The sequence below is a fragment of the Aquarana catesbeiana genome, linkage group LG04, assembly GCF_042186555.1.
Source record: "Aquarana catesbeiana isolate 2022-GZ linkage group LG04, ASM4218655v1, whole genome shotgun sequence".
Classification (NCBI taxonomy): Eukaryota; Metazoa; Chordata; class Amphibia; order Anura; family Ranidae; genus Aquarana; species Aquarana catesbeiana.
In genome coordinates, this window is record NC_133327.1 from 414,076,462 (window position 1) to 415,229,894 (window position 1,153,433).

General features: G+C 41.6%; 1 protein-coding gene and 1 long non-coding RNA gene across 8 annotated transcripts; one reads left to right on the top strand and one right to left on the bottom strand.

Moving 5' to 3' along the window:
• Positions 1-336,842: 336,842 nt before the first annotated feature.
• EYA4 (EYA transcriptional coactivator and phosphatase 4) lies at positions 336,843-740,238 on the top strand. 7 transcript variants are annotated; one of them, XM_073627302.1, is made up of 21 exons: positions 336,843-337,396; positions 390,084-390,184; positions 452,297-452,428; positions 561,538-561,587; positions 587,720-587,844; positions 590,506-590,574; positions 607,280-607,372; positions 617,640-617,706; positions 627,206-627,348; positions 627,431-627,574; positions 628,896-628,975; positions 637,653-637,833; positions 651,320-651,456; positions 668,868-668,951; positions 705,457-705,546; positions 713,844-713,902; positions 719,883-720,043; positions 720,991-721,105; positions 724,853-724,974; positions 733,165-733,265; positions 737,777-740,238. In XM_073627302.1, exons 2-21 carry the CDS (start codon positions 390,152-390,154, stop codon positions 737,855-737,857), a joined length of 2,067 nt encoding a protein of 688 aa, XP_073483403.1. In that variant the 5' UTR covers positions 336,843-337,396; positions 390,084-390,151; the 3' UTR covers positions 737,858-740,238. The 7 variants fall into 7 exon arrangements, with proteins under 7 accessions (XP_073483403.1, XP_073483404.1, XP_073483405.1 ...); XM_073627303.1 differs by having other exon boundaries at positions 607,295-607,372; XM_073627304.1 differs by lacking the exon at positions 590,506-590,574.
• A 1,398-nt stretch (positions 740,239-741,636) lies between these two features.
• On the bottom strand, positions 741,637-824,231 carry LOC141141534 (uncharacterized). Its single transcript, XR_012244119.1, has 5 exons — positions 824,079-824,231; positions 749,802-749,870; positions 748,117-748,164; positions 747,741-747,863; positions 741,637-741,978 (listed from the first exon to the last, which is right to left on the bottom strand). It is a non-coding gene; the product is annotated as an uncharacterized lncRNA (long non-coding RNA).
• Positions 824,232-1,153,433: the final 329,202 nt, after the last annotated feature.

Consider the following 1,153,433-nt stretch of genomic DNA (forward strand, 5'->3'; position numbering starts at 1 on the left):
AAGAAGAAGACAAACACAGGCCCGTCGTGCCCATAATGCCCTTCCTGCTGCATTCGCCAATCCTAATAATTGGGAACCCACCACTTCTGCAGCGCCCGTACTTTCCCCATTCACATCCCCAACCAAATGCAGTCGGCTGCATGAGAGGCATTTTCTTTATGTCCTCCCGAGTACCCCTACCCAACGAACCCCCCCAAAAAAGATGTTGTGTCTGCAGCAAGCGCGGATATAGGCGTGACACCAACCAAATGCAGTCGGCTGCATGAGAGGCATTTTCTTTATATCCTCCCGAGTACCCCTACCCAACGAACCCCCCCAAAAAAGATGTCGTGTCTGCAGCAAGCGCGGATATAGGCGTGACACCCGCTATTATTGTCCCTCCTGTCCTGACAATCCTGGTCTTTGCATTGGTGAATGTTTTGAACGCTACCATGCACTAGTTGAGTATTAGCGTAGGGTACAGCATTGCACAAACTAGGCACGCTTTCACAGGGTCTCCCAAGATGCCTTCTAAATGTTGTGCATAAAATGCCAGGACAGTTCAAACCCCCCCCCCAAATTACCCCATTTTGGAAAGTAGACACCCCAAGCTATTTGCTGAGAGGCATGTCGAGTCCATGGAATATTTTATATTGTGACACAAGTTGCAGGAAAGAGACAATTTTTTTTTTTTTGCACAAAGTTGTCCCTAAATGATTTATTGCTCAAACATGCCATGGATAATATGTGAAATTACACCCCAAAATACATTCTGTTGCTTCTCCTGAGTACGGGGATACCACATGTGTGAGACTTTTTGGGAGCCTAGCCCCAAAAACCAAGCACTGCCTTCAGGCTTTCTAAGGGCGTAAATTTTTGATTTCACTCTTCACTGCATATCACAGTTTCTGAGGCAATGGAATGCCCAGGTGGCACAAACCCCCCCCAAATGACCCTGTTTTGTAAAGTAGACACCCCAAGCTATTTGCTGAGAGGTATAGTGAGTATTTTGCAAACCTCACTTTTTGTCACAAAAAAAAATGTTTTTTCTTGTCTTTCTTCATTTTCAAAAACAAATGAGAGCTGCAAAATACTCACCATGCCTCTCAGCAAATAGCTTGGGGTGTCTACTTTCCAAAATGGGGTCATTTGGGGGGGGGGGGGGTTTGTGCCACCTGGGCATTCCATGGGCTCCGAAACTGTGATAGGCAGTGAAGAGTGAAATCAAAAATTTACACCCTTAGAAATCCTGAAGGCAGAGATTGGTTTTCGGGGCCCCGTACGCGGCTGGGCTCCCAAAAAGTCCCACACATGTGGTATCCCCATACTCAGGAGAAGCAGCTAAATGTATTTTGGGGTGCAATTCCACATAGCCCATGGCCTATGTGAGCAATATATCATTTAGTGACAACTTTGTGCAAAAAAAAAAAAAATTGTCACTTTCCTGCAACTTTTGTCAAAATATAAAATATTTCATGGACTCAACATGCCTCTCAGCAAATAGCTTGGGGTGTCTACTTTCCAAAATGGGGTCATTTGGGGGAGGGGTTGTGCCATCTGGGCATTTTATGGCCTTCAAAACTGTGATAGGTAGTGAGGAGTGAAATAAAAAATTTACGCCCTTAGAAATCCTGAAGGCGGTGATTGGTTTTCGGGGCCCCGTACGTGGCTAGACTCCCAAACAGTCCCACACATGTGGTATGCCCGTACTCAGGAGAAGCAGCTGAATGTATTTTGGGGTGCAATTCCACATATGCCCATGGCCTGTGTGAGCAATATATAATTTAGTGACAACTTTTTGTAATTTTTTTTTTTTTTGTCATTATTCAATCACCTGGGACAAAAAAATAATATTCAATGGGCTCAACATGCCTCTCAGCAATTTCCTTGGGGTGTCTACTTTCCAAAATTGGGTCATTTGGGGGGGGGGGTTGTACTGCCCTGCCATTTTAGCACCTCAAGAAATGACATAGGCAGTCATAAACTAAAAGCTGTGTAAATTCCAGAAAATGTACCCTAGCTTGTAGGCGATATAACTTTTGCGCAAACCAATAAATATACACTTATTGACATTTTTTTTACCAAAGACGTGTCCGAATACATTTTGGTCTAAATGTATGACTAAAATTGAGTTTATTGGATTTTTTTATAACAAAAAGTAGAAAATATCATTTTTTTTCAAAATTTTCGGTCTTTTTCCATTTATAGCGCAAAAAATAAAAACGGCAGAGGTGATCAAATACCATAAAAAGAAAGCTCTATTTGTGGGAAGAAAAGGACACAAATTTTGTTTGGGTACAGCATTGCATGACTGCACAATTAGCAGTTAAAGCGACGCAGTGCCAAATTGTAAAAAGTGCTCTGGTCAGGAAGGGGGTAAATCCTTCCGGGGCTGAAGTGGTTAATATACTCCTTCTGCAGGACCTGGATGATGGCAGAACAGGTCTCCGGGATAATGATCCCCAGAGCCTGGGGGGAGATGCCTGTCGAGAACTTGAGGTCCTGCAGACTTCTCCCCGTCGCCAAGTACTGCAGGGTGGCGACTAGCCTCTGCTCCGGAGTGATGGCTTGCCTCATGCAGGTATCCTACCTGCTGATATAGGGGGTCAGCAAAGCCAACAAATGGTGAAATACGGGGTCCGTCATCCGGAGAAAGTTCCTGAAATCATCAGGATTATTCTCACGGATCTCACGGAGCAAAGGCATGTGACAGAACTGGTCACACTGGAGCAACCAATTCTTGGTCCATGAACTCCTCCCCACCCTGTTCATGGACTGGACTTGTGTCAAGGTAAGGACCCCAACATCAAGCCCCCACACAGCACGAACTATACGAGAAGTACGTATACGCAACATGGCTAGAAAACGGTCGGCTGCTCAGAACGAAGTAACAGAACGCACTGAAGAACAGCAAGGCCTGTAAAGAGCGAGCTGAAAAACAGTAATGAATGGACAAGAACGCACTGAAAAAACAGATACGAACTGACTACATGCACTGAAGAACAGATACAAACCCACAAGCACAAACTGAACAGCAGTTAAACAATCTGAAAAAGCACGAGTCTGTAAAGCGCGAATCGTCTCTAACCAAACTTCTACTAACACGAGATAAACACGAGATTAGCAGAAGGAGCCCAAAGGGTGGCGTGCTGGGTATTGAACTTCCCTTTTATAGTCCTGTCGTACGTGGTGTACGTCACCGCCTTCTTGACGGTCGGACTTTGGTGTGATCATGTGTACGCAAGACAGTTTCGGCAGAATTACGTCAGAACTCCGTTGGAAAAACCTTCAGAGTTTATTCCGACGACAAAACCGGACGTGTGTACAGGGCATGAGAGAAGATTTGCCTGGTCTCAGTTACGTGTGTGTGATTACAACAGTGGTTATGAATTTAAGAGTATTGTGTAAGAAGGTGGTGCACTGTCCCTTTAAATACAAATAATCAACGTAAACCAATATACAGTATGTGAATAATATAGCGTGCAAATAATATTTCCTCCCACTATACCATCAAATTATTTGTGTATACAGTACATCAAATATCCATCAGTGCATCCAAAAACAATTTCAATAAAGAACACTTTTCTTTAAAACAATTATACATCCAATGGTGCAAAAGAAATCACTTTCCACCCATAACAAGTGTCCTTACCCAACCAAACGAATGTCCAGATTATACAAGCATTCACTCTGTGACATAGGGTGTATAGATCCAAGTGTTCAAAAACGTGCTTTCGTGCAAATTCCTCCATTGCATCGCCAATCCACCAAAATAGGTCACATGCTCTTTAATCTCATATATCATAGGTCAATTTATTGAGGTGAGCGGGCACTGCACCAATTGGTAGATTGGTGATGCACTGGAGTGATTACTTGCATAATTTGAACATTCGTTTAGTTGTTTAAGGACACTTGTTATGGATGGAAAGTGATTTCTTTTGCACCATTGGATGTATGATTGTTTTAAAGAAAAATCTTCTTTATTGAAATTGTTTTTTGGATGAACTAATGGATATTTGATGTATATACTCAATAATTTGATGGTATAGTGGGAGGAAATGTTATTTGCACACTACTGTATATTATTCACATATATTGGTTTTGAAGCCATGTTGTGGGTACGTACTCGTCATAGAGTTTGTGCTGTGTGAGGGCTTGGTGTTGGGGTTCATTCTTTGACCAAAGCCCAGTCCATGAACCAAGGGAGGAGGAGGGGAGGAGTTCATGGACCAAGAATTGGTTGCTCCAGCGTGACCAATTCTCTCACATGCCTTTGCTTCGTGAGATCCATGAGAATAACCCTGATGATTTCAGGAACTTTCTCAGGATGAGGGACCCCTTTTTTCACCATTTGTTGGGTTTGCTGACCCCTTATATAAGCCGGCAAGACACCTGCATGAGGCAAGCCATCACTCTGGAGCAGAGGCTAGTCGCCACGTTGCAGTACTTGGTGACTGGGAGAAGCCTGCAGGACCTCAAGTTCTCGACAGGCATCTCCCCCCAAGCTCTGGGGATCATTATCCCAGAGACCTGTTCTGCCATCATTCAGGTCCTGCAGAAGGACTATAAGTTTTCTCCTTTAACATCACATTCTATGTATTTAATGTTTGCTAATGTACCTCCCCAGCATGCTATCCTGGGCCCATACACACCTAGCCTAGTCACTTTTGTCAGCTCCATTGCAGTGCTTACCCTAAACGCCCCCTAAAATATGTCCAAATGTTATGTGTGTCCTTAAATGAATTTATAAGCCCCCCCTAAAATGTGTCCAAATGTTATGTGTGTCCTTAAATTAATTTATAAGCCCCCCCCCAAAATGTTATCAATGGGCCATCAGAAGGGGGGAGGAATCTGATAAGTGGGCCTTATATTTTTGTCTTTAAATACTCCTTAAAATAAATGTTATACTGATGTTGGGCAAGAATGTTTTTGTATAATCTGCTTGCAATGTTATGTGCAAAAGTAATTACTGTATTTATTGGCGTATAACACTCACTTTTTCACCCTAAAAATTGGGTACAAATAGCACGTGCGTGTTATACGCCAATGCTTCAATTTTAGATGCCTCGGAGGGGACAGGGAGGGGGGGCGAGACGAGCGCTGTCAGATTACATACAGTGAGAATCTCCTGTTTATTTGGTGGCCTCTGTAAAAGGAAGTCCTGTCTCCTGGGCCGCCCCTCTCCCTGTCCCCTCTAGGCTGCAGATGGGCATCGATCAGGCTGCACTGATGGCAATGGTGAGGCTGCTGCATTGATGGCAATGGTGAGGCTGCTGCATTGATGGCAATGGTGAAGCTGCAGCATTGATGGCAATGGTGAAGCTGCTGCATTGATGTGGACTGATGAGGTTGCATTAATGGCACTTGTGAGGCTGTAGATGGGCATTGATGAGGCTGCACTGGTGGCAATGGTGAGGCTGCAGATGGGCATTGATCAGGCTGTATTGATGGCAATGGTGAGACTGCAGATGGGCACTGACCGTTATTTTGCTTCAAAGTTCCTTATTTAAAATTTAATTTTTTTTCCTGAAACTTCCCTCTTAAAATTAATGTGCGTGTTATACACCTGTGCGTGTTATACGCCGATAAATACGGTATATTTTTTTTCTTGTTTGACTCTACAGTTTCTTTCAATGCCACAGGAATGGCAGACTGTGGCCTCCCATTTTGCCAACCGTTGGGACTTTCCCAACTGTGGAGGGGCTATAGATGGGAAGCATGTCCACATTGTGCCATCACCCCATTCTGGGTCTTACTATTATAACTATAAGGGGTTTAATAGTGTAGTGTTAATGGCGGTGGTGTTGGCACAATATGAATTCCTGTATGTGGACATGGGGAAGAATGGCCAGATGTGGGATGGAGGAGTCTTTGCCCAGACAGAGTTTTACCAGCGTCTCCAGAGTGGGGGCCTGGCATTGCCACCTGATGTGGGTAACGTGGAAGGACTCCCCTTTGTCTTTATTGCAGATGAAGCCTTTGGTCTGGGCCAGCACCTGATGAGGCCATTCCCCCAAAGGACCCTCACCCCGGAGAGGAGGGTTTTTAACTACCGGCTGGCCAGAGCGAGAAGAGTTGTTGAGAATGCCTTCAGGATAATTGCCAGCCGGTTCTGCCTGTTTCTGACAGCAATCCATATGGTGGACTACAAACTCAATCATATCATCCTATCATGCTGCATACTTCACAATTATTTAAGAAAAAATTCCACAAATTATATAGCCTCAGTTGGGCCGGACTTATTACCGATAATCCTCTGGATACTGGCCGTACTGGCTTGGCCCCCCAAAGCGTACGTGAAGTTCGGGAGAAATATGTTAATTATTTCATGGGTAGGGGGGCCATTGCTATGCCTGACAATGTGTAAAACTTTTTATAATAAAACCAAAACAATATCTGTTAAAATCTCAAATTTTATTTATTGCTTGTGTTTTTGTTTTTGGCTGTATCCTAGGTTCTCCTAGTGCACTTGCAGTGCCAAGTGGATTTTCCTTTAGTAAATAAGGCCCATTGTCACTGTAAGCACAAAATTACTTAAAAAACTGGTATTGAGCATTGAAAGAAGAAGCCACACATTGTTGATTATCAAATATTTTACTGTGTGCACATTCACACATGTGTGTTATAAAATTTTGGTTGACAACATTTTTACTTTTTTTGTTTTTTTGTTCAAATTGTTTTACTTTTGTTCTAAATAGGCATGTTTAATAACATAACATACAAAACTCTGGAACTTACAAAGTTCAACGTAGAAAAACAGAAGGCAATATCAGACATTCCAGTGTCCAAAGTGTCTTGATATTGCCTTCATCAGATGGGGTGATGTCACCCCTGTAAAAGCCAAATTTTGAAGATGCACACAAATTGGGATTCAAAATGGGTATTTCCCTCTTGATCCCATGCCTAATGTCAACATGTGCTATCTCCCATCATGGGGGGATCAATGGACGTGTTTTGGGGGGGCAACCCCTTCCTCTCACCTACTTCATTTGTGAGGAAGGGGTTGCACCCACCAAACACATACATTGATCTCCCCTGATGGCAGATAGCACATGTTGACACACTGTGTGCATCTTCAAAATTTGGCTTTTAATAATTATAAAAAAATAGTTTTTTTAAAACAATTATTAAAATGGTGTCATTTTAAAGATTTTTTAAATTCTCCCCAACACATCAATCATGTTCTTCATTTGTTGCTCCATAAAATTTAGTTTATTACTTATGCCACGTACACATGACTGGTTTTGCCGTTGGAATAAACTCTGAAGGTTTCTCCGACGGAACTCCGACGGAATTCCATTCAAGCGGTCTTGCCTACACATGGTCAACCCAAAGTCCGACCGTCTAGAACGCGGTGACGTACAACACTTACGACGGGACTAGAAAAAGGAAGTTCAATAGCCAGTAGCCAATAGCTTCCGCCTCGTACTTGCTTCAGAGCATGCGTCGTTTATGGTCCGTCGGAACAGCATACAGACGATCGGTTTTCCCGATAGGAGTTGGTTCCATCGGAAATATTTAGAACGTGTTCTATTTCTAGGTCCATCAGAATTTTTGGGTAAAAAAGTCCGATGAGGCCTACACACGATCGGAATAGACAATGAAAAGCTTCCGTCTGACTTTTTCTGTCGGACATTCAGCTCGTGTGTACGCGGCTTTATGATGTCGATTTCATGATTCCATGTCATGATGTCCTGGATTAGCCTTTGTGCACTGTCACTTGTGAAATGTTGAGCTTGCTCTTCCACAACCTGCAAATCACCTTAAAAATTTTGCAAAAACATCTATTATAAATATGCAGGCATACATATATTACCTGAAGCTGGGGTGTCAAGACACTCACCTGCTGTGGTTCGCCAAGTTCCTTCACCTCTCCTTCCTCCAGATCCTCAGGGTGTGGTGTTTTTTGGAGTTCCCCGTCTTTGACAGGTGGGGGGTTCCTGGTGTCCTCTGTTGAGTGGTGTCCTCCGAGTCTTTGTTCCCCTATGAGAAGAAAACAAAAGGTATACTTTAGCACACAGAAATGTAGGCATGACCAAATGTATTTAACCTGTGTCTGCCCAAAACATCGTATTTAATGAGCGAACAATGTTTACTACGAACGATTACTGTGCCCGATAACCTGAAACTTGCCATTTTAAAATGTCCTACAGTAAAGAAAATCACATGGCGCAGCATGCAAGTAATAATAAGAAGAAGAAGAACACACGACAAGTACTTACTTTTTCAAAGCACTTTCTTGATCCTTCTGTACTGATCCTGCTCCCGCAGTTTCAGGTCTGACCATTGTTTCCTTCAATTGCTCCTTGGATCGTCGTACACCAAAATTCTTCTGCAGACTCTACACAACTTTAGTCACAAACTTGCCCTTTCTCACATTAGGGTTTAGGTACGGTCCATGCTTCCCATCATAGTCGGTCATCCTCAAGATGTCCACCATCTCCACCATCTCACCAAAGGGCATATTTGAGGCCTTAAATCTTCTCCGGGATCGTGACGTTTCTGGCTCCGGGCTTTTTTCCTCCTCATTACTGGAATTACTAATAACAGATACCTGCTCTATCTCTGCCATGTCGCTCCTACTGCGTGCCGAAGAGAAGAGGCGGGGAATACACTAGAAAGGGGGCGGGCGACGCATGCGCAGTGTATATAAAGTACACGTGTGTGTCGTACGTACGTTCGGTGTGATGAGGAAGGAGGACAAACGTGCTATAATGTAGGTAAAAATGTTTGACTTTGGAACATCAGTGGCCTATACTGCCTAAAGAGGCCTATATTGGGATAAGATTATGAGAGTTTAGGCTGACATTAGTGTTTTTGTCTTGTAAATTGTCTTACAGAAAAAATGAATCAGTTTAAGGAACCAGAATTTATGTCCAGTTTCATTAACAAGTACAGGGAGATGAGGAATCTGTGGGAGGTCAAACACAGTTTATATTACAATAAACATGTAAGGAAGGCAACGCTGGATAAACTTCTGGGATTTGTGAAGACTCGGATCCCAGATGCAACCATCTGGGTCTTGGAAAAGAAAATTGGGATCTTGTGGAACATGTATAAGAAGGAACATAATAAGATCCAGGCTTCCCTGAGATCAGGAGCAGCAGCAGATGACGCATATGTACCCAGGCTGTGGTACTTCAACAAACTGCAGTTGCTGGACGACCAGACTGAAGCCAGGGAATCTCTTTTGACCCTTCCCTGCAGCCTTCCCTCCACCCTTCCCTCCACCCCAGCAGAGGCTGACGAGGAACAACCTGGGCCTTCCATCCTGGGAGGAAGTGGATGCACCCAGCTGGAGTCAGGTATATTATTTTTCTACATATTTATTGTCCTAATGTTAATGATGTTAACTAGATGTGATAATTGATTATAAATTAATGATTTTATCCAAAAATGATGTATACATATCAATTGACAGTAGTGGCCAAAAATGTTTGTTACCAGCTTGAAAAATGCTGGGGTCAGAATGAGAGTCTTTTATATTTATTAACATTGAATTTGCAAGTCATGAGCTGAATATTGTGTGTGATTGATGAACCAAAAACTAAAACTATGTCCCTTTATACACAGGATGAGCTCAGCCAGGAGGAGGGTCTGGAAAGTGGCAGGCAGGAAGAGACCGGGCCCAGTGTCAGCCAGGAGGTGGCTGGGCCCAGTAGGAGCCTCACCCAATCCCAGGTGCCTCCCCTCTGCCTTACAACAAAAAGGCCCAGGAAGGGGACGGTGAGGGAGGAGGCAGCACTGAGCCTCATTAGGGAAGCAACTGATGTCCTCAGGATCCCCCCCGACGCTGAAGAGGCCTATGGTTGCTATCTAGCCACAAGATTAATGCCATTGGAGGAGGGCCAACGCCTCCTCTGTGAGGGAATTTTTGGTGAGACCCTTCAGAAGGGGCTGAGAGGCCAGCTGACTGAGAACAGCCACATATATGATCTCACCCATCCTCCTTCTCCTCCTCCTCCTGCCACAAGTCCATCACCAGAGCCACAGCCTCCAAGGAAGGCTACAGGGAAGGGTTCAGGGAAGGCTGCAGGGAAGTGTGGAGGGAAGGTTGCAGCAAAGAAAGTGATGGCCTGGGTTTAGTCTGGTCTGACAGAAGACGCAGGCTGGTGTAGTACCACAGCCTGGGGACATATATGTCATCTGCTGCTGGTCCTGATCTCTGGGATTCCTGAACCAGATTGGGCTCCAAATTATATGGACTCCTCAAGATCCCAATTTTTTTTTGTCCACAGACTTGATGTGTGCCCTGGGGGCCAAAATGCTTTGCAAGTTCCAAACGTTACTCCAGCATTGCCTTCATCTTTATTTTGTTACCCAGAATAAATGCATATTTTATTTTCAGAAAATACTTGCCTGTGTGTTTTTATTCAAAAAGGAGAGATTGTTTGTGAGTAGACAGGTACATTTCAAATTAACAAGGGACACCAACCAGCCTCCTTGAGGTTCAAACCAAAAAAAGATAATAATGTTAGTGTGGTAACTTGACACAAAAAAAATGGAGATCACTAGAAAATAATTTTTAAATAATCCTAAAAAAAGATCTTGATAAAATAAAAAATAATAAAAGATGACTATAAAAAATAATTGGAAACATTATTATGGAGATTGGTCTTTTAAAAAATACAATATTATTCACGAGATCAGGAGAAATAATCCAAAAATAAATTTGTGAGAACTCTGTGTGAATATGAGCAGCAAAACAACTTCATTCTTCTACCATTATAAAGAAGAAAAGAATGCGCTGCATTAAAAGATTACAGAATTTGCAGCGTGAGGAATGTGCTAGCTCCAATACGAACGCTAGTTTTTCCACACCGAGCGCTTCCGTCTCGTACTTGCTTCAGAGCATGCGTCGTTTTTGGTCCGTCAGAACAGCATACAGATGAGCGGTTTTCCCGATAGGAATTGGTTCCTTCGGAAATATTTAGTACATATTCCATTTCTAGGTCCGTCAGAATTTTAGAAAAAAAAAGTCAGATGAGTCATACACACGATCGAAATATAGGATGAAAAGCTTCCGTCTGACTTTTTCTGTCGGACATTCCACTCGTGTGTACGCGGCATCAAAGAAACTGTGTTTACTAATTAGAACAGTAGTTACGTGTTGAGGTAGCACAGTTGAGGTGACAATGCAAACTTTCATATAACAGTTGCATTGGTAAGGTGCATGGGGTGCTATTTAGAATCCCAACAACTTTAATGTGTATTATCTCAATGCAAGAACGTGAATCCAGTGTTACAGTGTCAGGACAGCACCAACAAAATTATTGCAAGTGACAATGCCACATGTGGTGTATTCTCCGTATTGTCTGTACATCCTGAAACTCCTCCTCTGCAGAATGTCCAGACATACTGTATGAGGTTTGTCTAAAAGGTTTGGTGAATGGTTTCAGAAAACAAACAAAACAAAAGACACAAACAAATTACCTTTGTTGGCCTTCAAAATAATTGCCATCCTTCACAACACACTTTTGGCACTGTTCATAAACCTTTGGAAACTGTCAACAAAGGCCTCTTTAGGAATAAATAGCAGAACTAGTGTCACACATTCTTGGATTGCCGTCACGTTCGCAATATGTGGGACTTTTCACGATGCTGTTCAGGTGGGGAAACAGAAAGAAGTCTGCAGGCACCAGATCAGGGGAATACGGTGAGTGATTGAGAAGACAGTGAATGTCTTTTAATTGATTGCCGCTTGGATTCCAGATCGAACTGGTAGCACCAGGTCTCATTCCCTGTGACGATGGTACACAGAAAGAATAAATCCTAGTCACACATGGTAATGAATTCTCCTGATGTTTCCATCCAATTTGCTTTCTGTTCATCTGTCAACTTGTGCGGCACAAACTAGGAACAGATCTTTGCTTTCATGCCCCAGTTGAAGGACTATTGTCCGAAACATGTCGGGTTGTTAAGCTCTGTGCTTCTGACACCATGCAAATTTTATATACTCATTTTTTATGTGATTACTTTTTGTACTTCCCTGGCCGGTGGATTGCATGTTTTAAGTCTTGGCTTTTTAAATAAATATTCCTATTGGATTCATGCACTATTGAGAGAGCCCCTCTTTTTCTTTCCATTTTTTTCTCATGCTTTGATACGCCATGCTCTGGAGCCTGTCCATTCCATCCAGCTGACAACTTCATTTGAGGGCAAGCACGCTTGCTTGCTGGAGGTTCTATCGAGTCCCCCCACCGCTGTGGATGAAGTTATTGAAGTACATTTCCAGTATCTCCTTCTCTCAAACAACTGCCGGATTGAATGATCCATACGCCTGATTGACCCACCGCCGTATGGTGAGTGTGTCCACCCTCTCTGGTAAGCGTACCTGACACTTTCAGCTTTCCACCTGCATGTTGGTATATGTCACAGGAAGAAGCCTGCTTTGCCACATCCCTTGGGTTGAAAAGGCATCACTTTCACAATTTTAATTTTTTTTGGGACCATACTGCACTTATTCTCCTATCACGGACAGTTTTTTGTTGTTTTTTTCACAGGATATTGTATTGAAGAATACTCTCTTATCACGGACAGTTTTTTGTGGTTTTCTTCTTCACGGGATATTGGAAATAATATATCTTGTTTATGTACACATTGGCAGTATTGCTAAAGGATTCACAATTTATTTTTCTCATCGGATTTATAAATTGTCACCTGTTCCACATTCATCCCTGTGTGATGTTGTGGATTCTTACACTTTGTAAATTAGCGCTGCATTTATATATTTCTGTTATCACTTTGTTATACAGTTCACTAGACTGTTGATGCTGGCTGCTAAATTATTGGTTTTGGTCTTTTAACACTAATAGCGCGGCTTTGTTTTTTATTTACAGATCTTTGCTTACCCAACTGTTCGTGGATAATGGTGCACACTGTGTCCTTGCTAATGCCCAATTTCTCCGCAATCAATCGTAGAGTCAGTCACCAATCTCATGCCAGCATTTGTCGCACTTACTCGATCATGTCTGGGATTCTGCTTGTTGACGGGCGACCCGAACGTGGCTTATCCTTTGTCATTTCCTGCTCGCGGCTTCCGTCCCGTACACTTGCACCAACATTTCATGCATTTCTGTCATCATTTTCCTGAATTTGTAGCAGAACTTGATGTTCACTAGTTGCTCCATTGCACTGTAACCTTACCTCTCACATTGACTATGTTCGACTGCCCACAGCGGGTTTACACTGCCGGTCATGTGTACGCTTCTCAATGTGTCTCTGGATAGCCATGTGCATGCATGCATACTTGGCCCATGTTGCCGTTGAGATATTGGACCATTCACCAAACATTTTAGACACACCTTGTATAATTGTAGTCCAGACATTAGGCTCTGTGAAATGGGTAACACAGCAATGCATATTTACAAGGCAGGTGTTACTGCATATAAGGAAGTAAATGTGTGGAATTCTTCAAAATCTACATTTTCAAACTCCTGAGTCATTCAAATTAATAGCAGCAGGCTAGAAATAATTGAATATATTGAAATGGATATATGATTATACATCTTGATCATAGATACACTTTAAGCAAGTAACCCTCATTAAGTCATATAGTTCTTTGTCAGAAAACAAAAAAAGTATTCTGTTTGTCATGTGACTCCAGTTTAAATGGCATTTACTTCCATGAGATGTATTTCTAAAGTATACATTGTAAACATGCATATAGTAAGTACCGTATACACTCGAGTATAGGTCGAGATTTTTAGCCCTTTTTTTGGGGCTGAAAGTGCCCCCCTCGACTTATACTCAAGTTACCGCCGTGTGCCTACATGATCAGCATGTCATGCAGGCAGACGGCGGACAGCGTGTGCTATTCCTATTCGGCGGCCAATTACTGTTCAAAAGCCGCACCTCCTCCTCGTCTGTGATAGGCAGTCAGTGTACAGCCTATCACGGACATTCTCTCATCCTCATCTGTGGTATGAGGATGAGAGAATGTCCGTGATAGGCTGACCGCTGACTGCTGGGAAATTGAGTTTTCTGCCTATCATGGATGAGGAGGAGGCACGGCTTTTGAACAGTGAATGGCCGCCGAATAGTAATAGCAAACGCTGATCGGTGCAGAGCGGCACAAGGAGGCATGCACAGGACACAGGTAGGATGCACACAGACACATGCACACAGACACATGCACACAGACACAGGACACATACACAGGACACAGGTACACATACACAGGACACATGCACATATACACAGGACACAGGTACAGGACACATGCACATATACACATGACACATGCACATATACACAGGACACATGACACATGCACATATACACATGACATATGATGCATGCACATATACACAGGACACATGCACATATACACATGACACATGCACATATACACAGGACACATGACACATGCACATATACACAGGACACATGACACATGCACATATACACATGACACATGCACATATACACAGGACACATGACACATGCACACATACACAGGACACATGACACATATACACAGGACACATGACACATGCACATATGCACAGGACACATGCACATATGCACAGGACACATGACACATGCACATGTGCACAGGACACATGCACAGGACAGAGGGAGGTATACAGCTGCAGATGGGCATTGTTGACCCTCTTTTTCCACTTACAGTAGCTGCTGCATTTCTCACCCTCTTCTTATACTCGGGTCAATAAGTTTTTCCCACTTTTTGTGGTAAATTAGGGCCTCGACTTATACTCGGATCGACCTATACTCGAGTATATACAGTACTTTCCCTTGCCCTTGACAAAGCAGGAGATATTAGGCTCAATTCACATTTTCAAGCTAACACATCAGGACAAGAATTCTGATTTTCAAACAAAGTGACAGATATTTTTAGGTAAGTTTAGTGATGCTTGAAATGACAGTCACATGACTAAAAAAAGCATTATGCATCAGCTTCCAGTTCACAGCCTCTTCATATAGATTGCTGACAGAGGTTCAGCAGTGAGGTCTCCCATCTTGTAATGGACCTCACTGCCCTGGTATACTCACACCCTGCCTGCTTCTTTTCAAATCCTGATCTCTTCTACCACATGGTCTCACTCTATTGTCTCATATTTATAATGTAGAGATAATCAAAACAATCTAGTAAACAATATAGTTACCATGTGCAATCTCAAATTGTACAACTCTTGCCCTCTTCTAATAGAAGCTCAATTCCAGCCAAAACTAGTGTTTGTGAAGATTTCCCCTCACTTCCAGACATAACAGGAATATTTCCTGTTGTAAAATGTGAAAAATTTCAAGGGGTAGGAATATTTTTTCAAGGCACTGTATGGGCAACCCATCCGGTCCAGGGAATTTACATGGTTTTAAAACTTTACTTGCTCAACGAACCTCATCCGTCAAGATGGGGCATTGAAGGGTGCACTTTGTGTTGGTTTGATTGTGGGGAGATGAGCATCTGATAACAGTGAGTCTGCTGTGGAGGATTTTAGCTTTGGTAGAATAAGTTTAGCGTGATCGCCTAAAAGATTTCTCTGCTGACTCCACCAAAAAGGGATCCAATTCAATCCGGGTTTTTACAGTAAAAGTTTATTAGAGGAAGTGGGGTGATGTTGAAAATTTAAAGAGTGAGTCTGGAAATTTAGTTCCAATTGCTGTTTTCTCCTGTTTAACCACTTAAGGACTGGAAGGATTTGCTCTTTAATGACCAGGTCATTTTTTGTGATATGGAACAGCGTCGCTTTAACTTACAATTGCGTGGTCGTGCGACCCTGTACCCAAACAAAATGTATGTCCTTTTTTTTCCCACAAATAGAGCTTTCTTTTGGTGGTATTTGATCACCTCTGCATGTTTTTTTTTTTTTTTTTTTTTTTTACACTATAAACAAAAAAAGACAGACAATTTTAAAAAAATATATATATTTATTACTTTTTGCTATAATAAATATCCCAAATATCCCCCCCAAAAATGTAAAAAAATGTATTTCTTTATCAGTTTAGGCCGATATGTATTCTACATAGTTTTGGTAAAAAAAAATCGCAATAGGCGTATATTGATATTGATATTGATAAGTGTATATACCTCCTTCAAGCATTTTTTGGATTGCTATTTACTTGTATGGGAGTGCAAAACCCCTCTTGACCAGGAAATATCATGGTATTATTTGCAATGAAAGCAAGTGGAGACAAAGGCAACATAAAGTTACTTGAATATTTAAAAAGTCACAGATTTTAAAGCTACTTATAGTAAGTTGACCCAGTGGCCTCTGTCGATTCACTGACAGCAACCAAAATAGAGTTAAAATTGGGGTAGGGGAGCAACCTGAAATGTAAATATTTAACCACTTAAGGACCGGAAAGATTTGCCCCTTAATGACCAGGCCATTTTTTTGTGATACAGCACTGCGTCGCTTTAACTGACAATTGTGCGATCGGGTGACGCTGTACCCAAACAAAATTTATGTCTTTTTTTTTCCAACAAATAGAGCTTTCTTTTGGTGGTATTTGTTTACCTCTGCTCTTTTTTTTCCGCTATAAACAAATAAACAATAAAAAAAATTATATTTTTTAATTTTTGCTATAATAAATATCCCCCAAAAAATGTAAAAAAACTTATTCCTTCATCAGTTTAGGCCGATATGTATTCTTCTACATATTTTTGATTAAAAAAAATGCAATAAGCGGCGGACAGATCGGACACTTTTGATACTTTTTTGGGACCAGTGACATTTATACAGCGATAAGAACTAAAAATAGCCACTGATTACTGTATAAATGTCACTGGGAGGGAGGGGGTTAACACTACTGGGCAATGAAGGGGTTAAGTGTTCTCCAGGGAGGTGTTTCTAACTGTGGGGGCAGTATAGTAACTGGAGGAAGAGACAGGAACTGATCACTAGGAACAGCAGATCTGTCTATCCTCCCATGACAGAACGGGGATCTGTCTGTTTACATTGACAGATCCCTGTTCTGTCTCTCTCAGGAGCAATCGCGGGTGGCCAGCAGACATCGCCATCACCAGTCACACGCATCGGCTCTGGCATCGAGCCGCGGGTGCGAGTGCCTGCCCTCTTGTGGTCTTAAAGCGGCAGACATACAATGACAGCAATTCGCCCAGGAGAGCCAGCCTGCCGCAGTACAAACGCGGTGGGTGGTTCTTAGCTAGTTTCAACCATGTTACATGTTACACTCTATAGATGGGTTCAAAAATTTGAAGTAACCTTTAAGATGCAAAAAGGCTCACTACAGTATTCTGACAGTAGGCACAGTCAAATGTGTCTTGGTTCAGTTCACAGGGTGTTCATTGAAACCCACTGTAAAGCCCAAAAATTCAGAACCCCACTAAAGTTTATGAGGGCAGAATCTTAAACATAATTTCTGTCTTTATTCAGGGCTTTTAGAAAAGGGATTTTCATACAAAGAACATGGGGAGCTGGGCACAGCTTGTCTTAAACGCAGCAGCAGCACCCTAATCAGATTCATTACAACTTGATACACCTTATTCTTCTATGCCAATGTAATAGGCCTGAATATTGCTCTGTGGATCAAAAAAATTAAATGCCAGAAATATTACAGTCGATGTACAGTATGTAACCAGATTTATTAGACCACAGTGGTATTAAACCCCCCAAAAAATTGAATATTTTGCAGTTTACCAAACCATAAATATGGTGGCTGGATCAGTTTTCTTTTTTAGATGTGTTTTTTTATTTATTTCACCTGGTGATCCAGCTAGTAACACACTTCCTGTCCTAGGATGTCTCTACGCTGGGTGGAGGGCCAACTGAGACACCTTTGAACAACAGCATTTTCAACCTGGGGAGAAATAAGTGTTATATGCACTAGCATATAATGGCATATCTGTAGCTTATGTGGATCGGATGACCATTAGGTACAGAAACCTAATTGCAAAAGCATTTTTGAATGACGTTATAGATAAAAAAAAACACTGGCATTCTTAAATGGTAAAATGCCCAGGACTCCTACTCTATATGCCCTGCCCAAAATTCACAAAAGTATGATCCATCCATCAGTACGGCCTATAGTATCAGGGAATGGCTGCTTATCTGAACCAGCTATGCAGATAATTGATGACTACTTGTGTCCCCATGTGAGAGTCTTAAACTCTTATGTCCAGGACACAATGGATTTGCTTAAGCCTCTGGATGGGATTTTTGTCCCTGAAAGAGCCTGGTTGGTGGCTGTGGATGTCGATGTCCTCTACAACTTAATTCCTAATGAATTGGGGATCCGCATGGTGGAGAGCTTCATATCAGAGCTAGGTATCACAGCCAATCCATATATCCAGTTCATTCTTGAATTGCTAAATTTTGTCTTCACCAACAATTTATTTTTGTTTGGGTGCTCCCACTACCTCCAGGTGTAGGGTATTGTGATGGGGACTCATTGTGCCCCATTGTATGCATATACCTGGGGGGATGGGAGCGTGTGTTATTCTATAGAGAGGATTTACAGAAAAGTTTAAGCAAGGTGTTAATCTGGCAAAGATTCATTGACGACATGATTTGGACTGGCTCTGTGGATAAATTACATGCGTTCTTGGTGATACTTAAATGTAATAATTATAATTTGAAATTCACTTTGACCTATCATCAACAAAAGATTAGCTTCTTGGAAATTTTGATTTGTGTTAATGGGGATGGTAACCTGGGTTCCACCCTATATAGAAAACCCTCTTCAGGGAATACTATACGGCCCCTCTCGTATCCAGTATTCCCTATAGTCAGTACCTTTGTGTAGTAAAAATTGTACTAAACAGGAGGATTTTGAAACTGAAGCAAAGGCACTCCATAAACATTTAAAGGGTAACGCCACTTTTGTGGCGGTAAAAAATAGCAAATAAAGAAAAACTAATATAGCATATATAATTGCAACACTAATCATATTGTAATTGAATGGTATTAAAAATTACCTTCCCTTTTCAATCTTTCAATCTGCAGCCATTGTAATTTTCTGAGAATGCATTGCAATATGGCTACATGGAGTTGTTCTGTACACAGAGTGTGTACTTACCACTCCCCAGAAACACAATTTCTTGCTTGTGTGATTGGCTCACCAATTTTCCCAGAAGTCTGCCTAAGATACAAGTCTGATTGCAGGCATCCCCTGCAACAAAAATGTCATTTTTGGAGAAATACTTTTAATAGGAGCATGTCTAAAGGGATGCAGGCCCAGCAGCTTTCCTCATTAGTGCCCTGCAGCTGCCACAGCTGACAGTTAATTATGAAACCACTCCCATTAGACCTATTCAGTACAGAGGCAGGGGATTGTCTTTTAACAGACTGTTATCCTAAAATCTTACCGTTAGTATGCTCCTTTTGACAATTGTTGTCCAACTTTCGGCCAACAAATGTTGGATGACAGGCTAGTAAATGTTCAGTGGACAACGGTTTGACGTCTGATTTTCGTATGGTCAGTACACAAATCCCTCACACAAAAGTACAAACACGCATGATCGGAAGCAAGGAAAGAGCCGGAAGCAGTCGATCTTGTAAACTAGCATTCGTAATGGAGAATTAACATTCGTGACCCTGCAAATTATGAAATGTCGAAATGCAGCGCACATTCTCTTCTTCTTTAATGGGATAATAATGAAGCTGCTTTGCTGGTGAAACTGATGGAGTTATGGCAAATGTATTTTAAAAGGCATTTTTTTCTAGTGATATCAATAATATTTTTATAATGCTTGTTGTTTGTTTTTTTGGGGCAAGTTACCACAACACCATTATCCCATAGTTTTTAAGATCAAAGATACAACTATGTTGGTGTCCCTTGTTAATTTTACTTTTTTTTTTTTTTTTTATGTAACTGCTTACTCCCAAACTGTCATTTGAAGTAAAACACATAGCCAAGTATTATTCTACACAATTTTTTATTGTGCAGGAAAAAAAATTAATTACACATGCTATCTGCCATCCAATTACAAAGAACTTAACCAAAAAGTGCATTCCATGCATACAAAAACATAGAAAATATAACAAATAAAATTATTATTAAAAAAAATAATAATAGAAATTATTAAGTGGTGAAGGGGTTATAATCCCCAGTACAGCGGGGTTGTTGGGGTTCTTGTGGCTGGTATTGACACTGACCGCCATGCTGCTGTGGAGGGTGGGGTGGCTGTGGTGTGTGGGTTGGCTGTGGAGGTGGTGGGGCCACAAAATCAGAATGTGGGTGCTTTCTGAAATTTGGCCCTTCACCCCCTTGTTGAGGAGCTGCAGGATGAGTTCCTCACACCTGCTTCTTTGCTCACTGGTCATCTGCCCTAATTTATTGGCTGTCACACATCCAAAAGCCTCAGCCTCATCTGGGTCAGTACGGAGCGCAGTAGTGGCCTGGCTGAGAAAGGAAGCTGTGGTCTCTTCCAGATTTCTGCTCTTCCTGGCCCTTTTAGCAGGAGGGCATAGGGGAGGGATCTGGGACTCTGTCTGGCTGCTGGCCGCTGACTCCTCCAAACTGACACTTTCCTGTGTATGAAAATGGAACATAATTAGCATCTTTTTTAGGGTTTGGTCATCAATCACACACAATTTTGATCTCCTCACTGTTGCAATTTGAATGTGGAGAAATAGAAAAGACTATCATTCTGACCCCAGCATTTTTCATTCTTGTTCAAATCATTTTTGGTCACTACTGTCTATTGATATGGAAACCACTTTGTTAAGGCAGAAATATTTTCCCAATAACGTCTAGTTCTCATCATTGTATTTTTTGATACAAATATGTTCAACAATGCTATACCTGGGTCAAGCTGGGCCCCTCCACATCTTCATCCTGTGCATCAGGACCTGTGTGGAGCTCAGGAGCTGTGGCCTCAGCAGATGTCGAAAGGAGCAAAGACAGCGATGGCCTGAGTTCTGTCTGGTCTGTCAAAAACCGCAGGCTGTGATAATACCACAGCCTGGGGACATATAGGTCATCTTCTGCTGCTCCAGATCTCTCAGATTCCAGGACCTTGTTCAGCTCCCTTTTAAATGTACTCCTCAGGTTAGCAATCTTTTGCTTGACGTAGTTGGTGTCTGCCCTGGGGTACACAGGTTTGACCAACTCGACCAGTTTCTCCAAAGCTGCCTTCCCCAATATTTTATTTGAGTAGTCTCTACTCTTCACCTTCCAGAGACAGGGCAGCTCCTGGTACAGGTCAATGAATTGGGATAGAAATTCAGGCGAAGTAAATTTATCCATCATTATAAATGATATGATGCCACATGAACACAAGACAAACCATAATGTCTGGCTTAACCCATAAGCTAGTCCCATTATAGGCCTCAATCTAAGCACTATAGGCCACTACCCACCTATGCCCCAATTTCCAATTGCACCTTCGTTTTATGCCTCCTTCGTGCGTTTGCGAGCGTTCGTCCTCCACTCCAATATCGTTCCTGCGGCCATTCCATGGACCGTGCGTTCTGGCTTTATACACACTGCACATACGTCAAACTCTGCTCTCAGTTTGTCATGATGCTGGGGCGTGACCATATCTCTTCTGCATGCGACACACATGGCAGAACATTCGGGAGGAACAACATGACAGATTCAGAGGATTACAGCCAGCCCCGCAGTGGTGGAGCTCATAGGAGGCACAAAGCAACCGCCATGAGCAAGGGTGAGATGGTGGAGATGGTGCGCATCCTAGAGAAGCACAATTACGACTGCAAGCTGCGCAATTCCGAAAGGCCCAACAGCCGAAAGGACATCATTTTGGAAGGTCATCGCCGTTTTGCAGTGCGAGTTTTCGGTGGAACGATCAAAGGACCAAATCCCAAAACGATGGTCTGATCTTAAACACCGTGAACAAAACCAGATGGAGTACATACATCAGATCATAAAAAAGTAAGCAATATTTGGATCTATGTGGACAAAAGTTTGATTCACTGTGAATCGGCAACTCCCAAAATGGTGAAACAAATAGTGGCACTGAACTAAATAAAATAACAGCATAATGCATCAAATAAATGATTGCAACATAATAAACATAGGTGATATATAACCTGTGATAAAATAAGTGATATATAACCTGTGACAAAGTACACCAAATGATGATAAATATCCTGATGGGTTATAATAAGTGATCCAAAAAAAGGAAATATAATAAAATCCTTTAAAGTGAACAATCAAAACGTGTAAATATGTGAACCAAGTCCATAATAGAATTCCAAAATAAATTATAAGAAAAAAAGTCTTAATGTATATAGTCTGTGACGTGATATAGTGAAGACTTCCAGCTGATACCATAATAAAATTTTATGAAAATATAAAAAGCTCTTCCACCATTGCACTCACATAATATAAAATCACATCAGGCAGAGAAAATTCCACAGCAAAATACAGCAGCAAGAAAACTCCAAACGGTGTAAGCAACGTGTTGCGGTCGCGGAGGACCCAAGGTGTGCAATGGTCGGTGACAACCTCACCCGTTCCTCGGAGACTATTCCCCACTTCCTGGTGCGGCGTACCACGTCACAGTGTCTCGCGTCACACATAGATGATTGCTGTACAGCCACGCACGACATGTTTCGTCACAAGGACTTAATCATGGGATTGGCTGTATGGCTAGGCAATCTCTACTTTATACGATCCGCTCTCATTACGGGCGGACATGGCTCCATTGCGCTTGCGCACTCCTCGTGTCCCCGCTCACGCAATACATTATATCCTACTGCAGCCTAGCACTAGACACAGCCATGGAGAACAATCTAAATAAACAACAACCATTGGTGTAGAGCTGATTGTTTGTCATATACTCAATGGCAAGTACATCAGTCTGTCATACACATCAAAGGTAAAACAGACTTAAATAACCTATTCAATAACACTAAATCCAATAAAAACTGAGTAACCCTCACTCACTAGATGAATGATTGGAAACACAAATAAAACCTGAAATTATGACAAACACCGTACAGAGTCTGCATATAAACTAAAAACTCAAAATGTATTTACCATAAATTGAATGTCACATTAATGACCTAAGAAGGATATGGGAAGGGGGCGTAAGTTTTGGGGTTCCAAAAGGGTGACCCTCCGTATCCCAAAGAAAACGGTCCCCATATGGCATCCTCCACCCTCCTTATTCCCTTAATGCAAATTACCCCAAATAGGGTGCCAAGCCCCATATAGGAGGGTGAATTAGCTCTGCCCACAAAACGAAGTGCAAACCAATCCAATCTCCTGGATGTACCCATCCCTTGGCTCCCAATCATGTTAGCTATACAGAAAAAGTGATGAAAAAGATCTCTAACTCATCAAAGGGGAAAAAATCAAAAATTATTGATAAAGCAATTGAGATCTAATTCTATATTTAGGCCTCTAGGAAAAAGTCATTTCAAAAGAAAAATCCACCGATTGTCTCATTGGGATAAGTCCCTCACCCAGTTCGATCCCCTCCAAGCCGGGTAAACAACATCAATCCCGCAAAACTGCAGCAAACTAGGGTCCTGATTGTGTTTTTCCTTGAAATGAAGGGACACACTGTGATATTTAGATCCATTTTTTATATTAGTTATATGTTCAGAAATTCATATTTTTAAAAGTCTCTTTGTGCGCCCCACGTAGAATAATCCACAGGGGCACCACAGAAGATACACAACATACGACGAGTTGCAAGTAACGAATTCCCTTATTTCAAAAAGTTTCATTTTCATGGTTAGTGATCTTATTCATGCCCCTATTAATTACCCCCACCGTTCTGCAGCAAATGCACTTCCTGCACGGAAAAAATCCCTTCAAATCTATTTTTATTGAAGGTTGACTAGGTGGATCCAGAATCTTTTTCACTACCCTGTCTACAAAATTAGGGGCTCGCCTATAAATAAATTTGGGTTGCTCTGGTAAGACATCACCCAGATGAATATCTCTACATAAGATATACCAGTAATTTTTGAAGATCGTCTCAATTTCTCTATATTGACAATGTAAACTCAATATAAAACCCCACTGGTGTTGATCATTAGATGTGGCACAATCTTTATTCTTCAAGCATTGTTCCCTTGGGATATTGGCAACTTGTTCAATAACCTCATTTAAGGTATTTCCTGGTACCCCTAATGTAGGAATCTTTCCTTCGATATATTTGCCTGAGAAAAGTACTCATCCTGTTCTGTACAATTCCGACGAACTCTAAGCATCTGTCCCTTAGGGATGTTCTTAATCCAGGCAGGGTGATGACCACTCCTGATGGACAAGAAACTATTTCGATCCGTTGGTTTGAAGTACACACACGTGCTTAGAGAATCACCTCTCTTTTCAATTGTCACATCCAAAAAATTGACACATTTGTCACTAATCTGGAACTCCAATTTAATATTATTTTTATTGGTGTTCAAATACCCCAAAAACTCATCCACAGATTCCTCAGACCCCTCCCAAATGAACAGGTTATCTATGAACCTGCAGTAGAGTCTAAGAAATGTCTTTTTCCTAAAGGCCTAAATATAGAATTAGATCTCAATTGCTTTATCAATAATTTTTGATTTTTTTCCCCTTTGATGAGTTAGAGATCTTTTTCATCACTTTTTCTGTATAGCTAACATGATTGGGAGCCAAGGGATGGGTACATCCAGGAGATTGGATTGGTTTGCACTTCGTTTTGTGAGCAGAGCTAATTCACTTTCCTATATGGGGCTTGGCACCCTATTTGGGGTAATTTGAATTAAGGGAATAAGGAGGGTGGAGGATGCCATATGGCGACCGTTTTCTTTGAGATACTGAGGGTCACCCTTTTGGAACCCCAAAACTTACACCCCCCCTCCCATATCCTTCTTAGGTCACTAACGTGACATTCAATTCATGGTAAATACATTTTGAGTTTTTGATTTATATGCAGACTCTGTATGGTGTTTGTCATAATTTCAGGTTTTATCTGTGTTTCCAATCATTTATCTAGTGAGTGAGGGTTACTCAGTTTTTATTGGATTTAGTGTTATTGAATAGGTTATTTATGTCTGTTTTACCTTTGATGTGTATGACAGACTGATGTTCTTACCATTGAGTATATGACAAACAATCAGCTCTACACCAATGGTTGTTTTTTTATTTAGATTGTTCTCCATGTCTGTGTCTAGTGCTGTGCTGTGCTGCAGTAGGATGTAATATCTGTGTATTGCGCGAGTTGGGACACGAGGAGTGCGCAAGCGCGATGGAGCCACGTCTGCCCGTATTGAGAGCGGATCATATAAAGGAGGAGATTACCTAGCCATACAGCCAATCCCATGATTAAGTCCTTGTGATGAAACATGTCGGGGCGTGGCTGTACGGCAATCATCTAGATGTGACGTGAGATGCTGTGATGTGGTACGCCGCACCAGGAAGTGGGGGATCTGCTCCAAGGAACAGGTGAGGTTGTCACCGACCATTGCACACCTTGGGTCCGCCGTGACCGCAACATGCTGGTTACACCGTTTGGAGTTTTCTTGCTGTGGTATTTTGCTGTAGAATTTTGTCTGCCTGATGTGATTTTATATTATGTGAGTGCAATGGCGAAAGAGCTTTTTATATTTTCATTAAATTTTATTATGGTATCACACTATTAGAGCACTTCTTTATTTACATGTGGAGAGAGTGTTTTTTGAAAACCCTGGATGCTAGCGCTGGAAGGTCGGAAGTCATTACTTACCCCCCCTTGTGTGGGTTAATGTGCTGTAGCCGAACACGAGAGTGTAAGGCAAAGACAGCTGGTGAGTTTGTTTTCTAAAGGGGAGTGGAATCACGGAAACGGAGGTGTGGTGGAAGATTTATTAAGCTGGAAGTCTTCACTATATCACGTCACGGACTATATTCATTAAGACTTTTTTTCTTATAATTTATTTTGGAATTCTATTATGGACTTGGTTCACATATTTACACTTTTTGGTTGTTCACTTTAAAGGATTTTATTATATTTCCTTTTTTTTTGGATCACTTATTATAATTATATATTTGATCATTTCTTCACCTCATTTACACCCATCAGGATATTTATCATCATTTGGTGTACTTTGTCACAGGTTATATATCATTTATTTTATCACAGGTTATATATCACCTATGTTTATTATGTTGCAATCATTTATTTGATGCATTATGCTGTTATTTTATTTTATATAGTTCAGCGCCACTATTTGTTTCACCATTTTTGGGGTTGTCGATTCACGGTTTCACGATTCAAACTTTTGTCCACATATTTACTCACACTAAGTGGCTGCTCCAGGTATTCAGGTTTGAAATTTACAAAAGCGCAGTGCTGGTATTATAAGGACAGGCAGATTTCCTTTATACCTCAGTTTTTAATATTTGGATCTAAACTATATGTATATGTTTAAATTAGCTGTCTGTATATGTTCTTTCTCCAGTAGCTCTAGAGAATTCTATATAAGCTTTTCTAAAATCTTTGTATGACTTGGGATTCAAAGATAAAGGTAAATATAAAGCATAAATGAACATTCTTATTTGGTCATGTTTCTGGACATTCTTTTTTTTTTTTAGGAACTTATTGTTTTTTCTTCTTTCAACAGGGAGGCACCAAAAAAGGAGGCTCCAGCCAAGCCACCACAAGGGACGAAGGGAGGCTACCCTCACTCAGGCCCCAACAGGGGAGGCAACAAGGCCATCTTCCCCCCCAAAAACGTAAGTGCCAACTTCAAACACATTCATTTAGCCACTGACAGGGGTGTTTCTAGGTGAGCCAAAGGCCATGGGCTTAGGGCAGAACTTAAGGGGTAAAGAACACTTTCTGGTTGCTGCCTCGCTCATCAGTGCCCAGTAATGCAGCCTTGCCAGTGTAGACATGGGTGGAGGAGAGGCCCTGGGGCTCCCAGTCACACAGAGTCATGCCTGACAGGATGGTCATCATATATCCGTATCCCATAGGAGACAAGAGCGGTGAGGGGCAACTACAGGACTTTTTCAATGTTGGCATTTGTGAAGTGTTTGCCCTCTGGAAAATGCCATCACCTTCCCTTTTCTATGCATTTTTCACAAAAAAAACAGAGTGCAGCATGGTGGAGTCCGCTAGTCAGGAGCAAACATTGACATCAGACCAAGTGCAAGGTTGGTCAACTAATGCAGCAAAATGGATGCTAGAAACAGATGTGACTTGAGGTGACTTAATGAATGGCGTATTGTGAGTGTGAGTCAGCTCACCCAGGATGTTTCTTTGGAGCCATGGGATCTGACTCCTGGACCCAGCGCAGACATTTCCATTGTGGACGCCATATCCCCTGACGTGAGTCACAGTGAGGGCCAAAGCGAACCAGAAGAGGAGGAAAGTATTCGGGAACCTCTTGTTTGTGCAAGTAAGTATTCTTGGAATTTTTCTTCAAATGTGTATACATGTCGAGTGTTTAGATGTCCAAAACAAACACCCACTCCACACGTTAGCAAAGTATGTAGTGCGTTAATATTAGCATGGAGAAGGAAGAGATGGAAGGACCTGGCAGTGTTGCTAGGTACCCGAGTTTGGGAGACCCAGGCACCAGGGACAAGATTACAGAGTAGTTGCAGTGTGTACATTCCTAGTAGTTTAGGTGTCTGAAGGGCAAGCAGGTTGCAAGCAACAATAGAATGGGTAGGTAAGTATTTCCTGAATTTGACTAGTAACTTGACCATAACTCACTATGTAGTGCCTCAGCCACTTGACCATCGTTCCCTTAATACTTTTTACTCTTGTTACTAGGTCATGATCTTACAAGATGTACTATTGGCAGAATGAGTGAAGATATGTTGCATTGTTTGAAGGAACTGGAGCAAATCAAGGAGGCTGCCAGTGCTTTACAGCAAAGAATAAGTGATTTTGTGGACATGCTTGCCAAATTTTAATTTCCTCTTGCCTGGTCTGAAGTTTATTGTTCCACTTGTTGGCTCCTGTTTGCCCTTTTACTAATGACAATGTTTTTATGACTTTTAAATATGAAAGTTTAGGGACAGAACTCAGTGTTTCCACACTCCACTCCTCTACTCCACCAGGTCCTGTTTTCTAGATTTTCCTCAGTCTAAAAACGACTGTGCGAATTACTAACAGTGAAAATGACAACATCACCTGTGCCAAATTCAAGAGATCTCAAAAACATGACCTGGGTTTGCATCTTGAGGAGGAGAGTTGGGAAACACTGCCCTAACTAATGTGAATTGTAATGTTTGTAATTTTGAATCTAAAACCCAAAATTTGAAGGTGCCCCCAAATTGGGCCTTAACATTCTTATTTCCCCCATGATCCCAATCCTAAAATGTGTGTAGTTCCATACATCTATTTTTCAAAAACCCCAAAACACACAATGTGTCAACATCTGCTATATCCCATCACAGTGTATCAATGGATGCATTTTGGGGGTGCAATCCCTTCCTCATAACTAAAGTAGCTCAGAGGAAGGGGTTGCACCCCCGAAACATGTCCATTAATACCCCGTGATGGGAGATAGCACATGTTGATACACTGTGTTTTGTGGGTTTAGAAAAATAGATGTTCGTAACTACACACATAATAGGCATGGGAACATAAGGGACATTTAATAGTTATGCCTCTACGTGTATGTGGCTTCAAATTTTTGCTTTTAGAGGGGTGAGATCACCCCATCTGAGGAAGGCAACATCCACACAGTCTTGGGATACTAATGTCTCGTTTGGCCTTCACGTTACCAAACTTTGTAAGCTACCGAGTTTGGGTTGTGTATCTAATGTTTTAGAACATGCCTATTTAGCCACAAAAAAAGGAGAAATAATGCAAAACATACATGTTATACACCAAGATGTTGGTTTGTTTTAAAACCTTAAAACCCACAAGTGAATGTGCTTTGAGGAAAATGTTTTTTGCTAAACAATGTGTGGCTTGTTATTAAATTGCTCAATACCATTGTATTTCGTAAGTTGTTGTAGTTACAGTGACAATGTGCTCTTAAATGTGGACAACTCCTGCAATTTTTAGGCCTCCAAAAAATGAAAGGAGAAATAATGCAAAACATACATGTTATATACCAAGATGTTGGTTTGTTTTAAAACCTTAAAACGCACATGTGAATGTGTTTGGGGAAAATGTTTTTTACTAAACAATGTGTGGCTTATTATTTCATTGCTCAATACCAGTGTATTTCATAAGTTGTTGTAGTTACAATGACAATGTGCTCTTAAATGTGGACAACTGCAATTTTTAGGCCTTCAAAAAATGAAAGGAGTTGTAAAGGCATAATGTTTTTGAACTTCATGCATTAGATTCATTAAGAACAAAAACATTGTGTGTGTGTAGCAGACCCACAGCACACCATGATAGTTTGCTGAAGAAGATATTGTCACCTTATGTAGCAATTAAGGTACATTTGCACTATTGGAGCAAGTGGCCAAAATAAAGATCATTTGGGAACATATTAAACATATTAAACAAGAAACACAGACAACAGTAGTTCAAATGAAATAGGAGTTTATGATCTACAAAAAAATGATAAATGATCAGCTACAATTTGCTGCCAAGCCACTGCCCCTATACCAACAAAATATTCCAGGTATTTCTGCCGTAAATCTCAGGCAATTTGTGAGGACAATCCAGCATGGGCATTTTCAATAGCTGTCAGCACACCCACAGACAAACGAGCTGCAGCCTCTTCAGCTGGGCCTGCCACTGTAGGGTCCACATCACTTGGCAGTGAGGCTAGGTAGCTGGTAGCATTCCTCCTTAAAACATTATGTAGAATACAGCAGCACAGGACCACATGGTTTATCTTGTAGAGTGCCAGGTTGATTGGAGTCAAAAACAGCCTGAAACGACTTGATAGGATGCCATAGAAGTTTTTGACCACCCTTCTGGCACAAGAGAGCCTGTAATTGAAGATTCTCTGCTCTAGGGTGAGGTTCGTCATAGGAAACAGCTTCATCAGATGTTCCCCCAGAGCAAAGGCCTCATATGCCACAAAAACAAAATTGAGGCCCTCAACATTTTCCTCAGCAGGTGGCAAGTTTAAGGTGCCATTCTGGAATCACTTGTAGAACTCTGTCTGCATAATCACTCCTCCGTGAGAGTTGTGCCCGTTCTTTCCAACATCCAAATACAAGAATTCATAGTTGGCAGATACTACAGCTAGCATGACTATGCTGCAAAATCCTTTATAGTTAAAATAATAGGAGCCAGAATTGGGTGGTGGTACAATCTGGACATGCTTGCCATCAATAGCACCACCACAGTTGGAAAAATCCCACTGATGATGTAAATGGGCTGCAACGTCCTGCCATTGCTCTGGGTTGGAAGGAAAGTGTGGATTAACCACTTACCAACCGGCCCATAGCCGAATGACGGCTGCAGGGCGGTTGGATAACTCTGGGAGGGCGTACTATGACGTCCTCCCAGAATTCCCCTCTCGCGCGCCCCCTGGGGCGCGCACCCGAACACATCCGTGACCGCCGGGTCCGGAGGACCCGGCGCATCACGGATCCCGGTAAATGGCCGCTGATCGCGGCCGTTTACCATGTCATCGCGCCGTCAAATGACGGCGCGATCACATGTAAACAGACCGGCGTCATCTGATGACGCCGGTTCCTCTCCTCCCCCTCTCCTCCCCGCCTGTGTACCGATCGGTACACAGTGAGCGGGGAGGGGGATGGATGGATGTCTGCAGCGCTGTGGGCTGTATGTGTAGTGCCCACAGCGCTGCACAGAGACATCCAGGCATCCATCCATCCATGCTCAGCCATCCCCACTACACTGCAATGCTGAGCAATACTCTGCAACACCCCCACAATACTCTGCAATGCTGTGCAATACTCTGCAACACCCCCACAATACTCTGCAATACCCCCACAATACTCTGCAATGCTGTGCAATACTCTGCAACACCCCCACAATACTCTGCAACACCCCCACAATACTCTGCAATGCTGTGCAATACTCTGCAACACCCCCACAATACTCTGCAATACCCCCACAATACTCTGCAATGCTGTGCAATACTCTGCAACACCCCCACAATACTCTGCAACACCCCCACAATACTCTGCAACACCCCCACAATACTCTGCAATGCTGTGCAATACTCTGCAATACCCCCACAATACTCTGCAACACCCCCACAATACTCTGCAACACCCCCACAATACTCTGCAATACCCCCACAATACTCTGCAATGCTGTGCAGTACTCTGCAATACCCCCACAATACTCTGCAATACCCCCACAATACTCTGCAATGCTGTGCAGTACTCTGCAATGCCCCCGCCATACTCTGCAATGCCCCCACAATACTCTGCAATGCTGTGCAATACTCTGCAATTCCCCCGCAATACTCTGCAATGCCCCCGCCATACTCTGCAATGCCCCCGCCATACCCTGCCATGCCCCCGCCATACTCTGCCATGCCCCCGCCATACTCTGCCATGCCCCGCCATACCCCGCCATACTCCGCAATACCCCGCCATACTCCGCAATACCCCGCCATACCCCGCCATACTCTGCCATACTCTGCCATACCCTGCAATACCCTGCAATACCCCGCCATACTCCGCCATACTCCGCCATACTCTGCCATGCTCCGCAATACCCCGCCATACTCCGCAATACCCCGCCATACTCCGCAATACCCCGCCATAATCCGCAATACCCCGCCATACTCCGCAATACCCCACCATACCGAGCCATGCTCAGCTGTACTCGGCCTCTGTATGTGGCCAGGCTGTGGAAGTCTCACACATGTGGTATCGCCGTACTCAGGAGGAGCAGGGGAATCTATTTTGGGGTGTCATTTTTGGTATGTACATGTTATGTGGTAGAAATATTGTATAAATGGACAACTTTGTGTTAAAAAAAAAATGCGTTTTAACCACTTCCCGCCCACCGGCCGTCATACAACGTCCTTGACTTTGTGCGGAGATATCTGAATGATGGTTGCAGCTACAGGCATCATTCAGATATCGGCTTTTTCAGCCGGCGATTCCCTACACCATGAGAATGATCATAGCAGCTGTTCCACTGCTTGATCATTCTTACGGGAGGCGAGAGGGGATGTCCCCCCCTCCCGCGCTTCTACCGACTCACCGCTACGATCGAAGCCAGGATCGTTTTTTTGTTTTTTTTTTTTTAATTTCAGGCTTCCCAGCCTAGAGGTGAGATGTGGGGTCTTATTGACCCCATATCTCACTGTAAAGAGGACCTGTCATGCCATATTCCTATTACAAGGATGTTTATATTCCTTGTAATAGGAATAAAAGTGGTCAAAAATTTTTTTTTTTTTGGAAAAAAGCATCAAACTAAAATAAATAAAGTAAAATGAACAATAAAAAAAAATAAAAAAATTTTAAAGCGCCCCTGTCCCTGCGTGCTCGCATGCAGAAGCGAACGCATACGTAAGTCCCGCCCACATATGAAAACCGTGTTCAAACCACACATGTGAGGTATCGCTGCGATCGGTAGAGCGAGAGTAATAATTTTGGCCCTAGACCTCCTCTGTAACTCAAAACATGTAACCAGTAAAAAATTTTAAAGCGTCGCCTATGGGGATTTTTGAGTAGCAAAGTTTGGCGCCATTCCACAAGCGCGTGCAATTTTGAAAGGTGACATGTTGGGTATCTATTTACTCAGTATAACTTCATCTTTCACATTATGCAAAAACATTAGGCTAACTTTACTGTTTTGGTTTTTGTAAAGCACAAAACAGTTTTTTTCCCAAAAAAAACGCGTTAAAAAAATTGCTGCGCAAATACCGTGCGAGATAAAAAGTTGCAACGACCGCCATTGTATTCTCTAGGGTCTTTGCTAAAAAAACATATATAATGTTTTGGGGTTCTATGTAATTTTCTAGCAAATAAATGATGATTTTTACATGTAGGAGAGAAATGTCAGAATTGGCCTGGGAGCTACAGAACGCCTGAAGGTGCTCCCCTGCATGTTGGGCCTCTGTATGTGGCCACGCTGTGTAAAAGTCTCACACATGTGGTATCGCCGTACTCGGGAGTAATAGCAGAATGTGTTTTGGGGTGTAATTTGTGGTATGCATATGTGGTGTGTGAGAAATAACCTGCTAATATGACAATTTTGTGGGAAAAAAAAAAGTAAAAAAAAAACCTTGATTTTGCAAAGAATTGTGGGAAAAAATGACAACTTCAAAAATCTCACCATGCATCTTTCTAAATACCTTGGAATGTCTTCTTTCCAAAAAGGTATCATTTGGGGGGTATTTGTACTTTTCTGGAATGTTAGGGTCTCAAGAAATTAGATAGGCCGTCAGTACTTCAGGTGTGATCAATTCTCAGATATTCGCACCATAGCTTTTGGACTCTATAACTTTCACAAAGACCAAATAATATCCACTGATTTGGGTTAATTTTACCAAAGATATGTAGCGGTATAAATTTTGGCCAAAATATATGAAGAAAAATTACTAATTTGCAAAATATTATAACAGAAATGAAGAAAAATGCATTTTTTTACAGATTTTTCGGTCTTTTTTCTTTTACGGCGCAAAAAATAAAGAACCCAGCGGTGATTAAATACCACCAAAAGAAAGCTCCATTTGTGTGAAAAAAAGGACAAAAATTTCATATAGATACAGTGTTGCATGGCTGAGTAATTGTCATTCAAAATGTGAGAGCACCAAAAGCTGAAAATTGGTCTGGTTAGGAAGGGGGTTTAAGTGCCCAGTTGTCAAGTGGTTAAAAAAAGAAAAAAGTAGTTACAACTTCTGCACATAACATTGCAAGCAGATTTGACACAAACATGCTTAGCCAACATAAGGATACACTTAAATGAGTATTTAAAGACAACGGTGGAAGGTCTACTTATCTGATTCCTCCCCCCTCTGGTGGCCCATAAGACACATTTTAGTGGTGGGGGGAGGTAATGGGTAGATGTTTTGGACAGGTAACCCTCTCCACTTTCAGGAGAGCTGTTTGCATAAATAATCAGTGATACTTTGGCCAGTCCCTCCTTACTTACACTATTGGCAGTCCAGTGGACAGGTAAGAAGTGTCATAATCTAAAAATCTGGATACACACTGTCCAAATTGCAGTACATTTTGACATTTTGATTTAACCAATCAATACAATATGAGACAAAAACTTTGAATTTGTAGGTAATCAGGCAGGCCCTTGCACTACATTATTTGTTGAATTTATACAGAAATTGAACACAAAAGAGGGATAGTGTGTATGGGAGTGTGTATGGGAGGGTTCTAAATGAGTTTGGGCACAAAAAAATGTGCTCTTGCACTCTGCCTGAATTTGAGGACAACAATAACATTTGCACACATTTTAGGGGTTGTTTAGGGTAAGCCCCAAAATGTAGCTGACAAAAAACAATGTTAAGTTACTAGGCTAGGTGAGTATGGGCCTAGGATAGCATGCTGGGGTGGTTAGTGAAGAAAAATATGCACGTAGGCCAAAACAGCATATTACAATATTGATAATTATGTAATCAACAAATTAATAAAATAGATTAGCAAACATAAATACATCAAATGTGATCTTAAGGGTAAAAACGTACCCTAATATAGTCCTTCTGCAGGACTTGAATGATGACTGAGCAGGTCTCTGGAATAATGATTACCAGAGCCTGGGGGGATATCCCAGTCGTAACTTGAGGTCCTGGAGACTTCTCCCCGTTGCCAAGTACCGCAAGGTGGCTATGAGCCTTTGCTCTGGAGTGATGGAAAGCCTCATACATGTATCCTGCTTCTTAATATAGGGGGTCACCAAGAGTTGGTGAAAGCAGGGGTCCATCATCCGGAGATAATTCTGAAAATCATCCGGATTATTCTCCTGGAGCTCCCGCAGCAATGGCATATGACATAATTAGTCATGATTAAGCAACCAATTTTTGGTCCAAGAACTCCTCCTACTCCTGTTCCTGGACTGGACTTGGGTCAAACAATAACTCCTAACCCAAAAATCACACGTTCTCTCCTCCGATTATGCAACATGGCTGGTTGACGAATGGCCGTTCAGAAACAAACTGAAAAGCACGAATCAACACTCACCAAACTTCTACTAACATGAAATTAGCAGAAGGAGCCCAAAGGCTTGAGAAATGAACGTCCTCTTTATAGACTTATAGTACGTCTAGTACGTCAATATGTTTGTGTTGTCGACCGACAATTTGTGTACCATTAGTATGCAAGACAAGATCAGACGCTCGGTTGGCCAACAATCGTACCGTGTGTACGAGGCTTTATATTTAGTCAAAGAGCCAAGTCTGTCACACAGAATGCAAGATTCATTACACAATATTCTGACCAACAAAGGCAAGTCTGTCAGCCTATGGAGAAATATTGGTATCTTACTGTAGTATCTTATGTCGAAATATGTCGATAATTATCCAGAAATTACCTATAGGAGATCCCAATCCTTGAAGGACTAACTTGTCCACAATCCACTTTGTTAAAATTAAAAATAAGACCAATGAAATTACTGGCACTATACCCTGTGGCAAATGTAGTTTTTGCTGATTTAAAATGAAAGCACAACAAATAACTTCACCAAATGGTCATATGGAGCTTTCTATATTGGAAAAACAAGAAGGGCTTTCTTTGCAACCTAAAAAATGTATTAAGACATACATATGTAAGGATCCTCTGGGTGGTTATAACTTATACTGGGCTGCTTAGTGTATATACACTATATTATCAAAAGTATTGGGACACCTGCCTTTACACGCATATGAGCTTTAATGGCATCCCAGTCCTAATCCGCAGGGTTCAATATTGAGTTGGCCCACCCTTTGCAGCTATAACAGCTTTATATTTTCTGGGAAGGCTGTCCACAAGTTTTAGGAGTGTGTCTATGGGAATGTTCGACCATTCTTCCAAAAGCGCATTTGTGAGGTCAGACACTGATGTTGGACCAGAAGGCCTGGCTCACAGTCTCTGCTCTAATTCATCCCAAAGGTGTTCTATAGGGTTGAGGTCTGGACTCTGTTTCTGCTTTCTTTTCCATTTGATCGATTGGACAATACATGCCTGATGTAGCTTGGTAATCTACCGCAGTTATACCGAGGCAGGTTGGCTCCCCTGGGTGAGCTGCCGTAACTATACGTCGGCCCTTTAGGACGCTGTAGGAGGCGCACCCACAGTGTGTGCCCGGAACCGATGTGAGTGCCCGGTGGGCGCTCGTGACAGAGCGAGAACCAGGATCTGTGTGTGTAAACACACAAATCCTGGTTCTCTCAGGGGAGAGGAGACAAATACTAAGTATGAACACCGATTGCTCTCTTCCCCTAGTCAGTCCCATCTCCCCTACAGTTAGAATACATCTATGTGTCAGAAGTGTCCAATTTGTCTGCCACAATATCGCAGTCCCGGTAAAAATAGCAGATCACCGCAATTACTAGTAAAAAAAAAATTAATAATAAAAATGCCATCAATCTATCCCCTATTTTGTAGACGCTATAACTTTTGCGCAAACCAATCAATATACGCTTATTGTGATTTTTTTTTTACCAAAAATATGTAGAGGAATACATATTGGCCTAAACTGAATTTTTTTTTTTTAAATTGGGATGTTTATTATAGCAAAAAGTAAAAGATACTGTGTTTTTTTCAAAATTGTCACTCTTCTTTTGTTTATAGCGCAAAAAATAAAAACCACAGAGGTGATCAAATACCACCAAAAGAAAGCTTTTTTGTGGGAAAAAAAGGACTTCAATTTTATTTGGGTACAGCATCGCGCAACTGCGCAATTGTCAGATAAAGCAACGCAGTGCCATATCGCAAAAAATGACCTGGTCATTGAGCAGACTGAAGTGGTTAATAGTAAATTTACAAAAATTAAACTATTGTGTGGCCCTTGGAATATGTCAGGGACCTCATTTGATGTCATCCATATTTATTAAGTTGACCACCATTGGTTGAGAGAAAAACTGATACTTCTCTCCTGGTGAACTTCAGGTTCTTCTCTGCAAATACGGTGAAGGTTCTCGGATTAATATGTGCCTCCGTGTTTGCCTGGTACTTGGGCTATTTCTTTGCCGAAATGCTACCTGAAGACTCCATACAGACTGCCATCGGAAGTGTGCAATGGCTGGGAGAAAAACCTATGATCAAAGGTAAACACATCACTCTGCTGTGACTCATGGTGAGGATCCCCACAGACGCTGTGATATCTAGTGCTTGCCTGTGAGATCCCGGGCTGGGGTTACAGCCATCTGCTCAGCGTGGTCCCCTGTAATATGGGACCATCGCTCTCTGGTAAGCGGCAGTATTTTCCTTAAGGTGGAGGTCCCATCAACGCACTTTTCACTTCAACGAGAATTCACACCACCTGTCACTCTGGGATTTGTTTTCCTCTATATGGACTTTTTTATTTACTAATCATTTAGCATTCCACTTCACCCTTCTGTATGTTTATTGTATGGACAATTTCACAACAGTACTTTATGTGTCCGCACGTTTGCCTTTTTGGTGTATTCAATATTATCTTGTTTTTCAATATTATCATTGCTATTTGTACATCTTATAATAGCGCGACTTTTATTTTCCTATTACTCTGATTGGTGTCGTATAACACTTGTTAGTTGCAGCTTCATTTTTTACTTTGATTGTTAGCGCAGTATTTTATTTACACTGATACTTATCATGGTTGAGCTGGTTAAATTGAGAAGACAAATGAGGTCTTGGCAACAGTTGATGGAAGATCATGTGAGCAATGGTGCAATCACCTTTGTTTCCTTTTTTTTGACAACTCTCACTATAGACATTAGATGACACAAGCTTAATTAAATAGATGATATTCCTTTGCTGGGATCCCTGTCTAATAATCAAAATGATATAGAATTCTAGATTAAAATGCAGTAACTCCAATAAAATGCTAAATATTGCTTTTCATGCTATCATTTATATCAATAGCCAAACAAAAAATTGTATTGTCTTTATTTCTAAATGTTGTCATGCTTCATATAATCAAATGTTATACAATTTAGGCCATTCCAGGACATGATTGTAGCAATATGTCAAGGGATGGAGGCAAGGAGCCAGTCAGTGAAGACACGGCACTGCTGCTCATTCCTTATTGCTTAGCTATGACTGTATTGTTAGTCACTAGTACACTATTCTGTTTGTTGCTTAAGGACATGTTACTTACAAGGCATGACACTTTCTCTCGAGCAAGGAACAGCTGCACTTCTGTGATGACTCCCTTAGGGAGTACATTCCTTTTTGGTGGTTCTCCACATAATTTTATGTGGCCATTCGCACTTTTGGACCATCTTACTAAACTGCTTAGGGCTCTTAAATTGCAAACCTATCTAATCAGAAGCTTATTTTTAAAACTGTGCAAAGTCCACACTTGTGTGGCAATACAACCTAATTTATTTCATACCTCATATTGTCAAATTATACTAACTAAAAATACATATAGACACAAATTGTAATTCTTTCAAAGCAAAAACATATGTTAATCTACTGTTTATTGGGCATAAAACCTATTGACATAGCTAATCATAGTTTTCATTAAATTAGGTTTATTTATACAGTGTGTTGTACAGTACATGTAAGTTTATTCAATAAGGCAATGCAAACAACAAAATATGAAGTGAAGTAAACCACATGCATTAATCAAACTTCAGTTTACTGAAGCCACACAGGATTCAGCTAAGATATAATTTCTTATTTATATAATTTATATACCAACATTTTTTGTTAAATCTGTTACTGCAGGTAGCATATTCCTCTTATCTTTATGTTATCCTCTTATCTTATCTTTGGTAAAAATAACCAAAATAAGTGTATTAATTGGTCTTTGTGAAAGTTATAGAGTCTAGAAGCTATGGTACCAATTTCTGAAAATGTATCACGCCTGATCACACCTGATGTACTGATGGCCTATCTAATTTCTTGAGAAACTAAAGTTGGCCAAAAGAATTTTCTTTTGAAATCAGAAAATTTGTGCGTTTTGTGATCCGATTGTGCCACCATTGATTTCGAAATTCGGCCAACCAAGCCTTCAATTTCACCTCATGTTGCTACAGAAAAGAATTTTCGTGACTGAGAATCTTCTTTTCTTTCTGGGAATTTTATTTTCTTGCACATTCTCCCATCATTGATTAGAAAATTAGAAAGTTTGCTTTTCAAAAAATTTCCAACATGTCCGATTACTCAAATTTGATTGATGCACAAAAATCGGCTGTTGTTGCAGCCCACTAATGGTGCGAAATACGAACGAAAATTCTTAGATAAGATTTTCGAAAGAAAATTCTTTCGAAATTTGACCCATGTATGGCCTGCCTAACAAGCCAGGACAGTACAAATACCCCCAAATGACCCCTTTTTGGAAAGTAGACATCCCAATGTATTTAGTAAGAGGCATGGTGAGTTTTTTAAAGTTGTAATTGTTTCCCACAATTCTTTGCAAAATTAAGATTTTTAAAAAAATGTTTTTCTCTTCTCAAAATTGTCGTAATAACAAGTAATTTCTTACACACAGTATGTGTATACTTCCAATTACACCCCAAAATACATTCTACTACTCCTCCTGAGTATGACAATACCACTTGTGTGAGACTTTTTCACAGCCTGGCCACATACAGAGGCCTAACATGCAGGGAGCACCATCAGGTGTTCTAGGGACATAAATTACACATTTAATTTATTGACTGGATGGAAACGCCAAAAAAAGACCCCATTTTGTAAAGCAAACACCCCAACATATCATCTATGAGGCATAATGAGTCTGGTCATTTTTTTCCACAAGTTTTTGTAAAATGTGGAACGAAAATGAAAACGTATTTTTTTGTTACACAAAGTTGTCCATTTATACAATATTTCTAACACATAGCATGTACATAGCAAAAATGACATGCCAAAATACATTCTGCTACTCCTCCTGAGTATGGCGATACCACATGTGTGAGACTTTTACACAGCCTGGCCACATACAGATACCCAACATGCATGGAACATTTTTTTTTCAATTCTTTATTTGTGTGTAGAAAAAAAAAGAAACAATCCAGTTACAAGGCCAAGTGTACAAACACCACAATGTAGTATTCAATGTTCCAATGTCACAGGGAAGCCATCCCTGATCTTCCAAGTCTAGGGAGTCTCTGTATCCCGCATGACAATTTTCCCATGGCATTCGCCATTTTCGTAAATTAAACGTGGAAAAATAAGGTAGAGGTGACCCAAAGGGTCTAACTATTCAAAGAGAACAGTGGGAAAGAAGCAGAAAAAGAAGAAAAGGGTGGGGAGGGTGAGAGCAGGAAAGAGAAAGAGAGTGAGGGAAAAAAAAGGGGGGAGGGGGTAAGGAGGGAGGGGGGTGCCACCAGCCAGTCACCCAGGCATGTCCGGGGGAAGCCTCACGAGATGGCCCATATCCAGGGAACTAAGCCACCAACTCCGCATACTCCTCAAAATAGGCAAATTTGTGCCAATAGAACCATTTTGTGAGAAATTTCTCACAAAGGCCCTTCTCCATGGCCACCAGATCCTCCAATGCAGTGATGTCCGCTACTTTTTTTAACCAACCGGCGACCGACGGCGCCTGCGTCTGTTTCCAGAACAGTGTAATGCAGCTTTTCGCTCCTGTGAGCAGGAGAGGCGGTATGGATTTCCTGTAAATCTTGGTCGGTATCTCGTAGTGATGCAGAAGGAAGAACCCAGGGGTCCATAGTAGCATCCTGTCAGTGAACCTCTGGAACTGATGTGAACTGATGTGGCATGAATGTGGCACGGATAAGTACTGATGTGGCAGGGATGAGCACTGATGTGGCATGGATGAGCACTGATGTGGCATGGATGTTGTACAGATGATAGATAGCACAGATGTGGCAAGGATGAGCACTAATGTGGCATGGATGAGGCACGGATGAGCAGAGGATATGTTGGTGCTTGGAATACAGCTTTTTGATACTTTTTGATACTACAGCATAGCATATGAGGTTTTTCTGTGTGACTTTTGTATTAGAGAATGTGGGTTTCCTTGTTTTGTGAGGCAGTCCGAAGCTGCTCCATCTCCTCCTACACTGCTTCTGCATCGCATGATCCTCCTCTATGTCCATTTGGCAGCCTCAAATTATGTAATTCCCATGCATGTACACAGAGGTTACATCATTCCTGGCACCCAGGACCATTCTCGGCATCCTATAGGTTCTGGAAATATGCCAAGGCCATACACTGCACGGCACATGTGCAATGCAGTCTACCTAGAAAATAAAAAAAATTGCTAAGATTTACCAATTTTTTATTACAGAATTTTAATTCCACTTTAAGATTACGTTTAAAAAAATGTTTCGTGTGCACATTCTGCAATGCATTTTATTATTATTATTATTATTATTATTATACACAATTTATATAGTGCAAACAGTTTATGCAGCGCTTTACAATGTAGAGGGGGGACAGCATAATTACAGTACAGTTCAATACAGAAGGGACAGGAGGGCCCTGCTTGTAGAGCTTACATTCTAAAGGGAGGGGGTGGTGGTCCAAAAGGTAATAGATGCGGGGAATGATTTGATGAGGGTGGCTCAGGGACAGTTGTTAGGTGGGTGTGGGATAGGCTTCCCTGAATAAGTGAGTTTTCAAGGATCTCCTAAAGGTGGACAGGTTAGGGGCTGATCAGACATACCGGGGCAGGGAGTTCCAGAGGATGGGAGAGGCTCTGGAGAAGTCCTGAAGACAAGCATGGAAGGAGGTAACAAGGGAGCTAGAGAGCAGGAGGTCCTGGAAGGAGCGGAGGGGATGATTTGGGCGATATCTGCAGATGAGGTTGGTGATGTAGCCGGGGACGATGTTGTGGATGGCCTTGTATGTTGTGGTTAGCATTTTGACTTTTATAGGGGTAGGGGAAGCCAGTAAAGGGATTGGCACAGAGGAGCAGCAGTCACGGCCATCTTATAGTACCAAATGGTTTAAAAGGAACATTATTTGAGTGTTCAACACACACACAGCATGCTACGACCATACTATTCGCTTTAGATAATAATGTAAAATTATCTAGATTGGTTTATGAATAGCAATCAACAATGTGAGCCAATGTTTGTGCACACTTGCAAATCCATGATACAGAGATACCCTCTGATTTTTTTCCTGCGCTTGTTTTTTTTCAATTTAGTAACTCCATTTCAGAGAATCTACATTCTATGAGAGGCATGTCAATCAATATTAAAGCGGAACTTCAGTCATTTTTTTATCTTTCCATCTATTAAATCTTCTGCCCTTGTTTTTTTATCTTTGGATAGTAAGACATTTTTTTTTCTGCCAGTAAATACCTTATACAGCTCACTTCCTGTTTCTTGTCTGGTCATTAGTCTAGGCTTATGAAATCATGCACAGCTCTCTCTCTCACTCTTGTGAGAGTTTGTCAGGAAGGGGGGGGGGGTGAGTCATAAGAGGGCCAATGGGAGCTGCAGAGATGGAGGTGTGCCTCTGTGTGTCTGTGTAAATCCAGGAAGTGAACAGGTAGCAGCTTCAGCTGCCCACAGTTAAAATGGATGCAGCCAGACTCAGTGGAGGGAGATTTCTGCAGCATATTTGGCAAGTACAGAATCACAGTTTATATGAAATAATATGGAAAGTGGTTGGAGGGAAGCTTCAGAATGGCAAAGATGTTTTTATTACATATTATGTGAGCAGACTGCAATTCCTCTTTAAGGAGAAAATGTACTCCATTCTACATTACGGCCCCCAGACAAGAAAAATAAATGAACACACCAAAGTTCTATTTGCTAAACACCAAACATGGTTTCTAGAAGAATACAGTGAACTAGCTCATGTATATATTTGACAATTTTTAAAGTAATTTTTATAAATGATGTATCATAATCTACCTCATCAAACAAAATTACAATAAAAGAGTTTACTTTAAACCACTCTCAATACTGGTCTGAAAAAGTGAGAGACTTTGGCATGGACTTCTCATTTTAACATTTTTTGTTTTACTGCACAAACAAAACTCAATGCCTGACTCCTGACCATGCTATGTAGTAAACCATTGGCAAGACATCTTGGAGCAATAAAGCAGTCAGAATACCTCAGAATAAGGACTTTTTGGCTGACGTGGAACAAGATTGCTACTGTGGTTTGGCTACCTTGCTGCTGCAAAGGTCATAGTGGAAAAGAAGATTATATATATAGATATTTATATCTATATAGATATATATATATCGATCGATCGATAGATAGATAGATAGATAGATAGATAGATAGATAGATAGATAGATAGATAGATAGATAGATAGATAGATAGATAGATAGATAGATAGTGTATGTATACTCATATACACAACAAGTAAATCATAGCACTTTTTAAATTACTTGCCCCTTTCATGTACATTAACAAATAGCAGAAAGGTCAGTAATCCCATCCCAAAACTAAGTGTGGATTTTTATAAAATCCTGATTTTCAGTGAAGCTACTTGGACAGATTGGGCACTTAATTTTTGGGTGTGACAAAATATTTTTGCTCTGAGATTTTTGGGATTTATTTTAGATTGTGATTAGCTTGTTAGTACCGTTTATATTTACATTGATAACAGGTTTAACCTTAAAGGGTACCTGTGATCAGACTGTGGATTTTCAAGAATTTACATCATATTACCAGTCAGTAAATTACTTCTTAAAGTAGAACTTCGGGAAAAATTGTATTTTCCCATGCAGTGGGACTCTCCTCCATCATACCACCATCTCGCCGGCCACGATACGATAGTCGACAGAGTGGCCAGGATGATTCTCCTTGTGGACCAGTGCTATATGGATGTATCACCTGGCGAACTATCATAAGATGTGCTTGTCATTGCATTCTTAAATGTGAGTTGTACTATTGTGATTTATAAATATATTTTAACAGTCTGCATTCAGAGGCACCTGCATTCTTTTCTTCTGGACGTGAGGACGGCAGGAACAGTCCACCACTGGACATGGGGGAGTGCGGTTTCCCGGAGGATTGAAGGACCGGGTAAGTACAGCTTTCCCTTGCGCTCCTAGACAAAATGAGCAGTTACCCCATGCTGTGCAGGCAGAGCCCCACTGCATGGGAGAATACATTTTTTTTTCCTGGAGTTTATTCTATAAACAAGCCCTCACTGACCTTTGTAGCTCCACAAACAGTGGAGTAGTTCATCTTGACAGCAGTAGCGCTGTCCTGCTCTCAGCAGCTGAGCTCACTCTGCTCCCACCACCCAGTCATGAATCAGCAGTCTTCTGCCTTCTAATCTCTGACATAAACACAAAGCATTTGCTCTGGGAGGGTGGAGCATAGTTAATTGTGAACTTTGAGGATTAATTTCTCCACAGTGCCTGTAGCAATAAACACTTGTTTTAGATATAATTTACTGCTTTTACAAATATGTAAATACGTGAATATCCAAAGACTTTTGTGCATTGTTTCCTTAATTTTCACTTGGTGAATTTGCCAGTAACACACTTCCTGTCCTAGGGTGACCATGCTCACTCACAGTACCATATCTATGGTGCAGCAGTGTTGTCACCCTAAGAAAGGAAGTATGTTGGCACTACAGAATATCTTCCATTGCCTTCATCTCCATAGCATGGAGGAAGCTGAAGTCCACAGAGGGAACTTGGCAAGACTGATAATACAACCGATAACAATGCACTAGAGAGACACAGGAAGTCAAAAGCTCACTGTTTTCAGCACCATTTTCAAATAATGAAATGCATTGAAAAATACAGATGTCTGTGTTTTTGAATTCTTTTAAATGCAGAGGAAGGATTTGGGGTTTTATTAACCCCAGATCCCTGCATAAAGCGTACCTGTCACTTGCCTATTGCTGTAACAAGGGATGTATACTTTTCTTGTGACAGAAAAAAAGTGATAAAAAATAAAATAAAGTAACAGTGTAAAAAAATAAATAAAATAAATTAATAATTAAAAAAATTAAATAATTAAAGTGCCTCCGTCCCCCCCATGCTAGCGCGCACGTCAGTCCTGCGCGCACACAATGACCGTCCCACACATCTAAAGTGTTGCTGCAAACTTCAGATAATGGTCAGTAATTCTAGCATTAGACCTCTGTATATCCAAAGTGGTAACCTGTGTGGGCTTTTAAAGCGTTTCCTAAGGATAGTAAAATTCACAATGTTTGTCACCGTTGCACTGGCGTTCACAATTTTAAAGTGTGACTTGTTTGGTATCTATTTTTGGTATCCATTTACTCAGCGTAACATCATCTTTTATATTTTACAGAAAAATTGGGTTATGTATTGTGTGTTTTTGCATTAAAATTATAAAAAAGTGTATTTTTTCCCAAAAATTGCAACCGCTGCCCAAATACCCTGTGACATCAAAATTTGAAAAACCCACCAGTTTATTCTCTAAGGCCTCTGCTTTAAAAATATATATAATGTTTGAGGGTTCTAAATAATTTTCTAGCCAAAAAGTGCCAGAAAAGGCCTGGTCCTCAAGTGGAAATGGTAACATTTGAATATTTATACCCTGGCCAAAGTTACAGACTAGATATGAATGTTATAGTTAAGGGTTAGGGAGGGTTCAATGTTAGATTTAAGGGTTAGGGTGAAATAAATTTGTGTCGGGGGGGAGCTCAGAACAGGGCTTCTCTATTCAGAACACAGTCCTTCTGCTGTGTAAAGGGGTGTGATCCTTTCCTCCAATCAGCTCTTACAAACTACAACTGCAGCTTCTCCGCCCCCTCCTCTGTGCTCCTGACAGATGAAGAAATATTTTTAACATAATCTGCCCTTTTGAAGGGGTGTAGAGAGGAGAGGAGAAGGCTGCAGATAAACAATTAAAACCTATGTAGGAGGTTGTGTTTCATTTCTGTGTATCATCTGAGGCTCTTCAGTTCACTGGGTATGTGTGAGGGTTTACAACCACTTTAAAGGTCAGGGTTTAATGTAGGGTGTATTTGAACATTTGACTGAAATAAATATTCAGCATAAAGAAATAATTTTCAATGTGATCAATTTTTTTTTGAGTGTTTATCATATGTCGATTTCACTGATTTTGAAAGTTTCACTGCAGCTGATTAATGACACCAATAAATAAAGTGGTAGGGTTAAGTGATGCCCATTGTTGTGCAAAATTATATTAGCAATGCCCATTGTGCAAAATTAAATTAAATTAGATTATAGGGAACATATTGTAGATTGATATAACATGGCACATTTGACAGTTCCTGCATCTTACTGTGGTAAAACACACACGTTATACCACAGGAAACCACCCAGATATTTACAAGGCCTTAGCGCAATTTTATAAAATCCTATGGATTGGATAATACCTAGTCTCTTAAGGTCAGTAAAAGTACATTAGAGTATATTCTTTAATATTAAAAAGTATGTTAATCCACACCACTAGTATACCTTCATAGAAGACATTTTAGCTTTAATAGTCTTCTATTTAAAATCATATTACCTTCTTTGACCATATAATGCATTTTAGTTTTATTGGCTTTTTTGCTAATATTATAGTAGTATTTTGCACTGAGGACCTATTCATATTCTGGGCAACCAAAATATGCAAACATATTAAACTATGAGACAGAATAGAGGTTTCTTTTTTAGTCCCAAAAGAAGTTTAGAAATACATTTAAATAATGCATAGCAGTGCTACCTAGGGAAATGAGCAAAACTGTAGATAGCTTTGTGCTAAATTAATAAATGAATCACTGCATCCATTCTGAATACGATTTTGGTGTTTGATGTCCCCATTTAATGGACAGAAGAGATGAAGAAAGACTAGCAAAACATGAGTATTATTTAGACAGGCTTAAATAAGAACATTCTCTTTGTGCCAGAGTGCATATTCAGTCTACAGACCAGGCTGCCATTTAGCTCTTATTTAAAGGTTTCCAGCTGGCTGGAAACACAAGCGCATCTGCTGTAGCAATAAATGAACTGTTAGCACTAGTCTAGGGCAAGAAAACCTGCTATAGATTATCTCTGTCATCTCTATGTTCACCTACATTTACAATTGCAAATGAAGGAAAATTGCAGGATTATAGAAAATTTTGAAGGATTATCTTCAATATCTGCTTATTTCAAATCATTACAAAAACAGAAACATGACTTAAAAAAGAATGTTTCATAGATTCAATAAATAATAAATAACAAAAGCTTTTCCTGGTAGAGACACACATTTTGTTGTATGGGAAATTATTATTTTCTGGGTTTTTTTTTTTTTTTTTTATAAATAATGTTTTTTTTGAAGCATAAAATACAGCTAGAGGTTTAAAACACTTGTCTCTCTAAGGAACTCAAGCAAGATCTTTACAGCTGTTTTGGTGATTTCCAGGAGGTCCCATATCTATCTATCTATCTATCTATCTATCTATCTATCTATCTATCTATCTATCTATCTATCTATCTATCTATCTATCTATCTATCTATCTATCTAATGTATATGTATATATATATATATATATATATATATATATATATATATATATATATATATATATATATATATATATATATATATATATATATATATAAAACTTCCTTTTTTCTATGTATTTCTTTTTTTACAGAGAATGTGTAACAGGGATAGTGGAAATAGGAAATATCTAAAAAAAAAAAAAAAAAAAAGAGTGGATGGAAATAAACACAGGTAAGGAATTCTAATTGTGGTAAGGATGGAATTCTATCTGTGGGAGTTCCCAAGAGATTGAATTGTGAGGGGATGACATAAGACCCAACTCCGGGCTTCAACCTGGAGTTGTCCCTCACAGTACTTCTTTTTCTGCAACAATATGTTCTCAGACCATGTACTGCATCATTAAACCTGAAATACTTAAGGCCCGATGCACATCAGAACACATGCGTCTGTGTGCACGTGTTTTTACAAGTTCTTGACAGACCATTCGAGCAATACTGCATGTATTTGAGAAAAAAATCATGTATTATTAGATACAGAACTATATATTTATCGGCGTATAACACGCACAGGCGTATAACACGCACATTCATTTTAAGAGGGAAGTTTCAGGAAAAAACATTTTTTTAAATAAGGAGCTTTGAAGCAAAATAAGGGTCAGTGCCCATCTGCAGTCTCACCATTGCCATCAATGCAGCCTGATCAATGCCCATCTGCAGCCTCACAGGTGCCATCAATTCAGCCTCATCAGTCCACATCAGTGCAGCCTCACCATTGCCATCAATGCAGCCTCATCGGTCCACATCAGTGCAGCCTCACCATTGCCATCAATGCAGCAGCTTCACCATTGCCATCAGTGCAGCCTGATCGATGCCCATCTGCAGCCTAGAGGGTACAGGGAGGGAGCGGGACAAGCGCCGACAGATTACATACAGTGAGAATCTCCTATGATAGACAGAACAGTGGTCCAATGGCGGCCCAGGAGACGGAACTTCCTATTCCAGAGGCCGCCAAGTAAACAGGAGATTCTCACTGTATGTAATCTGATGGCGCTCGTCCCGCCCCCCTCCCTGTCCCCTCCGAGGCAGCTAAAATTGAAGTATTGGCGTATAACACGCACACGCTATTTGCACCCGATTTTTAATTGTGAAAAAGTGAGTGTTATATGCCAATAAATACAGTAATTTATATTAATATTTATATTCACATAAAATAAATATTAAACATTATATTAATATTTAATTCACATAAACATAGACCAGAGCAAGCTGCAACAGCCAAAGTAGGAACATTAAAATTAAATATCAACCCACAAAGGGCCCATCAATGTACCCGCAAAAACCCGCCATATGTGCAATGAACGCCCACTTACACCCCCCCAAAGCCCGCATACAGACAAAAGAGAAAAGGGTGCTTATCCAAAATCTAGTCTGATGTAGATAAAATGTTGTCTCTGGTTAGGGGTGGAGTCCAAGTGGATTGAAGTGGGGATTTCAAAATTGAAGAACTTATCAGGCTGTATTTAACAACAAGATGGTTTACATGAGGGTCTAATACAGCCAGCCATAGGAGTTAAAATATGTATATGTATCAAAGTATACACTTAAAAAGAAGGGGAGGGGCTAGTAACTAAACTATCATTCATTCACGAGCAAGCAAAAATGCTGTTTTTTATTTTCCTTGCATGTCTCCTTCAGATCTACAGCGACTGCACTTCCAAGTGCACTTGCAGTGCACTTTTAGTGCAAAGTGGATTTGCCTTAGTAAATAAACCCCACTGTTTTAAATAGTAGACCATTTTATGTAGATTGTTTTGCTATGTACTCTAGAATGGCAAGTCATAGGGAGATGCCCAACAATTTTTCATATTCATTGTTATGCCAGGGGCGTAAGTTTTAGGGGTATCTAATGCTGCCACATATTATAATTTTTGCTTTGCTGACTAAATAAATGGTCAGCCATACAACGGCAGGTGTAGAAAAACTTGCATCAAACTGTATACTAAAACACAAATTTCAGAACCCTCTTTTACGAAACTACGAAGAAAAGCTTAATAATTATTATTTTTGATCTAGACATGCATCTGTTCTAAACCACAAATTATGGCTGCACTGTGCCGGTAGCATGTTATGAATCATTGGTCTACACCACATGTTTAAAAACAAGTTTGAATGGTTTTAAAATTCACCTCTTGAGTCTGGCTGGCAGATGAATCCCATGCTTCTGACTAAATATGTGTAGGATCACACTTTTCTAACAGGCATACTACAACAGAAACAGTGATTGCATACTCAGAAACAAGCAGCTTAGTTTGTCTTCATATGACTTTTGTGTTCCATAGTCTTTACTGGATTTTAAAGCTAAAACACAAAAATGTACAGTTCATTGATTTAAGGGTCAGAAATGGCTTTGTTTCAATAAACTACTGACTTATTATTATTATTATTATTATTATAAAACAACATACAAAATATCAGAAAGTCCTAAAATATTATAGGTAGTAATCTGCCTCCCCCTGTTTTATCTAAGAAATAGTAATTGTAATTATTGTACAGAACTTGCTGGAATACCGGAGGAGCATATTGTGTGATCTATAGGTGGCCGTTCTTTGTTTTTGTTTTAAATAAACCAAATTTGACAATAAGAGTTTAGACTAGTGTGAGTAAACTGCCAAAGGAATATAATGGATAACCCCCAACCAACCTGACATAGCCGGGGCTCATTTTCCTTGGTCCACTACTGCTTGTATAGGAAAAATCCCTCCTGTACACATGGATAGCACCACAAGCATTGACATATATGTAAAAATGGCCAGCATTCTCCCCCCCCCCCCCCAAAAAAAAAAATGAAAGAAAGGTCAAGGTGAAGAACGCAAAGTGTTTGTATGACCACCAGTACCAGTACACACAATAAACACAAAAATTAAGAGGCATACCACTGCCTTCAACTTACTGTTGTTTTGAGCAAAAGTTACACAACGTGATTTGGGTTAAAACCCTGTGTCATATTCAGTACATCAATAAGTCAATAGGGATTAGTTGTGCACTGAGTTTGGCCAGAACACTGGGCGAATGTTTAGGATGTTCAGCCAGCATGTATGAACATGACAGCTGCTGGCTGTCAATGCTTGTTATGGAAGCAGAAGGTGCTTGCACCTGCCATGTCCTTAGCAACCATTGACATTACCTGGCCCATTCACTTACATGGCAGGGAATCCCACACAATTGCTGCTTAAGCAAATGAGCAAGGAATGGAGTGGGTTACATGGTCATACTTGGGCTAAGTTGTCACCACTATCCCTGCCCAGTCCTTTATATACTGTTGCTGGCCAACTTCATGAAACTAAAAAAATATATATTTCTTTGCATTGGTACATGTTACCCAGGCTAGTGTCCACCTACATGCTTTTTTTGTACCTCCTTGCCTATTTGCCCAGAAAATAATATTTAAATCTAACAGATTTGGCTCCCATTGATTTCAGTGGGGTTTGGTTTCGTCATCTGAACTTCTCTGAAGTTGCCAAGCCCCACTTAAACTGAACCCAAGGCAGTTGGGCTCATCACTATTAGCCAATGTTGAGGTCCCCAATGTATTTATTGTATGTAAATTCTTTATTAAGCTCCCTTTTGGGATCCCCACGTTATTACTTATTACATACAGGCTACAGTGAGGTGGACTAAAAAGAACTAAAGAGTCCTCCACTAAACCAGATCACTACCCTAAAATGAGAAATAGACCCTACATTTTTGGGATTTGTGGTGGAAGAGGGGCATGCAGATTATTTCTTTCCTACACTGCACAGGTAATGGCCAATCATGACAAAAATGTTTCCCATACCATCTGTGGAAAATGATGGATTTGGAGGCGGTCTTGTCAACTGTTCTAGATATGCTTGTGCATGACATGAGTTTGTGTGTATTCACTCTTTATTTATTTTTCTAATAAAATTTGAGGTATGGTAATGCACTAGTTCAGTGCGCCCTCTTTCTTATTGTTTTTTAGATGGTCAGTCATGCTGCTGTATGCCGTTTGGAATACATGACTCTATAATATAAGGCAATATATGTGCAGTAAACTAGCAATTTGCTCCAGGGCTAAACAGAATCAGTTGCATGATCCATGAGCATCCACACACTATCCTAAAATGAGTAATAAGGTCAATTTTTATGTTTGTGATGAATGTGAGGCATGAAAATACCCTTTGTTTTAAGAAGACCCTACTGTACCTCACAGTCAGAGCTGAAGTAAAGATATTAGTTAAGTGTGTGTGGTTGGCTCACCAGGTGCACAATCTGACCTAAACGCATGATTGATTTCCTGAAGTAAAACAGTCAATTCATTTAGCAAGGGAAGTTGCACCTTGCAAGGGATTTATCCTCAGGGCTGAGTGAAAGTGGTGCTATTTCACTTTGCAAAGAATGCCCATTCATGTGCAAGGACAATAAACAGCATTTTTTCTTGCGCACAATTGGATGATGAAAGTCAGAAGAGCTTCACTTCATTCACTAAGCTCTGGGGAAATTCCCTTGCAAAGTGCAACCTCTTTACAAAGTAAACAGTTTAGTTACCTTTAGTAAATTACTTCCAATGACACTAACACTGTCACTAAATAAAAAACGCTGACCCCAATCTTTGACCTTGACACTAACACTAATCTAGATTAAGCCCTGATCTTGCTATTCTATCTTTATTTTTTATGTATATATTTATATTATACACAGTCTTTTCCCCTGCTAGAAGAACATTCAGAGGAGAAAGAAAAAACAGGGGTAGGTTTTACTGAGTGATTACTGTAATAGCCAACTACAGGCTATCACAGCAATCATGCGATATGGAGCCAGTTCTCCAGGCTACAGATCTTTAGTACAAGACCAGGGCCTGTCAGTGACAGTTTGGTCTCTGTGCCATGTTATGGAGCACACTTCCAACACAAACACAGGAGTGCATATATGTGCCATCCCAGAAGACAGACCACTGTGATGCCTCATATAAGTTTGAGTTCAGCATCAACAGGTTAAGACACATTTGACAAACAGCAGACAAATAACATAATACCATTCAACTAGACACCAAACATCTCCAATTTAAAAGGTCCAGAAAGCTAATAAAACACCTTAGACCTTGTAGGAGAAATGTACATAAAATCTATATGCTGGTTTCTGGATTATGAAACCGTGTCCAATGGAAATATAGATGTTTGCAGGATAGTTGGTGTGATGGAACCGCTTAGCACTCTGATTAGGTGCATCCACCAAACAATGCCTCCTGCCCTCCAAACTGTTCCAGCAGTAGATGCTTGATAAAGGAATGCGGCCATTCTACCATCAATGGCAAGCCGATTCTGAAACGCGTCGCACTAATGTGACGTCATCACCGGGTACCACGCTCTGTTTGCCTTCCAAGCCTCGCTTTGGTCTCTCACACGGCCGGCCGTGTTACAGCTCAGAGGCGCTCCATTAACAGCGGTGAGCGGCAAGGCGGCTCCACGGTCACAGTGACGTCCCCCCCTTCTCCTGTCCTCTTATCTGGAACCCTTATCCTGATATCCAGGAAATCGCCAGGATAAACACAGGATATGTGTTGGACTGATTACTACTAAAGTCTGCATCTGGCTGCACCAGCTATTTCCCATCTCTGGATCTCACATCCCCTGCAGGAACCGCTGCGACTTGTAGTTCCACTGCTCAGCCAACTGACCTGAACGCAACTTCTTCTACCCTCATGTGAGTGGATATTGCTGTTTTTAATAAAATTTGTTTGTGATATATATTCAGAGGCGCCCCTTTCCTTGTCATCATCAAACTGTTCCAGCAGACCAAGAGCTAATACCAGCCCTTTTACCCCAAGCATTGTACACAGACAAGATGTTGAGGTAAACTCCAAAGGAATGACTGTTTAACAGAAATACAGGTTTTTATACACTTCAAAAGTAGGTTAGTCACCACATGAACAATAAAACCAAATATTTACCCAAAACATCACATAATGGTTAGATAATGAGCTAAAGTTGACACAAGGCTAATGGTGGTGCACACAGAGTCCTATGGTGGTATGAGAGAGACAACCTTAGCCTGTGCTCCCACCAGGCCACATCTCCAACGCGTTTTACTCTGTCCCCGGAGCTTAGTTTATGGGGATCCACCAACACCATGTTATTGCCAAAAAAGAATAAAGATTTCAAATATATATCAGTATGACAGTTTAAAACACTTTATTGATTTTAACTATTTATTTTTAATACTCTGTATTCCAAAGGCTGTTCTTCCCCTGTCACTGTTTCCCTACAGACAGGCTGGGAAAAATTTGGATTATGTGACAGCTGTATATCGATTTGGATGAAGGGTACTTAGATGTCTTTTTCATTAACATAATTACAGTGCCATCACCCACATACAGAAAGAGAAAAGATAATGTAAATTAAACCGTGTGTATTTAGTATCACTTTAAGAAAAAGCTGTTGCATTGGCAACTCTGAGCACCTGTTTACCAACAAGACTACTTAGAACTCAGAGGGGTTACTAAAACTGGTGCTGCTCTACAAAGTAACCAAAAACCTTACAGGTTTTTCTGTCAAAGCTTAATTTAACAAGCAGATATTAGAAGCTGATTGGCTACCATGAACAGCTGCACCAGATTTTGCACTTTCCAGTTTTAGTAAATCAACCCCTACAGAGTCATGTTTCTGAGAGCCAGTGACACTGCTAGTTAAATCATGGCCAAAAAATGTGGTAAACTAACACTTGCAGTAAATCAGTTGTGAAAGTGCAATTCACTAAGAGTTTTGCGTTAAATACTGAATGTGGCATTTGTTCGATTTAGCGGTAATTACCACATTATTTAATGCGGTAATTTACCGCATTGAGCTCGTTGCTAAGGAGCGGGTCGGGAAGCCAGCCAGCATTGTTAACAGCAGAATGTAAAAAAAAATGCCAGCTATTTAAACTTATGAAAAAAAAAAACAGCTTGGGGTACCCCCTAATGCATATCAAGCCATTCAGGTCTGGTATGGATTTTAAGGGGGACCTCACACAAAAATGTAAAAAAAAAAAAACGGCGTGGGGTCCCCCCCATAATCCATACCAGCCTCCTATTTGAGCATGCAGCCCGGCAGGTCATGAAGGGGGGGACAAGCGATTGCCCCCCTGAACCATACCAGGCCACATGGCCTCAACATGGGGGTTGGTGCTTTGGGGCAGGGGGGCTCTGTCCCCCGCCCATCCCAAAGCACCTTGTCCCTATGTTGATGGGGACAAGGGCCTCATTCCCACAACTCTAGCAGGTGGTTGTGGGGGTCTGAGGGCAGGGGACTTATCAGAATTTGGAAGCTCCCTTTAACAAGGGGGTCCCCAGATCCCACCCCCCTATGTGAATGAGTATGGGGTACATTGTACTCCTACCCATTCACAAAAAAAGTGTCAAAAAGTAATAGAAATGAAAATTCCTATATTAAAAAATAAAAACAAAAAAACTGTGTCCCCGATGTAAATCCATCATCAATCACAATGTCCATGCACCACCAGAACCCGAAAAAAAACAAAAAACAAAAAAGAGATCTGCTCTAGAGGACGGCTGGCCACAGAATGCCTCCTCTGCCATGTGACAATTCTTATATAGGTAAAGGCAGGGCCACCTGGCGACATCACCTGGTGGCACCGTCCCCCCCGTGACGTCACCGACCAAGCATGCACCAGTCCATGATGTCACAAGGGGGGCGATGACACCAATTTTTTTTTTTATTGTGGCATGGGGTTTCCCATAAAATCCATACCAGACCGAATGGCTTGGTAGGCATTGGGGGGGACCCTACGCTGTTTTTTTTCTCATCATTTTTAATTGTCAGCATGTTGTTTTACATTCAGCTGTCAGCAGGGAACCTGCTGACAATTCAGCTGTCAGCGGGGAACCTGCTAACAGCTTATGAGTCATCCATTGTTCAGGATGTGGCAGCTGGCTTCCTGGCCCACACCTTAGCAACCAGCTATTTGTCAAAAAACAGCATGGTGGTCTCCTCGACAAATGCCGCATGTGATACTGCCAGCAAAACCCTGGTGGTAAATTTCACAATGCTAATATTTAGGAGAATTGTAGATTAATTTAGTGCGCTACTGGGGAATTATTTGTCTCTCTTTTTTATATTGACATTTGTTTAACCTCATTTGCAGGTAAATATCACACTTTTTTTTTACTTTGTGAATTGGAATTAAGAGCGTTTTAAAACAATATTTAACTGCATATTTTTTATTTTTCAGTAAATACTGTATAATCGTTATTTTTATTTTTTGTCAGTTGGACTTAATTTACCACATTCGATCATTTATGCAATGAGTCATGTGACTGTGTTATCCCCCAGCAGTAAACGTTAGTGAATTGACCCCTTAGGTGCAAAATCGTTACAGTGTGAGCCACGTTCCTGGTGCACCCGGGTATTTCAGGAAACCAGTGTGCTTAAACTGAAAACAGAATACCTGAAGATGCCTAATATGTGATTAATGTGCTGAATTAGGTATGAGATTTCAGATATTACAGACTTCAGATTTGCTTTATCGGAATTGCTTAAATTCTGTTTGAGAGAAGGGAGGTATGGGTCATTTTTTTTATCTTATTATATTCTTTTTTTTTTTTTTTTTTGCAACAACATTTTGGAGCTAAGTGCATTTAAAAGTACCCTTTCATATTCCAATATTGATAGAAAAGTATATTGAACTTAAACTGTCCAATTGCATTAAAAAAACTCTGTTCCCCTGAGACCTACTTACACCCCCTTTGAGAATCGTATTCCTTGCACAGCATAGAGAAGGTGAAGTTGGCTGTCATTTACAGGCAACAGGTAAAAGATACCTCTGCCCTGATGTGACATGTGCCAGTAAGCAGTACAACTGAGGCCAGAAGTGGATATTGATGAGATGAGTTCTTGGCTACTGAGCTTTAAGAAAAAGTGGAAATGTGCATATTAGTAACAGTACTATTTAAGCTGCCCTGTTATAGGATAAGCAGGAGTGCATTAGAAAAAGTAGGCTATAAAGGTCCCGTTTTATTCATATGTTTGGAGATTGGAAATGTTCACTTTAAAGTCAAAATATTAACAGTGCTAATATGTCTTTTATGTCTTTTATCTCACCCGGTTCACTCATTTGAAGATATCATGACATTTTCAGTCAAACAATTCATAATGATAAAGTGGGTTGCAGACATATTCACTGCACCCACCAATTCCACATTTGAATTTTATCAAATACCTGGTTTTAATAAGAAATACATTTCTTTATCGTACATCATAGGACACAGAGCCTCAAGTAATTACTTAATGGGTTATGGGCCTACCTTCAGGTGTTGACACTGGTATAACCAATACAGGAAGTTGACTCCCATATATAACCCCTCCTCCTTCCAGGAGTCCTCAGTTTTTTCGCCAGTGTCTAAGGTGTTGGTCACGAGTGAAGATGTGCTCTTAGGAGCTCCAGGGAGGGATCCATGCTGGATTTAAAAAACCTCCACAACCGGATCCATCCTCACCACTGAGGCCATAGGATGGTACCTGGACCTCGATTCAAGAATGAGGTTTTGCCTGTAAGCTTCTCTCTGAGAGCTGGACCCTAGGAACCAGGACTCTTTTGGTCTTTTTACATTACCTAAAGCTGTTCCTGAGGGGTGCTATACAGGTCCAAAGGAGCGGAGCCCCTATTAAAAGGGCCACAGTCTTTGAAGGTTTAACTACGCTGCCCGCCGTGATGGGTGAAAGTTTGATCTGTCTGTTAAGTCAGCAGTATCCTGCAGTGAGGAAAAGGGAAGGGAAGAAGCTAGGTACTGTTAAAAGGGTGCCTATGTTTTCCTTTCATATTAAAAAGTATGCCTTATAAAATGTCTCCTCACTAGAAGGAGTAAGTTACACATACCTTAATGTGATGCTCCAAGCAGCTCTGTGTCTGGCTATCAACAGCCATGTGTGGTCCCAGCAGCCAGAGGGGGGTTTTCAGTGAACAAAGGCTTCTTCTAGAGGAATCAAGGGGATACAGCAGTTACAGAAGCAGCATATTTACAGGTTAAGGTACTCTGGTAGCAAATGCAGCAAACTGAAGTACACAGGCATGGGATTTTATCCACAGGCCACTAGTTCCTATGAGTTCTGCTTCATGGAATGTATAAATAGTTAAAGCTACTATTATAAAAGCTATATATCTGCTGGTAATATTCCCCTCCCCCTCCCTCCACTGGGAGGCACGGGTCCAAGGAAATTGTGGGAACAAGATGAGGTATTACCCTCAGACAATCTAGAGGAAAGACAAGCCGGTTATTCCTCTGCAGAGGAAACAATACTTGATGTTTAAGCTTCACAAACTGAAGTATAGAGCCTTACTGAAATGGTTTGCTCTGCTTTCATGCTACCGCTAACAGAGTTAGCTGAAGGTCCGGTCTCCTCCCAGGGATTCCCTGAAACCTTTACAGACTTTGCATGCGTTTCTCGTCCACGCATTACTAGAGAAGCTTATTTATACCGAGTGGGATCATGCGGATAAGCATTTTTCCCCTCCGAAGAGATTTTCAATTCTCTATCCTATTGAGGAAAAATTCACAAAAAGATGGAAAGTTCCAGCAGTTGACGCTGCCATTTTCAATGTGAATAAAAGTTTAACTTGTCCAGTGGACAATGCGTATATGCTTAAAGATCCAACAGATAAGAAGTTGGAAGGTCTGTTAAAATCCTCTTTTTCCTTAGCAGGGAGCGTGACTCAGCCTGCAATTGCAGCTATAGGCATCTGTCAGTCCTTAAAGGACCAGTTCACAGATGCTCTTAACAAGCTCCCTGCACAACAGGCCCGGGAGTTGGCAGAGCTACCAAAAGCATTATGCTTTGCCATAGATGCTATGAAGGATTCTATTCATCAGGCTTCTCGCCTTGCGCTTGTACTAGTTCACATGCGAAGGATCCTTTGGTTAAAGGGTTGGTCAGCTGAAGCGCCTTGCAAGAATCTTTTAACTACTTTTCCCTTTAATGGAGAATGACTATTTGGCGAGAGTTTGGATAAATATATCAAAACAATTCCTAGCGAAAAGAGTACTCGTTTGCCAGTCAAAAGAAGATATAAACATCCTTCATTTAAACGCACTTTTTCTCCCGCGTCAGGTACATCCACCTCTAGGCAGGGGCGACGGCCTCCACCGTCAGACTCTAGAGGAAGACCTCAGGGTCAAACCCAGGCGCAAAGGAAGACCTGGGGCCTCAAGTCTGCAAAACAGAATACCAAGGCCTCGTCATGAAGAGGCATCTCCCCTCAGCAAAGTGGGGGGAAGACTTCTGAGGTACTCAGAGGTCTGGCAAAGGGAGATTCAGGACAAATGGACTCTCTCCACAGTCTCTCTAGGATACAAGCTAGAGTTTCGAGACTTTCCACCATCTCGTTTTCGGAGATCAAACGTTCCCAAAGATCCAGGGAAAAAGCAATCCCTATTGCAAGCATTAGACTGATTATTGGCTCAAGGGGTGATCATACAGATTCCCAAACAAGAGGGTTTTACTCAAACCTGTTTACGGTACCAAAGTCAAATGGGGATATCAGACCAATTCTAGATCTACTGAATCGAAATCAGTTCCTGAAGATCCGCTCCTTTCGCATGGAGTCAATCAAGTCAGTTGTTTCCATCCTACAAGGAGGAGAACTTCTGGCATCCATCGACATCAGAGATGCATATCTGCATGTCCCTATATTGCCTCCTCACCAGAGGTTTCTGCGTTTCGAAATAGAACAAAGGCACTTTCAGTTTGTAGCCTTGCCCTTCGGGCTTGCTACAGCACCCCGGGTATTCACAAAAGTACTAGCCCCACCTCTAGCAAGGTTAAGGGCACAGGGCATAACTGTCTTGGCTTACTTAGACGATCTATTTCTAATAGACCAGTCGGTGGCTCGCTTGAAGCAAGATGTAGCCATTACAAGCAGTTACCTGGAGAGTCTGGTTTGGATTCTCAACCTGAAGAAATCCTCCTTAAAGCCACTAAAAAGGCTGGAGTATCTGGGCCTGATCATAGACACAGCCCAGGAAAGGGTGTTCTTGCCTCCCGAAAAGATCAGCTCCATACAAGAGCTGGTGCGGATAGTTAGATCAAAGAGAAATCCCTCAATACATCTTTGCATGAGGCTGTTAGGAAAGAGGGTAGCTTCATTTGAAGCAGTTCCCTATGCCCAATTCCATTCGAGACTGTTTCAAAACAGTATCCTGTCTGCTTGGAACAAGACAATATAAGCTTTGGATTTACCAATGCGGCTGTCCCCAAGAGTGTCCCAAAGCCTCAGTTGGTGGTTACTAACTCAGAACCTGCTGGAGGGAAAGTCCTTCAGGCCAATTATCTGGAAAGTAGTAATACAGATGCCAGCCTTTCAGGCTGGGGAGCAGTACTAGAGAAGACGACTGTCCAAGGACAGTGGTCAAGAACCGAAAGAGCCTTGCCCATCAACATCCTAGAGATTCGGGCAGTGTATTTGGCTCTGAGAACCTGGACCTCCAGGTTAAAGAATTGTCCTGTCAGGATCCAATCCGACAATGCCACGGCCGTGGCATATATCAATCACCAAGGGGGCACCAAAAGTCTCTCAGCTCAGAGAGAGGTGAACCAGATTCTAACTTGGGCAGAAAAGAATGTCCCATGCCTATCGGCAGTTTTCATTCCGGGAGTAGAGAATTGGCAGACGAACGACTTAAGTCGCCAGCAGTTATTCCCGGGTGAATGGTCTCTTCATCCCAAGATAGATTTTTCAGGCTGTTTGCCAAAGATGGGGGACTCTGGACGTAGACCTTCCAGCGTCCAGGTTCAACACGAAGCTAGTCAACTTTGTGTCCAGGACAAGGGACCCACTCGCATATGGAACAGATGCGTTGGTGACCCCATGGGATCAGTTCTCACTGATCTATACATTTCTCCCAATTCAGTTGCTACCTCGACTTCTTTGCAGGATCAGGCTGGAAATAAAGTCGGTAATACTGGTAGCACCAGCATGGCCCAGAAGGTCATGGTATGCAGAGATCGTAAAGATGGCAGTGGAGGGTCCATGGCTCCTCCCACTAAGGCCAGACCTGCTATTACAGGGGCCGATATTCCATCCTACTTTACGAACGCTAAATTTAATGGCCTGGCTATTGAGACCCACATTCTGAAGAAACATTGGCTTTCCAGGTCAGTTATTTTTGAGTAATGCTAGGAAGCCAGCTTCTAGAGCTATATATTATAGAGTCTGGAAAGCTTATGTTTCCTGGTTTGAATCCAGGGGTTGGCACCCTCGGAGATATATTATAGGCAGAATTCTTGCCTTTCTACAAGCAGGCATAGAGATGAAGTTGGCCCTGAGTACTATTAAGGGCCAAGTCTCAGCCTTATCAATTTTATTTCAAAGACCACTTGCTATGCATTCTTTAGTCCGGGGTTTCATGCAAGGAGTGATGCGGATTAATCTGCCAGTTAAATCACCCTTAAGCCCTTGGGACTTGAATTTAGTTTTGTCGGTGTTACAAAAACAGCCATTTGAACCGATACAGCATATTCCTTTAGTCCTTTTGACAAGGAAGCTGGTATTTTGGTTGCTATATCCTCAGGAAGAAGGGTTTCAGAATTGGCTGCTCTTTCCTGTAGAAAGCCATATTTCATTATTCTTGAGGACAGAGTGGTGTTACGCCCTCGTCCAGGCTTTTTGCCAAAGGTGGTTTCAGGCTTTCATGTGAATGAAGATATTGTCCTGCCATCGTTTTTCCCAAAACCATGTTCCAAGGAAGAAAAGTCACTACATTGTCTTTATGTGGTGAGAGCAGTGAAGATCTATTTAAAGAAAACTGCTCAGATTCGTAAGACTGATGTCTTATTTATTCTGCCAGAGGGTCCCAAAAAAGGACAGGCAGCGTCGAAATCCACAAGTGGATTTGGCAAGTTATAATTCAAACTTATGAGTTAAAGGGAAAGATTCCCCCTTTTCAAGTTACAAGAGCGGTTGGTGCTTCTTGGGCAGTACGTCACCAGGCCTCCATGTCTCAGATCTGCAAGGCTTGGTCTTCAGTACATACATTTACAAAATTTTATCAAGTAGATGTAAAATGGAATGAGGATATTGCCTTCAGGCGCAGTGTGCTGCAGGCAGCAGTATAATTCCTCAAGGTCTGGGGGTGCCCTACAGGTTGTGTCTCCCTCCCCTCAAGTAGCATTGCTATGGGACGTCCCACCAAGTAATTACTTGAGGCTCTGTGTCCTATGATGTACGATAAAGAAAATGGGATTTTTAAAACAGCTTACCGGTAAAATCCTTTTCTTGGAGTACATCATAGGACACAGAGCTCCCGCCCCTCTATTTTATGGGGTGAGAGTATATTGCTTATATTGCTTGGATACAAAAACTGAGGACTCCTGAAAGGAGGAGGGGTTATATAGGGGAGTCAACTTCCTGTATTGGTTATACCAGTATCAACACCTGAAGGTAGGCCCATAACCCAATAAGTAATTACTTTAGGCTCTGTGTCCTATGATGTACTCAAAGAAAAGGATTTTACAGGTAAGCTGTTTTAAAAAATCCTATTTTTTCTTAGCCTTTTTTTTAGCTATAATAATTATTATTTAGAATTATGAACTTAAACATATAAGGAACTCATAAATCATGAATTTATTCTTAAAGCTCTTTGATAGACTTTAAAAGTCCAAAAGAGCGCAAATATAAGTCTTTCGTTAATATTAATTTTGGTTTAGCAAAAATCAAACAACAAAGCTGCCAACATATATACAATAATAAATAACACACAAGTTTAGAGCAACCCTCGCTATCATTGATCATTCTCCAGTCCTTCTTCATATAATGCTGCTTTTATCAATACTTAGAATTCCTGTAATTCCTAAATAAATCACCGGGCTATGATGTGACATAAACACAGCAATCCAAGAATGGGATACGTTTTCAATGATGTCTTGGCAAATACACGTTTATTTTTTGCAAAATAAAAAGTATACATGCAGATTTATTTTGTTTCTGTTCCAAAAATAAGCTACTCACAAGTTTATTCAAGAGAACCTATTCATATTTGCTTGGTACACAGAGCTCCACCTTTGGCTAAAAGTCTCCCAATAATAAATGAGGAATTGGCAGATGCACAGAATAAAGTGCTCAAGGTAGCAAGGCTCGCCAAAACAGTTAAACTAAAAATGTTTATGTCCGTCTTCCTTAATGACCTCAGGAGTCCTTCTCGTTTCAACTTCAAGTAATCAAACTGGTACTGAAGCTTGACTGGCAAATAGCCAATCCCATAAAATTAATAACATATGCTGAAGAAGTCATTTGTAACAAATTTTCCTTTTCTGAAAAAGTGGCTGCTTAAAACCACTGACAGCAGTGTCTTATTTTCTTCTACTGAACACTCTGGATGACTTCCAAATTTGTGGTACCATGGTTGTCTTGAGGAGAAAATGAATAATATTCAATATTAGGCATCCAATTTTGCTGTTGCTGGTTTTTTTTTCACTACACTCCAAATAGAGTGAAGGAGTTTATAAATGGGTTTAACACATTCTATAAATACTAAGACAACCTGCACAATGCTTTATGTTTGATATTAATATCCCTTAATTATGACATTGGTTCTCTGTGTTTTCATCTACACAATATACAGAGTTCATTGAGCCATTCTGTAAGTTATCCTAAATGAATGGACCTTGACTCAAATTTGTAATAGAAGTGTAATAGAAACTCTGGATCTTCAAGCTCAATATTAAATCAGCACAACCTGTGACTTTCTAAAACAACAGGTAATACTGTACCATTCCCAAAAAGGGATATAGATAATATCTAATATATCTAATATATACTGTATGTATATTAGAGAGAGAGAGATAAGATACTAAATACTATAATATATATAAAATATAAAATGTCAGTTAAAGCGGACCTTCAGTCATTTTTTCAACTTTCCATCTATTAAATCTTCTGCTAATGTTGTTTTAACTTTGGATAGTAAAACATTTTTTTTTCTGCCAGTAAATAACTTATACAGCCCACGTCCTGTTTCTTGTTTGGTCATTATCCTAGGCTTATGACATAATGCACAGCTCTCTCTCTCTCACTCTCATAAGAGTTTGCCAGGATGGGAGGGGGGGAGTCCTAAGAGGGCCAATGAAAGCTGCAGAGCTGGAGGTGTGTCTCTGTGTGGCTGTGTAAATCCAGGAAGTGAACAGGCAGCAGCTTCAGCTGCCCACAGTTAAAATAGATGCAGCCAGACTCAGTGGAGGGAGATTTCTACAACATATTTGGCAAGTACAGAATCACAGTATATATAAAATAATATGCAAAGCGGTTGGAGGGAAGCTTCAGAATTTTTAAAGTTTTTTAAATGTTTTTGTCAGTTTTTTAAACTATTTACATGCAATCACCATCATGGTATGTCAGCTGCTTTAAGCTATTTAAGGTACGCAATGCCGACAAGCGTGGCCGGCGGTTGCCATTACTGCCGGCCACCCCTGATCGCTCCTGACAGAGACAGAACGGAGATCTTTCAATGAACACAGACAGATCTCTGTTCTGTCAGGGGAGGAGAGACAGATCTGCTGCTCCTAAAGATTAGGAACAGCGATCAGTCTTCTCCTCTGGGGAGTCCCATCCACCCACAGTTAGAACACACATGAGGGAACACATTTAACACCTTGATCGCTCCCTAGTGTTAACCCCTTCCCTGCCAGTGACATTTATACAGTAATCAGTGGCTATTTTTAGCTCTGATCGCTGTATAAATGTCAGTGGTTCCAAAAAAGTGTCAAAAGTGTCCGATCTGTCCACTGCAATGTCGCAGTCCCGCTAAAAGTCACTGATCGCCCCCATTACTAGAAAAAAAAATGAATTATAAAAATGCCATAAATCTATCCCCTATTTTGTGGACGCTATAACTTTTGTGCAAACCAATCAATATACGCTCATTGATAAAATGTAATAAATTATGTGGCGCTACCTCAATCTCGATAAAATCAAAGGAACAATAATATAATCTACATCCAATCAATTAAGAACTTCAAGTAAAGCCACCAGTGATATGAATAATACTGTAAACCATATCACATAGATAAATTGCGTGTCCAGTCAGTTGACATAACCTCCACTCAAAGATAATAAATGATAATGTGAAACAATACTAAGTGCAATGCACCAACATATGATGCAGTAAACCAATGCAACTCCCACAAAGATATATTCAAAGTGCTAACAATGTGAATGGGTGAAGGCAATCAAATATGGACCATGTCACATAATAAACTGCATGTCCAATCAATTAAAAACTTCTAATAAAGCCACCAGTGATGTAAACAATATATGTGAACAATAAACTGCGTATCCAATCAATTGGCGTATCCTAATGATAAATAAATATAATAAGATGTGTAGAAAATAATAACATCACCATAAGGTGAATTTAATCAATGCGACTCCCAGAAACAAATATGCAAGGCGCAATGTGCTAACTATAAGGAGAAAAAATATTGCAAATACACAAATAAAATATGATATATATATAATGTCACTGTAAACATGTGATAAAAAGAGTGTCCTAATCCCCTAAGGGCTGGTAGCGTATCCTAATAATAAATAATAATAATAGATGAAAATAATAATAAGTTTCACTACATCACCATATAATGCAATAAATCAATGCGACTCCCAGATGCAAATAAAAAGTGCAAAGTACTAACTGTATGGATGAAAAAAATGTGCAAATAAGCAAATAAATATACAATATCACTATAAACATGTGGTATAATAAGTGTTCCAATCCCCTAGGGGCTGGTAGCAAGCAAATGTAAAAGTGCAGTCCAAACACCATGCAGTGTAATACTCAATACAACTTCAAGTGAGAGTGTAATGTGCAGTCCAAGAACATGCAGTGCAATATTCGATGCGACTTCAAATATGAAGAGCACACAATCCTTTTAAGAATGAGAAGAAGTGCAGGTGTAGTAGTGGCAGATGTCTAATTCATCCACTTCTGTTCTGGCTTTACTTGAAGTTCTTAATTGATTGGATGTAGATTATATCATTGTTCCTTTGATTTTATCGAGATTGAGGTAGCGCCACATAATTTATCACATTTTATCATTAGGGTTATGTGAGTACACCATTTTTATGTTGGCTGCTCCTTGTGTTTTATTTATCAGTGTGGGTTTTGCGCATTCGTTTTTTCAATAATATACGCTCATTACAATTTTTTTTTACCAAAAATATGTAGAAGAATATATTTTGGCCTAAACTGATGAAGAAATTTGTTTTTTTTTTATTTTTTGGGGGGGGATATTTTTATTAGCAAAAAGCAAAAATATATTTTTTTTCAAAATTGTTGCTTTTGTGTTTATAGCTTATTAAATAAAAATAAAAATAAAAACCGCAGAGGTGATCAAATACCACCAAAAGAAACCTCTATTTGTGGGAAAAAAAGCATGTCAATTTTGTTTGGGTACAGCCTTGCAAGACTGCGCAATTATCAGTTAAAGCGACGCAGTGTCGTATCGCAAAAAATGGCCTGGTCATTGAGGGGGCAAATCCTTCTGGTCCTTAAGTGGTTAACAACTAAACATTTGATACATGACAGGGGGGCTTCCAAAGAGTACAGCAGAGCAGCTCCCTTTGTCTGATAGCAACCTTGTGCTTAGCCCACTATTAGGGAAATAGATGAATCTCCACTGCTGACTGCCTGAATACATAAACAGTGACTGCATCTGATCTATCTGCTGTATTTGATGGAAGATTTTTTTACTTTTTATATACAACTATGGTTTTCATTTAGCATGGTTATAAAGCCTAACCATGTTTTACCTTAAAGTGGCTGTAAACCCTCACATACAGTATCTCACAAAAGTGAGTACACCCCTCACATTTTTGTAAATATTTTATTATTCCTTTTCATTTGACAACTCTGAAGAAATGACACTTTGCTACAATGTAAAGTAGTGAGTGTACAGCTTGTATAACAGTGTAAATTTGCTGTCCCCTCAAAATAACTCAACACACAGCCATTAATGTATACACCGCTGGCAACAAAGGTGAGTACACCCCTAAGTGAAAATGTCCAAATTATGCCCAAATTGTCAATATATTGTGTGGCCACCATTATTTTCCAGCACTACCTTAATCCTCTTGGGCATGGAGTTCACCAGAGCTTCACAGGTTGCCACTGGAGTCCTCTTCCACTCCTCCATGACGACATCATGGAGCTGGTGGATGTTAGAGACCTTGCTCTCCTCCACCTTCCATTTGAGGTTGCCCCACAGATGCTCAATAGGGTTTAGGTCTGGAGACATGCTTGGCCGTTCATCACCTTTACCCTCAGCTTCTTTAGCAAGGCAGTGGTCATCATGGAGATGTGTTTGGGGTTGTTATCATGTTGGAATACTGCCCTGTGGCCCAGTCTCTGAAGGGAGGGGATCGTGCTCTGCTTCAGTATGTCACAGTACATGTTGGCATTCATGGTTCCCTCAATAATCTGTAGCTCCCCAGTGCTGGCAGCACTCATGCAGCCCCAGACCATGAAATCCCACCACCATGCTTGACTGTAGGCAAGACACACTTGACTTTGTACCCCTCACCTTGTTGCCGCCACACGCGCTTGACACCATCTGAACCAAATAAGTTAATCTTGGTCTCCTCAGACCACAGAACATGGTTCCAGTAATCCATGTCCTTAGTCTGTTTTTTTGTGCATCATCTTTAGAAGAGGCTTCCTTCTGGGATGACAGCCATGCAGACCAATTTGATGCAGTGTGCGGCATATGGTCTGAGCACTGACAGGTGACCTCCCACCCCTTTAACCTCTGCAGCAATGCTGGCAGCACTTATATGTCTATTTCCCAAAGACAACCTCTGAATATGACACTGAGAACGTGCACTCAACTTCTTTAGTCAACCATGGCGATGCCTGTTCTGAGTGGAACCTGTCCTGTTAAACCGCTGTATGGTCTTGGCCACCGTGCTGCAGCTCAGTTTCAGGGTCTTGGCAATCTTCTTATAGCCTAGGCCATCTTTATGCAGAGCAACAATTCTTTTTTTCAGATCCTCAGAGAGTTCTTTGCCATGAGGTGCCATGTTGAATTTCCAGTGACCAGTATGAGAGAGTGAGAGCGATAACACCAAATTTACCACACCTGCTGCCCATTCACACCTGAAACCTTGTAACACTAACGAGTCACATAACACCGGGAGGGAAAATGGCTAATTGTGCCCAAGACATTTTCACTTAGGGGTGTACTCACTTTTGTTGCCAGCGGTTTAGACATTAATGGCTGTGTGTTAAGTTATTTTGAGGGGACAGCAAATTTTCACTTATACAAGCTGTACACTCACTACTTTACATTGTAGCAAAGTGTAACTTCTTCAGTGTTGTCACATGAAAAGATATAATAAAATATTTACAAAAATGTGGGGGGTGTACTCACTTTTGTGAGATACTGTATATCCAGTGAAGTGAACAGCCTCCGATAATACAAAGGGATGAAAAAAATCCCCCTACATAAGTTTTATATCTGCTGTCTTCAGCTTTATATATTCTTTAGAAAGTTCAGATTGTGTTAGGAGATTTTCTCTTCCTGTTCAGCCCTGCAGTGAAGGCTGGGCATACAGCCAAGACAGCTGATTGGAGGAAAGGCACACACCCCCTCTCCTCATAGGTAGATACTTTCAGAGCTGTTCTTTGAATGGTTCAGCACTCTGATAATCTATTTATAGCATCCTCCCCAACACAAAATTCAGGCTGTTTTTATCTTAGTTGATGGAGAACTTGTCAGAAGTTATCAGGCTGATAACAGATGAATGGAGCAGGAGACAGCTACGGGACATAATGCTTAGAAGAGAGAAGAGAAAACACTACAGATATATGTGCCCAGCTCAAATTTTATGAATTGGGTTTACATCCACTTTAATACATTCCTTACTTAGATATTAGTTTCTACCTTACACTTACCAGAGCCCACATTCGATCCAGCGCTGTGCATGTCTGCAGCTCTTCTCTCCCCTCACTTCCCGGTCACACAGGCTTTGCTGAGGCAGAGGGAGCCACCCACTGCTGTCAATGAAAAACAGTGAAGAGGGGTTGGGGGCGGGGCAGAGCCCCACTGTCTGTGTCAATAAATGCAGACAGCGAGGCTCAGAAGCAAGTCCAAATGAGTGCCCCCATAGGAAGCGACTTTCAATGGGGGCACTCGGTGGAGAGGAGCCAGAAGCACTGGAGGGGGACCCGAGAACAGGAGGTTTGGGGCCTCTCTATGCATTTCCATTACACAGAGCTGGTAAGTATAAACCTGTTTGTTATTTATAAAATGCACTTACAACCACTTTAATGCATAGCAACAGGTTCCCAAAGATAGCAAAGCAAACACTACCTGCTTTGAGGGTACTTTAATGTGGTACTTTAAATGTCACTATATTGCACTTTGTACTTATTACATGCCTGGTGAAGGGGTACTGCACGCCCTCCAAACGGAGCAATTTTTTGCTGAGGTGTGATCATTTTAATACATTTTTGGACATCATTCTGAAGATCTATGGTGTGCTGGCCATAAATGCTTTGACTTGCTATCTTATAGGGAACACTCCGAAATGTAAATTTTGCCTAAGCAGTACCCTGAAATTTTTTTTTTTCTGGAATTCCACCTGAAAAGTAGCAATGCACTTTCTGGTATATGAGTGTGCTTAGGCACTCGTGCCTACAGTCTCATAGCAGTATACCTGCAATGTGAATTCCAAGGTACCACGTCCTCTGACTTCTAGTCTCAGAAGATTTGAAGTGAGATTTGGTGAAATCACTTCTATTTTGTTGACTGGGTTCATAAATGTGCCACCTATGCAGACGCCATTCTATTTTATGTTTAGCAACTAAGGGTCTCTCCACCTTATTTAATGGCCTCTCTATGCACATTTCAAGGTCTCTCCAATTTTAAAATTAACATGTCTAAATCGGAAATACAAAATATATCCTTCCTGCAATCGGAAGCTGCCTTGCTTATGCCACAATTCCCATTTTATTGGCAGACTTCAACCCTAAAATATTTGGTCATTTATTTGATGCCGCATCTCCCTAACTTATTCCAATATAATTATCTTCCCCTACTTATTAAGATTAAATCTGATCTTCGTAAGTGATTTTCTTTCCGTCACTTCTGGTTAGGTAAGATTAATGTTGTTAAAATAAAGACCCAGAGGTCTTTTAATTCTTCAGATGCTCCCATTGGGTGTTCCTATTGGCTTCCTTTCTACCCTCCAGTCACTTATTTCCCATTATATCTGGAAGGGCAAATGTACTAAAATTTCCCATGATGTTCTGTCTAGCACTAAAAAATAGGTGACTTAGCTCTTCCATTTTTTAAACTGTACTATCAAGCTATAGCTTTAATTCATATTTCAGATTGGAAATATGCTGAGGGTTTCAGGCTCTGGGTTGGGCTGAAATCTGTTTTTGCAGAAACAGGCCTTTCTGTGGCTCCATGTCTCCTGCGTTCATTCAGGTCCTTGGCACCCATGGCATCCCCATTAACTATATCTTCTCTTGCCATCTGGGATACACCTTATGCCCATCAATCTTGGAAATATAACTCCCCCTCAAGCCAAAACATAATCATAATTATTTCTTACCAGGCTCCCTAGATGGAGGTTTTAAACTACGGTTTTCTGAATATACACCATTGTTGCATCACATTCTCCAGGACTCTACTATTAAACCGCTACAGCCTTTGTGTGGCTCAGCATGCCCTACTTTCATGGATCGATGTCCAACTGTCTCAATTTCTACATTCTCTGCACTTCACTCCCTATGCGAATTGAACTCTATAACTCTATAAGGCTCTACAAGGCCCAACTTACCCAGACTACCTCACCCGCTGGGAATTGGACCTCCGTTCTACTCTCATGGGCAACCAGAAGGATAAAATCATGCAGCTTTCACACGTTTCATCTATTTCATCGAAGAGGGAGGGAGTTAACTACACGCAACTAACTTGATGGCACAATGCTCCAGTTAAGCTTCATGCCATGTTTCCAACCAGTTCCCCCTTTATTTGAGAGAATGTGGTGGCTACACCACGTACACTCATATTTGGTGGGATTATCCACTCAATCACCCATTCTGGCGAAATGTAGTCAACATGATCTCTGTTATACAAGGTGATAATCTCTGTTACGAGCCCTGGACAATTTTATTTCATTGTACAACAGAACCAATAGGCCAATATAAGAGATATTTTACCCTTCATTTGCTAAATGCAGCTAAATCTTTGATCCCTACTTTATAGGGGCAAAAACGTTTCCCTCTTTAACCCATTGGTTGCACAAGGTTGATGACGTAAGCCTTATGGAAGAACTGACGTATTTAGGCAGAGGTTCTGTTGACAAACACTCTAAAATTTGGGCCTGTTGGTTCGAGTTTAAGTCTTACACTCTGTACATTGATACTATTTCAGGTTCCTAACCTATTGTTGACCTGACTGTTTACCCTTTGCCGTAAGACTTATGATCTGCATCTTATTTCTCTCCTCTCTACCTGCCCTCTCTTTCTTCCTTCTTTGATTCCTTTTCCCCTTGCGTTTCCCCTCCCATTCCCCTTCCAAATAATAAAATGTTCTCTCAGTCTTCAGTGTTTTTAAGAGCAACCAATTTCAGATGCTAGCTAGATGTTTTGTCCAACTTGTACAGTTGATGCTTTCATGCTACACCTATGATGTTTTGATAATACACAACTTCTATTGTACCTGTGCCATCTCTCTTCTGTGAAAGCCTTGTCAGGTTGTATTTTGGATCTTTTTTGTAATTTGCAATAAAAACTTATTAAACCAAAAAATATATATTGCTGACTTTTCTCAGTGCTGGAGGCTGCTTTAATGACTATTCAGATGATGAAAAAAAAAACAGTGTCGATCCCCATAAGAAAGCAACTCACCATTAAATTTTACCCCCTGTCCACGGAAAACCTAACATTGCATCACAAAGCCGCTGGTCATAACTCTGGACCACAGATGAGCAAAGAATCTAAATAAAACAAAAAAACTTTTATAGTCAATTAAAAGGTTGCACTCATGTTGACGTATAATATACTTTTTTCTCTAGATTCTAAGTGCTCTTATGCACTATTTGTGATGTGAACATTATTTACAGTGTATACACTAATTATATAGGCGCTCCTTATGAAAGAAATTTTGATGCATGATTAATCGATGAAAGGAATCTGCCTGCATATCATTTTTATTGAGTGAGTTTTTTGTTTTTGTCATATGTGGTATTGTGAATTACTTTCTTTAGTTTAAAGGCAGGCAACAATAGTTGCTTTACCATTGCCTGTATATGATTCTTTCTTACATAGGCCAGGCAGAATAAGTCCATATGAAAAAAAAAATGTGTTTTGCCTATGCAGAGATAATATTGAAATTAAAAAAACCCTTGTTTTTAACACATACTGTTATGCCCTGTACACGAACAATCGGCCGGTTTTCCTTTGATGTTCCCCGGTTTTCCTCGATGTTTCACAGCAAGTCCGAACTAAAGATAGTAATAATGTATGAAAATTCTTGTATGACAGAGGCTTTTTTTTGGTTATTTGTTGTTTCTGACCATGCGTAGTTTTTCGTATCTGATATTTCTCATACGAAAATCATATGAAAACAGTACACATTGAACACAAATCATTTGTTCTGTTCCCATACGAGAAAAATTTTGGAGTTTGTCCCTTCAGAAATTTTAGTTCGAAAGGTCAGAATCGGCTGTCGAAAGTTGTGTACACATGCAGAAAATCATATGATCGATCCTTGGATGAAAATGTTCACCCAATTTGCTTATATTGTGTTCAGGGCATTAGACAGGATAATTTGGTTGGTTGCAGGCTGGTCAGTAAGTTGACCTGGGAATTTCTTTGGTTTTGTTTGACATGCGCTCCTTGCTGCAAAGGCCAGTTAAAGGTGAGGGCAGTGGTCATTTGTTTGTACTGATGTAATATTGGTGAGGGGATGCACTTGACACCTTTGCCATTGTGCAATGTGCTGGGGGTTCATTGCGTCCCTGTGCCTTTAAGGAAGGGTGGGCTCCCTCGAGGATTACCTACCCTCTATTAATATGCATGTGCTGCTACTATGGAGGCTTGCAAAATTTTATAGAGTTAGGACTGCAGCTAATACTGGGGCACCGTGAAGTGGCTCTGCAGCTTACATGTCTTTGCAAATGTGTGCAAACTAAACCCCTGTTTTTCATGCAAACTGTTAGACAGGATAATTTGGTTGGTTGCAGGTTGGTCTGTAAGTTGAACTGGTAATTTCTTTGGACTTGTTTCATATTATTAAAATTTGGCTTTGAAAACAGGTGCACATTTGCTAACTTCTAGCACCAGGGCTTATTTCCTTAAATCATTGTTAAATACTCTCTTTTTTGATACAATTTTTCATAACATAAAACGAAATAAAAAAGAATCAGCGTTGCCTATAGGTTTACTCTACAAATTTGTGCAAGGAGTATTGCTAATGTACAGTAACCAATAGCAACTGTCATTTTAGTTCATCAAAATCATGTGACCAAAAAATGTATTATTACCTGCTAAGGGTTACAGTATTTGCACATTGCCTTGTGATTTCTTGACTTCAAGATTGTTTTAAATTTATATTTGCATTTTAGGTTTAAAGTATACCCATCTGTCATCATGTTTAATAATAATGTTAATAGCTCCAGAATGTCATTTCTTCCAAGCAAATAACAGCTAGAAAGGTTACTATTGGCTGTGCAGTGAAAAGTGGCAAGGGAGTCTATTTTTTACTTGGAACATACTCCATGCTGAGACACACTCACCCACGGTCTGGAGAAGATTGATGTCTGGACATGTGGTGAGAGCTGCCACTGATTGAAATCAGACAACTGCTGGCTGTGAGGGAGATCCAGGGAAAAACCATTTAAACCACAGCACTTCAGTCACTGCACACTTGAACAGGGCTTTCCTGTCTGCAGTACAGGGTTTAAAGAAACCAAAGCTAGTCAGAATAAATAAAAATAACCAGGTCTGTTTACAAGCACAAATATACACAGACTTGTTGTCAAGGAACAAAAGCAGTATGAGCCTAAAGAGAGACTTGGGCTTCTACAAAAATCAAGATATTCAGTTTTATATTATTTAATAACTAGGCAGGCTTACCTTAATTATTTGCCCCCTTTTTTAGGCTGAATTTAAAGCTGACCTTCACCCCTTATCTAATGTTCTTCTGTTCTGCTTCTTCCCCCCTCCCTATAACACAATTGCAAAATAATTTGTCCCCCCTCCAAAGTCCAGGTCCTTCATTCTCGCCTAGACAAGTGTAGCTGTGTCCCCGTGGGGTGGCTGCTTATTTCAGAATCCACACATCACCCTGCTTGGTCAGACATCCATTTTAGGCACACTTTCTCCAGTCAATGAACAGTCTCTTGCTTGTTTTTGGTGTTTTTATTAGGGGATTAAACTTGGATGGGGAAAAGGGACATGGGATGCCCAAATGATTAATCTTTCTTAGTAGAAATAAAGGTAGTTGAATCCAAATTGACAGTCTCTGCTACTTCACATCTCCTCCAGCACACTACTTGAGAACAATTTTTTTCCTCTACTGTCCAATTCTAGATTCCTGTCACCGTTAGCACATGGCTAGGCCTCACTGAATAAGTCCTAACATTTTCCTAGTAGCCATTTGCAGGCGGGGGTCTGCAGTCCCCTCTGTTGCAGCAATCACCTTAGATGTAAAGGATATTTATGCTAACTGATACTTGGTGGACTACTGCTCCCAGCAAGTCTGGTGCAAATCCTGCCAACCCTCCTGGCTGCAGCGACTTGACTTCAACAACACCACAGTCTTTCCCTCTGGCTCCACATTTAATCCTGGCATGTCTCTTCCAGAGCTTCTCACTGTGCTTCTCACTCACCGACCCTCGCATGGATCCCTCCTGAATGTCTTTCCCGGCAGTACTCCCAAATGTCCTCCTCCTGCTCCTGTTCCAGGACACCTCTCAATGACCATGTAGAGAGAGGCTCCCTCTCAGCTTCCGAACTCCAGGCCTGAGTTCACCCCCCCGAAAGGGGGTTTCCTCAGGTCCACGACAGGCTAACACTCCATCATCTCAGTTCTTCCACCTGACAACTCCTCCCACAACAGGCTGACCATGGGTATTTATAGGAGGCCTGCCCCCTGTCAATCCTAGTTGGGGATTGGTCAGGGCTCTTAAATGCACCCCATGTCACTCCAACCCTCTAACCTGCCTCTTTTCCAGAACCTTCTAACTGGAAACAGAGAAGGCTCCAGAGAGCTGAGGCACATGTCAGTCACCTGCTGCTACACTAAAACCACTCCCCTGCACCCAGATCAAAAACAAACAGGCTTAGCTCACAGCTAGGCCTGCCTACATTTACCTGCACTGGTAGTAAAAACACAAACACTACTCTAGTACCTACCTAAGGTAGATGGTGCTACACAAGGATGACATACCTGGACCCCTTAGTAGCACTTCTGCACATGCACGCAATCCTAGGAACTGCCTCCTAAGATTTCAGCTTGCAGGATCCCATGTATGTGCACAAACAGTGTGTGGTCTCTGCCAGTTTACTGGCAGGGCTCATGGCATTAATACCCATGTGCAAGGGGTCCATCACATGAGAAGACATGCTGTGAGGATCTATAGACCTGGCAAAGATCCCAGAGGCGTGTCTGTGCATGCATTGGATCTCAATTCAAGTTGGCAGCGCCGGACAGGAGCAGTGTAGGGAGAACTTTTCCTACAAGCAAGACAACACTGTACTTCATGGACTAGTAAATATGTGTATATTTATACAGGGAGTTTTAGGATTTAAAGATTTTATTTTTGCAAGAGTAGAGTTTGTCTAGAATTCAAACACAGCTGAGCTCTTCCTTAATCCCTAATGATGACCCTTACACTGTATGAGGATGATTCTAGGCCCTGGGAGGTGAGAAGTCTCTTGGAGCTGTAAAAGTTGCTTCTATGTCAACTGCTTATAATGCATGCTGTCTCAAGCAACCTAATCAAGTATGCCTAGCTCACTTCTTTGAACTATAGGATCCTCCCTCCCCCCTATGTTGTGTAGATAAGGAGGGGGGGGGGTTGTAGTTCAGGAAAACAGAGCTGGGTAGGGTTGACAACATTTGTTGGCACATCACTTTAAGCCCACAACAGGAAATTTGCAGCTGAATGCATTTCTGCCAGGATCAACAGATATTTTTCTGTATTTGTAGGATCTTTAAAGAAATATAACACAGGGAAAAGTCCATGTGTTACAGAGATATACTGCATATGTTTTTTTTCTATTTTGCTATTGCAAAACATGTCAACCACATTTCGTAACTCTCTCAGCTGTCCTCAGACTTACTAGGAGAAGCAAAATAAATATATATATTTATATATATATATATATATATATATATATATATATATATATATATATATATATATATACAGTCAGGTCCATTGGGACATCGACACAATTCTAATCTTTTTGGCTCTATACACCACCACAATGGATTTGAAATGAAACAAACAAGATGTTCTTTTACTGCAGACTTTCAGCTTTAATTTGAGGGTATTTACCTCCAAATCAGGTGAACGGTGTAGGAATTACAACAGTTTGTATATGTGCCTCACACTTTTTAAGGGACCAAAAGTAATGGGACTATTGGCTGCTCAGCTGTTCCATGGCAAGGTGTGTGTTATTCCCTCATTATCCTATTTACAAGGAGCAGATAAAAGAGCAGAGTTAATTTCAAGTGTGCTATTTGCATTTGGAATCTGTTGCTGTCAGCTCTCAATATGAGATTCAAAGAGCTGTCACTATCAGTGAAGAAAGCCATCATTAGGCTGAAAAAAACAAAACAAACCCATCAGAGAGATAGCAAAAACATTAGGTGTGACCAAATCAACTGTTTGGAACATCCTTAAAAAGAAAGAACGCACCGGTGAGCTCAGAAACCCCAAAAGACCCTGAAGACCACGAAAAACAACTGTAGTGGATGACCGAAGAATTCTTTCCCTGGTGAAGAAAACACCCTTCACAACAGTTGGCCAGATCAAGAACACTCTCCAGGAGGTAGGTGTATGTGTGTCAAAGTCAACAATCAAGAGAAGACTTCACCAGAGACAATACAGAGGGTTCACCACAAGATGTAAACCATTGGTGAGCCTCAAAAACAGGAAGGCCAGATTAGAGTTTGCCAAACAACATCTAAAAAAGCCTTCACAGTTCTGGAACAACATTCTTTGGACAGATGAGACCAAGATCAACTTGTACCAGAGTGATGGGAAGAGAAGAGTATGGAGAAGGAAAGGAATTGCTCATGATTCAAAGCATACCACCTCATCAGTGAAGCATGGTGGTGGTAGTGCCATGGCGTGGGCATGTATGGCTGCCAATGGAACTTGTTCTCTTGTATTTATTGATGATGTGACTGCTGACAAAAGCAGCAGGATGAATTCTGAAGTGTTTCGGGCGTTGGACGGCGTTTCACAGTGTAGATGGACAATGACCCGAAGCATACTGCGAAAGCAACCAAAGAGTTTTTTAAGGGAAAGAAGTGGAATGTTATGCAATGGCCAAGTCAATCACCTGACCTGAATCCGATTAAGCATGCATTTCACTTGCTGAAGACAAAACTGAAGGGAAAATGCCCTAAGAACAAGCAGGAACTGAAGACAGTTGCAGTAGAGGCCTGGCAGAGCATCACCAGGGATGAAACCCAGCATCTGGTGATGTCTATGTGTTCCAGACTTCAGGCTGTAATTGACTGTAAAGGATTTGCAACTAAGTATTAAAAAGTGAAAGTTTGATGGATCATTGTTAATCTGTCCCGTTACTTTTGGTCCCTTAAAAAGTGGGAGGCACATATACAAAATGTTGTAATTCCTACACCGTTCACCTGATTTGGATGTAAATACCCTCATATTAAAGCTGAAAGTCTGCAGTTAAAGCACATCTTGTTCGTTTAATTTTCAATTCCATTGTGGTGGTGTATAGAGCTAAAAAGATTAGAATTGTGTTGATGTCCCAATATTTATGGACCTGACTACACACACATATATATATATATATATATTTTTTTTTTTTTTTTCTTTTCAGAATAATGGCACAAATAAGCAGAGTCGGTCATACAATGCATCATAATGTGTGTCAGAAATCCAGGACAATGATGGAATACCATTCTCAAGTGTTAGTTTCAATTTATCAATTGTTATCCATATTTTTATTAATAGGTACTCAAGTTAGAATACCAGAAGTGTGGTATCAGCAATTATTATACGTTAAAAGCTTTGCAGAACAAAGAAAGTGAAAGCAGAAAAAGGTGATGAAGAGAGATAATATTGGACGTATCTAGGGAGAGGAAGAAGAGGTAAGAAAGTTGAGAGAACCAGGCAATATAAAAATATATAATATAATACTAATTTAGGTAAAATTATAAATACTATAATAATAGTAATAATATAATCATTTGAAAGGAAGTAGGTTATCAATGAGAGGTTAGACTGGATAGGTGCATTTCCGGTGGTGCATATGTGGTCAAGGGCCTGCAAATTTTAGGAAATGGGCCATGCTTGTCAGATAGCATGCTGGAACATTTTTACTGTATCATGAAATGTATTTATTCTATGTTTTATGTCCGTGATTGTTTCTTCAACCTTGGCAATTACTTGTTTGGCTGTGAGTAAGCCCTGGTTCACACCAGTGCAGCTTTGAAATCACCCTACTTCAGTGAGATTTCAAAGCCCCAGATCGGTGTGATTTGGACCTCTGATTTCATTGGGGCTTGCGACTTCATTTAACAGAAGTCAAAGTAAGTCACAATGAAATCGCAAAAATATAGTACAGAAACCTCTTTCAGAGTTGCAGCGATTTAAACAATTCCATTGCCGGCAATGGGGTATGACGTGTCATGCAATTTTGAACTGTCAAATCTCATGACAAATCACACTGATGTGAACCAGGGCTAAAACACAGGGCTTGTGTCAACGGTTTTAGTTTGACACCAGCTTCAGCTGCTTTTGAGACTATTCAGAGTTCATTGCACATGCATTTGACCTGCAGATAACCTCCTTATGACTTGCATTTGACCTTCTTCAAGCATTTTTTGGATTGCTATTTACTTCTTTGGGAGTGCAAAACCCCTCTTGACCAGGAAATATCATAGTATTATTTGCAATGAAAGCAAGTGGAGACAAAGGCAACATAAAGTTACTTGAATATTTGAAAAGTCACAGATTTTAAACCTATTTATTGTAAGTTGACCCAGTGAAGTAGGAACAGGGGTCAGTTTATATGGCCATAGTTATGTGTGTAGTAAGACTGATTTAGAATTTCAGCTAAGAATCATATTTCTTGTATTTTATATTGAAGCTACTTGTGACTTCCCCATCAATTTGCTACATTCCTCTTTCTGTGCAAAAAGCTTGCTTGCTGACATCATTTAAGACAGATGAAGGAACCTGCAAGAGCATACTGCAGAGAAACGAAAGTTTAGTAAAAAAAGCTAAAAATATATATTTTTGCAGAACTTGTCTGATTTTAGGATGCATACGTTGATTTTTAAAAGGTTAGAATGTCTGGTGTAAAGAAGTGTACCGCCTGTTCGCTTGTGACGTAATATGCTAAAAATTATATCTACACTGTATTCACTGTATCTGGGACTCTTGACGTGTAGACACGAGTCGGGTCAGAAGCTTCCATTCTTTTCTGGCCAGAAAGATGGAATAAAATCTCTCATACCAGAGTTCTTTGTCCATTAATGTCATTACCGATATTCTACTACTTTATTTGGTGCATTTGGCCGTGAGGGGGGAATATCGGTGTGACCTGTTGAGGCAGGTGGCACTGTTTTCCACCAGACCTACAAGGAGTGGTCCGAGAGGCCAGCCCTGCGGGCTATATCGTAGTCTCAAAAGGCGCCTTCTAGAACTGTTATCTATGAGACTGCGCTGTGTCCCATTTGGTGGCCTGCTGTGGACGACCTTGGTAGCGTCAAAAGGACCTGGGAATCTGAGAAATAGATAGCTGGAGCTCCAACAGGAACAGGTGAGAGTCTTTTTACTTCTGTTTTTGGATAACAGTCAGACAGCCAGCCAGCCTCTCGACGGATCGAGAGAAGGGAAGCCTGACCACCTTCCGAGAGAGACGTCCGTTCAGATGATTGTGCATCTTTCAGACGAATCCTCAGTCAGTCAGTAATTTTTGGGTGGGAGTGTCTGGTATGATTGATGTGTGTATGAGACATCACTTTGTGGTGAAGTGACCGTGGTCCTCTTCTAAGTGCGGCTCCTGGCCGGGAGACCGCGCCCAGGCCACTGACCGAGGGAAGCGTTATCTATTGTCCCTACTTGTGTCGAGGATTCAGACCCCTTACTGAATTCTCATCATTTACCCTACCCTCTGTGTCTGTCTTGGTGTCTGTTAGGTTATAAGTATGGGTGGGAAATATAGTGTTGAATCTCCCCTACAATCCATGATCTCCAACTTTAGGAAGGGATTTGCTAAGAACTGCAATTTAAAACTTAGCCCTGAGAAATTGATAACATTGTGTGAGAAAGATTGGCCCCGCTATGGAGCGTGGTGGCCCCCACAGGGAACCCTTGACTCAGAGACCATTGACTGATTATTTGAGACTATTATGTCAGACTCACAGAAACATGACCAAGACGCACCTTCCAGTAGGACTGTTCGTTCGGATGATTGTGCATCCCTCGAATAAATCCTCAGCCAGTCAGGAGGACTGTTCATTCGGATGATTGTGTATCCCTAGAATAAATCCTCAGCCAGTCAGGAGGACTGTTCGTTCGGATGATTGTGCATCCCTCGAATAAATCCTCAGCCAGTCAGGAGGAATATCCGTCCAGATGATTGTGCATCCCTCGGATAAATCCTCAGCCAGCCAGTCAGGAGGAATATCCGTCCAGATGATTGTGCATCTCTCGGATAAATCCTCAGCCAGCCAGTCAGGAGGAATATCCGTCCAGATGATTGTGCATCTCTTGGATAAATCCTCAGCCGAACCCTTGCCCCGTCTTTCAACATACCTCTGCAAATGCCCCTAAGAAAACAGGCGGTGGAGGAACATCGGACTCTAGTTTACACCCCTTTTTACCACAACAGATTTACTGAACTGGAAGATTCATAACCCTGCCTACTCTGAGAAGCCCCAAGCCATCACAGATTTGCTCCGGTCAATAACTCAGACCCATAACCCCACTTGGTCAGACTGCCAGCAACATTTATTGCCCCTTTTTAATACTGAGGAGAGACACAGAATGAACCAAGCAGTGCAGAAGTATAAAGGCAAAAGACCCTTCCTATTAGAAAGACTTTGTAGTTTTGGGGGGGGGGGCATCAAGTCCAACATCAGTTCCTGTACATGCCGGATTCCCCTATTCCCTTGCTGAGCAGAGACTTACTTGCTAAACTCAGAGCATACATATACTTCCAATCTGATGGACAGGCTATGCTAAAATTGCCCCATCCCTTTGAAGCCCGCATACTGCAAGACATCCCGGGACTATGGGCAGAAGACAACCCACCAGGATTAGCCAGACACATTTCCCCAATCCTTATTGAATTAAAATCAGGAGCCACTCCAGTCAGCCTGAAACAGTACCCAGTCCCTCTAAAAGCCCTATTAGGAATACAAAAGTACTTAAACAAATTCCTACACTATGGAATTCTAAAACCCTGTCAGTCTCCCTGGAATACACCTCTACTCCCAGTGCAGAAACCGAAACAGCTCACTGTCGTCCTGTTCAAGACCTCAGAGCGGTCAATCAGGCTGTAATGACCATGCACCCAGCGGTCACTAATGAACTGTTACAATTACTGTGGGAGGCAGGTTATAAGGTGTCCCGGAGAAAGGTGCAATTTTGACAAGAGACTATAAAGTACCTGGGATTCAGACTATCACAAGGACAGAGACAATTGGGAGAAGGCAGGAATGAAGCTGTTTGTCAGATTCCCACCCTGACTACCAGACGGCAAGTACGTGAATTCCTGGGGGTGGCAGGATTCTGCTGAATCTGGATACCAGACTTTGCCACAAAAGCCAGACCCCTCTATGAATCCACAAAGGGGGGGAGAAAAGGAACCCTTTCAATGGGGACAACAACAAAACAGAGCATTCCAAGACATTAAGGTCTCCCTAATGCAGGCTCCTGCGCTAGGCTTGCCAGATAGCCAAAAAGTCTTCTATTTGTATGTCAGTGAAAAACAAGGAATAGCAGTAGGAGTCCTGACACAATACTCTGGGTCTTGCAAGCGCCCTGTAGCATACCTTTCAAAACAACTGGACACTGTAGCTCAGGGATAGCCATCCTGCCTGCGGGCCATCGCAGCCCTCCTTGTGGCGGAAGCTGACAAGTTGTCATTGGGTCAGGAGACTTATGTCCGAGTCCCACACCAAGTACAGGCATTAATGGATTACAAGGGGAATCACTGGTTTACTAACAGTCAAATGGTTAAATATCAAGCTATGCTGTGTGAAAATCCTCGTATCCACTTAGAGACTGTAAACACTTTAAACCCAGCCACTCTGCTCCCCACCTCACAAGAACCCCTAACTCATGACAGTCTCCAGGTAATGGATATGCAAGCCGACCAGACTTGAAAGACAGCCCCTTGGAAAATCCAAACATTGAGTACTTTACTGACGGAAGCAGTTTTGTAAAAAATGTTTATCCCCAGATATACGCTCAGACAATGGCCCTGCCTTTGTCCACAAGTGCCTCCAGGAATTAGCAACAGTACTTAAGTTTACTTGGAAACTACACACTGCATATAGGCCCCAAAGCTCTGGAAAAGTTGAACGAATGAACTGTACGCTCAAGCACAACTGGCCAAGCTCTGTCAGGAAACCCAAATGAAATGGACCTTGATGTTGCCCATTGCTTTACTGAGAATTTGGAGTACCCCAACAAAGAGGACAAATCTGTCCCCTTTAAGGTACTGTATGGTAGGCCCCCACCCATCATTAGAGGGATAAGAGGAGACTTGCATCAGATAGGAGGGGTAGTTAACCGTGAACTGATACAGAGACTTGGGGAGAGTAAGCAAGACATAGGGAAATGGGTTCAAGAGAAACTTCCTGTAAGCTTGTCGAACCCAGTACACCCCTTCAAACCAGGAGACACAGTGTGGGTAAAGGAGTGGAACTTAACCCCACTAGGGCCAAATTGGAGAGGTCCCTACACTGTTCTGCTATCTACCCCAACAGCCATTAAGGTAGCTGAGGTGACACCCTGGATACACCACTCCAGGGTAAAATGAGCTGCTGACCTCACAGACTCCTGGCACAGTACAGTAGATCCCCAAGATCCTTTGAGATTGAGATTGACCAGAGAAATCAGAAGGAAGAACTCCAGCCCTGTGTTCAGCACACCCCTGGAAGCTGCTGAATTTACGCACGGCAGAAGATAGACAGACTGCAGCCCTGCGGCCAACACACTCCTGGAAGCTGCTGGCTCAACGCACGGTTGAAGATAAAGGATATCTACCCTAGCTCTGCTCCAACCACAGCCCGGACGCTGGTTGCTCTACGCACAAGCTGAAGCCTGAGGATATTCATCGGTGTAATGTTTACTAAAATCTTTATAACGAGACTGTTGATAGTCATAGCAGTGATACTGGCCGAGCTAAAAAGGGGGGAGGGTAATTCATGTGACCCTTGTATAAGGACCATCAGAGTAAGATCCATAGCTACCAAGATGTTACTGTGGCACTCTCATTTTCAATGCAAGGGCACAGAGACTGGTACTTGCATACATAATGGGACTACCTATGCAATGTGCTCCGTTGAAAATCAGATAACCTGTTATAACCCTACTTATGCTCCCTATAAAACTTGGCTAACCATTCGGAGCTTTAGCTCCACCGGTAAGCTGGTAAACCATACCCTGATCACCAACTCAAGTATTGTAGAGACAAGTTTTAATTATTTTCTGATTCTCCCTATAGTGTATGGAGTGCTAATATTTTTACTCTTATTGTTACCATGGGCCAAGGGTCACTATCCCAGTGTTTTATAAGTTAATGAGAGACCCGGCTGGAGCCGACAATGGGGAATAATCTCGGTAGAAGAATGTTTTGTGCCTGCTAGTGAGGTCATCATAGAAAAAAAAACAAAACAAAACTGTATGCTATTTAGTGATGCTTAATCTCGCTCATATTAATTGCTATGATTATGATCAAAGGGGGGAATGAAGTAGGAACAGGGGTCAGTTTATATGGCCATAGTTATGTGTGTAGTAAGACTGATTTAGAATTTCAGCTAAGAATCATATTTCTTGTATTTTATGTTGAAGCTACTTGTGACTTCCCTATCAATTTGCTACATTCCTCTTTCTGTGCAAAAAGCTTGCTTGCTGACATCATTTAAGACAGATGAAGGAACCTGCAAGAGCATACTGCAGAGAAATGAAAGTTTAGTAAAAAAAGCTAAAAATATATATTTTTGCAGAACTTGTCTGATTTTAGGATGCATACGTTGATTTTTAAAAGGTTAGAATGTCTGGTATAAAGAAGTGTACCGCCTGTTCGCTTGTGACGTAATATGCTAAAAATTATATCTACACTGTATTCACTGTATCTGGGACTCTTGACGTGTAGACACGAGTCGGGTCAGGAGCTTCCATTCTTTTCTGGCCAGAAAGATGGAATAAAATCTCTCATACCAGAGTTCTTTGTCCAATAATGTCATTACCGATATTCTGCTACTTTACCAGTGGCTTCCGTTGATTCACTGGCAGCAACCAAAATAGATTTAAAATTATGGTAGGGGAGCAACCTGAAATTTAAATATTTAACCACTTAAGGACTGGAAGGACTTGCCCCCTTAATGACCAGGCAATTTTTTGTGATATGGCACTGTGTCGCTTTAACTGACAATTGCGCGGTCGGGCAACGCTGTATCCAAATAAAATTTATGTCTTTTTTTCCACAAATAGAGCTTTCTTTTGGTGTTATTTGATCACCTTTGCATTTTTTCCCTCTATAAACAAATAAAGAGTGACAATTTAAAAAAAAAAAAAAAAAGCTATATTTTTTACTTTTTGCTATAATAAATATCCCCCAAAAATGTAAAAAAAACAAATTTCTTCATCAGTTTAGGTTCATATGTATTCTTCTATATATATTTATATACATTCGCAATAAGCGTATATTGATTGGTTTGCGCAAAAGTTATAGTGTCTACAAAATAAGGGATAGATTTATGGCATTATATTTTTAATTTTTTTTTACTAGTAATGGTGATGATCAGCGATTTTTAGCATGACTGTGACATTGCGGCGGACAGATTGCACACTTTTAAAACATTTTTGGGACCAGTGACATTTATACAGTGATCAGTGCTAAAAATTGCCACTGATTACTGTATAAATGCCACTGGCAGGAAGTGGGTTAACACTAGGGGGCGATCAAGGGGTTAAGTGTTCCCTAGGGAGGTTTTTCTAACTGTGGGGGCAGTGTAGTGACTGGAGGAGGAGACAGATCGCTGCTCCTAATCACTAGGAACAGCAGATCTGTCTATCCTCCACTGACAGAATGGGGATCTGTCTGTTTACATTGAGAAATGCCCGTACTGTCTCTCTCAGAACACCACGCGCATTGGCAGGGTAGTGGTCTTAAAGCAGCCAACGTACAATGATGGCGATTCGCCCAGGAGAGCCAAACTGCCGCAATACAACTCCGGTGACTAATCTTCAAGTGGTTAAATAAACTTCACAATTTAGAGTATTAATAATTATTAAAACGGAGTTCCACCCAAAAATGGAACTTCCGCTGTCCGGATTCCTCCCCCCCTCCGGTGTCACATTTGGCACCTTTCAGGGGGGAGGGGGGGAGCAGATACCTGTCTAATACAGGTATTTACTCCCACTTCCGGCGAAACCATGTCCGGCCCCTCCTCCGTCCCCCACGCTGTCTTCTAGGGGACACACAGGTGCCAGAAGACAGCAGGGACCATTCAGAATGCACAGAGTGACTCGCGCATGCGCAGTAGGGAACCAGGCTGTGAAGTCGCAAGGTTTCACTTCCTGATTCCCTTACTAGCAATGCTGGAGTAAGGGACGGGTCAACTTCGGATGAGGACATCACGGGCTCCCTGGACAGGTAAGTGTCCTTATTTTAAAAGTCAGCAGCTGCAGTATTTGTAGCTGCTGACTTTTAATTTTTTTTTTTTTAGGTGGAACTCTGCTTTAAGATTACATTCTCAGACTCTTGCATAAGGTCAATCATGGCCTAGTGTTGCTCAGATTCAGTATTTTGTTGCAATAAACATTGCATATTTCATAGTCTTTCAGGGAAAACAATGCAGTGTGAAATGCTTACAGTTTAAATAAATATACAGTATTCATTTTTCATCTATGATTATTTGCGCTTCTGACATCCACTAAACATAGTTATTTAGAAATGCTTCCCAAGACAACCAAATACTAGGGATGCACCGATACCATTTTTTTACAACAAGTAAACAGAATAATGACATGCACTAAAAGGGGATCAACTCCAGAGATAAAACGATAATTCTACTGCTCTACAAAACTCCGGCCGCACCTAGAGTATGCTGTACAGTTCTGGGCACCAGTCCTCAGGAAGGATGTACTGGAAATGGAGCGAGAACAAAGAAGGGCAACAAAGTTAATAAAGGGACTGAAGGATATTAGTTATGAGTAGGGATGAGCCGAACACCCCCCGGTTCGGTTCGCACCAGAACCTGCGAACGGACCGAAAGTTTGCGCAAACCCCATTAAACTCTATGGGACTCGGACGTTCGAAATCAAAAGTGCTAGTTTTAAAGGCTAATATGCAAGTTATTGTCCTAAAAAGGGTTTGGGGACCCGGGTCCTGCCCCAGGGGACATATATCAATGCAAAAAAAAGTTTTAAAAACGGCCGTTTTTTCGGGAGCAGTGATTTTAATGATGCTTAAAGTGAAAAAAAAAAAAGTGAAATATTCCTTTAAATATCGTACCTGGGGGGTGTCTATAGTATGCCTGTAAAGTGGCGCATGTTTTCCCTGCTTAGAACAGTCCCTGCACAAAATGACATTTTTAAAAGAATAAAAGTCATTTAAAACTGCTTGCGGCTTTAATGTAATGTCGGGTCCCAGCAATATGGATGAAAATCAGTGAGACAAATGACATGGGTACCCCCCACCCCCCAGTCCATTACCAGGCCCTTTGGGTCTTGTATGGATATTAACCACTTCAGCCCCGGAAGGATTTACCCCCTTCCTGACCAGAGCACTTTTTACAATTTGGCACTGCATCGCTTTAACTGCTAATTGCGCGGTCATGCAATGCTGTACCCAAACAAAATTTGCGTCCTTTTCTTCCCACAAACAGAGCTTTCTTTTGATGGTATTTGATCACCTCTGCCGTTTTTATTTTTTGCACTATACACGGAAAAAGACCGAAAATTTTGAAAAAAAATGATATTTTCTACTTTTTGTTCTAAAAAAATCCAATAAACTCAATTTTAGTCATACATTTAGGCCAAAATGTATTCGGCCACATGTCTTTGGTAAAAAAAATGTCAATAAGTGTATATTTATTGGTTTGCGCAAAAGTTATAGCGCCTACAAACTAGGGTACATTTTCTGGAATTTACACAGCCTTTAATTTATGACTGCCTATGTCGTTTCTTGAGGTGCTAAAATGGCAGGGCAGTACAAAACCCCCACAAATGACCCCATTTTGGAAAGTAGACACCCCAAGGAAATGGCTGAGAGGCATGTTGAGCCCATTGAATATTCATTTTTTTTGTCCCAAGTGATTGAATAATGACAAAAAAAAATTACAAAAAGTTGTCACTAAATGATATATTGCTCACACAGGCCATGGGCATATGTGGAATTGCACCCCAAAATACATTTAGCTGCTTCTTCTGAGTATGGGGATACCACATGTGTGGGACTTTTTGGGAGCCTAGCTGCGTACGGGGCCCCGAAAACCAATCACTGCCTTCAGGATTTCTAAGGGCGTAAATTTTTGATTTTACTCCTCACTACCTATCACAGTTTTGAAGGCCATAAAATGCCCAGATGGCATAAAACCCCCCCAAATGACCCCATTTTGGAAAGTAGACACCCCAAGCTATTTGCTTTGAGGCATGTTGAGTCCATGGAATATTTTATATTTTGACACAAGTTGCGGGAAAGTGACAATTTTTTTTTTTTTTTGCACAAAGTTGTCACTAAATGATATATTGCTCACACAGGCCATGGGCATATGTGGAATTGCACCCCAAAATACATTTAGCTGCTTCTCCTGAGTATGGGGATACCACATGTGTGGGACTTTTTAGGAGCCTGGCCGCGTACGGGGCCCCGAAAACCAATCACCGCCTTCAGGATTTCTAAGGGTGTAAATTTTTGATTTCTCTCTTCACTGCCTATCACAGTTTCGGAAGTCATGGAATGGAATTTTTTTTTCACACAGTATTTGCGCAGCGATTTTTTTTTGGGGGGGGGGGGACACACTTTTTTAAATTTTAATGCACTAAAACACACTATATTGCCAAAATGTTTGATGTAGGCCGAGTACATGGATACCAAACATGACATGCTTTAAAATTGCACACAAACTTGCAGTGGCAACAAAATTAATACATTTTTAAAAGCCTTTACAGGTTACCACTTTAGATTTACAGAGGAGGTCTACTGCTAAAATTACTGCCCTCGATCTGACCTTCGCAGTGATACCTCACATGCATGGTGCAATTGCTGTTTACGTTTGACGCCAGACCGACGCTTGCGTTCGCCTTAACGCGAGAGCAGGGGGGACAGGGGTGCTTTTTTTTTTTTTTTTTTTCTTTATTATTTTTTTGCTTTTTTATCTTATTTTTAAACTGTTCCTTTCATTTTTTTTTTTTTTTAAATCATTTTTATTGTTATCTCAGAGAATGTAAATATCCCCTATGATAGCAATAGGTAGTGACAGGTACTCTTTTTTGAAAAAATTGGGGTCTATTAGACCCTAGATTTCTCCTCTGCCCTCAAAGCATCTGACCACACCAAGATCGGTGTGATAAAATGCTTCCCCAATTTCCCAATGGCGCTGTTTACATCCGGCGAAATCTAAGTCATAAAATGCTCGTAGCTTCCAGTTTCTTAGGCCATAGAGATGTTTGGAGCCACTCTGGTCTCTGATCAGCTCTATGGTCAGCTGGCTGAATCACCGGCTGCATTCTCAGGTTCCCTGTTGAGACAGGAGAGCCAGAGAAAAACACGGAAGATGGTGGGGGGGGCATTCCCTCCCACTGCTTGTAAAAGCAGTCTAGAGGCTAATTAGCCGCTAGGATTGCTTTTACATGAAAGCCGACCGCTGGCTGAAAAGAATGATACCAAGATGATACCTAAACCTGCAGGCATCATTCTGGTATAACCACTCAAATTCGTGAATGGCGTACCTGAAGACAAAAAAATGGTTAACAATAAAGCACAGTAAACGGTAAAGTATAAAAAATTGCATACCTGAAAAGCAAACATGATAAAACATAATAACAATAAAACATTGCAGAATAGAATACAGTAAAAAAGAGCAGAACAATAGAGAGAATAGAGAGAGAGAGAGAACAATAAAACGACAACTATTTTTTTTTATTTTATATTTTTGTTTGTGGTTTTTTTTTTTTTTTTTTACACTTTTTTTTGTAACTGTAACTTTTATAACTGTAACCGGTTCCAGGTTCGGGTCTCTCAAAATGCGATGGCATCTTGGGAGACCCTGTGAAAGTGCACCTAGTCTGTGCAATGCTGTACCCTACGCTAATACTCAACTAGTGTATGGTAGCGTTCAAAACATTCACCAATGCAAAGACCAGGATTGTCAGGACAGGAGGGACAATAATAGCGGGTGTCACGCCTATATCCGCGTTTGCTGCAGACACGACATCTTTTTTGAGGGGGTTTGTTGGGTAGGGGTACTCGGGAGGACCTAAAGAAAATGCCTCTCATGCAGCCGACTGCATTTGGTTGGGGATGTGAATGGGGGAAGTACGGGCGCTGCAGAAGTGGTGGGTTCCCAATTAGGATTGGCGAATGCAGCAGGAAGGGCATTATGGGCACGACGGGCCTGTGTTTGTTTTCTTCTTGGTGGCAGCGGGACACTACTTGTGCTTGCCACCTCACCAGCTTGAACTGCACTTATGGGACTCGCCACATCACCAAGTGTTACTGCAGTGCTGGTTTGACTACAACTGGGGTGTACTAGGCCACTGGTGCTTGCCAGTTCACCAAAACGCTACCAAAAAAACTGTTAGCGATCGCAGGGATCAGGCCTGACTCTGCGAACGCTGCAGTTATGCGTTTAGTGTTTTGTAAGTGTCAGTGATCGATTGATACTGCACTTGGGTGGCCTGGGCTGGGCCGGGCGGAGGAGCAAAACGCAGGTGCTAGCAGGTATCTGGGCTGATCCCACTAACACTGCGTTTTTGGGAACCCTAAACTGCTGGGGACGCCAGTATAGATCTGATCGGATCAGATATTGATCTGTTCAGATACTATACCACTAAGGGAGGTGTATGCTGTGTGCGTGGGTGTTAGCGGTACTGGCGCTAACCTGATGCTGCTTGGGGCTGGTGCTTGCCAGTTCACCAAAACGCTACCAAGAAAACTGTTAGCGATCGCAGGGATCAGGCCTGACTCTGCGAACGCTGCAGTTATGCGTTTAGTGTTTTGTAAGTGACAGTGATCGATCGATACTGCACTTGGGTGGGCTGGGCCGAGCGGAGGGGAAAAACGCAGGTGCTAGCAGGTATCTGGGCTGATCCCGCTTACACTGCATTTTTGGGAACCCTAAACTGCTGGGGACGCTAGTATAGATCTGATCGGATCAGATATTGATCCGTTCAGATACTATACCACTAAGGGAGGCGTATGCTGCGTGCGTGGGTGTTAGCGGTACTGGCGCTAATCTGACGCTGCCTGGGACGACGCATATCACCGCCGGGCAATCAGGGGGCTAAACCTTTATTAGGTAATAAACGGCGGGTGCCCTGACACTATAAAAAATAAACGAACTAACCAGCGTCAACCGTAACGGTTATACGGTGATCAGTGGTGAAAGGGTTAACTAGGGGGCAATCAAGGGGTTAAAATATTTATTAGGTAATATATGGGGGTCCCTATCTCTATAAAACGCTGACGGCGAACCTAAATATTTACCTCCCTAACTAGCGTCACCAGCGACACTAATACAGCGATCAGAAAAATGATCGCTTAGTGACATTGGTGACGGGGGGTGACCAAGGGGTTAAAACTTTATTAGGGGGGGTTAGGGGGGTATCCTAGACCTAAAGGGGGCTAACACTAACTGCCCTAACACTTCTAACTGTCACAAACTGACACCATGCAGTAATCAGAAAAAAAAAAAAGCTGCTTGGTGTCAGTGTGATGGGGGGGGAGGGGTGATTGGGGGGTGATCGGGGGGCGATCAGGGGGGGATCGGGGGTGTAAAGTGTGCCTGGCATGTTCTACTGTGATGTGTGTGTGTTGTGCACTCACTCACATGTCTTCTCTCCTCGGCGCCGGAACGGAAACTGCCGAGCCGAGGAGAGATGACATCACATCCTCTGCCCGTGTGTACTACACACAGGCAGGGGATAATTTTCATTGGCTGGGAGCGATCGCGAGGGGGGGGCCACGATCGGATGGCCTCCCCCTCATCTCTGAACGCTCCCAGACCAAAGCCGATCGGACCCCCCGCCCGCGGGAAGGCAATCACGTACCAGGTGAAAGGTATGGGGCCCCCAGGCCCTATATACTCTGAATAGCAGTATACAGGCGGTGCAAACAAGACAGGGACTGTAGGTTTGTTGTTAAGTAGAACCTGTTTGTAATTTTGAACTGGTATATTTTTAAAGTGTAGCTCCAGCCAAAAAATATCTATTTTTTTAAGCTTTTTGGAAAACATAGGGAAGGGTTATCACCCCTGTAACATTTGTTTTACTGTCTGTGCACCTCTTCAGAAGATTTCACCTCACTTTCTGTCCAAATGACAAATGTTTTTGGAAAATTTGGGGGTTTTAGTGAAACAAGGATTGGTGATAAAGCATCAGTGAAGAGGAGACATGTTTTTCCCATATTAACTCTTACAGGAGAGAATTTCCCTTCCTAGGGTTAGATTTCATCTCACTTCCTGTTGTCTCCTTCCATTTGCAAATAGGAGTCGTTTGTAAGTTGGATGTTTGAAAGTAGGGGCCTACCCTATATACTCTGCAGAAATTGGGGCCTTAGGTGTTGGTGTTGCCACAACACTGTAAGGCCTCACAGTTACTCTTGGTGGGCGCAGGAACAGGCCCTGCTGTGAAATATTAGATCAAGAATTGTAATTACATGCCATTGTTGAACAGTGGTAGAAAAATTGGGCTTTTGGTGGTGGTGCTGGTGCCACAACACTGTAAGCCCTCACAGTTACTCTTGGTGGGCGCAGGAATGGGCTCTGCTGTGAAATATTAGATCAAGAATTGTAATTACATGTCCCTGTTGAACAGGGGCAGAAAAATGGGGCCTTAGGCACTGGTGCCACAACACTGCAACCCCTCACAGATGCTATAGTTGGAGCGCAGGAATAAACCCTGCTGCAAAGTATTGCATCAAAAATTGTAATTATATGCCCCTGTTAAACAGAGGCTGAAAATTTGGGCCTTGGGCACTGGTGCTAGTGCCACAACACTGCAACCCCTCACAGATACTCTAGTTGGTGCGCAGGAATGACCCCTGCTGCAAAGTATTGCATCAAAAATTGTAATTACACTCCCCTGTTAAACAGGGGCAGAACAATTGCCACAACACTGCAACCCCTCACAGATACTCTAGTTGGTGCGCAGGAATGACCCCTGCTGCAAAGTATTGCATCAAAAATTGTAATTACACTCCCCTGTTAAACAGGGGCAGAAAAATTGCCACAACACTGCAACCCCTCACAGATGCTATAGTTGGAGCGCATGAATGAGCCCTGCTGCAAAGTATTGCATCAGAAATTGCAATTACATGCTCCTGTTAAACAGGGGCAGAAAAATTGGGCCTTGGCCACTGGTGGCGGTGCCCAGAACCAAAAATGTTCTTACAAGCTATCAGCATGAAAATTGAGGAGGAAGAGGATTGTGACTCAGCATAACAGGATAGTCACTCAGCATCAGCATAGGCAGTCTTGAAGTGATCTCAAATTTTAAAAAAAATCAATCGGTTACATCAGCATCAGGTGCTTGGTAGCTGGTGATCCAAGACTGATTTGTTTTTATGAAGGTCAGACGATCGACCAATTTGGTGGACAGGCGCACCCTGTGATCGGTTACAAAGCCTCAAGCAGCACTGAATGTGTGTTCCGAAAGAACGCTGGATGCAGGACAGGTCAGTAGTTCAACTGCATGCTGTGCAAGCTCTGGCCAGTGATCCATCCTCAAGACCCAGTAACCCAGGATTTTCAGTGGGAAAGGTGTCCAAGTATGATCTTGCCCCTAGGTAATCCTGCACCATGTGAATCAGACGCTGGTGATGGTTGCTGGAACCGATCAGATCGGGGGGTTGCGGACTAAAATATTGTCTGAACGCATCTGTCAGACGGCCACCTTCGTCACCGCTCCTTCTGTGACTGACCGAAGCCTCAGCAACACGTTGTCCAGGAGGACCAGGAAATTGTATATATTTCCTTAACCACTTCTGGACCGCCGTGCGCAGATATACGTCCTAAATTTGGTATCCTCTTCTTCGGCCGGCGGTCCGGTTTCTGATAATGGTGGTCTCGCGGCAAGATCACTTTTATCGGCGGCGAGAGAGATTTTAGTGTAAATATGAGATCTGAGGTCTTTTTGACCTCAGCTCTCATATTTAAGAGGTCCTGTCATGCTTTTTTTCTATTAAAAGGGATGTTTACATTCCTTGTAATAAGAATAAAAGTGACATTTTTTTTAAAAAGAACAGTGTAATAATAAAAAATAAAAGGTAAAAAAAATAAGAAAAAAAATATAAAACAAATCTCAAAAAGAGGCTCGGTCCTTAAGTGGTTAAACTTTTTTTTATCTTTTTTTTTTCAAAGTTTAAAAGATTTATTGAAAAATTCAGACAAAACAGTAATTTCCAAACAATACAGCGCTGAGTATAACATAGAACCATCTGGTTCTAAGACAGGGGAATTAAAGCAGTGACAATTAGATCATCAACAAGTGAAAACAATTTCTGAACATGTAAGACTCAGTAGAAATCGATTAAAGCGTGGCCTTAGTAAGTAGGCAACCCTGGTTCCTGTGGTTGTAACAAAGAGAATCCGGTCTACCTAAAAGGGTCGGCATTCAGAGCTGGTCATACTGCAACCCGGAGGTAAACAGAGTTAAAGGCCGTTATTTACTAGAAGGAGTCGACTGTTCCCCCTAGGAAGCTCCAGGCACCCCACCCCTTCCTCCCCGGGTCCCATGCCTCCCCCCTCCCTAGTTCAGCCACCTGTCCTTGGGGAAGGGCGACTAGTGTATCATTGCCTGGGTTGTGGGTTTACTCCAGCCCCAAGTACCCCCTGATTACAGATAACAGGGGAGACTTTGTTCAGAATGCCAGCCTCATAAAAATTCCTGTGTATACTTAGGGCTTGCAAGAAGCTTTGCTTTAGGTAACAGGAGAGAAGGGACAGAGTGTCCCAGGCAGAGAAGAGGAGAAAACATGTGAAGGAGAAAGGAAAGAAAAGATAGTGTTAGAAAGTGGGTTCATGGTTTTCCAGAATCCGCCAATGCTCTAGGTGGGATGCCTGGGCAGGTTGAGATATTGCTATAGGAGACCCAGGGTTCCCAAATGGTGTTAAATTTCCCTACTGTATCGTGAAGTTTTGCTACTATATTTTCTTGTGCCATTATCCAAGAAACTTTCCACTTGTACCCCTGAAAGGATACCGTGGGGTTTTTCCAGGCTTTGGCTAGCATAATTTTAGCACCTAGTAAAACATAGAAAGTCAGTGCCTGCTGATGTTTTGGTAACCCACGTATGAGGTGGTTTAGCAGCGCAATGTTGGGGTCTGGAGTGGCCATGGTATTTGTCAGGACCCTAATGGTGTGGAATACCTTCCTCCAGAAGGATCTGATGCGGGGACATGTCCACCATATGTGGAACATTGAGCCCTCCATCTCATAACCCCTAAAGCACAAGGGAGAGGTCCCTGGGTATATCCTTGGCAGTTTGGAGGGGACATAATACCACCTCATCAGTACTTTGAGGCTGGCTTCTAGGAGCAGCTGGTGTCCTCCTCCCAGGCCCCAGCATATGACGGAGTGTCTTCATTTTTCACCAGGGCTGAATAGATCAGCGAGATCCTTCCTCTCTGATCCACAGTTTTTGAGCACCAGTGTTCATATTCCGATTATGGGGGAATCTGTTTTATTGGGCCAAATGGAGTGTAGAAAATTAGATATTTGGGAGAATCTAAATAGTTCCGAATTGGGCATTTCTAATTTCTTCCTGCAGTGAGTTAAGGTAAAAAATGTCCTATTCGGTAAAGGCCTTTGTCTGTCCACCATTGGAAGGATTTAATATTTAGGCCTGGTGGGAATCTTGTGTTATGGAAGATGTGCAATAATGGCTTCAAGGGAGAGATCAGCGAGGTTTGTGAGTAGAGTGTGGAGCACAGGGCAACGGAATGGGAGAGGGTAGGTGACATGATTGCAGGTCTGAATTTTGGTTCGCACCCAAGTAGGTAATCTATGGTATTTAAGGGAATGGCTCATCTTTCCATGGATACCCAATCAGGCTTTGGACCCCAAGAAAAAACTGTGGATATTTGGGACAGTTGAGTGGCTTGGTAATACCACCATAGGTTCAACAGACCCACCCGCCCTGAGATTTGTATCGAATTAGAATACTTGTGGGGAGTCTGTAGCCTTTGTTACCCCAGACAAAGCGCACTAAAGAGCACTGGAATTTAGTAAGGAAATGTTGCTTGATCGGGAGAGAGCGAAATAAATACAGTAAGCAGAGTCATCTTAACCGCATGAACTCTGCCCAGCCAGGATAGACTACACTTCGACCACCTCTCCAGGTCCCCTATACATTTATGTATCATTGGGGGATAATTCACTTGGAAGAGATTGTTGATATCAGGGGTGAGTTTGAAGCCAAGATACGGTATCGTGGTGGGTGCCCAGGAGAAGGAAAAGTTGTCTGTAAGCTGTTTAAGCAGGTCTAGGGGAACTGATATATTTAGAGCTATCGATTTAGACATGTTAACCCGCAACCCAGAGATCTTGCTAAGGTTTTGCAGCATTTTATAGACCGTAGGCATAGATGTCAGTGGGGAGGTGAGAAAAAGGAGTAGGTAATCTGCATACAGTGCGCACTTATGTTCCTGGTTTCCGCAGAGTACCCCCTTGACATCAGGACATGTTCTGATTGGTATGGCCAAAGTTTCTATGGCTATCGCAAAGAGGTGGGGGTGAGTGGGCACCCCTGTCTGTAGGGAAGGTTTTTCAGCATTTTATAGACCGTAGGCATAGATGTCAGTGGGGAGGTGAGAAAAAGGAGTAGGTCATCCGCATACAGTGCGCACTTATGTTCCTGGTTTCCGCAGAGTACCCCCTTGACATCAGGACATGTTCTGATTGGTATGGCCAAAGTTTCTATGGCTATCGCAAAGAGGTGGGGGTGAGCGGGCACCCCTGTCTTCTAATAGGGAAGGGTTCAGAGTATCTGCCCATTAGGCGTACTTGGGCTAGCGGGGTTGAATAAAGCAAGTGTATTATGTTCAGGGGCCGAAGCCCCATCGACTCAGTATCCCAGAAATGTAGGCCCAGTCTACTGAATCAAAGGCTTTATGAAGGTCTATTTAGAGTAAAAAAACCCTTTTGGGGGGCCCTCCATCCCACTGTGATTGGAGTAATGAAATTATATCAATTGCTCTCCGGATCTGATCTGGTCCCTGTCTCCCAGGGATGAAGCCCACCTGATCTCTGTGAATGTAGGAAGATATAAAACTCGCTACTCTATTTGCAAGAATCTTGGCCATAATTTTTATGTCGTTGTTGTTAAACGAGATCAGACAGTAGTTTCCAACCTCACTTGGGTCCTTTCCTGGTTTTGGGATGACCGATATAGGCAGAATTGAGATCAGTTCCTAAAGGTGCAGGGCTCCATCCCTGAGAGAATTGAAGAACCGGGCCAGGTGCAGGGCCAGAGTTTGGCCAAATTTTTTGTAATATCCAGTGGAGAACCCATCTGGTCCAGGTGAGGATCCTAATTTAAGGGACTTAATGGTGTCCGATGCCTCCTCGGGAGTAAACAAGCTCTCCAATAGTTCCCTATGGTGCCTGGCCAGTGACGGCAAAGGGAGGTTATCCAGGAAAGTGTCCTGAAATGGTTGGGGGGAATTGCCATAGTTTTGTACAGGTCAGAGTAGAATTATAGAAATGTATCCATTATTTTTGTCGGATTTTGTGTTAAGTCGCCCGAAGCCAAATGAATTTTGGGAAACACTAATGTGCGATGTTTCGGGCTCAGCTTGACAGCAAGTCTGGAGCCAATCCTGTCTTTTTGAGAATAGTATTTTGGCCCAGACCATCTGAGGTGTTTCTCTGCTGCGGTCATAAGGGACAAATTGAGAAGTGAGCTGTGTCTAATTTCGCCAGTGATTCCGCTGAAGGGTTGTGTTTGTGTGCCTTCGCTAGATGACGGAATTCCTCCATCCGTTTCTGGGTATCTGTCCAGTGTTCTGTTCTAATTTTCGATGCAAGCTGAATAAATTTCCCCCTGAGTACCGACTTGGATGCCGCCCAAACAGTTGATGGAGAGGCCTCATTGTTATCATTGTCTAGAAAGTATTCTTTAATGGCCTGCTCAAGCAAGGAGCATTGTATTGGGTCCCTCAGGGGGGTCTCATTCAGACGCCAACGATAGGGTCCCCTGAATCCCAATGGTCTTTGTGAAATCAGAGTTACTATCGAGTGATCTGACAGGGAGGAATCTACAATCGATGATCCTCTGGTTAACGAGATCGTTGTGGAGTGTGTGAAGATGTGGTTTATCCTGGCGAAAGAGCAGTGGGGAGCTGAGAAGTGGGTGTAATCTTTCATATGGGGATTAAATTCTCTTCAGACATCCACTAGCCCAGCCGAGTGTAGCAAGTGGGCAATTTTTGCTCTTTTTTTAGAGGGGCATTTGGGTTTCGGTTTCCCGCCTGAAGATTTATCTAGGGAGAAATCAAAAGCAGTGTTAGAGTCTCCGCCAATGAAAACTAGACTCTTAAAGTGTTTCTGCAGTTTAAGAAGCAGGGTTTTTAAAGAAATGTTTTTTGCCCTTGTTGGGGGTGTAATAGGTAACAAAAGTATATGTCTCCCCATTGATAGAGCCAGACACTAGAAGGTAGCGGCCTAAGGGGTCAGCTCTAATTTCGGGTTGAGAAAGGTTGAGATGTTTAGCAAAGCAGATAGCCACCCCCTTTGTTTTGTTGTCTGCGGAGGCTATAAAAAATTGGGGGTATCTCTGGTGTAGGAACGTGGGTTTATATGTAGCTGGGAAGTGGGTCACTTGTAATAAGACGACATCCGCGTGCATGGACTAGTACAGTTGGAAGAGTTTCCTGCGTTTGATGGGGGAGTTGAGTCCCTGGGTGTTATGGGTGATAATTTTGAGAGTTTGGGGTGTGAGATTTGTGTTAGTCATGGATCAGAGGTGAGGGACCCGCGGGAGATATATGTATCCTACCTTCTCCTGGAGAAACGTAGACCAGCAGAAGCCAAGTTGACAGTTGAGTCAATGCCAGGGAACCCGGAGAGGTAGGCCAGAGGTGGTTGGTGATCCTGGAGTGACTCGTACAAGGGAAGGCGAAGCAGAGAAAAAAAGGGGTGAAAAAAGAGAGAGAGGTTAAACAAGAATAACCATGTGTCAAACTGCTAATGTAAGCAACATAACTTAAGTAACACAGTGCCCGGGGGTCCCCTGACACCCCCCACCCCAGGGAAGGGATGTGCTCGCCATCCCTTACCCCTTAACCTGAGAGGACCGGAACTGCATGACTACAGGAATTCCAGGGATGTCTCCTGGGACACCAGAGACGTCCATGGAGACTAACATAGGTGCACTGGGTCCACTACAGCCCCGCCACCTATAAAAAACAGGCTTGAAATAAACATTCATAATATAAACCAAACAGAGCGCCCTATATCAGGTGCTAATAAAAAAAAAGAAACAAGGACACAGGGAACCCCTCCCCTGGCCCCATCGCCATCCAGGCCCCCCTGCCCGGGGTGGTCCCCCATTAGTTTAGTTGGTCAGAGCTATTGTTCCACTGGAGTAGCAATCATGAAGGCCAAGTTAGAGGCGGAGGTAATAGAAACATGTTATATAGAAAATATTAACCGTAAAATAACTGTTTCCAGCTAATGGCGTGTAAAGGCTAAGAACTCCCTCTATAGGGGCAAGAAAACACGAAAAAAAAAAAACTCAATATGTAACAAGGCACTATGTTAGTGTGGGATGCCGTCTAGTAAAGGCAGTTAGCAGTCAAAAGGAGCCCACTCAGGGGCTCAAGGGGTAAACTCCTTATCCCTTAGTAAAGCACAGTACTGGAGTTCTCAGTCGTCCTATTAGATCAGGATCTGTAGGGGAGAAGAGAGAGAACTCCTGCTGGGTCAATGGGTAGGAGAAGTCAATCCCGGAGGGGAACCACCGAAGTGTAGTCCCGGGGTTGTATCCCTTTAATATGAGGAAATAAAGTCACAGACCAGATCCCTGGTCTAATTGGGGTAGCTTGCTCATTATGTTAGTAAGTTTTCTTTGGATCTCTTTGAGTGTTGTTTCAGCCAAGTGGGTTGCAGCGGGCTTGCTGGGGGTGGCCTCTTGGTGGAAGAGGGCGGTCCCTTGTTGGTGTGGACGGGGGGGATTTCTTGCGCGATCAGGCCAAGGTGTAGCAGTATGCGCTCTCCCTCTGCAAAAGAGGAGAAACTGTAGCCTTTGTTCCAATAGGAGAAGTTCAGGTGGCGCGGGAATGACCATCTGTAAGTGATTTCCTTGTTGATCAGGATCTGGAGTAGGGGTTTAAGCGAACGTCTTTTCTGCACTGTGTAAGGAGAAAGATATGCGAATATCTGGATTTTGTGTCCGCGTAAAATGAGGGAGTCGGAACTTATGGACTTCTTCATCACTTCCTCCTTTACTAAGTAAAAATGGGGCTTTACAATGATTTCCCTGGGGAGGCCATCAGCTCGGGGGGTTGCAGGGCCCTGTGCGCTCTGTCCAATTCCAGGTGGTGCTCTGCAATATCTGGGATGAGACCTTTAATGAGTGATTTGACTGCTGATTGCACCTCTTTTTCAGATTCGGGGAGCACCCGATCCTAAAGTTATAGTGCCTTGATCTGTTCTCGAGGTCATCAATCTTTGCGAACACAGTTTCTAAATGACCTTGCACATCCTGGAGTCTGGCAGAGTTTTGGTTAATGCTTGCTACAGATTGATCAGCTTTTTCTCGATCACATCAATCCTCATTCCTATTTGCTGCAAACTGGTGTGAATAGATGAAGTCATTTGGGCTACTTTTAAAGCTAGGCTCTTTGAAAGCATATATGAAAAAGCCTCCATCATAGAAGGGAAGTCAGTGGGGGAAGGAGCAGCTTCATCGTTTTCACAGGCAGCCAGAAGCAGGCCTATGTGTGGGTCCATCATGGGGGTGGAGGGGAGCCCTGAGTTCAGTCTGCCCAGCAGGGATTCAGTGGATGAGCGAGAGGTGTCTGGGTGTACGGGAGGCTGACTGGTACCTGGAGATGGCGGAGGGATTAAGTCCTGGTCTGCAATGGAGTCTTCCACATCCTCCTCTGTGTGTCCCCCTCGAGGAGCGGCTGCCATTTTGGCGTAGCTGTGCGGGCCAGCCGTGGCCATCATCTGGCGATTGAGGCTTCTCCTGGCTTGCACTGATGACATCTGTGGATTCCCGGGGGTTTCCCCCACTTGGATGTCCCGATGTGTTGTGCGGGCGGGTGCTCTGAGGGCTCTGGTGGCTGCTACGGGCCTGTGGTAGAGCAGAGCTCTAGATGCTCGCGGCCATCTTAGGAGCTGCCATGCATGCGCCTCAAGTGGTTAAACTTTACACCACAAGATTTGAAATTTGTGAAATATAGTTGTGAAAGAACCTCTGTAAATGTTAAGAATTTTCTTTATTTCTGTATGAATCCCTAAAATGTGATATGATTTGCACCTGAAGATAGAAAACACTCCACACCCACTATTTAAAATTTCAAATATATCGCTGAACAAATGGTAAAAGCAATCAAGGTAATTGATAGAAAAAAGTATGTAAACTTTTATAACATGCCACCTTGAGAAGAGGTAAGTATGAATATGGCATTGTAACCAATGAGTTGCTTATTCCAGTCAATTCAGAATGGGACTGGAACCTGCTCTTCCAAAAAAAAAAAAAAATTTTTTTTGTATACTCCTTTAATGTAGGAGTTAATTTTATTCAATCTCAGAAATGGTTTGAAGAATATTCTGCCTTACAGAAACATGGACAGTTTATACATAATGTTTAGCAGTTAATAGTTTGAATTTCCCTCTAGACCTATATTACTAAAATGTATTGAGTATTTTTATGAATGTAAGAATACCCCAGAAATGTTAAAAATATCCTTCTATTATCCTGACAATATCTGTATGAGACTAAAGATACGTATCTTTAGTTGTTAGTGATGAGGGGGTGAAAAACAAACAGTATTAGCTGAAATGCAGCAGATGTAGGAGACTTTATTGTGCATTAAATAAGAGTGATATAAAAAATGCTGAACTGAAAAGAAAACTCTAGGGAAATGTAAAAAAAACTGATTTATTCAAGTTATGAATTTGTTAAAAAAAATGTAAAAAGACTCCCACTGATTTTAAAGAGTGGTAGTAGAGGCAGTAGTAGGGACGAACGTCGGGACTATAAATGGGGCAATAGCCAATAGCGTTCATCTCTTAATTTATTCTGAGCATGCGTGGCACTTTGTGCGTCGGATTTATGTACACACAATCGGAATTTAAACGATCGGATTTTGTTGTCGGAAAATTTTATATCCTACTCTTAAACTGTGTGTGTCGGAAATTCCGACGGAAAAAGTCCGATGGAGCCCACACATGATCGGAATTTCTGACAACACAATCCGATCGCACTTTTTCCATCGGAAAATCCGACCATGTGTACAGGGCATAAGTTTTCAACCCCACCACTACAGACGAAGTTGCTAAACTACTTGCTAATGTCCACCTTACCACCTGCCCTCTGGATCCTGTTCCCTCACAAATGCTATGTTCACCCTCTGGCTCTATGCTACACTCTCTAACCCACATCTTCAATCTCTCCCTCTCTTCTGGCATCTTCCCCAACTCTCTAAAACATGCACTTGTCAGACCCATACTTAAAAAGCCCTCACTGGACCCATCCAATCTTAACAACCTACGCCCCATCTCCTTACTCCCCTTTCTTATCCAAACTCCTTGAACGTCTGGTCTACAATCGACTGAGCGTCCACCTCGCTGATAATAGCCTTCTTGATCCCCTTCAGTCTGTATTTCGTCCTCAACACTCCACAGAAACTGCTCTCCTAAAACTAACAAACGATCTACTAACGGCCAAAACCAATCAACACTATTCTGTACTCCTACTCCTGGACCTCTCTGCTGCCTTTGATACAGTTGACCACCCCCTCCTCCTCAAAAAACTCCATGCCTTTGGTCTCTGTGACTGTACACTTCGCTAGTTCTCTTCCTACTTATCCAACAGCACCTTTAGTGTTTCTTACAACTCTACTTCCTCCTCTTCTCTTCCTTTCTCTGATGGGGTCCCCCAGGGTTCTGTTCTTGGACCTCTCCTATTTTCAATCGACACCGCCTCCCTGGGTCAACTGATGGCTTCCCATGGCTCCCATGGCTTCCAATACCACCTCTACGCTGACGACACACAAATCTATTTCTCTACCCCTCAGCTCACTCCCTCTGTCTCCCCACGTATCACTAATTTACTATCAGATATATCAGTCTGGATGTCACATCACTTCCTCAAACTCAATCTATCCAAAACCAAACCTATATTTTTTCCTCCTCCATATGCCCCTTCCTCTCTGTCAAAATCGATGGCACAACTATAAGCCCATCCCCACTCCCCACATGCCAGGGTTCTAGGTGTAGTCCTGGACTCTGAACTCTCCTTCAAGCAACACATCCAATCACTGTCCAAATCCTGCTGCCTCAACCTCCGCAACATCTCCAAAATACGCCCCTTTCTAACCAATGACACACCAAATCTCTTAATTCACTCGCTGGTCATCTCTCGCCTCGACTACTGCAACTCCCTTCTCATTGGCTTACTTCTACATAGTCACCTCTTCAATCCAGCATGAATGCTGCCAGACTCATCCACCTTACCAATCGCTCTGTGTCTGGCACTCCTCTCTGTCAATCCCTCCACTGGCTTCCGCTCGGCCAAAGAATTAAATTCAAAATACTAACAACTACGTACAAAGCCATGCACAATTTCGCCCCCAGCTGCATCACTAGCTTAGTCTCTAAATACCAACCTACTCGTTCTCTTCGTTCCTCTCAAGACCTCCAAGCCTCTCCAATCCTATGGAATGCCCTACCCCAATCTGTCCGCTTATCTCCTACTTTATTAGCTTTTAGACGATCCCTGAAAATCCTTCTCTTCAGAGAAGCCTATCCTACCCACACCTAACAACTGTATTTTCATTTTTTCCATTAGCTCATCCCCCACAGTTATCACCTTTTGTTTCTACTTGACCCTCCCTTCTAGATTGTAAGCTCTAATGAGCAGGGCCCTCTGATCCCTCCTGTATTGATTTGTATTGTAAGTGTACTGTCTGCCCTCATGTTGTAAAGCGCTGCGCAAACTGTTGGCGCTATATAAACCCTGTATAATAATAATAATAATAGTTGTTCACTCCACAAATCTGGCCTTTATGGAAGAGTGGCAAGAAGAAAGCTATTGTTGAAAGAAAGCCATAAGAAGTCCCATTTTCAGTTTGCGATAAGCCATGTGGGGACACACTAAACATAGGGAAGAAGAGGCTCTGGTCAGGGAAACAGTACAGCTACAATACTATTCAAGGGGTTAGGAGTGCTCTGCTGGACAAACAGTGTAACATCTAAAAGATTGATTATCTCTCTTATTTTGTGGCCTAACCATCTGCTTATATACTTTCCAGCCAATGGACAAAATTTGTGGCTATTGTCTCTCAAATAATTCATGCAAATTTTTATAGCAAGATAAAACCTGATTTGTTTCTATTTTCTGCTGTCCAAGTGTTCTAACAAAAAATACCCCGTAAAGCACAACATATTTTTGAAGCTTTATTATTCTATGGCATTTCAAGGAGACCGAGGTCAGGGCTAATTTATTCTGATTTGGCCATCCTAAAATTTGGAACATCCTGTTGTTAATTTATTTTGTACTTAGGATCAATGACATGTTTTAGGTGTTGGAATATGCTGTGAAGAAAATGTTCCAACTGTGGAGAAATGGTTAACCAAATTGTGAGGCTGTCTAACATTAACCACAAACACCAGATCTTTTCCGAATGAGAGAAGTAAAATACCAAGAAGACACATCTTGGCATGAAAAGTCCTGATTTCTTTTTTTATTAAGGATAAATTCCTTTTGAAATAAAAATCATTATGTTGTCAATAGGCCCCAGTAGGTTAAAACACTGAGCATGTTCTAAAACATTGATTCATTTTAATTAGTTTTAATGCCGCCTGTAAAAGTGATTGGATGGCTGTATAGCCACTTGGATCACATTTACTGTGTAGAGAATCGCCAGCTGAACAAAATGATACTTGAATCATTTCTGAAGTTGCAGCCATGGTCCAGATATCACTGCCACTTCCCAAGGACGTATATATACACATGTCAGTCAAGAAGTGGATAATTTTAAACACGTGCATATTATTTTCTCCTTGTTTGTTCTAAAGCTGCAATAGGATTCTGACAGCCTATGTCAAAACCTGGATCACCTGCTGGTGGCACTGTGCTTCCCAGAGCAGAAGGTTGTAGTTTTGTTGTCTATCAGCGGTTGTCTCCCAGATGACGGATTGAACAGTGCTCCGTGAGATGTTCAAAAAGCTTGGGATTTTTTTTTTTATAACCTAACCCTGCTTTAAACTTTTCCACAACTTTATTCCTGACCTGTCTGGTGTGTTCCTTGGCCTTCATGATGCTGTTTGTTCACTAAGGTTCTCTAAAAAACCTCTGAGGGCTTCACTTCAACAGCTGCATTTATACTGAGATTAAATTACACACAGTAATTCTATTTACTAATTAGGTGACTTCTGAAGGCAATTAGTTCCACTAGATTTTAGTTAGGGGTATCAGAGTAAGAGGGGCTGAATACAAATGCACGCCACACTTTTCAGATATTTATTTGTAAAAAATGTTGAAAGCCATTTATCATTTTCCTTCCACTTCACAATTCACACTTTGCACTTCACAGTTTGTGTTGGTCTATCAAATAAAATACCAATGAAATACATTTACATTTTTAGTTGAAAATGTCAAGGGGTATGAATACTTTTTCAAGGCAATGTATATATTTTTTTCTTTGTAAGGCAACGGCTTTATTTTTAAATCCAATTTGCAGGTGATTTGACTTTTGGGGGTGGGGGGCTTTCAATATAGTGGACCTTCCCTTTTCATGAACGAAAAACCTGTAAAAAACAATTAAATCCAATTTGCAGGTGATTTGACTTTTGGGGGTGGGGGGCTTTCAATATAGTGGACCTGCCCTTTTCATGAACGAAAAACCTGTAAAAAAACAATTACAGCCAAAAACAATTCGAAAATATGCCCTGTGAAAAACACACGCAGTCTGGTATTGCTTTGGAGTATGCGGACAGGGACAGGCTGTAAACAGGCTGCACAACATCAGCCAGATTAAAATGTAAAAAAATATGTAAAAAAAGTATAAACTCTTCCACCGCCAAATTCTCCAAGATGTTCAGCATTTTGTTACCTCATAAAATTCAGTTAGGCTCCATTCAAACCTGAGCGATCTGCAGTGACAGCTGCTGCAGCTTGTTTTTTTTAGCTTTTTTTTGTTTTTTAGTTAAGCGTTTTTGAAGCGACACCATTCATTTGAATAGGCCTCCCTCCGCTCCAAAAATGTTCCAAGAGAAGCTTATGTATCAAATCTTGGCACAGAGCCAGAAGCGTTTGCAGTTGTGATTTTTGGTGCGATTGTAGCACAATTTGTCACTCAGCAATCGCATCAAAATAACCCCGAGTTTGGGGTGCCATTAAGTAATAATGGCATAGCAAACACGATCCGTGTGGAATTGCAGCGATTCTGCTTGCGATCAAGATTGCTCAGGTGTGAATGGAGTCTAAAGATTTACATCTATTTTTAAAATGCTGTGCCTACAAGCCCTACTCTGAACTCTCCCTATGGACTTTATCAACAGCACTCTCTGTGTTTTCCCTAACACAGCTAAAGCACACTGTCTATGTGGCTGCTGTACCCTCACTCTTTGATAGTAAGGGCACTGGTATATCCAAAGAGGACTGGTTTATCCAAAAGCCCCACTATTGGCCCTTGGCCTATTGGACTAAAAGACCTGACAGTGAATTTTGGTTACAAAGAATTCAGTATGGTGAATTCCTGCATTCATTTATTGAGACCGCAAGTTTTTAACACACTGAGTTTGATGCAAAACCAAGATAGTGGTGAACCCAAATTTCATCCCTAGCTTTGAATATTCAAGAACAAGAAACGTAAAATTGTCAATGTTCTTGCTAGCTCTGGTTGCAGAGCAAGTCCTTTGCTGGTAACTATATGTGCACTTGCACATAGACATTTTTATTTCATTAGGGGTGTCAGTTGACAGCCATTAGCTAAACAGATTGGCCAAAACCAAAATGCTTTTTTCTGTGCCTTATCTCTAGATCTCTCTTCCATTATTCAGGCCTTTAAAAAAAGGCTTTAAGTGCATTATGTTTTGTGGCTTGTCTCTGTCCTCTAGCCAGAACAGTCTGAAATAGGTTTTATTGGAAATCATTATTTAAATTCCAGCACAGCGCAGAATATTGATCCATGGAATGTAATGGTTCCCAGACTGCAAAAATGAAACAGAAAAGGCCTCCAGATAGAACAGCAAAATGTCACTGGCAATTCATTTTTTCGGCTTGTTGTAATGTTGGTTTAATATCCTGAAAAAGGCACTTAACACCAAGGCCTTTATAACATCTGTCATGACACTTGCAATTGACTGTTTCTCATGCTTTCAGTTTATGCTCTTGCTTTCCTCTTCTGAACAGCTGAGGGAAATATACTGGGCACTCCTAAATATTTGAAATGTATGATGTGCAAATGCATTATATGACTTTCGGAGAAGTGATTGTCTCCCTTCACAATATATCAGAATCTATCAAGTGTGTGGAACGTAGAACATATTTTACACTATGAGGGTTAGTTAGAATACGTGTATTAGCATATGTGTAGCACACAGGAAATATTTTACACTACATATTTACATATTTTACACATGTGAATTAGATAGAATACATGTAATAAAAGTATGAGCTATGAGGTGCAGATACACTATATTGCCAAACGTATTGGGGTGCCTGCCTTTACACGCACATGAACTTTAATGGCATCCCAGTCTAATGTCCTGTACACACGATCGCACATTCCGACAACAAAATCCATGTTTTTTTTCCGATGGATGTTGGCTCAAACTTGTCTTGGATACACACGGTCACACAAATCTTGTCGGAAATTCCAAACGTCAACAACACGGTGACGTACAACATGTACGACAAGCCGAGAAAAATGAAGTTCAATAGCCACTGCAGCTCTTCTGCTCGATTCCGAGCATGCATGGAACTTTGTGCGTCGGAATTGTGTACACACGATTGGAATTTACGTCAATGGATTTTGTTGTCAGAAAATTTGAGATTCAGATCTCACATTTTGTTTGTCGGAAATTCCGACAGAAAATATCCGATAGAGCCTACACACGGTCGGAATTTCCGACAACAAGCTCCCATCGAACATTTCCCATCGGAAAATCCGACCGTGTGTACGCGGCATTGGTCTGTAGGGTTCAATATTGAGTTGGTACACCTTTTGCAGCTATAACAGCTTCAACTCTTCTGGGAAAGCTGTCCACAAGGTTTAGGAGTGTGTCTATGGCAGGGGTGTCCAAACTTTTTTCAAAGAGGCCAGATTTGATGAAGTGAACATGCGTAAGGGCCGACCATTTTGCCTGACATTCTTTGAACCCTTTAAGGGGTTGTAAACCTTTGTGGTTTTTCACCTTAATGCATCCTATGCATTAAGGTAAAAAACCACCTGTCAGTGACCGCCCCCCCAGCCCCCCACGTTTTACTTACCTGAACCCTCAAACTTGACCCGCTGTCTCTCTGCCTGGGGTTCTCAGCTCTTGATTGGATAGATTGATAGCAGCGCAGCCATTGTCTCCCGCTGCTGTCAATCCAAATGCAAATCCAATCCAATGACGCAAGCATCGGGAGGTGGGGCCGAGTCCTGCATTTGGCCTCTATGGAAACCGAATGCTGGACTTGGGAGCACCCCCCACAAGGTGACCCACTCGGGGAAGCGTTTCTCCGAGGGGGTTATCAGATGTGGGGAGGAGCCAAGAGAGCAGGTTCAGGGCCATTTTGTGCAAAACGAGCTGCACAGTGGAGGTAAGTATGATATGTTTGTTATTTAAAAAAAAAAATTACCTTTACAATCACTTTAAAATTCAGTCTAAGTGTGTTAGTTCGAGCACTAATACACTGCCTAACAAGAATTCTCCTGTCTTTGTGACTGTGTGTGGTGAAGAGATGAGCTTGGGCTTGTTATTTGGATATACCGTATTTATCGGCTTATAACACTCACCTTCACTTTAAGAGGGAAGTTTCAGGAAAAATCTTAAATTTTAAATAAAGAACTGTGAAGCAAAATAAGGGTCAGTGCCCATCAACGCAGCCTAATCAGTGCCCATCTGCAGCCTCACCATTGCCATGAATGCAGCCCCAGCATTGTCATGAATGCAGCACCCACGTTGCCATGAATGCAGCAAACACTGTTGTCATTAATGCAGCACCCACATTGCCATGAATGCAGCACCCACATTGCCATGAATGCAGCACCACATTTCCATGAATGCAGCACCCCCATTGCCATGAATGCAGCACCCTCAATGCCATGAATGCAGCACCCCCGTTGCCATGAATGCAGCACCCTTTGTCATGAATGCAGCACCCCCATTGTCCTGGATGCTGCACCCCTATTGTCCTGAATGCAGCACCCCCGTTGTCATAAATGCAGCACCCCTGTTGTCATGAATGCAGCACCCCCTTTGTCATGATTGCAGCACCCAATTGTCATAAATGCAGCACCTCTATTGTCCTGAATGCAGCACCCACATTGTCCTGAATGCAGCACCCCCATTGTCATGAATACAACACCCCCATTGTCCTGAATGCAGCACCCCCATTGCCATGAATGCAGCACCCACATTGTCCTGAATGCAGCACCCACATTGTCATGAATTCAGCACCCCCATTGTCATGAATGCAGCACCCACATTGTCCTGAATGCAGCACCCCCATTGACATTAATGCAGACTCACCATTGCCATCAGTGCAGCCTGATTCATGCCCATCTGCAGCTTTGGAGGAGACAGGGAGGGGGTGGGACGAGCTCCAACAGACATACAGGAGAAACTCCTGTTTTCTTGGCAGCCTCTTTAATAGAAAGTCCCGCCTCCTATGATGGATAGAACAGTCATCCAATGGCAGCGCAGGAGACGGAACTTCCTTTTAGAGAGGCCGCCGTGTAAACAGGAAATACTCCTATATGTACGGCACTTGTCCTGCCCCCTCTCCGTCCCCTCCAAGGCAGCCAGCATGTATATCTTTTGTGGCCCCCGGTGCTCCGGGATTCATTGGGGGCCACAAAAGATATACATGTCAAAATTACCAGACGGGCCATCCGAACCTGGAACGCAGGCCGGACTTTGGCCATGCTTGGTCTATGGGAATGTTTGACCATTGTTTCAGAAGCACATTTGTGAGATCAGGCACTGAGGTTGGACGAGCAGGGCTGGCTCACAGTCTCCACTCTATTTCATCCCAAAGGTGTTCTATCGGGTTGAAGTCAGGACTCTGTGCAGGCCAGTCAAGTTCCTCATCCCCAAACTCGCTCATTTGTGTCTTTATGGACATGTCATCCTGTCTCACGAAACATGGTCTAAGTGGACTGGGAACATGGGCTAACTGGACTGAGAGTGGGATGCAAAAGGCCTTTTAGGCCAGGCTAGTGTTCTCTGGCATGTATACTAATGGCCCTGGGACTTTCAGTGACACTTGGGAGAAGTATACAGAAATTAGAGGTGCAGCTGCAGCAGCAGTCCTGTCTCTGGAAAGACATGAAAGGAGTTGAGACCTGGATACATAAGGGCTGATGGGCAAGTCAGAGCCCTCTGAGTGAGTAATAATAACCCTTGGACTGATAGAGACATCTGGGAGCGTACCTAGTTGGGTAGAGAGATTGGTATAATACAGAAAGCACCTTGTTAATTTCATCTGACAGAGCAGGATGCTTCAGCGTTACAGAATCTAGTATACAGGGAGATGGGTCCCAACACTGTGGTGTGGAGAGAGGGGAGGAAAGGGAAGATGGCTTATAAAATTATGCATCCACACCTAAGTGACTGCTATAGAAGGTCTGCTGTTATATATGGCGATGTGTGCAGAAGAGTTCTGTCAGTATGGCAATGTGGTGTTATACATGTCACTGCCATCTGCCAAGAACAACAGTAAAGTGTGAAAACTATCATTTTTGTGTGGACAATCCATTCCTTTCTTGTGAATATAAAGGCTAATGGCCAGGAATGTCATGTGAGGACCTAGCAAGGAGTTGAGCACAAAATTGGAAATAATGCTGTGCATTATTATTATTATTATTATTATTGTGCATTTGTGCTTTGGCTTGCTTTATGGACCACATGTTAGATTACAATTGTTGTCACATTTGAAAGATAAAGTCTGCTGCTATACTCTTTTTTGTAATACACTCTTTGCCATACCCAGTATGGTTTTTAAATTTCTCCAAAAGTGGCCATAGGCAATGTTTTGTACACTTTTTTGTGTTTATTGTCCAGACTAAAGCCTAGTGCACACAGCCCAAATGTAAGGCGGCATCGGGCGTCAAGCAGCAACAGCATCCGGCCGACATTTGGCCCATGTGTACAGCAGCCGGCCTTGTCGAGTCATGATCAAGGGTCATGAACAAAAAGGGTTTGATGACCGACTCCCAGGCATCATGCTCAGCCAAAAGTGTCCCCCTGTCAGAGCACAGTATCACAGCAGGGGAGATTGCTGTACTAACATTGGATTGTTAGTACAGTGGCTCCAACCTGAGCTGTCAGGTTTTTTTTCATTCAACCCAGGGGTTGAATGAAAAAAAAAACATTAGTGTGTACGAGGGTTAAATAAATAAAAATCAGCCAGACCTTTCTGGTATGATTTGTGATGCTTATTACCAGTTGAGCTGAATATGGGTAGATCATATAGGGACTGTATGGATAATTACACTTTTTTTTTATTATGGCCATAAAAAGACAATAAAAAAACTATATATTTAAGTATTTTTAGTCTATTAACCTTGAAATATTGAATATGAATATTTCATGTTTTCATTTCAGCCAGGAAGTGATGCTCTAGTCTCCTCCTCCTGTTTTACAGACAATATGGTGCCAAGTTATCAAAGTAGTGCTGATTTACTGGAATGTAACTCTTTAACCATAGTAAAGTCTACTACTGCAAGTGATCTGTCGCTTTTTTATAGTATCAATAAAATTCACAGTACTTCCTCAATAGGTTTATAAGTACAATATCAAATATGCTATATTGACTCGTGCCATCACAGTCCCTCCTCTCCACCTCGTCTAATCAGAGAACACTTTGCGTTCATTGAGAAAATGCCAAGTAATTGGTGGCCATGCCAAGCCAGAAACCCCTTCTGTTGACAAGGTAGCTGCACGGGACCCAGATGCAAGCAGTGATCCTTGCAGGAGCTGTGTCTATTACAGTGATTTCCAGCTTCCACAAAGATTGGCCAGGTATACTTACAGTGGTCCAAGCTGCACTGTATGTAACAAAAAAAATGCCATACCTACAGAAAATGTCAGCTTTAACAGAAGGTTTTTTATAAATCAAAATAGGATACAAGGGCTAAGCAAAAAAAAAAAAAAAACAATGACAATGCAGAGGATGTTATCTATTACAATATATCTCCTAATTTGGGTTGTAACCAAAGATCATAGAGCCCAATAGAAATTTTTTGATGGGGCCTCCAGAGACTTCTTTCGGTGGCGACTGGCAGTGTCAGCTTTGAAAGGACAGTCAGCAAGATAGCTGTAAGCATAGTCTGTACTCTGTCCTCAGTAGTTCCCAATCTTTTAGAATATCAGATCTAACATCTCACAGTCTTAGCATAAATTCTAAGCATTCCTACCCCCAAAGCAAGCAAGTGTTAATAGAGGTAGCTTGTTATTAGTCAATAAAAAACAACAACATCAACTATCAATGAAACATTGATGCTATTTTACTTTGGCTGTGAAAAATAAGAAGCTGGGGTCAGCTTTGTGGTGAACAGATGGGCTACCACAAGTGTAATTGCCTTTTAACCAATATTAGATTGTCAAGCACTTCTCACCATCAATGGCACAGTGAAGACCCATATTCTATCCACCTGGGCCCCAACCGAGACCATTCAGGTTCAGCCAAGGATGACAATTGCAACTATCACCAACACAAGCTGGATTCAATCTTGCAGGCAGAGCTGATTTCAAAGCTTACATCAGTGTGGACAAGACCGGATGAGAAGAAATGCTGAGCGGTTTTGGCCATGGCGAGATCAATGACAATGGACTGTGTCTGCTGTCTTTCACTGTATCGAACAGCCTGGTAGTGGGAAACCGTCACTTTTTAGCACCCTTGCAAAAACTAGCTCATATGGCATAACCTTGTGAAGATGTTCGACTTAGACCACATTTTAATCAGTTCCTGATTCTAGCAGTTGCTCAATGATGTACATGCAATGCAAGGGCCTGGCTTTGGATCTGACCCCTAATTTGTCCAATCTAAGGCATCTTCATCAACTAAATTGAAATTAACATGTTTGAGGGATCCGGTGCTCTCACAAGAACTCCAAATTGCCCTATCCAACAAATTACATTCAAACCATTGTATGATGTTGATTTAGAAGAAAAACAGATATCAGCCCATGCTGGAATGTGACATCCCTCTGTCTATGTATTTGATATCCACTTAGTTATGGATTTCGGAGGACTGCCTATATCTGGTGGATAAACAGAATCAAATCAAACATGCCAATTTTAAGCAATACCAGCAATTGTACAAAGATAAAAGATGAGGGTGGAATGAGAAGCCTACTGTAATAGTGTGAAAATCAACCTGGAAGAAGCAGTATACAGGCACCAGTATTGTACTCTGTATCAGACCCTCAGGAGACTGAGTGGTTAATCCAAGTCAAACAATGACAACACCAAGAAAGTAGATGGCACTTTTGTTAGCTCGTTGTTAGGTGTGATAACATCATTGCAATACGAAAAAAGCATTACATTTTAGTTTAAATCAGACAAACTTTTCACTGGTTTTCAATTTCAGTGGAGTATATACAATATATATATATATATATATATATATATATATATATATATACTTACTATAATAATTTTTACAGTAGGTAGCAATTCAGTGACTTGACTCCAAGTCATACATTAAATATTGATTATTTATTCATCTCAAATATCTTTAGAGAGACTCAAACCAACACAGAGAAATGTTTACAAAAAGTACAACATCTGTGTATGTAATCAAAAGCGCCAATCCGTTTTTATGAGATTGCTTTGAAACATAAAATTATTTTTTTGAACTCAAGGGGCTTTTAAAGTAAGCAAGAGAAGTCCACAGCATATTAATCATAAAGTGCAATTTAAATTGATAATATGTGGTACCCGGGAGAACAGGTTGATGATCACATCCAGAATGATACAAGAGGCAACAAGTGAACTGGAAAGAAAGTAAAGCACTTAAATCTGCAACTATAAAACAGCTCTATAAGAAACAATGTTTTCAGCTCAGTTATACCTAATGAGATAAAGTAGAGGAAATTAGGTAGGCAAGTTTTCATTCCTCTAACATCTAATAAATACCCCATCTGAAATTAGAATTTATGTACAGTTGTTTAAACATCTTAGCGACCATTGTACTAACTGTATTGCTGAAAAAAAAGAAAAGCTGCAAACAAAGGAAAAGTTTGTAAAATGTTTTAATTTTTGTGTCTGTAATCTTTTTCTAAACATGATACTTGAAACAAGACTTCAAAAATGTATACTCTTGTCAATATTTCTTTTAGGTACATGATGGCTACCATATTTGCTTGTTAAATATTCAGATCTTGCTTCCTGCTTTTCAGTGCAATTCAAAGGATGTACAGTTCCTCCTCCAAATACAAGTACAAGTACGCCTCACCTAACAACCAGCTTCCATTCCAAAAACCAGGTCGTTAAACAAATTGGTTGTTAAACGAGGAGCTATAAGTAATCAATATTTTAAGCATTCTTAACTACTGTACTGTAATGTATTATGAAAAAAAGGCCTAAACACACAACTCCAGCTCTATAACGTTGTTTTAATTTGCATAAGTACAGAACACAAATGAAAAATCCATACTGTACTGTATAATACAATGATGTACAGCACATTGTTCGGTTGGGGAGAGCTGGTTGGAAGTCCGAGTGGTCGTTAACCACTTGCCGACCGCCTAACACAGATATACTGTGGCAGAATGGCACGGGCAGGCAAAATCACATACCTGGTACGTGATCTGCCTTCCGTGGGCGGCGCATCGCGCCCCCCCTGGTGCCCGAGGCGGTCGGCTTCGTTAGGGGAGCGATCCAGGCTGAGGGGGAGACCACTCATTCGTGGCCACCCCCTTGCAATCGCTCCCCATGAATGAGATTCTTCCTCTGCTGCTGTATAGTAAACAGCGGCAGAGGAAGTAATGTCATCGCTCCTCGGCTCGATATTTTCCGTTCCGGCGCAGAGGAGAGAAGTACATTGATGTGAGTGCACAACACAACACATCACAGTAAAAGACACCAGGCACACTTTTCACTCCCCATCACCCCCCGATCACCCCCTGATCACCCCCCCATCATCCCCCGATCACCCCCTGATCACCCCCTAATCACTCCCCCCCTGTCACAGTGACACCAAGCAGTGTTTTCTTTTCTGATTACTGCATTGGTGTCAGTTTGTGACAGATAGTGTGGTAGGGCAGTTAGAGTTAGCCCCCTTTAGGTCTAGGGTACCCCCTAACCCCCCCTAATAAAGTTTTAACCCCGTGATCACCCCCCGTCGCCAGTGTCACTAAGCGATCATTTTTCTGATCGCTGTATTAGTGTCACTGGTGACGCTAGTTAGGGAGGTAAATATATAGGTTCGCCGTCAGCATTTTATAGCGTCAGGGACCCCTATATACTACCTAATAAAGGTTTTAACCCCTTGATTGCCCCCTAGTTAACCCTTTTACCAGTGATCACCGTATAAGTGTTACGGGTGACGCTGGTTAGTTTATTTTTTATAGTGTCAGGGCACCCGCCGTTTAATACCTAATAAAGGTTTAGCCCCCTGATCGCCCGGCGGTGATATAAGTTAGGTTTTAGGGTCAGATAGGGTCTGTGTCGCCCCAGGCAGCATCAGGTTAGCGCCAGTCCCGCTAACACCCACGCACGCACCATCTACCACTGAATAGTTTCAAATGCAACATTGTCTCATTTATCCTTATTTTATTGAATTTTTCATTGGTTATCTCACTTTGATTCTATATAATCTTCTCATTATATTATATAATAATAATTTTTTGTCTCTCTGTGAAAATGGGAAACTACGTGTAGACAATTATATTGATGTTTGTGTTTAATTTCAGACATTTATCCAGAATAGTTGTTTTATTGTTTTAGTGTGTTTTATGATATCTGAGTTTTAGATGTTTTGATATTATCAACAGATATCTGGAGATGTGCACCTTAAATGCGGTGCGATCCTCAGCTGCTGATATGTCTAAGTACTTGTGGAATGTATAAAGCATGAGTAATTGGTTGTTGCCTATGATGCACCCTTGTATACTGTTCCTTTAGCTGCTTGGAATCGATGTAAAGTTGGGGCATTGTGGGTATGGGGACACAAGGTGTGCACAGGCACAGTATGTACACTTCCGTTCATGATTGACGTGAGGGTATAAGAGGGGTGGTTGCCGTGCCGTACAGCCAATCCCATGATTAAGTCTGTGTGACGAAACATGTCAGGGTGTGGCTGTACGGCAATCATCATCATCACTAACGTTTGATGTGATACGCCAAACCAGGCAGTGGAGATCTGAGTCTGAGGAGTGGGTGAGAGTGAGAGAGCATCTGCACACCTCGGGTCTGTCATGACCACAATACACCACTTTAGATGTTTATGGAAGATTTGCTGTGGTATTTCTGCTTGCTTTGAATTTTACTAAATGTGAGTGTAATGGCTGAAGATTTTAGAGTGTTTTATTAAACTGGTTTTACGTTATCACACTATTGGAGCACCTTTTATTATTTATTTGTGGAGAGATCCTATATATACGCGGCAGGATATTGGATATTTTCTTAACCCTTTCTGTGTGGTTTAAAGCGTGTCAGCCAAACATGAGAGTGTGAGGCATATCAATTCGGTGAGTGCGTTTTCTGAAGGGCATGGAATCACTTTGCACATTGGTGTGGTAGATGAATAAGGAAGATACTACACTAAGTTTCACTGGATTAATTTTATGGACTTTTGCATTATAGGATTTATTCATATACGGTATATTTTTATACTTGTCACAGGGTGATAATATTTTATTGTTTTCACATTTTGTTGGGCTGAGCATTTATGTATGATTAAAATATTGTTATTTAAGCGCCACTATTTTTTCTCACTTTTCTAATTTGATAAGGGTTAAAATACTGTTCACAATAAACCTCATGTGCCACATAGTTGTCCAATTAAACAGTGGGTTAAGGTTGGCGTGTGAGTTGGAGACATTATGTAAGGCCGTTATTCCATTGCATAGCTTGGTGTCATCTACAAAGACTGAAATGGTACTTTTAATCCCAGACCTTATATCATTTATAAATATATTAACCACTTCAGCCCCAGAAGAATTGGCTGCTCAATGACCAGGCCATTTTTTGCGATACGGCACTGCGTCGATTTAACTGACAATTGTGTGGTCGTGCGACGCTGCACCCAAACAAAATTGACATCCTTTTTTCCCCACAAATAGAGCTTTCTTTTGGTGGTATTTGATCATCTCTGCGGTCTTTATTTTTTGCGCTATAAACAAAAAAAGAGCGCCGATTTTGAAAAAAAACATAATATTTTGTACTTTTTGCTGTAATTAATAGCCCCAATTTTTATTTAATCACTTGCAGACCAGCCACCGTCATTATACTGTGGCAGGTCTGCACGATCCATTGAACTGTTGTAGCTATACGTTGGTCCCTTTAAGCAGGATAGGTGCCGATGCTTGTGACCCGCGGACGCGATGACTGCCGGCCACGAGCGATCGCGGGCACAAGAGGCAGAACAGGGATGCGTGTGTGTAAACACACGCATCCCAGTTCTGTGAGGAGAGGAGAGAGAGATTGTGAGTTCCTACGAGCTGGGAACACTGATCGCTCATCTCCTATAGTCAGTCCCATTCCCCACAGTTAGAACACACACCTAGGGAACACAGTTAACCCCTTGATCGCTCCTTAGTGTTAACCCTTCCTGCCAGTGACATTTATACAGTAATCGCAGTCTCGATAAAAATTGCAGATTGCCGCCGTTACTAGTAAAATAAAAAATAAAAATGCCATAAATCTATCCCCTATTTTGTAGACGCTATAACTTTTGCGCAAACCAATCAATATACGCTTTTTGCGATTTTAATTATCAAAAATATGTAGAAGAATACATATTGGCCTAAACTGAGGAAAAAAAATTAGCTTTTTTAACCACTTCCCGCCCGGCCTATAGCGGATTGACGGCTGGGCGATGGTTCAGTTATCCTGACTGGGCGTCATATGACGTCCAGCAGGATAAAATGCTGCCGCGGGCATCGCGGCGATCGGTGTAGCGGTCTGTCAGTCTGACACACCGCTCCACCGATCTTGGTAAAGAGCCTCCGGTGGAGGCTCTTTACCACGTGATCAGCCCTGTCCAATCACGGCTGATCACGATGTCAATAGGAAGAGCCGTTGATCGGCTTTTCCTCACTCGTGTCTGAGAGACGCGAGTAGAGGAGAGACGATTGGCGGCTCTCCTGACAGGGGGGGTCTGCACTGATTGTTTATCAGCACAGCCCCCCCGCAGATGACCACACTGGACCACCAGGGATCGCCACTAGGACCACCAGGGAAGGGGGCAACACGTGGATGGCCAGGTATGTACCCCATGGCCATCCTCATGTGGCCAATGTGCCCAGTCAGTGCCCAATCTGTGCCAATCAGTGCCCACAAATGGGCACTGATTGGCACCATTATATAGCAGTGATGCCCAGCAATGCCACCCTTAGGGGCATCAGTGCCATCAATCAGTGTCATCAGTGCCACCCATCAGTGTCCATCGGTGCCACCTGTCAGTGCCCATTTGTGCCCATCAGTGCCCATCTATCAGTGCCCATCAGTGCTCATCTGTGCCACCTATCAGTGTCACCCATAATTACCCATCAGTGCCACCCATAAGTGCCCATCAATGCCGCCTATGAGTGCCCATCGGTGCCACCTATGAGTGCCCATCAGTGCCGCATACCAGTCCAACCTATCAGTGCCCATCAGTGCCACCTATCAGTGCCCATCAGTGCCACCTATCAGTGCCCATCATCAGTGCCCGTCAGTGCTACCTCATCAGTGCCACCTCATTAGTGCCACCTCATCGGTGCCCATCAGTGCCGCCGTATCAGTGCCCGTCAGTGCAGCCATATCAGTGCCCATCATTGAAGAAGAAAATGTACTTATTTACAAAAAATTTTAACAGAAACAAAGAAAAGCTTGTTTTTTTCAAAATTTTCGGTCTTTTTTTATATGTTGCGCAAAAAATAAAAACCACAGAGGTGATCAAATACCACCAAAAGAAAGCTCTATTTGTGGGAACAAAGAGATAAAAAAATTGTTTGAGTACAGTGTAGCATGACCGCGCAATTGTCATTCAAATTGCGACAGAGCTGAAAGCTGAAAATTGGCCTGGGCGGGAAGGTGTCTAAGTGCCTGGTATTGAAGTGGTTAAAATACTTTTTTACAGCAAGAACTCATCTATGCGGTCTTTTATTAAACTCTCCAGTATCTTCTCGACCATAGAAGATAAACTAACAGGTCTATAGTTACTTGGTAAAGACTTTGATCCCTTTTTAAATATGGGCACCCCATTGGCCTTACACCATTCCAGTGGTACTATTCCAGTCATTAAAGAGTCCCTAAAAATTAGAAACAATGGCTTTGAAATGACAGAGTTCTATTCTTTTAGGATCTGTGGGTATATGCCATCTGGTCCAGGTGCTTTATCAACCTTAATTCTACCTAAATATTTCTGGACTTTATCAATTATGAGCCATAGTGGATCATTTGGAGCTGTGTCACTGTCAATACCATCCCCATTATAGACAGGATGTCCCCCATGCTCTTCTGAATACACAGAGCTGAAGAAGGTATTTAATAAATGTGCCTTCTCTTTGACCCCAGTCACCCACTCTAGATTCTTTTGTAAAGGGCCTGAATGCTCAGTCCTGCCCTTTTTACTATTATTATACTGTATTTGAAGGATTTTTGGGGGTTTGTCCTACAAACTTCTGCAATCTGTCTTTTGTATTTAATTTTTGCGGCCTTGTTCTTCTGTTTACATATTCTGTTATATTCTTTGTAACATTTAAATGAGGATCATGTTAATTCATTTTTTTATTTTTTAAAGCTCTTTTCTTATTATTTATATATTTTTTAAACTTTGGCCGTGAGCTACATAGGCTTTATTTTTATCCGTTTAAACGTATTGCCCATGGGAAAATACTTTGCAGTGTGTTCACATACAGTCTTTTTGAAGAATTCCCATTTCTGTTCTGTGTTCATTGATGCCAATACAGTGGATCCTTGGTTAGCGAGTAATGCGGTTAACGAGCATTTTGAAAGGAACTTTTTTTTAAAAATCCTGATTCGGTTTGCGAGTGTTGTCTCGCAAAACAAGCAGAATTCAAACTAATGTGGTGTGCAGTAGTGCATTTGGCCAGAGGTGCGGGGGCGCTGGTGACACTCGGAATGGTTCGGAGCCGTTCGGAAATACTCTGAAACACTAGGAAACACTCCATTCCCGAATGTTTCCGAGCCTTTCTGAGAGATTCCAAGTTCAGCTGAGCTGTTCCCAAGTATTTCCAAGGCTCTCCGGCACCCCCCCACCTCTGGCCACATGCAGTATTGCATGCAATAGAAGTCAATGCAGAACAAATTATCTTCGTTTCCATTCATGATGCTTGAGAAAGGAATGCGGCTATCTCTTCTATCCATAGCCAGCTAATTCAGAAACGCGTTGCATGTGGATGACGTCACGGCTCGGCACCGGCCTGTGTCTGCACTCCAAGCCTCGCTTTCTATCCACACACACGGCCGTGTCTCTCCCGCACACCATAGAGAGACAGTGCAAACGCTGTGGAGATACAGCATGGCTCAGTCATCTGTCCGGACGTCCTTCCCCCCTCCTCCCACGGACACCCCTGTCAGCATCTGACTTTTTCCCCCTCTCCACCAGACTGCAATTACCATCTGCCAGGAACACTGAATCTCATCAGACTGTGTTGTACTCAGCCATCTGCACCCCTGCCTGCCTGGACTTAACTGAGTATCAGCCACACTGGAACTGCTGCTAACTACAGTCCCACATCATCATCTCCTCAGCCCTAATCATGCTCCTGAATACTACTCCTCTTTCTTTCATGTGAGTGGATATTGTGATTTTAATAAATTGTTTTATGATATATTCTCAGTTTCCCCTATTCCTTGTTTTTTCTTAGCTTATTGGAACTCACTTTTGGTTTCTTGGTGTCTGCCCTGGCTGACGTAGCGACTTTACACTACTAGTGTACACATATGTACATACACTTTTTTCTCCATCCATGCCCCTGGACAATTGGGTATTACGCTCTGAGGTATCTGCACATTGCGCATTTTTACTTGTTGAACGTCAGCTGGGGAGGAGGGGAAGAGAGAGAGCCCAGGAGTCACGTGAGTGCCGGGAGAAGCTCTGAAATAGGTACACATCTGCATCTTTTTTATATAACACAGGCACAGGGGCACATAACGTTATGTTACAGAGTGGATGGGAGGTTTTTATTTTAGTTATAAAAGCAGCAGGGGGGAGGGGATGAGCAGACAGAGAGGGAGGGGACAGAGAAGGTCAGAGGAGAGCTGCAGATGATGGAGGCACATAAAATTACCACAGTGTCAGGGCTCAGCAGCCATGATAAACCATGGCCAGTTTACAGTGGGGAGGGTAAAGCCAGGCAGGATCAGCCAGGTATTTTAGGTGATAGAAGGGGCCAAATTGCACAGTGCGAGCACTGTGCTGTATAACATGCTTTAAGGTAACAGGATCTGTTTTTTTTTTTTAGGGTAACAAACACTTTAATTATCTCCCGTTCTGAAATAAATATATTAGCTAGACTCAATGCAAACTTAGCTCTTATTGCAGCTCCTGTTAACTAACTATGGAGGTCATTTTCATACCAAAAATAGTTGTGACTCAACACATGCATCAGTAATAAACCTTTTTTGTAATATAGATAAATAATTTATTATGTGTAGTGACAAATCAATAGCTACCCCTGCATCTTTATTTTTTAAATGGTATATGATGAACAGTCATTATCAGTTACAGAAAAGAAAAAAAATCCCTTCTTCAAAATTCACTTCCTGTAAACTTTATAATATGTGTTTAGTATCTTTTAGGTATGTTTTCGTTTTGTTGACTATAGGTTGATGAAAAATGTCTACGCATTTCCCAAATGACATTAAAGTAATATTAGATTTTTTTTTTAAATAACAAACATGTCACACTTACCAGCTCTGTGCAGTGTTTTTGCACAGAGCAACCCCGATCCTCCTCTTCTCAGGTTTTCCATCTACACTCTGGGCCCCTCCCTCCTGCTAAGTGCACCTGAGCAGACTCGCTCCTGAGCCACTGCTCTGTGTGTGCATTCATCCATGGAGCGTGGCTCGGCCCCACCCCACCCCCTCTTTCTCCTCATCGGCTCACTGGCTGTGATTGACAGTAGTGGGAGCCAATGGCTCCTGCTGCTGTCTCAGCCAATCAGGTGGGAAGGACCCGGGATCATCGCTGCTCTCGTGCACATCACTGGAATGTGATGGGACTTAGGTAAGGTAGGTATTGGGGGGCTGCTGCACACAGAAGGTTTTTTACCTTCATACCTACGATGCATAAAGTTAAAAATCCTTAAGACTTTACAACCACTTTTAGATATAGGTCTCCCAGGTTGGTCGATTTTTATTTTTTTGAATTTATGGTAGTTAATAAATAAGGTATTCTCCCTATTGATGGGTACAGGTATTTTGCTTTCTTTTTAGATAGTATTTCATGCCTTTTGCCTTTTCACTTTGTCAATCAGACTTTTCAATGCTCTCTTATATCTCATTTGGGTCCCTTTTACATTTTTTATATATGTCTTCAACTGATTAAATCCTATTCATCTCAACTTGGTATGCACTTTTATCAAATAAAATAATCTCCTCTTCCTTATCAGTTGAACTTCTCACAATATCTTTTCTGTTTTACAAATTGTTAATTCCTTTGCCAATGAAATATGGATCACTCCTTTTTTGAGTTCCAATTTACCAATATCACCTAAAGTAGATTTTCACCCCCCCCCCCCCCCCACCTGCACTGCTAGACTTGACCCCTCCTCCTTTACTGAATAAAAGTATTTGCCCCTTGGGATATGTGACATGCAGATCTTAGGAGGCAAAGGGAGAACCTAGGGTGAATGAAGTCCAGGTAGGGGCTTTTTTACTAAAAGTAAAAAAAAAATAAATAAAAGGTAAATAAAAAAAAAAAGTGCTAATATGATAATATGATAATGCACACCACACTTTTCAGATACTTATTTGTAAAAAATGTTGAAAACCATTTATCATTTTCCTTCCACTTCACAATTATGTGCCACTTTGTGTTAAACTATCACAAAAAAAATCCCAATAAAATAAATTTACCTTTTTGGTTGTAACATGACAAAATGTGGAACATCTCAAGAGGTATGAATACTTTTTCAAGGCACTGTATTTGTATTACTATATATTTTACAACTGATGTAATCATGTGACACTGGAAAACTGGAAAACTGAACAGTTGTGCTGGCTTTTTGTGCCTCTTTAAAGAGTAACTCCGCGTTTTTTTTTTTGAAAAAAAAAACATTCTCCTTTGGGTGATCTATGTACATTGCAAGGATTGCAAGGAAAAATAATGTAATGGGAGTGGTTTCATAATTATCACTCAGCTGCTGCACCTGCAGGGCTCTAATGAGGAAAATCGCAGGGTCTGTATCCCTTTAGACGTGATTTCCTATTGGGAGTATCTCACAAAAAAATGACAATTTTGTTGCAGGGGATGCTTGAAATCTGATTTGTATCTTAGTGCAGACTTCTGGGGAAATCAGTAAGCCAATCACACAAGCAGAAAATTATGTTTCTGGGGGCGTTCTGTATACATTCTGTGTACAGAACACCTCCAGGTAGCCATATTGTATTGCATTTTTAAGAAAATTGCAGAGCTGCAGATTGAAAAGGAAAGGTAATTTTTAATAACAATTACAATATCAACAACACCAATCTCAACAACTTACGTCCCATCTCCTTACGCTCCTTCTCCTCCAAACTTCTTGAAAGACTGGTCTACAACCGACTAAGCGACCATCTGACCATGAATAAACTTCTTGATCCCCTTCAGTCCAGTTTTCGCCCTCAACACTCCACGGAAACTGCTCTACTTAAACTCTCAAATGACCTACTAATGACTAAAGCCAATGGACACTATTCTGTACTACTTCTCCTGGATCTCTCTGCTGCCTTTGACACAGTGGACCACCCCCTCCTCCTCAAAAAACTCCACTCCTTTGGTCTCCGTGACTGTACTCTTCGCTGGTTCTCATCCTACCTATCCCACCGCTCCTTCAGTGTCACTTACAACTCTACTTCCTCCTCTCCTCTTCCTTTCTCCGTTGGGGTCCCCCAAGGCTCTGTTCTTGGACCTCTCCTTTTCTCAATCTACACCACCTCCCTGGGTCAGTTGATTGCCTCCCACGGCTTTAAATATCATCTCTACGCTGATGACACCCAAATCTATCTCTCCACCCCCCAGCTCTCTCCGTCTCCTCACGCATTACCAACTTACTAGCAGACATATCAGCCTGGATGTCACATCACTTCCTCAAACTCAACCTATCCAAAACCGAGCTCATGATATTTCCTCCCTCAGGTGCCACTTCCCCTGATTTCCCTGTCAATATCAACGGCTCAACTATCAACCCATCTCCCCACGCCAAGGTCCTAGGTGTAATCCTGGACTCTGAAATAACCTTTTCGACCCCACATTCTATCACTATCCAAAACTTGCCGCCTCAATCTCCGCAACATCTCTAAGATACGCACCTTCCTAACCAATGTCACCACAAAGCTTCTAATCCACTCCCTGGTCATCTCCCGCCACAACTATTGCAACTCCCTCCTCATTGGTTTACCTCTAAATAGGCTATCTCCACTTCAGTCCATCATGAACGCTGCTGCCAGGCTCATTCACCTCACAAACCGCTCAGCGTCTGCTACACCCCTCTGCCAATCCCTCCATTGGCTGCCACTCAGTCACCGAATTAAATTCAAGATACTAACTATAACTTACAAAGCCATCCACAACCTGGCCCCTAGCTACATCTCTAACCTAGTCACAAATTACCAACCTAATCGTTCTCTTCGCTCCTCCCAAGACCTCCTGCTCTCAAACTCCCTTGTCACCTCATCCCATGCTCGCCTTCAGGACTTTTCCAGAGCCTCCCCCATCCTCTGGAATGCTCTACCCCAATCCGTCCGATTTTCTCCTACTTTATCCACTTTCAGACGATCCCTGGAAACTCATCTCTTCAGAGAAGCCTATCTGGCCCCCACCTAACAAATGTACATTTATCTTCTCAATCAGCACATCACCCACAGTTATTACCTCTTGTATCTCTTGACCTTCCCTCTTAGATTGTAAGCTCTAAGGAGCAGGGCCCTCTGATTCCTACTGTATCAAAGTGTATTGTATTTGTACTGTCTACCCTCAAGTTGTAAAGCGCTACGTAAACTGTTGGCGCTATATAAATCCTGTATAATAATAATAATTGAAAAAGAAAGGTAATTTTTAATAACAATTACAATATGACTTGTGTCGCAATTCCATATGCTATATTAATCTTTGTTTATTTGCTATTTTTTTCCCACAAAAGTGGAGTTACCCTTTAAATCCAATTCTAGTGTTTCATGTTCATGTGTTTGCATTCAGGTGTCATCAGCATTAGGAAGCTTAAAAACATACACAAATACATAAGGCTTTATTACAATTTTCTTGTATTGTTGACTAATTTACCAGTACAATCCCAATATGTAAAGTTCTTTTAACAAGGTGCTTGCCATTTATTGGCTGGTGGATCTTTAAATGTGGCAATAAGATTCTAAAGTTTTTTAAATCATTTATTATATTCATGGTTTGCAGACCAAGTTTTTACAAGTTTTGGGCAAGAGGTTAACATCATGTGCGCTCCTTTTTTATGAAAAACAAATGTGATGGTGGCTCAACCATTTGGATTAAATCCAAATAGTCTGTGACACTTCTTTCTGTGGCCAAACACAATGAGGATAATTGGCCATAATTTATACTATAAATAGGCTTTTCAAATACACAGTCTTACTAGCATCCTTCCAAGTACAGCACTCAATAAGTAACCCTTATTTAAACGTACAGATCTAGTGTTCTCTGAGGACTTCAATCATAAATCCCTTTCATATGAATAATAACCGATTTGCTCTGTTTGTAATATAAATCAGTAGGGAGGTGCAATTTCCTTTCAGGTTTCATGCATAATGGCCACTAGATGATTATTCCTTTCCAGCACACTTTGGAGAGTCATAATCCTTGTGTGTATACAGACCTACTAGGATGAATATGTTTTCACTGGGGTACCTGTGTATTTGTGTAAGAATATAACTAACCCCTACATCCAGACAAATCCTTTCTTTACAGCAAGAAAAAACGAAAGGTCCTAGTTATGAACACAATTTTGAAAATTGTCAATAAACAGATTTTATATACACAAACTTTTTTTCCTATTTACTTTTTCTTGTAGAAGAAAAACTATTCCCAAATCCCTTAAAGTGTTTCTCCCTATTTACAACACTCAGTTTTAAAGTCTATATTTGGGCTAAACCCCTTCCCTCCAACCCATTTATGATTAAATTTTTGCCTAAAGTTTTGAAACCCCTTTTTCACTCACCAAAGTCTGCTCTCACAAGGTCTTCATCTGCGCCTCTTCCAGTCATTCAGCATTGCAGCCTGTGCCTAAACCAAATGCTCCTCTTGTTGTGACAAAATCTCCATTCGCTACAACTTTCAAAACCTGAGAGGCCTCCAAACTAGACGTAGGACCTGGTGCATCGCGCACCCACAGATGTAAGTAAGTAAACGGGGATTTAAAAAAAAAACATTTCGGTAGCGGGTGATGGGAACTTGTTTAGCTTTACAATGTTGAAAATAAAAAAAAATATAGAAGGGAAGTAAGCAACTTACACAGTAACATGCACCTGAAATATAAAATATAACACACATTTATATATATATATATATATATATATGTGTGTATATATATATATATATATATATATATATATATATATATATATATATATATAGATCTATCTATCTATGTCCTAGGAAAAATGTCAAGGACTTGCAACTTGTACTTGATAAAGACAGTCAACTAAAGGAAGTGTGTCCAGATAATCTTCTACTTTGTCACAGACAGCCTCCCAATTTATAAAAGAAGATGGCCATAAGTTTTTTGACCAGACTGCCAACACATTTCTAAGTACTAAAAAAAAGATGAGAGATATGCCCAAACTCACTATGATACTGTCACATTTCAGACAAATTCCTTGGTGGATCATCAAATGCTGTATACATTATAGTGTGCACAAAATGACCCCCCCAGAGGGATCTATATGGGGGAAATGTATAGAAACTGCACACAACGCTGAATCACCACCGGTTTAAGGCAGAAATACAACCAAAAATAATAACATAAAAATAAACAGCCTATTAAAAGATAAAAAAGAAAGCAGCTTTTGTTGCAATTTTACTTTTAATTCAGAGCTCCCCCTGCAGTACTTCTTTTCTGCCACTAGATGCCCTTATTCTGATAGCTAGTCTACTTCAACTCACTTACTCTAAGCCTAGACCGTCCGTGACCCATCCAAGCCTGTGAGTCAGGGACGTGCGGTGAGGTCAGTGGCTGTGTGAGGCACTGGCTAGTATCAGAACCAGATACACACAGGTTACATAAGCTGCCATCGTTAGAGCGAGAGCAATAATTCTAGCACTAGACCTCCTCTGTAACCCTAAACATGTAATCTGTAAAAAAATGTAAAGCGTCGCCTATGGAGATTTTTAAGTACTGAAGTTTGGCGCCATTCCACGAGTGTGCGTAATTTTAAAGCGTGACATGTTAGGTATCTATTTCCTCGGCGTAACATCATCTTTCATACTATACAAAAAATCGGGTTATCTTTGGTGTTTTTTTTTATATTCATGAAATTGTTTTTTTCCAAATAAAACGCATTTGAAAAAGGGCTGCGCAAATACTGTGTAACATAAAAAGTTGCATCGGCCACCATTTTATTCCCTAGGGTGTCTGCTTAAACAATATATATAATGTGGGGGTTCTACGTAATTTTCTAGCAAAAAAATGATGATTATTACATGTAGGAGAGAAGTGTCAGAATTGGCCTGGGTGGCAAGGGGTTAATTACCATAAGTAATTTACAAAAATATTTCTTATATATTGTTTTTAAGGTAATTTACTATTTTCAAAAACTGTACTCAAGTAGGTGGCTTAACAGACAAATTATTGAAGTTTGAAGTTATAACTTCAAACCTGTAATTTCACAGTAAATATATAAATAATAAATTATTATCTTATAACATATAGCATAATAATATATGATTTAGCTTGATTATAACAGTACCTTTTCAACAGCAGCAGATTCTCATGGGATTGTGGGTAAATCTTATACCCATAAACCCATGTTTTTTCCTTGTATTTAAGAGGGCTGGGCTGGAAGGGAGCATTTGTCATTTAGACACATGCCCCTTCTATGACACTGCAGTGAGAGGCGAGCCTCCACTGCAGCATTTTTATTGGACAGCTGGGGCTAATGGTTCTTTACAATTGATCCAAGGCTCCAAGCTGTCCATTTAGCTCCGTGCCTCTGACAAAAAGTGAGAGGCACTGTGAGCTCATTCTCTCAGTCTGCTGCAAACAGAGTGTGCCAGCTCATGTTTAACGGCTAGTCGACCAGCCGCCGTCATTATACTGTGGCAGGTTGGCCCTTTAAATAGCCTTAGCAAGCACGTGCCGCGTGACGTAGGAGCTGATGCACGTGCCCGGCGGCGGTGATGTCTGCTGGGCACCCACGATCACTCCTGAGAGAAAGAGAATGGGGGGTCTGTCAATGTAAACAGACAGATCCCCGTTCTGTCAGGGAGAGGAGAAAGATCTTCTGTTTCTAGTGATTAGAAACAGCGATGTCTCTCTACATCTAGTCACTACACTGCGCCCACAGTTAGAAACACCTCCCTAGGACACACTTAACCCCTTGATCGCCCCTAGTGTTAACCCCTTCCCTGCCAGTGACATTTATACAGTAATCAGTGGCTATTTTTAGCTCTGATTGCTGTATAAATGTCAATGGTCCCAAAAAAGTGTCAAAAGTGTCCGATCTGTCTGCCACTAGTAACAAAAAAAAAACAAAAAAAACTGACATAAATCTATCTCCTATTTTGTAGACGCTATAACCAATCAATATGTAGAAGAATACATATTGGCCTAAACTGATAAATAAATTTATTTTTTGGGGGGTATATTTATTATAGCAAAAAGTAAAAAATATATATATTTTTTTTTAAATTGTCGCTTTTCTTTGTTTATAGCGCAAAAAATAAAAAGTTGGTGAGGTGATCAAATACCACCAAAAGAAAGCTCTATTTGTGGGAAAAAAAGGACGTCAATTTTGTTTGGGTACAGCGTCGAATGACTGCGCAATTGTCAGTTAAAGGGTGCGGTGCCGTAAATGGCCTGATCATTAAGGGGGCAAATCCTTCCGGGGCTGAAGTGGTTAAACTGGCCGCTTTGTATGTAGCTTCTGACAGGCTGCACAAGGAGCCCCGTATCTCCGGAACCATAGGTCCTAGGAGCCCCAAATTTACCAGTGGTGGGGTAGGACTTAGGCTACATACCCCTAAAATTTGGACTCTGTGACCTCGCCGAGCTACGACTCCCATAGTTCGATTTTTTTTTTTACGTTCATGGCAGGTGAGGCTCTTCCTCACCTGCCTCCCCTGACTGCACATCCCTGCTGTGAGTGGCAGTGAAAGGAGAAGCAGCACACCAATGAATTTATCTCTCTGTCACTTTGCTTTCCGTCCTTGTCAGTACATGAACTGATTAGTTCCTTCTGCTGCTCCTTCCATTCACACTCGAGGTCTGCTGAACTGGTACTTCAAGAGACTATTGCCAGGTCCAAACCATGTACTTACACTGTCTGCTAGCATTTAACAAGTACATTTCACGCTATATTAATGATCACAAAGCTGCTATAATTTGTTCAGCTTTAAAATAAATAAAAAACAGTGTGACACCACAGTAAGAGAGATCTTTTCTGGCAATATGGTCCCTTTAATATATCCATCACCTTAATATTTGCATCACTTTTACAATGTGTTGTTATGGCTATGACATATTAAAAAATAATTACCTCTAGTCTGTAGATAACAAAACAGGAGGTAATAAAGGCCAACTCAGAGTTTGAGTACAGCAATGTCAAAATTATGGGGGAAGAGGGGGGGTGCATATTTACATTTATAGATGTATTTTGTATTTACTTCATTGGTTGCTAGAATGGTGACCGCTAGGCATCCTAGAATTCAGTGACACAGGCCATACAATGACAGTTCCTATAATAGAATATTCATGTACATATAAGTTTTTGTACAGTACACATGACAAAATTAGAAAAATAGTTGCTGCTGGTGGCCCAGTAATAATGGTTCATGTTTTTTTTTTTTTTCTATGAAAACCTAATTACAAAAAAATATGGAAAAGTAATTTATAAAGGAAATGAAAAAAGCTTACATAAAGAGATGCATAAAATACAGCTGTCTTTTCAGACTATTCAGATATATAAACAACTCGTTAAAAACCACAAAGCCAAATAGGAGGGACAATAGGTTCTTTTATAGGAAAAGAATTTAAAGGGCTGATTTACTTTTTTTAGGAAATGGGTTTTAATTTGCTCCGTAACCAAGGTTACTGTTAACCCAACTGATGCCAAAGCAAATGCCAAAATACTTCACATTATTAAAGATTGCATAACTTGTTGGAGAAATTCAGTATGTTATTTTTAGATAAAATATTACGAATGAGTGGGTGGGGGAATGAAGGACAACACAAAGCCAAATCTTGAGGTTCACAACATAAAGAGGCCTTATAAGAAAGTGAAAAAAATAAACACTTTGGCTGCACATGTGTCATTTCAAATACAAGTCAGGCATTTTGTCCATGGAAAAACATTTTCTTTAATGTCAAATGAAATTGTAAGTTCTCCTATGTATTTGGGACTAAATCCTTCACTGCCAGATCTTATTCCACTTCTTTAAATCTGTTTTTGTTATCCAGCCAGCAAAGCACTAAGTACAAAGAATGAAAAAAGTAGCCAGACATATTGGCAAAAATATGTATGTGGTTAATCAGCTAAAACTATGTAGCAGCATGGGGGCAATCAATCAAATTTCAAGACCTGTAAAGATGATGCTTCTTTGCGGACAGAAATCTTACTTGTCCTCAGCATGCGTCATGTAGCACTGTTTGAACTGGTACTTCCACTGAGGTGCTGTAAATGTTATTCCTGAATTAGTACTCATTAAAAAGAAATTATATTTTGTATACTAATTTATGCTTAGGATCACAATGGTAAGTATTGAAGTTTTACTAGGGGAGGGAAGGGGCTTTGGCCTAGGATATACCAGTGGTGGGGTAGGACTTAGGCTACATACCCCCTAAATTGGGACTCTGTGACCTCAGGTCTCCGAGCTACGACCTCCAAAGTTCGATTTTTTTTTATGTTCATGGCAGATGAGGCTCTTTCTCACCTGCCTCCCTTGACTGCAAATTCCTGCTGTGAGTGGCAGTGAAAAGAGAAGTAGCACACCAATGAATTTATCTCTCTGTCACTTTGCTTTCCCTCCTTGTCAGTACATGAACTGATTAGTTCCTTCTGCTGCTCCTTCCATTCACACTTGAGGTCTGCTGAACTGGTACTGCAAGAGACTATTGCCAGGTCAAAATCATGTACTTACAGTGTCTGCTAGCATTTAACAAGTACATTTCACGCTATATTAATGATCACAAAGCTGCTATAATTTGCATGCGTTTCATGTAGCACTGTTTGAACTGGTACTTCCACTGAGGTGCTGTAAATGTTATGGGACAGCAGGCAGGAATCCTTAACAACTAAATAACTATAATCTTATAATAATAAACTCAGACAAGTGTTGGATAAATAAGGCCACGGCTGCTTTATTATTGGTTTAAAGACAATATTATATTTATTATAATAACACCAACTCAATAAACTTAAAACAACCTAGCCACTACGGCTCAGGCTGCATAAATATTATCAGAAACCAACATTATCCACATCATATATTAATATCAGATAACTTCAAAAACAGATTTGTCCCCCTTTGTATATAAAATTTTCTTTTTTTTTTTTTTTTTTTTTTACAAAGGTGACACCACCACATAATTACAGCCGCGACAAAAAACAATAAATTTGGGAGGGAGTGGGGAGGGGAACACCAGAGCTCCTGTCTTCTGAGGCGACTGAGCCTGACTAGACGGAACCCCATTTATATAGCCCTATTTCACTGGATCTGACCAGATTCATCCAGTTTTCAACCCTAGTACCCCAAAAAGCCTGGGAAAGTCACATGTACTACTCTCCCAGGCCATGTGAGCAGCAGGTGTCCACCTGAGAGCCTTAAATAAATAAATATATGTGTATGCGCTAAAGGCTATAAATACGTGAACAAAGAATATAATAAATCTATACAATATTAAAAATTATTATAAATTATAAACAGTGTCACACACCTGTGAAGAAAGTGACTATAATCCACAATTGAATATATGAAAAATGGTAACATGCACCATGCAAAAAAATGTGAGAAAAAAAAAAAATCCTTTAAATGATTAAAAAAATATATAAGTGCTACTTGATAAATAAAGTGTCCGAAACCAATTCATACAAATGAATATATCTCAGTCCAAGCCATTCATAAGAGTATATAAATCAAAGTGCACAATAGTGTCCAAACAAATAGCAGGCAATCCTCATGCTGGTTTTTTTGAAAAAGTGCTAAATATTCCTCATGCTCTTCTTATGAGATGTGCACATTAAGGCATGCTGCAGTGCTCTCCAGTGACCCCCAATGGATAATGCGCTCACCTTAGAGCGTGTGACACAGTAGCTAAACAGTGTCAAAACACGCATTAGAGCCACTCCAGGGCTCACACAGGGTATGCTGGTGATGATCTGTATCTCGCTCAAATGGTGACATATATGAAAGAAAGGAGACTCATAGCATAATACCGCCAGGAATTTATTTGAAAAGCCCTAAAAACAATCCCTCCAGGAGGGTACTCACAATGCTTGGGTGCATCAGTGCACCATCCTATCCAAAACATGCAATACAGATGAATCCTGTGGCGTGCGGTGTTCAATCCTCTGCCTGTCTGTGTGTAGAAAGCTCCGTCCTGCCCCTCCCCTACGTGTCTTCGGCACAGGGTATACGTGCCTTCATCTGGGGGGATCCACCTGAGAGCCTTAGCTGGCTCCCCAAATGGGAGACTTGAAACTGCCCATCCTGCCGCTCTCCCATGAGGAAAAAGGGGTTAGTGAAACCGTTTACCCCTTTTTCCTATCATGGAACAGCAGGCAGGAATCCTTAACAACTAAATAACTATAATCTTATAATAATAAACTCAGACAAGTGTTGGATAAATAAGGCCGTGGCTGCTTTATTATTGGTTTAAAGACAATATTATATTTATTATAATAACACCAACTCAATAAACTTAAAACAACCTAGCCACTACGGCTCAGGCTACATAAATATTATCAGAAACCATCATTATCCAAAAGACAGGTGGATTCAAAACCACCTGTCATCAACACCCCACACCGCGGCCATTTCAACACAAGTACTCAAATTTGTATTAAAAATATCCAAACCTATGTCGGATAAATAAATTCCATCCTCTCTATATAGACCTTTTATATTTCCTTCCAATTCCACATGCCTAAATGAGATTATACCCAAAGCCTGTAAAATTTTTGCAACTGCCCTATTCACTCTTTTTCTAATCTTTTCCCCATGTCGCATGGAAGGTGGAGAAAGCCATCTCAACCTTTGCACAATCTCCAAAAAGACAATAACAGTGTGAGGAAAAGACAATTGTATCCTGTGTAAGTCATCTCTAATTCCAAAAATGATGTCTAACGTTTTTCGTTTTCCTATATCGTTCCCCCCCAGATGTATAATTAATACATCTGAAGGTGGAAAACGCTGAAGAAGCCTACCTCTTACAGACATGAAATTCTCCCAAACCATACCTCTTTTACCATACCAAAAAATGCTAAACTGCAAAGGGTCCAAACCTAAATTGTTAGAATACACTCTATTCTTAGCTCTCCGATGTGCCCAAAACACAAAGGAATGTCCAATAATCCATATTATCCGGCATTTACCTGAAATGAATCAAAAAGATTGATTAGGTTGAATATATAATATATAACTGTCAGATTTCTATCTACCAACTTTCTTTATCATATTAGTGTCTAACCCTAATCTAGCTTCTTCTGTAGCCGCTCCAATTCTAAAAGAGTGCTATGTAAGGTGAGAATTCTGTAAATTTAACTGTTCTAAACATCTTTTAAACACACAATTGAATTGATACTTTGTTAACGGGGAACCAGACTCATGTATGAAAAAATTATCATACATGAAAGGTCTAATAGAATAATATTTGTTCAATAACCGAACAGGGCAAATAGGAGAGCTACTACAAGCATATAAATTAATCCAAATACCTTTACCTAGTTGGTCGGTTTTCAACCTTCTAATAAAAATTCTTAACATTGAGTCAGAGATAATAATGTCATTGACCCATATAAAAAACAATTCTGACACTCTAAGCGCACCAAAAAACGTAATAGAAAAAACTGCTTTAAAGAGTATTGACTCAAATACAGAAAAACAAACCTGTTTAGTGATTGAACAAAGTTTACCTAAGATATCTGGAGTAATAGGTTTACGCTGGTCCCATGTAAAAAAAATTTTCTTATAACCCTTCAATGCTTGACGAACTGAGAAATAATGCAAGCAAGAAGGTAAATTCTTAAGCTTAAGAAAAAATGAAACTCCGGAAAGGGTCCTTTGCACATAAGACCACAAATATCTTTTATTGAATAAACAATTCAAAAAGAGCAGTACTACATTTTCAGAAAAAGAACCTGCAGGTTCCCGGATCTAATTTAAAAAAGAAAGCCAAAGCAACCAGGCCGATTGATATCCAGCCAATGTCGAAGGTGCAACCGAATTTCTAATATATTCCGATATTGGTCTCAAACCAGATCCCATAGTTTGGGAGGACACAGTATTCCTATTCTGTCCGCATCTGGAAACAGCTGAAAAAATCGATCCATCTGAAAGCGAGACAAGGAGTCCGCCATGTCATTGTCCTTACCTGCCACATGAATCACTTTTAACCAAATGTTCAAATTTAGACATTTGAAAATCAAATAACGCAACAGGACAATGACCGGCGGAGATTTAGATGTTAAACAGTTAATCGCATACATGACTCCTTTATTATCCGTCCTAACTAATATTCGCTTATTTTTAAAGTAAGGACCCCAAATCTCTAGCTCTACAATTATTGGAAACAACTCTAAAAGAACTATATTTTTTAAAAAACCTTTCTGTTGCCATTTGGGATTCCAACGATCTGCGCACCACTGAGCTTGCCAAATTGCAGCAAAACCACAAGATCCAGCAGCGTCATTGAACAGAAAAAAGTCTTTAACCAAAATAAATTCCTCTTGCCATATAGATCTCCCATTAAAATGTGTAAGAAATTGTAACCAAACTAATAAATCCTCTCTCATATCATGAGTTATTCTAATATGAGAAAAGGGGGATTTTAATCCTGAAATGGCCACATATAATTTTCTAGAAAAAACTTTGCCAATTGGCATAATTCTAGAAGCGAAAGCTAACAGGCCTAATAGAGACTGCATATCTTTTAAACATACCTTCTTTTTTCTTATTATAACCAACAATAAAGCTGTAAGTTTATTTATTTTCTCTTCCGGTAACCTAAATTCCATCAATTCTGAATCAATGGTAATACCTAAAAATTCAAGACAAGTTGAAGGCCAGGCCGTCTTCTCCAGAGCTAGCGGAATACCAAAATCGTTACAAATCTTAAAAAATGTGTCTAATAGGAACGAACAATCAAAAGAATTCGCTGAACCTAAAAATAAAAAATCATCTAGATAATGAATTAAAAATTGAGAACCAATTAAAAATTGAGAACCAGACTGTACACTAACCACCCGCTCTAAAAAAGATGAAAGACTCAAAATAGAAACAAGACAACGAACAACCTATTGGTAAAAATTTGTCAAAATAAAATTGATTATTAAAGAAAAAACCTAAAGAATTAAAACATGCTGGGTTAATAGGAAGAAGGTGAAATGCTGATTTAATATCAGCCTTTGCCATGAGGGCCCCTTTTCCTAAATATCTCAGTTTGGACAAAGCGTCTTCAAACGAGGCGTAAGTAACCAACGAAAGACTATTATCAATTTGATCGTTAAGAGATTGACCCATAGGGAATGACAAATGATGAATTAATCTAAAAGAATTTTTTTCTTTTTTCAGTACAATTCCTAAAGGGGAAATTCTGAAATTACTGAAAGGAGGAGAACTAAATGGACCTGCTATCCTACCTTCCATAATTTCTTTCAAAATCTTTGTATAAACTACATCTGAAAATTGATCTACAGATTTAAGATTATTAACTAAAGTACACCCTTTACCCGAAAAAACTGGTAACCAAAATCCATCTCTAAATCCTTCAATTAACAGCTGAGCCCTCAACTTGTCTGGAAACATTCTGAGGCACGGGAGCATACCTTGCCATTTCACCAGTGTAGTTGCTTTTTTGAACAATCCCTGATTGTTGGTTATTTGCTGACATCTTTTTGAAACATTTTGAAATTGGATGTGTTCCTGTGCAGAAGGCACACTCATGTCGATATTTGCACGAGTTTGGCCATTTGCACTGACCATCGTTGAAGTTGAAACAAATGCCTTTTCTATAATTGGAATTGTTTGTTGGCTGAGAATTATGGCTCTGCTTAACAAAACTTGTCCTTTGGGGAAGAAAAAGGTTGAGCCAAAGGCCCACATCCTTCATTCCCCAATGTAATGTTGGATGAACCTACAATTTCTGGCGAAAAGCCTAATCATAATTAAACCATGCAGTGCCACCAAAATTCTTAAAAGCCTCGAGAACAATGTCCAAATGTTGAAAAAGGCCAACGCTTTTTTCCGGAAATTTCTCACACATAATTCCCGAAAAAATACAGAAAGCCTGTAACCAGTTATTAAATGACCTCGTAACTGGTCTCCTTCTATCTTCCTCCTCTTTCTTTTCTTTACTAATAAACTCTTTAGCAGAAGGAAGTAACATATCTAAAAATTCTCCTCTCCAAATTTTTTCTTTCACTGTAATAGATAAATGATAACCCAACGGAGAAATTTTACAAGCAATGGATTCTTTTAAACATGTTTCAGGTAAATTCTGTGATCTAGCTAATTGATATGAAGTATTGGAATCTGAGGACTGATCATTAATTAACAAACCACTAGATGGCGCCCAGATTCCCATAAGAGTATTTTCTTGCGTTGGCAAAGCTTGAGCCTGACTAGTAGCTGAAGTAATATCTTTAGCCAATTTAGCCAAAAGCTCAGCTATATTAACGAAGCTAGGAACAGTAGCCGACTCACCCTTCCCTTGCAGCTGTGTGTGCTGACCATCCTGAGATATCATTAAGCCCTCTTCCTCAAATTCTCTGTGTGCTTGACTAATTGTAGTTGGATTGCCAGTCAATTCAAATTCAGCTCTATTACTGACCTCAGGCTGTGCTATTTGTTGCCATGATGATGATTCCTCTTGCTGAGGAATGAATGAGTGCCGTGTTGAAGCCCCACCCCTAGCCCCGCCTCTTGACACACCGCTTGACACACCTCCGGCCGAACCTGCTGCCGAGATTCTACTTACTCTGGGGTTATTCAACGCTGTAGCCGCGCCCCTAGCCACACCTCTTGATGCGCTGCCTCCTCCCGAAGCCGATCGCTCCGTTCGTCTGGCTGCTGGTGGTGAAGGGGAGTGTCTTCGGCGAGGGATGCGCCTTCTCTTCGCCGATCCACTCCTTGATGCCGAAGGGTCATGAACCCTGTGACACGGAACTTCCTCTCTCTGTTCTGTGCCTTCCTCATCCGGATGCGACGCCGGCTCGCTGAAGATGGATTCCACCGCTGACATCCTGACTTCGGCCACCGAGCTCCCTGGACCACCTACGGCTGTTGTGGCTTCGGTGACACGGAGCCCGAGGTAGGTCTAAGAATCGCCGGATCCAATCTTCGCCTCCCTCCTCGCCAGCCCGCTCGATCAGCCACCGCATCAGGCTCATCTTCTGGCCCCAGAAGACTCTGTTTGCTCAATGGAGAAAACTCCTAGAACACCACAGCTCCTGTCTTCTGAGGCGACTAAGCCTGACTAGATGGAACCCCATTTATATAGCCCTATTTCACTGGATCTGACCTGATTCATCCAGTTTTCATCCCTAGTACCCCCAAAAGCCTGGGAAAGTCACATGTACTACTCTCCCAGGCCATGTGAGCACCAGGTGTCCAACTGAGAGCCTTAGCTGGCTCCCCAAATGGGAGACTTGAAACTGCCCATCCTGCCAATCTCCCATGAGAAAAAAGGGGTTATTGAAACCATTTACCCCTTTTTCCTATCATTCCTGAATTAGTACTCATTAAAAAAGAAATTATATTTTGTATACTAATTTATGCTTAGGATCACAATGGTAAGTATTGAAGTTTCACTAGCGGAGGGAAGGGGCTTCGGCCTAGGATATACCAGTGGTGGGGTAGGACTTAGGCTACATACCCCCTAAAAAGGGACTCTGTGACCTCAGGTCGCCGAGCTACAACCCCCAAAGTTCAATTTTTTTATTATGTTCATGGCAGGTGAGGCTCATTAAAAAAGAAATTATATTTTGTATACTAATTTATGCTTAGGATCACAATCATAAGTATTGAAGTTTCACTAGGGGAGGGAAGGGGCTTTGGCCTAGGATATATTGAAAGCAGGTCCACAATGTGATGTTTGATGCAATTAGATATGTCAATAATACTAGTCACCCTGATAACTATGATGAATAATCTCACAGGGTAATGCAGGTTGGTAAAATCAAAGTGCTTTAACCACTTCAATATTGGACACTTTCACCCCTCCCCGACCAGGTCCTTTGTAAGCGTTCAGCCCTGTCGCACTTTGAAATGACAATTGCGCAGCCATGCAACTTTGTACCCATATGACATTTTTATCATTTTTTTCACACAAATAGAGATTTCTTCTGGTGGTATTTAATCACCACTGGGTTTTTATTTTTATTTTTTTTTATGAAAATTTGGAAAAAACTAGTTTTTCTTATTTTCTGTTATAAAATTTTGCAAATAAATAATTGTTCTTCATAAATTTAGTCCAAAATGTATTCTTCTACATTTCTTTGGCAAAAATAACCCAAATCAGTGTTTATTATTTAGTCTGTAGGAAAGTTATAGCCCACAAATTATGACATATATATCTGAAAATCGACCAATCCTGATGTACTGATGACCTCATTTCTTGAGGTCCGAAAACACTAGGACAATACAAATATCCCCCAAATGACCCCTTTTGGGAAAGTAGACAGTCCAGGGTATTTGGTAAGAGGCATGGCGAGTTTTGTGAAGTTGTCATTTTTTTGTTCACAATTTTTGGAAAATTAAGAAAATACATTTTTTTTTAATTTTTTCACAATTTATTTTTTATTCTTTTACATAGGTCACCAGTTCAGTACAGCATAACTTGTGTGGCGGTGGTGACAGACTAATTATGCATACAGTGTTCTGACTATAGTGGCAGTCCCCTATAGGGTGTAGCATGCGTTATATGTGTGCTGGTTGATATCCCAACTATGGCACAACCTGCCTGGAGTTTGCTTGTTCTCCCTGTGCCTGCGTGGGTTTCCTCCAGGTACTAAAGAAGCAAAAAATAAAAGGTCTGCAGTCACCAGTGATACACCTCCATCCCTATATACATATGCAAAAAAAGAGAGAGTCGCCCTGGGACTTTAAATGAGGTGGTCACATTTAGCCACTGAGTAACAAGAGTAATAGCAGTATAAATGTTTATTAAAATTAATGTACGTACATGGATAATATAGCATATTAGCTTAGCCAATGAATTTGCACATAATGAAGAGAATAAATATAGGTGATACAAATGTTATACAATGCAGTATATACAAATGCACGCATCAGAAAACCCGACGCGCGTTTCACGAGATCATTGCATGCTCATCAGGGGTGGATGCGGATGAAATGTATCAATGATCGAAACCAGAGTTTCCATCGCTGAACACCCAAATGGACGGCAGCAGCCAGAGTATGGCACGGGAGCTGAGGGGGAGAAGACGGACACGGGTACCCCCAGAGGGGGTGCCAGGCAACATGAGTAAAGGTGAATGGTGCTATTGTCTCAGTATGTAGCTTGATAGATATCAGCTGATCCAATAATGGAGCAGACATAGAGACCACGAGTAAAAAAGTAAATCCTGAAAAAATGTGTTTGTCCTGATATGCAAACAGCTGAACAGCAATGGAAATCTCTGTGGTGTGCATAGTATTGTTGAGCGAAGGAAGGTACTAAAGACATGCTGGTAGGTTAATTGGCTCCTACCTAAATTGACTTAGAATGTGTATGTATGTGAGTTAGGGACCTTAGATTGTAGACTCATTGAAGGCAGGGACTGATTTGAATGTACAATGTATATGTAAAGCGCTGCATACATTTTCAGCGCTATATAACGACCTGTATTAAATAAAATAATAAATAAATATGTAATTTTGTATTTGCAGTTACACTAGAAGGTTTTTCAACCAATCGAAGAAAAACTGGACCATGCGACCATGTCAAACCCATTGGATAGAAAAAGCCATCACCTACTACATCTACTACAATTAGCAACACCTTAGGTTGGGAAATTTTGTAACACACAGCCAAATGTTCTTATAGAAATGTGTATGGTGACTGTGTACTTTTTTTTGCCAAACATTGTTTAATATGTGACATGTGGTGTGCTAGTCACAAATCAGTTGAACGTTTTTTAATGACATAACAAGTATTTACTATTTTACTATTATAGCTGTCTTAAATGCACTACATTTTGGAAAATGAAACCAGACCATGACAGAGGTGAAGTATTGCACTCCATTACAGCTAAGATAATGACTTTAAAACATGCAAATTTAGCCCTGTTTTCAAAGATTGTTTGCTACTTCCACTGCTATAACCGTCAAAGCAGAAAATAATGTTTTTTACAGTGAAAAATCATATTTTTCACCCAAGAGATTACAATACAACAGTAAAGATACTTCTTGAAAAATGACATATAGAGATCTATGAGATCCACTGAGGCTAGTGTTTTGCAATGGGCTGTGTATGACAAGGCCAACCATCATGCTGTATAGTCTTTCAGAAAAAAGAACTGGAGGGTAGACATTGAGCACTTGCATGGCAAATACAGTTCAGAAGGCCATTTTATACTCGATAGGATTTAGTGGCAGCCCATTCATATGGGGTGCAGGGGCGCTCATGCGTCCATCCCCCTAATCTACATGCATGGCGCCGGATGCATGGATTCCAATGGGTTTTTCTTTTTTTTAAGGAGCATGTGATTAGAGCCAGAGGCTCTGATAGGCTTCAAAAAAGGGTAGTGTCAGAAACCATGAATCAGACTGAGACAGAAGTACAGTTAAATCTCACTTGTTTAATAATAATTAAAAAAAGGTAAACAGAGTAAACGTAGTCAAAACAGCCAGAGTTCAGGAAACCGGAACAGATAGTCAGACTAGCCAAAATGCCAGTAAGCCAGAGATGAGCATAGTACAACAGCAAGCAGGATCTGGAGCCAGAAGGAATGTCAGCCAAGCAAGTCTTTAACAAGAACACAGGAGAGCATCTCTAGAGATGTGACCAAGGAGAAGGCAGAGATCATCTGGACTGGACACCTTAAATAGGCAAGACTGACGAGCAGGATATCATCAACAGGTGAGTCACTGTGGAGAGATAGGAGCTGGCAATTAGTCGACAGCTGAGCGGCCAATTCAGAGAAGGAAGGGCTGAGCCCAGCCCTGACAGGTAGGTTCGGGGCGCAGAACACTGTGCCCCAAGCCCACCCAGTTTTGTGACAATAGCGAGTTAAGATTCGCTATTGTCTTTCTGATTCTCCTCCTGGCCAATCAGGAGCCGGGTCTTAAGGCCTGTCACCCGTTTGGCCGAGAGAAGAAGTGATCCTATTGGCCGCCGAGGAGGAGGAGGGAGGAGATACAGGGGAAGCTGCCGTAAAGCATCAGGAGGAAGAGACGCAGGGTGAAGCCACCGCCCAGTGGATGGCAGCAGCCAGAGTATGGCACGGGAGCTGAGGGGGAGAAGATGGACACGGGTACCCCTGGGGGGGTGCCAGGAGACATGAGTAAAGGTGAATGGTCCTATTGTCTCAGTATGTAGCTTGATAGTTATCAGCTGATCCAATAATGGAGCAGACATAGAGACCATGAGTAAAAAAGTAAATCCTGAAAAAATGTGTTTGTCTTGATATGCAAACAGCTGAACAGCAATGGAAATCTCTGTGCTGTGCAAAGTATTGTAGAGCGAAGGAAGGTACTAAAGACATGCTGGTACTAAAGACATGCAGGTTAATTGGCTCCTACCTAAATTGACTTAGAATGTGTATGTATGTGAGTTAGGGACCTTAGATTGTAGGCTCATTGAAGGCAGAGACTGATGTGAATGTACAATGTATATGTAAAGCGCTGCATACATTTTCAGCGCTATATAACAACCTGTATTAAATAAAATAATAAATAAATATGTACTTTTGTATTTGCAGTTACACTAGAAGGTTTTTCAACCAATCGAAGAAAAACTGGACCATGCGTTAATGTCAAACCCATTGGATAGAAAAAGCCATCACCTACTACATCTGCTACAATTAGTAACACCTTACATTGGGAAATTTTGTAACACACAGCCAAATGTTCTTATAGAAATGTGTATGGTGACTGTGTACTTTTTTTTGCCAAACATTGTTTAATATGTGACATGTGGTGTGCTAGTCACAAATCAGTTGAACGTTTTTAATGACATAACAAATATTTACTATTTTACTATTATAGCTGTCTTAAATGCACTACATTTTGGAAAATGAAACCAGACCATGACAGAGGTGAAGTATTGCACTCCATTACAGCTAAGATAATGACTTTAAAACATGCAAATTTAGCCCTGTTTTCAAAGATTGTTTGCTACTTCCACTGCTATAACCGTCAAAGCAGAAAATATTGTTTTTTTACAGTGAAAAATCATATTTTTCACCCAAGAGATTACAATACAACAGTAAAGATACTTCTTGAAAAATGACATATAGAGATCCATGAGATCCACTGAGGCTAGTGTTTTGCAAGTGGCTGTGTATGACAAGGCCAACCATCATGCTGTATAGTCTTTCAGAAAAAAGTACTGGAGGGTAGACATTGAGCACTTGCATGGCAAACACAGTTCAGTTCAGAGGGCCATTTTATACTCTATAGGATTTAGTGGCAGCCCATTCATATGGGGTGCAGGGGCACTCATGCGTCCATCCCTCATGGATTCCAATGGGTTTTTCTTTTTTTTAAGGAGCACGTGATTAGAGCCAGAGGCTCTGATAGGCTTCAAAAAAGGGTAGTGTCAGAAACCATGAATCAGACTGAGACAGAAGTACAGTTAAATCTCACTTGTTTAATAATAGTTAAAAAAAGGTAAACAGAGTAAACGTAGTCAAAACAGCCAGAGTTCAGGAACCGGAACAGATAGTCAGACAAGCCAAAATTCCAATAATCCAGAGATGAGCGTAGTAGAACAGCAAGCAGGATCTGGAGCCAGAAGGAATGTCAGCCAAGCAAGTCTTTAACAAGAACACAGGAGAGCATCTCTAGAGATGTGACCAAGGAGAAGGCAGAGATCATCTGGACTGGACACCTTAAATAGGCAAGACTGACGAGCAGGATATCATCAACAGGTGAGTCACTGTGGAGAGATAGGAGCTGGCAATTAGTCGACAGCTGAGCGGCCAATTCAGAGAAGGAAGAGCTGAGCCTAGCCCTGACAGGTAGGTTCGGGGCGCAGAACACTGCGCCCCAAGCCCACCCAGTTTTGTGACAATAGCAAGTTAAGATTCGCTATTGTCTTCCTGATTCTCCTCCCGGTCAATCAGGAACCGGGTCCTAAGGCTCGTCACCTGTTTGGCCGAGAGAGGAAGCGATCCTATTGGCCGCCGAGCCAAGCACTGGCTGGCAAGATTGTGGATGGTGTATGGATGTGTCATCTAATTTTCTCATCACCTGATATGGAGTAAACAAATTTGTTTACTCAGAATCTTAATAAGTGCCGCTGTCCTGGAGCCCAGAGGCTTTTTGGAGCTTTGGGTAGGATACAGTGGCTTGCGAAAGTATTCGGCCACATTTCAGGCTTCAAACATAAAGATATAAAATTTAAATTTTTTGTGAAGAATCACCAACAAGTGGGACACAATTGTGAAGTGGAACGAAATGTATTGGATATTTTAAACTTTTTTAGCAATTAAAAACTGAAAAGTGGTGCTTGCAAAATTATTCGGCCCCTTTACTTTCAGTGCAGCAAACTCACTCCAGAAGTTCAGCGAGGATCTCTGAATGATCCAATGTTGTCCTAAATGACTGATGGTGATAAATAGAATCCACCTGTGTGTAATCAAGTCTCTGTATAAATGCACCTGCTCTGTGATAGTCTCAGGGTTCTGTTGAAAGCGCAGAGAGCATCATGAAGACCAAGGAACACACCAGGCAGGTCCGTAATACTGTTGTGGAGAAGTTTAAAGCCGGATTTGGATACAAAAAGATTTCCCAAGCTTTAAATATCCCAAGGAGCACTGTGCAAGTGATCATTTTGAAATGGAAGGAGTATCAGACCACTGCAAATCTACCAAGACCTGGCTGTCCCTCTAAACTTTCAGCTCAGACAAGGAGAAGACTGATCAGAGATGCAGCCAAGAGGCCCATGATCACTCTGGATGAACTGCAGAGAACTACAGCTGAGGTGGGAGAGTCTGTCCATAGGACAACAATCAGTTGTACACTGCACAAATCTGGCCTTTATGGAAGAGTGGCAAGAAGAAAGCCATTTCTCAAAGATATCCATAAAAAGTCTTGTCTAAAGTTTGCCACAAGCCACCTGGGAGACACACCAAACATGTGGAAGAAGGTGCTCTGGTCCGATGAAACCAAAATCAAACTTTTTGGCCACAATGCAAAACGATATGTTTGGCGTAAAAGCAACACAGCTCATCACACTCAACACACCATCCCCACTGTCAAACATGGTGGCAGCATTATGGTTTGGGCCTGCTTTTCTTCAGCAGGGACAGGGAAGATGGTTAAAATTGAGGGGAAGATGGATGCAGCCAAATACAGGACCATTCTGGATGAAAACCTGTTGGAGTCTGCAAAAGACCTGAAACTGGGACGGAGATTTATCTTCCAACAAGACAATGATCTCAAACATACAGCAAAATCTACAAAGGAATGGTTCACAAATAAACGTATCCAACTGTTAGAATGGCCAAGTCAAAGTCCAGACCTGAATCCAATCGAGAATCTGTGGAAAGAGCTGAAAACTGCTGTTCACAAACGCTCTCCATCCAACCTCACTGAGCTCGAGCTGTTTTGCAAGGAAGACTGGGCAAGAATTTCAGTCTCTCGATGTGCAAAACTGATAGAGACATACCCCAAGCGACTTGCAGCTGTAATCGCAGCAAAAGGTGGCTCTACAAAGTATTAACGCAAGGGGGCCAAATAATTTTGCACGCCCCACTTTTCATTTTTTTATTAGTTAAAAAAGTTTCAAAAATCCAAAAGATTTTGTTCCACTTCACAATTGTGTCCCACTTGTTGGTGATTCTTCACAAAAAATAAAAATGTTATATCTTTATGTTTGAAGCCTGAAATGTGGCAAAAGGTTGAAAAGTTCAAGGGGGCCGAATACTTTCGCAAGCCACTGTATATCCTCCATTCCTAGGTCTACATCTTACCTGGTAGCCAGACCTCATTATGTTTTTTTTTCTATAAAGTTTTTATTGAGTGTTAAATTAAAATTGGCATAAACAGTAAACATCACTTTTTCAAATCCGTTTTTGTTATGTATTTACAATAATACATATGGACATTAAATATGTTAATGGGTCATCACAGTGTCAAAGGATGAAGATGCAATGAAAGTCGCAAATAAACAATGATGCAATGGGACTGTGTGGCCCGTTGAAAGCTGGAAAGAAAATACATTGTTTTTTTTTTTCTACAACGTCCCACCTTGCCTACTGGTAGAGCATTGCCATAAACCCCCACAGTTTTGCTCTGTGTGCGATCTGTTTCATAGCTTGCTATTCAAAAGCTAGAAATGAAAGGAATGAAGCAAGGGGGCTGAAAGAAGGAGAAATAAAGGAGAAAAGAAAAAAGGAAGGGAAAGGAGAACAAAAAATAAGGGGAGTGGTTGTCAGTTTGGGTGGGAATAAGGGAGTGGGAACAGTGAAATGGTTGCTGGGGGGCTTCCTATTGTTTTGCCACTTCCTGAGATGCGCAGACTACCAGCCAAGGAAAAACAAAAAAAGGCCAAAAGTAACATCTGACCATTCATGAAGGGGCCTGCATTATGCTCATGTATTCATTCATCAGAGGATCTATAACGCAACCAGAAGGACCACATTATGGTGTATGGTCTTGAGCTATGTGTATCAGTTCCTCCATTTCCACAACTTTTATTGAGCCATGATTTGCAATGCAGTGGGTATTTCTTTGGTTTGGGGATGCACAGTATGCTGCAGTGCTAGGTTCCTGAGTGAGCCCTGTGCCACAATTCCACACGTGCCAGTTTCCTGGCTGTCTGTGCATACGCAGGGATTCCTGTGCATGTGCAAAGACTGGCATCAGGGAAGTCTGAAACCTCCCCTGTCTTTGTATGTACAGAGCCTCATGGACGTGTCTGCTTATGCACAAGTATGGTGGCACCGAGAGAGCAGAGCCTGGCCAAAAATGGGACTAAAAATCCACTTAAAGCATGAGAGGATAATTATGAAGACTACTCCTACTACAACTGGTTTGTGCTAAGAGAGGGATCGTTAACATATGAGGGTTCTGTATCTGGTACTTATTTCTAACACAATGTCACAAGCCTGCCCCTCTTCTGCAAATATTCCTCTAATGCCCCGTACACACGGTCGGACTTTGTTCGTACATTCCGACAACAAAATCCTAGGATTTTTTCCGACGGATGTTGGCTCAAACTTGTTTTGCGTACACACGGTCGCACAAAGTTGTCAGAATTTCCGATCGCCAACAACGCGGTGACGTCAACTACGTCCGACGAGACTAGAAAAGGCCAGTTCAGAACCAAGCGCGGCACCCTTTGGGCTCCTTTTGCTAATCTCGTGTTAGTAAAAGTTTGGTGAGAGACGATTCATATTTTTTCAGATCGCTTTCTGCGGTTCAGTTTGTGCTTGTGGGTTTGTATCTGCTCTTCAGTGCGTGCAAACAAGTTCCGCGTGACTTATAGTCATTGTGTTCTTGTTCGTTCGTTACTGTTTTTTAGGTCGCTCTTCACAGGCCATGCTGTTCTTCAGTGCGTTCTGTTACTTCGTTCTGAGCAGCCAACCGTTTTCTAGCCATGTTGCGTATACGTACCCCTCGTAGAGTTCGTGGTGTCCGGGGACTTGGTGGTAGGGTCCTGACCTTGACACAAGTCCAGTCCATAAACAGGGTGGGGAGGAGTTCATGGATCAAGAATTGGTTGCTTCAGCGTGACCAGTTCTCTCATATGCATTTGCTCCGTGAGATCCGTGAGAATAATCCTGATGATTTCAGGAACTTTCTCAGGATGACGGACCCCGTATTTCACTGTCTGCTGGCTTCGCTGACCCCCTATATCAGCAGGCAGGATACCTGCATGAGGCAAGCCGTCACTGCGGAGCAGAGGCTCGTCGCTACCCTGCGGTACTTGGTGACAGGGAGAAGTCTGCAGGACTTGAAGTTCTCGACAGGCATCTCCCCCCAGGCTCTGGGTATCATCATCCCAGAGACCTGTTCTGCCATCATACAGGTCCTACAGAAGGAGTATATGAAGGTAAGATTTTTATCCTTTAACATCACATTTTATTGTATATAATGTTTGCTAATGTATTGTATTTCTTTCCTCATTCCCTAATTACCATGATTGTAATATGCTGTGAATGTCCCCTTTCTCCTCATGCATGCTGGATTTTTCTGTAATTTTTTTTTTTGTCCTTCATACAGATTGGCCTTCAATAACCTCCCCAGCATGCTCTCCTGCCCCTATATTCACCTCATGTAGTCACTTAACAATGTATTTTGTCAGCTCCATAGTAGTGCTTTACCCCAAACAACCCCTAAAATGTTTAGAAATGTGATTTGTGCTTTAAATTCAGGCAGAGTGCCAGAGGCTTTTTTTTTTCTAGTGTCCCCAAATCATTTTTAGTAACCCTTCCTCCCCCCAACTGCTAAGTCAGCTGATCCCAATTCTCTATCTATCCTCAATCCTCTATCTGCTGAGTTTGCCAAACCCATACACACTATACCCATCTCTTTAGTGCTCAGATGTATGGATGAATTCCCCAAAGCATGTAGTGCAAGGGCCTGCCTGTATACTTTCAAATGGTACTGTTTAAAGTTTTTGTATCCTATTATTATCTTGACAGGTAATAGTAGAATGTCCAAATGTCCTTAAATGTGTACAGTGTGTATTTATATCTTTGTATTATGACACTTCTTACCTGTCCAGTGGGCTGCCAATAGTGTAACTAAGGAGGGGCTGTTCCAAGTAATACCCTGTATTTAGGCATTCATCTCTCAATGAAGTGGAGAGGGTTACCTGTCCAAGATTCCCCCCCCCTATAATGTTAGAAATGGCCCATGAGAGGGGGGGAGGGGGAATATGATAGGTGTACCTTATACTTTGGTGTTGTTAAATTCCCCTTAATAAATGCTATCTGGAGGTTGGCCAAGAATGTTTGTATCTAATCTGCTTGCCATGTTTATGTGCAAAAATACTAATTTATTTTTGTTTTCCTCAACAGTTTCCTTCCACGCCACAGGAATGGCAGACTGTGGCCTCCCACTTTGCCCAGCGGTGGGACTTTCCTAACTGCGGAGGGGCAATTGATGGGAAACACGTCCACACCGTCCCACCGCCCAACTCGGGGTCGTACTATTTCAACTATAAGGGGTTCAATAGTATTATGATGTTGGCGGTGGTGTCGGCTAATTACGACTTCTTGTATGTGGACGTGAGGAAGAATGGCCGGATGTCCGATGGTGGAGTCATCGCCCGGACAGAGTTTTACAGGCGTCTCCAGAATGGCAGCTTGGACTTGCCACCTCCAGAGGACAATGTGGAAGGACTCCCATTCGTCTTCATTGCTGATGAAGCGTTTGCGCTGGGGGACCATCTTATGCGGCCATTCCCTATGAGGACCCTCACCCCGGAACAGAGGGTTTTTAATTACCGGCTGGCCAGAGCCAGAAGAGTGGTGGAGAACACATTTGGAATACTGGCCAGCCGGTTCCGCCTATTTCTGACACCCATCCATATGGCGGAGTATAAACTTAATCATATAATCCTGGCGTGCTGTATTCTCCATAACTTTTTACGCCAACATTCGGCCAACTATGCTGGCTCAGTTGGGCCTGAGGCCGGAATGATACATGAAACAACACTGACGGCGCTTGAAAGTGGCCGTCCTGGCTTGCCCTCCCTGAGTGCCCGTGATGTCCGGTTACGATACCTGGAGTTCTTTGCGGGTAGGGGGGCCATAAATATGCCTGCAAATTTGTGAAGCCTTTATCAAATAAAAAAACAAAAAAAAGAAAATCTTTGACATTTACTTCTTGTGTTTGTGTTAGATGACTCTGACAGAAATGTGGTGAGTCCCGAAAATGGCGTGATTGTGTAACCTTATACAAAGCACTGTTGGGTGTTATTTACTAAAGGCAAAGACACTTTGCACTACAAGTGCACTTGAAACTGCACTGAAACTGCACTTGTAGTGCAAAGAGGATTTGCCCTTAGGAAATAACCCCCCATTTTCACAGAAAGCAGCAATTAGAGCCCCACAAAAGTGTTGTAGCGTTGAGACAATAATCCACACATTCTTGATGAACAATCTTTTTAATACCAGCACAATCACATGTGCATTTAGAGAATGTTTTTAAAACAAACCAACATGTTTGTTGTATAACAATTTTTGGGGTAGCATTATCAAAAATAGAAATGTCCATTTAAGCTAAAACAGGCATGTGTAAAACCAACAAGAAATACACAAATCTTGAACTTACAAAGTTCACATTTGCTAGAATTTGAAGGCAATATCAGACATGAGTATTTAGGAACTGTGTTTGATAATGCGTTCAGATGGGGTGAAGTCACCCTAGGAAAAGCCAAATTTTGAAGATACACACAAATTTCCCAATGTCAATATGTGCTATCTGCCATCACGGGGGATCAAGGGACGTGTTTTGGGGGAGAAACCCCTTCCTCACAGCTACTTTATTATTGAGGAAGGGGTTGCACCCCCAAAACGCGTCCATTGATCTCCCGTGATGGCAGATAGCACCTGTTGACACACTGTGTGCATCCTCCAAATTAGGCTTTTCTAAAAATCGCTAAAACATTTTTAACATTGTAGCACACAAAAGAAGAAAGTTATTTGGAGGGGTTTTAAACTCGCCCCAAAACATCAATGATGTTTTTATTTTTTTTAATAACATCATTGATGTTTTTCTTGAGGTTTTCCAATTGTAAATTACACCCCATGATCTCCCCGATCAGGATCTGGGCACTTTCTGATGTTGTGGATCCACAACATCACGATCACCTAAAAAGAGAGAAACCCAAAAAAAAAAAGGTATCAAAAATATGCCAGCATACATCTCTTACCTGAGCCTGTGGTCGCAGACACTCACCTGTTGTGGTGACTAGTTCCACCACGTCTTCTTCCTCCTCCTGCTCTTCTTGGGTTGGGGGGATTTCCCCTTCTTCCAGAGGTGGGGGGTCTGTGGTCTCCTCGGATGAGGGGTGTCCTCCGGGTCTTTTCTCCCCTATGTAAAACAAAAATGGTATACTTAGCACACAGATATTTGATGGCAAAACTATAAATATGAAAGATTGCTTGGAAGTGGGGTACAATTGTCTATTTGGGCAGAGTTCCAAGATGTAGAATTTTGAGTGTCCTTTGTCAAGCTTCAATACTTTACCTGTTTGTTACAAGCTTCACAAGCTAAAAATGGTGTTCTTGTGTCCCACACTAGTGCTCCAGTGTCCAGATGTGAAAACAGCTGCTGAGTGTTCTCTCCTTAGACAGAATCTAGTTTGCATTTCATTCTAGTAACAAAGCCATCTACACAACCAAATTAGTTTCAGACAAGTAGGGCGTAAAAATTGTGGCCAAATGCATATGGCCTAAACAATGGTGTTTTATAGGCCGAAAGAAAAATGTTTGATATGAACGAATAACGTGCCCATGAACATGAAAGTTGCCATTTAAAAATGTACACTTGTAAGAAAAGCACATGGAGCAGCACGAACGTAAGAAACATAAAGAATAGGAACACAGGACAACTACTTAATTTTTTGCAGCACTCTCCGGATCTTTCTGTACTGCTCATGTTCTCGTAATTTCAGGTCCGACCACCGCTTCCTGAGCTGATCTTTCGATCGTCGTACCCCGAAATTCTGGTGCAGACTTTTGACCACTTTCACCATGATCTTGGCCTTTCTGACATTGTGGTTGGGGTAAGGTCCATACTTCTCATCATAGTCGGACTTCTTCAGGATGTCCACCATATCCAACATCTCCCCAAAGGACATATTTGAGGCCTTAAATCTCCTTCTAAATCGGGACGTTTCCGGCTCCGGGCTTTCCTCCTCCTCCTCCTCGTTGCTATAATTAGCACACACCTGCTGTGTATCCGCCATGTGCTCTTCCCCTACTGCGCCGAACGAAAAGGGGCGGGGAATAGACTAGAAAGAACGTCAGGGGCGGGCGGAGTTACGCGCATGCGCAGTGTGTATAAAGCGTAACACGCGTGCGTATTACGTACGATCTGTGAGCGGAGGAAGGAGCATCGGAGGTGCCGATCGTGATAACGAAGGTAAGATCTAAACTTGGGCCTATACTGCTTCGAAATGGAAACCTATATTGTAACAAGATTAGGGGAGTTTGGCCTGACATTAGGGTTTGTCTTGTGTTGTGTCTTGCAGAGAAAATGGATGGCTTCAATGACCACAACTTCCTTCCCCTGTTCATAGACAAATACAGGGAGCTGCCCTGTCTGTGGCAAGTCAGACATCCCCATTACAACAATAAACAAAAGAGGCAGGCAGCGCTGGAGAAACTGCTGGAGTTGGTGAAGCCAGTGGTCCCCACAGCAACCATCCCCTATTTAAAAACCAAAATTGGTGGCCTGAGGAGCACTTATCTTAGGGAGCGAAAGAAGGTCACGGATTCCCAGAGGTCCGGAGCTGCAGCAGATGACGTTTATGTCCCCAGGCTGTGGTACTATGAGAGACTGCAATTTCTGTCAGACCACACTGAAGTCAGGGAATCCCTCTCAACCCTTCCTTCCACTCTTCCTTCCACTCTTCCTTCCACCCCAGCTGTCCAACCTGGGCCTTCCAGCCAGGAAGAAGTGGAGGAGCCCAGCTGGAGTCAGGTATAGCATTCTTCTACAGATTTCTGGTCAATAAATAAAAGATGTTTACTAGATGTTATTATTGATCACTAATTGCTGATTGAAAAAAGTGTTTTACATATCAATAGACAGTAGTGGGCACCCAAAATTGGGACAAGAATGAAAAATGCTGGGCTCAGAAGGATAGTCTGTTATATTTGTTAACATTCAATTTGCAACAGTCAGGAGGTGAAAATTGTGTGTGATTGATGAATAAAATACTCAAACTATGTCCCTTTTTCATACACAGGAAGACCTCAGCCAGGAGGAGGTTGGAGGAATGTGGCAGTTAGGAGTAGGCAGGGATTAGTGGCAGCCAGGAGGAGGTGGGGCTAAGTGGCAGCCAAGAGAAGCCTGGGACAAGTCGAAGCCTGACCGAATCGCAGGTTCCTCTCCTCTGCCTTCCATACAAAAGAGCGAGGAAGGCGACTCCCATGCAGGATTCTGCCCTCAGGCTCATTCAGGAGGCTTCTGCGTCCCTCCGAGCCTTACCCACTCCTGAAGAGGCCTTTGCCTGCATGGCTGCCACAAAACTGCAGGGCATGCAGGAGGGTCAACGCAAGCTATGTGAGGACCTGCTTTATAAAGTCCTAAGTAAGGGGGTGAGTGGGGAACTAACACCCAAGAACGACGTGATTGAGTTGGACCATCCTCCTCCTCTTGCTGCCACAACTCCACCACCAGAGCCACCGCGTGGAAGGAAGCGTGGAAGGAAGACAAGAGAGTGATGGCCCTGGGTTCAGTCTGGTCTGACAAAAGATGCAGTCTCTTGTATGACCACAGCCTGGGGACACAGATGTCATCTGCTGCTTTCCGGATCTCAGGGACTGATGGACCAGACTGCACTCCCTTATATAAGGACTCCTCAGGCCACCAATTTTGCTTGAAAATAGTTGATGTGTGCCCTGGGGGTCCAAGGCTTCACCCATTTCTGCAGTTTCTCCAGCGTTGCCTCCCTCTTTGTTTAGTTGTGAGCCCTTAATAAATGTTTTTTTTTTGGAAAATTATACTCTCCTATGTGTGTTTTCATCCAAAAAGGACAGTTTGTTGGTGACGATTCAGGTACATTTCTAAAGTACAATGTGAAATTAACAAGGGACAATAACACCAAACAATCTCCTACAGATTAAATATAACAACATATCAATAGTGTTGTGGTAACTTGACACAAAAAACACACACAAAAATTTTCAGGAGTACAAATAAAAATCCAAAAAAACAAAATTCAGCCTTGAAAAAAATACAAACCAAAAATAACTAATCTGCCTTAAAACCCAAAAAAAAAAAAAACACCAAAATAATGTTGTCAGATGTGACAAATCAAAATATATTGAGGGAATCCCGATAAATAGGAAAGAAATAAGTTTGTGAGAAGTCTGTGTGAATATGAGCAGCAAAACTACTTCATTCTTCTCACATTATAAAGAAGAAGAGAGTGCGCTGTATTAAACCATTTTTGACATTGCAACGTGACGAAAGTGCTGTATCCATTGCAAACGCTAAGTTTACCAGACCGAGCTGTTCCATGTCGGAATTTCTTCTGAGCATGCATGGCACTTTGTGTGTCGGAACAGGCCACACACGGTCGGAATTGACGCGATTGGATTTTGTTGTCGGAAAAATTTATAGCCTGCTCCCAAACTTTGTGTGTCAGAAAATCTGATGGAAAATGTCCGATGGAGCCCACACACGGTCGGAATTTCCGACAACACGCTCCGATCGGACATTTTCCATCGGAAAATCCGACCGTGTATACGGGGCATAAGAGTGGCCTTAAACTCCTCCCACTGCAGTTCTATCTAACTCTTTGTAGAATTTAACTGTCAATGATTTTTAATGGCGGTAAGACACCATATCTAGACACATTTCTCTTGCAGCAACATGGAGTTCATTTTCCAGTGTTTCGTGCTAGTTGAAGGGCCCAATTGGAAGCAGACCTTCACTGGAGAATGATCCAATATCACTCATGGTGAGTATAATTTCTCCCAACAAATGCAGACCATTGGTGGACCATACCATGTCTAAGCTGGAGTGACATAAGAATACCCTCACTGCCGGGTATTTGTACCTGCCCAAGTAGGATACCGACATAGCTGTTCTTGCCCCTCTTCCCTGTCGATCCAGGGAAATCCCCCGCTAGTATCAGAACACCCGTTATTGGTAAAGCCACAGCCATTACAACCATAATTGCATCTAACTATGCACTGGTGAAAGGTAGTGGGATAAAAATTTTCACATTGGTGTACATTATATTATGTTTTGTAAGTACAAAAATGTGAGTATGTTAATATGCGCTCCCAGAGCTAGAATAAGTAGCATGGTAAGCATAAGCAATATTTAACCTGTTTTGAGCCATAACCTTAGAACTCTGTAAGTGATTATTTTGACGCAATATATAACGTGACTTTTACTGTTTAAGATCATCGAAGATTGTTTAATCACAGAATTGAGCTCACAGATATTCCAAGATAGTATTTTAGAGTTTGTCATTATATAATAGATATAGAGATCTCACTAGTATAAGCACATTGTCAAACAATGATCCAGCATAACACGTCCAGCACAATTAAAGTAAGAGACACAAACAGAGGCGTATCTAGTGAAAATGGCGCCTATGGCAAGCACTGAAACTGCGCCCCTGTCAAAAAAAAAACAACAAAACAAAAAAAAACAGCTAACAAAACTACAAGTCAAGCTCTTTAATCCTTCTATTAACAAATTAGTACTACATAAACTGCCCAATGGATCAGTTCGCCCCTGGTCATTAAACATTCTACATTCAGTGAAAGTTAGTGTACTGCAAAGTTTGCTCTGCATGAACTTTCACTGAATGTAGAATGTTTAAGGAGCTTGTTGCACAAATCACTTTATTAAACTTTATGATATCTATTTATTTAATCCATATTGAGCACTATTTGATTGTGTGTATATGCCAAGCACAAGCAGCCAATCAAATATGGTGCTCAATATGGATTACATTAATATGCATAGCCATAAATATCAGAAATAAAAGTGTAATAAAGTGATTTGTGCAACAGCAGGTACTACTTTTAAATAGACTGCGAATGTGACTACAGCAGATGACCAGACTGCGAATACAGGAGATGACCAGACTGTGAATGCGACATACTACAGGAGATGACCAGAATGCAAATGCGACATACTACAGGAAATGACCAGACTGCAAATTCGACATACTACAGGAGATGACCAGAATGCAAATGCGACATACTACATGAGATGACCAGAATGCGAATGCGACATACTACAGGAGATGACCAGAATGCGAATGCGTCATACTACAGGAGATGACCAGAATGCGAATGCGACTACAGCAGATGACCAGACTGCGAATGTGACTACAGCAGATGACCAGAATGCGAATGCGACCACAGCAGATGACCAGACTGCGAATGCGACTACAGAAGATGACCAGACTGCGAATGCGACTACAGCAGATGACCAGACTGCGAATGCAACGTACTACAGGAGATGACCAGACTGCAAATGCGACATACTACAGGAGATGAACAGAGACTGCGAATGCGACTACAGCAGATGACCAGACTGCGAATGCGATATACTACAGGAGATGACCAGACTGCGAATGCGACTACAAGAGATGACCAGACTGCGAATGTGACTACAGGAGATGACCAGAATGCGACTACAGCAGATGACCAGACTGCGAATGCGACTACAGCAGATGACCAGACTGCAAATGCGACTACAGCAGATGACCAGATTGCGAATGTGACATACTACAGCAGATGACCAGACTGCGAATGCGACATACTACAGGAGATGACTAGAAGGCGAATGCGACTACAAGAGATGACCAGACTGCAAATGCGACATACTACAGCAGATGACCAGACTGCGAATGTGACTACAGCAGATGACCAGACTGCGAATGCGACATACTACAAGAGATGACCAGACTGCGAATGTGACTACAGCAGATGACCAGATTGCGAATGTGACATACTACAGCAGATGACCAGACTGCGAATGCGACATACTACAGCAGATGACCAGACTGCGAATGCGACATACTACAGCAGATGACCAGACTGGGAATGCGACATACTACAGGAGATGACCAGACTGCGAATGTGACTACAGCAGATGACCAGATTGCGAATGTGACATACTACAGCAGATGACCAGACTGCGAATGCGACTACAGAAGATGACCAGACTGCGAATGCGACTACAGCAGATGACCAGACTGCGAATGCGAAGTACTACAGGAGATGACCAGACTGCGAATACGACATACTACAGGAGATGACCAGAGACTGTGAATGCGACTACAGCAGATGACCAGACTGCGAATGCGACATACTACAGGAGATGACCAGACTGCAAATGCGACTACAAGAGATGACCAGACTGCGAATGTGACTACAGGAGATGACCAGAATGTGACTACAGCAGATGACCAGACTGCGAATGCGACTACAGCAGATGACCAGATTGCGAATGTGACATACTACAGCAGATGACCAGACTGCGAATGCGACATACTACAGGAGATGACCAGACTGCGAATGCGACTACAAGAGATGACCAGACTGCGAATGCGACATACTACAGCAGATGACCAGACTGCGAATGTGACTACAGCAGATGACCAGACTGCGAATGCGACATACTACAAGAGATGACCATACTGCGAATGTGACTACAGCAGATGACCAGACTGCGAATGCGACTACAGCAGATGACCAGACTGCGAATGCGACTACAGCAGATGACCAGACTGCGAATGCGACTACAGCAGATGACCAGACTGCGAATGCGACTACAGCAGATGACCAGATTGCGAATGTGACTACAGCAGATGACCAGACTGCGAATGCGACTACAGCAGATGACCAGACTGCGAATGCGACTACAGCAGATGACCAGACTGCGAATGCGACTACAGAAGATGACCAGACTGCGAATGCGACTACAGCAGATGACCAGACTGCGAATGTGACTACAGCAGATGACCAGACTGCGAATGCGACATACTACAAGAGATGACCAGACTGCGAATGCGACTACAGCAGATGATCAGACTGCGAATGCGACTACAGCAGATGACCAGACTGCGAATGCGACTACAGCAGATGACCAGATTGCGAATGTGACTTACTACAGCAAATGACCAGACTGCGAATGTGACTACAGGAGATGACCAGAATGCGACTACAGCAGATGACCAGACTGCGAATGCGACTACAGCAGATGACCAGACTGCGAATGCGACTACAGCAGATGACCAGACTGCGAATGCGACATACTACAGCAGATGACCAAGTAGCCAGTTTAAAAATCTAAGCTTTCAGCAATGCACAGCTATATGGGGGATAAAGAACATTGTCAGGGAGGGTTTAGTAACACTGAGTCTATAGGTAGAAAGACCTACCTGACCAGCCGGGCTCACCTCTCAGAGGTCCGGAGGCGGAGCTTTCCGCGGTAGGGGCGGGGCTTGCGGCGGTAGGGGCGGGGCTTGCGGCGGTAGGGGGCGGGAATATTCGTGGTCCAGGAGAGGCAATGCCAGTGCTCTGAGCACATACAGAGTACATGGGGCGGGGCAGGGCAGGGCAGGGTCAGAGCGTCAGTGGAGCTCCCTGCCCCACCCCTCCCTGCTGACAGAGCCTCCCTCAGCCTAAACCGAGCCTGACAGCCATCTGATAAAACACCAGCGCCGCAATCCTGCAGGCTGACCACGGCGCCGGTGGCTATATTAGTCTGGGAGGACAGGTGGGGTTTTTTTTTCATGCAGAGGGCGGCTTTTTGCCGCCCCTTCCCCCCATGGCGCCCATGGCACTTGCCATGGCTGCCATACCTTAGATACGCCACTGGACACAAATCCAAACAATCTGACCTTCATATCAATTCATAAAATGCAAAGCAACCCCACATTTTCCACACCCAGTAAACTGCCCCAAATTTCTGTGAGCTTCTGTCCCAAAACAGTTTACAGTATTACGGAAAGGAAGTGTAACCTGGAGTGTAGTTGATAACTGCTAAGGATGGGCTGAACTACCCCCTGTTTGGTTCGCACCAGAACTTTCGAACATGGAGAAAGTTCGGAACTGAATAACAAACCCCATTGAAGTCTATGGGACCTGAATGTGAAAAATCAAAAGTTCCCATTTTGAAGGCTTATATGCAAGTAATTGGGCATACAATGGCTATTGGGTTCCAGGTACTGCCCTGGGGGACATGTTTCAATGAAAAAAAAAAAGTTTAAAAACTTCATTTTTAAATGAGCAGTGATTTATTGATGCTTAAAGTGAAAATATATAGAAATGAAAAATTCCTTTCAATATAGTGCCTGGGGGGTCCCCTTAGTCCACCTGTAAAGTGGCACATCTGTACGGTGTATAGAAGCTGCTGCAGCAATAATTGCATTTATAAAGCCCAAAAATAAGGAAAATTGTTATCCATACTTACCATAATTTTCCTTTCCTGGATCCTCCCCATGTCAGCCTACCATGAGTCAGCTCCACCCTCTCTGACCCTTCCAGGACTACCTTTTTCTTGGCCCATAAAGAGCGGCCTATACCAGTGTGCAAAATACCTGCCTCACAACAGACAAACCGGATGGGAATCCCTGGCTGACATTTGGAGGATCCAGGAAAGGAAAATTACGGTATGTATGGATAACAATTTTCCTTATTCCTGGACCTCCCCATGTCAGCCTACCATGGGATGTACCAAGCAATATTAAGAAGGGGGGATACAAAATAAGCCAAACTCCAAATGCAATGCTACTCAGAATGATTAACAGCAGCAATAATAACCGTAGAGCTAAATATTTCCTCAGGAGGCTGTGCCACATTCAGCCTGTAATGTCTGATAAAGGTGTTTGGTGCACTCATCATCTGATGCATCTGCCAGAAAGACTGAGAGAATTGTCTCCCAACTGATATGAAATGACATGGTCACCTTAGGTAGAAAGCTTGGTATTGGACTAAGGACAACCATGTCTGGCAGAATTAAACAATATGGCTCCTTGGATGAAAAAGCGCACAATTAGGAGACTCTTCTAACCAAGGCAATGGCTATCAAAAAAAAACTGTCCTTAGCGTGAAATAATGAACAGGAGAAAGCTGAGCCAGCAAACGGAGGAGCCAGCAAGGCTCTCAAGACAAGCGTTAAGTCCCAACATACCTTGCCTAACAGCACATTCAACACTCTCCTCTTTTGAAGTGGCTACTACTGAAGAGGTTACAAAACCTTTCTCAGATGCCCACCTAACCAATTGTCCCTTGGATCCTGTTCCCTCACAACTACTACGGTCACCCTCTTCTTCTATCCTATACTCCCTCACTCACATCTTCAATCTCTCCCTCTCTAGTGGCACCTTCCCCTCCCCTCTAAAACATGCGCAGATCACTCCCATACTTAAAAAGCCCTCACTGGACCCTACCAACCTGAAAAACTTAAGAACCATCTCATTGCTCCCATTCACCTCTAAACTTCTAGAACGCTTAGTCTACAACTGTCTTAGCTCCTACCTCAGTGAAAATATCCTTCTTGACCCCTTACAGTCTGACTTTTGCCCGCAGCACTCCATGGAAACTGCTTTACTAAAACTCACTAACGATTTACTAACTGCTAAAACCAACAGCCAGTACTCCATACACCTACTACTTGACCTCTCTGTGGCCTTTTATACTGTTGACCACCTGCTCCTTCTCAATAAATTACATTCCCTTGGCCTCCAAGATTCTGCTCTATCCTGGTTCTCTGCCTTTTTATCACAGCGCTCCTTCAGTGTCACCTACAACTCTGTCTCCTCCTCTCCATTGCCCCTTTCTGTGGGAGTCCCCCCAAGGCTCTGTTCTTGGACCCCTTCTCTTCTCTATCTACACCTCCTCCCTTGGTCACTTGATAACCATGCATGGCTTCCAATACCACTTATACGCTGATGACACCCAAATCTATCTGTCTACTCCTCACCTCACTCCTTCAGTCTCCTCTCGCATTACTAACTTACTAACTAACATAAAGATGAATGGTCACACTACACTCAAACTGAACTATCCCTAGATGCACACTAAACTGATATTCTACACCCACAATAGAATCAGAATAGAACACTATAACACACTAATGCCCCATACACACAGTCGGATTTTCCGACAGAAAATGTTTGATGGGAGCTTTTTGTCAGAAATTCCGACCGTGTGTAGGCTCCATCGGACATTTTCCATTGGAATTTCCGTCACACAAAATTTGAGATCTGGTTCTCAAATTTTCTGAAAACAAAATCCGTTGTTGTAAATTCCGATCATGTGTACACAATTCCGATGCACAAAGTGCCACGCATGCTCAGAATAAATTACGAGATGGAAGCGCTCGGTCTGGTAAAACTAGCGTTCGTACTGGAGATAGCACATTCGTCACGCTGCAATTTTTAAAATAGTTTAATGCAGCGCATTCTCTTCTTCTTTATAATGCTAGAATAATGAAGTTGTTTTGCTGCTCATATTCACACAGAGTTCTGACAAACTGATTTCTTTATTATTTCTCGTGATCTCCTAAGCCTCGGTTCACACCAGAGGCGGCACGACTTGCAGGTCGCCTCACCGAGGCGACCTGCACACGACTGCCGGGGCGACTTGCAAGACGACTTCTGTATAGAAGTCTATGCAAGTCGCCCCCAAAGTAGTACAGGAACCTTTCTTCTAAGTCGGAGCGACTTGCGTCGCTCCGATTAGAACGGTTCCATTGTACAGAACAGGAGGCGACTTGTCAGGCGGCTAGGTCGCCTGACAAGTCGCCCCCGTGTGAACCGAGCCTGAATATTATTATTTATCTTTTTCCTCAGATCTCCATAATAATGTTTCTAATTTTTGTTTATATATACACTATACATTTTTTTTTATCAAGATCTCCTATTTTATTTTATTTTTTTATAGCGATCTCCATAATATTTTTTTTCATTTTGTTTGTCAACTTACCACATCACCATTATGATCTTGTATTTTTTAATCTCAAGGAGGTTGTTTGGTGTTGGTGTTCCTTGTTAATTTGACCTTGTATTTTGGAAATGTACCTGCCTACTCACAAACAAACTGTCTTTTTTGAAGTAAAACACATAGGCAAGTATTTATGAAAATAAAATAGCCATTTATTCTGGGTCATAACAAAATAAAGAGGAAGGCAACGCTGGAGAAACTGCTGAAATTGGTGAAGCCTTTGTACCCCAGGGCACACATCAACTATTTTACACCCAAAATTGGTGTCCTGAGGAGTCCATATAATAGTGAGCACAATCCGGTCCAGGACTCCAAGAGATCAGGAACAGCAGCAGATGACATCTATGTCCTCAGGCTGTGGTCATACAACAGCCTGCATCTTTTGCCAGACCAGACTGAACCCAGGCCATCACTTTTTTGTCTTCCTTACACGCTTCCTTCCAGGCTGTGGCTGTGGTGTTGGAGGTGTGGCAGGAGGTGGAGGAGGAGGATGATCAAACTCACACAGGTGGGTTTTTGTTGTGAGTTGGCCCCTCAACCCCTTATTTTGGGTGATCACCATAAGTTCCTCACACAAGAGGCGTTGGCCCTCCTCCATTTGCTGCATTTTGTATGCAGTCATGCATGCAAAGGCCTCTTGGAGAGGTTGGCTTTGAGGGCCTCATTAGCATCCCTAATCAGCCTGAGCGCTGCCTCCTCCACGTTACTCCCCTTCCTGGCCCTTTTGGTTGGAAGGAGGAGGGGAGGGACCTGCGTTTCTGTGAGGCTCCTACTGGGCACGGCCACCTCCTGGCTGCCACTTACCCCCGCCAACTCCTGGCTGCCACATTCCCCAGCCTCCTCCTGGCTGCCACTTTCCACAGCCTCCTCCTGGCTGAGGCTTTCCTGTGTCTCAAAAGGGGACATAGTTTTAGTTTATTGTTCATCAATCACACACATTTTCAGCTCTTGACTGTTGCAACTTGAAATTTAATAAATAGAAAAGACTATCATTCTGACCCCAGCATTTTTCATTCTTGTCCCTTACATTTTTGGCCAGTACTGTCTATTGATATATAAAGAAAAAAATTAGATGACTCGCGCTATGTAGATTGGTGAATGTGTGACCAGATTCACTGCACAAAAACACTAAATACAACCAGTATCAGTGAATGCATAAACCGTCTGTGTGGCAATGTATATGATCAGTGCAAATAAATAACAAAAGAATATAAATAAAAATTGTCTGTGCAATAATATATCGCAATCAGTGCACGCAAATCACAAAAATAAAGTCCAAACAAAATAAATATATTGAAGAAACTATTATAAAGGGTAAAAAATATCCAAAAAAGAAGAAACCCGAGAAAAAGTGAATTAGCAATCACGGGTCCTTCAACCGCATGGAACCTCAAATGTGCAGGACCACAACCAACAGTAAGAGCCTGGCCGCTTACCAGAACCCCATGACCTCCCGTTACAGAGGGTCTAAAAGGGCTTTTTAAGATCCTAGTAGTCCGGACTTCCCAGGAGCAGTGATGGAGCAAAGATGGGAATGGAAACTGGAAAGGGCGTCAGGTGCTTGGATGGAGATGGATGGATCCACAGGAGGGGGGCTCAGCCCTCAGCATAGTGGTGTCATCATAGGAGAAAAGAAAGGGAGGGCTCCCATAGTGTAAAATCAGATGGCAATTTATTGTAGAAAAAAGCATAAACACTCACATATAAATAAGACAATCAGCATCATCAAATAGAAGAACAGACTGTAGCACCGGCCGGATGACCACAGATAGCTCGTCCTGTTAGATATACAGCAAGAGTGGGAGGTGGCGCGATGATACCGCTCAGCCCAGGGCGTGCACTGATTGCGATATATTATTGCACAGACGATTTTTATTTATATTTTTTTGTTATTTATTTGCACTGATCGTATACATTGCCACACAGACGGTTTATGCATTCACTGATACTGGTTGTATTTAGTGTTTTTGTGCAGTGAATCTGGTCACACATTCACCAATCTACATAGCGCGAGTCATCTAATTTTTTCCTTGTTCATGTTATGTGTTTGTGTCACATTTAGACATCGCTGCTTTCTTTATCATAATTTAGACACTTTGAAGCGCAATTATTTTTTTATATATTTTTTTCTCCCTATTGATATATAAAACACTTTATTAAATAAGCAATTAGTGATCAATAATAACATCTATTTCACATGATTTATTTTATGACAAGAAATATGTTGAACAATCCTATACCTGGCTCAAGCTGGGCTCCTCCACTTCTTCCTGGATGGAAGGCCCAGGTTGGGTGTCGGAAGCCTCAGCTGGAGTGGAAGGAAGCGTGGAAGGAAGGGTTGAGAGGGATTTCCTGACTTCAGTCTGGTCTGCCAGAAAATGAAGTCTCTCATAGTACCACAACCTGGGTACATAAATGTCATCTACTGCTGCTCCTGATCTCATGGATTTCTGGACCTTAGTACACTCATGATTATATGTGCTCCTCAGGCTACCAATTTTTTTTTTAAATAGGTGATGTCTGCCGTGGGGACCTGTGGCTTCACCAACTCCAGCAGTTTCTCCATCACTGCCTGCCTCTTTATTTTGTTATTATAATGCGAGTGTTTGACCTGCCACAGACAGTGTAGCTCCCTGTATTTATCAATGAATATTGGGAGAAAACTGTGGTCTTTGAACCCATCCATTTTCTCTGCAAGACACAACACAAGACAAACCCTAATGTCAGGCGAAACTCTTCTAATCTTGACCCAATATAGGCCTCAATCTATAAGCAGTAAAATGAAATAAATGTGTTTGCGTTAAGGGATTATAATAATAAAAGTAAAAATCAGTGTATGGAAAATTAAAAATAAAAATAAAATATATCCCAATATATCTAAAACAATATTTAGTAAATATCAATCTGTGATAAATTAATTAGTGATAAAGTAAACAAAGTGCAACGTGCATATAAAATATTAGTAATCCAAGTGCAAACTCAGGTTTAAAAGAGTGCCCACTCTTTCCATAAAGTGATTAATAAAGTTCATAAATGATGAATGCAAAGTGCACAAATACAGTGTCCATCAACAGTGATATCCATCATGCTCATCCAAGAAGTGTAAAAAATATCATGCTCCAGTGCTCTCTTGGATGAGCATGATGGATATCACTGTTGATGGACACTGTATTTGTGCACTTTGCATTCATCATTTATGAACTTTATTAATCACTTTTTGAGTGAGCACTCTTTTAAACCTGAGTTTGCACTTGGATTTCTAATATTTTATATGCACGTTGCACTTTGTTTACTTTATTACTAATTAATTTATCACAGATTGATATTTACTAAATATTGTTTTAGATATATTGGGATATATTTTATTTTTTTTTTTAATTTTCCATACACTGATTTTTACTTTTATTATTATAATTCCTCTAGCACAAACGCATTTATTTCATTTTATTGCTATTTATACGGGTATGAAACGTGATTAGTGTTTGCAGCTGGCTATCACCAGGGATTTGTTTTGTAGGCATTAACCCATCTGTGGCTCGCAAGATCTTTCTATATTTCTGCAATCTATAAGCAGTATAGGCCACTGATGCACCAACTTAAAATTGTACCTTCATTATAACGATCGACGCTTCCACTACTCCGTCCTCTGCTCACAAATCGTACGTACGACACAAGCGTGTTGCGCTTTATATACACGACGCATGCGTGAAACTCGGCCTGCCCCTGGCGTTCTTTTTAGTATATTCCCCGCCCCTTCTCTTTTGGTGCAGTGAGTACAGAACATGGCAGAGAAACAGCAGGTGCATGCAGAGAAGAGCAGCAATGACGAAAGCCCGGAGCCACGAACGTCCCTATCCCAGGGGAGATTTAAGGCCTCAAATATGTCCTTTGAAGAGATGGTGGAGGGGGGAGATGGGCGGAGTCTAGCGGAGCAGACATGCATTGTTAGAGCTCTGCACCGCTGAGGAGAGAAGAGAAGGACAAAGTGGAGCCTGCAGGCTCAAAAGGTATCCATTTGAACCTTTTTGCCCCAGGGAACAAACTGTGAAAGTTTGGGCAGGAAATATGGTACTGGGAGGAAGCCGTGGCAGAAATAAAAATCACCTCACAAAGAGCTCACAGGCACTCACTGCAACTAAAGCAGCTCCAGTCACCTCACAATATACAGCATCAGGGCGCTCTCACAGACAGAAAATGTCACAGCAAGACTCTCCATTTGAGTCAGATACAGAACAAATCCTCTCACAAACTTCTCCACAAGCCTCCTCAGCATCCCCAGTAATATTATTACAATTTGAAAAGATGCTTCATAAGGCTTTAAAACAAACCTCAGACCAAATAACAAAAAGCCTAACCAAAGAAATAAGAGAGCTGGGAAACCGCACCGCAGCCTTAGAAATAAAAATGGATGAAATTGAAATTACAACCCAAGAAAATATAACAGAATTGGAACAATTAAAAGAAGAGAATTTAATACTTCAAACTAAGCTCGAAGATTACGAAAATAGAGCCAGACGTTCAAACTTGCGCATAAGGGGAATACCTGAAACTGTGACAGACCTGCAATCTACTATTACTGCTCTATTACAAGAACTAAAGCCAGATATCCCTATTGAACATTTAGAACTGGACAGAGTACACAGAGCCCTCACAGCCAAAAAGAAAGATGGACCCCCACGTGATATAATCACAAAATTTCATTATTACAGAACGAAAGAACAAATACTAATTGCTGCAAGAGAAAAAAAGCAACTTAATTTTCAAGGACACAATTATCAAATTTTTGCTAACCTATCCCAACTTACTATTACTAAAAGACGATCCATGAAACCCCAACTAATGGAACTGCAACGCCACAACATTATGTATCAATGGGGCTTCCCCTTTTCAGTCAGATTTAAATACCAAGGTACAATTTACAGAAGCAGATCAGCAGATGAACTACAACAAACCCTTTTAAAATTAAATCTGACAGAACCCACAAGCAGCAACTCTCCCACATGCAGAAGAATGGCATCATCTTCACCTTCAGGCAGCACCCAGAAAATTTCAGAACAAAATGGGAATCATCATTCTCACAAAAGAGGCCGTTATGCCACATCATCCATGGACCAAGAAGATTCAATGGACTGAAATCCTAATTCCTGATATCTCTTCATTTATTATACTAAGAGATGGTTCTCTATAAAAAACCTGTATTTATAACTGAATGTAACTGCATTCTGATAGTCACACACTGTGTGGGATCATGTTACATTCCAGTTATATTTCTTATTACTTCTGATTCATATAGCCTTAGAATATATAAGTGAAATAAGGAAATTCTTGTTCAGTTATATATTTTCAGGTAATAACAATAGATTTATTACTTTTTAGGACAAATATGTTCAATAATCCAGAAGTAATGGAAGCCTTTTCTTTCTTTTCTTAAAACAAATATATTATTACCTAACTAGTTCCTAGAACTATGTTTTTGTTTATTCTAATCTGAAGCAATACAACCTCAATTTTATGAGTTAACATATCTAAACAGTTACATATGAATAAAATATGTAAGTGTTTACTCTAAAAGGGTTAAAATCCCAAAATAATTCAAACTATCTTCATCAATACCAAAGTTATTAACAGTACCTTTCTAACTGAATTATTTAGCCTAGGGCAAGACTAACCATATACAACCACCCTGGAATAAATAATTTCAACAAAAACCATATTCTGCACTCCAATTAATGAATCATCATTTTGATGTCTTTTGACATAGCACTTCTCTCCTGTAAGCGGAAGATCCGTGTACCCCCATTAGCCCTCCTCATTCTCCCAACCATATTATGTGGGAGTGTGACGAAGGCACTTATTCCCCTGAGAGAGATATTTATTCTCTTTCACGGGTAAATTGTGATTACTTGCAAAAAATAATTTATACAATGTATCATCTAATCTCATATGTTTTTTGTTTACTCTTTACTCCAGAATTCACTGGTTTCTTTTCTATCTTTTCATCTCTTCAGTCCACACAGGTTGATCTGCGCAGTCAGCTCTGCGTAACAAAAAGTAAGTCAAAACTATTTGATCTGTTGCCATGGCACCACTGAATATACTTTCCCTGAATGTTCAGGGAATAAATGTCCCTCAAAAAAGGACCAAAGCCTTCCGTACTTTCCATAACAAGAAGGCTCACATAGTATGCCTCCAAGAAACACACTTCACCAAAGATTCTACTCCAAAATATATTTCTCCTTTTTATCAACAAATTTACACGGCTTCTGCCTGTACCAAACAAAGGGGAACTCTAATTGCATTTCACCGATCCACACCATTCACCTTATCATCAGAAATTAAAGACCCAGAAGGTAGATAGCTGATACTCATGGGTTATATAATGGATACAGCAATCACGGTGATTTCCTACTACGCTCCTAACAAACAACCTACACCATTCCTCTCACATATATTACAAGTGATTAATACACACAAAATAGGAACAGTGATAATGTGCGGGGATTCGAACCAGGTCCTCCTCCCATTTCTAGATAAATCACCTTTTACACCATCCAAAATAACCTCTAGATTACCTTTTTCTCAACTTCTTTCCAAATACAATCTGGTAGATTCGTGGAGAGAAAGTAACCCAATGAAAAAGAAATTCACTTATTTCTCGCAACCTCATCAAACCTTCACCAGAATAGATCATATTTTTCTAACAATAGGAATGATACCAGAAATTATTGCATCAGATATAATTCCGATTCCGTTGTCTGACCATAATGCAGTATACACTACTATAGCCTCAGCCATACCAAAAGCGCATGACCCAACGTGGTACTTACCGGACATAATGCTCAAACACCCACTACATCAGATGGCCATTGAACAAGCTTTAAAGGAATACATATCAATTAATAATACAACAGACATTTCCCCAATAACACTGTGGGAAGCTCATAAGCCTGTCTTGCGTGGTACAATACAAAGACAAATAGCACTATTTAAACGGGAACGCAAAAATCTAGCAAAAAAACTAGAACTCAGTTTTAATGCAGCCTACATATCATTCCAAGATAATCCATCTCAGAGTACAAAAACTCATCTGGAAAAATCTAGATTGGAATACGATCTATTTCTCACTGAGTCAGTTGATAAATCCCTCAAACGCTCCAAACACAATTTCTACATGAATACAAACAAACCAGGTACATATTTGGCTCGGGCATTAAATTCAACTAACAAATCTTTCAAACCAATACCTTTGAAATTATCAAAAAATGTTTATACTTGTAATCCAGTTAAAATAGTCCATAAATTTCACTCACATCTCGCAACTTTATACAAGACAAACAATGAATTTAATCCTACAGAGGCTGAATCCTTCTTCTCAAAAATAACCTTACCTGAGTTGTCTCAGAATCAAAAAAGCAGTTTGGATGAGCCTATAACTATAGATGAAGTTGCTAACGCCATAAAAGACCTAAAACTTAACAAAAGACCAGGCCCAGGCGGCTACTCGGCTTTATACTATAAAACATTCTCAGAAATACTCTCTCCCATTCTCACTGAAACTTTTAACAAACTTATAGAAGGACATTCTTTTCGGCAAGAAACACTAATGGCAATTGTTTGTATGATCCCAAAACCCCTTTCTGATGATACTTCCTGTGTGAATTATCGGCCTATCTCTCTGTTAAACCTTGATATTAAATTATTAGCAAAAATAATAGCAAAATGCCTCAATAGCACTATAGGAAAATTAATACATAGAGATGAAGTAGGCTTCATGCCAAATAGACAGGCAGACGATAATATACGCAGGGCAGTGTTATTGGCACATATTGCTAAAAAACGGAAAATCCCTTTATGTTTTCTATCTCTCCATATTAAGAGGGCATTTGACACAGTATCCTGGCAATATATGCAATATTCATTACAAAAATGGGGTTTTGGACCCCACTTTTTAACATGGATCAAAGCATTATATAATAAACCCAAAGCCTATATAAAATATGCTGGATACAAATCTGATGCCTTTAATATCGAAAGAGGTACCCGACAGGGTTGCCCATTATCTCCCTTATTATTTGCCCTTATACTCTAACCCATGGCCCAATACATCAGAACAAACCAAACTATAACTGGCATTGAAGTAGGAGGTATTACACACAAATTATGTATATTTGCAGACGATATATTACTTTTTCTATCGTCACCACAGGTCTCTGGTCCTAACTTAATACCAGCTCTTGATGGATTTGCAGCCCTATCCGGCCTTATGATTAATCCTAAGAAATGCCTAGTGCTTAATATTTCGCTCACAAACATGGAATTGATCCCGGCTAGGGCTGCACTCCCATTCACATGGGCAGAAAAATCAATCCCATATCTTGGAATTCATTTAACAGCATCTCATTCTGACTTATTCTCAACCAATTATCCTCCTGTATTAAGACAGATCACAAATCTAATAAAACAATGGTCGCAACTTCCTTTATCCTGGATAGGGAAGATTAATGCAATCAAAATGACTATTCTACCCAAATTGCTTTATCTATTCAGAGTCCTCCCTATTCCAATTCCTTCCTATTTTTTGAGAATAGTACAAAAAAGAGCAACTTCATTTATATGGGGCTCTTCTAAACCACGTATACCTATACACACACACTACATCTTCCCAAAATAAAAGAGGCCTGGGATACCCTAATTTTACTAACTACTACAGAGCAGCACATTTGGCCAGTCTGTCCAAATACCATGCAAAACAGGAAATCCCATTATGGGTATTTATAGAGGCTTCAGAAAATGACCCTCTATTAATATCAAACTTGTTATGGCTTGATCCTAAAGACCGCTTTAAAATTCATAATCCCATAACTAAACACTTCTTATCTCTCTGGGATAAACTAAAAACCAAATATCAGTTACAATCTCCACACAATCCTCTCCTTTCTTTTATCAGAAATCCGGCCTTTTATCCGGCATGGATCTACCCAAATTCTTCTAAAGCTTGGACAACATCAGGCATTCAGACACGAAATGACTTCATAGCATCTAAATCATTCCTTTCATTCCCATTGCTTAGAGAAAAATATGATCTACCAAACTCTGAGATATTTAGATATCTCCAAATCAAAAATTTCTATACACCATTCCTAAAGGGGGATACACCATTATCCCAATTATCCATTTTTGAATCAATCTGTACAAAAGATCCATTTGCTAAAGGTACAATTTCATCACTTTATAATCAATTATATGGAGTAGTAAATCTTAATAGACCCTCTTACGTTCAGAAGTGGGAGGAGGACCTGGGACGAACTTTAGAAGACACGGACTGGTCTAACATATGGCTCACATCTAAGTCATCTTCACCCAACATCTTAGCACTGGAGACAAATTATAAAGTCCTAACTCGCTGGTACCTTGTACCCGCTAGAGTGGCAAAATATTCACCTAATACCTCAGCTCTTTGTTTTCGAGGATGCCCAGAAATAGGCACACATTTACACATATGGTGGACGTGCCCAGTAATCCAAACCTTCTGGAAGGAAGTCTTCGTGATTGCATCTAAAATATTTAAAAAAATAATACAACCAGATCCATATATAACTTTACTTAATCTAAAACCGGAATGGTTAACACTCTCTCAATTCAAACTTATGATCCAACTAATAACGGCTGCAAAAAAAACAGTGGCTAAGGCATGGAAATCTCCTACATTGGTACTAGCAGAAACAATTCACAGAATGAATAATACAATGTCCCATGCTAAGATGGTAGCCATCGATCAAAATCAAATTCCAAAATTTGAAAAACTTTGGCATCCTTTGATAAAACAACAGTTCCTGTCAAATTTCAATGACTCTGTCCTGTTGCCATGGTAACAGATTAAATGACTTACAGAGACACCCATTCTAAGGCTTCAAAGAGAACTAAAAAGAATAATAAACTGACGAGCGGGACAACCTTGTGGACCATACCTCTGCCTTTCTACCCTTTTTCTTCTTTCTCTTTCCTTTTCTCCACCTTACGATTAAAGCTCATTATCAGAATTTATTTGACCTATATACACTCTACCTGTAAACAATATGTATAGTAGGTATAAATCATTTAAATACCTACAAAAGTAACTAAGGAAATGATATATATCTTTAATTTAGGTTTACGTGAACCCAATGTTTAGGTTTACGTGAACCCAATATTTGAAATTTCATGATATTTACCTATATAAACCTTACTGTAAAACAATGAGCTTACTTTATAGATCCTTGTAAACTTACTTTATGTATCTTTATAATATTGTATACTCAATAAACTTCTTTTGACAAGGAAGAGATGGTGGAGATGGTGGACATCTTGAAGAGGGCCGACTATGATGGGAAGTATGAACCGTACCTAAACCCAAATGTGTGAAAGGCCAAGATCATGACTAAAGTTGTGAGAAGTCTGCACAGGAATTTTGCGGGTACGACGATAAAAGGATCAACTGAGGAAACAATGGTCAGACCTCAAATTGAGGGAGCAGGATCAGTACAGAAGAATCAAGAGAGTTCTTCAAAGAAGAAAGTAGTTGTCATGTGTTCCTATTATTATTATTACTTGCATGCTTCTCCATGTGCTTTTCTTTACTGTTGTACAGTTTAAAATAGCAACTTTCATGTTCATGGGCTCAGTAATTGGTCATAGGAAACATTGTTTGTTTACTCAGTAATATGATGTTTTTGGCAGGTGCAGGTTAACTACATTTGTTCATGCCTATTTGTATTAAAATAAATTTGTTGTCTAGATGGGTTTGTAACTAGAATGAAATGGAAAATTGATTCAGTGTAAGGAGAGGACACTCAGCATCTGTTTACCCATCTGGACGCAGGAGCACTAGTGTGGGACACCAGAACAAACTTTTTAGGATGTCCCACACAGGTGCTCCAGTGGATACTAGGGGTATCTCCATGTGTGAAAATTGTACAAAAAAGGAAAGCATTCCAGCTTTAGAAAGGAACAAAACATTTCTTAAGCTTGGAACTCTGCCAAAACAGATAATTGTACAACACTTCCAAGCAATGTTTCACATTGCTATTTCTGCCCTCAAATATCTGTGTGCTAAGTATACCTATTTTTTATTCACATAGGGGAGAAAAGACTCGGGACATCGGAGGACACCACGAACCCCACACCTCCTAAAGAAGGGGAAATCCCAAAACCACAAGCAGAGGATGAGGAGGGAGACGTTTTTGAAGTGGGCGAAATTGTCACCACAACAGGTGAGTGTCTGAGACCACAGCTTCAGGTAATAGATGGATACCTGCATATTTATAATACATGGTGTGTTTTTTTTATTTTAGGTGATGTGGGTGTTGTGGAAGAAGAATCTCATTTCACAAGTGAAAGTGCCCAGATCCTCATTGGGGAGATAATGGGGTGCAATCGTGATTTAGAAAATATAAAGGAAAACATCAATGATGTTTCAACAAAAATTGAAGAACATCATTGATGTTTTAGGCAGAATATAAAAGACACAAAAAAATGTACAATTTTATTGTGTATTTTTGCTTTTAAAAACAAGTTTTAAAGTATTTTAAAAGCCAAATTTTGAAGATGCACACGGTGTGTCAACATGTGCTATCTGCCATCAATGTACGCTTTTTGTGGGTTCAACCCCTTCCTCGCAACTTGAGTAGGTGAGAGGAAGGGGTTGCACCCCCAAAACACATCCATTGATCACCCATGATGGGAGCTAGCACATGTTGACATTAGGCATGGGATCAGGAGGGAAATCCCCAGTTTGAATCACAATTTGTGTGCATCTTCAAAATGTGGCTTTTACTGGGGTCACATCACCCCATCTGATGAAGGCAATATCAACACAGTTTGGACATACTAAATGTCTGATATTGCCTTCACTTTATAAAAGTTGAACTTTGTAAGTTCCTGAGTTGTGTATGTTATGGTTTGAAACATGCCTGTTTAACCAAAAAAAGGACATTTCTAACAAGAAAAAAATAAATGTTATACACCAAAGATGCTGGTTTGTTCAAAAACCCTTTTCTAACGCACATGTGAATGTGTTTTGAGTAAAATGTTTTCTATTCAACAATGCGTGGCTTCTTCTTTCAATGCTCAATAGCAATTTTTGTAGTGAGTTGGTGTTTACAGTGGCAATGGGGGTTATTTACTAAAGGCAAATCCACTTTGCACTACAAGTGCAGTTTCAGTGCAGTTTCAAGTGTACTTTTGCAGTGCACTTGGAGTGCAAAGTGGAATTTCCTTTATAAATAGTAAATTAGTAAATAACTCCCACAGTGCTTTATAATTTGCCACAATCACACCATTTTCGTGACTCCACAAATTTCAGTCATGGTGCTGAAAATGATGAATATTTTTTATCAGTAATGCATTACATACATTAACAACAACAAAAAAGGTGTGTGTGTAGCAGACCCACAACAGAATCCTTTGCTGAAGAAAAGATTGTCACCTCATGTATCAAAAAAATTATGTTTGCACTATTGAACAAAAAGGCAAAAAAGAAAAGCCCATTGGATAACCTAGGAGCCAGCTAAAAGAAACACAAGCAGTAAATCAAAGTAAATATTACACAGCATATTACAATCATGGTAATTAGGGAATGATGAATGAAATACAATACATTAGCAAACATGAAATACATAGAAAGTGATCTTAAAGGAGAAAACTTACCCTAATATAGTCCTTCTGCAGGACCTGAATGATGGCAAAACAGGTCTCTGGAATAATGATCCCCAGAGCCTGGGGGGAGATGCCTGTCGAGAACTTGATGTCCTGCAGACTTCTCTTCTCCTCTGCTCGGGAGTGATGGCTTGCCGCATGCAGGTGTCCTGCCTGCTACTGCCTGCTAGGGATGAGCCGAACACCCCCCCTGTTCGGTTCGCACCAGAACATGCGAACAGGAAAAAAGTTCGTTCGAACACGCGAACACCGTTAAAGTCTATGGGACACGAACATGAATAATCAAAAGTGCTAATTTTAAAGGCTTATATGCAAGTTATTGTCATAAAAAGTGTTTGGGGACCTGGGTCCTGCCCCACGGGACATGGATCAATGCAAAAAAAAGTTTTAAAAACGGCTGTTTTTTCAGGAGCAGTGATTTTAATAATGCTTAAAGTCAAACAATAAAAGTGTAATATCCCTTTAAATTTCGTAGCTGGGGGGGTGTCTATAGTATGCCTGTAAAGGGGCGCATGTTTCCTGTGTTTAGAATAGTCTGACAGCAAAATGACATTTTGAAGGAAAAAAGCCATTTAAAACTACTGGCGGCTATTGCATTGCCGGTCCGACAATATACATAGAAGTTCATTGATAAAAATGGCATGGGAATTCCCCACAGGGGAACCCCGAACCAAAATTTAAAAAAAAAATGACATGGGGGTCCCCCTAAATTCCATACCAGGCCCTTCAGGTCTGGTATGGATATTAAGGGGAACCCCGGCCAAAATTTAAAAAAAAAATGACGTGGGGGTCCCCCTAAATTCCATACTAGACCCTTCAGGTCTGGTATGGATTTTAAGGGGAACCCCGCGCCAAAAAAAAAAAAACGGCGTGGGGCCCCCCCAAAAATCCATACCAGATCCTTATCCGAGCACGCAACCTGGCAGGCCGCAGGAAAAGGGGGGGACGAGAGAGTGCCCCCCCTCCTGAACCGTACCAGGCCACATGCCCTCAACATTGGGAGGGTGCTTTGTCCTCATCAACATGTCCCCATGTTGATGAGGACAAGGGCCTCATCCCCACAACCCTGGCCGGTGGTTGTGGGGGTCTGCGGGCGGGGGGCTTATCGGGGGCCGGGATCTGGGGGTCCCCTTGTTAAAGGGGGCTTCCAGATTCCGATAAGCCCCCCGCCTGCACACCCCCACAACCACTGGCCAGGGTTGTGGGGATGAGGCCCTTGTCCTCATCAACATGGGGACAAGGTGTTTTGGGGGGCTACCTCAAAGCACCCTCCCAATGTTGAGGGCATGTGGCCTGGTACGGTTCAGGAGGGGGGGTGCTCTCTCATCCCCCCTCTTTTCCTGCGGCCTGCCAGGTTGCGTGCTCGGATAAGGGTCTGGTGTGGATTTTTGGGGGGACCCCACGCCGTTTTTTTTTTTTTTTGGCGCGGGGTTCCCCTTAAAATCCATACCAGACCTGAAGGATCTGGTATGGAATTTAGGGGGACCCCCACATCATTTTTTTAAAATAATTTTGGCAGGGGTTCCCCTTAATATCCATTCCAGACCTGAAGGGCCTGGTATGGAATTTAGGGGGACCCCCAAGTAATTTTTTTTTTTTATTTTGGTTCGGGGTTCCCCTTTGGGGAATTCCCATGCTGTTTTTATCAATGAACTTCTATGTGTATTGTCGGACCGGCAATGCAATAGCCGCCAGTAGTTTTAAATGGCTTTTTTCCTTCGAAATGTCATTTTGCTGTCAGACTGTTCTAAACATGGCAAACCTGAGCCCCTTTACAGGCATACTATAGACACCCCCCAGCTACGAAATTTAAAGGGATATTACACTTTGATTGTTTGACTTTAAGCATTATTAAAATCACTGCTCCTGAAAAAACGGCCATTTTTAAAACTTTTTTTTGCATTGATCCATGTCCCCTGGAGCAGGACCCAGGTCCCCAAACACTTTTTATGACAATAACTTGCATATAAGCCTTTAAAATTAGCACTTTTGATTTCTCCCATAGACTTTTAAAGGGAGTTCTGCGGCATTCGAATTTGCCGCGAACACCCCAAATTGTTCGCTGTTCGGCGAACTTGCGAACAGCCAATGTTCGAGTCGAACATGAGTTCAACTTGAACTCGAAGCTCCTCCCTACTGCCTGCTAATATAAGGGGACAGCAAAGGCAACAAACGGTGTAAAACGGGGTCCGTCTTCCGGCGATAATTCCTGAAATCATCAGGATTATTCTCACGGATCTTACGCAACAAAGGCATATGAGAGAATTGGTCACGCTGGAGCAACCGATTCTTCGTCCATGAACTCCTGCCCATCCTGTTCATGGACTGGGCTTGGGTCAAAGCAAGAACCCCAACACCAAGCCCCCGCATAGCACGAACGCTTCGACGAGTACGTAACCGCAACATGGCTTCAAAACGGTCGGCTGGTCAGAACGGACTAACAGAAAGCACTGACAAACAGAAAGGCCTGAGAAGAGTGAGCTGAAAATCAGAAACTAGCGCACAAGAATGCACTGAGAATCAAATACGTACTATAATAATAATAGTACGCACTGACAAACAAATGCGAACTGACTACTCGCACTGAAGAACGGATACGAACCCACAAGCACAAACTGAAGAGCAGTAACGATCTGAAAAGCACGAGGCTGAAAAGCGCGAATCGTCTCTCACCAAACTTCTACTAACACGAGATAAACAGGAGATTAGCAGAAGGAGCCCAAAGGGTGGCGCACTTGGCATTGAACTTCCCTTTTCTAGTGCCGTCGTACGTGTTGTACGTCACCGCGTTATTGACGTTTGCAATTTCCGACCAACTTTGTGTGACCATGTGTATGCAAGACAAGTTTGAACCAACATCCGTCGGAAAAAAAACATGGATTTTGTTGTCGCAATGTGCGATCGTGTGTACGGGGCATAACTGTCTAATAGCACGGAACAGAGCCCTGCTCTAGCTCTCTCTAGACATGGGCACTGCCGAAAAATATGTTAGTTTTCGTTTCATTTTTTTTTCTTTTTTCGGGTCATTTGTTATGATTGAAAATTCGTAAATTCAAAAATTCTGAAATTCGATTATCCAAAAATTCAAAAATCCAAAAATAAGAAAGAAAATCTGAAAACTCATAAGAACGAAGACCTGAAAATTTGAAAAAATAACTAACTAACTAATAATAACTAACTATTAAATTATAGGTATTGGAATTTCCTTTCAAATTTGGCTGTTAGTCAACGTAACGAATACGAATTTATCCAAAGTTACGAATTATCCGAAATAACAAATGTTACAGCTAAACAAACGGAACGGAATTAATAATAATAATAATAATAATAATAATAATAATAAAACATTTTTATTATTATTGTTATTTATTATTATTAATTTGTTACATTCCATTCGTTTAGATACAGCATTCGTTATTTTGGATAATTAGTAACTTCAGATAAATTTATATTTTTTACATTCTCTAACAGCCAAATTTGAAAGGAAATTCCAATACCTATAATTTAATAGTTAGTAATAGTTAAGTTATAACTGAAACAAACAACAAAACCAGAAACAACAACAACAACTGAAAACAACAACTACAACTGAAACAACAGCAACAACTGAAAACAACTACAACTGAAAACAACTACTGAAACAACAACTGAAAATAACAACAACTAAAACTGAAACAACAACTGAAAGTAACAACAACTGAAACAACTACAACTGAAACAACAACAACTACAACTGAACAACTACAACTGATACGACAACTACAGAATTTTTGAATATTCAAATTTACAAATTTACCAATTTATGAATTTTCGAATATTCAAATTTATGAATGTTTGAATATTCAAATTTAAAAATTCACGAATTTACGAATATTCAAATTTATGAATATTCAGAAAGAAACATTAAATGTGTTCTCGTTAATTTTGATATTTTTCTGAATTAACAAATTTGTCAAAATTCATTAAAAAGCAAATTCATAATGAAATAAATTGCACATGTCTGGCTCTCTCCATGCCACTATCACACTACAAATGGGCGCTATGGAAAGAATACTTTTATAGTGTGGGACGGGATTAAGACCAATGAGCCATGATTGGATACAGTCATCATGACAGCGTCCAATCATGGCTCTGACAGTGCTCTGTGCCCTGATTGGGTGAAGCTTTAATTGCTTCAGGCAATCAGGGCTTTCATTGCACTGTGCGGTGGTGCGGTGCATTGTGGTCATTCGGCAGGCCGAACAAATGGTCGAACGGCCCTATAGTTCGCTTGTTCAGAGAACCCATCCTTAATAACGGCTGTGGAACTTCTTCCTTTGTTGCTGCTATATTATCCTTTTGTAGTGTGGACAGGATTAAACTGAATATTCATTATTGCAGAAGTGCAGCGACCATCTTGTGAGGAGACCAAATTGTAACGCTCATCTATGGAATATCTCCAGTGCCGCAGCAGCCATCTTGGCTGGTCTGGAGGACGGTGATTGGCTGATGCATCACAGCATGGATTGTGTGAACTGGGCTGCTGGAGAAAGGGAGCTCTATTGTGCCACCAGCCTGCTGAATGCAGGGAGGAAGCCACTGTGGGGACCACAACCATTTTTCTGTGCTGAATAGTTGGGAGAGAGCACCACAAGGTTGCATTGAAGGGGGAACAGTGGTGTGTGGTCACTGTGATCAGCAGTGGTTTGCTGTAGCTATTTTATGCTGTTTTGCCCAGGGGGCTGATCAGAGACTTCTGTTGCCATCTGTGAGGGAATTCTGTTAGGGAATGGTCCTGGAAGCAAGCAGGTGTATGGGAACGAGACTGAGCTTCTGCTGCTGTTGCTACTGGATGGATAGATCCCTGCCACAGCTGAGCACAATCAGGTGAGACTGAGAACCTTCTCCCTGGAAGGATGTGATTTGGCTACCTGGTGAGTTTAGCCCACTGCTTGTAAGGAAGGAATAGAGGGATTGTCTCAGCAGGACATCACAGCAACTCCTATTCCTGTCTGTCTATTCTTGTGTGAAGATTTTAACTGAACCAGAGCAAGTGCCTAGAGACCCAGAAGAGGGTGCCCTGGGATTAGTAAGAGACTTATGCCTTGTACACACAATTTGGATTGTTGGCCAACAAAACCATGGACTTTTGTCCGAAGGGCGTTGGCCCAAACTTGTCTTGCCTACACACGGCACACAACTGTTGGCCAACAATCATGAACGTAGTGACGTACTACATGGTTTTTCAGCTCTTTAGCACCACCCTTTGGGCTCCTTCTGCTAATTTTGTGTTAGTAGAAGTTTGGTGAGTGTTGATTCACGCTTTTCATTTTGCGATTTTCATTTTGTGCTTTTCAGTTAGTTTCTGAACAGCCGTTTGTCAACCAGACATGTTGCGGAATCGGAGGAGATAACGTGTTATTTATTATTGGCCTGGAGTTATTGCTTTGACATTATTTTTTTGGTTGAATAAGGATTTGATTTGGTATATTTTCTATATTTTTGGATGCATAGAATGCACTTTTTGGTTAAGTTCTATTGGCAGATAGCATGTCTAATTTTATTTGTTTTCTTTTTTTAATGCACAATAAAAAAAATTGTGAAGAATAATACTTGGCTATGTGTTTTACTTCAAATGACAGTTTGGGAGTAGGCAGTTACATTTAAAAAAATACAATGTAAAATTGATAAGAGACACCAACATAGTTGTATCTTTGAAATTAAAAACTACGGGATATTGGTGCTGTGGTAACTTGCCCCCCAAAAAATTAAAAATAAATAATATTATTCTTGATATCACTAGAAAAAAAAAGCCTTTGAAAATTAGTTTGCAATAACTCCATCAGTATCACAGCAAAGCAGCTTCATTATTATCCCATTAAAGAAGAAGAGAATGTGCGCTGCATTTCGAGATTTCATAATTTGCCACGTCACGAATGTTAATTCATTATTACGAGCGCTAGTTTACAAAACAGACCGGTTCTGGCTCGTCCTTGCTTCCAAGAATGCGTGTTTGTACTTTGGACTTTTGTCCAATGGACTTGTGTACACATGCTCGGAAAATCCGACAACAGACATTTGTCCGCGGAAAATTTTAAAACCTGCTATCCAACATTTGTCCACGGAAAATCCGACAATTGTCCGGTGGAGCATACACACGGTTGGATTTTCCACCAACAGCCTGTCATCACACATTTCCCGTCGGAAAATCCGATTGTGTGTACGAGGCTTAACATTATTCAAGTTAATCTGTTGTCTGCTGGCCAGTGTGATATAAGGATGAGCCGAACACCCCCCCGGTTCTGTTCGCACCAGAACATACCGAACAGGCAAAAAATTTGGGGAACACACGAACACCGTTAAAGTCTATGGGACACGAACATGTAAAATCAAAAGTGCTCATTTTAAAGGCGTATATGCAAGTTATTGTCATAAAAAGTGTTTGGGGACCCGGGTCCTGCCCCAGGGGACATGTATCAATGCAAAGTTTTTTTTTAAAACGGACGTTTTTTCAGGAGCAGTGATTTTTTAATGCTTAAAGTTACATAGTTACCTAGTTAGTTAGGTTGAAAAAAGACACAAGTCCATCCAGTTCAACCATAAAAAAAAAAAAAAAAATCGTACAATCCAATATACCCAATACTATGCCCACAGTTGATCCAGAGGAAGGCAAAAAACTCCAGTAGAGCATGCTCCAATTTGCTACAGCAGGGGAAAAAATTCCTTCCTGATCCCAGAGAGGCAATTGGATTTTCCCTGGATCAAATTTACCTATAAATGTCAATACCCAGTTATATTATGTACATTTAGGAAAGTATCCAGGCCTTTCTTAAAGCAATCTACTGAGCTGGCCAGAACCACCTCTGGAGGGAGTCTATTCCACATTTTCACAGCTCTTACTGTGAAGAAACCTTTCCGTATTTGAAGATGAAATCTCTTTTCCTCCAGTCGTAAAGAGTGCCCCCTTGTCCTCTGTGTTGACCGTAAAGTGAATAACTCAACACCAAGTTCACTATATGGACCCCTTATATATTTGAACATGTTGATCATATCCCCCTTATTCTCCTCTTCTCAAGAGTGAATAAATTAAGTTCCTCTAATCTTTCCTCATAGCTGAGCTCCCCCATGCCTCTTATCAGTTTGGTTGCCCTTCTCTGCACTTTCTCCAGTTCCCCGATATCCTTTTTGAGAACTGGTGCCCAAAACTGAACTGCATATTCCAGATGAGGTCTTACTAATGATTTGAACAGGGGCAAAATGATATCTCTCTCTCTGGAGCCCATACCTCTCTTAATACAAGAAAGGACTTTGCTCGCTTTGGAAACCGCAGCTTGGCATTGCATGCTATTATTGAGCTTATGATCTACCAAAACCCCCAGATCCTTCTCCATTATGGATTGCCCCAGTTGTAGTCCCCCTAGTATGTATGATGTATGCATATTCTTAGCCCCCAAGTGCATAACTTTACATTTCTCAACATTAAACCCCATCTGCCACATAGTCGCCCAATTAGACAGTGCATTGAGGTCGGCTTGTAAATTGGAGACATCCTGTAAGGACGTTATTCCACTGCATAGCTTGGTGTCATCTGCAAAGACAGAAATGTTACTTTTGATCCCAGACCCAATATCATTTATAAAGATATTAAAGAGTAAGGGTCCCAGCACTGAACCTTGGGGTACACTACTGATAACCTTAGACCATTCAGAGTAAGAATCATTAACCACTACTCTCTGAATTCTGTCTTTTAGCCAGTTTTCTATCCATTTACAAACTGATATTTCCAAGCCTGTAGACTGTAACTTACACATGAGCCGTGTGTGCGGAACTGTATCGAACGCTTTTGCAAAATCCAAGTAAACCACGTCCACAGCCACCCCTCTGTCCAAGGTTTTACTTACCTCTTCATAAAAAGAAATCAGGTTTGTCTGACAACTTCTGTCTTTCATGAACCCATGCCGTCTGTTGCTTAAAATGTTTTTTTCCAGCAAGAACTCGTCTATGTGGTCTTTTATTAAACACTCCAGTATCTTCCCGACTATAGAAGTTAAACTAAAAGGTCTATAGTTACTTGGTAAAGACTTTGATCCCTTTTTAAATATAGGCACCACGTTTGCCCTGCGCCAATCCAGTGGTACCATTCCTGTCATTAATGAGTCCCTAAAAATTAGATACAATGGCTTTGAAATTACAGAGCTCAATTCTTTTAGGATCCGTGGGTGGATGCCATCAGGTCCAGGTGCTTTATCCACCTTTATTCTGTCTAAATATTTCTGGACCATATCCCTTTTGAGCCATTGTGGATCATTGGGGGCTGTGTCAATACCACCCCCATTATGGACATGAGCTTCCCTATGCTCATTGTATACACAGAGCTGAAGAAAGTATTTATTAAATTAGCCTTCTCCTTGTCCCCAGTCACCCACTCTAGATTATTTTGTAAAGGGCCTACATGCTCAGACCTCACCTTTTTACTATTAATATATTTGAAGAATTTTTGGGGTTTGTCCTACAATTTTTTGCGATCTGTCGTTCATTTTGAATTTTTGCACCCTTGATTTCCTTTTTACATATTCTGTTAAATTCTTTGTAGCATTTAAACAACACTAGTGTTCCTTCATTTTTATAATTTTTAAAAGCTCTTTTCTTATTGTTTATAGCTTTTCTAACTTTGACCGTGAGCCACATAGGTTTTCTTTTTAGCCTTTTAAACTTATTGCCCATGGGAATATACTTTGCTGTGAGGTCCCAAACAGTCTTTTTGAAGAATTCCCATTTCTGTTCTGTGTTTATCGCTGCCAATATTCCCTCCCAGTTTAAGTCCTTGAGAGCAGCCCTCATCCTTGGAAAATTTACTCTCTTGAAGTTAAGTGTTTTTATCTTTCTCTTATGTATTTTTTGTTTACAGCTAACATCAAATGAAATCATGTTATGGTCACTGCTACCCAGGTGTTCCTTTATCTGAACATTGTAATAAGCTTTGCATGGTTTGAGATTATCAGGTCCAACAGAGCTTCATTCCTAGTTGGGGCCTCAATAAACTGGACCATAAAATTGTCCTGTACTAGGTTTATAAATTTTTGCCCTTTAACTGTTCCAGCAGTGCCATTACTCCAGTCAATTTCTAGGTAGTTAAAATCCCCCATTATTATCACTGTCCCAGCCCTTGCAGCCCTTTCCATCTGTGCAAGGAGCTGAGTCTCCACCTCCTCGTTAACATTGGGTGGTCTATAACAAACTCCAATGATTAACTTTGAACTATGCCCATCTATATGCAGTTCCACCCATAATGCTTCAGACTCATCACACTCTCCATCAATCAGGTCTTCTTTCACACTTGCTTTGAGATCACTTCTCACATAGAGACAGACCCCGCCACCTTTCCTTTTTACCCTGTCTCTCCGAAAGAGTGCATAGCCAGGAATATTAATAGCCCAGTCATGTGAGGATTGAAGCCAAGTTTCAGCAATACCACGTAAGTAAAGTAAAACAATAAAAATTAAATATTCCTTTAACCACTTCAGCCCCGGAAGAATTTACCCCCTTCCTGACCAGAGCACTTTTTGCGATTCGGCACTGCGTCGCTTTAACTGACAACTGCGCAGTTGTGCGACGTTGCTCCCAAACAAAATTGATGTACTTTTTTTCCCACAAATAGAGCTTTCTTTTGGTAGTATTTAATCACCTCTGCGGTTTTTATTTTTTGTGCTATAAACAAAAAAATAGCGACAATTTTGAAAAAAACGCATTATTTTTTACTTTTTGCTATAATAAATATCCCCAAAAAATATTTAAAAAAACATTTTTTTTCCTCAGTTTAGGCCGATATATATTTTTCTACATATTTTTGGTAAAAAAAAAAATCGCAATAAGCGTTTATTGATTGATTTGTGCAAACGCTATAGCGTCTACAAAGTATGGGGTAGTTTTATGGCATTTTTATTAATAATTTTTTTTTCCTAGTAATGGCGGTGATCAGCCACTTTTATCATGACTGCAACATTATGGCGGACATTTTTGACACATTTTTGGGACCATTGTCATTTATCCACTTCAGTCCCGTAAGGATTTACCCCCTTCCTGACCAGAGCACTTTTTACAATTTGGCACCGCATCTCTTTAACTGCTAATTGCGCGGTCATGCAATGCTGTACCCTTTTTTTCCCACTGCGCCCTTTTTTTCCCACAAATAGAGCTTTCTTTTCATGGTATTTGATCACCTCTGCGGTTTTTATTTTTTGTGCTATAAACGTAAAAAGTACAAAAATTTTGAAAAAAAATATTTTCTACTTTTTGTTATAAAAAATCCAATAAACGAAATTTTAGTCATACATTTAGGTCAAAATGTATTCGGCCACATGTCTTTGGTAAAAAAAATGTCAATAAGCATATATTTATTGGTTTGCGCAAAAGTTATAGCGTCTACAAACTAGGGTACATTTTCTGGAATTTACACATCCTTAATGGGGCGTACACACGGTCGGACTTTTCAGCTACAAAAGTCGGGCAGCCCGTCCGACAAACTTTCGATGGACTTTTGGCGGACTTTCTAACAAACGGACTTGCCTACATACGATCACACAAAAGTCCGACGGATTTGTACGTGCTGACGTACAACCGGACTAAAATAAGGAAGTTGATAGCCAGTAGCCAATAGCTGCCCTAGCGTGGGTTTTTGTCCATTGGACTAGCATACAGACAAGGGGATTTCTGGGTCCGGCGGAGTTACGACGTAAAGATTTGAAGCAAGTTCCAAATCTAAAGTCCGTCAGATTTGCAACTGGAAAAGTCCGCTGAAAGTCCCATTAGTTTATGACTGCCTGTCATTTGTCATTTCTTGAGGTGCTAAAATGGCAGGGCAGTACAAACCCCCCCAAATGACCACATTTTGGAAAGTAGACACCCCAAAGAAATTGCTGAGAGGCATGTTGAGCCCATTAAATATTAAATGTTTTTGTCTCAAGTGATTGAATAATGATAAAAAAAAAATTTACAAAAAGTTGTCACTAAATGATATATTGCTCACACATGCCATGGTTATATGTGAAATTGTGCCCCAAAATACATTAAGCTGCTTCTCCTGAGTATGGGGATACCACATGTGTAGGACTTTTTGGGAGCCTAGCCACGTACGGGGCCCCAAAAACCAAGCACCACCTTCAGGATTTCTAAGGGAGTAAATTTTTTATTTCACTCCCCACTACCTATCACAGTTTTGAAGACCATAAAATGTCAAGATGGCACAAACCCCCCCCCCCCAAATGACACCATTTTGGAAAGTAGACACCCCAAGCTATTTGCTGAGAGGCATGTTGAGTCCATGGAATATTTTATATTTTGACACAAGTTGCGGGAATATGACAAACTTTTTGTTTGCACAAAGTTGTCACTAAATGATATATTGCTCAAACATGCCATGGGCATATGTGGTATTACACCCCAAAATACATTCTTCTGCTTCTCCTGAGTACAGGGATACCACATGTGTGGGACTTTTTGGGAGCCTAGCCGCGTACGGGGCCCCGGAACCCAAGCACCGCCTTCAGTATTTCTAAGAGAGTAAATTTTTGATTTCATTCCTCATTACCTATCACAGTTTTGAAGGCCATAAAATGCCCAGATGGCACAAACCCCCCCAAATGACCCCCTTTTGGAAAGTAGACACCCCAAGCTATTTGCTGAGAGGTATGGTGAGTATTTTGCAGCTCTCATTTGTTTTTGAAAATGAAGAAAGACAAGAAAATGTACTTTTTTTTCTTTTTTCAATTTTCAAAACTTTGTGACAAAAAGTGAGGTCTGTAAAATACTCACTATACCTCTCAGCAAATAGCTTGGGGTGTCTACTTTCCAAAATGGGGTCATTTGGGGGGTTTTGTGCCATCTGGGCATTCCATGGCCTCCGAAACTGTGATAGACAGTGAAGAGTGAAATAAAAAATTTACACCCTTAGAAAGCCTGAAGGCAGTGCTTGGTTTTCGGGGTCCTGTACGCGGCTAGGCTCCCAAAAAGTCTCACACATGTGGTATCCCCATACTCAGGAGAAGCAACAAAATGTATTTTGGGGTGTAATTTCACATATTCCCATGGCATGTTTGAGCAATATATCATTTAGTGACAACTTTGTAAAAAAAAAAAAAAAAAACAAATTTGACTTTTTCCCGCAACTTGTGTCACAATATAAAATATTCCATGGACTCGACATGCCTCTCAGCAAATAGCTTGGGCTGTCTACTTTCCAAAATGGGGTCATTTGGGGGGGGGTTGAACTGTCCTGGCATTTTATGCACAACATTTAGAAGCTTATGTCACACATCACCTACTTTTCTAACCACTTGAAGACAAAGCCCTTTCTGACGCTTTTTGTTTACATGAAAAAATTATTTTTTTTTTGCAAGAAAATTACTTTGAACCCCCAAACATTGTATATTTTTTTATAGCAAAGGGCCTACAGATTAAAATGGTGGGTGTTTCATTTTTTTTTCACACAGTATTTGCGCAGAGATTTTTCAAACGCATTTTTTGGGAAAAAACACACTTTTTTAAGGTTTAATGCACTAAAACACACTATATTGCCCAAATGTTTGATGAAATAAAAAAGATGATCTTAGGCCGAGTACATGGATACCAAACACGACATGCTTTAAAATTGCACACAAACGTGCAGTGGCGACAAACTAAATACATTTTTAAAAGCCTTTAAAAGCCTTTACAGGTTACCACTTTAGATTTACAGAGGAGGTCTACTGCTAAAATTACTGCCCTCGATCTGGCCTTCGCGGTGATACCTCACATGCATGGTGCAATTGCTGTTTACATTTGACGCCAGACCAATGCTTGTGTTCGCCTTTGCGCAAGAGCAGGGGGGGACCGGGGTGCTTTTTTTTTCTAATTTTTTTTTTGCTTTCTTATCTTATTTTTAAACTGTTCCTTAGGTTTTTTTTTTTTTTAATTATTTTTATTGTTATCTCAGGGAATGTAAATATCCCCTATGATAGCAATAGGTAGTGACAGGTACTCTTTTTTGAAAAAATTTGGGTCTATTAGATCCTAGATCTCTCCTCTGCCCTCAAAGTATCTGACCACACCAAGATCGGTGTGATAAACATGCTTTCCCAATTTCCCAATGGCGCTGTTTACATCCGCCGAAATATAAGTCATAAGATGCTTGTAGCTTCCGGTTTCTTAGGCCATAGAGATGATTGGAGCCATTCTGGTCTCTGATCAGCTCTATGGTCAGCTGGTCGAATCATCGGCTGCATTCTCAGGTTCCCTGTTGGGACAGGAGAGTCAGAGAAAAACATGAAAGACTGTGGGGGGGCATTCCCTCCCACTGCTTGTAAAAGCAGTATAGAGGCTAATTAGCTGCTAGGAGTGCTTTTACATGAAAGCCGACCGCTGGCTGAATAGAGTGATACCAAGATGATAACTACACCTGCAGGCATCATTCTGGTATAACCACTCAAAGTCCAGCAACATACCAGTACGTTGCTGGTCCTTGTTGGGCATATATTGTAAACTTTTTTTTCGTGCAGCCTGTGGGCTGCATGAAAAAAAGAGATTGATCGGTGGGTATGCCCACCATTATAATACCTCCCTTCATCCACCCACTTCAAATGATGAGCATACATGCACCGTTTATATATGCCGAAGCATGGGGGCATCCGCCCTAAAAGGTAGGAGCAAATCGCTCCTCCGCCCCTGCTGCCCCCATGCTTCGGCATATATGCTCTGTTATTTAAATGTGGTGGTGGAATCATCTCCTACAGTGCTGGAGTCATGGCTTTATGTATCGTGGGAGCAAACGCTGTTGCTGTCAATATAAATAAATCCGCACTGCAACTGAATGGGGTACCTGCTAAGCAAATGATGGTTAACAATAAAACAAAGTAACATTACAGTATAACAGTAAGACTTACCATACCTGCAAAGCAAATACAAAAAAAAATAAAACATTTTTTAACGCAACCTGTGCCTAAAATATATATATGCCGAAGCATGGGGGCATCCACCCGCAAAAGGTAAGCGCAAATTGCTCCTCCGCCCCTGCTGCTCCCATGCTTCGGCATATATGCTTTTTTTTTTAACTATGGTGGTGAAATCACCTCTGACAGCGCTGGAGTCATCGCTTTATGTATCGTGGGAGCAAACGCTGTTGCTGTCAAGATAAATAAATCCGCTCTGCAGCTGAATGGCATACCTGAAAACAAAAAAATGGTTAACAATAAAACTCAGTAAACAGTAAAGTATAAAAAAATTGTATACCTATAAAGCAAACATGATAAAACATAATAACAATAAAACATTGCAGAATAGAATACAGTAAAAAAGAGCAGAACAATAGAGAGAGAATAGAGACAGAACAATAAAACAACAACTATTTTTGTTTTTTTTATTCTATATATTTTTTTATGTTTTTTTTTTTTTTTTACTTTTTTTTTACACTTTTTTTTGTAACTGTAACTTTTGTAACTGTAACCGGTTCCAGGTTCGGGTCTCTCAAAATACGATGGCATCTTGGGAGACCCTGTGAAAGTGTGCCTAGTCTGTGCAGTGCTGTACCCTACGCTAATACTCAACTAGTGTATGGTAGCGTTCAAAACATTCACCAATGCAAAGACCAGTATTAAAAAACAAAAAATAAAACAAAAAGTGACCCTAAACACCCCTAATATGGCAGAGACATACTTCCATCCCTAGAAAGTACATACAAATAAAAAGAAAATGGATGTGGGACTTTAAATGAGGTTTGTCTCTGTAACGAAGGATATTGTAGCTAAGATATATTAATAAACACTATTAATTGTAACCAGTCCCCAATGGGTAGTCCCTATAATGGATAAACCAAACAAATATTTAGTGTGTACAATATAGGCACGATATAAACATATTCAATGCACAATAGTCACATATTTATTCAAGTATAAACATAGAAGAACATGATTGGTACTAAAGACAATAGTGAGTAAAAATCTGATACACAATTGTAATAATAATAAACAGTGCATAATAAAACATAAAAATGTACAAAATATAATAAGATGAATTCATCATAATACAGGCCATAAACCTGGCACCCTTGAGTATGAACTTAACCGTTTCATGGCGTTTAAAGCCAATCATCAGGAGTAGGATGCTATAAAAATGAACAAAATAAGGGAAAATTAGTAAATGGACCTAGGTATAGTGTATTAAATACATGCGGCTCTACAGTGAAGAAATAAAATAATGATGGTACTTAACCTATAGAGTATCTCAAGAATATGAGCCTGCAGTAGCTGTATATAGCTAAACATAGCCAGGAATAGTTTGTTTCCTCCGGGGTTGAGGCGGGAGAACCCAGACCAGTGAAAACCTCTCACTGTACCGCCCGGTGGATCGGGCAGACTGAGTGGGAGATTACGAGGCCAAACAGCCGGGGGCAGGAGCGAACGACCACCAAGCGGGAAGCAGGGTATGAAGTCTGGAGCCCAGGGTATGATGACATGCCCGAATAATAGGCACATCCATAGAAGCAATGTCCATCAGGTGACCCTACAAAACATGCAATAAAACAGCTAAATAAGTATGAAATAGATATAATAGGTATGTATGAATGAATGATGCTAAGAAAGATGTGTACGTGAATAGATGTATATGAAGGTAGGTAAATTTGTATGTGTACGTATGTATAAGTGTAGTGTATCAGTTAGTGTGTGTAAGAGTGTATATGTGTGTCTATGTAAATGGATCTGCGGTCCTGGGAAGAACCCTGTTTACCTGGAGGTCTGGTAGGATTGAGCATGACTCGTCCCATGTGGGGAGAACAAACTGAAGGCAGCCATCGGCTCCCTCCTGGCTGAAGTACCCGTGCAACGGGGTGGGACCCCGCCAACGTCATGCGTCAACGTAGAGCGGCAAGGAGGAGCTCCATAGTAGCCACAGCGTGAGATGGAGAGAGTGCACACACTACCCTACAGCAGTGCCTAAGAAGACACTGTTCGGGACAGTGCGGGAGCATGACGCCTAGGTGCGGAGGTTAACGCCCACTCCCATCGCAAAGTGGGATGGGCAAGGGGGAAAAATTAAGCACCTCGCAACCCCGGAGTGAGACCAAGATATCCATGGCTAGGATGCAGAGGCTAAAATGTCTGTAAAGGCAGGTAAAAAGAGAGAAACAGCATTCAGCTGGTGTAAATTGCCATTGATGGGAAAGCCTGTACTCGTTGTATAATATGTGTTCAAATAAGCGTATGCTTAGATCTGAATAATCTGACTATGCAGACTCGAATAATAAATAAATATAAATATATATAAACTGCACTGAAAATTAAATCTATGGGTATTTGTCAATAATAGATACATTATAAATAAAGATATAAAGTGGGGTATATAGGGTCACAAATTGAGCTGGTGTCTTCCACCCTAAAATTCCATTAGGATAAAAAATAAAACAAAAAGTGACCCTAAACACCCCTAATATGGCAGAGACATACCTCCATCCCTAGAAAGTACATACAAGTACATACAAAGCACTTACTTGGCTGTCTTCTCTCCTCGGCGCCGGAACGAAAAGACCGACACAAGGAGAGATGACATCACTTCCTCTGCCGCTGTTTACATTACAGCAGCAGAGGAAGATTTTCATTTGTTGGGAGCGATCACGAGGGGGTGGTCACGAATGAGTGGCCTCCCCCTCAGCACGGAACGCTCCGCTAACGATGCTGACCGCCTCGGGCACCGGGGGGGGGCGCGGTGCTCCCCCCGCCCACGGGAGGCAAATCACATATCAGATACGTGATTTTGCCTGCCCGTGCCATTCTGCCGCAGTATATCTGTGTTAGGTGGTCGGCAAGTGGTTATACAGCAATCAGTGCTATACAAATGCACTGATTCCTGTGTGAATGACACTGGCAGTAAAGGGGTTAACTACTAGGGGGCAGTGTAGGGGTTAAGCATGTCCTGGGGAGTGTTTCTAACTGTGGGGGGCATGGCTACGTGTGACACATTACTGATCTCTGCTCCCGATCACAGGGAGCAGAGATCAGTGACACTGTCACTAGGCAGAACGGGGAGATGCTTGTTTACATTAGCATCATCCCGTTCTTTCTCTCCATGAGGTGATCGCGGGTATCCCCACGGCGATCAAGTCCACGGGACCCATGACCCGACTCACGGAGCTCCCGGCCGGGGGCGCGCATGCAATGGCACGGCGGCAAATTTAAAGGGACGTACGGGTACACCCATTTGCCCAGCCGTGCCATTCTGCCGACGTACATCGGCGTGCACTGGTCGGAAAACGGTTAAGTATCGTGTCTGGGAGGTGTCTATAGTATCCCTGCAAAGTGGCGCATTTTTCCCCTGTATAGAACAGTACCACAGCAAAATTACATTTCTAAAGGAAAAATTGTCATTTAAAACTGATTGCGACTGTAATGAATTGTCGGGTCTCTGCAATATAGATAAAACTCATTGAAAAAAAGAGCATGGGTCCCCCCCAGTCTATTACCAGGCCCTTTGGGTCTGCTATGAATATTAAGAGGAACCCCAAACCAAAATTTAAAAAAAAATTGTGTGGGGGTCCCCCTAAAATTCATATCAGGCCCTTAAGGTCAGATATGCAAATTAAGGGGAACCTTGCACCAAATTTTTAAAAAATGGCGTATGGGTCCCCCCCAAAATCCCTACCAGACCCTTATCCAAGAACACAACCTGGCAAGCTGCAGGAAAAGAAGGGGGGACGAGAGAGCGCCCCCCTCCTGAACTGTACCAGGTCACATGCCCTCAACATCTGTCTGACCCCAAAGCACCTTGTTCCCATGTTGATGGGGACAAGGGCCTCATCCCCACAACCCTTGCCCAGTGATTGTGGGGGTATGCGGGCGGGGGGCTTATCGGAATCCGGAAGCCCCCTTTAAAAAGGGGACCCCCAGATCCCAGTGATGTAAACGGCTGACCCCGCCCCCCTCTGTCACTATAGACACCCCCCATTTAAAGGAATATTTTATTTTTATTCACTGTAAGCATTAAAAAAAATCACTTCTCCCGAAAAAACTGCCGTTTTAAAAAAAAAAATTTGCATTGATACATGTCCCCTGGGGCAGGATCCAGGTCCCCAAACACTTTTTATGACAATAACTTGCATATAAGCCTTTACAATGAGCACTTTTGATTTTTCATGTTAGTGTCCCATAGACTTTAACGGTGTTCTGGCGGCTTTCAAATTTGCCGCGAACACCGCATATTGTTTGCTGTTCGGCGACCAGGTGAACACCCGATGTTCGAGTCGAACTTACGTTCGACTCGAACATCGGGCTCATCCCTAGTGTCATGAAACTAGGACTGTTAAAGCAAGTTAGGACTGTGTTTATATACTGTTGCTGGGTAATTGTATTTCAGTTAGTTACCGTTAGGGATGAGCCGAACACCCCCCGGTTCGGTTCGCACCAGAACCCGCGAACGGACCGAAAGTTCGCACGAACGTTAGAACCCCATTGACGTCTATGGGACTCGAACGTTCGAAATCAAAAGTGCTCATTTTAAAGGCTAATTTGCATGGTATTGTCCTAAAAAGGGTTTGGGGACCCGGGTCCTACCCCAGGGGACATGTATCAATGCAAAAAACTTTTAAAAACGGCCGTTTTTTCGGGAGCAGTGATTTTAATGATGCTTAAAGTAAAAAAAAAAAAAGTGAAATATTCCTTTAAATATCGTACCTGGGGGGTGTCTATAGTATGCCTGTAAAGTGACGCGTGTTTCCCATGTTTAGAACAGTCCCTGCACCAAATGTCATTTTTAAAGGAAAAAATCTCATTTAAAACTGCTTGCGGGTTTAATGTCATGTCGGGTCATGGCAATATGGATGAAAATCAGTGAGACAAACGGCATGGGTACCCCCCAGTCCATTACCAGTCCCTTTGGGTCTTGTATGGATATTAAGGGGAACCCCGCACCCAAATTAAAATAAGGAAAGGTGTGGGGCCACCAGGCCCTATATACTCTGAACAGCAGTATACAGGCGGTGCAAACAAGACAGGGACTGTAGGTTTGTTGTTAAGTAGAATCTGTTTGTAATTTTGAACATTTTTAACGTGTTTAGCTCCAGCCAAAAAATCTTTTCTAAGCTTTTTGGAAAACATAGGGAAGGGTTATCACCCCTGTGACATTTGTTTTGCTGTCTTTCCTCCTCTTCAGAAGATTTCACCTCACTTTTTTGTCCCAATGAAAAATGTTTTTTGAAAATTTGGGTTTTTTTGTGGAACAAGGATTGGAAAGCATCAGTGGAAAGGAGAACTTGTTTTCCCATATTAACTCTTACAGGAGAGAATTTCCCTTCCTAGGGGTAGATTTCATCTCACTTCCTGTTGTCTCCTTCCGTTTGCAAGTAGGAGTCGTTTGTAAGTTAGATGTTTGAAAGTAGGGTCCTGCCCTATATACTCAGCAGAAATTTGGGCCTTAGGTGTTGCTGTGGCCACAACACTGTAAGCCCTCACAGGGCCCTGCTGTGAAATATTAGATCAAGAATTGTAATTACATGCCCCTGTTGAACAGGAGCTGAAAAATTAGGCCTTAGGCACTGGTGCTGGTGCCACAACACTGCAACCCCTCACAGACACTCTAGTTGGAACGCAGGAACGAGCCCTGCTGCAAATTATTGCTTCAAAAATTGTAATTACACGCCCCTGTTAGACAGGGGCAGAAAAATTGGGCCTTAGGCACTGGTGCTGGTGCCACAACACTGCAACCCCTCACAGACACTCTAGTTGGAACGCAGGAACGAGCCCTGCTGCAAAGTATTGCATCAAAAATTGTAATTACACGCCCCTGTTAGACAGGGGCAGAAAAATTGGGCCTTAGGCACTGGTGCTGGTGCCACAACACTGCAACCCCTCACAGACACTCTAGTTGGAACGCAGGAACGAGCCCTGCTGCAAAGTATTGCATCAAAAATTGTAATTACACGCCCCTGTTAGACAGGGGCAGAAAAATTGGGCCCTAGGCACTGGTGCTGGTGCCACAACACTGCAACCCCTCACAGACACTCTAGTTGGAATGCAGGAACGAGCCCTGCTGCAAAGTATTACATCAAAAATTGTAATTACACGCCCCTGTTAAACAGGGGCTGAAAAATTGTGCCTTAGGCACTGGTGGTGGCGCCCAGAACCAAAAATGTTCTTACAAGCTATCAGCGTGATGATTGAGGAGGAAGAGGATAATTACTCAGGGATAGTCACTCAGCATCAGCATAGGCAGTCTTTGAAGGGATCTGAGATTTCAAAAAAAATTATTCGGTTACATCAGCATCAGGTGCTTGGTAGCTGGTGGTGATCCAAGACTCATTCATTTTTATGAAGGTCAGCCGATCGACCGAGTCGGTGGACAGACGCACCCTGTGATCGGTTACCACGCCTCCAGCAGCACTGAATGTGCGTTCCGAAAGAACGCTGGATGCAGGACAGGCCAGTAGCTCAATTGCATACTGTGCAAGCTCTGGCCAGTGATCCATCCTCAAGACCCAGTAACCCAGAGGATTTTCGGTGGGAAAGGTGTCCAAGTCTGATCTTGCCCCTAGGTATTCCTGCACCATGTAAAACAGACGCTGGCGATGGTTGCTGGAACCGATCATACCTTGGGGCTGCGGACCAAAAAATTGTCTGAACGCATCGGTCAGACGGCCACCTTCTCCACCGCTCCTTCTTTGACTGACCGAAGCCTCAGCAACACGTTGTCCAGAAACAGGAGTTTGTAACCTCCCAGTCTCTGGGAACGCGTTGCACAGACCTTTCTGCAAGGCCTCCCGAAGATGTTTCATCCTCTGCTCCCTCTGCGATAGCAAGATAAGGTCCGCAACCTTACCCTTGTAACGTGGATCAAGGAGGGTTGCCAGCCAGTATTGGTCCTTCTCCTTGATACCACGAATACGAGGATCCTTTGGCAGGCTTTGCAGGATCAGGGAGGCCATGCAGCGTAGGTTTGCTGAGGCATTCGGTCCGGAGTCCTCTGGGTCACTAAGAACGACATGGTCCGCAGCCACCTCCTCCCAGCCACGTACAAGTCCATGTGTTTCTTGGGACTGATCCCTTAAAGACTGCTGCTGATGCTGAGTGCCAGGCTCCACCTCCATACTGACACAATCTTCCTCCTCCTCCTCTTCCTCCTCGTCCTCTTCCTGTGTGATCGGCGGGCACGCAGGAACACTGTCTGGATAAAGGGGGCCTTGAGAGCTAAGGAAGTCCTCCTCTTCCTGCCTCTGTTCTGCCTCAAGTGCCCTGTCCATTATTCCACGCAGCGTGTGCTCCAACAGGTGGACAAGGGGGACAGTGTCACTGATGCATGCACTGTCACTGCTCACCATCCTCGTGGCCTCCTCGAATGGTGACAGGACAGTGCATGCATCCCTGATCATGGCCCACTGGCGTGGGGAAAAAAAACCAAGCTCCCCTGACCCTGTCCTGGTGCCATAGTCGCACAGGTACTCATTTATGGCCCTCTGCTGCGTGTGCAGCCGCTGCAGCATGGCCAACGTTGAGTTCCACCTGGTGGGCATGTCACAGATTAGGCGGTTCTTGGGCAGGTTAAACTCCTTTTGGAGGTCCGTCAGCCGAGCACTGGCATTATATGACCGGCGGAAATGCACACAGACTTTCCTGGCCTGCCTCAGGACATCCTGTAAGCCCGGGTACCTGCCCAAGAACCGCTGCACCACCAAGTTAAGGACGTGAGCCAAACAGGGCACATGGGTCATTTGTCCCTGTCGGAGGGCAGAGAGGAGGTTGGTGCCATTGTCGCAAACCACCATTCCTGCCTTAAGTTGGCGTGGCGTCAACCACCTCTGAACCTGCCCCTGCAGAGCTGACAGAACCTCTGCCCCAGTGTGGCTCCTGTCCCCCAAGCACACCAGCTCAAGCACCGCATGGCATCTTTTGGCCTGCGTACTTGCGTAGCCCCTTGAACGCCTACGGAGCACCGCTGGTTCCGAGGAAGAGGCCATGGAGGAAGAAGAAGAGGAGGGGGTGGAGGAGAGAGGTGTGTCACAATCAGCATTTTGGAGGCGTGGTGGCGGAACAACCTCCAACACTACTGCACCTTGTCCTGCATCCTTCCCAGCTGCCAGCAGAGTCACCCAATGCGCCGTGAAACTTAGGTAACGTCCCTGTCCATGCCTGTTGGACCATGAGTCAGCGGTAATATGCACCTTACCGCTGACCGCCCTGTCCAGCGAGGCATGGACATTGCCTTCCACATGCCGGTAGAGAGCCGGAATCGCCTTCCGTGAGAAAAAGTGGCGTTTGGGTACCTGCCACTGAGGAACCGCACATTCCACAAACTCACGGAAGGGGGCAGAGTCTACCAACTGAAAAGGCAGCAGTTGAAGTGCTAGCAATTTTGCCAAGCTAGCATTCAACCGCTGGGCATGTGGATGGCTGGGAGCAAACTTCTTTCGGCGGTGCAGCAGCTGGGGCAGGGAAATTTGCCTGGTACAATCTGACGTCGGTGTACCAAAAGCAGATTGCCCACAAGTACTTGGCTGTGACACACCTAATTCTACACCTTCATTCCTCTCACTGCAGGTCTCAGAGAGGACTGAAGGTCTAGTGGGGTTGGAAATCTCAGCTGATGAGGAGCAAGGAGAGATCCTCTTTGTTCTTTGGTGTGGGTCTTTTAGATACGCTTGCCAACGAACTGCATGGCAGGTCAACATATGTCTGGTCAAGCATGTGGTACCCAAGCGGGAGATATTTTGGCCACGCGAGATACGCTTGAGACATATGTTGCAAATAGCAGCGGTGCGATCTGATGCACTCGTCTCAAAAAAGGCCCACACCAAAGAACTTTTTGAATAACGCGCAGAGACTGCAGCGCCCTGCACATGTGGAGCTTTGGGGTGTGATGCAGTCAATGTGCTGCCCTTAGGCTGGCCCCTGGAGGGCATCCTGCCTCGTTGGTGATGTGCTGCCGCCTCCTCCTCCTCCTCCTCCTCCTCCTCCTCCTCTCTCCTATCAGGCACCCACGTTGAGTCAGTGACCTCATCATCCCCTCCCTCCTCATCACTGGAGCAAACCTGGCAGTATGCTGCAGCAGGGGGAGCATGACTGCCAGATTGCTGTCCTTCTTGGGCACCCCCTCTGTCCGCGCTCATGTTACTGCCTTCATCGAGCTCAGTATCGTCATCAGAGCCTTCCAAACGCTGGGCATCCTCCTGGAGCATGTACCCAACACTGTGGTCAAACAGTTCGAGGGAATCCTCATGAGGACATGGTGGAGCTAGGGAAGGAGTCACTGATGACATTGAGCTGAGGGAAGAGGCCGCTGCTTTGCCAGACAAAGCACCCTGGGCATGGGTGAGAGAGGATGAGGAGGATGAGGACGGCTTGGTCATCCACTCGACCAAGTCTTCCGCATGTTGCGGCTCAACATGGCCAGCTGCCGAAAAAAAGGCCAAGCGTGTCCCATGGCCACGTGCTGATGAGGATGCACCGTCTCCACGACCAGCACTAGACACAGAGCCTGCTTGCCCTCTCTTATTGGCTTGTGACTGTCTGCCTCTCCTTCTTGGCCTTCCAGACATACTAATGGCCTGTAGCTGCACTAAGCTGGGATAGAACACCTGTAATTTTCTTCAAGTAGCTTTATATACTGTAACCAGACAAGCCTGCCTGTCAGTAGGAAGATAACAGGAACGGATCTAGCTGAACACTGTGAGCAGGACGCACTGTACTAAATGTAAATAGTCTAGCTGCCTGACCGTGGTACTAATAGGATCAAATAGAACACCTGTAATTTTCTTCAGGTAGCTTTATATACTGTAACCAGACAAGCCTGCCTGTCAGTAGGAAGATAACAGGAACGGATCTAGCTGTACACTGTGAGCAGGACGCACTGTACTAAATGTAAATAGTCTAGCTGCCTGACCGTGGTACTAATAGGATCAAATAGAACACCTGTAATTTTCTTCAGGTAGCTTTATATACTGTAACCAGACAAGCCTGCCTGTCAGTAGGAAGATAACAGGAACGGATCTAGCTGTACACTGTGAGCAGGACGCACTGTACTAAATGTAAATAGTCTAGCTGCCTGACCGTGGTACTAATAGGATCAAATAGAACACCTGTAATTTTCTTCAGGTAGCTTTATATACTGTAACCAGACAAGCCTGCCTGTCAGTAGGAAGATAACAGGAACGGATCTAGCTGAACACTGTGAGCAGGACGCACTGTACTAAATGTAAATAGTCTAGCTGCCTGACCGTGGTACTAATAGGATCAAATAGAACACCTGTAATTTTCTTCAGGTAGCTTTATATACTGTAACCAGACAAGCCTGCCTGTCAGTAGGAATTTAACAGGAACGGATCTAGCTGAACACTGTGAGCAGGACGCACTGCACTAAATGTAAATAGCAGGAACGGATCTAGCTGAACACTGTGAGCAGGACGCACTGCACTAAATGTAAATAGTCTAGAAGATAACAGGAACGGATCTAGCTGAACACTGTGAGCAGGACGCACTGCACTAAATGTAAATAGTCTAGAAGATAACAGGAACGGATCTAGCTGAACACTGTGAGCAGGACGCACTGCACTAAATGTAAATAGCAGGAACGGATCTAGCTGAACACTGTGAGCAGGACGCACTGCACTAAATGTAAATAGCAGGAACGGATCTAGCTGAACACTGTGAGCAGGACGCACTGCACTAAATGTAAATAGCAGGAACGGATCTAGCTGAACACTGTGAGCAGGACGCACTGCACTAAATGTAAATTGCAGGAACGGATCTAGCTGAACACTGTGAGCAGGACGCACTGCACTAAATGTAAATAGTCTAGAAGATAACAGGAACGGATCTAGCTGAACACTGTGAGCAGGACGCACTGCACTAAATGTAAATAGCAGGAACGGATCTAGCTGAACACTGTGAGCAGGACGCACTGCATTAAATGTAAATAGTCTAGATAGAAGATAACAGGAACGGATCTAGCTAAACTGAATACAGTGTATATATATATATGCAACACCTGGGATGCATATATATACACAATACACTGTAAGTGCAGCTAACTGACTGACTGTTCTGCCTAATCTATCTAACTCAAATCAAATGACACTGTCTCTCTCTCTCTCTATCTCTCAGCACACCGGAACACACACTACACAGGGCCGCCGTGCAGGCGGCCTTATATAGTGTGGGGTGTGTACTAAATCCCCTGAGCCATAATTGGCCAAAGCCACCCTGGCTTTGGCCAATTACAGCTCTCTCTACTGACAGCGCTGTGATTGGCCAAGCATGCGGGTCATAGTGCATGCTTGGCCAATCATCAGCCAGCAATGCACTGCGATGCCGCAGTGAATTATGGGCCGTGACGCGCCACACGAATTTAGCGCGAACGGCCCATAACGTTCGCAATTCGGCGAACGATCGAACAGCCGATGTTCGAGTCGAACATGGGTTCGACTCGAACACGAAGCTCATCCCTAGTTACCGTTATTCAGAATACTGCAGGTGTTTTGCATGTCTCTCAGATATGGTTTATCATATCTTTCAGAGCAATGTTGTTGCCTTATTGATTGTTTGTATAAGTACACTTGCTAAGCCTCTCTTTTTTTTGGCTATGCTTGGCCTAAAAAAATATTTGAAATACCTCAAGGTGTGTTGGTAAGTGCTGGGTGAGCAAGATGTGTCATCTTCATGTGTGCTGAGAAATCACAAGACAATTCAGCTGCTCCTCTGGGGGTAGCGCTATGGAGGCATAGTGTGTCATCGCTCGGGGGTTAACCAGTGAACAAGTACCAGAAAATAACAAACGTGAACTGGAGCTAAGTTTCCTATGGTCTTATAGGGTGTATGAGCTTTGCAGCATTGAAGAGTTGGAAAGCAGTGAGGGTACTGCTCCAATCAGGTAAACTATCCCTGTAGTATGACTTTGAACAATGCATCAGTCCAATCCTGTGGCTGGAAAAACATGAGTACATTTCTCCAAAAAAGGTCAGTATCAGAGGTGTATCATCAGGACAACAGGTACAAACTGTAAGTATGTGCCATACCAATACATCATTATTATAGGGCGTACACACGGTTGGACTTTGTTCGGACATTCCGACAACAAAATCCATGGATTTTTTCCGACGGATGTTGGCTCAAACTTGTCTTGCATACACACGGTCACACAAAGTTGTTGGAAAATCCAATCGTTCTGAACGCGGTGACGTAAAACACGTACGTCGGGACTATAAACGGGGCAGTGGCCAATAGCTTTCATCTCTTTATTTATTCTGAGCGTGCGTGGCACTTTGTCCGTCGGATTTGTGTACACACAATCGGAATTTCCGACAACGGATTTTGTTGTCGGAAAATTTTATCTCCTGCTCTCCAACTTTGTGTGTCGGAAAATCCGATGGAAAATGTCCGATGGAGCCCACACACGGAAAATCCGACCGTGTGTATGGGCCATTAGTCTTACATGTGCACAGGGCTTTAGGGTACAAGCAAGTGGCCACAAGAAGGCCGTAATGTGTGCATTCAGGTGTAATTCTCTGACTCAAGTAACATTCTATAGTATTCCCCTATGCTCCTCCCCTGGCAGCTCCACAGGTGTTGGGAGGTGAAGGGAGGGGCAGAGGAGCTGGGCTAGCACAGAACATAATTAGACACTCCGGAAGAGGAGAGGGCTATGACGTGCAAGGAGGAAGAAGGCTGTGCTAGGGAATTGTGCAGTGAAAATTTTCTAGCAAGTTCAAAGACACATTGCAAGTAAATAAAAAATAATTTATGGGAAGCAAAAAGCAGGTTAGCATGTAATATACTTATACTTACAACTTAATTTTTTAAGTTGGTGACATGGTCTCTTTAACCACTTCATTACCCAGCCATAGTCAAATGACGTCCGCAGATGGGATCTCCCATCCTGGGTGAGCGCCATATGACTTCCTCGGCTTCCCGCCGCTACTGCGGGCCCCTGGGGGCCCGCAGCATGGGTAACGGGGATCTGAAGTGTCCCTCAGGACACAGCCATTCACCAATGAGGGTAATGAGCGGGTTAGGAAGTGTGAGAAACAGCATGACTGACTGTAACCAATCACAACTGGTCACTATGCAGAGCGGCGTGCACGCCCCCTGGGGCGCGCAGCGCGGCGATTGGGGTTGAGGCTTTTCCCTTGGACAAAGCCCAGCCCCAATCAGGGTAAAGAGCCAATAAAATTGTCTCTTTACCACGTGACCAGCTGTGTCCAATCACAGCCAGTCACAAATGTCAAGAAACCCCATTGTAACAGCTGTTTCTGGGTTCTTCTCCTCAAACTGATCCAGTGTGAGGAGATCAGCTAACAGTGAGTTACACGTTTACAGTTTGTACTACAGTGTCCAGATTTCTCCCCCTGAATAAAGAGTACCTGTCACCACAGCGCCTGTCACCAGAGTACCTGTCACCAGGAGTACCTGTGATCAGGAGTACCTGTCACCAGATTACCTGCCATCAGAGTACTTGTCACCAGATTACCCGCCATCAGAGTACCTGTCACCAGAGTACCCAACATCAGAACACCTGTCATTCATCCATCCCATCAGAGTACCTGTCATCCATCCATCCCGTCTGAGTACCTGTCCCGTGATCCCATCAGGAGTACCTGTCTGCAGCCAATTACTAACAAGGTGCAGCCCATTAGTCCCTGATGTTCAGCCCATTAGTCCCTGATGCTCAGCCCATTAGTCCCTGACATTCAGCCCATCAGTGTCACCCGTCATACAGCCACTATGCCCAGAAAGGTATACACTCCAGAAGAGGCATATCAAATTCTGAGTCTGACCGATGAGAGCAACGGGGAGCTCTCACCACCCAGTTCTGATTCCGATACTGGTTCGGAATATGAGCCAGTTGAAGGATCCAAATCAGAGGAGGAAGTAGTCCGTCCAAAAAGAAGACGGTCTGAACACCAGGCAGCTACCAGCAGTGCCAATGGTACTAGACCCCAAGAGGAGAGACCCAGTACAAGCGATACTAGACCCCAGGAGGAAAGGCCCAGTACAAGTGCGGAAATTGCACGCTAAAGAATTAGGGCCCAAACCCAGCTTCCAGATGCTTTGGCAAACCCATTGTGGCTGCCTTCTAGCACAGGGTCAGCCATGATCCCCCCTTTCACAGCACAGCCAGGTGTGCAAGTCAACACTGAAGGTTTTTCCGAAACTGATTTTTTAAATTTATTTTTCCCTGACAAATTAGTTCAAGGCATCGTGGACCAAACCAATCTTTTTACCAAACAATTCATTGAAAGCAACCCCAGCTCAAGCTATGCCCGCCCTTTTGAATGGAGACCCCTAACAGTGGAGGAGCTTAAATTGTTTTTAGGCCTAACTCTCAACATGGGGCTTTACAAAAAGAATGAAGTGCATAAATATTGGTCGACCAACCCTATCCACCACATGCCAATTTTTTCATCTGTCATGTCCAGGTCCAGATATGAAATTATAATGCGCTTCCTGCATTTCAATGATAATTCACAGTGTCCCCCCACTGAAATCACCCAGACTCTGATAAATTATATAAAATTCGCCCCCTAATTGATTTTTTCTCCAAGAGGTTTGCCAAAAGGTATATCCCTGATAAGAACATCTATGTGGATGAATCCCTGGTCCATTTCACAGGCTGGCTGGGAATCAAGCAGTATATCCCCAGTAAGGGGGTGAGGTACAGGTTGAAGCTCAACAAGCTCTGTGAAAGCTCCACCAGATATGTGCACTCATTCTGCATGTACAAAGGCAAAGACTCCCAGCTCCAGCCCCCTGAGTGTCCACCGTACATGGGAATAAGCGGAAAAATTGTCTGGGAGTTGGCATTCCCACTCCTCCAAAAGGGCTATCACATTTACATGGACAATTACTATACCAGTTTGCCCCATTTCTGCCACCTATACCTGGAAAATACTTTGGCCTGCGGTACAGCAAGGAAAAACAGAAAGGGCTTCCCACAGAATCTAGTCACCACAACGCTACAAAAGGGTGAATCAACAAGCTTGAAGAACAAGGAAGTGTAGGCTGTGAAGTGGAGGGATAGGAAAGATGTGTACATCATGTCCACCATTCATGATGACACCTCGGTGGAACTTCACAGAAGACACGGTCCCGTTCGAAAGCCTTCCTGTATCCACGAGTACAATAAAAACACGAAAATGCCTGTTCTGGTATAAAAAAGTCGCAATTTACTTTTTTCATTTGGCCATGTATAATTCTTTCATCATTTATCAAAAATCGATGGAAACACCCAACAGCTTCCTAAAATTTATTGAAGACATTGACACTGCCCTGATATATCAACAAGTATCCCCCCAGAAAGCATTTGCTCTGATTGTGTCAGCAGACTACATGAGCCCCATTTTCCTGACCATATTCCACCATCAGGATCCGTAAGATGACGCAAAAAAAAAATGTCGGGTGTGCACCAATAGAGGAGTTAGGAAAGACACCAGTTTCCATTGTCCCCAATGTCCCTCCCAACATGGCCTTTGCATCAGAGAATGCTTCAGACACTATCACACTCTTGTAAACTATTAGCCTATATTTCCCCGTTTTCAATTCCTGTCCTGAATATTTCCCTGATGCCTCAACCAACCATATCATTGCTTTCCATGTGAACCAACCCTGGCCTGTTTATCGACCATGCCTCTGCCTGCCGTCTGCATTGTTTATCCGCCATGTTTCTGCCTTTCACGTGAACTGACCTGGACTATCGACTATGCCTCTGCCTACCATCTATGTCTGCCTTTTACCTGCACTGACCTCGGCCTGTTGACCATGTTTTTGCCTGCCCCTTGGACTGATCTTTCACCCTGCTACACAGGGGTCTTACATATGTGAGGGGCTCCAGAATAGTGTTCTGAGTTGAGAAAAACAGTTGTTGGTTTTCTGTGTTCCCAGAACAGGGTCTGGTTGTCCAGAGGCTTCAAAGTGGTTTGGGTGGGAGAAGCCTGTACCCATGTCCCCATTCTTTCCTGACAGATGCCCTAAGCTTGATGGTCCTGCCTGCTCCCTGGACAAATACTTTGGCTGTGCTGACCATATTTCTGCCTGCTGCCTGTACTAACTATGGACAGTATTCCTGCCTGCTGCATGGATGATCCTTTTGCTGCTGCGGACCACATCCCTGACTGCTACCTGGACCAATTTTTTTGGCTGTGCTGACAACATCTCTACCTGTACTGCCTATGGACACTATTCCTGCCTGTTTTGCTGTCGCTGTCCATGTTCCTGCCTGCTGCCTGGACCGATGGTTTCCTCTGTGGACCACTGCACTACTAAAACCACAGGTAATCTTTTCTTTACCCTTTGCTCAGCAGAATGTATTTTGGTTTGTAATTGGTATGTACAGTACATGCTATGTGTTAGAAGTATGAACGGTCTGCAACAATGTGATAGGTTGGCAGGAATTTATCTTTAATTTTCCAAAAACTTCTGGAAAAAAATGAACCGTTCAAAAGGCTCATTATGCCTCATAGATTATACATTGGTGTGTTAGCTTTCCAAAATGGGTAATTTTGTGGGCATTTCCATTGTCCTGGTGCTCCAGGGCCTTCAAAAGTATGATAGGTTGTCAGGAAATTATATGTGTAATTTATGCTCCTAGAACGCCTGACTGTACTACTTGGCTGTTGGGCCTCTGTATGTGGACAGACTATGTAAAAGTCTCACACATGTGGTATCGCCATACTCAGGAGGAGTAGCAGAATGTATTTTGGGGTGTCATTTTTGCTATGTACATGCTGTGTGTTGGAAATATCTTATAAATGGACAACCATGTATAAAAAAAATGCATTTTCATTTTTTTTCCACATTTTCCAAAAACTTCTGGAAAAAATGAACCGTTGAAAAGACTCATTATGCCCCATAGATTATACGTTGGGGTGTTAGCTTTCTAAAATGGGGTCATCTTGTGGGTGTTTCCATTGACCTGGTGCTCCAGGGCCTTCAAAAGTGTGATAGGTTGTCATCAAATGAGATGCATGCTCGTAGAACGCCTGGAGGTGCTACTTGGATGTTGGACCTCTGTATGTGGCCAGTCTGTGTAAAAGTCTCACACATGTGGTATCGCTATATTCAAGAGGAGTAACAGAATGTATTTTGGGGTGTCATTGCAAGTATGCATGTGCTGTGTGAGAGAAATAACTTGTTATTATGACAATTTTGTATAAAAAAAAAAATTCTTCATTTTCCCAAGAATTGTGGGAAAAAAATACAACTTCAAAAAACTCACCATGCCTCTTACTAAATACCTTGGAATGTCTGCTTTCCAAAAAGGGGTCATTTGGGGGGTATTTATACTTTCCTCACTTGTTAGGGTCTCAAGAAATGAGATAGGCCTTCAATACATTAGGTGTGATCAATTTTCAATGATTTGCTTGTAGACTCTATAACTTTAACAGAGACTGTTTTGGATTCAGAACAAAAGTTCTGATATTATTATATCTACCCCTGATCAGATTGTTGAATACAAAAGCATGCATGCTTCAAGTAAGCTCACACTGAGACTGCTTAGTTCAGAGTCAAATTACTTTCTGTTTAATATTTCCGCTTCTCAAGACCTTTGTACAATTCCATTGAAGATTGAGATACGTCAACAAGACTGGCGCATACAAACCACAAATATAAAAATACAAATATGTGACAAAATTTTGGCTTTCAGCTGATGCACATTTGCAGAAGTGAATAATTGTTCTTGCAGCATTCTCTTGCTCCATTGTGTTATGCTGTTAGATTCTGAATGTATTCTGGGAAGCAGGCGCAAATTTTTTGATTAACTCTTTGCAGTCAGTCCAGTTCCTAAGCAAGCTTTGAGCTTTGCAGAATATCTGTAAATGTCTTAAGGCTTAATAAGCATAGAAGCTGGCTTTAGGTATATAAAGTAGGTGTTGGAATAGACAGTTCACCATGATCACATCCATTACAGTCCCCCCTTGAAGCTGTCTATTTCAAACTGTCCCTCATACTAAAAAGTCCTACGCCCAGCCCATCCCCCTCTGCAACTCTTTTAAGCCGTATGTAGAGAAAGAGCAGCGACTAGTTCACTACCCCCCTCGATACAGCTGGAGGAGTGCGGCCAGGTGCTATCTGTCCCTATAGCCCTACGGTGTTGCATCTCGGGGGAGGGTGACTGTAACGGAGTGTAACACATAATCATCATCAAGTCTTTCATAATCCTCATCTGGTATTTCCTGGTTCATAAACATGGGAGTAGATTGGGCAACAGCTTTTTCTACACACTTCTTAAAGCAGGGAAGAACATGGCAGACCATGACAGCTAGGGTCACTAGAATTATCAGAATGGCTGTTCCGATCTGTGTTAAAATTCCCTGCCATCCCCCCTGATCCAGGTAAAGTACTGGTCCCAGGGGTTGGAGAGCCCTGAATTCTTCTTTAATTCTTTGGACAAATCCCCAAGCTTTTGGATGGCTAAAGTCACTTTACCATTTGGGCCTGTGTTATCTGGGATATAAGTACAGCATGTACTTGTTTCAGGTAACATCTTACACACACCCCCCTTTTCAGCTAGGACCATGTCTAAGGTCATAAGGTTTTGGAAGGTCATATTTGAAGCGGCTTCTAGTTGTTCAGCTAAACCTCAGAGTGCATCTCTGGTGTAATTAACAAACCTTTGTTGGTTGTAGTAGATGTAATTTATCCAGTCTACATTCTTGTTTACAGTGATGATGGGGATCAGGGACTCAAACCCTGCTGCTACTTGGTCTCTTGCTTTCTTTGAACTCATCTGGGACCCCTCTAGGGACCCCTATGGCGTCTATGTATACATATTGGTGGAAGCTTCCTGCTGGGGCACTCCTATGCCTCCTGTTGATGTGTTGTTGGAATTTGGCTTTGGGTTTTCCGAGAGAATATGTAGAGGCATTATGGCCTTGGCCAGTGCACATTCTCGTGTCCACTGTCCTGTCAATCTGCTTCTAATTTTCATGCCTCCGCAGATTCAGTACACGTCTCCCAAAGACTGGACTTGATTTTGCACTAGATCTGCAGACACCTCAGTATAAGATCCACAGTAACCCTTAGTGAAATTCCCAAGAGGTTTCCCCACTCCCTGATACCGTCCATAGCATGTGTAATTGCCAGGATATATGGTGATTCCTTTTCCTGGATTTGGGGGTCTTGGTAACTATGGGATATTCCTTCTTCCAATGTTCACACAGGGAGTGGTTAGTGGTTGTGTTGGTAAACAGGCTGAGGAAACATGTTTCATGTTCAGGGGATATGTTCAGGGGTACCATTCCCAAGTGTGGGCTAGCCCCCCCATCTTCATCACACATAACAATTGGTCTTATTGTGTTTCCCTGCACTGTACCTCATCCACTCGAGCCACAAGTTGACATCTGAGAACCCGGTTTCTGCAGCCATGGTATCCTCAAAGGTAGGGTCTGCTATGGCCACCATGTCCTTTAATGTCTGTATATGGGGCCTCAGGGGGTTTGAGCTAGATGTGGATTGGGGAACTCCCCACTCTGGGTTATTGAACATATCTTTCAATTGGAAAAGCTTTCTAAAACCGGGATATCCACTTCCCCACCATAGGCCCAGAACATAAGTCCCACTGTCTTCTGGGCTAGAATTCTCAAAGGTCAGCCTGAACTCTTTGATGTAAGGCTGATCTGTGTGTTTGTTGATTGTCATTCTATCTAAGAGTGACTTCCCATTTTTGTCTTTTCTATTTTGGGCATTTTCAGGTTTGTACCCCCAGTGTTCCAATCCACTGCTCCCCAGGCAGTTGTTACCCCAATAGGTGTCAGTGACGCATACATACACAGTCATGGGTCTTACTGCTCCATCCTAGGATCTTGTACATAGTACCTGGAATTATCTGTTCACAAGAGGATATAAACGTGCCAACATGTGTAAAATCACTGGGAACCAGCTTGTGTGTGGCTGTATCTAGCTCAGGGTCTGGAATGAAAAAAACACTTCCGAATGGATACGGGTTAATTCTCGAGATAAAGCAGTCACATAATCAGTCAATACATCAGACTGGAGCTGCAACTGTTGTGGGAAATAACAACCTAGTCTGATACAATGTCTGGGTGTAACTTCATCCAGGTGTCCAGAATGAGGGCCATTGCCTTGGCGAATTGGGAGGGGGAGTTCTGGGCACCTTATGGCATAACAGTCCAGGTGTAGCTGGCAGATGAAACAGGCTTGCCTGAATCCTTGTGGAGAAGGTCCATGTGATCCAGGGAGGTGGGCGAGGTGGTAGGGGAGGTGGGGTGTCATGTCCCTGGCACTGGGCATTTTCATGTGGACCACGGTTGGGGCTCGGTTGACTGTGGGTGAATTTCCGGGGGCTTCGGTATTCCCTTCTGGAGTGGCCGGATCTTCCACAGTTGTGGCAGGCACGTGGAGTTGGTACTGGTGGGCGCAGATAGGGTGTGTCAGAGGCCATCATGAGAGGAGCTACTCTCTACTGCTCTGTGAGGATTCTGGACCCAATAACTACTAATAACAACGTCTCAAGCTCCATTACTCTATACTCAGACCCTTTCGGATTGACTCTTTAAGACCTGAAATAAATGCGGTGTCTATGCGCTCTGTTCAGCATGCTAAAACCCAAATCAGTAAACTTCTTGTGCTATTTCTCAACAGATTCACCTTTTCTTGTGTGACCTCTTTTACACATATTGGCTTTAGGCGTTTTAGAGTGGAGATATGAATACAGCTCCATACAGAATTTTTTTTTTTTTTTCCAGAATACAAAACGCTCAGATGTGAATGGGGCCTAAATCTAGCACATAGATTTAAGCAAGGAAAGCACTCCCTCTTTCGTTCTTCAGGCATAACGCCGAGAATACATAAACTTCCTCTTTATTTATAATACTGTTAAATATTGAAATTGAACATTTTAAACTCCCCAATTGTTGCTAATACAGCTTAAACACAATTAAAACCATTTGCATAAATATAGCACATTTGCTACATTTACTGTTAGTAGAAAAGAAACACCTTTTAGCTTCAATAATGCAAGGATAAGCAATTACAACTAAATTCAGACTCTGACTGAAATATTCAGAAATATTCAAGACATTCTATACATAAATTATTTATTTAATTAAAATGCTACATTGATTGCTACTATGTTCCATCTCTGGAAACATGTGGGTGGGTTTCGGTGTGGGCGGTTCAGGGAGCGGTGGCATAGGGCGTGTTGCCACAAGGGGAGGTGTCACTTAGAACAGAGGGGTGGTAGACGAAGGGCAGTGTCTACTTCCTGGGGACCAGACGCCATTATAGGGCTGTGGCTGACTACTTGGCTTCCTCTTTTCTAGTTTTCTATACACATATACAATTCGACCATTTTGATTATTTTGATTAATTTCATGTTCTGTCCACCCCCTTCTTCATAAATAGCATTTGCAACTTTAAACCAAGCATCTGCTGCTCGTAGCAACCCATAATCTGACAACAGACCTTATTTACATTTCAAAAACAGTATGCCATTCATCTACTTGTAGCCTTCCGCCCAAATGCATATCAACCCCACACTTTTGCCAATTTCTTTCCCTTTTTGACAGCACCCTCTCCTTTCCCCTCTAATACCAAGTCACAAGCCAAACTGCCCTCTTTGGGCCTCACTAACTTTTGCCCCATTGTTCCAAAGAGAGAGAGAGAGAGAGAGAGAGAGAGAGAGAGAGAGAGAGAGAAAGAGAGAGAAAACCTCTCAGCAAGACTCTTATTAAACAGATAAGGAGTACAGCAGTTAATATTCAATAATGTACCACTTCAAATGTTATTTACATGTTCCAACTCAAAACCCAAACTTCTCACTCTGTCTTATTCCCTTTCTTCTAACCCTTGTTGTTCAGGTTGCAAGGGGCACCTTTCGGCTGCGTGTTCCCTCCTTCTAACTTCATTTTTTATAGCCTGTGGTGACTTGCCAACCTCATGTTTAACTGGGTAACGCACATTTAATCTGAACACCAACACATGTGTGGTCTCCGCTAACAGGGATTTATAACCAAGACATTCCCTTTTATATCCTGGATCAACCACTTTAACCAACCCCCAGTCCTCTTCTTGTATGGTAAATAACAGACCACAAACACACTTAGGACACAACATTACCACCAACAACAAAAATGTGACCAACAACACAAAGTGTAACAACCGTAAAGGAATACGGGATTGCTCAGATCCCACGCCACCGATTGGCGCATTATTCCTGATACCCTCTCCTGGTTACGTTACCCTTGCACTTCCTGGCACCCGTGCTTTACCGCACAATTATTTCCCCCAGGAGAAGTTTAACCACGTCAACTAATTTTCATCCATGACTATATAAGCAATCCCTCATTCCCAACAGCCACCACAAAACACAAGATCGATCAACAAAACAGAACAAAACAGGCGGTAGATATAATTGCAGGTTCCTTAATTTATCAACAGACTCGAGGCAAGATATACACTTGTCTTTGAGGGCCGCAGGAAGCCGATTTGGGCACAGAGGTTGAGCAGCCACGGGTACAGGATAAACAGTAGACTAGATATACCAGATATCTTACCGTTTTCAGAGGTGATCAGTCTCCATATCCTGTCTCTTCATGTTGGCTTGTCCCGTTCCCTTCTGAATCGGCTATCCCTTGGGATCCTAGCCTCGGCACCCATGTTGGGGGTCACCAAAATGTTTTGGATTCAGAACAAAAGTTCCGATATTATTATATCTACCCCCGATCAGATTGTTGAATACAAAAGCATGCATGCTTCAAGTAAGCTCACACTGAGACTGCTTAGTTCAGAGTCAAATTACTTTCTGTTTAATATTTCCGCTTCTCAAGACCTTTGAACAATTCCATTGAAGATTGAGATACGTCAACAAGACTGGCGCATACAAACCACAAATATAAAAATACAAATATGTGACAAAATTTTGGCTTTCAACTGTTGCACATTTGCAGAAGTGAATAATTGTTCTTGCAGCATTCTCTTGCTCCATTGTGTTATTCTGTTAGATTCTGAATGTATTCTGGGAAGCAGGCGCAAACTTTTTGATTAACTCTTTGCAGTCAGTCCAGTTTCTAAGCAAGCTTTGAGCTTTGCAGAATATCTGTAAATGTCTTAAGGCTTAATAAGCATAGAAGCTGGCTTTATATATGTTAGGTATATAAAGCAGGTGTTGGAATAGACAGTTCACCTGCTCACATGATCACATTCATTACAGTTCACATGATCACATCCATTACAGGACCAAATAATATACACTAATTTGGGTTATTTTTACTAAAGATATGTAGCAGTATACATTTTGGCCCAAATTTATAAAGAAAAAATTATTATTTGCAAAATTTTACAATAGAAACTAAAAAAAAGTGTTTTTTTTTTTAATTTTCTCTATTTTTTAGCTTATATTGCAAAAAATAAAAAACCCAGCAGTGATTAAATACCACCAAAAGAAAGCTCTGTTTGTGAGAAAAAAATGATAAAAATTTTGCTTGGGTACAGTGTAGCATGGCTGAGTAATTGTCATTCAAAGTGTGAGAGCGCTGAAAGCTAAAAATTGGTCTGGGCAGGAAGGGTGTATAAATGCCCTGTATTTAAGTGGTTAAGAAAGACAGAGTAGACACCAGCTAAATGATCTTGACAATAAAGCTTCAGTGTTTGTATTAAATTGCAGCATTCCACCTAAAAATGTCTGTTCCACGCTGAGTGAAACTTTTATTAGCAATAATCATCATGGGTTTATATAGTAGATAAACATTTGATTAACCAATATCTTCCCTTCTTTGCATTCTTAAATGAGAAGTTTGGGGTTATCTTTGGGGTGATGCTGCAGCTGTCCCCTGCCGGCTCAAAGCCCAAGAACTAAGCACTCACATGACTGCTAATGACAGGCATCTGGGTGGATCCTGACAAAAACGGCTCTGTGATGTCAGCTGACAGAGGACTTAACCCATTTTTGGCTGATTCTGGGTCACAGGATACCTCCTGTGACCCACAAGAAAAGTATGACTGAAAAAGCTTTGGCCATACTTCTTTTTAAATATGTTGAATTATAACCTGAGGAATTTTAGATACAGCATTCAAAATTTTTGTTACCACACCATAAGAAGAATATTGGGCAGAACATATTAATACTTCAGAAAGAATTAGTGGGGGAAAAAGCCTTCAAGAGCTCCCCACCTACTTTTTCGAAGTTTAGTAGAAATGACTCTCAAATGCTGGTTATAAATGTGTAATCTGAACTCAAGCCACTCTGCAGGGCTCCAAAAGAATTTACGATGTGCTAAATATTCCCTTTGTTCTTCACAGTGGTAGCCTGCTGTAGCAATTAGAAAGCAAATGTCTGCATGTGTTATCCGTCACTGTTTTCTAAAGAAATATTGGTAACTGGTAAAATCTTGGTAACAACAGCTTAACCTTTTCAGACTTCAGGAATCTCTACATGTATTTACCATCCTAGGCAGGCAACTCTGTGAAAATACAAATGAAGACACACTCCTAATTAGACAGTATCAGACAGGGGTAAACTTTGGCCTGATGTGCCTTAGCACACATTAAACTCTGAGTTTTGAGGTCTGGCTCAAATTCATTGATTCACTTGGCATGAAATAAGAAGTGACTAAAAACTCGATTCCCAGCTGTTAAGATATTTTTAACAGTCAATAATGATGCAACAGGTAACTTGGCACAATATGAAAACTAAATTCTGTTGCATTAAAGAAGGAATTTAAGGCATTAAAGAATGTTTTCTTTCTTTTCCCTCACAAAAGGTATATGAATTGTTTTAAAGGAATGATTAATAAGCACCACTAGTCCAGCAATCCAGAAATCTGAACATACTTATGCAATATATATGAGGTGACGTAAAAGGTATATAACCCTAACAATGAACTTCTCTTTTTTTCTCCCTTTTTGTGTGTTTAATATACCACTGAGAGTATTTTGTTATATCTGTTTGATATAAGTGCAAAATAATACCTGATAATCACATCAGAAATTCAGAACTTTCTTGTGTCTTGTGCATACTTCTATCACAAGGAGCCTTATTTGCCCTCCTGCTTCTATGCGGTTGCGGTTGATGTGGTTTTTCATTTTAGATGTGTTTTTTTTACATGCAGTTTTCATGTGTTTTGCGTTTTTTTTCTTCTCTTTAACAAACTGTGAATAGCTGGTTGTTAAGGAGTGGACCAGGAAGCCGGCCACCACGTCCTTAACAACCGATGAGTAAATTGATTAGGGAACCCCGCTCACAGCTGATGAGCGGGGTTCCCAATGATTGGTTGTTAAGGATGCGAAGGCCGGCTTCCTGGTCCGCTTCTTAGCAATTGGCTATTCACAGTTTGTTATGGAGTAAAAAATGCAAAACACATGTAAAAATGCATCAAAAAACGCAACACTTGCTTGTTTAGGGCGGGTCCATTGAAGCCTTCTACACAAAACGTGCAACACGCAAAGGGTCCCTGACCCTTTCCAAAAAAATGTACCAGCTGAAAAACGTGTGAACGTGTACCATAGGAAACCATGTTAATTGGTTTCAACAAACTGCAAAATGCGCTAAAAATGTATAGGTGTAAATCTAGACTCACCGTCTATGTTGTAGAGATAGGAGAGTGGGTAGATTTGAGTAGTTTAGCAAAAGAAAATTGGGCAGGTCTGACACAACTTTGTCATAAAAAACTCTGTGTGTTATCAGATCACAGCAGGACTTAGCAAATGAGTGCATTTCTGGCAGGTCAACAGGTATTTTATATACTTTCGAGTCTTAAAACTTAGGGAAATGTCCATGTATTGCAGAGATGTACTAAATGTGTGTTGTTTGTTTTTTGCTAGGACATACACTTTAATCATAATTATAGCATATCATAAATTAACACCAAACAGGATTTTCCATAAATATATGAACTGAGTGTGTGTTTCTTCCCATTTAATGCTCCCATGCCCCCCGGGGAGTTGTTGTCCGTGGCATCCTTCATGGTTGGGTGTCCTCTTGGCATTTGGTAAGCCTTATGCTGTGTCTTCAAAAAATCCTGTTTGGTGTTAATTTATGATATGTTACAATTATGATTGTCTCTCTATAGATATATATGCTCTCTACTCCTGAGGAAGCGGAAGTTAACTGCAAAACATTTGGAGAAGAATTTGGATCGGACAGGGACTGCGATACACTATACCTTCTTGTCACAAGTATCACTCAGTATTTATCCAATTATTAGAGACACATACATTATGTGTATGTGTATTTGTTTTTTAACAATGGTTTTTGTAATAAAAAAGTTTTCAGATTGCTATATAGCTGATTTATTTTACAAAGGGCATCTACTCCTGAAGAAGTTAAATTATTGTCACGAAACACATTGAGCTAAAGGATTTACCCAACATTATGTTTTGTGAAAACTTGGAAGAGTAGAATCTGTATATGTATCATTGTATGAATACTGTGTTGACTGTATGCTGATACACGGTGGTATTTACAAATCAGCTTGTTGTTTTAAAAATGTTCTTATGTAAAAGATATTCATGTATTGCTCAATAAATCATTTTATGCAAATGCTGTACCTCATTTAAAGTCCCATGAAAAATTTTTTTAGTTCTTAGTGTATGTATATGGATTCTCAACTCGAGGTCCTTTCCCTGATACTGAGGATAGTCCCTGTTTTGTGGAGTGCTGCTGAACCTGAGCCAGTTTGCCAATTACATTGACCCTTAGAAAATGTAAATCCAGTGCCCCATTTGTTCTTGTGTTTGAAAGGGACAATATGGCATACATGTACAATGAGATTCCTTTATGAAATCAATTGCAAATGTACTATAGGATGCTAAAGCACCTGGACCAGAAGCCTTACGCCCATGGGTACTCAAATAGCTAAATTCAGTTATTTTTAAGATATTGTTTACATTTTTAGAGACCCTTTTATGACTAGCTTGGTACCAATAGATTGAGGTAAAACATAATCAGTTTATATTCCTAATATGAAATTGGAATCATCTCTAAATAACTGTAGGCCAGTGAGTTTATTTTTTATTGTGGGAAATATATTTGAGGTCTTATTAATGAATCATATACTAGATTTTAAGATGGAAAATAATATTATTTTTGATAGCCTGCATGGATTTAAAAAAGGCAAATGTTGTCAAACAAATATACTCTATTATTATGGGGCATTACATAGAAACTCAAAAAAGGGGTGTCTAAAGATGAAGTATGTTAGGACTTTGCTAAAGAATTTGGCTCTGTTCCTCAGAGGTCCAAAGTCTACATTCATATGGTGATCAAAGAATAACACTTTGAATTGTCTATGGTCTTTAATGCAGTGTCCCAAGATCAGGTCCTGGCACTGTTACCTGTTGGCATGTTTATAAATCATATGAAGTTAGCCATAAAACATGCTCCTTTATAAATTCACAGATGATACACAGTTTTGTAATTCAATCCATTTAAAAGTAGACCATTGGACAGTGTATGCCCGGACAACTACTTGGCAGTTTTAACCACTTCAGTACCTGGCCAATTCTGACACTTCTCACATATATGTAAAAATCAAAAAAATGTTTGCTGGAAAATTACTTAGAACCCCCAAACATTATATATATATTTTTTAGCAGAGGTCCTAAGGAATAAAAGGGTGGGTGTTGCCAATTTTTATGTCACATTATTTTTCCTTGTCAAAAGAAGTTTATTGAGTATACAATGTTATAAAGATACATAAAGTAAGTTTACAAGGATCTAAGCTAAGTAAGCTCATTGTTTTACAGTAGGGTTTATATAGGTAAATATCATGAAATTTCAAATATTAAACATTGGGTTCACGTAAACCTAAATTAAAGATATATATCATTTCCTTAGTTACTTTTGTAGGTATTTAAATGATTTATACCTACTATACATATTGTTTACAAGTAGAGTGTATATAGGTCAAATAAATTCTGATAATGAGCTTTAATCGTAAGGTGGAGAAAAGGAAAGAGAAAGAAGAAAAAGGGTTGAAAGGTAGAGGTATGGTCCACAAGGTTGTCCCGCTCGTCAGTTTATTATTCTTTTTAGTTCTCTTTGAAGCCTTAGAATGGGTGTCTCTGTAAGTCATTTAATCTGTTACCATGGCAACAGGACAGAGTCATTGAAGTTTGACAGGAACTGTTGTTTTATCCAAGGATGCCAAAGTTTTTCAAATTTTGGAATTTGATTTTGATCGATGGCTACCATCTTAGCATGGGACATTGTATTATTCATTCTGTGAATTGTTTCTGCTAGTACCAATGTAGGAGATTTCCATGCCTTGGCCACTGTTTGTTTTGCAGCCGTTATTAGTTGGATCATAAGTTTGAATTGAGAGAGTGTTAACCATTCCGGTTTTAGATTAAGTAAAGTTAAATATGGATCTGGTTGTATTATTTTTTTAAATATTTTAGATGCAATCACGAAGACTTCCTTCCAGAAGGTTTGGATTACTGGGCACGTCCACCATATGTGTAAATATGTGCCTATTTCTGGGCATCCTCGAAAACAAAGAGCTGAGGTATTAGGTGAATATTTTGCCACTCTAGCGGGTACAAGGTACCAGCGAGTTAGGACTTTATAATTTGTCTCCAGTGCTAAGATGTTGGGTGAAGATGACTTAGATGTGAGCCATATGTTAGACCAGTCCGTGTCTTCTAAAGTTCGTCCCAGGTCCTCCTCCCACCTCTGAACGTAAGAGGGTCTATTAAGATTTGCTACTCCATATAATTGATTATAAAGTGATGAAATTGTACCTTTAGCAAATGGATCTTTTGTACAGATTGATTCAAAAATGGATAATTGGGATAATGGTGTATCCCCCTTTAGGAATGGTGTATAGAAATTTTTGATTTGGAGATATCTAAATATCTCAGAGTTTGGTAGATCATATTTTTCTCTAAGCGATGGGAATGAAAGGAATGATTTAGATGCTATGAAGTCATTTAGTGTCTGAATGCCTGATGTTGTCCAAGCTTTAAAAGAATTTGGGTAGATCCATGCCGGATAAAAGGCTGGATTTCTGATAAAAGAAAGAAGAGGATTGTGTGGAGATTGTAACTGATATTTGGTTTTTAGTTTATCCCAGAGAGATAAGAAGTGTTTAGTTATGGGATTATGAATATTAAAGCGGTCTTTAGGATCAAGCCATAATAAATTTGATATTAATAGAGGGTCATTTTCTGAAGCCTCTATAAATACCCATAATGGGATTTCCTGTTTTGCATGGTATTTGGACAGACTGGCCAAATGTGCTGCTCTGTAGTAGTTAGTAAAATTAGGGTATCCCAGGCCTCCTTTATTTTTGGGAAGATGTAGTGTGTGTATAGGTATACGTGGTTTAGAAGAGCCCCATATAAACGAAGTTGCTCTTTTTTGTACTATTCTCAAAAAATAGGAAGGAATTGGAATAGGGAGGACTCTGAATAGATAAAGCAATTTGGGTAGAACAGTCATTTTGATTGCATTAATCTTCCCTATCCAGGATAAAGGAAGTTGCGACCATTGTTTTATTAGATTTGTGATCTGTCTTAATACAGGAGGATAATTGGTTGAGAATAAGTCAGAATGAGATGCTGTTAAATGAATTCCAAGATATGGGATTGATTTTTCTGCCCATGTGAATGGGAGTGCAGCCCTAGCCGGGATCAATTCCATGTTTGTGAGTGAAATATTAAGCACTAGGCATTTCTTAGGATTAATCATAAGGCCGGATAGGGCTGCAAACCCATCAAGAGCTGGTATTAGGTTAGGACCAGAGACCTGTGGTGATGATAGAAAAAGTAATATATCGTCTGCAAATATACATAATTTGTGTGTAATACCTCCTACTTCAATGCCAGTTATAGTTTGGTTTGTTCTGATGTATTGGGCCATGGGTTCGAGTATAAGGGCAAATAATAAGGGAGATAATGGGCAACCCTGTCGGGTACCTCTTTCGATATTAAAGGCTTCAGATTTGTATCCAGCATATTTTATATAGGCTTTGGGTTTATTATATAATGCTTTGATCCATGTTAAAAAGTGGGGTCCAAAACCCCATTTTTGTAATGAATATTGCATATATTGCCAGGATACTGTGTCAAATGCCCTCTTAATATCGAGAGATAGAAAACATAAAGGGATTTTCCGTTTTTTAGCAATATGTGCCAATAACACTGCCCTGCGTATATTATCGCCTGCCTGTCTATTTGGCATGAAGCCTACTTGATCTCTATATATTAATTTTCCTATAATGCTATTGAGGCGTTTTGCTATTATTTTTGCTAATAATTTAATATCGAGGTTTAACAGAGAGATAGGCCGATAATTCACACAGGAAGTATCATCAGAAAGGGGTTTTGGGATCATATAAACAATTGCCATTAGTGTTTCTTGCCGAAAAGAATGTCCATCTAGAAGTTTGTTAAAAGTTTCAGTGAGAATGGGAGAGAGCATTTCTGAGAATGTTTTATAGTATAAAGCCGAGTAGCCGTCTGGGCCTGGTCTTTTATTAAGTTTTAGGTCTTTTATGGCATTAGCAACTTCATCTATAGTTATAGGCTCATCCAAACTGCTTTTTTGATTTTGAGATAACTCAGGTAAGGTTATTTTTGAGAAGAAGGATTCAGCCTCTGTAGGATTAAATTCATTGTTTGTCTTATATAAAGTTGCGAGATGTGAGTGAAATTTATGGACTATTTTAACTGGATTACAAGTGTAAACATTTTTTGATAATTTCAAACGTATTGGTTTGAAAGATTTGTTAGTTGAATTTAATGCCCGAGCCAAATATGTACCTGGTTTGTTTGTATTCATGTAGAAATTGTGTTTGGAGCGTTTGAGGGATTTATCAACTGACTCCGTGAGAAATAGATCGTATTCCAATCTAGATTTTTCCAGATGAGATTTTGTACTCTGAGATGGATTATCTTGGAATGATATGTAGGCTGCATTAAAACTGAGTTCTAGTTTTTTTGCTAGATTTTTGCGTTCCCGTTTAAATAGTGCCATTTGTCTTTGTATTGTACCACGCAAGACAGGCTTATGAGCTTCCCACAGTGTTATTGGGGAGATGTCTGTTGTATTATTAATTGATATGTATTCCTTTAAAGCTTGTTCAATGGCCATCTGATGTAGTGGGTGTTTGAGCATTATGTCCGGTAAGTACCACGTTGGGTCATGCGCTTTTGGTATGGCTGAGGCTATAGTAGTGTATACTGCATTATGGTCAGACCACGGAATCGGAATTATATCTGATGCAATAATTTCTGGTATCATTCCTATTGTTAGAAAAATATGATCTATTCTGGTGAAAGTTTGATGAGGGTGCGAGAAATAAGTGAATTTCTTTTTCATTGGGTTACTTTCTCTCCATGAATCTACCAGATTGTATTTGGAAAGAAGATGAGAAAAAGGTAATCTAGAGGTTATTTTGGATGGTGTAAAAGGTGATTTATCTAGAAATGGGAGGAGGACCTGGTTCGAATCCCCACACATTATCACTGTTCCTATTTTGTGTGTATTAATCACTTGTAATATATGTGAGAGGAATGGTGTAGGTTGTTTGTTAGGAGCGTAGTAGGAAATCACCGTGATTGCTGTATCCATTATATAACCCATGAGTATCAGGTATCTACCTTCCGGGTCTTTAATTTCTGATGATAAGGTGAATGGTGTGGCTCGGTGAAATGCAATTAGAGTTCCCCTTTGCTTGGTACAGGCAGAAGCCGTGTAAATTTGTTGATAAAAAGGAGAAATATATTTTGGAGTAGAATCTTTGGTGAAGTGTGTTTCTTGGAGGCATACTATGTGAGCCTTCTTGTTATGGAAAGTACGGAAGGCTTTGGTCCTTTTTTGAGGGACATTTATTCCCTGAACATTCAGGGAAAGTATATTCAGTGGTGCCATGGCAATAGATCAGATAGTTTTGACTTACTTTTTGTTATGCAGAGCTGACTGCGCAGATCAACCTGTGTGGACTGAAGAGATGAATAGATAGAAAAGAAACCAGTGAATTCTGGAGTAAAGAGTAAACAAAAAACATACGAGATTAGATGATAAATTGTATAAATTATTTTTTGCAAGTAATTACAATTTACCTGTGAAAGAGAATAAATATCTCTCTCAGGGGAATAAGTGCCTTCGTCACACTCCCACATAATATGGTTGGGAGAATGAGGAGGGCTAATGGGGGTACACGGATCTTCCGCTTACAGGAGAGAAGTGCTATGTCAAAAGACATCAAAATGATGTTTCATTAATTGGAGTGCAGAATATAGTTTTTGTTGAAATTATTTATTCCAGGGTGGTTGTATATGGTTAGTCTTGCCCTAGGCTAAATAATTCAGTTAGAAAGGTACTGTTAATAACTTTGGTATTGATGAAGATAGTTTGAATTATTTTGGGATTTTAACCCTTTTAGAGTAAACAATTACATATTTTATTCATACGTAACTGTTTAGATATGTTAACTCATAAAATTGAGGTTGTATTGCTTCAGATTAGAATAAACAAAAACATAATTCTAGGAACTAGTTAGGTAATAATATATTTGTTTTAAGAAAAGAAAGAAAAACCTTCCATTACTTCTGGATTATTGAACATATTTGTCCTAAAAAGTAATAAATCTATTGTTATTACCTGATAATATATAACTGAACAAGAATTTCCTTATTTCACTTATATATTCTAAGGCTATATGAATCAGAAGTAATAAGAAATATAACTGGAATGTAACACGATCCCACACAGTGTGTGACTATCAGAATGCAGTTACATTCAGTTATAAATATAGGTTTTTTATAGAGAACCATCTCTTAGTATAATAAATGAAGAGATATCAGGAATTAGGATGTCAGTCCATTGAATCTTCTTGGTCCATGGATGATGTGGCATAACGGCCTCTTTTGTGAGAATGGTGATTCCCATTTTGTTCTGAAATTTTCTGGGTGCTGCCTGAAGGTGAAGATGATGCCATTCTTCTGTGTGTGGGAGTGTTGCTGCTTGTGGGTTCTGTCAGATTTAATTTTAAAAGGGTTTGTTGTAGTTCATCTGCTGATCTGCTTCTGTAAATTGTACCTTGGTAGTTAAATCTGACTGAAAAGGGGAAGCCCCATTGATACATAATGTTGTGGCGTTGCAGTTCCATTAGTTGGGGTTTCATGGATCGTCTTTTAGTAATAGTAAGTTGGGATAGGTCAGCAAAAATTTGATAATTGTGTCCTTGAAAATTAAGTTCCTTTTTTTCTCTTGCAGCAATTAGTATTTGTTCTTTCGTTCTGTAATAATGAAATTTTGTGATTATATCACGTGGGGGTCCATCTTTCTTTTTGGCTGTGAGGGCTCTGTGTACTCTGTCCAGTTCTAAACGTTCAATAGGGATATCTGGCTTTAGTTCTTGTAATAGAGCAGTAATAGTAGATTGCAGGTCTGTCACAGTTTCAGGTATTCCCCTTATGCGTAAGTTTGAACGTCTGGCTCTATTTTCGTAATCTTCGAGCTTAGTTTGAAGTATTAAATTCTCTTTTTTTAATTGTTCCAATTCTGTTATATTTTCTTGGGTTGTAATTTCAATTTCATCCATTTTTATTTCTAAAGCTGCGGTGCGGTTTCCCAGCTCTCTTATTTCTTTGGTTAGGCTTTTTGTTATTTGGTCTGAGGTTTGTTTTAAAGCCTTATGAAGCATCTTTTCAAATTGTAATAATATTACTGGGGATACTGAGGAGGCTTGTGGAGAAGTTTGTGAGAGGATTTGTTCTGTATCTGACTCAAATGGAGAGTCTTGCTGTGACATTTTCTGTCTGTGAGAGCGCCCTGATGCTGTATCTTGTGAGGTGACTGGAGCTGCTTCAGCTGCAGTGAGTGCCTGTGAGCTCTTTGTGAGGTGATTTTTATTTCTGCCACGGTTTCCTCCCAGTACCATATTTCCTGCCCAAACTTTCACAGTTTGTTCCCTGGGGCAAAAAGGTTCAAATGGATACCTTTTGAGCCTGCAGGCTCCGCTTTGTCCTTCTCTTCTCTCCTTAGCGGTGTGGAGCTCTAACAATGCATGTCTGCTCTGCTAGGCTCCGCCTCCTGCCCTTGTCACATTATTTTTCAAGAGCAATTAAAAAAAAAAAAAAAAAAACATTTTATTGAAATTTATAAACACTATAAAATACCCATTTGGTAAAATATAAAATATGATGTTACGCTGAGTAAATAGATAACTAACATTTCACACTTTAAAATTGCGTATACCTGTGAAATGACCCCAAACTAAGGTACCTAAAAATCTTTAAGCCTTAAGTAGCCTTTACAGGTAACCAGTTTAGATTTACACAGGAGGTCTGGAGCAAAAATTATTGCTCTCACTGACGTTTGCAAGGATACTTCACATGTGTGATGAGATCAATGTTTATATATGTGTGCGTTCACAATTGCGCGTGAGCAAAGTTTTTTTACACTGTCCCTTGTGATAGCATGGGCCATGAGAGGTCCTCTTTATGGGGAGATCTGCGGTCTTTTAGACCCCTGATCCCTCCTCTGGCCTCCAGTGCAGTTGATCAGACACAGTGTAAGGTACAAAATCAGCAGGCTAGAGAGTAGTCAGGAATTCAGACAGAAGTTCATATACGGTATTCAGAGTCCCAAAGCAGTCACAACACCTAGAGAGCTAGTCCACACTGAGAGATAGGAAGTGCTGCTATTTATGGGCTGCTTTGATTGTAGATTGTCCACAGCTGGCAGCAGGCATGGCTAGTGAGTCCAAGGTAATGCATCAAACTGAGAGAACATAGCCATAACTCTACCTCAAATGTAAAAGTAAATAGTGGCGCTGATATTGAAATATGACAATCAATACTGTAACATAAACAAACATAAATGAAATAACGCCCGGTGACTAGTGAAAGTCACCGTGAACATTAGTGACAAAAGTGACACAAATTAAAGTCCATAAAATAATCCAAATTTTGACTCCGTGACTTCAAAAATATCTTTCTATAGCAGTTGTAATATTCCAGATCTTCCACCACACTGCATGTGAAACTGCCTCTGCTCCCCTTAAGAAACATACTCACCGGCTTTAGGTGCCTTGCACTCTCATGCTCGGCATATATACTTTTACCCTCAAAGGGTTAAATCATCCCACTTGTGTGGCTGTACGGCAACCAGCTGTGACGTCTGATATCAAACCGGAAGTGACGATCCAAGTCTGATGAGTCAGTGGGGTGAGATACAGATCGTACACTGTGAGTCCGCTATGACCACAATATACCACCACTTGGTAGTAACAGAAGGATTGTTTTTATGCTTACTTTATTTGGATCTATGTGAGTGCAATAGTTGGAGATTTTCTTTTATTCATTAAATTGTTGTAAACGTTATTACACTATTGGAGCACTTATTTTATTCTCATGTGGAGAGATCTTTTTCTGTATGCATGGTTGGATATCGCTGGGATGATTTAACCCTTTGAGGGTTAAAGTGTATATGCCGAGCATGAGAGTGCAAGGCACCTAAAGCCAGTGAGTACATTTCTTAAGGGGAGCGGAGGCATTTTCACATGCGGTGTGGTGGAAGATCTGGAATATTACAACTGCTAGAGAAATATATTTTTGAAGTCATGGAGTCAAAATTAGTTTTTTTTTTGCATAGCTCAAGCTTCTCCTTTAATGGCAGCATTCAGTGCTAGGCTGCCACATAAAGCTACCAAGAAGATCTTAGATACATTAGAAGAGGCATCAATTCAAAAGAGAGAGAAATGATTTTGCCTATATAAAGCGTTATTATAGCCTAATTTTTAACCGCTTCAGCCCCAGAAGATTACCCCCCCTTACCCCCTTCCTGACCAGAGCACTTTTTGCGATTCGGCACTGTGTCGATTTAACTGACAATTGCGCGGCTGTGCGAAGTTGCACCCAAACAAAATTGACGTCCTTTTTTCCCCACAAATAGAGCTTTTTTATGGTGGTATTTGATCGCCTCTGCGGTTTTTATTTTTTGCGCTATAAACAAAAAAAGAGCGTCAATTTTGAAAAAAACATAAAATTTTGTACTTTTTGCTATAATAAATATCCCCATTTTTTTTAAAAAAAAGCTAATTTTTTTCTCAGTTTAGGCCGATATGTATTCTTTTACATATTTTTGGTAAAAAAAAAATGCAATAAGCGTATATTGATTGGTTTGCGCAAAAGTTATAGCGTCTACAAAATAGGGGATATATTTATAGCATTTTTATTATTATTTTTTTTTACTAGTAATGACGGCGATCTACGATTTTTATCGTGACTGCAATATTATGGCGGACACATCGGACAATTTTGACACCTTTTTGGAACCATTGGCATTAATATAGTGATCAGTGTGATTAAAAATGCATTGATTACTGTAAAATTGTCACTGGCAGTGAAGGGGTTAACACTAGGGGGCGGTGAAGGGGTTAACTATGTTCCCTGGGAGATGATTCTAACTGAAGGGGGAGGGGACTAACTAGAGGAAGTGATGGATCATGGTTCCTAGCTATTAGGAACACACGATCTGTCACTCCTGTCAGAACAGAACAGGGAAGTGTGTGTTTACACACACTCATCCCCGTTCTGTCTTTCCTGGTCACGATCGCTCGTGGCCGGTAGTCATCGCAACCATCGGCCACGAACATTGGCCCCCCCGCTGTGCAGCAGGCGTGCAATATCCCAACCCCGCGAGCCAACGTATAGCTACGTGGTTTCACGCAGGGGAGCCAACCTGCCGCAGTATAACTGCGGCGGCTGGTCCAGAAGCGGTTAACAATTACATTTTGAGCACCAGTTTACAAAAATGATATCCTAGAACTGGAAAGAGCACAGAATATGGCTGTAGTTACTGACCTCTCCTTTGGTTGCCTGGCTAGGTATTTTAAAGCAAATTAGATTACACTATGGGGTTGGTTTACTAAAGGCAAATAGACTGTGCATTTTGAAAAGTGCTGTTGCTCCAGAGCTTAGTAAATGAGGTAAAACTTCACTTTGCAAAGAATTTCCAATCAAGTGCAAGGAAAAAAAAAAAAAGCATTTTTTTTTTTTATAGTGTCATAGTAGGTGAGTTTGAAAAAAGACACAAGTCCACCAAGTCCAATCTATGTGTGTGATTATATGTCAGTATTGTATATTCCTGTATGTTGCGGTCATTTGGGTGCTTATCTAATAGTTTTTTGAAACTATTGATCCCCCCCCCGCTGAGACCACCGCCTGTGGAAGGGAATTCCACATCCTTGCTGCTCTTACAGTAAAGAACCCTCTACGTAGTTTAAGGTTGAAGCTCTTTTCTTCTAATTTTAATGAGTGGCCATGTGTCTTGTTAAACTCCCCTCCGCGAAAAAGTTGTATCCGTATTGTGGGGTCACCAGTATGGTATTTGTAAATTGAAATAATATCCCGTCTCAAGTGTCTCTTCTCCAGAGAGAATAAGTTCAGTGCTCGCAACCTTTCTTCATAACTAATGTCCTTGAGACCCTTTATTAGCTTTGTTGCCCTTATTTGTACTCGCTCCATTTCCAGTACATCCTTCCTGAGGACTGGTGCCCAGAACTGGACAGCATACTTCAGGTGCTGCCGGACCAGAGTCTTGTAGAGTGGGAGAATTATCATTTTATCCCTGGAGTTAATCACATTTTTAATACATGCCAATATTCTGTTTGTTAGCTGCAGCTTGGCATTGCATGCCATTGCTGAGTCTATCATCTACTAGGACTGCCAGGCCCTTTTTCCATCCTAGATTCCCCCACAGATTCTCCCCCTAGTGTATAGATTGCATTCAAATTTTTGCCACCCAAATGCATTATTTTACATTTTTCTACAGTAAACCTCATTTGCCATGCAGTTGCCCACCCCATTAATTTGTTCAGATGCATAGTTTCCACATCCTTTGGAGAAGTTATTGCCCTGCTTAGCTTAGTATTGTCCGCAAAAACAGAGATTGAACTGTTTACCCCATCCTCCATGTCGTTTATGAACAAATTAAATAGGATTGGTTCCAGCACAGAACCATGTGAGACCCCACTACCCACCCCTGACCATTCCAAGTATTCCCCATTTATCACCACTCTCTGAACTCGCCCTTGTAGCCAGTTTTCAATCCATGTACTCACCCTTTGGTTCATGCCAATGGACCATATTTTGTACAGTAAACGTTTATCGGGAACTGTGTCAAATGCTTTTGGAAAATCCAGATACACCATGTCTACGGGCCTTCCTTTATCTAGATGGCAACTCACCTCCTCATAGAAGGTTAATAGATTTTTTTGGCAAGAAAGATTCTTCATGAATCCATGCTGATTATTGCTAATGATACCGTTTTCATTACTAAAATCTTGTATATAGTGCCTTATCATCCCCTCCAAGAGCTTGCATACTATTGATCTTAGGCTAACTGGTCTGTAATTCCCAGGGATGTATTTTGGGCCCTTTTTAAAAATTGGTGCTACATTGGCTTTTCTCCAATCATCTGGTACCATTCCAGTCAGTAGACTGTCGGTAATAATTAGGAACAATGGTCTGGCAATTACTTGACTGAGTTCCCTAAGTACCCTCGGGTGCAAGCCATCCAGTCCTAGTGATTTATTAATGTTAAGTTTCCCAAGTCCAGTTCTAATTATGTCCTCTGTTAACCATGGAGGTGCTTCCTGTGATGTGTCACGAGGATAAACACTGCAGTTTTGGTTACTAAAGCCCCCCGATTCCCTCGTATAGACTGAGGAGAAGAATAAATTCAATACCTTCGCCATCTCCCCATCCTTTGTAACCAGATGTCCTTCCTCATTCTTTATGGGGCCAATATGGTCTGTCCTCCCTTTTTTACTGTTTACATACTTAAAGAATTTCTTGGGATTTTTTTTGCTCTCCTCCACTATGGGGTTTATTTACTAAAGGCAAATCCACTTTGCACTACAAGTGCCCTGCAAGTGAATTTGGAAGTGCAGCCGCTGTAGATCTGAGGGGGACATGCAAGGAAAATAAAAAACAGCATTTTTGCTTGTACATGATTGGATGATAAAACCAGCAGAGCTTCCCCTCATTTTAGATCTTCCCCTCAGATCTACAGCAACTGCACTTCCAAGTATAGTTGCAGCGCACTTGTAGTGCAAAGTGGATATGCCTTTAGTAAATCAACCCCAATGTGTCTTTTGTGTTCTATCTTAGGTGCCCTAATTGCACCCTTACATTTCTTGTTGTGTTCTTTATAAAGTTTGAATGCTGATGATGATCACTCAAAAATGTATTTTTTGAAGGCCTTCTCTTTTGCTTTTATATGCATTTTTACATTGGCGTTAAGCCATCCAGGACTTTGGTTCGCTCTTTTAAATGTATTACCCAATGGGATGCACTGGCTAATGCCCTTATTTAATATGCTCTTAAAGCGAACCCATATCTCCTCCATGTTCTTTGTTCCTAAGATTTTATCCCAATTTATATCTTCTAGCAAGGTTCATAGTTTAGGGAAGTTGGCTCTTTTGGAATTCAGTGTCTTTGTATTTCCCTTATGTTTCCTATTTGTATGATTTATACTGAAGCCAATTGACCTGTGATCGCTGTTTCCTAAATTTCTCCATATTTCCACATCCGTGATCAGGTCTGTATTATTGGTAATCATTAGATCTGGTAACGCTTTATTTCTAGTTGGTGCATCTACCATCTGACCCATGAAATTGTCCTGCAAGACATTTAGGAACTGGTGAGCCTTAGACAAATGTGTGGTTCCCTCCGCCCAGTCTATGTCTAGATGATTAAAATTCCCCATTATGATAACACTTCCCATCCTTGCTGCTAATCCAGATTGTGATAGGAGGTCCGCCTCCCCCTCCTCCCTCAGGTTAGGGGACCTATGACATACTCCCAGTATTATTTTACCCTAAGCTCCATCCATTTGGAGCGCTACCCATAAGGATTCCACATCCTCCCTAGCTCCCTTAGTGATGTCATCTCTCACATTCACTTGTACATTATTCTTGATATACAGGCATACCCCCCCCCCCCTTTTTTTACTCTCTCTATCCCTGCAATAAAGGGTATACCCTTGAATGGTTGCCAGCCAATCATGAGAGCTGTTGAACCAAATCTCTGAATTTCCCACAAAATCCAAATCCTCCTCGTACAACAGTATCTCTAGTTCACCCATCTTGTCCACCAGGCTCCTGGAATTGGTGAACATGCCACGTAGTTTAGACCAGTTGCATACTATCCTATTGTTGGGTGTTCCGAGATTGCAACTAGGACTTGTTACTATACTTACCTTGGGTTTATGTGCTTTAGTCAACCTACCACTAATGACCCCAATACTACCCTCTGGACTATGTTCATGTCAGGGCTGGGCTCAGCCCTTCCTTCTCAAAGCTGGCCGCTCAGCTGTCGGCTAATTGCCAGCTCCTATCTCTCTATAGTGACTCACCTGTTGATGATATCCTGCTTGCCAGTTCTGCCTACTGAAGCCGTCCCAGTCCAGATGATCTCTGCCTTTGCCTCGGTCACATCTCTAGAGATGCTCTCCTATGTTCCTGTTAAAAACTTGCTTGGCTGAGATTCCTTCTGGCTCCAGATCCTGCTTGCTGTTCTACAACGCTCATCGAAACAAGTGTGATTTAACTGTACTTTTGTCTCAGTCTGATTCATGGTTTCTGACAGTAGGCGAAGGCCATGAATTTAGAAGATGCAGTCAATCCACTTGTTGGTAATATTTTTTCCAGATTGGATGAGCAGGATCACCACATGGATCAGTTTGCCATTGCATTACAAATGCTCCTGAGTCGCACGGCTCACCTGGAATCTCACACTGAATCTCCCACTGTGGCTGCTCCGGTACAACCTGTGTTGCAGGCCGTCCCTGCTGCTGCTCCAGTCTCTGTGAAGGCAACCGCCTCGAGTATTACCTCTATAATAGGTATGTCTGGTTCCGCTCCGCTTCCCCAGCGATTTTTAAAGTGATCCAGTCCAATGCAGAGGGATTCTCAACCAGGTTGAGATATGCTTTGAGATGCTGCCCCAGGCATTTCCCACGGCGAGAAGAAAAGTAGGTTTTGTGATATCTTTGCTTTCTGAGAGAGCCTTGGCCTGGGCAAACCCTCTATGGGAGACGCAAAAACTTGTTGTCTTGAGTTGTGACTTATTTTAAAAGGGTATTTGACATTCCTGCACGCTCCGATTCTGCTGCCAAGTGCCTCATGTCCATCAAACAGAGTACGAGAACCGTTGCCGATTACGCCATTGAATTACGTACTCTGGCAGCAGAGGTTGCTTGGAACAATGAGGCCCTCGTGGCTGCTTTTTCTCATGGTCTCTCGGATACCATCAAGGATGAGATAGCAGCCCGAGATATACCCAATGAGCTGGAGAGGTTGATCATGTTTGCCATCCTCATTGACTCCAGACGCAGAGAAAGACTCCCATTTAAGGAGCACTTGCGGAAGCCTCCTGTATATTTGTCTTTGAACTTTGCAGTCCCACCCTTGCCTCCCTCACCCTTGTCTCCCTCCCATACCTCCCATGCCTCCTGGTACCGAGTCGGTCTGTGAAGATGAACCAATGCACTTGGGCTTCATGCGTCTCTCTGCGAGTGAGAGAACCCTTAGGAGGAGGGAGAGATTGTGCCTTTATTATGGCCAGGCAGGTCACTTTTTGAAGTCTTGTCCTACCCGTCCAGGGAATACCCGAACCTTAAGGTCCTGTCCCGGACAGACCTTAGGTGGCGTTGATTCATCCCCAGTTATTCAGATGGATAAGCCCCTGGTCTTGGTTACTCTTTCTTGGGCTGAGTTGTCCGTTGAGATACAGGCTCTAATCGACTCTGGGGCTACAGGCCTGTTCATTAATGCTGCCTTTGTGTCGAAGCACTCGATTCCGCTGCAGTTGCGTGACACTCCACTTGCCATTAAGGCTCTTGATGGTAGACCTCTACAGCCTGCCCATGTGACTCATGAGACTGTTTCATTGTCCATGGCCATAGGGGCTCTTCACCATGAGATAATCCAATTCCAAGTTATTTCCTCACCTAAGTTTCTGCTGGTTATTGGTTATCCTTGATTACAGAGGCACAACCACTCTTTTGATTGGCTCCCTGCTGAGGTTCTCTCCTGGTCCCCACAATGCAGTAAGACATGCTTCCAGAAGGTAGGCAAGGTCCTGTGTACCTCTTCACTCTCCTCCCTGCTGGAGGAGTACCGTGATTTTAGCGATGTCTTTGACAAAGGTCAAGCCGGTAGTTTGCCTCCACACCGGTCGTATGATTGCGCAATTGACCTTCAACCTGGTGCCATACCCCCTTCGTGGACGGGTTTACCCTTTGTCAGTCTTGGAGGATAAGGCCATGCAGGAGTATGTTGCAGACGCACTTTCTTGAAGTTTCATCCACAAATCCTCGTCTCCTGCTGGTGCTGGTTTCTTCTTTGTGAAGAAGAAGAGTGGTGAACTGAGACCTTGTATTGATTATAGGGGTTTCAATCGTTTCACGATTAAGAATGCCTATCCGATTCCGTTGATTAGGGAGTTATTTGACCTCAAGGGAGTAACGGTTTTCACAAAGCTTGATTTGAGAGGGGCATACAATCTCATGAGGATTAAGGAGGGCGATGAGTGGAAAACTGCGTTTAATAACAGAACAGGCCATTATGTGTACTTCGTAATGCCTTTTGGCCTTTGTAACGCTCTGGCAGTTTTCCAGGAATTTATTAACAATGTCCTCAGAGATTTGTTGCAGTTATGTGTGGTGGTTTATCTTGATGATATCCTCATATTTTCCAAGTCCCTGGAGAGCCACCATACAGATGTCTGTCATGTGCTTCAGAAACTAAGAAAGAACAATCGCTATTGTAAATTGGAGAAGTGCGAATTCCATCTTGAACAGGTTCAATTCCTGGGTTATGTCATTTTCACTGCTGGTTTTTCGATGGACCCAGAGAAACTTTCAGCAGTCCTACAGTGGCCCAACCCATGGGTTTTACGTCCTCTGCAGCATTTTCTTGGCTTTGCCAACTATTATCGGAAGTTTATTAGTAACTTCTCGTATCTGGTCAAGCCCCTGACTGATATCACCTGAAAGGACGGTAACCCACAGAGTTGGTCTAAGGAGTCAATTAAGGCCTTTAAGAGTCTCAAGACTGCCTTTGTTTCTGCTCCTGTGTTGGCACATCCTGATCCTATGTTACCTTTTATCCTTTAGGTTGATGCTTCTGAGACTGGAGTTGGCGCCCTTCTGTCTCAATGTCCTACCTCTGAGAGCGCTCTGCATCCTTGTGGCTACTTTTCCAAGAAACTGTCACCTGCAGAGTGCAATTACGAGACTGGTGACAGAGAGTTGTTAGCGATCATTTTAGCCCTGAAAGAATGGATGCATCTCCTCGAAGGTACCACTGTGCCAGTTCCCATTCTTACTGACCATCAGAATCTCACATTCTTGTCTGAGGCTAAACGACCCTCTCCCAGAAGGGACCGATGAGCTGTTTTCTTGTCTAGTTTCAATTAGATTGTCTCATTCTTACCCGGTACTAAGAATGTAAGGGCTAACTCTTTGTCACAATAATTTTCCTCCACTTCTAATTGGGAGTTGGTTCCGGTTCCTGTGATTCTTCCTGATCATATTCTGGCTACGGTCTACCAGTCTCACTTCTCTTTTGGGTGACAAAATTCTTCTTGCTCAGGTCCATGCTCCTCCTGAGAAACCTTGTGACCGATACTTTTTCCCAGAGAGTCTCCGTACTGCTGTGCTCCAGACTTACCATTCTCCCAAGGCTGCTAGCCACCCTGAGAAGAATCAACTCTTTTGGGCCATTTTCCAACAATTCTGGTGGCGTAGTCTACATGCTGATGTAACTGCCTTCATAGCTGCCCGTTCCATGTGTGCTCAGAGTAAGACTCCCCAACACCTTCCAGTGGGCCTCCTACAACCCATACCAAATGGAGAGAGGCCAGGACTCACCTGTTTATGGATTTCATTGTGGAGTTACCCAACTCCCAGGGCAACACAGTTATCCTTATTGTGGTTGACCGGTTCTCGAAAATGTCTCATTGTATTCCACTTAAGAAGTTGCCCACTTCTAAGGAACTGGCTTCCATTTTTGTTTGGGAGATCTTTCGCATACATGGGCTACCCAAGGTGATTGTCTCGGACAGGGATAGTCAGTTTGTGTCCCGGTTCTGGCGAGCCTTTGGTGCACAGTTGGGAATTCAGCTTGCTTTCTGCTCTGCGTATCACCCGCAGTCTAATGGGGCCACAGAACAAGCCAACGGAGCGGGGTTCCCCTTAAAATCCATACCAGACCTGAAGGGCCTGGTATGGAATTTGGGGGGACCCCAACGCAATTTTTTTTTTTAATTTTGGTTCAGGGTTTCCCTTAATATTCATACCAGGCCCAAAGGGCCCGCTAATGGACTGTGGGGGAATCCCAGGCCATTTTTACTTTTATGTGTATTGCCGGGACCGACAATTCATTATAGCTGCGAGCAGTTTTAAATGACTTTTTTTCCTTTAGAAATATCATTTTGTGCAGAGACTGTTGTAAACACAGGAAACATGCGCCACTTTACAGGCATACTATAGACACCACCCAGGTAGGAAATTTAAAGGAATATTTCACTTTTATTGTTTAACTTTAAGCATTATTAAAATCACTGTGCCTGAAAAAAGTTTTTTTTGCATTGATACATGTCCCCTGGGGTAGGACCCAGGTCCCCAAACACTTTTTATGACAATAACTTGCATATAAGCCTTTAAAATTAGCACTTTTGATTATTCATGTTTGTGTCCCATAGACTTTAACGGTGTTCGCATGTTCGAACAAATTTTTTCCCTGTTTGCATGCTCTGCTGCAAACCGAACCGGGGAGTGTTTGGCTCATCCCTAATGATAGGTACTCCATTCTGACCGCAGACGTCTGCCTGCACCTTCCTACCAGGTTGGGGACAAGGTCTGGCTGTCATCTCACAGCCTCTGACTTCGTGCTCCCTCTCTGAAGTTCGCACCTCGGTTTATTGGGCCTTTCCGTATTCTTTGCAGGATTAACCCAGTGGCTTACGCAGTAGACCTTCCTTCTAATATGCGTATTTCGAATGTCTTTCATGTCTCCTTATTAAAACCTTTGGTCTGCAACCGCTTTACCACCTTGGTCCTCACCCTGTACAGGTTGAGAACCATGAGGAGTATGAAGTACAGTCCATTGTTGATTCCTGTAGATTCTGTGGGCGCATACAGTACCTGGTGCATTGGAAAGGGTATGGTCCAGAGGAACATTCTTGGGTCTCATCCTCGGATGTACATGCCCTGTCCTCCTCCGTGATTTCCATAGACGTTTTCCCCTCAAGCCTAGTGGTCCTCCGAGGGGGAGGGGTCATTGAGGGGGGGGTACTGTCAGGGCTATAGACAAAAACTCACCCAAGCTCTACCACATGTTTATAGGATGATGAGCTGAATAACGGTGCTCAGGCCATTGTGTCCCATACATCAAAATTGCAAAAAGAATTCCGGCAACTCAATTGCTTCTTCTTAATTCTTTATTGAGCACAAACAGCAGTGCGACATCAGAACGCTAACATGGTTCGGCAAAAGCCTTCCTCATAGCATCAGGGCTGGGCTCAGCCCTTCCTTCTCAAAGCTGGCCACTCAGCTATTGGCTAATTGTCAGCTCCTATCTCTCCACAGTGACTCACCTGTTGATGATATCCTGCTCGTCAGTCTTGCCTACTTACGTCCAATCCAGATGATCCCTGCCTTCACCATGGTCACATCTCTAGAGACACTCTCCTGTGTTCCTGTTAAAGACTTGCTTGGCCATTCCTTCTGACTACAGATCCTGCTTGCTGTTCTACTGCGCTCATCTCTGGCTCCCTGAGGTTTTGGCTTGTCTGACTACACATTCCGGTTCCTGGACTCTGGCTATGTTTTGACTACGTTTACTCTGTTTACCTTTTTTTATTATTATTAAACAATTGTGATTTAACTGTACTTCTGTCTCAGTCTGATTCATGGTTTCTGACAGTTCCGTGCTGAATATCTCTACCTCTGGACCCTCCCCCCCATCGCTTAGTTTAAAAACCCCTCTAACGTTTTGGCCATCTTTACTCCCAGCGCACTGCACCCTCCTTATTTAGGTGCAGTCCGTCCCTCCTATAGTACTGGTGACCGATTGAGAAGTTGGCCCAGTCCTCCAGGAACCCAAACCCCTCCTTACTACACCAGCTCCTCAGCCACTTGTTTACTTCCCTAATCTCACTCTGCCTTTTTGGTGTGGCTCGTTGTACCAGTAGTATTCCTGAAAATACTACCCTGGAGGTCCTTTTCCTCAATTTAGCTCCCAAGTCTCTAAAATCGTTCTTTTGGACACTCCATCTGCCTTTGACTTTGTCATTGGTGCCAACGTGCACCATGATAGCCGGGTCTTCCCCAGCCCCTCCCAGTAATCTGTCCACCAGATCTGTGATGTGCTAAACCCAAGCGCCCAGTAGACCGTAGCCTAAGTCTGTAGTCTAAGAATTGAGTCCCACCATTCAGTACCACCATAAACTGTCTATCCTTTCTGTTCGCATCCCCCCCCACTCTCACTGGAGGAGTTCTTCCCCTGGCAGCTAGGAGAGTCCCTCAGCTCCAGCAGTGCTGGTCCCTGACTGGTTTCACCAATGTCACTCAATGGAGCATACTTACTGGGATGCTCCAGCCCAGGATCGGCCTCCCTGGCACTTCCCCCTCTATCCTTCCTGACTGTCACCCCTCTACTCTTTTCTGGTGCCTGCACCTCTTTGTCTCCACCTGCCTCTGTGCTGGCCCCTGCCTGGTACGTTCCTGGCTCTCCTTTAGTATGGAGGGTCTTCTCAGTGCTGACAGTTGCTTCCCTAGATTCAGAACCTGGGCTTCCAGTGAAATGTGCTTACATTTTGCACAGCAGTATTCGCCCTCAATCAGATAATCAAGGAACGCATACATGCCGCAAGATGTACAACAAGTCGAATTTCCACACCTGCCGGGCATCATACCTACCAATTTAATGAGGATTGGGATGTTACCCTGTCCAAATGACCTAACAACTAGCTTCCTGACACTACTACTCAACAATACAATACACAGGTATTTGTAGACCCTTATGCACTTACAGACCCTTGTGCACCCGCAGACCCACGTGCACTCACAGACCCATGTGCACTCACAGACCCACGTGCATTCTCAGACAACGTGCACTCGCAGACTCATGTGCACTCACAGTCCCACTTGCAAGCGCAGTCCCACTTGCACTCGCAGACCACTTGCACTCGCAGACCCACGTGCACTCGCAGACCCACACGCACTCACTGTGGCTGATTAAGGTGGTAATTAAACTCATTGGGTGCCTTATCTGCATTTAATTAGCCTCAGAACCTGTGTAATTTAAAGGTGTTCGAGTTTAAAGGGATGAGGTGGCAACTCTTCTTGCAGCCCACGTGCACTCACAGCCTACATGCACTCGCAGACCATGTGCACTCGCAGCCTACATGCGCTTGCAGTCTACGTGTACTCGCAGACAGCGTGCACTCACAGCCCACGTGCACTTGCAGCCCACGTGTACTCACAACCCACATGTACTCGCAGACAACGTGCACTCGCAGATAACGTACACTCGCAGACAACGTACACTCGCAGACAACATGCAGTCACAACACACAGGCACACACCACACACAAGCACACACAACACACAGGCAATAATGATCCACACACTACTCAGACAACACTCAGGTACTCACACTACACAAGTACCTTGAAGCCTGTTATAACCTCCTTTTTTTCACTCTGGTTTTTAACTCACCACTTAGTCCAGGTCCACTTGGTCTAAGTTCCAGCAGGCTCAAAATGAGTTCTACAGAAAGCTATATAGGCCTCAATACCTGTGACCAATTAACCATTCCCCTTAATTAGTAGGCTGAAGGAAGAAAAGAGAAAAAAAATTGACAGAGAGGATGTTAAAAAAGCTGCAAGGAAAACCCCCCAAAAAACTAAAAATGCAACACAGCAATCACCAGCAATCAAAAGCAAAACTTGTTCACACTCTCCACTCAAGGTTCTCACAGTTCAGCTTCTAACCAGCAAGTCTGGCAGATTCAGGTGTGCCCTACAGAAAGTTATATAGGCCTCAAGCACCTGTAACCAATTAATCACTCCCCTTAATTAGTAGGCTGAAGGAAGGAAAGTGCACAGTCTATTTGTCTTTAGTAAATCAACCCCTTTAGTTTTCTTTGCATTCTTCTGGATTAAAAGATAACTATGCAAGAAGAAGAAAAAAAAATAATAACATATTGCAGCCTACCAGTTCCTAAATGTGGTGGCTGCATTTGTTTTAATGTTTCAGACAAGCACAGGCAATAACATTTTCAGCAAGTGCAGAAAATACCTGTGGAACTTGGCAGAAATAGTCTCCATGTCACTTCCTGTGAACTGAACTAAAAGCAAAAAACACGTTATCTTCTTTCTTCTTTCTTGTCATTACTAATCACTTTCCATTCTTGTATTAAGAGAGGTATGGACTCCAGAGAGAGAGATCATTTTCCCCTGTACAAATCATTAGTAAGACCTCATCTGGAATATGCAGTTCAGTTTTGGGTACCAGTTCACAAAAAGGGTATCTGGGTTCTGGAGAAAGTGCAGAGAAGGGCAACCAAACTGATCAGAGGCATGGAGGAGCTCAGCTATGAGGAAAGATTAGAGGAACTGAATTTATTCCCTCTTGAGAAGAGGAGATTAAGGGGGGGATATGATAAACGTGTACAAATACATAAGTGGTCCATATAGTGAACTTGGTGTTGAATTATTCACTTTACGGTCAACACAGAGGACAAGGGGGCACTCTTCACGCCTAGAGGAAAAGAGATTTCCTCTCCAAATATGGAAAGGTTTCTTCACAGTAAGAGCTGTGAAAATGTGGAATAGACTCCCTTCATAGGTGGTTCTGGTAAGCTCAGTAGATTGTTTAAAAAAGTCCTGGATTCTTTCCTTAATGTACATAATTTAATTGGGCACTGACATTTATAGGTAAAGTTGATCCAGGGAAAATCTGATTGGCTCTTGGGGGATCAGGAAAGAAGTTTTTCCCCTGCTGGAGCAAATTGGATCATGCTTTGCTGGGGTTTTTCGCCTTCCTCCGGATCAACTGTGGGTATAGGATTGTGTATATGGAATTGTATGATATTCTTTTTTATTTATTTATTTATTTTTATGGTTGAACTAGATGGACTATTTTCAACCTGACTAACTATGTAACTATGTAACTTCACTCCCATGTACTGGAAATGAACAAGGCAAACATGTTTGTAGGTCAGCCTGTGTGACAACCATGGCTCATGCCATAGATACAGTGAAGTGAATGAGCATATCCACTAAGGGTCAGGAAGTGTATTGTTCTCCCAATTACCAGGTGAAAATAAAATAAAACAAAAATTAAAATTTTTTTCTTCTTTAAACAAAATTTTTACATAAATCAAGCAAAATGCATATATAATAAGAGTAGCAAATAGCTGTTACAATTGTTGTACTTTAAATTGATGTAAAAACAAACAAAACAAACAAACAAACAAAAAAAACAATCTTTGGCATGCAGTGAAAAACATTTTATTTAAAAGAGTGATCTTTTAGCCTTCTATATGGTAAAAACTGAAAATCCATTATGCATCACAAAGCCAGAGCAAACCAAAATTATACATTTTCTATAATCATTTGACTATGTGCCTTTAAGAGTACTTGACATGTATGGAGTTCCAAGACCAGTTTTAGGGCTTTTCAGGAAACCAAGCCTGATCCTGAATCCAAGCAATTTACAGCACTGTTTATGAAACCTCTCCAAGCCTTTGTGGCTTCTTCATCTCTAGTAATTGGCTATATAACTATATTGCATAGCAAACATATTTATCTCAGGAAATAAAATTAAACATATTCCTGCAAATGAATAATTGCAATCAAAGGGCCCCTTCAAATGACAATAGACTTTTGATGGCTTCAGGCAGGCCTTTTGAAAATGCATCGTGCTGTACATTTGAGTGAGCATATTGTTATCTGTAGCCTACAAAAACACAGTAATACATCATGCAAAAGAACTCACAAAGCAGTAACAGCACAGTAGCATAACGTCACAACATTTTCACATGATTAAATAATAAGATGTTCATTTAAAAAGCAATAAACAACAGGCTTTGTTACAGTTTCCTGTTACATTTACTTTACTATGTCAGTACGCCCTTTGTTTCTGTTACTTCATTTTTTTTTATTATTGCATATGGCATAAAATAAAGAGGTCTTATAAACTGTTTTTAACTAAGTCATACATGTACATCTGGCATAGGTGTCTAATTCTATTTATTTCCCAAAGAAACAGATGTGTTATTTAGCAGAGTACTTCCACGTCTGGTATTCTTAGGGATACTTCATGGTAAAACCTATAATGATGTCATTTCTAAAAAGCATAACGCCTCCCTTAAAAGTAATGCATGGTGCTCTAATGCATATTACAGGTAATCTCTTTATCTATTTAAAAGGCATCAAAATTCTAAAGCCATGTAGAATGCAACTATAGGCAACTATGTGGCAAAATGAGGTTTAATGTTGATGAATGTAAAGTTATGCACTTGGGGCTAAGAATGTGCATGCATCATACATACTAGAGAGTAGGGATGAGCCGAACACCCCCCTGTTCGGTTCACACCAGAACATGCGAACAGGCAAAAAATTTGTTCGAACGCGTGAACATCGTTAAAGTCTATGGGACTCGAACATAAATGATCAAAAGTGCTAATTTTAAAGGCTTATAGACAAGTTATTGTCATTAAAAGTGTTTGGGGACCTGGGTCCTGCCCCAGGGGACATGTATCAATGCAAAAAAAAGTTTTAAAAACAGCCGGTTTTTACGGGAGCAGTGATTTTAATAATACTTAAAGTGAAACAATAAAAGTGTAATATTCCTTTAAATTTCGTACCTGGTGGGTGTCTATAGTATGCCTGTAAAGGGGTGCATATTTCCCGTGTTTAGAACAGTCTGATAGCAAAATAACATTTCAAAGGAAAAAAAGTACTACTACTCGCGGCTATTAATGAATTGTCGGTCCGACAATACACATAAAAGTTAATTGATAAAAACGGCATGGGATTTCCCCACAGGGGAACCCCAAACCAAAATTTTTTTTAAAAATGGTGTGGGGGTCCCCCTAAATTCCATGCCAGGCCCTTCAGGTCTGGTATGGATATTAAGGGGAACCCCGCACCACAATTAATAAAAAATGGCGTGGGGTCCCCAAAAATCCATACCAGACCCTTATCCGAGCACGCAAAGGAAAAGAGGGGGATTGAGAGTGCGGCCCCCCCTCCTGAACCCTACCAGGCCACATGCATCCAACATTGGGAGGGTGCTTTGAGGTAGCCCCCCAAAGCACCTTGTCCCCATGTTGATGAGCCCTCATCCCCACAACCCTTGGCCGGAGGTTGTGGGGGTCTGCGGGTGGGGGGCTTATTGGAATCTGGAAGCCCCCTTTAACAAGGGGACCCCCAGATCCCAGCCCCTCCGTGTGAAATGGTAATGGGGTACAAAAGTACCCCTACCATTTCACAAAAAAGTGTCAAAAAATGTTAAAAATGACAAGAGACAGTTTTTGACAATTCCTTTATTTAAAGTCTTCTTCTTTCCATCTTCTTCAGGTCTTCTTCCTTCTTCCTTCTTTCTTCGGTTTCCTCCTCCATCTTCTTCTTCCTCCGATCCTCTGCTTCTTGCTCCGGTGTTCTCGTCCGGCATCTTTCTCCGCGGCGTCTTCTTCCCCGCTTCGTTCTTGGGCCACTCCGCATCCATGGGAGGCTCCCGCTATGTGACGCTTCTCTTCTTCTGACACTTCTTAAATAACGGAGGGCGTGGCCACCCGGTGACCCCGCCCCCTCTGACGCATGGGGACTTGACGGGGACTTTCCCTATGGCTTTCCTCATGATGTCAGAGGGGGCGGGATCACCCGGTTATGTAACCCGGTATGCTTTGGGGGGCTACCTCAAAGCACCCTCCCAATGTTGAGGGCATGTGGTCTGATACGGTTCAGAAGGGGGGGCGCTCTCTCGTCCCCTCCTCTTTTCCTGCGGCCTGCCAGGTTGCGTGCTCGGATAAGGGTCTGGTATGGATTTTTGGTGGGACCCCATGCCATTTTTTTTAAATTTTGGCATGGGGTTCCCCTTAAAATCTATACCAGACCTGAAGGGCCTGGTATGGAATTTAGGGGGACCCCCATGCCATTTTTTTTTTCAATTTTGGGTCGGGCTTCCCCTGTTGGGAAATTGCATGGCGTTTTTATCAATGAAATTTTATGTGTATTGTCGGACCGACAATTCATTAATAGTCGCAAGTAGTTTTAAATGATTTTTTCCTTTGAAATGTCATTTTGCTGTCAGACTGTTCTAAACACGGGAAACATGCGCCCCTTTACAGGCATACTATAGACACCCCCCAGGTACGAAATTTAAAGGAATATTACACTTTTATTGTTTCACTTTAAGCATTATTAAAATCACTGCTCCTGAAAGAACACCTGTTTTTAAAACTTCTTTTTGCATTGATACATGTCCCCTGGGGCAGGACCCAGGTCTCCAAATACTTTTTATGACAATACCATGCATATAAGCCTTTAAAATTAGCACTTTTGATTTCTCCCATAGACTTTTAAAGGGTGTTCAGCGGCTTTCGAATTTGCTGCGAACACCCCAAATTGTTTGCTGTTTGGTGAACTGGCGAACAGCCAATGTTCGAGTTGAACATGAGTTAGACTCGAACTCGAAGCTCATCCCTACTAGGGAGAGTACAACTGGGGAAACCAACGGTGGAGAAGGATGTGGGTGTTCTGGTAGATCATAAGCCTAAAGCATAACCTCACTTTTGTTGAGAAAAAAACATTCTCCTTTGGGTTATATATGTACATTTCAAGTTATTATAACAACCTTTGTTGCAGATTCCTACCTTTTGTTATTTTGAAGAAATCCCTGTTTGTTCCTCTGTGCCTCTGTGCTTAGTGGGTCTAATGGGAGTGGTTTCATATTTATCTTTCAGCTGTGCAGCTGCAGAGCACTAATGAGGGGAGCTGCTGGGCCTGCATCCCTTTAGACGTGTTCCTATTAGGAGTATCTCACCAAAAATGACATTTTTGTTGCAGGTGATGTCTGAAATCTGACTTGTATCTTAGTGTAGACTTCTGGGAAAATTGGTGAGCCAATCACACAAGCAGGAAATGATGTTTCTGGGGAGTGGTCTGTAGACATTATGTTTACAGAACAACTCCAGGTTGCCATATTGTATTGCATTTTCAGAAAATTAAGGCGGCTGCATATTGAAAAGAAAAGGTAATTTTTACAATATGACTTGTGTCGCAATTATATACACTATATTATTTTTTCTTTATTTGATATTTCTTTCCCCACAAAAGTGGTTACCCTTTAAGAATGGCATACAATACCAAGCTGCAGTTTCCTAAGCAAGCAAAGTCCTTTCTTGTATCAAGAGAGGTATGGACTACAGAGAGGGATATCATTATGCCATTGTACAAATAATTATTAAGACCTCATCTGGAATATGCAGTTCGGTTTTAGGCATCAGTTCACAAAAAAAAAATATCAGGGAACTGGAGAAAGTGCAGAGAAGGGCAACCAAACTGAAAAGAGGCATGGAGGAGCTCAGTTGTGAGGAATAATTAGAGGAGCTGAATGTATTCTCTCTTGAGAAGAGGAGATTAGGGGGGCATATGATCAACATTAGGGATGAGCTTCGTGTTCGAGTCGAACCCATGTTCGACTCGAACATCGGCTGTTCGATCGTTCGCCGAATTGCGAACGTTATGGGCCGTTCGCGCTAAATTCGTGTGGCGCGTCACGGCCCATAATTCACTGCGGCATCGCAGTGCATTGCTGGCTGATGATTGGCCAAGCATGCACTATGACCCGCATGCTTGGCCAATCACAGCGCCGTCAGTAGAGAGAGCTGTAATTGGCCAAAGCCAGGGTGGCTTTGGCCAATTATGGCTCAGGGGATTTAGTACACACCCCACACTATATAAGGCCGCCTGCACGGCGGCCCTGTGTAGTGTGTGTTCCGGTGTGCTGAGAGATAGAGAGAGAGAGAGACAGTGTCATTTGATTTGAGTTAGATAGATTAGGCAGAACAGTCAGTCAGTTAGCTGCACTTACAGTGTATTGTGTATATATATGCATCCCAGGTGTTGCATATATATATATACACTGTATTCAGTTTAGCTAGATCCGTTCCTGTTATCTTCTATCTAGACTATTTACATTTAATGCAGTGCGTCCTGCTCACAGTGTTCAGCTAGATCCGTTCCTGCTATTTACATTTAGTGCAGTGCGTCCTGCTCACAGTGTTCAGCTAGATCCGTTCCTGTTATCTTCTAGACTATTTACATTTAGTGCAGTGCGTCCTGCTCACAGTGTTCAGCTAGATCCGTTCCTGCAATTTACATTTAGTGCAGTGCGTCCTGCTCACAGTGTTCAGCTAGATCCGTTCCTGCTATTTACATTTAGTGCAGTGCGTCCTGCTCACAGTGTTCAGCTAGATCCGTTCCTGCTATTTACATTTAGTGCAGTGCGTCCTGCTCACAGTGTTCAGCTAGATCCGTTCCTGCTATTTACATTTAGTGCAGTGCGTCCTGCTCACGGTGTTCAGCTAGATCCGTTCCTGCTATTTACATTTAGTGCAGTGCGTCCTGCTCACAGTGTTCAGCTAGATCCGTTCCTGCTATTTACATTTAGTGCAGTGCGTCCTGCTCACAGTGTTCAGCTAGATCCGTTCCTGCTATTTACATTTAGTGCAGTGCGTCCTGCTCACAGTGTTCAGCTAGATCCGTTCCTGCTATTTACATTTAGTGCAGTGCGTCCTGCTCACAGTGTTCAGCTAGAGCCGTTCCTGCTATTTACATTTAGTGCAGTGCGTCCTGCTCACAGTGTTCAGCTAGATCCGTTCCTGTTATCTTCTAGACTATTTACATTTAGTGCAGTGCGTCCTGCTCACAGTGTTCAGCTAGATCCGTTCCTGCTATTTACATTTAGTGCAGTGCGTCCTGCTCACAGTGTTCAGCTAGATCCGTTCCTGTTATCTTCTAGACTATTTACATTTAGTGCAGTGCGTCCTGCTCACAGTGTTCAGCTAGATCCGTTCCTGTTATCTTCTAGACTATTTACATTTAGTGCAGTGCGTCCTGCTCACAGTGTTCAGCTAGATCCGTTCCTGCTATTTACATTTAGTGCAGTGCGTCCTGCTCACAGTGTTCAGCTAGATCCGTTCCTGTTATCTTCTAGACTATTTACATTTAGTGCAGTGCGTCCTGCTCACAGTGTTCAGCTAGATCCGTTCCTGTTATCTTCTAGACTATTTACATTTAGTGCAGTGCGTCCTGCTCACAGTGTTCAGCTAGATCCGTTCCTGTTATCTTCTAGACTATTTACATTTAGTGCAGTGCGTCCTGCTCACAGTGATCAGCTAGATCCGTTCCTGTTATCTTCCTACTGACAGGCAGGCTTGTCTGGTTACAGTATATAAAGCTACCTGAAGAAAATTACAGGTGTTCTATTTGATCCTATTAGTACCACGGTCAGGCAGCTAGACTATTTACATTTAGTACAGTGCGTCCTGCTCACAGTGTTCAGCTAGATCCGTTCCTGTTATCTTCCTACTGACAGGCAGGCTTGTCTGGTTACAGTATATAAAGCTACTTGAAGAAAATTACAGGTGTTCTATCCCAGCTTAGTGCAGCTACAGGCCATTAGTATGTCTGGAAGGCCAAGAAGGAGAGGCAGACAGTCACAAGCCAATAAGAGAGGGCAAGCAGGCTCTGTGTCTAGTGCTGGTCGTGGAGACGGTGCATCCTCATCAGCACGTGGCCATGGGACACGCTTGGCCTTTTTTTCGGCAGCTGGCCGTGTTGAGCCGCAACATGCGGAAGACTTGGTCGAGTGGATGACCAAGCCGTCCTCATCCTCCTCATCCTCTCTCACCCATGCCCAGGGTGCTTTGTCTGGCAAAGCAGCGGCCTCTTCCCTCAGCTCAATGTCATCAGTGACTCCTTCCCTAGCTCCACCATGTCCTCATGAGGATTCCCTCGAACTGTTTGACCACAGTGTTGTGTACATGCTCCAGGAGGATGCCCAGCGTTTGGAAGGCTCTGATGACGATACTGAGCTCGATGAAGGCAGTAACATGAGCGCGGACAGAGGGGGTGCCCAAGAAGGACAGCAATCTGGCAGTCATGCTCCCCCTGCTGCAGCATACTGCCAGGTTTGCTCCAGTGATGAGGAGGGAGGGGATGATGAGGTCACTGACTCAACGTGGGTGCCTGATAGGAGAGAGGAGGAGGAGGAGGAGGAGGAGGAGGAGGAGGAGGAGGCGGCAGCACATCACCAACGAGGCAGGATGCCCTCCAGGGGCCAGCCTAAGGGCAGCACATTGACTGCATCACACCCCAAAGCTCCACATGTGCAGGGCGCTGCAGTCTCTGCGCGTTATTCAAAAAGTTCTTTGGTGTGGGCCTTTTTTGAGACGAGTGCATCAGATCGCACCGCTGCTATTTGCAACATATGTCTCAAGCGTATCTCGCGTGGCCAAAACATCTCCCGCTTGGGTACCACATGCTTGACCAGACATATGTTGACCTGCCATGCAGTTCGTTGGCAAGCGTATCTAAAAGACCCACACCAAAGAACAAAGAGGATCTCTCCTTGCTCCTCATCAGCTGAGATTTCCAACCCCACTAGACCTTCAGTCCTCTCTGAGACCTGCAGTGAGAGGAATGAAGGTGTAGAATTAGGTGTGTCACAGCCAAGTACTTGTGGGCAATCTGCTTTTGGTACACCGACGTCAGATTGTACCAGGCAAATTTCCCTGCCCCAGCTGCTGCACCGCCGAAAGAAGTTTGCTCCCAGCCATCCACATGCCCAGCGGTTGAATGCTAGCTTGGCAAAATTGCTAGCACTTCAACTGCTGCCTTTTCAGTTGGTAGACTCTGCCCCCTTCCGTGAGTTTGTGGAATGTGCGGTTCCTCAGTGGCAGGTACCCAAACGCCACTTTTTCTCACGGAAGGCGATTCTGGCTCTCTACCGGCATGTGGAAGGCAATGTCCATGCCTCGCTGGACAGGGCGGTCAGCGGTAAGGTGCATATTACCGCTGACTCATGGTCCAGCAGGCATGGACAGGGACGTTACCTAAGTTTCACGGCGCATTGGGTGACTCTGCTGGCAGCTGGGAAGGATGCAGGACAAGGTGCAGTAGTGTTGGAGGTTGTTCTGCCACCACGCCTCCAAAATGCTGATTGTGACACACCTCTCTCCTCCACCCCCTCCTCTTCTTCTTCCTCCATGGCCTCTTCCTCGGAACCAGCGGTGCTCCGTAGGCGTTCAAGGGGCTACGCAAGTACGCAGGCCAAAAGATGCCATGCGGTGCTTGAGCTGGTGTGCTTGGGGGACAGGAGCCACACTGGGGCAGAGGTTCTGTCAGCTCTGCAGGGGCAGGTTCAGAGGTGGTTGACGCCACGCCAACTTAAGGCAGGAATGGTGGTTTGCGACAATGGCACCAACCTCCTCTCTGCCCTCCGACAGGGACAAATGACCCATGTGCCCTGTTTGGCTCACGTCCTTAACTTGGTGGTGCAGCGGTTCTTGGGCAGGTACCCGGGCTTACAGGATGTCCTGAGGCAGGCCAGGAAAGTCTGTGTGCATTTCCGCCGGTCATATAATGCCAGTGCTCAGCTGACGGACCTCCAAAAGGAGTTTAACCTGCCCAAGAACCGCCTAATCTGTGACATGCCCACCAGGTGGAACTCAACGTTGGCCATGCTGCAGCGGCTGCACACGCAGCAGAGGGCCATCAATGAGTACCTGTGCGACTATGGCACCAGGACAGGGTCAGGGGAGCTTGGTTTTTTTTCCCCACGCCAGTGGGCCATGATCAGGGATGCATGCACTGTCCTGTCACCATTCGAGGAGGCCACGAGGATGGTGAGCAGTGACAGTGCATGCATCAGTGACACTGTCCCCCTTGTCCACCTGTTGGAGCACACGCTGCGTGGAATAATGGACAGGGCACTTGAGGCAGAACAGAGGCAGGAAGAGGAGGACTTCCTTAGCTCTCAAGGCCCCCTTTACCCAGACAGTGTTCCTGCGTGCCCGCCGATCACACAGGAAGAGGACGAGGAGGAAGAGGAGGAGGAGGAAGATTGTGTCAGTATGGAGGTGGAGCCTGGCACTCAGCATCAGCAGCAGTCTTTAAGGGATCAGTCCCAAGAAACACATGGACTTGTACGTGGCTGGGAGGAGGTGGCTGCGGACCATGTCGTTCTTAGTGACCCAGAGGACTCCGGACCGAATGCCTCAGCAAACCTACGCTGCATGGCCTCCCTGATCCTGCAAAGCCTGCGTAAGGATCCTCGTATTCGTGGTATCAAGGAGAAGGACCAATACTGGCTGGCAACCCTCCTTGATCCACGTTACAAGGGTAAGGTTGCGGACCTTATCTTGCCATCGCAGAGGGAGCAGAGGATGAAACATCTTCGGGAGGCCTTGCAGAAAGGTCTGTGCAACGCGTTCCCAGAGACTGGGAGGTTACAAACTCCTGTTTCTGGACAACGTGTTGCTGAGGCTTCGGTCAGTCAAAGAAGGAGCGGTGGAGAAGGTGGCCGTCTGACCGATGCGTTCAGACAATTTTTTGGTCCGCAGCCCCAAGGTATGATCGGTTCCAGCAACCATCGCCAGCGTCTGTTTTACATGGTGCAGGAATACCTAGGGGCAAGATCAGACTTGGACACCTTTCCCACCGAAAATCCTCTGGGTTACTGGGTCTTGAGGATGGATCACTGGCCAGAGCTTGCACAGTATGCAATTGAGCTACTGGCCTGTCCTGCATCCAGCGTTCTTTCGGAACGCACATTCAGTGCTGCTGGAGGCGTGGTAACCGATCACAGGGTGCGTCTGTCCACCGACTCGGTCGATCGGCTGACCTTCATAAAAATGAATGAGTCTTGGATCACCACCAGCTACCAAGCACCTGATGCTGATGTAACCGAATAATTTTTTTTGAAATCTCAGATCCCTTCAAAGACTGCCTATGCTGATGCTGAGTGACTATCCCTGAGTAATTATCCTCTTCCTCCTCAATCATCACGCTGATAGCTTGTAAGAACATTTTTGGTTCTGGGCGCCACCACCAGTGCCTAAGGCACAATTTTTCAGCCCCTGTTTAACAGGGGCGTGTAATTACAATTTTTGATGTAATACTTTGCAGCAGGGCTCGTTCCTGCATTCCAACTAGAGTGTCTGTGAGGGGTTGCAGTGTTGTGGCACCAGCACCAGTGCCTAGGGCCCAATTTTTCTGCCCCTGTCTAACAGGGGCGTGTAATTACAATTTTTGATGCAATACTTTGCAGCAGGGGTCGTTCCTGCGTTCCAACTAGAGTGTCTGTGAGGGGTTGCAGTGTTGTGGCACCAGCACCAGTGCTTAAGGCCCAATTTTTCTGCCCCTGTCTAACAGGGGCGTGTAATTACAATTTTTGATGCAATACTTTGCAGCAGGGCTCGTTCCTGCGTTCCAACTAGAGTGTCTGTGAGGGGTTGCAGTGTTGTGGCACCAGCACCAGTGCCTAAGGCCCAATTTTTCTGCCCCTGTCTAACAGGGGCGTGTAATTACAATTTTTGATGCAATACTTTGCAGCAGGGCTCGTTCCTGCGTTCCAACTAGAGTGTCTGTGAGGGGTTGCAGTGTTGTGGCACCAGCACCAGTGCCTAAGGCCCAATTTTTCTGCCCCTGTCTAACAGGGGCGTGTAATTACAATTTTTGATGCAATACTTTGCAGCAGGGCTCGTTCCTGCGTTCCAACTAGAGTGTCTGTGAGGGGTTGCAGTGTTGTGGCACCAGCACCAGTGCCTAAGGCCCAATTTTTCTGCCCCTGTCTAACAGGGGCGTGTAATTACAATTTTTGAAGCAATAATTTGCAGCAGGGCTCGTTCCTGCGTTCCAACTAGAGTGTCTGTGAGGGGTTGCAGTGTTGTGGCACCAGCACCAGTGCCTAAGGCCTAATTTTTCAGCTCCTGTTCAACAGGGGCATGTAATTACAATTCTTGATCTAATATTTCACAGCAGGGCCCTGTGAGGGCTTACAGTGTTGTGGCCACAGCAACACCTAAGGCCCAAATTTCTGCTGAGTATATAGGGCAGGACCCTACTTTCAAACATCTAACTTACAAACGACTCCTACTTGCAAACGGAAGGAGACAACAGGAAGTGAGATGAAATCTACCCCTAGGAAGGGAAATTCTCTCCTGTAAGAGTTAATATGGGAAAACAATTTCTCCTTTCCACTGATGCTTTCCAATCCTTGTTCCACAAAAAAACCCAAATTTTCAAAAAACATTTTTCATTGGGACAAAAAAGTGAGGTGAAATCTTCTGAAGAGGAGGAAAGACAGCAAAACAAATGTCACAGGGGTGATAACCCTTCCCTATGTTTTCCAAAAAGCTTAGAAAAGATTTTTTGGCTGGAGCTAAACACGTTAAAAATGTTCAAAATTACAAACAGATTCTACTTAACAACAAACCTACAGTCCCTGTCTTGTTTGCACCGCCTGTATACTGCTGTTCAGAGTATATAGGGCCTGGTGGCCCCACACCTTTCCTTATTTTAATTTGGGTGCGGGGTTCCCCTTAATATCCATACAAGACCCAAAGGGCCTGGTAATGGACTGGGGGGTACCCATGCCGTTTGTCTCACTGATTTTCATCCATATTGCCATGACCCGACATGACATTAAACCCGCAAGCAGTTTTAAATGAGATTTTTTCCTTTAAAAATGACATTTGGTGCAGGGACTGTTCTAAACATGGGAAACACGCGTCACTTTACAGGCATACTATAGACACCCCCCAGGTACGATATTTAAAGGAATATTTCACTTTTTTTTTTTTTTACTTTAAGCATCATTAAAATCACTGCTCCCGAAAAAACGGCCGTTTTTAAAAGTTTTTTTTGCATTGATACATGTCCCCTGGGGTAGGACCCGGGTCCCCAAACCCTTTTTAGGACAATACCATGCAAATTAGCCTTTAAAATGAGCACTTTTGATTTCGAACGTTCGAGTCCCATAGACATCAATGGGGTTCTAACGTTCGTGCGAACTTTCGGTCCGTTCGCGGGTTCTGGTGCGAACCGAACCGGGGGGTGTTCGGCTCATCCCTAATCAACATGTATAAATACATAAGGGGTCCATATAGTGAACTTTGTGTTGAGTTATTCACTTTAAGATCATCACAGAGGACAAGGGGCACACTTTACGTCTGGAGGAAAGGAGATTTAATCTCCAAATACAGAAAGATTTCTTCACAGTAAGAGCTGTGAAAATGTGGAATAGACTCCCCCAAGACCTGGTTTCTGGCCAGATCAGTAGATTGCTTTTAAAAAGGCCTTGATTCTTCCCTAAATGTACATAATATAACTGGGTACTAACATTAAGGCCCCTTTCACACTGGGGTGGGAGGTAAAGCGCTGCTACTATTAGCTTCCGAGAAAGGGTTAAAAACCACCGCAAAGCGCCTCTGCAGAGACGCTTTTCCGGCTGTATAGCTACGCTGCCCCATTGATTTCAATGGGCAGGAGCGGGGAAGGCACCGGTGTATACACCGCGCCTTCACCGCTCCTTCACCGATGCGAAGATGCTGCTAGCAGGACATTTTTTCCCGTCCTGCTAGCGCACCACTCCAGTGTGAAAGCCCCCGGCTTCACACTGGAGACACAGCAGCGGATGTTTCGGGTCGGTTTGCAGGTGCTGTTTTTAGAGCAATAGCGCCTGCAAACCGCCCAAGTGTGAAAGGGATCTTATAGGTAAAGTTGATCCAGGGAATATTTGATTTCCTCTCGGGTATCATGAAGGAATTTTTTCCCCTGCTGGAGCAAATTGCATCATGCTTTGCTGGGGTTTTTTGCCTTCCTCAGGATCAACTGTGGGTATAGGATTGTGTATATGGAATTGTATATTTTTTTTCCCTTTTATTGGTTGAACTAGATGGACTTGTGTTTTTTTCAACCTGACTAACTATGTAACTATGTAAATGAAAAAACCTGTTGTAGGGAAATATCTTTTTAGATGGTTAGACAGCATGCCTCTTATACTTTCTAAAAGATGCAAGGTACTTAAAGTGTATGTTCAACAGAAAAGGTATACCTATAAAGTGTTTATGTATTTATCTCTTCCTAGTAAATTTTTTGTGAGGAAAACTGTAGCAGCTAACATTTTGCGCTAAAGTGTACGTCAGGGCAACAAAAAGAAAACATATGAAGAAATTTCTGTTGTCTAATACATGCATAATTCCCCATGTTTAGAGTTGAGCCAAACACCCTTTTGTTTGGTTCGCACCAGAACTTCCGAACTTGTAAAAATTTTTGACCCAAGCCCAAGCAAACTCTATTAAGGTCTATGGGACCCGAACTTGAAAAATCAAAAGTCCCCCTTTTGAAGGGTTATATGCAAGTTATTGGCCATGAAAAGGGTATGGGGGCCTGGGTACTGCCCTGGGGAACATGTGTCAATACAAATTTTCTTTTTTTAAAAGATTCTTTTTACAGGAGCAGTGATTTTAATAATGCTGAAGATGAAGCAATAAAAATGAAAATTTCTTTAAATATAGTGCCTGGGGGGTCCCCTTAGTCTGCCTGTAAAGTGCGCATTTGTACCATGTATAGAACCTGCTGCAGCAAAACTGACATTTATAAAGAAAAAGAATGACATTTAAATTGTCGGTAGTACAATACAATTGCCGGCAATACAAAAATGTAAAGAACCCCCCCCAATCCATGCCAGGCCCTTCGGGTCTGGTATGGATTTTAAGGGGAACCTCACGCTAATTTTTTAAAAAAATTAGTCGAATTCGTGGGGTAGGACTTACTGAATAATGTCTCATTAAAAAAGAAAGTCAACTTGCCATATGCAGGTTGGGGAGATTTGTTTCTAAACTGTCATGGTGGATACACCTCAAAATATCATATTTTTAATTTAGACTTTTAAAGTCTGAGTCAATGCTCCCAAAAGAGCACTTCTCCTCCCAACAGAATTAGGTGACTAAGTTATACGACCCATTGTAAAGCCAAGAGGCAGGAAACAAAACTCATGTTGATGCCAAATAAACACTCAGGCTTTCCCCCCAGACAATGGCCGAGAGACGAAGTTAACCACTTTAAGACTGGGCCTCTTTTTTAGATGTGGTGTTTACAAGTTAAAAACAGGTTTTTTTGCTAGAAAATTACTTAGAACCCCCAAACATTATACTTTTTTTTCTAACATCCTAGAGAATAAGATGGCGGTCGTTGCAATATTTTCTGTCACACCATATTTGCTCAGCAGTCTTGCAAGCGCACTTTTTAAAAAAAAAATACACTTTTTTGAATTAAAAGATAAAACAACAGTAAAGTTAGCCCAATTTTTTTTATATTGTGAAAGATAATGTTACACCAAGTAAATTGATACCCAACATGTCACGCTTCAAAATTGCGCCCGCTGGTGGAATGGCGACAAACTTTTACCCTTAAAAATCTCCATAGGTGACATTTAAAAAATTCTACCGGTTGCATGTTTTGCATTACAGAGGAGGTCTAGGGCTAGAATTATTGCTCTTGCTCTACCAATCACGGCGACACCTCACATGTGTGGTTTGAACACCGTTTTCATATGCGGGCTCTACTCACGTATGCGTTCGCTTCTGCACGTGAGCTCGGTGGGACAGGGCGCATTTAAAAAAATGTTTTTCTTATTTATTTTACCTTTTTTTTTTACACTATTTAACAAAAAATGTGTCACTTTTATTCCTATTACAAGGAATGTAAACATCCCTTGTAATAGAAAAAAAGCATGACAGGACCTCTTAAATATGAGATCTGGGGTCAAAAAGACCTCAGATCTCATATTTTCACTAAAATGCAATAAAAAAAAAAAAAAAATGTCATTTAAAAAAATAAACAAAATAAATTGGCCCTTTAAGAGCTATGGGCGGAAGTGACGTTTTGACGTCGCTTCCGCCCTGCAGTGTCATGGAGACGGGTGGGGGCCATCTTCCCCTCACTCGTCTCTATGTCAGCCCAGGGGACAGACGCGATCGCCTCCACCGCTGCTGACGGCTCCGATAAAAATGATCTCGCGGAAAATCCGCTGCAGAGACCACTTTTATCTTGTACCGGACCACCGGCCGAACACAGGGATACCGGGGTTATGGCAGCTAGCTGCTGCCATAACAATGATATCCGTTCCCAAATTAAGGACGTACATCGGCGTGCGGCGATCCGGAAGTGGTTAATATTACACTAAATGACACACAGACTTAAATCTCTGAACCATATGTGACTAAATTGTCTGACAGGAGCGATGGTTTGAACATTTAAAACATGTACATATGTGATATGATATATATATATATATATATGATCATAAGTGATGCAAATGCTATAGCTCAAACGTTTTAAGAAAACACTGATAACCTGTATATATGTTGCATTATAAATACATGTGATATTAAAAGTAGGAATATAATACTTTAATAACGAATGAGGGAAGAACTGTGTTAGATAACAGCATGGTTGTAAAGACATAGAAACCGTAATTGCATCTACATAAAATTATATATACATTTTCATAGGATTGGCAGGAGTCATGCATCTGTCCATATAAGTATCCATTGTGTGTATATTAATCAAATTCTTACTAAATGATTATATTTTATACCAATTGCTGGGGGTTCATAAACAATTTATACATATATTCATAGCCCCAATATATACAGTATATAAATACCCTTTATAAAAGAAAACATATTTTTCTTTCAACAAATAAGTTTAGAACACATTTTTTGTCTTCAGACACACCCGGTGGCTGAAGATAATATTACCTAATTGTACCTGGTAAATCATTAGAATTCCCCAACCAATGGAGAGTGAGCCAAACCTTCTGGGCTGAGCTTATGATAATTTTATGAGCTTATTGTCCCAAAATGGTATAAAGGTTGTGAGGGCCCTAAGGAAGGCATCACAGACCCATACACCAGATGCACCCCTAGTTGATCAAGAAGTCTGCTGATATTTGACCACTCCCCATCTTGCTGGACCTTGTGACTGGAACCACACGATGTGCTTAGATATTGGCGGACATCTTCCTCTTTTAAGCTGATTGGTAAGATACAGATCATATAGATTCTATTTCATATTCTCTCTCAAAATTGTAGGGATTAAATGTTATAGTTTATGTATTGACATTTATTAACTGTCTAGCCTGTGCATCTTTGTAGCCGTATTTAGGGGAATTCAGACAAACTTATTTACATCAATTTATATTCTGTGGTCCCAGGGAGAGTTCTATTGCTCCATTTAATTTTAGCAGCTCCGTTCGTTTAATACTTACAGTTGTGCTCATAAGTTTACATACCCTGGCAGAATTTATGATTTCTTGGCCATTTTTCAGAGAATATGAATGATAACACAAAAACATTTCTTTCACTCATGGTTAGTGTTGGGCTGAAGCCATTTATTATCAATCAACTGTGTTTACTCTTTTTAAATCATAATGGCAACAGAAACTACCCAAATGACCCTGATCAAAAGTTTGCATACCCTGGTGATTTTGGCCTGATAACATGCACACAAGTTGACACAAAGGGGTTTGAATGGCTATTAAAGGTAACCATCCTCACCTGTGATCTGTTTGCTTGCAATTATTGTGTGTGTATAAAAGACCAATGCGTTTTTAGACTCCTGACAGACCCTTGCATCTTTCATCCAGTGCTGCACTGACATTTCTGGATTCTGAGTCATGGGGTAAGCAAAAGATTTGTCAAAGGATCTGCGGGAAAAGGTAGCTGAACTGTATAAAACAGGAAAGAGATATAAAAAGATATTCTAGAATGCCAATCAGCAGTGTTCAAACTCTAATCAAGAATTGGAAAATGTGGGGTTCCGTTGAAACCAAACCAAGGTCAGGTAGACCAACTAGAATTTCAGCCACAACTGCCAGCAATATTGTTCAGGATGCAAAGAAAAACCCACAAATAACTTTAGGTGGAAAGGGGCATGGCCAATAGCAGCATGTGAGAGGTCCTGTCTCACAGCGCTCCCGCACATAATCCTCCACAGATCTTTCTCCCGGCCGGCCCGGCACAAAACACTGGATTTCAGCACAAAACACTGCTGGACCTACCCCAGACGGCACTGGTACCTCTCCCGGACTCCCAGGCAGCAATGACGACCCGAAAACAGACAGAGACCGGAAGCCCACTCGATATCCAAGATGGCACCGACCCGTCATTCCCCAGGACCTCATGAGGTGCTGACAGGCAGAAGGAAGTGAGTAAGCCTCCCAAAACCCCCAAACAGACGGGAAAGACCCCCCTCCAGGGACATGAGCTATTACACACAGAAAATGGTGGGGCAAATAACACAGAGGGGAGGAAGACATGGATGCCACCCCAACCATACTGTATGCAGCCCTAGCAGGGGAGCTGAGCTCACAGACCCAAGCTGAATCCAGGGACTCTGGCACACCTGACACTGACATGGAGAAAGGGGGGGAGAGAAGCCCTTGAAACCCACTCTGGCTGACATTCTCAGAGCAGTGCACAACTGCACAGCATCTGTGCACACATTACAGGAGCAATTTGGAGGCATGAAGGAGGAACTGGGCTTCATCCGCCATGACATCCAGAAGATAAGAGGGACGCATTAGTGATATGGAAGACAAAATGACCCCACTGCTCAGAGACTCCCAGAATACAGCTAGATTGGGCAAACAAGATCAAGTCCGATGATCTAGAAAATCGCATGAGGAGAAATAATGTGCACATAGTGGGGTTGCCGGAGAAAACGGAGGGCAGGGACCCCACAGAATTTGTGGAAAAATGGCTGCTGGAGATCTTCGGGAGGGAAGCTTTCGCCTCACTTTACTCAGTGGAGAGGGCCCATAGGGTACCATCCAGACCTCTCCCACCATCCATCCCGCACACTACTGGCCAAGCTCCTCAATTACAAGGACAAGGAAATCATACTCCTTCAAGCAAGGGAAATGCGCAATATCATTTTTAATGGGGTTCACATTTCTTTTTACCCTGACTACTCAGCAGAAGTGCAGAGACGCAGAGCGAGATTCGCAGAAGTTAAGAAGCAACTCCAGCAGCTTCAAGCACTGTACACCATGCTGTTCCCAGCATGACTTCGCATCATAGCAAGAGGCCAAGCACAGCGTTGTGAGCAATGTGAATTGTGCGATTAACACAAGCTTAATTGGAAAGCAATATTTGGCCCCCCACGAGGAGCCATACCAACCGGGGAAGCCCTAAGTTTGTTGTTTGGGTTTCCACCTTACTTTTCCATGCAGTTCAAGCCACTCGATTTACTTACAAATTTGCAGGCAGGAGACAGTTTGTCCAATCATGTGTGATGATGACTCCAAAATTCTTTGCCTAATAATCCAGTTCATGGTCAAATCAATCCGAAGCTACAGTTCCAGAACTTTCTACCTCAACTCTACCCACTGTGCCTATACCATAACGCTATGTAGGCCTGCTGGCTACTATACTGCTGCTCTATTAGTGACCAAGCAAGAGCAAGTAGCACTCAGAGAATGAGAGGCCCGGGTCTCCCCTTACTAAAATGCACTATGGTGTCCACGGTTCTTTGGAAACACGCCCCGGCAATCTATTGCCTTCAGGAGACTCATTTGGTTCCCGAAACTGTATCCTGTGTAAACTATGCATGGCTGGGAGGGGGGTGTCACTCTACGCACACCTCCTACTCCAGGGGGTGAGCGTACTAGTGCACAGCTCGGGAGACTTTCAGGTATATGATCAATGTTATTATGTTATGCATTATGGCAGTGACAAACATTAAATCCAAAACAAGGGCACAAGGGGAACAAGCGGAACAGCTGATATGCCAGCTTGAGATGAGGTTTACAGATGACCCTAACTCAAACAGGGAGGCATGGCTAGCGGCGCAGGAGGCGGTGGTTCAGATCACCAAATCAGCAGCTGACAAAAAGAGGTTTTTAACAGGCTTGCTTACTATGAGGAGGGGGAGCAGCCTGCCCGCCTGCTGGCAAAGATTGTGAAGTCTTCCCAGACCTCCCCTTTGATTCTTGCCCTTCGCACAAAGCAGGGGAAAATGGTGAACACTCCTAACCTAATTATGTAAGATTTGGTTGAATACTATTCGGACCTCTATCGGTCCAAAGCGGGTTATACGGAGGCAGAACTGGAAGCTTACCCGCAGACCATAGAGCTACTTTGCCTCTCTGCTTCCTAAAAAGCATTGTTAGATGCCCCTATTACTATAGAGGACCTACAGGAGGCTATCGCCCTCTTCCCTAACTCTAAAGCCCCAGGTGACGAATGCCTTCCGACTGAAATATACAAGCAATATGGTGAGTCCATCCTGCCCCACCTTCTTAGAGTGCTTCAGCTAGGACTAGCCAAAGATTACCAGAATCCATGACAAGAGCAAATATTGTCCTTATATTGAAACCGAGTAAGGACCCCCTAGACCCGGGCTCATATAGGCCAATATCTCTTTTACAAAGTGACATTAAAATCCTGGCAAAGGTCTTGGCCCTTAGACTTAACAAGATGATCTCATCCATAATACACTCAGACCAATCAGGCTGTATCCCCCAAAAATTTACCGCTATAAACCTCCGCAGACTCAACCTTAGCCTTCAAGACCAGCCAGATAATATGGGGGACAGGGCACTACGTTAGATGCCCATAAAGCACAGCATAGAATGGCAATACCTCTGGTCAGTTATGGGCAAGTTTGGATTCGGAGACATGTTCTTATCCTGGGTCAAGCTGCTCTATAGCTCCCCACAGGTGGTTATTAAAGAGGCAGGACACATATCCCCACCCTTCAGGCTCCACAGGGGGAGACGCCAGGACTGCCCATTGTCCCTGCTTCTGATTGCGGTGGCAATTGAGCCAATGGCTGCCCTGTTGAGGTCTAACCCCTAGGTTCAGGGTTTTAAGCTTGAGGAACTACAAGAGAAAATTATGCTATACGCAGATGACACAATGCTGCTACTGGGAGACACATCAGAATCCCTGAGGACAGTGTTGTCAATTATAGTGCAATTTGGAACATACTCTGGGTTGGTGATCAATTGGACTAAATCTTCCCTAATGGTACTAAATGTAGACCCAAACGCCCAGGACTTTGTGGCACTCCAAATACCGCTAACCTCTAGTTTTAAATATCTAGAAATCCAGGTCACCCCAAAAATACTAGAGTATATCCCTCTTAACTTGTCACCACTACTGGGACAAATCCAGAATAAAAGTATTGTCGAGGCAAAAAATGTCCCTAATAGGAAGAGTCTACCTTATTAAAATGATTTTCATGCCCCAGCTCCTTTATATACTGCATAACACCCCCATGGTGATTCCCCTCAAAATATTTTGCATAATAAACTCCATTTTCAGGTCCTTCCTGTGGCAGGACAGGCCCCCTAGAGACAAGTTGGAACAATTTCAGAAACCCAAAGATGAGGGCAGTCTTGAGCTGCCTAAGCCATGGCTTTATTACATTGCAACCCAGCTGCAGCACGTGGCCCAAGTCCTTACCCCACTGGACAGGGAGGGGTAGGGCCACACCGTGGTAGACCCCATTAGAACCCTGATGGACCATGTCATGGATATCCCTGATGTAGCGAAGGGCCTGGAGACCCTGGCCTACGCAAAGTCCAATAAGATGTTCCCCACTTATGCCCTAGTTCAAAAAGTTTGGAACAAGGCCAGACAGTTAGAGGCGGTAGAAGTCTTCACTAAATACAGCCCAATATGGAACAATGGGTACTACCCAGAACTACAGATACTGACGTGCGGGGCTCGGTGGAGGAAGCACAGAGTCACACACTTACACCATGTTTTTATGGCAGGCAAACTGAGCACCTTCTCTGATCTTAGAGAGTGATTTAGGCTCCCCCAGATGATGCACTTCAATTATATTCAACTACAACACGCGATAAGGGCTCAAACCAATATGGACTCCTTGAACTCTATCTTCGACCCCCATATTCCACTACATGGAGGAGGTGACCAACCTTAAAGGCTTCATTTCTAACTGCTACTCGATGCTACTTGGGGTATTCCTGACAGGGTTTCCCCTAAAGATGATGGCTAAGTGCCCTAGAAGGGGAACAGTGGGAAGAGGCGCTCCAGTTGGTATAAATGTCATCCCTAAATGTAGCACAGCGATTATCTCAATTGTACATTACATTAAGAGTACATTAAACGGCAGCCAAGCTGGCCAGAATGGGAGCAAGACCGGACTCGGAGTGTCCAAAATGCACGGGAGACCACAGAGACTTGATTCACATGCTGTGGTGCCGTCCCAAGTATAGTACACCTATACTGGACAGGGGTTCTGAACACTATTAACAAGGCCTTTTCAGTCTCCATCCCGACTGACCCCAAACTGTGCCTACTGGGCATCTTAGATACCCTCCCCCTGGAGGACAACTTTAAACCGCCTATTGCAAGGGCTCTGTTTTAGGCACGCCTGCTCATCCTTCGAAGATGGAAGGCGACCGAGCCCCCCACGATTAGGGAATGGATTGGACAAGTGGGAGACACTTTAAGGTTGGAAAAGTTTATATTCCAACACAGGGGACGACCGGGCAAATTAGAAGATCAGTGGTCACTAAGGAGTTCATCGGCTGTTCGCTAGTTCGCCGAACAGCGAACAATTTGAGGTGTTCGCGGCGAATTCGAAAGCCGCGGAACACCCTTTAAAAGTCTATGGGATAAATCAAAAGTGCTAATTTTAAAGACTTATATGCATGGTATTGGCATAAAAAGTGTTTGGGGACCTGGGTCCTGCCCCAGGGAACATGGATCAATGCAAAAACAAGTTTTAAAAACTGACGTTTTTCGGGAGCAGTGATTATAATAATGCTTGAAACAATAAAAGTTGAGGGCATGTGGCCTGGTACGGTTCTTTCTCATCCCCCCTCTTTTCCTGCAGCCTGCCAGGTTGCGTACTCGGATAAGGGTCTGGTATAGATTTTAAAGGGGGACCCCATGCCATTTTTTTTTTTAATTTTGGCCGGGGTTCCCCTTAATATCCATACTAGACCTGAAGGGCCTGGTATGGAATTTAGGGGGACCCCCATGCCATTTTTTTAGTTCGGGGATCCCCTGCAGGGAATTCCCATGCCGTTTTTATCAATGAACTTTTATGTGTATTGTTGGACCGGCAATTCATTAATAGCCGCGAGTAGTTTTAAATTACTTTTTTCCCTTTGAAATGTCATTTTGCTGTCAGACTGTTCTAAACACGGGAAATGTGCGCCCCTTTAGAGGCATACTATAGACACCCCCCAGGTATGAAATTTAAAGGAATATTACACTTTTATTGTTTCACTTTAAGCATTATTAAAATCACTGCTCCCGAAAAAACAACCGTTTTTAAAACTTTTTTTTGCATTGATCCATGTGCCCTGGGGCAGGACCCAGGTCCCCAAACACTTTTTATGACAATAACTTGCATATAAGCCTTTAATATTAGCACTTTTGATTATTCATGTTCGTGTCCCATAGACTTTAACAGTGTTCGTGTGTTTGAACAAATTTTTTGCCTGTTCTCTTGTTCTGGTGTGAACCGAACAGGGGGGGTGTTCGGCTCATCCCTAATGGTCACCTTGGCTGAGCTCACCAGGTCTATCCCAAGTAGCCTCATACTCGGTAGGTTACTGGGTTATTAAATTGCAAAAGGTAACACACCAGGTCACACTGCTGGTCCATAGCTAGAGCAGCTGGCCTTGAGGACTATAGGCTACATTTATAACAAAATGCACGCTGTAATTATTATGCCATAGATAATGGCGTAGAGATGATAATAATTGATGTATGTACACTGTGATTTGGTGGAACTGGAATTTTTTTGACATGTTTGTAAACTGAGTTTTTCAATAGAACTTTTTTTCTGAGAAAAACTGCAGGTGAAATACAGGACTCTCTGTAAACATGTGGTGTTTCAAGATGCACAATAAGGTGGCACTTGAAGAAAGATGGGCTGCATGGTCGAGTCACCAGGAGAAAGCCATTACTACGCAAATGCTGCAAAGTATCCTGTTTACAATACACCAAACAGCACAGAGACAAGCCTCAAATCTTCTAGCACAAAGTCATTTTGAGTGATGAGACCAAAATTGAGCTTTTTGGCCACAACCATAAATGCTACATTTGGAGAAGAGTCAACAAGGCCTCTAATGAATGGTACGGAGGTGGATCGCTGATGTTTTGGGGATGTGTGAGCTACAAAGGCACAGGAAATTTGGTCAAAATTGTTGGCAAGATGAATGCAGCATGTTATCAAAAATACTGGAGGAACATTTGCATTTTTCAGCCAGGAAACTGCACATGGGACGTATTTGGACATTTCAACACGGCAATGATCCAAAACACAAGGCCAAGCCGACCTGTCATTAGCTACAGCAGAATAAAGTGAAGGTTCTATAGTGGCCATCTCAGTCCCCTGACCTCAATATTATTGAGCCACTCTGGGGAGATCTCAAACATGCAGTTCATGCAAGACAGCCCAAGAATTAACAGGAACTGGAGGCTTTTTGTCAAGAGGAATGGGCAGCTTTACCATCTGAGAAGATAAAGAGCCTCATCCACAAATACCACAAAAGACTTCAAGCTCTCATTGATGTTAAAGGGGGCAGTACACGGTATTAAGAACTGGGGTATGTAAACTTTTGATCAGGGTCATTTGGGTAGTTTCTGTTGCCATTATGATTTAAAAAGAGTAAACACAATTGATTGATAATAAATGGCTTCAGCCAAACACTAACCATGAGCGAAAGAAAGTTTTTGTGTTATCATTCATATTCTCTGAAAAATAGCCAAGAAATCATAAATTCTGCCAGGGGATGTAAACTTATGAGCACAACTGTATTTCAAATTGGCAATATTGTTCTGTTGACTTTGTGAGACATACTTTGGATTCCTTCCAGCCGCAGAAATTCAGAGGACTGTTTCCCCGAGCGACAGGGGATATTGCGTTCTTGAATATAAAGCGTATATTACCACACATATTTTCCCAACAGATCAATTTGGGCTCCCCTGAGTAAATTGAAATATTTAGATATATCGTTTCATTGCTGTGTTGATGTTTTGATCATGTATGTGTGAAGTATCAATCACTAGAAAATCTAGTTCTGTATGAAATTGTATTAATATACTCCTTAATTAATAAAGTCAAATTATTTACTTATTAATTTTGTTGGAAGGTATTTATATCTTAGTAAGAAAACCCCATAAATTAACAAACTCAAAAAAGGATTGTGGTATGCACTAATTTACCGTAAGGTTGGAGGCACTGAAAAATAAAACACTGAGATCTTAATTAGGATTACATACCAAACTCACAACAAAGCAAACCTCCAGCCTTCATGTTATCACTATAATTTTTCAGGAACCATAGCAAATGGTTCAGTAAACTAAGGATTTGCATGTCCACATTTACAATTTTATTTAAATCTTCAAGTGTAACCTGGACTGTAGCTTATAACTGATATGGAACTTTTTCCTTTGTTGCTGCTGTATTATCTTTCTGCATTGTGGACAATGTTAACCACGTCAATACCGGGTACTTTCACCCCCTTCCTGCAAAGGCCAATTTTCAGCCTTCATCGCTGTCTCACTTTGAATAAAAACTGCGCGGTCATGCAACACTGTACCCAAAAGACATTTTTAACATATTTTTTTCCACACAAATAGAGCTTTCTGTTGGTGGTATTTGTTCACCACTAGGTGTTTTATTATTTGCTAAAAAAATTTTAAAAATATATGTTTTCCTTCGTTACTGTTATAAAATGTTGCAAATAAATAATTGTTCTTCATAAATTTAGGCCAAAATGTATTCTGTTACATTTCTTTGGTGAGAATAACCCAAATCAGTGTATATTATTTAGTCTGCAGGAAGGTTATCCACAAACTATGGTATATACGGTACTGTTTCTGAAAATGTATCAATCCTGACGACTTAAGGCCTGAAAATGCCACAACGGTACAAATATCCCCCAAATGACCCCTTTTTGGAAAGTAGACAGTCAAAGGTATTTAGTAAGAGGCATGGCAAGTTGTTTGAAGTTGTCATTTTTTTGTCACAATTTTTTGGAAAAATTAAGACATTTATAAAAAGTGTTGTTTTCACAATTTTTTTTTTTACATACTGTCACCAGTGCAGTACAACATCATTATATAACTGGTGTGCCAGTGGTCAGGGACACTGACTAGTGACACTATGTAAAACATTTATGATAATAATACATTTATTCAATTTGTGTTATATTTTTAAATTTTTTTTACATTTTTCTTTTTTGCATACTGTGACCAGAGCAACACAGTGTTACACAGTGGCTGCATATGATGGGCACAGTGGCTGCATTTGTTGGGCACAGTGGTTGCATATGATGGGCACAGTTGGCTGCAAATGATGGGCACAGTTGGCTGCAAATGATGGGCACAGTGGCTGCATTTGATGGGCACAGTGGCTACATATGATGGCACAGTGAGGCTGAATTTGATGTTTTTGTTTCAGTATTTTTCAGAATTTTTCAGTTCGCTTGTGCCCCCCCAAAAATTTTGAGCACCAGCCGCCACTATTCAGTTTTGGGCACCAAAGATAATAGGAGATTAAGGGGAGAAATGATCAACATGTACACATATTTAGAGGATCAAAATGCAGCGCTTAAGTAAAACAAAATTTGCAAGTAAATATGATCCATGAAAAATCAATGAAGAGTAGAGATGAAGTGAAGCCTCCACCAAACTTCAGTGTGCAAAAGAAAAGCACACCACACCCACGTGCTGTCAATCTGCTTACCAGAAAAATATGAAAACAAGCGATGTAATCATATGATGCAAAGGTTCAACAATAAATCCGAATGGCACACTCCATCATTGACAGGCAGATTGTTCCGTGGATCGTTCCGTAGATGTTCCGTGCATTAATGTTTCTCATTGTACATAAGCCCATTTGAGTCCTCTTACTTCGTCCTGATGTCCTGGTGATATGTGACTACCTGAATTTTTCCCATAATCTGCCTGTCAATGATGGAGTGTGCCATTCGGATTTATTGTTGAACCTTTGCATCATATGATTACATCGCTTGTTTTCATATTTTTTTGGTAAGCAGATTGACAGCACGTGGGTGTGGTGTGCTTTTCTTTTGCACACTGAAGTTTGGTGGAGGGTTCACGTTATCTCTACTCTTCATTGATTTTTCATGGACTATCATATTTACTTGCAAATTTTGTTTTACTTAAGCGCTGCATTTTGATCCTCTATATTTGTGTTTGATGAAATCAACAAACTATGTTGGCTGCTTTTATTCTTTTTAGTGAGCACAGATATTTGTTCACCTGATTTTTCATGTACACATATTTAAAAAGTCCATCTAGTGAATTTGGTGTTGAGTTATTCACTTTACGGTCAACACAGCGGACAAGGGGGTACTCTTTACGCCTAGAGGAAAAGAGATTTTATCTCCAACTACAGAAAGGTTTATTCACAGTAATGCCCCATACACACGAATGTCCGATCGGAGCGTGTTGTCAGACATTCCGACCGTGTGTGGGCTCCATCGGACATTTTCATCGGATTTTCCGACACACAAAGTTTGAGAGCAGGCTATAAAATTTTCTGACAACAAAATCCGATCACGTCAATTCCGAACATGTGTGGCCTGTTCCGACGCACAATGTGCCACGCATGCTCAGAAGAAATTCTGAGACGGAACAGCTCGGTCTGGTAAACTTAGCGTTCGCAATGGATACAACACTTTCGTCACGGTGCATTGTTAAAAACGGTTTAATACAGCGCACTCTCTTCTTCTTTATAATGTGAGAAGAATGAAGTCGTTTTGCTGCTCATATTCACACAGACTTCTCACAAACTTATTTCTTTATTATTTATCGGGATTCCCTTAATATATTTTGATTTGATACATCTGACACCATTTTTTTTGTGTTGGAATTTTTTTTTTTGGTTTTAAGGCAGATTTTTTTTTTTTGGTTTGTCTTTTTTTTAAGGCTGATCTTTGTTTTATTGTATTTTTATTTTTACTCCAGAATATTTTTGTGTGTGTTTTGTGTGTCAAGTTACCACAACACCATTGATATGTTGTTATATTTAACCACTTCACATCCAGGCCATTTCTGACACTTCGCTCCTACATGTCAAAAATCATCATTTCTTTGCTATAAAATTAGATAGAACCCCCAAACATTATATATGTTTTTTTAGCAGAGACCCTAGAGAATACAATGGCGGTCATTGCAACTTTTTATCTTGCACGGTATTTGCGCAGCAATTTTTCAAACGCGTTTTTTTTGAAAAAAAAAACAGTTTCATGCTTTAAAAAAAAAACAAAACAGCAAAGTTAGCCAAATTTTTTTGCATTGTGTGAAAGATGAAGTTACGCCGAGTAAATAGATACCTAACATGTCACGCTTCAAAATTGCACACGCTCGTGGAATGGCGCCAAACTTTGGTACTTAAAAATCCCCATAGGCGACGCTTTAACATTTTTTACTGGTTACATGTTTTGAGTTACAGAGGAGGTCTAGGGCCAAAATTATTGCTCTCGCTCTAACGTTCGCGGCGATACCTCACATGTGTGGTTTGAACACCGTTTTCATATGTGGGCGGGACTTACGTATGCGTTCGCTTCTGCGTGCGAGCTCACGGGGACAGGGGCGCTTTAAAATTTTTTTTTTTTTTTTTTATTGTTAATTTTACTTAAAAATTTTTATTTTTACACTTTAAAAAATTTTTTTTTTTTTTGATCACTTTTATTCCTATTACAAGGAATGTAAACATCCCTTGTAATAGGAATATGAGACGATCAGTCCTCTTTACAGTGAGATATGGGGTCAATAAGACCCCACATCTCACCTCTAGGCTGGGAAGCCTAAAATAAAAAAAAAAAATAAAACGATCGCCGCTTCACAGCTGAAGCGGCGCCGTTTTTTTGAATGCAGAGGCCGGGCGTGACGTCATAACATCGCGCCCGGCCTCCGAACGATCATAGAGACTCCGGCGACCATCTGGTCCGCCGGAAATCTCTATGGTGAACATCCGGCGCCGGCGGATCCGCTATCCGACTCACCGATCGCTGAGGTGAGTCGGTAGTAGCACCGGAGGGCGGCGGGAGGGGGGGGACGTCCCCTCCCGCCGCCCGTAAGAACGATCAAGCGGCGGAACAGCCGCTATGATCGTTCTTATGGTGTACGGAATCGCCGGCTGAAAATGCCGGTATCTGAATGATGTCTGTAGCCTCAGACATCATTCAGATATAAGCCCCGAAAGTCGAGGACGTCATATGACGTCCTCCGGATGTCAAGCGGTTAATCTGTAGGAGATTGTTTGGTGTTGTTGTCTCTTGTTAATTTCACATTGTACTTTCACGAAATGTACCTGAATCCTCACCAACAAACTGTCCTTTTTGAAGGAAAACACACATAGGATAGTATAATTTTCCCAAAAAATTCATTTATTAAGGGCTCACAACTAAACAAAGAGGAAGGCAACGCTGGAGAAACAGCAGAAGTGGGTGAAGCCTTGGACCCCCAGGGCACACATCAACTATTTTCAAGCAAAATTGGTGGCCTGAGGAGTCCTTATCTAATGGAGTGCAGTCTAGTTCCAGAAGTCCCAGAGATCCGGAAAGCAGCAGATGACATCTGTGTCCCCAGGCTGTGGTCATACAAGAGACTGCAGCTTTTGTCAGACCAGACTGAACCCAGGGCCATCACTCTCTGGTCTTCTTTCCATGCTTCCTTCTACGCTGTGGCTGTGGTGGTGGAGTTGTGACAGCAGGAGGAGGAGGATGGTCCAACTCAATCACGTCGGTCTTGGGTGTGATTTCGCCAATCACCCCCTTAGTTAGGACTTTATAAATAAGTTGCTCACACAGGAGGCATTGACCCTCCTGCATGCCCTGCAGTTTTGTGGCAGCCATGCAGGCAAAGGCCTCTTCAGGAGTGGGTAAGGCTCGGAGGGACGCAGAAGCCTCCTGAATAAGCCTGAGTGCAGAATCCTGCATGTGACTCCCCTTCCTGGGTCTTTTGTATGGAAGGCGGAGAGGAGGAACCTGCGATTCTGTCAGGCTGCGACTTGTCCCAGGCTTCTCCTGGCTGACACTTAGCCCCGCCTCTTCCTGGTTGCCACTAATCCCCGCCTCCTCCTGGCTGCCACATTCCACAGCCTCCTTCTGGCTGAGGTCTTCCTGTGTATGAAAAAGGGACATAGTTTTAGTTTTTTAGTCATCATTCACACACAATTGTCACCTCCTGACTGTTGCAAATTGAATGTTAACAAATATAACAGACTATCATTCTGAGCCCAGCATTTTTCATTCTTGTCCCAATTTTGGGTGCCCACTACTGTCTATTGATATGTAAAACACTTTTTTAAATCAGCAATTAGTGATCAATAATGACATCTAGTAAAGATCATTTCTTTATTGACAAGAAATCTGTAGAAGAATGCTATACCTGACTCCAGCTGGGCTCCTCCACTTCTTCCTGGCTGGAAGGCCCAGGTTGGACATCGGAAGCCTCAGCTGGGGTGGAAGGAAGAGTGGAAGGAAGAGTGGAAGGAAGAGTGGAGAGGGATTCCCTGACTTCAGTCTGGTCTGACAGAAATCGCAGTCTCTCATAGTACCACAGCCTGGGGACATAAATGTCATCTGCTGCAGCTCCGGACCTCTGGGAATCCATGACCTTCTTGCGCTCTCTAAGATAAGTGCTCCTCAGGCCACCAATTTTGGCTTTTAAATAGGGGATGGTTGCTGTGGGGACCACCGGCTTCACCAACTCCAGCAGTTTCTCCAGCGCTGCCTGCCTCTTTTGTTTATTGTTATAATGGGGATGTCTCACCTGCCACAGACAGGGCAGCTCCCTGTATTTGTCTATGAACAGGGGGAGGAAGTTGTGGTCATTGAAGCCATCCATTTTCTCTGCAAGACACAACAAAAGACAAACCCTAAGGTCAGGCCAAACTCTCCTAATCTTGTTACAATATGGGCTTCAATTTTGAAGCTGTATAGGCCCAAGTTTAGATCTTACCTTCGTTATCACGATCGGCGCCTCTGATGCTCCTTCCTCCGCTCACAGATCGTACGTAATACGCACGCGTGTTACGCTTTATACACACTGCGCATGTGTGTAACTCCCTGACGTTCTTTCTAGTCTATTCCCCGCCCCTTTTCATTCTGCGCACTGGGGGAAGAGCACATGGCGGATACACAGCAGGTGCGTGCTAGTTACAGGAACGAGGAGGAGGAGGAAAGCCCGGATCCGGACACGGCCTGATCCAGAAGGAGATTTAAGGCATCAAATATGTCCTTTGAGGAGATGTTGGAGATGGTCGACATCCTGAAGAAGGCCGACTATGATGGGAAGTATGGACCTTACCCCAACCCCAATGTCAGAAAGGCCAAGATCATGGAGAAAGTGGTCAGGAGTCAGGAGTCTGCACCGGAATTTCGGGGTACGACGATCGAAAGATCAGCTCAGGAAATGGTGGTCGAACCTCAAATTACGAGAACATGAGCAGTACAGAAAGATCCGGAGAGTGCTGCAAAAAAGTAAGTAGTTGTGCTGTGTTCCTATTCTTTATGTTTATGACGTTCGTGCTGCTCCATGTGCTTTTCTTAAAAGTATACATTTTAAAATGGCAACTTTCATGTTCATGGGCACATTATTCGTTCGTATCAAACATTTTTCGTTCGGCCTATAAAACACCATTGTTTTGGCCATATGCATTTGGCCACATTTTTTACGCCCTACTTGTATGAAACTAATTTGGTTGTGTAGATGGCTTTGTTACTAGAATGAAATGCAAACTAGATTCTGTGTAAGGAGAGGACACTGAGCAGCTGTTTTCACATCTGGACACTGGAGCTCTAGTGTGGGACACAAGAACACCATTTTTATTAGGGGGGGCACACAGGTGCTCCAGTGTATACTATAGGGGTGACTCCATCTGTGAAGCTTCTACCAAACAGGTAAAGTATTGCAGCTTGACAAAGGACATTGAAAATGCTACATTTTGGAACTCTGCAAAAATAGACAACTGTACCCCACTTCCAAGCAATGTTTGCTATTTATAGTTCTGCCATCAAATATCTGTGTGCTAAGTATACCATTATTGTTTTACATAGGGGAGAAAAGACTCGGAGGACACCCCTCATCCGAGGAGACCACAGACCCCCCACCTCTGGAAGAAGGGGAAATCCCCCCAACCCAAGAAGAGCAGGAGGAGGAAGAAGACGTGGTGGAAATTGTAACCACAACAGGTGAGTGTCTGCGACCACAGGCTCAGGTAAGAGATGGATGCCGGCAAATTTTTGATACCTGTTTTTGTTTGGTTTCTTTCTTTTTAGGTGATCGTGATGTTGTGGATCCAGATCCTTTCACATCAGAAAGTGCCCAGATCCTGATCGGGGAGATCATGGGGTGTAATTTAGAATTGGAAAACCTCAAGAAAAAAATCAATGATGTTATTCAAAAAAATAAAAACATCATTGATGTTTTGGGGCGAGTTTAAAACTCCTCCAAATCCCTTTTTTTTTGGTGTGCTACAATGTTAAAAATGTTTTAGCGATTTTTAGAAAAGCCAAATTTGGAGGATGCACACAGTGTTCCAACATGTGCTATCTGCCATCACGGGAGATCAATGGACGCATTTTGGGGGTGAAACCCCTTCCTCAATAATAAAGTAGCTGTGAGGAAGGGGTTGCTCCCCCAAAACACGTCCCTTGATCCCCCGTGATGGCAGGTCGCACATGTTGACATTGACATTGACATTTGTGTGCATCTTCCAAATTTGGCTTTTCCTGGGGTGACTTCACCCCATCTGAACGCAATATCAAACACAGTTCCTAAATACTCATGTATGATATTGCCTTCAAGTTCTACCAAATGTGAACTTGTAAGTTCAAGATCTGTGTCTTTCTTGTTGGTTTTACAAATGCCTGTTTGATCTTAAATGGACATTTCTATTTTTTATAATGCCACCCCAAAAATTGTTATACAACAAACATGTTGGTTTGTTTTAAAAAACTTTTCTAAATGCACATGTGATTGTGCAGGTATTAAAAAGATTGTTAATCAAGAATGTGTGGATTATTGTCTCAACGCTACAACACTTTTGTGGTGATGTAATTGCTGTTTTGTGTGAAAATGGGGGTTATTTCCTAAGGGCAAATCCTCTTTGCACTACAAGTGCAGTTTCAGTGCAGTTTCAAGTGCACTTGTAGTGCAAAGTGTCTTTGCCTTTAGTAAATAACACCCAACAGTGCTTTGTATAAGGTTACACAATCACGCCATTTTCATGACTCCCCACATTTCTGTCAGGGTCAGCTAAAACAAACACAAGCAGTAAATGTCACCAAAGATTTGCTTTTTTTTATTTTATTTGATAAAGGCTTCACAAATTGTCTGGCATATTGATAGCCCCCCTACCCACAAAGAATTCAAGGTATCTTAACCGGACATCACGGGCACTCAGGGAGGGCAAGCCAGTACGGCCACTTTCAAACGTCGTCAGTGTTGTTTCATTTAGAATTCCGGCCTCAGGCCCAACTGAGCCAGCATAGTTGGCAGAATGTTGGTGTAAAAAGTTATGTAGAACACAGCACGCCAGGATTATATGATTAAGTTTATACTCCGCCATATGGATGGGTGTCAGAAATAGGCAGAACCGGCTGGCCATGATTCCAAATGTGTTCTCCACCATTCTTCTGGCCCTGGCCAGCCGGTAATTAAAAACCCTTTGTTCAGGGGTGAGGGTCCTCATCGGAAATGGCCGCATAAGATGGTCCCCCAGCGCAAATGCTTCATCCGCAACGAAGACGAATGGGAGTCCTTCCACATTCTCTTCTGGAGGTGGCAAGTCCAAGCTGCCATTCTGGAGATGCCTGTAAAACTCCGTCTGGGTGATGACTCCACCATCGGACATCCGGCCATTCTTCCCCACGTTCACATACAGGAAGTCGTAATTAGCCGACACCACCGCCAACATCACAATACTATTGAACCCCTTGTAATTATAATAGTACGACCCCGAGTTGGGTGGTGGGACGATGTGGACATGTTTCCCATCAATTGCCCCTCCGCAGTTAGGAAAGTCCCACCGCTGGGCAAAGTGGGAGGCCACAGTCTGCCATTCCTGTGGCATGGAAGGAAACTGTTGAGGAAAACAAAAAAACTTACTATTTTTGCACATAAACATGGAAAGCAGATTAGACACAAACATTCTTGGCCAACATCCAGATAACTTTTATTAAGGGGAATTTTACAACACCAAAGTATAAGGTACACCTATCATATCCCCCCCCCCCCCCTCATGGGCCATTTCTAACATTATAGGGTGGGAATCTTGGACAGGCAACCCTCTTCACTTCATTGAGAGATGAATGCCTAAATACAGGGTATTACTTGGAACAGCCCCTCCTTAGTTACACTATTGGCAGCCCACTGGACAGGTAAGAAGTGTCATAATACAAAGATATAAATACACATTGTACACATTTGAGCACATTTGGACATTCTGCTATTACCTATCAAGATAATAATAGGATCCAAAAACTTGAAACAGTAACATTTGAAATTATACAGGCAGGCCCTTGCACTACATGCTTTGGGGAATTCATCCATAAATCTGACCACAAAAGAGATGGGTATAATGTGTATGGGTTCGGCAAAGTCAGCAGATAGATGATTGAGGATAGATAGAGAATTGGGATCAGCTGACTTAGCAGTTGGGGGGAGGGAGGGTTAATAAAAATGATTTGGGGACACTACAAAAACAAGCCTCTGGCACTCTGCCAGAATTTAAAGCACAAATCACATTTCTAAACATTTTAGGGGGTGTTTGGGGTAAAACACTACTATGGAGCTGATAAAATACATTGTTAAGTGACTACATGAGGTGAATATAGGGCCTGTAGACCATGCTGGGGAGGTTAGTGAAGGCAAATATGTATGAAGGACAAAAAAAATAATTACATAAAAATCCAGCATGCATGAGGACAAAGGGGACATTCACAGCATATTACAATCATGGTAATTAGAGAATGAGGAAAGAAATACAATATATTATCAAACATTAAATACAATAAAATCTGAGGTTAAAGGATAAAAATCTTACCTTCATATACTCCTTCTGCAGGACCTGGATGATGGCAGAACAGGTCTCTGGGATAATGATTCCCAGAGCCTGGGGGGAGATGCCGGTCGAGAACTTGAGGTCCTGCAGGCTTCTCCCCGTCGCCAAGTACCGCAGGGTAGCGACGAGCCTCTGCTCCGGAGTGATGGCTTGCCTCATGCAGGTATCCTGCCTGCTGATATAGGGGGTCAGCGAAGCCAACAAACGGTGAAATACGGGGTCCGTCATCCTGAGAAAGTTCCTGAAATCATCAGGATTATTCTCACGGATCTCACGGAGCAAAGGCATATGAGAGAACTGGTCACGCTGAAGCAACCAATTCTTGGTCCATGAACTCCTCCCCACCCTGTTCATGGACTGGACCTGTGTCGAGGTCAGGACCCCAACACCAAGCCCCCACACAGCACGAACTCTACGAGGAGTATGTATACGCAACATGGCCAGAAAATGGTCAGCTGCTCAGAACGAAGTAACAGAACGCACTGAAGAACAGCAAGGCCTGTGAAGAGCGACCTGAAAAACAGTAACGAACGAACAAGAACACAATGACAAGTCAAGGGTACTCGTTGCATGCACTGAAGAGCAGATACAAACCCACAAGCATAAACTGAACCACAGAAAAAGATCTGAAAGCCACGAGTCTGAAAAAGCGCGAATCATCTCTTACCAAACTTTTAATAACATGAGATTAGCAAAAGGAGCCCAAAGGGTGCCGCGCTTGGTTCTGAACTGGCCTTTTTTAGTCTCGTCGTACGTGGTGTACGTGACTGCGTGGTTGTGGATCGGAAATTCCGACAACTTTGTGCGACCGTGTGTACGCAAAACAAGTTTGAGCCAACATCCGTCGGAAAAAATCCTAGGATTTTGTTGTCGGAATGTCCGATCAATGTCCGACCGTGTGTACGGGGCATAAGAGCTGTGAAAATATGGAATAGACCCCCTCCAGAGGTGATTCTTGCCAGCTTAGTAGATTGCTTTAACCGCTTGCCGACCAGCCACCGCAGTTATACTGCAGCTGGTTAGTTCGGCTGCGCAAATCGCTGTAGGTGTACGTCGGGGCTCATACACAGCGATCTCTGGCGGCAAGCGTGCGCCCATTGGCCAGAGGGGGAGCCAATAAGCGGGTACAGCGGACATCCAGTCCAGGCCGCCCACGATCATTCCCCGCAGTAACAGAATGGGTATCTGCCATAGTAAACAAGGCAGATCTCCGTTTTGACAGGGGATCACACACAGATTCTGTCTTTCTGCTATGCAGGAAGACAGATCTGTGTGTTGTCCCAAGCAGTCCATCCCCCTACACAGTTAGAAACATACTGCGGGAACACATTTAACTCCTTGATCGCCCTGATGTGTACCCCTTTCCTGCCAGTGTCATTAGTACAGTGTCAGTGCATATTTTTAAGTGTCAAAAATGTCAGCTAGGTATCCAATCTGTCCACCGCAATGTCGCAGTGCCGTTAAAAATCACTGATCACTGCCATTACTAGTAAAAAATAAATAAATCATAAAAATGCCATACATTTTTCCCCTATTTTATAGACGCTATACTGTAACTTTTGCACAAACCAATCAATATACGCTTATTGGGGTTTTTTTATACCAAAAATATGTAGCAGAATACATATTAGTCTAAATTTATAAAGAAATTTGATTTTTTTTTATTGGGTATGTTTTAAAGCAGAGAGTAAAAAATATTGTTTTTTTTTCAAAAGTGTTGGTCTTTTTTTGTTTATAAAGAAAAAAATAAAAACCACAGAGGTGATCAAACACTACTAAAATAAAGCTCTAATTGTGTGGAAAAAAGGACATAAATTTTCTTTTTGGGTACAGCGTCGCAGAACTGCGCAATTGTCAGTTAAAGTAATGCAGTGTCATAACGCAAAAAATGGCCTGGTCAGGAAGTGGGTAAATCCTTCCAGGGCTGAAGTGGTTAGTATAGGCTTGGATTCTTTCTTAAATGTACATAATATAATTGAGTACTAACATTTATAGGTAAAGTTGATCCAGGGAAAATCCGATTGCCTCTCGGGGGATAAGAAAGGAATTTTTTCCCCTGCTGTAGCAAATTGGATCATGCTTCTCTGGGGTTTCTCGCCTCCCCCTGGATCAACTGTGGGTATAGGATTGGGTTAAGGGATGGTATGATATTATTTTTTATTTATTTATTTATTTGTATGGTTGAACTAGATGGACTTGTGTCTTTTTTAAATCTGACTAACTATGTAACTATGTACAGTACCTGGTAGAAAAGCCTGACACAATATACCTTTGATAGAGCAGACAGGTGGCGCAGGAGTACAGAGTGGCACAAGTGCCTATTGGTCTTGCTAGCAGCAAGGCTGGACAGACTATCTGAATCAAGCAGGGGAAGACTGTCAGTGGACCGCATTGGAGCAGGAGTGCCAGATGGACACCAGTGAGCAAGAGCAGACTGGCACCAACAACAGCAGACAGACACAGGCTGATAGCAGATGGTAGCAGGCAGTCCAGCAGCAATTGGGACAGAGGCAGAGTCAGATGAACTGGGTCATGCACAGGCAGATGGATCAGGTGCAGATACATAGGCAGGAGCAAGGTAAAGATACAAGCCAAGTCTGTAACAGATCAGTAGAGCAGCAGCAAAAAGCACAGACAGAAGCAAGGTCAGAGGCAGGCAAGGGTCAGTGCAGGTGGAGCTCAAGAGTAGTCAGGACAACCTGGGTCAGTAACAGTAGCCAGATGTAGAGTAACAGGTTGCAGGTAAGCACGGGAATGCTGTAGACAAGACAGCACTGAAGCATAGCACAGGCTCAGATTAAATAGCCCACTTGGGGCGAGCAACAAATCCTGCAAGTAAGCAACTGATCTAAGCAACCGATGTGCGCGCACACAAATATGCACACAAGCATGAACACGTTTCCCAAGTACATGCAAAGGACCATGAATTAGCCTGCACATATGCACAGGATACCGTGCAAAAGAGCCATCCTGTCTGCTGGTTCACCCTTCCTGACACTACTCATAGAGCAAGACCTTTCCTTAGAGACTGGGAACCTTCTCCTTAGAAGAGTGTGTGATCAGACTATACTAGAGAGCACTCCCACTGCTTATAAGGAAGAAAAAGAGAGACTGTCTCAGCAGGATTGAAAGAGGGATATCACTGTCATCACAACTCCTATCCTTGTCTAAGGATTTGAACTGAATCAGAACACGTGTTTGGAGACTCAGAAGAGGGTACTCTGGGTCTGGTAAGAGACTAACCTTGCACAAGTTAATCTGTTGTCTGCTGGGAACTGTTGTGTTTTTTTTCAAGGGCCCCAACTTTGCCAGCCAACTTTTTTTTTGTTTTCATAATTCACTGCCTAGTGTGACAGAGTAACAGTATAGTCTTATTGATTGTTTGTATAAGTAAACTTGCTAATCCTTTCTTCTTTAAAGCTATGCTTGACCTAATACATGCTTTGAAATACCTCAAGTAAGTGCTGGGTGAGTGAAGTGTGTCATTTTCAGGTGTGTAGAGAAATCACAAAACAATTCAGCAGCTGCTCTGGGAGTATCACCGCACAATAATTTTCCTCTATATCAATCATTCTTAAAAACCCATCAGTAGTTTCTGTATGGTAATACTTCTGCAACCATCTCATGAGTAGGAGCAACAATGCCTAGGGGCAATCCCCTCATAGTTTGCAAGTGTCCCACATATGCCTTTTATGGACCAGAAGTGGACACAGGAGCTCTTAACTTTGCTTCTCTTAACAAGATCTCTGTCCCCAAAAGATACCATGTGAGCAAGCTTTTGTCATGTCACTGAATTTTGCCTTGAACCTTAAGGAGGGGTTTTCGGCCAGGAAAATTTAGAGGAGTTGAAGGGGAGCTATTTCTTATGTTTTTAAAATAGGTATTTCAAATGTGTCACATTACATAAAAATGACAAAGAAATTAAAGAAAATAGAAATTAGAAATTACACAACAAAGCAAGAAAATTATGGCTTCCTTAGTTTAATCATGAGGGTCACGTGTCAAGCAAGATAAGGGTAAGACTTCAGAGAATAAACCAGTTCAATACTCTGCCTAAATAAAATGAACCAAGTCCATGCTAAGATAAAGAACTCCTCTTGGTGGTGTTGGTCCTGAAATAGACCATAATGGATTCTAACTCCCTCCATAAACTACCAGATTAGACCACCCGGAGTAATCCACAACACCAATGAATGCACAATGGCTTTGCTGCCCTCTTGGGTACAGGGACGCCAAACTGAAAAATCAAAAATAGGAAGAAGACGCACTAACCTAGAGCGTTACCATAAATAGTTTTAATAAATATCAATAAAATAATCCATTATACTCACAAAGCGAGAATAATCACAAGCAAAGAATACAATCTGCACCTGACTCATGTCAGTTAGGCAGACACAACTGATACGATGGATTGTTTACTACTCTCACTCTGTGAGTATAATGGATTACTTTATTGATATTTATCGATATTTATTAAAACTATTTATGGTAATACACTAGGTTGATGCACCCTCTTCGTGTTGCGTACTCTGCCTCTCAACCCCAAGAACAGTCTAGGTCCCTCTGGCACACCTGGCAATAGTGTAAGTGCAAGGATCAATGAGAAACACACACGTTATGATAAAACACAGAAATTGTCTTTACTGCAATATTTCTGTAGATAGGTAACAAACAGTTATGCCCCGTACACACGGTCCCTCTGGCACACCTGGCAATAGTGTAAGTGCAAGGATCAATGAGAAACACACACGTTATGATAAAACACAGAAATTGTCTTTACTGCAATATTTCTGTAGATAGGTAACAAACAGTTATGCCCCGTACACACGGTCGGACTTTGTTCGGACATTCCGACAACAAAATCCTAGGATTTTTTCCGACGGATGTTGGCTCAAACTTGTCTTGCATACACATGGTCACACAAAGTTGTCGGAAAATCCGATCGTTTTAAACGCGGTGACGTAAAACATGTACGTCGGGACTATAAACGGGGCAGTGGCCAATAGCTTTCATCTCTTTATTTATTCTGAGCATGCGTGGCACTTTGTCCGTCGGATTTGTGTACACATGATCGGAATTTCCGACAACGGATTTTGTTGTCGTAAAATTTTATCTCCTGCTCTCCAACTTTGTGTGTCGGAAAATCCGATGGAAAATGTCCGATGGAGCCCACACACGGTCGGAATTTCCGACAACACGCTCCGATCGGACATTTTCCATCGAAAAATCCGACCGTGTGTACGGGGCATTACAATATACAGTATATGTTCAAAGAATGCAATAACCGAGATTATGAGCAATACAGTTCAATACTATATTCAGGCTGCTTTTAGGGGATTCAAACCCTAAGAATAACACTTCAGTAACAATAAATCATAATATGGCAATCTGTACCAGATTGGTTAACTTAGGTTGGCTCTATGGGGTTTATTTACTAAAAGCAAATCCACTTTGCACTACAAGTGCACGTTGAAGTGCAGTCACTGTAGATCTGAGGGGGACATGCAAGGAAAATAAAAAACAGCATGTTGGCTTGTACATGATTGGATGATAAAATCAGCAGAGCTTCCACTCATTTCAGATCTACCACTCAGATCTACAGCCACTGCTCTTTCAAGTGCACTTGTAGTACAAAGTGGATTTGCCTTTAGTAAATCAACCCCAATGAGTCCAAGCAGGAGGAGAGCAGAGGGATGTCCATATTTAGGGTAGGCCCCTCTCTTCTGTCCCCTGACACCATAGGCCCAACTTCAAATACTGCATTCAAATCAACATGTAATGGCTTAACTTCCCAGATAAACTGTCCCGCACACCCACTGCATATACAAAGCCCTGAATATGTGTGTGCAAGCCCGTATGGCATTAGTAACTTCAGTCCCTTTGAAGAAGGTTGAGCCTTTGCGCTATCGTTGGTGCACTTAAACTCCTGGATATCAGGGCCAAACAACACAACTAGTCCGGTTTGTCAAGTGAAGAAAACATGATCTTTCTCAGCAAGGTGAAAGGACAATGATGTGTGTATACAGTGTCCCTGAGATTGGATTGCCTTATCCTTTAGCAATGTGGCACTACAAGTGTCAGCAAGATGACTGCCAGCAATGATGTTTGTATACAGTGTTCGTTTAAATCCGTCTGTGTGCAGTGTCCCTGTTTCCTGCAATTGGGTGAAAGCCCTCTCACCCAATCCTGTGGTCAAGGCCCAAATGAATGTCCTGGAACAGGCAGGCTCTCCTGGCGATCCAACTGGTCACCTCACACTTGAACGCTTCACCGTCGGGGCAGGAGTGCCTGGATATGCACCTGGGATCCCCCCTCTCAGGCTGGATGTCCCGACTGGCAATACCTCACCTTTAGGTCTGATCTATTCCTCTACCTCGTGGAGTCTGAATTTCCCTCAGGAGACAAGATGGAGTCCTCCGCTCCTTTTTGTGTAGAGCATCCTGGGCTTTGTAGTTCCAAGCCCCATACAAGGCTATGGGGCCGTCTGGTAAGGGAACCACATGTCCCAAAATCCATTGCAGCTGCTCCTGCAGCTTGTTAAGTCCCTCCAATTGGCTCCAATAATTGGCTCCTTCTGCCAATAATGCCTACAGGGGAGGGAGCAGAGAGTGGGCGGATGCCTGTGCGAGCGCTACACACTCCCCGCACCAAAGAACCTTTGATTCCCTAAGGAAGTAACAGCCCTTGACCTGGTACATGCTTTAAGAATACACGCGGAAGGAAACAGGTTAATGAATACAGAAAAACAGACAATTGCCATTTGCATAAGACCCTGGCAGAGAAATCTCCCGCCAATGAGCATAGGAAGGAAGATTTTCCTGCCTACAGGCCACCTTAATTGGAATGGCCCAGCTAGATGTGCCAGGGGGCGAGTTAAGGTTGCCCTTCACCAAATCTTTGGTCAGAAGGTCAGGCTCTGCAAGAATCTCTTGAGGGGTGAGGATAACTTCTTCGGTGCTCTCACCCAACACAACACAGGTCGGTCTCTTGAGAGGATAAGGATACTTATATCTTCATTTTCTCTGTTCCACTGTCTCAAACACGGTAGGCTCACTGGCCTCTTCTTTCTGTTTGACTACTTCTGCCTCCTGCAGTTCAGTTTTTTCCACTTTTGCTATGAATCCTTCTTCATCCACTGTGGAAGAGGGAGACATGACCCTCCTTCTGGCAGTGAGGGTAAGGGATCATATCTAGGGACAACAGGGGTTAACAGCCGCTTCACCAGATCTGTGTTGGCCCCTAAGATTAGCGGACTCCCTGTGGACCCTGGCAACCGAGGACACACAATAGCCAGTATGTAAAGGTCCTGAGGCTTCCCAACCCTCAATAGGTCACACAACAACTTGATCCGCAGATATCCATCACAAGGGGGATCTTCTATTTGAATACCCTGGATCTCTATATCTTCCAACTTTCGCAGGGGTATGTATGACTAATACCTCTCATAAAAGTCTCTGGTCAATAAGGTCGCATGAACTCCTGAATCAAGGATGGCTCTGGTGTAAATTCCTTCCACCAAAACAGGCACTACAGACAAAGGGCCTACTAGATTGGAAGGAGGATGAAAATCAATTATTCCGCGCTTAGGACAAGAGAAAGGAAAGGAACTGCAGCCCCCCCAAAAACAGAAAATCACCTAGGTGAAATTCAAACTAACCGAGATACTCTGATAGGGGGATTGGCACTGTTCAAAAAGTGTAGTACTAAATAAAACAGTGTGTATGCGTGAAAATACACCGAAATATAATGCTGTACTGTAAAGTGCTAAATACTAGATAATGTATATAACAATGAAATACACGAAAAATCAAATTATCAGTGAAATAAAACTTCAAATGGCATCTAATAAAAACTTATACTCTCAATCACTGTGAGAAAATGACAAAGATACCAAAATAGTGATAATCAGTGTAAACAGTGTTAAAAATGTGTATTAGTAGATTGAAAAAAATTAAAAAATAAAAAGTAAAAAATGACAAAATACATTTGCAGTGTCCTAAAAATATGAAAAAGTCTGAAAAAAAGCTGTGATATATTAATCCCAAAAAATTCAATAAAAAATCCTGGTATAATGCTGTGACAAGTGCTCCCCGTCTTCTGTTGCACCCCCAATCGTGCCCTCACTCACCGGAGCGCCCAACCCCTGCAGGGGTAATAGGCATGTAGATTGGGATCCAGCAATGATGTTCCTTAGCGTTCCAGGTTCCTCGGTGTCCTTTTCTCCTTTTCCAATATGTCAGTGATGTCTTCTTAATAATCCCCACCAATATATATCCATATATAGTGAAAAAAGAGGAGCCTCATAGCGTAAATCCAAAAAGACCAAGTTTATTGTAAAAAACTGTTTTAAAAACGGAGCTGACAATGCTCCACCGGCTGGCTCAAAGCCAATCGCCGCAGCAACTGCGTGGTAGCCAGTGCGTTCCACAGCCTGCCTACCAAAAACCGGAAGTCTCAAGCAGAATCCGCACAGAAGCGACATATGCGTACCACGTGACCACGTCTTACGCGTTTCGTGATCAAGACGTCATCTGAGGCGCCTCAGATCTCGGGATTACTATCAGCTGTACTGGTCACTCTTACTCAGACAGCAGATTCCAACCCCTGGCTCTCTTCTTTGTTCTCCAGCATGGCTTATTCCTCTCTCAGTAATTGAATGAGATTAGGATACTTCATGGAGATGGCATCAGCTGAAGTCTGCAGCTGGTCACTCTTACTCAGACAGCAGATTCCAACCCCTGGCTCTCTTCTTTGTTCTCCAGCATGGCTTATTCCTCTCTCAGTAATTGAATGAGATTAGGATACTTCATGGAGATGGCATCAGCTGAAGTCTGCAGCCGAATCCAAACTGGATCAGAGAGTGAAGCACCTCTCAGGATCTGCTGCAACGTAGCTTAATCTACGGCAGAAGGTGGCATCCCCTTCTTTAATACCATCTGATATAACATCCTATTAAAACATCTGATGTATTCAGACAGGCGTTCACCTCGGCATTGGAGAGCATGCTCAAATCAGTTATCTAAGCCTGCTGCTGTCTCCTTCGGCCCAAACTCCTCCTGCAGAATATTCAAGTAGTCTTGAGTGACGCAATTTTTCTTACAGAATTTCAGATTGCGGATAGCTTCTGAGGCAGGGCCCCTTAAACTCTCTGTAATTCTCTGCTTCATGAGAGTCTCAGGAATGTCCCATTCATCCAAGGCTTGTGTGGCCTGGTCCAGCCACTCTTCAAAGTTGTCCTCCCTTGTAGGCACTGGATGTCTCCCAGAAAAGGCCCTGAGTTTCTGGTACCCACTCCCAGAGTATGGTGGAGTATCTCCCTGGCACTTTGACACAAAGTCCCCCCATAGCAGTGAAGAACTCCGTCCTGATCATGACCAAGGGTGCCGCCGGTGGGATTTATTCCTTCATGGCCTCAGCTTGGCTAGAACTTGCTGAAGACATATCTGATGTACTTAGATGAATTAGACAAGCCTCAGTCTTGTCAGCCAACTGTATACTGGTTCCTTGGAAACTGTCAGGGGTCCCTAGCTTCCACTCTAGTAGTGCATAGGTACGAGAGGTCTCTTGGTCTGGTCTGACAGCAATCAACCACGCCTTCTGGTCTGGAATCAATGTCTTTACCTCCTGACTGATCTGTGATTCAGTCCAGGTGTCCCAAGGGAACTCAATCACTATGCTTGACTCCGGGCGGGCATCTTCCTAGCACTTGTAAGGGTGCTGTCTCGAGGAGTTGATTACAGAGTAGTGGTATTATCCCGGATGTGTAGCGATACCCCTGCAGGAACCACTTAAGTATGTTTGTTGCGTACTTTGCCTCTCAACCCCAAGAACAGTCTTGGCCCCTCTGGCATTTCTGGCAATAGTGTAAGTGCAAGGATCAATGAGAAACGCACATGTTATGATAAAACACAGAAATTGTCTTTACTGCAATATTTCTGTGGATAGGTAACAAACAGTAACAATATACAGTATCTCACAAAAGTGAGTACACCCCTCACATTTTTCGAAATATTTTATTATATCTTTTCATGTGACAATACTGAAGAAATGACACTTTGCTACAATTTAAAGTAGTGAGTGTACAGCTTTTATAACAGTGTACATTTGCTGTCCCCTCAAAATAAATCAAACACATTAATGTCTAAACCGCTGGCAACAAAAGTGAGTACACCCCAAGTGAAAAAGTCCAAATTGGGCCCAAAGTGTCATTATTTTGTGTGGCCACTATTATTTTCCAGCACTGCCTTAACTCTCTTGGGCATGGAGTTCACCAGAGCTTCACAGGTTGCCACTGGAGTCCTTTTCCACTCCTCCATTCATTGCTATAAGCAAAGATTGTGTGTCACTTCCCCAGAGTAGTACAATGTTATCATGGTAACATTATAATGCTCTGGTCAAAGTCTGTTAAAAAAAAACAATCATAAAAAACTGAAAAAAATACATAATAAAAAAAAATGTATATATATATATATTTTTTTTTTGTGCTGTCTCCAGTCAGTGTTCCTGATCATCGCCACACCAGTTGTATGATGACGCTGTACTGCAATTTCAAAAAACTCACCATGCCTCCTACTACATGCCTTGGACTGTCTAAATTCCAAAAATGGGTTATAGGGGGGATATCTGTACGACTCTGACATTTTTGGGCTCCTAGATATGAGATGAGGCCATCAGTACATCAGGATTGATCAATTTTCAGATATATAACATACCATACTGATTTGGGTTATTTTCACCAAAGAAATGTAGCAGAATACATTTTGGCCAAAATTTGTGAAGAACAATTATTTATTTGCAAAATTTTATAACAGAAACGAAGAAGAGTGTGTTTTATTTTTCAAGATTTGCGGTCCTTTTTTGTTTATTTACCAAAAAATAACAAACCCAGTGGTGATTAAATACCACCAAAAGAAAGCTCTAGTTGTGTGAACAAAATGATAAAAATGCAGTTTGGATACAGTGTTGCATGGCTGCGCCATTGTCGTTCAAATTGCGACAGTGCTGAAAGCTAAAAATTGGCCTGGGCAGGAAGGTGGTAAATGTGCCTTGTATTGAAGAGGTTAATGCACTAGGCCGGTGGGCCTTCTTCCTTTGTGTTTCACCAAAAATATCATGTTTTAAAGGTACAGCTGCATAAATGGGCCCATTTTCTTTAAACAGCGGCAGGAATAATCATGAGAACAAGAACATCATATTATTGAATAGAGAAAAACCATTAAAGCTGAACTCCAGGCACAAAATCTTTTAAATATACTTCTTAAAGGCTGAAAAAGGATATAAATCCACTTTGTGTGCATCAAATGCATTTGCGCACCCACTTCTTAACTTCTTTGGTGCAGCACGTAGCTTGTGCAGAGAGCAAAGCTGCAGTAGGGTCCCAACAAGACAACCCAACATAGGCTAGCTGTAGAAATATAGAGGTAGGGCGTGGATACAAGACCAGTCATCCTGCTTAAGGTGGGAGTGCAGCAGGGAATAATTTTTATAACAGGAATCTCCAGCACAAAGTTTTGCATTTGATTACTGCACAGATCTGGAAGAAATGCACAATATATCAAGTCAGAATGCACATTTACACATACCTCCTTGTATTTAGAAAATATTTGTTTATTCCAAAGTTCAGCTTTAATGCAAGCGGATTACAATATGGTATTATGTTACATAGCGTATGCCTTGCGTACAACGGCAATTTGCAAAGTTTGGCTTAGTCTATAATAGCCCTGTCAGGCTGTCAGACATACAATAAAATGTGTAGGTTACTGTGAAACTATACCAGGCTCCATGGAGGCTTGGACGCCAGGAGTCTTGGACTGACGGACACTGATTATTTTTGTACTTTGTTTGACAGACACTTCTGGAAATGTCTTCTTGTTTTACATCATCGTCAGCAGAGCTTCCAGTCAAAGTTCCTTACGTATCTTTAAATACTGCTAAGCTGATTGGCATTTACTCGCCCCCTCTGTATAAGAATCATAGTTTCTGCCTTGGCAGGGGCAGGTATAATTTTTTTTTTTTTTTTTTATAGAACAGCTGACCTCAACCAATTTCTTCCAAAATACCAATAAAGGAGAATATTAGTAGGCAGAATCTAACATTTAATTGTACATTATCTTTAAATCTGAAAAGCTTTTTTATGTTTTCTTGGTTGATGTTTATACTTTAAGTTTACTTGCTCACATGGCTCTAAGTGTTGTGTTCTTTTTTTATGCAGCATGTGTTCACTGCCAAATTCTCGCTTGGACATGCTGTGAGTGGTTTTTGGATCAACAGCAGCTTGTGCTATTTTAGGCTGTGACACAGCTTGAAGTTTCAATTTATTTTGATGATCCTGTCAATCAAACTGCATCAGCTCTTGTTTCTGCTTAAGAACATTTTCTTTGCAGAGGAAATCGCAGTAGATTTAGTGGTGTCATAGCAGTGTGCTGTAATTAATCTTTCAGTGAAGAGAAGAGAGCACCACGCGTTATATGCTCTCTGTGCAAGGTTTATTATTTTATTCTTATTAATTGTCAATATACAAAGCAAAACAGCAGAGGTAGAGGATTGAGATCATTTAGAAGGAATGTAAAAAGACACAGAAATATTCATCCACATGCAACAATAATTATCAAAAAAGAAACACTCCTCTGATGTAAACTCTAACTGAATGACATTTAGTTTGCTGAGGCACTGTTTATCATAAACAATTGCAATTTTCTGAAACATATTATTTTCATACTTTCTTCCTCCTTTTTACATGTCACTGATGCTAGACTCCTGCGGCCTCTTTACAGTCACGTCCTATCTACTGGCGTGTGCTCCAGGGATGGCTTCATGACATTCTCCTGCACAAGGTTTCTAGTTGGCCATGTCTGCCTAATATGTGTTGAAGTACCTGTTGAAATGAATACCTGTTGTCTCCGTCAGAAACCCATGTGACTAATGCTCGGTACACACCACGAGATTATTGGACGAATGATCGTCCGTTTTTTTTTTTTTTTTGCATGCTAATCTCAGAATCCAATCTGATGAGTTTACTAAAGCATGAAAATTTGCATACAACAGAATAAAAATTCGGACGTGATGTCATGTGTTGTAATGCATTTGTATTGCATTTTCGAACGACAGCTGTACTGATGGAATGAAAATTGTACGATCTGGCATTGTACGAAAAACATTTTCGTGCATGTCCGATAAAATAATATCAGATGAACTGTCCTGATCGGCTCTCGATAGCTCTGTACTAACGATCCGATTATCGTACGATCGCTCAGAAATCTATATTTTTCATACGATTTTCTGATTGTGTGTACCGGGCATTGCTGACAACTCAGGATCACAAATGAGAGACAGGGATAGAGTTGTAGCCCTATTATCAGGAAGTGCTTGAACAAGGACCCCCATGGCAGGATAACCAGACGTTTTAAAGAAAGCTGAAGGTTTTAAAATATTGAAAATGCCTTTTAAAATTACACTAATGCTTTAAAGCTTCTATGAGAAGTAAATTATATGTTTATATATTAAGTGGGGCCACCAATCAGGTAAAAGGTGCCATTTATTTCCATTTGTCAGATTTAAGCCTCGTACACACGATTGGACTTCCATCAGACTTTTCCGTGGATTTTGGTCCGAAGGGCGTTGGCCGTGAACTTGTTCTGCATACACACGGCAGAACATTTTCAGGCCAACATTCACCAAATCACGTGGTTTTTCAGCTCTTTACCGTCATCCTTTAGGCAAATTCTGCTATTTTTGTCTGATCTTTAGCATTGGTTCAGCGCATGCCTGTTTGTACTTTGGACTTTAGTCCTATGGACTTGTGTACACATGATCAGATTATCCTCCATCGGACATTTGTTGCCGGAAAGTTCTAGAGCATGCACAGCGCACATTTGTCCATTGAAAAACCGAAAACAATTGTCCGTATGGAGCATACACACGGTCAGAATGTCCGATAAAACAGGTCCACCGGACCGTTGTTATCAAAAAGTCAGATCGTGTGTATGAACCTTAAATGAGCATAGACTTAAAGTGGGAGTAAACTCCCATACATTACTTTTTCCTATAGGTAAGCCTATAATAAGCGAAACAAAACCAAATAAATTACTAGCTCAACTTACTGACCAGTCTGCGACCAACCAAGTTATCCTGTCTAATGGTATTTGTTGAAAACAGGGGTTTAGTTTGCACATATTTGCAAATACATGAGTAAGCTACAGAGCCTCACCAAGGCACCCCATTATTTTCTGTAGTCCTAACTCTAAATTTTGTGAGCCTCTACAGTGGAAGCACATGCATTATAATGGATAGGCAGAGGGCAGATGAGCCTGGAGGTAGCCCAACCCTCCTTAAAGGTACAGGGGCACACTGGACACCCAGCATATAGCACAATGGCAACGGAGGTGTCCAGTGCGTCCCCTCACCAATATAACAACAGTACATACAAATGGCTACTTTAAGGAGGGGTGGGCTACCTCCAGGCGCACCTGCCCTCTGCCTATCCATTATAATGCATGTGCTTCTACTGTGGAGGCTCAAAAAAATTTGAGTTAGGACTACAGAACACTGAGGGGCCTTGGCAAGGCTCTGTAGTTTACACATGTATTTGCAAACACGTGCAAACTAAACCCCTGTTTTTAACGTATACTGTTAGACAGGACAATTTGGTTGGTTGCAGACTGGTTAGTAAGTTGAGCTGGGTTTTTTTTTTATTTGTTTTGCATGTGTTGCCTTTCTATGTGCTCCTTGCTGCAAAGGCCAGTTATAGGTGAGGGCAGTGGCCATTTGTTTGAAGACTATAATAAGGCTTACCTATAGGTACAGTAAATATCTCCTAAATGTGCACCGTTTAGGAGATATTTACTTTTGATGCAGCTAGTGACATCACCGGCGCATGCACTCTGAAGAAACAGCATACCATGCTATTCCCTCAGAGTCCTGTGCCATAAATGGTGGCTCTGCACATGCTCGGAAGGGACATTATCGCAGTTCTGGCCATTCACACAGCCGGAGTGCGTGAACCCAGAAGGAAGACGGGTGAAGATGGAAGCGCCTTCAGCCGTGACAGCGCGCCGCAGGAGGGCTTCGTTCTAAGGTAAGATGCATCTTAGCACATTATGGCATTGTCTTGCAAGATTAAAAAAAAAAAAAACAGCTACTGCTTTAAAGGACAATTGTACCTTTACTACAGTTAACCTTTAATAAACCCCCTCACCCTCTTAAGTACAGCTTGCCAAGTAAAATACTGACCTTCCTGCCTGGTGCCATGCCTATGGATGACCTGTACTGCTCTGGATGGCTACAGGCTGCTATGAGTATGACTCATCTATAGGTATAAATTGAGCCATGGTTTCCATATGTAGCAAGAAGAGGGCCTGGTGAGGACATATTAGATACAAAGGTTGTGCAGCACCAGGCATGACAACACAGTGACGATCACTGGAATAAGAAGAAAGGTAAGTATTTGACCATGTGGGCTGCTCTCAGAAGGGTTGGGAATTACTGAAAAGAGAGCTCTGCTGAAGGTACAATAATCTATTTTGTTAGGTGTGCTGACTTGAAGGTTGCTGATCATTTTACATTAGGTGTGCAGGTTTAACATTCACAATGATTCCATGATGGGAAGGTGCTTGCCGGGTCAAGATGCACTGTGCACAAAAGTGTTTTACTGTCCAAAAAAGTTTATGTAGACCAGCCTTTATAAACCAGGGTGCCTCTAGGTTTTTTCAGGGGTGCCTAAAAATTGCCCCAAAATGATATACAAGCCAGCAGATGGATCAAGTATGTCTATTAGTTACACATAGCCACAGGCTTTCATTGTGCACCATTACAACCATCCAGCCGCTGGCATCCCAACAACCAATGACGTCATTGGTTGATAAGGGAAATGTCGGGTGCTTGCACAGCATCCTTGTTTGAAACTGAGGGAGAAAAGAAACACTGGAATACTATTCAGTACCATTGTGCAAAGGTGTATTTGCTTTGGAAGAATAAATCGCCTCTAACGTTGAGTGCTCTACATTTGTGGATGTTACTGCGTTTAACTATTAGTTTTGTTTTTTACATTTTAGAATGGGGTGCCTTGAGATTGTGCATAATTTTAAATGGTGTCTTGACTGAAAAAAGGTTGAGCAACACTGATGTAGACTTCTGTTTTTTTATTGCGTTTTTTTTTTCGTTTGTTTCACATTTATCCATATTTTTTCATGCTAGTTTAAAAAAATTAAAATAATTTTTAAAATAATAATAGTTTTAGTGTTTTGGGGTTTTTTTTTTAATTAACAAAGAGTTACAATTCCTGCTTACTAATTATAATGCTCACTAACCCTTAGCAACCAATCAGAACCCATGGTATACTGGCCTGACGCCGGCAGAGTGAAGAAAATTTAGATCATTCATTTAGGTCATTCAAACATGCAGCCTGCAGGCACCTTCCCTATAGCACACTAAGGATCTTCCTGCCTATATCTTCAGCAGGTGTTGGTGTTATGCAGGGAAGGTGCCCATGGCAATTAACGTGAGAGGGGCAGGAGTCAATGGAGCAGGCTTTGGACAATGATTAACAGATGGTGGGCAGGAATCATGGAAATTTCAGCCTCTATAGGTGTTGGTGGCAATGCAGATGACTCTCCCATGTCCTTTTTATTCAGGTCTCCTTAGGGTTTTCCTTATCTGTAGAGTTTTGTAAGGGCTTTCGCTGAGCTTTTATCTATCTAATTGCTGCATGGCTCACTTATCAGAGCTACCAGCAGCCAGGGCCGGATTAACATAGGGGCTATTGGAGCTGCAGCTCCAGGCCCCTTACCTTAAGATAGGCCCATTCAAAAAAAAAAGTCACAAAAAAAGATTGACTTTGAGGGTGACCAGGGGTCACATAAAGCCTAAATTTATGGGGTAGGTAGCTGAAGGTCTACCCCACTACTAGTCAACATTTGGGGCTCCTATCACCTATGGTCCTGGAGATACGGGGCTCCTTGCGCAGCCTGTCAGAAGCTACATATGGAGTAGCCAGTATAAATACAAGCTGGCACACTCTGTTTGCAGCAGACTGAGAGGATGAGCTCACAGTGCCTCTCCTCCGCACTGAGCTGAATGGACAGCTTGGAGCCTGCAGAGTATGACAGGCAGCACCGCCTGTCATACTCGCTCTCAGTAGCAGCATAGTCCAACAGTGTAAAACTGCCATTCAGCAATGTAAAAAAAAGAGGCGGCAGTAGCACCTCATGAATGCCTGTCAGTTGCTGCTATACCACTCATTGAAAAGCAATACACCACAGATCACTTTTCAGAGGGCAGTAAGCATTACTGCAAATGTGAAAGAAACTTGAAACACATCATCCATTTCACTCTCACCACCAACTAGGTCACTCCCCAGTCACTTTCCATGCTAGCCACCTCCCTTCAACTTATATCACAGGTGACCATTTCCCAACCTGCAGATGAAAGACCCTACTCCAAAAGATATCACTCCCAGTTACTCCCCCCCCCCACACCCGCTGATTGATATTCCTCCATGACCACCTCACACCCCTCTGCTGACAGACATCTCTCCCCAGCCTGTCCCCACACACCTTCTCAACTGCTGACCTGTGGATGGGGGAATCACTCCCGCAGTGCAGTACATACTGCCCACTGCCATACCCTCCACACTCCTCTCCTGTACATACTGTCCACTGTCATATCCTCCACACTCCTCTCCTGTACATACTGCCCCCATCATACCCTCCACACTCCTCTCCTGTACATACTGCCCACTGGCATACCCTCCACACTTCTCTCCTGTACATAGTGCCCACTGTTATACCCTCCACATTCCTCTCCCTTACCTGCACGTACTTCCCACTTTAATACCATCCATACTCCTTCCCTATGCCTCTTACACATAAAAACTTCATTCATTAAAATGATATTGAATATCCTCAATGTTACCAGCTCTAGAATGGCCACACTTTAGTTCCATCTTCACCCTGTCTTCCTTCCAGGTTCTGTGACTTCGGTCACTTGCCTTGGCCGGGCTGTTGCTGTCACTTCCACCTATGCTCATTCGCAGCCTCGCTCTCTCTCTCTCATCCCCCCTTTCTCTCATCCTCCCTCCCTTACCCGTCATCCCTCTCTCACCCCCTTTTTCTCTCTCTCATCCCCTTTCTCTATCTCTCATCCTCTCTCTCTCTATTTAATTTAATTTGTTATAACAAAGAATTGTTTGAATTTTTAATGATTATTTTTTTATTTTTTTTTTAATAAAAAGCCCCACCATAATCCTCAGCACCAGGCCCATGATGTTTTTAATTAGGCCCTGCCAGCAGCCCTTTTGAATTGTCAAACATCTGACAGGATGCAATTACAGTTTATTCAGGGGGTAGGGCTGTAAAGCATTCATTTCCTACTGAGAAACAAGATGCCAAAATTATCTAAATAGATACATTAATCAAAGACATTACAAATAAAACATTTTATTTCATGATGCTGTAGAATGGAAATTAGCCTGAAATCACCTATCTGTGATCAGGATTGTCTGTGTGAACCAACAGATAAGCAATCAATTTTTTTTCAGTTTTTCTTTATACTTAGTACATAGGCATAGGCATGGATGCATACAGTATAGTTATGTGCATGTGTATGTGTTTAGCAGACATCTCCCACTGAATGTGATTTGGCAGTAATGGGTGTTGAGCCCCCTAGATGGCCTGTCTTCTGATCCCGGTAAGTGAAGTTGAGCTAAAGAAGGTGATGTGCAGTAAATTTAAGCCAAATAGGATGCTTTTCAGTGAATTTGAATTAAAGAGGGTTTTGCACAATGATCTGAGCTAGGAGAATACTGCACAGCAAATCTAGGCTAAAGAAAGTGCAGCGCAGTAAATGTAGGCTAAAGAATGTGTTGCACAGTGAATTTGGGGTAAAGAGGATGCTGTGCAATGAATTTATGCCAAAGAAGTGCTGAACAGTGAATTTGAGCTTAACCACTACAGCTACAGCCACTACAACTACAGGTTTACCCCCCTTCCTGACCAGGCCCTTTTTTGCTGATATGGCACTAAATTACTTTTATTGGCAATTGTGCGGTTGTGCGACACTGTACCCAAATAACATTTTTATCCCTTTTTCCCCACAAATAGAGCTTTCTTTTGGTGGTATTTGATCACCTCTGTCTTTTATATTTTTTGCGCAATAAAAAAAAATACAGACAATTTTGAAAAAAATATATATTTTTTACTTTCTGTTATAAAACATATCCAATTAAAAAAAAACTAAAACATCTAATTTCTTCATCAATATAGGCCAATATGTATTCTGCTACATATTTTTGGTAAAAAAAATCCCAATAGGCGTATATTGATTGGTTTGCACAAAAGTTATAGCGTCTAGAAACTACAGGATATTTTTATTTATTTATTTTACTAGTAATGGCAGCAATCAGCAACTTATAGTGGGACTGCGATATTGCGACGGACAAATCAGACACCTGACAACACTTTTGACGCTTTTTGGGGACCAGGGGCATTATTACAGTAATCAGTGCTAAAAATTGTACACTGTCACTGTATTAAGATCACTGGCAGTCCTTCCCCGCTGGTAGAATGACCGCCTGCCTTTTTTACATAGGCAGACTGCCATTCTGCTTGTGTCCTGAACGATCGATGGGTCCTGGCGGACCTCGAGTTCGCCGGATCCGTGATTGGCTCCCACTGTGTCCAATCACAGTGGCAGCGGGTCGCTGGCGGCGAGCGCACCCATGCCCCAGACCTGGAGGTGTCAAATCACGTACTGGGTACATGATCTGGAACAGAGCGGCCACCCGTGGGGTGGTTGCTAAGTGGTTAAAGGGGGTCTTCACTGCAGCTATTTAATTAGGTTTTAGTATTTTAGTAAACTTCACCATCCATCCATGTCTGTATGCTTTATTTTGTTGAGAAAAACTACCCCCTAGCATTTCTGGTTATCTTGAGTAAGGGTAAATGATTCATGTAGCATTTACTTCCTGGAATCCATCTGCCCCTAGCTTAAGCATGCATGCAGGAAAGTACGCTTAGCTGAGAAAACCCCTCCTCCTCTCCTCCTGAAGACTCCTGGGATGTATGACATCATTTGCCTAGGCAAGAAGCCAGGAAGTAACTGAGGAAATGTAAAAAATAAAAATTTAAAACGTGTAAATATGATATGGTTGCAGCATTAAAAATAATCAATGTTGATTGGAGAGTGAACTTCCACTTTAAGAAGGTTCAGTGGGTTAGGGATTTTAATTAAGTAAAAGTTTGTGTCTAAAAATCTCCAATTACCATTTTTATTTTTTAAAGTGCAATTCGAAGATTAATGAGCAAACCAATTGTTTATGGCCCATGATTAGACTTGAGTTTGACATGCATGATTTAGATCAATCACATTTGCTTTTCCATGTGTCTACCTGCAGATGCAGTCTAGTTTTGACATCATGGCTTATTGGAGGTTTTTGCATTATGTTAAATGCATTGATCCAGGTTGGAATAATGCAAGTTTGTATATGCCATAACTATGGGATCCCTGTGGAAGCAGGAAATCACTGTAGTAATTTCTGCTATCCGCTGTCTTCTGGGTCCAGGGCTGAGTACCTGCCCTACTGCATCGTGAACACAAGGGATTTGTCTTGATATTTTAGGCACCATATACAGATCTTTTAAAATGGGGTGCTTGAAATATTTTTCATGCCCACTAAAAATGTGCCGATGCCCACAGCAATAAGAGAGTACTGTGCTGGGACAGAGCTAAGTTACTTATGTATTAAAGACATTTACTCTATCTAAAATGAATGTTGTAATCAGCTCACCTTTTTACGGATATATGATTTTAAATATAATTAAAATAAATATCCCTAGTGATTTTTGGATCAATTCCTGTATTAATACATTGGTTTTCTCCACTCATAGATGTTCTGTATGTGTAAACAGGCACTTCAATCAATAGTGTGTTATCTTCTGCTCATATTTCAGGCTTAGCCAGGGGTCATCCAGTTACATTATTGGTTCTTTCTTGCTTACTGCTTGGAAGGAGGAAATGTGTCTTATGCAAACTTATCATGTGGCAGCTTTCACTATGTAGAAGGTCGTTTGATTTTTTTTTTATGTTAACCTGCCTTGAGTTACCAGAGCTAATTTTGGAAAGATGTTTTTTTGTCCCAAATCTCTAGCATCCAGTTAGGGTGCTCCATGAACTTTTGCAAGCTGTCCCTTACGTATATCTCCTCCAAACAGTTGACATGGCACTTATCTTGCAACAAAGTTTTATGTGAATTGAAATCATGAATCAAAATCATTATAACTTCCAGTTACAAGCACCAAGTACATTTTTAGTTCCTTCAACTATAACTATATGGTGCTACCTGTTCACAATTAAGTAGACAGACATCATACTCTAAGCCTCTGGAGGGTACTGTCCCCATTCACATTGAGCTGTTCATAGATTTCCAAGGGTATTCATGCATGCACAATGCAACTGCTCTTTGGGAAAGTTATCTGCAAAGTGTTGCAGAATTCTCCATAAGCTTGTTAATAGTGATGGGTCGAACACCCCCTGGTTTGGTTCACAGGGGAACTCCTAAACAGGGAAAAAGTTCACACCTGAGCCGCGAACCCTATAAAAGTCTATGGGACCTGAACATGATAAATCAAAAGTCCCCATTTTGAAGGCTTATATGCAAGATATTGGCCATAAAAAGGGTATCGAGGGCATGGGTACTGCCCTAGGGGATATGTATTAATGCAAAAAAAATATATATTTTTTAAATATCGCTTTTAAAGGATCAGTGATTTGAATGGTGCTTAAAGTGAAACAAAAAAAATGAAAAATGTCTTTAACCATTTGCCCACCAGCCGTCGACGTTATACAGCGGCAGGTCAATTCTGCGAGAATTGCCATAGCTGTACGGCAGCATAACGGGGATCTGCCAGTGTAAAGAAGCCAGTGTCTGCTGTTCCCAGTGCCAGTGTCCACTGTCCCCAGTGATTGAGAACAGTGATCTCTGTCATGACCCTGGTAGCCCATCCCCCCTACAGTTAGAACACACCTAGGGAACACAGTTAACCCCTTGATCACCCCCTAGTGTTAACCCCTTCCCTGTCAGTGTCATTTTTACATTGATCAGTGCATTTTTATAGCACTGATCAATGTAATAATGTCACTGGTCCCCAAAAAGTGTCATTTGGGGTCAGATTTGTCCATCGCAATGTCTCAGTCCCGCTAAAAATCACAGATCGCCGCCATTACTAGTAAAAACAATTAAAAATAAATAAAAGTCCCTAAATCTATTCCATAGTTTGTAGACACAATAACTTTTGTGCAAATCAATCAATATACCCCTACTGCAATTTTTATTACCAAAAATATGTAGAAGAGTATATATATCGGCCTAAACTGTTGAAAACATTTTTTTTCTTATTTTTTTTTTTGGATATGTATTATAGCAAAAAAAAAAAAAAAAAAAAGGGTTTTTTTTTTTCAAAATTGATGCTCTTTGTTTGTTTTATAGCGCAAAAAAAAAAAAGCGCAGAGGTGATCAAATACCACCAAAAGAAAGTTCTATTTGTGAAAAAAAAAAAGGCCAAAAAAAGGACGTCAGATTTGTTTGGGTACAATGCCGCATGACCGCGCAATTGTCAGTTAAAGCGATGCAGTGCCGTATCGCAAAAAATGGCCTGGTCATTATGGCAATAAATGGCTTCAGCTAAACACTAACCATAAGTGAAAGAAAAGTTTTTGTGTTATCATTCATATTCTCTGAAAAATGACCAAGAAATCATACATTCTGCCAGGGTATGTCAACTGTGCATAGTACCTCTACTCATTCAGTTTCTGATAAGTCCTTTATTAAAAATTAAAAAAAAACATGTCCCCCAATGTAGATCCATCGTCAATCACGATGCCTGCCGCACTGCTGGACCTGCAAAAAGAAAAAAAGCCCCACCCACGACGAAGGCTAACCGCCTACTTTCTGCTCTGCCATTGTTTTTCATTCTTTTTGCCGCTTTTTTTGGTGAATGAGTAGGGGCACAATGTACAATGTACCCCATATTCATTCACAAAGGGGGGCAAAATCTGGGGATCCCCTTGTTAAAGGTGCTACTGGATTCCGATACGCCCCCTGCCTGCAGCTCCCAACAACCACCGCCCAGGGTTGGGGGCAAGAGGCCCTTGTCCCCATCAACATGGGAACAAGGTGCTTTGGGGTGGGTGGGGCAAAGCACCCCCCCACGTATTGGGAATGTGGCCTAGTATGGTTCAGGAGGAGGGTGATTGCTCATCCCCCTGCCCATTCCTGGCCTGCCAGGCTGCATGCTCGGATAAGGGTCTGGTATGGATTTTTTGGGGGACCCTGTCAGAGAAGGGTCTTCTCCAGTCACATTGACCCTGTCCCTGGGCGCGTGTGCGCTGGATTGGCGCTTCGGCGCATGCATGCGCGCGGCCCGATAGAGCGGCACACGCGTGTGCGCGATACCACACAGGTGCGCGCGGTGACTCATGCACGCCCACCGTGACACTCTGGCGGGGCTATTTAAATCAGCTCCAGCACCCAGACTGGTTGCTGGTTTGTCTTCAGCTCCTGTTGCTTCCTGTTTCCTGTTTATGCTTACCTGATCTCCTGCTGTGACCCGGACTGCTCTTACCACGCTGCCTCTCTCCTGGATTGAACCCGGCCAGATTAACTCTGCTTGATACCAGTGTTTGACCCCTGGCCTGATTAACGGACCTCCTCTGCCCGATACCAGTGTTTGACCCCCGGCTTGTTTTATGGACTTGTCTTGCTTATTGCCTGTGCTTGACCCTCTGCTTGCTTACAGTTTGTCTGCTCCACCCAGCAACGGGACTTCCACCGGTTCCTGGACTCCTGCATTCCCAAACGCGGCTCTGCAGTTTCCCACAACTGCCCCATACCTGCTGGTGGCCCATGCTCCTTAGTGCCACCCATTCCCTGTTTCATCCCCAGGGGATGGGGTGCGCGTAGTGGCAAGGGCGAACCGCTCTCGGCATCTCAGCCTCGGTAAGTACTCACCTGACAGACCCACGGCAAACTGTGAGAAAAAACGGCATGGGCATTCCCCCAAAGACCTTACCAGACCCTTAGGTCTTGTATGGATTTTGAGGGGGACCCCAAGCAATTTTTTTTTTTTTTCTATTGCCGGCAAATTCAGCAATGTTGTTTTTTTTTATTCAGCTGTCAGCGGGGAAGTCCGCTGACAGCTGATGACTCATCTGTTGTTAGGGAGGTAGCAGCTTCCCGGCCCAACCTATTCATTGACACTGTGTGCTCAGCGTACAAACATCCCGCCGAGTGTCCCGAAAATTCGGATGTTCGTTGAACATCCGAATGGGCGATGTTCAGGGCCGAACTCATGCTCATTCTGAACTGCTCGCCCATCCTTACTTGTTCATCAATTTAGTTGGCCTTACAAGATCACATTAACGAATAAAGCAGGAATTGGTAGCTGGGAGCTGAACTTACCTTCCAACTTTCAGGGGGACATAAGTGATTGTGACAGGTTTTCTACATTGTCCAATCTACTTCTGCTCCTATCAATGGCCTGCTAGCAGAGCTAGGGCATCCTGTCATGGGACATGAGAAAGGACAATTAGCAGAGCTAGGGCCTGCTAGCAGAGCTAGGGCTTCCTGTCATGGGACATAAGAAAGCACAATTAGCAGGGCTAGGGCCTGCTAGCAGAGCTAGGGCATCCTGTCATGGGACATGAGAAAGCACAATTAGCAGGGCTAGGGCCTGCTAGCAGAGCTAGGGCATCCTGTCATGGGACATGAGAAAGGACAATTAATCTTTATACAGTACCAGGAAATGCTATGATAAAGCCCACTTCCAGGCAAAGCTCTTCCCCCCTTCCTCTTATTCATACCCTAGTTATTACAGAAAAAAATACCATCTGAAGCCTTAAAGTGGATGTAAACCCAATGTCATCCTTTCTAAACTTCTGCTATAGGGGTTATCTATAAGGATATACGTGCCTCCTGCATGTATCTTTACCTGTCAAATGTCTCCCCTCTGTCTGTTATTAGACCCGAAAAACTGCATATTCTGTGGGTGGGTCTGTTGTCTGGAGCTCGGTGGGTGGAGTCGTGATGTCAGTAGACTCCCCGCCCACCTCTACACTCCCCTTGTCAATATGCATTTTCTCCTGTGTATTTCTAACACTGAACTTCTGCTATAATCTCTAACATCCAGTGAAAAGACAGGAAAGTAATCACATGACTTCAGCATGCCAAATCATGCTGAGGTGTGGAACAGCCAATCCTTGCAGAGCTGCTGAAAAAAGGAGTGGGGGGGGGGAATTAAAAAATAATGCATGTCTTAGGCTAGTGCAGAGATATGTAAATCACCTGTCACTCACAGCAAGGGGGAGGATTTGACAACATTTTTCTCTGTCAAGTTTTATCTCACAGAACAATAAAAGAGGATTGCTCAGAGATGGATTAACTCTTTGCGGCAAGACTGGGCTCAAATGATAGGAAATCTTATACTCTACATTATGACATAAAAAAAAAAAAAAAAATTCGGATTTACATCCACTTTAAGTCTAGTACACACAATGAGAGTATCGGATGAATGATCGTCCATTTTTTTTACATGCTAGTCTCGTATCGAAATAAAAGAGGTTACTAAAGTTACGAAAATTCTTGTACAACAGAATAAAAATTTGGAAGTGATGTAATGTATTGTATTGTACTTTTGGACAACAACTATACTAATTAAATGAAAATCGTACAATCTGGTATCGTCCAAGAAAAAATGTGGTGCTTGTCCCATTGGATAATTTCACATGAATTGTCGTGATTGGCTCTCGAAAGCTGTGTACTAATACTCAGATTTTTGTACGATCGCTTAGAAAGCGGTATTTTTCGTACAATTTTCTGATCGTGTTTACAGGCCTTTACTTATACTCACTTAAATACACCATCTATGTTTCTTACCACTATAACATCCGAGAATGATGGCCACTCAATCCAGTTTTCTAGTCTGTGCCCATGTTGTCCTGCCTCCTCTTTGTGACATTATCATGCCCCTGCAGTCTTCTGGACCATGGGAGAAATTGAACACTGGTCAGCCAATTAGAAGTGATGTAGCTACACAAAGAAGAACCTTTCTGCTTTGCAGTGAAAAGAGTAGACTCCTTACCCAGTGTGTTAAGTGGTCATGGATTTAGTTAAATTAATGGGAAATTAGATAAGTAAAAAAAAAAACTAACTCAGTGATTGTTAATTAGTTTGTTTTTTTGTTTATTTCAAACATGTAAAAAAACAAAAAAAAAACAAAAAACATAACAAATAAAAGAAGTAATCATTCAGTAGTAGACAATCACAAAACAACTAGTTACAAGAGAAGACAAGAAAAAAAAAAAAAAAACTATAAAACTGTAAACTATATTGTTTACAGGGAAGGTTGGCAGAGGGCAAAGGGAGCGGAGATTTGTATCTATATAATATTTAAATTATACAAGCAATTAAATATATTTTATTTATTTTACATTTTTCTCACTAATAAATAATCTTTTTCTCAGAATGTCTCAGAATATGTTTCAGTGCTGCCACATCTTTGCTTTCCTGTGTTGCGCTGTGTTCCATTGTCGTGTTTTTTTAATGAATCAAAAAATTACATGCACTACATGCACTTTTTCAGACCTGAAAAAAAGCAAATACTAAGCCTCAGGTAGGTCTTGTTTGTTTTTATTTTTGTTATTTGATCTGTTGTAACAATAGCGTAATATAGTAAAACTGCTATATTTCACTAGTATTTCTTTAGCTGTAATAAAATGTAACCTCTACTTTTATAAGAACATTTTTTTATGTCATGTACAAGGTTATAAGTTTGGTAATGAGGATGGTCCCCTGAAGTTTTGAAAAGTTACCAACACCTAATTGTTTAAAATGTAAAAAAATATTCAATATTTCACTATCAGTAAGAAAGAGTCTACCTAGGTGGGCCAATTAATTAAAAAAAATAAAGTTGTGCCAAATATCTTAAATATTCTAGAATGAGCTGCCTTTTTTTTTTCTAACAGAACAGTGCAATATCAGGGCTGATGGTAGCGGTTTCATAAAAAATTTACTATTGCTGTTAAATTGCAGGCACACTTCAAATGTATTAATATGTTAAGAATTTTACTGACTCACACTGTAGGTTTATTGCTCAGCATAAATCTATGTATAACTTAGTTTTCAAATTATTATTATTATTATTTCTTTTTTTTTTTTTTTGCTTTCCTGTTATTATATATATACAATTTTATAAGTGTTTTCATTTTTTGAGTATCATACATATAAAATATTGCTAGAAACTTTTAACTGGACCTATATTTTAATGGGAACAAATAACTTATTTTAGGAAAGAAAACAATGGCAGAAAAATTATTAAATCTCATGATCCATTATGTTTGACCATGCACAGAGATTAAATAACATTTTTGTTGAAAGACAAAAGCAAAGGTCTTGGTGCCAAGAGGAAATGATCTCTCAGAAAGGAAATGATACGTTGAATAGCTGCAGTTGTACTTTCACCTTTGGGAACTTGGTTTAAAGCCATCGTTGGTCTACTTGACAAGTAAAAGAATCCATTGAGAGTGAAAACTACTGTGGGACTGCTGTGGTATTAGCTCATATCCTAAAGGGTAACTAGACACATGAAGAAATGTCCAGCACAGACACTATGTGCTGATGTCTATAAATATACTATGTGCTTCAGCGGCTCTGTGCTTGATTGCTTACTACTTGCATTTTTTTTTATGTATTCTGTATATTTTATGGCTGTATTAAGAGAGCTAAATATGATATATTACCTTTTGAAGGAACCAAACAGAGCCAGACTTGCAAGGTTACATTTAAAGCAAGTAGGCTTGATGTACTGCTTAGAATTTTTATTTCATATTAGTTGTGCAAACATAGCATGCAGTCTTGTTCCTTTTACCGCAATCCACTGTAGAAATGAGAATGAAAAGTGGTTTTGATTGTCTGAGCCAATATGTTAATTTATACCTTGATGAAATATACAGAACACCAAGTTCCTGACTTCAAATTTTTATTTTTGTACAGCTCCACCCACTTTTGGTTCCTGTTCTCGCCCCCCTCTTCCTCGTCCACAACATTTCCTGATCCCTAACTTAGGAAATATGATGGATGGAGATGGAAATTGTGCAGAGGGAGGCTAAGGTTTTAATATTTTTTTCTAGAGGCTTACAGTGTGATGTTTTAATATCTTGTAAGGGAGACATTCACAGATATAGTTTTTTTCAGATTTGTTAGGTTTGATTTTCCTGGTCAAACAAAGCTTGTACTGAGAATGTCTGTATATTACATAAATATGTATGTTCCAGTGCTATGTATAAATATATCCTTCAAGAGACTTTGATGCTAAAATAAAAATGAAAAAAAAAAGGTTCTGTAAAAGAAGAAGGGACTTTATACTTACATGTGTCAACATCTGTTTGTACAACTTTCACCCTATATGAGAGCAAAATCACCTGAAGTATCTTCCGGGTGTGTGAAATACCTACAGTATGTCCCCTTCCATAGTATGTGGTTCCCCCTATGGCCCCTACATGACTACACAACTCAGTAGTGATGTAGTGATGTATGGGACATGCATGGGGCCCCTGTGGGATGTCAAAGGGGGCGTGGTCACCCAGTGACGTCACGGGTGACCCCGCCCCCATGTTTAGTTTACCAGCAGGGGAGAAGCAGCTATCATTCAGTGTGTGTCTCTTGACAGGACCGGTTGTGTTCAGCGGGCAGTGGGATTTTTTGTTTTTGCATGCAGGTCAGCGGCCGCCATTCATCGTGATTGACGTTAGATCTACTTTGGGGGGCATTTATATTTTGGGGGAAATTTTAAATAAAAGATTTGTCAAAAACAATTTTTTTACTTTGCACATTTTTTGGTGAAAGAGTAGGGGTGCTATGTATTGAATTTGAATGGGCTGCCTGCCTGTGTTTTCCACTGAAAAAGGTGCATGAAATGTTTTCAAAACATGGCCTGCAGGAAAATTGCAGTCAATTTGACCATGCGATTTCCCTGCAGTTCCCGCACCTGCAAACATGCTGCATTTTTCCATGCATAGCAGTGCCATTCAGAATGAATAGCAGCCCGTTTTCACTGTGGGTGGTTGCGGGTGCGGGAATCGCTGTGATTTTGACACCCACAGCCACACATATAGGTATGAACTGATCCTAAGGGAGACCCCATGCAAGAAAAAAAAAAAGGACTTGCTGTCCACCTTAAATTTTATACCAGAGCCTTGGGTGGATTTTAAGGGGAAACTCCATGTAAAAACCAAGAAAAAAACTTGGGATAACCCCACATCAGACCCCTATCTGTGCGAGCAGCCTTGCAGACCAGGAAAGACAGAGCTGGTCCGGGGGGGGGGGGTTCCCTATGTAAATGAACAAGGAGTACCCTTGCTCATTCACAAGAAAATGTAAAAAATTTAAAAAAAAACAGTTTTTGGCAAGTTTTTTAATAAAAAAAAATGTTATGTAAATGTTCATAATATAACTGGATACTAACATCTATAGGTAAAGTTGATCCAAGGAATATCTGATTGCCTCTCGGGGCATTAGGAAGGAACACATTGGTTCATGCTTTGCTGGGGTTTTTTGCTTTCCTCTGGATCAACTGTGGGTATAGGATTGTGTATATAGGATTGTATTTTTTTTAAGGATACTTTTTTTTTACCTTTTATTGGTTGAACTAGATGGACTTTTTTCTACTAACTATGTAACTATGTAAATCCACAATCAATCACATTGTTCAGTGATGCAAATCCACATCAGTCATGTTGAATGGTCCACTGACCAGCAGAAAGACAAAAAAAAACCCACATGACCAACACAAGCCACAACCAATGGCTGCTTACCTGTGATTGAGATCTGAGTACAACAAGGGGTCATGTGAGTTAACAAATATGGACATAACCAAATTTGGTGAATGACATTGGAATCAATGTGTGTATATTTTGATTTGCTTTTCAATTTTTTGGGGCGAAGTGGAGGCACCGGCAACATCTGTTCAGACCAAACTACAAACTTTTTCCGAGTCATTAGTACATCCACAGCACAGAAGAAGAAGACCATCTCTGTACCAGTTTGTCTTTTTTTTTATTAAATAACATTTTATTATTGTTTGTATTTGTGATACAGAATAAATAGATACACAATTTCAAAGGTGAAAATCGTAATATGCATAATTTCTTTCAGACAGTTATTCATGAATATTGATGCTATATTTAAAGACAGTAGTCATTCTTTATCTATAGCGTTATTATTTCTTCAGATATGCATCTCTTATTCGTTTAATAAATCGCAACAATTAGTATGTTGTTGAAAGAATCACAAGAATACTCTATAGGAAGGGAAGGATGGGGAAGGAGGAAGAAGGGGGGGGAGAAAAAGGAGTCATCGCAAAAGCCTTTTTATTACCTGCTCGTGGTGGGTCCTCCCGAAGCTGCCACAGCTCCCAGACCTTATTATGAGCCTCCAGTCTGTCCTGCATCCTAGCCATCATTTTCTCCATCAATTCCACATCCTTAATTGTGGAGAAAAGTGCTTCAGGTGATGGGGGGGGGCACAGCGTTTCCAATTTAGGGCTATGAGACAGCGTGCAACTGTGAGAATATGGCTTACTAGTTTTTTGTAAGGGGTGGGGAGTTTCAGCGGTGATAGACCTAGTAGAAAAAAATTTGGGGTCACTGGGACTGGATTTTCTAGAAGGTGGGCCAATAGCTGTTGGACTGTTGGACTGTGGTCCAATATGGGATGATTAGTGAGCAACTCCAATAGATATGAAGGAGGGTGCCCTTCACCCCCTGGCATCGCCAACACCTATCTGTGCTAGTAGGATAAATGGTGTGGGGTACATCTGGGGTCATGTACCAGAATAGGAGGATTTTATATGTGTTTTCTTTATATAGTGTGCATATTGAACTTTTTGCAGCTTGGGACCATATCAGCTGCCACTGTTCTATGTGAAATTCCTCATTGAGGGCTTTCTCCCATCTGAGCATTTAAGAATGCTTCCTCTGATCTTCTAGGGGACAGGTTTTTAGTATCTTATAGATATCTGATATTAGGCCCTTCTGTGTGGTACCAGCCAGTATTATGGTTTCAAAAGGGGATGGAGGGGAGAATTGTAAGTTAGGAGCTATAGTAAGTAATGATGGATTTGCAGATACCCATAGAACACCTGTTTTATTAGATCAAATTTGGTCTGAAGTTTGGCGAAAGGTAACAATTTGCGAGACCTGGGGTCCACTAGGTTCCCAAAGTGGAAAAGGTTTCATGATGGATGTCCATGGATGCGACATCCGGTGTGTGAGGCTATCTGGCACTTTGGGGATACACATAAAGGAGGTCAGGAGCGATTTCTCAGATGACAACCTGTGGGTTTGTGATAATTTGCGCCAGAGCTGCCTGAGTAGGGACATAGGGCCCAGCAGGCATTCAGGTGCTACCTCTGCATTCGCACTCCAGAGTAGGTTGTTTGAGTGTGTCGGAGCCATCCATATTTTTTCGATCTCTGTCCATTTGTTATAGGACTGTTGGGTAAACTAGGAGGCTACTGCTCGTAGCTGGGTTGCCTGATAATATTTAATAAGGTTGGGGAATGTAAGGCCCCCTTCACCACGCACCGCCATTAGTACCGACCTATGTATTTTATGTCTTTTGTAGTTCCATATGTAGTGAAATAGGTCGGATTGGAGTTTCTTCAGGTGTTTGTAGGGGACAGGTATAGGCAACGTTTGGAAAAGATAGAGAAGCTTCCAGAGGATCATCATTTTAACTGATGCTATATCCTCCCTAGGAGGGATATGTGGTGCTTCTTCCACTGTACCAATAAAGATCTAATTGATTGGAAGGGGGGGGGGGGGGGGTTCTTGGTATAGGGTGGTTTATTTGGGGGTAATTTGGATCCATAGATATTTTAGTGTAGTTGTTTTCCAGCTGTAAGAGAAGTTTGCTTTTAAAAGTGTGGTCTCTGCATCGGGAATATTGATGGGCAGGGCCTTGGATTTGGATGTATTAATTTTATATCCCGAGAGGGCTCCATGGCATTCTAGCTCTGCGTGTAGGATCGGGAGGGATATGTGGGGTTGGGTCAGTGTGAGGATAATGTCGTCAGCAAAAAGGGAAATTTTGAACTCTTTGCTCCTAACCGATATTCCTCGAATATCTGGGTTGTGTCAGATAGAGGCTGCTAGGGGTTCAACGCATAGTGCAAACAGCAGGGGTGAGAGTAGGCACCCCTGCCTAGTGCCGTTAGCTATTGAGAAAGAAGGGGAAAGGGCAAAGGAAGTTCTAACTTGAGATGAAGGATTGGAATAGAGATGTTTATTCGCCTGCATGAAGGGCCCCCGGGAACCCTATGTGATGTGACGTGGCCACTCCAAACAATCAAAGGCCTTTTCGGCATCCAGGCTAAGTAGCAAGGATGCCGAATTCTACCTGTTCCCACGTCCACTAAATCTATCACTTTTCTGGTGTTATCTCCAGCTTGTCTAAGTGGGACGAAGCCCACTTGATCTTTATGAATCAGGGAGGGAAGGACCATGTTCAGGCGGTAGTTAATTTACCCTTGCAAAAAGTGCAATGTATGCATGCACAACCTTTATGGACGGAAAAAGTCGTTTCAGTCTACGGTTACTTCTATCATCTACCACATGAGACATTTTACCACATGTACCACTCGTTATATAGTCTACCTTATTACATGTCCTTGTAATAAGCAATATGTGGGCCGTACTATAAGAATGTTTAGTATTCGAATAAACGAACATATCACTTCCATCAAATTAGGTTGTACTAACCATAGCATCCCCCGACACTTTCTACAGTTCCATGATAAAAACCCGAGTGGTACAAAGTTCCAAATCATCAACAAATTTGTCCCACATTGGAGAGGGGGACCACGCACCAGGGGAGTATCCAAACTTGAGACTTTCTAGATTTATCAGTTAAAGTGCTACTCCCCCTTTGGGTTAAATATTGAATGGGACATAAATGCGTTCATCAACAAATCCTGAGGCCATGGGTTGACCTTCCAGTCTCTCTTTACTTTAAGTAAAATATTTTATATATATTTTTTATTATTTTGTTTTTTACCTTGAGTTTAGAATGCATTGGATTTCTTTGGATCCCATAGCATTTACTTATTAATGCGTAATATATTTTTCCTTATTCTTTCATCTCCTAGGGCTTTGGCTTTTTGGAGGATGTTCGGGTGTTCTATTTTATTGAGTTATATTTTTATAGTCGCTTTTTCATTAGTTTTGCCATCGGGGTCTGTTTTTTATTTTCCTTATCATTGGTTATGCCCACACAGTCTCCATAGTTTTACTTTCTATATTTTTGCTTAAATATATATATTTGCAGTTTACTGTCACAGTTGTATCTATATCTGCATTATATGGTTACAAGTTATAAGTTGTTCTACATCTATATCCCTATGGACATCTGTGTGGGGTGACCTGCATGCTCACACTCTGCTCTATGACCAAATACACACCTTTTTTAATTTAACACTGTTTAATCAAGCATTGTATATGCACTTCCGTAGACACGGGATGTTGCTAGGATACGAGCATTTTGTTCCGGCGCGCAATGACGCCTATTTCTGGTGAGTGGGTGGGGTTATCTCATCCCTGACCGTACAGGCATATTGGCTTCTTCCTGTAATGGAAACGAGGCTTGGAGCACATTGGCCGGTGCGTGATGACGTCATGCACAACAACGGTACCATATGACTCTGTTTGGTGTGTCTTGATAGGGTTATGTTACCACATGACCTATTGACGCTGTGTGTGAGCATGCTGATGGTTCCTGATTGGCTGTGGTGTCTGCCCAGTGTCAGTGCACTCAGCTGTTTCTTGTTTTTCTTAACTGTAATGTGTTCTTATATAGCGTGGTGCCGAACACAAGGCTGTATGCCCCAGTTGAAGGACCATTGTCCAAAACATGTCGGGTTGCTGAGCCGTTTGTGCCCTGTCACCACGCGATTTTTATACCCATTTGTGATCACTATTTGTACTTATCGTTTTAGGGGATTTTATATCCTCCTTTTTCTGGTGTTTTTTAATAAACCTTTTTTACTGGATTCATGCACTTCACTTCATTCATGTGGAGACTTTCTCTTCTCTCCTTTATGATCTGACATCCTTTGCTGTGGAGTCTGCATGCTCCAGCTGTTTGCTCTCTGTGAATGTGAGCACATCCATCCGCTGGGAACAGAAGCATCACCATCCATCTATTGTTGCTCCAGATGAAGCCATTGGAATGCACCCCCACACCACCAGTGCCTTCCATCAAGCACCCTGAGGATTGATTGATCCAAATGCCCGATTGACATACCGCCGTATGGTTGAATGTGTCCATCACTTCTGGTAAGCGTATCCATTTTTTCTGCCATCATAGCTGTATGTGGACCTTGGGCACATGAGGACAACGGTTTCGCTTTACCTATTGGTTGAGAGGCATCATTCACACATATTCCCTTTCCATGACAAATATATTTTTTGTATTCTTTCCATTTATTGAAGAACACTTATTCTACCATGGACACTATTTTTTAGTTATTGGAGACTGATTTTTCACCTTATTTGTTTTGGTTTATAGTTGCTTGTATTTTACCATCAAGCCATTAGCAACTTCACATTACTTCCGGGGTGATATGTTATCACCTCGCCTCATATACCACTTATTAGCACTGCATTTATATTCATTGGTAGTTAATGGTAGTTTTGTGAAAATTTTAAGGTCAGAGTTCAACAGAGCTATAGGTCTGTATTTTGGGCACAGGGAGGGGTTCTTATCTGGTTTAGGAAATAGGGTGAGGAAGGAGAGCTGCATGTCCGAGGGGATGGGTGTGTCCTGGAGGAAGGCGTTATACAGTTTGCTTAAAGGGGTTGTAAAGGTAAAAATTTTTTCACCTTAATGCATTCTATGCATTAAGGTGAAAAAACTTTTGACAGTACCGCCGCCCCCAGCCCCCCCGTTTTACTTACCTGACGCCTCGAATCTTCGCTCCTCGTCCTCGTCAGCTTCATTGCAGCTCAGCCTGGTCGCTGATTGGCTGCAGTGGATGGATTGAAAGCAGCGCAGCCATTGGCTCGCGCTGCTGTCAATCACATCCGATGACGCGGCGCGCCGGGGGGCGGGGCCGAGTGATACAGCGAGCGGCTATAGCCGCCAGCTGTATCACGGGAGCGCGCCCGCAAGCACTCACCACCGTGCGAGGGAGCTCGCATGAAGGTGGTAAATGCTTGCGGGGAGGAGCTGAAACAGCCGCCGAGGGACCCCAGAAGACCAGGTTCGGGGCCACTCTGTGCAGAACGAGCTGCACAGTGAAGGTAAGTATAACATGTTTGTTATTTAAAAAAAAAAAAAAAAACAACTTTACAACCCCTTTAAGTGAGGTAGTAGGAGGGGGAGGAAGGTTTTATATTATTTGTAGGGCAGTCCACCCGGGCCTTGGGCTTTGTGAGATGGTAAGGATTTAATAGTCTGTTCTATTTCTTCGTTGGTGAGCAGGGTATTTAGTGCCAGTAGGTCAGAGGATTGGAGATAGGGGATCCCGCTTTGTTCTAAATACTGTTGCATGCGAAGGGAAAGGTCAGGTGAGGGGGAAATACTGGGGATGTCTGGGTTGTTATAGAGATCCTTGTAGAAATCTGCAAAGGTGTGGGAAATCTCTGTAGGGTGAGATAGCAAGTGGCCCAATTTGCTCTTAATCTGATGTGGGGTCTGCATGTGGGAGTTTTCACGTAGTTTATTTGCCAAGAGGGAATGTGCTTTGTTGCCTTTGTCGTAAAACAATTGTTTCAGTCTGGTCAATGCTTTTTTAACTTTGCCTAGGGCCAATTCACTAAGGGTTGTGCGAAGGTTGACTATCTGTTTAAGGAGAGGTATTGTAGGAGTAAGCTGTAGTCAACGTTCGAGAACTCGAAGTTCCCTCTCTGTTTGTGTTTTTGTGGCCAACGTGTCCTTTTTCATTGCGGAGGAAAGTGCCATGCACCTGCCTCAAGGACTGCCTTGTGGGCATAGTGTGGGTAGAGATATATCTGGGGTATTGTTCTCCTCAAAATAAAATTTAAGGGTGGTGTTTAATTCTTCTCGCGTGGGGAGGTGTTGGAGGAGGAATGTGTTTAGTTTCCAATTATGTGCTCTGCAATTGGGGGAGCCCAGGTCTATCGTAAGTAGGATAGGGGCATGGTCCGACCATGAGATTGGGAGTATCTGAGCTGTGCGTGTTTTTCTGAGTTTGGCGTTGTTAACGAAAAAGTAGTGAATGCAGGAGTGTGTGCAGTGGGGGGCTGAGTAGAAGGTGAACTGCCTATAACCTGGGTAGAGAGCCATCCAGGCATCAAAGAGAGCGTAGCGTCTGGTGATCTGTCTGAGGATCCCCAAGTCTCTAAGAGCGCGAGGGGGGATGCCCGGGGGCTCAGCACATGGCGGTCCGCATTTGCTGATTGGGTTAGGTTGAAGTCTCCACCCACCATAAGAATCCTGTGGGTTGACTGGAAAATACGGGCATAAACCCTGGACAAAAAAGCTATGTTGTTTTGTGTTTGGGGCGTATAAGGCACAGAAGGTAACCTCTTGTGTTTGCCAGAGTCCCTGCAGTATGATAAAGTGACCATGGGAGTCACAATAATGGGCCGAGCTGGTGAAGGGGGACCCACATTCAATAAGCATGGTAACTCCAGATTTTTTATGGGGACCTGATGAAAGGAAGATCTGCGAGAAGTATTTGGAGGTGAATGCAAAGGAGCCTTCTTTGTCAAAGTGAGTTTCCTTGACCAGTATAACATCCGCTCCTGGCTGTCAAAGCTCCCTCAGTGCCAGATGCCTCTTTCTATTGGAGTTGAGGCTGTGTACATTCAAAGATAAGATCTTAGCCATGGTGTTGGGAATAAGTAATAGGGTATATGCTTACCTGATGAGGATGTGGAGTTTTCTAAGGCTGAGGGCCGGGAGCGGACACTCTTCGGGAGGAGACCCAGGCACTCTTTGCCATCTGCATGGCAGGGCCTGCGATGATTGGGAAGAGGAGAGAAGGTAGGCAGGTTGAAAAGAGAAAAGTGACAGGGGGAACAAGGAGTAAACTTTATCATAAAACCTTGAGAGGCTAACAAGCCTAGGTTAACACGGTTTCCCAGATGCCCCCTCGACCCCATACCAAATGGATGGGCAGAGGGGGCATAGGGAAGCCCCAAACTGGTCAACAAGCAAAAGACAAGAATGAACAAGTAAACTGTCGGAGCTCTAAGCTATAAACGGGGGGGGGGGGTGGTGATATGTGTGTGAGAGAGAAAACCCTCACTCTCAGGTCTCATCCAAGACATGCCCTTAGTATAAACTGGGTGTTAACTCTGGGGCACTTATGGGGGACTATGTGCTGAGAAAAAATAAAAACAAAGAAGAAAAGAAAAAATTGTCCAGGGTCGATTCAATCGCAGTGTCTAAGTAGTTAGTTCTTGCGTTAATCTGGAGCTGTAGTTAGTATAGTTCAGTTGCTTTTGTGCTTGGCGGATCTGCGGGGAATGTCCGTGGATCGAGGTTGGTTGGAAGGGGGTACTTTCTGCCAAACTGTAGGTGGTGGTGGCGGTGTGGCTACTAAGTCCCAATCCGGAAGTTGGGGGGTTGGTATCCCAAGAATGTCACAGAAGCCATGTAGATCTTCTGGATACCGTAAAATGGCGGATTTGCCTTGGTGTTTTGCAGTGATGCTGAAAGGGAACCCCCATCAGTAGGGGATGGATTCTTCTTTCAATGTGTGCAGTAAGGGTTGGAGCAGTCTGTGTTTTTGCAGGGTGATCCAGGAGAGATCGGGATACAATTGTATCTGGACTCCGTCAAAAGTCACTTTGCGTGCCAGGCGGGCTTGTGGCATAATTTCTTCTTTAATAGGGTAAGAGCTAATCCTGCATATGATATATCTTGGCTTAGAGGTGGCTCCCTTGGGGCGGAGGGCTCGGTGGGCTCTGTCCATGTGTAAGTTTTGCGTAGGTGGTACACCAAGTAAGTTGTTGAATATTGTCTGCAGGGTCGATTGCAGGTCTTCTGAGCCCTCTGGTTCAGGTACACCTCTTACTCGAATGTTGTTCCTGCGCCCCCTGTTGTCCAGGTCCTCTACATGTCATTGCATGTCTCTGAGCAGGGATCTGTGATCCGCACCTTGGATTTCACATCCTCTATTAATTGCCTGAAGTCCTCTTTGTTGGGATGGCTTGTAAATAAGTGTGCCATTTGGGGGGCATAGGAGGTGTTTGAGCAGGCCCATGGAGCTGGGGGGTTATGGGCAGGCTGGTCGTGGTTGGGGGCCTATAGTGGCCCTTTCTGTGGCCTGGTGTAGATTTGGTGCCGGAGGGTCCCACGGTTCTGACCATGATTCAATTCTCATATAAGCTTTTACGTGTGATTGTAATCTCAATATTTTTTAATCTGCACCTGATGTATCTGCCTTGAGGGTCATTGTATAGGAATCTCTTGTTATAGGGTGGTAAAGCGCTGTCCCTGACTCCCAGTTGTTCTCCTGCATTGTCATAGGACTTCAATGTAGACTGCAAGTGTCAAATTTAATACATATTACACAGACATGGTCCACTATTATCACTATCAGTAAACTTTCAGTTCTAAGAAATCTCATGCAGCCATTGCTGCATGCATGAAGACAGGTAGTGGCTACAAATGGAATGCAAAAGTTCAAAAGCACTCGAAAAACAATGAAGGATAGAAAAAAACAAGGTGAAAAACAAGGTTTTTTTTGTTTTTTTTTAAAGGGTAATTGTTTAAAAAATGCTATTTAGCAAACTAAAGGTCATTTAGTTAGACTTTACATCTGCTTTCACATACAAAGATCAAAATGTTAAAATTTAGCACAGACAACACCCACAAATCCAATAAATCAAGGTACTTATGCTCTAGAAGAGGTAAAAGCCTTCACCTAACTCAGCAGTGCAGCACAGAATATGTAGGATCAAAAACTTGCAGTGATTGGGCACTAGCCATGGAGGTAAAGTGAACTCTTTTAATAAAGTAAACACCTTGTCTGCGTAGGTTTCCACTGGATCCTCTGGTTTCCTCCCACACTCCAAAGACATTCTGGAAGGTTAATTGGTTCCTGTCTAAATTGGCCCTAGTATCTGTATGTATGAATGTGAGTTTAGGACCTAAGATTGTAAGCTCCTTGAGGGCAGGGACTGATGTGAATGTACACTATATATTTAAAGCACTGTGTAAATTGATGCACAATATAAGTACCTGAAATAAATAAAAAATTAATAAATAAATTCCTTAATTCAAGTCATCCCTATGGTATGTTGAGCATTTAGCTTAAAGATAATATTTACAAATGAAGCTCAACTCAGGTTAACCTTTTATTTTTTTATTTTTTTTAAAGGATTAGAGCCACTGTGACATTTTTTATTACTGACTGTGATACGAAATACCTTCAATAGGAACACAGCCATGACCTTCCTGTCCCAGTGACACTTACCGTATATTTTGATCTTCCCAGTGAGGGTCAAACAGAACTAAAAACCCAGCTAAAATTTAAACTTTTGTACACACTTTCCAAAGTTTAAAACAATTGGATTTGGTGCTTTAAAGCTGTGCTTTATGCAGTTTCATTTTTGTAACCAAAATCTTATCAACACAAAACAAAAAAACTATTTCAATAGTAAGCAGAGTGGCTAAAAAACTGTTGACTTACAGAGCCCACAAACTTAATAAACCTGACACCTAGCTTAATTGTGCAATGCAAGGATCTCATCTGCCAAGTCATTTATGAATTATTCATTTTCCAAGCCATTTATGTTACACACAAGGGAAAACATTGCAACCTTTCAGGACTGTAAATGACAATATCGTTAAAAATTGTGCTGCATTTGTCAAACCACAGTGCAAAGCATAGCATATTTCATTGAAAGCTAGTTTTAGATTAAAAGTGGAAACTTTAAAAAGGTATTAAAAGTAAGGCATATCTATATATGAAACCATTTGACACTCACCTTATTTTTCATTATGCAACAAGTTAGAAAATGACCCAAAAGACAAAAAACATTTTTAAAAAGCGCATGTAGAATGTCACTTACTAAATACTGGGTTATGTAATTAAAGGGCAGGTAGAAGTAGAAGTTCAGGAATTTCTGATCAAGACAATATGACCCCCCAACACTCCGATCTGAAGCTTTAAATACTTGGTCATGAAGCATTCCAGCAGCTGTGTCCTGCTTATAGATCTCTATGGGTTTTAGACGTTTACCCCTACACTTTTAGGGCATTGAAATAATAAAGGGAATATAACCAAACCAGTTGCAGATGTTGGGAACATTTTTAGGCCCACAGTGCTGATGTTTTTGACATTTATTTATTTAGCCACCATACTCATCTGCAGATGCAGGTCCCTTTATCTCATTCTACCACAACTATTTGGTTTCCTGGATATACCCAGGGAGGGTAAGTTTCTTTGCTTCCAACACTCAGCATGTGGGTAACTGGGCAGGAGACTAAGAGAATGCAGCTTCTTCAGAAGGCCCATCTACCTGACTGCTACTAGAGTATCAGAGTTCCTTTGGGGTAGCGCTTTGTCCTGTGGCCTTGTATCCCACCAGCTGGTCACCTGTGTTACCAAAGCTACCACGGGGAGGGGGGGGGGGCATTGTTTTTGAGGACAATTGAAAGTAGCTGTGTTCTGTGCTATTTTACAGAAGTAATGATTCTCAGCTAAGCCCTCTGTTTTTTTAGTCTGTGCTATGCTGTGAGTCTAGAGACTATGCTATGCAGCCACATGTTAAGCTGACTGAACCATGGAGACATTACTGTGAAGGTTCCATGTTTGAGCAGCTTTCATAATCTGCCTAAAATATTCTGCAGTGTATACTTGCTCTTTGACACCTGTTTTACATGACTGATTCTAACTTTGCACCTGTTTAGTAAACTGCAAATTACATTTACTCTCTGTCAAAATGGCTGATTACATATCCTGTGACAGTACCAGTCTCTATGCTTTTAAAGTAGTAGCACTGATCCTTCTGATGAGCTTTGCATTTGGAGGTCAGAATATCTGTTCCTGCTAAATGTGCAGGGTGTCATACTCAGAAAACACAAATGTCATCTGAATTTGAGACACATTGAAAGAGTCACATTGAGGTGGTGCTTCTCAAATCAAAGCACGTACCCACAACGAGTGGGATGATGGTACCTAGTCATCTGAGTACCTGGTGGCCTATTGTTTACAGTATATTGCTGGTGATGACTGCTTACATCTTGGAAAATGCTTGCTTACTGTTTTTTACAATATTTTGAATATTTTTAGTAATTCTGAAAAATACTCATGACCTGTTTCATCGTTCACCTATATCCAAGCTGTATAGTTGTTTGAAACTTGCAAGTTTTGCATCACAGATCTATGCGACTACAGAGGTATATTCTCTAAACTATTTGTCCTGGAACAACATCAGCTTCCAGTAATGAAAGTGTTTAGATCTCTTAAATGGCACATTTTTTGGCTGCCCTAAATTGCACCAGTGACCTGACCACTGCCACCACAATGGAGTATTTATGCAAGAATTTTGATACGCACACTGTGCACATATCTGAAATATATACTATATTGCATTCTGATTCTTCCAAGTTGCCCTACATGGAAAAACGGGAACAGGACCTGGGAGAGACAATGAAAACAGAGGAATGAGGCAAACTGGGTCAGTACAGTTCTAAATCATACATAAACACCTCATTGACTGAGGCAAACTATAAGGTTTTATTCCCTTACCCAGGTGAACCTTACCAAAACTCCAAAACAGGCCCTTCTGGGAAGAACGGTGGAGGGGAAGCCAAGATGGATAAAATATCTTTCAGATTCTTCTTGAGAGTGATCAAAAATTGTGTTTTGGCAGTGGAGGGTGCACTTTTCCTTATCTTTTCTTTCTCTTTACCTTGTTTTTCTACTTCTTCTTTTCATTCTCTTCTTCTCTGTTTGTCTTTTGTTTTCGCCATTGAATGTACTACATCGTACATAAATTGACAAGTGTTGCGCACTGTGATATAGGAGAAAGTATGTTCTATAAAGCCAGCGTGGTGCACACTATAAGTGACTCCTCCAGCAAGGGAGGTGGTCTTGCCCCTCCTTTCTTCTAGATGGGGGAAGTCAGGATTACACCATGGTATATATCTGTTGATGTAGCCTTATACTTCTCCATCATTAAGCTTCTAATGGAGAAACGGAGAGGACACTTAAATGGATTCTCTACAGTTATATAGCTACAGTATTTCTTGAAGCTAAATGTATTGCAATACAGATGACCTTAGGATCAGTGGACACTATCTTGACTTGACTTTGATCACTCTACTATTGTAAGCTTAAACGTATAGGGAGACTGTTACGCAACTTTTCTGCCACATGTTTTCTAATTGGCTTTTGTACTTTTTTGAAATACTATTAAGTATTGGAAACAAAACTTGCAAGCTTTATTACCTGCATCCATTTTTACTGCAAGTGCAGTTGTCCTATCACTCGCATCTGTATTTAGAGCAATAAACTTGCGAGTAATAACGTTGTTTTTCAGGATATGTTTACTGGCACTTTAGGGGTGTCAACACATTAACCTTATCTTTTCTTACCCTGGTTTTCTTATAATGATCGTTATGTAGATATTTATGTGATGCAAAATGTGATCACATACAATAAAGTGCATATAAAAGTGCAAAAATAAAGTGCTTCTTAAGTTACTCAAGTACTATCAAGGCAATATGCTTCAGATAATAAACTCTATCCAAAGTATTGGATTATTATTATATGAATCCCAAAAATGTGCCATGTACTTATTAGCACTTTCACATTTGAGTGACACATACTATTGTGTTTTGGGATAGCAGCTTTGTGTATATTGATTAGATTACCGGAAGGTGGTGAAGGTTTTCGTTTGGTTTATATGTAGATATTTATGCCAGATTATTATCTGTACTGTTCTTACATATTTAAGACTTCAGTGCATCCGAATGGCAGAATTCACTGTGTACATGCTATGTTATCTTATGCTGTGGAATGATCATTTTAAATTTAGGGATGTGGTTAACACTACACTACCTATTTTGGAATCCTTGGATTTGCCGTATACAGATTTTCTCTGTTGTGTTTTGTGAAATATATTATGCTTAGGCACAGGGGGTGTGTCATTCTATTGTAGGGCCATCATAGATCAATGAGCCCCCTAAATGCACAGTACTTGGACTTTAGGAAACAAATAGCGTTGCCAAACTGTGTGTATGTTAAATATCATGTTTCCATAATCACTTTACACTTGGGAAACACCTGCTTAATAAATTGCAGTAATTTTTGCAAATGTTTTGAAATCCTGTACTCATACCAGCTATTAATTTAAACATTATTTTTATGGAAATGCCTTTCTGAAAGGTAAATTATCCATGAAATGTAATTTATTTTTGACAGCAGAAGTACCAAATGTTTATTAACAAATTACAGTTTCGGGATTGAAAAACAGTATCATTTTTTTCCGAGTATGTCTGCCGATACACCCAATATATTTATTGGACTTTACATGGAAATTATCCAGACAGAGTCAAGAAATGCTAAAAGATGTGGACTCTTAAGCCCCTATCCTTAAACTCAGATCACTGTAAACTACAAAGCTGCGGTGCTGTGCATACAGACCAACATATTCAGGAATGTGTTTTTCCTATGATATGAGATTTTTTTAATTTAGCTTTTTTGTAGACAGTAAATACCTTTTTAGACTGTGTGACAGTAGGAGATGCTGTCACTGCAAAATTAGTAGTTTGGGGGACACAGGGTGTGCACATTTGCTTGGTGCAAGACCTTTGTCCAGGTTTTTGGTATTCCGGCATGGGGCTCTGTGATTTGGAGATTCCAAAGTGTCTTGGGTGGGACAGGATCTCCAATCCTGTCTCATTTTGTAGATAACCTGCAGTGTGTGTGCTCAGGTGAGTATAATGAGGGTATGAGAAGACCTCATGGCTCCCAGTTAGAGACTGCTCCACCCCAAGAGAGACTGGAGGTCTACAGTATTCAGAGAATCATGTGGTCTGTGTGACCAGGATAAAGAGCAGAGGTGCTGCTAAAGAGAGCCAGGTGGGCTAGCATTTTCCGTTGTGTGTATTTGCTGGAGAAGAACCCCTGCATGGGGAAACCTTTATGTTATGGACTAAAATATAGTTCCTTACTGGCTTGAATCACTGGCAAAAGCATCTACCACGAGAGCTAATTGTCCCCCATGTTACAAGTGGTGGAGAATGCGAGCACAAGAAGGTGGAATCCGGGAATCCACAGTGAGTTCATGTCAGTAACTGGTGGCTACAGTATGTGGAAGTACAGCCAGGCAAAAGGCATTGCATGTTGCAGGTGGTGTACCTGTAAATGGAGAGTCAAAAGTTTTTTTTTACTGCTGTGAACTGTGTTACAAGTTGCTGTGTGCAAGACCACAAAGATGGGGCGGTCAAAGCAGAAGAAGGAGGCGATCCTTGCTGAAGCAAGGGAAAGGCTACTATTGCTGGAGGGGATTTCCCCACATGCTCCAGCCAAGCCAGAAAATTCGTCCATGTATGAATCAGCTGTGGACTGGTGTAAATTAGTCCTGTCACCCCCAGAGGACGTTGTCCCTTGCAGCCTGAACCCAAAGGTGCCACAGCATGAGGCACGGAGGCCTATGCGATGCAAGCGTTGTAGCGAATATGGACATGCTGTTGCCCAGTTCCCCTTGTCACAGGAAAGTTCACAAGGTAACCAAGCTAGACGGAAAGTTGATGAATTCTGGAACTCACCTTTTAGTGTAGGTTACCAGTGGTGTCCCAGAGAGGGGGATCAAGTAATCCAGAGTCTGCTTACTGATGATTGTGACCAGCGGTGTCCTCAGGAGTGGTATCCCTGTGGCAACGAGTGAGAGCCAGTCATTGAGGAGATGCCAAGGAGTTAAAATTCAGCATCTAGTGCCGTGCTTAGAGTGTGGTCAATTGGGGCATGGGATCTTTACTTGCCCAAGGCTCTGGAACACCACCGGCGAGTCTGGAAAGGCTGCAGTGTTGTCCTGTGGCCACAAAGAGGCAGTAGCTTGTGGGGATGCATCTGTGAGACAGCACACTCAAATGAAGCCAAAGTTATCTGCTGCAGGATATAGTAAGACTGTTGCAGTTTGTGGGACTGATCCCAGTGAAGTGGCAGTGTGTCCGGTGGGGAGATCTGCAGAAGGTGTAAAAATGGACTTGCTGCAGTGTGCTACCCAGAGCAGTGGGGAGACACAGGTTAAAACCCAGCTTGTAGCAATGTCAAGGACTGAAAAGGACATATGGACTCTGTATGCACCTAGAGTAATCCAGCAGAGTGCTGGGAGAGATGTGCTAGGGGTTACCAAAGCAGTCGGTGTGCCATGTTCCCTAGCGACAGTGACAGGTGTTGCAGAGTTGCCCAGGGAAACCTTCCAGGAGCCCACAGTTTTGCAGCAGAGGGTTTCCCAGGTCAGCTATGGAGCTGACTTAGTGGGTAAAAGACTCCCTTTGGAGAGGAAGGGTGGTGTGCTCAGCGGCACAGAGGGTGCTGTGCGTTATGACCAAAAACAGTCTGTTAAAGCTTATAACACTGCTATGTCTATGAATGTTGATGATAAAGGTATTGCTAATGATAAATGTACTTACGTTAGTGATGTGTTCACTAATAATGAGGAAGGGGGATGTCTCCCTTGGCAACCAGAAACAGAGCCACAGGGTTGTTCATGGAAGTCTCAGGGGCTCTTCATGCGTTGGAGCCAGAGATTTTCCAGGACACCACTGACTTTGCTCTGGTGGAACAGACTGGGTCTACACCATGCCTTAAGAGTTTGTGTGAGCAGTCCACCCACCATATGTGTTACCCAGTTGGTAAGGGGTTAAGTCAGCCGGCCAAAGCTGAAAGTACACAATATTACAGTTGCATGTGGTGGTGCTGCGTGGGACCAATGGATGGAGCCAGGTAGTACAAACTGTGCCGGTTAATATTAATCACCAGTGGAACTGGTTGGTACGGTGCTTTCTAATAGTGTGGCAAGTGATCTCCCGGGTCCCTGTAAGAGTGCTTCCAGATACGGTTCAGTACTGAAGGCACTCTGGGTGGCTGCCGGAGACATCAGAGGTCTCTCCGTCTGATGCGGTGATGGACATGTCTGCTAGTGCGGTCCGAGGTGTGGCTGAGCAGTTATTGGTAAATGATGTGGATACCCACTGGACCTAAGAAGGAAGGGCTGCATATGGACGCAGCAAAAGCAGAGATTCTGTCTGTCACCTGCAAAGAGGTACAAGTTGACGTCCCCAGAGACTCTAAAATATAGTACGGAGAGGAACAAAAATTGTGACATGGAAAAGAGTGAGCTGGCAAAGATTGGTACTGCTAGAAATGGGTCATGCATTGCTCAATGTCAGTTTTTAGGACAACTGCTCACAGAGATTTGGACAACAGGTGAAGTGAAGGCTTGTGAAGGTCCCATAGGGGCTAGCTGCTCACCTGTGTGTTGTCCCTCCTTGAGCCAGGCCCTAATAAACCCTGAACAAGAACTGACGGTATTGGTAATTGGAGAAATGGTGATGTATTACTGAATATTAATGTAAATAATGGCCTTGAAATGACCATGAATAATTTTTTTGGTAAATGAACGTAATACACAGATGTTGAGTTCGGGGGAGTTGGTGGTCAAGGGTATAGGCAAAGGAGTTGGTAAACCTAAGAGACCTATTGTAAAAGGGGTAAACAGGTACCAGTGAGGGAAAAGGTGGTTCCTCATCAGGCGTAGTGTCAGGAGCAGGTTCCCTACAGAATCCGGAAACTGAGTTGAAAGGAAGTAGCAGGAAAGGCAGGAGGCCACCAGATAAGAAATGTGAGCTCAGGAACCCTAAGGACAGAGGAAGTAGGCTGAGAATACAGAACTGTAGGACCCCACTGCTATCAAGGCTAGGGCGTGCCTGGAAACGTACCTGAAAAAATTATTGGGCCTACGCAGCAGACAGCTGGTGTAGAGGTGCCCCAATCAAGAATTCGGGCTGGTGTGTTCGGACTCCTTCAGGTTCGAAACAAGGAGGGGGATATATGACAGTAGGAGATGCTGTCACTGCAAAATTAGTAGTTTGGGGGACACAGGGTGTGCACATTTGCTTGGTGCAAGACTGCAGAGCATAGGTGTGGACTGGAGAAAACTGCTTTTGCAACTTTCTCCAGGTTTTGGTATTCAGGCATGGGGCTCTGTAGTTTGGAGATTCCATAGTGTCTTGGGTGGGACGGGATCTCCAACCCCGTGTCCAGATTTTGTAGATGACCAGCCTTTATAAAGAAAGACAACCCTTTATAATGAGGGTATGGGAAGACCTCCTGGCTCCCAGTTGGAGACTGCTCCACCCCAAATGAGACAGGAGGTCTCCAGTAGTCAGAGGGGCTGCAGGAGGCAGCCAGAACATGTGTGACTGCAAGAGGCAGTGAAACAGCCTGAGGACTAAGACCAGAGTGGAGCTGTGGGTGCTAAAGTAAGCCCGTCTACATTGAAGAATACTGTGGTCTGTGTGACCAGGATAAAGAGCAGAGGTACTGCTAAAGAGAGCCAGGTGGGCTAGCATTTTCTGTTGTGTGTATTTGTTGGAGAAGGACCCCTACATGGGAAACCTTTATGTTATGGACTTTTTTAAAAATGAGCTACCATTCCCTAAAATATAGTTCCTCACTGGCTTGAATCACTGGCAAAAGCATCTACCATGAGAGCTAATGGTCCCCCATGTTACAACTGTCTAAATGTCTTCTTATTTGCTGGGTTGATTTGCTAAAATGAAGTTCAATGTAATCAATCAAGTACTAAATAAAATCCTGTTTTATAAATTCTCATGCACATGACTGGGTATTTCTAATGAACACAGCTATGCTTTGCAAACAAAAACTACTCATTTATTAAATCAAGCCTACACAGCTTAATAGTACAGCCTTAGCCCAAGCTAAACATGATTCACTTTAGTCCCATTATGCCGCGTACACACGACCGGACTTTACGGCATACTTGGTTCGGTGGACCGGAATCCGTCAGACAATTCGATTGTGTGTGGGCTCCAGCTGCCTTTTTTCCCCAAAAGTTCGACGGACCTAGAAATGAAACATGTTTCAAATCTTTTCGACGAACTCAAGTCCAGTCGAAAAGTCCGCTCGTCTGTGTGCTAGTCCGACGGACAAAAACCGACGCTAGGGCAGCTATTGGCTACTGGCTATGAACTTCCTTGTTTTAGTCCGGTCGTACGTCATCACGTACGAATCCATCGGACTTTGGTTGATCATGTGTAGGCAAGTCCGTTCATTCAGGAAAGTCTGTCGTAAAGTCCGTCGAAAAGTCCGCAGGACAAAGTCTGCTGTAAAGTCCGCTCATGTGTACGCGGCATTACAGATACTAAATTAGATAATCAATTATATGCATTAAAATATGTTAATCAAAGCTCAATCCCAGCCAAAAATGTGGTATTGGCAGATAAGTTAAGGGAGCATTAGAACATTTTTCTGTTTCAATAGTTTTTATTTGGTTTTAACCAATAGTGAACACTCAAACGTTATGCCCACGCAGGGGCTAGCATTGAAGTGGTAACAAGAGTTAGCTCACATGGAAGGCAAAAAAATAAGATGATACATGAACAGAAGAAACAAGAGCTAACATAACAGCAATGAATAGGAGTGTTCATGAGCCCATGAGGACCAAGGGGTCCCGGAGAGGCTCCACACAACTATGGGGTGTCCCCTGGGCTGTCCATAATCCAAAAGGTGGTGCAATATATAGCCTAGACAGATCTAAAAAGGAATGGAAATCAGAAGAAAGTTAGGCAGAAGGGTAAGGCTAGAGGGAAGGAGCTTGCACACCAACCAAATAGGGAGCTAGAAAAGAGAAAGAGGAGTCTAGGAGGGGGGAAAGGCTAAAATATTAGAGACCGGGAGATGGGAGGTGGGGGGTGGTTAAGGGCTCGGGAGCATCAGGACCGTCTGTCAGGATTAGAACATTTTTCAAGTTTGAAACACACTATTTGCACATATAGGGAACTTTTCCTCATTGTCTGTTATTTTAGACACCTGTTACCCTCAGGAAATTTCCTTCATGAGGACAAAGTCAGCACTACACTATTGCTATGATTGTGATCTGGTGCATGAACAACTTGTACCTCCATCCCATAAAATCCACTTTACCAAAGAACCAAGAATTTGCCTGTGGAACTTTTACTAAGTTACATTAAATGAACAAAACAAATATATAAAAATAATTCTTACAGTATCAAAAAGCTTAAAGGGTTTTTTCCCCTTCACAACATATAGTAGTTAATATTTTTACAAAATGACTGATTTACCATTCAAATCGACTTCAAACCTTCATCAGACATGGATGCTACTGACAAGGTGTAAATCAGTTTTAAATACCAATTAAAACATTAAGACTTTCAAATGGCCATCGCCAGGGATGTCTACCCTGGGGACTGTGGGAATAGGGTATGTGGAGCCAACCGCAATAAACACAGGGGTAAGAAATGCTCTGGTGAAAATGTCTGAATCACAGCACAGCATTTCTGAATCACAGTTACACCCGAAAAATGTTGCGATTGAACCCATGATACAAGGACAAAAATATGCTCTGTTAACCAGAACTTTTTCAGGTTTTAAATGTAACATTCCCCACATATGGGGAACTTTTTCTCATTGTCTGTTTTTTCGATCTGGATAGAGGATCTAAACCATTGCCAGCTTGTCTTGTTCGCTACCTGTTGCGGAGATGTTTCCCCAATTCATATGTAAGAAAAAAGCATTCTAATTGGCAAGGCAGACAGCAGTATATAGGTTCTAACCCTTGTAGGATCAGGTCCAAACTAAACAAGTCTTGTCTGTAGTAAGAGCAAAAAAAGCTGAAAAACATTTAAATACAAAGTAAAGATTAATACAATATTTATTTAAAAAATAATATTTTTGTGATGTTGATCATAAGGTAAAGAAATTACATTGTCAGGAAAAAAGGTGCAGTAATAACTCTCTATAATCTGATAATGACCACGGAACTACTGACACCCAATACCTAACGACCACTTTGATAGTTACAGTGGTTGTATACACTTACATATACCCAGCAAAGTGACTGGCCTCAGGTGATACACAGAGATGAAACAAATCCACCTACACACGTTGTACCTGTTTATCTTCAGTTTTCTCTTCTCTATATCTGTTCAAATTCCAAAATTTATTAAGCTTATGTGAGTGATCAGAAAAAAGGGGGTGGAGATCTGAAATTACACACTGCACAGCTCAGTGAGGAGAGCTCTGAAAGCTGATTGGAGAGACACACACCCCTTCACACAACACTCAGAAACAGAGCTGAGGCTGTTAATCACAGACTGTGTGCTGGATATCCTTTTAATGTCACTTGTTTTCTCTTGGTTACAGGAAAACTTGTCAGAAGTGACTCATGCAGATAGCAGAGGAAAATGACACTTATGCTCTGGATTTAGATAAGTACACACTATAGAGGGATATGTTTTATTCATATTTCATGTCCCATGAAAATTTAATGACCCCCCCCAGGGGTTCTTGGGCTACACCAGGCAATGAACGGGGTCACTAGGTATCCCCACGTGCAGGGCAAGTAGGCCCCCGCCCAAACAGAGGCAGTACATATGTGTGCTACCACATATATGTGCAACTGTGTTTCTGCTGGAAGTGTGCATAAAGCCTCATGCACACTGGGCATTGAAAACGCTGGTTTTCGAGGCATTTGACAATTATTTTTCTTCCTCTAAATGCCCCTCTATGTTAGCCTATGTCTCCTTACACATATAAGCATTTACAGATGTTTAGAGGCAGGAGGCTAAATGCTAGGCACTTTTAGCACTTCAGCATTCATTCATTTCAATGGCCAGAATAAATTTATTTTCTGGCTAATGCAAAGAATGGATGCCAAAATGCTTGATGCACCTGATTGCATCTAAACGTGCTTAATCGCGTTAGGAAAATGTGGCTTTAGGCACATGTTTAACACTGCTTTTCTATAGTTCCCATCTGTTCCTGATTTCGAGGGACTGTCCCTGATTTGGAGCAATGTCCCTCCACCCCTCCATCCTCCTCATTTGTCCCTCATTTGGTCAGACCTATATAGTTGTAAATAAAATGCACTATTTATCTATCAAAACATGTTTATAGTGCTAAACCTTTCATCCAGTTTCTAAATTTGTAAAAAAAAAAAAAACTTTTTAAAAAGAGCACTTGTGGGTTTAACCAATCTTTTTTTTGTATAATTCTACAAAATAATGATTGGTTAAGCCCACAAGTGCTTCTTTTTTTACCACTACTATTCCTTGAGCCCCCGTTCACACCGATGCAAAATAGATGCGGCTTACACCGTATCCAATTCGCAGGACATTTCATATGAATGCATCTGGTTCACATATGTGCGTTGCATTCGCACTGCGCATTGCACAAAAAACGTGTGCGTTTTCTGGGCATTGCGGTGCGAATTACAAGCCCATTATCTTCTATGGGAACGCATCTGATTCGCAGATGCATTGCGTTCTGAACATGGATTTTCTCCTTCTCCTCACTACACCTCCCCCTCCCTCCCCTCCCTGTTTACTGATCCGCAGCTACCGTACTGGAATGCAGTAAAATGCATCAAAAACGCAAGGAAATGCACTGAAACGTGTCAAAACACATCAAAAATGCACTGGACCCTAGTATAGTGAAAAAAACAGGAAAAAAAAAGCAACTGGAATGCATCCGGAAACGCATCAAAAATGCACCAAAAACGCACCAGAACGCATCAAAATCACATTAAAAAATCACATGCAGACTTGCACCTGGAATGGATCTGGAGTGTGTTTTTGTGGTGTGAACCGGCCCTAAAAGAGTAAAAAAAGACAGTATTAGCGCCAGTGTTAGTACCAGTATTTATGTGCACAGTCAAGTTACTTAGAAGGAGAGGCTGAACAAGTAACTTTCACAGCCAAATTCCAGGATATGGAAAAAAACATTTAGGCCAGTTATGTTTTAATTAAAATTTTTATTTTTTTAACTACTTCAGATCCATGCTATAGCCGAATAACGGCTAAAGCGCGGACCTGCTTTGCCGGGAGTACGTCTATTGACGTCACCCATGCCCGAGCGGCCTGCGCACAGCGCGCTCTGTGATCAGCGAGTCTATGAGACTCGCTGGATTACAGATTGGAGTAAGGGGTCGATCCCGACCCCTTACCACGTGAGCAGCTGTCAGCCAATGACAGCTGATCATGTGATGGCAACACAGCTGGTAATCGACTATTTTTTCCCCTCGCGCTGACAGCGTGAGGAGAAAAGAAAAAAAAGCCGATCACTGGCGGCTGTGAGAGGGACATCAGTCCCGATCATGGCGAGCTGCCGCCAGATCCTCAGTGCCCACCTGTGCCCCCTGCCAGTGCCACCTAGCAGTAGACAACAGTGCCGCCTACCAGTGCCACCTAGCAGTAGACAACAGTGCCGCCTACCAGTGCCCACAGTGCCACCCATCAGTGCCCTAAGTGCCACCCATGAGTGCCCACAGTGCCACCCATCAGTGCCCACAATCAGTGCCTCAACAACAGTGCTGCACATCAGTGCCACCTATCAGTGCCCATCAGTGTCACCTACCAGTGCCCATCAGTGCCACCTATCAGTGCCCATCAGTGGTACCTATCAGTAACCATCAGTGCCACCCATCCGTGCCACCCATCAGGGCCCATCAGTGCCATCTTATCAGTGGCCATCAGTGCCGTCTTATCTGTGCCTATCAGTACCGCCTTATCTGTCCTCAACAGTGCTGCCTTATCTGCGCCTATCAGTGCCGCCTTAACTGTGCCTAGCAGTGCGCATCAGTGCAGCCTTTCAGTGCCCACCAGTGCAGCCTATCAGTGCCCACCAGTGCTGACTCATCAGCGCATATCAATGAAGGAGAAAAACTACCTGTTTGCAAAATTTTATAACAAACTATGAAACATGATTTTTTTTCTCAAAATTTCCATCTTTTTTTGTTTGTTCAGCAAAAAATAAAAATCCCAGCTGTGATCAAATACCACCAAAAGAAAGCTCTATATGTGGGAAAAAAAGATAAACAATTTAATTTGGGTACAGTGTTGTATGACCGCGCAATTGTCCTTCAAAGTGCGTCAGTCCTGAAAGCTAAAAATTGGTCTGGGCAGGAGGGGGGTTTAAGTGCCCAGTAAACAAGTGGTTAAAGTTTTGGATAGAGTGGAGAGGGATTAGAACATGCCACTTTGTATTGCTATCTGTGCCCCATTAGGGAGATTCTCCCTCTCTAGTTGTCCTGTTTACCATTATCATCAAAAGTGAAAGTAAAAGAAAATCTCAAATTTTGGGTTGACATCAGAACAGTAATAGAGGGGAAATCTATGGGGACACTAGTTCTGGTGACCTTGGTGACACACCTGGATTCCCACTATGGAGGGATTTTCTCACTTCCTGTTTTGTCTATTGGACGGGAAGTGAAGGGAAATCCCTAATAGTACACAGATGACACAAAAAAAAACAGATGTGGGTTATAACCTTCCTTTACTCTATCCAAAAAAAAAAAAAAGCTTTTGCCTTCAATTACACTTTAAGTTCATACTTGTTGATTTTTCATATTATGATTGCAGGAGATCGATCAGCAAATTCAATGTGAATTGTCCTTCTTGTGTAAATGACTGCATTAGCTTTTACTGCTCGCGGCATCAGTCTTCTCAACTTTTCTGATGACGTGTTCAGTTATTATTTTTTAAAAAAGGTATGAAAAAATGTTGTAAATTAACAATGGAAAAAGAAGTGTTAATATTTATTTTTTTATCAATTAACAAAATGGAAAGTAAATGAAGAGAAATCCAAATCAAATCAATATTTAGTGTGACCACCCTTTGCTTTCAAAACAGCATACATTCTTCCTATGTACACATGCACACAGTTTTTAAGAAAAACAGCAGATGGTTGTTCCAACTTCTTTGAGAACTAACCACAGATCTTTTGTGAATGCAGGCTGCCTCAGATCAGAATAGTTTTGGGGCCAATCACACACCTCCCCGATGATATGGCATGATGGATAAGTATCTGCCTGTATTTCTCAGTTTTGAGGACACCATTGATCATGTCCAAATCTCCAACTAAATTTGCAGAAATGCAGCCCCAAACTTGCAAGGTACGACCACTATGCTTCATTTTGCCTGCAGACACTCATTACTGTACCGCTCTCCAGCCCTTCAGTGAACAAACTGCCTCCTGCTACAGCCAAATATTTCACATTTTAACTCATCAGTCCAGAGCACCTGCTGCCATTTTTCTGCACCTCAGTCCCTATTTTTTCTTCCATAGGATGTGGAAACCAGGCTATGTGACTCAACTATGTCATGTCACAATCGCTGCACGGACACAATCGCTGCTCTCAGTCTGACATCCATGTCAGTGTGGGTGCACAGCCCCCAATGCAGACAGTGTGAGTTCAGAGACATTTTTGAATGGTTGCCAGTAGATTCACTCACCTATATGTAGGCCTCACGTATGTCAAATTGAGAGCAGCAGCTGTGTCTGTGCAGCCTCTGCTACCCAACTGACATCAATGGAACTGCCTGCAATTCATGGAACCCCTGTGTATCCCTCTGTGGATAAACACAGCCTCACACAGGTGTACCCCATGTAAATGAGGCCTTACAGTGCAGTAAAACACCGGTCACTGTACATAGTGTGAGTTGGCCCTAAAACCACCAAGTCCTAGTACAAAATCCTAAAAAGAGCCAAGTATATTCTAAAACCCCTGTCAACTGTACCTCTTGGGCAACTACTCACAGGTGCTACCATCTTATCTAAGTCTTTTTGGTTCAGACACTTTGGCCGCTTGATTGGCTGGGCCGCAACGACATCACTCCCGCACATACGAGTCACATCATCATGGCACACAGAGGTGCCGACCAATAGGGTGTCTTCCATCATAAAAATCCTACCTGTCAGTGTTTTTTTACTTTTTTAAGTTGAATCCTGCTGTAATGAAATGGATTCGCTTGTCCGTCATTGAGAAACGCAAAAAATTGTTAGGCTCTCAAACTGCAGAGAACAGAAAGTAAAAAAGAAATGTGATGGAAATTAACATAATTATTCTCAACAGAATGTAATGTGAACACAGAGCTGGAAAATATAGGATAGTAATAGCGATGACATAAATCAAAAAACGTACTGTATGTACTTCAGAGGGAAATTTGAGTCACTCCTTTGAATGCTATAAAGTCTCATGTCTCATTACCAACAGCTATATAAATATATATATATATATATATATATATATATATATATATATATATATATATATATATATATATACATACACTGTATGTTTCCCTGTTCTCTTTTACATAGTCTGGTAGTAAATGTATAAATGATTTCCATTTGAACATTTGACAGATCATTATTTCCACATTTTACACATGACTCCTTAACCATATCTTAGCACATATCAGTAAGCCAGTAATGCACTAAAGTACATTTTAATTTAAATAAATGAGAGCGTCCAGCCTCAAGTGTAGCTAATGAGGTTTTTTATGTTGTTAAGTAATGGATTGTGGTAGTAGCCATAGTAACATTAAGTAATGCTGGCTATGACTTAAAGTGATGTGTATCTGAAGCACAGCCTGCAGAAACTTTATATGTTATTTTGAAGATAGGTCAACATACAAACCTAAATGTGTAGTAATTCAGCAGCATTCGAGATCCTGTAAGTGACTAATGGATTGTTTGGCTGTATGTCTGAATTTAGTAAATGTATTTATTTAAGGGCTGCTCTTAGCACATTACAACTGCTTTTGTATCACAACTTCTCATTGATACAGATGTCACATAGCTGTCCAATTAAAGATGTCCAAAATGGCATCTATGGAATTCTATACTTTTCAAAAAATACCTTGCAAATATATAAGGATATTTACAATTTTGATAAGTTTTGAACTTAAAGTAGAACTATAGGCAAGACGTTTTTCATTTTGGATAAAGCAAGGGAGAGTTAAAACCCCTGTCAGATTTTTTTCTACCATCTGTGACCCATTGCGGAGATTTCCCTTTCCCACTTTCTGTCTCATAGCCAAACAGGAAGTGAGAGGAAATCCCAACAAATTAATGGAATTCCTTGGGGACCCCCAGGTCGCCAGAGCCAACTCTATCTGACCAAACGCACCCTCTCAGAGGTTGAGTGGTGCTCTTTAACCGATTCCCAACCGGCTCACGTCTATATACGGGGGCAGAATGGCTCCCCTGCACGAAACCCCTTACAGGAACGGGGTTCCTTTAAGAGCCGCCAGAGGGGGAGGCGGGGAACCCGATGTGTGTGGCCAACGGTCGCGATCACCGCCAGCTAAACGTGATCGCATGTACTAATGCCAGCACGGGGATTTGTGTGTGTGTGTAAACACACACAAATCCCTGTGCTGTCAGAGGAGAGGAGACATGTAGTTTGTTCCTACTATGTAGAAACAGCAAAATGTCTCCTCTCCTACTCCGTCCTATCCCCATACAGTTAGAACACACAATTAACCCCTTGATCGCCCCCCTAATGTTAACCCCTTCCCTACCCGTGTCCTTTTAGTTTAACTTCTATAGTTGGGAAGACACTGGAGAGTCACTGGAGAGTTTAATAAAAGACCACATAGATGAGTTCCTGCTGAAAAAAAAAAATATTTTAAGCAACAGACAGCATGGATTCATGAGAGACAGGACCTGTGAGAAAAATCTGATTTCTTTTTATGAAGAGGAATGTAAAGCCTTATAAGAAGTAGCTGTGGGCGTTGTATACTTGGATTTTGCAAAAGTGTTTGACACAGTTCCCCACACATGGCTAATGTGTATGTCTGGGACGTGCTGGCCATAGTGCAGCTGAAGCTCCTAGGCAGATACGCATGCATCTGCAGGTGCCCGTCTTGCCAGCCATAGCCTAAAGCGCATGGGCGCAAACATAAGTGCGCACATGCAATGTGAATGTGATAAAATGCGCGTGCCTGTTAGCCATTAATGTCGGCGCCAAATGGCCTATATAGGGGCAGAAGCTACACTAGTGCATTGCTGTTTGATCTGCAGGTTTACATGTATACCTGATCCTGTGATCTCTGCTTGATTCCTGTGTTTGACCTGACTTATCCTGACCATGCTTGCTCTCCACATATCCTGACCTCGGCTTGCCTTTAGACTTTGTCATATTTCTCATCTGCCTGATATCCTATTGCCAACTTAAGCCTGCACATTGGCCGTTCTCTGCCTGCTGTTTATGCTTGTCTCTGATGATCCGTTGCTGACCTGGTTTGTCTGACCCTGCATCCGGCTATCTGTCTATCCTGCTCTGTATGGTGCCTGGTGACACTGGTCCTGTATCCACTGTGTGTCTGCATCTGCTGTTCCTGCTGCCATCCGCTGCTTCAACCATCCAACCCAGCTCTAGTGATGCACTTGCCACACACCCCTGCGGCCAATGGAAGATCTTGCAGGCACTCCTACTTCACCATGCTCTTGCGCCCCCTGTCGCAACTCCAGTGGCCCTTGAGCCGGGGCTGTACGAGAGGTCTCCATCTACACGTCAGGCTCTGCCACAAGGTACATGTTAGTGTAAGGTAAAGTCTACAGGCTTGGAAAGATCAGTTTGTAAATGGATAGAAAACTGGCTAAAAGACAGAAGTCAGAGGGCAGTGATTAATGATTCATACTTTGAATGGTCTAGGATTGTTAGTGGTGTACCCCAAGATTCAATATTGGGACACCCTTACTTTTTAATATCCTTATAAATGATATAGGGTTTGGGATTAAAGTACCATTTTAGTGTTTGCAGATGACACCAAGCTTTGCAGTGGAATAACGTCCTTACAGGATGTCTCCAACTTACAAGCCGACCTCAATGCACTGTTCAATCGGGATACTGTGTGACAAATGAGGTTTAATGTTGATAAATGTAAAGTTATGCACTTGTGGGCTAAGAATATGCATTCATCTTACATACTAGGGGGTGTGCAACTGGGACAATCAATGGTGGAGAAGGATCTGGGTGTTCAGGTAGATCACAAGCTTAATAATAGCATGCGATGCCAAGCTGCGGTTTCCAAAACAAAAATCCTTTCTTGTATTAAGAGAGGTATGGACCCCAGAGAGAGAGAGAGAGATAATTTTGCCCCTGTACAAATCATTAGTAAGACCTTATTTGGAATATGCAGTGTATATTTAGGCACCAGTTCACAAAAAGAGCTATGAGAGATGATTAGAGGAACTGAATTCATTCTCTCTTGAGAAGATGAGATTAAGGGGGGATATGATCACCATGTACAAATACATAGGTGGTCCATATACTGAACTTGGTGTTGAGTTATTCATTTTAAGGTCATCACAGAGCACAAGGGGACACTCTTTACGTCTGAAGAAAAAGAGATTTAAACTCCAAACACGGAAAGGTTTCTTCACAGTAAGAGCTGTAAAAATGTGGAATAGACTCTATCAAGAGCTGGTTCTGCCCAGCTCAGTAGATTCCTTTAAAAAAGGCATGGATTCTTTTCTAAAAGTTCCTAAAAGAATACAGATAAAGTAAAATTCCAGCTGCAGCCTAACTGGTCTTAATGCCCCTGCCCTATCCTAACAACTAACTAACCCGTGTAAGAAAGATGTAAATACTTTCCTACTTTCAGAGTTCTCTGGTACGGTCATGTGATCCCCTATATCAGCCAGTGCCACCCGCACTGGAATGGAGTGAGTGCTCAAAAATGGATGTGAAAGCTGAGAGTGATGATGTCAGGCATAGGTGCTCTTGGAGCAGCTGTACCTCTTCTCCCTGCCTTTCCTCGGCAACCACCTCTAGAAAAGCAAGATCACATGACCAGACCAGAGTGCGCTGAAAAAAAGGTAAGTATAGGCATCTATATTATACAGGTTAGTTAGTATAGCTGTTAGCAGGGGGTGGACACATTTTTAAGACTAGTTAGGGTTTAGGGGTTAGGGTTGGGGGTTAGCGTTAATTTTTTTTTTTTTTCATTATTATTTAATGTTTACTTATTATTGATTTAGAATTATTATTATTTATTTATTATTATTATTTATTTGTATTTATTTATTGCATTTGAGCAGAAAAAACACCAAAAGAAAGCTCTATTTTTGGGGAAAATAAAGATATAAATTTTATTTGGGTACAGCATTGTAATCGCCAGTTAAAGTAGCGCAGTGTCGCATAGTAAAAAATGGTCTGGTCATAAAGAGGGTAAAGTCCTCTGGAGCTGAAGTGGTTAAAGAGGAAGTAAACTTCCTTTACTGACATTTACTTATAGGTAAGCCTATAATAAGGATACTTATGGGTAGTGTAAATATCTCCTAAACGTGCGCCGTTTAGGAGATATTTACATTACATGCAGCCAGCGACATTACTAGCGGATGCGCTCTGAAGGAACGGCCACCCGTGTTGTTCCTTTTGAGTAGGGATGGGCAAACGGTTCGGCCCGAGCATAAGTGCGGGCCAAACTTTGGATGTGGTGTTCGGGGTAAATCCGAAAGCAGCCGGAACACCGTTAAAGTCTATGGGACACTAACATGAAAAATCAAAACTGTTTATTTTAAAGGCTTATATGCAAGTTATTGTCATAAAAAGTGTTTGGGGACCCGGGTCCTGCCCCAGGGGCAGGGCCGGTACAAGGCAGGGGCGGAAGGGACACGTGCCGTGGGCGCTACCATTTGCCATAGGAGGGGGGGCACAGCCTGCAGGTGAAGTTCTGCAAGTACACCCGCCAGTGTGTACTACATCAAGTAATCTATGTCAGCGCCCAGAGGCACTGTACAAATTGTGTGTGCCGAATTTGTGCACTCCTGCATCCTCCCTTCTCTCAGCACAGCTTCACTGTTTCGTTTACTGTTTCACAGTTTACTCCCCCTACGGTTGAGTCCCATAGTCCCTGCCAGCGGTGTGATGTCACGTCACTCACGGCCGAAGGGGGAGGTGGGAGGACTCAGAGGAGCGCAGGGAGCTGTGTCTGACCCGGCGCGCTGTGACCTAGAGGTGCTGCTGCCTGGCTGGCTCGAGTCTAGCTGTAGTCTGGAGGAAGCTAAGGTAGATTTGGATTGCAGTGTGTGGCAGACAGTGTCCGAACAGTGTCCGAACTTGTGTAAAAGTAAGCGCTAAACAAACATTAATAAATGGCTTGATTGGGGGAGGGGAGGAGGCTGAGGGGAGGTTAATGACCACCACTGCTTTTTAATTTCTGCTGTATGTTACAGCCTGTAACAGATGGGGAAGTGTACAGTGTGTGCACACTCTCCTGCATGGATTTTGGCTGGTAGAAGAGAGCTGCCTTGTGGACTGTGGAAGTGTGCTGTGCGTGTGGTGTATTGTGATGTCCAGGTTGGCATAGCTGTATGACAGGTATCCCACACGGACACTGGTCCGTGTGCGGTCCTTGCAATGTCCACTGCCGCCACTGACTTTTTAAAATATTTTTTTATAAGTTTTTTTTTAACCGCTTCAGCCCCGGAAGAATTTACCCCCTTCCTGACCAGAGCACTTTTTGCGATTCGGCACTGCGTCACTTTAACTGACAATTGCGCGGTCGTGCGATGTTGCTCCCAAACAAAATTGACATCCTTTTTTTCCCCACAAATAGAGATTTCTTTTGGTGGTGACTGCGACACATCAGACATTTTTGACACATTTTTTGGGACCATTGTCATTTATACAGCAATCAGTGCTATAAAAATGCACTGATTCCTGTGTAAATGACACTGACAGTGAAGGGGTTAACCACTAGGTGTCAGTGTAGGGGTTAAGTGTGTCCTAGGGTTCTAACTGTGGGGGGGGTGGCTACATGTTACACGTCACTGATCTCTGCTCCGGTGACAGGGGGCAGAGATCGAGTGACACTGTCACTAGGCAGAACGGGGAGATGCTGTTTACATCAGCATCTCCCCGTTCTTCCTCCCCGTGAGGCGATCGCGGGTAACCCCGCGGCGATCGAGGCGGCGGGACCCGTGACCCGACTCACGGAGCTTGCCGCGGGTGCGCACGCCGGCTGACCACCTCTTAAAGGGCAACGTATAGGTACGTGGTTTTGCCTGTATGAGCCCTTCTACCGCAGTATATCTGTGTGAGGCGGTCGGCAAGCGGTTAAAATGGGGTGGCGGGTCCATTAGTGGTAAAGCGTTGCCAGTTTTAGCTGCGCTTTACCACTATTTAAGCGGTACTTTTTGACCGCTAGCAGGGAACTTTTAATCCCCAAGAAGGGGTTAAAAGCACCCATGTTGCTAGCCAGAGGTGGCTGAGGGGAGGTTAATTACAATGGTATAAAAATACATATAATTAAAATGTGTGAGTGAACTGTTTCTATTGCATTAAACCTAATTGAACTTGTATTGTTAAGTATATTCTTGTTTTGAAACAACATTGATTCTTTTTTAAAAATGGGGGGGGGGGGGGGCGCAGTTTGCCATCTTCGCCCTGGGCACCAATTGGCCTTGTCCCAGCACTGCCCAGGGGACATGTAGCAAATTAAAAAAAAAAAAACTCAAAAGGGCTCAAAAGTAAGGATGAGCCAAACACCCACCGGTTCGGTTCGCACCAGAACATCCGAACAGACAAAAAATTTGGCACAAACACTGCTAAAGTCTATGGGACACGAACATGAAAAATCAAAAGTGCTAATTTTAAAGGCTTATATTCAAGTTATTGTCATAGAAAGTGTTTGGGGACCCGGGTCCTGCCCCAGGGGACATGTATCAATGCAAAACATTTTTTTAAAAATGAAAGTTTTTTCGGGAGCAGTGATTTTTTTAATACACTTAAAGTGAAACAATAAAAATGAAATATTCCTTTATATATCATGCCTGGGGGGTGTCTATAGTACGCCTGGAAAGTGGCGCATTTTTCCTGTGTTTAGAACAGTACCACAGCAAAATGACATTTCTAAAGGAAAAATTGTCATTTAAAACTGATTGCGGCTGTAATTAATTGTCAGGTCTCGGCAATATAAATAAAACTCATTGAAAAAAAAAGTATGGGGTCCCCCCCAGTCCATTACCAGGCCCTTTGGATCTGGTATGAATATTAAGTGGAACCCCGAACCAAAAATTTAAAAAAAAATTGCGTGGGGGCCCCCCAAAATCCATACCAGGCCCTTCAGGTCTGGTATGGAAATTAAGGGGAACCCTGCACCAAATTTAAAAAAAAATGGAGTAGGGCCCCCCCAATCCATACCAGCCCAATATCCAAGCACGCAACCTGGCAGGCCGCAGGAAAATAGGGGGGACGAGAGAGCACCTTGTCCCCATGTTGATGGGGACAAGGCCTCATCCCCACAACCCTTGCCCGATGGTTGTGGGGGTATGCGGGCGGGGGGGCTTATCGGAATCTGGAAGCCCCTTTAACTAGGGGACCCCCAGATCCTGGCCCCCCCCCCATGTGAATTGGTAATGGGTTACATTGTACCCCCTACCATTTCACAAAAAAAAAATCTCAAAAATGGTAAAAGAGACAAGAGACAGCTTGGGACAAGTCCTTTATTAAAAGATAAAAAAGAAAATGTTCAGCGATGTCAATTCATCTTCTATCACGCTGCCCACGAGCCGAAAAGAAAAAAAAAGCCACAACACCTCCACCTCCATGGGAGGCTCCCGCCGAGTGACGTTTCCCATTGGTGACAGCTGTTATAAAGCTGAAGGTGGGGCCACCTGGTGACATAAATTGGTGACCCTGCCCCCCCTCTGACATCATGGGGAACCAATTCACATAGGGGGAGGGCCGGGATCTAGGGGTCCCCTTGTTAAAGGGGGCTTCCAGATTCCGATAAGCCCCCCCGCCAGCATACCCCCACAACCACCCGGGCAAGGGTTTTGGGGATGAGGCCCTTGACCCCATCAACATGGGGACAAGGTGCTTTGGGGTCAGACCCCAAAGCACCCCTCCCCATGTTGAGGGCACGTGGCCTGGTACGGTTCAGGAGGGGGAGTGCTCTCTTATCCCGCCCTCTTATCCTGCGGCCTGCCAGGTTGCATGCTCGGATAAGGGCCTGGTATGGATTTTGGGGGGACCCCTACGCTATTCTTTTAAAATTGTGGCGCAGGGTTCCACTTAAAATCCATACTAGACCTGTAGGGTCTGGTATGGATTTTGGGGCGACCCCTACGCCATTTAAAAAAAAAAATTGGCACAGGGTTCCCCTTAATTTCCATACCAGACCTGAAGGGCCTAGTATGGATTTTGGGGGGACCCCCCACGCAATTTTTTAAAACATTTTTGGTTTGTTTTTTTTCCAATGACTTTTATCTATATTGCCGAGACCTGACAGTTCATTACAGCCGTGATCAGTTTTAAATAACAATTTTTCCTTTAGAAATGTCATTTTGCTGTGATACTGTTCTAAACATGGGAAAAATGTGCCACTTTGCAGGCATACTATAGACACCCCCAGGCACGGTATTTACAGGAAAATTTCATTTTTATTGTTTCACTTTAAGCATTAAAAAAATCACTGCTCCCGAGAAAACATTCATTTTTAAAAAAATGTTTTGCATTGATACATGTCACCTGGGGCAGGACCCGGGTCCCCAAACCACTTTTTATGACAATAACTTGAATATAAGCCTTTAAAATTAGCACTTTTGATTTTTCATGTTCGTGTCCCATAGACTTTAACATTTTTTGTCTGTTCGGATGTTCTGGTGCGAACCGAACGGTGGGTGTTTGGCTCATCCTTACTTTTGAGCCCTATGCCGTGAACGCCGGCTCCCGTGCGCACAGAGCCGGAGCGCACAAACCCAGAAGCAAGATGGTGAAGATGGAACTGGCTGCAGCGCTGACATCTCGGCGCTGGAACAGCTTTGTTTTAGGGTAAGTTTCACATAATGTGCAGGAAAAAAAACTGCTTTAAATGAAAGTCCAAGCTAAAACTAAAATCCCTGCTTCTATAGCCACCAGAAAAAAAAACCTCCAGGGGTTTACAACTGCTTTAACCACTTACACATCCGCGCTATGGCCGAATGACGGACCTGAATTCCCGGGAGGCCGTCATATGATGGCCTCCCCTGTGCACGCTCCCTGCGCGCGCCCTGCAGGGCGCACGCCGAGCGCGCTGTGATCACCGAGTCACTGAGACTCGGCTGATCACTGATCCAAGTAAGGGGCCGGTCCCGGCCCCTTACCATGTGATCAGCTGTCAGCCAATGACAGCTGATCACATGATGTAAACAAAAGATCGGTAATCGTTTTTTTTTTCTACTCACGCTGACAGCGTGAGTAGAAAAAAAAGCTGATCACCGGCTCGGATGTAAGGGACATCGGTTCCCCAAGTGGAAGAGGCACATCTGCCTCATCAGTGCCACCAAATAGTGCCACATAACAGTGCCCACAAGTGCCACCTATCATTGCCCACAAGTGCCACCTATCAATGCCCACCTGTAGTGCCAATCAGTGCCACCTGGCAGTGCTGCCCATCACTGCCACTCATCAGTGCCCATCACTGCCACCCATCAGTGCCCATCACTGCCGCCCATCAGTGCCCATCACTGTCGCCTATCAGTGCCCATCACTGCTGCCTCATCAGCGTACATCAATGAAGGAGAAAAAAGACCCGTTTAAATTTTTATAACAAAATATAAAAAAATAACATTTTTTTTTTTTAAATTCAGATTTTTACATTTTTTTAACAAAAAGTAAAAACTGCAGAGGTGATCAAATACCACCAAAAGAAAGCTCTATTTGTGGTGAAAAAATTATGAAAATTTTATTTGGGTACAGTGCTGTATGACCGCGCAATTGTCATTCAAAGTGCGTCAGCGCTGAAAGCTGAAAATTGGTCTGGATAGGAGGGGGGTTTAAGTGCCCAGTAAGCAAGTGGTTAAAGTGGAAGTCCATGCTAAAACTAAAATCCCTGCATCTATAGCCACCACCAACATTTTAACAATAAACTATCTAGCCCTGTAAAGAATAAATCAGTATACATACCTTTTCTACAGATGATTTGACCCGATCTCCAGTGGCGGAAGCTCTGCAGAGTACACATCCGACAACGGCTGTGAAATGAATGGGGAGTGACATCACCCATAGAGTTACTATGGGGTTTCCATTGACGGACGTGTCCTCTGCACCCGCCAGCACAGCTGCAGCTGAGAGCTCAGCATGGGATCAGAGCTTCCGCCGCTGGAAATTGGGTCGATTCGCCTGCAGAAAAGGTATGTATACTGATTTTTTTTCTTTACAGGGCTAGATAGGTTAGTGTTAGAATGTTGGTGGCTATAGATGCAGGGATTTTAGTTTTAGCTTGGACTTCCACTTTAAAGCAGTTTTTTTTCCCCTGCAAGGTAGAGTCATAATGTGCTAGTATGCATCGCATACTAGCACATTATGTGAAACTTACCTTAAAACAAAGCAGTTCCAGCGCTGCAGTTTCATCGCTGCAGCCGCTTCCATCTGAAATCCCTGCATCCATCTGGTGGCTATAGATGCAGGGATTTTAGTTAGCATGGACCTTCACTTTAAGTCTGGGTTCACACTGATGTGATGCAGTAACTAGAGCGATTCCTGTGCGGGTTCCTGCATCGCATCTGACTTGCAGGCAGTTCACGCTGCTCTCTGCGAACCGCTGCAAGTGTCAATAGAAAGTTAATAACACCCCAAATTGTTTTGCAAAACACAGTGCGAACGGTGGAATTGGAACGCATGGGTCTGAACCCCTATGCGATCTGACTCCAGTGTGGACCAAAAAAAAGGGTCATACAACCTTTATGGCTGAATTTGCATCGCACAGACATGTGATGGCATCACATTAGTGTGAACCCAGTCTAAAACGAGTGCAAGTGCTACTTTTCTGCACGCTCCTGTGCATTTTTTTTTTTTTTTTGCAATGGGCTGTCAAAATGCACTACAGTGGAAGGACGCATAGGAGCGTGCCCCTGGTGGGACCCGACCATAAAAAAACGCATTCAAATCGCAGCGTTCAGATGCTTAATGCTGTAAAAGTATTTTAAAAAAGGGGAAAGTGTTTTGATAACAGAGGAGTGTTTGTTTTTTATAAGACTGTCCAAATAAAAAGAAGATTTTAGAAATAAAAGTTCCCTCTAACTTTCCCATGATTAGTAGTCCAAGCACACCTGAGGAATGAAACCGATCCACTGTGCCCAGAGGAGGATGTGTTCTTCTATGTGCCCTCTGATGAGGAGAGGAGTAGCGGCACCTAGTGGTGAGGAGATCGAGGCGGACTAGTGTCGAAGTATTGGGGGGACTGGGACTAATTCGGTGCTAGGACTGGGAGCTGAGCACTGTCACAGGCTGGTAATGTGAGAGACTACAACGAGAGGCAGAAAAAAAGGGGGAAGGATCGTGAGAGAATTGCACACAACTCGGAGCCTGGTGTGGGAAGGGAAAAGAAAGGGAGAAGAGAGCTGAGCAGAACGAAGAAGAGCTCTTCTATTGAGCACATGCCGCTGCGACTATCACCATGAGCCGCACAGCCACACACAGCTGACCGCTCCATACACGTGCCGCTCTCTGGGCGCCTCACTCTGACCTGCTGCTCCTCTCTGCACCTCTCTGCCTCTCGCTGCTCCTCTCTGCTCCCCCTCCTCTCTGGACACAAGAACGCATGCTGGAGCTGTGGCTCCACTCACAACCTATGTGATCTGAGCACGGGACAGCCACTGTCAGTGAGCACCTGTCAAGGATAAGGTAGCAGAAGGTGAGTGATCCCACCCAGGCACTTCCCAGCAGTAGCACAAAACTTCACCTTACTGGAGATGCTATCAGATCACTTATGGGGGGTGGTGTGGGTGAAGTGATGTTTGGGGGGGGGGGGGGGGGGACAGTGACAGAAGGCTGGGAAGGAGCCTCATTATGTCAAGAAGCAAAACAGAAGAGTTTTAGGGGGAGGTGTCCTGTTTGTTTGGGGTCATCCCTGCCTCCTGGGCTCTCTATAATCACCCCCCCCCCCCACCCATCTCTTTACAAGGCTCCTGTTGAGCCCGCAGACTTCAGTTTTGTTATGCCACAGTCCTTAATTTAATAAACCAGCTTCACTGCTATTACACAAAAATGCCACAGGATATTCCTGATGAGATTAGGTAACTGATACTCAGCGCTGGGATCCTCATATCCACCGCTGGATTTCGCTTTGTGTTTTTAAAGTACACTTCTGTGACATAGTGGTCTAAGCGCAGGGCTTTACGTATAGGAAATACGGGCGTTTTCAGATTGCGTTCGTACAAAGTCAGAACAATATGAAGAATTCGTTAAAAAAAGTTAGCTTTGTGGGAAATAGACTATATTGTATCTAAGAAAACTATATGTAATATATAGATATAGATATATATCTATATCTATATATATATATCTAGATGTAGATATATACATATATCTGTATATATAGATCTATATATAGATCTAGAGCTATATATAGATCTATATATATATAGATCTATATATATATAGAGATATATTAGAGATATATATCTCTATATATATATATAGATATTCAATTTTTCATAGATATAGTCTATTTTTGCACAAGAATTGTGTACAGAAAATTACATGCATGCATGAAGTCACTATATTATAATGTACAAATAATACAATGTGTATATATATAATATATATATATATATTTATATATATATTTATATTTATTTATTATAATAAAGGATTTATATAGCGCTGACAGTTTGTGCAGCGCTTTACAACAGTAGGGCAGACAATACATTTACAACACAATTCAATACAGGAGGAATCAGAGGGCCCTGCTCATTAGAGCTTCCAAATATTCCAAATATATATATATATATATATATATATATATATATATATATATATATACATATATATATTTTAAAGTCTAATTTTCAAAAAAAATATTAACAAAATCACATGCATGCATAATAAAGTCACCATAGTATACTGTATAATGTATAACAGCACCAGCAGGTAAAATAGTTAACAATGTAAGTATCCAGGTGGCACCCAAAATATATTGATGATATAAAAAAAATATAAATATGTATATATATATAGCACCAACAGTGCTTTACAATGTAGAGGGGGGACAGTACAATTAGAATACAGTTCAATACAGAAGGAACAGGAGGGCACTGCTCGTCGAGCTTTTATGGTGACTTCAAGCATGCATGCAGTTTTGTAAGCAATCTTCTACCAAAACAGAATTTGTCTCTAACATATCTATATACATAGGTGTACTTCTTAAATATAAAATGCTTTGTGAGTAGTTTTGGTTCCGTTCCTTTCTTCTTTCCCTTTCTTAGATACCATGAATTGCTCCTGGGTTACAATGTTTTGGTGTTGAGACAGTTCCACGTGGAGCCTCTGTGTATGTGTTTGCATTTGATCAGTGGGAAGGGAACAGGATTCTCTGTTTTCAAACCAAATGGGCTCTAGGCCATGTGTTTGCCGATCTGGGTGTCTTTCTCAACACTTCGAAAATCTGATACCCTAGGAAAAATGCCTTTGCTTGAATTTCACACATTGGCCCTAATACTTAACACTTTTCCTTGCTCCCATCTTAGTGCCTCCACCCACCACATAAGTACTTTTCAACAAGCGCCTTATTACAAATGTAATAGATTTTTTTTTTTTTTTTACATCCTGAATGCACATGCATAAGTTATTAATAATTAATAATAATTAAAAAATATACATGTAGTGGCAACAAACCACATAAATATAATAAACAGATACTTTATTACTAAGCGCAAAGGAGTGTTTAAAGGGACAGCACTAAACACACACAGAAATATGATATCTTAAAAATAAAATAGGGATCACAGATTGATGACTGATAGGATAATATGAAATTAAATTATGTTGTTTTTTTCCTCTTGGTATTTTGTTAGAGATGTACAATTTAAATGTGTGTATGTGTGTGTATATCTGGGAGTTAAAATAATATTGTCTACATATTAAAAGCAAATTTGTGATCAAAGTTAATCAGATTAATGCGTTTTCAGTAAAAATAATCCGTTTCACACATACAAATATAGCACAGCAATATTAGCAGCGTCCTGACCAATCATCATGGTAACAAAGTATCTTCCAAAACTAGAATATTTGTGTTCTACAATAACATTTTTTTTTCTTATAATCAATCTTTTTTTGGTTGTTCTTTTTTTGTTTTTTTACTAAAGCCCTAATATCTCATCAGGCAGTAGCTCTATAATTTCATTTTTTTTGCGTTGGATATCTTTCAGCATCTAAATATTTCATAAATAATTTTCAATTATCAAATATCTATTTATTTACGTGTTAGTTTCTATAAGATTATTTATGTGTTTATATAACATCCTCTCACACAAAAGACTACTGAGGTTAATCGTTTTTGTGTTTGGGATGATGCGTTCTAAGTGCCATGTTCTGTTTTTTGTTTAAAAATGTATTTTTATTTAATTGTGTATTTTCTAATACTGTGTTTTTTTCTTGTTTAACGTTCTATGGCTTTAGTATAATTATTAGTGTTTTTTTTTAAATGAAAGTACATATTGTGATCAAAAGATTTTAAAGAAATATTCAAAAGGCTGAGATAACTGTGCAGTGTTGACAATTGTTTTATAATTGTGTATGTGGAGGTACACATATAAAAAAACAGAAGTTTATGTATGTGATAAATCATGACATCATACGCTGTAAAGTGCATGCATCAGTAAAGTCCAAGGTTCATGCTGAAGATCAGAATGGCCTGTCCATCAGACAGAGATTGTCTCATTCTGCATGATGCCCAAATAGCTGTGATGCATTCAGCATAGCTCAGTGTTGCAGCTGCTGATCGTATTTCATAGAACTGGTAAAGCACTTAAAAACTAAAATTAGGTACTGTCTGGTTGTAAATATTTCACATTGCAACATGAAGAACTAAACAGGGAGTTTTTTTCCCACTGAAGTAGAATATGTGAACTTCTATAATTGTATTTTGCAAGCCTACCTCATGGGTGATTAAAATGCAAGGTAAAAACAAAGTATTTTGGTAATTTTGTAACACGGAGCACGCGATTGTGCCTTTTTTTCAGGCATCTAATATATGCCATATAAATATCTAGATTCCTTGGTTAGTGTAATAGTTACACCTACTGCTTGGTAAATCACCCCATTAATATGCATTTACAAATACATTGTAATTAGGAGGTTACTTAAAACAGATGGGTTTAATTTAGTTTTTTTTGTTTTTTTGTTTTTTATTAATCTGATTGCCTGTTTGATGCAGACAGGTTTGCAAGTATAGGAAACTTAATCCCCCCCTTAATATTCAGAGTTACCTTTGGAAAATCGAATTTACAAAACATTTAATTATATGTACGCTATAGAAATATGTCCTCTCTATTCCTCCCAGAACACGGATTATTCATGACAAAACTGTGATATAATACTATTGCTTAAAGCTATTCAAGGCTTTCAACAAAACCAAATCCCATTTGTGTAGCTTTAGGGAAAATGCCTGACAATGGGCTGAGTATTCAAAGCCTAAATGATTATTCGCACACATAAAAAGCAGTTTTAGGAAGCATTTCTTGGAAGGCAGTGCTCTTTAAATGTTATCCTTTTTTTTTTTTTTTTTTTTTTTTAAATATAAAAAAAACGTAAAATAAACGAAAGAAGGATTAACAATTTTGGAAGTGTGTTAAAGACAATTATATCCAAATCGAGCAGTTTTTCGGGGGCTCGGTGCAGTTTGGAAACCACATTTTGTCACAAGGGATGTGATATAAATGAGTCTGACTGTAACCTTTCATGTCATTGAAATGTGCTAATTGATCGCATAGGCCCTGACAGAATAGCATAGTTTGATATTTGAAACCTTTCAGCGTTGGCATGGCCCTGTTGCCCTAGAGATTTCCGAGCATGCTTTTCACCGATGAAGTAAAATATTTTACTACTGTTGAAGTGCAGAGGAAAAAGGCTTATGAAAAATAAACATTATTAATGTAGGTGTACATACTCTAATATTATTTGTGGACAGCTGTGTATTTTGATTGGCATATACTTTTCAGCAGATATACTTTTTAATGATAATTTGCATTTTGGAAGTATAGGGGTCCATTCAGAAAGGATTTATTTTTATTTCATAAATATTGCAAGGTTTCGAAAATGTTATATAATGCTGCTAATGTTATAAGGGGGTGGAAGTTTGTTTTTTCTGGTTGAAAAATGTTTTGCTATAATTGGGTATTCTCTAATGAAATGTCCATTGTTAATGAACTCAGATGTTATGGGGGATTTGCTAAAGAGCTATTTATATAGAAGAGCAGCAAACCTGTGTTCACTCTAAGCAACCCAAAAAGTAAATGTAGTCAAAGGACGAACCTTCAAATATATGCAGATGATTGGCATGATATGAAAAATGTTTTTTTTTTTTAATTTTTATATATAAATATTTAAAGGCGTTCATTTGCATTCACAAGACCCGCCTACTAGCTTCCTCTAGGGTGGGGGTAGAGAGCAGCAAGGCAGCTTGTAGGTCCCTCAGGTCTGGTGACACCAAGTACACACCTTTCTTCTCGTCCTATGACATTGGCCTGAAAGTGCACATGGATCACACAGAATAGGTATAGTGCTCACCCGCTGTAGTGAAAGGCAGTTGGACTGATTTACTAAAGGAGTTGAGAATGTTCACATAATGGATTGAGTGAATAGCTGCTTCAGTTATCTAATCATGTGCAGATGAAAAAAGAAACAGATATTCGTTTTTCACATGAGTGGATAATTTAAGTGAATATTCACATAATGGGGGAGATTTACTAAAGCTAGAGAGTGCAAAATCTGATGCAGCTCTGCATAGAAACCATAGAGCTTCCAGGTTTTATTGTCAAACCTTAATTGAATAAGCTGAAGTTAGAAGCTGATTGGCTACCATGTACAGCTGCACCAGATTCTGAGTGCACCAGTTTTAGTAAATCTCCCCCAATGCATTGCAAAAAGATTCACGACTGCTTTAGTAAATCAGTAGATGAGCGTTGTCATGGAAGTGGCAACGAAATGAGGTTATTATTATTTTTTTTTTAAATAAAGAAAAAAAAATCATTAAGCTTTTAGGGTTAGATGATTTATGCAGCAATATGAACAAGATCATCTTTTAGATTTCCCTACACGTTATTTATTTTTATTTTATAGTCCTATAAAACTGAAGGAAGTCTCAGAGAAATTCAAGTTTTTATGGTTCATCTGAAAATAGTTTTTTTTTAAGTATATCCCTGTTATATTTTAACATTCACATTCATTTATACAAAACTAGGGTGTGTTGTAATTGCAATTAGGAGTTTTTGAAACTTTAGACCTAAGTGCCCCTACTGTTGGAATTTCAGGAAACAGTAATTTACCATGTTATATCCAAACAAGGTGCTCACATTTAATTCAGCCACGTGCATCAAATACTAGAACTGATAACCAGTCACCATACTTCACAAACCACTAACCTTGCTAAAACTGTAGCACCATTTATTTGTTAATAGTCAGATTTGTTGAAATCTTCTATATAAAAAAGAATATACATTTTAGTGGCTCTTAACAGCTTATATATTGTATCTCTTTTAAATTGTTATGGATCTCTTAAGCCCCATACACATGGGCAGAATGTCGAGAGACATTTGCCGGTACAAAAAATACCGTCCAACATTCTGCCCGTTTGCATGTTGGTCTGTCCAACAGAAGCCGCCGAACGGCTGGAAAACCAGCAGCTGACCGACTCCTGATCAGCGCTCCTAGCCAATGGCAGAGAGCGCTGATTGGAGTGTTCTGGCAGGGGGCTGTCCCCTTGTCAGGACACAACAGCTCAGCAGGGGAGATCGCTGAACTAACCTCGCATGGTTAGTACAGTGGCTCCCGACCGGAGCTGACTGTTTTTTTTTTTCAAAAAAAAAACTGTAGTGTGTACTGGGCTTTAATCATGTTGAGTTACCAGATTCTAGTAATTATAAAGGATTTTTTTTTCAAATAACAAAAATGTCATACCTTCCTGCTATGTGGAATGGTTCTGCACAGAACAGCCTGATCCTCCTTTTCTTGGGTCCCCTGCCAGCGCTCTGAGCCCCTCCCACTTGCCGAGTGCCCCATTGAAAGACGTTTGCTATGGGGGTACTCATGCATGTGTTCATAAGTCACAGAAAGCGTGGCTTAGCCCTGCCCTGCTCCCCACTCCTGCCTCACTGGCTGTGATTGACAGCAGCTGAAGCCAGTGACTGCTGCTACTGTGTCAATCAGGAGGGAGAGACCTGGGAGAGCCTTGGCTTTCGTGCACATAGCTGGTTTAAAGGAGTTGTAAAGGAAGAAGGCTTTTTATCTTAATACATTCTATACATTAAGATAAAAGTCCTCTGTGTGCAGCAGCCTCCCCAGCCCCCCTAATACTTACCTGAGCCCTATCTCTGTCCAGCAATGTCCACGAGTCCCTCAGCTGTCCAGGACTCTCCCCCCTGATTGGCTGAGACAACAGCAGCGCTATTGGCTTCTGCAGCTGTCAATCAAAGTCAGCCAATCAGGAGAGAGAAGAGGCAGGGCTGAATGGCAGCTCTGTGTCTGAATGGACACATGGAGCTGCAGCTCAGCTTGAGTGCACTCATAGCAAGCTGCTTGTTGTGGTGTCATTCAACAGGAGGGAGGAGCCAGGATCACAGAAGAGGGATTCGAGAAGAGGAGGATCTGGGCTGCTTTGTGCAAATCCATTGTCCACTAGAGGTGCATGATTCTGGCTAAAATGAGAATCACAATTTTTTTGCTTAGAATAAAATCACGATTCTCTCATGATTCTCGCAGCGTAACATCATCTTTCACATTATACAAAAAAATTGGGCTAACTTTACTGTTTTTTTTTTTTTAATTCATTCAAGTGCATTTTTTCCAAAAATATTGCGTTTGAAAGACCACTGCGCAAATACAGTGTGACATAAAATATTGCAACAACTGCCATTTTATTATCTAGGGTCTCTGCTAAAAATATATATATAATGTTTGGGGGTTCTAAGTAATTTTCTAGCAAAAATAAATACTGATTTTAACTTGTAAGCAACAAGTGTCAGAAAAAGGTTTATCTTTAAGTGGTTAAACTGCCCTCATCTACAAACAGAAGTTCATTCCTTTGATCTAAGAATGAAATTTTACAATGTTTCTCTTTATTTCCGCCTAAGCGATGCTGTGATAAACTTGGCAGTTTTTTGTTTTTTTTTGACAGCTGTCGGCTTGAGCAGAGAACTCTCTGCACTGAATCGAGGAAATGCTGTTTTAAGATTGCGAGGGGGAGTTGAATCGTGATCTCGATTCTTTAACGATTAATCGTACAGCTCTACTGTCCACAATGTCTGTTTTTAAAAAAAACAAGACTTTACAATCACTTTAAGATTGGGCTTTAGATAAGTATTGGGGGGGGGGGCGGCGGGGGCAGCTGCACACTGAAGGTTTGATTGAATAGAATGCACGAAGGTAAAAAACCTTCAGCTTTTACGAATACTTTAATTCTTGAAATGCAAAAAAAAAATCAGATTTTCAATATTAAAATTCCTTGGTGAACTAGATAGAGACAGAGGTGTCCGTTTATGAAGCAGTGATCAGCGGTGATCCCGAGGATCACCGCTGATCACAGTCCATAAACAGTTTATGAAACAGTGATAATCGGGGGAGAACATGTTTGAACTTGTTCTCCCTCCGATTATCTCTACACACGGAGAATCCTCATTGAATGACACAGAAAGGGCCAGTTTATGAAGCGGTGATCTCACCGCTTCACTGGTGATCTGAGTCAGAATTCACACTCCCAGGTTCACCAGCTCAGAGGTGGTGAATCGGGGAGTGAAGAGGAAATCTGGGGGGATCTGAGGGGGAAGGAGGAAGATTTTTAACTTCCTTATGCCTCGTTCAGACCCCCCAACACTGTAAGCATGTCCCCCTGTCATATTTATGTGTATACATATATATACATATATACATATAATGTGTATATGTATATATATATATATAATGTATGTGTATATACATGTATATATAATGTGTGTGTGTATACATGTGTATATAATGTAGGGGGACTCATTATTTTATTAACAGTAATTCATGCCGTCTGTCCGTGTATTGAGCGGTGATAATTTATCACTGCTTAATAAACTGACATCTCTGTATTTCTGGTGCTGTAATCTCGTAAAGTCTCACAAGATTCCAGTATCAGGAGCCTTTCTCCACTGTTGAAAGCATTTGTAGATCTCTTCACTCCTCCAAAGGTGAAGCGATCTACAAAGCTTCATAAACTGGCACACAGAGGAGAAAATCTTCACTGTGAATGCCGGAGAATGAAGCAGTGAATAGATTTCACTGCTTCATAAACGGACACCAGAACACAGTATAAAAGGCTCAATTCACAAAGCTTTAACACAAGGATAAGGATCTTTATTTTAGCTAAACCTCATTGAACTCATAAAAAAAGTTTTTATTTCTATCTATCCAGCCCTGAGTTTTGCACTGCTTTCTTAGGCCCCTTTCACATGGGTTCATCCGTGTACGGACTCTGCTTTGCTCAGCAGGGATCGATCCGCTGATCCCTGCTGAGCAGGCGGATGACAGGTCTGTCTGACATGGACCCATCAAAGCCCCGTTGTCCTCTATGGAGATGGGATGAAAACGGACTGCCTGTCCGTTTTCTTCCAAACCTATCCGATCCGATTCTCCAGACTCCAGAAATAGGGTTTCCATCCGTCTGGATTTCACGGACAGGATCGGATTGGATATCGGCGGATGTCAGCGGACATGTCACCGCTGACATCCGCTACGCCATAGAGGTACATAGAACGTCCGATCAGGTCCACCTGAAAAACTGACAGGTGGACCTGATCGGAAAGCCCATATGAAAAGGGCCTTACACAGCACAACCTTGTCTGGCAAGGCAGCAGACTTGATGTTTTCCATGTTGCAGTAACACTTAGAAGTCTCCTCCCAACTTTTAGATTTTGACTGGACAGTAAAAGTAGGAGCAGCAGAGGGATAAGGTCATCTCTCTGTCAGTCGGCTCTCCTCCTATCAGCATACTCCTCATACTGTAGCACAACTGGCTGGCTCCTTGTGCTGCTCCTACCTTCCCCAGTCTGAGCTCTTTTGTACAATGAACTACAAGAGGCTGATACCAAGTCAAATTCAAGTACTTACATTGCTTGTATTTAAAACTATGTTAAACAATATATAAATGAATACAGAGCTACATACATTTGTGCCTTTTCTGTCTGCTGAAGTTCAGATTTAAAGCTGAATTCCAGAAATTCAGCTCCTTTGTAAAAAAGTGAAGGCACGCTCAGAGTTAAGTCCAATGAGGTGGGCTTTGCTTATCTCTTTTATATACATCTGAAGTTTTATTGCACTCTCGGAAGACAGCTATCGCTGTACTATATTTCCAGGAGCCTGGGTTGATGCTTCAGGTCTAAGCATCTTCAACATTGGAGTCGGTGCAGATGCTATGCCTGCCCCTCCTCTCCTCCTGTCCAATCACAGAAGCCTTTGTATTATGTAAACTCATTTAAAAAATACAAAAGCTTCTGTAAATGGGCAGCAGAGGTGAGGGGTGGGCATAGCTGCTGCGTGTGCCTCTTTCTCCTCTCTCATAGCTCCGAGATTGAGTGTATTTGCTGGCAGAGCAATAGACCTCTCAGATATAAATAATAGAGATAAGCCCAGGAGATGTCATGTAACTCCTTGGACTTAACTCATAGTGTGCCAGCACTTTTTACAAAGTGGCTGAATTCCTGGAATTCAGCTTTAAGCTAAAGCATGATTTTACCTTTTTAATAAGGAAATCCTTCATGTGAAAGTCATTGTAACCTATAATGGAAGTATATCATATAACATACCTCAAAATGCGGGTGATGTTGTTAGCTAGCTGGATGAGCGGATGTATTTTGCATAGCTATACCATTGCTATGTGTTGTTTTATGTATGCAGTACTAGATAATTCAAATCGCTATCTTGTGACAGGTTTCTTTGATGTTGGTTTTTGTGTTGGTAAATGTGGGTAGAGGTCATGTCAGGAAATGGAATCCCTGGTCCTTAAAGAAAAGTTACATTGCTCAGCTCAGATCTGTGAACTAGGTACCAAACCTAACTGAGTGAAAGCTGAGTGATCTGAAAGACAAGTTTAATCAGTATGTATCTTCTTGATTGTTTAAGGGTATGTCTGGGCAAAATATAACATATTCAGTACATTTCAGCAAAGGCAGCATTGACAGTCTACGACAGGAAGTTAAGAGCTCACTGTATTATTGATTAGTATTGTTTTTGTATGTTTGTAATTACTGTATTTGTAAACTGACAAACCATGTGGAAATGTGCATACATTGCAGAGATGAACTGATTTTTTATTTTTTTTTCCAAAGACTTACAAATGAGACCTGTCATGCGAGAAATGCATAAGTTGCCATTGCTAACTTCCTTTTGAAAATAGTAGTTGCCCAGCTGCCATGTTGATCCTTTGTTTTAAGTACCCTCTGTTACATACCTAGAACAAGTATGTTATGAGGAAATAAGAAGGAAAACAGAAAACCTGATCTGCATATTATTTCTGGGTCAGTTATTCAGAAAATATTTTACCCAGAAGAGTACACATGATAGCTAAGCTGTGAGCATTATCACAACGTTGTCAACAGAGGTAGACTGTAGTGAAGTGACCATTTACAAACCATGCACAGATGCAAGTTCAGGCCCATTCAACTAATTTATCACAACTCTATGGGCTCTTTGACACACCCAGGAAGGATATATTTCTTGGCTTCTTTCCCTCAGCAGCTCAAAGAAGACACACCTGATGAGGCACAGGTAGCTGGACAAGTGATCTTCCGCCAGTTGAGAGGACATCCACTGATAGAACTGGTATGTGGGCAGCTGGGCCAGAGCCTAATAGCAAGCAGCTTCTCCAAAAGCCCCTGCAATTGTGGGGAAGCCCTCCCTGATTTCTACCAGAGTACACCTGGTACACCTGGATGTTTCCTTTGGCCTTGAATCCCTTCAACTGTCAGCTGTTTACCTGTGCTACCCTGGATTTCAGAGAGGAATGCTGTGTATGAGGGAAAATTATAAGTACAGTGCCTTGAAAAAGTTTTCATGCCCCTTGAAATTTTCCACATTTTGCCATGCTACAACCAAAAAAGTAAATACGTTTAATTGGGATTTTATGTGATAGACCAACACAAAGTGGTCCATAATTGTGAAGTGGAAGGAAAATGATAAATGGTTTTCAACATTTTTTTACAAATAAATATCTGAAAAGTGCATTTGTATTCAGCCCCCCTCAGTCAGTACTTTGTAGAACCAAGATTGAATGGAGAACATCTGGAACAGCACTTTTTAGGTCTTGCCACAGATTCTCAATTGGATTTAGGTCTGGACTTTGACTGGGCCATTGTAACACTGTCATGACCTTACAGTAATACTTTCATGACCTGTCTGTCTCTTACCTGGTCTGTGTATCAGCCTTAAGGCTTGTACTCTCACACCTGCATGCTTAAGTGTGGCTCCACCCTAGCCTCAACAGGAACCACTGTTTAACACCGTATTCTCCAAGCCTTCCTTGCCGTGCAATATTGTGTGTTTGGCTTCCTGTTTCCTGCTTGCCGTGTGCTCTACGTTTGTCTCTGTTACTGATCTTGGCGTGTTCCCGACCATCCCTGTCTGCTTGTGACCCTGACCTTTGGCATGTTCTCGACTATCCCTATTTGCCTGTGACCCTGACCTTTGGCGTGTTCCCTTTTACCCCTGTCTGCTAGTCCCCCCGACATTTGGCTACCTCCTTACTATTCCTTGCTGTCCTGGGCTGCGGTTTTCTCTCCATCCTCCTGTAGCCTACCGTGAGCGTGAGCTGGGAGACCCTGGGGGCTGCGACCTGGAGCCAGTTGCAGCCTAGTCCATCCTCACCACTAGAGGCTCTGGTGAATACCTGCTGGCTCTTAGACTCCGCGCCCTGGGGAATCTATGCTCTAGCTCCCTGTGGGATCCGTAGTGGTGCTCCAGGGGACCTGCCTTCCTGAACCAACCCAAGTTCCATCCACAGCAGTCAGCCTTAGGGTCCACTACCTTAGCGGTGCACTCCTGACCCCAACGGAGTGCATGTGTCCATGTGACATATTACTTTTCCATGTAGCTGAAAAAATAGGATTAACAGTTTATTTTGAGAACTCTATCTTACAAAGTACTACTTGAGGTCATAATATTTATGATGCCAGATATGTTGCCATGAATCAGAATGAATTTGTTTTATACATTTAGAATAAAGTCTGTATTACTGACTTGTAACAATCGTTACACAAGCTTCTACCTAGTTGCTCTTTGTGAGAGGTTGCTTGCCTATCTGTAGCAAGCGATGTTATACACTGCATTCATCAGTTCCCCTTGACGGGAAAAATCTAAGACTGCAGATAGGGGAGTTACCATTGGAATAATTCACTAAACTGCAAAGAGTGAGAAAGAATACAATATTGGTTTGTAGCTGAAATCACTACTGACCTCTTCCCCAAAGCCACAAACAAACCTCTCATAGCTTTTTTTTTTTTTTTTTTTGCAAATTATCATTTTTATTAAATTTTACAAAAAAATTAACACATCATTCACACCATTTTATAATTTTATAAGAATAAGTCCCTCAGTTTTCATTATACAAGGTATACTTCAGCCAGATCCTAATATCATGCACAAACTGTCTTAATACTGTCTTAATCCTCATATATTGAAGAGTCTTAAAACACTCACCCAAAGAATACACACAGAAACAAGAAAGAAAAAATAAGGTAGGATATATGTCTCTCCTCTCCCCCCCTCCCCAAACCCCCCATCCCCCACCCAGAGGTACATACCCCTCCATGTCCACTAATCCGCATTTTTAATACTTGTTTTGCAATATATTACACTTCAATCAATTCCATTGAATTTAGTTACTTTCTCTTTTTTTCCCTTTGGTTGCCATTGGGATAATTCACTAAACTTCAGAGAGGCAGGAAGTATACAGTATAGTTTGTAGCTGAGATCACTACTGACCTCTTCCCCTTTAAAGCTACAGATAAACCTTTCATAGCTAGACCTATTATACAGTTATGTCATAGGTTACAAAAGTGAATATAGAATATCTGGAAAAAGTAGTTAATTCTTCATAGTGTCGTAAAGACATTTGATTAATTTCCAGTGCACTTGGAAGCTTAAGCTGGCCATTGATGACTTGACCGATCAACCAGCAGGCTGATTAAAAAAAACAGAATGGATTCCCTCATCCAAGCAAGCAAGATGGATGGGGGAATCATTGGTTCAGCTGATTGGCTGCATTTACTGATCAAATTAAAATTTACCAATAGTCCTGTTTGAGAAATGATCCACCCCTCTTAAACAGGAACTGCTATAAATGAATCGAAATTTGGACATTGCCTGCTGAACCAGCCAAATTTCAATCCATTTTTGGCCAGTTTAACATTGAAATTTATATTAACAGCATAACACTGTTTTTATGTGTAAAGGACAAGACTTAGCTTGTTAAATTCCATGTAAAGTTCTAAAACTTGAATTTCACTGAGCGCCTACTGTATGTTTACCTAAGCAGGCTGTTTTGGACTTTTTCTGTTCATGATAGTACACATTCTCTAGTTCCTAGATTGGACAGATGGGGGTTGAGTTATTAAATGCAAATAGGCTGTTCATTTTGCAAGGGAATTTGCCCCAGATTTTAGTGAATGTGGTAAAGCTCCACTGAACACCATCATCCAATCATGTGCAAGAAAAAATAGTTTTTTATTTTCCTTGCATGCGATTGGGTATTCTTTGCAAAGTGAAATTTCACCACCTTCACAAAACTCTGGGGGAAATTCTCTTGCAAAGGGAAAAGCCTATTTACCTTTAATCAACCCCAATTGACTCTGAAATGGTATATTAATTTGTTTAACACTTGCATGTGTATTTTACTATCTGTAGGCTCTTCTCACACCAAAAGGCCTATGGCGTAATGGTTAAAATAAAAATGTAACTACTTTTTTTTAGTTCACTACTTTTGACCTATTTATAAAAATCCACAGCTATTTGATTTCCTTGATATTTCACTGCTTCTCCTTATTCTTATGGCTATTTTAAACAGAAGGTGTGCTGTCCCTACTGTATGTATTAAAGTAATAACAATGACAGCGTGAGAACTGAACTGTGGGAATTTCCCAAGACACCACATACCACTTCTATAGTAATGATTTTCAATCACGCAACATTCAGTTTTATTTATTCATTCAGCATTATGAGCAACAGAAGAATATTTCTCTGGGCAGCATCTCTATGGTAATCTATCTTTGAAATTAAGTTCCCAATCGTTATCATTGCATAAAAACTGGCATCATACGGTGAAGAATTGAGAGGAAATATCCCCCCTGTGTAATCTCAAATTTGACCTAGTCAGTAAGAATTCATGCTTCAATGCGCCCCAACTTCAAACTGTACATAGCTAGTCGGAAGCTAACCCAAAGGATGATGGGGGGGTTGGAGCATGCCACATCTGCCTATTAGTACACTTATGTTTAGTGACTCCAGGATGAAGATTTCTACACATTTTATGGTACATCGTTTGTGTCTGCTCTGAAGTGCTATATTTAGAGAACTTTCTGTGAGGTTCACTTTAAAAAAAGAGGAGGACCTATTGAAGGAAAGGGACACAAGAAACCCTTGTTAATATAATTTTGTAGAGTGGAGCCATACCATTTTCCAAAATGTTTTTTATCAAACATTAATGAAAAATCTAATGGGCACAGTGTCCATGTAACACAAGAACAGAGCCTACATTTGGTCCAGAGAAAAATATCTTTTTCCTTGATTTTACACCATATTTTTATTATTTGGTTTGGTTTTGCTATAAATACTGGCAAGTTTAAACATAATGGGGGGAATGAACAAAGAGTGGTGCAAGCACAAGCAAGAGAGGGCGCCCGCATATGAGTGTAAACCGTGTACCATTAGCATAAAATCATAAAAAAGTAATGCAATCTCAGAATGTGAAGAAGAAATTAGCATATCATCAGTAGGAAAGCTGTCATGTGGAAGTTGGGAGAGATTTGCAGGGAAGTGGATGGTTGATGCAGAGTTTGGCTGGGAAGCTGCTGTGTTGATGAAGAGGAGAACAGGGAGCTGGAATGCAAGCAGCCTGGGTTGTGTAGCGGCTTTTTGGTATCCTCAGCCTGCTCAGCAATACTGGGCTCCAATGTGCAATGATTTCACTCCGCAAAGGGGTGTGGTTACGCGTTTCCACCCCTTTGTCAAATCTTAAGCACAATGCTTGCATCAATCTTCTAAACTTAAAAAAATGGGTTAGATGCTGATACTAATTAACGAAAGCGGCACAAGCCCCTTTGTTAATTAAGAGCAGTCTTTTCTCTGTTCTCCCATGTCTGTGACAGGTAGCACAGAGAACATGAGCGCTGGAGCTCTCAAGTTCAGAGGGAGAGAGAGGAGGAGGGTTATTAACCCTGTAGGCTCTGCACATATAGTGTAAATACTCATTCTGAAATAGAAACTAAATTGGGTAGAGCAGATAGCCCTGAAACATGTCTATCTGCTTAGTTAACGGCTTCCCGTCCTTAGGACATACCCATATGTCCTCGGGAACAAGCGGTGATACCAGGATTATGGCTGCAGCTTCAGCCATGAATCTGGTGTAATTTTCATTGGTTTTTTGTTTATCCCTTGTGATAGCAATAAAGTTAAATTAGGAAAAAAAAAACAAAGAAACAGTGTCGAAAGACGAATGTAAATAAAATTAATTAATAATAAAAAATTAAACCATCCCCATCACCACGTGCTCACACGCAAATGCAAACGTGCACACTGGTCCCACATGCATGTGTAAATGGTGATTGCACCACACCTGTGGGGTATCGCTGCGAATGTCAGAGTGAGAGCGATAATTCTAGCACCAGGCCTCCTGTTTAACTTTAAATTGGTAACCTGTAAAGGCTTTTAAAGCATTGCCTATGGATAATCTATTGTATTGTAGTTTGTCCCTATTCCTCATGCGTATGCAATTTTAATTACAAAGGGTGGTTGATGTGAGCGGGGTTGACAAGTCTCAGCCCCAAAAAGGGTATAGCAAACCAAAACAAACAAATTGTGACTTTGTGAGACACGTTTAACCACCTAAGGACCGGAAGGATTTGCCCACTTAATGAACAAGCCTTTTTTCCTGATGCGACACTGCGTCATTTTAACAGTTACGTGGTCATGTGCCACTGTACCCAAACAAAATTGATGTCCTTTTTTCCCTACAAATAAAGCTTTCTTTTGGTGGTGTTTGATCACCTCTGCGCTATAAACAATAAAAGACAGACAATTTTGAAAAAAGAACAATATTTTTTACTTTTCGCTATAATAAATATCCCAAAAAATAAATAAAAACAAACAAATTTCTTTATCAGTTTAGGCCGTTATGTATTCTACATATTTTTGGTAAAAAAAACGCAATAAGTGTATATTAATTGGTTTGCGCAAAAGTTATAGCGTCTACAAAATAGGGGATAGATTAATGGGGATCTGTCTGTTTACATTGACATCGGCTTGCGCATCGGCTCGGCGGCGCGCACGAGCCCCCTAGTGGTCTGAAAACGGCTGACGTACCATGACGGCGATTCGCCCAGGAGAGCCAGCCTTCCGCAGTGTAACTGCGGCGGCTGGTCTTTAAGTGGTTAAAGATACAAAAATCACATTTTATTCAAACTAAACATCCTAAAATCTTACAGTAATATATAGAAATTATTCATAAAAAAATGTGCATTTACATATGAACTGCTCCATAGGTTTTCCATATTACAATAGATTGATAACGCATCGATTATTGCATCCTTCTCTCAATGCGTTTCATGAGTCAGTGCTCACTTCATCAGGAGATGTGAGAACACATGAATGTCTGCAAGGAAGAAACCAAATTGTTAAATAATAATAACATATAAAAATGGGAGGAAGGGAAACAACACACACAGTATGCTTACAGGTCCACTAGCGTAACACACAACAAAAATGTAGTTCTAATACAGAGTGAGTGTGGTGAAAATGTGCCAACTGATCCACATAGTCCTGGCTGGGAGTTGTGAAGGGGGACAATCTGACAAAGTGGATCACAGAGACCCAAATGGGGGGGAATTGGCAACCCCGCCAATGCTAGAAGAACAAGTGTAAGGCTGACCGCAGGTCAGCCTGTGTTTGTAGGAGGAGTCAGGCTGCATAAAGCCTGCCCTCCTTCTCCTCCTTCCTTGTGGTCGTAGGATCTCGTGTGCGTCATTTGCGGGCGACTCTGACGCCATTTCCGGGTTGCCGATCGGTCAAGGGAGACATGCGGCGGGTTTGTTTCTCCCTGCTCAGTGGCAGGATTCAGCAAGCGTTTCCTAACCACGGGTTGTCAGAGGGCTTAATGCGCGGCGGGCGCAGGTAAGGGGGGATGTGCTTCGGTCTGTTTTCACTATGATCCAGGGGAGGCTGGCAATTATCATTAGGCTGGAAGCGGTGGGGAATGTTACCCTGCTTTTACATGCAGCCTTCAGGGTTTGGTCGGGGGGGTCCACGGGCAGGTGGCCACCTCCACCTGGACTGTCTCAGGCATCTACTGGCTGGTAGCTCCCCGCTGTCTGCCCGCGGATGGCGGTCTCAGCCCCTCTCTGGCGGCGGTGCAACTGTCATCAGCGTCTTCGCTTGTCAGTGGGCACAGTGCATCCTCATGCTGTAAGGCTGCGTATAGGGGTGTCCTTAGTAATATAGTTTGCAGACAGGGCAGCCTGCGGGTGCTGCCATTTCCCCTGCATGGGGCCACGCTGCTAGCGCCCGGTTACCTCGTTACCACGCTTGCATGATAAGTATGAGTTACAGGGGTTCATTCAGGCTGTGGGGTTGTCATTGCCTGTCATCTCATTATATTCTGTGGGGGTCCTTTGGGGGCATGCAATTTACAGTTTCTCATGTAATTTATGGTTTCTCATGCATTTTACGGTTTTCATGCATTTTACGGTTTTCATGCAATTTACGGTTTCTCATGCATTTTACGGTTTTCATACAATTTTACAATCTCTCATGCATTTTTACGGTTTCCCATCTAACTTACGGTTTTCTCATGTAATTTACGGTTTCTCATGCAATTTACGTTCTCATGCAATTTACGTTCTCATGCGATTTACGTTCTCATGCGATTTACGTTCTCATGCAATTTACGCGTTCTCATGCAAATTACGTTCTCATGCAATTTACGATTTTCTCATGCAATTTACGATTTTCTCATGTAATTTACGGTTTTCTCATGTAATTTACGTTTTGTTTTGTTTTTTCAGGTAAGTTTACGTTTTCTCATGCAATTTACATTCTCATGCAAATTACTTTCTCATGCTATTTATGATTTCTCATGCAATTTACGCTTTCTTATGTTATTTACGGTTTTCTCATGCGATATAAGGTTTTCTCATGCGATTATAAATTTTTTTCATGTAATTTACGGTTTCTCATACAATTTACGTTCTTATGCAATTTACGCTTTCTCATGCAAATTACGTTCTCATGCTATTTACGATTTTCTCATGCAATTTATGATTTTCTCATGCGATTTACGTTTCCCATGTGCCTTACGTTTCCCATGTTTCTCACGTTTCCCATGTTTCCCCTGTGCCTTACGTTTCCCATGTGCCTTATGTTTCCCATGTGCCTTACGTTTCCCATGTTTCTCATGTTTCTTACGTTTCCCGTGCGCCTTACTTTTCCCATGTTTCTTAAGTTTCCCATGTTTCTCACATTACATGTCTTTGTCTTACGTTCGCTGCATTTTCATTAGTTAGTGCTTACATCCAGAATCTCTCACGTCTACAGATCCATACAGGCTGAGGTTTCGTTTGTAATTGATTGTCGTCCCGCATTCTTCTTGCCTGTAGTTCATACGTCCATTCACCATTACACCTTTACTTCAACCCACCAAAGTCTGTGGGGACCTTAGCCTTGAGTGTTCGTTTTTAATTTTCCTGTCTTGGCGCTGCAGGTTGCTCGGGCTTGCTTACTACAGTAGGGTGGTGTTGTCATTAGGTTCACATTCATGTGCTGTTGGTCTTGTCATTTCGGCACCCACATCCTCATACTTGTCAGGTAGTAGGGGTGTTGTTATATCATTAGCTGGTTGTCTGAAATGTTCTCTGGTCCCTTTTACACAGCTGGGTTGTCCATGTTCTTCCACTGCAGGTTACCCATCACGTCTATGGGTTTATCAGATTGAGGTGATCATTTTTAATTGGCTTGTTGGCAAGTCTCCTCATCTGTTCTTACGTTGCTTACTTATTTCATTTAAACTCATGTTTCTCATGCAATTTACGTTTCACATGCAATTTACGTTTCTCGTGCAATTTGTTGTTTCTATGCCAACTCACATTTTCATGTTTCTCTCGTTTTCCCAGGTTTCTCATGTTTTCCCAATGGTTCTCTCGATTCTCATGTTTCTCACGTTTTTCATCAATTCACGTTCTCGTGCATCCGGCGTTTCTTATGCAGTTTGCGTTTTTCTGGCAGCCTTGGTTCTCATGCTGCTCACGTTTTCATCAACTCGCGCCATGCATGTGTTTCGGTTCCTTCACGCAGCTTACGTTTCTGTCACAGGTTTCTCAGTCTGCTCACTTTTCTCTCGCAGGTTATGTTGCTGACCCAGTGGTGTGTCATTTCCACGCAGTTCATGGTTACTATTTTCATCATTTTGCGGGGTACCGTTCATAGGTTTTGTCTTCACGGTTGAGTTGGTTGGTTTTAATTGGCGTGGGCAGCTGCAATTCTTCTCGTCCAGGTTACATTCTTATATCTTGGTTCTGTTTCATAAATTTACATCTTACGTTTTACTTCAGCACCCGGTCACCTTTTCAGGTTGCAAGTTTCGGTTATGCAGGACACGCCTCAAGCAGCGGATATTGGTAACTTCGCTTCTACCTCTCCTTCTCCAGCTGGTTGGGTCAGAGCACAGTAGCTCACCCTCTCTCAGAACCTGGTCCATCCCAAGGCTTAATTTTTTCACATTTAGCTAGCTTCAACTTTTGACCCGATGGCAGTATTTCAACGCAGTGGATTGCTTTCCCAGCTTCGGCACGGAAAGCTCAGCTTTTTAAGTTACTGTTCCCTTACTCGTCAAGCGCGAGTGCGGAGCAGGTTACCCAGCGGATTGCGTTTTTTTCCCTGTCCCAATTGCACACTACCTTTAATTTCCTAGCTACGTCCGGCCAGGAGTGGCAATAGTATGGAACTATTGGTATGTCAGCCTATGGCAGCTCCAGTAAATTCTATTGCCTCAGGGGCTTTAGTGGATTCTGGAACCTTCTCTGTGCCTAGGCCGGTATCAGTAGGCCCAGGTCTCGGACGCAGATGCTGGCACCACGCCTTCTTTTCAGTTTCCAGCATTTTGTGATGGATTGGGTTTCTATTTGGCTGACGCAGCAACCTTGATCGGTAAGTCTTTCTTTTGAATACCAGGGAGGCTCATGACACTGCTTGGGATGTTTTCCAAGCTTTCCGGTCAAGGTTTTCTAGTCCTGATGGTAACATCCAGTTCCTATTTGTTTTCTGTTTTTTGCCTCTTCCAAATCATATCGGCCTACAGCACTATCATGTTGTATCTGGCTGAGACTTAGCATTTCATGTTGTTGGAAGACTCCGACAGGCCTTTCTTTATTCTCTGCGCACTCTATTTAAGCCATCCTCAGGGATCCTGTAGAGTAGCCCTCCTGCTGTGCTCAGCAGACTTCCCATCGTGGGTCATATTTTTCGTGACGTATCTATCATGCTCTCAAGGGCTTCTTTTGCGTTGGTTACCAACTTGGTGCTCAAGGCAGTGCTATAGCTGGCCTTTTGAGGGTCCTGAAGCCAGGGGAGTTGCTCTTCTGGCCCAGGGTCTAAATTACTTTTGGCCATTCAACTGGTTTTGCACCCTGGCCTTTTGTAACATCGGCATGCGTGCAGCAATCGGGAGGCGGCACTGTCGTCAGATTCTTGGAGTCGGGCAAGGCGTGGTGCCCGGTGTTGGGTTTAAACCAGCTCGGCAGTGCTACATCTGATAAACCCAAGGATGGTCCTCTGTTGCCTTTTCCTAGCACTCCCCTCTCCTTAGCTCAATGCATACTTCATTGCGCCCCCTTTTTTGGCCAATCAGGGTCTGGAACCTAAGGCATACTTTGGCATTCATTCAAGGTAGGAGCAGCTTCTGTGACTTTGCGCCAGGGGGCCCCGGCCCTTATTTGGTATTTGGGTAGTTGGAGGTTGTCTTGTTTCTCTGGGTATGTTCCAGAGCCACTTTTGAGATGCCACAAGCGGTTGTCAATCTGGCAGATTGTACGTTATTTCAGTGTGTATAAATCTGGTTGTTAGGCCTTCATCCTACTGGGTTATTTTTGCCCCCTTTTAGGCTTTAGGATTTTACTGACCACGTGACCCAGGCACACTTCAGGTCTATGCTCTCTGTTGCTCTTTGTTCCTTTCCTACACTATCCACAGATTGACTCCGAGTACAAAAACATATAGCCCATGATGAAAGGCAAACAGTAAAAAAGGAAAAGAGAAACTTACTACTGTATTGACAAAATTTTCCTAATGCAGTTTTGTTTTCCTCTTTTTTTTCTTCTTTTTTCATCACTGTGCTAAAGTGTTATGAGGGACAGCTCTGGATTGAAGGTGCTTTAATAACAGCCATATGATTTCCCTGCCATTCTGCACTCACTTCTACACACCTCTCCCTGACAAGCTCCAGCCATCACAATGAGAGCTCACTGCTGGCCCAGCAGCTTTAAGAGGTGGTCCGGCCCCCCACCAAATACTGTAGCTGCTGACTTTTAACATTGGGACACCTACCTATCTAGGAATTCAGCGATGTTGGCATACCAGCCCATTTTCCGATCGTCTCTCGGGTGCTACCGCTGCCATTTGTGGTAAGGGAAACCAGCAGTGAAGCCTTTCAAGCCTTTCACTGCCAAAGCCATTCTGGCCCTGGCAAGTAACCTTGCCAACCTTTCCTCCCCTAAAGAATACAGTATATGTGATTATATATATATATATATATATATATATATGATTATATATATATATATATATATATATATATATATATATATATATATATATTATATATTATAAATATGAATTTGGTTTCTTTCTAATGCTTAAAATAACCTAGTTACTACTCACAAATGTATAAAAAAAGGCATGCTTTTTCTATTAAACTAAAAGGATGAGAATTAGAAAAGTTAAACTGTATGTCTAAAACTGAAATGCAACTTTTTTTTTTTTTACTTGACAAAGAATTAAATATTTCAAAACGTGCCTAAATTAAAAGAAAAAAGCAATCTGTTAAACTAGTCTTTATTTCCCTAGTGTTGCACAGTTCAGAGATCAAAATTCTTTAGCAAAGCTTTAGACCTGCAGTGCACACAGGGACATATAAAATGTTACTGAAAGAGTCTCACTAGAAAAGTAAAATTCAGAAGCTTTTGGAAGCCTTTCCTGTGTTACCCTCTCTAATAAAGAGGACAGTAAGTTGCCTCATACATATGCATCACGTTTCATATATACATACTGTATGTTATACTGTATGGTATGTTAAATACTAGCAGCAGCTTTCCAAAAAAAAAATTCTGCCAAAAGCAGATAGTGTTGATCTGTGTGTACATGACTATTTTAGTCTAGAGGGGTTTTCTAAGCTTTAATGTTTAGGAGAAAAACAAAAACTCTTTTGTTTGCGTTTTTGGGAGTGATTTGCCAGCAGGAAAACCACTGACAGCTCCTACAAGCTCCTAAACGCTGCTAACTGCTGCTGCTAAGCACCGGTTTCCAGCATTTTTTCCTAGCTGCCGGCATCCTTAACAACAAGTGAATAGCTGATTGTTAAAGAGCAGGCCGGCAACCTAGCCACCGCATCCTTAACAACAGATGGCTTAACAGCTGAATGTAAACAAGAGAAATGTCGGCAATAAAAATTTGAATAAAAGAACAGCGTGGGGGTTCTTTCGGATCTGGTATGGCTTTTAAGGGGAACCCCACACCAAAATGTAAACAACAAAATGGATTGTTCAAATGAAAATTTGAAAAAAAGAACAGCGTGGGGGTTCTTTCGGATTTGGTATGGCTTTTAAGGGGACCCCCCCACCAAAATGTAAACAACAAAATGGATTGCCCCCCCCCCCAATCCATACCAGACCCTTAGGTCTGGTATGATTTTTTTACAACAATATATTTTAATATCTTCATAAGAGCTTACTATTTGATCTCTCTTATGTACTGTTTGTATATGATTGTTCAAAAAACAATCATATACAAACAGTACATAAGAGAGATCAAATAGTAAGCTCTTATGAAGATATGGTTAATAGACTACAAAACAGGAAAGTAGTACAGCTTGGTCTCATCAATATGTAAACGTCAGATTATCCTATATAAAGAGGAAAGGTAACAAGGAGAATACTAAGGAGATAAATATCTGTGACAACAGATTGCAGATAAAACAAAGGTAGATAACAATTGCGAGTCAGTCTGGCATGAATTTTGAGGGGAACCCCACGTCAATTAAAAAAAAAAAAAAATAGCATGGGGCCCCCTAAATCCATGCCAGACCCTTATCCGAGCATGCAGCATGGCAGGCCATGAAAGGAGGGGACGAGCGAGCGCCCCCCTTTTCCTGAACCATACCAGGCCACATGCCCTTAACATGGGGGTGCTTTGGGGCAGGGGGGTCCTCCCCTAAGCACCTTGTCTCCATGTTGATGGGGCAAAGGGCATCTTCCTCACAACCCTGGCCAGTAGATGTGGGAGTCTGTGGTCAGGGGGGCATGTCAATCATGATGAATGCTGGCTGCCAACCCACAAAAAAAAGTCTGCACCCGACGCTGGCTCCCACTGAATGACAGCTCCACCATCTCCTGTCGCTAAATAAACTAAGGAGCGGGGCCACCCAATGATTGTGGCATCATCTACTCAGCATGCCCTGCTCGATGACGTCACAAGGGGGTGGGGGTCACCCGGTGACGGCAAAGGGTGGCCCCATCCAATGGAAGAAAACAGGATGGACGGCCACACTCCAATATAACATCTTTATTTCATAAACATGGTCCATACACTGACAGAGGCACAGGTTGCAGATGCAATAACTGACGCATTTCACACCATTACAGGTATATGAAACGTGATGCTTATGCTGAGCTAGCACCCACTATCTCCTGAGCAGCAAGGATGGTGTGAATGTGGGATCATCACCTGGAGCTGTAATTTCTTTGTTTCTTGTGGGTGGCCCCATGCCTTCGTTTATTTAGAGGCAGAGCTGTCATTCGCTGGGAGCCAGTGTCAGGTGCTGACTTCATTTTTTTTGGGGGTTGGCAGCCGGCATTCATAATGATTGACTTAGGTTTTTTTGGTGAATGAGTAGGGGTACTTATTTAGATGGGGGAGCGGAATCTGGGGGCCCTTAGATTCTGATAAGCCCCCTACCCACAGATCCTCACAATCACCAGCCAGGGTTGTGGGGAAAAGGACAAGGTGCTTTGGGGTGGAAGGCTCCTGCCCCAAATAACTCCCCCCCATTTTGAGGGCGTATGGCCTGGTATGGTTTAGGATGGGAGTGTTGCTTGCTCATATCCCCCTTTCCTGGCCTGCCGGGCTGCATGCTCAGATAAGCATCTGGTATGGATTTTAGGGGGGACCCCACACCAATTTTGTTTTAATTTTGGCATGGGGTTCTATTAAAATCCATACCAGACCCAAAGGGCCTGGTATGGATTGGGGGGACCCCATGCAGTTTTTTCCAAAAATATGTTAATGCGGGCCTTTTTTGTTTACATTCAGCTGTTAGCATGCCACTGACCACTGAGTAGTTATTACTTGTTTACAACACAGTGGCCATCTGCTCCCGCTAGTTGCTGCTAAACGCCGGCATAAAAAGTGCTAAATGCATTAACAAAAACGCTAAATATAAGTATTTATGTTCCAGCATTTTTCTGGCATTTTTTACAGTTGCTAGTGTGCATGGAGCCTAAAGACTACCAGGCAAACATAGCATTTTATATTATCTCATACTATGACCAGAAGGCAAAATATATTTTATATTTAAAGCAACTCAGCGCAAAGAAAATTGTCCTAAAAGCTGTTCCTGCAAAAGAAAATATTAAAGCAGTATTAAACCCAAAAGCAAACATTTATTATATTGCAGCTTACCAATTTATGGATGTCATGGCTGCATTAATTTCTGTTTTTAGGCTTTCTTCCTTCGATTTTCATCTGGTGATCCAGTCAGTAAATCTAAGAAAAACTCTCTTGCAGTTACAGGCAGGGTGACTAAAATGATCCGTTTTTATTTATTTACATAAAACCTTTATTGCTGTTTACTGTAACTGTAAAGTATTAGCAGGAGTTCAGCTTCAGTTTGTTAGTGTAATTAAATCTGGTAGTACTTCTAACACTCCTCTTCCTCAGACTGACAATGCTGCTGTCCAAAGGTGCCCCCTGTTCTTCTTCATCCATAGTAGGGACACTCTAATACAGGAGGTGTGTTACTGGCCAGATCACCAGGTGAAAACGTGGGGGGGGGGAGCCTACATAAAGAAAACAAGTACAGCCACTACATCTAATGATTGTAAGCTGCAATGTTTTACATTTTTGGGTTTTGGGTTTAATACCACTTTAAATACCCACCTCTCAGCTGCCCTCGCCATCAAGTGCTGTTTGGCTAGTCTCCCACTGCTCTCCCTGGTTCCTCCTGCTGTTCCTACATCATTGCAGGATTCAATAAAAGTACATTTTTTACGTTAGTGGTGAGGGGTTAGAACTCCTACCGGGTTTATATTGCTATCTTGTCCCCGTTGGAGATACTTACCTTATTTATTTGTCTCAGTTAACATTATCCATAGGACTGAAAGTGTGGGTAAATCCAAAATTTTGAGTTGTCACAATAACTAGAAAAGATGGGAAATCTTACACTGGTGACCTGTATGATGGTGACGACTGTCTAAGAGGGGATCTCCCCATACATTTGACAGATATGCTGTCACTTATCACTTTGTCTACTAGACAAAAGGGGCATAGATGGCAAAAAAAATCCTCATACAGCTTTTAACTATTCTCTATTCTATCCAAAATGGAAAAAAAAAAGAATTTTGGCTTTATATATACTTTAATCACTTAAGGACCGCCCCACAGACATATACTCTGGCAGGGCAGCCCTTATGTGCAAAATCACATACCTGTACATGATTTCTTCTCCCTGATCTGGGGAGCGCATGCCTCCGAAGACCCACGCCCGCTGTGATTGGACACAGCTGGAGCCAATCAGTGGGTCCGGCGGACCCGATGTCCGCCGGGAACCTGGCAATCGCTTGGAGAGAGGCAGAACAGAAGTCAGACCGCCGTTCTGCAGGGGGAAAAATGGAGATCTTGTGTTTCTGTTAAACAGAAACACAGATCTCTGTTTTCCTTTAGTCAAAGCACATCCCCCACAGTTAGAAAGCACCCCCTAGGGACACATTTAACCCTTTGAGTGCCCCTGATGTTAACCCCTTCCCTGTCAGTGTCATTGGTACAGTGACAATGTGGTTATTTTTAGCACTAATCACTGTATTGGTGTCACTGGTCCCCAAACAGTTTCACTTAGTGTCAGATTTGTCTGCCGCAATTTCACAGTCCCGTTAAAAATCACTCCCATTACTAGTAAAAAAAAAAAAAAGTCCCTAAATCTGTCCCTTATTTTGTGGACGCTATAACTTTTGTGCAAACCATTTAATATACACTAATTGGGATTTTTTGTTTACCAAAACATATAGCAAAATATATATTGGCCTAAATTAATGAAGAAATGTTTTACATTTTTTTTTTATTGGATATTTTTTTTTTTTTTAGCAATAAGTAAAAAATATTGTTTTTTTTCTCAAAATTGTCTGTCTTTTTTGTTTATAGTGCAAAAAATTAAAACGAGGTGATCAAATACCACCAAAAGAAAGCTCTATTTGTGGGAAAAAAAAGGGCAATCATTTTATTTGAATACAGCATCGCACAACCGGGCAATTGTCAGTTAAAATAATGCAGTGTCGTATTGCAAAAAATTGGCCTGGTCAGGGGGTAAAACCTTCCAGGGCTGAAGTGGTTAAGTCAAAGTGCAAAGAAAATTATTCTGGAATATATTAAAGTCATGAACTTTCAAGAAGCAATAAAACTTGTGCTTCCATTGACAGCTGGAGAAAAGATTCAAAGAGTAGACACCACTCACAATTTTGTTAGGTACATCGTACTCAGTAACTGTCCAGGCATGGTTTATAGTGGACATAAATAATGAAATAACGATCTTTTAAATGGCTTGGTCATATGGGCATCTGTAACTACTGTTAGATTTATGTGGCCATCCCATCGCAGACTGCCAATGTTTATGTAATGATCATAACAACTTACATTTTTCAGTGAGGATTTAAAATTAAACAGTGATTTAATAGCTGCTTGGCTTCAAGTAACCACATAAAATTTGCTTTCACCTTAATTTAAGCTATTTTAAGTTGAGTACATAAGTGGGCAGCTTCCTTTGAGATTTTTTTTTATATACTATAGATGGTCACTAAAGATACATATACAGATGTCAGCTGGAACTTTTCTTTTCTAGACCTGCTTTGCGATGAGAATTTACTAATGCATTAAGTGAGCATTATACTACTTCACACTATATTAAATATAGACCCAAGAGTCAATATGATGCCAGATTTGCTTTAGGTGGATAAAAAGGTTTCCCTAAGTCCATAGTTTTGGGTATATAGAGTACCAAATGCATGTTTGGATGTTATGTGCATATGACCATCCAAGGAAGCTAATTAAACAATATACTTTTCTTGTAAATGCATTAAACATTCACTCTAGGATTATATGACAAAGAGCAGTGGAGTAGTTTATGTTCACGTATTGAAGATGTGTGATTGAATGGTAGATTTGTCATTGTGCTTTTAAGACGTCAGTCAAGAGTTTTACAAAATTTGATAGCCATCAAGTCAAAAACTTTTTATTGAAGAGGATACTTAGTACAGGTCACATAAGGACAAAACAAAAAATTCTGGTTTTGTGGAAGGATAAAAAAAAAGTCAAACTTTGTTAAGCATGTGACAACACATGGTCAAAATGTTACTGTCAATGCATATTGAAATATTGAAACTTATTTACTAAAGTAGCAAACTAAGGGCCCTTTCACACGGGCTTTCCGATCAAGTCCGCCTGTCAGTTTTTCAGGTGGGCCTGATCGGACAATTCATTCAGCCCTATAGAGCGGCGGATGTCAGCGGTGACATGTCCGCTGACATCTGCTGATATCCAATCCGATCCTGTCCGTGAAATCCAGATGGATGGAAACCCTATTTTCCATCTGAATCAGATCGGATAGGATCAGATGAAAATGGACAGGCGGTCTGTTTTCATGCCATCTCCATAGAGGACAGTGTGGCTTTGACAGGTCCATCTCTGCACAGTGAGCGGCAATGGACCTGTCATCTGTCTGTTCAACGGGGATCAGCGGATCGATCCCTGCTGAGAAAAGCGGAGTCCGTACACGGACAAGCCCATGTGAAAGGACCCTTAACCACTTGACAACTGGGCACTTAAACCCCCTTAATAACCAGACCAATTTTCAGCTTTTGGTGCTCTCACATTTTGAATGACAATTACTCAGTCATGCAGCACTGTACCCATATGAAATTTTCGTCCTTTTTTTCACACAAATAGAGCTTTCTTTTGGTGGTATTTGATCACCTCTGGGTTTTTTATTTTCTGTGCTATAAATGAAAAAAGACCGAAAATTTTGTAAAAAAATGCATTTTTCTTCATTTGTATTATAAAATTTTGCAAATAAGTAATTTTTCTTCATAAATTTGGGCCAAAATTTATACTGCTACATATCTTTGGTAAAAATAACCCAAATTAGTGGATATTATTTAGTCTGTGTGAAAGTTATAGAGTCTACAAGCTATGGTGCCAATCACTGAAAATTGATCACATCTGATCACACCTGATGTACTGAGGCCTATCTCATTTCTTGAGACCCTAACAAGCCAGGAAAGTACAAATACCCACAAAATGACCCCTTTTTGGAAAGTAGACATTCCAAGGTATTTAGTAAGAGGCATGGTGAGTTTTTTTAAATTGTTATTTTTTCCCACAATTCTTTGCAAAATGAAGATTTTTTTTATTTTTATTTTTTTTCACACCAAATTGTCATCACAACAGGTTATTTCTCTCACATGGCATGTACATAGCAAAAATGACACCCCAAAATATATTCTGCTACTCCTTCCAAGTATGGCGATACCACATGTGTGAGACTTTTACACAACCTGGCCACATACAGAGGCGCAACATTGAAGTAGCACATTCAGGCGTTCTAGGAGCATAAATTACACATCTAATCTCTCAACCACCTATTACACTTTTGAAGGCCCTGGAGCACCAGGACAATGGAAACGCCCACAAAGTGACCCCATTTTGGAAAGAAAACACCCCAACGTATAATCTATGCGGCATAATGAGTCTTTTGAATGGTTCATTTTTTTCCAGAAGTTTTTGGAAAATGTGGAAAAAAAATGAAAACGCATTTTTTTTACACAAAGTTGTCCATTTCTAAGATATTTCCGACACATAGCATGTACATAGCAAAAATGACACCCCAAAATATATTCTGCTACTCCTTCCGAGTATGGCGATACCACATGTGTGAGACTTTTACACAACCTGGCCACATACAGAGGCGCAACATTGAAGTAGCACATTTAGGCGTTCTAGGAGCATAAATTACACATCTAATCTCTCAACCACCTATTACACTTTTGAAGGCCCTGGAGCACCAGGACAATGGAAACGCCCACAAAGTGACCCCATTTTGGAAAGAAAACACCCCAACGTATAATCTATGAGGCATAATGAGTCTTTTGAATGGTTCATTTTTTTCCAGAAGTTTTTGGAAAATGTGGGAAAAAAATGAAAACGCATTTTTTTTACACAAAGTTGTCCATTTCTAAGATATTTCCGACACATAGCATGTACATAGCAAAAATGACACCCCAAAATATATTCTGCTACTCCTTCCGAGTATGGCGATACCACATGTGTGAGACTTTTACACAACCTGGCCACATACAGAGGCGCAACATTGAAGTAGCACATTTAGGCGTTCTAGGAGCATAAATTACACATCTAATCTCTCAACCACCTATTACACTTTTGAAGGCCCTGGAGCACCAGGACAATGGAAACGCCCACAAAGTGACCCCATTTTGGAAAGAAAACACCCCAACGTATAATCTATGAGGCATAATGAGTCTTTTGAATGGTTCATTTTTTTCCAGAAGTTTTTGGAAAATGTGGAAAAAAAATGAAAACACATTTTTTTTACACAAAGTTGTCCATTTCTAAGATATTTCCGACACATAGCATGTACATAGCAAAAATGACACCCCAAAATATATTCTGCTACTCCTTCCGAGTATGGCGATACCACATGTGTGAGACTTTTACACAACCTGGCCACATACAGAGGCGCAACATTGAAGTAGCACATTTAGGCGTTCTAGGAGCATAAATTACACATCTAATCTCTCAACCACCTATTACACTTTTGAAGGCCCTGGAGCACCAGGACAATGGAAACGCCCACAAAGTGACCCCATTTTGGAAAGAAAACACCCCAACGTATAATCTATGAGGCATAATGAGTCTTTTGAATGGTTCATTTTTTTCCACAAGTTTTTGGAAAATGTGGAAAAAAAATGAAAACGCATTTTTTTTACACAAAGTTGTCCATTTCTAAGATATTTCCGACACATAGCATGTACATAGCAAAAATGACACCCCAAAATATATTCTGCTACTCCTTCCGAGTATGGCGATACCACATGTGTGAGACTTTTACACAACCTGGCCACATACAGAGGCGCAACATTGAAGTAGCACATTCAGGCGTTCTAGGAGCATAAATTACACATCTAATCTCTCAACCACCTATTACACTTTTGACGGCCCTGGAGCACCAGGACAATGGAAACGCCCACAAAGTGACCCCATTTTGGAAAGAAAACACCCCAACGTATAATCTATGAGGCATATTGAGTCTTTTGAATGGTTCATTTTTTTCCAGAAGTTTGTGGAAAATGTGGAAAAAAAATGAAAACGCATTTTTTTTACACAAAGTTGTCCATTTCTAAGATATTTCCGACACATAGCATGTACATAGCAAAAATGACACCCCAAAATATATTCTGCTACTCCTTCCGAATATGGCGATACCAAATGTGTGAGACTTTTACACAACCTGGCCACATACAGAGGCCCAACATTGAAGTAGCACATTCAGGCGTTCTAGGAGCATAAATTACACATCTAATTTCCTTACAGTCTATTACATTTTTGAAGGCCCTTCATATTTCTAACACATAGCATGAACATACCATGAATTACACCCTAAAATACATTCTGCTGAGCAAAGGGTAAACAAAAGATTACCTGTAGTTTTAGTAGTGCAGTTGTCCACAGGAGGAGAGCCCTGATCCAGGCAGCAGGCAGGGACGTGGTCATCCACAGTGAATGGAATTGTCCAGGCAGCGGGCAGGAATATTGTCCATAGTACAGGCAGGGATAATGTCCTTGTACAGTCCAGGGTCAGTGCACGTAGAGACATTGCCAGCAGTGCCAAAATATTGGTCCTGGTAGTAAGCAGGAACATGGTCCAAGTAGCAGACCAGGAAAGAATGGGGACAGGGGTAGAGGCTTCTCCCACCCAAATCTCTTTGAAGCCTCCGAGTCTCCAGACCCTAAATCTGGGAATGAGAAAGCTAAAAAGTTAGATTTCTTCATCCAGAAAAACATTTCTGGAGCCCCTCACATATGTGAGACCCCTGTGTTCCCACTAGCATAGCAGGGTAAATGATCAGTCCAAGAGGCAGGCAAAAAACGTGGTCAAACAGTCCAGGGTCAGTTCCAGAGCAGGCAGAGGTAGGTACAAATCAGCGTTAGGCATAAGCTTGGTCGTATAACAGGCCAGGGTCAGTTCCGGAGAAGGCAGAGGTAGGTACAGTTTTAGTGTTAGGCAGAAGCTTGGTCGTATAACAGGCCAGGGTCGATTCCGGAGAAGGCAGAGGTAAATCGGGTTCAGTGCAGTGGCATAAGGGGTGTGGAGGAAAATTACAGGAAATGAGAATTACGTTTACCATACTTCCCTAATATTGTAGAGAAGTATGGTAACGGCGGAAACATTCGCTTATACAGAGGCCTGGTTGGGAAGGACAATCGGGACAATAATACGTGGTGTCTCTTCTAATTCCTCTTCTGGAGCACACCCGGCATTTTTTCTGACGTCTGTGGCCTGTTTCACGGGGGGGATTTTGTCAGGAAAGTGGCGTTCGTGAAGTCTGCTCACGGAATCAGAGCGAATATTTTCTGGTGGGCTTTCAGGGTACAAAAGGGAGGAGATTACTTGTTCCTGGTATTGCAGATAGGATACGGGGGTCTCAGTAGATTCTTGGTAAATTACGTAAGTGTTGTACATGGCCAAACCGAAAAAATAAATGGACACTTTTTTATACCAGTGACGGGATTTTCTTGTGGGAAGGTAGGGTTCAATCATCTGATCGTTAAAGTCCACTCCCCCCATAAATAAATTGTAATCATAAATACAAGCAGGTTTCTGGACTGGGCCGTTTCTTCTTGGGACTTCCACGTAGGTGTCATTGTGGATTGTCGTCAGCATGTGGACGTTTCGTCTGTCCCTCCACTTGACAGCCAATAGCTCCTGGTTCCGCAAAGCCACCGTATCCCCTCGGCGTAGCCTTTCCTTGACCAATTTTTGCGGGAAGCCTTTTCTATTGGTTCTTACAGTACCACATGCTGGGGTGTCCCTCCGGTGAAGATTGCGGAAGAGGGGCAAGCTAGTATAAAAATTATCCACATAAAGGTGGTACCCCTTTCCAAGCAGTGGATAAACGAGCTCCCAGACAACTTTGCCGCTGGTTCCAATATATTCTGGACATTCAGGGGGATGCAGTTGGGTGTCCTTCCCTTCGTACACCCGGAAGGCGTAAATGTACCCCGTGGCTCGGTCGCAAAGTTTATACATTTTAACCCCATATCGGGCCCTTTTGCTGGGGATAAACTGTTTGATGCCAAGCCTGCCTGTAAATTTTACTAGGGACTCATCAACAGAAATATTCTGGTCGGGGGTATATAGCTGGGGAAATTTTTCTGAGAAATAATTTAGGAGTGGCCGAAGTTTGAATAATTTGTCAAATGCTGGGTCATTTCGGGGAGGGCACTGGGTGTTGTCATTATAGTGAAGGAAGCGCAAAATCATAAGGTATCTTGATCTTGGCATTTTTGAAGAGAAGAGTGGCATGTGGTGGACGGGGTTAGTTGACCAATATGAGTACATTTGGTTTTTTTTTGTGAGACCCATTGTAAAAGTTAGGCCTAAGAAAATTTTAAATTCTGCTATGGTAAGCTCTTTCCACTCAAAGGGACGGGCATAACTAGAGCCAGGGTTGCTTACGATGTACTGCTGTGCGTAAAGGTTGCACTGGGCCACAATGGATGATAGAAAGTCTTCCGTGAAAATCAAATAAAAAAAATCGAGCATGACAAAATTATCGGTGTTCACCTGGACACCTGGCTGGGCGGTAAAAGGGGGGATATTTGCTGCTCCGGAATTAGGGGGAAGCCACAGGGGGTTTTGAAGGGCATAGGGTAGGCTGGCATGGCCTCTATCCCTTTGGGGCTGAGATGACACCCTACTGGTGCCTGGCCTTTGTTGCAGTGGCTCTTCGCTTGAGGTGGACGGCACTGCGCTTGAGGTGGACGGCACTGCGCTGGAGGTGGACGGCGCTGCCCTGGAGGTGGACGGCGCTGCCCTGGAGGTGGACGGCACTGCACTCGAGGTGGTAGTAGGCTGCTGCTCCACGCCAGAACGCCTTCTTTTCACGGGCACACGTTCCTCTTCTGATTCTGTATCGGACCCGCTGCTTGTCACGGGTTCATAGGCCGAATCCGAATCGGACAGAGACTCAGAGAGCTCCCCGCTGCTCTCATTGGTCATGCTGAGACGCTGGTAGGCCTCCTCGGCTGTAAATAATTGTTTTGCCATACTGGTAGCTGGTGAGGTTGATGTGGCTCTGGCTGCACTGGTGTGGCTCTGGCTGCACTGGTGTGGCTCGGCTGCACTGGTGTGGCTCTGGTGGGCACAGAGGTGGCTCTGGTGGGCACAGAGGTGGCTCTGATGGGCACAGGTGGCACTGGTGTGGCTCTGGCTGCACTGGTGTGGCTCTGGCTGCACTGGTGTTGCTCTGGTGGGCACAGAGGTGGCTCTGGTGGGCACAGAGGTGGCTCTGGTGGCACTGGTGGGCACAGGCGGCACTGGTGGGCACAGGTGGCACTGGTGGGCACAGGCGGCACTGACGGCACTGATGTGGCACAGGCGGCACTGATGTGGGACAGGCAGCACTGATGTGGCACTGGCGGCACTGATGGGCACAGGCGGCACTGATGGGCACAGGCGGCACTGATGGGCACAGGTGGCACTGATGGGCACAGGTGGTACTGGTTGGGCACAGGTGGTACTGGTTGGGCACAGGTGGCACTGGTTGGGCACAGGTGGCACTGGTGTGCACTGTAGTGGCACTGGTGTGGCTCTGGTTGCACTGGTGTGCACTGTAGTGGCACAGAGGTGGCACTGGTGGGCTCAGGCGGCACTGGTGGGCTCAGGCGGCACTGGTGGGCTCAGGTGGCACTGGTGGGCACAGGCGGCACTGGCGACACTGATGTGGTACTGTCGTGACGCAGATGGGCACAGGTGGCACTGATGGGCACAGGTAGCACTGATGGGCACAGGTGGCACTGATGGGCACAGGTGGCACTGATTGGCACAAGTGGCACTAGTGTGGCACTGGTGTGGCACTGGTGTGGCACTGGTGTGGCACTGGTGTGGCTCTGGTGGCACAGAGGTGGCACAGAGGTGGCACAGAGGTGGCACAGAGGTGGCAGATGGCACAGATGTGGCACAGGTGGCACAGATGTGGCACAGATGGCACTTGTGGCACAGATGACACTGTTGTGGCACAGTTGGGGCACTGTTGTGGCACTGTTGGGGCACTGCTGTGGCACTGCTGGGCACTGGTAATATAAAAAAACTCACTGTTCGGCACTGTGAAGCTCTCCTCTCCTCTCACGCTGCATCGGTGTGAGGAGAGGAGAGCGATGAACTTGTGCTGACCCTGCAGCACAGCCTTTGTTGACATTTGTGATCGCTCCGTCATTGGACGGAGCGATCACATGGTAAAGGGCCGCTGTCATTGGCCCTTTACCGCGATCCGTGTTGCGCCGGGTCCCGTGGACCCGGCGAACACGGATGTTCCCGTGTGCGCGCCCGGGGGGGCGCGCGGGACCGTTTCTCCGGGAGGACGTCATAGTACGCCCTCCCAGAGTTATCCAACCGCCCTGTAGCCGTCATTTGGCTATGGGCCGGTTGTTAAGTGGTTAAAGTGATTGTAAATGATCACCTTGTAAAACAACCCGTTCGGTTTAAAATAGAAATGAAAGGCAAAACATTTGTGTATAGACATAAAAAAATAATTAAAAATACCTTTTTTTCCCTTTTTCACATTCCCTCTGTTCACTCTGTTCTCAGCTGCATAAGAGCTAGGGGGAAGAGAGGCATTAGCACACTGAGCTTGCCAGTGAAAGGCTGTGCCGCGGGGGCATGTCAGGACAAGTCTGTTCACTGGAGGAGAGCACACAAAGTTCCCAGCATAGCTAGAGAACTGATCACGGTGTGCTGTCCTGCTTAGTGTGGTCAGTTCGTAATAGGAAAGCAGAGGAACTGGCAGGAGAACCCCAGGGATTTCACATAAAGAAAGCAATACAAAGAGAACAGGATACTTTTTCATACAAGTACTGTGCAGGCACATATCAGGAATATGAAGTGTTGGGGTAACAAACACCTTAAAGTGGAAGAAAATGCTAACTCCACCTATTTTTAAAAATGTTCCCTCCACCCCCACCTGTAATGTATAAAAATGATGTGTGCACTTACCTGTCTTTATTCTGGTCTGGTTTGGTCATGTGATCCCACAGCTCCAGCCCCCTTCTGTCAGAGAGAGGCAGGTGCAGGGGGGAGAAGGGAGCATCTACAATGGCTGGACCATGGGAGCCTATGGATAATATCATGACCCTGGGAATTCCCAGCCGTTGTTGAATGTTCCTTTACACAAGGGAGCCAGGCCTGCATTTTAAATTATTACACAAATAGCAGAATTTAATATACTGTATGTAAGTCTCAAACCAATACATGTATTTTCTTTTAGCCAGTTTTCCTTCTACGATAAATAACTGTCTTTGTCATTATCACTATCACATCATCATCATTTTAACACTACAGACACAAATTAGAATTGAGGAGGACTGCAGATTGAGCAGTCTAGTCCAGTCTAGATTTATTTTTGTCTGACCATGGACCAAAGCTCCTTCTTTAGACTTAGCATGACTGGGGGAAATACTTTGTTCTGTGTATTTTGAGGCTGCCTTGGAGAATGTATGAAACTATATTGGTATGTTGTGCTTTCCTCATTTGAAGGCTTTGCTTCAATAGAAGGCTTTAAGCCTTTACCCTAGGTTCACACTAGTGCGATTCCAGCGCCGGTTCCCACATCGCTCCTCTCCTGCAGGCAGTTCACACTGCCTTGTGCGAAACGCCCAGTTTAGTTCACAGATAACTGCGAACTGTGAACTCGCACAGGAATCGGATTCCAAAGGTGAGAACACCCATGCAATCCGATTCTAGTGCGAGGAAAAACAAGTCCCTGCACTATTTTCTTTGCGAATCCAATCTGAGTTCAGCCATACAACTGTGTGGCTGAACTCGCATTGCTCAGAGATCGCATGTCATCGGCACCTGCAGTGCGGGTGCGAATCACATGCGATCTCTGAGACCATGCTGGTGTGAACCCAGGCTTAATGAAAAATTCAATTGTCTCTTTTTGCACTGGCTAATCAGAATACATATCTCTAAAGATCCTGACATACAGTACATGTAGTGCTACGCATAGTGTTTACAAAAAGACAATATGAAACAGAGCATGAGCTCTGAGAGTGAAAAGGACAGTTGATTAATGGAATCATTTATTAATGGCGTAGTGCTCACTTCAAACATCTTGTCATGTGCAGGAAAAGTTATTTTTAAAGTTGTCCTGCACACTGTTGGATGCTTGAAGTGAACACACATTCGCAATGTGTAGAAAAAAAACTCACATTTTAAAGCATCATCCAGTATCAGCAGCTACCTCCTGGCCTATGATAATGGTCAGCAGTCCTGTAAATTCTAGTGTCTGCTGTCACGCTTCGGTACACTATCCAGCGCCAGGTTTTGTCTCCTGTTTGAGTTGCTTGGGTTCTTGCCTATTCGCCCTGAACCTAGGTATTATTAAGCTTTTGCACCTGTGTGTTAGTGTTCGAGCAACGTGTTGTCACGTGGAAGCCAGACCCCTCTGTTCCTGTGGTATTCGCCACCATCTGAGTATTCCATATTATTGTGTTGTTTGATCCTGTCTTTGTTCTCAGTATTTTCCCTCTGGCTGTGCAGTTATATTCCCTTTTTTTCTGCCTGTGGATCCCTTCATTTCCTTTTGCTGTTTGTGTGTCTTTCTTAGCATTTGCTTCTTGTTGTTTGTCTGCAACCCTTTCCAGCTTGCACCTTTGCTCAGCATCCCCTCTCTCCTGTGCTTTACAAGCTTGCTCCCTGCATCCTCTCCCTTGGCGTCCCTTCCTAACCTAGCTGGAGTAGGTTTTCTTGGTTCCTTGTCTCCTGTGTGTACCCCGTGTCCTTCCAGCATGCTCTTTGGGTGCACTGTGCCCACACGGTTGTGCTAAAGAGCCACAACCTGGGGGGCTGCCTTGCAGTGGAACATCCAGTGGCTCTGGTGAAAACCAGGCAGCTCCTTAGATCCTGTGACTCTGGCACACCTCCATTTACATGCGGCCACACTTCTCCCGCATCTATGAGGACTGGTGTACACCTGTTTAATTGTTCCATTTGCCTGTTAGATCTTTACAGTTGACAGTCCCAGGTGGTCTTACCCTCTGATAATGACACCTACAAAGTAAAATCACAGTGCCTGCAAGTACTTATTGAGTGCTTGGGTATGTGCACATTTGTCTCCCACAGATATACCTTCTGCGGTTGCCTCTCTCCTTGTGAGCTGTTAGAAAACGACAACATTACAGCAGTCCTTGTGAGTGTTATTAACCATTTGACCTTCGGAAGATTTTACCCCCTTCATTACCAGGGCATTTCAGCACTGTGCTACTCTATCTGGCAATTGCGCGGTCATGCAACACTGTATGCAAATTTAATTTATATCAGTTTTTTCACACAAATAGAGATTTCTTTTGGTGGTATTTAATCACCACTGGATTTTTTCATTTACAAAAATATACTGAAAATTTTGAAAATAAAAACATGTTTTTCTTAAAGTGATTGTAAAGTCTAATTTTTTTAAATAAAAAAAAACCAAACATGTTATACATACCTGCACTGTGATGTGGTTTTGCACAGAGCAGCCCAGATCCTCCTCTTCTTGGGTCCATTGCCTGTGCTCCTGACCCCTCCCTCCTGTTGAGTGCCCCCACAGCAAGCAGCTTGCTATGGCGGAGCACCCGAGCCAAGCCACAGCTCCCTGTATCGATTCAGACATGAAGCTGTGGCCCTGCCCTGCCCCCCCTCTCCTCATTGGCTGACTGACTGTAAGTGACAGTAGCGGGAACCAGTAGCACCAGACTGGAGCCAATGAAGAGGAGATTCCCGGCCAGCCGAGTGTCTCGTACAACATCGCTGGATCTAGAGGGGGGTCAGGTAAGAGGGGGGCTGAGGGGGGCTACTGCACACAGAAGACGTTTAATGCATTGAATGCATTAGGATAAAAAACCTTATGCCTTAACAATCACTATAATTCTTGTTATAATATTTTGCAAACAAATAAACTTTCTTCACAAATTTATGCCAAAATATAGTCGGCTACTTTTCTTTGGTAAAAATAACCCAAATCAGTATATTATATTTTGTCTGTGTAAAAGCTAAAGAGTCTACAAACTATGGTATATATATTTAAAAATGAATCAATCCTAATGTACTGATTATCTCATTTCTTGAGGCTCTAAAGTTTTTTGAAGAAATTGTGATTTTTTGTTACTTTTTTTGGAAAAAGAAGAAATTAAATTACATTTTATTCACAACTTTTTTTCTTTTACATACTGACACCAGTGCAGCACATTGTCATCATCAAGAGTGTTGTGGCAGTGATCAGGGATTCTGACTGGTGACAGTATGTAAAAAAAAGAAATAATGTTTAATTCATTTTGTTTACATTTTTTTTTTTTTAGGATTTCCTTTCCTTTTTTTTTTATATATATATTTTTTAAATACTGTCATCAATGTAGTTCATTGTCACCGTAGTGACACTGTACTACTCTGGGGGGGGATTGATTGCTTGTTACAGTGATGATCACTGTAACAACAGTCGTTTGAACTGTCATGAATGGCTTTCAAATGGCTTTGTCTACTACTGATGCTGTGATTGGCACAAAGCTATCACATGGTAAAGGGTGATGTGGTAGGCCCAGCTCCCATGTGATCACTGGTCACCAATCACAGATCACACACAGCAGTAAACAATAATGCCATGAATGGATTTAATCCATTATATTGTTTACTAGGTGTCATATGATCGCACAGCAATCACATAGTATCCCCTGGTCCCTGGGGTAAATGTACTGCTGGTGGTTGGCAAGTGGTTTATGTATCCATGTTGCCATGTAAAGTTTCTCATAAGTTCACTTAAAATGTCAGTTTTTGTGTTATAAATTATCAGCTGTGTTATGGAATAAACTGTTTATTACTTAAAAGTCCCATTCTGCCTAAGGGTATTCATAAACAAGATAATCATCACTGGATCTGTTGTTTTTGATTTGAGCAAGTGACAAACTCATGTCTGGGGATCCTCCCTAAACTTGTCAGGGCATCTCTGTGATGTTCAGAAGGTGCTGCAGCAGCACTGACATTTACAAGGGAAAAAAGTGTCTAATATTGCCAGAAAATGACATTTCAATGCTGTGTTTTTTTTTAATTCTTTTAATAAAGCACACTGACCCCTCCAAGGATCTGCTGTGTAGTCTGAGGGACCTTTAGAGGGACCTTTAGTGTGCTGTTTTTATTTATTTTTTTCTTGGTAAATGACACTTTTGCTGTAGCACATCCAACAGCTAGAATGAAAAATTCAAATCAATCCCCTTGAGCCTGGTATGGATTTTAAGAGGGTATCTCATGCAAAAAAGTGAGGTCCCCATGAAAATTCATACTAGAAAGGTGAGGTAGTGAGTATGCACCTCCCACCCCTGAACCATACCAGGTCTCGCTGGGAAAGCATCTTGACCCCATTTTGATGAGTACAAGAGCCTCTTCTACAAAACCTTGGCTGATGGTTGTGGGGGTCTGTGGGTGGGGGGCTTATGGGAATCTGGAAGCCCCCTTTAATAATAAGAGGGCCCCCAGATACTGGCCTCCCTCCTACATGAAAAATACTTTAGCAAACATGATATGCTTGTGAAGAGATCTGCAGTAGTAGGTGGGCAGCAGGTTTATGCACAGGTCTCTGGACAGCTTAAAGTGTTAATAAACCCACAGCAGTAAAATCACTCTGTATATGCAGTAAAGCATGCTTGTTATACACACTGAAGAACCAAAGGGGTTAATACTTTGCATTGGGTACAAAGACTGTTTGATCCTGTCTTCTCTGATCCTCCCCTTCTTACACTGTCCCCTAACCATCTCCTGAAAAGACAGAGCCTTTGGAGTCACTCTGCACATGCTCAGTTTGGTGCTAGAGAGTTAATTTTTTTCTTAGGAGTGTGCATGCGATCAGCACAGGGCCAATCAGCACTGTGTAGACAGAGGGTCAGGGGTCCTGCAGCCACATGGGACAGTCAGAGTAGAATGAAGACTCCCACTACAAGCTTTAACCAGACAGTAATAGAAGTCACACAATGATATACTGCTTAATGAGAAAAGGCATTTAGCGGTTTATATTTACAAAAAAAATTGCATTTCCATCCTCTGTACTATGGGAGACCAGATATAGTGAATGCAGGGTCCTGGATTTAGTAACACTTTAAGCAACATATTGATCCCACTGTATGGAAAGTATAAGGGGCATTTATGTTCTTTGGATGTCTAGGTTCTTGGTTGGCTTTAATGAGCGATCCTCTTGATATTTTAAGATGTCCATCAGCATATGTGATCATTGGTACTATGACATAAGAAAAGAGAAGGGGGTTCAACAAGGACCCCCTGAGCGGACTTTAGAGGCACAACAAACCTGAGAAAGCATAATCAAAATAACAATATAATCAATTTTATTCAATATAAATACATACAATACAAAGACATTGACAAAAGATAATAAAAGATCATCTATATAAAAAAAAATATACATGATACAGGCCCTGATGTGTCTACGCGTTTCGTATAGAACTTCTTCAGGACACATTCAGGTTTCAGTTAATTTTTTTTCTATTTTTTTGTCATTGGTACTATGAGTGACATACACACATACACAACATTTCTACTTCATGAAGGTTTTTTTTGTACCTAAGAAGTAAAAAAACTCAAAAGCACATAGATGATAAATATATAGGATAGATAGATAGATAGATAGATAGATAGATAGATAGATAGATAGATAGATAGATAGATAGATAGATAGATAGATAGATAGATAGATAGAGTATCTCACAAAAGTGAGTACACCCTCACATTTTTGTAAATATTTTATTATATCTTTTCATGTGATAACACTGAAGAAATTACACTTTGTTACAATGCAAAGTAGTGAGTGTACAGCTTGTGTAACAGTGTAAATTTTCTGTTCCCTCAAAATAACTCAACACACAGCCATTAATGTCTAAACCACTGGCAACAAAAGTGAGTACACCCCTAAGTAAACATGTCCAAATTAGACCCAATTAGCTATTTTCCCTCCCTAGTGTCATGTGACTGGTTAGTGTTACAAGTCTCAGGTGTGAATGGGGAGCAGGTGTGTTAAATTTGGTGTTATCGCTCTCACTCTCTCATACTGGTCACTGGAAGTTCAACGTGGCACCTCATGGCAAAGAACTCTCTGAGGATCTGAAAAAAAGAATTGTTGCTCTACATAAAGATGACCTAGGCTATAAGAAGATTGCCAAGACCCTGAAACTGAGCTGCAGCACGATGGCCAAGACCATACATAGTTTAACAGGACAGGTTCCTCTCAGAACGGGCCTTCCCATGGTTGAACAAAGAAGTTGAGTGCACATGCTCAGCGTCATATGGAGAGGTTGTCTTTGGGAAATAGGCGTATGAGTGCTGCCAGCATTCCTGCAAAGTTTGAAGGGGTGGGGGGGTCAGCCTGTCAGTGCTCAGACCATACGCCACACACTGCATCAAATTGGTCTGCATGGCTTTTGTCCCAGAAGGAAGCCTCTTCTAAAGATGATGCACAAGAAAGCCTGCAAACAGTTTGCTGAAGACAAGCAGACTAAGGACATGGATTAGTGGAACCATGTCATGTGGTCTGATGAGACCAATATACACTTATTTGGTTGAGATGGTGTCAAGCGTGTGTGGCGGCAACCAGGTGAGGAGTACAAACAGGGCCGTCTTTAATATTAATTGGACCCTGGGCAAAACTTTTCTTGGGCCCCCCCCATGCAGTTTTGCTCTCCACCGGCTCTGAGACATACAATAAATAGCAGCTAGTCTCAAAATCAGTTTACTGAATCAGATCAGGCAGCTATTGCGATTGGTTGCCAGAGGTTACAGTGTATCATTACTGCTCACTGTCTGGTTGCTAGAGGTTACAGCACACATTACGGCTCACTAATTAGTTGCCAGGGGCTACAGCCAATGATTTCGGCTTGTTGATTGGTTGCTAGAAATTACTGTGGATATGACCTCAGGGGGGCATGATATACATATCAATGCTGCCGGCCGCCACTATTTACATATGAATGCTGTCACTATTTACATATGAATGCTGTCACTATTTCCATATGAATGCCGGTAATTTACATGTAAACACAGGGTCTGCAGGTGAGTCATCTGTACACAACAATAGGGAAGAGCTGGGCAGCATTAGTAGCAGCACTTCACACTGAGATATTGGGACACAGCACAGGACTAAAACCTCAAGGGACAAGGGAATTTAAACCAGAATAGTTGGCAAGTATGAGGTAGCTGCTTTGGGCCCCACAACAATGACAGGGCCCAGGGCAGCTGCCCCTTTTACCCTGCCTTAAAAACGGCCCTGAGTACAAAGACAAGTGTGTCTTGCCTACAGTCAAACATGGTGGTGGGAGCATCATGGTCTGGGGCTGTGTGAGTGCTGTCCACACTGGGGAGCTACAGTTCATTGAGGGAACCATGAATGCCAACATGTACTGTGACATACTGAAGCAGAGCATGATCCCCTCCCTTCGGAGACTGGGCCGCAGGGCAGTATTCCAACATGATAACGACCCCAAACACATCTCCAAGATAACTACTGCCTTGCTAAAGAAGGGTAAAGGTAATGGACTGGTCAAGCATGTCTCCAGACCTAAACCCTATTGAGCAAGGTGGAGGAGCGCAAGGTCTCTAACATCCACCAACTCCGTAATGTCGTCATGTCAACTCCATGCCCAAGAGGGTTAAGGCAGTGCTGGAAAATAATTGTGGCCACACAAAATATTGATACTTTGGGCCCATTTTGGACATTTTCACTTAGAGGTGTAATCACTTTTGTTACCAGTGATTTAGACAGTAATGGCTGTGTGTTAAGTTATTTTGAGAGGACAGCAAATTTACACTGTTATAAAAGCTGTACACTCACTACTTTACATTGTAGCAAAGTGTCATTTCTTCAGTGTTGTCACATGAAAAGATATAATAAAATATTTACAAAAATGTGAAGGGTGTACTCACTTTTCTGAGATACTGTAGATAGATAGATAGATAGATAGATAGATAGATAGATAGATAGATAGATAGATAGATAGATAGAAAAACACTAAGGTTCTAAGCATATTCAAATGCATGGTGCTAATAAGAAACCCAATCTGAACTTTTACTAGAGGCTGTGGTGAATTACTGGCAAAAAGTAATTTGTGGCCAGTTTATTTCAGCTACAAATGAGAAATATTTCTGCACTTAGAAGTTCACTACAGTATACATTATTATTACACTGTGAATTATTGTAAACCTGTAATAGTAATGGCTGTTGTTTTAATAGATTGCACTTATAAAATCAGCTTTGGAGGCCCACTTAAGAAATTAAGTTTCCTAAGAGCACAATGTTTTTATTATACAAATTACTTCCATGGGAAGGAACAATTTTAGGATTTATAAGTGGAATGTAACTATAGTTAAAATTAAACTATGTTGAAACACATTAAAACAAGGTATAAAAAGAGCACTTCAACAGGTCTGTTTAAACATACTTAGATACTTGCAAAATATATAAATCCTGCAAGGCGATTTTCTTACATGCAGCTGAATGGAAACTAAGCATATAAAAATTTGTATGTATTGACTGTGAAGTTTAAAATGAACACTCTAACATTTTAGAAATGTTTCATACAGTATATATTAAATACAGTCTACAGAAGTATGGCATGTACTATAACTTGTATGCTGTTTTGACACTGGGGGCTCCAGTGTATGTTTTACCCTCCATGTGCATTCCATTGCTTTGGGAACCTTGGTAGTGAACTTTGGAAATAGAATAGTTTCAGCAAGCCTTCTTATAAATAATGCATTCTGCAGTGTTCCAGGGCATAATAGAGAACAGCGGGGAGATATCAGACTGTCCTTGAATGACCCTACAATTGCCAGAACCTGCCGAAAAAAACTCACCCAATGCTAATAGTTGCACTCTTCCACTGTGCTCCACAAGAGAGTGAATGAGATCTATTCCATTCAATAGGGACCTCTTTCTAGAGTGTTTCCATAGGCTGGAAGTAAACCTTACATATGTTGAAATCAAATATGGCTGCCCACATGAGCATTTATATTTACAAAAAGGTTTTTAAACAATAACACTAGAGGTCGACCGATACATTGGCCGATATTATGCCTTTTTTAAGAACTTGGCATCAGCCGATTATTATGCAATAATTATTTAATCGCACCGTGCCCCGTCGACCCACAAGTATTCCTCCTCCCTTCCCCACACTCCATTGGCAGAGCAGCGTGGTGCTTGACGCTTAACAGAGCCGCTGAGTGTGTGAAACTGACATATGTAACTAAATGCTGAGAGAGACCAGCTGTCAGAATTCAGCGTTGATGTCAGGGGTGGGAGGGACCCAGGGTGGGCAGGACCCAGCAGCTATCAAACACAAGCCAGTGGGATGGGATCTGGGCGGGCCACTATGTGTATGTGGCCCTGCCCCCTTTTTTAAGCAGCCCAATCATTGGCTGGTGTTTGATAGCTGCTGGGTCCCGCCCACCCCGGGCCCCACCCACCCCGGGCCCCACCCACCCCGACCTAACTGCTGAATTTTGACAGCTGGTCTCTCTCTGCATTCAGTTACATATGTCAGTTTCACACAGTTGCACTATATTGGCTCAGTGTAAAACCTGCCAGTGCCAATCAGTGCCACCTGCCAGTGACGCCTGCCAGTGCCATCTGTCAGTGCCACCTGCCAGTGCCATCTGTCAGTGCCACCTGCCAGTGCCAACCAGTGCCACCTGCCAGTGCCAATCAGTGCCACGTGCCAACCAGTGCCATCTGCCAGTGCCAACTGCCAACCAGTGCCACCTGCCAGTGCCAATCAGTGACAACTGCCAGTGCCACCTGCCAGTGCCAATCAGTGCCAACTGCCAGTGCCGATCAGTGCCAACCAGTGCCACCTGCCAGTGCCAAAGATGATTAATGTTACATCGATATCATAAATAATATTGCAAAGACTATAGACTATATACTACATTTAAAACCCAACATTGACCCTCCTCTATTGGAGCATCCCTGCAGCATTAGTATAAAAAAAGTGTATACTTACCTTTTTCCAGGTGTCTTCAGTCCAATCCAGTGATGTCCAATACTCTCGTTGCCCTCTTCTTTCTCTGGTGGTGGGTGTATCCTAAATTCTCCTGAGAGCTTTGCCATAAAATCACCCGGTACCACTCTTTGCAGCATTATCTTGTGAATCCAGGGCAGGGGTGGAGCCTTGATGCCTTGGGCTTATAGTGAGTGCTGATTCACACAGGGGCAACACGACTTCAGCGCGACTTTGCAAGGCGACTTCAACACGGCTTCAACACGACTTCAGCGCGACTTTAAGCAATTTACAACGCGACTTCAAGCCACCTCCAGGACAGGCGACTTTGGCTGTGGCCAATCACAGAATAATCAGCTCTCTAGGAGGGAGGGGTTTGCCTGTGTAAACTAAATTCTTTTCCTGTAAAGTCGCTTCAGTATAGATGGAGATCCGACTTGGAGGCGACTTCCATTGAATTCTATGGGTGCAGGTCACCTAGAAGTCGGATTGAAGTAGTACAGGAACCTTTTTTGAAGTCGGAGTGACTTCAGTAGTGTACATTAAGACGCTCTCATTGATTATAATGCATTTCCCAAAGTCAAGCGACTTGTGGCGACTTGAGGGCTGACAAGTCGGATCCCAAGTCGTTGTAGTGTGAACCGACCCTTAGTTTCCATTGTTTACCCCCTTCATGACGGAGGTTAAAACAAATTAGTCTGAACACAATTTTGCAGCTTTGACATGTGTTAGTAAAACTGTACGTATCATCAGGACTACATTGTTTATCCAGGTGGATCTTACCTTGTTTTGTTCCAAACAAATTGGTCTTTCATTTGTTAGTAAATAGTAATGGATATCTCCTATATTTTTTTTTTTTACGGAAAACTGGGCCAAAATAGTAAAAAAAAAAAATATTCTTTTTAAATGTAGCTGTATTTTTCATGCCACTACCATAACCTACGGCCAAAGAACAACCCAAAATGAATTCTCATGCTGCTGACAATAATGCTGATACCACATACAGTATCTCACAAAAGTGAGTACACCTCTGACATTTTTGTAAATATTTTATTATATCTATGTGACAACACTGAAGAAATGACACTTTGCTACAGTGTAAAGTAGTGAGTGTACAGCTTGTATAACAGTGTAAATTTGCTGTCCCCTCAAAATAACTCAACACACAGCCATTAATGTCTAAGCCACTGGCAACAAAAGTGAGTACACCCCCAAGTGAAAATGTCCAAATTGGGCTCAAAGTGTCAATATTTTGTGTGGCCACCATTATTTTCCAGCACTGCCTTAATCCCCTTGGGCATGGAGTTCACCAGAGTTTCACAGGTTGCCACTGGAGTCCTCTTCCACTCCTCCATGGTATCAGCATTATTGTCAGCAGCAGGAGAATTCATTTTGGGTTGTTCTTTGGTCGTAGGTTTTGTAAGATACTGTATGTGTATGTTATTTGTTGTTTGTACCAGTAGTAGCGCATTTGGATTTTTTTTTATCCTACCTAAAACACACTGACACTAACTGACACTGATGCTAATTTTAAAATTGTTATTTTTTAAATTTCTACCTAACTACATGGACCCCGACCTTTAACTCTGACCTTGACCCCAACCTTAACTTTAACCCTAAAACGCAGCTCCGAAACGTTGCAACCCTCTGTTTGTGATGTGACTGTTCTTCAATAAAAAACAGTTTGGACTTAATCTGACGATCCATGGTGTGCTGGCAAATATTGTACTAACTTTAAATCTGACACTGACCTGGATCAAACCTTGATCTAGATATATTTTCTTTGTTTTTTTTTTAACACACTTTTGTTTGTTTACATTTTTCTCCTCTAGCAAGGATAGAAAAATGCAGTGCATATTCAGTTCAGGTCCAGAGCATGTATGCGACAAATATTGTCGCATACATGTAAAAATCCTAATTTCTGGCAATAAAATTACATAAACTTCCAGAACATAATATATTTTCTGAAAGCAGAAGTCCTGTAAAATAAAAAAGTGATAGTTGCAAATTTTTGTTTCACGTGTTATTTGCACAACTTTTTATTAAACGCAAATTTTCCGGAAAAAGTATAATACAATTTATTTTAGTGCAAAACCACACCATATAATCCCCATTTTTGGTTACAATATAAAAGATATGGTTGCATTGAGTAAATAGATACCTAACACTCTATGCTTTAAAATTGCGTGCACCCACGATATCACCAAAAACGATGGTGCTCAAAAATCACCATAGGTGATGCTTTAAAATCTGTTAAAGTTTATCAATTTAGAGTTAACTAGGAGCTCTTATTGTTCTCACTCTGACATTTGCGGCGATATGTCACATGTGTGGTGTGACCGCGGTTTACATACTCACCCTGGGCTTGCGTTTGCGCAGGTGTGTGGGGCAATGAATGTTTTGGCAATTTGTTTTTATTTTAATATATTTATTGTCATTTTATTTACTTTTAACTTTTTTCTTTTTTTTTAAATTTATTTTTATGTGATTGCTATCACAAGGGGTTAATAAACCCCTATGTGATAGCATTGGGCAGGTGACAGGTACTCTTTTTGAAGACATTAGGGGTCTAACATACCCCAATGTCTCCCCTGCCCTTCATACAATTTAACCAAGCACAGATCGGCTTGGTTAGATGTGTCTCCTGGCTGTACTGGTCAGGAAAGTGTGCATATGAAACCGGAAGTGACATCCCTTCCAGTTTCATTGTTTGCATGTGGGATCAAGGCATGGATTTGCCTCGGTCTCACTGCAGTCTCTCTCCCCCGACGACAGATGTGTTCCCTGATGTTGGTAAGCTCAGGACAGCCCGGGAACCATGGGAGGAGGGCAGGCCGCCGGCGGGAGGGGCACTGCGTGGCCGGCTGTGTGAAAGTGGTTTGCAGCTTTGGAGCTGCTGCATCACTTTCACTTTGAAGCTGGTTGCCGGCTCTACAAAACCTGCACAGGCTGATGGCTGCTACTGCTACAGCTTGTGACCAAAGGTTCACTCTTTGGATGTACATAGTACGCCCAAAGAGCTGACCTGGATATACAGTATGTGTATACGCGAGGGCAAGGGGTTAATGAGTGCCTGGTGTCATTCAACCCAGAAGATAAACATAGCTGGATTGGTGACAGGGTGAATCTGCATTGCACAGCACTGCACTGGTGATCAGGTAAGTAAAGCAGCTGGAGTTGTTCTTTGTTTTTAGACTGCACTGGGGACTGGATTCTTTCAGTTTATGTCCAAGCTGGGCTTGGGTTTTAAGGTTTTTTTCCATGTTAATGTTCGAAAGGAAGAAGAAGCCTGTAGGTGCTGGTGCAGTTCAATTTTAAATGTTTATTTTTAAGCATGCCTGTGTGCTGTGTGTTTGCTATTAAAACATCAGTTTAAAAGAAAAATAGACTCAAAATGATACCATTTTCCTTATAAATTAGCTCACACCAAGAAAGGTGGGAAAGTTAGGCACCTGTCCATATCTGGAGACCTTTGCAGGTACTCTGCTCCAAAAATCCTTATTCTGGACCTGCAGGTCAAACTGTCTTGGCCCATCTGCCAAGCCACTTCATCACATACTCTTTCTGGATTCATTGTGGGAATACATTTAGAGTCCATTTTGGGCTGTAAGACCTAATTTTAGGACTGTAGCGCCTTGGCAGGGTACCCAAATATTTAGGCCTCATGCACACTGGATGTTAAAATAACGTTAAAAAAACGCCAGTAGCTTTGCAGTGAGTTTTTCAACTTCTTTCAACTTTTTTCAACGATAGCAATAGCGTTTTTTTAGCGTTTATTAGCATTTTTTAACTTTTTTTTTTTTTTTAAATGGATCAACGTTTAAAAACACTGGTGAGTGACGTTTTTGAGCGTTTATCGACGTTTATCAGCGTCTATCAGCATTAGAGCGTTTTTACAGCTGAAAAACGTCTCTCAGAACCCACTAGTTTTGGGATTTTTTTACTGCTCAAAAATGTCACTGCTCAAAACTGATGATAACAGCCTATGTGTGCATGGACACATAGAATAACGTGATGGAGAGTTTAATGACTGTAGAAAAAAACGTCTACAGCAAAAAACAGCTGCTGTAAAAACGTCAAAAAACGTCCCGTGTGCATGAGTGAGGCCTTAACGCTAAACTCCAGCCAGGAGGAGCAAAATCCCATTAGCAAGATACTTGCTTACCTTGTGCAAACACCCTCTTTATTTTTTTGGAAAGTCAGTGTTTTCACTATTTCTTGTCCCCCAAACATGTCCCTTATGCTTTTCGTGTATTTTCTTGATGGCGCAGCCATGCACCGCTGTTTGCTCCCCATAGAGAAATGGCTCCTGGTCACTTTGCCTCATCTGTGTAGGTTACAGAGGGGCAGTGATTTGCTGATGTCTCGCTTTTTTTCTGTGAGTGGGTACAATCTTTACATCTCCCGGCAGTTACCCACCCACAGCCATTGATTGGCGTTGTATGCAAATAGCTGCTCTCAAAAGCACAGCACTGTCCCTCACAGCCCTGAGCACTGCCCACATACCTGCATTCCCTATTGAATCACAGGAAATGTAGTTTTGATTTTCGCTGTGGGATATGCTTAGATCCTACTGTAAGGTAAAAAATATTCAGCATTTTTTTGTTCATCGAGAGAGAGCTAGGACTCAAAAGTGGGCAGTTGTCTGAATATCAGCTTTAAAATAAGTGATTTTAACTTTTTTTTAGTTTGGACCTAATTGACTTAAGCCCAATCAAGAACTTGGCATTTTTCTGTATTTAATGCACTTATTTTAATTATTAATTTTGTAAATACATTTTTTGAGTGAAAAGTGTATGGTAGAACTTGTTATTTAAATAGAGCAAACTGCGCTAAATACCTCAGTAAACAAAAAACAGTAGTAGCTCAGCTGCAAGATACATACAATTGAAACACAAAAAGAAAAATGGGAGCTGGGCTAATTAACTTTATAAAGTCCGTAGTGAAATGAACTAAATAAAAAAAATTGTGTATCACTCTTGAAAGTGAAAACAGAAAATACGTAATATAGTCCGTAGTGAAATTTAAACAAACAAATCTCTGAAAAGGAAAGTTATGTGTATCACTCTTGAAAGTGAACACAAATAAATTGACAAATCACTTTTCAAAGTCTTCTCATAGTGTCAATGGTGAACAGACATAACATAGCAATCCCTCCACCACATAGAATGCATGCTTACCAGATAGCAAGCGATATAGCGCACGTGGCCTAATACCCAACCCTGGTTGTGATATTGATACACATTCCATAAATCTGGAACAAACGCACCATTCACATATATTTTATTGCTAACACCTATAGCTGAGCTGCCAACAATATTCTCATAAAAAAATCCAACAAGCTGGTTGTACCTAAATGTATCAATGGATTGACTTGGGTACAATCAACTTGCCCCTGGATCAAAATTTGGGTGGTTCAGCAGGGACCAGCCAAGATTCGATCCAATTATGGGCAGGCTGGTTGTACCCGAATCGATCCATGTATGGCTATCTTTAGTCTATGTAGTAGTGTTGACTCTGCAATAGGGTGCATTTTTCAGTGCTGCTCAGAAAATAGTGGCTGTACCCAAATCCTTTCACTGATCAGAAGGGGGCAGCCATTATACTCCATGGCAAACTCACATTTTTTAGAGGTCATAGGCTACCAGCAGGTTCTAAACAAAGCTTAACTCTGATGTTATGTTTGGTAATTTGATAAAAAGAACATGTTTGGAGCAAGAATTTAAGCAGTTTATGTAATAAAAATGCAAATACCCTTTAAATTTACACCATTGACCTTTTTGACCTAAATGTTAAGGTTGAACTTCACCCCAGAAGTGCCAGGAGATATCCCTAAAAATGGTATTAAGGGAAAATAAATACACAAATGAATAAATCAATCAACCAATAAATGTCGATTTGTTAAGGTAATGGGGGGATTTGTGCAATGATGTTATGTTGGGGGTGTGAAAGTCTGGTTTAATTAAGTTACAAACTCTGTTCCAGGTTTCCAAACTGGTGTAAATACTGCTTGCAGATTTGTAAGAGCTGCTTGAAAGGTATATTTAAGAGAAAGTTTAAAACCTTTTTTTTTTGAGTTGTAAGCTTTTTTTTTTCATCTTATCTATAATGTATGTATCAGTGTCCAGATATACTGTACATTGCCCAGATAACATGGAGTTAAAAATAGAAACTGTTGTATAAAGTATTTGTATAAAGTGTTTAGAAATAATTACTGATTACAGCTATTTTTAAATGCATTCGGTATATTCAAAGATTTCTGTTCACAAAAGTGGCAACTCAGCACATTTTTTCTTCATTTTCTTTTAACAAAGGAAATACACCACGGTTTACAAAAATCCTGTGTGAAACGAAAATATTTGGAACATTCTGAGACAAATTCATGGACGACCCTCAGGACCTGAATGAGCAGTCAGTAAGTTCTGTTTTATTTTATTCAGCTTCCATGCCTATAATTTTTTGTAGTTGTTAACCAAGAGTTGTTTTATTACTAAATAATGAGTTTCATCATTTTATCAGTTCAAACATGCTTGTATGTGAACACCAGCTTGTTTCTGAATGTTTGAACAGCTGACCATAGCATTTCTGATATGTTATTGGCTAAATCCACTGAAAGTCTAGGTCATGGTAAACGTTTACCACTCCAGCATTCACTATAGATGAATTATCCAGCTGGGTACCATGGCTAACTTCCACAGTTTAAAATGGTGTCTCTTTTACTGTAAAGCAATAATCTATCTCTGTAAAAGGGAAATCTGTAGGTCAGTTTGTGGTCCACAAATTAAAGTCTGGGTCCCCAAATTAATATATACCATCCATCTTCTGGAATATACAAGATATTCAATGTTTTCTACAATAACACTATAGTTGAAGTCTTAGGAAAAAAATGAAATTTGGGATCCTTTCCCGAAAAAAGGTTCTTCAGTTCTGTTTCCAGTACCACCTGTATTTTATAGTATTATTGCTAAATGGCTTCTATCATTTGAGAATAAATCAAGGAATGTAGTTTGGTATTGGAAATAAAATGCAATATAATGTCAACAAAAACATATCATAAGCAGTATCCAAGGATATTATTTGTATTATTCTAAACTAGGGAGAAAGCTGATTTTGCAATAGTAATTAAAATGTGAAATGTTTAATCAGGAATTATTTGGAAAGGTAGAGTTATTTGTCTTGCTTAAACTGGAGTTTGTTTTTGAGCCATCCAGATATTTAACCAGATATCCAGAGATATTTTATAGATACGTGTTGTTGATCTGGTTGATCTTGGATACTGTATTGTTTATTTCATGTAAAATCATGTGTTGAGTTTTTTGTTCTAAGGTGTTGTCAGAACACAGCATTGTAAGTTGAAAAGACAAAGTCTTCATTTTAAGTCAATACTAATGCTTTGCATTGGGATACAGTATTTAAAATACAAGCATTCGATTTTGAGTAGCTTTTTTCTAGCTGTTAGAAATAAGCAAAACGATACTCAAAGTTTGGGATCTTACTCAAATTGTGCAATTTTGCAACTAGCTAATCCTCCAATCTGTCACCAATATGTCAGTATTTAACAAGGCAGATTTTTTTTCTGAATATTAAAATAAGGTTCCCTAAAAAAATGATTGGACCCGAACACCATGCATATGTGTGTATAGGTTTTTGAAGAGCCCCAAGATGAAAAACTCAGAGAAGGATTGGTAACAATCCTTATTAAAAAAAATAATAATAACTCTTCCTACCTTACAGTATAACCATTTTGTTAAAAATGAATAAGTAATTGATTCATCTGTCGTCCTTCTTCACTGTCCCATGCCTGGCTTTCTATTTTGTGAAAAAATTCTATGGTTTAATAAGGGAGATAAATACTTCCCTTCCCATATGTATAATGTGGAGCTTCTAGCTCTGCTATGGATTCTGGTAGTGAATCATTGTGGTTACTGTGAAATGTGAGATCATGGGAGATTCTCAAATCCTAGTTTCCACTCCCTGATGGGTTAATTAGATCACTTATGCCATGGATACAGTTGTGGTTAATTTTATTTTGTGAGGCAGTGAGATGAAAATGGTACAAAGACAAATGACCACCAGGATCTATTTATTAACTTTAAAAAAAATGGTCAGCGTTTTTTTTGCTTGCCTATATGCTTTTATTTGTAATTGTTCATACACCGTGGCAAATACTTAGGCCTAGTTTATACTTGCATTGACTAGTAAAACACAATTAAGTGCCTACTGCTTGACCATGCATTTTAGGTGTGTTTTTGATGTCTTTGTGATGCTTTTTTGAAGCTTTAATTAAACTTTAATGAAGCTTGGCGAACACCATGTGTGTGTTGGTTATCTATTTGTTTAAAAGGGGAAGTGATGTCAGTGGGAAGGGATGATGAGGAAGCCACAAGATTTGAGGCATGGTTAGTTGTTGGTGCAGTATCTGGTGTTTTTTTTTTTTTTTGGTGTTTTTGGTGACTTAGTAGTACCCCTGTTTATTAGTTTCCTGCCTTATTAGTACCTCTGGTCAGCAGATCTCCAGCTCATCAGCTTCCCGGCTCAGCGGTTTCCTAACACGGTAGTACCCCTGATTTTGGAGCCCCCCTCTGCAGTTTCCTGACTCAGAAGATTCCCCACTCAGTGTTTTACTAGCTCAGTATCACCACAACTCAGTATTACCCCCCTCTCCTGCTCAATAGTACATTCCCCTCTCAGTTGTACCTCCGCCTAGTGATACATTGTTCCCTTCTCCTCATGGTCAACAGAACAACCCCCCAGCTCAGTAATAACCCCCCTGCTCAGTAGTATCACTCTCGCTCAGTACTACATTCCCAACTGCCCCTTCTCAGTAGTACATTACCTTATTGCTCAGTAGCACATTCCCCATACCTCCTCCCTCAGTAGTAACTCCTGCTTAGTAGTACATCACCACCCCCAGCTTCCCACTCAGCTGTACGTTCCCCATACCTTACCCCCCTTCCCATATACCAGACATCAGCCCCCTAGTACTTTCCCCATACCCTCCTTCCCTCCCTTCTATGCTGAGTACTGCATTCCATCTCCCCCTGTCCGTTGTACACCTCCATACTGCCTGTCTATTGCTGTCAAAAAAGTCATCTGAAATCATATCATGCCTCAGACTTCAAAGCAAATCTTAACAAGGCCATAGACCCTAAATGAGGGGGGGGGGGGGGCTTTGAGATGCTGCAAACCATGATGCATTATTTGGGTGGAACTGCACCCAGAACTAATCAAATATGCATCTGTTGCACTGCTGCTGTCTTAGCTGAAAAATATTCTGCCTTAAAAATTGTATCGGAAAACCAGCGCTGTGAACAAATTTATGTGTTACTTCAAAAATAAAAAGTATCAATCACTACCAAATGAATGTGAGTGTGTTTTTGCAACATTGTATCTTCCCCAAACTCTAAACACGGATATATAAGTGTATAAAGTTGTATCAAACTACATAAGTAAACTGTGAAATTCCTATGCAAAGGCTGTACTACTGTGCTGAATGTATACCACTCTGCTGCTGGCATACACATATTGGAGTTTGGGGAAGATATATTTTTGCAAGAGCATGGTCATATTTATTTGGTAGTGATTGATCCTTTCTTATTTTTGAAGTAACACACTTGTTCACAGTGCTGGTTTTCAGATACTGTACATGAAAAAATGACATGGGGTAAAATTTCTGTAGTAAAACATAGCAAAGAAAACTCTACAGTGTATAGAGGACTTTAAGGTAAACACTTTTTTAATGAGAGGTACTTTGATTGGCATTCAGAGTGCAAAAAAAAAAAAAAAAAAAAAAAAGCATGTCAAATGCCACATTTTGAAGCAAATGTAAATGAGGCATTAAGGAGTAAAAAAAAGACCAATAACCCCTCAGTCCCCACAGTACTAACACCACAGTATATGGGCATATGTGGTGTGAAAAAGTTCAGTGTTCATCTGTTTAAGTTTTTAGTGCATTAAGATCTGGCCCCATTTTGTAGTGCCCCTTTCTTGATCTGCCTAGTACTGAGAGACATACAGACCGTTGTTCTACAGAGCTAGGCGGATATCATTCAGTTTGCTTGGGGTTATTAGAACTATAAAATGTAAATGAATTTGAGAACTGTAATGTAAAAACTGTAGTGTCAGATAGAAGTAATTTGTGGCATAGTTATAGATATTGATCTTTTATATAAATATATTGTAAAATGCATCTGTACTGTCATAGTATGTCATTAGTATGTATGTGTATATTTAAAAGGGAAACTATTTTTGTAGCTCCTTTTCTGTTTTAATAGGAAATGACCCAAACTTCTTAGGAGATTAGCATGTACATTCTCATTTTTTGTTCTTCTTTACATTTAAAAGAACATAACCAGGGCTTGTTTTGTCCTAGTGTAATACAAGAATAAGCAATTGATAAATCCCCTCTTTACTCCGCCCCCAGAGTGTGATGAGTTGACAGGTAGTTGTAGTTTCCTGGTGAAATTTCATCCCTCGAATCTCTTGTACTTAACGAGCTGTGTTTTTTGTTTGTTGTGGTGTTAAGAAAGAATTAAACAATGAACTAAACAGATGGCAGTAAAATATTTGGTTCAGCTTATAAAGGTGTTGTGTACAACATCGGAAGAGGTATTATTTTCACATTCATTAAATAATACAAAAGGATTTAACCCATTGTACTGTTGGTGGTGGCATTTACATGTTTAACCCTTACAGATGGGACATACAGAGTCATAGCTCAAGTTCACCTTATATCTTGGAAGGTGTGAAATAAACCTGATCCTCATGTTTTGTGGAAATTGTAATTACTTTCTCTGTTTTCTTCAAGATCACTGTTCCAGTGAGAATGTGATATCTACATATAGTTGTTCATTCTGGAAAGCTATTTAATATGTGTTATTTGAAAGTTGGAAAGTTTGATATTAATTTAACAATTTACTGTATATACTGTATTTTCTAGTATATAAGTATCTGCTGCAAATTTAAGTGTTTAATCACTTGCCGCCCGACATATAGCAATATGACGTCAGCAAAGTGGTTGCGTATGGTGTCAACAGGATATCAAGCCAGGATATCACCCAGGGGCGCGCATCGCGGCGATCGTTGTTGCGGTGTGTCACTCTGACACACCGCAACTCCGATCTAGGTAAAGAGTCTCTGACAGGGACTCTTTACTACGTGATCAGCTGTGTCCAATCACAGCTGATCACGATGTAAACAGGAAGAACCGTTGATCGGCTTTTCTTTACTCGCATCTGACAGACGCGAGTAGAGGAAAGCCGATCGGCTGCTCCTCTGACACGGGGGTTCTGTGCTGATTGATTATCAGCGCAGCCCCCCTGAGGATGCCCAAACTGGACCACCAGGGACGCCACCAGGACCACCAGGGATGCCCCCACTAGTCACCACCAGGTATGCCACCCTAGACCACCAGGGATGCCAATCAGTGCCCACAATGGATGCCGATCAGTGGTCAAAGAAAGCCAATCAATGCTCACAATGGGCATCACTGATTGGCAGGCATTATTGTTTGGCACTGATTGGCATCCATCAGTACAATCCATTAGTGCCCATTAGTGCCACCTCATCAGTGCCACCTCATTGGCGCCATCTCATCGGTGCCCATCAGTGCCTCCTTATCAGTGCCCGTCAGTGCAGCACCATCAGTGTCCATCAGTGAAGGAGAAAACTTACTTATTTACAAAGTTTTGTAACAGAAACAAAAAAAAAATTTCGGTCATTTTTATTTGTTTATCAGAAAATAAAAATCCCAGAGGTGATCAAATACCACCAAAAGAAAGATCTATTTGTGGTAAGGAAGGTGTATAAGTGCCCGGTATTGAAGTGGTTAACTACTCCCTGGCATTGTGTATGGTATGTATGGTAAGAGCACTAGCATTTTATTCAGTGCTTGTGTTACTGCATCAACACACCAACATGAAGCTTCCGCTCACTATGCTTTCCTTCTTGTATGAATGCAGGAAAGTAAAGAATTGTATGGCTTCTCATATGGAGCAGCATGATCAATTTAAATACCTATGACCACATAGCTCACACCATCACTAACTCACTCATAGAGGCATGACAGTCACATGGTTCACAAAAACACAGACAAATACTGCCGCAGGGGTACAGGGGTACATATTATGCCACCTAGGCCAGAGAATGTTATTAAGGTGAATCTTCTATTCCTATCCTTATTGTTCAAATTCAGTGAACATTACTGAAGTATGAGTGCCATATTTAAATCCAATTGAAGTCAATGGGAGCCAAATGTTAAAAAACAGTAATATCTGTTTTCTAGGATCATGCCTCCTAGCTTTCTGAGATGGGAAAGAGGGACACCTATTAGTAAAAGTAGGTATTCATAGGACACAACTCTACCACACCCCCTTACAAAGAGAATTAAAATGTTACTAAACCCAGGACCCAGCATTCACTATATCTGATCTCCTACAGTACACAGAACATGGAAATGCAATTATTTTAGTAAATATAAACTGCTAAATACTTTTTCTTAACAGCATAATATAGCTGTCTTGTAACTTCTATTGGTGTCTGGTTAAAGCTTGTAGGAGAAGTTTTCATTCTACTCTGACTGTCCTATGAGGCTTCAGGACCCCTGACCCTCTGTCTGGACAGTGCTGATTGGCGCTGTGCTATTCACATGCACCCTCCCAAGAAAAAAAAAAACTCTAGCAATACACATCAAACAGATCATGTGCAGAGTGACTCCAAAGGCTCTGTTGTATCAGAAGATGGATTGGGAGCAGAAGAAGGGGAGGATCAGAGAAGACAGAATCAAACAGCCTTTTTACACTATACAGAGGATTAACCCCTTAGGTTCCACAGTGAGTATAACAAGCATGCTTTACTGCATATACAGACTGATTTTAATGTTGTGGGTTTAGTAACACTTTAATACACAAGGAATGATTGGTTAAACAAGTGTTTTTTTGTAATCACTACTTTTCCTTTATATTGGCATTTGAAATTTACAAATGCAACAATTTGGAAATTGGATGGAAGATAGAGCAATGTAAAACACATTTTGATCGATTAATAGGGCATTTTTAATACTAGTATGTACATCAGTCCAACACAAGAGACAATTGAGGAGGAAAGAGGGACAGAGGGACTTTGTTCCAAATAAGGGACAGTTCCTTGAAATCAGAGACAGTTCAGAGCTATATAGGATAATAGGAAAGGTATTGTCAAACAAATGACATAGGGGGCTGGTATTGACCTGGGGAACATGTACACAGCAAAAAAAAAAAAAAATCTGTTTGATGGGGAGCAGCAATTTTAATAATGCTGAAACACAACAAAATTCCATTAATTATCATGCCTGGGGGTGCCCTGAACCTACCTATAAAGTGGTGCATCTGTGCAATGTATACAACCTACTGCAGCAAAACTGCCATTTACCAAAACAACTGTGTATTTAAACACTCGCCGACCAGCCAACAGTAATTTTTTGCTGGCTGGCAGCTTGATGTACCCACTCGTTACCCCTCTCATGCTCCCTGGCATATTAAATACCTTTGACTGTCTACTTTCCAAAAAGGGGTCATTTGGGAGGTGTTTGTACTGTCCTGGCATTTTAAGGTCTCAAGAAATGAGAGGCAGTCAGAATATCAGGATTGAGCCTGGGCTCACACTGCTACGGCATGAGACACTACATGTAATTCTCACAGGAATCGCAGCACATTCCTGTGAGAATTACATGCGGTGTCTCTGGGGTGTGATTTGAGCCATGGATTTGTATGGGTCAAATTGCACCGCATTCACATCAAACTGGTGCAGAACCCTTTTTTTGTCCTGCACCAAAATTGGATCGCATGAGTGTTAACACCCATGTGATCCGATTCTGCAAATCATGCTGCGTTTTGCAAACCGATTGCGGTGTGTCGTTAACTTAACATACACTCCGCAATCAGTTTGCATGGACAGGTTACGATTTAGATGCAGTGCCAAAGCTGCAGCAAATTCGCACCGCATCTTGTGTGAAACCCAGGCTAATCAATTTTCAAATATATATAGTGTAGAATTTATAACTTTCACACAAACAAAATATAGAACACTGATTTGGGTTATTTTTACCAAGGAAATGCAGCAGACTACATTTTCGTCTAAATTTATGAAGAAAGATTATTTGTTTGCCAAATTTCATAACAGAAACTAAGAAAAACATGTATTTTTTTCAAAATTTTTAGTTTAATGTTTATAGCAAAAAATGAAAAACCCAGTAGTAATTAAATACCACCAAAAAAAAGCTCTATTTGTGTGAAAAAAATTATATAAATTTAATTTGGCTACAGTGTTGCATTACCAAGCAATTGCCAGTTAACCGCTTCAGCCCCGGAAGATTTTACCCCCTTCCTGACCAAAGCACTTTTTACAATTTGGCACTGCATCGCTTTAACTGACAATTGCGCGGTTGCAATGTCGCAGTGTACCAGAACTAAATTTGTGTCCTCTTTTTCCCACAAATAGAGCTTTCTTTTGATGGTATTTGATCACCTCTGCGGTTTTTATTTTATGCACTATAAACAAAAAAAAGCGACAATTTTGAAAAAAAAAAAACAATATTTTTTACTTTTTGCTATAATAAATATCCCCAAAAGTTTAAAAAAAAATAAAAATGTTTTCATCAGTTTAGGCCAATATATATTCTTCTACATATTTTTAGTAAAAAAAATCGCAATAAGCGTATATTGATTGGTTTGCGTAAAAGTTATAGCGTCTTCAAACTATGGAAAAGATTTATGGCATTTTTATGACATTTTTATTATTTATTCATTTTTTTATTAGTAATGGCGAAGATCTGCAAATTTTTAGCGGTACTGCGACATTGCGACGGACAGATCGGAGACTTTTGACACTTCTTTGGGACCATTGGCACGTATACTGTGTAAATGTCACTGGCAGGGAAGGGGTTAACACTAGGGGGTGATCAAGGGGTTAAATGTGTGTTCCCTCAGCATGTTCTAACTGTGTGGGGATGTGAGTGACTAGGAGAGGAGCCATATCATTTTCCTACTTCGTAGGAAGAAATGATATGGCTCCTCTCCTCTGACAGCACAGGGATTTGTGTGCCGCCGTGCAGCGGGTGTGCGCACCCTCTGATGGCTGAAAACAGGTAGGACGTACCCATATGGGATTTCGTCCAGGAGAGCCGTTGTGCCGCAGTATATCTGCGTGACACAGTCGGCAAGTGATTAAAATAGCGCAGTGCTGAATAGCAAAAAATGCCCTGGTCATGAAGGGGGTAAAACCTTCCAGCAGTCAAGTGGTTAAATTGCAAGCAAAATGACAGCTCTTAGCTGACTTGTTTTGTTTGTAAACAAAGTGTCTGGGGTTCCCTTCATCTAAAACCACACAAAAAAAAGTGTTGGGAATCCCTTGGGTCTGGTATAGATTTTAACCCCCCTGGCGGTATGATTTTTTCAGATTTTTGCGTCTCAAAACGGTACAATTATTTTGCATAGAAATTTGGCGTTTTATATTGTAGGCCTGTAATTCTTAGTAATAACACACTTAAATCTGTCCACCAAGAGTCTGGTAGATATCCCGCGTATGATGAAGTTTGAAACACAAAATTGTATATTATAATATAATAAATAAATATAAATAATTATAAAAAATAATAATATAATAATTATAAAATAAATTTCCCCACAATTCACTATCGCTTAATTCTGCAAGTGTTCTAATTTACTATCGCTCTTTTCTAGCTGGTCTAAAACCACTTTTGATGTAAAGGGACACTTTTTGGTTGCTATGGACAATCTCCAGTTTCCAGGCAGAAAGAACAGTATATATAACATAAAACTGCATGCAGGGCACTGGACAAAGCACTGGGGACAAAAGGGATGTGAAATGATTTCTTACAGTACTGTAATCTGTAAGATTACAGTGTCCTGTATGTATTATGAATTTTCACATTTTTTGAATTTGCAGCCAGGCTCCACCCCTGTGCGTCACGACGCTCCCAGGGAACGGAGCCCGGTACACAGGACATCGGGATAGAGGACACAACCCGCAGACACAGCGGGGGGACATCGCAGGGTCCTGGGGACAAGGTAAGCAACACCGCACCAGGATCCTGAGATGTAATCCCAAGTGTGGCTCAGGGTTACCGCTAATGGTGCTGAAATTTAACCCTGAGCCACACTCGGGAAAACCGCCGGGGAGGTTAAGAAAAAGCTTAAGGGTCCCTCTTAAAAATCTATACCATCTGAGAATGAAGCCTGGCTGTCCAGGAAAGGGGGAGGAGCAGCATGCAGGGGGAACTCCCTGCAAAGTACTTTGCCCCCATGTTGATAAGGACAAGGGCCCCTTCCCCATAACTATAGGTGTAAACTTTCTGGAAATTTTGAAGCAATGGGAAAAAAGTTTTTTCCCCTGTTTTTTTTTGTAAAAAAATGAAAATTTTCAGAAATATAAAAAAAAAAACAAAAATGAAGTGTGGAGTAGTTTTACAAACTGAAATTAATTTTGTTACACTGGTAAGGTAAAATACAGTGAATATAAAAGTATTATGCTTGAAATTAAAATATAGCTTATTAAAGTACATAACCTAAACTTGCTTTTAAAAAAGGTATTTTTTATTACAAATGGAATAACAAGAACTGTATACGTTAAGAACATTTCAGCTATACATGAGAACAGGTAACCACCCCCTTTCCTTCGTAATAATTTAAAAGGTTCCTGCCAATATGCCAATTTCTTCAGTTATTGACAATGCTGATCCAGAAGCATAAATTGCTCTATGAAGAGCTTGATCAATTTTCTCCTGATTTTCAGGTCTCATTTTATCTATAAATGAAGGGATTTAGTATTTTTGGGAGGCTGTGGTTTGGAAACCTTCCTTTCTTGAAGATGCTGCTGGTGAAGAAACACCTTGTGATGATCCAGAAGCAGCAGAAAGAGTATTCTGGAATGAGAACTCTGGAGAGAAAAGCCACTTGCACTTTCATTCTTGTCCTCATCGTTTAATTCCAGGATGTGTTTTGCCATCCTTGTAGCATTTGGGAAATAATATTTCTTCTCACAATATTTGCAAAATGCAGCTTTGCTCTCAGCAGAAATTGTGGAAAGTGTGGAAATGTTTCCAAACTCTAGATGTTGATCTCACCATTGTACCGAGAGGAGAAAAAAAAAACTATTTACTGACCAAACTATAGGTAAACATGAATCATTTAATGGTTAAAAAATGATAAACACATGTTTTAGACAAATTTACCCTCTTACCTGTCAATTAGGGCCTGAGAGGACAGAAACTATCATCTATGGTGTCCCAACAATCACAAAACTGTAGGAGGTACAAGATGGAGCCAACAAGCAAATTAAACTGGAGCCTTCCCCATGCAGTGCCTTCTAGTGGCAGAAATGCATATTTCTCTTATTTGAGAACTGCATTGAAAAGTACAGTGTTACTTAAAGCGGAACTTTGGTAATTTTAATCTATTTCCATCTATTAACTCTTCTGCCCTTGTTGTTTTAACTTTGGATAGTAAAACATTTTTTTCTACCAGTAAATACCTTATACAGCCCACTTCCTGTTTCTTGTCTGGAAAATTGCCTAGGCTTATGACATCATGCACAGCTCTCTCTCACTCTCCTGAGAGTTTGCCAGGAAGGAGGGGGGATGAGTCACACAAGGGCCAATGAGAGCTGCAGAGGTGGAGGTGTGCCTCTGTGTGTCTGTAAATCCAGGAAGTGAACAGGCAGCAGCTTCAGCTGTCCACAGTTAAAACGAATGCAGGCAGACTCAGTGGAGGGAGATTTCTGCAGCATATTGGACAAGTACAGAATCACAGTATATATAAAATAATATGCAAAGTGAAAGTGAAGCTTCAGAATGGCAAAGATGTTTTTATTACAAATTATGGGAGCAGACTGCAATTCCTCTTTGAACTGTATTCCAAATTTTGCTTGTCCTCAGCTGAGAGAACTGGGAATAATTGAAGACTTTACATAAAGTCTCAGAAATAAGGTCTTCATGGTATATAGTTTGAATACCATGTCATAGATATATTAATTATCATTGTAAAAGAACATATTCCACTCCAATTTTTTCAACCCCCCCCCCCCCCCCCGATATTGCATGCTATGTGAATGAGTAAAGGGTACATAGTACGCCTACACATCCACAAAAGAAATACAAAATTGTAAATAAACACATATATACAGTTCTTGGCAAGTTCTTTAAAATAATTAAAAAAAAATGTCCCATGATGTACATCCATTGTCAGGCATGTCATTCAGCAATGCAGATCCACGTCAATCACAATGCCTGCTGATCCGCCAAAAGGAAAAAAAATTGCCAACCTGTGTCTGGGCAAGTCGCTTTACTCCTGCTGAATGACAGGTCTGACAAAAAACAGCTGATATAAACAAAGGGGCAGGGTCTCCTGGGTGACCTTTTGGCCTTATATAAACATGACCATATGTTCAATGACATCACCTAGGAAACTCTGCCTCTTTGTTTAAACTAGCCATTATCCACTGAACCTGTCATTTGGCAGGGGTGACTGGGACCAGACATGTGTTCACGGCAGTTCTTCACGGCAGATCCCCTGCAGCCAGCAAAAATAGAATCCCAACAATAGATCCCCACACAACAATAGACTCCCCCAGCAACAATGGACTCCACCCCAACAACAATAGATTCCCTGCAGCAACAGTGAACCACCCACAACAAAATATCACACCCAGTAACAAAATATCCACCCAAGCAACATTAGACGCCTCCAGCAGCAACAACAGATCTCCCAGCAGCCAGCATCAATGGATCCTCCAGTAGCCAGTAAAAATAGACCTCTCCCTCAACAGTAGATCCCTTCTAGCAACATAAGACCCCCCCCCCAGCAACAATAGATTCCCCTATCAGCAACAATAGACCCTCACACAAAATCAGATCCCCATAAATGACAATAGATCCCCCAGCAGCCAATATCAATAGACCCTCCAGCACACCCCACACCCCATGCTATTATATACATTCGGGAGGTGCCGGAACTGCGTTCCCCCGCGTTCCCATTGAAAAAAAGCCCTGGTCATGTGTCAGGTGTTGTGATTGACGTGAATCTGCATTGATAAGCCCCCCTGTACACAGACCCCCACAACTCTGGCCCTTGTCCTCTTCAGCATGGGTACCCCCTCTTGTTAAGGGCATATGGACTGGTATGGTTCAGAGGGAGATGCCTTCTCATCAACCCCATTTTGTGGTCTACCGGGCTACATGCTCGAAGAAGGGACTAGTATGGGGTTTTGGTGGGATCTCACAGATTTTTTTCTATTTCTTGCATGAGGTTCTCCCTAAAAATCCAAACCAAATCCAATGGGTCTGGTATAGAATTTGAGAGGAATTTATGTCTTCCTTTTGTGTATTTTTTGCATTGAGTTCCCCTTAAAATTCATACCAGATCTGGTATGAATTTTGAGGGGGACCTCACTACATTTGTTTTCTCTGGCTTCTCTGCTTATATGGCTGAGGATTCCCAGCAATGTAAGAGAATGGGGCTCATGTTGTCACTGGTTGTTAAAAGACTCAAAGGTGCCTGCACCCATCAGCGTCCTTAACAATCATTGATAGCACAAATCCATCAATGGAGTCTCACCAGTGCCTATCAACGCAGCCTCACTTGTGAACATCAATGCAGCCTTACCAGTGTCCATCAATGCAGTGCGACCAGTGCCCACTAATGCAGCTTTACCTGTGCCCATCAATGCAGCCTCACCTGTGCCCAATAATGCAGCCTTACCTGCACCCATCAATGCAGCGGAATCAGTGGCCATCAATGCAGCCTGACCTGTGCTCATCTATGCAGCCTCACCTGTGCCCACCAATGCAGCGTGACCTGTACCCATTAATGCAGTGTGACCATTGCCCACCAATGCAGCTTCACCTGTGCCCATCATTGCAGCGTGACCTGTACCCATTATTGCATCGTGACCAGTGCCCACCAATGCAGCCTCGCCTGTGCCCATCATTGCAGCGTGACCTGTGCCCATCATTGCAGCCTCACCAGTGCCCACCAATGCAGCCTCACCTGTGCCCATCATTGCAGCCTCGCCTGTGTCCATCATTGCAGCATGACCAGTGCCCATGAATTTAGCCTCACCTGTGCCCATCATTGCAGCCTCATCTGTGTCCATCATTGCAGCGTGACCTTTACCCATCATTGCAGCCTCGTCTGTGCCCATCATTGCAGCATGACCTGTGCCCACCAATGCAGCCTGATCTGTGCCCATCATTGCAGCATGACCTGTGCCCATCATTGCAGCGTGACTTGTGCCCATCATTGCAGCATGACCTGTGCCCACCAATGCAGCCTCACCTGTGTCCATCATTGCAGCGTGACCAGTGCCCACCAATGCAGCATCATCTGTGCCCACCATTGCAGTGTGACCAGTGCCCATCAATGCAGCCTCACCTGTGCTCATCATTTTAGCGTGGCCAGTGCCCACCATGTGGGCACGGTGAGCGGACTGCAATTCAAATGTAAGCTGTTACAGCGGGTAATCCCCGCTCTATGATCCGGCCAGCTCGCCTCTTCCACCACTTTCCCTCCCCCCGGGGGCGATCGCTGGGAGAACAGCTTCCATTCAACCCCGCCAGCCCATGCTCACCAGAAACCATTTTCCACTCGCAAAATGCGAGTAGGCGAGTGGAAAATTTTAGGGCTGTACACTGTATGAGTAGAGTATGTATACTATATATTATTATTATTATTATTATAATACAGGATTTATATTGTGGCAGCAGTTTGTGCAGCGCTTTACAACATGGGGGCAGACAGTACAGTTACAATACAATTCAATACATTAGAGGGCCCTGCTCATTAGATATATATAGATATATATCTATATATCTATATATCTATATAGATATATATATCTATATATCTATATAGATATATATATCTATATAGATATATATATATATATATCTATATAGATATATAGATATATATCTATATATAGATTGATATATATAGATATATAGATATATATCTATATATATCTATCTATATATAGATATATATCTATATATATATTGTATATGGGAACTTTTTTACCACTATGCGTGCCTGCTATAGCTAGCAGGTCTCACAATATAAAAATGCCATCATACCTCCTCTGTTGACAACTGAAGCTGTCAGTTAGTGGTTGCGTATTGATATTTGAATACCTTTGCATTATATGGCTGATTTTGGGCTGATGGGTGTTGAGCTCTATGTTGTTGTGAATCTGGAGACTTTAGCAGACAGCCCCAAACATCTGGTGGAAAGCTGATTACCACTGTTTTCATAATATAAGACTGACACTAGAGGTGTCTGTGTAGTACATAAATCTATGCATTAAGGACTGGTTCACACCACAAAAATCTACTCCAGATCCTTTCCTGGATGCCTTTCTGTATGCACGTTTTTAACGCATTTTTGATGCATTCTGGTGCATTTTTGCTATGTTTTTGAAAATGAGCCTTTTTGACTCACATGAAAATGTGAGTCAAAAAGGCTCATCACAATGAAAGTACAGTTTAACGTTTATGTCATTTTTGCAAAGCATGCATATTTTCCCATGATTTCCCCCTTTAAACACACTGATAGTACAGAAAAAGAATTGTTGATGTGCCAGAAATATAATATGCTTCTACCTTCCTCTTTGAAATGACAACACAGCTCTGAATTCCTAAGCATGTGGTGTCAGCCCTGCCTACTTAATTTTTAAAGGATTACAAAGATCTTTCCTCATCTCTCCTCACCTACATTTAGCATACCAAATGGAAGCAAATTAAGGAGGTTCATTGCTAAGGTCTACATATGCATTAAGTGTGGCATACAACAATGCTTCTGGGTTACATATGGTGTAGAGGCAGCTGAGATAAACCACACTGCAGTGCTTAGTATGCGACCAAAGCACTTTTGTCTTGCAGTCAAGTAATTACAGTATTTCCTAAAGTTATCACTGTCTTGTCAAACAGGTTTTGTGGCTTTACAGACAAGATATTTTGATTAAATACAAAGCAGTACCACAACTTAATTGGATCCTGATAAATTTGCTTAGTTGATTTTCACTATAGACTTTAATGGATAGATGATTAAATGTACTTTTATTTGTTTCTAAAGAAAATGTTGAGTTATATCTTTATTTTCTGCCTGTTAACTTTAACATAATTATTGCCTAATGATCTCACAAAAGGAAAGAAAGGTGTTAAAAGGACAAGTTAAAAATAATGTATATATTGTTTTGGTTAAAATTTGAAATTTCAGAAAAAAATGGAAAAAGGATCTTTAGGTCCTCACTTCAGTGAAATGATTTTTCAAATTTTCTCTTGAAGGATTAGCATTTGTGCTGAGTGTATTTTATTACTAATCACTTTAATCTCGCTTTTCAGGCTTGGCATATATTTTCCTTATGAAAAGTGCCAATAAATTCCAAGGATTTCAATTACAACATGCTCTGACTAAGTCAGCAATACGTAAAAACTGCCTAGGTTCTTGACAAGATTTATTGTTTAGCTATATCATTTCAAATTTAATTTTAAAATATCATGAAATTATATGAATACGGATGTTAATGAAGGTTTGTGTGACTATGAAACTTAAAGCTTAACTCCAGCCAAATAAAAAATGTACGTGACCATTACAAAAATAATTAGCTGTATATTTGGAAGCAAGTAGCATTTGACCTGGTTTCAGCTTCTTGAAAATCCCTGTACATAAGAGCTCAGTCTGGGAGAGGGAGAAACAGCACAATGGGTAGAGTTGGGTCGAACACCCTCCGGTTCGGTTCGGACAAGAACTCCCGAACATGAAAAATGTTTGGGCCCAAACTGCGAACCCTATTAAAGTCTATGGGACCCGACCTTAAACATTTTTGAAGGTTTATATACAAGTTATTGGACATTAAGAAGATTATGGCAACCCTGATACTGCCCTGGGGAACAAGTATCAATGCAAATTTTTTATTTTTTTTTAACTACTTTAGCCCCGGAAGGTTTTACCCCCTTCATGACCAGGCCACTGCGTTGCTTCAAATGACAATTGCGCATTCATGCAAAGCTAAATCCAAACAAAATTTATGTCCTTTTTTTCACACAAAAAGAGCTTTCTTTTGGTGGCATTTGATCATCTCTGCAGTTGTTATTTTTTTGCGCTATCAACAAAAAAAGACCGTCAATTTTGAAAAATTAACCAATATTTTTTACTTATTGCTATAAAACATACCCAATAAAACAATTTAAAACATCAAATTTATTCATCAATTTAGGCCAATATCTATTCAGCTACATGTTTTTGGTAAAAAAAATCCCAATAAGTGTATATTGATTGGTTTGCGCCAAAGTTATCGCGTCTACAAACTATGGGATATTTTTATGGCATTTTTATTTTTATCAGAGATTTTTAGCAGGACTGCGACATTGCAACAGACAAATCAGACACTTACCGTATATACTCGAGTATAGGTCGTTCCAAATATATGCCGAGGCCCCTAATTTACCACAAAAAACTGGGAAAAACGTATTGACCCGAGTATAAGCCGAGGGTGAGAAATGCAGCAGCTACTGTAAGTGGAAAAAGAGGGTCAACAATGTCCATCTGCAGCTGCATGCCTTTCTGTGTCCTGTGCAGCCTGCATGTGTCCTGTGCATGTGTCCTGTGCATCCTACCTGTCTCCTGTGCATGTGTCCCTGTGTCCTGTGCATGTGTCCTGTGCAGCCTACCTGTGTCCTGTGCATGTGTCCCTGTGTCGTGTGCATGTGTCCCTGTGTCGTGTGCATGTGTCCTGTGCATGCCTCAGTGTGCCAATCTGAATCCTCCGTATGGCAGTATCCATCCTCCGTGTGCCGCTCTGCATCCACCGATCAGCGTGTCAAAAATAACATTCGGCAGCCATTCTACTATTCAAAAGCCGCGCCACCTCCTTGTCTGTGATAGGCAGAACACTCCATTTCCCAGCAGTCAGCAGTCAGCCTATCACGGACATTCTCTCATCCCTATACCATGGACGAGGATAAGAGAATGTCCGTGATATGCTGTACACTGACTGCTGGGAAATTGAGTATTCTGCTTATCACAGACGAAGAGGAGTCACGGCTTTTAAATAGTAGAATGGCACCAAATGTAATGTATCACACGCTGGCCGCCATCTGTCTGCATGGCACGCTGATCACGTAGGCAGACGGCGGTAACTCGAGTATAAGTCGAGGGGGGCACTTTCTGCCTAAAAAAAAGGGTGGAAAATCTCAACTTATACTCGAGTATATATGGTAAGTGACACTTTTTGGGGACCAGTGACACTAATATAGTGATCATTGCTAAAAAAAAATGCACTCTCACTGTACTAATGACACTGACAGGGAAGGGGATAACATCATGGGCAATCAAAGGGTTAAGTGTGCTCCTAGGGAGGGCTTTCTAACTGTGTGGGGGATGGTTTAACTGGAGTAAGAGAGAGATCTGTGTTCCTGATTAGCAGGAACACAAGATCTCTCTCTTCCTCTCTGACAGAATGGCGGTCTGCCTTGTTTACACAGACCACTGTTCTGTCTCTCCTGCGAACGATCGGTGGGTCCCAGGGGCCATCTGGGCCACCGGTCCTGCTGATTGGCTCCCACTGTGTCCACACACAGTGGGGGCAGGTCGGCGGCGGCGCAAGCGTGCCCAATACCCTGAAGAGGAAACAACATACAGGTACGTTGTTTCGGGTAGCTGGGCTGCGGTGGGTGGCCTGGAAGCAGTTTTAAAGGAGCAGTGATTTTAATGATGCTTAAAGTGAAATAATAAAAATGAAAAATTTATTTCAATATAGTCCCTAGGGGGTCCCCTTAGTCTGCCTGTAAATGGTACATCGGTACCATGTATGAAACCTGCTGCAGAAAAACTGATATATATAAAGAAAAAAAATTTAATTTAATTTGATTTTCCTGGCTGCAAGCCATTGCCAGCAATAAAAAAAAATTAAAAATGGCTCGGGCCCCCATGCATGCCAAGCACTTTGGGTCAGGCATGGATTTAAAGGGGAACCCCACGCCAAAATGTAAAAAAATATGGTTTTGGGTCATCGCTCGTCCCCCCACCCCAGGAAAGGGTGGGGGGACGAGCAAGCGCGTAGGGACAAGAGTACCCTGGTGGTGGTTGTGGGGTTCTGCGGGCAGTGGGCTTAGTGGAGTCTGGAGGTCCCCAGATCTCGCCCCCCATGTGAATGACTATGGGGTATATTATACCCCTACTCATTCACCCAAAAAAGTGTCAAGTGTCAAGAAATAAAAACACGGAGGCAGTTTTTGACAATTCCTTTATTAAATCCTTTATTAAAAATAAAAAAAAACAATGTCCCTGTAATCAATCATGATGCCCCCTGCACTGCTGGACTCAAAAAAAAAAAAAAAAACTCCGCTCGTGACAAAGGCTAACCGCCGACTGTCTGCTCCCCCGTGTGCCAGTTCTTAAATAGGAAAGGGGCGGAGCACCCTGACAGTCACCTGGTGGCACCACCCCCTTGTGATGTTACCGATTGGTGCATGCTGGGTCGGTGACGTCACATGGGGAGGTGCCACTGAGTGACATCGCCAGGTGTCTCCGCCCCTTACCTATTTAAGAACTGCCGTACAGCGGAGCAGGAAGTTGGCGGTGTTGTGATTGATGGATCTACATCGGAGCACGTTGTTTTTTATTTTAATTAAAGGAATTGTCCTAAACTGTGTGTGCTTTTATTTCTTTTTGACACTTTTTTTTGGTGAATGAGTAGGGGTACAATGCACCCCATACTCATTCACATAGGGTGGGGGGATCTTTCCTGTCCTGCCAGGCTGCATGCTCGGATAAGGGTCTGGTATGGATTGAGGGGGGACCCCATGCGTTTTTTTTTATTGCCGGCATTGTTTTTTTTTCATTGAGCTGTCAGCAGAGAAGCCCACTGACAGCTGATGACTCATCCATTGTTAAGGACGCCGCGGCCGGCTTCCCAGCCTGCTCCTTAACACTTGGAAGCTATTCACTGTGTGCTCGGTGGGCAAACATCCCGCCAAGCTCCCCGAAAATTCGGGTGTTCGCCAGAGATGCAAACAGGCGATGTTTGGCTCGAACTTATGCTCGGCCTGAACTGCTCGCCTAACACTAACAATGAGTCAGTTCTGTTGTAATGCTCAGGCTGACAGAAAGAGACAGAAGGGAGTTGCGCATCTTTAGTCTACTGCCCAATCTTAGGCTGGGTGTGGGGACAATACCTGTTCAAATCTCAGGAATGATTGGAAAGAAATACAATAAGTTTATGCATTTCACCTGTGAATTTAGCCATTTGTCTGGAGTTCTGCTTTAAAGAATAGCTGTATGTAAAATCATTCAGTAAATTGGTAATTTGTCCAGAAAGTCCACTCAGTTTATCCTAATCTGAATTGAATGCAATTTATAATAGCCACATTCAGCAAGCTCTCATTTATGCATCTGAGTAGGACTGCATCCTCTCATTGCATGACTGTGTGCACATTTGCTCTTCCTCATTTGGAGGGACACATAGGAGCCTACATTGTGTTACGAGAAAACCTGGTCTTTGCATTTGCATGGAAGAGGACTTCTGTTGCTAGAAAGCCAGATACCGAAAGACAATTTTAAAGTGATCCTATATTCAGCATAGTAACTGGGGTCTTTTACCGAAAGCAAGTGAGTATGTATCTTCTCCACATTGTTCTGCAATCCTTAGGCACTACCAGAGTCCCCAAAGTCTTGTGGAAGTTGTGACTTTTCTGAGAGCACTCCTCCTGCTCCCACATGACACTACTGATTGATTGGCTGATCAGGCACCAAACCTTACCATGTGAGGATGCAAATACCAAATTTACCCTGCACCCAGCAGAACCAAGTGTTTCTCCAAGCTCCAGTGGCAAACTGGGGGAGCAGGGAACCATAAAGAAAGTGGGTGCTTAGGCTTACGTTGCATACTGTAAAACAGACGACTTTTGCTTAGTATTGGCAGGGTTCAGGTTTGCTTTAAGTAAATACATTATACATGAGATAATAAATAGGAAGAAAATAAATATTAATGCCAATATTGAACATGAAAGAACATTTTGTAATCCTTTGTTACTGGACAGTATAGCAGTGCAAAGTAAAACAAGTATATAGTAGTTAATCTGTGCCATTATCTGGGGAGCACAGTGGGAGTAGCTTGGGGAAATGATAAGTAGTCAGTGCTGAACAGCCATAGCGGAACCAGACAGACCCTAAACAACAGATTATCTGATCAGTAAAAATATAATTCCCAGCTTCCCAAGGAAGCTTTGAGTTTTTGACAATTTTTCTGAGTGCTAGTGTTGAGTGAATCAGAGCACTAATGATGAAGCATTACAGAAGCAGAGGGAAAGGGGGAGGAATCATACATAACAAGAACAAATGGTAATTGAAACTGGCTATCGAGCAGTCTAACAAAGAGCAGTCTAACATTGGCAAAAAATCATCAGCTCAACCGACACTATTTTTATGTGGCTTGTTCCTTTATTTATATTTTATCATTGCACAAATTGTATTATTTATTTGTTGTGTGCAGTTTACTATTTTTACTGCTTACTTTGGATGTAAACCCGATTCATGAAATTTGACCTATATCTGTAGTGTTTTTTTATCTCTCTCCAAAGTGTCTTTCTGCTGCTCCGTTCTTCTGTTATGAGCATGATAACTTCTCCGTAAACCGAGATAAAACCAGCCTGAAATTTGTGTTGTGGGAGGTTGCTATAAATACAGTTGTGCTCATAAATTTACATACCCTAGGAGAGTTTATGATTTCTTGGCCATTTTTCAGAGAATATGAATGATAACACAAAAACTTTTCTTTCACTCATGGTTAGTGTTTGGGCGAATCATTATCAATTAACTGTGTTTATTCTTTTTAAATCATAATCACAACAGAAACTACCCAAATGACCCTGATCAAAAGTTTACATACCCCTGTTCTTAATACCGTGTATTGCCCCCTTTAACATCAATGACAGCTTGAAATCTTTTGTGGTATTTGTGGATGAGGCTCTTTATCTTCTCAGATGGTAAAGCTGCCCATTCCTCTTGGCAAAAAGCCTCCAGTTCCTGTAAATTGTTGGGCTGTCTTGCATGAACTGCACGTTTGAGATCTCCCCAGAGTGGCTCAATGATTTTGGGGTCAGGAGACTGAGATGGCCACTCCTGAACCTTCACTTTATTCTGCTGTAGCCAATGACAGGTCGAATTGGCCTTGTGTTTTGGTTTATTGTCATGTTGGAATGTCCAAGTACGTCCCATGTGCAGCTTCCTGGCTGATGAATGCAAATGTTCCTCCAGTATTTTTGATAACATACTGCATTCATCTTGCCATCAATTTTGACCAAATTTCCTGTGCCTTTGTAGCTCACACATTCCCAAAACATCAGCGATCCACCTATGTTTTTCACAGTAGGAATAATGTTGGTTTCATCATAGGCCTTGTTGACACCTCTCCAAATGAAGCGTTTATGTTTGTGGCCAAAAAGCTCAATTTTGGTCTCATCACTCCAAATGACTTTGTGCCAGAAGGTTTGAGGCTTGTCTGTGCTGTTTGGCGTATTGTAAGCGGGATACTTTGTGGCATTTGTGTAGTAATGGCTTTCTTCTGGTGACTCGACCATACAGCCCATCTTTCTTCAAGTGCCTCCTTATTGTGCATCTTGAAACAGCCACACCACGTGTTTTCAGAGAGTCCTGTATTTCACCTGAAGTTATTTGTGGGTTTTTCTTTGCATCCTGAACAATTTCGTGATTCAAAAGAACCTCTCATTTTCCACTTCTTGATTAGCGTTTGAACACTGCTGATTGGCATTCTCAACTCCTTGGATATCTTTTTATATCCCTTTCCTGTTTTATACAGTTCAACTACCTTTTCCCGCAGATCCTTTGACAATTCTTTTGCTTTCGCCATGACTCAGAATCCAGAAACGTCAGGGCAGCACTGGATGAAAGATGAAAGGGTCTTTCAGGAGTCCAGAAACTCATTGATCTTTTATACACCCACACTAATTACAAGCAAACAGATCACAGGTGAGGATGGTTACCTTTAATATCCATTTATAACCCTTTTGTGTCAACTTGTGTGCATGTTATCAGGCCAAAATCACCAGGGTATGTAAAACTTTGATCAGGGTCATTTGGGTAGCTTCTGTTGTGATTATGATTTAAAAAGAATAAACACAGTTGATTGATAATAAATGGCTTCAGCCAAACACTAACCATGAGTGAAAGAAATGTTTTTGTGTTATCATTTATATTCTCTGAAAAATGGCAAGAAAGTATAAATTCTGCCAGGGTATGTAAAGTTATGAGCACAACTGTAGATTAGCAGAGAGCTTGTCTTATCACAGCACAGCTCTGCACATTACTTCCTTCCTCTACCAATGTGGAGTGGGAGTGTGTGCCTTTCCTCCAATCAGCTGTCTTGGCTGTATGCCAATAATCCACTCCCAGTGCTGAACAGGAAGAGAACATCTGTGACACAATGAGCACTTTATAAAGAATAAATAAAGCTGAAGACAGCAGATATACATGTAAAACGCATGTAGAGAGATTTGTTTCATCTCTGTGTATCTGAGGCTGTTCACTTCACTGGATATATGTGAGGGTTTACATCCACTTTTTAAAGTGGACTTTGAGTATCTTTACAAGTATGTATGAACATGAGGCATCACTATATACAGCAACTGTATAATATGTAAAAAAAACTTAGCTCAGTGACTTTTTTGAAGCATTGACACTTACAAAGGAAAAATGGTTTTAAATTGCCACCAAATGACATTTAAAAAAATAAAAATAAAACAAAAAAAAACACACGCACACGTAAAACTTATGTAGGGTGATTTGTTTTATCCTTGTGTATCATCTGAGGCTGTTCACTTCACTGGGTATATGTAAGGGTTTACATCCACTTTAATGAATTAAATTAAAAAATATTACAGTAATTATTGCAACCATCTCCCATCCCCTAACACTTACCTGCTACAAACCTCTGACAGGTTCTCCACAAGCCACGCTGTTCCCCTGAAATTCCTGATTACAGAGGAGGTGAGGTGAGTGTAAGGGGATTAATTGTCTGCTGCAGCTGTCGGTCAAGCTAGGAGGAGGGGGCAGGGGAGTGACTTGCTAGGCACCATGTGCTTCAATGGATACACAGAACCCTTGTTGGGAGCTTACATGCACAGGTGTCTCCTTTGCAGCTAGCTATGCAAAGCAGACACCCACAAACAGGAGCTCTGGGAAATCAGGAAGTAACATTGTTTAAAGAAGCAGACAGTAAATCGTATATATGTCTGGACTTCCCGAATTAAATGTAATTGAAAAAATGGATTTAACATATCTGCCTCATTGTCTTCAGCCTGCTGCATTAGGGAGGATGCATTTTTATAGTCTTCTGTTCTCCAGTGTTCACTGAGACTGCAACATTGTAACTTTGTGACAAGTCATTAGATAAGAGGCTGCAGCAGAGGGCTGTCAGACATCTGGGAACAGAACCAAGAATTGCATAGGAATCAGGATTTACATGTCATCTTTGAGCCTGCATCTTAGACTTCATGTACACTGGACGTTGTTCAATCCCTCTTGAATGATTTAACTTGATAGCTAGAAACCGGCGCCTAGAAACGCATTTACATGCCGCATTTAGTCGCGTTTAGCCTCGTTTAGCCACGTTTACATCTAGAAGCGTTTGAAAAAAGAAATTAGAGAGAAGAATAATTGCGCTAATTACAGTCCATATATCCAATTGTAGGGCATGACAGTTCCAATACTTGTATGTGGCTGAAAAACTTCAAAGAAAGACACCACACCGGTGTAATCACAGATAAGTGTCCCACCACCTCATAGAAAACACGCTTACCAGATAGCAAGCAAATTTGGGCAGATGGCTTTAACCCAACCTTTGCTTTCCACGATCAGGATTCTGCATACAGGTTGATATAACCCTCAATTAGATACCATGAGATCCGTGGCTCCGTGGGAGATGATTTGACAATCAGCCCGTAAAGGAAGAAATAATATAGAACATATCGTGATACTGTAATGTATACGGAACACCCCAGTGATATTTAACACAAACAAGTGAACCACCACCTTACAGAGAACACGCTTACCAGATAACCCGCAGGAATAAGCATATGGCTTTAGCCCAGCCCAGGCCTTTTGCTCAACAGGAGATCCCAGAATAATATGAGATGATATTTTCTCAGGCAAAATACCATATGATCTGTAACTCCATAGATAGTACATCAATGATCAGCCCAAAAAAAGATAAGGTAGACCATAGTGTGATACTGTCTACAACCCGATTTAACAAATCAATTAAAAAGTTTACACTTACATTTAAGCATCTTAAAATCACATAGAAAAAACAAAGCCGACCAGCTACAATTCAAGCTCCCGTCCTTCTCAACGAGATGGTGTGGTGGCATCAGCATGTTACCTCCTCATACGCGTTTCGTCACATATGACATTCATTGAGAATGAGAACACAATAACTCCACAGGAGAGAGGAAATCTAGAGATTTTATTTCCTGCAACCACGGGTTGCATAATCTATGGCCTGCTTCAGCAGACAGCATACAAACTTCAATCTAATACATGTTGTCAGTGGATCCCCAGTGGTTGGTAAGGTTCCTGTACATTCTCCCCTCAAGCACTCCTCCTGCCAGATCCACACTGTGTGACCCATGGAGAGCTGCACAGTCACTGCTGCAAAATCTTCCAGCTGGTCTGTCACTACTTGTATGCATGCATAGAAAAAATTAAGATTATTTTTTTAGCTATAGCCATATCTTCACTTTTAGTGGAGTCATATGTTTATCTTCAATCTAGAGCTGAGTTAATGTAGATTTGTGCAGTTGCATTTTCTTATCTCCAGCTGTTGAATAATATAAGCCACAATGTGCAGAGATGTAACCATCAAAAAAGGTGCAGTCACTATAGCCCTTGAATTTCATCTTAATACATGCATACATTCAGGTGTAAAGCATACCATTCTTAGACAAGCCCTGTACAAGGAAGAAAAGCTGGGAAACAGAGCTTCGGGTCTAGACTGTGACAGATTTGGCATGTAGCCCAGAAAATCAAGACATTGGTTTTCAGAGCAATTGTGTGATTAAAAAAGACTGTTTATCAACAGACATTTACTCAAAAGTATTGTCAGATGTGTCCATATTTCCATATCCAATTTGGTTATACCATATATTTAATTAGCCCCATAGGTTTTCCTTTTATGGTTTATTTATTTATTTATCAGGCTCTGTTTCCTTCCTCTGCTGCAGTTTTCCTGGGTCCTTAGATGTACTCGTTGGAACAAGAACATGTCCCCTATTCAGCTTTCAACCTTTAGTATGCCAGATGTGGAAGCAAATTTTACTGTGCAGTACTGAATAAGCCACACATATGAACTGAGTGTATAAGTGGAGGTTTCATATTCATTTAATGCAGTAATAACTCTGTCATAAATGTTTAGGTTCGTTTGGGAACAGTGTTAAGTGTAGGCTCCAAATAATGCTTAACACTTCTGCACCCTGCAACAAATAATTTGAACGTAGTTAGTACCTTTTTATTCATCCCAGATGGTTTGCTTTAAGTAAGCAACTCAGATGAATATTGGACGCTTCATATAACCGGTAGTGTTTTCAATTTGATTTCAGTGTTAGAGTGTAATGCTTACTAATGTAATGGTTTATCTTCTCTGTGCTCTGTGTGTTCAAAGGGCAGCATGATGCTGCTTGTAAAGTACAAGATATACTTGTATAATTAAGGATTGATGTTGTGCATTTGCCCCCAGTTACTGCTGTTGGTCAAATCTAAAAATTAAACAATGTTTTTTTTTTTTTTACTAAAGGATGAGTTAGTGTTTACAAAGTGAATATTAATTTATCTGGTAAATAGGGTGAAGGTATGTTCACTTGTAATACTTAACCATGTGCAAAGAAAAAAAAAACACAATTTCTGCTTGCTTATTCTTAGATGGTCAAAGCTTAAAGAATATGTTACCCCAATATTTCATATTTTAGATATGTGTCTGTTGTCCATGTACTAGTGTTAAAAATATCCTGTTCTCTTTGCATCTCTTCCTTTGTGTGAAATAACTGGTGATCTTGCCAGTCCCCCTGCTCTCCTATTTCAAATTGACCACGGAAGGCAAAGAAGCACATTCACCCCAGACTGGTCAGTTTTCTGGCTGTGCTGGGCACACAGCCTGCCTGTCCTTCAAGACTTGTGCTGACACGCCACACCCACCTACATAGCTTTTCACTGGGTAGATCAATGTATTGCTCTTTCTCTGCCTCCTGCTGAAATGCCTGCCTTGCAGTCTCCACCCCCACCTCGCTAAGCCCGCTATGTAGCTGAAAACAGAGGTTAAATTATCACTTAAAAAAAGCATTTTTAATGATATATATAATATATATATATATATATATATATATATATATATATATATATATATATATATATATGAGTGCACCCCTTGCATTTTTGTAAATATTTTATTATATCTTTTCATGTGACAACACTGATGATAAGACACTTTGCTACAATGTAAAGTAGTGGGTGTACAGCTTGTATAACAGTGTAAATTTGCTGTCCCCTCAAAAAACTCAACACACAGCCATTAATGTCTAAACTGCTGCCAACAAAAGTGGGTACACCCCTTAGTGAAAATGTCCAAATTGGGCCCAAAGTGTCAATATTTTGTGTGGCCACAATTATTTTCAAGCACTGCCTTAACCCTCTTAGGCATGGAGTTTACCAGAGCTTCACAGGTTGCCACCGGAGTCCTCTTCCCCTCATCCATGATGACATCACAGAGCTGGTGGAAGTTAGAGACCTTGTGCTCCTCCACCATATGTTTGAGGATGCCCCACAGATGCTCAATAGGGTTTAGGTGTGGAGACATGCTTGGCCAGACCATCAACTTTACCCTCAGTATGTCACAGTACATGTTAGCATTCATGGTTCCCTCAATGAACTGTAGCTCCCCAGTGCCAGCAGCACTCATGCAGCCTCAGACTCCTCACCTGGTTGCTGCCACACACGCATGACACCATCTGAACCAAATAAGTTTATCTTGGTCTCTTTAAACCACAGGACATGGTTCCAGTAATCCAGTAATCCATGGCCTTAGCCTGCATGTCTTTAGCAAACTGTTTGTGGGCTTTCTTGTGCATCATCTTTAGAAGAGGCTTCCTTCTGGGATGGTATCCATGCAGACCAATTTGAGGCAGTGTGCGGCGTATGGTCTGAGCATTGACAGGCTGGCCCCACACCCCTTCAACCTTTGCAGCAATTCTGGCAGCACTCATATGTCTATTTCCCAAAGACAACCTTTGGATATGAGCACTGCACTCAACTTCTTTGGTCAGCCATGGTGAAGCCTGTTCTGAGTGGAACCTGTCCTGTTAAACCGCTGTATGGTCTTGGCCACTGTGCTGCAGCTCAGTTTCAGGGTCTTGGCAATCTTCCCATAGCCTAGGCCAGTGATGGCAAACCTTGGCACCCCAGATGTTTTGTAACTACATTTCCCATGGTGCTCAACGACACTGCAGAGTGCATGAGCATTATGGGAAATGTAGTTCCAAAACATGTAGAGACAGTACCAAGAATGGGGGCATCTATAAAAGTGGGTTACAGATCGTTGTTATCAATTGTACATATCGTAGTCAGAGTTAAAGGTAAAACAACAAAACTAAGAAAAGGAAATAAATATAGTTGCGACAAATAACTATACCTATAACTATACACCAGGGGTCAAAGTGGAGGAAATGCAGACATGGGAGGCGTGAGCCCAAAGGAAACCTAGAACCGATAAACCCATCTGTCTCAGTCAGTCGAGAGCAGGCGAAGGGCCAAATTCAGTCTTCTTCTGGGGGATAGTTTGCTCTAAAGAGATACATTAAACATCTCAAGTTTCAAAAGCATTTCATCATGCACCAAATTAGATATATACAATAGTGCTATGTTTACCGCTGAGGAATGGAATGGGTGATCTTATAACTAGACATTTTTAATATCAGTTGGATGATCCGGAAGGCTCTTTGATTGTTCCCACCTCCCTAAGGGAGAAGAACCCAGTTCAAGAGGGCTTGCAAAGAGCCACGCTTTGGACACCCTCAGAGGAACGGGAGAGTTGGCACCTGCACAAATTCCCAAGCAATGATGATGTATTAAAAGAGGAGGATCGAATAATTAAACTCTTAGTAAGCTAACAAGAGTGCCTAATAGGTTATAAATAGTTATTATCAATATGTAGACTCACTACAAACATTAGTTGTCAATATGTGAACTCATTGTAGTAGCATATTTATCCCATATGAATAAAAGAAACTATTTAATAATGTTGTCATATAGATGGTGAATGTATGTTGTATTTAATCAAAGGAAATAAACCTTTGTATAATAACATTGGTGAAACTGAAAAAGAAAAAATGTGCATTTAGGGGCTACCCATTGGGGTAGTCTAGGAAATAAAGTAGTGTATGCTAAAGAAAATTTATAATTGAATAAATTAAATGAGTGCGTGATATCAGCCCGCTATGTACTAGCAGGAATATTGTGACAATTCGTTAAGTAAGTGATAACTTCTGTCTTAAAGGTATTTATTTTAAATACAGATAGAAGGCTAAATAGGATCAGTATGGTGTGTAAGGACGGAAGGGAGAGGTGCTGATGGGTTAAGGTTAACAGGATGTCATCTGCAAAAAGAGATAATCTGTACTCTCTTTGACGCATAGGGAACCCCCAGATGTCCTGATGGGTACGTATGGTAGCAGCCAAGGGCTCTAGACATAAAATAATAATAGGGACAAGGGACAGTCTTGCCATTGGACATCGGAAGGGGCTGTGACAAAAAGGAAGACATCCGTACTTGAGCAGAGGGATTCGAGTAGAGGGCCTTCAGGGCAGACACAAAAGGGCCTTGGAGTCCAAAGCGGGATAGAGTGGCGAACATGTAAGGTCAACTTAACCGATCAAATGCTTTTGAGCATCCAGACTAATGATTAGTGCGGGGCGCTGTGCTCTATTTAACTTATCAATAAGATCAATGGTAAGTCTAGTATTATCCCCTGCATGCCTGGCCAGAACAAAGCCCACCTTTTCTTTATCAATAAGTTTGGTTAAATTTTGGGATAAACGTCTGGCCAGGATTTACGTAAAAATCTTATAGTCTGCGTTCAAAAGAGCTATCGGCCTATAGTTATCTGGTAGAGAGGGATCTTTAACCAATTTTGGTATAACTGAAATAAATGAATGTGTGAAAGAGGAGTGGGGCGCCTGGCCTGAGAGTAGGGAGTTGAAAAGAGACAACATATGTGGAACCAAGACATGGAAGTAGGTTTTAAATTAGGAATAGGGAATAGTAGGAATAGGGAAGTCCATCAGGACCTGGTGATTTATGATTAGGAAGCATCTTTACAGTAGAAGAAAGTTCCTCCACTGTAATAGCTGCATTTAGTGTCTGCAAGTCTGAAGTGGACAGCCTAGGTAAGTGGACATCTGCTACAAAACGGTCACATTTCTCTTGGTTTAAAGGTGGGTGTTAAACAATTATATAGTTTATTATAAAAAAATCTCCAAATAACCCGACCATAGCTTGAGGGCAATGGGTAGGCTCACCATTAGGCTGCATTAAGAAATTTGTGTAGGCGTGAAAAGGGCGCGGGTTAAATTTAGATACTTTATATTCTGTATGGGCTCGATTACGAGTTGTCAGGGCGAGGGTGGCCTCTTTGCTGTCGTAGTAGTGAAATCACACCACTATATCTCTAGGCCTGGCTTCAGCAGGAGGTTTAGGGGTCAGGGATCTATGAGCCCTATCCAGGCGCCAGCCTATGTAAGCCACATCAGGAGCCAATTGGTTAAATAGGCCCAAAAGATAAGCACGAATCTTGGTGTCATGCACATTTTCTGACACCCCGCCAATGAGAAGGTTCTGGCGCCTCTCCCTATTTTCCAGATCTTATTGATGCAATTGCAATTAGCACACTGAGTGTTTGAGGGATGAATTGTTCTCCTCTGAAACATGCACATTTTGGATCATGTCATCATACTTGGTTTCCAGCATGTCTGTGCATTCCCCAATCTGGTCTATCTCTTCCCTCAGTTCCTGGGATAGTTTCCCCACCCCCTGGGAGATATTGCGGGTCAGCTGGAGAAGAAGTGTTTGGAGATTTTCATCCAGCATCTCAGAGGTTAATAGTGGCTGGGAGAATGAGGTCTGCACAACAGGAGGAGTTTTTTGGGAAGAGGATTCAGCCATAAGGTCTTGAATGTGCTCCACCGGGTCATCCTGAGAAACTGAGACTGGGGATGTGGGCATAGTCAGGAAGTGTTCCATGGTAGTGGTAGGCCACGGCACATGATAGGACCGGGGGTACGGCTTTTGATAGCTGATTTTCACCATGGGCTACCCAGAGGGATCAGGGTCTGATGGCACCACCGGAGCTGAACGAGGTTTGTGTTGCTGAACAGGGGTCTCGGGGAGCGGAACGGGACCGGTGCTCACTCACATTGCGTTCACCATCTTGGAAAGCCGCGCATGAGCTCTAGCCCATCTTTATGTAGAGCAACAATTCTTTTTTTTTCAGATTCTCAGTGAGTTCTTTGCCATGAGGTGCCATGTTAAACTTCCAGTGACCAGTATGAGAGAGTGAGAGCGATAACACCAAATTTAACACACCTGCTCCCCATTCACACTTGAGACCTTGTAACACTTAACGAGTCACATGACACTGGGGAGAGAAAATGGCTAATTGGGCCCAATTTAGCAACTTTTATTTCCAGCAGTTTAGACATTAATGGCTGTGTGCTGAGTTATTTTGAGGGGACAGCAAATTTACACTGCTAAAGCTGTATACTCACTACTTTACATTGTAGCAAAGTGTCATTTCTTCAGTGTTGTCACATGAGAAGATATAATAAAATATTTACAAAAATGTGAGGGGTGGGGGTGTACTCACTTTTGTGAGATACTGTGTGCTGTGTGTGTGTCTGTGTATATATATATATATATATATATATATATATACACACATATACTGTTTTGCCTTCTATTTCTATTTTAAACTATGGGTTGTTTTACAAGGTAAAGGCTCAAATATACACCTAAAGCTTGATGGGCATTTATTTTGCAAAGGTAACAGTCTCTGTTCCTTAAAGTGTTACTAAACCCACAACAGTAAAATCAGACTGTATATGCAACAAAGCATGCTTGTTATACTCACTATGGAACCTAAGGGGTTAATCCTCTGCATTCTGTAAAAAGAAGGTTTGATCCTGTCTTCTCTGATTCTCCCCTTCTTCCACTGTCTCCAATCCATTCCCTGATAAGACAGAGCCTTTGGAGTCACTCTGCACATGCTCAGTTTGGTGTGTATTGCAAAAGTTTTTTTCAGCACTGACCAGGCAGAGGGTCAGGGGTCCTGCAGTAAAAAGAAGGTTTGATCCTATCTTCTCTGATTCTCCCCTTCTTCCACTGTCTCCAATCCATTCCCTGATAAGACAGAGCTTTTGGAGTCACTCTGCACATGCTCAGTTTGGTGTGTATTGCGAGAGTTTTTTCAGCACTGACCAGGCAGAGGGTCAGGGGTCCTGCAGCCTCATAGGACAGTCAGAGTAGAATGAAAACTCCTTCTACAAGCTTTAATCAGAGACTGATAAAAGTCACAAGACTGCTATATACTGCTGACGAGAAAAGGTATTTATCGGTTTATATTTACTAAAATAATTGCATTTCTATATTCTGTGTACTGTGGGAGACCAGATATAGTGAATGCAGCTTTAGTAACACTTTAAGCAATTCACCCACAAAGAATTGGATTGTCATAAGCAAAACATTTTGTTTGAATACTTATCATATACGGGGAGTCTTCAAAAAGTTTCTGCACATATATATATATATATATATATATATATATATATATATATATAATAGAGTTTAAAAAAGTGCAGAAACTTTTTGAAGAACCCTCGTAATAGTCTCAAATGTTTTAACGCTTCACTTGCTTCAGGACTCAAGGGAAGCTAAGTCTGACTTATTGTCACAAATGGGGAAAATAGTGTTGGTTGGACTTTGACCGATAATGTCACTGGCCTCTTCTCTATTCAAATCAGTGATTTCAACTTATGAGCTAAAGGGGACCTCAAATGTGGCATCACCAAAGGGCCACACATAATGTTCAATATATGTAAGGCTTGACAGGACTGTCAGAAAGTGCTGACCTAATTGGATAAAATGAGGATCAGCGCGTGTAGACATGCTACATTTTTGGCTGGGAATATGCTACAGAAGACAATATGAAACTGGGAACATGTTACACGAGGCTGATAGAGATCAATGCTATTACCCTAATCAATGTTCTCATTACAGACTGCTGATTGGGCACCAGGGATTTAGTGAGTATTCTCTTCAGTGTTATGCTAAGAACACTATGGGGGTTATTTACGAAAGGAAAATCCACTTTGCACTGCAAGTGCACTTGAAAGTGCACTGAAAGTGCACTTGGAAGTAAAGTCGCTGTAGATCCGAGGGGGACATGCAAGGAAAATAAAAAACAGCATTTTAGCTTGCACATGATTGGATGATAAAACCACTCATTTCAGATTTCAGTGCAATTTCAAGTGCCCTTGCAATGCAAGGTGGATTTGCCTTTCGTAAATAACCCCATATCTGTTAATACATGGCTGGTAAAAGGCAGGCAGTGTGTGCCATGTCCAGCAGAGAGCAAATGCCAGTTTAATCTCACTGGTATTATTGGACCCCTTAGTGACAGCTAAGTGGAATCACCTTCTAGGATGTAGCAGAGTTAACAGATTGCTTACCTTCAAATAGCTCTTATAGAATTTATTTTTTGACCCCAGTTGGCAAGATGCAACAGGCAAGATGAGAACCCAACCCTTAATCTTCCTTGGATGATGTCTTTGACAAACTTTCTTACCTTTGCTTATTTGCAATATGGGAGTTAATAGTATATGCATCATTTATGCATGCAGGATAATTATATTTTTGAAAGCAAAAGCTACTTCAAAGTATATACATATTATATTTGAACTAGCTGTGCATTGTGTGTTGAGCTAGGTCATTTTATAGATTCAAATGAAAATGTCTACATTAATAAAAATGACAAAACCTTTCTTGGTAGTTGTAAATTCTTTACTGTATTATTTTGTCTTTTTGCTGCTTTGTTTATACATTTAACTTCTGATGTAATGATATTTGATTTAGTTTAAATTGCTAAGGTATGCACTGGCTATAGTGCCAAGTAGTAGTAAAAGTTATACTAAATAAACATATTCCAAAAACCTTATGTTGTATTCCCACTAATTAAAGAAGTCACATTTATTTTATTGTTTTATTGTACTGCCCCCCAGGGGGCAGTACTACTTGTTGTGGAGGGTTAGCTGTGGGGTCACACATGATGTCCCCTTACCCCTACGGGCACCCAACTCAAAATTTGGATCCCATTATATTGAAAGAGCATTGGTGTTCCATCTAAAGGGCCGGATGGAGTGTCATGGATTAAAAAAAAACCCAGTAAGGTCAATCAGAGTGTCTAGAGGAAAGGAGTAGGGTACATCAATGGAAAACAGGTGTATAGGTGCTGCAACCTTCCCACACAAAAGCTCCGCCCAGTGCTCAGACCTTGAGACCTTGACACCTCCAATAAACCAGTATAAGCAAAGGGATGGTCGGCACACAGGATGACATCCAATATAGTATTTCTTTTTTTTAAGTACATGTACAAAGCTGTACATCAATGTTTTCAGATACAAATGGCCAGCATAAAGAAACCCAGAGTCTGCACAAAAGTAAAAGTTACCTGTGTTGGGAACCTGAAGTTTCCTGACAGTCTGGGGTGCTTGATCACAGCAAAGGCTGTGTATCTTGCTTGGGGCTGGCTTAAAGAGGAATTGTTTGGCCAATCAGTCTTAAATCAAATGAGAACTGTGGATGTGGCTCAGGAGGGGCTGTCCCCCTCGAGCTAGGGGCGCGCGGTGTTGGCCCAGAAGACCGTTGCGTCCTAATGGTGACTAGGGGTGGAATCGCTGCGTCAAAGTGGGCACAGCAATGATGGGGGCAGAGTCCTGCCCCCGGGCGGTGGATCATCACCACCCATTAGAATGTCTATATTGTCTATATGTCTATATTTTTTCTTTCTATAGACATTTATTCAGGATAAGCTTGTACCCCTGAAGAAGAAATTATCTTATGCCTATTTCGAAATGCTCTGGGTTTCCTTATCTGTCTCCACCATTGGTTGGATGACAGAAACGTATGAGTATCTGTTTTAATAGATTGTCCACACTGATGTTTGCTGTAACCGCATCCTTGTTGGTTTTAACTTTTGTATACTAACCTGTTTTAATGTACAAAATTGTATAATAAAGCTTTTTTCATATTTACATATGGTTATGCCCTTTAAAGTCCTATTAGAGGTTTCCCGTGGTCCTATATACTACATCTGTTTCTACCTCTGAATCCCTATTGGCGTGTACCTGTGTTTAGCCCCTACAAATCTGGCAGACATATAAAAGAGTTTAAATATACAAAATGCAATGGTTGTATTAATAACAGGGAGACTAAAACAGTTTTTAAAGAGCTCTAAATGGCTATAATCAACTATTTGGAAAAAAGAGAAAGAGAGATTAGAAATACCTAGACCTTTGAAAGCTGTCTCCTTGTGGTGCCATCCATTTAGTGTAGAAGATGCTGATGGTCCTGAGCTGCAGCATTTTTCAATTCATATGTGGTGGATTGCGTTATTCTGCCCTAGAAAATAGGTATAGGTCTAGTTTTGGTACATTGCTGTGAGTTGGCAGCCCACCATGAATGAATATGGTTCCTTAATGCAATACATGTTATCATGTTTTGGGTAATGTATCATAATGGACTGACCAGGTGTGAAGGGGGGTTTAGTGACTGTTGATTATACTGAGCAAAGTAGTATGTTCACTTCACTCTTCAGAGCATAAACAGCATGTTCTTTCACTTTCCCCCTGACATTTCAATCCACTGTCCCAAATATTTTGGAATAAATTAACATTATTGAATGAAAACCACATGCACTGTTGAAAATGTGTTCAGATAGGAAATCAATCCACTACTGCTCACTGCTAAAAAAATCACTCCAGTGAGGATGGGGGAAGGTTTAAGGAAAGGATAGACAGATACTGGTGGTAGGGCAGTGGTTAACAACCCTGTCCTCAAGAGCACCCAACAGGCCATGTTTTGGGAATTTCTCTTAGATAAAATATCTGTCCAAAATACCAAGCCATTGACTCTGATTTAAAGCACATGTGCAAGATAAAGGAAAACCTGCAAACATGGCCTGTTGGGGGTACTTGAGGACAGGGTTGAGAATCACGGTGGTAGGGGACTCAGGCACTCAGGTTCCTCACATTAGAAATCAAATGGATTGATAGATTGATGGATGGGGCTGGGAGGACCAAATGTCATGGTACATATTGGTACAAATTACAAAGTTAGAAGAAGATGGAACATCCTTAAAATGACTTCAGGGACTTAAGTGTTATATTAGAAAAAGGGACCTCCAAGGCAGAATTCTCAAAAATACTTCCAGTACCTTGAGCCACACCAGAGAGGCAGAGAGAGCTTAGGGAAATTACCAAGTGGCTGAAGAACTGGTGCAGGAAGGAGGGTTTTGCGTTTATGGAGAACTGGGCTGACTTTTTGGTTGGTTACAGCCTCTAAAGCAAAGATGGAGTGCACCTAAATGGGGAGGGTGCAGCTCCGTTGGGGGAGAAGGTCAGACAACCGGAGAAACTTTTAAGACCAGTGCACATAGGCTGGCAGAATCCTATTGCAGCCTTAGAAAAAAAACAAGGAAAAAATAATAAGTACTTGTACAAAATTATTGTGGGAATATCAGAAACCTTTGACAGCTCAGGTGACTGGCGACTGTCGAGGGGTACTCCCTGTATCAGAGGGATAGTGCAGGTGGAAGAGGGGGAAGGGTGTGCATGTATGTCAAAAGTGATTTGGTAGTGAATATAAGGGATGACATTGCTAACAGGGCTAAAGGGAGGGGTTTAAATTCTTGTGGTTGGAGCGTCAAAGAGAAAAAAAACGAATGGTAAATTAATCCCTTCCCGACCAGCCCGCTGTTGTACTGCGGCAGGTTGGCTCCCCTGGGCGAAACAACGTTACCTTACGTCACTTCTCCTTTTGACCACTAGGGGGCGCGCTGCAGGAGGCACGTGTGCATGCCCACGGTTCGCTGCTAAAGCCGATGCGAGTGCCCGGTGGACGCGATGACGGTCAAGCATCCGCGATCGCTCGTGACAGAGCGAGAACCGGGATCTGTGTGTGTAAACACACAAATCCCGGCTCTCTCAGGGGTGAGGAGACAGATCGTGTGTTCATACTAAGTATGAACACTGATCGCTCTTTCCTCCTAGTCAGTCCCATCCCCCCCACAGTTAGAACACACCTAGGGAAGACAGTTAACCCCCTGAATGCCCCTAGTGTTAACCCATTCCCTGCCAGTGACATTTATACAGTAATCAGATGCACTGATATAATTGTCACTGGTCCCAAAAATGTGTCAAAAGTGTCTGATCTGTTCGCCGCAATATCGCAGTCAGAATAAAAATCACAGATCATCGCCATTACTAGTAAAGAAATAAATAAATAATAAAAATGCCATAAATCTATCCCCTATTTTGTAGACGTTATAACTTTTGCGCAAACCAATCGATATAAGCTTATTGCGATTTTTTTACCAATAGTATCTAGAAGAATACATATTGGCCTAAACTGAGGAAAATGTTTTTTTTTTTTTTAAATTTGGGATATTTATTATAGCAAAAAGTAAAAGATATTGTTTTGTTTATAGCACAAAAAATAAAAACTGCAGAGGTCATCAAATACCACCAAAAGAAAGCTCTATTTGTGGGAAAAAAGGTCGTCAATTTTGTTTGGATACAGCGTTGCATGGCGTGCAATTGTCAGTTAAAGCGACGCAGTGCAGTATTGCAAAAAATGGCCTGGTCATTGAGCAGCCAAATCTTCCGGGGCTGAAGTGGGGTGTGCTACAAGCCCCCTAGCCTTAAGACAGAAGAGGAGACTGATTTTCTCTCAATGTTAGAAATGGTGTTGATGCCAGGCAATGTTATTTTCATGGGGGGCTCAAACAAATTATCCTGATATTGACTAGGCTGACAGAGCTGCTCATTCATATTAGGCTCTATATTTCTTGAATGTCTTGGAGGACGCTTTTTAATGTGTCAATTGGTGGATGCCCCAACTAGAAAAAATGCTCAGCTAGACCTACTAATTACAACCAACACAAATCTGATTGCAGATGTGGAAGTAAGGGATAACTTAGGAAACAGTGATCACAGAGTCATTTTTATGACTCAATATATCAATAACCACAATCCAAACAGTGAATATATAACCGTATAAAAAATCAAAAAATCCAGTCTGCTCATAAAATTGATAAGAAGAAGACTCAAGTGTCTTCACTAATTCTTCACAAACACTCCCCATATGCGGTTCATATAAAACATAAAGGCGTGGACATGCCTTTATGTCCATGCGTGCTCTGTTTCAAAAGTTTATAAATCCCCCGCAAAAGAATACACTTACAAATAACAAGGTTTTAAAGCGCTAACTGTACTGTGTTTAGGGAGTGTTTGATTACACTGGAGAGCAGAGGAGGCAGCCATACCAAATTAACTGAGGAGGATTAATGAGGTGTCTCTGAGGATATACTACATTGGGGATTATAGCGCAAATGCGTATGTTTTATTTAATTAAGGTGAGCAGCTTTTTCACCTGGTATTGGATATGCACAGAAGTGTGAGGAATTAGTGAAGACACTTGGGTGTTTTTCTTATCACTTTTATGAGCACTGGACTCTTTTTTTGTTTTTATATTTGTTATTATTGGAATTTTTTGGTTATCTGTTTTTTTTTAATTTTTATATGGTTATATATTCACTGTTTGGATTGGGGTTATTGATATATTGAGGGTAATAATTTGGGATTGGAAGGTGTTGCGCTACACTATTGTGTAACACTATCACTAACACTAAAAACTCCAGTGTTATATGAATTAGTGGGGTGAATTGCTATTGAGTGTTTTAGCCAGCAGCAAGTCAGATCTTATTATTATTTTGATCAATAGGATTATTTGATTGACACAGAGTAATTATGTTCACAATCAGTTATAGTAATAGGTGACACAAGGGTAGGGCAAGAATGCTAAATTTGAAAAGAGCCAAATTTACTAAGCTGCGATCCATACTACACAGCATTAAATGGAATCAAATCCTATAAACAAAGTACATTGAAGAAAAATGGGAGTGCTTTGAGGACATGTGAAATAATGACGTTAGCTAATGCATTTCATTGGGCAACAAATTTAAAAGAACTAAAGTTAAACCTGGGTGTCTAAATACTAGTGTAAAAAGGCATATTAACAAGAAAAAACTGTCCTATAAAGATTTTAAGGTCAAAGGGACACCGTCTGTATTCCAACACTACAAAGAAGTTAAATGGGCAATAGCGATCAGGGCAGCTAAAATAGACCACAAAAGACACATAGCAAAAGATAGTAAAATGAAATCCCCCAAAAATGTTTTAAATAAAAAAATACTTAAAAAGCGAGGTCAGAGCATATTTGGCCCATGAAGGATAATCAGCAAGTTGGTTACAAGTGACAAGGGGAAGGCAACTATATTAAATACATTCTGGCTGGAATGGTAATAACTGATTGGCGAAAAGCTAATATTATGCCAATATTCAAAAAAGGGCCTAGATATATACCAGAAAACTACAGTCCAGTCAGCCTAACATCAGTAGTATGTAAACAATTGGAGGGGATGATAAGGGACTGTATCCAAGAATTTGCTTATGAAAATAGTTTCCTTTGTAGTAACCAACATGAATTTATGAAGCATCATTCTTGCCAGACCAACCTGTTGCATTTTTTGAGGAGGCAACCTATAATTTGAAAAGAGGAAGCCCTGTGGATGTGGTGTATCCTGAGTTTTACCAAAGCATTTGATACAGTACCCCATAAATGCTTAAATTACAAATTAAGGTCTGTTGGCATTACCAATAGTCTATGTACATGGATAGAAAATTGGTTACAGGAGCTTGTCCAGAGGGTGGTGATTAATAGCGTATCTGCTGAATGGACTCGAGTTCTAAGTGGGATACCCCAAGGCTTTGTCCTATGACCAATTCTGTTTAATGTATTCATAAATGATATTGAGGTTGGTATCAATAGTTCAATCTCAACGTTTTCTGACAATACAAAAATAAGCAGGGTAATAACTTCACAACAGGATATAGCAACTTTACAAGAAGGGATGGGCAACTACATGGCAAATTATGTTTAATATTGAAAAATGTCAAGTAATGCACTTGGGGGCTAATCATATGAATGCTTGCTATAGAGAGAACCTCCGAGGGAATCAAAGATGACAAAAATGGATCTGGGGGTCCTAGTAGATGATGGGCTCAACAATAGCATGCAACGCTAAGCTGCAGCAAGTGCAGCTTACAGAATATTAGCATGTATTAATCAAGAGATAAGACTATAATTGTACCATTTTACAAAACTCTGGTTCGGACACATCATGGCTATGCCATCCAGCTCTGGTCACCAGTCCTCAGGTAGGATGTTCTGGAACTGGAGAGATCCAGAGAAGAGCAAAAAAACTAATAAGGGGGCTTGAGGACTTCAGTTATGAGGAATGACTACAAACATTCTATTCTCCCTGGAGAAGAGATGCTTTAGAGGAGACATGATCACAATATACAAATAAATACATTGTGATTCTAAAATAGGGAGGAAGCTGTCTTAGGTCTCTTTGGAAGACATTAGGCCACTCAATGAAGTTGCACGAGAAGTGGTTTAACCTTAAATTGCGTAAGGCTCCTTTCACACTGCCGCGACTTAAAAGTCGCGTGATTTTGCGGCTGCAAGTTTGACGTGATTTCAGGGAATGCCTGTGTAAATTGAGGTCTATGTACCGTAACACATCAAAGTCGGACCAAAGTAGTACAGGGACTACTTTGAAGTTGGTGCGACTTGAAGTTGCACAAATATGAATGGTTATCATTGGGAATCTAGGGGTACGACTTGTCATGCGACTCTGACGTCCAAAGTCGCAGGAAAAGGCGCACAATTGTGAAAGGGGCCTAAGGGATTCTTTACTGCTAATGCAGTAAGGAGTTGAAATTCCTTCAGTTGTTGATGTTAGCGGGAAGGTTTCAAAAAACCTTAGTATGTGTTTCTTGTCAAACGCAATACACAAGGATATGGGAAATGGATGGTAGTGGCATACACACACACACACTCACATAGGTTGAACTGGATGGACTGGTGTCTTTATTACCAACTATGTAAATATGTAACTTCTAGCCATATCTCGAGGAACCCCAAGGTTTCATCTAACTCTGGTTTAGAAAAGCTATCCTATACTTTGGTGACTTTTGTAAAAGTGCCCCCTTACACTGGGAATCAGAGGAAAAGTTACCTTTTACATTAGTGGTCAGTAGCAATAGAAGTGGCCTCTTACATTGATAGGCAGTAGAGCCCAGGGTTTATAGAGACTATGGTTGAGAAAGGCTGGATTAGAGGTTATACATAAACAAAATTATATACTATGAGATCTGCCCAAACTTCTGTTGTGACAGTAATGGAGCAACAGCTTACTGATGAGTCATAGTTCAGTTTGCTGTGCTTTCTCTCCTTTCTGCATGGTCCCACTCAGCACATTCCTACAGGAGCAAATTCTTTTTGGCTTTTAGTATTGATGCCCCTATGTCAGTTTGAGTGCTGTTCTGCTGAAAGGTTATACATCTCTACTTTAAGCCAAATTTAGTCACTTGAACTAGTTGCATTTTAAAATACATGTAGGTCTCATGCACATGGGTGAATGAAGCTGTATGATATAAATTGTGGGCGATACGTCTGTGCCTGGGAGACACAGCTGCAGAATACAGCCACAGTAATAAATGGTTATACTCTAACTGTATATTATTATTATTATTATACAGGATTTATATAGCGCCAACAGTTTACGTAGCGCTTTACAACTTGAGGGTAGACAGTACAAATACAATACACTTTAATACAGTAGGAATCAGAGGGTCCTGCTCCTTAGAGCTTACATTTTAAGAGGGAAGGTCAAGAGATACAAGAGGTAATAACTGTGGGTGATGTGCTGATTGAGAAAATAAATGTACAGTTGTTAGGTGGGGGCCAGATAGGCTTCTCTGAAGAGATGAGTTTTCAGGGATCGTCTGAAAGTGGATAAAGTAGGAGAAAATCGGACGGATTGGGGTAGAGCATTCCAGAGGATGGGGGAGGCTCTGGAAAAGTCCTAAAGGCGAGCATGGGATGAGGTGACAAGGGAGTTTGAGAGCAGGAGGTCTTGGGAGGAGCGAAGAGAACGATTAGGTTGGTATTTTGAGACTAGGTTAGAGATGTAGCTGGGGGCCAGGTTGTGGATGGCTTTGTAAGTTATAGTTAGTATCTTGAATTTAATTCGGTGACTGAGTGGCAGCCAATGGAATGATTGGCAGAGGGGTGTAGCAGACGCTGAGCGGTTTGTGAGGTGGATGAGCCTGGCAGCCGCGTTCATGCTGGACTGAAGTGGGGATAGCCTATTTAGAGGTAAACCAATGAGGAGGGAGTTGCAGTAGTCGAGGCGGAATGTATTCTATACTTGCATAAACATGTGCATGAGAGTAAATCCCTGGATGCACACAAGCTGCAGCTGTACACTGCAGCTGTCTATTGTCACCAAAATACACCTGCAATGTATTTTGTATAGCCTTATGCACCTGTGTGATGCAAATGAATATTTAAAATGTAAAATAAAAAGATGCTATGCTTACCTGCTCTGTGTGATGGCCACCTATCTCCTCTTTTGGAGTTTCCTTTTGGCGCTGTCTGCTCCTTCTTTTTACAAGTGTGCTTTCAGCAAGCCGTGTGCTGAAGGGACACCTGTGCAGGCACACTCCCGAGCTGGTGTGCAACCACAGACACACACAGCGTGGCTCGGAAAAAACTGCCTCAAGGGATAGTGCGGGTAAGATAATTGGCAAGATCTAAGACAATGCTAAGGAAGTAACAAAAGTATAAATTTTATTATTCAGTGGAAAAATACAAAATATAAAGAACGAACATCTAAAAGCATTATATTGGGACACATATAAATGTACATATAACAGCTGCTACGTGTTGAGACACACACAAATTTATAGACATAAAGTAAATTATAAATAGTGGTTGCAACAAATCTCAACATGTTTCGGAAAACAGCCAAGAGGCTAGTTGAACATGGTATTCATTTACCTTCCTCAGGGGTTAAATGGAAGCATGCGATATAGTTCTATCGAAAAAATATGAATATTCTGTGTATATGTATATAGATTCCAGAAAGACCATACACCTACCTAATGGTATGTGTTTTTTCCCTAAACATTATTCTAACTGCCAAACTGCAGGGGTAGTTTATCTTATACTCTGCAGTTGCAACTGTTTCTATGTAGAGAAGACTATTCAAAAACTATGGCAAAGATTGTATCGGCATATCAAAGCCATGCAAACTTGTAATCCGGACCTACCATTAGGAAGACACGTTGCACAGACACATAGTGGGAACTGTCCAAAGATATCGGTCCTAATGTTGGACCGTTTACATCCCAGTCCCCGAGGGGGAGATTTCAACAAATATCTCCAACATGAACTCAAATGGATATGTATCCTAAATGCTACCCAGTCACCTGGCTTAAATGAGGCTTTTAAACTAAAGCCCTTTCTACCAGGCTATGCTACTGGAGGTTTTGACAAAGATCTTACCATTTTCTGAATTTATCATCTTTTTGATTAGTTCTCTTACAGGGATCCCTTGTGCACTCTTGTATAATTTCATTTACCATTAACAGTTTCCTGCATCCCAATGTCAAACTCAGATTTACCAAATTTACTATTTATACCCGTCATCATTATCATTCATTTTTGGCCTGTATTGACCATCAAAATGCTTAATAAAATTTTGACGAGTTTTTTCATTTACGCTCGTTTTTTTACACCATTTGTATCTTCTATCATATGTATGTGTATAGCTTTGATGTGTTTGAATAATGGTTTTGTACCCATATGTAAAGATGATGACCTCACTTCCTCTCCTCTCTGTGGTATCGCCTTCCTCAAACATGAAAATCGTTCACTGAGTATTTGTAAGCCCAGTGAATATTGGCTGAATTATCCAAATAAGGATGTACCCCTTGCTTTTGTGGCTTTTCGGAGTGCCCCGGCACACGGGGGCCTCCAGACTGTTCCTTTAATTTGGAGGCATGACCCCCTTATGGGTTACGGCACTTTGCGCATCTGCAGGGGCACTTCTGTGTCCAGCACATGCGCACAGCTCCATCATCATGCCAGTAGCTGCTGCCCTGTTTACGTGTCGGCGGCCCTGTCGAAGCCTGGCATCACTGCGTTGTCCACGCGGTGACGCCGGGCGCCGCATCAGCCGAGGGACTGCCCATCTCAGACTGTCATTGTGTGGTCAATCAGCTGCAGGTGTCCGAGCATATCATTGAGCTTGGATTCACTCAGTTCACCTGTCAGCTCTCTCTACACACAGCTGCATAGCACTGATTTATGTGGCTGATAGGTGCACTAATTCCAACCACCCCCACTCTTGTAAATATATATACCTGGCATGCTGCAGCTAGTTCAGTGCTGCACAGCCAGGATATCCGCTTTACCCCAGGCATTTGTAGAGGTGTTACTGTTGAAGGTAGGATACTGATTCCATATAGCTGGATGCATTTTTTCTTTATTTATATCTTTCTTTTCTCCCCTTACCACTCCACATACTAGATCAACATATCATTGTGGTAAGACAGTATATATTTCTTTGCTAGCATCTGGGTTTTTTTGCTTTACAAGCACTCCCTTTCTAGCATACCTTCGCTAGTATCTTTTTCCTGACTCTGTCCTTTTTTCCATACTTTTTGATCCTTACCTTAAGGCCTTACCTGCATGTATTGCTGCCCACCATCTATACATTTATTGCCTGTAGCTTAGATCATCCTTTTGGTCTTTAAATATATACCCCTCTTTTTGGCCTATATATATATTCTTATCATACTCCTTGTTACTATTTTTTGGCAGGCCTATATCTGCAGTCCCTTTTGGCTCTCCCTGTGCTGCCCTGATCTGCCGCTCCAGTACGGGGTTAACATCTGTTCCAGCCCCATATATACTCCTATAACACACTCTGCCTGGGAATTTCCCAAGAACCTAGGAGTGGGAGGGGCATCTCTCCCACCCTCTTCTATCCACCCTTGCTGAGATTTGATAGGCGACCTAACATTTTTTGGAGGCGTGAGTTCTAACCTATTTCAGTAGTGCTGTGCACTACCATTTAAGGAACATATGACCTGTAAGTGTCAAATTCTGTAAATGATTGTCTTTCTGCCATTTTTATGACTAACTGTTGCACCAATATAATATATATTTGTTTATTTCTAAACACATAATTGTTTACTTATCTATGACGTTCATATTTTATTGATAGAACTATATCAGCATGCTTCCATTTAACCCCAAGGAAGGAGATGAATACAATATTCAACTAGCCTCTTGGCTTTTTTCCGAAACATGTTGGGTTTTGTTGCAACCACTATTTATAATTGACTTTATGCCTATACATTTTTGTGTGTCTCAACACGAAGCGGCTGTTATATGTACATTCATATGTGTCCCAATATAATGCTTTTAGATGTTCGTTCTTTATATTTTGTATTTTTCTACTGAATAATAAAATTTATACTTTTTATACTTCCTTAGGACCATTGTCTTAGATCTTGCCAATTATCCTACCCGCACTATCCCTTGGGGCAGTTTTCTCCAAGTTCTCTAAATATTTTGGGATGTGGTAAGAGTTGTCAAGGTGTCTCTTTTAGTTGGGTTTCTCCGTTCTTTTTAATTTTCACACAGCGTGGCTCGGCCACATCCCTGCTCCCTCCTCACAGGATTTGACTCAAAGCAGCAGGAATCAATGACTCATGCTGCTACCAAGGTCTCCTATGAGACCAGGTAGTAAGAGGATTGGTGCTGCAGATGGGACAGCATTGGATTAGTCTAAGATTCGGGTAAGTGTTTGGGCACAGGTTTTGGAAGGTTTTTACCTTAACCAGTTCTGGACCAGCAGCCGCAGTTTTACTCAGCTGGGCGAATCGATGTTACCTTACGTCGGGCGCGCGGCTGCCTAGGGGGCACAAGCAGATGAACGGATTTGCTTCAGAACTGATCAGTGCCCAGGCCAATGATTTCTGGCCTGGACCTGGTGATCGGTTCTGGCAAATGAAATCCTCCCCTGCCTGTGTAAGTGTAAACACAGGCAGGGGAAGTGATGTCATCTCCCCTCGTGGAAGTCTTTTTGTTCCATGGAAAGGAGAGAAGACATCTCAGAGTATTTTGCACCAACACTACACTGACACAGTACACATAAGCACACATTTCACCCCCCGATCCTCCCCCTCCCCAGTTAACCCCTTCACTCCCTGTCACTGTGTCACCCAGTGCAGTGTTCATATTTTTCTTTGATCACTGTACTGGTGTAATTTGTTACACTAATTAGCGTTAGGGTACTTAGTAGTAGCCCCAGATATGTCTAGGGACCCCCCTAACCCCCCCTAATAAAGGTTTAACCCCTTGATCACCCCGTCACTATTTTTTTATAGCGTCAGGGCACCGGCCGTATATTACCTAATAAAAGGTTTAACCCCCTGATCACCTGGCGGGTGACATCAGTCAGGTTTTAGCATCAATTAGAGTCTGCGTTGCCCCAGGCAGCGTCAGATTAGTGCCAGTAGTGCTAACACCCACGCAGGCACCATACACCTCCCTTAGTAGTATAGTGTCTGAACGGATCAATATTTTTGATCTGATCAGAACTATATCAGTAGTTTAGGGTTCCCAAAAACGCAGCGTTAGCAGGATCAGCCCAGATACCAGCTAGCACCTGAGTTTAGCCCAGCCCACCCAAGTGCAGTATCAATCGATCACTGTTACTTACAAAACACTAAACACATAACTGCAGCAATTGCAGAGTCAGGCCTGATCCCTGTGAACTATAACTCTTTTTTGGTAGAGTTTAAAACAGTCGCTGACAGTCAGGTGCTCTTTTTTCCTTTGAGCCTCACTAGTGTACCAGTAAATGTCCAATCGAAGGTACACTGGTGTAGAGGCCTACACATTTCTGTGCCTGACAGATGAGAGTGAAGAGGAAGTCACCCATCTGTCTGATTCTGGGTCAGAATATGAACCAGTAGACAGCAGCGGCACCCTGACAGATAGCTCTGACTATGGAGTAGTGGTCTCTGCCAAGGTCAGGCGTACCAGACCCCGTTCTTCTGCTGTTGTTGAGGTGCAAGAACTGCAGGGCTTGTATGGAGCAGAGAGCCAGTACTATTGTCGCTCATCCTTCTGGTGAACTGGCAAGCACCAGCAGCCTAGTATATCCTGGTCGTACATCTAGCACTGCGGTAACACTTGGTGACGTGGCGAGTCCCATAAGTGCAGTTCAAGCTGGTGAGGTGGCTAGCACAACTAGTGTCCCGCAACCACCAAGAAGACAAAGACAGGCCCTTCAAGCCCATAGTGCCCTTCCTGGTGCCTTTGCCAATCCGATTTGGGAGCCCACCACTTCTGCATCACCCGTACTTCCCCCATTCACTGGCCAACCCGGAATTAAGGTGGAAACAGTTGATTTTACGTCACTTGATTTTTATTCACTGTTTTTCACGGAAGATCTCTATAGATCTGTTGTGGACCAAAGCAATTTGTATGCTGGTCAATTCATCGCCGCTAATCCCCAGTTGGCCCTTGCCAGAGATTGGAGTGGTTAAAGAAAACCTCTACTTTTGTTGGGAAAAAAACATTTTCCGCTGGGTGATCTAATGGAAATCCAGCTTGTCTGACAACCATGGCTCCTTCCACAGTTACAATGAAAAATAATTGTAGCCACGAAGGGACAAGAAGTGTTTTTTTTAAAGTGGTAGTAAACTCAGATAATGTTACCCCAAATCAGCAATATGCAATTTCATGTTGCTGTTTAGGAACTATGCGCTGCATACATTATGCAAATAGAACATTCTTACTTGATAAAATTAACTTTTTATGATCGCCTCTGCTTGTACTCAGCCGCTGCCATTATAAGTTCTGTCTTCCGCATCTCAGTAGTATTTTATTTCTTCCCTCACTCTTCTTCTGTGGCCATAATCCTGCACATGTGCATTCGTTCCTGAAGCCAAGCCTTGTTGTCGTTTCAGACAGACAGGCTCTGTCCTCAGCTCTGTGCTCCAACCCTTGTGACGTAGCGAGTCACATGGGGTTAAAGATCAGCTTCTCAGTGGGGGAGTGTCATGGGATGTGCACAGCAATTTTCCGACATGAAAAGTTTGCCGGAAACATAGGACTAATCGCGTATGCACCAATGACGTAATTGAAACAAAAACAAAAGATTACACAGAAAGCAAACTGGTAGGAAGCCACACACAGAGCGCAAACAGGACATTAGGTTATAAGGATTCATTTTACAGAAACTTGATTTGATGGGTTTACAACCGCTTTAAAGCATCGCAATGTAAAAATAAAAAGCATGAAAAGCATGAAAAAAAAGAAAAATAATTCAGCCACCTCATGTAGGCCCAGGTAAGCTGAAATATATTACATTATTGGGGTTTAATGTGTTTTTATTTTACTTGGTATAAGCCTTCTGCAGTTCCTGTACTGCACAGCTCAGACTAAGAAAGTGACAAGCAGCACCAGGAGCCAATCAGGTTTGTTTTAGCTCAAGAAGCATGCTGATAGAAAGAACAAGCAGAGAGATGAACTTATTTGTTAGCTGATTCTCCTTTCATCTTTAGTCTTGGAGTATTGTAATAGGGAAACGGCAGCAAAAAAAAGTAAGGCCCCCTCTCCTGTGGGGCAAGATTGTGCTGTGTGGGGGAGCTGTGTAAATCTCGGGACAGGGTGAACAGATGTGCAGTTTTTTTGGCAGGTAAAACAAATTTCATATAATTATTTTATCTCTGTGTTTGTTAGCCTCAAGTTTAGCTTTAAACAGTTTGAATGAAAAATGTAGGGCATTGTGGTATTTATTGTTTGTTATTAAAAAAACGAAGTGGATCTACATTTTTACCACCCCACTTAACCTACAAAGGCAGCTGGATGTTGGTTTTTCACCAGCCGTAAGCATCACAGCATGAAACACAGGAAAATATATATCCCACTGTCATGTTTGGCAGGCAGTACTGTGGGGTGGGGCAGTGTGATAACCACACAGCAAGTGCATGCAATACCCATGATTATGGCACGCTGCTGCGGGCTTTACAGGGTAAAAACAGGTGACATATTGTGGATGGCTTTTGAGAGGGGGGGCAAGCTCTGCTGCAAGTGAAAACTTAGCCTGCTGTAGAAAGAGGAAGAGATAGCCCACCTTACCTGGCTTGAATGGTTAGCAGATAATAATCTTAATAATAAACTTTATTTTATGTAGCACCTTTAACCTCCCTGGCGGTATTATTATTTCATATTTTTGATGCTGAAAGCGGTACCATTATTTTGCATGGAGATTTGGCGTTTTATATTGTAGGCCTGTAATTCTTAGCAATAACTCACTTAAATCTGTCCAAACCAGAGTCTAGTAGACATCACGGGTATGATAAATTTTGAAACACGAAATCATAAATTATAATATAATAAATAACTATAAATAATTATACCAAATAATAATATAATAATAATAAAAAATATTTAATAATGTAATCAAATCAATAACACTGAAATTTGCTCAGTTGCAGAATTGTCACTGTCATTACTTTCAGTGTTTGATGACGCATTTCCCCACAAATCACTATCGCTCAATTCTGCAAGTGATTCTAATTTATTATCTCTGGTCTAAAACCACTTTTGATATAAATGGACGGTTTTGATTGCTATGGACAATCTCCAGTTTCCAGGCAGAAAGAACAGTTTTTATAATGTAAAACTGCATGCAGGCCACTGGAGAAACCACTAGGGACAAAAGGGATGTGAAATTATTTCATACAGTAATGTAATCTGTAAGATTACAGTGTACTGTATGTATAGTGTGTGTTTCACTTTTTGAATTTGGCGCCGTTCTCCGTTCCCGTGCTTCGCAATGCTTGCAGGGAACGGAGCTCGGCTCCGTGATGAATCGAGCGGTAGGACGAGCCGCTCACACTGCAGGGAGACATCGCAGTATCCAGGGAACAAGGTAAGTAAGCTCTTCCTGGATCCTGCGATGCGATTCCGAGTCTGGCTCGGGGTTACCGCTTTTGGTTCTGAAATTCCACCCCGAGCCAGACTCGGGAATACTGCCAGGGAGGTTAAAGGTAGCTTCTCAAAGCACTTTACAAAGAAAACACAAGCAATACACAGGATTAAACAAAAGAAAAAGAGACAATTAAGTGTCTAAAGAAAAAAAGTTTTTAGAATTGATAAAAAAAGATATAAGCAGTCTCAGCTCGATTCATCCAAGCCACGCCCCCAACATGTTTCGACCTGCCCCAAGGGCTTAATCATGGAGGGTGTGTCATGGAGGGCTATCTGTTCTTATTTCTACAGCATGCTTTAGGTCTGGACGGACCCTTACTAGTAAGCCACATCCAATTTATCAGACCTTGCATTTATCGTGGATTACTGTAAACTTAGTCTAACATAAAATGTGTCTTCCGTGCCAAGACTTAGTATAATACATAAAAGAAAAAAAGGGGGGTTGAATCGCGCTAAAACAGATTGGTGATCATACACATCATCGCCAAACCAAATATTTAGAACTAAGTGAAGAGTTCCCATTTAGTGTATATATAATATACAAAACACATGTCAAATGAATAATCAATCCAAAAATAAAATGTTCAAAGTGATAATAAAAAGTCCATGTATAAAAAATAAATCACCCAAGTGATATGAAAGTATCTTAAAAAAGTTCCAAAAAACATAAATTCTTGCTGTGAGAAGAAAAAAGCATGCTTGCTCCACCACCGTGAAATCAGACTGGCCGCTTACCAGAAACTCATGATCCCCCATTACAGAGAATCAGAGAAAGCTGTTTGTTAATACTGCTTTGAACCATGACCAATGGATCAGAGACCTTATACCGAGACGGGACATCAAAGACTGCAGGGTCAGGCTAAAGATGTTCACACTGACAGGTACTCAGACATCAGCCCACAGCATTGCAGATACGGTCCTAGAAGGAAAAAAAGGCTCCATATAGTGTAAATTCATTAACTTTATTGGATAAGTTAAAGGTTAAACTCACATGCTAGTAGACAATAGTAGGCATGTAGTGTAGTCTGGAGCGCCGGCCGGAAGCTCACAGACAGCCCATCCTACTGGAAACAACAGCAGCAATGGGAGGTGACGAGAACACGTCGCTCTGCCCTACACGGCGTTTCGTGATAGAGTCACATCATCCAGGGGCACGGGCGGCGCGTCTTGTCACCTCCCCTTATAGTACTAAGAGCCTGACCAAGCCTCGCTTTGAGTTCCACTCCATCGGCAGACTTGAACAAAAAATTGAAAAGTCCCAAGCGCTGATTGGTGCCTCACTAAACCAAGCCTCACTGTGAATGCCGAATCATCAGCGAGCCGACCCAGGTCGTATAATCCCAAACACTGAGTGGTGTCAGGTGCGCAAGTGTGTGCACAATCACTAGAGAAAGAATTAATCATGAATTGCAATAAACCGCTGGCTGGAAGGGGGTATGAGGTCAGGTATCTGGGAACCATAGAACTCATATGGAGATAGGTACCCCAATAAAAGCAATAAAATGTCAACAAATTACTAAAATTGTCAAGTCAACCAGTGCGATCCGTGTCACAGACCGGACATGAATTGACTTGAGCATAAGGGGACATTCTAAAGATAAAATAAACAAAGGCCACCCGGTGGCCATGTTAAAAATTGCAAAAAGATATATAAATGAAAATAGAAAGTAGAAATAAAATAAACTATAGGTAATAGAGCTGTGTATCCTTACGAACACACAGAAGTCATACCTATATTGTATAAATAAAATAAAGGCAAAAAAGCCTCAGAATAATCCTAAACAAATAGGTCCCATCTAGCAGCATAGTCCGTGTCACAGACAGGAACCGGCTTATAAAAGACATAAGGAGACATGTCAATGAAAAGCACGGTGGCCACCTAGTGGCCGTATTCAAAATGGCATAGCACTATAGAGCCATGTCAGAAAACTAATCCCAATGGATATATTGAATCAAATGGAACCAATAAACCTAATCGTGACTGTAATAGGACCATAGCCCCACAAATTCGTCTTGAGGAAAATATTAATAGAAAACATTCCAAGAATAGATCCCAAAAGACAAATAAACAATATTTAATAATAATATTGATATTTTTAAATGAATCCTTATTATTAGTTTTTATTAAGGAAAAATCGGATGGGCCATAGAAAGATAATAAAAGACGGTATGTTTACCCCGCCACCTCATTAATGGGGCTATGTAGGTGGTCTAGATGGATGGGAAGTCAAAGCATAAGCCTTCAAAAAATTCACCAAGGGCACAGTTTGAACATCGAAATACAATACCATCTCTCAAACGCAGCTCATCCAAGTACCTAGAAATTGGGCTTCATACTTCATGTATATTGGTTAATGGCAAAAAGTTGTATCCCTCCTTAGGAATTATTAATAAAGGCATTTACGTCCACGTCGACATTCATGCCGTGTGGTACATAGCTTTTGAGCCTGTGGATCCAGGACATCTCACTCTTAGAGATCTCCCTGACCAACAGGCTACCCCGCCAATGTGGTTTGTACTTATCAGTACCCACAAACAGGGTATTGGAGGGGTCCCTGTTTTGTACCTGGTCGTAGTGTCTGGACACAGGGCGCTTGTCATAGCCTCTCTTAATATTCCTTATATGTTCGTTTAGACGAACCCGCAATGCCCTTTTGGTCTTCCCCACATACTGAAGCCCACAGGGGCACCGTAAGAGATAGACCACCCCTACCGAGGTGCATGTAATAAAGGGTTTGATATCATATGATCTTAAAGTACTAGTAGATGTAAACTGGGTAATTCGCCTAGCCCTATTGGCGTTTAGAGAGCAAACTTGGCATCTTCCACATTTATAATAGCCAGTAAGGTTTTGGAGAAAGTTGCGATTCTCACATGGAGGATCTTGGACAGAGGGAGCTACCTTACTCTCAAGGGAGGCCACCCCCCTAAAGACCACTGTAGGTCTAACTGGTAAGATTGGGCTCAAAACTCTGTCACTACCCAGCAGATACCAATGTTTCTGTATCAATTGTTTAATATTGTGATGCTGTACCGAATAGGTGGTAATAAATGGCACAGCATCTGATACAGTAGCATTATGTCGGGGTACATCAGACAAAAGTGAGAGTCTGTCTCGTGCCGTTTTCACGGCCAGAGACAGAGATGCACGGTCATATCCCTTCTCGATGAACCTATCCATAAGAAAGGATGCTTGTTCATCAAAGGTAGTAATGTCTGAGCAATTGCGTCTCAGACGTAAAAATTGGCCCTGGGGGATAGCTCTGAGCCAAGGTTCGTGGTGACAGCTATCCACCGGGATGTAAGAGTTCCTGTTGGTCACCTTGAAGTGAGTTGATGTCACAAAATGGTCCTCCACTATCTGGATCTTCAGATCCAGAAAGTGGATAATGTCATGACTGGCCTCAAAATTTAACCTAATACCCCTGTTATTATCGTTTAGAGATGTCATGAAGTTCTGTAGCTCCGATTCACAACCATCCCACAGGAGGAGGACGTCGTCAATGTATCTGGCCCACAGGAGCACCTCCGATCTCCTGGGTGCATCAACGACGTCTTCCTCCCACTTGGCCATGAAAAGGTTGGCCAAGCTCGGAGCATATTTTGCCCCCATGGCCACACCCCGATCTTATCGGTAAAACTGGTTCTCAAGCCAAAAATAATTATGGCTAGCGGCATAATGCAAAAGTTCCATGATGAAATTAATTTGTGCAGGAGGTAAGCCAGAGTCACGGGTGTGAAACAGCTCCACTGCTTGGAAACCCAGGTGGTGAGGGATAATAGTGTACAATGAAGACACATCGGCCATCACCATCCAAAGTCCCTCCTTATGGAAATTGTTGGAAAGCAAATTAATCACATGTTTGGTGTCCTTGATAAATGAAGGTATCCTAGAGACCAAAGGTTGCAAAAAATGGTCGATATATTTGCCCACCCGGGACGTGATAGAGTCTATCCCACTCACAATGGGACGTCCCGGGGGCAAACAGGATCCTTATGGACCTTCGGGAGGTAGTAAATGACCGGAGTGCGAGGTGCACTGGGAACCAGAAATCGTCTTTCCTTGTCATTTAATATACCTCTCCGGAAATCAACCTCTACGATAGATTCAAGCTCCTTTTTATATCTGACCAGAGGGTCTCTTTGTAAAACCGTGTAAGTCTCGGCGTCATCAACCAACTGATGCATTTCCCTCTGATAGTCACAATGATCTAGGATTACAATCCCCCCACCCTTGTCAGCTGGTCTAATGACAAGGGATTTGTTGTGACAAAGGGATTCCAATCCAACTTGTAGATCCTTATGCAAATTTGCCTTCTTGACCCTGATCTGCTCAAGGTCGCGGAGGACAACATCCCTAAATACCTGAATGGCCGGAGCCACGGGGCTAGGAGGATTGAAAAGAGAGGCATTAGAGAGGTTGGATGTTGGTATTCTCCTCTCATTACATTACCCACCCCATTCATAGGGTTAGATAACATATAACGTTTAATGTGCAACTTTCGAGTGAATTTGTGCACATCCATAAAGGTTTGAAACTTGCTCAAGCTCCTAGGTGGAGCAAATTTCAAACCTTTATCCAACAGTCTATTCTCGGGATCAGTTAGAGTTTGTTTGGATAAATTGAAAATGCCAGTTCCTAGGTCCTTTTTCTTTTTGGATGCCTGGACCTGCCTCCCCCCTCTGACTCCTCTTTTCGTTCTACGGGGCATTTGGCTGTCCGTGAATCCCTGGGAAAACCCCAATTTTGATTTTTTCTGCCATCAGAGGGACCAGGGTATTGTGGTGGACCAGAATAGGTACAATTCCGTCGGGAATCTACAGGATAATGAGTACTCTGGTTCCTCATAGGGTAATTCTGTCTGTAACCATCGGTATTATTTCTCCGGTGTCTGGGGGTATCCAGGTCGGACAGAGGATAGAACCGATTTTGCAACGGGACCGAATTTGCGTAACCATCAGAAGAGGGACCATAAGGGAGCTGGTTGGGTCTCATATTGTAATTAAGAGGGTTAGGACTCCATGATGAGTTTCCCGAATTAGTGGGGGGGATATCATATGGTTGTGCATGATGACCAGGGTTTGAATCCCCATAGTAATCATATCTAGAATTCCCCGGTAGTCCCCTGGAGGGAGTACCCCCAGGGCCATGATTCAATCTATCTTTATGACCTTTAGATTTTTTCTCCATGGCCTTAGGACGACATCCCTCCTGGGTGTGTGCTGAGTCGCTTGTCTCTCCTGAGGTAGAACAGGCATAGCACTGGGAGGAACAGGATCTTGTGATTGTGTGTCCATCCTCCTGTTTTCTTCCTCAAGTGAGGCAAGTTTTTTTTGCCAGATAAACACAAACCCAGACTGGTAATCTTGCTTGGAGTGTTCCTTATATTCTTCACTATTAATATGAGGGGCTAGTTGGTCCTTAAGAGTCTTGATCTCCCCATCCAGACAAAAGAGTTTATCTCTCTTTCTCTGAATGAGGAAACGTAGAAGGCCAATTCCTGAGTCATTGAAATGTTTGAACCAACCCTCCAAGTCTGGGTCACCCTTCTGAGGGGGGACCTCCCATCGCAAACTTCTCGGGACCATGGCCTCCCTGATGTACGTTTCAAGGAAGGCAATGTCCCATTGGGTATGTGTCAGATTTTTCAGTCTCATAAAGAGACCACTAATTCCCGAGTCTAAAGATAATGGGGTGGAATCAAAAACACCTGAAGTGTCTACCACTCTTTTTGCCCGGAATTCGAAAATATCCATACTGGTATGAGCCAGTCACCAAGCTGCAATTAATGTGTTCAAAACGTGATAAGAAAAATGAGGGGAATAACTGCGCTACAGTGAAATACATAAACAATAACAATTATAGCTGCGTCTATGTAACACAAACACAGTGAAATTAAATAAGAAAAAAAGGGGGGTTGAATCGCGCTAAAACAGATTGGTGATCATACACATCATCACCAAACCAAATATTTAGAACTAAGTGAAGAGTTCCCCTTTAGTGTATACATAATATACAAAACACATGTCAAATGAATAATCAATCCAAAAATAAAATGCTCAAAGTGATAATAAAAAGTCCATGTATAAAAAATAAATCACCCAAGTGATATGAAAATATCTTAAAAAAGTTCCAGAAAACATAAATTCTTGCTGTGAGAAGAAAAAAGGGTGCTTGCTCCACCATCGTTGATGCACCCAGGAGATCGGAGGTGCTCCTGTGGGCCAGATACATTGACGACGTCCTCCTCCTGTGGGATGGTTGTGAATCGGAGCTACAGAACTTCATGACATCTCTAAACGATAATAACAGGGGTATTAGGTTAAATTTTGAGGCCAGTCGTGACATTATCCACTTTCTGGATCTGAAGATCCAGATAGTGGAGGACCATTTTGTGACATCAACTCACTTCAAGGTGACCAACAGGAACTCTTACATCCCGGTGGATAGCTGTCACCACGAGCCTTGGCTCAGAGCTATCCCCCAGGGCCAATTTTTACGTCTGAGTTGCAATTGCTCAGACATTACTACCTTTGATGAACAAGCATCCTTTCTTATGGATAGGTTCATCGAGAAGGGATATGACCGTGCATCTCTGTCTCTGGCCGTGAAAACGGCACGAGACAGACTCTCACTTTTGTCTGATGTACCCCGACATAATGCTACTGTATCAGATGCTGTGCCGTTTATTACCACCTATTCGGTACAGCATCGCGATATTAAACAATTGATACAGAAACATTGGCATCTGCTGGGTAGTGACAGAGTTTTGAGCCCAATCTTACCAGTTAGACCTAGAGTGGTCTTTAGGGGGGTGGCCTCTCTTGGGAGTAAGGTAGCTCCCTCTGTCCAAGATCCTCCATGTGAGAATCGCAACTTTCTCCAAAACCTTACTGGCTATTATAAATGTGGAAGATGCCAAGTTTGCCCTCTAAACGCCAATAGGGCTAGGCGAATTACCCAGTTTACATCTACTAGCACTTTAAGATCATATGATATCAAACCCTTTATTACATGCACCTTGGTAGGGGTGGTCTATCTCTTACAGTGCCCCTGTGGGCTTCAGTATGTGGGGAAGACCAAAAGGGCATTGCGGGTTCGTCTAAACGAACATATAGGGAATATTAAGAGAGGCTATAACAAGCACCCTGTGTCCAGACACTACGACCAGGTACATAACAGGGACCCCTCCAATACCCTGTTTGTGGGTATTGATAAGTACAAACCACATTGGCAGGGTAACCTGTTGGTCAGGGAGATCTCTAAGAGTGAGATGTCCTGGATCCACAGGCTCAAAAGCTATGTACCACACGGCATGAATGTCAACGTGGACGTAAATGCCTTTATTAATAATTCCTAAGGAGGGATACAACTTTTTGCCATTAACCAATATACATGAAGTATGCAGCCCAATTTCTAGGTACTTGGATGAGCTGCGTTTGAGAGATGGTATTGTATTTCGATGTTCAAACTGTGCCCTTGGTGAATTTTTTGAAGGCTTATGCTTTGACTTCCCATCCATCAAGACCACCTACATAGCGCCATTAATGAGGTGGCGGGGTAAACATACCGTCCTTTATTATCTTTCTATGGCCCATCCGATTTTTCCTTAATAAAAACTAATAATAAGGATTCATTTAAAAATACCAATATTATTATTAAATATTGTTTATTTGTCTTTTGGGATCTATTCTTGGAATGTTTTCTATCAATATTTTCCTCAAGACGAATTTGTGGGGCTATGGTCCTATTACAGTCACGATTAGGCTTATTGGTTCCATTTGATTCAATATATCCATTGGGATTAGTTTTCTGACATGGCTCTATAGTGCTGTGCCATTTTGAATACGGCCACTAGGTGGCCACCGTGCTTTTCATTGACATGTCCCTTTATGTCTTTTATAAGCAGGTTCCTGTCTGTGACCCGGACCATGCTGCTAGATGGGACCTATTTGTTTAGGATTATTTTGAGGCTTTTTTGCCTTTATTTTATTTATACAATATAGGTATGACTTCTGTGTGTTCGTAAGGATACACAGCTCTATTACCTATAGTTAATTTTATTTCTATTTTCCTCTTTTCATTTATATATCTTGTTGCAATTTTTAACATGGCCACCGGGTGGCCTTTGTTTATTTTATCTTTAGAATGTCCCCTTATGCTCAAGTCAATTCATGTCAGGTCTGTGACACGGATCGCACTGGTTGACTTGACAATTTTAGTAATTTGTTGACATTTTATTGCTTTTTTTGGGGTACCTATCTCCATATGAGTTCTATGGTTCCCAGATACCTGACCTCATACCCCCTTCCAGCCAGCGGTTTATTGCAATTCATGATTAATTCTTTCTCCAGTGATTGTGCACACACTTGCGCACCTGACACCACTCAGTGTTTGGGATTGTCCGACCTGGGTAGGCTCGCTGATGATTCGGCGTTCACAGTGAGGCTTGGTTTAGTGAGGCACCAATCAGCGCTTGGGACTTTTCAATTGTATGCCATTTTTCTATAATTTGTTTATCTGTACATGTAGTGCAGATTTTTTTTGTATTTGCATAGTAGTATTTTCCCTTTTGGAAAAGGCATTATTCCTTTGCAGTTAGTTCCCTTTGTTGTAAGGCTTTATATAATTTGTAGAAGTGTTTCTAATGTGCTAGTGTGTGTAAAAACCCTAACAATAATTTTGTAACTAATTTATTTATCATAGTAAGTGACAGCTCATAGAAGGAGTAGCAGCTCTCAAGGCACATCTACCTGTACTCCTGTAAGGGAAAGGGTGCTGATTGAGCTTGCTCTGAGGTGCATGTAAAGAAAAATAGTGGGTGACTGCACTCTAATATAACTGTTTTTATTGAGAATGCTCATAAAAGTAACATGAAGCCGTGGAACACAGAGGGCTAACGCATTGCACGCTTTCATGCTATGATTAAGCACAAAATGCATTAACCCTCTGTGCTCCACCACTCCATGTAATTTTTATGAGCATTACGGATAAGTAACATGATTGGGTATAAAAAGAGCATCTTACAGAGTCAGAGGGAAGGTATACAGTCTACAAACTATGGTATATATATTCATCAATTCTAATGTACAGAAGTCATACTGATTTCATTTCTTGAGGCCCTAAAATGCCAGGACAGTACAAATACCCCCCAAGTTACCTATTTTTGGAAAGTAGATGACAGTGATGATCACTGTTATAAGCAGTAGTTTTAACTGTCATGAATGGCTTTCATTCATGATAGCTTACTTACTATTGTGATCTGCAATTGGCTACAACTAATCACATGGTACAGGATGCCAGGGACCATGTGATAACTGTGGGCCAATCACTGCATCACAACAGTAAGCAAACAGTCATGAAGGGAAGCCATTCATGACTGTTTTGTTTACTTGTAATCATGTAATCACTATGATTGGTCATAGCAATCACATAATACCCCAGCTGCTCACAGCGGCCAGGTACCAAGCACCATGATGGACACAGTGGTCACGGGATCACGCCACTGTGCATGTGCACTGTGACGTACTGGTTTGTTGCAGTGCCTGCAGCTGCCGCTCGCTTGCAGTGAGGTTACTGTGGGTGAGCGGCAATGGGTTTAATACATCTACAATACATAATATCATCAAAAGATTCCAATAATCTGGAGATATCCCTGCACACAAAGGACAAGGCTGAAACGCAATATTGGATTCTGTGATCTTCGCCCCACACTGCATTAAAAACAGGCATTATTCTGTGATGGACATCACTGCATGGGCTCAGGAATACTTCCAAAAATCACTGTCTCTGATCACAGTTCGCCGTGCTATCCAAAAATGCAAGTTAAAGCTCTATCATGCAAAGAAGATGCAATATTTGAACATGATCCAGAAATGCCATTATCTTCTCTGGGCCAAAGCTCATTTAAAATGGTCTGTTCCAAAGCAGAAAACTGTTCTGTGGTTAGACAAATCAACATTTACTTTATTTTAGGCAACCATGGGTGAAACTAATGAGGAGAGGGACCTTCCAAGTTATTATCAGCGCTCGGTTCAAAATCCAGCATCTCTGATGGTATGGGGATGCATGGGTGAATATGGAATGGGCAGCTTGCACATCTGGAAAGGCACCATCAATGCTGAAAGATATATCCAGGTTTCAGAGCAGCATATGCTCCCATCCAGACAACCTCTTTTTCAGGAAATGCCTTGCATACTTCAGCAGAACCATGCTAAATGCATACTGCATCTATGACAACAGCATGGCTTTGTAGTAGAAGAGTCCAGGTACTTAACTGGCCTGCCTGCAGTCCAGACCTTTCACCAATTGAAAATATTTGGCACATCTTGAAATGAAAAATATGACAAAAAAGACCCAGGACTGTTAAAATTGAATATTAGGCAAATACTCCTCTCTCAAAACTCCAGCAACTGGTCTCCTCAATTCCTAGATGTTTACAGAGTGTTGTTAACCACTTGCCGACCGGCTCCTGTACATATACATTGGCACTTTGAAGATGGATATCTTGGTAATGGCAGGAGCTGCTACCACAACCGAGGTACCCATCTCTTCAGGAGCCGGTCGTGTTTATGATAATGGTGGTGTCTGCGGTGGATTCGCTGTGAGATCACCGTTATTGGCAGTGGGAGAGGGCCCCCCCTAACGGCGCTCTCCCGCGCCCTCTGCCGCTTACTTGAGCCGTCGGCAGTGGCGGAGACGATCGGGTCCTTGTCGTGGCTGGGTATGCAGAAGAGTGAGGCTAAGATGGCCCCCACCCATCACTTCCGTCCATACCTCTCAAAGGGCCATTTTTTCAATGTCATTTTTTCAAATGACAACATTTATTTATTTATTTATTTTTATTGCATTTTAGTCCAAATATGAGATCTGAGGACTTTTTGACCCCAGATCTCATATTTAAGAGGATCTGTCATGCTTTTTTCTATTACAAGGGATGTTTATATTCCTTGTAATAGGAATAAAAGTGACTCAATTTTTTATTTTTTTTTTAAACAGTAAAAAAATAAATAAGATCAAGTAAAATAAATAAGAAAAAAAATTTTTTTTAAAGCGTCCCGTCCCGACGAGCTCGCGTGCAGTAGCGAATGCATACGTGAGTAGCGCTCGCATATGAAAACGGTGGTCAAACCACACATGTGAGGTATCTCCACGATCATTAGAGCGAGAGCAATAATTCTAGCCCTAGAACTCCTCTGTAACTCAAAGCATGCAACCTGTAGAATTTTTTAAACGTCGCCTATGGAGATATTTTAAGGGTAAAAGTTTGACACCATTCCACGAGCGGGCTCAATTTTGAAGCATGACATGTTGGGTATAAATTTACTTGGTGTAACATTATCTTTCACAATATAAAAAAAATTGGGCTAACTTTACTGTTGTCTTATTTTTTAATTAAAAAAGTGAATTTTTTAATGTTTGGAGGTTCTAAGTAATTTTCTAGCAAAAGAAACTGTTTTAAACTTGTAAACACCAAAATCTCAAAACGAGGCTAGTCCTTAAGTGGTTAAAAGAACGGAGGATACTGCACCATTGTAAACATTTTTTGAGATGTGTTGCTGCCATCAATTTCAAAATGACCTTATTTTTTTCATAAAATGGTACATTTTCTAAGTTTAAACATTTGATGTGTTTTCTGTTTTCTATTGTAAATAAAATATGGGTTTATGAAATTTGCAAATCATTGCATTCTGTTTTATTGTGGATTTTACACAGATTTAAAAATTATGTAGCTTAAGCACAGATTTATTTCATATATTGTTAAGACTGGTTTAACATTATACTATATTGTTTTTACTGCTTTTGTTTGATTGTACTGTTGCAAAGCTCTGCTAACCTTCATTCTATCTGCAAACATCCAGTAGAGTAGATACATTTATTTTAATAAATTATAATTTTTAATTTAATTGTTTTAATTGTTAGCCTCATAAACTTAATTGGAGTGTACCATATGTTTCAAAGGTTCTCATATTATATTCAAGCCACACCTATGGGGGGGGGGGGGATAACATCCATATCATTGTCAATATTTCAGTGTGAGAGTAAAACTACTTGTACTATATTGCCATCACACGCCATACTGGAACACACCTTGTGTGTGCCTTTTGTCAGTAAACCCCATAATGATAAACCATCTGCATCCTAAATATCTTGCAGGACAATTTCATGGGTCTTTTGGTGAATGCACCAACAAGAGATAAAGCATTACTAGACCTACTGATTACAAACAACACGGATCTGATCGCGGATGTGAAAATACGGGGCAACTTAGGAAACAGCGATCACAAGGTAATTACATTCAGTATAAATCACAGGAAAAGGAAACACAATGGTAATAAAAGTACACTGAATTTCAAAAGAGCCAACTTCCCTAATTTGTACTCTATGCTACTTGATATTAAATGGGATAAAATTCTAGGAACAAGGAACACTGAGGAAAAATGGTAGTGCTTTAATAAATTAATAAATAAGGTATTATACAGTGCATTCCAATGGGCAATAAATATAAAATAGCTAAGAATAAACTTGGGTGGCTAAACTATAACATAAAAATGCATATAAAAGAGAAAAAATGGCCTTAAAAAAATATAAGGCTGAGGGGTCATTGTCCACATTCCAACACTATAAAGAATGCAATAAGAAGTGTAAGAGCACAATCAAGGCAGCTAAAATAGATCACAAAAGGCACATAGCAGAGGAGAGTAAAAAAAAATCCAAAGAAAGTTTTAAATATATTAACAGTAAGAAAGTGAGGCCAGAGCATATTGGCCCATAAGGCTTAATGTACATGGGACGTTTTTACAACCTCTCCTGAACGATTTAACTTGACAGATAGTAACCCATGTTTAAAACATCAGTTTTGCCGTGTTTACATGCCGCGTTTAGCCGTGTTTGAAAAAAAAAAAAAAAAAATATATATATATATATATATATATATATATATATATATATATATAATATATATATATATATATTAAATAGCCAAAAATGAAAAACTCCTGTAAATGAAACGCGGCTAAATGTGAGTTACATTTAGCTGCGTTTAGCCGCGTTTGGCGTCTGAAACGTCGTAAACTTCGGCAACTCTTTTTTTGCCTTCTAAGAAAAGCCTATAAACGCAACTGCCTAAAAACGACATTAAACGAGCCTGTGTACATGGACACATAAGATAACATTGGATGAGTTCAGGGGCAGTTGAAAAAAGCATCCAACTGCCTCTGAACGTCCGTTTACCAGCAGCACTGTACATGAGGCCTAAGAGATGATGAAGGGAATTAGGTTACAAAAGATGAAGGCAACTGTTTTGAATGTATTCTTCTCCTCAGTTTTCGCAAAGGAAAAGGGGGATATAGTAACCAAGACTGTAATGGTAATAATGCATCACTGAATTTACCCTTGTGGCTAACAGAAGCCAGTGTCAGAAATAGACTTGAAAAAATTAACATAAACAAATCACCCGAGAGTCTTTAACCACTTCAGCCCCGGAAGATTTGGCTGCTCAATGACCAGACCATTTTTTGAGATACGGCACTGCGTCGCTTTAACTAACAATTGCGTGGTCGTGCGATGGTGTACACAAACAAAACTGATGTCCTTTTTTTCCCACAAATAGAGCTTTCTTTTGGTGGTATTTGATCATTTGTGTGGTTTTTATATTTTGCGCTTTAAGCAAAAAAAGAGCGACAATTTTGAAGAAAACACAATATTTTGTACTTTTTGCTATAATAAATATCCCCAATTTTTTTTAAAAAAAGCTAATTTTTTTCCTTAGTTTTGGCCGATAGTTATTCTTCTACATATTTTTGGTAATAAAAATCGCAATAAGCATATATTGATTGGTTTGCGCGAAAGTTATAGCATCTACAAAATAGGGGAAAGATTTATGGCATTTTTATTATTTTTTTTTTACTAGTAATGGCGGTGATCAGCGATTTTATCGAGACTGCGGCATTATGGCGGATACATCGGACACTTTTGGCACATGTTTGGGACCATTGGCATTTATACAGCGATCAGTGCTATAAAAATGCACTGATTACTGTGTAAATGTCACTGGTAGGGAAGGGGTTAACAGTAGGGGGCGATCAAGGGGTTAATTGTGTATCCTAGGGAGTGATTCTAAATCTGGGGGGATGGGACTGCCTGAGTGAGGAGACCGATCGTTGTTCATACTTAGTATGAACAACAGATCGTGCTTCTCACTCCTGCAGCACAGAGATCTGTCTGTTTACATTGACAGATCTCCATTCTGTCTCTGTGTGGAGCGCCCGCAAGTGCCCGGTGGTCATCGTGACTGCCGGGCACTCGCATCGGCTCTGGCGGTGCGCACACACCCCCTCAAAAGGCAAAACAACGTAAGGTAGTTTTGCCCAGGGGAGCCAACCTGCCGCAGTACAACTGCGGCGGCTGGTCGGGAAGGGGTTAAGGAACCCAATCAGGTGGTATCTAGACCATTGTTCCTAATTTTTATGCACAGTTTACTGACTGGAATGGTACCAGCTGATTGGAGAAAAGCCAACATGGTACCAATATTTAAAAAGGGCTAAGATATATATCTACAGGCCAGTCAGTCTAGTTTGTAAACTTTTGGAGGGGATGATAAGGGACTATATCCAAGAATTTGTTGATGAAAATCGTATCATTAGTAGTAATCAGCATGGATTCAAGAACAATCATTCTTGCCAGACCAATCTGTTAACATTCTATGAGCTGCCATCTAGATAAAGGTAGGTCTGTGGATATGGTATATCTGTATTTTGCAAAGGCATTTGATGCAGTTCCTCATAAATGTTTACTTTACAAACTGAGGTCTGTCAGCATGAAACATAGAGTATGTACCTGGTTACAAGGGCGTGTCCAAAGGATCTGTCCTGGGACCAATTCGGTTTTATTCATAAATGATATAGAGGTTGGTATAAATAGCTTAATCTCAGTGTTTGCTGATGATACAATGTTAAGCAGGGCAATAACTTCACAACAAGATGTGGAAACCTTACAGGAGGACTTCAATAAAATAATGGTGTGGGCAACTACATGGCAAATGAGGTTTAATGTTCAAAAATGTAAAGTAACGCATTTGGGTGCTAAAAATGTGAATGCAAATTACTAGCTAGGGGGAGAACCACTGGGGGAATCCAGGATAGAAAGAGATCTGGGCGTCCTAGTAGATGATAGGCTTAGCAATGGCATTCAATGCCAAGCTGCTGCAAGCAAAGCCAGCAGAATATTAGCATGCATTAAAAAGTGGAATTTTGCCACTCTACAAGATTCTGATCCGGCCGCATCTTGAGTATGCCATTCAGATTTGGTCACCACTGCTCAAGAAGGATGTGCTGGAACTGGAGATAGTCCAGAGAAGGGCAACAAAGCTAATAAAGGGACGAGAGGACCTCAGTTATGGGGAAAGACTATAAGTGTTAAACTTATTCTCTCTGGAGAAGAGACACTTGAAAGGAGATATGATAGCAATATACAAATGCCTTACTGGTGAATGCAGTGCTGTTTCTTGGCCTAGGCCGACAAGGCCTAGGCCTAGGGTGGCACTTTGTGGGGGGGGGCGGCATCCCCGCATGAAAAAAGCCCCCCCTCTTCCGAGTCCTGGCTCCCGCACATAAACTGTCCCCAGTTGCAGCCCCCAGCCTGTAGCGGCTGCATTTTTTGGTGGTGACTTGGCCAAGGAGGGAGGGCGGGGACTGGTGCCCCAGAAGCAGCCAGTGACTGGCGGCATTCTAAGCAACTGCCGGAGGCTCCACCTCCCCTCCTCCGTGACATCTAGGCTCAACGCGGGTGTGCTCACCGCTGTCTACTGATACTAGTAAACACAGAAGCCTCAGTTCTGTGCTTACAAGTGACAACCTGGAGCGCATCTCTCCCTTTGGCTTCCACAGAATCTCCCAGATGCTGCACCAAAACAATGGAGAGACAGTTGCCCGGCGTTGTGTGTTCGTGGGCAGGAGGTGGGGCATTACATGCTGAGTTAGAGGTGTCCGGATGGTGACCCCCGCACCTGATGATCCTGTGGTTGCCACTGGCAAGTGGAAACAAGTGCAGCCACAAGTTCTGTACACTGCATGGGTAAAGGCAGAAAGAAGGGGGTTGGGGGAGGCTTACGCAAAGCTGAGGAGATACAGAGGTCAGAAATTAGGTGCAGAATTAGGGAGATAAGTTAAAGAGATGCAAAGCTTAGCTGTTGGGGAGTTGCAGAGATAAACAGTAGAAAAAGGTGCAAAAGTGAGTTGTGGCCAGGGGTGCCAAGGTAAGCTGTAAAAGAGGAGAAGTGTGATGAAGAGAGCTGCGGTCATGGAAGGGGGGGTGTGCATAGGTGAATTGCAGACAGGGGGTGCAGATGTGATTTGCAGAAGGATGGGGGATGGAGAAGTGAGTTACAGACAGGGGGTGAAGAGGTGAGTTGCGGACCGGGGGTGAAAAGGTGAAATGCGGACAGGGGGTGAAGAGTTGAGTTACAGACGGGGTGAAAAGGTGAGTTACAGACAGGGGGTGAAGAGATAAGTTATGGACAGGGGGTGAAGAGGTGAGTTATAGACAGGGTTGAAGAGGTGAGTTATGGACAGGGGGTGAAGAGGTGAGTTGCGGACAGGGGGTGAAGAGGTGAGTTGCGGACAGGGGGTGAAGAGGTGAGTTGCGGACAGGGGGTAAAGAGGTGAGTTGCGGACAAGGGGTGAAGAGGTGAGTTGCAGACAAGGGGTGAAGAGGTGAGTTGCGGACAGGGGATGAAGAGGTGAGTTACGGATGCGGTGAAGAGGTGAGTTGCGGACAGGGGGTGAAGAGGTGAGTTACAGACAGGGGGTGAAGAGGTGAGTTGCGGACAGGGGGTGAAGAGGTGAGTTACGGATGCGGTGAAGAGGTGAGTTGTGCGACAGGGGGTGAAGAGGTGAGTTACAGACAGGGGGTGAAGAGGTGAGTTGTGGACAGGGGGTGAAGAGGTGAGTTGCAGAAAGAGGGTGCAGAGGTGAGTTGCAGAAGAGGGGTGCAGATGTGAGTTATGGACAGGGGGTGCAGGTGAGTTGTGGATTGGGGTGTAGTAGTAAGTTGTGGATGGTGGGTGCAAAGGTGAGTTGTGGCAGGGGGTGCAGAAGTGAGTTTTGGACGGGGTGCAGAAGTGAGCTGCAAACAGTTTTGGACGGGGGTACCGAAGCAAGTAGTGGTTGGGGGTGCAGTCAGTGCTTTTTCTTGGCCAAGGCCCAGGCCTAGGGTGGCACTTTTCGGGGGCGGCATTCCCGCACAAAAAAGCCCCCCCTCTCACCGTTTTCTGGTGGTGACTTGACCGTGGAGGGAGGGCAGGGACTGGCACCCCAGGCTCTGTGGGTTTACGATTGGAGAGAGGAGGATGAGGGGAACCACCAGCACAGCCAGGTACAATTCTTATACCTCTTGGGCACTTTTTTCTGTTCGATAGGCTTCACTGATGGGACTGTATTGATAGGCACTAATAAGCTGCTCTTATAAGGCTGTACTGATGGGACTGTATTGATGGGCACTGATAAGCTGCACTGATGGGACTGTATTGATGGGCACTGATAAGCTGCACTGATAAGGTCACACTGTTTGGACTGCACTTATAAGGCTGCACTGATGGGACTGCACTGATGGGACTGCACTGGTGAGCACTGATAAGACTGCATTGATGGGCACTGATAAGGCTGCACTGATGGGACTGTACTGACGGGCACTGAAAATAATAGATACAACATTTTAAATGGTATACAAAACAACAAAATATACAAGTAGGCACTTGGTACCCACAGAGAGGAAGAGGTGGGGCTCTGAGAGGAAAAGGTTGAGCCTAAATAGGAAGGGGTGGGGTTTACATATGACAGGGCAGGTCTTAAACAGGAAAGGGTGTGGCCTTGACAGGAAGGGGTGGGTCATAATTAAATTAGGGGGTACACAAGTTTAGTCAGACCTAGGGCAGCACAAAACCTAAATACACCACTGGGTGAATCTAGCATAGGGAAATAACTTTTCAGTGGGAGGGAGTTTAAAAAGACACACAACCATTCATTAAAACTGGAAGAGAAGCAGTTTAACCTTAAACTGCATAGAGGGTTCTTTACTGTCAAAGCGGTGAGGATGTGGAACTCAGCAGGGAGTGTCAATAGTTTAAAAAAACTTTTAGATGTACATCCTAACAATTTCAACATACAAGGATATGGGCTTTATTACTCACATAAACTCACACACACACCACAGGTTTAACTGGATAGACTGGTGAATTCATACAACTTTAAAAGCTATGTAATATGCCTTTTGTTGCATTAGAATCTCACAAAAACATACTTTTTAACTTTAATTTGATTTGATAACAAATCTTTACGTGAATGAAACTATCCTACACACTGGAAGACACAGCTAAACCTGCCTTGTACTGTCAATTAGCTGATTCTAGATCACAGAGTTTTTCCTCAATAACAGCTGGTCTACACTACAGTTTATGCTTTGTGCAGGCTTGAAATTAATTCAAATTAAAGCCTAATTGGGGGCAGTAAAGAAAAAAAAAACAAAAAGTTAAAATTACCCCCTTTCCATCACCCCAATCTGATTAAAAAATACAATGCTAATTTTTCTAGAAGGTGAACTTACCTTAAACCACAGTCCCAAGGACTTCCTTGCTACTGGCACCTGCTGTAGCAAATGGTCCCTTGCAATCCTTCTTTTTTACCCGTGCCCCAAAATTCCTGTTGACATCCCTCTTACCAATGTCATTGCATAAGCAGTTTAATCAGGATGGGATGTGGCTGCTGGTAGAACTGCTTGCCCACATTTTAGAGCTGGAGAGCAGAGGTAATAAGGTATTAGTGCGTTTTAGTCCATGCCAGTGGCAGCCCATTCATAAGGGGTGCAGGGACGCAGCCCCCTTAATCCATGCGCCTGGCCCCTAATCTACAGTGGGGACGGAAAGTATTCAGACCCCCTTAAATTTTTCATTCTTTGTTATATTGCAGCCATTTGCTAAAATCATTTAAGTTCATTTTGTTTCCTCATTAATGTACACACAGCACCCCATATTGACAGAAAAACACAGAATTGTTGAAATTTTTGCAGATTTATGAAAAAAGAAAAACTGAAATATCACATGGTCCTAAGTATTCAGACCCTTTGCTGTGACACTCATATATTTAACTCGGGTGCTGTCCATTTTTTCTGATCTTCCTTGAGATGGTTCTACACCTTCATTTGAGTCCAGCTGTGTTTGATTATACTGATTGGACTTGATTAGGAAAGCCACACACCTGTCTATATAAGACCTTACAGCTCACAGTGCATGTCAGAGCAAATGAGAATCATGAGGTCAAAGGAACTGCCTGAAGAGCTCAGAGACAGAATTGTGGCAAGGCACAGATCTGGCCAAGGTTACAAAAAAATTCTGCTGCACTTAAGGTTCCTAAGAGCACAGTGGCTTCCATAATGCTTAAATGGAAGACGTTTGGGACGACCAGAACCCTTCCTAGAGCTGGCCGTCCGTCCAAACTGAGCTATCGGGGGAGAAGAGCCTTGGTGAGAGAGGTAAAGAAGAACCCAAAGATCACTGCGGCTGTGCTCCAGAGATGCAGTCGGGAGATGGGAGAAAGTTGTAGAAAGTCAACCATCACTGCAGCCCTCCACCAGTTGGGGCTTTATGGCAGAGTGGCCCGACGGAAGCCTCTCCTCAGTGCAAGACACATGAAAGCCTGCATGGAGTTTGCTAAAAAACACCTGCAGGACACCAAGATGGTGAGAAATAAGATTCTTTGGTCTGATGAGACCAAGATAGAACTTTTTGGCCTTAAATGTAAGCGGTATGTGTGGAGAAAACCAGACACTGCTCATCACCTGTCCAATACAGTCCCAACAGTGAAGCATGGTGGTGGCAGCATCATGCTTTGGGGGTGTTTTTCAGCTGCAGGGACAGGACGACTGTATGCAATCGAGGGAAAGATAAATGCGGACAAGTACATGTCCTAGAGGAAAACCTTCTCCAGAGTGCTCAGGACCTCAGACTGGGACGAAGGTTTACCTTCCAACAAGACAATAACCCTAAGCACACAGCTAAAATAATGAAGGAGTGGCTTCACAACAACTCCGTGACTGTTCTTGAATGGTCCAGCCAGAGTCCTGACTTAAACCCAATTGAGCACCTCTGGAGAGACCTAAAAATGGCTGTCCAAGGGGGGGCGTGGCCTGGACAGCGATGTGAGCGGACGTGCGTACCTGTAGCTCCGCTCGTGGCAGATCCTTTTCTACACATCCTGCACCCTAAAAACCTAACTTATCCCCTTGCCTTTGTGGGACCTTACGGTGTGACCTCAGACCATCATGTCTCCGCCGAAAAGAAGCGCGGCCTCCACATCTCTCGACCGCTACAGACGGACGGAGCGGGACCCAGAGGAACAAGATGGCGCTTCGGCAGCACCTCACGCGGCCTCACACACAGAGCGCGAGCCGGATGGTACAGCTAAGGTACTAGAGGCAATCTCCCTCTGCCAATCTACACTAACCTCAAAGATAGAGGAGGTGAAGGTAGACATATCACTTATCAGGCACGATATGACCAAACTTCGGGAGCGAGTGACCGAGGCTGAGACTAGGATTGGGCGGACGGAGGACATATTACACCCCATGCAGCACTCGCAAGACGAGCTACAACGTCAGCTACAACAACTAGCCCAGAAGCATGACGATTTGGAGAACCGTGCCCGCCGGTCCAATCTCCGGTTTATTGGATTACCGGAGGGCTCCGAGGGGACAGACCCAGCCACCTTTCTGGAGCAGCTCTTAATCACAGCATATGGCAGAGATGCCTTTTCGACCACATTTGTGGTGGAACGTGCCCACCGCATGCCGGCCAGCCGCCCACCTGAGGGTGCACCTCCACGCACTTTTATTGCAAAACTGCTAAATTTCAGAGACCGGGATGCGGTTTTGCAACTAGCCAGACTGAAGGGGAATATTCCATTCCAGTCCAGCTTCATCTCAGCGTTCCCGGACTTCTCTGCGGAGGTCCAGAGGCAGAGGGCGCGCTTCTCTGATACCAAGCGCCGTCTGAGAGCACTCCCCATTAAATACTCAATGCTCTTTCCGGCTCGCCTTCGCATAGTAGGAGAGGATCGAGTGCATTTCTTTGAAGACCCCGGCCAGGCCTCGTCATGGGTAGATCAGTTGGACGCGCAAAGAAATCGACCTGCCTGAAACACATCCATGCCTACTGATTACTGTAAGTGCTCCCTTTTAGTTTCCTACACACTCTCTGCTCAGTGACGTGTGCTGCGAGTGACCGCTACAAAACTTACACCGATCTACAACCATCCATAACGCCACGGCCAAGGGAGATAACAACGAGGCACCAAGACCCCCCGTGCTGATCGGAACTTCCTACTATGCCCCCCTTTACTGCTGAACTGCCATGGGCTCCCTAATACATGGTCTCCTTTTTCCCCCCTTGCTCCCTTCTTTTACCTCTTCCCCTCCCTTCAAAGAACTATCCTCCCGCTTTGTATCTCCTCCGTGGAGAGCCATACACCCGGAACTACCATGCTAACACTTTCTCCTTCTACCCTCCCAGGCTTCCGCCTGAACATGAACCACGTTATGGAGGTGCATAGGGGAAGGAATACCTTCACACAGCCACTCTAAGCCAATCTGAACTGTGCTGATCTTCATTTTCTAAATGCCACATTGGAGCGAGAACTCAGGAACTTCCCCTCCTTCTTTTTTTTCTTCCCCTGTTTTTCTCTTTTTTATTTTAAAGACCCTGTTAATTAACTGTTGCAGCGTTTGCTCCATCGCTGGATTTATATCCAGAATTTGTTCGTCCTCGACGGGAGGCATCACATCAATGCTGGCACTGCCCTATAGGCTGCTGCCAGGATTGATCAGTTTAATGTGCACTTGGTTCTATTTTCCAAATTTTTTTTTCTATGCTAAGTAACTTGCAAGTAATAATTGTCTATTCACATTGCACAAGTTTTGGGATGCAGGCCCCAGTCAAGTTGGGGCGACTGAGGGCAGGGAGGGAGGGCAAGGGAAATGTTAAAGCAAAAGTTAAGATTAAGAATACGTGTTATAACTTGAGGATTAATGTTATGAGTGCATGTACATGTGGTCAGTCGGGGCATGGGGGGTGGTGCAGACCCGCTTCAGTGTGGAGAGTGATGGCTCAGGCCCTTGTAAACACCCTGCATACACCTCAGCATATACAATCAAATACCATACCATCATGGCTAACCTAAAGTTTCTCACTTGGAACATTCGTGGGATCCGTGACAAAATTAAAGGTGCTGCAGTCTTTGCCTGCCTTAAAACATACCGCGCAGATATAACAGTCTTAGTTGAAACACATATTACCGGCCAACTTCAACTCGCACTAAAGCGACCATGGATAGGATGGGCATTTCATGCCACCCACTCTCCGCACTCGAGGGGGGTATCAATCCTTGTAGCCAAAACCACTCCCTTTACAGTCATCACCATACGCACAGACCCCCAAGGTAGATTTATCTTTCTGCACTGCACCTTAAATGGCTCACAGTACCTCATAATGGCATTTTACATACCCCCACCTTACAAATCTAATTTGGTCACTGAAGGCCTACTGTATATGGCACAACATCCCAACATACCAGCCATATGGTTGGGCGATTTTAATATGGTCCTAAACCCCCAAAAAGACAAAATACAGACAAACCCAATTACAACCCTTCCAGACACTACCCGACTTGGACGTACACTACAAGAATTTTCATTAACCGACACATGGCGACATAACCATCCCAACACTCGGGCATACTCATGCTTTTCTGCAACCCACTCTACTATGTCCCGCATCGATTTGGTTCTGGTGTCCAACACACTTCTTCCCCGCCTGTCGGACTCGGGCTACCACACTAGAACTATATCCGATCATGCTCCATGTTGGGCGACCTTACAACTTAACCCGAAAATGGGACCCCCTGTGTGGCGTCTTCATCCCTTCTGGCTATCACTGTTGAAAGACCAAGAAGACATATACAAAGAGTGGCAATTCTTCTTTGCCACTAACAGAAACACAGCCTCGGTGGGACAGGTGTGGGAAGCATTTAAATTACACGTCCGCACTATCCTATCTTCACAATTACGCAGGATTAAAACCTCCTCTAACTTAACCCTTCACCAAGCCTCAGCCAAAGCAGACGTACTGACAAAGGAATTTCAAAATGACCCCTCCCCTGACAGAGCAGCCGCACTTTAACTTCACACTCGCCTATTAGACCAACTTCATTACGAGAAAGCCAAACAGAAACTTTTCTTTCTGAAACAGCGTTCATTTGAGCAAGGAGAGCGAGCAGGGAAACTACTAGCATATTTAGCCCGACAAGAATCACACCCCTCAGTACCGGTAACCCTTGCTGGCTCACATAATGAAACTTTCTCGGACCCGCAACTTGTCGCTGAAACATTCCAGAAATATTACACTGATCTATACTCCTCCAAGGTTGAGGTCGCCCCACAGAAAACTAGGACCTTCCTTCAGAACATCCCCTTCCCACAACTCTCAGAATCCCAAGTGGAAGAGCTGGAAGCTCCTCTCACGGCAGATGAGATAGCTCTTGCCATAGCATCTCTTGCACCAGCTAAGGCGCCTGGAGGCGATGGCATTCCATTAGACTTCTATGCAGCATACTCAGAGATTCTGAGCCCTGAACTATTGACATTATACAAATATATTTTTGAAACTGAGACCCTTCCCGAAACCCTCCGCCAAGCGGTAATTATAGTAATTCCCAAATCAGGAAAAGATCCCCGCCTACCTGAGTCCTACCGCCCAATCTCGCTTCTCCAAGCCGATATTAAAATATTAGCCAAAATACTAGCTATGCGCCTTAATAACAGCATCCTTTCGCTTATCCACTCTGACCAGACAGGATTCATGCCGGGGAAAAACACAGCCATGAATCTAAGACGCCTTCACATGAATGTCCAGGCGGAACATGACCACATGGGAGACAGAGCCATCGTGACTCTCGACGCCGCAAAGGCGTTCGACTCTGTGGAGTGGAGCTACCTATGGGAATGCCTAAAAGGATTTGGGTTCGGCCCAAACTTTGTAAAATGGGTACAATTACTGTACTACTCCCCGATGGCCCGGGTGGTGGTGAACAGATGGCTGTCTGACCTCTTCCCACTGAAAAGGGGAACTCGTCAGGGTTGCCCATTATCCCCGTTGTTGTATGCCCTCGCGGTGGAACATCTTGCCAATTCCCTTAGGATGAACCCAGACATACGTGGGTTGCGCGTAGGACCTTTGACTGAGACGTTAAGTCTATATGCAGACGATATGCTCCTTTACCTGGAAGACACGGGCCCATCCCTTCGAGCAGCCTTACTGACCATTGAAGAATTCGGGAAACATTCAGGCCTAAATATGAACTGGTCCAAATCCCAGATCCTCCCTCTTGATTTATCGCCCCCGCCACAAATTGCAGCCTCACTCCCCCTGCAGAGAGTTTCCTCTATTAAGTATTTAGGAGTAGAGATTACCAAAGATCCGCTAGTTTACATTATTAACAATATTGAACCACTCTTTCTACACTTAAAGTCCCGTACACAAACTTGGGCAAGACTCCCCCTGGGCGTATCGGGCAGGATCAACCTATTTAAGATGATATTGCTCCCAAAATTCCTATATATATTCTGGAACTCTCTGGTACTTATCCCTCTTAGCATCTTTAAATCTCTTGACAAAATAGTTAATTCCTTTATATGGGGACCTAACAGACATAAACTGGCATGGAACACGCTCAAAAACCCAACCTCCTCGGGAGGTGCGGCCCTACCGGATTTATATACATACTACATCGCGGCACAACTCTCGCACTTTTATCACATCCACAAAACAGACGAGACTAGATACCAAGCCTTAATATGCAAAAGACCAAACGGTGACATGCACTCCCCACTACAAGTGATATTCAGGAAAGGCAGCAAACATGACAAACGCAAAGACCGAGATTTATTGCTATCTCAACATAGACATGTGTGGGAGAAAGCAGTTAAACTAACTGGAGCTGACTACTTTCACTCGCACACACCCTTATGGCACAACCCCCAACTGAGGGAATTGATCTCTCTACCAGGAGCCACTAGATGGGCAGCCAAGGGAATAGTGTTCTTGTTCCAGATTACTACTGTATTTGGAATAAGAAGCTTCCAAACACTTTGTGAGGAATTTGATCTCCCCCCTCATATGCAATTTAACTACACACAGCTGAGACATGCGCTCCAAACCCAGTTCGGGCGCGAACTTCCCAATCCCCAAGTAGTACCACTTGTAGACATAATCACAGGGACAAACCCAGACAAGCTTATATCCACCCTCTACAATACACTCCGCACCAAATCGGTAGCACGGATTGCAGACACAGCAAGACTCAGATGGGAGGAGGATGTGGGGCCTATAGACATCTCCGACTGGGAAGATATACTGGCAAATGTTAAAATTACCTCACCTAAAATTTCTGACCGATTTACCCAACTCTATATAATACACAAGGCATACCTTACACCATCCAGAATTGCTAAATTCTCCCCACATCAAGACCCAAAATGCCCAAGATGCTCCGACAACCCATGTTCATTCTTTCACTTACTCTGGTCATGCCCAGAAATACAAAGCTACTGGGCACAAATCATAAAATTCCTCCACGACCACATGGGGTCACCAGTTCAACTTGACCCCAGACCATGCCTCCTTGGGTTACTCCCAGACGCCATCACTGACAGATCCCTGATCACACTTCTCAGCGAATCATTATTTAGCGCCAGGAAATTAATAGCCAAGCACTGGATGAGAACAGAACCCCCCACTCTACATGCCTGGATCAGGGAAGTTAACACAGTACTACCATATAAAAAGGTGATGTACAAAAACAGAGGTTGCCCAACTAAATTTCACAAAGTTTGGGATAAATGGCTAGATAAGACAAGCACTTGTACGGACTAACTTACCATATTCATTAAACCAATGGACGGTAATGCTATTTACGGCCGCTCCATCAGATAGACACTGCAATTTAATGTCGCTGTAGCCATATATGGTTTGATGTAACTTTGTATCTTTCTATGACAAACATATCCATGTATAAGTAATGTATGATACCCCTCTCCTTTTTCTCTTACTTCCTGTTCTCGCCTACTTCTTGGTATGCAAAATTTTTTTATATACCGCCTTTGTACAAATGTCCTCAGTTTAACAATAAAGCTTACTTTTGTTAAAAAAAAAAAAAAAAATGGCTGTCCAACGTTTACCATCCAACCTGACAGAACTGGAGAGGATCTGCAAGGAGGAATGGCAGAGGATCCCCAAATCCAGGTGTGAAAAACTTGTTGCATCTTTCCCAAAAAGACTCATGGCTGTATTAGATCAAAAGGGGGCTTCTACTAAATACTGAGCAAAGGGTCTGAATACTTAGGACCATGTGATATTTCAGTTTTTCTTTTTTAATAAATCTGGAAAAATGTAAAGAAATCTGTGTTTTTCTGTCAATATGGGGTGCTGTGTGTACTTTAATGAGGCAAAAAAATGAACTTAAATGATTTTAGCAAATGGCTGCAATATAACAAAGAGTGAAAAATTTAAGGGGGTCTGAATACTTTCCGTTCCCACTGTACATGCAGTGCACCGGAGACATGAATTTCTTTTTTTTGTTTACAAAAGTTTTTATTGGAAGATCAATTAGAAAAAAGGTGGTACAAAGCAAATGGTTACATACAATGAAGTGGTGTTGTACAACAAATTACATCAATAAGGGTTATTGGGAATAAAAAAAGGAAAAAAGGAAGAAAAAGGACTTGGTGAATGATAATATCATCTAGGCAATATGAGCAGAAGGATTGAAAATACATTGATTATAATGGTGTATAGATATTAGGAGAAATCTAGAGGATTAAGGAGGATTCCAATATGGCCATTTTTTGTTAAAGATATTCATATTGTCATGGAGTTTGTGTTGGATTCTTTCAGTGAGTTTCATCACTTCCATTCTAGCTAGTACTTGCGACCAGATGAGATTAGTTGATCTCCAATTGAGAGTGATCATCCATTGTATTGCACTAAACAATGAGTGTATTAGTCCATTACAAGGGGTTGGAATATTTGGTATGGAGGGGAACAGAAGACATATTGTGGGTGTTAGTTCTATTGTTTGGCCTGAGGCTTCTTTAATTCAAATAGTTGCAGCTTGCCATATTGGTTTTAGGAACTTACAGCTCCAGAATATGTGTACGAGAGTCCCCTGTTCTGAGCAGCCTCTAAAACAATTAGGGGAGGCTGTAGGGTAAAAGTTGGATTTTTAGAGGGGTTAAATACCATCTGGTTAGTTAGTGTTTCCCTAACTGAGATAGCACAGTTGCACTTGCGGAGGTTGTCTATCATTCTTTCCCAAGATGGGGTTGTGAAGGAGCAGTCTAATTCTGTTTCCCAATGTAGCATGGGTCCCGATTACTCTGGGAGAGAAAGTTTGTTGATATGACTGTATAATAGGGAGATTAAACCTCTATCTCTTGGGGAGTTTATACAGATGTGTTCAAAAATTGTATATGGAGGTTGTAGTGATAATGCATAGTGATCTGCAAAGAAATTTCTGATCTGGGTATATCTAACAATTTCTGAATTTGGGAGTCCATTTTTAGATTGGAGGATTTGACAGTGGGGAACTTCAGGTGGTTGACAAGGGATCTAAGCGAGGTTAGTTTATTGTTTAGCCACAGTGTATAGAGGCTGTCTTCATTATATGCCTGTATGTATCTAGGATCCCCTAGGAATGGGACTAAAGGGGGGGGGACTTCTGAGGAAAGTTTAAGAGTGTTTTTGTGTTTGAGCCATATTTGGAAGGAATGAGCAACTATTAAATTTTGTTTTAGGATTTTACAGTGAGAATTTTTATCAAACCATAGAAGACCTGGGAGAAATAATGGGGAAATCGAGATGTATTCAAAAGATAACCATGGTATATGTTCTATATGGGCGGACCATTGTGCTAGCTGTGAGAATCTGGCCGCTAAGAAGTATTGCCAGATGTTTGGTAGTCCCAGACCCCCTATGATTTGCGGCCTATGCATTAGGGAGTAGCTGAATCTGGGTTTTTTATCTGACCATATGAATTTATTAATTTCCCTTTGAAGAGCATCTAATCTAGTTTTGGAAATGTTGACTAAAAGTGCTCTGAAATAATAGAGAAGTTTTGGAAGGATTGTCATTTTGAAGGCACAAATTCTACACAGGAATGAAATATGGTATGAGGACCATAATTGTAATAAAGTACTAATTTGAGAAAAGAGAGGTGGATAGTTATGTTTGTAGAAAGTATTATAGGAGGAGGTGATGTGTACTCCAAGGTACCTAAATGAATGGGGGCACCATATGAAGGGAAATTTTTCTTGCAAGTTGGAAGTCATGATGGGGGTGGTGTTAACAGGAAGTGCCGAACATTTGTTTAAGTTTATACTTAGACCAGATTGCTTATGGAATTTATGAAGTTCTGTCAACAGATTCGGTAGAGAGATTAGTGGGTCTGTTAAAAATAGGAGTGCATCATCTGCATATAAACTCATTTTAAATTCCCTATGGCCCTTGGTGTAACCTTTAATGTTAATGTTATTTCTTATTGATAGTGCAAGAGGTTCAATTGCTAATGCAAAGAGTAAGGGGGATAATGGGCAACCCTGCCTGGGCCTCTACTCAGCTGGAAGAAGTCAGAGTTATTACCTGGTATTTTGATTCTAATTTGGGGTGTGTGGTATAGGGCATTGAATCCATGTATAAATTTATCTGATATTCCAAATTTAGGGAGTAGATGGTCCAGGTAAGACCATTTTACACTATCAAACGCCTTGTGTATGTCAAGACTTAATAAGCAGACCTGGCGAGAATGTAGATTAACATCTTGGATAATATTTGAGACCAGTCTGATATTATCTATTTTTTGTCTACCAGGGATGAAGCCGGTTTGATTCGTGTGAATCAGAGATGAGACAACTCCGGCTAATCTGTCTGCTAGGATTCTACCAAAGATTTTCAGGTCATTGTTCAGGACCGAAATGGGTCGAAAATTTTGTGGGAGGGAATGATCTTTGTGTGGTTTAGGGATTAGGGATAAATTAGCTAATAGCATGTCATCAGGGAAGTGATTGCCATGTAGAATATGGTTGAACAGTTTAGTTAGTTTGGGAAATAATAATGGTGCAAATTGTTTGTAATATGAGGTGGTGAATCCATCCGGACCTGGGGCAGTGGATGGTTTTAGAGATTTGATAACATTATTAATTTCAAGGTCTGTACATGGTTAATTGAGAGTGGCTATTTGCTGGCTAGATAGTAAAGGGAGTTGTAGGCCGTCTAGCCAATTGAGTGAGAATGTTGAGGGGTGTGTTTGTGGACCTGAGAGGAGATTTTTATAGAAGTTAGAAAATATATCTAGAACCTCTTGTGGGTGGGTAACCAGATTCTCCCTTTGATCTCTCAGCTTGTAAACATGAGGTGGTTTTTGTCCTTGATTTAGCTTCCTCGCAAACATAGTAGTGGTAGAGTTGCTATGGAGTATGTATTTGGCTTTAGAAAATCTCAGGGATTTTTCTATGTTTGTTGAGAGGATTAAGTCTAATTCTTGGCGTTTAGTTTGAATCTGGCGAGTAAGATCTTGGGATGGGGTTTGACTAATTGTGTTGTAAAGGCTATATAGGTCTTTAGTAAGGCGTTTAATGTCAGATAGTCTAGTTTTATTTTTAACAGAGGCGATGTTAATTAGGTGACCCCTTAAAACTGCCTTATGAGCAGACCATAGTGAAGAGGGAGGTATTTCTTCTGTTGAGTTATGTGAGAAGTATTCCTCTATATGTTTAGTGATCTGTTGTGTGATAGAAGGATCCGTTAGTAGTGAATCATTAAGTCGCCAGCTAAAAGGGGTAGGGGCTAAACCTATGTGTGATGTATCAAAGGAAATAATTTGATGGTCCGACCATGGGCAGGTGTGAATATGTGCATTCGAGGAGTTAGCCAGCAGTATCGGGGTGCAAAAAATGTAGTCCAAACGAGCATAACAATCGTGCGGGAATGAGTAGTGTGTGTATGCTTTAATTCCAACATTATGGGCTCTCCGTGAGTCAATCAATTAAAATTTGTTAAGGGAGCGGTTGATAGGATTGGAAAAGGCTTTTGAGGAGGGGGCTACTCTGCTTCTATCAAGGGCAGGGTGTGCCGCTAAATTAAAGTCGCCACCTAAGATTGTATGTGTGGAATTGTGACAGTCTACAATATCCAAAAGTGTAGAGAAAAATATGGATTGTGATTCATTCGGTGCATATATAGAGGAAATTGTTAATGGTTTATCGTTTATCTGCCCTTTTATAATTATAAAACGACTATCAACGTCATTATATAGTTCCCGTATATCAAAAACAATTGAGTTACGAATAAAGATAGCCACCCCACGTGCTTTACTGGAAAAAGTGGTATAGTAGAACTGGCTGTATGTCTTATCAAAATATTGTGGGTGATTTGTAGTTGAAAAATGGGTTTCTTGTAATAGTATTATATTGGCACCCAGTCTTTTATAATGTTTGAAAGCCTTATTCCTTTTAATTGGGGAATTGATTCCCTGAACATTATGAGAAAAGATTTTGAGACCCATTATTCAACTAGAAATAAGGTATTAACTGAATTAAGTGGTAGGGATAAATAGAGTCTAACATCATGTTATGTAGAATATACTTATGGATATTTCCATGACACCAAGGATTACCAATGTCAATTAGTGTAACATATTGTATTTGTAAACAGCATTGTACCAAAAACAAAAAGTAACTTGAAGAGAAAGCCATCAAAGCAGATCTGAGGATATGCATTGATGACTTGTATCTTCCATTGCATATGGACTGAATAATATAGGCCAAAATGGCTAATAAACATGAAAAATGTAAAATTTGGGGGTCAAGTGACAACATGTGACTTGACTACAAATAACAAAAATGAGAACTCAATTGTCCTATGCCCACCATGCAAGTCTGGGGTGTTGACCCTGAAAAAAAGGGGCAATAACAGGCTCTGAGAGTGGGTAGGGGAACAATCTAGCTGCGGCGGATGAGCCAAGCTAAATGGGAAACTAGAAAAGAGAGGAATATTTTGTGCATGTTATTAAAATATTTCAGGATAACACTGAAAGGTTTTATGTAAACTTGTGGGAGTGGTATAATTTCCGTGTAGTTATTGGAGACCTAAAAGGGGGAAAAAAAAAAAAAAAAAAAAACAACATAGAGAGAAGCCCCCCTGTATATTAGAGGTGAAAACACCCATATGGGTCATTGTATACATTAGTGCAAAATGTTTAAGTTTAAGTGGTCAGGACTGGTATCATTATTGTTTGAATGTAAACCTTTTGTCCATGAGGGTCAAACAAAATGAATGTTTAGGTTGCTATTAAATCAAGCCTGTCCATAGGAGTAGCGTTAAAAAGAAATTCAAAAACAAAAACTTGATTTCTTTTTTATATCTAGCACAAGAACATTTTTTTCCCCTTTTCCTCTCCTCTCTCCTCCATCTTCCTCTTGCTTCTTTCAATTTTCCCCTTATTGAAACGTCAGGTGTGATCTGGAAGATTATGTTGCTTGATCCTGGAAAGATTGGTGTCATCTTCTTTGGTCTCACTGGTTGCGTCTGGAGGCTGCAGTGGACCAAATTGGTGATGATCTGGGAGTGGCGGGAGGTCTATTTGGTGGTTCTGGATCCAAAAGGCCCAGTTTGACTAGAAGATCTTTGCCTTCAATAATGTTGAATACAGTGTATGTTGCGCCATTATGCATCACAGAAAGTTTAAATGGGAAGCCCCAGCGCTATTTTATTCTTGCTGTCTGTAGTATGGAGGTAACTTCCTTCATTCTGCGTCTCCTGTCCAAAGTAGCAGGAGAAATATCTGGGTATATTTGGATTCTGTGACCTTCAAATTTAATATTTGGAGTGTTTCTGGATGCACGCATGATATCTTCCTTAGTGAGGAAATCTTTCATGCATATAATCACATCGCGGGGTGGTTTATCAGGTGTAGGTTGGGCGAAGGGCCCTATGGATTTTGTCGCAGGTGAATGCTGTAGGAGGTTTATCTGGTACCAGATTATGGAAGAATTTAGTTACTGCTGGGATGAGATCTGTGACAGGGATTCCACGCAATCTTATATTATTTCTGCAATTACGATTGTCTATATCTTTGATCTGAGTCTGCATGTATGAAAAGTTGTCAGCCAGCATTTCATAATCTTTCCTTAGGTCATTATGAGCCAGCGAAAGTTCGTCATGCTTAGTTTCCAGTATATCTGTTCTTCCTCCTATTGCTGCAATCTCCTGTGATAGTACATTGGTTGATTTGTGCAGTTCTAGCTGAATCTTATCTACTAATTTCTCATATATTGAGGATAGACTAGCATCAAGGTCAGCTTTAGATAACGGAGGATTGTACTCACAGTCTTTCTGTGTGATGTTTGATCCGAAGTGGGGCTGCATGAGGCCGCCGCCATTTTGAAGCACATGATTAAAGGCTGAGGCTCCAATTGGCTTAAGAAAAAGGGTGGGCTCTGGCACAGAGCACCGCCTCCTGAGCCCACCCAGTTGTGTGACAATAGCAAATTAATATTCGCTATTGTCTTCCTGATTGACCACTCTGGAAGCGGGTCCTGAGACCTGATTGGCCAGGGAGTCTTAGGACTGCAGTGACTCGGGGTGGGTGTGTCTTCTGTGTCTGGAGCTAGAGCCACTGCTGAAGGGGCATGTTTCGGGTGGGTTTAAGGTGTTTAAGGCTCTCAGACTGGATCTGGCAGCGGAGAGAACCGATAGGGAAGATGGCGGCCTACCCTGCCCCGTGCACCATCTTCATCACCCTCATTGTATCCAGCCTGGCCCGGTACATCAAGGTGAGCCCAGTATATGTGACTTGTATAATGTCCCTCCCGGAGACACCGCAGGAGCTGTCATGGTGGTGGGAATTTATCCACCTGTATGGGAAGGAGAGCCCGGCCTCTGTGTGTGTGGTGTATACATGGACTGGGTGATGTATGGAGTGTATACCCTCCTGGTGTACAATATATACCCACCCTGTATACTCCTATAGATGTGTATATTGGTGGGGGATAGACAGCATATACCCGGTTATAAAAGTGTGGAGGGTATATACCTGTCTTTACACTGTATATAGATTATCATTGGTGCCTTCCCATTCGTCTCCCATGGGGGGGGGGGGGGTGTCCTTAGTTTGCCCCCCACCCAAAATATTGAGCACCATCCGCCACTGGTCCATGCCCTAAAAAAAAGGGAAATATATTCTTAATCAGCTGGAAGGGGTCCCACATTGTATGTGAGGATGCCAAGAACCTGCCCACATACCGAGATCATCAGTGAGAAAAAAGAAGGCTGCCAGTAGAGCAAGAAATATGATAAGTGTTCAATCGTGTTCATTACCCCATAGATGAAACAAGCAAATAACTCTTGCAGTGTGAAGAGTGGGGTGGGAGTGCACTGAAAGCTTATTTTTGTTCCGCTTTAGGGTATATCTAGGTTGAACAATACAAAATCATAATGTGGACTTTTTTACATCGCAGTTTACCATTTTCACCCCACTCCTCAGAGCATATCATTCTTTATAATATATATATATATGTATATATATATATATATATATATATATATATATATATATATATATATATACAGTATCTCACAATAGTTAGTACACCCCTGACATTTTTGTAAATATTTTATTATATCTTTTCATATGACAACAATGAAGAAATTACACTTTGCTACAATTTAAAGTAGTAAGTGTACAGCTTGTATAACAGTTTAAATTAGCTGTCCCCTTAAAAAAACTCAACACACAGCCATTAATGTCTAAACGGCTGGCAACAAAAGTGTGTACACTCCAAGTGAAAATGTCCAAAATGGGCCCAATTAGCCAGTTTCCCACCCCGGTGTCACGTGACTCGTTAGTGTTACAAGGTCTCAGGTGTGAATGGGGAGTGTACAGCTTGTATAATAGTGTAAATTTGCTGTCCCCTCAAAATAACTCACACAGCCATTAATGTCTAAACCACTGGGAACAAAAGTGAGTACACCCCTAAGTGAAAATGTGCAAATTGGGCCCAAAGTGTCAATATTTTGTATGGCCTCCATTATTTTCCAGCACTGCCTTAACCCTCTTGGACATGAAGTTCACCAGAACTTCACAGGTTGCCACTGGAGTCCTCTCCCACTCCTCCATGATGACATCATGGAGCTGGTGGATGTTAGAGACCTTGCACTCTTCCACCTTCCGTTTGAGGATGCCCCACAGATGCTCAATATGGTTTTTTGGCAAAAAGAATCAAACAAGTATTGCCTGGTGATGGAATGAAAAATAGAGAAGGCAAAGCCAAAATTCAATGAGTCATAATTGGGGAAGTGGTACTGCTTCTTGCCCCCCTGGTGGTCACTAGTTTTACCCTGCTAGATCCCATTGAGATGACTATTTCATTGTTTATATCCTTGTGTATACTGGACAGCATATATTTTATATATATATATATATATATATATATATATATATATATGTATATATATATATATATATATATATATATACTATATATACTCATTTGATGTTTTTTACATATTTATCAGATCTGTAATCTCCTGAAGAAGCGCAATTGTGTGCGCAACATGTAGAGCGGAATATCTATCTTCTTGTGACCTCACACTACGCACCTCATTCCTTTTGGATGTCACCATTGGTTATATTATACTTTATCTTTCATCCCATTGGATTAGATTACAATATTTGGATGTGTTATCTGAGTTCCTGGGGTCATATATATATTTTATGTTATCATTAGCATGATGTGTGTTTTTTTTATGTTTTGTATATTACCTTTTTAACTTTATCCATTAAAATTTCATAACTTTTTACCCTACATGTGTGCCTATAAAGTTGATCTTTGCAAATTCTTAGTTTTTCTCCCTATCAATATTGGGACGTTGGCACATTGTTACTAGTGCATCCATAGTGTCACCCTGTAAGGATACATGTTAAATTCCATTTATTGACATGTCACAGTACATGTTGCCATTCATGGTTCCCTCAATAAACTGTAGCTCCCCAGTGCCGGTAGCGATCATGCAGCCCCAGACCATGACACTCCCACCACCATGCTTGACTGTAGGCAAGACCCACTTCCTTGACACCATTTGAAGCAAATAAGTTTATCTTGGTCTCTTCAGACCACAGGACATGGTTCCAGTAATCCATGTCCTTAGTCTGCTTGTCTTCAGCAATCTGTTTGTGGGCTTTCTTGTGCATCTTCTTTAGAAGAGGCTTCCTTCTGAAAGGACAGCCATGCAGACCAATTTGATGCAGTGTGCGGCGTATGGTCTGAGCACAGACAGGATGACCCCCCCACCCCTTCAACCTCTGCAGCAATGCTGGCAGCACTCATACATCTATTTCCCAAAGACAACCTCTGGATATGATGCTGAGCACGTGCACTCAACTTCTTTGGTCGACCATGGCAAGGCCTGTTCTGAGTAGAACCTGTCCTGTTAAACCACTGTGAGGGCTTGGTCACCATGCTGCAGCTCAGTTTCAGGGTCTTGGCAATCTTCTTATAGCCTAGGTCATCTTTATGTAGAGCAACAATTCTTTTTTTCAGATCCTCAGCGAGTTCTTTGCTTGAGGTGGCATGTTGAACTTCCAGTGACCAGTATGAGAGAGTGAGAACACCAAATCTAACACACCTGCTCCCCATTCACACCTGAGAACTTGTAACACTAACAAGTCACATGACACTGGCGAGGGAAAATAGCTATTTGGGCCCAATTTGGACATTTTCACTTAGGGGTGTACTCACTTTTGTTGCCAGCGGTTTAGACATTAATGGTTGTGTGTTGGGTTATTTTGAGAGGACAGCAAATTTACACTGTTATACAAGCTGTCCACTCACTACTTAACATTGTAGTAAAGTGTAAATTCTTTAGTGTTGTCACATGAAAAGATATAATAAAATATTTACAAAAATGTGAGGAGGGTGTACTCACTTTTGTGAGATACTATATATATATATATATATATATATATATATATATATATATATATATATATATATAGACTTTCCTTGTTTACTTTGAAGAGAGAAATTAGGTACAGGATGACATATGAAGAATATGCTATTGTTTCGAATGCATTTATAAGTAACCCAACCATGGCACTACCTGCCTAGTGTTTGCATGTTTTCCCTGTGCCTGCTTAGGTTTCCTCCGGGTACTCCGGTTTCCTCCCACACTTCAAAGACATGCAGGTAGGTAAATTGGCTCCTATCTAAATTGGCCCTAGTATGTGTATGTATGAATATGAGTTAAGGACCTTAGATTGTAAGCTCCTTGAGGACAGGGTCTGATGTGAATGTACAATATAGATGTAAAGCGCTGCCCAATTGTCAGCACTATATACTGTAAAAACCTGTAATAAATAAATAAATAATAACTAAATAACCTTGTATAGTCATATGAAATGCTGTATCCCATTGTAATGAAAATTTGATCTAGCAAAACAGGTTTAATGTATGAAACAAACTTTTGCATATTTGACAACTTCTATTTATGACTTTATTAATAATGTTTAAATATATACGTAGTTAAATGAGTTTCTATTTTTTTCTTGCTAGTACTGTGTCGGTTGATGTACTGTGCTCTCAAATGCAACATGAGTGTAGCTGTTCTTAATTTAAGTGACGGAAATGACTTTAGTTCCCCCCAAGAGTTTCCATATACCTTGTTCTCTCTTTAGAATAGAGTGCTTTGTCACTGAATGAAAAATAGGTACACCTTAAAGACTGTGTGTTTGGTTTCAATGCAAGACTGTGCCAAATATGATAAACTCCAAGGCTGAGATTTGAAATCTACTGTATAAATGAAAAAGATTGGTCTGACAGATTTTGGGATGTATGTAGCCAAGAATGTACTTCTGACCCCTCTTAATGCTTTTGCGTAGAGGATTTAAGTGCTTTCTGCCAAGTATTTTAATAGTGCATTAGCCTGCTCTGTTTCCTCTATAAAATAATATATTAATTTCATATTAAAATTTCTGTTTATCTAGGGAGTTATATTTTTATATATATAACACAAGCAATGGGTAAAATTATTGATTTTTACGACACATGAGAATTGATAATAGAAAAACATAGGCTGAATTTTGATGTCATAATATGGCAAATGCTTCTCTGTTTTATCACTGTTGATATGAAAGTCATACTTATTTAATATTCAGTTATACGTCTACCTCCAGAAATTTAATTTGTTTGACCACTGCAGCTTAAAAGAGATGTTTTTTTTTTTTTTTAAAGAGTTACCTAGATTGATCCGTCCCTCTAACAATGATAACCAAGCTATCAAACACCGCTGATCGCTTGGTTCTCAGAGCTACGTGAGCAGAGAGCTGTTGACTGTCAGTCACCGCTGCCCGCTCTTCCCCCCGCCCCCCCGCGTTCACTGGAGCGCTGGGCTGTGGAGGGTGAGAGTGGCTGGCTCGCTGAGAGGCTGAGTTGGGTGTCGGTCCAGGCATGTGGGCAGATCCTGACTCCATTGACGTGATCTTGCCCGAGCCTGGACGGGTTCTATGACGTCAACCGATAGCCTGCTGTCTGCTGAAAACAGGTCAAAGAAGTGCAGAGCGAACTTCGTCACTCAGGAGAAGTACAGCCAAACAAGCTTTGGCTGTACTTCTCCTTTAAAGCTTAACTACACTACATCTGAGCACCAAAAACACTGTTTAATTCATTTTTAATATTCACGGCAAACTAACCGATCCATGTCTTCATGCTTTAGTTTGCTAAGATTTCACTTGGAGAAACATCCCCTAGCACCGTGGCCATCTTGAGTGAGATTCATGTAGCATTTACTGCCTGAAATCCATCTGCCCTTAGCTCAGGCATGCAGGCAGGAGGGTGTGCTTAGCTAAGAAAAGTCCTCCTTTCCACCTGAGGACTCTTGGAATGTATACCATCATTTGTCTAGGCATGAAAAGCAGGACGTAACTGAAGATATGCAAAAAAAAAAAAAGTTTTAAACAAGTATATACAGTATGATATACTTTCCTACCTATTTACTAATGCTAACAGCATAAGGATTACAAATAGCCAATGTTGATTGACAGAGTGAAGTTCCACTTTCAACACACAATCACATATACAACACACATATACATCATATACAGTATATCAACACACTGGGGTTGATTTACTAAAGCTGGAGAGTGCAAAATCAGGCTCACTTCTGCATAGAAACCAATCAGCTTCCAGGTTTTATTGCCAAAGCCTAATTGAACAAGCTGAATTTAGAAGCTGATTGGTTTCTATGCAAAAGTGAGCCTGATTTTGCACTCTCTGGCTTTAGTAAATCCACCCAATTGTATATACATCTTCAGGCAATATTTATGCTACAGGTATAAAAGTATATACACAATATGTTGCTTAGTACACCAAATTTTATCATAGAACTAATTTTTATTTTCTTAGATTAGCAGCTATAAGGCCTTATTGCCACGGCCGTATAAAAAAAGGCATATACAAGCATTTAATTATGGATCTGAATGTAGCTGCATTGTTTTCAATGGAGTCGTTCCACACAAGTGCATAAACATGAGCTGCTTTCAGATCCGTAACACAGAATCCAAAAATCTGCATCTAAGAACATGTGCTCTACCCGCGTGCACGTATAAAAACTCATGTAAACGTGCTTGTAAGCGTGTAAATTAATAAACACACACAAGTATTTTACTGATCATTACACGTGTGATAACATCAGTCATTTTTTTTTATGATCTTGTGAATGAAGCCTAAAAGTGTATCCAAAACCTCAACATTTTTTTCCCATTTTGGATAGAGGATGTAATAGAGGGTGGAAGGGTTAAAGCCCATGTGTATCTGACTTGGTGGCCGTTGTCAACAAGAATGAAAGTTAGGGGAGATCCTACATTTTCAATTGTTTCCGTAGCTGGGTTATTGCTGTCCAATTGTGACAATTGTTCCAGCAATAACAATTTACCTAACCTTACCTTGAAGATATTTCATCTCACCTCTTATTGTGTCTATAGGACTGTAGGTGAAGGGAAATCTCCCCAATGGGACTCAAATGGCAAAAACTAGCTTTTGTGTTACAGTAATAATGTGACAAGCTATATAATGTGTTTGTCTTTTTTTTTTTCCTGATAATATCAGGAATAAAGGCCTTTTTCTGTTTCAATATGTTTATTGAGTTTTTGAGTAAACAAGAGGATCATAAACAAGCTTGTTGATTGCCCACGCAGGGGCTAGAGATGTGTACAAATTACCAATGATCAATATCATTCACAATTATCCTATGACATGGTATAAAAAAATGACTACTGCATAAATTGTCATGTCATAAAGGCCTTTTTTAAAAAAAATGTAGTCAGGTAAAAATATAACAATATAAATAAAAATATTACACAAAATAAAAATATAACAAAGTAACATAAAACATAGCATTCAAATTTCATATTTCCAGACAACAGTTAAACTTCTAGATTAACTTTTTTTCATTTACAGTATCTAGCTTTCTTATGTGCTTTTTTTTGAACAAACTGTTGTTTACAGCTATAAATCTAAATCTCAAATTAAACCATACAGTTGAATGACTCAAAAAAGTGACTTACCCCCTCTCCTTCTCTAGGGCTTCCCATGGAGTTTCTTTTACAGAAATGGCTGTAAAAGCAGAAGCTACTGCTATGCCGTCTCTTTAGAAAATCCTAAATGTTATACAAAAACAGCATCATGGTTACATCCTGTGTTAAATGTTTTTTTTTTTTTTAATTAATGCTCTCAAATCATAAAAAAATCAGTTCAAAACTTGTAAACTTAAAGGAAAAAATAAATTATATTAACACCCGACTCCAGCAAAAAAAAAAACAGTTTTAATATACAGTGGGACTGTGCCCACACTGCTTGGGTCAAATGTACATTTTTATCTAGGGAATTGAAGAAAGCTTATACTCACCAGATCCTCCGCTCCACTTGCAAACGGCGCTTCCCCATGATCCAGCTGTGGACTGTTCCTAACGTCTTGACGTTCAGAGCAGGTCTATGGGCGTGATGACGTCAGGAACAGTTCACCACTGTACAAGACCGCTAAACTGCCGGCGGGCAGGAGCGACAGGGACCAGTCTTGTGCGGGGAGAAATGGAGGATTAGGTAAGTATATCTCCTTTCTACAATCCCCAATGAGCAATTGACTCATGGAGTGCGGGCACAGCCCCACTGCATGATAAAGCTTTTTTTTGCCTGGAACTCAGCTTTAAACCAGAACTGTTAGATTGATGTCAGACAGGCGATTATGCTGCTAGAAAACAAATCATGATCAGCAAGTGCTGCCTGTCTGTCCCTATGGAATAGTTCCCTCTGTAGCCAGATGCAGCTATATTTTGCTCTGTTACTAGCCCAAACACTGTAGAATCTCTATAGCCTGCGGCGGTAATGACATCTCGAAAACCTCAGCTACAAAGGGAGTGATTCTATAGGGATAACCAGGCAGCCTGCTAGTGATCCTGCCGCTGGTGTTTTCGTCAGCCTGCTGCAGGATCGCTATGAGCAGAGTTGCCTAGCTAACATCAGACTTCGTTTCCCCAGTAAAAATAATTAAAGCGGACCTTCAGTCATTTTTTCATCTTTCCTTCTATTAAATATTCTGCCCTTGTTGTTTTAACTTTGGATAATAAAACATTTTTTTCTGCCAGTAAATACCTTATACAGCCAACTTCTTCTTTCTTGTCTAGTCATTAGCCTAGGCTTATGACATCATGAACAGCTCTGTCTCTCACTCTCGTGAGAGTTTGCCAGGAAGGGAGAGGGGATGAGTCATAAGAGGGCTAATGAGAGCTGCAGAGCTTGAGGTGTGCCTCTGTGTGATCAAGGGGAAGTCTGACAATTGAGTCAGAGTTTACATGGTTTTTTTTAAATGTAATATGTTTCAATGTTTGTACAATAAAGTTACTATTTTAGTATATACACTAATATGGTTGTTATTAATGATTGATGCTGCAAAAAAAGCCCAAGAGGATTCTTACATGTATGATTTACACAAATATAAGGATGAGCAGCTCATACTCTATTTGATTTTTCAAAACCACCTCTTCTTGTCACTTTAGGTATGATTGAGCTTTTTTTAATAAAGGGGAGGGGCATGCTTCCTATGGCTATTTGCAGCTGTGATCCCAGTGCAGGGAATACTTGCACCATCAGGAAATGCAACAAAGAGGTTGTCGAAAATTACATCCACAAAAGACATGTTGAGCTCCCTCTGGGATGGTGGCAGTAGACCTCCAGACATTCACCTTGTATCAAGAAAGGGTGAAACATTCCCTTTGAAGCCTCTTATAAACCTCCTCTTCATCTCCAGCACCCCAACACTCCTGCTCAATGCAAACATCCCAAAACTCCTCCTCACTGTCAGTACCCCAACCACCCTCCTCAGCATCAGCACCCTAACCCTACTCCTACTTACTTTATTACTTTTTTTTACGACTTACTCCTTTCTTGCCCACAACTGTGCAGCTCCCCTTACCCACCCCTCCCCCAGACAAAAAAACGTTATCTTTCCCTCTCTCTCCTACACTTTGCTCGGAACCTTACACCTAACCAGCAACCTACTAAGCTGCAGTCAACACAATACCTTTAAGCCTTTTGCAACCTATATTGCGATGGCTCCGCAATACTGTTGTCTTGCAATCACAATGCCTTTGTAAACAAATTGTATACCTCACCTGCTTTAAATAATTTTACAAATCCTCCTTGGTGCAACTTCTGTATGTATTCTTGTACTTCTTGTTGTAATGATTGGTGTGCTGCTGCTGTATTAAGGCTAAGCAATAATGTAGCAATAAAAAAAAAATCAGTTACATATGCAAATTTTACCAGAATAAGGCCATCTTGTCTGTAAAATTGCACTTTTCTGTAACACCACATACAGCTTAAAGGCATCTCCAAGCACATTACCCTCAAAGTTGCATTTAAAGGTTTACTCTTCTTCTTTTTTTTTTTTTTTTTGCAGTGCACATTGCAGTGTCCAGCTTCTTATGCCAGTTTTTGACAATCCATCACATGCTAGTTTTGAAAATGACCAGATTAGATTTTCAGGATTAAACCCATATAGACTTCAGGTTCAGAGTAGGTTCAACAAATGCCCTGCAAACCCAATCAGGAGAGATTCACATCACTAATGGATATACTTAAATAGCCTATGAACCTTGAGACCAATGAATCAGTTTTCTCATTTTTGTTATAAATAATTAAATAAATACCGTACTGTGTTGGGCTGGTGTTTGGAGAGGAGAAGGAAAAAAGTAACATTATACAGCCACACTTATAACCTTAACCTAGTTCCCTTACCTGACCCCAAAAGAGTGGGAAAGGGATCTTTTGAATTTGTTATCCATTCACTAAAACATACCTTGCTGGTAAAAAGAATTATAAATAGAACAAATAAAAATCTAAAATTCATCAAGGTCAGATATATCTTACTTTTCTGTCCCCTCACAAGAAAAAAAAAACAGTAAAGGCTTACAGTCTGGGAAGAGAAAAATCCAGTTTAGTGCTAGCAGCAGTGCTAATGAAAGCTTTATGGGTTTCTCACAATAAAACACATTCAGGGTGTCAGATGAATGTAAATGGGCCTGCTGCTGTTAACTGGCAAATTTTAACCCTTGACCTGTTTTTCCTCTTTTTTTATAATGGCATGGGACACATTGGACGTTGCTTAAGAGGCATTTTTTGGATTCATATCTATCTATCTATCTATCTATCTATCTATCTATCTATCTATCTATCTATCTATCTATCTATCTATCTATCTATCTATCTTACTGTGCAAAAGTTTTAGGCAGGTGTGGAAAAATTCTGTAAATAAAGAAAGCTTTCAGCAAAAATAAAAGATAATAAATTATTTTTATCAGTTAACAGAATTGAAAATAAATAAACAGAAGAAACAGAGGTAAAACCAAAAGCTAATCAATACTTGGTATTAACACTTTTATTTTTGAAAGCATTCTTAGTTTACAGCATTTTCACACCTGCCTAAGGCTTTTGCACAGTAATATATATATATATATATATATATATATATATATATATATATATATATATATATATTTATTTATTTAACTGGTTTTCTGCAGTAATTGGCCAGAACATGTGATACAATCCCAATCTAAGATACAATAAACAAACACAATGTGCACAATGTGCATAAACTGATAACACACAAACAGTTTCTTGTGTCTTTATTGTATCCACCCATTAAACATTTACAGTGCTAGAGGAGAAGGTAAGTGAACCACTGGAGTTATTAGCTGGTCGCTGGATGTCTGAAGTGAACAGCTCTTTGAGGTCATTCCACACCATCTATATGTGGTTAAGGTCTGGGCTTACATTGATGGTTAGGGTTATTGTTCTGCTGCATCACCCAGCTCCTACTAAGCTTCAGCTGGTGGGCAGCCACCCTGACATTATCCTGTAGGATATTTTGGTAAACTTGGGAACTAATTTTCCCCTTCATAAGGGCAAGTGGTCCAGGCCCCAAGGCAGCGAAGCAAGCCCAAATCATGATATTTCCTCCACCACACTTCACTGTTGGGATGATGATGTTGTGCTCTTTGGCAAACTTCAGCTTAAGCACATTGTGTTTGTCTGTTGTTGTGATTAAAGCCTCGTACACGTGGTACGATTGTTGGCCAACCAAGTGTCTGATTTTTGTCTTAAGGGTGTGTGCCAGGATCTTGTCTTGCATACTAATGGTACACAATTGTCGGTCGACAACATGAACATAGTGACGTACTACGAGAAAATTCAGCTCTTGAGCGCCACCCTTTGGGCCCCTTCTGCTAATTTTGTGTTTGGTTAGCATTGATTTTTAGCATCCGTGTTTGTACTTTCGACTTTTGTGTGACAGATTTGTGTACTTACCATACAAAAATTTGACATCAAACCGTTGTCCGCCGAAAATTTACTAGCCTGCCATTCAACATTTGTTGGCCTAAAGTTGGACAACAATTGTCAAAAGGAGTGTACTATCGGTAAAATTTTAGGACAACAGTGTGTCAACAGACAATCCCCTGCCAACAATTGTACAGTGTGTACGAGGCCTTCGATGAGGATCGAATCACATTTTTGGCAAATTACTGCAGAAAACCAGTTAATAGCAAGGGGTTCAAATACTTTTTTTCTTGCCACTGTATATAGTTGTAGAGGTTGCTAAACTTTTTTAACAGAAATGTTTTCTTTATGTATTAGGAAAACATCACCAATATAATTTCACATACATTAAAGCACAGTAGTCACCAGGAAATAACAGCACATATAGGAGCATGCAAAGATATAGAATAGCATTACACAGTACACATTCCATAGTACACATTTCACATTTCACAAATCAGTACAAAGCGAACCAGCTAGAAGATGTTAAGGCAGCACATCGACAAAGCAGTGTCACCAATTGGAAAAGGACAAAATACGAAGGTAACCAGTCTGACCAAAGTCCTACCCAGTAGGGCAACAGAGTATAGTGAGATAATTCATCCAGTCCCATTTCTGCGAAATGGGAAAAAAGAAAAAAAAGGGGGGGGTGTAGGGGAAAGGGGGGATGGGAAGGAGAGTAAGAATGAGGAGTAGGAGGGCCAAGAGAAACATCTACATAAGAAGGGGGGACCAAAAGCAGGGTACACACCAAGTAAGGGAAAGTTGATACAGGAATACTTTGGGCATATCATCATCAGAGCTCTAGCCGCCACCCAAGCATCCCAAATTTTTCTCAAATTTTTAGGGTACGTATGGCCCATGTAGGTGAGCTTATAAAGAGAAAAGACTGAATCAATTAATGATCTCCAAGTGGATACTTTACTGCCTTTTAGTAAATTGAAAGATCGCTTCCAACTATCAAAGGTTAACTTCTACCAGTATCTTCAGATTCGTCATGCTTTAAAAAGTCAAGCTTTAACATTTCAACTTCAATATAATCCATCAGAAATCCTATTGAAAGCAACTTCAGTTAGGCCTTTTAAACGAGGACTAATAGGGGATCTATACCACATTTTATTAAATACAGCGAAGGCAGATGGACAGGCTAAGAGTCTTATTCGTTGGCAAAAGGATTTGATAGATCTTAATGAACTCGAGTCCGTCGAAAAGATTTGAAACATGTTCCAAATCTAAAATCTGTCAGATTTTCCGAAAAAGTCCGCTGCAGGTCCAATGAAGCCCACACACGGTCAAAAAGTCCGCTCGTGTGTACGCGACATTATACTTGTTCTCAAAGAATGACAGGGTAAGACGTCCTACTGGAAAGATCAATGTCAAATACAAGACCCCTTGGCTTCAGTGGTTGGAGGTAATGGGATGGTGACCTCTAGCCTGGTAGTAGCATATTTGGGATTCAAACCATCGACCCCAGTGCTGCTAAGCAGAAGTGCTAACCAGTTAGCCACACAGTGGCAGCACAGTGGCTGTCTGGTTAACACTTCTGCTTAGCAACACTGGGATCAATGATTCGTCCATGACTGCATCAGGGTGTCATTTGAATAAGCTAGAATTTGGAGGCATATTGGTCTCCATAATTAGTAGGATAAAGGGCCAGTAAAGACACCATTTTTTGAAGTAGCAAAGGATTGGTAGGTCGTGGATTATAGATCCCTCCGATAAGCTATTCAGTGCGATCACACATAGCATGAACAACAACATATTTCCCCTCAGGGTCCAGATGGAGAACCAAAAGCACAAAGAATAAAGCCTTATGGACCAGTATGCTTACTTCTCGAGAATAGGTGGCATGGTAGTAGGAGCCTACCTAGGGTTTCCTAAGGGAGAGGACATGATTGCCCATAAGATGCAATAAATATATAATTAAATGGCCACCTAAGCATTAATCCCCAGCTGGACACAGGGAGACTCTCACAGCATCAAGCATGTACGGTGAATATAATGTCATGTGCTTTAAAACAAACAATAAAATAATCTAACAAAAGTTTCCCTCCTACACCTACTGTCCGCATCATCACCCAAATTCGAACGTGCCACGGCCAGTAGCCAGTGGGGGGCAGTAAACTAAAAAGTACCTGGGAAATATAGTGCAAAAGTCAAACAGTAGTCCATCAATAATGTGCAGCCTGTAATGAAAAAAGGGGTTATATATCCCTGCAGATCAAAAATCGGCTAGATAATACTGGGGGCACTTAACTTGGTGAAGAAAACCAAGAACATGGAACAAGTTCAACTGAAATAGGCTCACAGTGTCCATCTCTATATAAAAAAACTGTCAGTGCAACCTTGGTACTAAATGACAGCAAATAATCTGCAGGCTGAACAATAAGGGTAATTTCACATAGCCAACACCAAGGGTAATTTTTACACATAATATAAACAAATAAATAGTGCAGCGCAGATAAACAATATAACAATAGGCTTAAAAAGTAAAGATAATAAATTCCAAAGCCCGAGTATAAAATCCCCAGATAAGAAGGAGAATCCCTTGACTGAAATTGACAGGGAAAATGCTCCTTCAAGTGAATGAGCCTTCCACCAACACACAGATTGCTCGCTCACCTCAAAGAGTAGACCCCTGAACTAACAGGAAGGTCAGACACAGGGATTCCCTCTGCCCAGGGATAGGGGATGACAATGCGATCCGGGTTCCAGCCGCTCCAACAGTCACAGATCTAACCAGGTACATATAAAAGATAAGACACTCTAATGCCTCGTACACATGATCGGAATTTTCGTCGGAAAAACCTTGGATGGTTTTTCCGACAGAATTCCGCTCAAGCTAGGCTTGCATACACACGGTCACACAAAAGTTCTCTGAACTTCCGACCATCAAGAACACGGTGACGTACAACACATACAACGGCACTAGAAGAGGGAAGTTCCATATAAAGCTCTCCACCCTTTGGGCTCCTTCTGCTAATCCAGACCGAGCACTTCCATCTCATACTTGATTCTAAACATGCGTGTTTTTTTGCGCGTTGGAATTGCATACAGACGAACAGAATTTCCGACGGAAAAATAGAGAACCTGCTCTCGATCTTTTGCTGGCGGAAATTCTGCCAGCAAATGTCCGATGGAGCATACACACGGTCGGAATTCCTGACCAAAAGATCACATCCGACTTCTGCTGGCGGAATTTACGATCGTGTGTATGCGGCATAAGTGCTCTATGTATGATAAAAACAGCACATGCTTTATTTAAATAGAACTTACAAGATCCTCCTCTTGTGTAATGCATAAAAGGTGCATAAAACTCCAATGAACATAATAAGCCCCGAGTGTCCGCTCTGTTCATTCAGCTCCACTCTGCTCGGATAGCAGCGGGTGACATCACACGACGTGGCTTCTCCTCCCGTACACGTTATGTCCTACGAGACTTCCCCACCACTGCCCAGGGATAGAGCATCAAAGAAAGGTTGTCCTCATGGTCGGTAGAATATAGGCATAGTAGAAGAGTCCCCTTCAGCCGCAGGAGCGGTGCAGGTGATCAGATGTGATTCTGTGAGCCAGGAGGGCAGACTTAGTGGGAATAGGTGAGTTGGTTCGAATCCCAAGTTCCAGTAGGTAAACCTCCAGCCGGTAGGAATACAGCAGCAAAAGAGGGTCTCCAACCAGGGCAGTGAAAGGCACAGTGGTAATCAGATACCTGAGGTACAAAATAACAAGCGAGGGGGGGGGGGGCAGGAAGAAGGCCCAAGGGGTGTCTAGCCAGACCCACCACAAGGAATCCACAGAGTAAACAGGCAAAAAAGAGCAGTCACTGTTTAGGAAGAGTATCCAACCAGTTAGAGGCTTCCTTAGGAGCAGAGAAAAAGTGTAGTTACTGACCATCCTGTACTCGCAGGTGAGCCAGGAAGAGCATACTATATTTGTTTCCTCTGTTCCTGAGGTTAAGCTTCACTTGGTCAAAGGATTTCTGAAGCTTTTGTGTCTCCACAGGAAAATCAGGAAAAATCATGAGCCTCACTCCTTCATAACGCAGACTGTCAATCTTCTTACTTTCCCTCAATACCAGGTCTCTGTCCCTGAAGTTGAGTAAACAAAGAAAAAAACATGCATGAAGGGGCTCCCGGGGGGCCAGAGTCGCTGGCATTCTCTGGGCCCTCTCTACTGCAAAGAAGGACGAAAATGGCACCTGAGGAAGCTTAGAAGGCAATCAGTGAAGGCCGCAGGGTCCAGATCGTCTGTCCCCTCAGGCAAGCCCAAGATGCGGAGATTATTTCTCCGATTGTGGTTTTCTGCATCCTCTGCCTGAAATTCCAGCACTTTGACCTTTGTGCATAGAGTATGGAGAGATGCAGAATGGTCAAGCGGCACTTGGTCTCTGTCAGCCGGGTCCAGAACTTGTCCATATCTTTGCGATTGAGCCCTATGTCTGGCTGCAGGGAGCCAATCTTACCCGTCAGCGTGGACTGTGTCCTTTGTTTGAGTTGCCATATTGGATGCCTCAGCAGGCCTTGCTCCGGACACAGGAGCCGATGCAGGTGCATTCCAGAACACAGAGGACTGTCTCTCCCTGGTCATAGCAGGTTCAGACAACAGTGCCAACAGGATAGCGGAAGGTTGGCTGATCTGCAGGGAAACAGGAGATTAGCCAGGCAATGCTGCAGAGCTCCTTCACTAGGCCTCTGCTCCGGTCACCATCTTGGACACGCCCAGAACGCCCAGAGGTTGTTAACTTTAGATAGTTCTAGCTCTGCCTAGTCTCTATAGTTGTGCTGCCCATTACATGTTTTCAATGGTACTTGTATAGTAAACACCACTATATTTTGTGCATTCTACTAAAATTTAAGCACTTTTTTGTTTTAAACTGTTTTTAAACCCAAAACCAAAAATGTATTGTATTGCAGCTTACCAATGATTACATTTGGTGGCTTCAACAATTTTCTTTTCTTTGGCTTTTTTCTCTGTTTTCATCCGGTGATCTGGCCAGTAACACACCAACTGTATTAGAGACAACACTCTGGATGAATGAGCACTGGGGCACCTTTTAACAGCAGCATTGTCAGTCTGGGTGAGGGGAGTGGTAAACGTATTAGCAGATATAAACACACTAATATTTTGAAGCCAAACTTAGGCTCATACTTTATAATCAGCTACCGCAAACAGCATTTTTCCTTTTTGGGATAAAGGTTTTACATGAATAAATGAAAGCTGTTCATTTTAAATTAAGCACCCCTGCCAGTGTTAAAAGGTTTGTTTCATCCATGTAAATTGATACATTCTGCTGGAGAGCTTGTACTTTTGAAAAACAACAGATTTTCTGGTTGGATCACCGGATGAAAATAGATGAAAGAAAGCCTAAAAAAGAAAATGATTGCAGTCCTCACATCTAAGAATTGGTAAGCTGCAATATAATAAATGTTTGCTTTTGGGTTTAATACTGCTTTAAGAATTACACCACTGGGAAACACAGGTAATTGTTTGGTTGGTGGGTCAGTAAAGTGGAAATTTAAAGAAAAATGTACTCAAGCAGCAGAGATGTAAGGAGTAATTCTTGATGGCGGTGGTAGGGGCATACTCTGATGCCCCGTACACACGATCAGACTTTCCGACAACAAAACCATGGACTTTTGTTCGAAGGTTGTTGGCTCCAACATGTCTTGCATACACACGGTCACACAAATGTTGGCCAACAATTGACAATGTGGGAACGTTGTCACATACAAGACGTACGACGAGCCGAGAAAAAGGAAGTTCAATGGCCAGTGCGGCTCCTTTTGTTTGATTCCGAGCATGCGATGGAGCATACACATGGTCGGACTTTCAGCCAACAAGCTCACATCCAACATTTGTTGTTGGAAAATCTGATCATGTGTACGGGGCATAATAGTCTATGCTCTGTGCAGGCACACATACAAGGTGAATGCAGTGATTAACTGTTTAATCTTGTATAACTTCTATCTGTTTGGCTGTGCCTGTGTTTAAGTTAATTTTGTCTCCAAATGGTATGTTCTTATACTGTGGGTTTATTTTTGGTTCAGATTGTTCTTGACTGCTAATCCTGTGTTATCTATGCAATACTTTCTCTTGGATTATGATTTGGCCAAACATTTGAAAGTGTTCTTGTCTGGCTTTTGACCTCTGTTTTCTCATTTTGGAATACATTTCTAAATTTAGTCCTGTGGCTATAAATTACCAATGGTCAACCACACACAGGTATCATACTTATGGGACCAGTGCTGTCATGGGTGAATACTAAAAATGAATTAGCCATAATAATGTGCTGGAAGATAATGACTTTACACATTCAGTTTTTATGCATTTTTTTTGTTTTGTTTGCTGACTTATGCTGTATATCTGATTGTGCTCAGCAAAATTAACATCTTATCTATTGCTGTGACAATTTGTATAAAGAAAAGTTTCAATATTCTACCATTCTGGATCTAAAAGTAATGATAAATATGTACTGTTCAGTTAAAACCAAATGGCTTCCAGATACTTTTACTGGCCAATAGCTGTAGTAAAATAAGGGTGAGGGCTTTTAAGTTCATGACTTATTTAATACATAGGCTCTTCTTTACAACTATGCATCCTGTCATGTTCTGAGGCTTTGAATTGTTAAGTTCAGCGATGATTCAAACTTCTTTGTTTCACCGAGACATCTGATAGCCCATGTTTTAGTCTTAGTGGTAATTGTGGTCCATGTCTTTTCAGATGAAATGGGATATACATTTCAGATTATGTACAGCACTGCAGGCTTTTTAAAGTGCAGGTGTCATTGTTTGAATGGTGCATGGAACTTCAAGAAATTTTGCACGTAGCAACAGTTTACAATGTTCTTACAAACACTCGTTTTCAAATGAAGTGTCTGCTTTATCTACAATTAAAAATTTTGGGTTTAAAGTGTTTGTTACCCCAAAACTCCATATTCCTAATATGTGCCTGCTGTACCATGTACTTGTATGAGAAAGTCTCCTGTTTTCTTTGTAATGCTTCCTTTATGTGAACTCCCTGGTGTTCCTGCCAGTCCCTTTGCTTTCCTATTAAAGACTGACCACACTAAACAGGAGAACACACCATGGTCAGTTCTCTAGCTATGCTGGGAATTCAGTGTGCTCTCCTCCCATGATCAGACTTGTCCTGACACGCCAGCGCTTCACAGCCATTCACTGGCAAGCTCAGTGTGCTGCTGCTTCTCCTCCCCCAACTTGTATGCTGCTGAGAACAGAGGGAATGTGATCATTTATCAAAAAATGAAAAATGGTATTTATAATTTTTTTTTATATCTATACAAAAATGTTTTGCCTTTCATTTCTATTCTAAACTGAATGGGTTGTTTTACAAGGTGATCGTTTACAATCACTTTAAAATTTCCGAAATTCCGACAGCAAATGTTCAATGGAGCATACACACGGTCAGACTTTCCGACAACAAGCTCACATCGAACATTTCCCATCGGAAAGTCCGATCGTGTGTACGCAGCATTAGAAGAAAACCTGTTAAAGATTTGCTGCGTACACACGATCGGAGTTTCCGATGGGAAATGTTCGATGTGAGCCTGTTGTTGGAAAGTCCGACCGTGTGTATGCTCCATCAAGCATTTGCTGTCGGAATTTCCGCACGCAAATGTTTGAAAGCAGGCTCTCAGATTTTCCAACAACAAAACTTGTTGCCGGAAAGTCCGATCGCGTGTACACAAGTCCGTCGCACAAAAGTTCACGCATACTCTAAATCAAGCAGAAGGAGCTGCACTGGCAATTGAACTTCCTTTTTCTCGGCTCGTGGTACATGTTGTACGTCACCACGTTCTCACGTTCGTAATTTTTGCCCAACATTTGTGTGACCGTGTGTATGCAAGACAAGTTTGAGCCAACATCCTTCGGAAAAAAATCCATGGAATTGTTGTCGGAAAATCCGATCGTGTGTACGTGGCATTAGACTTGAGACTGGGACGGAGGTTCACCTTCCAGCAGGACAACGAACCTAAACATACAGCCAGAGCTACAATGGAATGGTTTAGATCAAAGCAAATTCATGTGTTAGAATGGACCAGTCAAAGTCCAGACTTAAAACCAATTGAGAATCTGTGGTAAGACTTGAAAATTGCTGTCCACAGACGCTCTCCATCCAATCTGAGAGAGCTTGAGCTATTTTGTGAAGAAGAATGGGCAAAAATGTCACTCTCTAGATGTGCAAAGCTGATAGAGACATACCCAAAAAGACTTGCAACTGTAATTGCAGTGAAAGGTGGTTCTACAACGTATTGATTTTAGCTGAATACAAATGCACGCCACACTTTTCAAATATTTATTTTTTTTAAATTTGGAAAACCATTTATCATTTTCCTTCCACTTCACAATTGTCACTTTGTGTTGGTCTATCACATAAAATCCCAATAAAATACATTTACATTTTTGGCTGTAACATGACAAAATGTGGAAAATTTCAAGGGGTATAAATATTTTCAAGACACTGTAAGTACTGTTGGCGTTTAGAGTAGGGATTAGGAGTATATAACATACAGGGTGCAGTATGTAATGTACAGGTACAATTCAGCATACAGTGAGTGCAGCAGCCTTAAGTATGTAACATACAAATGGTTAGGTGCAGTCATGAGAATGTAATATACATAATTTTGTATGTTACATAATCCTGAGTGCTACACTCTGTGTGCTGTGCCATATGTTGTGCTTAACACATAGCAAAGAGTGTTCACATTCAGGAGAATACTTAACTAATAAAAAACCCTCCTTACCTCAAGCAAATCAAAATCCCCCCTTTAGTGAAATTCTGCTCCCAAAAGCTCCTAAAATCATTCTCCAACACTCACGTCTGCTCCCCTGGCACATCTTGTCCACCACTTATGTCTACACCTCTGCAGCATCTGTCCATTATTCACCCCTGCGCCCTCCATCCACCTTTCTCCTCTGCACTCACTCCTCACTGCACACCAGCAAAGTTCTACCTTCAGAAGCAGCCCTCCTACAGTCACTATCCACCTCTTGCCTCTGCATTCTCTGGCCTTGCAGCCCCACCTCTGCACCCCTTGTCCCTCCCTTTCACCATTGCTCACCTCTGGTCCCTTTATACACTCCCAAACAAATACAGCCACCTGCCCTCCTGTCCTCACACTCAGACACAATACAGCCCCCCCACTCAAATATAATGCAGCCGTCCTCCCCACGCTTCCATACAATGCAGCCACCCCCCCCTTTGCAATGCAGCTTTCCTCGTTCACACAATATAATGCAGCCCCCTGCCTCTCCTTTCCTAAACTCACATATTATGCAACCTGTCCCCCCCTGCACACACACACATATATTGCATCCCCCCTCACACATATATACAATCCAGCCATCCTGCCCCTCCTCCTCACGTGCAAACAATGCAGTCCCCCTTGCGCATACACTCATTGCACCCACTCTGCCCCCATTCCCCTCACACATACATACAATGCATTTCCCAACACAGTAACTCACTGCAGTCCTTCCAAAGATGTCAGTATCCTTGGTAAGTGGGGGCATGACCACATGCTGTTCAGGAACAGGAAGTATCTTTGTATAGGGCTCCCCTATTTCTGTTTTTATGCTCTAATTCCAATGCTTTCTGAGTCATTGATCCCAAAATAAGTATGCAGTTTAGAAAGTTAGAGTGAACTCCTGGTCAAGAATACAGAAGCTGTGGGATGAGCTTGACATCTTGAAAAATAAATTATCGAAGGAGAGGTCAGCAGTGGCTACCTCTGTTTCGTCAAAACATGTTTACTTTAAAAATGCATTCAAAACAATAAACATACTTTGACTTTTCTCTTTTTTGAGGATTGGAATGTGCATATATTGTTCTTATATTTGCAATATATATTCTTGTGTATGTTAGAACTAAGCTAATTTTTTCATATATTGCCAAATTGATGTCTCCTTAAAGTAGGACTAGTCCATCCTAAAACCAAAATCCTTGTACCTATAGGCATCAATGATCTAACACTAACCTATTTAGCCCTGTAAAGAAAAAATCAGTATACAGTATCTCACAAAAGTGAGTACACCTCTCACATTTTTGTAAATATTTTATTATATCTTTTTATGTGACAACACTGAAGAAATGACACTTTGCTACAATGTAAAGTAGTGAGTGTACAGCTTGCATAACATTGTAAATTTGCTGTCCCCTCAAAATAACTCAACACACAGCCATTAATGTTTAAACCACTGGCAACAAAAGTGAGCTCACCCCTAAGTGAAAATGTCCAAATTGGGCCCAATTAGCCAGTTTCCCACCCCAGTGTCACATAACTCGTTAGTGTTACAAGGTCTCAGGTGTGAATGGGGAGCAGGTGTGTTAAATTTGGTGTTATCGCTCCCACTCTCTCATACTGGTCACTGGATCAGAAAAAAAAACAACTGTTGCTCTACATAAAGATGGCCTAGGCTATAAGAAGATTGTCAAGACCCTAAAACTGAGCTGCAGCACAGTAGCCAAGACCATACAGCGGTTTAACAGGACAGGTTCCACTCAACAGGCCTCGCCATGGTCAACCAAAGAAGTTGAGTGCATGTGCTCAGCGTCATATCCAGAGGTTGTCTTTGGGAAATAGACATATGAGTGCTGCCAGAGGTTGAAGGGGTGGAGGCTCAGCCTGTCAGTGCTCAGACCATACGCTGCACAGTGCATCAAATTGGTCTGCATGGCTGTCGTCCCAGAAGGAAGCCTCTTCTAAAGATGATGCACAAGAAAGCCCACAAACAGTTTGCTGAAGACAAGCAGACTAAAGACATGGATTACTGGAACCATGCCCTGTGGTCTGATGAGACCAAGATAAACTTATTTGGTTCAGATGGTGTCAAGTATGTGTGGTGGCAACCAGGTGAGGAGTACAAAGACAAGTTTGTCTTGCCTACAGTCAAGCATGGTGGTGGGAGTGTCATGGTCTGGGGCTGCATGAGTGCTGCCGGAACTGGGGTGCTACAGTTCATTGAGGGGAACCATGAATGCCAACATGTACTGTGACATACTGAAGCAGAGCATGATCCCCTCCCTTTGAAGACTGGGCCGTAGGGCAGTATTCCAACATGATAATGACCCCAAACACACCTCCAAGACGACCACTGCCTTGCTAAAGAAGCTGAGGGTAAAGGTGATGGACTTTCCAAGCATGTCTCCAGACCTAAACCCTAATGAGCATCTGTGGGGCATCCTCAAACGGAAGGTGGAGGAGCGCAAGTCCTCTAACATCCACCAGCTCCATGATGTCATCATGGAGGAGTGGAAGGGGACTCCAGTGGAAACCTGTGAAGCTCTGGTGAACTCTATGCCCAAGAGGGTTAAGGCAGTGCTGGAAAATAATGGTGACCACACAAAATATTGACACTTTGGGCCCAATTTGCACATTTTCACTTAGGAGTGTACTTACTTTTCTTGCCAGCGGTTTAAACATTAATGGCTGTGTTGAGTTATTTTGAGGGGACAGCAAATACTGTTACACAAGCTGTACACTCACTACTTTACATTGTAGCAAAGTGTCATTTTTTCAGTGTATTCACATGAAAAGATATAATAAAATATTTACAAAAATGTGAGGGGTGTCAATGATAATGGTAAACAGGACAAATAGAAAGGGTGAATCTCCCTAAGGGGGACACAGACAGCAATAAAAACTGACAGATGTTCTAATCCCTCTTCACTCGATCCAAAACAAAAAAAAAAAATGCCTTTAGTTGTACTTTAACTGGTTTTGACGCTGGAAATTAGTTCTTCTTCATGTCATTATTTTGACACGACATGCAAGTTTGTTTTTTTAAACAGAAAAAATGCATTTACAACACCTCATTTTGTTTCCTGTACGAAAACTTGGTGCCTCAACCCACTTATTGTTGCAGCCATACATTTTACAATCTATTTGGATGTAAGCAAAGTCGCAGGTGCAGTAGAAGCTGCAAGTTTGTTTCCTATTTGTTTTTAGCTGACATTGGGGGTTATTTATGAAAGGTAAGTCCACTTTGCACTACAAGTGCAAAGTGCACTTGAAATTGCACTGAAAGGGCAGTCGCTGTAGATCCGAGGGTGACAGGCAAGGAAAATAAAAAACAGCATTTTAGCTTGCACATTATTGGATGATAAAATAAGCAGAGCTTCCCCTCGTTTCAGATCTACCCCTCAGATTTACAGTGACTGCACTTCCAAGTGTACTTTCAGTGCAATTTCAAGTGCACTTTGCACTTGTAGTTTGCACTTGTTTGCAGTTGTGCAAAATGGATTTGCCTTTCGTAAATAACCCCCATTGTGCTTTCCTATAGAAATGATTTGAGTGTTTTTAAGCACCCTTACTCCACACATGTTAACTCACACAGGTACAGTGCATACAGATGCTTTTTATTTATTTATTTATTTTATTTAAATAATTTTATTGCAAGTTTTCATTAGATAGGAAAAAGGAGTACAACCTTTTTCCTAAGACACATAGATCAAAAGTGTATCATAGGCATTGCATAGATTGCTGGGATGTAAATCACACACTAAGTAACATCCATAGTCACAACCAATAAAAGTGATCTGAAGACAATAACCAACATTAATAGTACACATGATCTCTCAAATGGTATTTGTAATTAGAGTGCAAAAGGTAGGAAGGGAGGGAGAAGAGAAGAAAAGGGATCAAAAGGGGAGAGGGGGGGTCCGATATCAGATGATTGCCACATTCAAGAAGTAGAATCAGAGTGGTAGGGATAATCCATTAATGTTGCATGGTGGTAGAGAAGCCTTAAAAAATATTGAAATACAGAGCAGACGTTTTAACCTCAACCAACAGACTGATATCTTGGTATGGCAACTAGGGGAAAATCGTGAGGTACACATAAGATCCTCCATGAGGCAAATGTCGACCACCTTTCAGAGCCATTGGATAATAGATGGATTAGGTTTTTGCCCCCAAAAAACTGGAATAAGTAATTTAGGCGCATTCAGTAGATGTGGGGGTTAAATATATCAGCCGGTTGGTTCAATTATATAATGAAATAACACTGTCTATGGGTCAAACTCAACACTAGAACCCTGTATCGGGGCTGTTAACTGAAGCACTTCACAAGTGTTTGGGCAGATAAGTGGACAATGCCACCCTATGGCAATGAGAGGCTTCCTAAGTCATATTCTTTTCAGCATAAAGAGGAATGGGATGATGTATGATGCCATCTGTTTAGGAGCTTATAATTAACTTAGCCATTATTAATGATATTGAAGAGATAAGTGATAATTGGAGGATTTTATCTTTTTGAAAATTTGTAATTGAAAGTTGAAGTTCCGATTTCCAGCGATTGAAGTAAGAACAGTGACACACTGAAGCGGTGGTGCTTTGTAGCGAAATATGAACTTAATGGGATTCAAGTCACTCAGGGACCTGAGGGGTTGAGGAACAGAGTGGACAAATTGTAATAGTTGCATGTAATGCCATTGATCCTTGAAGGATGGAGTTAATGTTCCGAGGAGGACCGTCAATGGCATAATGGCCGAGTTCTTAAGAACATGGTGCACCTGCAGTGGGCTCTTCGGAATAATGGAGAGGTCAGGATTACAGAAATCAGATTCCAATCTGACCCACAGCTTGGAGCCACTAGCGTATTTCCTATGGCATGGTAATACAGTTTAAAGTTTGGAAGTTCAAGTCCTCCAGTGTGTTTAGTTCTGAAAAGGACGCCACAGGAGATTCTGGAATGTTTCCATTTCCACACATAATTTGATATAAGGTATTGAAGTGTAGAAAAGAAACCAACAGAAACACCCAATGATATAATTTGAAGAGTAAATAGGACCCTAGGCAGTAGATTAATTTTTATTATGTTAATTTTGCAAAAACCAGGAGTGACTGAGATAGGACCACTGGGAAAGGTCTGTTTCAAAAGTGTTCAGCTATAGGATAAAGTTATTTCAGAATAAACTAGAGAGGTGGGGAGTTCAGTGGATCCCAAGGTATTTTAAGCTAGTTGGTTGCCAACAGAAGGGGAAATACAGCTTCAACAATCTGACTTCAGAGGTGGGAATGGATATGTTCAATACTTCTGATTTAGCCAAATTGATTTTAAAGTTGAACAGCTCTTTAGGTGGAGAGAGCAGGGATTAGGTTTGACAGTGAGATACAAGGTTGTTAAAATAGGATGTCATCTGCATACATATGGATACTTAAAGGACAACTGTGCAACATATATTGCGTATTGTTGCTCACACTGGAGTAAGGATTTACAAAGGCTTCACCTATGAAAAAATTAAGGGTACTATACTTTGTCACCTTTTTGTGGTAATTTAAATCTTGACACATAGGTTATCTACATGCTTGATTCAGTCTACTTTTTTATATTGTGATATTGTCAGGAATTTCATCTAAGTAGTGGTAGCAATTTCAATCAGTCATGCCTGCCCGAACTGTGGTTTTAGGGCTTGCCAAACCATTTTTATTGAACAGGAAAAGTAAAAGTCATAATTGTTACTTGTCTAAAGTCTTGGTGACACACTCTGCTCTGATGCAGCACAGCTGTTCCACAGCACACCACAGTGACCCACACTGTCTTTCTGATGTTCGGATGGACAGGGCACCTGTCTGCCATACTCAACAGACCTATACACGCAAATATGCTGATCCCGCAGCCATTTGTCTCCTGGACAGGGAGCCTCTTGTCCCTGGGTGGAGCCCACACCTGTCTCCTGACGGGAGCCTCGAGCTGTGCCCAAGCCCATTATTGTAAGTGCTGTGTGCACCTGACCACACAATCTGCTGGTCTTCAGCAAAAGCTGGACACTGAGTTGGTGATTTATTCCCTCCCAAATCACTTCAAAATCTCCATACTACGGAGCCCAATCCAAGAAAACCAAAATCTGGAGAAAGCTGTTTTCACCACTCATAATCAATATTCTGCATACATGCAAACCCTGTCTCCTTTCTACAACCATTTTCACAGCAACATGGCCCTGCACTGTCAGAAAGTGTTTGTGTGTGCTAAGACTAATTTGAATTTATTTTTTTAGTAAAGATATACAGTACATTTCATAAACAGCTGCACTAATATGCTGTGACATAAAAAATTGCAACATCATCTTTTTATTCTATGGGCTTCTACTTTCAGTAAATATGTAATGTTTTGTGGTTTTAAGTGCATTTTAGCATGTGTGTGAAAAAAATGTATAGGGTTCTGTGTCATCCATGACATTTACCACATCTAGTGGTGGAAAAGAGTTACCCTGGATACAGCACCAGATTAAATACCTGGGTTAGTTTTAGGGTAAAAGCCTGTAATTTAAAAATATCAAAGTACTTTTTTTCCTAATAGATATACAGTTGTAACATGACCCAGCTCTTTCCCAGCCTATCTGCAGAGAAACAGTGACAGGAGGAGCTTCTAGTCCTCTGCTACTGGTCACATATTCAAAAGAAAAAAGGCTTTGGGATACAGAGAAAAATAAATTAATAATATCAATAAACTGTTTTAAATTGTCACGCCCCTCCAGCCTGTGTCTTATAACAAGGAGGTGAAGCCTCCATTAATTAATGTAATATCCCACCACATTGTGTTTAGCTGGTTAGTGGACATTGAGGAGGAGGAGGGAGGAAATGGGCTGTCATTTACCACTGTGTATAAGCCCACATGCGCGACTCTATAGTCACATGGGCTGTTTAGATGTGATTAAGAAGGAAATGCTCAAGGTAAAACACACACTGAAAACTGAGCATGTACACTAGCTGCCAACACTGCTCAGCAAAATTCCCAACTGCAGTGGGAACATGGACTGAAGGGGGAGATAGAGAACAGCAGGATCAACCAGGTGTTTTGCAGAATACAGAAAACAAATCCCATAGTGACTGACTGAGTGTGAACAGCATGTAATACAGCATTTATTGATAGTTTTAAACAATATGGGTTTAATGAAACTTTAAACAATTTTGAAAAATAAGTTGATATCTAAATGTAATATTTTCGGTGACATTACTCTAACGCACTACATTTAAATCACAGTATTTTTACTTTAGTAAATAGTACCATTTTTTATTTGACTGCTATTATAGGATGTGTTTAAGCTAAGCCACTGTAGTGTGCAACTATAGTGTCATTTACTATAATGAGTGACCTCAGAGAACAACTACCTTCCCTGTTAATAATTTTAAAGAATCTGCTAAATAATGTACTTTCAGCAGTCTGGGTTGAAACCCTGCAAATCCCTGTGTCATCATCAGCATTATTTAAAAGACGGCATCTGGAAGCCAATGCATCATTTAATTAAATTATCCTGTAATGAAATCTTCCATAATGAGATTAATTTTAATTATTAATCAGGAGCTGACATGGGCACAAGACTTTATACATAATAAATGAGGGCTTTGTCTATCCTGTACGGAAGAGCCTCACAGTACTTAGCAGCATCAGTTCACTTTATGAAGTTCTGCACATGAGTAGTGGCAATACCATTAATAGAAATGTTTGCATATTATGAATGCCAGTAATTTATTTACATATATTGATGACATCTTAATTTTGTACAATAAAATCTAGGGAGTGTCTTTCTTTTAATGCTTTATACATTTAAATGTATGGAATTAGATGTATTTTCTAACAAGCACTGACTGCAAACTTTAAAATACAGCCCTGTTAACCTATATAGTTACATAGTTCATAGGCGTAAGTTCACCTAGTTCAACCAATAAAAAAAAAATGAATAAATAAATTCAAAATCTCTATATAGTGAGCCCTATACCCACAGTTCACCTTCTCCTGAAGGTTAAGAAAAAACTCAAATATTAATCCAATGTGCTCCTCCAGGACAAAAAAAAGTCTTTTTTTTTTTTTTACAGTCGCAAAGAGTGCCCCTTGTCCTTTGTAATGACCTTAAGTCCTTCCTGCCAAATGTACACATATATGCAGCCTCATGGAAGTGGGTCTTTATCTGTGGGACTGCATATATGCATATCTGTGCTTGTGCTGGAAAGTGCTCACTAAGAGCCCGGGGTACCGCACTAAGGATCAGAAACTGCAAGGCCCGATTCCTGAACATCTGATGGAGAGAATGATACATTGTATCTTTTCCTCCTTCTGGAGGAGAAATATGTAAACAAAAACAAGTGTGTGTAAAAAAAATAAAATAAAGAAAAATAGATTGATCAGGGTTTAATTTAGGTCTGGGCCAGGGTTAGGGTCAAGTTTAGGGTCAATGGTCATGGTCAGAGTCAAAGGTCAGTGTCAGTGTATTTTAGGTAGTATTTAAAAAAAAACATTTTTAAAATTAGTATCAGTGTAAGTTGGTATCAGTGTGTTTTAGAATAAAATGTGCATGATTGATTCTGGGCCCTACTACAGGTACAAACAACAAATAATTTACAAATATGTGGTATCTCTGTGATTGTAAGGAGCAGGATAATTTTTTATGGGTTGTTCTATGGCAGTAGATTATGGTTATAGCTAGAAAATGACATTTTTTTTTTACTATTTTGTGCAAAAATCAGGCGATATCAATTACTATTTACCATCAAATGAAAGCCCAATTTATCCTGAAAAAGCAAGGAATAGTTCACCTGGATACACTAAGTTGTTGCAATGATATGTATATGTACAGTTTTACTAAACACATGGCAAAGTTGCTAAACTGTGGTCAGGCATTAGGATTTGTTTTACCCTCCATCATGAAGGGGTTAAAGTGAACAACTTGGCACCAAGATCACTATATGGAACATTTATGTATTTATACATAGTGATCGAACACCCCCTTAACCACTTGCTTCCCAAGCCACTTCTGACACTTCTCACATTTATGAAAAATCTTCATTTTTTTGCTAGAAAATTGCTTAGAACCCCCAAGCATTATATAATTTTTTTAAGCAGAGGCCCTAGAAAATACAATGGTGGGTGTTGCATTTTTTTATGTACAGTACATGTTTGCCAACACACCACAGATCTTTATTACAGAACGATCATATCACAAGGGACATAGTGTAATGTTTCAGAGCTACGCAGGACTCCTTCGTCAAGCATGTGATTATCACATGCCTGATGAAGGGGTCCTGCGTGGCTTTGAAGCGTTGTACTATGCCTCTTGTGATGTGATTATTCTGCAAAAAAAGATTTTGGACGCTAATTGATGATCTATGGTGTGCTGGCAAACATATACTTTTGATCTGTGATGTCTCCAGTTCTAGCTGGTTGTTGCTTCAGCACCCGTCATTCCTAATCCCTATTTAGGAAAGTGTGCAATGGGAATATTGACAATGCAATTTTTAATGTTATGTTGATAATTGTGCAGTGAGATTTTTAATGCAATTTTTTGGGAAAAAATCCACCTCAATAAATTTTAATGCACAAAACACAATATGATACCCAACTGTTTGGTAAAATATAAAAGATGATGTTACGCTGAGTAAATAGATACCTAACATGTTGCTCCAGTGGAGTGGGGACAAACTATGGTACTTAACCACTTCAGCCCCGGAGCATTTGGCTGGCCAAAGACCAGAGCACTTTTTGCGATTCAGCACTGCGTCGCTTTAACTGACAATTGTGCAGTCATATGATATGGCTCCCAAACAAAATTGTGCTTTTTTCCCCACAAATAGAGCTTTCTTTTGGTGGTATTTAATCACCTCTGCAGTTTTTATATTTTGCGCTATAAACAAAAAAAAGTGACAATTTAGAAAAAAACGCATTTTTTTTACTTTTTACTATAATAATTATCCCCAAAAAATATATAAAAAAACATTTTTTATACATGACAGGTGCTCTTTACAGTGAGATGTGGGGTCAATAAGACCCCACACCTCACCTCTAGGCTTAGAAGCCTTAAATAAAAAAAGATCGCCGCTTCCCAGCTGAAGCTGCGCCGTTTTTTTTAATACAGAGGCCGGGTGTGACGTCATAACATCGCACCCGGCCTCCGAACGATCATAGAGACTTTGGCGACCATCTGGTCCACTGGAAATCTCTATGCTAAACATCCGGGGCTGGCGGATCCTGTGACGACTCACCGATCATAGCGGTGAGTCGGTACAAGCACCGGAGGGCGGCGGGAGGGGGGGAGTCCCCTCTCGCCTCCCGTAAGAACGATCAAGCGGCGGAACAGCCGCTATGATCATTCTTATGCTGCGCATATTCGCCGGTTCTAAAAAACGATATCTGGATGATGTCTGTAGCTACAGGCATCACTCAGATATCCCCGCACAAAACCGTGGACGTCGTTTGGCGTACGCCGGGGGCGGGAAGTGGTTAAACGCATAAAATTTCAGTGCAGCTAATCTTTCCTCATAGCTGAGCTCCTCCATCCCTCTTATCAGTTTGGTTGCCCTTCTCTGCAAGTTCCAGATGAGGACGTTTATTATATAATAGTACTATATACAATAGAATAATATAGAATATGTCTTTCTCTCTCTTAAGTGTATACCTCTTTTATTACAAGAATGTGTTTTGCTCGCTTTAGAAAATGAAGCCTAGCATTGTGTGATGTTATTAAAGTGGTATTAAAAAAAAAAATCAGCTCACCGAATTATAAATATGGTGGCTGCATTTGTTTTCTTTTTTTTAGTTTTTGCCTTTATTTTCACTTGGTGATCCTGCCAGTAAGTCTGTGACTTTTTCAGCTTCCTTTAACAGACCAAGCTGTCCAGCAAAAGTGGCAGTTAAAGGGATGAGACAAACAGTTTAACACTGAAAAGGGTACTTTCAATTTTTGGAATTCAGCCTCAATTTGTCAGTCAAGTCCATCTAAATTTGTTGGTCTAAAGCCAGCCATACATGGATCAAAATTTGGCTTCTTCATCAGGGACTGCCAGAATCTCAATTCATTTATAGGCACCCTGGTTGTACACAAACCAATCCATTGATTGACTTGTGTACAACCAGCCTGTAAGGTTTTTCCAGAATGATTAGTGTCATAGACTATAAGCCAGCAACCCTCATTGTGTTCTGCCTGTAGGGAAGGCTCTCCACATTCCCCGTCGGCAGAACAGCGCTACGGGAGGGATTCCCCCGTCAACGCTGACTGTGGTGGAAGGAAAGAAAATTGCATAATGTATGGCCTGCTTAATACTAAACTCTCCCCAGACTGACAATGCTGCTGTCCAAAGGTGTCTGCTTTTCACCGGGTAAAATAAAGGAACTATAGCCTGAAAAAAACAAACGCAGCCACCTCATCTAAGGATTGGTGGGCTGCAATATATTACATTTTTGTGTTTGGGTTTAATACCACATTAATTCTATGATCTTCCAGAACACACATCATTCTTAATCATTGACTCCCCCGGTTGTACACCTCCAATAATGTATGGTATACGCATTTTTTTCCCTCAAAGCTTGACATTCATTAAACCTCATTTGCCACATTGCAGTTAAAAGAGAAAATCTGAAAAAAAAAATAAATGTATACTCACCTAGGTAGTGTAGTGAGAAAAGAGTGATCAAACACCACTGATTGCTCAGTTCTCCCCCTCCACTCTAAGCAGAGAGCCGGTGACTCTGTGAGATGGGCTGCTTCCGGCTTTCTTGCTGAGAGGGTGAGCCAGGTGCCTGGTCCAAGTTTCTAGGCAGATACTGAACATATGGTTGGGTTTTTTTAAGAGCCTGGACAGGCTTTGTGGAAACCCATTCAAAATTAACACTTTGCATGTGGCTTACAGTGCCAGACCTTCAGAGCCCAGCGTGACAGATTGACGTCATCGCGCCCCCAGCCACTCATGTAGCCGGAGGCCGTGAACCCGGAAGGAAGACTGGTGAAAGATGTCAGCCGTCTTAGCTGTGACATTGTGGCGCTGGAAGGCTTCATTCTAAGGTACGTCTATCATAATGTGCTTATATGCAATGCATACTAACACATTATGACATTGCCTTGAGACAACGTTTTTTTTTTTGTATTCACCTGCGGTTTGCTACCGCTTTTTTTTTTTGTACATGTAGTCCATAAATTAATACAAAATAACAGGAATTAGAGTTATCAATTTGTAGAACTTTTCCAAATCTTAGAGTTTAAATAAAGGTATGAAATATACAATACTCCATTCATGAAACAGATCAGAGCAAACCTGGCTTGTGTGTTTCATAATGCTGTCAATTTTTTCAAGCATTACATGAAAAATAATGAAGGGTTGCTCATCACACAAAAAGATACACGCATCAGAAGCCTCAGATGGAAGCTGCCAAGCTCTGACAACTAAGCTATAGATCAATTGCAGGATAGTGGTTGAAGCTGAATCGTTCAGTTTTATTGGTAATGGATCATTTCTTTTGCTACTGCACCGAATTAAAAAGAAAAAAACACTGGCTATATATAACAGAACTTTAAAGCAAATTAGTAGGCCATTTGAAACATTAAAGTGGTTGTAAAGCTTCCTTTTTTTGAAAACAGTAAACATGTTATACTTGCTCTGTGCAGTGATTTTTCACAGAACGGCCCTGAACCTCCTCTTCTGGGGTCCCCCGCCAGCGCTCTTGGTTCCTTCTCCTCTCCGCGTGTCCCCATAGCAAGCCACTTGCTATTGGAGCACTGTTGCGGACTCCATCCCGAGCCGGTTTGTGTGCATTCATAGACACACACAGCATGGCTCAGCCTTGCCCCCCTCTACTACTCTCTCGCTGCTGCCGAATCTCCTGTGAGAAGGGGAGAAGAGCTGCTGCAGACTGTCGCAGTAATGGATCGAGATTGGGTTCAGGTAAGTGTTTAGGGGGGCTGGGGGGAGCAGCATATGAATGTTTTTTTTTTACCTTAAAGAATATGTAAACCCAACATTTCATATTCCCTATTTGTGCTCCTCTGTACCATACACTTGTATGAAAAAGTATGCAGTTCTCTTTATATTACTTACTTTGTGTGAAATCCCTTGTGTTCCTGCCAATCCCTGTGCTGTCCTATAAAAAAAAGAAAACTGACCACACTAGGCATGTGATCACAGCATGGTCAGTTCTCTAGCTGTGCTTAGAATTCAGCCTATTCTGCTTCACTGATCAGACTTGTGCTGACACAATACCCCCCCTTACACAGCCATTTACTGGGAAGTCCAGTGTACTGCTGTTTCTCCTCCCCTGCTCTCTGAGATCCCTTATAAAAAATGAAAAAAAAAAAAGGTATTTATAATATATATATTTTTTTAATATGTATGCACAAATATTTTTCCTTTCATTTATATTTTACACTGAATCGGCTCTTTTACAAGATGTGGTTTTGTGAATACTTTAATGCAGAGAATGCAAATGCAAAACTCCCATGCATAAGTTGTACCTATAGGTAGGCCTATAATAAGGCTTATTTATAGGTACTGTAAGTGTAAATATCTCCTAAACATGCAGCGTTTAGGAGATATTTACTGTACATGCTGTTGGCTACGTCACCAGCGCATGCGCTCTGATGGAACGGCCACCTGGGCCATTCCTTGAAATTCCTGTGCCGCAAATGGCGGCTCCCACAGGCATGTGCTGGAGTGACGTCATCGCAGCCGGAGTCCGCGAACCCAGAAGGAAGGCGAAGATGAAAGCCTTGTCAGCGGTGAGAGTTAATCCATCTCTGAGCAATCCTCTTTTATGGTTCAGTGAGATAAAACTTGACAAATGGAGAAGAACTTTGTCAAATCCCCCCCCCCCTTGCTGTGAGTGACAGGTGATTTACATCTAATGCACTGGCCTAAGACATGCATTGTTTTTTAATCCCCCCCCCCCCACTCCTTTCTTTCTGCTCTGCAAGGATTGGCTGTTCCACAACTCAGCATGATTTGGCATGCTGAAGTCATGTGGTTACTTTCCTGTCTTTTCACTGGATGTTAGAGATCATAGCAGAAGTTCAGTTAGAAATACACAGGAGAAAATGCATATTGACAAGGGGAGTGTAGAGGTGGGCGGGGAGTCTAATGACATCACGACTCCACCCACCGAGCTCCAGACAACAGACCCACCCACAGAATCTGCAGTTTTTCGGGTCTCATAACAGACAGAGGGGAGACATTTGACAGGTAAAGATACATGCAGGAGGCATGTATATCCTTATAGATAACCCCTATGGCAGTAGTTTAGAAAGGATGACATTGGGTTTACATCCACTTTAAACCTGTCTGCAAAAAAAAAAAAAAATCAAACCTGCTCTCTACTGTGCGCTAATCAATGTATGTGTATATTACAATATTTATATGAGTGGAGTTGTAAGATTTAAAAATGTTTTAATTAATTAACGTAAAGTTTAATTTATTGAACTTAACTGAAGTTAAATGCTAAAGTAATGGTTAACATGGGAAGAGGGTGCTGTTTCATGTGTGGAAGTTTGTAGTCCAGCCAGAGGGCTCTGTCTCATGCGGGGAGCCAAGGATGTCACCTATTACTGCTGCTCTGATGCCCCAGGAAGACATCCCTTGAGACTAAATGGGCGCCTACCAGGGAAAGCTGAGCATTTTCTGTGTTATGCTGCATTATTTTTTTGTTTGTGGGTACTGATATTTCTTACAGTAATAAATGGTGTCCATGGCACTGCACTTGTTTTGTTCTGCATTTCCTCCTGAATATTATTGAGCTTTGGAAACTGATATTGGCATCTTGAAAGGGGAAATAGGCTGATCCAGTCATTCATCCAGGATTTGTGCTAAAGCGCCCTATGTCTTCTGTGAATGTGGGGTCTATTGCTCGATAAGCAGTTCTGTGTGCTGGTGGAGGAGCACTGAATGGAATATTTTGCACTGAGATCTCACACACTTTAAGCATGTTTTTTTTACACATGGATGGACTTTGTCTTATCACTGATGTATATTCAGCACTGTAATTCAAATTGATTAGCTATCGCTATGTGTTTGATATAATAAATAGATTGTTACACAATGGGGTTGATTTACTAAAAGTAGAGTGCAAAATCAGGTGCAACTGTGCATGGTAGCCAATCAGCTACTAACTTCAGCTTGTTCAATTAAACTTTGACAAGAAAAACCTGGAAGCTGATTGGTTTCCATGCAGAGCTGCACCAGATTTTGCACTCTCCAGTTTAGGTAAATCAACCCCAATAGCTGGGATTTTATGTATATCTGTTCCATTTATAATTTAAAGAGACAGTGCAACACATTTTTGGTGGTGCCTAGTAATTCTGAGCCTACTAATCATTTCTCGGCTAACTGAATTTAACTTTCTACATGGATGTGAATGTACAATGTATATGTAAAGTGCTGCGTTAATTAACGGCGCTATATAAGTACCTTACATAATAATAATAATAATACATTCGTATAATACTGACACTCCCTCACCCCTCTTCCAAAAGTTTTTGGTGCTTGAGTGGCCATTTGCCAGCCTTGAGTGCTCTACGTGATAAGGGGATCTTGTCAAGCAATGTGCAAGAATCAACTTTATTGAAAGGTCCGTTTTTGCCTGGCATCCTTGAAGGGTAGCACTGAGAATAGAAGGTAGTGAGGTATATGTCTAAAGTTAAAAGGCTTGCAGTGTACAGATCAACCTATGTCGCTCCAACTATCAAGTATTTAACCAGCTATGGAGCTATGGGCAGCACAGTGACATTGAAATTGAACACGGTGAAAGAACAAGGTTGCTGATTTGAAAGCAATCAATTTTCAGCCTGTTTCACATTGGATTCAGATTGTATAAGAGCGCTGTGCACAGCAAGCTTTTATGAAACTTTAAGCAAGCTTTTGGCAAGCTTCGAGCAGCTTTCTTAATGGGAGTGCTGATTGTCATTTTAAACAAGCTGCTAGCAGGCTTCAGCAGACTTTTGACAAGCTTCAAGCAGTGCTGAAGCCTGCTAGCAGCTAGTGTAAGGTAGCAAACAGCAATCCCATTAGGATCTACTGTGTGTTTAATATTTACAAGCTAGAGGTCAAGGGTGTTTTTAAAGCTTCAACAAAGCTTGCCTAAAGTTCTGTAAATGCTTTGTAAAAGATTGCCGTTCACACTGCTCTTATACAAGCTGAAGCCTGTGTAAAACAGGCCTTCAAGTTCTAGAGTATCTAAAAGTAGCTAAGATGCTCCCTTGGAAACTTACTAGCATGCAACTGCAACAAAGAGCCTTGGAGCCCTCTCTCTTGGCCTGCTCTATTCATTGTGAACCATGTGTTGATGTTTTCAATTTTTGAGGTTTTTTGAGTGACAGTCTACAGTATATATACTGTACATATAGATATCCCTTAAAATTACATTTAATCAATACCATCATAGTTTACTTTTAAGGGATAAACTGGTGTGTGCCAAGTCTGGCGATTCCTGGTTGTTAGGTCACCAAGGTGGCAGAGGAAACTCGCTGGTGGCCAGGTCATTGAGAGCTATTGTCAGTGGAGAGATGCTTAGGCTATTGTTAGGTAAACATAGCAGCTAATATACTTTATAATACTACAGTGCTTCTGTGTACTGTGTAACAATGTGACTGCCACCAGCTGTGTGACAAAATAAAACGTCCAATATAAAAGCAACTTCAATTGTCCCGTCAAGTGTTAAATGCAACAATAGAATTTAGACTCCCTTGTGTACGAAACTCTGCCACGATCACCAAATGTGGTCAAAGAGGTATACCAAAGGTCATTATGCACTTAGGTATAGTATAATCCCCATACAGGATACTTAGGGACTGAAAACCACCAGTGGTCACTACTTTAATGCTGTACAGCCAAAAGTTCCTTGAATGTCCCTCCTTGCTGCCAGTTCCAGCAATGTCTCCCCTCTATACCCTCCTTTATAATGGATGTTTAATTACTATTTATACTGATACTATTGTTTAAGACCAGCATGGATATATTTATAGCCTCTAAAGTGACTAAATTGATGTCCAGCGTTGCAAGAGACAGTCCTGCCAGTGTGTGAGAATGGGGAACTTATCCAACAGTAGCCCTTGCCTCCCCACCAGCAACAGATATATCCCCATGTTGGGGAAAACTCCATACTCAAAAGTTTCTTTCCCCTCTCACATACTGACATTTGTCAGGCCCAGAACAATTACTTGTCTGCATTGTAAGCTACCACAGTGCAGGCAAGTCATGGGAACATTTGGTACTTTCTGTGTAATGTTATTTATGGTTTAGGCCCCGTTCACATCTAGCAACTGTAGAGTGTCAAGTTTTTGGCACGTTTTGTAACATTTTTGGAGCAGCACTATTTATTTGAATGGGCTGCTCTCTGCTCCAAAAACGTGCTCCTTTTTTTGGAGCCAACTTTGGTGCATTTTTGGAAATCGTGTTTTTAAGTGTTTTGTTGCGTGACAAATCACCTATTTCTTTTGCATGTTTGGGTGCCTTTAACATCAATGACACCCAAACGTGTGTTACATGTTTTTCGGCAGTTTTCCTGCATTCTAGAGTTGCAGACAGAATTAAACAATTCTGCCTGTGATTCTAGAATGCTCATATGTGAAAGGGGCCTTAAACTTTTACCACCCACATGACACATATGTACAGTGGCAAAGAGGGTGGGCTTTAAAGCCCACACACCACACATATGTGTTTGGGCTGGAAAGGTCAGCACGTAGTTTCTAGTAATGATTGGAATCTGGCAGGACCAGCCCAGAAATATATGACCACTGTGGCAGCCAATTACAGTGGTCACATGATAAGGCAGATCTTCTGCCCCCCCAGTTCATAAAAGCCCAGCTAAAGGGACACTGAAGCTGTAAGGGAAAGTGTTGAAGTTGTTCTACTGGTAAAGTAGTAGTCTGTTTCTATATTTTTCTTGTTTAATTGTTAAAATAAAGTCTGTTCAAGACTAAAAGAACAAATGTTTTTCTTTTAAACTTTGCTAAACTATGTATTGTTCATCTACCTATATAGTTATATGCAGGTTGCATAGTGCTGGCTCATAGGTTTTTAAAGCTGGCTCCTAGTTCTTTGTGACATTTGTCTAGGTCTAATGTAAGTTGGCTTGGCCTATGCTTTCTTCTGTTTTAGCTCAATTCGGACCCTCCACCGTGTATATGGAGGAGAAGGGATCTTTTGCAACTCAGCTCTGCCAGAAGAAATGTTAAATATCTCATGTTCATTATATTGAAGCTTAAGGTAGTAACATATTGCTAGAGGGCTAGGAGGCAAATAGGAAAATGTGTTACATTTCCCTGCATGAATGTGTTGCCTGTGGTTCCATGCTTTGGCCCCTACATCACCACTGAAGGGGTCAGTCGATGGGAACCATAGCATGCAAAAGGGGTCATTGGCATCTTTTACTCCTCTTTATTTTATATGGGACTGCTTTTGAGATTTAAAAAATAAAACAGGAATACTGTTCTCTTTAGTTTGTATTTTGTAACCATTTGGGCTATTTGCTTATGCTGAGATAAAAGAAATCGATAACAGTGTACCATTTTTAGTGTTACATGTCTTTTCTCAAAATCTCTTACCTTACCTGGAGATCTAAAGATGCACCTGTTATTTTTGTGTTACTTTTTTTAAAAAACATATAATGCGTTTGCAGTTGCAGCATATTAATGGGTAGTATGGGTTGCGTCTGTATTTTTTCAAGGATTTTCCAGCGTAAGCAATAGTTGTTAAGTCAGTTAATGATCTTTGTGCTTATGAAACTAGATCCTTAGCACATGCAGTCTTAGTGGTTCTTGACCACGGACCAAGAAGTATAGAGCAGAAATAATCTATGACAGATGGGGACTGTAGAGACACAGTCTAGCTGTGTGTAGTAACACATAGTATGGAAATTTGGAGATAAATAAATTATAAGAATAAGCACTTTACAGACTATTCATTTCAGCTTTTTTGAAACAAGACATTTTCAAAGTAAAGTGAAGCTGCATATTTAATGAGATGTGGAAGTGGCTAATGCAGAATGCATAGTCAATACCAGGACAATGTAACCTCCAGATAAAAGTAGCTGAAATATTTTGGTGACATAAACTTTATTAAATGAGCCATAGATACAACTAAGGCTAGTCATAGACATTTAAGTATGGGACAACCCATACACTCTGAGACTTCTCTGTTTGCTGTGAGCTTCATTAACATGCATACTTGGCTCTGCTGAAATTGCACTGTAATGCTATAGAGACAGGACACATATCCACCGGTAGATCTATCCATGCATTTCCCCCTAGTATTTGTTACCTAAAGGTGTTTGGCAGCTTCTGCTGACCCCAAAGACATGGTATTGCCATCCCATGCCTATGAATACCCTAACAAAGTAGGTTTTAAAAATATGGGTTTTAGAATGAATAATGACCTTTTAGATAAAACTAAATTCTGAGAATCATCCAGTTTGTTCTGTGGCCCTTGTGGCAAGTTTGTTTATAAATCATCTTAGCAGAGTATGGAAAATGTTAAAACAAAAATGGTAAATATATACGGTAGTTAAAATATTATGAAACCTACTTCGTGTATGTTATCCAAAAACTAGATTTATTTAGCGCAGAGAAGGATTTGAACACCATATTTTTACTGTTACCCCTCACCTTCTGTAAGGCCCCTTTCACACTGGGGCGGTGGGGGCGTCGGCGGTACAACAGCGCTATTTTTAGCGCTGCTGTACCGTCGTTCTTGCAACGGTATTCGGCCGCTAGCGGTTCGGTTTTAACCCCCGCTGGCGGCCGAAAAAGGGTTAAATCCGCTCGTACAGCGCGGCTATAGCCGCGGTATTACCGCGGTATAGCCACGCTGTCCCATTGATTTCAATGGGCAGGAGCGGTTTAGGAGCGGTGAATACACCGCTCCTTCCCCGCTCCAAAGAAGCGGCTCGCAGGACTTTTTTTACCGTCCTGCGAGCGCACCGCTTCAGTGTGAAAGCCCTCGGGCTTTCACACTGAACAAACAGCGGAGGCTGTTTAGGGGCGGTTTTCAGGCGGTATTTTTAGCGCAATACCGCCTGAAAACCGCTCCAGTGTGAAAGGGGCCTTACTGTAACAGTAGGTTTTCTAGACTTGAGTTCACACCACACATTAAAATCTGATTGTACAATCTCCTTTAGATCTACCAACAACTATCCAGTGCAGGAGCCTCCCAGACTGGATACAAATTGATTGAATAGTTTAGTACATAGTCCACGTTTGTAAGCAGTGAAAAATAGAAATAGGGGACAAATATATTTCTCTGAATATTCATCTTTTTTGTTAGCCTATGCAATAAGCATAATTAACAGAATGCAGAAGGCTAGTGGAGTCATTTGAGAAAAAGAAGAAGAAAAAGAAGGCAAAATCTAAAAAAAAGAGGTTAGGGTATTGATATCAGGGCAAGGAAAATGAAAGTGAGAGGGAATCATCCAGAGTACATACCCACCTTGAGGATACGGAAAAAGGTTAGCATGTTTTTGGGGTCAAGGGAGAATCCCATGCACGCCATACTGTAATAATAAATGTATCAAGTGTATTCCACAATCTATTCATAAGGTGTTCCATCAATTTAATGTCTTCAATTGGATTTAGCAAATCTGATTTCTTTTTATGAGGAGGTAAGTAAAACCTTGAACAGAGGGGTGGCTGTAGATGTGGTATATTTGTTTTTTGCAAAAATTACACACAGTTCCCCACACATGGCTAATGTGTAAGGTAAAGTCTACAGGCTAGCAAAAATCATTTTGTAAATGGATAGAAAACTGGCTAAAAGACTGAATTCATAAAGTACTGGTTAATGATTCTATGGAGGGTCCCCTTAATTTAGAGAGCAAGGCAATGACTTCCCCCCAGAAACATGTGATACCTGGACAGGTCCACAGGATAAGGTATAGTGTACCTACTGCTGTTTGGTATCTCCAGCACAAATTGCTGGTTGAGGGATATATGGTTTTGTGGTATATTACCAACATTAGAATTTTGTACAAATTTTCTCATTTGTCGTATATATTGAGCTCTTGTTGGCCTGAGACCAGAGCACCTGCCAGTTCTCTAGGGGAAGTTCTCATCCCAACACTTATACCCTTCTCAGCATAAAGAGATGTTTAGGGAAGGGGTCCCTAAGAAGCATGTTCAGCGTTTTGTAAATACCAGAAATCATGGATTTCCTGGAGAGTCCCTCCACGCAAAACCTCTCAAAGAGAGTGAGTCGGTCAAATCTAAGATCTCTAGTGAGTGAAGTGTCAGATCTGAAGATAGATAAGAAGGGGAGAAGGGCAGAAACTGCCCCAAGGTTGGACTTTAAAGGCACTTTGGACAAGAGTTGAAGTATAAAAATACATTTTATCGGTAACAATTAATGAGGCAATAGAACAAAAAATAAGAAAATAATTAAAAATACATATCCTATAATGGACGAGAGTATATGGCACACCAAATGAAAATATTCACCACATGAACAACAGTGAGCCCCTGTGCGTCAACGTGTTTCACCGTTTTGCTTTGTCAGGACACATTCAGCGGTTGTTGGAAAAAGTGGGTTTCACTATCTTGTTGGCAGACTTCACCGAGGAGTCCACTAAGCATCAAGTGACACCATATATATTATTCAAATGCATGTGACCAGGGGTAAGTAGCCAAAAGTATCACTCCAAGTATATATTAATGCTATAGTATTCCTCCAGAGTAAGGAGAAGAAAAAACATACCAAAAAAACAAAAAAGAGGGAGGGGTGGTATTGACACAACCCTAGCAGGCTATCATTCAACCATAATACTAATGGTGTTCATATAATATATGTATCTATTTGTTGGCTCAGCAGAACCACATTTTTATAAACAATGAACAGCTTGACCTGCAACTGGTAAGTATTTGCGGAGAATGACTAACTCCTTAAAGCCATCATAGCTGAAGTTGTGTCCAGTCTGCCCCCCTCACACATAGAGCACGTCCGACGCATGTCCTTGTGGTGGACATGCTCTATGTGTTCCTCATCTTCCTCATGGGTGAATATCAGCCATTTTTTTAATACTCCCAATGCAGCTTTTTCCTCCTCCTCCCACTCAAGGAAGCATAGCAGACACTTTTTTAAGTGCTAATAATGTTCTCTTTCCAGGCACACATGCCAGCCATTTCTATGGATTACCAATGCAGCATTTTCCTTCTCCTGCTCTCCTAGGATGCACAGCAGCCATGTTTTTTAGCCTGCTAATGTGACCTTTTTCTCCTCCCCCACCGACTTACAAATCAGCCATTTTATATAGATTCCTAATGCAGACTATCCTCCCCTCTTCAAGGGCGTGTAGCAGCTATTTGTTGGAGAACAGCTTATGCACCCTTTTGCTCCCTTCCGTTTCTGTTAATCCACCCATAGGAGGAGGAAGGATACTGGGGCTGCCATTGAGATGGAGGTGTTTAGCAAGACTAAAGAAAGCTGCCCACCCTTCGACAATGTAAAGGGGAGGCCAGGAAGCAGTAAACATTAATCCTATGGTGGTATGCTGCCTGCCCTTTCCCAAAACTTTCTATAATGACTAGAGGCAGTCTGGTTCGTCCTCTTGGCTGCCATAGACTGTATGTTGTGTCTGTGGCTGTTATCGACATTTATTTTTACACATTACATATTTACAAAACTTACCTGCTTACAAAATAACTTAGCGACTTTCTTTGTGCTTCATCCCCTCTCATATAATCTAGCAGACATTTCCTGGTCCTTTTTCTCCTCCTCCACCTTAAGGATGCAAAGCAACCATATATTTTGGGTGTGCTAATGCACCTCCTCCTCAGGGGGCCTACCATCCATATTTATTGACTACTAATGCAGCCCTTTTCTCCTCCACCTGCTTAAGGGCCATTCTTTTTAACCTCTTCCCATCCTGCGTATAGTCAAATGACGGGCGGAAGGTGATTCTCTCATCCTGGGCGGCCGTCATATGACGTCCTTGGCTTCCCGGTCGCCATGGGGCGTGCGTCACTCGAGAGCCGATGCGCGTGCCTGGAGGCCGCGTTGTCTTCCAGGCACCTGCGATTGCCGATCACAGAGCAGGGATGTGGATCTGTGTGTGTAAACACACAGATCCACATCCTGTCAGGGGAGAAAAGACCGATCATGTGTTCCTAGTACAGAGGAATTCCGATCGGACACCTTCCCCAGTCAGTCCCCTCCCCCCACAGTTAGAATCACTCCCTAGGTAACACGTTTAACCCCTTGTTCACACCCTAGTGTTAACCTCTTCCCTGCCAGTGACATTTATACAGTAATCAGTGCATTTTTATAGCACTGTTCACTGTATAAATGTGAATGGTACCAAAATATTGTGCGATTTGTACGCCGCAATATATCGCAGTCCTGACAAAAATCGCAGATCACCACCATTACTAGTACAAACATTAAAAAAATAAAAATGCCATAAATCTATCCCCTATTTTGTAGGTGCTATAACTTTTGCGCAAACCAATCAATATACGCTTATTGCGATTTTTTTACCAAAAAATATGTAGAATACATATCGGCCTAAACTGAGGAAGAAATATGTTTTTTTTTTTTATTGGGATATTTATTATAGCAAAAAGTAAAAAATTTTGTGTTTTTTTTTTTCTAAATTGTCAGTCTTTTTTTGCTTATAGCGCAAAATATAAAAACCGCAGAGGTGATCAAATACCACCAAAAGAAAGCTCTATTTGTGGGAAAAAAATGATCAAAATGTCATATGTGTACAGTGTTGTATGACCGCGCAATTGTCATTCAAAGCGTAACAGCGCTGAAAGCTGAAAATTGGCCTGGGCGGGAAGGGGGTGAAAATGCCCTGTATTGAAGTGGTTAAGTACTGCTAATCCTCCATTTTCCTCCTCCTTCTTGAAAAATATTAGACCCAAAAAACAATCTTTAATATATTACAGCTTATCAACCCTTAAATGTGGTGCCTGCATTAGTTTCCCTTTTTTTAAATGGTAACTCCACTGTTGTGTGGAAAAAAATAGCGAATAAAGAAAAAAATTTATAGCGTATACAATTGCGACACAAGTCATATTGTAATTGATTCTTATTAAAAATTACCTTTTCTTTTCAATCTGTAGCCACTCTAAATTTCTGAAAATGCAATGCAATATGGCTACCTGGAGTTGCTCTGTACACAGAATTTGTACTGAACACCCCCCAGAAGCAGAATTTCCTGCTTGTGTGATTGGCTCCCTGATTTTCCCAGAAGCCTGCATTAAGGTACAAGTAATATTTCAGGCATCCCCAGCAACAAAAATGTAATTTTTGGTGAGATACTCCCAATAGGAGCACGTCTAAAGGGATGCAGGCCCAACACATTTCCTCAATAGTGCTCTGCAGGTGCACAGCTGATTGATAAATATGAAACCACTCCCATTAGACCCACTCAGCACAGAGGAACAAACAGTGATTTCTTCAGAATAACAAAAGCTAGGGATCTGCAACAAAGGTTGTTATAATCCTTGTAATGTACATAGATCACCCAGAGGGGAATGTTTTTTTCCCCAACAAAAGTGGAGTTACGCTTTAAAGTTTTTTTGTTTTCTTTATTTTCACCTGGTGATCCAGCCACCTTTCATGTCTTAGGGTGAATTTTCTATCTATGGAGGAGCAACAAAGAGCCCCATAGACAGCAGCACTGAATGGAGAAGACAGTGTTAGATGGATCAGTAGATTTTTATGAAATTTGTAAAAGTGACTAACAAATTAAAGCCTAAGGCCAGGAATTACATAAACAGTTTTTTCTCCTTTCAGGATAAAGGTGTTAGTTAACTAAATTATTAAAAGCTGTCCATTGTAAGCGCTACTGTCAGTGTTAAATGGTTTGTCTCAGCCCTCTAATTTCCTCTTTTACTGCACTTGGTCTGTTAACAGAAGTTAAATATAGCAGCGTTCAGCACAGAATTAGCCCGCCAGCTCCTTCTTCCTCACCGCGGATCATGAACAGCACTTTTCACGCCCCAGCAACTCTCCGGTTAGGGGCAACCTCCAGTGCTTCCTGGGCTTTTCTTTTTATACCTCCCTCTGCTGCCACTGTCCGCTCCTCCTGCTCCCTGATACACCTGGGTACTGCAGTTCTTTTCCCAGCAGTGGTAATAGCTTTGCTCCCTGCCCACGCTACATTTCCCAGCGTTCTGCAGCTAAAGTTCAGTCCCAACAGTAAGGATATCTGCTGCTGCCATCTTGTATAGGAAAAAGAGTCCTGTAAGTCGAGTAACGTTAATTCCAGTCACATTTGTACAACTGTTTGAGAGCAATAAACAAAGTTTAAAAAGAAAAATATTATATATGCACACACACACACTTATATTTGGAGGTCTGGATCACTAGCCAGCCCTGTCTTTTGTAAAAGAAAAACAGTCTTTATTTTTCCAAGAAGGGCAAGTAAAACAGCCTATCTTCAGCAAAACGAACAAAATAGTCCATAAACTCTTGTACTACACAAAGCTTTGGCTCACTGCCAGCATAAACTTGTCCCACAGCAAGGGTTTGAAGTTACAGAGGTCCAGAAAGGGTCACAAAAGTCCAGCAGCATCTCAGCAGATTAACAGCCCATAGCCTTCTCACACTGGGATAGATTTACTAAAGGCAAATAGACTGTGCACTTTGCAAGGGCAGTTGCACAAGCTTGGTAAATGTGGTAAAGGTCCTCTGAGTCCAACCATCCAATAATGTGCAAGCAAAAATGCTGTTTTTTTTCTTCTTTTCCTTGCACCTGATTGGGTATTCTTTAAAAAGTGAAGCTTTACTAAGTTCTGGGGGAAATTAGTTCAACTGCACTTGTAGAGAGCATAGTCTTTTTGCCTTGAGTAAATCCAACACACTATTTCCTACTCCAGTGGGGTATCAAGATGTACTGTTCAAGCTCTTTTGAAGAAGCTCCAAGAAACAGGGAATGTTAAGGACTGTAGATACAGTGGTTGGCAATAGGAACTGGGGTGAAAAAAATGGCAGCAGGTGCTCTCAACTGATGAGTCAAAATGTGAAATATTTGTCTGCAGCAGGAGGCAGTTTGTTTGCCAAAGTGCTGGAAGAGTCTGCAGGCAACAGTGAAGCATGGTGGAGTTTCCTTGCAAGTTTGGAGCTGCATTCCTGCAAATGTAATTGGAGATTTGGTTAGGGTTAATGGTGTCCTCAATGCAGAGCAAGATACAGGCAGATATTTATCCATCATGCCATACCATCAGGAGGCATGCAACTAGCCCCAAATTTATTCTGCAGCTGGATAACGACCCCAATCATTCAGCCAATGTCATTAAGAACTATCCCCAGTATAAAGAAAAGAGTGCTGGAAGTGATGGTTTGGCTCCCACAGAGCCCTGATCTCAACATCTTTAGTCTGTCTGGGATTACATGAAGAGACAGAAGGATTTGAGGCAGCCAGCATTCACAGAAGATCTGTGCTTAGTGCTCAAGACGTTCTATTTCTGAAAGCATTCTAAATTTGCATACATTTTTTGCACATTACTGTGTGTGTGTGCAATCCTTTAAAGCATGTCCAGAGTCCCTGACGCTCTCCCCTTACTCTGCAAATGCTCTTCCCTTACCCTACCCCAGTCTCAGGCTTACCAGCTTTGGAAAGTTCCCAGGTTTGATCACCTCTCAGTAATGCTGAAGAACACAGTATGGTATATAGATAATATAAAAAACGATAATCCAGAAAGTATCAATTGTCTGGATTAGCATGCATGCACAATTTTTTAATTCAAGAGTGTTTGCATTAGAACATGATCAGAAAGTGTAATGAAAGCACCCAAAGCACTGGAAATTATGTTTGCATAGTTGCTTAATGTACCTATATATGTTTAAAAATGTTAATATGTTTTTAATGTACAGTTGTACTATATTTGGGTTCTCTGTCCATAGTGGTTTGGGCTTTCCTGTGCCAAACCTTGTATGATTTAGAAGTCCTGTATAGGGAATAACCTAGAAGAGTAACGGATGTTAGAATTGTGAAATGGCTATCACTGAATAGATAAAATGAAGAGGGGGCAATTATATGAAAGAAGGTCATTTCTTTTTTAACTTACTGAGTACAAAACCGTGCATATCTGCAACAGCAACATTTTATCCTTTAAGTGCCCATTTAGACTATTGCATTGAGACTGTACAGATAAAATGAAGAGGAACAATTACAGTATATGGAGCAAAGTATTTTTTTTTACTTACTAATTACAAAACAGTACAGTACATATCTGCAGCACCAACATCCTTTAAGGGCCCATTTAGACTATTGCTTTGCGGTAATACAACTGTTACCAAACTCACAGCAACGCATGTTACGTGCATTGCTGCGTTCAGGTGCCATTCATTTTGAAAAGCACCCCAACACTAATGGGGTGCCCCGTACACACGGTCGGATTTTCCGATGGAAAATGTGTGATAGGACCTTGTTGTCAGAAATTCCGACCGTGTGTGGGCTCCATCACACATTTTCCATAGGAATTTCCGACACACAAAGTTTGAGAGCTTGAGGATTTTGTTGTCGGAAATTTCGATTGTTGGTACACAAATCCGACGCACAAAGTGCCACACATGCTCAGAATAAATTAAGAGACAAAAGCTATTGGCTACTGCCCCGTTTATAGTCCCGACGTACGTGTTTTACCGCGTTCAGAACGATCGGATTTTCCAACAAGTTTGTGTGACCGTGTGTATGCAAGACAAGTTTGAGCCAACATCCGTCGAAAAAAATCCATGGATTTTGTTGTCGGAATGTCCGATCAATGTCCGACCGTGTGTACAGGGCACTATAGCCAAAGCAAAGGTGTTTCAGTACGTCACAATGCATGGCAACACACCATAGTGCCTTGCAGTGCATTACAAATTTTATGGCACGTCTCATTTTACGGACATTATCTTATATTCTTGGAATATTATTCATTTCAGTGTAACACACAGCATAAAGCACTGCAAAATGTAAATGGATCTTAAAGTTTCTGTTGCTTTGCTGACTATGCTTGAAAGTTCTGATGAAAGAGTATGGGTGGCTCTAGGTGTTTTTCTTAGAGGCTCATGAAACAATGTATCAATTCATAACTTGATAGTAGGAACCATTCTTTCATACCGGAGGGTTATCAGATGTGCCTTTGCAGTGGCTACTGTGTATTGTGTCATTGCATTTCACTCTCTTCCCACCCCAATGACATCCTCCTTTCAAATGAAAGCAGGTAAACAATAGGAAATGTTCTTTTGAAGTTGTCTTCGGTATCACTGTGTTGTGGGAAGAGATGTTAAAGTCTTTCTCAAACTTTTTTGTTAATGAACGTATGGTAAAATTTATATATATGTTTCTAAACTTTTTCTTCACTAATTACAAGTATTGTTGTCCATGGAATTGTTTTGTGGGTTCTACATCAAATACTCTACTACGGCAACTTGTTGCTATTTATACCAGGTCAGTGTGAATTTTAAGTGATATTTATCATTTTTTATGTACATTTTATTTTTGTTTTTAATAATTATTATATATTTAAGGTTTGCGTTTCTTGATATTTTAAAACTAGCTCAGTACACAGAGAAAATGCACTGGCTCTATGGATATCAGTTGATACAATGTATTTAAAACATTACAATGACTTGTACTAATAGCCTAGTATTAAAATAGTGTATATTTGATGTTGCTTTTCAGGGTTTTAGGTGTGAAGATTTATGTTGAAGAAAATGCTTGAGGCATAACTGTATTGAACTGGCAAATTAAAGGGGTTCTCTGGCATAGAGAATGTTTCCAGATTTCACTAACCCTTAAAGCATAATCTAATAATGAATATGCACTTGTGTTGCCACATCAATGTACCTGTTAACCAGCAAAGGAGAACTCTCACAATATTTACAATGCTTGCATAGGTGTATAAAAATTATGACTGCATACATACGGCAGGTTCAATAATACATGTGGTCTGCTAAGCTTCAGCATCTGAACCAGGGTGGATAAAAATTAATGATTTAAAAAAAAAAATAAAAAAAAATTGTTTTTTTTTTTTTTTTTTTATTCAAATCGATTTTTTTAAATTTTTATTAAATTTATTTTAATAAAATGCTTTTGGAGTAAAAATCTATCTAAAGATAGTTTTCTATTCAAGGTACAATAATAATTTAGTTTATTCAGCATGAAATGGATCTTCGTTATGTAGCATGAGGCTGTATATTCTGCAATATTTACATTTTTGGTAAACTCATTCAATGAATCCAAGTTCTGCAAGCTAAGATAACATGCACTGCATTGATACATTCACACAATTTCACAGTAACCATGGGATAAAACAAAGTTCAGGAATAATCCTTTATCCCATTGTTTTGCAAATCTACATACACTACAAACTGTATGATTAAATTGGTTCTGATATTCTCTGTTTTACTAACCTGACAGCTTATTATTCTAAATAGGAAACCTTTATTTTGTTTGCAAATATTAAAGATTCTAACTAGCAGCAAGAATAAGTCTTTACATTTAAAGAGCGCCAGTCATTTCAGATCCATAATGGCAGCGCCTTTTAGCGGGCATCCACTCACCTGCTGCCGCCACATCCCCCACCTTGTTGTGTCACTGCCGCATCACCAGCCGTCCCATTAAAGTAAATGGGACTATTGGTGAGTCAACAGCGGGTCAGAGGAGGAGCTGCTGCAGGACAGAGATGACAGTTGCTCTTTAAAAATTTTGATTTAAATTGAGTTGATTTAAATCAAGCCTTTTTACTAGTGATTTAAATTGACTTGATTTAAATCAAATCCACCCTGATCTGAACATACACCAGCTGGTGGTGGTATTAGTAGTAATAGTAGTAGTAGCAACACCAAGAATCAAATAGGATGTATCTAATGTTTTAAAAAGGTATTAAACCCCAAAGCAAACATTTATTATATTGCAGCTTACCAATCCTTAGATGTGTGGCTGCATTCGTTTTTTTTTTTTTTTTAGGCTTTCTTTCCTTTGTCATCTGGTGATCCAGTCAGTAAGTCTGTTTTCAACAGAACAAGCTGTTCTGCAGATCTAGCATTTAGATGGTTGAGGCAAATCATTTACCAGTGACAGGGGTGCTTACAATTATGTGCTTTTATTTTAGCAAAATCTTTATCCCAAATAAAAAAACGTTGCTGTTACTGCATGTGTAACTGCAGTGTGAGCTGGAGTTTGGTATCTAAATCTGCTAGTACATCTAACACATTCCTCCCCCCAGACTGACAATGCTTCTGTCCAAAGGTTCCCATCAACCAGAGTGGGGGCACTCTAATACAGGAGGTGTGTTACTGGCCAGATCACCGGGTGAAAACAGAGAGGAAAAAGCCTATAAAAGGAAAACTAATGTAGCTATTATATCTATGGATTGGTATGCTACAATATATTACGTTTTTGGTTTTCATACAGTTTTGAGGGTTATCTTAAACCAGTAAGGCACTTCCATTAGATTTTTTATGTAGGCACAATATATCATAAAGTGCATGTGTTCCGGGATGACAGTGTGCACTCGCATACTTGCATGCTGTTGTCAGAACAAATGAATACAATATACACATTTTCTTATGCTATTTGCAAATACATATTGAAATGATAAATTCCAGCACTTGTTTTCCCTTTTTTTTTTTTAAGAACTTGGTGTATGAGTTGTTTGGGCCTATTCCTCCACTCTTTTTGCTCATTTACTTTTAGTATATCAGACACAAAACTGAGTATCACCCACACCTTTTATTGTGAAGAGAGTGGCAATTTCATATTTCACTTGAAACTGGTGAAACCATGCACCATGGCTTGTCCAGTGTTAGACAAAACAGAGATGGCTATTTAAACTGCACTTTGTGAGGGGTGGACATTAAGGGCTGTGCCTGTGGTACTGTAAAATTTGGTCACAAAGCTGGGGACATTTATAGCAGAAAATCATATTTTAAGGCGTATAGCAGATGCGCTTTAGTCTCCTTTTAACTTATTAAGCTTTTCATTTTTCTAGACACAGGAACGTTTTTGGGAACATTGGGCTGTACTGCCACCTTTAAAAGAATTACAGGTAGACATTGGCAAAGCAAAGCTGTAAGGACATCCTAGTATTACCCCTAATGCTCCCAACATGCCTCAGTTTTTTTTCTAGTGTCGTTAGGGCATTTACTCTGAGAGAAGCAAAACTTTTTTACTTATCAGGACTTTTTTTTCTTCTAGCAAGATTTTTCAGTTGCTGCAATGCCACTGGGGCTCATTTTTACAGCTTCCAGATTGATTACGCCTTGGTTTTGCCCTGGGAGGCTGTACTGCTGCCAGGAAGAAATAGGGCCGGTTTGTAATTATGTCTTTTGGTTACAGGACTCTTTTTAGGTGCTCACCTAAGCACATAGTGTAACATGTTGAGTTAGCCACAGAATATGGTATAGGTACAGGGCTGTGGTCCATCCATCTGGTGGAACCCTGTTCCTGAAGATTTCTTGGGCTTATGCCCACTGGAAGGGCACAAACTGTCCAGAGGGAACATGTTCCTCTGAACCCTACCTGACACACTCCAGCCTGTGTGCACTGTGGGGGCCACAGGTTGCATTCCGGATCACTGCTGTGGTCAATCAGGGCACTGACCCAGAGGGAGCCTGGTGTGTGCGCACTCACAGTCCCACAGGAGATAACACTGGGGGCCTTGGCCTTGGCCTTTCTATGGCCACAAACTGGTGACAGGAGTGGAGTGCTGGAGACTTTCAAAACTTATATGCAGTGGCAGCTTGACTACTGCTACATGGCTAGTATAAAAAAAATGGTGTCTAGCAGCTGCATAACTTTGCCTTTGTGGGTCCAGTCTGTGCACCTTTCTGCATATGTGTGCTCCGCTTCCTGGCATGCATGCCTCTCTGAAAGCCACACCACCTCATACTCCCTGGAAGCTCAGCTACAGCTTCTGGAAGCCACATAGTAGTGCAGGTGTAAATGGGGAGCAGGTGTGTTAAATTTGGTGTTATTGCCCTCACTCTCCCATACTGGTCACTGGAAGTTCAACATGGCACCTCATGGAAAAAGCACTCTCTGAGGATCTGAAAAAAGAATTGTTGCTCTACATATAGATGGCCTAGGCTATAAGAAGATTGCCAAGACCCTGAAACTGAGCTGCAGCACTGTGGCCAAGACCCTACAGTGGGTTAACATGACAGGTTCCACTCAGAACAGGCCTCGACATGGTCGACCAAAGAAGTTGAGTACACATGCTCAGCGTCCTATCCAGAGGTTGTCTTTGGGAAATAGGTGTATGAGAGCATTGCTGCAGAGGTTGAAGGGGTGGGGGGTCAGCCTATCAGTGCTCAGATCATACGCCGCACACTGCATCAAATTGGTCTGCATGGTTGTTGTCCCAGAAGTAAGCATCTTCTAAAGATGATGCACAAGAAAGCCTGCAAACAGTTTGCTGAAGACAAGCAGACTAAGGACATGGATTACTGGAACCATGTCCTGTGGCCTGATGAGACCAAGATAAACTTATTTGGTTCAGACGGTGTCAAGCGTGTGTGATGGCATGATAACAACCCCAAACATACCTCCAATATGATCACTGCCATGCTAAAGAACCTGAGGGTAAAGGTGATGGACTGGCCAAGCATGTCTCCAGACCTAAATCCTATTGAGCATCTGTGGGGCATCCTCAAACGGAAGGTGGAGGAGCACAAGGTCTGTAGCATCCACCAGCTCTGTGATGTCGTCATGGAGAAGTGGAAGAAGACTCCAGTGGCCAACTGTGAAGCTCTGGTGAACTCCGTGCCCAAGTGGGTTAAGTCAGTGCTGGAAAATAATGGTGGCCACACAAAATATTGACACTTTGGGCTAAATTTGCACATATTTAATTAGGGGTGTACTCACTTTTGTTGCCAGCGTTTTAGACATTAATGGCTGTGTGTTGAGTTATTTTGAGGAGACAGCAAATTTACACTGTTTTACAAGCTGTAAACTCACTACTTTACATTGTAGCAAAGTGTCATTTCTTTAACGTTGTCACATAAAAATGTATAATAAAATATTTACAAAAATGTGAGGGGTGTACTCACTTTTGTGAGATACTGTGTGTGTATATATATATATATATATATATATATACTCATATATTTATATACATTTTCGGTGACTTTTCATGTGCTGCATGTTTGATCTTGGTCTCTTCCTGCTAAGGATTGAAAGAAATTGAAATAGCATTTTCATAAGGAGGCCAATAACTGCTGGCTTTTCATGACAGATATTAGGCCTGTAATTATTACTATAGAGGTGGCATTTGTGAATTGTAATCTATTACCCATAGGACAGTCTAGGAAAGGGATGTTTATTACCCTTAGGTTCTTAATGGAGTCCACAGCCTAGAGAAAGTTAAATACCTCTTCTATAGATTATGATATGCTGCAGCTGCACCAGCTGTTCACAAAAGGACAATAGAATCACATTTAAACATAATGTCAGCATGTTATGTATAGTATGCCTTTACATACATTGCATCTAATTTTACACTTGCTATCAATCTTGACTATCTGTCATTAAAGATTTTAAAATCCCTAAGAATAGGATGCCTTGGCATAAATATTTATTAATGACTCTCAGTCCTAAGAGCTTGGTCTAAGAATAAAGTTGTGGAACACTGGCCTTGTGAAATGAAGGCAGTCACTTCTTAATCTGAACTCCCATTGCTTACTTACAGAGTTCATCAATCATGTTTTATGAGTTTTAACCCAACTCAGACGCCTATCTGTCATTTCAACATTGTAGTGGTGACAAAAAATGGTGCCGAAAATGTGCTGCAGGTGTAACTTTCACTCATGCTATTTCTGGGCTGTTCAAGCTCTGTGCAGTCATCTGAGGGAAGAGCGCCATCTTAAGTCCTAGATTAGCAGTTCACGTTACGTGTTGCAATAGACTAACCTGGCATCGGAGGTTTGGCAACATTCTGCGTGTGAAACCACTAAAGGTGTCGATTGCAAAGTGATTGGCTTAAAACTCTTTCTCAGTGAGGCTCTTAGCATTGCCTCCTTTATTACAATTTGTGTCTCTTGAGAATTTTTACTCAAAACAGATTAGTTGGTGAATGCCATTGTGCTTCAGTAAATGCTGGAGGTGAAAGGTTATTTTTTTTTACAAGTTATAAAGTGCTTAATTGTTCTTGTTATGGTCTCATATTATCTAACAGTACATTCAGTATACCTTTGGAAATGCAACAAGCTTGATTATGAGTTCTGAAGGAAGAGGAACTGTGCTACCCCTTGAACCAGTTAAATCCCATTAACATATTGTGAACATGAGAATAAGTTTGCGCGCATGGGTGCGGAAATGCGCGAAGTTACACAAACACATATGCGTGAAAATGTGTGCAAATGCATACAAAAAAAGCTGCTAAAATAATAGATGCTCAAACAGGAGTATCGTGTGCAAGAGGCCTTAAAATATAGTGTAAGTTGCTTTTGAGGGCATGGATTTATGTGAATAATTGATGTTTTTTTTATGTTTTTTTTTGTTTTTGTTTTGTAATGAACTGCAGGAAAAGTAAATTAGAAAAATAATAATTTGTAGTGTACTGGTGAATTTTGTTTTTTGATATCCATGTGCATTCTTTTAGGTAGTTAGTATTTATTTAGGAACTCATGATCTTTCATGTAGAAAATTACCTGTACCATGACTGTTTAAGAGTTTTTAACAGTAGTCATGAATGGACAAGTATTTCTTTAGAATGCTTCTAGTTCCCAAACAGGGGTGTCAAGTCATGTAATTCATACTTGCCAGGTCTAATGGGTGATAGGCATATTCAACAAAATGTCCCAATACAGAAGTAATAAATTAGCTTTTTTCCTTTGCATGTTTTGCTGCTTTAAAAAGAAATAGTGTCTGGGGCATCTAAATGACATTAATTCTGTGGTACCAGTTCATTTCAGTAGTTTCTCCAAACAGTTCTCAGCTCTGCATATGATTTTTAAGGTACAGTGTTCACCTTGTACGCATGTCTGCAAGCCCTTAAACCAAGCTCTACATAGCCCATTTTCATTTATAACAGAAGAGGAGCTGAACTGTTGAAGTGGTGCCCAAAAAGACAAGCAGAGGGCACAGGACTAGTCACGAGTATTGCCTGTGGTTTTTCTGCAACTGATCTTTTCCCCAAAACTGACTTATGATGCCCTGTACTGCACCATGGCTCTATGTAGAGGCAGCCACCAACCTATTAGATAGATAGGGCTTTCCTTCCTCATGTCAGAGCTGCCACTCTGATAACTGGGGTTCTGGTGAATGGTGAAATAATATTCATGAAGCAGCAGGAGAGGTTAAGGAATTAGGAACCCACAGAATAAATAAAACAGAAGCTGGGAGATCCTTGCACTGCAGGTTGTCAGCTTTCCCTCCAGCAAGTAGATCAGTTTTACACAGTTTTACTGGACAAAACCTGGCTTACTATGTTGTGAAAGGGGTACATTCATGTATATGAAATTACTCTATTACCTCTCTCTGGAAACAAATTGTGGCAAAAAACTGCATAAGAAAGGCTTTGCCAATATCTTTTATGCACAGTCCTACTGATCCAATAAACAAAGAAGATCAAACAAAAAAAAAACAATAAATAACACACCATTGACTGCTGCACATTTTTTTCTGGGGGGAGCAGGTAAGCTCATTGTCTTTTATACGATGGTGGATAGCTGAAGGAATACTTCACAAAAAAAGCTAAAATCCATAGTATACCAAGGCTAACAATTATCATAGCAGCAGCAAAGCCTGAAAATGAAATGTGTGTTACCCAACTGCTGACAAGCTAAGTTAGTCATATGTTATGCTGATAGGATTACAACTCCATTGTACTCCCCATCATGATGAGTATGAAAATGGATATGGTCTTTGCTGCCAAACTGATTTTGAGCTATCCTGGGATCCTCCTACAGGTTTATTTAACCCTGTATAGTCATCCTTTACGGCCAATTCACTTTCTTATATTGGTCTCATTATAATACATAGCTGGATAAGGATTGTCTTCTTATACCTTTATTAAAATAAAAACAAATCCTCATTTACCTTTTAAGTATGTAAAGTCAAGATATATATTGTAACCTCTTTATCAAAGATCTCTACTTTATTGGATTTATTAGTTATAAAAATGACAGTACAGTTCTCAGTTACCTTAGAAAAACACATTTAATTAGCACACAGTCATAGGTAGGCAGATGAACATCAAGTGCAGTGTGTTGTGGGTAACAGGGAGCGGATGGGTTAATTACTCAGCCTGGGTGGCTTCTGAATCAGCACTGGGCCTCCTGTGCTCTTTGACATATCTTCAGTCTCCTGTCTCCTCTCCCTGTCACAGCAAAACCTAAAGATATAATAGCTATCTGGTTACCAGCAGCGGACATCCATATTTCATATGGCTGGTGAAAATTTTAAGAAGGATGGATTAGAATCCTAACATGGAAGAGTAAGGATAGCTTTATTGTACGCAGAAAAAGTATTGTGTTTGTTTCATCTTTAGCGGATCAAAACCATAGTAATTTTTACACAGCGTGTTCTAATTTCTGAAAATATTTATTTTTGATATTGGAGTTCAGCTTTAATATAAGTGATGCTTTTTCATACAAGTTGTTCTATAAACATATATTTCTTATGTGGGTATTTTAATTTAATAATTGTAGATATGGTGTTGATGGTGTTTCTTGCATGTGGCAAACACTGAATATACAGCTTTTAAAATATTTGAGTGCAATGTATCTGCCATTTAACATATAGCAATTGTGACAAAAATTCCATACAGAATACAGTCTATATTTTTGTAAAGTGGAAATTTCATTTCAAGCCCATTTTTTTAACTGGAAAGGTCATGTATAGATCCTATTGCTACATTGCTTGAAGGTGTTTGGGTGAAACCTATCATGCAAACAACCAAGTAACATAATGCAGTGAACAGACATAATATATCACAAACTGAACCAGTCTGATCTGCTGTCGGCACTTTTCAGAGTCATTCGAAAGCCCTATATTTTGTCACTTGGAGACCAAGTTATAATATTCCACTATGTAATAGATTTTGTTTTAATTTATTTTGAGAACATTTCTGCACAAACTATTTCATTAAGTCAAAATTAAATTTTCTAAAACTCTTAATTTTTTTAAATACAATATTGCAAAGTGCATCAACCCAAAATTACTGTTTAGACAACAAAATAAATCCTTAGAAGGTGAATCCTAATCAAGTAATTACTATAGGATATTACCCTTTGTTTTGCCTTACTAAACAAGTCCATTTATATTCTCTGTGTATACTGGCACATAATACACCCAAGCCGTTAAGCAATATGTATTAAATTATGTCACCATACAAGGTGCTTGTTGATTTCTATGTTGTTTCATTAAAATGATTTTACTTTGTTGTAAAATAGTTAATTTAAGGCATTGTGCTTACCTTAAGACCTGCTTTGTCTGGGCATTTTGAAAACACAGTAAATAAAACTGCCATTTTTGCTGTTGCTAATAAATATAAAGATCATAGTAAACTCTTATATCCATGAAGTAGCCTAATAACATAACACTGAGACCCAAGTCACAAGTTAGAAGGAGCAAAAACAATAAGGAGCAGATGTGTCATTGTGACAGCCGGTGAGCAGAGTCTCAGGAAGGTGACTTGATAAAAAGAGCCTTAGGATATATACAGCACACTGGATACCCACTGAAAGACAGGAGTTGTTGATGGTAGTGACCTCTGAGCGCAAGTCATCTTACTATAAACAGAAAGGTGTGGAAAGCCATTGGTTTGAGCAGAACTTGTTTACTATCCAGATCACCTCTTTAGTTAACTTAAATAACTGCTGGGAGCTGGCAGCACGGTGATAACTCAAGGGAGGACAAAGTGTCTTAGTGCTATTCGATTCAAGACAATACTGACAGCTAACACAGAACTTTGTGATACTGAAATCCAGCACCTTCTCTATTACTCCCACCGCTTACTTGGATTGTGTTTTCCTAAATGGCTTACCGGACATAAGCTTTTCCTGTTGACTGATTTTTTTTCTTCTTGTGAATTTGAAATTTTGGGAATTTTCCTAAACATTCAAAAGGTAAGTTTGCTTTTAATGACCAGTATATTATTACTAAGTTGGTGATTTTCATAAGATATGGTATATTGCAGGATTGCAGGCCTAACACTTGCTTGTTTAATTTTTGATGTATGTCATTTGCAATATTCAAGTGTGTTTCGTGTTTTTTTACTTTATAGCTGTTATATAGACATTTATATTCCAGTACTTTTCAGTGCATGTATGTGAAGAATTGTATACGGTTATGTAAGGATATAGAGTAATATTTTTATTTAAATCAATGTTGTTTATGTTCTACATCATGCAGTGAAGAAGTAGAGCTGTTGAAGCTGTTTCTTTACAGAAAAAATAACCTAACTTTAGCTCGTAAAGTACAGTGTAATAAAGTATAGATATGTTTTATTGGTACTCTTCAAGGTTTAAGTTACTTGCAATTGAAACTTTAAGAACGGACAGTTGTCTTTAGCACATGTCTTATCCTCGAATGCTGTTGAAACATTTAATTAAATAAGCAATGTAACAAGTGCACTTCTTGGGTGGTAAGCCAAGCAATATAAATACTTTTTAAAAAAAAGATAGTTAAATAAATTATATATATATATATATATATATATATATATATATATATATATATATATATATATATTTAGAATAATACTGTATATACATGTAGTTTATTTTGAAAAAATTATACAGGGAAACATGATAAATAAAACCTTCAATTGTTCATTAGCTTTATTTTTTTTTTTTTCTCGATATGTTGTACTGTTGAGGAATGGATTATTAAAAAAGCTGTTGAGTTGCTGGAGCCAATGCACTGTTTAGTTTGGTTTGCAGGGTCTGATGAACAGCATGCTGCAGGATTTTGTTACATGCTAGTTTTCTGTGCTTCGTGCACTGGTAGTTTCTTGAAGTCAGCTTGTGCTTTTCTATCCACTATAAATGCCATTGTGTATATGCATAGTCTGCATTTATCTATGCATTTGTATCTATGAATTTGTATTGGATTTTGGCTTGAATTGGCTAGATTGTTTGTACAATGGAATGGTTTGCATTTATTGACTAACAATGATCAGGAATGTATTGGAGTTTCTCATTTTAAACAATTTTTATATATTTTTCAATACTATGTAAATCATTTGTGTACAACTGAATTCTGAAAAAGTGTATTTAGTGCTCTTTGTGTTATTATTTTATCTGTTACTCTGATAAAAGTGTGTCAGTTTGTTTATAAGCTTATAAAAAGACATCTGTATTTAGAATACTTAATTGTTTTCAAGCACAGAGAAGTTATATATGTTTCTCTTTTTTCTACCACATGGCTCTGGTTTCTAGATTCATAAACTGTTGCCTTTCTATACAATCTACTATCTTCATTTCTGTTTTAAAGTTATTAACGCTACACAGCATTCTACAATCATAAAGCTAATCTGGTAAAACACCTTAATACTTATTAACTCACACCATACCATAGAAAAGAACACAACACAAGCATGCCTGCACTGTAATATTCATTTATTTTCAGCATAGGAGCATTTCCAGGTTTGTGTCAGGCTTAGTTTGGCAGTAACCCTCCAGACATTCAGATCCTAAAAAGGGTTAAGAAAGCTCTATTAATACCAGGAGCCTGTGTGGCTAGCTGTGAAAGATAAGATCGGTGGCTAGTAAATCAAAATGCCTCAATAAAATACTTTGCTATACAATGAAAAACTAATATTACATTACATGGTGTTCGCTTTCTTCCACACGCCTTTCCCTGCATGATTGGCATTATTTTAGTGTTCTTACAGTGCTCGAATGAGAATGGATTTTATAGTTTAGTATTTTTTAGCTGCAGCAACCTAATGAAAGTAGTTTTCTTTTATTTAAAAAAATTTGTTCTGGAGTTGTTTTATAAGTGAAGCCCTTCTATTGAAGCATGCTAGTGGACTGCTCACTTTGCTGAACACAAATGGGATCTAATCTGCGCCTGTGGGGTATACCGTCTTTTGAAGTGTCAGTTTTGTGATGAGCAGCCTTAATAAAGGCCTTGTAGTCTGTAAGCAACCTGTGTTGATAATATTGTGACTAATATGGCTTTTATGTCAGCGTTCTGACATCCAAGAACAGAGGAGGAAGATCTGTTATATTTTCTTGCACCTTCATGCACTTGCCTACATCTATATATAATTGTTGAGTGGTGAAATCATGCATGTGGTAGAGTGTGGAGTTTAATTACTGGTGTAACAGACAATAAAGCAGTGTCCTTAACAACTTGTATAGTGTGAGATTCCGTTCTCAAACTTGCATTGAACTCTAATTTATATTTTAACAAATGAATGTCATGTTTTAATAGGTAGATTCGGAAATCTGCACAACAAATATTATATACTATTGTCAATTTTCCTTATTGTTTTAAGTAGAAAAAAATGTGTTTTGTGATTACTATAGGGGGCTGCAACTTTTTAAAATTGTACATGTAATAGTTTGTTTTCACAATATTCCAACTGCAAAGGAAAAAATATGTCAGTGGGAGGGAATTAACAGTGATCCCGACAAAGAGTGATACAATAAGTTAACCTCAATCATAATACATAAAGGTCAGTTTGCTACAGGAGCAGAGACCATTCGCTTAGCAAACTGCATGTTCACTTCTTAGCTTAGAGAATAAAGTATTCACTTTGAAAGCCCAATCATGTTGAGAAGAAGTAAAAAAAAAAAAACCAAGATTTGACCTTGCATGTGAATATATGATTGAAGTAAACATACCTTCACTTTGCTAAGTGAACAATCCATGCTGGTTTAGTAAATCAACTCCATGGCTTGATAAACAGCTAGAATTTTGGGGGTTGATTTACAAAGGGGAAGAGAATGTTCACTTAGTTTAGTTTAAAAAGTAAAGCTTTAAAGTATAAAGTATTCCATGCATTAACCCAGTAATGCCCAAGATAAAGTCCTGGTTTTTTTTTGTTCTTTTTTTTTTATTATTTCCATCCTGATATGCAAATAGAACTGTACAGCCTATTTAGTGCTGTGGTAGAAAAAAAGTTAGTGCTAAACCATTTGGTGATCATTTATTAAAATGCATCTATAGCTCAAACTCTTTTTTTGGATAGATTGTAAAAAGGTTAACACCTCCCCTTTTTCTAAAATCTCCCACAGGGAAACAGACAACAATAAAAAGCTGACAGGGTTCTAGAATTCCTCCACTTACTCTAAAAATATCTTTACTTCTGTTTGTGTTGCCCTTCAAAAGTTTCCTTCACTTCCTGTCTGGTGAAAAGGTTGTCCCCATGACAGTGAGCAGAATGAAATCACCCTAACGGTGCCCCGGAGAGCAGGGAAACCTGAAATGGGTTTTTTATTCTATCTACAAAAATGTAACTTTATACATTTTATTCATGAACGTATTAGCAATCATAGAAGAGGTTGCATATCACTGGACTACTAAAAGTAGTTCTGATCTTCTATGAATGTGTGAATATGGAATGTTTAGCAATTGTGTGCTATTGAAACAGATTGACTGAATGATTGACCTCCATTTGCTGGAACAGCATGATTCTACCATGGCCAATGACAAATCTTGACTCAGCTAGCATTTTCAGCCAATAAAAAAGAAAAACTTTCTAGAATCCATAGATTTTGGAGACCTCAGCATCCATTGACAGACCCTACATATATTTCAATCGGAGGCATAGGATGCACTGAGTAATTTTTAGTGTGAAATTAATGATTTGTGTGTAAATGGTGAATTAAGCCACTATTTAGGTGTTTGAAAATGCTACTATTTTATTCTTATTATATCATTCTCTGGAAATGCTTAGTAGACTGTTTTATTTTATTAATTCTGAAGGTACTTTATGATGTTTTAGATAGTTACAATTTTTACATACAGTACACTGAACATTTTCAGAATCATGCTTTAGCTATCTTACTGTAATTGTCTTGGCATTGTCTTTTAATTTTAACTTAACTTGACGTATTCACTAACAAAACAAGTGCAGTCACTTATAACCTTCAGCCAGTAAGAAGAATCCAGATTTCCCTGAATTCGTTGTATGCCTTTTACATAGTATTTATAAGTGAGCTCATATATTCAATATTTAACACTTATATATTACATATATATATTTGATTAGAGCTAGCTTAAATATCAGTTAAAATGAATATAGTTGTTTATGCTAATTAACAGTATCAAATGTTGGAAAATGAACAGCTCCAAAATACAAGTTTAAGTGCATAAGAAACGTTCAGTAAAAGGAAAAAAAAACAGAAATATACTATATGTATAAAACCAAGAAAGAAAATGTTTAATATAATTAATGTAGACAGACAGGAGGTAAAAAGTTTTGCCTTGTGCTGCAGGTTTCAAAGACTGAATTAAAAGATGTATACATACTCTAACAGATTAGTGAAATGATTAGTATTGGTCTTTTAAAAACGAATTACGACACCAGTAATTCTGCCTGAAAGTATTTAAACTTGAGCTTGGGGACAGGGTTAAGAAATATGTGTCTTAATGATGATTGAAATTATGTGTTTAAAATATGCTTTATTAATGGACACACGTATGCATGTGCATGTCCTTCAAGTGTATGGTGGCTGTAAATTCAGATAACATGTTTATCCCTGTCTGACAATGGAGAACCAAAAATAAAGGTTGCGTGTTAGGTTGATTCTTTTACCCCATGTACAATCTTACACAGGACAAAGAAATTTGGTCAAAGTGAACTGTGTTTTTGAGGAACCGTTTTACAATGAAATGGAATCCTATTGCTTACTTTAAGTTACTGTATCGAAACTACAAATCCCATCATGCCTCTGCCTCTAGGAGTCATACCTGTGATTGTCAGGGTCTTGCAATGTCTCATGGGACTTGTAGTTTCAACACAGCTGGAGGGCCTACCCCTGGCATAAAGAATATGAGTTTTTGGGCACAAGAGATGCACAGGTTCAGTATAGAGCCCCCTGCCAGCAGCTGTACATGGCTGGCCAGTGTTCTGAGTTGTACTCACGTTTAGGGCCCTATCCATTCAGGAACACAATACCCCTGAATGCAGGAATTCCGTATTCAGAACATACATCCCTGAACACATGTGGCCCTAAACTTGAGTATAAATTAAGTAACACTCAGGCCTTGGTAGTATAGTGTGATTGTATCTGGCCGCTGCTGTATATACTGTTCCCTGACTTTGGGACAAACATGACAATAAATTTAGACTAAACAGCGCTGACCCCACTACCTCCAAAAACAATTATATATATAAAATCAATACATTCACTGGTAACTGACACAGTAGCTAGCTCAATAGACAATCGTGTCTGAGTGATAATCTGTGAATTGGTGACTCAAAAATTACAACAGTATCTGATTATTGGTGACTTATTGTATAAGTTATAAAGTGTCTCATGATAAACTGTGCAAATATAGCTAAGATAAAGTGCTTGGTGCTCTGTGCTCCAAAGGTGACTTTATTTACACCGCTAGTGGTTCCGCACCCACCAGATGAGTTGGACTCCTCTGCCGTATGGCTAGAAAAAAAAGCTGTGCTTTGAGGTCACTTAAGGGGGTACCTATCCCTCTACCATGGTCTCCGGACACTTCCGCTGTGTAGGTGGACTTCCTATGGTAACACTGGCAATCCAAGGTATGCAGGCATGGAATACATAAACAGAGGACTCCTCATAGTGTAAAATCCTTTAAAAAACTGTATTCTGCTTATGCATCTTATAATAAAACTCCTTTTAAAACTGTGATCAGCTTAATAAAAATTCTGATGAAAAACGTCCCCGTGCAGCTGTTGGTAACTGTGGAATGGCGCTGTCTGCAGACCAGCATGAAACAGCGCCATTCCACAGTTACCGACAGCTGCACGGGGACGTTTTTCATCAGAATTTTTATTAAGCTGATTACAATTTTAAAAGTAGTGCATAAGAAGAATAAAGGTTTTTAAAGGATCTTACACTACGAGGAGTCCTCTGTTTATGTACTGTATTCAATGCCTGCATACCTTGGATCGCTAGTGTTACCATAGGAAGTCAACCTACACAACGGAAGCGTCCGGAGACCATGGTAGAGGGATAGGTCCCCCCTTAAGTGACCTCAAAGCACAGCTTTTTTTTCTAGCCATATGGCAGAGGAGTCCAACTTATCTGGTGAGTGCGGAACCGCTAGCGGTGGAAATAAAGTCACCTTTGGAGCACGGAGCACCAAGCACTTTATCTTAGCTATATTTGCACAGTTTATCACGAGTCACTTCATAATTTATACTACTGCTACTGTGTCAGTTACCAGTGTATGTATTGATTTTATATATAGATAATTGTTTTTGGACATAGTGGGGTCAGCGCTGTTTAGTCTAAAAGTATTGCCTAAATGTGAGTACCACCTGGGACAGTGTTCAGCTGCATACAGCTGCCGCACATTCAACCAGTCATTGATTTTCACGCTGCACCTGTGCCTCCTTTGCACCAAAAACACTCCCAGTTCTTATGCTGTATGAACCAAAGCGCCCATGTGCTTTAGTCTTTATGATTTAGATACTTTACTAAAGGATTTAAGAATGTTAATAAAATAAATGGTGTTAGTAACAACTTCAATTATCCAATCCTGTGTAGATGAAATAGGAAAACAGTGATTTTATTTTCACACAATTTGATAATTAAAATTAATCTTTACACAGTGTATTGTGTGAACATTCTTAATTTATTTAGTAAATCAGCCTGACGTTGTTGTTTGTTTGAGTGCTTTTTTTTATACCAATATGTTAAAAGTAAATGTAAGCTCAAATAGTGAACATCTATTAATTGCTGCATTTTGGTCTGTTGAAGCTGAAGTATGGCCAAAAACTATTTTTGTATATATGCACAGTAAACTTAGTTTAACTCTAATGAACTGTTCCCTATCTCTTGCTGCTGTAGTGTTTATTTTTTTTTTTTTACCTTTATTCGGCCCGCAGTTTCCTAATGGCTAAGGATGGCGGGTGCTGAGGCTTGTAGTTCTGGTTGTAGTACAGATATCACAGGAGGTCACTTGCTTGGATGCAAGGCATTCTATTAAGGGAGGACAGAGAACTCCAATCACAGAAAGCCTGCCTTGCATTCCTTGAAGAGATTGTAAGGCTTTTTTTGAATGGAAGAAGTTCCAAGCGAGGGATCTCCTGTGATATATCTGCTGAAACCGAAACTACAAGTCTCAGTGCAGCATGCTCAGTGTCGACAGGAGACTTTGGGTTTAAAAACTTAACAGTGAAAGTTTTAACAAATACTGCAGCACCCAGAGATGAGGACCATTTAATTAGAGGTAGCTTATTTGTATTGTGCACATGTAAAAAAGAGTTTTTGGCCATACTTCAGCTTTGACTATAACATTGGGAGCATTTAGTTACATCTGTGCCTGATTTAGTTACATCTGTGTTGATTCTGCCAGAAATCCAGTGGTGAACTACTGAACATCTTTCTCTTATGTCATGGAGATGAGGAGGGGGGTAGGTTTTCTGTAGTCCAAATCAGGAGCATGCAGCCAAAAGCTATCCATACAACAGTAGAATTTTGTTTGAATGTTTGTATGTAATTTATTTCATTCAAAAGCCCTTAAAATTTCATCCAGACCTGCTACTTGAAGGAAAACTCAGGCATATTAAACAGTTTTTTATGCCTAGGTAGTCCATGCCTGCATACCTTTGATTGCCAGTGTTACCATAGGAAGTCCACCTACACAGCGGAAGCGTCCGGAGACCATGATAGAGGGATATGTCCCCCCTTAAGTGACCTCAAAGCACAGCTGACTCTTTCTAGCCATACGGCAGAGGAGTCAAGCTCATCTGGTGAGTGCAGAACTGCACTCCAAATCAGGAGCAAGCAGCAAAAGCTATCCATACAACAGTAGAATTTTGTTTGAATGTTTGTATGTAATTTCTTTCATTCAAAAGCCCTTACAATTTCATCCAGACCTGCTACTTGAAGGAAATCTCAGGAATATTAAACAGTTTTTTATGCCTAGAACATACAGTGGCTTGCGAAAGTATTCGGCCCCCTTGAACTTTTCAACCTTTTGCCACATTTCAGGCTTCAAATATAAAGATATAAAATTTTTATTTTTTGTGAAGAATCACCAACAAGTGGGACACAATTGTGAAGTAGAACGAAATCTTTTGGATTTTTGAAACTTTTTTAACTAATAAAAAAATGAAAAGTGGGGCGTGCAAAATTATTCGGCCCCCTTGCATTAATACTTTGTAGAGCCACCTTTTGCTGCGATTACAGCTGCAAGTCGCTTGGGGTATGTCTCTATCAGTTTTGCACATCGAGAGACTGAAATTCTTGCCCATTCTTCCTTGCAAAACAGCTCGAGCTCAGTGAGGTTGGATGGAGAACGTTTGTGAACAGCAGTTTTCAGCTCTTTCCACAGATTCTCGATTAGATTCAGGTCTGGACTTTGACTTTGGCCATTCTAACACCTGGATACGTTTATTTGTGAACCAATCCTTTGTAGATTTTGCTGTATGTTTGGGATCATTGTCTTGTTGGAAGATAAATCTCCGTCCCAGTTTCAGGTCTTTTGCAGACTCCAACAGGTTTTCACCCAGAATGGTCCTGTATTTGGCTGCATCCCCTCAATTTTAACCATCTTCCCTGTCCCTGCTGAAGAAAAGCAGGCCCAAACCATGATGCTGCCACCACCATGTTTGACAGTGGGGATGGTGTGTTGAGTGTGATGAGCTGTGTTGCTTTTACGCCAAACATATCGTTTTGCATTTTGGCCAAAAAGTTTGATTTTGGTTTCATCAGACCAGAGCATCTTCTTCCACATGTTTGGTGTGTCTCCCAGGTGGCTTTTGGCAAACTTTAGACGAGACTTTTTATGGATATCTTTGAGAAATGGCTTTCTTCTTGCCACACTTCCATAAAGGCCAGATTTGTGCAGTGTACGACTGATTGTTGTCCTATGGACAGACTCTCCCACCTCAGCTGTAGTTCTCTGCAGTTCATCCAGAGTGATCATGGGGCTCTTGGCTGCATCTCTGATCAGTCTTCTCCTTGTCTGAGCTGAAAGTTTAGAGGGACAGCCAGGTCTTGGTAGATTTGCAGTGGTCTAAAACTCCTTCCATTTCAAAATGATCGCTTGCACAGTGCTCCTTGGGATGTTTAAAGCTTGGAAAATCTTTTTGTATCCAAACCGGCTTTAAACTTCTCCACAACAGTATTACGGACCTGCCTGGTGTGTTCCTTGGTCTTCATGATGCTCTCTGCGCTTTCAACAGAACCCTGAGACTATCACAGAGCAGGTGCATTTATACAGAGACTTGATTACACACAGGTGGATTCTATTTATCACCATCAGTCATTTAGGACAACATTGGATCATTCAGAGATCCTCGCTGAACTTCTGGAGTGAGTTTGCTGCACTGAAAGTAAAGGGGCCGAATAATTTTGCACGCACCACTTTTCAGTTTTTTAATTGCTAAAAAAGTTTAAAATATCCAATAGATTTCGTTCCACTTCACAATTGTGTCCCACTTGTTGGTGATTCTTCACAAAAAATTAAAATTTTATATCTTTATGTTTGAAGCCTGAAATGTGGCAAAAGGTTGAAAAGTTCAAGGGGGCCGAATACTTTCGCAAGCCACTGTACACCTTACAATATGTACAATTTTGCCAAATGAAAACCAGACTGATAGAATTTATTTTGTTCAAGAAAAAAATAGCATTCTGCTTTTTCTATTTTTTCTAACCATTAGATAATTGATTAAACGTTCCAAAAACAAAAATTTTTGAACAGAATTCTATCAGTGTATGGTGAGCTTAAAACTGAATTCCACGAATTCCGCCACTTTGTAAAAAGTGAAGGCACATTATGAGTTAAGCACAAGGAGCTGCATGACATTTCCTGGGCTTATCTCTATGATTTATATCTGTCAGGTTTATTGCTCTGCTGGGAAATACATTTGAGTGTGAGACACTGGGGGCTGTGAGAGAGGAGAAAGGCACACAGATCAGCTATGCCCACCTCTCCCCACTGCTGCCCATTCAGAGAAGCCTTTGTATTTTGTGAATGTGTTCACATAATACAAATGCTTCTGTGAATGAACAGGGGGGAGGGGCAGGCATACCAGCTGCAGCGACTCTCCTGTTCAAGATGCATAGCTCAGAAGGATCAGCGTCACTCTCCCAAAACTACAGCCTACTGTCTTTCCGGAAGTACTATATAGCTGTCAGATATAAATAATAGAGCTAAGCCCAGGAGATATCATGCACCTTGCTGAACTCAAAGCAGAGTTCCACCCGAAATGTGTTTCCTCCCCCCTCCTCACATTTGGCATCTTTCAGGGGGGAGGGGGGAACGGGGACCTTTTTTTGACAGGTCCCCTTCCCCACTTCTGGGAGACGGGGCACGGTCCCATCTCCCAGAAGTTCAGCCCTCCTCTTTCACCTGCCGCTGGGCCGATTAGAAAGCGCAGCACGATTCGCGCATGCACAGTAGGCAACCAGCAAGTAGGGAACCTTTACCAGGAATGGTGGCGGAAACATCTGGGAGTTGATCCGAAGATGGGCTGGGGTGCTGACATTGCGGGCTCCCTGGAAAGTGACCTAATATTAAAAGTCAGCAGCTGCAGTATTTGAAGCTGCTGACTTTTTTTTTCACCCAGGCTGGACCTCCTCTTTAAAGAGTAAGTTCACATTTACAGAAAAATCAGTAAGGTGAACTTACACAGGACCCACTCCCCATCCCTCTGCGAAACAAAAAACTTAACAGAACACTCTTCTATAATGTAGAAAATGACCTGTGTAATGTGTGGTGTGCTCAGAGCCAGTATACCTTAACAACTCTGGCACCCTGTGGTTGTTAGAATTGGATGTTAGAATTGGATGCATGATCTAAGGCAGGGGTAGGCAACCTCGGCACTCCAGCTGTTTTGAAACGAAAAATCCCATCATGCCTCTGTCTCTAGGAGTCATACCTGTGATTGTCAGGATCTTGCAATGTGACTTGTAGTTTCACCACAGCTGGAGGGCTGAGGTTGCCTACCCCTGGTCTAAGGTGTAGATAGAATTTGGACAAACTAGCCATCTTATGGGTAGACCCCATTTCTCAGCAAACCTTCACTGACTCCTTAACCTGGCTCCTTCAATTTGTTTAATCAAAGTTTGTCGAGCTGGGCGGTGTCAGAAGGGCCACCTATGGCTCGACTTAGGTGCGATATGCTTGAATCAGCAAAATTTGTACCAGCTTAACTCCTTAATTCCTGATGTGCAATAGTTTAAAGAAGGCTAATATGGTCACATTGAGGTATTCATTGGGTATTTCAAGATATGCATAATTTTTATTGAATGCATTACTAAAATTAGTTTTTTTGTAGTTTCCTATAGTTCAGCTGTAATTTGCACTTATTTAATTTTCAGATACAAAAAGGTATAAAAAAATATTAATGGATAACAAAGCTGCTTTCATTTGTGCCAGTTTTTGTAGTGGGCTCTGCGCCTCTGAATTATAAAGTAATTTAAATTAACTCTTAAACTATACATGTTAAATCACTTTAGTGTAGTAAAGATGAGTAAGACTTTACATACGGTGCCAGCAGAAAGCTGTTAGAGGTTGAGCTTTTTCATTTTAACAATTAAAGATTTTTCTAAAATCCATAAATTATTCAAAATTCCCAGCACAGTGCAGCAGTGATATGCCTTTGGGGAAAAGGAGGCAATGGATTGCACAGTTCATTAAATGTGCAAAGATTAAGATGGGTTATAAATTTTGGACATAGTAAGAGATCATTAAATACTTTAAGGTTAATACTAAAGAATGTATAAATTAATTTTAAAGAATATTTTACGTGGTATTTTATATAAGCTGCACACAAACACATATATTTGGCTTGTGGTTAAAACTAGCTGAAGTCCTTAGAGGAAACCTGGGCTTCACAACAGATTTATTGCCCCATTCACAACAGCATATATTCTCCTTTGCTTGCACCTACTCTATGCTGCTCCATTTAGCCAGTATGGCTTAGAGACATTCCTCCAAGATGCTCTAGTAAGAATCAAGTTCACTTTAATGCCTCATTCCCCACCAGCACATATTCACCTGTCTTTACTTCCTCGTCACTCTGTTCAGCTGATTGAAGAAAAGGTAAGGTAAAAATATGCTGCTGGGGAGCTTGGCATTAAAATACACATTACTTTTCCTACCATGGGCAAGCATAGGTTTACTTTGCATCAAACATAGGTATATAAATGTGTGTATACAAGTGCTTTCTGTCAGCAACAGTTTTTTGGTCAAAACAAAAAAGGAAATGGCTGGACATACCATTTATTCAAAGTTATTGCTGGATCTAGATACTTGCTGGATACTAAGTAAGCCACAGATAGAACAGGGAGATTAAAGAAGGACAGGAAAACTTTTGCCTCAGAACCTCCTTTTGTCTTTTTTTTTATAATTGAATTTTTATTAAAGTTTTTACTAGCTTTTACAAATTGCACAAAACCAGAGAAAAAAAGCAAGTATCCACAAATCCAGCTTCACATAACAATGAGAGGTTCAGAGTTCAATACACCATACAGTACAAGTAACAAACTCAAAAGTCCGTCATACATATTCACGAGTAACTGAGATGACTCAATTAAATTATATCACAGCCCATCACTTAATTACGCAAGCAGATTATGATATCAATAGAGAATGAGGTTTCAGCTTATATAAGGTAAGCAAAAATTAAGTAACAGGTAATAAAGATTAAGAAGATCCAGGCAATAAGAAGGAACCTTAAAGTGTTGTCCATAAACACCAAAGTAACTATGCTGGAACATATGATAACAACTTAATCACACCAGGGAGAAATAGTCATTATAGTCTGCAACAATTAGGTTATATTAGCATCGCTAAGTAAGGAGGTATGTCATTCTGGGAAGCTATAGGGTGAGGAATCCCACATGAGCCATATCTTAATAAAGAAATCTACCTTGTCCCCTATTTTTACAGTAAAATACTCCATTCTCCTTACCTTAACTATAGCATTAGGTAGTTGAGTCTGGGATGGAGTTACAGTGGTTCTCTAGCAGTTGAGGCTGGTGCTAAATATTAAACAAACGCCAACCCCCCTCCAATGGGAGACAGACAGGAATGTGACACCCCCCAGCAGGCAACGGAAGGAAATGCGGCGGAGATCAGAGGCCTCCTTACCTTAGGAAGGGGGCAGATTGGGCAGACATTGATCCGGGCTGCAGCTCCTCGTTTCGGGGCCATTGCTTCTCCTCCAGGTCCGAAGAGGAAGTGGGTCCTGATTGGGACCCGATTGGCCGGGAGTCTTAAGACTCCCTGGCCAATTGGGTCTCAGGAGCTGCTTCCTAATTGGCCAGGAGGAGAATCAGGAAGACAATAGCGAACATTAGTTACAGTTGGTCACAGAAGCAGTGCTCTGCGCCCCAAGCCCACCCTTTTTTGAAGCCAATTAGAGCCTCAAAAAAAAAACCCCTTTGAAATCAATGCGTATGGTGCCCCACATGTAGATTAGGGGGCCGGATGCATAGATGGGGGGGCGGTGCCCGTGCGCCCCTATGGACGGGCCGCCACTGTTCTCCAGTGAATCAGTATGAGCAGTCTGGTCGCAGTTAAGATCTAGGTAGCCAATTTTTTTAGAAGATTTAGAAATTCCTGGTAAAGATAAAACCAGAAGGCAATGGATGAGATCTAATGGGAGGGAAGTATCTAACACCCTGCTAAGTACTTGGATCACAGTTACCCAATCTGGTTGTATGAGGTTACATTACCAAAAAACATGGTATAAGGTGCCCATGGATTGACCACATCTCCACCAGGCAAAAGATACTGTAGAGTTGTAAGTATAAAAGACATCTGAGGTCTTATACCAAAACATTAGGATTTTATAAATGTTTTCCTTATAAACTGCAAAGCAAGAATTTTGCAGCTGCTGCCCATATTTTGTCCCACAGTACTAAGGGAATTGGATGACAGAAATTAATTTCTCCCCTTATGATATACAGATGTTGGTTCTTAGTGATCAGAGAAGCTTCAAGTAGTAGTTTTTATATAGAAGAGATCAGATATAATTGGGAAGGACCTTGGGTGCAAAAATGTTCAAATGCAGTGGGGCGTTCTAAAGTTAGTTGTTTCAGGTTGTTTAGAGATGAAGTAGTGCCTGAGCTGTAAATAGAAGTTAAATTGGCTGGCGGGTATTGTCTTATTAGAGGATTATTCCTCAAATGTATAGAGCTTGCGAGTGGTCAGATGGATGAAGTGTCCAAGTTGGAACAGTCTAGCTTGTGCCCATGGGAGCATATGTACAGGGGATAAACTATCAGTCAGTTCTGGGTTATACAACACGTTAATTAAACGAGAGGGGTAATATAGGGCCATTGTTAACTTGCATTTTTCCATATTTGTAGGGTGTATGCCATAGAGGCTAGTGAGCGATGTTTCAAGGTGGCAGTGCTGTTGTCGTTATGGGCCCAAATCAAACAGTTGAGGTGTACAGGGAACAACTGACTCTGTTCCATCTCTGTTCTATTGTTGGGGGGCATGTTGTGACGTCCAGAGCATGATGTGGCTTAGAGACAAATCATAGCCATTCCATTGTTTCAGTAGTTTATATATCTCCTTGAAAAGTGCATGTGTGTGTGTGTGTGTGTGGGGGTGAAATTTAGTGCTCAAGTACCTAATAGAGTGTTGGCACCAATGATAGGGATGGTTAGTTTGCAATACCATAACTTGAGTGGCACTGCCATGGAGGTACGACGTACTGACCGGATTACTATGCTCAGGGTGAGGAGTGGAGGCTGCAAGTCCATTACAACCTCCATTGAGTGACCACAGAGGGACTTAACAGATTCATATCCTAATATCCTCTCCTGTCTATACCATCTTGTTCCTGTCATTGGCCCTAAATATATATGCTTGCAACCTGAGGTCTGGGACCTCCGTGGGGTTATTTTGGTCAGGTCCATGATCCACGCCAACCCTCCAATCACGCCATCTGCTGCAGTAACTATTCAGATCCATTTTTGACCAAATATACATCTGAGCTTTGCATCATTCATCTTATGTTGATTGTTGAACGTACATTTCTCCTATATATTTACCCCTGACGAAAGGCTTGAACCTGAAATGCGACGGGTACGGAAGATTTATTTCTCGGATATTGCAGAGTATTGCTATTTATGTATACTATGTCAATATACTCATACAATCATCATGTTATTTGTTCTACCTGTTATTCTAGATCATCACATTTGTGACTGATCTTTTTACATGTCCAATAAATATTGATTTTACCTATTTTATTGTTACCGTTCACAATCCCATCTAGGGGGTAACCTTTTTCTTCTAACTTGAGTGGGAGGTATATGTTTAGGTAAAGCCTCTGTCTTTGTGGAGTTTATCTCAGAGGGCAAAAATTGTCCATGAGCCAATGTGGGATCAGAAGCGTAGTATGAGAACTAGTAAGGGTAAGGAGGATATTGTCTATACATAAGGAAAGCTGATATTCCAGATGGGGATTCCATGAATATTTTTATTCGCTCGAATGACACCGGAGGGGGGAGGAGACAGATGAGTGAAAGTTCCTTCTGTATGTTTATGCAGTCATTTAAATGATTCAAGATTAGGAAGAACTGTTTGTATATTTTTTTACAAAATTGAATTCACAAGTTTTGGGTGCTTTGTAGCCTAAGTATTGGTGTACCATTTATTTTTCACTCATCTGGGAGAGACATTGCTACGAGGAGGTATACACTGCATCTGATAAGCTTGCTTGACTATCTGGAAATGTAGTTCAGTTGTGTGGCACTTTGCTTAAAAAAAAGGAAGCGTAAATAAAAAAAAGTAAAATATTATATGTGTGGTATCTTTTTTTTTTACAAAAGGTCCAGTATAAGTTAAACTAGTAGTTTAAAAAAATACCTGGATCATTGAATCATTGCCAGTTAAAGGGATGCCCTTAATCATGAATTACTGTTGCTTATACATTACTATTCACTCACTATACACACTATATTTAAGTGTCAACATAATTGCAGTTTTACAAGGATATTCCAGAATGTGTAGGCTACTGCATGTGATATTATTTTCCTTGAATTAGAGGCTGAAGAGGTACAAAGGCAGTGCTGTTTCATCTCCATTGACAATATTTTTCACTTTTTTTTTTTTTAATTATAGCAATAGCAGATCCAATGACTGCTCTTGATCACAGTAAATAATGGTTGCATACCAATATGGGACCTGTCGCAAATGCTTACACCATTGGAGAAGTAATTTGAATCTGTATTTTAGATGTCTTTTGTAATAAAAAAAAAGACAACACCCTGCAACAGAAGGCAATTTATACCTATCCACCCCACCACCAGTTCCTAGAATCTTCACTCTCTACTAGTAGAGTGAATCCACTGGCTGAATCTTCAGCACACAAAACACTTCTGGGTGACTCAAGTGCCTGGTCCCCGATGCTCACTATGGTACCACCCCCCAACCCCTACATCACTTATATGGAACCACACCAGGTTGTGGGGTACAGGCATCTGACACACCTGGAAACGTATTCTGTCCCAGGAAATTTTACAAATCATCTTATGTATGAAGTGTGCAAATCTAATATTGTCTGCCACTTCTGTCTGACATATTGATGGAGTTTTCAAAGGGTAATAGGAACACCATCCCAGCAAAGTGTCTGTAATAAAAATAGTTGAATGGTTTATTGCTATCCAAATATCAATTAATTTGAATGATTGAAATAGTAAATTATACGCTACACTTTAGAATATTACACAATAAATGTGTGCTAAAGATTAAAACCAACACGTGTAGCGCACAAGTCCACGTGTTTGTTTTAATCTTTAGCACACATTTATTGTGTAATATTCTAAAGCGCAGCGTATAATTTACTCTTTTTGTCTAAGTGCACAAGCTTATGAGACGTGTAACGCTTGCAGCTGGTTAGTGATACTTATTTGGCTTTGGGTTGATTGAGGCTCGCAGGAATTTTATCACTTTCCTAACTTGAATGGTTGGCCCACCCCAAATTGAAATATCATAGACACTGTATGGTTTTGGCATAGGACTGCTTGTTATTGGTTCAGAGACTTCTTGCACAGGAGGAGGGGAAAATGTGGCAAAATATGGGTTAGCACATAGTTATATTTAATTTAGTGTTAGATTTAAAGAGGGTTAAAGCCCAACTCCAGGAATTAAACAACTACCATTGCAGCGAGGCCCCCTGCACTGTAAAGGTTAAATGCTTATTAATTTTAGGGGATAAGGAATGAGGTATAATACATACCTTACTCCTTGCCCCGGCACTCTCCTCAACTCCACGATGCAAATGACTCCTCTCCATCCTCACATATAACGCAGGGCTCTTGGCATCATCATGCGACTACACCCCAGAACGCACAGATGTTGGAAGCCTGCCAGAATTGCAAATAAGGTAAGTCTTATTCCTTATACGTTATTCCTCATCCTCTAGAGTTAATGAGTATTTAACTTTTGCAGTGCAGGGGGAGCATTTTTTGTAATTCCTGGAGTTGTCTTTAAAATGTTTGTGGGGAAATGCAAGTTTTGACAGCTTATTTCAAGGGTTAGGCTAAGGGTTAGGAGTGGAGTCTAAGTGTTAATGGCTTATTTTAGATGTAAAATTTTGGGAGGCAGGGAGTTAGGGGTCCGTAATAACTAACAGAACCAGACCATCAAAACTGAGAACATAAGGGGTTGATTTACTAAAGGCAAGTGCAGTTGCTCCAGGGCTTAGTAAATGATGGAGAGCTCTGCTGACTTTCATCATCCAATCATGTGCAAGCAAAAATGCTGTATTTTTTAATTTTCATTGAACATGATTGGGTATTCTTTGCAAAGTGAAGGTTTACCTCATTTACTAAGCTGTGGAGCAACTGCACTTTGCGAAGTGCACAGCCTAATTTTAGTAAATCAAACCGTGTCTCTTTAAAGTTTTTAAAGCGGGATTCCGTCAAAAAAAAAAAAATTAAAGTCAGCAGCTACTAACAGTGTAGCTGCTGACTTTAAATAAGTACTTACCTGTCCTGGGTGTCCGCGATGTCGGCCGCCCGAGGCCGAACCATCCCTCGGCTCTCGGGTCCCGGCACCGCCATCCTAGGAAAGGGAAACAGGCAGTGGAGCCTTGCGGCTTCACTGCCAGTTTCCTACTGCGCATGCGCGAGCGGCGCTCCATTCTGAGAAAAGGACCCGTGGTGTTCTGGGAACACACACTGTTCCCAGAAGACAACGGGGCCGCTCACTGAGGAGAAGAACTCACCGCGAAATAGGTAGAGGCAGATTAGGAAGACTGCCTAGCAACAAGGGTTTGGGTAAGTTTAAATTTTTTTTTTTTTTTTTTATTTTTTTTTTAGGATTTTTGGTGATTTTTTTTTTCAGGGTGGCCCCCCACTTTAAGTAACGTTTTTTGTTGCAAAGATTTCAGATACACATGACTATATTTGCAAAACAAATACTTCTTATTTGATATTTTCAACTGTACTGACATTGTACATAAAGTGAATTAATGAATTCATCACAGTGTCTGTGCGCGAGCCAGCTATTTGCTACATATCTAGTGTTCTTTTTTCTCTTAAGGAATGGCATTATATGTATATAGATGTCAGCTCAGCTGTTCGTGAATTAAAACATGTTGGATATGCAGCCTGTTTTCTGTAAAATGCTACTGTGGACAAAAGGAGAGAGGGTGTTGATTTTCATTTAGGGAGTTACACTTTGGAAAGCCAGCCAGATGTTTGTATCCCTCACTTTATAACATCTTACATTTTAATATCTTCTATTTTATAATTTACTGGTGCTTTCCTATATTCATAAGTCACTGTTATTAAACTTTTATTCCACTCCTACACCTCCTAGCTTGCAAAAATCTAAAGGTCGAAGGATTCTACAGTATATTTTCCCAGGTCTCATTGTCACTTAGCGGCTGTACCAAAATGTATAGATGTACTGTATTGCTCATTTACTTGAAATTATTTCAATGCTACAAAATTTTTGTTCAGGGAAAAATGAAAATATCAGCTCTGGTATACAGTAGATATCCATAATCTTGTAAAAATGTACATTATTCAGGGCTGATTGGGCTGATTCCGTATTTGGATTATCAAAAGTCTGATTTCTTGCTTTTTTCCAGCAAGATATTTATTGCTATAGAGTTCAAAATCATCTTGCTTCAAAAAGAAGTTTGTTTAACCACTTGCCTACCAGGGACTTACATCCCCTTCCTGCCCAAGCCATTTTTCAGCTTTCAGCGCTGTCGCACTTTGAATGACAATTGCGCGGTCGTGCTACACTGTACCCAAACCATTTTTTTATAATTTTCTTCACACAAATAGAGCTTTCTTTGGGTGGTGTTTAATCACTGCTGGGTTTTTTATTTTTTTTTAAAAAAGAAAGACCAAAAATTTGGAAAAAAAAAAGTTTTTTACTTTTTTTCTGTCAGTAAATTTTGTAACTAAGTAATTTTTCACCTTCCCTGATGTGCGCTGATGAGGCGGCAATGATGGTCACTGATAGGCTGAACTGGTGGGCATTGATGAGGTGGCATTTATGGGCACTGATGAGGCGGCATTTATGGGCACTGATTAAGTGGCACTGATGAGGAGGCACTAATATGCTGCACTTATGGGCACTGATAGGTGGCACTGATATGTGGCACTGATGAGCACTGATAGGCAGCACTGATGGGCACTGTTAGATGACACTGATGGGCACTAATAGGCAGCACTGGTGGGCACTAATAGGCGGCACTGGTGGGTACTGATAGGCGGCACTGGTGGGCACTGAGAGGCGATACTGATGGCCATTGATGGGTGGCACTGATGGGCATTACTGATGGGCATTGATTGACAGCAGTTATGGGCATTGATGGGTGGCACTGATTGCCAGCACTGACTGGCATCGCTAATTAGCACGGATTGGTGGCACTTGTGGGCAGTGGTGGGCACTGATTACTGCTACTAATAGCTGGCATTGGTGGGCAATGGTGGGCACTGATTGGTGACACTGTGTTGTACTATTGTAATCAGGGCACTGATGATCAGTGCCCTGATTACATTGCTCTATGGCCCCCTGTGAGGAGATGCCGCTGATCGTCTCTCCTCTACTCACAGTCTGTCAGTGTGAGGTGAAGAGAGCCGATTACCGGCACTTCCTTGTTTACATGTGATCGGCCGTGATTGGACACAGCCGATCACATGGTTAAAGAGCCGTGGAAGCGGCTCTTTACAGAGATCAGGGCCGCGCTGTGTCCTAACAATGCCGTCATATGATGTCTTCCCAGAACGAGAGCCGCACCACCCCGCCATCATTTGAGGGCGGGGCGGGCGGCAAGCAGTTAAAATCTTTGCAAATTTATTAAAAATAAAAAAGGAAAAAAACTCACATGTACATACGTATTCACAGCCTTTGCCATTGAGCTCAGGTGCATCCTGTTTCCACTGATAATCCTTGAGATGTTTCTACAACTTGATTGGTGTCCACCTGTGTTAAATTCAGTTGAAAGGAACATACCTGTCTATATAAGGTCTCACAGTTAACAGTGCATGTCAGAGCACAAACCAAGCCATGAAGTCCAAGGATTTGTCTGTAGACCTCCGAGGCAGGATTGTACAGATCGGGGGAAGGGTATAGAAAAACTTTTGCAGGTGACCGCCCGGCCAAACTGAGCGATTTGAGGAAAAGGGCCTTAGTCAGGGAGGTGACCAAGAACCTGATGGTTACTCTGTCAGCTGGATTCTGAAAAAGTCTTCACTGCAGGGCTACCCCGTCCTCTTCCTGTAGCTGAACTTCTAATGTTCAGGTGTGTAATATCTTCAGGCTCCTGGCTGAACTGCTGTGAAAAATCATCCCGACAGGGACCCATCACACCATCTCTTATTGGGGGAGAGGATCCTGTGACTCAGTGGGCTCCCTCTATCCACAGATTGTGTTATAGGCAGTGAAAGGAATCAAAGAGGTTCAGCCACAGGAAGAGATCAGGGCATCCATGCATCCCTGTATGGGGGTGGAAAACCACGCTCAAGAGCAGAGAACTGAGAAAATGTACTACAGCTGCATCAAAAACCAATGAATATCAGTGTGGCAAACAACAGTATTAAAAAATAAGTGTGCTTGCAGTAAAATACAAAAATTGATGACTAAAAAGTGATCATAGGCGATACATATGAAAAGGTAAAAAAAATTGACAAATATAAGTGACAAAATAAAAGTGACAAATGAAATAAAAATAGAGGTAAGAGTGATTGAAATTACATCAACAAAATGATACAAAAGAAGTCCATTCATAAGTCCAAACACTTGATGAGGGCAAGTAGATCCAATGGAGGAAGATCAAGCATCCAAAATTCATCCACCTTCACCCAAATGGGAAAAAAGGGGAAGAGGCAGATGTAAAGAGGGTCCCCAAATTGATGGTGAATCCAAAAAATGATAAGACTATGCTCTTACCAGAAACGGTGGACCTCCTGAAGAGCAAGGTCTCACTCACAGGCAGATAGAGCCCTCTGCAGGGACAAATGGACCTCCAGTGTGTCTGTGTCTTTAAACGTCCATGGCGTTCCAGTGGCAAGCAGACCCAAGATCCCAATCTGAAAGGAACACTCATTGGTCGAAACGACCGTGAGTGTAAAAATCGAAAATCCCTGCATCCCAGTAGTGAAGATTTTTCCAGAATACAGCTGCCTGCATGATTGAGACATCCTAATTATAGGCAAATGATGTCACAAAACCGTAGCGCAAAAAGAAAAAAAAAAACACTAAACTTACATTTTAAGGAATGTCTACAGCTAAGCTACCTATTTACGTGAACAAGCATCCGTCCACCCTTCTCTATTTAGGGATAGCCCATTCTCCAACATACAATACCCTCCACAAGTCAATCTTCCCTCTTTACTTAAAAAAAGTTAAATAGTCTTTTTGAAATATGGCTTTATTTTCCTATAACATAGTTTGGCAGAATCCATGCCAAAAAAATGGCATACAGTATTCACTCAAACTTTACTTTTCCATGCTAAATATTGTAACATTTATTGTAACCCCAAATTTCAGCAAAACACTATTGCTTATATGAATAGATTATGTTTAATTCACACCAGAGCCCCCCCCCCTTTCTTTTTTTTTCTTTCTTGTTTCTTTTCTCTTCTCATTTACCATTTTCTTTCCCTTAACTTACAAAGCATCTCGTCTTTATACTCTCCATCACATAAAGCTGAACATAGATGGCTTCCCCCTCTCTTCCCCTTTGTCTACACTAGGACTTGGTATATCGTTTCTCCAACAGTCAATAAACAGAGATTATACAATTAGATGACCTGCTGCTGGAATCTATGTTCTATATTATAAGGTTTTCTAAACTTCTTGATTGTTATCCCTCTGAGAGCAGCATTATGGGAGACCTACAGCCCTAATCATAAAATCACCCAAATTGACCAAAACATTTAATCTCATGTCTATTTGCTGCTTATAATACAGGCTAAGCCAAAGCATTTTTAGATATAATAGGGAAAGAGTAGAATCTCTGTCAGAATTTTGCTGCTGTCCCTAGCCATGTCACTTACTGTTTTTGTGACTTGTATTAACTAGGATGAAAAGTGAGGGGAAATGAACATGGTCAATATTAAAATCACCATTTTTACTGTCAGGCATAGATAGAAGCTCTGTCAGGTTTTTTCATTGCTTTTTGCAACTCTGTGAAAGATTTCCATTGCTTCCTATTTCTGTTATTGGTGCCGCTTTGGAAGTTACCTTAAGTCTTTCTGTTAGGGGGAGAACCCCTAGGGGCTTCCAGGATGGAGAAAGATATAGAGATCCTAGTAGAAGACAGACTGAGCAATAGCATGCAGTGTAAAGCTGCAGCTACCAAAGCCAGCAGAATATTAGCATGCATTAAAAAGTTAATTTATTCCAGAGATAAAACAATTATTCTGCCACTTTATAAAACTCTGGTTCGGCCGCATCTGGAGTATTCCGTCCAGTTCTGGTCACCAATCCTCAGAAGGGATGTGCTGGAGCTGGAGAGAGTCCAGAGAAGGGCAACTAAATGAATATGGGGACTGGAGCACCTTAATTATTAGGAATGACTACAAGCCCTAAATTTATTCTCCCCGGAGAAGAGACGCTTGGGATCCCAGCCTAAGTATACAACTTTTCAGTCCCAGGGAGTGTAAGAGGACATGGAGCCACACAATGAGACTGGAAGGGAAGTGGTTTAAGCTGTGTAGGGGGGTTTTCACTGTCAGGGCGGTAAGGATGTGGAGCTCTCTTCCACAATCAGTGGTGTCGGCAGGAAGTACGGATAGTTTTAAAAGACCCTTGGACAGGCATCTTGGCGAAAACAATATGCGAGTATATGGGAAATTATTTTTCTACACACACCAGCAAATATAGTTTCCAGAAGAAACACTGTGTTGTACTATTGTAATCAGGGCACTGATGATCAGTGCCCTGATTACATTGCTCTATGGCCCCCTGTGAGGAGATGCCGCTGATCGTCTCTCCTCTACTCACAGTCTGTCAGTGTGAGGTGAAGAGAGCTGATTACCGGCACTTCCTTGTTTACATGTGATCGGCCGTGATTGGACACAGCCGATCACATGGTTAAAGAGCCGTGGAAGCGGCTCTTTACAGAGATCAGGGCCGCGCTGTGTCCTAACAATGCCGTCATATGATGTCTTCCCAGAACGAGAGCCGCACCACCCCGCCATCATTTGAGGGCGGGGCGGGCGGCAAGCAGTTAAAATCTTTGCAAATTTATTAAAAATAAAAAAGGAAAAAAACTCACATGTACATACGTATTCACAGCCTTTGCCATTGAGCTCAGGTGCATCCTGTTTCCACTGATAATCCTTGAGATGTTTCTACAACTTGATTGGTGTCCACCTGTGTTAAATTCAGTTGAAAGGAACATACCTGTCTATATAAGGTCTCACAGTTAACAGTGCATGTCAGAGCACAAACCAAGCCATGAAGTCCAAGGATTTGTCTGTAGACCTCCGAGGCAGGATTGTACAGATCGGGGGAAGGGTATAGAAAAACTTTTGCAGGTGACCGCCCGGCCAAACTGAGCGATTTGAGGAAAAGGGCCTTAGTCAGGGAGGTGACCAAGAACCTGATGGTTACTCTGTCAGCTGGATTCTGAAAAAGTCTTCACTGCAGGGCTACCCCGTCCTCTTCCTGTAGCTGAACTTCTAATGTTCAGGTGTGTAATATCTTCAGGCTCCTGGCTGAACTGCTGTGAAAAATCATCCCGACAGGGACCCATCACACCATCTCTTATTGGGGGAGAGGATCCTGTGACTCAGTGGGCTCCCTCTATCCACAGATTGTGTTATAGGCAGTGAAAGGAATCAAAGAGGTTCAGCCACAGGAAGAGATCAGGGCATCCATGCATCCCTGTATGGGGGTGGAAAACCACGCTCAAGAGCAGAGAACTGAGAAAATGTACTACAGCTGCATCAAAAACCAATGAATATCAGTGTGGCAAACAACAGTATTAAAAAATAAGTGTGCTTGCAGTAAAATACAAAAATTGATGACTAAAAAGTGATCATAGGCGATACATATGAAAAGGTAAAAAAAATTGACAAATATAAGTGACAAAATAAAAGTGACAAATGAAATAAAAATAGAGGTAAGAGTGATTGAAATTACATCAACAAAATGATACAAAAGAAGTCCATTCATAAGTCCAAACACTTGATGAGGGCAAGTAGATCCAATGGAGGAAGATCAAGCATCCAAAATTCATCCACCTTCACCCAAATGGGAAAAAAGGGGAAGAGGGAGATGTAAAGAGGGTCCCCAAATTGATGGTGAATCCAAAAAATGATAAGACTATGCTCTTACCAGAAACGGTGGACCTCCTGAAGAGCAAGGTCTCACTCACAGGCAGATAGAGCCCTCTGCAGGGACAAATGGACCTCCAGTGTGTCTGTGTCTTTAAACGTCCATGGCGTTCCAGTGGCAAGCAGACCCAAGATCCCAATCTGAAAGGAACACTCATTGGTCGAAACGACCGTGAGTGTAAAAATCGAAAATCCCTGCATCCCTGTAGTGAAGATTTTTCCAGAATACAGCTGCCTGCATGATTGAGACATCCTAATTATAGGCAAATGATGTCACAAAACCGTAGCGCAAAAAGAAAAAAAAAAACACTAAACTTACATTTTAAGGAATGTCTACAGCTAAGCTACCTATTTACGTGAACAAGCATCCGTCCACCCTTCTCTATTTAGGGATAGCCCATTCTCCAACATACAATACCCTCCACAAGTCAATCTTCCCTCTTTACTTAAAAAAAGTTAAATAGTCTTTTTGAAATATGGCTTTATTTTCCTATAACATAGTTTGGCAGAATCCATGCCAAAAAAATGGCATACAGTATTCACTCAAACTTTACTTTTCCATGCTAAATATTGTAACATTTATTGTAACCCCAAATTTCAGCAAAACACTATTGCTTATATGAATAGATTATGTTTAATTCACACCAGAGCCCCCCCCCCCCTTTCTTTTTTTTTCTTTCTTGTTTCTTTTCTCTTCTCATTTACCATTTTCTTTCCCTTAACTTACAAAGCATCTCGTCTTTATACTCTCCATCACATAAAGCTGAACATAGATGGCTTCCCCCTCTCTTCCCCTTTGTCTACACTAGGACTTGGTATATCGTTTCTCCAACAGTCAATAAACAGAGATTATACAATTAGATGACCTGCTGCTGGAATCTATGTTCTATATTATAAGGTTTTCTAAACTTCTTGATTGTTATCCCTCTGAGAGCAGCATTATGGGAGACCTACAGCCCTAATCATAAAATCACCCAAATTGACCAAAACATTTAATCTCATGTCTATTTGCTGCTTATAATACAGGCTAAGCCAAAGCATTTTTAGATATAATAGGGAAAGAGTAGAATCTCTGTCAGAATTTTGCTGCTGTCCCTAGCCATGTCACTTACTGTTTTTGTGACTTGTATTAACTAGGATGAAAAGTGAGGGGAAATGAACATGGTCAATATTAAAATCACCATTTTTACTGTCAGGCATAGATAGAAGCTCTGTCAGGTTTTTTCATTGCTTTTTGCAACTCTGTGAAAGATTTCCATCGCTTCCTATTTCTGTTATTGGTGCCGCTTTGGAAGTTACCTTAAGTCTTTCTGTTAGGGGGAGAACCCCTAGGGGCTTCCAGGATGGAGAAAGATATTGAGATCCTAGTAGAAGACAGACTGAGCAATAGCATGCAGTGTAAAGCTGCAGCTACCAAAGCCAGCAGAATATTAGCATGCATTAAAAAGTTAATTTATTCCAGAGATAAAACAATTATTCTGCCACTTTATAAAACTCTGGTTCGGCCGCATCTGGAGTATTCCGTCCAGTTCTGGTCACCAATCCTCAGAAGGGATGTGCTGGAGCTGGAGAGAGTCCAGAGAAGGGCAACTAAATGAATATGGGGACTGGAGCACCTTAATTATTAGGAATGACTACAAGCCCTAAATTTATTCTCCCCGGAGAAGAGACGCTTGGGATCCCATCCTAAGTATACAACTTTTCAGTCCCAGGGAGTGTAAGAGGACATGGAGCCACACAATGAGACTGGAAGGGAAGTGGTTTAAGCTGTGTAGGGGGGTTTTCACTGTCAGGGCGGTAAGGATGTGGAGCTCTCTTCCACAATCAGTGGTGTCGGCAGGAAGTACGGATAGTTTTAAAAGACCCTTGGACAGGCATCTTGGCGAAAACAATATGCGAGTATATGGGAAATTATTTTTCTACACACACCAGCAAATATAGTTTCCAGAAGAAACTATAATTGCATGCTGCTATACAAATTTGTACTTAGATTGTTAGTTCACCTTTACAGAAAATTTGTAAAAACGACCTAACACCAGTCCCCCCACCGTCCCTGCTGTACTTTCCTCCAATGACCAAGAGCTGTCAAAGCTCCTGCTTTCTCCCCCTTCCTACAGCGTTTCCAGTACAGACGCACTTTAATGGGTCAGCACCATCACATGGTTGGCACTAACCAATCAGAATCCATCTGGTCCATATTGGCAGCACTGTACAGAGAGGAGAGAAAGCAGCAGGTATTTCAAATCCCCAGGCCATTGCAGTTGACAGCTCAGAGTTGAGGAAGGTAAGTACAACAGGGACCAGGAGGGTGCGGAGGGGGTCCGGTGTTAGGTCACTTTTACAGATTTTCTGTAAAGGTGAACTTACACTTTAAGTACCTGCCTACTACTTGCCTTGCAAACACTGATGAGCAGGATACCACAGAGAAAAGGACAGTTAACCACTTGCCGCCGTCATTACACTGCAGCAAGGTGGCACGATGCCGTAAATTGTCGTAGGTGTATGTCAGCTCGGGAACTCGCTTTTGTGGGCGCGCTCCCATTGGCCAGCGGGGGAGCCAATCAGCGGGTTTCGTCAGACTCGATGTCCGCAGGCCACCCGTGATCGTTCCCCGCAGTGACAGAACGGGGATCTGCCCGTGTAAACAAGGCAGATCTCCATTCTGACAGGGGAGATCACATAGATCCTGTCTTTCTGCTAAGCAGGGAAGAAGTGGATCTGTTTGTTTCCCCAGTCACACAGTCCCCCATACAGTTAGAAAACACCTGCAGGGAAGACGTTTAACCTCTTGATCGCCCCTGATGTTAACCCCTTCCCCGCCAGTGTCATTAGTACAATAACAGTGCATATTTTTAACACTGATTACTGTAATAATGTCACTGGTTCCCAAAAAAGTGTCAAAAATGTCAGGTGTCCGATCTGTCCGCCGCAATGTCTTAATCCCCCTAAACAACACTAATCGCCACCATTACTAGTAAAAAAAAATAAAAATGCCATAAATCTATCCCCTATTTTGTAGACGCGATAACTTTTGGGATTTTGTTTTACCAAAAATATGTAGCAGAATAAATATCGGCCTAAACTGATGAATACTTTTGTTTTTTTACATTTTTTTTTTAAATGTTCTATAGCAGAAAGTAATTTTTTTTTTTTTTAATTCTTTCTCTTTTTTTGGTTATAGCGCAAAAAATAAAAACCGCAGAGGTGATCAAATACTACCAAAAGAAAGCTCTATTTGTGGGAAAAAAAGGACATCAATTTTGTTTTGGTACAGCGTCGCACGCATTGTCAGTTAAAGCGACGCAGTGCCGTATCGCAAAAAATGGCCTAGTCAGGAGGTGGGTAAATTCTTCTGGGGCTGAAGTGGTTAAATATGAGTATACCATGGATAAGACAGATGAAAGATGATGCAGAAAGCAACAAGGGTAGCATAATTAAAGGGACAGCGCAGGTAAGTGATTGGAGCAGTAGAGGGGGGATGAGGGGGAGAAAGGCAGTACAGGGAAGGTAGTGAATATTCAGTATTCATTAAGACGTTTTGGCTTAGCAGACCTTAGACCTTGCCAACCTGACTCACTAACCTGTGGCTTTCCTCATGTAATTTATTGTTTAGAGGGGACATCAGTTTCTCTCTCTGACTTTCTTGATAGGAGCTAGTGGAACAGTTACTTGTAGCAAAGCCATGTTAGTAAGCTAGCTCACTAAGATCTAAGGTCTGCTAAGCTGAAGGGATTTTAAGTACACAATAGCAGAACTACTGACATAGCAGCCCATGAGACTGCCATAGGGCCCAGGACAGGGAGGGACCCAGTGGGTACAAGAAGGTATGGACTCTGCTCTGGGCCCACCACTAATAGTGTGACTACTACACCTAGCAGCCCCATGTGCCCTAGTTCAACTCTACTACTGTAGCACATACCCCTCTAGTGTTGAGACATGTTCTGTGTGGTCCTTACCTCTGAGTGTGGAAAAATGTAATCACACATAATCACCATTCTACACACACAGAAGAGTGTGTTCAGCTATATGCTCTGGAGTAGCAAAAGCTTAGGATAAGTGAGAAAGTCGGGTGTACCTGCTGGAGCTGGGGAAGAGCTGATAAAGAGAGGATTTATATATGTTTTGTAAAGGGATGTACAGTATATCATTCTCTGGAGAGATGGGGGTCTATATAAGGATCCTGGAGTGAGAAAATATACTGCAGTGTTTAATACTGTAAAAATGAGCACAAACTTATCAAATACTGTATCTAAATTGGTTTAGCCATTTAATAGCATGTATGAGCCCATTCACACAAGGTTATATGTGTTCTAGTGGTAAACATTTTGAATGGCAACCTCCAAAACACATACTGTATATCCTGCAAAGCACCTAAGTGCAACACAATGGGGGTTATTTAATAAAGGAAAAGCCACTTTGCACTGCACTGAAAGTAAAGTTGCTGTAGATCTGAGGGGGACATGCAAGGAAAATAAAAAACAGCATTTTAGCTTGCACATGATTGGATGATAAAATCAGCAGAGCTTCACCTCAGTTCAGATCTACCCTTTAGATTTAGCACGACTGCACTTCCAAGTGCACTTTCAGTGCAAAGTGGATTTGCCTTTCGTAAATAACCCCCCATGTAGGGTGTGAGTAATGGTGTGCTGTCTGCTCTTTTTGTGTTTTAATGTTCACTTTGGCTGATTAAATCTGAATGGGTTGCCTGCTGAACCATGCTTCAAGGAACAAATGTGTATATAATAATACAAAAACAAAAAAGTCTAATCTGCAGCACCTTGTAGATTTATTAAGAGAGTCAAAAGCACATCAAATTACAATAGTTTCAGATCCATCAAGAGGCTGGAGACACAACATATATACACACGACACACACATACATACATACACACACATATATATATATACACACAAGTGCACAAGCTGATCAGAACAGCACACACCCAGCAAGAAACTAGATCCTTCAGGTGCAAAGCAGACAACAGAGATCACCCAAGCTCCAATATGTTGAAGAACAAAAAAGTCCAATCTGCAGCACCTTGTAGATTTATTAAGAAGTAAAAAACTCATCAAATTACAGTTTTGGATCAAGATCCTTCATCAGGTATGACAAGCATGAAAGTGTATAGATCCTCTGTTTTTAGGAGGAGCTGAACCCCTACACACCCCCATACAGCCATATATACAATACAGTAATTTAAAGTTTGTAGAGATAGCATGTAAACTCATAGGAAAATCATAGTAAAATGACTCACGCAAACATGTGTTATTATTAAAAATGCAGTTTAATTTCCCTTTAGATATATCATAAATCCATTGAAAGTGTTACTGTTTATACTCATTTTTATATTTATATTAATCCATAACATTGAAAATCAATTCGAGTCAGTTTGCCATAATACCCAGACTTCTGGGGATAGAAAATATAAATACTCTTAAATGCCATTTACCTTTAAATCTGGTGTTTATTATTGAAAGCTTTGACAGGAAATAAGTAGTAAAAATAGTTTTCCCCTACCAGCTGCAAACAGAGTTTCATTCAAAGTCAAAGGAACTTGGCCGAGAGTGTCTTTTTGTTCCTGTCGTTTGGATAGTCTGTGTTGTCTGGGAATTTCAGAAATACTGTAACTTCTTGTAGAAATGCCATTGATATATATTCATTACATAGAAAAAAGTTTAAAAAACTAAGAACAAAATGTGCATACCAAATTTAAGCAGGAAATATTGTCTAAGCTAAGTGTATGTGAAATCATGGAATACTTTGCTAGATATAATAACTAGCAGCCATTTCCTTTTTCAGGTAAAGAAACCGTGCCCAGAATCAGATGTTCCAGAGCCTCAGAATTCCAGGTAACCAGCGTTAAAATGTTTCACGGTTTGCAGATGGAGTGCAAAAATGATTTGTAAGAAACTGGTGCTACTTTCAAGGGTAAATCATACCAAAAAAGCACGAGTCTGAAAGAAAGCAGAGGCAGCAAAGACTAGGGTGTATGGCATATGGGCTAGGCTAACGTGCTTTGAAATGTAACTCACACCAGGCATGCTAATGGTGTTAATGGCTTTTACAATTAATACGAGAGCGGCATGGAAAGGACGGGAGGAGATAAAAGCAGGAACACTTTGCAGAAACAATATTGCCAACTTGTCACCTGTTACACATCAGGATTTTTTTCTTTAGCTTCCAGCTACTTTAGAATTATAAAGTCTTACAAAGACTTACAATGCACTATTTTTGTTTAAAAACAGATTTGCTATACAGGGCTGAATGCTCTTGACAGCTTGCTTGTAGCTTTTTAAAATGTTTGTGGATTATTTTCAGTAATAACATTATTAGCATTCTGGAAAGTTGTTTCTTTGTACCTTCATTTTAATCCAAAGAAATATGTGCTAGTGTAATATAACTTGAGGGGATAAAACCCTAGCTATGCATAGATGTACAATTAGTAATTTTCCCACCGGGTGCTACATTTTTCAACCCGGAGAACCTTTAACCCTGCCTTTCTTAAACTTTTCTACTCCAAAGGAACCCTTAAAATATGTTTCAGATAGTGGGGAACCCCTGCCAAAACCAGTTTATTGAGGGTCATCTGGAAAAACAATGCCTAAAAGCTTACAATGATGGTCAGTGAGAAAATTGTCCCCCTTATAGTGTTGGTCAGAAAGGCATCCTTACAGGCAACTAAACCCTAGTTGAAAATAGCTGCTCTCACCTGATGTCCTCCTGGTCATCCCTCTACCGTTTAGATCATACTTGTCTGACATATAAAGCAACCATTTCCTTTGCCAATACTTATTGGACCTGCTACCAGATATAAACAATTCAGCTTATAAGCCTCACCAGGCAAAGATAAGGTATAACCAAGCTGTCAATCACAACATTAAAGACACCTTTTCCCATCTGTGACAGTCATGTGCCACTATGCATACAACTTCAGCTAGGCGATGTGTTTAGAGACAGGGGTGTAGCTTGAAGCTTGTGGGCTCCAATACAAAAATTGACCCGGGGCCTCCACTACCACCCCCTACCTCCACCGTGTGACAAGATACTCCCACCGCACGCCAAGATGCTCCAAGTGGCTAAATAATTATTTCAGATCTTTATTTACATATTGAGAAGTAATTCAAAAGATTTTAGAGAAACTGTTCACACTTTTAGATACCTCTCCAATTCTTTTGATTACCCTAGAGCAGGGGTAGGCAACCTTTAAGAGATGGAGATCTACCTGAACAACATGAAAGAGATCAAAGATCACCGGGACTTAGTGCCCACCTTTTTTTTTAAAGATATTAACTAGCAAGGTCTAACTAAATAGTAAGGAAACTTATACAAATATAATAAAACAAATGTCACTGTAAAAATATAAACTTAGCCTACTTAAAAATGGACAGTGTCAGTTGTAGAGCAGTGGACAGTGTCAGTAGAGCAGTGGACAGTGTGTGGACAGCGTCAGTAGGGCAGTGGATGGTGTGTGGACAGTGTCAGTAGGGCAGTGGATGGTGTGTGGACAGCGTCAGTAGGGCAGTGGATGGTGTGTGGACAGTGTCAGTAGGGCAGTGGATGGTGTGTGGACAGTGCCAGTAGTGCAGTGGACAGTGTCAGTAAAGCAGTGGGCATGTCAGTAGGGCGGTGGATGGTGTCAGTCAGTAGAGCAGTGGACAGTGTCAGTAGGGTAGTGGATGGTGTGTGGACAGTGTCAGTAGGGCAGTGGATGGTGTCTGTAGGGCAGTGGATGGTGTCTGTAGGGCAGTGGATGGTGTCTGTAGAGCAGTGGACAGTGCCAGTAGGGCAGTGGACAGTGTCAGTAAAGCAGTGGACTTTGTCAGTAGGGCAAAGGATGGGGTCAGTAGAGCAGTAGATTGTGTCAGTAGGACAGTGGGCATTGTCAGCAGAGCAGTGAATGGTGTCAGGAGGGCAACACATGGAGTCAGTAGAGCAGTGGATGGTTTCAGCAGGACAGTGGATGGTGTCAGTCGTTTTTAAATTTTTGTTATTTTATTTTTTTATCTTTTTTTTCCAATTTTTTTTTATTTACAATTGTATTTTTAATTTTTTTACATTTTTTGCAGCCCTGTTGGGGGGCTTTGATAAAATATCAGGGGTCTAAATTTTGAGATAGAGAACTTTTGAGACAGAGAAAGGAGACAAAGTCCTCAATTTCCATCTCTGAAGCCTTAGCTGCACAGAATGGATGAACAGGTATAGCTCTACACAGTCTCCCTGTTCATTCAGACACCGAAGCATAGTAAACATACCATAGTTACTGATCTGTACCAATCACTCACTGTGTTCATTCACAAAAGGAAGGGGTCAGTAGCACTGTGGATGGGACCATGGGGGGCTCACAGGGGCCCAGGCAGCAGAAAGAAGCAGAACCCGGTTAGGAGGAGAGGCAGGACTGCATTCCTCACACTGGAACTGGAGCCGCCACAGCTCCTGTCCTGGTGTAAAAACAAATATGACAGGGAGGCCGAATGGGCTCCTTGGAGACTCTCATTGTTGTTTAGAGATGTGTAAAGGTGTGTTTAGAGATATACATGGGTGTTTGGTTGTGTATTGCTTTTTAAAAGAGTTTAAATGTGCATCCCAGTAGCAGTGCAGCTTAGTCCGCTTACTCATTGCATTTGAAAACATCAGATGGAATTGATTATATGGGTTTCACTAGGTTTACATGCTTGGGAAATGGAAAGGTTCCTTTCTTGCAAACCCATAACAAGAGTTAATTAAATTCAGTGGACTGTAACCAGAAAGGTAACGAGATGATAAGGAGCTGAGCAATCTGTATTTACTGAAATATTTGAGGGTTTGTACTTGATAATTTCTCTTCCTTTCCACCAAGTTTCCCCTGCAAAGATGACAAGTCTTTTACACTCCGGTGCCTATATGTTTGTACTGGTTCAGAGATTCATTAGTTCGTAGAGACAAGTTCAGCATGACAGCTCTGGTGCCTGTTTTTTTTAAAGTAAGCAAATGCAGCTCATTTATATCTAGCCAAATATGTAACTACAACAAGAAGACAGAGGCAGGTTGTGAGCTAACATGTTCTCATTACTTTGCTTCCTATACAGTGAATCTCAATTATTTTCCATTTTGTGATACCTTTTTTTTTTTTTTAACTTTTACTTTTTCTTTATTTATTTATTAAGTTATTATTACACAGATAGCAAAAAAAGGTTAAAAGATACAACATCATAAGATATAGTGTAATATATTGCAATACAAAACTCTATTATTACTTTATCTACCCACTCCCTCTCTCCCAACCCCCCACCCACCCTTGCACCACTCAGTCTTTAACTATGTATCGACTCTATTGATTATAAAATCATCAGAAAAAATGGGTATTTAGGTAAACCTACTGCAGAGAGTCAGAAAGAATATCAGAGCAAGGGATGTCCATAATCCTCAATAGAAAGGGAGAGGGGAGAAAAAAAAAAAGAAAGAAAAAGAAAAAAGGGAAAAGCAAAAAGAGGGCAGGGGGAATGCAATTCACCCCTCTCTCCTTATAAGGGAAACCCCAACTTATCCAGCCAGGGTCTCCACATTCTCTTGAACTTCCTATAGTTACCTTGTCTAATAAAAATCACTCTGTCATTCCCAGCTATTAAATTGATGGTTGCAAACCAGTTCTCTGCAGATGGGGGGGTTATGTGCTTGCCATTGCTGTGCGATTAATTTTCTCGCCTGAAATAGACATCTTAGCACTGCTTCAGTGGTATCCTTCTGGACATTGCCCCCCTCCATATTCCCCAATAAGCAGGTCTTAGCCGACGGCTCGATTGCAGTCTTAAAGGTTATATTTATCCTATCTACGATCTCTACCCAGTATCTGAATAACTTTGGGCATTTCCATAACATATGAATAAAGTCCCCCGATGCCCTGCACCTGGGGCACTGATCATTTTGTCTCCACCCAAGTTTAAACATTTTTTGGGGGGTATAATATACTCTATGGATTAAGAACAGGTGAGATAACTTCTGTGAGGGGGGAAATCGAGACCAGTGCTCCTTGTCTAAGGATCCTATCCCATTCCTCTGTAGACATTGGCCCCACATCTCTCTCCCATCTCTCTCTACTCTTGGAAAGGCCCGCTCGATTTATGATACCTTTTAGTGACATTTTTAATATCAGTTTGTCAATAAAGCATATACATACTGTATGTATTACATTATTATAAGATTTATTTATATATAAAACATCTAACATTAACATAAGTCTGTAGTCAAGATTTCGACCACAAACCCCCAAACTGCCTGATCCTACTTTGACAGCACCACTTGGCTCTCCAATCTACTACTTCAACTCCACTAGCAATCTTACACATCACATGAGGCCCATGTCTGCCCTCCATTCTGCCTCTCACAATGGAGTGCCTAGTGCTGGAATGGCCAGCTGAACCATCAGACTGCAGTACTGTTAGGGAAGGAGCAGGTATGCAAGTTTGAAAATCTACTGTAAAACCCCAGGCAGCCCTATTGAAAGCAGTAGGAGGCTGCTGGCTCCAGGGCCAATCACTCGCATGTGATTACTGTAGGAGTGCTTACAAGTGCGTGGGTGCTATTAGCTGCGAGAAATGGCAGTCTCCCATTGCTTTCAATAGAGCTGCCTACTCACAGCTAATTGCAGGAACTACCACTGGGGCTCTTGCATCTAATAGCAGGCAGGATGCATCGCAGGTGTGAATGCATCCTTATCTATTACATTGGAACGATGGGCAGAAATAAAAAAGTACATATGATGCAGTCTGTCACAAACATTAACACAGATGTTTTGTTTTTCTGAGTCCCATCGTTACATAATTTTATTACCTGTTGGTCCTACCAGTGGATCTTTTATTCTTTGACTTCCTTTAACAGACTGAGCTGAACACCAAAAGTGGCAGTGTCAGGGTTGGGGAAACCATATTATTCTGCCATAAGAGCTTACAATGGTTAGCTTTTATTCATGTGACTTGAACTTTTTTTTACAAAAGAAAAATTAAAAAAATAAAATGTTGCTGTAATTACTTAAAATGTTTGTTTGAGTTGGACTTTATTTGCTTTCCTTTTACCTAAAGTCTATTTAAAACTAAATATCCATCTAAGAATACCCTGTCAACCAGGAGACAAAACGCTGTGTCATGTCACTGTAGAACAAGCACAGTTGTCACCATATCGCAGATATAGGAAGAATGATGGATCTACTAACACTATCACAGGTTATAAAACTATCTTACAAAGTAGACCCCCCCCCCCAAAAAAAAAGTTAAAAAAAATCACTGCCATGTTCATGCTAATGATTGACTGCATCATTTGCCAGTGTCAGTTTTGCCCATTGTCCAGCCAGAACGACTGGCAACGACAGATAAATCAGTGTTGCCAATAAACCACCATGGAATCTCAATAAAGACTATAATTGATTGTGCTGGGAAGCTGAGTTGTGATTGGGGGAAATAGCCATGTAGCTCCTACATTGTATCATAAACTCTGCACTGACTTCATTACACCTGCAAAAACTCTCAGTCCCAAAAATATCAACAGTTTAGAAGAAAATGGTATTAAATGGCTATGCATAGACACAAATACTTTCCTTTAACCACCTGACTTCTGGAAGATTTACCCCCTTCCCGACCAGGCCATTTTTTTGCGATATGGCACCGCATTATTTTAACTGACAATTGCGCGGTCATGCAACAATATATACATAAATTAAATTTCTGTCATTTTTTCCACAAATAGAGCTTTTTATTGGTGATATTTGATCACCACTGGGTTTTTTATTTTTTGCGCTATAAACAAAACAAGACAGACAATTTTGAAAATAAAACAATATTTTTTACTTTCTACTGTAAAACATATCGAATAAAAAATTAAAAAAGTAAAATGTCTTCATAAATTTAGGCCAATATGTATTCTGCTACATATTTTTAGTCTCAATAAGCGTATATTGATTTATTTGCGCAAAAGTTATAGTGCCTACAAACTATGGTACATATAGTGGAGTTTTTATTTTTTTTATGTAATATGCACTGTCACTGTACTAATGACACTGACTGGGAAGGGGTTAAACATCTAGGGCAATCAAAGGGTTAAATGTGTGCCTAACAGTGTTTCTGTGTACACAGTGTGCTGATTTCACTAAGTGATGTGAAGGATTTTTTTTCCTGCTTTGCAGGGAAAGAGAATCCATCACATCCCAGCTGTCAGGACTGAGCTCTGCATTGGTTACATATGCAGAGCTCCGTCCAGCCTCTCTCCTCGCCGATCAGTGGATGCCAGCGGACATTCATTGGCTGGCACCAGCTGATCGGCTTCTGCTGTGACTGTGACTATAGCAGAAGTGCGGCGCTGGCGGTACGCGCATGCCCCCTACCCGGAAGTGCAGAGTCACATATGTATACACTTTTACCCTCAGCTTCTTGAGCAAGGCAGTGGTCGTCTTAGAGGTGTATTTGGTGTCGTTATCATGTTGGAATACTGCCCTGCAGCCCAGTCTCTGAAAGGAGGGGATCATGCTCTGTTTCAGTATGTCACAGTACATGTTGGCATTCATGGTTCCCTCAATGAACTGTAGCTTCCCAGTGCCGGCAGCACTCATGCAGCCCCAGACCATGACACTCCCACCACCATGCTTGACTGTAGGCAAGACATACTTGTCTTTGTACTCCTTACCTGGTTGCTGCCACACATGTTTGACACCATCTGAACCAAATAAGTTTATCTTGGTCTCATCAGACCACAGGACATGGTTCCAGTAATCCATGTCCTTAGTCTGCTTGTCTTCAGCAAACTGTTTCTTGTGCATCATCTTTAGAAGAGGTTTCATTCTGGGACAACAGCCATGCAGACCAATTTGATGCAGTGTGCGGCGCATGGTCTGAGCACTGACAGACTGACCCCCCACCCCTTCAACCTCTGCAGCAATGCTGGCAGCACTCATACGTCTATTTCCCAAAGACAACCTCTGGATATGATGCTGAGCACGTGCACTTCTTTGGTCGACCATGGCGAGGCCTGTTCTGAGTGGAACCTGTCCTGTTAAACCGCTGTATGGTCTTGGCCACCATGCTGCAGCTCATTTTCAGGGTCTTGGCAATCTTCTTATAGCCTAGGCCATCTTTATGTAGAGCAACAATTCTTTTTTTCAGATCCTCAGAGAGTTCTTTGCCATGAGGTGCCATGTTGAACTTCCAGTGACCAGTATGAAAGAGTGAGAGCGATAACACCAAATTTAATTTGCTCCCCATTCACACCTGAGACCTTGTAACACTAACGAGTCCCATGAAACCGGGGAGGGAAAATGGCTAATTTGTCCCAGTTTGGACATTTTCACTTAGGGGTGTACTCACTTTTGTTGCCAGCGGTTTAGACATTGTGAGGGGACAGCAAATTTACATTGTTATACAAGCTGTACACTCACTACTTTACATTGTAGCAAAGTGTAATTTCTTCAGTGTTGTCTCATGAAAAAAATATTTACACACATGTGAGGGGTGTACTCACTTTAGTGAGATGCGGTATCTCTCATGACAGGTCCCTTTTAAGGCAGATCATTTAATACATAAAGTAGAAAACTGTAATAACAACGTAGAAAGAGAAATGGTTTTGTTGGATATGTACAGTTATAGTTGCTGTAATATATAACTAATTTTTGAAACAGACTGTTATGATTTCACTTTTACAAAAAGAACCAAACATACAAATTCAAAAAAAGAAATGGTGATAACATGGCGCACTCTAGTGGTTGTAGACACAGAACACACTAAGAAATATATATGTTATGTTAGAACCTGTGTTATGCTTACTACACAGATTTCTGAATTTAAAAAAATATTAATTGTTAAAACGAAACATATTTTTGAAAACTCAGCGTGCATATACAACATAACAGATGTACTCATTTAAATGACCTCCAATATAACTTCAATAGTTATTGTAAAAATGACATTGTTCTTGTATTCAAAAATAATTTAATATATTTAAAGGACAATTCCAGTAGGTATAAAAACTTGCTATCTTCATGTGAATTGTTTTCCAGTAGGTCGGCAGATTTCCAGGTAGAAAATAAAGTAGATGGAGGGGAAGCCACTGTTGGTTCCAGATGCATTATCTGTCATGGGTTGCTTGATGTTTAAAGCTGTCTTTGAGTTTGATGGAAACAGGCCTTTCCTGATATGGGTCCACAATTTGCAGAACACAAACTTTTTAAAGTGATTTTAAAGTAATTATTTTGTCTATAATAACAAACACATTATACTTACCTGCTCTGTGCAATGGAATTGTGCACATTATTCCCGATCCTCCTCTTCTCTGTGTTGCTCCTGGCTCCTCTTTTTCTTGGTGTGCCACCATAGGAAGCCACCTGTGAGCTAGATTCCAAACAGAGCTGCCTGTGTCTATAGACACCCCTCGCTCCCTCAAAAATAGAGATACACCCAGGCACATAAAATCCCCCCCCAAAAAAAATGTTGAGGCCCCCCCACCCCCACATATACACAAGCACGTAAATGCATGCGTCAGGGCCCTTATGCGTGAAAACGTTGATTGCGATATGCTTGTTACATATCGCCGCACATGCTGGAGTGAAAGCAATAATTCTAACACCAGACCTCCTCCGTAACACTAAACTAATACCTATAGGGGGCTTTTGAAGCGTTGCCTATAGAAAATATAAGGTACTGAAGTTTGACGCCATTTCATGGGCGCAAAACAATTTAAGGTTTGACATGTTGGGTAATTATTTACTGGGCGCAACCTCATCTTTTATATAATACCACAAATTTGGGTAATTTATTGTGTTTTTTGCCCTGAAATTCATGTTAGTGTGTCTTTTTTTTTTTTACCTTTGCGGTAATATTGTGTGACGTAAAAAAATTGGAACTACCACTATTTTATTCTCTAGGCTATCTGCTTTCAGAAAATATATAATGTTTGTGGATTTTATGTAATCTACAGGCCTAAAATGATTTTTTAAACGTGTGCAAAAAAAGGCTCTGGCAGCGAAGGGGTTAAAGAAGGAATAAATACATTAAAAGCAGACCAAATACAGAATTACAGGACAGAACAGAAAACGGTATGGAGTATGGTGCTTTGTTTTAAAAGATGTGTGTAGCAAATCTTTGGAGAACATATATAAAGCAGCGAATATACCATTCACCAAACATTCACTACAGGTGCTTAAAGTGGTTGTTAAGCCACTCTAACCTGTATACACCATCAGTACTGTATCATATAACATGCTTTAAAGGAGCAGGATTTATTTAGCGTTTATTACCCCAAAACTTTATATTCCTGATGTGTGCCATATACTTCTATGAGAAAGTATACTGTTCTCTTTGTATTGCTTCCTTTATATGAAATCCCTGGTGTTCCTTTGCTTTCCTATTAAAAACTCACCACACTAAGCAGGAGGGCACAACGTGGTCAGTTTTCAAGCTATACTGAGAACTCATTGTGCTTTTCTTCAATAATCAGACTTGTCCTGACACTCCCTCACTGGGAAGCTCAGTGTACTGCTGCTCCCCCCCCCCCCAGTTCTTATGCAGCTGAGAACAGAGGGAATGTGATCATTGATTAAAAAAAGGAAAAAAGGTATTTATACTAATTTTGATATCTATACAAAAATGTTTTGCCTTTCATTTCTATTTTAAACCGATTAGGTTGTTTTACAAGATGATTGTTTATTTACAATCACTTTAAATTAAGACATAGAGCATGACAGTTAGACCCCTTTCACACTGAGGCACTTTTCTGCCATTTTAGCGCTAAAAATGTAAAGCGCCTGAAAACTGCCTCTCAAGCCACTGGGGCGGTACGCTTGCAGGACGACAGAAAATGTCCTGCAAGCAGCATCTTTGGGGCGGTGCGGGAGCATTGTATACGCCACCCCTCCATTGCCCCTGCCCATTGAAATGAATGGGCAGTGCTGCGCACGCTTCGGCAGCGCTGCAACACGGGCGCTATTAACCCTTTTTTCGGCCGCTAGCGGGGGGGGTAAAAGTGCCCCGCTAGTGGTAGCATAGTGCTGCAATAACAACGGTAAAGCGCCGCTAGTTTTACCGCTAACGCCCTCACCGCTCCAGTGTGAAAGGAGTATCAGTGATATATATAACAACTGGAAAAACACATATAGCCTAGTCCTTTTCTACTTTATTTCTTACATGATTGAGATATAACCTAATGTGGGCACCATAATACAATAGTATAATATCAGATAAAAAAAAAATAATTTCTTTAAAAGCTGTTTATAGAGTCATAGCACTCATGTTTTGTAGGCATTAATCTTTTAGGTTACATGACACCCAGTTTCTTTAGCCCGGTGAAGTTACCAATTATTTACTTATCCCAAGCTGCAGTTTTCTCATTCCTGAACATGCATAGAGGAGCTTTCTTGACCTTTTGATATGTTGGACACCTGAACTTCTTCCCAGTAATTTGGCAACTTGCCCAGTGATCAGTGAGGACAGCAATGCATAGGATTACATTGCAGGAAACTCTTATTATAAGTGGTATAGAGCTGTGGATGCTGTTCCTTACAGTTGTAAAATCACTTTCTTCCAATCTAAAAATAATCTTAATACAGTGGAACCTTGGATTATGAGCATAATTCATTCAAGGAGAATGCTTGTAATCCAAAGCACTCACATATCAAAGCGAGTTTCCCCAGAAATCAATGGAAACAAAGATAATTTGTTCCACATTGACTTCTATTACATGTAATACCGCATGTGGCCAGAGGTGTGGGGCGCCGGAGAGCCTTTGAAATACTCAGGGACAGCTCGGCTGAACTCGGAAAGCCTCAGAAACACTCAGGAACGGAGTATTTCCGAGTGTTTCCAAGTATTTCAGAACGGCTCCGAACTGTTCTAAGTGTCCCAGGCGCCCCCGCACCTCTGGCCAAATGTGGTACTGCACCGCCTATTAGCTTGAATTCTTCTTGTTTTGCAAGACAACACTCGCAAACCGAGTCAGAATTTAAAAGAAAAAGCTGCTCGTCTTTTGAAATGCTCGTTAACCGCGTTACTCATAAACCAAGGTTCCACTGTACATCCTAATTTTGTATAGTGTTTGACTGTATCTTAGAATATATTTGGCATACTAGTATTTAGATGTGCTAGTTGAACTAGTTTTGATTTTTAAGCCTTTTTTTAATTATTTTTACCTGGTGATCCTGACAGTAACACACTGTCCAAGGGTGACAGCATTCATTCATTGTATGAGATTCATGGAGGAGTAGCATTGTCAACTTAGTCTGCTTTCCTAACTTGGACTACAAACAACTCCCTTTGTTATTTTTATTATATTTTCTCTCTGCTCCCTGTGGGGTGTGGGGCTGGTGCAGGTTGTGGATCTGTGTTACAATTACCGGGGAGTCCCCTGTATTATTTCCTGTTTGGGTACCACCTTAGGAACAGGAGATCTGTATGGCGAACCTTTTTGGACTCATGTCTGTTCAGAGTTAAGGAATTTGCAGCCTGTTCTTTCTCCCTCTACTATGTCCATTGTTTCTGTGGTAGCATCTTCTTTGCATACCCTTTTTGGCCAGCTTATACCAGTAACTTTTTCTTCAACATTCTTTATGAACACCTCTCTCCTGAAGAAGCATACCAGTGAAATGTGTAGAGAGATTGCAGTCCCTCCACAGTTTTATGTTTTAATAAACCAGTTTGGTGCATAGGTGGATAATGTATACATGCTTAACAATTGTATGTAATAGCACTACTGTGTATTGCACGGGTACCCAACCTGTGGCCCTCCAGCTGTTGCAGAACTACAAGTCCCATGAGGCATTGCAAGGCTGACAGTTACAAGTATGACTCCCAAAGGCAAAGGCATGATGAGACTTGAAGTTCTGCAACAACTGGAGGGCCATAGGTTGAGCACCCATGGTGTATAGGGAACTATACTGTAATTGGGGGTTGTAAATATCTTTCTGATATGGATGTATGTTGATTTTAAACAATGTTTTTATGGTCTAACCTCCAACTCTGTTGCATGGCTGGATAGTCAACATACTAAAATAAGCTTTGATGGTTTTATAATTGTCTGATTTTTTTGGATGAGTAGGCACCTTAAAAATCCTACTACCCCTCTGTGTTCGCCCTTAGGGATGGTGATTTACTTTTGGTTATTTGGGGGTTGTATATATCTTTCTGATATGGATGTATGTTGATTTTAAACAATGTTTGTATGGACTAACCTCCAACTCTGTTGCATGGCTGGATAGTCAACATACTAAAATAAGCTTTGATGTTTATATAATTGTCTGTCTGATTTTTTGGATGAGTAGGCACCTTAAAAATCCCACCACCCCTCTGTGTTTGCCCTTAGGGACGCTTATTTACTTTCTGTTATTTACCAAGAGAGGAAGTGTTTTGAAGTTCACAGATGAAAGTTGGGAAAGCTGATAATTCTGTTTGAGATATTACTTCAATGCAGAAGAAGTTACAAGGGCACTGGAATTCTGACAATCAAAAACTATTTTTCTGTACTTGTAGAAGATGTACTTTGCCTGAAAAAAACAAAAATGCAGCCGCCATCTCTAAGGACTGGTGAACTGCAAATGTACTACATTATTGTTCTTAGATATCCTTTACATTTGTCATGAGAGACCCAGTTATACCCACCATTGAAAGCCTCTTGCACATTGCACAGCATAGAGAAGGTGAAGTCAGGTTGTAAATCACAGCCCACACATCAGACACCTGCACTCTTCATGTGTCACTGCTCTCTGCATATGGTAGGATCCAGGATGAGCAGTTACACATTTAAATGAATTCTTAATTGTTGACATTTGACAGAAAAACTGAAATTAACATATTAGTAAGGGCTGTTTTTATTTTTTTAAACTTTGCATTTTGCAGAATTGAATATTGCACTTAAAATAGCTGTGGAGTGAAGTTTAAAGTTACCATTACATGGAAAGGTTCACATTAAGTAAAACAAAAACAAAAAAATGAACGAAAACTGAGTGGTATATGATTGCTAAAGTACCATATGATTCACTTTGAAACTTTTTCACTTAGAAAATTAAATTGAGGGTTTTTTTACTTTTAACCATAATTTACAGAAGATTCTGGCTATATGCAAAGATTTCCCACCTTATATGTGTAATGCCTTGGGTCATTCAGCCTCTGTCTTGTTAGAAGCATTCAAACCTTACAATGCTGTTGACTTATCAAGTAATAATTATCAAGTGTACATTTTCAGTGACAGTAGCAATAACGTTATCATGCTAGAGTAAGTAAAGAGGAATCAGGCAAGCATTTATCACATGAACATCTGTTTGCAGTATATTAAAAAAAGATGTTAAACTGCCAACTGACAGGTGTGCCTACAGACAGAGACTAGACTGAAAATGTATTATAAAATAAAGAAATAAGAAAAAATAAGTTAAATAGGGATAATGGTTACAACAATTCTGTTTTTAGACTATGTTGCACAGTTTATCAAAAACAGGTGTGTACAATGCATGTATATCAGCCAGTTAACAATTTGTCAGTTATTCTGACTATACTAAACTGCTTAAAGTTGCTTTACATTATTAAAGTGGATGTAACCCTGATTCATGAAATCTGACCTAGGCACACATACAGTATCTGCAGTGTTTACTTATCTCTCTCCAAAGCTCTAAGTCCTGTGTCTTTTTGCTTCTCCGTTCCTCTGTTATCAGCATGATAACTTCTGCCAAGTTCTTCGACACAGAAGATTAAAGCAGCTGGAAATTTGTCGGTGGGTGCATAGAAATAGATTAGCAGAAAGCTTGTCTATTCACACTGCAGCTCTGCAAGTCTCTGCCTATGTGGAGGGGGGGGTGCCTTTCCTCCAATCAGGTGTCACACAGTGTAAGCCAAGTGGTGGTACAGGAACAAAAAATTCTAACACAATGTTTACTTTCTAAGGAGTGTAGAAAGCTGAAGATAGCATATATACAAATAAAACTTATGTAGGGAGATTTGATTCTTCTCTGTGTATCATCTGAAGCTATTTACTTATTTGTGAGGGTTTACATACACTTTACCCTAAGAACAGATTTGTTGAAGCTTCTTTCCTTTGTTTAACAATGACTTTATGAATGAGTAGTACTTTATAGCAGGACTAGTTGTCCTATTTGAGATGATTACAGCCCAGGTGATCTTCTACATGTTGCCTTTAAAAGTTTTGTTATCAGAAGCTATTATAATACAGTATTATGTTATTAGAATCGGAGTTTAACCCCTTCCCGCCGACCGAACGCACATATGCGTACTCGGCTTTCCGGGGTTATACCGGGATGATGCCCGCAGCTGCAGGTACCGTTGTTTTCAGCGGGCGATCGGCTACCCGAGTATAACAACTGATGCGGCTAAAAGCCGCTCGGCTGTTATACCGGAGGAGCGGGAGGGGACATCCCCCCCTCCCGCTGCCTCCTGCCGCTGTTACTGGGCCTCCCGTGCGATCGGGAGGCCCGGTGTCCGTTCGGCTGCCTTCGGCGGCTGGGGGCGGGCTGGAACGAAGCTGCGAGTGGCTTCGTTCCAGCCTTCTTGTTGTAAATGCGGAAGCGACGTCATGATGTCACTTCCCGTTTACTCGGCTGCCAATGGCGCCGAATTTAAAAAAGTACACAGTATTCAGAATCGCCGTTTTCGGCGATCTGAATACTTTGAAGTGTAAAGGAGGGATGGGGGGTCTTTTAGACCCCCCATCCCTCCATAAAGAGTACCTGTCACCACATATTACTGTCACAAGGGATGTTTACATTGCTTGTGACAGCAATAAAAAAAAAAAAAAAAAAAATTTAAACACAATTTATAAAGTACAAAAATAAATAAATTAAATAAAAAAAAAAAAAATTTTTAAAGTGCCCCTGTCCCCGCGAGCTCGCGCAGCGAAGAAAACGCATACGGAAGTCGCGCCCGCATATGTAAACGGTGTTCAAACCACACATGTGAGGTATCGTCAGAGCGAGAGCAATAATTCTAGCCCTAGACCTCCTCTGTAGCTCAAACCTGGTAACCGTAAAAAAATTTTAAATCGTCGCCTATGGAAATTCAAAGGTACCGTAGTTCGTCGCCATTCCACGAGTGCATGCAATTATAAAGGGTGACATGTTTGGTATCTATTTACTCGGCGTAACATCATCTTTCACATTATACAAAAAAATTGGGGTAACTTTACTGTTTGGATTTTTTAAAATTCATGAAAATGTCACTTTTCCAAAAATTTGCGTTTAAAACACCGCTGCACAAATACCGTGTGATAAAAAATATTGCAACAATCGCCATTTTATTCTCTAGATTCTCTGCTAAAAAAATATATATAATGTTTGGGGGTTCTAAGTCATTTTCTAGCAAAAAATACGGATTTTAACTTGTAAACACCAAATTTCAAAAATAGGCTTAGTCATGAAAGGGATAATGCAAGTCTATTGCCAGTTTCAGAGTGGGTAAACAGAGCCCACCAATATTAAATCAAGCTACAGTAACCCATCCTAGGATTAAAAATAACATAGGTACGTGAACATAGACATCATGCACCATAAACATAATATACGCTATATGAATGTTTTTATTTATGGTTTTGAGTCATCAGAATGTAATAAACCACTGTTTGCTGTGTAGTGCAAATTGGTTACAGGTCACCTCTATGATGAGTGCAGAGTAATGGGTTAAAACTGCAGCACATGAAAAAAAAGTTCTAACTCTTTGTATTCTACCAAAAAGGGTGATTTTATAACTGTTTATGTTCCCAGTGGGGAGAGATGGGCCAAACAGCCCCCTGTTCAGTTCACACCAGAACTCCTGAACAGAGAAAAAGTTCTGACCCGAACAGCAAACTCCATTGAAGTCTGTGGGAGCCGGACTTAAGAAATCAAAAGTCCCCATTTTGAAGGCTTATATGCAAGTAATTTGCCATAAAAAATATATGGGGGTCCAGGTACTGCCCTGAGGGACATGTATCAATGTATTGTAAAAGATTGTTTTCACAAGAGCAGTGAATTTAATGAGACATAAAGTGCAACATTAAAAATGAAAAATTCCTTTATTCCTTTATAGTGCCGGGGGGGGGGGGGGGTCCCCTTAGTCTGCCTGTAAAGTGGCACATCTTACCATGTATTAGAACGCCAGATCCTTATCTGAGCCCCCCCTCCTGAACAATACCAGACCACATGCCCCCAACATGGGGGCTGGGTGCTTTGGGGCAGGGGGGCTCCCCAAAGCAGATTGCCTCCATGTTGATGGGGACAAGGGTCTCTCCCTCACAACCCTGGGCTGTGGTTGTGAGGGCCTGCGGGCAGTGGGCTTTTCAGAATCTGGAAGCCCCCTTTTGAGAAGGGGGGCCCCCAGATCCCACCCCCTATATGAATTACTATGTTGTAAATAGTACCCCTACACATTCACTAAAAAGTGTCAAAAAGTAATAAAACACAGAGACAGTTTTTGACAATTTCCTTTATTAAAAAATAAAAAACAATTTCCCCCCATGTAGATCCAACATCAATCATGACGCACCACCAGAACTGACAAAAAAAAAAAAAAAACGCTCTGCTGGCTGTGAAAGCAAAAAGGAGGAATGGCTGGCTTGCGCTTTTAAGGTTCTTATATAGATAAGGGCGGGGCCACCCGGCAAAATCACCTGGTGGCACCGCCCCCCCCCCTTGTGATGTCACAGAGCGCTGCATGCTGCTATATCTACATCGGGGGGGTACTTATTTTTATTTTTAATAAAGGAAATGTCAAAAACTCATTCCCCATACTCATTCACATGCGGGGGGCTGGTATCTGGGGGCCCCCTTCTTAAAGTGGGCTTCCAGATTCCGATAAGCCCCCCGCCTGCAGACCTCCACAACCACAGCCCAGGGCTGTGAGGATGAGACTCTTGTCGCCATCAACATGGGGACAAGGTGCTTTAGGAATTTATGCACCCCCCATGTTGAGGGCATGTGGCCTGGTATGTTTCAGGAGGGGGGAGGCCCATCGCTTCTCCCCCCCTTTCCTGACCTGCCAGGCTGCGTGTTCGGATTAGGGTCTGGCATGGATTTTCAGGGCACCCCACGCCATTTTTTAATTTTTTTTAGTTTGGCATGGGGCCGTTTATTTTATTTTTTTATTAATCATTTGTCAGCAGGGAGGCCCATTGACAGCTGATGACTCATCGGTTGTTGAGGACGCGGCGGCCGGCTTCCCGGCCCTTTTACTGCCAACAGCCTACGAGGCTACGTGGGGATTTTAATCTCATGCTAATGGGAGATTTAAATATATAGTCAACAATTCAAGCACAAATCAATATCTCATGAACCCCATAGTAGTAGACACATTTTCAGAAGATTTATTTAAATCAGTTTTTTTAAGCAGCTTTACCAGTAACTGCACGTGGAACGTCCTGGGATATAGAATATAAGACAGTACACTTGGGAAAAAATGGCACCTTTTATCATTAAAAAGAAGTCCCTAAGCTTTAGGCTGTTCATCTAATATTAGATGTATGCAAATCTGACAGATTCCTCTATCCATGCCATACAGCAGGGGTCCTCAAACTATGGCCCTCCAGTTGTTCAGGAACTACAATTCCCATCATGCCTAGTCATGTCTGTGAATGTCAGAGTTTTACAATGCCTCATGGGAAGTGTAGCTCCGCAACAGCTGGAGGGCCATAGTTTGAAGATCCCTGGTATACAGCGTGGATGGGCAAATCTCCCACTGCAGTTATTGCAACTGATTGGATGCAGCTGCTGTTTCTCCAAAACATTTCTGCTCCTTTGATTTTTCAGTTGAAGGATGTCAAGCAGAAGGGGACTGTCACTTTTGTTCTAAAAAAAAAACAATCCCTTCTGGGTGATCAAGGTACATTGAAGAGACTTTAGCAAACATTGTAGCAGATTCCTACCTGTTTCTGCTCTGAAAAAAAAATGTGTGTTCTTCTATGCCCTTTGGATTCTGATTCTGAATGAGAGTGATTTGATCACCTGATGCACAGCAGTGTCCTAATGAGGAATGTTGCAGTGTCTACTTTAGGAGTTATTAACCCTTTGGGAGCACCTCCCCAAAAATGACATTTTTGTTGCAGAGGATACCTAAAATCTAACGTGTATCCTGGTGTAGACTTCTGGGTAAATCAGTGAGCCAATCCCACAAGCAGGAAATTACTTTTCTGGGAGAGGTACGTACACCAGCTGTGTACAGAAAGCCTCCAGGTTGCCATAGTGCATTGAATTTTACAGAAAATCACAGCACTGCAGATTGAAAAGGAAAGGTGATTTTTTAATAACATTCCATTACAATATGGCTTGTGTCACAATTATATATGCAATAATATGCTATATTATTTTTTTTTTATTTGCTATAATTTTTCCCACGACTGTGGAGTTACTCTTTAAGTCTTTTCCTTTAAAGTCGGCCTCTTCGAAGCAGATTTGGATAAGAGTGTTTTTGAGTCTGCTCAGAAAGCAACATTTCCTCCCTTTGAGCAATAATATCTACATAATATGCAAACTATGTACAGTATATACACTCACCAGCCACTTTTTTAGGAACACAAATTGCTAATAAGCCAATCACATGGCAGCAACTCAATGCATTTAGGCATCTAGATGTGGTGAAGTCGGCTTGCTAAAGTTCAAACCGAGCATCAGAATGGGGAAGAAAGGGGATTAAAGTGATTTTGAACGTGGCATGGTTGTTTGTGCCAGATGGGCGGGTTTGAGTATTAAAAAAAATGCTAATCTACTGGGATTTTCACGCACAACCATCTCTAGGGTTTACAGAGAAAGGTCAGAAAAAGAGAAAATATCTAATGAGCAGCAGTTGTGTGGACGAAAATGCCTTGTTGATTTCAGAGGTCAGAGGAGAATGGGCATACTGGTTTGAGATGATAGAAAGGCAACAGTAACTCAAATAACCACTTGTTACAAACAGGGTGTGCAGAATACCATCTCTGAATGCACAACACATCAAACCTTGAAGCAGATGGACTACAGCAGCAGAAGACCACACCAGGTGCCGCTCCTGTCAGCTAAGCATAGGAAACTGAGGCTACAATTCACTCAGGCTCACCAAAATTGGACAATAGATTAGAAAAACGTTGCCTGGTCTGATGAGTCTCGATTTCAGCTGCGACATTCAGATGGTAGGGTCAGAATTTGGTGTAAACAACACAAAAGCATGGATTCATCCTGCCTTGTATCAACAATTCAGGCTGGTGGTGATGGTGTAATGTGTGGGGGATATTTTCTTGGCCCATTTTGGGCCCCTTAGTACCTATTGAGCATCGTTTAAACGCCATGGCCTACCTGTGTATTGTTGCTGACCATGTCCATCCCTTTTTGACTCAGTTTACCCATCTTCTGATGGCTACTTCCAGCAGGATAATGCACCATGTCATAAAGCTCAAATCATCTCAAACTGGTTTCTTGAACATGACAATGAGTTCACTGTACTCCAGTGGCCTCCATGGTCACCAGATCTCAATCCAACAGAGCACCTTTGGGATGCGGTGGAATGGGAGATTTGCATCATGGATGTGCAGCAGCTGCGTGATGCTATCATGTCAATATGCAAAAAACAAAAAAGCAGCGCTCTATGGGCCCCATAGAGTGCTGCCTTTTTGTTTTTTATCTATTGTCTTCTATTTTCCAGTGATTAGGCAGCTGCACTGGTGGATCGTCCCCTTTTATACCTTTCTGGGTCCCAGAAAACAAATTCGACTGGCAGCTCTTAGTGCTTAAGAAACTTGGTGTGTATCATGTCAATATGGACCAAAATCTCTGAGGGATGTTTCCAACACCTTGTTAAATCTATGCCACGAAGAACTAAGTCAGTTCTGAAGGCAAAGGGGCTCCAACCCGGTACTAGCAAGGTGTACCTAATAAAGTGGCCAGTGAGTGTATATACACTATATTATCAAAAGTATTGGGACACCTGCCCAGTCTTAGTCCGTAGGGTTCAATATTGAGTTTGCCCCACCCTTGGCAACTATAACAGCTTCAACTCTTCTGGGAAGGCTGTCCACAAGGTTTAGGAGTGTGTCTATGGGAGTGTTGACCATTCTTCCAGAAGCGCATTTGTGGGGTCACGCACTTATGTGGACAAGAAGGCCTGGCTCACAGTCTCCACTCATCCCAAAGGTGTTCTATCGGGTGCAGGCCAGTCAAGTTCCTCAAACCCAAACTTGCTCATCCATGTCTTTATGAACCTTGCTTTGTGCACTGGTCCCAATCATTTGGGATTATGGCGTGGGGTTGTTTTTCAGGGGTTGGGTTCCGGTGAAGGGAACTCTTAAAGTGTCAGCATACCAAGACATTTTGGACAATTTCATGCTCCCAACTTTGTGGGAACAGTTTGGGGATGGCCCCTTCCTTTTTCAACATAACTGTGCGCCAGTGCACAAAGCAAGGTTCATAAAGACAAGGATGAGCAAGTTTGGGGCGGAGGAACTTGACTGGCCTGCAGAGAATCCTGACCTCAACCCGATAGAATACCTTCGGGATAAATTAGAGTGGAGACTGCGAGCCAGGGCTTCTTGTTCAACACCAGTGCCTGACCTTACAAATGCGATTCTGGAAGAATGGTCAACACTCCCATAGACACACTGCTAAACCTTGTGGACAACATTCCCAGAAGAGTTGACGCTGTTGTAGTTGCAAAGGGTGGGCCAACTCAATATTGATCCCTATGGACTAAGACTGGGATGCCATTAAAGTTCATGTGTGTTGGTAAAGGCAGGCGTCCCAATACTTTTGGTAATATAGTGAATATATATATATATATATATTACTCTTATCGTGGTCATCTCACATTTTTATTGTAATTGATTTCCAGTGTTGCATAACTCTTTAAATGTGATAAATATACAGCTAAAATATCCTGCCAGTTTTTATCTTTTTTTTCTATCCGTTCAACACATAATGACATGCAGTAGGCTGTAGCCTGAAAATTAAAAGCATGAAACCTTTTACTGGCTACAGATTTGATTCCTGCTTTTGATTTTGTGGAGTATTACATCTGAGTATTAATACTACTACACTTTGAAAGCTACAACTGACAATTATGGAACATTGGCTTCACTTTTGGTGTTATATCTGTGCGGGGCTTTGTGTACATGAGTTGTCTGATTCTTCTTGCTTTTTCCCACTGACTAGTAATTAGAGGATTCAGATGACAACCTGTGGAAGATATCCCTCAATGCTTTGCAGCATCTGGCTATCTGGCAGATTTTCCTGGCACTTCTGTTAATGGTTTTGAATTTGCCCATGGGTCTTTCATGTGGTTGTATTGCAGATGGGCTGTCTGTACGTCCTTGTTCTCCTAGGTGCTTTATGTTTTGCTCCTCACTCATTTTAGGAAAAACATACCATTTGAAAATGTAGAATAAAAACTTTCATTGCTTTATAAGGTCCTATAGGTGTAGCTCTCCTTTCCAGAGTAGTCTAAAAGATCACTTTGAAAGCAAACACATGTGGCCGGCTATTCAAATCCAGAGCTGTGAAGTGATAAAATTAGGCATTTAATGGGGTGTCTGTGAAATTTAGCATTTTCATGTAACCCTTGCACAATGCCCTAATAATAATATAGCAAGGCTTTTTTCTCTCTTACCTGTGACTTAGGCACGCTATGTTGTTTATTCCTTTGGATGTCTTCAGTATTATGATTATATTGTTATGTAAGAATAATATAACTTACAGAGGCTGAATGACTAATACTAGAGAAACAACAGTTATTCTGATGTACAGTCTGCTTTAAGCCTGGGCAATGTACACAGGTTCATTCCAGGTTTCAGGCTCCAAAAGTCCACTTCTACTTACTAGGCATCTGCTCTTCTAAATAAACTGTTTCTGAACAATATTATACAAGAGGGTTGACTGCTAGTTATCAGTTCTTCAGTATATGTAGTCCAAGTACTATAGAGGGTGGGCCTATGATGAGAAAAATTAGTTAGGAAGTAAGGGAGGGGGTACCATCATCCTTGCAATAATAATATTGAGAAACTGGAGGTAATCCCCACTAAACCCCCAAGTATAAAAAAGAAAATGGACTATCTCGGTGCCCAAACATTTACAAAATACATGATAAAAAATAAATTATACATTTATTTTTTATCATGGTTTTTGTAAATGTTTGAGTACCGAGATAGTCCATTTTCCTTTTTATCTGTGGATTTTGTGGGGATTATCTCCCGTTTCTCACAATAGTCCAAGAACTAAATACATACAATCAGCCTGTGAAGTTTGTTTGAGCACTGTTGTTGAAGTGATTTATTACTGTTTGCTGTTTTTTGGCTATATTCATTGATTGCCTTCATATACTACTATTACATGTAGAACATACAGTATGTTTTGTAGACCTCCATTTCTCTCCCAGCTCCAGTGAGTCTGATGTCAGGTGCATGTCATTAATTTGTGTTTATCTGAGTCCCAGTAGTTTATTTCATATAAAGAGAGGCAACAGTACTAATTTAATTGTTTGTGGTTTTGGCAATGCTTCGATTTCTCCAGACCTTTTGTTTAACAAAGAAACTAAAACACTATCAAAGCTTATCTAATAAGGCAGCGTAATGTTTGTATGTGATGCAGGACCCCAAAGCAATTAAACACTTGTTGACTACTTTAAGAGGCCCAAACTGTTCATGTTTGGCTTTACAAAGATTGTATTGAGTTTTGCAATGTAAAATAACAAAAGATATAAAAGTAATGCACAAAGGGGTACAATAAAATGAGAGGCATAGTTATCAGGATTACAGCATTTAACACAAAGACACGAGACCAAGCTGTGTGGCGGAGACCCACACAGCTGCTCTCTTTCCAAATTGTGACAGCAGGTGTGGCGTGAGGATCCCCCGATCACTGTCACAGGGAGGAGAGGGATCAGGGGGTGGACCCTGAACATGTTACAGGTTACACCCTATATACGGTTGTGACCTGTAACATGTTCAGAAAGGTGGACTTAACCTTTAAAGGACAGTGCTGTTGCGTTACAGAAAGCTAGATTGGGTGTGAGCTGTTCCTTCAGCATGCAATTCAACCACTGTGTGCTTCATGTTTTATGGCATACATATGGCAGATTTCATGCAGCCCTTTGGTATATGATGTGCAGCCCTTGGACCTCAGTAGTCTGTAGTGAGAACATTTAGAGAAATTGCACTGATCACTACTAGCCTCTTGTATCATGTTCTCAGTTTCAGATTGTCTTCTCCAGCATTACCCCTAGCCAAAAATGTAGCTGTCCCTCATTTACTATAGTAAGTCTGCAGTTTCTGACAGTTCTACCAAGCATTACATATATTGAACATTACCTGAGGGCTGATTTGAGGCCAACTTTAACCACTGCTTTACTGTGTCCAAAATCTCACTCTAAAGTTACCTTGTCACTACAGGGTCCAAACTAAGCTTGCCCACACTGTAAAAGAAGATGCCTTAGGCAGGCCATAAATGGGTCAGATTTCGAAAGAATTTTCTTTCGAAAATCATATCTAAGAATTTTCGTTTGCATTTCGCACCATTAGCGGGCTAATGAAAAGAAAATTCCCGTAAAGAAAAGAAGATTCCCAGCCACGAAAATTCTTTCCTGTAGCAATATGAGGTACAATTGAAGGCTTGGTTGGTCGAATTTCAATTTCAATGGTGGCACCATCGGATCACAAAACGCACAAAATTTCTGATTTTCAAAAGAAAATGATTTCGAAATTTGACCATGTATGGCCTGCATTAGCCCCCTTCACACAGGCGTTCCGTTTGTTTCATCAGTTCAGTCACATTTTTTGAAAGAAGAAACTGATCCGTTTATCAGTGTACATCAGTTTTGCATCAGTTATACATCAATTTGTCATCAGTTTTTCCATCAGTTCTTTACATCCACTTAACCACCTGAGTCCTGGAGCCATTTTTTCCATTTCAAATTTTTGGTTTACATGGGTAAAAAATAATTTTAGTCCTGAAGATTACTTAACACCCGCAACCATTATATATTTTCTGAAAACAGACACCACCTATACAATAAATTTGGGTCAGTTCCAAATTTTTATGTCACATGATATTAGCACAACGGTTTGTAAAAAAACACTGAAGTTAATTTTAGGGCATACAAACAAAATAGTTTACCCAATTTTTTTGTAAAATATAAAAGATGAAGTTGCACGAGTAAATAGATACCCATCATGTCAATCATTAAAATTTCGTGCACCTGTGAAACAGCGAAAAACGTCAATACCCTATATTTTCCATAGGTGATGTTTGAAAAGCCCCTACAGGTCATAAGTTTAGCGTTATCCATAAGCTCTGGTGCTAAAATTATTGATCTCACTCTGGTGTGTGTGGTGACATGTAACATGTGCAGCACAATTGCCGTTTTTTTTCTTTTATGTAACTATCCCAAAGATTGCACTATTGTTTATGTGCCTGCGTATGTGCGGGTGGGGAGGCTCAAATTATTATATAAAAAAATTTTTTTTTTACTTTTCATGTGTTTGTTTTTAGTTATGATTTTATTGCTATCACATAGGGGACCAATGGCCGACAATGACAGTCAGCATTGGCAAGTGAGGGAGCCTGTCTGTACAGACTGCTTCCTGATAGTGTATACTGCTCCTCACCTCTCCTGCCTTTCTCTGCCACAAACCCCCTCCCCACAGCCCCCCATCCCACTTGTCCGATTTTTTTCTTTTGTTTACTTTCTGCTGTCAGCAGAGATAAGTGGCTGGTTGTTAGGACTCCAACTTCTAACAACCAGTGAAAAAACGGATGAAACAATGAACCGCTTGTCCATTTGCATCCGTTTATCCTCAGTTTCATTTTTTTGATGGATAAAAAAATAGGGATTTTATCCTTGCAAAAAAATGGATCTTCACGGAAGCAGATGAAATCAGATGTAAATGGACGATCATTCATTTACTTCCGTTTTTCCATAGGAATGCATTGATGTCCGTTTTCATCCGTCAACGTATGGATAAAAAAACGGCGAACGGTCCTACATGTGTGAAAGGGGACTTATACTTACCTTTCTGGCAGCCTATGTCCTCAGACTTCATCACTTTACCCTAGGTGTGTTGAATACCTGCCCCCCTCACCACATGCTGTTGCTCCTGTCGTGGCTTTTAAGCCAGCAGGAGAAACCACTGTGCGCAGCGTGAGGAGCAATTAATTGAAACAACCAGTTTTACATGGATATTACTGAGTTTTTTAACATATTTAACAAACTTTGTGAAAAGATCTGACTAACCAGTATATCTTTGTATCTAGATGCAGCTTTTTGGCACTCATGGTTTCCAGTTCCTGTGTTTTGAACTCAATTCCCACCAAGGATATTATATAAAAGGAGTTTGTGTATTCTCCTTCCATAGTTTTCCCATAGAATTCTTCAAAGAGAATAGACTGGTGTTAAATGGTTAACTCCTTAATCACCATGTACCATAGATCTATGGCCTACTTTGTCGGGTATTTCCTATAAATTAGGCCATGCATTTAATACCTAACTTTCCTTCAGGATGCATGCTCCTATATCTGTAACAGAGTCCTAGAGGTTATGCTTACCCAATAATTTTTTTTTGATGGAGTGTTAGTTGACCGGAAGTCAAGTCAAGTGACAATTAGACGACAAATGATAATTTTTGTTTTGGCATAGAGCACAGAGGTAGAGAAAGTGTGCTACAATGTTGCTTTTTCTACTTATAGTGGAACTGTGTACAAAATCCAAAAAATCTATTTTTAAATTAAATAACCTCCATTGAATAATATGTTCACTTTGAAAATCTATATATGTATGCATATCTTAAAACTAAGTAATTAACACAGAAAATACATATTTAGTATCCAAGAAACCAAGACAAATTGTAAAATGGGTTTAGAGTTGAAGTAAGAATACAAATATAACAATGTATTTTAGATTAAAATATTTGTTTTCCAATTGCTAAATGTAAAATGCTAGCAAATATATTTATAATATTTTTTTAGTACATTTCAAATTGTAGCCACACTGTTACAATTACCAAATGTAAAACCTGAACCTGAAAGGATGTGCTTTTTTTTTTTCGCCAACAGGTCTATGGAAATGCAGGACCTAGCAAGTCCGCATAATCGTGTAGGTAGTGGAGATGCATCTGGGGCATCCAAACTGGACAAGCCAAATATTAGCAGTAGTTCTATAACAACAAATGGTACAGGAGGTAAGCTTTATTTATAATACTTTTATTTATAAATATAATAGCTTGTCTTTTGCCATTGCGTTGTTCACACTACAGATATGAGAATTGTGGAAAATCTGTAAATTTCACTTTTTTTTGTAAATTACCGTATATTATTTTTGTAAAAAATAAGAGAATTGGTTCAGTGCCTTAGATATATACTTGTGCTCATGCTAATTTTTTAACCTTGATAAAGACAGCTGCAGTTAAAATGTGCACTGATTTTTTTACACCAATAGTTTATAATAAACGGTGCTTGTCAAATTTAACACTCAATATCATAAACAAATACTCATGCCATAAAATGTGTTTCACATATAATTAAACAATGTAATCAAATTCATATCAATAAAATATGAAAGTCCTACAAAAACATTCCCTGGAGTACAAATGTAGGTACTTCCTGAGGACAACCAATCAGGTGGAAACATGTTGGAGCTATACCCGCGGCATCGTGGCGCAACTTCTGCTGACGACATCTTTGGATGGGGACTTGAGCCGCTTTTCTGAACATGGAAGCAGGCTTCCTTAACCACTTCACCCCCGGAAGATTTTACCCCCTTCCTGACCAGATCACTTTTTACAATTTGGCACTGGGTCGCTTTACCTGACGATTGAGCAGTCATGCCATGCTGTACCCAAACAAAATTTATGTCCTTCTTTTACCACAGATAGAGCTTTCTTTTGGTGGTATTTGATCACCTCTGTGGTTTTTATTTTTTGTGTTATAAACAAAAAAAGATCCACAATTTTGAAAAAAAAAACAATATTTTTAATTTTTTGCTGTAATAAATATCCCCAAAAATGTTTTTAAAAAACAAATTTCTTCATCAGTTTAAGCCAATATATATTCTTCTACATATTTTTGGTAAAAAAAATCGCAATAAGCGTATATTGATTGGTTTACACAAAAATTATAGCGTCTACAAACTATGGGAAAGATTTATGGCATTTTTATTTATTTATTTATTTTTTTACTAGTAATGGCGGTGATCTGCGATTTTTAGCAGTACTGAGACATTGCGGCGGACAGAAGGGACACTTTTGACTCATTTTTGGGACCATTGACATTTATGCATCAATCAGTGCTAAAAAATGCACTGATTACTGTGTAAATGTCACTGGTAGGGAAGGGGTTAACACCAGGGGACGATCAAGTGGTTAAATGTGTGTTCTAACTGTATGGGGATAGGACTGACTTGGGGAGGAGACATATCGCTGTTCCTACTTACTAGGAACAAACGATATGTCTCCTCTCCCCTGACAGAACTGGAAATTGTGTATTTACACAAACAAATCCCCGTGCTGGCTCTCGTGCCCACTATCGCGGGTGGCTGGTGGCCACGCGCATCGGGTCTCCCCCCGCTATGCGCGCCTGTTTCGCCCAGCAGAGCCATTACAATACATTGTTTCGCCCAGCAGAGCTATTCTGCCGAAGTATATCATTGTGAGGCGGTCGGCAAGCGGTTAACAAAAACCACTGCTGTACACATCAAGTGCCAGGTTGAATCGGCACTTTACAAAGTAAGTGTATTTTAAACTTTTTATAAAAATAAATTGATCAAGCGGTTTTACACTATGGGCTTCCTTCCTCTCATTATTTCCCTCTGTGTGGTATTACTGGGCTTCCAATATCAAGCTGAGCTAATTCAAGAGCTACTGGTTTAAAAGGGGACATGCCCCACAAGTGCATTTGACCATACTAGTGATAGTTTATCATGTCCATTAGGTGAGTGCAAATCCATGTGGGGCACTGTATGCACAACTGAACAAAGCACCAAGTTTACATTTTAAAGAGCACCTGCACTTGTACATCAGTGAATGTTTTTATAGGACTTTGATATTTCATTGATATGAATTTGGTTAAATTGTTTAATTATATGTGAAACACATTTTATGGCATGGTATTTGTTTTTCACATTGAGTCTTAGATGTGACAAGCATGGTTTATTATTAACTAAATTAGTATTGTTTTTGCCCAAAGATGTGCATTCAGATTTGTTTAATTATGCAACACTTAAATTCAGACAAAACTGAACTTTTGTGTTTTGCAGACAATAATGGAATTTGCTGAGCGAGCTCCATAAACAAATTTGAAAACCCTCTCCCCATAAGGCTCATTCAAGCTATGTGCAGTAAATTGCATTTTTCTGCACCTAATCAATGGCAGTCACTGCAAGGGCACATTCACATTACAACACTGGTGTGATTTACGGTGCTGAAAAATGCAGACATTCTGCATTTTTCCACAGTGCATCAAATTACACTGTAGGTTACTATAGCACATTGCAATGCACTGCTGTGTGTACCATGATTGAAATGTAAATTTGTCACATTTCAATAAAGTTTAAAAAAAAATATTGAGCACTAAAGCAGAGCGTTCTAGCATACAGCTAGTATAAACGATCCCTATTTTCATATTTTTTCAAGAATCCTTTATACATTTGTAGTTCTTATGTACCCAAGAGTTCAGTTGATGATAATAACAGTTGCCTTGCATTGATGATAGGTGTTTTTTTTTTTTTAAGAGAATCCATTTATTCTGAAGAATGAGCTTTTCAGAAACTAAAGTCATGTAACTTATTTGAGTACAGTTGTAGAAGTGATGTAACTAGTAAGCAATTGTTGGATTCTAATTCTCAGGCGAGAATATGACTGTCCTAAATACTGCAGATTGGCTACTGAGTTGTAGTACACCGTCTTCTGCAACAAGTATGGGCTAATTGTATAATGCATGGTGTGGTACTGAGGTGCTTAAAGATTGCAGTGCGTTTCTCCTTCTTGTGTGGTTTTGCAGTGTTTACTCTCATACAAATTTCACATTTTTTTTACAAACAAAATGTTTTAAGCGTTCGTGTTTTAAGAACTTTTGACATTTTATTCCTGCATCATATTTGCTGTTTTTTTTTTTTTTTTATTTATTAGACCATGGGTACAGTAATTCTGAGATTTTGAGGCAGGGCTATTATTAAATAAAGACTCTGGCTTGCACTAACCAGTATTAAAAGCAGAGGTAGGCAGTATACTATAACAAGCATCTCATTTAGACTATAAATAGTATATTCATAGCGATGAAATATGATTAATACGTGTTCAGGATAGGTTTGTAAACAGCTTTTTGACCTTATTAAAGTAGATCTGTACTGAACTGCCAACTTTTAGGAAATGTCTGAGTGAGTCTGAGTGGGATGGATAAATAAAGGGTGATTGACAGTTTTTTAAAAAGTTGAACCTGTCCTGGTGAAAATGTTACTTCAGGCTTTGTATAGTATTAAGACTAAATGACTTATATATTCTGTTTTGAATAGAAGAATCTGAGATATGATTTCTATTCCTTTTATCTAGTAGAAATCACATGACCAAATCATTAGGCTTTGGTAAGGTAATCAGCACTGTAGGACACACAACAAACATGGCCAAAGACATCAAAGAGTGGGGCTGATTTACTAAAGGAATTAAGGATGTGCACACAAGTTGTGTAAATATTCACTTTATTTACCTAATCATAGAAAAACAACTTTCCTTTACTTATTTTATCTGTATATGATTGGAGTGAATATTCACACAATTTATTTTGTGAACATTCCTAACTCTTTCAATAAATCAGTTTCTGTGTCAAAAAGTTTCTAAGCTATACAACTGCTAATGAAGGAAGTAACAATAAAAAGGCAAAAATCCAGAAAATGCTGTATATCCTATTCTAACTGTAATAGTGTACAGTTAGAAAACAAATTAAACCCCAGTGGGGGAAACCATCAGTGTATCACAATTCTCTCATAATAACTATGCTGGCAGCATCTAGATTAATCATTAGATTAGTCATCTAAACTATATCTGAAGATGCCATTCCCAGAAATAAAGGAATCCAATCTGTGTTTAATTTACAGTATCTTGCATTGCTGGCCATCACCTTCTGTTTTGATAGAACCATTTAGTGAAAATGTCCCAAATCCAAATGATAATCAAAACATTTTCTGCAATAACAACCAGCTGCAGTTTATGACTGTCATAAAATCATTCTATGCAATTAATGCAATTAATAACTTTTAAAGTAATTTCTCAATACTTATAGGAATCTCAGAAAGGGTAAAGGGTATGCTCATGTGATTGCAATAGGCATGGTTTTCCTTTTCACACAGGAGTTTCTGCTATGCAGAGGGGGCTGGGGAGTTAAAGTTTACCATAATTAACCCTGTCTGTACTATGCTGGCAGATCTCATTATCAGTTGTAGACTAGCTATAAACACCGCCTGTTCAAACAAAGGGTTACAGATCTAGAAGCTGGGCTTCTGCACTCTGTGCTAATGAGGGGAAGCAGAGTGTGTCCCTCTTTGGCAGTGAGGACAGATTGAGTTTCCTCCCATTTCAAATTGTTCATAATAGCTTGAAGTCTGCCAGAGGCCTAATCCAAACAAAAAGTAAGAAATATAAGATTTTTTTGTATGCTGTGTGAATAGGAACACATAACAAACATGTCTGTGAAAGTTCTCATGTATCCAGGTCATGGTACATCCAGTAGTAGTTTCTCACCTTCAGCTGGACTTGTTCTGTAATTAAGTTTACACAGGATGAGGCATAGAAAAACAAGTTAGCCTTTTTTGACTGTATTACATGTTAAGGAGGGGGATGACTTGGACACTGAGGTCTACCCACCTACAAAATTAGCATCTGCTTTTTGACTCCCATCATCAACTGGAACACAAAATGGGGGTTATAGAACGCTGCAATATCAGGAGATGGTAATACCAAATGCAGAGTTTATAGACAAAGAACAAGGGCATTTCAGGAGTTCTTTGAAAGTTTGTAGCTAACCAAACTGGGATTTCACTAAAATATTCACAAGGTCAAGCAAAACACAGGGGGAGGGAGAATTAGAGCACACAGAGTAATATAGTCATCCAATATGTAGCTTAAGTGGCAGAAAAACTTTGAAGGGTCTTTAACAAACATTACATCCCTGTATCTTTCAAGTCCAGCAATCACACGCGAAGTAACCTGGTATATGCAGTGCAGTGTATTGAGGAATGCAAAGACCTATATATTGAGGCGACGAAGCAACCTCAAAAAGGCCCAACATATGAGTCAAGAATCAGCAGTTTTCCTACACCTTAAAGAAAAGGCATATTCTTTTGAGGAAAGTGAAATGCACATTTTGCACATAGGTCAACTGGTTCTCAAGAGTGTAAAAGAGGCCATCTACATAAAACTCGAACAACCATCATTGAGTAGAGGTGGGGGCTTTCAACACCTTCTCTCTTCTTCATATAATGCTGTTTTAACATCTGTACCCCAGTGTTTTGACAACAATTCACCCTTTCAGCCATGTAAATCAAGGATTAATATTTATGTAGCCTGTATGACACCAAGGATTGGATTAGGTAACTATAAGGAGGCTCCACTCCAGGTGGTACACCACTCACCCTTGTTTGGAATTTAAATGCTGGGGTATTTTCCTGATACTCGTTAGAACTGAATAAGTGGCTTGTACAATGTCTTCAGCGTTACAGAACAAGTGCAGTTAAATTTGACTAACTACTACTAGATACATAACAAACATATAGTGGGGCTTTCTCAAATGTGATTGCAAAAGTGGAAATACACTTTAATACCTCATGTATACACATGCTTATCGGCTGGTCTGTGCTAAATCATAAAATCACAGTGATTTCCGGCACATGGGGAGCACATAGAGTTGTCAATACAAGTAAATGCCTGTACACGGCCATGCTCAGGTAAATGCCTATGGCTTCTGCATTGGCATTTACCTGGACCTGTGCAAATGGCTTTTCTCCCCAAACATGCCACTTCTACCTGAGCACAGCCGCATATGGCCTGTTGATTGTATTGGCTGCTGTAAGTGTGGCTGGCTCCCCATGCACCAGAAAGCACTGGGGATTTTTTTCCTTAGTGCACAGGAGTTGCTAAGGGTCTGAGTTGTCTAAAATTGCTTCTGCTTTGCTTTGAGCTGTTTTTACATTCACATTGATTTAGGGATAAGAAAAGCAATTCAAAAACAAATACAGGTTAAAGTAAACCTGTGCTTTACCCATGCACAGTAAAGAAAAAGGTTCTACTTTAATGCTGGCCCTACCATTTTACATACTATTCTTGCTTTTGTTGCCCCCAAAAATGAAAGATGAAGACCCCTTGGTAGTTTAGGCGCTCCTTTTCTCTGTTGGAGGGGATTACAAAAGGCTGTTAAAAAGACAAATTCAGGAACCTACACTGGTTGGATTTAAATAAAAAAAAGCATGTATTTTTTCAACCGCTTGCCAATCGCACGTCGGCAGAATGGCACAGACAGGCAAATGGGTGTACAGGTAAGTCCCTTTAAATTTACCCACGATCGTCTCACGGAGAGGAAGAACGGGGAATTGCTAATGTAAACAAGCATTCTTCCTAGTGACAGGACACTGATCACAGATCCTTGTGATGGGAGCAGTGATCAGTGTCGTGACACACAAAGCCCATCCCCCCTACAGTTAGAACACATCCCTAGGACACACAACCCCTACAGCGCCCCCTCCTGGTTAACCCCCTTACTGCCAGTCACATTTACGCAGTAATCAATGCATTTTTAATCGCACTGATAGCTGCATAAATGTGAATGGTCCCAAAATGCGCCAAAAGTGTCCGTTCTGTCCGCCATAATGTCGCAGTCATGATAAAAATCTGATCGCCGCCATTACGAGGAAAAAAAGAATATTAATAAAAATGCCATAAAACTATGCCCTATTTTGTAGACACTATAACTTTTGCGCAAACCAATCAATAAACGCATATTGCGTTTTTTTTATACCAAAAATATGTAAGAATACATATCGGCCTAAACTGAGGAAAAAAAATGTTTTTTTATATTTTTTTTGGGATATTTATCATAGCAAAAAGTTAAAAATAATGCGTTTTTTCAAAATTGTTGCTCTTTTTTTGTTTATAGCGCAAAAAATAACTGCAGAGGTGATCAAATACCACCAAAAGAAAGCTCTATTTGTGGGGAAAAAAGGACATCAATTTTGTTTGGGAGCCATGTCGTATGACCGTGCAATTGTCAGTTAAAGCGACGCAGTGCCGAATCGCAAAAAGTGCTCTGGTCTTTGGCCAGCCAAATGGTCCGGGGCTTAAGTGGTTAATTAAAACGTAACTGGATCAGTTGGTCTTTTATACCTGCTTTTTATTTTATAGAGACACTATCAGCATCATTTAGGACAAAGTGACAATGTCTTTGCAAATAAGCTCCTTCCTGACACACCTTAAGGGCTCTTTCACACGGACGATCCGTATGTCCGTTTTTCATCCTTCCGTTTTACGGATGAAAAACGGACATACATGTATCAGTATGGAGCGTCGGATGTCAGCGGATGAACGTCCGCTGACATCCGACCCGCTCCGATCCGAAAAAGTGTAACGGAGGAAAACCCTACTCTTCCATCCGTTTTCAGATCGGATCGGGTGACGACGGACTCTACGGTCCGTCGTCATTCGATCCCCCATAGGGGAGAGCGGCGCTCTGACAGGTCTGTCGCTGCACAGTGTGCAGCGACGGACCTGTCATTTTCCTGCTCAGCGGGGATCAGCGGAGCGATCCCCGCTGAGCAAGCGGATGTTCACGGGGCGGATCATCACTGATCCGCCCCGTGTGAAAGAGCCCATACTCACTTTGCCAGTGCTCCCTTGAAGCTTCTTCCACCGTCTCAGACAGCAACTATACCAGGTGCTTCTGGCTAGGAGGGAGCATATTGAAATGAAAAAGAAATGGCTGCACATCGATAGATTCCAAATGCTGTTTATTAGTCACTAAAATGACACTAGGGGACACCAGCACACAGTCTTGTAGACAGGTTTCACACAGTACAATTGTGCTTAATCTTTATTAATGATTAAGCACAATTGTACAGTGTGAAACACATCTACAAGACTGTGTGTTGGTGTCCCCTGGTGTAATTTTGGTGACTAATAAAACGGCATTTGGAAATTACCGATGTGCAGCCATTTCTCCTTCATTTCAATATACCCACAGAGGCGGGCTGGGGCTAGCACTCTATTGGAGTTTCCATCAGGCACAGTCAACTCACCTGGAGCGGCGAGTTCTTTATTCCTACGAGGGAGCATATGACCTCCTCCCAGGTGACATTGCTCAGGCCTAGCAGCCAATCGTTTAGCCCAAGCACTGTCTTTTTGGGGAGTGGGGGGGGGCCTTTGCACAGACATTGTCTTTTTGCTCTGCATCGGTATAGTAACAGTTTATCCTTAAATTATTTTGCTAATTATTTTAAATAACGAAAATATTTTCTATACTTGTTTCCTATGATTTTATATGTTGAGACAGTCGAAGAGGGTATAATACCATTAGCGGTTTAGCACTGCAGGTCATGCATTTTATTTACATGAAAGAATTTGTTACCAAACAAAAAAAAAAAACAGCGATTAGGATGTTAATATTTCAAACAGTGCTACAGTGAAGAAGAATGTAATATGATGCTGTTGTTTTCTGATAAATTATTCTAGGTAGAAGTAATACAAAATTAATGCCCCTATTCACTAAGTATTTTAACCAATTTAAATGGTCTCAAAAGAAATATTCCAATAGGTGACGCATAGTATCAACATCCGAAAACATATCATTGAGGACACAATTGTTAATTTGAAAAGCCATTGTCATTATTAATATTTTTAGCCAGGTTGTGATATTTTACTATGGTTATTTTTCCTCTCATCTGAACATTAATATAGTTAGCATCATGCTAGAATATTTCTTTTAATAAATACATGTCAGAGAATAATTAAACTCTGACTAACCAAATTATAAAGCAGAGATATGCCCTAACCAAAACCATACCTCTGCTTTTCTGGTAAAACAGAACTAAATCATACGTGGGTTCCTGGAGCTTTTGCCATAATGCTATGCTGTGCATACTTGCAGATTATTGCACATCTACCCTCTTGCACGCCGCCTCCACTGACACAAGGGCCGCGTTTCCCCTATTACTCTGTCCATAGCCGCTGACATCTTTCCATCCTTTTTCCAGATCCATTGTTTTCTGAATCATTGGGCACCAACTGATGATGTAATTCCTGCACATGAGCTCAGGACTTACATCATTCTGACACCTGTCTAGTATTCTTGGCATCTTACAGACACGGGGAAATGCCAGGGGGTGTACACTGCACATGTCCAGCAGGAAGTGTGCACTAATAAAAATTGTATAGCAGACAGATAAAGTTTCTTATGTCATGAATTGTACCTGCTAACAATATTTTAATTTATAACTTTAGTTCTGCTTTTTAAAGCTCCTCTGGCATATTTACAAAGCATTGCTGTGTTCTTTATACATTCTGCTTGCAAACTGACATTCATTCTAATGAAAAGGGTAAAAAAGAGTGCCTCTCATTCTGTCTGGAAGTCCTCTCTGCAGTAATATACAGGAAAGATACCGTTGGATATCACAGGTTCTACACCGCTCTGCAATTTATAAATTCATTGTAAAATGGCGGTTCAATGTAGAGTAAGTGATACCCTGCAGTATGTAGAGAGTGAAAACTGCAGTCTTTATAAATGAACCCCTATAAAAGTGGGTCATTTATAAAGATAGTATAAAAATAGTAGAGCTGCACGATTCTGGATAAAATGAGAATCACAATTTTTTTTGCTTAGAATAAAGATCACGATTCTCAGCGTAACATCATCTTTCACATTATACAAAAAAAAAAAAAGGCTAACTTTACTGTTTAGTTTTTTTAAAAATCATTAAAGTGTATTTTTTCCCAAAAAATTGCGTTTGAAAAACCACTGTGCAAATACAGTGTGACATAAAATATTGCAACGACCGCCATTTTATTCTCTAGGGTCTCTGCTAAAAAAATATATATAATATTTGGGGTTCTAAGTAATTTTCTGGCAAAAGGAAACGGCTCTTTTTCTTTCAGAAAAAGGCTTAGTCTTTAGGTCAGGGGTCTCAAACTCAAATTACCTGAGGGCCTCAGGACAAATTTTCACATCAAAAAGAAAAAAAGAGCGCACCAGCCTAGTGCATTATCCTTAAGAAAATAATTTATTAAAAACAAGATTAAAACTACTCACAAAGATAGAAAGAAATATCGTACTGTAAGCAGTCACAAAGTGATAAATCCGCAGGTAGCAGTCTCCAGGTCCTAGGAGGAGGATGCACGAACTGCCGCTGGCTAACGCGTTTCGAAGGTGTCCCTTCTTCTTCAGAGCCTTAGCTGTGCTGATTTCTTGCTACCATTTATACATGTGTCTGACTGAAATGGTATTGGAACTCCTCCCTTAATTGATGGGGTCAGCATACGCAATATTAACCCCCAGCACTGGTGTCAGCGGACGCAATATTAACCCCCATCACTGGTGTCAGCGGAGGCAATATTAACCCCCGGCACTGGTGTCAGCGGACGCAATATTAACCCCCAGCACTGGTGTCAGCTAACGCAATATTAAACCCCAGCATTACCCCCTACACGCCACAAATACCCCCCTACACTCCACTTCACAAATATCCCCCCTTCACAAATTTCAACCCCAGTCACGCAACTAAGGACTTTGCTCAGCCTCAGTGTGATGGCTCACTTACCTCTTCTCCTGGCAGTCAGCTGGTGGCCTGATCTTCTGCCTCCCGAGTCCTCTCCTCCTGTCAGGTCCTGGCTTCATCACAGGCCTAGTGGCAAGGCACCCTGAGAACTCCACAATCTTCCATCCTGAGGTGGCAGCAGGACCCTGGATCCGGGGCTAGTGTTCTGTCAAAGTGCCCGCTATCGAATAGTGCCCAGGACGAACTGCGCATGCACCGTACGTAATGATTTTATGATCAGCTGTTGTGTCAGCAAGACGGCGCCTGGGCACAATAGCCAACTAAAGACATTTTTCAGTCAGATTGTGCCCCACGCTTCCGTGGTGAGTTCATGTCCATGATGGGCGGATTTCTACACGTTGTGGGCAGATTTATGGGCACTTGGGGGCGGAATATGGCCAGTGCTGCAAAACAAAACTTTGTGATGAGCGGATTTCTACATTTCTTGTGGGTGGATCTATGGGCACTTTGGGGTGGAATTAGATGGCCAGTGCTGCAAAAAAATACAACTTTCCGATAGGCAGATTTTTACATTTCTTGTGGGCGGATTTATGGGTACTTTGGGGAGGAAAATCACAAATTTTTATTTTTTTTCAGCACTGGCCATCTAATTCAGCCCCAAAGCGCCCATGAATCCACCCACAAGAAATGTAGAAATCCGCCCATCACAAAGTTTTGCAGCACTGGCCATGTAATTCCGCCCCCAAGTGCTCATAAATCCGCCCACAACATGTAGAAATCCACCCATCATGGACATGAACTCGCCACGGGAGCGCGGGTGAGCGCGGAGCACAATCTGACAGAAAAAAAAATTATTCCGGCTATTCTGCACCTGCGCCGTCACAACAGCTGATGGTAAAATCCGCTGTTGTGATGTTACGTACGGCCCGAGAACTATTTGATGGAGCATTTCTCAACAGAACAGGTGGGAGGGGCCATAAGCGGATCCTCCCTCCACTCTGCTCTCCTGTGTTATGCATGCTGGGTTGCAGCAGCAGAGGGAGGATCAGAGAGAGAAAGCTCCCAGCCACTGCCACCCGCCCAGGATCGGCCCTGCCTGTGGCGGATTTGTAACCGGTCCACAGGCCGCAAATGGCCCATGGGCCAGTACTTTGAGACCCATGCTTTAGGTGGTTAAACTGACCTCATTTGCAGACAGAAGTTCATCCCTTTGATCTGTAAATAAACAGAAAGATACAATGTTTCTTTTTATCTCTCTTTCAGCGCTGAGCAATGTTGTTGATAAACATTGCCGGCTGCTTTTTTTTGACAGCTGTGAGCAGGAAACTGCCCTGCATTTGTTACATGAATCGTGGAAATACTGGATTGAGATTGTGTGGGGGGGTTGAATCGAGATTGTGATTTTTTAACGCTTAATCGTGCAGCTCTAAATGATAGTATTAACTAAGAACATCTGAATGTTTGTTGTATGCTATAGACAATTAAATTAAAGTGATTATAAAATTCACCTTGTAAAACAACACATTCAGTTTAAAATAGAAATTAAAGGCAAAATATTTGTGTATAAATATAAAAAAATTATAAATACCTCTTTTCCTTTTTTATAAGTGATCACATTCCCTCTCTTCTTAGCTGCATAAGAGCTGGGGGAGGAGAAACAGCAGCAGACTGAGCTTCCCAGTGAATGGCTGGGCAGCGGGGGGCATGTCAGGACAAGTCTGATCATTGGAGGGGAGAAGACTGAGTTCCCAGCATACCTAGAGAACGGACCATGCGGGGTTCTCCTGCTTAGTGTGGTCAGTTTTAAATAGGAAATCGGAGGGACTAGCAGGAACACCAGGGATTTCACACAAAGGAAACAATACAAAGAACATAGGATACTTTTTCATACAAGTACATGATACAGCAGGCACATATCAGGAATATGATATATTAGGTTAACAACTACTTTAAAGACAAATACGTTAATTGATTGTAACAGTAGCCCAATCCACCCAAATCCTTTTTGTTACTAATTTACTGATGAAAACACCCTCTTGTGATTTAGAAAGGGCATGCCCAAATAAACCCAAGGTGGCTTTTAATACCGTTTTAAGAAATTTTAATAGATACTACTCAAAATCAAAAATACTGTACCTATGGAGTTTGAATGTACAGGGAGAGGAAGTTATATAGCACATGTTTTAGAAAGGTTATGCATACGGAACATGCAACAATCTGTTATTGCTGTAGCTGCAGTGGATTACTGCAATACCCAATTAATGTGTATTTGATGCCATTTTTTATAATTCTGAAAAAGGTGCCACCTCTATATTAGGTATTCAGTAAAGTACATGTTTAGGTCTAGGAATGTGGTGCCAATGGTTACCATCTGATCATAAATGTTAATTATATAATAATAGACAGTATATAGTAATATACAATATTAAATACAGTATTATATAATATTAAATATACAATATTTACTAGATCTGATCCTGCAGTAGTCCTCTGCAGGCTAGGCTTCCAGCCCAGGAAGAGAATACACTAGATATTGCCCCAGCACTTGTATTCAAATCACCAATACATGTATATAGGTGTGTGCTTTTTCTGTTTTTGGTTTTCACATGTTCTAAACTTTGGACAGGAATGCCAGACCTCTTAATAATTTAGATTTGGTCATATTGGTCAACAACTCTGTTAGGGACTCAGTCACTAGAGTTGGTTCAGTCAGCCCAGTTTAACATGTACAGTTGTGCTCATAAGTTTACATACCCTGGCAGAATTTATGATTTATTGGCCATTTTTCAGAGAATATGAATGATAACACAAAAACATTTCTTTCACTTATGTTTAGTGTTTGGCTGAAGCCATTTATTATCAATCAACTGTGTTTACTCTTTTTAAATCATAGTGACAACAGAAACTACCCAAATGACCCTGATCAAAAGTTTACATACCCTGGTGATTTTAGCCTTATAACATGCACACAAGTTGACACAAAGGGGTTTGAATGGCTATTAAAGGTAACCATCCTCATCTGTGATCTGTTTGCTTGTAATTAGTGTGTGTGTATAAAAGGTAAATGAGTTTCTGGACTCCTGACAAACCATTGCATCTTTCATCCAGTGCTGCACTGACGTTTCTGGATTCTGAGTCATGGGAAAAGCAAACAAATTGTCAAAGGATCAGCGGGAAAAAGTAGTTGAACTGTATAAAACAGGAAAGTGATATACAAAGATATCCAAGGAATTGAGAATGCCAATCAGCAGTGTTCAAACTCTAACCAAGAAGTGGAAAATGAGGGGTTCTGTTGAAACCAAACCACGGTCAGGTAGACCAACTAGAATTTCAGCCACAACTGCCAGGAAAATTGTTCAGGATGGAAAGATAAACCCACAAATAACTTCAGGTGAAATACAGGACTCTCTAAAAACATGTGGTGTGGCTGTTTCAAGATGCATAATAAGGAGGCACTTGAAGAAAGATGGGCTGCATGGTCGAGTCGCCAGAAGAAAGCCATTACTACGCAAATGCCACAAAGTATTCCACTTACAATATGCCAAACAGCACAGAGACAAGCCTCAAACCTTCTGGCACAAAGTTATTTGGAGTGATGAGACCAAAATTTAGCTTTTTGGCCACAACCATAAAGGCTACATTTGGAGAGGAGTCAACAAGGCCTATGATGAAAGGTACATCATTCCTACTGTGTTTTGGGGATGTGTGAGCTACAAAGAATACTGGAGGAACATTTGCATTCATCAGCCAGGAAGCTGCGCATGGGACGTACTTGGACATTCCAACATGACAATAAACCAAAACACAAGGCCAAGTCGACCTGTCATTGGCTACAGCAGAAAAAAATGAAGGTTCTGGAGTGGCCATCTCAGTCTCCTGACCTCAATATCATTGAGCCACTCTGGGGAGATCTCAAACATGCAGTTCATGCAAGACAGCCCAAGAATTTACAGGAACCGGAGGCTTTTTGCCAATAGGAATGGGCAGCTTTACCATCTGAGAAGATAAAGAGCCTCATCCACAAATACCACAAAAGACTTTAAGCTGTCATTGATGTTAAAGGGGGCAATACAGGGTATTAAGAACTGGGGTATGTCAACTTTTGATCAGGGTCATTTGGATAGTTTCTGTTGTGATTATAATTTAAAAAGCGTAAACACAGTTGGTTGATAATAAATGGCTTCAGCCAAACACTAACCATGAGTGAAAGAAAAGTTTTTTGTGTTATCATTCATATTCTCTGAAAAATGGCCAAGAAATCATAAATTGTGCCAGGGTATGTAAACTTATGAGCACAACTGTATATCAAGCTTTTGCCAAATAAGTACTTCTCAGACTGGTTGCTTTATTGTACTGCATTATAGCATTTAAACAGGCTTTCTATTTTATTTATAACATTTATTCAACACCCTCTTGGATTTATTGACATTTAAAGCTATGGATTATATTTTTACCAATTCACGGCTACCCGCTTGTATTTCTTCTGAAAGAGGCTCAATAATTTTATGTACATATTATCTCTTTAAGGCTACATGCACACTAATATAGTTAGGCATTAAATATATGCTTAGTGTAAACTACATGTAATTTTCCCACAGCTAGGGAGCTACAGGTAGGGTGTACAGCAGGCCATAAAAGTGTATAAGTGAGTAGCTGTACATCCCTGTACACATGTAAACAGTAATACTTCTCTGCTTTGGCATGTATCCTCACATGTGCTTGCAACATAATTTCCCAAACACAATACATCTACATTCAGCAAGATACATTGTACCAGCATACGTGGGTAAGGCTGGATTCAAACCTATGCATTTTTAGTGTTTTTTGCATTTTGCAGATTTGCACTACAGAACGTGTTCCATAGGAAACCATGGTAGCCTCCCTGACGGTAATCCTGAGTGTGGCTTGGGGTTAAATTTCAGTCCCATTAGCGGTAACCCTGAGCCACACTTGGGATTACATTGCAGGATCCTGGTGCGGCGTTACTTACCTTGTCCCCAGGATCCTGCGATGTCCCCAGCTATGTCTGCGGGCTCTGTCTCCTCTGAAGCCTCTCTGTGCCAGGCTCCGTTCCCTGCGAGCGGCGCGACGCACGGGGGCGGAGCCTGGCGGCAAATTCAAAAAATGTAAAAATCATAACACATACAGTACTGTAATCTTACAGATTACAGTACTGTATGAAATTATTTCATATCCCTTTTGTCCCCAGTGCTTTGGCCCATGCCCTGCATGCAGTTTTATATGATATATATTGTTCTTTCTGCCTGGAAACTGGAGATTGTCCATAGCAACCAAAAAGTGTCCCTTTATGTCAAAAGTGGCTTCAGCTAGAAAACAGCGATAATAAATTAGAACACTTGCAGAATTGAGCGATAGTGAATCGTGGGGAAATTTATTTTATTATTATTATTTTTAATTATTTATATTTATTTATTATATTATAATTTATGTTTTTGTGTTTCAAACTTCATCATACCTGGGATATTTACTAGACTCTTGTTTGGACAGATTTAAGTGTGTTATTGTTAAGAATTACAGGCCTACAATATAGAACGCCAAATTTCCATACAAAATAATTGTACCGCTTTCAGCGCCTAAAATCCGAAATAATCATACCCCCAGGGAGGTTAAATGGACTGTAGTGCAAATCTGTAAAATGCAAAAAGCACTAAAACTGCATAAGTGGGAATCCAGTCTAAATGCCAATGCAGAGAAGCATTACCATTTACATGTGTACAGGGGTGCACAGCCATTCACCTCTGTAGCCGGCTGTACGTGCTGCTCTCCAGCCATAGGAACACAATGTGTTTTTTTGCTAGGCATATGATATTTTATCCCTAAGTACGTCCATGTGTGTGAGGTCTAAGAGCCTTGGTCAACTGGCTTTTGCTTGCTTCAGAGCTGCTTATTTCCCCTTACAAGTTATTTCCTCTCACAAGTCAATAGGAAGGTAAAAGCAGTTTAGAAAGATTGAGGCAGCTGAACAGGTCAGAGGGAGGTCATATTTAGCTGTCATTGAATGACAGGTATAAACACATGATCTCAGAAGCATCTGAAACTGCATGCTAAATGCACCTGAAACAGCTGAATTTGTCCTTTAACACAAGCCCAGGGTCCATCTACACAGGCTTTTAGGGGTTGATTTACTAAAGGCAAATAAACTGTGCACTTTGCAGTTGCCCTCTGCAAGTGCAGTTGCTCCAGAGCTTAGTACATTAGGTAAAGCTTCACCTTGCAAAAAGTACCCAATCACGTGCAGGGAAAATTAAAAAAAAAAGCATTTTTGCTTGCACATGATTGGATCATGGAAGTCAAGTCAGCAGAGTTCTGCCCATTTACTAAGCTCTGGCGCAATTGCACTTTGCAAAAGTCAACAGTCTTTTTGCCTTTAGTAAATCAACCCCCTTAAGGTGGGTGAGCAGCTTGAGCGTTTTATTTTTTTTTGGTTTACAAACAACAAACGTGTTATACTTACCTGCTCTGTGTAGTGGTTTTGCACAGAGCAGCCCAGATTCTCCTGTTCTCGGGTCTCCTGTCAAGTGCCCCCAAGCTGCTGCTCTGCATGTCCATTCAGACATGGAGCCATGGCTCGGACCCACCCCTCCCTCTCTCTTCTCATTGGCTTACTGGCTATGATTGACAACAACAGGAGCCAATGTCTTAGCTAATGAGGAGGGAAAGTCCCTGGAGAGCCAAAACTTTTGTGCACATCGCTTAATTGCAATGGGGCTCAGGTAAGTATTACAGGAGGGCTGGGGGCTTCTGCATACAGAAGGTTTTTTACCTTCATGCATCCGATCCTTCAGTAGTCCTCTGCAGGCTTGGCTTCCAGCCCAGGAAGAGGATACACTATTGTATCGAGAGAGATCAAGTGCATTTACACAAGTTTTCAATAGAGTTATCCCAATCAGCAGGGGTACCACACAGGTCACATTCGCTTTCCCATTTTAACATATAGTCTAATTTTAATTGTGGATCTTCATCCGTCATATTATTATACAGATCAGAGATAAGGCCTTTACCACGTGGGTTTTTGTGACAAATGTTCGGAGTGTTTTTTAAGGTTTTGGAATGTGAGATTATGCCAACATTATGGAGTGTTTGCAAGGAAAAATAAGTTAGAATATGAGGGTGCAAATTATAAATGAATCTGTGTGGTATGTAATTGAATTTGGCATAATTAGTGACTAGTAGATTGTCTCACCAGAAGCAGGATTTCTCCCCAAATCTATAGTGTAGATATGTTCAGTTGGCAAAATGATCCATGCAATTTTATAATTTAGGTGTTCCAGATGTGTTCCAGATGTCTTTCTTAGTTCTGTATGGTGGAAAAAAAGTAAAATATGATTTTAAAAATGAAAGTCAGTATCAATTGGCAAATGTATGTCAATTCCAATATTGCCTTGGTACAAGGAGTACAATAATTATAACTTATCTAGGGTATATATATATTTTTGATTTTGGTTAGGGGCGGCTTAGTTAATGTTGCTGTTAGTATTCTTGCTTGGTTGTCTAATGCGCTGTACACGTGGTCGGATTTTCCGGCGGAAAATGTGTGATAGGACCATGTTGTCGGAAATTCCGACCGTGTTAGGGCTCCATCACACATTTTCCATCGGAATTTCTGACACACAAAGTTTAAGAGCTTGCTATAAAATTTTCCGACAACGGATTCCGATCGTGTGTACACAGATCCGACACACAAAGTGCCATGCAAGCTCAGAATAAATTAACAGACGCAAGCTATTGGCTACTGCCCTGTTTATAGTCCCGACGTACGTGTTTTACGTCACCGCATTCAGAACGATCGGATTTTCTGACAACTTTGTGTGACCGTGTGTATGCAAGGCAAGTTTGAGCCAACATCCGTCGGAAAAAATCCATGGATTTTGTTGTCGGAATGTCCGATCAATGTCCGACCGTGTGTACAGGGCATAAGAGGAGAATTCTCCTCACTTTTTAAAAGGTCCCCCCCCCCACTTCTTGTGTTTTCAAAAGAGGAAGCAAAGGGAAATAGGGCACAGACAGTGAAAAATAAATGGACATGGTTTTTCATCTATTCTTACGCTATTAAAAAAAGAGGTTTTGGCCATACATACACTTTATTAAATGTAATAAAAAGCTAGCAGTTAGGATTATTCAATGGAATAGTCCCCATTATGTCAAATAGTAATATTTATTTTACATTCTAACCTTTTACAAGGAATGTAAGATCAACTTGACTATTGTGTTGGGGAACATTTCCTGCTTTTTTGCAAAGATTTAGAGCAATTGGTTGATTACATAACAAGTATTTTATTACTAAAGGACATGTATCCCTAGTAAAGTGTTTATTTGACTTCTGTGCATATGGTATGATATATATCCTAAAATATCCTAAAACCATGATTTTATATATTCACAGAATGCCAAAGCTGGAACTCAAAGAGAATCAATAATTATTTATTGTATTTATTTATTTATTTATTTATTATATTTGTCCCAATGTAGAATTATTATTGCACTTTATATAAAGTAACATAGTTGGGGCTGACAAAAGTGCCTTTTCTAAATCTAACCCTGTTATATGACTATTGTGACTGTCTATTGAATTAACAATGCTAAGGAGATCTATGATCTGGAATTGGTACTCTCTTGTTACACGGCCTTAGGTTGGCTACCCAAATTTTAGACTGAACAGATCTTGTAATAAGGCATTTCTAATAGCATGTCTGCCTTATCCACTTTTATTACTTGCTACACTTACCAGGGATTTTTTTTATTTGTTCTGCTGCATGAACATTCACTTTTGGCTGTTTCTACTTGAAGATGGCATGAGGCCTATTTTGTAAGTTTAGACGACAAATCTTATGTCTGCTTATTCTTCTATGTAGTGTCTCTTCTTGCAGTCAAAACAGAGCCAATGAACAGCAATGAAACCACCACAACAACTGGAGATGGATCGCTTGACACTTTTACTGGGTCAGGTAAAGCAATCTGATAACATATTACACACTAAAGAAGCAGAAAATGTGTAATCCAAACTAATAGGCACATCCCCTGAAATCTCAAATTTGGCAACAACCTTGTTAAATTTAGTGAACTTTCAAAGTGGAAGACGTCCAAATCGTCATGCCTGTTCATGCCTGCAATTAGTTATCAATCATAAATCTTTAATGGTTAAGAGTTCAGTAGGCTTGAAAGTTAACAACTTAGTCGTGTGTCCGCTGTTCTGCGCACGTCATTTATTTTACTATTAAGTCCCGCATTTAATTGAGATGGCTTTTCATGATGTGAGTGTGTCACACTTTCTAAACAGGGTATCCAGAGGTTTGTGGCTGTGGGCCTATTGGATAACACTTAACAAGAAAGTTGTAATTTTACCTTAAACTTAATGTAATATATGGCTGATAAATTGCTCATAAATTCTTGGCAAAAGTGGTTTGGCATATACTCCCAAAGAATTAAAAATCAGACATCACAAAGCATTGTACATGTTCTCTATTATTACATGTATAATGACTATATGTTAATAAATTATGTAAAAGATCTTTTAAAGCAGTGTTAGATAAATGTATAAAATGCTGAATGGCTAAAAGGAAAATAATATATTCCAAAATGAAGGTGGTATAATAAGAAACTACATTATTTTCATACACACAGTTGACTTTCTGTATAGTAATCCTAGAAAACAAAATTACCAATATTTTTTGTTGACCCATTTTTATGAAAGCTAACAAGAGGCTGCATAGCAAAACTATTTACATCAGACAGCTCAGATTTTGTGCAAACCCTTGTAGTTATTAATAATAAATCTTACACATAATGAGGGGAATTTATCAAAATTGGAGCAGTCAGAATCTGGAGCCATTGTACATGGCAACCAATTAGCTTAAACCTTTTATTTTAAAAGCTTAACTGAACAAGCTGAAGATAGAAGCTGATTGGTTGCCACAAATAACGTCTCCAGATTATGTCTGTATGTTTATGCAGTCATTTAAATGATTCAAGATTAAGAAAAACTGTTTGTATATTCTTCTACAAAAGAGAATTTACATTTGTTGGGTGTTTTGTGACTTAAGTATTGGTGTACCATTTATTTCTCTCTTATGTGGAAAAGATTAAGCAAAGCATTGGTATTGGGAGGTATCCACTGCATCTGATAAGCTTGCTTGAATATTTGGAAATGTAGTTCAGTTGTGTGGCACTTTGCTAAAAAAGGATGAGTAAATAAAAAGAATTAAAATAATATTTGTGCTGTATCTCTTTTTTTACAATATGTCTAGTATAAGTTAAAGTAGCACTTTAACCACTTAAGGACCAGCCTCGTTTTGGATTTTAGGTGTTTACATGTTTAAAACAGGTTTTTTGCTAGAAAATTACTTAGAACCCCCAAACATTATATATGGTTTTTCTTCTAACACCCTAGAGAATAAAATGGCGGTCGTTGCAATAATTTTTTTTGCACCGTATTTGCGCAGAGGTCTTAAAAGCGCACTTTTTTTGGAAAAAATTCACTTTTTTGAATAAAAAAAAAAGACAACAGTAAAGTTAGTCCAATTTTTTTTATATGAAATATAATGTTACACCAAGTAAAATGATACCCAACATGTCACGCTTGAAAATTGCGCCCGCTCGTGGAATGGTGTCAAACTTTTACCCTCAAAAATCTTCATAGGCGACGTTTAAAAAATTCTACAGGTTGCATATTTTGCGGTACAGAGGAGGTCTAGGGCTGGAATTATTGCTCTCGCTCTACCGGGCGCGGCAATACCTCACATGTGTGGTTTGACCACCGTTTTCATATGCAGGTGCTACTCGCGTATGTGTTCGCTTCTGCGCACGAGCTCGTCAGGACGGGGGGTTTTTAAAAAAAATTTTTACACTGTTTACACTGTTTTTAAAAATAAAAAATTGTGTCACTTTTATTCCTATTACAAGGAATGTAAACATCCCTTGTAATAGAAAAAAGCATGACAGAACCTCTTAAATATGAGATCTGGGGTCAAAAAGACCTTAGATCTCATATTTACACTAAAATGCAATAAAAAAAAAAAAAAAAAGTCATTTAAAAAAATGACATTTGAAAAAATGTACCTTTAAGAGGCGTGGACGGAAGTGACGTTTTGATGTTGCTTCCACCCAGCAGTGTCATGGAGATGAGTGGGTGCCATCTTAGCCTCACTCATCTCCAGACACAGGACGGAGACAGAGGTGATTGCGGATCGCGGCGGGGGGCCCCTCTCCCACCACCGATAAAAGTGATCTCGCGGTGAATCTGCCGCAGGGACCACTTTTATCTGAAAGCCGGCCGCCGCACAAAAACAGGGATACCAGAGTTATGGCAGCTAGCTGCTGCCATAACAACGATATCCCCGTTCAAAGTTTAGACGTACATCTTCGTGTGGCAGTTGGTAAGTGGTTAAAAGATAGCTGGATCATTGGATTATTGCCAGTTTAAGTGATGCCCTTAAGTAATGCTTATACATTACTATTCACTCATATATTTAAGTGTCAACGTAATCGCAGTTTTACAAGGATACTCCAGAATGTGTAGGCTACTGCATGTGATATTCGTTTCCTTGAATTGGGTGCTAAAGAGGTACAAAAGGCAATGCTTGGCAGATTACTTGAAATGTGTTTAAGGAATACAGAAGGGAGCAGATATGTAGATGGAGGTATAAAAACCAAGTGTTGGGACAACCTTCCTGTATTTTATCAATGGAGTGTCCTATAGGACTATTATCCGGTAGTCATTGATATTGTATGTGAATGTTTATAAATGGATAAGGAAGGAGTACATCAACATTCAATATATCAGTTGTGGTTAAGTCCAGCTTTTTTACATTTTTTTTTTTGATCTGATGTTTACCTCCTTCAGAAAGGTGAAATTATTGCTGATTAGTATTAACATAGTGGATATTTTAGATGTGTATATTTGAATGTGATATTAGTGAAATTATGATAGTAGTGAAAGTTTGTAAATATTTTTCTCTGAAACCAGATGTGTGCAACTTTTCCTCTGAAATAACTGCACCTACAAAGTAGAAACCTGTATTAGTCTTTCCCGGCCCAAATTAATTGAGAATAGGGATGGGAGAACAGTTCGGCCCAAGCATAAGTTTGGTTGGATGTTCTGCGAACACCGAATAATATGCGGTGTTCGGGAAAATTCGAAAGCCGCCGAAACACCGTTAAAGTCTATGGGACATTAACATGAAAAATCAAAAGTGTTCATTTTAAAGGCTTATATGCAAGTTATTGTCATAAAAAGTGTTTGGGGACCTGGGTCCTACCCCAGGGGACATGTATCAATGAAATTTTTTTTTTTTTAAACGGTCGTTTTTTCGGGAGCAGTGATTTTTTTAATGCTTAAAGTCAAACAATAAAAATTAAATATTCCTTTAAATATCGTGCCTGGGGGGTGTCTATAGTATGCTTGTAAAGTGCCGCATTTTTCCCGTGTTTAAAACAGTACCAAAGCAAAATGGGATTTCTAAAGGAAAAATTGTCATTTAAAACTGATCGCAGCTGTAATGAATTGTCGGGTCTCTGCAATATAGATAAAAATCATTGAAAAAAAGAGCATGGGGTCCCCCCCAGTCCATTACCAGGCCCTTTGGGTCTGGTATTAATATTAAGGGGAACCCTGAACCAAAATTTAAAAAACAAATTGCGTGGGGGTCCCCCCAAAATCCATACCAGACCCTTCGGGTCTGATATGGAAATTAAGGGGAACCCTGTGCCAAATTTTTTAAAAAAATGGCATAGGGGTCCCCCTCAAAATCCATACCAGACCCTTAACTGAGCACGCAACCTAGCAGGCCACAGGTGAAGAGGGGGGACCAGAGAGTGCCCCCCTCCTGAACCGTACCAGGCCACATGCCCTCAACTTCCCTATGGCTTCCCCGTGGTGTCAGAGGGGGCAGGGTCACCCGTTTACATAAAAGGGTGGCCCCGCCCCCTCTGACGCCGTGGAGAAGCCATGGGGAAGTTCCTGTGGCGTCAGAGGGGGTGGGGTCACCCAGGTACATCGTCACGGGGTGGCCCCGCCCTCAGTTATATAAGAACTGTCACAAGCAAAGAAGCGTCACACGGTGGGATCCTCCCATTGAGGCGGATCAGTCTCGGCTTTTTTTTTTTTTTTGGTCCATCGACGGTGCAATATTAGAAGATGAATGGACATGGTGGGATGTTTTATTTTTTTTTAAATAAAGGACTTGTCCCCAAGCTGTGTCTTGTTGTTTTTAACATTTTGACACTTTTTTGTGAAATGGTAGGGGTACATTTGTACCCCGTTACCATTGCACACAGGGGGAGACCAGGATCTGTGGGTCCCCTTGTTAAAGGGGGCTTCCAGATTCCGATAAGCCCCCCGCCCGCATACCCCCAGAACCACCGGGCAAGGGTTGTGGGGATGAGGCCCTTGTCCCCATCAACATGAGTACAAAGTGTTGCGGGGGGCTACCCCAAAGCACCCTCCCCATGTTGAGGGCATGTGGCCTGGTACGGTTCAGGAGGGGGGCGCTCTCTCATCCCCCTCTTTTCCTATGGCCTGCCAGGTTGCATGCTCGGATAAGAGTCTGGTATGGATTTTGGGGGGGGACCCCGACGCCATTTTTTAAAAATTTTGGAGCAGGGTTCCCCTTAAAATCCATACCAGACCTATAGAGTCTGGTATGGATTTTGGGGGGACCCCTACACCATTTTCTTTAAAAAATTTGGCGCAGGGTTCCCCTTAATTTCCATATCAGACCTGAAGGGCCTGGTATGGATTTTAGGGGGAACCCCACACAATTTTTTTTTTTTATTTTGGTTTGAGCTTCCCCTTAATATTCATACCAGACCCAAAGGGCCTATATATATACACTTATTTATTCTATATACCTAGATACCCCTATATTTGAGATGCTAAAGTAGTGAATGCAAGATTGTCTTTTAACGCATGTTGGTAGAAAAAGAAAACATGCCATTAACCAGGGCACTTCAAAATGAGCATAAGATAAAAATAAGCAGAGGTTACCTTTAGTGAAAGAATCATTTGTCAAAACAATCTCTAGAGATACAAAAATTACAGCAGCTGACATTACATAGAGATGTTACATCATAGAGATGATGATTTTTCTCATAAGTCAAACCTCACTCTGCCTCCCAAGCACCCCTTTTTTATGAGATGGGTGACTTGACTGGCTAATACAGAGCCTTAAGAGGTGACCTGATGCTTTACTTACTTAAAGAGTTAAGATTTGCATACCCATCTGTTTCATAGCCATTGACAATATTTTTCACAATTTTTATTTATTTATGTTTTAAACTATAGCAATAGCAGATCCAGTGACTGTTTTTGATCACAGTAAATTCTGGTTGCATACTAATATTGGCCCTGTTGTAAATACTGTGCTTACACCATTGGATAAGTGATTCTAATCTGTATTTTATATGTCTTTTGTATAAAAAAAAAAATCAAAAGACAATTTATACCTATGCGTCCTATCACCAGTTCCTCAAATCTTCACTCTCTACTAGTAGAGTGAATCCACTGGCAGAATCTTCAGCACCCAAACACCTCTGGGTGACTCAAGTGCCTGGTCCCCGATGCTCACTATGTTACCACCCATCAACCCCTACGTCACTAATATGGAACCACACCAGGTTGTGGGGTACAGGCATCTGACACACCTGGAGATGCCTAGTGGAAATGTGTAGTATTCTAAAGATTCTGTCAGCAGGATAGGCATTTACATGACACACCTGGAGATGCCTAGTGGAAATGTGTAGTATTCTAAAGATTCTGTCAGCAGGATAGGCATTTAAATACACTCTTCTTTACAGGGTGTATTTTTTATTTTTTTAAATCATCTTATGTATGAAGTTGCAAATCTAATATTATCTGCCACTCCTGTCTTACATATTGGTGGAGTTTTCAAAGGGTAAAAGGAACACCATCCCAGTAAAGTGTCTGTAATAAAAATTGTTTAATGGTTTATTGCTCTCCAAATATCAATTAACTTGAATGGTTGGCCAACCCTAAACTGATATATTATAGACACTGTATGGTTTTGGCATAGGACTGCTTGCTATTGGTGCAGAGACTTCTTGCACAGGAGGGGAGAATGTGGCAAAATATGGGTTAGCACGTAGTTATATTTAATTAAGTGTTAGAGCCCATTCACACAGTGGCAACACGACTTCCAGCGTGACTTTGGGAGGCAACTTGGACACGACTTGAGTATGAATCACAGCACGACTTGGGGCAACTTACAACACAACGTGAAGTCGCCTCCAGGACAGGGAACTTTACAAGTGGCCAATCAGAGCTTATCAGCTGTGTGTGAGAAGGAGGGGGCTGGCTGTTTAGTGGAGTAAATCACTTTCTGTTTCCTTTCTGCTTCCTGTAAAGTTGCCTCAGTATGAACAGTGATCAGACTTGGAGGCAACTTCCATTGAAATCAATGGGTACAAGTCGCCTTCTAGTCGGATTGAAGTAGTACAGGAACCTTTTCTGAAGTCGGAGCGACTGCAGTAGTATGCATTAAGACAGATCCTTTCACTTACATTGATTTTTTCATGTAGCGCGACTTGAGGTGACTAGGGGCGACTTGAAGTCGGATCCAAAGTTGCCCCTGTGTGAATGGGCTCTTAGGGTTAGAGAGGGTTAAAGCCCAACTCCAGGAATGAAACAACTATCATTGCAGCAAGGCCCCCTGCACTGCAAGGTTTAAATGCTTGTTAATTCTAGGGGATAAAGCATGAGGTATAATACATAGCTTACTCTTAGCCCCGGCACTCTCCTCAACTCCACGATGTGAATGGCCCCTCTCCATCCTCACATATAATGCAGGGCTCTTGGCCCTGCAGTGTAAATGATGACACAATCATGCTACTACACCCCAGAGCACACAGCTGTTGGGAGCCTGCCAGAATGGCAAATAAGGTAAGTCTTATACTTTTTCCTCATCCTCTAAAATTAATAAATATTTAACTTTTGCAGTGCAGGGGGCCCATTTTCTGGATTCCTGGAGTTGTCTTTTGAATGTTTGTGGGGAATTTAAAGTGGTTGTTTTTTTAAACTTTTACCTACAGGTAAGCCTATAATAAGGCTTACCTGTAGGTAAAAAAAATATCTCCTAAACCTGTAGGAGATAGGAGTTTAGGAGATATTCCCCTTGCTATGAGCCGCTGACAGCGGCGCATGCGCACAGGGGATTCTCGGCTGAAGGCCCGGCAACCGCCGGACCTTGCCGGGTAAGAAATCTCCCACACGCATGCGCAGGAGTGATGACATCGCGGCTCCAGCCACTCACAGTACTGGAACCGCGATACCCGGAAGACACGCCGAGGCAACATGACAGCTCCCTCGGCGTGGACCAGGTAAGATACCGACGCCTCGTTCTAAGGTAAGTATTTCATAATGAGCTCGTATGCGATGCATACGAGCTCATTATGGCTATTGCTTTACAGGGGTAAAAAAAAAAAATTTCAGTGGGTATACAACCGCTTCAAGTGTTGAAAGCTTATTTCAAGGGTTAGGCTAAGGGTTATGATGGGGTCTAAGTGTTAATGGCTCATTTTAGATGTAACATTTTGGCAGGGAGTTAGGGGTCTATTTTAAGGGGTCACCAAGTGTACAGGTAGTAGAGGGTAACTCTGCTTCAGTGCAGGGCATTCATTATGCATATTAGTTTTTAGAGCTAGAAGACTTGCTGTAATAACTATCAGAACCAGACCATCAAAACTGAGAACATAAGGGGTTGATTTACTAAAGGCAAGTGCAGTTGCTCCAGAGCTTAGTAAATGATGGAGAGCTCTGCTGACTTTCATCATTCAATCATGTGCAACCAAAAGTGCTATTTTTTTTTTTCCTTGCATGCGATTGGGTGTTCTTTGTTAAATGAAGCTTTACCTCATTTGTGAAGCTCTGGAGCAACTGCACTTGCAGAGTGCAACTGCAATTGCAAAAGTGCACAGTCTATTTGCCTTTAGTAAATCTACCCCATGTATTAACCTATGCCTGGAGATCTAAAGTGCATGTATAGCCAAAACTTTTTTTGCAGTTTTAGGTTAGGAACATTTTTTGTCGTCTTTGGGAAACTCTGTGCTAGGAGAGACTCTGTCCATTCACTGCTTGTCCTTGAGATACAACAGAAAATAAGAGGGAATGTCCCAAAGTGAGGATAATTCCCATCATAGATATTTGTCACTGTAACGTTTGTCCCAATGAAAGGGTAATTTACCCTTGCTATGGTAACTTAAAACATGGACTAATAGGGGGATTAATTCTGCTAGCTGAGACTCGGATGGCAATAAAAATTCAGCGGAGAGTCTAACTTTGCCATACTACTTCCAAACTTTAACCTCCCTGATGGTATTCTCGAGTGTGGCTCGGGGTGGCTTTTCAGCACCAAAAGCGGTAACCCCGAGCCACACTCGGGATTGCATCGCAGGATCCAGGTACAGCAAACTTACCTTGCTCCCAGGATCCTGCGATGTCCTCCCCCCTCTGTGAGCGAGCCGTCCTCCGCTCAATTAATCACATCGCCGAGCTCCATTCCCTGCGAGCGTTGCAACGCATGGGGACGGAGAACGGCACCAAATTCAAAAAGTAAAAAACACAGTACATATACAGTACACTGTAATCTTACAGATTACATTACTGTATCAATTTATTTCACATCCCTTTTGTCCCTAGTGGTTAGTCCAGTGCCCGTCATGCACTTTTATATTATAAATACTGTTCTTTCTGCCTGGAAACTGGAGATTATCCATAGCAACCAAAACCGTCCCTTTACATCAAAAGTGGTTTTAGACCAGCTAGAAAACAGCGAAAATAAATTAGAATCACTTGCAGAATTGAGCGATTTGTGGGGAAATCCGTCATCAAACACTGAAAGTAATGACAGCAACAATTCTGCAACTGAGCAAATTTCAGTGTTTTTGATTTGATTACATTATTGAATAATTTTTATTATTATTATATTATTATTTGTTAAAATTATTAATAGTTATTTATTATATTATAATTTATGATTTCGTGTTTCAAACTTTATCATACCTGGGATGTCTACTAGACTCTTGTTTGGACATATTTAAGTGAGTTATTCCTAAGAATTACAGGCCTACAATATAAAACGCCAAATTTTCATACAAAATAACTGTACCGCTTTCAGCATCTAAAATCTGAAATAATCATACCGCCAGGGAGGTTAAGAGAAAAGTTAAAAAGAAGTTAAAGTGGCTAAAGTCACATATCTGACCTAAAAGCAAATTTTACTCATTTTACTGATTTACTAAAAGAGAATATACTGTGCACTTTGCAAGTGCAGTTTCAGTCTGCAAGGGCATTTACTCCAGAGCTCAACAAATGAGGTGAAGCCTCACTTTACAAAGAATATCCAATCACATACAGGGAAAAAAACAGCAATTTTTCTTGCTATGGTTGGATGATAGCATTCAGAAGAGCATCTCCATATTCACTAAGCTCTGGAGCAACTTACTTGCTTAGTGCACAGTGTACTTGCCTTTTTATAAATCAACCTTGTTGCCTTCCATTTATTTCTATTAAGAGTGACAATCCAGATTTACATTTCATTAAAACCTATAGAAAACGTTAATTGGGATTGTTCATGTTTGCTCCACTAGTGTGTCTTACATTAATCATTTTTAAAGTGAAACATGAGCAGATGGCCTGGCATTACCCTGTATGTTTTCTCTATGGATTTCCTATGAAGGGATGGGTTCACCATTATGCAGAATGTATATTTGGCATGCATCTGTCTTGATAGAGACAGATGGTTAAGGAAAAGTAAAACTTCTGCACTAACTTTGGAATAAGTCCACATAGGATAGACATTTAGGATGCCATGTCGAGAAGATGTTTAACAGCAGCAGAATGATTAAGAAGTCGATGATGCTGAACCTCAATTCCACTCTTACAGTTTGTATTTACACAAATAATTCAAACTTTCTGTGACATTCTTAGAAACTGGACAACACAGGATAAGACTTCACCCATACATTGTAAATGTATTTGTAGTCTTTCAAATTTGACTGCCCGACTGCCGAGCTACCTTCGAGAGTTTGCCGTTGCCAAGATATAGATTTAATTCTGCACCAAATACTTCCACACTTTGTAGTCCTATTTTACAGTAAAGTAATTCATTTTGTCATCCTTTATGATCGATGCTAAAGCTGTTAAAGCGTGAATGCAAGTTATTTATGGTACAAAGTTTTTCAAGTGTGTTTTATGTTTTACAGTAATAACAAGCAGTGGCTACAGTCCAAGATCAGCACACCAGTATTCGCCTCAGCTCTACCCCTCTAAGTAAGTGACAAGTTATTTAACTTATAGGGAAGCCTGTATGTAGTTGTGTTAAACATAAGTACAATTTATGAACGGATGTTTCATTCTCTGGCAGCTGGGCAGCTTTTTTTGAATAATATAAAATAAATTAAAAAAAAAAGTTAATGCAATCTTCAGCAAGCATTTATGTATTTATTGTATAGCATCAGTGCAGATGTGCTTTTTATCTGAAAATCTGTATCTGGGTCTTAAACTTGGCATTATAGGGTTGTTGTTCCTGCTTCTAACAGCTGTTACAATTTCACGGTGTGTAGTATATCCATAAATTCTTGAATGAACTGGAATACTGTAAAGCTTAGTAGAGTACGGTGATCTGGTACAAAAGGGTTTGCATTGTATATAAAAGCATGTTATTTGATTGCATGAAAATTATTAAAAACTAATGGCAAATCAAAGTTATCAATTTTACTCATGACAATTTGGTATTTTGTGATGTTACCCACAATTTGTAATCATTTACAGTTACATTCTTGGGTTTAAAGATTCTTGTATAGTGCTGCCTCTGAGTGTTTCACTTTCAGACAAGGACCAACAGCACAAAACTATAGTAATTCCCAATTTTCAATATTTAAATTCAAAATTAAATTATTGTCAACTTTGTTATTCTAATTATAGTTTAGTCTGGAAGATTAAATCTTTAGCTGTATTACTAATAATAAATGATTGATTGGGTCTGATAGGAACTCACTACGTTCACTGCTGCAACAAAATATTTTCAGAAACTTCCTTCATTCGGCTGTCCAGTTTAACTAAGGTTGGGAACTGTTCTTTTAGATTTATACAGTAGTACTGCCTGCTGGTGTTATATAGTATAGCAGCATTTCTTTACAGAGGCAATACAACCCCTTGGATATTTTCATGTTGGTCACCAGAGTAATATTAAAATAGAAAGTTGAGTTGTTTAAAATAGGTCTGCAAACAGTTCTCTCTGCTTTGTCAGAAGATTTCTTTTTTAGGAATTCTGTTAAAACTCAATGGATATCTCCTTAAATAATGTGTTCTTTTGCATATATTTCATTTCCTGTTACTATTTAAGAAAAAGGTAAATGAGTTTGGGGAGACCCTGTTACCCCTTTGCACTTATGCCATAGTCATATTACACTAGTTACCTCTGAGCAAGCTAATTGCAATTTCTGTCTCATTTTGTACCAATGACTAATATGATAATTTAATATGTTCATTGATTTATTACGGACTGAACTAACTGAACTACATGCTTACAATCTCAATTATCTTCATATTATTGTTGTAATGATGGGGTCTTGCCCTTTATTGGTGTTCAATAAAAATTATATTTGAAAAAATATATATTTTGTTCTTTAAATCAAAGAATAGAAAGCTAAAATATAAGATGAATATTAGCACAAATCATTATCTTGTTTTGTGCATGTATTTTATCCATATGTATATAGTACAGATTCTTTAAATAAATAAAAAAATAACACATTGTCTACCTGTACTTTCTTTTTCAATGGCAGATATTTCCATATATTTCACATTCAAAAGTTTTTAATGAAAGCTAAGGAATAGAATGTGGCATGTAGACACAGGTCTGTGTAGTGAAGATTTATTGGAGGTGGCAGATGAAAACTATCCATGGGCTTATTCAAGGTCTGTGGATATGATTTGAAAGAAAAAGGAGTGCAAAGGAGTAGTAGAAGGCAAAAACTCCCCCAAAAAACAGGTAAAATATGTAAGTGAAGAAAAGGGCAAGTCAAAGTGGGGGAGTTGAGGTAAGTATAGTATTTATTCAGGCAAGGGAGTAAAAGAAAGAGGGAACACACCCTAGGTAGGTTAAAGGGAGGGTTCCCCCCACCCCCCACTGGTCCATATAGATTTGATAATAGAGTTGGAGTTGTGAGTTGTCTATCATTAGGTTAGAAAAAAATTCTCCATTTAGACCAGACTATCAAAAACATTTTAGTACATATCTTGAACAATAGCTGTTAATTTTTCATTACTGATAGTACCATTGAATCTGTTTTTTGGCTTCCACAAAGGTTAACATTGGAAATTTCCAGGAATGGGATATTACTTGTTTGGTGGCGTTGAACAGAAACAAGTCAATTTGTTTGTAGGTCTATGGATACCTTGTGTAGGTTTTTTGGATAGGACTTCAAAGGGGTATTTGTGTAGACTACAATCAGGAACCTAATTAATTAACTTGTAAGACCTAATCCAGAGTTGTGCTTTAGGGCAGCACCATATATATATATAACATAATACCATTTTTTTTACTTCCTCCGAAGCAGTAAGGGTAATAGTTGAGCAAGGGAGGACATATTTAGCTATTCAAGTTGTTGATAAGTACCAAACAAAATTGTATAAGAGCTTTCCAGGGATGGTATATTAAAAAAAGCTCAAAGCTATAGAGGCCCAGACCGTTTCCTAGTCGATCATGTCCACTATTCTACCAAATTCCTCCTCCCATTGAAGCATATAGGTTTTTTTTGGCAAGGTCATGGAGGAAGAGACAGTTGAATGGTGGGAATTAGGCCAGGGCATAAGGGTCTTTTTGACATCTGCTTTCAAAGAGATTTTAATAATCCTCTCAACTCTTTTGTAGGAATTTTCGGTGTTGATAATTGTACAATTTTGTACATTCCCAAACAATACTCAAACTTTCAAATGAAATGCACCGAATTGTATTTTTATTTTCAGTTAGAACAGTCCTAAATAAAATCCTAATTCTTGTTTACCAAAGATTAAATCCTTATGTCAATGACATCAGTTTGGCATCTGTTTCAGATGCATATGCGATCATTCAATGACAGGTGCATTTGATCTGCAGTTGACCCAATTCTGACCTGTATTTGACCTGCTTGAAGTCGGTTTTGCATTCTCATAGAATTGAATAGGAATGCAAAACCCACTTGAAATGTACAAAATCCAATCAGCACAGGCTGATGCCAGCACTGCAGGAATACAGGCTTGTAAGCACATAGTTGGAGGATCACCAATATGCAGGCTATGTTTATGCTAAGCATATTTAAAGGATAACTGCAATCAACAACAATCCTGCTCTCCTCCTCAGATGCATACAGATCTCAAACTCGCAGCTAGGGCCTCCTCCAGCAAATTTTCTGTTTTGGCTGCTCTTGCACAGTAGCTTCCAACAGACTTCTGTGAGACCACTATCTGAAAGGTTTCAGCCCTGGGACATGGTTCCATGGCAGGCTTTTGTTATCTAAGATCTACACTGCAGCCATCACACATTTGTGGTAAGTATGCATCTCAGTAGGGATAGAAGGGGTTAATTAGGTCAGTGTGTGGGGATCAAAAAGGATAAGTGCACTATGTTTGAAATACAATTTCACTTGCGCAGTGTCCAAACAAAGTTTGTTGTGCCATCTGTATATGTTTATTAGATGGACTGCTACACTTGTTACACATACAGTATACTTTAAAAACAAGAGTCAGCAACCCTTTGATCACAGTCATATGTTGAGTAGGTTGCAATAAACCAAACCGTGCCACCTCTCGGGCCTCAGATCAGAGTGGCAGTGTTAAGCAGAGCTGAAGGAAGTCTTAGGCCCCTCCCCAGCTCTAACGTGTCATATGACACAACCGAAAAGAAACCTGGGAAGACTTCCCTCACTCTGCTGGGCACCGCTGTACTTGAGGTCTTGTGAGTGAATTTTATAGAGGGAGGGGGGAACTTGTGCTGTGACCAGTTTTAGCTTGGGGGGCAGATGTTTTATACTGGAAGTAGGGTATTATTGCTTGTGGGGGTAGGTGTGTTTTGGTTACTCCTGAGCCCTGCATTGTGTGTTAGGTAGTCTTGAGCTCTGCATTGTGCACTACATACTACTGACCTTTGCCCTGTGTGTTACATACTACTGATTCCTGTACTACTTACCTCTAAAGCCTGTGTTACTTATTACCGACACCTGCGTTTTGCAATTCTTGCTCCTGACCTGAGCTCAAAACACTGCGTTACATGCTGCTGACTTCTGTACTCTCTAAGCTCCTTAACTTACTGAACTCTGTGCTACTTACCCGTGAACTCTTCAAACTTTCCTTACTATCCTTACTATATAGCTCAATATAGATAGATAATATATATATATATATATATATATATATATATATATATATATATATATATATATATATATAACCACATTATTTTCTGCTACATGTTAGATGTTATGGCATTTAGCATTTTAGCAGAAGATACAGGCACACTGTCCAGCCCCTCTACTGGCAGCCTGTAAAACTCTATGAGAGGCTGAAAACTGCTTTGCCTGGACAAGGCTGGATTGTGCACTAAGTGTTACTAATGTTTAGGGCAGTATGCACCTAGTGACAAATGCCTGGAACGCAAGAAGTCTTAGACAAAAACTCTTCTACCATCACCGGATGCGACACCAATGGGATTGAACTTAAAAGAGAAGTATGGGTTTTTTTTTTTATTCATACTTACCTCGGTGGATGAAGCATTAGACCGATGCTGCAGCTGTCCCCCGCTGTCCCTGCACTGAGAACCGAGCCACCAAACATCGCCGATGGCTCGGTTCTCACAGATCCCCGAGAGGAAAGCTGCTGACTGTCAGTCAGCATCTCTCCTCTCTGCTCCTCCACGCTCATTGGAGCACTGAGCTGTGGAGGAGCAGGGAGAGGCTGTCTCAGTGTCTCAGCGACTCGCTGAGACGCTGAGACTGCTATCAATCAAAGGAGCTGGCGGATGCAGACTTGGAAGTCGGGATGACGTGCTGCCTCAACTGATGGCAGTGACGTCAGAGGACAGCGGACTTCAGACCACTCTCTGCTGAAAATGGGTCACAGGAGTGCAAAACGAGTATAAGTCAAGGAAAGGGGAAATCATGCAGTATTCGTTTTAATTAAAACCATGAAAGAAGATGAACCCTGAAAAAACATGAATGCTTTCCAAGCACTAAAAACTGAACCACTCAAGCAACTATACTGTAGGTAGAGGTATAGTTGGAATTATAGTTGAAGCACACCGATTGCTCCAGAACTTCCTAGTTGTTAGAAAGATTTAGCTCTTTAGTCCTCTGAAATCACTCATGGATTGTAAGTTTTCACAGATTTATATGACATTTGCACACATGTGAATAGTTTTATTCAGGATTGATTTGTTTTTTGTATTTTATATTAAATGCTTTTATACCTCCTTACTATATAGTAGAGCCTTGCTAGGTTATCTCCTTAAATAAAAAAAAAAGTGCTTATTTTTTTATTTCTTCTGTGCATGTCCACCTCTCCAGGGTTGCCAATCCCTGCTTAAAAAAAAGTTAAAATTATCCAGAAAAAACCCACAAACATCCTAAAATAATGAAATATTAAATTGTATTTTGGTCACAGTATGTAAGCTCACTGCCTGTTCCAAAGGCCTTCATGTATGATGATTCGTCAAGTAACCTTTCACAAATCTCAGAAAAGTGATGCTTTATATTGTTACCAGGAATCAGTTTCAGACTAATCTTAGGGGGGAACCATTGCTCTGCTAAAGCAAACATTACAAATTTAAACATAGAAATAAATGTAAATCTTGGGACCATAATGATAAAATACAGCTACCTGTATATGTATTTAATGTACTGTATATGTATTTATAAAACTTGTAGGCTGGTGGGTAGCATTATTTAAATACTATCTCTACCCCTTTGTCTCCAACGAAAAAAGTAAAATACACTAAACATATTGAGGCATTTGTATTTCGAGTTAAATGTGTAATCTCACCAACTGTGCCAAGGGTCCTCATGTCTACTAAGGCCTTCATTAACCCTTTAGCATTGAGGCATTGGGAGAAGGAGTGGTCCAGGTGGGATGTCCTAAAAATTGAAGCTGCATGTTTATGGTAGATTGTAAACAAAGAAAACAAGAAGGTTCTCACTGCATTACCTCCTGTGTACTCTTGGCGACCTGACTATGGGAATATCTCAGAATCCTGCAGTCTAGTTACTGCTACACTGATTCTCCAATAGAATGTCATGGTATGGGTAGTAGCCACCCCAGTGTAATGGTGTTTCTCTTACAACCTTTGAGGGATTTTTTAAAGAAGAGGTACTTAGTCACTTTCTTCGTAAATTGTTTTTTTTAACAACATTTATATAAAAATCAGTCTTGTTTTTTGTGTATGTTACTCTATTATTTTCTGTGTCAAAGGACCACTAGAACTGGTTCTTAAAACCAGTTCTTAGAACTGGTTCATGACTCTGGTCATGAAATCTGAACAAAGCACATATATCTGTAGTGTTTACTTATCTCTCTCCAAAGCTCTAAATGTAATTTCTCTCTGGTGCTTCATTGCTCTGTTATCAGCAGGAGTCACTTCTGAGAATTTTTCCCGACACATGAGATCAAATTTGTGCTGTGGAGGGAGCTCAGCACACAACTTGTCTTTTCACAACACAGCTTAGTATCCCTCCTTCGCTCCTGTTTGCTGTGTGGAGGGGATTGGGGGGGGGCTTTCCTCCAATCACACAGTGTAACTGCAGCTCTCCACCGTCTCCTCTGTGATACTAACAGATAAAGAATGATAACAAAGTATAACTCGATTCTGCCTATTTGAAGGGATGTAGGGAAAAGAAGACTGCAGATAAACAAGTAAAACTTATTTAGGAGGATTTGTTTTATCTCTGTGTATCACCTGAGGCTGTTCACTTCACTGGGTATATTCAAGGGTTTACAACCACTTTAAGGTAGAAAGCAGACATTTACAATTTCATCCTGTTACTCTGGTACTTTGAGAAGTATAATTGGTTTTTAGGGCACATTTTTTGTTACACAATCCTACCCCTGATACTGAAGGTGTATGGGTTGGTATCAGTATGATGAGGCCTGCACAGTTGTGGCCTTTTAGCTAGGGATAATAGCCCAAATACCTAATGTGCCAAGCTGTAATCATTAGGGGATCTACTGGTCTTCTTTTATGTAAAAAGCTGTTAAGGAAAACAAAAAAAGCTAATAGATTTTAACACCCCTGGCTACATTCTGAGGTATTCTAAGTGAATAGCTCATCAATTAAATTGCCTTTACTGGAAATAGACATTAGAGCGGAGTCTGATTGTCAGACATACCATATTTATGACCAGTTATTATTTTCAGCTTAAAACTATGCTACGTGTAAGATGTTAGTGATTCTACTGCACTGCATTGACATAAAGTAGCAGTAGGTAATTAGCTACAGTTTAAATCACTCATCTAGTGGATGTCTGTTACAGAAGTTAGTACCATGTACATCATGTAAACTAAGAATATCATAAGCAAAATGGTGATACTGGCAAACATATAAATCTATAATCTATAATCAGTTGTGAATAATAAATTCCTTTTTTTTGCCTCCTCATTTTGATTTGTCACCAGAGAAAGGTGAAGGGATGACTATACATACAGTATGCTCATTCCTTGTGTTCCTCATATCTATATACCCTCTATGCTTTGAGACATATAATATAAGCATTACACAGATTAATGCAACTATGGTCAAATATAAAGTGGGTGCAACTTTTACTAGGTCCTGTAGAAGTGACTGGTCAGCATCACCTTATTAGAGGCTCTACAGGCTGAGTTGGGAATAAAAGTAGATTCAGAGGAGGGATGGGCAGACTGATTTCTGTCAATTCTTTTGGTGAAAAATCTGCTAGTACTCTATTGGCATCATAAGTATAAATCTGAACTGCCAGTAAAGCCAGTTATTATATTGTAGTCTTGGCTACATCTACCAGTCTTGTTATCATAGGACAAAGAAAACAATAGCCCACATTCCACTAGTAATGTAAGAATCTTTGGACAATGGAGCAGTTTATTGTAAAGCATCTAAAGCTGGGTATACACTAGTATAATTTAGTTCAACCTTTTTTTTTTTGTAAGAATTTTGTAAGAATATACGTTAATTTTTCTAATCATTAGAGGGGTCAAATTGGTGTTCGTTTTCTACTGCAGTGACAAGAAAATTTGAAGGAGCAGGATGGAATTTTATTTTTGAATGTACAAATTTCAAACAGTGTACGTGGTTTTCATTAATTCCATTCATTTCAAAATCGTATGTTAAAAGCAAACGCAATCTTTTTAACAACATTCAAATGTTCTGAGAATTTTTTGTATGAATTTTCATAAGAATTTTTGTATGAATTTTCTTTCAGAATTCTACAAGTGTATACCCAGCTTAAGATAGGTTTACAGCCAGGAAAGAGAAGTAGAAATATTTGGCGTCTTTGAAAGACAAGGTAACAAAATCTGCAGTCTTAAGCTTGGTACACATTAATATTTTTATTTTCATTCACCCCAGCGGGTTGAACGAAAAAAAAAATTATAGCTCCGGTCGGAGCCACAGTACTAACAATCTGATGTTGGTACAGCGATCCCCCCACTGAGCTATTGTGTTCTGACAGGGGGACAGATCCTCCCGCCAGAACACTCCCCCAACCTCAAAACTTGTGTAATGCTTTGAGATGAAAATAATTGCAAAATAAACACATATGAAATAAACGTTCACAAAATAACATGCTGTGTCAAGGGTGGCATGACATTTTACTAAGTAGGAGTACGTAGAGGCTGTTCACAAAGAAAAGTGAACGTTTACTTTAAAAAGTATATGTTCATTTGGAAAGTGAATGTTATTAATTGTGGTGAAGCTGTGTTCACTATTGAAGCCCAATCAAGTAGAAGCGCAAATCACAAAAAGAAGGAATTATTGTTAAATCCAGAAATTATTCCTGTTTGCATACTTTTTAAGCATAAATTCTACATGGTTCAAATCTTACCAACAGCATACAAACATCCTAAAAATGACTGAAGCATTATGATCTGAAAGGGTAACAATGAACTTTTCTCAGTGGTTTGTTTACTAAAGACTTTGAAAGGACATTTTCCCCAGAGCTTGGTGAATGCTATGAAGCTCTGCTGACTTGCACCATCCAATAATGTTCAAGCAAATTTCTTTTCTTTTTTTTATCTTGCAAGTGATTGGGTATTCCCTGCAAAGTGAAATTTCACCACTTTTATTAGGTTTTGGTGAAAATTCCCCTGCCCTGTGCGACATCCCTTGCAAAGTGAAGAGCCTTTTTTGCCTTTAATAAATCAATCCCGTTTGCTCCATTTTGATCAGTCTAATATACCCTTTGAAAGTGTTCTGTTATATCTGTCCAATAAATCTAAAAAATACCTGTTAATCCTGAGAAAAATACAGTGCTGACCTGTGTCTTGCACACGCTACAGTATTATCTTAGGCATTGATATTAGTAAGTGTGTTAGAACTACAGAACACCTCCCTCGTGTTATACAGTTTTAGGGGGGTGTTCTGTAGTCCTAACACACTTACTGGCCTACACTGTTGCTCCTTCATCAATACAGAACGGTGAGTAAGCATTGTTACCTGCGACAGGAAGTGTGTTCCTGGCAGGATCACCAGGTGAAATCCTGATAAGCTGCATTTTTGTTTTTGAATTTAAATATACTTTAAACTAACCTGAATTGATTTTAATGTTTTTAGGCCTTATCCTCACATTCTGTCAACTCCAGCTGCTCAGACAATGTCAGCCTATGCTGGCCAAACCCAATACTCTGGAATGCAACAGCCTACCGTTTACACAGCATACTCACAGACTGGACAGCCTTACAGTTTACCAACCTATGGTATACTCGTCTTTCTATATTGATTGCATTTTCTATTGACTGCTGTTCTTTCTCTCTTACAAAATGTGTTTATCTCATGCAGATCTGGGAGTAATGCTTCCGGGAATCAAAACAGAAAGTGGACTTCCACAAACTCAGTCTCCGCTTCAAAGTGGTTGCTTAAGCTACAGCCCTGGGTTTTCTACACCTCAGCCAGGCCAAACCCCATACACTTACCAGATGCCAGGTATGCTAACTAAAATCCAAAATTATACAATTCATGAGTAACATATTTCACGTTGTTGTCGTTTAACCATTTCAGCCCGGGAAGATTTGACTGCTCGATGACCAGCCCATTTTTTGCGATACGGCGCTGCATCACTTTAACTGACAATTGCACGGTCGTGCGACGTTGTACTCAAACAAAATTGACGTCCTTTTTTTCCCACAAATAGAGCTTTCTTTGGTGATATTTTATCACCTCTGCGGTTTCTATTTGTTGCGCTATAAACAAAAAAAAGCGACAATTTTGAAAAAAAAACTCAATATTTTGTACTTTTTGCTAAAATAAATATCCCCAATTTTTTTTTTTAAAAAAAAGCAAATTTTTTCCTCAGTTTAGGCTGATAATATATTCTTCTACATATTTTTGGTAATAAAAATCACAATAAGTGTATATTGATTGGTTTGCGCAAAAGTTTTAGCTGCAAAATAAGAGAGCGATCATTGTTCATGAACAACAGATTGCTCTCCTCACCCCTGAAAGCACGGAGATCTGTCTGTTTACATTGACAGCTCTATGTACTGTCTTTGTGTGGAGCGATCGCGGGTGCTCAGCGGTCATCATGACCGCCGGGCACATGCCCCCTAGTGGTTAAAAGGAGAACCGACGTTCAGTTACGTCGGTTCGCCCAGGGGAGCCAACCTGCCACAGTACAACTGTGGCCGCTGGACGAGAAGGGGTTAATGTGAAACTGTGGTTTCTTCCAACTGATGTTTCGTAATATATAACAAAAAAATTCTGCGCTAGAAGCATATAAAATTAAGCAGCAGTAAACAGTGCGACAACACCAATCAAAACAAAAAGAATTTATAAACTGCGCAGTTTATAAATTCTTGATGTTTCGTAATGTTTGCATTGTGTTGTTATTAAAGCAGCCCATACATAATTCTTTTTTTTCTTTTTTTTAGTTCAACCAGCGAGTTGAACAAGCAAAATTACCTAATTTTCCCATCAGCACACTTAATATGGATGGGTGAATCACTCCTACTGAGGTATTGTATTTTGACAATGGCGAGACCTCCCCGCCATCAGAATACACTGATCAGCACTGCTATCTGTAGTGTGGAAATTTTCCAACAGGCTGATCGTGCAGTCGATCAGTAGATTGACTTCTATACAGCCAGCCTGCCCATACATGGATCAAAATTTGGCTGGTTCCTGCTAAAACAGTCGAATATCGATCCATGTATGGCTGGCTTTACTTACTGCCAAGTTTACTGTGCATTTGATGTTGTATTGTACCTATTGTAAATGCCCAATGTATGATTATATATTTTTCTTTTAGGTTCTAGTTTTACCCCATCATCTAGTATTTATGCAAATAACTCAGTCTCAAATTCAACCAACTTTAGTAGTCCTCAACAGGTAAGAAATGACTTGACATTTTCATGGAACAGAAAAACAATTGTACTGTACTGTCTTAAAATGTTACATCTGTGTATTATTCATCGAATTGCTAAAGTGTATGCCCAAGCAAAAGCCAATATAATCCTTCGCCTTCATAAAATGTTGCAACTGCAGTCTGTTTTCAACATACCACATACCTGTTGATACTGCCAATAATAATGCTTTATGGCCACTTCCTGCTGAAAGGTGACAACACTGTATGAAAGTTGATGACTTTTCTACAGTGTTGTCATGTCTGCCTTTACTGTATCATTTAAACAGCAGCACGGCTTATTGATAGAGCCACTTCCTCCTAAATCCTAATGCTGTCACTGGGGAAGAAGCTGACCACTCCCACACAGTTGCTCCATGCATAGTAACACCCCCTCATGATGAATGGCAGTAGCCATTTAGCTTGCTGCCCGCAGGAAGTGACTCTTAGTGCTGCTACTTTACACCCACAGCTGTTAGTAAGGATTCTCTATGCAGTCTGAGGATACCAATATGTGACAGCCTTTCATTACACTCAGCAGAGGGAATGTAGGTGATATTGTGGATAACATAGTAACTTTCACAACGTTTGTGTGTATAATATGAATGCTGAACTCAGGTATACATAATAGATACAAATTATCAGAGCTATAGGTAGACACGGGAAGTGCTTTTTCGTTCAACCCAGTGGGCTGAAAGACAAAAAACTGAGAGGTCGCTGTACTAACACATCTGATGTTAGTGTGGTGATCTCCCTGCTGTGCTATTGTGTTCTGTCAGGGGAACATGGGCTGTGAGCACTGATTGGATGCTAGTTTTCCAGCAAGCTCATTCGACAGAAGCCAGTTGTGAGACCGGCTTCTGTCAAACGAGGAGTTGTACATACAGGCCAAATGTCGGCCGGTTTCTGTCAAACCGGCCGATACCAGCCAATATTCGGCCCATATGTACCAGCCTTTAAGTATACCTTTGAATGCATTTTTTAAATGCAAGCAATTTACCCACCTGAATTTGACTTGGAATCCGCCTCTTGCAGTTCCAGTACAGCAGAGCTGAGGGGGGGGGGGGAGTTCCAGCACATTTAGCCATTCATTTATGCTGCAATACAAGGCAGGGGTAGGGGTAGAGAACACAGTGACAGATAAGCTTATTAGTGTGTTGCTTCTCCATTCATTGACCAGTCACAAGTTGCGGTGGGGGCATAAACCTGGGCCACCTTTAGAAATCATGGGGCTCTGTACAATGTACCTAAAAATAGTTCCCCTCCCCCTCGTCCACTTGGTGTGACTGTCAGTTATGAGCGTGTGCTATGTGCGGCCAAAGTATGTAGTGCCAAGGCAGAGCAGTACATAGAGAATGTTTGTTGAACAGTTTGCAGTGCAAGGCAGTGTCAAGTAGCCATTGACAGTGCAGAGCTGTGTTGTGTGTTGCAGAATTGTGTACAGGCATACCCCACTTTTAAGTATGCAATGGGGTTTATTTACTAAGAGTGGAAAGTGCAAAATCAGGCTCACTTCTGCATAGAAACCAATGAGCTTCCAGGTTTTATTACCAAAGCTTAATTGAACAAGCTGGGGTTAGAAGATCATTGGTTTCTATGCAGAAGTGAGCCTCATTTTGCACTTTCCAGCTTTAGTAAATAAACCTCATTGCGTACTTAAAAGTGGGGTATGCCTGTAATGATAGGAAAGTGCAGGGCAGTAAGGAGCATGCAGTAAGCAGTATGTAGTAGTTAAGACATGCAGGGCCATGCATAGTATCTATAAGTACTGGCAGTGGCAGCACAGTAATGAACAGTATGCAGTGGCAGGGCAGTAATTGCACGGTATCTACTGGTAGGGCAATAAATGAACAATATGTAGTGGCAAGGCAGTATGTGAACAGTCTGCAGTGGCAGTACAGTAAGTAGTATATAATGGCAGTGCAGTGAGCTGTATGTACTTATAGTGCCGTGAACTTTATACATAGTTTCAGTGAAGTAAGCTGCATAAAAAATAGTAGTGTTGGGCAATGATCATTGTGGAGTGACACAAAGCATTTTGTAGTGACAGGGCAGTGTGCAGTGTGTAAGGGCTGGGTAGTGGGAGTATGTAGTGGCAGGGCAGTACTGTATGTAGTGGCAGGTCAAGACAGTGGAGAGTAATTATCGACAGGTCAAGACTGTATGCAGTGGCTGTTCTGGACATTGGGCAATATGGTTGTGGCAGGTCAGTATAGTAGGCAGCATTTGCCAGCTGGTAAGAGCTGTGGGCAATATGTAATGGCAGGTCAGGGCAGTGGGCAGTATGCAGCCGCAGGGCAGTTTGTAATGTTATGGCAGTATATAAAAGCAAGGCAGGGCAGTAAGTAGTGACAGGGCAATGCAGTGGGCAGCATTTAGTGGTAAGTCAGTACAATGGGCAGTGGCAGTGCAGTGAGCAGTATTTAGAAGCAGGACAGTATATAGTGGTAGGGCAGTGTGTAGTGGCTGGGCGGTATGTAGAAACAATGCAGAGCATTATATAGTGGCAGGGCAGGGGAAAGCAGGGAGGTCAGCCTCTTACCACATGAGTGGCCCAATTGCCATCTCTTCTCCACCTCTGTGTCACCCTATCTTCATCAGTGTCAGCCGGAGTGCACTGGCCACCTGTGGGAGGGTGCTAGAAGGGGGCCACAGGAGCAGGAGAGGAGCAGCAGTTCCGCAACACTTACCTCCTCCTGTATAGGGCCTGGCTTCATATGACCTTTATGAAGCCAGGCCCTATACAGGAGGAGGTAAGTGTTGTGGAACTGCAGCAGAGAAAAATCAAGTCTCCTCTCCTGCTAGACATGCATTGCCTGACATGTAAATATTAGGACAGGATGGACAGAAATACAAAAGCTTTTATAGCATCCATATATGTATTTTATTTGTATGTTTACATGTTTACTTGGAGTTTAGCTTTAGGCTGAAATGGGTAATTGTTTACAGAATGTTGGTAATGGTGATCACAATACAAGGTCAGCTTTACAGTCAAACTTTGGAATTTTAAATATCAGAACTGCCATTTTTTACTTTTATTCAAAGTTGAGCTGTCTATCCAGTCCTGAAAATTTGCATAGCTGTGTCAGACTATACTGCCAGGTTAGTGTCTGGATTTTTCTCTGTTGCAGTTAAATGGTATGTTTGGACAAAATAGAAAAATATACACTGTACATTTCTGCAATATGTACCAAATTCCTTATGTTATATCCCTTAAAAATGCTTTACGTGAAAATACTTGGTAGCCCTGTCCATAATCTAGTGTGCTCCTAGCTCTCTGCTGTTGAATGACAACACTGCCTCTGCTGCACAAATATCCCAAACAGAATTGTCAACCCTGCCTCAATTCTCACCTATTGTACTATGCAACTCTACCTATCTCCGTTCCACTCTGTCCCTCTCTATATCCATTCCTTTACTAGAAAAACAGTGCTGCTGCCTTGAATCCAAAGAGATTGCCTACACAGACATAGGGAAAGGGCATTTGTGATATATTGTTCTGGTGGGGTGTGCCTATGTCAAAGCAGCTGACCTATGCCCCCCCCTTCCACTAATCCCTCCTTTTATGAGTTGTCCTCTCAGACAAGCCTGGGGTAAATTTAAGCAAGTTACATCCATGTTGTTCTGGCAGCTGTGAAGATGGCTGGAGTGTGGTTATTGAAAGTAGAAATTGGGAATATATTTTTTTTTAATACAGAAAGTGGAAGGTGGACCATAGAACAAAAATCTATTTCAGTTGGAGTTCTACTTTAAGTCTTGAAAGACTCCTTTTGCTCTTCAAGTACATTTTAAGGGCATTCACACTGTTGACACCTGTGCAATTATAGAATAATAATGCATGTTTTGACATCCTTTTAAAGAAGTCTGGCACATTGGTTTCACTATTTTTAATAGCTGCTATCTATAGTTATGTCCTTGGTTTTGGCAAGCGTGAATGGGAGATTTAAATAATTTTGTTTTCATTGTTCCACTCTGGCATCCCGAGAAACCCTTATGGTGGTACATTCATTCTTCCATATTAATTATATTGAGTTGCATTTAGTGTAATCACGACTGTGCCAGAACACAAAACTGACCCGCAGAGGGGGTGGACGCAGTTATGTGTGTTCAGGGGGCTAGGGATGCACTTTAACCAGTTTTGGACAGACATCTGAAAAACTTCATGAAGATACACAGGATCTCTGCTCCACCACTGTCCCTTGCACACTTGCTAGTAATTCCCTATTGTACTCTGACACAGTGGGGGTGATTTACTAAAGCTGGAGCATGAAACATCTGGTGCAGCTCTGCAGAGAAACCAATCAGCTACCAGGTTTTGCTGTCAAAGCTTAATTAAACAAGCTGAAGTTAGAAGCTGATTGGCTACTATGCACCAGATTCTGAATTCTCTAGTTTTAGTACCTCAACCCCAGTGTTAATTAACACATTACAGGGGCTAGATGGAGAAATACAAGTTAACTGTTATGTTTGTATATACTCTGTCTCATTCATCTGCAGATCAAAGGAATGAGTTTCAATCCGCACATGATGTCAGTTAAACGAGAAGTACAGCCAACGCTTGTTTGGCTGTACTTCTCCTATGGATCACAGGAGTGCAGCTCATTCTGCACTCCTGTGACCCTTTTCAGCTGACAGCGGGTTGAAGCCTGCTGTCGGCTAATGTCACAGAGCCGATCCAAGCTCAGACAAAATCGCGACCATATGATCAGGATATGCTGAGAGCCTGAGCCGGCCGCTCGCATCCCCTCCACAGCCTAACTTCTCATTTAACCTCCCTGGAGGTAATCCCGAGTGTGGTTCGGGGTAAATTTTCATTACCAAAAGCGGTAACCCCAAGCCACACTCGGGATTGCATCGCAGTATCCTGGTAAAGGTACTTACCTTGTCCCCAGGATCCTGCAATGTCCTCCTGCTGGGTCCTCAGGCTGTGTCCTCTGCCCGATTCATCACTGTGCCGTGCTTCGTTCCCTGCAAGCATTGTGACGCACGGGGATGGAGCCCAGCGGCAAATTCAAAAAGTGCAAAAAGAAAAACACATACAGTACACTGTAATCTTAGAGATTACATTACTGTATCAAATTATTTCACATCCCTTTTGTTCCTAATGCTTTGTCCGGTGCCCTGCATGCAGTTTTATATTATATATACTGTTCTTTCTGCCTGGAAACTTGAGAATGTCCATGGGAACCAAAAAGCGTCCCTTTACGTCAAAAGTGGTTTTAGACCTGCAATAGTAAATTAGAATCACTCGCAGAATTGAGCGATAGTGATTCGTGGGGAATTTCGTCATCAAACGCTGAAAGTAACGACAGCGACAATTCTGCAACTGAGCAAATTTCTGTGTTTTTTATTTAATTACATTATTGAATAAATTTTACATAATCATACCGCCAGGGAGGTTAAAGCGATGAGTCTAGAAAAAAGTTTTTTTTTTTTTTAATTTGCTTCTATTTAACCCCTCCATAACACTTAGTTTACCCTAATTAATCCTCAATAACTCCTTCTTCCATTTTCCCTAATTATTTGCCTGTTGATTTTTTATGTTTCTAAAAATTTATATTTAAACGTTTTCTTTCAGTTTTATGTCCGTTAATATTTTTAATGTTGAATCATAAAAAAAACACAATATTGAGCAGCCTTGGTTTCGATTGTAAATAACTTTGTATAAATTTGTATAAAAAATGCTCTGTACCAGAACATAATTTTCATGTAATTCTAATTGGAGCAAATGATAGCATAAAATATGTCCCTTTCATCTACAGTAACACTGTTTTCCTTTTAAACTTATCTCTGATTAAAGCGGTTGTATACCCGCTGTCTTTTTTTTTTTTTTTTTACACCTGCAAGGGAAAAGGCATAATGAGCTAGTATGCACCGCATACTAGCCCATTATGAGATACTTACCTTAGAACGAGGCGCCAGCATCTCACCCTGTCCACGCCGAGGTAGCTGACATCTCCCCTCAGCGTGTCTTCCGGGTATCGCAGCTCCGGCGCTGTGAGTGGCCGGAGCCGCGATGTCGCGCGGGAGACTTCTGCCCGGCAAGCTCCGGAGTTTGCCGGGCTGTCAGCCGAGAGTGCCCTGTGCGCATGCGCCGCTGCAGTCAGTGGCTCATTGCGAGGGGAATATCTCCTAAACCTTACAGGTTTAGGAGATATTTTTTTTACCTACAGGTAAGCCTTAATATAGGCTTACCTGTAGGTAAAAGTTACAAATAAAGGTATAAAACCACTTTAATAAAGAAAAAAGGTACCTTTTCTTTTTAGTTTTGTTACTTTTTTGCCATGGATTGCATAAACAATAAGTAATTTTTGCAAGACAGTCTCACCAAAAGAAAGCCTTGTTCTAAAAAATATATGTATTATTTTATCTTCAGTAAGGACAAAGTTATTGCGGAATCAATGGGCATAGCAGAAATGTAGACATTGCACTGGTCAAGAGGCAATGCACATTTGTAAGAGCCGAACTGACTAAATAATAATTCCATGCAAACTTGGCAACTTGATTCTGGACGGCAGGTTCAATTAACCCCTGCTGCAGCCACAATGTTCCTGTTGGATTTTTTAAAATAAATCTTTATATATCAGTTCATATGCTCTGATTCTTGAATTGGGTAAATGTGGAGAATTCAGCATGTCATCTTTTTTTTTTCTAAAATGTAGAGAATCATTAAATTCACAAACCATGCTTGTCTTAAGTCATAAATTAAGTGATTCTTTATAGATTGGAAACAACTATATGAGCATTTTCAGTTGAAGTGTTGCTAAACGCACAACAGTAAAATCAGTCTGTATATGCAGTAAAGCATGCTTGTTATACTCACTGTGGAACCTAAGGGGTTAATCCTCTGCATTGGGTATACAGGCTTTGTAATTCTGTCTCTCTGATCTTCCTCTTAACTGACTCCAACCCATCTACTGACAGAACAGAGCATTAGGAGTCGGGCTGCACATACTCAGTTTGGCGTGTATTGCTGGAGATTTTTTTTTTTCTTGGGAGAGTGCATGTGATCAGCACAGGGCCAATCAGCACTGTCTAGACAGAGGATCGGGGGAAAATGAAGGTAAACAACTTCAGACTTTAGAACCACTTTAAATAAATATTTCCACTGCACGCATTTTCAACATGGTGCACTATAAAGAAGCATCTTGAAAATTTAGTCAAACAGCAGCCAAACCCTAGTTTAATTACTTAGAGTTGGGAAGGGTTTAAACAGCTTTCTATTGCTGCTTGTGAACATTCTTAATGCATCTAAAATTGTCAGGGAATACAAAAATCCACAGTTATCCCTATAACAAGAAGTTAGGGCAAATGTGGAAACACATGCTCTAGAGGCAAATTTCGAAGCAATAAAAACATGACCAGGGTGCTAATCCTTTCTCCCTCTATGCAAAACTGAAAAAATGGAATCACAGTTTTGCTGTAATTATATTTGATTTTTTTGTCATAAATTCTGCATTTTTGACTAACATCTACAGAACTTCTGATATTTACCTTTGAATATCCCCTGGACATCTCCAGTATGACAGCCTAAACAAGTAGAAAATCCAATTACTATATAATGTACAAGCCTCATAAAGTAAACAAAAGCTCCCTCTACCTTCCCTGACTTAGTCAAATCCACCTTCATTTGTGTCTGACATGCTCCCCCTCCCAGACACTGCAGCTCACAGTGGGAGGGTTTCAGCATCAGTCGGTGCTGTCAATCCAGAAAGCACTGGGTAGGACTAGGTGTGACCAGGTGCTGATTGAACAGCTACAGGCTTAGCAAGTAGTAGTTAGTCACATGCAACCAAACTGGTTCTGTAATGTTGAACATTACAGGAAAAAAGTTACAGAACAAGTCAACTTGAATCTGACTAATATTAGCTATACAATGACCAGGATAAATGAGAACCATCACAGAAAAGCTATGGACATGTGAATCAGCAGTGACAATGCTGATAGCTATGCTCCCTACAACATATTTCATGCCAATATAGTGAAAACAAGCACATCATACATAAGAGTGGCAGCTCCATCACAGGGGTGCAATATGTGGTCTACAGTGGCAGGTTCAACAGGTATTTTTGGAACTTTGCAGGAGTAGTTGGAAAAAACTGTAAGTTTTAAATAGGAGACCATCGTTCTACTATAATAAACATTAGGATTTTTTTACAAGTAGAATGCTAGCCTTTTATGAGAGACAAAGTTTTTCTCATAGAAAACCTACATTCGTTGACTAGAGTCTCACTTTCACTAAAACTAATCGATATAAAGCATACGTAATAATTGATTTATTTACATGATCTAAATGTTTGCATCTTAAAGGAACAGTGCATGTATATATGTATGTGACTATATCAAAAACATCATGCAGAACAAAAGGTGAATAGTGTTCAACTTTTTTGTCTTTAAATCCATTATAGCCACCTGTGAAAGATCAATTCAGGAATTTAACTGTAATTATAGGCTGTATTAATGCTTTTAGCATTACTAAAGTGTTAAGACCATACAGTCTGTAAGCGATTTTCTTTGGTTGGGTGTTAACGATATATTAAACCTACCTGAGGTAAAAGAATACTCCCTTCAATTTAATGCTAAGAGCTTAATAATCCTCTCTGCTGCCAAATCTCAAATAATAATTTCACTACTTCACTTAACAAATTGTTCCTATTGTTCCAGGATTATCCCTCTTACACAGCTTTTGGCCAAAACCAATATGCACAGTATTACTCAGCATCAACATATTCAGCCTACATGACCCCAAATAACACAGTTGATGGCACCTCGTCATCTTCAACGTATCAGTTACAGGATTCACTTTCAAGTCTAACTAATCAACAGGGTACAGATCTTCATTCAGGTAAATCATTCACAGATTCTTTTAGGGTTCTCTTTTTTTTTTGGATTGTTTACAGCTTTACCCAGCCTTTTATAAGAGTTTTCTTGTTTGGTGTAATTTTATGATGTGCAAAACTGTTAAAAAATGTTGATGCAGTATTATCGTTTAAAAATATGCCAAAATATACATGGAATAAATTATGGTAGTAAACAAGAGACAGATGGGCCAGAAGCACAAATGGAGCACAAATGCTTCCTGCCCAAAGGGGAACAATTGAGTACTTTTTTTAAATTTGCACAAGGATCCAAAATTTTAGGATGAGCTATTGGGGTGTAAAACCTTCTTCAAGGCCCAAGCAGTACAGTACTGCTTGGACCTTGAAGAAGGGGATACACCCCAAAAGCTTGTGCTGAAAATTTGGATGCTAGTGCATATGAAAAAAGGTACCACAGACAATACTCTATTGTTCTTGTTAAAATTGCACTTTAATATAAATGAATGTAAATCAGTATAGTGCTGCTACTCTACAAGTGTATATGAAATTGTTTCTAAGAGTGCTGTGGAACTGTTTTTAAAACCTATAAAACATGCTAAGAATGCAAGCGTTAAAAAAATCATGATGCCTAATTAGCACAATCTTGTTCTGAAAAGGTTAATGTCGATCAACGTTAAGAGAACCAGACAGTTAAAAGTCCAGTTGTTCAAAAACCATGCACTGCTGACTTATGCAATTCTAAAATAGATGCATACCTTGCGTTCAACAGGACAGCTGCTCATTCTGAATTAGAGATTAGCTTAATGAAATAAAGTTGGTTCTGAAGGAAGGAATAGTGAAGTGAAGGGCACAGCAGTTGAGGTACCCTTACAAAGAGTTTGGGCAAAATTCCAAGACCATTAGAGTGAAATTTTATATACTGTACATCATTAACTTAAGTTACTGATTTTTATATTTTAATTCAAAGTGGGTATAAACAATGCATTTAGGAAAATACTTAAAGTATTGTGGACTAGTAAACATAAATTATGACGGTGAAAAAAATTAACTATGTAATTCTTTTGTTATAAAAAATACTGCTATTGGACAGTACCTCATGTTGATGACTAGATCATAGATTTTACATGATGCAACTGAGTAGAGCACAGAGTTAAATTATATTATTATCTGTTTTGGTCATATAAACTGTTCAGAAAATAATCATGATAAAAAGAAATCTTTCCATTTAAACTTACAATTGCTAAAAAGGTGAACAGTAGTCATTAATAATATATTTCAAACACATTAAAATGTATGTTTTTCAGACAAATGACATTGATTTTATAACATTTTGTAAAACCAACTATAATTTTGGCACTATGGTTTCCAAAAGTGATACAGAGGTATAACTCTGATTTTAGTGAGTACTATGCATAGTGCTTGAAAGAATAGTCCCTGCGAATCTATTCTGGCAGACTTTATGGCCAGTTGCCTGACCTTTGTTGCACCTCAATACCAGACACTTTCACCCCCTTTCTGCCAAGGCCAATTTTTAGATTTCAATGCTGTCACATTTTGAATGACAACACTGTACCCAAATTAAATATTTATAATTTTTTTGAGACAGACAGAGCTTTCATTGGTTGTATTTAACCACTTGCCCACCGCCCCCCGTCGTTATACGTCGGCTGTTTGAAGTGGAATATCGTTGTTATGGCAGCAGGTAGTTGCCATAACCCCGATATCCACTTCTTCAGCGGGCGGTCAGCTTTCAGATAAAAGTGGTCTCAGCGGTGGATTCAAAACTAGATCACTTTTATCGGTGGCCACCGCGCTCTGGTGCCCTCCGCGATCAGATCCTGTCCCCTCTGTGGTATGGAGCTGAGTGAGGGGAAGATGACCCCCACTCAGCTCCATACCATTGCAGGGCATAAGCGACCTCAAAATGTCACTTCCGCCCATAGCTCTTAAAGGGACATTTTTTTTATCAGACTACATTTTTTTTGTATTGCATTTTAGTGTAAATGTGAGATCTGAGGTCTTTTTGACCCCAGATCTCATATTCAAGAGGTCTTTGTCATGCTTTTTTCTATTACAAGGGATGTTTACATTCCTTGTAATAGGAATAAAAGTGACACTTTTTTTTTTTTTTTAAAGAACAGTGTAAAAATAAAAAATAAAAAGTAAAATAAATAAGAAAAAAACATTTTGTTGAACACGCCCTGTCCCACCGAGCTCATGTGCAGAAGCGAACGCATATGCAAGTAGCACCCGCATATGAAAACGGTGTTCAAACCACACATGTGATTTATCATCGTGTTTGTTAGAGCGAGAGCAATAATTCTAGCCCTGGACCTCCTTTGTAACTTAAAACATGCAACCTGTAGAATTTTTTAAACATCACCCATGGAGATTTTTAAGGGTAAAAGTTTGTCGAGCAGGCAAAATTTTGAAGCATGACATGTTGAGTATCAATTTACTCGGCGTAACATCATCTTTCACAATATAAAAAAAATGGGCTAACTTTACTGTTGTTTTATTTTTTAAATAAAAAACGATTTTTTCCAAAAAAAAGTGCGCTTGTAAGACCGCTGCGCAAATTTGGTGTAACAGAAAGTATTGCAATGACCGCCATTTTATTCTCTAGGGTGTTAGAAAAAAATATATATAATGTTTGGGGTCCCTACGTAATTTTCTACCGGATTTTAACTTGTAAACACCAAATCTCTAAACGAGGCTCTGTCCTTAAGTGTTTAATCACCACTGTTTTTTTTTTTTGTAAATAAAAAAATTACTGAATAATGACCCACCCTATTAAAAGCAGCTGCATAAAATCGTTTGATCTAAAACAAGGTATATCTCAGTGCAGCGCTAAAAAATCCCTAGGTATCCTATACCAGTGCAGTATCATACATCAATATCATATATTCACTAATGAATTTACATGAAGTGCATTAATTATATGGACCTTTTACACTGTGCAGATTATCCATTTATAGTACATCAACTACATATATGTGCAACGTTGCTGGAAAGAATATTGCTCGATTCCTCCATCAACACATTCAGTAATAATTGGGGAATCCTCTCGCAGCATTATTGTGTTCTGCTGTCGGGCGGGGGGCCTACCCTGCTGGCAGAATACAAAGATTACTGCTGATGGCTATAGCCTTAATCGCATGCACAAAATCAGACAGGCTGGTTGTATTGAAGTCGATCGATGGAACAACTTTAGTACAACCAGGCTGTCCACATATGGATCAAATCTCGGCTGGCCCCGGCTGAAGCAGCCAAGATTCAATCCATCTATGGCCAGCTTTACTGTGCTGCCTGCACTGACTATTATCAATTACATGGTTCTTACCTCTCAGGTCCAAATTACACATATATATATATATATAAAAATTTTTTGTGACAGAATCAGAGAAAGTGTGCTTTGGAGGTTTGGGCATTAAGGTTAAAAAATCTGACTTGCCTGGGAGTAAGCTTTCATGGGTCATGTCAAAGTTGTTCACATCAAACTAAATTAAATTTGAATCAAAACCAAGAATATTTCAATTTTTTTTCAATATATTCTTGCTTCCAATTCCAGTTTCACATAGGAATGCAGTAGCCTTTTAAAGCGGTAGTACAACGCAGCAAAAAAAACAAAACTGGGCCCTTGCCACCACATACTAGCACATTATGACAGACTTACCTGACAATGAAGCCCTTCAGTGGCGAGCTGTCAACGCTGTAGGTCTTCCTTCCGGGTTCGCGGGCTTTGGCCGTATAAATAGCTGAGCCGTGAAGTCAAAGCCACGGCACAGATTTCTGAATGTCTATTCAGAGCCCAGTGCACATGCGCTGGTGATGTCTCTGGCTGCTTCTAAACGAAATATCTTCTAAACGGTGCACGTATTATAGGCTTGCCTATAGGTAAAGATCAACACAGGGAGTTTACTACCGCTTTAATAGCTGTCACTCATAGATATTCTAAGACATAAAGATAACCAAAGCCATTACATACCCATTGTCCACTACCCACAAGACACCCAGGGTCTCACCTCATGAGAAGAAAGCATTATCTTTAGGCTTAGTAATGTTAATTTATCATTTTTAGTTTCAGTGTTAGTACAGTGATATGCTTGGTGCTGTTGGCCATAGAACATCAATGTTCATAGGATTCTAGCTTACATATGAGTGTTAAAGGAATAAAATATTTTTGTAATCATATACTTTCATAGCAGTTTATCTCCATGTGATATTTATGGCTATATTACGAGCCCTAATTAAACACATGTAAAAATAGGTCACTTGGCACACAATTCTGGCACTTGTCAAGCAATCTCAGACCAGTATAGGTGAACTGAGCTAAATGGCTCATTACAAGAGCACAGAGGTACATCAGCTTCGCTTTGTGAATCTATAACAGTGTAAATGGGTGCTATGTCATAAATGATTCCTCAAGTTGCGCGAGTGCTGAAAGATCATCACAATACTGGACCACAGCAACAGGTGGTGGATATAGTTCTTCCATTGCCTGTGTATACGGGCAGTTAACATTAGTTTAATTCTGTATGTAAAACATGTACAATGTGAAAATACGGCAAGAGCACTATATACAGAATGCATCATTTTCTCCTACAATATTGCTTGTTCTGGCTACTTTGCCTGTACTGTTTATGAGATTCAATCACCCCAGAGTACATTTTCCTTTGCAAGTAAAACACGTGCAAATTGTTTTTTCCTTGTTGGACTGTTCCACAGAAATGTTTCTGCCTGCATAAATATTTTTTACTTTATTTTCATGGGAAGGTTCTGTTAAATCTAGTGGTCTACAATGCTTTGCTAAGCAGTATCACAACAGAAATGGTACAGAACAGCTGCCTGTGCTATAGTGCCCTTTTGGCTTGTAACAATTTGATTTTTTTCCAGCAGCCCAAGAAGCAGATGTGGTAAAGTGTGATCAGTATAAGTTTGAAAACTATAAAAAAAAATGATGCCAGAAGTGGTCAAAGGGACTGTAAAAATCTCAGAGTCTTGATTATAGGAGAGGAAATGGATTTATAGACAGCTGGGGAAATGCAAAAATAGGAGATTCTGCCATTCAGAAAAACACAAAGGTTATTGTAAATTTCTGAAGTCAGTGGGTATGTGCTTTCCAAACAAAAACCTATTAAATATACATATGAATGCATAGCTCCTGGTTCTTTTGTACTCCTATATATGAGTAAGAATTTTCTCATTTTTCCCACATGCCATTTAAAATGTGAAATTGGGATTTGCATGAAACAACGTCATGTTTGTGCTTAAATAGGATGCTGTGCAGTGTTTTCCTCAAACTCACTAAAGGCACATTTAAAGTCCACAGCGCTGTTGTAAAACAGTACTGTGCAGCAGAACAGGGCCAGAACTGCAGTTTGTTATGGGAAAAAAACATGCATAAATAATGGGATCCTGTAAATTATTCCTAGGGTACGGTAAATGTACATTTGCAGGGTGTAGTGTCTGGTGTATTTTGATTAGCACATAGAAACATTGTATAAAATGTTATTTATAAAGTGGTCATATGCAGCTATGTGAAAAATTGTGCTTTTAAAGTTTGGAAAGATTTAACACATCATATATCTAAAATGAAAAAAAAAATACTACAAAATGTACTAAAGTGTGTTATGGTATAGATAATATTATGGCATTGTTAATTATTATCAGTGTAACACTGGTATTTATCAATCCATGCACATTACAAACTATGTTACTGTATATACTGAGCAAGATTAACTTTACTATTTTTTGATCTTGTAAGTAGAGGTAGTTATCAAAAAGGATAATCTGAGTACATAATCTGAGTACATTATACTAATTTATGATTAGGTTGAGTATTTGTCTATTAACTATTTGCCTACAGGGCACTTTCACCCCCTTCCTGCCAGACCAACTTTCAGCTTTCAGTGCTTTTGCACTTTGAATGAGAATTGCGTGGTCATGCAACACTGTACCCAAATTCAATTGTTTATCATTTCTTTTTTTTAGACAGATAGAACTTTCTTTTGGTGGTATTTAACCATTGATATGCTGCATCAATGGGCACTGATATGCTGCACTGATGGGCACTGATAGGCAGTACTGATGGTCACAAATATGCTGCACCGATGAGCACTGATGGACACTGACTGGCACTGAGGGCTGCATGGATAATCAGGACACTGATGAGCAGTGCCCTGATTATCAGTGTATATGTCCACTGTCACAGGGTAGCCAGTTATCAGCTTTCCTTTCCTCACACAGTGACAGCGCTGAGGAAAGGAAATGCTGATAGCTGGCATTTGTTTACACGTGATGAGCTGTGTCTGAAGAATAAATAATTGCACATTTAAATCTTCTAGAGAGATGAGTGGGGGCTTTTTTCTTTTAAAGCTCTTGTACTGCTTGTCTGGAAAGCAGTAAAAACATTATTTATTTATTTATTTTTTAACCACTTGCCAACCAACAGCCGCAGTTATACTACGGCAAGGTGGCTCGGATACGCAAATCGCCATAGGTGTACATCGGCTCGTGAACTCGCTTTTGTGGGTGCGCACTCACCGCCGGAGGCCAGCAGGGGAGCCAGTCAGCAGGTTGTTCCTTGCAGCCTTCCCAGAAGAGTTGATGCTGTTATAGCTGCAAAGGGTGGGCGAACTCAATATTGAACCCTACGCACGCACTAAGACTGGGATGCCATTGTAAAGGCAGGCGTCCTAATACTTTTGACAACATAGTGTATATACCATAATTTGTAGAAGCTATAACTTTCACACAAACCAAAATACAGTTATTTGGATTTTTTTTTATTTTTTTTCCAAAGACATATGGCAGAATACATTTTGGCCTAAATTTATGAAGAAATTAGATTTTATTGGATATGTTTTATAACAGAAAGTAGAAAATTTAAAATTTTCAAAATGTTCATTCTTTTTTTTCTTTTATACAGCAAAAAATAAACAATGTAGTGGTGATCAAATGCCACCAAAAGAAAGCTCTAATTGTGTAAAAAAAAATGATATAGATTTAATGTACATATTTGTAGTGTTGCATGACCAAGCAATTGTCAGTTAAAGTAGCATAGTGCTAAACAGGGGTTTAAAACCTTCCAGAAGTCAAGTGGTTAAGGTATAGTTCATAGATTCTGATTTAGAAGTTACCCAAATTCAAGCATTTCATTGGTTTTATTCATTTATATCAACAGCTTCTCATCTTAAATTAATATCCTTTGAAACACGGATCTTCTTTAAGGCCCCTTTCACATGGCCGATTTGTTGTGGCATTTCGGATTGACTGGGTTCTGCGATTAACATCGGCTGCTCAGCCCATTTAAACTAATGGTGGGCTGACATCTGCCATTGCTGATCGCAGGTAGCTGCGCACAGAGTGATTTGCTGCGATTACGGGAGTGCAGCGACTGCGTCCAGGCACGGACATCTGTCCTAGAATCGCAGTTAATCGCTCTGTGTGTGCCTACATACGATCAGCAGTGGGCTGAGCAGCTGATGCTAAATGCATAGCCCGGTCATGCAGATTCTTGCCGCAGGAATCCGTAAGCCGCAACAAACCGGTCGTGTTAAAGGGGCCTAACACTCCTGCTTATCTTTAGATATACACAATGTTACAAACATATAATATTTATTTTTCCAAGTGCTAGAGCTGGCATTAGCTACAATGTAATGCAATGAGATGACTGAAGTTGGTTGTATTACTTGCACCATGTGAATATCATCTGTTTTAAGGAGAGAAAGAAATAGAATGAAATTCACAGCCACACTTATATGCTTTCAATTTTAATAGAATAAACTGATGTAAAGCCCAAATGTTTTCACACACACATATATATATACAAGGAATATCAGCCAAATGTGGTAATAGATGTCACATACATAAAGTGAGATATGAAAGAAGTTAAATATTCAAGGTGCAAGCTGCAATAATATACAGCATATGTCAAGTACATAGGTTCAGTACCTCATCCTAACAATATCTGGACCTTCCTGTTTTAAACCTTGTTTGGCTTTATCTTGGTAAAGGGACAAGAATATGTTGAAACATTTATACAAATGAAATAGAGCAGTGTTACTAGCAATGTTTCCACTTTACCAATAGATTTTCCAATTCCCTGATACATTCTTTGATAATTTAATGATAAAAGTTGCCAGTGCCTGCAGAGTTTACTCATTGTTTGTCTCACCCTCCTCCTCCGCTGCCCCCCCCCCATCAGGGAGGTTGCCAGGTAAAAGCCAGACATGCTATGGAGCAGAAGAGTTGAGACCTGCCTTCTCCTAGTCCTAAGTTTTATAGGTAACTAAGTTACTTTTAAAGCTTCAGAACATCTCATATCAAATACGAATGGTGCATAGGGTATAGAAACCCAGACTCAGACAAATTCAAATTCAGATTTATTACATGATGTCGGGCTTGCTAATACCTTGTCAGGTGCTAATAGGGTAAATTTGAGAATTATGATCACTAGTTGTTCAGGAAAAAGGTTGTTCCGCAAATGGGCACTGATAAAGAATTATCTGAGAACCACGATGACCCATGAAAAACTAAGGTTGGCCATACATTATACAATGTTCCATTAGATTTGCCAATAAACCATATAATATGAGGTCAAACATAAACTCTTTCAATGTATATGCAATCAGAGAGGCCTTTGCATTACAAAGTTGAAAGTAAATCTAAAGGAAGTTAAATAAGAAACTTGTATAAATTATGGCTTAAAGTAATACTAAAGGCTCCAAAAAAAAAGTCATACTTACCTGCTCTGTGTAATGGTTTTGCACAGAGCAGCCCTGATCCTCCTTTTACTGGGTCCCCGCTGATGCTCCTGGCTCCTTCCCCCACCGAGTGCCCCAAGAGCAAGCCGTTTGCCATGGGGGCAATTGTGTGTGCTCGCTCCCGAGCCCTGCTCTGTGTGTCCATAAGGCACGCAAAATAGGACTCAGCCCCCCAGCCATGGTCCCTCCTCACTGACTGTGATTGACAGCATCGGGAGCCAATGGCCCCTGCTGCTGCGTCTCAGCCAATGAGGAGGCAGAGCGCTGGGACAGCAGCAGCTCGTGTGCACATTGCTGGATGAAGATAGGGCTGAGGTATGTATTAGGAGGGCTACAGGGGATGCAACATACTGAAGGTTTTTTACCTTCAAACAGACTGCATGAAGGTAAAAAACCGTCAGTCAATATTGCTGGGGGAATGCCTCCCGCAGCTCTATTGTGTTCTCCTGGCAGGGGGGGCACAGGGAGTCTTCCCGGCCAGCAGAACATAATGATTACTGCTAGTGGCTATAGCCACCGTCAGTGACCGCATAAAAAATTCCGACAGGCATCCATTCCGATGGATTGACTTTAACACAACCAGCCAGCCCATAGCTGAATCGAATCTTGGCCAGCCCCTACTGAAGTTAAAGATTTTGCAGATGCTAAGTACAGGAAGAGATACTTTTTGTAAATATTGTAGTATGATGCATAACTGCAATGTATGACTTGCCAGTTCCAATTACCGATGTAATGTATATCAATACAGTCAATAAAATTTAGAAAAAAAAAATCAAACAAATGACTGCTTCAGATCTAACTTATTTTTTTTAGAACAAATGCTGTTTATCATTCATTATAGTTAACTTTTTTATTTGTCATTTAACCTTATTTCTATGTTGAGGGGCCCCAGAACTTAAAGTGCCCCGGGCCCCCCCAAGGTCTAAATCTGGCACTCAGCATGCCCCCGACAGGCAAGTTATTATAGCTCAGTGCCAGAACTTGTTCAAGCACTACTGGACTGCAGGATTCAGCCTTGATTCGCTGGGATGCCAGGATTTGAATAAAATCTTTGGACAGTCCCGGCAAATTTTGGGACTGTTGGGTGGTATGCTTATGTAAGGGAAACTTGTACCAAAATCATATGCATACTGACATTATTAGGTGATAACAGGTAGCAGAAAAGCGATGGTTCTTACCAGCAATGTGTCAAATTCTGTCATTTACAGTAATCCAGGGCAAGAACTGTATATTATCTACACTTTGCTACAAGTCATAGTACAAGCATATCCTCAGGCGCTTGTAAATATTGTGTGCTGCATACTGATGGAGCAATCACTTATCAACAAACCGGAGCATGTCTGGTTCCGTTCCTCCCCTCTCCTCACACTGATACAGTGTGTGAGAGAGGAGGTAGCAGGTGCAGCAGCCCTTGTGTGCTGCATCTGAAGGGCAGACAGTGCCGATCTGTGCCCATCCATGGCTCATCCATCCCCATCCATGGCTCTTCCATCCTCATTATGGCCCATCCATCCCCATCTATGGCTCATCCATCCTCATTTTGGCTCATCCATCTCCATCCATGGCTCATCCATCCCCGTCAATGGCTCATCCATCCTCATTCTGGCTCATCCATCCCCATCCATGGCTCATTCAGGCTCATCCATCCACATCCATGGCTCATCCATCCCCATCCATGGCTCATTCATGCTCATCCATGGCTCATTCATGCTCATCCATGTCCCATCCATTCCGCATCAGTGCTCATCCGTGCCTCATCCATGCCACATCAGTGCTCATACATGTCACATTCATGCCACATCAGTGCTCATCCATGCCACATCAGTGATCATCCATGCCACATCTCATCCATGCCACATCCATGATCGTCTGTGCCACATCAGAGATCATCCGTGCCACATCAGTGCTCATCCATGCCACTTCCATGCCACATCAGTGCTCATCTGTGCCACATCAGTGCTCATCCATGCCACATCAGTTCTCATCCGTGTCACATCACTGCTCATCAGTGCCACTACAGTGCCCATCAGTGCCACTACAGTGCCTCACAAAGGTGTAATAGGTAGTCAAATTAGATTTGAATTTTATGCCCCTAGAACACCTGATGGTGCTTCCCTCACGTTGGGCCTATGTATGTGGTCAGGCTGTGTAAAAGTCTCACATGTGGTATCGCTATACTCACGAGGAGAAGCAAAATTAATTTTGGGGTGTCATTTTTGCTATGTACATGCTATGTGTTAGAAATATCTTATACATGGACAACTTTGTGTAAAGAAAAAAAATGCATTTTCATTTTCTTTCCACATTTTCCAAAAACTTGTGGAAAAAAAATCACATGTTCAAAAGACTCATTATACAGAATACAAAATACTTTTAACTATTAATCCCAAAGGGAATTGGGATGGTGCTCCCTGAATGTTGGGCCTCTGTATGTGGCCAGGCTATGAAAAACTCTCACACATGTGGTATCGCCATACTCGGGAGGAGTAGTAGAATGTATTTTGGGGTGTAGTTGCAAGTATGCATGTGCCATGTGAGAGAAATAACCTCTTAATATGACAATTTTGTAAAAAAAAAAAAAAAAAAAGGAAAAAAAATAATTTGCAAAGAATTGTAGGAAAAAAAATACAACTTAAAAAAACTTGCCATGCCTCTTACTAAATACTTTGGAATGTCTACTTTCCAAAAAGGGGTAATTTGGGGGGGTATTTATACTGTCCTGGTTTGTTAGTGTCTCAAGAAATTAGTCTTGTACATAAGTACTTCAGGTATGATCAATTTTCAGCGATTGGCACCATAGCTTGTAGACTCTGTAACTTTAACAAAAACCAAATAATATACACTGATTTGGGTTATTTTTTACCAAAGATTTGTAGCAGTATAAATTTTGGCCAAGGTTTATGAAGAAAAATTTGCTAAATTTTATAACAGAAACGGAAAAAAAAACAATTTTTTACAAAATGTTTGGTCTTTTTTCATTTATTGTGCAAAAAATAAAAAAAACAGTGGTGATTAAATACCCCCAAAAGAAAGCTCTATTTGTGTGAAAAAAGGGACAACAATTTCATATGGGTACAGTGTTGTATGACTGAGTAATTGTCATTCAAAATGTGAGCGCACTGAAAGCTGAAAATTGGTCTGGTTAGGAAGGGGGTTTAAGTGGGAACGTGGTCAAATGGTGTGTTTGGGCCATGCTGGTAGTGGCGTCCTGTAACTGCACCCAGGCATTTAATGACCCTCCAGTATCAAAAACAATACAAGCGCATTTGTCTAGGGGGAGATGGTAAGGGGTACCCAAAGAACAGCAAGTATATGTCAGACCTTATATTAGCAACAAAAATGGCTGGTGGCTCTAATTTGTTAGATCAGTCAATGTTGGTTCAAGATTTAACAGTAGTAGTCCTCCAAATTCCATTTGATCCTTTGAGTACCTGCATTGGTGGCCCTAGACATAGCCTCCAAATAGGAATTTGCCCTCTAACTTTAGATGAATAATCACAGGTACCTCAAGAGCTGAGTAATGAGGTCTCCATGCATTGTCCTTCCAGCAAAATTTCCCCTACAATCTCCTGGGCATACTTCTAAATAGCATACTCCTATGAAGACGCTGTAAACAGGAAGCCATCTTCTTGATTCTCCAGTCATCAACACTGGCCAGCCTAAATTCCTGGCAAAATTCCCTGTAGTAAATTCTTCCCAGGTAGCATCCTGAGAGGGAAGAGCTTCTGGACTCATATCCTCTCCAGGTGAAGTCTGGGAGGCAAGGGCCTTTTTCTGGATGGTCTCTCTAAATATTTATATTCTCCCCAGTCCAGATCACTGCCATAGACGCCTTAATGATTTGCCAGGGTAGAATAAATATTTATAACCCAATACACTGTATCTTATCTACTGGAGAACATACCCAAGAAGCAGACAGAAGCAATGCTTAGGAGAAGTCTAATAAACGCACATAACATAAACAAAGCTCAGGTAGATGCAACGGGTCCAGTTTAACTTTTGCTTCAGAGCCCTATGTCTTTCAGGTTTCATATACAACTTTGCTGCATGTACAAGAATATCCAATATCTGTGGCTTCCAGTTGCAAGTGCACCTTTTAAATGTTCTTCATGTGTGAGAGAGTAGCTGTGCGAAGCAAAGAAATAAAATTGCTATGCATAATACAATGCACATCACATACCATGTAAAAAGTGTACAAATCAAGAAAATATTTGCTAAAGACTTGGATGTAGCAAATATCTGTTCAATACAAGCTATAAAATTTGCTCTGTAGTGCTCTGTAGTCATTGTGCACTGGTACTGGGTGCCCCCTTTTGCCACCCACATATATGAAATCAATGTTATGCCTCTGCTTGCAGGTATCAGGAATAATAAAGATGCATGAAAAGATGTTCAAAAATCTGTAATTATTTATCAAGTTTTTTTCTTTTTTTTTACCATGATAAAAAGGAATGCTGTTTTAATTGAATATAGAGAGATTCTTGTAGCCCTTACAACTATATGTAGGACTGGTTAAACGATAAAAAGTATTCTTGTATCAATCTACAGATATCAGTCACTGTTAACATGCTAAACTCAAACCAATTTAATAACACCTCTTCAATATAAACATGAATACTAAAAAGGCAATCAAGATTTATAATGTTGAAGTTAAACATGGTGACTTACTACTAGTGTTGTAGAGATTTAGCTGGTAACACCCAGTATATTAAGATTTTTTTCTAATTTATGCTTATATTTTCAGGGGATTTTGACGCAGTACAGAGTCCCTCAACACCTATCAAAGACCTTGACGACAGGACGTGTAGAAGTGCTGGGTCAAAGTCACGAGGAAGAGGCAGAAAAAATAATCCTTCACCCCCTCCTGACAGCGATTTGGAGGTAAGAACTCATTTATTAGCACATTGGAATGTCCCTTGTGAAGCTACAGCTAGCTGCTCTGTTTGAACAGAGGTGTATACAAAGGCCTGTCAAGCAACTGTCCCTGATTAGTTATTTCAGCCTGTATTCGGTGTATTTGCTCTCTGGCTCAAGAATAATGGCTAGCTTATTTTTTAGTTGTAAACTATTTATTTTTATGGACTGTTGTAGCCAACATTTAGGAAATTCTAGTTTATTTTCAGCTATGAAGACTCAGAACTGGCTATTTTCCCAGGGTCTATTGAATATGGATTTACACGTGCAACTGAGTAGTTTGGTGTTAAGGTTTGAGAGCTGTTCCAAAATGCCAAAACAACTTGAGTGTTTTCACTTAAACATGGGAAATTCTTTGAAAATGGCTCAGTTATTCATGGTATGCATTTATATTTTTATAATGAACTGAATGAAGGAATTGTCCTTTATGTACACTTATTTTTAGTCAATGCTCTTTTGAATTGCTAGTACCTAAATGTTATATTTTAAGGAAATATTGAGTTTTGAATGAATATGTATATATGTGGTATGTCTCTCATAGGAGTACTGTAATAGGAAGTTTAAATGGAGTGTGGAACTTCACTTAAAAGAAGCCTTTATTAAATATAATTAAATATAATCAACTTGATTACTTATACCACTTGACCTCCTGGTCTTACCTACACCCTCCTAATCAGTCAGAGTATGAGGGGATCTGTATTATAGCCACCTATCCCAATTCTCTCTGTCAACCACCACTTCCATAAATTTGCTATTCATTATAGCCCACACTAGGGCCATTTGAATGCATTGCAAAATTAGGTTTCATCTGACCTCACCAATGATATTGCTCCTATACACGCCATCATTACCTTCCAGTCAACACCACAGCACAAAGCTTACTGGATAATTCCCTCTTTCAATTCAGGCTCATTATTTAAAAGAACCCAAGGACTCATCTTTCTTTTCAGGAACTGGACACCCTTATAGTGTCCATTTTTTGAAGTAGCTTCTGGCTGTAACTGCCATCAGCAGTGGCTCAGATAATTCATGAGGAGGTTGGGATCCCCAACCCCAGACATTATCCCTTGTTTCCTTGGCCATTATCTCAGCCTGTTAACAGGTTTGTTTTGCACACTGTCAGTATTAGTGGTGAACTATCTGTAATCGTCTTGATACACATAGCCACACCCATGTGTACCTCACAATGCTCACTCCTAGAACACATATTCCTGATGTTTAAAAAATAAACCTTTAATGAGAGAAATAGAGGGGCTACCATGTTTGTCCTTCCAAAAAAATGCTGGTTTTCTGGCTTTTTCATGCAGTCATGCATGCATGCATCCAGTGAAGCCAAAGCAAAGTCAAAACTCCTGATCTGCATATTTATTCCAGGTCAGTAACTCAAAGTACTGAAGCCAGTGAATCAGCATGAGCACCAAGCAACTAACAGATGGAGAGATCAGCAATTACATCCTCCATATTTCTGCCCTCTCAGGTTCATTTTAAGAAGGAGTCAGTCAACTTTATTTTTAAATTTTTTATGGTTTTGCATAAGAAAATTGTACAGGGTGCATTTTCAAAATGTATCAAAAATGTTTCACAAAAAATGATACTTCAAATATGTTAAATACAATACATAGATTAAAATGCTTTCAGATGCATGGTTTCGTTTAAAAGAGAACTCAGCTTCTTTGCATGTACAACCCCAATTCCAAAAACAATGGTATGCTGTTCAAAATCTACATAAAAACAGAATGCAATGATTTTCAAATCTCATAAGCCTTTATTTTTATTAAAAATAGAAAACATATCAAATGTTTATACTGATAAAATTTACAATTTTAAGAAAAAAATAAGGTCAATTTGACTTTGATAGCAGCAACATGTCTCAAACAGGGACAGGGCATCAAAAAAAATTACAAGGTGGATTTACTCCAAAACGTTACCCCCCCCCCCCCCCCCTCCAGTCCCTGCTGCACTTAGCTGGTCCCATGCTGCCCTCCCACCTCCTCCATGCAACGTAAGTTTCTAAAGTTTACTTGGTATTAGTGTGTTCTATAAAGGGACAGAGAGAGGAGCTCATCAGTATGCTGCTTCGCATTTCACTGTCCAGTTACAGACTGGGGTGGACCTGTCAGTGTTACATAACTGCAGTAGAGATAAATCAGGTGCTTTGTGACGGAGAGTTGTTTAAATTTAAAGGGGATGTAAAGCTTCAGGTTTTTTTAAATAACAAACATGTTATACTTACCTCCTCTGTGCAGTTGGTTTTGTACAGAATGGCCCCGATCCTCCTCTTCTGGGGTCCCTCAGCGGCATTAGTAGCTCCTCCTCTTCTAGAGTGCCCCATCAGAGAAGTCCTCTCCCTTCGGGACACCTGTGCGGGTGTGCTCCCAAGTCTTGCTTCTGCGTCTATTGACACAGAAAGCAGGACTCGGCCCCGTCCCCCCGATTTGGATTTGATTGACAGAAGCAGAAGCCAATGGCTGCCTTGCTATCAATCCATCCAATCAGGACCCGAGACACCGGCTTTTGCTGGTGTGCTCATCACTGGCACAAGATAGAGGGGGTACAAGTAAGTAAAATGGTGGCTGGGGGGAATGCATTGAGGTGAAAAACCTTGAGGGTTTACAACCACTTTAAGGACTGAATTACAAATTGTTTAGAAGTTAGAATGCTCCCATGTATGTATTTAGTATATTTAGCTATTTGTCTGGAGTTCACATTTGATGGAAACCCTTAATGAAAAAATTATGCTGATCGTCTGTGTCCAACGTTGTGAGTCACTAACTTGAAACATGAATACCTAAAGGAGTTTTCACTTTATTTGTCCAAGTCAGTGACTCAGAAGAACGTGAAGCCAGAGGGTCAGCATGACAGCCTGGCTAGTAGCATTTTAACAAAATCAGCAACAGTAACTTATATACAGAATTTCTCTGATGACGTGTTACCTTTAATTGCAGAATTAAATACTGTTAACTCATATTGTATAATGGACTCTAAATTAACCTGACCTAACTATGATAAATTGTATAGAGTTGGTACAAATTAAGTAAATGACAAATATTTGCTTTATTATTATTATTAAAATATACAAATGAATGAGGCCCAGTTTTGCATGCTGTCCATAGAAAACTATTTTAACAAACAATACATCTATTCCAAGCCTTTCTGTGAATGAAGTAACAAAAGTGAACTGGGCTGTAAACGGGAGCTCAGTACTGTATCCCATACAGCTGTATGGTCTTACTGTTAATGCACTTGGAGGTAACGGGCTGCCAAAAGCCATAATATGACTTAGTAAACACAAAAAGCATCAAGGGAACAGTTCCATACATCATTATCCATTAGAGAAAACTAGCCAAAACCATCCTTTGCTTGTTTAAAGGAAACACAAAACAGGCATATCTTCTTATGGGAATTGTAAAGTGAATCAAAATGGTAAATAAGGATTTTAGGCAAATGTGTCATATATATATAGATAAAGATTTCTGTATATATATATATATATATATATATATATATATATATATATATATATATATATATATATATATACATCACTGACCTAGACAGTAAGTGGCGGCCATCTTGCTACACCCCAGCGGACTCCCCGTCTCCTCTGTGCCTGATCCAGGTCCCATTTAACCACCGGGGTGCCACAGCCTGGTGGATTGTTGCCCCCGACTGGGATAGAAGCAAGTATCCACCCCATCTATGGTGTGGGTTGCAGCCCTGGCTCTGGCCCCCGGGGCCACGCGTGGTGGCCATCTTGCTCCACCCGGCTGCAGTATATACATATGCATTTGGCCTCCTTAACTCCTCTACACATGGATCACTCCCTGCACTGCCACCAGAGCTGCCCAGCAGATTCAGCTGCCACCTGTAGTCCTCCTCAAAAAGAAAAAACCTCCTTAGCTGACAGTTTGCTGCCTCACCATAGTTTTGCAACACATCTCCATCTCATTCTATGGTGAATCAGACTAGTTGGGGACGTGGTCCTAGCTCCAGAGTCACATGTAGCGACCGTCCTGCCCCCTACTAAATACCACGCTTCCTGGCCGACGAATGGCTGAAGACATGGGTTGCTGAGCTCTGTGCTCTCCCGACATTAACAGGCTGTGTTCCCAGTTACCTACACCCGGAATCTCTATGTCATCTTCAAGCTCTCACCCTGCTGACTCTGCTGAGCTGCAGCAAGGTACAATCCAGTGCTACCTACGCCGTACATCCTCGAAAGGACATCACAGGAAAGGACAAGCTGGCAGCCAGTCGCACCCAGGCCTAACCTAAACCTCCTCCTCAGGTTCACATGGACCCCTCTATATGCGAGGACATTGCAGGTGAGCCCTCGGCTCCTCTGATGGCCCCTCCAACCCCTGTCACCTGGTCAGCTACGCCTCCTGTCATTTCCACCGAAGATGGCCCAGTGGAGCTACTTCCTCCGGTCTTGGGCGGATCAGCCGACTCCACGACCACAACCCTTCTCTCAGCCTTTAGGGCAAACTTTGAATCCTGGGTGTCCAAGATGGAAGCCTCCCTCCATGTAGAACTGCAAGCCCTCCAACATTGGGTTTCAACAAAGGAGACCACTGTATCCACTCTGGCTACTACCCAAGATGACCGTACGGCTTGAATCTGCAACCACTGCATAAAGGACAGTGAAAACAGGAGCCGCAGGAACAACATTACGATGCAAGGTGTCCCGGAAGCAACCTCAGGCACTGATCTAAAACCCACTGTCATCTCTATCCTCAACCAGGTCCTGGGCAGGGAAGTTACATCCCTTATTGAACTAGACAGAGTGCATAGAGTAGGAGGCATGGGGGGAGACCACAGTGACCGCCCTCCCGATGTCCTATGCCGGGTCCATTACTATACCCTCAAGGAAGAGATTATGCGTAAGGCCTGATGTTCGTGTCCTGTGGAATTCGATGGATCTACAATACATCTCTATCCGGACCTCTCCCACAACACCTTATATATGAGATGGGTGGTCCACCCGCTGTTGGATTTGGTCTGTCAAGCTGGGGCTACCTGCACCTGGGGCCATCCTTTCAGCGTCAAAGTAACCCGAGATGATAATTATAAGTTTGTTTTGTCTGACCCTGACCAACTTCCTGCCTTCTTCACCTTCCTTGCACAAGACCTTATCAGCTTTCCGAACTGGCTGGACGCTCCAGAGGACCGCCAACGACTACCTGGCCCTCTCCCACAATGTCGCAGATGTCCGAGATCTGGATCTGCTTCTTTTGGTCTTGGAGCAAGGCATCCAATGTCACTGGAAGACTTGATTCAGCTCCCCACGTGACCCCAACACTAGTAATTTTTCTCTGTTTAATGTTTTACAGTGGGTTTACACCTTTCAATCCGCAGTTTTCATTAAGGGACTTGGCCAAGTTTGCCTTGGTACTGTGTTTTCTATATGCCTCTCTCCTATGAACTCATGCTAATCATACCATTCCACTCACAGGGACTGTATAGATGTTTGCTGAAATCAGGGGTTTTTGTATTGCCTTTACTGGGACCGATACACCTAACAGAGATGTAGATTAGATGTTGACAATGTTGCTGCTCCTTATTAATGCTTGGGGGCTCCATTTGGCACCGGACCATCCTGGCCTTATCTGTATACTTTTCCACGCATGGGCCATACCAAGACCAAATTGAATACTCTGAGCATCTTTCCTCTGTTACCTAATTCTCCAGAACCTTATGATTCTCTTAATTGGGATGCGTCCTGGGCCGAATGGAGCCCACCATTAAGTTCCTGGGGTAGTCCCTGTAGCCAATGTGCCTTTCCTGTTCTTCGGGCCCGTGGACAGGCTGACTGACTTGGAGTCCCCCTGATGCTGCCTTACTGTTCTGGGGCTTCTTAGTCTCCTCTCAGTCCAGGGCTCAACTGACCCTGTACCATAGAACTAGTTGAATTCCTTAAAGTTACCTCATATTTTTGAAATGCTTGTAATGCACACTATTAGATAAATAGATACTGCGCTATAAAATAGAAAAACAAAAGGAGCTGCGACTAAAAAGTGTTATACTACACCAGACAAACATATAAAAAGCAAGAAGTCGTGCTAATCAGTGAGTTATATAAATTGATGGGCATAAGCTAAGATATTGAGTAACAAAAACAACCCATAACACAAATTGATAACAGAAATAAATGACCAAAAATGGAACTAAGGTGCATCTACCAGCACATATCTAAATTGTGCATCAAATGAGCAAGTGCAAATGCTAGATATATAAAAAAAGTGACCAAAAAAAAGGTCCAAATAGCAAAAGTCCATAAGTAAATTGTGAAAACAAAAATCAATCCATAAGTGAAAACATTAAATCCATATTATAAAAAATAAAACCATCAAAAAATCCAATAGTGAATAAAAGTCTGCAGTGATATACAGTGAGGTTCCACACTGAAGTGATAGGTGCAATATATAAATCTCCTCCACCACTGAAAAGTACTGCTGCTTACCGGAAATCGGTGGTCACTTATTACAGGGGACCACACTGGGCGAATGGCTGTAACCCCAGCCCGGGATCTCCCTGGCAAGCACTGGACTCCAAGGCGTCAGCGGGAATAGTCAGCAGAAGAGTCGATAGTGGGGCAGTATTTACACCAAAAAAAAGAAAAACTCCACATAGTGTAAATCCTTATACATTTATTTTAGATAAAAAGACAAGTGGTAACTTACAAAGCAATGAATGGAATGTGCATAGGTATGAAAAAGTGAGCCGGCCGGCTTCCACAAAGCCCATATGCTTCCGGGACTGCAGCGGTGATGTCAGAATGTAGCTCCTCCTCCCTACGTCATTTCCTCACTAGCGAACATGGTCACGGGATACGGGCGGCGTCCTGATGCACCGCTTTTGTAACAGACTAATGACCCCGCCTCGATTGAGATCACGAGGCAAGAATCACAGGGCACCATCCCACTCAAGGGAAATAACTGAGGGCAAACCCATCGATCCGTCTGAAAACCCATATAATATGGATCTCCAGTGAAGGCAAATAAAATTATTGGATTCATTAAAGAACTAAACAGCAAAAATTTGAAAAGGATTACTAAACATCTAATGTAAAATGGGAGAATAATAATAATGTAAATAATGATCCAATAACCAAATAAGATTACCTAATGGCACTGTACCGTGTCCAATAGGCTAAAGGTTAAAACCGCCAAAACGAGCCCAAATAATACAAAGCGTGAGGTGTGAAGGAAGGTGAAAAAGTCTCTTAAATGAGGTTTACAGTAATGATTAAAATAAGGAAAAATAAGTTAAATTATATAATGGCATCCCTAATGATAGGAAAGCGCCCCGCCATTCTCCAAAGGCCACTCAGAAAAAATAAATATAAAAATATATAAACATAAAAATAGGCTAACATCAAAAATGCCCAATATGAGCGCCAACTGGCGTCTCAATGGATAAGTAAAAATAAGGATCTCTCTTATGGGTAGTAAGGTAGTGCTTGGAAACGGAGTGCTTGGTAAACCCTCTACGTATGTTCAAAGAGCAAGCAGGAGGGACTTTTGGACTTTTTAGGCACAACTACAAAGATACTCTATAAAAAAGTTTTTTTATTCAATTAGAAAAATACATAACAACAAAAATTGATTAAAAACCACAAATCATGTATATATATATGCTATACAACACCATCTAAGTACATAATTCTTCGGACTTCTGGATAACCATCCCAAATAGCAATCGGTCTGAGAAGATGGCTAGATAGCAAGTCCGCAATCCATTAGTTCATATCATGTAGGTATTCAATGCTTGACATGTTTCGCGTGTCATCACGCTTCTTAAAAAGCGAAACAGTATATTATTGTGGCTATCAAAATACATAACATAACAGATACATGATTAGTATATAGAACCATAAAAACCGGTATCTATAATGACACCGCATATTATAATCTCAGAAAAATTCATGCTGATTCAGACAGTGCCGAGATAGGTGCGCAGACCAAAGAGGTGATGAAAGGCTACCATGGGGGCGTACACAACATAATCTTCAATGGTAGCTGAAGGAAGTAACAAGATAAAGAGATTTTTCATAGAATATGTATATAATTCTATATATTCTTAAGTCTCCAATGTCCTGGAGCAGGAAAGGAGAAAGAAGAGACGGGAGGATGGGGGGGGGGGGGGGGAAGGGAAAGAAAAAGAAAAGAAAAAAGAAGGGAAAAAACGAAAAAGGAAGGGGAAAGGGAAAGGAAGGAGAAGGGGAGGGCGCGAAAAAAGGAGGGTCGGGGGGGGGGAGGAAAATGAGGGGGGAGGGGAAGGAAAGGGAGGGAGGGAAGGAGAGGGTAAAAGTAAACCAGGGAAAGGGGGAATAAAGGGAAGAAAAGGGGGGAGAAAAGAAAGGGAGACGGGGGGAGAAGAAAAAGTGAAAAGGAAGGGGGGAGGGAGGGGGGGGGAAGGGGGGAAGAAAAAAGAAAAGGAAAAAGAGGGGAAAAAAGAGGGGGAAATAGAGAGGAAAAGGAACCAGGGGAATATTGTATACACAGAAAGTACTCACATCTTGAACATATCTAAAATCATGAAAAAACAGCCCACAGGTCAGGAAGAACCGGAAGACCGGCAATGTGATATATCCATACACGTCGGGATGGATATGAACTGGTACAATCTCCTACACAGACCTATTCCTAAAAAGAAAGCAACTGGCTTAAAAAATAATAATGATCAATAAATATAGAATACTGGTGAAGTGGCCATAATACAAAGCACTCACTAGTATTGATTTGGGGATGATTAGGTCTGTCACTCTATTTTGTGTGTACATAGGTCCCACAAGCAGGCTCAGGTAGTAGTATGTATTTGAAACGGGTGCCAGCAGGCACAGTATCTTATTAGGTAGTTTAGTTTAGTGTTACTTTAACCTAGAATACCGAGAGAAACAAGGGAAAGGATCAGCTAAATAAAATCTTAACCCTCAGTAAGTCCACAAAGTGGTGGCGGGTTTCTTGTATCTAGTATTTGGGTAGAGATGAAGGTACCTGAATCTGGTAGGGAAAGAGGCTTCCGATGTGTGGTATCTTCCTGTAACTGGAGCGAGATGCACACCATGATAGGACGCCGTCCTATTTGTGTGCACGTCCCTTCCGTAGTCATCCAATCGGCTGCGCCGACGTGACGTCATCCAGACCGGCCTAATGCTTGCGGTGCGCATGCGCGCCGTCCAGCCAGGAGCGCCATCAACAGTGACAGCGCATCCAGTATGGAACGCAGCGCACACCACCCCAAGCTGCACCAGCCGGCAAAGCAATCTGCCAGCTGATGTGAGCGTCACATCAGCAATGTGCTGGTGTGACGCTGGGCGGCCGCATGATAGCCAAGAACCTCTACGTATGTTGTTGATGTGCTCATTTAACCTTACTTGCTAGGGTCGCTTAGTCCGGCCCACATACTGCAGGCCACAAGGGCACTGCAGCATGTATACGACCCCAGATGTGGAGCAAGTAATAAAGGGCTCAATAATAAATGATTTGGAGGTACAAGTAGAAATAAAACTAACAGTTCTTCTAGTCCTACAACCATTTAAGAGACTTTTTGAGCCTTCCTTCACACCTCACGCTTTGTATTATTTGAATTGTCACTTTGTATGTGAGGTCTGTTTGGGCTCGTTTTGGCGGTTTTAACCTTTAGCCTATTGGACACGGTACAGTGCCATTAGGTAATCTTATTTGGTTATTGGATCATTATTTACATTAATATTATTCTCCCATTTTACATTAGATGTTTAGTAATCCTTTTTAAATGTTGGCTGTTTAAAGAACTAATGAATCCAATAATTTTATTTGCCTTCAGTGGAGATCCATATTATGTGGGTTTTCAGACGGCTCGATGGGTTTGCCCTCAGTTCTTTCCCTTGAGTGGGATGGCGCCCTGTGATTCTTGCCTCGTGATCTCGATCGAGGCGGGGTCGTTAGTCTGTTACAAAAGAGGTGCATCAGGACGCCGCCCGTATCCCGTGACCATGTCCGCTAGTGACAAAACGACATAGGGAGGAGGAGCTACATTCTGACGTCACCGCTGCAGTCCCGGAAGCATACGGGCTTTGTGGAAGCCGGCCGGCTCACTTTTTCATGCCTATGCGTATTCCATTCATTGCTTTGTAAGTTACCACTTGTGTTTTTATCTAAAATAAATGTATAAGGATTTACACTATGTGGAGTTTTTCTGTTTTTTTGGTGTAAATACTGCCCCACTATCGACTCTTCTGCTGACTATTCCCGCTGACGCTTTGAAGTCCAGTGCTTGCCAAGGAGATCCCGGGCTGGGGTTACAGCCATTCGCCCAGTGTGGTCCCCTGTAATAAGGGACCACCGATTTCCGGTAAGCGGCAGTACTTTTCAGTGGTGGAGGAGATTTATATATTGCACCTATCACTTCAGTGTGGAACCCCACTGTATATCACTGCAGCCTTTTATTCACTATTGGATTTTTTGATGGTTTATTTTTTATAATATGGATTTAATGTTTTCACTTATGGATTGATTTTTGTTTTCACAATTTACTTATGGACTTTTGCTATTTGGACCTTTTTTTTGTCATATTTTTTTATATATCTAGCATTTGCACTTGCTCATTTGATGCACAATGCACACTATTGCTCGTGATGATAGCTGACAGAATATGGGCATTCAGGCATTTTTTCAAACACTGATCAAGATATATGCTGTGTTCTTTTGTAACCTAAAATTTTAGGTAATCAATATACTACGATAGATGGGTGTGATACATGTAGGTTATATATGCCTGCTATGTTGTCAGGTTCACAACTCAGACCTCCTGACTCCAAACTCTCTCCCCAAATAGGTTTGGCACGATTTGTGCCTAGCACGTGATATTTCACAGAGCGTCTCGCTACTGCGGACACCTTAGTTTGTTTTTGAGACACCTCTCCCAGTTGTCCTCTCTGTCCAACCTCCTTCCACTCTTCTTCCTTTTTTCAACTCCTTCCCCTCGCTCACTTCCCCTTTTCTGTTTCTCCCTCTACGTCCTCCCCCTCTTTTTCTTGGACTCTCAATTTTTCTTTTCTTCTTCTTGCTCCACCATGGCCTATACGGCCTCTAAGCGTGGACAAATCCTATATCAAATGCATAAAAGCCAAGTTAATGTACTCCTCCTACAGGAGACGCACTTTCAATCTGCCTCCACTCCTTGTTCCAACAGATATTTCAACAGATGGTTCCATAGTACTATTCCATCCGAGAAAACTAAGGAAGTATCTGTTGCTTTTCACAAAGCTCTCCCCGTTGAACTGCTTGATCGTCTCTCTGACCCTCAGGGAAGGTACGTCTTTGTGAAATTTTCACTGAGGGGAGTTAAATTAACGGTAGCTAACATTTACCTACCAAATATCAACCAAGTCCCATCAGCTTTGCAGTATCTGAAGATTCTATCTGAGGCCATGGATGGTAAGCTCATCCTGGGTGGGGATTTTAATGGCCCCCTGGAGCCACTATTGGACTCCTCCACCTCAAGGTCACGTATTTCATTCCCCAAACTGAGGGCCCTGAAATGCACATTATACGACTTGCACCTTGTAGACATTTGGAGGGTACTGTAGCCAAAGGCTCGTGACTACACGCACTTTTCTCAGGTACATCAGACCTATAGTAACATTGACTATCTATTGAGTAACCACAGATGTCTGGATTGGTCTCCTGAGTGCAAAATAGACTCTATGATCTGGTCAGACCATTCCCCTATATACTTGACGTTCTCACTCCCCTCCACGCCGGTAAAGAGTGGACATGGCGCTTGAACGACTCGTTGGTGGCTAACTTGGACTGTATTATACGTGTCTCGGAGACAATCTCCAACTTTTTTAGGGACCACGCACAAGATACCACGTCGTTTCCCATCCAATGGGAGGCACTGAAGCCAGTGTTACATGGAACCTTTATTCAATTAGGATTTCGTCTGAAAAAGGAATGTTCAGCCGCTATAGTGGCTGCAATTCAAAAACTCAGAAACCTGGAAACTGACCATAAGCATTCCCCAACAATCAAAATGTACACGGAGGTTTCCAGCGCCCGATCACATCTAAGAGGTCTGTATGAGACCTCCGCACATACATTCGCGGACAAGCTTGCTTTCCACCAATATAAATTCCAAGACAAATGTAGCAGGCCACTGGCCCGCTCCCTGCACCCTAAATTATCCTCTACTTTCATCTCTTTACCAATCCCTGTATAACATACCTGAAGCCCAGTCGTCAGGTTCCCCCTTTACTTCAGAGGAGGAAAAGCTCTCTCATATTATGGAAACTGCGCTCCCCACTTTGGATGAGGAAGCGGTTACCAAACATGAAACACCTATTACAGCAGATGAAGTTGCGGGTACACCAACTGGCAAGAACCCAGGGCCGGACGGCCTTACTCCTAAGTTTTATAAACTATTTGCTCCCCTTCTTATTCCCTTCCTCACTAGAGTATTCAACTCTGTGTCAGAGGGCTCAGTGTTCCCACCACAAACACTTGAGGCTCATATATCCCTTATCCCAAAACCAGAGAAGGACCCGACTTTATGCGCAAACTATAGGCCAATATCCCTGATAGGTGGATTGATTTGAAGATCTTCGCTAAAGTGTTGGCCAACAGAATACAACTGTTGTTGCCCAGTTTGATCCACTTGGATCAAATGGGATTTGTGAGTGGCCGGGAAGCAAGGGATAACACCCTGAAAACCCTTCTTTTATCTGACTATGCCCAAATAACAGTTGATGCAGAGAAAGCATTCGACCGAGTGGATTGGCAATACCTTCGGCTGTCTTTACAACAAATTGGATTGGGAGCCCACATGATCTCAAGGATAATGTCCCTCTACTCCTCTCCATCTGCTAGTATTAGACTGAACAGCTCTCTGTCGCCGGCATTCTCTGTCTATAATAGGACACAACAATGGTGCCCTCTATCTCCCCTCCTACATATTCTCACCATGGAACATTTAGCTATTGCTATGGAAACAATCCCTCTGTGCACGGAATAACAGTCGGGCCCACTCAAACTAAACTTGCTCTATTCACAGATGACCTGCTCTTATTTGTAACACACCCACACTCGTCCCTGCCCTCAGTGTTGCAGGAGTTCCAGAGATTTGGGGAAGTCAGTAATTTTAAAGTAAACTACAGTAAATTGGAAATTCTCAATATCTCTCTGCCAAAGTCGGACCTACACAGACTCTCGACTGCCTTTTCCTTTAAAACGGGGTCCACTTCCATCCGATACCTTGGTATTCAAATACCGGTGGATGCATCCCAACTCTTTTCCAAGAATTTAATCCCCTTATTCCTTAGAACTCAAGCCGATCTGATTACATACACATCCAAACAGCTTTCCGAGATTGGTAGGGTGAACGCCTTGAAAATGGATGTTTTTCCCCAGTTTTTGTACCTATTCCAGACAATTCCTATATACGTACCTAACACCTATTTCCGGAAATTGCGCCAGCTGTTCTCTAAATTCATTTGGAATATGGCCCATCCTAGAATTCGATACAGAAGGTTATCTCTTCCGAAAAATAGAGGAGGATACTTACTCGCATTCTTGACTGGTTCCATAACCATACGACTAAGCTCTGGGTTCACTTGGAAAGACAATATGAACCCCATTGAACTCCCAGCTCTTCCATGGACCATGGAAGTTGAGAATACATGGGAATCGGAGCTCAGATAGGAAGAGTGGAAGCAATATCGCCAAGGATTTAAAAGCACAGGATATATCTACTACAATATCTGGCAGCAAGGGGATCTATTTCCCACTACAGACGAAATACCCCACTGGGGGGTTTTGGGGAGCTGGCTACAACATAAGAACCCACTAGATGGAAGCAACCCAGCGTACCACATCATAAGCGTTATACCCCTGTTGGGGGTCTGGGAGCTGGTGAGTAGGCAACCAAAGGGGGAGCACGAGAGTCACCTGACAATTTATTGCAGCACCAAAGTCACCTGTGGGAATCTGCATGAGCCACCTAACATCAATATATGGGACTGTCATAATATCTGTTGCAAATCTAATCGCTGCTGTCTCCTATGTTATTGAGTAGTTTTAGGCCTATGTAATTGCAATTTATGCTGAATTAAACGTAACATATCATATTAGGATAGTAATACTTATATCTATACCACTGTATTGCTATATGGTTCCTAGTAAATGCACTATATGGAATCTAGTCTCTGGTCTCATTCCCAGATACAGTAGGATCCAATAAGTGGTGCGACACTTGGTGTTATCATAATTTATTGAACATATGAGCATTGGTAAAATACTTGTCTGGTGGCATTACCCATATTGTGAATAAGGGAGTTTGTACATACTGCACACCCCTTAGATTTATAATTTCAAGTAGGTGGTGCGAATTTATTGGCTATCCCAGTTTTTAAACATATTGATTAATATAGGTTTTTTTAGGTAGCGCCAATACACCCTATCCTTCATTTCTATACTTCCATGGACCATACCCGCAAATTGTAGGGGCTCATACCCCCTCTGTGACCTTACTCGTCAAACAATCCCAATCTGGGATCGCTTAATCTCTAGCGGGAACATATCAAAACCTTCGGGGCCTATGACTCCCCTATTTGGGACTCCGGCCTTCCCACTGGCTATGCATGTGACTAGCTTTGGACCTTTGCGAAAAGAAAACCATAGGAGGCTTTCCTGGGTTCTCCAAGCAGACCCCACTCTAAAGCCAAATACCCCTCCTGAATCGCTTTCTCAATACCCTATGCAGTGGCTCCAGAAACAACAATTAACTTCCTATATCCGAACCTTTTCATCTGTATCAGATATTCTAGCTGAACCGACAGGATTCGAGGATATGCTCCTCCAAGCCGATCCTCCAATGCTGAATGCTTCTTACCCTGATCTCCCACCCTTCATGAGGGCTTGGGAAAAAGATTTACGACACTCCGTCTCCCCCATTGACTGGCAAAAATGCTTTATTCTGATGCACAAACTCTCTCTAGACACTAAAACTCAAGAAAAGGGGTTCAAACTGGTGATGAAGTGGTATAGATGCCCTTCTACTATACATCATTTCAACTGAACAACGCCGGTACCTGTTGGCAGTGTCTAGGCTCCAGGAGTACCATGCTCCACGTTTGGTGGGACTGCCCTCCCATACAGAAATTCTGGCAACAGATCTTTCTATTATACTGCAAACTGAGGGTGACCTCTCTTTCTCCTACACCTGAGATAGCTCTCTTATCCATGCTCCCGGGAACATTCAAGTCCATTAAAAAAGATGTATTGCGCCTTTTTGGCCGCAGCCAGAATAGTGATTCCACGTTATTGGAAAACGAGGACTGTACCTTCCCTGGGGGAGTGGGCTATTGAAGTGGACCGTTTTAGAGACCTTGAACATCTGTTGGCTGAGGAATCTAATAAAGATGACCAGTTCTCTCTTACTTGGACTTCATGGTACATGTTCCGCTACTCATTGGACTTCATCTCCTGGGCAGAGGGCGACCTAGGCAGCACCACCTCATGACCATGTTGGAGCGATTCCTGTTCCTAATCTTCTCAAATTCTCCTCCTCTTTGTATAAATGTACTCCTTAGAATCCATTAAGCACTTATTCCAGATGCAAAATATGACCCTCACAGACAAATCCTCTACAGCATAACAGGTAAGTTTGATTGTAGTAATACATGACGTTTACACAAAATCCTCTCCCTTGCAGTGGGAGGGCCATTTAGTTATCCATGTTATGCCTCAACATGTTGTTCTAAATAATGTTTTTTTTTCGACACACGTAACAAACTTGATACAGTTCTGCATTTTGTAACCTCCCTATACATTTGCTTTATTGTCATTACTAACTACTGTTAATCATGTTATCTATGTGGAATGCATTTCCCTTTTTGTTCCCTTCAATAAAAAAAGATTGAACTAAAAAAGTTCAGCTGAACCACAATTGATCAAAGTTATCAGAGATTTACTCATCTCTAGTATCTAAGTTCAGTATAACCTTTATGACTTGTGTTTATCAGGCCAAAGAAAACTAGTACAGCTTACTGTGTTTCACACCAATACATGAATCAGGTATTTAAAAGGGTTTTACCACTTAAAAGGAAAACTCTTGACCAGATGAAATGTAAATCTTAGCCAACAAATGTCATACATCCTGGCATTTCAAGTGGTGAAAGAGGAACACTTGAGGTGGTTATGTGCTAAAGCAAACACTATTTTTAACACTGTGATCCCTAAAATAGTATTGGAACCCAACATGGTCTATGTACTAAAGCAGATACATTCTTAGACAGCCAGTAAACCTCAACAGTAAATTCTTAAGGAATCTCTATCTTATCTAGGCTTACACTTTTAAAAGGACATGTTTGCTTAGCGAAGTGCACACTTAAGGGTTTATTTATAAATGTTTTCACACAACTTTCACTCAAGATTCACACATTTTTCCAACCTAATCAGATTTGAAAATGTGTGACTCTTGAGTGAATGTTGTGTAAAATGTTCATAAATAGACCCCTTAGCTTATTAAATAAGGCAAATTTATGTTCTCTTTTGAGTATTCAGTCACATGCCAGGAAAATTAAAAAACATGATTTTTGTTTGAACATGACTAGCTAATTAACGTTCAAGTTTCACTTTTATTCACAAAACTAATCGAATAATCACTTTGCTAAATAAACTATTCCATGAGTCTTTATTCCTCGAGTACATTTTCTAGTATTGCTATGATAGTATTTATCATAGAAAAAAATTGTATTTTTTCAAAGTTATGGTATGTTTTGAGCTTCAGAGTTAGGTTCAGGTGAAGTGTAAATGTGAGGGTTAGGTTTGTTGTTAGGTTTAGGGGATACAGCTATATAAATCTGACTGAGGTTATATCCTGTCTCATTATCAAGAAGTTGGAAGTAAAAGTCAGTGGGGTTGATTTACTAAAGGAAAATAGACTGTGTGCTTTGCAAATGGAGTTGCACTCATCTCCCCCAAAATTTTGTAAAGAATACCCAATCAGGTGCAAGGAAAAAAAATAAAAAAACAGCAATTTTGCTTGTACATGATTGAATGATGGAAATCAACAGAGCTTTGCCATGTTCACTAAGCTCTGGGGAAAATAAGTGGAACTGCACTTGCAAAGTATATTTTCCCTTATTTGCTATAAAAACTTTAAAATAATGTGTGGGTCTGAAACTCCCCTGCCAGAATCTGGCCATGTAACAATATTAGCTCAGAACATCAAAGCATTGCACATAGAGTCCTTGCTGCAGTCACTCAATATACACAAATGGTGTTTAATGATGTATTACAAACAGAGCAGGCAAAATCTGCAATATAGAAATACGTTGTGAAGGGTTGGCTGGTCTTTCACCGGTTTACATACTTCTGTTGTTTTATTTTTAGAGAGTATTCGTTTGGGACCTGGATGAAACAATCATTATTTTTCACTCATTACTCACTGGAACATTTGCACAGAAGTATGGCAAGGTGAGATTATATTTTATTATAATAAAGATGCTAAAAAATAAAAGCCTATGCCTATTTGCTTTTCCAATACACATAGGCTGCAATGTAGTTGTAAAAACATATGTTGTTTTTCATCTGTCATTTCAAAGCTGAAACCCACATCTATTCTGAATGCCACTTCTTAAAGACAGCTCCCAGAATGTCATCCTACTGACTTACATTTTATAGAAGAAAATGTAAAGCTATGTAATATTTCAAACTGAATAAGAATGCTGGATATGGATTTGTGTGCACAATACAGTTTTTTCACATGTAAATGAAGTGAAAACCTTTTTTCTTCTTGGATAGAGTAGGGAATGGTTAAGGTTCCCATATTTTTTTATTTTTCGGTGCCTGTTTCATATCTGGAAGATTTCCATTTAATTTCTATCTCAGAGACACAGCAGAAAGTAAGAGGCTATCTTTCCAAAGCTAGGGAATTCTGTCACACGAACAGGTTTATCCATTTTAAGATTTCATTTCACTTCCTGTTCCTGTGACAGGTAAAAAGTTTGCCAAAAAGAACGGTCACCTAGGATCAAAACTGAGGATGACCAATAGAAACCTTGAGGCTGGGTTCACACTATAGAACCCAGCAGCTCACAGCAGGAGTCTGGTGAATCTCCATTCACCATGTCAGGTCCGATTTCAGACAGAATTTTTGGCTGAACTCGGACTTGAAATGGACCAAAAGAAGCACGGGATTCCTGTGCAATTCGCATCGGAGCCGCTGCGGAGATGTGTGAACCAGCTCCATAGAGAGCCAGTCATTATCTCCTGACAAACGAATTGGATGCGGGGAAAACCGCATCCAATTTGTAATGGTGTGAACCCAGCCTCAGATTTCAGGCTACTTTTGGGAGATGAGAAAAAAAATACATCTGATTGCTGTTTGGTTTAATGCAAGTTAAGCTGTCTTGATAAATCTAAAATTCTGTTATGTGTTTTCTTGCTGATGTCTGGAGACAGGAATGGGTGATATGCATACTGCATTGAAATGACAAATGACAAGAGCAAAGAAGGCTACAGCTACTTCCTTAACAAACAAGAACCATTATAGCATCATTGACATAAATCAGTTAGGATTCCACCTAGCATCACCATACTATGTTACATCTCCAGTCATTAAAAAAAAAAAAAAATACAACACAAAATGAATGGAACAAACTAACAACACATAACCAATATTCATACTCATAGTGAATATTTTTAAATCAAGATGTTGGGGTGTCTTCACTTCTAAACCAGATTCTGTGCTTCAAAGACTGCTGTTTTCCTTTGAAAAATAGAAGAACCTTGCGCTATGGAATAGCTAAATAAATGATTTCTAGATAATTGTGAATATATATAAGCTGCTTGCCTCGTCCAATAGTGCTAGCGTTATCTGGTTTGGGGTGTGTAATGATAGAGGGCGCTATAAAATGTATAAATTATTCTAAATTTTGTGCATATACAAATAAAGTGCATGGTGCTCAATTAGATGATAATTATATGATTAATTAATAATCCAGTGTTGAAATAACAGTGATTTTAAATATTTCATCAAAAACCAAAAAACAAAAGTCCATAAATCTTTTGTGATGCAACTTCAATCTTCCAACACCATCACCAATGGCAATAACTTCATGAGAAAATACCCAGTGGATGTGAATGAAATTCCTACTCACCAGACCACCATGACCTCTTTAATTAAAAATGACCTAATGATCAAGTGTGATGCTGAAAACCAAACAAAATAGACATTTGAGTACCGTTTACTAAATTCGCTCCTGGCAGGTAGAATATATTCCGGGCTCCGTTTTTTCATTTCTCAATTCCAATGTGCCTGTTTAATTCTTACAAGTTTGGGAACATCCAGCCTATTACCTTTATCATCTGTAATGACTAAAGCTGACCATGTACCAATAGATTTTTGAATTAATGTTTCTATGAACAAATACGAAAATTCATATGAAGATTTTCAGTACATTTGATGACTTAATAAATATCAATCAAAAGTACTTCAAATTTTAATTTGCTTTTAGCATTTGATTTAGTAATACATGGACATTCATGAACAAAAACATAATTTAATGTTAGAAATGTGTTATTGCAGTCAAAAAATGAATGTTGATTTTAACCCACAAACAATCAATGTGTTTCACTGAACAAACTTATTCTAGTGTATAGCTAGATTTAGCCTTTATCAAAATGTAAAAATTGATTAAGAAGTGTTTAGGAAGGATCATTGGTTGTGTCTCATTTTCTTTTCTGAAATGGAAAAGTAGGACATAATAAATGCATAAATACATGCACTTGAGATTCAAATGCAGGAGCACCCTTGACTTGGATTGCAGTCTGCTTATTGTATTATTAACTGGAATAATTTTCATAGTAAGTCACTACAGTGCCATATTTTTGTAGGCATAGCATCATCCTTTGTAATCTAGCTGTGGCCAATTCCACAGGAAATGAAAATTATATTTGGATGTGATCATTTTTTCCCTTCTTGCAGAAACAGGGCATTGGAGGGACTAACATGAATAGCCTCTTCTTTTAAAATATCATTATGTGCTCACTGATAGTTATGTGGTCTTACTGGCTGCAATTTTATCTTGATTTGGATTTATTCCTTAACCACTACAGCCCCTTAATGACCAGGCTATTTTTAGCGATCCGGCACTGCGTCGGTTTAACTGACAATTGTGCAGTCGTGCGATGTTGTACTCAAACAAATTTGGCGTCCTTTTTTTTTCCTACAAATAGAGCTTTTTTAGGTGGTATTTTATCATCTCTGCAGTTATTATTTTTTATGATACAAACAAAAAAAGACAATTTTGAAAAAAAAGCTACATTTTTTACTTTTTGCTATAATAAATATCCCCCCCCCCCCCCAAAAAAAAAAAAATTTCTTCATCAGTTTAGGCCAATATGTATTCTTCTACATATTTTTGGTAAAAAAATCGCAAAAAGCGTATATTTATTGGTTTGCGCAAAAGTTATAGCTCCTTCAAAATAAGGGATAGATTTATGGCATTTTTATTATTCTTTTTTTTTTACTAGTAATGGTGGTGATCAGCGATTTTTAGTAGGACTGCGACATTGCAGCGGACAGATCGGACACTTTTGACATTTATACAACGACCAGTGCTATAGAAATGCACCAATTACTGTATAAATGACACTTGCAGAGAAGGGATTAACATTAGGGGACAATCAAGGGGTTAAATGTGTTCTCTGGAAGGTGTTTCTAACTGTGGGGAGAGGGGACTGACTGGGAGAACAGAGACATTGATCATTCGGAACAGACAATCACTCTGTACTTAGCTGTCAAAGGGACTGATGTACAGCTATGGCGATTTGCAGGAACGAGCCGACCTGCCGCAGTATAATGATGGCAGCTGGTCGACAAGCGGTTAAAGTGTATGGTAATCTAAAAACAGACAATCACTCTGTACTTAGCTGTCAAAGGGACTGATGTACAGCTACGGCGATTTGCAGGAACGAGCCGACCTGCCGCAGTATAATGATGGCAGCTGGTCGGCAAGCGGTTAAAGTGTATGGTAATCTAAAAACATATTCTCAAGTTTTGGATATAGTGAGTAAGAATTGGAACATTCTGTCACTTCCTGTCCTGCAACAACAGTTTCACCAGACAGAAAATGATAAAAGATGTTAAACGGCAGCACATACAGTGCTTTGCAAAAGTATTCACCCCCTTGGCTTTTTCATGTTTTGTTGCCTCACAACCTGGAATTAACATGGATTGTTTGAGGATTTGCATAATTTAATTTACAGAACATGCCCACAACTTTGAAGATGTTTTTTTTTTATTGTGAAGCAAACAAAAAATAGGACAAAATAAACAAAAAAGTCAATGTGCATAACTATTCACCCCCCTAAAATCAATACTTTGTAGAGCCACCTTTTGCGGCTATCACAGCTCCAAGTCACTTTAGATAAGTCTCTATGAGCTTGCCACATTTTACCACTTGGATTTTTGTCCATTCATCCTTGCAAAACTGCTCCAGCTCCTTCAAGTTGGATGGTTTGCGCTTGTGAACAGCAATATGACCACAGATTCTCTATTGGATTGAGGTCTGGGCTTTGACTAGGTCATTCCAACACATTTACATATTTCCCCTTAAACCAGTCAAGTGTTGCTTTAGCAGTGTGTTTAGGGTCATTGTCCTGCTGGAAGGTGAACCTCCGTCCTAGCCTCAAATCACACACAGGGTGGTACAGGTTTTGCTCAAGAATACCTTGACCAGTTTCCCAGTCCCGACTGCTGAAAAACATCCCCACAGCATGATGCTGCCACCACCATGTTTCACTGTGGGGATGGTGTTTTTTGGGTGATGTGATGTGTTGGGTTTGCACCAGACATAGCATTTTCTTTGATGGCCAAAAGGTTCAATCTTAGTATGATCAGACCAGAGCACCTTCCTCCATACATTTTGGGAGTCTCCCGCATGCCTTTTCTCAAACTCAAAACGTGCCATTTTGTTTTTTGCTGGAAGTAATGGCCTTCTTCTGGCCAATCTGCCATAAAGCCCAACTCTATGGAGCATACGGCTTATGGTCATCCTATGTACAGATACTCCAGTCTCTGCTGTGGAACTCTGCAGCTCCTCCAGGGTTACCTTAGGTCTCTGTGATGTCTCTCTGATTAATGCCCTCCTTGCCCGGTCAGTGAGTTTTGGTGTGCGGCCGTCTCTTGGCAGGTTTGCTGTTGTGCCATGTTCTTTCCACTTGGTTATAATAGTTTTGATTGTGCTCCTAGGGATCATCAAGATTTGGATATTTTTTTATAACCTAACCCCGACTTGTACTTCTCAACAACATTTTCCCTTACTTGTTTGGAGAGTTCCTTGGTCTTCATGGCAGTGTTTGGTTAGTGGTACCCCTTGCTTAGGTTTTTCAGCCTCTGGGGCCTTTCAAAAAGGTGTGTATATGCAATGACAGATCATGTGCACTTAAATTGCACACAGGTGGACATCATTTCACTAATTATGTGACTTCTGAAGGTAATTGCTTGCACCAGAGCTTTTTATGGGCTTCATAACAAAGGGGGTGAATACATACACACATGCTAATTATCAGTTTTTTATTTCTGGAAAATAGTTTTATGAATATATTTTTCTAATTTTACTTCACCAACTTAGACTATTGTGTTCTGATCCATCACAAATAATTCAGATTAAAAAAAAAACATTGAACTCAAGGCTGTAATGTAACAAAATAGGTAAAAAGCCAAGGGGGGTGAATACTTTTGCAAGGCACTCTACACAAATAAAAAGCTAACAACTAGCCTTCCCGTCCTCTACTAAGAAAAAACACTTTTAATTCTGTCTGTCTTATGCCATGTACACACGGGCGGACTTTTCGACCGGACTGGTCCGACGGGACGAATCCGTCGGACAATCCGACCGTGTGTGGGCTTCATCGAACCTGACTTTTCCGGTCGAAAATCAGACGGTCTTTGGATTTGGAACATGTTTGATTTGGAACGAGTCTGAAAAATCTGCTCGTCTGCATGCTAGTCCGACGGACAAAAACCGACGCTAGGGCAGCTATTGACTACTGGCTATCAACTTCCTTATTTTAGTCCGGTCGTACGTCATCACGTACGAATCCGTCGGACTTTGGTATGATCATGTGTAGGCAAGTCCGTTTGTTCGAAAGTCCGTCGGAAGTCCGTCAACAATCCGTCGAAGGTCCGTCGGAAAGACCGTCAGACCTTTGATGCCAGAAAGTGCGCCGGTGTGTACACGGCATTACTTTTGTAGAGTTACCCTTACTTTATGCCTAGTAAAATGTTGTCAGTAGGATAAGAAATCAGAATAAATCTCTCTAATGGACCCCTGGATAGCAGTAAAGAACTGACAAGGGTTCTAAACCTAACCCACTAAATCCAAAACTAAGGGAGACTTTTGTCTGAACACACACATAAAGAGTAAAAATTGTTGCTAAAATAGTTGGCTCTTCTTACTATTAGTTTAGTCTTTTCTCCATTGAGTTTATCTTGATTTTAAAAAAATGGCTTTTAAACTGGAGTTGTGTTTTTCAATGGTGGTGCCAATGCATCCTCATAACAAGCTACCTCTGAGCCCAACATATGTTTCTTTTACTTTCTGTTGGTACAGTTCCTGTGCAGAATAAAAGCCAAATGATATGAAAACAAAGTCATATCTAACTTGTGGTATGTGTTTTGTACTAGTCAACTTGTTAAGTCGGCAGGTGTAGGTATTTTATAGCATTCCCAATTTACAGTTATTAAGGTAACTGTGGTCCAAACAAATCTACTTCTACCTTAGGCATTTTTTTTAAAACTATGATTATTGAATTTACCCATACTATAGGTTCATCAGCTATGACAATGACACCTGATTTTTTTTCCTTTCCTGTCATTTCCAGTTGCGCATTTTACCCTTTTTTCCCTATTCATTGCATTTCAACCTCACTGTTGGGTATGAAACGTTAGGCTGATGAGCTGTTTATGCTGTTAATGGTCTTGATACTGTATGTTCATTGTGATCTTGTTGTGTATTTTCTTTTTCTGATGATCATTCGCTGGATATGCAGGGCATTGTACCATGTCACTTTGTATGATTTATACTGTGTACCATGATTGACCTTAATAAAGTATCCTATTTTTGATTTTAAAAAAAGAATATTTAGCTGCTGACATCAAATAAATGTGAAAATCCTCTACAGACCATGCAAACTGGATTAATTTTAAATCCAGGACAGCTCTGAGCCCCTTTACTTAGTTAGGCATGGTGTTTACAGTCTACAACAAAACATTTCTTCATTGCCTTTGTACAACAAGTGCACACAACTTGTACATCAAATTACTCTTTTTGTACATACAAGGGCACATGCCTTTTCCATGTAATTGCACTTTACCTATCCATTATACCTGTGTTTGGTAGAAAGAATTGTTTCTGAATCCTTTTTTTTGTTTGTCAGGTGTTTGACTTTGTCAATAATGGCGCTTAAATCACATACATGTCTGCCCAGTAAAAATGTCTTATTCTAGAGCTTACTATGCTCAGCTGAGCATAGAAGGGCTTTAGCTTTATAGAAGCCTCACTTAATAGAAATAATCAATGATCATATCCCATAAGGGTGTTTTGTGCTTGTCTTTATTGCTAGAGCTTCTTGCAACTCATCGAAGGATTAACTTGTAAACTAATGTCAAGTAACTTTTTAATTAAAAGGGCTTTTTACTGGATCATTTTATTTTAGATTTTTTTAAGTTTAGAATGCATTCAAATTGGTGTTTAATATCTATAGATACAGATACAATTGCCATTAAAAACTAACATTTATTAAAAGACAAAGACGCGGACATTCACTTGATGCTGGTGGGCATGCGCCAATCCAATAAGGCGGATGTGACATAACACGCATGCGTGCCGTGATCCCCATCATTGTAAATATAGCATACTGGCCAATCCACAAACTAGCGATTACATTATGTAAATACCACATGCAGTAGTTTTCTAAATTATGAGGTACAGTATCTCACAAAAGTGAGTACACCCCGCACATTTTTGTAAATATTATATATTTTCATGTGACAACACTGAAGAAATGACACTTTGCCACAATGTAAAGTAGTGATTGTACAGCTTGTATAACAGTGTCAATTTACTGTCCCCTCAAAATAACTTAACACACCGCCATTAATGTCTAAGCCATTAGCAACAAAAGTGAGTACACCCCTAAATCAAAATGTCCAAATTGGGCCCAAAGTGTCAATATTTTGTGTGGCCACCATTATTTTCCAGCACTGTCTTAACCCCCTTGGGCATGGAGTTCACTTGAGCTTCACAGGTCGCCACTGGAGTCCTCTTCCTCCATGATGGCATCATGGAGCTGGTGGATTTTAGAGACCTTGCGCTCCTCCACCTTCCATTTGAGGATGCCCCACAGATGCTCTATAGGGTTTAGGTCTGGAGACATGCTTGGCCAGTCCATCACCTTTACCCTCAGCTTCTTTAGCAAGGCAGTGGTCATCTTGGAGGTGTGTTTGGGTTCGTTATGTTGGAATACTACCTTGTGGCCCAGTCTCCGAAGGGAGGGGATTATGCTCTGCTTCAGTATGTCACAGTACATGTTGGCATTCATGGTTCCCTCATTGAACTGTAGCTCCCCAGTGCCGGCAGCACTCATGCAGCCCCAGACCATGACACTTCCCCCACCATGCTTGACTGTAGGCAAGACACATTTGTTTTTGTACTCCTCACCTGGTTGCCGCCACAAACGCTTGACACGATCTGAACCAAATAAGTATATCTTGGTCTCATCAGACCACAGGACATGGTTACAGTAAACCATGTCCTTAGTCTGCTTGTCTTCAGCAAACTGTTTGTGGGCTCTCTTGTGCATCATCTTTAGAAGAGGCTTCCTTCTGGGATGATGGACGATGCAGACCAATTTGATGCAGTGTGTGGAGTATGGTCTGAGCACTGACAGGCTGACCCCCCACCCTTTCAATCTCTGCAGCAATGCTGGCAGAACTCATATGTCTATTTCCCAAAGACAACCTCTAGATATGACGTTGAGCACGTGCACTCTTCTTCTTTGGTCAACCATGGCGAGGCCTGTTCTGAGTGGAACCTGTCCTGTTAAACCACTGTATGGTCTTAACCACCGTGCTGCAGCTCAATTTCAGGGTCCTGGCAATCTTCTTATAGCCTAGGCTATCTTTATGTAGAGCAACAATTCTTTTTTTCAGATCCTCAGAGAGTTCTTTGCCATGAGGTGCCATGTTGAACTTCTAGTGACCAGTATGAGAGAGTGAGAGCAATAACACCAAATTTAACACACCTGCTCCCCATTCACACTTGAGGCCTTGTAACACTAATGAGTCACATGCTACCAGGGAGGAAAAATGGCTAATTGGGCCCAATTTGGACATTTTCACTTAGGGGTGTACTCACTTTTGTTGCCAGTGGCTTAGACATTAACCACTTCAGCCCCGGAAGGATTTACCCCCTTCCTGACCAGAGCACTTTTTACAATTTGGCACTGCGTCGCTTTAACTGCTAATTGTGCGGTCATGCAATGCTGCACCCAAATGAAATTTGCGTCCTTTTCTTCCCACAAATAGAGCTTTCTTTTGATGGTATTTGATCACGTCTGCGGTTTTTATTTTTTGCGCTATAAACGGAAAAAGAAATTTTTTTAAAAAAATGATATTTTCTACTTTTTGTTTTAAAAAAAATCCAATAAACTCAATTTTAGTCATACATTTAGGCCAAAATGTATTCGGCCACATGTCTTTGGTAAAAAAAAATGTCAATAAGCGTATATTTATTGGTTTGCGCAAAAGTTATAGCGTCTACAAACTAGGGTACATTTTCTGGAATTTACACAGCTTTTAGTTTATGACTGCCTCATTTCTCATTTCTTGAGGTGCTAAAATGGCAGGGCAGTACAAACCCCCTCCCAAATGACCCCATTTTGGAAAGTAGACACCCCAAGGAAATTGCTCAGAGGCATGTTGAGCTCATTGAATAATGACAAAAAAAAATAAAAAATTACAAAAAGTTGTCACTAAATAATATATTGCTCACACAGGCCATGGGCATATGTGGAATTGCACCCCAAAATACATTTAGCTGCTTCTCCTGAGTATGGAGATACCACATGTGTGGGACTTATTGGGAGCCTAGCCGCGTACGGGCCCCGAAAACCAAGCACCACCTTCAGGATTCCTAAGGGCGTAAATTTTTGATTTCACTTCTCACTACCTATCACAGTTTTGAAGGCCATAAAATGCCAAGATGACACAACCCCCCCCCACCCCCATGACCCCATTTTAGGAAGTAGACACCCCAAGCTATTTGCTGAGAGGCATGTTGAGTCCATGGAATATTTTATATTTTGACACAAGTTGCGGGAAAATTACAAACTTTTTTTTTGCACAAAGTTGTCACTAAATGATATATTGTTCAAATATGCCATGGGCCTATGTGGATTTACACCCCAAAATACATTCTGCTGTTTCTCCTGAGTACAGGGATTCCACATGTGTGGGACTTTTTGGGAGCTTAGCTGCGTACGAGGCCCCGAAACCAAGCACCGCCTTCAGGATTTCTAAGGGCGTAAATTTTTGATTTCACTCCTCACTACCTATCACAGTTTTGAAGGCCATAAAATGCCAAGATGGCACACCCCCCCCCCAAATGACCCCATTTTGGAAAGTAGACACCCCAAGCTATTTGCTGAGAGGCATGGTGAGTATTTTGCAGCTCTCATTTGTTTTTGAAAATGAAGAAAGACAAGAATAAAAATATTTTTTTCTTTTTTCTTTTTTCAATTTTCAAAACTTTGTGACAAAAAGTGAGGTCTGAAGGCGGTGCTTGGTTTTCGGGGTCCCGTACGTGGCTAGGCTCCCAAAAAGTCTCACACATGTGGTATCCCCGTACTCAGGAAAAGCAACAGAATGTATTTTGGGGTGTAATTTCACATATTCCCATGGCATGTTTGAGCAATATATCATTTAGTGACAACTTTGTGCAAAAAAAAAAAAAAAGATTGTCTTTTTCCCGCAACTTGTGTCACAATATAAAATATTCCATGGACTCGACATGCCTCAGCAAATAGTTTGGGGTGTCTACTTTCCAAAATGGGGTCATTTGGGGGGGTTTTGAACTGTCCTGGCATTTTATGCACAACATTTAGAAGCTTATGTCACACATCACCCACTCTTCTAACCACTTGAAGACAAAGCCCTTTCTGACACTTTTTGTTTACATGAAAAAATTATTTTTTTTGCAAGAAAGTTACTTTGAACCCCCAAACATTATATATTTTTTTAAAGCAAATGCCCTACAGATTAAAATGGGTGTTTCATTTTTTTTTTCACACAGTATTTGCGCAGCGATTTTTCAAACGCATTTTTTTGGGAAAAAACACAATTTTTAAATTTTAATGCACTAAAACACACTATATTACCCAAATGTTTGATGAAACAAAAAAGATGATCTTAGGCCGAGTACATGGATACATGACATGCTTTAAAATTGCGCACAAATATGCAGTGGCGACAAACTAAATACATTTTTAAAAGCCTTTAAAAGCCTTTACAGGTTACCACTTTAGATTTACAGAGAAAGTCTACTGCTAAAATTACTGCCCTCGATCTGACCTTCGTGGTGATACCTCACATGCATGGTGCATTTGCTGTTTACATTTGACGCCAGATCGACGCTTGCGTTCGCCTTTGCGCGAGAGCAGGGGGGGGCAGGGGTGCTTTTTTTTTCTTTCTTTTTTTTTGCTTTTTTATCTTATTTTTAAACCGTTCCTTTCATTATTTTTAAATCATTTTATTGTTATCTCAGGGAATGAAAATATCCCCTATGATAGCAATAGGTAGTGACAGGTACTCTTTTTTGAAAAAAATTGGGGTCTATTAGACCCTAGATCTCTCCTCTGCCCTCAAAGCATCTGACCACACCAAGATCGGTGTGATAAATGGCTTTCCCAATTTCCCAATGGCGCTGTTTACAACCGGCGAAATCTAAGTCATGAAATGCTCGTAGCTTCCGGTTTCTTAGGCCATGGAGATGTTTGGAGCCATTCTGGTCTCTGATCAGCTCTATGGTCAGCTGGCTGAATCACCGACTGCATTCTCAGGTTCCCTGTTGGGACATGAGAGCCAGAGAAAAACATGGAAAACGGTGGAGGGAGGCATTCCCTCCCACCACTTGTAAAAGCAGTCTAGAGGCTAATTAGCCGCTAGGATTGCTTTTACATAAAATCTGACCACTGGCTGAAAAGAATGATACCAGGATGATACCTAAACCTGCAGGCATCATTCTGGTATAACCACTCAAAGTCCAGCAACATACCAGTACGTTGCTGGTCTTGTTGGGCATATATTGTAAACTTTTTTTTTCATGCAGCCTGTGGGCTGAATGAAAAAAAGAGATTGATCGGGGGATATGCCCACCATTAGAATACCTCCCTTCATCCACCCACTTCTAATGATGGGCATACATGCACTGTTTATATATGCCGAAGCATGGAGGCATCCTCCCGCAAAAGGTAGGAGCAAATCATTCCTCCGCCCACTGCTGCCCCCATACTTCAGCATATATGCTGAAGTGTGTAACTGTGGTGGTGAAATCACCTCCGACAGCGCTGGAGTCACGGCTTTATGTATCATGGGAGCAAACGCTGTTGCTGTCAAGATAAATAAATCTGCGCTGCAACTGAATGGCGTACCTGCTAAGCAAATGATGGTTAACAATAAAACAAAGTAACATTACAGTATAACAGTAAGACTTTCCATACCTGCAAAGCAAATACAAAAAAACATAGTAAAAAATAAAACATTTAACGCAACCTGTGCCTAAAATATATATGTGCCGAAGCATGGGGGCATCCTCCCGCAAAAGGTAGGAGCAAATCGCTCCTCCGCCCATTGCTGCCCCCATGCTTCGGCATATATGCTGAAGTATGTAACTGTGGTGGTGAAATCACCTCCGACAGCGATGGAGTCACGGCTTTATGTATCGTGGGAGCAAACGCTGTTGCTGTCAAGATAAATAAATCCGCTCTGCAGCTGAATGGCGTACCTGAAAACAAAAAAATGGTTAACAATAAAACACAGTAAACAGTAAAGTATAAAAAAATTGCATACCTATAAAGCAAACATGATAAAAACATTATAACAATAAAACATTGCAGAATAGAATACAGTAAAAAAGAGCAGAACAATAGGGAGAATAGAGAGAGAACAATAAAACGACTATTTTTGTTTTTTTTTATTGTATATATTTTTTTGTGTTTTTTTACACTTTTTTTTGTAACTTTTGTAACTGTAACCGTTTCTAGGTTCTGGCCTCTCAAAATGCGATGGCATCTTGGGAGACCCTGTGAAAGTGTGTCTTAGTTTGTGCAGTGTTGTACCCTACGCTAATACTCAACTAGTGTATGGTAGCGTTCAAAACATTCACCAATGCAAAGGACAGGATTGTCAGGACAGGAGGGACAATAATAGCGGGTGTCACGCCTATATCCGCGCTTGCTGCAGACACAACATCTTTTTTGGGGGGCTCGTTGGGTAGGGGTACTCGGAAGTATATAAAGAAAATGCCTCTTATGCAGCCGGCTTACTGCATTTGGTTGGGGAAGGTGAGGTGGAGCACCGTCTGGAAACAGAAGGGCTCTGACGATCTCTTCCTGGAATTTAAGGAAGAATCCGATAGAAAGGAAAAAGATTTCCGCGCTCACAGACCAAGGCTTGCAGCCTCCCCTTACTCACCCCCACAGGGATGAGGTAGGTAAGAAAGCTATATGTGAATAGGGGCAAGTGGCGCTACCTATGTTGGATACGTACCCGTTGTGTGTTAGCTGTACAGCTATGTATTAACTGTGTACTCTCCTAGAAATGAGCTAAAAAATGCACTTATTCAAAAAAATATTATAAGTGTATATGTGCCCAATGGGATTCATATCCCATACCAGAGGGTGCACACAAATATGTGAATCTTATAAAGTGTATATGTGCCCAGTGGGATTAATATCCCATAACAGAGGGTGCAAACAAATATATACAGGTATAGCAAAGAGAAATATATTATATACAGGTATAACTAAAAAATTATCAGTGGTGGTGACGATAATTATAAAAAATAATAAATAAGTGTAGCAGTACACAGCCCCCTACTGATGTATAAGGGGTTAACCATATAATAACCAAAACGTCCTTCCGGCTGTTGCACTGGCTAGTAATGAGTCTATAATCAGTCCACAGTCAGTACCATATACTGGTTGGGTATTAACACAATATCTCCACTGTGCACAAATAACATGTTATGCTGGTGAAACAATCACAGCCCCCTTCTTCACCATGGGGAACAAACAGTATTAATAGGGACCAGGTGTAGAATGTGACAAAAAATATATATATAACAAAAATAAAAAATGAAAAAATCGAATGTGCCAGAAATATACCAAATATGACAAAAAATATAAAAAACAAAAAAAATATAGTTAATAAAAATCAGTATTGTGAAAGTCCTAACTTGAAGACAATTCATTCAAGAGTTCCTGCGTGAAGTGACTTTAGTGATGGCAGCAATTGATATCCAGTGACTTAGGTGCTCCCCCTCAAGGGTCCCCACTCACCAGCTCCCTGCACCCCTGCAGGGGTAATAGGCTTCTGATATCCTCGATGTTATCTTGGAATCCAATGGGGTCGTCCCTAGGGGGCTTCCGCTCCAGGTGTAAATATCCTTCAGGGTTACGCTTTATCCTCATATAAAGGAAAACAGGGCTCCCATAGTGTGATACCGTAGTATGTTTATTAAAAATGTGCTAGGTACAGCGACCAATAATAAAAGTAAACCCAAAAATAAAAAGTTTAAAAACCGATTAACACTCCTAAAGGGAGTGGAAATATCACACTGCGTAAGGGAGATCAAGCCCGGAGAGGAGCTCGTGGATGTGAGCTAACAGCTGAGCGGCGTGCGCCCCAGCTGCGTTCCACACTCTCTCCGACTTCCGCGTATGACGTATGACGTAGGTACGAAGCTCCGCCTTACGCGTTTCGTCATCGACGTTAATTGGTCTCCAATCTCTGGCAAGAGAGGACTGGGGAATAGTGGCGATGTGTTGACCAGAGTACAAATTGCTTTGGTCCACAATAGATCTATAGAGATCTTCGATGAAAAACAGCGAATAAAAATCATGTGACGTAAAATCAACTGTTTCCACTTGAATGCCGGGTTGGCCAGTGAATGGGGGAAGTAAGGGTGCTGCAGAAGTGGTGGATTCCCAATTAGGATTGGCAAATGCAGCAGGAAGGACACTATGGGCACGACGGGCCTGTGTTCATCTTCTTGGTGGCAGCGGGACACTACTTGTGCTTGCCACCTTGCCAGCTTGAACTGCACTTATGGGACTCGCTACGTCACCATGTGATACTGCAGTGCTGGATGTACGACCAGGGTGTACTAGGCCGCTGGTGCTTGCCAGTTCACCAGAAGGGATAGCGGCGCTAGTACTGCTCTGCTCCATACGAGGGACCTGCAGTTCTTGCACATCAAGGACAGAAGAAGAAGTTCGGGGTCTGGTACGCCTGACCTTGGCAGGGACCACAACTCCGTCGTCAGAGCTATCTGTCATGGAGCCATTGTAGTCTACAGGATCGTATTCTGAGCCTGAATCTGAAAGATGAGTGACTTCCTCTTCACTATCTGTCATGCTCAGAAATGTGTAGGCCTCTTCACTAGTGTACCTTCGATTTGCCCTTTTGGGCTCTAAATTTAGTGGTACACTAGTGAGACTCACAGGCAAAAAAGCTCCTGACTGTTAGCGACTGTATCAAAATGCTACCAACAAAAACTGTTAGCGATCACAGGGATCAGACCTGACTCTGCGAACGCTGCAGTTATGTGTGTTTAGTGTTTTGTAAGTGACAGTGATCGATCGATACTGCACTTGGGTGGGCTGGGCAGGGCTGGGCCGAGGGGCAAAACGCAGGTGCTAGCAGGTATCTGGGCTGATCCTGCTAACACTGCGTTTTTGGGAACCCTAAACTGCTGGGGATGCTAGTATAGATCTGATCGGATCAGATATTGATCCGTTCGGATACTATACCACTAAGGGAGGTGTATTCTGCGTGCGTGGGTGTTAGCGGTACTGGCGCTAACCTGGCGCTATAAAAATGTATAAAAACCTTGCGCCAAAAAATAGTGTAAAATTGACTAATTAAGTGTAAGCTGCTAACCCCCTAAACTAGATGAGAATTCTAGTGCAAGTGAAAAAGTGAACTGTGGGGGGCGCTAGGTCTATATAAACGGTGAACTTGGAAGACGGGAATCAAAACATACGTCGAGGCGTGCTTGGTTACGCAATCTCTATCCCTCCATCCGGTGCCTGTGGTTGTCGGCAGCTGTTGGTGAAGCGCACGCCAGCTACCACTCGCAGAGCGAAGTCTATAGATCTTACGAGCGGTCCATCCTCAGTGACGGGCAAGGGCACTCTTAAATGTAAGCAGCCATTCGGCTTTGTATGTTTTTAAACGTTTTTAAATAAATGGGATTACACTATTCTGGTCCTTCTTGTATCCTTCCTTATATTCCTTGACGTCCCACTGGGGGAGAGGAACAGGTCACCTACAAGGCTTATCCATACCATGGCAGCAAGCCAAATCTTGCAAAGGATATTATTGACCTTTTTTTAATTAAAAAGGTCAACATCTTCTGGTAAGCGGACATCCACTTTCTGAGCACTTTGGGTGTTTACTACAGCTGGTGGAGGTTGTGCAACTACACAGAGGAAGATTCACCTTTATTGATTCATATATCTTGCAGCAGTGGAAGATTCATTTATATTTATATTGATTTGTTCATTATTTTCCAATTGCACGTGGACTATTTTCATTCATACAATTTTTTCTATATTATTTTTTTGGTATTCACCTTTGTTGTCACTAAGATAATATTTTACTTTATATGCAGGGATTATATGGTTGTCATCCTTTTGGCATATGCACTTGTGGTATATAGTTTATATACTCATATAGCATTTTTGCATGGCACACGGTTATGTTTTTCCTACATTTGAATATAACAATTTAGGTGTCATTTAGTTCACCTTTTATATAGACCTAGCGCCCCCCACAGTTCACTTTTTCGCTAACCTGCCGCTGCCTGGGGCGACGCAGACCTTATCTGACCCTAAAACTTATCACCACCGGGCGATTAGGGGGTTAAACCTTTATTAGGTAATAAACGGCGGGTGCCCTGAAACTATAAAAAACAAACTAACTAACCAGCGTCACCCGTAACAGTTATACGGTGATCACTGGTGAAAGGGTTAACTAGGGGGCAATCAGGGGATTAAAACCTTTATTAGGTAGTATATGGGGGTCCCTGTCACTATAAAGCACTGACGGCGAACCTATATACTTACCTCCCTAACTAGCATCACCTGTGACACTAATACAGCGATCAGAAAAACAATCGCTTAGTGACACTGGCGACGGGGGGGTGATCAAGGGGTTAAAACGTTATTAGGGGGGGTTATGGGGGTATCCTAGACCTAAAGGGGGCTACCACTAACTGCCCTACCACTTATAACTGTCACAAACTGACACCAATGCAAAAAAAAAACTGCTATTGGTGTCACTGTGACAGGGGGGGGGTGATCAGGAGATGATCAGGGGTGATCGGGGGTTGATGGGGGGTGAACAGTGTGCCTAGTGTGTTCTACTGTTAGTGTAGTGTTGTGCAACTCACATCGATGACTTCTCTCCTTGGCGCCGGAACGAAAAGACCGGCTCGAGGAGAGATGACATCACTTCCTCTGCCGCTGTTTACATTACAGCAGCAGAGGAAGATTTTCATTCATTGGGAGTGATCACGAGGGGGTGGCCACGGATGAGTGGTCTCTCCCTCAGCCTGGATCGCTCCCCTAACGAAGCCAACCGCCTCGGGCACCGGGGGGGCACGATGCGCCCCCCGCCCACGGGAGGCAGATCACGTACCAGGTACGTGATTTTGCCTGCCCGTGCCATTCTGCCGCAGTATATCTGCGTTAGGCGGTCGGCAAGTGGTTAATGGCTGTGTGTTGAGTTATTTTGAAGGGACAGCAAATTTACACTGTTATACAAGCTGTACACTCACTACTTTAAATTGTAGCAAAGTGTCATTTCTTCAGTGTTGTCACGTGAAAAGATATAATAAAATTATTACATAAATGTGAGGGGTGTACTAGGTGATACCTTCAAGTCCGAAACCTGTCCACCTTTATAGAAAGAGACTCAGGAGGACATTGTGCGAGAGCGTGGCAGTGTGAGACGTGACATCCAGACCGCAGAAGCTCTGGCAAGTGCTCCACCACTACACCACCAGGGCAGAGGCAGGTGAGTAGGGCATTATGTGTAAAAAATAAATGCATCCAAGGGCAACGAATGATTGATTTTAGTTTGCTGGCCTAACACTACACCACCAGGGCAGATGCACAGCAATTAAGTGTAGTAAAGTTAATAAGTTAAAAACTTCAAAATAATCACATTTAATATTTAGGTATTAGTAATTGATATCGGCGAGTACGTGAGAAAAAGTATGGGTACTTGTACTCGGTCTTAAAAAACTGGTATCGGTTCGTCCCTGTTTTGGAATGTTTACTGAAGTAGTTATTCTCAGCTTGACTCTCAGATGTTATAGTAGTCTTTTAGCGACTATACTATGCAGCCACGTTACCCTGAGTGAGTCACAGAGACAATGCTGTGAAGAGTACACGTGAGCAGCTTTCTGTTTTCAAGTACACTTTATTGTAACATAAAATTAAATACTGTACATCACAGGTGCAAAAGTAATAACAGGATAATTGGATAATCACAAAAAAGCATAGCAATATAGCTTGCCTACGCAGGGGCAATACATCTTATATTAAAGAGAAGCTTAACAAGTATGTGTACAAAGCAAATTCCTGGACAGCTTGGAGTAGGATCACCACTTAAGCATCCAGAGAAAGAAACAAACTAACCTAGAGAAGGGGTAATCACTTGATGTTTGCCCTGGTGGTTAAACCTGAAAGCCTACCATGCGTGAAATCAGTAGCTAACTTATAAGGACATGATATGAACAAAGTGTCGATAAAGTAATATTTGAGGTATACAAAGAAAAAATTGTGAGTTGAGATATGAATAAAGAACAGGAGAGAAAACACAATATGTTCTGCCTAGCAGCACTAAGTTTGAATTCCAATCATGGCACTATCTGCACAGAGTTTGCATGTTCTCCCTGCGCCTGCGTGGGTTTCCTCCCACACTCCAAAGAAATACTGGTAGGTTAATTGTCTCCTGTCTAAATTGGCCCTAGTATGTATATGAATGAATATGAGTTAGGGACCTTAGATTGTAAACTCCTTGAGGGTAGGGACTGATGTGAATGTACAATATATATGTAAAGCGCTGTGTAAATTGACAGCACTATATAGGTACCTAAAATAAATGAAAAATCTTTGCACTTGTAGAATAAACTGCAAGTAAGACCTCATTTACACAGGTGTACCTAAGTGCGGGGCAGGCGCTACATGCTGACATCTCGCCACCACTTCCATGCTTGGAGCTGGTGGCTCTCTTTGTAAGTGCACTGTTTTATTTGTCATGAAAATCGTTTTCCTGTCAATTGGATGAAGCCTTTTACTTTTCTATATGAAATGTATACTTTTTAATAAATATACATAATATATATGTGGTCCCCTGCTTGTGGCTGCAGGTGGTGGGTGCTTTTTTACCCAGACAGTATCAAGCAAACCTTCTGACTGTCCCCAGTGGTGAGAAGTGGTACCGCAGGGTGTCCCCATTGTGAGCATGGAGCTGGTTGACGACGTGTGAAGGATCCTGTTGACACATGTTGCTGCTTTCCTCTGGCATTTTTAATGTCGATGAGTGCATTTTAGCTCTGTTGCTCAAACGTGGTGGAGAGGATTTCCATTCGTTGGTGGAAGACACTTTCTTTGCAGTGATATTTATCCCATATTTTGGACTTTCATTGCACTTTATTCACACTGATTTATTTTTTGTTATCATTTTTGAATCTTGTGGATGCTTTTTTGCACATTATGAATGCTGTGTTGATAGCGTGTTGATAGCACATGCTTTAAGCTTGTAATATTCTATATTTGGAGGCACTGCATTATTTTCTTTGTTGGTACCTAAGTGTCCATGATAGGGATGTGTTTACCCTCATGGGAATGCATGAGTGTTTCATGCAGGCGGTCCAATTCATGTCAGTTGGGGTGCAGCAGCTGTGCACATACAGCCACTGCTCCCAATTTTCGCGACCCCAAACGCACACTGTCTGCATTCGGGACAACCCACTCATATGGCTATCAAGTTAGAAGCAGCTGCTTATGTATGCCTGTGTGAACGAGGCCATACAGTTGCTCCTTATCTAACAGTTGGCTGATTACTCATTCTGCAGAGCGGTAACTCAGTTATAGTATGTGGTCTATACAATCTGTATGCAGCAAATAAGGAACATTAGGCACTTGACTGCTTAAGGTGAAGTGAACATTGTGTTTCAGCCCAGCAAAGCCTACTGCACATGTGATTTTACTGTTACGTCTGTACCCAAAAGTCACAACCTGGTTTATTTCTATTTCAATGTTAGTGTGCCGCTAACCCTGCTAGAAAAACCCTGGCAGCATTTAACAAACGTTACAAATGATACTTTATCCGGTGACATCTATGCTATGATAGAATGCCTGGAAGCACTGCTCTTGGCATGGTTAATGTGGTATGTTCCTGGAATGATGGCCATCATTGCTCTAGGGACACTCCTCCAGGAGGCTTGCAGCACTCTGGCACCTGCTGTTGTTGCTTAGTTTCCCTTTGTATAATTTAACTCTTACTTTCTTTACAGTGTGCTTTGCTTCAATTGTTTGTGTTGAAAAAAAGAAAAGTAGTATTGATGGAGGAATATTTTAGATTTTGCTTATTCAGACCCTCTTTTTGTGTTCAGCCAATTAAAGCGAAGAATCAGGTAGTAACACAGGATCACAAGGGTCAGCAAAAGATACATTTTTGACTAGTAAAGATAATAGCAGATTTGGTGTGGTGTCTGTTATTTGGCAAGACTTTTATGAAAGTTTGAAGTGAATGACAGGCTCAGTTTTAATATGAAGAACATTATGCCACAAAAGCTTGAGCTTAACCACTTCAGCCCCGGAAGATTTTACTCTCTTCCTGACCAGAGCACTTTTTACAATTTGGCACTGCGTCTGTTTAACTGACAATTGCGCGGTCATGCAATGCTGTACTGAAACAAAATTTGTGTCCTTTTTTTCCCACAAATAGAGCTTTCTTTTGGTGGTATTTGATCACCTCTGCGGTTTTTATTTTTTGCGTTATAAACAAAAAAGAGTGACAATTTTGAAAAAAACGTACTTTTACTTACTTTTTGCTATAAGAAATATCCCCCATTTTTTTAAAAAAAACTATTTTTTTCATCAGTTTAGCCATTATATATTCTTGTACATATTTTTGGTAAAAAAAATTGCATATATTGATTGGTTTGTGCAAAAGTTATAGCATCTACAAACTATAGGAAAAATTGATGGCATTTTTATGGCGTTTTTATTACTTTTATTTTTTTTATCTAGTAATGGCAGTGATCGGCGATTTTTAGCGGTATTGCGATGGACGGATCGGAGACTTTTGACACATTTTTGGGACCATTGACATTTATAGAGCGATCAGTGCTATAAATATGCACTGATTACTGTGTAAATGTCACTGGCAGGGAAGGGGTTAACACTAGGGTGTGATCAATGGGTTAGCTGTGTGTTCCCTCACTGTGTTCTAACTGTGTGGGGATGGGACTAACTAGGAGAGATGACAGATCGCTGTTCCTACTTTGAGTACACACACAAATCCCCGTGCTGGCTCTCGTGCACACGATCGCGCGTGGCCAGCGGCGATTGTGCCCGCCATTGGGTCCTTGTGCTCAGGAGAGCCATTCTGCCGCAGTATATCTGCGTGAGCCGGTCAGGAACCGGTTAAGGAAAAAAAAAAAAGACCTCAATCCATCTTTAACTTTTAACTTTTATTTTATTTCTTAAAAAATGGAAAATAAAACAAAAAAGGACAGCTATAAAATTTGCAAGATAATATTTCCATATCACAGTGTGGTTAGCCAAACCAAACCAATGTGGATGGTATTTATACCATAGACTGCTTTTCTATAAAATATTATGTTGGGTCATCCTACGACTGAGACATGATTTGTGTATTCATTTTTAGAGTTGTACACATCCTATTAATCAATAAAAGCTAAAAGCATCCTTCAAAATTCACTTCAAATCCATAAGCTCAATTTTATGTTCTCGCTTGAAAACAATATTTGCATAATCAATGTATGGGAAAGGTCTGAATCCCTTATTTAGGCGCTAATATAGTGTACTATTATATAGAATGGATTATCAAAGATGAAAGGCAAAAACAAGTATAATACTAGAAAAGGTACAATTTCTGGGGAAATTGTGAAAAGTGTTCTTGCCTCTACAACTGGAGTGGGCGGAGTAACTGGGTGGAGTGGCTTGAGTAACTGTTGTGTGGTTGGAGTGGCTGAAGTAACTGTGAAAATTGTTAAAAAGCTTAATATTTTAAAAAGTATAAATAGTAGTAAAAAAGTTGAAGTCTCATCATTAGCTGAAAGAGCTAAACATTTTTTTCAAAAATTATGATTTTTTTTTTCAAAAATTATGATTTTTTTTTTCAAAAATGATTTTTTTTTCAAAAATAATTTTTTTTTCAAAAATGATTTTATTTTTATTTTTTTCAAAATTATTATTTTTTTTTCAAAAATTATTATTTTTTTTTCAAAAATATATATATTTTTTTACATGGGGCGGTCATAATGTTTTGGCTGATCATGGGGTGGTCATAATGTTTTGGCTGATCATGGGGTTGTCAGCTTTTGTCACCTCCCACTCTAGTTTTGAACATTTCGCCATTCATTCCTATGGGACCAATTTCGCCGCAAAAACGACATTTCGTGGACCATTCGGCGAAACGTTCCACAAAGTAATAGCACACCAATCGGGAACAATCCGCTCGTTTCGGTATATTACTTGTCTCTGTAGTGTAAAAACTGTGGGAGGAGTCTACAAGCATTATCAAGTCTAGCAGATGAAGTCACATGCATTTGGGGTGTCTCAGCATCTTGTGTTTACAACCACTGTTTCCTAGCAACGCTCATGCCCTGTTTATGCTTCCCAAATACTACTTCATCAAAACTGCCCCATCAGAATTATCCCATCAAAACTGCCCCATCATATTCCTCTATTATAAATCAGTACATGGTGTGTCTGTCCCCTCCCCCGGGCTCTGTAATCAGAGCTGAGATGCTCCAGCCACCTCCCCCCTGTTTATAACAGAAGCTTTGGTAACCATGGCAACAAAACAAACACAGTACACTCTGATTAATGGCTAAAATTTCCTGAAATGACCTCTAAACAAATGGCCGTATTTTAAAAACTATACATCCTACAGCGAAGATCTTTATATTGTGAGATTCACAAGACCCAGACCTAGATTTTGATGTATAGTATGTCTCTGAAATATTAAAAATGAAGGCACGGTCGCAGTTTAGAAATTGCCCTTCAAATTTGAAGGGGCTAGAGTGTACTTTCAATGAATGTCAATGGACGGTGTGAGTTGCAAACAAATGGTCATATTGTGAAAACTATCAGGACTATGGCTTAGCCGTGGGCATGTTTAGTGGCAGCAGGGATAGCTGAACGTTTTGATATAAGATTTGTGTAGGTGGGCTTGAAAATGAGGGAGTGGCGGCAGTTTAGAAATCATGTTCTGATTTTCCAGCTTTTGTCATCTCCCACTCTAGTTTCCCCATTCATTCCTATGGGACCAATTTCACCGCAAAAATGACGATATTTCGTGAACCATTCGGCGAAACCTTCCACAAAGTAATAGCACACCATTCGGGAACAATCCGCACGTTTCGGTATATTACTTGTCTATGTAGTGTAAAAACTGTGGGAGGAGTTAGGGTGGTAAATTTGGCTATAATAATAAGAATAATATATATGTGAGATAACAGTAAGTGGTCTTGCTATGCAAGAACACTTAATAATGGTGAAATAAAAACATTAGTGGTAAATATAAACGTGGCAATAAAGCAAATGTAAATCAATGCACCATCTGTATGACAATCTTAATTCAGTTATTTCATGTTTATGGTTTCAATAGCATTATATTGTAAATTTATATAGTTGAATGAACTAATGAACAGAGTTGAAGGAACTGATTTCACATTACACAGGCACACCATTCGGGAACAATCCGCACGTTTCGGTATATTACTTGTCTATGTAGTGTAAAAACTGTGGGAGGAGTTAGGGTGGTAAATTTGGCTATAATAATAAGAATAATATATATGTGAGATAACAGTAAGTGGTCTTGCTATGCAAGAACACTTAATAATGGTGAAATAAAAACATTAGTGGTAAATATAAACGTGGCAATAAAGCAAATGTAAATCAATGCACCATCTGTATGACAATCTTAATTCAGTTATTTCATGTTTATGGTTTCAATAGCATTATATTGTAAATTTATATAGTTGAATGAACTAATGAACAGAGTTGAAGGAACTGATTTCACATTACACAGGCAATGTCCCCTGTTGTTACCATTATGAAACCCAACCTTAGAAACCCCATATAACCATTGCTGGATTGCGTGCATGTAGACAGATGATGGCTGCAAAGGAGCTGCAGGAAATCCGAAGCACTAAAATGCAACAAATGATGAAAAAAAGTGAAGACAAGTATTTTATTTAAATAAATAGCAATAGTTCCCGACCTCTCATCACTAACTAAAAAAATGTTTAAACCTATTCACTGTCTTAACACAGCTGACTTGCTTGGCATACAGTATAGAATGTACACTCAGTAGTTGACAATGTTCCCACAAAATGTAAAGGTCAGGGAAAAAAATGGATGCCTGCATTCTGACTTATTGTTGAAGCAACCAAACTGATGTTGCTAAAGAGTATGGTAAAATGTTATAATTTGTTTATCAACACAATCTTCTAATTACATTAGTGGTATAATGGTAGGATGGAAAGTCAACCATCATTGCAGCCCTCCACCAGTCGGGGCTTTATGGCAGAGTGGCCCGACGGAAGCCTCTCCTCAATGCAAGACACATGAAAGCCCGCATGGAGTTTGCTAAAAAACACATGAAGGACTCCAAGATGGTGAGAAATAGGATTCTCTGGTCTGATGAGACCAAGATAGAACTTTTTGGCCTTAATTCTAAGCGGTATGTGTGGAGAAAACCAGGCACTGCTCATCACCTATCCAATACAGTCCCAACAGTGAAGCATGGTGGTGGCAGCATTATGCTGTGGGGGTGTTTCTCAGTTGCAGGGACAGGATGACTGGTTGCAATCGAGGGAAAGATGAATGCGGCCAAGTACAGGGATATCCTCGACGAATACCTTCTCCAGAGTGCTCAGGACCTCAGACTGGGCCGAAGGTTTACCTTCCAATAAGACAGTGACCCTAAACACACAGCTAAAATAACGAAGGAGTGGCTTCACAACAACTCCGTGACTGTTCTTGAATGGCCCAGCCAGAGCCCTGACTTAAACCCAATTGAGCATCTCTGGAGAGACCAAAAAATGGCTGTCCACCAACTTTTACCATCCAACCTTACAGAACTGGAGAGGATCTGCAAGGAGGAATGGCAGAGGATCCCCAAATCCAGGTGTGAAAAACTTGTATCTTTCCCAAAAAGACTCATGGATGTATTAGAACAAAAGGGTGCTTCTACTAAATACTGAGCAAAGGGTCTGAATACTTAGGACCTTGTGATATTTCAGTTTTTCTTTTTTAATAAATCTGCAAAAATGTCAACAATTTTGTGTTTTTCTGTCGATATGGGGTACGGTGTGTACATTAATGAGGAAAAAGTGAACTTAAATGATTTTAGCAAATGGCTGCAATATAACAAAGAGTGAAAAATGTAAGGGGGTCTGAATAAGTTCTGTCCCCACTGTGTATATATATATATAGATATATCTATAGATATATATCTATAGATATATATCTATAGATATATCTATATATAGATAGATAGATATATATATCTATATATATCTATCTATCTATATATAGATATATCTATATATAGATGGCTGACATGAAGAAAGTAAACTTTTTGTTTTTAGAATCCTACTAAGTCCTACTTCTGGGTGCTGGAGCCTGAATGTGTCATTGGCTTTTGGTGAGCTACAACCCCCATTTTTAGGTCCACGTCTTACCTGGTAGCCAGACTTTATTATTAGCTTCGGTTATATGCAGACTTTATGTATTATATATGACTCTCTCACTCTTTTTGATGTATGAACCTTCTGCTGGATGAAAATGCTGAGTTATGAAAGAACACTAAAGAGGTACAAGTCCTGTCTGTTTGTTTTGGGGAACTCATAAGAAGGACACTTTGTAACTCAGGAACTAACCTGAGTTTAGTTTGTGGCTCAGATGGTTTGTTTGTTTTAGCCTATGGACTTTCTGTACAGAGCCCTCTTGCACTGAAATTGTGTTAGCTGCTTTGCTGCACAAAAGTACAGGATAAATCTTCTTGGACTGTTCCTGGGTGTCTTGTGCATTGTATACCACTGCCACCACCAGTTGAGCCTGCCCCCCCTTTTAATATATCTGTATTAAAATTTGCAATCCAAAACGCAGATTTTTACATACTACCATTTGTATTTAAACTCACACTGGGATCCAACTCACTTCCAGATTTCTGCTGCCACTTTCTACATGGCAAGTGCCGAGTCACTTGATCTTCCTGCTATAATCGCATGAATAATTAGGGTTTGTTCACACTACTGTACACTGTGGTGCATTGTGATGTGTCAGATGCACTGTGCAGAATTGCTGCATGCCCTCATTTTTTACATAGGTCATAAGACTATTTATAAAGCAGCCCAATGGTGATGGTGTGAAGAGCCCTCACAATGTTGTAAAAAAATATTTTTGTAATGAGCCAATTGTAAGGACAAAAAAATTACATTTAGAAGTCTAGAGAATACTTCCATGCATGAAAACCATGTCTACATTTTTGACAGCTTTAAAAGATCATTTCTAGAAAGTTATTTTCTTACTAACACTAAACTGCAAGATTTGTGTAGAAACTTTATGTTAAACTAATTGTTTTAATGTTTTATCATGGTAGCAAATAAAATACTGGCATTTCTATACTCCATTTTATGTTCTATGCTTTTACATGGGAAAGCTGAATCAAAAATGTAGCAGAAAAATAGTTAATGAAGTTTGTGTCAGAAGATTGTATGGAATCCATTTGTATTTGTTTTATAAGAGTAGTCATGATTTTAGCAAGCAAAATCCCTTCACGTTTGCTTTTTTATGTCTGGATTAGGTGGAGTTCTGGATTGATAGATGTTTTGCAATAGGATAAAAGGGATATCAGCATTGGTTGTGTTCCATCAAAGATAAAGCTCTGCAGTGTTTTAGAGGTGGCTAAAATAAGATGCTGATGTTAAATTTTATTGAGAAAGCAGGACTTTGGCCTTTAAGCTAGTAAAGCCTTTAACCTGGTCACCAGAAAAACTAGTTAACTAGTCAGTGAATAATTTGCCTGTGGTGGTGGAGATAAGTGAACCAAATTTGTTTTGCCCCAGATTTGTGCAAATTTCTGCCCCATGAATTGACAGTCAGCAAAATAAAGTATTTTTTTGGGGGTAGAGGGTGGAAGGGAAGAACATTAGCTAAGGCTTTCTGTTAAATGCCAAACATTCCCCACTCTTATTAAATTTGGAAGTTATCAAGAAAAAAATAAGAATTAAAGATGATAAGAATGGGTAAAACATTGCCTTTACCGATGGTCCATTGTAAAGATTTGTTTCCTTCTTGTTCATTTCACAGTTTTGGGGGCTAATGATGATGTAGAGAGTGATCTCATTGAAGCATTCAGGTCTCTGCTTTAGTAAACCTTTGCCAGATTGAGCAGATGGTGGCTTTAGTATGTTTCCATTTGGCGTCAAAAGCCTCCAAATAATTCCCTCCACTCCTTTACAAATCCATGCAAATCCAGCAGTTATCTCTCTGTTTAATGCTTACCATGTACAGGGCTCTGTAAACATTCAAGTATTTAGCTTGCCATACCTGCCGAAATGCCTTGTTTAGTGTGACATTCTTTGCTTCAAAGTTTTTCCTATTCCTCACTTTATTCCTAGAAGATAAGATGATGGCAAAAGCATACCCTGGTCCTCTCTACTTCCTGGGTGACTTCCCACTAATAAAGGTCTCCAGTAGCAGGACAATGGCAGATCATGTCTTAAGATTCATCCACTTGTTTTCTTCACTCTATAGTTAGTGCTGTTTCCTAGGTAAAAAAAAGAGGGGATGATATCGTTAATACCACGCTTATCCCTGCTAATAAACTTGACTGGAGATTTTGCTATCCCGGAAAGATGAAGAACCCTTCATGCATGCTCTGTAGTTTGCAGCCATGTTTGATTATATTCTTATTCTGTTTGTGCAGCTGTGGAAGCATGAAGAGGGTGTAATTCTACCTGGTGGTAAGTCTTCTAGCCAGGGTCAATACACTCTGCAGACCCGGATACATTTTGGTTTGTCAATGTGATAGAAACTGCTAGTTGTTTTAGTTACTATACAATTAATTTAGTTTCACTGTTTAAAGTGGAAGGAAGGACTTAGGTTCAAATAACTCCCCAAAATCAGTTAACAATATAAGTCTATTCTTATGTGTACATTTTTTCAAATCTGTGTGTTTGTACCTTTTTTTTAATCATAATTCATTGCAGTCATGCTGCAATGCCACTCCGTTCATACAGTTAAGGCAGCTGGTGAGTGTGTCTCTGCCTCCTTTTTTTCCTTTCAGGACTATGAATGAGGATGCTTGTGCAGCCATATTTTGTTACACAGGCCCACCGTTGCTGGTGAAGCACAGGAGAATTGCTGAATGTCTGGATTAGGCTGTTGTTTCATGTTTCATATTATGCATAGAAATGAAAGGTAGTTTTTAATTGTTTACCTGGAATTCCACTTTAAAGCGGGAGTCCACCTAAAAAAAAAATATTAAAAGCCAGCAGCTACAAATACTGCAGCTGCTGACTTTTAATAAATGGACACTTACCTGTCCCAGGGTCCAGCGATGTCGGCAGCCGAAGCCACCTTCCTCGGTGAGGAAATCAGTAAGTGAAGCGTTGCGCCTTCACTTCCCGGTTCCCTACTGCACATGCGCAAGTCACGCTGTGCGTCCTAACTGGTCCCCGCTTGTATGCAATCAGGCAGGCCCTTGCACTACTAAAGGTAAATCTAAAGGAAATTGAACAACAAAAGTTGTATAGTGTTTATCCAGCTTTTAAGTGTAGTAAGGCCTCTTGCACACAGATGCCTAAAATTGCTACATTTTTAAGCATTTTTTTTAACTGCTCTAAAGCCCCATACACACTGTCAGATTTTCTGCTGATTTTTTCCTTCAGATTTACCAAAAACCATATAATATGAGGTCAAACCTTAGGAGTTTCAATTTGTATGCAATCAGACAGGCCCTTGCACTACATGGTTTTGGTAAATCTGAAGACAAAAATCAGCAGAAAATCCGTGCATTAAGTGTCACTTTTCGGCTGCTAGCGGGGCGCTTTTAACCCACTGCTAGCGGCCGAAGAAGGGGTTAAAATCGCCCGTGTTGCGGCACCTCTGAAGCTCTTTTCAGACGCTTCGGAAGCAGTCCTGCTGCTTGCAGGACTGTTTCTAATGCCCCGCAAGCTCACCGCTCCAGTGTGAAAGCACTCAGGCTTTCACATTCGGACAGCATGGGAGGCAGTTTTCAGATGCTATTTCTAGCGCTAAAATGCCTGAAAATTGCCTTAGTGTGAAAGGGGTCTAAATGTAGCCAGTCCGTTGTTTTTAATGGACCTGTACACACAGGCACATAAACTTGCACTTTGTATAGATCAGTAAAAAAAGAAATACAAAAATCTGTGTTGCTGAAATACACACCTATGCACATATGTCACAACCCAGGAAAAGCTAAAAGAATTTTTAAATGCTTGTTTGCATGAAAAAGCATAAATATAGGCATTTATTGTAAAGTCCATACTCACGTTTTTAAGCAGGTATTTTCTGCTAGGAGCCTGATGTTCATACACTAGTACCATGTTCAAGTACTTTAACAACCCTTCCTCTTTTGCTGCCTTGCATTCGGTATTTCACTTTAGACCTACTTTAGCTTGGGGCTTTATAAATTACATTTATTTCTCAACACTACTGGATATATTACTCTGCGATGAACACAGCTGTTGTGGGTATATAAGTATATAGTATGTATGGCTATGATCCAAGACCTGAAAATTACCCTTATGCATTATGTATCTTAAACATTCTAAACATAGCTTTCATATCGTTAGAATGAATGCTTGCCATTTATAATGCATTAATACAAATGAAAAGAAAGGGGATTGACTGTGATGACACCAATCTACGTATATGTTTCCAAATTTAGCTATCTAATGCAGTGATAGATATCAGGTCTGGTATGTGACCCATTGCAACTCTTCGCTGATAATTGTTTTTCCACATGGAGAAGCTTGTCATTCAGGCTTGCTGCTAATTCATATCTATTTCTGCATCCGTATGTACATATCTATCTATCTATCTATCTATCTATCTATCTATCTATCTATCTACACACATAGGCCGTTATATGCATCTATATCTATCACAATGGCTGGTGAGAGGTCTGATTGGCAGTCACATTCTTCATTCATACTAGCATGCTAAACTTCAACAAATGTACAGTAGAGTAGGCAAGCTGCATTGCCTCTTTCCTAATATCTGAAATCACGGTGGATGGATCTTGGGCTGTACTTAGTCCATTTTTTGCAACATTTATATGAATTCTTCCCTAATGGCAGGCCAATATTAGTGTTTGAAGTGTAATAATGAAATAGTCAAATTACTTTATAGATAGGGTTAAACTGTTTGAGTATGGTATCCAAAGTCAAACAGCATGGTTCTTATCAAGTTACTCTGCCAATACACTTGGCAGCTTTGGCAATACAGTGGCAGCTGTGACCATGCTCAAGCAATTATGAAAATACACAGCTGATTGTGGAATTATATACACAGCTGTAACAATACATAGACTATTGTGCCACTATGACAAGTCATACCTCTCTTCAAAAACACACTCCTAGACAAGCCAAGTTTTTCAGGTGTTGCTACAAGATGCTCTGCATTCTAACTACATTTTTTCTCTCTACCTGGTTGTGTACCTAAGAAAATGTGGCAACTCCTAGACAAGCCAAGTTTTTCAGGTGTTGCTACAAGATGCTCTGCATTCTAACTACATTTTTTCTCTCTACCTGGTTGTGTACCTAAGAAAATGTGGCAACTTTGTTGCTGCAAAGGAAAATCAGACACATTTCTTAATTTGTGCTTTTGTTGGGTAAGCTTGCTAGCCAAAGCATCATGCATATCCTAATACATGGCTGGAGAAACTTGACACAAGAACATCCGTCATTTTGCCAGAAATACTAATTTGACCACTGTTAAACTGAAGTGTTCATTGATGTTCAGTATAAAGGCAATGGGCAAATAATGTTCAACATAGTGAAAGAAACATTGCAAAATGTGTACTCTTTTGACTTTACTCTAGCACACAATTTTCTAAGGCACAGGCCAATGTGCAGAATACAGTATTCCATAGCAACTAGTTAAAATATCTTTCATTCTTTCAAAGGTATTGATAAAAACAGATGAAGCTAGTCCATCATTTTTCTTTGCATTATTTTATTAAATAGACACCATCACACGGGCAACAGATTTTTAATACAAACACATTTCTACCACATATAAAAAGCCATTGATCGCAGACTTTTGTTTTATTTTTGTTCTAAAATTTTTTTAATTAATAATGGAAAGCATATATCTTTTAGGTCTCCACTTCTTTTATTGACAGTGAAGACTAAAACATGTAGTTTTTATTTTGTATACAACCATGTATGCCTCCAATAAAATCTCAGGTTTACATATAGTACGTTCTTATTAATGGAGTGATGTTACACAGGGTGACATTGCATACTCGGCAGAGGAAATAGTAATCTAGCAGGTGGCAATTTGCACCACTTTTTTTCCAGTTCATTAATAATGCCCAGCAAAAAAAAATTTATGAAATTCTATCTACTGTTCTGAATCTCCAGTAATTTCCATTATTTACTCTTCTTAAAAAGTATATATTTTTTAAAGTTTAATTTCTTTTTTGTCTTTTTTTATTAGCAATAGAACATGTGACTGCCAGCAGTTCTCATAAGTACAGTGATATTCCATAAACTCATCAGCAAACTCAGATAAACAAACTAATAGATATGCCACCTGACTGCTAGAATAGACTTCTGTGCTCCATCATTTGCCTAATGTTTTCATAAAATATAAATTTAAAGTGCTTGCTTGTGCCCAGAGGTAATTGTAACCTAGAAATTTATGTCAAACATACAAGCATTGGTACTGTATACTTCATTGTAACTCTGTGAGTTCCTACCTAAATAATGCTTACATTTTCAAGGACATGTTATATACAGTATCTCACAAAAGTGAGTACACCCTTCACATTTTCAGAAATATTTTATTATATCTTTTCATGTGACAACACTGAAGAAATGGCACTTTGTTACAATGTAAGGTAGTGAGTATAAGTTGTATAACAGTGTAAATTTGCTGTCCCCTCGAAATAACTCAACACACAGCCATTAATGTCTAAACCGCTTGCAACAAAAGTGAGTACACCCCCTAAGTGAAAATGTCCAAATTGAGCCCAAAGTGTCAATATTTTGTTTGGCCACCATTATTTTCCAGCACTGCTTTAACCCTCTTGGGCATGGAGTTCACCAGAGCTTCACAGGTTGCCACTGGAGTCCTCTTCCACTCCTCCATGACAACATCACAGAGCTGGTGGATGTTAGAGACCTTGCGCTTCACCACCTTCCGTTTGAGGATGCCCCACAGATGCTTAATAGGGTTTAGGTCTGGAGATATGCTTAGCCATTCCATCACCTTTACCCTCAGCTTCTTTAGCAAGGCAGTGGTCGTCTTGGAGATGTGTTTGGGGTAGTTAAGTTGGAATACTGCCCTGCGGCCCAGTCTCCGAAGTGAGGGGATCATGCTCTGCTTCAATATGTTACAGTACATGTTGGCATTCATGGTTCCCTCAATAAACTGTAGCTCCCCAGTGCCGGCAGCACTCAGGCAACCCCAGACCCTGAAACTCCCACCACCATGCTTGACTGTAGGCAAGACACACTTGTCTTTGTATTCCTCACCTGGTTGCCGCCACACACGCTTGACACCATCTGAACCAAATAAGTTTATGATGGTCTCATCAGACCACAGGACATGGTTCCAGTAACCCATGTCCTTAGTCTGCTTGTCTTCAGCAAACTGTTTGCAGGCTTTCTTGTGCATCATCTTTAGAAGAGGCTTCCTTCTGGGACGACAGCCATGCAGACCAGTTTGATGCAGTGTGTGGCGTATGGTCTGGGCGCTGACAGGCTGACCCCCCATTCCTTCAATCTCTGCAGCAATGTTGGCAGCACTCATACGTCTATTTCCCAAAGACACAGTGCTGCAGCTCAGTTTCAGGGTCTTGGCAATCTTCTTATAGCCTAAGCCATCTTTATGTAGAGCAACAATTCTTTTTTTCGGATCTTCAGAGAGTTATTTGCCATGAGGTGCCATGCTGAACTTCTAGTGACCAATATGAGAGAGTGAGAGCTATAACACCATATTTAACACACCTGTTCACCATTCACACCTGAGACCTTGTAACACTAAGAATTCACATGACACCGGAGAGGGAAAATGGGTAACTGGGCCCAATTCGGACATTTTCACTTAGGGGTGTACTCACTTTTGTTGCCAGTGGTTTAGACATCAATGGCTGTGTGTTGAGTTATTTTGAGGGGACAGCAAATTTACACTGTTATACAAGCAGTACACTCACTACTTTACATTGTAGCAAAGTGTAATTTCTTCAGTGTTGTCACAAAGATATAATAAAATATTTACAAAAATGTGAGGGGTGTACTCACTTTTATGAGATACTGTAGAGATATATATATATAGATATATATCTATATATATAGAGATATATAAAGATATCTCTCTCTCTCTCTCTCTCTCTCTCTCTCTATATATATATATATATATATATATATATATATATATAGATCTATCTATCTATCTATCTATCTATCTATCTATCTATCTATCTATCTTTATAGAATATGAATGATAACACAAAAATATTTTTTCACTCATGGTTAGTGTTTGGCTGAAGCCATTTATTATCAATCAACTGTGTTTACTCTTTATAAATCATAATGGCAGCAGAAACTACCCAAATGACCCTGATCAAAAGTTTACTTACCCCACTTAATACTGTGTATTGCCCCCTTTAACATTAACGACAGCTTGAAGTCCTTTGTGGTAGTTGTGGATGAGGCTCTTTATCTTCTCAGATTGTAAAGCTGCCCATTCCTCTTGGCAAAAAGCCTCCAGTTCCTGTAAATTTTTGGGCTGTCTTGCATGAACTGCACATTTGAGATCTCCCCAGAGTGGCTCAATGATATTGAGGTCCGGAGACTGAGATGGCCACTCCAGAACCTTCAGTTTATCCTGCTGTAGCCAATGACAGGTTGACTTGGCCTTGTGTTTTGTATCATATAGATAGATAGATAGATAGATAGATAGATCGATCTATATATAAATATAGATATACAATATATATATGTCCATTTGTTAACATATAATAACATTTTTTAATAAAACCTTATACTAAATGAAAGCCTTTTTTGTTTTACAATAGTTGTTTTCATCAAAAAAAGGAAAAATAACAGTGAAGTTACAAAATGTTCCATAAAATACAGTATATAGCAATGTGGATACATATTCCAATCCAGATAATGCTAAGTAACAGTTATTCACAATCTAAATGAATATAATTGGAACAATACACCAAGAGTTTCTGATGACCTAGAGAAGCCCAGCCTCAGATGAAAAGGGCATAGTGATGTGACACGGAATATATCAGGAGACACTATGGAGCTTAAAGTGTTACTAAACCCATAACAGTAAAATTAATCTGTATATGCAGTAAAGCCTGCTTGTTATACTCACTGTGGAACCTAAGGGGTTAATCCTGCGCTTTGTGTAAAAATGATGTTTGATCCTGTCTTCTCTGATCCTCCCATTCTTTTACTATTCCCAATCCATCTCATAATAATACAGAGCCTTGGGGGCACTCTGCACATACTCAGTTTGGTGTGTATTGATAGAGAGATTTTTTGGGGGGGTGTAAATGAGTAGCACTGGCCAATCGGCACTATCCAGACAGAGGGTCAAGGGTCCTGCAGCCTCATAAGACAATCAAAGCTTTCACCAGATACTGATAGAAGCCACAAGACTGCTATATACTGCTGATGAGAAAGGGTATTTAGCAGTTTATAGTTACTAAAATAATTGCATTTCCATGCTATGTGTACTGTGGGAGACCAGATATAGTGAATGCAGGGTCCTGGGTTTAGTAACACTTTAAATAAAAAAAGTAATGCTGCAAATTCCTGAGAAGTAGATTGAGTGGTGGAAGGGGAAAAGAAAAGAGGACACAAGAGTAAGAAGGAGAAAGAGAAAGATACAGGAGGCATGATAAGAAAGAGAATATAAGCTTGAAGTAACGGAAAATTAAGGTATTGGGAGGGAAGGTAAACGGAGAAGACGGGGCAGAGGGAGGCATTGGGGCCCTGACTGGAGGAAAACACCCATTCATAAATGACTCAAAAGCTCATTAAAGTGAGAGAAAAGAAAGATACAGGTCAAGATTGTGGGTGTAGTCTAGCTATGGGGACCATAAATAACAAAAGCCTTTTTTAATAATATATTTGTATCTGACAATTGCAGTATTAAACATAGGCTTGCAGCCATATGCAGGCTGTAGTGGCATCTGCAGGTTGAAGGCTCTTTTTTGTGTATGAACCCTACAGCTTGAATAGAAGTCTCCTTTAGCTACACCTGCAGCTCACAGCTATCAGTAATGTTCTAGCCAGTTCCTATTAGCACATGAGCCATATTGTATTTAGTTGATCATGGCCCAGAGCCCTATTATAGGATTGAGTACAAATCCTTTCTCAGTGGGGATTTTGGTTCAATTATTTATTTATTTTTTTGATGAGACAACATACATGCCGGAAGTCTATTATCATCTGTTAAGTTTATATGGTACATTCCTGGTATCTTATTAACAGTTTATTTATCACTGTGATACTGATCTCTTGATGGTATTTGTTACTTAATCTTGTTTAAGGTTTTGTATATAGCAAAGGCTTAAGTCTTTTTTTGTGGGCAGCAGAAAAATATACCGACCTCTAAAATACAATTGTATTTATTTGACTTGTTTACATTCCTTTGCTTGCTTCTTTACCCAATGTGTGCATGTGCACAGTTTGGCCCACATACTTCTACAGGGCTGTGAGACTAGACAAAATGGAAGGTTTGCTGTCTTATATGGAATATCTAAGTAAGGTGATTGTGGCTAAGCATTAGGAAAATTTTACTTTTGTGTTGAATTCCTTGTGGGAAGATTCTGTTAATATTGTTGATGAGTATATATATATATATACACACAGGTATTTAGGAAGTCCCATTGCCCTTATTTCAGGAAGGTACATTAAAAAAATAAATATAGACATGTACTTAAATGATAGCAATGGCAGGAAATGTGCTAGCCAAGATTAGTGGTGATTTAGACTTTAAGATCTTTGAAAACACTCTGATAGCTTTTTTACATTTACAGGCTTCAAAGCAACTAAATATGACAACTGCGATCAAATCCTTGATGTGAATTATTTTATGTTACATATCTCATTGAGACTTTGTAATACTTCATGTTTTAAAGGATTCACCAACAGCTGTGACTCTTGGACTGAGGATGGAAGAAATGATTTTCAACCTCGCCGATGCACACTTATTTTTTAATGATTTGGAGGTAAGCCAGAATGTTTGGTGTACTTGTTGCTAAATTTGGTCTGGGAGTGCTTGTTCAAACAGCTGTTGCTCTCTCATTTGATGAACTGAGATACAAAACTGATGTGTTTACCAAACAAAACTAAGATAATCCATTAGTAATATTGTTTGTAATTTCAAGCAAAGTTCTATAAATCCTATTGTGCATGCTTTAAAGATGGATGTAGCAGTGGAGGTACAGTGTTGGTGCAAGATAAAATATAAATTGTATTCATATGATACCTAAAGTGTATTTCTAATATTGCAGTCGAATTTGAGAAAACCCCATTAAATATTTTTATGTGTTCCTAGTCATACAGCATACCTAAAACATTTTTTCTTACCTTTTATATGTTTCTTAGGAGTGAGCCTCATGGCAAACTGATATCTGAACAATTTTAGAGTGACTCTGTCCCTCTTTAACATATAATGCAATAGGCTAGCATCTAAATCTTAATGTAGAACCAAAGACAACACTTTTCTTTTTAATTTTTGGATAGAGTAAAGGATGTTTAAAACTCATTATATTGTTTTTTTGGTTTTTTTTGCTGTGTCCCACTGGGGAGATTACCTTTCACTTCCTGTCCCCTATCCTTCCAAAGTGAGGAAATCCCTGGTTGGTACCAGGGTCACCAGAACAGTGTCCCCATTGGAAGATAACCACACTATTCCTGTGCTGGCAACATCCCAAAATTTGGATTTTCTTTCACTTTCACTATAGGTAATAATAGTAAACAGGACAAAAAGAGTAGGTTAATCTTCCTATCAGGGGCATTGACAGCAATAAAAAAAAACTGACAGGTGGTCTAATTCCTCTTCAATCCATCCAAGATATTACATAGTAGGTGAGGTTAAAAAAACACACAAGTCCATCAAGTCCAACCTATGTGTGTGGTTATATGTCAGTATTACATTGTATATCCCTGTATGTTGCGGTCGCTCAGGTGCTTATCTAATCGTTATTTGAAACTATCAATGCCGCCGCTGAAAGGAATGGAATTCCACATCCTTGCCGCTCTTACAGTAAAGAACCCTCTATGCAGTGTAAGGTTAAACCTCTTTTCTTCTAATTTTAGTGAGTGGCCACATGTCCTATTAAACTCCCTTCTGCAAAAAAAGTTTTATCCCTATTGTGGGGTCACCAGTATGGTGTTTGTAAATTAAAATCATATCCCCTCTCAAGTGCCTCGTCTCCAGAGAGAATAAGTTCAGTGCTCGCAACCTTTCTTCATAATTAATATCCTCCAGACCCTTTATTAGCCTTGTTGCCCTTCTTTGTACTCACTCCATTTCCAGTACATCCTTCCTGAGGACAGGTTCCCAGAAGTGGGCAGCATACTCCAGGTGAGGCCAGACCAAAGTCTTGTAGAGTGGGAGAATTATCGCTTTATCTCTGGAGTTAATCCCTTTTTAATGCATGCCAATATTCTGTTTGCTTTGTTAGCAGCAGCTTGGCAGTGCATATCATTGCTGAGCCTATCATCTACTAGGGCCCCCAGGTCCTTTTCCATCCTAGATTCCCCCAGAGGTTCACCCCCTAGTGAGTAGATTGCATTCATATTTTTGCTACCCAAATGCATTATTTTACATTTTTCTACGTTAAACCTCATTTGCCATGTAGTTGCCCACCCCATTAATTTGTTCAGATCTTCTTGCAAGGTTTCCACATCCTGCATAGAAGTTATTGTCGTGCATAGCTTAGTGTCATCCGCAAATACAGAGATTGAGTTGTTTACCTCATCCTCCAGGTCGTTTATGAACAAATTAAACAGGATTGGTCCCAGCACAGAACCCTGGGGGACCCCACTTCTCACCCCTGACCATTCCGAGTATCCCCCATTTATCACCACCCTCTGATCTCACTCTTGTAGCCAGTTTCCAATCCATGTACTCACCCTATGGTCAATGCCAACGAACCTTACTTTGTACAGTAAACATTTATGGGGAACTGTGTTGAATGCTTTTGCAAAATCCAGATACTACGGGCCTTCCTTTATCTAGATGGCAGCTCACCTCCTCATAGAAGGTTAATAGATTGGTCTGGCAAAAACGATTCTTCATGAATCCATGCTGATTACTGCTAATGATACTGATTTTGTTACTAAAATCTTGTATATAGTTCCTTATCATCCCCTCCGAGCTTGCATACTATTGATATTAGTCTAACTGGTCTGTAATTCCCAGGGATGTATTTTGGGCCCTTTATTAAATATTGGTGCTACATTGGCTTTTCTCCAATCAGCTGGTACCATTCCAGTCAGTAGACTGTCAGTAAAAATTAGGAACAATGGTCTGGCAATTACTTGACTGAGTTCCCTAAGTAACCTCAGGGTGTAAGCCATCTGGTCCCGGTGATTTATTAATAATAAGTTTCCCAAGTCTATTTCTAATTCTGTCCTCTGTTAGCCATGAGGGTGCTTCCTGTGATATGTCATGACGTCAAACACTGCAGTTTTGGTTACTAAAGCCCCACGATTCCCTTGTGAAGACTGAGGAAAAGAATAAATTCAATACCTTTGCCATCTGCCCATCCTTTGTAATCAGATGTCCTTCCTCATTCTTTATGGGGCCAATATGGTCTGTTCTCCATTTTTCACTGTTTATATACTTAAAGAATTTCTTGGGATTCATTTTTGCTCTTCTCCGGTATGTATCTTTCGTTTTCTATCTAAGCCGCCCTAATTGCACACTTACATATCTTGTTGCATTCTTTGTAAAGTCTGAATGCTGATGATGATCCCTCAGCCTTGTATTTTTTGAAGGCCTTCTCCTTTGCTTTTGTATGTATTTTTACATTAGAGATAAGCCATCCAGGACTTTTGTTCGCTCTTTTAAATTTATTTCCCAATGTAATGCACTGGCTAATGCCCTTATTTAATATGCTCTTAAAGCAAACCCATCTCTCCTGCGTGTTCTTTGTTTCTAAGATTTTATCCCATTTTATTAGAAAAGTGTTTATTTTAGTTATACTTTAACCCTTTGTTATGATAGCCAATGTTCAAATCTAGTTTACAACGGATAATGAGCTCTGCCAGCACAAGACAGGCAGTGTTGTTAATGGCAAACACAGCTACCTAGCCTTCCCCAAAAGAAAAGAAAACTAAGTAGTATTTATCATTGCTGGGGTTATCAGAAATTAGTATGGTAAGGTGAAAACTTAAAAATATGGAACAGTAATAAAGTAGGTGCTATCCCAATTTTCCTGCAATAGTGGGGAATGCTATTTAAATGCAAGAGGATACAGAATTGTCAAAAAATCTTGTCATACTTCTTGCCCTACTTTGGTAAATTTCCAAACACAACAATGATCAATATGGGAAGAGCCGTCTATCTTACCAGAATAGGGCAAAAGAACTCAAGGCACCGGATCCCCATCCCATTATCATTTAATTCTTCCACAGGGTTATCTGTGTACTGTCTATGCTTTTATATGCAATTATCCTGATAGATGCATGATTTTTACACATTTTGTTACTTCATTAAAATATTTCAGCTATTAAATATTTCCTAACATGATCTGTGATTGGTAACAGTTCTGTTCCCACAATTATATTTTCAGTTCTTATATTTAATGTTGAAATGGCTATTTTATACTTTATCGACATTCATTGCTTAACATTCAATCTTATGGCAATTTACTTATGATATACTCCACAAGGATTGAATCCAGTGATCTGTGCTTCTCTTTTTTTCAACTTTTCTTTTAATAATAAAAAAAAAATTGACTTTCTTCTTCTAATTCAGGTGCATCAAATTGGTGTTTTGAGGGTCACATTGGGCACTCCTGCTACTACTTTGTAGCCCTCAGTGGTTTAAGAATTCTAACTAGGTGCTCTCAAGCTTTTGTAAATACGGCTTGCTCTGGTGGTTGCCAAAGGCAACAACTGCTGGCTCATGACTTTGAAAGTGATTTTTCTGCCTCAGCCAGAGTCTTTACTTGTGCTACTGAGGTTTATTTCATGGTGGTTATCTGGGCCTCTATGTTCCTCTGCAGAGTTTCTCTGCAGTAGTTACACCTCATTGTTGCGCTGCTATGCAGTATTAGCTGCTACCAGTTGCTTCAACATTTCCTCCTTTTCTAAGTCAACAGGACTGTATTGTCCTTTTAAATGTCAGTTTTCAAAGTCTGCCAGCATTCTTCACCAGTTGTGATGTTTGGGGGGTTCAGAAAAAGTGCAGGATAACAGGCTTTGTGGAGCAAGATAGGCTTCTTTTCAATTTAAAAGGCTTACCAGCAACAAAACAAAAGTTCATGTCTACAAAAGAAAACTCACATGCTCCTTTTTCAGGTCAATATAGTTCCATTAACAAAAGAAAGAGTAAGAAATTAGCTTACTTAGAGATAAGAAGTTTCAATGAAACAAAGTCTCAACACATTGGCACCACAGGGCCCACCCAGCAGTGGAGCTTTCTCACAAGTGTATTCAACATTCAAAAGAAGTGCAATATTCAGCAGCCCTCCAAACAACCCCTCTCCGCTTTCTCCTTTTTCCTTATCAGCACTCTCCTTCTTAAGCTCTTGCTATGTCTCTTAAAGGGATCAGCACCTGCCGCACAAAAAGAGGGGATACATGCCTGCCATTCAAGGCACATTTTGGTCAGTACAATATATAAATATCCTATAGTTATATCAAATGATACATTCACCTTTGGAACATGTTACTGTACATGTTCCATCCATTTTTAGGATGGAACATGTAACATGTTCTAGCATATGCAGCCTGTCCCCACAGATCCCCCTCCCTGTGACAGTGAATGGGGGATCCTCTCTCCTCATCTGCTGTCACAATTTAAAAACAGTGTGGCTAGGCGAGGCTCCGCCCACATGACCAAGTCAGTTATTCACAGTGGGGTGGGTGTACGGTGTTAGTTCCCCTTTTCATTTTTCCGAAATGGTGAACTAACACTCTAAAGACTTGAGGCTGGGGAATACATTGCAAGTTCCTGTGCCCTGCAGGCCTAATTGCACAAATTAAAAAATGCAAATAGATCAAGAGATCATTGTTGCTGTATTTACTACTTTTTTTTCTTTTTTACAAAAGGTCTAGTAAGGCTTTGATCCTTTCTCACTTTTTGTACATACAGTATATATTGTGCACACATTTTTTTTCTTCTGAAGAAAGAGAATGACTATCTTTTTTTTGTCTGTTCCCCACCAATGTCTATTTTATTAATAAACTTCATCCCAATTTGTCATGAGCCTCAACAGACACAAATATCTACAATACATAGATAGATAGATAGATAGATAGATAGATAGATAGATAGATGCAATGTACTATCACATAGAGAACTTTTCAGCCCCCTTTTGATAGAAAAAAAGTTAAAGTGTCTGTAAAGGCAGAAGGTTTTTTATCTGAATACATTCTTCTGTGTGCAGGAGCCCACCTCAGACCCTCTAATACTTACCTGAGGTCCATCTAGATCCATTGATGTTGCAGGAGTGTCTCAGCTGCCCGAGCATACCATAAAATGCTCCAGCATGTACACGCATACACATTTCGTTTTACTAAAGGCAAATAAACTGTGTACTTTGCAAGTGCAGTTGCACTCTGCAAGCACATTTGCTCCAGTGAGGTAAATCTTCACTTTACAAACAATACCCAATAACATTAAAAAAATAATGTATGCTTGCACATGATTGGATAAAGGAAGTCAGCAGAGCTTCCCCTCATTTACTATGCTCTGGAGAAACTGTACTTTCAGAGTCTACTTGCTTTTAGTAAATCAACACTATTGTGTCATGCATATTAGATATCGCAGTGCTGGCCGAGGCGAAAGCAAAAATTCTAGAGCCATTATTCATATTCTAAATTGATGATCTGTAAAGGCTTTTAAAGTGTCATCTATGGACAATTTTGTATACCATACACTGTACCTTTTTTTTATTGTTTTAAAGGTTGACATGTTTGGTATCTATCTACTCAACACAACCTCATCTTTTATCTTTTATATTTTACCAAATATTGAATAATATATTGTGTTTGTGTGTGCTAAAATTACCTTTAGTAGTTTGATAAATCGTTACCCTAATATAGTGTGACCTAAACGATAGCAACATTTTATTCTCCAGGGTCTCTGGTCTCTGTTTTAGAGAATTGATAATGGTTTCGGGGGTTTTAAGCAATTTTAAGACCCACAAACGTGTAAACAATTTTGGCAGCAAACAGTTAACCCAGTCAAGATATAAAAATGTTGTTTCATGTTCCTTGTCAACAGTACTTCTACAAAACTTCCAAGAAGTCTCATTCCTTACTTTTGTTTTTTTTTACTTTTTCCAAAAATGTGCCAGAGTTCTTCCCAGCTTTTAAAAGTGGCTTCTCAAATGTTATACTGCCTGGGCCTGTAGATCACTGTTTTAAAAATACAGGGATAACAGACAGCGACTTCAAATGCAAAACTCTTGAACCAAGAAAATAGAAAGCTGGTTTAAAAAAGAAGTATGGGATTTGTGAAAATCTAAATTTTACTCACCTAGGTGGAAAAGAAAAATGATGCTCACTTAGTTGGATGCAGCATCAGTCCTTTGCTGCATCTGTCCCCAGCCGGTTCTAGACCGAGAACTGAGCGAATAAACACCACTGATCACTCAGCTCTCGGTCTTCAGGCTGCAGAGAGCTGGTGACTGTCAGTCACTGGCTCTCTGCTCTGTCTCTCCAGTGCTCATTGGAGCACCGGGCTGGAGGGCAGGGAGCAGATGGCTTAGGCTCTCAAACGCTAGCTGAGAGGTTGGAGGGGGATCCCAACCATATGCTAAGAATCTTTTTAGAGCCTGGATGAGTTCTGTGACATCATGGGCTGTGAAAGTGGGTCACAGGAGTGCAGAACTCCTGTGATCCATAGGAAAAGTATAGCCAAAAAAGCTTTGGCTATACCTCTCCTTTAACTTGCAGCTTTTTTAGAAAGGCTTGATATGTTTAAAGCAGGAATGCATGTAGATCACTATAAATGGGGATAACAGCCGGTGAATTGAACTGCAAAACACTTGAAATGCATGTTGCTGGAGACATACACGGGTGTCTTCATTAGCAGTGTGTATGCACAGTCATTAAAAACAGTATTTCTCAGTTGTAGTTTAAGGCTGAACTACATTATGAGCAAGTATTGTCTACATATAAGTCATGTGTAATCTTACGTGAATTTTGGTGTGCTGTGTATATTTTTTCTGATCTGTGCAAAACTTTGCCTCTGTGCAGAAGCTTCCCATTATAAAGGCTGGTCACTGCTGTGCTCCCTTTTTTTGCAGAGGAACCAATCTTATATCCGTTCCCTCCTCTAGTTTTCTGCAGGCAGCCAGTAGTGGGTAGGCCTGCTGGCACCCACAGCTCTGCTCTTTTCACAGACTATATACAGCACAATAATGATATAATCACTACTTTCACATGGTAATATCTGTGTTTGAAGAAGCATTTGGTGCGCACAAAGTGGATTTATATGCTTTCAAATTTAATTTTTTGTGCCCAAAATTCAGCTCTAGGGAAACCTCCCGTGAGGAAAATATGGAGACTACAATGTCTGACCTCTCCTTCTAAAGTATGCAAATGGTTTCTTCCCAATTTTCTTGGTCTGCATACTTCCTCATCAATGACCCAGAAAATAGCAGCCCTGTTTTTTTTTGTGTTTTTTCATAACAGGTTTACCTGAATAATAACATTGCTAAACCACTGGTAGGGATATGCAGATGCCCGTATGAATGGGCACATAAATTCACTTTAAAGGAGAATATTCAATTGACAGAATATTTTGTATGCACATTTCAAAATATACTTAAAATACTTTATCTATCTATCTATCTATCTATCTATCTATCTATCTATCTATCTATCTATCTATCTATCTTAAACAGGGAATTATAAGTATATTTTCTTATGTGGGGTCATTTCTGCATTGAATAATGCAAATGATTGAATGTTCGATGTGATGGAGCTATTTAATAATTCAACACTTTCCTATTTCTGGAGAATTTTGATGAAATTGTAAATGTGTATATTAGGGTGCCATCTTCAGGCTAGATGCAGATAATACACCTAAAGAAAAATGTAACTTCTTACTTTCAAGATGCTGTTCCTTGCCACATTAGTAAATTAGTAATTTGCATATCTAAATAGAATACACTTTAAGAGATATTTGTGTTTAAGACATTATTCATAAAACAACACAATACTCCAGTATAAAATGTTTCAAGCTTGCTCAGGCATCAGTCATGACAGTCACTTGAAAGACATCTGTATACTATGTGACAATAAGCTGTTATTAATTAATGCACATCTTCTTCTCTAGGAATGTGATCAGGTCCATGTAGATGATGTATCTTCTGACGACAATGGCCAAGACTTGAGGTAACATGGTTTTAAGCTATAATGATATACTAAGAAAAACTGATAAAAGGAACCATGCCATAGGTTTCAAAAATAGTGGGGGCACACTATACACAAAAATGACCACACAGTTAACCCTCCATACAAAAGAGCTCTACACTGCTAAAAAAAATATCCAAAGTGCTGTGCTTAAAGTTCATACATTTAATAAATATTCTTTGCAAAATAGCACATGCACAGATGGCAGCACATCCTTTAAAACATTTTAAATAATCCTCAAACAATGAATGAACGGTTTTCCTAGGTACAATATCCACCCTATACTAGGTTAACCCCCACTGCGCCTTGGAAAGTCAACCACGATGATATTTCGTGCCAGGTTAGTATCACCTACCTACAGCTGCCACTTAGTGTGTATAAGACAATAAAAAAATATATTTAAAACTATGACGTGTACTAAGTGCAATGCACCCCACGTGAAGAGTTAAATCGTGGCGCTATCTCTCAAACTTATCCCACCTCTTGTGGTGAAATACCTAATCTAGTGATCACCCATTTACTGGTGTGTATCTACATATGAATAAAAATATATATATATATAAAAAATTCATATATATATGTGCAATAATAATAACACACTGGTGATAAAACCAAATGATTATAAAACACCAAATAAACAGTACATAAAGTGACTGTGTGCCAATATGCTCAGATGCTAGTGTGTATTAGTCCCCATGCAATAATTACATAAGGGCCGTGCACACCATCCCAATTAATAATCTTAAAGTGTCATAACAATGCCTATATAACTACAACAATAAAGTATACATATATAAATAATAAATAATAAATAATAAAACTCTGTGGGAAACACACATATGTGCAAAGTGTCCGTGATCGTGATCAAAGCAACTTCAAATGTGCAACAGCAAGTCCCTCTATTTCAGGAGTGCAAGCTCTTCTATCAAATTCTTCCACCACACCTCTGTGTTCAGTGACCACTCTCCCAATGGACAGCCACTCACCAGCTCCTCATGCCTCTACTTTCGTATGAGGCTATAAGGCATAGATATCTGCAGCTACTGGCAAGGGTTAAACCATTTCCATCCAGAGGATAGTTCCATATAAAAATGAAAGAAAAACTCCCAATAGTGTGATAATGTAAAACACTTTAATGATTCACACTGCAAATAACACTCCAACTGTTCCACTCACATTGTGTATAAAAATAAACCGCACAGCAAACTCCACAGCAATCTGTCTGATGCAATATGAATATAGCAGCTTAGATCAACCTTCTAGGGGTATGCGGTCACGGCGGACCCTTCAACAGCCGGCGTCTAAGAAGTTCTCTCTCACCCTCTCCCCCCCTGCTTACTAGATGGGTCAGCCGTCTCCCCCGCTCGGTAAACCATACAGCCCGCTTCCTCCTGTCACTTGTACGTGGTGTTTATCCTTCGCTGGGCCACGCCTCCGACATGTTTCGTTACGCCTGTAACTTAATCATGGGATCATGGGCTGTATGGTTTACCGAGCGGGGGCGATGGCTGACCCATCTAGTAAGCAGGCGGGTAGAGGCTGAGAGAGAACTTCTTAGACGCCGGCTGTTGAAGGGTCCGCCGTGACCGCATACCCCCTAGAAGGTTGATCTAAGCTGCTTTATTCATATTGCATCAGACAGATTGCTGTGGAGTTTGCTGTGCAGTTTATTTTTATACACAATGTGAGTGGAACAGTTGGAGTGTTATTTGCAGTGTGAATCATTAAAGTGTTTTACGTTATCACACTATTGGGAGTTTTTCTTTCATTTTTATATGGAACTATCCTCCGGATGGAAATGGTTTAACCCTTGCCAGTAGCTGCAGATATCTATGCCTTATAGCCTCATACGAAAGTAGAGGCATGAGGAGCTGGTGAGTGGCTGTCCATTGGGAGAGTGGTCACTGAACACAGAGGTGTGGTGGAAGAATTTGATAGAAGAGCTTGCACTCCTGAAATAGAGGGACTTGCTGTTGCACATTTGAAGTTGCTTTGATCACGATCACGGACACTTTGCACATATGTGTGTTTCCCACAGAGTTTTATTATTTATTATTTATTATTTATATATGTATACTTTATTGTTGTAGTTATATAGGCATTGTTACGACACTTTAAGATTATTAATTGGGATGGTGTGCACGGCCCTTATGTAATTATTGCATGGGGACTGATACACACTAGCATCTGAGCAGTATTGGCACACAGTCACTTTATGTACTGTTTATTTGGTGTTTTATAATCATTTGGTTTTATCACCAGTGTGTTATTATTATTGCACATATATATATGAATTTTTTATATATATATATTTTTATTCATATGTAGATACACACCAGTAAATGGGTGGTCACTAGATTAGGTATTTCACCACAAGAGGTGGGATAAGTTTGAGAGATAGCGCCACGATTTAACTCTTCACGTGGGGTGCATTGCACTTAGTACACGTCATAGTTTTAAATATATTTTTTTAATCCTCAAACAAACCTTTTCCATTAGTCCTGCAATTAGCATTTAATCAGCTAAAAAAATGGACTAACCATGAGTCCTATGCTGGAATGACCTGGGTCATATGTGGACAAAATGCTGATCAATAAATATATTAAGTGGAGTGTCCTCATACAAATATCAAGGTAAAATATAAATTAGCCCCTTGCCTACCGCTCCACTGCCCCACCCTTATTCCCTTCGTCCAAATTCTTGTCCCCCCTTATCTCTCATTCTTTTTCTTTCTGCCCCTTTTTCTTTCTTGTTTTATCTTTATTTGTGCCACAGTATCACATCTCAACAATGTAGTCAATTTGCCATTTATAGCTTCATACAATGGTTTCTCCAATTGAACTGTCCTTTTTATGAAATGTTTGTTATCTTGGGCAACCACCAATCTCCTTTATTTATTTTTCATTGCTGATTTTACTCTGTTATGTAATCTAACAGATCTACCTCCTATTTAGCCTGACTATGACACTTGTCAATAGTCCTTGTGCTTTATTCTGTAAAATTTTGATACATGGTTAGTGCCCTGATTTTTCTCATTGTACTGCCTGAAACATTCAATAAATACAATTAAACAAATAAATGAGCAAGAAAGTCTAACCCCATATAATAATAATAATATGCTTCAATATATCTCAACAAATAGCATATGCTCAGATGTATATGCAAATAACACCTGGTAAAACTAGAACACCTATCATAGTGGTGGAGTGTTAGATGTAAAGGGTTAATTCACTTTTTCATAAAAAATGTAAAGGTGGGCAAACACAAAACACCCTCCCAACCCCTCAAGTCCCTGCTGCATGTACCCAATATGATCCCCATCTTCAGATGCCCTCTCTAGTTGGCATAAATTTCCAGTACTGTAAAACTTCACAAAACAGTGCTGGAGATAGCATAGCACCACAGTGCCCGCAATTGTGAGGACTCATAGTTCAGTGCTGGCCCTGTGACCGTGTTGACCAATAAGAATCTCTGCTTTATTCTCAGACAGTATCCCAGAAGAAAGGAGCCTTAATAGCTTTTTCATTGGTTAGTGCGGTCATGAAGCTAGCGCTCACCTATGAACGAGTACCAATGCTTGCATTATGTTGTTAAACAGTATTTGGGACTGTGCAGTGATGTTTCAAAGTGCCAGACCATTATGATGGCTGGCAAGGGTTGCAGATGGGGGATTGTATAAGGTACAATGCAGTGGAGACCGGAGGTGTATGAAAGTTGCTGTGAGTAAGTTTGCCTTTTCGTTTTTTGAAAAAGATGATTTAACCCTTTAAAAACCCCTTCACTCATGCACATTATGCATCAATCTGTTCAAATCACAGCCAGTGGAAGTGACACAATAAGGAGTGGCAAGCTGGAATGTGTCCTAACCACCAGACCACTACTGGAAGAGTAATGAAGGGGCAAAAATTTGAATCTAAGACATCATCTTTCATATATATATAGATAGATATATCTATCTATATATATATATATATATAGATAGATATATATATAGATAGATATATATATCTATATATATATCTATCTATATATATAGATCTATATATCTATAGATCTATATATAGATCTATAGATATATAGATCTAAATATAGATCTATATATATAGATCTATATATATATATATATATATATATATATATATTTATAAAAATAAATTTTAAAAAATCGGCCCAAAATCATGGTAAAATCGCCGCAAATTAGCGGTAAAATCGCGATGTGTTTTCGGTGCTATTGGCACCATGGCCGAATGCCGATAACACCATTTTTGGCCCAATTTGCTGAAATGTTTAGGCGGCCGAAATTTTGGTGTATCTCTAGCTAACAGTACTAGTGGATTGATACTATCAGCGTTTTCTCCACTTTGTTTTGCCTTTCACCAACTATTTGTTCACCGTTCATTGGTTGTTGTCTCTTTTGAACGGAGCAGTAGCTTTGTGGTCTTTTTTGTGTGCTACGTCTGATTTCAAACCTGTAATCTTGTGAATGGATCTTTCTTTTAGAGGTAGACTTTAGGTCTCTACTGCCAAAGGCCACTTCTACTATGTTACCTGCCCCACAAAGCTCTCCTCTGTGGTTATGCTAAGCCTGAGTGTTTGAGACCACAGAGTTGTGTGTGATTCATCCAAAACATGGTACATGGGCAACATGATCAGAGTAATTCCCATTCGGTACAAAGATTGATTTAATACTGTATCATGGTAAAAGAAAAAATTCTGATCCAGTAATGCCTCCAAAAACTTGCTCTTTAAAGTGTTTCACTAAAATATTAGCTTCCTCAGAACAGATACAGAGAACTTGACCAAACTGACAAACAGCCAAAAAAAGAGATTGCATATGTGTGTCTAAGGTAGTGGGATACACATATATCATGTGGTCTATGGTAGATACCACTGGTATATAGTAGTTATGTATAGGTATTTGAGTATAAATCACACACAGCAGTAAGTGGTCACAAATTCCCACTATAAGCGTGTTCAATACAATATCAATAGTACCAAAAGATGGCCAATGGATACCGGACCAAGTTATTAAATGGGTAATAATACAGTCCCCTTAAGTATAGAGGCGAATGGAATATCTGAATGTGTAAAAGCTGTGCTTATCACATAGGGGGAGACCTTTTGTTGGGACTCAAGTTGGTATTGCCACATACATAGGGGAAAAGTGTGCCCCTTTTGGTGCTACACCCCTCTGGACAGCTTTCCTTGCCACACACAGCAATGAAAGCCATCCACAGGGGTGTAGCACCAAAAGGGCACAGTTTTCCCCTATGTATGTGGCAATACCAACTTGAACCCCAACAAAAGGTCTCCCCCTATGTGGTCTGTTATCCATGAACCATCTCTTCGTACTATTGATATTGTATTGAACACACTTATAGTGGGAATTTGTGACCACTTACCGCAGTGTGTGTGATTTATACTCAAATACCTATACATGACTACTTTATACCAGTGGTATCTACCATAGACTACATGATATATGTGTATCCCACTACTTTATACACACATATGCAATCTCGTTTTTTCGGCTGTTTGTCAGTTTGTTCAAGTTCTCCCACACCTTGAGCCACAAGTTTACCAGCACCTACCCAGTATCTGTCCTGAGGAAGCTAATATTTTAGTGAAATGCGTCGATGAGCAAGTTTTTGGAGGCATTTCTGGATCAAAATTTTTTCTTTTACCTTGATACAGTATTAAATGAATCTTTGTACCGTAGGTCCAATCCTCTATAACTGCATTATTGGTTAACTGGTAACTGTGTCCATACAGGGTGTTGTTTGTATTTTGTTTATATATTTTTTAACTATGCTGTAATAAAATGTATACTTTTATACTGATTCTCTCTCTCATTATGTGCACGCATATATAAATGTGTTTTTACTTTTTATTAGAAATCAAAATTCATTAAAAGTGTTTTTTTTTACGTCCAATATATTGAATAGAATTGTCATTCTTATAGTTCCTACAGTTTTGCCACTGATGGTTTTCGGGCAGCAGCAAGCAGCACAACGCTGTGTTTACCGACTGGAGTCAGGGGCGGTGTGGACTGGATGAGAAAGCTGGCATTCCGCTACAGACGAGTAAAAGAACTGTACAATACTTACAAGAACAATGTAGGAGGTATTTTGTACAGTCTGTATTATCCGCTGCATGTTAAATTTAACATTTACTATAAGTAATTCAAATTTTAAACAAAATTTACGTGAATAAAAATATAGGTTTTATATCTATATATATTAAGCAGATTGTTGATTAAAATGATGGGTTTTCCTTAGTTTAAAGTTTTGGTATTTTTTTGTTAGCATAATTACTTGTTACATTTTTCACTCAAAAGACAAAAATTATGCCTTTTGCATCCCCAGCAGCTCAAAACCAAGCTAGAGTGCTAATAATGACATCATGGTGTTGCTCTATTAGGCTATGTAACCTTGAAAACATCTATCAATGTATAGGTGGTAAGCAGTATATGTCAAGGGCATTTTTTAGCATATGATTAAACTGTGCTAAGCACTGTGAAGCAATAACAGATTTTGATTAGAAATTACTGTCTATTCAGGAAAAGTCATAGAAGCAAAGTGCATTTTTTATACTGACAGCAATTAGTTTTATTTTGTTGAATCACACCAAGCAGCAGCACACCCGACTTTACCCTGACCCCATTTTAGAAACAGCAATTCTTCTGGCTTTTGCTATAATAGAATTGTGTTATATTTATAATAATTAGAAGGCTGGGGATGCAAATTTTGAACCAAAGCAGCTAATTTTACAATGTTTCTAAAAGTGAAAATTCATACAGGTTATAGAATTTCTTTATTTTACAATAAAGAAAATAAATTGTGCACTTAGTATAGGGTCGCTGAGTGTATAACTATGTGCTATTTCATTATACACAAAGCTATCATTCAGCTATGAACCTTTCCATATAATAAATCAGAAATTCCCAATAATAAAAGGTTGTGTATCCTATATTTTTTTAAATTTTGGGGGAAAATTTAATGGAAGAAAACATTTCACATTTCCATGAAAGCAGCATTTAATCTATGATTTCCTGCCTGTTTGTGCTGAAGGACTTTTTGGCCCAGCTAAGAGAGAGGCCTGGCTTCAATTGCGAGCAGATCTTGAAGTCCTGACAGACTCCTGGCTCTCAAATGCACTTAAATCACTATCACTCATTAACACAAGGTAAGTCAAAATGTATGTTTAGATTTCATCACTAAATGCACAGTTACAATGTCACTTAAGATTTGTTTTTCTAATTCACATTTTTGCCAAACTAATTTAAAGCAGATACAAGTGTGGTCAGGCCATACAATAGTAGGCAGTGTTTTAATTCTAGAACTAAACATAATCTTTGTGACCATACGTGGCTGTAAGGGTATCCTAGTCATACCTTAACAGTTGTCTTACACAGTATATTGGGTTACTTTAAACATACTGTCAAGGGCAGATTCACCAGAAAAATGTAACAGTGACTAAAATCAAGCTACAGTATATCAAACTACAGTAAGAATTATTAAGTGAAACAAAATTAACTGATTAAGCATGCTTTTTCTGTTATATGTAAAATGTATTGCACACACATTAGATGACAAATATATGCAAAATATTCTAAACTTATTATATTTAGTGAGTATTTATGTATTTTATATTTTACACATGGTTGAGATGGTCACTTATGTTGGAACCAAGCTTCAATCAAACCTCTTTTTTGCTTTGGATAGAGTAGGGAAGGGTTACAATTAGGTTTTAAATGTTAGAGAAAATATGTTGTCAGCACACCAAGGATAAGGATCTTTTCCATAAAGGCTCTGTATCGAAGAGATCACATCACATAAATAAACAAAAAAGACTGTGCTTACAGCAAAATAGCAGTCAGGAGATAAAGCAGCATGCCCTATATTCTGATATACAATATAAAGATGTAAAAAACAAGCTAAGAGGCAACAGAAACCCTGTGAATATATCATAATATGCACACGAGAATGTGCATCTTCAATAAAGAAACTGTGCCTATACTCTAATGCATGTCAAATTACAGAACAATCATGGTAGCTTTATGAATTAACCATCCAGCGCAACTCTTCCCTAACACTTCAAGAATTAGCTCTCCAGCTCACAATACCAGCAGCAACATATAAATAAAGGAAAATATAGCCACAGTAGTGTGAAACCACAGAGCACTTTATTTTTAAAGTCCAGTAAAATCAAAAATATTTTCTTTTTCCATAAAAACTATCTGATTTAAATAAAAAAAAAAGTCCAGCAGTAAAATCACTCACATTTTGAATGCATTTCCAAGTCCTTATCATATGTAGAGAAACAGTGATTCTGAGTCGCAATGCCAAAATGCGCGATGACGAGTCCTGGCCCCGCCCTACACTTTATCCCTTTCATGACTAAGCCTATTTTTGAAATTTGGTGTTTACAAGTTAAAATCCGTATTTTTTGCTAGAAAATTACTTAGAGTTCCCAAACATTATATATATTTTTTTAGCAGAGAATCTAGAGAATAAAATGGCGATTGTTGCAATATTTTTTATCACACGGTATTTGTGCAGCGGTGTTTTAAACGCAACTTTTTGGAAAAGGGACACTTTCATGAATTTTAAAAAATCCAAACAGTAAAGTTACCCCAATTTTTTTGTATAATGTAAAAGATGATGTTACGCCGAGTAAATAGATACCAAACATGTCACCCTTTATAATTGCACGCACTCGTGGAATGGCGACAAACTACGGTACCTATGAATTTCCATAGGCGACGCTTTAAAAATTTTTTACGGTTACCAGGTTTGAGCTACAGAGGAGGTCTAGGGCTAGAATTATTGCTCTCGCTCTGACGATCGCGGCGATACCTCACATGTGTGGTTTGAACACCGTTTACATATGCGGGCGCGACTTCCGTATGCGTTTTCTTCGCTGCGCGAGCTCGCGGGGACAGGGGCACTTTAAAATTTTTATTTATTTATTTATTTATTTTATTTATTTTTTTACTTTATAAATTGTGTTTTAAAAAATTTTTTTTTTTTTTTTTTACTTTTATTGCTGTCACAAGGAATGTAAACATCCCTTGTGACAGTAATAGGTGGTGACAGGTACTCTTTATGGAGGGATGGGGGGTCTAAAAGACCCCCCATCCCTCCTTTACACTTCAAAGTATTCAGATCACCGAAAACGGCGATTCTGAATACTGTGTACTTTTTTAAATTCGGCGCCATTGGCAGCCGAGTAAACGGGAAGTGACGTCATGACGTCGCTTCCGCGTTTACAACAAGAAGGCTGGAATGAAGCCGCTCACAGCTTCGTTCCAGCCGCCCCCAGCCGCCGAAGGTTCCCGATTGGACACTGGGCCTCCCGATCGCACGGGAGGCCCTGTAACAGTGGCGGGAGGCGGCGGGAGGGGGGGGATGTCCCCTCCCGCTCCTCCGGTATAACAACCGAGCGGCTTTTAGCCACATCGGTTGTTATACACGGGTAGCCGATCGCCCGCTGTAAACAACGGTACCGGGATGATGCCTGCAGCTGCGGGCATCATCCCGGTATAACCCCAGAAAGCCGAGTACGCATATCTGCGTACGGTCGGCGGGAAGGGGATAAAGGTTGACATCTTCAGGAGATTGAGAATTGCACTTTACAAGATATTTTCACATGCATTAGGGTATTCACACTTTTTTTTTTTTCATTTGTGAAGATATGCATTCTTATGTGTATATTATGATATATTCACAGAATGTGTAAATATTTTTTTCACTTTGAGGATTAGCACTGCCTCTTGTTTTAGATCATCATCGTGCCAGTCGAAGAGGTATCTATCCTATCCTAATTGTACAGTACAGGGCATAGGCAAAGTATTCATAGAAACAGCAAAAGTACACCACCTGCGCAAAAATGTAATGTCCCAGTAAGGGGATTGAGAATAGTGGGTATGCTGTGATGGGCCTAAAGGTATGGAACTTAGATTAAACTCCAAACTTTTAAAACTACACAGTGGAGGTTATTTACAAAAGGCAAAGCCACTTTGCACTACAAGTGCACTTGGAAGTGCAGTCACTGTAGATCTGAGGGGGACATCCAAGGAAAATAAAAAACATAATTTTAGCTTGCACATGATTGGATGATAAAATCAGCAGAGCTTCCCCTCATTTCAGATCTTCCCCTCAGATCCACAGCGACTGCACTTCCAAGTGCACTTGTAGTGCACTTGCAGTGCAAAGTGGATTTGCCTTTCGTAAATAACCCCCATTGTTTTTAAAAGTACTGGGGCCCCTTGACTGCACAGTGCATTGAATTACTATGATTTATAATGAATATTAAAATCCATTAGGCTTAATTCACAAAGCTTAGCAGAGGATAAAGATCTGTATTTTCTGCAATTAACCAAAAAATGAGTTGGTAATGTGTCTTTGTGCTATTGATTGCAATAACTGTAATTTTCATTTGTATTGTGAATTGAGCCTATGGATTGAGTATTGGAGATATTTTTGTTATATTGTGGACCATTTTCTTGTTGGCACAAATATAAAAAAAATGTATCTATTGTAAAAATGTAAAATCACATTTTTATTTTCACATTGTATTTCAAATACTACTAGCCTATTCCTATTAATCTGAGTGATCTTGAAGTTTGTAAACTTACTTTGTGAAGATCCCATACAAATTTACTTCCTTGAATTCTGTGATGCGTATTTACTATGTCCTGTGAGTTGGCACTGCTGTGTCACAGATTTCACAGAGCCTGCCTTTTGAACTACAGAGGAGCTGAGAGGAGGAGTTTCAGGAGGCAGTCAGTACAGGAATCACTGCTTGCCGGCAGCAAGGCCCCATGGGGTATTAAGCTTCTTTGAAGGCACAGAGTGATATAATTGCAGTTGTATAAGTTAGTGCTATAATGTAATTGAATTAATGTGAACTATGTTCTTTCTTTTTCAGGAGTAATAGTGTGAATGTTTTAGTGACAACAACGCAGCTTATTCCAGCACTTTCAAAGGTTTTGCTATATAGTCTAGGAGGAGTATTTCCAATTGAGAATATATATAGTGCAACAAAAATAGGTAAGAGCGTTGGTTATTGTTCAAGTAGAAATAACCAAAATGCTAAATGTGGATAATAGAATACCAGCCAGTTTTAATATTTCCATTTTAATAAATGTGTTCTTTTTTGTGTATTCATTTGCAATAAAATTGCAATGTGTTTAAACAGGCACACAGGCAACTGGTGCAAGTACTTTGCAGAGGTAAACTTCCTTCTTTCCAGTTTGGGATGGGCATCCTTCAACCAATGGATGGAAAATAGACAACTGTGTTCCTTCTTCCATCCTTCCATAAATTGCTTACTAGGTGGTATCGATGCCCTACTTTGCTTCATAGGATTTTCCCTACAATCTCTGACCATTTTTGGAGCTGCTTTACAGTTACCGGTTCCTTACTACACCTTTGGTGGGAATGACCTCCTATCCATGCTTTCTGGGATCTTGTTTAAGGTGTCTACACTGCAGTCACAGATAGGACTGTCCCTAACACACCTAAGGTGGTTTTACTATCCATTCTATCAGGTTCTAACAGGTCTGTACAAGCGTATCAAATGGCATATCTTGCAACACTACTTGCCTGCTGTGAAGTTGGTTATTCCCCGCCATTAGTGAATCACCAGACTTGGCTCCCCTGAAATGTTTATAAAGCTCCTCTGAGCTGCAAGACTTTCTGGCTGGGTAATATCCAGTCAGTTTCTCTTTCTCTCTTGGTGGAAACCCCTTGCTTGTTTGGGGACCTTCATTAGGTGGGGTTCCCCCCTTATTTCCCTACTCCCCCCTTTTTTTTGTTTCATGGATCAGGATTGAGCTCTATGGTGGCCAATGAATGCTTGTTGCTATACTCATCCCCTCCTTGGGGAAGGGAAGCTGCAATAATGTGTTGATCTACTGAGCGGGGCACCACTCTTGTGCTGGGGTTTATATTATATGATCATCATTTCTCTCTATACCGTTCAGCCACATACCTATTGTCCTCGATGTCTGGCTATCTGTGATTATGTATCACCCCATCTGGGCCCAAGATGTGTGCCTATATTTGTATGTTTAATTTTGTTTTGTTTTTTGCTTATTATTTATATTGTTTTTTCCTTTTCCTGTGCATTGTGGATGTATTCCTTTCTCCCTCATCACAGTTTGTGAGGGAATTTTTTTTTTTGTATTCCCTGTAAAACTTCAATAACCTTAGGTTAAACACAAAATTGCAATGTGTTAAAGTGTATGTACAGCCAAAAAATATCACAGCAAAAATTTTAGTTTCAATAAATTTTTATTGGCATTTTATAAAGATAAAGAAATAGACATAACAAATGAGATATAAAGATGAAAACACACTGCTTACAATACACAAAATCAAGGGCACAGTCAGTTGTATAGTAACCCACAACATTTATACCTGTTGGGTAACTAAAGGTGTTAGGATACATAAGATAGGAATAGTGCAGTGTTGAAACCAGGCAGGGCCCCCACCCCCAACACTCCCTCTGGGAACAAGCCGTGTCAGGGATTCATGGGCGCAACCCGCACAACACATCACAATCTTGGCATATTAGTTAAACCCTAACGTATAAGACCTCTTTGCTACTTTTATGCTGCAGAGAATTTTAAACATCATTACTGCAGATTAATTTTCAGTTTAAACAGCGCACCTAATATATAACCGGTGTTGTTTACAAAGGGTTAATGCACTTAACTTCTAAGGACCGCAGGCAATAACGTCTTGCAGACGGTGTTAACAGTAAGATAGTAATAAAAAGGATAGAAGAAGATAAGAAAGGAAGAAAAAAGAGAATGAGGATCAGGATACACATTTATAACCTCACATGAGTACTATCGAGGAGAGACCATAGAGGACCATAATGACCAGTTGGAAAGGTATCTAGACATACAACCATCTCTGATGGCTAGTATCTTTTCATATTCCGCAATGATATTAACTTTTAAGATTAGCTCTCTTACGCTTGAGATTACTTTTTTTTCCAGTTACTTACTATCAAGGATGTAGCCGCAAATAAAATATGCATTGCTATTGATTTCACTTGAATAGGGTATTCTGACATATTTACGCTCAAAATAGCTTATTCAATGGAGGGCTGTGTGATGACCCCTGTGACTCTTGCAATCAGTTTGAAAACCGCTGACCAAAACCCCCGAAGGTGTGGACACGCCCAAACCATATGGGCCAGTGCCCCGACCTGACCGCAGCCCCTCCAACAGAGATTAGAATCAGTATCGGAAAACTTTGCCACTATGTATGGGGTATAATACCATCTGGCGAGAAGTTTTTGTGCCAATTCTTCATAGTTGCGCATCTTGAAAATTGGTGGTTGCATTTGATCGCGTTCAACCATTGTTTATCTGTAAAGACTTTGCCCACTTCTTTTTCCCATTTATGTTGTGAATTGGACTTCACATAGACTGATTTAGAGTTAAGTATGTCGTAAAATAGAGAGATACCTTTCGCTTTGGGGTTGGTGGATGTTAAGTAATTCCATAGTAATGTGGGAATTGGATGGTTATTAGTGTTTAGTTGTCCAAAGATGGATGCTATTTGAGAGTATGTTAGAAACTCAGAGGCCGGTATACTAAGCTTATTTTGTATGTCTGGGAATTTCATTAATTTATCATCCTTTGTAAGGTCTATAAGGTGGATAGTTTCCCCCCTTGTCCAGTGTCCTAGGGAGATGTTCGGAATTAACCAATGCAGGTAGCTTAAAGGGATAGGAACCTTGGTAGAATGTATATTGGTGTGTGTTACCTCTTTTAAGTATGACCAGGCATAGAGGGACGCCTGTATAGTAGGGTGATAATTTGGACTTTGATATGTTTTGTGCTATTAGAATGGACCTTGGTGTGTAAGGGAACAACCAAGACTGTTCCAATTGGCACCATGGTTTGGTCGCTGGTTGTTCGAACCATCCTTTTAGCTGGTCCAATATAGCCGCCATGTAGTAGTCTTTCAAAATTGGGGTACCCAGCCCTCCCACTGATTTATGCATCCTTTGCATTGAGACTGGAAATCTCGCTCTATTACCAGCCCATACAAAATTCAAAAGTTGTTTCTGCATGGCTGTGAAGAAAGATGCTGGAATAGGTATTGGAAGAGCTCTAAAAAAATAATTCAGTTTAGGCAAGATTAGCATTTTGTATGCCACTAGGCGGCTGCCCCATGAAAGATAGTGTTTCTGGATTTTTGATAATTCCTGTTGCATTTTTGAGATTAAAGGGAAATAATTTGCTTTGTATAATTTTGCGATAGAAGAAGTTAGCTGGACTCCCAAGTATGGGATAGCTTCAAGTGACCAGGGGTATGGAAGATCGTGTTGGATAGCTGCTTTTGTGGGATTATCTATTGCTATACCTAGAATGCTGGATTTGGAGGCGTTGACCTTGTAGAAGGATATCACACTAAATTGAACGAGAGTATCATGAGCTGCTCTGAGAGATTGATATGGGTTAGACAATGTCAAAATTACATCATCAGCAAAAAGTGAAATTCTATGTTGTTGGTGCCTGGAAGAGATTCCTTGAATTTCAGGGTGGGTTCTAATTTTTTCTGCTAGGGGCTCCATAATCAGGGCGAAAATCAGAGGTGATAAAGGACACCCCTGCCTAGTGCCGTTCGTAATCCTAAAATTTTTGGAGAACATTACTTCTGTGTAACCATAAACTGAGGGAGAGGAGTACAATGCCCTAATGGCTTTTTGAATGGGGCCCATTATATTGAACTTCTCTAATACCCTATCTAGATATCCCCAGTGCACTCTATCAAAGGCCTTCTCTGTGTCCAGCGTTAGAAGCAGAGAAGGCACCTTCGATTTTTCAGCAGAATGAATAATGTTTATCATTCTTCTAGTGGCGTCATTCATTTGACGACCACTCACAAAGCCCACTTGATCCTGATTGATAAGTTTGGGCAGAAGAATGGATAGTCTGTTAGCAAATAATTTGGCATACAGTTTGACGTCCACGTTCAACAGTGAAATGAGTCTAACATTTTGTTGTATGGAAGGTTCTTTACCTGGCTTAGGCAGGTAATAATTGTTGCCATTAGCATTTCCAGTGGGAAGGAGGCTTTGGATATCGCGGCATCAAAGACCTGTTTTAAGTACGGTGACAGTTCAGTATGGAACATCTGGTAGTATTCGGAAGAATAACCATCTGGACCAGGTGATTTATTGTGCGGCATACTTCTAATCAATTTTTCAATTTCGGGGACTGTGAATGGCAAGTTAAGCCATGATAGATCTGTTTGGGAAAGTTTTGGAAGGCGAATTGAAGCAAGGAAGTCAGAAATGACATCCTCCAAGGGTTGATGTGTTTCAGGATCATCTTTAAGATTATACAGGGATTCATAGTAATCACTGAACGCGTCAGCAATTTCTTTAGGGTTAGAGACTGTTTTCCCTGATTTGGGGTTGTGCATGTGTTGGATTTTTTGTCGAATAATTTTGTCTTTTAACTGACTTGCCAACAGTTTCCCCGCCTTGTTTCCACAGTGGTAAGAGTTGGCTTTTAAAGCACAAAGGCGGTTTTGCTGCCGGGAAATCAGAAGAGTGCGTAGTTCCTGTCTAGCAAGAAATAATGAATCTCTAGTTTTTTGCGTTGTGTCTTGTTTGTTGCTAGTTTCTAGTTTTTGGATTGTGCTTAAAGGGGTTGTAAAGGTAAAAATTTTTTCACCTTAATGCATTCTATGCATTAAGGTGAAAAAACTTTTGACAGTACCGCCGCCCCCAGCCCCCCCGTTTTACTTACCTGACGCCTCGAATCTTCGCTCCTCGTCCTCGTCAGCTTCATTGCAGCTCAGCCTGGTCGCTGATTGGCTGCAGTGGATGGATTGAAAGCAGCGCAGCCATTGGCTCGCGCTGCTGTCAATCACATCCGATGACGCGGCGCGCCGGGGGGCGGGGCCGAGTGATACAGCGAGCGGCTATAGCCGCCGGCTGTATCACGGGAGCGCGCCCGCAAGCACTCACCACCGTGCGAGGGAGCTCGCATGAAGGTGGTAAATGCTTGCGGGGAGGAGCTGAAACAGCCGCCGAGGGACCCCAGAAGAGCAGGTTCGGGGCCACTCTGTGCAGAACGAGCTGCACAGTGAAGGTAAGTATAACATGTTTGTTATTTTAAAAAAAAAAAAAAACATCTTTATAACCCCTTTAACAAGTCATTGAGCCGCTTCTTCTGCTGCCTTCTTAACCTACTACTCATTTGTATTAGTAACCTTCTGATATATACCTTGTGCGCATTCCATAGTGTGAAGGGATCTTCCACCGATTGGGCATTGAGTTCAAAGTACTCATTTAAAGCATGCCTAATACTTTTCAGGTTTTCCTGTTGGGATAAAGTAAATATATCATTCCTCCATCTATTTGCTCTAGTTTCTATATCTTGATCCCCCACACTGATGGAAATGGGCGCATGGTCAGACCATGTTATAACATGAATATTTGACTTTTCAATCTTTTGTAACATGAATTTATCCACCAAAAACAAATCAATACGTGAATAAGTGTGATGCACATTTGAAAAAAAGGTAAAGTCCTTTTCTGAAGAGTGCTGACATCGCCAAACATCAAAAAGGTTGGAAGAAGCCAGGAATTGGGATAAAGTTGCTCTTCTTTGTTTGGAGCGCAAAGGGTTAGACAGATCCAATTCTCTGTTCGGGATTGTGTTGAAATCGCCATTTAATATGACATGTCCCTGTTTTAAGGATTCCACTTTTTTCCAAATTTTTTTCAGAAATCAAATTTGGTGTACATTTGACAGATAGACGTTAACCAACGTATATTTGATCTTGAAAAGTTCACAGATTAGAATAATGTACCTTCCGGATGGATTAAGGTGTGTTTCCAGCTGAGTGAATGGGATGGAGTCTTTAATGGCTATGGCTACACCACCTTTCTTTTTAGGGCCATTTGCTAGTATCACGTGGGGGTACTTTGGGTGGTGAAATGCTGGCGTTTGTTAGAGATAAAATGTGTCTCTTGAAAGCAGATCACCTCACTTTTTAGTCTGAGAGCTTCCTGCCAGGCCATTTGCCTTTTATATGGGCTGTTTAGTCCTTTCACATTAAAAGAGGTGATTTTGAAGGCCATTTTGTAGGTGTAAAAGAATTATAAGTTACACGTACCGGGATGAAGTGGTGGTTATGGGCCGAGTAAGTGTCAATCACCCGGAAACAGTTACCTCCGATCAAGTGCAGCTGTAATTAACGGCATGAGACCAAGTTGTGATATTCTACAGACCTCTGAGGTTTTCTCTTATGTTCTGTCCGTGAGTATCCTGTGAAAAAAAGATGTTAGAAAAGAGAGAAAAAAAAAATAAAAATAAAAGAGAAACAAGAGAAAAAAAGAGTCAAAGGTATAAAAAGTTGGCGATTCTGTCAGAACCTGTGCAGAAAACCACCGCTAAAATTAGGTGGGGAGTGTTAAGGTAAACCGAACTGTGTGGCATTCTCCTGGGCCATCAGGGGAAAAATATGAGATGGCAAGTATAAGCGTTTATTCAGCCTGATTCTGCATCAGAGTTGGGCCTTGTAGATGGCGATGAACCGTACGTATTCACGTTCGAGTTCTGGGGTTCCAGAATCTTCCATACCCTCAGGAGTTGTAGGCCATCTTTGATCGTAGTAATCACAAATGACTGATCATCTCTTGTCACCATTAGCTTTGCCGGATATAACCATCTGTATGGGATATGATGGTTCTTTAACGGTTTGGTGATTGTAGCTAGTTGTCTGCGTTGCTGCATTGTAAATGCAGAAAGATCTGCGAAGAAGGATAAATCCATCAATTCCTGCGGCGTAGCGTTGCGACGTCTGGCTGCGGCCATGTATTGGTCTTTAATATGATAGAAATGTATACGGACTATCGTATCCCTGGGTAGATGCGCTGGGATATTTTTAGGTTTTGGCAGTCTTTGAATTTGATCGATCACCAGGTCCTCCAACGGGGCTTCTGGGAGAGCCAATTTCATGAGATCAACAAAGTAGTTTTTCAGGTCTGGGGGCTTGACCGATTCTGGAATTCCTCTGATTTTGACATTGTTTCGTCTTGATCTGTCTTCCAAATCTGCTAATTTTGTTTTAATTTGCGTTATGTTGTCGTCTCTGTCATTTTGGGCATCAACCATATCGTTGAAGGTATTTGCGAAATCCCCCATTTTAGATTCAATGTGTGATACTCAGTTGGACACCTCCTTAACCTCTGACTTAAACTGCTGTGTGATAGCCAGAATATCAGAATGTAAAGTAGAACGAAGGGAGACCAGCATATCCTTAAGGGTGTTATCCATTACAGGCTGGTTTGATGTAGGGAAATCTGTAATGGAGTCTTGTAACTCCCTGGTGTCATCTAATGAGGAATTAAATCCGCTTACCTCCTCATTCTCTGCATGTTCCACAGACATTCTTTGTCTGCTCTTTGCTGGGCTGGATAAAGCTGATGGAGGTGGGGAGTAGTTCTTAAATGTCTGGCTTGTGTTGTTATTCCTGCGGCTTCTAGCATTCCCAGAGTCCGTTCTGTGCTGTATATTGTGGCTGTGTGTGTCTTCTCTCAGGCCGCTGGTGCCATCTTGGCTGTGAGAGCGGTTCGGGTATGTGAAAAAGTCCATCATTTTCCCTGGTATAGGGCACTGCTTTCTCCTGCGGGATGTCATCTAGAGTGTTGCCCGCTTCTAGTGCGCTGAGTCAGTGGTAAAAACGAGGCTTTTGGTCGCTGTAAATACCCTATCTGGCCCTGGATGCAGCGGAGCTCTTTCAATGTGCTGCCATCCCTGCTGTTGGCTAGCCACGCCCCCCACAGTAAAAATTTTAAACTAAATGTAAAAACTAAATAATTATGCACCTTTATTTTTTTGTGTTGCTCATAACAGCCAATCGCCTTTCAAGGATGAGTAAAAAAAAAGGAATGTGTGTGGTTTCCCAGGACAATCCCCACCTTTCCTTTTGGATTTTTTTCATGTACAGTATGAGCAGCACTTTTTTTAAATTTCTGACACAAAGTTTTCTAACAAGTTTGAGTTTAATTCTGCTCAGTAAATTCTGTGCAAATAACTATAGCTAAGTCAGTCGTGGAAGTAAGCCTTGCCTTGTTTTCAAGCAGTGTGTAATATTCAGATTTGGCTCTCATGTAACTTATGTTGTGATGGGGAGTACCCAAGTTGAGCAGCATACTGCTTATCAGGTTACTGAATTCTGATCTCATTTATCTTACAGGGAAAGAAAGTTGCTTTGAACGCATAATACAGAGGTTTGGCAGAAAAGTAGTATATGTTGTAATTGGGGATGGTGTAGAAGAAGAACAGGCTGCAAAAAAGGTAAAAGGTCTTACTGCATGCATTTAACATTGTATTTACATGTGTGTGTGTGTGTTTGTATATGTATTGGAATAATCCCACTCTGTGCTAAACTTTTTTTAAAGTGACTGTAAAGGAAAACATTTGTGGATTGGCACAGAGCAGCCCTGATCCTCCTCTTCTCATGTCCCCGCCGGTGCCCTGAGCCCCTCCCCATTGTCAAGTGCCCCATAGCAAGCCACTTGCTGGGGGGGCACTCATGCATGCTCGCTCCTGAGCCAGCTCTCTGCGTCCATAAGACACAGGGAGCGTGGCTCAGCCCCGCCACCCGTTCCCACCTTACTGGCTGTGATTGACAGCAGCGGGAGCCAATGGCTCCTGTTGCTGCATCTCAGCCAATCAGGAGAGAGAGTCCCAGGAAAGCCTCAGGTCTTGTGGTCTTGTGCACATTGCTGGATCAAAATCGGGCTTGGGTAAGTATGGGGGGGCTGAGGGGATAGCTGCCCATTCAAGGTTTTTAGAACGCATGAAGGTAAAAAAACTTCAGCCTTTACAACCACTTTAAGGGCGGTTTTAAACTCCGATTTACCAATAAATGGTTCTCTTTTATGTTGGACACTTTTAATGTTAACTAAAGGCAAGATTTGGATAGCGTGTCAAAGGTTTAGAATCACCATAAGAATGTTTGTGTCCTCACTAGGGATATTTGCTCTCTCTAATTTTCCCAGAAATGTCAATGTCACCAGGAATGAAATTAAGGGTAAATCAAACATTTTGAATTGCCACCTGAACAGGAATAGAGGGAAAAATTTCAATAGGGACACTTGTTCTTGTTGCAAATGTCTAATGCCGCGTACACACGATCGGGATTTTGGTCAGAAAAAGATATGATGGCTTTTCCGACGGGATTCCACTCAAGCTTGCCTTGCATATACACGGTCACACAAAAGTTTGCTGAACTTTCCACCATCAAGAACGTGGTGACGTACAACATTACGACGAGCCGAGAAAATTAAGTTCAATGCTTCTGAGCATGCGTCAAATTGTTTCCGAGCATGCATAGGAATTTTGCGCGTCAGAATTGCTACAGACGATCGCATTTTCGGATAGAAACTTTTTCCGACCAAAAAATTGAGAACACGCTCTCAATCTTTTGCTGGCTGGAATTCGGCCAGCAAAAATCCTATGGAGCATACACACGGTCGCATTTTCCGACCAAAAGCTCTCATCAGTCTTTTGCTGGCCGAATTTCCAATCGTGTGTACGTGGCATAAGAGGGTATTTCCCTCACACTGGAAAGATATCCTCCCACATCCTATTGAGTCTACAGGACAGCATGTGCATAGAAATCTCCCTAATAAGATACAGCAAAAAACACTGACAGTCTTACCCCTCCCCTACTTTATTCAAAAGTGAAAAAAAAGTTTTATCTTTGGATATACTTTAAGCTTACTTTCTATCTAGAGCCTATTCATAATAGATAGCTAACTTGTTGGTTCACCATATCTGTTTGTCAGTTTGAAATATGAATCCATAAAGCACAATCGAAACAGCACTGATTTACAATCTTTAGATTGTTATTGGAGTTGAGGAGAATACCAGGTACAATATTCCTAAAGACTAATGCCGCGTACACACGGTCGGACTTTTCGTCTACAAAAGTCCGACAGCCTGTCCGACAGACTTCCGGCGGACTTTCGGCGGACTTGCAGCAGACTTTCTAACGAACGGACTTGCCTACACACGACCACACAAAAGTCCGACGGATTCGTACGTGATGACGTACACTGGACTAAAATAAGGAAGTTCATAGCCAGTAACCAATAGCTGCCCTAGCATGGGTTTTTGTCCGTCGGACTAGCACACAGACGAGCGGATTTCGGGGTCCGTCGTAGTTACGACGTAAAGATTTGAAGCATGTTTCAAATCTAAAGTCCGTCGGATTTGAGGCTGAAAAAGTCTGCTGAAAGTCCGGAGAAGCCCACACACGATCGGATTACCAGCCAGCTTTAGTCCGTCGGCGTCCGTTGGACTTTTGTAGACGAAAAGTCTGACCGTGTGTACGCGGCATAACTGTGATAAAAGAAAAATTCTAATAATTTTTATAATATTTTTTTTTTTATAATAATAATAAGAAGAAAAAAAATTATAATAAACATATAATGTAGTTTACTATCCCATATAGTTAAACATAAACAAAAAACCCATAGCAATAAGTAGAAACAAGCACTTACATTAAGCAGCAGGCACATTGCAAAGCATCTTGAAAACCATAAAAGTCAGTACTAAGGCCCAGAAGGTAGGAGAGAGCAGACCAGAGACAAGATTAAAAGACGATGGTCACTCTTTGATTACAAGAGGGCACCTATGGCTGCAAATGACACTGCAGGTTCCAGCACCTGCTGCTTCCTTGACAACTATTGACAACAGAAGAAGGAAGCTGTCATATGTAGTAGCTTAAGAAAAACAAAATACCAACTTAAATACTGGTTTTCTCCCAATGAAGTACCACTGTGGGTAGAGATTGAAAAAACCTTAGCCCCTATATCAGACCTACCGTCGATCCTAATAGGTGATAGTTGGATACCCTGGAACCTCAAGAATGTGCCCCCCACTATCAACATATCAATCAAAGCCTGGAGATTCCTTTTATCTCGGCATAGCACTGATATTAGAGAAATAGACTATAAACTCCCATTAAGTGTGGTTGAAGCCAATATACCAATGATATCCCTGAAAAGCTTCCCTTTTAAACAGATTAACAATGTACAAGACTTATACCACAACAACAGACCAAAATCTGCAGCCTGCTTAATGAAGGACCACAACATGCCACATAATATGCTCTTTACCTGTTTACGTGTAGCTCACCTAACACACAAACACCCGTGGAACAATATCCACCTGCCAACCCCTGCATGGCAACACCTAACCCGAGGATCACTCCACAACAAAGGAATATCTCTATACTACAATTTGCTTCAGGGGAAAACAAAGTTCCAAAAATCAAAAACACACTTTAGGCGGGATATGGACATGAAAACTTCAATAACCGACAATCAATGGCAATTTGCGTTTAAGACCATACAAACTGTATCACACTGCATCACACACTGGGAAACATCCCTCAAGATATTACACCGCTGGCAATACACCCCTTCTAGACTCTCAAAAATGTTTCACAACACCTCACCTTTATGCTGGAGAGAATGTGGACGTAAAGGCCATCTTCTCCATATGTTCTGGGAATGCCCTAACGTCACCAGCTTCTGGAACAACATCTTTAAACTTTTAGGGGAAATTACAGGCGTTATAACACCCCCAGACCCTAAACTAGCTATATTACTAATTGGACTAGAAAGATTCCCTTACTCTGTGAGACATGTAGTAACACACATATTATTGGTTGCCAGGTCCCTAATACTCAGTAACTGGAAAAACGCTCCAACACTTAACGTAACGGATGTGACTAGGAAGGTCCAACAAAACTATATTTTTGAACGACTTATAGCAATTAACTCGCTTAGATGTGAAACATTTGACAAATTATGGAAAACATGGACTGACAAATATCATTATACCTAAACAACTGTATACATAACCTGAAGATACAATATATGACTGCTCTGGATAAGTGGTTCTTTTATGCTTCTTTATGCTTATTATTATTATTGTTTTATCCTATTTCCCTTATTATCATTTGTGTATTCTTATTCTAACCTTTTTGTTCAACAATCTAAAATCAATAAAAATCTTTAAATGAAAAAAAAAAAAAAAGAAAAACAAAATTACATCCGAGTATGTGTTCAGGCCAGACTGGGAGCTCATCCTTTTTGCTACCCTCCTTTTGAAAATGTGTAATGTCATTAGTTAAGCTAATAGGCAGGCCGAAGTTTAAACTCTGGTAACCTCAAAACCTGATAATTTTATTGGTTACAAATGCTGTTGTTTAATGCTGTTACACCTGGTTGAAATACCAGAGCCTCTTGGTTAATACATAATTTTTATGTTACTTTAACAGCATTTAAAACTAAATAGTTAAATGGTCAAGCCTTGCTTCATTTCTAGTGCTGATGCAATACAATCTCACATGAACCTACATTCATAGAAGATGTAGGAAATTATTACATAATTTCTGGGCCTAAGCACATAAAAATAAAAGTTTCAAGCGTTCAAGTGCTTCTGGTGAAGCTTCAAACTGCACTTCAAACTGCTTAGGTGCAAAGGGGGCTTAATTATTCAGTTTATCTAAATCACAAGAGTTGCTGAAGTAAATAAAAAATTCTTTCTTGGGTAAAACTGTAAATATATATCTATTTCAGCTGTTTAACCAGAATTCCAAATTTCGATGTATACATATCAATATCATCTAGTGCACGCAGAAAGAGATTGAATCTGATGTGGCTAAAACCTCTAAGCTAAATAGTTGTAATGAGGGTGCTCTCAGCATTTGGATTTCTCTCTAGAATGCTATTTTTACCTGTGACTAATGTACCTATAGTATGATTTTAACCTTTTTATTTTCAATGCAGAATAACATGCCTTTTTGGAGAATATCAAGTCATTCAGATCTTCTGGCTCTACATCAAGCACTGGAATTAGAATATTTGTAACTATTTGCAACGTGGACGGCCTTTTTTTTTTACATGTATATAAATATATATTTTAAGTACACACTGAATTTTTATGTGTGATTTAATGCCTCAGGCTTTTTACACACATGGACTGTCTTAACAAAATAAAGGAAATACATTACAATGACAAAGAATTCAGACTGCTAGAGGAGAGACAATGGAAACACTGAGTGCGGCATAGAGACTCTTTGATCTTGGACCGTTGATAGTTGAAAGCATTGGCCAAAGCAAAGCCTTCATTTCTAGCACCGTAAAGGAGCATGTAGGTGCAGGACTCTGCCGAAGTGTGGCGCATGCTTTCCAACCGAAGAGGTGGTGTTCAACATTCCTCATAATGGGATCTCATTCTCAGCACTGAGGTGTGAATCAGACATAAACCTACCTAACCCGGAAAATCTGAATTTAGAATGCACTCCAGCTATATGATGACAATCATGTCTAGACCTGTAATTTTGTGTAAATTATTGAAAAAAAATAATAATAATTTACTGTGATTTTATTAGCAGCTGATTTTGAAAATTGATGTTACGTTTGTGTTTTTTTTTTTTTTTTTTTTTTTGCAGAGGGATGGTTGGGAAGTGGGTGATGAGATTTAAAAAAGATTATTGCGCTGTCTGTTTTATAGGTTTGGCAATCCAAATGTGCATACTGATTTGTTGTGCCTTAAAGACAAGACAGTGTTTGTGTGTTACAATGTAATTTTGGGTAAAAAAAGAAAACTAACAGTTATGTGAACTCTTCAGTCAGAATGATTTCTTCGTTCATGACCAAACTGACCTATACAAAAGGAAAAAGCTACATCATCAGCAGCTATTATTTGTTGCAGGAATAAATAAAAAAAAATGATGGCATTATGTTTAATAGTTATTTAAATTTAAACGCCAGCTAATACTACAGGAATGCTAAATTATTGATCTCATTATATCTCCTGAGTCAAATTTCACCCAATGCAGTAAGTAGATGTTTAGGAATTTACTTGTTTGCTTTTATTTCTCACTGTTTTGATGAATTGTTTGATTCTCCACAAACCAGACAAAGCTACATGCAAATGTTCAAGCAAATCCTATATGTTTGCATTGCTAATTCTTCTTATTTCCTCATTACTACTTTTTTTGCAGTTCAGAGCGTGCCCAAATCAGTGTTTGTCTGTTTGTTTTACTGATAACATCTGTCAATCCCAAGGAGAATAAGTAAGGTCAAGGTCAGACAGGTGTAAAATAGGTGATTCCGCGGCTGGTGATGCATTACCAGTGGCAGAACATCAATGTAAAACTCCTAACAGGTGTCTTCCACATCGTCCCAGAATGCAAGGAGCAGTGATGCAATGACATTTCACTGGTCCATCCAGCAAAGAAGCAACGCTGTTGGAGAAGGTAAGTGGTCACCATCCCTTGGATCCCTTGTCTTGCATTACCCTGAGGCCCCCCTGAGACTTGTGCATTGCGGTAAACTACACATTTCATCCTGCATTACCACATCACACTGTAACATATGTCATGTTGTGGGTTGCATTGTGCAATTTATTTAGAGTGTTATCCTAATGCTCAACTACAGTGGGTGCCAACACATCAGAACCACAGCACAGTATGTACTGTGCACTGCAAAACATACATTTTTCCATTTTGTCAGTTTTTGTGCATTGGCAGCTCATTATTAATGAATGGTTTGCCTTAACACACCATATGTACATGCACAAAATACCGCATGCTGTTAAACATGCAGCATCACACCACAATGGACCCACAATTCTCAAGAAGGACCTAAAAGTTAGATACAGAGACCATTTCAAATGCAAGCAATAAGGAATTTATTAAAGCTGCTATTCAGGCAGAAGGGCATTTAACACTTTAAATTTGGTAGCACTAAACCAGTGCTCTCCAAACTGCGGCCTCTGGATCAGATACGGCCCTTCGCTTGCCTTTATCCAGCCCACTATTCCTCCCACAGACATTCAGGATGGGGCACAATTCCTCCCACTGACACCTATGATGGGGCACTATTTCTCCCACTCACACCAACGATGAGTCACTATTCCTCCTATTGATACCAACTATGGGGCACTGTTCCTTCCATGGAGATCAATGATTCCACACCCAATAACAGGATGCGGCATTGTTTACTCCCACTGATGCCAGGACATTGTTTTCCACTCCCACTGGCCACAGTCAGGCCCCCCTAAAGTCTGAAAAACAGTAAACTGTCAATTTGTTTAGAAAGTTTGGAGAACCCTGCACTAAATCAAAAAGCAAATATATTCTGTGATTGATTTGTTTTGGTTGGGATTTTAGGCATGCTTTTGTTCAAAGTATAGACATACATTTCACAGCTTGTAGTCAAATATTAGGAGATGTTTTAAAGTATTGCACAGACATCATGAAGATGCCATTATTAGGTTTTGATATTTTGTGTCAGGTTATCATAATATAATAAATTATGCACTTTTTTTCTGTAATGCGACTTCAGACAATGTTAATAGATGTTACACAAGGAAGTTTTGTTAGAGTTGGTACTGCAACATCTAGGGCTTGCCATCTTTGTTAAAGTGTCAGGTTGTCAAGATGAGTTATTGTTGTTTAGGGCAGCAGCTTTAATTATTTTCAGGCTCCTTCTAGCTTTCCAGAAAGCTAGCATTGAAAATGAACAAAGCAAATTGAGAATGCAGGGTGGGATGGTTGGGTAGAGGCAGAACTAGGAATTCTAATATTGAGACCTCACAGTCGGAAGTTTCAAAAGATATCTAAAGGCAGATGTAGACTAAGTGTGCAGGGATTCTGGAGCTTGCTTAAGCTACATCTGCCAATCAGTAGCTGGAGTAGTTTTTTTAGACTTTATTGGACACTATGAGCAGCTCACCTGATCATAAGATATTCCTTCAAGTAAAAATAGATGTCTCCTAAAAAAATGTTTTTAAACTGACATCTTAATATTCAAAGCAGACTTCACCTAGAATATTCACATGCATAGAAACAACTAGCCTACCGGCCTAGGTGTTGTTTTTTTCATCTTGGCATTACCGTGGAGTAGTATTCACCTCACCTTCAAAATCCTGAAGATCTGGAAAACCAACTGTGGCCATTTTCTAATGGAAATACCAGGGGTTCACATCTTAGAGATTGGTGGTGATAAAAGCATCCTGGCCTGTGCTGTGAGTCAAGATTAGTATTATACTTGCAGCCACATTTGACTGAATCCCCCCTGCTAGAGCAACCTCATCTGTAAGACAGTTCCATCCTGATTTCCTAGTGGTCTCTTCTGGCCCTAGACTCTACCCCTCCCCCAATACCAATGCACCAAGGTAGCCCCAGCTGCTGCATGTCAGGAGTCTATGCCTGCTATTAAAGCATTCTATTAGTGTTTAAAGCAGGTGTAAACCCCCAAAGAAATATTTATTATATTGCAGCTTACCAATTCTTAAAAATGTTGACTGCATTTGTTTTTATTGTAGGTTTTCTTTTTTTTTACCTGGTGATCCCGCCTGTTGTTTTTCAACAGAACAAGCTACCCTGCAGATGTAGAAGTCAGAGGGTTGAGACAAACCATTTACCACTGACAGGGTCAGCTTTAATTTATTTATGTGAAACCTTTATCCCAAAAGAACAAAAGAAAAATAAATAAATAACAACCATGTCTATACTTAGAAAGAGTGTAACACCGCCCTGGACTGTGGATAAAGAATTCCTCTTGGGTGCTGGCCCTGGCTCACCACCGTCAATAGTAATTGAAGAAAAAGGAAAATTGGTCACACACCATGGAAGGAATTCTGTAGATAGTAACTTTATTGTCAAAGTGCCACAGGACATAAACAGGACGTTACGGGAACATTGGTAGATCAGTTTCACATGGGTAACTCGTGCTTGTTCACAGCGGTTTGTTGTTTGCAGGTAGGAACGGTCAGTCGACCGCAGGAAGGATTAAAGTAAGGAAGGATCGGTTGGTCAATCGCAGAAAGGATCATGTAAGGAAGGATTGGTTGATTGTTCGATGGAAGGATTGGTCGAAGGAAGGATCAGTCGGTTGATCGCAGAAAGGATCGTTCGGTCGTTTGCAGGAAGGATCGGTCGGTCATTCGCAGGAAGGATCGGTTGGTCGATTGTTCATCCCTTGTGAAAGCAATAAAGTTGATTAAAAAAGTTAAAGAGACAGTGTAAACAAGTTTTGAATAAAATTAAAAATAATAAAAAATATTTTTCAAGCGCCCAACCTAGCCCCCCCCTGGTGCTTATGTGTAAATGCAACTGTATACATAAGTCCTGCATACATATGATCACACCACACATGTGAGTTATCGCTGCAAACTTCACAGTGAGAGCAATATTCTAGCTACAGACTTCTTGTGTAACTTTAAACTGGTAACCTGTAAAGGCTTTTAAAGCATCGCTAATAGAGGTTCCATAGTTTGGCGCCGTTCCGTGGGTGTACACAATTTTAAAGCATGGCATGTTAATATCTATTGACTCAGCGTAACATCATCTTTAATATTCTACCAAAAATTGGGTATTATATAGTGTTTGTGTGCAAAAAATAAAAAATTGCAACACCCACCATTTTATTCTCTAGGGTTTCTGTTAAAAAAATATATGTTTGGGGGTTCTAGGTAATTTTATAGCAAAAAAATACAGATTTTTACATGTAGGAGAGAAGTGTCAGAATTGGCCTGGGTTGGAATTGGTTAACAAAGATGAGGGGAGGAGTAGCTTCAGTGGAATAGCATTGCTATATTTAGGCAGGAGGAGAGGGGAGGGGCGGGGAGTAGATTGGCCCTCACACAGACTAGGAGGAGACAGAGAGAGAGGGAGGGGGATATGCAGAGAAGCTGATTAGATAGCTGGATGACGGAGGCATATAAACTGACCACCTATCAGAGATCAGCAGCCATGATAAATGTGGTCAGGTTACAGAAGGGAAGACAGGAACAAGCAGGATTAGCCAGGTATTGTACAATATAGAAAGGGACAATTGACATGACAGAAGCACTGTGTTATATCTCGTGCCTTAAAGTGACAGGAGCATGTTTTTTTTAGGGTTACAACCACTTTAAGGTAAAAAAAAATCTAAAAATAAAAACAAATAAAGTCATCACATGTAATAATTGGTATGCTGTAATATATTACAATTCTAGGGTTAATACTGCTTTAAACTCATCTCTTCTGCCTTCCACACTTTCCCATCACTATGGTGGCTGCATTACTGGACAGAAGAAATGTGTATGTGGATAGGGTGGGTAAGCTTAGAGACTAATAAGAAGTACTTGAACATTGTAGGATAAGAGTGCCCCGCAGCAGTGGAGGCTGCGAACATCGCTTTTTCTACGTGAAAGAATCATTTTTGCAGTAAAATGAAGCTGAAGAACCCTTGTAGAGCTGTATTACAGGGATGTTTTGTTTGAAAAAAAAACTGAACAAAACTACAATTTTTTTATCTGGTAAGACAGTTCACACCCATGTATTTCAGCTGAGCATGTAGCTAGCTCTTTTCCTCCACTTCAACTGTAAAGAGTTTTGCCACCACCTGCTGTAAGGTTAAGGTACTTCAGCTTATATTTACAATTGTAGAAAAAGGTTTGCTCTCTGGCTTCAGGTCGTGGATCAAGCACAGGGAAAGAGTACACATAACCACTGAAATCTGATCAGATGTTGCTGGCAGCCATGGGAAATTTTCCATTGTTACAGATGACCTTTACTGTATTTTCTTGTGGAAAATATGTCTTCGTTGTACACATAGTTTTCATATGCACTCCTGTTAATGACCTATGACTATTACTGACAGTGGGACTGATTTATTATTGGCAAATAGAGTTTCACTTTGCAAGGGAATTTTCATTAGCCAGGGATTTTCTCTTAGCTTAGTAAGTATAAAGAAAATTCACTTTGCAAAAAATAATTACGTGCAAGGAAAGAAAAAAAACCCTGTATTTCTGCTCACACATGATTGGATGTTGGAATCCAATAGAGCTTCACCTCAGTCACAGAATTCCCTTGCAAAGTAAAAAGTCTGTTGAAAAGTGAATAGCCCATTTGCCTTTAGTAAATCAAATCTACAGTATCTCATAAAAGTGCGCACATTTTTGTAAATAGTTTATTATATCTTTTCATGTGACAACACTGAAGAAATTACACTTTGCTACAATGTAAAGTAGTGAGTGTACAGCTTGTATATATTGTATATACAGCTTGTATATATATATATATATATATATATATATATATATATATATATATATATATATATATATATATATATATATTGTACAGTGGAAATTTGCTGTCCCCTCAAAATAACTCAGCACACAGCCATTAATATCTAAACCACTGGCAACAAAAGTGTGTACACCCCTAAGTGAAAATGTCCAAATTGGGACAAATTAGCCATTTTCCCTCCCCGGTGTCATGTGACTTGTGGCACGAGGTGTGAATGGGGAGCAGGTGTGTTCAATTTAGTGTTATCGCTCTCACTCTCTCATACTGGTCACTGGAAGTTCAACATGGCATCCCATGGCAAAGAACTCTCTGAGGATCTGTTTTCCATCTTCTGCTTGAAGTGAAAAACTCTTTAAGCATTTTCCTTCTTTTTACATACATCACCATTTATAAATAATTTAAAACTGAAATGTGATGTCAACTTTTTTCGTTTTTGTTTTACCAAGGTTAAAAAGATGTTTTAGTGTATGGGAAGTTGTCTTCCCCTTCCCAACAGTTAATTTCTACAGTATATTAAATAATTGTCTTTTGTTGGTTACAACTCCTCTTTTCCTTTCATATACTGTTGACATGTTTCACATGAAACTGTTTAGCATTCAGAATATGGATTTGGATAACCTGATTAATTTTCCAGCATTAATAAATGTATCCCCCAATGATTACAAACACACAATATAATGGTTTACAAAGCTCACCCGTGCAGTAGCTGGCACTAACTATATATGGAGTGCATGATCCATGTGCACCGTTACGGTTTACTTGAAGCTGAAATAAGTTCTTTAAGTAACCAAATGATAACCATGTTTAGCAGATTATTTGATTGCACACACATTTCAGCACTAATAATAACACTTTTTATATAGGCACCAACTTTTTTGCATAGATTTGTTCTGCCACCGTCACGTTGATGAAATACTTTTTTTTGCTGTGATAGAAAAATTTGTGCCTGGAATTTAGGGTAGGTGTTAGGGTTTAGGTCCAGACAATATAACGATTATGTTCATGCGATAGGTTAGAATGAAACATTGGGTGTACGGTTTACGTTTTGTTCTAAGCTTTAGGCTTGAGGTCAGAAACTGGGTGTCAAAGATTCCTGAAATAATTTGTGGTAATAGTTGGTTCTGGAAACACAGTATGTATGCTAAAATTTCAAAACTCTTAAGTGCAAAGCCATCACAAAAAAAATCTGAAGCCCAAAATCTGCCTCCACCCACCAACTCACTCACTGCCCAGGAGATTGCCAATCACTTCAAAACTAAGATTGATACAATTCATGAGGAGATCGCCAATGCGCAAAAACCTCCCCCATGCAACACTCCATGTCCACAGATACAATCATTACTTCCCTCATTCAACCCTGCTACTACTACTGAGGTTGCTAAACTTTTATCTAGCACTCATCTAACCACTTGCCCCCTGGATCCTGTTCCCTCGCAAATGCTACGCTCACCCTCTGACTCGATTCTACGCTCTCTAACTCACATTTTCAACCTCTCCCTCTCTTGTGGCATCTTCCCAAACTCTCTAAAACATGCGCTAGTCACCCCCATACTAAAAAAGCCCTCACTGGATCCCACCAATCTCAACAACTTACGTCCCATCTCCTTACTCTCCTTCTCCTCCAAACTTCTTGAAAGACTGGTCTACAACCGATTAAGCGACCATCTGACCATGAATAAACTTCTTGATCCCCTTCAGTCCGGTTTTCGACCTCAACACTCCACGGAAACTGCTCTCCTTAAACTCTCAAATGACCTACTAATGGCTAAAGCCAATGGACACTATTCTGTACTACTTCTCCTGGACCTCTCTGCTGCCTTTGACACAGTGGACCACCCCCTCCTCCTCAAAAAACTCCACTCCTTTGGTCTCCGTGACTGTACTCTTCGCTGGTTCTCATCCTACCTATCCCACCGCTCCTTCAGTGTCACTTACAACTCTACTTCCTCTTCTCCTCTTCCTTTTTCCGTCGGGGTCCCCCAAGGTTCTGTTCTCGGACCTCTCCTTTTCTCAATCTACACCACCTCCCTGGGTCAATTGATTGCCTCCCACGGCTTTAAATATCATCTCTACGCTGATGACACCCAAATCTATCTCTCCACCCCCCAGCTCTCTCCATCTGTCTCCTCACGCATTACCAACTTATTAGCAGACATATCAGCCTGGATGTCACATCACTTTCTCAAACTCAACCTATCCAAAACCGAGCTCATGATATTTCCTCCCTCAGGTGCCACTTCCCCTGATCTCCCTGTCAAGATCAACGGCTCAACTATCAACCCATCTCCCCACGCCAAGGTCCTAGGTGTAATCCTGGACTCTGAACTAACCTTTCGACCCCACATTCTATCACTATCCAAAGCTTGCCGCCTCTGTCTTCGCAACATCTCCAAGATACGCCCCTTCCTAACCAATGACACCACAAAGCTTCTAATCCACTCCCTGGTCATCTCCCGCCTTGACTACTGCAACTCCCTCCTCATTGGTTTACCTCTAAATAGGCTATCCCCACTTCAGTCCATCATGAACGCTGCGGCCAGGCTCATCCACCACACAAACCGCTCAGCGTCTGCTACACCCCTCTGCCAATCCCTCCATTGGCTGCCACTCAGTCACCGAATTAAATTCAAGATACTAACTATAACTTACAAAGCCATCCACAACCTGGCCCCTAGCTACATCTCTAACCTAGTCACAAAATACCAACCTAATCGTTCTCTTCGCTCCTCCCAAGACCTCCTGCTCTCAAACTCCCTTGTCACCTCATCCCATGCTCGCCTTCAGGACTTCTCCAGAGCCTCCCCCATCCTCTGGAATGCTCTTCCCCAATCCGTCCGATTTTCTCCTACCTTATCCACTTTCAGACGATCCCTGAAAACTCATCTCTTCAGAGAAGCCTACCTGGCCCCCACCTAACAACTGTACATTTATCTTCTCAATCAGCACATCACCCACAGCTATTACCTCTTGTATCTCTTAACCTTCCCTCTTAGATTGTAAGCTCTAAGTGAGCAGGGCCCTCTGATTCCTACTGTATCAAATTGTATTGTATTTGTACTGTCTACCCTCAAGTTGTAAAGCGCTACGTAAACTGTTGGCGCTATATAAATATTGTATAATAATAATAATAATCTGAAGCCCAAAACAAAGATACCAATATCAGAAGAGGTGTTTATGTCACTATTTAGAGAGTTTAAAGTGCTTTGGCCATGCAGTGCAATGCAACAAGTTAACGTCAATGCAGAACTCCCCAGCAGTACAAATGTATTTTGCATTTGATTGGACATCAATCAATTCAGCAATCAGGTGTAAAGGAAAGCTGGGTGTAAGCTTTGAGTTGTTGGAATCGTGGCTTTTACTCGGCCACTCACCATGTGACAGTGCTGATTGGTTCAGTGCTGTCACGTGTAGTAAGTCACCTACAACTCCATACCTACGATTATTGGTTGTTTCCTTCAGCTCCTGGTATCTAAATGCAACAGCAGGGGAACAGAGAAAAGCTAAGTATATGCTGCAGGAGTGGGGTGATGGAGTTTGAAGCCAGCCCATTGCTTTTTCATGAATGGGCAAAGCACATGCCGGCTTTTAGCAATAGGAAAAATAGTAATACTTATTTTGGTGGATCTGTACTGTACACTTTAAATTTATTTAAGGAATCTCCTTACCTACAATGACGTTGAGTCAGACATACAGCTTTCCAAGTAACGAGGAGCACAAGCTTTGCAAATTGTAGAGCAGTAGTATTTATATGCAAACTACTGCTTAGGGAAGAGAATTGTATGCTTTTGCTGGAAATAATTTTTAGAAAAATGAGAGGAGATGTTAAAAACCAAAAGTAAGGGTCACCATACACATTACAATCTGGACATACAATCTTTGTACAAAGAACTTTGGATTTACCAATTGTATGTACTATGCAGACCTACCTAGTTTTGCAAACAGGCAGGCCCTTGCACTACAAAACAAACTCACTTGCCTCTTCCAATCTGCTTTAGAACACTGAGCAGCACATGTACAGCAGAGTGTACTTTTTCAACATACCTTGGTGCCATTCCCATTGGTTAATCAAGATGACCAAAGACCCAGCACCTGGAACAAGATGGGAAGAAGATGTTGGCACCAGCATTGATCTCACATACGTTACATTGTTGGAGTGGGGTAGTGTTAGATGCACTAGCAAATTTAGATGGACTACACTAAAACTTAACTCCATCTAACACTTTTTGAGCAGTTACAGTAACAGATTTTTTGTTCCATTTGGGATAATACATTTTTGGTAATGGGTTAATACCAGTTTAATTGATTTACCTTCTAAATCTGTTAGGCAGGCCATAGACAGTGCAAAGTTCTTTCAATCGTGCAAAGAAATTTGTACAATTCTCCCATCAGCACTGGCAGCGCTGACAGGAGAATCCCTCCTGCCGAGCAATTGTCTGCTCCCGCTAGGGACGGGCGGGGAAAGCTGTCCCTGCCGAGAGAAGACAGTGATTATTGCTTTTGGCTATAGCATCCATTAGTGATAATCGCAAGTGAATCTGACAGGCTTGTTGTACCCAAGTTGATCGATGAATCAACTTGGTACATTTAGCTTGCCCACACATGGTTAGAATGAACCGGCCAAGATTCGAACTGTCTATGGCTGGCCTTAGACAGATTTTATTTGCATCAACTTTGCACCATAAGAGCTCAATAATGTACACTCCAAAGACATATTTATTTCTTTGAGCTGCTCAGGTAGAGTTTAGGGTATACTGTATGTGAACCCTTACCTTTTAAAACCCATTCCATTTAAAATAGAAATACAAGGCACCATTTATGTATATTATTATTATTATTACTATTATACAGGTTTTAGATAGCGCCAACAGTTTGCGCAGAGCTTAACAAAATAAAGGTAGACATTACAGTTACATTACAATTTGGTGCAAGAGAAATCAGAGGGCCCTGCTCATTAGAACTTACAATCTAAAAAGGGATCAATTGATACAAATGGTAAAAGCTGTGGGGAATGAGCTGTTGGAGGAAGTAAAACAGTGTTTGGAGGGTTTTCAGGCATCGTCTAAAGATGGATAGATTAAGGGACAGTCGGACAGATTGGGATAGGGAGTTCCAAAGGATGGGAGAAGCTCTGGGGAAATCCTGGAGGTGAGCATGGGAGGAGGGGACAAGTGAGCTACAGAGCAGAAGGTCTTGGGAGGACTGAAGAGAGCGGCTTGGTTGGTATTTTGGGACTAGGTTAGTGATGTAGCTGGGGGCAGAGTTATGGATGGCTTTGTAAATTATTGTTAGTTATACTTTGAATTGTATATGTATATATGTAAAAACATTATAAATACATTTGTCTTCTTTTTTTTTTTTTAAATGTGATCACATGACATATTCTCATTGGTATAAGGTGCTTAGAGAGCAAGGGGTAGAGACCAAAGGGGTGTGTCAGCAGGAGGCAGAGAAATAGCAGTACACTGATCTTCCAAATGAAGAGCTGTGCAGGGGGGTGTGTCTACACAAGTCTGACCATTGAAGTACAGGCGGGCTGTGATCCCAGGTGGAAAGCAAAGAAGAAAACTGACCAAGTTGGGATGAATGAAAAAGCAACTCAGGGAGACTGACAGGATCACCATATGTTTCACACAAAGGAAGCAATGCAAAGGAAACAGGATACTTTGTCATACAAGTACATGTACAACAGACACATGTCAGGAATATGAAATGTTGGAATAACATACCTTTTAATAAGGTTCCAAGTAATTCTCCAATCAGAACACCATCACATAATGGCATAACACCTAAAATACCTGAAAAAAATGTCACCTATTATTTTTTTTCTTTTGGGATGGTTCTTCTGCAGTGCATACAATTTTTTTTTTTTAAATTGGTAGCCCTGAATGTTCCATCATGAGCAACTAATGTTTGGCCATCTGCACCAGTATCATCTGCATGAATCTGTTACAAAGCTTTTTCTAAGTCCAGCTTAACAAAAAAGAAAAATCCACATTCGCCAACATGTATCGGTGACATATCTATACGTAGTTCCCTGCAAACTTCCCTTAACCAACACTACCTATAGTACACTAACAGCAACCAAATGCATAGTCTCACATAAGAACTTTTGGAGACCATGGTCACAAAGTAGTTGCTATTTGCTACTGTTTGCTAATTGTATACAGTTGTCAGGATACCGAATGCTGGTGACCCACAGTCAAGTAAGGCCAATAGAAAGTTAGCAGCTCACTATATTTTGGCAGGAGCAACAGATTTTTTGTATATTTACTCAGGGCCTTTTTTTTAGCTGGAACGTGGCTGAGCTTGATTCTGCCATGACTTGCACTAGCACTGTGTTCACTGTTGTCTACCGTCTCTTGCTTGGAATTTTATGTTTACAATATACAGTGCACCTCTCCCAGCAGCTTCCACTCTGCTGGAACTGCCCTGCCCAGAATTACAATCAGTGCCACAACCAGGAAAGGACAGCTGCCCAGGCACAGTATGTTTATAGGTGGGAAGGGAAACATTGCATGCTGAGCTGCAGCCTGGACCCACCACCTGAAAATTCTGCTGCTGCTGCTTTCCAATGGGGGAGGCAGACAAGGGTACAGCGGTGAGTTGTGGACAGGAGTGCAAAGGTTATCTGTAGAATGGGAGAGTGTGCAGAGGTGAGTTGTGGACAGGGGGTGCAGAGGTGAGTTGTAGACAGGTGGTGCAGAGGGGAGTTGCATACAGGGGGTGTATAGGTATACAGATAGTGTATGAGATAGTGAGCTGTGGATGGTGGGGTGCAGAGGTGAGCTTGGGTTGGTGGGCAGAGGTGAGTTGTGGACAATGGGCACAAAGATGAGTTGTGGACAGCGGTGCAGAAATGGTCTGTGGAAGGGGAGAGTGTGAAGAGGTGAGTTGTGGATGGGGGGTGGCAGAAGTGAGTTGTGGACAGGGGGTGCAGAGGTGAGTTGTGGACAGGTGGCGCAGAGGTGAGTTTCAGACAGGGGGTGTATAGGTGATTTGTGAACGAGGGTGCAGGAGAAAGTTGGGAGGACAGGGATGAAGAGGAGAGTTGTGGACAGAGATGATCTGCAGACAGTTGTTGATGGGGGAGCAATGGTGAGCTGCAGACCAGGAGTGTAGAGTTGAGCTGAAGATGAGGATGCAAAAGTGAGCTGTGGATAGTGGGATGCAGAGATGAGCTTTGGATGGGGAGCAGAGGTGAGTTGTGTACAGTGGGTGCAGAGGTTTGTTGTGGACAGAGCGTGCAGAAGTGAGTTGCAGACAGGGGGTGTCGAGTTGTGAACGGGGGTGCAGAGGTTAATTGTGATTAGGGATGAAGAGGAGAGTTGTGGAGAGGGGTGCAGAGATAATCTGCGGACAGTTGTGGATGTGGGTGCAAAGGTGAGCTGCAGACCAGGGGTGTGGAGGTGAGCTTTGGCTAAGGATGAGAAAGTAAGTTGTGGACAGGGGTGCAGAGATGATTTGTGAAAGGGGAGAGTATGCAGAGGTGAGCGTGGATGGGGGGGGTGCAAAGGTGAGTTGCAGACAGGGGGGTGTAGAGGTGTGTTGTGAATGGGGGTGCAGGGGTGAGTTGCGGACAAGCATGACAAGGAGAGTTTTGGACAAAATGCAGGGGTGATCTGCTGACAGTTGTGGATGGGGGTGCAAAGGTGAGCTGCAGATCAGGGGTATAGAGGTGAGCTGTGGATAAAGATGCAAAAGTGAGCAGTGAATGGTGGGGTACAGAGGTGAGCTTTGGATGGGGGGCAGAGGTGAGTTGTGGACAGTGGGGGGCAGAGATTAACAATCCCCCTTTAAAACCTGCTCACAGTGCAATTTGGCCACACCCACCCTATGACATGGTGCACACAATGCACCACCTCCCTACTCCCCCGGGGAAAATTGAGGGGTGAGTTACTGCACCTATTCTCTGACAAAAAACCCTGTATATACTGTATATTGTATATTTATATAAAACAAAACATGTTTAATTGTATATTTGACAGATCAAAAGAAAATAGGGAAAGTTTATTGTTAGGGTTTACATACACTTTAACTACACAAAAGAAGTTTTTATTTAACTTTATACTGTATAACAATTTTAAATATCAATCAAATATTGTAATATTTCCATATTGCAATGTCTGATGTAAAATGAATGGTTTCATTCGGACAGTAGATTGTTTGAACTAAATTTTGACATATTAGGCTTTTGCTCATCTCAGTAAGTATTTTAAATCAAATGTGCTTATAGGGGTTTCCTAAAAAAATAAAACAAAGAACTGTTTAATTGAGTGTTGATGTATAACATGTTTTTAATTATATAGTACTCCTTTTACAAACGCTAGAGGGCTCTCTGCTCCTGGCAATTGAAAGAAGTTCTAATGATTATAGTCACTGTAATATTCCACAAGCTTCTAATGCCACAGGGAGATGAACACACTCTGAGGATGAATGATACATCACTGAATGATAATCTATAGTTTAGATTACTATGAACCTCTAATAACATTTTTAATTTGAATCTTCACACAAGATTTTTTTAGACAACTGTGCCAAGCATAGATATAAAAACTGAAACATTCAAAAACTATTCCAGTACAAATCTTTACTCTTCATGCAGCACCCAGAGTAGAACTATGTGCATTTTTTTTGTAGATATTGTAAGGGGGGAGGGGGTTATAATACCTGGTCACTTTCTTTTTTGCAGAATCTGTTTTGTTGGGGAGATTTACCTTCACTTCCTGTCCAGTATCTACAGCAGGAAGTGAGAAGAAACCCGTTCAAAGTGAGAAAATTCCAGGATGTCTCCAGGGTCAGCACTTCCAGATCTTTTCTTGTTCCTGGGCTTGAACCATTCCCAGTCCCGGATTGGCTGCAACTTCTCCCCATGAAGGTCAAAGCATAAGGAGACTATGCTAATATAACCAACATAATCAAGATAGTCAAACGTATTATTGCTCAGAGGGATGTCAAAAGAAATTGATGGGACCCTTTCTTTTTTTCCCCTCAGGGAGAAGAGGGGGAGGGGTTTTTTTTCTCACCCTCCCTTTTTTTTGTGGCTGTTTGGTTTGGATCTAGTTTAGGGGGGAGGACACTACATACGAAGGGAAAATGTATAGATGGGCAGGGAGGAGGGTATATATGTATGTATATGGGTATATACAAATGTAGGTAGAAGTTGATTCGGTGTCTATAGTAGTATTGGCACCTAGGACAGATGGATACCTTCCTATGTGAGACCCCCTTTTTTTATGGAGAGTTGTAAGGGGTACTAATAAAATAATACGGGGAGATTGCCCTATATTTAAGGTTATATAACCCGCTGTCCACTTCTTTCCTCCCCCATATGGGATATGTATATGGTAGGTTTTGGGGGGGTTGTGTTTTGTGTTGCTTATTGGGGTGCCCCCTTTTTTTTTCTTTTTTTTTTCCGATTGTGAGTGAGAAGAGGGAAGATGGACACGTGTACACAGATATACACAAACACGCAAACATTTTTTTTTTTAACACAAGGGTTTACAGGATATAGGAATGTAAGAAGACACTATAATATTGTTAAAGGTATAATATACAATACAAGTGTATACACAAACACAAGAGTATAATAAACACAAACGCAAGAGTACAATAAAATATATTTATACACTAAAATACACTCATACATTAATACACAATATACAGTTAGATTATTGGGGTAGTAGGGGGAGGGTGTGGGAGGGGAGGGGGTTATAACTAAAAGAATAGACTGAAGGGCCAGGAGTTGGTAATAAATACTAGTATTGGTACCATAGAATATATAGGGTTAGCCTGGGGGGTGGGAGGGATTGGGGAACCCGGGGGAGACTAATGAGGAGATAATGAGTTAACAAGGTAGATACGATATGGTCTTAGTTGATCTTCCCGCCTCCGTACTTTCTCCCCTTCCTACCCTCCTTTTTCTTTACCCACCTCAAGATATACCCTCTGGAGATATATATAATTTTACTTTTATGTTTTTGTCTGTTTTTTTGACTAACAGGGTCGATTTTTTCAGTTTTAAAGCAATAAGAATGTATATGAACTATAGTTAGTGATATACCGTAATATGTATTGGATATATATTTGTATAGGACTGTAATTAGGGTGTAAATACGCACTGAATCGTGAACTAAAGGAGCTGGTGGGGGTAAGTGTGGACTCTCCTCACTGAGTCATGCTTAACCATCTCCCCCCATTAGTTTAGCACTCATATAGGATAGAGGTTGTAGGAAGGTTGAGTGCCTAAAGCTGATTGGCTTTGGATCCCCTTGGAGAGGTTGCAGAAGTGTGCCCTCTTTAAGTGGTTTTAGGTGAATATTGTTGTTTTTTTGGGGGGGGTTTATTTTAACCCCCCCCTTTTTTTCTCTCTCTCCCTCCTCATCCTCTCCTCTCCTGACTTCAGAGATACCCTACCTTTGGGTGATCTTTGTGCAAGGTATAAGAAATGGATACCCTCTCAATAAAGCGGAAGCGGATCTCCAGGTCGCTATGTGGAGCAAGATTAGTGGATGCATGGCTTCTTTTTCACTCTGGAGAGAGATTATTCTTATTACTCAGCCCCACATAGGACATATTCTCGTATAGATTATTTTTTTATTCCACATAACCAATTGCATGCAGTAGAGGAAGTAAACATTGGAAAGATTACCTGGTCAGATCATGCACCATTTTTTAAAATATAGCTTCTCAGATATCCATGAATGAAAGCCTCTTACAGGGCCCCTCTGTTTTAGAGGAGGTCAGTAAAGTGGCAACATGGTATTTTCAGATTAATGACACACCAGAATGTAATCCTGGAGTGATTTGGGAAGCCCACAAAGCAGTGATACGGGGAGTTTTGATCAAGTATGGGGCCAGGATTAAAAGAGAGAGAGAAGCAAAGTTAGTACCTCTACTGGCAGATATACATTGTTTAGAGTCTTTGCATAAACAAACCCCTACTCCAGTTGTGGAACGGTATTTGGTGACGGCTCATAGACAGATCACAGACTTACTTCTGTATAAAGCCAAAAGAGCAATACAAGTAGGAAGAAAACAGAGTTATGAAAACGGGAATAAATGTGGTAAACAACTTGCCAGCTCCTTGAGGGAACAGCAATTAAGGACATATGTTCCAATGATTATGGGAGCTGGAGGTGAAAAATATATGCTGCCCAGAGAGATAGCATAGAGGTTTGGTGATTTCTATTCATCCCTGTATAATTTACATTCAAACCCCCAAAACCAGACTACGGTGGATGAGTACTTGGCATCCTCGGGAATGCCTAGCTTGACGTCTACCGCACGGAAAGAATTAAAAATACCGATTACTGGAGGAAGTTCAAGAAGCAGTGAACTTGGCAAAAATGAGCAAGGCTCCGGGCCCAGACAGTTTCACCGCTCAATATTATAAGCTTCTTTTCCTTATTCTAGGACCCTATTTGGTAAAAATGTATAATGGACTGGGAGACTTAGGTTCATTCCATATGGAATCCTTGAAAGCTTTAATTACGATCTTACCAAAGGAAGGTAAAGACCCATCACAATGCGGGAGTTATAGACCGATATCTCTTTTAAATGCGGATATGAAGCTTCTCTCTAAGATCCTGGTGACACGGCTTCAATAGCATGTACCCTCCCTGATCCATTTGGACCAGGTAGGGTTTGTTCAGGGGTGGGAAGCTCGGGATAATACGATTAGGACTTTGAACCTAATCCATGTAGCTAACACATCCAAAACCCCATGTTTATTTTTGGGGATGGACGCAGAGAAAGCTTTCGATCGCATTAACTGGCAATTTATGTTCTCGGTTTTACGACAGGTAGGAATGGGAAATAACATGATTCGATGGATCTCAAGTATTTATACCCAACCGACTGCCCAGGTTAAGGTGAATGGAGTAATATCCCAGCGTTTCGGGATGACTAATGGAATTAGACAGGGATGCCCACTATCCCCAATTTTTTTGCTTTATCCTTAGAGCCCTTATTGTGTAAGATCCAAACAAACCCAGATATTGGGGGTCTGTCAGTCAGAGGTACACAGTATAATGCCCCGTACACACGATCGGACATTGATCGGACATTCCGACAACAAAATCCATAGATTTTTTCCAACGGATGTTGGCTCAAACTTGTTTTGCATACACACGGTCGCACAAAGTTTCGGAATTTCTGATCACCAAGAACGCGGTGACTTACACCACGTACGACGGGACTAGAAAAGGGCAGGTCCGAACCAAGCGTGGCACCCTTTGGGCTCCTTTTGCTAATCTCATGTTAGTAAAAGTTTGGTGAGAGACGATTTGCGCTTTTTCAGACTCGTGGTTTTCAGATCGTTTTCTGCTGTTCAGTTTGTGCTTGTGGGTTTGTATCTGGTCTTCAGTGCGTGCAGCGAGTTACGCGTGACTCTGTCATTGTGTTCTTGTTCGTTCGTTACTGTTTTTCAGGTCGCTCTTCACAGGCCTTGCTGTTCTTCAGTGCGTTCTGTTACTCCATTCTGAGCAGCCGACCGTTTTCTAGCCATGTTGCGTATACGTACTCCTCGTAGAGTTCGTGCTGTGCGGGGGCTTGGTGTTGGGGTCCTTACCTTGACACAAGTCCAGTCCATGAACAGGGTGGGGAGGAGTTCATGGACCAAGAATTGGTTGCTCCAGCTTGACCAGTTCTGTCATATGCCTTTGCTCCGTGAGATCCGTGAGAATAATCCTGATGATTTCAGGAACTTTCTTCGGATGACGGACCCCGTATTTCACCATTTGTTGGCTTTGCTGACCCCTTATATTAGCATAAATCCAGAGATGCAAACCAAGCAAAGAAGGGTCCCACCGCTCAGGTAGGCACAAACCAGTGGAAATGAAAGCCAGTGTAGCTTTATCCTTCAAAAGGAAGAGTCCCAGGTGCTGGCTGATGCAGGATGAAGCAGAAAAACCGAGGTGTTTCCTGTACACTTCTTCTGTAGTGTTTTGTGTTCCTTTATGATTTAGCTTTTTACAAATAAAAGCATTCATCATTACACTGGTGTGCGGCTTCCAGCTTTCCTCGGTTTTTCTCCCTTATATTAGCAGGCAGGATACCTGCATGAGGCAAGCCATCACTCCGGAGCAGAGGCTAGTCGCCACCCTGCAGTACTTGGCGACAGGGAGAAGCCTGCAGGTCCTCAAGTTCTTGACAGGCATCTCCCCCCAGGCTCTGGGGATCATTATCCCGGAGACCTGTTCTGCCATCATTCAGGTCCTGCAGAAGGACTATATGAAGGTAAGATTTTTATCCTTTAACATCACATTTTATTGTATTTAATGTTTGATAATATATTGTATTTCTTTCCTCATTCCCTAATTACCATGATTGTAATATGCTGTGAATGTCCCCTTTGTCCTCATTCATGCTGGTTTTTATGTAATTTTTTTTGTCCTTCATACATATTTGCCTTCACCTACCTCCCCAGCATGGTCTCCTGGCCCTATATTCACCTCATGTAGTCACTTAACAATGTATTTTGTCAGCTCCATAGTAGTGCTTTACCCAAAATACCCCCTAAAATGTTTTAAAATGTGATTTGTGCTTAAAATTCAGGCAGAGTGCCAGAGGCTTTTATGGGGGGTCCCCAAATCAGTTGGAACCCTCCCTCCCCCCAACTGCTAAGTCAGCTGATACCAATTCTTTATCTATCCTCAATCATCTATCTGCTGACTTTGCCAAACCCATACACACTATACCCATCTCTTTTGTGGTCAGATTTATGGATGAATTCCCTAAAGCATGTAGTGCAAGGGCCTGTCTGTATACTTTCAAATGGTAATGTTTAAAGTTTTGGTATACTATTATTATCTTGATAGGTAATAGCAGAATTTCCAAATGTGCTCAAATGTGTACAATGTGTATTTATATCTTTGTATTCTGACACTTCTTACCTGTCCAGTGGGCTGCCAATAGTGTAAGTAAGGAGGGGCTTAACACACATTATTTAGGCATTTATCTCTCAATGAAGTGGAGAGGGTTACCTGTCCAAAAGATCCCCCCCCTAAAATGTTAGAAATGGCCCATGAGAGGGTGGGGGAGGGGGAATCTGATAGATGGACCTTATACTTTGGTCTTTAAAAACTCCCTCAAATAAATGTTATCTTGATGTTGGCCAAGAATGTTTGTGTCTAATCTGCTTTCCCTGTTTATGTGCAAAATGATTAATTTTTTTCTTGTTTGACTCCACAGTTTCCTTCCAACCCACAGGAATGGCAGACTGTGGCCTCCCACTTTGCCCAGCGGTGGGACTTTCCTAAATGCGGAGGGGCAATTGATGGGAAACACGTCCACATCGTCCCACCACCCAACTCGGGGTCATACTATTTCAACTATAAGGGGTTCAATAGTATTGTGATGTTGGCAGTGGTGTCGGCTACTTATGAGTTCCTGTATGTGGACGTGGGGAAGAATGGCCGGATGTCCGATGGTGGAGTCATCGCCCAGACGGAGTTCTACAGGCGTCTCCAGAATGGCAGCTTGGACTTGCCACCTCCAGAAGACAATGCGGAAGGACTCCCATTCGTCTTCGTTGCGGATGAAGCGTTTGCACTGGGGGACCATCTTATGCGGCCATTCCCGATGAGGACCCTCACCCCGGACCAGAGGATTTTTAATTACCGGCTGGCCAGAGCCAGAAGAGTGGTGGAGAACACATTTGGAATCATGGCCAGCTGGTTCCACCTATTTCTTACACCCATACACATGGCGGAGTACAAACTGAATCATATCATCCTGGCGTGCTGTGTTCTACACAACTTTTTATGGCAACATTCTGCCAACTATGCTGGCTCAGTTGGGCCTGAGGCCGGAATTCCGAATGAACCAACCCTGATGGCGCTTGAAAGTGCCCGTCCTGGCTTGCCCCCCCTGAGTGCCTGTGAGGTCCGTCTAAGATACCTTGAATACTTTGCGAGTAGGGGGGGCATCAATATGCCAGACAATGTCTGAAACCTTTTTCAAATAAAAAATCATTTTAACTACTAAAATCTTTAGTGACATTTACTGCTTGTGTTTCTTTTAGCTGACCCTGACAGAAATGTGAGGAGTCCTGAAAATGGCGTGATTGTGTAACATTATAAAGCACTGTTGGGTGTTATTTACTAAAGGCAAAGATACTTTGCACTACAAGTGCACTTGAAACTGCACTTGTAGTGCAAAGTGGATTTTACCTTAGGAAATAACACCCATTGTCACAGAAAACACCAATTTGAGCACAACAAAAGTTTTGGAGCGTTGAAACAATAATCCGCACATTCTTGATTATCAATCTTTTTAATCCCAGCACAATCACATGTGCTGGGATTAAAAAAGGTTTTTAAAACAAACCAACATGTTTGTTGTATAACAATTTTTGGGGTCACATTAGAAAAAGTAGAAATGTCCATTTAAGATAAAACAGGCATGTTTAAAAACAACAAGAAAGACACAAATCTTGAACTTACAAAGTTCACATTTGGTAGAACTTGAAGGCAATATCAAACATGAGTATTTACAAACTGTGTTTGATATTGCGTTCAGATGGGGTGAAGTCACCCCAGGAAAAGCCAAATTTTGAAGATGCACACAAATTGTCGAATGGCAACATGTGCTAGCTGCCATCACGGGGGATCAAGGGACGTGTTTTGTGGGTGCAACCCCTTCCTCACAGCTACTTTATTATTGAGGAAGGGGTTGCACCCCCAAAATGCCTACATTGATCTCCAGTGATGGCAGATAGCACATGTTGACACACTGTGCATCTTCAAAATTTGGCTTTTCGCAAATCTGTCAAAAAATGGTATTAATTTTTAGCTCACAAAAAGCACAAAAAAACAAAGGGATTTGGATGGATTTTAAACTCTCCCTAAAACATCAGTGATATTCTTTATTTTTTTTGAACATCATTGATGTTTTTATGGATGTTTTCCAAGTCCCTATTATACCCCATGATCTCCCCGATCAGGATCTGTGCACTCATCAGATGTGAAATAATCTGGATCCACAACATCATGATCACCTAAAAATATAGAAACAAAAACACACCATGTATTATAAATCTGCTGGCATCCATCTCTTACCAGAGCCTGTGGTCGCAGACACTCACCTGTTGTGGTGACAATTTCCACCACGTCTTCCTCCTCCTCTTCCTGTTGTGTTTGGGGGATTTCCACTTCTTCCAGAGGTGTGGGGTCTGTGGTCTCCTGGGATGAGGGGTGTCCTCCGAGTCTTTTATCCCCTATGTAAAAACAAATAGGTCTACTTAGCACACAGATATTTGATGGCAGAACTATAAATATGAAACATTGCTTGGAAGTGGGGTACAATTGTCTGTTTTGGCAGAGTTCCAAGATGTTGAAATTTTTTTGTCCTTTGTCAAGCTTGAATACTTACCTGTTTAGTACAAGCTTCACAGATGTAGTCACCCCTATAGTATACACTGGAGCACTTGTGTGGGACCCCCTAATAAAAAGGGTGTTCTGGGGTCCCACACTAGTGCTCCTGTGTCCAGATGTGTAAACAGCTACTGAGTGTCCTCTCCTTACACAGGATCTAGTTTGCATTTCATTCTAGTTACAAACCCATCTACAGAACCAAATTATTTTCTGACAAGTAGGCCATAAAAGATGTTTTCAAATGCATATGGCCAAAACAATGGTGTTTTCTAGGCCGAAGGAACAATGTTACATACGAACGAATAATGTGCCCATGAACATGAAAGTTGCCATTTTAAACTGTACAACAGTTAAGAAAAGCACATGGAGCAGCACGAACGTAATAAACATAAAGAATAGGAACACAGGACAACTACTTACTTTTTTGCAGCACTCTCCTGATCCTTCTGTACTGCTCATGCTCCCTTAATTTCAGGTCTGACCACCGCTTCCTGAGCTGATCCTTGGATCGTCGTACCCCGAAATTCCGATGCAGACTCTTGACCACTTTCGCCGTGATCTTGGCCTTTCTGACATTGGGGTTGGGGTAAGGTCCATACTTCCCGTCATAGTCGGCCCTCTTCAGGATGTCCACCATCTCCAACATCTCCCGAAAGGACATGGAGTTTCACGCATGCACAGTGTCTATAAAGCGTAACACGCGTGTGTAGTACGTACGATCTGTGAGCAGAGGAAGGAGTAACGGAGGTGCCGTTCGTGATAGCAAAGGTAAGATTTAACATTGGGCCTATACTGCTTCTAGATTGAGGCCTGTATTTGGACAAATTTAGAAGACTTTAGGCTGACATTAGGGTTTGTCTTGTGTTGTGTCTTGCAGTTAAAATGGATTTCTTGAAGGATCAGGAGTTTATGCCAATCTTCATTGATATGTTCAGGGAGCTGCCCTGTCTGTGGCAGATAAACCACCCTGAATATAAGAACCAAACAAAGCGGCAGCGGCTGGATAATTTGCTGCAATTTGTGAAGACGGTGATCCCCACAGCAGACATGATCTATTTGAAGATACTAATTGGTGGCCTGAGGAGCACTTATCTAAGGGAGCACAAGAAGGTCCAGGATTCCCAGAGATCAGGAGCTGCAGATGACATTTATGTCCCCAGGCTGTGGTACTACGACAGGCTGCATTTTCGGGCAGGCCAGACTGAACCCAAGCCAGCACTCTCCATGCTTCCTTCACCCCCAGCTGAGGCTTCTGATGCCCAACCTGGGCCTTCCAGGCAGCAACATGTGGAGGAGCCCAGCTTGAGCCAGGTATAGCATTCTTCTAAATATTTCTGGTTGTCCAATCAATGATGTTAAATAAATGTTAGTTTGGAGTACTAATTTAGGATTGTGATTGATGATGCAAAAACTAAAACAAGGTCCTTTTTTCATACACAGGGAAGTCTCAGCCAGGAGGTGGCCGGGCCAAGCAGGCTGCCTGATTTCCAGGTCCCTCCCCTCCACCTTCAAAGACAAAGTGGCAGGAAGAGGCGTAACCTGGAGGAGGCTGCCATAGGCCTCTTTTGGAAGGCTACTGAGGCCCTCAGAACACCCCACACTGTGGAGGAGGACTTTGCTGCCATAACTGCCTGCAAAATGATGCAGATGGAGGAGGGCCAATGACTCCTATGTGAGTTTTTAATTTTGGAAGCTCTAAATAAGGGGTTGAGGGGCCAACTCACATGTGCAACCCACATTTGTCACCTCACCCATAGTCCTCCTCCTCCTCCTTCAGGTCCTACTCCTCCTCCTCCTCCAGGTCCTACTCCTCCTCCTCCTGCCACATCTCCAACACCAGAGCCACAGCCGGGAAGGAAGCGTGGAAGGATGACCAGAGAGTGATGACCTGGGTTCAGTCTGGTCTGGAAAAATATGCAGCCTCTTGTAGTACCACAGCCTGATGACACAGATGTCATCTGCTGCTTTCAGGATCTCTTGGACTTCTGGACCAGACTGCACTCCCTTACATAAGGACTCTTCAGGCCACCAATTTTGCTGTCAAAAAATTGATGTCTGCCATGGGGGTCAAAGGCTTCACCAATTTCTGATGTTTATCCAGCATTGCCTCCCTCTTTGTTTGGTTCTGAGCCCTTAATAAAGGAATTTTTGTTTCAATTAGACTCGCCTATGTGTGTTTTCCTTCAAAAAGGACAGTTTGTTTGTGAGGAGTAGGGATGAGCTTCGTGTTCGAGTCGAACCCATGTTCGACTCGAACATCGGCTGTTCGATCGTTCGCCGAATTGCGAACGTTATGGGCCGTTCGCGCTAAATTCGTGTGGCGCGTCACGGCCCATAATTCACTGCGGCATCGCAGTGCATTGCTGGCTGATGATTGGCCAAGCATGCACTATGACCCGCATGCTTGGCCAATCACAGCGCTGTCAGTAGAGAGAGCTGTAATTGGCCAAAGCCAGGGTGGCTTTGGCCAATTACGGCTCAGGGCATTTAGTACACACCCCACACTATATAAGGCCGCCTGCACGGCGGCCCTGTGTAGTGTGTGTTCCGGTGTGCGGTGTGCTGAGAGATAGAGAGAGAGAGAGACAGTGTCATTTGATTTGAGTTAGATAGATTAGGCAGAACAGTCAGTCAGTTAGCTGCACTTACAGTGTATTGTGTATATATATGCATCCCAGGTGTTGCATATATATATATACACTGTATTCAGTTTAGCTAGATCCGTTCCTGTTATCTTCTATCTAGACTATTTACATTTAATGCAGTGCGTCCTGCTCACAGTGTTCAGCTAGATCCGTTCCTGTTATCTTCTAGACTATTTACATTTAGTGCAGTGCGTCCTGCTCACAGTGTTCAGCTAGATCCGTTCCTGCTATTTACATTTAGTGCAGTGCGTCCTGCTCACAGTGTTCAGCTAGATCCGTTCCTGTTAAATTCCTACTGACCGGCAGGCTTGTCTGGTTACAGTATATAAAGCTACCTGAAGAAAATTACAGGTGTTCTATTTGATCCTATTAGTACCACGGTCAGGCAGCTAGACTATTTACATTTAGTACAGTGTGTCCTGCTCACAGTGTTCAGCTAGATCCGTTCCTGTTATCTTCCTACTGACAGGCAGGCTTGTCTGGTTACAGTATATAAAGCTACCTGAAGAAAATTACAGGTGTTCTATTTGATCCTATTAGTACCACGGTCAGGCAGCTAGACTATTTACATTTAGTACAGTGCGTCCTGCTCACAGTGTACAGCTAGATCCGTTCCTGTTATCTTCCTACTGACAGGCAGGCTTGTCTGGTTACAGTATATAAAGCTACCTGAAGAAAATTACAGGTGTTCTATTTGATCCTATTAGTACCACGGTCAGGCAGCTAGACTATTTACATTTAGTACAGTGCGTCCTGCTCACAGTGTTCAGCTAGATCCGTTCCTGTTATCTTCCTACTGACAGGCAGGCTTGTCTGGTTACAGTATATAAAGCTACCTGAAGAAAATTACAGGTGTTCTATTTGATCCTATTAGTACCACGGTCAGGCAGCTAGACTATTTACATTTAGTACAGTGCGTCCTGCTCACAGTGTTCAGCTAGATCCGTTCCTGTTATCTTCCTACTGACAGGCAGGCTTGTCTGGTTACAGTATATAAAGCTACTTGAAGAAAATTACAGGTGTTCTATCCCAGCTTAGTGCAGCTACAGGCCATTAGTATGTCTGGAAGGCCAAGAAGGAGAGGCAGACAGTCACAAGCCAATAAGAGAGGGCAAGCAGGCTCTGTGTCTAGTGCTGGTCGTGGAGACGGTGCATCCTCATCAGCACGTGGCCATGGGACACGCTTGGCCTTTTTTTCGGCAGCTGGCCATGTTGAGCCGCAACATGCGGAAGACTTGGTCGAGTGGATGACCAAGCCGTCCTCATCCTCCTCATCCTCTCTCACCCATGCCCAGGGTGCTTTGTCTGGCAAAGCAGCGGCCTCTTCCCTCAGCTCAATGTCATCAGTGACTCCTTCCCTAGCTCCACCATGTCCTCATGAGGATTCCCTCGAACTGTTTGACCACAGTGTTGGGTACATGCTCCAGGAGGATGCCCAGCGTTTGGAAGGCTCTGATGACGATACTGAGCTCGATGAAGGCAGTAACATGAGCGCGGACAGAGGGGGTGCCCAAGAAGGACAGCAATCTGGCAGTCATGCTCCCCCTGCTGCAGCATACTGCCAGGTTTGCTCCAGTGATGAGGAGGGAGGGGATGATGAGGTCACTGACTCAACGTGGGTGCCTGATAGGAGAGAGGAGGAGGAGGAGGAGGAGGAGGAGGAGGAGGAGGAGGAGGAGGCGGCAGCACATCACCAACGAGGCAGGATGCCCTCCAGGGGCCAGCCTAAGGGCAGCACATTGACTGCATCACACCCCAAAGCTCCACATGTGCAGGGCGCTGCAGTCTCTGCGCGTTATTCAAAAAGTTCTTTGGTGTGGGCCTTTTTTGAGACGAGTGCATCAGATCGCACCGCTGCTATTTGCAACATATGTCTCAAGCGTATCTCGCGTGGCCAAAATATCTCCCGCTTGGGTACCACATGCTTGACCAGACATATGTTGACCTGCCATGCAGTTCGTTGGCAAGCGTATCTAAAAGACCCACACCAAAGAACAAAGAGGATCTCTCCTTGCTCCTCATCAGCTGAGATTTCCAACCCCACTAGACCTTCAGTCCTCTCTGAGACCTGCAGTGAGAGGAATGAAGGTGTAGAATTAGGTGTGTCACAGCCAAGTACTTGTGGGCAATCTGCTTTTGGTACACCGACGTCAGATTGTACCAGGCAAATTTCCCTGCCCCAGCTGCTGCACCGCCGAAAGAAGTTTGCTCCCAGCCATCCACATGCCCAGCGGTTGAATGCTAGCTTGGCAAAATTGCTAGCACTTCAACTGCTGCCTTTTCAGTTGGTAGACTCTGCCCCCTTCCGTGAGTTTGTGGAATGTGCGGTTCCTCAGTGGCAGGTACCCAAACGCCACTTTTTCTCACGGAAGGCGATTCCGGCTCTCTACCGGCATGTGGAAGGCAATGTCCATGCCTCGCTGGACAGGGCGGTCAGCGGTAAGGTGCATATTACCGCTGACTCATGGTCCAGCAGGCATGGACAGGGACGTTACCTAAGTTTCACGGCGCATTGGGTGACTCTGCTGGCAGCTGGGAAGGATGCAGGACAAGGTGCAGTAGTGTTGGAGGTTGTTCCGCCACCACGCCTCCAAAATGCTGATTGTGACACACCTCTCTCCTCCACCCCCTCCTCTTCTTCTTCCTCCATGGCCTCTTCCTCGGAACCAGCGGTGCTCCGTAGGCGTTCAAGGGGCTACGCAAGTACGCAGGCCAAAAGATGCCATGCGGTGCTTGAGCTGGTGTGCTTGGGGGACAGGAGCCACACTGGGGCAGAGGTTCTGTCAGCTCTGCAGGGGCAGGTTCAGAGGTGGTTGACGCCACGCCAACTTAAGGCAGGAATGGTGGTTTGCGACAATGGCACCAACCTCCTCTCTGCCCTCCGACAGGGACAAATGACCCATGTGCCCTGTTTGGCTCACGTCCTTAACTTGGTGGTGCAGCGGTTCTTGGGCAGGTACCCGGGCTTACAGGATGTCCTGAGGCAGGCCAGGAAAGTCTGTGTGCATTTCCGCCGGTCATATAATGCCAGTGCTCGGCTGACGGACCTCCAAAAGGAGTTTAACCTGCCCAAGAACCGCCTAATCTGTGACATGCCCACCAGGTGGAACTCAACGTTGGCCATGCTGCAGCGGCTGCACACGCAGCAGAGGGCCATCAATGAGTACCTGTGCGACTATGGCACCAGGACAGGGTCAGGGGAGCTTGGTTTTTTTTCCCCACGCCAGTGGGCCATGATCAGGGATGCATGCACTGTCCTGTCACCATTCGAGGAGGCCACGAGGATGGTGAGCAGTGACAGTGCATGCATCAGTGACACTGTCCCCCTTGTCCACCTGTTGGAGCACACGCTGCGTGGAATAATGGACAGGGCACTTGAGGCAGAACAGAGGCAGGAAGAGGAGGACTTCCTTAGCTCTCAAGGCCCCCTTTATCCAGACAGTGTTCCTGCGTGCCCGCCGATCACACAGGAAGAGGACGAGGAGGAAGAGGAGGAGGAGGAAGATTGTGTCAGTATGGAGGTGGAGCCTGGCACTCAGCATCAGCAGCAGTCTTTAAGGGATCAGTCCCAAGAAACACATGGACTTGTACGTGGCTGGGAGGAGGTGGCTGCGGACCATGTCGTTCTTAGTGACCCAGAGGACTCCGGACCGAATGCCTCAGCAAACCTACGCTGCATGGCCTCCCTGATCCTGCAAAGCCTGCGTAAGGATCCTCGTATTCGTGGTATCAAGGAGAAGGACCAATACTGGCTGGCAACCCTCCTTGATCCACGTTACAAGGGTAAGGTTGCGGACCTTATCTTGCCATCGCAGAGGGAGCAGAGGATGAAACATCTTCGGGAGGCCTTGCAGAAAGGTCTGTGCAACGCGTTCCCAGAGACTGGGAGGTTACAAACTCCTATTTCTGGACAACGTGTTGCTGAGGCTTCGGTCAGTCAAAGAAGGAGCGGTGGAGAAGGTGGCCGTCTGACCGATGCGTTCAGACAATTTTTTGGTCCGCAGCCCCAAGGTATGATCGGTTCCAGCAACCATCGCCAGCGTCTGTTTTACATGGTGCAGGAATACCTAGGGGCAAGATCAGACTTGGACACCTTTCCCACCGAAAATCCTCTGGGTTACTGGGTCTTGAGGATGGATCACTGGCCAGAGCTTGCACAGTATGCAATTGAGCTACTGGCCTGTCCTGCATCCAGCGTTCTTTCGGAACGCACATTCAGTGCTGCTGGAGGCGTGGTAACCGATCACAGGGTGCGTCTGTCCACCGACTCGGTCGATCGGCTGACCTTCATAAAAATGAATGAGTCTTGGATCACCACCAGCTACCAAGCACCTGATGCTGATGTAACCGAATAATTTTTTTTGAAATCTCAGATCCCTTCAAAGACTGCCTATGCTGATGCTGAGTGACTATCCCTGAGTAATTATCCTCTTCCTCCTCAATCATCACGCTGATAGCTTGTAAGAACATTTTTGGTTCTGGGCGCCACCACCAGTGCCTAAGGCACAATTTTTCAGCCCCTGTTTAACAGGGGCGTGTAATTACAATTTTTGATGTAATACTTTGCAGCAGGGCTCGTTCCTGCATTCCAACTAGAGTGTCTGTGAGGGGTTGCAGTGTTGTGGCACCAGCACCAGTGCCTAAGGCCCAATTTTTCTGCCCCTGTCTAACAGGGGCGTGTAATTACAATTTTTGAAGCAATAATTTGCAGCAGGGCTCGTTCCTGCGTTCCAACTAGAGTGTCTGTGAGGGGTTGCAGTGTTGTGGCACCAGCACCAGTGCCTAAGGCCTAATTTTTCAGCTCCTGTTCAACAGGGGCATGTAATTACAATTCTTGATCTAATATTTCACAGCAGGGCCCTGTGAGGGCTTACAGTGTTGTGGCCACAGCAACACCTAAGGCCCAAATTTCTGCTGAGTATATAGGGCAGGACCCTACTTTCAAACATCTAACTTACAAACGACTCCTACTTGCAAACGGAAGGAGACAACAGGAAGTGAGATGAAATCTACCCCTAGGAAGGGAAATTCTCTCCTGTAAGAGTTAATATGGGAAAACAAGTTCTCCTTTCCACTGATGCTTTCCAATCCTTGTTCCACAAAAAAACCCAAATTTTCAAAAAACATTTTTCATTGGGACAAAAAAGTGAGGTGAAATCTTCTGAAGAGGAGGAAAGACAGCAAAACAAATGTCACAGGGGTGATAACCCTTCCCTATGTTTTCCAAAAAGCTTAGAAAAGATTTTTTGGCTGGAGCTAAACACGTTAAAAATGTTCAAAATTACAAACAGATTCTACTTAACAACAAACCTACAGTCCCTGTCTTGTTTGCACCGCCTGTATACTGCTGTTCAGAGTATATAGGGCCTGGTGGCCCCACACCTTTCCTTATTTTAATTTGGGTGCGGGGTTCCCCTTAATATCCATACAAGACCCAAAGGGACTGGTAATGGACTGGGGGGTACCCATGCCGTTTGTCTCACTGATTTTCATCCATATTGCCATGACCCGACATGACATTAAACCCGCAAGCAGTTTTAAATGAGATTTTTTCCTTTAAAAATGACATTTGGTGCAGGGACTGTTCTAAACATGGGAAACACGCGTCACTTTACAGGCATACTATAGACACCCCCCAGGTACGATATTTAAAGGAATATTTCACTTTTTTTTTTTTACTTTAAGCATCATTAAAATCACTGCTCCCGAAAAAACGGCCGTTTTTAAAAGTTTTTTTTGCATTGATACATGTCCCCTGGGGTAGGACCCGGGTCCCCAAACCCTTTTTAGGACAATACCATGCAAATTAGCCTTTAAAATGAGCACTTTTGATTTCGAACGTTCGAGTCCCATAGACGTCAATGGGGTTCTAACGTTCGTGCGAACTTTCGGTCCGTTCGCGGGTTCTGGTGCGAACCGAACCGGGGGGTGTTCGGCTCATCCCTAGTGAGGAGGCACGTACATTTCAAAAATACAATGTGAAAGAGACACCAACACCAAACAATCTCCTTGAGATTAAATAATACAAGATAATAATGGTGTTGTGGTAACTTGACACACAAAACACACCCAAAAAAATTCAAACTTTGTGTGTCAGAAAATCCGATGGAGAAAGTCCGATGGAGTCCACACACGGTCGGAATTTCTGACAACACGCTCCGATTGCACATTTTCCATCGGAACATCCGACCGTGTGTACGGGGCATAAGACCTCGGCTTATGCTGACGATATGATGTTGTCACCGACCAACCCAATAGTATATTTACCTAATCTTCTTCAAGAAATAGAGACATATGGTGCTCTATAGGATTTTAAGATTAATGTATCGAAATCAGAGGCTATGGGAGTTTTGATTTCCAATGACAGGTTGAGAACACTGAAGGCAAGCTATAAATTTAAATGGACAGACCAAGCCTTGAAGTACCTGGGAACCTTTATTCCGGCAGATCTTTCACATACATATAAGTTTAATTTTCCACCATTATTACATAGAGTGCAAATCCTTTTGGAGAGATGGCAGAGGGGGTTCCATTCTTGGTTTGGGAGGTGCAATATTGTTAAAATGAATATTTTACCGAAGTTCCTTTATTTATTTCAGGCAATACCCATTGCTATACCTAAATATTATTTTAAGCAGATACACTCCCTATTTGTTGGATTCATATGGGCAAATAAACACTCAAGGATCAGAAGATCCCTGTTGACTTTACCTAAACAATATGGTGGGTTAGCGGTTCCAGACCTGTATAAATATTACCAGGTGGCTCTCCCAAGCCGCCTGATTGATTGGAGAAGACATGGGGATTAGAAAATGTGGCCTGGTTTAGAGCAGGCTCAGAGTAATGCTTTACTACAACGAGACGCTTGGTGCTACAGGGACCTCCCGATTACTATGAAGGCCTTTGATAGGACCCACTCTAAAGATGGGCTAAGGGCTTTTTTCCAAGGGTAGACTATCTGCAATAGTCTTAACCTCGTTCCCAATATTGGGGAATCCACAGTTTGAGCCAGGCCTGAGAAAGGGTAACTTTGATGCATTGATAGACCAGGGGCTCTTCCAAGCTTCTCATTTTGTGACAAGGGGAACATGGCCTACGATACATTCATTGATAGCAGGAACCACATCATATCAATTGGATCTACGGCATGCGCTGCAGCTGAGACATTTCTTAAATACTTTAACCCCATTAAGTGGTTATAAACGCACTTTAACATCATTTGAGGAATACTGTAAGGGGAATGGTGTTTTTCATCAAACCCTCTCTAAAATGTATGCACTGCTAGTTACACCTACGGAGGACTCTAAGTTACCCTTCTTTAGGGGGTATGAGAGGGACCTGGATCGAACCTTTACGGAGGAGCAACATACCAACATAATATATAATACATTTTAGTCTTCAATTTGCATAAGAATGCAGGAGACAAATTTTAAGATTTTGTCTCAGTGGTACCGCACTCCGGTTTTCTTACATAGATGCTACCCAGATGTATCAGATAGCTGTTGGCGTTGCGTGGAGAAAGATGGAACGTTAGTGCATATCTTTTGGTCCTGCCCTAGAATAGAGGGCTTCTGCAAAGAAGTTCAGAGAATTGCTCAAAAATTTAGCGACCAGGAGATTCCTGAAGATCCAGCCTTTTTCCTACTGCAGGATACTAAAATCCCGGTCAAATTATATAAGAAATCCATCTTATGCCACCTTCTGAATGCAGCTAAATCATGTATTCCACTTACCCTGAAACAGACACAACCACCATCAGTAGGAATGTGGCCTAAAAGGGTAGAACAATTGAACCTCATGGAAGATTTGGTTTGGACATCCCAGCAGAAGCGAGGGATATATCTGAAAACATGGTCTCTATGGAATCTTTTTATTAATACAGAGGAGGGAAGAATCCTTATAGACTCTAACAACTGAAAATAAAGATATTATTAGTAGACCCTTGGAATAGGAATTGGCTAAGCAGGAGAAGGATTTGGGAGGAGGGAGGAGGGAGAAATGGGAGGTTGGGAGGGGGGTTAACTTTTTTTTTTCCCCCTTTTTTTTTTTTTTGTTTGTTTTTGTTTTTTGTGTTTGTTTTCTTTTTTTTGTTTTTGTTTATACGATAGGGAGGTAGGAGGGGGTTTTACACTTTATGAATACATAAGGAAACTCCCCCAGAACTCAAGATATATTCCTGGAGTGCTGGATGAGGAGTTGTTTTTGTGTACCTATGTGACTAAAAGGAGATAGTTGATTTTGATGTATACAGTGGGCAGGGTCATATGTTCTGGAAGAAAATGAATTGATATGTACACTAGATTAGTATATAGATATTGATACTATGCCATATAGGATGTTTGTAAAGTGTATTCCTTGCTTGCTTCCAAATAAATAAAATATTAAATATGAAAAGCAAGATTCTTCCTCTTTACCTATTCCGTGGACAACTCAAAACTTTGGATTTTCTTTTACTTTCACACTCTGTGATAATGGTAAACAAGACAAATAAAATGAGTGAATCTCCCTAATGGGGGCAAATGCCACAACAAAAACCCAACAAGGGATCTAATCCCTCTCCACTGTATCCAAAACAAAAAAGAAGTTGAATGCTGAATTTCGGTTCCATCTATCGCCAGTTTAAGTCCCATAAATATCTGCTGAGCCTGCCAGTGGAGTCCACCAAATATTGCTTTTTTGTGAGCGTGTGGCAAAGACGCAGCACTGTTCCTGTATTCAGAGCAGAGTTGCCATTCTCATGTAGGATCTGTCTACTTACACTACAGTGGAATGCGAAAATTTTGCAGGCAGGGTGCCTATCAGCATTGTTACAAATGCACCTGGCAACATCTAGTCCTTCCCACTACTTTCTGTGATCTGTAGTGTCTGGGAGGGGGGTATGCGACATCCAATCCGAACCTTTGGGACATTCAGCAGAAGTTGGTCAACTAAACATCGCACAATACATTTGGCAAAGTAAATTGTCATTAATACTATGCAGTGAAGTTTTTTTTCTTTTTCTGTTTTTTAAAAAATGCACATGGTTACCCTTCAAAATACGTGCCAGACCCTTATCCTTGATGTGAGTCTGGTATGTATGTCAAGAAACAACATGAGATCCCCCTAAATTTCATACCAGATTCTTCAGGGAACACTCTGCACCCCCATCTGAACCAACCAGGCCACATGCTCTCAACTTGGGGAGGGCACTTTGCCAGGGGACCCTTCCCTGGAAAAGCACTTTGTTCCCATGTTGACGAAGACAAGGGCCCCTTTCTCACAACATTGACCCAGTGATTGAGGGGAGCTGTGAGCAGGGAGCTAATCAGAATCTGGAAGCCCTTTTTAAAGTAAGTGGGCCAGAAGATATTTGCCCTCCCATGTGAATGGGCACATAGATCACATAAAAAAAATATGTAAAGTGAATAAGCACACTAACATAATTTTACAGGTCCTTTATTCAAATAAAAACAAAAGGAAACACCCCAAAATGTAAATCCATTACCAATCATGTAGTCTAGCAATGTAGATCCATGTTAATCACAATAAATAACTCCGGCTGACCCATCGAACGAAAAAACCTGCAACCCCCCCGTGACAATTACTGACAATGACAACTCTGCATCTGAATGTAAACAAAGAGGTGGAGAAACCCAGGTGACATCATTACCCAAATATGGACATGATCACATTTGATCAGTAAAATCATGGAGGATCCCAGGTGATGTCATTGATGAAATATGGTTATGTCCATATTTGGTCACTCGTGTCACCGGTTATACCCTGCCCTTTTGTTTACATTCAGTTGCCAGCTGAGGAGCTGTCATTTGAGGTGAGCAGTCTTTGTAATTGAATCTTGTCAGTAGTCTGCATGTTTTTTTCAGTGGGTCAGCAGGCATAATTTTTTGTGATTGATGTAGATATACATCACTGGTTGATGTGATTTAACGATTTACTTCAAACAATATATAAGTATAATATAAGAAAGATTCCTATTCCCCTCCTAACATGGCCTTACACATGGGTGGCATTCACACACGTACAGTAATTAGCTCTAGCAAACAGGAGGCTGCATATATTTTTAGATTGGGAAAGAAAGGACAGCAAAATATCCTGAGTTGGCAAAAGCTGACCACCGCTTTTCAAGTACAAGAACAGTAATTTGCCCATCTCTTTCAAATAAAACAGAGTTAGAAAAGGAAGACCTGGAGTCTGTGATTACATACCTGGCTCAGTCAGGCTGATGGGCTGAAACATGGCATGATGTGTGCACATGGTGTTATAAAACCTGATTCAAAACCATTTCTGCAGTTAAGATTTTGTGTGAGAACCCATACTGGTTTATAAGGAGACCTGAAGCCTGATAGTGATACCTGAGCTGAAACTTATTGCCTACATTTGACAAAGCCCCTCACACAGCTTGGTGTAGTCGCAGGATAGGTCACAAAAAAGATGGTGTATCATCTATGGAAACTTCAAGAACTTTCTGGGTTCTAGGTGAGCTGGAACTGGAGCATCTTGCTTGTCAGGAACTAGAAGGCATACTTGCTGAGTAGAATGAAAAGAGTGTTGGATAATATTTTGGATAATATTTGGATAATTTTTTCACCACACAAAACGTTGATCTGGGTTCTTCTACAACATATCTATTAGGTTGCCTTTTGGAACTAGCCAATGACCTAGCAATGTACATAGTCCCTTATTTGCCACCTTGTTTAAAAAGATAAGTAGTAGTCATGCAATGAAAACATATTAATATTATGCGGTTCTATTTACCGGTTAATTGTAAGTAGCTGAGGATTTTTGATTTAATGTAAGCTGTAAACAACAAACACATACTGGAAAGAAAAAACACCTAATTTTGAGAGAGCAAATTTTAAGAGAGCTACTTTTCCAAGGCTGAAGGCTGCTTTCCAATACTTAGATTAAATGGCAATATTGCCATCAAAGAACATAGAAAACACAGAACAATAGTGGGAATGTTTAAAAAAAGACTGTATGTAAATAAACTGCAAAACGTTTTCCCATCTGCAGTAAATTAGAAGGCTAAAAGTAAAACCCATATTATTCACAAAGTTAAAATATGAAATTGAAGGAACACTATCATTACTTGAAAGTTACAAAGAATATAACAGAGTGTGTAAAAAGATAATCTAGGCCACAAAAATTCAAAACAGACTGAATCGGTAAGGTGGGGTTCACATATGTGCGGCCATAGTTCATAGCATGGGGCCCTATGCATCCCTGTTCACCGGTTCGGGTGCGAATCAGATTCAAATTTTTGCCTTAATTTGCATCTAAATCGGACCCAAAGACGTACAGGACCCTTTTGGAATGCGGACTGCAGCCGCCCCAGACCTGTGTGAACCAGCTCCATTGTTAGCCGAGCACCCTGCTTGTAATGCGAATTGGATTTGGGGAAACCTTACACTAGGTAGAGTACAACTGGGGGAGTCAATGGCTGAGAAGGATCTGGTTGTTCTGGTAGATCAATAATAGCATGCAATGCCAAGCTGCAGTTTCAAAAGCAAACTACTATCTTGTATTAAAAGGGGCATAGAGAGAGGGAGAGAGACATAATTTTGCCTAGTACAAAGCATTAGTAGGACCTCATCTGGAAAATGCAGTTCAGTTTTGGGCGCCAGTTCACAAAAAGCATATTGGGGAACTGGAGAACATGTAGAGAGGGGCAACCAAACTGATAAGGGGTGTGGAGGACCTCAGCTATGTCCCCTTACTGCCTCACAGAAGAAGTCCATTCGGATGAAACGTACGTCAGGCTAGGCAGTGACATTGTGGCGCCATTGATATATCGCATGGCTGGTCTGAGGTTTTCTAAGGATTTATAACTATGGTGAATTCCATCAGTGATATCCATAAGGTGGCTGAGAAACCTGAAGTGAGAGGTTAAACTCACTGATGTGAGTACAGGTACTGTACTGGAGAGGTCTTAGAATCTGGTAAGAGGATATATTTTCCCTTACTTCCTATGAGGAGCACTGGGTGTTGCACTAATTAAGAACTGGAGGACTGCACTTGATTGTGAATCACTTTCTATGGACTCTATGGACACTTACTAATAATTCGTTTATTAATTTGTGTTTTTTTACTGATGTTGTCACTTAATAAGTCATTCATAGTGATTTATGCATAAGGATATAACAGCACAACACATTTTTATTTACATTTTGGTTTATTGCTGTGTACAATATTATGAGTGCTGCTGTTGTTCACATATATTTTCCTTTCACATAATTTTTCACCCATTATTTTTTCACAAGGGACTCACTGAGCGCAAATTTTTACTTTTTCATTTATACTAAGATCAGAATTATTCACTTTAAGGTAAATACAAATAATGAGGTACTTTTTTCATCTGGAAATCCAGAAGGAGAATCATTCTCCACATACGGAAAGGCTTCCTCACAGTAAGAACTTTAAATATGTGAAATAAACTCCCTCAGAAACTAGTTCTGACCAGGTCCGTAGATTGTTTTAAAAAAGAGCTGGAATTACGCTGGGTACATGGTTCTGTATATGGAAGTATTCTATTTACAGTGTATATCACACAGATTTTTTTTTTCTATTGGTTGAAATAGATGGACTTGTGTCTTTTTTCAACTTGACTATGTCACTGTGTGCCTATGGTATATATGGTGCTATGAAAAAGCTGTTCAGTGACCACACATATATAAACGATAATGAGATGCTTTTATCTGTCTTCCTTTTCCAAAACCTTTGTAAGTGGTGACAGACCAGTGGCGGTTGGTGTTCCAAATTTTTTGGGGGGGCGCAAACAAAGTGAAAAATTCTGAAAAAAAAACATCAATTGCAGACTCACTGTGCCCATCAAACGCAGCCAATGTGCCATCAAACGCAGCCACTGTGCCATCAAACGCAGCCACTGTGCCCATCAATTGCCACCACTGTGCCCATCAATTGCTGCCACTGTGCCCATCAAACGCAGCCACTGTGCCCATCAAATGCAGCTAATGTGCCATCAAATGCAGCCACTGTCATCAAATTCTGCCACTGTGCCCATCAAATGCTGCCACTGTGCCCATCAAACTCTTCCACTGTGCCCATCAAACGCAGCCACTGTGCCATCAAACGCAGCCGCTATGCCATCAAATGGCGCCACTGTGCCCATCAAACGCAGCCACTGTGCCCATCAAACGCTACCACTGTGCCATGAAATGCTCCCATTGTGCCCCATTAAATGCTCCCACTGTGCCATCAAATGCTCCCACTGTGCCATCAAATGCTGCCACTGTGCCCATCAAAGGCAGCCACTGTGCTCATCAAACGCTACCACTGTGCTATGAAATGCTCCCACTGTGCCATCAAATGCTCCCATTGTGCCCCATTAAATGCTCCTACTGTGCCATCAAATGCTCCCACTGTGCCATCAAATGCTCCCACTGTGCCCATCAAATGCTGCCACTGTGCTCCCCTGCCCGCTGTCTGGCCTGGCACTTACCCTGTCTCGGTGGGGCAGCGGGTAATGGCAATGGGAGGTGTCCTCCATGCTCTTTCGCTCCTCCATGTCCTCAATGTTTTCTTCTTCCATCCTCTCCTATGATTGGACGCCTGATCATTTCAGCCAATCAGGTGACAGGTAACATACCCGAGCACCTGATTGGCAGAGAGGCTGTTCAGTGTTAGGAAAGCGAATATTCATTTGCTTCTCTAACACAGCTGGGTGAACTGCGAGCGCCAAGCATGGTGCTCTCTGTTTACCTTTTTTGATGCCTATTAGAGCCTACGGCTCTAATCAGGTGCTTAAAAAAACCCAAAAAGTGGCCGGACGCCTGAATGGGGGCCATGGATAGGCAGCCATGGATAGATTCATGCAATGCATGAATCTATCTATTGGTGATAGAGGGGGTGGCTGGAGAGAGGGGGCGGCGCCCGTGCGCCCTTATGGACGCACCGCCATTATGATAGACTAACTCTGAGACGGCTCCTGTAATTTATGTATTTTTAAAGTTTTGATGTTCACACTGCACTTTAAGATTTTTATGTTGTTTTTTTGACTAATGCATTTATCCATTTGTATAAGCCATTCCAAAGCTAGCTCAATGTTTTGCAAATTACAGTGGATTTTCTTAGCTTATTGGCAACCAGGCGACATTAAAGCAGACCAAAAAAAATGTTTGCTCCAAAAACAAACATAAACATTTTGCTTTTTAATGTGGAAATATTATTTAGTCAAGATAACAAAAGCTTTGTTTAGGTCATATCCCAGAGGCACAAACTATTTATTTTCAACTCCAGTGATAGCATATGGAGAAGCCAGGGTCTTTTAGGAAGTACAAGTCATTGTGTTTAATGAAACTTTCTCCTGTGACTGCACTTCTCCATGTGAACGTAGATTTCCAGATGTTTCTCATGGGTGAGTTTGCTGCTGCAAGTGACATCAGAAAGATTTTAAACTGATAGACCACCAACAATTGATTGGATGTAAGTAGCATTCTGGTAGTCTGCAGTTGGTGTTGGGTTGATCTAAAAAAATAATGAGTTCCAATAAAATATACAAATTAATATTTAACGGGAACACCAACTCTAGTGAACAAATAAAAGTGTTCATTAAAATGTAAATGCTATAATACTAAATTGAGGTTAAAGACTCTTCTGGAAAACTCTAGCAGGGGCCGATCATCTGAATGTTTTCTACCTGAACTGGGAATGTATATTTAGAATGTGGCTGACTTAGTGTATGCAATATTAAAATAGATGAGTGCATATTAAGGACAGATTGAGAAATGAGCATTAGCTTTGAATTTTACGAAAAGAAAACCTATGTGTTACCAACAATATGGATTTTCATATAGAACTTTTAATGTCCTGTACACACGGTCGGACATTCCGACAACAAAATCCTAGGATTTTTTCCGACGGATGTTGGCTCAAACTTGTCTTGCATACACACGGTCACACAAAGTTGTCAGAAAATGTGATCGTTCTGAACGTGGTGACGTAAAACACGTACGTCGGGACTATAAACGAGGCAGTAGCCAATAGCTTTCGTCTCTTAATTTATTCTGAGCATGCGTGGCACTTTGTGCGTTGGATTTGTGTACACACGATCGGAATTTCCGACAACGGATTTTGTTGTCGGAAAATTTTATAGCAAGCTCTCTTGGAAATTCGGATGGAAAATGATGATGGAGCCCACACACGGTCAGAATTTCTGACAACAAGGTCCTATCACACATTTTTCGTTGGAAAATCCGACCGTGTGTACAGGGCATAAGGGTTGTCTCATTGGCCAATAATAGTGTATGGGGAACAAGAAAGAGTGGACAAGCTTCAACACTACTAGGAAGTTTTAAAGCTTTTCCCAATAAAAAAAAGGGGAGCCCAACGCTGCTGCATGATGTACATGTTTTTTCTAAAGTAACAGAGGCAATTAAACTAGTAAATTGTATAATTTGTTCTTTTGAAATAATTAATGATAGCACTTAAAGTGATTCTAAACCTTGGTTTTGCACAGAGCAACTCTGATCCTAAGGTCCCCGCTGGAGCTCCTGACTCCTCCTCTTCGGTGAGTGCCCACCATAGGAAGAAACTTCCTATGGGGGCAATCACGCAGGCTCAATCTTGAACCCCACTCCCTGATCTCTTGTCATGGGATTTGATTTACAGCATCAGGAACCAATTGCTTCCACCACTATCAATCTGCCATGTGGAGAGGGAGAGAGAGCAGAAAGAGCTGCTGCTTTCAAGCACAGCGCTGGTTTGAGATTATGCTCAGGTTAGTATAAGGGGGGCTGGGGGGGTGTTGTTTTTTTGCACCAATGCAGAGAATGCATTAAGGTAAAAATAACCTTAAGGCTTTAGAACCACATTAAAATATGTAAATATTTTACTGACGTATGGTTTGCTATTTTCATTTCATAGGCATGGTGAGGTTCCTTTGGTTGATGCTATTGTGTTTAGGACAGAACTTCTGTTTGTTCTCAAGGTAATCTATTGTTATGAATGCTTTTTGGGATGCAACATTTTGTTAATATTTAACTTTATTACCAAGATAAACTCAACATTGAACTTTTCATAAAGAATACAACTAACATTGTTTTTTCTAGATCATTGTCTGCTTGAACCTAAGTGACCTAAAGACTAGGGATTGTCCCGATGTTTTGGTCATTGGGTGTTTATTTGTTGACAAAAGAACCGAACATATGAAAGAACCGTTCACGGCAAATTCGAGAGACACCAAGCACCCCATAATGCACTGCGAGATCACAGTGCATTGACGGCTGCTGATTGGCCAAAGCATGCACCAGACCTACATGCTTTGGCCAATCACAGCGTGATCTGCTGTGAGAGCCATGATTAACCAAAGGCAGGGTGCCCCACACTATATAAGGCTGCTTACACGGCGGTCGTATGTAGTGTGATAACGCAGAGATTGAGAGAACTTGAGCTTTATTAGGTTAGATAGTGGCGTGCAGGCAGTTTAGTATATATATATATATATATATATATATATATATATACACAGTGCATTCAGTGTAGACTATATATATAGTGCAGGCAGTGTAGTATATATATATATATATATATATATACACAGTGCAGTCAGTGTACAGTATGTAATACAGTGTATTGAAGTGTATTGAAGGAACCCTATGACGGAATTAAGAAAAAAACTGCATGGGGTCTCCCCAAAATTTATACCAGGCCATTTGGGTCTGGCATAGATTTTAAGGGGAAATCCACGCCAAAATGTAAAAAAAAATTGGCGTGGGGTCCTCCCAAAATCTATACCAGACCCTTATCCAAGCAAATAGCCTGGCAGGCCAGGAAAGAGGGAGAACGAGTGAGCGCCCCCCTCCTGAACCATACCAGGCTGCTTGCCCTTAACATGGGGAGGGTGCTTTGGGGTGCCCCCCAAAGTACCATGTTGATGGGGACAAGAGCCTCTTCCCGACAACCCTGGCCATTGGCTGTCGAGGTCTGCGGGGGGGCTTATTGGAATCTGAAAGCCCCTTTTAACAAGGGGGCCCCCAGATCCCATCCCCCAATGTGCATGGGTCATGGGAATCGGGTACTGTACCCCTACCCATTCACCAAAAAAGTGTCAATAAGTAAAAACCAAAACAGACCATTTTTGACAATTCCTTTATTAAAAAAGAAAAAAAAGTGTCCCGTGATGTCCATACATCTTCAATCACGCCGCCCGATGGACCCGGAAAATAGAAAAAAATTAAAAAGCTGCGCCTCGATGGGAGGCCTCCTGGGGCCTGTTGTCTCTTGGCTGTGACAGTTGTTATATAGGCAAGGGCGGGGCCACCCAGTGACATAACCGAGTGACCCCACCCCCTTCTAAAGTCACGTCAGATGGGGAGGGTCATCTGGTTATGTCAGCAGGTGGCTCCGCCCTTGCCTATATAAGAACTGTCAAAAGGAAAAAGACAGCAGTCAGTGGGAGGCCTCCCAGGCACTGGTCACTTTCATGGCAGCTGTCGTGGTAAGAATTCTTTATCCCAACATGCCCAGCGTGGCACTGAGGGTGTCATGCATAGCAGCCAGGGCGGGTATACGTTGTAGTCCTGTGGGACTTTTCATTTCATGCTACACACCAGGGGTGTTGCTAGGTCTACAAAAGATGTGGGGCTAGTGCCCATAGCAGCGAAGTAAAGAAAGTCATATGCTTGGACGGGAATACACATGTATATACATGTGTGTGTATATCCCTAGAGAGCCTCCTCCTTACATCAGAGCCCCCAGAGAGCCAGCCCCTTGCATCAGAGTCCCCAAAGGGCCCCCCCTTGCATCAGGGTCCCCAAAGAGCCCCCCCCTTGCATCAGGGTCCCCAAAGAGCCCCCCTTACATCAGGGTCCTTAGAGAGCCTCCTCCTTACATCAGAGTCCCCAGAGAGCCTCCCCCTTACATTAGATTACCCAGAGAGCCTCCCCCTTAAAATCAGGGTCCCAAGAGACCCCCCCCTACTTACATCAGGGTCCCCAGAGAGCCTCCCCTCCTCTTGGGAACCCCTGAAGAGACTTGGGGCTATGGGCCCCAGATTCAGGGCTATAGCCCCAAAAGCCACCCCCTAGGGACACCTCTGGGTGCCATTATTCTTTAATGGCACCCCAAATGCGATGTGATCGCTGCAAAAACGCGCTAGGGTCCCTAGAGGGCCTCCTCCTTACATCAACATCCCCAGAGAGCCTCCCCCTTGCATCAGGGTCCCCAGAGAGCACCCCCTTACATTAGATTCCCCAGAGAGCCTCCCCCTTAAAATCAGGGTCCCCAGAGAGCCTCCCCCTTAAACTCAGGGTCCCAAGAGAGCCCCCCCACTTACATCAGTGTCCCCAGAGAGCCTCCCCTCCTCTTGGGAACCCCTGAAGAGACTTGGAGCTATGGGCCCCAGATTCGGGGCTATAGCCCCAAAAGCCACCCCCTAGGGACGCCACTGCTACACACCCTTTGGAACACACGTGTCAGCCATAGCACCACCACCAGAATCACCAGGTACCCACTCCTTTCACTTCCCATTGGTTTCTTTTTGTTATCTGGTCACTTCAGTTAGTTCCTGATTTTCTTGAGATTGGTCTGTCGTTATCTCAGGATGTTGCACTGTATCACTCTTTGCCTTTTTTTTTGGTATTAGGTTCTCTGGTGGTTTCCTACACACCTTTTTCTCCCCACCCTCACCCCTTCCCCTCACACTGACCCCATTGGTACATAGGCCTAATGCCTTTTGCAAGTCACACCTTGCACTCATCATTGACCACACGCATTTTTTAATTTATTTAGATATTGGAGCTGTTTCCAGGCACCATCATGTATCCCACCATGGACACTTTCCCCTCCCCTCGAATGTGGTGTGTTCCGTCTTGGCTGCCCACAGATTTGCGTCCCCTCAGCTCCCGGCAGGGACATTTTCCAGCTTTCCTCAACTTTCAGTTCTCAGCATTTCATGACTAAATTTGGAGTTGATGTGTAAGTAATTTTGGGGTGTCTGTTTTTTTTCTCCCCCTTATCCTTATTTTATTTATTTGGGTAATTTGGAATATCTTTCATATTTTTTTGTAGATATACATTCTGCATTTGCTTCTGAAGAAGTGGAATTATATCCACGAAATGCTTCAAGCTTTTAATGGCGTCTTTTATTAATTATGCGTTTACATCATATCCCATATATGGATTTCATCCACCATATGCAATAATTAAATTTTTATTTTTTATTGTCAATTATATGCACATCAGCTCATCATATCTGTAATGTACCATGTCTCATGTCCAATTCATGAGTAAACGTATGTAATATTGTGTATTAATTTTCATTTGTGCGAACACACATCTCATTTAAAGTCCAAACTCTCCATTTCCTATGATTTTTTATCTATATTGCCAGGAGCCGGTAAAACATTACAGTCTCAAGCAAGTTTAAGTGACATTTTTTTATTGCTGCAGCACTGTTTTACACATCACTCAGATACGCCAATTTACAGACAGACTAAGGGGACCCCCCAGGCACGATATTTAAAGGAATCTTTCATTTTTATTGTTTCACTTTAAGCATTATTAACCACTTCAATACTGGGCACTTTCACCCCTTTCCTTCACAGGACAATTTTCAGCTTTCAGCGCTCTTGCACTTTCAATAAGAATTGCGCAGTCATGCAACACTGTACCCAAATGACATTTTTATCGTTTTGTCCACAGAAATAGAGCTTTCTTTTGGTGGTATTTATTCACAAATCAATTATTTATTTTTTGTGATATAAGCGAAAAAATGCGGAAATTTTGAAAAAAGATATTTTCTACTTTCTGTTTTAAAAAAGATCCAATAAAATCAAATGTTGTCATATATTTAAGCCAAAATGTATTCTGCTACATGTCTTTGGTAAACAAAAACCTGTTAAGTGTATAATAATTGGTTTGTGTGATCACGGACATATGTATGCAGATGATCATGTACAGATGTGCGCAGATGATCATGGACATATGTGTGCAGATGATCACGGACATATGTGTGCAGATGATCATTGGGACATATGATTTTAGTGTTACATATGTGGCGACAGGTGTTTTTACTGTGTGGGGATATGTGTGTGGGGACAGTGTTTTGGGGGACACCATTTTCGGGACATTGTGTGTTTACATGTGTGGGGAGACTGGGCTGGTGATCAGTGTGTAAAAAGCCATAAAAAAAGCTCATACTCACCGATCACCGGCTGGCTGCAGTGATCTGCTCTCCTCTCCTCACTGACAACTTCCGTGTGAGGAGAGGAGAGCCGATCGCCTAGCAACCAGCTCTCTATTTACATCACATGACGGCTCTGATTGCACACAGCCTTCATGTGATCAGGAGGGCCAGTCACAGAGCCCTCCTGCCGATCGGAGATGCGACGTGTCCGGGTGACGCGAGCGCATCGGGATCGCGCTACTGCACAGGCATGTGCGCGCGTGATCCCCCTCCTTCTGAGGGATGTTCCTGAATGTCCACTTAGAAGGAGCAAGCTCCCACCCAGCCATACATGTGCAGTGGCCAGGTGGGAGTTGGTTAAAGTCACTGCTCCTGAAAAAACGGGCGTTTTAAAAACTTTTTTTTTTGCATTGATACATGTCCCCTAGGGCAGTACCAGGGTCCACATACACGTTTTATGGCAATAACTTGCATATAAGCCTTTAAAATTAGCACTTTTGATTTTTCATATTTGTGTCCTATAGACTTTAATAGGGTTTGCATGTTCGCTAGAACTTTTTGTCTGTTTACATGTTCTGGTGCGTACCGAACCGGGGGGGTGTTTGGCCCACCCCCACTAAAGACATCAAAGGACGTCTGAAGGTGCATCCTGCCATTTTTATTCTGCTTTCTGGAGCAGCTTGCTGTGAATACATAAATACGCAGCTTGATTTGTCATCCAATGCTAAGATTGTTATGAGCGGTGAACCCCCTAGGGTAGTACCCAGACTCACACTTGCCATTTGTTTGAAAATTCCTTGCCTATTAGCCTTGAAAATGGCCATTACTGTTTATTTTTTTACATTCAGCTTGCATTGTCTTCAATGGGTTTTAGATTTGGCACCTGAACTTTAGCAATGTTCACGGAACTTGCCTTATACTGATGTAGTAGTCTGCTTGCTCCTCATCACTAACACGGTTTTATTCCTTTTTTGCACCTCATTTTTTTCCTGGCTGTTATCTCTGTTGTTTAGCAATGCAAGGGAGGCTGCCCATGATATCACTCTTTGTCCTTTCTGGTTGTGCTTTCAGCATGCTTTTTGATGCCTGTCTGGCACATGTGTTCCCCCTTTTGGAGTAAATGTTTTTGCTTTTTAATTCACAGGTGGTCTGTCCTATAATGCGTGTAATACTACAATTTCATACTTACTTACGATAATATCAGATTTCATACTTACGATAATATCAGGGCCGATGCTAGACTATTTTGCACCTTAGGCAAGACTAGCTATCTGCACCCCCCCAAAAAATAAAAAATAAAGCTTCCAAGCATATTCAAATACATTCAAAATTAATATTTTACATTTTTATATATGTATTTATTTATAAATCATCTTTGTATAAATATATGAATTTTGAATGTATTTGAACTGAGAATGTTTGATGCTGTAGTGCCGTGATATTCAAAGCCCGCCTCCAGGATCCACTTATACACCCTGTTCCAAATTATTATGCAAAATCTATTTCAGTGTCACAAAGATTAAATATTTTGTATTTCAATTTAAATCATGGATGGCATTGTGTCTCAGGGCTCTTTTGATCACTGAAAACAATCTCGGACACCTGTGATAATTAGATTGCCAGGTGAGCCCAATTAAATAAAAAATTGATAAAGGAGGGTGTTTCACATTATTAAGCAGAGCACCATTTTCAAGCAGTTTGGGGAAGAAAAAGGATCTCTCTGCTGCCAAAAAGAGTGAAATAGTTCAATGCCTTGGATGAGGTATGAAAACATTAGATATTTCACAAAAACTTAAGTGTGATCATCGCACTATTAAGAGATTTGTGGCTGATTCAGAGCACAGACGAGTTTTGTGCAGATAAAGGCACATTGAGGAAGATTTCTGCCAGATCCATGCATCGGATCAAGAGAGCAGCTGCTAAAACACCATTACATAGCAGCAAACAGATATTTGAAGCTGCTGGTGCCTCTAGAGTCCCACGGATATCAAGGTGTAGAGTCCTCCAGAGTCTTGCAACTGTGCATAAACCTTCCATTCGGCCACCACTAACCAATACTCACAAGCAGAAACGGCTGCATTGGGCAGAAAAATACATGAAGACTAATTTTCAAACAGTCTTGTTCACAGATGAGTGCCGTGCAACCCTGGATGGTCCAGATGGATGGAGTAGCAGATGGTTGGTGGACGGCCACCCTGTTCCAACAAGGCTGCAACGTCAGCAAGGTGGTTGTGGAGTCATTTTTTGGGCCGGAATCATGGGAAGAGAGCTGGTCGGCCCCTTTAGGGTCCCAGAAGGTGTAAAGATGACCTCTGCAAAGTATGTGGAGTTCCTGACTGAACACTTCCTTCCCTGGTACAGAAGGAAGAACTATGCTTTCCATAATAAAATCATCTTCATGCATGACAATGCACCATCTCATGCTGTAAAGAATACCTCTGCATCAATGGCTGCTATTGGGATAAAAGGAGAAAAAGTCATGGTGTGGCCTCCATCATCCCCTGACCTCAATCCTATTGAGAACCTTTGGAGCATCCTCAAGCAAAAGATTTATGAGGGTGGGAGGCCCGTGTACATCCAAACAGCAGCTCTGGGAGGCTATTCTGACATCTTGCAAACAAATTCAAGCAGAAACTGTCCAAAAACTCACAAGTTCAATGGAGCAAGACTTGTGAAGCTGCTATCAAATAAGGGGTCCTATTTTAAAATGTAACACGACCTGTTAAAATGTTTAAAAAGTTAAAATGTTGTTCAAAGTTTGATTGAGATAGCTTTTGATTTCAGTAAATATGCTGCAAACACAACAAATGACAATTTTCAGTTCTTTACAACCTATAAAGTGTTTTGAAACTTACTGTGCATAATAATTTGGAACAGTGCATTGTAAGTTTTTTATTTTGAAAAAAAAATTTTATCATTAGGAGGTTTGTTCAATAAAATTTGAATTGTACTCTTAATAGTTGATAACATGAGAGTTATGCTGACTGTTGTTTACATCAATTATTTAGGTAAATGAGAAATAATATCATTGGCATAATAATTTGGAACAGGGTGTAAGGCTTCAATAGTCCCATTTTTTTGGGCTCCCCCACAATAAATAGCAGCTAGAATCAAAATCAGTTTATTGCAGAAGATCAGGCAGCGATTGCGATTGGTTTGCAGAGGTTACAGCATATCATTACTGCTCCCTGACTGGTTGCTAGAGGTTACAGCACATCATTTCTGCTTGCTGATTGGCTGCTAGAGGTTACTTCACATCATTACTGCTCACTCATTGGTTGCTAGAAAAAACTGCACATCCTTACTGCTCACTGATTACTGCTCACTGATTGGTAGCTAGAGGTTACTGCACATCCTTATTGCTCACTGATTGGTTGCTAGAGGTTACTGCACATCTTTACTGCTCATTGCCGCTCACTCATTGGTTGCTAGAGGTTACTGAACATCATTACTGTTCACTGATAGAGATAGGCCGAAAGGCCCCCTGTTCAATTCACGGCAGAACTTTCGAACATCTTAAAAGTTCGGAACCAAATAATGAACCCCATTGAAGTCTATGGGACCCGAACTGGAAAAATCAAAAGTGACTATTTGAAGGCTTATATGGAAGTAATTGAGCATACAATGGCTATGAGTGTCCGGGTACTGCCCTGAGGGACATGTATCAATGAAAAAAAAGTTATTAAAAATCATTTTTAAATGAACAATGATTTACTGATGCTTAAAGTGAAACCATCAAAACGAGAAATAACAATAAAAATTAAAAATTCCTTTAAATATAGTGCCTGGGGGGTCCCCTTAGTCTGCTAGTAATGTTTTCCCTCAACAAATACCCTGAAAAAACTGTGTAGGGTGATAGGAAAATTTATCTGGGGGGGTAAGACTCCCAGAATTAATAGAGCAGTGTTAAATAAAACTAAGAGAAATGGGGGCCTCTCTCTCCCAGATATAGAAATGTACCTCAGAGCAATACTGGTAACTAGAATAATGGACTGGTTCCACAATAGGGATAATAAACAATGGGTGAAGCTCGAAGAAGAGATCACGGTCCTAAAATTGAAATCACTACCTTGGATTAAGAGAGAGCAAAGACCGCCGGATGGCGACATGCCCTCTTTAGTTGCATCAACATTAAAAGTGTGGGATATTATGATAAAGAGGGGGATCGGATCTACTTTTAGAGGCCCTATGACCCCACTATTTAGCAACCCAGAATTTCCACTGGCACTTGAATCTAAAACATTTCTTAAATGGAAGAGATGTAGAGATACCAGGATAGTGGAAACGATGGAAGGGAATAGACTCCTCCCATTGGAGGCTATGGGAGTGGAACATAAAAAAAATGGATGCAATATGGGCTACTCCAACGGTATATTTCATCTCTGATAAAGGAGTCCGCAATAGATAGGCCCCTGACAGCTTTGGAAAAAAATTTCCTGCAGGAGCATAGAGCCACCCATATTTTATCTAAGGTCTATAAATATTTGATTTCAGAAAATAAAGGACAGGAGCTACTTTATATCAAGAAATGGGAGGTAGAGCTAGGGATAGAAATCCCCAGGGAAACATGGGAAAAGGCAATTATAGCAACCCATAAACTGTCAGTATCTGCCAAACATCAGGAAAGAAACTATAAAATCTTAGCCAGATGGTATAGATGTCCCGTGGATTTACACAAAATAAATCCCGATAATGAGGATGTCTGTTGGAGGTGTCATGAAGCTCAGGGTACAATGTCACATATCTGGTATTATTGCTCAGAAGTCCAACCATTTTGGCAAAAAAATATTTGAGATTTATAGAGCTATGACCGGGATCGATTTATATCCAGAAATACAAGTGGCAGTATTATCTATGATCCCGGGATCGGTGAAAAACATAAAGAAGGGACTATTGAAATATTTCTTGACAGCAGCACAAACTATTATAGCAAGAAAATGGAAAAGCACAAGTGTGCCCTCTGTGGTGGAGTGGGAGTTTGAGATGGCGGAGATGCGTGCCCTGGAGGAAAGAATGGTGATAGAAGAGGGATTAAAAGAACAGATATTAAGAACATGGGCCAGATGGGAAGAGTTTAGAGCCTACTCGCGGTTTCTGAGGACGATATGGAAACCTAATGGAGCACAATAGGAGGGGACCCCCCTTTTTTTTTTTTCCTTTCTTTTTTGTTTGTGTTGTGAATGTGTATGAGGGGTGGGGGGAGGGGGGTAGTGTGGTAGGATAAATAGTATGGGATTCACATCCTTGAATTAATTTTGTAACTAGTTAAAAGAGATTTGAATAATGTTCTGATAAAGAAATATAGGATTATTTAATGTCTTGAATGTGTACATGTTTTATAATCAGTTGTAAAATTGTTTTGATAAATAAAGATTATAAAAAAAAATAAAGATAGCTAAGAATGGAAAAAGCAAAAAAAAAAAAAATTTACATTTTCCATTCAAGCTTTCTTTATTTTATAATCAACGGCTTGAGGGGGCAGTCTGTATGAGGAGGTGACAACTAAGTGCACTCGGAACAAGATTAGAGATTTTTTGGATAAATTCTGGTGTCTCTTTCGCAGACTTTGGATAGAAGTAACAGGTGTGGAAAAATTGGGCTTTGGGAGTTGGTGGTGCCTTCACACCATAACCCTATAGAGGTACTCTTGATGAAAGCATTGGCCTTGCTGTCAAAAATTGCAATGATATGCACCTGTCAAACAGGTGTGGAAAAATTGGTCCTTGGGTGTTAATTGTGCCCATAAAACCTACACCAAAACATTTCTTCCAGATGAAATCAACACCCACAAAGCTAGCAGCCTAGACAGTCTTTCAGAGATTTGAGATCCAAAAAGCACTTAATCAGCGACATCAGCATCAGGGGCTTGATAGGTGCTGCTAATCCAGGACCGAGTCATTTTAATAAATGTCAGTCGGTCCACAGAGTCTGTGGACAGTTGCGCTCTCTTAGCTGTCACAAAATCTCCGGCAGCACTGAATGCCTGTTCGGAAAGCAAGCTAGATGCAGGGCAGCCCAGCAGCTCTACTGCATACTGGGAAAGTTCTGCCCAGTGGTCTATTCTCATGACCCAGTAACCCAGTGTATCATCAACTGGAAAGCTCTCCATATCTGTTTTTGTCCCTAGATAAGCTCCCATCATATGATGAAGACGCTGATGATGGGATGTGGAAGCTGACAGCCCTGGGATTTCATTTTAAAAATCTGGTCACCTTACACTAAAGTAAAAATTAAGGGTCACGCTACACTCACACTGAACTATCACTAGATTCACACTGAACTGATATTCTACACTGACAATAGAAGCACAATAGCACACTATAGCACACTAACTCGTTAGCAGCACTGAACAGATCCCTGTTCTATCTCTCACCACGCCAGTATCACACTGCAAATGGCTGCTCTGGGGAGAATACTTTTATAGTCTGGGGTGGGACTAAGAACAATGAGCCATGATTGGATAGCATCATCATTACTTTCTCCAATCATGACTCTGTTCTCTGTGCCCTGATTGGGCAAAGCTTTCATTGCTTCAGCCAATCAGGGCTTCCACACTGTGTGGCGGCGCTGTGCATTGTGGTCATTCGGCGAGTCAAACAAATCGTTGAACACCCCGATAATTTGGGTGTTCGTCAAACTCATGCTCAGGCCGAACCGTTTGCCCAACTCTATTCACTGATTGGTTGCTAGAGGTTATTGTGGGAATCTTTCTATGAAGGGCCCCCTGGACTAGAGGTTGCAATCTCTCTATGGAGGGGGCACTGGACTGGAGGTTGCAATCCCTCTATGGAGGGACGCCTGGACTGGAGGTGGTAATCTCTCCAAGAAGGGGCCCCTGGACTGAAGGTAGAAGTCTCTCTTTGAAGTATCTACATAGAGAGACTGCTACCTCCAGTCCAGGGGCCCCTCCATAAGGAGACTTATACCTCCAGTTCAGGGGCTGGGGGCCCCTCTATAGAGAGACTACTATCTCTCCAGTTTAGGGTCCCCTCCTTTTGTAGGGTGACTTTAGAATGGAAAGCTCCTGGAATAGCAAATTAGTTCAGGTTGCAGTGACAGTAGTTCAGGAACACTGTGCTCCCCACAGCAGTTTAAGGGTTAAGGCACCCGCTCGATGTGCGTCCTGTATGTGGTCTCACCTGAGTTGACTTAGTTGAGCCTGATCCGGCTCTCCCTTCCTGCACCTCCTCCACAGTGGGCAGGCACGAGTCGGGCCTGTCAGTGTGGCCACAGAGCGGTATGCAGCGCTTGCTGTGTGGTGAAGGGATCAGACACTGTCACAGTGAAACCTTAGAGTGGGTGGGCGGCAAAGCGGACAGCCTCAGACTCCCGGCATGCACTGGCACAGAAGCAGCAGAGTCCTTTGTGGAAGTGAAGATGTGTGAAAATAGGAAGAAGACAGATTACTCTGCCGTAAAAGGGCTGCAGTCAGCATTAGGAAAGGCAAATGCGGCCAGAAACCCTGGACAGCAAGGGAAATCAGCGGTAGTGGCTGCACCCTAGGCTGCCTAGTTTGCCTAGCAGTAGCTCTGGCCCCGAATAATATTATTAACTACTTAAGGACCAGCCGCCTTCGTTATACGTCGCTATTTTGACGTTGATAGGAAAGAAATGTGCGGGATTGGACTTTTTAGGCACGATAACAGATGTTATACATTTAAAAGCTAAAATTTATTGAACGTAGAAAACATTATTTAAAAAAAAAAGAGAAAAAAACAGATCCAAAAATCTGTACAAAATCAGTCCATGAAAATGGTTACAACAATACAGACCATATATAGCTCAATGAAATGACATAAACAATTCAAGGATGAGATAACCATCATTCCATCATAGAAATATTATATTCAAGGAGGAGCTATGTCGTTGGTAGATGTTAATATTTACAACTCAACATGTTACGCGCCTAGCACTTCTTCAGGAGCATGGAACATGATAGTAGTAATATGATGGTTAGATGTGGAGGGGGGGAGGGAGGGAAAAGAAAAAAGGGGGGGAGGGAGGCGGGGAAATAACCCGCCAGGGAAGTAAACCGAAGACTTGCACTGTGGTAAATAGTGCCAGAAGCATCTAGCAACACATAATAACCACAGGACAGTTATATAAGTAGCAATGTAGGGTTACTTAAATGTGTAAAAAACACAGCGGTCACAAGCGTTTATAGGTAGTCACAAAAAAGGTGATTGAACATCCCATATAGAGATTGGTAGTGTAAGACCTGCTGCTGATAGATAGTAAGCTTGGATATGCAAAGAAAACAGCCACTCGGGTAGAGAGCGACTGTAACCAGGAGCTAGTTCGGTGTGACGGTGTGACATAAAGTATTGCAACGACCGCCATTTTATTCTCTAGGGTGTCTGAAAAAATATATATATATAATGTTTGGGGGTTCTAAGTAATGTTCTAGCAAAAAAAATGATTTTAACTTGTAATCACTGAGTCTGAAAAATAGGTGGTTAAACAAAGTATTCTAAATCTTTTTTTAATTTTTTTTATTTTAGACATACTGTAACATACATGATAATTTAGGTGCACATATTTGGCATTTTGCATTTTGGCATAAGACATTTTGATGTAACATCAACAAATCTATCGACTAAAATACGACTAAAACTAAAACAGTTCAAATGACTAAAATATGACTAAAACTAATATTACATTTTAGTCAAAAGACTAAAATACAACTAAAACTACAATGATATTTTAGAAAAAAGACTGACTAAAACTAAATCGAAATTTGACCTCAAAATTAACACTGGTTAATATTTAGTGTTTTGAGGCTAGGTTGAGTTTAAGGCTGGTTTCACACTATTCTGCATCCAATTCGCGTGTCTGGAGATTGTGAACGGCTCTCTATGGAGCCAGTCACACATCTCTGGAGTGGCTCCGGTCCTGTGTGTCTTCTGGTCCATTTCAGGTCCGAATACAGCCAAAAATTCAGACTGAAATCCGACCTGAAACGGTGAACAGGGACACACCGGACCCCTGCTGTGAGCCACTTTCTGTGGCAGCTTGAACCCAGCCTTAGTGTTTAGACATAGGTTCCAGATAAGCACAATGTTTGGATTTACAGGTGGATTTGTAAAAAAATACATTGAGGAGTTATGTGAAGGCATCTGTTTAGGAGTTAGGCTGAGGCTCATGGATAGACTTAGGGGATTGTATTAAGTTAAAGACTAGATTTAGGGATAAAGTGTAGGGAGGGTTTTGACTGGGAACACAAGCCTTTCATAACTGAGCTGAATTCTGCATAAATTGTGACTTACTAGTGGATTGATTGAACTACTCAGTATGACTCCAAAGGGGAGCACTGTTCAACTATTCTACTCCTGTGAATGACACTCCACCACATATTACTCTGCAAAATGAGTTAATGCATTGAGATGGCTCCATAGTACCAAAGTAGTGGGTTTTATGCCTACATTATCCCCTGCAGTCTCCTAGAGGTTCTTTGGTTTTCACTCCTGATATCACACATATACAGTTTATACTATAATCTCCCATACTGTCCAAGGAAGCAGCCCGTGACTGAGAAATGGCCACTATCCTACCTGCTGTTACTGATGCAATCCTAAAATAACAGCATTTTCTGTCAACAGTACCGGTACCTCATCCCTAATTAATTATTGTGTACAGCCATGGAATGGGACTTTGTATAGGTACTAGGAATGGGCTGAACACCCCCCAATTCGGTTTCCACCAGAACATGCAAACAGGCAAAAAATTTGTGTGAACATGTGAACGCTATTAATGTCTATGGGACATGAACATGAAAAATCAAAACTGCTTATATGCAAGTTATTGCCATAAAAAGTGTATGGGGACCCGGGTACTGCCCTAGGGGACATGTATTAATTCCAAAAAAGTTTTTAAAACAACTGTTTTTTCAGGAACAGTGATATTATTAATGCTTAAAGTGAAACAATAAAAATGAAATATTCCTTTAACCACTAGCTGCCCACCCACTGTCATATGACGGCGGGACGAGGCAGCTGTTGTTCTTGGCGGACGTCATATGATGTGATCGCCCTCCCGAGCCACTAGGGGGCGCGCACGCGTGCCCACTGCGTTGCTTGGGACCCGATGCGCGTGCCTGGCAGCCGCGATGTCCGCCGGGCACTCGCGATTGCCGGGTAACAGAGCAGGACCGTAGATCTGTGTGTGTAAACACACAGATCCACGTCCTGTCAGAGGTGAGGAGACCGATGGTGTGTCCCTTGTACATAGGGACACCGATCGGTCACCTCCCCCAGTCAGTCCCCTTCCGCCACAGTTAGAATCACTCCCCTAGGACACACATTAACCCCTCGATCGCCCCCTAGTGTTAACCCCTTCCCTGCCAGTCACATTTACACAGTAATCAATGCATTTTTATATCACGGATCGCTGTATAAATGTGAATGGTCCCAAAAAGTGTCCGATATGTCCACCGCAATATTGCAGTCACAATAAAAATCGCTGATCGCCGCCTTAACTAGTAAAAAAAAAATAAATAAATAAAAATGCTATAAATCTATCCCCTATTTTGTAGACGCTATAACTTTTTTGATAAACCAATCAATATACGCTTATTGCGATTTTTTTTTTTTACCAAAAATATGTAGAAATATACATATCGGCCTAAACTGAGGAAAAAATGTATTTAAAAAAAAAAAAATGGATATTTATTATAGCAAAAAGTAAAAAATATTTCAAACTTGTCCCTATTCTTTTGTTTATAGCGCAATAAATAAAAACCGCAGAGGTGATCAAATACCACCAAAAGAAAGCTCTATTTGTGGGGAAAAAACGATAAAAATTTCATTAGGGTGCAGTGTTGCATGACCACGCAATTGTCATTCAAAGTGCAACAGCGCTGAGAGCTGAAAAATGGCTTTGGCAGGAAGGGGTTAAATATCCTGCCTGGGGGGTCCCCTTGGTCTGGTATGGATTTTAAGGGGAACTCCATGCTAAGATTTTTTTAAAAATTGTCATGGCCCCCCAAAATCCATACCAGACCCTTATCCGGGCATGCAGCCTGGAGGACAGAATGACAGATGAGAGAGCGCCCTCCCCTCCTGAACCATGGCCAGGATGCCACATGCCCTAAACATGGGGAGGGTGCTAGTAGAGCTTGTAAAGTTCTCAACATCTGATAAAGATAAATAATGAAGACCTATACGACTGCAACAAATGGTTTCAAACATAACCCAGCACACACAGAAATTCCCTCGGTAATTTGAGGGTGGGGCTGGGTGCAGTCTCCCTTGGATTATACAACAGGCATGTATTCTAAGGCTTTCCATGGATTTGTATCCTCTCTTCTTAATTTTGCATAATTGAGCTTTCCACTGTATTATTTAACTCCCGATGAAGGCTCTGTAGGAGTTGAAATGCATTAAGATTTTTTACAGATTGATATTGAAGACATCTTTATATGATTTAATTTACACTTGCCATATAAACAATTGATGGAATTGATTACAATCTTTTATATTATGTTCACATTTGTTATTATTATTTTTATTGAATAGAGTTATTATTTATAATTTTCAACTTTTTCTGGGTACCTATGCAAAGTCCCATTGTATGGTTGTAAATGATAATATAGGGTTTATTTGGACATTATACTAATGAATGCCATTTGAAACAACCATATATTTTAGGCAACTGTGAGTTTAGACAGAATTGTAAATAAAGAACCTACTTTAGTAAACTATGCTTACAGTTATGGTATTTCATTATATTGACACCTTTGAAGTCCCTAGAAAAATGGTTCTGTAGTTTATATATTATAAAGAAAATGTTGTGTCCTGAATTCCTGACCTTGGGACAAGTTATGTATGTTTAGGGATAAAGGTAATGTTAAGGTATGAGCCTAAAGGTAAGTTGTTTAGTTAGTATTAGGCTATTGACACTGAAAGTTTTGTTTCATTTTCAATGTGATAATTGACAGTGCTGAACAGGCATGTACTGGCCATCGGGACTACCGGGAGTCTCCCTGTGGGCAGATGGCTCAGTGGGCCAGTTTCAGGGACAGCCTGTCAAAGTAATGGCTGCTCACACACCCAGTAATTTGAGCACTACTGTACTGCCTATAAGAAAAATAAAGTAGAACGGCTAATGGCCAGCGAAGGGGGGCTTAGGTGGTCATCAGGGTTGGCTGCGGTGGGGTTTGTCCAGCTGGCTGGTATGGGAGAGACCTGTCATCCGGACTGCCCATTACCTCACTTCATAGTGAGCAACCCGGCTCAGCCTCAGTGCCGCTGCATTGCTGAGAGGCAGCCAATGGCTGTGCAGAAATACCGATTTCTGAAATTCCAGCCAATGAGGCTGTAGCAATGTTCCTGCATGACGTTAGCCCTCCCACTTCATGTGAGAAGGAGGAGAAAAATACAGAAAAAATACAAAATAAAAGAGGTGAGTGAGTTATTTATGACACTTGCCATTGAACGGAGTGTAACTTACACATGTCATTCTAAAGATGTATAAACAAGGCCAAGGATAAATCCAAGGAAAAAACCAAGCTTAACTTACTGACCAGCCCACAGACAACCAAGTAAACATGTGTAACAGTATGCGTTAAAAGCAGGGGTTTAGTCTGCACACATTTGCAAATGCATGCGTAAGCCACAGAGCCTAGTCAAGGCACCCTGGTATCTGTGGTACCTAACACTAACTTATAAGTGTCCCCACAGTGGAGGCACATTCATTCTGATAGATAGGTGAGAGCAGGCGGACTGAAGGGGAGCCACCCCTTCTTAAAGGTACAGGGGTACACTGAACACCCAGCATATAGCACAATGGCTGCAAAGGTGTCAGTGCATTGCCTGACCATAAAACACAACAGTGATACAAAAAGGGTAGGCCACTTGCCCCCATCTATAGCTGGCTATCACAGTAAGAAGCATTGGAAGGCTGTAACAACAGTTATAAACAAGGCCAAGGATAAATCCAAGGAAAAAAACAAGCTTAACTTACCGACCAGTCCGCAGACAACCAAGTAAACCTGTCTAACATTCTAAAGATGTCTGTAATGTTGGAATGCATCTTTTTCTCTAAGTAAAGAGTTTTTTTTTAAAAAAGCCATTTATACTTACAGTGAAATGCTTTTACTTATGTTTTTTTGCGCAATTGCGTATAGTTTATATACTGTTTTTGTGCGTGTTTGCAAAATTAAAGTGGGCTGGTCTGGATGAAGTCCAGGGGACAAATTTTTGTCCCAGTCCAGCCCTGGTGCTGAACCTAAAACCAAAACCAAATTTTTTATGCCAAAATATACCTATGATTGTTCTCCTATTTTACAAAATTTCACTCACCCAGGACAATCAATTAACATTGGTATATTCAAATATCAGTAAGTAATAGGATGCAGTAAAACTTTTTTTGCCATGATCCTTTTCTTTTTTGCCATGATCCTTTTTGGTATTGCAGTTATAATGTAAGATGGTTTGTCCTGAGATCCAAACATATCCTATTAAGGGTTAAACTGTTTCTTTCAAGTAGCATCTTATAATTTTGGCATATGCAATGTCTGGAGAAGGAAATGTGGAAAGATAACAAAATCCATCTGTTTGAGAACCGTTTCTTAGAAAATATTGCTATTTCTATTTTTGTTTTTGAGTGTTAACTTTGGTAGAAATTGTTCTCCTAATTAGTAATGCATCACAAATTACATTTACATATATCAGCTCTAGCTAATAACTGCAACCCATGATATGTAAAATGAATAGGTGACCAGTGATATGTAAGAATCTGCAAATAAATCTATAAATGTAAATACACTCATGAAAATCGAAAAAAGTTCTAGAGTCCGTGATATATGTAAAAAAATCATGAAAGATCAAGTCCAAAAATCTGTAATATGTAATCCTCTTATTAACTACCACTCTCATCCAAAACGTGCCCAGTGCTTGTCTTATAGAGGCTCACTGGACCATATTGACCTCTTATATTAAAGTAGCTCATGTAGTGCTTTCCTTTTAAAGGGTTAATCACACCAGCTGTTTATTCTGTCTTCTTTCTTAATTAGTTACTCCCACCTCATTCCTTTATCACCTTCCTGGATACTTAAGTGAGGTACAACATCTAGAAAATAAATCTCCATACTGCAGAATTTTTCAAACACTTAAAGCAATTGTATACTCTGCTCGGACATTTTTACCTACAGGTAAGCCTATAATAAGGCTTGCCTGTAGGTAAAATGAATATCTCCTAAACCTACACTGTTTAGGAGATATTCACCCTGCATGCAGCCGCTGACTTCAGTGGCGCATGCGCAGTGAAGGTCTGGCGAAGGTCTGGTGTATCATGCCGGACCTTGCCGGAACGGAGGACTCCCGCACGCATGCTCTGGCCACTCACTGCGCCAAAACCAGCAACCCCGGAAGAAAGGGCAAGGCAACATGTCAGCCCCCTCAGCGCTGACCGGGTCTGGGCTGCGGGAGCTTTGTTCTAAGGTAAGTATTTTATATTTCGTATGCGATGCATACTAGCACATTATGCCATTGTCTTGCAGGTTTTATTTATTTTTTATTCAGCGGTTTACTACCGCTTTAAAATGTTAATCATTAAATTGTTAAACTCACATTTTAATATCAAATGAATCACCATATATTAAACTTGTAAGCAAACTTGTGAGCAAAGGCTCACCAGATGAAAGTGACTCATTATATTAAAGTGATTGTAAACCCTCACCTTTTAAAACAACCTATTTAGTTTAAAATAGAAATGAAAGGCAAAACATCCCTATATAGATATAAATACATTATAAATACCTTTTTTTTCCCTTTTGTTATAAATGATCTTATACCCTCCGTTCTCAGCTACATACAGTAAGCGCTACGAGGAGGAGAAGCAACAGCACACCGATCTTCCCAGTGACAAATGGTGCTGGGGAGGGCGTGTCAGGACAAGTCTGATTATTGGAGGAGAGCGGTCTGAGATTCCATCACAGCTAGAGAACTGAGCATGGTGTGTCCTGCTTAGTGTGGTCAGCTTTTAATGGGAAAGCAGAGAGAGTGGCAGGAACAGCAGGGATTTCACACAAAGGAAGCAATAGAAAGAGAACAGGATACTTTTGCATACAAGTACTTGGTACAGCAGGCATATGTGAGGAATATGAAATGCTCCTTATTCGAGTCAATACCATGATTCCCACAGGTTGATTCACACGTCCCCCATCACATCCTGAAGAACTCACATAATGAAACGCGTCAGTTGGAAGTGCCTTTTTACATTGTTTTAAAGGAACATGGATTTTTTTATTTTGTGATTAGTATTTAAATAATGAAAGAGCTTTGGTTTTATGTTATTTAGGCTATGGGAGTATTTTATTTGTGTTGAGCTGAGCTGGGTCCTGATCTGAGCTGCGTTATCGGAAGTGGGTAATTTGGGGTGACGGTACTCCTATGTGGATTTTTGTGTGGATGATTTTAGTGACTCACATGAATGGAAAGAGGAGTTGGGGTTAATTAATTTATAATCTGTGAGTGATACTGTGTTTCCCCGAAAGCAAGACCTACCCTGAAAATAAGACCTTTCCTGATTTTCCAGGAGGGCTGCAATATAAACCCTATTGCGAAAATAAACCCTAGTCTAAAGTGGTTGTAAACTGCTGGAATCCTCTCTATTACAGTATATGTAAAAGGTGTGTGTTTCTGTAATATAATTGAGTAAAATACCTTTTTATAGTGCCGCTTGGTGCTCAGCTGACCTCCTGCTGCTCTCTCTCCTCTTCTCTCAGCTGTCAGCAGGGGATTTCGCCCCCTCTGCAAAGCTCGCAGTGGGTAAGAGAGCTCAGGCGGGAAGTGCCGACCCGCACTCAGCTGGTCCCTGCTGCTCTCCTCTTCTGCTTGCTGTCAGCCTGGGATCTCAGGCCCCCCTCCCTCTGCAGTGCTTGTTCCGGGAAAGAGCGATCAGGCAGGTCACAGAAGCGCCCGAAAACATATATTTTTTACATTATATTCTACTCTAATAGTGAGGATTCTAGCAGTTTACAAGCACTTTGCTCTGTTCACACTGGGGATTAAATGGCAAGCCCTACCCTGAAAATATGCCCTACTCTGTTTTTGGTTGTCAAAATTAATATGACACGGGCTTATTTTCAGGGAAATACTGTATTTATAACTAATGCCGAAATGCAATAATACTACACTATTTGATTTTGTTCATTGTAATACTGGTTTGGAGTACCTCTTGAAATACGAGTGGTGGAGTGAGGGATGAGGAGGTGTCAGAGAAGATCCCAGAAAAGAATTAATATAGGGCACTCTGGGGTGCGCCGGTTCATGCCGGTGCGCGGCATTGTGCGGGCACGCATGGGTGTGCGCCCGTGCGCGTCTGCGCGTGCGCACGCACGGTGTTTGCCACCAACCGCCCTATTTAGTGTGCTGGTACACTTTGCTCGGTGTTGTCTGATCTGCAGCTCCCAGTCCTGTGTTTCCTGTTACCTGTCTGAAAGTTGATCTCCTTGTTACCCGGCTTGTCTATTGGATTCCTCTCTGCTATCTGCCTGCATCTGACCCCGGCTTGCCTTTGACCTTGAATCTGCCTCCTTGTTACCCGGCTTGTCTATTGGATTCCTCTCTGCTATCTGCCTGCATCTGAATCGGCTTGCCTTTAACCTTGAATCTGCCTGCTCCTTTGTACCACGCTGACCGCCTGCTGCCAACCCTGCCTGTGACCTGGACTTTGAACCTGCCTGCTCCTCTGTACTGTGCCGACCGCCTGTTGCCAACTCTGCCTGTGACCGGACCTGCCTACTCTGCTCCTGCTCTGCACCGGCGGACTGTGCTCCAGCTTACCAAGCACCTCCAGTCCACTTGCACCAGGATCCTGGGCCTTAACTCCACAAGTCACCCACCAGGCTCTCATACCATTCTGTGTTCCCGTGCCTTCTGTTTACACTACCAGGGGCCGGGAACCAGATAGGTAAGGGAAGCCTTCCCCTGCTGTATCGGGTTGGTCAGTCAGGTACGTGAAAGTCTGACAGGAGGTCTCTATATATACAGTATAGATAGCCAACCCTGGGGGAGTGATGGGGGACATGCGAATCAACCTAAAGGAATCGCACTATTGACTTGATCGATATAATGAGCCACTTTCATCTAGTGAACCTTTGATTGTAATATTGCATAAAAGTTTAATAGTGATTCTTTAAATAATAAATGTGAGTTTAACAACTTTGTAGATACCATTTTAAGTGTTTGAAATGTGTTTTTACAAATCATGTGTTGTAGTTCTTAGCTAGCACTGACATGTGTATATGTAATTATTGCAGAGCAGAGGGGTGTGCATTTTAGGGGAAGCTAGCTGGGTTATAAATATTGAGAGGGGGAGTCATTTATGGCGCAATTTTGATAAATATTTAACGCATTGCAAATACCATTGTTTTAACGTGTAAGCGTGTCTTTGCACCTAAAAAGCGAAATAATATCAGAGATTTATCATTTGCACAAATACTTGATATACATATATTTAAACTTCTACTACTACTATATAGTATTTTTTCAATCTCTTAATTTTCTTTTATTGATAATTTTAAACGTTGTGATTTTTGCAAAGTAAAAAAAAAAAAATAATAGTATAGGTTAGGTCATATCACACAATTTTTAAGTGAGTGTAATACTAAGATAACTTGCTAACCAACAACACTACAATACTGTTTGTGATTGTCTAACAATCTGTATGATTGAATCATACCTTATGATGCTACAGAATGACCCTGGTGGTTCTTAAAAAGAAGATCACAAAAGAACACAGAACAGCATCTAAAGAACTGCAGGCCTCACTTGCCAGGTAAGATCAGTGTTCATGATTCAAAAATAAGAAAGAGACTTGGCAAAAATGGTATCCATGGGAGAGTTCCAAGGCCAAAGCCACTGCTGCCCAAAAAGAACACAAAGGCTCATCTTACATTTACCAAATATTCTGTGGACTGATGAGACAAAAATTTAACTTTTTAGAAGGTGTGCATCCTGTTACATCTGGCATAAAACGAATACAGCATTTCATAACAAGAATATCATACCAACAGTCAGACATGGTGGTCTGGGGCTGCTTTGCAGCTTCAGGACCTGGATGAGTTAACACAATTGATGGAACCATGAATTCTGAGCTCTACCAGAAAATCCTAAAGGAAAATGTCCGGCCATCAGTTTGTGACCTCAAGCACAAGTGCACTTGGGTTATGCAGCAGGACAATGATCCAAAACACAACAGCAAGTCCACCTCAAAATGGTTCAAACAAAGCAAAATTTAGGTTTTTAGAGTGGCCTATTTAAAGCCCGGACTTAAATACAATTGAGATGCTGTATCATGACCTTATACAGGATGTTCATGCTGGAAAACCCTCCAATAAGGCTGAATTAAAACAATTCTGCAAAGAAGAGTGGGCCAAAATTGCTCCACAGCAATATGAAAGACTCATTTCCAGTTATCTCAAATGCTTGAGTGCAGTTGTTGCCGCCAAGGGTGGTACAACCAGTTATTAGGTTTAGGGGCAATTACTTTTTCACATAAAGCCAGGCAGGTTTGGACAGCTTTTTTGCCTTAATAAATGAAACCATCATTTAAAAACTGCATTTTGTATTTACTCGGGTTATCTTTGTAAAAATACAATTAGTTTAATGCTCTGAGTCATTTAAGTGTGACAAATATGCAAAAAATAAAATCAGAAAGGGGCAAATACTTTTTCACAGCATTGTATATGCTAGTAAGTTAAAACCAGCGATCCACCTCACTGGAAAATCGCTTAAAGTCATCTTTTAGAAACTGCACCTCATCATCAGGGGATCATTAACAAATATTTAAATAAACATAAAACATATCCTCATCAATAATAAATAAAATAATTATTAAATGACAGTATTAACAACAACCAAAATGATAAAAGGTGCTTAAGGTTTTAAGGTTTTAGGTGGTATACTCACATATTACCCGCTAATCAATTTTAGTATGTCCTTTTTAATTTGGAATAAGTTGGGTTTAGCACCTTTTAGGAGTGTCAGGACGCTACCTTGAGAGAATGTAGGAGGAGGATGTGGGCCGCTGATTCAGAGTGAGCGAGCGGAGAGACACATTGAACCTCATTATCCAGTGATTGATCTGACCGGAATGTAAAGTATATGTTCAATGCCTGAACCTATTTGAACTTTGTAAGTGCATTATAAAAAGGGCGGTTTGATGGCTGAATAAATTTTTTTTTTTATGGAGTTACGCTATGGTACTGCCATTTGTTTTTGAGACCACAGCATGACCTGCAATGGCCTGCAGGGAAGATGATCTGATGGTGGGGAGAGCAAAGTGAGATATCTGCATTACGAGCTTGACACTTGCCTATTGTTGGTAAGTGTTAAATCTATAGGGAGCGGGACTCACTCGTGGTGATTACCTGTTGATTCTGGACACCGATCACAACAGACTATTTCTTTCACCATTGTCACCTTAATTTTGTGTGGATGCACACTTAGTATGACCTTTATGAATCATACAGGGTTTGGGATTTAAGCATACACAGACTGTATATTAACACCTCGTAACACCAGCTTGTTTAGATTTTAAGCACTTGATCTTATTGTGAATATTGCCTTTATTGTGTGTTTCTGCATGTATACTAGCATTTGGTTAGTATATAAGTGCTGCTCGTTCTGATAACATTTTAGTATTCTTTTGTTCTTATGATATGAGGATTTTTTAGCAGCTGCTTAGAGTCCATTCTCATTGAACCAATCTAGGTTGACTAATTGATTTTTGGTTCACTGACATCCGTGAGCACTTGGTGGTGTGGCGCTCTTGTCTTTGCATTTGTGTTATAGCAATCCCTAATGTTTAAGTCTCATGTCTTTGAAAGGGAGGTATGTATTTTAACATGCTTGTTTACATTTTTAGTGTTCATGTTGTTATCTTTTAATGGAAGGGTTTTTTTTCCCCTAACATAGAATACTATCCTCTTTCATACTCAGCCACATTACCTGAGCTGTAATTACCTTTCACTGCTTTCACAAGAATTTCCCAAAAAAATCAGTAAAAGTTTAAATTTTACATTTGCCCAGAACAGTGAAGGTCAACCTGCTAGAGGTAGGAGACCCTTCTTATAAGTCCCAACATCTTCAAAGAGACTTAAATAATTAAAATCAGCAAAAACAATCAGAAAACTTGCAAACTATGAAGTTATGTCTACTTCATATTTTTTCTAATTGTGAGCACCAGAAGCCAGAGATCAGACTCTGGCAATCCATAATTTATTATTATTTTTTACAATTTTTTATATTTTTTAATATATTATTATTATTATTATTATTTACTATTTAGCAAATTTAGTATTTTACCTGCATATCCTGTCAATATGTTTGGAAAAAGAATATAAACTCAGACAAACATTTTAAGTTTGTTACAAATTACCATTTAACACAAGTTAAATAAGTAATCAGGATTGACTTCAAACTGCACATCCCCATAAAATATGGAAAAATTAAGCCTGTCTAAGAAATCTGTATTAGTAGAGGCATATTTTTTTAAAAAAGTGTTGGGACGGTTACTACAAAGAGAGTAATTTTTTTTGTCTTACTCTTGGTGTCAATATGACAAGTCTGTCAAATTGAACAAAATGCATCATCATAACCTTAAAGTGACACTAAACGATATCTTTATTCTTCAAATATAATCCATACACATCCAAAGCCTAATGGACCTGTAAACTATCTTTCATGAAATGTGTTTTTCTGTCTAATTGTGGCATCCCCCGTGAGCTCCAGAACCTCGTCTTTTCCCCCTGGCCTTTGCTTGTTTGGAACAAGCAGTACATGTTAGTTGCAGTCATGTGCACTCCTCTATGTTCACCACAAATGCTACAGTCCCTAGTCCACAGTCCCTAGTCCATCTTTGGGCTATGTTTCTACATGGGATAATGCAGATAGAACATAGCCACCCTCTAACAGTAAGTTGGATCACAGCAGCAAAAAAAATAGAATTTGGTTCCGATAACTCCTTGGATAAATATACAACAATATTGTTCTTAAAAAGTATTAGTTACCACTTATATTGAAGGCATTTGGAACATTTCCAGCAACTCCACTGATACGAGTCATACAGTAAAGAGCCCTTCTGCTATATGCAGGGATACATTTCTTTTCTTCCAGTTGCAAAGATCATTCTTCTGTCTTTTGCAGGAAACTTACAGTGGACCTATGCCTTTCTGATGCAGGCTAAAAGAACAAGTTTGCAATAGTTTTAGCCCCACCAGCAGCATATACTTAACTTTCCTTCTACACCTTCTAATCTGTTTGGCCTGACAGGAGAAGAAGAGCGTTTGACCCATGTAACCCCCAAGTTGTAATCTGGAGCTTACACAGGGCTGAGCCCTCTCTCTTCTTCCCTATAGTAGTACTGAGAACCTAGGTAACCAATTACCAAGCCCCTTCACTGTCACATTGAGGAAAAAGGGGAGAGAGATGTGCTCCTCCATATCCATAAGTAGGGATGAGCTTCGAGTTCGAGTCGAACCCATGTTCGACTCGAACCTCGCATGTTCGACCGTTCATTGAATTTCGAATGTTATGGGCTGTTTGTGCCAAATTCGAGTGGCGCGTCACGGCCCATAATTCACTGCGGCATCACATGCACTATGACTCACATGCTTTGGCCAATCACAGCGTGGTAAGAACGGAGAGTCATAATCAGCCAAAGCCAGGGTGGCTTTGGCCAATTATGGCTCAGGGGGTTTAGTACATGCCCCACACTATATAAGGCCGCTGCGTGGCGGCCTTGTGTAGTGTGTTGCGGCGGGGGCGGCAGAGAGATAGACAGAGAGAAAGTGTCATTTGATTTAAGTTAGATAGAGTAGACAGGCGAGTCAGTTAGCTGCACTTTCAGTGTATTGTGTATATATATGCATCCTAGGTGTTGTATATATATATATATATACTGTATTCAGTTTAGCTAGATCTGTTCCTGTTATTCTCTTCCTACTGACAGGCAGGCAGGTGTTTTTAAAGTAATTACAGCTACTTGAAGAAAATTGCTGGTGCTCTTCTGATCCTATTAGTCCTATTAGCTACAGTATTTACAGTTAGTGCAGTGCATCCTCTGCACAGTGTGCACCTAAAGCTACCTGAAGAAAATTGGTGGTGTTCTTCTGATCCTATTAGTACCACAGGCAGCTGCAGTATTTACATGTTAGTGTAGTGCATCCTCTGCACAGTGTGCACCTAAAGCTACCTGAAGAACATTGGTGGTGTTCTTCTGATCCTATTAGAACCGCAGGCAGCTGCACTATTTACAAGTTAGTGTAGTGCGTCCTCTGCACAGTGTGCACCTAAAGTTACCTGAAGAAAATTGGTGGTGTTCTTGTGATCCTATTAGTACCGTAGGCAGCTGCAGTATTTACAGTTAGTGTAGTGCGTCCACTGCACAGTGTGCACCTAAAGCTACCTGAAGAAAATTGGTGGTGTTCTTCTGATCCTATTAGTACTGCAGGCAGCTGCAGTATTTACAGTTAGTGTAGTGCGTCCTCTGCACAGTGTGTACCTAAAGCTACCTGAAGAAAATTGGTGGTATTCTTCTAAACCTATAAGTACCGCAGGCAGCTGCAGTATTCACAAGTTAGTGTAGTGTGTCCTCTGCACAGTGTGCACCTAAAGCTACCTGAAGAAAATTGGTGGTGTTCTTCTGATCCTATTAGTACCACAGGCAGCTGCAGTATTTACACGTTTGTGTAGTGCGTCCTCTGTACAGTGTGCACCTAAAGCTACCTGAAGAACATTGGTGGTGTTCTTCTGATCCTATTAGTACCGCAGGCAGCTGCACTATTTACAAGTTAGTGTAGTGCGTCCTCTGCACAGTGTGCACCTAAAGCTACCTGAAGAAAATTGGTGGTGTTCTTGTGATCCTATTAGTACCGTAGGCAGCTGCAGTATTTACAGTTAGTGTAGTGCGTCCACTGCACAGTGTGCACCTAAAGCTACCTGAAGAAAATTGGTGGTGTTCTTCTGATCCTATTAGTACTGCAGGCAGCTGCAGTATTTACAGTTAGTGTAGTGTGTCCTCTGCACACTGTGCACCTAAAGCTACCTGAAGAAAATTGGTGGTGTTCTTCTGATCCTATTAGTACCACAGGCAGCTGCAGTATTTACAAGTTAGTGTAGTGTGTCCTCTGCACAGTGTGCACCTAAAGCTACCTGAAGAAAATTGGTGGTGTTCTTCTGATCCTATTAGTACCACAGGCAGCTGCAGTATTTACAGTTAGTGTAGTGTGTCCTCTGCACACTGTGCACCTAAAGCTACCTGAAGAAAATTGGTGGTGTTCTTCTGATCCTATTAGTACCACAGGCAGCTGCAGTATTTACAAGTTAGTGTAGTGTGTCCTCTGCACAGTGTGCACCTAAAGCTACCTGAAGAAAATTGGTGGTGTTCTTCTGATCCTATTAGTACCACAGGCAGCTGCAGTATTTACAGTTAGTGTAGTGCGTCCACTGCACAGTGTGCACCTAAAGCTACCTGAAGAAAATTGGTGGTGTTCTTCTGATCCTATTAGTACTGCAGGCAGCTGCAGTATTTACAGTTAGTGTAGTGCGTCCTCTGCACAGTGTGTACCTAAAGCTACCTGAAGAAAATTGGTGGTATTCTTCTAAACCTATAAGTACCGCAGGCAGCTGCAGTATTCACAAGTTAGTGTAGTGTGTCCTCTGCACAGTGTGCACCTAAAGCTACCTGAAGAAAATTGGTGGTGTTCTTCTGATCCTATTAGTACCACAGGCAGCTGCAGTATTTACACGTTTGTGTAGTGCGTCCTCTGCACAGTGTGCACCTAAAGCTACCTGAAGAAAATTGGTGGTGTTCTTCTGATCCTATTAGTACCACAGGCAGCTGCAGTATTTACAAGTTAGTGTAGTGTGTCCTCTGCACAGTGTGCACCTAAAGCTACCTGAAGAAAATTGGTGGTGTTCTTCTGATCCTATTAGTACCGCAGGCAGCTACAGTATTTACAGTTAGTGTAGTGTATCCTCTGCACAGTGTGCACCTAAAGCTACCTGAAGAAAATTGGTGGTGTTCTTCTGATCCTATTAGTACCACAGGCAGCTGCAGTATTTACAGTTAGTGTAGTGCATCCTCTGCACAGTGTGCACCTAAGGCTACCTGAAGAAAATTGGTGGTGTTCTTCTGATCCTATTTGTACCGTAGGCAGCTGCAGTATTTACAGTTAGTGTAGTGCGTCCACTGCACAGTGTGCATCTAAAGCTACCTGAAGAAAATTGGTGGTATTCTTCTGATCCTATTAGTACCGCAGGCAGTTGCAGTATTTACAAGTTAGTGTAGTGCGTCCTCTGCACAGTGTGCACCTAAAGCTACCTGAAGAAAATTGGTGTTATTCTTCTGATCCTATTAGTATCGCAGGCAGCTGCAGTATTTACAAGTTAGTGTAGTGCATCCTCTGCACAGTGTGCACCTAAAGCTACCTGAAGAAAATTGGTGGTGTTCTTCTGATCCTTTAAGTACCGCAGGCAGCTGCAGTATTTACAGTTAGTGTAGTGCGTCCTCTGCACAATGTGCACCTAAAGCTACCTGAAGACAATTGCTGTTGTTCTGATCCTATTAATACCACAGGCAGGCAGCTGCAGTATTTACAGTTAGTGTACTGTGTCCTCTGCACAGTGTGCACCTAAAGCTACCTGAAGAAAATTGGTGATGTTCTTCTGATCCTATTAGTACCACAGACAGGCAGCTGCAGTATTTACAGTTAGTGTGCTGCATCCTCTACACAATGTGCACCTAAAGCTACCTGAAGACAATTGCTGTTTTTCTGATCCTATTAATACCACAGGCAGGCAGCTACAGTATTTACAGTTAGTGTACTACGTCCTCTGCACAGTGTGCATCTAAAGCTACCTGAAGATAATTGCTGTTGTTCTGCTCCTATTAATGCCACAGGCAGGCAGCTACAGTATTTACAGTGTACTGTGTCCTCTACACAGTCTGCACCTAAAGCTACCTGAAGAAAATGGTGGTGTTCTTCTGATCCTATTAGTATGACAGACAGGCAGCTGCAGTATTTACAGTTAGTGTACTGCGTCCTCTGCACAGCGTGCACCTAAAGCTACCTGAAGACAATTGCTGTTGTTCTGCTCCTATTAATACCACAGGCAGGCAGTTGCAGTATTTACAGTTAGTGTACTGTGTCCTCTGCACAGTGTGCACCTAAAGCTACCTGAAGATAATTTCTGTTGTTCTGATCTTATTAATACCACAGGCAGGCAGCTACAGTATTTACAGTGTACTGTGTCCTCTACACAGTGTGCACCTAAAGCTACCTGAAGAAAATTGGTGGTGTACTTCTGATCCTATTAGTACCACAGACAGGCAGCTGCAGTATTTACAGTTAGTGTACTGCGTCCTCTGCACAGCGTGCACCTAAAGCTACCTGAAGACAATTGCTGTTGTTCTGATCTTATTAATACCACAGGCAGGCAGCTCTATTTACAGTTTGTGTACTGTGTCCTCTGCACAGTGTGCACCTAAAGCTACCTGAAGTAAATTGGTGGTGTTCTTCTGATCCTATTAGTACCACAGGCAGGCAGTTGATTCTACTAGCTGCAGCTACATCTCACTGCAGGCCATTGGTATGTCTGGAAGGCCAACAAGGAGAGGCAGACAGTCACAAGCCAATAAAAGAGGGCAAGCAGATACTGTGTCTAGAGGCAACAGTGCTGGTCGTGGAGACGGTGCATCCCCATCAGCACGTGGCCGTGGGACACGCTTGTCCTTTTTTTCGGCAGCTGGACACGTTGAGCAGTAACATGCAGAAGACTTGGTAAAGTGGATGACTAAGCCATCCTCATCCTCCTCATCCTCTCTCACCCAGGCTCAGGGTACTTTGTCTGGCAAAGCAGCTGCTAACGCGGCCTCTTCCCTCAGCTCAATGGCATCAGTCACTCCTTCCCTAGCCCCACCATGTCCACCTGAGGAGTCCCCTGAACTGTTTGACCACAGTGTTGGGTACATGCTTCAGGAGGATGCCCAGTGTTTTGAAGACTCCGATGATGGTACCCAGCTAGAGGAAGGCAGTAACGTGAGCCCAGAGAGAAGGGGTGCCCAAGAAGGACAGAAATCTGGCAGTCATGTTCCCCCAGCTACAGCATACTGCCAGCTTTGCTCCAGTGATGAGGAGGGAGGGAATGATGAGGTCACTGACTCCACGTGCCTCATAGGAGAGAGGAGGAGGAGGCACATCTCCAATGAGGCAGGATGCCCTCCAGGGGCCAGCCTAAGGACACCACACTGACTGCATCACCACATGTGCAGGGAGCTGCTGTCTCTGTGCGTTATTCCAAAAGTTTTTGGTGTGGGCCTTTTTTGAGACGAGTGCATCAGATCCCACCGCTGCTATTTGCAACATATGTCTCGAGCGTATCTCGCGTGGCCAAAACATCACCTGCTTGGGCACCACATGCTTGACCAGATATATGTCGACCTGCCATGCAGTTCGTTGGCAAGCGTACCTAAAGGAACCACACCAAAGAACAAAGTGGACTTCTCCTTGCTCCTCATCAGCTGGGATCTCCAACCCCACTATACCTTCAGTCCTCTCTGAAACCTTGCACTCAGAGGAATGAAGGTGTAGAATTAGGTGTGTCACAGCCAAGTACTTGGGGGCAATCTGCTATCGGTACACTGACGTCAGATTGTAACAGGCAAATTTCTGTGCCCCAGCTGCTGCACCGCCGAAAGAAGTTTGTTCTCAGCCATCCACATGCCCAGCGGTTGAATGCTAGCTTGGCTAAATTGTTAGCACTTCAACTGCTGCCTTTTCAGTTGGTAGACTCTGCCCCTTCCGTGAGTTTGTGGAATGTGCGGTTCCTCAGTGGCAGGTTCCCAAACGCCACTTTTTCTCACGGAAGGCAATTCCGGCTCTCTACCAGCATGTGGAAGGCAATGTCTTGGCCTTGCTGGACAGGGCAGTCAGTGGTAAAGTGCATATTACCGCTAACTCATGGTCCAGCAGGCATGGACAGGGACATTACCTATCTTTCACCGGGTGACTCTTCTGGCAGCTGGGAAGGATGCGAGACAGGGTGCAGTAGTGTTGGAGGTTGTTCTGCCACCATGTCTCCAAAATTCTACTAGTGGTGATTCTGCCACACCTCTCTCCTCCACCCCCCTCCTCTTCTTCTTCCTCCATGGCCTCTTCCTGTGCTGATTTGTCCTCGGAACCAGCGGTGCTCCGTAGGCGTTCAAGGGGCTACGCAAGCACGCAGGCAAAAAGATGCCATGCGGTGCTTGAGCTGGTGTGCTTGGGGGACAGGAGCCATACTGGGGCAGAGATTCTGTCAGCTCTGCAGGGGCAGGTTCAGAGGTGGTTGATGCCAAGCCAGCTGAAGCCAGGTATGGTGGTTTGCGACAATGGCACCAACCTCCTCTCCACCCTCCAACAGGGACAACTGACCCATGTGCCCTGTTTGGCTCACGTCCTTAACTTGGTGGTGCAGCGGTTCTTGGGCAGGTACCAAGGCTTACAGGGTAGGCCAGGAAAGTCTGTGTGCATTTCCGCAGGTCATATAATGCCAGTGCTCGGCTGACCTCCAAAAGGAATTTAACCTGCCCAAGAACCACCTAATCTGTGACATGCCCACCAGGTGGAACTCAACATTGGCCATGCTGCAGCGACTGCATACGCAGCAGAGGGCCATCAATGAGTACCTATGCGACTATGGCACCAGGACAGGGTCAGGGGAGCTTGGTTTCTTCCCCACGCCAGTGGGCTATGATCAGGGATGCATGCACTGTCCTGTCACCATTTGAGGAGGCCACAAGGATGGTGAGCAGTGACAGTGCATGCATCAGTGACACTGTCCCTCTTGTCCACCTGTTGGAGCACACGTTGCATGGAATAATGGACAGGGCACTTGAGGCAGAACAGAGGGGGGAAGAGGAGGACTTCCTTACCTCTCAAGGCCCCCTCTATCCAAACAGTGTTCCTGCATGCCCGCCAATCACACAGGAAGAGGATGAGGAGGAGAAGGAGGGGGATTGTGTCAGCATGGAGGTGGAGCCTGGCACTCAGCATCAGCAGCAGTCTGCAAGGGATCATTTACAGTCCGAAGAAACCCATGGACTTGTACGTGGCTGGGAGGAGGTGGCTGTGGATCATGTCATCCTTAGTGACCCAGAGGACTCTGGACCGAATGCCTCAGCAAACCTACGCTGCATGGCCTCCCTGATCCTGCAAAGCCTGCGGAAGGATCCTCGTATTCATGGTATCAAGGGGAGGGATGATTACTGGCTGGCAACCCTCCTTGATCCATGTTACAAGGGTAAGGTTGCGACCTTATCTTGCCGTCGCAGAGGGAGCAGAGGATGAAACATCTTCGGGAGGCCTTTGCAGAAAGGTTTGTGCAATGTGTTTCCAGAGCCTGGGAGGTTACAATTTCCTGGTCCTCCTGGACAACGTGTTGCTGAGGCTTCCGTCAGTCACAGAAGGAGCGGTGGAGAAGATGGCCGTCTGGCCTTTGCGTTCAGACAATTTTTTAGTCCGCAGCTCCAAGGTCTGATTGGTTCCAGCAACCATCGCCAGTGTCTGATTCACATGGTACAGGATTACCTAGGTGCAAGATCAGACTTGGACACCTTTCCCACCGAAAATCCTCTGCGTTACTGGGTCTTGAGGATGGATCACTGGCCAGAGCTTTCACAGTATGCAATTGAGCTACTGGCCTGTCCTGAATCCAGTGTTCTTTCGGAACGCACATTCAGTGCTGCTGGAGGCTTTGTAACCAATCACAGGGTGCGCCTGTCCACCGAATCGGTCGATCGGCTGACCTTCATAAAAATGAATCAGTCTTGGATCACCAGCTACCAAGCATCTGATGCTGATGTAACCGATTGATTTTTTTTTAATGTGAGATCCCTTCAAGACTGCCTATGCTGATGTTGAGTGACTATCCTGTTATGCTGAGTCACAAACCTCTTCCTCCTCAATTTTCATGCTGATAGCTTGTAAGAACATTTTTGGTTCTGGGCACCACCACCAGTGGCCAAGGCCCAATTTTTCTGCCCCGGTTTAACAGGGGCGTGTAATTACAATTTTTGATGCAATACTTTGCAGCAGGGCTTATTTCTGCGCTCCAACTATAGTATCTGTGAAGGGTTGCAGTGTTGTGGCACCAGCACCAGTGCCCAAGGCCCAATTTTTCAGTCCCTGTTTAACAGGGGCATATAATTACAATTTTTGATGCAATACTTTTCATCAGGGCTCATTCCTGCACTCCAACTATAGCATCTGTGAGGGGTTGCAGTGTTGTGGCAGCAGTGGCTAAGGCCCAATTTTTCTGCCCCTGTTTAACAGGGGCATGTAATTACAATTTTTGATGCAATACTTTGCAGCAGGGCTCATTCCTGCACTCCAACTAGAGTATCTGTGAGGGGTTGCAGTGTTGTGGCACCAGCACCAGTGCCCAAGGCCCAATTTTTCAGCCCCTGTTTAACAGTGGCATATAATTATAATTTTTGATGCAATATTTTGCAGCAGGGCTCATTCCTGCACTCCAACTATAGCATCTGTGAGGGGTTGCAGTGTTGTGGCACCAGTGTCTAAGGCCCAATTTTTCTGTCCCTGTACAATAGGGACATATAATTACAATTCTTGATCTAATATTTCACAGCAGGGCTCATTTCTGCGCCCACCAAGAGTAACTGTGAGGGCTTACAGTGTTGTGGCAACACCACCACCAAAGGCACAATTTTTCTGCCCCTGTTTAACAGGTGCATGTAATTACAATTATTGATATAATATTTCACAGCAGGGCTCGTTCCAGCGCCCACCAAGAGTAACTGTGAGGACTTACAGTGTTGTGGCACCAGCACCACCACCAAAGGCCTAATTGTTCTACCACTGCTCAACAATGGCATGTAATTACAATTCTTGATCTAATATTTCACAGCAGGGCCCGTTCCTGCGCCCACCAAGAGTAACTGTGAGGGCTTACAGTGTTGTGGCAACACCAACACCTAAGGCCCCAATTTCTGCAGAGTATATAGGGCAGGCCCCTACTTTCAAACATCCAACTTACAAACGACTCCTACATGCAAAAGGAAGGAGACAACAGGAAGTGAGATGAAATCTTCCCCTAGGAAGGAAAATTCTCTCCTGTAAGAGTAAATATGGGAAAAACGTGTCTCCTCTTCACTGATGCTTTATCACCAATCCTTGTTTCACTAAAAACCCCAAATTTTCAAAAAACATTTGTCATTGGGACAGAAAGTGAGGTGAAATCTTCTGAAGAGATGCACAGACAGCAAAACAAATGTTGCAGGGGTGATAACCCTTCCCTATGTTTTCCAAAAAGCTTAAAAATAGATTTTTTGGCTGGAGCTACACTTTAAAAATGTACCAGTTCAAAATTACAAACAGATTCTACTTAACAACAAACCTACAGTCCCTGTCTTGTTTGCACCGCCTGTTCAGAGTATATAGGGCCTGGGGGCCCCACGCCTTTCCTTTTTTTAATCTGGGTGCAGGGTTCCTCTTAATATCCATATAAGACCCAAAGGGCCTGGTAATGGACTGGGAGGTGGGGGGTACCCATGCCGTTTGTCTCACTGATTTTCATCCATATTGCCAGGACCCGACATTACATTAAAGCCGCAAGCAGTTTTAAATGACTTTTATTCCTTTAGAAATGTCATTTTGTGCAGGGACTGTTTTAAGCACGGAAAACATGCGCCACTTTACAGGCATACTATAGACACCCCCCAGGTACGATATTTAAAGGAATATTTCACTTTTTTTTTCACTTTAAGCATCATTAAAATCACTGCTCCCGAAAAAAACGTCCGTTTTTAAAACTTTTTTTTGCATTGATACATGTCCCCTGGGGGAGGACCCGGGTCTCCAAACCCTTTTTAGGACAATAAATTGCATATTAGCCTTTAAAATTAGCACTTTTGATTTTGAACGTCCGAGTCCCATAGACTTTAATGAGGTTCTAAAGTTCGCGCAAACTTTTGGTCTGTTTGCAGGTTCTGGTGCGAACTGAACCGGGGGTGTTCAGCTCATCCCTATTCACAAGCGCTAATTATTTCTATTCACTCCCAGGGGCAAAACAGTTCCTTGGGGGAGCAAATGGAATATACCCATTAGCTTCTGGCATGGTTGCCATTAAAGCGAATCTGTTACTGTTTGCTGCATGTAGTGAACAAGTTTCTTCTGAATTTCTGAAGTGAGTTCTTATATAGTTATACTTTGTCATGGGAAAAAGTAGATGGCGGGCCCACAAAGGATGATGGACCAGGCTGCAGCCCTTAGGCACACCTGTACAGATGGCTATTGACCTGAGGTTAGAACTAGAGCATGGAACAAAGTCAACAGGTAGATACAGAAACAGGTAGAGACCTAAGTTCAAGGCAGGTAGAAAATAAGCAAAGTCAATTCAAGCCAAAGTAAGTAACGAGAGAGCGCAGGAGCTAATGCAGACAGGAGCCTTGGAAATTAAACTATTGCTCAGGCAACAGGTGTTGGCCTAGGCACAGCTGAAATAAGTTGATTGACAGGCCTAGCTGTGGTCCAGAAAACTAGGTGCCTAGGTTCAAGGCAGGTAGAAAATAAGCAAAGTCAATTCAAGCCAAAGTAAGTAACGAGAGAGCGCAGGAGCTAATGCAGACAGGAGCCTTGGAAATTAAACTATTGCTCAGGCAACAGGTGTTGGCCTAGGTACAGCTGAAATAAGTTGATTGACAGGCCTAGCTGTGGTCCAGAAAACTAGGTGCCTAGGTTCAAGGCAGGTAGAAAATAAGCAAAGTCAATTCAAGCCAAAGTAAGTAACGAGAGAGCGCAGGAGCTAATGCAGACAGGAGCCTTGGAGAAATTAACCTATTGCTCAGGCAACAGGTGTTGGCCTAGGCACAGCTGAAAAAAGTTGATTGACAGGCCTAGATGTTGGTCCAGAAAACTCAAGGAGCTTAACACTGAGAAGACATGGATGTCAAAAGTGACATTTATCTAATTTTGCTTTAAATCATCAGGGACCCTGTTCAAGGATCCCTTACTGAATGGACTGGACGGCGCCCATGTGAAAGGGGCCCTAGAGAGATCAGATGATGATAGAACTACACAGAGTTTCAGATCAGTTTTTCTGCTGATACATGACATATAGATTGTGATGGTGTTCAACCTAATGCCTCTTTTCAAGTGTAAAAAATTTCAGTTCAATTATTCTTTTTCTTCGAAGCTAGGGTCTATCAATAATCTATCGTCATCTGCTTTTCACACAGTTGCATTTCTATTTGCTTCTCAATTATGTGGGTTGTGAAAGTGGTGAGTATGGTAGTGAGAATCTTCCTTCTCACTCTAAATGGAGCTAGCCAAAAAAAAGTTTTTATCAATTTTATCCTAAAAATACATTATGTGTAAAGGAACACACAGTTCCACAGCAAAGTGCAAGATATTGGTCATCGCTCTACATTAAAATATAGCTCACGGGCCTCCACCTTCCTCTGATAGGAGTGACAGCTTTAGAAAGTATTATGCCCCGTACACACGGTCGGATTTTCCGATGGACAATGTCCGATCGGAGCGTGTTGTCGGAAATTCCGACCGTGTGTGGGCGCCATCGGACATTTTTCATCGGATTTTCCGACACACAAAGTTGGACAGCAGGAGATAAAATTTTCCGACAACAAAATCCGATCGCGTCAATTCCGACCGTGTGTGGCCTGTTCCAACGCACAAAGTGCCACGCATGCTCAGAAGAAATTGCGACACGGGACAGCTCGTTCTGGTAAACGTAGCGTTCGGAATGGATACAGCACTTTCGTCACGCTGCAATGTTCAAAATGGTTTAATACAGCGTACTCTCTTCTTCGTTATAATGTGACAAGAATTAAGTCGTTTTGCTGCTCATATTCACACACACTTCTCACAAACTTATTTCGTTACTATTTATCGTGATTCCCTCAATATATTTTGATTTCTCACATCTGACAACAAAATTTTTTTTTTTTTTTTGGACTTTAATGTAGATTCTTTTTTTGTGTTTCTCTTTTTTATTTTTTTTGGTGATTTTGATTTGTATTCCCGAAAATGTTTGTGTGTGTTTTTGGTGACAAGTTCCCACAACACCACTAATATGTTGTTCTATTTAATCTGTAGGAGATTGTTTGGTGTTGTTGTCCCTTGTTAATTTCACATTGTACTTTAGAAATGTACCTGAATCGTCACCAACAAACTGTCCTTTTTGGATGAAAACACACACAGGAGAGTAGAATTTACCCAAAAAAATTTTATTAAGGGGTCACAACTATAAACAAAGAGGGAGGCAACGCTGGAGAAACTGCAGAAGTGGGTGAAGCCTTGGACCCCTAGGGCAGACATCAACTATTTAAAAGCAAAATTGGTGGCCTGAGGAGTCCATATCATAAGGGAGGGCAGTCTGGTCCAGAAGTCCCAGAGATCCGGAAAGCAGCAGATGACATCTGTGTCCCCAGGCTGTGGTCATACGAGAGACTGCATCTTCTGTCAGACCAGACTGAACCCAGGGTCATCACTCTCAGGTCTTCCTTCCACGCTTCCTTACAGGCTTTGGCTGTGGTGGTGGAGTTGTGGCAGCAGGAGGAGGAGGAGGAGGAGGATCGTCCCTCTCAATGACATCCGTCTTGTGTGTCAGTTCCCCACTCTCCCCCTTACGAAGGACTTTATAAATCAGGTCCTCAGAGATCTTGCGTTGACCCTCCTGCATGCCCTGCAATTTTGTGGCAGCCATGCAGGCAAAGGCCTCTTCAGGACTGGGGAAGGCTCGGAGGGACGCCGAAGCCTCCTGGATCAGCCTGTACGCTGAATCCTGCACGGGACTCGGAGTGGCCTTCCTGGCTCGTTTATATGGCAGGCGGAGGGGAGGGACCTGAGACTCAGTCAGGCTGCGACTTGTCCCAGGCTTCTCTTGGCTGCCACTTAGCCCCGCCTCCTCCTGGCTGCCACTAATCCCCGCCTCCTCCTGGTTGACACTAATAATCCCCGCCTCCTCCTGACTGCCACATTCCACAGCCTCCTCCTGGCTGAGGTCTTCCTGTGTATGAAAAATGGACATAGTTTTAGTTTTTTATTCATCAATCACACACAATTTTCACCTCCTGACTGCTGCAAATTGAATGTTAACAAATATAACAGACTATCCTTCTGAGCCCAGCAGTTTTCATTCTTTTCCCAATTTTGGGTGCCCACTACTGTCTATTGATATGTAAAGCACTTTTTTTAATCAGCAATTAGTGATCAATAATAACATCTAATAAACATCATTTATTTATTGACCAGAAATCTGTAGAAGAATGCTATACCTGACTCCAGCTGGGCTCCTCCATTTCTTCCTGGCTGGAAGGCCCAGGTTGGACATTGGAAGCCTCAGCTGGGGTGGAAGGAAGAGTGGAAGGAAGAGTAGAGAGGGATTCCCTGACTTCAGTGTGGTCTGACAGAAATCGCAGTCTCTCATAGTACCACAGCCTGGGGACATAAACGTCATCTGCTGCAGCTCCGGACCTCTGGGAATCTGTGACCTTCTTGCGCTCCCTAAGATAAGTGCTCCTCAGGCCACCAATTTTAGCTTTCAAATAAGGGATGGTTGCTGTGGGGACCACCGGCTTCACCAACTCCAGCAGTTTCTCCAGCGCTGCCTGCCTCTTCTGTTTGTGATTATAGTGGGGGTGTCTCACTTGCCACAGACAGGGCAGCTCCCTGTACTTGTCTATGAACAGGGGCAGGAAATTGTGGTCGTTGAACCCATCCATTTTCTCTGTAAGACACAACACAAGACAAAGCCTAATGTCAGGCCAAACTCCCCTAATCTTGTTACAATATAGGCTTCCATTTCGAAGCAGTATAGGCCCAAGTTTAGATCCTACCTTCATTAGCACGATCGGCGTCTCCGATGCTCCTTCCTCCGCTCACAGATCGTACGTAAGACGCGCGCGTTACGATTTATACACACTGTGCATGCGTATAACTCCGCCCGCCCCTGACGTTCTTTCTAGTCTATTCCCCGCCCCTTTTCGTTCGGCGCAGTGGGGGAAGAGCACATGGCGGATAGACAGCAGGATCGTGCTAATTGTAGCAACGAGGAGGAGGAGGAGGAAAGGCTGGAGCCTGAAACGTCCCGATCCAGAAGGAGATTAAAGGACTCAAATATGTCCTTTGGGGAGATGTTGGAAATGGTGGACATCCTGAAGAAGGCCGACTATGATGGAAAGTATGGGCCTTACCCCAACCCCAATGTCAGAAAGGCCAAGATCATGGTGAAAGTGGTCAGGAGTCTGCACCGGAAATTCGGGGTACGACGATCGAAAGATCAGCTCAGGAAGCGGTGGTCGGACCTGAAATTACGAGAACACGAGCAGTACAGAAAGATCCGGAGATTGCTGCAAAAAAGTAAGTAGTTGTGCTGTGTTCCTATTCTTTATGTTTATTACGTTCGTGCTGCTCCATGTGCTTTTAGGAACTGTTGTACAGTTTAAAATGGCAACTTTCATGTTCATGGCACATTATTCGTTCGGATCACACATTGTTATTTCGGACGATAAAATACCATTGTTTAGGCCATATGCATTTGGCCACCATTTTGACGCCCTATACTTGTCTTCAAAGAATTGGGTTGTGTAGATGGCTTTGTTACTAGAATGAAATGCAAACTAGATTGTGTGTAAGGAGAGGACACTGAGCAGCTGTTTTCACATCTGGACACTGGAGCACTAGTGTGGGACCCCAGAAAACCATTTTTATTAGGGGGGCCACACAGGTGCCCCAGTGTATACTATAGGGGGGGCTACATCTGTGAAGCTTTTACCAAACAGGTAAAGTATTGCAGCTTGACAAAGGGCACTAAAAAAGCTGCATCTTGGAACTCGGCTAAAATAGACAATTGTACCCCACTTCCAAGCAATGTTTCATCTTTATAGTTCTGACATTAAATATCTGTGTGCTAATTATACCATTTTTGTTTTACATAGGGGAGAAAAGACTCGGCGGACACCCCTCATCCGAGGAGACCAGAGCCCCCCCCCCCTCTGGAAGAAGGGGAAATCCCCCCAACACAAGATGAGCAGGAGGATGAAGACATGGTGGAAGTAGTTACCACAACAGGTGAGTGTCTGCGACCACAGGCTCAGATAAGAGATGGATTGCGGCATTTTTTTGAAACCTAATTTATTTTGTGTTTCCTCTCTTTTTAGGTGATCGTGAGGTTGTGGATCCAGATCCTTTCACATCCGAAAGTGCCCAGATCCTGATCGGGGAGATCATGGGGTGTAATTTACAATTGGAAAACATCAAGCAAAACATCAATGATGTTATTCCAAAATATAAAAAACATCATTGATGTTTTGGGGCGAGTTTAAAGCCCCTCCAAATCACTTTCTTCTTTTGTGTGCTACAATGTGCTAAATCTTTTTGTGATTTTTCCCAAAGCCAAATTTGGAGGATGCACACAGTGTGCCAACATGTGCTATCTGCCATCACAGGAGATCAATGGACGCGTTTTGGGGGTGCAACCCCTTCCTCAATTATAAAGTAGCGGTGAGGAAGGGCTTTCTCCCCCAAAACACATCCCTTGATCCCCCGTGATGGCAGCTAGCACATGTTGACATTGGGAAATTTGTGTGCATCTTCCAAATTTGGCTTTTCCAGGGGTGATTTCCCCCCATCTGAACGCTATATCAAACACAGTTCCTAAATACTCATGTCTGATATTGCCTTCCAGTTCTACCAAATGTGAACTTTGTAAGATCAAGATTTGTGTCTTTCTTGTTCGTTTTACACAGGCCTGTTTTCTATAAAATGGACATTTTGATTTTGGATAATGACACCACAAAAATTGGTATACAACAAACATGTTGGTTTGTCAGAAAAACCTTTGGTAAATGCACATGTGATTGTGCAGGTATTAAAAAGATTGTTCATCAAGAATGTGTGGATTATTGTCTCACGCTACAACACTTTTGGGGTGATGTAATTGTTGTTTTATGAGAAAATGGGGGTTATTTCCTAAGGGGAAATCCACTTTGCACTACAAGTGCAGTTTCAGTGCAGTTGCAAGTGCACTTGTAGTGAAAAGTGTCTTTGCATTTAGTAAATAACAGCCAACAGTGCTTTGTATAAGGTTACACAATCACAACATTTTCTGCACTCCACACATTTCTGTCAGGGTCAGCTAAAACAAACACAAGCAGTAAATGTCCACAAAGAAGAGCCTGGGGGGAGATGCCTGTCGAGAACTTGAGGTCCTGCAGGCTTCTCCCTGTGGCCAAATACCGCAAGGTAGCGACCAACCTCTGCTCCGCAGTGATGGCTTGCCTCATGCAGGTATACTGCCTGCTAATATAAGGGGTCAGCAAAGCCAACAAACGGTGAAACACGGCGTCCGTCATCCTGAGAAAGTTCCTGAAATCATCAGGATTATTCTCACGGATCTCACGGAGCAAAGGCATATGAGAGAACTGGTGACGCTGAAGCAACCAATTCTTGGTCCATGAACTCCTCCCCACCCTGTTCATGGACTGGACTTGTGTCAAGGTCAGGACCCCAACACCAAGACCCCGCACAGCACGAACTGTACGAGGAGTATGCATACGAAACATGGCTAGAAAACGGTCGGCTGCTCAGAACGAAGTAACAGAACGCACTGAAGAACAGCAAGGCCTGTGAAGAGCGACCTGAAAAACAGCAACGAGCAGGCAAGATCACACAGAAAACTCTGATACGAACTGACTGCACGCACTGAAGAGCAGATACAAACCCACAAGCACAAACTGAACAGCAGAAAACGATCTGAAATAATGAGTAATGAAACAATAAATTACCATGCTGCTAGTCCTGTTACGTGAAGAAGGTGGTCTTGGAAGTTTAAGAAAAATTACAATTTGGGTAAACCTTGATTTACTTTGTGGTTATGTTACACAATTTTAATAATATCGCTTTGCTTGCATAAATTATTTAAAAAATGTGTTCTAAACTTGATTTATTTTGGCAATGTGTCAGTGGTCAGTTGCCACATAAAAATTAAAGCTGCAAAACATATTGAAAGAAATATCCTATCCTACAGTGTTTACATTATAAATCTTGAAAATAATATGCTGGGAGGCAGATATAATTATTCTCAGAAGTAGAGTTCATGATCGAAATGACTATGTAATAGTTATCGATCTGTGAAGATAGCCCCATCCCTTTCTTAGGATAGATACACATGTATGACCCAATTTGTTAAAGGGAATTTACAATGTTTTGCATATATTTTATTTCCTTAGCTATGAAATGGAAATGTTATAAAATATTGTAGTAATGTCTCACATTTACATTTCCAGATAGAGAAATTCTAAGCTCCTTTTAACATGTTTACCAGAGTAATCTTAAATATGTTGTTGAAAAGAGCATGTTGTTTATAATAGCTTAAGCTATAATTTACACATACAACTAAATAAATCCAGCAATACATGGGTCGAAATTCAGCTGGTGCAGCAGGTACTGGCTGAATTTTCGATCCATGTATGGGCAGGGAGGTTGTACAGAAGTCAATTTATCAATAGCAATAACCTGCAATGCTGATCAGTGTATTCTGGCGGTGGGGAAGTCTTTCCACTGTCAAAATACAATAGTTCAGTGGGGAAGATTCCCTCATCTACATCAAGTGCGTGGATGGGGAAATCAAGCCCTTTTTTTTGTTCAACTCACTGGTTCAATAGAAAAACTGAGGAATCTATGGGCTGTCTAAGTGAGAATGTAACCCAGTCCATTTTCTTTCCTCTCTGTGCCTTATATGGCTCTGTACAGATATTCAATTTGAGAGAGAAATTCTGCAAGAAAACAGCTCCTGCTGTGCACTTTTTTTACAGAGCTCATAATGCTCAGTGACATCAGCATCATGGGTGAACCCTTTAAAAAACGATTACTTGTAAAAATAAAGGTTTTTTATAAATATTAAAAAGAGACCTAAAACATATAAACTAAAAAAAGTAAAACAAAAATGGACAAAATTATTGTGGTTTTCCTTTAAATAATTTTTTACCGTAAAGTTGCCTGAAGTGATATCTTCTTGTATGTAGCAAAAATTGCAGCAACCTTTATTAGACCCATAGGGGGTTATTTACTAAAACTGGAAAGTGCAATATCTGGTGAAGCTCTGCATAGAAACCAATCAGCTTCCAGGTTTTGTTGCCAAAGTTTAATTGAACAAGCTGAAATTAGAAGCTCATTGGTTACTATGGACAGGTGTGACAGATTCTGAGTGCACCAGTTTTAGTAAATCTCCCCCATAGTTTTTAGAAGCCTAGCTATAGCTATTTCAAGAATGTCTATCTTTATATCATAAATATTGTGATGTGATTATTACCTTTTTGGCTAACACATTTGTTAGACTGTATAATTAATTTGTGTATATTATATGCATTATAAAATATACAATGGTGTCATTATTCTTAGCAAAAATTTTTTTTTTAAAACAACTAAACATAAGAACAAAAATGTAATGCATTGCAGTATATCCATTGTTATGGGGTAGCTGCATTAACTTTCTTTTTCAGGGTAAGATCATCAGGCAGAGTCCTTGAAACATACTGAGAGCTTCTTCCCATCCCCCATATAATGAAGATGAACAAAGACAGACATATTGAAGCGCATCCTGAGTGGCAACCATAAATTTCTTCCTCACTGGTAAGTGATGTATTTTTTGGGTTTTGGGTTCAGATTCGCTTTAAATCCAGTGGTGTTAGTTATGCCCTGGGGTGCCTGACAAAAACCTGGTAGCCCTATCTTATTCTTCCAATACATACGAAAGCTTTGGATGATTCCTATTTCTACAGTGAGTCACAGACTCACTAATAGACTCTTGTGCTTAAGGGATCATGGTAAACGCCCCATGAACCCTGGTATTACATCATCTTGGTTAGAATGGTAATATTATCACCCATGACCTCATGATAGCGCACAAGCCAGGAATTGTAAAAGTACATCTATTATCAGTCATGTATATATTGTAATAAAATTCCCACATATATTTAGAAGATATAAACTTTTTTTTTTTCCAGTGGAAGAAGGAAGATTAGTCAACAAAGATCAGTGATACACATGAGTGGACACATGCCTCAGTTTCTTTCGGACAGGAGTGAAACAAAATATCTCAACTCAGAGTTAAACAAAAGGCATTTATGATGTTTACTTAATTTTTCTGGATCATTAGTTTGGACTGACATGAGTTATTGCATGTGATATCTGGCCAGAAATCTTACTGACCAGTTGACATTTTTACTACTGAGTAAGTTGCCAGCATCTCCTCTTAAAATGAAAACAAAACTGGTCAAATCTCACTTTTCTCATACGATTTGGACTGGGAGATGGACACATTTGCCAGAAAGTACCTTTTGAAGTTTACATTTCCATGGATATTTATTTATTATTCTCCCGTAACAATGACAGTTGTTAAGATAAACTGTATAACTCTAAATAGAAAATACATCTGCTGTCCCGGCATTGTTTGTGGTTACTGGAGTGTTGACAAGTAAAACCAAGTAGCAAACACGACATTTTAAGTGAGAGGTTCTATGATCATTTACATCTGTCTTCTGAATTTAGATGTAAAACAAATCTATTGGCATGAAAACGTTTACCCCAAATTTTTTATAACATTTAGATACTGATGTTTTGGCTATCTTTACATGCTATATATAATGCTGATGTAACTTTTCTGCTAATTTGATTGGCTCATCGCATTTTTGCAGCAGTTTTGTTTAAACCCATCTCTCGGCAAAGCACTTCCCCCTTCCATCTTTTTGCCCACCCCTTTCTCACCCATTTGACAGATTTGAAATAAAAATACTAAATAAACGTTGCTTTTCACTCACCTAAAGGCATTCCTTGCTCGTGCCACTTCTGGGAGTGACGTCCAGTGGATTCATTGCTACAGTCTGTGTCCGCACCAACAGCTCACTTATTCATGACATTATCACATTACACAGCTCGAGAAGATCCTTCTGTTTGACAGACAATCCAGGCAGCAATTTGAGCATCTGAACAAGGACCTCCTCTGTGAAGGTAATGAGAACTGAGGAACCCCAAAATTGAGCAAATACTGCAACATAAGGCAACCTTATTGTTCTGAAATTTGCAAGCAGTGACATTTTTTTAAATACATTTTTTCACTGACTCTCTTGCACACCAGGACACAATCAAGTGAACACACATTCTTTTCAGCAGAGACCTTCCATTAAGCTTCAAAGGATTTTTATTAAACTTCCTAATGGTGCCAATCATTTTTTTCGCAGCAATCTAAACAAGACTTTTCAGAACTAGCCAGAATCCACAGACTTATCCATAAAGAATAGTAAATGGCTAATTGGAGGGTTCTATATCCATAGGGGATCTGGCCGATTACAGTATGGATAAGCAGAATTTTAACTATCTGGTTGTAAGAGCTTAATGGCATCATAACAAAAATTAGGGGAAGCCAGGAAAACATAAGCTCTTTTGATGACCACGTTAAACACAATATACTTTTGGGTCTGGCACTCCCTGACCTAGGAATGGCATTTTATACACACAGCTCTCAAAATCCACAAATAATTTATAACTCTTGGCATGACCATGCTACTTTTATAACAAGGGCTCAGGCCAACCAGGCCAAATTCCACCGCACCAGACAGTTGGCTGAAACCTGCTCTGCTAAATGCTGTTGCATCCATGAGTGTTCCCGATTGGGCTTCCTTCCACTGGGATTGTTGTGAACTCTTTTTCCTTTACTTCAATACAAGTTTCTTTATTTGCACCTGGATTAAGTGTGTGTTCTTGTTGGCACAACACACTGCCCCCACCCACATACTGAGCAGGCCAGAACCAGTTCTTGAGGGGGCCAATCCCACATTTTCACAGCTCTAACTGTGAAGAAGCCTTTTGTATGTAAAGGTTTAATGTCTTTTCCTCCAGACGCAAAGAGTATTCTCTTGTCAACTTTAATGACCTAAAAGTGAATAACTCTACACCAAGTTCACTATATGGACCACTTGTATATTTAAACATGTTAATCATACCCCCCATAATTGCCTCTTTTCAAGACAGAATAAATTCAGTTCAGCTAATCTTTTCTCATAGCTGACACAGATATCTCATGCACAGAGGCACTTTTGACTCATGACTTACTGATCTGCATTTTCGGGCTGGTTAGTCACTCAGAAAGTCATGGCACGCTTGCTTTTAAATATTTAATTAATCAAAAATGTTACCAGTATAGCTAATGGAATCTAGGCCAGTTGAAGAAATACAGATATTAGAAAAGACCCAAAAAATGGGCTAATCACATAAGGAGCAAAAAAAGTGTATGTTCTCCAGACCTAAATGGTGCTCACTTCGCCTCCCAAGGGAAGCCACAATGGTGCTTTCACTCATCCCCTATTGGCAGCAGTCATTGCTCTGCTAATGTGGCAGGCTACCAGGACTGAGTATTTCCCTTCTGCTTGAGTGCACTAATATGTTGGTCTTTTCATTTGAATTAGAGTTCCCCTGTTTCCTAAGAAGACCATATTCCAACATCCACCAGAGAAAAGTCTAAACATGAAAAGTGCCTTTTTGAAAAAACTAGTCAGGAAACTGCCTCGTCAGGAAATGCCTTGTTAGTTAGTTTAGTAAAGTGCCTTGGCACACAGTCCAGAAAAAGAATATTGAACTCCCATTTCTTGATCAGCCCATATATAAGCTGTATGTGCACATTGCTGAAAACATGGCATGGTCCTTTTCACTCTACTATTTAAAGAGGCGTATGAAAACTGGGCGCAACACTTACTGTATGTTGAGGGAGACCTGGATGTAGCAAACCATTTAAACAATTACTTCAGTTCAATTTTCTTGGAAATCAAATGAACTAACAAAAACAAGTTGGGGAATCATATTGGTTCTAGTAATGACAGTTGATTTTTAGAATTTCTGGAGACAGATAGAGGAACTGGTTTGGTTAAAGCTTAATAAAACAATGGGCCCTGCTGGCATTCATTCCAGAGTTCTAAGAGAACTTTGATGTATAGTTGTTGGACCTGTAATTGAACTTTTTAATCAATCTATTCTAACGGGAGAAGTTCCTAATGACTGGCAGATAGCTAATATTGTACCTATCCACAAGAAAGACAGCAAGGTAGAAGCTGTCAATTACAGGCCAGTGAGTTTACCATTGGTTGTAGTCAAGTTAATGGAATCACTCCTGAAAAAAAGGATCATTGACCTCCTAAAAATACACAACATGCTGGACCCAAAGCAGCATGGCTTTACTGAGGTCAGATCATGACAGACTAATCTGATTGAATTTTGTGGCTACATTACCAATGTTTTGGACCAGGGTGGTGCTGTAGGCATAGCATATCTTGATATCAGCAAGGCATTTGATCAGTGGCGGTGCGGTCATAAGGGCGCACGGACACCACCCTCTCTCTCCAGCCACCCTCTCTATCACCAATAGATAGATTCATGCATAGCATGAATCTATCCATGGCCGCCCCCTATTCAGGCACCCAGGCCCCTTTTTGGGCACCAGGCGCCTGAATTACAGCGGCAGGGTTTTTTTAAGCACCTGATTAGAGCCATAGGCTCTAATAGGCGCCAAAAAAGGTAAACAGCAAGCGCCATGCTTGGCGCTCGCAGTTCACCCAGCTGTGTTAAAAAAAGCAAATGAATATTCGCTTTCCTAACACTGAACCGCCTCTCCGCCAATCAGGTGCTCAGGTCTGTTACCTGTCACCTGATTGGCTATCAGGCATCCAACCATAGGAGAGGACGGGAGGAGAGGATGGGAGAAGAAGACATCGAGGACATGGAATACATCGAGAAAGGGTAAGTGCCGGGCAGACGGTGGGCGGGGGGGGCACAGTGGCAGCATTCGATGGGCACAGTGGGAGCATTTGATGGCACTGTTGGAGCATTTGATGGCACAGTGGTAGCGTTTGATGGGCACAATGGCAGCGTTTGATGGGCACAGTGGCTGCATTTGATGGGCACAGTGGCGGCATTTGATGGGCACAGTGGCGACGTTTGATGGCACAGTGGCTGCGTTTGATGGGCACAGTGGCTACATTTGATGGACACAGTGGCGGCATTTGATGGGCACAGTGGCTGCGTTTGATGGCACAGTGGCTGCGTTTGATGGGCACAGTGAGTCTGCAATTGATGGGGTTTTTTTTTTCCAGAATTTTTCAGTTTGTTTGCACCCCCCCCAAAAATTTTGAGCACCAGCCGCCACTGCATTTGATACAGTTTCACATAATGAGATAATACAAAGCTGTACAAGCTAGGACTTAACCCTTGGGTGGTTCAGTGAATATGTAGTTGGAAAAGGATAGATACCACAGTGTGGTTGTAAATGGGGTTCACTTAGGACAGAGACCAGTCACTAATAGTGTACCACAAGGCTCTGTACTAGGTCCTGTTCTATTTAATCTACTGTGTACAGTATGTAAGTTATATAACTAAAGGTTTGTTGGGCAAGGTATGTCTTTTTGCTGATGATACAAAGGTGTATAATAGGGTTGAAATATCTGGAGGTGTCTGTAACATGGAACATGATTTGGCATTGCTGGAAGATTGGTCAAACCAGTGGAAACTGCAGTTAAATGTTTCTAAATGTAGCGCACCCCCTTAAGGACCGCAGATGAACTGGGATTCCCCCACACTGCACAGCTAGACACACCGAATTTCCACAGTCAAGCAAAGTTAGAGAACAGTCCGTGACTTTGTTTTTTTGGTTTATTGGGGTTAATAAATTTGGATGGGGATAGGGTTTTATGAGATGCCTACTCGACTTCAGAACAAACTTCAGGGACACTATATACTGTCTATATACACTCCTCTGCTTCCTCTAGCACTCACTTGCTTGCAAAACTCCACTGGCTCACTGATAGTTAATCTGACATAGCACTTAGATTTTTGAGCAAAAGCCTGTTATAGGCAGGAACCTGAGGCCCCTTAGTTGTGTAGCATAAAAAAATCAGTGTCCAGCATTCAACCCTGTGGCTACTGATCCCAGCACCACCTCTTAAGGCTTTGCCAGCCAGCCTGGCTGCAGCTGCTCCTTTCACTAGCCCTCCTGGCTAATTCTCTACAGTCCTCCCAGATAGACAGTCTCTCCACAGTCTTCATAGGCTGAACACTCACCAACCCACCCGGCTGACTTCTCAGGAGATCTCCCGGACATGCTGACCTGCTCCCGCTGTCCTCTTCATTCTCTCGTGCCTCCAGGAAGAGGTTCCTCCATGTGTTGTGGGGGATCCTTCCAGTACTCGAGCCCTGGGCCTGAGGTCACCCCCTCAGACTAGGGGGCACCCTCAAGGACCAATGACAGTCTCCTCAGCACTCTATCTCCATCTTCCACCTGACTCCCCCTGCTGGCATGACTCATGCCTATTTATGAGGTGCCTACACCCTTCCAGCCACTGTTTGCTGGAAATTAGTCTAGGACCTCATAAATATGCCAAACAGCTACTCCTAACCTCCACCCACTACATCTGGAAACTTCTCCAAGGTTCCAAAAAACAGGGGGAGCTGCTTAGTGAGTCCCCCAGCCTCCTTGAGTCACTCAACCCTGACCCAGATTCAACCCAGGTCTGGCTCTCAGCCAAACCAATTTTCCTACACGTGCAAGTCTATTTACATCTAGCACACTAGCTAGAGGGTGCTACATAAATTTAAAATAATTCACCTAGGGAAAAAGAATCCCTTGGGAGAGTAAAACATTGCAGATACAGTGTTGGCCAGCACTACAGAGGAAAAAGATTTGGGGGTACTTATTTCAGATGATTGCAAAAAGAGTTAACAGTGTGACCAGGCAATGGGCAAAGCAAATAGAATTCTAGGAAGTATCACTAGAGGGTCACCAGCAGGAAGAAGGAGGTCCAGATTCCCCTATATAGATTTTTTGTGAGACCTCATTTAAAATACTGTGTCCAGTGCTGGAGACCTCACTTACAAAAAGATATTGATAAGATAGATTGAGCTCAGAGACAGGTAACAAGGGAAAGGGAAAGGGGAGACATGATTGAAACCTTCAAATACATCAAGGGGGTGAATAAGATTCAGGCGAGCGGTATTTTTTTTTAAACCAAAGTCAAGAACATGGGGACATGATTTCAAACTAACTGGAGGAAGGTTCAAAACTAATCTTAGAAATGTTTATTTCACTGAAAGTATAGTTGATGCTTGGAATAAACTTCCAGTAGAGGTAGTGATCCAGTCAACAGTAAAGGGCTTCAAACATGCTTGGGACTAGGGATGAGCCGAACACCCCCCTGTTCGGTTCGCACCAGAACTTGCGGACAGGCAAAAAATTTGTTCGAACACGCGAACACCATTAATGTCTATGGGACACGAACATGAATAATCAAAAGTGCTAATTTTAAAGGCTTATATGCAAGTTATTGTCATAAAAAGTGTTTGGGGGCCTGGGTCCTGCCCCAGGGGACATGGATCAATGCAAAAAAAGTTTTAAAAATGACCGTTTTTTCGGTAGCAGTGATTTTAATAATGCTTAAAGAGAAACAATAAAAGTGTAATATTCCTTTAAATTTCGTACCTGGGGGTGTCTACAGTATTCCTGTAAAGGGGCGCATGTTTCCCGTGTTTAGAACAGTCTGACAGCAAAATGACATTTCAAAAGAAAAAAAGTCATTTAAAAGTACTCGCGGCTATTAATGAATTGCCGGTCCGACAATATACATAAAAGTTCATTGATAAAAACGGCATGGGAATTTCCCACAGGGGAACCCCGAACCACAATTTAAAAAAAAATTACGTGAGGGGTCCCCCTAAATTCTATAACAGGCCCTTCAGGTCTGGTATGGATATTAAGGGGAACCCCGGCAAAAATTAAAAAAAAAATGGCATGGGGTCCCCCTCAAAATCTATACCAGACCTCTGGTATGGATTTTAAGGGGAACCCTGTGCCAAAATTTAAAAAAAATGGCATGGGTTCCCCTAAAAATCCATACCAGACCCTTATCCGAGCATGCAACCTGGCAGGCCGCAGGAAAAGAGGGGGGATGAGAGAGCGCCCCCCCTCCTGAACCGTACCAGGCCACATGCCCTCAACATTGGGAGGGTGCTTTGGGGTAGCCCCCAAAACACATTGTCCCCATGTTGATGGGGACAAGGGCCTCATCCCCACAATCCTTGCCTGGTGGTTGTGGGGGTCTGCGGGCGGGGGGCTTATCAGAATCTGGAAGCCCCCTTTAACAAGGGGACCCCCAGATCCCGGCCCTCCCCCCTGGCCACTCCGCATCCATGATGATAAATAATGGGGGCGGAGCCACCCGGTGACCCCACCCCCCTCTGACGCACGGGGACTTGACGGGACTTCCCTGTGGCAAATGCCATGACATCAGAAGGGGCAAGGAAGAAACCGAAGGAAGAGAGAAGAAAGAAGAAAGAAGAAGAATTTAAGAAGAGGATGGAGGAAGAAACCGAAGGAAGAGAGAAGATAGAAGAAAGAAGAAAGAAGAAAAAAGAAGCATTAAAATAAAGGAATTGTCAAAAACTGTTTCTTGTAATTTTTAACATTTTTGACTTTTTTTTGTGAAATGGTAGGGGTACTTTTGTACCCCCTTGCCATTTCACACAGGGGGAAGGGCCGGGATCTGGGGGTCCCCTTGTTAAAGGGGGCTTCCAGATTCCAATAAGCCCCCCGCCCGCAGACCCCCACAACCAACGGGCAAGGGATGTGGGGATGAGGTCCTTGTCCCCATCAACATGGTGACAAGGTGTTTTGGGGGGCTACCCCAAAGCACCCTCCCAATGTTGAGGGCATGTGGCCTGGTACAGTTTAGGGGGGGGCTGCTCTCTCTTCCCCCCCTCTTTTCCTGCGGCCTGCCAGGTTGCGTGCTCGGATAAGGGTCTGGTATGGATTTTTAGGGGGACCCACACCATTTTTTAAAAAATTTTTCGCGCGGGTTCCCCTTAAAATCCATACCAGACCTGAAGGGTCTGGTATAGATTTTGAGGGGGACCCCATGCCATTTTTCTTTTTAAATTTTGGCCGGGGTTCCCCTTAATATCCATACCAAACCTAAAGGGCCTGTTATGGAATTTAGGGGGACCCCTCACCTCATTTTGTTTTTAAAATTGTGGTTCGGGGTTCCCCTGTGGGAATTCCCATGCCGTTTTTATTGATGAACTTTTATGTGTATTGTCGGACCGGCAATTCATTAATAGCCGCGAGTACTTTTAAATTTCTTTTTTTCCTTTGAAATGTCATTTTGCTGCCAGACTGTTCTAAACACGGGAAACATGCGCCCTTTTACAAGCATACTATGGACACCCCCCAGGTACGAAATTTAAAGGAATATTACACTTTTATTGTTTCACTTTAAGCATTATTAAAATCACTGCTCCCGAAAAAACTGACATTTTAAAACTTTTTTTTGCATTGATCCTTGTCCCCTGGGGCAGGACCCAGATCCCCAAACACTTTTTATGAAAATAACTTGCATATAAGCCTTTAAAATTAGCACTTTTGATTTATCCCATAGACTTTTAAAGGGTGTTCCGCAGCTTTTGAATTTGCCGCGAACACCCCAAATTGTTCGCTGTTCGGCGAACGGGCGAGCAGCCAATGTTCGAGTCGAACATAAGTTCAACTCGAACTCGAAGCTCATCCCTACTTGGGACAAACATAGATCTATATTCGGACAAAAATAAATACAAAACATGTATAAAAAAACAAAAAACAACAACAGCAAAAAAAGGGAAGACTCGATGGACTACTCAGTCTTTTCTCTGCTGTCAATTTTCTATGCTTCTATGGAGAGCTAGGGACAACACTTGTTTTCATGGTCCACCCAGTCAATTTGATAACTATGTGAAAGTGGAACTGGTAAATATGCCAAGAATGGCAGAATCAATCTATTAGGTGTTTTACTCCATATCCTCTGTGCAGAAATACTCACCTGCCTCAACATGTTCATGGCTAACTATTGCCTCTTTATCCCCTATAAAGGTGTGAACATACCCAAATCCATAGCCCCGCTTAAGACTCACTCTAATAATAATACGGGGACAATCTGGGTACCGGCTCCTATAGCCTGTCTGTACTTTCCATCAATAGATATAAAAATAATAACAGCCACACTCCAATCTTAGCTTTTCTTGCTGTATTTTTATTTCGACTTTCAGCAACGTGACTGCATACAACATGTCTCCTACACGGAGGCAGGCAACAAGATCAGCGAAATTCCATCAAAAATATGCTTCTTTGTATATGGGGAATCTGACACAAGGTCCTAGTATGGATCCAATCTTTAGGCCATGTCACACTGGCAGTGCTGTCATTGGTGAGTTGTTGGCTTCTTTCCTTCTCCTAGGTGAACCATTGTGTTGTGGTCCTGCAGCTGCTCTATGACTATTGAGTGAAGTTCTGCAGTGTTTCAGCCAGAGGGGGAGTGATGCCCTCTATGGAGGGTGTCACTTGCATATTATTGATTCTGCTGCTGTCGTGGTGTTTCCAGTGGCAGAAATTCCAGTGTGACAAGGTCATGAAAATGCTGAAAATCTAGGGAGGACTCCACTGCCGCCTTCTTTTTATTACAAGCGCTTTTTAAACTTCTTAAATGTAAGTGCATTTCTTTTACAATAAATTTATTTTGTGTTTATGGAATTACACTATGTGGCCCCTATTTTATTCTACATGGGCCGCATTCTGGGATATGTGACCACCCGTACTGGTAGGATACTTCTATGAAAGCAGTTGGGACCCTTATCTCTCCAGGTTGCCAAGACCCCCCCCCCCCCCCCATTGCCGGTGGGCAATACAAGCCGGTTTGACCCTTACAGTATACGCTGTTTCGGGTTCAAACCCTCCGTTAAGCCTCCAACTTTACTGGTTGTGGGAATTTCACACGTTTTTTCTATAGGACACTGAGGTGGATTAAGTTTAGTTTTGTCGGATCTTTGCAGACCCTATTTACATCTGATTGATCAACAACCATCACCATACCATTTTTTTGTTTATACTGTCTCGGAGTGCAAGACAGTTCAGACTGTTTTTCGTTTCTCTTGATGATGACATTTTCATTAGTTTCACAGTTAAAGATCACAATGGACCTATTCACTTATTGACTACAATGATGGACATTTTTTTACGTTAAATCAGTGTGTTTATTTCACTTAGGTATTTCACGTTATACTTATCACTTTTCATTTTTAGCGCAACACTTTGTTCTATATCACTTGCATATTATTGATTCTGCTGCTGTCGTGGTGTTTCCAGTGGCAGAAATTCCAGTGTGACAAGGTCCTGAAAATGCTGAAAATCTGCTTCCTAATGTAAAGTGGCAAAGCTATACGATGTCTGTGGAATTAAACACAGCTTTGTCACCCTTTTACCCAAGCTTCCACAGCTGAATTGCAGTGCTGTGTGCTGATACAACCTCTTCCACCAGCAGCATAACATTGCGACTGGGGAGCAAGAGATTGGCCACTCCCACACCTAAATGACAGCAGTGTTGTTCTAGGTGCTGCAATGGTTACTGGGAATTGTTGTCTTGAATGCAATGTCACAGTAAGTGATATACTGGTATCCCGGCAAAAAAAGAACAGGGGAATAAGCACTTTTGTGACTGCCCTCAGATACATTCGAATAAGGTATTTTTTGGGTACAAATTCCACAAATTGACAACAGTTTAGGGTAGTGTTATACCTAAATGACATTGACAAATATATAGGATGCAGGATTGCCATCTGCTTCATTGATACTGATAAAAACATTTCTTTAAAAATATCTAGTTGGAAAAGATGTTGGCCTTTTTAGAATATCATGGATAAACTGCATCCATTTCAGCACTTTTTATGCCACTAAAGACAAAATCACCTTCCCTACCACAGACTTATTTGCAATGTTCTACCTTGATGAAATTCAGCTCCACAGATACCCTGCAGCTACTGCATGCTTCGTTAAACAGTAAACGACTACATTAGTTGCCGCAAACCAAATCAGGAAACATACTTCTTTGAGCCTGGTGGTGTCAGCTCATCAGGAGCACATGTTACTTATTAAAACCCCCAAAAGGAGATGACAGCACTTAGTACATGAATCGTCACCCCCCCCCCTTATTTTATAAATAAAAAACTGTTATTTTAACAGTTTAATATATAAAGTGAGACCCATATTGAGATTCCTGTGACTTAAAGAATGTGTGAAGTAGAAATATTTTCCTTTCATTTCAAATAGGACAAGGTTTGTGCATGTGGAAAGGTCTGCAAATATGATAAGAGTGGCATTATAATAGATTTTTGGCTTTATCTTGTTCATGAAATATAGTGAATGATATGGGTGCATTCTCCCTGGCAAAATTTAAAGTGTCTCATTAGTGGTTATCAGCACATTCCATCCCAAGTAAGTTTTATCTAACTAACATAATTTAATGTTTCTTTTAATAGCTCTGTGCATGAGGCAATGTGTCATGTGAAAACAAATGAATTGATAGAAAAACAAATAATTTCTTTCTGCATTTTGACAGTAAGGGTAAACTTAAAAAAAAGTGTATTATATTATATTTTGATGTGGCTGAACCAGAGTTTGTAAACTGGTAGAATGCATGTTAATATCCCGCAAGCCTAGCTTGCTGCAGCTTGGCATTGTATGCTGTTGTTGAGCCTGTCATCTACTAGGACCCTCAGAGGTACTCTCCCTATTGAGTATCTTGCATACACATTTATAGCCCTTAAGTGCCCGCCCCTTTATTTTAATGAGGTCTTCCTGTAAAGTTTCTATATCCTATTGTGAAGTTAGTACCCTGCTTATTTTTGTATTGTCAGCAAACACTGAGATTGAACTATTTATATCAACCTCAACATCATCAGATTTGGTACAGGACAGAGCCTTAGGGTACCCCACTTACAACTCCAGAACATTCCGAAGATACGCTATTTATCACCACCCTCTGTCAATGCCAACAGAGCTCAATTTTTAAATTAAGCATTTACTTTACTTTAGCAAATGCTTGGGCAAAATCTAGATGCAGCATGTCCACAGGCCTTCCTCTATCCTAATTACAGCTCACCTCCTCATAGAGTGTAAACTGGTTGGTTTGGCAAGAACGATTCTTCATAAATTCATACTGGTTACTACTAAGGATTTCGCTTTCAAAAGAAAATTCTTGAAAATACTCCCTTATCATCCCCTCCAATAGTTTACATACAATAGATGTTAGACTGACTGTCCTGTAGTTACCAATTATATGTCTTGGCTCTTTTTTAAATATTGGTACCACATTGGCTTTTCACCAATGAGCTGACACCATTCCAGTCACTAAGCTGTCTATAAAAATTAGGAATAACTGTCTGGCTATAATCTGGCTAAGTTCCTTGAGGACTCTCAGGTGTAAGCCATCGGGTCCTGGTGAGTTATTTGCATTAAGTTTTTAAAGGTTTTTTTGGACCCTGGCTTCTGTTAGCCATAAGGGTACATTCTGTACTGTTTTATTAAAAATACAGTCCTGAATACTATAACCCTCATTTTCCTTTGTAAAAAACTGAGGAGAAGAATGCCTTCTCATTTTCATTTGTAATCAACTTTCCCTGATCATCCTTTATGGAGCCAATATGTTCTAATCTCGCTTTCTTACTGGTTTTACATTTGAAAAACTTTGGGGTTTTTTTATTTATACTCTCCTCAGCTATGTGTCTCTTGTGGTCTATTTCAAATGCCCTAATTGCATTCTTACATTTCTTATTGCAATCCTTGTAGTGTTGGAATGCTGACACTGATCCCTCTGCCTTATATTTTTAAAGACCATTTGTTTTTCTTTTATATGCCTTTTTATGTTAAAGTTTAGCCACCCAGATTTAACCTTTTATATTTGTTTCCAATTGGCATACACTGGCTTATACGATTATTTAGTATGTTCCTAAAGCACTCCCATTTTTCCTCATTGTTCATTGTTTCTAGAATTCGATCCCATTTAATACCTTGTAGTATTGAGCGCAGGTTAGAAAAGTTGGCTCTATCAAAATTTAGAAAGTGCCATTGGTTATTATTGGTAATGAAAACAACCATAATTATTACAATCTTCATTTATTCAAAACAGCATGAAAAAACTATCAAAGAGTAAAAAGACAGAATTCATTGTGTATCATACAACAGGAAAAGATTATTTTCACATATTTGTAACCAACTGTCACATACTACATGGTCAACGCATTTTACGGTCACAAGCTGCTTCTTCAGGACTCTGTATTAATATATGACACTTTCCTTGTAAAGTCTTATCATAACTCTAAAATTCAGAAAAAAGAACAATATAATAAAAATATATGCAGGCTTGTATACAACATATCATTTCAAATATCCAAAAACATTCTAACCATCAGGAGGTAGAAAACAAGCTAGAGGGAAGAAGGGAGAAAAAACACACACACACACAAAAAACCCCCACAAAAACACCTAGTGCTTCCAGCAAATGCGCAGTTTGAGATCGGATGTTGTGACCTCACCCACCGGCCGTGGAGTTGTAGACTGTTTGATTGGCAGGGCGTGCCGGATGGGAGCGGGTACTGTATTTAGGGGTATGGGATACCCTTTAGCTATCCTTGGCTGGCTGGCGGTGGACGTTTGTCTCTGACTTTCACCTAGGTGAGTGATGTTGATGTGCTGCATGGGAGAGAATGCTGTTTTTTTAACATACTTATTCTTGATATTTAGATTTTTTGCTCTAGGAGCCTTAGGGGATTTGTTTTCCTGAATATCTCCTTTACTTGTTGGATGACGTTTATAACCCTGAGGGAAGCACACAAACTTAGTGCCAGTGCATTACTGATATTTTGTGAAAATCTATATGAGTATGAGTAACTGCTACATTGGATGTTATTTATTAGACTCTGGAACTTGCAGAAGTTATTATGAATTCTACAATTGCATTGTTGGTGTTTTCATTAAGGTAAGTAATATTGACTCACCTAGGGTGCTACCTGGCTCTCTGGCCAGCAGTTCCTTTGCTTGCTCCCAACAGAGACTTCTGGATTCTCTCCAGCCCCCCTGGACTTACTGGCTTCCTCAGTCTCCCAGACTCTTGTAGCTGGCCAGCCTTTCCCAGTCCAAAGGCATAGAATCCCCTGACAAGCGACGTGGCAAGTGACACGCATTTGCTAACAAGTGACATGGCAAGTGACACGCATCCGCTGACAAGTAATGTGGCAAGTGACAAGCTGCATCTGCTGATAAGTGACGTGGTAAGTGACACGCATCCGCTGACAAGTGATGTGGCAAGTGACACGCTGCATCTGCTGACAAGTAACGTGGCAAGTGACAAGCTGCATCTGGTGGCAAATGACAAGCTGCATCTGCTGACAAGTGACATGGCAAGTGACATGCTGCATCTGGTGGCAAGTGACGTGGCAAGTGACACACTGCATCTAGTGGCAAGTGATACACTGCACCTGGTGGCAAGTGATGTGGCAAGTGATACGCTGCATCTGGTGGCAGGAGACAGTGGCAAGTGACGCGCTCAGGCTCCCACTGATTCTGCATTATGGTGAGTTTAACTATTTCATTATATATTACAATGTAATAATCAAAATAATGTGGTTCAATAATCCTGACACCATAACAGCCATGGTGCCGGGATGATTGAAGCGCCAACACCAGGTGTTTGGAGTAAAGTGGGCCGGTCTGGATGAAGTCCAGGGCCAAATTTTTGTCCCAGTCAAGCCCTGGGAAGAGCACTCGCTGCCATACCCACACAGCAGACTGCCCACCCATCCTCTCCGCAGCCCCCCCCCATTGCTGGAGACAAATGCCATGTCTGAACAAGAGGCAGAAACTGCAGGAGAAAGTCAGCTGATGGCCAACATGTTGGAAAAGGCATTGCTGGAGGCACGACTGACACTGTAAGCAAGCGTCAGTGCCATTGATCCCATCTCCACCACCCTCTGACTAAACCCTCCCTCCCCACCACCACATCTGCCTCTGACTGAACCCCCCTCCTCCCCATCAACACATCTGCCTCTGACTGAACCCCCCCCCCCACACCACCACCACTGTTGCATGTAAATCTGACTTCCTGATACATTTAATTTTATCTTTAATTGTCATGATATAAAATAATGGATGTGGGAGCCTTTTGGTGGCGTGATTTTTTTTGGGGGGGGGCAGCATTTCATTCTTGGGCTCAGGCAGCACAATGTTTTGGGCCAGGTCTGTGGTGGGGTGTCTCAAAGGGAGCATGGAAGAGTCCCGTTCAGGGTTTACACATCTCTCAGACTCCTCTCGTACACTTTTGGACGCCTCTGATTCTCTGTCCAGTTTGGGTTTTGCACCTCTCCTGTTTTGCAATTTAGGCTCATCTGGAGATCAGAGTCAGTACTCTTGAGCCTGGGGAACAGATAAGTCGTGTTAGCGAGAGTAAGTTGGTGGAAGCTGCAAAATTGTATGTGGGAACTGACAAGCATTAGGCTTGCTCAGCCTGTTAGTTAGGATGTGGATTGGTGGGACACTGTACAGCACCTGTATAAAGACTTGGAAATAGCACCAATAAACACTGCACTGTTTGTCACTACAAACTTTTTTTGTTCTTGGGATAGCCTCAAGTCTATAGGTTTCTTATATTGAGTTTTCTATATGTTGTAGAGGCAAATGTTGATGGTCATACTACCTGGAGATGTAAAGACTCAATATGCTGTCCCCTTATCAACCTCTGTCCACCGCCAGATTTTTAAGCTTTAGAATTCCAGCTTGTTTTGGTGCGTATATACTGTTGTGGGGGTTGGGTACTCATATCATGTGCATTTGTGTGCAGTTATATGGAAATTTTGTGCTATAGCTAGTTGTTTTACTCAAACAAAAAGTTTTTTTTGGTGGCATTTAATCACCATTGTTTTTTTTTTGTGAAATAAATTTAAATAGACCAAATGTTTTTAAAAAAACTATATTTTTTACTTTGTGCTATAAAACAGATCCAATAAAAAAATCTACTTTCTTCATAAATTCCGGGCAAAATGTACTCTGTATTTTTTCTATATTACTAATGGCGGTGATCAGTGACTTATAATAGGACTGCAATGGTGTGGTAAGCAATCTGACACTAACTGGCGCTGGAGGGGAACTGCTTAACTGCCACTGACATCATCAGTTACACTAATACAGTAATCAGTGCTAATAATATACACTGTCACCTTACTAATGACACTGGCTGGGAAGGAGTTAACATCCAGGGCAATCAAGGGGTAAACGTGAATGTAAACAGGACCGGAAATGGAAAAATCAAAATAGCGCATTTTGAGGGCCTAGATGCAAGTTTTTGGGCATACAAACGTTATGGGGGTCCAGGTACTGCTGTGGGGTACATGTATAAATAAAAACAATGTTTGTAAAAAACTTTATTTTTAAATGAGCAATGATTTACTGATGCTTAAAGTGAAATAATAAAAATGAAAAATTCCTTTAAAAATAGTGCCTGGGATATCCCCTTAGTCTGCCTGTAAAGTGGTGCATCTGTACCTTATATAGAACCCGCTGCAGAAAAAAGGACATTTATAATGGCCAAAAAAATGACATTTTCCCTGCAAGCTTTCTTTCTTTTATAAAAAAACATGTTGGGCAGCCAGTCTGTATGATAAGATCACAATTTAGTGCACTTGGAATAAGATTAGAGATTTTTTGTTGATAAATTCTGGTGTCTGTTTTGCAGATTTTGGTCTTCGGATGTTGGTGGTCCCTTCCCACTGTAACTCTATAGAAGTACTCTTAATGAAAGCAAGAATTGACCTTGCTGTCAAAAATTTAAATGATATGTACCTGTCAAACAGGTGCGGAAAAATTGGTCTTTGGCTGTTAATTGTGCCCATGAAATCTATACCAAAAAGTTTCTTCACGATAAAATCAACACCCACAAAGCTAGGCAGCCTAGAAGGTCTTGCACAGATTCCACATCCCAAAAGTACTTAATCGGCAACATTGGCATCAGGGGCTTGATAGCTGCTGCTAATCCAGGAATAATTCATTTTGATAAATGTCAGCCGGTCAACGGAGTCTGTGTACAGACACACTCTTTTATCTGTCACAAAACCTCTGGTAGCACTGAGTGTCCATTCAGAAAGCACACTGGATGCATGGAAGCCCAGCAGCTTAATTGCATACTGGGCAAGTTCTGGCGGGAGGGAGCCCATGCAGCCCAAGTTTTCGGAAGCATAAGAAACAGAGTCCTCGGGGCCACTGAGGATTACAGTATCTGGAACTCCTATTACTTCCAAGGGTTCTGGGGACAGAAAACCATCACTTAAGGTTTGAAGTATGTCTTCCGCTGCTTCAATGCCTCCAAAACTGCCATAATCCTCCTCCTCCTTTTCTTGTGTGTTCTGTGGCATCATAAGAATGGTGTCTACATAAAGATGGCCTTGAGAGAAAAGGATGTCCTCCTCTTCCTCCCGATGTTCTGCCTCAAGTACCCTGTCCATAATGCCATGCAGAGTATGCTGCAGAATGAACACAACAAGGATTGTGTCACTGATGCATGCATTGTCACGGCCCACCATACTTGTCGCCTTCAAAAATGGTGACAGTACAGTGGGTGCATCCTATATCAGCACCCATTAACGTGAGGAAAAAAAGCTGAGCCGGCCTGAGCCTGTTGTTGTGCCATACTGACACAGGACCTTGTTAACAGCCTTCTGCTGCAAATGCAGCCGTTGCAGCATTGCCAAAGTTGAGTTTCACCTGGTAGGCATGTCACAAATCAGGCCATTTACGGGCAGGTGGAAATCCCGCAGAATTTCAGCCAACCGAGCACTGACTGTGTGTGACCACCTGAAATGGCTACAGACTCTTCTGGCCTGCTTTAGCAGATCTTCCAAAACTGGGTACCTGCTTAAGAAATGCTGCACCAAAAAATTGAGGACATGTGCCAGGCATGGTACGTTTGTTAACTTTCGTTTCGTCTAAGGGCAGACAGGAGGATAGTGCCATTATCGCACACCACAATTCCTGGTTTCAGCTGATGTGGCGTGAACCACCTCTGAGCCTGCCACTATAGAGCTGAAAGAATCTCTGCTCTGGGGATGCTCCTGTTCCCTAGATAGACCAGCTGAAGCACTGCGTGGCATCTTTTAGCCTGACTCAATGAATAGTCTCTTGAATGTTTAGGGGGTACTGGTGGTTCATAGGACAATTCAGCAGAGGAGGGCATTGAGAAGGAGGGGGTGGAGCTGACAAATCTTGCATCATCACCACCAGCTGTATGGGAATGTGGCGGCAAAACAAGCTGCAGCAGTGAGCACTCTCCTGCATCCTTCTGAGTTGCAAGCAGAGTTACCCAGTGTGCTGTGAATAAAATATAACATCCCTGACCATGCTTGCTGGTCCACATCTCAGCAGTAACGTGGACCTTGCGGCTGACTTCCTTGCTCAATAATCCCAAGACATTGCCTTCCACGTGATGGTACAGAGCTGGAATAGCCTTATGTGCAAAGAAATAGTGACTGGGAACCTGCCATTGTGGTACGGCACATTCTGCAAAATCACAGGAGGGGCAGAATCCACCAGGCAGAAAGGCAGGAGTTGTAAAACCAGCAGCTTTGACTAGCTTGAATTTAGACGCTGGGCATGTGGGTGGCAGTGACTGTATTTTTTTTTCATTGCAACAGTTGGGGCATAGAAATTTCCTACTATAGTCTACAGCTGGTGGTGTGCTGCTGGCAGACATGCTGCAAGGACCTGTGACACCCTTCGCTATACCATCATCCCTGTCAGTGGAGGCTGCTGAGAGGTCATGAGATATAGCGGGAGTAGACCTGAAAGGAGGAGGACTAATAAGGAGCAGAATTGCTTCCCTTTTGTGTGCCTTCAGGTACTCTTGCCAATGGGCTGAGTGGTGGGTGGTTAAATGCCTTGTCAAGCATGTGGTACACACATGTTGGTGTTTTGCCACGCTTTATCTGCTTGATGCAAAGTTTGCAAATTACAAACAGTGCGATCGGCTGCACATGTGATAAAAAAGGCCCAGGCAGCTGAGCTGTGGTAAGTGGGCCGGGAAATAACAGCTACACAATGTAATGGAACAGGGTGGCTGCTCTCTACTCTTCCATGATGTCTGCCTCATTGGAGTTGTGCCTCCCCCTCATTTTTCTCCTCTGCTCTATCCAGCTCCCAAGTCGCATCAGTGGCCTCATCCTCATTATCCCCCCCATCCTCAACATCCCTGGAGCCAACTTGGCAATATGCTGTGACTGGGGGAACATGACTGCCAGTTTGTTGTTTACCAGTGTTCTCCCCTCACTGTAGGTTCATGTTCCTACCTTCCTTAACCTCAGAACCAACATCAGAATCAAGTAATGCCTGTGCATCGTCAAGGAGCAAGTGGCTGATGCTGTGTTCAAATAACTCTGACTCCTTCATGCATGATGCTGGGGCTGTGGTAGGAGTAGCTGTGGACAAGGAGGTAGAATAAGCCACTCTGGCAGCTGCGTTGGACTATGAACTAGTCTTTCCTTAGGGGGAAATGAGCATGAGGATGGTTTAGTAAGCCAGTCCACTACCTCCTCTGCATGCTGTGACTGGATAGCACAAGCAACATCACTAAAGGGGGGAAATGATGCCCTGCCCAAGGACAGACCACTTCCACCTTTGCCTGTGGACACAGATGCTCCTGGCCCCCTCACAGTGCCATGGGTACATCTGCCTCTCCTTATTGGCCTTTCAGACATGATGGGGGGGCTTATTACCGAAATGTAATAGAGAAGGGGAAATGTGTACTTGGATGCACTTTAATCAATGGAAAGTGGTGTTTGGTGCACTTTAACTTGAGTACTCAATAGGGATGAGCCGAACACCCCCCTGTTCGGTTCGCACCAGAACATGCGAACAGGAAAAAAGTTCGTTCGAACATGCGAACACCGTTAAAGTCTATGGGACACGAACATGAATAATCAAAAGTGCTAATTTTCAAGGCTTATATGCAAGTTATTGTCATAAAAAGTGTTTGGGGACCTGGGTCCTGCCCCAGGGGACATGGATCGATGCAAAAAAAAGTTTTAAAAACGGCCGTTTTTTCAGGAGCAGTGATTTTAATAATGCTTAAAGTCAAACAATAAAAGTGTAATATCCCTTTAAATTTCGTACCTGGGGGGTGTCTATAGTGTGCCTGTAAAGGGGCGCATGTTTCCTGTGTTTAGAACAGTCTGACAGCAAAATGACATTTTGAAGGAAAAAACTCATTTAAAACTACTCGCGGCTATTGCATTGCCGACAATACACATAGAAGTTCATTGATAAAAACGGCATGGGAATTCCCCAAAGGGGAACCCCGAACCAAACTTAAAAAAAAAAAATGACGTGGGGGTCCCCCTAAATTCCATACCAGGCCCTTCAGGTCTGGTATGGATATTAAGGGGAACCCCGGCCAAAATTAAAAAAAAAAAATGACGTGGGGTTCCCCCTAAATTCCATACCAGACCCTTCAGGTCTGGTATGGATTTTAAGGGGAACCCCGTGCCAAAAAAAAAAAAAAAAACGGCGTGGGGTCCCCCCAAAAATCCATACCAGACCCTTATCCGAGCACGCAACCTGGCAGGCCGCAGGAAAAGAGGGGGGGACAAGAGTGCGGCCCCCCCTCCCTCCTGAACCGTACCAGGCCACATGCCCTCAACATTGGGAGGGTGCTTTGGGGTAGCCCCCCAAAACACCTTGTCCCCATGTTGATGAGGACAAGGGCCTCATCCCCACAACCCTGGCCGGTGGTTGTGGGGGTCTGCGGGCGGGGGGCTTATCGGAATCTGGAAGCCCCCTTTAACAAGGTGACCCCCAGATCCCGGCCCCCCCCCTGTGTGAAATGGTAAGGGGGTACATAAGTACCCCTACCATTTCACGAAAAAAGTGTCAAAAATGTTAAAAATGACAAGAGACAGTTTTTGACAATTCCTTTATTTAAATGCTTCTTCTTTCTTCTATCTTGCTTCATCTTCTGGTTCTTCTGGCTCTTCTGGTTCTTCTGGTTCTTCCTCCGGCGTTCTCGTCCAGCATCTCCTCCGCGGCGTCTTCTGTCTTCTTCTCCTCGGGCCGCTCCGCACCCATGGCATGGGGGGGAGGCTCCCGCTCTTCTCTTCTTCTCTTCTTCTTTTCTTCTTTTCTTCTTTTCTTCTCTTCTTCTCTTCTTCTTTATTTTTTTCTCCGGGCCGCTCCGCAATCCATGCTGACATGGAGGGAGGCTCCCGCTGTGTGACGGCGCTCCTCGTCTGACAGTTCTTAAATAACGGGGGGGGGGGCGGGGCCACCCGGTGACCCCGCCCCCCTCTGACGCACGGTGACTTGACGGGACTTCCCTGTGACGTCACGGGGAATGCCACAGGGAAGTCCCGTCAAGTCACCGTGCGTCAGAGGGGGGCGGGGTCACCGGGTTGGCCCCGCCCCCCCCCGTTATTTAAGAACTGTCAGACGAGGAGCTTCGTCACACAGCGGGAGCCTCCCTCCATGTCAGCATGGATTGCGGAGCGGCCCGGAGAAGAAAATGAAGAAGAAGAGAAGAAGAGAAGAAAAGAAGAAAAGAAGAAAAGAAGAAGAGAAGAAGAGAAGAAGAGAAGAGCGGGAGCCTCCCCCCCATGCCATGGGTGCGGAGCGGCCCGAGGAGAAGAAGACAGAAGACGCCGCGGAGGAGATGCTGGACGAGAACGCCGGAGGAAGAACCAGAAGAACCAGAAGAGCCAGAAGAACCAGAAGATGAAGCAAGATAGAAGAAAGAAGAAGCATTTAAATAAAGGAATTGTCAAAAACTGTCTCTTGTCATTTTTAACATTTTTGACACTTTTTTCGTGAAATGGTAGGGGTACTTATGTACCCCCTTACCATTTCACACAGGGGGGGGGCCGGGATCTGGGGGTCACCTTGTTAAAGGGGGCTTCCAGATTCCGATAAGCCCCCCGCCCGCAGACCCCCACAACCACCGGCCAGGGTTGTGGGGATGAGGCCCTTGTCCTCATCAACATGGGGACAAGGTGTTTTGGGGGGCTACCCCAAAGCACCCTCCCAATGTTGAGGGCATGTGGCCTGGTACGGTTCAGGAGGGAGGGGGGGCCGCACTCTTGTCCCCCCCTCTTTTCCTGCGGCCTGCCAGGTTGCGTGCTCGGATAAGGGTCTGGTATGGATTTTTGGGGGGACCCCACGCCGTTTTTTTTTTTTTTTTTGGCGCGGGGTTCCCCTTAAAATCCATACCAGACCTGAAGGGTCTGGTATGGAATTTAGGGGGAACCCCACGTCATTTTTTTTTTTTAATTTTGGCCGGGGTTCCCCTTAATATCCATACCAGACCTGAAGGGCCTGGTATGGAATTTAGGGGGACCCCCACGTCATTTTTTTTTTTTAATTTTGGTTCGGGGTTCCCCTTTGGGGAATTCCCATGCCGTTTTTATCAATGAACTTCTATGTGTATTGTCGGCAATGCAATAGCCGCGGGTAGTTTTAAATGAGTTTTTTCCTTCAAAATGTCATTTTGCTGTCAGACTGTTCTAAACACAGGAAACATGCGCCCCTTTACAGGCACACTATAGACACCCCCCAGGTACGAAATTTAAAGGGATATTACACTTTTATTGATTGACTTTAAGTATTATTAAAATCACTGCTCCTGAAAAAACGGCCGTTTTTAAAACTTTTTTTTGCATTGATCCATGTCCCCTGGGGCAGGACCCAGGTCCCCAAACACTTTTTATGACAATAACTTGCATATTAGCCTTTAAAATTAGCACTTTTGATTTCTCCCATAGACTTTTAAAGGGTGTTCCGCGGCATTCGAATTTGCCGCGAACACCCCAAATTGTTCGCTGTTCGGTGAACTTGCGAACAGCCAATGTTCGAGTCGAACATGAGTTCGACTCGAACTCGAAGCTCATCCCTAGTACTCACTACACAGACTCACTCCACTGACACACTACAATATACTGCAGTAAAACTGCACTAATGCAATTCAATGTACTGCACTTCAAAATACTGCCATAAAACTGCACTAAGGCACTTCAAAATACTGCCGTAAAAGTGTACTAAAGCACTTTAAAATACTGCCGTAAATGTGCACTAAGGCACTTCAATGTTCTGCAGTAAAACTGCACAAACCCACTTCAATATACTGCTGTAAAAGTGCACTAGGGTACTTCAATGTACTGCTGTAAAAATGCACTTCAATATACTGCAGTAAATGTGCACTAACACACCTCAATATACTGCAGTAAATGTGCACTAGCGCACTTCAATATACTGCAGTACACGTGTAGTAACACAGTTTAATATACTGCAGTAAATGTGCAGTAACGCACCCCAATATACTGCAGTACACATGCACTAGCACACCTCAATATACTGCAGTAAACAGGCACTAATGCACCTCAATACACAGCAGTAGAAGTGCAGTAACGCAGTTCAATATACTGCAGTAAATGCACACGAATGCACGTCAATGCACTGCAGTAAATGTGTAGTAAAGTACCATGATATTGCAGTACACGTGCACTAACACCTCATAATACTGCAGTACACGTGCAGTAACGCAGTTAAATATACTACAGTAAATGTGTATTAATGCACGTCAATATACTGCAGTAAACATGCAGTAGTGCATCCCAATATACTGCAGTAAACGTGCACTAACGCACCTCAATATACTGCAGCACACGTGCAATAATGCAGTTCAATTTACTGCAGTAAACCTGCACTAATTCACGTCATGATACTGCAGTAAACACGCACTAACGTACATCAATTTACTGCACTAAACATACACTAACACACCTCAATATACTGCAGTACACGTGCAGTAATGCATCTCAATATACTGCAGTACACCTGCACTAACGCACCTCAGTATACTGCAGTACGTGCGTTAGTGCACGTTTACTGCAGTAACACAGTTTAATATTCTGCAGTGAACATGCACTAACTCACTTCAATATACTGCAGTAAATATGCAGTAACGCACCGCAATATATTGCAGTACACGTGCACTAATGCACCTCAATATACTGCGGTACACATGCAGTAACTCAGTTTAATATACTGTAGTAAAGGTGCAATAAAGCACCTCAATATACTGCAGTAAACGTGCACTAACGCACATCAATCTACTGCAGTAAAGATGCACTAACGCACATTAATATACTGCAGTAAATGTGCACCAACGCACCTCAATATACTGCAGTAAATGTGCACTAATGCACGTCAATATACTGCACTAAATGTGCACTAACGCAGTTTAATATACTGCAGTAAATGTGCACTAACACATTTCAATATACTGCACTAAACGTACACTAACCACCTCAATATACTGCAGTTAACCAGCTCTGTATTACTAACCTGACACTAAAGTAAAAATAAATGGTCACACTACACATACACTGCACTATAACTATATTTGGACGGCACAGTGGTGTAGTGGGTAGCACTCTCACCTAGCAGTAAGAAAGGTCACTGGTTCGAATCCCGACCACGACACTACCTGCCTGGAGTTTGCATGTTCTCCCTGTGCCTGCATGGGTTTCCTCCGGGTACTCCGGTTTCCTCCCACACTCCAAAGACATGCTGGTAGGTTAATTGGATCCTGTCTAAATTGGCCCTAGTATGTATGAATGTGAGTTAGGGACCTTAGATTGTAAGCTCCTTGAGGGTGTAGGGACTGATGTGAATGTATAATATATATGTAAAGCGCTGCGTAAATTGACGGCGCTATATAAGTACCTTGAAATAAATAAATAAATAAAAATAAATAAATATTCACACTAAACAGACATTAAACACTCACAATAGAATCACAATAGCACACTAACTTGCTAGTAGCAATGAACAGAGCCCTGTTCTATCTATCTCAACTCCAACATCACACTGCAATTAGCTGCTGTGGGTAGGATCCTTTTATAGAGGGGGGTGGGTCTATGAGCAATGAGCAATGATTGGGCACATTCATTATTATTTTCTCCAATCATGGCTCTGACAGTGTTCTGTGCCCTAATTGGGTAAATCCTTCATTGCTTCAGTCAATCAGGGCTTCCAATACACTGTGCGGCACGCAGTGCATTGTGGGGAGCTCGGTGGGTTGAACAAATGGTTGAACGCCCTGACAATTCGGGTGTTTGTTGAATGGGTAAACAGCCAATCTTTGGCCTGAATTCATGCTCGGGCAGAACCGTTCGCCCAACACTAATAGAAATTAAAAACAAAAATAAATAAATACATGCTAAACATATCTCATAAAGATAAAATGATGGCCTAATTGTGCATTTAGAAAAACACATCTTCAGTTTTGCTCTAGATGTTATTAGACTCAACTTATAATAACATATACAATTTTACAAAATAATGTATAAAATGTGCTTATATTATCTTATCTAGGTCTTTTTTAAAATATCTGATATATTGTTCCTTTTCACATTATTATGGCATGATTTTCAGAATATCTTTTTATTACAGAAATATACAATTTATTAATTTATGTAAGTTTTATGTAAATGTACACATGAATTAATAAATTGTATTTAACTGCAAAAAAAAGTAATTGACTCCAGAAGCCAGGAAATAAAATATGCCAAAATTGATTATGAATTCTCATATAGCGTTTATATGATAAATGTGCCCTGGATGTAATTTACAATTGAGTATGACACATGTTCAAATTATTTTATGGAAACCAAGGATGCCAGAATAAACAAATTTTAGGATGAAAGGAAAGAAACATTGATATGGAAATTAATATTCTTTTGCTATTTTGGTATGAGTGGACCAATGACATGATATCAGCTTACAACAGTATGAACTTTCTCTCATTTTTTAGAATCCTTTCATTAAGCTCAATTGGTCAGCCTTCTCAAACCAACCTCAGGACTCAATGTCAATGACATTTGCTTGAAAGATGAGTCTCCTAAACTGTATATGCTCCTGAGTCCTGATCAGCTAGGTTGTAGAGCCCAGCTTGGATTATTAATTTGAATGGTTATACTATCTGCCCTGTGGTGAAGATTTATAATCTTAGAGACTCAGGTGGTAAGATTTGCATCACTGCTCCATTTTTAGTCTTTATAGACTTTAGGGTACTTTCACAGTGGGGCGTTGGGAGCGTTGGCGGTAAAGTGGCACTATTTTTAGCGGCGCTTTACTGTCGTATTTGCAGAGGTTTTCGGCTGCTAGCAAAGTTCTTTTAACCCCTGCTAGCGGCCGAAAAAAGGGTTAAACCTGATGCCGCAGCGCTTTGCCGGCACTGCCCATTGCATACACCACTCCTACAGCGCTGCAAAGATACGGCTTGCAGGACTTTTTTTACCGTCCTACCAGCGCACTGCTCCTGTGTGAAAGCCCCCAGGCTTTCACATTGCGGTGAGAAGAGAGGCTCCATCAAGGCACCTTGCAGGCGCTATTTTTAGTGTTATAGCGCCTGTAAAGTGCCTCAGTGTGAAAGTAGCCTAAGTCATTCAAATTTGTGGAACTGACAACTGTCAGTTCAAATGCTTTATTTCATACATAATACTATAGAAATCTTTGTATGCCAAGTCATTTTTACTTTTTTTTTCTGTTTACTTTTTTTTCATCACTGTGTGATGTCTCATTTGCTGATTGGGGTGACAGATAGATGGCCGAATGCAATAAAAAAAAAGGGGTTTATTTTTTTGCTTTGTTTTAGACTGCTTATTCCAGCTATTTGAAAGACCGAACAGTTTTCAACTTTGAATTCTGCAATCCAGGTCTAAAAATTAAACAGAGATTTTAAATAATGCAAAAAAAAACATTTCTTGTTAGTATTCTTTATATAAAGTTCATCAGTGCATAGTTCTCCTACTTGATTTGTTTCCTACTAGTTCCTATATTTTACTTTCCATTTGTTTAAATTATACAGGCAAGAAATCCAAGTAATCTTCCAATTAAATGTTTGGCTAGGAGCTTTACGGAAATGTAAAAGATTGCTTCTAGAGTCATTCAAATAACCATATTGTAATGTTATTGTGTGTTCAAACAGCTGTTACTGATGAAATGGTATCACACCAATTAAATAAATAGTGTTTAGATTTGTTAACCGAGATGTGGAGAGTGATTGTTATCGGTTTCCTTATGTCTGGAAGAAGCAAGAGCTATGCCAGTTAAAAACCCCTAAAAAGTCTTCTAGTACACCTACCAGGCAAAAACATTATTTATAAAACAAGCAAACATGAACAATAATTATGATTATGCTTGTTTGAGCAACGATGAACTAAAAAAAGATGAGCTCTTGAAGCAACATTTTAGTCTCCATATACTCTTGTAGTGCTTCAGCAAAGTATAAAAAGTTGTTTTACTTACATAAATACAGTGTTTAAATTATATTCAGATTTTAGTATATTTAAATATTTATAGTGAATTAGGCTGATTTAGACTAACCAGATGTTCACTATGGATTTGTAGCTTACCTGAGTTTTACTGCGGCAGAATGGCACGGGTGGGCGAAACGACATTACCTTACGATGTTCATGACGATCGGATTTGTTTCAGAACCGATGAGTCTCCAGGCCCAGGCTAATGATTTCTGGCCTGGACCTGCTGATCGATTCTGACGAATGAAATGCTTCCCCTGCCTGTAAGTGTAAACACAGGCAGGGGAAGTAATGTCATCTCCCTCTCTGGAATTCTTTTTTGTTCCAGAAAGAGGAGAGAGGACATCCAAACGTGAGTTGCACCTACACTACACTGACACAGTACACGTAGGCACCCATTTAACCTACCGATCGCCCCCCCCAGTTAACCTCTTCACTCCCTGTCACTGTGTCACCCAGTGCAGTGTTCATATTTTTCTTTGATCATTGTACTGGTGTCATTTGTGACACTAACCAACGTTAGGGTACTTAGTAGTTGGCCCAGATAGGTCTAGGGACCCCCCTAAGCCCCCTAATAAAGGTTTAACCCCTTGATCACCCCGCCACCAGTGATCACCGTATTAGTGTCACAGGTGACGCTTGTTAGTTAGTTATTCTTTTATAGCGTCAGGGCACTCGCCGTACGTTACCTAATAAAAGGTTTAACCCCCTGATCACCTGGCGGGTGATATCAAGTTTTAGCATCAGTTAGGGTCTGCGTCACCCCAGGCAGCATCAGATTAGTGCCAGCAGTGCTAACACCCACGCACACACCATGCAACTCCCTTGGTAGTATAGTGTCTGAACAGATCTTTGATCTTATCAGAATTATATTAGCATTCCCAATAGTTTAGGGTTCCCAAAAATGCAGTGTTAGCGGGATCAGCCCAGATACCTGCTAGGACCTGCATTTAGTCCCTCCACCCAGCCCAGCCCACCCAAGTGCAGTATAAATCAACCACTTACAAAACACTAAACACATAACTGCAGAATTTGCAGAGTCTGGCCTGATCCCTGCAAATGCTAACAGTTTTTTTGGTAGCGTTTGAAGCAGTCGCTGACAGTTAGGTGCTCTTTTTTCCTGTGATTCTCACTAGTTGTATCAGTAAATTTAGAGGCCAAAACGTCCAATCAAAGGTACACTAGTGAAAAGGCCTACACGTTTCTGAGCATGGCAGATGAGAGTGAAGAGGAACTCACCCATCTGTCAGCTTCAGGCTCAGAATATGAACCTGTAGACAGCAGCGGCACCCTGACAGATAGCTCTGATGATGGAGTAGTGGTCCCTGCCAAGGTCAGGCGTACCCGACCCCGTTCTTCTGCTGTTGTTGAGGTGCAAGAACTGCAGGGCTCTTGTATGGAGCAGAGAGCCAGTACTAGTGCCGCTCATCCTTTTGGTGAACTGGCAAGCACCAGAGGACTAGTACATCCTGTTCGTACATCCAGCACTGCAGTAACACTTGGTGATGTGGCGAGTCTCATAAGTACAGTTCAAGCTGGTGAGGTGGCTAGCACAACTAGTGTCCCGCAGCCACCAAGAACACAAAGACAGGCCCTTCGAGCCCATAGTGCCCTTCCTGCTGCTTTTGCCAATCCGAATTGGGAGCCCACCACTTCTCCAGCACCTGTACTTCCCCATTCACTGGCCAACCTGGAATTCGGGTGGAAACAGTTCATTTTACGTCACTTTATTTTTATTTGCTGTTTTTCATGGAAGATCTCTATAGATCTATTGTGGACCAAAGCAATTTGTATGCTGGTTAATTCATAGCCGCTAATCTCCAGTTGACACTTGCCAGAGATTGGAGACCTATTACGGTCTCCGAATTTAAGACCTCCCTGGGCCTATCCCTCCTCATGGGCATAACTAAAAAAAGTGAGTTGCGGTCATATTGGTCCACTGATCCATTTCAACATATGCCCTTGTTCTCTGCCTCCATGACCAGGACACAATACAAGCAGATCTTGCGGGGTCCTCGGGGTGACCCTGAATACGATCGGCTCTACAAAATTCGGCCTCTTGTAAACCACTTCAACCAGCAGTTTGCAGCCTTGTTTACTCCCGAACAAGTTGTCTGCGTTGATTAAATTTTCTGGCCGCTTGTCATTTAAACAGTATCTTCCCAGCAAGCGTGGCAGATATGGGGTCAAGATGTATAAGCTCTGTGACAGGGCAACAGACTATACATATAGTTTTATGGTTTACGAGGGAAGAGATAGTTATGTAGAGCCGGAGAACTGCCCAGACTACATAGGGAGTGCTGGAGAGATTGTGTGGGACTTGGTATCACCCTTATTCGGAAAGGGGTACCACTTGTATGTGGACAATTACTACACAAGCGTGACACTTTTTAGTCACTTGTTTGATCATGGAATTGGCGCATGTGGCACTGTGCGATCTTATCACCGAGGCTTACCCCAGCGGCTTGTAGACTCCCGTCTTAGGCTGGGGGAGAGAGCCTGCTTGAGATGTAATAATTTGCTCTCTGTGAAGTGGAGGTATAATCAGAATGTTTTCGTTCTGTCCTCCCTTCACGCAGATACCACTGTTCAAATTCAAACGGCAACTGGTGTTGTGGAGAAACCCCTCTGTGTCCATGAATACAACCTTAACATGGGAGGGGTGGACCTCAACAGCCAGTTGTTGGCGCTGTACCTAATTGCCCGTAAGGCCAGATGCTGGTATAAAAAAGTGTCTGTATATTTATTTCAATTGGCTCTGCTGAATGCTTATGTGCTATACAAAGCTTCAGGATGACCTGGATCCTTCCTTAAATTCCAGGAAGAGATCATTACAGCCCTTCTGTATCCAGACGGTGCTGTGGCCCAACTTCCCAATCCAAATGCAGTGAGCCGGCTGCATGAGAGGCATTTTCCATATGTCCTCCCTAGTACCCCTACCCAAAGAAATCCCCAAAGAAGATGATAGGGTTGAAATAATGATTTAGAGTTCTACTTAAATAAATTGTTTGTGCCTTTTCATTTATCAATCTGTATCTAGATGGAATTTGAACCTGCTGAATAATCATTACGTGATTGCTGATAAGAAACTTTTTGTACCTTAACCTCATATGGTAATGCCGATAAGATTACTGCTTGTAGAGCTGCCTATAAAAGGCCTTTGAAAGAAGTAAAGGGCGCGGTCCTCTTTTGCTCCGGACTGTGACACAGACATATCTGACTCCGTGTCATTATTCTAATAGAAGCAATAATTTGACAAAGCAATATAAACTTAAAGCAACTTATTTAAGAGTTGCCCCTAACATTTTGGCGCCCGAACAGGGACCCACCAAGTTGCTACAAGAGGTGGCTGAGCTACGCTGAAGGAACGAAAGGACAGGCATTCCGGGAACCACAGATCGAAAACCTGGCCAGGTAAGAAAAAGCTTTATTTTTCTTATATTCTGTGCTCCCCTGATTTGTGCCTATCATTTGTAATCTGTCAGTTACGATTCTCCTGGTTTTAAAACACCAGCCTCTGTAGTGGTGAGTCTAGAATTACTGCATATTTTGGTTTATATTGCTGGAATTATTTGTTGTTTGTTGTCTGTCTGTCTTGTTGGAAAAGTGAATGAGCCTAGTCAAGGATGGTATGAGTTAGAAGGGGATTGCCGAACTAAGCAACGGAATGCGCCCTTACCTCACATGAGCTTGGGGGTCTGACGCTTATGCTTAACCTCACATCTAACTCATAAACCATAGACGGGTTGAAAGTATAAGCCCTGTCTGCTCCATAAAGCAGGGATAAGAGTGTATGAGAGGGATCCCAGATACGGGGGGGAAATAAGGTCTCCATAAGCCCGGAGATCTAGTCGGATACCTGGCCACTCAAAGGAATGCTTGTATATGTTGTAGCCGTCAGTCTGGTCATAATATTTGTCAGTCGGCTAGCATATAAAACAATTCGATTTCAGAAATCTCATCTAGGAGAGGTTTTTAGTATTCTGGCAACCTAGGAGGAAGGCAACGAGGAACTAGTGTAACTTGGTTAAGTGTTTTATATTGTACACTAAGTGTCCCACACGCTACCTAGGCAGGACTGTCAGAATGGGCCAGCAGAATACGAAACCCCATCAGGGAATTGTGGCGCATTATACGGTGCCACAGATAATTAAAAACATCTGTGGGAAAGATGAAGCGCGGGACTTAAAGGATGTCTTTCGTAAATTTAAGGTGAAAGGAGCAGCGGGTTTAGACCCGGATGTATGGAGTGAAATAAAAAAGGACAGACAAGGAGAGGTGTTAGAAAAGCGTCAGGTTCAATGCTTAATTAAGGTTTCAAATAGAGCAAAAGAAGAGGGGTGGAAATATAATCCAGATTGTGATGGTTGGGATATGAAAGACAGAAGAACAAAAAATGATGAAATTTTAAATAATCTTAGTTCAACCATCCCACCCCCATATACTGACATAGAATGTAAACCACACAAGATATAGCCAGTACTTGTTGGGAGAATGGGTACCACCAGATTCTTGTGTATTGCTACAATATGTGGATGATTTATTGTTATGCTGCCCGGACAAGGAAACTTGTTTGGATACCACCCTTAATTTGTTGCAATTTTTAGCAGAAAAGGGTTGCAAGGTTAATAGGAACAAATTACAAATGTGTCAGGAAAAGGTTATCTTTTTGGGACATTGTATATCACAGGGTACAAGACATCTCACTGAGGAGAGGGTTCAAGTGATAAAGGGAATGTTACCCCCACGGAATTTCAAACAATTGCGTATGTTTTTAGGTATTGTGTCATATTGTAGACAATGGATACCACACGCTAGCGCTTTGATGCAGCCATTATACGATTGTTTGAAAATTGTACCGTATGTGCTTACAGAAGTAGCTTATGAGTCGTTTGTCACTTTGAAAAAGCTATTAATTTCTGCCCCGGCTATTGGTATCCCAGATTATACCAAGACATTTAATCTGTACGTTGCCGAGATCACTGGACACGCCACAGGTGTTTTGACACAGGCACATGGAAAACAAAGACCAGTCGCTTACTTTTCAGCAGCACTAGATCCAGTGTCCAGAGGTTCACCGTCCTGTGAACGGGCGGTAGCTGCAGTGTCAATAATCATAGATAAGTCATCAGAAATTGTTCTAGACAATCCAGTTGTAGTACACACCACACATGACATACATGCAATCTTGTCTCAAGTTCAGCCCAAACACATTTCAATGGCCAGACAACTGAGGTTACAGTGTACTTTACTCTTACCTTCAAATGTCACTTTTCAGCGCTGTACAACTTTAAATTTGGCCACCTTTTTGCCTCTTCAGTCACCAGATTTGGCAAGGGGGAATAATAGTGCTAATAAGGAACAACATGATGACGAAACTGACACCCTTCTGTTTAAAGAGATAGATGAGCACGATTGTTTTCAGCTCATGGAACAGGAGACAATGGGATTCCCACATGTTACAGATACACCGATTTTAAATGCTGAGCACACTTTATACATAGATGGCAGTAGGTTTGCTGATGACAAGGGTAAATATCACACAGGGTATGCTGTAGTGACTGATACACAGGTGATTGAAGCACAGCCCTTACCAGCCCACATGTCAGCACAGGAAGCAGAATTAAAAGCTTTAGAACAAGCCCTAGAATACTTAAAAGGACGAGAAGGGAATATTTACACTGACTCTGCCTACGCTTATAGTGTAGCGCATGATATGGCCACATATGGAGGGCTAGAGGTTATCTAACAGCAGCAGGTACACCTGTAAAACATGGAGAAGGGATTAAGAGAGTCCTGAACAATCTTCAAAAGGTTAAACGAGTGGCCATTATGAAGATAGCGGCACACACGAGCGCAAAAACAATTGAGGCAAAAGGAAATGCATTTGCAGATTTGACTGCAAAACAGGCAGCTCTAGGGGAAGGAAGCCCTGAGACCTTAGCAGCGGTAGAGGTGAGTATCCCAGAACCAACATGGCAGCAGCTGAGTAAATTACAGGAGCAAGCAGGGGAGAGCGAGAAAGATAAGTGGGTCAGGATGGGAGCAGCACCAGACCTTGACAATGTATGGAGGGAAGGAGGCAAAGTATGCCTACCTGCCTCTCTGTACCCAGCAATGGCAGCGGCAGTTCACCTACCCACACATGTCAGTTCCAATTCCATGTATAGGATTGTGAACAAAAGGATGGCTCGCTCCTGGATTCAGTAGTACTGCGAGAAACTACTGTGCAGCCTGCCAAATCTGTCTCCTGAATAACCCAGGACAGAGAGTAAAAACCCCACAAAAACACCAGGTCCGGGCCCAATACCCCTTCCAGAGACTGCAAATTGACTACATACAAATGCCTAAGAGAGGTCCCTTTGAATTTGTCCTCGTGTGTATCGATTTATTTTCAGGTTGGCCTGAAAGCTATCCAGTAAAATCAGCTACAGCAAAAGCCACAGCTAAGAAACTGATCACTGAGTTAATACCTAGGTTTGGTCTTCCTGAAACCATAGAATCAGATAGGGGGACACACTTTACAGGAGAAATCATGCAGAATGTGATGACCATGTTAGGGGTTCAACAAAGTTTCCACACCCCTTACCACCCACAGAGTTCAGGATCAGTGGAAAGAGTAAATGGGACAATAAAGTTGAAAATACAAAAAGCCATGCAAGAGTTAAACACGCCATGGCCAGAATGCTTGCCTTTGGCTTTGTTCTCCATAAGATATACTCCAACAGGGAAAACAGGATTGTCCCCATATGAAATACTTTTTGGGAGTGCACCTAGATTAGGTCTATACTTTCCACAGAGTATGCAATTGCAATGTGATAGTTTGACTGCATATGTAATACAATTACAACGTCTAACTAAGATCCACAAAAGTGTGTATTCTTCTCTTCCAGACCTTAATTCAATAGCAGGTACACATACTCTGCTACCAGGGGATTATGTATATGTAAAGAAACACACCAGAAAGACATTGGAGCCGAGGTTTGAAGGTCCTTATCAAGTGCTTCTGACCACGGCCACTTCAGTAAAGCTGGAAGGAAAACCTACCTGGATACACGCATCACATTGCAAGAAACAACCCGAGAAAACAACATGATGAAATATCTACTTACATATTGTTTGTTGAAGATTGTTGTTTTGCAAATATATGCATGGACTCCTGGTATTAATGTAATTGAGGTAGAGGAAGCCAATTTACAATGGGTTATAGACGATCCTAATGTAGCGAATGTTTCAGGATATACAATGGACGAGTACATAGTAGTGGGTAATTTCACAGTCAAAGGACATAGGAAGCCGTTGCACATTGATGAAAACATAGGATGGATAAGGGCAGACCCATCATCAAAGGTAGATATAACGTTTCAATTAAACACTAGTATGGGATTCCCTTTTAATTATACCAGAAACCATAGATGTCAAAAATTAAAACCCTCTCAGATATGGAGACAGGCCCAAAAACAAGTCTTGGGCCAAATGTATCAAATACTGGTAACAGTGTCGGAGGGAGGAAATGTATCCGAAGAAATGTTCAATCTGACGGACATTAGGGGGGTTAATCAATCAAGTACCTTTCTCTGTGCCTCCTGGTGGAGAGAAAACAGAACGGACGGGTGGTATTGGAATGCACAGTCCTATGGGTTTCCATATACAAATGGAGGAAGAAGTAGTTCCCACATTTGAATCATCAATGCTAACACCCGTGCCCCACACTTGTATCAATGTATCAGTATCACAACAAAAGACAAAAATCAAATTTAATGTAACTTTCCCTGAAATTCCAAAATGTAGGTACAGACGAGCATGGTATGACACTTTACTGGGACTGTCAGGTACAGGGATGGGAGTTCTAAACTCGATAGAAATAGAAGAAATGAATAATAGATGGAAACATGCAGGAGGACATATAGCAGATAGTCTGACAATTACAAGTAAATGGCTACCCACAGCTTTTGAAACCCAACTTAAAGAAATACCCTTACTACAGTTTATAGGGGGATTAATAAATTATACAATAACAAGTGAACTCGGGCTGTGGAATCAGACTCAACAATTCATAAATTTTACCCAGTGTTCCTTTAATCTTCTATCCTACCATATACAAATAAACCGGGCTAGAACCGAGCTACAATTAGGAAATTATCACACCTGGATGAAATACTTCAAGGGACTAGATAATGATGGCGTATGGTTCCAAGTAGAAGGGAATGAAATAGAATGTGAAGATGGGTGGTGTACGGGCAGGTTTGAGGCTTACAGGGTGGAGGAGATAGTAGAAATGTGCAAATTAGTGGTAATGCCCCTCATCATAAAAAATGAGTTCTGGTATCCTGAAATCTATGGAAAGTATGTAGATAAGCAAAACAGAACCCATAATCTTGGCCTATGTGGAAGAACGAACAAAGGAATGGTGTGTGGGAGAAGTTCTCCGGTGTATGAACCTTGCCTGTTAAACTATCAGACTAGTATATGCCGGCTCCAGAGAACACCGGTGAATGAAAGTAATAGATTTATTGGGGTCTATTGAAATAGGACCCCAGCACATATGTATTATTACAAGTAGTAACTATACCATGTCAGCATTAAATAGATCAGGTCCCTTTTCAGGATGTATTAAGAATATAAAGTTACTAAAGTTGGGTAATGATACATACCTCTTCGAGCCAGATGCAGAAAAAGTATTCTCCTCCATTTATAAAGTATCCAATCTTACTGATACTACACCTTTCGTCATTTCATTAGATCCACTAAGAGAGGTTCTGGAGCAATCAGAAATTTTGAGGCAGTATATTGAAACGCTTGAACACACGTTGCAGAATAATCTTATATCCGCTGCAATAGACAAAGGCAGACTCGTACATCTATCCTCCCAGATACAACATGACATAACTCCACAATGGTACGATATTTTTAATGGTATGTCTCCCACGGCAACTAGCATATTCAGTTGGTTATTCAGTCCTATGGTAATTATAATATTGACATTAATGATACTCACTGTCACCAATATATGCATATATCGGAGAATACAGAAAAAGATAAAAAGAATAGAAAGGGGCTATTAAGGTAAATTGACATCACCCATCTCCCATAAACTCCTCTTCTTGAATTTAGGATGTGAGCAACACCTGGAGGGATGGGATTTTCCCCTCTGACAACCCGCGGTCAGGGATAGTACTCTAGGAAAAGCTGACTAGAACTTGTTCATGAGGACACAGGGGGAGGGAGAGGATGATGTCAAAGGGGGAAATTGATAGGGTTGAAATAATGATTTAGAGTTCTACTTAAATAAATTGTTTGTGCCTTTTCATTTATCAATCTGTATCTAGATGGAATTTGAACCTGCTGAATAATCATTACGTGATTGCTGATAAGAAACTTTTTGTACCTTAACCTCATATGGTAATGCCGATAAGATTACTGCTTGTAGAGCTGCCTATAAAAGGCCTTTGAAAGAAGTAAAGGGCGCGGTCCTCTTTTGCTCCAGACTGTGACACAGACATATCTGACTCCGTGTCATTATTCTTATAGAAGCAATAATTTGACAAAGCAATATAAACTTAAAGCAACTTATTTAAGAGTTGCCCCTAACAAAGATGTTGTGTCTGCAGAAAACGCAGATATAGGCGTTACACCTGCTTTTATTGTCCCTCCTGTCCTGACCAACCTGGTGAATGTTTCAAAGATACCACACACTAGTGGAGTATTAGCGTAGGGTACAGCATTGCACAGTCCTAGGGCACACTTACACAGGGTCTCAAAAGATGAGATGGCCATCACATTTTGAGAGACCCTAATCTGGAATGTTTACAGTTTATATAAAAGTGCAAAAAAAAACACACAAAAACAAAAAAAAAAAAAAATAAATAAAAAGCCAAAAATAGTTGTGGTGTTATTTTTCTTCTCTCTCTATTGTTCTCTCCTTTATGTTCGCTCTCTATTGTTCTATATCTATTGTTCTCTCTCTATTGTTACTGTATTTTAGAAGTTTAATGTTTTATTTTTACTATGTTTTATTGTATTTGCTTTGCAGGCATTGCATGTCTTATGCCGCGTACACACAGTCGGATTTTCCGATGGGAAATGTTCGATGGGAGCTTGTTGTCGGAAATTCTGACCGTGTGTAGGCTCCATCGGACATTTTCTGTCAGAATTTCCGACAAACAAAATTTGGGATCTGGATCTCAAATTTTACGGTAACAAAATCCGTTGTCGTAAAATCCGATCGTGGGTACAGAAAGTTCCACACATGCTCGGAATCAAGCAGAAGAGCCGCACTGGCTATTGAACTTCATTTTTATCATCTCGTCGTACGTGTTGTACGTCACCGCGTTTTTGACGTTCACAATTTCCGACAAGATTTGTGTGACCGTGTGTATGCAAGACAAGTTTGAGCCAACATCTGTCGGAAAAAAACATGGATTTTGTTGTCGGAATTTGCGATCATGTGTACGCGGCATAACTATTATACTGTAATGTTATTTTGTTTTATTGTTATCATTTGCTTAGCAGGTACGCCATTCAGCTGCAGCACGGGTTTATTTATTCTGACAGCAACAGCGTTTGCTCCCACGATACGTAAAGCCATGACTCCAGCGCTGTAGGAGGTGATTTTACCACCACAGTTAAAAAAAAGAACATATATGCCGAAGCATGGGGGCAGGGGTGGAGGAGCGATTTGCTCCTAACATTAGGGGCGGATTGCCCCAATGCTTCAGCATATATTTTTTAGGCACAGATTGCATTAAAAAATCAACTTGTTTTATTGAGTTCATGTGTTATCATTACCATTGTTTGCTTTTCAGGTACACCATTCAGCTACAGCACTGATTTATTTATCTTGACAGCAACAGCGTTTGCTCTGACGATACGAAAATCAGCGACTCCAGCGGTGTAGGAGGTGATTTTATCACCACAGTTAAAAAAAAGTGGTGCATGTATGACCATCATTAGAAGTGGGTGGGTGAAGGGCGGTATTCTAATGGTGGGCATTCCTACTGATCAATCTCTTTTTTTTGTTCAGCCCACAGGCTGCATGAAAAAAAAGAACATTACAATATATGCCCAACAAGTACCAACAACGTACTGGTATGTTGCTGGACTTTGAGTGGTTATATCAGAATGATGCCTGCGGGTTTAGGTATCATCTTGGTATCATTCTTTTCAGCCAGCGGTTGGCTTTCATGTAAACGCAATCCTAGTGGCTAATTAGCCTCTAGACTGCTTTTACAAGCAGTGGGAGGGAATTCCCCTCACCGTCTTCCATGGTTTTCTTGGGCTCTCCTGTCCCAACAGAGAACCCGAGAATGCAGCAGGTGGTTCCGCCAGCTGACCATAGAGCTGATCGGAGACCAGAATGGCTCCAATCATCTCTATGGCCTAAGAAACCAGAAGCTACAAGCATTTCATGACTTAGGTTTCACCGGATATAAACAGCGCCATTGGGAAATTGGCAAAGCATTTTATCACAGAGATCTTGGGTCTAATGCTAGCGTCTAATAGATCCCAATTTTTTTTTTTTTAAAAGAGTACCTGTCACTACCTATTGCTATCATAGGGGATATTTTCATTCCCTGAGATAACACTAACAATGATTAAAAAAAAATGAAATGAACAGTTTAAAAATAAAAAAAAGCAAAATAAATAATAATAAAAATGCACCCCTGTCCCCCCCGTGCTCAAGTGCAAAGGCAAACGTAAGCATCGGTCTGGTGTCATATGTAAACAGCAATTGCACCATGCATGTGAGGTATCACTACGGAGGTGTGATCGAGGGCAGTAATTTTAGCAGTAGACCTCCTCTGTAAATCTAAAGTGGTAATCTGTAAAGGATTTTAAATACTTTTTTATACTTTTAAAAATGTATGTAGTTTGTCGCCGCTGCACATTTGCGTGCAATTTTAAAGTATGTCGTGTTTGGTATCCATGTACTCAGTGTAAGATCATCTTTTTTATTTCATTAAACATTTGGGCAATATAGTGTGTTTTAATGCATTAAAATTTAAAAAAGTGTTTTTTTTCCCCAAAAAATTTCGTATGAAAAATCTCTGCGCAAATACTGTGTGAAAAAAAAATTGCAACACCCACCATTTTAATCTGTAGGGCCTTTGCTTTAAAAAAATATAATATTTGGGGGTTCAAATTAATTTTCTAGCAAAAAAAATATATTTTTTTCGTTTAAACAAAAAGGGTCAGAAAGGGCTTTGTCTTCAAGTGGTTAGAAGAGTGGGTGATGTGTGACATAAGCTTCTAATGTTGTGCATAAAATGACAGGACAGTTCAAAAGCCCCCAAATTACCCCTTTTTGGAAAGTAGACACCCCAAGCTATGTGCTGATAGGCATGTTGAGTCCATGGAATATTTTATATTTTGCCACAAGTTTTGGGAAAATTACAAACTATTTTTTTTGCACAAAGTTGTCACTAAATTATATATTGCTCAAACATGCCATGAACATATGTGGAATTACACCCCAAAATACATTCTGCTGCTTCTACTGAGTATGGGTTACCACATGTGTGAGACTTTTTGAGAGCCTAGCCGCGTAGAAGATCCTGAAAACCAATCACCGCCTTCAGGCTTTCTAAGGGCGTAAAATGGTGATTTCACTTCCTCACCTATCACAGTTTCTGAGGCCATGAAATGTCAAGATAGCACAAAAACCCCACAAATGACCCCATTTTGGAAAGTAGACACTTCAAGCTATTTGCTGAGGAGCATGTTGTGTCCTTGGAATATTTTATATTTTGCCACAAGTTTCGGGAAAATTAAAATTTTTATTTAGTTTTTTTTTTTTTTTTTTTTTACACAAATTTGTCACTAATTGATATATTGTTCAAACATTGCATTTATGTGGAATTATACCCCAAAATACATTCTGCTGCTTCTCCTGAGTATGGGGATACCACATGTGTTAGAATTTTTTTTTTTTACGACATGTGGCTGAATGCATTTTGGCCTAAATGTATGACTAAAATTTAGTTTATTGGATTTTTTTATAAGAAAAATTAAAAAAAATATATTTTTTTCAAAATTTTAGGTCTTTTTCTGTTTATATCGCAAAAAATAAAAATTACTGAGGCAATCCAAAAATCCCATAAAAAACTCTATTTGTGGGAAAAAAAGGACGCAAATTTGGTTTGGGTACAGGCAGCATTGCATGACTGCACAATTACCAGGTGTGACGGACCTGGCCGGGACAGAGGCTGTTAGAGAGGACTGGGTGCGGGCCTGTTGCCTTTTGATTATGGGCCCTAGCATTTGGGGGAATGGTGTTCTCTGTGAGCTGTATGCCTGGGGACCCTGGGGTTGGTGTTACTTTGGATTCAGCTCCATGTCCCCCCAAAAACACACAGACTCTGGGAACCCTTTATATGCCATATTAGAATGGTGACTGATTTATACCGTTGGGACTCGTACTGTTAAATGCTAATGTCATCAATTCTGCTATAATGTGTTTATTGTAAATAAGTCTAGTGTGGCTCTAAGAGTCTTTTCACCCATTGTTGTTTGTGTTAATTAACTGTGTGAAGCTCGGTGACCACAAGTCTGGGCGAAAGGTCATGTCTCAGTCACCTAGGCTGTATAAAGGATTAGATAATTAGCTCATGTTAATTAAGTTACAGTTGTATTGGTAGAGGAGGTTCCAACGGCATATAAAGTCTTGTAACTTTGATTCATAGTAAACAGTCCATGTTAGCAGTGAAGCAAGTGTCGCCTTGTTTTCTGCTCAGAGAGGTTGGAATATCTGATATCTGTATACAGACTGGGAGGAAGTGGTATATGACGGAAGCACTCAAGCGGAGTGTGGGACGTTCCGTGACACCAGGTAAACAGAAAATTGTAAAAACTGCTCTGGTCATTGAACAGTCAAATCTTCCTGGGGGTGAAGTGGTTAAACCAGATAACAGCTCATATCTGCTCATGCAGACTTAACAACACATACCTGTATTTATATGTGATTTGTATACAAACTGCAGGGCTCAAAATGTTAAGTCCTGAGCCAACAGCTAGGCCTTAAGAGTCACTCGCCACCACTTGCCTTACCAAACCCCTACCCTGCCCTGCCCCTAATTCCATCCCTAAACACCTCGTAAATTATCTCTCAAAATGGCACTGTCAAATGTTTTATGCAGAATTAAGTTAAAAAATAAATATTAACAACTTTATCAGTGCCCATCAGTGCAGCCTCATCAGTGCCCATCAATGTAGCCTTATCACTGCCCATTAGTGCAGTCTTGTCAGTGCCCATCAGCGCAGCCTATCAGTGCCCATCAGTGCAGCCTCATCAGTGCCCATCAGTGCAGCCTCACCAGTGCTCATCAATGCAGCATATCAGTGCCCATCCATGCAGCCTATCAGTGCCTATCAGTGCCTATCAGTGCAGCCTCATCAGTGCCCATCATTGCAGCCTATCATTGCCCATCAATGCAGCCTGTCAGTGCCCTTCAGTGCCCATCAATGCAACCTATCAGTGCCCATCAGTGCTCATCAATGCAGCCTATCAATGCATGGGGGTCACAGGGAGAAATCGGGAGGAGAGCCGGCCTGATCTCACAGAGAGGGGATCTCCCGCTGTGACACAGCTTTGATCTTAAACGCTGTTCTCTGTCAAGCAAAGTCCTGCCTCTTGGATCGGCTTCAATGATGGACATCACATTACTTCAATTCCCAGCATTGTACCAGTTCGCTAGCCTACTTATATGGCTCCACACTCACCCTCAGCTTATTTCCACTCACCAAATGCAAGCAGGCCTGTGAAGATTTTGAGGGCTGCAAACTGTATGTGTACAGTTTAGCACTTACATGCTTTATTTTTTTGTACTATAGACTTTCTTGGTGTACATGCATTTAATCCAGACCAGCTTTTCTTACGTACGCGTGCAGGCAGGTGCTGTCTATTTTCTCCACTGTAGGTGGCGTTCAACCATAGAAGCATTGCATTTGTAGAGGAAGTCAAGAAGAACATGGATCCTCTATGGTTGCCTGGGTCACTGGGGAAGCTACCTGATTGGATGTTGCAGCCCCATGTGACTCTGACAGCCATCTTGGGTCAGGCAGAGCCTATTTAAGGCCCTGGCTCCCAGGCTTGGTGCTCATTTTGCACTTAGGTAGTGTAGGGACAGATCGCTCGTCTGACAGGGATAGTGATTAGCGACAATGAGAGATTCCGGACAAGTAAAGAAAGGATAGGGACACATCATCCTTCTTGGAAACCTTCCTATTTGGGTACGGACCAACCATTGTAGTCTGCCTCTCAGGACAGCACATCCAAGACCTGCTCTGCTACACATCGCTGTTGAATTCTGTGGGTGTTCCTATTCAGGCACCTTGTCGCTGGGCTTGTTGTGAATTGCTAATCTTTAACATTAATACAAATTCTGTTCTCTGCAACACTGGAGTGTTTACTGCTGCCGCACCATGCTGCGCCTCCACACACACATGCAATCTACTGTGTCTAATGCTAATTATAAATGGAGATAAGAAAAACACTGCGCTAACTATGATATAAATTGTGGTGAAGAGCAGCTACATAAGGTGCGACTAATACACTGGACAAAATGGTGATAACAATGTAGCGCGTGACAAAAAAGCATCTGATTAGTGCTAATCATATAAAACAATATAAAATATGATATGGGGGAGGGTGGAAATCAATACATCAGAGGAATGAAAAACAAAAAGAGATGAAAAAGTCCGTATCCTAACAAGGAAAATGAGAAGTCCCACTATGTCTAGACAGACTATACAGCAACTGGATGGTGTAGCTCCTGAAATGATGGGAATCAATATGCAGATCCATCCATGGCAGAGAACATAAAAAGGCAGCGAACATCAACAAAAAGATGGTGAGTATATGCTCTTACTAGATCAGGTGGACTCTAGTGTCAGCGACATAGAGTCATCAAAGCAGTGTGCCACATCTGGTAGGTGTATGGATGTCCAAATGGATGGAACCTCAACACGAAACCCAAGGGTACTTCTCTGGACGCTCGGATCCAACACGAATGCAGAAACCACAGAATGGAAACACAGAAGGTGGATGAAGCCAGGATGAATAGCAACTCACGCCAGGAGGTAATGCTTGTGAAGATCTCCAAACCCAATGCCACTTCAGGGGCTCAGGAACATAAATCTTGAAGGGTAGGTATGGCCAAGTTATGATGTCCACTCATAACAGGGAATCATGTGGAGAAAAAATATTGCTTCCACATCGTGCAGATAAAAAAGGGAGGTAATTTATTTATAAAAAACCAATAAAATACATGTGATCACAACAAAAGAAAGGGCAATATGAAGAGTGATGAGAACGCCATACGCGTTTCGACCAAATGGTCTTCTACTGGGGCATAAATCACCTCTGCATATTGCCAAATATATATAGAAATGATAAACAGTGAGGACCAATCAGCAAAGAAAACAAAACACTTCGTCTCATTGGAGGAGAAAAACATCTGACCATCTGAACAAAGTGGGGGAGTCACATAAGCCAATGGTGTGTAAGGAGTGTAGAGCACGTGGACTGGATGGCCAATCAGTGAGTAACCCGGAAGATCGCACTTCCTGTGCGGTCCACGTGGTAAACAAAGGGAAGTGGCGTCATGACACAAAAGCCCGCAAAAACGCGGATCTAGATCACATCATGACGCCACTTCCCTTTGTAGTGACCTGCATATTCTCACTACTATTGGTCTGCAGGATTTTGTTTACATTAGTCAGATGACTATTTTTGTCCAATCCGATGCATTCACGTGATGCTACTTTTCAGGCATCACGTGATCTAGATCTGCGTCTTCACGGGCTTTTGGGTCATGACGCCACTTCCCTTTGTTTGCCATGTGGACCCATCGCCAGGAAGTGCGATCTTCCGGCTTACTCACTGATTGGCCATCCAGTCCACATGCTCTACATTCCTTACACACCATTGGCTCATGTGACTCCACCACTTTGTTCAGATGGTCAGATGTTTTTCTCCTCCAATGAGACAAAGTGTTTTGTTTTCCTTGCTGATTGGTCCTCACTGTTTATCATTTCTATATATATTTGGCAATATGCAGAGGTGATTTATGCCCCAGTAGAAGACCATTTGGTTGAAACACGTAGGGCGTTCTCATCACTCTTCATATTGCCCTTTATTTTATTGTGATCACATGTATTTTATTGTTTTTTTTATAAATAAATTACCTCCTGTTTTTATCTGCACCATATGGAAGCATTATTTTTTCTCCACATGATTCCCTATTATGAGTGGACATCATAACTTGGCCATACCTACCCTTCAAGATTTATGTTCCTGAGCCCCTGAAGTGGCGTTGGGTTTGGAGATCTTCACAAGCATTACCTCCTGGCGTGAGCTGCTATTCCTCCTGGCTTCATCCACCTTCTGTGTTTTCACTCCATGGTTTCTGCATTCGTGTTGGATCCAAAAGTCCAGAGGAGTGCCCTTGGGTTTTGTGTTGAGGTTCCATCCATTTGGACATCCATACACCTGCCAGATGTGGCACACTGCTTTGATGACTCTATGTCGCTGACACTAGAGTCCACCAGATCTGGTAAGAGCATATACTCACCATCTTGTTGTTGATGTTTGCTGCCTTTTTATGTTCTCTGCCATGTATGGATCTGCATATTGATTCCCATCATTTCAGGAGCTACACCATCCAGTTGCTGTATAGTCTGTTTAAACCTAGTGGGACTTCTTATTTTCCTTGTTAGGATATGGACTTTTTCATCATTTTTTTGATGTATTGATTTCCACCCTCCCCCATATCATATTTTATAATGCTAATTATAAGATAACTGACTTTGTTCAAATTAAAAATACACAAAGTAAATGTTGTATCAAATACATTAGTCATAGTGTTTTTGTAACTTCATTAAATTTAAAACTATCTGATAAATGGATTGCACTCTCAGAATTACTCTTCACAGTTCTGTAAAATGTATTATAGTAACATCTTTAATATGGGCTTTACTTTCACGCTACAATCAGCAATACAAACTTTGGTGAAGAATGGTTATGTTGATAGATTTGTACAACTATCATAGCTGGCTTAAAAAAGGTGTAGAAGTCTGCAGATAAACAAAAAACCCTGTTAAAATATATCTTCAAAAATTAGTCCATCAAGTTTTTTTAAATATTTTTAGACACACTTGTAAAAGAGATCAGTTTGATATAAATAAGGTTATTAATGTATTTCAATGTTCTAAGGTCATCCTTAAAAGGTGGAAGGGGAAAGATTTACATTTTGTATCAAATTCCTTCCAAAAAAACAGCAGTGCTCTTCTTGTTATGTGAGTTTGCACCTGTGTATTCCAGCAGTGTGAAATATAAGGTACTGCTGCTGGGGGAGGAGCTGCAGTATATGTATGTGAGAAGAGGGGGGCTGCATTATATGTACTGCATATGAAGGGGGACTGGCCGTATTTTCTGTAGGTGTTGGGAGGCTGAAATATATGCGGAGAACAGCTGCATTGTGTATTGGAGGGCAGGGGGACTGCAGTGTATGTGAATTTGGGGAATCGAGGAAGGTGGCTTCATTGTATGTAAGTGTGAGGAGGGTGGGCAGGGGGCTACATTATATGTGAATGTGAGAAGTAAAAGGAGCATGCGGCTCCATTGTATGTAAGTGTGAGTAGGAAGAGCAGGAGACTGAATTGCTTGTCAGTGTAATGCCCCGTACAGACGGTCAGATTTTTCGATGGAAAATGTCCGATCGGAGCGTGTTGTCGGACATTCCGACCGTGTGTGGGCTCCATCGGACATTTTCCATCGGATTTTCTGACACACAATGTTTGAGAGCAGGCTATAAAATTTTCCGACAACAAAATCCGATCGCGTCAATTCCGACCGTATGTGGCCTGTTCCGACACACAAAGTGCCACGCATGTTCAGAAGAAATTCCGACACGGAACAGCTCGGTCTGGTAAACATAGCGTTCGCAATGGATACAACACTTTCGTCACGGTGCAATGTTAAAAATGGTTTAATACAGCGCACTCTCTTCTTCTTTATAATGTGAGAAGAATGAAGTAGTTTTGCTGCTCATATTCACACAGACTTCTCACAAACTTCTTTCTTTATTATTTATCGGGATTCCCTTAATATATTTTGATTTGTCACATCTGACAAAAATATATATTTTTTTTTTTTTTTAAAGGCAGATTTTTATTTTATTTTAGGTTTGTATTTTTTCCAAGGCTGATCTTTGTTTTATTTTATTTTTAGTTTTACTCCAGAATATTTTTGTGTGTGTTTTGTGTGTCAAGTTACCACCACACCATTATTATCTTGTATTTTTGGTGTTGGTGTCCCTTGTTAATTTCACATTGTAGTTTTGAAATGTACCTGAGTCCTCACCAACAAACTGTCCTTTTTGAAGGAAAACACAAATAGGCAAGTATAATTGAAACCAAAAATCCTTTATTAAGGGCTCAGAACCAAACAAAGAGGGAGGCACCGCTGGATAAACAGCAGAAATTGGCGAAGCCTTGGACCCCCAGGGCAGACGTCAATTCTTGAACATCAAAATTGGTGGCCTGAGGAGTCCATATCTAAGGGAGTGCAGTCTGGTCCAGAAGTCCCAGAGATCCGGAAAGCAGCAGATGACATCTGTGTCCCCAGGCTGTGGTACCACAAGAGGCTGCATCTTTTGCCAGACCAGACCCAGGGTCATCACTTTCTGGTCTTCCTTCCACGCTTCCTTCCTCGCTGTGGCTCTGCTGTTGGAGATGTGGCAGGAGGAAGAGTATGACCTGGAGGAGGAGGAGGAGGACTAGTAGGACCTGGAGGAGGAGGAGGAGGAGAAGTAGAAGGACCTGGAGGAGGAGGACCATGTGTGAGGTCACAAATGTGGGTATCAGATGTTATTTGGCCCCTCAACCCCTTATTTAGAGCTTCCAAATTCAATGACTCACACATGAGCTGTTGGCCCTCCTCCATCCGCTGCATTTTACACGCAATTATGCCAGCAAAGTCCTCCTCCACAGTGTGGGGGGCTCCCAGGGCCTCTGTAGCCTTCCAAAAGAGGCCTATGGCAGCCTCCTCTTGGGCACTCCTCTTCCTGCCACGTTCTGCATATCAGGCAGCCTGCTCGGCCCAGCCACCTCCTGGCTGAGACTTCCCTGTGTATGAAAAAGGGACATGGTTTAATGTTTTGCTTCATCAATCACAATCCTAAATTATTACTCCAAACTAACATCTAGTTAACATCATTGATTGGACAAGCAGAAATATTTAGAAGAATGCTATACCTGGTTCAAGCTGGGCTCCTCCACATGTTGCTGCCTGGAAGGCCCAGGTTGGGCGTCAGAAGCCTCAGCTGGGGGGGAAGGAAGCGTGGAAGGAAGACTGGAGAGTGATGACCTGGGTTCAGTCTGGCCTGCCAGAAAATGCAGCCTGTCATAGTACCACATCCTGGGGACATAGATGTCATCTGCTGCTCCAGATCTCTGCGAATCCTGGACTTTCTGGCGCTGCCTTACATATGTGCTCCTCAGGCCACCAATTGGGATCTTCAAATAGGCGGTGTCTGCCGTGGGGATCACCTGCTTCACAATTTCAAGCAATTGATCCAGTGCTGCCTTCCTCTTTGTTTGGTTCTTATAATGTGGGTGGTTGATCTCCCACAGACAAGGCAGCTCCCTGAACATGTCAATGAAGATTGCCATAAAGTCGGTATCGTTCAAGATATCCATTTTCACTGCAAGACACAACGCAAGACAAACCCTAATGTCAGGCAAAACTCTCCTAATCTAGTTACAATATAGGCCTCAATCTAGAAGCAGTATAGGCCCAATTTTGGCTCTTACCTTCGTTATCACGATCGGCGCCTCCGATACTCCTTCATCCACTCACAGATCGTATGTACTACGCACCCGTGTTATGCTTTATACACACTGCGCATGCGTGTAACTCCGCCCGCCCCTGACGTTTTTTCTAGTCTATTCCCCTCCCCTTTTCGTTCGGCGCAGTGGGTGAAGAGCACATGGCGGAGTCAGAGCAGGTGCGTGCTAATTATAGCAACGAGGAGGAGGAGGAGGAAAGCCCGGATCTGGAAACGTCCCGATCCAGAAGGAGATGATTTAAGGCCTCAAATATGTCCTTTGGGGAGATGTTGGAGATGGTCGACATCCTGAAGAAGGCCGACTATGATGGAAAGTATGGACCTTACCCCAACCCCAATATCAGAAAGGCCAAGATCATGGCGAAAGTGGTCAGGAGTCTGCACCGGAATTTCGGGGTACGACGATTGAAAGATCAGCTCAGGAAGCGGTGGTCGAACCTGAAATTAAGAGAGCCCGAGCAGTACAGAAAGATCCGGAGAGTGCTGCAAAAAAGTAAGTAGTTGTGCTGTGTTCCTATTCTTTTTGTCTTTATTACGTTCGTGCTGCTCCATGTGCTTTTCTTAAGTGTTGTACAGTTTAAAATGGCAACTTTCATGTTCATGGGCCCATTATTTGTTCGTATCAAACATTTTTCTTTCGGCCTATAAAACACCATTGTTTAGGCCATATGCATTTGCCAACATTTTTTAGGGCCTACTTGTATGAAAAATATTTGGTTGTGTAGATGGGTTTGTGACTAGAATGAAATGCAAACTAGATTCTGTGTAAGGAGAGGACACTCAGCAGCTGTTTCACATCTGGACGCTGGAGCACTAGTGTGGGACACCAGAACACCCTTTTAATTAGGGGGCCCACACAGGTGCTCCAGTGTATACTATAGGGGGGTCTCCATCTGTGAAGCTTGTACAAGACAGGTAAAGTCTTGAAGCTTGACAACGGACAATAAAAATGCTACATCTTGGAACTCTGCAAAAATAGACAACTGTACACCACTTCCAAGCAATGTTTCATCTTTATATTTCGGCCATCGAATATCTGTGTGCTAATTATACCATTTTTCTTTTACATAGGGGAGAAAAGACTCGGAGGACACCCCTCATCCGAGGAGACCATAGACCCCCCACCTCGGGAAGAAGGGGATATACCCCCAACCCAAGCAGAGCAGGAGGAGGAAGAAGACGTGGTGGAAATTGTTACCACAACAGGTGAGTGTCTGCGACCACAGACTCAGGTAAGAGATGGATGCCGGCATATTTATAATACCTGTTTTTTTGTGGTTTTCTCTCTTTTTAGGTGATCGTGATGTTGTGGACCCAGGGCATTTCACCTCTGAAAGTGCACAGATCCCCATCGGGGAGATCATGGGGTGTAATTTAGCTTTGGAAAACATCAAGAAAAACATCAATGATGTTATTAAAAAAAATTACATTATTGATGTTTTGGGGAGAGTTTAAAACCCCTACAAATCACTTTGTTTTTTTGTGTGCTACAATGTTAAAAATGTTTTAGCGATTTTTAGAAAAGCCAAATTTTGAGGATGCACACAGTGTGCCAACATGTGCTATCTACCAACTCGCGTTTTGGGGGTGTAACTCCTTCCTCAATAATAAAGTAGCTGAGAGGAAGGGGTTGCTCCCCCAAAACACGTCCCTTGATCCCCCGTGATGGCAGCTAGCACATGTTGACATTCGTAAATTGGTGTGCATCTTCAAAATTTGGCTTTTCCTGGGGTGACTTCACCCCATCTGAACACAATATCAAACACAGTTCCTAAATACTCATGTCTGATATTGCCTTCAAGTTTTACCATATGTGAACTTTGTTCAAGATTTTTGTCTTTCTTGTTGGTTTTACACATGCCTGTTTTAACTTAAATGGACATTTCTATTTTTGATAATGCCACCCCAAAAATTGTTATACAACAAACATGTTGGTTTGTTTTAAAAACCTTTTCTAAATGCACATGTGATTGTGCAGGTATTAAAAAGATTGTTAATCAAGAATGTGTGGATTATTGTCTCAACGCTACAACACTTTTTTGGTGATGTAATTGCTGCTTTCTGTGAAAATGGGGGTTATTTCCTAAGGGCAAATCCTTTTTGCACTACAAGTGCAGTTTCAGTGCAGTTTCAAGTGCACTTGTAGTCCAAAGTGTCTACGCCTTTAGTAAATAACACCCAACAGTGCTTTGTATAAGGTTACGCAATCACGCCATTTTCAGGACTCCCCACATTGCTGTCAGGGTCAGCTAAAACAAACACAAGCAGTAAATGTCACCAAAGATTTGCTTTTTTTTGGATTTTATTTGATAAAGGCTTCACAAATTGTCTGGCATATTGATGGCCCCCTACCCGCAAAGAACTCAAGGTATCTTAACCGGACATCACGGGCACTCAGAGAGGGCAAGCCAGGACGGCCACTTTCAAGCGCCGTAAGGGTTGTTTCATTTATCATTCCGGCCTCAGGCCCAACTGAGCCAGCATAGTTGGCAGAATGTTGGTGTAAAAAGTTATGTAGAACACAGCACGCCAGGATTATATGATTAAGTTTATACTCCGCCATATGGATGGGTGTCAGAAATAGGCGGAACCGGCTGGCCATGATTCCAAATGTGTTCTCCACCACTCTTCTGGCTCTGGCCAGCCGGTAATTAAAAACCCTCTGTTCCGGGGTGAGGGTCCTCATCGGGAATGGCCGCATAAGATGGTCCCCCAGTGAAAATGCTTCATCTGCAACGAAGACGAATGGGAGTCCTTCCACATTCTCTTCTGGAGGTGGCACCTCCAAGCTGCCATTCTGGAGACTCCTGTAAAACTCCGTCTGGGCGATGACTCCACCATCAGACATCCGGCCATTCTTCCCCACGTCCACATACAGGAAGTCGTAATTAGCCGACACCACCGCCAACATCACAATACTATTGAACCCCTTGTAATTATAATAGTACGACCCCGAGTTGGGTGGTGGGACGATGTGGACGTGTTTCCCATCAATTGCCCCTCCGCAGTTAGGAAAGTCCCACCACTGGGCAAAGTGGGAGGCCACAGTCTGCCATTCCTGTGGCGTGGAAGGAAACTGTTGAGGAAAACAAAAAAAATTAGTATTTTTGCACATAAACATGGAAAGCAGATTAGACACAAACATTCTTGGCCAACATCCAGATAACATTTATTAAGGGGAATTTTACAACACCAAAGTATAAGGTACACCTATCATATTCCCCCTCCCCCCCTCTCATGGGCCATTTCTAACATTATAGGGGGGGGTCTTGGACAGGTAACCCTCTTCACTTTATTGAGAGATGAATGCCTAAATAATGGGTATTACTTGGAACAGCCCCTCCTTAGTTACACTATTGGCAGTCCACTGGACAGGTAAGAAGTGTCAGAATACAAAGATATAAATACACACTGTATACATTTGAGCACATTTGGACATTCTGCTATTACCTATCAAGATAATAATAGGATACAAAAACTTTAACCACTTCAGCCCCGGAAGGATTTACCCCCTTCCTGACCAGAGCACTTTTTACAATTTGGCACTGCGTCGCTTTAACTGATAATTGCACGGTCATGCAATGCTGTACCCAAATGAAATTTGTGTCCTTTTCTTCTCACAAATAGAGCTTTCTTTTGATTGTATTTGATCACCTCTGCCGTTTTTATTTTTTGCGCTATACACGGAAAAAGACCGAAAATTTTGAAAAAAAATGATATTTTCTACTTTTTGTTCTAAAAAAAATCCAATAAACTCAATTTTAGTCATACATTTAGGCCAAAATTTATTCGGCCATATGTCTTTGGTAAAAAAAAATGCCAGTAAGTGTATATTTATTGGTTTGCGCAAAAGTTATAGCGCCTACAAACTAGGGTACATTTTCTGGAATTTACACAGCCTTTAATTTATGACTGCCTATGTCGTTTCTTGAGGTGCTAAAATGGCAGGGCAGTACAAAACCCCCACAAATGACCCCATTTTGGAAAGTAGACACCCCAAGGAAATTGCTGAGAGGCATGTTGAGCCCATTGAATATTCATTTTTTTTGTCCCAAGTGATTGAATAATGACAAAAAAAAAAAAATTACAAAAAGTTGTCACTAAATGATATATTGCTCACACAGGCCATGGGCATATGTGGAATTGCACCCCAAAATACATTTAGCTGCTTCTCCTGAGTATGGGGATACCACATGTGTGGGACTTTTTGGGAGCCTAGCCGCGTACGGGGCCCCGAAAAACAATCACTGCCTTCAGGATTTCTAAGGGCGTAAATTTTTGATTTTACTCCTCACTACCTATCACAGTTTTGAAGGCCATAAAATGCCCAGATGGCACAAAACCCCCCCAAATGACCCCATTTTGGAAAGTAGACACCCCAAGCTATATGCTTTGAGGCATGTTGAGTCCATGGAATATTTTACATTTTGACACAAGTTGCAGGAAAGTGACAAATTTTTTTATTTTTTTTTTGCACAAAGTTGTCACTAAATGATATATTGCTCACACAGGCCATGGGCATATGTGGAATTGCACCCCAAAATACATTTAGCTGCTTCTCCTGAGTATGGGGATACCACATGTGTGGGACTTTTTAGGAGCCTAGCCGCGTACGGGGCCCCGAAAACCAATCACTGCCTTCAGGATTTCTAAGGGTGTAAATTTTTGATTTCACTCTTCACTGCCTATCACAGTTTCGGAGGCCATGGAATGCCCAGGTGGCACAAACCCCCCCAAATGACCCCATTTTGGAAAGTAGACACCCCAAGCTATTTGCTGAGAGTCATGGTGAGTATTTTGCAGCTCTCATTTGTTTTTGAAAATGAAGAAAGACAAGAAAAAATGTTTTTTTTTCTTTTTTCAATTTTCAAAACTTTGTGACAAAAAGTGAGGTCTGCAAAATACTCACTATACCACTCAGCAAATAGCTTGGGGTGTCTACTTTCCAAAATGGGGTCATTTGGGGGGGGGGGGTTTGCCACCTGGGCATTCCATGGCCTCCGAAACTGTGATAGGCAGTGAAGAGTGAAATCAAAAATTTACGCCCTTAGAAATCCTGTGCTTGGTTTTCGGGGCCCCGTGCGCGGCTAGGCTCCCAAAAAGTCCCACACATGTGGTATCCCCATACTCAGGAGAAGCAACAGAATGTATTTTGGGGTGTAATTTCACATATTCCCATGGCATGTTTGAGCAATATATCATTTAGTGACAACTTTGTGCAAAAAAAAAAAAATTGTCTCTTTCCCGCAACTTGTGTCACAATATAAAATATTCCATGGACTCGACATGCCTCTCAGAAAATAGCTTGGGGTGTCTACTTTCCAAAATGGGGTCATTTGGGGGGGTTTTGAACTGTCCTGGCATTTTATGCACAACATTTAGAAGCTTATGTCACACATCACCCACTCTTCTAACCACTTGAAGACAAAGCCCTTTCTGACACTTTTTAATTACATGAAAAAATAATTTTTTTTGCAAGAAAATTACTTTGAACCCCCTAACATTATATATTTTTTTAAAGCAAATGCCCTACAGATTAAAATGGTGGGTGTTTCATTTTTTTTTTCACACAGTATTTGCGCAGCGATTTTTCAAACGCATTTTTTGGGGAATAAACACACTTTTTTTAATTTTAATGCACTAAAACACACTATATTGCCCAAATGTTTGATGAAATAAAAAAGATGATCTTAGGCCGAGTACATGTATACCAAACATGACATGCTTTACAATTGCGCACAAACGTGCAGTGGCAACAAAACAAATACATTTTTAAAAGCCTTTACAGGTTATCACTTTAGATTTACAGAGGAGGTCTACTGCTAAATTTACTGCCCTTGATCTGACCTTCGCAGTGATACCTCACATGCATGGTGCAATTGCTGTTTACATTTGACGCCAGACCGACGCTTGCGTTCGCCTTAGCGCGAGAGCAGGGGGGACAGGGGTGCTTTTTTTTTTTTTTTTTCTCTTTATTATTTTTTTACTTTTATCTTATTTTTAAACTGTTCCTTTCATTTTTTTAAAAAAAATCATTTTTATTGTTATCTCAAGGAATGTAAATATCCCTATGATAGCAATAGGTAGTGACAGGTACTCTTTTTTGAAAAAATTGGGGTCTATTAGACCCTAGATTTCTCCTCTGCCCTCAAAGCATCTGACCACACCAAGATCGGTGTGATAAAATGCTTTCCCAATTTCCCAATGGCGCTGTTTACATCCGGCGAAATCTAAGTCATAAAATGCTCGTAGCTTCCGGTTTCTTAGGCCATAGAGATGTTTGGAGCCACTCTGGTCTCTGACCAGCTCTATGGTCAGCTGGCTGAATCACCGGCTGCATTCTCAGGTTCCCTGTTGGGCCAGGAGAGCCAGAGAAAAACACAGAAGACGGTGGGGGGGGTCATTCCCTCCCACTGCTTGTAAAAGCAGTCTAGAGGCTAATTAGCTGCTAGGATTGCTTTTACATGAAAGCTGACAGCTGGCTGAAAAGAATGATACCAAGATGATACCTAAACCTGCAGGCATCATTCTGGTATAACCACTCAAAGTCGTGAATGGCGTACCTGAAGACAAAAAAATGGTTAACAATAAAGCACAGTAAACGGTAAAGTATAAAAAATTGCAAACCTGAAAAGCAAACATGATAAAACATAAAAACAATAAAACATTGCAGAATAGAATACAGTAAAAAAGAGCAGAACAATAGAGAGAGAATAGAGAGAGAGAGAACAATAAAACGACAACTATTTTTTTATTTTATATTTTTGTATGTGTTGTTTTTTTTTTTTTTTTTACACTTTTATTTGTAACTGTAACTTTTATAACTGTAACCGGTTCCAGGTTTGGGTCTCTCAAAATGCGATGGCATCTTGGGAGACCCTGTGAAAGTGTGCCTAGTCTGTGGAATGATGTACCCTACGCTAATACTCAACTAGTGAATGGTAGCGTTCAAAACATTCACCAATGCAAAAACCAGGATTGTCAGGACAGGAGGGACAATAATAGCGGGTGTCACGCCTATATCCGTGCTTGCTGCAGACACAACATCTTTTTTGGGGGGGTTCGCTGGGTAGGGGTACTCAGGAGGACATAAAGAAAATGCCTCTCATGCAGCCGACTGCATTTGGTTGGGGATGTGAATGGGGGAAGTACGGGCGCTGCAGAAGTGGTGGGTTCCCAATTAAGATTGGCGAATGCAGCAGGAAGGGCATTATGGGCACGACGGGCCTGTGTTTGTATTCTTCTTGGTGGCAGCAGGACACTACTTGTGCTTGCCACCTCACCAGCTTTAACTGCACTTATGGGACTCGCCACGGCACCAAGTGTTACTGCAGTGCTGGTTTGACTACAACCGGGGTGTACTAGGCAGCTGGTGCTTGCCAGTTCACCAAAACGCTACCAAAAAAACTGTTAGCGATCGCAGGGATCAGGCCTGACTCTGAGAACGCTGCAGTTATGCGTTTAGTGTTTTGTAAGTGTCAGTGATCGATCGATACTGCACTTAAGTGGGCTGGGCTGGGCGGAGGGGCAAAACGCAGGTGCTAGCAGGTATCTGGGCTGATCCCGCTAACACTGCGTTTTTGGGAACGCTAAACTGCTGGGGACACTGGTATAGATCTGATCGGATCAGATATTGATCCGTTCAGATACTACACCACTAAGGGAGGCGTATGCTGCATGCTTGGGTGTTAGCGGTACTGGCACTAACCTGACGCTGCTTGGGGCAGGTGCTTGCCAGTTCACCAAAACGCTACCAAAAAAACTGTTAGCGATCGCAGGGATCAGGCCTGACTCTGCGAACGCTGCAGTTATGCGTTTAGTGTTTTGTAAGTGACAGTGATCAATCGATACTGCACTTGGGTGGGCTGGGCTGGGCCGAGCGGAGGGGCAAAATGCAGGTGCTAGCAGGTATCTGGGCTGATCCCGCTAACACTACGTTTTTGGGAACCCTAAACTGCTGGGGACACTAGTATAGATCTGATCGGATCAGATATCGATCTGTTGAGATACTATACCACTAAGGGAGGTGTACGGTGCGTGCGTGGGTGTTATCGATACTGGCACTAACCTGACGCTGCCTGGGGCAGGTGCTTGCCAGTTCACTAAAACGCTACCAAGAAAACTGTTAGCGATCGCAGGGATCAGGCCTGACTCTGCGAACGCTGCAGTTATGCGTTTAGTGTTTTGTAAGTGACAGTGATCGATCGATACTGCATTTGGGTGGGCTGGGCTGGGCCGGGCGGAGGGGCAAAACGCAGGTGCTAGCAGGTATCTGGGCTGATCCCGCTAACACTGCGTTTTTGGGAAACCTAAACTGCTGGTGACGCTAGTATAGATCTGATCAGATCAGATATTGATGCGTTCAGATACTATACCACTAAGGGAGGCGTATGCTGCGTGCGTGGGTGTTAGCGATACTGGCGCTAATCTGACGCTGCCTGGGGCGACGCATATCACCGCCGGGCGATCAGGGGGCTAAACCTTTATTCGGTAATGAACGGCGGGTGCCCTGACACTATAAAAAATAAACGAACTAACCAGCGTCACCCGTAACGGTTATACGGTGATCAGTGGTGAAAGGGTTAACTAGGGGGCAATCAAGGGGTTAAAACATTTATTAGATAGTATATGGGGGTCCCTGTCGCTATAAAACGCTGACGGAGAACCTAAATATTTACGTCCCTAACTAGCGTCACCAGCGACACTAATACAGCGATCAGAAAAATGATCGCTTAGCGACACTGGTGACAGGGGGTGATCAAGGGGTTAAAACTTTATTAGGGGGGGTTAGGGGGTATTCTAGACCTAAAGGGGGCTAACACTAACTGCCCTACCACACTAACTGTCACAAACTGACACCATGCAGTAATCAGAAAAAAAAAAAAAATACTGCTTGGTGTCAGTGTGACATGGGGGGGAGGGGTGATTGGGGGGTGATCGGGGGGCGATCGGGGGGGGATCGGGGGTGTTATGTGTGCCTGGCATGTTCTACTGTGTGTGTGTGTTCACTCACTGTGAAGTCTTCTCTCCTCGGCGCCGGAACGGAAACTGCCGAGCCGAGGAGAGATGACATCACATTCTCTGCCTGTGTGTACTATACACAGGCAGGGGATGTTTCTCATTGGCTGGGAGCGATCGCGAGGGGGGGGCCACGATCGGATGGCCTCCCCCTCGCCTCTCAACGCTCCCAGACAAATGCCGACCACCGCTGGCACCGGGGGGGGTCCAATAGGACCCCCCGCCCGCGGGAAGGCAATCACGTATGGGTACGTGATTCTGCCTGCCCGTGCCATTCTGCTCACGTATATAGGTGTGAGGCGGTCGGCAAGTGGTTAAACAGTACTATTTGAAAGTATACAGGCAGGCCCTTGCACTACATGCTTTGGGGAATTCATCCATACATCTGAGCACAAAAGAGATGGGTAAAGTGTGTATGGGTTTGGCTAAGTCAGCAGATAGATGATTGAGGATAGATAGAGAATTGGAATCAGCTGACTTAGCAGTTGGGGGGAGGGAGGGTTAATAAAAATGATTTGGGGACACTACAAAAAAAAGCCTCTGGCACTCTGCCTGAATTTAAAACACAAATCAGATTTATAAAAATTTTAGGGGGTGTTTGGGGTAAAGCACTACTATGGATCTGATAAAATACATTGTTAAGTGACTACATGAGGTGAATATAGGGCAGGAGAGCATGCTGGGGCGGTAAGTGAAGGCAAATATGTATGAAGGACAAAAAAAACCCCATAAAATTCAAGCATGCATGAGGACAAAGGGGACATTCACAGCATATTACAATCATGGTAATTAGGGAATGAGTAAAGAAATACAATATATTAGCAAACATTCAATACAATAAAATGTGGTATTAAAGGATAAAAATCTTACCTTCATATACTCCTTCTGCAGGACCTGGATGATGGCAGAACAGGTCTCTGGGATAATGATACCCAGAGCCTGGGGCGAGATGCCTGTTGAGAACTTGAGGTCCTGCAGGCTTCTCCCCGTCGCCAAGTACCGCAGGGTAGCGACTAGCCTCTGCTCCGGAGTGATGGCTTGCCTCATGCAGGTATCCTGCCTGCTGATATAGGGGGTCAGCGAAGCCAACAAACGGTGAAATACGAGGTCCGTCATCCTGAGAAAGTTCCTGAAATCATCAGGATTATTCTCACGGATCTCACGGAGCAAAGGCATATGAGAGAACTGGTCACGCTGAAGCAACCAATTCTTGGTCCATGAACTCCTCCCCACCCTGTTCATGGACTGGACTTGTGTCAAGGTCAGGACCCCAATACCAAGCCCCTGCACAGCACAAACTCTACGAGGAGTACGTATACACAACATGGCTAGAAAACGGTCGGCTGCTCAGAACGAAGTAACAGAACGCACTGAAGAACAGCAAGGCCTGTAAAGAGCGACCTGAAAAACAGTAACGAACGAACAAGAGCACAATGACAAGTCAATGGTACTCGCTGCACGCACTGAAGAGCAGATACAAACCCACAAGCACAAAATGAACCGCAGAAAATGATCTGAAAGCCACGAGTCTGAAAAAGCGCGAATCGTCTCTCACCAAACTTTTACTAACACGAGATTAGCAAAAGGAGCCCAAAGGGTGCCGCGCTTGGTTCTGAACTGGCCTTTTCTAGTCTCGTCATATGTGGTTGACGTCACCGCGTTATTGGTGATCGGAAATTCCGACAACTTTGTGCGACCGTGTGTACGCAAAACAAGTTTGAGCCAACATCCGTCGGAAAAAATCCTAGGATTTTGTTGTCGGAATGTCCGATCAATGTCCGACCGTGTGTACGGGGCATTAGAATGGGTTTAGTAGTGAAAAAGGGTTCCAGAAGTGAGAAGTAGTGGCACAGGGGTGCAGGTTAGCAGTGGTGGAAAAGTGGTGCAAAGGGGAGCAGTAGATGAGATGCAGGGGTGATCGGTTAATGAGGTGGTACAGAGAGAGAGGTGGACAAGGGAGTACAAAGGTGAATGATGGGAGTACAAAGGTGAATGATGGGAGTACAAAGGTGAATGATGACTGAGGGAGTTCAGAAGTAAATGGTGGACAGGAAGTACAGAATTTAGGGGTGTACTATAGGTTCAGAAATAATGGTGGACAGTGGCTTTGAGGATTTGATTTTGTGCTATGTAATAAGCACTTCTAACCTTTGTTGGGAGTGAACCAATCAAGAGTGTGCAACATACAACACAGCATACAAAGTGCAGCAGTCAGGATTGAGTAACATAACACGTACATTACAATTTCATAATCTCCATACTTTGTACACTGTCCTGCTATGGTATATATCAGAGATATGCAATTAGCGGACCTTCAGCTGTTGCAAAACTACAAGTCGCATCACGCCTATGCCCCTGGGCGTCATGCTTGTGGTTGTCAGAGTCTTGCTATGCCTCATGGGACTTGTAGTTCTGCAACAGCTGGAGGACCGCTAATTGCATATCCCTGGTATACATCATGCATGGTAAATGTTACATACTTCTGGCTGCTGCACTCTGTATGCTGGACTGTATGTTACATACTCCTGACACCAATGCACTATAATATATTCTCTTGACCCCTGAACTCTAAATGGTAATACATATTATATACATCTTACAAGAGCGTTCACTATTTAAAAGTCATTCCCGACTATTTTAAATAGGTTGTTCTTTGAGGTAGGCTTAAAGGGTCATAGTTCTGTCTATAGTCTGTAAGCAGAGAAGTAAATGTAATGGAGTAATGGAGTTTTAATTTTTTCTAAATGTTTTTGCTGAGGTTTATATGTGTCTGTGAAACTCTACTTTGTGGCGCAGTAATTAAAAACCCCCTTCCGCCAGATCAACCTTTTTTTTTTAGATGTATTTCTTAAAACACTCATAACAGATAAATGTGTGCTTTTTTATTTGGTTGCCTTTTTATCCATATGTTCTGCAAAATAAATAGTAATCCAACACTTCTTGAAGTATCAGATCCTGTTACTTCTAGTTCTGCCCACAGTTGTCATGCCTTCTACTGACAGTGCTTGAACAGCTTACTGAAAGTATCCATGAATGAGTTTCTAGAGCTGTCAGTGCCATAGAATGAAAACGCTTTAATTTATTTATACTGTCAGCAAGTGACTCCAGCTTTTAGCTGCTGCATTAACATTATCATTATCAGTGGGTTATAAGTTATTATTATCAGTGTGTGGCTTTGCAGTGTTCCCAATGACTAAGCTCTGGGGGCGGAGTGCAATGCGTTGGGGGTGATGCCTGGTCGGAGTCCAGGCTGAGGTTGCCACTCCATTCATTGCATCAGGACACCATTGATGTGCGACTTTCAGGGGTTACCCTTCCTTTCTTGAACCTTTGCAGGAGCCAGGACGGGCTCCATCCCCTGTCAGCACTCTAGCAGCAGCTGCGGATGCACTGTTCACATACCCCCTCCCTATTGAGCCTGAGCGGCCCACACACTTTTTCCAGGTCATTGTGGCTTTGCAGGGTGCTGGGGTCACTATCTCAGGTATGATACAGCTTCTGGTTGCACACAGCTCTAAAGAGAATCTGTGCAAAGTTGCACATTAATAATGACCATGCAGAGCTTGAAAACAGGAGCTGATTGCTGATAGTATGAATAAATCAATGAAAGTGTTATCATTCTGTAGCTCTGGCAAGTTCTGGAAATACTTTTTTGGAGCTGTTATGGATCTAGGATGAAAACATTTTAATTCCCTCATAAGCAACTATCAGCATGCAGCTCAAGCAATTTAAGCAGCCATGACAGCTGTGGAGGGAGCCGAAGGAAGTAGAATCTGGCACTCACACACTCGTTGAAAAGCTACTGTATTCGTTTCGCAGAGCTAATCAATAAAGGAGACATCAGCTAACAAGAGTACTACCCTTTGTTTTAGGGTACTAGTGTCAAATGTCAATGCGCATTTTCTTAGTGCATTTAATTTGATGTATGCTGACATGCATTTTCAAATCATTTTGTATTTAGAATTTGGAGTGGATAAGATTAAAAATCATTAACGAAGGCTTGTTAATTATCAAAATATACAAAATCTTATTAATCAACTGCACATTAAAAATCCTTCAACAATGAAAAGGAATAATACCAAACCTTAAAATAATGACATGATAATATTTGCAGCCCTTAAATATTAAAATGAACAATCTGGCCAAACAAATCACTTCAACGTGATGACGTTATCGCGGCCAGACATAGTTTGCAAAAGTTCCTATGTCTGTTTAATGATGGCCGAATTGAGCTGAGTATGCTGTCTACACTAACCGGAAACATCAGAGGCTTTCCTCCAGAGTGGATGTGTCATCTGCACATTATCTACAACATTATGGCAGGCTGGAAGTGAATTGAGAAATCAACAGACAAGCGGTCTGATTTGAGAAATAGAAGACACACGGAAATAGCGATAGGAAGCCATAAGTGGCAGATACACCCATGAGTGAACTATACATAACCAATACTTAGCTCTGGCTACATGTGTTTCTTTCTGCTTAGTGGACTCTAACAATACTGTTTTGCCCTTCTACTAACTTTTTTCTCAATCTGTTTTGTAAATTGCATGTGGAAAACAGCAATCTATGAACTAGGGAAAGTTACCCTAGCCTAACTAAAGGGATATTTCCCATCCACATGTAATTGCATCTTGCTTGCCTATGCTATCAGCGAACTGTTTTGATGAAGTATTTCTTATAGCATCCGAGCCTCAGCTTATGTGCTAAAACATATGCGCCTCTGTGAGACTCTTTACCAATAGCATTTACTTTCTGCTTGTACGCTTATCTTTATTTATGGACTAACAAAGATGCTCACGTCATCATTTTAAGTGTACTACATCCCAAATGATAGCATGGATTTCCAGCTTTAGTCTATAAGAGGAATGTAGTTGCTTCATGTGATCACCTAGAGTTTACACATTGCAATTTGCATAATACATTTGCCCCTAATTAAGTGACACCTGTTGGGCATCTCAGCCCCATAGGGCTTGTCAGACATGTATTATTGACCATTAGGATGCTACAATCCGGATTGTTTATTTTAATATTTAAGGGCTGGCAATACTGTTATATCACTATTGGAAGGTGTTGGTAATATTCATTTTCATTGTTGAAGGATTTTTATTGTGCAGTTGATTAATAAAGTATTGCATATTTTTATACTTTGCTACACTGCTTAGGTGATTGGTTATTACTTGCTTTTTTCAGTCTGTTCTCTACAGCTGCAATCATTTTTTGTGATATATTTTCTAGGTAAGTACACCCACACCAGAACTATGGTAAGTCAATGAGCTGTGTAATATTCTACCGCCCTGACTGTGTGGATTTTCTGCATTATTCCAAGGCTTGTTAATATCTGTTGCTAATGCATCAAAGTGCATGTTATATGCATTTCAATGTGCTGCCATGGGCATGCCATGTGCTCACAGTTAGAAACACACCTAGGGAACACACTTAACCCATTGATCGCCCCCTAGTGTTAACCCCTTCCCTGCCAGTGTGATTTACACAATAATCGAGTGCATTTTTATAACACTGATCTTTGTATAAATGTCAAAGGGCCCAAAAAAGTGTTAGATCTGTCCGCCGCAATGTCGCAGTCCTGCTAAAAATCACAGATCACTGCCAATTCTAGTAAAAAAATAAAAATGCCATAAAAATGCCATAAATCTATTCTCTTGTAGACGCTACAAATTTTGCGCAAACCAATCAATATACGTTTGTTGCAAATTTTTTTACCAAAAATATGTAGAAGAATACATATTGGCCTAAACTGATGAAGAATTTTGTGTTTTTAATCTTTTTTTCAATATTTATTATAGCAAAAAGCAAAAAACATTGTGTTTTATTTTTTCAAAATTGTCGCTCTAATTTTGTTTATAGCGTAAAAAATAAAAACCGCAGAGATGAGCAAATACCACCAAAAGAAATCTCTATTTGTGGGGAAAACAGGACGTCAATTTTGTTTGGGTACAGCATCACATGACTATGCAATTGTCACTTAAAGCGACGCAGTGCCTTATCACAAAAAATGGCCTGGTCATTAAGGGAGCAAATCCTTCCAAGGCTGAAGTGGTAAAAAATGCACTGCACTGCAGCTCTGTGATAGAAAGTGGCAGTATTTTTTTTTGTATGGTGAAGTTGGACACATGCGTTTTAGCACATTGCAACGTATGCGTTAAAATGCAATAGTGTAAATAGGGCCTTAAAAAACTAGGGTATACCATGGGGACAGAAAGTATTCAGACCCCCTTAAATATTTCACTCTTTGTTATATTGCAGCCATTTGCTAAAATCATTTAAGTTAATTTTTTTCCTCATTAATGTACACACAGCACCCCATATTGCCAGAAAAACACAGAATTGTTGACATTTTTGCAGATTTATTAAAAAAAAAAATGAAATATCATATGGTCCTAAGTATTCAGACCCTTTGCTGTGACACTCATACATTTAACTCAGGTGCTGTCCATTTCTTCAGATCGTCCTTGAGATGATTCTACACCTTCATTTGAGTCCAGCTGTGTTTGATTATACTGATTGGACTTGATTAGGAAAGCCACACACCTGTCTACATAAGACCTTACAGCTCACAGTGCCTGTCAGAGCAAATGAGAATCATGAGGTCAAAGGAACTACCCGAAGAGCTCAGAAACAGTATTGTGGCAAGGCACAGATCTGGCCAAGGTTACAAAAAATTTTTTACTGCACTTAAGGTTCCTAAGAGCACAGTGGCCTCCATAATCCTTAGTTTGGGACGACCAGAACCCTTCCTAGAGCTGGCCGTCCGGCCAAACTGAGCTATCGGGAACAAGAGCCTTGGTGAGAGAGGTAAAGAAGAACCCAAAGATCACTGTGGCTGAGCTCCAGAGATGCAGTCGGGAGATGGGAGAAAGTTGTAGAAAGTCAACCATCACTGCAGCCCTCCACCAGTCGGGGCTTTATGGCAGAGTGGCCCAATGGAAGGCTCTCCTCAGTGCAAGACACATGAAATCCTGCATGGAGTTTGCTAAAAAACACCCGAAGGACTCCAAGATAGTGAGAAATAAGATTCTCTGGTCTGATGAGACCAAGATAGAACTTTTTGGCCTTAATCCTAATGCCCCGTACACACGGTCGGACTTTGTTCGGACGTTCCGACAACAAAATCCTAGGATTTTTTCCGACAGATGTTGGCTCAAACTTGTTTTGCGTACACACGGTCGCACAAAGTTGTCGGAATTTCCGATCGCCAACAACGCGGTGACGTCAAGCACGTATGACGAGACTAGAAAAGGCCAGTTCAGAACCAAGCGCGGCACCCTTTGGGCTCCTTTTGCTAATCTCATGTTAGTAAAAGTTTGGTGAGAGACGATTCGCGCTTTTTCAGACTCGTGGCTTTCAGATCGTTTTCTGCAGTTCAGTTTGTGCTTGTGGGTTTGTATCTGCTCTTCAGTGCGTGCAAGCAAGTTCCGCGTGACTTTAAGTAGTCATTGTGTTCTTGTTCGTTCGTTACTGTTTTTCAGGCCGCTCTTCACAGGCCTTGCTGTTCTTCAGTGCGTTCTGTTACTTCGTTCTGAGCAGCCGACCGTTTTCTAGCCATGTTGCGTATACTTACTCCTCGTAGAGTTCGTGCTGTGCGGGGGCTTGGTGTTGGGGTCCTGACCTTGACACAAGTCCAGTCCATGAACAGGGTGGGGAGGAGTTCATGGACCAAGAATTGGTTGCTTCAGCGTGACCAGTTCTCTCATATGCCTTTGCTCCGTGAGATCCGTGAGAATAATCCTGATGATTTCAGGAACTTTCTCAGGATGACGGACCCCGTGTTTCACCGTCTGCTGGCTTCGCTGACCCCTTATATTAGCAGGCAGGATACCTGCATGAGGCAAGCCATCACTCTGGAGCAGAGGTTGGTCGCTACCCTGCGGTACTTGGCGACAGGGAGAAGCCTGCAGGACCTCAAGTTCTCGACAGGCATCTACCCCCAGGCTCTGGGGATCATTATCCCAGAGACCTGTTCTGCCATCATCCAGGTCCTGCAGAAGGAGTATATGAAGGTAAGATTTTTATCCTTTAATATCACATTTGATTGTATTAAATGATTGATAATATATTGTATTTCTTTCCTCATTCCCTAATTACCATGATTGGAATATGCTGTGAATGTCCCCTTTGTCCTCATGCATGCTGGATTTTTATGTAATTAATTTTTTAGGTCCTTCATACAGATTGGCCTTCAATAACCTCCCCAGCATGCTCTCCTGCCCTATATTCACCTCATGTAGTCACTTAACAATGTATTTTGTCAGCTCCATAGTAGTGCTTTACCCCAAACACCCCCTAAAATGTTTTTTAATGTGATTTGTGATTTAAATTCAGGCAGAGTGCCAGAGGCTTTTTTTGTGGTGTCCCCAAATCATTTTTAGTAACCCTCCCTCCCCCCAACTGCTAAGTCAGCTGATCCCAATTCTCTATCTATCCTCAATCATCTATCTTCTGACTTTGCCAAACCCATACACACTATACCCATCTTTTTTGTGCTCAGATTTATGGATGAATTACCCAAAGCATGTAGTGCAAGGGCCTCCCTGTATACTTTCAAATGGTACTGTTTAAACTTTTTATATCCTATTATTATCTTGACAGGTAATAGCAGAATGTCCAAATGTCCTCAAATGTGTACAGTGTGTATTTAGATCTTTGTATTATGACACTTCTTACCTGTCCAGTGGGCTGCCAATAGTGTAACTAAGGAGGGGCTGTTCCAAGTAATACCCTGTATTTATGCATTCATCTCTCAATGAAGTAAAGAGGGTTACCTGTCCAAGATCCCCCCCTATAATGTTAGAAATGGCCCATGGGGGGGGGGGGGGATATGATAGGTGTACCTTATACTTTGGTGTTTCTTAAATTCCCCTTAATAAATGCTATCTGGAGGTTGGCCAAGAATGTTTGTGTCTAATCTGCTTGCCATGTTTATGTGCAAAAATATTAATTTATTTTTGTTTTCCTCAACAGTTTCCTTCCACGCCACAGGAATGGCAGACTGTGGCCTCCCACTTTGCCCAGTGGTGGGACTTTCCTAACTGCGGAGGGGCAATTGATGGGAAACACGTCCACCTCATCCCACCACCCAACTCGGGGTCATACTATTTCAACTATAAGGAGTTCAATAGTATTGTGATGTTGGCGGTGGTGTCGGCTAATTACGACTTCTTGTATGTGGACGTGGGGAAGAATGGCCGGATGTCCGATGGTGGAGTCATCGCCCAGACGGAGTTCTACAGGCGTCTCCAGAATGGAAGCTTGGACTTGCCACCTCCAGAGGACAATGTGGAAGGACTCCCATTCGTCTTCGTTGCTGATGAAGCGTTTGCACTGGGGGACCATCTTATGCGGCCATTCCCTATGAGGACCCTCACCCTGGAACAGAGGGTTTTTAATTACCGGCTGGCCAGAGCCAGAAGAGTGGTGGAGAACACATTTGGAATCCTGGCAAGCCAGTTCCGCCTATTTCTGACACCCATCCATATGGCGGAGTATAAACTTAATCATATAATCCTGGCGTGCTGTATTCTCCATAACTTTTTACGCAAACATTCGGCCAACTATGCTGGCTCAGTTGGGCCTGAGGCCGGAATGATCCATGAAACAACACTGACGGCGCTTGAAAGTGGCCGTCCTGGCTTGCCCTCCCTGAGTGCCCGTGATGTCCGGTTACGATACCTGGAGTTCTTTGCGGGTAGGGGGGCCATCAATATGCCAGCAAATTTGTGAAGCCTTTATCAAATAAAAAAGCAAAAAAAAGAAAATCTTTGTGGACATTTACTGCTTGTGTTTGTTTTAGCTGACCCTGACAGAAATGTGTTGAGTCCAGAAAATGGCGTGATTGGGTAACCTTATACAAAGCACTGTTGGGTGTTAGTTACTAAAGGCAAAGACACTTTGCACTACAAGTGCACTGAAACTGCACTTGTAGTGCAAAGAGGATTTGCCCTTAGGAAATAACCCCCATTTTCACAGAAAACACCAATTACATCACCAACAAAGTGTTTTAGCGTTGACACAATAATCCACACATTCTTGCTTAACAATCTCTTTAATACCTGCACAATCACATGTGCATTTAGAAAAGGTTTTTCTAACAAACCAACATGTTTGGTGTATAACAATTTTTGGGGTAGCATTATAAAACAGATAAATGTCCATTTAAGATAAAACAGGCATGTGTAAAACCAACAAGAAAGACACAAATCTTGAACTTACAAAGTTCACATTTGGTAAAACTTGAAGGCAATATCAGACATGAGTATTTAGGAACTGTGTTTGATATTGCGTTCAGATGGGGTGAAGTCACCCCAGGAAAAGCCAAATTTGGAAGATGCACACAAATTTACCAATGTCAACATGTGCTAGCTGCCATCACGGGGGATCAAGGGACGTGTTTTGGGGGGAGAAACCCCTTCCTCACAGCTACTTTATTATTGAGGAAGGGGTTGCACCCCCAAAACGCGTCCATTGATCTCCCGTGATGGCAGATAGCACATGTTGGCACACTGTGTGCATCCTCCAAATTAGGCTTTTCTACAAATCTTTCAAACATTTTGAACATTGGAGCACACAAAAAAACAAAGGGATTGGGAGGGGTTTTAAACTCGCCCCAAAACATCAATGAGGTTTTTATTTTTTTGAATAACATCATTGATGTTTTTCTTGAGGTTTTCCAATTCTAAATTACACCCCATGAGCTCCCCGATCAGGATCTGGGCACTTTCTGATGTGAAAGGATCTGGATCCACAACATCACGATCACCTAAAAAGAGAGAAACCCAAAAAAAAGGTATCAAATATCTGCCGGCATCCATCTCTTACCTGAGCCTGTGGTCACAGACACTCACCTGTTGTGGTGAAAATTTCCACCACGTCTTCTTCCTCCTCCTGCACTTCTTGGGTTGGGGGTATTTCCCCTTCTTCCAGAGGTGGGGGGTCTCTGGTCTCCTCGGATGAGGGGTGTCCTCCGAGTCTTTTCTCCCCTATGTCAAACAAAAATGCTATACTTAGCACACAAATATTTGATGGCAGAACCATGAATATAAAACATTGCTTAGAAGTGGGGTACAATTGTCTATTTTGGCAGAGTTCCAAAATGTTGAATTTTCAGTGTCCTTTGTCAAGCTTCAATACTTTACCTGTTTGGTACAAGCTTCACAGATGTAGCTCCCCCCCTATAGTATACACTGGAGCACCTGTGTGGCCCCCTAATAAAAATGGTGTTCTTGTGTCCCACACTAGTGCTCCAGTGTCCTCTCCTTACACAGAATCTAGTTTGCATTTCATTCTAGTAACAAAGACATCTACCCAACCAAAATAGTTTCTGACAAGTAGGGCGTAAAAATTGTGGCCAAATGCATATGGCCTAAACAATGGTGTTTTATAGGCCGAAAGAAAAATGTTTGATACGAACGAATAATGTACCCATGAACATGAAATTTGCCATTTAAAAATGTACACTTGTAAGAAAAGCACATGGAGCAGCACGAACGTCATAAACATAAAGAATAGGAACACAGCACAACTACTTACTTTTTTGCAGCACTCTCTGGATCTTTCTGTACTGCTCATGTTCTCGTAATTTCAAGTCCGACCACCGCTTCCTGAGCTGATCTTTCGTTCGTCGTACCCCGAAATGCCGGTGCAGACTCTTGACCACTTTCGCCATTATCTTGGCCTTTCTGATATTGGGGTTGGGGTAAGGTCCATACTTCCCCTCATAGTCGGCCCTCTTCAGGATGTCCACCATCTCCAACATCTCCCCAAAGGACATATTTGAGGCCTTAAATCTCCTTCTGGATCCAGACGTTTCAGGCTCCGGGCTGCTCTCCTCCTCCTCCTCGTTGCTATAATTAGCACGCACCTGCTGTGTATCCGCCATGTGCTCTTCCCCCACTGCGCAGAACGAAAAGGGGCGGGGAATAGACTAGAAAGAACGTCAGGGGTGGGTGGAGTTACAGGCATGCGCAGTGTGTATAAAGCGTAACACGCGTGCGTATTACGTACGATCTGTGAGCGGAGGAAGGAGCATCGAAAGCGCCGATCGTAATAACGAAGGTAAGATCTAAACTTGGGCCTATACTGCTTCGAAATTGAAGCCTATATTGTAACAAGATTAGGAGAGTTTGGCCTGACCTTAGGGTTTGTCTTGTGTTGTGTCTTGCAGAGAAAATGGATGGGTTCAACGACCACAATTTCCTCCCCCTGTTCATAGACAAATACAGGGAGCTGCCCTGTCTGTGGCAGGTGAGACACCCCCATTACAACAATAAACAAAAGAGGCAGACAGCGCTGGAGAAACTGCTGGAGTTGGTGAAGCCGGTGGTCCCCACAGCAACCATCCCCTATTTAAAAACCAAAATTGGTGGCCTGAGGAGCACTTATCTTAAGGAGCGCAAGAAGGTCACAGATTCCCAGGGATCCGGAGCTGCAGCAGATGAGGTTTATGTCCCCAGGCTGTGGTACTATGAGAGACTGCGATTTCTGTCAGACCACACTGAAGTCAGGGAATCCCTCTCAACCCTTCCTTCCACTCTTCCTTCCACCCCAGATGAGGCTTCCGATGTCCAACCTGGGCCTTCCAGCCAGGAAGAAGTGGAAGAGCCCAGCTTGAGCCAGGTAGAGCATTCTTCTACAGATTTATGGTCTATAAATAAATGATGTTTATTAGATGTTATTATTGATCAGTAATTGCTCATTGAAAAAAGTGTTTTACATATCAATAGACAGTAGTGGGCAAAAATAATTGGGACAAGAATGAAAAATGCTGGGCTCAGAAGGATAGTCTGTTATATTTGTTAACATTCAATTTGCAACAGTCAGGAGGTGAAAATTGTGTGTGATTGATGAATAAAAAACTAAAACTATGTCCCTTTTTCATACACAGGAAGACCTCAGCCAGGAGGAGGTTGTGGAATGTGGCAGTCAGGAGGAGGTGGGGATTAGTGGCAGCCAGGAGGAGGCGGGGCTAAGTGTCAGCCAAGAGAAGCCTGGGACCAGTCGCAGCCTGACTGAATCGCAGATTCCTCCCCTCCGCCTTCCATATAAAAGAGCGAGGAAGGCGACTCCCATGCAGGATTCAGCGCTCAGGCTCATTCAGGAGGCTTCTGCGTCCCTCCGAGCCTTACCCACTCCTGAAGAGGCCTTTGCCTGCATGGCTGCCACAAAACTGCAGGGCATGCAGGAGGGTCAATGCCTCCTGTGTGAGCAACTTATTTATAAAGTCCTAACTAAGGGGGTGAGTGGGGAACTAACACCCAAGACCTATGTGATTGAGTTGGACCCTCCTCCTCCTCCTGTTGCCACAACTCCACCACCAGAGCCACAGCGTGGAAGGAAGCGTGGAAGGAAGACAAGAGAGTGATGGCCCTGGGTTCAGTCTGGTCTGACAAAAGCTTCAGTCTCTCATTTGACCACAGCCTCGGGACACAGATGTCATCTGCTGCTTTCCGGATCTCTGGGACTTCTGGACCAGACTGCACTCCCTTAGATAAGGACTCCTCAGGCCACCAATTTTGCTAGAAAATAGTTGATGTCTGCCCTGGGGGTCCAAGGCTTCACCCATTTCTGCAGTTTCTCCAGCATTGCCTCCCTCTTTGTTTAGTTGTGAGCCCTTAATAAAAGTTATTTGTTGGAAAATTATACTCTCCTATGTGTGTTTTCATCCAAAAAGGACAGTTTGTTGGTGACAATTCAGGTACATTTCTAACATAAAATGTGAAATTAACAAGGGACAACACCAAACAATCTCCTACAGATTAAATAGAACAACATATCAATGGTGTTGTGGTAACTTGACACAAAAAACACACACAAAAATTTTCAGGAGTACAAATAAAAATCCCAAAAACAAAAAATAAGCCTTGAAAAAAATACAAACCAAAAAAAATACACCAAAATAATGTTGTCAGATGTGACAAATCAAAATATATTGAGGGAATCCCGATAAATTGTAAAGAAATACGTTTGTGAGAAGTCTGTGTGAATATGAGCAGCAAAACTACTTAATTCTTGTCACATTATAAAGAAGAAGAGAGTGCGCTGTATTAAACCATTTTTAACATTGCAGCGTGACGAAAGTGCTGTATCCATTGCGAATGCTAATTTTACTAGACCGAGCTGTTCCGTGTCGGAATTTCTTCTGAGCATGCGTGGCACTTTGTGCGTCGGAACAGGCCACACACGGTCGGAATTGACACGATCGGACTTTGTTGTTGGAAAATTTTATATCCTGCTCCCAAACTTTGTGTGTCGGAAAATCCAATGGAAAATGTCCGATGGTGCCCACACACGGTCGGAATTTCCGACAACACGCTCCAATCGGACATTTTCGACCGAAAATCCGACCGTGTGTACGGGGCATAAGTGGTATGTGTGGAGAAAACCAGGCACTGCTCATCACCTGTCCAATACAGCCCCAACAGTGAAGCATGATGGTGGCAGCATCATGCTGTAGGCGTGTTTTTCAGCTGCAGGGACAGGATGACTGGTTGCAATCGAGGGAAAGATGAATGCGGCCAAGTACAGGGATATCCTGGATGAAAACATTCTCCAGAGTGCTCAGGACCTCAGACTGGGATGAAGGCTTACCTTCCAACAAGACAATGACCCTAAGCACACAGCTAAAATAATGAAGGAGTGGCTTCACAACAACTCTGTGACTGTTCTTGAATGGCCCAGCCAGAGCCCTGACTTAAACCCAATTGAGCATCTCTGGAGAGACCTAAAAATGGCTGTCCACCAACGTTTACCATCCAACCTGACAGAACTGGAGAGGATCTGCAAGGAGGAATGGCAGAGGATCCCCAAATCCAGGTGTGAAAAACTTGTTGCATCTTTCCCAAAAAGACTCATGGCTGTATTAGATCAAAAGGGTGCTTCTACTAAATACTGAGCAAAGGGTCTGAATACTTAGGACCATGTGATATTTCAGTTTTTCTTTTTTAATAAATCTGCAAAAATGTCAACAATTCTGTGTTTTTCTGTCAATATGGGGTGCTGTGTGTACATTAATGAGGAAAAAAATGAACTTAAATGATTTTAGCAAATGGCTGCACTATAACAAAGAGTGAATAATGTAAGGGGGTCTGAATACTTTCCGTCCCCACTGTATCTCTCATTCTGGGAAGCCAATGTAAGGCAAGGACAGGTGATGAGATGTTTTAATGACAACTGAAAACAGATTACAAATATTTTAAAGATGAAAAACGATTCAATGCTGTATACAGTATAGAATTATTACAGGTAAATACTGAGGCTGATTTCAGAAAGGATTTCTGAATCTTCACTCAAAATTATTTAATTTATATCCAATACAGTTTACTTTGATTACCCAGTTGTGTGTAAATGCTTTCCCCATGATTGCATAACTGATGTTAACATTCACACAATTTTCTAGTTGAAGATTCTCAACTTCCTTAGTAAATCCGTCCAGTTGTGTACATTTTGTTTTACTCTAAAGAACAACTTTATGATTTTTAATGCATTTGCTAATTATACAGTGCATATAATAAAAGTTGTAAATATTACCTCCATATGACTCTTGTTTAAATAATTATTATAAATTTTGTTTTAATTACTAATGGATAATATTCTCTTTATGCATTTGTAGCTTTAGTCTGATGTTGATTGCATATGTCAGAGTATTAATTCCACACAGACAAGAAAGAGTTAATTGTTATTTTTTTTTTTTTTACTCATTAGGAATTGACACGCAATGTTTAGAAGAAACACATTTTAGTATTAGTACCACAAGTATAGGGTGAAACTGATTGCTTCTGAAATGTAAACGCTTCACATTAAATATGTACATAGTGGTATCCTCCACTTGAAATTTACACTTTTAATTCCTAGTGAGAGTCATATTTACATTAAAAATAGTCACCTGCAAATTCCACAAGCCCAAAGTGCTGGCGCATGGAAATCCAGGGGCAAAGATTTATGAAGTCGTCTGTGAAACCATTCTTTTGGAATGAATGAGATTTTAAAGTTTAGAAATCCTCAGGCTTTTCTCTAAACAAAGATGTGGGAAACTATTAATGTTTATAGAAACTAGCCTCATGTTTTTCTTAGTTATAGCGGCATATGAATAGTAACCAACATTACCTATATTATTAAATAATACAATTTTATAATGCTGGAAACGTAGTCCTTTTTGTATTATTCAGGTGACAGAGTCTGGCTTAGTTTAAAATAGCTGTTGTGTTTACTTTAGCACAGGCCTAAAACTGCATTGTCATTGAAATGAACTACTTTTTTACATCAAATATGTCTCATGAATTGAACATATGACAATCCGTGTACCTATATTATAGTGACATACCTCTCAACTTTCTGAGATAGGAACAAGGGACACCTATTAGCAAATGTATGTAGGCATAGGACACACCCCTTGTCATCCCCCCTTAACCAGTTCCTGACCAGCCGCCGCAGTTATACTGCGGCAGGTTGGTTTCACTGCACGAATCGCCGTACATGTACGGCGGTCCGTGCACTAATTTTTGTGCGCGCGCGTGCCTGCTGTGTGCAGCGGGAGCTCTCCCGAAGGTCCGGCGGAAATAGAGGCAGAATGGGGATCTTCCAGTGTAAACAAGGCGGATCCCCGTTCTGACAGGGGAGGAGAGAGAGATCAGCTGTTCCTAGCATCATTCTGCCCCCTATACAGTTAGAAACACCTCCTTAGAGAACACCTAACCCCTTGATCACCCCCTAGTGTTAACCCATTCCCTGTCAGTGCCATTTATACAATGATCAGTCTATTTTTATAGCACTGATCACTGTATTGGTGTCACTGGTCACCAAAAAGTGTCACTTAAGCCTCGTATACATGATCAGATTTTCCGCAGACAAAACCTCTGACTTTTGTCTGAAGGCGTGTGCCTGGATTTTGTCTTGCATACAAACGGCAAGGAATTGACGGCCTACAAACACGAACGTACTGACGTACAAAGTGGTTTTACAGCTCTTTAGGGCCACCCTTTGGTCTCCTTCTGCTAATTTCGTGTTAGTAGAAGTTTGGTGAGTTTTGATTCGCACTTTTCATTTCACGCTTTTCATTTTGCGCTTTTCAGTTTGCGCTTTTCATTTAGTTTCTCAAAGGTCGTTCATCAACCAGACATGTTGTGGAATTGGAGGAGATATTGTGTTAGTTATTATTGGCCTTGGAGTTATTGCTTTTACTCAAGTCCAGTCTAGAAACAGGAGGAGGAGGAGTTCTTGGACCAAAAATTGGTTGCTTTATTAATCGTGACCAATTATGTCATATGCCTTTGCTGCAGGAGCTCCAGGAGAATAATCCAGATGATTTTCGGAATTATCTCTGGATGGCGGATCCCGGCTTTCACCAACTCTTGGCATTGTTGACTCCCTATATTAAGAAGCAGGACACATGCATGAGGCTTTTATTTTAATTTTTGGTTGAATAATAATGATTTGATTTGGTATATTTTCTATATATTTGGATGCATAGAATGCACTTTTTGGTTAAGTTCTATTGGCAGATAGCATGTCTAATTTTATTTGTTTTCTTTTTTTAATGCACAATAAAAGAATTGTGCAGAATAATACTTGGCTATGTGTTTTACTTCAAATGACAGTTTGGGAGTAGGCAGTTTACATTTAAAAAAATACAATGTAGGGGGCACATGCACGGTGCCGAGGAAGATGGACGCCTGACTCAGTAGCTCCGCTCCACCCGGGACTATAAAGGCTTCCTGAGGGCTATTATCTGCACATCATATCTCAATTTTTGCACCCCTCAAGCCACAAATACTCGGTGCATGCCGTCGAGGAGAAGGAAATCCCGAGGATCCTCTCAAAACACCCTGACCCACTATCTCCTCCGCACGCGGGAAAGTTTCAGCATGCCTCAAGATGGCGTGGCTGGGAAAGGGGAGTCTCCTGCTCCGGCTCCTCCACCACGATTGGATCCCTCTCCATCCGCAAGCACTGTGGGTGAGTACCATGCCACCCTTTCTAAGGCAGACCTAGATGTCTTGCTGAAAGCCATGTACACCAGACTGGCTACCAAATTTCAAACGGAGCTGCACAAAACATCCCACACTCTGTCACAGGAGATTGCGGCCTTATGCTCACGCACTGAGCTCCTTGAATCTAAACACGATGAACTAGCTCTGGCCTATAATGAACTCAGTCGTGAACACGAATCTCTAGCCCTAGCACTAACAGCGATTCAAGCACAAGTCGAAGATCTCGACAATAGAAATAGACGCAATAATTTGCGTCTGAGAGGCATCCCTGAGACAGAGACAGACTTAATCCCGACCATAATTAGACTATTCAAATCCCTCCTTCCAGAATATGACTCTGCAGCTTTTAAATGTGACCGCATCCACAGGGCACTCCGTCCAAAACCTCCAGATGACAAACCCCCCAGAGACGTAGTTTTCTGCATGAAGGACTTTCTCACTAAGGAGGAAATCCTGAGAGCTGCCCGTTACAAACAACGGATAACACTTGATGACCAACCTATCCAGATCTACCCGGATATCTCCCCTGCCACCTTGGATAGGCGAAGAGGCCTGAAGGAAATCACTTCTGCACTGCAATCTGCACATATTCGTTACAGATGGGGATTTCCATTTAAGTTGCAGGTTCCCCATAATGGCACCACCTTCTCAGCTACCTCCTTACAAGAGGGTCAAGAAATTCTGGTGAAACTTGGACTCTTAGATGCAGCTGCAATCCGTCGCCCTCCATCGACACCCCTCCAAGCTCCCATCTGGCAAACCCCACCACCAAGGAGGGATAGAAGAAGGATCCGCTATGATATCGGAGAGGACCCCGCCATGCAACCACGCTGAAAGCGTCTCTGATTACCACTCTTTTGTTCCTTGAGATGACCCACACCTACCTCTCTCCATCCTCATTAAGAGCGGCTGTCCCTCGGAGCAATGCCATGTCCACCCCACCCAGCAAGAGTTTTTTCATTTGGGGTTTTTGGTTCTTTCCCTTTTTTTTTTTTTTTTTTTTTTAAAAGGGACGTTGCTCCTTTTTGCATTCATCACTTGAACCCGTTCTCTTTTAGACAGCTTGCCCCACAGGTTTCTTGCTCTGCACCCCACCAGTAGGTGTTTGCAGAATTGCTGGGTACGAGACCTAGTTGTCTCGCTTGAAACTGTATTTTTCGTCAGGTAAAGTTCTGGGGTTTTTTTGCTCTACCTGATCCAATTTGGACGTTGAACTCCATGTCCTATTTTTGTTCTCTTAGTTGTTTTTTTATTTTTTGGTCCATACTCGTTTACAATTCTTCTTTTTTTCTTGGTCAGTCAGTTTACAGCCTGGTAACTTTATTCTGCATAAGTCCTAAATCCAAGATTTACATGTTTATTCTTGATTATACTTTCTATGAGAAGAGGGGATATTGTATTTACAATGTGCGGTGTGGAATTATGGCGGAACCCCTGCTGGGCCAAGTATGCCTTAGCTTACAAATACAGAATGACTCCCTAGGATGGTTAACTTTGAACCCTCTCACATACGATAGAGTTGTTATGACTAATTATGGTAATTACATGTATTTCACATAATGTGAAGGGATTTAACTCCCCCATAAAGAGACGTAAGGCCTTTGACCTGTATGTTCACTTAGGCACCAAAATTCTCCTGCTGCAGGAGACACACTTCTCCCACTCCTCACACCCGAAATTCTTCCATAGGATATTCCCTCATTCATTTTACTCCCTTTACCCAGCAAAGAGCAGGGGTGCCGCCATATTCTTGCATGCTTCCCTCCCTATGGAGGTCAAACAATGCTTCAAAGATAAGGATAGCAGGTTTGTCATTATCAAAGGTGTGTTACACAACAGAGAAATTACAATTGCCAGTGTATACGCCCCCAACGACGCACCCGCAACCTTTTTTAAAACCTTTTTTGATAAGTTGGTCTCCTTGAACTCTCCCCATATCATAATAGGAGGTGATTTCAACTCAGTGGCTAACCCTACACTTGATAGATCCTCCTCCACAAATGCCTCCAAAGCTTTCCCCAGGTCTCTTACCCAAGGCCTTTTGGACCACCAGTTGGTGGACACCTGGAGAACGCACAATATGGGGCTTAAGGAATTCACCTTCTACTCGCATCCCCATAATAGTTACGCCAGGCTGGATTACATCTACACTACCCCCATCATATTAGCAAACTCCACTGATGCCAAGATCCACCCCTGTGTTTGGTCTGACCACCACGTAATCTCCTTTACAACGAAATTCATTGGATTAGCCCCCACACCATATACATGGAGATTGAATGAAGCTTTGCGGCAGAATCTGAGACAGCTAAATCTATTGAGGAATACTTTTCTCTGAATGCTCTCCCGGATACTCCACCTTCCATTTTATGGACTGCCCATAAGGCGGTTTTGAGGGGTAAACTAATCAGCATCGCCTCATCCTATAACAAAATGCACAGACAAAAAATTTTGAACCTAACCACTGAACTAGACCGCATTTACAAAAATACTAACATGTTGGGCCTAGAGTCGACCAGAAAATTGATAGATCAAAAGCGTCTTGAATTAGACTCCCTCCTGTCCTCTAAGGTGGAAAAAGCCCTACGATGGTCCAGAGCCAAATTTCTACTACATAACAACACTGCCTCAACTTTATTTGCAAGAAAGCTCAATCAGACCTCCCGCCCCACCCATGTATACAAACTTATCTCAAACACGGGCCTGTCCACTTCCCACCCCAAAGAGGTGCTTCACATTTTTAAACAATTTTATTCCTCCCTATTGGCTCCTGCCCAAAATCCTCCTACTTCGACAGATGATACCTGGTTTCAGGACATTCCTATACCCACTCTCTCTCCTACCCAAATAGAGAAGCTCAATGCCCCTATCACACCGTCAGAGGTTCTCAATGTTATCAAATCCCTCAAGACAGGCTCTGCCCCAGGCCCGGACGGCTTTTCGACCATATACTATAGAAAATTTGCCACCCTACTTTCCCCTAGCCTAGTACAACTGTTTAATTGGATCCTACAAGGAGGTAACTTTCCATTTTCCATGAAATGCTGTTGTCAAATATGTCCCTGATCCCCAAACCTAATAAAATTCATTTACTTCCCCAAAATTATAGACCGATTTCGGTCATGAATAATGATGTAAAAATTTTCAGTAGAATCCTGGCGGACAGGTTGGCATCCATTATATCCTCTCTTATCTCACCCTTCCAAGCAGGATTTATACCCCATAGATTCATAACGGATAACATTAGACTAGCCTCTAACATCATACAAGACTCCAACTTGAATTCCCGTAAACTCTTTCTACTCAGCCTTGATATACACAAGGCCTTTGATAGCGTCTCCTGGAGCTATCTATATATCCTTCTACAACGCATGGGTTTCCGGGAGGAATTTTTACATGGGTTCCGCGCCCTCTATGTAAACCCCAAAACTGGTATCAAAATCCCGGGCTGTAATTACGATTTCTTTCCCATAGGGAGGGGTACTAGGCAAGGATGCCCACTTTCCCCATTAATTTTTGCCCTTGCCCTAGAACCCCTGGCTATTGCTATACTTAACAACCAAAATATATTGGGTTACACCAAAGGCTCCTCTTCCTACAAATTCTGTATGTACGCAGATTTGCGGGAGTCTCCGGCCTGAAGATCAATGTCTCGAAATCGGTCGCCCTCCCTGTGGTATTCTCTCCGGCGGAGGTACAACAATTTAAAAATACCTTTCACTTTGTGTGGTGAGACACCTGTTTATCATATCTGGGCATGGATCTGGCTGGAGACTTTGGCAGACTATTTGAACATAACTACCCCCCATGTTATCTAAACTGAAAAAAACACTTAAGTCATGGTCTCAACTCCATATTTCTTTCCTTGGTAGAGTCACAGCCCTAAAAATGGTAATACTCCCCAGGTTACTATACCTTTTTCGCTCCCTTCCAATTAGAGTGTCAAAATCTTACCTACTCACCCTTCAAACTCATATTAATAAATTTATCTGGCAAGACAAACCTCCCAGATTTTCTAGGGAGATCCTTTATCGTTCTCCAAAGAGGGGGGGTCTGGGAGTCCCCCATATATGGTTATACTATATTGCTAGCAGACTTGCACAACAAGCCCAGTGGAACATTAGAGACTCCAAGGTCCCATGGGTCAAATTTGAACAGGACTCTATTGCCCCACTATACTTACCTGGATTAATGTGGACCTCAGGTCCCCCCCTCACAGAAATATCCACCAAAAACCACATTGTATCTATAGGCTTGAGACTCTGGAACACATATAAGAGGAAATACAATCTCTCCTCTCAGTCCCCCCTTGGGGCCTCCTATATCGGGAACACTAGATTCCCCCCAGCCTATGCTCACCCGGAGTTATTTGAGGGGTGGACCCAACACAATCTGATCACATTAGGAGATTTCCTAGAAGACTCCAAATTTATTTCATTTTCATCATTCAAATCCCGTTAGCTTATTCCAGACAGTGAATTCTACCACTTCCTTCAAATCCGACATTTTTTTCAACAACATTACACCACCCCCTCAGCAGAATACACGATAATTTACGAGCATCTGTGCCACACAGCTCCTCGTCAAAAAGGCCTTATCTCACAAATCCATAACACATTAGAATTGGTTGATGACTCTCTGGCCCTGAAGTACAGATCTCAATGGGAACAAGAACTAGCCTTTGACCAAGATGAGATAGACTGGGATAGGGGTTGGTTAAATATACGTAAATGCTCAAAATCCCTAACAATTAGAGAGACAGCCATTAAACTCATAACGAGATAGTATTATACCCCAGCCCGTATACATAAGATTTATCCACAGACTTCTCCCAATTGCTTTAGGGGTTGCACCCACTTAGGCTCGTTCATACACATATTCTGGGAGTGTGAGAAGCTACAACCCACATGGAAGGAAATACTAAAATTGATTGACAAATTAGTAGGAAATCATATCAATCTCACCTTTCATCACTGTATCCTATTTCAAGATATCCCTGATATTTCCAAACCCCTGTTGAGACTAATCCATTCAATTTGTGTGGCCATGCTCTGGGGCACTGCCCTTCACTGGAAATCCTCTTCAATCCCGTTTGCACAAATCATCTCTCGCATTGATTCTATGATGGTTACCGAGAAAATATTTCATACATTACATGACTCTATACCTGTATTTGATGCTAAATGGAACCCCTGGTTCCTTTTCAGGCTTCAAGACTGACCGTGTTATACCCAGTTTGATTATGCTGAACTTATTTTCTTTTCACTGTTTATTTTGTGTTTTTGGCTCTTCCCTCCTATTTTTGTTCCTAGTACAACATTTTTCCTGAATTAAGACATCCTTCTAGGACTGAAGGTCATTCAAGCTACCATAATGGTGACGAATTGCTCATACACCCTATTGTGAATGTACACTCCTTATATAGCCTTCCATTATTGTTATATTAGCCTGAAGGATATTGTATCTAATACTACTTTTTATGCACTTGTATTTTTCTTTATTATTTCCAATAAAAACCTTTTGAAAACAAAAAAAAAAAAAAAAATACAATGTAAAATTGACAAGGAACACCAACATAGTTGTAGCTTCGATCTTAAAAACTACGGGATAATGGTGTTGTGGTAACTTGCCCAAATAAAAAAAAAAAGCATAATAATATTATTTGTGATATCACTAGAAAAAAAAAAAGCCTTTGAAAATTAGTTTGCAATAACTCCATCAGTATGACCAGCAAAGCAGCTTCATTATTATCCCATTAAAGAAGAAGAGAATGTGCGCTGCATTTTGAGATTTCATAATTTGCCACGTCACGAATGTTAATTCTCCATTACGAACGCTAGTTTACAAGACTGACCGCTTCTGGTTCATCCTTGCTTCCGAGCATGCGTGTTTGTACTTTGCACTTTTGTCCAACGGACTTGTGTACACAACTTAGGAAAATCTGACAACAGACATTTGTCCGCGGAAAATATATATTTTGTTTGGGTACAATGTCGCACGCCCGCGCAATTGTCAGTTAATCACTTAAGGACTGGAAGAATTTCCCCCTTAATGACCAGGCCATTTTTTGTGATACAGCACTGCTTCGCTTTAACTGACAATTGCGCATTTGTGCAATGCTGTACCCAAATAAAATTGGCATTCTTTTTTTCCCACAAATAGAGCTTTCTTTTGGTGGTATTTGATATTTTATACTATTTGCTGATATATATTCTTCTACATATTTTTGGTAAAGCAGAAGATGAGGTTCCATACCAAACAGCATTGAAACTGTTGCATGAATAGATGCAGATGTTAATCTATGGCACTACAAGAACTACCTGCCAAGTGCCTTCTCCCACTCAAGCCATAATATATGCAGTATATAAAGTATCATTACTAAACCTACTTTGCTGAATTTTACATGGGTGCTATTTAGCCATATAATTAGGTGAGCATGGTCCTGCTTAGGTAAAATGTTATTAGATGCCATTTTGCTCTTACGGTGATGGAAAATGTATTTGATCCCCTGCTGATTTTGTACGTTTGCCCACTGACAAAAAAATGATCAGTCTATAATTTTAATGGTGGGTTTTCAAAAAAGTTATAAATTGATTTGCATTTTAATGAATGGAATAAGTATTTGATCCTGTATCAATCAGCAAGATTTCTGGCTCCCAGGTGTCTTCTAAACAGGCAACGAGCTGAGATTAGGAGCACTCCCGTAAAGGGAGTGCTCCTAATCTCAGCTTGTTACCCGTATAAAAGACATCTATTCACAGATGCAATCAATTAATCAGATTCCAATCTCTCCATCATGGCCAAGACCAAAGAGCTGTCCAAGGATGTCAGGGACAAGATTGTAGATCTACACAAGGTTTGAATGGGTTACAAGACCATCGGCGAGCAGCTTGGTGAGAGAGAGACAACAGTTGGTGCGAATATTCGCAAATGGAAGAAACACAAAATAACTGTCAATCTCCCCCAGTCTGGGGCTCCATGCAAGATCTCATCTCATGGAGTTTCAATGATCGTGGGAACGGCGAGGAATCAGCCCAGAACTACATGGGAAAATCTTGTTCTCAAGGCAGCAAGAAAACAATTGGTAACACACTACGCCACGAAGGATGAATATCATGCAGCACCCACAAGGTCCCCCTGCTCAAGAAAGCACATGTACAGGCCCGTCAGAAGTTTGCTAATGAACATCTGAATATTCAGAGGAGAACTGGTTGAAAGTGTTGTGGTCAGATGAGACCAAAATCGAGCTCTTTGGCATCAACTCAACTCACCATGTTTGGTGGAGGAATGCTGCCTATGACCTCAAGAACACCATCCCCACCATCAAACATGGAGGTGGAAACATTAAGCTTTGAGGGTGTTTTTATGCTAAGGGGACAGGACAACTTCTACGCCTCAAAAGGACAATAGACGGGGCCGTGTACATTTAAATCTTGGAAGGAACCTCCTTCCCTCAGGCAGGGCATTGAAAATGGGTCATAGATGGGTATTCCAGCATGACAATGACCCAAAACACACAGCCATGGAAACAAGGGAGTGGCTCAAAAAGAAACACATTAAGGTCTTGGAGTGGCCTAGCCAGTCTTCAGACCTTAATCCCTTAGAAAATACTGTATGTGGAGGGAGCTGAAGGTTCGAGTTACCAAATATCAGCCTCAAAACCTTAATAACTTGGAAAAGATCTGCAAAGAGAAGTGGGACAAAATCCCTCCTGAGATGTGTGCAAACCTGGTGGCCATCTACAAGAAATGTCTGACCTCTGTGATTGCCAACAAGGGTTTTGCCACCAAGTACTAAGTCATGCTTTGTGAAGGGGTCAAATACTTATTTCACTCATTAAAGTGCAAATCAATTTATAACGTTTTTGAAATGCATTTCTCTGGATTTTTTTTGTTGTTTTTCTGTCTCTCACTGTTAAAATAAACCTACCAATAAAATTATAGAATGATAATTTCTTTGTCAGTGGGCAAACATACAAAATCAGCAGGGGATCAAATACTTTTTTCCCTCACTGTAGATCTGCTATCCATCTTTGTTTTTAGTCTTCATTCACACTGGCACTCCTGCATTTAGATTTTCTAAATACTAAAGTTATCTGGGAAATATATATGACTTTTATGCCTGCCAGACAACTTCTTCCTGCATTTACATGTTCCTGCTTTAAAGAAAGTTTAGTCATGCATTTAGAGTTTCTAATCAGATCCTGGACAGGCAGAACTCTATATTCTCTAAACTGACCACATGTAAATGCAGGTTACTGCAGTGTGTATAGCACCATTGAAAAATCATTACATTCCCCATTGCTTAGCTTTGTAAATTTCTATTAGGCGAGTGAGGATAAACTATGTTGATTATTATTATACAGGATTTATATAGCGCCAACAGTTTACGCAGCGCTTTACAACATTAGGGAGAACAGTACAAGTACAATACAATTCAATACAGGAGGAACCAGAGGGCCCTGCTCGTTAGAGCTTACAATCTAGGAGGGAAGGTCAAGTTATACAAAAGGGTAATAGCCGTGGGGGATGAGCTAATGGAGAAAATAGTGCAGTTGTTAGATGGAGGCAGGATAGGCTTCTCTGAAGAGGAAAGTTTTCAGGGATCGCCTAAAAGTGGATAAATTTGGAGACAGTCTGACAGATTGGGGTAGGGAATTCCAGAGGATGGGCGAGGCTCGGGAGAAGTCCTGGAGGCGGATATGGGAGGAGGTGATGAGGGAGCTAGAGAGCAGGAGGTCCTGGGAGGAACGGAGAGGGCGATTAGGTTGGTATTTTGAGACTAGGCTAGTGATGTAGCTGGGGGCAGAGTTGTGGATGGCTTTGTAACTTATTGTTAGTATTTTTAATTTAATTTGTTGGGCAAGTAGCAGCCAATGGAGGGATTATCAGAGAGGGGTAGCAGACACTGAGCGGTTTGTAAGGTGGATGAGTCTGGCAGCAGTATTCATGATGGACTGAAGGGGGGATAGTCTATTTAAAGGTAAGCCAATGAGGAGGGAGTTGCAGTAGTCGAGGCGAGAGATAACCAGGGAGTGAATCAGGAGCTTTGTGGTTTCATTGGTTAGAAAGGGACGTAGTTTAGAGATGTTTATTGCCCTTTATTATGTACCCTTTTTTATGTAAAGTTTTATACCCTGGTGTGCAGCCAACATACATTATTTGTTATAATTACAAATGCCAGGTTTATGTACTTCTCTTTGAAATACTAAATAAAAATGATTACAAATTAAAAATGATTACTTGCATGTATACTGATGCTTTTTAAAATGTCATCTAAACACATATGAATGCAGATTTGACAGTGCTAGTGTGGACAAGGTCTTACAAATTGCCCATTGGTATTACAATAACCATGACTTGGATTGAATAATTTGTAAGGTTGTAAGTATGGTGTGTTGCCAGCTACTTATCTACAACAGGTGGTAATCAGACAGTTTTTGATGCTTAACCACTTCAATACCAGTCACTTTTACCCCTTCCTGCCCAGGCCAATTTTCAGCTTTCAGCGCTGTCACATTTTGAATGACAAATGCGCCGTCATGCAAACTGTACCTAAATGAAATTTTTATCATTTTTTTTTCACACAAATAGAGCTTTCTTTAGGTGGAATTTAATCACCACTGGGGTTTTTATTGGCTGTTAAAAAATGTAAAAAAGGCTGAAAGGTTTGGAAAAAAAAGTTATTTTATTTGTTCCTGTTATAAAATTTTGCAAATAAATATTCTTTGTTCATAAATTTAGGCCAACATCTATTCTGCTACATTTCTTTGGTGAAAATAACCCAAATCAATCTATATTATATAGTCTGTAGGAAATTCCACAAACTATGGTATATATACAGTAGCTAAAAATTGATCAATGCTGATGTACTGACGCCCTAGAACCAGAACAGTACATATATCCCACAAATTACCTCAAATGCCTCTTTTTGGAAAGTTGACAGTCCAAGGTATTTGGTAAGAGGCATGGTGCATTTTTTTAAGTTGTTATTTTTTACATACTGTCACCAGTGCAATACAGCATCATAATATAACTGGTGTGGTGGTGAGCAGAGACACTGACTAGTGACAGTATGTAAATTTACATTTACTTTTTGTTACATACTGTGACCAGAGCAATACAGTATTGCCACAATAACACTGTACTACTCTGGGGAGGTGATAAGGATTTTTTTATACACTGCTTCATACAAAAGCATTTTCATATGAGTTCATTATAGTACTGCTGCATTTTAGTTTCTACCCTGCCAGATGCTATATTAATAATCTGATCTTTGTACAAAATGAACCTGCAATAACAGGTATGAATTTCACTGCTATAAGCAAGCATTTTAGGGAATTAAATAGATTCATTCAGTGAGTATTGTTGTGATTAGCTGTGATTGGCAACAGCTAATCACATGGTGCAGTTGGGCTGTGTGGCCCTGTCTGTACCATGTGATCACAGTGACCAATCGCAGCTAGTAGCACAATTGTACACAATGAATGGCATGAATTGAAGCCATTCATTGCTTACAATTGTAATGTGATCTGCTGTGATTGGTCACGGTGATCACAAGGAACCAACAGCAGGCCGGTACACTCATCAGTCATCCGCTGTGTCACAGCAGGTAAGAGATTGCACTGGAGTGCGGGCCTTGGGGCCTGCATGAGGCACGTTCTTGGGTGGAGGTCATATGACCTCCCCCCAGAACAATGGGGCTCCCGTTTGGGCATCATTTTACAATGGCCGAGGCAGAAAGCAGTTAACCTCCCTGGCGGTATGATTATTTCAGATTTTAGGTGCTGAAAGCGGTACCATTATTTTTGCATGGAAATGTGGCGTTTTAAATTGTAGGCCTGTAATTCTTAGGAATAACTCACTGAAATCTGTCCAAACAAGAGTCTAGTAGACATCCTGGGTATGATAAAGTTTGAAACACAAAATCATAAATTATAATATAATAAATAACTATAAATAATAACAAATAATAATATAATGGTAATAATACTTTTTATTCAATAAATTTTAGTAAATAATATAAATCAAAAACACTGACATTTTTTTTGGCCAAACAAGAGTGCAATATTAGTAGTCATATTGCTTTTAGTAAACGTCTCGGGTATGGTAAATTTTAAAACAGGGTACAGCGCAAAGTCCGACGTCACAGTCAGGACAGTAGAACCGGGTTTCTTTTCTGACTTTCCTTCCTGTGTCGTCACGTTTAGAGCAGCAAACCACACACATCCTTGTGGGTGCTGCCTTCTTTTCTGTTGGTGGAATGTGGTCCACAAAGTGTCGACCTGTCAGACGTTCCGGGTTCACAACGCCAGCAGCACGACGTCCAGATCGATTTACAGTGGTTGGTGTTTGGTGCTTCAGAAATATGAGTTCTGCAACTTTCCAAACGAAGTCTGCATGAATCACAGGCCTGTCACTCTTTTTTTTTAGAATGAAAGCGTTCCACAGGCACTGTTCAAGAAGATGCCTGAAGATTTTTTTATAATATTTTTTTTGTTGCTTTCTCATAGCAGGGTAAAAAGTCATGGCCTGGTCAGCTCTGTCAACACCTCCCATTGTGTTGTTGTAGTCCATTACGAGTTGAGGTTTCATAACATCTTTTCCAACTTTTGTACGTACCATGACAGTAGAGGTGTTGTGAATGGTACTCATTAGGCACACATCTTTTTTATCTCGCCATCTTAGTGCCATAATTTTGCCTTTTTGCCAGGCAACTATTTCTCCTGCAGTGAGCTTTTTTTTGGCAAAGGTTGGCGGCATGTCACGCCGGTTAGCTCTAACAGTCCCGTAAGCATCTGTCTTGTGTTGTAGAAGGAACTCATAGAGTTCTGGAGAAGTATAAAAATTATCTGTGGTTACACAGTACCCCTGATTCAACAATGGCTCAATCAAAGTGAGAACAGAAGCGGTTGCCATTCCATATTGACTGAATCTGTCGTGGAATTTCATCCCTTTCCCGGTGTAAAGGACCGAATTCCATATATAACCAGTGCTGGCTTCACAGAGCATGAATGATTTTATGCCGAATCGCGCTCTCTTAGACGCGATGTACTGTATCCAGCTAAGTCTTCCTTTGTAGGCCATAAGACTTTCGTCGATACTGACGTCTCTGTCTGGTATATAGGTCTGCTGGAAATTTTTCTGAATAATTTGATATAAGTCCCAAATTTTTTTCAGTTTTGGAGCTGGATGAGAAGTCTCATCAAATTCGTCATTATTTTGAAAATGCAGATATTTCATTATGAGTGAAAATTTGTATTCCGACATTATGGTGCCAAAAAAAGGAGTGGCTAATATTTTGTTGGTTGTCCAGTACCACTTTTGCAGGGGTTTCCCCACCACTCCCTGGAGAATAATTAGTCCCAGAAACTTCCAGATGTCCTCCTTGGTCACTGGTTCCCATTTTCTGCTCCTTGAAAACCTCTGCGATATAGCAGCTTGTTGTTCCTGGTACCGATTGGTCTCTGTAACAATTATTTCTATGACCTCATCAGTCAAAAAGAGTTGGAGGTATCCCAAGGGGCTGTCATCTTCAACCTCCACTTTTATACCAGGCGCTCCGGTAAACGGGAATCTTGGGGGTGCTGTGTGCTCCGTACCGCAATCAATCGAGCACCAAGTCCGCACATCGCTGGGCAAAGTCGCAGGATCATCGCTGAAATCGCTTTCCGTGCCTGATGACGAACTTCCCCATGATTCGCTATCACTCACATCTGCAAGCGATTCTGTCTCGCTGTCGCTGTTTTCCAGCAGGTCATATGTCGCTTTTGATGTTGAAGCGCGCTTTTTGGATGCCATGGTCGCTCTGCAGTTTCCAGACACAAAGTACAGTAAAACTGCAGGCAGGGGCACTGGACAAAGCACTGGGGGGCAATCTGAGGTCAATTTTTTAATATTTATTATATTTTGTAATGTAATCCAATAGGATTACAATGTGTCAGTGTGTTTTGTGCTTTATACATTTTGAATTTGCCGCCGGTTCCACCCCCTGCGTCGCTACGCTCGCAGGGAACGGAAGCCAGGGCACACAGAGGATCGGGCGGAAGATCCGGCCGCCGAACACAGCGGGAGAACATCGCGGGATCCCGGAGACAAGGTGAGTCGCGTCTTCCAGGATCCAGCGATGCGGTCCCGAGTCTGGCTCGGGGTTACCGCTTTTGGTACTAAATTCTCACCCCGAGCCAGACTCGGGAATACCGCCAGGGGGGTTAAACTGTATCTTGACCATCTGAGCAGCATGAACATGTTCCCTAGAATTGTTAAAATGTATATGTGAACTGCAGAAAGCTTACTTTGAGAGAAGTCTGTGCTTTCCAGAGAATCGTCTACCAACAGCATCAAAAACATCTGCTTACTTTTGAGTTATCCCTCAAACTTTTGTCTAATTCTGACAATTTTAGTTCCAACAGATCATAACTAATATAAAAGTAGCAGCAGCAATTCAGCACACTAGTACATTAAAATACAGTATCTTTGAAAAAGGACAGTCACATTGCTTATTCCTGGCTAAAATATTATTTCTACATGCTTCTGAAGTTTTCTTGGCTTAAAAAAGATGTGATTCCATGCATTAAATCTGTTCAATTTTCATACAATATTTGAGGAACTAAATTTTTGCTTAATAAATGCCTACTTCGTGCATCCCAAATTGCATCCCGTTAAACAGGACGTTTAAGACTGTAATAGAACCGACGGCCAAGACCTGTCTACTGGGGGGCATGAAGGGGGGGTAGAGTCTCGAATGACACTACTGAAGCAATGTTAAGATGCCTATTCCAGGCCAGAAAATTAATTGCACAAAAATGGCAGGCGCTTAACCCCCCCCGACTGTGGAGAACTGGGTTGAGACTATTAACTCAATACAGTGGAACCTCAGATTGCGAGTGGTAAACGAGTAAACGTGGTAAACGAGCGTTTTGCAATGCGAACACTGTATTTTTCAAAATCGTAACTCGGTTTGCGAGTGTTATCTCGTAAAATGAGCACGATTCAGGCCAAAGCGTGTCCAATACCGCGTTTGGCCTGAGCTGGGGGGCGCCGGAACCGAGCGGCGCCGATCGCCGCTGTTCGGAAATCCATGCAAAGGCCAGAGGACAGCCGGCTGACCTCGGCAAACCTCGGGAACGGAGTCTTTCCGAGGTTTGCCGAGGTGTCCTCGGGCCTTTCTGGCCATTTCCGAGGCTCTCTGGCGCCCCCCACCTCTCGCCGCATGCGGTATTGCATGCCATTGAAGTCAACGCGGAACAAATTATTTTCGTTTCCATTGACTTCAATGGGGAAACTCGCTTTGATATGCGAGTACTTTGGATTACGAGCATTCTCCTGGAATGGATTGTGCTCGTAATCCGAGGTTCCACTGTAGTTGATAATGAGAGAGTGATATATATCAGGCAAGGAAATTATAGGAAGTTTGAGGGAACGTGGAGACCTTGGCTGGATGAGATGGGGGATCCCCCATAGGGGGAGGGTGGTGAATGTATAGAGATTTCTCCCGTTTTTTTTTTCTTTTTTTTCTCTATCTCTATCGCTCCCAGCCCTCCTCTTTTGAGGACTTTGAAGGCCCCTCGTTCTGGTATTTTTTGCTGTCCCTTTGGAGAGTCTTTGTTTATTGATCCTTTATAGTAATCATTAGAATGTATATATAGCTAAGGACTGGGTGGTGTGTGTGCAAGGGGGGGTGAGTGAGGGCTGGGAGGGAGTGGGTAAATAAATCAGTAATAGTACTATGCACTGTAAGGCAATACACAATATTTTATAATGCTGTATTTCCTAACTTTTTTTTGTTAACTGTGTAATAATAATACAACAAATAAATAAAAAGTATTCAAAGGGGAAAAAAAACAGGGTGAGATTTGGTGCCTCAAATGTGTACAATGTTTATATAGGATCTCTGGAAAAGTAAAGTTTTACCCAATATTTCTGGGTGAAATAGGGATATTCTCTGCCTCCAAAAACCCTATCACATACTTAAGAATGTGATTCAGCTCAATTCAGTTTATTAATACAATTATTTTGCAATTGGCTCCTGCTCCTGTCAATCCAATGGGGGGGGGAGTGGGGGTGGAGATGAGCCTCGCTGACTATGTCAATAGTTGCAGACTGGGCGGCTCGGGAACAAGCCCACATGAGTGCTCCCATAGAAAGCTGCTTTTTATGTGGGCACTCATATGGGCGAGTAGCCAGGTTTTCCGGCAGGGCATCCGAGAAGAGGAGGATCAGGGTTGCTCTGTGTAAAAACATTGCACAGAGCAGGTAAGTATAACCTATATGTTATTTTAGTTTTTAAAAAATTATTTTAAAAAATGGCCCTTTAAGAGCTATGTGTATATTGAAGTGATGTTTTGACGTTGCTTCCGCCCTGCAGTGTCATGGAGGCGGGTGGGGGCCATCTTCCCCTCACTCATCTCCATGCACTGCCACAGGAAGGATCCAATTGCCTCCGCTGCTGTCGATGGCTCCTGTAAGCGGCGGAGGGGACCGGAGTGTGGTGGGAGGGGGGGCCACTCTTCCACCACCGATAAAAGTGATCTTGCGGAGAATTCACCAGAGACCACTTTTATCTTGTAGCTGACCGCCGGCCGAACATGGGGATACCGGGATTATGGCAGCTAGCTGCTGCCATAACAACGACATTTGTCCTCAAAGTGAGGACGTATATCGGCGTTTGCTGATCAGCAAGTGCTTAAATTACTGCACTATGGGAGCACTTTTTGCTTTTGTTTCCATTTCTGAGTTCCATATGAATAGTGGGGATTCCAGCAAGCATTAATATCCCTAGGGAAACCCAATTCCCTGCGCTCAGTGAGACCACTATTCAGTGGTGACAGACAGCTGATAAGCAGGATATACTTACTCTCACTGGGTATGGAGCAGGATTCTATCTTATGTGAAGGACTATCACTCTCTCCTCACTTACAGCTTTTTATCCACACGGAGCATGGATATTGGTCTTTGTTTACATTTTTCTACATATGGACTGATGATTTGGGACTCTTCATTAGTCTTTTTTCTAAGTCTTTTTTTCACTTGTGTTAATTTATTTTCATTAGCCCTGCACCATTTGCATTATATTATTTTGTACTATTGCCTTATTGGCCTGGAACTGCCGTTTCTGGTAAAAATTTAATATTTGAAAAAAAAAACTTTCCTCCACAGTCTCTGAACCAAGACTGTATTTTTTTTATTTCCTGATGCAAAATGCCTCCTGCTCAGTTGCATCCTGTCCATACAGGTTTAAGACTAAAAGCACATATCTGTAACATTTTTCCATCTTCAGTCTCCTAAAAACTGATTATTTTTATCTCCAGATGCAATATGTTTGTTCTTTCCTTTAGAAAATGCAGCTTATCTAAGAAAAATCTTAAAAGTAGGGATGCAAATTTGTGCAATATTTTTTTCTTTTAAATTTGAAACAAATGGACGCTAGTTTGTTTCTTTACACATTCATTATGCCAGTTCGATCCCTATGAGAATGGGGCATATTTAAAAAGACTAAATAGCCAATGTGCTAAATTGTAAAATGTTTCCATCAGCAGACTCCGGAACGAGACACAATTTTTTTCTGTTTCCCTCTTCAAACTCTGAATCAAAAACATATTTTTTTTATTTCCTGACATAATATGTTTGCTCAGTCACTCAGAAATTAGAGCCTGACCATACAGGCTTAATATATGTGGTGCTAAACTGTAAAATTTAGACATTATAAGTCTCTGAATCAAATCACTAAGTTTTTATTTCCATATGTAATATGCCAGCTCAAACATTCTGAGATTTAAGCCAGCGTATACAGGTGTAATATCTGTGGTTCAAATCTGTAACATTTTTCCATGTTCAGTCCAATGAACAAGGAACAGTTTTCCATGTTCAGTCTAAAAATTAATGTATATTTCTAGTTGCAATGTGCTTGCTCTCTCCCTCATAAATTATGGCATTTCTAACAGTTGAACTGTAAATGTGTGCAATGTTTTAATCTTCAATCTTAAGAAATAGACAAATTGTTTTTTTTTGTTTGAACATGAAATCTGCATGGTCTCTCCCTCTGAAATAGCAGACTGAAAAAGGCTTTAAAAAATCTACTGAACTATTTTTTCCATCTCCAGTTCCACAAAAGTACACTGGTATTTGTTTAATCAAGATAAAATCTGCATGCTGCATATCATTTGATTGGGACATAATTTTCTTTTGGAATAACATATGCCTCATCTCTTCCTATAACATAGTAGCCAAGTAAAAATACTTGCATAATATGCAGCAAGTCTATACAATATTTATGGCTGTCTTTGGAATATCATACTCAGTTATTTCTTGAAACAAAATTGACATATCCTTCTTACATTGCTGCTCTGGGTCCCAATCAAACTGCTTATGTATTTTCTGAGCCTCTGTGCCACATGTTTGGTTGTTGTCCCTTAAACATTTTTTTAGTTTGTCTTAATACTTGCCTCATCTCTGGAGTGTGGATATGTGGTTTTTGAGATGTTTTGGTGCAATCTGGGATGACATTTAAAAAAAAAACTTTTTACAAAATACAGTGTGGTATGAAGAAGATAAGATATGGTATGTGACATACGATGAAGTTGATAGTGTTAGTTTTATTTTTTCAAACTATATACTTTGCAGTAGATTTTACCTATCTTGTCCCTGCTAATTCCAGGGCTCAATAATGTTCTATCACTGCTACACCAAACAGTTGCTGTCTTTGAAAAAAATTTTTCTCTTTGAAATCATATTTGCTGCTGCTTTATGTAATTCAATCAATAATGCAACATAAACAAAATTATTACACATGCAACTTATGTATTGAATAAATAATGTATATCCTGTATAAAGGATAGTCCAAATCAAAATACTGTAAATATAACCTTGGTATAATAATTATAGCTTGATTTGTTAGTTAAAAAGTTGGCTTGTTTAATGTCAAATCGAACTAGTATCTCTGTGCTGTAGCAAGCAATTTTTGTGTGCCCATAAGTGCTAATTATGATATCTTCCTGTAAATAAAGCCTTTGTAAAGCATGCTAATCATGGAATAAAAGGTTCATTCAAGATCTCTGTATGTGTCTTCGGTTAAGTCAAATTTCTACACTTTACACTTCTACACTTTCTACGCTTTATAGCATAACATGTATCAAGTGTTAAAATAAATAAAAAAATAACAAATAATTAATTCTGTTCACATACAGTATACAGTTGTGCTCATAAGTTTACATACCCTGACAGAATGTATGATTTCTTGGTCATTTTTTCAGAGAATATGAATGAAAACAAACACATTTCTTTCACTCATGGTTAGTGTTTGGCTGAAGCCATTTATTATCAATCAACTATTTAATCTTTTAAAATCATAATGGCAACAGAAACTACCCAAATGACCCTGATCAAAAGTTTACATATCCTGGTGATTTTGGCCTGATAACATGCACACAAGTTAACACAAAGGGGTTTGAATGGCTATATAAGGTAACGATCTTCACCTGTGATCTGTTTGCTTGTAATTTGTGTGTGTGTATAAAAGGTCAATGCATTTTTGGACCCCTGGCAGACCCTTGCATCTTTTATCCAGTGCTGCACTGACATTTCTGGATTCTGAGTCATGGGGAAAGCAAAAGAATTGACAAAGTGTCTGCGGGAAAAGGTAGTTGAACTGTATAAAAAAGGAAAGGGATAATCTAATCAAGAAGTGGAAAATTAGGGGTTCTGTTGAAACCAAACCACGGTCAGGTAGGCCAACTAGAATTTCAACCACAACTGCCAGGAAAATTGTTCGGGATGCAAAGAAAACCCCACAAATAAATTCAGGTGAAATACAGGACTCTCTGAAAACATGTGGTATGGCTGTTTCAAGATGCACAATAAGGAGGCACGTGAAGAAAGATGGGCTGCATGATCAAGTCGCCAGAAGAAAGCCATTAATACGCAAATGCCACAAAGTATCCCGCTTACAATACACAAAACAGCACAGAGACAAGTCTCAAACCTTCGGCACAAAGTCATTTGGAGTAATGAGACCAAAATTGAGCTTTTTGGCCACAACCATAAATGCTACATTTGGAGAGGAGTCAACAAGGCCTATGATGAAAGGTACTGAGGTAGATTGCTGATGTTTTGGGGATGTGTGAGCTACAAAGGCAGAGGAAATTTGGTCAAAATCGTTGGCAAGATGAATGCAGTATGTTATCAAAAAATACTGGAGGAACATTTGCATTCATCAGCCAGGAAGCTGCGCATGGGACGTACTTGAACATTCCAACATGACAATGATCCAAAACACAAGGCCAAGTCGACCTGTCATTGGCTACAGCAGAATAAAGTGAACGTTCTGAAGTGTCCATCTCAGTCTCCTGACCTCAATATCATTGAGCCACTCTGGGGAGATCTCAAACGTGTAGTTCATGCAAGAAAGCCCAAGAATTTACAGGAACTGGAGGCTTTTTGTCAAGAGGAATGGGCAGCTTTACCATCTGAGAAGATAAAGAGCCTCATCCACAAATACCACAAAAGACTTCAAGCTGTCATTAATGTTAAAGGGGCCAATACACAAAAATAAGAACTGGGGTATGTAAACTTTTGATCAGGGATCAAGAGTAAACACAGTTGATTGATAATAAATGGCTTCAGCCAAACACTAACCATGAGTGAAAGAAAGGTTTTTGTGTCATCATTCATATTCTCTGAAAAATGGCCAAGAAATCATAAATTCTGCCAGGGTATGTAAACTTATGAGCACAACTGTATGTGAGACTGTAATGGCAGTACCTGAATGGATTAACAAAAATCAGCTAATGGAATATAGTTGAGCACCTGCATTTTTCACTGTGTACTGTGCTATTTGCTGTCTTCTTACCCAACCTTCTCGATCTTCTGAATGTCTTTATAGTAACTTACCGTCATTTTAGCGGTGCTATTCGGCCGCTAGTGGGGCGGTTTTAACCCCCCGCTAGCTGCTGAAAATTGATTTCAATGGGGAGCAGCAGTGGAGGAGCGGTGAGCTCAGTTTCTGATGCCCTGCCAGCGCACCGCTCCAGTGTGAAAGCCCTCGGAGCAGGCTGCTTTAATGCACAAATATCTATAAGCAGGAAAAAGTGAACTGAGAAGAACAAAAGTTGTTTGTACTTCTCAGATAACTTCCCTTGCATTTAGAGAAGCTAAAGTGCCTGTGTGAATGAAACCTTAGCCTCACTAGAGGAAAGAGCACATGGGGCACCTTTGGATAGGAGCATTGTCAGTCGGGGGGAGTGTTAGATGTACTAGCAGATTTAAATACACTGACAAATTAAAGTCAAACCCCAGAGAACACTTTATAATCAGTTACAACAAACTGTTTTTTCCTTTGAGATAAAGGTTTTACATAAATAAATGAAAGGAGATCATTGTAAATACCCTTGTCAGTGTTGAATGGTTTGTCTCATCCCTGTAAACTGATACATCTAAAAGTGAGCTTGTTCTTTTGAAAAAAAAAACACAGACTTACTGGCTGGATCACCAGATGAAAAAAGAAGAAAGAAAGCCTAAAAAGAAAACAAATGCAGCCATCACATCTAAGAATTAGTAAACTGCAATGAAAAAAGGTTGATTTTGGGTTTAATACAACTTTAATGATTTTTAAATATTGTTTAATGAAAAGTAAAAAAACAGTGCAAGAGATATTTACATAAATGGTATCACAAAACAAACATAAGCAACAGTGAAAAAAAGGTTCAAAAGTACAGTGCAGAGTTCAGATTAATTGAAGGTTAAGTCCAATGATGCTGCAAGTGTCACTCATTAACCGCTTGCCAACTAGCCGCTGTCATTATACTACGGCAGGTCAGCACGATCCCGCGAGCCGTCGTAGCTATACGTCGGCTCCTTTAAGCGGGATAGTAGGCGCGCGCACGCTTGCTGCACTAAGGGGGTGCTGATGCTCGTGGCCAACGGTCGTGATGACTGCCGGCCATAAGCGATCACGGGAATGAGAGGCAGAACAGGGATGTGTGTGTGTGTGTTTGTGTGTAAACACACAAATCCCTGTTCTGTCCTGTGAGGGGAAACAGATCGTGAGTTCCTAATAGCTAGGAACCACGATCTGTCATCCCCTCTAGTCAGTCCCCTCCCCTACAGTTAGAATACTCAGTCAGGGAACACAGTTAACCCCTTCTCTGCCAGTGACATTTATACAGTAATTAGTGCATTTTTATAGCACTGATCACTGTATAATTGTCAATCGTCCCAAAAATGTGTCAAAAGTGTCCAATGTGTCCGCCACAATGTCGCAGTCACAATAAAAATCACATATTGGAGCCATTACTAGTAAAAAAATAATAATAATAAAAATGCCATAAAACTGTCCCCTATTTTGTAGACGCTATGACTTTTGCGTAAACCAATCAATATACGTTTATTGCGATTTTATTACCAAAAAGTATGTTTTCTTCTTCAATGATGGGCGCTGATATGGCTGCACTAATGGGCACTGATAAGGCGGCACTGATGAGGTGGCACTAATGAAGTTGCACTGATGGGCACTTATGAAGGCAGATAAGGCGGCACTGATGAGGTGGCACTAATGAAGTTGCACTGATGGGCACTGATGATGGGCTCTGATAGGCAGCACTGATGGGCACTGATGGGCACTGATAGGTGGCACTAGTATGCGGCACTGATGGGCACTCATAGGCAGCACTGATGGGCACTCATAGGTGGCATTGATGGGTACTTATGGATGGCGCTGATGGGTACTTATGGGTGGCATTGATAGGTGGGAACTGATGGGCATGGATGGGCACTAATGGGTGGCACTGATTTCACTGGTGGGTGGCATTGCTGGGCATCACTGATTTTATTAGTTCTATAATGGTGCCAGTCAGTGCCCATTTGTGGGCACTGAGTGGCATATGTTGGGCATAAGTTGGCACATGTGGATGGCCATGGGGGGTATACCTGGCCATCCACATGTTAGGGGCTTCCCTGGTGGTCCTGGCGGCTTCCCTGGTGGTTCAGTGTGGGCATCCAAGGGGGGGCTGCGCTGATAAACAATCAGCGCAAACCCCCCTGTCACGAGAACCGCCATTCGGCTCTCCTCTACTCGCGTCTGTCAGACGCAAGTGAGGAAAAGCCAATCAACAGCTCTTCCTGTTTACATCGTGATCAGCCGTGATTGGACACGGCTGATCATGTGGTAAAGAGCCTCTGCCGGAGGCTCATTACCGAGACCGGTGTAGCGGTGTGTCACACTGACACACCTCACCACTGATTGCCACGATGTGCACCCCCACGGGCGCGCGGCAGCTGTTATCCTGCTGGACTTCATATGATGCCCAGTCAGGATAACTGAACCACCACCTGGCTGTCATTCTGCTACAGGCCGGGCAGTAAGTGGTTAATGACTACTGTAATAGTCATTAGTTATTATAATTTACTACTGTATGGCCACCAAAAAAGGGTCTGTGAGGTGTGATGTAGATGTGTTGCAGTGATTTATTCAGCCCAGTGAACCCAGCTTTAACGCCAACTTATCCTGGGTACAGATTTACCCAATGAGTATTCAGTGCTTTCCCAATGGGTATTTAGTGCTGCCGAAGGTTTTGTGACAAATAAAAGCGCACGTCTGTCCACAGACTCTATTTACTGACTGACATTTGTTAACCAACATGAATCAGTCCTGGATTAGCAGTAGCTATCAAGTGCCTAAACCCAATGTCGCTGATTAAGTGTTATTGGGATCTCAGATCTCTGCAAGGCTGTCTAGGCTTTGTGGGTGTTGATTTTATCTTGAAGTAATTTTTTGGTATAGGTTTCAATGGCACAATAACACCCAAGGACCAATTTTTCTGCACCTGTTTGACAGTTGCATCAAATCTCACTTTTTTACAGCAAGGTCAATTCTTGCTTTAATCAAGAGTACCTCTAGAAGGTTACAGGGTGAAGGCACCACCAACACCCAAAGACCAATTTTTCCATAACTGTTTGACAGGGGCATCAAATTTCATTTTTTTTACAGCAAGGTGAAGGCACCACCAACACTCAAAGACCAATTTTTCTGCAACTGTTTGACCTGGTGGTCCAGTGTGGGCATTCAAGGGGGAGCTGCGCTGATAAACAATCAGCGCAAACCCCCCTGTCAGGACGCAAGTGAGGAAAAGCCGATCAACAGCTCTTCCTGTTTACATAGTGATCAGCCGTGATTGGACACTGCTGATCTCTTGGTAAAGAGCCTCCGTCGGACACCAGACACCAGACTTTATCTAAAAAAATTGTTAACCACTTAAGCCCATTTGGTTGGCAAAAGACCAGAGCGTTTTTTGCGATTCGGCACTGCGTCGCTCTAACTGACAATTGCGCGGTCATGCAACATGGCTCCCAAACAAAATTGACATCCGTTCTTCCTCACAAATAGAGCTTTCTTTTGGTGGTATTTGATCACCTCTGCGTATTTATTTTATTTTGAAAAAAACACATTATTTTTTACTTTTTTGCTATAATAAATATCCCCAAAAAATATATTAAAAAAATGTTTTCCTCAGTTTAGGCCGATACTTATTCTTCTACATATTTTTGGTAAAACAAATCGCAATAAGCATTTATTGATTGGTTTGCGCAAAAGTTATAGCGTCTACAAAATAGGGGATAGTTTTATGGCATTTTTATTAATAATTTTTTTTTACTAGTATTGGTGGCAATCAGTGATTTTTTATCATGACTGCAACATTATGGCGGACAGATTGGACACTTTTGGCGCTATTTTGGGACCATTCACATTTATACAGCGATCAGTGCAATTAAAAATGCATTGATTACTGTGTAAATGTGACTGGCAGTGAAGAAGTTAACCACTAGGGGGCGCTGTAGGGGGTTAAGTGTGTCCTAGGGAGTGATTCTAACTGTGGGGGGGGGCTATGTGTGACACGACACTGATCACCGCTCCCGATTACAGGGAGCTGTGATCAGTGTCAGTGTCACTAGACAAAATGGGGAAATGCTTGTTTACATCAGCATTTCCCCGTTCTTCCTCTCCGTGAGGCGATCGCGGGTATCGATGTCCGCGGGACCCGCGATAACACTCACGGAGCTCGCAGCGGGCACGCACCAGCAAGCCGCTTCTTAAAGGATAAAGTACAGGTATGTTAATATGTCTGTACGTGCCCTTCTGCCGACGTATATCGGCGTGAGCCGGTCGGCAAGTGGTTAATCTTGGCCTGACTGTACTATAATTTGGCTTCTTCACATAGGGCTTGCTCACTGTGGTTCAAAAATGTATTATCTCCATCCAAAGTCTGCAAAGAATTTATCCAAAAAACTCTAATCTTGTTCTGAGTGCACTAAATTGTGGCCTCATCATACAGATTGGCTCCCCAAGCCGTTGTTTACAAAATAAAGAAAGCTTGCAGGGAAAATCTATTTAAATGCAGGTTCTATACATGGTACAGATGCACCACTTTACAGGCAGACTAAGGGGACCCCAGGCACTATATTTAAAGGATTTTTTCATTTTTATTGTTTCACTTTAAGCATCATTAAAATCACTGTTGCTTTAAAAACAATCTTTTTTTAAAGTTTATTTTTCATTGGTACATGTCACCCAGGTCAGTAGCCAGGCCCCCATACATTTTTTAAGGCCAATAACTTGCATAAAAGCCTTAAAAATTGAGACTTTGATTTTTCAAGTTTGGGTCCCGTGGGCTTCAATGGGGTTCGTCGTTTGTGTCCGCGCTTTTGTGATGTTCGAGAGTTCTAGCACAAACTGACCAGGGGGTGCTTGGCCCATCTCTAGTAGACACTTTTTAGAGAGGTAAGTCCATTACCAAATGAATTATGAAGTATTAATCTAAGTTAGTTAGTCAGAGTTCGAGATGTATGAGAGTTCAGCTGTAGGTTAATATAGGTCACTAACCCAATCTTAGATGCATCTTAGACAAGATGTGTTTTCCTTGAACTGCACTCAAGACCATTTATGACTTGACCATTTGTCTCCTTTGTCATCCAGCTTGGACCAATTTAACTATGCATATACCATACCTGGCCAAAGCCCCGGGAAGCTGAAAATCACTGAAGTATACACTGCCTCTCCAGTGATCTCCACTTTTCTTAATGCAAAGCCTTCACTGATTGGTTGAAGTGGTGAGTCAGGGTGGTGAAGTCATGCTTTCTACCTTATCCAACCAGAGAATGTGTTGGTGTTATGCAGTTAATTCCTGTTGCATGTCTGACACTTGCTGAGTAACTAAACAGAGACTTGAAAATATTAGATTATAGGGAACTTAGAGCACAGTAATCTGACATGGATGCTAATCTATATATAGAAATATGGGTTCTACATCTCTATGGATTAGAAATGTATAATCTATATTTCACTTTGTCAAAGTTCTTTTTAGCTTGCTATACTCAAGTTCATACTGACGTGACGAGACTTCAGTTGTTTCTGGTACAACTCCAGGGAAAGCCTGGGAAATGTTTGGATATCTGTCCTTGCCAATTAAAGTAGCCCGTTCAACAATTGTGGACAAGTTTCTGGTGATTTTAGCAAAACAAATTTTTTTTTACTGAGAAAAAAAAAAAAATAATATATATAAGCAATCCATTTAAAAATTAAGAGTAGTGTACTATATGCTGATTCAAATTATTTAAAAACTGACCACACTAGACAGAAGAGCACATAGTGGTCACTTCTCTAGTTATCAATGACTGAATTCAAACATCTTTTGCTGCACCTCTCCCAACAGATATGCACAAATAATCAAAAATGTATTACAATATCAATGCATACAAACTGTGTAATCATGTATATAATCAACAAACATATTAAGTGATGCATTGCCCAATGTGATAAACATCAATGTTCCATTTTTGTGATTGTCCCTTTAGATAAACGTAAGATTCAATCCACAACTATAAGTAATCTTCCACCAATAGATAGTGCAGTGGCTCCTACCACCAACACACTATTGTGCTCACCTCCAAAGGTAGACCTGTATGCAATCAGGTCATACACGTTTTCCTCTCTTTGGGACTGTAATCTGGTTTGTTCCTCCAACCTCCTCTCCACTCGTTTCCTTCTAATAAGCCCTTTATGATGAATAATACTGTTTCCACCAAAACAGTTATATGGCCCTTTAGTTTCAAAGCCTGGTAGAAGGGTATCTTGTGAAAGTGGTGCCAGCAGCTTCAGGTCCTCTGTTTTTAGAAAATATAGTTCCTTGCTGGAGGGTCCAGCATAGAACATTTAAAAAAAGGAAGAATCTTTTAAAAGGCCACTAAATCTGTGTTAGTGAGCACTTCTTCTTTGCCAAGATAACCCATCCCCCTCACAGGTGTGGCATATCAAGATGCTGATTAAACAACATGATTATTGCACAGGTGTGCCTTAGGCTGGCCACAATAAAAGACCACTCTAAAATAACACAGCACAATGCCACAGATGTCGCAAGTTTTGAGGGAGCGTGCAAATGGCATGCTGACTGCAGGAATGTCCACCAGAGCGGTTGTCCTTGAATTTAATGTTCATTTGTCTACCATAAACCGTCACTCCAAAGGGGTTTCAGAGAATTTGGCAGTACATCCAACCGGCCTCACAACCGCAGACCACGTGTAACCACACCACCCCAGGATCTCCACATCCAGCATCTTTACCTCCATGATCGTCTGAAACCAGCCACCCGGACAGCTGCTACAACAATTGGTCTGCATAACCAAAGAATTTCTGCACAAACTGTCAGAAACCATCTTAGGGAAGCTCATCTGCATGCTGGTTGTCCTCATTGGGGGTCTCAACCTGACTGCAGTTCTTCGTCGTAACCGACTTGAATGGGCAAATGCTCAAATTCCTTGGCGTCTGGCACTTTGGAGAGGCGTTCTGTTCGTGGATGAATCACGGTTTTCACTGTACAGGGCAGATGGCAGACAGTGGTGTCATGTGGGTGAGCAGTTTGCTGATGTCAACGTTGTGGATCGAGTGGCCCATGGTGGCGGTGGGGTTATGTTATGGGTAGGCATATGCTATGGACAACGAACAAAGGTGCATTTTATTAATGGCATTTTGAATGCACAGACATACCGTGACAAGATCCTGAGTCCCATTGTTGTGACATTCATCCACAACCATCACCTCATGTTGCAGCATGATAATGCACGGCCCCATGTTACAAGCATCTGTACACAATTACTGGAAGCTGAAAACATCCCAGTTCTTGTATGGCCAGCATACTCACAGGACATGTCACCCATTGAGCATGTTTGGGATGCTCTGGATCGGCATATACGACAGTGTGTTCTAGTCCCTGCCAATATCCAGCAACTTTGCACAGCCATTGAAGAGGAATGGACCAACATTCCACAAGCCACAATCAACAACCTGATAAACTCTATGCGAAGGATATGTGCTGCACTGCATGAGGCAAATGGTGGCCACACCAGATGCTGACTGGTTTTCGGACCCCCGCGACGCCCCCCCAATACAGTAAAACTGCACATTTTAGAGTGGCCTTTTACTGTGACCAGCCTAAGGCACACCTGTGCAATAATCATGCTGTCTAATCATCATCTTGATATGCCACACCTGTGAGGTGGATGGATTATCTCGGCAAAGGAGAAGTGCTCACTAACACAGATTTAGACAGATTTGTGAACAATATTTAAGAGAAATAGGTCTTTTGTGTATATAGAAAAAGTCGTAGATCTTTGAGTTCAGCTTATGATAAATAGGGGCAACACAAAAGTGTTGCATTTATAATTCTGCTCAACGATGACGTTGGCACATGCAAATACAGGGATATCTCCTAAACTGTGCAGGTTTAGGAGATATCCATTGTAGCTACAGGTAAGCCCAATTATAGGCTTGCCTGTAGTATAAATTGGTTGTAAAGGGTTTACAACCACTTTAAAAGGAAATATGGTAGAACAGAGTTGTTACCCTATATTTGGTTCTCTGGTTATGATGGGAACTCAGCCTGCAATGATCAGACTTGTCCTGCCCCCCCCAACCCCCCCCCACACACACACACACAGATTTTTGCTGGGAAGATCAGTGTGCTGCTGTTTCTCCTCCCCTCAACTCTTATGCAGCTGAGGAAAGAGGGAATGTGATCATTTATAAAAAAGGGTGAAAACTGTATTCATATTTTTTTGGGTTTTCTATAAACACATGTTTTGCATTTCTTTTCTATTTTAAACTGAATTGGTTGTTTTACAAGGTAATAGTTGACAATCACTTTAAGCTTTGACAAAAAAAACAAACAAAAAAAAACTTGAAGTTGATTGGTTTCTATGCAGAGCTGCACCAGATTTTGCACTCTCAAGTATTAATAAATCAACCCCATGATGTTGATCAATTGGGGCTGCAAACACTGTATGCATTAGTTTCTAAAGAGATGTGTCCCTGCATTTCAATAGAGTTGCAGTTTTGGTACAAATAGGACTAAAAATGCAATATTTATATTTGTCCTTTAAAAAGCTATAGCCTTATTCCCTGGCATGTGGATTACTCTGATAAAAAAAGCAAACTGTTTAAGCAATTTACAAGGTTTCTCATTGTAATCTCTTTCCTGTGTCTGTATAATATCTCAGCTCATTAAAAAAAATAGATAGTAAAAGACAAGATACTGTTTCCTTTGGAGCTCATGAAAGTCCCTGTCCAGTTTCAGACACACAGGCTTTAACTTTAACCTCATATCTGAGAGGAGGAGACTGTTTATTGTGAGGCATGCAAAATAAACCCCAAGAGTTCACCATAAAATATGACAGCCACTTTAAATAATGTTGACTTAATTAAACTTTAAACTTTATTTATATATTTTATGGCTGTAGTGTGAGCTCTTCTCGGATGTTTACCCCAGCAAAAGAATTCATCATGCAAAATCCTTGAAGGAATTAATCCCCCTTCCCTGGCACAGATCTGGACTCCAACAATTTAGATCTAAATATTTAGTGATGGATGATACATGTTTATAGAACAGGGCAACGTGACATTTAAATGGGATCCATAGTTACTGGTGTGTGCGTTATAATGAAAGGATTATGGAAACAGAGGTCAACACTATAGCATTGTTCACCATTGGATGATAAAGAATGTAAATGTAGATCTTTGTGTTCTAGTCCCCAATCTTTTAAACTCAGGATTTGGAATCTTCTTCACAAACAAGGTTACGTACAAGTTTCAGACATCAAACCGCTGACTGTAACATTTACTTGTGCATCCCATGGTTAAACTAATAGCCTTATTGGGTGTCAGCCAAAGGTTATGGGCCTCTCGAAATATTCTTGGAAAAAACTTTATCACCGAGCTAAAGTTTCTCATTAGTAACCCTGTGTTGTCTAATCCATGAAATTACTTGATTAACTCTTTTCTCTGAACAGCTAGAGCAGAAATTTTGAAATCCCAGAGGAAGTTATTAAACATATCAACAAGATAGCTCCCTTTTTTGTACTTGGCCCCTGGAGAAAAGGAAATACATCATTGAGCATGTACCTAATAATAATGCTATATATCACTCACATTTATTAAACACATGTCAGGGCAGATTATTGTTTTAAAGTTAAAGCAAGAAGGAAAAAAACTGAAAATACACATTTAAATCTTCAATTTTGTTTTTTCTAAATTCTTTTGATATTGTGGTACATAGTGTGTCCTGCACTGGACCATAAAAAAGTTCTCCCTTTGAAAGCAATCTTGTCTCAAGTTTAAAACACTGTGTTTTGTGATGGAAGCTAGAAGGTCTGTGAATGAAGTTCAAAATGCAACACTTCAAAGGATATTGGAGGCTAAAATTGGGCTCATAGTTTACTATTTATCACAAATGTTCTTTAACTCTAATTCTGCACAAGGGAATGTTCTGTAATCCTGTGCTATATACAGTATTTGTTAATACTTTCCACTTAAAATAGCAGATTACAAGGGTTTTAGCAGAATGAGTTCTGGCATTAGTCCAAAAAAGGTGGGGGTAAGAAAAATTGTTAATTCACCTAATGGGTTTGATTTTCTAAAGGAGTAGAGACTGTTCACTTTGTAGAGTAAATATTTCGCTTGGAATGTTTAGTGAGTAAGGTGAAGCTGTATCACTGTTTAATACCTAATCATGTATAATAGAAATAAAACAGATTTTTGTAGCACCTAGTTGGATGATAAAAGTGCACACAGCTTTACATTGTTCACTAACCACAGTGAATATTTACTTTCATTAAGGGCACAGGCTCTACTGCCATAGCAAATCAATCCCGATTCGTTTTTTCCCAGAATTATTTAGTTTAATTTTCGTTATTTTTTTTTTTTGCTACTAAGCTGGTAATTTAGATATGTTTATTACTTGTATAAAATCATGAAATAAAGGGTACATCTGTTGCACCATGCTAAGAATTCTGAACAGATATGATCTATTTATAACGGTTTTCAGCAAGATTCACACAGCTTCTAGTAGCCACACATTTGTCTAATTGAATTCAATTCAATCATGTAAACATTCAGCAACAGAAAATAGTCCCTAGAGTTCCTTGCATGGTGATAAGACTGAACTAGTTATATGTGTGTAGCATTTGCAGATTTGGACTACAAGTTGTGACTGGAAGTGGATGAAAATTAACTGCTTTTCAAATTTAGCTGATATCTTATGAGAAAAATTTAGATGGTCAGTTGACCAGTTATAGTCTGCAAGAGGAAGAGAACTGCAGGAAATTAACTACAGTAACTGCAGGAAATTAAACGAATGGTAGTGTTTCTTGGTTACTTTAAAGTAAACTTGTCAAAACATCATACAAATTGATCCCTTTTTAGTGCTTGTGCCCGCCACCCAGATCTGCCACTGACTTTGCAGACGCTATGCAAATACAATACCAACTATTCTGAAAGTATGTATTTGCATATAACAAGACATAACCACACCCTTATTTGACAGTGCTCAGACCTTGCAATAACTTACTTGGACATAGAGCACTGCAGTATAGTAAACAGGAGGGGCACCATGCCTAATACCTAGAATTTCACATTTTTAACAGGTTTTGCAAGAGATTGTAACTATGACCTAATAAATAAAAAAATCTAGTAAGTTTTTGGAGAGTGATAGCAACAAGCGCCCTTATCTCATTATCTCCACTCTCCACAATGTTCTTTTTAAAACACATTTTTACTTAAGGATTTACAGGATTTAAAGAAAACTATGGGTTTTCCAAAGAGAGAGCACGGCAGAAGCTGTTTGCCATCACACTGTCTGATGGAATTTTTATACAGAGTCCCCTGTACAATGCCCTGTAAATTGGAGCTTGATCTATTGGTTTCTGTAAACAGGATTTTTTAGCAAAGCTGAAATGGATGGATGAACATACAACATATTTATATGCTATATTTCATAAATAATTGAATTTTTTTTATACGTATGAAAAACCATTAAACATACTCCTATACAATGACTTAGGAAACAAATTTGTTCAGACTTATATTTATACCAGAAATGCACTTAAAGGCCACCTCTAGATAAAACAAAAACACCCTCTCTGACTGATTAATAGTAAAATAAAAAAAATCTAAATTCTCATTTTTACTAACCTAAAGCCACGGTCACATGACGTTTGGTCCCGAGCCTCCTCTCCTCTTTTGCTTACATCTTTGTGTGCTTCTTTGGGTGGCTGCCTGCATGATGTTAACGCTTCCTATCAGTGGCAGGGTGGCAGTGAAGTGACCGGCCCCAAAGAGATAACGGACAGGAAATAAGCTTTCTGACTTTGAGTGCTTACACTGTGGGATGGACTAGAAGATGTGCTTGCAAGCAACACAGAGAAGTAAGATAAGTCATGGATTTTTGCATGGAGCTGGGCATAAAGCATGGGTGCATTCAACACTTTATTGGGTAAATAGAATCAAAATAAGGGTACCAATATAAGGCATTTAAGACCAGAAGGTCCTTAGTGGTATATTTTCTTCACTAAGGACCCCTGAAAGGGGGTAATGGTTTCATTGTATGACATTCCTAGGTAATAAGCTTTGGCTGCAAGCAAAGTTTAGAGCAGGGTGAGATTAAAAATAATTGTCATTTGTTGAGACTATAGATAAGTAGGTCACCTAGTAAAGAATAGTATGACACTGTCACAAGATGACTAGATATAAAGCAGGAGGCATAAAGTATATGTCAATGCATCAGATATGGTCAAATAGGATAATGAAAAAAGGCTGAGATCAAGAAAGGCAATTTAACTTAATGGATGGTGGAACAAATCCTGTTGGGAATAGGAGGATCAGTTTCATAAACAGTGGGACAAGCTAAGGTCAGGAAAGACACCTTAGGTTCATACATTATGAGACAAACTGTTAGATTTGGGACATCAGAAGAGCAAGCCAAACTCTCACTGAGGTATGCAAAGGAGTCACAACCAGAGTGAGGGTTGCACAAATTATTGGAACATTTTGGCACTTGACATGTGCGCTAAGCATCAAGTGTGCATGCACCAGTTAGTAGGCCATAAGTTAACACATGTTTACATTTAAAATACACTTGTCATGAGAAACATATAGGTTTTACCTTTGCTGGCCTCATACTGACAGTGCTAGTTGCCCAGCTGTGTGTGACTTTAATACTTACTGAGTTACAGATTTTGTTTGCTATAAAGTAGTGTCAGAATTCATTACCTCTATACTTGTCCCAAATCATTGAAGCCAAAGCATCATCATGACAGCCAGGCACCTAACATTCTCAAAATGAAAAGTAATCAACAACAACCCATGAATAATGAAACAAATCTTGTTGAGGATAGGAGGATCAGTTTCATAAATAGCGGGACAAGCTGAGGTCAGGGCAGACACCTTAGGTTCATACATAATGAGACCATTTGTTAGATCTGAGACATCAAAGTAGCAAGCTACACTCAGACTGAGGCATACATAGCATTCACAACCAGAGAGAGGGCTGAACATTTTGGCACTTGATACATGCGCAAAGCATCATCAAGTAGCCAGTGTGCATGCACCAGTAAGTAGGCCATGAATTAAGACATGTTTACCCTTAAGGTACACCTGTCAGGAGAGATGTATAGGTGTTACCTTTACTGACAGCACTAGTTTCCGAGCGTTATAAAATGTATTGAGTTACAGATATTGTATGTTGTAAATTAGTGACAGAATTCCTTATCCCCATACTTGTACCAAGTACTTGACTCAGAAATAATCAAAGCCAAAGGCTCATCCTGACAGCCAAACATCTAACATTCTCAAAATAAAAGGTCATCAACAGCAACCAACATAATTTTCTCATGACACACTTTAACCACTTCAATATCGGGCACTTTTACTGTCGCACTTTTTTTCTTTTTTTTTTTTAAAGGTTAACTTTGTTGCACATTTTGCAAGTACAAAATAAAAGACAAGAGAGCAAACAATGCTCAAGTATCACAACACAACAGCATCAGAGTGTCCATTCTATGCATGTACAGTGAATAATGCAAAGCGTGTTCATACATCATAAACTCATCAAGAAAGACATACTGTACAGACCAGTGACGGGTGACATGTTTCCGGAATGTTACTCCCGGGTTCGCAGGCTTCGGCGCTGTGATTGGCCGGAGCCGCCGGTCACGGCACAGCAGCTGAAGAAACGGCACATATGAGCCATTTCTTCAGTGCGCATGTGCCGATGATGTCGGCACATGCGTATACAGTGAATATCTTCTATACTGTACAAGTTTAGGAGAGATTCACGGCAAAAGTGGTTGTAAACGGTTTACAACCACTTTAAAAGTCAGCAGCTACAAAAAGGGTAGCTGCTGACTTTTAATAAACACACACTTGCACTCACAACAGCAGTTTTTTTCCTCTCTCGGCGGCGCGGGCATTTCTACTATGGGCATCCAGCTGTGACAGCTTGTGGCTTCACAGCCGGGTGCCCACTGCAAATGTGCGAGCGACGCTGTGCTCTGTAAATGGGTCCTGAAGTCTTCTAGGACTGTGATATGTCCCAGAAGACTTTGGGAGAGAGGGGGAAAGAGAACTTCCACTTCCGATAGCCTAAGGCATCCAGAACGGAAGTGGCTGCGGGTACCTGTTAAAACCGGGTACCCGCACCCCCCTCCTCCCCAAAAGCTCTGTTTCACCATCAGGAGCTGGGGAGGAGGCCTTAAAGTGGAAGTTCCACTTTTGGGTGGAACTCCAATTTAAGTAGCAGGTGGTATAGTATGGTCTGAGTTTACCCACAAATCCCGCATTTTTTGGAATTTGCAAGGGCAACCCCTCGCTTCATATGTCAGTTTATATCATGGGAGTGCCTGAATAAAAAGGGTAAGCCAGAAAGCTATAGTAGGGGGAGCCGTGGATTTCCAGTGCATCATGACCGATTTTATGTGGCATAAAATAGAGACAAACATAGAAAAGTTTGGAAATTCTTAGGTAGAGATTCATCATCAATATATCCAAACAAACACCTTTAGGGGTTACAGATATTAGGCATTTGAGTAATTGAATTGATAAAAACGGTAACTTCCGACCAAAATGCTCTAACAGGTGGGCATCGCCATACCATCTGATAGAACATGCCATCCGTTAAGGAATATTTGGAACAGATAGCAAAGGGCTCCTCAAACGACATAGGAGACTGGGAGTACAATAGGACCTATAAACAAACTTGGTCTGGATAACTTTATCCCTTGAGTAGATGACCATGGGAACCTGTAAAGAAAGGATTTCCTGCCAGACTTCCTCTGTAAGTTCTGGAATATCTGAGCGCCACCTAGCTTCAGTAAGATTAAGTCTATTGGTTATAGAGTAAAGCAGGGAGGAAAAATATGTAGAAATAAGTTTAGAGTGTGAAGAGTCATATAGAAGGTGTTCTAGAGGGGAAGTTTGTAAGGAGATATTGCGTAGGCCAAATTGTGCCGTAGCCCTATGTCGTAACTGTACCAAAAGTGGAGGGGAGATTAAAGTCTCTATGAAAATCAACAAGAGAGCAAAAGGTATTGGATAGAAATAGATGGGAGATCAATTTTACTCCGTGCCGAAACCAGAACGCCCCATCCGTCCTCTGAAATAACTCTCTCAGGTGTGGATTATGCGCTGTCGCACTTTGAATTTGCACAGTCATGCAACACTGTACCCAATCTAAGTTTTTATAATTTTGTTCACACAACTAGAGCTTTCTTTTGGTGGTATTTAATCACTACTGTTCTTTTTGTTTGTTTTTTTTTTGCTAAATAAATGAAAAAAGACTGAAGATTTTGGAAAAAAATAGTTTTTCTTAGTTTCTGTTATACAATTTTGTAAATAAATAATTGTTCTTCATAAATTTAGCCCAAAATGTATTCTGCGACTTTTTTTTGGTAAAAATAACTCAAATCAGTGTTTAATATTTAGTCTGTAAGAAAGTTATAGATTCCACAAACTATGGTGAATGTGAAAATCAATCAATCTTGATGTACGGATGGGCTATTTCATTCCTTGAGGCCCAAAAATGGCAGGACAGTATAAATATCCCCACCCCCCAAATTACCCCTTTTTGAAAAGTGGACAGTCCAAGGTATTTAGTAAGAGGCATGGCTTTTTAAGTTGTAATTTTTTTGTCATAATGGTTTAGAAAATGAACCCATAAAAAAAAAAAAAAAAAAAAATGTCACAAAATACATGGTACTTCCCAGTATGGGGGAGCATGTGCCCTGCTCCCATGGCGCAGTGCTCAGGTCAAGCAGCCAGTCCTAGGGTTAAGCACTATCACATGACTGAGGGGGTGATGTCACCTCTGATGCCAGGCTCTGACACCAGCTGACACTAGATAGCACACTAAAAGGTGCAGCAGGGGATAACTGGAAAGGTATCAGTGGGTGGGGGAGGAGTTTTATGCAGACTCTGTCACTTTGCTCTAAATGGCATCTCTTTAAATAGCAAACTTGCACTTTCAAGCACACCTGCAACTTCTGCACAGCAGCCTGAGGTTTGTTTTTCTGACAGAATGGTGCTATTTATCGGCTTTACTTGCCTAACCCCACAGGTATTAGAACATGGCAGCATAGACACATTTGTTTTGTTTGAAACCAGCATTTTGTAAGTTGGAATTCCTCTTTAAATTAGATGAATTACGTTTTTGTTTAAACTTGTATAATTTATTAAATGTACTAGAGTAGGGAAATGTTCCTGCAGCATTTAATTATAGTCTGCCTTCATATTTTATAGGACATCTTACACTTTATACATAGATAATGTCCATTATTCATATCTCACTGTTTTAGTTGGTAGAACACGACGGTTACAGATGATTAGTTAGTGATGATGAACTGAACTTTCTTTGCAGTGCAGAGAAATTGAATCTCAAGAAAATAAGGCTCTGTAGTTTCTCTTTGATGTCTTACCAGTGTAAATAATTCACTCAAAACAACTTTAATAAAGAGAAAATGCCATGTAAGAAAAAACAAAATGAATGCACTAATTATAAAGTCATACTTTGATGGTGCTACTGATTTACTACACTTCAGTTCAACTTTGCATTTGATCACATTCCAACATAAATATATTCTAAAGTTTTAACATATTATTTTTATAGTTGGAAGAGATTAATATAAATTCACAGTAAGCTTAGAAAAATTATTTTACAATTTTATTAGCTTAACACTGTTCAGCAAATACAATGAAATATCACTAATACAATTCAAGTATCAATAATGAGAAAAAACCTCTACAAATAGTATTTAAAATAGACCCAAAGTAAAAAAAAAAAAAATAAAGAAAAAGCTTTTTGCCAGTATAGTATTCTACAATAGTCCATGCAATGTACTTTTTCAGTTTTCAGAGTCAAACCTGTTCATACACTCTGGCTGTATATTACAGATGTTGGCATATAAATCAGATAAGCATGCTATAAGATATGGCATTAATCATTATGAAACAGATGGCAGAGGATGTATATAGTTGTGGGGCCGAGATGCTGAGAGGGCTCCCCTTGTGGCTAAGTGCAGCGCTTCCCTGAAAGTGGTACAGGGAGAGCAGTTACTGAGATGAGATGAGCTGGTCACCGTGATGTAGCAGGAACAGGCTGGATGAACTGGTTTGTTGTGGCACAAAAATCCAAAGATCTGCAAATTGCATTTCCAGCAATCTTTCATACCCAGGAAATTAATCCAATCCAGATCAAATTCCAATTTGTCTAAGTGGGTTTGCTAATCATTTGTCATTAGCAATCATTTTAATACCTGTAATGTTATTTTTTTCATTCATATAAGATTCCGTCATGAGCGAATATATATATATATATATATATATATATATATATATATATATATATATATATATTACACACACACAGTGGGGACGGAAAGTATTCAAACCCCCTTAAATTTTTCACTCTTTGTTATATTGCAGCCATTTGCTAGAAACATTTAAGTTCATTTTTTTCCTCATTAATGTACACACAGCAGAAAAAGACAGAATTGTTGACATTTTTGCAGATTTATTAAAAAAGAAAAACTGAAATATCACATGGTCCTAAGTATTCAGACCTCTTGCTGTGACACACATATATTTAACTCAGGTGCTGTCCATTTCTTCTGATCATCCTTGAGATGGTTCTACACCTTCATTTGAGTCCAGCTGTGTTTGATTATACTGATTGGACTTGATTAGGAAAGCCACACACCTGTCTATATAAGACCTTACAGCTCACAGTGCATGTCAGAGCAAATGAGAATCATGAGGTCAAAGGAACTGCCTGAAGAGCTCAGAGACAGAATTGTGGCAAGGCACAGATCTGGCCAAGGTTACAAAAAAATTACTGCTGCACTTAAGGTTCCTAAGTGCACAGTGGCCTCCATAATCCTTAAATGGAAGACGTTTGGGATGACCAGAACCCTTCCTAGAGCTGGCCATCTGGCCAAATTGAGCTATCGGGGGAGAAGAGCCTTGGTGAGAGAGGTAAAGAAGAAACCATAGATCACTGTGGCTGAGCTCCAGAGATGCAGTCGGGAGATGGGAGAAAGTTGTAGAAAGTCAACCATCACTGCAGCCCTCCACCAGTCGGGGCTTTATGGCAGAGTGACCCGACCCAAGCCTCTCTGTTGAGAAATAAGATTCTCTGGTCTTATGAGACCAAGATAGAACTTTTTGGCACTAATTCTAAGCAGTATGTGTGGAGAAAACCAGGCACTGCTCATCATCTGTCCAATACAGTCCCAACAGTGAAGCATGGTGGTGGCAGCATCATGTTGTGGGGGTGTTTTGCAGCTGCAGGGACAGGACGACTGGTTGCAATCGAGGGAAAGATGAATGCGGCCAAGTACAGGGATATCCTGGATGAAAACCTTCTCCAGAGTGCTCAGGACCTCAGACTGGGCTGAAGGTTAATCTTCCAACAAGACAATGACCCTAAGCACACAGCTAAAATAATGAAGGAGTGGCTTCACAACAACTCCGTGAATGTTCTTGAATGGCCCAGCCAGAGCCCTGACTTAAACCCAATTGAGCATCTCTGCAGAGACCTAAAAATGGCAGTCCCCCAACGTTTACCATCCAACCTGACAGAACTGTGTGTACATTAATGAGGAAAAAAAATGAACTTAAATGATTTTAGCAAATGGCTGCAATATAACAAAGAGTGAAAAATTTAAGGGGGTCTGAATACTTTCCATCCCCACTGTATATATTTGCTTCAGTGGTTAGCTGTTCACATAGCTCCTTGGTGTTCTTTTTTTTTTTTTAGGCATCTCTTGCTCTTTTAACCCTTCAGAGAAGTCATTAGTTGTTATTCCTTGACTAAGGCATTGTATAGAAGCATATTTAAATTAAATGTATATGGCACATATTATTTTTAGTTATTATGGTAAGGACTAAAAAATAAGAACTATACAAAATAATGCATATAATATTTTGTATTTTCATTCATGCATCATCAAAACCCTGTTTACAGAAATTAATAGATCAGGTTTCACTTTACTGAGAAGTAAATTATCTTCTCATTCCTCCTCTCCAATGCACTGTACAGGGGACTCTGTATAGGACTTCAATGAGACAGAGAAAACGCCTGAAGGCAAACAGCTTCTATTTTTTTTTTTATAGTTTTCTTTAAAGTCTGTAACTCACTTAGTAGAAACGTGTTCATAAATAGGTGACATTAGGCTTTTAGATCTGGAGAAGAAGAGCACCCTCCTGTTGCCCACTATGCAGTAATCTTTGTTATTTTTTACATAATAGACTCCAGAAAGAGAGAGAGAATGAGAGAGAGAGAGAGAGAGAGAGAGAGAGAGAGAGAGAGAGAGAGAGAGAGAGAGAGGTAATTTTGCCCCTGTATAAATCATTAGTAAGACCTCAACTGGAATATGCAGTTCAGTTTTGGGCACCAGTTCTCAAAAAGGATATTGAAGGACTGGAAAAAGTGGAGAGAAGGTCAACCAAACTGATAAGAGGCATGGAGGAGCTCAGCTATGAGGAAAGATTAGAGGAACTAAATTTATTCTCTCTTTAGAAGAGGAGATTAAGGAGATAAGTGGGTATAATCAACATGTATAAATACACAAGTGGTCCATGTACTTAACATGGTGTAAAGTTATTCACTTTAAGGTCATCACAGAGGACAAAGGGGCAATCTTTACATCTGGAGGAAAAAAGATTTAACCTTCACATACGGAAAGGCTTCTTCACAAGAAGAGCTGTGAAACCATGGAATAGACTCCCTCATGAACTAGTTCTGGCCAGCGCATGACCACCAAATTGTGGCTGCCATGCAGCTGTTGGATCATTTGCTTTGTATGATGTTGTGACAAATTTATTATAAACTACCCAAAAATATATTATTTGTATATAAAAAATAAAATATAGAGGTTTATTAACATTCTTGGAAGTTTGTATATGAGGGAGTAACATATAGTACAGCCTGGCGTAAGAAACTGTACTTCAATCTGTTTGTGTGGATCTCTTTTTTTAACATTTTTTATTTTGGCTACTTTCACAATGGGGCGGGGGGGGGCGTTAGCGATAATTATACCACTGTTATAGCAGCGCTTTTTGGCCACTAGCGAGGCACTTTTAACCCCTGCTAGCGACCAAATAAAGTGTTAAAAGTGCCTGCAAAGCACCGCTGCCGAAGCACTTTGCAGGAGCTTTGGCAGCGGTGCCCATTGATTTCAATGGCAGGGGCGGTGCAGGGGCGGTGTACACACCGTTCCTGCACCACCCATACGATGCTGCTTGCAGGACTTTTTCTAATGTCCTGCAAGCGCACTGCCCCAGTGTGAAAGCACTCAGACTCTCACACTGGGGCTGCAGGGGAGGCGTTTTTTTAGGTGCTTTACAGGTGCTAATTTTAGCCCAAAAGCGCCTGAAAAACGCCCCAGTGTACAGTCTACACACATGTTGGGTTAAGGAATTTATTTCGGTCCCATGGGGTCCCTTGCCTCCATCCAAAGTAGTAAAATAGGTAAATAGGCAGACTGCTGTCCAATCAAGGAAATGTTAGCTACTCATAGCCATGGGTTGTACCTGGAGGAGTACTTAAAGTCATTCCAGTAAAACCATTTCTTATTCACTGCTAAGTCCTGTCCCTAAGGGCTGCTGTCAGATCCTCCATTTCTTGTATGTACTTCACCCTGGCAAACCATAGTCCTAGAGTTGGGGGTGAGGTGCTTTTCCATGTACTGGGAATGCAGGCCTTAGCCGCATTTAGCAGCTGTAGCAGCATAGATTGTATTGTAAATTTTACTCAATATAGGGGTAAGGTGAATAAAGATGGCTACTGGAGTGCCCCCAAGGGAAAAGTCTGTGGTGTGTTGTAAGATCTCTATAACAGGTTGCCAGAAGGTATGCAAGACTGGCCGCTCCCATAAGACATGTAGAAAGGTATTGACTTGCCACAGCTGGAAGAGTCAGGCTAGAATAGCTGGGATACTGTATCATCTGGTAATGAACTGATAAGAGATTTTTTTTTTAATTTATGCAGCGCTTTATATGTAAAGCGCTGCGTAAATTGACCTGTAATAAATAAATAAATAAAAATATTTGTTACATATTGGTGCCTTGTTTGCAAAAACTAAAATTCACACTTTTTGTGATACCATAATCTCCAAGTTTTTCTCTCATTTCTAGAGAAAACCTGGGTGTCCCTTGGAGTGTGCACTCAGCAGCTCTCTGTATTAGAGGGACAGTGCCATCTTATCGGACATCCAGACGTGCATGTCCTTTCAAAGTAGTTAGGTTTTTATAGAGTTGTTGTAGTGTAGGGAGGGAATGTAACAAATCAGACAGTTGTAACTTTGCCAATTGTAAAGTATCGGTATACCTCCCGTATGGCAGAGAAAGAGAAGTTACACCACCCAGTATTGGTCAGAAAGTCTCTCATTCTAATTAGACCATTATCTGCTCAGACTTGAAAAAGTTTGCCAGTCCACCAGGAGATAAACCCTGCATGACTTAATATAGGGGCCAGTGGAGAAGGATAAATGCAACAACCAACTAAGGTAAAATATCTGGTCATTTCATGTAAAGTGGGTCCAATAAGTGGGTGCCTTTGGAGTGAAAGAGTCGTGATTTAGCCTAACCAAGGAAGTTTGGATAGAGGGACCCGTAAGTTATCCTGTTCCAAGTACACCCATAACTTGAATCCATATATTAGGCGGGGTGTGGTAAGCCCACCCCTCCTCTGTCTTTTTACCTCATCAATATATCCTTACTAATACAAGGTAGTTTGCCTTAAGGTAAACTCGGCCTCAAGCGAGTGGAAAAATTCTTAGGGGATATGTACCGTCAGAGTTTGAAGCAGATATAAAATTATAATAAAATTCTAATTCTAATATCTTACAAGAGTCCAAGTCCTTGCAGATCGTTTGTAGAATCAGAAGGAAATAAAGTTTAAAGGTCTTGGTCAGGTCTGCTGGTGCCAAGGTATCTTGGGAAGCCCAATGAAATGGGAAGGAAGGGCACAAAGCTCGTACCATAGAGTCAGACAAGTTGATGTCCAAGGCCTCCGATTTTGTTACCCTTAGTAAGTATGATAGACTTCCAAATTTCTGTAATTCTTGTAAGAAGGATGGGAGCAAAGGTTTGTATAAAAGAGTGAGTCATTTGCATAAGTGGCAACTTTGTAGTGATATCCTTGGGCCATAAAACCAGTGATGTCAGAGTTTCTGCAGATCTGTTGCAGGAAGGGTTCAAGGGTAAATACAAAATTTAATAGTGACAGAGGACAAGCCTGCCAGGTACCATTTCGAATTCTGAAGGTGGATGGTTCAGTGTTGTTAACTCATACTGTGATCGATGGTGTAAAATAAAGCGCCAGTAACCATGAACTCATAGGAGCTGGATCCCTATCTGTGACAGAACAGCTTGCATAAATATCGAATCTACTCTGTCAAAAGCCTTTTCAGTGTCTTTAGACAGTAATGTTTGTGTAAATATTGATTGCGCTTTATCTTTTTCCAGATGGAAGAGGAAAAAACACATAACTTGTTGGATGAGTTGGATTTTTTCTGATGCCGCTAGCCTTTTCCTTAGTTGGCCAACATACACAGTGTTTAAAGCTGGGTACACACTTTTCATTTTTTTCAGCCAGCGAGGTGGATGTGAGGTGGATGCAGGAATTCTCCACTGGTGGACTTGTATTCTGACAACAGGGGTTCTCTGTTGACAACAGGGACTCCCTGCAAAGATTAACCAATCATATGCAAGGAAAATAAAAAACAGCCTTTTTGCTGGCTCATGATTGGATGATGGATGTCACGAAGCTTCAACTCATTCACTAAACTGTGGGGAAAGTACAAATTGAAACTTCCCTTGCAATGTGAACAGTCCTTTTTGCCTTTAGCAGAATCTAACAAAATTTTGCTTAACTGGTGATTTTGTGTAAAGAAGATCGATTCACTTGTCAGGGGTAATTCTATTGGACTATTTAAGCAGTTCTTTAGATCTAAGGTCAGAAATGAAGCAGGATCATATGCAAAGCTTGCTTTTATTAATGCAGGGGAAAGATTCCAATTTATGCAGGTTGATCTACCCCTCAATAGTCTTGGCAATGGTAAAGAGTGTCTGTAACACCATCTGTAGATCTTTTTTCAGCAAAAATACACTAGGTGATCCATTTTCCATTTTCGATAGAATAAGTCCGGGTTCACACTGGTACGACAAACGCTCCGACATTGGAAGCTCATGTCGCATGACGTGTGAAAATCAATGTTTCCCTATGAGAGCCGTCTTAACTGGTACGACACAAGTCGGTCCGATTTTGAAAATGCTTCCTGCACTACTTTGGTCCGACTTTGATCCTATCCTACTTCAGCTCATTGAATATCACTGAAGTCGGATTAAAGTCGGATCAGTTAAGACCACGATCCGACTTTGATCCGACTTCTGTGATATTCAATGGGCTCTGATGATCTTGAAGGGGAACTCCACAGCAAATTAAAAAAATGGCATGGGTTTCTCCTTCAAGCCCATACCAGGCCCTTCGGTCTGGCATGGATTTTAAGGGAAACCCCCAACACCGCAAAAACGGTGTGTGGTCCCCCCAAAATCCATACCAGACCCTTATCCAAGCACGCAATCTGGCAGGTCAGGAAAGGGGGTGGGGACGAGCGAGCACCCCCCCTCCTGTACCGTACCAGGATGCATGCCCTCAACATGGGGGGAGAGGTGCTTTGGGGCAGGGGGTTTGTGTGCGCCCCCACCCCAAAGCACTTTGTCCCCATGTTTTTTTTTTTTTTATAACTGACATTTTTATTATTTTTCCACAGAAAAACAAATACAGCATTTCAGCATTGGGTACATAAAGAGAAAGAGATCATAATATCACAGTTCAATTTGGCACGTTATCACTCACATGTTGGACGACAAATCTTTACTGTATTAACAGTTAGTGATAGAGAGAAGTGGGTTCACTGGATAATGATACATCTCAAACAGTGTATATACTAGTACCATGCTTAAACATCTACATTTTCAGATATAGAGAAGAAGGAAGAAAGAAGAGAGAGACAAAGAAAAAAAAGGAAGGGGGGGGGGAGAGGGGGGGGGGCCACTCGCCTCCAGGGTCCAGCCCAGGCCGGCGGAGAGCAATTCATTAATACATAAACAGCATATACCTTCAGGTCACAGGGGTCTCCAACAAAACCCAGGGTTCCCAGATACGATTATGCTTGTCAAGTGTGTCATTTAATGAGGCCGTGAGATATTCCATTCTCTTGACATCTCTGATCCTGGAATGCAGCTCAGTTAGCGAGGGGGGCTCTCTTTGTTTCCACTTTAGGGCCACCAGGCAGCGTGCTGCGGTAAGCACATGGGCTAAAAGTTTTTTGAACACTTTAGAGAAGGTGGCAGGTGGAAGGCCCAAAAGAAAGGTCCTCGGGTCTAGAAGCATTTCAACATCAAAGATGGAGTGGAGCAGGGAATGAACCATATTCCAGTAGGGTATGATTCGAGGGCAGGTCCAATAGACATGAAATAGTGTTCCCCTATCTTTATAACATCGCCAGCAACGGGAGTCGGCCGTAGGGTATATGGAGTGGAGCAGGTCAGGGGTCTGATACCAGTGATATAGAATCTTAAATTGATTCTCTTTGTAAAGCGTGCATATGGAGCTTTTGGTGGCCTAGGACCATATGGATTGCCAGGTCTTTAAGGTTATCTCTGTGCCCAGCGCCTGCTCCCACTTAACCATATATGAATGTCGCGGCCCGTCTGGTGAGAAATCTGTAATCAGTATCTGATAGGTGCGGGAGATCATGAGTTTAGGGGACGAACCCTCCAAGCAAAGCTTTTCAAAGTCTGTGAGAGGGGAGAATCTCAAATTCAAGCCCAGTGATTGTGCATAATGGCGTAGTTGTAGGTAACCGAAAAAGGCTTGCTTGGGGATATCAAAAGACTTTTGCAGGTCTGAGAAGGATCGTAACATTCTGGTTTTAGGATCCAGTAGTTGTCCATAACAGAATATGGCCTTATCCATCCAAAAGTGGGACATCTGTGAAGTTAAGCTGTCAGGAATATTGGGCGTGAAAAGGAATGAAGTGACTGGGGAGGATGTGGTAGTGAGCGGATATTTCAATTTAGCCCGTCGCCATAAGGTACGTAGTAGAGCCATCGGTCCTAACAATTGAATACTGCTGGGGGGTATATCGGAGCTCCATAGCATGGAATTTGGGTGTATGGGGGCTAGCCACAACTTTTCTATCTGTGTCCACCTATTGTAGGCATGTAGGGAGCACCAGGAAGCTATAGGTCTTAGTTGAGCTGCCAGATAGTACTTGGCTATGTTGGGAAACGCCAATCCACCCTGGTTACGTGGGGCATATAAAACAGATCTAGCAACTCTGTGTCTTTTATAGTTCCAGAAAAAGTTTATCAGGTCGGCTTGAAGTTTTTTTAGGTGGGAACACGGAATGGGGATGGGGAGTGTCTCAAAAAGATATAGAAGTCTGGGTAATATCGTCATCTTCAAGGTTGCAAGTCTACCAAAAAGGGACAGTTTCAGAGATTTCCATTTGGTTAGGGAAGCTCTGATAGAGGTGAACATTTGGGGGAAATTGGCTTTATATAGTGTATCGTATGTGGATGTTATATGTATCCCCAGGTATTTTAGGGAGGAGGACCGCCAAGAGTATGGAAACGCTTGCGAGAGTGTGGATAATGTTTGGGGGGATAAATTAAGAGGGAGAGCCTCCGTCTTGGAGCCATTAATTTTATAGCCCGAAAGGACACTATACCTTTCTAGCTCTACTTGTAAATTTGGGAGGGATATGCGAGGTTGGGCAAGAGTGAGAAGAACATCATCCGCAAATAAGGAGATCTTGAATTCTCTAGTACGGACTGGAATACCATGAATACTTGGGTTATTTCTGATACGGGCTGCTAACGGTTCAATGCATAGGGCATACAACAGAGGGGAAAGTGGGCAGCCTTGTCGGGTCCCATTAGAGATCAAAAAGGTAGGGGAGGTGGCAAAGTTAGTGCGAACCTGGGCTGTTGGGGTTGAGTATAGGTGGGTAATAGCTCGGAGAAATGGGCCCTCAATACCGGCCCGATTGAGAGTCGCGAACAGGAAAGGCCAGCCCAGCCTGTCAAAGGCTTTTTCGGCATCCAGGCTGAGCAGTGTTGCCTCTATTGAGTTTCTGTTCGCAACCTCCACTAGGTCAATAACCCTCCGGGTGTTATCCCCCGCCTGTCGGCAAGGGATAAAACCCACCTGGTCCCTATGGACCAGGGATGGCATGAAATTGTTCAGTCTGTTTGCTAGCAATTTCGTAAAGATTTTTAAGTCTGTGTTGAGGAGTGCTATTGGTCTGTAATTGGCCGGAAGAGTATGGTCTTTCCCTGGTTTTGGGATTAATGTCAGGTAGGAGTTTTGCATATCTCTGGGAATGGGTGTGTCAGAAAGAAAAGAGTTAAAAAGGTTTGTCATATGAGGGAGTAAATGTGGTAGGAACGTCTTGTAATAAAGGTATGGTAGTCCATCAGGCCCGGGGGCTTTATTGTTAGGTAGCAGTTTGATTGTTTCTGTCACCTCCTCCTCCGTCACGGAGGCGTTAAGAGTCTCCAAAGCAGAGGAGGTAAGCCTAGGAGTATCCGTTTCCGCTAGATAAGTATGGATGGCATGGGATAGGTCAGGAGGGGGTGGGTTGTGCGGAACACTCGGGTCGTTATACAGTGCAGAATAAAAGTCATGAAAAAGTTGTGCTATTTTATTAGGGTGGGACTGAAGGACCCCATTTGCCTCTCTAAGTTGTGTAGTTGTAGTAGTTGCTGCTTTGTCGCGAAGCTGTTTCGCCAGAAGTGTATGTGATTTGTTGGCTTTGTCGTAATACGTCTGTCTAAGCCTAATTAACGCTTTTTCTATTTTACCCATCTCGATATCTTTCAGTCCAGCCCTAACACTAGTGAGTTCTCTGAGGGTTGCTAAGGATGGAGATGCGAGCAATCGTGCTTCCAGATGTTTAAGTCTGTCTAAAAGGGCGCTGCGTGTTGTGTTAGCGTTTCTTTTTAGGGAAGTGGAGAGTGAAATACATTGGCCTCGAAAGACCGCCTTATGGGCCTCCCACAGAGTTGAGGTGGAGACCTCAGAGGTGGCATTTTCCGCAAAGTAGAGTTTCAAAGTTTGCTCTAGTTCCATTCTAGATGGGTCATGCTTAAGTAGAAAATCGTTTAGACGCCAATGGCATGTACGAAAGGAGCTTGGGAAAAGTGTCAGGGATAGTGTAATCGGGGCATGGTCCGACCAAGAAATGGCCTGAATGTCTGGGTTCATGCATGTGCGCAGAGTCGGGGCGTTGACAAAAAAATAGTCCAATCGTGAGTGGGACATATGGGGATGGGAATAGAAAGTAAATTGTTTAGCAGATGGATAGGTAGTGCGCCATGTATCAAACAGGGCATATTTCCTAGTTAGTTGGCGAAACTGGGCGGCCATTTTATTGGTTGTTACTTGGGTTTTCCTCTGACCCACTGAGTGTTTATCAAGACCCGGAGAATGAACAAGGTTAAAATCTCCTCCAATCACCAGGTATTGATGGGCGGCCTCAAACAGGCGATCGAAGACCTTAGACAGAAAGGGGATTTGATTTGTGTTTGGAGCATAAATGTTGCAAAGAGTGATATTCGCTCCTCCCCAAAGGCCTCGGAGGATGAGGTAGTGTCCCAGTGGGTCAGAGTATAGGGATTGCAACTGGAAGGGGGAGCCTTGTCTAAAAAGGATTGCCACCCCTGCCCGTTTATGTGGGCCAGAGGCCTGGTATGTGTGAGGGTATTGTCGCCGTGCAAATGTCATAGTGCCCGTTTTATCAAGGTGGGTCTCCTGGATAAAAATAATGTCAGCTTTGGACCGTTTGAACTCTCGTAGCGCTAGGCTTCTCTTAGCATTTGAGTTAAGGCCCTTTACGTTCAGTGAAAATATGTCAATCATGGTGGGTGTGTTGTGGGAGGAGACGGTCGCTTACCTAGTGGGCGTAGTAGAGTCTTGGAGTATAGGATGTCCCTACGCGGGGTTTCCTTGTTGATTACGGTTTGGGGGTCTGGGACCCCCCGTACCTGAACCAGATCCCGGAGGCGAGCGGCACCCAGGAAATTGAGAAGGAGGAGAGGAACGGGAATAGCAGTAGGGGGAGAGTAGAAAAAGAAGAGTGAAAAACAGAGAAAAAACACAAAAATTAATACAAAATCAAGTTTAGTTAACCATTCACAATATAATCCACCTACATAGAGTGGTGGGGTGGGAGTCTCCGAAGGGCCCCCTCTGACATCGGAGGCGGAGGCGCCACTGTCAGAAAAAACAGAGGATGGAGCCATTCGGAGAGCCCCGGGGGGAGGAGAGGACGGACCCAACGAGGGGACGACCCCTCTCCGAACCTGCCTGCATCTAAATTCGCAATAGAGGAACTGAATAACAGACAAAACATGGAACCTGCATGCATCAACTGGCAACCGACATATCTATATTCTTAGTTATGACCCGAATAAAAGTATAAACCACTGTGGCTATTGGTTCGTATAGTTTGGAGCAATAGAAAGATGTATCCTGCAAATTCAAAAATTGTAATATAAAAAATGTAAGTGCAAAGGATACCTCTCTTCGTGGTAGTATTCTCCTATAGTTTAATCCCCAACATGGGGGCAGCGAAGAAAAAGGGTTAAGGGAAGGAGGGGATATCCCTCTCAACCGGCCCCGCCCCTCCCCTAACCCACAAAGTGAGGGAGAGGGGGAAAGAAAAAGAGTGGGTAAGTGGGGATAGGTAAGTGGATAAGAGGGGGGGGATGGGGGGGTAGAAAGGGGGGAAGGAAGGGGGGGGGGAGGAAGAGGGCGGGAGAGGGGAGGTGGGGGAAGGGGAAAGGGAGAGAGGGTTTGTGTGAGAGATGAGGGGGCGTGGGAAGGGGAGGAGGGGAGGTGGTCTAGCTCGGTTCATTAAGTACATCCTATCAAAACTTTACAGTCATAATCAAACATATGTTGCTAACTTAATAAAGGGTTTGTTTGCTGAATATGTCCACCCTACAAATGGGTAGGATGAGCAGAGTAGGGTTTCGGGCTTCTAAGTATAAAAGTAGAAAAAGATTAACCAAGTAAACCTGGAGACAATCTGGAGTAAGGACTTTGAATGAGCAGCAGTTCATCTCTGATGGGATGGTGGGGAAGGGCCCGCAGATCGCGGTCTTGTGCGTTTCCGGCCTGTGACTTGGATCCAAGGGTCTGGGCGAGGTGGGGGTACTGGGAGCGGTTCCCATCCAGGGGTAGGTGGTACCGGAATATCCAGTTCTCTGCAAAAAAAATGGAGATCTTCCGGATAGCGGAGGGTTGTGGACCTTCCATCTTTTTTTGCCGTGAGGCTAAAGGGAAAACCCCAATGGTAGCGAAAGTCATGCTCTCTTAACAAGGTGAGGAGTGGTTGTAAAGATCTTCTTTGTTGGAGGGTGATCCATGAGAGGTCTGGAAAAAGTTGTAGGGAGGCTCCGTCAAAATCAATGGTATGCATGTTTCGCGCCTTTCTCATAATGTCCTCTTTGAGGGTGTAGTTATGTACCCTGCAGATCACGTCCCGTGGGCGAGATCCTGGTCCACGGGGCGCAAAGCTCGATGCGCGCGGTCCAACTTAACTCGTTGGTGTTCCGGACGACCTAGAATGTTATTGAAAATGGCCTGCAGAGTCGCATTCAGGTCTTCTTCTTGTGTCGCCTCCGGTAGGCCTCTGACCCTAATATTATTACGCCTACCTCTATTGTCAAGGTCTTCGAGGTGACGTTGGAAATCTCTGAGGGTAGTGGCTTGTGAAGTTAAACGGTCATGTATTTGTGAGATTTCGAGCTTAGTGTCATTTGTTTACTCCTCTAAGGATGCGACTTTTGTGGACAATTGGTGAAGGTCAGTGCGAAGCATATTAATCTCAGTCCTGCAAGCGTCCCGTACTTCTTGAATCAGCATGCGAAAGTCCTGTTTTGTGGGCATGCAACGGACGTAATCTCGCCAAGATGTGCATGCTTCAGGGTCAGGGTCAAGGTCAGAGTCTGATGGAATGTGGGCATGTGAGCCCTGCACTACAGCTGAGTAGGTAGCTGGTATGGAGGTTCCCCTCTGTAGTGGTAGTGAAGAGGGGGTAGTGCTGGCATGCTTAGTTGGCAACGGGCCGTGCGTGCTCCCGGGCTGTGAATAAGCCCCTTGGGATCCTGGTGGCCTTGAGGCCTGTGAAAGTGCTGGGGCCTGGACTGTATCTCTCTGAAGAGGGGAGAGAGAGGGGGCTCTATCCCTGTGTAGCTGGGAACGCTGCGGCATGGAGCGAGGGTCCCATTCTGGGGCATAGGAGTCCCATGAGGGGGATGGCTGGCCGGTGGATGCAGATGATGCAGGCCCTATGAGGCATGGGGGAAAAGTTTGTGATAGGCTGCCCAGGACATGGCCTCCGGAGGGGGAGCCGATTGAGAGGTCAGCAGGGGGGATCGGAGAATGGGTGGTGGGCAGATCACCCTCGGATCCGTACCTGTTACTCCTACGGTCCGCGGAGGCTTGTGGAGGAGGAGAGGGTGAGATCGCTGTGTGTGGCGTCGGCGCCATCTTGGCCTCGTGGTGTCCGGCCGTAGCTCCCTGCCCAAAATACTCGGTAATGAGTGGCGGGGGGACCGAGGAAGAACGGGTTGTGTGTCCTCTGGGGTCCGTTTCTTTGTTTTTGCGTGGTTTGCCCATGGTTTGCTGCGGAGAGGTGCAGGTTCCAGCTCTATGCAGGCAGGTCGGAGCGGGAGCCTCAGTGAAACACGTCCGCCCGGGAAGCCATCCAAGCCACGCCCCCCCTTTGTCCCCATGTTAATGAGGACAAGGGCCTATTCCCGACAACCCTGGCCGTTGGTTGTCGGGGTCTGCGAGGGGGGCTTATCAGAATCTGGAAGCCCCCTTTAACAAGGGGTTCGCAGATTGTGGGCCCCCCCCTCATGTGAATGAATAAATTGTGCCCCTACCCATTCACCTAAAAAAAGTGTCAAAAATAAAATACAGTACACAGGTTTTTAAAGTAATTTATTAAGGCAGCTCCGGTGTCGTTTCCGATTTCTTCTCCCCTCTCCAGCTCTTCTGCCTCCTCCACTCGGAGGCCCCACCCCTTATGACATCAGGTGACCCCACCCCATGCCAATAAAAGTAGTGGCACACCGTGCACCCAGCATTAGAGCGGGAGAGAGCACCGAGTCAACATCAGAAGAAGAACAGAGGGAGAAGACAGCAGAGAAAACCCGGCAAAAGAACGAGAAGATAGAGAAGGAGACCCAGCAGAGGCAGAAGACAACGGACAGAGGGAGACGAACCGGAGAGGGCTAAAAGACCCAGAGAGGGGAGAAGAACTGAAGGAGGAGGCAGAACAGCTGGAGAGGGGAGAAGAGGTGGGAAGAGATGCTGGAGCTGCCTCAATAAATTACTTTAAAAACCTGTGTACTGTGTTTTATTTTTGACACTTTTTTTAAGTGAATGGGTAGGGGTACAATGTACCCCATACTCATTCACGTAAGGTGGGGGGCTGGAATCTGGGGGTCCCCTTGTTAAAGGGGGCTTCCAGATTCCGATAAGCCCCCCACCCGCAAACCCTTGTCAGGAGGAGGCCCTTGTCCCCATCAACATGGGGGCAAGGTGCTTTGGGGTGGGGGGCGCAGGGCCCCCCTGCCCCAAAGCACCCACCCCCCATGTTGAGGGCATGCAGCCTGGTACGGTTCAGGAGGGGGGCGCTCCCCGGACTGCATGCTCAGATAAGGGTCTGGTATGGATTTTGGGAGGACTCCATGCTGTTTTTTTTGGCATGGGGGTTCCCCTTAAAATCCATACCAGACCGAAGGGCCTGGTATGCTCTTGGAGGGGAACCCATGCCATTTTTTTTTTTTTAATTTTACGTTGTGTTCCCATTCAAGATCATCAGAGCACAAGTCGCATGCCAAAGTCGGATCAGTTAAGACGGCGATCCGACTTTGATCCGACTTCAGTGATATTCAATGGGCTGAAGTAGGATCAAAGTCAGACCAAATTAGTGCAGGGAGCATTTTCAAAGTTGGACCGACTTGTGTCCGACCAGTTCAGATGGCTCTCATATTGAAACATTGCTTTTCACACGTCATGCGACACAAGCTCCCAATGTCGGAGCGTTTGTCGTACCAGTGTGAACCCGGCCTTACACACGTCATGCGACATGTGCTCCCAAAGTCGGACCATATGTTGTACCAATGTGAACCCGGCCTAAGGGAGTGTTATAACTTCTGTCAGTTTTTTTGCCCATATGTGTTCCATTGAGGGGATTTCTCTTCACTTCCTGTCCCTGAACCAAAACAAGTGAGTGAAAATCCCTCCATTTCTTGGAGTTGGGTTTTAAGGTCTGATTCACTGAAAAAAATTACAATTGATCTTCAGCGTATCCATCTCACAATGGACCACAGCATACATATAACAACATTTGCAAAAGTTTACTTACAACTGATAAGATATAAGAGGCATATAATGAAAGAGATCTTTCAATTTACAGAAAATGAAAAACATTTTATGTGCAATTGTTCAATTAACATTGGAAAAAACATACATCTACATGCTGAAAGTGGTTTTAAAATTTTTGTCCACGAATCCAATTACAGTACCTTTATTGGATGAACTATCGACTCAAAAAGAATGTTTTGTATGAACTTATATCTTTTATCTATGGTTTCCCTACTGTGTTTGAACAAATTACCAATTGGTCAGAAAACACTGAAAACCATATGGTGTTATCCACCAGGACCAAGTCACTTAAAAGGATTTCAGAGATCTACAGTAAAATAGTAACACAGCATGAAACTGACAGTAAAGTGCTAAATAGTCACTGAGATGTTATCTGCAAAATGACCTATATGTTGTACTAAACCATAATTTGAAATGACAATTAATTACTTAAACTTTTACTTTTCAACAATTAGGGTATTTTTATTTGGATATGTTATTCAAGTACATACTATTTTTTTTTTTCATTTTAAAAGTTTTTGAGAAAGTGTTTAACAAAAAGACTACTAAAAATGTGCACCAGATTTTTTTCACCATCATACTCCTATACAGTTGAATCTATAGCTCCATTATTCATGGAGGTGTTGGTAAATGTACTGTATGTTTCCTGCATTTTTAGGGACAGTGTTACATATAACATTATTTCGAAAGAGAAAGTGGAAGGAATTTGTAGAAGATCACAATCTGTTTTGTTTTGGCTTGTTGCTAAGGCAGTTTTAAAAAAGGACATTATTTTCTTTATGGTACAATTTTTACCAACTTGCTGCCCGCCCACAGTACATTTACTGCTACAGGCACTGCAATGTACTGGTAAGTTGGAGTGCACATGCACACTGGCGTGCCCCCAGTGGGTGCAATCTGCTGCGCGCGGGTGCTATTAAGGTGCTCAGTATCAGGCCGCTCACAGTGAACACCATGTGATCACTATACGATTGCATGACACGGGGTAAACAATCAGGGCCGCTGATAAGGGGGGTACAGGTAGCCCTCCCATACTGGGCAGCAGAGGGGCCCGGAAGTGAGACTGTACATAAGGGTTGCTGCTATCCCCTTTAATAAAGGATCGTCCCATCCTCCTAGCCCGCCCACAGTATACTAGCAGGCTGGTACTCCCGAGTGATGTCAGGACTCAGTCGGGAGGGGCTAATGAGGGAACTTGAGATACCCATTGGCTGAGGAGGCAGCAGTAGGCAGAGCCACCTATGCCGCCTCCTGCTGCCTCCTCAGCCAATGGGAGCACAGGTCTGTCCATCATTTTCATTAAAAGTTTGTCCCGCAGTCTTCCTGACTTGGTGCAGGCACTGGATGGAGTGGCTTTCAATGGAGCTCCTGGGCAAACTACAATGATTGAGGTGAGGAAGAGTTTTGTCCAAGTAGTAATAAAGGAAAACTGAGGAGCTTCTAGAAGTGCCTGCATGCCTGGATGGATGCTGGGTAGCCCAGGATCAACAGTGCCCCCCTCCCCCACTGACTGGCAGTGGCCCCAAACTGCCCCCTTTAAGCACCAGGATCCCCTACCTCCCCTCACTAAGCACCAGGACCCCCCTCCTCCCCTCACTAAGCACCAGGTGCCCCTATTTCTCCCCACTAAGCACCAGGAGCCCCCCATCTTCCCTACTAAGCACCAGGACCCCCTATCTCTCCCCACTAAGCACCAGTGATCATCACTGTAACAAGCGATCACAGTTGAAAAAATAAATAAATCCCCAATCACCCCCCCCAGAGTAGTACAGTGTCACTATGGTGACATTGAACTACTCTGATAAGAGTATGTTAAAAAAAATGTTAAAAAAGAAAAAAGAAAAAAAAAGTAAAAAAAAAAATCGAATATTTTTTTTTCTTTACATACTGCCACCAATCAGCATCACTGATCAATGAGAAATGAAAAAAACAAATATTATTTAAATTTCTTCATTTTCCAAAAAGTTGTGACAAAAAAATTACAACAAAAACTCGCCATACCGAATACTTTGTGTACTTTACAAAAAAGGGGTCATTTAGGGGGATTTTTACTCTCCTGACATTTTAGGGCCTCAAAATTGATCAATTTTTAAATCTATATACTATAGTTTGTAGACGCTATAACTTTTATAAAGACTAAAAATATATTATATATATATACATAGACACACACACACACACACACACACATATATATACACATATATACACACACACACACTGTTGTGGATGATTATTGCCAAAACGTGTAGCAGGCCTAAATTTATGAAGAAAGATTATGTGTGTGTGTGTGGGGGGGGGGTTAAAATTTTCTGTATTTGTTTGTTTATATAGGGAAAAAAAAGTGGTAATAAAATGCCACCAAAAGAAAGCTGTATTTGTATGAAAAAAAATAAATTGATATTAATTTAATTTGAGTACAATGTTGTCACTGGCAATTGCCAGTTAAAGTAGCACAGGGGGTTATGTACTTAAACTGGAGAGTGAAAAATCTAGTACAGCTCTGCATAGAAACCAATCAGCCTCCAGGTTTTATGCCAAAGCTTAATTGAACAAGCTGAAGTTAGAAGCTGATTGACTACCATACACAGCTGCACCAGATTCTGAGCGCTCCAATTTTAGTAAATCGCCCCCACAATGCTGAATAGAAAAAAATGCCCTTGTCATGAAGGGCATTTCCAGAGGTCAAGTGGTTAATAAGAAAAGGCAATGAAGTTTGAAAAGCAACGCTAAATATTTCCATGAAAAATGGAAGCCAAAATAAGACCTGGAATCCTTAATTAACTTAAAGAAGTTCACTGATGGGTGGTAATAATGGGCACTGATCGGCACTGGTAGGTTACACAGATAGGCAGCAATGCTAGGTGGCACTGATGAGGCACTGATTGGCACCACTGGTGGGCATTGATAGGTGGCACTTGTGGGCATTGAGATGTGGCACTCATGGGCATTGATAGGTTGCACTGGTGGGCACTGTGGGTACTGGCAGGTGGCACTGGCAGGTGGTAATTGTGGGCACGGATGAGGCAGATGTCCCTTGCACATAAGCCGGTGATCGGCTTTTTTTCAGCGTGAGGAGAAAAAAAAAAAAAGATTACCGAGCTTTTGTTTACATCACGTGATCAGCTGTCATTGGCTAAAATTCTAAATTCATATGATTTCTTAATTTAAGTTTTCCTAACTAAATATCTTTACTTGGGAAACCACAGAATGTTAAGTTGGGAAAGCTTGCAAAAAATGTTGGTGTCAAGTACTGAAGTACAGAAATGTAGGTTTTGGTCATGTATGTTTTATGCTGTAATTTATTAAAAAGCTGAATGCAAAATGCTTCCTTCATTTCTTTAAGCAAATCCAGTAAACCATTTTTAGAGTGTAGGGGCTTTTTTAGTTCATGTTTCAGTTTCCACAATTGCATCTCCCATAATGGGATATTGTAAATCATTACTTCTTAACGCAAATTTAAACCCAAGAACAAAAATGTAATAAAATGCAACTTACTAGTCCTTTGAAGCGATGGCCATATCAGTTTTCTTTTTAAGGCATTTTTTTCTTTTTTATTTCACTTGCTAATCCTGCCTGTAACATGCTTCAAGGCTGATTTTACTAAAGACAAATAGACTGTTCACTTTACAAGGGAAGATGCACTTTGCAAGGGATTTTTCCTCAGAGCTTAGTAAATGTAGTGACATTTCACTTTGCAAAGAACACATAATGATGTGCATGGAAAAATAAAACACTGCAGTTTTGCTCCCATATGATTGGATGATGAAAGTCAGGAGAGCTTGACCTCATTCACTAAACTCTGGGGAAAATTCCCTAGAAAATTTCCCTTGCAAAGTGAGAAAATGACAGTAATAAATCCCGCGCCATAAATTAAAAAAATATGAATGAGCTGCTAATCCCAAAAACTAAATGATATAATCACTAGTGCAAATTGGAAAAGAAATTGGTGGGAAGCGCTAATAGTGAGCAATACAACTAAAAAATAGGCTTAATAAAATAAAATATATATATACTGCAACTCCCTCCTCATTGGTTTACCTCTAAATAGGCTATCACCACTTCAGTCCGTCATGAACGCTGCTGCCAGGCTCATCCACCACACAAACCGCTCAGCGTCTGCTACACCCCTCTGCCAATCCCTCCATTGGCCGCCACTCAATCACCGAATTAAATTCAAGATACTAACTATAACTTACAAAGCCATCCACAACCTGGCCCCCAGTTACATCTCTAACCTAGTCACAAAATACCAACCTAATCGTTCTCTTCACTCCTCCCAAGACCTCCTGCTCTCAAACTCCCTTGTCACCTCATCCCATGCTCGCCTTCAGGACTTCTCCAGAGCCTCCCCCATCCTCTGGAATGCTCTACCCCAATCCGTCCGATTTTCTCCTACTTTATCCACTTTCAGACGATCCCTGAAAACTCATCTCTTCAGAGAAGCCTATCTGGCCCCCACCTAACAACTGTACATTTATCTTCTCAATCAGCACATCACCCACAGTTATTACCTCTTGTATCTCTTGACCTTCCCTCTTAGATTGTAAGCTCTAAGGAGCAGGGCCCTCTAATTCCTGCTGTATCAAAGTGTATTGTATTTGTACTGTCTACCCTCAAGTTGTAAAGCGCTACGTAAACTGTTGGCGCTATATAAATACTGTATAATAATATATATATATATATATATATATATATATATATATATATATATATATAAATTATTGAAAAAAGAAACACACCAGCCTACCTAGTTAGATTGAAGCCAAAGACCATTGGTCTAGTGAGTAAACCCATGAACAATTCCTATAAGTGTACTGTGGTATTATCAACCTTTTTGTACAATACCTATATGTGTGCTGTAGTGATAACAACGATAATGTTCAGACAAACACAATCAAATAACATGATGGTCATGAGAATAGGAGACCTAATTGAGACCACAAAAAACTATATCATATCAGATACACAATTGGCATATATCCAAGTGAGAAAAAAGTCCATATAGGTGAAAAAAACGTCCATAAAGGTGATGACTCTTGTGAACAAGTCTTTATAGTTATATAATACAGTGAGAATAACAGTGGAACACCTTCACCGCCTGTAGATGTCACCCAAAGTGCTCAAGGGATGAGTGTCAGCTTACCAGAAGTAGTTGACCTCATTAATGAGAAAAAAAGGTCAAACGAGCTTTAGCAAGATATTGCTTGCTGCAATGGAGAGGACTGTAGACTGGACTCGTTCCCTCACACCATGAGGAGCTCACGATTGGGATATGAAACAAAATGTAGGAACCAAATAGTGTAATCCCATTTATTAAAAATATTAAAAACAAACATAGCCAAATGGCTGCTTACATTGGTGGTGCCATCGCCCGCCACTGAGGCTAGATAGCGTAACAAGGTGGATGGATGAATGTCCCGCAGTGAAGCGCTGGAAGCCGACGTGCATTCCACCTACGACAGCGAGCAACCAGAAGGACCGGATGTAATTGCGTGACCAAGTACCGCCTCAACATACGTTTCCTTAAACACGTCTTCAGGAAGCGTACTTGGTCACTAAGGGGATGAGACTTATATATTACTCGTTTGCTAACATACGGGGAGGGGATTTAAGTGTTTAACGATAAAGGAATTATTTATTACAAAAAATAAGGAAAGATAAATTGCTAAAAAATTGCAAATTAATTGGTTAATCTTTAAAACAATAAAAAACGCTCCCCATAAATTTAGACTCCTCTGTGAGAGCTAATCTGACTGCCACAATAGCATCATGTTGTTTGATGCTAGTGTAGAGTGACTCAATGTCAACAGTCACCATAAAAGTGTTAGCTGATACTTCAATATTTTTAAGAGATTGGATAAGGGCCCGACTATCTTTCAAATAGGATCTGCCTTGAGCAACCAAAGGCTGCAAATAAATATCAAGATATTCCCACAGCCAGGAGTAAAGGGACACAATCCCACTTACTATGGGCCAGCCTGGGGGTTGGTCTTTGTGAATTTTGGGCACTATATATCAAACTATCAGGAGGAATTGTGACAATTTGACTGACTTTCATATACAATCACTTACAAGTACTTACTCAGAGATTTTGTGAGAGGGGATATTCCCTAAAAGATCTCACAAAAACAAAAAATCAAGTTTTGTCTATGGATAGGGAATCATTACTAATTCGTAAGGACAAACCTCCTTTCCAAGGTGACCTTGCATTTGTTTCGGGGTTCCATAGACAGTATAGGAATGTAGAAATAATATTTAAAAAATATTGGCCCATACTTGTAAAAGACAAAGATTTGCATACTACTCTTCCCCTGAGACCAAATTTCATTTATAGGAGAGCACCAGGATTAAGAAACATGATAGCTCCAATCGTCCCAGACCCTTCCAAAAAACCCTCCACTTTTCTCGATGGATCTGGTTTTCATTACTGCACAAGGTGCAAAGCGTGCCGCACCACTCAATGAGCAGGAAAGAAAATCACTAAATTCCAATCTAAAGTTACACAACAGGAATTCACCATCAAACCCCTAATAACATGTAATTCCAACCATGTCACATATGTATTAGAGTGCCCGTGCTCCCTTCAATATCTGGGCCGCACTACATGGAAATTAAGGGTCTGTATCAATGAACATGTTGCTAATATTTCTAAAGGTTTTCTGAATCATAGTGTATCACGACATTTTCTTATGTTCCATAACAGAGATCCTCGTCTATTAACCTTCTATGGGATAGACAAAATTACTCAACATTGGAGGGGTACTGATCTAAAGAAGGCTGTCTCTCAGAACGAAACCCAGTGGCTGTATCGTTTACATACGATGCAGCCCCAGGGTTTAAATATCGAGTTGGATCTCAACTGTTTTTTAACCAATGACTAATAAAATCCAGCTTACCCTTTAGATTCTATACTAATGATTTTTCTGCACATCTCCCATTTATGGGGATCGTTTTTTATTGTTTTAAAGATTAACCAATTAATTTGCAATTTTTTAGCAATTTATTTTTCCTTATTTTTTGTAATAAATAATTCCTTTATCTTCTTATTTATGCACAGGATTTTTAATGTTTTTTTCTGTTCATATTTTGTTGTTCATACTCTTGGTTTTTAATAAGTGTCATCATTATCAGATTGGCTTATCTATTTACCTCCTCAGTGTGGGTAAATGCAATTGAAACTGTAGAAACATTCAGGCCTTAATTAATGTTTTTTGTTAATACTATTCTTTATGATACTGTGATATTGCGGCAGGATTTGACAAAGTGTCAGTCTGCACGTTTTGCCCTTGACCGGCGCTGAGGCTGTTAAACACTTAAATCCCCTCCCCGTATGTTAACAAACGAGTAATATATAAGTCTCACCCCCTTAGTGACCAAGTACGCTTCCTGAAGACATGTTTAAGGAAACGTATGTTGAGGCAGTACTTGGTCATGCGATTACATCCGGTCCTTCTGGTTGCTCGCCGTCGTAGGTGGGACGCATGTCGGCTTCCAGCGCTTCACTGCAGGACATTCATCCATCCACCTTGCTACGCTATCCAGCCTCAGTGCCGGGCGATGGCACCACCAATGTAAGCAGCCATTTGGCTATGTTTGTTTTTAATATTTTTTAAAAATGGGATTACACTATTTGGTTCCTTCTACATTTTGTTTCATATCCCAATCGTGAGCTCCTCATGGTGTGAGGGAACGAGTCCAGTCTACAGACCTCTCCATTGCAGCAAGCAATATCTTGCTAAAGCTCGTTTGACCTTTTTTTCTCATTAATCAGGTCAACTACTTCTGGTAAGCTGACACTCATCCCTTGAGCACTTTGGGTGACATCTACAGGCGGTGAAGGTGTTCCACTGTTATTCTCACTGTATTATATAACTACAAGACTTGGTCACAAGAGTCATCACCTTTATGGACTTTTTTTCACCTATATGGACTTCTCACTTGGATTTATGCCAATTGTATTTCTCATATGATATAGTTTTTTTGTGGTCTCAATTAGGTCTCCTATTCTCATGACCATCATGTTATTTGATTGTGTTTGTCTGCACATTATCGTTATCACTACACCACACATATAGGTATTGTACACAACGGTTGATAATACCACAGTATACTTATAGGAATTGTTCCTGGGTTTACTCAACAGACCAATCGTTTTTGGCTTCAATCTAACTAGGTAGGCTGGTGTGTTTCTTTTTTCATTAAAATATATATATATATATATATATATATATATATATATATATATATATATATATATAATTTTTTTTTATTAAGCCTATTTTTTAGTTTTATTGCGCACTATTAGCACTTCCCACCAATTTCCTCTCCCTTGCAAAGTGAACAGTCTATTTGCCTTGAATAAATAAACCTCCTCTTCCCCTAGTGTGACAACACCCACTGGGGTTGATTTACTAAAGGCTCTTCACTTTTCAAGGGAAGTTGCACTTTGCAGGGTGATTTGCCCCAGAGCTTAGTGAATGTTGTAAAGTATTCCAATCAAGTGCAAGACAAATAAAAAACTGCATTTTTGCTTGTACATGATTGGATGATGGAAGTAAGCAGCGTGTCACCTAATTTATTAAGCTCTGGGGCAAATTCACCTGCAAATTGCAAGTTATCTTGCAAAGAAAACAGTCTATTTGCCTTTAGTAAATCTACATTACTTTGCTGCACATTTGGAGGAGAATTATGCCCCGTACACACGATCGGACATTGATCGGACATTCCGACAACAAAATCCTAGGATTTTTTCCGACGGATGTTGGCTCAAACTTGTTTTGCGTACACATGGTCGCACAAAGTTGTCGGAATTTCCGATCGCCAACCACGCGGTCACGTACACCACGTACGACGAGACTAGAAAAGGCCAGTTCAGAACCAAGCGTGGCACCCTTTGAGCTCCTTTTGCTAATCTCGTGTTAGTAAAAGTTTGGTGAGAGACGTTTTGCGCTTTTTCAGACTTGTGGCTTTCAGATCGTTTTCTGCGGTTCAGTTTGTGCTTGTGGGTTTGTATCTGCTCTTCAGTGCATGCAGTAAGTTCGTATCGGAGTTTTCTGTGCGATCTTGCCCGCTCGTTGCTGTTTTTCAGGTCGCTCTTCACAGGCCTTGCTGTTCTTCAGTGCGTTCTGTTACTTCGTTCTGAGCAGCCGACTGTTTTCTAGCCATGTTGCGTATACGTACTCCTCGTAGAGTTCGTGCTGTGCAGGGGCTTGGTGTTGGGGTCCTGACCTTGACACAAGTCCAGTCCATGAACAGGGTGGGGAGGAGTTCATGGACCAAGAATTGGTTGCTTCAGCGTGACCAGTTCTCTCATATGCCTTTGCTCCGTGAGATCCGTGAGAATAATCCTGATGATTTCAGGAACTTTCTCAGGATGACGGACCCCGTATTTCACCGTTTGTTGGCTTCGCTGACCCCCTATATCAGCAGGCAGGATACCTGCATGAGGCAAGCCACCACTCCGGAGCAGAGGCTTGTCGCTACCCTGCGGTACTTGGCGACAGGGAGAAGCCTGCAGGACCTCAAGTTCTCGACAGACTTCTCCCCCCAGGCTCTGGGGATCATTATCCCAGAGACCCGTTCTGCCATCATCCAGGTCCTGCAGAAGGAGTATATGAAGGTAAGATTTTTATCCTTTAATATCACATTTTATTGTATTGAATGTTTGCTAATATATTGTATTTCTTTCCTCATTCCCTAATTACCATGATTGGCATATGCTGTGAATGTCCCCTTTGTCCTCATGCATGCTGGATTTTTATGTCCTTCATACATATTTGCCTTCACTAACCTCCCCAGCATGCTCTCCTGCCCCTATATTCACCTCATGTAGTCGCTTAGCAATGTATTTTATCAGATCCATAGTAGTGCTTTACCCCAAACACCCCCTAAAATGTTTAGAAATGTGATTTGTGCTTTAAATTCAGGCAGAGTGCCAGAGGCTTTTTTTTTGTAGTGTCCCCAAATCATTTTTATTAACCCTTCCTCCCCCCAACTGCTAAGTCAGCTGATACCAATTCTCTATCTATCCTCAATCATCTATCTGCTGACTTTGCCAAACCCATACACACTATACCCATCTCTTTTGTGCTCAGATTTATGGATGAATTCCCCAAAGCATGTAGTAGGACTGCTTGTATACTTTCAGATGATACTGTTTCAAGTTTTTCTATCCTATTATTATCTTGCTAGGTAATAGCAGAATGTCCAAATGTGCTAAAATGTGTACAATGTGTATTTATATCTTTGTATTATGACACTTCTTACCTGTCCAGTGGTCTGCCAATAGTGTAACTAAGGAGGGGCTGTTCTAAGTAATACCCTGTATTTAGCCATTCATCTCTCAATTAAGTGAAGAGGGTTACCTGTCCAAGATTCCCCCCCTATAATGTTAGAAATGGCCAATGAGAGGGGGGGGGAATATGATAGGTGTACCTTATACTTTGGTGTTGTATAAAGTTCCCCTTAATAAATGTTATCTGGATGTTGGCCAAGAATGTTTGTGTCTCTAATCTGCTTTCCATGTTTATGTGCAAAAATACTAATTTTTTTATGTTTTCCTCAACAGTTTCCTTCTACGCCACAGGAATGGCAGACTGTGGCCTCCCACTTTGCCCAGCGGTGGGACTTTCCTAACTGCGGAGGGGCAATTGATGGGAAACACGTCCACATCGTCCTACCACCCAACTCGGGGTCGTACTATTATAATTACAAGGGGTTCAATAGTATTGTGATGTTGGCGGTGGTGTCGGCTAATTATGACTTCTTGTATGTGGACGTGGGGAAGAATGGCCGGATGTCCGATGGTGGAGTCATCACCCAGACGGAGTTTTACAGGTGTCTCCAGAATGGCAGCTTGGACTTGCCACCTCCGGAAGACAATGCGGAAGGACTCCCATTCGTCTTCGTAGCGGATGAAGCATTTGCGCTGGGGGACCATCTAATGCAGCCATTCCCGATGAGGACCCTCACCCCGGAACAGAGGGTTTTTAATTACCGGCTGGCCAGAGCCAGAAGAGTGCTGGAGAACACATTTGGAATCCTGGCCAGCCGGTTCCGCCTATTTCTGACACCCATCCATATGGCGGAGTATAAACTTAATCATATAATCCTGGCGTGCTGTGTTCTCCATAATTTTTCACGCCAACATTTGGCCAACTATGCTGGCCCAGTTGGGCCTGAGGCCGGAATGATACATGAAACAACACTGACAGCGCTTGAAAGTGGCCGTCCTGGCTTGCCCTCCCTGAGTGCCCGTGATGTCCGGTTAAGATACCTTGAGTTCTTTGCGGGTAGGGGGGCCATCAATATGCCAGAAAATTTGTGAAGCTTTTATCAAATAAAAAACAAAAAAAAATAAAATCTTTGTTGACATTTACTGCTTGTGTTTGTTTTAGATGACTCTGACAGAAATGTGGTGAGTCCAGAAAATGGCGTGATTGTGTAACCTTATACAAAGCACTTTTGTGTGTTATTTACTAAAGGCAAAGACACTTTGCACTACAAGTGCACTTTAACCTGCACTGAAGCTGCACCTGTAGTGCAAAGAGGATTTGCCCTTACGAAATAACCCCCATTTTCACAGAAAGCAGCAATTACATCACCACAAAAGTGTTGTAGCATTGAGACAATAATCCACACATTCTTGATGAACAATCTTTTTAATACCTGCACAATCACATGTGCATTTAGAAAAGGTTTTTAAAACAAACCAACATGTTTGTTGTATAACAATTTTTGGGGTGGCATTATAAAAAATAGAAATGTCCATTTAAGCTAAAACAGGCATGTGTAAAAACAAAAAGAAAGACACAAATCTTGAACTTACAAAGTTCACATTTGGTAGAATTTGAAGGCAATATCAGACATGAGTATTTACAAACTGTGGTTGATATGGCGTTCAGATGGGGTGAAGTCACCCCAGGAAAAGCCAAATTTGGAAGATGCACACCAATTTACGAATGTCAACATGTGCAACCTGCCATCACGGGGGATCAAGGGACGTGTTTTGGGGGAGCAACCCCTTCCTCACAGCTACTTTATTATTGAGGAAGGGGTTGCACCCCCAAAACGCGTCCATTGATCTCCCGTGATGGCAGATAGCACATGTTGGCAAACTGTGTGCATCCTCCAAATTTGGCTTTTTGAAAAATTGCTAAAACATTTAGAACATTGTAGCACACAAAAAAACAAAGGGATTTGGAGGGGTTTTAAACTCGCCCCAAAACATCAATGATGTTTTTATTTTTTTGAATAACATTATTGATGTTTTTCTTGAGGTTTTCCAGTTGTAAATTACACCCCATGATCTCCCCGATCAGGATCTGGGCACTTTCTGATGTGAAAGGATCTGGATCCACAACATCACGATCGCCTAAAAAGAGAGAAACCAAAAAAAAAAACCAGGTATCAAATTTATGCCACCATCCATCTCTTACCTGAGCCTGTGGTCGCAGACACTCACCTGTTGTGCTGACAATTTACACCACATCTTCTTCCTGCTCTTCTTGTGTTGGGGGGATTTCTCCTTCTTCCAGAGGTGGGGGGTCTGTGGTCTCCTCGGATGAGGGGTGTCCTCTGAGTCTTTTCTCCCCTATGTAAAACAAAAATGGTATACTTAGCACACAGATATTTGATGGCAGAACTATAAATAGGAAACATTGCTTGGAAGTGGGGTACAATTGTCTATTTTGGCCGAGTTCCAAAATGGAGCATTTTCAGTGTCCTTTGTCAAGCTTCAATACTTTACCTGTTTTGTACAAGCTTCACAGATGGAGACCCCCCTATAGTATACCCTGGAGCACCTGTGTGGCCCCCTAATAAAAATGGTGTTCTGGTGTCCCACACTAGTGCTCCAGTGTCCAGATGTGAAAACAGCTGCTGAGTGTCCTCTCCTTACACAGAATCTAGTTTGCATTTCATTCTAGTAACAAAGCCATCTACACAACCAAATTAGTTTCATACAAGTAGGGCGTAAAAATTGTGGCCAAATGCATATGGCCTAAACAATGGTGTTTTATAGGCCGAAAGAAAAATGTTTGATACGAACGAATAATGTGCCCATGAACATGAAAGTTGCCATTTAAAAATGTACGCTTGTAAGAAAAGCACATGGAGCAGCACGAACGTAATAAACATAAAGAATAGGAACACAGGACAACTACTTACTTTTTTGCAGCACTCTCCGGATCTTTCTGTACTGCTCATGTTCTCGTAATTTCAGGTCCGACCATCGTTTCCTGAGCTGATCTTTCGATCGTCGTACCCCGAAATTCCAGTGCAGACTCTTGACCACTTTCGCAATTATCTTGGCCTTTCTGACATTGGGGTTGGGGTAAGGTCCATACTTTCCATCATAGTCAGCCTTCTTCAGGATGTCCACCATCGCCAACATCTCCCCAAAGGACATATTTGAAGCCTTAAATCTCCTTCTGGATCGGGACGTTTCCGGCTCCGGGCTTTCCTCCTCCTCCTCCTGGTTGCTATAATTAGCACACACTTGCTGTGTATCCGCCATGTGCTCTTCCCCCACTGCGCCGAAAGAAATGGGGCGGGGAATAGACTAGAAAGAACGTCAGGGGCGGGCGGAGTTACACGCATGCGCAGTGTGTATAAAGCGTGACACGTGTGCGTATTACGTACGATCTGTGAGCGGAGGAAGGAGCATCGGAGGCGCTGATCGTGATAACGAAGGTAAGATCTAAACTTGGGCCTATACTGCTTCGAAATGGAAGCCTATATTGTAACAAGATTAGGGGAGTTTTGCCTGACATTAGGGTTTGTCTTGTGTTGTGTCTTGCAGAGAAAATGGATGGCTTCAATGACCACAACTTCCTCCCCCTGTTCATAGACAAGTACAGGGAGCTGCCCTGTCTGTGGCAGGTCAGACACCCCCAATACAATAATAAACAAAAGAGGCAGGCAGCGCTGGAGAAACTGCTGGAGTTGGTGAAGCTGGTGGTCCCCACAGCAACCATCCCCTATTTAAAAACCAAAATTGGTGGCCTGAGGAGCACTTATCTTAGGGAGCGCAAGAAGGTCACAGATTCACAGAGGTCCGGAGCTGCAGCAGATGACGTTTATGTCCCGATGCTGTGGTACTATGAGAGACTGCGATTTCTGTCAGACCACACTGAAGTCAGGGAATCCCTCTCCACTCTTCCTTCCACTCTTCTTTCCACCCCAGCTGAGGCTTCCGATGTCCAACCTGGGCCTTCCAGCCAGGAAGAAGTGGAGGAGCCCAGCTGGAGTCAGGTATAGCATTCTTCTACAGATTTCTGGTCAATAAATAAATGATGTTTACTAGATGTTATTATTGATCACTAATTGCTGATTGAAAAAAGTGTTTTACATATCAATAGACAGTAGTGGGCATCCAAAATTGGGACAAGAATGAAAAATCCTGGGCTCAGAATGATAGTCTGTTAAATTTGTTTACATTCAATTTGCAACAGTCAGGAGGTGAAAATTGTGTGTGATTGATGAATAAAAAACTAAAACTATGTCCCTTTTTCATACATAGGAAGACCTCAGCCAGGAGGAGGTTGTGGAATGTGGCAGTCAGGAGGAGGCGGGGATTAGTGGCAGCCAGGAGGAGGTGGGGCTAAGTGTCAGCCAAGAGAAGCCTGGGACCAGTCGCAGCCTGACTGAAACGCAGGTTCCTCCCCTCCGCCTTCCATACAAAAGAGCAAGGAAGTCGACTCCCATGCAGGATTCAGCGCTCAGGCTCATTCAGGAGGCTTCTGCGTCCCTCCGAGCCTTACCCACTCCTGAAGAGGCCTTTGCCTGCATGGCTGCCACAAAACTGCAGGGCATGCAGTAGGGTAAACGCAAGCTATGTGAGGACCTGCTTTATAAAGTCCTAAGTAAGGGGGTGAGTGGGGAACTAACACCCAAGACCGACGTGATTGAGTTGGAGAATCCTCCTCCTCCTCCTGCTGCCACAACTCCACCACCAGAGCCACCGCATGGAAGGAAGCGTGGAAGGAAGACAAGAGAGTGATGACCCTGGGTTCAGTCTGGTCTGACAGAAGCTGCAGTCTCTTGTATGACCACAGCCTGGGGGCACAGATGTCATCTGCTGCTTTCCGGATCTCTGGGACTGATGGACCAGACTGCACTCCCTTAGATAAGGACTCCTCAGGCCACCAATTTTGCTTGAAAATAGTTGATGTCTGCCCTGGGGGTCCAAGGCTTCACCCATTTCTGCTGTTTCTCCAGCGTTGCCTCCCTCTTTGTTTAGTTGTGAGCCCTTAATAAATGTTTTTTGTTGTAAAATTATACTCTCCTGTGTGTGTTTTCATTCAAAAAGGACAGTTTGTTGGTGAGGATTCAGGTACATTTCTAAAATACATTGTGAAATTAACAAGGGACAACAACACCAAACAATCTCCTACAGATTAATAAATATAACAACATATCAATGGTGTTGTGGTAACTTGACACAAAAAACACACACAAAAATTTTCTGGAGTACAAATAAAAAAAAAAAAAAATCAGCCTTGAAAAAAATACAAACCAAAAATAACTAATCTGCCTTAAAACCAAAAAACAAAACAAAAAAAACACCAAAATAATGTTGTCAGATGTGACAAATCAAAATATATTGAGGGAATCCCGATAAATAGTAAAGAAATACGTTTGTGAGAAGTCTGTGTGAATATGAGCAGCAAAACTACTTCATTCTTCTCACATTATAAAGAAGAAGAGAGTGCGCTGTATTAAACCATTTTTTACATTGCACCGTGACGAAAGTGCTGTATCCATTGCGAACGCTAAGTTTACCAGACCGAGCTGTTCCGTGTCGGAATTTCTTCTGAGCATGCATGGCACTTTGTGCGTCGGAACAGGCCACACACGGTCGGAATTGACACGATCGGATTTTGTTGTCAGAAAATTTTATAGCCTGCTCTCAAACTTTGTGTGTCGGAAAATCCGATGGAAAATGTCCGATGGAGCCCACACACGGTCGGAATTTCCGACAACACGCTCCGATCGGACATTTTCCATCGGAAAATCCGACCGTGTGTACGGGGCATAACTGTCACCCTAGGCTGCTCTCCTGATTTGGACTACAGACAGCCTCTCCTCATCTTCATTAGATAGGGAGGAGGGATTCTGTAGCTCACATAAGATAGCTTGGAAAGCTGATAAGATTGTTTGAGATCTTATTTCAATATACAGAAAGTTACAAGGACACTGGATTTCTGGCAGTATCAACAGGTCTGTACTTGCAGAAAATGTTCTTAGCCGGAAAAAATGAATGCAGCCACCACATTTAAAAGCCATTAAACTGCAATTTTAAAGAACATTTTTTTGGGGTTTAGATGTGCTTTAAGTGACAATAAAAACTAGTGTTTTCTAAAAAAAAGCCCTGAGTCTGGAAATCAAATAATAATCTCACATTTCTTCTACTACCTGTGTCCACATGTAATGCAACCCTTCCAACCTTGTATTTGCAAATAGATACAGAAACTCACGTCTTAGCTATTAACCAGTGTGTAAGTAGGTTCAGGTGAGGACACAAGAGAAGTATGCAATCATGCCCCTAGAGGCCAACAGAGGTATTTGATTAAACACATGAGGTGGCGTTAAGGTGACATTCTCCATCAATGGTCAACACTTATGGACATTTAATTTTAACTCTTTCTTCACATATCCCTTGTTTTCAGAACATCCTTGACTTCAGCCCGTTATCACACACTGTAGCATTTCTGAGCCGGTGCTGCATAGCTTGCATTAGACACCACCAATTATTCCCCTTAATCCCTTTAGGTGACATAATTAGACACATTTTACCCCTTGCTTCTTGTTGGCATTAATCTGTTTGTGTGTTTCAGGAAGCTCTGCACTGTGCTCTTAATTCCCCAAGCCATCTCTCTCTTCCTTCTGTGACTCTCAGGCCCTAGGACACCTGGTACCACCCAATTCCAGGTTACTGACCTCTAGGGCAAAACCCAAGCACTGTAATTTCTTCACTACTGAGGACCTTCACCAAGTCACCCCGCATACTGGCTGGCTTCTATAATTTTAGTAGACACTGCTACTTTAATTCCATGGGTTAACTCATGGGACCCTTGTACTGCATTTTCACCTTGATATGTCTGCCCCATTAGACAGACATGTTCTAGAATATGCCTTGCATATACTACTCTGTAACCCCAAATTACTTCAGGCCAAGCAACGGCTCTTTAGTAGAACACCTCTTTTTCTTAAAGAATTTCTTTCACATAGTTCACAACAGAACATAGTCTCTTAAGCAGCCTATCCACAGGTTTCTAAGTGCATTGAAATGCTTGTGCCACCCCTGGTGCCCCTGCCCCAAACTCCAGCATTGTACCTTTTCGGCATTAAGTCTCTAATGAAAGTATCCAAAATTGGCAAAGTCTGTGTCCCAGGACTCTGACTGGGTTACTGCTGGAGGCAACTCCCACAAAGGAAAGTTCCTATATCTTGCACTTCGTTCGCAGTACACACACAGTCCAACAGCCCACCTCCCAATGACGTTCTCCAGTATTTATAAGCTTATGAAGCTAGACCATGTGAACATCAAAGATCCGCATGACTGACCACATTAATTCCTTGGACACAAGGGGCAACCATAAAACAATAACATGTTACCAGGCAAAAATTAGTATTACCAACACATAACATATATCATAGGTGCCCGCCTACACTTTTTTCTGAGTACACCCCTGCTTACAGCACTAGATGCCATTTCCACTCAACAAATCAAAAATGTAAACCCTTATCCCGAATCCAACTTTATTTTAATAACTGCCTGTGTTGTCAACCACAATACAAGGCATAGCTCAGTTACCCAAAAATTCCACTCTGCCACTGCTGTCAACCAGTATCAAAACACTGTCAAATCAGAGCTATGCCACAGCTGTCACCCACTGTCACTACATTGTTTATTCACCAAGAAACTTTTATTTAACAGGTCAGCACTGCTCCAAGCCTCCCAGGTCCATACTTTGTATTCAGGTGCTGCTAAAGATAGGGCACATCTTGCTCCAAGATATAAAATAGCATTACCACCGCACATTGACTCAAATCTCTGACCATCGGTCACACCCCTCTGACATTCACAGAAAAAGCTATCAATAATCAAGCGATATACAAATAACGATGAAAAAACTGTAAATATCACTAACAAAACAACACTATGTGAAAACTAAGGCAAAATCATAACAAATCCAACAAGTGTGTTAATGTGTAAAACACATCCCAAAGTCTTCCAAGACAAATATTCATCTGCATAATACTCATCACCACATATGCATCCGTATGAAAGAGAAAATAAAAAAAATCTCATAGTGCTCTCTGAATGCTTTTTTAGCAATAAGGATTAAAAACACTCACAATCAGAGCAGAAAAGGAATATGTTATGGATGCATATGTGGTGATGAGTACTATGAATCCTCTTTCTGGAGGACCTAAAAACAGCTCTTGATCTAGATAGCTGAGCAAAATTCATTCCTGCGAGGATACAAATGTGCTAGACCTCATTCTTGTAGAGGTCATATTATGAAGGTGAGCAGGTTGGAGTGATACTGGTAACCGGGCTGCACATCACAATGTGTAATTTAAAGGAGTACGCACACCTTCTGGACACACCAAGATTGGGACTTAATTTTTTATGTGCACATATGTTTGTGGATTGTTCACAGTATTTTGGTTATCTAACACTTCATATGTGAACTTTGAGGTGTGTTTTACACATTAACATACTTATTGGATTTGTTCTGATTTTGCCTTTGTTTTCACACAGTGTTGTATTGTTAGTAACATTTACAGTTTTTCACAGTTATTTTTATATCACTTGATTATTGAAAGCTTTTTTTGTGAATTGAGTTTAGTGAGGGTAGCGCCGCACTACATATACAGTAAAGTTATTGGTACACATTGAGGTAGAGTGTTGGCACTTCAAAGTGCTAGCTTGCTCCCTGGTGTGATTGTTATAATTGCTCAGATTGATATTTGTTATTTCATTATGCCCCTCTGACATGTTTCACATTGGGCTTAATTGTAGAAGTTAGCATGTCTTGCGGCAAAAGGATTATTTGACCACACATGTCATATTGTGAAAACATGTTAGAGGGACGTGACTGATTTGAGCTAAAGCCTGTCTTTCATTTACCTTACACTTAAGTTGAATACAGTGTTGATTTACTAGAGGCAAATAGACTGTGAACTTTGCAAAGTGCAGTTGCACTCTGCAAGAGTAGTTGTTTCAGAACTTAGTAAACAAACAGAAACTGCTGACTTCCATCATCAAATCATGTGCAGGAAAAATGCTGTTTTTTTTTCATGTTATAAATAAACAATAAACTTATAACATTTTGCGGTGTTTAGTGATGTTCTATAGATGCAATATGAATTTAATGCTATTTAGTAAGGAACTTTTTTTTATAAATACCTTTTTAGAAATTATTCTGTGCTGGTTCTGTCAATTACTACACAAACTAACTTACAGATTGCACTTGTAGAAAAAACAAGGAAACAGTGGGAGTGGGGATCATTTTCTAGAAAAGTTTGCCTTGCATATGCTATTTTGATAGTCATTTGCGTCATTTCCAATGTTGTGGATTGAACTAATTGGCAGCATCTCATCTTGTAGCAAAAAATCTCCCCTCATCATTGAGAAGGGGCTTGACAAAGAGGAGTACTGTCCTTTATTATCTGCTAGCAATGAGTAAGTAATGTTTGGTTATCATCAACAGTGAAAAAAACAGTACCAATGATAACCAGATGTCAACACCGGAAACGTATGATCAGATTCAACAATGCAAGTATCCTAAATATCTTATCTTGGCCTTTAACTCCCTGGAATGAAATTATGAAGTAGAGCAAAATACCAATCTGTAAACATTATACTTTAATAGCAAAAATGACATCAGTTTTGATGACTTTCTTGAAAAACACAATTTAAATTACAGCAACATAGTAAAAAGGCTGTAATTAGATCATTTCAAAGTCACTTATTTCATTTAACTTAACTTAGGACGGCCATAAAAGGTTAGAATCTCGGCCGGTCCCACTCGAACCAGCCAAGATTCGAACTGTGTGTGGGTAGGCCAAATGTACCAAGTTGATTGATCGATCAACTTGGGTACAACTAGCCTGCTGGATTCACTTGCGATTATTGCTAGCAGCTGCTATAGCTGCTAGCAATAATCACTGTCATCTCCCGGTCGGAGATGGGTTCCCCCAGCCGTCCCCGCAGACAATTGTTCAGCAGGGGGGATTCCATGGGAAATTTCCATGGGTTGCAGGAAAGACATTTCCACCATCTATGGCTTGCCTTACTAAACTGTCAGACCTCATGCACACTGGGCATTTTTACAGTTGCTGTTTTGGGCCTCAGATGATTCTTTTAACTGCCTCTAAACTCCCCTGCATGTTATCCTATGTGTTCATGCACAGATAGGCTTTTATTAGCTTTTTTTGGCAAGAGCAGTTTGCGGCAGAAAAAAAACCCTCTGCCAATGCTGACAGTTCCTAAAGTCTACTAAACTCTGCTAAATCAAGAGATTTTTGGTGTTGCCTCGATTTTGGTTGTGCGTGGGTCCATTGGTAAGCGACAGTGTTCTCTTCCCCTTTGTAATGGCTATAAGTATTGCATATCTAAGTATGTGTATATATATATATATATATCTCTTTGATTATTACTATGATTATTACTATGATGACTATGTATATTTTATTTACTTATTTACTTATTAATCTCCTGATGAAGCGGTAGAGTTCTACAAACCATGTTGAGGAATACATGATTTGTGAGGAACCACTATGCCTTTGTGTCTTTTATCGGGGCATATTTAGTATTAGTGACACACATGCATTGCATTGTCAATCTGTATTTTAAAAAAACTTTTTGGATGTATGTTGTCTAATGTTTTATACAGAATACAGAATACTTTATTAATCCCAAAGAGAAATTGGGAAATTGTTAAATTGTTATTGTATATAGCAATACCCCTTTTTTATCCTTCTCTGTATTAATAAACATTTAATTTTTCTTATATAACTTGTTTGTGTACAATGTCTAAACCGGTACCGAGATAGCCCGTAGTTATCCATCTGTGGGTGATCAGCAATAGGAATAGGGGACTGGTCTCCATTTCCAAACTCTTCTACATGCCGGTGTCCAGCGTACAGCAGTTTCTTTTTGCTTTTTTTTTTTTTAAGCGGTGGCCGCCGGGCCGGCGTCATTAACAACCAGTGAATAGCTAGTTAAGGAGCAGGCTGGGAAGCAGGACTGCAGCGCTCCTAACAACAGACGAGTCATCAGCTGTCAGCGGGCTTCCCCGGTGACGACCGAATGTAAAAAAGTCCATCGAAAAAAAAAATGTGAAAAAAATGGCATGGGGTCTCACCCAATCCATACCAGGTCCTTTGGGTCTGGTATGAATTTTGTTTGTGCAATTTGTTTTTATTTAAGAAATGAGATATTACAATTGAAGAAAAGATAAAAAAGGGAATTTGTGTCAAACAATAGTAATATAGGTAATGTTATAAAAAAAACACAACATGACCTGTGAGTACACAAGGAACAATGAAGGAATATAATAACATAAATAAAATAACATTTTGTGAAAAAAGGGAGGGGGTTAGGGAAAAAAAGGGGGAGGAAATGTTAGAAATTAGAACCCCTGATCCAACCTGGAGGAATAATTGATCCTAATATATACTTGACGAAACCATTGTTTCCAAGAGGAATTTCAAAGAGCTGGGATGCAGGGTCGGGCTGCATTAACCAAATGAATAATGATCACATTTTTGTATTTTTTTAGAGAAATTTTATTATGGTGTAAAAAGGAAAAAACTGGGGTTCTTAGGAACTGGATGATCACTAAACCTTTGAGTAATGATATAAACTTGAGTCCAAAAATCATGAAGGTATGGACAAGTCCAGAAAACATGTAATAAATCCGCCTGAGGATTGTCACATCATCAACATCCAAAGTAAGAGGATAAATTGTATGTATGTAATAATTTAAAGGTACAATACCAGCGAGAAAGTAATTTATATCCAAATTCCTGATAACAATTACTTTTAAAGGAACAAGTCAATAATAAGAATATTTTAGAGCTACCTTAAGGTATAAATTTAATATGCAGATCTTGTTCCAATTTATCTATAAATCCTGGAACTTGTCGTATTGCATCTGAAAGTAAGAGTTTATATGAAAAAGAAGGGGCATGAGGAAAAGGACCTGTATTCTGGCATACTTGTTCAAATTATGTAAGTGAGCATTCAAATGGGTTGGCAGATGGTAAGGTAGAAAAAAAGTTTGAGATATGAAGGATTTGTAATGGTCCAATCGAAGAGAAAGATGGGTCAGATGACATTTGTTAAGTAGTCAACCACTTAAATTTTGTATGAAATGAAAAGTAAGATATTTATCCATAGTTGTCGGTGTGCGTAAAGTTTGATCTCTTTTTCTTTGTAGAAATTTAGGATGGTCTAGAATTGGTGGGAGTTCCTTTGTCAAGGAACCAAATAAAGTATAAATTAGATAAGACAACAAGGATAAATCCATTGAATAGATAACATTCTTATGAGGGGAGATCAACAGAACATCAGTTTATAATGAAAAGAAAATGTAAAATATAATAGGGACCTCCAGCTTAAAGTGTTACCAAACCCAGTGGACTGCACTCACTACATCTGGTCTCCCACAGCACACAGAACATGGAAATGCAAATATCCCAGCAAAGACAAACAGCTAAATACTTTTTCCCATCAGCAGTATATAGCAATCTTGTGACTGCTATAAGTTCCAGATGAAGCCTGTAGGAGGAGTTTTCACACTGCATTGAGCTGTCAGGATTCCTGACCCCTGACCCTCTGTCTGGACAGCGCTGAGTGGCCCCGCGCCAATCATATGCACTCTCACAAAAAAGCGTTTCTAGCAACACACATTATACTGAGCATGTGCAGCCTGACTCCAAAGCTTTGTCCTATCTGGACCTGTTCTGGAGTCAGTGAAAGAAGAGGAGGATCTGTCCATACAGGATCAAGCAGCCCTTCGACACAATGTGGAAGACTCCGCAGCGAGTATGACAAGCATGCCCCACTTCACAAACAGCCTGATTCCACTGTTGTGGGTTTAGTAACACTTTAAGTATGTGTTTCAAGACAGAATAAACATCTGTCAAATCCATTATCAAGTCATACGATCCCCCCAATGTGAGTGGCATAGTACCCCTACTCATTCACCAACAAACTGTAAAAAAGTGAATAAAAACACAACACAAGTTTTTGACCTTTATTGAAAAAAAAAATAAGAAAAAATGTCCCCCTGGTTGGATCCCACTATGTGGGATCTAATGTCTTCATGCCACTGGGCCAAGCAGTCAGTGACAGGGTCCAGATGACTACAGACACATTCTCCAGCAAGGATGTTACACCTCTTTTACAGCTCCATGAGTGGATTTGCTGGCTGCTGGGAATGATGCAGGACAATGCTTCTGGAGTTGGTGGTGATGCCCAGTGTCCTGCCAGTTGGTGATGGAAATAGCTCAGTCATCCCTACACCCATCCCCCCCCCCCCCCCAAATCTATTATCTCATCCATTGACTCAACAAATCACCAATATCCCCAAAGTGACCAAGAGCCTATGTAATGTCCCAGGGAAAATTCTGTCATGCTGATTTGCAGTTGGCATGCCTGAGCGACAGGAGACAAATTGGGCCAGAGATTCTTTCAACACTTCAGGGGCAGGCTGAGAAGTGGCTGACCCCACACTTTCTTGTGCCAGAAAAAGTAAATTGTGACAATGACAGTTCAAACACATGTCTTACCTGGCACACATCCTCTGTCTGGTGCATCAGTTCCTAGTTAGGATTCCATAATGTTCTGTGATATGCCAGAACAGCGTGTGATCACTTCATGTGGTAATGTCCAGTAAGTGTTTGCATGGCCAAAATTCAGCAGCAGGCCATGCTGCAGAGGATGCACCTACAGTAACAGGTCTTTGATGAGTATTTGTGCAAGAACAGAATATAGACAGCCTCTGGGGATCTGAGGTTCTCTTCATCGAGTCAGTGGCTCTTGATTCAGGATGAACCAAAAAAATAAGACTAGAGAGTGTAGAAATGAGGGTCCCCTTTAAGTGTTTTTTTTTATTTTGTTTTATTTAAAGTGTAAAACTTCCAATACTGTTTGGATCAATGGCTGCTGCTACTCCCTCTGCTCATTTCTAGCTACTGCTAAATAAAAACAAAATCAAATATGAGCTAACTTGATGCTGATGGCTCGATGCTGGGGATGGCTTAGACTCATAATATGTGACTAAGAATGTATATAATAGGATTTAACTGAGCCTTTTAGGGCTTGGTTGTAACCGTACTGCACTCTGGTTTCCTTAAGGCCCCTTTCACACTGGGGCGGTGGGGGCGTCAGCGGTACAACAGCGCTATTTTTAGCGCTGCTGTACCGTCGTTGTTGCAGCGGTATTCGGCCGCTAGCGGTTCGGTTTTAACCCCCGCTGGCGGCCGAAAAAGGGTTAAATCCGCTCGTACAGCGCGGCTATAGCCGCGGTATTACCGCGGTATAGCCGCGCTGTCCCATTGATTTCAATGGGCAGGAGCGGTTTAGGAGCGGTGAATACACCGCTCCTTCCCCGCTCCAAAGAAGCTGCTCGCAGGACTTTTTTTACCATCCTGCGAGCGCACCGCTTCAGTGTGAAAGCCCTCGGGCTTTCACACCGAACAAACAGCGGAGGCTGTTTAGGGGCGGTTTTCAGGCGGTATTTTTAGCGCAATACCGCCTGAAAACTGCTCCAGTGTGAAAGGGGCCTCAATGTTTAAACTGATGCACAAGATGTTTATGTGTACCGACCCACAGTATGCCTAATTTCTCTGAATTGACCCTTTAATATTATTCAATGTTCTACTACCTCATGGTCTTGCTGTATTCCAACCCTTTGTAGTTGAAGTGTTTATCTTATTATTGTTTGATGACTACAATCAGATTGAAAAAAAAAAAATCTGATTTAAAAAAAAAAAAAATTGAGTCGCCGTAATAACCACCGAAATATACTTTTTTGTTCGTAAAAGTAATTACACTTGCTAAATATACTGTATGATGCCAAAAAATGGTGTCTCTGGTGCTGTTTGTGAGAATGATACTGTTCTGTAACACCTCATACCATCTAAAGGCAATTCCCATGTATGTAATTTGAAGGACAAAATAGGGAATAGATTTATTGCATTTTTATTATTTTTTTTTACTAGTAATGGCGGTGATCTGAGATTTTTATCGGGACGGCGATATTGCAGCGGACAAAGTGGACACTTTTGACACATTTTTGGGACCATTGACAATTATACAGCGATCAGTGCTATAAAAATGCACTGATTACTATATAAATGTCACTGGCAGGGAAGGGGTTAACACTAGGGGGCGATCAATGTGTTAACTGTGTTTCCTAGTGTGTGTTCTAACTGTGGGGGGGATGGAATTGACTAGGGAAGGAGAGAGATTGGTGTTCATACAGACACAGATCACGGTTCTCGCTCTGTCACGAGCAATCGCGGGTGCCTGGCAATAATCGCGCCCACCGGGGACTCGCATTGGCTCCGGCGTCGTGCCGTGGGTGCCCTAGTGGTCAAAAGGTGAACCGACGTACAGTTACGTTGTTTTGCCCAGGAGAGCCAACCTTCTGCAGTACAACTGCAGCGGCTGGTCGGGAAGGGGTTAATATATGAAATTGTTGCACTTTTTTTTCCATATTTGTTTATATGAACACTATTGGATAATTTATTATTTAGATGTGGATAACACCATATAAATTATTGTCTCACTTATGAATTACTGACTTTTATTTTTGCACTGTCACTTTAATATTTTGTCTGTTTGCATTTCTTTTGGTTGAGCGCTGCACTAATAAGTACATTGTGTTATGAAATTGGTCACCTTTTTGTGCTAGCAGCTGTTAACCCTTTAGCTTTCACTCTTTCTCTAGTCTCTTATTTGCTCCTTGTTGTCTGTTAAAGGAAAAGTGCCCTTATCCTGCACGTTCCTTTAAGCTGACCTATCCGATCTCATCTTCCCTTTCGCATTCCACATTCCTGTGCAAATCACGTGATGTCTGTGCGGTGAAATTTGTGCCACATATTTTGTACGTCTGAAATCACATCCACACCAATTTGGTGCAGAACCTTTTTTTTTGCCACGCCTGAATCACATTGCGTGGATGTTCACACTAGGGATGAGCTCGATGTTCGGTTCAAACATAAGTTCGACTCGAAATTTGAAAATCGGGTGTTCGCCCGTTCGCCGAAGAACGAACATTATGGGTGGTTCATGGGAAATTCGAGCACCCGCGGAACGCCCCATAATGCACTGCAAGATCACTGTGAATTGCTGTATGATGATTGGCCAAAGCATGCACCTGACCTGTACGCTTTGGCCAATCCCAGGGTGCCTTTGGCCAATCATGGTTCAGGGGGACTAAGTTCACGCCTAACATTATATAAGGCTGTTTACACGGTGGCCCTGTATAGTGTTGTTGGTGTGGACAGAGATAGCTTGATTTAGATTCAGCAGGCAGGTTATTCCGTTAGTGACAGTGTATTTGAGAATATATATATATATATATTATATATATATATATATATATATATATATATATATACACACACACACATACATACACACATGTGGAACGATGCCTTGATGCAAAAAGTGTCCTTTTACTGAAAATTATTCCATTACATGATTCAAAATACAAGCAAGCCACTGTACAGTTCCGAGCGCAAGTCGCTCTTCGGCTGGAAAAAGCCTGACGAAGAGCGACTTGCGCTCGGAACTGTACAGTGGCTTGCTTGTATTTTGAATCATGTAATGGAATAATTTTCAGTAAAAGGACACTTTTTGCATCAAGGCATCGTTCCACATGTTTTTCCTATCCTCTATGGTGGAAGTTTGGGAGTCCACCCTGACGGTGCCTTGATTGAACAAGAATATCAAGAGAAGAGGGTAACCCACCTGATGTATATGTATGTATGTATGTATGTATGTATGTATGTATGTATGTATGTATGTATATATATATATATATATATATATATATATATATATATATACACATATATATACACACACACACACACAGTCAGTCTAGTATATATATATCTATACATATATACTCTACATCTAGTGTAGCCTATATCTACAGTGCATTCCATGGTGTACTATTTCTAGCTAATAGGAACACACGATCTGTCACTCCTCTCAGAACAGAACAGGGAAGTGTGTGTTTACATATTCTCATCCCTGTTCTGTGTCTCCTGCTCACGATTGCTCGTGGCCGGCGGTCATCGCGACTGTCGGCCATGAGCATTGGCACCCCCTCTGTGCAGCGGGCATGCGCGCCTGATATCCAGACCCCACGAGCTGACGTATAGCTACGATGGCTCGCACAGGGGAGCCAACCTGCCGCAGTATAACGGAAGCAGTTAATGGTGTTTGCGTTTTCAAACAAACTTTTTGTATGTTCACATGTTCTGCTGCAAACCAAACCAGGGGGGTGTTCGGGTCACTCCTAGTTCCCATCCATGCGATCTGATTCTGGCAATCGCACTGCGCTTTGCGAGTTGTTTCAGGTGTCGTCAATTTACCATTGACACCCGCAGCAGATAGCATGGATACCGTGTGATTGCAATGCGGTGTGAGAAAGGCACGGAATTTGCTGCGTTTCCCGCATTGCATTAGTGTGAACCAGAGCTAAAAGGGGAAAACAGGATAAGTGCACTTTGTCTAAAAGTGTACTTTACCTTTATATATGCCACTGACCTGGCGTGATCGGCTCATTGCTGGCACATAAACTTACCCCTAAACACACACACTGCTCTCCCGAAAATTAGACTCTCAGGGGGCAATCTCTCCCAAAACCCTCAAAAGGTTCTTCGTGAATTTCAAAATTTCTATACTAACCTATATACCCCAACCCAGGGCTAAGTGTCTACCTCTATCAGCGATTTCCTACATATTTTATCCCTACCATCTCTCACGGAATCTCATAGGGAACTTACGGACCAACCCATTACATGTGAAGAAATACACAACACTGTTAAATTTTTGTCTTTGCACAAATCGCCTGGCCCTTATGGCCTCCCCAATAATTATTATAAAAAGTTTTCTGAACAATTGGCTCCTCATATGGCTCTCTGTTTCAATTCTTTGTGAGATGGTGGAGAAGTACCTTTAGAGAAAAATAGGGCATACATTAGTGTCATACCTAAACCAAATAAAGACTCCACTGATATTCTTAATTATCGCCCTATATCGTTGATTAATTTTAACAAAACTTTTAGCTTTGCGCCTTGGTGCCTTTCTACCACAATATATCCATAAAGACCAATCTGGCTTTATAAACCAAACGCTAGGCCAGATTCGTCGATCTATAACATTGATTTCTGCAGTCCATTCTAAATGGGATGCTCCTTGGTCTAGGACCAAGGACTACTTATTTACTACTTTAGAGGCCTTTGGATTGGGTTCTACCTTTATTTCATTATTTAAAACACTATATAGCAATCCGTCGGCCCAGGTCTCCATTAGGGGTTATAGATCACCTTAATTTCCTATTCGATGTTGGACAAGACAGGGCTGCCCACTTTCCCCATTACTTTGTGCATTAGCAATTGAACCCTTAGCTGTCGCAATTCAATCCCACCCTAAAATACATGGAATATGTTGCGGACAACAAGAGCATAAATGTTCTCTGTTTGCTGATGACGCCCTCATGTATGTCACTAATCCTGAAGTCACTCTACCTACTCTGCTAACTCTGTTTCACCAATTTTCCCAGCTCTCAGGGCTCTCTTTAAACACCCAGAAAATGATGGCTCTTAATATTTCTTTGCCCCCCCGACGGAACGGAAATTACGAACTACCTATAAATTTTCAATGGGCATTAAACTCCCTTCCATATTTAGGTATCCAACTGACATCTTTAATTAACACTCTGTACCGAGCTAACTATCCTCCACTCTTTTGCCGACTCCGGGAAGATCTTCAACGATGGGCAGATTACCCCTTATCTTGGTTCGGTAGAATCAATTCTATTAAGATGACATTCCTACCCAGGATACTTTATTTTTTTAGAACTTTACCAATTACAGTCCCGAAGGTGGATCTACAACGGCTTCAATTGGATGTTCTCCATTTTATTTGGGGTAATAAAAAACCTTGCATGAACAAATTGACGTTACATGCCTCAAAATCGTGTGGTTGGCTTGGCCTCCCTAATTTACAAGCTTACTATCAAGCAGTAGCTTGATAACACAGCTTTCCTATACAACATCCAAGGGATCTTCACCCCACTGGGTCTCTATTGAAGCTCTCTCATGCCACCCTTTTGTTATCGGCTCCCTAATGTGGCTTCTGAACTGCCTTCGCCCCCTATTTTGTGCCCCACCCTGTCTCACTCCCTAGCGGTTTGGGACAGAGTGCGACATGGTAGATCCCTATCCTCCCCACTAGCCCCCTTGTTCTGTAACCTAGAATTCTCCCCCGGCCTGACTCCGCTGTTATTTCAGTGGTGGCTCAATAAGGGACTCCTTAGGATAGGAGACTACTTTGATAGAAAATCAACCTTACTCTTTGCAACATTTTAAAGACACAATACAGATGCCCTCTAATGAATTGTTTAGATACAACCAGCTTATTTCCTTTACACGTTCTAAACTTAATTTGTTGGATGGACCTCCTACACTTACAAATTTTGAATTATCTTGCCAAACAAAGGGCCTCCTATGGGGACGAATATCTACGGTATATGCCACCCTTACTGATCTGAATACTAAACTCCCTTACATAATTCAATGGGAACGGGACTTGAATACCAATTTTGAATTATCTGACTGGCAAGATATAGCTTATGCTTTATCCAAAGTATCCATTAACACGACACTGATTGAAGATAACATTTTTTGTTTGTAATTGTAAAACCCTCCTTCGCTGGTATTCGGTACCAACCAGGGTCGCTAAGATGCATCCATCTGCATCTCCCATGTGCTTTAGAAAATGTGGCCGGGTGGGTACGATGTACCACGTTTGGTGGCAGTGTCCAACTATCACTAGATTTTGGATTCGTATATTCAAACTGGTGTACTCTGTGACAGGGGTTAATATCCGTAGATCCCCGGAAACTGCACTTTTTCAAAAGCTTCCTGAAGGAGTCCCTAAAAAAAAAAAAAAAAAAAAAAAAAAAATCGATGGAGCTAATCATATACATAATCTTGGCTGCCAGAATAACCATTGCTAAATATTGGAAGCAGTCGATGATTCCCCTTGACTCTGTGAAGAATAAGCTTAACTGGATCATGGTTAATGATAGTATTGTTTCGAAGAATACAGGCGAGTCTAAGAAATTTGATATGATATGGGACCCGTGGATAAGATATATATCTTCCTCCTAATTCACCTCTGGCTGACCCCCCCCCCCTTTTTCCCCTCTATTTCTTCTTCTTCTTTTCCTTACTCCTCTCTTTACTATTTACTGTGTATCAGATATTCTTAGAAGTACAGGATGACGTGATAGTACATATAATTCCATGTTGTTAATACTTATGGAAAGGAGCACAAGGGGACCCCCCTTTTTTTTTCTCTCCTTCCCCTTCCCCATCCCCTCCTTTGGTTCCTACGATATACCTTTTCCCTGTGCTATAACCATTCCCAGTAACACAGGTCTAAGTGCCTCTTTGGGATTCTACATAACTAATCCCTAAAGCAGGGGTCCTCAAACTTTTTAGACAGGGGGCCAGTTCACGGTCCCTCAGACTGTTGGGGGGGCCGCACTATAGTTTAAAAAAATATGAACTAATTCCTACGCACACATCTTTTTTTGTAGTGCAAAAGAATAAAAGAATGAATAATAAAATTATATATAGGGGATGGACATGGGGGGGGGCAGTGGGATAGACAGGGGGGCAGTGGGATGGACAGGGGGATGGGCAGTGGGATGGGCGATGGGCAGAGGGGTGGACAGGGGGACAGAGGGGTGGACAGGGGGACAGAGGGGTGGACAGGGGGACAGAGGGGTGGACAGGGGGACAGCGGGGTGGACAGGGGGACAGCGGGGTGGACAGGGGGACAGCGGGGTGGGACAGTGGCACAGCGGGGTCCTCACTTGTTAGTAGGCTGTTGCCTGAAGCCTCCGCTCTCGCTGTCACTCTTCGCGCCTCCTGTCTCCATGCGGGACTGTGCTGGAAACTACACTTCCCAGCATGCAGCGCGGCACACAGAGCCCTCCATTACTGGGGTGGGGGAGGCGGAGGCGGCTTGAGCGGAGCGGATATGCTCCCTGCCGAAGCCGAGCCGACCTGGCCCCGGCCCGAGCCTGGATTGTCGGGAATCCGGCCCTGGGTGGATTGGGCTGGATAAATGTCCTCGGCGGGCCGCATGTGGCCCGCGGGCCGTAGTTTGAGGACCCCTGCCCTAAAGAATTGGAAACATATCTCACGACCTGGCCACTAACGAATTATATCCTTCTATGTTATTTCACCTTGTGAAGCTCACCAATATTTCCACCAATTATACTTTGTTTCTCAGTTTAAAGTTTTGAGGTGTTGTATCTTTGCATATCCTAATGGAAGGACATTCAGACCCTTATGCTTAATTTTACATTTATAGGTTATGTTGTTCATTGAATGTACTTTTTATAACATTGTCTAGTTATTTGAAAAATAAAAAAAATATATATTGAAAGTTAAATATGCCACTGAATGTCTTTTGCTATATCTGTTGTATATGTTTTCAAAGGATAACTTAAAGAGCTTTCTGCCTGTGTTGCATTTTTTTTATTCCTAGGACTGGATATGTGTTACTGGCAAAAATCACTAGGTAAGAAAATAAGGGATATAATCTAGAAAAAGGAAAGCTAATGCAGCCACACTACTGGCAAGGACTGGCAGGCTGCAATATATCACAAATTTATTTTTGGGTTTAGATGTTAACAAAAATGCATGTTCTTTACATATGCCATTTTTTGTGTTTTTTTTAATGTATTATGTTCTCATATACTCTGGGTTTACGTGCCTGCTTCACAGATATAAAGTCATTGCATTTTTGTTCTTAACATACTGTATTCTCACAGTAATGATTCCTCTGGCTGGACATATTTACAGTATATGTATCATTTAAAGATAATAGTAAACTGTCATACATTGTGCAATAACGTTCTGAAACTGTTCAACTTCTTTTTCCTTTCCCAGGACATTTTCTTACTCCAGATCCACTGCAATCGACAAGTGTATACAAAGCACTTAATGTGTGGTCTGTAGCCACAACTATGCTGCTGTAGCTATAATTCCCTCGCCGTAATTTACTAAGTCTTTTTTAAAATACACTTTACGAAATAGTATGAATCAAGTGTCAACATATTTTCTTGAAAGCTTTTGCACATTTTTCGTACAATAAAACATTTAAATTATTATTTGGTGCAGCTGTACATAGTAGCCAGTCAGTTTCTAACTTCAGCTTGTTCATTTGAGGCTGGGTTCACACTGTTGCGAATTGGATGCGGCTTTCTCCGCATCTAACTCGCATAGCAGGCGATTGTGACCAGCTCTCTATGGAGCCAGTTCACACATCTCTGCAGCAGCTCCGGTGCGGATTGTACAGGAGTCCCGTGCATCTTTTGGTCCGTTTCAGGTCCGAATTCAACCAAAAATTTGGGATGAAATTGGACCTGAAACAGTGAATGGGGACGCATCGGACTCCTGCTGTGAGCCGGAGCATGCTGCAGTTTAAACCCAGTCTAAAGTGGTTCTAAAGTCAGAAGTTTTTTTTATCTTATGCATTCTATGCATTAAGGTAAAAACTGTCTGAGTGCAACTAACCTCCCGTATACTTACCTGAGCCCCATCGCGATCCAGCAATGTACATGAGAGCAGTGGCTCTCCCGGGTCTCTCTCTCCTCATTGGCTCACACAGCAGCTCACATAGCCAGTGAGAGAATGAGGAGAAAGCATGGGTGGGGTCAAACCACGTTCTGTGTGTGTGAATGGATAATGTCCATTCTCAGGAGCGTGGCTCAAGAGCGAGCCTGCTCCAGTTCCCCTATAGCAAGAGGCTTGCTATTGGGGGCACTATGCAGGGGGTAAGAGCCAGGACCGCCAGCGGGGGACCCAGAAAAAAGGGGATTGGTGCTGCTCTGTGAAAAACCATTGCACAGAGCAGGTAAGTATAACATGTTTGTTTTAAAAAAAACAAAACAAAACAAAAAAAAGCAGGAGCCTTTAGTATTACTTTAAAATGGAATTCCATGCTAAAACTAAAATCCCTACATCTGTAGGCATACTAACCTATCTAGCCCTGTAAAGAAAAAAAATCAGTATACATACCTTTTTTTAACTTATCCGACCCAATCCCCTGCTGAGCTGTCAGCTGTGGCTTCGCTGTGGAGGCGGGTGCAGAGGACACGTCCGACAATGGAAGCCCCATAGTAAGTCTATGAGTGATGTAACTTCCCATTCATTTCACAGATGTTGTCGGCCGTGTCCTCTGCAGAGCTTCCGCCGCTGGAGATTGAGTCGGATCGGCTTCAGAAAAGGTATTTATGCAGATTTTTTCTTTACAGGACTAGATAGGTTAGTGTTAGATCGTGGTCTATAGATGCAGGGATTTGAGTTTTAGCATGGACTTCCACTGGACTTCCATAAAAAAACAGAAAGGTGCCCGATTTCTTTGTACAGCTGCACCAGATTTTGCATTCTCCGGTTTTAGCAAATCAACCCCTATATCTCACTAAAGTGATTAGGGTGCACTCATATATTCAGTATCTTCACCCATTAAAGATGCATTGCCCCCACTCTGGTTAGTGTCTGGTGTCAGTTCCCTCATTGCTGGAAGTTTTTGGAATAGGGCTCTGAGCTGGGAACTAAGCTTGCCTAAGGTACCCAGCTAGAGTTTTACTAAATACCAAAGTATCGCCAACACTAAAGCACCTCTAACACTTAACCCTCCCCTACCTGAGCATTTAACATATAAAACCTTAAAATGAACCCTAATATTTTTTTTATACATTCTTTATTTAACAATTTTTTTTTTAAGGGCACAAAGGAAAGGTAATTGTTTGACACAACAAAACAATTGCTGACATGAACCAGAGGTACATCAAGTACAAGACATTGATAATACAGAAGGTGCACATTAAAACTTCAGGTGAAGTATATATTTTTTTGAGCAAAAAATAGATTAAGCCTATGTTGGAAGAAATAGCCTCTGTGATCTAATGGGTCAAACAGTCACACCAGGAAGAGAAGAGCAGGGAAGGAGAAGGGGTTGGAGAGGGGATAAAAGTATGGGGGGGTGGAATTAAAAGTAAATGGGGGAATTAGAAGGCTTGAATGTGAAGAGGTAGTGATGGGGTTGTGTGGGGTATGGGTTGGAGGGGGGGAGGAGTCATAAGGTAAGTATCCCCCCCAGCCCCTGTGTCTCCCAGGGGAACCCCTAGGGTAGGATTCTGATGATGAGGGGCTTGTTGGTGTGGGATGTGGTCTTTGGGGGCTTTTGTAAGGAGAGCAAAGCTTAGGGAGATGTGTGCACAGTGTGGTATTTATTGGCGTAGAGGCATTTAAAGAGTGTTACAGGGGTAGATGAACATTTCCATTTAATTTTATTAGACAGGAAATTATTCCATAAGTCAGGTAGTGGAAGTGGTTTGTTGAATTTTCAGAATGGTTTTCAACTTATCTCCTACTGAGAATGGGGAAAAGTCTAATGCCTGGCACACACTATTTATTTTTTTTGTTCAACCCAGCAGGTTGAATGAATGAAAACTGACAGCTCAGGTCAGAGCTATTGTACTAACGATCCAACATTAGTACAGTGATCTCCCCTGCTGAGCTGTTGTGTTCTGACAGGGGGTGGCCCCGTGCCAAAACACTCCGATCAGCGCTCTGCGCCAGCACTCTCAGCATGCTGGTTTTCCAGCATGCTCGTCAGACAGAAGCCGGCCAAACAGCTGCCTTCTGTCAGACAGGGTGCCATACACACGGGCCGAATGTGGGTGGGTGCCCATTTAAACAGAAAAGCAGGGGTAAAGCCTTCTTGGTCAAGATCAATGAGCATGGAATGGTGGAGTAAGACACAATTAAAGAATATGTTGGAAAAGATTTTCAAATCCATTTTAAGCAGATAAATTGGTCCATAAATAAAGTATAGGGATAGGTCTTTGCCTGGTTTAGGAAAGACTGAGTTGTGAGCATGTAATGTCTGTCCAGATTTTAGAATGTCATTTTAAGATCAAATTATTTTCCTATGAATAAGAACAAAGTAGTAACTCCTGAATAATGGACTCCAAAAGCAGCTAAAGACAAATACCATGGTCAGCAGTGTGGAGAAAGGGGTTAATTACCCCAAAATGCATTTCATGTTATGCCTGTGACCTATCTGAAAGCAGTTGCCCCTTGTTTTTAGAGGTGCCCATAGGAGACTGTAGCTGTCGTTCATCAACTTAGAGCTGGTCCCTTCTAATGCCCTGTACACACGATATGACTTTCCGATGGAATATGTGCGATCGGAGCTTGTTGTCGGAAATTCCGACTGCGTGTAGGCTCCATCGAATTTTTTCCATCATAATTTCCGACACACAAAGTTTGAGAGCTGGCTATAAAATTTTCCAACAACAAAATCCGTTCGCGTAAATTCCGACCGTGTGTGGACAATTCTGACGCACAAAGTGCCACGCATGCTCAGAATAAATTAAGAGATGAAAGCTATTGGCTACTGCCCCGTTTATAGTCCTGACGTACGTGTTTTACGTCACCGTGTTCAGAACGCCATCAGCAGAGCAGCGCAGGGAAGTGTCAGTGAGACACTAATGCATTCCAATTTCAGAATTCCCCACTCCGCACCTGCACTGAGGGGGAGGCACTGTGCCCCCACACATTGTAAAAGATGGGAAACATTGTTTGATTCTCTAACTTTGCTGTGTCTGCAATCGTCAGCTTTTGTGATGGGGAAGAGATTGGTTGTAGTTCTCCTGGGGGGGCAGTCCCTGTTTGCAGGAGGAGGAGGACTGTCATTGGCCACTGCTAAAGCCAATCACAGTCCTGCTATTCCAGTCCACCATCACGGAGGAAGATGACTCGCTTGGTTGATACTACCAATCTCAGAAAGAAGGGATTTCACTGTCATTGAGAAAACCACAATCAGGTGACAGCTTGTTTAATTACCGTTGAGCTTCTGGGAACTTTGTTGAAATTATTCCTGAGCCTTTGCATCACTTACTACTGAACCCCCCTGCACTCTGTGTCCCTTTAAGCCACATCCAGTATTCAGCGCAATGAAAATCACACCCAACTTTTGCTGTGGCGCAGAGCGCCGCACTTTTTTTCATGCCGGGGCCCAACTTATGATCCTGCACACAGGCCCACTGCTATCAGAAAATGCCCCTGACCTGAGCTCATCATTGCGCATCCATTCCAGATGCTGGTATGTGACATACAAAGACGTTGGCTGGATGTGAGAGGTGGATCAGAAGGATGTGTGTGCCAGGACAGGTAGATGTGTATCATCTCTGCTTTCTTTTCACCACTCTGCATATCACGTGTAGCACCCTGGGGTTTAGTCAGGGAGCTCCTCCTTCACATTTGGAATATGTTACATGTTCCATTATTTTTAGGGTGGAACATGTAACATTTTTTAGCATCTGCAGCTTCTCCCTCCCCTCTCCCTTTGATAGAGGGTGGGGGGATCCTTGCTCAGTACACGCTGTCAATGCTCTGCAGGGTCCTTAGCAGGGGCGGCCTCCCTCCCTTTCCATCGCCGCCGCCACTCTCTATTCATGCTTCTGGCCCCTTTCAGGATGCCGGGCAAATGAATTAAAGCAGCGATTTTTTTTTTAAGCACCTGATTAGAGCCAAGGGCTCTAATAGGCTTCAAAATAGGGTGGACTCCAGATGCAGAGCATTGCAGAGCCCACCCAGGTGTGTTAGAATAGTAAATGAATATGCACATTTTTTTACCTGCAAGCCATGTTCTCTATTTTTAGGTTGTAATGTGCCATGTCTAGGCTACTTAAAAGTATGAATTGAAATACCTTGTATAATAAGATATTGTAATAAATATTCTGAAAACAAGATTGCAGTTTACATTTCTAGGTTGCTGCACATATTAGGTCTAGTTTTGCTACTGCCTGGCTGAATTCATTGTGCTCCTTTTACTTTTGTTTCACAGTCACACTATCTATACATTTTAATTCAAGATATTGGTATTATTTAAAATCGACATGCAGTTAAAACTGCCTTGCAGTTGTATGCAACACAGAGTGTGTAAAATAAAAAGAAATACATGTAATATTAAACAAAAGTTCACAATCGTGAAGTTCGTGACAAAAATCATCCTTATTATACAATCTTTCTCCAACTCCCAAAGTATGCTCCTTGGATAAAGTTAAAGGTTCACCATTAAAGGCTCACATGTAATCACATATCACATATCATGTTTCACATTCCCTACATTTGGTGAGCCTTTGTGATAATATATGTATTAAGTGATATGTGATTATATGTGAGTAATTTTCTTAATATTAGAATAATTGAGTATTTATTTAACACACAATGTGAGTCTGTTTTGAATGTTGGTCTTGAGTATGATAGACAGAAAAGAGGAGATGCAGCTCACAAACACTTTGTTCTGAGATGACACCGCCCCAGTGAGAACTAATTCCAGGTGCTGGCTTTGCTTGAGTTGCAATGAAGTGAGAAGAAATCCTGGATAGCCGCACTCTTGGATAAGGACATCTTTATTGAAGTAAAATCCAACAATACAGTCAAAATGCAGAGGAGTACAGGGTAATAGCCTGCTAATGCCTTTTCACATCATTTGGATGCTTATTCGTAGCTAAAGAGGGATAGTAACAGTGTGATATAAATAGTAAAGTAAAAAAGGAGGGTGGAGTATGAGCGCCGGTAGAGCAACCAATCACCGCGCTGCATAACAATCCCACACTCTCAGTGCAATTAAAAAGATTGAATAATCCCATTATAAAACCCACACTTGCAGAATGGGGAGAAAAAACATCCACTAGAAAAAAGGGGGCAGGTATTGGATGCCATATCTCCCCACAGCAGGTAAAGCCGCAACAATGGAGTAATTTAGAGTAGTGGAAGTACCAGAGAGTGTTAAAACATAAAGCCATGGAGCCATAGGATACCGCGCTGACACACATATAAAACAAAATGTCAAAAAGTATGAACAAAGTATACATAAATGTGTGCGAACGCGATCCCTACATTTTTCTCCTCATTCTGCAGGTGTGGGTTTTATAATGGGATTATTCAATCTTTTTAATTGCACGGAGAGGGTGGGATTGTTATGCAGCGCGGTGATTGGTTGCTCTACCAGCGCTTATACTCCACCCTCCTTTTTTTATTTATATCACACTGTTACTATCCCTCTTTAGCTACAAATAAGCATCCAGATGATGTGAAACGCGTTAGCAGGCTATTACCCTGTACTCCTCTGCATTTTGACTGTATTGTTGGATTTTACTTCAATAAAGATGTCCTTATCCAAGAGTGCGGCTATCCAGGATTTCTTCTCACTTCATTGGTATTGAGTATATTGGGAAAGTTTTGAGCTTTTGACATGGAGAGTGTGAAAAGGCTCAGCGCCCTGAGAATAGATATGTATAAGCATCTCTTGCTTTTCAGGGTAGTTAGAATAGGATTTAGAAGGGGGGTTGAAGCAAGTTTAAGCATAGCTAGGCAATAGCCTGAAATTCCACTTTAAATGTATGCTTCAGTTTATACATGTGTGATTATTGTCTTTAATACACTGGGGTGCATCATTTTTATTAGCAGCTGGCCAAGCATTGTAGGGAAAATGTAGTTAGTTCCTTTTTTGAGTGGTGTTTGGAGCACGGAATCTATGATACTATACATACAACAGTGTATGCATTCTAATGAAAACTCTATTGCCAGTCTATATCAGTGGTTCCCACTGACACCAACAATAGGTCACTATTCCGCCTTCTGACACCAATGATGGGTTGGGCATTATTTTTCCCACTGACACCAACGGGGGAGAGCTATTCCTTTATATTTAATATTTTCATTTGGCTCTCTTTTTTGAACATGTGTTCAAGTAAAAAACAGGGAAAGGTATGTGGATATTCAATAAGATGATTTTTTTTTTTAAACTGCAGCAGATTTTCACAAAGTAAACTGGGTTGTGAACAGAATATTAGAAAGCTAACTCGTCTCTGAATAGATGAAAAGATAGATGGTTAGGTATCATAGTTAGTTTTTAGACAATCAACTGTGTTTATAAAGTATTACTCATATTTTACAACGCGCATGCCTATTCACTCAACACTCAGTTTAAAATATTTTAGTCAATGAAAAGTCCATTGTTTTTTATCTTTTAGTGGTAAATTTTAGCTGTGAATTTGAGACAGCTTGTCTAAACACCTTTGAATGTAAACACAGTTGACAATCCAGGAATTAATAGGATAGTGCAGATGCTGAGTCTTGATAGTCTTTCCCTGGAGTGAAGGAATCCCAAGGAAGTGACACAGTTTGTCTCCCTGGGCATCATGTTTAATAGCAGAGGAGTAAAAAGAGAGAAGGCTAATTGTCCCAAGCACATCTCCTTTTAAAGATAACATGAGCCTAATGGGAAACAAATGCACTACAATAATCCACTTTGTGTCTTGGCTGAGAATACAGTGGACAGAAGGCGAAACCTAAAACATAACCTTTTTTTGCCAAATGGATGTGATTACTTCCATGGCACCTTGCCAGTTAATCAAAACCCAAGCTTGTTTTTATCAGGATTCTTTACAGTGACCATTCAAATGAATTCTTCAACATATCTCACTTTATTGGCCTTTTTCTAGCCATAATTGTTTTTTTTAGTTTGCAGTTTGTTATGTCTCAAATATAAATAAGGTCCTAAAAATGTCTTAGCTGAAGACTTGCAGGGAAGAGTATGCCTTTTAGACCCTGATAAGGACAGCCTCCCTTCTGCTTCATAATGGTTCTACTTTACTACATATATACAGAAATCTTTGCATCAAAATACTAGTCACAGTATACAAAAACAGGTCAGTTGGAATACTGAAGAAGCAGTTTTATAAAAGATTGGCTGAATTTAGCCAGAAGTGCTTCATAGTGGACTGAATACCATCAACCCAATATATGGGTGGAGCTGTATAAAAGGTATAGTTGATATGCTAAGGCTTTATGCACATGGATTTTCACATGCTCAAAAGTCTTTTAGCATACAATTTTCCATGTCATCCAGAATGCACATGCCAGGCACAGCTGCCCATGCAAGTGAATGTATGTACATGGCCGTACACTTGAAACACCAATGGCTTCTGCATCAATGTTTACCTGTACTAAGGGATGGGCTAGATGGACCCCTGTTCAGTTTGAACCAAACACTGCAAAAGTTCGAACCCAAATAGCGAACCCCATTAAACTCAATGGGACCCGAACGTCAAAAATCAAAAGTGTCCATTTTGAAGGCTTATATGCAAGTAAATTGGGCATACAATGGTTATAGGGGTCCGGGTCCTGCCCTGGGGGACTAAAAAAAGTTTGTGAAAAACTTAATTTTTAAATGAGCAGTATTTTTTTTATTTTTAAAGTAAAAGCATAAAAATGAAAAATTCCTTCCAATATAGTGCCTGGGGGGTCCCCCTAGTCTACCTGTAAAGTGGCAGATCTTTACCATGTCTAGAATTGCATTTTTTTTTTAAAAAATGACATTTTCCCTGCAAGCTGCCTTTATTTTGCTCAGCAACAGCTGGGGAGCCAGTGTGTATGATGAGGCCACAATGTAGTGCACTGGGAACAAGATTAGAGATTTTTTTGGATACATTCTGGTGTCACTTTGACTTTGGATAGAAGTAACAGGTGAGTAAAAATTGGTCTTTGGGTGTCAGTGGCGCCTTCCCATCGTAACCCTATAGGGGTAATCTTTGTGAAAGCAAGAATTGGCCTTGCTTGAAAAAATTGCAATGGTATGCACCTTTCAAACAGGTGCTGAAAAATTGGTCTTTATGTGTTGGTGGTGCCTTCCCACCGTAACCCTATAGAGGTACTCTTGATGAAAGCAAGAATTGGCCTATATAATATTTTTAAAGTATTTATACAGACCACAGCTTTAGAACATGAACTAAGTTTTCTGATACTGGAGAGTTTAATAAAAGACCACATAGATGAGTTCTTGCTGGAAAAAAATATTTTAAACAACAGACAGCATGGGTTCATGAAAGGCAGAAGTCAAACAAACCTGATTTATTTTTATGAGAAGGTAGGTAAAATCTTGGACGGAGGGGTGGTTGTGGGAAAGTGGAAATTTGTATACCTGGATTTTTCCCACACACGGCTCATGTGTAAGGTAAAGTCTACAGGCTTGGAAAGATCAATTTGTAAATGGAGAGAAAACTGGCTAAAGGACAGAATTCAGAGAGTATTGGTTAATGATTCTTACTTTGAATGGTCTAAGGTTATCAGTGGTGTATCCTAAGGTTCAGTGCTAGGACCCTTACTTTTTAATATCTTTATAAAAGATATAGACTGTGGGATTCAACGTAAAATTTCTGTCTTTGCAGATGACACAGAGTTATGCAGTGGAATAATGTCTTTACAGGGTGTCTCCAATTTACAAGCGGACCTTAATGCACTGTCTAATTGGGCAACTAAGTGGAAAATGAGGTTTAATGTTGATAAATGTAAAGTTATGCATTCGGGGGCTAAGAATATACATGCATTATACATATTAGGGGGAGTACAACTGGGGGAATCAATGGTGGAGAAGGATCTGGGGGTTTTTGGTAGATCATAAGCTCAATAATAACATGGAATGCCAAGCTGCAGTTTCCAAAGCGAGCAAATCCTTTCTTGTATTAAGAGAGGTATGGGCTCCAGAGAGAGAGATTTTACTTTGCCCCTGTACAAATCATTAGTAAGACCTCATCTGGAATATGCAGTTCAGTTTTGGGCACCAGTTCTCAAAAAGGATATCGGGGAACTGGAGAAAGTGCAGAGAAGGGCAACCAAACTGATGAGGCATGGAGGAGCTCAGCTATGAGGAAAGATTAGAGGAACTGAATCTATTCCCTCTTGAGAAGAGGAGATTAAGGGGGATATGATCAACATGTACAAATACATAAGTGCTCCATATAGTGAACTTGGTGTTGAGTTATTCACTTTAAGGTCACCACAGAGGACTAGGGGGCACGCTTTACGTCTAGAGGAAAAAAGATTTCATCTCCAAATACGGAAAGGTTTCTTCACAGTAAGAACTGTGAAAATATGTAATAGACTCCCTCCAGAGGTGGTTCTGGCAAGTTCAGTAGATTGCTTTAAAAAAGGCCTGGATTCTTTCCTAAATGTACAGAATATAACTGGGTACTAACATTTATAGGTAAAGTTGATCCAGGGAAAATCTGAATGCCTCTCGGGGGATCAGGAAGGAATTTTTTCCCCTGCTGTAGCAAATTGGAGAATGCTTTGCTGGGGTTTTTTGCTTTCATCTGGATCAACTGTGGGTGAAGGATTGTGTATATGGGATTGTATTGTTATTATTATATATATTTTTATTTTTTGGTTGAACTAGATGGACTTATGTCTTTTTTCAATCTGACTAACTATGTAACTATGATACAATGATTACCACGCTACGGAGTCAAAAAAAGTGTAGGTATTTTCTAGTGTAGCTGCAAAAAGACACCAACTTTATTTCCCTTAATTAGGGACATAAATGTAAGGATATGTATATATTTGGTGCTGCGCTACAGTACACCTCTGTCATAAATAAAAAAATAGAGTAAAAATAAAATTAGAGATATGTATGTATTGTGACATGGGACATCATTTGCTCTAGTGGTAGATGCATTTTTAAGTGAGTTCACGTCAAGTCAGGAGCCCATGTTTATTAAAAAAGACAAAAACAAAAGTCCAACATAAGCTTTCCCACTTTCTTCAGCAAAATACACAAAATCCAAATGACAATGCTAGCCCACCTGGCTACTCTTCAGCAGAACTGCTGCTATAGATACTGGTCTCTCAGACCACCAGTTCTCCTGGCACACAGCTTGGAGCTTTTTGAACACACACAGCCTTGAGCTCCTTAATGCACACACAGCCGTGAACCCTTTAACGCACACAGCTTTTGATTTTCTTAATGCACACAGCATCTATCTTCACACAGAGACTCTCTTAATGGCAGCCACTGCTCCAACTGCACTCTTCTCAACCTGCAACTCTCAGCAGGCCAACATTATAATGGCTGTGTACACCTGAGCCCACACCCTGCTAGTTGACTACAAAACTCAGACAATGGGTTGGAGATTACATCCCCCCCAAGGCATTTTGAAATCTCCCATCCATAAATATCAAAAGTCTGGGAAATCTGCAAAAGCAGTTTTCTCTGCTCAAAATTAACACTTTGTAGTTCTGCACTCAGCAAATATGTGTAGCACCCTCTAGCGTGCTACTAGTGTATCTTGTGAATCTTAATCTGGGTCAGGGTTTACTAGAGTTCAGGGCTGGATGACTCATGCAGACAGCTCTCTGGTGCCACCCCCAGGTTCTGGAAAGTTGGAGAACATTCTGGAAGATGGAGGGCGGAGGCTAGGAAGGTTGATCTGCATATTTAGGGGAGCTTATCCAATCTCCAGGTGGTGGGTCGGGCAGGGGACTAAGTGAGCCCTTAAATATGGATGAGTCATGCCAGCAAGGGGAGTCAGGTGGAAGATAGAGATGGAGTGCAAAGGGGACTGTTGGTGGCCCTTGAGGCGAACCCCCTAGTCTGGGTGGGTGCTCTGCCTCGGGTCGGGGCTCGGGTGCCAGCCTGGGAGGATCCTGACAACAGGAGAAGCTTGGAAGGAGTCTTCCCTGAGAGGCAGCGGGAACAAGGAGGACAGTGTGAGTACTACAGTAAAGTGCAGGGACTTACAAGGGAAGAGACTGCCGCATGTGGCAGGTCTCTCTGGAAGATAGTGGTGTGCCTAAATCTTAGCTAACCCTACCCTGGGAGATCTCCAGAGCAGTCAGTCGGGTAGACTGGTGAAGAGAGTCAGTCGGGTAGACTGGTGAACAAGCAGCCAGGTGGGCTGGTGGAGAAGAAGCAAGGTGGGCTAGCATTTTCCTGCAGTTGGTAGAGCTGAGTCTATAAGGGAGTTGGAGGTACTCCAGGATGTAGTTCACTACACTTTGTACTACGTTTTAAAGGAACTGAGAGTTCCTAGTCCGTAAGGGGTTGTTGCTTTTCTAACAGAGACTGTTAGCTACCAAAAGAGGAATCAATCAGAGCTGTACAGACCAAGGAAGAGGAATCAATCAGAGTTGTACTGAGTAAAGGCCAAGAATCAATTGGAGTTGTACATTGGGAGGAAGTTGTCCCTGGTTTTGTTACTATCAAGTTGGGCATCCCATAATCCCTATCCCCATCCAAATTATTACCCCCTAATAAAACATCAAAACAAAGCTCAAAGACTGTTCCTTGTCTCTGGAGAAAGTGTGGAAGTCACTGGTTGCCTGGTTGTGCAGCAGTGGGGAACCCTGTCATCTGCATCCCTTACAGGGGTAGTGCTACATGTGGAAACCCTGTGTGCTTTCTGTGATGACAGAGCCTCATACTGTCACAGTATAAAATTTTATGACTCTAAATAGACAACTCATCATTAAACTGCATAAATCTCCTTCCTGTTGCGTGCTCTAAAACCCCTCCTAACACCACAATTATAATCATATGACATTCAATAATGTTAAAAATAGTCCATATAAAATGTGCTCAATAGAAAATCCATATAAAGGTGCTTCAGCAAGAAAAGTCCATGTTAAAGTGCTCAGATAAATAAAGTGCTCTCTATTCACTATTGCACTTTTTTTCACCAGCTCTGTTCCTTCCTGGAATAACATGTACCTTCTCTTTTAAGACTCCTCTCCAAGCCAAAGGGAATCCCTTCAGGGATATACTATACTGTACATGTGTAGGGAAACAGAGAAGCAGCTTGTTACACTGCTTAATTTTTTTAAAAGCAGTAATACACTTACAACAATGTGTGGCTTGCATAGATACACAAGCAAACTCACAAAAACATGTGTTCAGGACACTCCTGCGTTCCATTGACCCGGAAATGAGGTGCAAGTAATGTAAGCGGCTCCATCCAGTGCATTTAGTCACTGTGACATCATCATCTTCTGATGAGGTCACTGTGAGGAAATGTGTTGGTGTCTTAAAGAGTATGACTACTCCATATTGCCAAAGCATAGCTAAAAAAACATAGCACCTTACCCTTTCCAGACTCTCTAGTCTTGACCATCCAGAACACAGTCTATCATAACAAAATTAAAGGTGTAGAGGTTGTGATTCTTGCATTGTATGTTAATGTAGCCCCAGTCTGCAAAAGAGGCAGAGAGAGGAGCAGTTACTTGCACATGACTGTGTTTATTGGATACAATGCTGCGCCCGTTCACATTTTCTTAGGGGATTCTGTGTTTGTTTGGTGACAAAGACATATATGATGTAGTTTTCAGGAAGCAGCTGTGAGGGAAATTGATACTGTTAGGAGGAAGGGCTACTGCAAGAGGAGAGGAGAGTAGAAGCCTTAACTAGAGACACAGAGTCTCACATGGAGGGAGAGAGAGGAGAAAGCTGCTGGTGTGCTGAAGCTTGCAACACTGCTAACGCACTGAACTGTTGTACCTGCCAGAGACCACAGTGTCAGAGGAGAGACATTTTGCAGAGATACTGAGGCTGGTAATGGGGTGCTGCACCTGAGTGAAAGAGGGATACAGTGGCAGCCATTTCGGAGCATCAGAGGATAACCTGAATACTGGTGAAGCCTGCTGCCCTACTGATTAGCTAGACAATAAGGACACTGGTCAGGGTACACTTTGCCAGTGAGCAGAATGAGATAACCTACTCCAGACACAGAGTGATGAGAGACTGCGAGCCAACTCTACAGTTGCATTCTTCTAAAAGAGGGAAGAGATGTCTGCATGAGATACAGTAGCAGTGCCTGCATCATTTCTTAAAGGAACATTACCTTGAGTGCTCCACCATAACAGTTGGGCCTCAACGGGCTGGCAAGCAGAAGAAAAATGACTGACTGTTGACTGTTATTGTGGTATAAATTATAAATATATATATATATATATATATATATATATATATATATATATATATATATATATATATACATACATACATATACACACACACATATACACACACACATATACACACACACATATACACACACACACACACATACATATACACAGGGCTTTTTTTCAGCGGGAACATGGGGGAACGCAGTTCCGGCACCTCCACAATTGAATGTATTTTTTTGGCAGTGATTAATCCTGGGGTGTGTTGGAGTGTCTATTGATGCTGGCTGCTGGGGATCTGTTGTCATTGTTGGGAGTCTATTTTTGTGTGGGGGTCTATTGTTATTGGGCAGGTCTATTGTTGCTGGCAGGGGGTCTACTGTTGCTGGGAAAGATCTACTATTGAGGGAGAGGTCTACTGTTGCTGGCTGCTTGAGGATCTGTTGTCGCTGGTGGGGTCTATTGTTGTTGGGTAGGGTTGAGCTGAACACCCCTCGGTTCGGTTCGCACCAAAACCTGCGAACGGACCGAAAATTTGCGCAAACTTTAGAACACCATTGAAGTCTATGGGATTTGAATGTTCAAAATCAAAAGTTAAAAGCTAATTTTAAAGGCTAATTTGCATGGTATTGTCCTAAAAAGGGTTTGGGGAACCGAGTCCTGCCCCAGGGGACATGTATCAATCCAAAAAAAAGTTTTAAAAATGGCCGTTTTTTCGGGAGCAGTGATTTTAATGATGCCTAAAGTGAAAAAAAGTGAAATATTCCTTTAAATATTGTACCTGGGGGTGTCTATAGTATGCCTGTAAAGTGGCATGTGTTTCCCGTGCTTAGAACAGTCCCTGTACAAAATGACATTTTTAAAGGAATAAAAGTCATTTAAAACTGCTTGCAGCTTTAATTTAATGTTGGGTCCCGGCAATATGGATGAAAATCAGTGAGACAAACGGCAGTGAGACAAACGGCAGTCCATTACCAGGCCCTTTGGGTCTTGTATGGATATTAAGGGGAACCCCGTACCCAAATTAAAAAAAGGAAAGGTGTGGGCCCCCAGGCCCTATATACTCTGAACAGCAGTATACAGGCGGTGCAAACAAGACAGGGAAAGTAGGTTTGTTGTTAAGTAGAAATACGTTTGTCATTTTGAACTGGTACATTTATAAAGTGTAGCTCCAGCCAAAAAATCTATTTTAAGCTTTTTGGAAAACATAGGGAAGGGTTATCACCCCGGTGACATTTGTTTTGCTGCCTGTGCACCTCTTCAGAAGATTTCACCTCACTTTCTGTCCCAATGACAAATGTTTTTTGACAATTTGGGGTTTTTAGTGAAACAAGGATTGTTGATAAAGCATCAGTGGAGAGGAAATACGTTTTTCCCATATTAACTCTTACAGGAGAGAATTTCCCTTCCTAGGGGTAGATTTCATCTCACTTCCTGTTGTCTCCTTCCGTTTGCAAGTAGGAGTCGTTTGCAAGTTGGATGTTTGAAAATAGGGACCTGCCCTATATACTCTGCAGAAATTGGGGCCTTAGGTGTTGGTGTTGCCACAACACTGTAAGCCCTCACAGTTACTTTTGGTGGGTGCAGGAATGGGCCCTGCTGTGAAATATTAGATCAAGAATTGTAATTACATGCCCCTGTTGAACAGGGTCAGAAAAATTGGGCCTTTGGTGGTGGTGGTGGTGCCACAACACTGTAAGTCCTCACAGTTACTCTTGGTGGGCGCAGAAACATGCCCTACTGTGAAATATTAGATTGAGAATTGTAATTACATGCACCTGTTGAACAGGGTCAGAAAAATTGGGCCTTTGGTGGTGGTGGTGGTGCCACAACACTGTAAGTCCTCACAGTTTGAAAGTAGGGGCCTGCCCTATATACTCTGCAGAAATTGGGGCCTATACCCCAAGACTCGTAACTACACACATTTCTCTCAGGTACACCAGACCTATAGTCGCATAGACTATCTATTGAGCGACCACAGTTGCCTAGACTGGTCTTCTGAGTGTGAAATAGATTCTATGATCTGGTCAGACCACTCCCCTATATACTTGACATTCACGCTCCCCTCCACACCTATCAAGGAGTGGACATGGCGCTTGAATGACTCATTGCTAGCTAACTCGGACTGTATTACACGTATCTCGGAAACAATCTCTAACTTTTTTGGGGACCACGCACATGATACCACGTCATTCCCAATCCAATGGGAGGCACTGAAAGCAGTATTACGTGGAACCTTTATTCAATTAGGATCTCGTCTGAAAAAGGAATGCTCAGCCGCTATAGTGGATGCAATCCAGAAGCTCCGAAACCTGGAAACTGACCATAAGCGTTCCCCAACAACCGAAACCCTCACTGAGGTTTCCAAAGCCCGATTACATCTCAGAGGTCTATATGAGATATCTGCACGTACATTTGCGGACAAACTCGCTTTCCATCAATATAAATTCCAAGACAAGTGTGGCAGGTCACTGGCCCGCTTCCTGCACCCAAAAAAATCCTCTACCTTCATCCCCCATATCCAAGGACCGCATGGAGAATTAATCTCCTCACCTTCTAAGATTGCGCAGACATTCAGGGATTTTTATCAATCCCTATACAACATACCTGCGGCCCAATCGTCAGGCTCCCCCTCTACTACAGAGGAGCACAAGTCCTCTTATATCAGGGAAACTGCGCTCCCCACTTTGGATGAGGACACCATTACCGAACTTGAAACACCTATAACAGCAGATGAAGTTGCGAAAGCCATTGCAAGTACACCAACTGGCAAGAGCCCAGGGCCGGACGGCTTTACCCCAAAGTTTTATAAATTATTTGCTCCCCTCCTTATTCCTTTCCTCACTAAAGTATTCAATTCTATATCAGAGGGCTCAGTGTTTCCCCCACAAACACTTGAGGCTCATATCTCCCTTATTCCAAAACCAGAGAAGGACCCGACTTTATGTACAAATTATAGGCCAATATCCTTGATTGGGGTGGATTTGAAGATTTTTGCTAAAGTGTTAGCCAACAGGTTACAACCATTGTTGCCCAGTTTGATCCACATGGATCAAGTAGGATTTGTGAGTGGCCGAGAAGCAAGGGATAACACCCTGAAAACCCTTCTTTTATCCAACTATGCCCGAACCCACGATATTCCTTTATGCCTCTTAACAGTCGATGCAGAGAAGGCATTTGACCGAGTAGATTGGCAATTCCTTCGATTATCTCTACAACAAATAGGACTGGGAACCCACATGATCTCAAGGATAATGTCCCTATACTCCTCTCCATCCGCTAGGATAAGACTGAACGGTTCTTTGTCGTCAGCATTTTCTATCTCTAACGGGACATGACAGGGATGCCCCCTATCTCCCCTCCTGTATGTTCTCACCATGGAACATTTAGCCATTGCTTTGTGCAACAATCCCTCTGTGCACGGAATAACAGTCGGACCCACTCAAACTAAACTTGCTCTGTTTGCAGATGACCTTCTTCTATTTGTGACACGTCCACACTTGTCTTTAACCTCGGTGATGCAGGAATTCCAGAGATTTGGGGAAGTCAGTAACTTTAAAGGTAAACTACAATAAATCGGAAATTCTCAATATTTCTCTGCCAAAGTCGGACCTACGCAGGCTTTCTACTGCCTTTTCCTTTAAAACAGGATCCACCTCCATCCGATACCTTGGTATTCAGATACCGGAGGATATATCTCAACTCTTTTCCAAGAATTTTACCCCCTTACTTCTCAGAACTCAGGCCGATCTGTCTAACTACACATTTAAACGGCTCTCCTGGCTTGGTAGGGTGAACACCTTGAAAATGGATGTACTTCCCCGGTTTTTGTACCTATTTCAGACAATCCCTATATACATACCCAACTCCTATTTTCGGAAATTGCGCCAGCTGTTCTCTAAATTTATTTGGAATTCAGCCCGTCCTAGAATTAGATACAAAACATTATCTCTTCCGAAAGCGAGAGGGGGAACTGGAGCCCCGGACGCTTCATTGTACCATAAGGCAGCAATACTTACTCGCATATTGGACTGGTTCCATAACCATACGACTAAGCTCTGGGTTCACTTGGAAAGTCATATGAACTCCATTGATCTCTCAGCTCTTCCATGGACCACACCCGCAACTCGAAGGGGTTCACCCCCCCCTCTGTGACCTCACCCGCCAAACGATCCAAATTTGGGATCGCCTAAACTCTGGAGGTAACATATCCAATCCTTCGGGACCTATGACCCCCCTATTTGGGACCCCAGCCTTCCCACCGGCTATGCACGCGACAAGCTTCAGACCTTGGCAGAAAGAAGACCATAGGAGGCTTTCTCAGGTTCTCCGTACAGACCCCACTCTAATGCCAGATACCCCTCCCGAATCGCTTTCTAGATACCCTATGCAATGGCTTCAGAAACAACAACTGACTTCCTATATCCAAACCTTCCAATCAATACAAGATATTCTAGCTGAACCCACAGGATTCGAGGATATGCTCCTCCAAAACGATCCTCCAACACACGTGGTATCACAGCTTTATTCCCTTTTGTTGAATGCTCTTCACCCTGATCTCCCACCCTACACGAAGGCTTGGGAAAAAAGATCTCCAACACTCCATCTCCCCCATTGACTGGCAAAAATGCTTTATTCTAACACGCAAGCTCTCCCTAGCCACTAAAACTCAAGAAAAGGGGTTTAAACTGGTGACGAGGTGGTATAGTTCCCCTTCGACAATACATCACTTCAACTTAACAAACCCAGATACTTGTTGGCGATGTTTAAACTCCAGGGGCACCATGCTCCTCATTTGGTGGGAACGCCCACCCATACAAAAATTGTGGCAACAGATCTTCCTATTATACTGCAAGCTGATGGCGACTGCTCTCTCTCCTTCACCTGAGATAGCTCTTTTGTCCATACTCCCGGGCACACTCAAGTCCATTAAAAAAGATGTATTACGCCATTTCTTGGCCGCTGCTAGAATGGTGATCCCAAGATATTGGAAGTCAAGAACCGTACCTTCCCTGGGGGAGTGGGATATTGAGGTGGACTGCATCAGGGACCTTGAACGTCTGTTGGCTGAGGAATCCAATAAAGACAACCAGTTCTCTCTTACGTGGACTTCGTGGTCCATGTTCCGATACTCATCGGACTTCATCCCCTGGGCAGAGGGCAACCTGGACGGTACTGCCCCATGACCATGCTGGAGCGACTCCTGTTCCTAACCTTTCTGTTTACCTACTTTCCCCCTACTCCTTCTCATATCAATGTACTCCTTAAAATCCAGATGCAGAATACGATCCGCACAAGCTAATCCTATACAACATAACAGGTTCCTGGAATAAGTTGATTGTAAAAACACACGAAGTTTACATGTAATCCCCTCCCGTATATGGTGAGGGCTCTTTGGTTATCCGTGTCATATTTTATTAAGTTAATTAAAACAATGTTTTTTCCTTGTTATCTGCACACATAACGTAGTACACTTTGTATCCTGCGAATACACTGGATCTATTGTTATTAACACTACTACTACTACTACTACTACTACTAATGATGTATATGTAAAGTACATTTTCTTGTATGCTTCTTTCAATAAAATAAGATTGAATTAGAAATTGGGGCCTACAAACTATCAGCATGATCATTGAGGAGGAAGAGGATAGTCACTTAGCATAACAGGATAGTCACTCAGCATTAGCATAGGCAGTCTTGAAGAGATCTGACATTTCAAAAAAAAAAATATTCAGTTACATCAGCATCAGGTGCTTGGTAGCTGGTGGTGATCCAAGACTGATTCATTTTTATGGAGGTCAGTCGATCGACCGAGTCGGTGGACAGGCGCACCCTGTGATCGGTTACAAAGCCTCCAACTGTACGTTCCGAAAGAACGCTGGATGCAGGACAGGCCAGTAGCTCAATTGCATACTGTGCAAGCTCTGGCCAGTGATCCATCCTCAAGACCCAGTAACCCAGAGGATTTTCAATGGGAAAGGTGTCCAAGTCAGATCTTGCCCCTAGGTATTCCTGCACCACGTAATACAAACGCTGGCGATGGTTGCTGGTACGGATCATACCTTGGGGCTGCGGACTAAAAAATTGTCAAACGCATTGGTCAGACGACCACTTTCTCCACCGCTCCTTCTTTGACTGACCAAAGCCTCAGCAACACGTTTTCCAGGAACAGGAGTTTGTAACCTCCCAGTCTCTGGGAACGCGTTGCACAGACCTTTCTGCAAGGCCTCCCGAAGATGTTTCATCCTCTGCTCCCTCTGCGATGGCAAGATAAGGTCCACAACCTTACCCTTGTAATGTGGATCAAGGAAGGTTGCCAGCCAGTAACGATCCCTCTCCTTGATACCACGAATATGAGGATCCTTCCGCAGGCTTTGCAGGATCAGGGAGGCCATGCAGCGTAGGTTTGCTGAGGCATTCGGTCCGGTGTCCTCCTGGTCACAAAGGACGACATGATCCGCAGCCACCTCCTCCCAGCCAAGTACAAGTCCATGGGATTCTTGGGACTGTAAATGATCCCTTGAAGACTGCTGCTGATGCTGAGTGCCAGGCTCCACCTCCATGCTGACACAATCCTCCTCCTTCTCTGTCTCGTCCTCTTCCTGTGTGATCTGCGGGCACGCAGGAACACTGTCTGGATAAAGGGGGCCTTGAGAGGTAAGGAAGTCCTCCTTTTCCTGCCTCTGTTCTGCCTCAAGTGCCCTGTCCATTATTCCATGCAGCGTGTCCTCCAACAGGTGGACAAGGGGGATAGTGTCACTGATGCATGCACTGTCACTGCTCACCATCCTCGTGGCCTCCTCAAAGGGTGAGAGGACAGTGCATGCATCCCTGATCATGGCATGGGGAAAAAAATACAAGCTCCCCTGACCCTGTCCTGATGCCATAGTCACACAGTTACTCATTGATGGCTCTCTGCTGCATGGCCAACGTTGAGTTCCACCTGGTGGGCATGTCACAGATTAGGCGGTTCTTGGGTAGGTTAAATTCCTTTTTGAGGTCAGCCAGCTGAGCACTGGCATTATATGACTGGCAGAAATGCACACAGACTTTCCTGGCCTGCCTCAGGCCATCCCGGGTACCGGCCCAAGAACTGCTGCACCACCAAGTTAAGGACATGAGCCAAACAGGGCACATGGGTCAGTTGTCCCTGTCGGAGGGCGGAGAGGAGGTTGGGGCAATTGTCGCAAACCACTATTCCTGGCTGAAGCTGGTGTGGTGTCAACCACCTCTGAGTCTGCTCCTGCAGAGCTGACAGAATCTCTGCCCCAGTGTGGCTCCTGTCCCCCAAGCACACCAGCTCAAGCACCGCATGGCATCTTTTGGCCTGCCTACTTGCGTAGCCCCTTGTACACCTACAGAGCACAGCTGGTTCTGAGGACAAAGCACAGGAAGAGGCTATGGAGGAAGAAGAAGAGGAGGGGGTGGAGGAGAGAGGTTTGTCAGAATCACCAGTAGTAGCATTTTGGAGGCGTGGTGGCAGAACAACCTCCAACACTACTGCACCTTGTCCTGCATCCTTCCCAGCTGCCAGAAAAGTCACCCAATGCGCTGTGAAAGATAGGTAATGTACCTGTCCATGCCTGCTGGACCATGAGTCAGCGGTGATATGCACCTTACCGCTGACTGCCCTGTCCAGCGAGGCCAAGATATTGCCTTCCACATGCCGGTAGAGAGCCAGAATCGCCTTCCGTGAGAAAAAGTGGCGTTTGGAAACCTGCCACTGTGGAACTGCACATTCCACAAACTCATGGAAGGGGGCTGAGTCTACCAACTGAAAAGGCAGCAGTTAAAGTGCTAGCAATTTACCCAAGCTAGCATTCAACCACTGGGCATGTGGATGACTGGGAGCGAACTTCTTTCGGTGGTGCAGCAGCTGGGGCAGGGCAATTTGCCTGGTACAATCTGAAGTCGGTGTACCGATAGCAGATTGCCCGCAAGTACTTGGCTGTGACACATCTAATTCTACACCTTCATTCCTTTCAGTGCAGGTCTCAGAGAGGACTGAAAGTATAGTGGGGTTGGAGATCCCAGCTTATGAGGAACAAGGAGAGGTCCTCTTTTTTCTTAGGTGTGGGTCTTTTAGGTACGCTTGCCAACGAACTGCATGTCTGGTCAAGCATGTGGTGCCCAAGCAGGTGATATTTTGGCCATGTGAGATACGCTTGAGACATATGTTGCAAATAGCAGCGGTGGGATCTGATGCACTCGTCTCAAAAAAAGGCCCACACCAAAGACGTTTTGGAATAACGCGCAGAGACAGCAGTGCCCTGCACATGCGGAGCTCTGCGGTGTGATGCAGTCGGTGTGCTGCCCTTAAGCTGGCCCCTGGAGGGCATCCTGCCTCGTTAGTGATGTGCCTCCTCCTCCTTCTTCTCTCTCCTATCAGGCACCCATGTAGAGTCAGTGACCTCATCATCCCCTCCCTCCTCATCACTGGAGCAAAGCAGGCAGTATGCTGCAGCTGGGGGAACATGACTGCCAGATTGCTGTCCTTCTTGAGCACCACCTCTGTCTGGGCTCACGTTACTGCCTTCCTCTAGCTGAGTACCATCATCAGAGCCTTCAAAACGCTGGGCATCCTCCTGGAGCATGTACCCAACACTGTGGTCAAACAGTTTGGGGGACTCCTCAGGAGGACATGGTGGGGCTAGGGAAGGAGTGACTGATGCCATTGAGCCGAGGGAAGAGGCCGCGTTGGCAGCTGCTTTGCCAGACAACGTACCCTGGGCCTGGATGAGGAAGATGAGGACGGCTTGGTCATCCAGTCTACTAAGTCTTCCGCATGTTGCGGCTCAACATGGCCAGCTGCCGAAAAAAGGACAAGCATGTCCCACGGCCACGTGCTGATGAGGATGCACTGTGTCCACGATCAGCACTGTTGCCTCTAGACACAGAGCCTGCTTGCCCCCTTTTTTGGCATGTGACTGTCTGCCTCTCATTGTTGGCCTTCCAGACATACTAATGGCCTGCACTGCACTGAGATGTAGCTGCACAAAACTAGGATGTATATATATACTGATTATACAACAGCTAGCAAAATGCCTGCCTGTGGTATTAATAGGATAAGAAGAAGCATACCAGCACTTGTCTTCAGGTAGCTATAGGTGCAACTGTGCAGGGTACACAGTACATTAACTGTAAATACTTCAAGAGCCTGTCTGTGCTATTAATAGGATCAGAAGAACACAAGCACTTGTCTTCAGGTAGCTATACTGTAGGTGCAACTGTGCAGGGTATGCAGTACACTAACTGGAAATACTTCAAGAGCCTGCCTGTGCTATTAATTGGATCAGAAGAAGCACCCAAGCACTTGTCTTCCGATAGCTTTAGCTGCAACTGTGCAGGGTACACAGTACACTAACTGTAAATACTTCAAGCTGCATGCCTGTGGTATTAAAAGGGATCAGAAGAAGAACACCAGCACTTGTCTTCAGATAGCTATACTGTAGATGCAACTGTGCAGAGTACACAGTACACTAACTGTAAATACTTCAAGAGCCTTCCTGTGCTATTAATAGGATCAGAAGAAGCACACAAGTACTTGTCTTTAGGTGGGTAAAGGTGCAACTGTGCAGGGTACACATTACACTAACTGTAAATACTTCAAGAGCCTGCCTGTGCTATTAATAGGATCAGAAGAAACACACAAGCCCTTGTTTTCAGGTAGCTATAGTTGCAATTGTGCAGGGTACACAGTACACTAAATGTAAATACTTCAAGCTGCCTGCCTGTGGTATTAATTGGATCAGAAGAAGAACACCAGCACTTGTCTTCAGGTTGCTTTACTGTAGGTGCCACTGTGCAGGGTACACAGTACACTAACTGTAAATACTTCAAAAGCCTGCCCGTGCTATTAATTGGATCAGAAGAAGCACAGAAGCACTTGTCTTCTTGTAGCTATACCGGAAGAAAAAGCACACGAGCACTTGTATTTAGGTGGGTAAAGGTGCAACTGTGCAGGATACACAGTACACTAACTTTAAATACTTCAAGAGCCTGCCTGTGCTATTGATAGGATCAGAAGAAGAACACAAGCACTTGTCTTCAGGTAGCTATACTGTAGGTGCAACTGTGCAGGGTACACAGTACACTAACTGTAAATACTTCAAGAGCCTGCCTGTGCTATTAATAGGATCAGAAGAAACACACAAGCACTTGTTTACTGGTAGCTATAGGTGCAATTGTGCAGGGTACACAGTACACTAACTGTAAATGCTTCAAGCTGCCTGCCTGTGGTATTAATTGGATCAGAAGAAGAACACAAGCACTTGTCTTCGGGTAACTATAGGTGCAACTGTGCATGGTGCACAGTACACTAATTGTAAATACTTCAAGAGCCTGCCAGTGCTATTAGGATCAGAAAAAGCACACAAGCACTTGTCTTCGGGTAGCTATAGGTGCAACATGCAGGATACACAGTACATTAACTATAAATACTTCAAGAGCCTGTCTGTGCTATTAATAGGATCAGAAGAAGAACACAAGCACTTGTCTTCAGGTAGTTATACTGTAGGTGCCACTGTGCAGGGTGCACAGTACACTAACTGTAATTACTTCAAGAGCCTGCCTGTGCTAATAATAGGATCAGAAGAAACACACAAGCCATTGTCTTCCGGTAGCTATAGGTATATCTGTGCAGGGTACACAGTACACTAACTGTAAATACTTCAAGGGCCTGCCTGTGCTATTAATAGGATCAGAAGAAACACACAAGCACTTGCTTTCTGGTAGCTCTAGGTGCAATTGTGCAGGGTACACAGTACACTAACTGTAAATACTTCAAGCTGCCTGCCTTTGGTATTAATTGGATCAGAAGAAGAACACCAGCACTTGTCTTCAGGTAGCTATACTGTAGGTGCAACTGTGCAGGGTACACAGTACACTAACTGTAAATACTTCAAGAGCCTGCCTGTGCTATTGATAGGATCAGAAGAAGAACACAAGCACTTGTCTTCAGGTAGCTATACTGTAGATGCAACTGTGCAGGGTACACAGTACACTAACTGTAAATACCTTAAGAGCCTGCCTGTGCTATTAATAGGATCAGAAGAAACACACAAGCACTTGTTTACTGGTAGCTATAGGTGCAATTGTGCAGGGTACACAGTACACTAACTGTAAATGCTTCAAGCTGCCTGCCTGTGGTATTAATTGGAACAGAAGAAGCACACAAGCACTTGTCTTCCGGTAACTATAGGTGCAACTGTGCATGGTACACAGTACACTAACTGTAAATACTTCAAGAGCCTGTCTGTAATATTAATTGGATCAGAAGAAGAACACAAGCACTTGTCTTCAGGTAGCTTTACTGTAGGTGCAACTGTGCAGGGTACACAGTACACTAACTGTAAATACTTCAAGAGCCTGCCTGGGCTATTAATACGATCAGAAGAAGCACACAAGCACTTGTCTTTGGGTAGCTATAGGTGCAACTTGCAGGGTACACAGTATATTAACTATAAATACTTCAAGAGCCTGTCTGTGCTATTAATAGGATCAGAAGAAGAACACAAGCACTTGTCTTCAGGTAGCTATACTGTAGGTGCAACTGTGCAGGGTACACAGTACACTAACTGTAAATACTTCAAGAGCCTGCCTGGGCTATTAATACGATCAGAAGAAGCACACAAGCACTTGTCTTTGGGTAGCTATAGGTGCAACTTGCAGGGTACACAGTATATTAACTATAAATACTTCAAGAGCCTGTCTGTGCTATTAATAGGATCAGAAGAAGAACACAAGCACTTGTCTTCAGGTAGCTATACTGTAGGTGCAACTGTGCAGGGTACACAGTACACTAACTGTAAATACTTCAAGAGCCTGCCTGTCTGTCAGTATATTAGGAAGAGAATAACAGGAACGGATCTAGCTAAACTGAATACAGTGTGTATTATATATATATATATATACACACACACACACACACACACACACACCACCTGGGATGCATTTATATACACTATACACTGTAAGTGCAGCTAACTGACTCGAACTGCCTACTCTATCTAACTTAAATCAAATGACACTGTCTCTCTGTCTATCTATCTCTCTCCGCCGCCACAACACACTACTCAAGGCCGCCATGCAGATGGCCTTATATAGTATGGGGCGTGTACTAAACCCCCTGAGCCATAATTGGCCAAAGCCACCCTGGCTTTGGCCAATTATGGCTCTCTGTACACACATGCTGTATGCGTGTCATAGTGCATGCTTGGCCAATCATCAGCCAGCAATGCACTGCGATGTCGCAGTGAATTATGGGCCGTGATGCGCCACTTGAATTTGGATCGAACGGCCCATATCGCTTGCTATTTGACGAATGGTCGAACAGGCGATGTTCGAGTCGAACATGGGTTTGACTCAAACTCGAAGCTCATCCCTATTGTTGGGGTGGTATTTTGTTGTGGGAGGGCGCGTTGTTGCTGGGGGGGGGGGAAGGTCTGTTGTGTGGGGGATCTACTGTTGCTGTATTGTCTACTGTTTGCTGGGGTGGGGTCTATCAAATTCCATACAAATTACTTAGTAGCACAAAATTATACTTGGTTTTGTATTCTCTAAAAGGGACGATTTTGGGAAGCGGGTAGGGGTTGGAGCCAAGAGACAGTGCTCAGAGGTGGGTAGGGAGCAGAGACAAAGGGTGATTCAGGAGGAGGGAGTTCCTGCACCTATTTTCTGGGAAAAAAAGCCATGCATACACATTATATATATATATATATATATACTTCCTCTTAGGTGTATTCAGCATTTCAGTCTTGCTACCGCAATAAACAATATTCAGCCCTCCTGGCATATAAATGCAGCTCTCCTGCTCAGGCTTTATGCTTTAGGCCTTGGTCTGTCTCCCTCAGACCAAACACTCACCAACTCTGTGCTTATCGCTAACAGCTTCGTGCTCCACTGGCTCCCACCTCTCGTCTAGGTGGAGCCCTCCTGACTCCTGTCTGCAGGGTGGAGTCGTCTCCAACTGGGAGCCTAGAGCCTTGGTCTGGTCATTACTTAAAGCCCAGAACACAGCTGACTCTCTAGTGAACTGGCTGTTTACTAGACCTGAAGCCGGGCAGGGTACCGCCCAGGTACAAAATAAATAATTATATATATATATATAATGTGTTTTAATTTTTTTAGGCATGCTGTGTGAATGGGAACCCATAACAAACATAAAGTGGAGTTTTCACCACAAATTTGACTGCAAATGTGAAAATACACTTTTAAATAGATGTAAACCCTTATGGGGCGTACACACGGTTGGACTTTTTGGCTACAAAAGTCCGACTGACCAAATCTGGCGGACAATCCGATCGTGTGTGGGCTTCCCCGGACATTCAGCTGACTTTTCCAGTCGCAAATCTGACTTTAGATTTGGAACTTGCTTCAAATCTTTACGTCGTAACTCCGCCGGACCCAGAAATCCACTTGTCTGTATGCTAGTCTGACGGACAAAAACCGACGCTAAGACAGTTATTGGCTACTGGCTATCAACTTCCTTATTTTAGTCCGGTGTATGTCATCACGTACGAATCCGTCGGACTTTGGTGTGATCGTGTGTAGGCAAGTCCGTCGAAAGTCCGTCGGACAGGCTGTCGGACTTTTGTAGCCAAAAAGTCCGACCGTGTGTACGCCCCATTACTGAATGAACTTTAGGAAGCAAAATGCTGTATATTTGTTAAATTTGGGGTGGGGGGATTTTTCATTGTAATGACGTTGATGTGTCCTGCAGGTTCTTTACAGCTCCTCCACATGCATAGCTCCCAACTGTCCCTCATTTGGAGAGACTAACCTTTTTTAGTTTTCCCTGTTTTTGGCCTTATGTATGTACTGTTATTAAAAATGTATTATTTTACTATCAAAAGTGTCTTACTGCACTAAACCTTTTATCAACACTTTAACCTCCCTGGTGGTAATCCCGGGTGTGTGGCTCGGGGTGAATTTTCACTACCAAAAGTGGTAACCCCGAGCCACACTCGCAGTATCCAGGGAAAGTTACCTACCTTATCCCCAGGATCCTGCGATGTCCCCCTGCTGTGTATGCGGGCTGTGTCCTCCGCTCAATCTATCACTGATCCAGGCTCCGTTCCCTGCGAGCGTCGCGATGCATGGGAACAGAACCCGGCACCAAATTAAAAAAGTGAAAAAACATAATACATACAGTACACTGTAATCGTACAGATTACATTACTGTATCAAATAATTTCACCTCCCTTTTGTCCCTAATGCTTTGTTCAGTGCCCTGCATGCAGTTTTTTATTTGTCAGGAAAGACATCTGCATTGCACAGCTGCCATTCCCAGACACACACATATGCTCAGGCACCAATAAAGAATGAGCAGAACAGCTACTGGCACATATGTGAACACACATGCATGAACGCGGCCGCGCGAACTCAGCTGCGTGCCTGTCTCCAGGACTGACTCCAAACTGCACTAAATGGAGCTTCAGCACTGTCTAATTGCTGCTTGGTCTACAGCGTTTATGTGAACCCTGATTCCTGTGTTTGACTTCTGATACTGATCCGGCTTGCTCCCGACTACCTCTGTCTGCTTCCTGCTTTGACCCCTGGCTTAACTGTTTCTGCCTGCTGCTCCTGTTTACCCTGCATCTGTTGCAAACCTTGCCTGTGACCTGACTACGCTTCTGCCTGCCGTTTAAGTCTGACCTGCCTGTCTGTTACCAACCTGGCTCGCCTGACCCTGCTTCCAGCTCCCCCAGCCTGCTACAGCTCCTTCAGTCCAGCTCAGCACCTCCAGGTTCCTGCTTCCTGTTGTGCATCCACAGTCTGTCATCAGCCAAGTCTGCCAGCCTGTTTGCGGCCTCATCTGCCTGCTACCAGCCAGGTCTGGCTTCCTGCCTGCGAGTTCCTGGCTGCTACATGCACAGACTTCTGGACTGATCCTAGGCACTCTTACCTCGCCAAGCTCCAGTGGCTGCTGTATCACTATCAGTTGTCCTCGAGCCGGAGCTGTACAAGAGGCCTTCCTCTACATGTCAGGCTCACCAACCAGGTACGTGACAATATTATATATACTGTTCTTTCTGCCTGGAAATTTGAGAATGTCCATGGCAACCAAAAAGTGTCCCTTTACGTCAACAGTGGTTGTAGACCAGCTAGAAAACAGTGATAGTAAATTAGAACACTTGCAGAATTGAGCGATAGTGATTTGTGGGGAAATCCGTCAAACACTGAAAGTAACGACAGTGACAATTCTGCAACTGAGCAAATTTGTGTGTTTTTGGTTTGATTACATTATTGAATACATTTTATTATTATTATTATATTATTAGTTATAATTATTTATAGTTATTATATTATAAATTATGATTTTGTGTTTCAAACATTATCATACCCAGTGTGTCTACTAGTTTGGACAGATTTAAGTGAGTTATTCCTAATGCCCCGTACACACGGTCGGACATTGATCAGACATTCCGACAACAAAATCCTAGGATTTTTTCCGACGGATGTTGGCTTAAACATGTCTTGCATACACACGATCACACAAAGTTGTTGGAAAATCCGATCGTTCTGAACGCGGTGATGTAAAACACGTAAATCGGGACTATAAACGGGGCAGAAGCCAATAGCTTTCATCTCTTTATTCTGAGCATGCGTGGCACTTTGTGCGTCGGAATCGGAAATTCCGACAACGGATTTTGTTGTCGGAAAATTTTATAGCCTGCTCTCAAACTTTGTGTGTCGGAAAATCCGATGGAAAATGTGTGATGGAGCTAACACACGGTCGGAATTTCCAACAACAAGGTCCTATCACACATTTTCCGTCGGAAAATCCAACCTTGTATACGGGGCATAAGAATTACAGGCCTACAATATAAAACGCCAAATTTCCATGCAAAACAATGTACTGCTTTGAGACACACAAATCTGACATAATCATAAGGCCAGGGAGGTTAAAGTATCCAATTTGTTACTTTGAAAAGCTGAAAAAAAAACCCGTTAGTGAAGTTAGCAGTTAGTAGCAGTAGTGAAGAAAAACAATTTTGGGTTAAACCAATGATTTCTTTTGTGCATTAATTCCCATTGTCACTGAGGGTGTGTCAGGGAGGTCTCTGTAGCCTGCATACTTTGTGCTATAATGTGTCCTACTTTTCCACCCCATAACATTGGGAGGTGTGCACATGGACTATATACTAGATAAATGTCCTATTTTTTGGTTGCGTCAGTTGATTTTTTTTACACTGACTGTCCCTGTTCACATGCACTGCAGTCATAACAGGGTGCATATGTTTTTTCATAGGGCATATTTCCTATTTTTGCTGGCTGCAATTGATTTTTTCTCACAGTAGTCCATATGCACTCCACTAATAACTTAAAAGTGAAGTAAAGGATTCCCCCCAATCATACTTACCTAGGTGGATGTAGCATAGGTCCGATACTGCATCTGTCCCCTGGCGCCTCTGCACTGAGAGCCGAGCGATTGAACACCGCAGATCGCTCAGTTTTCAGAGCTCCCTGAGCAGAGAGCTGCAAGCTGTCAGTCACAGCTCTCTGCTCTTTCCCCCCCCTCGCTCACTGGAGGGCTAAATTGTGGAGGGGCGGAGCGGACATCTCAGGCTCTTAGCGGCTCGCTGAGAGACTGAGACAGGTGTCAGTCCAGGCACCTGGCAGATCCAAACTCTGTGGTCAGGATGACGCAGTGCCTGGACTGAAATCGGTGATGTCAGCAGAGAGCGGACTTCAGTCCACTCTCTGCTGAAAATGGGTCACAGGAGTGAAAAACAAATGCAATCCTGTGATCCATAGGAGAAGTACAGCCAAAGGAGCTTTGGCTATACTTCTCCTTTAACATTTAGCTTTGAGTGATTAGAGCTCATCAAGCAGTTGTTGCTGACAGTTCACACAACAGCTTGCACATAAACTACCTCACATTACATCACTAACATCCACTACATCCTCCTATCCCCATAGATAAAATACAATTTAGGCATATACTGTAATATTGGGGTATTTAGCTCAGTGGTAGATGCATCTTCACGTAGTGAGTCCACAGCAGTCAGTTATCAGGTTTGAGGGCATGGCAGCCCATTTTTATTCACAGGAACAAAATAAAAGTTTATACACAGGATTTCCCACACAGGGGTTCTTCTTCAGTAAATTCATACAACCGAAAATGCCAAGCCTCCTGGCTCCTAGGCTTACTTTGCCTTGCAGTTCCCCGCTGAACCAGCCTACTCCTGGCCTCAACAGAACTCTCCAGACCCCTGAGTTTGCTTACTGTGCCCCAGACTTCAGGACTTCCTTCAGCCCCCTTGGACTTGCTAGTCGCCTCGGCTCTCCCAGCCTCCCAGACCCTTCTCTGGTCTCACAGGCCCTTCTAGCTGTCCCAACCTTCCCAGTCCTTCAGACACCAAGTCCCCTCTTACCAGGGATGTAGTCACACACAGGGCAGACAGCTTTTCAGACACAGGTCTGTCTTGCAGCAGCAAGCTGCACACACTTCACCTTACTCCACCTTCCTCCTCATTCTCCTCTCTCTAGCCCCTCGTTATATGGGCCGTGTGCACCTGGGCACACAACCTGCTGGCTCTCCATAAGGCCTGGACACAGGGTTAGAGATCCCATCCCACCCAAGTCTCTGCGGGATCTCCAAACTACAGAGCCCCATTGGAACATAGCAAAACCTGGAGAAAGCTGCCAACACAGTTTTCTCCCTTTCAAAGCTATGCTCTGTAGCACTGCAGTCTGCCGACATGCAGACTCTGTGTCCATTTTCCATCCCTTTTCACGGTAACAGGGACTCTCACTATTACAATACCCATTGGACTTATCCCTCAAATTGCCTTGCTGCTGGCCAATTCGGCACTACTGTATCCTCTGTGTTACCTTCATTCTTTTAGTAAAGCTCCAGTCTGTTTTCTTTGTGCCTAGTAAATTAGGCCTAGCCTTGCTGTGTAAAATTGTGCAGCTGCTGGCCTGTTTTACATTGCTGTGTCATCTGCTGTTGCCTAATTCTTGTAATAAAACCCCTTTGCTCTTTGCCGGTAGTAAATTTAAGTCTATAATTACTATTTTCAAATTGTTCTACTGCTGGACAATTTCCATAAATTCTTGTAGTAAAACCCCAAAACTCTGCTCATTGTCTGTAGTAAATTTGGGCCTAAAATTGCTTTTTAAAATTGTTCTGCAACTGTACAAGTTTACACTTCTATATCCTCTGTGTAGTAAAACCCCTAACTGTTCTCTTTTTCTCTAGTAAATTTAAAATTGTTTGGCAACTGGGCAATTTTACACTGCTCTATCCTCTGTGGTCTCTTAATTTGTGCAGTAAAACCCTTATCTGTTTCCTTTGTCCGTAGTAAATTTGGGACTAATATTGCTATTTAAAATTGTTCTGTGCTAGCAAATTTTAAACTGCTGTATCCTCTATGACCTCCTCTATGAACTCTATCCTCTATATATTCTTGTAACAAAACCTCTACCTGTTCTGTTTGTATGTGGTATATTTGGGCCAATAATAGCTATGTAAAATTGTCCTGCTCTGGCCAGTTTTACATTGTTGAATCCCCTGCAGTCTCCTAATTTTTGTAGTAAAACCCCACCTATGCTCTTTGTCTTTAGTAAATTTGGGCCTAAAATTGCTATATACAGTACAATTGTCCTGCTGCTGGCCAGTGATTTTGTCAGTGATGACATCAGGTCAAGGTGCATATTTTATAGAAGGTACCTTGTGATGAATATTCTTTGTTGTAATCCAAACCTTATCACCAGGTCAAAAAACTGGAGGCTTTAGCTGATGTCTGTCAGCAAATTTATTTTGCCTGGTGGCTGATTGCCAAAGTTGGCTTTGTATTTGAACCAGATCTGGTTCATATTGCTTTAGGCATCCAGAGCAGGAATTTCTGGGGCAGTAGGCATTGGAGTTTGGCATATACAATTAGAAGAAAAGAGGTTTAACCTTAAACTTATTAGAGGGTTCTTTACTGTAAGAGCGGCAAGGATGTGGAGCTCCCTTCCACAGGCAGTGGTTTCAGTGGGGGGCATCAATAGTTTCAAAAAACGATTAGATAAGCACCTGAACGACTGCAACATACACGGATATACAATGTAATACTGACATATAATCACGCACTTAGGTTGGACTTAATGGACTTGTGTCTTTTTTCAACCCCGCCTACTATGTAACACCTAACAACAATTAAAAAGAGGACTGCTGGGACCTGGTATTAAGATGATAATTGTGGGCGAACTCTGGACATGACAAAAGAGTGTTTTCTCTTTTTGCCCATTGGATTGGGGGTAGTAGGCCACAGAAAACATCTATGTATTTGTAGAGGTCCCTCTAAAATATTAACCTAAGCCAGACCCTGCAATCAGACAAAATGGATCTGGTCATACCATGGAGTGTGAACATTTTCCGAATGAAGATCAGTACAGAGTCTGCTGCTGAAGGCAGCAAAGGAAGTGGAACAATTGTGCCAATTTTTAGAAACAGTCTATAACCACGCAGACCACAGTATTGCCCTCAGAGAGAGGTACGCCAGTAATAAAGCACTTAGAAATATGCGTCCAAGCTTCTTTGGGCAAAGGGAATGGAAACAGAAGTCCTGCAGGAGCTTAAATGCGGAATTTAGTCTTGGCATAGACTGAACATACTTTCTCATACTCTTCCACATGCTTGTGGAGGCCTGGCCACTAGTACTGGTAAGCGAGGATAACAAAGGTTATGTAGAACCAGGGGTGTCCAGAAAATTGGAGTTGTGGGCACAGCAGAGTAACTTTGTACATAAATTAGACAGACATTTTACCTGGAGGGATGGCAGAAACCATCAAAGATTACATTTTGGCCATGGCCTGGTCCTTTCAATGCTTCCCATGATGACCAACTACAGGTAGATTCCCTCCAGATTACTTATCCTGATCCCTCTCACCCAAGATGCCCCCCACTGACAGGGGCAGGGCTGAAGAATAATCACAGGCAGATTCCCGACCAGACTATTTACAGTATACTAAGCCCTCTGACCTAAGATGCCCCACACTGACAGGGGCGGGCTGGTGCTCTCTTATTATCTATGGTACACACCACTCAGTGCTCTGGGACCTCTAGTAGGTAGTTAGACAACTACGGCATATTGCTTACTCTAACTTCATTGTACAAGGTCTACTGATCTTAATGGTTTACCTAGTGGCCAATTTAGGGACATTTTCTAAATGTTTGGGCTTTTTTCCTTTATATAGTAAAAAAGCAAATACGCATTGGTGATTAAATACAACCAATAGAAAGCTCTATGGGTCTCAAACAAATATATAATATTCATTAGGGTATAGTGTTGCATGACTGAGTAATTGTCATTCAAAGTGTGACAGTGCTGATATCTGAAAAATAGCCAGGACTGGAAAGCAGTTTAACAGTCTCCTCTTGAAGTGGTTCACATGCACAATATTTTTCTGCAATTGATCTTTGTGGGTAGATATGTGTTACCTTTCACCTCAGCCCTTAGTTGCAACAACGTGACTTGAGAGTCCACCTATGCAGATGCGTATATTACATTTGCCCCTTTGAGACAAACCAGGGAGCACTCACAACAGGGACCTTTGAACTACTTTTATTTGTACCCCCAATTTCATTAAACCTAAAAAGGCATGTTAAACTGTTGCTTTTGGGGCCACATATAGTGCTCTCTCCCTTTCCATACAGGTAAGGTTTGACATGCCTGCTTTAGAACATTATCTTCAAAGTCCCTGACCACGAGAAAAACATACATTACCATACCTCCCAACAGTCCCAGATTTCACAGGACAGGTCTGGGATTTAAAAAAAAATCCCAATGTCCCACGGATCAAGGCTGTGCAAGAAAGCAAGAAAGAGGGATGCGGGTGTAGGAGACTCCAGAACAAAAACACACTTGGGTCATGGAGGATAGCTTCTCAAAGTCCTTCACTAGCAGGCTTAAATATTGCTATAGGTAGAGGAGACAGTCAGACTCTCAAAGCACAGGCACATCTAGAGCTCTAGGCAAAGGGTCCTGCTCACAATGTCCATAGACAGCTCCCCAACCAGTTTCCCTGCGACACTCTTCAGTGAAAGGGGTCCTTCTCTTGCCATATAATTATAGCCCAAAGCTTGAACCTCCTATTCTATTTCTAGAAGATTCTTCCAGAGGCAGTCAGGAGCAATCAACCCCCAGGTTTAGGGATATACCTGACCAGACCTAGAACATAAATTGCTGCTCAGCTGAGTACAGCAGAGCCAAAAATGAAAGTTATTCAGCCTAGGGCACAGGGCTACCTTCCTTTGACAAGACAATGCTTTTCATTATGCAGTACATCTGCACAGTACATTTTGCCACAGACAGGCACAAACACAAATCCCACTGGGCAGAAGACAAGGTAAAAAGGAAATCCAACAAACAGGCGTGCCAGATGCATTGTCACCAGCTGCACTTTGTGGTTTCTCCCACCAGGCCTATGTCCTTGTAAGGGTCAGAGGATGGAACCACTTAGCACATCAGGGTACACCTAGAAGTTTTGAATATAGATTATTTTTCAGTAGTGTAGCACTTCCTCCATAGGAGTTGCTGAAGTTAGGGTTCCCCACTGCTGCACAGCCAGTCACACCGCATTTCCTTTTTTCATGTGGACACAGAAAATCAGCCTTTGGCTTGTTTAGTTGTTTTATTAGGGGGTGATAACTTGGATGGGGTAAGGGATTATGGGATGTCCAGTGTGACAACAAACTGTACTTTAGGGACAACTTTTAAGGGCCATGACAGCCTCCCTTTATTAGGGGGTGATAACTTGGATGGGGTAAGGGATTATGGGATGTCCAGTGTGACAACAAACTGTACTTTAGGGACAACTTTCAAGGGCCATGACAGCCTCCCTCAGCACTGCTTCGACATCTTCCACCCGAACTCCTTGCTGGTATGGCCCATGTCCATTAATGGGTTTTCTCAGTCCCCTGCCAGGCCCACTCCTAGGGATTGGCTGAAGGCCCGTAAATATTCTTGGCAGCCCCTCCTAGACTCCACCCACTAGTTCCACAAGATCCTCCAATGTCCCAGAAACAGAGAGCTGCCAGGATGAGTCATCTAGCCCTTGCCTCCAGTAACCCAGACCCATATTTAATGACTCAGGCCTAACCCAGAGCCAGCTATGCTTTTACCTAATCTCACTACTAGTAGCACACACTAGAGGGTGCTACATCAGTATGCAATGAACTATAGTAGCCAGCAGGGGGGAATAATTCTACTTAGCTGATGTGCACAGTAGCAGAAGCAAGACAGCAGAGAAGCAGTGGTTATTCCTTACATTGGCAGGGTACATAAATTAATGCATCTTATACAGAGGTTCTTTTGTAAAGTGACCCTGTGGTGATGGGGTCAATTTAACAAAAGTGCTATTCTTTTGCAGCTAGACACTGATTAGTTGTTCATCCTACAAAGCACCTACCTTGATAGCTTGACATTGTCATTTTGGCTTTATGATGACTTAATTAGTTGAATATAACTGTACATTTGTTGGTGGTAGTTTGATGCTGGATACCTCAGCAGATTTAAAGAGGAAATACTGATTCAAGTTAGGAGCAACCACATACAGCTTTTTGGTGTAAAAAATCTGTAAACTACTACAGTTCTTGGCATAAAAATCCCCCTAAAAAAAAACCTGAACTAATCATGAATCCACACACAGGTTTAAGAAGTACTGCTCCAGATAATGCATTGATGGATGATGTGGAATAAAGAAAGATGTTGTCAACTGAGGCACTATGAATTACACAACTTGATAAATACATGTCAAGGCAAGGCACTTATGCTTGGTTCTGTTGTTGAATGTTTAATTTTGGTTTTTAATTTTCTCCAGTTTTACTTGGAAATCAGCCACTGCAAAATGACAAATAACCTCATACACATTACTTTTAGTTCCAGTGGCTAATCTTAAGTATTATACCACTGCTGAATAAAGAGATTTGAAGGGCTTCAAGATTAAAAAGAATATATGGTGGTTTTAAATACCTTTATTCCTTTAGAATGGTGAAGACAAAGCAAATAATATTTTTGAATATAAATTGTACTGACTCTTTTCCTAGTAAAGGGAAGGTTATCCAGTGTCTCCCCCTTCTCCCCAACACCACCATTTTTGGTATAAAATAACATTGTAGCAAACAAAGATAATGAGAGGGGACTTTGGACTTTTTAGGCACAGTAATACAAAGTAATTAACAAAAAAGTATTTTATTGATTGAAAAAACATATAAAATGCAATTATTAAAAATCACAGAACAATCTTGATGCATAGATAATAATTGCATTTTATATGTTTTTTCAACCAATAAAAGACTTTTTTGTAAATTACTTTGTATTACTGTGCCTAAAAAGTCCCCTCTCATTATCTTTGTATACTAATTTTAGGACGTGGGACTAGTCTACTGGCTATGTATCCACAGTACCACTCTGTGTTGTGGTACATTTTCATGTTAAATCAACATTGTAGCTAAACTTAGAGATGTCATAACAATAAAATAAAGTTCTGGTCCTGTTCCAAAGTGTAAGAAAGCTGCTTTTTATCCAGAATTTGTTTTGTTGAAATTTGTTTGGTTAACTATTGGAGGAGTGAATGTTGTCTTCAAAATTTGACACATCTCCAAATTCATATCTATTCCTGAAAAAAAAGCAAAATTATCAGTCAGATTAGCAAATCAGTGACTAAAACTCAGAAGAATAACATAAAACCTAAATTATTAAAGGAGAAGTGCAAGAATTAGAAAAAAAATCTATACTTACCTGTATTACTGCAGCATCAATCTGATGCTGCAGCTGTCCCCTGCCAGCCAGTGGTGGCTGGTGGTCAATATTTTGGGGGGACGGCAAGCAGACCTGGCCCACTCACTCACACTTCGACCCCTCGAGCGGCTTCTAATCGATCGATCAAAATGGGGCGATCCACTGGCATTACACAAACCTCCGGCTGCGATCCTCTCGCACTAGCACCACCCCCCATACGCGATCAATGGCCATACCATACTGTGGTAGAGGTTCGCGGAGGAGGACGAGGCGGTGATGCTCTGCTGCATCCAGGATAGGAAGAAGAGACTGCTGCTGCCGGGGGGGTACTTCTCCTGGCCAAACAGGAGGCGGGTCCTGAGACCCGTCCTAAGACTTTACAGCCAATCGGGTCTCAGGAGCCGTTACCTGTTTGGCTGGGAGGAGATGCAGGAAGACAATAGCGAATTATTGTTGGAATACATCCAAAAACTGGAGCAGCTCTGTGATGTCAGCCGACAGCGGGCTTTAGCAGCAGATTCTGGGTCAGAGAAATGCAAAAGAAAGTGCACTACTGTGACCGACAAAATACGTATGGCCAAAAGAGCTTTGGCCACACTTATCTTTTAACCATGCAGGGCAGTGTCTATACTAACTAGTTTAAATTACTGTATATCCAAAACCAAAATTATTTTAGAGGGTTGAACTGAATAGATCTGTGCCTTATTTCAAACTATATATGTATGATGAGTTGAGCCTAAGTTAGATTAATGTCTGCCAAAGCCTGTGTAGGGGGCTAAAACCCTTCTCACTCTATCCCCAAAAAGGTTTTGGCTTTAGATTCAATGAAATGTTGCACATGCTTCAATACATAGCCATGGAAATAAATTGATTTTTAGAATGAAAATAAGCAAAAAATCTGTCCACTAATGATAAACAGGTAGAAAACAAAATATATGTAAAACATAGTGAGTAGTAACAACAAAATCTCATAATGGGTCCATATGGAGTGAGGAAACTCCCTCTGACATTTTTATTAAGGTTATGTATATGCCCTTAATCTTTATTCAGATGATGCTAATTGCTGTCTACTGGACTTACTGCTACTGTCTACAAAGACCACTTGCTTTCATCGACTTTGCCATTTCTACGGGTATACTGGTTTCTCTTGCTGTCCACTGACATGAACCTGCTGGTGCTGAAACAGTATTACTGGGAACATTCTGCTTTCAAAAGCTTATCCTGTTGATACTTGAATTGAACTATTACAAAGAGGAACACGCAAATGGAATGAACAAACTATTTGTAGGCAAAGTTGTAAGAACAATAAAAGCATGAATATGTTTATGGATTTGTCTCATGACTAAGTGATGACGATGATGTTTAAAAGTCATACTAGCCAAATTCATTTGGAGCAGAATCTTACCAGATGTTAAGAATTATGTGTATGTAAGACATATAAGTCAGCATTATAAGACAAATAGCTGATTGCTCTGTCAATGTAGAAAAGCAATAGCCAGCTTTATTGGTTACCTAAAAAATTTAAAGGGAAACCATGTTTTTGGTCAATTAAACTTTCTTTTTAATTTTGCAAGTTTATAAAATAAACTTTTAGGTACATTTTTCACTATTTGCTTAAAGTTATTGTAAAGCTTAATTAAAAAGTAACAATGGACATTTATTACTGAAAACACAGAACTCTATTTGTCCACAAGATGGCAGTGTTCACTACTTTGCCTTGTTATAGTTCTACACAAGTGCCCAGAGCAATCTGGGAAATGTAGTCTCGAAGGAGGATCTGGTATACAGTAAAGCTGAAGTCACAACTACAAGGCCCACAAGTACCAGCTAAGGGGAGGGAGGATAAAAAACAAAAAGCCAGAAAAGGAGTCAGAGTCAGGGCAGTTGGGGAGATAGAAGCACCAATTGGGAAGGTGTGTGTGACTGTGCTGAGCCCTGCTGTTTGGACCAGATAGGGCTGGACTGCATTCTACAGGGCTGCATCAGAGCCAAGGAGCAAACTGCTGTGCTAAGCGCTGAGCCGTGGAGTCGACCCAAGGGAGATCCTTTATCATCCGGAGTCATTAGTTAAGTTGCATGCATTCTGATTGCCTCCACTGCATCGCCACTTAAGAGGGCCCCCCTACAGCACAGACAACTCACATTCTTCTAAGAACTATTGCAATAAGTTGCTATACTGGACAGCTAATTTTTGTTTTGCCACATAGGCTTGTTTTGATACTGTCCCCCAATAGGAGTCAAATGCATTACGTATTATGTCATTTACTACTGAAAGTTGAAACTATCGACATCAAAGACTGCCACCAAAGCTGCCACTAAGCCAAACTGCTGAGTTGGATCTCCCCCCCACATCACATCTTGTTGCATGATATTGCAACATTAACTCCTTCCAATTCTCTCTCCACAGTACACTCCCCTTTCTTCAAACGTGTTTGACTTTGCTTAGCTGATTTAAGGGGCATACCCACTGACTGAGTCTAACCTTTTGTTTAACTGTTTCTGAAGTCCACACCCTAAACATTGCATTGTTTTATGTGCCAACATTAAAGGGCCCCTATTGAGCAGGCAGAATTTAATATCAAAGAACGGTTTAGATTTTGTCGCTCCCGAGCCAGGCTGTGTGTATCTATTGACACACACAGCTCGTCTCAGTCCCACCCCCCACTCTCTGCTCACAGGATTTGATTGACAGCAGTAGGAGCCAATGGTTAATGTTGCTGCCTTTGTGAGCAGAGTGCAGACGGGCACAACACTGGATCGAGATCAAGCTCAGCTCAGGTAAGTATACAGGGGGTGAGGGGGTGATACAAATATAGGGACATTTTTTTAAAAGTTTTTTTTTTTTTCAAAAAGTGAGCCACTACTGGTGTCTAGAAAGTCTAGATTGCTTTGCAAACAGTGTCATGGTGGCACTCTAAATTAAATGTTTTGTTCCTCAAATGAAAATGTTAATGCATTAAGGTAAAACATTTCCAGCTTTTAGAACCACTTTAAGATTTTCATTTGAGGAATAAAAAAATTAGTATAGCGTGCCTCAATGACACTGTTTGCAAAGCAACCTGGACTTTCTAATAAGATCGAGAAAAAGTTGGATGTGGGTGCGGCGCTGTTCCGGTAATTTGGCAATGTGTAATGGCAATGTAATTACATGATGTTGCAGCCTCTAGTGAATAAAAGGAGGTGAAAATATGTGGAATGACTAATTTCCTAATGGCTTTATCCCGTATAAATGGTTTTGCACACAAAAGTGGTATATAGGGGGGCAGATTCTTTAAATAGTGGTTAGCCCCTGCAACTCACGTCTACCGCGTGATATTAATAGTATACAAGTATACAATCATAACAAGTGTGTCCATTAAGTCATATCGTGCATTACTAAAGTGCATAAGAAAAAAGTTCTGAAGTGAAATATAGGGTAAGGGGGGGAAGAGGGGGGGAGGAGGGGTGGGGAAGGAGGGGGAAGAGTAAGAAAGGGGAGAGAAAATAAGTTAATAAAGTGACTTGTGCTCAGAACAACAAGTGTTGGTGAAAGAAACAATATTGTTTTGAATAGTCTTATTGGGTGCACAAATGGTACTGTGCTTGAAAAAATGTGTTCCTCTTGATAAAACAATATTGTTCAAATCAATCTTCTTATTCCAGTGTTCCTTAGTGACAGTGCTGCTTATTCATGCTCTTACTGTGCAAACACTCACCGAATACCATCACCCCTGCAGGGGTATTATGCGGTCATAGTTTTTGCAACTCTGTAGCAGTTCCTGGCAATTCTGGATCGTGATTTTTTTATATTGTTCAACATGAAAAAGAAGGGGTGCCCATAGCATAAAAATGTTTAAAAACTTTTATTTCAAAAGTAAACAGAATGGTACTCACATTGTAAAAGTTCAAGTAAAGCATAAAAAAATCTGAGTTTGAACCATCAGAAAGTACTGTGCTCGTTTGTTTGGAGGTGAAGCAAGACGTTGGTCAGGCCACACCCTACGCGTTTCATCATTGGACGTCTACGGAAATTTTCAAGCACAGTACCATTAGTGCACCCAATAAGACTATTCAAAACAATATTGTTTCTTTAACCAACACTTGTTGTTCTGAGCACAAGTCACTTTATTAACTTATTTTCTCTCCCCCTTGTTGCTCTTCCCCCTCCTTCCCAACCCCTCCTCCCCCCCCTCCCCCCTTCCCCTATATTTCACTTCAGCACTTTTTTCTTATACACTTTAGTAATGCACGATATGACTTAATGGACACACTTTTTATGATTGTATACTTGTATACTATTAATATCATGCGGTAGGTGTGAGTTGCATGGGGCTAACCACTATTTAAAGAATCTGTCCCCTTATATACCACTTTTGTGTGTAAAAACATTTATATGGGATAAAGCCATTAGGAAATTAGTCATTCCACATATTTTCACCTCCTTTTATTCACTAGAGGCTGCAACACCATGTAATTACATTGCCATAACACATTGCCAAATTACCGGAACAGCGCCGCACCCACATCCAACTTTTTCTCTATCTCAGCATTTTCCACTTTGGTGGTAATTGCATCTGTGGAGGCAGCAGTTGTAAACTACATTTGTACCTATCCCCATTGCACGGATTTATTATCTTTTTATTTTCTAATAAGATCGCCCAACAGTAGTGGTTCACTGTCTCTATAACTGATATTCATAACAAAGCTCTTTGAAATAGATATGTGGAGGAGCTATATCCCCCTCTAACTCATAGCTGTGTGTGTTCTGAAGAAATCTGAACAGCAGACGATGAAACTGAACTGTAGAAAACTGTCAGTTGGCCAACTGTAATGCTCCACCTTCTAGCGCCAAAAGGTAAAAAAAAGTTATAGACAATATTGAAAATACAGTATTTAATAGTTCTGAAAATGTTTAAACTTCTGTCCCTAATAAAATTATTAAACTAAGAAAATGAATACACAAAACAAATATACATTGCTTTAAGATCACCTTATAAGACAGGGGTCCTTTAACTTTTAAGACAAAAACAGTCACTGTTTTTCAGACTGTTGGGGGTCATACTGTTACCAATGCAGGAATAGAAAATGCATATAAAGAGAAGGGAGAGGGGGACACCTTAAATTCATCCAAAAATAGGTTCTGGGAGAAAGGGAGAGAGATGGGGGGGGGGGGGGGAATTTTCCACCCGCTAACGTAGTTTATTTAAATTAATTGTGTCCCTAATGTCACCCATATCATTTATTAATTGGTTCAACGGTGTATAGCTGACAAGCAATCAAATGGTTGTTCAATGGACCATAAAGGCATATATAAAGAGAAAAAGAAAGGGGGCGGGAGAAAGCCCCCTAAAAAAGATGGTCCACTCAAGAACAAACTGTTATGAACCTAAAAAACTTTATTGTGTCATAATACTAAATAGAACAATCCACTAACCATGTATATTTAAAAATAGGGCAAAAAAGTCCTATTATGTGCTGGTGGCCACCACAGACATTACACATACATCATAGATTCATGCACTCACACTCATCAGAATAATGTCACTGAAGACCCGGGTCCGTGCAATTTTCATGGAGTTCCAAAGCCAGAGTGGCTGCATGAATAATAGACTTTCGGTCCTTCTTAAGTAAAGTGCAAGTGCTAATGATAAATGAGGGTCCCTTCAGATGTGAACCGATAGCCAGTTAGACATATGTATGTGTCAAAACCGACAAGGTGAAAAGCAAGAGTGTCCTGGTTGGTTGGTAAAAAGTGGCAACTCCAGGGGGGGGGGGGCAAACTCACATTAAGTACATAGAAGATGGACGGAGAATGGCCATTGATAAGATGCCTCCTATATGTAAAGGTACAGTTTAGCTCACCGTCTGGCGTCTTCAATAGAGAGGTGATAGAGCCCAGGAGAGTTGCTGATAGCCGCACTAGTGTGGATTGAGGACACGTTCATGCGGCATGTTCGTCTATTATGGACATGAGCTGTTGCTTCCGGGTCTCCTCCAGCAAGATGTAAGGTGAGTCGCAGGGTTCAAACGTATCGGCGTTTCATACCTAGTGGGTTAGGCAATCAAAAGAGACGCTCAACGTCAGTGTTCACCGCAAGGGCTCAACCTGATATCCGAGATCCAATCGAGACAATCAGGATGTTCACATCCAGTTACGGGGGTATCCTCATTGATGTGTGAGGGTCTGTGTGCCACCTGCACATGGGTCAGATGCTAGGCGCTTACGCGTTTCGCTTGTTTCCAAGCTTCTTCAGAGCTATCAGGTTGAGCCCTTGCGGTGAACACTGACGTTGAGCGTCTCTTGATTGCCTAACCCACTAGGTATGAAACGCCGATACGTTTGAACCCTGCGACTCACCTTACATCTTGCTGGAGGAGACCCGGAAGCAACAGCTCATGTCCATAATAGACGAACATGCCGCATGAACGTGTCCTCAATCCACGCTAGTGCGGCTATCAGCAACTCTCCTGGGCTCTATCACCTCTCTATTGAAGACGCCAGACGGTGAGCTAAACTGTACCTTTACATATAGGAGGCATCTTATCAATGGCCATTCTCCGTCCATCTTCTATGTAGTTAATGTGAGTTTGCCCCCCCCTGGAGTTGCCACTTTTTACCAACCAACCAGGACACTCTTGCTTTTTACCTTGTCGGTTTTGACACATACATATGTCTAACTGGCTATCGGTTCACATCTGAAGGGACCCTCATTTATCATTAGCACTTGCACTTTACTTAAGAAGGACCGAAAGTCTATTATTCATGCAGCCACTCTGGCTTTGGAACTCCATGAAAACTGCACGGACCCGGGTCTTCAGTGACATTATTCTGATGAGTGTGAGTGCATGAATCTATGATGTATGTGTAATGTCTGTGGTGTCCACCAGCACATAATAGGACTTTTTTGCCCTATTTTTAAATATACATGGTTAGTGGATTGTTCTATTTAGTATTATGACACAATAAAGTTTTTTAGGTTCATAACAGTTTGTTCTTGAGCGGACCATCTTTTTTAGGGGGCTTTCTCCCGCCCCCTTTCTTTTTCTCTTTAGGAATAGAAAATGCCACGGCATTACCAGGAGTAAAAAATATTTAAGATTTGGTGTTCAACAGAAAAAAAGTCCTGGTGTCAGTTGAAGTAGAAATTCCCCCAGGGCTGATAGTCAGTGTGTGAAAGTCGTCCTATGTGGTAGTAATGAGGGCAGAGACACCCAATCGTATGCTGCCAAGGCATTAGTCAGGAAATTCCAACTGCATAGTTAGCTGTTTGCTTGGAATTAGGGTTTAATTGTTGATAGCTCAGGAGAGAGGCCTCAACGATACATTGATTAATGTAGCACTGGGTAAAATTAAAACAGATGTATCAATTTGGCTGCTAAGAACATAAACTCCAGTTTTCCTTTGCCCAATTTTTATAAATTATCTAACACTGTATTTAAATTTCAGATTGTAAAATCTATATTCATTTCCAATAGCCATTTTAAGTAATGGCAATAATGTAATGTATCCTAAAGCTAAACTTTGTAGAAACCCACTAAGTTTGACCCACTGCAGGTGTTAGCTGTTCATTTTGTGCAGGAAATGATGAATAAGGTCATGTACTTACCTTATTCCTCATTCCCCTAGCAGCCAGCACTCTCCGCTGCTGCCAAATGCTCTGAGTTTTAGGGGGACCCTCTGTGTCCTCACATGCAATAAAAAGATTGATGTCTGGTTGTCAAAAATAGTATCAAAAATATTAAAAAAGACAGGAGACACTTAGGGACAAGTCCTTTATTAAAAGATAAAAAAAAAAGTCCCACGATGTAGGTCCATCTATGCCGCCCGACGAGCCGAAAAAAGAAAAAAAAAAGCCGCAACAGATCCACCTCCATGGGAGGCTCCCGCCGAGTGACGCTTCTTCTCGGTGACAGCTGTTATATAGCTGAGGGCGGGGCCATTCGGTGACGTAAACGGGTGACCCCGCCCCCCTCTGAAGCCACATGATAGCTTTTTTTTTCGGCTCGTCGGGCAGTGTGAGATGGACCTACATCGTGGAACATTTTTATTTTTTTTATCTTTTTGTCTCCTGTCTTTTTTAATATTTTTGCCACTTTTTTTTTTGAAATGGTAGGGATACAATGTACCATTACTAATTCAAATAGGGGGGAGGCTGGGATCTGGGGGTCCCCTTGTTAAAGGGGGCTTCCAGATTCCGATAAGCCCCCACCCGCATACCCCCACAACCATCAGGCAAGGGTTGTGGGGATGAGGCCCTTGTCCCTATCAACATGGGGACAAGGTGCTTTGTAGGGCTACTCCAAAGCACCCTCCTCATGTTGAGGGCATGTGGCCTGGTACTGTTCAGGAGGGAGGGCGCATTCTCGTCCCCCCCTCTTTTCCTGCAGCCTACCAGGTTGCATGCTCTGATAAGGGTCTGGTATGGATTTGGGGGGAACCCTATGCCATTTTTTGTTAATTTTGGTGCAGGGTTCCCCTTTAAATCCATACCAGACCTGAAGGCCCTGTATGGATTTTGGGGGGACCCCCACGCAATTTAAAAAAAAAATTTTGTTTTGGAGTTCCCCTTAATATTCATACCAGACCCAAAGGGCCTGGTAAGGGACTTTGCCGCGAACACCGCATAATGTTCGTTGTTCACCGAACATCCGAACACAAATTTCAGCCCGAACTTATGCTCAGGCCGAACCGTTCGCCCATCCCTATTTAGGACAATGCCATGACAACGTCACGACATGAATGAGTGTGCCCGTGTCAGTAATGCATCTTGGACAGTTTGGTGTAGCTGCTTTAGCCCAGGAATGTAACTTTAGAGGAGTGTAGTGAGACCTGTGAATAAAAAAAAATAACTGGGTCAGACGCTGTGAGGAGGATAAGGAGACTCTAGTCAAATTCTCCAAAGCTTGCTCCCATTCCCCATCACTAAGAGTCTCCAGATTCCTAAGCCACTGCCTAAGACTACCAACCTGTGTGCTAGCGCTATCTGTTGTTTGTAGGGAGGAATATATGTCACCAATAAGTCCCATAAGGCTACCCTGAAAGTCCCAGTTTTTTGGGACTAACTACAGCTGTAGCAGCTGGTGGGTGGGATCATTTCACATGGCGGAAAAAGCAGGAATTTGACACACATTTTTTTTAAGCTTCAGATAAGTGTATGGCAGGGTTAAAACCCCACATCAAATAATGTTTGCTGTCTCCATCCCACTTTGGAAATCTCTCTTCACTTCCTCTCCAGGAGTTGCAACAGAAATGAGAAGAAATCTCTCCAAAGTGAACAGATTTTCCATTCTGGAGAATTGTCATATGAAGATTTTTCTTAAAATCCTCCTCACATAACACCTCATAAAGTTTTAATCACTCCTCATTTACAGGCAGCAATGCAAATTTGGCAAAGGGTATAACCCTTCTCTACTCTGTCCAAAACAAAAATGTAGCCTTAACATACACTTTATTACTGTTTTTTTCCCCTCTTTTTTTAGTGACAGGGTCCCTTCAAAGGAAATGAGATCTAAAATGTTTTTTTCCTTTCTCCTTTTTATCAAAGATAATTGACAAATTCCGCAAGCACTTAATGAATAAGGTAAGCATGCAGCCAGCAATAATCTGTAAATAACACATATTATATGTGCGCAATCCATTACTTGATTATTTTGACACATATTCTAAATTCCATCATATTTTCAACCCTCCTATTCCAAGAAATTCATGACACTGAAGATCATTCTGGTATCTGTGTTTGTGAGCAGACTTACTGAAGCTTGGCAATAACCATGTAGAAGGATGTTGTCTGGAAGGTGACTAATTACTGTCCCTATGCACTTGGACAATACTAATGCGTGTAATTTATATCTTTTCTGAAGACTATTTGTATTACTAAAGCTGGTTGCTTAGTGAAAGAAAATAACTGGACAATAAAAGTTATCTTATTAAGTAATAAGAATGAAATGCTTTTGAATATATTGCTAAACAAATCTGAGGATTTTTTTTCTCATTCAGGGCCTAGTCACACCACACAGAATTTTATTTTGCACATAACACACGTGCCTGTGTGTGTATTGAACACATGCTGTTGTGAGCGTGTTAAAGTACATTGTATTTTTTGCTTTTATTTTTGAATTTGTATGTGATTCATATGTGCCACATTGCATTACAGGGTGTCAGGACAAGCTACACTATGCAAATATGCAATTAGTGAACACCAACACACAAGCCAGGGTGTTGGTGTGAGCTGAAATCATAGGACAAAGGCAAAATACCTTGCTTTTGCATTGGGATGGGACTGTGTTTGGCAGCACTGCCCAAAGGAGCCCAATGCTTCTGTTGTAAACAAGCCCTCATAGCTTTAATAGCTTTATTTTTATTTTTTTAATTTTATTTCAGGTACTTATATAGTGCCGTCAATTTACGCAGAACTTTACATATACATTGTACATTCACATCAGTCCCTACCCTCAAGGAGCTTACACTCTAAGATCCCTAACTCACATTCATACATACTAGGGAGAATTTAGACAGGATCCAATTAACCTACCAGCATGTCTTTGGAGTGTGGGAGGAAACCCACGCAGGCACAGGGAGAACATGCAAACTCCAGGCAGTTAGTGTTGTGGTTGGGATTCGAACCAGCAACCCTTCTTACTGCTAGGTAAAAGTGCTATCCACTACACCACTGTGCCGCCCCTAGATAAGAAGTAGGTGTACACACAAATGTAGTAGTGTCCTTTGCATTGGTGAAATGTCACATTCTATAATTATGTTTCCCACTGAGTAAATAATGAAAAAGCTGGACTAGTGATTAACCACCTTAATACCAGACACTTTCACCCCCTTCCTGCACAGGCCAATCTTCAGATGTCAGAGCTGTCACACTTTGAATGACAATTACTCACACTGTACCCATGTGAATTTTTTACTATTTCTTTGAGACTGATAGAGCTTTCTTTTGATGGTATTTAAAGTGGGTGTAAACCCTCACATTTACCCAGTGAAGTGAACAGCCTCAGGTGATATACAGAGATAAAACAAATCACCCTACATAGGTTTTACTTTTTTATCTGCAGTCTTCTCTTCGCTACACCCCTTCAAATGAGCAGAAAAATCTTTATTAATCTTCCCTCCCACCTCCCTCCCAACACAAATTTATCTCATGTGTCAGGAACACTTCTCAGAAGTGACTCATGCTGAAACAGTAACAGAGGAACGAAGCACTAGAAAGAAAAATTATTATTATTATACAGGATTTATATAGCGCCAACAGTTTACGCAGCGCTTTACAATATAAAAGGGAGACAATACAGTTATAATACAATAAAATACAGGAGGATTAAGAGGGCCCTGCTCAGAAGAGCTTAAAATCTAATAGGGTGAGGCACGTGGTACAAAAGGTTGTAACTGTGGGGAATGAGCTGATGGAAGTGGTAAAAGATTAGTTAGAGATGTGATAGGCTTTCCTGAAGAGATGAGTTTTCAGGGATCGCCTGAAGGTAGCAAGAGTAGGGGATAGCCGGACAGGTGGAGGTAGCGAGTTCCAGAGGATGGGAGAGGCTCTGGAGAAATCCTGGAGACGAGCATGAGAGGAGGAGACGAGAGAGCTTGAGAGTAGGAGGTCTTGAGAAGAGCAGAGAGGATGGTTTGGGTGATATTTGGAGACAAGATTGGTGATGTAGCTCGGGGCAGAGTTGTGAATGGCTTTGTATGTTGTGGTTAGTATTTTGAATTTAATTCGCTGGGCGATTGGGAGCCAGTGTAGTGTAGGGATTGGAGGAGAGGGTTGGCAGACACTGAGCGGTTGGTAAGGTGGATAAGTCTGGAAGCAGCATTCATGATAGACTGAAAAGGGGATAGCCTATGAAGAGGCAGGCCAATGAGAAGGTAGTTGCAATAGTCAAGGCGAGAAATAACAAGGGAGTGAATGAGGAGCTTGGTGTTTTCATTTGTTAAAAAGGGGCGAATTTTAGAGATGTTACGGAGGTGAATTCTACAACCTTTTGACAACGATTGGATTTTAGGCTGAAATGACAAATCAGAGTCTAGGAAAACACCTAGTACCCTGGCGTGAGGGGAGGAACTGATGGTTGCATTGTTGATTTTGATGGAAAAGTCATGGTGGGGGCGGGGGGGGGAATATTAATAGCTCAGTTTTAGAGAGATTTAGTTTAAGCAAGTGGTGCGACATCCATGTTGATATGTCAGTTAGTAAGTTAGTAATGCGAGAGGAGACTGAAGGAGTGAGGTCAGGAGTAGATAGATTTGGGTGTCATCAGCGTATAAGTGGTATTGGAAGCCGTGGGCGGTTATCAAGTGATTAAGGGAGGCAGAGAACCAGGATAGAGCAGAATCCAGAGCAGATGCTTTGGAGAGAGATAAGTAAACACTACAGATACCTATATATGTGCTTTGCTCAGATTCCATGACTGAGGTTTAAAACCACTTTAATCACCACTGGATTTTTTATTTTTTGCTAAATAAACAAAGAAAGACTGAACATTTTGAAAAAATGTGTTTTCTTTGTTTGTTCTGTTACAAAATTTTGCAAGTAAATAATCTTTTTTTTCCCACAATTTCTTATTTTATATGCTGTCATAAGAGCAGTACAGCATCACCATATGACTCTATGGTGGTGATCAGGGACACTGACTGGTGGCAGTATGTAGAAAAAAATAATAATAATAATTGTTTTCAATTTTTTTTTTGTTTCACAAAGATTTTATTAAAGGTTTTCATGCACAATACAGTAAATGATTCCATAGACATCACTGCAAGTAAGCCAGTACATACAAATACAAAACAAAACAAAGTGTACAGTAGCAACTCCAGCCTATATGATTATTAAGATCCGAGGGAGTTACCCTGCTCCTGCGGCATGTGATAAGCTATTCCCAGAACTATTCCCTTCATGTAGGTTTATAGTAGAGAATAACCACAAACTGTCTAATATTTAAGAACAGGGTATGTAGGAGTACTATTGGTTAGGTCACTTGATGTATCCAAAAGGGCTGTGGGAGTCAACACTTCTTGTCACTAGTCCCACTATGCCCATTCACCTCTATTATGCTATCAGGGTTAGGAGGAGGGAAGAGGAGAAAAAAAAAGGGGGCTGGAAGAATTCAGAGGATAAAGGAAGGAAAGGGGGTGGGGCCACCCCCAGCTACCCTCACCATCTCTATCATGAAGAATTGTGTCTTAATTGCTTGCCATGTTGTATCAGCTCTTGGTAGGTCTGAGATTCTCTGACCTGTAGGTATACCAACTGCCCATATAGCTGAGTATTCAGATATTTTGTCGAGAGTGGTATAGATCAGCTCCTTCATCACTGCAACTTGGTTGATACGAGAGATCCACTCCTTCATAGAGGGAGGAGATGTGGACCTCCAGCGGACCGGTACATAAAGCCTAGCAGCGTTAATCATGTACATAGCTACCGACTTGAAATAGGGTTTTTTGGGGATTTGTAAATGACGGAGTAAATATTGTGCTGGTGTGAACTCTAGCGGGAGCGAAGTGATCAGGGTTGTCGTGTCATGGATCTTACACCAACACAGCTGAATCAGGGGGCACGTCCACCAGATCTGAAGAGTGCCCTTCTCTACTCCACACCTTCAACAGCGGTCAGATACCGACGATACACATTTATGTAGAATATCTGGCATTTTGTACCACCTGGTTTTGAGTTTGTAGCCATTTTCCTGCATTGACACATTTAGGGAGCCCTTATGAATATAAAGATGTATTCTATCCCAGCAGGATCGTTGTCTAATTCTGTTTCCAGTGTAGATTCCCAAAAAGCGTGGTCAGTATGTAAAGTGGCGTAACGCTCCTCAAATATTGAGGTGTAAAGTGCCGGTATCACATGGCTTTGGGGAGAAGATCTAGTGCAGAGAGACTCAAAAACTGTAGGATCCCTAGTAAACCTCCCTCTGTGGGCTGGACAGTCTAGATCAGAGGTGTCCAAACTTTTTTCAAAGAGGGCCAGATTTGATGAAGTGAACATGTGTGAGGGCCGACCATTTTGCCTGACATTCTTTGAACCATTATAATCCGGTCCAAGTGTGTTCATTCGAGCACTAATACACTGCCCAACAAGAATTCTCTTGCCTTTGTGGCTGTATGTGAGTAAAGAGATGAGCTTGGGTATGTTATTTGGATAAACAACCATATTTATCGGTGTATAAAGCCCACAGGCGTGTAACACGCACCTTCACTTTAAGAGGGAAGTTTCAGGAAAAAAACTTACATTTTAAATAAAGAAATGTGAAGCAAAATAAGAGTCAGTGCCCATCTGCAGCCTCACAAGTGCCATGAATGCAGCACACCCATTGCCATGAATGCAGCCCCACCATTGCTATGAATGCAGCACTCCCATTGCCATCAGTGCAGCACCCCCATTGCCATCAGTGCAGCACCCCTATTGCCATAAATGCAGCACCCCCATTGCCATGAATGCAGCTCCCCTATTTCCATCAGTGCAGCACCCCCATTGCCATGAATTCCGCACCCCCATTGCCAGGAATGCAGCACCCACCATTGCCAGGAATGCAGCACCCCCATTGCCATGAATGCAGCACCCACCATTGCCATGAATGTAGCACCCACCATTGCCAGCCAGGAATGCAGCACCCACCATTGCCATGAATGCAGCACCCACCATTGCCAGGAATGCAGCACCCACCATTGCCAGGAATGCAGCAGCCACCATTGCCAGGAATGCAGCCGCCACCATTGCCAGGAATGCAGCAACCACCATTGCCATGAATGCAGCACCCACCATTGCCAGGAATGCAGCACCCCCATTGCCATGAATGCAGACTTACCATTGCCATCAGTGCAGCCTGATTGATGCCCGTCCATCTGCAGCCTTGGAAGGGACAGGGAGGGGGCGGGACGAGTGCCAAAAGATTACATTCCCCGAAAAACTACTGTTTTCTTGGTGGCCCCTTTAATACAAGGTCCAGCCTCCTATGATGGACAGAACAGTCGTCCAATGGCAGCGCAGGAGATGGGACTTCCTATTACAGAGGCTGCCGTGTAAACAGGAAATTCTCCTGTGTTTACGGCACTCGTCCCGCCTCCTCCCTGTCCCCTCCAAGGCAGCCAGCATATATATTTTTGTGGCTCTGGTGCTGGGAGATCGTTGGGGGCCACAAAAGATAGATATGTCCAAATAACAAGACAGGCCGTTCAAAACCGGAAAGCGGCCGAGTTGGGACCGCGGCCCGGACTTTGGACATGCCTGGTCTAGATAATGTTTCATTTGTAGGTAGGACCAGAAAGGGAACTTTGCGGTATTGAATAGTTCAGCCAATTCCTTATGCTTTTTCAAACGCCCTCTCCAGAAAAATTGTCTTGCCTGCATTTCCCTATGTGGTCATTCTGCTGCCAGGAAATTCCTGGCTAGGAGTGGAATGAAAGTAGGGTTGCCTCTAAGTTGGGTGATTGAGCATTCCTTGGAGGAAACCGCATGCGATTGTTTTCAATTTTTTTAACCTTTTTATTTTTTTTATTTATTTTTTACAACTTTTTTGTTGTACACAATGTGCTCAGATCAGTGCAGTGTTACCATAGTGACACTGTACTACTCTAGGAAAGTGAAGAGGCTTTCTTTTTTAGTTACAAACTATCTCCTAGATTGTAAGCTCTAAGGAGCAGGGCCCTCTGATTCGTACTGCATTAAAGTGTAATGTATATGTACTGTCTACCCTCAAGTTGTAAAGCGCTGCGTAAACTCGTGGCGCTATATAAATCTTGTATAATAATAACAATGATAATTTCTTATTACAGTGATGATCACTGTTATAAGCAATCATTTTTGTGAATGGCATCCATTCATTCATTGTGTACTATTGTGACGCTGTGATTGGCCATAGCTATCACATAGTACAGATACACTGTGAGTGGCCTTGTCTGTACCATGTGATCACTGCAACCAATCACAAAGATCAACACCATAGTACACAATGAATGGCTATAAATGAAAAACATTCATTGTGTACAACTGTCATGTGATCGCTGTGATCACAGACAGTTGTCACAGAGATCTCATGGGATGAGCACTGACCTGGTACAATGATCTGTTATCCAGTGGAAAAAGCTACAGCCCCTAGGGCATTTGTGAGGTGATTGACTGGGAGGACGTTGTATGATGTCCACGCAGGGTGGAAGAGCTCCACCCAGCCGTCATTTGTCTATAGGATTGGTGGAAAGCAGTTAAAGGAGAAGTCCAGCCTGAGCTCATTTGGCTGGGCTTCTCCTATGGGTCACAGGAGTGCAATTAGTTTTGCACTCATGTAACCCATTTTCATCAGAAAACAATCTGAAGTCCACTCTCTCTGCTGACATCACTGGAAACAGTCCAGGCACCGTGTCATCATGACAATAAATTCTGGATCCGCCAGGTGCCTGGACTGAAGCCTGTCTCAGCCTCTCAGCAAGCCGCTGAGAGCCTGAGACGGCCGCTCCCCGCCCCCCCACAGCTCAGCTCTCCAGTGAGCGTGGGGGGGCAGAGCGGAGAGCTGAAAAAACTGAGCCATTACATTGTTTCGATGGCTCGGTTCTCAGTGCAGAGGCAGCGGGGGACAGATGCAGCATCTGTCCGATGCTGCTTCCACCCAGGTAAGTATGATGATAAAAAAAAAAATACTTTTCTTTTAAAGGAATCCTTCAACCAGAGGTTCACTTTTGCAACCAAAAAAAAAGGCTGTACCTGTAAACAAAGCATTAATTTACTTACCACTTTGGCGGCCAATGTAAGAAAAAGCCACCACTTCTCCTCTCCCCAGCTGCTGCAAGTATTCAACTGTCAGATGTGTTGGATGCTTGCTCCCCCTGATGACCACAGAACTGCAGGGGACAATACACATCCAGGACTGTGCAGACATATTTAGAACCACTGTGCCACTGCTATAGCAGGTGTTAGTGGAGGCAAGATAAAATTTACATTGTTAGTACAATGTCTTTCTAAATAAATATCTATTTATGTGCCTTCAGTTAGGCTTTAAAGTGCATGCATTGCCTAAACCTTAAACCTCTCTCTGTTAATTTTTTGGTGGCTTTGGAGATTTCCCTTCACTTTCTATCCTGGAGATGCAAGAGGAAAGGAAAGAAATCTCTACAAAATGAAGGGAATTCCCACTGCAACAAATGTCATCCAATGGGGTCCCTAGGGGGGGCCAGAGGGGGCCCCGACCCCCCAACATTATGCTGTACTCCTCCCCAACACCATGTGCCCCCCCAATAAATTTTTTTTTTTTTTTTTTACAAAAAGGCAATGTCTAAGAGGGAGAGTGTCCCCAGTCAGCTCCTGCAGGTGATTCCTCCCCCCTCCCTCTGCTCGCTGAAACTGCATAATGCGAGCACTCACACAACCATGGCCGCCCAATCTGCTCCTTCCCCTGCATCCTCATTGGCAGGGAGAAAAGCAAGTTGCAGGAAGGACTCCACCAGGACTCTCAGTTACTGAAAAAACAGACTGATTTCTCCCGTCCTTAGGACAGGAGAACCAGCCTGTAAATTCCAAGAAATGCCAGACCAGTGCTGTCAATAACAGGGGCAGGACAGCAATTGGAGGCTGAGGAACCCCACAGTGGCAGAACACCAGGGCCCGGTGGCAAGACAACCTTTGCAACCCTGATAGTTCTCCCACTGCTTTGGACCCTTATATTTTCTTGGTATGCTGGTGACATATATCTCTTGTTTTCTGCCACCCTGGGGGGGCCCCAATACAGTAGGAATGGAGCTCACTGCAGAACATGTGAAAGGGCCATTGTGGGATCGTAGTAAAGGGCCCCAGGATATATATATATATATATATATATATAATTGCATTTTATAGTTGCCCCCCTACTTTTGTCCCTGTCCCCCCCTAAATATGAAAGCTGGAGACGCCACTGAAGGATTTCCCTTCACCTTCTGTCCTGGTTACAACTGTATGTTGGGATTTGTTCGGATTTCTCATATCTGCCTCAGTAATAGTTGTCTACAAGACACATAAAGAAAGGGGAACACTCCCCAAAGCAAGGAATTTAAAATCTTTACCACTCTATTTGAAAAGAAGAAAAAAAAAAGTTTGGCTATAGATACACTTTTAATGAGATCCCAAGTTGCTAGTCAGGTTTAATCATACACTTCATTACAAAACAGGTAGATAAACAATATAGAAAATCGTATATCTCCACCAAAGTCAAAATTCTACAGTTTGCAATAAAATATGAATTAATTGTTACATATCTGTTGAGGTTTTTATATATTGTGATAGGTTCTGCAGATGTACTGTAACTTGCTGTCACCACCTGCTGGAAATCAGTGGAGCTGCAGCTGAAACTTATTCTTCTTTAAGCTCAACTCTAGGCAGATATAAAGGACACAAATAATGCAGCGCTGTAATAATTAACATGTCATTCAATGTGTTTTTAATTTAAATACCTGAATTCAGCCTGGTTTAAGCCACTGTCAGTCCTTGTACAGCAGAACTAGAGTGTGAGAGGAAGAAGCAGCACAAGGAATCAATTAGCTTGTGCACTTACAAGAAGCATGCTAAAAAAAAGAGAAAGCAGAGATAGATAGATGAGCACATCACTAGGCTGCTTCTCCTTTCACTGTCCTGTCATAGGCTGGGGAAGATCCAGGGCAACCGGGACTCAGAGGAAGAGGTTGTATAATGCTGCCTATCAGACTGCAGACATCTAACAGCAGAAACAAGTACAGCAAGAGAGGAGGTGGAATAGAAAATCTCTGTAGAGGCGCATGTGCGGCAGCCTGAGGTGAAGGTAATGTTACCTTAGAGCTCCGCTCCTCGGGAGTTTTCATCGGAGGACTACAGGTCCCAGTGAACCAGCAAGTATCCCAAAACTGCAGAAAATCCTACCTAATACTGTCAGCTTCACTGACAATGGTCTTGAGAGCTCCTAAAACGAAAATTAGAGCAGGAAAAATGAAGGAAACGGCACACAGGCTGGCGGCTGGAATGGCGGCGGCATCCTCTCCCCCACAGCACAGCGGTGAATACACTAAAAAATCTTTACCTCACAGTCAGCACAGCGGTGATTACACTGAAAAATCTTTACCTCACAGTCAGAAGACACAGGCTGCTAACGGTGAGTCTGAGTCTGAATATGAATACTGTGAATTACAAGCTGCTACACAGTCTGACATCTTCAAAAAATTTGAATGTATGCTTCAGAAAGCCCTCAAACAGACTTCTGATCATATAACTGACAAACAGACTAAAGAAATTAAAGAACTAGGTCAGAGAACAGCTGACTTAGAACTGAGGGTTGATGAAATTGATAATTTTACACAGAACTACATGTCTGAGATGAAGGTACTAAAAGAGGAAAACCTTACATTACAAAATCGTTTAGAGGACCAAGAGAACAGAGATCGTCGATCGAATCTGCGAATCAGGGGAATCCCTGAATCTGTTCTAGACCTGCAGGCTAATATTACGGCGCTCTTTCAAGAATTGTTACCTGGAACCCCTATTGACAGGTTCGAAATGGATAGAGTGCATAGAGCCCCACACAAAATAAATGGTCCCCCGAGGGATATTATAGCTAAATTGCACTTTTACAGAACCAAAGAACAGATACTAACAGCTGCCAGAGGGAGAGAATCTCTTAGCTTCCAGGGCAATACCTATCAACTCTTCACAGATTTGTCCCCACTAACGGTTGCAAAAAGACGTGCACTCAAACCTCAACTCCAGGTACTTCAGAGAAATCAAATTTCCTATCAATGGGGATTTCCTTTTTGTCTCAGATTTACTAATTTGGAAACAAAATATGTTTGTCGCTCTTCAGAGGACTTGAAGTCAGCCCTATTTGATATGGGCCTAGCCGAAGCAATCTTACCAAATGACCAGTCTCATAGGTGCTCAGCTTTTCGTTCTACACAGCAAAACAAAGACCCAAAAAACAGCTATTCCACATCTTCCCATCAAAATCTTAACAAGCGAGGTCGATATGAACATTCACCACCAAACAACGAGGATTCAATGGACTGACAATCTAAGCCAGACTAGTTATTTGTCCTTGCTACTTTTTTCCAGCACAGTATGCTGACAGAGTTAATAAACTGGCCATATTCATGACTAAAATTAGTTATGGCTACATACTACTGTTATGTTACAAAAATATTTTTTTTTTTAATATTTTTTTTTTATTTTTTTATATTAACTTTTTTCTGTTTTTTTTTTCCTCTCAAGTTTTTGAACTTTATTTTTTCTTTTTTTGTAACAATTTAAGTGAAATTTTTCCATGATAGTAATGGAATAGTTCCTGTGGTCCTCCGATGTTATACATCCCTTAGGAATTTCTTGTTGCCCTTTATTCCACCTAAGGACTCCTACCATTGTTATGGGGGTCTCTATTGGTGGTCCCGGACCCTCTCAGAGAGTTCTAAAAACTCTCCTGAGATGCTCCTACACCCTATTATTTAGCCTTTATATACTGCTAAATTGTCTTCATATTGGGTTTGTTCGATTCTCCTCTCCTTTTTTCTTTTTCTATTCTATTGCTTCTTTCTTTAATCTTTGCTATTCCCTCCTGACTCTCGGGTTGGTGATCCTGGCTCTCGGTGAGTACTCTGCTTGTTATGCTATAATATTCGCATTCGTTGTTTTATGGCTCCTATAAATATCTTGTCATTAAATGTACAGGGGTTTAATACTCCACATAAGCGAACCAAGGCTTTACGCTCTTTTGCTATGAAAAAAGCTAATATTATATGTTTGCAGGAAACGCATTTTACTGACAAAGTTTATCCCAAATTTCTTTCATCATCATATCCACAATTCTATACTGCTTCAGCTACGGTTAAACAGCGCGGAACTCTCATTGTTTTTCACTGTTCCACTCCGTTTAACCTTGTATCCAAAATAACAGACCCTGAAGGACGATATGTTCTCCTAACAGGATTTATTTCTGATAATCCTATTACTATTGTGTCTTATTATGCCCCTAACAAACGCCCAACTGCTTTCTTATCCCACCTTTTTCAACTTATAGAAGTACATAAGTTTGGTACTGTTGTTATTTGTGGGGATTCTAATGCTACTATTTTCCCGTTCTTAGATAAATCTCCCCCTGGACCTACCACAAACTCAATAAACCTAACTTTTCAACATCTACTCACCACTCATAGCCTGGTAGATACTTGGCGAGAGATGAACCCTATTAGTAGGTGCTTCACTCATTATTCTTATCCGCATAACTCTTTTTCACGAATAGATCATATTCTAATCCCGTCAAGTATGCTACCAGAAATCATATCATCCAAAATCATTCCTTTTCCATGGACAGACCACTGTGCAGTATTCATTACCATTGCTTCCACAATTCCTAGATCACACAATACCACTTGGTGTATAAACGATTCAATTCTGACCCACCCTTCTCATCGTGCTGAGATTGAAAAAGCACTTCCTGATTACCTAAAATCCAATGATACAGACGATGTCTCTGCTATTACATTATGGGAGGCGCACAAGGTAGTCATTAGGGGTAGACTGATACAACAAGCAACTAACCTTAAAAGAAAACGCAAACTATTGTTTGCAAAACTTCAGTCTACCTTTAATGACTGTCATCAAACTTTTCAAACCTCCCCGAATGCTACCAACAGTACCAAACTAGAAAAAGCCCGCCTGGATGTAGATCTTTTTCTTACTGATACCGCAGATAAACTTATAAGTAAACGCCAGCATGTTCAATATCGCAGGGCAAATAAACCCGATACACCTATGGCCAGAATTTTAAAAAATTCACAACATATACATATGCCTATCAGATTGAAAGTATCCTGGGAATCTTACACTAGTAACCCAGTAAAAATACTTGAAATTTTTCGCTCTAAGTTATCTAAACTATATTCTTCTGCCTCAAATTTTGATAAAACTAAAGCAGACACACTGTTCTCCAATATCACGCTTCCTAACCTTGATCAACAACAGAAAGATCTTCTTGAATGTCCAATTACAGATACTGAAGTCCTTAACGCAATAAAATCTTTAAAATTACGTAAAAGACCAGGCCCAGATGGATTTTCGGCAACATATTATAGACAATTTGCATCAATCTTAACACCTGTCTTAACTAAAGCCTTCAATTCGATCCTTAAAGGTAACTCATTTAGAACAGAGACTCTCACCTCTATAATAGAAATGATCCCCAAACCACATTCTGACTCCACCTCCTGGACTAATTATCATCCTATATCCCTCCTAAATCTCGATATAAAATTAATTGCTAAAATTTTGGCCACTAGACTGAATAATATTATTGGCCTACTAATCCATAAAGACCAAACAGGCTTTATGCCTAAACGCCAGGCTGGAGATAATATCAGGAGAGCACTCTTACTTATTAATGCGGCTAAATCTAGACGAATCCCAGCTTGCCTTGTATCCTTAGACATAAGGAAAGCATTCGATTCGGTTACGTGGCCTTATATGGAATATGTCCTTGGTAAATGGGGATTTGGAAACAATTTTTTAACCTGGGTCTCATCCTTATACAATAATCCTAGAGCATATATCAAATATGCAGGCTATAAGTCTGTTAGGTTGCTCGTCTTCTCCTTGTGGCCTAGGCTCTTGAGTTGGCTCAGTGGAGGACCACGCCGGCGGACAATCAATTACACATACACAATGTACGTGCTGAATGATTACAATGGTTTATTGAATGGTTTGCTGTTTTATGCTGTGCCTCTACAAGACTCTGCCCCATTTGGGGGCCAATCAAAATAATACACATAAATGTTCATTAGCATATTAGTAATTTCTTAATCTTGTGATTTTCCATATATTAGTAATGTCTTCATCTTGTGACCTTAATGTTAACCTCTATAGTTCAGACTAATAGGTCAGTGATTCCTTACTTTCTGTTAACGTCTGCTGACCCTCAGTTGCCCAACCACAAGTTCCTTTTCATACCCAGCAACAGTGTACAGAGATAAAAACCACAAACAGATGTTTCCTTAGATGAAGACATCAGACAAGAATAGACAGACAGGGTGATAATGCAATGAGATAATTCAGTCATTAAGTAATACTGTCATGAGATACAATTTGTCACATTCACTGAAATATAAATCATTAAGCAGATAAGCAATCCTGAACTTATATCCTCAGGGTAAAATCAATAATCAAAATCAATAACCAATAATGCAATGTATTATGGAATCTCCTTACAATCCTCCCTTTGACCATTTGATATCATCGAAATGGTCATTTCTACCTTTTCGTCACGCCTTAAGGATTCATATCCCCCGGCCTCATTTTCCTGGTTCTCGTACCATACCGTGGGATCCCTGGAAATGGAAGTTAGCTTCATGGTTTCGGAGTGTGCTTTGCTACCCTTTTTGCAAAGGTATTTAAGTAACATGAAGCATGCATATCCAACATTTCTCAAAACCAGATTTTTGTGCATAACTGTACTTAAACTTTAACAACAACATTTTGTCAGTGAAACCTGAAGGGGGTTCAGTGGGGGGTATACTTCTTTTATATTTTAAACTAGGTGCTTTGGCTGTCTGGGTTTTTCCACATATTCCTTCTAGTAGCCCTAAATCTTCTGGATGGTACACACAATTTATTATTAACCAAGTAGGTATGAATACTATCAGAATCAGACATGTCCAGAAGCATAATGTTTTTCCTGACACAAAGGTAGAAATCATTTTGTCAGGTACTGTGTGCAAAGTTCTGTTACTCGTTTCTTCCTGTTGGTGAGGGATTCGTCTCGTCGGTCCGAGAGATTTGTTTTATGCCTTCTTGAATGTCCTCCAAATCTGATCGTTGTTCCTGAAGAGAGGAGTCTTGGGGTGCTGGAGGAGGGTCAGGGGTCTGGGGTTGCTGTGGACACTTCTTTAACCGGCTGGCGTGGATCCAGGTGTTTCCTAGATCGGTCAGTACAGCAGTTCTGGAAACCTTCTCTATCTTCCATGGTCCAGAGAAAATGGGTCCAACCTTCTTTTTGTGTGCCAGTTGTTTCACCAGTACTTTGTCTCCTGGGATGAAGGGATGAGTAGGTTCTGTTGAAAGAGGAGAAAAGGTGACAGAGACTTGTTCGTTCATATCCTGTAGCATACTTACCAGATTTTTCACGTACATTTCCTGTTGGGAATAGATGTTAATGTCAGTGTTTTGATCTAAGAGGGGCAGCTCTATGTTTGCAGGAACTCCCATCAAAATCTCAAAGGGCGAGAGTTTTGTTCTAGCATGTGGCGTTGTTCTGATCTGAAATAGGACAGAAGGAAGGTAATCCAACCATCCTTTCATGGTGCCCCCCGTAGCCTTTTTTAACTTGTCTTTAATGTTCCTATTCATTCTTTCCACTACTCCTGCACTTTGTGGGTGGTAAGGGATGTGCAATTTCCACTGTAAGCCTAGTAGCTTAGCTAAAGTCTGTGTAACAGAGGAGCTGAAGGCAGGCCCTCTGTCTGACCATATGGCCGTTGGTATTCCGAACCTACAGACCCAATGGTTCAGTATGCATTTGGCAGCAATTTTAGCAGTCTCACCTGTACACGGAATACCTTCAACCCAACCTGACCATTTGCATACGATCACGCAAAGGCATTTCAAATTGCCTTTTTGTTTGGGCATGTGTGTGAAGTCTATTTGCAAATCTGTTAGGGGACCCAGGGGTGGGGGCAGGTGGCCATGTAATCCATGATTTTTCCCTTGGACATTGTTTTGTGCACAGGTCAGACAACTACTGGTGAGGAGTTTTGCCTGTTTACTTAAGTTGTTTGTACAGAAAGACTTTGCGTATATGTTTGTTAGGGCGGTGGTACCTATATGTCCTGGACCATGGAGATAGGAGAGTATGAGAACACTGCTTGATTCTGGTATGCCCAATATCTTCCCCTCTTTTGACCAAAGACCTTCTTGGTCCTTGGTCAAGCCATCCTTGACCCAAAAAGAAACATCCTCCTCTGTAGCTAATCCCTGTATTTGAGCCACAATGGTTTTAAAGTTGGGTGATGTAAAATGTTCTTTGAAGAACATGGTTGTGGGGGCTGGCTGACCAATGTATAGGGCAGCGGCCTTTTTTGCTTCTCTGTCTGCCAGCGCGTTTCCTTTGGAAATTCTGCTGTTATCTGATGAATGTGCCTTTACTTTGATGACCGCTATCCGCTTTGGGAGAAGAATCGCTTGCAGGAGTGCTTTAATTTGCGTAGAGTTAGCAATTGGCTTGTTGTCAGCAGTTTTAAATCCTCTATTTGCCCATATTACGCCATAGTCATGCGTGACCCCAAAAGCGTACCTACTATCTGTGTAGATGTTTACCTCCTGATCTGAGAAAAGTATGCAAGCTCTTGTGAGCGCCTCCAATTCTGCTACCTGTGCCGAGGAGGGTGGTAAGGCTTTTGCTTCCAATACCACGTCAGGGAGTTGGACAATGGCGTACCCTGTCAGGAATGTTGCATCGGAGGGGCGGGAGCAGCTGCCGTCTATGAAGACGTCCTGCACTCCTGGTATGGGAATGTCAGTGAGATCTGGGCGAGGGCTGGTTATTGCTGCAACCTGTTCAACACAATTGTGCTTCTGATCAGGGTCTCGTGGTAGCCTGAGCAAAGAGTGCAAAAGACGGACAGTGGGATTACTTGGTGGTGTGTGTTTGAGGGTGAGGTTATCAGTATTCAGAAGTGTGATCTCATACCCACTAAGCCTCTGTGCCGTCATATGTTGTGTGTTCATGTTTTGCAGGAGGTGAGTTACTGAATGAGTAGTGTAGAGAGTCAGCTCATGGCCTAATACTGATTTGTTAGCCTCCTGAACTGCCATAGCACAAGCAGCAAGGTTTTGTAGACAAGATGGCATCCCCTGTACTTGGGTAGGCAACTTTTTTGAGAGATAGGAGACTGGTCGGTACCCGGTTCCATGTTGCTGTGTTAAAACCGCAGCAAAAGAATTTCCCGATACCACACAGTATAATTGAAAGGGTTTGCCATATTCTACCAATCCCAGGGCGGGGGCCTGAGTCAGACTTTGTAACAAGGCCTGAAAAGCACAGAGCCTTTCTGTTGTCCAATCTACTGTCTTTGGGGCGGTGGACACAGTAGCCTCCCTCAGAATGCCATCATAATATGAACAATCTGGGATCCATTGGCGGCAATATACGATTGCGCCCAAGAATGAGAGCAAAGTTGCTTTGTCTCTTGGAGGACTGAGAGCCTGCAGGGCTGCGGCACGTTTGGGGGATACCAGCCTGGTTCCCTCCTTCAGAATGCATCCCAGGTATTCTACCTGACTTTGACACCATTGTATTTTCTTTCGTGATGCTAGGTGGCCAGTCCTGGCCAGGTGATGTAACAGAGATGTGGAATCGACCGCACAATCTTCAGCAGATCGACTGCACAGGAGCAAGTCGTCCACATACTGTATTAGCACCGACCCGCGCTCAGCAGTCCATGACTTAATTGTCTCATTAAGGACCATGGAGAAGGCTGCGGGACTGTCCACGTACCCCTGCGGTAATCTTGACCAGGTCAACTGTTTACCCCTCCCCCATGAGAATGAAAACATGGGCAATACCCCATCATCGATCGGGATGCTAAAGAATGCATTCGCCAGGTCCACTACTGTGTAGCAAAGGGAATCAGCAGGTATTTTCAAAAAGATAAAAGAAATATCTGCTACCAAAGGTGGCAGAGGTATAACCTGCTTGTTGACGGCCCTTAGGTCCTGTACAAGCCTCCATTCCCCATTTGCCTTTTTCACAGGGTAGATTGGTGTATTCCAGGGGCTTATAATGTGTTTCAGAATCCCTTTTGCTATGTAATCATTGATTAATGGTGTGATGCCTTCAATTTTTTCGAGTGGCAGGGGGTATTGCTTGTGATATTGTACTTCGGCATCTGGACGCATTTGTGGTGTGTAAGGTGTACAGTTAATAAAACCTACACTCCCTTTGTTGTTTGCCCATATGGCATGTGTTTCTAAAGTGGGTGGCAATGCTGCAAAGAGTCCCCTGTAAGTGTGTCTCTTTGGAGCATGTAAATCGCAGAACGGTGAGCTGGCAGTAAGGGAGCCCCCTCTGTCAAATTTAATGGTGATATTCAGTTTTGAGAGTAGGTCCCTCCCCATTAAAGATACTGGACAATCCACAAGGACAGCAAAACTCTGGGCACACAGTTCCTGTCCTTCTGGAGTGGCCACGGGCAATGGTGGAGTGATGGGGTGGGTAATTGATGTCCCATTTATACCAATAGAGTTTCCCTCAGTGCAGTGCGGTGTGTCATATATGGCATCATTCAAACTACTGAATGTAGCCCCTGAATCCAACAATAGACATATCAGGTGATTGTCTACCCGCAATAGTACCTGCGGGAGACTTTTCCACGATGAATTGTAACACACAAGGCTGAGGGACGGGACGTACTCTTGGCATCCCTATTGTGGTGTCCGCCGAGCGGATGGCCACTGCATCGGGATGCGTGGGGGTGGTCTATTAGGCTGAGGCTGGTATTGGGGTTGTGGTTGGGGTGGTTGGGGTTGTGGTGGGTGAGGATACCTGATATCCTGAAGGCGACGGGGGGTGGTGTTAAGATTCCTACCTCTTCCTCTCTGGGCGTTCGTTCTAGGTCTGTAGGGACATTGGGATTTCCAGTGCCCCAGTTCCCCACAGTTAAAGCACCCCTGGTCTGGTGGGTAACCCTGGTCTGGGGGATAAGATTGCATTGGTGGATAAGGTTGCATTGTCATTATGTGGGTGGGCGGAGTCCCACCAGTTGGCAGAGTCTGGGTTGGTGTCAGGGAGGGAAAAATGCCACCCTTCTGCTCAAATACCCCTGATGTTTCTCGTGACCTAGCATCCTTCATAAATTCATCTGGAGGTTGTTCTGCCCACTTTGGATTAGTGAATTTAAGCAACTGCGTCACCTTCGTATCGCCACCGGCCATAATAGTGGTGGTGAACAACTGGGGGTTGGCGTTATCTACTGCTTTCCACAGACCATATACTCGGGTACAAAATTCATAGAACTTTTCCTTTTGTCCTTGTTTTGCTAGGATAAGTTCCTGAAGTGCGGATGAACCCTTGTATATAGTAGACCAGTGATTCCCCATACCTTTCCAAAAAGATACCCAATCTTTATTTTCTTCTATGTGAGCTGTCCATAAGGCATCTACGGGATGCCCTTCTGGACTGTCAGGGTCAACTATACTAAGGATCCCTGCTATATCTTCCTTATCCAGGCTCGTCCCTGCACTGTATTTTGCAAGGAAAGCGCCAGCCTCCCTAGGGCTTTTCTTTGGGCTGGGGCATAACTCCTTTATTTTTGACAGTGTGCCTAAAGGTAGGGGAATATGTATTATTGTTTCCCCTATATGCATGAGTGGTGCTTTAAAGGTGGCACCTAGACTTTCCTGTTCCATTTCTATTTCTCTTTCCTCAGTAGAGGATTCACCCTGCTTTCCCTGCTCCCTTTCCTCCTGTGGGGGTTTCTGGCTTATGGCCGGTTTAGTTTGGCTTCTGAGTGTAGTGGATGGCTGTGAAATTATCTTTTCCTTGGCCTCCTTTATCCTTCTTGCCTCTTTCTCTAGTTTCCTCTCGTATGCCTCTAAATCTTCCCTTTTGTTTTTTATCATTACTTCCTGTTCCTGCTGTCTCTTATTAAATTCTTTCTGTTTCTCCTCCCATTCCTTTTCCCTGGGGCTTAACTTCCTGACTCCTTCCTCTTCTCCCTCTTCCAGGGACATTCCATCCCTTTCTTCCTTAGTTATTGCAGAATACTCTCTTATTTCACCCTCCCTCTTATCTAGCTCTCTTTTGTAATTTTCTAGCTCTTCCTCTCTCTTAGACATTTTCTCCTCTAATTCCTCCTTTCTTTCATTAAGCTCTTTTAACTTTTCTTCTAATTCCCTTTCCTTCGGATCCAACTTTCTAATCCTCTCTTCTTCCCTTCTTCGTATACCTTCTGCCCGGACTTCCTCTTCCCTGTTTCTACTTTCGTTTTCCCATCGTGTAACTTGTGCCTGATCAGCTGTCCCATATACCATGGTAGCCAATACTGCTGGATCCAAAGATGGATACAGCTGAAGACATGGACCCAATGTTCCATCTTCCTGTTTAACCATCACATAAGGGGGGGGTGGTGCCTCAGGTTGCTGGGATAGGGCGGGTGAGTTTACAGGTTTTGTTGTGGGGACTCTAGTTACATACTTTGTTTTATACTTGGCTAAGCATTTATTCCATGTTTTGTAACAATCTTTCATGTATTGGGTGTCTTCCCACTTCCCAGGTGGGTAAGAGTGCTTGTGCACCTGACACACCTTGCTCACTTCCTTCCAACCATCCTCTGAACAGGGACCTAGTGGCCCCGGGTCATGTATCCCCAATTGTTGGCATCTCTCTCTGACCTGTGTCCAAAAAGGTTCTACCTGTGGCCCCGGTAGTGTGTTTTTAACGTATTCATAGGGGGATGGGTTGGCCGTGGTCTGGGTTGCTGCAGAATTCCCCATCTAATAACCTTGGCAGGGTGTGTCTAGTACAGGGACAGAGATGAAAGCAACCTGTTTGTGCTATAATCTGTTCCCTGACTTGGGAATAAGTCCCCTCGTCTGTTATCGCTGTGGGGCTGATATAGCTATGTAGGTTAACCCTCAGTACTCGGTATAGGAAACCCCTCCTTGTGGTAGGATATACTCCCCTTGCACCAAGTCGGTATGAAAACCCGGTTGGTCTAGTGGTGAGCAGGATCCACGTCCTGTCCACACTAAGGAACAGTAAACCAAATGTGCAATGTGGACAAGCGGGTGCTATCTCACTACAATCGGGTTCCTGATTTATGTTGTTCATTTAGTGCATATATGTGTAATGCCTTAATAAAATCTTTCAAATCAATACAGTACTTTACATTCAGTTGTCATACACATATACACTTATCTCTAATACTGTAAATACTTACGGTGGTACCTAAAAGAAAACAAGCAAAATCTTATATACAGTGGCCAAATAAAGTTACATTATATCAACATGTTATTATAAGTGCACTTTTCAATATTTCCCCAAAAATTGGGCGTCCACTCAGCCACTCCTTATACTACGGGCGTATTTTATACTTCCCGAGTTTACATACACATATATATCTCTACTCAACACAGTCGGACCAACCTAGTCGGACTATTCAAAAACCTGCGAGCCCTTATTAACCCTCCAAGGGACCAGCCTAGTTCGTTGCGAAGGCACAGTTATGTAAATAGGTGGGTATACAAGGTTATTTGAACATGGCAAGCATCAACACCAGTTACCAAAAAATAGGTAAAAAGGAGTAAAATGACTTACCTGTTCAAACACACCCCACTTCTGGTACCAAAACTGTTAGGTTGCTCGTCTTCTCCTTGTGGCCTAGGCTCTTGAGTTGGCTCAGTGGAGGACCACGCCGGCGGACAATCAATTACACATACACAATGTACGTGCTGAATGATTACAATGGTTTATTGAATGGTTTGCTGTTTTATGCTGTGCCTCTACAAGACTCTGCCCCATTTGGGGGCCAATCAAAATAATACACATAAATGTTCATTAGCATATTAGTAATTTCTTAATCTTGTGATTTTCCATATATTAGTAATGTCTTCATCTTGTGACCTTAATGTTAACCTCTATAGTTCAGACTAATAGGTCAGTGATTCCTTACTTTCTGTTAACGTCTGCTGACCCTCAGTTGCCCAACCACAAGTTCCTTTTCATACCCAGCAACAGTGTACAGAGATAAAAACCACAAACAGATGTTTCCTTAGATGAAGACATCAGACAAGAATAGACAGACAGGGTGATAATGCAATGAGATAATTCAGTCATTAAGTAATACTGTCATGAGATACAATTTGTCACATTCACTGAAATATAAATCATTAAGCAGATAAGCAATCCTGAACTTATATCCTCAGGGTAAAATCAATAATCAAAATCAATAACCAATAATGCAATGTATTATGGAATCTCCTTACAAAGTCAACAATGATTGATATCAAAAGAGGCACTAGACAAGGATGCCCTCTTTCCCCTCTACTTTTTGCCCTAATAATAGAACCCCTGGCACACCTTATTAGAACCAATCCTGACATTAAAGGTATCGAACTAGGTGGTTATCACCATAAACTATGTCTCTTTGCGGATGACATTCTCATATTTTTGTCTCATCCCCATATATCCACCCCTAATCTACTAAAAACACTAGATAATTTTGCCCAAATATCAGGACTACATGTTAATCCAACAAAATCAAATGCATTAAATATTTCCTTATCTCAATTAGAACTACAGCAGGCACAAACTTCCTTACCCTTTACTTGGGTTCCAAAGCTGCTTCCATACCTAGGAATAAAACTCACAATCTCTCTTAAAGACCTTTTTGCGGCAAATTACTTACCCCTCCTTAAACAAACTACCGGCTTCCTGAAACAATGGGCTCTTCTATCATTGTCATGGTTAGGTAGGATTAATGCGGTAAAGATGTCAATCCTGCCGAAATTCTTATATTTATTTAGGGTACTCCCTATTTCTTTACCATCTTACTTTCTTAGACTTACTCAACGTAGAGTTATGTCCTTCATTTGGGGTACCACCAAACCTCGTATACCTAAATCTATGCTTTACCTTAATAAATTGAGTGGTGGTTTGGGATTGCCCAACTTTTCTTCCTATTTCTACACTGCACAGCTAGCACTTATACCCAAGTATCATACTTCTGTAGAAGCTCCCCTAAGGGTAGCTATTGAATCAGTGGAAAGTGACCCTATCTCAGTGGCAAATATGTTTTGGCTCTGTCCTGCTGATAGAATACATCTTTCTAGTCTTATCACGAAACAGACCCTAGCAGTATGGGATAAATGTAAATTTGCACATAATCTTCAATCAACACATAATCCCTTGCTTTCATTTATTAATAATCCAGCCTTTTATCCTGCCTGGAAATTCCCAAAATCATTCTCTGCATGGACCTCTACGAACCTGACTCGTTTATACAATCTTTCCTCGACTAAAGCTATTTATACATTTCCGGTACTATGTGAAACCTTTGGGTTACCTAAAACTGAAATATTTCGATATTTACAAATTAAAAATTTTTATGAACCACTTCTTAGTACAGGCTCAACTCTTAATCAAATGACTCAATTTGAGCGGATTTGTATAAGTGATCCACACATTAGAGGACTTATCTCAATATTATATTTCCAACTTAATATGATATCTAGTGAGTTTCTACCCTCATACACAACTAAATGGGCACAAGATATGAATCGAGTGTTTAATAAACAAGATTGGTCGAATATATGGTCAGCCACCAAAACTTCCTCTGCAAATTGTTTTGCTGTAGAAACTAATTACAAGGTTCTAGCACGCTGGTACCTTGTACCAGCTAGGATAGCTAAATTTGTCCCCACATATTCACCTAATTGCTTTAGAGGATGTGACACAGCAGGAACACATTTTCACATATGGTGGCAATGCCCCGTAGTTGAAGAATTCTGGAAGAATATATTTCTTATGGCTTCTAAAGCCCTGGAAATCACGATTCCTCCAGATCCTGCAACGGCACTCCTAAACCTTAAACGCACAATACTCACCCATACTCAATTCCAATTGTTTATCCAACTTAGCACTGCAGCTAAACAAACAATTGCCAAGGCGTGGAAGTCCCAAAATCTAATTCTTGCTGAAGCTAAACACAGAATGAACAGAGCACATTTATACGCCAAGATGACAGCTATTGAAGAAAATTAAATAAATAAATTTCGCAAAATTTGGCAACCATGGGTTAAAAACTACCTCCCTACAGATTTTGACCAATCTCTGTTGTTACCACACTAAGATATATATCATATTATTACTGAAATATATATTATATTTGTATACCTAATGAGAGCTGGATCATCATCCCGGGAAACGCTCTTTTTTTTTTTTCTCTTCTTTCCTTCTTTCCATCTTTATCTCTCCTCCCTCTCCTTTTCTTTTATTATTTCCTAAAATATTCCTATGGATACTTAGTCTAATAACTTGATTTATTTCTCTAATCTTACATCTAGAATCCCAACTAGTGTATAGTAAATATGGTTGTAAGATATCTCTAAAATTACTTTATTTTATTAACTTATTTATTTATCTTTTTTATCATACTGCAAAGATCTTCTGATGATTGATATGTATCCATGTATTGTATCATTTTATTTCTTCTTCTGTGAAAACTCAATAAATATATTTAACAAGAAAATCTCTGTAATGAATGTATAAATTGCAGCAAAAGCTGTTTTTTTAATCTTTTAATGTTTTTTTTTTTTTTTTTTGGTTGGAGTTCTTCTTTAAGCAAAGCTTTCTTAAACCGATCTTTAGGCGTGAATACTGTACATTTTTTTTAATTGTAAAAAAAAACCACAAAACATTTATGTGCAAATGGAAAGCTCACATAACCATAAGTAGACTAGCATATAGATGGATTAACAGGGTATTAATATAATTGACAACAAGGCAGTTATATAGTAATCAAAACAACTGAAGACATAAGACCAAAAAAATTTAAAAAAAGGGAAATTCCATTGACTATCACATGTGAGCAGATACTACCAAAGCTCAGGCTATGAATACCGATCATTAGTATGTGGTTCTAATTTAGAAATTTAAAATGATGTTTCAGACTAAATTATTGTTGTTACATGTAAAAAAAAAAAATATGTAGCACCCTCCTGGGTAGGTGCTAGGATTTGTGCATTATAGTTTTTGGTTGCTCTGCTTAACCTCTTGCCAACCAGCCCCCGATGTTATACGGCGGCAGTTTGGCATGGCTGCGCAAACCGCAATAGGTGTACGTCCACCGATTTAAAGGGTCTAGGGGGTGCGTGCGCGCCCACTGCGCAGCGCCGCAGCCGATGTGTGTGCCCGCCAGCCACAATATCCACCGGCCACCTGCGATCGCTCTACACAGAGGGATCTGCTGTTCCTAGTGATCAGGAACAGCGATCTCTCTCCACTCCTAGTCACTACACTGCCCCCACAATTAGAAACACCTCCCTAGGGAACACATTTAACCCCTTGATCGCCCCCTTGTGTTAACCCCTTCCCTGCCAGTGACATTTATACAGTGATCAGTGGATATTTTTAGCTCTGATTGCTGTATAAATGTCAATGGTCCCAAAAAAGTGTCCGATCTGTTCACCACAATGTCACAGTCCCACTAAAAATCGCTGTTTACCGCCATCACTAGTAAAAATAAATAAATAATAAAAATGCAATAAATATATCCCCTATTTTGTAGACGCTATAACTTTTGCGCAAACCAATCAATATACGCTTATTACGATTTTTTTTTTTTTTTTTACCAAAAATATATAGAAGAATACATATTGGCCTAAATTGATGAGGAAATTTGTTTTTTTACATTTTTTGGGGATATTTATTATAGCAAAAAGTAAAAAATACAGTTTTTTTTTAAATTGTCGTTTTTTTTTGTTTATAGCACAATAAATAAAAACCGCAGAGGTGATCAAATACCACACATAGAAAGCTTTATTTGTGGGAAAAAATGGACATATTTTGTTCGGGTACAATGTCGCACGACCGCGCAATTGTCAGTTAAAGCGATGTGGTGCCGTATCACAAAAAATGGCCTGGTCAGGAAATGGGTAAATCCTTCCGGCTGTTGTAGGCTAATGTAGCCTGCCTTAATGTGTTCTGTTCATGGTGTCTTGAGTTTCACTGTATCCTAGTGTAGCACTACCCCCATACGAGTTGCAAATGTCAGTGTTCCCCACAACTGTACAGCCAGTCACCTAGCATTTTCATCTTGCATCCAGACACAGAAAAACAGTCCTTGAGCTTTGTTTTTGTTATTTTGCTGAGGAATGGTAACTTGGATGGGGTTGGGGTTTATGGGATAACCAACAGTAACAGAAAAAGCCAAGGACAACTGCCTTCCTTTTTACAGCTCCACTTCTTCCTCCTACATAATACTTTATCCGTGTACAGCTCAACTTGATTTACTCTGCAGAACTCCAATTGATTTATTCAGCCTCTTGTAAGCTCAGTAAAAGCCCCTTACAGGCTAGGAACCCTTATGCCCCGTACACGCGGTCGGATTTTCCGACGGAAAATGTTCGACGGGAGCTTGTTGTCAGAAATTCCGACCGTGTGTAGGCTCCATCAGACATTTTCCATTGGAATTTCCGTCACACAAAATTTGAGAACTGGATCTCAAATTTTTCGACAACAAAATCCGTTGTCGTACATTCTGATCGTGTGTACACAATTCCGACGCACAAAGTTAAATGCATGCTCGGAATCAAGCAGAAGCGCCGCACTGGCTATTGAACTTCATTTTGCTCGGCTCGTTGTACGTGTTGTACGTCACCACGTTCTTGACGTTCGGAATTTCCGACAAGATTTGTGTGAACGTGTGTATGCAAGACAAGTTTGAGCCAACATCCGTCAGAAAAAATCCATGGATTTTGTTGTCGGAATGTCCGATCGTGTGTACGGGGCATTAGTCCCCTGCAAAAGTAGCACATCTGGAGTGAACTGCATCTTGCAACACCTTCTGCTTCCAGTGGTGGCTGGTGCTTAAAGTTATTGGGGGGTGCGCAAACAAACTGAAAAATTCTGCAAAATATTTAAAAAAAAACATCAATTGCAGGATCACTGTGCCTATCAAATTCAGCCACTGTGCCCAGCAAATGCAGCTACTGTGCCATCAAATGCAGCCACTGTGCCCATCATATGCAGCCAATGCGCCCATCAAATGCAGCCACTGTGCCCATCAAATGCAGCCACTGTGCCCATCAAATACAGCCACTGTGCCCATCAAATGCAGCCACTGTGCCCATCATATGCAGCCACTGTGCCTATCATATGCAGCCACTGTGCCCATCAAATGCAGCCACTGTGCCCATCAAATACAGCCAATTTGCCATCAAAAGCAGCCCCTGTGCCCATCATATGCAGCCACTGTGCCCAGCATATGCAGCTACTGTGCCCATCAAATGCAGCCACTGTGCCCATCAAATACAGCTACTGTGCTCATCAAATGCAGCCACTATGCCCATCATATGCAGCCACTGTGCCCATCATATGCGGCCACTGCGCCCATCATATGCGGCCACTGCGTCCATCAAATGCAGTCACTGTGCCCATCAAATGCAGCAACTGTGCCCATCAAATGCAGCCACTGTGCCCATCATATGCAGCCACTGTGCCTATCAAATGCAGCCACTGTGCCTATCATATGCAGCCAGTGTGCCCATCAAATGCAGCCACTGTGCCCATCAAATAAAGCCAATTTGCCATCAAAAAAAGCCCCAGTGCCCATCATATGCAGCCACTGTGCCCAGCATATGCAGCCACTGTGCCCACCAAATACAGTCACTGTGCCCATCATGTGAAGCCACTGTGCCCACCAAATACAGCCACTGTGCGCATCATGTGCAGCCACTGTGCCCACCAAATACAGTCACTGTGCCCATCATATGCAGCCACTGTGCCCAGCATATGCAGCCACTGTGCCCACCAAATACAGCCACTGTGCCCATCATATCCTCATCCTCCAGCTTCTCTCCTGTCGAACTATGGATGGATGATGTTGTCCCCTCTCCCCTCCCCCCAAACACCTCTCTCCTAGGACTTAGATCTCAGCACAGACTAGGGTAGAAGTAGTGGGCACAGCAGTATCATGCCTGCCCTCCCTGCCCCCCAGACCCACTCATGGGATGTGGCACCCTGAACCCCACCATCAGATCTGCCAGCCACCTGGAAGCACTGCAGTCTTATCCCAGAGTCTCCCTGCTGCTGACTATGATCTTCCTCTTCACCTTGTTCTTCTACAGCCTGTGCGGCTCTTCTTGTGACCCCCAGCCTGGCCCACGATTGTACGGACAGTGCTCTGTGGACGAGTAGGCGCCGACCCTGCTGGACTATCATCAGCCGGAGCTCAGCCAGGGGAGAATGAACAGGACGCGGGACTCCTCTGCTCCTCTTCCTAAGCACCAGGCATCCAATAGGGTGGCCTGGTGCTTCGGCCAATCAGGAAACAGGTCTGATGCCCTGCCTCCTGATTGGCAGGGAGGAAGGTTAGTGTGAAAATAGCGAAAATTAATTAGCTATCATCACATAATTGGGTGGGATCAGGATGCACTCTCTGTGCCCCGAGCCCACCCTATTTTGAAGCCTATTAGAGCCTCTGGCCTAATCGGGTGCTTCAAAAAGTACCACCCCCTCCCGCCCCTGCCATGGGAATCCTGAAAGTCCTGAAAGGGGCCGGGCGCATGGTTGGGGAGGCGGTGCCCATGCGCCCACAATGCATGGGCCACCACTGTCTGCTTCCCTGTAGACACTAATCCCAGCTTTACTGCTTGTAGAAATGCTAGCCCTCCTGGCTGCCACCAGCCCACCTGGCTGCTTCTTCTTCCCAGTCTTCCTGACTCACACACACACACTGGAGATTTCCCAGGGCAAGGTTAGATAAAGACTTAAGCACACCGCTGTCTTTAAGAGAGACCTGCTACAGCTGGCAGTCTATCCCCTTGTCTCTCCCTGCACCATGCTGATCTACTCACCCTGCCTCTCTCTGCTTTTGCTGCCTCTCCAGAAAGCTATCCTCCAACTGCCTCCTGTGGTAGGATCCTTCCAAGCCAGCCACCCAAGGTGCGGCCCAAGGCAAAGGCCCTCCCTAGCAGGGGTCCTTCAAAGGCCGCTGACAGACTGCCTCAGCACTGCTTCTTCATCTTCCACCCGACTCCCTGTTGGCATGGCTCATTCAATATTTAAAGGCCTTAGCTCCCTGCCAGTCCCACTTGCTGGGGATTGGCCAAGGACCTCCAAATTTGCAGAGCAGCCCTTCCTAGCCTCTGCCCACTAATTTCTAGAACACTCTCCAATATTCTAGAACTGGGGGGGTGCACCAGAGAGCTACCTGGATGAGTCATCCAGCCCTAAACTCGAATAACCCTGACCCAGATGCCATGGCGCAGTCTTAATCAGAGTTTGCCTACACTACTGCTAGTAGCACACTAGAGGGTGCTACACTAGTAACTATGGAAAGTGCTGGATTATAGACAGAAACCATGCAGATGGGAGCATGAATATTCATACGGTCCTGGCCAATTACCAGGGAAGTGCCCCTAGTAATGCTGGGTGTCTGTATTTATATTCTATATTTATTCTTCGTTATATTCTTCTTTATATTCTATGTTTATATTTATTATTGTACTCTTGTGAGCAAAGACACCCTAAGGAGCCTTAGACAGTTAACCTCCCTGTTGTGCTCTAAGTCAGCTGAGGGTCCACACAAAGAGAACACTGGCTAGTGTTCTTAAAGTCCTCTGTGTGAATAGTTCAATTTGGAAGTATCCCACTATATCCCTTACCCTATCCAAGTTCTCCAACAAAAACAATCCCCTAGACCAGTGATGGTGAACCTTGACACCCCAGATGTTTTAAAACTACATTTCCCATGGTGCTCAACTACACTGCAGAGTGCATGAGCATCATGGTAAATGTAGTTTCACAACATCTGGGGTGCCAAGGTTCGCCATCACTGCCCTAGACGGACCATTGGAGTAACGAGTAGAAGTGCGTGTGCACTTGGCTTTGTGAATTTACTTTGTGCCTGGCTGTAGAGCAAAGCGTGGGGAAGACCCGGGCAACATACCAGCGGCTATGGGGGTAGCGCTACAAATAGATATGTTAAAATATGAAGTTTTGCCAAAACTGCACAAAGATACCAATAGAACAAAGATTTGCTTTTGTTTTTTTGTTTTTTTTGCTTTTTTTTTAATCAGCTAATGCCTTTATATCGGTTTGCAAGATGTCTGTTTGCAAGAACCCACAAATACATAAAGCATCATTTTATCTAAAACTAAATCAAAGAGCATGCCTCTTAGATTGCTGTGTGTGGCTCTGTGGGCTGCTTGCATGCATATAAAGATATACTTTTGAGATAAGAATGAGAAAAATTCATCAACTTGAGTACATAAACCAAAAATGAACTTTTGACATTGCCTTTAAAAGCAGACAATGACACTTCAATTAACAATCTAAGAAACTGCACTAACATCAGGGTTAATGCTGCCTATTAAAGTTTCAATAGGATCAGCCAAGATGCTTTTCCACTATGGTGACCTTACATATTTGAATAAAGGAAAACAAGACAAAAATATCTTATGTCATTCTGTTATCTAAACACAGTTGCTGAAATTTGTATATTTTAAATACAACAGTTCTATATTTTTTTTCCTGTTTTATAATCCTTTATAATTCATTGTTTACACTTTTATAATAATTCTGTGTCCAGTTACTTTCAGAACAACTTTCAGAACAAATTTTTATCAGATATGGTGTAAATGATACGTTTGGTAACCAGAGGCAATATCAGAAGCATCTTACCTGGGCTACGGAGAAAAAGGACTGGACTGTTGCTCAGTGGTCCAAAGTCCTCTTTTCTGCTGAAAGTACATTTTGCATTTCATTTGGAAATCAAGGTCCCAGAGTCTGGAGGAAGAGTGAAGAGTCACAGAATCCAAGTTGCATGAGATACTGTGTGACATTTCCACAGTCCGTGATGATTTGGGTAGCCATGTCATCTGTCGGTGTTGGTCCACTGTGTTTTATCAAGACCAAAGTCAGTGCAGCCCTCTACCAGGAAATTCTAGAGTACTTCATGCTTCTCTCCTCTGCTAACCAGCTTTATGGAGATGCTGATTTCATTTTCGGGACTTGGCATCTGCCCACACTGCCAAAGTACCAATACTTGTTTTAATGATTATGGTATCACTGTGCTTGATTGGCCAGCAAACTTGCCTGAACTAAACCCCATAGAAAATCTGTGGGGTATTGTCAAGAGGAAGATGAGAGACACCAGACCCAAAAATGCAGATGAGCTGAAGGCCACTATCAAAGCAACCTGGGCTTCCATAACACCTCTGCAGTGCCACAGGCTGATTGCCTCCACGTCACGCCACATCAATGCAGTAATTCATGCAAAAGGAGCCCCGACCAAGTATTGAGTGCATATTATACTCTACATGGACATACTTTTCAGTAAGCCAACATTTCTGTATTAAAAATCCTTTTTTATTGGTGTTATGTAATATTCTAACTATCTGAGATCCTGAATTTTGGGTTTTTACTAGCTGTAAGCCATATTCATCAAAATTAAAATAAAAAAATGCTTGAAATATATCACATTGTGTGTAATGAATCTATATACTGTAAAGTATGAGTTTCACTTTTTGAATTGAATTACTGAAATACATTAACTTTTTGATGATATTCAAATTTTTTTAGCTGCACCTATATACAGTATTTCACAAAAGTGAGTACACCCCTCACATTTTTGTAAATATTTTATTATATATTTTCAATGTGACAACACTGAAAAAATGACACTTTGCTACAATGTAAAGTAGTGAGTGTACAGCTTGTATAACAGTGTAAATCTGCTGTCCGCTCAAAATAACTCAACGCACAGCCATTAATGTCTAAACCACTGGCAACAAAATTGAGTACACCCCTAAGTGAAAATGTCAATTTGGGCCCAATTAGCCATTTTACCTCCCCAGTGTCATGTGACTTGTTAGTGTTACAAGGACTGGGAGCAGGTGTATTAAATTTGGTGTTATCGCTCTCACTCTCTCATACTGGTCACTGGAAGTTCAACATGGCACCTCATGGCTAAGAACCCTCTGAGGATATGAAAAAAAGAATTGTTGCTTTGCATAAAGATGGTCTAGGCTATAAGAGGATTGCCAAGACACTGAAACTGAGCTGCAGCACAGTGGCCAAGACCATATAGCGGTTTAACAGGACAGGTTCCACTCAGAACAGGCCACGCTATGGTCGACCAAAGAAGTTGCACGTTCTCAGCGTCATATCCAGAGGTTATCTTTGGGAAATAGATGTATGAGTGCTGCCAGCATTGCTTCAGAGGTTGAAAGGGTGAGGGTCAGCCTGTCAGTGCTCAGACCATATGCCGCACACTGCATCAAATTGGTCTGCATGGCTGTCATCCCAGACGGAAGCCTCTTCTAAAGATGATGCACAAGAAAGCCCGCAAACAGTTTGCTGAAGACAAGCAGCCTAAGGAAATGGATTATTGGAACCATGTCCTGTGGTCTGATGAGACCAAGATAAACTTATTTTGTTCAGATGGTGTTAAGCGTGTGTGACGGCAACCAGGTGAGGAGTGCAAAGACAAGTGTGTCTTGCCTACAGTCAAGCATGATGGTGGGAGTGTCATGGGGCTGGATGAGTGCTGCCGGCACTGGGCAGCTACAGTTCATTGAGGGAACCATGAATGTCAACATGTACTGTGGCATACTGAAGCAGAGCATGACCCTCCTTTCGGAGACTGGGCCACAGGGCAGTATTCCAACATGATAACAACCCCAAACACACCTCCAAGATGACCACTGCCTTGCTAAAGAACCTGAGGGTAAAGGTGATGGACTGGCCAAGCATGTCTCCAGACCTAAACCCTATTGTGCATCTGTGGGGCATCCTCAAACGGAAGGTGGAGGAGCGCAAGATCTCTATCATCCATCATCATCATAAGGAGTGGAAGAGGACTCCAGTGGCAACCTGTGAAGCTCTGGTAAACTCCATGCCCAAGAGGCTTAAGGCAGTGCTGGAAAATAATGGTGGTCACATAAAATATTGACACTTTGGGCCCAATTTGGACATTTTCACTTAAGGGTGTACTCACGTTTGTTGCCAGCGGTTTAGACATTAATGGTTGTGTGTTATTTTGAGGGGACAGCAAATTTATACTGTTATGCAAGCTATACAGTCACTTTATATTGTAGTAAAGTGTAATTTCTTCAGTGTTGTCACATGAAAAGATATAATAAAATATTTACAAAAATGTGAGGGGTGTACTCACTTTTGTCAGATACTGTATATTGTAGCTTATTTGTTGGTGCTTTCCCTTGACATCCTTTTTTTTATTAATTCTGCAATTTAATATGCAGAATAATATGCAACTTTATATGGCATTGCCTAATCTCATGTATTCACTGGAAAGGAGCATCTACGGGTGATATTTTGTATAAATATAATCTGAGAACTGAAGGCTGAAATGATGATGGAGTGCCTTGCACAATTGGGCCCATCTATGGAAATCAGACTACTGCTGCTCAATATGAAAACACTGGATGGCTTTGATACATGTAGACATCTGGAAAAATGCTGGCATTATCAGAGTTCCCTTTAAGACAGAAGTTTTGGTGCCACCTAATAAAGGCTCTAACGCGTTTTCTTCTAACATTCCCCTATATTTGGCTCCATCATCTTCCCATCAACTCTGACCAGCTTCCCTGTCCCTGCTGAAGAAAAGCATCCCCACAACATGATGCTGCCACCACCATGTTTCACGATGGGGATGGTTTGTTCAGGGTGATGTGCAGTGTTAGTTTTCCACCACACATAGCGTTTGGCTTTTAGGCCAAAAAGTTCAATTTTGGTCCCATCTGAGCACCTTCTTCCACATGTTTGCTGTGTCCCCCACATGGCTTCTTGCGAACTGCAAATGGGACTTCTTATGGCTTTCTTTCAACAATGACTTTCTTCATGCCACTCTTCCATAAAAGACAGATTTGTGGTGTGCATGACTAATAGTTGTCCTGTGGACAGATTCTCCCACCTGAGCTATGGATCTCTGCAGCCCTTCCAGAGTTACCATGGTCCTCTTGGCTGCTTCTCTGATTAATGCTCTCCTTGCTCGGCCTGTCAGTTTAGGTGGACTGCCATGTCTTGGTAGGTTTGCAGTTGTGCCATACTCTTTCCATTTTCGGATGATGGATTGAACAGTGCGACGTGAGATGTTCAAAGCTTAGGATATTTATTTATAACCTAACCCTGCTTTAAACTTCTCCACAACTTTATCTTTGGGCTGTCTGTTGTGTTCCTTGGCCTTCATGATGCTGTTGGTTCACTAAGGTTCTCTAACAAACCCCTGAGGGCTTAAAATACACACAGGTGGACTCAATTTACTAATTAGGTGACTTCTGAAGGCACTTGGTTCCACTAGATTTTAGTTAGGGGTATCAGAGCAAAGGGGGCTGAATACACGCCACACTTTTCAGATATTTATTTGTAAACAATTTTGAAAACCATTTATCATTTTCTTTCCACTTCACAATTATGTGCCACTTTGTGTTGGTTTATCACATAAAATCCCAAGAAAATACATCTATGTTTTTGGTTGTAACATGACAAAATGTGGAAAATTTCAAGGGGTGTGAATACTTTTTCAAGGCACTGTATGTGATATATAGTTAGAATGCCCAGGTGTAAAAGAGGGTCACAGATGAGTAATTTGACCATTTGTAATAGTAGGGCATGGATCATAATGTTCTTTTGAAGTGTTCTACCTAGAAAAGAACATATAAAGAAGGGGCATTGTCTTACATGGTGAACTGCAGAAAAGTACAAAATGAGTCAGTATGAAAATAAAGAATCTTAGGGTACATCTCTCAGGCCATCTAGTTTTGCTGCTGCCTCCACAAGGTAGGTGAAGAACTGCGTTTTGCTGTATTTATCACTCCGCATTTTACAGGGTATAACATGCTGTTTTTTTTCCTATAGTTGGTGTTTAACCATCAGGTATGCAAATACTTGTTTTTGAGTAGTTGCAGAGAAATTAGAGAAAATCATGATTTTGTTGCCATTGTGGGGAAAATAAACCAAAACCACTGCACACCAACCCAGCCCGAACTGTAAACTCAAGAAACAAACAAGACAGAAGTTTTGGTGCCACCTAATAAAGAACTCATACTCCCCATGAATGGTGGCCCTGCCATGAATCACTGTCTGCAAGAAAATTTTGCCCTCAGAAGGGCCTCAATTTGTATCCAGGACCCTCATGGTGGTCTGACAAAATATTGTACTAGTTAGAATCTAGTTTCTAGTTAGTATCACCAAGACTTTCCACTCTGTTTACCCCCTGGGGGAGCAGATGTCCTTAATCCCAAAGGGATTTACAGAGCACCAAGAGTTTAATGGCTGTCAGGAATGAAGAATGGGCAAAAGAGAAAATACTACCACTCCAACAACTGCTTACCTTAGAACTGACACCCTCTCACTTTAGAAGCAGTAGGTTGACAACTGAAAAAGTGGCCATGGGTGTTTTACAGGGGGACCATTACCTTAGCTTTAGCAATGGGATTGAACATGATATACTGTATACCCACAAGAGAGAGACCTCCCATCCAGGAAAGATATTGCTGCATACCTCCACACCTAGTTACATATTTACATAGCTATTTATGTTGAAAAACATGTCCATCTAGTTTAACTAACAGAAAAAAATACAAAGTAATAAATATACAGAAAACCTTCATGTACAGAACCCTATACCCAGAGTTAAAAACTCTTAAAGCAAAGTCCATCATGCTTCCCCTGTATCGACAATCTCTGGTGTTATTACTTATAAACGTTAATAGCCAGTTATAGTCTTTGCATTTAGGAATGCAGTCATATTTTTTTTTTTAATCGATGAAGTTATAACTATGAAAAATAGTATGTACCCCAGCCGAAGCGTTAGCAGACGAAACGCATCGGATGCTTTATGCTACTCCAGCTACCTTTTCTGCGCTATTTTTATGTTCAATTGAACCTCATTTTTACCACCCATTTTAACAATTGTTGGAAATATTTTTTATCAATAAATTTTACCTTATACAAACGGATTCACACTATGTGGAAGCTCTCTCATTTTTTTTACTTTTCCCTCACCACATTTGGAGAATTGTTGCTGATTGAAGAACCCCGGTGGAAAATTCCAGCCTACTTCTGGACAAAGGGACGAGGTTTATCTCCTCCACCCTCCCCTGGAACGTAGGAACCGTGAGGTCTCTCTTGTCTACCCGGCTTCTCCAAGGGATTGGAACCATACCTAACCCTACCGCTTTGATGGTACAAGCCTTTATGACTCACCACCCACGGCCTGTGAGTCCAACTTCTCTGGTAAGGGCATTATATTTACATTTACCTCTGCTGAAATATGCGCTTTGGAAGATCTGGCGTTGTATGTTGATGTGCTCTGCTCCTTGCGGTGAACAGCTTCCATACAAGCGTTGAACATCCTGCACCCTCAGGAGTTAGATATAGACTCTTATCATTTTCATATATGGTCACAAGTTTTTCCATTTTTAGTTTTTACATTTTTATGTTTACATCTTTGGTGCATTTTTGTTATATAGACATATGACACCGCTTTTGTACTTTGAATGTTTTGTATCACCATGTCAGTAGTGTCTTCATAGATCACCTACTACACTTGGGTCAATTTTCTTTATGTTTGCTTTATTGGATGTCACTACCAATGAGACACATCTGCATGATTTTATGTTATTCACTCAGTTGAGAATTTTTTGAACACATTCATTTAAGGGTCCTATATTCTATTAGGCAGTTCATACATCCTATTTTGTATATCACTTTCACCCTTGCGATTCTACATTTAGCAATGTAGAGTTAGCATAGTTTTTTTATAGCGCTACACTTTATTGTCTTTTCACTCACTTCGCAATTAGTCTTATTGTAGTGTTGGCTGCTTTTACATTCGAGTTGGCGCAACAGTTCCCCCCTATTGTTTACATTCTAACACATGAATATGCTTTGATCTAAACCAGGGATCTCCAAATTGTGGCCCTCCAAATGTTGCGGAACTACACATCCCAGGAGGCATTGTAAAACTGACATTCACAGACATGACTATGCATGATGGGAATTGTAGTTCCTGAACAACTGGAGGGCCATAATTTTGAGACCCCTGATCTAAACCATTCCATTGTAGTTCTGGCTGTATGTTTAGGGTCAGCGTCCTGTTGGAAGGTGAACATCTGCCCCAGTATCAAGTCATTTGCAGACTCTAACAGGTTTTCTTCTAAGATTGCCCTGTATTTGGCTCCATTCCATCTTCCCATCAACTATGACCAGCTTGCCTGTCCCTGCTGAAGAAAGGCATCTCCACAACATGATGCTGCCACCACCATGTTTCACCGTGGGAATGGTATGTTCAGTGTGATGTGTAGTGTTAGTTTTCTGCCACACATAGCTTTGCTTTTAGGCCAAAAAGTTAAATTCTTATGGCTTTCTTTCAACAATGGCTTTCTTCTTGCCACTCTTCCATAAAGACCAGATTTGTGGAGTGCACGATTAATAGTTGTCTGGTGGACAGATTCTCCCACCTGAGCTGTGGATCTCTGAAGCTCCTCCAGAGTTACCATGGGCCTCTTGGCTGCTTCTCTGATTATTCCTCTCTTTGCCCGGCCTGTCAGTTTAGCTGGACGGCCATGTCTTGGAAGGTTTGCAGTTGTGCCATACTCTTTCCATTTTCAGATGATGGATTGAACAGTACTCCGTCAGATGTTCAAGGCAGGGGATATTGTTTATAACCTAAACCTGCTTTAAACTTCTCCACAAATTTATCCCTGACCTAGTAAAAACCCACAGATCACCTGCGCTATATACAATCTTAGAAATATCAATCACAGTATGGCAAAACAGCGGACACAGTCCTCCTGGTATAGAAAACAATAATATAACAAAACAAAATGCAGCGCTTATGCCCACCAAGATGAAAGGTTCACACTGACCCTTACCGCAAAAGGGGGATCACTTAACCAAAAGTAGTTAAATGTGCTTTATGAAATACTTTGTCTCCAATTCCCCATACATGCAAGATGCTTGATCACTGGAAACTGAATGTGATCCACCTCAGGCAGGAACTCGCCACACCAACCTATAGGGATGGGCAAAGAGAAACCTCATTGCGCAGTATTACTGACAAAACTAATTTATTAAAAAAGAGCCAGTATACTCACAAAAATTGCAGTTAAAATAGCATGTAAAATCCTCAATGCCGTAGCAATGTTTCCAACCGGTAAGAGGGCCGACTGTCCAGCGAGGCGAAGTCACGTGACCAAACTCCTAACGATGCATTTCGTCACTAACACTCAAGCTGTTTTCAGTTGGTATCATGCAAGGACTGTACTCTAATGAAAGGAAACAATACACCTCAAGATTCTAATACTAGCATAGAAATACTTGGCTATAAACAACAATATAAGTTGCCAGTGGAGGAAACTCATATTTAAATATATAAAATATAAAAAAATTATAATAATACGTGACATCGCCTGCGTAATGAACATCCTATAAGTAATGTGCAAAATATGTTGATACAGCTAAAAATACAAAATATACATAGCTCATAATTCTATTTATTTCTATTATAGTCATAAAAATCACATATATTTACATAATTAAAAATTCCCACATGGACCAATAGGTGAAATAAATTAATCTTAATATAAAATTATAAAAACAAACCCCCATAGAATCCAATATAGGAGAGAAGAATAATAGTCCACAATAGTAAAAAAGGAAGCTATCAACTGTTCTTAATGAAGGCATTTACATCCCATTATATTTAAACCATTGGGGCCTATATGTCCTTAGCCAAAAAATTCACAAAGGTTCTCTAACAAACCTCTGAGAGCTTCACAGAACAGCTGTATTTATACTGAGATTAAATTACACTCAGGTGCACTAATTTTACTAATTAGGTGACTTCTGAAGGCAGTTGGTTCCACTCAATTTTAGTTAGGGGTATCAGAGTAATGGGGCTGAATACAAATGTACGCCACACTTTTCAGATATTTATTTGTAAAATAGTTTGAAAACCATTTATCATTTTCCTTCCACTTTACAATTATGTGCCACCTTGTGTTGGTCTATCACATAAAATCCCAATAAAATTCATTTATGTTTTTGGTTGTAACATGACAAAATGTGGAAAATTTCAAGGGCTATGAATACTTTTTCAAGGCACTGTATAGTTCCAATTGTCTAGGAAGGATGACACCTGCCACTTTTGTGCAGACTATAGGTGTCTGAATGCTGTTGCCACAAGCAATGCTTCCACTGACCGAGGTATCCATTGCTACCATATGACAGCCCAAATTTTTTCCACACTAGATTTTGACAGCGGGTATTAGCAGATCCCTGTTGCCAAGGCAGACTCCCAAACACCACTTTTATTACTCCCATGGGGTTGTGTCATTTCAAAAAGATGTCCTTTGAGCTGAACAAGGACAATGGAATGCCTTGGGGACATTAAACTGGATAGTATCCTGATCCATCCAGATGATGTAGTGATGTTTTCTACCACAGTCCATGACCATTTTGCACACTAAATTGCTGTGTTGGACCAGTTGCATCAGTATAGGCTGAACCTCAAGCCCAAGAAGTGCCATCTATACAAGGATTTGATCAAGATTCTAGGACATATCATTCCCATACAAGGAATACTCCCCAATCATGAGAAAGCAAAGGCCATGCAAGAATAGAAGCAACACCACAACAACCATGACCAAAATCATAACATTTCTGGGGCTAGTGGTATATTATTGGCATTTCATCAAGCACTCTGTCCATGAATCTGCCCTGATTAAAAAATTCCTACATGAGTTATGCTAGAAGGGTGCTGCATGAAAATGGAATGGAAATCAGAACAACAATAGGCATTTTAATAACTTGAAGAAGTAACTTACGTTGGTTCCTATGCGGGGACTTTTATCAATTGTGACTTAATTTCAGCTAAGAACTGGCACCGGTATTCAGGGCCTAGGGGCCATACCATTGCAAGTACAAGGTGGCAAGGAGAGGATCATAGCTTATGCCAGTCAAAGCCTACAAGAAACTAAGAGGGACCCTCCTCCTTTATGCTAGAGCTGTTGGCCTTGGTGTGGACAACCACCAAGTGCTTTGCTGAGTACCTTACAGGAGCCTCAGTTCAAGGTCTGGATGGAAAACAACCTGATGGTGCATCAACAAACAAGGTGATCATGGAAAGAGCAACAAGGTGGCAAACACCCTGTGTAAGTACCAATTAGCATGAAGAAGCTGAACAGATAGACATTGCTCACTTGACTGGAGGGATCCCTGAGTAGGCCTCAGATGAACCTCACCCATGTACTAGAAGAGAATATCTGAGTAGAGACACAGAGGGGTTGATTTATGAAGACTGGAGAGTGCAAAATCTGGTGCAGCTGTGAATGGTAGCCAATCAGCTTCTAGTTTCAGCTTTGACAAAAAATCTGAAAGCTGAACTGCACCACTCTCCAGTTTTAGTAAATCAACCCCAGAGACAGGATCCAGTAGTTGTTTTCCCATTCTGTAAAAGACGCAAGTAAGCATAGAAGGTTGAAGAGTCCTGTTAACACTTACTGCATAAACAGTAAGCAAAGATATGTTACAGTACCTCTTGATTTGAAACTTATCTAATGTAAAACAGCTAGTCACCTGGATGGACCCATCAGAATCATACTAAGAGTATATGACTCTTACTTAGGTATTCACCTGAGCCTGCAGTTCACCCTGTAATATTCTTTTAGGTGTGAATGTACAGAGCAGTATTCTAAGGCAGCCTTTTTCAACCAGGGTGCCTTCTGGGTTCCTCAGGGGTCCCCTGGCTACGTGCCTAAAAAATGCTCCAAATTGCCCATAATATGTGTACAAGCCAGTGGGTGGATCAAGCCTGCCATTTTGTTACGGAAAGCATTTGCAGCATTACAGCCTTGGACACCATGCTGGCAAGTCGCTGGCATCCTAACAACCAATGATGTCATTGGTTGATAAGGAAGACATCAGGTGCCTGCACAGCATCCTCACTTGCCCCTCCCCTGTCCCTCCCTGTCTGCACTGGGGTCATGTTAGCTGAGTGATGGAGAGAAACGCTTGAAAACTAGTCAGTACCAGTGTGCAAAAGGTATATTGCTTTGTAAGAATAAATCACCTCTAATGTTCGGTGTCCTCTGTGTGTGGATGCTGCATTTCAGAATGGGGTGCCTCGAGATTGTACAGAACTTTAAAGGGTGCCTTGACTGAAAAAAGTTTGAAAAACACTGTTCTAAGGATACCCTCAGGCAGAAGATGATCTGCATAGTGTAATGTTTTATGAATTACATCTTGGAAACAAAACTGACTTCATTGTGTCCTGAGCAGCTAGACTAGTGATAGGCTGCTTTCATATCTGTAATTGTAAGAAATTGCCATCTGCTGGTGAGAGCTGAAATGCATATCAGCATATATAGTACAAGGACACTTTTGTGCATTTGTTGGCCTTCAGTATATCCATGTCTGCACTCACCCACATAGTGTCTGAATGGCAGCTGTAGTAAGTCATACAGATGAATAGAGCCTGTTATTCGTGAAACAAAGCCTTCCCATGAGCAAGTGCAGCAGTGAGCTGTATTTGCAATATGCAGGTCACCACTCACCTGAATCAGCCTTTAGGGAAATATCTGACTGTCTTATTGAACATATTTTCAACTTTGGTGTCTTAACCTTAATAGGCAACAGTGGATTTTACTAGAAAGTTGCTTAAGAAAGTATTAGTATAATCACAATATTTTTATACAGTGAACTGTTTATTTTACAGCTAGATCCTGGAAAAATAAAACCACAGTATGTTTATTTTTAATGCACACAGATACCTGTTAACCTCTTTTTTCTAGAATTGTTGTAGTAATTTCACATCTGATAGAGAGAAGTATTTTTTTTTAGAAATAAGGCATGCAGCATTTTTACGGATTTCCATGCATAAAAGTCTATTGAAATAAATAGTAAATGCACAATCATGCATGCATAATGCAGTTTTGTGTGTTCGTAGAGTAGAAGTGACCACTGCAACACACATTACATAAGCTTAGTGCATGGTTATCATGAAATATATCCTAAGACATACCATCCAGCCATCACTGGCAAGCATGTGGACATAAAAGTGGCTGCTGAAAAGGCTGGATGAGGTCTGCAGCACTGAGATGCAACAATGGATACAAAAAGGAGTGTTACCCAATGCTGGTGATCTGTGGAAAAAATGCCTTGGTGTCAGTGGACAGTGGAAGGAAAAATTGGCCCTTAAATCAGTGGTCTGTGGGAGAAGAAAATGCCCTGGAACCAGGGGTCAGTGGGAGGAAAAATTACTTTGTGATGTGGTCAGGGTTAGAAAAAAACGCTCTACTGTTGGTGGTCAGCGACAAGAAAAAAGTACCCTGGAATCAGTGGTCAGTGGGAGTAAAAATGCCCCAGCAGTGGTGGCCAGTGGAAGGAAAAACTGCCCAAGTATCGGTAATAAGTAGGAAAAAAAAAATATGCCCCAGCATTAGTGGTCAGTATGAGATAACCATGCCCCAGTGTCAATAGTAGAGAAAAAGCTCAGAAATCATTGGTCAGTGAGAAGAAAAATATCCCAGTGTTGGTGGTCAGTAGATAGAAAAATGACCCGTGGCAGCATTCGGTGTGGTTGGGGGGAGGGAGGGTGAGGGAGAATCACTGTCATTCACTGCAGGGGGAAGGGCAGGGGCTCATTAGGGGAGATTGATGTTCAGTGAGGGGTGGTCACTGGTGTCCAGTGGGGGGGAACAATGATATTCATTGTCTGGGGGTGAGGGGGAAACACTGATCATCAGTGTAGGGGGAGTGGGAAACCCTGATGTTTGGTAGGGTGTACCTATTTAAAGTGGTTGAAAAACCTTGTGTTTTTTTCCTTAATGCATTTGATGCATTAAAGTGAAAAACTTTCTGTGCATTGGACCCCCCTGATACAGTACTGTGCATGAAAGCAGCAGCTCTACCAGCTCTGTCCCTCCTCACAGAGCAGATCAATAGCAGTGGGAGCCATTGGCTCCTGCTGCTGTCATTCAAACTCTGTGATGAGGGAGCGGGGAGTGAGTCTGCACGAGTGCCCCCATGGGAAGCAGCTTCCTATGGGGGCAATGGATGAAAAAGAGGAGCCGAAAGTGCCAGCTTCCATTGCACAGAGCAGGTAAGCATAACAATTATTTTATTTTAATACAAAAAAGCAGAAGTTTTACAATCACTATAAGCTGGAGCCTGGAGACACTGTGCACCACAGTTGGGGTGCACCACTCCCTTGCACTGCTGCTCAATCCTGCTTTCACTGTTCTTGGCTTTCCCCCTCCTTAACTTGTCACTTTGACTTCTGTCATCCCCAAAATACTGAAAGCACTCAGAAGACTAGATGATAGGACTCTGTCCATGTAATGACATCATATAAGTGGAGTCTGAAGCAGAACTGTGAAAAGGCAGGTGTATTAGGTTCCATCACATATGAAGTACATATAAAATAGTGGCCAGAGCTTGGGAGTCATGCTGCCCTATTACAGCAATGAGCGGCAAGCCTTATTTGGGAGAGACATAGGATTATCCCAGGGTACACCGATTTATCTCAAGTTGAAAGTTAGTCTCACACAATCCAGGTCTTTTGAAAGGTATATGCCTTGCCTAACAGACTCAGTACAACTAGATTTCCATATGCGTCCATCAGACAGTTCATAAGTTTATCGGTGACTATTTACTCTAAGTGGTTTGGAAAGTATGCATTGTCCTGATTTCAATACGCCAGGTTTCTTAACTCTAACTGGAAGTTCCAACTGAAAGTCTTCCTCTCCCACACCATGTTTCTAATCATTTTTAGCAACCAAGGATTTCAGAGGCACTGGATTTTGTGGGAGTTGTATGTCTGCAACATATAGCTAGTAAGTATTTGTCTGACGTGTATTAGTTAGGCTGGTGATGCTTGCGAAGTTGTATGTTTAGTCACATTGTAGACATGTAAGAACTCTGAAGTAAAAACTTTTCAAGATTTCCTTGTAACATCTGCAAGATCTTTAGGCTTCTGTCGAATCTCTCAATCTCACTGTTTGCTTAAGGAGGTAATAAACTGAAGATTTCCTCTGCACAATATTTCTTTCTCTCAGAAAAGATTAAAACTAAAATTTAACAAGTTGTGTTCCATTGTCAGACACTAGTTCCTTTTGGCTACTTTCTCTGCTGAAATCTGTGAGGAGAAATATATTTGCAGTAGCTGATTTTAAAGTGATTGTAAATCCTCACCTTGAAAGGCAAAACATTTGTGTATAGACATAAAAACATTATAAATACCTTTTTTCCCTTTTTTTAAGAGATCACATTCCTTCTGTTTTCAGCTGCATAAGAGCTGGAGGGAGGAGAAACAGCATTACACTGATCTTCCAAGTGAAAGGCTGTACATGGGGGGGGGGGGGGTGGGGTGTCAGGACAAGTCTGATCATTGGTGGAGATCAGGCTGAGTTCCCTGTAGAAGGTGCTGGAGCTCAGATCTTCCCATTCTGTGCCTGCCTAGCCCAGCCATATCCCGTTCCAGGGATGTCATTTCCGGCCGCTCCGGCTGTGTTGCACGCTGGCTATGGTTTCTGCTTCCTGGTGGCCACAAAGCGCATAGAAGACCCTCCATCTATCTACACAGCCTGGAAAATGACAGGGAACCCGGAAGGACGCTAAGGCTTTAACACCTCCATCTCCCTTGGTTTTTATGAGCCTGAAAACTTATTTTATCCTGTAAGTGTTCCTAATCCTTGTGCTATTAAAGCATGACCTAATCTCTACACTTAGGTGGCTCTTCCCTTTTCTCTCCCTTCTTGAGTTCCCAGCATAGCTAGAGAACTGACCATGGTGTGTTCTCCTACTTATTGTGGTCAGTTTTTAATAGGAAAGCAGAGGGACTGGCAAGAACACCAGGAATTTCACAAAAAGGAAGCAACACCAAGGAAACAGGATACGTTTTCATACAAGTACATGGTACAGCAGGCACATATCAATAATGTGAAATGTTGGGTTTGCATACTATTTAAATCTGAGATAAATGCAATTTCTGGTGATTTACTGTAATAATTCATTAATGTTATAAATCTGCAGTCCAGAGGTGCCTCTGTGAAAAGACTTATAATGCTGATAGCACTTCTACCAAGGAAATGGCACTGGTTGGAGTGATGGAGTGTGTGGGACAGTAGATTTATCATGACTCTGACAAGTTTAAATGTGAGTTGGTACCTGGGCATTCATGCCTGGTCACTAGTAGCTCGAGTATCTTTTGCTTTGTTCTTGCAATTAGTTAGTGATTAGCATGTCCAAGTTGTAAGTATAAGGTGCTCTCTCAAGATTTCTTGTTCTAATAAGTGATACGATCTAATGGTAATAAAGTCATCAACTAAGGACAGTAGTAAGCATAACACAGGGCTTAATTTATTGTTTGGCTTGGTAATTTGCATTGTAGATGTTCCGTATTTGTACTTGTAATGGGCAGGCAAGGCAAGCGTGTTTGAACTAAGGTGCAACCACATTTTTATCAGTAAATGCAACAATTTCAACAGCATCATCATCCAGTGTACAAGGAGCTGCGGGTAAGTGTGTATTGTTAAAAGATAAATGTTATACTCAGCACTGCTCCTGTAAACAGTACTAATATAATATCTGAAAATAATAATACAGTGCCTACATCAATGGCACAATTTTACTTAACAATAGTATAAAGTGCTCAGTGCAATTATAGTGCAAAACAAATAAATTGCAATCATATAGAGTCCATCCAGTACAATGTGCTGGGCTTGTGCAAATATGCAGTTGGTGTGATTCTCAGGTGACACTTCGTGCTCCCCTCCTGGGTCCCCACTCACCAGCATAAATCTTTAAATATGCCTGTTATTATATTAGAATGATAACTCCCATCAATGGTTAGGGCTGTTGGATATGGTCATTATATGGAAATAACTCCTTCCTTCCACCCGTGTCTTAAATGCGTTTGGATTATCCTATATCCAATTTTTATCACCTTCACAGTTTTCACAGTGATCCTATATCCATTTAAAACGTATGGCTATAAAGAGAGAAGAGTGTATAGTGTAATACTGCTAGGTTTATTCATAAAATTCAAAATCATTACACTTACATCAAAACTTTAAAATTGTGCAAAAAAAGCACCGCCTTGGCGTGCAAACTACCGTCACTAGGTCTCCTCAGCTTGACTCGTTTCACCCCTCCCGCTGGGCATCATCAGAAGCTTGTGGGGCCCGTGACTGGTTGCCTTTTATGCATTAAGTCCCACCTACTACACCCGATGACTCCTACTACTCTCACTAAGTGTGCAATTATAATTACCATCCCTTCCAGTTTCTGCTGGAACCAGAAGTTCTGTGACCGCCATTTGCATGTGTGATCAACATGAGATCACTTACTGTTTCCAGCAGAAACACTAATGTCGCCATCTTAGTACTCATTATGAGACACTACACCCACTGTTGCTACTTCCCTGTATGTGACCACTTCCTGTATACACAGGAAGTGTGAATATTATCATACTCTAATGCCCTGTACACATGGTCGGACATTGATCGGACATTCCGACAACAAAATCCATGGATTTTTTCAGACGGATGTTGGCTCAAACTTGTCTTGCATACACACAGTCACACAAAGTTGTCGGAAAATCCGATCGTTCTGAAATGGTGAAGTAAAACATGTACGTCGGGACTATAAACGGGGCAGTAGCCAATAGCTTTAGTTTCTTAATTTATTCTGAGCATGCGTGGCACTTTGATTTGTGTACACATGATCGGATTTTGTTGTCGGAAAATTTTATAGCAAGCGCTCAAACTTTGTGTGTCGGAAATTCCTATGGAAAATGTGTGATGGAGCCTACACACGGTCGGAATTTCCGACAACAAGGTCCTATCACACATTTTCCATCGGAAAATCCTATCGTGTGTACAGGGCATTATTGTTCTCAATGTTGTTCTTATATATAAAACTATTACTTTGTGTGGTATTTTTATTTTGTAAATAACTTTCTCAGTGTATCGGTTATGTGTTTACAGATGTTATCTAATTTACTTTAGGTAGCAATGTGTGAAAGAAATGCCCCCAATGGGACTATACAATCAATTAACCCAATAGCATGCCTTGTTAATTTCCAATGGCTATACTTTGTTTCAATAATAATTCTAATGCGAATTGGTGAACATATACAAATTAGTTAACATTCTAAATTAATAAGAATAAAAATATCTCAAAATGAACTTAAATTAAACAAAAATAAAAATAAAAATGAAATAAATAAAAATACAATTAAAAATAAAAAATTGTTAATAAAGCAATTCAGATCTAAGTCCACGTTTAACCCTTTAGAAAGATAATGACTATAATTGGTGTATCCACTGAATTTCATTGTGGGAAATAGCCTGTTTTTAATTGGTGCCCCTCCAGTGTCTCTCTACTCAATGCCACAAAAAAATAATTTGGAAGGGTCCCTGTTATGGAATCTTCTAAAATGGTATAACAAACTATGCTTGCGAAAGCCCTTTTTAATATTATTAATGTGCTCTCGTAGTCTCACTTTTAGTTCTCTGGTGGTCCTACACACATACTGAAGACCACATTCACATTCCAAAAGGTATGTAACGTGTGTTGTACCACATGTGGTAAACTTTTTTTTTAAAGGTTAACATTTTTATTGTTTTTATAAACAGTATCAATTATTGTTACACAGGTGTACAAGCACAGCGAGTATTGCATTATTCAAAGTTCAATACAATGGACCGGTATACAGGTTGACATTATGCATTAATACATATAACACACCTCACAATACATTTCTTTGTTATCTGGGGTTAGGCTCTGACATTTACTGTATCATACCCTTGTTGTGGTCTGTTATTAGGCAGGAGGTATAGTACTCTCTGAACTCACCCATGAGTTCCAAATTTTGGTGAACTTTTTGGGGCATCCTCTAGCTTCGTATGTCAGCTTATATAATAGTATAGCTTGGTTGACAATGGTGAGCCAGAGTTTTACAGTCGGAACAACATTGGATTTCCAATGCATGGTTATTGTTTTTTTAGCATAGAACATCACAATACGTATAAAAGATTGAACGTTTTTGGATAACTCTTCATCGTCAATATATCCCAACAGACATCTGAGAGGGTTACAGATATTTGGTATGTTAGCTATAGTGCTAATAGTGGCCGTGACCTCTGACCAAAATTGCCGCACTGGTGCGCACTCCCATATTAAGTGGAAGAACTTGCCCTCAGCCGTCCCGCATTGAAGGCATAGAGAATTGGATGTTCTCTTAAGTTTAAATAACAACTGCGGTGTGAAGTATGCTCTATATAATAGCTTAGTCTGGATTACTTTATCCCTGGAAGAGATGACCCCCAAATCTCCCCCGTCAGCTCGGGTATGTCCGATTGCCATTTATGTTCAATAGCGGTGAGCCTAGTAGTAGTAGAGTGTAGTAGAGTCTTATAATAGGACGAAATTAGTTTGTCATGAGAGGGGACAGTTAGTAAAAGCTCAAGTTGGGAAGGTTGCATCTCTGTATTATGAAGCCCAAATTGTGCAGCTGCAGTATGTCTTATCTGTAGATACTGAATTAGGCCGTGCGTGGGAGCCCAAAATCCCTCTGAAATTCCATAAAAGATCGGAAGGTATTGTTTAGAAACAAGTGTGATATTGTTTTTACCCCTTTCTTTGCCCAGTATCCCCTGTCAGTTCTCTGATTAAATTCTGGCAAACATGGGTTTCCCCATAATGGAGCATTCGGAGACAGGACAGCCCTGGAACTGGTGGGTAGTAGTTTAGAAATTTTAAAAATCTGCAGTGTCATGGTCAGAACCTTTACGCCCTCTCTCCCCCTAAGTGACATGCGATGTATTAAGTTTTGGAGGGATTCATATGAGGTGAGGATGGCTGCCTCAAGAGCAGTAGCTGCATTGTTGGCCTCTGGAAAGAACCACCAATGGGCATGTGCCAGTTGTGAGGCGATATAATATGTTTGGAGACATGGGAGTGCCAGTCCCCCTTCCAGGGTAGGTAGTTGTAAGGTGTGTTTGGCAATCCTCACTACACCGCCCCTCCATATAAAATTAGTGATTATAGAGTCTATTTCCTTAAATTTAGCTTTTGTTATATAGATTGGTGAGTTGGTCAGAACATAAAGGAATCTCAGGAGGTAAATCATTTTAAAGATATTTATTCTTCCTAAGAGCGTGAGTGGGAGATTGTTCCAAGTTTTCAATGTGTTTTTTAATCTACTAATAAGGGGGTCTAAATTAATCTTGACATAGGAAGAGATAGGTTGTTCTATCAAAACCCCTAGGTATCTAAAGTTGTGAACTATTTGTAATGGGCATTCTTGAGGTAGTTTTATTTGAGTCTCTCGGTCGATCTGGAACAATAGAGATTTATCCCAGTTGACCTGAAAGCCTGAAAAATGGCCAAACCGCCAGGTGATGTCCAGCAGGGCCGGGAGTGACGACTGGGGGTCCTCCAAATATATCAACATGTCATCCGCATATAAGGACACTTTTTCTTCTAGGCCCCCAGTCGTCAGTCCATTAATTTCCCCACTGGATCTCACCAATGCTGCCAGGGGCTCTATTGCTAGTGCGAACAGGAGTGGTGACAGTGGACACCCCTGTCTTGTACCTCTCTTTATCTGAAAAGCTTTAGATATGGACGCATTTACTCTCAATCTAGCGATAGGATTGGAATAAAGGAGGCGCACCCACTTTATGAAAGTAGAGCCAAACCCAAATTTAGCTAGGACTTCAAAAAGGTATGGCCATTCGACTGAGTCGAAGGCCTTGTGAGCATCTAAGGCCAATACAGCGCGGGTACCAGTTTTGTTGTGAAGTGCCTGTAGATTAGTATACAGTCTACGTAAACTGATAGAGGTTGACCTTCCAGGTATGAATCCTGTTTGATCCGCCCCCACAATGGTTGTAATCACCGTATTTAATCGTTTAGCAAGTACTTTGGCTAAAATCTTTACATCAGAGTTAATAAGCGAGATTGGCCGGTATGATTCACATAAAAGGTGGTCTTTATGAGGCTTGGGGATTAATACTATCAGCGCTTCTGACATGAAAGGCGGTAGTTGACCTGTTTTAAGGGCAAAATTGTACATCCGTAGCAAATGTGGCATTAGTAGGTCCCGAAATTGCATGTACCACTCAATAGGGAACCCATCAAGGCCTGGGGTTTTATGTCTGGCGAAAGATTGTATTGCCTCCCCTATTTCATCTACCGTCAATGGAGCATCAAGTGTGGCTGCCTGTAGCTCTGTTAATTTTGGGAGCGAAATTTCCGAGAGGTAATCATCTAGTTCCACTATTGTATAGTGAGCTCTGGTCGTGTACAGGGTGGAGTAGAACGCAACAAATGCTTCCATAATGTCTTCGCTCTGTTCCACCACTATGCCCGCTAAATTTTTAATTCTGGGGATATTGCAGGGTTGGTAATCCAGTCTGGCTAGGTATGCTAATAGTCGACTATTTTTATCCCCGAATTCAAATATACGTTGATTCTGATATAGAAGTTTTTTCTGTGTACGTTCCAATAGCACTAGATCCAATTCTCTTACCTTGTGTCACCAAGTGGCGTGTGTCGCAGAGGTAGGGCCATTAGAATACGCAGTCTCTGCAACCCTAAGCTCACCCTCTGCGTCTACTAATCTGGACTGTGATGCCTTACGGGCTTGTCCAATCGCAGTTGCAAAGGAACCACGAGTGGTGGCCTTAAAGGCATCCCAAACCATCAGGGCATCTGCATTATGTTTGTTATTTATCCAGTAAAGTTTCATATCTGCTGAACTCTGGTCTATCACAGCCTGATCTGCTAACCAAAGTGGGCTCAGCCTCCACACCCTATACGAAGAAGGCGTGTTAAAGGCCAGGTCCACCATCAAAGGCGAATGGTCAGACAGTGCCCTGGGAAGATATTTAATTCCTGCTATTAAATGAAGTGTATCAGAGGAAACCAAACAGAGATCAATTCGTGATAGAGTATTATGAGAGTCAGACTGACATGAGTATTCCCTCACAGTAGCATGTCTCCATCTCCAGGCCTCCACCAGGTCAAATTGAGTTAGATACGATCCTAAGGGCATTGGGGGTAATGTAGAGCATCGGAATCTGTCCATAGAATTATCTAGAACAGTATTGTAATCTCCAGCTATTATTAATGGGCCTTCAGCAATTTCAAGTATTGTTCCCATCACCTTCTCAAAAAAATTTTTTGTGAAGGGTGGTGGGACATAAATGTTTATCACAGTATATGGTTTACCTAGAAGTTCCATTACCAGGATGACAAAGCAGCCATTTGGATCAAGTTTAATGTGTTTAATTGAGATTGGTGCTGATTTGGCAATAAGAATAGATGTCCCTCGGGCAAAGGAAGAGTAGGTGGAGTGTAGAGCATAAGCTATTTTGGCTCTTTTAAGGGCCATAACCCTGGAGCCCTGGAGATGGGTCTCCTGGAGAAGGATCACATGCGGTTTGTGACGTGCTAAATAATCAAACATTACTGAGCGTTTTACCTTAGAATTAAGCCCCCTAACATTCCATGATATCAGACGCAAAGTATTCATTTCTGAGTGTAAGACATAAGTTTGCGCAACCACCTCCCGAGGCACCTCAGAGTCAACCAGCGTGTAGAACTCGAAGCTCCCCGAGAGGCGGGGGCGCAATCCCGAAAACATTTATGAAAAAATATTATGTTGTTAAGCATGTATACCTGAGCACCTTGATGATCTATCTGATCTGTGAACCTGCAATCATTTGTCATAGAATAATAATCATGTAACCATGGCTTTAACAATGCCAACACATAGAAGGTTTTCCAACCCTCCCGACCCACCCTAACCCTCCCAGCTCCCATACCCCAACTCATGAGAGCTTTGTACCCTAAACTGAAACTGCAAAGCAGGGGGTGTTTAAAACAGTCCCATGGTCAATAAACCTGAGATAACACTATTCAGGGGGGGTCTGTGAACACAAGCTACCACCCGTGATCACTTCCCAAGCCGAATAGTCAGCAGCCCGGCCTTAGAGAAATATTCTTCCGAGTGTTTGCAGAAAAGTTTCAGTTCCGGCCCACTTTGTTGTAACAAGAATGGTCAGCCAATAGAAGGATACCAACAGTTCCATCTTTGGACGGGCAGCACTGGGTTACTCAATCTTCCTGTAATTGGATAAGTGCCAATATGGGAATGTCAAATTCCTTGTGCTAATTCTCAATCTTCTCTGTTGATGTTAAAAGAACATTAGATCAAGGATGTCGATGAACGGAGAATTTTGCTGTTATTTGAACAACAAGGAGATGTAGTGGTCAGCGAGGGGGTGACCTCCGTGGCAGGTTCCTTTGCTCCAAAGGTTCTAGCGTATCTGCCCAGTGAGCCGCTTCTTTCGGATCAGTGAAAAAATGGGCTTTACCCTGGTGAATAACACGAAGGCGTGCTGGGTATAGCATACTGTATGGTAGTTGTAGATCACGTAGGCGCCTCTTGACCGCTAGGAAAGTGGCACGTTGTTTCTGCGTGGCTACCGAGAAGTCAGGGAAGATGGTAATGCCATTACCGTTGAAAAGTATGTTTCCCTTTTCTCTGGCTGCCCTGATGATGGCTTCTCTATCCCTAAAATGCAGCAGCTTAATGAGCATAGCACGTGGAGGTGCCCCAGGGGGTAAGGGGCGCATCGGAGCCCTATGGGCTCTCTCGATGGCAAACATGGTGGAAAAAACGTTGGCGTCAAACACTGACATCAGCCATTGCTCCATAAACTTTTCTGGGGCCTTGCCCTCTGCACCTTCTGGAAAGCCTAGGAAGTGGAGATTATTGCGTCTCAGGCGGTCTTCCATATCTGTAAGCTTATCAGACATATAATCTTGGGCCTGGCGCAGCTCCCTGACAGAACCTTGTAATGGACGCATGTCATCCTCTAAATCTCCAATGCGCTGTTCCGCATTTTGCACTCTATGTCGCAGATTTTGCACATCATGCTTCAGGAATGATAGATCAGTTTTAATTGAGTCCATCTGAGTGGTGAGGGATGCATGGCTGTGCTGTATAGCCTCCATGATTTGTGATAGAGAGGGCTCTGCAGGGCCTACAGCCACATCAGCACTAAGATGAAATGCTGAGTTAGTATCATCTGGAGAGGAGGACAGAAGGGGGTCTTCAGGGCTACTGCCAGGGGTATGTTGTGACTCACCCTTCCCTCGATGCTGCTGGATTGTCAGGGAGGTGGATGGATGGCCTTGCTTCAGAGCGTGGAGCCGGCCGGTGCCATTTTGCTGCCGTGGGCATGGCTGTGATGGCGGACTGAATCCCGGGGCTTCCTCCATGGCCGGACCGTATTTGACCATTGCCAGGGGTGCTCTGGAGTCCTGGGATGGTACTGAGCTCGAGGTTGCGGATGGCGGCCGGGCTAACAGGATGGTTGAAGGATCTAAGCGGGACGGACGGAGCTCAGGCTTTACACGTCCTCACATCCCGGTCGTTGGCCACGCCCACATGTGGTAAACTTAGGTATCTCATAAACCTGTCCAGTGGTTTTAGATTGAAAATGCATTGTTTTTTTCTTTCCTCCTTTACATGTTCGGCATGTTAGGCATTTGCCACGTTTAAAAAATCTTATCTGATCGAAAAAAGTGACCATTTTTTTTATTAGGGTCAGGGATACTTTTAACAACTCTGTCCTTAAGTATTGGTGGACGTCTATAAATACATTTTGGTCGTTTGGGTAATGTTTTGACCAACACCGGATCTCTGAGCAAAATGGGCCAATGAGTTTTAATAATCTTTTCTATTTGTTTATGCTGTCTATTAAATTCAGTACAGAAGGTTAAATCATATTTCTCATCCTTTTTTGTTTTTGGGGTAAGTAATTGTTTTCTGTCCCTTAATGCTACTTCTTTTTGTGTTTTGATAAGTAGTGGGTGTTTGTATCCCCTCTGTTCAAATCTATTTATTAACATGCTAGATTGTGCCTCATAATCCTCTTGGAGGTCACAATTTCTTTTCACCCTCAGGCACTGGCCTTTAGGTATACCTAAATATACCTTTATTTTAAAGTGCACTCATCCATAAAACCTTATACCTCAGCTCGTTAAAGATAGTGTTTGTAAAACTGTAAAAACAAGGTAATCATAATGAAAAATTAGGTTTTTCTTTAAAAAAAATAAGGAAATGAGCTGTAATTCTAGAATACAAGGTGACATTATTTATTGAATTATATCTTTAAAGATTTTTACTTCACTGTTTAAAGAAACATTTGGATCCTACATTTGGAATATTACATTTTTTTACATCATATAAGAAATAGGGATACGTCTCTTCATGTGTTTATTAAATACATGTTAGAAACTAACAATCATTTTTACTCTACAAGCAAATTATTGTAAAGATGTAATTTACTGCAATATGAACATGCATTAGGTTCCAGAACTAATATTTCAGCTTCAATATTTGTCCACTTAAGCAAAAATCTAAAAACAGTAGGGCAGTAGTGTGTCTGACCTAACAGATCTGTTATGTCTACATTAACCAAAGAGAATGTCTGGCTTTTGTATCTGTTTGCGCATATCCCCTTAAAGGAAGTGTTGCAATGTAATTACATTAGTAAGTGAAAATCCATGTTTTAAGAGGATGAAAATGCAGTGAAAGTTAAATTCCCAAATGGTGCAGTTCATTATTTATAGGGTGTTAATGTAACCTGGTAATGAACACAATGCCAAGCAATGTCTCAAAGATATTACATCATCGACTGACAATTAAACCATCAAAATTTATTTTTATTGGATTTTGTCTATAAGATGTTTTATGATTGAAAAGTATTATTATCATAGATGCCATTGTCATCTAATTAGAACTGTTGTATTTAAGAAATGATGGAAATGACCAAAGATTAAAGTGTTTGTTATCCTAAAAAAAAAAAAAAAAAGATTCTGTTCCTTTTCCTTTAAAGCATGAATAATAGCACAGTGCTTGTGCTGTATAATTTGGCCCCATGTATCACCTGAAATACCTGGCTGATCCTGCCTGGTTCTGTCCTCCCCCTCCCCCCTGTAAAAAGTTTTTCATGGTTGCTGAGCCCTGACACCATGGTCAGTTTACGTGCCTCCGTCATCTGCAGCTCTCCTCTCTCTGCCCCCCCACCCCCCTGCCTGTCTGCTCTGTGTCAGTGCCCGCCCCCTCCCCTCTTGCTGCACAAATGACTTTTATTGTCCTCTATAATACTGTTTGTTTCCTAATGACAGGTGCTCCTTTCTCTGTGTTTTATTAAAAAAATGCCGCCTATACCTGATTTCAGAGCGTCTCTGGGCACTCACATGACCGCCCAGCTCTCTCCTCCTCTCCTTTCCTCATCCCGACTGACGTCAGTGGGGGAATCTCGGCCCCTTCCGCTGCAGCTGTCAGATGGGAAGAGGAGAGAGCCGGCCAGTCACGTGAGCGCCGAGCGGTGCTCTGAAATCAAGTATAGCCGGAATTTTTTTTTAGAAAACACAGAGACAGGAGCACCTGTCATTAGGAAATACACAGGATTATATGAAGTGGTCACAGTGGGTTAACAACCACTGTAAAGCTGATTTAAACCTTCATTTGATGATATTTTGTTTGCCAAATCACAGTTTTTTAAACAATCACCATTTTTTTTGTTTTAGAAAATACTCTTTTCATATTTGTTTTTGTCCTTTTTTTTACATCTCAGTGTTGCTGATGTCCTGCAGCGGTGTTGCATCCACTTCTTGTCCACATGCATGCACTTAAAGCATATCTAAACCTGTGATGGAACGCCTAGCACCCAGCTTGGGTGCCTCTATCAAGATACAGCTTCCTCCAGTGTGGAACCAGGAACCAGGTATTATACCATTACTTTATAATAAATTCACACAGAATATATACCATGCAGAATCAGGTAGGAGCTTGATCACATTATCCAAGACAATTTGCACATCTAAGGAATAGCCAACATAAACATACACAGTACACTAATTAACAACAAGCCTTGATTAGTCAGGGGGTGCCCGGACAATCTGGCAACAAGCCCATAACCCTGGATACACAAAGTGCATTATCATAAGCACATTATCATAACCATAAACACATAAACATTCCACAGTGATTTGATAAGGGGGTAGATACAATGCTAATCCCATCATGTAGTAACTTCCAGGAGGATTAGCCAACAGACAGAAACAATAAATGACTAAGTTAACAATGAGAATTCACACCTAGGGGGTTCACAATGGGGAAATGATACCATGGGAGTAAGACCCCTCAGGAAGGATGTACTGGAAATGGAGCGAGTACAAAGAGGGGCAACTAAGCCAATAAAGGGTCTGGAGGATATTAGTTATGAGGTAAGGCTCTGAGCACTGAACTTATTCTCTCTGGAGAAGAGACGCTTGAGAGGGGATATGATTTCAATTTATAAATACCGTACTGGTGACCCCCACAATTGGGATAAAACTTTTTTTGCGGAAGGGAGTTTAACAAGACACGTGGCCACTCATTAAAATTAGAAGAAAAGAGGTTTAACCTTAAACTACGTAGAGGGTTCTTTACTGTAAGAGTGGCAAGGATGTGGAATTCCCTTCCACAGGCGGTGGTCTCAGCGGGGAGCATTGATAGCTTAAAAAAACTATTAGATAAGCACCTGAACATCCATAACATACAGGGATATACAATGTAATATTGACATATAATCACACACATAGGTTGGACTTGATGGACTTGTGTCTTTTTTCAACCTCACTTACTATGTAACTATGTAAACAGATTATAGTAGGAGAACCCAGCATCAGGTTGTTTTGAGCTGATTATATTAACATCTGCTCTGAGTCTCACAGTCTAAAGCAGTCATTGCTAGTTTGGACACAAAGGCCCCAAATCTGTATCCATGTCCAGGGTTCCTGGAGTCTGTGTGTTTCTGGGAGACATTGATCCAAATCTGATTACAAAGCAAGACCACTTCAAGGGTCCCCCAGGCACACACCTCCTAAGAATAAAGTCCCCTCAAAAGTCAGGGCCAATAGTCAGGAGGCAAGTGGCTACACTGTAGTCCCCGCCAAAAGCCCCTGTCCTTATTGGGTCTGTCACATTTCTCCCCTATCAAAAGTAGACTAACAAGGTCCCAGACATCCACCTGGTCTGGACATGCATTAGTCAGGCACAGTGAATCCACATAGTCAGTCCACATGATTTCCATTCTTGGCTGTAGGGAATAGTTATTGTCAGTAGGTGTGGGACAGAGGTCGTGGACCCTCTGTCTGACTGCCAGCGCTTCACTTGGGAGGTCTTTACAATTCTGGGGCTCTATCTGCAGCTGGGGAGAGGGGCTGACTGCCCCAACTCCCTGGAGCCTTGAAGACACATGAGATAAAATATTAGCTTTTACAAACCCTTTAACAGATTTTGGTGCACTTAACACATTAAAGGCAAACTCCAGATAACACTTTCTAAGCAGTTACAGCAACAGTGTTTTTTTCCCTTCGGGATAAAGGTTTTACACAAATGAATAAAAGCTGACCATTGTAAGCACCCCAGTCAGCTACTTGTATTCTCAGTCCAAAGCCTGAGTGACAACACAGGAAATGCCCTCCCAAAACCTTCATCCATAATCAGCAGGTATTATTTTTACTAATGCTGAAGATTTTAAAAAAAAATTAGTTTTCAAAATGTTAACATGTTATTGAAGGTATATGAGATTTTTTTGATAGGGTTTACATCCATTTAAAAAAAATAAAAGTAGTTCTATTTAACAAAATGAATAATGTAGAAGTCTATTTTGTACTTTTGTCTCTCAAAATCTGCTTGAATATTTCATCTACACTTTTAGAACGTTACCTAAAAAATATCTTCATGGATATGGCTTGAATCGTAAATAAAATGCTGTTCACTTAAGTGTGAATTATCTAACTATTTACAGGCTAAAAAAAACACATTGAGGGTTTAGCCAGTAATGCATGCCTCTTGTGCCTAAACCTTAACCTTATCTTTACTCTAAATTATTGTTTAATGCGGGCCACTAAATTAAAAAGTTAGCTTAAAACTATATCTAGGTGGGAGAGGAATTAGAAAGAAGGCTAAATGTAGATAGGGTAATGTATTGACAGATTTTTTAAAAACGAAGATACATAAACTGTTTCACACTCTCAACTCTTGCTTCAGACAGTCAGACTATTACTCTGTATGGTCACATGCTGGTAGATTAGCACTGTATCAGATGACATTGCTTCCCAGCAGGCTGTAAACACCGTCTGGGCCTGGACAAGTCAGGCCAATGTGAAGCAGGTCAAGTGTATGTCTGAGCTTTCTACACTTATTTATTTGATAATGAGTGCATGAGTGGAGTGCCGGAGAAATTCCCTGTCATATTATTTCTTACAATAAATAAATAAATATATATATATATATATATATATATATATATATATATATATATATATATATATATATATATACCAACCCTTCTACCCACTCCCTTCCCATTTATTTACCAATTTTTTAAAAGCTAACCAAAGGCCTTTTTTCTTATCTGCCTTCACCATATGTCCTTTGACAGTGGAGACCAGTGATCCAATAGTGCAACCCCCACCACCACTGGGGTCTTGTAATGGACAGCCAATAGGAAGTGACCAGGTTACCAGGCAGAAAAATGGACAACTGAAGGAGGGTCCTTCCACTCTGCAAAATGGAAGAAAGGAGACCAATTGTGTTGAGTGACCACAAATTTAGGTGAGTATTTGAAGAATTTGAATTGAACTTTTTATTGCAGTTTTATTTGGAGGGGTGTCTTTATTCAGAGCTCTTATATATGGCTTAGGGCTTGTATACGTGAGTTGTAGTTTGTATAGGGCAGTAGGTACATAAAGCTTTTGGAAAGTATTTTTAAAGTATTTAGCAAGCCTTAATCAGAGTTCCTGAAGCCGTTAAAAACCATGGAGCTACATTAATAGAGTAATAAGCAAATATCCTATTGATAGTGTTGAATTTAAGTAGGTGTTGGATTGTATGAAAATTATAAAGGTGAAGATGCATTTCTTTTTGCAGCAGCCAAAATTTGCTTTAGTGTCTTATTTGCAGTCAGTTATATTTTAGCCTGCTTGTAAAATAATTATCAAACCCAACATTGTCTGTATCTATCTGTGATCAGAGAACCTAAGGGGAACTTATACGTTTTCTTTTTTTTTATGAGTATATCCTGTCTGATTAGGGATGAATGTTATATAATCAAGTGTTGTATGCACCACAATGATATAACAGATTTTACATTTTGGTAAGAAAAAATGACATGCTGGGTGGATCACTATCTCTCTTCTGACTTTAACCAAACACTACTGTCCCCATACCCCCCTTACTTATGTCGCTAGGGACGATTGAATGAAGATCCCTAATAGTCTCTCATACTTCACTCCCCGGGACCCATCCTCGCTTCCTTTGTCCCCCCTCCCCTCTTAGATCCCCTACCCCCTACTTCCTGCTATTACCCCCTACCCTCCTGCACATCTTCCCTACCTTCCCTCTAGCTTTTCTCGCTCTCTTTTCTTTTCTTTCTACCCTCCTTCTTCTTCCTCAGATTGCGCAGCCTCAGCCTAACACGGACTACCCCAAACTGGGACAGCCCGCCCATAGGATAATATGCTTAAGATGATAGCAGCACTTATCATCACGCACACTTTACTCCATGCATTCTTTCTAAAAACAGCCTACGTTGTTCCCCAAACTGTCCAACCCATTACCCCTATATACATACTTCAAACGTTGTTTTTTGACAGTTAGATTGCAGAGTATTTCATGTGTGTTTAGTCGTCCTGAGGGGTGATCCTTCTCCCCCTGTCTCCCATGTTTGACCTAGCTGAGCAGTTGAGATTAACCACACCCCCAAGTATAGAGTAACGCAACAGCTATCACACGTTAATTATCAGTTGTGAATGCTTTCCTCACCAAACTAACATGGGCATCTGGCGTGATATTATTCACTTTGCAACCTATGACTGTTATTGTACTTGTTTGTTATCCTTTTCTTCCTGTACCAATAAAAATATTTGAACATAAAGAAACTTTTGGGAAAAAACAATGCGCCATCTAAACTATTTAACTGTCAGGTGATAAGAACACAATTGTGAGCAAAGCTGTGATTTGTGGTATCAGTTGGCAACATAGGGTTATGTCAAGGAGTGCCCAGTATTCACTCTTCTCCTTGCAAGGTTTTTTAATTTTCACTATTCACCACTCCTAGGTGTCATCCCTTGTTAGACCTGATAAGCTAAAAAAAAACATATACAGGCCAAGGTCCAAGCTGGCAGCAGACAGGCATAGTTGGACTATAGGCTGAGGGTTAGAGAAGACAGGAAACATCTATAGCCAATATAGAGGCAAAAATAGCTAGCAACAGCCAAACAGTGATCAAGAACCAGAGGACATGTAAAACTGTTCTCAGAACAGTAGATCAACATCAGATACCAGAAGAAAATCCAAATCCTTAACAGGATAGCAGATTAGGATAATGCACCAGAGCTGAAATTATGTATAATATAATATAATAATAATAATATATGTATAATATATTAGGACGTATATTTGCTTCCCAGAGTTTAACCCAGAACTAAGAGGTACCTTTGCTCAGGTAAAGTCCCATCCCATTAAACATATATGCATTTTCCTCCTGATGACATCAAACATGATAATGTAGTTCAAAGTACAGTACTAAATGCTAACGGGAGGAAACGGGCCATGAATGTAACTAGTGTCTAGTATCAGTTGAAGGAAACTGTAAAAGTATTTGTGGACCAAGAGCAGTAAACTAGCGAGGCTTCTAAACTATTTTTTTTTTTTTTTTGGTTTAAAAATTAGGAGTAAAAGTGAAATTAAAAAAAGAGTATTTTTACTTGCACATGATTGGATGATGGAAGTTAGCAGAGCTTCACCTCATTCACTAAGATAAGGGAACATTCCCTTGCAAAGAGACTAACATATTAGCCTTTAGTAAATCAACCCCACTGAGTTATTGAAGGATGGTTGAAAAATTCAATGTGCATTCATAATCATACAGGCACTATCACAGGGGGCATAACAAGATAGAATCACATCCTAAAATGTTGCTGATAACAGGTGCTTGAGAACCTGGTTGATTCACACTATTATAAAGTGTAATGCTAGCAGGGATCACATGCCTTAATACATGCCTTATAAACTCTAAAGTTCACCGTACATATTACAATCTGATTATACAAACTAATTTAGCTCTACCAACAACTATGTAGTCCATAGCAACAAGAAAAAACCTCCTGCGCAAAAGTGTGATATTCCGGTAAAAGGTATTGAGAAAGGTATTGAGAATGACTCCACAACATTGAGATATAGCCTCAGGCCTTGCTACCCTCTTGGAATGGGGATGTCCTGAAGCCACTTCAAAGAACAAACAAAAGAGGACACACCAGCCTATTGCATTATCCCACATTGTTTTAATAAGAACGTCATCCTAGATCATAGAAACAGCAAACTCCAGAAAACAGGGGGACCTCACTGGCTGACACGTTTCAAAGGCAGCAGAGTCAGCTCTGAGGGAGAAGGCATTGCCTTTGAAAACCGTCAGCCAGTTAGGGACCCCAGCGAGGTTCCCCTGTTTTCTGGAGTTTGCTGTTTCTGGAACTACAGGCCTACAGACAAGTAGCTCAATGAGTGATTTTAATTTGTATGTTTGTGAGTATAATCTATGATGACTTTCTTATTAAAACAACATGGCATAATAGTAGCACTAGGCTGGTGCGCCCTCTTTTGTTTGTTCTTTGTATGTACTCAAAGGGCCTGTCTAATTTGATAAGAATTCATTGTAGAGATTAGGTAAGTACTTATTTTACATCATTTTAGTAAATTTAATGGTAAGTATACAAAGATTGTATGGTCAGATTGTAATGTGCATGGTGACCCATATCTTTTCAATTCAGTTACAATTTTACTTTTGTTAATCTGACAGAACTATTGAAGTACTGGTCTAATATCACTGGCAGTGGGCTATTTAAAAGCTAGGCCTACAAAATGATGTCTTTTTTATGCATATATTCTAGTTGATATTTGACTATACATTTGCTGTTATGATAAACGATAGAATATTTACAGCCAGCCTAGTAACTAAGGGCTCATGTACACACAGACTAGGTTGTCCACACCTAGATTTTACTGCAATTTTGCTGCGTTTTGCAGCCAGCGGTCAAACGTTCCTATCCTGAACGAGATTTTTTCTTTCAGGAGAGGGAGGTTGAACCTCCCCTAATCGCAGCACTTTCTAAACTCTTGTAAAAGCCTATGGGAGTTGATTTACTAAACCTGGAGAGTGCAAAATCTGGTGCAGCTCTGCATAAAAACATCTTCCAGGTTCGTTTGCCAAAGTTTAATTGAACAAGCTGAATTTAGAAGCTGATTGGCTACCATGCACAACTGCACCAGATTTTTCACTCTCTAGCTTTAGTAAATAAACCCCTATGCATCCATGGCTTTTATAGAGTTGAGTTTAGGAGCTTTGGCAAAAAAATGCCAAAAGATCCTAAACTCAAATTTAGAAGCTGTAGTGTACATAAGCCCTTACTGTTGTTAGAAAAAATATAAATATATATATAACTATTTTTTGTTTGCCTTATTCTAGATTGACAATATAATAAGATGAACTTGATGGAATATTTTGTATTTTCATCCTTGCTGTTATGTAACGTCTGTTATAATATCATTTCAAAATGGTAATACATTTCAGGGTCAGCTTAAAGCATGTCATGTAATGCTCCTTTCAACATTATTTCATGCAGTGTTCATTTATCAGGTATACATGGCATAGTGGGATGGTGTTTAAAAATTCCATTTGCCATACGCTGTTGCTGATCCCTGCACGCAATTTCCATTTGTCAGAGGATTTAGATCTCAGCTGTGTTTAGTTTTTAGGGCTTGAGAACAAGTCGACCCTATGGACAGACACCTCTTGATATAATTTGCGCAGAGCTAAAGGTTTGACTGCCCTCTATCAACCTCCATACAGACAACTCCTTTGAATACAGTAATGGAAGACAATATAAAAGGCATAAATCTCTCCTAACTTCAAGGTTTCCAGGAAACAGTGACTCCTTAAATGTGGTCTCAGGAAAATCTGGCAAGGTGACAAAAGCTTTTGGGCTATTAATTTACCTAACACTAGCCAAAAATAACCAAAGTCGATATGTGTCTCTTGATTTGTTTTGAAATCCATTCAAAACTGCAAAGAAGTTAAAAACATAAGAGATTTACAAACCTGAAATAAGAAATTGGATAAGGTAAGAATGGACCTATTCTTTATCTTATGCAAAAATGTTACCAACAATTGTACTTGTTTCATGTGCAAAGCAGTACTGCTCAGTTAGACACCTACAGCAAACACATTTCTTACATACAGTCAGGTCCATAAATATTGGGACATCGACAAATTTCTAATCTTTTTGGCTCTATACACCACCACAATGGATTTGAAATGAAACAAACAAGATGTGCTTTAACTGCACACTTTCAGCTTTAATTTGAGGGTATTTACATCCAAATCAGGTGAATGGTGTAGGAATTACAACAGTTTGTATATGCGCCTCTCACTTTTTAACCACTTCAATACCAGGCACTTAGACACCTTCCCGCCCAGCCCAATTTTCACCTTTCAGCGCTGTTGCAATTTGAATGACAATTGCGTGATCATGCTACACTGTACCCAAACAAATTTTTTATCATTTTGTTCCCACAAATAGAGCTTTCTTTTGGTGGTATTTGATCACCTCTGCGGTTTTTCTTTTTTGCGCAACAAATAAAAAAAGTCCGAAAATTTTGAAAAAAAACAAGTTTTTCTTTGTTTCTGTTAAATTTTTTTGTAAATAAGTACGCTTTCTCCTTCAATAATGGGCACTGATATGGCTGCACTGATGGGCACTGATACGGCGGCACTGATGGGCACCGATGAGGTGGCACCAATGAGGTGGCACTGATGAGGTGGCACTAACGGGCACTGATGATGGGCACTGATAGGCGGCACTGATGGGCACTGATAGGTGGCACTGATGGGCACTGATAGGTGGCACTGGTATGCGGCACTGATGGGCACTCATAGGTGGCACCGATGGGCACACATAGGCGGCACTGATGGGCACTCGTAGGTGGCATTGATTGGTATATATGGGTGGCACTGATGGGTACTTATGTGTGGCACTGATGTGTGGCACTGATGGGCAGTGATAGGTGGGCACTGATGGGCACAGATGGGCACAGATGGGCACTGACAGGTGGCACCGATGGGCAATGACAGGTGGCACAGATGGGCAATGACAGGTGGCACTGATAAAGCATTGCTGGGCAGATCTGGGCATTGCTGGGCAGATCACTGACATAATAGTGCCAATCAGTGCCCATTTGTGGGCACTGATTGGCACAGATTGGGCACATGTGGATGGCCATGGGGTACATACCTGGCCATCCACGTTGCCCCTTCCCTGGTGGTCCTAGTGGCATCCCTGGTAGTCCAGTGGGGTGATCTGAGGGGGGGCTGCGCTGATAAACAATCAGCGCAGACCCCCCCTGCCAGGAGAGCCGCCGATCGGCTCTCCTCTACTTGCATCTGTCAGACGCGAGTGAGGAAGAGCCGATCAACGGCTCTTCATATTGACAGCGTGATCAGCCGTGATTGGACACGGCTGATCACATGGTAAAGAGCCTCCGCCGGAGGCTTTTTACCAAGATCAGTGTAGCGGTGTGTCAGACTGACACACCGCTCCACCGATCGCCGCGATGCGCGCCCCCGGGGGCGTGCTGCGGCATGTTATCCTGCTGGACGTCATATGACGTCCAGTCAGGATAACAAAACCACTTCCCGGACGTCAATCCGCTATAGGGCGGGCGGGAAGTGGTTAAGGGACCAAAAGTAATGGGACAATTGGCTGCTCAGCTGTTCCATGGCCAAATGTGTGTTATTCCCTCATTATCCCATTTACAAGGAGCAGATAAAAGGTCCAGAGTTCATTTCAAGTGTGCTATTCGCATTTGGAATCTGTTGCTGTCAACTCTCAATATGAGATCCAAAGAGCTGTCACTATCAGTGAAGCAAGCCATCATTAGGCTGAAAAAACAAAACAAATCCATCAGAGAGATAGCAAGAACATTAGGTGTGGCCAACCCAACTGTTTTTTAACATCCTTAAAAAGAAAGAATGCACCGGAGAGCTCAGCAACACCAAAAGACCCGGAAGACCACAGAAAACAACTGTGGTGGATGACCGAAGAATTCTTTCCCTGGTGAAGAAAACACCCTTAACAACAGTTGGCCAAATAAAGAACACACTCCAGGAGGTAGGTGTATGTGTGTCAAAGTCAACAATCAAGAGAAGACTTCACCAGAGTGAATACAGAGCGTTCACCACAAGATGTAAAACATTGGTGAGCCTCATAAACAGAAAGGCCAGATTACAGTTTGCCAAACAACATCTAAAAAAGCCTTCACAGTTCTGGAGCAACATCCTATGGACAGATGAGACCAACATCAACTTGTACAAGAGTGATGGGAAGAGAAGAGTATGGAGAAGGAAAAGAACTGCTCATGATCCAAAGCATACCACCTCATCAGTGAAGCATGGTGGTGGTAGTGTCATGGCGTGGGCGTGTATGGCTGCCAATGGAACTGGTTCTCTTGTATTTATTGATGATGTGACTGCTGACAAAAGCAGCATGATAAATTCTGAAGTGTTTCGGGCAATATTATCTGCTCATATTCAGCAAAATGCTTCAGAACTCATTGGACGGAGCTTCACAGTGCAGATGGACAATGGCCCGAAGCATACTGCAAAAGCAACCAAAGAGTTTTTTAAGGGAAAGAAGTGGAATGTTATGCAATGGCCAAGTCAATCACCTGACCTAAATTCGATTGAGCATGCATTTCACTTGTTGAAGACAAAACTGAAGGGAAAATGCCCCAAGAACAAGTAGGAACTGAAGACAGTTGCAGTAGAGGCCTGGCAGAGCATCACCAGGGATGAAACCCAGTGTCTGGTGATGTCTGTGCATTCCAGACTTCAGGCTGTAACTGACTGCAAAGGATTTGCAACCAAGTATTCAAAAGTGAAAGTTTGATGGATGATTGTTAATCTGTCCCATTACTTTTGGTCCCTTAAAAAGTGGGAGGCACATATACAAACTGTTGTAATTTCTACACCGTTCACCTGATTTGGATGTAAATACCCTCAAATTAAAGCTGAAAGTCTGCAGTTAAAGCACATCTTGTTCATTTCATTTCAAATCCATTGTGGTGGTGTATAGAGCCAAAAAAATTAGAATTGTGTCGATGTCCAAATATTTATGGACCTGACTGTAGTTTTCATAGAGGGTCCAAATTATTTCCATTACAAATATAACATGCACACTGATGTCACATAAATAGATATTCAGTCAGTCATTGTACTAACACATTTATGTCCATTTTCCTGTTACAACAGTTGCACAGTGTAATGCATATTGCACTCAGTAATCAGCACCTAGTAACAAACCTGGCAAAAGTCTGTGTGAGGACAATTGTGAGGAGAGGTGTGGCATTTACTCATCTATGTCAGCACAGAGTACTGGCGTGTGGGTGAAAAGAACAGAATTTTCAAGAGAAAATTGTATTTTAACTTGTTTTCTGCTGCAGCAATTTTGTTTTTCTTTTTCTTTTTTTTTGCAGATATGTTAAATCACATATTTTAGGTCTTGTGATTACTTAAAACCTTCAAAAGATTCAATATTATCTAAAAGCAGAGAACCCGTAAAATAAATTGGTGGCAGTAGTCATTTTTATATCACAATATAATCATGCTACTGTTTAACAAATCTATATATATTCAAGAAAAAAAAAACATTCAAATTAGTTTTAGTGCACACACTGTATTATCAAGTTTGGTATAATATAAAAGATGAGGTTTTGTCCAGTTATTAGATATTTTGTCCAGTTATTAGATATTTCAAAACAAATAGATAAAATGGGGATATGCCTGTAATCTAAAGTCAATTAAATAAGTGTATTTATGTATTTAGTTATGACAGGTACTTACACAGCATCATCAATTTACGCAGCCTTTTTAAATATTTATCATACAATCATATCAGTCCCTGCCCTCAAGGAGCTTACAATCTAAGGTCCCTAATTCATTTTCATACATACACATACTAGTGCCAATTTAGACAGGAGCCAGTTAAGTTCAACAAAATGTTCTTATTGTCCTAAAACATATGTATTTTTATAAAATAAAGTTCAAAAGGATGTTTGTCAAAAAAAATTCCAATGCATATCATACTGTACATAAATATACAAACAATACAGTCCCAACTACAAGCTTATCAAATATATTAGAGGCCAGATCATTTTCATTAGCCAAACTGTCATTTTTTCATGGGACTGTAAACTTTTCTTTCTCTATGCATTTCATAACCATTAGTCACTTCAGGAAATTGCAAATCATGATTGTCTACAATATGCAATTATGTGTTAATGGCATATAATAATAAATCACTTTTCAGTACAACTCAATGAATCACCATTCACATACATTGCCACTTGCAATGTGTATCCTACTTTAGTCTTGGAGCTATACTGGAGCAATATTGCTGTGTTGACTATATTGGCTGTCACATCCTATTCATTTTTCTTACGGCTTTGAGAGACAGCATATACAGAAACAGTGCTAGGAGACAGTTACAGCATCTTATGATCTGTGCATAACTTCTCTGGTGTCATGGATTGGTAACCTGTAATCAGAATGATGTTAAAATTGATAGAACAGGTACATGGCTTGGTGGAATGTGAGGTCTTGGTTCTCATATCCTTGGTGGCTCCTCACCTCGTGTGGGTTGTTGTTTTTCTTGATTGCTCACCTCTATAGATTTGTTGGTTTTATATTAAGTTGCAGGCCAAGTGATATACACATGTAATGCCGCGTACACACGGTCGGACTTTTCGTCTACAAAAGTCCAACGGACGCTGACGGACTAAAGCTGGCTGGTAATCCGATCGTGTGTGGGCTTCTCCGGACTTTCAACGGACTTTTTTAGCCTCAAATCCGACGGACTTTAGATTTGAAGCATGCTTCAAATCTTTACGTCGTAACTACGACGGACCCCGAAGTCCGCTCGTCTGTGTGCTAGTCCGACGGACAAAAAAACGACGCATGCTCATAAGCAAAAACTAAACGGAAGCACTCGGTCTAGTAAAACTAGTGTTCGTATTGTAGGTAGCACATTCATCACGCTGCAAAATCTGTGATCGTTGAATGCAGCGCATTTTATTTCTTCTTTACGAAGGCTCTAAAGAACGAAGGTGTTTTGCTGTTCATAATCAGAGTTCTCCCAAACTGATTTCTGGATTCTTTTTCTCTTTGATCTCATGAATGATATAGTATGCATTTTAAAAACAATGTTTCCATACTAATAATACTTTTTCCCCTTTTTTTTTTTTTTTTTTTTTTTTTTAGGTTTGTAAAGTTAACACAAAGAACCCATTATTATTTATTTTTTTTAGAGTGATTATTTTTTAGTTTTGAGATAAAGTTAACCCAAAGCACCGTTTTTGGTTACGTCAATTTTTTGATTTTCAAGACTTACCACTTGAACATTATTAACATTAGTAATGTATTTTTGGTGTGTTTTTTTTCAAACTCAATGAGATTGTTGTCCCTTGTTAATTTAACATTGTGTGTAAAATCAATGATTTCAAAGAAAACACATAAAGTCTTTTGCTAAACTCAAAAAAGATCCATTTATTCATGGTCAAAATAAAATAAAGAGGAAGTCAACGCTGGAAAAAGTCGGTGTACCAGAAAATTGGGATCTTGCGGCGTCCATATAAGAGGGAGCACAATCTGGTCCAAGAATCCCAGAGATCAACAGCACCAGCAGATGATCTAGATGTCCCCAGACTGTGGTCCTACAACAGCCTGCGTCTTCTGTCAGACCAGACTGAACCCAGGTCATCATTTTCTTCTCTTCCCTGCAGCCTTTCCTCCACGCTGCCCTGCAGCCTTCCCTGTAGCCTTCTTTTGAGGCTGTGGCTCTGGTGTTTCAGTTGTGGCAGGAGGAGGAGGAGGAGGAGGAGGAGGAGGAGGAGGAGGGGGGGCTGCCTCATGTAGTTGGGTGTTTTGTGTTAGCATGCCCTGCAGCCCCTTATGGATTGTTTCCCCAAATAGGCGCTCACAAATGAGGCGCTGCTCCCAATCCATCTGAAGAAGCCTGCTGGCTAAGTAGCAGCCATAGGATTCTTCCGCTTCGGGGGGGCTTGTTAAAAAACGGGTGGCCTCTTGCATGAGGCGCAGGGATGCGTCCTGTGTGACCATCCCCTTCCTGGCCCTTTTTTTGTGAAGGTGGAGGGGAGGCACTTGGGATTCGGTCAGGCTCCTACTTGGCCCAGCCACCTCACTTGGCCCAGCCACCTCACTGGGAGCAGCCACCTCCTGCCTGACACTGGGCCCAGCCTCCTCCAGGATGATGGTGAATCCGGCCTCCTCCAGGCTGTCCATGGGCCCGGTCTCCTCCTGCCTGCCACTTTCCCCACATTCCTCCTGGATGGACTCATCCTGTGTATAAAAAAAGGACAATAGTTTGAGTATATTTTTTTGGCTTCATCAATGACACACAGTTTGCTTCTCATGAATAGCAAATTCAATGTGAATACTTCTCTTTAATAAAAGAGTCTAATCAGACACCATAATTATTTCAAGCAGGTGCCAAACATATTTAGCCACTACTGTCAATTGATATGTATACACAATTTTGAGTGCCAAATTATTTTAGACAATTATAACATCCAGTTAACATCATTAATATTAGTACAGTAAATATTTGTTAAAATAATTTACCTGACTCCAGATGGTCATATCTGGTTCATCCAGGATGGAAGACCCAGCTTGCTCCTCATCAGCCTCTGCTGGGGAGGAGGGAAGGGTGGAGGGAAGGGTGGAGGGAAGGGTTGAAAGTGATGGCCTGGCTTCATTCTGGTCATCCAGAAAACGGAGTTGATTGTAGTACCACAGCCTGGGTACATAAACATCATCTGCTGATGCTCCTGATCTCCTTGATTCCTGGATCTTCTTATGCTCCCTCTTATACATGTTCCTCAAGACCCCAATTTTCTTGAGCAATGTCTCCATTGTTGCTTCCGGGATGGTCGCCTGGACAAAGGCCAGAAGTCTCTCCAGCGTTGACTTCCTCACATGCTTAGCATAATACTGAGGGTGTTTCACCTCCCACAAATTCCTCATCTCTCGATACTTGGAAATAAAAGATGTAAGGAACTCTGGATCCTTAAATAGGGGATTCATTATATCTGGAAAAGATGAAGTCACAAGACAAAAAACACTTTTATTATAGGTTTCGGCTAACCCCTCATCATCTTCTCCCTATGTAGGCCTCATCAATCTATCAAGCCATATAGGCCGCTTGCTACAAAGTCATGACCATAAAAACCAAAAAAAAAAATATATATCTAAAATTACCTTCGTTTTGTAACGTCCAGGTCCACTATCACCTACCACAGAACGTACGTACGACACATGCGCAAGGCCCCTCTTTATACACTACGCATGTGTGAAACTCCGCCTGCGTCGCCCGCCCCTGACGTTCGAAATTAACTCATGTTCTCCGCCCCCTAATTCGACGCACAGAACGTACGTACGACACGTGCGCAAGGCTCTTTATACACTACGCATGTGTGAAACTCCGCCTGCGTCGCCCGCCCCTGACGTTCGAAATTAACTCATGTTCTCCGCCCCCTAATTCGACGCACAGAACGTACGTACGACACGTGCGCAAGGCTCTTTATACACTACGCATGTGTGAAACTCCGCCTGCGTCGCCCGCCCCTGACGTTCGAAATTAACTCATGTTCTCCGCCCCCTAATTCGACGCACAGAACGTACGTACGACACGTGCGCAAGGCCCCTCTTTATACACTACGCATGTGTGAAACTCCGCCTGCGTCGCCCGCCCCTGACGTTCGATTTTAACTCATGTTCTCCGCCCATTTTTTGTTACGGCGCGTAGTGGAGTTAAAGAATGGCGGAGACACCTGAAATGTTGACGACCTCAGGTAGTGGAGACAGCCCGGAGGCTGGAACGTCAGCGAAATCTATGAGGCCTAGATTTAAGGCCTCTAATATGAGTTTTAAAGAGATGGTGGAGATGGTGGCCATTCTTCACAAAGATGACTATGATGGCAATTATGGGCCGTACGCACGGCCAAATTTGCGCAAGGCCAAAATAATGGCGAAGGTCGTGGAGACTTTGCAGGCATCTTTTGGGGTCCAGCGCTCAAAAGATCAACTGAGAAAAAGATGGTCTGACCTGAAACTCAGGGAGCCGGATCAATACCGACGTATCCGGAAAGTTCTTAAAAAAAGTAAGTACTTGTCGTGTTTTTCGCTTGTGTTTATTACCTTGTATACTGCTCCATGTGCTTTTCCTTCCTATCCGATTTTTTGTTCATCGTTTTAAACGATCTTTTAATAAACCTCGTTACATATCTATAGATAGAGAGATATATATATATCTCTATATATATATAGAGATCTATATATCTCTATATATATATAGAGATCTATATATATATATATATATATATATATATATATATATATATATAGAGAGAGAGAGAGAGAGATCTATATATATATATATATATATATATATATATATATATAGAGAGAGAGAGAGAGAGAGAGAGAGAGAGAGAGAGAGAGAGAGAGAGAGAGAGAGAGAGAGAGAGAGAGAGAGAGAGAGAGAGAGAGAGAGAGAGAGATATATTGAGAGATATATATAGATATAGAGATATAGAGAGAGAGAGATAGAGAGAGAGAAATATAGAGATAGATAGATATAGAAATGTAAAACATTCTTTTTGAATATTTGAAGTTATCTTAATTTTTTGGCTTTACATTTAGTTAGATATTTAGAGATTTTGTTACAGATATAGAGAGAGATCAAAAGATTATTAACTATATTTTTAGATATTGATATATATCTATCCGATATGTCTTTAGAATTTTAAATATTGAGGTAAAATAGGAACTCTACACAAACCACTTCATTACAAATGTTTGAAAATTACTATGTACTAAAATATCTGTGTGCTAATTAGATTAATAATTTTTTGTTTCACATAGGGGAAAAATCACTCAGCCAACAACCAGAAGACAGTCCACCCCAAGCAAAACATGATTGGGAAATAAGCCCAAGTCCCATTGAGGATGTGGAGGAAGGAGAGGTGGGCGACATGGGCACCCCACCAGGTGAGTGTCTGACACACCAGCTTACGTTAATCTATGCATGGCTGCCTTTTGTTTAATGTAATTTGTCTACTCTATTTTAGGGGATCTGGTTGTGCTTCATTCAAGCAATAGTGCCACCCCCGAGGATGTGGAGGAATTAGGCTACATGGGCACCCCACCAGGTCAGTGTCTGAGACAACAGCTTTATTTATGGTAAGGTAAACTATGTATGTGTGCATATTTCTAAAGACATTTTTTGGTTTCATTCCACTTTAGGTACAACAACAAGAAGTGACAATTTCACTTCTGAAAGTGCCCAACGGCTAATTGGTCAAATAATGGCCTGGAATAAAGACATGGATGAAATGCGGAATCGGCTGGATCGTATGCAGCAGGAAATGAAGGACATGATTGATGTTTTGGGTCGAATCTAAATGCCCTTTTTTAAACCCCAAAACATCAATCATGTCCTTCATTTCCTGTTTTGCTGACCCCATTCTGGGCCTTCTCTTTTTTTTTTTTTGCCAGAACATAAATGGCTGTTTAACCTAATGTAAAAAAGGAGGGCTGTTTATCGGAAATACCTCAAAAATCCACAAAAAAATTAAACTTGATTTTCTAAAAAACACAAAAAAAAATTAAAAAACTTGATTTAATAAAAAAAAAAAAAAATTAAAAAACTTGATTTTAAAAAACACAAAAAAATTTAAAAACTTGATTTAAAAAAAAAAAAAAAATTAAAAAACTTGATTTTAAAAAACACAAAAAAATTAAAAAACTTGATTTAATAAAAAAAAAAAAAAAATTAAAAAACTTGATTTTAAAAAACACAAAAAAATTAAAAAACTTGATTTAAAAAAAAAAAAAAAATTAAAAAACTTGATTTTAAAAAACACAAAAAAATTAAAAAACTTGATTTTAAAAAACACAAAAAAATTAAAAAACTTGATTTTAAAAAACACAAAAAAATTAAAAAACTTGATTTTAAAAAACACAAAAAAATTAAAAAACTTGATTTCAAAAAAAAAAAAAATTAAAAAACTTGATTTTAAAAAACACAAAAAAATTAAAAAACTTGATTTTAAAAAACCAAAAAAAAAAATTAAAAAACTTGATTTTAAAAAACACAAAAAAATTAAAAAACTTGATTTTAAAAAACACAAAAAAATTAAAAAACTTGATTTTAAAAAACACAAAAAAATTAAAAAACTTGATTTAAAAAAAAAAAAAAAATTAAAAAACTTGATTTTAAAAAACACAAAAAAATTAAAAAACTTGATTTTAAAAAACACAAAAAAATTAAAAAACTTGATTTTAAAAAACCAAAAAAAAAAAATATACAAACTTTATTAAAAAAAAATAATAAAAACAAAAATAACTTGATAAAAAAAAAAACATAAACAAAAAAATTGCTTAAAAAAAAAAAACAAACAAAACAAAACTTGATTTTCCCAAAACAAAAAAATAAGCCTGTTTGTGAAAATCAAAAAGCCAAAAATATTTTTTTGTGGATTAGGTATAAATATTTAGATATAATTATATTTTGCTACATTATTAAGATATCATTCTATTTTTGTCTCTGAACATTTTATACTAAATGCAGAACTGAATGCATAACAACCATTAATAAAAACATCTCCTTATAGGAATTAAATAAATGTGTGGTTTGTTATTTCAAGGCTCAGTATCATTTTAGTTATAATTGTAAAAAAGTTGTTTACAGTGGCAATGGAGCTTATTTAGACATTTAAAATTACAATACAGTTGGCACTACAACTGCTCGACCATAACCTAGGAGACAGCCCAAAAGAAAGGCAAGCAATAAATATAATGCAAGATTTCATCAATAATTTTTTTATTGTCAAAAATTATATATCCTGGCCCATTGCAATGGCCCCCCTACCCATAAAATAATTAACATATTGCTGTCTAACTTGACGGGCACTTTGGGGGGCCAAGCCAGTACGGACAGTATCCAGGCCTGTAAGGTTGGCTTCTATTTGTCCGGCCTCAGGCCCAACTGTGCCTATATAATTTGGAGAATGCTTATTTAAAAAGTTGTGCAGAATGCAGCACGATAAAATGATAAAATTAAGTTTGTATTCCGCCAAATTAATGGCTGTTTGAAACAGGCGGAACCGGCTGGCCAGAATTCCAAACGCATTCTCAACCACTCTTCTAGCTCTGGCCAGCCGGTAATTAAAAACCCTCCTCTCCGGGGTGAGGGTTCTTTGGGGGAATGGCCTCATGAGGTGCTTGCTGAGAGCAAAGGCTTCATCGGCAATGAAGACAAAGGGGAGTCCTTCCACGTTATCCTCATCAGGTGGCAATCCCAGGCCACCACTCTGGAGACGCTGGCAGAACTCCGTCTGGGCAAATACTCCTCCATCCGACATCCGGCCATTCTTCCCCACGTCCACATATAAAAAATCATAGTGTGCCGACACCACCGCCATTAAAACAATACTGTGGAACCCCTTATAATTAAAATAATATGACCCCGAATGGGGTGGTGGCACAATGTGGACATGTTTCCCATCTATAGCCCCTCCACAATTGGGAAAGTCCCAACGGCTGGCAAAATGGGATGCCACAGTCTGCCATTCCTGTGGCGTTGAAGGAAACTGGGAAATCAAACAAGAAAACAAAAATCAATTAATTTGGAAGCTAACATTGCAAGAAAATTAGACAATTAAAAACATTATTCCCCAGCATCAGTATAACATTCAATAATTTAATTGTTCTGGAATAACTAATATGGAAAGGCACACTTATCAGATTGCTCACCCCCTCTGATGGAACATTGATTACATTTTAGGGGGTTGTGAAATCCCTAAAAAAAATTACTTTTAGGACACGCAGGAATTTAGGGACTAAAAAGGCTACAAGACTGCAGTTGTCGCACTCTGCAGGTGCAGTTGCTAACCAGCTTACAGTAAATGAGGTAATGTAAAAAGGCATTCATGTTGCAAGGAGTACACAATCACATGCAAGGGCAATTAATGAAAACACTTTGAGGCTTGCATATGATTTGATGATGGAAATCAGCAGAGCTTCTGCTCATTTACTAAAGCACTGGAACAAATGCACTTGTAGAGTGCACATGCATTTTGCAAAGTGCAACATATATTTGCTTTAGACAAATCAACACCACAGAACATTCAAGCAAATTTTAACGAGGGTGGGGGTGGGGGGGTTGTGAAATCTAGATAATTGCTCATTAGCAGCACACTATTTGGAGTGAGTTTAGGTGGGGGGGGGGTGGGGGGGTTGTGAAATCTAGATAATTGCTCATTAGCAGCACACTATTTGGAGTGAGTTTAGGTGGGGGGGGGGTGGGGGGGGTTGGGAAATCTAGATAATTGCTCATTAGCAGCACACTATTTGGAGTGAGTTTAGGTGGGGGGGGGTGGGGGGGTTGGGAAATCTAGATAATTGCTCATTAGCAGCACACTATTTGGAGTGAGTTTAGGTGGGGGGGGGGTGGGGGGGTTGGGAAATCTAGATAATTGCTCATTAGCAGCACACTATTTGGAGTGAGTTTAGGTGGGGGGGGTGGGGGGGTTGGGAAATCTAGATAATTGCTCATTAGCAGCACACTATTTGGAGTGAGTTTAGGTGGGGGGGGGGGGTTGGGAAAGCTAGATAATTGCTCATTAGCAGCACACTAAATACACTCCAACAAAATACATTCCAAATGAGTAGACTAGGTGGATATGTTCCCATCACTTCATGCTGGGAAGGTTATTGAAGGAAAATATACATGCATGACAAAAAATAACAGGAAAAAATTCCAGCATGTGTGAGGATAAAAAGGGGACATTCACAATATATTGCAATGATGGTAAGTAATGTTTGAAGCAAGAAATACATCACATTATCAAAGATTACATAAAAGAACATGTGATGCTAATAAAAGAAAAATATCTTACCTTAATATAGTCCTTCTGCAGGACCTGTATGATGGCAGAACAGGTCTCTGGGATAATGATCCCCAGAGCCTGGGGGGAGATGCCTGTCGAGAACTTAAGGTCCTGCAGGCTTCTCCCTGTGGCCAAATACCGCAAGGTAGCGACCAGCCTCTGCTCCGGAGTGATGGCTTGCCTCATGCAGGTATCCTGCCTGCTGATATAGGGGGTCAGCAAAGCCAACAAACGGTCAAAAACGGGGTCCGTCATCCGGAGAAAGTTCCTGAAATCCTCAGGATTATTCTCACGGATCTCACGGAGCAAAGGCATGTGACAGAACTGGTCACGCTGAAGCAACCAATTCTTGGTCCATGAACTCCTCCTCGCCCTGTTCATGGACTGGACTTGGGCTGAAGAATAAACTACAGCACCAAGCACATACAATGCACGAGCTCGACGACGAGTACGTACAGGTAACATGGCTTCAAAACGGTCGGCTGGTCAGAACGCACTAAACAGAACGCACTGAAGAACAGCAAGGCCTGTGAAGAACGACCTGAAAATCAGGAACGAGCGGCCAATAAAACAAAGATTTCTCAATGCCAACTGACCAAACGCACTGAAAAGCAGATACAAACCTCACAAGCACAGACTGAACAACAGTTAAAACGAACTGAAAAATACGAGTCTCACAAGCGCGAATCGTCTCTCACCAAACTTCTACTAACACGAGATAAACACGAGATTAGCAGAAGGAGCCCAAAGGGTGTCGTACGGGCTATTGAACTTCCGTTTTATAGTCTCGTCGGACTTGGTGTACGTCACCACGTACTAGGCTGTCGTACTTTTGTGTGGTCGTGTGTGTGTAAGTCCGTTCGTAAGAAAGTCTGCCGCAAGTCCGCCGAAGGTACGTCGGAAGTATGTCGGACAGGCTGTCGGACTTTTGTAGACGAAAAGTACGACCGTGTGTACGCGGCATAAGGGGTGATTTATTTATTAGTGGTGTACTGAAAAGTGTGTATTATGATATGACATTAACACAAGGTTATTTATTGTAGATAATTGTCATCTGCAGTCTCCCGAAGAAGTGACTGATGGTCAAGAAACACATAGCGCAAGAAAGGATTACAGTCCCAAGAAATATGACAAGTTGACTAATGAAAATGTAGCGGTCTCCAATATATTTTATGAACTGATAGTTGCGATTGTAGGTAGTATTGGTTATATATTCATGTACAGCATGATATGCATTGATTGTTTTATAGACAAATTAATCACATTTATTTAATAAAAAAGAAATATATTTTAAGACAATAAGTATATGTTGTTGAACTTACAAGTGACCTATAGTATCTGGATAGTCCTACTAATAAATATAGATATTCGCCATGAAGCAGTACGCTAAATTTCCAAATATGCAAAGCCTCAAATATGCCCCTGAAACTGTAAAAAAACTAGGGTACACAAAACGATGCTTTAAAAGTCTTTACAGCTCATCAATTTAGCATTAACAGTGAATGATGATGTAATACAGAAGGTGTGGTGTATCTACTTCAATGTCCCTTTGGCCTCCAATATATTGATCGTACATCAAGAACATTAGGGAACACCTGTATAATATAACATATGGTTTTAGGGACATTCAGTCTCCAAGCATTTTGCGATCAACCATGCTAAGAACCCCTCTTTGGTGCAGTTTTTGGGTATAGAAAAAAAAATAAAAACATTGGAGGGGTGGTAATTAGAGAAAACAGCTAACGAAAAAAGAAACATAGTAGATTCATGAGGCAGGTACCCTTGCACCAAAGGAATTAATTATTGATATACAACCCCTGTCAAAAAGTATGGAATCACCACTCTTGGAAAATGTCAATTTGATTGCTTAATTGTGTAGAAAAATAACTAATCTCAGACATTCCTCAAATCTATTTCCATTTAAGATTCCAACCTTCTGGCTTTAAGAAACACTTACAAAAAAAAATAGAAAGAAAAAAGAGAACTGTAGTCTATTGCAGCTGTTTTTGCAGATCAAGAAGAGTAAAAAATATGGAATTACTGAATTTGGAGGAAAATATTATGGAATCACCATGTACTTTGCAGTTCTAAAACAAACATCTGCATCAGATTACATCTGCTAATTGATCTGCAGTTAAAAAAGAGTGCTTGCACACCTTGGTGAGCTATTGCACTAACCTGATTGATATTAATCATGGTTCCAACATGAGAGATGTCAGTTGAAACAAAGGAGAGGATTATAAAACTTCTTTATCATGAAATGTTGCAAAAAATATTGGTTGTTCCCAGACAGCTGTGTTTAAAATCTGGACCAAGTACAAATCAAATGTGAAGGTTTGTTAAAGGGAAGCGTACTGGTAGACCAAGGAAGACATGAAAGCGTCAAGATAGAAAACTTAAAGCAATATGCCTTGAAAACAGAAAATGCACAACAAAACAAATGAGGAACAAATGGTCAGAAACTGGAGTTAATGTCTGTGACCAAACTGTAGGACGCCACCTAAAGGAAATTGGATTTATATACAGAAAAGCCAAATGAAAACCATCATTAACACCTAAACAGAAAAGAACAAGGTTACAGTTGGCTAAAGAAAAGCAATTATGGACTGTGGATGTCTGGATGAAAGTGATATTCAGTCAAGAATCATGAATCTGCATTGGGCAGGGTGATGATGCTGGAACTTTTGTTTGGTGCCGTTCCATTGAAATGTATGAAGATGGCTGCCTGAAGAAAACATGCAAATTTCCAGAATCATTGATGATATGGGGTTGCATGTCAGGTAAAGGAAGAGATGGCAGTCATTAAATCTTCAATAAATGCACATGTTTATATTGAGATTTGGGAAACCTTTCTTATTCCATCAATTGAAAGGACGTTTGGTGATGATGACATCATTTTTCAGAATGATAATGCATCTTGTCATAGGGCAAAAGCCGTGAAAACTTTCCTTCAAGAAAGACGTATGTTGTCAATGGCATGGCCTGCAAATAGTCCGGACCTCAATCCAATTGGAAATCTATGGTGGAAATGAAAGAGAATGGTCCATGACAAGGCTCCAACCTGCAAAGCTGATCTGGCAACTGCAATAAGAGAAAGTTGGAGCCGGATTGATGAAGAATACTGTTTGTCGATAGTTAAATCCATGCCTCAGAATTTAAATTCAAGCTGTTATAAAAGCCAGAGGTGGTGCAACAAAGTACTAGTGGTGTACTGGCATAATATTTTCCTCAGAATTGAGTGATTCCATATTTTTTTCCTCTGCTTGATCTGCAAAAACAGTTGCAATTGACTACAGTTTTCTTTATTTTTTATTTTTTTAAGTTTTTCTTAAAGCCAGAAGATTGGAATGTTAAGGCTGATTTCACACTGAAAGCGCCGACCATTAGCACCACTTTTTGGCCGCTAGCAGGGCCCTTTTAACCCCCAAAAAATTCCAATGGGCAGGGCATTTTGAACGCTAAATACAGTGCTCCCAACCCGCCCCAAAGATGCTGCTTGCAAGACTTTTTGGAATGTCCCGCAAGCACACCGCCCCAGTGTGAAAAGGCACACTGGAATGAATGGCTATCAGAGGATATTTCTAGTGCTAAAGTGCCTGAAAACCACCCCAGTGCAGGGCTGGACTGGGACAAAAATTTGGCCCTGGACTTCATCCAGATGGACCCACTTTCATTTTGCACAAAAACAAGTCAACAAGTGAAGTGGGAGGCCTAATGTCATGCAGGAACATTGCTACAGCCTCATTGGCTGGAATTTTAGAAACCGGAATTGCTGCACAGCCATTGGCTGCCTTTCAGCAAAGCAGCCGCACTGAGGCTGAGCCAGGTTGCGCACTATGAAGTGAGGTTATGGGCAGTGAGGATGACAGGTCTCTCCCATACGGTTGGCCGGACAAACCCACCCCCCCGGCCGGCTGGCTGGCTGGCCAACCCTCAATGGCCACCCGAGCAATCCTTCACTGGCCATTAGCCGTTCTACTTTATTTCTCTTATAGAAAGGGCTGGCCCAAGACATTGTGCTTCCTGGGTCCAAGAATAAAGTTCTGCCCCCCCGCAAAAAAAATCACTTCCACCAAAAGGCCACCACATCCATTATTGTATATCATGAGAGGGTGAGAGAGAGAGAAGGAGTGAGAGAGGGAGTGAGAGAGAGATGGGAGTGAGAGGGGGGTTGAGGGAAAGGGGGTGAGAGAGAGAGGGGGTGAGTGTAAGAGAGAGAGAGAGAGGGAGGGAGTGAGAGAGAGGGGGTGAGAGAGAGAGGAAAGGGCTGAGAGACAGAGAGGGGGCTGAGAGACAGAAGGGGGGACTGAGAGACAGGGGGGCTGAGAGATAGAGGGGGAATGAGAGAAAAATGGGGGCTGAAAGAGGGGGGCTGAGAGAAATAGAGGAGGGCTGAGACACACCACATAGCACTGTCCCTATCTGCAGTCCCACCCCCCGCAGGCTCTGTGTGCGGGCATGTGCATGTAGGATGCCAGGTACCTGAGGGCCAGCAGCGCGGAGTCTCCCTCTTGTCCGGGGATGCTCTTGCTGCTCCTTCCAGCGGCTCCTTGGTAGCCTCCGCCTCCCACTTGTCCTTTTCCCCTGGGCCCCCAGTCAGCCTGTCCTCCAGTAAAGGAAAGAGGGGGATGATGGCGCAAGAACCAACTGGGTAGTACTTATATAAAAAAATAATAAATAAAATTACTCAGAATAAAAAGGGGATAATGATGAAAAAGTCAGTTCAGGGATTGATAGTTCCAATTGAAGTTCCAGTTTACACTGGCGGCTGCAACCTTGAGAGCAGAAGCAAAACTCTGGAAGACAAAATAAAACAAGAACAAGTCCGCCAGACTCAGTGCAGTATTTTGGTATCCATTTAATAAGAATAAACAAGCCAAATGGCTACTCACAACAGGGAAGTAATATCAGGCACATAAATGAAGGGTCTGGGGGCGGAGTCAATCAGTGGTCTGAGATGCTGTGCGTATGATCGAAAGCTGGCTGGGTTACAGTGCTGTGGATGGTGAACCGCTAGGAGATGGAACAGCGGTGTAGCTTCTGATGGTGTATGGGAGGCTTGAAAGGTCAGCACACTGGAGTTCTCTGCAGCGAAGGAAACCAGAATTCAGAACCGGAAGTGCGTGCCAGCACGGGACGCAAACAATAAGGGCCGGAAGTGACGTATTTGGGCAACCAATCAGATGACACGTTTCACAGTCTCCGCTGTTTCTTCAGCCTGGGCCGCACTGTTCTTGGAGCAGAGCGGAGGTGGAGGAATAGAGGTTCTGGGGCCATCGGGGTGGCCGCGCCTGCTCCTGTAGGCCTCTTCAGTGGTCAGGGAGAGGGTGGGGCTCTTCTCCCTTCCGGGCTCTTACATCCAACTGCCCTCCTCGCTGGTCACCTTCCCCGAATCCCCGCCGCTGTTTGCTGCCACGCTCCCGCCGAACTCTGCATATAAACCGGCCCACTGAGCCATCAGCCCACCAGGAATCTCCCAGTAGTCCTGATGGCCAGTACATGCCTGCCCCAGTGTGAAAGGGGTCTAAATGAAAATAGTTTTGAGGAATGTCTGTGATTTGTTTTTTTCTACACAATTAAACAATTAAATGAGCATTTTCCAAGAATGATTCCATACTTTTTGCCAGGGGCTGTAGATATAGATATTAGTTGTTTTATGCGTGATTTTTAATTGTATTGTGGTTCATGTAATGTAGAACAGTGGATTTAGGGGTATTTTTTTCAATTGTATTAATTTTACACTTTTTTAATATTTTTTTATATATTGTATGTAACACATTTTATACATAAAACCCCATATAATCAATAATTGTGGAAATTTGCTTGTTTTTTTTCAGGCAGTCGTCTTCATAAATTTCATTGGAACGGCACCAAACAAAAATTCCAGCATCATCACCCTGCCCAATGCAGATTCATGATTCATCACTGAATGTCACTTTCATCCAGTCATCCATAGTCCATGATTGCTTTTCTTTAGCCAACTGTAACCTTGTTTTTTTCTGTTTAGGTGTTAATAATGGTTTTCGTTTGGCTTTTCTGTTAGTAAATCGCATTTCCTTTAGGCGATGTACTACAGTTCGGTCACAGACATTGACTCTAGTTTCTGACCATTCGTTCCCTATTTGTTTTGTTGTGCATTTTCTGTTTTCAAGGCATTATCCTTTAAGTTTTCTATCTTGACACTTTGATGTCTTCCTTGGTCTACCAGTACGCTTCCCTTTAACAACATTCCCATTTGACTTGTACTTGGTCCAGTTTTTAGACACAGCTGACTGGGAACAACCAACATCTTTTGCAACATTTCGTGAAGATTTACCTTCTTGAAGAGCGGTGATCCATACTAAAAGCTGCAGTCTGACTGATCTGAATGTGTAAGCTGTCAGCCGGACCCTTAGGCTCATTTACATTTGGTGTTTTGGGATCTCGGGCAGAATCCCTTCAATTCTGCCTGCGGTCTCAAATCACACTACAATTGCAAAATGAACGTTTAGGTGCCATTCATTTTCACTGGCACCTAAAACCCATTATGTTATCCTAAATTAATTTGATAGTCTTCCGATACCCCAGTAGAGTCATTTACAACAGTATTTTGTGCATTGTTTGAAGGCTGACAAGCCTCTGTTTTATTTACTATTTTTTAATGTGTACAAATAAAGTTACTATTTTTATAAATGTTGTTTAGTCTCCCATGTTGAAGCCTTTAAAGTCCGGTGTTTTAAGCAGAACCTGGTTAGCCGGTCCAGCACTTTTTTCTCGTAAAACACAGTGTGGTTTTGCTGTGATTGTGGCACAATAAAGGGTGTGACAATCACAGCAAACCACAACGCGTGACACTTGCCATTCAAAAAGAAGCAGGAGCTTCTTTTGGATGAAAAGCTTTGTGCGTTGCGGTTTTCCGAGATTGCCACACGATTTATGCATGATAATTCCAGCAACAAATCCTGAGTGAGCGCTGAGCCATGTGTTGCATCCCGCTCTGAACAGTAGTGTTAATTCCTTTGTTTGTAATGGCTTTGTAAGTGCAGTTTTTTTTTTTAGAATACAAAGGGATAATTATTAGTATACAAAGAGCGCTATTTGTTGCATTTTTGTATCCTTTTATGAACGGATTATATTGAGGAGTTGAGCAAATCAGAAAGAGAAGAACCAGTGAGCCAGTCATCCAACTGATCCCAACTTTAGGGAAACAGGCATATTAAGACCTTTTATAATTTAAAGGTCTTAATTTTAGGTGAGAATTTATCTATAACCTGTTTGATGGTGGTGGAGATTCAAACATGCACACCAGGATTTAGTATTTTTCCTGTGAAGTATAATTATCACTTTTTCGTAGCATGGACTATTTTTTCACTTATTATATATTCTGCACTGTTCTGCATAGAAATTATTGTATTTTATTACATTATCATGTACTGTATGTAAGAATCACACAGATTTTTTATTCGGCACATTGGGTGATTGACAATGAATAATGCCTTAGAATTATTAACCCCACTGTGGGGTGCGTGGCGATACATAATATGAGTACTACTACTCACTGTTTTCGTGTGTGAGCACCTGACACATGCATTTTGTTAAAAATTGCTTTAGAGTTTTTGGGGGTTTTTTAAATTATTTTATCAAACCTTTTAAAAATTTGCTTTTTTAAAAAAAACGTAACTTTATTGCTATAACAAAGGTAATGAGCCTCTATGTGATAGCATAGTGCAGGCAATATGTTATCTTTATGGCGACTTAAAGGTTGTATACAACCTCTGTGTCACCTCTGCATTCTTTTGAAGCTGATCCAGCCCAGATATGAAATATTTCATATAGAGGGAGTACATATTTTTTGTTATCCCACAATTACTTTTTGTTTGATGGGAGTTGGTATCTCCAGAGGTGTGGCACTTCTGTCTGGGCTAAATTTTCTCTTACATTCTTTAGATACATAGATGATGTCATATTAATTGTTGACCGTGACATGCACGTAGCAGATTTAGTTCATTATTTAAATACTAAATTTCACTTTTGAAAGACACTTTAGTTATTTGAATTTAAATGTATTTATTTATTTTCATGTTCATCAAAAATTGTTGTATCGCAAACCAGTCACCAATTGATTAATTCTGGTAGTTGTCATCCACCCAATGTAGTTAGAGTGATTTCCAATGGGCTAGAGCTGCTTATTAGAAGGCTTTCATAAAAAATAAAAAGACATGAAAGATAGATTTTATGATATAGAGTACAGTAGGGAAGTGGGACAGGGATATCATGAAATATGTTGTAGGCATATCATGCATATGTTGAAAGAAAAATCAAGAGATTGTCATAGAGACAGATCCCTGACATCACACAGCTTCATGTTAATCACACAATATAGTGTAGAATTAGAGGAATATTTTTTATTCTAAGTGAATAAAAGGCAACACACTGTATACAATGCTTCATAAATATTTAAAAATCCTGTGATAGTTGATCCATTTTATAATGCACCTACCATTTAACTTGTTTTTTTTTTCTAGCTGTTGCTCAAATTAGAGCCATTCATAAAGTCTATGCATTGCTCAGATTTGCTTCATCGGGACTACAATTTCATCAACAGGGTGCAATATACACTATATCAGTTTTCCATTGAAGAATAAGATGGCTAAACAATATTAAAGTACTGTATATGACAATACAGAAAATCCTGGAATAAGTAACACTGATACAATACAATGTTAAAAATATAATGCAATATACATCCGAAATTGTACACATTTCAAATACAGTATACCTTTGAAACAAAGAAATTGCCAATACAAATTCATACAATGGTAGGTTCATCCCAGAAAAGGCAGCCAGATGTCAGCTAGGGGATCCCCTGCATAAATAATAGGTCATCACACTGCATGGTGTATCTCCAAAATGCCGCGTACACATGAGCGAACTTTCCAGCAGACTTGGTCCGGCGGACCGGACTCTGTCGGATAATTCGATTGTGTGTAGGCTCCAGCGGACTTTTTTTTCTCAAAAGTTTGACGGACCTAGAAATGATACATGTTTCAAATCTTTCCAACGGACTCGGCTTTCTAGCGTACAAACCGCTCGTCTGTGTGCTAGTCCGACGGACCAAAACTGATGCATGCTCTGAAGCAAGTACAAGACGGAAGCGCTCGGTCTGGTAAAACTAGCCTTCGTATTGAAGCTAGCACATTCCTCACGCTGCTAATTCTGTGATCTTTTAATACAACGCATTCTTTTCTTCTTTATAATGCGAGAAGAGTTGTTTTTCTGCTTATATTCACACAGAGTTCTCACAAACTACTTTCTTCATTATTTATCCTCATGTCATGACTAATATTATAGTTTTAAAAAGCCAGATCTCCATAAATAATGTAGCAAATTATTTATTTGACTCATCTTTTTAACTTTTATATTTCAACAATATATATTTTACAATTTGTGAAAAATTATCAAAAACATATTGATTTAAATGTCTATTTTTTTTAGAAGTTTTAAGTTACCACAATAACATTATTATCTTGTATTGTTTATGAACCTTAATGAGGTTGGTGTCCCTTGTTTATTTGACATAGGGGGGTTGTTTTCAAAAGGAAAATTAATTTAGCACTACAAGTGCAAAGTGCACTTGAAATTGCACTGAAAGAGCACTTGGAAGTGCAGTCGCTGTGGATCCGAGGGGCACATGCAAGGAAACAAAAAAAAAATCATTTTAGCTTGCACATGATTGGATGATAAAATCAGCAGAGCTTTCCCTCATTTCAGATCTTCCCCTCAGATTTACAGCGACTGCACTTCCAACAAGGGCACTTGCAGTGCAATTTAAAGTGCAATTTGCACTTGTAGTTTGCACTTGAATTCCAAAATTATTTTGCCTTTTGTAAATAACCCCCATAGTCTTTTTGACATGTACCTGCCTACTCACAAACAAAATGTCCTTTTTGAATAAAAACACATAGTAAATAATTTTAGGTAAATAAAATAGCCATTTATTCTGGGAAAAAAATAAATGAGGAAGGCAACACTGGAGACACTTTTGGAATTTGTGAAGCCTTTTGTCCCCCAGGGCACACATCAAGTCAGTGGAAATCAAAATTGGGATCTTGCGGAGTCCGTAGAATAGGGAGCTCAATCTGCGTCTTCTGGCAGACCAGACTGAAGACAGGCAATCACTTTCGACTCTTCCGTGGAGCCTTCCCTGCACGCTGCCCTGCAGCCTTCCCTAGGGTTGTCCCGATACCGATACTAGTATCGGTATCTGCACCGATACCGAGCATTTGCCCAAGTACTTGTACTCGGGAAAATGCTCCCGATGCTTCCCCCGATACCTAGAGGACAGCTGTGATCGGCGCGTGGGGGAGTTACAAGATTCTCCCCAGCGGCTTTCACCAGCTTTAGTGACATACAGCGGTGATCGCTCACCGCTGACTGTCACTGCATCCTCCTCCATGCCCCCTCCTTTCCTCTGTGCCTCTCCGCTGTCCCCTGCATTCCTCTCTCCTTTTCTGTCCCCCTCCATACTCCCCCTTCGTTCCTCTCTCCTTATCTGTCCCCCTCCATTCTCCCCCTCCGTTCCTCTCTCCTTATCTGTCCCCTGCATTCCTCTCTCCTTATCTGTCCCCTCCGTTCTCCCCCTCAGTTCCTCCGTCCTCCTCCTCCTTCCTTTGTGTATGGATAGAGTCAGCTGACTCTGTCCATTCACATAACTGAAACATTGTAATCTCCTGTGATTACGATGTGTCAGTTTATGAATGGAGAGAAGCCGCTGTCTTCTCTCCATTCATTCTCAGTGCAGCTGAGGCTGCAGAGAAAGGGACTGGGGAATCTCTATCCTCTGTCTCTTTCTCTGTCTCAAGGGGGAGATATCAGAGGTCTGTTAAGACCCCTGATATCTCACCAAAGCCCCCCAAAAGGGCTGATTAAAAAAAATAAATAAATAAAGAATAAAAAAATATTATTGTAAAAAATAAAAATTGTAAAAAAAAAAAAAAAAAACACACACACATACAACGTTCACCCCCCCCCCCCCCAAAAAAAAAAATAGCAAAAAAAAAACTGTCACGTGACATTAAAAAAAAAGTATCGGTAATCGGTATCGGCGAGTACTTGAAAAAAAGTATCGGTACTTGTACTCGGTCCTAAAAAAGTGGTATCGGGACAACCCTAGCCTTCCCTCCACGCTTCTCTGCAGCCTTCCTTGGAGGCTGTGCCTCTGGTGGTGTACTTGTGGCAGGAGTAGGGGCTTCATCCGAAATTTGGCTTGTTTGAGTAAGCTGGCCCCTCAACCCCTTCTGAAGGGCCTCGTAAAAAATCCCTTCACAGAGGAGGCGTTGCCCCTTCTCAAGTTCCATGAACCTGGTGGCCAAATAAGTACCACAGGCCTCTTCAGCATTGGGGGGGTTACTCAGCATTTGGCTGGCTTCCCGAATGAGGGCAAGTGATTCCTCCTCTGTTCGGGTCATCTTCATGGGCCTATTGGTGGTAATGCGGAGGGGAGGCACCTGGCATTCGGTGAGGCTTCTACTGGGCCCAGCCACCTCCTGTCTGCCACTGGGCATGGCCTACTCCTCTCTACCGCTGGGCAGGGCCTCCTCCTCTCTACCACTGGGCATGGCCTCCTCCTGGCTGAGCTCATCCTGTGTATAAAAAAAGGGACATAGTTGTAATTTTTGCTTCCTCAATCACACACAATTTTCAGCTCATGACCTTATAATTATATATATATAATTATAACCAAATAAAAAAGGCTATCATTTTGACCCCACCATTATTCTAGCTGTTCACCAATCTTTGAAGTACATTTTTGGCCACTACTGTCTAGTGATATGTATACATAATAATACTTGTGATTAAATCATTGATTTGTAAGCAACTCAAACATTTTAGCTTACATCATTAATATTTACACAATCCAAAATTAACAAAAAAAAGTATACGTGGCTGCAGCTGGGCGCATCCACTTTATCATGGTTGAAAGGGCCCGGTTCTTCCTGGGACGCCTCAGCTGGGGTGGTGGGAAGGGTGGAGGGAAGGGTGGAGGTGGAGGGAAGGGCGGAAGGAAGGGTCAAAAGCGAATGCCTTGCTTCTGTCTGGTCATCCAGAAATCTCAGTTTGGGGTAGTACCACAGCTTGGGGACATAAACCTTGTCTGCTGCTGCTTCTGATTTGAGGGAATCCTGTATCTTCTTGTGTTCCCGCCAGTATATATTCCACAAGACCCGAATTTTATTTTCCACTAACTTAATGTCAGCCTGGGGGACTCGAGTCTTTACAAACTCCAGAAGTCTCCCCAGTGTTGCCTGCCTTGCTTGCTTATTGAAATACAAGGGGTGCTTGACCTCCCACAGGTTTTGGTTCTCTTGATAGAGAAAGACAAGACACAAGATAAAAACTGTAATGTCAGTCCAAACTCCCAGTATTATTTTTTACAGAATATAGGGTGCACACACACACACACCAAACACATACACACACACACACACCAAACACATACACACACACACCAAACACATACACACACACCAAACACATACACAAAACACACACACACCAAACACATACACAAAACACACACCCACGTTTAAATCTTTACTTTCGTTTATGACGCTCGCTACTTCCGTTTGGACATACGTAGGCCAGCGTACTAATTGCGCAGAGAATTGGATATTCCGGTACCACCTACCCCTGGATGGGAACAGTTGCCAGCACCCCCACCTCGCCCAGAACCGTGGATCCAAGTCGCAGGCAGGAAACACACAAGACCACGATCTGGGGGTCCTTCCCCACCACCTCGTCAGAGATGAACTGCTGCTCATTTGAATTTCTTCCTTGCCTAGATGTCTGACTCCAGATTTACACGGTCTGTCTCTTCCTGTTTCTCTACCTGATAACCCGGAGACACATCCTGCTTATCCTACTCATCTATAGTATGGACCTACTCAGCAACCAGATTCTCTCTCAAGTTAATAACACATGTATGATTGTGACTATAAGGTTTAGATAGGACTTGTATAGCTAGCCGGGTTATGCCATCCTCCCCCCCATGCTCCTCCTCTTTATCACACTCCCTCTTCTTCCCTACCCTCTCCCCCTCTCCCCCTTTTCTCCCTTCCTTCTCCTCCCCTTCTCACTCCTTCCCTTCCCCTTCCCATCTCACCCCTCCTGCATCTACCTACGCCCACTCACTTACTCTCTCTCTCTCCTCTTCCTCTTATTTTCTGTCTCAGAGGAGGGGCATGGTTAGTTGGGAGGGTATACTATTACGAAGAGAGATATCTCTTGCACTTGTACTTTTATATCATCGTTTTTGAATTCACAAAACACATCTTACTATTGCTCCAAATCTCACGATTCAATAGCTTCAATGGTTTGTTTTTTTTATTCGGGCCATAGTCATGAGTATAGATATGTCGGTTGCCAGTTGACGCGTGCAGGTTCCATATTTTTTCTGTTATTTCATTTTTCATTTTTTGAATTTAGATGCGGGCAGGCCCGGAAGGGGGTTATCCCCTCCTTGGGTCCATTCTCTCCTCCCCCCCGGGGCTCTCCGAATGGCTCCTTCTTCTACTTCCTCTGGCAGGGGCACTTTTGCCTCCTATGTCAGAGGGGGCCCTCCAGAGATTCCCACCCCATCACTTTGTATAGGTGGGTTATATTGTGAATGGTTAACTAACCTTAATTTTGTACTAACCTTTGTGTTTTTTTTCTGTTTTTTGTACTTTTTTCTCTGCTCTTCTCCTACTGCTATTCCCATGCTTCTTCCCCTTCTCAACCTTTTGGGCGCCACCCATCTCCGGGACCGGGTTCATGTTCGGGGGGTCGTAGACCTCCAAACCGCACTCATCATGGAGACCCACTATAGGGACCTCCTATGCTCAAAGACTCTACCATATCCGCTAGGTAAGCTACCGTTTCTTTCCACAAAATATCCACCATGATTGACTTATTTTCACTAAACGTAAAGGGCCTTAACTCAAGTGTTAAGAGAAGCCTAGCGCTACGAGAGTTCAAACGGTCTAAAGCTGACATTATTTTCATTCAGGAGACCCACCTTGATAAAACGGGCACCATGACATTTGCACGAAGACAATACTTTCACATATACCAGGCCTCTGGCCCACATAAACGGGCAGGGGTAGCAATCCTTTTTAAGCAAGGCTCCCCCTTCCAGTTACAATCTCTATACTCTGACCCATTGGGACACTACCTCATCCTCCGAGGCCTTTGGAGAGGGGTGAATATCACTCTCTGTAATGTCTATGCCCCAAACACAAATCAAATCCCCTTTTTGTCTAGGGTCTTTGACCGCCTGTTTGAGGCCCCCCATCAGTACCTGGTGATTGGAGGAGATTTCAATCTTGTCCACTCTCCGGGTCTTGATAAACACTCAATGGGTCAGAGGAAATCCCAAGTAACCGCCAATAGAGCAGCCACCCAGTTTCGCCAACTTACTAGGAAATATGCCCTGTTCGATGCCTGGCGCACCACCTATCCATCAGCTAAACAATTCACTTTCTACTCCCATCCCCATATGTCCCACTCACGACTTCATTATTTCTTTGTTAATGCCCCGACTTTGCGAACATGTACGAACTCAGACATCCAGGCCATTTCTTGGTCGGACCATGCCCCGATTACACTCTCCCTGGCACTCTCCCCAAGCTACTTTCGTAAATGCCATTGGCGTCTAAACGACTTTCTACTTAAACATGATCCTTCTAGAATAGAATTAGAACAAACTTTGAAGCTGTACTTTGTGGAAAATTGCTCCTCTGAGATCTCCGCCTCATCTTTGTGGGAAGCCCACAAGGCGGTCTTCCGAGGCCAATGCATCTCGCTCTCCACTGCCTTGAAAAGAAACGCTAATGCAACACGTAGCGCCCTTTTAGACAGATTTAAACATCTAGAAGCACGCTTGCTCATATCCCCGTCCCTAACAATCCTTAGAGAACTCACTAGTGTAAGGGCTGGACTGAAAGACATCGACATGGGTAAGATAGAAAAGGCGTTGATTAGGCTTAGACAGACTTATTACGACAAAGCCAACAAACCACATACGCTTTTGGCAAAGCAGCTTTGCGACAAGGCAGCAACAACTACTGCTACACAACTTAGGGAGGCAAATGGCGTCCTTCAGTCCCACCCTAACAAAATAGCACAACTTTTTCATGACTTCTACTCTGCACTGTATAATGATCCGAATGTTCCGCACAACCCACCCCCTTCTGACCTATCGCAGGCCATCCATACCTATTTAGCGGAAGCGGATACTCCTAAGCTTACCTCCTCTGCTCTGGAGACTCTTAACGCCTCCATTACAGAGGAGGAGGTAGCGGAAACAATTAAACTGTTACCAAATAATAAGGTCCCTGGGCCTGATGGACTACCGTACCTCTATTATAAGACATTCCTATCACATTTACTTCCCCATATGACAAATCTCTTTAATTCATTTCTTTCTGACACACCCATCCCCAGAGATATGCAAAACTCCTACCTGACACTAATCCCAAAACCAGGGAAAGACCACACTCTTCCGTCCAATTACAGACCGATAGCACTTCTCAATACAGACTTAAAAATTTTTACGAAACAACTTCATGCCATCCCTGGTCCATAGGGACCAGGTGGGCTTTATCCCTTGTCGACAGGCTGGGGATAACACCCGTAGGGTTATTGACCTGGTGGAGGTCGCGAACAGGAATACAATGGAGGCAATACTGCTCAGTCTGGATGCCGAAAAAGCCTTTGACAGGCTGGGCTGGCCTTTCCTGTTTGCGACTCTCAACCGGGCTGGTATTGAGGGCCCATTCCTCCGAGCTATCACCCATCTATACTCGGCCCCAACAGCCCAGGTTCGTACTAACTTTGCCACTTCTCCTACCTTTCTGATCTCTAATGGGACCTGTCAAGGCTGTCCACTCTCCCCTCTTTTATATGCCCTATGCATTGAACCGCTAGCAGCCCATATCAGAAATAACCCAAGTATACATGGTATTCCAGTCCGTACTAGAGATTTTAAGATATCCCTATTTGCGGATGATGTCCTCCTCACTCTCACCCAACCTCGCATATCTCTCCCGAACTTACAAGTGGAGCTGGAGAGATATAGCACCCTCTCGGGTTATAAAATTAACAGTTCTAAGACGGAGGTTCTTCCTCTTAATTTATCCCCCCATACACGTTCAACACTTTCACAAACATTCCCATACTCTTGGCGGTCCTCTTCTTTAAAATACCTGGGAGTACATATTACACCCACATACGATACTCTATACAAGGCCAACTTCCCCCAAATGTTCGCCTCTATCAGAGCCTCCCTAACTAAATGGAAATCTCTGAAACTGTCCCTTTTTGGTAGACTTGCAACCTTGAAGATGACAATACTACCTAGACTTCTATATCTTTTTGAGACGCTCCCTATTCCCATCCCGTGCTCACACCTAAAAAAACTTCAGAGTGACCTGATAAACTTTTTCTGGAATTACAAAAGACACTGCGTTGCTAGATCGGTTCTATATGCTCCACACAACCAAGGTGGACTGGCGTTCCCCAATATAGCTAAGTATTATCTAGCAGCTCAATTAAGGCCTATAGCCTACTGGTGCACCCTACATGCTTACAATAGGTGGACACAGATAGAAAAGTTGTGGCTAGCCCCCATACACCCAAACTCCATGCTTTGGAGCTCTGATATACCTCCCGGCAGTGTACAATTGCTAGGACCAAAGGCTCTCTTACGTACGCTATGGCGACGGGCCAAATTGAAATATCCGCTCTCCACCACATCTTCCCCAGTCACTTCATTCCTATTTACACCCAATATCCCTGACAGCTTAACCTCACAGATGTCCCATTTCTGGATGGATAAGGCCATATTCCATTATGGATAACTAATTGACCCTAAAACCAGAATGCTACGATCCTTCCAAGAACTGCAAGAGACTTTTGACATCCCCAAATAGGCCTTTTTCAGTTACCTACAAATACGCCACTATGCACAATCACTGAGGTCGAATTTAAGATTTTCTCCCCTGACAGACTTTGAAAAGCTATGTTTAGAAGGTTCGTCCCCTAAGAGCATGATTTCCCACACCTATCAGATACTGGTCACTGACATCTCACCAGATGGGCCGCGACACCCATATATGGCTAAGTGGGAGCAGGCATTGGGCACAGACTTATCCTTAAAGACCTGGCAATCCATATGAAGAAAAGGAAGGGGAAGGGTGATGGCCGCAGTTAGCTGCTCCTGTCAGCCAATGTCTCCACCCCCCGTCCTGTATGCAGTGTTATCAGACACTCTGTTCACTGTCATGCTCTCACTGTGCATTCCTTCCCCTTGACATTAGCGCCTCCCAGCCTGGATAAGACTGCCTTATATTAACTGTCACAGTCTTCATCACCTCATGTAATTTCAAATCTTGATTTAATATAATCTATTCCCATTGTATGTAATTGTACCATTATGCTATCTATGGAATAACCCCTTTGTATATCAATGTGTATGGTGATAACCGCGAAACCGGTCAAGAAATTAAGCTGTATACATATCTACCATCAAAATTGTGTGGAATCCACTGGTTCAACTCTGTGGTATTCCTTCCCCCCCCCCTACTCTTTTTATGGTTATATGTAATGTCCTTCTTTCCAATCGCAATTGTATGCGGTATTGTAACCTTTTAAATACTGTTTCTATTAAAAGTGAACTTTTATAAAACCTGTCATTCCTCTTTTTACCCCTCATGTCTACTACATACCTACACTGAGTACCGTAATAGTCCCTTTCTTCTCCCTGTCGGGGGGTGGAGACATTGGCTGACAGGAGCAGCTAACTGCGGCCGTCACCCTTCCCCTTCCTTTTCTTGATCTTGACACTTTGGGATGATGGTACCTTTACCCTTTGAAATAACCCTGTCAACTTAGGCGGTTTTTCTGGCAATCCATATGGACCCAGGCTACTAAAAGCTCCATATGCACGCTTTATAAAGAGAATCAATATAAGATTCTATTTCATTGGTATCAGACCCCTGACCTGCTCCACTCCATATACCCCACGGCTGACCCCCGCTGTTGGAGATGTTATAAGGATAGGGGAACATTATTTCATGTCTATTGGACCTGCCCTGTAATCATCCCCTACTGGGGTATGGTACAATCCCTACTCCAGACCATCTTTGATGTTGAAGTGCTCCTTGATCTGAGGATTTTTCTCTTGGGCCTTCCACCTGCCACCTTCTCTAAAATATCCAAAAAACTCTTAGCCCATGTGCTTACTGCAGCACGCTGTTTGGTGGCTCTAAAGTGGAAAAAAAGAGAAACCCCCTCACTGACTGAGCTGCATTCCAGGATCAGAGATGTCAAGAGAATGGAATATCTTACGGCCTCATTAAATGATACTCTTGAAAAGCATAACCGTATTTGGGAACCCTGGGTTCTGTTGGAGACTCCTGCGACCTAATGATATGTGTCATTTATGTATTTATGACCCATCCCCCACCGACTTGTTCCGGGTTCTGGAGATGGGTGGCCGTCCCCTTCCCCTTTTTCCTCCTTTCCCTACTCTTTTCTTTCTTTTTTCTTTTTGTGAATTTATACATTTATGCAAAGGGTACTAACGGATATACTGTTTGAGATGTATTATAATCCAGTAAACCCACTTTATTTCTCACTAACTGTTTATATTGAAAGGCTTCGCCGCCCAATGTTTGGGTGATTATGTGCTAAGTTGAAATGTGACATTGCGATCTCTTTCTCTCCCTGTACCCAATGCTATAATGCTGTATTGTTTTTCTGTGGAAAAAATAATAAAAATTGTCAGTTAAAAAAAAAAAAAAAAAAATTTAAATGACATTTTCAAAAAATGCACCTTTGAATGTGCACACAGTTAAAAGTTTTTACTACAACAATGTGTGTGGCTTCTTCTGTCAATACTCAATACCAGTTTTGTAAATTTTTTTGTGTTTACAGTGACAAGGGGCCTTATTGACTAAAGGGAAATGCACTTGCCACTACAAGTGCACTAGGAGACAGCCAAAAATAAAAGCAAACAAGACTAAAAACAATCCAAAATATATTTTTTATTATTTTCAATTTTAAAGATGTTCTGGCATTGCAATGGCCCCCCTAGCATTAAAATAATTGACATATCACTTGACGGGCGGTTCGGGGGGCAAAGCCAGTACGGCCAGTATCCAGGTCTGTGAGTGCAGATTCGGCACTAAGTCCGGCCTCAGGCCCAACAGAAGTAAGATATGTTGTAGAAAGCCTTCTTAAAAAATTATGTAGAATGCAACAAGACACGATCAGATAATTGATTTTATAGTCCGCCATATTGATGGCCGAGAGGAACAAATGGAACCGGCTAGCCATAATCCCGAAGGCATTCTCCACAACTCTTCTTGCTCTGGCCAGCCGGTAGTTAAATACCCTCCTCTCCGGGGTGAGGGACCATTAGGGGAACGGCCTCATCAGGTGCTCGCCAAGAGTGAAGGCTTCATCTCCGATGAATACACAGGGGAGTCCCTCAATGTTCTTGGCATCAGGTGGCACTCACAGGCCACCAGTCTGGCACAACTCAGTCTGTGCGAAGACTCCTCCATCCAACATCCGGCCGTTCTTCCCCACGTCCATGAACATAAAATCCAATTGTGCCGATACCACCGCCATCAATACTACACTATTAAACCCCTTATAATTAAATTAGTAAGACCCCAAATGGGGTGGTGGCACAATGTGAACATGCTTCCCATCGATCGACCCTACACCGTTGGGAAAGTCCCAACGGTCAGCGAACTGGGAGGCCACAGTCTGCCATTCCTGTGGCGTGGAAGTACACTGTGGAGTCAAACAAGAAAAAAAAAAAAAAACTTTGCTAGCAGATTACACAAAAACATTCTTGCTCAACAGCAGTCTAACATTTTTTGAAAGTATTATTTTTAAAAATCAAAAAAATAAGGCCCACTTATAAGATGACTCACCCCCTCTGATGGCCCATTGATCAATTTGTATGTGGGGGGGTGGGGGGTTCTAATTTAGTAGAAGACCACACATGACATTTGGAGACATTTGAGGGGGTGGGGGGGGTTCTAATTTAGTAGAAGACCACACATGACATTTGGAGACATTTGAGGGGGTGGGGGTTCTAATTTAGTAGAAGACCACACATGACATTTGGAGACATTTGAGGGGGTGGGGGGGTTCTAATTTAGTAGAAGACCACACATGACATTTGGAGACATTTGAGGGGATGGGGGGGTTCTAATTTAGTAGAAGACCACGCATGACATTTGGAGACATTTGAGGGGGTGGGGGAGGGTAAAGCAGTACGATGGAGCTGACAATATACATTGTTAAAGGGACTATAGGCTATAGGTGTATATGGGCCCAGGATTTCATGGTGGGGAGGTTAATGAAGGCAAATATGCATGTAGGGCAAAAAATGATTTACCAAAAAAACATGCATGCATATAGATAAAGGGGACATTCACAGCATATTCCAAGCATGGTAATTAGGTAAAGATGAAATGAATACAATACATTAGCAAACATCAAAGACATATCATGTAATGTTAAAGGATAAAAAACTTACCTTCATATAGTCCTTCTGTATGACCTGAATTATGGCAGAACAGGTCTCTGGGATAATGATCCCCAGAGCCTGGGGGGAGATGCCTGTTGAGAACTTAAGGTCCTGAAGGCTACTCCCAGTCACCAAGTAATGTAACGTGGCAACTAGCCTCTGCTCCGCAGTGATGGCTTGCCTCATGCAGGTATCCTGCCTGCTGATATAAGGGGTTAGCATAGCCAGCAGACGTTGAAAAATGGGGTCCGTCATCCTGAGAAAATTCCTGAAATCTTCAGGATTATTCTCACGGATCTCATGGAGCAAAGGCATGTGCGAGAATTGGTCACGCTGGCGCAGCCAATTCTTCGTCCATGAACTCCTCCTCGCCCTGTTCATGGACTGGGCTCAGGTCAAAGTATGAAGCCCAACACCAAGCCCCCACGCAGCACAAACTCGAGAACGAGTACATCCATGCACCATGGCTTCAAAATGGTCAGCTGGTCAAACAAACAAGAACAAACGCACTGAAGAACAGCAAGGCCTATGAAGAGCAACCTGAAGATCAGGAACGAGCGGACCAGAACGGCCTGCTATACAGGTTACGAACTGACCAACATGCACTGAAAACCAGATACAAGAGATACAAGCCTCACAAGCACAAACTGAACCGCAGAAAACGATCGAAATAAGCTGAAGTCTGAAAAATGCGAATCGTCTCTAACCAAACTTCTACTAACATCGGTAAACATGAGATTAGCAGAAGGAGCCCAAAGGGTGGCGTAATGGGGCTTGAACTTCTTTTTTTATAGTCCCGTCCTACGTGCTGTACGTCACCACATTCAAAACCATTGGACTTTTGGAGTGATTGTGTGTGTCCAAGTCCGTCCGTTTGTAAGTCCGGCGCATCTACGCTACAAAGTCCGTCGGAAAGACCGTCGGACCTAGTCCGTCGAAAAGTTCGCTCGTGTGTACGCGACATTGGGAGAGAGGTGCATAGAACCATAACCAAGTATGTGGGGGTGGAATTGCCTCGTCACATGTGCAAGTAACAGCCAAGTACTATACAGGCCAGCAAGGAACTCCACCTCCCTACCAAGCCTTCTGCCCATTTCAAACTGCACCACTGGATGCATCATTTGCAGCTTCCCACCAATATAGTGAGCACTCCAGTACAGAGTATAAACTGTATGTCATGCGCAAGAGTTCTATTATTCTGTTATTTGATAAATCTTTGTTCATTGCAATTAAACCAGAATACATGTTTTGTTTTTGTTTGTTTTTTTAAAAGGAATTATTTTAGCAGGTACTTTGGATTTACCACTTCTTTATTTTCACTAAGCGATGACAAGGCATAGCCCATGTTGGAGAGATATTCCTATGATAAATTATGGCATTTGATAGAATACACACGTGTCTGTTGCTTTAAATGTCATCAAATTCTAAGTATCCCCTTAAGCCTAGTATACACCGGCTGAATGTTCGGTGGTATCGGCCGGTTCAATGGAAATCGGTCAATATTCGGACTGTGTGTACTGCAGTCAGTCCGACTCTAGACGTAGAGTCCTGGGTGGGGGGGTATCCCCCTATCAGAACACAATAGAACAGCAGAGGAGATTGCTGTACTAACGTCAGATAGGTAGTACAGTGGCTCCTCCTGAGCTGTCAACTACTAGTGTATACTAGGCTTTACCTACTCCTCCTCACCTCTTCGATAAAGCCCAGATTGTGGGTGAAACATGTAAGAGAATGAGGTCCTAGGTGGGGATTCTCTGTTCATGTTGTCAGGTAGGGACACCCCCCGATTCGGTTCGCACCAGAACATGCGAACAGACAAAACATTTGTGCGAACATGCGAACACAGTTAAAGGGGTTGTAAAGGTAAAAATTTTTTCACCTTAATGCATTCTATGCATTAAGGTGAAAAAACTTTTGACAGTACCGCCGCCCCCAGGCCCCCCGTTTTACTTACCTGACGCCTCGAATCTTCGCTGCTCGTCCTCGTCATCTTCATTGCAGCTCAGCCTGGTCGCTGATTGGCTGCAGTGGATGGATTGAAAGCAGCGCAGCCATTGGCTCGCGCTGCTGTCAATCACATCGGATGACACGGCGCGCCGGGGGGCGGGGCCGAGTGATACAGCGAGCGGCTATAGCCGCCGGCTGTATCACGGGAGCGCGCCCGCAAGCACTCACCACCGTGCGAGGGAGCTCGCATTAAGGTGGTTAATGCTTGCGGGGAGGAGCTGAAACAGCCGCCGAGGGACCCCAGAAGACTAGGTTCGGGGCCACTCTGTGCAGAACGAGCTGCACAGTGAAGGTAAGTATAACATGTTTGTTATTTTTAAAAAAAAAAAAATTAACTTTACAACCCCTTTAAAGTCTATGGGACACAAACATGAAAAATCAAAAGTGCTCATTTTAAAGGCTTATATGCAAGTTATTGCCATAAAAAGTGTTTGGGGACCCGGGTACTGGCACAGGGGACATGTATCAATGCAAAAGATAGTTTTAAAAAGGACGTTTTCAGGAACAGTGATTTTAGAAAACCTAAAGTGAAACAACAAAAATAAAATATTCCTTTAAATATCTGGCATGGGGGGTCCCCTTAGTCTGCCTGTAAAGTAGCGCATTTTCCCCATGTTTATAACAGTACTGCAGCAAGATTACATTTCTAAAGGAAAAAATGTCATTTAAAATTACTCGCGGCCGTAATGTATTGCCATATCGCAAGACTATACATAAAAAAAAATGACCCAGTCCATTACTAGGACTTCAGGTCTGGTATAGATATTAAGGGGAACTCCACGCCAAAAAAAAAAAAGTCGTAGAGGGGTCCCTCCTAAAATCCATACCATGTACCTCATACCCATTCACATAGGGGGAGGAGGCCAGGATCTGGGGGCCCCCTTGTTAGGGGGGCACTCTCTCATCCTCCTGCCTTTTCCTGCAGCCTGCCAGGTTGCATGCTCGGATAAGGGTCTGGTATGGATTTTGGGGGGACCCCCACATCATTTTTTCTTAATTTTAGCACAGGGTTTCCCTTAAAATCCATGCCAGGCCCAAAGGGCCTGGTATGGATTTTGGGGGGACCCCTACACCATTTTTGTTTAAATTTAGGCGTGGAGTTCGCCTTAAAATCTATACCAGACCCAAAGGGCCTGGTATGGACGGGGGGGACCCATGACATTTTTTTTCTTACTTCTGTCATAGGACTCCCCTTAACCACTTCAATACACTATATTATATATTGTATACTGCACCAAATACCCTGCACTGTATTATATAAACTACAATGACTGCACTATATACTCTGAACTGCAGTATATATACTATACAGACTGCACTATATAATCTGCAGAAAAATCGGCCCATAGGTGTTGGTGGTGCCAGAACACTGTAACCCCTCACAGTTACTCTTGTTGAGTGGAGGAACGGGCCCTGCTGTTAAATATTATTTCAAAAATTGTAATTACATGCCCCTGTTAAACAGGGGCAGAAAAATTGGGCCTTGGGTGGTGGTGGTGCCCTAAACCAAAAATATTGTTGGAAGCTAGCATCATCATGATTGAGGAGGAATAGGATAGGCAGCATAAGCAGTCTTCAAGGGATACCAGATTCATAGCAAATTCAATCAGTTACATTAGCATCAGGTGCTTGATAGATGCTGATATAAGACTGATTAATTTTTATAAATGTGAGCCTATCAATAGAGTGTGTGAACAGGTGAACTCTTTCATCCATTACAAACCCTCCAGCAGCACTAAATGTGCATTCAGAAAGCTGGATGCAGGACAGGCCAGTAGCTCAATTGCATATTGAGCAAGTTCTGGCCAGTGGTCCATCCTCAAGACTCAGTAACCCAGTGTATGCTCTGTTGGAAAGGTCTCCAAGTCTGCTCTTGCCCCTAGATATTCCTGCACCATATAAGACCTAGGCGCTGAGGACTGAAAAATTGTTTAAAGGTATCAGTCAGCCGGCCACCTTCTCCATCGCTATTCCTCATCGAACGAAGCCTCAGAAACATGCTGTCCAGCACCAGGAAATGGTAACCTCCCAGGGTCTGGAAATGCATTACACAAATTTTTCTTCAAGGCCCCCTGAAGATGTTTCATCCTCTGCTTCCTCTGCGAAGGCAGGATGATTTCTGCAACCTTACCCTTGTAACGTGGATCAAGAAGGGTTTTCAGCCAGTAATGATCCCTCTCCTTGATACCACGAATCCTAGGGTCCTTCTGCAGGCTTTGCAGAATCAGGCAGGCCATGCAGCGTAAGTTTACAGAGGCATTCGAATCTGAGTCCTCTGGGTCACTAAGGATCACATTATCTGTAACTACCTCCTCCCAGCCATGTACAATTCCTTGGGTATCTGGGGACTGAAAACCATCCATTGAAGACCTCGACATCCATGCTGGCACAATCCTCCTCCTCCTCCTCTTCTTCCTGTGTGTTTGGCGGTCCCGCAGGAATGCTATCTGGATAAAGGGGGCCTTGAGAGGAAAGGAAGTCCTCCTCTTCCTCCCGCTGTTCTGCCTCAAGTGCCCTGTCCATAATTCCATGAAGCGTGTGCTCCAGCAGGAAGACTAGAGGGACAGTGTCACTGGTGCATGTAATGTCACTGCTCACCATCCTTGTGGCCTCCTCAAATGGAGACAGGACAGTGCATGCATCTTTGATCAGTAGCCACTGGTGCGGCGAAAAGAAGCCAAGCTCCCCCGACCCTGTCCTGGTGCCATGCTCACAAAGGTACTCATTGATGGCCCTTTTCTGTGTGTGCAGCTGCTGCAGCATTGCCAACATAGAGTTCCACCTGGTGGGCATGTCACAAATGGGGTGGTTGGAGGGCAGGTTGAATTCCCTTTGAATGTCAGCCAGCCGAGCACTGGCACTGTATGACCGGCGGAAATGACCACAGACTTTTCTGACCTGCCTCAGGAGATCTTGTATGCCTGGGAACCTGGTCAAGAAACGCTGCACCACCAAATTCAGGACATGTGCAAAACATGGAACATGGGTCAAGTGTCCCTGTTGGAGGGCGGAGAGAAGGTTGGTGCCATTGTCACATACATCCATTCCTGGCTGGCATAGCGTCAACCACCTCTGAGCCTGCCCCTGCAGAGCTGACAGAATCTCTGCCCCAGTGTGACTCCTGTCCCCTAGGCGGACCAACTCAAGCACCTCATGACATATTTTTGCCTGACTGCTTGCATAGCCCCTTGAGCATTTAGGGAGCACTGCTGGTTCAGAGCACAATTCCACAGAAGAAGCCATAGAGCAAGAAGAAGAGGAGGGGAGCATACAGATGTTGTGGCAGAAACACCACTAGATTTTTGGAGGCGTGGTGGTGGAACAAGCTCCAACACTGAACCCTGTCCTGCATCCTTCCCTGCTGCCAGCAGAGTTACCAAGTGCGCCGTGGAGGAAAGGTAAAGTCCCTGCCCATGCCCGCTGGACCATGAGTCAGCGGTAATATGAACGGCTGACCGTCCTGTCCAACGAGGCCAAACATTGCCTTCCACATGGCGGTAGAGAGCAGGAATGGCCTTACATGAAAAGAAATGGCGTTTTGGAACCTGCTACTGTGGTACAGCACATTCCACAAATTCATGAGAGGGGGCAGAGTCCACCAGCTAAAAAGGCAGCAGTTGCAGTGATAGCAATTAGACGCTGTGCATGTGGATGGCTGGGACCAAATTTATTTTTACAGTTTAGCATCAGGGGTAGGGAAAGTTGTCTGCAGAAATCAACTGGTGGTGTACTGCTAGCAGATTGCTATACCTTCATTTCTTTCAGTGTAGGTTTTTAAGAGGACTGGAGTTATAGTAGGGTTTGAAATCCCAGATGAGGAGCAAGAAGAAGTCTGCCTTTTTCTATGGAGTGGGTCTTTCAGGTGCTGCTGTCAACGAACTGCATGGCAGGTTGTCATATGTCTGGTCAAGCATGTGGTGCCCAAGTGGCTGCTGTGCTGGCCATGCTTGATCTGCTTCAGACATAGGTTGCAAACAGCAACCTATGCAAAAAGGCTCACACCAAGGAACTTTTAAAAGTCAGCAGAGAGTCAGCAGTGTCTTGCATCTGCGGAGCTCTGCGGTGTGATGCAATAGGGTGGCTGCCCTTAAGCTGACCCCTGGAGAACATCCTGCCTCATTGGAGTTGTGCATCCTCCTCCTCCTCACTTTCCTCCTCTCTTCTCTCAGGCACGGTCAATGACCTTATCATCCCCTCCCTTCTCGTCACTGGAGCAAACTTGGCAGTATGCTACAGCTTGGGGAACATGACTGCCAGTTTCTTGTCCTTCTGTGGCACCCCCTCTCTCTAGGCTCACGTTACTCCCTTCCTCAACCTGGGAACAACATCAGAGCCTTCAATTAGCTGCGCATCCTCCAGAAGCATGTAACCGACACTGTGGTTGAATAATTTTGGGGACTCCTCTGTGCATGATGGTGGGGCTACGGAAGGAGTAACTGTGGACAAGGAGCCGGGGGAATAAGCCGCTTTGGCAGCTGCATTGGCAGGCAAACTACTATGAGCCTGGGTGACAGAAAATGAAGAGGATGAGGATGGCTTCGTTATCCAGTCCACCAACTCTTCTGCATGTTGTGGCTCAATAACATGGCCAGCAGCAGAAAAAAAAACACGCGTGTCCCACGGCTACCTGCAGAGGATGCACCATGTCCACAACCACCACTGTTGACTGTAGACACAGAGGCTGTTTGCCCTCTTTTAGTGGCCTGTGGCATCTGCCTCTCCTTGGTGGCCTTCCGGACATGATGGGGATTTTTCCTTTTCACAGCACACTACACTCTATTATATACTGTGTACACTACCTGCACTGTATTAGAAATGGTACACCGGGTGCACTGTATTATATACTGTGTACATCACCTGAAGTGTGTTAGAAACTGTACACACTGTATTATATACTGTGTACACCGCCTGCACTGTATTAGAAACTGTACACACTGTATTATATACTGTGTACACTGCTTGAAGTGTATTAGAAACTGTACACCGGCTGCACTGTATTATATACTGTGTACACCACCTGAAGTGTATTAGAAACTGTACACACTGTGTTATATACTGTGTACACCGCCTGAAGTGTATTATGTAATGTACACCACTGAATGAACTGTATATATAGGCTACACTGAATGCAGAGCATATATATATATATATATATATATATATATATATATATAAATACATTGCCTGAATATAGAGTATACACTGAATATATAATCTACGCTAAATGCAGAGTATATATATATATATATATATATATATATATATATATATATATATATATATATACTGTATATATACTAGACTGACTATATATCAAATACACTGCAACTAACTAACTAACTAACCTGCCTGCCTAATCTAGCTCAAGCTACTTTACTTAACTGTTTACATATCAGCACTGGTGTAATAGTTACACTGCCAGCAGTAAAAGGTTTAAGACAATTCAAACCATAAATCAATGTATCATAACACCCAGGGGATGAGTCATAAAGGAATAAAAAGGTTTGAAACATTGATGTTTAAGCCTGTAATAGAGCATTTATTGCACTTTGAACCACGCTCATACAAGGTTTTGAAATACTAAACAATTCATTCAACAAATGTTACACAAATATTCTAGACCTGGCATAGAGTTTATACTCACAATGCAGTATGTAGCTATGGCTATAACAAAAAATGTCATTACTGCAAGGCCTTGAACAGCATGAACACAGTACTATCTGGATATAACATGGTTTATCCAGACAGCAATAACATTTATGAAATGATAATTATAAAATTCTGTGATATTTTTTCTGTGTGCCCAAACCATGTAAAGTTGTATACGTGCTCATTACCTGCCTAAGCTGACTGTTAGTACTTTCTGGATGGAAAGGCTGTTTAAACAAAACTACAAAGTCTTACACAGAGTGCACATTCACTGATATCGATGGACTGATTCATAACAAAATCGCTCTTGGAAAAAAATTACAAAAAACGTTGTCTTTACATTAAAGTGGAAGCCCAGGCTAGCTCTAACTAAGCTTAAAATGACTCCCACCCTCCTCGTAACTCCTATTCTAAGTACCCTGCAGAAGAAAGATGCTTATATCTATGGTTATATGTGATTGTCTCCCAGCAAGCAGCTCCAGGGGAGAGAACAGACAGCCGGCGAAGGATGCCCCATAGTATGGCTATGGGTGATGTTACTGCCCAGGCATTGCAACAGTGTCCCTAATCACTGCCACACCAGTCCTAGTGTCCCTGATCACCACCTCACCAGCAGGGTTTCCAAACTCCAGCTACTTTTTTTCTAAGAGCCCTTTCACACTGGGGCGGGTGGGCATTGGCGCTAAAGCAGCGCTATGCCGTCATTTTAGCAGCACTATTTGCCGGCAGAGCTGCCCCATTGTTTTCAATGGGCAAGGGCACTTTAGGAGCGGTGTATACACCGCTCCTATAGCACTGCAAAGATGCGGCTTGCAGGACTTTATTTTACTATGCTATAATAAATATCCAAAAAATAAAAAATAAATATATTCATAAGTTTAGGCCAATATATATTCTTCTACATAATTTTGGTAAAAAGAACAGCAATAGGCGTACATTGATTGGTTTGTGAAAAAGCTATCACGTCTACAAACTACGGGATAGGTTTAGGGACTTTTACTTTTTTAAATTGTTTTTACTGGTAATGGCGGTGATCTGCGATTTTTAGTAGGGCTGCGACATTGCGGCAGACAAATCTGACCCCAAATTACTCTTTTTGGGGACCAGTGACATTATTACATTGATCAGTGCTATAAAAATGCAGGGAAGGGTTTAACACTAGGGGCGATCAAGGGGTTAAATGTGTTCTCTCAGTGTGTTCTAACTGTAGGGGGGAGGGCTTTCTGAAACATGACAGAGATCACTGTTCCCGATCACTGGAAACAGTAGATCCCTGTCATGTTACTAGGCAGAACAGGGAAATGCCTTGTTTACATAGGCAGTTCCCCGTTCTGCCTCTCCTCCTGCGATCGCGGGCCGCTGGCAGACTTTGAGTCCTCGGGAACTGCGGCGGGCGCGTGCTGCCGCTGGCGTGCGCTCGCCCGCTATCCCATTATTATGGAGGGACATACAGGTATGCCCATTTGCGCAGGAGAGCCACTCCGGTCTCCAAGTGGTTAAACAGAATCTGCGCCTAGTTGCTATGTACACTGCACACACATACAATACTTGTATCCACAAAATATTTTAAATTACTGTACCTCTGACAGCCTCACAGACACAAATAAACCTCAGGACAAAGGATCATTGCATATGCTTTCATGCACACAAAAAGGACTGACTAACTGAGTCTACCTTAAAAAAGAACTTAATTAAAACCAGCAACTCTTGGGACAATGAACACCTTGGTCAGTACTATGTAATGTGCAACATAATGTATATATTGCAAGGGTCAAGAGTAAGTAACAAAACAACATGTAGCATGCAGCAGTCAGGATGAACCCTGTGTTCACATCAGATTACCCCTTATATCAAAATTCCCAGCTATTTCCTATACATCAGGGTTTCAAGAGTCTCTCCTTACATCAGAGTGCCCCCTTACATTAGAGTTCCCCTTTATATCAGAGTCCACAGACTTCCTCCTTAAGCAAGAGTCCCCACACTCTACAGGGTTCCCCCTTATATCACGGCCCCCCTTACATCATATTCTGCAGGGTTCCCCTTTAAAGTGCCAGGGGCACTCTGTGGACCCTGATGTAAAATTCTGTGAACTCTGGTATAAAGTGAAACTCTGATGTAATGGTCACCAGAGCCCCCCCCCCCCTTACACAGGAATCCCCAGAGTTCTCCCTTATATCACAGTTCACAGAGTTTCCCTTTACATCATAGTCCGCAGGGTTCCCCCTTACAGTGCAAGGGGAAACTCTGCAGACCCTGATGTAAAGGGGGACACTGTGGACCCCAGTGGTGGCTGGTGCTTAACATTTTTGGGGGGCTCAAACAAACTGAAAAATACTGAACCCCCCCCATCAATTGCAGCCTCACTGTGCCCATCAAATGCAGCCATTGTGCCCATTAAATGCAGCCACTGTGCCCATCAATTGCAGCCATTGTGCCCATCAAACGCAGCCACTGTGCCCATCATATGCAGCCACTGTGCCTATCATATGCAGCCATTGTACCCATCATATGCAGCCACTTGTGCCCATCATATGCAGCCATTGTGCCGCATCATATGCAGCCATTGTACCCATCATATGCAGCCATTGTGCCCATCAAATGCAGCCACTGTGCCCATCATATGCAGCCACTTGTGCCCATTATATGCAGCCACTGTGTCCCATAATATGCAGCCACTTGTGCTCGTCATATGCAGCCACTTGTACCCAGTATATGCAGCCACTTGTGCCTATCAAATGAAGCCACTTGTGCCCATCATATGCAGCCACTTGTGCCTATCAAATGAAGCCACTTGTGCCCATCATATGCAGCCACTTGTGCCAATCAAATGCAGCCACTTGTGCCCATCATATGTAGCCACTTGTGCCCAGTATATGCAGCCACTTGTGCCCATCAAATGCAGCCACTTGTGCCCATCAAATGCAGCCACTTGTGCCCATCACATGCAGCTACTTGTGCCAATCAAATGCAGCCACTTGTGCCCATCATATGTGTGGTAATAACTTTCGGTGGAGCTGCTGGTTTAAGCGGGCTGTTACCGCCACTTTCTTTACCTCTGTTTCACCAGAACCGGGTCTAGGGTCCTGTTGAGTTTACCATACACAATGTAGGCACCGGACACTTGAGTATCTTTTCCAATGCTTTAATAAATGTAAATTGAAGGAAGTAGCAGGAAAGAGGTGGAAGGAAAGTTGCAGGGAAACTCAAATACCTTTTCTTAATATTCTTTGTGTAGCATTAGGGATTGAAAACTTGTAGCTGAATATACTCTTTCTGTAGAGTTGAATCTTTGCCCGCCTGGATAGGTTTCTCTCACTAACCTAGCAGCCAGTATGCAGCACGAACAAAAGTCTCTGCCACAGACTTGATTGAAACAAAACCCGTACGATCCTCTGCCACAGGATGTATTGGTTCTCGATGAACAACAAACACAGCACCAGGACCTTTAAGCCAACCCGGCGGTACTATGCGGTAGGATTACTTTAGGATACGTCCTCCAACTGAGTCACCAGGCCCCTCTCCAGACCAGCACTCTGCATGATCCTTCCATGACGGGTCCTCCCCTTGGATCTTCTCAGTTGTCCAGCTTCTTCACACAGGATAGACAGCCCAGGACCATTCCTCTGCCGCTGTAGTAGGCCCCAGACAAGCCTCTGGGCCCACCCACACGCCGCAGCGCCGTGGCCCTCCCGATCGGAGGACCACGAGGTAGTACTCTTAGCGCATACCTGTCAGCCAGGAGGGCCAGCAGGTGGATGGAAAAAAAACCCTGAAACATGGCGTCTGTCCCATAAATACCTTCTCCCAGAATGCAACTTGGAGGACCACCTCCACCGAGTTATCTCCGAGACAGAGGAGCACTTATAAACTTCAACCTGTTGCCTTTCCAACACTGGCCCATAGTAACAACGACACCCACAGGCACAGTGTAAAATTACATGCAACTCAGCTGAGCTGGAACAGAGGCAAATCTGACTATGTATGAACAGATAACCCACTAAATTTACCTATCAGCAGTAGATTAAAAATCTACCAGCGCTACATATGCAACCATTTTTGCCCATCAAATGCAGCCACTTGTGCCCAGTATATGCAGCCACATGTGCCCATCGTATGCAGCCACTTGTGCCCAGTATATGCAGCCACTTGTGCTCATCAAATGCAGCCACTTGTGCCCAGTATATACAGCCACTTGTGCCCATCAAATGCAGCCGGGCACATCCCCCAGCTTGGCTGTCACTTCACCACCCCCCCAGGCCGGTCCGGTGGCACTTACCGAGTGACGGGGCTTTCTCCTCCTCTTCTGTAGTAGCGGGAAGCGGTGGCTGCGGCTCCTGTGCCCGCTCGGCTCCTCAGGCTTCCTGCGCCTTGTCTCCTCTTCCTCCAAAGCGTTAGGTATCCAATAAGATCACCTAATGCTTTGGCCAATAGGGAGACAGGTCTCACTGACCTGCCTGCTGATTGGCAGGGAGGAACGTTAGTGTGAAAATAGCGAAAATGAATTCGCTATGCCAGACAACAGGGTGGGACCGTGACGCAGTGCTCTGCGCCCCGAGCCCATTCTATTTTAAAGCCTATTAGAGCCTCTGGCTCGAATCACGTGCTTCAAAATACACACCCCCATCTATCCCCGCCATAGTATTTCATGTGTCCAGCGTACTGAAAGTGGGCGGGCACATGAATAGGGAGGGCGGCGGAGGTGTCGAGGGGGCGCTTTATCGAAAAAGGCCGTGACCACCACAGCGTCCCTAAACACTTCCTGACTCACCACGGCCGATCTACAGCTGGCCTCAGTGTGTGGGTCATTGAATCAATCCTGGCTACATACCCTACCGCTGAGCGGTATAAACATCTTTGCCAGCAAGAAACTTACTGGATCTACTCTTTGGGCACTTTAGCACCTGGGGGGTTGAACGAGGATATCGAGGTATATCGAGGATATTGAGGTGCACACACTACTTTAAGCCACCCTGTTTCCTCATGAGACCGTAGCCTTGCTACAATATATATATCTTAAAGAACCCTGCACAGATATGTGCTTCCCTGTTCCTTGTGTTTTCCCAATACGCATGCTTTATCCATGTCCACTTCTTATACCATAATTTTTTCACCATTTTTTTGCCTTTCTCTACCTATTTATTTTTATTTTTATTTTTATAATTTTTTTTTATATATTTATTCTTATTTCTATATCTATTATTATTTTTATTTTCATTCTTAATTTTATTAATTTTTTTTAAATATATATTTATTTTTATTTTCACTTTCATATTTATTTATTTATTTATTTTTTATACTTATTTTTATCTTTACCGTTGCATTTTCTGGTTCTTTTGTATCACCACCATGGGAAATATTATTATGTTTCGCTTTTATACTTCGCTCCACGCCGGTCTATTCCTGATGGCCACAGAAGGAGCTCCCGGCTGGTAATCCTCCTTCTGCAGCCCAGCATCCCTGCAGCGTCTCCACCACAGGATCAGAGGGAACACCGAGGACCGCATACCTATACCAATGAGCCTTTTATATGTTTTTATCCTGTAAGTGTGTTTTTACCTGGTGTCAATAAACATCATTTGTTAATACTACACTCAGGTGGCGCTTCCTTCTCTTTCCCTCTCTCATCCATCACAGAGCCAGCTCTCTGAGGACAGCAGCCGCCTAGCCTACCAGCCTACTTTAACCATTACATTACCAGTTACCACTTAACCCTTGAACTTCCAGCCTGTCCCCTATGGACTAAGTTGCTCAGCCCTTTATATCTCCTGTTATATATGGACTTGTGTGTTTGCGTTTACAGTTACCAATACTCTGTTAGTCTGTTACCACAATTCTGAAGCTGACCGTGGCCATCCTTTTTAGGCACAGCAGTTGCCATTCTCAGACATTTATGGATAGGGTAAAAATCTGCCAATTTTACAAACTTTCTGTAAATTTATGGGTGGTTGCCAACCCTGCGCACCAGTCCTGGTATCTTTGATCACCACCACACCAGTCAAAGTGTCACCATTAAGAATTGTTCACATGTGCAATGCTCCCTAAAGAGCCATCCATGTTCAGACTGCTCTTCAGAGAGCATTTCACAGGCAGTGAGAAGGCATTGTATTGCCTCCTCACCGCCTGCTTTAACCCTGTGAACCCTGCACAAGCAGCCCCATTCACTTGAATGAGTTGTGATCGGCAGGCATACATAGTGCAGCCAGTCACAGATACGGGAAAAAGGAAAATTCAGTCTTTCTTACAAATTGTAATTTGGTAAGGTAGGAAAAACACCTACCATAAAGCAGATCTTACTATGGATCTTAGGAATTACACTGTTTCCTTTAGAGCAGTACATGTGAGAAATAATATAAACTTAAAAAAATAGGACCTGTAACAGAAGTATGGATCCTTGGTGAGAAGTTTTCTTAGTGACAATATGAAAAACAGGCAAGGTGAAGGATAACACTATCCTAGGCAGTAGGGATGAGCTAACAGTTTGGCCCAAAACTAAGTTTAGACCAAACTTTGGCTGTTGTGGCATAGGGATGATTGCACAAACTTTTGACTGCTTGGCGCTCTGTTAAGCTGGAGCTGAAAATCATATAGAGAAGCGGAATTTCTACTGCTTCTATATATGACAGCTTCCCCTTGTCACTGGTTCCCTAGGAATCACTGACATCACCAGGAATCCCGGCCGCTTAAGCAAAGGCGTCGGGATAGTAGGCATATCACCGCCCAATTATGGCCACTGGCCTTATTTGGGCAATGACATTGACCAAGTATAAACATATTTGGTCAGTGATGTCACCAGCATCCCAGCCAGTTTCTTCATGTAGCTAATGACAGCACAAAATACATAGCAGGCCTTTGGAGGGTGTCTGTGTGTGCATTTAAAAAAATTAAGCTAGGAATGAAATTAATTTAAACACTTCTTTCCTTTGCAAATGTCAGTGTTGCTGCAGCATTTTCTGTACATCGCAGGGGTGTGCCCTTTCACAGGCAGGATTAGGGCACCCCAGGCATATTATTTAAAGGTATTTGACCTTTCTAATGTTTTTTGCATTGGCACATGTACCCCAAGGCAGTGCCCAACTCCCATTGGTATTTTTTGACATCCCTTGCATATTTGCCCAGAAAATGGCCATCTTTAAATGATGATGGTTCAGCTCATCGTTACGCGAACGCCCCCCCCCCCCCCCCCCCCCCGGTTCAGTTCGCACCAGAACTCTTAAACATCACAAAAGTTCGGACACAAACTTCATCAAAGAAAAAATGCAGGGCATTGGTGCAATGTTGACTCAGATAACTTATAAACTGGAATGATTACCACAACTAGCAATCAATCTGACTTTCTAAATGGAATAAAAAAAATTCTACCCTGTATGGCCAGCATAAGTTCTTTTGTTTACAGTGACTTCAAAGCATTAGAATACCTATGTGCATATCCCCTAATGCATGACTTGTATAAATATGTCTCCAGTTATGTCACTATGACAGATAAGATTGTAGGAGACTTGAATGTATAACAGTAAATTGGAGAAACAAACTGGCCAGTTATCTATTAAATACAGATTAAAGCAGCTTGCAGTCAGGGCTGTTGCTGGCAATTAAATCTTTCTAGGTTCATCTGTATTACAATATAGTCACACTTCCTAGGAATTAAAATGTCCACATCCAAAAACAAATTTAACAATATTTAACTAGTTAAGCTGTAGAGCAGTGGTCAAATTTTTTCATGTGTCATTTGTAAAATGAAAATTAAACCTGTATTTTTGGGGGCGACAAAGAAAGTTTTATTTTGGTGGTCTTGTCTTAAAAAATGATCAGCATTTCTTCAGAATTTAAAGGAAAAAATAAGTAAAAATACAGATAAATACCCATTGACCAGTAATCATTTTAGAACAGGTAGGGCTCTATTTATAATTGTTTCACACAAAATTCGCAGAGCTTTACTTTATTTACACATTTTTCCAACAAAATATATTTACATAAATGTGTAAACCTTGGGTGAAATTTATGTGAATCTGGTGTGCAATTACTATAATAGATCCCCTGTATAAACTCTGTATACAGTCAGGTCCATAAATATTGGGACATTGACACAATTCTAATCTTTCTGGCTCTATACACCACCACAAATTGATTTGAAATGAAACGAATAAGATATGCTTAAACTGCAGACTTTCAGCTTTAATTTGAGGGTATTTATATCCAAATCAGATGAACGGTGTAGAAATTACAACAGTTTGTATATGTGCCTCCCACTTTTTAAAGGACCAAAAGTAATGGGACAATTGGCTGCTCAGCTGTTCCATGGCCAGGTGTGTGTTATTCCCTTATTACCCCATTTACAAGGAGCAGATAAAAGGTCCAGAATTAATTTCAAGTGTGCTATTTGCATTTGGAATCTGTTTCTGTCAACTCTCAATATGAGATCCAAAGAGCTGTCACATCAGTGAAGCAAGCCATCATTAGGCTGACAAAAACAAAACAAACCCATCAGAGAGATAGCAAAAACATTAGGTGTGGCCAAATCAACTGTTTGGAACATCCTTAAAAAGAAAGAACGCACCAGTGAGCTCAGCAACACCAAAAGACCCGGAAGAACACGGAAAACAACTGTGGTGGATGACCGAAGAATTCTTTCCCTGGTGAAGAAAACACCCTTCATAACAGTTGGCTCCATGTGCTCAAAGCATCCCAAACACATTTTTTTCTGTGAAATAATACATGCCTGGTCTGTCCCTCTTAAATACAGTCTGCTTAAATAGACACCATGCAATCTGTGCAATACACCTAGTTTTTTCTTTTCACTGAAATCATACATCTTTATTTTGATAGCATAATTAAAAACCTCTGTTCTGTTATTCATCCTTTCACGTGTCTGTGATCTTATGGAACCTGCCGCTGACAGCATGGTCCAAAGAAAAATCTAAACTAGCTAAGAGGGGTGTAAAATTTAACTAGCTGTGCTAGTTCACAGCTCGTGGAAGGAGAGGGTAGTGCTTTGGCCATTTCAACTTGGATGATTAATGATCTCGTCCCAACAATAAGTGCAGGCCTTTTGCTAAAAACATTTCTCATTGAGGTGCTGTTCCCACGCAGTCTTTTGGTTAAGGAAAATGCAAGGACTATGCATTAAATAGCTAGTACTTTTACCATGGTCGATAGGCTGCAGGCAGAAGCTGCAGACTACAATAACCCTGTTGGCAGTAGATACCCAAAAAAGCCACACACTGCATATCTCTTTTAATGAACTGCTTACTGAAGTGCTCACAAACTGTTCTGATGCTAGCTAATTAACACCAAACACATATTTTGGGAATAATTGCATATACAGGGATGGATTTTGGGGAATGTGCAGTTGTGGTTTTGAATCACTTTTTTAAATTTTGTGGTAACATTTTGATCTACTGTTAAAATATAAAAAAAAATGCAGTGTTGTACTGCAATAAAAAAAGAAGTATTTAGCTGTACTATAAAACTGTTGTGTCACTGGCCAATTTATATGAAGTTGAGGGCTTAAGCTTAATTTATTTAAAGAGTACATACAATTTGTTATAGCCTTTAGATTTGTTATGGCTAGCTGCTATTCCCACAAATCAGTTTGCGGCAGTTATAGTTCAGTAAAGACATCAGGTCAAACACCCACAACAACCGTAAAAACAAATTGTTTTTCTAGTTAAAATTAGTGTTGGACGAACAGCTTGAGTCGAGCAAAAGTTCGGCCCAAACATTGGCTGTTCAGCTGTTCAGCGAACACCCAAATCAGCAAGGCGTTCGACCATTTGTTCGGCCTGCCAAACGCCCCACAATGCACTGATTGACTGAAGCAATGAAGGCTTTGCCCAATCAGGAAACAGAGCACAGTCAGATCTATGATTGCAGAAAGTTACATAGTTACATAGTTAGTCAGGTTGAAAAAAGACACAAGTCTATCTAGTTCAACCATAATAAAATAAAAAATAAAATAAAAAATATCATACAATCCAATATACCCAATTCTATACCCACAGTTGATCCAGAGGAAGGAGAAACCCCCCCAGAAAAGCAGAATTCAATTTGCTACAGCAGGGGAAAAAATTCCTTCCTGATCCCAGAGAGGCAATCAGATTTTCCCTGGATCAACTTTACCTATAAATAATAGTACCCAGTTATATTATGTATATTTAGGAAAGAATCCAGGCCTTTCTTAAAGCAATCTACTGAGCTGGCCAGAACCACCTCTGGAGGGAGTCTATTTCACATTTTCACAGCTCTTACTGTGAAGAAACCTTTCCGTATTTGGAGATGAAATCTCTTTTCCTCTAGACGTAAAGAGTGCCCCCTTGTCCTCAGTGTTGACCATAAGTCAACCATAAGACTTAGCCCAATCGTGGCTCATTGCTCAAAGACTCATCCCACACTATAAAAGGTTCCTTTCCAGAGGAGCCATTTGCAGTGTGATGTTGGAGTGGAGATAGATAGAACAGGGCTCTGTGGGGTATTACTGTAGTATATTGAAGTGTGTCAGTGCAGTTTTACTGCAGTATATTGTAGTGTATCAGTGCAGTTTTGCTGCAGTATATTGAAGTGTGTCAGTGCAGTTTTACTGCAGTATATTGTAGTGCGTCAGTGCAGTTTTACTGCAGTATATTGAAGTGTGTCAGTGCAGTTTTGCTGCAGTATATTGAAGTGCATCGGTGCAGTTTCACAGCAGTATATTGAAGTGCGTCAGTGCAGTTTTACACCAGAATATTGTAGTGTGTCGGCGCAGTGTTGCTGCAGTATATTGAAGTGCATCATTGCAGTTTTACTGCAGTATATTGAAGTGCTTCAGTGCAGTTTTACTGGAGTATATTGTAGTGTGTCAGTGGCATGTGTCTGTGTAGTGCAGTGTTTTACACAGGATTACATAACCTTTAGTGCTGTATACAGTGCTGTATACAGTGCTGTATACCCCACGTTTTTCTTTTTGGTTGCTGCAGGTTATTTTTGGGGTTTTTTTTTCCACATGCCTGCCCCCTTTTTAGAAATTGTGAGCCGCAGTTTTTTTTGACTGCGGTGCTGTTGTTCCCCCTTTTTTATTTGTTTATAGTTTTGACATTTCTGTCAGCGGCAGTCCTCAAGTAAAAGAGCACCAAACACCACTTTCCATTAAAGTGCACTCAAATACACATCTCCCCATCTCTATTACATTTCCGTAATAAGCCCCCCATCATGTCTGGAGAGGTGGCATACGTTCCCATGTCACTGTGAGGGGGCCGGCAGCATATGTGTCCATAGGCAAAAGTGGACATGGTCTGTCCTCAGGCAGGGCACCATTTTCTCTGTTTAGTGATGTTGCCCATCCTATCCAGCCACAGCATGCAGAGGAGGTGGTGGACTGGCTTACTAAACCATTTGCATCCTCCTCATCCTCTGTCACCCAATCAGAGACTAGTGCACAGTCCACCGCAGCTGCCAGAGTGGCTTATTCTGCCTTCTTGGCCACAGCTACTCTTGCCATAGCCCAGCATCCTGCATGGATGAGTCAGCTGAGTTATTTAAACATAGCATCAGCCACTTGCTCTTTGACGATGCACAGGCATTACTTGATTCTGATGTTGGTTCTGAGGTTGAGGAAGGTAGGAACATGAGCCTACAGAGAGAGAACACCGATAAAGAACAAATTGTCAGCCATGTTCCCCCAGCTGCAGTGTATTGCCAAGTTGGCTCCAGTGATGATGAGGATGGAGGAGATGATAATGATAAGGTAATTGCCATGACTTGGGTGCCGGATAGAGCAAAGGAGGAAAGTGAGGGTGAGGCACAACCCCAATGAGGCAGGATGTCCTCCTGAGGCAGCCATCATGGAAGAGTAGAAAGTAGCCACCCCATTACATCAGATTGTGGAGCTGTTATCTCCCAGCCCACTTCCAACAGCTCAGCTGTCTGGGCCTTTTTTAGCATTTGGGTACCACATGTTTGACAAGGCATTTAACCTCCCACCACCCAGCACATTGGCAAGAGCACCTAAAAGCCACTCAAAAGGGATGCAATTCTTCTCCTCCTCACCTTTCAGGTCTACCACCACTATATCTCATGACCTCTCAGCAGACTCCACTGACAGGGATGATGGTATAGCGAAGGGTGTCACAGGTCCTTGCAGCATGTCTGCCAGCAGTACACCACCAGCTGTAGAGTATAGCAAGCAAATTTCTCTGCCCCACCTGCTGCAGCGGAAAAAAAAAATACAGTCACTGCCACCCAAATGCCCAGCGTCTAAATTCCAGCTTGTCCAAGCTGCTGGCTTTACAACTCCTGCCTTTCCATCTGGTGGATTCTGCCCCCTTCCGTGAATTTGCAGAATGTGCTGTACCACAATAGCAGGTTCCCCGTCGCTATTCCTTTTTGTTTAAGGCCATGCCAGCTTTGTACCATCATGTAGAAGGCAATGTTGTGTCATTGTTGGGCTAGGCAGTCAGCAGCAAGGTCAATGTTAGTGCTGACACGTGGTCCAGCAAACATGGTCAGGGACACTATATTTCATTAACAGCACACTGGGTATTTCTGCTTGCAACTAGGAAGGATCCAGGACAGGGCTCAGTGCTGCAGCTTGTTTTGCCACCACATCTTCATACAGCTGGTGGTGATGATGCGAGATTTAACAGCTCCACCCCCTCCTCCTCCTACTCGAGGCCCTCCTGTGCTGAATTTTCCTATGAACCACCAGTACCCCCTAAGCATTCAAGGGGCTATTCAACAAGTCAGGCTAAAATATGCCATGCAGTGCTTCAGCTGGTCTGTCTAGGAGACAGGAGCCACACCGGGGCAGAGATTCTTTCAGCTCTGCAGGGGCAGGCCCAGAGGTGGTTCACACCATGCCAGCTTGAGCCAGGAATGGTGGTGTGCGATAATGGCACTAACCTCCTGTCCACCCTTCGACAGGGACAGTTGACACATGTGCCAGCCAATTTGGTGGTGCAGTGTTTCTTAAACAGGTACCCAGGTTTGCAAGACCTTCTAAAGCAGACCAGAAGAGTCTGTAGCCATTTCAGGCAGTTATACACAGCCAGTGTTCAGTTGGCTGAAATTCAGCGGGAATTCCACCTGCCCGTAAACCGCTTGATTTGTGATATGTCCACCAGGTGAACTCTACTTTGGCAAGGCTACAGCGGCTGCATATGCACCGAGTACCTGTGTGAGTATGGCACAACTACAGGCTCAGGGCGACTTTGCTTTTTTTCCCCACGCCAATAGCTGCTGATAAAGTATGCATACACTGTACTGTCACCATTTGAGGAGGCGATGAGGATGGTGAGCCGTGACAATGCATGCATGAGTGACACAATCCCTGTTATGTTCTTGCTGGGGCAGACTCTGCGTGGCATTATGGACAGTACAATGGATGCAGATCAGCAGGAGGAAGAGAACAACTTCCTTTTCTCTCAAGGCCCACTTTATGCAGACACTATTCTTGCGACGCCATAGAACACACAAGAGGCATTGAAGCAGAGGAAGACATACATAAACCTTAATAAATGGTTTTCTGTCACCAGAACCCTTGGGAGTAGTACATGACTGGAAGGCGGCAGTTCCAGCTACTGTAATCCTCAGTGACCCCAAGGACTCTGCTTCCCATGTCTCTGCAAACTTGCAGTGCATGGGCTCCCTTGTTCTTCAAAGCCTGAAAAAGAACCCGAGAATTCGTGGCATCAAGGAGAAGGATCATTATTTGTTAGCGACTCTCCTTGACCACCGTTACCAGAGGAAAGTCTCAGATCTCTTCCTGTCCCCACAGAGGAAGCAGAGGATGAAATATCTTGAAGACACCTTTAAGAGGAGTTTATGTAATGCCTTTCCAGACTCTGGTAGGTTACAGTCTCATGGAAAAGTTAGTTTTGAGGCTTCTGTTGGTCAAAGTTGGCGGTGGAGAAGGGTGGTCACCTCAGTGATGCATTTTAAAAAATTGTTAAGTCCTTGGCACCCAGGGCTTTCAGCTTCCACATCCCATCGGCAGCGTCTGCATCATATGCATGGAGAGCTTCCCAGTCGACAATCCACTGGGTTACTGGGTCAAGAGAATAGACCACTGGCCAGAAATTGCCCAGTATGCAATTGAGTTGTTGCTGGCTGCCCTGCATCCAGCATGCTTTCTGAACAAGCATTCAGTGCTGTCAGATGTTTTGTGACAGATAAAGGAGCGCGTCTGTCCACAGACTCCTTTGACTGGCTGACATGTATCAAAATGAATCATTTGCGGATTAGCAGCAGCTATCACCCCTGATGCTGATGTCACTGATTAAGTGTTATTGGGATGTAGAATCTCTGCAAGATTGTCTAGGCTGCCTAACTTTGTGGGTGTTGATTTTATCAGGAAGAAATTTTTTGATATAGGTTTCATGGGCACAATTAATACCCAAGGACCAATTTTTACGAACCTCTTTGACAGGTGCGTATAATTTTTGTTTTTTACAGCAAGGCCAGTTCTTGCTTTCATAAAGAGTACCTCTATAGGGTTATGCTGTGAAGGTACCATCAACACCCAAAGCCCAATTTTTCCACACCTTATACCTCTATTCAAAGTCTGCGAAACAGACACCAGAATTTATCCAAAAAATCTCTAATCTTGTTCCGAGTGCACTAAATTGTGGCCTCCCCAAGTTGTTGTTTATAAAATAAACAAAGCTGGCAGGGAAAATTTCATTTTATTTTCTTTATAAATGTAATTTTTGCTGCAGCAGGTCCTGTACAGATGCACCACTTTACAGGCAGACTAAGAGGACCCCCAGGTATTATATTTAAAGGAATTTTTCATTTTTTGTTTACTTTAAGCATCATTAAATCACTGCTCATTTAAAATATATATAGTTAAATAGTTACATAGTAGGTGAGGTTGAAAAAAAGACACAAGTCCATCAAGTCCAACCTATGTATGTGATTATATGTCAGTATTACATTGTATATCCCTGTATGTTACGGTCGTTCAGGTGCTTATCTAATAGTTTTTCAGCTCCCCGCTGAGACCACCACCTGTGGAAGGGAATTCCACATCCTTGCCACTCTTACAGTTAAGCCCCATACACACTATCAGATTTTCTGGTGATTTTTGTCTTCAGATTTACCAAAACCATGTAGTGCAAAGGCCTGCCTGATTGCATACAAATTGAAACTCGTAAGGTTTAACTTCATATTATATGGTATTGGTAAATCTGAAGGAAAAAATCAGCAGAAAATCTGATAGTGTGTATGGGGCTTAAAGAACCCAATACGTAGTTTAAGGTTAAACTTCTTTTTTTCTAATTTTAATGAGTGGCCACCTGTCTTGTTAAACTCCCTTCCGTGAAAAAGTTTTATCCCTATTGTGGGGTCACCAGTACGGTATTTATAAATTGAAATTATATCTCAAGCGTCTCTTCTCCAGAGAGAATAAGTTCAGTGCTCGCAACCTTTTTTAAAACTAATATCCTCCAAACCCTTTATTAGCTTAGTTGCCCTTCTTTGTGCTCCATTTCCAGTACATACTTCCTGAGGACTGGTGCCCAGAACTGGACAGCATACTCTAGGTGCGGCCGGACCAGAGTCTTGTAGAGCGGGAGAATTATCATTTTATCTCTGGAGTTGACTTATTATGTCAATATTACATCATGGTATTACTATTATATTTTTATATCAATAAACCTATGACTGCCAATTGTTGTTTTGCAATGCTGTCATGTTAGTCCATAGTTCTAATATACTCAGTACCGCCCAATTTCATATATATCGTGTTATCTCCAGGGGTGCATTCTTCATATAAAGTCCCACCTTCCTTTCTTTTTATCTCTGGAGTTGATCCCCTTTTTAATGCATGCCAATATTCTGTCCTTTTCCATCCTGGATTTCCCCAGAGGTTCTCCCCCCCAGTGTATAGATTGCATTCATATTTTTGCCACCCAAATGCATTATTTTACATTTTTCTACATTAAACCTCATTTGCCATGTAGTTGCCCACCCCATTCATTTGTTCAGATCTTTTTGCAAGGTTTCCACATCCTAGTGGATGTTATTGCCCTGCTTAGCTTTTATTGTCCGCAAATACAGAGATTGAACTGTTTACCCCAACCTCCAGGTAGTTTATGAACAAAATAAACAGGATTGGTCCCAGCACAGAACCTTGGGGGATCCCACTACCCACCTCTGACCATTCCAACTACTCCACATTTATCACCACCCTCTGAACTCGCCCTTGTTGCCAGTTTTCAATCCATGTACTCACCCTATGGTCCATGCCAACGGACCTTATTTTGTACAGTAAACGTTTATGGGAAACTGTGTCAGATGCTTTTGCAAAATCCAGTATCTTTTATAAAAACTTTTTTTTGCATTGATAGATGTCCCTTGGGGCATTACCCAGACTCCCATACCCTTTGTATGCCCAATATCTTGCATATAAGCCTTCAAAATGGGCACTTTTGATTTTTCCAGTTCGGGTCCCATAGACTTTAATAGGGTGATTTTGCAATGTTCGAAAGTTCTGGGGGGGTGTTCAGCCCATCTCTAGTTAAAATAATTAATCAGATTGGGGTGCTGCTGCCATATTAAAGTCAGGCACTTCAAAAAGATAAGGCTGGCACCCAGAGCACTTGAAAAGTGAACACTCAGTGATAATGTTTATTTTGATATTTCAATGAGGCGCAAGCTTGTCTTCCCAGTGTTAACCTCTCAAAACTCTTTTAAACTATACGTAGCATGCTTTGCTGAGCACCTGGCCCATTTTTCTCTTGGACATGTGTTTTGTGGCAACTACTGGATTTTTTTTAAGTCAAGAAATATCATAAAACTAAAAAAAAAAGAAAATATGTCAGATTCTAATCACGTGATGCCACCATGTGATGTCGCTGTCATTGACCATCAGAGGTGCACTGTTCTGTAACACCATATACAGCTTGAAGGCATCTCTCCAGTCTGTATTTGAAAGGATTGGAGTTTTTCCATGTTGCCCCCAATGTTGAGGAGGACCCTCTTCCCAAGGGATGATATATTATTTTTATTTATTTTTGCATTGGTACATATCCCCCAGTACAGTATCCAGTTCACCATGCCCTTTGTTTTATAATCTCTTCTCTAATAGCCCTGCAAATAGCTATTACAGATTTTCAAAATGACCCTACTATTGACTTCAACAGGGTTAGGGTTAAAGCTCAATGTTTCTGAAATTTACTATGGATTTGATGACCGGCCCTCAACTCAAACCCAAGCACATTTGCTCATCACTAAGTACCAGAGCAGAAAAACAGTTAACCAGGCACTAGTATCAAAAGCTACTCCTATAATTGCCTTTAGACCAGATATTTGTGATACATTGTTAGGAAAATTCCAAAGTGCAGATGAGCAGTTGATTTACAGGGAAAATGCTCAAATTGACACTCTCTTTGTGTTTTAATTTCCACATGATTTAATTGTGAACTGAATTAGTAGATGCTCATTTATCCTCTTTTGGTATATTTACATCTTCTTGTCTCATTAATAAAACTGTGCCTTTCCATCTGTTAAGAATGGTGTGTTTCTTCAGGACTTTTCCTTCCTTTGAGCTTCATGTTCCTGGTAAAGTACATAAGCCTTCTCATTAGACACATCTGATTATAAACTACTACTTTGATATTAATGATTGGATTTATGTGGACCAGATGTCTCTATATTTATTCATTATTTGGTAGTGTTGTATTAGAGAGTGTGAAGGTATCTGAACATATCACACTCTGCCATATTCTACAAATATTGAAATAACCTAACACTTTCCTTAAATAGGGCAATTTGTTAAAACGAGTTAAAGCTAATCTAGTTTACTTACATTACAATAAATGGCACCTCCAATGGGATGGGGAATAGATGTTAAAGAACACAACTGGATTGTCTGTATTTTAACAAGCCATATGGAATACTTATGCTATGTTTTATACATTTATATCATAAGCTCTGGCACACTAGGCGAGAACATCTGTTCATTAAACAAACAATATGAAAAGCTACATTTTTCCAGAAAGAAACAGTAATTAGTCATTATTTTAAATGATGCAGTTAAATATTTGATAAAAAAAACTTGGCAAATCTTCAAGATACTTTTCCATAACAATTCAGCCCAGATATATAAGAGCAATAATTGATTTTGCATTGTAAGAACTGTGAAGAAGGGAAATAAGACTAAGGAAGATTTTCAGTATGGTTTTCGAGACAGAATTTGAAATATACATATATATATATATATATAGTACTAGTATTAGTACTGGTTGGACCTTGAAGATGGGGCACAGCCCAAAATCTTGTCCTCGAAATTTGGATGTTAGTGCAAATAAAAAAAGTATCGCGGACAGTACTCAGTTCTTTCCGGTTACATTGACAAACCTTCTAGTCTAAACCTAGTTTAATACATACAGTAGTCTAATCTGATATCTAGTCTAATCAAATGTAAAAAAAAATGCTGCCATGCATTATTTTCTACAAAATCATTACCAACACAAATAAAAAATGATATTTCACTTGTACTAGGCAATACATGTTGTGTAAAAAGTCTCTGTTATTAGGAAACGCAACCCACACTTTCTTGTGAAGTTTTATTTTAAATATAAACAATCAATGATGCAATATTACCTGTGTTGTATCCTTTTTTATGACCTTTAATGACAAAATGTATTGAAATAAAATTGTAATAAATATGTTTTCAAGTAAAGTAAACTACATGTTTTCAAGTAAATTAGACTACATTAAGTTGTTGTAGTCTTCAAAGTTCAGCCAGTTGATGGAGCTCTAGTTTCATTTTCACATTATTACCATGATTACCTTTCAGCTGTGCTGAAAGAAACTGGAATAAGTAATTAGAGCAGTAATTCACCTCTTATCATTTCATTCAGTACCAGGTTTTATTCAGACAACGGGAGCTTGCTTACTTTGCTGTATGATTGGATAGTTCACGTTCATTGGGAATCTTTTTGTCACGTAATAAATGTTTATCAGAAAAACAAAAGTTATATACATGTACAAATATTGTATATAAATACTGTATATAAAGTAGAAAGAAAGATATATAACAAAGTTTTAAAACTTAATTAAAAAACAACTAAAATAAAGTGTACCAAAATCCATTTTACTTTCTGTTTACCCCTTTCATGATCAACGTTCTTTTTTAACTTAGATGCTCAGACCAAGTTTAGTATTTTTTTAATGCAAAAAAATTGATAATAAAAAAAAGGTAAATTAACATTTTTACAGCAAGGGGCATATTACATTTTTGACTAATAAAGCCTTATTGCAGTAACTAAGGGTTTAAAGAGATAACCAGAGCTGTGAGTGGAGAAAGAAGACCAGGTTGATTGATTCATATCTAAAATTAATCAGTTCCAGTCCGGGTAAATTCTTACATTCCACTGCTACATGTAAAAAAAACATTTTTTTTATTCAGAAAGCCACTTAGAACCACCAAACTTTTATATATATATATATATATATATATATATATATATATATATATATTTATTTATGTATTTATTTTAAGCAGAGGCCCTAGAGAATAAAATGGTGGGCGTTGCATATATTTATGTTACTTAGTATTTGTGCAATGGTTTTTTAAATGCAAATTTTTGGGAAAAAATAGACTTTAATGAATTTTAATTCACAAAACACAATATAATACCTAATTGATAGATAAAATCACCAAGTAAAGGAATACCGAACATGTCACACTTTCGAATTGCATACTCTCGTGGAAAGGTGCCAAATTTCAGTCTCTGAAAATCTCCATAGGTGAAGTTTAAAAACCTTTACAGGTTACCAGTTTAAAGTTACACAGGAGATCTGGTGATAGAATTATTGCTCTCGCTCTGATGTTCACGGCAATACCT

Excerpts from the sequence above, each read along its gene's own strand:
- EYA4 (XM_073627302.1), top strand. The coding sequence starts at position 390,152 with ATGGACGACCCTCAGGACCTGAATGAGCAGTCA. Across the intron at positions 627,349-627,430 it reads TTACAGTTTACCAACCTATG|ATCTGGGAGTAATGCTTCCG; the intron begins GTATACTCGTCT and ends TATCTCATGCAG. Across the intron at positions 668,952-705,456 it reads TTGCACAGAAGTATGGCAAG|GATTCACCAACAGCTGTGAC; the intron begins GTGAGATTATAT and ends CATGTTTTAAAG.